Source organism: Bos indicus, chromosome 10 (assembly GCF_029378745.1).
Source record: "Bos indicus isolate NIAB-ARS_2022 breed Sahiwal x Tharparkar chromosome 10, NIAB-ARS_B.indTharparkar_mat_pri_1.0, whole genome shotgun sequence".
NCBI classification, from domain to species: Eukaryota; Metazoa; Chordata; class Mammalia; order Artiodactyla; family Bovidae; genus Bos; species Bos indicus.
The window spans coordinates 30,748,739-31,902,171 of NC_091769.1; the positions used below are offsets into that span (position 1 = coordinate 30,748,739).

The 1,153,433-nt window shown below is 37.6% G+C and overlaps 1 protein-coding gene, 1 long non-coding RNA gene, 2 other non-coding genes and 1 pseudogene across 5 annotated transcripts; 3 read left to right on the forward strand and 2 right to left on the reverse strand.

Moving 5' to 3' along the window:
• Nucleotides 1–9,152: 9,152 nt before the first annotated feature.
• Nucleotides 9,153–9,258, reverse strand: LOC139185561 (U6 spliceosomal RNA). Its single transcript, XR_011569129.1, has one exon. It is a non-coding gene; the product is annotated as a U6 spliceosomal RNA (small nuclear RNA).
• A 1,945-nt stretch (nucleotides 9,259–11,203) lies between these two features.
• DPH6 (diphthamine biosynthesis 6) lies at nucleotides 11,204–209,602 on the reverse strand. The gene is made up of 9 exons (XM_070797236.1): nucleotides 209,465–209,602; nucleotides 204,602–204,696; nucleotides 199,438–199,631; nucleotides 99,284–99,357; nucleotides 94,540–94,658; nucleotides 50,095–50,156; nucleotides 22,818–22,912; nucleotides 13,446–13,533; nucleotides 11,204–12,267 (listed from the first exon to the last, which is right to left on the reverse strand). The coding sequence occupies exons 1-9, from the start codon at nucleotides 209,485–209,487 to the stop codon at nucleotides 12,214–12,216; spliced, it is 804 nt and encodes a 267-aa protein (XP_070653337.1). The 5' UTR covers nucleotides 209,488–209,602; the 3' UTR covers nucleotides 11,204–12,213.
• LOC139185228 (uncharacterized) lies at nucleotides 209,562–661,387 on the forward strand. 2 transcript variants are annotated; one of them, XR_011568793.1, is made up of 5 exons: nucleotides 209,623–209,825; nucleotides 217,333–217,432; nucleotides 610,372–610,625; nucleotides 658,462–658,582; nucleotides 659,001–661,387. It is a non-coding gene; the product is annotated as an uncharacterized lncRNA (long non-coding RNA). The 2 variants fall into 2 exon arrangements; XR_011568794.1 differs by lacking the exons at nucleotides 610,372–610,625; nucleotides 658,462–658,582; nucleotides 659,001–661,387 and adding an exon at nucleotides 251,775–253,192 and having other exon boundaries at nucleotides 209,562–209,825.
• On the forward strand, nucleotides 554,833–554,904 carry TRNAS-AGA (transfer RNA serine (anticodon AGA)). The gene has a single exon. It is a non-coding gene; the product is annotated as a tRNA-Ser (tRNA).
• A 258,342-nt stretch (nucleotides 661,388–919,729) lies between the features above and the next one.
• On the forward strand, nucleotides 919,730–919,843 carry LOC139185523 (U2 spliceosomal RNA; annotated as a pseudogene).
• The last annotated feature ends 233,590 nt before the right edge of the window (nucleotides 919,844–1,153,433 follow it).

The following is a 1,153,433-nucleotide window of genomic DNA, read 5'->3' on the forward strand; positions in this document are numbered from 1 at the left end:
AAAATTGATTGATTTTTACATTACTGAAAGTGAGATATTGAAATCCCTACCATTATTGTGTTACGGTCTATTTCTTGATTCAATTCTGTCAATGTTTATTTCATATATTTGGATGCTCTGCTGTTAGGTGGGTATAGATTTATAGTTTCATACCTTCGTGGTGAGCTGACTCTTTTATCATTATGTAATGTCTTTGTTTCTTGTGACAGTTTTGACTTAAAATATATTCATCTGACGTAAGTATGGACACTCCTGTTCTCTTTTGGTTATCATTTTCATGGAATGGCTTTATTGAAACTTCTACTTTCAGCCTATAAATAACCTTATATCTAAAGTGTGTCTCTTGTAAAGGGCATACTGTTCTTAATGTTTTAATACATTCAACCACACTATGTCTTTTGATTTTCTGAGTTGTTCCCCATGTAGATATAATTTGGTGTGTTTATAAGAAGAGTTGAGCTCCAGGTTCTGACTCCACCATCTTGATCTCCCAGTGTGCATCCCTCCCATGTCTTTTGATTGGAAGTTTAATCTATTTAAATTTAAAGTACTTACTGGTAGAGAAGAATTTAGTGTTATCATCTTGTTGTTTACATCTTCTAGTCTTCTAGTTATTTTGATACTCCTTCCTCTTTTGCAGTTGTCCTCTGTGTTTTTTTTTTTTTTTTTTTTTGTGGTGACACACTTTGATTCCTTTCTCATTTTCTTCTGCGTATCCTCTATAGGTATTTTCTTTGCGGTTACTATATTGCATCAAACATCTATAATAATCTATTTTAAATTAATAAAAACTAACATTAATCACATATATAATTCTACACCTTTATGCTTCCCTGTCCTACTTTATATTATTGATGTCACAAATTATATCTTTATATATTCTGTATCCTCTAACATAGCTTTATAGTTATACTTTCATGACATTATTTATAACATTCTATGACAGAATTATAAGTAATTTACATACCATTATCACAGTATTACCAAACTCTGTATATGTCTATATATTTACTTGTATCAGGGAGTTTTACATTTTCAAGTGCTTTAGTGTTGTTGTCTAATATATTTTTTTCAACTCGAAGAACTCCTTTCAGGAATACATGTAAGGAAGGCAAGTCTAGAATTCTCTGTTTTTCTTTAACTGGGAAGGTCTTTTATTTCTCCTTTTGACTTTTATGTATGTTTAAAATTTTCCTTAATAAAATATTGGAGTAAAATAAAAATAAAGTGAAGAAATTTACAAAATTCAGAAAAATTATTACTAGCAGACACACCAAAGCATAATAAAGTATGTTAAAGTTTTAACATAAATGTTATTAACTAGAGTTAAATATTTGTTAAATATTTCTTGAGGAGAAAAGTCACAGTGAAATTGACCAACTATAAGTGCACTATCAACGAGTTTTGACAAATGCATTACTAACATCCTGAAAGTAACTCCACTTTAATTTTTGAAGGATATTTTGGCTGGCTACAGATTCTAGAATGAGAGTTATTTTCATTTAGCGATGCAAAGGGTAGAGCTCCATTGTTTGTTTAAAAGTTAGGTTTCATTCTAACAGTTGTTACTTTGAATGTGGCCTTTTAAAAAAATGTATTCTGACTATTTCTAATTTTTTTCTTTGACTTTTTTTTTTTTCAGCAGTTTTATTATCACATACCTAAGGAAATCAACTCTGAATATTTATTGGAAGGACTGGTGCTGAAGCTCCAACACTTTGGTCACCTAATGTAAAGAGTGGACTCATTGGAAAGACACTAATACTGGAAAAGACTGAAGGCAAAAGGAGAAGAGGGCAGCAGAGGATGAGATGGTTAGAGAGCATCACCAACTCAATGCATTTGAGCAAACTCTAGGACATAGTGAAGGACAGGGAAGGCTGACATGCTGCAGTCCATGGGGTCACCAATAGTCAGATATGACTTAGTGACTGGATAAGAACAAAAACCTAAATATGCATCTGTTTTTATTTCATTTGTGGCTCATGAGATCTGTTTAATCTGTACCTTAGTGTGTCTAATTAATTTTGTAAAGTTCTCAACTATTACCTTCCTGATAATAGTTGAGAATATTAGTTGAATACCTTCTTGTTTCTCTTCATACTTCATTCTGAGTATTTTCTTTTTTCCAATTCACTGAAACACTCTTTGGCTGTATCTATAGCCTTCTGACAAGACTCTTAACCTTTGCCTACCCAAATCCAACCATTCATAGTTTATCATTACCATCTGCTATATGACCAAAAGAATTAGTCTTGTTATCCTAAATCTGGGTTTAAAAATGTCACAAGAGCAGCCTCAGATTCTCAGATCATGTTTATTCCATAAACTCCAATCTTCATCTCTATAGGCAGTGAGGCAACATTTCCCCATCCCCTCTTTTTTACATATTTGATTAATCTGTCTCATTCCATAGGATAAGAGCTCCATGAAAGAAATAATTTTTGGTTGTCCAATTCACTATTGTTTCCTCACTGAATGAACAGTGCCAGAATTTAAATGTAAGCATTAAATAAATGTTAAATGAATAAGTAGTATGCCACCTTTTTAATGAGAAACTATCAAAGTGAAACTTTATGAAAAATACTAGTTAAAAACTTTATTTTTCAAAACAACACCAAGAACAAAAAGTTACATAGAAGAGCATAACAACTAAGTAAATATTAAGGAAAAAAGTCTGAATTTGAAAGAGGGAAGGAAATCATTTTATTGGTTATTTTTATGATCTTCCCCCAAACTGATTAAGTCTATCAAGATGTGGGTTCAAAAACTCTTCTACTGTCCAGTTTGATTCATGACTTCCCGATACAGTGATAAATTGTTGGTAGTACTGAAATATATGCATTAGGGGCAGAAATGCATTAAGTAGCTTTCTAAATTTTGGTGAGTAAAATGCTTGATTTATTAATTTCCTCCAAGGATCATTTATGGCAGCATTAGCACAGGAGTACCTAAAGCCAAAATTTATCTGAATCCCAAGCTGTTATCAGTAAGGTTTATAGAATAAGGTTTTAAAACCTTCTAACTGCCTTGCTCTCTCTCACCAGATCAGTTTTCTGCTCATTAGCTTGAGGGCAAAGATGGGGAAAGGGTGGGTTGGATAGGAAAGCTGTGCTGAACCAAATGTTGATGAATAAAAGTCATCTTTTTATCATTCTCCTTCTTCTGTCCCTCTGTAAGGAGAGCTATTATAATTATATAAAATATATAATTGTCCCATGAATTATTTCAACAAAAAACAAAATTAAGAGCTAAGTGACAGTAGGGTACCTTAGTAAAATTGGGGCTAAATTTCTGTGAACCTTGCCCTCTTTATAAATGCAATGGCTTTGCCAACAATTAATTTGAAATATTTCTCATAAAACTGTTTGAAAAATCTAAAACAACTATGTAAGGAAGAAAGAGCTTCTGAATAGTTAAAAGTCTTGATTCTTCTGTTAAAGGTTATGCATTTTAATATGATCTTTAGGTTGATTTATGTAAAGCTTTGTATTTTTCATTTTCTCAAGCCTGTCACAGTAGTGATGTATGGTGTATTTTAGCATCAAGTTTGCCATAAGCAATAAAGTCAGAGCCCTAAAAGAAATTTTAATATATTTCTTCATTTTTAACCTGGAGCTTTCCATTATTCACTTATTTTGTTTGGGATCCCATGTTTAGTTGATATAATTTTTATACTCACATAAATAATTTAATATTTAATTCAAAGGTAACATTTAAATAGATTATTCAATAAAAAAGTTAAAGGGTCATTATATATAAAGTGAAAATCTTAGCAATAACTTAAATTTCATACTAACAACCTCTCTAAAGGTTGTATTCTCTGTTCCAGTTTGCTTGGAGTATTTTGTCTAACAACAAGATAAAAGGAAAATAAACAAGAAAGTGACTTTCATTAAACAGTACGAAGCATGAAGTGGAAGCATATTTATAAAACCCTACAAGAAGAAAAAACATGAAGTATGAAAGTAGCAAACAGTTAAAAACTCTCATTGCAGAGCTAACTGCTGTTGTAGGAGCTATGAGAAGGAAAAAGAAGAGTCCTTAAGAAATTTTCATCCTAGTAGAAATAGTAAGTCTGTAAACATCAAAACATAAGCTGCTTAAGTTAATTATCACAAGAAAGGACAAAACAGTGTTAGGGCATCTGGTGTGGTTAAGTCTATGTCAGTCTTATATCACGGACAAGACGTACACATTTAAAGAAAAGGAAGAAGAAAGTAAGATAGGTAAAATAGAATGATTAAAGGCAAGGCAGGAGGAAGCAGAAGGCCTGGTAGGACATTTATTCAATGGTTCTGTATTAGCAGAGCAAAGGTACACGTGGGAGAGTCCTGGGAACAAGACTGAAAAAAAATGTTATGGCAACATGTGAGGTGACCCTCAATTCATGGCTAAACATCTTATTTATGAAGAAAACAATGGGGCACCATTATGGATGTTTGTGTAGAGAAACAAAAACAAGAAAGAAAAATCTAACATGGCAGGGGAGTAGAATGTGGGGAGAATAAAAGCAATGAATTAACTTAAGTTTTACCTTGTCCAAGAGTTTGAGCAAGATACAACTTGAACTGGAGAGAAGGGCATGGAGATGGAATAGTGTTTGTGACATTAAAACTAGTTTACAAGGAATTAGATAATCAATTGAATGCTTAGGGTAAAGGAGAGATAGCTCTGATAGATGATTCATTTTTGTGTGTGCCTGAGTTACTAGGTGGAAAACAGTAGTGCTAAATAACAAAAAGAAATGGTGCACTTGGAGGGGAAAGGGAGTTGAAAGTTGGTACATAATGAGCTTGACCCTTTTTGGCAGTCATGTCCAGCAGCCAGTCAGAAATAGGGATGCAGAGTTAAGGAGGAAAAACAGATATTAGTATAAAGACCAGAAAGAGAGTGAGAATTATCTATATAGAGGTAAAAAGTAAACTAGTAGGACAAGATAAAATCTCAGAAAGAGACTAACAGCAATTCATCAAAGCAACTGACAAAGCTAGACTGCAAATGTGTTATGAAGTGTATAGATACTAAAGACATTTTGGGAACAGATACAGATTTTCAGAGTGGTATTCAAGGTATACATTCACGGTCTCACTACTATTTGGGGTAGAGTGTTAATTAATTTGTTAATATGAGTTTAAAATGACAATGTGATTTTGATAAAACATGTGGAAGTGTATCTGTCATTTTTTTTTTTTTTGGCCATGCTGTGTGACATATGGAATCTTTTAATGACTAGGGGTCAAACCTGCATTCCCTGCATTTGAAGCACAAAGTCTTAACCATTGGATTGCCAGGGAAGTTCCATATCCGTCATTTTTGCCCTCTAACATTTAACAAGTGTGGCCGAGAGGAGCTACCCTTCGTCCAAGGTCAGGAGTGGCGACCGAGAGTGCCAGGCTGTGTTGGCACAGGAGCGGCCGAGAGGAGCTACCCCATGTCCGAGGTCAGGGGCGGCGGCAGAGAGAAGCTACCCCACGTCCGAGGTCAGGGCGGTGGCAGAGAGGAGCTACCCCACGTCCAAGGTCAGGGTGGCAGCCGAAGGAGCAACCCCAGGTCCAAGGAGCAGCGGCTGCGCGGGCACAGGAGGGCTGAGAGGAGCTACTCCATGTTCAAGGTCAGGAGGGGCGGCCGTGTGGAGATACCCCTCGTCCAAGGTAAGGAGCAGTGGCTGCGCTTTGCTGGAGCAGCCGTGAAGAAAACCCCACATCCAAGGTAAGAGAAACCCAAGTAAGACACTAGGTGCTGCGAGAGGGCATCAGAGGGCAGACACACTGAAACCATAATCACAGAAAACTAGCCAATCTGATCACACGGACCACAGCCTTGTCTAACTCAATGAAACTAAGCCATGCCGTGTGGGGCCACCCATGACGGGAGGGTCATGGTGGAGAGGTCTGACAGAATGTGGTCCACTAGAGAAGAGAATGGCAAACCACTTCAGTATTCTTGCCTTGAGAACACCATGAACAATATGAAAAGGCAAAATGATAGGATATTGAAAGGGGAACTCCCTGGGTCTGTAGGTGCCCAATATGCTACTGGAGATCAGTGGAGAAATAACTCCAGAAAGAATGAAGGGATGAAGCCAAAGCAAAAACAATACCCAGTTATGGATGTGACTGGTGATAGAAGCAAGGTCCAATGCTGTAAAGAACAATATTTCATAGGAACCTGGAATGTCAGGTCCATGAATCAAGGCAAATTGGAAGTGGTCAAACAGGAGATGGCAAGAGTGAACATCGACTTTCTAGGAATCAGCAAAATAAAATGGACTGGAATGGGTGAATTTAACTCAGATGACCACTGTATCTACTACTGTGGGCAGGAATCCCTCAGAAGAAATCAGTAGCTATCATGGTCAACAAAAGAGTCTGAAATGCAGTACTTGAATGCAATCTCAAAATGACAGAATGATCTCTGTTCGTTTCCAAGGCAAACCATTCAATATCACGGTAGTCCAAGCCTATGCCCCAACCAGTAACGCTGAAGAAGCTGAAGTTGAATGGTTCTATGAAGACCTACAACTCCTTTTAGAACTAACAGCTAAAAAAGATGTCCTTTTCATTATAGGGGACCGGAATGCAAAAGTAGGAAGTCAAGAAACGTCTGGAGTAACAGGCAAATTTGGCCTTGGAGTACGGAATGAAGCAGGGAAAAGGCTAACAGAGTTTTGCCAAGAGAATGCACTGGTCATAGCAAACACCCACTTCCAACAACACAAAAGACTACTCTAGACGTGGACATCACCAGATGGTCAACACCAAAATCCGATTGATTATATTCTTTGCAGCCAAAGATGGAGAAGCTCTATACAGTCAGCAAAAACAAGACCGGGAGCTGACTGTGGCTCAGATCATGAACTCCTTACTGCCAAATTCAGACTTAAATTGAGGAAAGTATGGAAAACCACTAGACCATTCAGGTATGACCTAAATCAAATCCTTTATGATTATACAGTGGAAGTGAGAAATAGATTTAAGGGACTAGATCTGACAGACAGAGTGCCTGATGAAATATGGACGGAGGTTCGTGACATTGTACAGGAGACAGGGATCAAGACCATCCCCATGGAAAAGAAATGCAAAAAAGCAAAATGGCTGTCTGAAGAGGCCTTACAAATAGCTGTGAAAAGAAGAGAAGTGAAAAGCAAAGGAGAAAAGGAAAGATATAAGCGTCTGAATGCAGAGTTCCAAAGAATAGCAAGGAGAGATAAAAAAGCCTTCCTCAGGGATCAATGCAAAGAAATAGAGGAAAGCAGAACAGAATGGGAAAGACTAGAGATCTCTTCAAGAAAATTAGAGATACCAAGGGACCATTTCATGCAAAGATGGGCTCGATAAAGGACAGAAATGGTATGGACCTAACAGAAGCAGAAGATATTAAGAAGAGGTGGCAAGAATACACAGAAGAACTGTACAACAAAGAGCTTCATGACTCAGATAATCACGATGGTGTGATCACTCACCTAGAGCCAGACATCCTGGAATGGGAAGTCAAGAGGGCCTTAGAAAGCATCACTACGAACAAAGCTAGTGGAGGTGATGGAATTCCAGTTGAGCTATTTCAAATCCTGAGAGATGATGCTGTGAAAGTGCTGCACTCAATATGCCAGCAAATTTGGAAAACTCAGCAATGGCCACAGGACTGGAAAAATCAGTCTTCATTCCAATCCCAAAGAAAGGCAATGCCAAAGAATGCTCAAACTACCACACAATTGCACTCATCTCACACACTAGTAAAGTAATGCTCAAAATTCTGCAAGCCAGGCTTCAGCAGTACATGAACCGTGAACTTCCAGATGTTCAAACTGGTTTTAGAAAAGGCAGAGGAACCAGAGATCAAATTGCCAACATCCGCTGGATCATGGAAAAAGCAAGAGAGTTCCAGAAAAACATCTATTTTTGCTTTATTGACTATGCCAAAGCTTTTGACTGTGTGGATCACAATAAACTGGAAAATTCTGAAAGAGATGGGAATATCAGACCACTTGACCTGCCTCTTGAGAAACCTATATGCAGGTCAGGAAGCAACAGTTAGAACTGGACATGGAACAACAGACTGGTTCCAAATAGGAAAAGGAGTATGTCAAGGCTGTATATTGTCAGCCTGCTTATTTAACTTATATGCAGAGTACATCATGAGAAACGCTGGGCTGGAAGAAGCACAAGCTGGAATCAAGATTGCCTGGAGAAATATCAATAACCTCAGAGACGCAATGATACCACTCTTATAGCAGAAAGTGAAGAGGAACTAAGAAGCCTGTTAATAAAAGTGAAAGAGGAGAGTGAAAAAGTTGACTTAAAGCTCAACATTCAGAAAACGAAGATCATGGATTCTGGTCCCATCATTTCATGGCAGATAGATCGGGAAACAGTGGAAACACTGTCAGACTTTATTTTTCTGGGCTTCAAAATCCCTGCAGATGGTGACTGCAGCCATGAAATTAAAAGACCCTTACTCCTTGGAAGGAAAGTTATGACCAACCTAGATAACATATTGCAAAGCAGAGATATTACTTTGCCAACAAAGGTCCATCTAATCAAGGCTATGGTTTTTCCAGTGGTCATGTATGGATGTGAGAGTTGGACTGTGAAGAAAGCTGAGTGCTGAAGAACTGATGCTTTTATTTTTTGTTTTTACTTTTTTCTTTTTTTAATTTTATTTTTTAATTGGAGTATAACTGCTTTACAATGTTGTGTTAGTCTGCTGTATAACAATGTGAATCTGCTATAATCATACATATATTCCCTCCTTCTAGAGCCTGCCACACACTCCTTCCGCAACTCAACCCCTTTAGGTCATCGCAGAGCAGAGCTGAGCTCCCTGTGCTAGACAGCAGGCTCCCACTAGCTTTAAGTTTTACACATTGTAGTATATATACATCAGTGCTACTCTCTCAATTCATCCCACCCGTTCTTTCCTTCCTGTGCCCAGAAGTCTGTTCTCTACATCTGTGTCTTTATTCCTGCCATGCACATAGGTTCATCAGTAGGATTTTTCTCAATTCCATATATACATATATTAATATGCAATATTTGTTTTTATCCTTCTGGCTTACATTTCTATATGACTGTCTTAAGTTCAACTATATAATTACAAATGACCCATTTTTTTTATTTTTAGGAATATTCCAAAAATATGAGTAATATTCCAAAAATATGGAACACTTCATGAATTTTCCTTTACCCTTGCACAGGGACCATGCTCATTTTCTCTGTATCCTTCCAGTTTTAGTATGTGTGCTGCTGGAGCAAGCACAAAAATTGATGCTTTTGAACTGTGGTGTTGGAGAAGACTCTTGAGAGTCCCTTGGACTGCAAGGAGATCCAACCAGTTCATCCTAAAGGAGATCAGTCCTGGGTGTTCATTGAAAGGACTGATGGTGAAGCTGAAACTCCAATACTTTGGCCACCTCATGCGAAGAGTTGACTCATTGGAAAAGACCCTGATGCTGGGAGGGATTGGGGGCAGGAAGAGAAGGGGACGACAGAGGATGAGATGGCTAGATGGCATCACCACCTCAATGGACATGGGTTTGAGTGAACTTCAGGAGTTGGTGATGGACAGGGAGGCCTGGCGTGCTGCAATTCATGGGGTCACAAAGAGTCGGACACAACTGAGCTACTGAACTGAACTGAACTGAGCATTTAATCATCTTTCCTTTGTTAACGACACTTTTGTTTTCATTCTATAAAATCCCCTTCTCTATTACCTGAGTGGGCTCAGGGGTAGAGCTGCTGACTTGGTCAGTGCTTTACTCAAGCCATTGATACATAATACAATTTCTGGAAAAGGAACTCTTACTTATTTCTTTCCTGATTCACACTAAGAATGCTACCTTGATGTCTGTCATTTGCAAAAAAAAAAGTTGAAAGGAGGCAATATTTAACATATTAGGTTAGAATGATGAAAATAAAAAGGATATTCAAGCATATATACATATACATATATACATAAAACTCTGATGACAGAAATCAAAGAAGAATACAGTAAACAGATACCCCAAGGTCATGGATAGTAAGATTCAATACTGTTGTCAGTTCTTTCCAACTTGATCAATAGATTCAATGTTATTCCATTTAAAATCTTACCAAGTCATTTTGTAGATATAAAAAATGGACTCTAATGCTTAAAGGGAAAGGTAAAAGGCCTAGAATAGTCAATACAATATTGAAGAAGACGAACAAAATCAGAATCTGACATTATCTGACTTTAAGATATACTACAAAGCTATAGTAATTAAGACATTGTGGTATTGGCAAAAGAATAGACAAACAAATCAATGAAACAGATAGAGAGCTAAGAATTATGTCTACACAAATATAGTCAATTGATCTTTGACAAAGGGGCAAGAAATATAATGGAGAAAATACAATCTTTTCAATAGATGATGCCAGAACCACCAAATATCCACACATGAAAAAATGAATCCGGACCCAAACCTTATATCCTTTTACAAAAATAAAGTCAAAATGAATAACAGACCCAAATGTAAAATGCAAAAGTATAAAAATCACAGAAGATAAAATGGAGAAAATCTAGATGATCTTGGGTTTGGTGATGACTTTTAGATATAATACCAAAGACATAATTGATGAAAGAAATAATAACCTGGGCTTCATTAAAATTAAAAACTTCTGCTTTGGCAAAGTTACTGGCAAAGAATGAGAAGACAAGCCATAGATCACAAGAAAGTACTTGCAAAAGACATAGCTGATAAAGAATTATTTCCAAAACATACAGAAAATTCTTAAATCTCAATAATAAGAAAACAGAGTTCATATAAAAAATGGGCAGGAGATCCAAGCAGATATCTCACCAAATATAATACAGAGATAGCAAATAAAATATATGAAAAGATGTTCCACATCATATGCTATCAGGGAAATCCAAATTAAAACAGCAATGAGATACTATTACACACCTATTAAAATGATAAAAGTCCAAAACACTGACAATATCAAAAGCTGACAAGGAGGCAGAGGAATACAAATAGTGAACAAATAGAGGGAATAGGAATAGAGAATAGTGAATCTCATTCACTGCTGGTGAGAATGCAAAATGGTACAGACACTTTGGAAGACAGTTGGATGGCTTCTTGTGAAATTAAATATACTTTCATCATATAATCCAGCAATCATATTCCTTGGCATTTACCCTAAAGAGTTGAAAAGTTATGTCCATACAAAAACTTGCACATGGGTGTTTTATAGCAGCTTTATTCACAATTGTCAAAACTTGGAAGCAACCAAGATGTTCTTAAGTAGGTGAATGGATAAATAAATCATGGTATGTCCAGACAATGGAATACTATTAAGCACTTAAAAACTTATGAAAAGACACACAGAAACCTTAAATGCATATTACTAAGGGAAAGAAGCCAATCTAAAAATGGCAACATACTGTATTATTCTAACTATATGACCTTCTGGAAGAAGCAAAACTAGAGAGATGATGAAAAGATCAGTGGTTGCCAGGAGATGGAGGAAGTAAGTGATGAAAGGTGGGGCACAGAGGATTTTTTAGGGCAGTGGACATCCTCAGTATGGCATGTCTAATGATGGATACGTGTCATCCACAGAACGTGCAATACCGAGTGAATTGTCTATGGACCTTGGGTGATAATGATGTGTCAGTGTAAATCCCTCGATTGTAACAAATGTACTGTTGTGGTGGGGGATGTTGATAGTTCGGGGGAACTGTGCATGTGTGGGGATTCTCTATGCCTTCTGCTCAATTTTTCTGTGAGTTCAAAAAACAGCCTGAAGTCAACATAGGTAATGCTGAAAAACTGCATGTTTTTAATCAGTTATAAAATAACCAATAAGAGCTAATGGTATTCTTCCTGATTGTCCAGTAATGTTGAAGCAATGAATATATGCAAAACAAAAATGATGACACCCAGTAAATGTGATTAAATATAGTGATTGCCTTTTCATCTTCATTTTCAAATGCCTTTGCATCATATCATTGGCTGAGATGAGAGCAGAAAATGAGGACTGCAGATGAAGTAAAAGGGAAAAGAAAAATCTACCAGAGATGATGCACAGGATGTGTTAACCAGTCAATGGTTCTACTAATTTCTGATAAAGTAAATATTTCTAAGAATTAAAAAAAAGGGTAATGAGAAAAAGTGGCATAAAATAATTAGGACAATGCTATGTAATTTTTAAATTTAAATAGAAATAGCAGGTTAGTAACAAAAAATGTTTTTCAAGAGTTGTGTATATCATTAGATGTTCTGCAGTTGTCAGGTACTGGGGACACCTAAAAAAACAAAGGAAACACACCATATTTATTCAGTGTCAACGAGTATTGTACCTCACAGAAGTAACATTGTTTTCCCAAAGAGGGCAAATGGTCAGTGAAGACTAACGAAATATCCAAACAGTGTGAATAATGAGCTATTTAGGTAGAGCTGAAGGTATCACGGCCAATGTATCTAAACCAGAATTTGGTGCTTTTGATTTTTGTGTGTATGCACATGGCAGCGAAAGTAGCAGAGACCTGAAATAAGAAGCTTCTTTCCGTGGATCTGGATCTGGAAGAAGTCTGGACAGTTTAGCTTCACTGTCTCCAGGGTTACCAGCTTCTGGGCAAATGGTCACTGAAATAGCCTCCTTTCAGCCCAATTCAATGATCTATTTTCAACTCTGTCTATCCTAATTTTTCTGGAGAAATGACAGCAAATATCATTCTCTACTTTTGGAAACTCCTCCTGATTAAGAGATTTCTGGGGTTCCCATTTTTCTCCTTCTTTTGCCGATCACTGAGTTTCTTGATTCTTCAGATTATCTATTATATATATAAAACTCTGGGTGTGCATCAAGACTTGGTGATAGAACACGAAAGATGCAGAAGCCTTTTCCCAATCCTTTATGTCTTAAGGAGCAGAACTTTTAATCAAAGGGTCTAATCTAGACCTTAACTACTTTACAAAACATTTAAAAATAAACCTGCTGTATCTTGACAATATATTTAAAATAAAACTCTTTATCATAGTTTTTGCTTAATTTTCCATCTTTTATTTGTACGTCTGTTCTCTTGTTTATTTTTGGCACAGCTTTAATTTCTCATTCTCCTCAAATTTTGTATGAGTATTCAATTTATCCTCAAACCTTTCCCCTACAGCAAATGCTCAACAACCTAACTCTTAATTTACTAGATGATTTAATATTTGGTTATACATTGTCCTGTCTTCTCCTCGATTAATGTATATATGATTCCCTTTTCAGATGAACTACAAACTCTTCAGAAATGTAATGTCTTTTATATCATATAGAGCTCTCAGAATCATAAACAGCTGAAAAATTCTTAGTTATTGACTGAGGATCTGAAAAAAATCATTTTTTGCCTTTCATTTGTTGTTACAGAATTACATATATAGAGACAATGCACATATCCCAATTTTCACTTTAAATCACTGCAAATTTTAGCTTACTTGCCTTGTCCTCCAAGTGCAATTCTAAAAAGCGTAGGTAAGCCACAGGTGCAAATGCATCAGCTGAATGTGTGACTACTTCTGATGAATCTCTGAAATAAAATAAAAATTATAATTAGTTTATATACTATGCAAAATCTGTTTTGTGGCAAACTAACGCCTACTAGTGACTAGAAAAGACCAAAAATCCTAATTTATTTCTACTGGAATACTACTGTATACGTATTTACTTCACAATTAGTGATTAACATCTACTTTTAATAATTAAATATTTAATTGGGTAAAAGATGGAGAGAACTAAACTTTCAAGAGTAAGTAAAGAAGCTTTCATCTTTATGAGGACACACAGTTCAACTTTCAGGTTCACTCAGAGCTCTCTGAACAGTTTTACAGCTTGAAGCCTCTATTCAATTTCATTTCCACAAACTTGGTTGGTATGGGCTAACCATTAAACAATAGGGCTTTATCTTCATTATTCTTTTCATTTTCAAGAGGTAATTCATTCAGTGTTTCACACAAAATCTCAATTATCCTTCACAAAAGCAGTACTGGTGATGGTTTTAAGCTCTAGATGAACTCTTCACACTGTAATATCATTGCTATTAAAATTGACTGTCTGACATAGCAATTACCACATTCAGGTAAAATAGTATGAACTGCTTGCTGGCACCATATGGATACACGTAAATTAAATCAACTTTTATCAAAGATACCCTGTAAAGCACATGTAAATAAATAAGATTATGTGTGAAGTTCTAATAACTAATTATTTTTATTGTTGTTGATTAAGAAACAGTGTTTTTGCATTTTAATTGAAACTCTAAAAGCAGAAATTGCTCATCTCTTTTTAAAGCCTCAGGAACTAGTTGCAGTGTTCATACTAGTACATTGTTAGCATTTTAACCACTGTGGTTCAGCAAAATAGATTCTTACTTTGCATCTTTTCCATTTATATAAAATAATTTTGAATCAGTGTTTGTAAAGTTATTTAGTGACAACAGAAGAAATCTCAAAATACTAGGATCCAGTATATTAAATTTTCATGGGCAAAATCTGTTTACTTTTCACATGAAAATCAGAGATAGAGAAAAAGCAGTCTGATGATACCATTCATGAACCTTTTGTATCAAATATGAATCTTGTTAGTGCTTTAAAATTAAATTAAAATGGGCTTCTATGATATTAAAAGTAACACATTACAGTAGAAATAAAATCATTAAAGAGTTGTGATCATGAAAGAAAGTAATGATCTGTCTTCACAGACTACCTAAACCAAAAGATGCCTCCCTGTATAAAGAACAAAAGGAGGAGAAAAAGAAAGCAAAGAGGAGACCTCTTGCTTTTTACCACTTGCCTCTCTGCCTTGTTAACCCTAGTTAAGTTGTCCTGCTTATTTACTCCATACTTGTCTGTCCTGGTTCTATATTGCCTCATCAGTTCAGTTGCTCAGTCGTGTCCAACTCTTAGTGACCCCATGGACTGCAGCATGCCAGGCCTCCCTATCATCACCAACTCCGGGAGTTTACTCAAACTCATATCCATTGAGTTGGTGATGCCATCCAGCCACCTCATCCTCTGTCGTCCCATTCTCCTCCTGCCTTCAATCTTTCTCAACATCAGGGTCTTTTCCAATAAGTCAGTTCTTCGCATCAGGTAGTCAAAGTATTGGAGTTTCAGCTTCAGCATCATTCCTTCCAATGAATATTTAGGATTGATATCCTTTAGGATGGACTGGTTGGATCTCCTTGCAGTCCAATGGACCCTCAAGAGTCTTCTCCAACACCAAGGTTCAAAAGCATCAATTCTTCGGTGCTCGGCTTTCTTTATAGTACAACTCTCATATCCATACATGACTACTGGAAAAAACATAGCTTTGACTAGATGGACCTTTGTTGGCAAAGTAATGTCTCTGCTTCTTAATATGCTGTCTAGGTTGGTCATAACTTTTCTTTCAAGGAGCAAGCGTCTTTTAATTTCATGGCTGCAGTCACCATCTGCAGTGATTTTAGAGCCCACAAAAGTAAAGCCTCTGACTCTTTCTACTGTTTCTCCATCTATTTGCCATGAAATGATGGGACCAGATGCCATGATCTTAGTTTTCTGAATGTTGAGCTTTAAACCAGCTTTTTAGTCTTCTCTTTCACTTTCATCAAGAGGCTCTTTAGTTCTTCTTCACTTTCTGCCATGAATGTGGTGATATCTGCATATCTGAGGTTATTGATATTTCTCCTAGCAATCTTGATTCCAGCTTGTGCTTCTTCCAGCCCAACGTTTCTCATGATGTACCCTGCATATAAGTTAAAAAAGCACAGTGACGATACATAGCCTTGACCTATGCCTTAACCTTTGGAACCAGTCGGTTGGTCCACGTTGAGTTCTAACTGTTGCTTCCTGACCTGCATACAGATTTCTCAAGAGGTGGGTCAGGTGGTCTGGTATTCCCATCTCTTAAAGAATTTTCCACAGTTTGTTGTCATCCACCCAGTCAAAGGCTTTGGCATAGTCAATAAAGCAGAAATAGATGTTTTTCTGGAACTCTCTTGCTTTTTCCATGATCCAGCAGGTGTTGGCAATTTGATCTCTGGTTCCTCTGCCTTTTCTAAAACCAGCTTCAACATCTGGAAGTTCTCGGTTCATGGACTGTTGAAGCCTGGCTTGGAGAATTTTGAGCATTACTTTACTAGTGTGTGAGATGAGTGTGATTGTGCGGTAGTTTGAACATTCTTTGGCATTGCCTTTCTTTGGGATTGGAATGAAAACTGACTTTTCCAGTCCTGTGGCTACTGCTGAGTTTTCAAATTTGCTGACATATTGAGTGCAACACTTTCACTGCATCATCTTTTAGGATTTGAAATAGCTCCACTGGAATTCCATCACCTCCACTAGCTTTGTTCATAGTGATGCTTCCTAAGGTCCATTCCAGGATGTCTGGAGCTATGTTGGTGATCACATAATTGTGATTATTGGGTTGTGAAGATCTTTTTCATATAGTTCTTCTGTGTATTCTTGCCACCTGTCTTAATATCTTCTGCTTTGGTTAGGTGCATACCATTTCTGTCCTTTATTGAGCCCATCTTTGCATGAAATGTTTCCTTGGTATCTCTAATTTCTTGAAGAGATCTCTAGGGCTTTCCATTTTTTCCCCCTCCCTCTATTTCTTTGCATTAATCCTTGAGGAAGGCTTCCTTAGCTCTCTTTGGTATTCTTTGGAACTCTGCATTCAAATGGGTATATCTTTTCTCCTTTGCCTTTCACTTCTCTTCTATTCACAGCTATTTGTAAGGCCTCCTCAACAATCATTTTGCCTTTTTGCATTTCTTTTCCTTGGGGATGGTCTTGATCCCTGCCTCCTGTACAATGTCAGTAACTTCCGTCCATAATTCTTCAGGCACTCTGTCTATGAAATCTAATCCCTTGAATCTATTTGTCACTTCCACTGTATAATTGTAAGAGATTTAATTTAGCTCATATCTGAATGGTCTAGTGGTTTTCCCTACTTTTTTCAATTTCAGTATGAATTTGCCAGTAAGTAGTTCATGGTCTGTGCCACAGTCAGCTCCCAGTCTTGTTTTTGCTGACTGTATAGAACGTCTCCATCTTTGGCTGCAAAAAACATAATCAATCTGATTTTGGTATTAACCATCTAGTGATGTCCATGTGTAGAGTCTTCTCTTGTGTTGTTGGTAGAGGGTGTTTGCTATGACCAGTGCATTCTCTTGGCAAAACTCTATTAGCCTTTTCCCTGCTTCATTTTGTACTGCAAGGCCAAATTTGCCTGTACTCCAGGTATTTCTTGACTTCCTACTTTTGCATTTCATTTCCTATAATGAAAATGACATCTTTTTTGTGTATTCGTTCTAGAAGTTCTTGTAGGTTCATTCAACTTCAGCTTCTTCAGCATTACTGGTCGGGGCATAGACTTGGATTACTGTGATATCGAATGGTGTGGCTTGGAAATGAACAGAGATCATTCTGTCGTGTCTTGGCTCATCAATAGATTCAAATTCTTACTATTGTATATGATCTCATTTTTACGTTAGATTTCAATCTCTTGGGGTTACTACTTCCAGCTTTGGAAACTGACCCTGAGCCTGAATTATGCCTGATGTAGGAGCTTGGTCTTGATATCCTTGACAATGGATACACCAAAATATGTCTAACCTAAACCAATGATGTGTCAGTAGAAAGGGTTTCAGGCCCTCCGTTCTCATGCCAGTTATCCCCACTAGAAACAGAAGATTGGCAGCAAATGGCTCACTTAATTGATATAATTATCACATTTGAATCAAGACTGTTTTCTAGAGAAAATATATAACATTCTAATCATACTATATAACAGAACTAAATGAAGAGGAATATGATTTTTATGGATTCTGTTAAATCCATAATTGACTAATATAATTTCATTCTCTTATACAAAGCCAGACTCAACTGGAAGATAGATAATAGATATCAAATAAATAGCTTGTAGCTTCAAAGAGCATAATGCCACTATTGCTCTTCTTTTCTTTCATAAACTGTCAGTTGAAACTCAACTTTCAAGGGTCTCTGGTTTCTGTCGGCTTCTGATACCCAGAACAGGATCTGCTGGAGTACCCTCAGAGAAACCCCCCAAATTAAGAACAACTGAAGTACAGCAAAAATGCTTTCCAGTTGGCTACCCTCCTCCTCTGTCCCTACTGATACAAGTAATCAGTGCAGCCTCGACCTCTTACAGAATGGAGATTTCTCTATAGCAAACAGCTGCGTTAGGCTTATCCCCAGTTACAACTTCAAAAGGGCAGCTACCTGAGCCAGGTCTGAGTCTCTCTTATCTGAAGCAGACTCCCTCTCAAGGTATGAGATCAGGCCCCACCTTCTCACTTCAAAAAACTGATACTTTCTTTTGAGATTCAGCCATGATCTTGGTTCCTACTTCCCCTCGAAAACACAACCACACATAGATATCCCCTATAAACTCACACTTATCCTCACATTTCTGTGAAGCCTTGCCTGACATCCTCACACAGTGCTAGTTTCCTGCTTTCTGTGCTCTGGTCATGCATTTGTGTGTGTGTGTGTGTGTGTGTGCACACAAATTCAGTTGCTCTGTCGTGTCTGACTCTTTGTGACCCCATGGACTGTAGCCCACCAGGCTCTTCTGTCCATGGGATTTTCCAGGCAAGAATACTGGAACGGATTGCCATTTCGTCCTACAGGGGATCTTTGCAACCCAACAGCCCTTTCATAATACATCTATTATATTAGAATTATGTGTTTCTGTGCTTGTCTTCATTTTCAATGAGGGACCACGTTTTGCTCATCTTTGTCTGTCTGTTCCTCTATACTTCACCTCTGGCTCAGAGAAGAATATATTGCCAGGTATTCACTCATTTGTTGAATAAAAAAATTACTGTATAGTTTAACTTTGTTAAACATATTTACTATCAAAAATCCACACAGATTTTTCAATTACCTGTCTTTACCTGAATATATACATTTTCATACATGCATATTACTTGTATATGTATGCTGCTGCTGCTGCTGCTAAGTCGCTTCAGTCGTGTCCGACTCTGTGCGACCCCATAAACGGCAGCCCACCAGGCTCCCCCGTCCCTGGGATTCTCAAGGTAAGAACACTGGAGTGGATGAACATCATCACACATATATACCAATAACATCATATAGCACCTCTAGCGTAATAAAAATAATTATATAAATTTAAATACAAGGGAAATTAGTTCATAAATTTTAATTTCCCAAGTGATATAGGAGAGACATGAGAAAGTAGATAAGGAAAGTTCTTGATTCATCCCCACTGCTAAATGTGATATTAGGATGCTCTGGGCTGAATTATGTCTTGACTTGAATCGGTAGAAACTAGGAGTGAGTGGGGAAAATGAGTACATAATGTTTTAATCATTGAATTTAGTTCTTTTCATCCCTCCTTCCTACCCACTGTTTCTTCTATCCATCCACCCATCCCATACATAGCAACTGTATAATAGTAGTATATTAATATTGTTAGTTCAAATGGAAATGTGGGGTTGTATCAAATACTGACATTAAAGATGTGTTCATCAATAGCAAGAAGAAAATTATCACTTTCATTAATACAGTACTGGTACTTTAGTTTTTACTTTTTTCCCCCAAAATATTGGCTATATTTCTTATGTTTCAATTCTTACTTTCGATACACATACATACATATTTCAAAGTAAGAAACAATAGGAAAATAGGTTTATTATTTTAGGACCTGCAAGTATCTTCTTCTCTTAAAGACTAAGCCGTAATTCTTTTTATCAAGGCTCCTCAGGAAAAAACTCATTTTCTGACCTAAAAATTTGTATCTAGAGGTGGGTAGGCACATTGTAATTGATGTGAAACGTATATTGTAAAATGGTCTAGTAAAACTTTTTCTAAATTACTTCCAGGCAAAGACTGGTATGCTAGTCTTTCCTACAAGATTTAAAAAATGTTAATTGGAATATATCTCTAATATATCTCATAATAAACTTCTAGAAAGTGAAAGTCACTCAGTCATGTCCATCTCTTTGCGACCCCATGGATTATACGGACCATGGAATTCTCCAGGTCAGGGATCCTGGAGTGGGTAGCCTCTCCCTTCTCCAGGGGATCTTCCCAACCCAGGGATCGAACCCAGGTCTCCCAAATTGCAGGTGGATTCTTAACCAGCTGAGCCACCAGGGAAGCCTAAACTTCTAGAACCACCCATTTGTCTCAATTCCTTCATTATACAAGAGAGTTAATCTCTGTTTTTTTATTTTAAAACAATTGCCAATCATAATAAAATAATTTTACATGAAAAAGTTTATTTTTTTCTCCTGTTAGATGTAATCTCCTTTTTAACAATAAAATTTTGAATCAGAAATTTAAAAGGGGACTCCTAATAATCAAGTAGTCATATGCTAATTGTGGAAATTCACTACTATATCAAATAGAATAGGAAATAGCATAAATTTGTCTCCCAAATGAAGTCCAACTTACAGGATCCATGATGATTAATAGTCAGTTGTTAACAACTAGTTGCCTGGTCTAAACTTATCTTTTAATTTTATCACAAGGACAACTATCTCTAAGTGAAATAATTTACATAATGGTTTTAGAATGTGCAATGCTTGTTCACTCATATCGTCACATTCAGTGCTTATCAGATAAGCATGGTAAGGACATTTTCTTTTTTTTAAAGTGAAGGAAAGATTTTGCATATAGTGGGTGATATTCTTTTTCCATTCAACTACTATAACCTGTAAGTATAACTTAAGAAAGAAATGCATAAAAGTGAAATAGTATATATACAAATCATAAGTAAAATTAATTCAAAGATATTCAACATTTATTAGTGCCTACTGTATGTTCTGAGAGTTAAGTTATGAAAATAGGCACTGGGGGCAATAACTACCAAAGTTTTTAAAAATGGAAGGATTTAGCAAAGTAGGGATAAATGGGAAGGCCATCTAGAGAAAAGAATTCAAATAAAGCTGTGAAGCTGAGGTGAGGCAGAAAATATGAAGAAAAGAAAGCAAAGAATTTGCTTAAGCATCAGATTTAGATTAGCGATTAGTTGATAAGAAAGAAATATCCTCAGCACTTCCTCCTCTGTTCTTAAGGGGTGCACACTACAGTATTGCTGATTAGCCCCTCCATTCTTAAAGAACCCTTACAGAGTAGGGCAGCAGCCTGCAGAGTCCTACCCACATCATTCTCCTCAACAAATGATTACCCAGTTCAACTGAACAGCTCATTTTGGCACTAGAGGGTTCCAATATACCTTCCCCGACTTCCCTCTCTTCAACATCATGACAAACTCCCATCATGCCATTGTCTCAGTTAGGTTGAGGTTTCCTTATCTACAAAATGATAAGATGAAAGATTCATTTTTCAGGTCTAAAGTTTACTATTATAAACAAACCTTCTGGTTATGTAATGTAAAGCAGTACATTTCTTATAATTCTAGGTTGTCCATAAAGACTTCTAGGTGCCCCAGGACCTCAAGTTGTCAAATAAATAGGAAGAATATTCTTCTTTGGCCTTTTTTTCTCTTACTGTGCTTTTAATTTTTTTCCTAATTTTGTTAGTCCCATATTCATAAGTATACTGCAAGTTTCCCATTATACTGTAATTTCACCCTAGCATGCAAATGCTCTTCTTGAGTAACAAAACAGTATTTTTTCACAGAAGCAATACCTAATGCACAATTCAATCATGAATTGTTTCGTAAACACTGAAGTCAGGAGAAATACCTCCTGTTTATGAAATTTTTCTTGTGACTCTTATTCTTTACCATTTTGTGTCAAATTCTATGCAGATGTGTCTTACTTCCACCATTTTGGAGACAGGAACTATGTCCAACGTCCACGGTGCTCAGTAGAATGTTTCAGGCATAATAGGTAATAGGTACATATCGGCCAAATGCATTGTTACGTTGATGATTATTAATGGGAAAGAAGTTAGAAGAAACAAGAAAAGCAAGAGTGGGTAAATACTGCAAAGGATGAGGTCTTGGCTATGTTTCTGAAGATAAAGGTATTTTTTAGAAAATTCACCTCAAGTTGTTTTCACTTCTTAGAACACTCCTTCCCTCATTATTAGTATGTACAAAGAAATCACCTTTCAGTGTTGAAAACACTGAAGTGGTTCATTCGATCCAAGATTCTAATCTTTTAGCAGATGAGGTTTCTGAAATCAAGCAAAATTCTGACAAGCTTTTCAAGAAGCTAAAGAGCGTAGGAAAAGCAAATAAAATGCTCTCTTAGCGTATGAGAAGAGTGACATCAATTAAGAGTATGGGTAATGATGTAACCAACCGAAGAAAGTCCCTGTCTTTTACTACACAAATGTTTAACAATTTATGGCAAAGAAATCACACTACTCACCATAAACAGAATTCATTTTTAAGAAGTTTATATGTAAAAATAACCCCAAATAATTGAAGAGAACTGTTTAGTATAACTATTCTAAGTTATTAAAGCCAAGAAGAAAGAAAAAGAGGATGGAGTTAATGGAACCCACAGGCTACTGATGTGGCAGTTTATCAAATGTAGCTGTAATGAAAGATAAATAATACAGGCAATTCACACTTCATGAAAGGATAAAAGTGTCAGTGTGTAGGTACCAGTTTTACTGCAGGCCATAATCAGCAAGTAAACGAAAGTGCAATGTCTAAAAAGTTTATAGGCTTCTATGAAGGCCTCGTCTTGTCAGGTATTGATTTAGGTATTCAGACGACTTCACTGGTATTAAACAAATTGAGTGTTTGTGAACTTGGAGGACATGTTCTATTTCTCCCAACAAAAGTTGCCTCCAGCTTAAAGTTAAGTTGCTTCCATCACTTAAATTTGAGGAAGGGTAAGAAAATGCTGAAATGATATCTTACACAATTATTTTCTTCTTAAATAGAGGGCAATCCAAAGTGAACGTTTCATATTCTCCACCTTCTCCACAAACATGGACTCCATATTTCTTAGAAAGCTGAAAACAGAAAAAAAGAGAAAGAAACAGGAAACTTAAAATTTAGATAACAAAAATGTTAACTTATTTTGTCCTAAAAAAATATCCATGTTAGAAACTTTAATTCCAAAACAGATTGTGAGCTATAGGAAAATGACTTATGTTTCTGTTTAAAAACTGTTAAAAACCATTTGAAGAATGTTATCATAAATCATAGCATTTTAAATAATCCCCAAATCCTTATAAAAAGATATATTGGACCAATATTTTTATGTATAATGAAAAAGCTTAAAGATTACTATAAAGTTTGACACTAGCTTTAGCTTCAAAAGGAGGAAAGATACTAAGTCATTATGTACTAAATGAGGATATATGCAGCCAAATTGTGCTTTCCCTGCCCTTTGACCTATATATGGAAGGGGAAAAAATGCGTTTAGAAAATTTCTCAGACAACACAAGAGAATGTAATCTAAGGCCTTTCCTTGGGCCTATGAACAAAAGGAAGTCATAAACATGGTTATTATGCTTAAGGCTATTATTAGTAGTAAAGTTCTAGGAATATCAAGATCTAATGAAGTTCCAATGCTGCAGACAAGCCCCGGGAGGGTCTAACTCCAAGAAAAGCTTATAATGTTGTCTGATTAAACCTGAAATTAAAAAAAAAATAAGCAAAGAAACAACCACTCCCCACCCTGACCCCATGCTTTGCATGAAATAGAAGTTGTTATTTAAATGATCCTGATACTGAGAATAAAATCCTCTCTTATTGGGCTGGAGCAAGGCTGGAATCAGAGCTGGGGAGCACTCTCACTAGCTGTGCAACAGAATCATTCTGGTCTTTCATGGAGGCTTTGTCACTGTGATTCTAGCTCCTTCATTCTGAATTTCATAGCTTTTCCTGCTTATAGCCTCTCGTAGCCCCAAATCCTCATAGCCCAAAGGAAGGGTGACTCCATTGATGTTCTCTGTTACTGCCAGTGCTGGGACTGTGGCCTAAGTTTTCAGTTTTACCTGCATAAATATTACACATTTATTTATTTGGTTATTTTTATAGTTGTGCTACCATTCCAACTCCATTACATTTCATCTATTGACTATGTGCCCTTAGGGATTGAAAGGATGGATCTATGAAAATTCTATTCCCTCTAAGGATCAGTGGTAATGTGAATGACCTATAAAGCAAAACAGCAAGAAAAGTGAGGGAAAGAAAATGAGGTGGCATTTAGTATATGAACTTGCAAAAACTTAGTAGATAAATTTTCACCATGGTGGGTCATGAAGTAGGGAACTGGAAAGGCAGAATTATGGCAGCTGGCCATTATGAGAGCAGATAACAAGAATAGATTACAGTAGTAAACCAAATTAAATTAATGTCTGCTTTGCAGTAAAAATGTAGGAATAATAATGGGGTATGGATTTCAAGGGCGTTTCTTTGTTCTGTCAGCTAGTGCCCGACCCCTTCTGTGCTCATCTCCCTTCATTGGTCTTCTCATTCTAGTGACTTTCTGCCAAGGGAACCTTCTACTCTCATCTTTATGGTCAGTTTTTTTTTTTTTTATGTGGGAATATATCTTAATAACCACAGACTTCTTTTTATTAGAAAATGTATAATTGAAGCTTTGCAAAATTTCTATAATCTACCACAAAAGCATAACTGAATTATTTTGTTAAATTAATGTTGGCATAGCTGTTATCCTACTGAAGTAATTCTGTTAGTCCCTAAGTAAAAATAATGTAAACTGCTATATTAAACCAACCAGCACTAGGAAATCTAAAATTTGGATGAATCCAGTGATATTTTCAATTCACATAGAATATTTCCATAATATTCAACCAGTCAGTTCTTCCAAAAACATTTACTGAATAGTGATTATTGGGCAGGCTTTGCTAGATGAAAAAGTTCCAGGAGTAAACAAACAATGTCCTTCGTCTCTGGAAGCTTACTAAATATATTGCACTCTACATTTCAATACCACAGAATGATGAAGCATTGATGTTGATTCTATAAATAATATGTGCAATCTCTTCCCCCTCTACCACTCGCTGACCAGCATGGACACAGATTCCAAGTCAAGAAAGATTCTACACAGACAGATTTCAGAATTCCAGAATCCATGGGTTCCAGATTCCAAGAGTGCAGTGGATTTTATGGCTGATGAACCACGAAGTAGCCTATGAACTCTTAGGATGTCTTTCACAGACTCTCTAAACTCTATTAGCTTAAAGCTCTAGTAGACATAAGTATTCAGAAAAATTCCATCCTTTTTGGCTTACGTTTGGCCAGTTCCAAGGCCCTTTGGTGTCCTGAGAGAACGTCCTCAAGAAGCAAAGCCTAAGCTAGCCACTTTCTTTAGGAATCTTTAGCTAAGGCACAGCGCTGTGTTAGAAATCAACAACCTGGTACCACAAAAGCGTGACGTGTGCATGTGACTGGGCTTCCCAGGTGGTGCTAGTGATAAAGCGCCTGCCTGCCAATGCATCCGATCCCCAGATTGGGAAAATCCTTTGGAGGAGGGCATGGCAGCCCACTCCAGTACTCTTGCTTGGAGAATCCCATGTATGGAGGAGCCTGGAGGGTTAGAGTCCAAGGGCCTGTAAAGAACTGAACATGATTGAAGCAACCTAGCATGCATGTGTGATTTGATTTTTTGAAAAAGGGGTCAGTTAAGGTAAGTGGAGAATCTAGAGACATATTTGTGGTATTAGACGTTCAATCTGCTTTTCTAAAACATGTAAGCAAGTGTTGCTCATATCTACACTACTCATAGAAAGTAGCAACTTTATTCTGACATATCTCAGTTCTGTGTCTGGGTTTCAACTCAGAATTAGTATTATTGTAGGCCAGCACCTCCTCATTTCAAATACAGTTTCTGCAGTTCACTTTGATAGTTTCTCTGTCAATATCATTGTAATTGAAAATACTGGATAGGCTTTCCTAAGGTTTAGTTCCTTACTGAATTATCGTGATTCTTTCTATAATTTAAATGCATAAGATAGAAAACTATATTGAAAAATAAAAAAAGTGTTTTTCAAGTTGCTTTTTTCCCACTAAAGTATGATATAAAGGATTAAGACATTTATTAAATAGTTTCAGTTGGTATATAAAAAGTGGAAGCAGACAATTGTTGTCACCATAATACCAAAAATATGCCAGATCAGCTACAAAACCACACCTTTGTGTTTTACATAAAGAGATCTGAGAATGCAAAGGCATCTGGATGAACCAATAGCAGATCAGGGTAAGCTTTTCTGAGATGAGTGAAGATTCATGGCCACTTTCTTAATGGGGGAACAGACTGAGTAGAAGCAAAGCTTCATGGATGTGGGATGTCTATCAGCGTATGTGGAAAGCCAAACTCTTGTGGACCTCTGTGATGGATTATTAAGAGTCCTGAAGAGACCCAGGGAGTATGTATAGCTGCCAATTTTTTTTCAGAGTCTAAACTAAGTGCACACAGTGGCTACCCTCAGAAAACTGCCCCTCTCCAGGGCAGGAGAGGGGAGAGACAGAGATCCCTTTGAGAACACCTGCCCATCAAGTCTTTTCTATTGAACTTTCAAGGTACCAAGGGGTGGTGACAGGGCAGGAAGATTGAGAGATTTCAGCCAAGACTTGGAAAGCCAGAGAGAAGGCAGAGAAAGGCTGAGAGTAGTAAGGCCTTAAAAAGGCACAAAACAGTGGTGAAGGACTTTAAAACATGGGGACAGGGTAGAGGGAAGAGGGAGAGAGAGATCTCTAGACTCATTGGAGAATAGATCACATGCCCTGACAAAGGGAGAACCTTTATCCTGCTTTCAAAACATTTCAAACAAGTAGCAAACTGAAACGAAACAAAAATCAAACCAGACTCACCTCAACTGGAGAACAGACTAAAAAGAATAAACACCTCAGACTAGCTGTCACAGAGAGGAAGTGGTGTGACTTTTCTGGAGTAAATATTTACTCCAGTCTCTGTTGTTCTTTTTTATTCATTATCTACCATAAAATATATAAAACAAATTAAGAGATAAAAAGTGAAAGAATGACTATAATCAGGAGAAAAACAAACAAAATAGAAACAGATCCACACATTCACCAAATATTGAACCCAACAGACAAGGACTTTAAACATAAACTATAATTATACATTAGAGATTTACTGGAAAAGATAGATAAAATTTATGAACAGAGATAAATTTGAGCAGAATTAGAAAACTAGGGGGAAATATCTTTAGGTTCATATTCTAGTTCCAACACTGATTGGGCATGGGACCTGGGATGACTTGCTTGTTCTCTGAATTTCCATTTGCTTAGGGAAAGCCTGTCCTCAGGGGGATGCTGTATTAAAAGATATAATACATATAAAGCTTTTAATCCAATGCCTAGTATATTATTTCTCTATTAATTGGCCCTACCCTTGGACGTTCTGCTCTTTATATATACCTTCTTTAAGGATCATGACTCCTTCTATATTTATTCATGACTCCTTCTATCATCTCTATTGCAAATGGCTCTCAAAGTGAAAACCTTAGTCATTAAACTCTCTCCCATGTATCTTCTCCCCCCACAACTCCAAATACTTATTGAATGTTTTACTTGGGAGCATTGATTGGAAAGACTAGAGATCTCTTCAAGAAAATTAGAGATACCAAGGGAACATTTTATGCAAATATGGGCTCAATAAAGGACAGAAATGGTATGGGCCTAAGAAGCAGAAGTTATTAAGAAGGGGTGGTACGAACACAGAAGAACTGTACAAAAAAGATCTTCATGACCCAGATGATCATGATGGTGTGATCACTCACCTACAGGCTAACATCCTGGAATGTGAAGTCAAGTGGGCCTTAGGAAGCATCACTACGAACAAAGCTAGTGGAGTGATGGAATTCCAGTGGAGCTTTTTCAAATCCTAAAAGATGATGCTGTGAAAGTGCTACACTCAATATGCCAGCAAATTTGGAAAACTCAGCAGTGTTCACAGGACTGGAAAAGGTCAGTTTTCATTCCAATCCCTAAGAAAGGCAATGCCAAAGAATATTCAAACTACTGCACAATTGCACTAATCTCACACGCTAGTAAAGTAATGCTCAAAATTCTCCAAGCCAGGGTTCAACAGTATGTGAACTGTGAACTTCCAGATGTTGAAGCTGGTTTTAGAAAAGGCAGAGGAACCAGAGATCAAATTGCCAACATCTGCTGGAACATGGAAAAAGCAAGAGAGTTCCAGAAAAACATCCATTTCTGCTTTAGTGATTATGCCAAAGCCTTTGACTGTGTAGATCACAATAAACTGTGGAAAATTCTTCAAGAGATGGGAATACCAGACCACCTGACCTGCCTATTGAGAAACCTGTATGCAGCTCAGGAAGCAACAGTTAGAACTGGACATGGAACTGGTTCCAAATAGGAAAAGGAGTACGTCAAGGCTGCATATTGTCACCCTGCTTATTTAACGTATAAGCAGAGTACATCATGAGAAATGCTGGGCTGGATGAAGCACAAGCTGGAATCAAGAGAGAAATATCAATGCCGGGAGAAATATCAATAACTTCAGATATGCTGATGACACCACCTTAAGGCAGAAAGTGAAGAAGAACTAAAGAGCCTCTTGATGAAAGTGAAAGAGGAGAGTGAAAAATCTGGCTTAAAAACATTCAGAAAACCAAGGTCATGGCATCTGGTCCCATCAGTTCACGGCAAATAGATGGGGAAACAGTGGAAACAATGGCAGACTTTATTTTTGGGGGCTCCAAAATCACTGCAGATGGTGAGTGTAGCCATGAAATTAAAAGATGCTTACTTCTATGACCAACCTAGACAGCATATTAAAAAGTAGAGACATTACTTTGCCAAGAAAGGTCCATCTAGTCAAGGCTATGGTTTTTCTAGTAGTCATGTATGGATGTGAGAGTTGGACTATAAAGAAAGCTGAGCACTGAAGAATTGATGCTTTTCAACTGTGGTGTTGAAGACTCTTGAGAGTCCCTTGGACTGGAAGGAGATCTAACCAGTCCATCCTAAAGGAAATCAGTCCTGAGTGTTCATTGGAAGGACTGATGTTGAAGCTGAGACTCCAATACTTTGTCCACCTGATGAGAAGAACTGACTCATTTGAAAAGACCCTGATGCTGGGAAAGATTGAAGGTAGGAGGAGAAGGGGATGACAGAGGATGAGATGGTTGGATGCCATCACCGACTCAATGGACATGGGTTTGGGTAAACTCTGGGAGTTGGTGATGGACAGGGAGGCCTGGCGTACTGCAGTCCATGTGGTCGCAAAGAGTCGCACATGACTAAGTGACTGATCTGAATTATTGTTTTAAATAAAACATAGTTCTTGATTTTTCCTCAAAATCTTCTCTCCCTGCTCAATTTCTATAATAGTTCAATCAAGCTTGAAATACCTGAGTGGAACTTAACTTCTTTTCCTTCTGCCACACAGCCTACATTTAAAATATTTTTTTTTTTTTTCAAGCAACAGGAATTCTACTTTATTGCTGGTGGAAACATAAAATGGTATAGCTACTTTGAAAGACAGCATGTTAACTTTTTACAAAGCTAAACATGCCCTTACCATATACAATCCAGAAATCACACTCTTAGTTATTTACCAAAATGAGTTGAAAAATTATGTTCATACAAAAATGTGCAAGTGATTTTTTTATATATATATTTTTTAATTTAATTTTATTTTTAAACTTTACAATATTGTATTGGTTTTGCCATATATCAAAATGAATCCACCACAGGTATACATGTGTTCCCCATCCTGAACCCTCCTCCCTCCCCATACCATCCCTCTGGGTCATCCCAGTGCACCAGCCCCAAGCATCCAGTATTGTGCATCGAACCTGGACTGGTGACTCGTTTCATATGTGATATTATACATATTTCAATGCCATTCTCCCAAATCATCCCACCCTCTCCCTCTCCCACAGAGTCCAAAAGACTGTTCTATACATCAGTGTCTCTTTTGCTGTCTTGCATACAGGGTTATTGTTACCATCTTTCTAAATTCCATATATATGTGTTAGTACACTGTATTGGTGTTTTTCTTTCTGGCTTACTTCACTCTGTATAATAGGCTCCAGTTTCATCCACCTCATTAGAACTGATTCAAATGTATTCTTTTTAATGGCTGAGTAATACTCCATTGTGTATATGTACTACCACTTTCTTATTCATTCATCTGCTGATGGACATCTAGGTTGCTTCCATGTCCTGGCTATTATAAACAGTGCTGCGATGAACACTGGGGTACACGTGTCTCTTTCAATTCTGGTTTCCTCAGTGTGTATGCCCAGCAGTAGGATTGCTGGATCATAAGGCAGTTCTATTTCCAGTTTTTTAAGGAATCTCCACACTGTTCTCCATAGTGGCTGTACTAGTTTGCATTCCCACCAACAGTGTAAGAGGGTTCCCTTTTCTCCACACCCTCTCCAGCATTTATTGCTTGTAGACTTTTGGATCGCAGCCATTCTGACTGGCATGAAATGGTACCTCATAGTGGTTTTGATTTGCATTTCTCTGGTTATGAGTGATGTTGAGCATGTTTTCATGTGTTTGTTAGCCATCTGTATGTCTTCTTTGGAGAAATGTCTATTTAGTTCTTTGGCCCATTTTTTGATTGGGTCATTTATTTTTCTGGAATTGAGCTGTAGGAGTTGCTTGTATATTTTTGAGATTAGTTGTTTGTCAGTTGCTTCATTTGCTATTATTTTTTCCCATTATACCTACACTGAAACCAAGCACCACACAAGGGCCAACAAGTTCCAGGGTAAGACATACCAAGCAAATTCTCCAGCAACACAGGAACACAGCCCTGAGCTCCAAGATACAGGCTGCCCAAAGTCACCCCCAAACCATAGACATCTCATAACTCATTACTGGACACTTCATTGCACTCCAGAGAGAAGAAATCCAGCTCCACCCACCAGAACACAGACACAAGCTTCCCTAACCAAGAAACCTTGACAAGCCACCTGTACAAACCCACACACAGTGAGGAAACACCACAAACTCCATAAACTGCCAGAATACAGAAAGGACACCCCAAACTCAGCAATTTAAACAAGGTGAAGAGACAGAGGAATACCCAGCAGGTAAAGGACAGGATAAATGCCCACCAAACCAAACAAAAGAGGAAGAGATAGGGAATCTACCTGATAAAGAATTCCAAATAATGATAGTGAAATTGATCCAAAATCTTGAAATCAAAATGGAATCACAGATAAATAGCCTGGAGACAAGGATTGAGAAGATGCAAGAAAGGTTTAACAAGGACCTAGAAGAAATAAAAAAGAGTCAATATATAATGAATAATGCAATAAATGAGATCAAAAACACTCTGGAGGCAACAAATAGTAGAATAACAGAGGCAGAAGATAGGATTAGTGAATTAGAAGACAGAATGGTAGAAATAAATGAATCAGAGAGGAAAAAAGAAAAATGAATTAAAAGAAATGAAGACAATTTCAGAGACCTCCAGGACAATATTAAATGCTACAACTTCGAATCATAGGGGTCCCAGAAGAAGAAGACAAAAAGAAAGACCATGAGAGAATACTTGAGGAGATAATAGTTGAAAACTTCCCTAAAAGGGGGAAGGAAATAATCACCCAAGTCCAAGAAACCCAGAGAGTACCAAACAGGATAAACCCAAGGAGAAACACCCCAAGACACATATTAATCAAATTAACAAAGATCAAACACAAAGAACAAATATTAAAAGCAGCAAGGGAAAAACAACAAATAACACACAAGGGAATTCCCATAAGGATAACAGCTGATCTTTCAATAGAAACTCTTCAAGCTAGGAGGGAATGGCAAGACATACTTAAAGTGATGAAAAAAACCTACAGCCCCAGATTATTGTACCCAGCAAGGATCTCATTCAAATATGAAGGAGAAATTAAAAGCTTTACAGACAAGCAAAAGCTGAGAGAATTCAGCATCACCAAACCAACTCTCCAACAAATACTAAAGGATATTCTCTAGACAGGAAACACAAAAAGGGTGTATAAATTCGAACCCAAAACAATAAAGTAAATGGCAACGGGATCATACTTATCAATAATTACCTTAAACGTATATGGGTTGAATGCCCCAACCAAAAGACAAAGACAGGCTGAATGGATAAAATATTTCTTGAATTTATTTACTGAATCAACAAATATTCACTCAGGACTTACTAAATCCTATTCTATACATAAGGCATGTGGCAACGAATGAGACAAAGTAAACACTCCCTTCGTTTCTAACACCCTTCCTGATCATTTTGGTCTTGAACTATTACAGTAATCTCTTGTCTCCCTGCTTTATTTTCACCCCTCTCATCTACGGTACATGTTATCAACACACTAACTTTCCTTAACAATATAAGAGATGGCATTCATCCTCTCAAAAACTTATGGTGTTGACCACTGCCTAGTCAATAAAAATCAAGCTCTATAAACTGAGAGTCAAAAGACTTCAGCCATTTGATCCCACCCTTCACAAGAATACCAAGACATAAAGCTAATACAATAGGAAAATTAAATAAAGATTCAAAAGAATCTTGACTGGCTGAAAAAAAACCTGAAGACTAAATCTTAAAAACTGAAATAAAAAGTAATAAACAGTAATAAACATAACATGCAGCTTCCTTCTGGTCTACTTACAGAAATCACTATTATTGCCTGTGGAGTTGTCCTGTGCTGCCTTGTCACATATTTCTGTATTGCATCACTATGAATTTCAGCGTTTGTCATGAAACTATAAGTTTCTAAATTTCTTAAACCCTCTGAAGCCCATAGTTCTCTCCCAGTAGTGTGTGTAGCACATGGTACTCAAAGACCAAATGACTCTCTTCTCCATGGTCCAGCTATCCTGCATACTTCCAGAGAAGAGTCTAACTGGCCTTGTACTCACAGAAAGTAAGCCACCACCAAACAGAATTATCAGGTAAAAGTGAGGAGAGAGTTACTGATTGCTTTTGATATGCCCTTAGAAATAGGACACAATAGGATCAACATTTTCTGTTTTTGGAACTCTAAAACTAAATAAAATTTACACATGGTAGTCAATACTTTTCTCATCTAACCCACTGAATCAAGAATGTTACTATTTTTACCAATTTGGGGAATATTATACAGAAGATTCAAATCAGATGACTATTTTATAAACTTAATATACCTGCTATTTTGTCTGACATTAGTCAAGTAGTCTCATCCTTCATATAAATGCAAAAAAATAAAGCTAATAAAATCAATAAAATAAAACAAAATTTCAAAAGGATCTTGACCAGATGAAAAGAAATATGTTGCTGTTTTCTAACCAGAAGCAATAAGATCAGTTTTTACTTGTGTCACAATATAATTTTCATTGTATAAAAACATGCTCTTTGCTTCATATACATCTAAATTATGCTATGTTCTCTTTTGGATAAAATTTTTAGGGAAGGTGAACATTAATTTTTCAACTGACTATTGTTAAGATAAACTTTCTAAAACACATTTTGAACAGATGTGGCTGACTTGGGTCATTTCATGGCTTATAAGAATGCCTTGGAGTCTGAGCATTTAAAAAGTGAATTCCTAGGGTAAATGTAAAGGAAATTACTTATATGATTCTATTTTTTTCTGGTACATTTATTCACATAAACATTCATATTCATAATAACGCCATTTGAACTCTACTGAGTATTGAACTGAAAAGGTCATGGGGCATCATGATTTCCCTGTTTAATTTTTTATCCCTTTAAAAGATTGTAATGATCATACTAGTGAGAATTTCTTATTAAATCAAAATATTTCTTCTTTTAAACCTGTCTCATTTGCTGTTAGTAATCTTAAAACTGGAAAAAATACAAGAATGGCCAAATGAAACTGCACTTCCTTCATCCCTCCTACCACTTAGATAAAACCATGATGTTTATAGAACACATCATAATTTCTTATATAAATGATGTATTTAACATATAAAATAATTTGACCCTGCATATATTCATTCATAGCAGTTATTAAAGAAGTATTTATTGAATGTCTACTGTAGGTTTGGCATTGTTTTAAGTGCTGGGAGTAACAATAGGAACAGACATAAATTTTGCATAAAACAGCTTACTGTCTGCAGGTACAGGGAGAAAGTCAAACAAGCAGTTACAATAAAGGGTAGGGGTGGGTTTGGTGAACGCATGAAATGCAGTGGGACTACAAAGCATGGGATCTAACTGGAAGGACCTCAAAAGGCTTCTCAAAGAATCTAAAGGATAAGTTAACCAGGAAAGTCTGGAGGGAGACATGGAAAGAGAAAGAGGGAGGGGGAGGGGAAAGGGGATGGGAAGGGAGAGAGGGAAAAGGCAGGAGAGATGAAAACTGCTCCAAAAGGAACAGCATGTGTTAAGTCCCAGAGTACATGACGGGTACTAAAAACTGAAATAAGTTTGGCATTTGTAGTTAAGTTGTTAAGTTGTATCTGATTCTTCATGACTCCATGGACTGTAGCACACATGGCTCCTCCGTCCTCCACAGTCTCTTGGAGTTTGCTCAAGCTTATGTCCATTGAGTCAGTGATGCTATCTAACCATCTCATTCTCTGCAACTGCCTTCTCCCTTTGCCTTCAATCCTTCCCAGCATCAGAGTCTTTTTCAGTGAGTGACCTTCCAATGCATATTCAGGGCTGATTTCCTTTAGGATTGCCTGGTTTGATCTCCTTTCAGTCCAAGGGGTTCTCAAGAGTCTTCTTCAGAACCACCATTCAAAAGCTTCAGTGCTCAGCCTTCTTTATGGTTCAATTCTCACATCTGTACATGACTACTGGAAAAATCATAGCTTTGACTATATGTACCTTTGTTGTCAAAGTGCTATCTCTGCTGTTTAACATTCTGTTTAGGTTTGTCACAGGTTTCCTTCCAAGAATCTTTTTGATTTTTGCATAGCTGAAGCATAACTAGATGAGTAATAGTGGAGAGATGAGGCTAAAAACCTAGAAAGAGGACAGATGTTATGGAGCTTTATAAGCCATACTGAGTTATTATCCTCAGGTCAGTGAGAACCCATGGGGATGTTCTAAACAGAGAATTGACCGGATCTCATTTGTCTTTTAGAACATCATTCTGGCTGCACGTGGAGAATGGGCTGGAGGGCAGTAAGTCACGAAGCAGAAAGAACTGAGAGGTCGCTGGAGGAATCTTGGCAGGAGGAAATAACCTGAAACAGGGAAGGAGCACTGAGGATGGAGAGGAGAGGGCAGATAGGTTGAGAGAGTTTTTAGCAGGTTTAAATAAGTGAATGGAGAAGTGAGGAAAGTTTTTTTTTTAATTAAGAAAAATTTGCAGCTTTCTGCATTGGGAAACTGGATGGATGGTGGTTCTGTTTACTGGTATTTCAGTACGAACAGCAATGGGCTGGGACACTGTTTAATGACCTTTTTTTCCAAATTTTATGTATCATGTCATACAACTGATGCCTCAAATCTTTGTGATTATTTTCCTGAGGCTTCTACGTTACTGTGTTTTCTAAGCTACTGCTAGGCTTTTCCAACTCCTTTCCTTCCCGCTGCTCCAAAATTATAAATATCCTTCATGATTCTATGCTTTATTCTTCTTTATCCATTTATTCCTCCTGATAGCTTATGCAGTCCATGGGTTCGGCTAATCACCTTTAGGTTATTCTGTTACTGCAAAGTGTTGAACTGACGAACTGATGATTCATCGGTACCGATGAACACTATCACTGCTAACTAAAGAAAATGTGCTTTATGCGTTGAAGTTAAGAAAATGATAAAATTATTTTATTTAATCTTCAAAATGACTTTTAAGAATAAAAAACAGCATAGGCTCTGAAATCAGATAGATTTAAAGCATAAATTCCAGTTCTGAAACTTCCCAGCTCTGCGACTTTGGAAAAGTAACTCACCTTCTAAGTGATCCCTCATTTTTAAAATATAAAAATTAATAGTAGCAACCTCATAGGCTTGTTACATAATTAAATAACATAATGCATAAAAATACTTAGGTCAGAGCTGTAATACACAGCTTAACTATAAGAGTAGGTAAAGCACATATTGTAGTGAGGCGCAGTGAAAGCAGGATTGTGTAATATACTGGTCAAAAGCAGTAGCTCTGGAGGCAAATCATTCTCGGTTCACATCATCCTTCATTCAAATTATAGCTCTGTCACTTTGTTGCTATGCAGTCTAAGGTCATGCAAACTCTCAAAGCCTCAGTTTACTGATCCGTACAATGGAGAAGACAACAGTACCTACCTCACAGGAGTGCTGTTTTCAGTAACAAAACCATGTGAAAAAAAGGTCTAATATATTACACAGCACACAGTAGATACTTGATGAAATGGTTACTAATTTTATTTCTTTTTCCTTTTCCAGAGACAAAAACTAAACTGATTTGCAAAGGATATGTAGCTTAGAACTAAACAAACTCATAATTTAAAGTTGCGTCCTAACTCATAAATAATAAACCTTAGTCTTTAGCCTGAACACCTCAATTGTGTGCCAACCTCGTAGTTTTAAAAACACATGCTTCTGGTTTATAATTTAAAACTCTGTATATTTAAGACCAATCTTACCATGTTCCTTTTCAATCCTGTTCTCTGCAAACATGTGTGCTTCTTATTTCCCCAATTATTTGTGTGTGGATTAATCTTTGATTCTTCCTTTTCCAGCTTCTAGCCATTTGATGCTGATTTCTTTTTCATTCTTCCATCAGAATCTTTGTTTGTTCTGTGTCTCTATCCCTACTGTCAGAGGTTTCATGCTTTAAGTCCTCAGACCTGTTTCAATAAGAGCATCTTAGACTCTTTCTGATTTCCAATTTCTTCTCTCCCAGTCCAGGAATACTGCCACCACACTAAATTTCCTGAGATATGTTTTAATAATAAATATCCCTGTTGATGAGCCTTCCATATCTTATTTCTCACCCCAAATCTCTTGGTCCATCTCTCAAGGCCTTAATGACTGGGTCTAAATTCCCATCTCACCTGTTTCGTATTAATCTACCAACATGAGCTGTTAGTTTCATTTAAATAAAACTCCTTATTGTCCTTGCATGTGTTCTTGCCAAGCAGTCTACAGATTGATTCACTTTGTCGCCACCATCAATACAAAAAAGGTCTTAATGATCCAGAAAACCATGATAGTCAAGTGGGCCTTAGGAAGCATTACTACAAACAAAGCTAGTGGAGGTGATGGAATTCCAGTTGATCTATTTCAAATCCTAAAAGATGATGCTGTCAAAGTGCTGCACTCAATATACCAGAAAATCTGGAAAACTCAGCAGTGGCCACTGACTGGAAAAGGTCAGTTGTCATTCCAATTACAAAGAAGGGCGATGCCAAAGAATGTTCAAACTACAGCACAACTGCACTCATTTCACATGGTAACAAGTTAATGCTCAAAATTATCCAAGCCAGGCTTCCACAGTACATGAACTGAGAACTTCCAGATGTACAAGCTGGATTTTGAAAAGGCAGAGGAACCAGAGATGAAATTGCCAACATCCATTGGATCATAGAAAAAGCAAGAGAATTCCATAGAAATATCTATTTTTGCTTCATTGACTATGCCAAAGTCTTTGACTGTGTGGTTCACAACAAACTGGAAAATAGTACTCCAATCTCTTTAAAAATTCTCCAGGATGTCTGACTCTAGGTGAGTAATCACACTATCATGGTTTGTGATCTTTCATGGTTTTCATCCTGGCTAAAGAGCCTCTTGGTGAAAACGAAAGAGAAGAGTGAAAACGCTGGCTTAAAACTCAACATTCAAAAAACTAAGATCATGGCATCCAGTTCCATCACTTCATGGCAACTAGATGGGGAAACAATGGAAACAGTGGCAGACTTTATTTTCTTGGGCTCCAAAATCACTGCAGATGGTGACTGCAGCCATGAAATTAAAAGACATTTGCTTCCTGAAAGAAAAGCGATGACAAACCTAGACAGTGTATTAAAAAGAGACATCACTTTGCCCACAAAAGTCCATATAGTCAAAATTATGGTTTTTCAAGTCATCATTTATGGATGTAAGAGTTGGATGATAAAGAAGGCTGAGTGCCAAAGAACTGATGCTTTTGAATTGTGTTAGAGAAGACTCTTGAGAGTCCCATGGACTCCAAGGAGATCAAACCAGTCAATCCTCAAGGAAATCAACCCTTCCAATATTCACTGGAAGGACTGATGCTGAAGCTGAAGCCCCAATACTTTGGTGCCATCTGATGCAAAAAGCTGACTCAGTGGTAAAGACCCTGATGCTGGGAAAGATTGAGGGCAGGAGAAGGGGGCAACAGAGGATGAAATATTTGGATGGCATCATTGGCTCAATGAACATGAGTTTGAGAAAGCTCCATGAGATACTGAAGGACAGGGAGACCTGGTGTGCTGCAGTCCATGGGGTACAAAGAGTTCGAGATGACTGGGAGACTGAACAACAAAGTATAAGTTTCATCCATCCTTTAGACCAATTTAAGTTCTAAGACTCCCATGACACTGCTTTCAACTATTCCAGGTCAGGTGGTCATCTTCCATTTTTAGCTTCCAATTGCATTTATAGTAAATACCAACTGGGCTTTATCTGATCAAAATTATTAGGATCCCTCCTCATAAGACTCTAAATTTAATGCAAAAATACCTTTTTTTACAGTACTTATTTTACAGTACACACTCAATGAAATGTGAGGAACATGTTCATGATAATATATTGGAACAGCCACTAACTATGGAGGACCTTCATTTCTTCTCTTTAACTGCAAATATTAATGGGCTCTACTGCTGAGTCAAATTCCTTAAAGTACACCTTTCAGAATTTTCCTCCCTTCCTTTAAAACCTTCAGTTGCTCATTGCTTAGATAATTAAATCCTCAATTCAGTATTCAAAATCTCTCACAAAATGGCTTCTAAATTTTTTCTCAGTTTCCTCTCCAAGTACTTAAGATATATTCCAAATAAGCCAGCCAGTCAAAAGTTCTATCCCCATTCATACTAGAAGTCCAGTATAGCTGTCAATTTACCTCTCAATTTATTCAGAATTCTCTCAACAACATACAATGTTTTCTTTGAAATTCTTTGGTACATATTATATACTATCTTAGAGTACATTTTTTAATTTAACAACTTTCATTATATTTTTAGTTGGAGGATAATTGCTTTAAAATATTGTGTTAGTTTCTGCCATACATCAACATGAATCAGTCATAGGTATACATATGTTCTCTCCCTCTTATACCTAGACTATGCCTCACTGACTCAATGAACATGAGTTTGAGCAAACTCTAGGCGACAGTAAGGACAGGTAAGCCTGGAATGCTGCAGTTCATGGGGTCACAAAGAGTTGGACATGACTTAGTGACTGAACAACATTTTAATACTTCTTGTAAATTGTAAGAGTCACTGAATATCTCAGCCATAAAGCTCCACATATCCTTCCGACTCTGTTATATTCAAAATTTAAAAAATTCCTCTCAAGGATATTCTACCTTCCTCTTAACATTCAAGGTCAGTTATAGGTTTTCCTTTCCATAAGTTCAGCAGTGTAGGGAATAAGGCTTAAAGTTCCATCTCTCACCCACAACATCAAATCACTTTAGTGAAATTCTTTGTCTTTTGCATTGTTAAGTGATAGGTAGCTTGGACTGTAAATTGTTCTTTTGTCAAACTCATAAGGAAGACAAGTTAACTCATATAAAAGAGAACTTGGAATAGAGCTTTAAGCTTGAGGTTAGCATTACAAGTACCCTGCTTTAGCTCTTGTAGCAGCCAGCTAAGCAGTATACTCCTTAGTCAATACATATCTGCTTACCTTTGACTCAAGACTAGAAGTCAGATTTCCCAATTCTATGTGAATAGAATAGCTCTGGAAAAAGCAACCAGATCTACATAGTCACCATTTTTATATAATATGATTTCATCTTCCATTTAGCAAACAACTTTTACTTGGAAGATCTTAATAAATCTCATGATTAAAGAGTAACCACTGCTGGTAAAGACAGTGAATTGAATCCATGCACCTACTCCCACCCTCTTCTAAAACTTCCATGGAAGGTATTTCATAAAAAGGCATAAATTCAAAAAAGATGGGGAAAATCAGAGAGCAAGCAACAGAATCAAGAACATTGGAACCTAAGCCAACAGGGAAGCATGCAAAGGACTGACCCAATTTATACAGGAAATTAACTCTTTACTCTAAAGCAATAAAGTAAAGGATTGATGGCACCAGTTACTTCTGAAAGTAAAGGGAAAATGTGAAAAGGACATCAAAATAAGAGGGATAGATTGGCAGTCTTTTTAACAAGCAGTCAGATTCCCTAGAGAAGGCAATGGCACCCCACTCCAGTACTCTTGCCTGGAAAATCCCATGGACAGAGGAGCCTGGTAGGCTGCGCTCCATGGGGTTGCTGAGGGTGGGACATGACTGAGCGACTTCACTTTCACTTTTGACTTTCATGCATTGGAGAAGAAAATGGCAATCCACTCCAGTGTTCTTGCCTGGAGAATCCCAGGGACGGGGGAGCCTGGTGGGCTGCCATCTATGGGGTCGCACAGAGTCGGACATGACTGAAGCGACTTAGCAGCAGCAGCAGATTCCTAGATCCTTTCCCTATAGGCTGACAACCACCTCTACTTGACCCTGTCAGAACACTGAAGGTTTATCCTCTGCAAAGGGAAAACAAATGAACTAACCTGGGAGAAACAAGACACAGCTGAGGACAGAGGTACTATAAAAAAAAACAGAGGGATTCAGTTAATGTATGCACACAAGATTCTAAGACCTCTAGCCATTTTCCTTGTCAACTCCAACAACAGCAAAAACCTGCAGCACATCTTCATGTTAAGAGGAGGCTGGAGGATCATTTGGAATATAACCAGCTCATATTAAATGACCCATATATACTCCCTTCCAGTGTGAAACTCAAGGTCACACAGCTCCATCCACACACTTAGTGCTTGCAATAAAACTTTTAGGTCTCCACTCTTAAACATGAGTAGAACACCAAAGATTAGCAGAATCATCTATAAGATGAAAGATAGAGATCAAAATAAACAAAGGAAAAGACTGACTATGAAGGAGAGAAGAAAAATTATTTAAGGATAAAGCATTACAGATTAAAAAAAAAAAACATTCAGAGAACAAAAATGTGCTTTTAGAAATTAAAAATAAGATATGAAAAAATTTAACTAAAAGTTTAACTGTAAAATTGTGAAATTCTTACAGAAAGAGTAAAGTGATGTAGGTGAAAATTAAGAGAAAAGTTAGAAGTTCAAGGAACATCTAAATAATAAGAATCCAAAGAAGCAAAATTGGGACTGGTTCAAAATTGGCAAAGGAGTACGTTGAGGGTGTATATTGTCACCCTGCTTATTTAACTTATATGCAGAATACATCATGCGAAATGCTGGGCTAGATGAAGCACAAGCTGGAATCAAGACTGCGAGGAGTCAACAGGTTATATCAATAACCTCAGATATACAGATGATACTACCCTCTTTGCAGACTGTGAAGAAGAACTAAAGAGCCTCTTGATGAAGGCAAAAGAGGAGAGGGAAAAAGCTGGCTTAAAATTCAACATTCAGAAAACTAAGATCATGACATCCGATCCCATTACTTCATGGCAACTAGGTGGGGAAACAATGGAAACAGTGGCAGACTTTATTTTCTTGAGTTCCAAAATCACTGCAGATGGTGACCGCAGCCATGAAATTAAAAGATGTTTACTCCTTGGAAGAAAAGTGATGACAAAGCTACTGCTACTGCTAAGTCACTTCAGTCGTGTCCGACTCTGTGCGACCCCATAGAAGGCAGCCCAGCAGGCTCCCCCGGTCCCTGGGAATCTCCAGGCAAAAACACTGGAGTGGGTTGCCATTTCCTTCTCCAATGCATGAAAGTGAAAAGTCAAAGTGAAGTCGCTCAGTTGTATCCAACTCTTAGCGACCCCATGGACTGCAGCCCACCAGGCTTTTCCATCCATGGGATTTTCAAGGCAAGAGTACTGGAGTGGGGTGCCATCGCCTTCTCCGGATGACAAAGCTAGACAGTATTAAAAAGCAGAGACATTACTTTGTCCACAGAGGTCTGTATAGTCAAAGCTATGGTTTTTCCAGTAGTCATGTACAGATGTGAGAGTTGGACCATGAAGAAGGCTGAGTGCCAAAGAATTGATGCTTTTGAACTGTGGTGTTGGAGAAGACTCTTGAGAGTCCCTTGAACTGCAAGGAGATCAAACCAGTTAATCCTAAAGGAAATCAACCCTGAATATTCATTGGAAGGACTGATGCTGAAGCTCCAATACTTTGGCCACCTGATGTGAAGAGTTGACTCATTGGGAAAGAGCCTGATGCTGGGAAAAATAGAAGACAGGAGGAGAACGGGACAATTGAGGGCTAGATGGTTGGATGGCATCACGGGTTCAATGGACATGACTTTGAGCAAACTCCAGGAGATGGTGAAGGACAGGGAAGCCTGGGCATGCTGCAGTCCATACGGTCGTAAAGAGTTGGACATGACTGAGTGACTGAACCACAAAAAGAAATAAAAAGAAAGAGTAGGTAAACACCAGTGAAATAATTCAAGAAAACTGCCCAGAACTGAAATTTTCAAGCTGAAAACTCTACCTGTCTCAGCACAATGGATAAAAACATTCATGCCTAAGACATAGCACATAAGACTTTATAATTTTGGGGGCAAAAGAAGTATCTTACATACTCTTACACAGAGGAGATGGAGAGAGAAATAAATAAGGTTGCATAGAAATAGTCAGGAGTCAGAATAACTTTGGGCTTCTCAACAGCATATCAAGCTGCAAGGAAATGAAGCAATATTATCAAGATCTGGAAGGGAAAATATTCCTAAAACAGAATTTATGACTTACTAAAGAACCAATCAAATGAAAGGAAAGAATGAAGACATTTACAGATATGCATACACTCTCAAAGAGTCCTGTGGACTCTTCCTGAAAAAGAATGTGTGCTTCACAAAAATGAGATGGAAACAAAGATAAAAGAAAGACACTGGATCCAGGAAACAAGGGATCTAACAAAGAAGAAAGGTAAAGGGGTCTCTCGGATTATGAGAAGATGATGGATGACAGCCTTGTAATAGGCATAGAATGAAACTGACCCAGATTATGTACATCAGGTCTAAGGCCCTGGAAAAGACTTCAGGGAGAGGAAACTGAAAAACTATTTAGTATGTCTGAACATCTGGCTAAGAGACTAAGAAACTGTCAATGAGTAAAGCACTGAATTAGTGATTAGTACATAGAATATGGAATAAATGAATAAAGCAAGACAATTATAATTCACATGAAAACATATGAGGATCAAGAAGCAACAGTTAAGAACCTTGTATTGACCAGCTGATTGGTTCAGGATTGAGAAAGGAGTATGGCAGGGCTGTCTGCTGTCACCCTGTTTGTTTAATCTATACACTGAGCACATTATGAGAAATGCTGGACTAGATAAGTTACAAACTGGAATCAAGAGAGGTAGGAGAAACATTAACAACCTCAATAACACTCTAATGGCAGAGAGTGAAGAGGGACTAAAGAACCTCTTGATGAAGGTGGAGGAGGAGAGTGAAAAAGCTGGCTTAAAACTAAATATTAAAAAAACCAAGATCATGGCATCCAGCCCCAGCACTTGATGGCAAATAGAAGGGTAAAGGTGGAAGCAGTGATAGATTTCCTCTTCTTGGGCTCTAAAATCATTGTGCATGGTGACTGTAGCCATGAAAACAGAAGACAATTGGTTCTTGGCAGGAAAGCTATGACAAACACAGACAGTGTGTTGAAGAGCAGAGACATTACTCTGCTGACAATGGTCCGTATAGTCAAGGCTTTGGTCTCTCCAGTGGTCATGTATGGTTGTAAGAACTAGACTGTAAAGAAGACAGAACACCAAAGAATTGATGCCTTCAAACTGTGGTGCTGGAGAAGACTTCTGAGAGTCCCTTGGACAGGAAGATCAAAGCAGTCAATCTTAAAAGAAATCAACCCTGAATACTCATTGGAAGGACTGATTCTAAAGCTGAAGTTCCAGTATTTTGGTCACCTGACGCAAACAGTCGACTCACTGGAAAAATCTCTGATGCTGGGAAAAACTGAGGGCAGAAGGAGAACAGGGTATCAGAGGATGAGATGGCTGGATGGCATCACCAATGCAATGGACATGAACCTGGGCAAACTCCCGGAGATGGTGAGGGACAGGGAGGCCTGGCGTGTTGCAGTCCATGGGGTCACAAAGAATTGGACATGACTGGGAGACTGAACAACAACACAGGAAAGGTTTACTAGCAGAGTTTACTACCTAATGAGGCTGTGTTTTGAGTTTTTATAGTTATTGTAATTTAAACACTGACTATTCATACAACCAGAATTGCAGTATTATGTGGGAAGATGGAATGAGGAAAAGGGTACACATATTTGGTGGAGACAAAGGGAGTAAAGATAGCTAAATCTGCATAATCTAGAGTGAGAAATCAATAAATAGTGCTAAATCTGAGGGAAATCATTAAGTAATACAAAGACATAGAGGTAAAAATCAACCATAAGACATGAAAGTGAGATGATGAAGTAAGTAAGAGGCAAGAAAGATTCAGAGGGTTGTTTACATAGCAAAGAATGAAGAATCATTTCAAAGACTGAGTTCAACAAACATTGTAAAATATCACAAATATAGGAATACTCTTCAAAAACATTTAAAGAGCAGTCCAAAGCTTTTAAAATTTGATGTAATTTTATATTAAAATTCATCTCCTTTTCTGAACAATGAGAAAATAATCCTGGGGGGAAGAAGCACAAAAGATAAAATAATTTTTTAATCCATTGTTTATGTATCATATAATAATTTTAGGAACTTGCAGAAACTTAAGGAGCAATGGCTGAAATGATTCCATAGTTAATTTAGAGTAATAAATGTATAAGCCTTGAAGTTTTATTTTTTGATCCAGAAATTATAATTCCTAGGAATTTATCTAAAGAAAATAATAATCAGAAATATACATGAAGATTTACTAGGAAAGATAATAATCAGAATAGTGTTTATAATAATTTAAAAAGAAATAACTTTTTAATAACTTATTAGGTTGTTGAAAAAGTAATGGTGGTTTCAGACCATGAATTTTAAATCATTATAACTAGACTCAAACACATCTTTATTAATTAAAATAGAAATGAGTACAATCAACACATTTTTGGTAATGAGGTATAAGTTTGTTTATTCCTGTAGCATAAAAAGCCATGCTTTGGGATTTGATAAACTCTTGGAAAGCATTTTCTGCCTCCTGCTGGTTGTGGGAGCATTTTCCCTGCAAAAAGTGGTGGAGATGCTTAAAGAAGTGGTAGCTGTTTGGTGAGAGGTCAGGTGAATATGGTGGATGAGGCAAAACTTCTTAGCCCAATTTGTTCAACTTTTGAAGCACTGGTTGTGTGACATGTGGTCAGGCGTTGTTGTGGAGAAGAACTGGGCCCATTCGGTTGACCAATGCTAGCTGCAGGCATTGCTGTTTTCGGTGCATCTCACTGGATCTGTTGAGCATACTTCTCTAATGGTTTTGCCAGGAATAAGAAAGCTGTAGTGGATCAGATGGGCAGCAGATCACCAAACAGTGACCATGACCTTGTTTTGGCACAAGTTTGGCTTTGGGAAGTGCTTTGGAGCTTCTTCTTGGTCCAAGCACTGAGGTGGTCATTGTCACTTGTTGTATAAAATCTACTCTTTGTCGCACGTCACAATCCAATTGGGAAATGGTTCATTGTTGTTGCATGGTATAAGAGAAGAAAGATGACTCTTCAAAACAACAATTTTTTGATTTGTTTTCAGGTCATGAGGCACCCACTTCCTGAGCTTTTTCACTTTTCCAGTTTGCTTCAAATACCAAATGACCTTATAATGGTTGATGCTGAGTTCTTCAACAATTTATCCTGTAGTTGTAAGAGGATCAGCTTTGATGACTCCTTTCAATTGGTAGTTGTCAACTTCTGATGGCCAGCCACTATGCTCCTCATCTTCGAGGTTCTCATCTCCTTTGCAAAACTTTTTGAACCACCATTACTCTGTATGTTCATTAGCAATTCCTGGGCCAAATGCATTGATATTGAGAGTTGCCTCCCTGCGTTATGATTCATTTTGAACGTGAATAAAAAAATCGCTTGTATTTGCTTTTTGTCTAACATCAAATTTATAGTCTAAAGTAAATATAAAATAAACATCAAGTAATAAGTCATTAGCAAAAGAACATAAAGTAAGATGTGCATGAAAATGATGTATAATATAATCACAGTTTCCAATCAAATGCAAAAGTTCAACAATGTAAAACCACAATTACTTTTGTACCAACCATAGAGACAAATATTCCCAACAAGAATATATTCACATGTAGAATATGAATATGATGGAATCTACACAGCCATTAATTAATGTATTTTCAAATAGATTTAGTTCTGTGGGAAAGTAAACACATCATAATGAGAAAAAAAGGAGACAAACTATATGTATAGTTGAACCAAACTGTGCAAATACAATACGTACAAATATTTAATGATATGAACTTGAGTGTACAACAAAAGCTCAGGAAATAAAAATCAGGGAATACACCAACACATTAGCAACATGCATCATGGGGCAGAAGAACTATGCTTTTTTTTGCTACCTTATACTTTACCATATTGCAAATTTGCAGTAACAGTCAGGTATTCTTATGTCTTATTAAAAATATTTATTTTATTTATTTGTTTCCTTGGCAGTGCCGGGTCTTGGTTGCAGCACACAGAACTTTGATCTTTGGTATGGCATGCAGGAACTTAAGTTGCAGCATTTAATTACCTGGCCAGGGACTGAACCTAGGCCCCCTGCATTGGGTGTGCAGTCTTAGCCACTGAACCCCAGAGAAGTCCCTTATGTTGTTATTTTAAATTTTTCCATTTATTTATTAACGAGAAAAGGGATGGGGGGATAGGCAACATAGCGGTAGAGAATTAAGAGCTACAAACTATCATATAAAGTAAGCTATGGGATATATTATAAAGTATAATAAATATAGTCAATATTATTTAGAATAACTGTAAATGGAGTATAACTTTTAAAAATGTGAATCACTATATTGTACATCTGTAACATAATACTGCAGATGGTGACTGCAGCCATGAAATTAAAAGATGCTTGCTCCTTGGAAGAAAAGTTATGACCAACCTAGATAGCATATCGAAAAGCAGAGACATTACTTTGCCAACAAAGGTCTGTCTAGTCAAGGCTATGATTTTTCCAGTGGTCATGTATGGATGTGAGAGTTGGACTATGAAGAAAGCTGAGCACCGAAGAATTGATGCTTTTGAACTGTGGTGTTGGAGAAGACTCTTGAGAGTCCCTTGGACTGCAAGGAGATCCAACCAGTCCATTCTGAAGGAGATCAGCCCTGGCATTTCTTTGGAGGGAATGATGCTAAAGCTGAAACTCCAGTACTTTGGCCACCTCATGCGAAGAGTTGACTCATTGCAAAAGACTCTGATGCTGGGAGGGATTGGGGGCGGGAGGAGAAGGGGACGACAGAGGATAAGATGGCTGGATGGCATTACTGACTCGATGGACGTGAGTCTGAGTGAACTCTGGGAGTTGGTGATGGACAGGGAGGCCTGGAGTGCTGCGATTCATGGGGTCACAAAGAGTTGGACACGACTGAGTGATTGAACTGACTGAACTGAACTGAACATATAATACTGCACGTCAACTGTACTTCAATAAATAAAAAATAAAAATTCCTATTTATCTCTATTCCTTATCCCCCTTTCCTTATCACAGACATATATTTAAAAGTATTCCATGTGTATCTTTTGTCTATGTCCTTGCAAATGTATTATGATTTTGTGTCCCTGTATTTTTAATTTATTTCAATGGTGCTTTTATTCATTCAGCACTTTGCTACCATTTGTACATTGACAGTAAAACATGAAGGGATTTGAAACTTGAGGAGCAGAGGGAATAAAATGGTCATTATGGAGAATGGGTAGATAATTTTTTTGTGAAATGTAAGACTGACAGGTCTTGTGAGGAACTTGCTAAAGTAGAATAAAGTAATTTCTGTGTTTAAACATATTATGGTAACACACAGGTTAATTCACAATCAACATAATGGTAATCCTAAAGCTTTACTTGCCTTTCTAAAAATAATCTACAGATGCTTGAAACCTGACCTCACAACTTCAAGTTTTAGAAGCATCTTTTGCCAAAACTCCAGTCTCCTATCTCTGAAGTTCCCTTTCTTTCACCCTCGTAAGTTTAATTACATTATTTACACTGCTTTTGTAGAAGCAAAATTTAGCCCAATGGTAGTGAATAGATGTGAACATAGATATGCTGGGCATAGAACAAATTACTGTGAAAAGAGTCCTATCAGAGGGGCATGGAAAGCAGCCATGTCCATCATAAACGATATCAAAGTATCTAGAAATCAAAATAATTTGTCACAATTATATAATCATTTCAATATTTTGCTATTTTCCTAGCTCATTTTCAAATCTTTTCCTAGCTCATTTCCAAATCTTTTACTATTTATGTCACTCATTGGAAAAGACCCTGATGCTGGGAAAGATTGAAGGCGGGAGGAGAAGAGGATGACAGAGGATGAGATGGTTGGATGGCATCACCGACTCAATGGACATGGGTTTGGGTAAACTCCGGGAGTTGTTGATGGACAGGGAGGCCTGGCGTGCTGCAGTCCATGGGATCACAAAGAGTCAGACACGACTGAGTGACTGAACTGAACTGAACTGATTTTCCTAGCACATGTTAGATGCTTAATAATACTTAATAAGGGGCTTCCCTGGTGGGCTTCCATGGTAGCTCAGCTGGGTAAAGAATCTACCTGTAATGCAGGAGAGCCTGGTTCAATTACTGGGTCAGGAAGATCCCCTGGAGAAGGGATAGGCTACCCACCCTAGTATTCTTGGGCTTTCCTGGTGGCTCAGACAGTCAAGAATTTGCCTGCAATGCGGGAGACCTGGGTTTGATACCTGGGTGGGAAGATTTCCTGAAGGAGGGTATGGAAACCCATTCCTGTATTCTTGCCTGGAAAATTCCATGGACAGAGGAGCCTGGTGGGCTACAGTCCATGGGGTTGCAAAGAGTCATACACAACTGAGTGACTAAGTACAAGCATAACGCTTAGTAAAACAAGAAATGAACATTTTAGGGATTTCTAAGCATTTGGTACATATTGATAAGCCATAAAATAATCAAATATCTGAAAGAAAAATGTGAAACACATACAGTTACTGACAGGTGTAACTGCTAACAGTTCATATTACAGCACTGGCATTAACAGTGTCCAGAGACAATTTGATGAAGAACATGGGAGGGAAAAATGGTAACTTAATAGAGGAGTTTACTTCTTTCACAGAAGTAGGGTGATTTTCTTTTTCATTTTTTGTAACTGTAAAATTTCAAAAATCCAAGTTACACTATTCTCGTTAATTCAGAATTGCCATACTAATCCTAACATTTGACCCCTAATTCTAATAAAATATAATACAGTTAATAGAGTAAAAATAACAAGATCTTTCTTTAATATTTAAAACACATTTAGACTTTGACAATGATAAACAGTTGTAACCTGAAGCCTCGGGATAATTTATTTACTACTCGGCAAGTTAATTTCCTAATTGGTAAAAGAAAAGAGGTTAGATTAGATAATCTATAAAGGAAATTTTCTCTTGCATTTCTGATGGAAATGCACCTTATCATGGAGACCATCAGGGACTGTACTTTGAAAGTGAAAGTGTTAGTTGCTCAGTCGTGTCCAACTCTTTTCAGGCTGCAATTGACTGCAGCCTGCCAGGCTCCTCTGTCCATGGAATTTTCCAGGCAAGACTAATGGAGTGGGCTGCCATTCCCTTCTCCAGGGAATCTTTCTAGCCCAGGGATTAAATCCAGGTCTCTTGCATTGCAGGCAGATTCTTCACTGTCTGAGTTACCAGGGAAAATAAAAGTAAACTTTTTGACAAACAATTTCCTTTTTAATATAGCTTACTTAATTATTCTTTTAGCGAGCGCAACAGAGTAGTCATAACTTTTGTAATTAATTTTAAACACTTTCATACCCATCTGAGGTTTAATTTTATCACAAAGCTGTATCATCAATGTATCTGAGAATTTCTAAAAATTGATTGTATAATCAGCATATCATGGCATTGTTTATTTTCCTCCTTTAGATGCCTGTATTTTGAGAAATACTCTAAATTCTTACCTCTAAGAGATAGGGCTCCATTTGATCCAAGGTTTTTCCAAGATGCTTATCTGGATCTAAACCTGCCAAGAAAGGTCAAATATTTTTTTTACATAACTATTAAACTGGAGGTTTAAAAACACATTTCCATTCCCTTGGTTCCTCTTTGCCTAGGAAACTAGTGTATATATATTTTAAAGTGCTCTGATTCTAAAGCAAAATTTACTTTGCTAGTATTTATTTTTCTATCCCCCTTGGGTAACTGCTTTTCTTGCTCCTGAAAAGTAAGTTTCATTCCAGTTCATTTTTTAATTGCTCTTCATCAACTACCAGATGCATTGTTTCAATCCCTTTTTCATTTTTGAGGAACTGTAATTAGGATAGGAAAAAAACTATCATTTAGAAGATATGAAATTGAAATCCAAGGCATTTTAATTATTATAATTTGTTTTTACTCATGGAGACAACAGTGAGAATTTTTCTGACACACCTATTTTGTATAAATTTCAAACTTATTTGGAGAATAAAAGTAGAAAACAAGAGAGTGGTAGGCTGTAAGCCTATATAATTAATTCACTTAATAACACATGAACAGAAATATTACCAAATTAAATGACAGCGTATTTTAATGACGACTTGTGTGACAGTGTTTTCTAAGAAAAAAAGAAACTCTGAAAAATCATTACAGTAGCAGTAGCATGTGCATAATCTCTGATGAAAGTGTTCCAACAGATAACAGCAGAGTTTATGTGAGTGATGGGGTATAGGTAGACTACTGTGGACAACAGGAACTCGTCCCACATTCCAAAATTCATCTTCCAGGGGGAAAACATCACATGCCACAATTCAGCTATGAAATGAATGAACTCACTTTAGATATTTACATCCATAGTATTTGCAGTAGCTTAAGCTTATTTAAATATGCTATTTTTACATTTTTATTGGTTTAAACCATTTAGCTTATTGAGTATACGAACTGAGTAACAATTTTCTGCTTCTAGTTGGATGCCTGTTTTGGTAACATGATATTTGTTATAATCACACACAGAATAATAAAAGGGAAGTCAGATAAAGATTGAGGATTCTCATATAGTAAAGCCAAAGCAAACAACTCAAACTAGTAGCACTAGGTAGATTAAGTCAACTCCCTTCATGGCACCCTTATCGTGGTGTATTCACTAAAAGCAAAATTTCAGTTGGCTGGGTAAACACATTGATGAAGTAATCACTGACTTATTCTAGTCTCTATTCATGTAGAACACTTTTCAAAGTTTAAAATGAATAAGTAAATGAAATATTTTGAAACAAACACATATGTAATCATCACTCAGATTTAATAAACATAAATATCTTGCCATATTTCCTCCACAACTTCAAGAAATAAACATCACCAACATAATAGAATTTCACAGTATATCTACCCCTAATTAATCTATTTTCCCTAGTCTTTCAACATGAATAACCACTCTTATCAAGTATTTCCCAACTATGCTTTTATAATTTTACTACAAGTGTACATATCCAAAACAATATTTGATGTTGTTCATGTATATCAAATTTTAACATGAATGATAACTTTTGTTTTTTTCCAGTTCCCTTTGTTAATGAAAGATTTATTTATATTGATTACTGTGGCTCTGGTCCATCCATCTTTACTGTTCTATTTCATTATGGAATTTACATGTCCATTTTCCAGTAGGTGGACAGCTGGGCAATGACTTATTTCTAATGTCTATTTTTCTACTAGGAAGAACTTTCTGTGCTGCATTAAATATGCATATATGTAAAATTACCATGATAGTGTAGAAAAACTATAATTGCTATTTTACATATATATATATATTTATACCTATATATGTAATCTTCAAGTCTACTATATATTGCCAAATTGCTCTCCAAAGAAGTATTGTTACTTTGTACTTTCACCATCAAGGAAATAAACCCCTAGTTCCCATAATATGAAAACAGTTTAATATCAGATTTTTCATCTTTGCCAATCTGATATACACAGACATATAAAAAATGTTTTGGATACTTGTATTAGTTTTAACCTTATGATTACTATTAAAAATAAGCACTTTTCCATATTTCATTGCCCATTCATTCAGGTTTTCACTTCTGTGAACTGCTTATTAAAATCATTTGGTTTTTTAAATGCTGTTTTCCCTTTTATTTGATGATTAATTGTTCTTGATATATTCTGAATGCTGATTCTTCATCATTATGGGCACAGTAAACATTTTGCTAACCAGTGGCTTGTTATTACACTTTTTTATTGGGGGAAGGTCTTTTGATAAACATAAAAATTTTAACCTTATAGTAGTCAAAAGAATTGTTACTTAAAAATGTTTTTCCTTTCTTTGTAATAAATTCTTTCCTTCCCCAAGGAAATAATGTGAGTCTTTTATATTTTCCTTTTGAAGTTTTAAAACTTTGTATTCACATTGAGATATTCAACTTATGTAGAATTTACTTTCAGTTATCATAGCTAGAGTGTTATAATTCTATCTCTTATTTATGGGTAAAGTATTGTTTATGGAAACCTTTCCCTACCTCTGCCAAACACAACATCTCTATCAGTTCAGTTCAGTCACTCAGCCATGTCCGATACTTTCTGACCCCATGAACCATAGCACGCCAGGTCTCCCTGTCCATCACCAACTGCCGAGTCTACCCAAACCCATGTCCATTGAGTCAGTGATGCCATCCAACCATCTCATCCTCTGTCATCCCCTTCTCCTCCTGCCCTCAATCTTTCCCAGCATCAGTGTTTTTGCAAATGAGTCAGCTCTTCGCATAAGGTGGCCAAAGTATCGGAGTTTCAGCTTCAACATCAGTCCTTCCAATGAACACACAGGACCGATCTCCTTTAGAATGGACTGGTTGGATCTCCTTGTTGTCCAAGGGACTCTCAAGAGTCTTCAACATCACAGTTCAAAAGCATCAATTCTTTGGCACTCAGCTTTCTTTAGAGTCCAACTCTCACATCCATACATGACTACTGGAAAACCATAGCCTTGACTAGACAGACCTTTTTTGGCAAAGTAATATCTCTGCTTTTTAATATGCTGTCTAGGTTGGTCATAACTTTCCTTCCAAGGAGTGAGGGTCTTTTAATTTCATGGCTGCAATTAGCATCTGCAGTGATTTTGGATACCCATACTTCACAGCAAATAGAAGAAGAAAAGCTGGAAGCAGTGGTAGATTTCTTCTTCTTGGGCTCTAAAATCACTGTGGCTGGTGACTGCAGCCATGAAAACAGAAGACGATTGGTTCTTGGCAGGAAACCTATGACAAACCTAGACAGTGTGTTAAAAAGCAAAGATATCACTTTTCTGACAAAGGTCCATATAGTCAAGGCTATGGTCTTTCGTAGTCATGTACAGATGTGAGAGTTGGACCATAAAAAAGGCAGAGTGCCTAAGAATTGAGGCTTTCACACTGCAGTGCTGGAGAAGACTCCAGAGAGTCCCCTGGACAGCAAGGAGATGAAACCAGTCAATCCTAAAGGAAATCAACCCTGAATACTTATTGGAAGTACTGATGTTGAAGCTGAACCTCCAATACTTTGGCCACCTGATGTGAACAGGTGACTTATTGGAAAAGACCCTGATGCTGGGGAAAACTGAAGGCAGGAGGTAAAAAGGGTAACAGGATGAGTTCATTGGATGGCATCACTGATGCAATGGACACGATTTGGGCAAACTCCAGGAGATAATGAGGGACAGGGAAGCCTGGCATGCTACAGTCAGTGCGGTTGCAAAGAGTTAGACACTACCTGGTGACTGAATAGCAACTCTTGTATGATTGCAGTGGAACATGTTTTTCAGAAATTTGCAGCCAGATTTATAATTTTTATTTTTTACTGTGAAATGACTCTTCATATTCTTCGACCATTTTTCTAATAGACTACTCATCATCTTTTCTTAATAATACTGAAACATCTCTAAACAAAGGCTGTTTATTTCATGAATTCACATAAGGTAGAAGACTTTATTGGTGACCAGTCTTTTACGTTAGATAGATTTTGTCACATATTTGGCAACTTGAGGAGTTTCATCAAGGTGCCAGTTTTTTGCTGTTTTTAATATTTTCTCTGACTTTTAATTTCATAAACTTTACTCTTACTTTTATTACTTCCTTGCTTCTATTTATATTTATTCAGTAGTTTATTTATTCTGGATTCTTGATTTGAACACTTGATTCATTTATATTTACATATTTCTTATTTTTTTAATAGAAAGATTTTAAATACCAATTTAGCTGCATCCCAAAAGATTTGAAAGTGGCACATTTGTTGTCATTCAGTTGTCAATATTTTGTCATTTTTATTGTTATTTAAGATTACTCTTGTGTCAAACATGTTTGTTTACTTCTACTACTTTTTTTTCCTTTCTAATTTGACTGCATATGGTCAAGACTATATCTTTATACTACAATTCTTCAAAATTTGGTAAAGTTTCTTCATGACTTATAGATAATTACATATTATAAATGCCCCATCTGTGCTTGGAAAGTGGATCTGTTGAAAGCAAGTTCAGTTCAGTCACTCAGTCGTGCCCAACTCTTTGTGACCCTGTGGACTGCAGCATGCAGGCTTCCCTGTCCATCACTAACTCTCAGAGCTTGCTCAAACTCATGTTCATTGAGTCGGTGATGCCATCCAACCATCTCAACCTCTGTCATCCCCTTCTCCTCCTGCCTTCAGTCTTTCCCAGAATCAGTCTTTGCCAATGAGTCAGTTTTTCAGCTTCAGCATCAGTCCTTCCAATAAATATTCAAGACTGATTTCCTTTAGGATGGACTGGTTGGATCTCCTTGCTGTCCAACGGACTCTGAACAGTCTTCTCCAACACCACAGTTTAAAAGCATCAATTCTTCAGCACTCAGCTTTCTTTATAGTCCAACTCTTACATCCATATATGACTACTGAAAAAAACCATAGTTTTGACTAGATGGACCTTTGTTGGCAAAGTCTCTGCTTTTTAATATGCTGTCTAGGTTGGTCATAGCTTTTCTTCCAAGGAGCAAGCATCTTCTAATTTCATGGCTGCAGTCACCATCTGCAGAGATTTTGGAGCCCCCCAAAATAAAGTCTCTCACTGTTTCCATTGTTTCCCCATCTATTTGCCATGAAGTGATGGGACTGGATGCCATGATCTTAGTTTTGCAAAATAAGATTTTATACTTAAACACACAAAATCATGACCTTAATTGTTAATTCTGCTGTTCAAATCTTCTATGACCTTACTAATATTTTATTTACATGAACTATTATTTCAAATAAAGGGGTGGCATAAACTCTCAGTACGATTTTGGTTTTAATAGTTTGTTATAATTCTGTCAATTTTGTTTTATACACTTGAGAAGTAAGTTGTTACACACAAATTCATAATTTCTAAAACTTTTGAGAATATTATTCCTTTATCGAGAAGTAGTGAGCTTTTCATCTCCACATATGACTTTTATCATACATTCTATTTATCAACATTATAATTTCAGCTTTCTTTTGTTAATATTTTTCTGATTTACACATAACCAGGGTTTGAAAAATTTTATTCTATCTTATAAATGCAAGTTCACAGAATTGAGCTTAAATATTTTATATTTTTTATATTCTACATTTTTTTTTCTGGACCTGTTTCTGTCACCTTATTGTGGACTTCTTGTTATATTAAACTTTATATATCATTTTTCCTTTGCCATTTTCTGCCTCATACCAAAAAATAAACAAAAAAAAGATCAAAACAGTGTTTTGCCTGTTTTCTTGGCTGATTAGAAAGCTGTATACTGGATTTCTACTCTTTCAGTAATCACTGGTAATTTTTAACACACATTCAAAACCATAGAAAAGTGTTAGTCACTCAGTCAGGTCCAGGTCTTTGAGACCTCCATAGACTGCAGCCCTCCAGGCTCCTCTGTCCATGGAACTTTCTAGGCAGAATACTGGAGTGCCTATCCATTCCCTTTTCCAGGGGATCTTTCTGACCTAGGAATTGCCTTCTGGGTGAATTATTTTTTTCTGCTTCACTCATTTTCTCTTTGACTTGGTTCATCTAGAGTTTATTCTGCCCACTGCAATATTTTGTTTTTTAAATGACCATATTTCACTGCCGAAATTTCTAATTGTTTCTTTTCACATCATACTGTTTTGAGTGATTTAGTTTTCTAACTGATTGCTTTTTCTTTAATGGATGCTTTATTTTTATCTTTTTCAGGTTCTCCCTCATAGAGGGCTATGATCGTCCAATTACTTTTGCCTATTTCCTGACCCTTGGTAGTACAGCCCCACAGCTTCAGTTCTGAACTATTTTGTATTCTATTCATTCCTAATTCACAGTGATGTTTATAATGCTTTCAGTCTCTCATGACTGAATCTATGAATTTATGTTTTGTGTTCTTAATAAGGATCTGGGAGTAAATAAATACCTATCTAAAATGCATGAAAAGTATTTTAAGAGCACATGGCTTTATATAGGTTGGCACTGAAAGATCAAATCCAGAGTCTTCCCATTTTCCTTGCAGTCTTTAAATTCACTGCAAAGTTATCAGGCCCCAGGTCTGAACTATTAGAGAAATATCTGTTATATCTCATTTCAAAGATGGCTGTATTCCATGACATACCAGTAAAGTGATTTGGCTTGCCTTTAGATAAGAGAGTCAGTAAAATATGTAAACATAAGTCACATTGAGAACATTTTTTCCAGATGAACCCATATTCATCATAGAAGCATACCAAGGTAAAAATTAGTCGATTATTTCAAGATTTTTGTGTATTCAAAGAAATATTTTCAATTTATTTATTCCTAGGATAAGCACTGAAAATCCTATGGAGCTGAAACAATTAGAATAAATAAAACTTTAAAGCTTTTGGGGGCGGTCCTAAGATGGTGGAGGAATAAGATGGGGAGACCACTTTCTCCCCTACAAATTCATTGAAAGATCATTTGGACGCTGAGCAAATACCACAAAACAACTTCTGAACACTCGCGGAGGACACCAGGCACCCAGAAAGGCAGCCCATTGTCTTCAAAAGGAGGTAGGACAAAATATAAAAGATAAAACGAGAGACAAAAGAGTTAGGGACAGAGATCCATCCCGGGGAGGAAGTCTTAAAAGAGGAGAAGTTTCCAAACACTAGGAAACCCTCTCATCAGCGGGTCTGTGGGGAGTTTTGGAATCTCAGAGGGCAACATAACTGGGAGGAAAAAGTAAATAAATAAAACCCACAGATTAAGTGCCTAACTGCAACTCCCAGCAGAGAAGTAGCCTAGACACTTGCATCCGCCAACAGAAAGCTGGGGCTTAACAGGGAGGCGCTGGCTGCACTGCTCAGGGTTAGGACCAGGCCTGAATGCCCTGAGGGCAATCTGAGGGAGCTAACCTGAGATAGTAACCCAAACTGTGGGATAGCCAGGGAGGGAAAAAAAAAGAAGAGAGAGAGAGAGAGAGAGAACTTTCCTGCAAAAAGCTCTAACCTAAAGCATTGCCAGACTGCTCACAGAACAAAGGACTGAGCGAATACCAGAGGAGAGTTAGCCAGCTGTGGACCAGCCCATCCCCCGCTGGAGACAGGGAGGCAGGTGGGTGACAGTCAGAGCCTGAAGGAAAGGGGCAAACTCAGCCCCAGAGACAGCATCCCCTAGCAAACTGTGAGCAGGCTCCCAGTTGCTAACCAAGTCTTCCTGGGATCCTGGACGGTTGATATCCATCAGGAGGGTCACAGCCAGAGATCAGCGCCTCAGAAGAGACAACAGCACACCTGAGACAGTGTTCCCACTGCGCACCCAGGACACTGAGCAGCTGGGACCGGGGAAGTGATAAAACTCACCGCCCAGCTGGGAAGAGTACGCTCGCCAAGCTTCTGATCGCCTGACCTTCTTGTACTTGAGAAGGACACAAAATGCAGGCCCAACTGAGTCTGTGCCTTTGTGGAGACCTGAGAATCTGAATCTGAGTGGCGTAGATCTGGGAAGTGCATGCAACCCAGGGCCTGCTTCAGACAGTTCCCTGGCAGAGCAACCTGGAGCCTGAGCAGTGTAGACTGGAAAGGCACACAGGCCGTGAGTGGGAGGCAAACCCAGTGTGGCCCAGGCACTGTGAGCACTCCCCATACATGCCAGTGATATTTGTTTCCAGTGTTCCTCCCTCCCCGCAGCACAACTGAACAAGTGAGCCTAAATAAATGACCACCTTTGCCCCCTTGTGTCAGAGTGGAAGGTAGATACTGAAGAGACTTGCAAACAGAAGAAGCCAAAGTAAACAAAGAAGTGGGAACAGCTTTGGAAGTGACAGGTGCAACAGATTAAAACCCTGTAGTTAGCACTGGCTACATTGGAAGGGACCTATAGACCTTGAGAAGAAGTATAAGCTGGAACAAGGAACTATGTGAAACTGAACTGCCCACACACTGCCCACAACAGCTCCAGAGAAATTCCTAGACATATTTTACCATTATCATTTTTAAATTAAACAATTTAAAAAAAATTTTTAAGTTCTTTATTACTCCTTTAATTTTCATTTTTAAACCTAATATTACCTTGGGAAAAAAAGACCCTATTTTTAAAGCAAATTTCATATTGTTTTATATAACTTTCATGATTTTGTTTTGCTTTTTTAGTCTAACATCTACTCTAGATTTTTAACCTTTGCTTTTTGGTATTTGTTATCAATTCTGTACTTTAAGAAACCAAAATCAGTACCCATTTTAACTTAGGAGTGTGATTACTGGCTTGATTGCTCTCTTCCCTTTTGACACTCCTTTTTCCTCCCCAAGGGCCCCTCTATCTCCTCCTTCCCCCTTCTCTTCTCTACTTAACTCTGAGAATCTCTTTGGGTGTTCCAGGCTGTGGAGAAAACTTAGGGAATTGATCAGAGGTTAGATTGGTCCCTCTCCTTTTGACTGCCCCTCCTCTCCTCCTGGTCGCCTCTATGTCCTTCCTCCCTCTTCTCTTCTCTATGGAACTCCGTGAACCTCTCGGAGTGTTCCAGACTGTGTACACAAATAGGAAATTGATTACTGGCTAGACTGGTCTCTCCCCTTTTGATTCCCCATCTTCTCCTCCTGGTCACCTCTAACTCCTTCCTGCCTCTTCTCTTCTTCATTTAACTCTGTGAACCTCTCTGGGTGTCCCTCATCATGGAGAATCTTTTCTCCTTTAACCTAGATGTTTTATCATCGGACCTGTATGGATGGAGAAGTCTTGAGACTACTGTAAGAATAAGACTGAAAGCCAGAGGCAGGAGGCCTAAATCTGAAACTTGAGAACACCAGAAAATGCCTGAATTCAGGGACTATCAATCAACAAAAGCTCAACCGAAAGCCTCCATACCTACACTGAAACCAAGCTCCACCCAAGAGCCAACAAGTTTCAGAGCAAGACATACTAAGCTAATTCTCCAACAAAGCAGGAACATAACCCTGAGCACAAAAATACAGGCGGCCAAAAGTCACACCAAACCCATAGACACCTTAAAACTCACTACTGGACACTTCATTGCACTCCAGAGAGAAGAAATCCAGCTGCACCTACCAGAACACCGACGTGAGCGTCCCTAACCAGGAAACCTTGACAAGCCACTCGTCCAACACCATCCACAGGGTGGCTAATAAACACATGAAAAGATGCTCAACATCACTCATTATCAGAGAAACACAAATCAAAACCACAATGAGGTACCATCTCATGCAGATCAGAATGCCTACTATCAAAAAGTCTACAAACAATAAATGCCGGAGAGGGTATGGAGAAAAGGGAACCCTCTTACACTGTTGGTGGTAATGCAAACTAGTATAGCCACTATGGAGAAGAGTGTGGAGATTCCTTAGAAAACTGGAAATAGAACTGCCTTATGATCCAGCAATCCTACTGCTGGGCATACAGCACACTGAGAAAATCAGAATTGAAAGAGACACGTGTACCCCAGTGTTCATCGCAGCACTGTTTATAATAGCCAGGACATGGAAGCAACCTAGACGTCCATCGGCAGATGAATGGATAAGAAAGCTGTGGTACATATACACAATGGAGTATTACTCAGCTATTAAAAGAATGCATTTGAATCAGTTCTAATGAGGTGGATGAAACTGGAGCCTATTACACAGAGTGAAATAAATCACAAAGAAAAACACCAATACAGTATAGTAACACATATATATGGAGTTTAGAAAGATGATAATGATGACCCTATATGAGAGATAGCAAAAGAGACACAGATGTAAACAACAGACTGTTGGACTTTGTGGGAGAAGGCAAGGGTGGGACGATTTGAAAGAATAGCACTGAAACATGTATATTATCATATGTGAAATAGATTGCCAGTCCAGGTTCAATGCATGAGGCAGGGTGCTCAGGGCTGATGCACTGGGATGACCCTGAGGGATGGGATGGAGAGGGAGGTGGGAGGGAGGGTCAGGATGGGGAACACATGTACACCCATGGCTGATTCATGTGAATATATGGCAAAAACCACCACAATATTGTAAAGTAATTAGCTTCCAATTAAAAAAAAACAAGCTTTAAAGCTTTAAGGAAGATTCTCAAATGTTTTTCTGAAACACATATCATTTCACTAGGAAAAATAGCTAAAATAAAAGCAGTACATTTTTTCTCAGAGCTAATAATGAAATAAGCTGCATGTATAAGTCTTTATATTTTGGTAATAGGGTCTACACCATGTTTGGTGAGGATGGTAGGCATTATTTCCAGCCACAGTCTGATGATTTAGGTATTTCACACAGGGCAGACCAATCAGTAATGACACTTCACATACACACATCAATAGATTATTCCAATGGACATGTAATCCCAAGGAAACATGGGACCTGAGAAACAATTTTGACACATTGTAAATTTACCAGAGATTATGTCTGGAGACTTTGGTAGGCATCCTTGGCTTACCAAATGATTTAGCAATTTTTATTATATCTCATGAGATGATACTATTTAAATAGGCTAAATTTCATTTCCAAAAAAATCTAAGTTTTAATAATGAAACAGCTTGTCTAGATTTCACACAATAGTGTACATATTTATCTCAATTAATCTACTTTAAATTAACACTGTATATAATACACATTTGTTACTGTGGTTGGTAACATCTACTCAAGTCCTTTTCTTCTGATGCTGGTTACTCAGCCCAAGTGCAATCTGTCTTTCCTTTCATTTTTCTGTTCATTATAAAGTGACAAATTACTGGGGATCTCATGATCACTATCCATAAGACATGCACTTCAAATTGTTTTTATAAAATATTTTCCTGGACTAGATCCAGAGATCCCTAGCAATTCATCCCTAGCAATAGATCCCTAGCAATTCAAGCTCCTGACCTTGAGAAATCAATGGCCTAAAGCCACCCTGATCTCTGAGATCTCTTCTAAATTGGTATACCATCACACAGGGGATGATGATAGTCAGGGATGTGGTAGGAAGATTATTCATACTACCCCGGAATATACTCAGATATGGAACTTTTCTCAAGAAATTTTTTACTGCCTAAAACACTGATGTTTCCATAAATACTAAACTATATGCAAATGAAAACTCTTTGTAACTTATTTTTATAAATATAATAAATGAATATTTAATTTTTTAACACATTTTCTTCATTTAGAAACATCTTAGCATTGTATGTACAATCTTTATGATATTTAATTTCTCTAAATGGAAGAAGACAGTTATTAAGATAATTTTAAAAGAAGGATCTGGAGAGACAGATCACTTCAACATAAAAAACAAACCTGTTAGCTTATCTATAAATATGAAGCTCAAATATGTTAATCTTTATCTCATGTATTTTGGTTTTGGTATTTTTTAACTAGATGATATGCACAGAGAATTCTGACATTTAAGATCATTCATAAGTGAGAATGGAAGGACAGGGTCATATTAGTATCACTAAAATATATTTATCGCTGGATTTATGCTTTAAGTACTTTAGAGAGAAATATTTTAAATAATAAAGTCAATGTTTGAGTTAATATTTAACACAAAGCTTAACAAAATAAATAACTTCTTAGTTTAATTTACTTGTTTTATCAACAAGAATTCACTTATATTTCTAAGCTCAGCTAAAGAAAGATGCTAATACACCAATATATTTGCTCTCAAATGACTCACTATATAGAACCATTTTAGAATATATGAATATATAACAATACCTCAGTAATTTTAAGATCCATCTTATATATTCATTCTATTTTCAATTTTTAAGCAGTAAGCATTTAACTGGTAAGTGTAGCCAGTCCAAAGTCATAATCTTCTCTTACTTTGAATAAATGCTAGTATCTAGACCCAATACAATTTCAGTATAATTTGAAATCTCTATCCTAATCTTTGTAATGTCATCATTCGCATTTTATTTTATACAATGTTAGAACCTTTGAGGGACTGTGAAAAGCCTATGAAAAAGCCACAATGGTTCACCAGCTTTTTCAATGCAATTCAACTTTATCTAAAAGCTTCAATTTATCCTAGTTTTTGAAAAAAATGTTTCTTTTTCAGTTTCATTCAATTTAGGTGTCTCTTCTCTAGCGAAGGCTGGGTCATGAAAGGACATAAACTGTGCTTCACCAAAACCCTAACAGTCTGTTCAATTTACCTCCTGAATCCGTCAGTTGTGGAATGTGTTTCAGTGTTTCTAGTTCCTTTATGAAAACCTTTATAATCATCGAGACAGTAATATTTAATAACATTTATATAAATGCAAACATCAAAAGTATTAATATTAATAATGAAAGTGAAAATGAAATTCACTCAGTCATGTCCAACTCTTTGTGATCCCATGGACTATACAGTCCATGGAATTTTCTAGGCCAGAATACTGGAGTGAGTAGCCTTTCCCTTCTCCATGGGATCTTCCCAACCCAGGAATCGAACTGGGGTCTCCTGCATTGCAGGCGGATTCTTTACCAACTGAGCTATCAGGGAAACCCAATATTAATAAATTAATAAATACATAAATAAGTTAAAGTTATTAACAAAATTTTCTCCAAAGTAGAGAAAAATTTACCATAAATCCTGACACCTAAGCATTTAATCATGTATTATAGACATTCCTTGATGGAAGCTGGGTGGATGAATAAACCCACAACAAGATCTAGGCACTGGATAACTCCATGCAGAATTAAGAAATTAATTAGGAGGAAGAGCCATAATTTGCAGAGTTGACATCTATTTTACTTTACTTGCATGTATCAATGGGAAGCAATTACAATTCAATTAAAATATTCAATTTTATTACTTTACTGACTGACCTTGAAGTTAATGCCTGTTTTATTTAATTGCATCATCTATGAATAAATGTTAACCCTACAATGTTATGCCCCATTATTTTCAATGCATTTTTCAACTTCTCAACTGAATTATATCAGTCAATTTATTGTCTACTGTCATGAGAGCAAGTGGAGGTTTATTTCTTTGCGACAGCCCAATATATGAGAGAAACATTACAAAATGTTTGATAATGCTATTTTTAACAGAGTCAAGAAAAATGAATTGTGTTCTCATTTCAACTTTTGTAGCCTAGACATTTACTGTAAAATCAGTAGGTGATATTAGAAAAGGTATAATCATTCTGAGAGCAATTTTTAGTCTGACTATAATTCTTGATAAATTTCATTGCAGGCAGAAATGGAACATCCCGTGTATCTTCAAAAGTTAAACACACACACACACACACCCCCCTATTAATCTCTTCCTATTTTTACCAGGCTCTCTGGCTATCAGAATAAGTGGATTTCATCTAAAAAGTTCTAATGTTTTTGTTAGGGCTTCCCTAGTGTCTCCGTGGTAAAGAATCTGCCTGCAATGCAGGAGAGGACGAATTTGGTCCCAAGGTCTGGAAGATCCCCTGGAGGGAAATGGCAGACCACTCCAGTGTTCTTGCCTAGAAAATCTCATGGACAGAGGAACCTAGTGGGCTACAGCTCATGAGATCTCAAAAGTCAGACACAACTTAGTGACTAAACCACAATCACCACCAATTTTTTTGTTCCCAGATTTCAATCGAACATACCATTATCTTACAATTGAGAATTTAACTAATGAAATCACTATATTAATGTCAAAAAGAACAAATAAGACTGATTATATGATCTCTAAAGCAAAAATTAGCTCAGATGTTTTGAAAGTTGACTATTTGGAGAAGGATCTTATTTCAATTTCCAATTTTCCACTTCTACAATTAGATTACTAAAAGCTTAGCTATCTTAGAGGGTATGTTAGGATTCATCTCAACATGTAACTTCTTTCTGAAATCTATGAACTGGTAGCTTACTTCAATATAAGGAGACTTATATAACATAACATAACATAAAGTTACTTATAGAACATAGTGTTCTTGCCTGGAGAATCCCAGGGACGGGGAAGCCTGGTGGGGCTGTTGTCTATGGGATCGCACAGAGTCGGACATGACTGAAGTGACTTAGCAGTAGCAGCAGCAGCAACATAAAGGAGATTCGGATACTTTATGGATTCACTTTTGAGATCCACAGAACCCATGAAATGAATGATCAAAAAATCATGTTAAATATAATTATGCAGTTAATGATAATCAATATTTGCTGATGATAGCCTAAATGGTCCTTTGTCTATTTTTAAAATACTATTAAGTTTTAATATGTAAAAAATGAATAAAAAGTGAAAGATGTGCAAATTAAAGAAATTTTTAAAGGGAGGATTTGAGATACTTATTAAAACTATTTAAGATATTTAACATAAATATCTTCCTAATTTTTCATATTAATTTTTGACATAATAAAAAGTGGAAAGTGAAAGAAGCCTGACAATGAGTAGAGATTGTTTAAAGAGGTGAAAGTTGAAGTTAAAAAAGCAGACAAAAGTCAAATCCTATGGATCTTTGTGTTTAATTTTAAAGAGTTTATACTTGACTGTAAGGTCAGAGAGAAGACAGAAGAATTCTAAGCCAAGGATGGCATGATCCAATTTAACCTTTACAAAGATTACTCTAGCTTCAGTCAAATTCATTGACAGGAAACAAGACTGACAGTAAGAAGGCAAATAAAGGAACTGCTGCAATAATTAGTGAGGCAGGACCTAACAGACAAAAGCAATAGGTATGGAAGGAAGAGAACAGATTTGAGAGCAACATATAGTAGGCAGGATACATATTACTTGCTGATGAATTGGGTCTGGTGAATAATACAGGAAAAAGAAAAGGCACAGATAGGGGTGGTCCTAAGATGACAGAGGAATAGGACAGAGAGATCACTTTCTCCCCCATAAATTCATTGAAAGAACACTTGAACGTTGAGCAAATACCACAAAACAACTTCTAAACGCTGGCAGAGGACACCAGGCACCCAGAAAGGCAGCCCATTGTCCTCAAAAGGAGGTAGGACAAATATAAAAGATAAAAAGAGAGACAAAAGAGTTATGGATGAACCCGTCCCAGGCAGGAGTTGTAAAAGAGGGTAAGTTTCCAAACACCAGGAAACCCTCTCACCGGCGGATCTGTGGGGAGTTTTGGAATCTCAGAGGGCAACATAACCAGGAGGAAAAATAAATAAATAAAACCCACAGATTACATGCCTAACATCAACTCCCAGCGGAGAAGTAGCCCAGATGCTGTGTCTGACACCAGCAAGCAGGGGCTGAACAGGGAGGCACCAGCTGCATTGCTTAGGGTAAGGACTGGGCCTGAATGCCCTAAGGGCAATCTGAGGGTGCTAATGTGAGATAGCAACCCAAACTCAGAGAGAGAGACATTTCCGGCGGAAAGCCCTAACCTAAGGCACTGCAGGGCCCGCTCACAGAACAAAGGACTGAGCCAATTACCAGAGGAGACAGGTTGAGGACCAGCCCATCCCCCGCCAGAGACAGGGAGACAGGCAGGTGGCAGCCAGAGACGGAAAAGGGCAATCTTGGCCCCAGAGATGGCATCCTGTACCAAACTGTGAGCAGGCTTCTAGTTGTTAACAAGTCTTCCTGGGATCCTGGACGGTTGACATCCACTGGGAGGGTCGCAGCCAGAGATCAGCTCCCAAGAAGAGACACACGGCACACCTGAGACGGCGCTCCCACTGTGCACCAAGGAAACTGAGCAGCTGGGACGGGGGAGGTGATAAGACGCACCACACCTGGGGAGTGTGTGCCCACCAAACCCCTGGTCACCTGAACTGCTCGGACCTGGGAAGGGCACAAAACACAGGCCCAACTGAGTCTGTGCCTTTGTTGAGTACCCGAGAACCTGAACCTGAGTGGCTTAGACCTGGGAAGTGCATGCAACCCCAGGCCGGCTTTAGACAGTTCCCCTGCAGAGCAGCCTGGAGCCTGAGCAGTGTAGACTGAGAAAGCACACATGCTGTGAATGGGGGCAAACCCAGTGTGGCTGAGACACTGCAGCACTCCCCACACATGCCAGTGATATTTGTTGGCATTGTTCCTCCCTCCTCACAGTACGACTGAACAAGTGAGCCTAAATAAATGACCACCTTCACCCCCTTGTGTCAGGGCAGGAATTAGACACTGAAGAGACTTGGGAACAAAAGAAACCAAAATAAACAGAGGGAACCGCTTTGGAAGTGACAGGTACAACAGGTTAAACCTTGTAATTAGCATCGACTACATTTGGACTGCAAAGAGATCCAACCAGTCCATTCTAAAGGAGATCAGTTCTGGGTGTTCATTGGAAGGACTGATGCTAAAGCTGAAACTCCAGTACTTTGGCCACCTCATGTGAAGAGTTGACTCAGTGGAAAAGACCCTGATGCTGGGAAGGATTGGGGGCAGGAGGAGAAGGGGACGACAGAGGATGAGATGGCTGGATGGCATCACCAACTCGATGGACATGAGTCTGAGTAAACTGCAGGAGTTGGTGATGGACAGGGAGGCCTGGCGTGCTGCGATTCATGGGGTTGCAAAGAGTCGGACACAAATGAGCAACTGAACTGACTGACTGTAAGCTGGAACAAGGAACTATCTGAAACTGAGCTGAACCTACACTGCCCACAACAGCTCCAGAGAAATTCCTACACATATTTTACTATTATCATTAAATTTTTTTTAATATTTAATTTTAAAAAATTTTAAAGTCCTATATTACTCCTTTCATTTTCATTTTTATAACCTACTATCACCTTGCCAAAAAAAGGACCCTATTTTTAAAGCAAACTTCATATATAGTTTTTATAACTTTTGTGATTTTTTTTTTTAATATTGTATTTTTGAGAGTCTAACCTCTGCTCTAGATTTTTAATCTTTGCTTTTTGGTATTTGTTATCAATTTTGTACCTTTAAGAATCCAATCCTCAGTACCAATTTTTACTTAGGAGTGTGATTACTGCTTGATTGCCCTCTCCCCCTTATTACTCTCCTTTTTTCCCCTAGGTCATCTCTACCTCCTCCCTCCCTCTTCTCTTTTCTACCCAACCCTGTGAATCTCTCTGGGTATTTCGGGCTGTGGAGAACACTTAGGGAACTGATTACTGGCTAGATCTGTCACTCTTCTCTTGATCCACGCTCCCCCCTCTCCTTCTGGTCACCTCTATCTCCTTCCTCCCTCTTCTCTTCTCTATGTAACTCTGTGAACCTCTCTGGCGTTCCAGGCTGTGGAGAGCACATAGGGATTTGATTACTGGCTAGATTGCTCTTTCCCTTTTGGATCCCCCCCCCCCCCTTCTCCTCCTGGTCACCTCTATCTCCCTCCTCCCTCTTCTCTTTTTCATGTAACTCAGTGAACCTTTCTGGGTGTTCCTCATTGTGGAGAATCTTTTCTCCTTTAACCTAGATGTTTTATCATTGGACCTGTATGGATGGAGAAGTCTTGAGACTACTGTAAGAATAAGACTGAAAACTAGAGGCAGGAGGCTTAAGTCCAAAACCTGAGAGTACCAGAGAACTCTTTACTTCAGGGAACATATATCAATAAGAGCTCATCCAAAAGCCTCCATACCTACACTGAAACCGAGCTCCATCCAAGAGCCAACAAGTTTCAGAGCAAGACATACTAAGCTAATTCTCCAACAAAGCGGGAACATAACCCTGAGCACAAAAATACAGGTGGCAAAAAGTTACACCAAACCCAGAGACACCTCAAAACTCACTATTGGACACTTCATTGTACTCCAGAGAGAAGAGATCTAGCTCCACCCACCAGAACACCAACGCGAGCTTCACTAACCAGGAAACCTTGACAAGCCACTCGTCCAACCCCAACCACAGGGAGGAACCTCCACAATAAAGAGGAACCACAAACTGCCAGCATACAGAAAGGCCACCCCAAACACAGCAACCTAAACAAGATGAAAAGGCAGAGAAATACTCAGCAGGTAAAGGAACATGATAAATGCCCACCAAACCAAACAAAAGAGTAGGAGATAGGGAGTATACCTGAAAAAGAATTCAGAATAAAGATAGTAAAAATGATCCAAAATTTTGAAAACAAAATGGAGTTACAGATAAATAGTCTGGAGACAAGGATTGAGAAAATGCAAGAAAAGTTTAACAAGAACCTAGAAGAAATAAAAAAGAGTCAATCAATAATGAATAATGCAATAACTGAGATCAAAAGCACTCTGGAGGGAACTGAGGCAAAAGACAGGATAAGTGATGTAGAAGATAGAATGGTAGAAATAAATGAAGCAGAGAGAAAAAAAGAATTGAAAGAAATGAGGATAACCTAGAGATCTCTGGGACTATGTCAAATGCCCCAACATTTCAATCATAGGAGTCCCAGAAGAAGAAGACAAAAAGAAAGGCCATGTGAAAATACTTGAGGAGATAATAGTTGAAAACTTCCCTAAAATGGGGAAGGAAATAGTCACCTAAGTCAAAGAAACCCAGAGAGTCCCAAACAGGATAAATCCAAGATGAAACACCCCAAGACACATATTAATCAAATTAACAAAGATCAAACACAAAGAACATATATTAAAAGCATCAAGGGAAAAACAACAAATAACACACAAGGGGATTCCCATCAGGCTAACATTTGATCTTTCAATAGAAACTCTTCAGACCAGATGGGGATGGCAGGACATACTTAAAGTGATGAAAGAGAAAAACCTACAACCCAGATTACTGTATCCAGCAAGAATCTTATTCAAATATGAAGGAGAAATCAAAAGCTTTACAGACAAGCAAAAGCTGAGAGAATTCAGCACCACCAAACCAGCTCTTCAACAAATGCTAAATGATCTTCTCTAAACAGGAAACACAGAAAAGGTGCATAAACTTGAACCCAAAACAACAAAGAAAATGGCAATGGGATCATACTTATCAGTAATTACATTAAATGTAAATGGGTTGAATGCTACAACCAAAAGACAAAGACTGGCTGAATGAATACAAAAACAAGACCACTATATATGCTGTATACAAGAGACCTACCTCAAACCTAGGAACACATACAGACTGAAAGTGAAGGGCTGGAAAAAGATATTTCATGCAAATTGAGACCAAAAGAAAGCAGGAGTAGCAATAGTCATATCAGATAAAATAGACTTTGAAATAAAGGCCGTGAAAAGAGACAAAGAAGGACACTACATAACGATCAAAGGATCAATCTAAGAAGAAGATATAACAATTATAAATATATATGCACCCAACATAGGAGCACTGCAATATGTAAGGCAAATGCTAGCAAGTATGAAAGGGGAAATTAACAGTAACACAATAATAGTGGGAGACTTTAATACCCCCTCACACCTTTGGATACATCAACTAAACAGAAAATTAGCAAGGAAACACAAACTTTAAATGATACAATGGACCAGTTAGACCTAACTGATATCTATAGGACATTTCACCCTAAAACAATTAATTTCACCTTATTCTCAAGTGTACACAAGAGCTTCTCCAGGAGAGATGACATCCTGGGCCATAAATCTAGCCTTGGTAAATTAAAAAAAATTAAAATCATTCCAAGCATCTTTTCTGATCACAATGCAATAAGATTAGATGTGAACTACAGGAAAAAAAACTATTAAAAATACAAACATATGGAGGCTAAACGACATGCTTCTGAATAACCAACAAATCACAGAAGAAATAAAAAAAGAAATCAAAATATACATAAAGGAATGAAAGTGAAAATACAACAACCCCAAACCTATGGGACACTGTAAAGGCAGTGCTAAGAGGAAGGTTCATAGTAATACAGGCTTACCTCAAGGAACAAGAAAAAAGTCAAATAACCTAAATCTACACCTAAAGCAAGTAGAAAAGGAAGAAATGAAGAACCCCATGGTTAGTAGAAGGAAAGAAATCATAAAAATTAGGGCAGAAATAAATGCAAAAGAAAAAAAAGAGACCATAGCAAAAATCAACAAAGCTAAAAGCTGGTTCTTTGAGAAGATAAATAAAATAGAAAAACCACTAGCCAGACTCATCAAGAAACAAAGGGAGAAGAATCAAATCAACAAAACTAGAAATGAAAATGGAGAAATCACAACAGACAACACAGAAATACAAAGGATCATAAAAGACTACTATCAGCAACTATATGCCAATAAAATGGACAATTTGGAAGAAATGGACAAATTCCTAGAGAAGTATAACTTTCCAAAACTGAACCAGGAAGAAACAGAAAATCTTAACAGACTCATCACAAGCACGGAAATCGAAACTGTAACCAGAAATCTTCCAGCAAACAAAACCCCAGGACCAGACAGCTTCACAGCTCAATTCTACCAAATATTTAGATAAGAGCTAACACCTATCCTCCTCAAACTCTTCCAGAAAATTGCAGAGGAAGGTAAACTTTCAAACTCATTCCATGAGGCCACCTTCACCCTAATACCAAAACCAGACAAAGATGCCACAAGAGAAGAAAACTACAGGCCAACATCACTAATGAACTTAGATGCGAAAATCCTTAAAATTCTAGCAAACAGAATCGAACAACATATTAAAAAAATCATATATCATGACCAAGTGGGCTTTATCCCAGGGATAAATATGCACAAATCTTTAATATGCACAAATCAACCAAGTTATACATCACATTAACAAACTCAAGTATAAAAACCAAATGATTATCTCAATAGATGCAGAGAAAGCCTTTGACAATATTCAACATTCATTTATGATAAAAATCGTCCAGAAAACAGGCATAGAAGGAACATATCTCAACATAATAAAGGCTATATATGACAAACCCACAGCAAACATTATTCTCAATGGTGAAAAATTGAAAGCATTTCCCCTAAAGTCAGGAACAAGACAAGGATGCCCACTCTCACCATTACTATTCAACATAGTTTTGAAAGTTTTGGCCACAGCAGAAAAAGAAATGAATCCAGATTGGAAAAGAAGTAAAACTCTCACTGTTTGCAGATGATATGATCCTCTACATAGAAAACCCTAAAGACTCCACCAGAAAATTACTAGAGGTAATCAATGAATATAGTAAAGTTGCAGGATATAAAATTAATGCACAGAAATCCCTTACATTCCTATACACTAACAATGAGAAAACAAATAGAAATTAAGGAAACAATTCCATTCACCACTGCAACAAAAAGAATAAAATACTTAGAATAAATGTACCTAAAGAAACAAAAGACCTACATATAGAAAACTGCAAAACACTGATGAAAGAAATCAAAGATGACACAAATAGATGGAGAAATATACCATGTTCATGGATTGGAAGAATCAATATAGTGAAAATGAGTATACTACTCAAAGCAATCTATAGTTTCAATGCAATCCCTATCAAGCTACCAACGGTATTTTTCACACAACTAGAATAAATAATTTCACAATTTGTATGGAAAAAGAAAAAAACCTCGAATAGCCAAAGCAATCTTGAGAAAGAAGAAGGGAACTGGAGGAGTTAACCTGCCTGACTTGAGCCTCTACTACAAAGCTACAATCATCAAGACAGTATGGTACTGGCACAAAGACAGAAACATAGATCCACGGAACAAAACAGAAAGCCCAGAGATAAATCCACGTACCTATGTACACCTTATCTTGGACAAAGGAGGCAAGAATATCCAATGGAGAAAAGACAATCTCTTTAACAAGTGGTGCTGGGAAAACTGGTCTACCTCTTGTAAAAGAATGAAACTAGAACACTTTCTAACATCATACACAAAAATAAACTCAAAATGGATTAAAGACATAGATGTCAGACCAGAAACTATAAAACTCCTAGAGGAAAACATAGGCAAAACACTCTCTGACATGAATCACAGCAGGATCCTCTATGATCCACCTCCCAGAGTAATGGAAACAAAAGCAAAAATAAACAAATGGGACCTAATTAAGTTCAAAAGCTTTTGCACAATGAAGGAAACTATAAGCAAGGTGAAAAGACAGCCTTCAGAATGGGAGGAAATAATAGCAAATGAAGCAACTGACAAAGAATTAATCTCCAAAATATACAAGCAACTCCTGTAGCTCATTTCCAGAAAAATAAGCGACCCAATCAAAAAATGGGTCAAAGAACTAAACAGACATTTCTCCAAAGAAGACATACAGATGGCTAATAAGCACATGAAAAGATGCTCAACATCACTCCTTATCAGAGAATCGCAAATCAAAACCACAATGACGTACCATCTCACGCAGGTCAGAATGCTTGCTATCAAAAAGTCTACAAACAATAAATGTTGAAGAGGGTGTGGAGAAAAGGCAACCCTCTTACACTGTTGGTGGGAATGCAAACTAGTACAGCCACTATGGAGAAGAGTGTGGAGATTCCTTAAAAAACTGAAAATAGAGATGCCATACGACCCAGCAATCCCACTGCTGGGCATACACACTGAGGAAATCAGAATTGAAAGAGACACGTGTATCCCAATGTTCATTGCAGCACTGTTTACAATAGCCAGGACATGGAAACAACCTAGAGATCCATTGGCAGATGAATGGATAAGAAAGCTGTGGTACATATACACAATGAAATATTACTCAGCTGTTAAAAAGAATACATTTGAATCAGTTCTAATGAGGTGGAAGAAACTGGAGCCTATTATACAGAGTGAAGTCAGAAAGAAAAACACCAATACAGTATACTAACGCATATATATGGAATTTAGAAAGATGGTAACAATGACCATATATGCGAGACAGCAAAAGAGACACGCATGTATAGAACAGTCTTTTGGATTTTGTGGGAGAAGGCGAGGGTGGTATGATTTGAGACAATAGCACTGAAACATATATATTATCATATGTGAAACAGATACCAGTCCAGGTTTGATGCATGAGACAGAATGCTCAGATCTGGTGCACTGGGGTGACCCTGAGGGATGGGATGGGGAGGGAGGTAGGAGGGGGGTTCAGCATGGGGAACACATGTACACCCATGGCTGATTCATGTCAATGTATAGCCCAAACCACTACAATATTGTAAAGTAATTAGCCTCTAATTAAAAATTTAAACAATTGCATTTTACTCAAACACACACACACACACACACACACACACACACACACAAGAAAAGGCAAAGATAATTCACAGGTTTCTTACTTGTCAAAGTAAAACATGGTGTCAACAAACATGATTTACTTCAGATATAAAACAGAACACAAGACAGTTTGGGAAGTAAAATAAAGGGCAAATTCAATTTTAGACATGAGTTTGAGGTTTCAGGGAATCAACCAAGAAGAGGTATTTGTCAATTAGGAAAATGGGGTGAGAGCCTAGCACAGAAGTCTGGGCTGAGGATACTAATACAGAAACAGATGACATGAGATGAAATCACTCAAGGAGAATTTGTAAAGGAGAAAATAAAATATACGTAAGAGCTTGGAGGAATATCAAACTTTGATAGCCACAGCAATCAGAGAACTGTTCAAAATACAGATTTTATCTGATCATCTTCATTTTAAAATCCTTTATTTGTACTTCTGGGCAAGATGGTTATATGAGCACTGGCATTCAGTTCTTTCCTTTTCTTCCTTTTCTTCTGTGATGGTTAATTTTACATGTTAACCTGAGTTGACCATGGGATGCCCAGATGAAACATTTTTTCTGAGTGTGTCTGTGGATGACACTGGCATTTGAATCAGTAGTCTCAGTAAATTGCCCTCTCCAACATGGGTGAGCAATACTCAATCTGTTGAAGCCCTAAATAGAGTAAGGGGCAGAGGAAAGAGGAATTGACCCCCCCTTTTTTTTTATTGCCTCACTGCTTGAACTGGGACATTCATCTCCTCTTCTGCTTTCAGACTGGACTGTACATTAGTGGATCCTCCGGTTCTGAAGCCTATGAACCTGAACTGAGTTATACTACTGGCTTTCCTGGATTTCCAATTTACAGACAGTAGACTGTGGGACTTCACAGCCTCCATAATTATGTGAGCCAGCACCTCATAATACACCTCTTTTTATATCATGTTGGTTTTCTCTGGAGAATCCTGACTAATACATGTCCTCTCCATTACAAACTCCACTTAAAAGATCACTGAATAAAGGAAGAGGAAAGTATCAGCACTGAAATTGCCCAAAATTTGAACTAAATTTGTTTGCTTGAGTGAAGTTGGAATCAAATTCAGAAGAAAATCTGTCCTAAGACATTTCCAGTGAAAGAATAACTTGCTACAAAGAGAGTACAGGTGACTCCAGAGAACCCTGATTATTGTCCATACCTTAGATTGTACACTGTGAGACGCAAATCTCACCTGGTTTTTATGTAAATTTACAGTCTCTGATCCATAAACATTTCTAAATATTTACCTACATATGTTTGAGATATCAACCAATACAATAGTACTTTTCTGAAAGAGAATTTGTCAGAGGCCAAAGCCCAACAAACGTTATAACATATTCTTGTTCCAAGCAGTTTTAATACATAAACATTGGGCTCACATCTGAGATGGAAAAGTTTCACTTTCCAACCATTGCAGATATAGAATGATATTGAAATATTCCTATACACAAATATCTGCTTAGGCAATACAGTTATTAAATAGTCTTACTACTAAATAGAAAAACAGAAGAAGGCTCAAAGATTTATCTTTCCAGGAGGAATTTTCAGTTAATTGTTATATATTAACATGAAAGTTCTAGTGTAAACTGACTAACATAGTCATAAAGGTTACTATAGAGGGACAAGTTTTATAATAGTATGCATTAAAATAAGATTTTATATATTTGTGAATATTGTGTTTTGTATATTTTAAAGAATAAAGGGAATTGTAGAGTTGAAGGCAGAAAGGTTCAAGAATTATAATACAGTACATACTTTTTGGAAGGCAATACACACACACATATATGTATACGTACAGAGAAGCTCAGGATGAAGAGAATCTTAATGTATTCAAAAATTCAAAGCCTATATCCATACTAGAACCAAACAGTCATATGAGTAACATTTTTAGACCAGCCTGCCCTACCTGGTGAAGAAAAGATGGGCTTTTCAGCCATAAAATGAACAAAATCAGCATTTATTTCCTCTGCTGTAATATATATGCTGCCTAAGCCAGCACTCTTCTGCTGTTGTAATCTGCTACTTTCCTTTACAGACTGAGCAAAAAGCACTCTATTCAGAGATGAGGACTAGTAGTGTTTGTATTTGAACCTTAAGGAAACATTCTATTGCATATACTCAAAATCTAATATTTAAGCCTTGATTTTCTTTTCTTTCAATTTAAAATGGTATTTACAACACATTTGCAAGATACACACAAGATGGCAGAGTAGAAGGACATGCATTCATCTTCTCCTGAGAGAACTCCGAAACTGCAACCTGCTGCTGAACAACCATTGACAGGAAAATGTTGGATCCCACCAAAAAAAAAAAAAAAAAAACCCACATCCAAGGACAAAGGAGAGGCCCCAGCACAACCCACCAGAGATGCTCAGGTGGGTCAAACAAAAGCTTATGTGCACCAGGACCCAGATATTCCACAGAGACTGAGCCAGACCTGACTTTGAGTGTTTGAGTGACTACTGCAGATGCACGGGTCAGCAGTGGCCTGCCACAGGGACAGGGGCTCTGAGTGCAGCAGACCTGGGACATGTGGTGTGTGGCATAAGCCCTCTTTCTTGGAGGAGGTTGGTATTACCCCACCATAGAGCCGCCAAGCAGATGACCTACACACTGCAGAACAATTATACCAAAGAAACTCTCACACTGTTAAGAAAGTTCTAGGACCCACAACAGATTTCCCAACTTGGGGATCTGGCAAAGGGACTGAGAACCCCCAGGGAATTTGACTTTGGAGGCCAGTGGAATTTGATTACAGAACTTCCATAGGACTGGGGAAACAGATTCTTGGAGGGCACAAACAAAACCTTGTGCACACCAGGATACAGGAAAAAGGAACAGTGTCCCCACAAAATACTGAGCCAGACTTGCCTGTGAGAGTCCAGGAGTCTCAGACAGAGGCATGGGTCAACAGTGGCCTGATATGGGGTCAGGAGCACTGAATACAATAGTGTAGGCATAAGTTCTTTTGAAAGAGGTCACCATTACCATTGCCACCATTACCCACCCCTACCATAGTTAGGACAAACAACAGGGAGGGAACACTGCCCGCCCATCAATAGAGAACTGGATTAAAGATTTGCTGACCCCACCCATCAAAATAAGACCCAGATTCCCCCACAGTCAACCTCTCCCATCAGGAAGCTTCCACAAGCCTCCTATCCTTATCCATCAGAGGCCAGACAGAATGAAAACCACAATCACAAAAAACTAATCAAACAGATCACATGGATCACAGCCTTGTCTAACTCAATGAAACCATGAGCCATGCTGCGCAGAGCCACCCAAGACAGATAGGTCATGGTGGAGAGTTCTAATAAAATGTGATCCACTGGAGAAGGGAATGGCAAACCACTTCAGTATTCTTGCCTTCAGAACCCAAGAACTGTATAAAGGCAAAAAGATATGACACTGAAAGATGAACTCCGCAGGTTGGTAGGTGCCCAATATGCTGCTCGAGAAGAGTGGAAAAATAACTCCAGAAAGAATGAAGAGACGAAGTCAAAGTGAAAACAGCTCACAGTTGTGGATGTGACTGGTGATGAAAGTAAAGTCTGATGCTGTAAAGAACAATATTGCATAGGAACCTAGAGTTATGTCCATGAGTCAAGGTAAATTAGAAGTGGTCAAACAGGAGATGAAAAGAGTGAACATCAATGTTACAGGAATTAGTGAACTAAAATGGACTGGAATGGCCAAATTTAATTCAGATGACCATTATATCTACTACTGTGGGCAAGAATCCCTTAGAAGAAATGGAGTAGCCCTCACAGTCAACAAAAGAGTCCAAAATGCAGTACTTGGGTACAATCTCTAAAGTGACAGAATGATCTCTGTTCGTTTCCAAGGCAAACCATTCAATATCACAGTAATCCAAGTCTATGCCCCAACACTAATGCTGAAGAAGCTGAAGTTGAATGGTTTTATAATGATGTACAAGACCTTCTAGAACTAACATCCAAAAAAGACATTCTTTTCACCATAGGGGACTGGAATGCAAAAGTAGGAAGTCAAGAGATATCTGAAGTAACAAGCAAGTTTGCCTTGGAGTACAAAATGAAGCAGGGCAAAGACTAACAGAATTTTGCCAAGAGAATGCACTGGTCATAGCAAATACCCTCTTCTAACAACATGCTAGAGACGACTCTACACATGGACATCACCACATTGTCCACACCAATTTCACACTGATTATATTCTTACAGCCAAAGATGAAGAAGCTATATACAGTCAGCAAAAACAAGACCGGGAGCTGACTATGGCTCAGATCATGAACTCCTTATTGCCAAATTCATACTTAAATTGAAGAAAGTAGGGAAAACCACTAGACCACGCAGTTCAGTTCAGTTCAGTGGTTCAGTCGTGTCTGACTCTTTGCAACCCCAAGGACCGCAGCACACCAGGCCTCCCTGTCCATCACCAATTCCCAAAGTTTACGTGACTGATAGCACATTTGGGAGATATTAAACGTTTCGATTTCTATGTTTCAATACTTGAGCTAGAAATTCTATGCTAAAGTACTTTGTATAAAGGTAAAAATATATTTCTAGTAGCAATTAACTAAGCTTGAATGCACATTAAGTAACCTTTTTTAAACAAATAATTATTTGAACAAAGTTCAGGTGTAAAAAATGTTATGCTAACCACAGAATATGAAAGAATAATGGAATCTGCTTTTAACCTTCACCGTTCAGCATTATTTTCTAGGAAGACTATTGCTTGTGAATGATTTTAATTATGTCCATTATTATCCAGATAAATGACAGAAGAGTGCAATGTGTAGAAGCAATAATTAATATGCCTTATCTTGGCTTATTTGGGCAGTTATAAAAGAAAAAGCAGATTAATGCATCGTATAGGAAATTACTGTAGGTGAGTATGTGTAGGAGTAAAATTCAGCAATTGGGACATTTGCACAATTGTAGCTTATTTTCTAATTAGTATGGGCATCTCTTAATGTTAACCTAATGAGTGAAACTTTAAAATAAATACGTTCAAAACTTGAAGAGAAGAAATGGTTAGCAGCTTTCTAAGAGGAAAGTAAGGGAGTTAAAAATAATCCAGGCTGCTTGGAAGACATAAAGGGACAGTAACAATAAGAGATATACAGTGTGCCCATTATTTGAAAGGTCAAAGGGAAATCTATGGATAGTTTAAAAAAACCTGGAAATAATTTCACAGAGTCACTTATGAATACATTGAAAGTATTTAGAACATTTTTTTCACATTTGTGTTTTTTGTTCTGAGTTAAATACCAAAAATATATTGTTGGGGAAAAAAAGAATTTGAAAATTAAAAGGACAAAAAAATGACAACATGAAGTAGCCGACATGAGTGGCTGGACTAACTGCTGAGTTTCTCCCCATCAGTGAAGACTTGCAATAAGGACAAGTAAGAGGATAAGAAGCAGCAGAGAAATTTAATTCCGTTTTATTTGACATTGACCTTTGCTGCACAGCATAGTGGGGAAACGACTATTCCAAGGGCACTTTCTGAGAAAATCAGTGGGGGTAGTAGCAGAGAGCAATCTCCTAGGAGGAAATAATAGAGCAACTTGAGAAATTCCACAGTAATAAATCACCATGGCCAGATGGTATTCAACTGAGAGTTTCTGAAGGAAATAAAGTGTGAAATGGCTCCACTACAGATGAGAATATGCAATGTATTCAGAAAATCACAACTGTTTTCAAATACTGCCATTTTTCTAATATGGTAGTTTTTCTGTAAGAAATAAAAACAATCAAATTACAATTTATAGACGTACAGACCAGTGTCTCTCCTGGTGATAATGGAGAAGCTGATAGAGTCTAATTAAGAATAGCTTCCTTCAACCAGGATAAGGTTAACCTGCTAAGGTCAAATCACCCACTGAGTCTATAAAGAGAACACTGTTTCTCTCCATCCTATTAAACTTATCTGGAAATGTCAATAAAATACTAGATAGAAGTAAACCAGTAAATGTAATTTATTTGGGAATTACATGAAGCTTTTAACAAGGTCACATGAGACTACTGGGAAAAATAAATAAGCACAGTCTTTGGGAAGAGAGGCCACAAGAGAAACTTCAGTCATTAATTGTAAAACTTGCTAAGTAATGAAAACAAAGTTTCAGGGACAATTTCTCTTTTCTTCCCTAACACTGCGTTACCTCTTCCAGACACATATAGATCACCTTTGGTTTAAAAAACAAATAATAATTTCACTATAGACAAGATGTGGAGTAACAGTAGGTACCCTACATGCATAGTTGCTTAGTCGTGTCCAACTCCGTGATCTTATGGACTGTAGCCCACCAGGCTTCTCTGTCCATGGGATTTTCTAGGCAAGACTACTGGAGTGCCTTGCCATGCCCTCCTCCAGGGGATCTTCCTGACCTAGGGATCGAACCCAGGTCTCCTGTATAGCAGTTGGATTCTTTACCATCTGAGACACCAGGGAAGCCCAAGAATATTGGAGTGGATAGACTATCCCTTCTCCAGGGGATCTTCCAGACTCAGGAATCAAACTAGGGTCTCCTGCACCACAGGCAGATTCTTTACCGGTTGAGCTACCACGGAAGCCCATAGGGAAATGTCTTTCCAAATCATGTGCTTCCAAATCAAGAAAAACAAACAAACATATAGTAAGAGACCAACGGGCAAGGGTAAAATAAGCATGTAACAAAATTTTTACCTAACAAGTGGAACCTGAAAACCATAACTAGTTTAAATTTCTCATCATGTTCCATGTAAGCTTCAGATTTTAATGAAAACTAAGAAGTCATAATTAGACTGATTTTTATGTATTTAAATGAGGGCTGTCACCTTCACAGTGGCCACCTTTGCACAGTATATATGCTTTTTCCAGTAGAATACATATTCGCCTTTAATCAATCCATTTCCAAAATTCTCTCTATAGAACTGCCCTCAGAGCAAGTGGCATATTGTTCTAAAGTTACCTAATGGGGGCAAACCTCTACCCTTCATGAATAGAGCCATGAATACAGTCTTTGGGGAAGGATGGAATTTCCTCCCAGAAGCAACCTTAGTCAGCTCAGTTCTACAACCTCAGATTACTTCTGTTTCAGCATGACGGGACAGGTTTACATAAGGAAGAGCAAGGGCATGAAGTAGAAGTTGAAGAAAGTCACACAAGGGCCTATGGCAACCTCCTAATGCCACTACTTGACAGCTCCAAATGTCAAAAAGTTCTGATACCAAACCAAGATTTGCTTCACTATACGGCTTCCACTTTCTCTTAGAATTGTTCTCTGAAGCCACAGAAAGTATCAGTAGACTTTCAAATACTATAAGTAAAGTCGTTCAGTTGTGTCCAACTCTTTGTGACCCCATGGACTGTAGCCTACCAGGCTCCTCTGTTCATGGGATTTTCCAGGCAAGAGTAAAGGAGTGGGTTGCCATTTCCTTCTCCAGGGGATCTTCCCGACCCAGGGATCAAACCCGGGTCTCCAGCATTGCAGACAGATGCTTTACCATCTGAGCCACCAGGGAAGCCCTCAAATATTATGGACTGCTATAAAAATTGCCATTCTCCTTGGCCCAGTAACCTGCTGCCTTGACTTCAGCCTAAATATATGGCTCCTTTAAATAGTCCTCACAAAAGCAAAAGAGTCCCAGAAAAACACCTGCTGCTGCTGCTAAGTCACTTCAGTCGTGTCCAACTCTGTGTGACTCCATAGATGGCAGCCCACCAGGCTCCCCTGTCCCTGGGATTCTCCAGGCAAGAACACTGGAGTGGGTTGCCACTTCCTTCTCCATTGCATGAAAGTGAAAGTGAAGTTGCTCAGTCATATCCGACTCTTAGCAACCCCATGGACTGCAGCCTACCAGGCTCCTCCGTCCACGGGATTTTCCAGGCAAGAGTACTACTTCTGCTTTATTGACGATGCCAAAGCCTTTGACTGTGTGGATCACAACAAACTGTGGAAAATTCTTCAAGAGATGAGAATAACAGATCATCTTAGCTGCCTCCTAAGAAATCTGCATACAGATTAGAACTGTACATGGAGCAGACTGGTTCCAAATTGGGAAAGGAGTACGTTAAGGCTGTATATTGACACCCTGCTTATTTAACCTATATGCAGAGTACATCATGTGAAATGCCAGGCTGCATGAAGTACAAGCTGGAATCAAGATTGCCGGGAGAAATAACAATAACCTCAGATATGCAGATGATACCACCCTTATGGCAGAAACCGAAGAGGAACTAAAGAGCCTCTTAATGAAAGTGAAAGAGGAGAGTGAAGAAGCTGGCTTAAAATTCAACATTCAGAAAACTAAGATCATGGTATCCGGTCCCATCACTTCATCACAAATAGATGGGGATACAATGGAAACAGTGAGAGTTTATTTTTGGGGGCTCCAAAATCACTGCAGATGGTGACTGCAGCCATGAAATTAAAAGACACTTGCTCCTTGGAAGAAAAGCTATGACCAATCTAGATAGCATATTAAAAAGCAGGGACATTACCAACAAAGGTCCATGTAGTCAAAGCTATGGTTTTTCCAGTAGTTATATATGGATGCGAGAGTTGGACTATAAAGAAAGCTGAGCACCGAAGAATTGATGCTTTTGAACTGTGGTGTTGGAGAAGACTCTGGAGAGCCCCTTGGACTACAAGGAGATCCAATCAGTCCATCCTAAAGGAAATCACTCCTGAATATTCATTGCAAGGACTGATACTGAAGCTCAAACTCCAACACTTTGGCCACCTGATGGGAAGAACTGACTCATTTGAAAAGACCCTGATGCTGAAAAAGATTGAAGGCCGGAGGAGAAGGGAATGACAGAGGATGAGATGGTTGGATGGCATCACTGACTCAATGGACTTGAGTTTGAGTAAGCTCCAGGAGTTGGTGATGGATGGGGAAGGCTGGTGTGCTGCAGACCATGGGGTCACAAAGAGTTGGACATGACTGAGTGACTGAACTGAACTGAACTAAATGGTCCTCCAGTGGCACCATTTCTTGTCCCTTCAGTGTTCTGGTCACTCACCACTCACTGAATTATAGGTGTTTCTGTGTCCCATCTTACTCTAATCTTTCCCCCAGTTTAAAAAAGCAATTTCCATTCCTTAAAGGAAATACAAGAAACATAAAACAAAATTTTTAAATTTTTCATATTTAACACTTTCTGGAGATATTTGCTGCTAATCCATCATTGGTTTTATTTTCAGGGTTCCCCGCCACCAAGGAATACATTTCGCCTAGTCTGAAGATCCTGATATTCATCCTGTTTGTTAATGCAACCCCTCATATTCCCTTAGCTGCTTCAGCACCGAGTTTGTACCTACAATGTACACATGTAAGTGTAAAATCAAAACCTCAAAGATTTTTCTCTCAAGTCCTAGTGTTAAGCAACATCGCACCCATTCTATGTTTTGAAGTTGGTTTTAGGGATTAAAAACCAGAACTCTGTATATTTACCTCTATTACATTTCACCTGGTCAGCTTTAGTCTCTAGTTCCAGCCAATAATGCGAGTCAGTATTCTGATTCTATCATTCAAAGTATTAGTGATCCCAAGAACCTTAGTGTCACAGATTTAATCAGCATACCATGCAAGTGCTCATTCAAATAATTGTTTAAGAGAATGAAAGAGCAGGATAGAGAAAGAATGATGTGATACATCAACATGGGCCTTCCTAAATGTTGATACTAACGTATTATCAACTTCTTATGAGGTTTGTTTAATTAAACATGAATTAATTAAGTCATTTGTTTTATCTTCACTTACAGACATACATTCTTACATTCTCATACTCTGATTCTTTATACAAAAGATGTCTTTGAAAAACTGTAAGTTAAATCACATTTTAAGTATCAACAGAATTCAATATTGTAAGGATTTCTGTAATGAGAAAAAACCTATCCCTGATACGAATAATATTTTAGTAATGCTATTTTAACTGAGTATTGGTGTGTAGTTTTTATGAGTGAGGAGTGGCAAAATCATAATAGTGATTAGCAGGAGCTAGATTCCAGGAGATTTTGTACAGAAGAGATAAACCTACACTTTGGGGGGAAAAAAGAGGAAAAAATAATTTGTTATTGTGGATCTGTGTCTTGGAAAATCATTAAACCTTTTTAATTTGTAAAGACTGAATTAAAAAGGGAAGTATCAAAATACAATATTTACTTGTTCAAATATATATTGTTTAAGTAAACTTTGAATTTTTTTAGTGACAGTAAACAGAATGAAGGACAACAAAGGATGGAAGTAGTCTTAAGTCATCTAATGCTAATGAATTAGGGAAATAGAATAACTGTATACCATCAGCAACATTCATTTCTGACTGTAGTCTACTATTTGTTAATACATTCATTGCTTCTTTGCTTATAAAGTACATAAAGTTATTTACCTAAAAGATAAATGGACACCCTATACTTTAACATTTTTGCCACTGATATGTTAAAAAAAATATGTTGAAAAAAAAAAAAGTTGCAATTATTGAAGCACAGCTGAATGGCCCCAGAGCACACAGACTCCATTAAATTTGCTTACATCTAATTACTCCTGCCTAAGGCAGGTGACAAATTTATTCTTATAAAATCTTTCTTTATCCAGTACCCCAAAAATAAAATGAAATAAAACCAGTCATTTTCAATCTAATCACTATCTAAAACTATTTGTAGTATAGCATTTGCTCTTTAAGACCTTATAAAGATGGGCTTTGCGCAATAATCATTATAATTATGTTTTTAATTGCTTAATACAAACATTTTCTCCCAGAAACACTGGTGTAAGTCAATTATGAACTCATCTATTATCTTTCAAATTAAACCATTTCACTTAAAAACATTGTTATTTTGAAATTGTTATTCTAGTTGATACTATTCTAATTGATGCTATTCTAGTATCCCAAATCATAACTATATCTCATCTGAAATACCTGAAATATCTTCAACAAAGCAGATAAAAATGTGAGATTAAAAGTATAATACAGGAAGTCAAAAAGTCCCAAGATTTAACCACAATTTAGACACTGACTTTTCTGAACCTGTCAAAAAAGAAAAATACATCTAGCTCCACTGAAAACCACAGGCTTAATTGTCTTGCCTATATTCCATCTGCTGCATGGAAAACTTCCAGTGATTTTTAGAGGTGGAGAAAGAGAGGTGGATTGGATTTATGTTGCAGCACAATTATACAATATCTAAGTCTCTCTTTTTGCATAACAAGAAAATAAAACAGTAGAGGAAATATATGAAAAACAAACAAGCAAGCAAGTTACTTACAAAGGAGAAAATTCAAATTATCCATGAACATGTGTTGACTTTCACATGTTAAAGCAAAAGAAAGACAACCTGAGCTCAAGAAAAAAATTTTTTGAAATACCTATAATTCCTGAATAGATATTGAAGACGTATTTCACTAGAACAAATTAAGAAAAAAAAAAAAACAAAACAGTTAAGAGAAGGGAAGTTGTAACATAAAATAACTGGTGTTAAGAACCAAAACCCAGTCAGATATATACTTGTGTCAAAGAAGTTCTATAAATCAGATCATGAAATGCAAATGTTGATTCTAGAAAACACTGAGGGCAAGAGGAGAAGGGGGGTGACAGAGGATGAGATACTTAGATGGCATCACTGACTCAACGGACATGAGTTTGAGCAAACTCCTCTGGGAGATAGTGAAGGACAGGGAAGCCTGGCGTGCTGTAGTTGATGGGGTCATAAAGAGTCAGACAGCTTTTCGACTGGACAACGACAACAACATATATATGCATTGCAGGCAGATTCTTTACTGTCTGAGCCACCAGGAAAGCCCCTGTGCGTGTGTGTGTGTGTGTGTGTATAATAACTATATATATATATATAGTAACAATAATGTGTGTTCAAACTTCGGGAGTAGAAACTGGGGGAGAAATGTTATTGGAAAAAGTAACATACAGGCACATACCAAACACATACAGGCAAAGGATTCAAATTCCTTGAAATTAGAAGAAATAAGAATTGAATGAAGATAACTTGTCAACACAAAGAATCAGTAGCATTCTCTCAGGAGAATGCTTTCTAGGCAGGATTCTGAGTTTCAAATCCCCTCAAAGATACCTGCTGCTGCTGCTGCTAAGTCGCTTCAGTCATGTCCAACTCTGTGCGACCCCATAGATGGCAGCCCACCAGGCTCCTCTCTGTCCCTGGGATTCTCCAGGCAAGAACACTGGAGTGGGTTGCCATTTCCTTCGCCAATGCATGAAAGTGAAAAGTGAAAGTGATGTAGTTACCAATAAAATTGTCTGACTAGAGTGAAATCCCATCAGGTCTCTCTAAACTGGAATTGGTAAACATTTTCTACAACCGAAACAGTAAACATTTTGGGTTTTGTGGGCCATATGGTTTCTTTTGCAATTACTCAACTCTTACATTGTAACAAGAAAGTATCCACAGGCAATATGTAAACAAATAAGCATGGCTATATTCTAATAAAACTCTTTCTCTATTCATCTTTATTTTCAGCTTATAAAATAGAACATATAAGGTCCATCATGTTAAACATATTACTGAAAAAAATACAGCAAGCCATTTTGAATCAAAGGTCAATCCTTTGTATCATTGGGATATAAGGATCCCAAATAGGACTGTTTCTGGCCTGTCTATGGGCTAGTCCCTTAAATTCCTTATATTGATTAGGAAGGACTGAAAAGATTTTATTATATTTTATGTATTAATTTAAAAATTATGATCTGAAAAATGATTTTGAAAAGATTAAAGCTAATTATAATTAAAGCTAATGAATCCCTCTTAGAACAATGTGAAACATTAAAATATCCCACAGAGCAAAAGATAGAAAATTTTTTTAAAAATCATGAAAAATAGTTAACATCAAATGGATAAAATGAAAATGGGTAAGAAGAAAAATTAAGAAATTACTTATTGACTCACCAATCTTACTGAGACTCTCTCAGACAACAGAAAAAGAGGAAACACTTGTAAGTTTTATGAGGCCAGGGTAACCTTATTACCCGTATATGTCATTACTCGGAAAGAAGATTGTATCTTTCTTTTCAACATGCATGCAAAATTCCTAAACAGAGTATGAACAAACTGAATAAAGCAATAAAGAAAGGGACAATTCATTATGGAGCGTTATATGGCAATAAAAAAACATCAAATACTGATCCAGGCTATAATATACACAGACCTTGAAAACACTATTTCAGATGAAAGAAGCCAGTCATATGAACAAGACAACATATTGTAGGACTCCATTCATAGGAAATGTGCAGAATAGCAAATATATAAAGACATAAAGATGGGAATACACTGTGAATGTACTAATAACTGTACACTTTAAATGGGTGAACTGCATGGCATACTAATTATATTTCCATAAAACTGTTATAAATAGTGTACAGTATATAATAGTTACATGCTCAGACAAAACAGATATAGAACTTTTAAGAGATGAGAAGTGAAATTCAGGAAAGCACATGTAAAAAATTATTTTTAACTGTTCTCAACAATTACAGTGATGGTGGGGGTATTAGCACTGTGATTCTGAAACTGTTGTTTCACAGATTGCTAAAATTTTAATATTTGTATTTATTAACATGCTGAAAGTCAACATGAATTTCTTGGAGCAGAACAGATAATACTCATACACACAGTAAGTAGATAATATCATTCTGGTTCTTCTTGGTGCCAGCTCTTTACCCAGAAGCAAGATGATGAGAATGAGATGCAATCTTTCAAGTAGTTGCATCCTCTGTAGGTAAGGTATAAAGCTGCGTATTTACTTAGGAAAAAGGGGACAGTTGTTTCCCCTCTCCTTCTGAGAGATTCTTTGGAAAAGTAAAAGCAAAGACTTGTGTCTTCATTTTGTAATGTAAAAAATCTCTCTCTGGGGAGGAATAAAACTAGTGTCTCCAGTTTTACAACCCAGGAGATGTCTCCAAGGTCCAGGTCTCATCCCTCCACCCTTGAAATGTAAACACAGACCTCCAGAGAAGTAAGTCTCTCTGGAGTCCTCTCTGTCTATTCCATCATACATTAAATTCTAATGCTTGCTTTTAACTGAGGTCCCAAGTTGCTGCAAAATTTGCTCAGAAAGCCCTAATTGTGCAGAAGCATAAATGCATTTTCTCTACAACCCTACTTACATAATATGGTACAAAATAAATGAGAAATTGAGTTAAACCAAAAGATTGGATTGTCAAGTCAGATTCAAACAAATCTGAGACCTTATTCAGCACCTATCTTTACTGATAATTTAAAGAACAGAAGTAAACAAACAACACAGCAATTCAAGCAGAGGTCAAGGAGCATCAGAACAACTCTCCATGTCCTTCACTGTCATACTGATCATGCTCTGGCACAGGAGGGCATAAAGAGTCAATTAGGACTACAGCACCATTCTTCATATCTTGCCCATCAAAATCAACTTTCTTTTGCATACATTCACTTTTATTGTGACCAGGGTGGTGTGACCAGAGATATTACTGTATAATTAAACTGTGGATTCCATCTGGTTTGAGGATTTACCTCTATCCCAGACGTCATAGTATAGGTTTTACCAGCCATTGGTTTCCAGATGTCATTGTGCAACATGCTCTCTTCAGGTCAACATAGTGGTATTCCTTTATCTGTCCAATTTCCACCAATGTACCATGAAAAGACAAATCTCATTTATATCTGTGGTATTTGGGCCATTAGAAAACAAGCATGAAGGTCACATGTTCAGTAATGTCCTACCATAATCTATGCTAACGGTAGTGTGCTAAACTGGCATCTTTAGCTTGGTTTCTGATACTCCTGATTGTTATCTTTAAACACAGCAACTTCCATAATGATTAGAATATTCCATAGTCTCTTCTGGGTAAGTATTTAGGCCCTCTTCCAATACTGTTGACTGACACAATGTTCCATGAAAGTAAATACTCTATTAGTCCAGTTATTTAGAGCTCTGTTGTCCCTCCAGGGCCATTTCCAGATGTAGTGAGTCTCCTGGAAAAGAGCTCCCTCTAGTGTCTATATTTGGACTAGCAAGTTCTTTTCATCATGATGAGCTTTCAGGAATATTATGTATTTTGGTCTGATATAGAACTGAAATGTCAGGATCAAAAATCCACACAGAACATCTAGCACAGTAGAGGAAATAGTAATCAAGTCACAATGCGTGTTATTACTATGGTACATTAGTGACATTTGTATAGTTTAGAAAAATGGTTTGTACACAAAATATAAATCTCATGAGATTTCAATTAGCATATTATGCCAAACACAGCTCTGCCTGGCCGTCACAGGTTTTCCATAAATGTACTTCACATAACTGTTATCAGTAATATCAATTCATTGTATCTCTAATAAGTCCATCTCCCTCAAGAGAGGTGTTCCAATTTCCTTGAATGAAGTCCATTCAGTCCAGTTCACTCACTGAGTCGTGTCTAATCTTTGTGACCCCATGGACTGCAGGACGCCAGACTTTCCTGTCCATCACCAACTCCTGGAGATTGCTCAAACTCATGTCCATTGGGTCAGTGATGCCATCCAACCATCACATCCTCTATCATCCCCTTCTCCTCCTGCCTTCGATCTTTCCCAGCTTCAGGGTCTTTTCCAATGAGTCAGTGCTTCCCATCAGATGGCCAAAGTATTGGAGCTTTAGCTTCAGCATCAGTCTCTCCAATGAATATTCAGGACTGATTTCCTTTGGACTGGTTGGATCTCCTTGCAGTCCAAGGACTCTCAAGAGTCTTTTCCAATGCCATAGTTCAAAAGCATCGATTCTTTGGATCTCAGCTTTCTTTATGGTCCAACTCTCCCAGCCATATATGAATACTGGAAAAACCATAGCTTTGGCTAGATGGACCTTTGTTGGCAAAGTAATGTCTCTGCTTTTCAATATGCTGTTTAGATTTGTCATAGCTTTTCTTCCAAGGAGCAAGCATCTTTTAATTTCATGGCTGCAGTCATCATCTGCAGTGATTTTGGGGTTGACACTGTAGTGATTCTGCAGTGATTTAAATGAAGTCCATTACATTCACATATTCTGTATTTGAAGGACTAGATCAGGCTATAGTATTAGTCTCTCAGTCATGTCTGACTCTTTGTGACTCCTATGGACTGTGGCCTGCCAGGCATCTCTGTCTATGGAATTCTCCAGGCAAGAATACTGGAGTGGGTTGATGTTTCCTTCTCTAAGATCAAGCTATGACAGGCGGTAAAAATCTGCTTTCCATTACACCTAGGTAGGTGTCTTAGCAACATACCATTCTGTTTTATGCCCACAGAGAATGAAAAAGCTCTACTGTTCAGAATTTTTCACTGACATAATTCATTAGTAATTATCATCAGAAAAATGATCAGAATGGTAACTATAGACAATAAATCAATAACTGAGTGGTAACTATAGTAAATAAACTACCCCTATACTGAACCATCAACTGGAACTTTGTCCTTCTGTTGCTTCAGATTGCCCAGGTAAAATCTTCAGGTAGAGCTCATATATCAGCAACTTCCATTCTCTGTAGAAAAGAGGTCCAGAGTTTCCTCTCAACGTAAGTAGTCAGTATTAGATCTGAGAGGAATGCCTTAAGTGTGGTATTCTCTAGCTCAGAGGGGTAGCATGGAGGTCACATGACTGTACTCTGCTAGAATTGTAATCTACTTATAAGTGCTTTCCCATCTCCTCTGATACCCTTCATTTCCATTTACAACCTGTTTTGACCCATACCCTTTCCCCTATGATTGGCCTTTCTGGCTCAGTAGATGTATTATAAAACCATGAGGACAGTAAGAACAGCAGCCTTGTTAACGCTTCTCCTTGGACTCACTCCAAGGTTGATATTACAGATTTTGACAGATAAAGAATCACAGCACACATGGCCCTGTGTTTAGACACAGGGCTTAATTTACCTCCATGGATGAAGCTGTGACATATTCCCAAGAGTCTTTAAGGACAGACACTGTCAAATTTAGTAGTATTAATATTGTGCTTTCTGCACTGATAACATTTTCTTTTGGTGCATGTAACTTTAAGCTCAGGCCTGGGACCAAGAGATCAGGCAAAACAAAACAAAAGAAACTTGTAAAATGGGAAAAATAGATAGTTGTATACTTAAATCATCCCCCATCACCTCATTCTTACCTTCCAATCCCAGAAACATTCCTAGTAGAATCTTGGCATGGCTTGCTACCATAGTCAATGTTAGCATAAAATAATTTAATTAAGCTAATCATTAAATCCTTTTTTCCTTTCCGGCCATTTTAATTAACTAGTGCATCAATTTCCCATTTCAGTCTTCAATTATATCGCTGCTCTACAGATGTTAACAAATGTAGCACACCTGTGAGATATTTCTTGTCCATTTCTGTGTATTTATAGCAGTGAAATGTATACAATGGTCAGATTATACTGAAGTGGGCCAAAGGAGGGGGAATTGGCTGCTCCAAACTTTAACCATACTTCCCAATGTTGCCTAAGTTAAATCCGGCTTAGGGTTAAACAGGTATCATCCCAGTTAACACTCATTTGCAGCCTCTTGGGGCTTTTGGTAAAGGTCCAATATAGTCTACTTGCCAGCTAATATCCCAGTTCTTGGCTTTGGGAAATTTTATTCACTGCCATGTTTGTTTTCATTTTTAAAATTGGCTTTAAATAAAATACGCCAATTTTAAATTTCAGTAAATATATACAGGCATGCAAGCATCAACATAATTACACAGAATATTTCCACCACTCTGCAAAAGTTAATGAGAAAAGTTGGATGCTGTCATTTTCCCACTCTGCAGTCAGTCCTTTCTCCAACTCCCAGCATCTGGCATCCAGTTACTTACCATGTGTCTATAATTTTCTATTTTTAAAATGTCACATAAATGGAATTATATAATATGAGCTTACTTGCATCTCACAACTCTCAAATACTTTCTTCTTTGATTAGTAGGTTAATAGAAGTATGTTGGTTAATTTCAAAATGTGGGATGGGGGTTCTCCAGATACATCTCTGTTAATTTTGTGTATATTTGGAGAACACATATATATCTTTTCTCCTATCTTTTCATCTCCCTCCTTTTTGCCTCCTTTCTTTTGGATGGCTTGGAAGTTTTTGTTTTTTTTTTTAACTATGTGGCCCTATGCAAGGTAACTAAGTTGGAAGATCTGTTACTTCCCCATGAATAGTTTCTTCACTTCCCAAGAGCAAGGTTTTCATGACCTACTCACATATCATCATTTATGCTAATGGATCTGTGTTCAACTTAATGAATTTTTAAAAATTAGACATATTTATGTAATCAAAACCAAAATCCAGATTTAGATCATTGCCAGTATCTCCCTAGTCAATACTTGCCCTCCTGGAGATAACAGTTTTCCAGATTCTTAACGCTGTAGATTCATTTTTTTCTATCCTTTAATTTTATATGGTTGAATCATACAGAATATGCTCCATATATGTGTGTGTATGTTAGTTGCTCAGTTGTGTCTGACTCTTTGCGACCCTATAGACTATAGCCTGCCAGGCTCCTCTGTCCATAGAATTCTCCAAGCAAGAGTAGTGGAGTGGGTTGCCATTCCTTCTCCAGGGGATTTCCCTGTCCCAGTGATCGAACTGGGTCTCCCACATTGTAGGCACATTCCTTACCATTTGAGCTACTAGCGATGTCCCAATATTATATATACACATACCAAAAAAAGATGATCAGCATCACTCCAGTGGTATCTCTGGGAAAGGGAATGATTGGCAAGAGAAGAGTTGATAGAAAATACAACAAATTTTTCTGTATCGTGAAAATTTACCATATATTGCCAGGGGGATGGTATGGGGAGGGAGGAGGGAGGAGGGTTCAGGATGGGGAACACATGTATACCTGTGGCGGATTCATTTAGATACGTGGCAAAACTAATACAATTTTGTAAAGTTAAAAAAAATAAATAAATAAAATTTAAAATGAAAAACTGAAAAAAAAAAAAAAAAAAGCATTCCAATTATGTCCAGATTCTTTGGCTAGGAAGAACTTGGTATTTTCAGTTTAGATTAATTTTTGTCCTCGGCAACTTTTTGTGAACTTTTGAGTCTATACAATTTCTCTTGGATGCTGTTTATTCCATTAGCATTCTGTATTCAAATAAAAGGCAAGAACCTTGGAAAACTAAATAAAAATTTCTTGATTTAAATTAAAAAAAAAAAGAATGTTTTCATGTAATACTTATACAATTAAAAATAAATATTTCTAAATGGCAGGACTGTTCTGAAATCCAATATGGAAATAGTGTTTAAATAAGTCTAAAAACCAGAAATGTCAATAAATACTAAGTCATTAATATGAAAATTTCATGAGTTCACCCACACCTGTAAGACACTGAGGTTATGTAACACAATTATAGAAATATGTTTCTATACATCCATATAGAGCCAAGCCTTATATAAGACCATTCCATAATTTTATGGCCACAAAACTTTGCTGATACCTTCTCCACATGGAAAAGTTCTATCGTCCTTTTTTTTTTTGCTTAAATTTTTTCTGAAAATTAAAGTGTGTGTGTGTTGGGGGTGGGGGGTAAGCCTGAAAACCTACACTGTATCATTTATATCTGTATCTTTAGAAGGAATGTGCCACTCAGCAAATCTTTCTTTAATAGTGTTCTTGAGAATAATTTCTGTCTCTGTACACCTATAGGCAATCAATAGAAACTATGTGCTATAAATGTTAAAATCAGATCTATACTTTTGTCATTGGAATGTCAAGGACAAATCAACTTGGTTTGATACTTTACCCAAAAGTTTAATACCGTTAATCACCATCTCCAACCTTTCAAAGAGGCGCACACACATACATACACACAAATGAAAAGTAATATCAGTCACAGTAACATCATATTCTATAGCTCTGTTTTTCTAACAGGTCAGGTTCTCTCCGGGTTATAATCCATTTTCTAGCAGTATTAGGGGTAGAATATGTACTGTTCAGTGAAATGTCACATGAACTTCAATATGGAGCTATGCAATCATAGAAAATCTGCAAGTGAGCAACAAAGAAAGTGAGAGCATACTCTGTGGACATTCATAGGGAAACTCAAGACAAATATATCTGTAGTGAGAATTTCAATCATAAGAGTTGCTGAGCAACATTTTCTCAAAAATAAGAACACAAAACCACCTCATTTTTTTCTTTTTAACAGCTAAGGAGATTAACTGCATGTTCTCTAAATAAGGCTTTCCACCAAAGATAACACCTTGATTTCTACAAGAAGAGAGTAGCTTGGTGTTTACCAAGAAGAAATACTATGGAATCTTCCTTTTAATGCTGTTTAAAATGTGAATTTATTTGTAACATCTTCCACAGCTTGAGACCTTGTTATTTCAGAGATCAGCAAGGTGTACACTATCAAATGAGGTACATGATTTAGGCTTTGAGGACCCTGAGGCTCCAGGGCATTTACTGTTAATAGGCTCATGAAATAAATGAATTGGGCTCAAACCCCATGGTTTCTTGAAAATGAATATAATTATAAAAATTCACAACAACAAAGTAAATGTGTTCACATGTAATATCCATATTTGAATCAGATTACCACCTGCCTGTTGTGTCTATGCTAACCGATCAAATGACACTGTCTCAAACGTGAATTTCTCATTGTCCTCAACAAAAATCCACTACCCAGTATATTTCTGATACCAGAGAGTCAATCATTCTATTGATACTTAGCATTATTCAAGGTGTATTTTAAAAAAAAGATAAAAATATCATGTGTTGTGCCAAATACAGATTTTAAAAAGCTTAAAAAAATAATCAATCTATACTTTTTGTTCCCTATGAATCTGAATTCCATATCTTATAAAAGGAACTTAAACTGAAGGACTACAATATAATGCCAGTTTAGAGGCAGTTATATATTTAGGGACAAAAAAGAAAGCCAAAAAAGAAAAAAGACTCACTATTAATCACTTTGGTAAATAATCAAAAGCCCATTCTAAAACTTACCCTTACTCAATTCCTTTAGCTTATAACTCCACATTTTTATATTCTAAGTCAATCTTCCTTTTCAGTTTTAACTGTTTTTTAGTGAACTCAGATTATCTGAGTGGTAACAGACAGCTCCCTTGAAAGTCTGGCTACATACCTAGAGCTGCTACTTTGATGATGATTGCTTGAATGTTAGATGATATCATCTCTTGGAGCAAATCTTCCTGGTTTCTCTGCCAAAGGTAAGCTAAAGGCTGGAGATTAAGCCTTTTACACCTATAAAATAATTAAAAAAAAATCATATAACATCTTAATGTTCTATACTTAGATCCATAGCAATTACTTTGATTTTAAACATACTGCTTCTCTCAAGGATTTTAGCATATAAAATACTTTAAAAAGCATGTTTTGCATAATGAAGTTTATGTATACAACATAAACATGTTTAATTTCCACAAGCTATGCCTAAACAGATAAAAATGAAATCTCCAGGCAGATTAGAAATATTAATTTTAGTAAGACTCTAAGTTTAGAAATCTATGCAAAAAAGCTTCCAAATGCTAATGGATGATTATTTTTGTTTTTAGAACTTCCTTAGGAGTCAAAATTGCAAAGCTTAAGCAAAATAGGCAAATAAATTTATCCTAATAAAATAATCATATTAATTAGGATAAATTTATATCCTAATAAATAGGAAATAATCATATCTTAACAAAATAATCATATACTGATTAAATTTATAATATCTATGGTTAAATGAACTACTCTTATTTAACTTTGAAACTTTTTTTAAAGAATTTGACTCTGAGGGGGTAGAGATAAATTAGAAGTATGAGAGTTAACAGATAAAAATTATCTATTATATATATAAAATAGACAAACAACAAGGGTTTAACTGTGTAGTACAGGGAACTGGAACTATATTCAATATTGTATAATCACCTATAATGGAAAATAATCTGGAAAAAATATATGACTTTGCTATATACTGAAACTTTGCTATACACACTTTGCTATACACTTTGTTATACTTTGCTATATACCTGAAACTAACATAATATTGTAAATCAACTATGCTGCTGCTAAGTCACTTCAGTAATGCCCGACTCTGTGCGACCCCAGAGACGGCAGCCCACCAGGCTCCCCCGTCCCTGGGAGTCTCCAGGCAAGAACACTGGAGTGGGTTGCCATTTCCTTCTCCAAATCTATACTTGAAAATAAAAGAGAAAAAAGGTGAAAAGATACTTTAATAAAAACAAGCAAAAAGAATCAAGAATAAGCATAACTATAATGATGGCAAAAAAAAAAAAAAAAGAATTCATGTCTGAAAGAAAAAGTAATAACAAAAAGTGCAAACACTGAGCACTTAATATGCTGCAAGTATTGTACTACAAATTTTACATTATGGTGCTGGAAGAATTCAGATTTTGGAGTCCAGACATATCTGAGTTTGAAACCTCCTAAACTCACTAGCTGCATGACTTTAACAAGTCAGAGCTAAGCTTTAGTTTCCTAGTTCATATATAGGGACAAAAATATTTCTTTCCAAAGTTCTTGAGAAGATTACAATATTAGAAAGTGAAGTCAGCCTTTATTCCTCTTTTCTTCACATTCTACATCTAATCTACTACAATGCAGAATGCAATCACTCCTCACCAGTACCACTGGTAACATGCTGGTTGGAGCCACCACTATCTTTCGGCATACAGGATGCTAGTTCCCCAACCAGGGACTGAACCTACACACCTGCAGTGGAAGCACAGTCTTTTTTTTTTTTTTTTTACTCTACTTGGCAGATACTTTTATTTTATTTTTTTTAATATAAATTTATTTAATTGGAGGCTAATTACTTTACAACAGAGTCTTAACCACTGGACTGCCAGAGAAGTTTCCATTCTTGCCCTTTATATAATAGTTAGTGTGATCCTTTTAAAACATAAATGGATCATGGGATTCCTCTGCTCTAAACCCTCCCCTTGTCACTCCTAGTAAATAAGCCCTGCAGGGGTCCCACCCTGGTTGCCTCTCATACCTCACCTCCCACTACACTCCAACCTGCCCCCGCCCCCCGCCCCCCCACCCCCTGCCCCAGCCTGCTCACTCTTGTCTAACATACTTGCCATGCTCCCTACCTTCCTCACTTGCATCATGCCTTTAGTTAGATATAACTTCCTCAGGGAGGATTAATTAATTAAAATTAATATAGATTAACTGATAATCAATTAAAAGTAATATAGATAAAAATGTTGTACAATGCCTGGATAAAATAGGTATTCAATAAACAGTAGAGACAAATGATTCACTCAAGTCACACTGTAAGTGGCTGAGCTCAAATTTCTAGTAAAAAATATAGCTCTAGGCTCCACCATCCCTAGTGTCAGTAAAGTTTCCTGGATGACGACTCCAGCATACATGGAACGCTCTGTCTTGCAGAAAATTCCAATACTTATTAAATATACCACATATTTGGTCATTTACTCATACATGGTCTTAAGCAATATTAATACCGATTTTTTTTTTCTTGCACATATACCTTGACTTTCAAAGAAATCAAGATCTTCCTTAATGTTGAGACTGTTTTGTATAATTTTCCTTTGTAAAATGATCTGAGCATCTAAATCAATGTTGAAACAATGCTTAGGCAGTTAATAAACATAAAATAATAAAACTATAACTACCCACGTAATACAAGCATTACAGTCTTTGCTGTCCTATCACCAATATTTAATGTCTACTAACCAAATTTTTCTCTCCACATTTTTGAGGTAAAGATTTTTCGGTTGTTTTTTTGAAGAAAATTTTATTCCTTCCTGGCCTTACTGGAAAATTCTTGGTTGTTTCTTTGGTATCCCTGATCTTTTGAGTATTTTTAGACTTAAGTCATATTTCTTTGGGGTCTTCCCTGGTGGTGCAGTGGTAAAGAATCTGCTTGACAATGCAGGAGATTCAGGTTTGATCCCTGGGTGGAGGAGATGCCCTGGAGAAGGTAATGGCAACCCACTTTAGTATTCTTGTCTGGAGAATCCCATGGAGAGAGGAGACTGGTGAGCTACAGCCCATGGGGATGCAAAACAGTTGGACATGAGGAGCCTAGTAGGCTACAGTCCATGGGGTCGCAAAGAGTTGGACACGACTGAGCGACTTCACTTCACTTCAGTAGTGACTAAACAGCAATGTATATCTTATACTTATTTAAATTCTTTAACAGCATAAAATATCATGGTTGGAATAAGATTCCTCTGTAAATCACTACTGTATTTGAGCTTGTGACATCTATTAAACTCTTTATATCTCGAAAATATAATGAAGAAATTACAAATTGGAGAGTGGCTAATTCAAAACTGAGTTTGTAGACCAATGGCTCCCAATAAAGAAAGTTAAGTCACTCACTCGTGTCTGACTCTTTGCAACCCCATGGACTGTAGCCTACCACGCTCCTCTGTCCATGGGATTTTCCAGGCAAGAGTACTGGAGTGGGTTGCCATTTCCTTCTCCAGAGGATCTTCCCAACCCAGGGATCAAACCTGGGTCTCCCGAATTGTAGGCAGACGCTTTACCATTGAGCCACCAGGGAAGATTAAAAAAAAATACTGCAGATGTGCTTTTTTTTTTTTTTTTTTTGGTGCTGAAACCCAGGAATGAACAGATGTGCTTTATGGTATATAATATTGTTAAACTATCTGTTGAAGTGTACCTGAGATTGCATTTTGAGAAACAGTTTGCCTCCACTTTTGAGTATCCAATGGGCCCCTCTCTCATGTAGATATAAAGTGGCTTCCCAACAGGAACACATTGCCTGGAAAATCCCATGGACGGAGGAGCCTGGTAGGCTGCAGTCCTTGGGGTCGCTAAGAGTTGGACACGACTGAGCGACTTCACTTTCTCTTTTCACTTTCATGCATTGGAGAAGGAAATGGCAACACATTCCACTGTTCTTGCCTGGAGTGTACTTCCCCAGGGATGGGGAAGCCTGGTGGGCTGCCGTCTATGGGGTTGCACAGAGTCGGACACGACTGAAGTGACTTAGCAAAGCTTTTATAAATAGACGTCAGCCCTACCTACAGTTTGGCTATCCATTAAATCACATACATTTGAATTTATTCAAAAGCAAAGATTTTTACACAAAATATTCTCAGAGAATATGATTTAAAACTGGATGAGAATAATATTATTTTTAACATTTGGCTAAGGGATATGCAATCCATCTCCATCTATAAATCAGCTGTTCTCAAATGCAGGCAGACAGAACACAAGGAAATTTTTTCAAAATACACATTACTATCTCACATGGGAGGTGAGGGAGATGGGAGGAGTAACAATCTAATGATTCCTTTAAAGTTGAATGGGTTTTTATAGAAGTATTTCAATCTCATGAATATTCTTTTCCAAGAACTGAGTTTGAAGGACCAAAGAAGATATTTCTTAATATATTTTTTCCTTTAAAATATTACTACACTACTTCTATTTGCTCCTGATTTTTATTACAAATGATAATGAGTTAAAAAATATTAAAAAGTTATACTATTTCAAATAAGGGAAATTTGAGAATAATATTTCAAAAAAACTTTTGCTTCAATTTTTATTATAATTTTTCCCTTATGGTAATTTGGTAAGTTTTCTCATGCATAGATATAAAGATGGAAAAAAAGTAAAAATACAACTTTTGTTACTTAGGGCAATACATTTAGTTTCATGGGACACGTGGTGGTGATGGTGGTTCGGTCTCTAAGTCGTGTCTGACTCTGAGATCCCATGGTCTATAGCCCACCAGGCTCCTCTGTCCATGCAACATGTAGAATGCTATATCTATTTATCATTTGGGTATAATTATTTATTTTTCATTAATCCACATTCTTAATTACTACATTTAAAAAATATAAAACAAATTAATGTTCTCTTACACATTTTCTACTCGAACACGCTGATAGTCAGAGAGTATAGCACCTACTGATATTCCCTCTACTTCTTCTTTTTCCTGAAAATAAAGCAAAACATGTGTAAAAATATAAATAAACATGTGGCTCTGTATCATGTTCTGAAAATTATAAATGAATTGTTTCATTTAGAAAACCACCTTGAAGTAGAATAATTTACTGAAAATACAATCCACGTTTAGGGAAAAAAAGTATATTAAAAAATACATGTTTAACTCACCCTCTCAGTTCTGGGGATAAATAATTATTCTTTTTACCAAAAACCCCAATTACTAGAGACCATTTTCCAAGGAGAAGATAAAGGCAGCACTTCCAAAATGTTTTCTGACTTGATATCCCTTTAAAGATTCACTGATATTTGACAGAAATTTCTAAGAAATTTCTATTTAAGGAAATTTTTTCTATTTAAGGAAGTTTTCCCAGATTGAGTAACTTTGAACCATTGAGAACCATTGAACCAATGGTTCAGTTCAGTCGCTCAGTCGTGTCTGACTGAGATCCCATGGACTGCAGCATGCCAGGCCTCCCTGTCTATCACCAACTTCCAGAGTTTACTCAAACTCACGTGCATCAAGTCAGTGATACCATCCAACTGTCTCATCCTCTGTCGTCCCCTTCTCCTCCTGTCTTCAATCTTTCCCAGCATCAGGGTCTTTTCAAATGAGTCAGCTATTTGCAGCAGGTAGCCAAACTAGTGGAGTTTCAGCTTCAGTATCAGTCCTTCCAATGAATATTCAGGACTGATTTTCTTTAGGATGGACTGGTTGGATCTCCTTGTATGTCTATGCGACTCTCAAGAGTCTTCTCCAACACCACAGTTCAAGCGCATCAATTCTTTGGTGTTCAGCTTTCTTTATAGTCCAACTCTCACACCCATACATGACTACTTGAAAAACCATAGCTTTGACTAGACAGACTATTGTTGGCAAAGTAATGTCCCTGCTTTTTAATATGGTGTCTAGGTTGGTCATAGCTTTTCTTCCAAGGAGCAAATGTCGTTTAATTTCATGGCTGCAGTCACCATCTGCAGTGATTTTGGAATCCCCAAAATAAAGTCTCTCACTGTTACCATTGTTTCCCCATCTATTTGCCATGAAGTGATGGGACAGAATACCATGATCTTAGTTTTCTGAAAGTTGAGTTTTAAGCCAGCTTTTTCACTCTCCTCTTTCATTTTCATCAAGAGGTTTTCAGTTCTTCTTTGCTTTCTGCCATAAGGGTAGTGTCATCTGCATATCTGAGGTTATTGATATTTCTCCCCAAAATCTTGTTTCCAGCTTGTGTTTCATCCAGTCCAGCATTTCTCATGATGTACTCTGCGTATAAGTTAAACAATCAGGGTGACAATATACAGCCTTGACATACTCCTTTCCTGATTTGGAACCAGTCCATTGTTCCATGTCCAGTTCTAACTGCTGCTTCTTGACCTACATACAAGTTTCTCAGGAGGCAGATCAAGTGGTCTGGTATTCCCAACTCTTGAAGAATTTTCCAGAGTTTGTTGTCGTCCACACAGTCAAAGGCCTTGGCATAGTCAATAAAGCAGAAGTAGATGTTTTTCTGGAACTCTCTTGCTTTTTTGATGATCCAATGGATGTTGGCAATTTGATCTCTGGTTCCTCTGCCTTTTCTAAATCCAGCTTCAACATCTGGAAGTTCACAGTTCACATACTGTTGAAGCCTGCCTTGGAGAATTTTGAGTATTACTTTGCTAGGATGTGAGAAGAGTGCAACTGTGAGGTAGTTTGAGCATTCTTTGGCATTGCCTTTCTTTGGGATTGGAATGAAAACTGACCTTTCCCAGTCCTGTGGCCACTGCTGAGTTTTCCCAATCTGCTGGCATAGTGAATGCAGTGCTTTCACAGCATCATCTTTCAGGATTTGAAATAGCTCAGCTGGAATTACATCACCTCCACTAGCTTTGTTCATAGTGATGCTTTCTAAGGATCACTTGACTTCACATTCCAGGATGTCTCGTTCTAGGTGAGTGATCATACCATCGTGATTATCTGGGTTGTTAAGATTTTTTTTGTATAGCTCTTCTGTCTATTCTTGCCACCTCTTCTTAATATCTTCTGCTTCTGTTAGTTCCATGCCATTTCGGTCCTTTATTGTACCCATCTTTACATGAAATGTTCCTTTGGTATCTCTAGTTTTCTTGAAGAGATCTCTAGTCTTTCCCTTTCTATTGTTTTCCTGTATTTCTTTGCATTGATCTCTGAGGAAGGCTTTCTTATCTCTCCTTGCTATTCTTTGGAAATCTGCATTCAAATGGGTATATCTTTCCTTTTCTCCTTTGCGTTTCACTTATCTTCTTTTCACAGCTATTTGTAAGATCTCCTCAGCAAACAATTTGCCTTTTTGCATTTCTTTTTCTCAGGGATGGTCTTTATCAATGCCTCCTGTACAATGTCATGACCCTCTGTCCATAGTTCATCAGGTACTCTATCAGATTTAATCCCTTGAATCTATATGTCACTTCCACTGTATAACTGTAAGGGATTCCACTGTATAATTATAAGCAATGGTATAAGTAGATAAAGGAATACAATGATTTTAATCTGTATCTTAAAAAAAAAATGACTGGCAGAGGAACATCCAGGAAGTATTGATGATAGAGGATAAAGACATCTCAGATGAGAAGGACACAATGAATTCTTGTCAACAGAGTTACAAGTCAGAACACCCAACAGTATATTCAGCAGTATCCCCCAGGGATGAGTGCTAACCTATCTATCTAGCATACCCATTGAAAATGTAATTTCAAATATGATCAAGTTTGCAGATGAAAGCTAGAATGGATTAAAAGGAAAAGAAAATCAATTAAGTACCTAGATGGATATGGACAACACAGGGATTTGGAAGGACAGGCCCAGGATAAGATTTAATGAAAAGAAGCATAAAATAATACACTAAGGGAAGAATTATACACAATACAGGTATAAATTAGGGAACAGTTATCTGGAAAACAGATACGGAAAAAGTGACTTGGGGGTGATTACGAATAACAAACTGAATAGAAATTCTCTGAATAGGCATAAAAGAAAAGTCATCCTAGATGTATGGAGTACAGAAGAAACTACTTCAGAGAAATGATTTCTTTATTAACACTCTGGTCTTTCCAAACTTGTAAACCTACAAAGTACAACAACAGCATTTCGCATAAAAATAAATGTAATACTTTGAGATATTCTAAAATAACCTTGAAAGTCCTAAAATGATGCTATAATAAACAAAAATGAACAAGAGGAATCTCTCATGTCTTTGAAGATTAAAGCAAATTTAAAAGTTCTACTCTAAAATGATAGGGAAATATCTTCCCAAATTTCCTTATAATAAATAGATTCTCCAGGAAAAGAGCTATTTCCTTTGTTTTCTTATTTCAGCAACTTTGTGAGAACATTTGCTTATAACCTTTCTCTAACCTTCCTAGCGACTTTATTTTTATAAAAGTCATTGTATTAGTAGAAAAAAGGCAAAGTGTAGTGTTTTTCATTACATGCAAATATGGCATAGATCACAGAGTAGTGAGTGATGTTATCAACAAGATCAAAATTTCAGTTATATTTTTATACCATATATTTTATCTGGTAAAATAAAGTTTACCAGATATAAAATATATACCATATAGTTTATCTGAAGTTCTGTCAAAAGAAAGTATAAGGTCTTGAATATTATATATATGTGTGTGTCCGTGTGACTCTCAATAGATCATGAAAACAAATACCAGTCATTGAAGTTTTTCTTTGCACACTAAGTCAAGCCACTTAAAACTAATAATTGACATTTGTTATCTATTTAAAATGGGTTAATGTTCTATAATTCTCATTTATTATTCACCATAACTCCCAAATAATTATTATTTAATTCCTTTTAGTCTACATGAAGTCTCAGGAATTCTCTTCTATTTCTATCTCTCATTTTCTATTTCATAATATTGAACTAATCAGTTCTAGAATTATATACCCAGCTAAATTTGGCTATTCTTCAATACTAAGCCTACCTAAATAAAGATTATTAGTTACATTTTTTTCAACAATCATCATTACTACTACCCATTAGAAATTCAGTCCTATTACCTATTTAGCTCTGTGATTTTGAATAAGTTATATAATTTCTCTGTGTCTCAGTTTCCTTATCTATGTAGTGAAGATAATTATAGGTCTGTTTTCTAGGGTTATTATGAACACTGAGTAAAATAATACAGAAAAATAACAGTGACAAGCATCTAGTAAGTGCTTAGTAAATAATTTCTTCTGTCATTATAAATCTTATTATTACTAATATTATTCTATAACTATTTCAGTTACTACTTCTACTATTACTACTACTAACTACCACCACTACTGTTTACTACTACAACTAGATAAAGGCCTAACTTGACAAACAAAGCCCTTCATTCCTGGGCTTTAATCTCTTGCTCATTATTACTTTTTAACAAAGGTTCCCCGACTTGTAATAGTTTTATGTGTCAATTTGACTAGGCTAAGGAGTACCTAGATTGCTGATAAAGCATCATTTCTGTGAGGATGTTTCTGGAAGAGATTATGATTTGAAATGGTAGACTGGGTAAGGAAGATAGCCCTAACCAATGCAGGTGAGCATCGTCCAATCTCTTGAGGGCCTGAATAGAACAAAAAAGTAGAGGAAGGGCATATTTATTTGCTTGAGCTGGGATATCCACCTGTCCGCAGACATCAGTGTTCCCGTTTCTAGGGCTTTTGGACTCAGGCTGAGATTTACAACACTAGTCCCTTGTTGTCAGGCTTTTGGGTTTGGATTTGAACTATATCACTAGTTTTTTAGTCCCCCAGCCTGCCAGTGGCACAGCATGGGACTTCTCAGCTTCCATAATCAGATGAACTAATCCCTCAAAACAAATCGCTTTCCATATATCTTTATAGATTCTATTGGCCCTGTTTCTCTGGAGAATCCTGACTAATACACAACGCTTGACAACCAACTCTACAGTCCAGTTACAAACTTTTCAAACCTAATGAGTCTTGAATAATCCAAAGATTAAGTAAGACTTTTGTTGAATCCTTATCATTCAGAACATACTACTAATTTTGAAGAAAGGCAAGACAGATCTTGAAAAGGTAAAAATCTAGCAGATAGTCAATCAACTCTGTAGAAAACACAGAGCTAAGCTCAGGTCCTAATCTGTGACTCATATCATTTGGGGGAAAAGTTGGTAAATTAACAATGTGTGTGTGCTTCCTACAAGTCATTGCACCCTCAGGGTCATATACTGAGTCCTCTTCTCACTCCATTCTCTGCTTCTTGAGGTTCTTGTTTGTTTCTGTGGCCTCAAGTTCTCCTACGTGCTGATAGCACCTCCATCTTTCTCTAAACTCTCTTGTTCCTTGGTATGTGAGGAGGATTGATTCCAGGACCCCAATGTGGATATCAAAATCCTAGAACATTCAAGTCTCTTATATAAAATGGTACAGCATTTAGATATAACATACACACATTCTCTCTAAAGAGAGAATATCTTAATAAAACAATGTACATGTCATGTAATAGTTATAAATACAACGACTAGATTAGCCAAACAGACATCACAAGCTTATTTGTTGCTTAGATCATAGTTTTCCACAATTTGGTCAATATGAAGCACAATTGCAAGACTGCTGGGGAGCTAGTCCATGCAGCTACCTGACCTACCTCACCAACTGTAACAATAGAGAGAGTAAAAATGTTAGTTGCTCAGTCATGTCCAGACTCTTTGTGACCCCATGGACTATAGCCTACCAAGCTCCTCTGTCCATGTGATTCTCCAGGCAAGAATACTGGAGCGGGTTGCCATTGCTTCTCCAGGGTATCTTCCTGACCCAGGGATCAAACCCAAGTCTCCCACATTAAAGGCAGACTCTTTACTCTCTGAGCCAACAGGGAAGGGTACAACAGAGAGGTCACTTGCAAAAATAGACACATACACATAAACTGGTTCAAAACATAGCTTCCTTATTACTATTTGTACATCTAACTTGTATGTTCAGAAAGGACAAATATATCAATACATCAACACTCTTGTTTAAGAATCCAATGTCTGATTACAGAGGGTCAAACGTGCTTCTCAGAATATTTTAAATTCTGGAGACCAGAAATAGACCAAATCATAATAATGCTTAATTCTGAATAGTAGTTCATTTTTGCTATTTTATTTCGAACTTTAGATTTCCTCAAACATTTTTACAATGTATTTACCTTTTCAATTAGGGGAAAATTTATTAAAACCCATATATGCATATATGTACTCATCCTATGAGCTGGTAAGCTGGCAGACAAAATTATTCATGTGTTTATTATGCAGCAATTTATAAAGGCCTATTGTGTGACAGGTCCTATACCAGGAAGGCTGAAACACATTTGAAAAAAGCACAGATGTTAACCTTAAGAAATTAAAATCTGGTGGTGAGGGATGCAGGAGAATGGACACACTGAGAGATTAAGTAAAATAAGTGACGTAAGTCCATACAGAGTATAATGGAACACAAAGAAAAGAATCTTTCTAGGGGGATGAGATTAGAAAATACTTAAAAAAAAAAAAAGGTAATTGAAAGAGATGCATGTATCTCAATGTTTGTTGCAGCACTTTTTACAATAGCTAGGACATGGAAGCAACCTAGATGCCCATCAACAGATGAATGGATACAGAAATTGTGGTACATATATACAGTGGAATATTACTTAGCTATAAAAAAGAATGCATTTGAATCAGTCCTAATGAGGTGGATGAATCTAGAGCCTATTATACAGAGTGAAGTAAGTTAGAAAGAGAAAGACAAATATTGTATATTAATGCATGCATATGGAATCTAGAAATAAGTACTGAGGAACCTATTTTCAGGAAAACAATTGAGATGCAGATATAGTGAACAGACCTGTGGACACAGTGAGGGAAGGAGAGGGTGGGACAAATTGATAAAAAAGTATGGAAACATATACAAAACTATATTTTAAATAGATAGCAAGTGGGGATTTTCTGTGTGACTCAGGAAGCTCAACCCAGTGCTCTGTGACAACCTTAGAGGGGTGGGAGATTGGAGGGGGATTCAGGAGGGAGGGGACATATGTATACCTGTGGCTGACTCAAGTTGATGCATGGCAGAAACCAATATAATATTGTAAAGCAATTATCCTCCAAAAAAAATTATATTCCAAACATGAAACAGTCAGAAATGTTGATTCTTTGCCCTTTCTGATCATAAGAAAATAGATAACAGCTTCTACTGTTTTCCTCCTTCAAATAGGATTTGTGTACAAAATCCACCAAATTTTTTTCTTCAAAGAAACAAACCTGGTTCTAAAAAGAAATGAATATAATGTATCAGCTAACAAATTGACATACACCTATTTATCTCCATTTGATATCTGATTGTGTGGTCAAATCTTCTATAGCAAACAGTCATCAATAATTATATAAAAAAAAAAAGAACATGTCAATCTGTTAGGGCCACAGAAGTAGGTCCTGTGCCAACCTGGCACCTTTCTTCTGTGGCTCCTGGGATGCTTACTGCTTTTGGCTTGGGCCTGGTTCTCTGGAAAGTAAGAGTCCTCTGCTGGGTGAAGAGCTGCCCTGAGGGCTCCACGTAGCTTCTATGGGCCCAGTTCAGGCCTGGTCCAAGGTTTTGTATCAGGTTGGGGCTGTATCAAATTATTAGACTTGTCCATGTATAACCTAGCCCCAAAGTCTTATTAACTACTAAGCCTTATCTATGTCTTTTAAAATCAACACCCTAAGGCATCAGGAACACAGACACACAAGGACAGAAATGGACTTTTACTATGAAATGTACCTAGTGTGTCCTCATTTATATGCAAAGCCCTACCATGCAACAGTTAAAAGGTACCCAATTCAGAGACTGGGATGAAGACAGCATACCCTCAGTCATATGGTAGCAGTGAAAATTACAAGTTTAGAAGGAGGGTTTAAAGGTAGAAATTTAGACCCAAATTAGATTTATTCACTCAATATTCACTTATCTTCATACTGAGAAGTTGATTCACAAAGCCAACAACATAAATTTTTCAACCAACTTTTAAAATGCAACTTCTATAAATGAGGATTATTATTTTTTATGTTTAAACAGCTCCAGCTTTATTGAGATATAATTGACAAATAAAATTGTAAGATGTTTAAAATGTGCAATGTGATGAAAACAAGCTGTCCCTTTTTACAAATGAAAACTAGGTCTATTTATTCCAAAGACGAGAAGATATGCAGCTTGCATTTATCGGGGATATTATTTTCTTTGAAAAATGCTTCAGTTACCAGTATTATTCTGTTAATGAGTTCCTGCCTGTTGAGAAAAAAATGATCTGCTGAATTTAAAATGTTTTTCATCTGAAAGGCATTCTAACATTTTTAATATGAACCATTCATTAAAGAAGCACCCTTGCATTATAGCTCTGAGTGGTGATATTTGGACTTCTGGCAATGTGACATTATTAAATAAGAAACATTTGTGAATGCCAATGATATTCTGGGGACTGGATAATGAAACAAAAAATTTATGTGTCCAGTAAAGCACTAGATGATTTTTCCTTAAACTTTTAATTCTTCATTTCAGTAGGATTACACAAGTCCAGGTTAAGAAAAATAGCCACAGAAATGAATACTCTTTCACATGAAATAATTCTGAAAGTGACACTGAGAATTGCCAAGAGATATATTCAGGCATCTGACTAAAATTTTTGTTCGACTTATTATTGTTTTTCTTAGTATCAACAATATAAACAATTTCCAAAATGGGAAATGATCACCATCTGGAGTTCTGCCATTAAACAGTAAGCTCATGATGGAGTACTAGGTCACTAATTTGTAACATTATTATCTCCCTTTGTGAGCTTTCTCAATTAAACAGGGAAAAAGTTGTTAAGGAAATAATTTAACAAAGAAACTGTAGATTATCGTAATCATTTGTCATTTATTTCCATTTTAAAACTAAAGTGATTTCTTTTACTTTTGAGTTTGCATCTTAGTTGTAACAGTATGACACTCCTAGTTTGGAATAAATCTGTCATTTGCTACCTGGAGTGTCTTCCAACCTCAATGTACAAATTCATACATTGCTAGTCAACTTAGGCCAAATTCAACCTGAAATAAAACTGAACTCTGGAACAACTTTTCCCTCCTTGGGTTTCCAAGAATATTCATCCTGATAAGAAGGTGACATTTTGAGGACTTCTGTGAAACTCTTTAATAACAACAACATGAATAAAGGATTCAGCTGTTACTCTTTGTGGGAAGAATAAAGAAACAATCAAGAATTATTCATTTCTAAACAAATCAGTTTGGTAGCAAGTGTTTAACCTGTTTAAAAGTTGCTTTCTAAACTCATTTTCTAAGCTCCTAAGAAAACTTTCTTTGATTAGAGATAATATTTAAAATGCAACTTATATAAATGGGGATTATTATATTTTATGTTTTTTAATTACTCCAGCTTCATTGAGGAATAATTAACAGGCAAAATTGTATGCTGTTTAAAATGTTCAACATAAAGATCCATACGACCTAGACAGCATATTAAAAAGCAGAGACATTACTTTGCTGACAAAGGTCCATATAGTCAAAGCTATGGTTTCTCCAGTAGTCACCTACAGATGTATGTAAGAGTTGGACCATAAAGAAGGCTAAGCACCGAAGAATAGATGCTTTTGAAGTATGTTGTTGGAGAAGACCCTTGAGAGTCCCTTGGACTGCAAGGAAATAAAACCAGTCAATCCTAAAGGAAATCAACCCTGAATTCACTGGAAGGACTGATGCTGAAGCTGAAGCTCCACTACTTTGGCCACCTGATGCAAAAAACCGACTCAGTGGAAAAGTCGGTGCTGGGAAAGACTGAAAGCAGGAGGAGAAGGGGACGACACAGGAGTTGGTGAAGGAGAGGGAAGCCTAGCATGCTGCAATCCATGGGGTTGCAGAGAAGGACACGACTGAGTTGACTGAACAACAATCAACAATACTTAGGTTGTTTCCATATCTTAGTTATTCTGAATAAAACTACAATGAACTTGAGAATACAGATATCTTTCAGAGATAACGATTTCACTTCCTTTAGATTTATACCTGGAAGCAGAATTGCTGGATCATATGACAGTTCTATATTTAATTTTTTGAGATACTTCCATATTGCTTTTCATAGTGGCTGTTCAACGTACAAGACCATCAACACTGTACAAGTTTCCATATTCTCCATATCCTTTCCCGCATTTCTTATCTTTTTGATAATAGATAATCCTAACAGGTGTGAATTGATATTTCATAGTGATTTTGATTTGTATTTCCCTGATAATTAGTAATTTTGAGCACCTTTTCATATATTGCTGGCCATTCATGTCTTCTTGGAAAATGTCTCTTCAGGTGTTTTGCCTATTTTTTAAATTGGTTACTGTTTTTTTTTTTTTTTTTTTCCTTTTCTTTTTTAGTTTTCATTTTTTGGGGGGGTTAGGTTTTGAGTTGTTTGAGTTCCTTGTATACTTCAGATATTAACCCATTATAATACATATAGTTTGCATATATTTTTTCCCATTTCATAAAATGTCTTCTTATTTTGTTGATGATTTCTGAGGTTGAACACAGCTTTTTAGTTTATGGAGACCTATGTGTTTAGTTTTGCTTTTGTTGTCTTTGCTTTGCGTGTCAAGTCCAAAAAAAATCATTGCTCAGATGCGTGTCTAGGAGTTTATTGCCTATGTTTTTGTTAGGAATTTAACCAGTTTCAGATCTTACATTCAAGTCTTTAATACATTTTGAATTGATTTTTATGTATGGTGTAACACAGGGGTCCAGTTTCATCCTGTTGCATGTGGCTAACTAGTTTTCTTATTGCCATTTATTGAAGAGATTATTCTTTGCCCATTGTACATTCTTGGCTCTTTTGTCAAAAATTAATTGATGATATATGCACAAGTTTATTTCTGAGTTTTCTATTCTGTTCTATTAATCTATGTGTCTGTTTTATGCCAACACCATATTGTTTTAATTACTACTATTTTGCAATATAGTTTGCCTCCAACTTTGTTCTTTCTCAAGATTGCTTTGGCTATTTGGGAAATTTTTGTGGTTCCATACAAATTGTAGGATTTTTTTTCCTACTTCTACAAAAAACACCACTGGAATTTTGATAGGGCTGCACTGAATCTATAAATTGCTTTGAGTAGTATGGTCATTTTAACAATATTAATCTTGCCAATTGAGTGCCAAATGCTAAATACTTAACACTCTTGCACAACTGGCTTTACATTTTTAAATGACTAGGTAGGAATATTGATTGGAAAAGTGTACAGAAGCAAAATATCTACTGAGGGAACCCTAAAGAAATCTACATAAGAAATGATGGAAGTCTAAAGTAAGGCAGTGTTTATGATGATGATAATGAAAAGGCTTATTTGTGATATAAGAAAAGATTAACAGATTTTGATAGCATGTGGCTGAGAAAGAAATCCAGAAAGCTCTCAATATTTTGGCTTGGTCACTTGATGGATAGCAATGGCATTACTTTTATAAGAAATACACACATTTGGGGAGGAATATAATGTGTACTATTTTGGACATTAAGCTTTATGTGCCTTTGGTCAATCAATGAGACTTGCTCAGCAGACATTCGAGTATGGAGCTCAAAGAATATATAATTGGGTGATATAAATGTGTACATCAGTGGTAACTGAAGCCAGAAGAAGAGATGATGAGATGAAGTCAAATGGAAGTGTAGACTAAAAGAGGGTGAAAAATGAAGCCATAAGGAACCATAACACTTATAAAGTGGGTAGAGAAAGAAGGATCTTGAAAGACAACTAAGGACAGAAAAACAGATGGAAAACTAAGACAGAAGGAAATCACAGAAGCCACGGTCAAAGAAGAAAAGTTTACTAGCTCCTAAAGAGATCAAACTGGGAAAGGAGTATGTCAAGGCTATATATTGTCACCTTGCTTATTTAACTTTTATGCAGAGTACATCATGTGAAATGATGGACTAGATGAAGCACAAGCTGGAATCAACATGGCTGGGAGAAATATCAATAACCTCAGATATGCAGATGACACCACCCTCATGACAGAAAGCAAAGAAGAACTAAAGAGCCTCACGATGAAAGTGAAACAGGAGAGAGAAAAAGCTGTCTTAAAACTCAACTTTGAAAAAACGAAGATCATGACATCTGGGCCCATCACTTCATGGCAAATAGATGGGGAAACAATGGAAACAGTGACAGACTTTTATTGGGCTCCAAAATGACTGCAGATGGTGACTAAGGCCATGAAATTAAAAGATGCTTGCTCCTGGGAAGAAAAGCTATGACAAACCTAGACGGCGTATTAACAAGCAGAGTCATTACTTTGCCAACAAAGGCCCATATAGTCAAAGCTATGGTTTTTCTAGTAATCATGTATGGATGTGAGAGCTGGACCATAAAGAAAGCTGAATGCCAAAGAATTGATACTTTTTAACTGTGGTATCAGAGAAGACTCTTGAAAGTCTCTTGGACAACAAGGAGATCAAACCAGTCAATCCTAAAGGAAATCAGTCCTGAATATTCACTGGAAGGACTGATGCTGAATCTAAAACTCCAATCCTTTGGCCTCCTGATGTGAAAAACTGACTCAGTGGAAAAAACCCTGATGCTGGCAAAGACTGAAGTCAGGAGAAGAGGGAGATGACAGAGGAGGAGATGGTTGGATAGTATCACTGACTCAATGGACATGAGTTTCAGCAAACTCTGGGAGATGGTGAAGGACAGGGAAACCTGGCGTGCTGCAGTCCATGGGGTTGCAAAGAGTCAGACATGACTGAGTGACTGAACAACCAACAATACTTAGGTTGTTTCCATACCTTAGTTATTCTAAATAAAACTGCAATGAACATGAGAGTACAGATATATTTCAGAGATAATGATTTCACTTTCTTTGGATTTGAAAAAAAAAAAAAAGAGTCAGATATGACTGAGAGACTGAATTGAACTGAACTGAAAGCAGTCAAAGAAAGAAAAGACTGAAGTAAAAATGAATGAAATAAGGATTTAGTTGTTGTTGACTTTAAGAAGACAAGTTTAAACGTTCTGTTGTTGATGAGAAAAAAAATGAAGAGCATATGAGAATGTGCAATGAGGAAGAAAATAAATATCAATAAATATTCCACAAAGATCTCTTGTAGAGAGATGGTACAACTGCTAGGAGAGAATGTAGGATTTAAGGGGGAATGCATAATGTTTAGTATTACATGATCATAAAATATAGTGGTGGCACCACCATAAAAAAAAATAACATGTTTGAGTTCAGTTTTACTTCTACTAACATACAGAAACATTATCTAGGTCAAAAAGGACCATAAGAAAATGTATGTAGCTTCATAATCTAAAAGCACTGTTGTCTTCCAAAAAGTAAAAGAAAATGAGAAAATTTCTTACTTTTATCTCAAATTGTACTCTCAGAAGAAAAACTTTAAAAATATTTCTAACTTAGGCATTTCACTACAGTACTGCTAGTTTAGATCTTCTCAGCTCTCCTTAGAATAATATCAATGGAATGGTCCTTACTCTCTCCACCTGTAATTTCTTCTCCCTCTAGCTGATCAACTAGCAGATTTATGTTCCCAAAAGCAATCCCTTCACATTTCCCTACTGGCCAAATTCATTTCTCTCTCTCATCCAGGCTTATTTTCATAAATCCTTTATGTAACTATCTTCTATTTAGACTGAACGTACTAATTTCCTATCTTCCTCTTCTTTCCATTTGTCACTGTCTACCAATCCTCTGACCACAATCTCGATTAAATGCAATCCTACTCATTCTTCACAACCCATGACTTCGTCTGATCCCTCTGATCAGAGGTGATTTCTACTGCTTTTCAACCCTTTCTAACTCTTACTTTATACACTTCTTGAGTCACGTTACAAATACTATTTGATACATATATAAAACACATTTTACAAATATGCTTATATATATATATATATATATATATAAAGTAACAAAAAACTCTGATTCTGTTGACATTCACAGGCACCCAGTACCGTGTTTTACATTAACTTAGCAAAAAAGCACATAAGAAGAATTCAGTCATTACTATAGATACTACAATGATAAAAGTGAAGGGATGAGCAATTTATTTAGCAACATTAAAGTTACACTTTATAATATTATCACTTTGATGACTGTACCAGTCAAAGTACAACTAGAGGGAAAAAAAAAGAAAGAAACCACTCTAAGAATTTAAAGAAAAGTTGTCATTTAGTCGCAAAGTCATGTCTGAACCTTTGTGACCCCAAGGACTGCAGCACACCAGGCTTCCCTGTCCTTCACTATCTCCCAGAGTTTGCTAAATTCATGTCCATTGAGTCAGTGATGCTATGCAACAATCTCATCCTCTGTTGCTTCCCTTCTCCTGCCCTCAATCTTTCTCAGTATCAGGGTCTTTTCCAGTGAGTCAGCTCTTCGCATCAGGTGGCCAAAGTATTGGCGCTCCAGCTTCAGCATCAGTCTTTCTAATGAACATTTAGGAATGATTTCCTTTAGGATTGACTGGTTGGATCTCCTTGCCATCCAAGGAACTCTCAAAGAATCTTCTCCAGAACCACAATTCAAAAGCATGAATTCTTCAGTGCTCAGCCTTTTTTATGGTCCAACTCTCATATCCATACATGACTACGGAAAAAATCACAGCTTGACTATACAGACCTTTGACAGCAAAGTGATGTCTCTTCTTTTTAATACTCTGTCTAGCTTTGCCATAGATTTCTTTCCAAGGAGCAAGTGTCTTTTAATTTCACGGCTGCAGTCACTGTCCACAGTGATTTTGGAGACTAAGAAAAGAAAATCTGTCCCTGTTTCTACTTTTCCCCCATCCATTTGCCATGAAGTGATAGGGCTGAGAATTAATTACATAGGTTACAGAACTCAGAAGCCTACAGAACACTGAGAGAGAACTCAGGGACCAGAAATTGCAGAAAGCAGTTATTATCCATAGTTTGGGTTTCTCCTTTACTCTACACTACTACCACACTCACAACACTTTTGACTACAAATGTCAGGAAAAGGTTGTTCCACATCAAGTAATTCTGCAACATCTGCTTAATGTCCTACAACTTAACTCAACTCTGACACTACCTGCCTGGAAACAGCACCGCACAGGTTAAGGGCTCAGTCTTACAAGACCATTCTCACAACTCCTTCAGATGCCAGTCTAAAGTAGTGGGTCTCCAGGTGCTTACAACTTTTTGTCCAATTGTCTACAAATCAGAGGTCCCTTGAACATTTTGAATTTTGAACCAGGTGAATACACTGTCTATTCAAAAAATTAGTAAAATTAACAGCACAACAGTGAAATCCTCTGAATCTTTTTGCCCTTAGCAAATTTGGCAGGAAACTGATTTCCAAACCAATTTAATTTTTTCCCCTCTCTTTAAGAGAGAGAAAAATTCAAGAGAAAAATTCCAATTAGCCTTGATCTACATATTATTGCCTGAAGTGCTGTTACAACTATACAGTCACTAGGTTTAAGACTCTAGCAGAATGTTGCCACATAAACATATGGAATTACACAAAGGAAAAGCAAATATGGAGGACCAGTTACATTCTTAACTCTTCTTTGCCCCTGATAAACTCAAAATAAAGAAAGCACCAACAGACATAACATTAAAGTTTCAAAGCAGAGACTGTAGTTTTCAGATTTTTTAAAAAGTTAACCTGCTAATAGTCTGCATGCACATGGTTAGGATAATTAAGTTAAAACACAGATTTATTTGCCAATTTTTCCTGGTAGATAATATTTTAGTTATTCATTTAGCATCCCTGAGGAAAAAGAATGCTGACCACCAGCCAAACTGTTTCTCTCAAACCATACTGCAATACTATGCAAATGTAAAGTGTTAAATAAATAAAGATTTTCTAATGTTTAGTATTAGTCATCAATAAGGTTGAGTTCAGTTCAGTCGCTCAGTCATGTCTGACTCTTTGTGACCCCACAGACTGCAGCATGCCAGGCCTCCCTGTCCATAGCCAACTCCTGGAGTTTACCCAAACTCATGTCCATTGAGTCAGTGATGCCATCCAACCATCTCATCCTCTGTCGTCCCTTCTCCTCCTGCCCTCAATCTTTCCCAGCATCAGGGTCTTTTCCAATGAGTCAGCTCTTCGCATCAGGTGGTCAAAGTATTGGAGTTTCAGCTTCAGCACCAGTCCTTCCAATGAACACTCAGAACTGATCTCCTTTAGGATGAACTGGTTGGATCACCTTGCAGTCCAGGGACTCTCAAGAGTCTTCTCCAACACCACAGTTCAAAAGCATCAATTCTTCGGTGCTCAGCTTTCTTTATAGTCCAACTCTCACATCCATACATGACTACTGGAAAAACCATAGCCTTGACTAGACGGACATTTGTTGGCAAAGTAATCTCTGCTTTGTAATATGCTGTCTAGGTTGTCTAGGTCTAATATGCTGTCTAACTTTCCTTCCAAGGAGTAAGCGTCTTTTAATTTCATGGCTACAGTCACCATCTGCAGTGATTATGAAGCCCAAAACAATAAAGTCTGCCACTCTGCCACTGTTTCCACTGTTTCCCTATCTATTTGCCATGAAGTGGCAAAATCAGTGCACTTGCATGATACACATGCATCAGTCAGCATGCCAGGGAGGCCTGGCATGCTGCTGTTCATGAGGTAGCAAAGAGTTGAACATGAATGAGTGAACTGTACTGAACTGAACTGATGGGACTGGATACCATGATCTTAGTTTTCTGAATGTTGATCTTTAAGCCAACTTTTTCACTCTCCTCTTTCACTTTCATCAAGAGGCTCTTTTTTTTTTTTTAAGAGGCTCTTTACTTCTTCTTTGCTTTCTGCCATAAGTGTGGTGTCATCTGCATATCTGAGGTTACTGATATTTCTCCTGGCAATCTTGATTCCAGCTTGTGGTTCATCTAGCCCAGTGTTTCTCATGATGTACTCTGCATATAAGTTAAATAAGCACAGTGACAATATACAGCTTTGATGTACTATTTTTCCTATTTGGAATCAGTATGTTGCTCCATGTCCAGTTCTAACTGTTGGTTCCTGGCCTGCATACAGGTTTCTCAAGAGGCAGGTCAGGTGGTCTGGTATTCCCATCTCTTCAAGAATTTTCTACAATTTGTTGTGATCCACACAGTCAAAGGCTTTGGCATGGTCAATAAAGCAGAAGTAGATGTTTTTCTGGAACTCTCTTGCTTTTTCTATGATCCAGCAGATGTTGGCAATTTGATCTCTCATTCCTCTGCCTTTTCTAAATTCAGCTTGAATATCTGGAAGTTCATGGTTCATGTATTGTTGAAGCCTGGCTTGGAGAATTTTGAGCATTACTTTATTAGCATGTGAGATGAGTTCAATTGTGTGGTAGTTTGAGCATTCTTTGGCATTGCTTTTCTTAGGGATTTCAATGAAAACTGACCTTTTCCAGTCCTATGGCCACTGCTGAGTTTTCCAGATTTGCTAGAATATGGAGTGCAGCACTTTCATATCATTATCTTTCAGGATTTGAAATAGCTCAACTGGAATTCCATCACCTCCACCAGCTTTGTTTGTTGTGATCCTTCCTAAGACCCACTTGACTTCACATTCCAAGATGTCTGGCTCTAGGTGAGTGTTCACACAATCATGATCATCTGGGTCATGAAGTTCTTTTTTGTACAGTTCTTCTGTGTATTCTTTCCACCTCTTCTGAATATCTTCTGCTTCTGTTAGGTCCATACCATTTCTGTCCTTTATTAAGCCCATCTTTGTATGAAATGTTCACTTGGTATATCTCATTTTCTTGAAGAGATCTCTAGTCTTTCCCATTCTGATGTTTTCCTCTATTTCTTTTCACCGATTACTGAGGGAGGCTTTCTTATCTCTCCTTGTTTTCTTTGGAACTCTGCATTCAAATAGGTATATCTTTCCTTTTCGCTTCCTTTCTTTTCACAGCTATTCGTAAGGCCTCCTTAGACAGCCATTTTGCTTTTTTGTATTTCTTTTTTTGGGGGGATGGTCTTGACTCTTGTCTCCTGTACAATGTCATGAACCTCCATTCATAGATCATCAGGCACTCTGTCTATCAGATCTAGTCCCTTAAATCCATTTCTCACTTCCAGTGTATAATTATAAGTGATTTGATTTAGGTCATACCTGAATGGTCTAGTGGTTTTCCCCACTTTTTTCAATTTAAGTCTGAATTTGGCAATAAGCAGTTAATGATCTGAGCCACAGTCAGCTCCCAGTCTTGTTTTTACTGACTGTACAGAGCTTCTCCATCTTCGGTTGTAAAGAATATAATCAATGATTTCAGTGTTGACCATCTGGTGATGTTCACATGTAGAGTCTTTTCTTGTGTTGTTGGAAGAGGGTGTTTGCTATGACCAGTGCGTTCTCTTGGCAAAACTCTATTAGCCTTGCCCTGCTTCTTTCTGTGTTCCAATGCCATATTTGCCTGTTACTCCAGGTGTTTCTTGACTTCCTACTTTGCATTCAAATAAGGTAGAATTCTCTGATTAAAGAATATTACCCCCATAACTGCACTGGGAAGTAACACATGCATGAAAAGTTCATTCAGAAGATCTTTGATATCAAGAGTTGAGACATAAAAGGCCCAGTCCTATGAAGACAGGAATTAGAATACTGCCCCTCATACTACCTACTCACACTGGGAAAACTGAAAAAAAGAAAATTAAATACCTACCACCATTCTTGATTTTCTCTCTCCTTCCAGTTTCATCTCCATAACTGGATAATAAAGTACTGCAACATAGGACTTATCCTGGAGGTGGTGGTGATGGTTGTTTCAGTAGGTAAGTTGTGTCTGACTTTGTGACCCCATGAACTTCAGCACACCAGGCTTCCCTGTCCTTCACCATCTCCTGGACTTTACTCACAATCCAACCATCTCATCCTCTGCTGCCCCCTTCTCTTCTGCTGCCATCAATTTTTCCCAGAATAAGGGTCTTTTCTAATGAGTCGGCTCTTCAGAAAAGGAGATGGCCAAAGGAGCTTCAGCTTCAGCATCAGTCCTTCCAATGAATATTCAGGATTGACTGGTTTGATCTCCTTGCAGTCCAAGGGACTTTCAAAGACTCTTCTTCAGCACAATTTAAAAGCATCAGTTCTTCAGTGCTCAGGCTTCTTTATGGTTCAACTCTCATATCCGTACATGACTACTGGAAAAATCATAACTTTGACTATACAGACCTTTGTCAGGAAAGTGATATCTCTGCTTTTGAATATGCTGTCCAGGTTTTTCATAGTTTTCCTTCCAAGCAGCAGGCCTCTTTTAATTTCATGGTTGTAGTCACCATCTGCAGTGATTTTGAAGCACAAGAGAGTAAAATCTGTCACTGCTTCCACTTTCCCCCCTTCTTATTATCCTGGTACCAGCTGTCAAACATTAAATATTGCATAGAATCAAGATAGGATGAGAGTGAGAGTTAAAACATAGAGATGGTCTTTTATAAGTGTTCTTTCCATACATACATCCAAGAGACTGCTGGTGTGATTTTCTATTTTCAGGGTATCAGTTATAGGACAGATTTGGAAATAAATCCAAAGATCAGCAGTAGATTCAGAAGCTATAGACATCATGTTTATTTAGTTTCTCTGAACCTTCTGTTTGAAGGCCCTCAGAAATCATAAATCTGGAGAACTTAATCAAAACCAGTATTCCAAACTTACCAAAGTCTTTCCAGACAAAGTATTGACAAAGTATTGACAAAGATGATGTCCAATTACAATTAAGGAGACTGCAGTGCTATTGAAGACATATTAAGTTGAATTATGTACTTCTTACATCAAGTCTTTGATATTCTGATATTATTTACAGAAAAGCAAACTTTTTTGATGCATTTGGTGAAAAAAATGTTTAATGTTTCTTTGAAGCATTTCATTATTTGCCAGTTGTAAACATGTCAAAATTTTAATAGTGTTGATTTCTGGAGTAAAAACATCAGAGTAACCTGAAATTAATACATACCAAATAAAAAAGATAGTCAAGAAGAGGGGTAAGAGTAGTGGAGTAGAATAATAATAAATTACAGCAAGAACAAGAAAGAGAGAGGACAGAATATTAAAAAGCAAAGTAAGCCACAGTATCTGCCCTCAAGAAGCTTATTGTAGCAGGAGAAAAAGATATATGAATAGAGAATTAATAATACAAAACAATAAATGAAAAGAACAAAATAAAAATTTTTATAAAACAAAGCAGCAAAACATCATGGCAAGTGGCTACAGAGGTTATTGAGATTTAAGACAACTGAAGGCTTACGACAGCATGAAAAGGCAAAAAGATATGACACTGAAAGATGAACTCCCTAAGTTGGTGGGTGCCCAGTATTCTACTGGAAAAGAACAGAGCAACAGCTCCAGAACGAATGAAGAGGCTGAGCCAAAGTGGAAACACACTCAGTTGTGGATGTGTCTGGTGGTGAAAGTAAAGTCCGATGCTGTAAACAACAATAATGCATAGGAACCTGGAATGTCAGGTTCATGAATCAAGGTAAATTGCAAGTGGTCAAACAGGAGGTGGCAAGAGTGAACATTGATATTTTAGGAATCAGTGAACTAAAATGGACCAGTATGGGCAAATTTAATTCAGATGCCATTATATCTACTACTGTGGGCAAGAATCCCTTGGGAGAAATGGAGTAGCCCTCATAGTCAACAAAAGAGACCAAATTCAAAAATGACAGGATGAGCTCTGTTCATATCCAAGGCAAACCATTCAATATCACATTAATCCATCTATTCCCCAAACACTAATGCTGAAGAAGCTGAAGTTGAATAGTTCTATGAAGACCTAAAAGATCTTCTAGAACCAACACCAAAAAAAGGTATCCTTTTCACCATAGGGGACCAGAATGCAAAAGTAGGAAGTTAAGAGATACCTGGAGTAACAGGCAAGTTTGGTGCTGGAGTACAAAATGAAGCAGGGCAAAGGCTAACAGAGTTTTGCCATGAGAACACACTGGTCAAGGCAAACACCCTCTTGCAACAACATGAGTCAACACTACACATGGACATAACCAAATGGTCAATACTGAAATCAGATTGATTATACTCTTTGCAGCTGAAGATGGAGAAGCTCTATACAGCCAGCAAAAACAAGACCAGGAGCTGACTGTGGCTCAGATCATGAACTCCTTATTGACAAATTCAGACTTAAATTGAAGAAAGTGGGGAAAACCACTAGACCATTCAGATATGACCCAAAGCAAATCCCTTACGATTATATAGCAGAAGTGACAAATAGATTCAGGGGATTAGATCTGATAGAGTGCCTGAAGAACTGTGGACAAAGGTTCATAGCATTGTATAGGAGGCTGTGATAAAAATCATTCCCAAGAAAAAGAAATGAAAAAAGGCAAAAATGGTTGTCTGAGGAGGCCTTAAAATAGCTGAGTAAAGAGAAATAAAAGGCAAAGGAGAATAGGAAAGATATACCCATCTGAATGCAGAGTTCCAAAGAATAGCAAGGAGAGATAAGAAAGCCTTCCTAAGTGAACAATGCAAAGAAATAGAGGAAAACAACAGAAAGACTAGAGATCTCTTCAAGAGAATTAGTGATACTAAGGGAATATTTCATGCAAAGATAGGCACAATAAAGGACAGAAAAAATACAGACCTAACAGAAGCAGAAGATATTAGGTAATACCATTAAAGCTAGTGGAGGTGTTGGAATTCCAGCTGAGCTATTTCAAATCCTACAAGATGATACTGTGAAAGTGCTCCACTCAATATGCCCGCAAATTTGGAAAACTCAGCAGTGGCCATAGGAATGGAAAAGGTCAGTTGGAATTCCAATCCCAAAGAAAGGCAATGCCAAAGAATGTCCAAACTTCTGCAGAACTACACTCATTTCACATGCTAGCAAAGTAATGCTCCAAATTCTCCAAGTCAGACTTGGAATTCTAGTATGTGAATTGAGAACTTCCAGATAATCAAGCTGGATTTAGAAAAGGCAGAGGAAACAGAGATCAAATTGCCAACAAGCATTGGATCATAGAAAAAGCTATAGAGTTCCAGAAAAACACCTACTTATGCTTCATTGAGTACGCCAAAGCCTTTGACTGTGTGGATCACAGCAAACTGTGGAAAATTCTGAAAGAGATGGGAATACCAGACCATCTGACCTGCCTCCTGCAAAACTTGTTTGCCTGTCAAGAAGCAACAGTTAGAACTGGACATAGAATAACAAACTGGTTCCAAATTGGGAAACGAGTACACCAAGGCTATATATTGTCACCCTTTTATTTATTTAACTTATATGCAGAGTACATCATGAGAAATGCCAGACTGGATGAAGCACAAGCTGGAAACAAGATTTTTGAGAGAAATATCAATAAACTCAGATATGCAGATGACACCACCCTTAAGACAGAAAGCAAAGAGGAACTGAAGAGCATCTTGATGAAGGTGAAAGAGGGGGGGTGAAAAACTAGCTTAAAACTCAACATTCAAAAAACCAAGATCATGGCATCTGGTCCCATCACTTCATGGCAAATAGATGGGGAAACAATGGAAACAGTGAGAGACTTTATTTTGGGGCTCCAAAATCACTGCAGATGGTGACTGCAGCCATGAAATTAAAAGACACTTGCTTCTTGGAAGAAAAGCATGACCAACCTAGACAGCATATTAAAAAGCAGAGACATTATTTTGCCAACAAAGGTCCATCTAGTCAAAGCTATGTTTTTTCAATTAGTCATGTTTAGATATTGAAAGTTGGACTATAAAGAAAGCTGAGCATTGAAGAACTGATGCTTTTGAACTGTGGTGTTGGAGAAGACTCTTGAGAGTCCCTTGGACTGCAAGGAGATCAAACCAGTCAATCGTAAAGGAAATCAGTCCTAAATATTCATTGGAAGGACTGATGCTGATGCTGAGCCTCCACTATTTTGGCCACCTAATGAGAAGAACTGATTCATTGGGAAAAACCCTGATGCTGGGAAAGATTGGAGGCAGGAGAAGGGGACCACAGAGGATGAGATGGTTGGATGGCATCACCAACTTGATGGACATGAGTGTGAGCAGAACTTGGGTATTGGTGATGGACAGGGACGCCTGGCACGCTGCAGTCTGTGTGGTCACAAAGATTCAGACACATTAGAGCGACTGAACTGAACACAGTATTCAAGATACAGAAGAAAAACTGAGTTAAAGGAAACAAACCCATTCACTATCACATCAAAAAGAATAAAACATGTAGGAATAAACTTATCTAAACAGGCAAAAAACTTGTACTCTGAATACCACAAGATGCTCAGGAAAGAAATCAAAGATGACACACACAGATGGAAAGATATACTATGTTCTTGCATTGGAACAGTCAGTACTGTCAAAAAGACTATACTGCCCAAGGCAATATACAGATTCCATTCAATCTCTATCAAATTACCAATGGCACTTTTTACAGAACTAAATGAAGAACTTTTGAAAATTTAAAAATTTTTACAAAATCCCAAAGATCCCAAATAGGCAAAGCAATCCTAGAAAGAAAAATGGACCTGAAAGAACCAGGCCTCCTGACTTCAAGCTACACTAATAGTTACAGTCATCAAAATAGCATTGCACTGGAACAAAAACATAGATCAATGAAATAGGCTAGAAAGTCCAGAAATAAATCCACACACCTTTGGTCAATTAATCTATGACAAAGGATTCAAGAATACATAATGAAGCAAAGATTGTATTCATGAAGCGTTGTTGAGAAAACTGGACAGCTACATGAAAAGAATGAAATTAAGCTCAAAATGGGTTAAAGACCTAAAGGTAAGACCAGATACTATAAAACTCTTAGAGGAAAACCGGCAGAACACTTTTTGAAATAAATCACACCAGTAGCTTTTTGGATCTACCTCCTAGAGTAATGACAATAAAAATAAACAAATGAGACCTAACTACACTTAAAAGCGTTTGCACAGGAAAGGAAATCATAAACAAAATGAAAAGACAACTCACAGGATGGGAGAAAATATTTGCAAAGGAAATCGTCAACAAGGAATTAATCTCCAAAATATACAAACAGCTCAATTAAAAAAAAAAAAAAAAAAAACAATCAAAAACTGGGCAGGAAACCTAAACGGCCATTTCTCCAAAGAAGTCATAGAAATGGCTAAGAGGAACATAAAAAGATGCTCCACATGGCTAATTATTAGGGAAAGGCAAATCACAACTACAATGAGGTATCACCTCACACAAGTCAGAATGGTCATCATCAAGAAGTCTACCAAAGATAAATGCTGGAGGTGATGTGGAGAAACGGGAACCCTCCTACACTGTTGGTGGGAATATAAATTAGCACGACCACTACAGAGAACAGTATGAAGGATCCTTAAAAAACTAAAACCAGAACTACTGTGTTGCCCAAAAGGCTTGTTTGGCTTTAACAAGCTCTAACATCTTACAGAAAAACACTAGCAAACTTTTTGCCCAACACAATACCATATGACCCAAGAATCCTACTCCTGAGCATTTATTAAAGAGAAAATCATAATTCAAAAAGATAAATGCATCTCATTGTTCACTGAAGCACTATTTTCAATAGCCGAGACATGGAAGCAGACTAAATGTCCACTGACAGATGAATGAATAAAGAAGATGAGGTAAATATATATAATGGTATACTACTCAGCCACAAAAAGAATGAAATAGTGGCATCTGCAGCAACATGGATAGACCTAGAAATTAGTATACTAAGTGAAGTAAGTCAGAGAAAGACAAATATCATATGATATCACTTATATGTGGAATCTAAAATGATACAAATGAACTTACTCACAGAACAGAGACAGACTTCACAGAATTTGAAAACAAATTTACGGTTGTCAAAGGTGGAATGTGGAGGGAGGGATAAATTAGGAGTTTGAAATTAATATATACACAGTACTATATATAGATAATGAACAAGGACCTACTGTATAGCACAGGGATCTCTATTCTATATTCTGTAATAACCTATATAGGAAAAGATCTGAAAAAGAATGGATATATGTACATGTATAACAATCACTCTGCTGTAAACTTGAAACCAACACAATACTGTAGATTAACCATATCCCAACATAAAATAAAAATTAAAACTCTGTAATTATAAAGTCGTCAAGTTCTTTCCTATGGTATTACTTAGAGGTGAAACTTCTTTAAAACAAGGTCCTGTGATTGACCAGATACAAGAGAGAGTGAGTTTAGATTGAGTTCCACTTACTAGTAACAATGTATATTATAGAGAAATCCTAATGCATCATTTATCCTTCAGAGTATTCACTGTAGAATAGTTAACATTAAGTGTTAAGAAAAATAATCTAGGAAATACAGGTAGCAAAAGACTATGCAGATTTAGAGTTAACAAAGCTTTTCCTTTTTTATAACATTTTCCTTCTATGGAAACTACTAAACTTTTCTGTTATAAAAACAATCACAACATGAGACTCTCAAAAACCAAACCAAACCAAATAAAAACAAATACATTTGAGATTTGTGACAAAAGATATTTAGAGGTAGCACAATATTATATCTACAAAGATAAGACTTCTTACCTATAGGTTTTATTTTTCATACAAGCTGAAACGATTAGGCTATTTTCGTTTTTATTATACCCTATGCATATCATTAATGAAAGTGGGAAAAAACCCTGGAGGCTTACTGCTAGATTAAAATGTACAATTATACAATAACTATATATCAACGTAGAACATTTATTGTTTAAATTACATAAAATTTTAAATCTTATTTTAGCTTTTTTTTTTGTTTTGATATTTAGGTGGGTGTAGATTTTCTCTTAAATATTAACATGGAGTTACGGTACTTTGCTATACATTACGTAATATTTTTCCAAGTAAAAAATGAATCATTTTATGAAGTGTTAAGAGCTATATAACAAACAAAGGCACTGCAAAAGCTCCATACCATCAGTGTATTCCATCAATCCAGCATAGTCATTCATTAGAGTAGCGCCATCATACACATGGACGGTAGTGATGCATTAGTTCCCGGTAATGTATTACTTTTACAGGTTAGACCAGTGCAATATTTTATAAACTTACAGTACATAATGATTTCATTCATTTAGAAATTTAATTTTCTTGTCACAGCCTAAAATGAGTTTTCTGAACATCCACAGTAGTTTCATTGTCTATCTCCAAAATGTTTTAACTGGCCAACTAACCAATTGTTTAAATTAGTGTGTGACTACATGGGTTTTCTTCAACTTCACATTCTCACTTCTTATCTAGCCATCTTAGGGTTCAGCAAAAAGAAAATTAGTGATAATGCTTTCAATTTAATTAGTATATTACATGCACTGTAATTATTAGCGGGAAATGTTATATTAATGAATGTAAAAGTTAGCAGTAAATTACCTTGTAGCTATTATCAATTTCCCAAGCTACTGCTCCTTAAGATAACCCTCTCCCTATGGTCCTTCCAGTAATTTTTCTTTGCCTGATAAACATGATGATTAAATAGCACACAGAGCAAACCTTTGATACTTTTTAAATTAAATCCATGCCCAGCCTAAGGGCTGAGTCTGATTTCAACTAAATGTGTCAGTTAATCAGATAAAAAATTATCAGTAACTGAAAGAAATAGCAGCCTTAGGCTTCATCAGTGCCAGGGAAAGCTGAACAAAATAAGACATTCAGACAATATCACATTATGTGTAAAGGTTACTGATAAGCCTATAAGTAAACAGAACTGCTTACCATTGTAACAATGTCTGTCTGGGAAGAAATGTTATACTCAACATTCGAATTACCTCTAAATTAAAAAAAAAAAAAAATTGGAGAAAAGACCAGGGGTATTTTATCTATACACACACACACACACACACACACACACACAAACATGTGTGCAAACTTAAATATAAACAAAACCACATAAAGATAGTAAAAATATGCAGTGGATTAGGGAAATGGAATTCTTAAAACTAGATTCTGAGAGATTTTATTGAAAAAGTGCTTATTATTATCAATACTACTTCTAGGAAACTTGAATTACACCAAGCAGACCAAATATTTAATGGTTAAGGGAAGGTGTATATGAATTCCAGATCATTCATTCACACAATTCATTAAAAGGATATCATTTCACCAATTTTTTAAAAAAAATCTAAGGTATATTAAACTACAGCAAGATCCTAAATTAATTAAGGAGGGGGGCTTCTCCAGTGTCTTAGTGATAAAAAAAAAATCAATTTTTAACCTGTAACAATGAGCACCAACAGTCATTTGCAATATTACCAATTAAAATAATACATATCATCAGGGCCTGATTATGAATAAGAGAATTTAAAAGCTCCTACAATTATGTCAAACCTTTAAACTTTCAGAGCATATTATGATTTTCAAAGCATTCTCAGATTCCTAATTAAGATTGTTTTAACTAGAGAAGAGGGCTATCTTATAAACGGATATATCAGTAACAAGTGCAAGAAGAAACTAAATCTGAAAAGAATGGAAAATTATCTTCGAAAGACATAATAGGCAGTCGTTATGAAAAAATCCATTTATAAATCAAAGCAAAAGTCCCAAACCCTCTGACAAGGAAAATTTCAAATTAATACTCCATCATCTTTATTCTCCTTTTCTACTATGATCAGATAATATATTCAACATCAACAAGATTCTCATATTCTTTTTATCAAATGCAACTTTCCAGTTAAATAGACCATTGACAGGATGAGAACTGAGCTGATTCTATACAAATATAAGCCGCTAAGTATCAGAGGCCCAATACTACCCACATATGGATAGAGGATCAATGTAACATAAAGTTGTATTTCTCAATACATTAAAAAAGCTTAATACAGACCCTCTGAAATCACTGTTTTTGTCAAGAATTACCTGAAGTGCAGAGGAAATGGTTCTGCTTTCCTAACTGCTACAAGCAGCATTGTATACCTTTCAGGAAACACTTGGATGATGGGCATCCATCAAGTACTAACATTGCTTATAACCAGGTTAAAACTTCTCCAAGATGTCTGCACATTTTGAAGTTCACCAAAGAGGAGTTGAAAATTTATCTTAGGGTTACAGGATGAAATTCAAACCAGTCACCAACAGGTGACTTAGTTTAGCAGCTTCCAGCAATCCCCAGGGCTTTTTGGTCTCCTCTCATATCACAGAGTTTATTGATGCATGCTCCCTGACCTCTGTATGTCTCACTTTAACGGTCACAACACTGTCCTTCTGAACGCTCCACAACTTCAAATCCACACAAGAGTATTACTTAACAGCTTGTTTAAATAAAAAGCATAATGATTCATAAGTATTAAAACTTCTAATTGAAAAGAAAATTATCCAAAGTTTTAGTTGACAGTATAATTACAACACTGGGTCCATCCTCAAAAAGTAACTGCAAGGACAGTTTTAATGTCATTTATTAAATAATGTATTTATTACTGTTCTAAATACCATTTTCTATATTTTTAAATGCATTTTCCTGAACAGTGAAAATGCTACTCTTTAAAAAATTACTTTAATAATAAAATTTATTTGGATGTGTGATTACTGATATAAACTTGAGGTAAATATGTAAGATATAAATATGACACATTAACTTTGACCAAAATAAAATAAAAATTAATCTTGAATTAAAAAAATTATAGTAACAATCCAATTCTGCTTCTGAGATGAGTTCAAGTCAATCAGAAAACTTCATAACAATATTAGCTAAAGAAATGCTAATATTAGGTAGATGCTTTTTGCAGTGAAATATGTATGAATTTTGTGGTTTCTTTACTTGAAAAGCTCAAATATTTACACAGCATTTGCCTGTAGACATTTCCTTCAGGAAATCCTATATATAAGGATGACCTCCATTACAGACCTGAGGATGACTTATATTTAAGTCATGTCAAAACTGAATTTGATATAAACAAGTTTCCCAAGATTTAATATGCTAAAATTACTTTGCGGTGATGAGGTGACAGTGAACAACCACAACAGATTGAGTCTAAAAGCTATGTAAGTTTCTATCCAATACCAATTACAAAAATATCAAATACAACTGTGGGACTTTGCATAGAATGCCTGTAAACCCTATAGTAGTTTTATGTTTTTATTCTTAAATAAAATGTTTAAAACAAGCATTATAATATTTTACATATAGAATGCTAGTATTTAACCTAAGAATTCCATTAAAATAATTTAACAAGAGAAATTAAATCACCTTATATTTAGGTTGGGTATTATCTTTAAGAAAATATTATTTTCAAGTAAGTTAAGAATGAACAATTTGTCCTGTCTTTCTTATATATCATTGGTAGCCACTATGTGTGCTCAGTCACACAGTCATGTCCAACTCTTTGTAACCCCATGGACTGTAGCCTACCAGGCTCCTTTGTCCATGGAATTTTCCAGGCAAGAACACTGGACCAGGTTGCCATTTCCTAGTCTAGGGGATCTTCCTGATCCAGGGATTGAGCCTGAGTCTCTTGTGTGCCCTGTACTGCAGGCGGGTACTTTACCGCTGAGCCACCAGGGAAGCCTTAGGTAGCTGCTAAGTAACCAAATAAAGGTGAAGAGAAGTCTTTTTTCAATAGACTGTTCCAACTAATAAATGAAGCACAAACAGTAGAATCATTTTTTTTCTTTTTTAAAAAATTTTATTTTTTAACTTTACAATATTGTATTGGTTTTGCCATATATCAAAATGAATCTACCACAGGTATACATGTGTTCCCCATCCTGAACCCTCCTCCCTCCTCCCTAGAATCATTAATATCACCATTTTGCAACCTCCTTTTAAATAATAAATCTATGAAACAATCATTGGCGGCTGCTAACATCATAAAAAAGAGAATTAGATGTTATGCCTCCTCTTGAAAGAACATAAAATCATTTGTGAAGTAGTCTTAAAAAAATGCAAACCTGAATTTAATGAAACTTCTAGATTAGTGATTTTCATTGAGCTTTCAGCAGTGATGGAAATGTTCTATCTGTATCATCCAATATGGAAACTATGACCCACATGTGGCTACTGAGCATCTGAAATGTGGCTACTGACACTGAAGTAGTAATTTTTAAATTTTACTTAGCTTTAATTGATTAAAATGTTAATTTATTTAATGGCATGTATCTCATGGCTATCAAACTAGACAGCAAAGCTTTAGATCCAATGATGAATTGGTAGGAAATTAGAACAAAGAAATATACTGCACTACACTGTGGGGTTTTTGTCAGTCTGTAGTAAACCCTACTGGACAAGTGACCTAGTTTATTCAATGAAGAAGTTTAAAGAGAGACAAAACATAGATTATGTACAAGGGATTTAAAAGATATGCCAGCCAGTTACAATCCGTAAAACTTACTTGGATCCTGATTTAAACAAAACACAACAGACAATGTAAGACATTATGAAACAACTGAAAATTTGAACACTGGGATGTACAATAAGTTAAGAAATTACTATGAATTATTTTAATCTGTGGCTATGGGATATAATTATACTTAAAAACAAAATCTTATCTCTTAGAGATAGATGTTAAAATATTTGCAAATTATACATGATATCAGGTGTTTGCTTTAAAATAATAACGGAGGGAGGTAAGTGGGTGTATACATGAAACAAGACAGATTATGGTTTAATTGTTGTTGAAGTCTCTACTAGGTACCAGCATATTTATTACTTTATATTACTTTAACCGTATTTTTTAATGTTTAAAATTTTGGAAAAGGAAAAAAAAACAAAACAAAAATTAAAAAAGAGAAAATAAGGCATGGAGATTTTACTACCAGCAAATTTTTTCCATAAACAGTTTCTTGACAAACTGTCAGAAACAACTATCTCAGGGTTCCGGAAATTGATCAAAGGTATATACTAAATTAAGAAGTGGTTATACATGAAAAACTACTGAACTTTGGGAGTCTGTGGCATTCTTGCCTGGAGCGGCTCTCATATCAAGGCAGGGGAAGCTGTGAAAAACAACAATTTTATTGCTAGAGGAGGCTGACTCGATTTGGAATGAGACATGGAAAAATGTCTCATTGTCAAATGTCTCAATGTCAGTTGTTACTAAAAATGCCACACCTAGTAGCATTCTCAGTAACTGTGATCTCCTTGACAAATGAAGTGAGAAGACCAGTGACTCACAGCCTGAGGTTATAACCCTGGTTGGATTAAGCAATGGACCTTTAGATTAGCCAGATATTTAAAAGTGAAATCCAGAAAATGAAGCAGCATAGAACAAATAAGTAAATTCTACACACATAGAAGGGGAAAGACTAGAGATCTCCTCAAGAAAATTAGAGATACCAAGGGAAATTTCATGCAAAGATGGGATCAATAAAGGACAGAAATGGTATGGAACTAACAGAAGCAGAAGATGTTAAGAAGAGGTGGCAAGAATACACAGAAGAACTGTACAAAAAAGCTCTTCATGACCCAGATAATCACAACGGTGTGATCACTCATCTAGAGCCAGACATCCTGGAATGTGAAGTCAAGAGGGCCTTAGGAAGCATCACTATGAACAAAGCCAGTGGAGGTCATGAATTCCAGTTAAGCTATTTCAAATTCTGAAAGATGATACTGTGAAAGTGCTGCACTCAATATCCCAGCAAATTTGGAAAACTCAGCAGTGGCCACAGGACTGGAAAAGGTCAGTTTTCATTCCAATCCCAAAGAAAGGCAATGTCAAAGAATGTTCTTGAAACTAATAGCCAGTCCAGGTTCAATGCATGATACAGGATGTTTGAGGCTGTTGCACTGGGATGACCCAGAGGGATGGTATGGGAAGGGAGGAGGGAGGGGTGTTCAGGATCGGGAACATGTGTACACCTGTGGTGGATTCATGTTGATGTATGGCAAAACCAATACAATATTGTAATTAGCCTCCAATTAAAATAAATAAATTTATATTAAAAAAAAGAATGCTCAAACTATCGCACAATTGCACTCATCTCACATGCTATTAAAGTAATGCTCAAAATTCTCCAAGTCAGGCTTAAGCAATACGTGAAACATGAACTTCCAGATGTTCAAGCTGGTTTTAGAAAAGGCAGAGGAACCAGAGATCAAATTGCCAACATCCACTGGATCATCAAAAAAGCAAAAGTTTCAGAAAAACATCTACTTCTGCCTTATAGACTATGCCAAAGCCTTTGACTGTGTGGATCACAATAAACTGTGGAAAATTCTGAAAGAGATGGGAATACCAAACCACTTGACCTGCCTCTTAAGAAACCTACATGCAGGTCAGGAAGCAACAGTTAGAACTGGACATGGAACAACAGACTGGTTCCAAATAGGAAAAGGAGTACGTCAAGGCTGTATATTGTCACCCTGCTTATTTAACTTATATGCAGAGTACATCATGAGAAATGCTGGGCTGGAAAAATCACAAGCTGGAATCAAGATTGCCGGGAGAAATATCAATAACCTCAGATATGCAGATGACACCGCCATTATGGCAGAAAGTGAAGAAGAACTAAAGGGCCTCTTGATGAAAGTGAAAGAGGAGAGTGAAAAAATTGGCTTAAAGCTCAACATCCAGAAAACTGAGATCATAGCATCCGGTCCCATCAGTTCAGTTCAGTTCAGTCACTCAGTTGTGTCTGACTCTTTGCAACCCCATGAACTGCAGCACACCAGGCTTCCCTGTCCATCACCAACTCCCGGAGTTCACACAGACTCATATCCATCGAGTCGGTGATGAAATCCAGCCATCTCATCCTCTGTCATCCCCTTTTCCTCCTGCCCCCAATCCCTCCCAGCATCAGTGTCTTTTCCAATGAGTCAACTCTTCCCATGAGGTGGCCAAAGTACTGGAGTTTCAGCTTTAGCATCATTCCTTCCAAAGAAATCCCAGGGCTGATCTCCTTCAGAATGGACTGGTTGGATCTCCTTGCAGTCCAAGGGACTCTCAAGAGTCTTCTCCAACACCACAGTTCAAAAGCATCAATTCTTCGGCACTCAGCTTTCTTCATAGTCCAACTCTCTCATCCATACATGACCATTGGAAAAACGACAGCCTTGACTAGACAGACCTTTTTGGCAAAGTAATATCTCTGCTTTTCAAAATGCTATCTAGGTTAGTCATAACTTTCCTTCCAAGGAGTAAGCGTCTTTTAATTTCATGGCTACAGTCACCATCTGCAGTGATTTTGGAGCCCCAAAAAATAAACTCTGACACTGTTTCCACTGTTTCCCCATCTATTTCCCATGAAGTGACAGGACTAGATGCCATGATCTTAGTTTTCTGAATGTTGAGCTTTAAGCCAACTTTTTCACTCTCCTCTCTCACTTTCATCAAGAGGCTTCTTAGTTCCTCTTCACTTTCTGCCATAAGGGTGGTGTCATTTGCATATCTGAGGTTATTGATATTTCTCCCGACAATCTTGATTCCAGCTTATGCTTCTTCCAGCCCAGCGTTTCTCATGATGTACTCTGCATACAAGTTAAATAAGCAGGGTGACAATATACAGCCTTGACGTACTCCTTTTCCTATTTGGAACCAGTCTGTTGTTCCATGTCCAGTTCTAACTGTTGCTTCCTGACCTGCATACAAATTTCTCAAGAGGCAGGTCAGGTGGTCTGGTATTCCCATCTCTTTCAGAATTTTCCACAGTTTATTGTGATCCACACGGTCAAAGGCTTTGGTATAGTCAATAAAGCAGAAATAGATGTTTTTCTGGAACGCTCTTGCTTTTTCGATGATCCGGTCCCATCACTTCATGGCAAATAGATGGGGAAACAGAGGTAACAGTGGCTGACTTTATTTTCCTGGGCTCCAACATCACTGCTGATGGTGATTGCAGCCATAAATTTAAAGACGCTTACTCCTTGGAAGGAAAGTTATGACCAACCTAGACAGCATATTAGAAAGCAGAGACATCACTTTGTCAACAAAGGTCCATCTAGTCAAAGCTACGGTTTTTCCAGTGGTCATGTATGGATGTGAGAGTTGGACTATAAAGAAAGCTGAGCACAGAAGAATTGATGCTTTTGAACTGTGGTGTTGGAGAAGACTCTTGAGAGTCCCTTGGACTGCAAGGAGATCCAACCAGTCCATTCTGAAGGAGATCAGCCCTGCGATTTCTTTGGAAGAACTGATGTTGAAGCTGAAACTCCAATACTTTGGCCACCTGATGTGAAGAGCTGACTCATTGGAAAAGACCATGATGCTGGGAAAGATTGAGGGCAGGAGGAGAAGGGGATGACAGAGGATGAGATGGTTGGATGGCATCACCGACTCAATGGACATGAGTTTGGGTTGACTCCAGGAGTTGGTGATGGACAGGGAGGCCTGGCATGCTGCGGTTCATGGGGTCACAAAGAGTCAGACACGACTGAGAGACCGAACTGAACAGAACACACATATAGGTAAGATACACCAGAGAGGGCCCAAGCTAGCTATACCTTCCTGACAATAGTAAGCCTATATGGACAGGACATAAGAGAGAGTAGCACCTGATTATTAAACATTCTATATTTACTATAAAACCAAATAATCAATATAATGGTACTGAAGTAAGAATAGGCATATAGGTCAAGGAAACAGAATTTAGAGTCTAGAAATAAACCTTCAGATTTATGGCCAACTGAATTTTGACAGAGTCATTCTGTCAGCCAGGAATATGATGTCATCTGATGACTGGACATGAGTTTGAGTAAGTTCCAGGAGTTGGTGATGGACAGGGGAGCCTGGCGTGCTGCAGTCCACGGGGTTGCAAAGTCAGACATGACTGAGTGACTGAATTGAACTGAACTGAAGACTCAAATGGGGCAAGATCTACTTTCAATCTCATTTATATCATTGTGGCAAAATTCAGTTCTTTGTGGACTATTGGACTGAGAGTGTTAGTTTCTCACTGGCTATTAACAAGAGGCCTCCCCCAGTTTGTTACTACGTAACCTTCATGGGGCAGCTCAGACATGGCAGCGGACTTTCTCTCAGAGTGATTGAGTAGGAGAGCAGGAAAGGAAGGACACCAAATAACAAAGTCTCTTTGTAACCTCCTCTTGGAGTAACATCCTATCACTTTTGATGTATTCTGTTGGTAAAAGTTAAGTCATTAGGTCCAGGCTGCATGCAAAAGGAGAAGTTTACAAAAGGTCAGGCACACCAGAAAACAAACATTATTGAGGACCATCTTAGAGGCTGCCAAACCCAACAGAAGATGGCTAATTGGGTTAGTTATATATTCCTTCTACTTTTGTGTATGTTTGAAACTTTTCCTAATAAAAAGTTCAAGAAGAGAAAGTATCATTTGCAGAAACTAAATTTAAGTAAATGTTTCTTATGTTTAACGAAATTTCAGAAGTTTCTGTGGCTTCCCTGATGACTCAGCAGGTAAATAATCTGCCTGCAGTGCAGGAGACACAGGATATGTGGTTTGATCCCTAGATTAGGAAGATCTCCTAGAGGAGGAAATGACAACCCATTCCAGTATTCCTGCCTGAAATCCCATGGACAGAGGAACCTAGCGGGCTACAGTCCATTGGGAGCGACTGAGCACAGAAGTTTCTATGAAGCAGCAATATAATGAAAATATCATTAAGTGAAAAACCAGTAAGATGATTAATTTAATATTTTTTTATCACTTACCAAATACCAGCATGCATGCTAAATCACTTCAGTCATGTCCGACTTTGCAACCCTATAGACTGTAGCCCACCAGGCTCCTCTGTCCATGGGGTTCTCCAGCCAAGAAAACTGGAGTGGGTTGTCATGCCCTTGACCAAACCAGACACTGTTCTAAACATTTAACATCTATTAGTGTAATTTAGTTTTCACAACAGTCCTTTGTAGTAGGTATTACTATATCTTCAGATGAAAAGACTAAGGCACATGGAGTTAGATAACTTGTCCAAAGTCACACAGCTAGTAAGTAGTAGAGCCAAAAAGTTCCATGGGTGGCAGGGAGGAGACTGGGGATTGAACCGCACATGGGGAACACATCAAAAGTTTAGCATTAGGAATTCTTGGATAAGGGGATTAAGATTTTTTGTATTGCTATGTGTTGTCTTAATAATGTTTAAATCATTACTATACAATCTGTGTATCAAGATATGTTATTATGTCAAAATAACTAAATGGTCTTGCTCTCCTTTGTCAACCCCATTACATGATCAGGTCATTACAAAGACAAGTTTATTCTATGGTTCACCCTCTGCTCCACAGATCAGCATGGATTATTTTTAGATGTAAGCAATCTTTAATAGCTAATGTAATTTCTCATTTATACAAATCATAAAAGTAGCCAGCTGTTCTTTTCAACTCTCTTTTGTTCTTCTAACAAATCACATGTCTTCATCAGTCTCGATCAGTTGGTAGGGCAAGATTTCCGTTTCTTTCCCTCTGTCGAAATCAAATGTCTAATGACTGTTTGGGTAGAATATTTCTGAATTTATGAAGCAATTTCATATATATTATCTTGTCTGACCCTTCTCACAACTAACCTGTAATGCAATTGACAGTTTATAGTGTTGCTGTTTTTAGATTATAATAATATGATGAGTTGGAGAGAAATTCACAACTCACACCCAGACCTCTGCTTGTGGGTCCAGAGCCCTTCCTAGTACCCACTATTCCTCCCCAAGTGGTTCTGGAGTTTAGCAGAACACTAATCACTAAAGTCGTTAAATACTAGTTTGAAAGGAACAAAAAAGGAACAAACTATACATTATATAAAATAAAGTTCTATGGGCTATGAAAGAGATAAAAATGATGAGGAAAGGAAATTATAATCAGGCAAATGGAATTAAAAAACCTGGTCTTGAGGGCTATAGACATTTTATTTCAGAAATAATGAGACTTTGAATTTTTCCAAATTTCCTAAAAATACAAGACTGATACTGCAACTTTGTGGACAGAAAGCTATAAAATCACCTAGCACCTTGTTATTTCAATGACTACAGTAGATACATACTTTGTTGTCTGTCTAGCACCTCTTTTGAAGAAAATGTCCACCCTTTACTCATGTGGGAACCACAACTATTTTTCACAAGATGATTTGGTCCCTGAGGCAATCATTATTCGTCTAAAGTGGATATTCCAAGCTGGGCAATAGTCTCCTCAGAAATCTGAAATCGAAACTAACAGATTTTAAAATCAGGCTAAGACAGACTTTTAAAAATAGAGTTATAACCTTGAAAACTATGAGCATCCATGTTGTCTACTACATAATCTGGGGATCTGAGAAAACTTGTGTTTTTAGGGAAAACACAGTGGATGCTTAAAGAGAAGCAGAAGTAATAGACAAGTTTTGAAAGTACTTGAATCCTTTGCTTTAGTTTCATGAGGTTCCCTTCTGTTCCTAACATATTTTTTCTAGCTTAAAAGAGATCCAACTAATATATCATAAGAAGAATATGATACATATTAATAAATAGTAACTAGAATTACAACCAAAACTTACTCATCAAACTTTTATAAGGGTCTATATCTTATGTTCATATCATAGTGTACATAGAATAAGATCCTTTCTGTTTACACAATAAAACATTAAATATAAAAATAATTTTTCTTGGTGCAATATATAAAATCTATTAAATGTTTTTCTTTGTGGGGATGGAAGACAAGTTCTATACTTTCATGACAATTTTATTTGTCTAATAACAAACTATTTTTTCAAATATTAGCATAAGTTATCTGGGTACAGGATTATAAGATGTTTTTAAATATCTTTTCTGAATTAAAAACCTAATAATGATTACTTTTAAAAATCAGCAAAAAGCAATAAACTATTTTTGGTAAATAATTAGACAAAACTACTGAAAACGCAGCTATAAAATTACAAGACAATTTGCTCCTTTGAAGAAAAGCTACGACAAACCTAGAGAGTATATTAAAAAGTAGAGACATCACTTTGCCAACAAAGGTCCATACAGTCAAAACTATGGTTTTTCCAGTAGTCATGTATGGGTGTGAGAGCTGAGTGCCAAAGAACTGAGGTGCTGGAGAATATTCTTGAGGGTCCCTTGGACAGCAGGGAGATCAAATCAGTCAATGCTAAAGGAGATCAACCCTGAATATTCACTGGATGGACTGATGCTGAAGCTGAAGTTTCAATACTATGGCTACCTAATGCAAAAAGCCAACTCACTAGAAAAGACACTGATGCTGAGAAGGATTGAGGGAAGGAGGAGAAGGGGGCGACAGAGGATGAGATGGTTGGATGGCATCATCTGCTCAATGGACATGAGTTTGAGCAAACTCCAGGAGATAGCAAAGGACAAGGAAGCCTGACATGCTGCAGTCCATGTGGTCGCAAAGAGTTGGACATGACTGAGCAACTGAACAACAACAAAAACGACTGAAAATACATAAGCCCTAGTGTTGGATTAAAGAAAATACCAGATGGAAATTTAAACATATAATAATCAACTCGGTAACCATGAATAACAGAAAAGAGACCCTAGGTTCTCCTTAGGAGAGGAATTAGGGTGGGTATCATGAGGTATTTGTGAAGTAGTAAATGTCCTGATAACAGGAAAAAGGTTTGAATTGTGAACAGTTTAAATATGTAATCAATAAACTTTTGGACAAGAACAAAAATTAAAAAATTGTTTTGTAAGACCTGAAGTGAATGTTCTTCATGCAGAAGGGGCACCTAAACTTAAAGAACACCCAAGGCTAAAAGAAGACTGAACATTTATCTCTGTATCTGTCTAAAACTACTCTAGGATCACTGGCCCTTTTTCAATTGCACCTCAATTCCTGGGTTAATTTGCACTTCACTAAGTAAAGTCTGAGATTTCTTTGGCTCCCACTCAGTCTCTCTTAAAGAAAAACATATCCCCCAAAACCAGAAGAGAAGGCAGCCTGAACTGTCAGTTATAAAGACAGATTTGTAGTGGATCAAATGAATGTGGAATATTGTTCATAACTATGCTCCATCACTGTAAAACAGAATACCTTCAGTCTATTTGACTAGAAAAGGAAAAAAAAGACAAATTATTATGAGTATGTGACCACATAGAGTCATATAATGAGAGCAATCTGTTGTGCCAACATTTCATGTTCTTTAGGTCCAGGATTATACAAAAGAATATTTTCTTATAACAAATTCTTGTGTGTCTCTTCATTTATTCTATTTTATTTAGAATTTTTCATTTCTGAGATAGCCTCCTGGGACATGCATCTCATTTCCATGAGGGTCCCTGAGAGACTGGAGCATACAGTATTTACTTCAGAACAATGTCAACAACATATTGCAGAACATTTCATCTAAAATAATAATAGAAAATGTTGAACCATCTTTCCATTTGGAAAATATATCTGGAAGAATGTGATGTCTGATGCAATCTGCATTGCTTAAATACACTGTGCCATCTCAGCTTGTTTTGGGATTTAAAGGTACATATATGTGTGTGTGAGTGTGTGTGTATATATATATATATATAAAGAATGGAACAGTGAAGAGAGATAAAAGGCTATTCCCTTAGGGAAGAAAAGATTAATGGATATTACATACAGTGCCTGGCACAGAGTAAATAAGACCTGACGACCTTGTGTAGTCAGTGAGCTGACTACCTTGTGAGGTCAAAAGTTAGCTGACTACCTTGTGAGGTCAAAAGTAAAATTACTGAATTTGTAGATAAAGAAAATTTTTCTACAAAGTTAACTGTTACTTAATGTCCTAAAATATGTTCTTTCAAGGTCCTATAATCATTTTCTCAGCAGCATTTTTAATTAATCCTTTGAACTGCATGGTCAACATCAAACACAAGGCCAATGAAGGAAGATAATTAAATTTACCTATTATGTTATTCGTTTTTCATTCAGACATGAGGATATTATTTATCAATTAAAAAATGAAAATTGTTTGTCATGTGGATGCTAGATAGTAATCCACTAAATTTCCCTCCCCCTTTATCAATAATAGCAATCTATAGGAATAAGATTTCCTAAGATTCAGAAACATTTTTCTTGTTAAGCATGATCTCTCCTAGCCTCCACTAACTGAGATTTTCAAGGCTGAGAGCATTGCTAACAATCAGTGAGGTGTTAAATAAGTGCGTGCTCTCTGCTAAGGGTTTACATGTATTATCTTATTCAATCTTCATTATAACTTCATAAGGTATGTTCCTTTATCTTTTATTTTACTAATAAGAAAACTGAAGTACAGAGGGATTAAGGAACTTGTTGAAGAACATATAACGACTAGTGTAGTTACGCTCCAGAGATTGGGCTTGTAACCACTATGCTTAAACATCAGGCAAAGGTATAGAAAGAAATGAATAATGAATTTCACTATTTTGGTTTACTAGATATAAGACAGAACTTTACAAATAGATCCTAATGTACAAATTACTTTTATCTGATTCTGAGTGTCATCCTTAACATGCGTCTACTTCCTACCTCAGGAAGACCACTAACTTAAGTTCTTTATTCAAGAGTAGTATAGTCATGCTGATCTTCCAACATTCTCTCACCTACAGTCAAAATAAAATGTGTGAAGTCATTTGGTTTAGGAAGCAGAGTATTAGGCACAGAATTAGACAAACTGTTTAATAGTAACAGGTGGGAGAGGAACTATGTACTTAGTACACATACAGGGACAATTAATGAAGCCATAATGTGGAGAACTCTTGTATTTCAGGTGAGATATTTGAATTTCATTTTTGTTGCTTCTGCTGTATTTTTTGAGTCTGAGATTAAAATGTATTACTACCCATCTATTTTAAGATTCTATTTTAAAAATTAAAGATTTCTATCTCAGCCTAACATAACACAGACTTCAAAAGAAAGCTTTGGAGCCAATTGCCTGGGTTCAAATCATGATTCCATCATTTATTAGCTTTGTGGCCTGGAGAAAGTTCCTTATCTTTCTGTGCCTCAGTCTCCTTAATAGTAAAAAGGAAGGATGAAATTGTTGTATGAGAGTTAAATAACTTAGAACAGTGTCTGATCAAAAGTAAGAAATTTTTAATTGCTCAAAAAATATTACCTTTACTTATTATTACTATTACTATCTTTAGCTATTATTACTAATAATTACTATTATTATTAACATTATCATCATGACTATTTTTTGTCATCCATCTATTTCTGAATAGCATACTTTTTAATGATTTCCAGATATCTACAAAATGAAAGCTATTTGTGCAATGCACAATTTAACTTTTGCACACACTCACTGTTTTGGAGCACCGAACTCCAAAATACCAAAGCAAAGAAACCAGAGCAGTTATTTCAATTACTAACTGAAAATACAGTTAGTATTCAGATAACAACATAAGCTGGCAAGAATTTTTTTAAAAAATCATGTTAGAATATTCAAGTGCTGATGATTATAAATATCTGAATCTTTAGAAATATTAGATGGCTAAATTTTTAACTTTTTCAATAAAACTTCATATTTTGAACAAGAAATTTCTCTTTTCCATCATTCTTCATATCAAAAATTATCCACCAGTAAATTCAACCAACTTGTCTCCATTATAACAATTTCATATAGTCTAAGAGTTTCAAACTCAGTTCATGATTAAAACAAACAAACAAAGCAAAAAAACAAACACAGCAGCAACAAAAAGCTACCATAATTTGATAAAAGTGTTTACAAAAAGCCCATAGCAAGTTTCTTCTTAATGGTGAAATACTAAAGGCTTTCACTCAGATCAGGAATAAAACTGCCATTATTCACAGGTGATGTAATTATGTACAAATCCAAAACAGTTAACAGAAACACTATTAGATTAATAAGTGAGTTTAACAAGATCACTATATAAATACAAAGTCAATATTCAAAATTAAAATTCTATGTCTATAAGTCAACGACAAATAATATGACACCATTGTGTTATGGGCTGAATTGTGTCTCTACAAAATTCATATATTGAAGTTCTAAATCCCAGTACCTTAGGATGTGACAGTATCTGGACATGAGTCCTTTAAAGAATATGGTAAAATCAGGTTACACAGGGGACCTTACTCCACTATGACTATGTCTTTATAAGAAGAGTAGGTGTTCTATACCTTATATTAGCTTACAGATACACACACAGACATAGGGAAGACCATATGAAGACACAGGGAAAAGGTCATCTGCAAATTAATGAAAGAGTCTCAGAATGACACCAAGCATATTGACACCTTGATCTTGGACTTCTAGCCTTCTAAAGTGTGAGGAAACAAATTTCTATTGTATAAGCCATTGACTCCATGGTACTTTGTTGTGGCAGCCCTAACAAACTAATAACACATTGGCACTAGCATCAAAATATGGAATTTAGAAAGATGGTAACGATAACCCTGTATACGAGATAGCAAAAGAGACACTGATGTATAGAACAGTCTTATGGACTCTGTGGGAGAGGGAGAGGGTGGGAAAATTTGGGAGAATGGCATTGAAACATGTGAAATGTCATGTATGAAACGAGATGCCAGTCCAGGCTCAATGCACGATGCTGGATGCTTGGGGCTGGTGCACTGGGACGACCCAGAGGGATGGTATGGGGAGGGAGGAGGGAGGAGGGTTCAGGATGGGGAACACATGTATACCTGTGGTGGATTCATTTTGATATTTGGCAAAACTAATACAATTATGTAAGGTTTAAAAATAAAATAAAATTAATTAAAAAAAAATAAAATAAAATTAACACGGAAAAAAAAATACTCAAACACAAATCTAAAAGGATATGCAAATGACTTCTACACAGAAAACTTTAAAACATTAAGAGGAATTAAAGACTCAAATATATGGAGGAATATATTAATACTATAATTAATACTACATTCACATTAATTGATGTAGTATTAGTGCAGTATTGATGCCAGCTCTCTTCAAATTAATTTATAGATTCAGTATTGTTTACTCGCTAAGTCGTGTCTGATTCTTTTGTGACTCCATGGACTGTAGTCCGCCAGGTTCCTCTGTACATGGAATTCCCCAGGTAAGAATACTGGAGTGGGTTGTCATTTTTCTCCTCCAGAGATTGAGTATAATCCCAATCAAAATCCCAGCAGAGGACTCCCTAGCTGGTCTAGTGGTTAAGAAACCATCTGCCAATGCTGTGGCAGATTGAACCAGTGGACACAGGTTCAATCCCTGGTCCAGGAGGATCCCACATATCATGGGGCAACTAAGCCTACGGGTCACAACCACTGAGCCTGCGCTCTAGAGCCCCTGAGCTGCAGCTACTGAGCCCACATGCCTAAAGCCTGTGCTCCGCAACAAGAGAAGCCACCCCAATGAGAAGCCCATGCACAGCAACAGAGTAGCTCCCACTTACCAAAACTAGAGACAAGCCCAAGTAGCAATGAAGACCCAGCACAGTCAAAAATAAATAATTTTAAAAATTCCAGATTATTTTTGTAGAAACTGGCAACTTGATATCTAAAATAGCTGAAAAATAGTCATAATAATTTTAAAAAAGAAAAAAAGTTGGAGAAATTACACTAGCAGATATAAGAACTGGTAAAGGAGGAGGAGCCAAGATGGCGGAGGAGTAGGACGGGGAGAACACTTTCTCCCCCACAAATTCATCAAAAGAGCATTTAAACGTCGAGTAAATTCCACAAAACAACTTCTGAATGCTGGCAGAGGACATCAGGCACCCAGAAAAGCAACCCAACTCTTCGAAAGGAGGTAGGAGAAAATATTAAAAACAAAAAAAAAGAGACAAAAGAGGGAGGGACGGAGTTCCGTCCCGGGAAGGGAATCTTAAAAAGAGAGAAGTTTCCAAACATCAGGAAACCTTCTCACTGCCGAATCTGTGCCGAGCTTTGGAAGCACAGAGGGCAACATAAAAGGGAGAAAAAATAAATAAACAATTTAAAACTCGCAGATTGCGAGCCCTACAGTAACTCCCCCAGCAGAGAAGCAGCGCAGACGCCTGCATCCGCCATTAGCAAACCGGGGCTGGGCAGGGAGGCGCGGCGTGGGCTGCATCGCTGAGAGTAAGAATCTGGCCTGAATACCCTGAGCGCTATCTGAGCGAAATAATTTGGGCTAGCAAACCAGACTGTGGGATACCTACCACGCGAAAAGCCAGCCCTAACCTAAGACCGCCAGGCCCGCGCACGGAACAAAGGACTGAACAGAGATAGCCGGCTGCAGAACTTCCCCCTCCGGTGACAGGCAGCCAGAGCCGGAAGGGGGCAATCGCAGCCCCAGAGAGACATTATCTATAAAATTGTAAGCAGGCTTCTTTGCTAACTAAAACTTCTTGGGGGTCTGGACGGTCAACATCTGCCTGAGAAGGTGCGCCAGTTTTACATCCAGATAACCGAGTGGCGGGGAGGCGATAAGTCGCAGCATTGGCGCTCGCCTGGGAAGAGCAAATTGGCGCTCGGACCTGGGAAGAGCACAAAACGCAGGCCCAACTGAGTCTGCGCCTCTGAGGACTACCCGAGTGCCTGAACCTGAGCGGCTTGGACCTGGGAGGTGCATGCAGCCCAGGGCCAGCCTCGGATTGTTCCCGGCGGAACAACCTAGAGTCCGAGCAGTGTGGACAGGGAGGCTACACGCGCCGTGAGCAGGGGCAGACCCAGGGTGGCTGAGGCACTGCGAGCCCACGCCAGTGTTATTTGTTTGCAGCATCCCTCCCTCCCTCCCCACAGCGCGACTGAACAAGTAAGCCTAAAAAAAAAAAAAAAAAAAAAGTGTCCTCCACCGTGCCCTTTGAGTCAGGGCGGAAACCAGATACTGAAGAGACTAGCAAACAGAAGAAGATATAACAGAGGGAAACGCCTTGGAAGCTACAGACAATAGATCAAAACCCTGTGGTTACTACGGACTACATAGGAAGGGGCCTTTAGATCTTGAGAAATATAAATCTGACCAAGGAACTAGCCAAAAATGAACTGAACCCACAACACCCAAAAAAAAAAAAAAGTCCTAGATATATTTTTATTATTTTTACGATCATTCTTTCTTTTTTTTTTTTAATTAAAAAAAAAAAAATTTTTAAGTCCTCTATTGTTCCTTTAATTTTCACTTTTATAACCTATTACTTTGCAAAAAAACAAAAAAAACAAAAAACCCTATTTTTTTTTCTTCTTCAGCAAACTTCATATATATATATTTTATAATTTTTTGACCTTGTTTTTTTTGTTTGTTTGTTTTTGTTTTTTTCTTCTTTTCTTTAACATTGTATTTTTGAAATCCCAAACTCTACTCTAGATTTTTAATTTTCGCTTTTTGGTATATGTTATCAATTTTGTACCTATAGTTTTTTTTTATATAATTTCTGTGACTTTTTTTTTTTTTTCTTCTTCTCTGTTTCTTTCTCTTCTTCTTTTATATAACATTGTATATCTGAAATTCCAAACTTTACTCTAGATTTTTAATTTATGCTTTTTGGTATTTGATATCAATTTTGTACCTGTATTTTCTTTATAATTTTTGTGACATTGTTCGTATTTGTTTGTTTGTTTTCTCTCTTTATTTTTCTTCTTCTTCTTTTTTTTTTTTTTTTTTAACATTGTATTTTTGAAATTCCAAACTCTACTCTAGATTTTTAATTTTTGCTTTCTGGTATTAGTTATCAATTTTGTACCTGTACTTTCTTTATAATTTTCGTGACCTTGTTTGTTTTTGTTTGTTCGTTTTTTCTCTCTTTCTTTTCCTTCTTCTTTTCTTTAACATCGTATTTTTGAAATTCCAAACTCTACTCTAGATTTTTAATTTTCGCTTTCTGGTATTAGTTATCAATTTTGTACCTGTACTTTCTTTATAATTTTCGCGACCTTGTTTGTTTTCGTTTGTTCGTTCTTTCTCTCTTTCTTTTCCTTCTTCTTTTCTTTAACATCGTATTTTTGAAATTCCAAACACTACTCTAGATTTTTAATTTTTGCTTTTATGTATTTGTTACCAATTTTGTACCTTTAAGGACCCAATCTTCAGGACCCATTTTTCACTAGGGAGTGAGATTACTGGCTTGACTGCTCTCTCTCCCTTTGGACCCTCCTTTTTCTCCACCAGGTCGCCTGTGTCTCCTCCCTAACCCCTCTCTACTCTACCCAACTCTGTGAATTTCTGTGTGTTCCAGACGGTGGAGAACACTTAGGGAACTGATTACTGGCTGGATCTGTCTCCCTCCTTTTCATTCCCCCCTTTTATCCTTCTGGCCACCTCTGTTACCTTCCTCCTTCTTCTCTTCTCTGTATAACCCCGTGAACATCTCTGAGTGGTCCAGTTGTGGAGTGCACATAAGGAAGTGACTACTGGCTAGCCCACTCTCTCCACTATTGATTCACCTCATCTCATTTGGGTCACCTCTAACTCCCTCCTCCCTCTTCTCTTCTCCATGTAACCCTGTGAACCTCTCTGAGTGACCCTCACTGTAGAGAAACTTATCATCTTTAATGTAGATGTTTTATCAATGGTGCTGTATAGAAGGAGAAGTTTTGAAACTACTGTAAAAATAAGACCGATAATCGGAAGCAGGAGACTTAAGTCCAAACCCTGACTCCAGGGAACTCCTGACTCCAAGGAACATTCATTCACAGGAGCTCATCAAATGCCTCCATACCGACACTGAAACCAAGCACCACACAAGGGCCAATAAGTTCCAGGGCAAGACATACCAAGCAAATTCTCCAGCAACAAAGGAACACAGCCCTGAGCATCAAGATACAGGCTGCCCAAAGTCACCCCAAAACTATAGACATCTCATAACTCATTACTGGACATTTCATTGCACTCCAGAGAGAAGAAATACAGCTCCACCCACCAGAACACCGACACAAGCTTCCCTAACCAGGAAACCTTGACAAGCCACCTGTACAAACCCACACACAGCGAGGAAACACCACAATAAAGAGAACTCCACAAACTGCCAGAATACAGAAAGGACACCCCAAACTCAGCAATTTAAACAAGATGAAGAGACAGAGGAATACTCAGCAGATAAAGGAACAGGATAAATGCCCACCAAACCAAACAAAAGAGGAAGAGATAGGGAATCTACCTGATAAAGAATTCCGAATAATGATAGTGAAATTGATCCAAAATCTTGAAACTAAAATGGAATCACAGATAAATAGCCTGGAGACAAGGATTGAGAAGATGCAAGAAAGGTATAACAAGGACCTAGAAGAAATAAAAAAGAGTCAATATATAATGAATAATGCAATAAGTGAAATTAAAAACACTCTGGAGGCAACAAATAGTAGAATAACAGAGGCAGAAGACAGGATTAGTGAATTAGAAGATAGAATGGTAGAAATAAATGAATCAGAGAGGATAAAAGAAAAACGAATTAAAAGAAATGAGGACAATCTCAGAGACCTCCAGGACAATATTAAACGCTACAACATTCGAATCATAGGGGTTCCAGAAGAAGAAGACAAAAAGAAAGACCATGAGAAAATACTTGAGGAGATAATAGTGGAAAACTTCCCTAAAATGGGGAAGGAAATAATCACCCAAGTCCAAGAAACCCAGAGAGTACCAAACAGGATAAACCCAAGGAGAAACACCCCAAGACACATATTAATCAAATTAACAAAGATCAAACACAAAGAACAAATATTAAAAGCAGCAAGGGAAAAACAACAAATAACACACAAGGGAATTCCCATAAGGATAACAGCTGATCTTTCAATAGAAACTCTTCAAGCCAGGAGGGAATGGCAAGACATACTTAAAATGATGAAAGAAAATAACCTACAGCCCAGATTATTGTACCCAGCAAGGATCTCATTCAAGTATGAAGGAGAAATCAAAAGCTTTTCAGACAAGCAAAAGCTGAGAGAATTCTGCACCACCAAACCAGCTCTCCAACAAATACTAAAGGATATTCTCTAGACAGGAAACACAAAAACGGTGTATAAACTCGAACCCAAAACAATAAAGTAAATGGCAACGGGAACATACTTATCAGTAATTACCTTAAACGTAAATGGGTTGAATGCCCCAACCAAAAGACAAAGACTGGCTGAATGGATACAAAAACAAGACCCCTACATATGTTGTCTACAAGAGACCCACCTCAAAACAGGGGACACATACAGACTGAAAGTGAAGGGCTGGAAAAAGATTTTCCATGCAAATAGGGACCAAAAGAAAGCAGGAGTAGCAATACTCATATCAGATAAAATAGACTTTAAAACAAAGGCTGTGAAAAGAGACAAAGAAGGTCACTACATAATGATCAAAGGATCAATCCAAGAAGAAGATATAACAATTATAAATATATATGCACCCAACACGGGAGCACCACAGTACGTAAGACAAATGCTAACAAGTATGAAAGGAGAAATTAACAATAACACAATAATAGTGGGAGACCTTAATACCCCACTTACACCTATGGATAGATCAACTAAACAGAAAATTAACAAGGAAACACAAACTTTAAATGATACAATAGACCAGTTAGACCTAATTGATATCTATAGGTCATTTCATCCCAAAACAATGAATTTCACCTTTTTCTCAAGCGCACATGGAACCTTCTCCAGGATAGATCACATCCTGGGCCATAAAGCTAGCCTTGGTAAATTCAAAAAGATAGAAATCATTCCAAGCATTTTTTCTGACCACAATGCAGTAAGATTAGATCTCAATTACAGGAGAAAAACTATTAAAAATTCCAACATATGGAGGCTGAACAACACGCTGCTGAATAACCAACAAATCACAGAAGAAATCAAAAAAGAAATCAAAATTTGCATAGAAACGAATGAAAATGAAAACACAACAACCCAAAACCTGTGGGACACGGTAAAAGCAGTCCTAAGGGGAAAGTTCATAGCAATACAGGCACACCTCAAGAAACAAGAAAAAAGTCAAATAAATAACCTAACTCTACACCTAAAGCAACTAGAAAAGGAAGAAATGAAGAACCCCAGGGTTAGTAGAAGGAAAGAAATCTTAAAAATTAGAGCAGAAATAAATGCAAAAGAAACAAAAGAGACCATAGCAAAAATCAACAAAACCAAAAGCTGGTTCTTTGAAAGGATAAATAAAATTGACAAACCATTAGCCAGACTCATCAAGAAACAAAGGGAGAAAAATCAAATCAACAAAATTAGAAACGAAAATGGAGAGATCACAACAGACAACACAGAAATACAAAGGATCATAAGAGACTACTATCAACAATTATATGCCAATAAAATGGACAACGTGGAAGAAATGGACAAATTCTTAGAAAAGTACAACTTTCCAAAACTGGACCAGGAAGAAATAGAAAATCTTAACAGACCCATCACAAGCATGGAAATTGAAACTGTAATCAAAAATCTTCCAGCAAACAAAAGCCCCGGTCCAGACGGCTTCACAGCTGAGTTCTACCAAAAATTTAGAGAAGAGCTAACACCTATCCTGCTCAAACTCTTCCAGAAAATTGCAGAGGAAGGTAAACTTCCAAACTCATTCTATGAGGCCACCATCACCCTAATACCAAAACCTGACAAAGATCCCACAAAAAAAGAAAACTACAGGCCAATATCACTGATGAACATAGATGCAAAAATCCTTAACAAAATTCTAGCAATCAGAATCCAACAACACATTAAAAAGATCATACACCATGATCAAGTGGGCTTTATCCCAGGGATGCAAGGATTCTTCAATATCCGCAAATCAGTCAATGTAATACACCACATTAACAAATTGAAAAATAAAAACCATATGATTATCTCAATAGATGCAGAGAAAGCCTTTGACAAAATTCAACATCCATTTATGATAAAAACTCTCCAGAAAGCAGGAATAGAAGGAACATACCTCAACATAATAAAAGCTATATATGACAAACCCACAGCAAACATTATCCTCAATGGTGAAAAATTGAAAGCATTTCCTCTAAAGTCAGGAACAAGACAAGGGTGCCCACTTTCACCATTACTATTCAACATAGTTTTGGAAGTTTTGGCCACAGCAATCAGAGCAGAAAAAGAAATCAAAGGAATCCAAATTGGAAAAGAAGAAGTAAAACTCTCACTATTTGCAGATGACATGATCCTCTACATAGAAAACCCTAAAGAGTCCACCAGAAAATTACTAGAAATAATCAATGACTACAGTAAAGTTGCAGGATATAAAATCAACACACAGAAATCCCTTGCATTCCTATACACTAATAATGAGAAAACAGAAAGAGAAATTAAGGAAACAATTCCATTCACCATTGCAACGGAAAGAATAAAATACTTAGGAATATATCTACCTAAAGAAACTAAAGACCTATATATAGAAAACTATAAAACACTGGTGAAAGAAATCAAAGAGGACACTAATAGATGGAGAAATATACCATGTTCATGGATTGGAAGAATCAATATAGTGAAAATGAGTATACTACCCAAAGCAATTTATAGATTCAACGCAATCCCTATCAAGCTACCAACAGTATTCTTCACAGAGCTAGAACAAATAATTTCACAATTTGTATGGAAATACAAAAAACCTCGAATAGCCAAAGCGATCTTGAGAAAGAAGAATGGAACTGGAGGAATCAACCTACCTGACTTCAGGCTCTACTACAAAGCCACAGTCATCAAGACAGTATGGTACTGGCACAAAGACAGAAATATTGATCAATGGAATAAAATAGAAAGCCCAGAGATAAATCCACGCACATATGGACACCTTATCTTCGACAAAGGAGGCAAGAATATACAATGGATTAAAGACAATCTCTTTAACAAGTGGTGCTGGGAAATCTGGTCAACCACTTGTAAAAGAATGAAACTGGACCACTTTCTAACACCATACACAAAAATAAACTCAAAATGGATTAAAGATCTAAACGTAAGACCAGAAACTATAAAACTCCTAGAGGAGAACATAGGCAAAACACTCTCCGACATACATCACAGCAGGATCCTCTATGACCCACCTCCCAGAATATTGGAAATAAAAACAAAAATAAACAAATGGGACCTAATTAACCTTAAAAGCTTCTGCACATCAAAGGAAACTAATAGCAAGGTGAAAAGACAGCCTTCAGAATGGGAGAAAATAATAGCAAATGAAGCAACTGACAAACAACTAATCTCAAAAATATACAAGCAACTCCTACAGCTCAACTCCAGAAAAATAAACGACCCAATCAAAAAATGGGCCAAAGAACTAAATAGACATTTCTCCAAAAAAGACATACAGATGGCTAACAAACACATGAAAAGATGCTCAACATCACTCATTATCAGAGAAATGCAAATCAAAACCACTATGAGGTACCATTTCACACCAGTCAGAATGGCTGCAATCCAAAAGTCTACAAATAATAAATGCTGGAGAGGGTGTGGAGAAAAGGGAACCCTCTTACACTGTTGGTGGGAATGCAAACTAGTACAGCCACTATGGAGAACAGTGTGGAGATTCCTTAAAAAACTGGAAATAGAACTGCCTTATGATCCAGCAACCCCACTGCTGGGCATACACACTGAGGAAACCAGAAGGGAAAGAGACACGTGTACCCCAATGTTCATCGCAGCACTGTTTATAATAGCCAAGACATGGAAGCAACCCAGATGTCCATCAGCAGATGAATGGATAAGAAAGCTGTGGTACATATACACAATGGAGTATTACTCAGCCATTAAAAAGAATACATTTGAATCAGTTCTAATGAGGTGGATGAAACTGGAGCCTATTATACAGAGTGAAGTAAGCCAGAAGGAAAAACATAAATACAGTATTCTAACGCATATATATGGAATTTAGAAAGATGGTAACAATAACCCTGTGTACGAGACAGCAAAAGAGACACTGATGTATAGAACAGTCTTATGGACTCTGTGGGAGAGGGAGAGGGTGGGAAGATTTGGGAGAATGACATTGTAACATGTAAAATATCATGTAAGGAACGAGTTGCCAGTCCAGGTTCGATCCACGATACTGGATGCTTGGGGCTGGTGCACTGGGACGACCCAGAGGGATGGTATGGGGAGGGAGGAGGGAGGAGGGTTCAGGATGGGGAACACATGTATACCTGTGGTGGATTCATTTTGATATTTGTCAAAACTAATACAATTATGTAAAGTTTAAAAATAAAATAAAAAAAAAAAAATCAAAACCTTTAAAAAAAAAAAAAAAAAAAAAAAAGAACTGGTAAAAATTTGCAATAATTTAAAAAGTGTTCTAATGACATAAAAAGAAACAAATGAACCAAGAGAACAGAGAATTCAGAAACAGATCCACATATATAAGGTCACTTACTTTATGTCAAAGATGACAATGTGGTATAATGAGGTCTTTTCAAAACACAATACTGGGACAAATGGATATCCATTTGGAACAACAACAAAAATGAATCTTTACTCCTAGTTCACATCATACTCAAATCAAGTTCAAGTGTACATCTAAATGTGTAACTTAACAATAGCTCCTAAAAGACTGCATAGGAGAATGCTTTTCTGACTTTTGGGTTGGTAGAGATTCCATTAACAAGGTACAGAGATGCCTTGCGTGTGTGCTGTCATTTCAGTTGTGTCAAACTCTTTGCGACACTATGGACCATAGCCTGTGAGGCTCCGCCGTCTATAGGATTCTCCAGGTAAGAAAACTGGAGTGGGTTGCCATTTCTTCCTCCAGGGGGACTTCCCTACCCAGGGATCAAACCTGCATCTCTTGCATCTCCTGTACTGGCAGGCAGGTTCTTTACCACTAGCACCACCTCGGAAGCCCACAGAAATGCCTTATCTAATCATAAAAGAAAAACTGATAATCTGAATTTTTTAAGCAGCAGAGTAGAAGATATGTTTCTACCACAGAATAAAAGATATCTGTATTATAAAACCTCTGACAAAGGACTTATATCAGAAACATAAAGAACTCCTAAATTAATATGAGAGAGAATCAAATAGAAAAGTTGTGAACAGACTTGACTGGGCACTACCAAAAAAGAATATCAAAATGGGCAGAAAAAACATATAAAATGTTTCAATCTCAGCAGAGAAATGCAAATTAAAATCATAATGCATAACATTATATGCTACCAGAATGACTAACCTTTTTTAAAGTGGTAATGCCATGTGCTGACAAAGACATTGAGCAACTGGACCTCTCATACATTACTGGTGGGAGTATAAATTGTCACAACCATTCTGGAAAACTATAGTAATATCTACTAAAAGTTGAACATATGCATACCCTATAACCTGGCAATCTGACTCCAATATACACTTCTAATAGAAATGAGTCTATAAGCACACCAAAAGATATATACAAAATAGTCATAGCAGCATTTCCTGTAATAGTCCCAAACTAGAAAGTGCTCAAGTGACCATCCACAGCAGAATGAATAAACAAAATATAGTATTTTTATAAATTGGGTTACTATGCTGCAATAAAAGTGCACAAGTTACTGCTTTGTGCAAACACAGAAGTATCTCATAGACATAAAAGGGATCAATAGAAGCCAGATATAAACTCATAAATACCGTGATTCTAATTATTTCATGTTTATGAGTTATGAGTTAGTCACTCAGTCGTGCCCGACTCTTTGCGACCCCATGGACTGCAGCCGACCAGGCTCCTCTGTCCATGAGATTTTCCAGGCAGGATACTGGAGTGGGTTGCCATTTCATGTTTAACAGTAGACAAAAATAACCCATGGTGACTGAAGCCAGGGTAGTGGCTACCTTTAGCGAAGAGAGAGTGGTAAATGGGAGTGGATAGAAGAGAATTACTAGGGTGCTCTTTTGTTTGCCTTAAAATATTCTTTGGAGCCTTAAAATATACTTTGAAGCCTTAAAATAGTCACTAAAGTAAATCTAAATTTTAGTCAAACTTTTTAATTGAAGTAGAATGCATATATAGAACAGTGTATCAAAGTGGACAACTTGATCAGTACTTACAAACCACCCACATAATTGCTACCCAAATCTACCCACTTCAGCCTCTTCACATATCACTCTCAACATTCATTGTCAGCACTGCAGCTGTAATACCTTTCTCTCAGCCTCATAATATTCACCAGGTTTCTCTCCTACCCGCTAGGGACCTTTGCTCATGCCCATATGTGGAACGCAAATGCTCTTCCTTGTTAGCACTTAATCAGATACTGTTCAGATGGAGAAATTTCTTACACTCAAACTTCACTTCAAGGAAGCCTTTCATAACCTTTGGCCAGTTTAAATTTCTTATCACCACCTCTTGTACTTCTCTTTTGTAGAACTTGTTATAGCTGCAATTCTATGTTTTAGATGGTTTATTTGATAAATATCTATAGATGCTAATAACTACTTATGTAATTAATTAGTAATTAACATAGACATTAATTATAAGATGCTAAGCAGATGCTCATCATTATACTCCTAGCAGTAAGCATAGGTCCTGTCATACAGTATGTACTCAATGAATATTTGTTAAATAAATGAACAAAAAGAAATTTGATATAATCAGACAATAAAATAGTATGGAGTCAAGAAATATATATTAGTGACTTTTCCTTTATACAGTTTTTATTTTTGCTGATGCTCAGGAGTGAATTTACAAATATTTACACGTTTTGGAAACCCTCACTGACACTAAGATACAAAGTTTTCCAACTGAGGTATAATCAACTTTATGCTCTAAAATGTGTTCCTTTTTCATATAGCAAATTTTCTTGTACTGGGAAGGGTAGGTACTTCTAAATTTTTCATAACTATATCCATAGTCAGAAGTTGAGAAAACAGAGCTCCATAACATGGGTAACTATTGATAGTAAAACCAAAACAAACAAAACCTCAAAACCTCTTTTTTAATCAGTCTCTATATTCTTTGGAGAAGGAAATGGCAACCCACTCCAGTGTTCTTGCCTGGAGAATCCCAGGGACGGGAGAGCCTGGTGGGCTTCCATCTATGGGGTTGCACAGAGTTGGACACAACTGAAGCGACTTAGCAGCAGCAGTAGCAGCTATATTCTTGGGGGGAGGGTGGGGAGGGAAGGAAAAAAAGAATACTAACCCTATCAATCTATGAAAATTTTAATCAACTCTCAATATGATGCAGAGAAAAAGATGACTCAAAATCATAGCTAGAAATAATAAAACCAAGACACAAAACTGACTGTCTTCAAACCTCAGTTAACATTATCCAATGTCATTCCAAAGCTTTTTATTCAAAAGTATGAGATATTTAAAAAAAATCACTATTCTACTAACATTACCCAATAGTGTAAAAATAATAAAATAGTTTAGAAACACCAAATACCAAAGAATACAGACCAAAAGCTTGCCATCTGTTAAAATGGCCTATTGTTGACTGGTACAGAGCTGTATTCTTTTTTCAATACTAGAAGGAAGCCTATGCAACATGAGTTCATCATTCTGCAAACTATCCTTACTTGCTATAGGTTGAGCAGATACAAGACTCTTTAAACCCAACACATGGAAGATCATAGTTTAAGAGTTAGTGCCTTCTCTCTCCTGAGTTTAGAGGGACTTAAAAAAAAATAGGGCTTCCCTAGTGGCTCAGCTGGTAAAGAATCCACCTGCAATACAGGAGACCTGGGTTTGACCCCTGGGTTGGGAAGATCCCTTGGAGAAGGGAAAGGCTACCCACTCCAGTATTCTGGCCTGGAGAATTCCATGGACTGTATAGTCCACGGGGTCTCAAAGAGTTGAACATGACAGCGACTTTCACTTCAGTTCTCAAGTTAAAAAGCCCCTGCCCTTAATACCATCTCATATGTCTTTCTGACCATGCTCTTGGATGTTTGTAAGGTCACAAATATATCTAGAATGATAAAATGTTTAAAATACAAAAAAAAAAATCTTTCAGTTTGAGTTCCCTCATTTTTAACAGCAAAGTCATGAGCTTACACGAATACTAGTTTCTCTTTACCCTATCCCTCATTCAACCCTTCCTCCCTACTCTGTTTTAAAAATAAAATCACCTCTTGGGAGAAAATTAAGAGAATCCTTTTATTCCTTGTCTGAGGAAATGGCAACCCACTCCAATATTCTTGCCTGGAAAATTCCGTGGATTGAGGAGCCTGGTGGGCTACAGTCTACGGGGTCTCAAAGAGTCGGACATGACTCAGCAACTTTGATTTGCTTTGCCATAAGAAACAGATTTTTGCACAGGCTGTCATGTGGTTATCAGAGCACACGGCTCAAGTTATTTAGAACTTTTCTACTCATTCCCCTTAATTCATCCCACATTCCCCCACTTCCTAGGACATACAGTTAAGAAATGACTGCCAGTGGGAAGTACATGCTTCACTGTTAATGGGAATGGGCCATCCTACTGTGGGAGTAAATAACATCTGATCCTTAATGATTCTTACGTAATTCCAACCAACAGACACTTCTTCATACATTGTAATTTTTTCTTCATGATGCCAAGTCTAGCAATTAATGCAGTGGAAATTATTCCATTTTTGTTATATTCACTTTTAGTCTCAATTCGTATAGTTGTTTTTATACAGATGTTGTCAAAGTAAATGTAATTTCTATCTTGTTATAATATATGCATCTTTATGTGTTAATATATAAGGCTTTAGCACTGAAATATCCTACTGGAATATTTATTGGGATATACTATGGCACAAAATATCTCTTTTAATGGGATAATTTGTTTAACCATTCCCATAATATTGTACCTCTTAATTAGAGTAGCAAGTTCTAATAGTTTGCTCTTCCCTGAGAAAGCTCTATACTTTTCTGTTTTCCTAAATTTGTCTCTTGCCAGTTCTAGAACACTAAAGAATGAGCTTGTTATTCTCATACTCCTTTCTAATTCCCTTTGCTCTTGACAAATTTTCTCTAAAGATACTATGACCAGAATCTAACAAAATAGTCTAACGGCAGGACTTATAGAGCTTGCATTAAATAGAAAGGCAGGATGCTCTCTCCTTTCCTCCCTTCCTCCTTCTCTCCCCGTCCTTCATTTCCTCTCTCCCTTCCCTTTCTTTCCCCACCCAAGTTATTTTTTTGATGATTATGAGACTTAACTTACCTTTTTGGTTACAAATACATTTTATGCTGATGTGCGTATCTCCTCTGTTCCAACTACCAAATTTGGACCTACTGCAAATTTTATGAATGGCACAGAATATAGGAATATCTGTCCCTTATTCTATGCCCATGGAAATCTGGGAAAAGGTTTAGATATGAAATAGTAATTTTTCTACTGTGTGTTTTAGGAGGAAAGTAGGAAAGGAAAGAGTTAAGAGAGAAGAATCTGCTATAAGGATAGAGACCCTAGGGTCTTAATGTCAACAGTATGGTTGTCATAGCCAAAATCATTTTATCAATAACTGAACTTAGGTATTAAAGATGGCACTTCCCAGGTGGCACTAGTGGTAAAGAACCTGCCTGCCAATGTAGGATATGTAAGAGATGTGGGTTTGATCCCTGGGTGGGGAAGATCCCCTGGAGGAGCACGTGGCAACCCACTCTAGTATTCTTGCCTGGAGAATGCCATGCACAGAGGAGCCTGGCCGGCTACAGTCCCTGGGGTCACACAGAGTCAGACATGACTGAAGTGACTTAGCAGGCACGCACACAAGTATCAAAGAAAATAACTAGTCACAGAAACAAATGGAAATCACAAGTTTGTGGGTCTAGCAGATTCTTGCTCCATTACTTTCTGGCCACTGGGTATTTGGCAGGTGTGCCTGGGAGGAGGTGTCATGCTGGGGAGCTTCCCATTTAACTCAGGAAATACCTTGCCAAGAGATGCAGCAGTGTCAATATAAGCAGGAATAAGATTCCTACGATAACATACCTGTAACAACCAGCTTGCTAAAGCAACCATTCAATTTATTGAATGTCAACAAGGTCACAGACTATAATGTGGTTTCTTGACCTTGTGCAAAAAGGTCAAGAAGTTGATAAGAGGTGAAGCTAATCATTTTAAAGTTGTCATATTTTTCTAGGTTCACCCCTATCATGAATATGAGGAACATTTCAGTCCTACGCTTTAAGTCCTCTATTTTCCAGGATAATGAATATATCCGTGTATGCCACAACATAATCAATATCATAACTGCTCCATATGTGCTGATGGATCTCAAACTAGGAAGACAGTGATGGGCTCTCCCTTGATCAGAACTTCCTATTCTCAGTCCCGAATCTTATATTCTCCATGAGTCAAATCATATTGTTACAGTCAATGAACAGATCACTGATGGCTATGCTCTCCATTTTGCAAATATTTTCAGCATACTAACAAAGAGCTCAATATGATTCAAGTCAATTTAATTTGATATTCACTACCCTTTCTCAGAACTGCATTTGCTGGCAATGCAATCCAGTGATCAAGGAGAATGACAGTGCAAGGGTTATTTTTATGAACAAGTACATATTGATCTAGGGGTCCTTGTCGTGATTTAAATAATAACTCAACCTATCATTCTGTAAGCAGTCTTGGTTATTTCACTACATACTTTTCACATGAAGGCTAAACTCCCACCACTTTGCTTACTGGCATTTACTTATTCACTCAACAAATAACTGGGGTACCCAAATATAGACAAGGCACCATGCCTACTCAAATTGTCCAGCATTTTGTTTGCATTAGGAATAAACTATAAGCCACCACATTTTAACATGTACTCTCTTTTCATGATAATTTTTAATGTTAACTAAAACAAGCTTAGTTTGATTATGTATTATATGCATTTCTCCATTCAAAAGACTGTGTACTTATCTCTTCCGTTTTTTTCCCCTGTCTCATTGCCCATTCTCTTTCCAAAAGATATTTACCTTAATTCCATAATGATAGTCAACAACAAGGGGCTTCCCAGGTGGTGCTGGTGGTAAAGAATACACTAGTCAAAGCAGGAGACAGAAGAGATGTGAGTTCGATCCCTGGGTCAGGAAGATCTGTTGGAGCAGGAAATGACACCTCACTCCAGTATACTTGCCTGGAAAATTCCATGGCAGAGGAGCCTGGCAGGCTACAGTCCTTGGAATGGCAAAGAGTTGGACATGACTGAGCAACTGACCATACATACACAATTAACAATAATCATAATAATAACTTAAAATATGGAAAAATATTAGAAGCTTAGTCACTTGCTGAGACCTCACAACTTACATCACTTTCTGTTGAAAACCACGCCCCCTTATCTTGTTTTGAACAAAGTGAGTCTCATTAATGCCAGAGCAGCCTTCGTATTAGCATGAGCATTTCGCTTAGTCAAAAACTCAATCAGTTCTCTAAACTGCTAACATGGGTTAATTTCTAGCAAGTGATAGACTTCCTAGAAATTTTCATCATGTTTCACATAAAAGATAAAAAACACAGAAAAGTTGGTTGTACATTACAACTTTTTTTCAGCTTCCTGGTGAAAGACAAAGGCTCAGTCTCTGTTATACACAAAGAAAAATTTTTAGGAACCAGAGTTGATTTGAGTACTGGAAAAGTCAGTCTAGTTGTTTGTTCTGTTGTTTTTTTAATATATAGAATAAATACATTCCTGAAAAATTAACCCTAAAATAAAACTCTGTTCACACTTTTCTTCCTTCATTAAGAAACTTCTGAAACTCAAGTTTTCACATTTATCTTATGGAGAAAAAGTAGGAAGCCATGCTGGTTTTAATTCTGTTCATATATTTTTAGGGGTGGCTATATTTTAAAATGGTTCTCTGTGATTTCTTAATCAAGGTAAAAAGGACTATTCAATGGGTCAAAGACATTCTTAAGCCAGACCTTAACTCATCCAATTTAAGTTTAGCATGTAACATTTTCAAGGTCAGTTCAATCCTTACACCTAGGCAGCGAATATTCTTTACTTCAATGTCTCATTTGATAACTTGAAGTTATGCTTTAGTTTTCCTAACTGGAAAATGATAAAAAACAATGGCTTTAAAATGTTCATTTAGAGAAAAAACTTATTTCTTCAAACTCTTCTTATGAAACTGAACAATTTTAAATGTTACTTTACCATTTTTTATATTTATAATTAAGATACAGCTAATTATTGATATATTGGCACCAAGACATCATATGAATCTGTATACTTATATGAAACAGTCCATGAGTGGAAAATTACTGAATTCGGGAGATAGCTACATGGGTATTCACAATATTATTCTCTCTACTTTTATATATGTTTGAAAATTTTCCTCATTTCAAAGTTAAAAAAGAAAAAGAAAAATTAAGCATTAAATAGCTACCAAAATACCACTAGAGTCTCTACATTATTATTTCCAACCACTGTTCTATCAACACATAATTGCCCATTCAGTTTGTTTTTTATTGGTGAACCCAAATTATAAGTTGTCAATTTTTCAACAGTTAAAGAACAATAAGTAGTTGACATTGGGATATTTACTCATCCTTTATAATATAAATTAATATAAACTAAGTGACAATATTTTAAAGATTATTCTCTATTATTAAAAATAGGAAAACTGCTTTATAAATTAAATATAGGATAGCATTTAAAGAGGAATATTTGAAAAAATAAAATAGTTATTTGGAATAACTCTTGAAGAAACTTATACATAAAACAGAAAAACTGCAACACTATGTTGTTATGCAGACATTTATTTAACTTATATGTTGATACCTCATTTTGTTTTTAATTCATTTAATAAGGCCTTCCAGGCACCTATTTCTATTTAAGATCATTAATACTAGAGTGGGAGGACTATTTGCTTGAATCTATGAATTGTTTTCTGATATGTGATTTTTTCATCACTGACATAGCTAAGTGACCATCATAAAATGACTGCATCATCTGTTGTTTGTTGCCAAGAGGATATAATCTTTGAGCAACTGCATTCATTTAAATTCATACTAATATTGCATTCTTCCCTCTGAAGCATGAAAGGTCATTCTCACTTTTTACTTAGCAATTGCTATCTGCCATGGTTTCTGGAATGCTTTATTTATATATTCCATAATTAAGTATATTTATTACTTAGACTTTGGAGAAGGCAATGGCAACCCACTCCAGTACTTTTGCCTGGGAAATCTCATGGACGGAGTAGCCTGGTAGGCTACAGTCCATGGGGTTGTGAAGAGTCGGACACAACTGAGAGACTTCACTTTCACTTTTCACTTTCATGCACTGGAGAAGGAAATAGCAACTCACTCCAGTATTCTTGCCTGGAGAATCCCAGGGACAGAGGAGCCTGGTGGGCTGCCGTCCCTGGGGTCGCACAGAGTTGGACACGACTGATGTGACTTAGCAGTAGCTTTACTTAGATTTAAGTAAATAAGATATTTGCTTCCTAAAACGTGATCTTACCTACTAAATATCCCTAATTCTTCTCAATTTAAGTGAAGTTGAATTTTAAAAATTGTCCCCTTATCAAATTTCTGATTTCTAACCATACATGGCTCTGGGTGTCTTGGCAATCCTCAGTCCCCTTTTCCATTCTCCAAAAGGAGCATTATAAATATTTAAAATTCTTCTCAAATCCATTAATAACTTCCATCATCTCCACCCGCTAGAGGTAAACGGTCTTACCTCCAAGACAACAGAGAAAAATAGCAAACAACAGATAGTCAATTATCATTCCATTTCTCCTTTCTAAACATATCTATATCCTTCTGTCCAGAGCTAACCTAACAAACATGTGCTCTTCACACCATCACCCTCCTATATCTTCCTGTATCTCTCTCAGTTGCTTGACCTTCAGTAACATCCCAATAGACTTCTTTTTCTTAACTTATAAACATATCCCAATCTTTCTCATCTCACAAAACTCATTCCTTCTACTGAAAAGCCATTTTTTTTCTTTCTTATCAAAACACTTCATGGGGGGCAGGGAAATGACTCTCAATTCTATATAATAGGATAATATTAATAATAATACTTAACACTACAGTAACTCATTCAATCCTCACCACAACTCTATAAGCTAGGCAGCATTTATCTCCATTTTATGGGAAAGTAAATTGAGGCACAAAGAGGTAAAGTGACCTGCCTAAAGTCATCTAGCTAGTAAGTGATAGCTGGGAAACCAGGTACCAGAGCCCAGGTTCTTCCCCACTATGCAACACTTCATCCCTTGGGTAAGCATATTTACTCACGTGACTTTATTAGTTACACACTAATTAGCACTACCATCAGTCTATCCAGTTTTAATTTTTCCCTAGTTTCATTACCTTTTATGTTGAGATAGCTTGATTTCAATATAATCAAAAGACCTAGCCTCCATGTCTTTTCCCCTTATGCTTTCTCTACACTGCTGCTGCTGCTGCTGCTAAGTCACTTCAGTCATGTCTGACTCTGTGCGACCCCATAGACGGCAGCCCACCAGGCTCCTCTACACTGCTACAAAATAGAAATCTATCCAATATGCTTTTTACCTTACAAACCTTCAATGACTCTCCATCACCTACAGAATAGGGTCTCCAAACTCTTTAGCAAGACACGGGAGACTCTTCATAACCTGCTCCAAAATTATCTTCTCACTTCTGCTCCTGCAATTACTTATACATATCCTCTAACCATCACACTCTGAGATGTGTTTACCATGCTTGGTCACATCTTCTGTTGCACATCGAGAACCTTCTCTATGTTCCATGAACAACTTGGGAAGACAGTTCTTCATTCTCCCTCCATGAATCATTACTGTATTTTCTGAACTGCTTCTCCTGCACCTTCCCCAGGTAAAGCTAATCTCCTCTCCTACTTCTATATTACCAAAATATTTGTTTTTTTTTTTTAAACTTCTATCATCAAAATATAACACTGTACTGTCATCAGTAATATAGACTGTGAGCTCTTAGAGAACTGGAACTTTCTCTTATTGATATTTGTAACCAGTACCCAGAACAGAGCAGTCGCTCAGAACGTATTTGATAAATGAATACATGTAGCTCTTCTTTACCATTGAAAATCAATGTACCCTGGACATAGGAATATAAATGAATACGTCATAGGAGACATCATAATCTTAATCACTATTTACCTATAAAATGCCTGAAAACCTAACAATACGCAGAGTATATCTTTGTTCAAATAGTAATATAAGTATAGACTCTTTCTTGAAGTGCCAGTGAACAAAGAACTCTACCATTTACACAAGCAATTTTTAAGAGATAAAAAATACATGAAGGCAAAAGAAGTCGGAAATGTTAGGCCTATCTAAAAGCCACAAAACTTGATCATAAATGGCCATCATATTATAAATAAGCTACCCACATGAACCAAACAAACACTGAAGTTTTAGTCTCAATAGTTTTTCTTGCTACTCTAACTCCTGCGTGTATAATATAAAATATTTTGGCACTTGTATGATACACCATGGCATTAATTAAATGGTTTACTAAATTACATTTATAAATCACAGAGGCATCAGTTTACATGCCAAATGCTTACAAGTTGTGAGGTGGATTGAAGCTGCTTCACTCAGCCTTAAGTGGAGGAAACTCATGGCACAGTTTTTGCTTATACGAGTAAACTGTTGCAAGTAGATCTTTAAAGAAAAATTCAGCCAGAAAGCAATGTGATTTCCACTATGTTTTAAATAGCAGTTTCCTTTGCAGGCGGTTCCTTTTAATTTTACTGAGAGAAAAAAAATGCAAAGATTACAAAATAAGGTGATGAGAGAAATGCAAAGTAGCACAAACAGAACAATAATGAAATATTCAGAGCAGTTTAGTTACTTACGCTACAATGAAGTCGACTTAATGTGTCTTATTTCTTTAAAAACTATCTCACTGAGAGTTTTTTCCTAATTTATTGTACATTCTAATATCAACAGTCTCTGATGGCATTTAATAATATGAGTGGTCTTGAGTGATTCTGATCCTGAAGTGACTTCCTTATACACTAATGTTCACACATAGGCTGGTCTAAAGTTCAGAGTTCAAAATAATTCAACTTTTAATACATACAATGAAAAATTACACCTAAGTCACTCACCAGAACACAAAAGCAACATTAATATTGCTGTTGTAGACTAAACAAAAGCAGGAGTAGGCAGTCTTTAAAACTTTTACTGTTTTTCTAGCCTCCAACAGGAAGAGCATTTTGGAAATACAGGGCTCATTAAAGAAGCCCTTTAAACTACTGTTGGAACTCAAGATTTTTGCCTTACAGAGGGAACTCTACGCAGAGATTTAATGATCGTTCTTATTTATACTTGTCAGTATTTTAAAATTTTATACTCAACAAAGAACAGCTGATGTTTGACATTGCAACTTCATTATTAAAAGCATAGTATATCAAAGCCCAAGACACAAAAAGAGAAACAAAACTGATTTGTTAAGTAAAAACCTTATTATGTACAGTTTACTTTGCTTCCTGCATCACCAAGTCTGTATGTTTATCTTACTTGCAATTTGTGGACTAAAACTCAAATGAATTAAAATTAATTAATTTAAAAAAACCAAATGCAAATATTAAATCACCAAAATATGAGAACAAAAACAAATCTCTAGGAATGCTTAAACAAAAATTCTGGAGCTTAAAAAAGAGCTATTTGCAAGCTTTCTTGAATTAACAAAAGGGCAGGTAATAATGATGGCTTGTATGACAATATTGTCTTTGTTAGTTTAGCCTCAACAGAACTAAAGATTTCCTGATTACAACTTGGTAATCTAAGTCAACTGAAAAGATTTCTGGGGAAGGGAAACAAAGAGGAGTCTGAGTGCTAGCATTTAAGTGGAATGCATTACCTAAGTTTATACTCTTCATCGTGGGGCACTGTAAATAAGAGGGGCTCCTACCTTGACAGCCATGCTAGGTCATGACCTGAACTCACTGTACTGGTGTAAAAGAGAAAGTTCTGCAGGATCCGCAGATTTGCATGCTTCTCTGCTTCACCTTCACAGAGGGCCTTACAATCAAGTGTTCACTCTGTACTCTATCTCATTGTCAAGATTTTTAAACAGTTGCTTTTTTATTGTAATGAGCCAATTATGAGCCAGTCACCCACGCAGTCATTAACAATAGATTTTTTTAATTGCATTTTTAGTGAATTTTATTTTGGATAAAAGCCCTTAAAAGTACCTATGGCAAAGGGTAATCATATGCTGAATTAACAGCAAAATCTGTTTAATAATTACTTGTCTTTTATTTACTACAACAAAATAAATTCCAGTGAGAACGCTAAAGAATTGACAGTGTCAGGGAAGAAAGGTTGCAGGGCTGGAGAGAGAGTCGTATTCCACGCTGCTAAAAAATAAAACTGAAAACATGACTTTTTCCTTTCCTAACTTTAACACAAATAAAATCACATCTTATCAATACAGATCTTGCTCTATATTTATAAAATAATGTTATTAATATTTTATCCATAAGCTATTGAAAATGCTTAATATAATTATAAAACAAGCTAAACTGAAAAGGGAAAAGAGGCTCATTTCAAATTTAATGTGCTCATTTCTAAAGATGAATATACAGATATTAGTTTTTTTTAAACTGTGTTGTTTAAACAAAATCTATAGTGTAAAAAACTTCATTCATTTCAAAATACTTTCTATGCATGTATGAATGGAAATGTCCTTGCTGAAGAGAAAAAAATGATCTTAATGAAAATGTGAATGTATATTGTTTGTGATCAGTCAGATACATAAACGTATTTTTTTAGGTTGAACTCTATTGAAATCTCTTAAGTCTTAATCATAATGAAGAGCTCATTACCAATGTGACTTAATAAATCATTAATCAGTAAGTTTTAAAAATGTACAGTGACACTAGAAAAATCTTCTCATTGGGGGCCATAAATGTCATACTTTGGATAGATTAAAAAAAATAATTCATTCAAATCACTCATTGGTGCAAAGAGACAAAAATTATATATATGTTCATATATATACATATATTTATAAATGTATAAGTAAAAGTATTCCCAGAAAAACTGTCACTATACACTGATTTTGTTAAGAAAATAAAAACTTTTTTGAATGTTCAAGGTTTTAAAAACCTTGCATTTTCTGCCTCAAGAATGGGCTGACTGAAAGCATGAGGCTCTGCAGCCTCTGGTTAATTAATCTGAGGCTGAATGACAGCGCGCCTAGGGGCATGGTGCTGGCATCCCACACAGGGTCCCAATGTGCTTTAAGCCTTGGATAGCTACATACTGCACGCCAAGACTTTGCCCAACAAATAGCAGAGAGCCCTTCAGAGCCTTTCTTCTTCTGTCTGAGACATTCCATTAATTAATGTAATCCCTCTTTATCTTAAAGTTTTAATAAATTTAGGTGAGGCAAAATCAACACATCTATTGCACTGAATGCTGTAACTAGTTGCCCTAAAACTTTTCTTATGTATTCCAAAGGCTTCTTCACAGAGCATAAAAAAAAAATGAAAGCAAAAAATAAAAATGTTATAACATGTTCAGAAATTTTCAGACATGCTCCTTGATCTATAAAAAATATAAATATTTGTACAACCTAATGTTTAAAAATTCAATTAAATGAATCTGGTAATTTCCATTCTACCAGACTTAAAGATTTTGTTATAAAAATATAAATCATATATCCACCCTAAAATACTTTGAAAATTACTAATACCTAGTCTTGAGCAAGGTGAAGCTGTTTTTTTAGCAACAGGATACAAAGGACATTCTTCTAATCCCTTTTACTGCCAGAACAAAACATCTTTCAAATCAAGATAAAATCACTGCATCATGAATGTTAATATCATTCTGAGAAAAAATAATACCTTATGACTAGAAAAGACCATCCCTTTAGGGATGAAATGTTGTGTTAAAGTGGATTATTCTCTTAGTAGTATAATAGAATAGCTTCTACCTAGTCTCAGATGGAAAATCAAAATCTGCATTTAAATGGAAATATTTTAAAACAGATAGGACAAAAGGCTAAAACCATAAGGAATATCTCCATCCCTACATTTCAAAAATCCAAAATGCTTCATGAGAACTTTTCTGTATGGTACAGCTTTAAGATTTTGTTTGTAAGTTTGTTTCATTTTTATGAAGAGCTTGCAGAATAACATAATTTCACAGTTCTGTGATTAACACATACTATTTGTGCATATTATATCAAATTCACAAATTGGTGCAAGAAGTAGGGCCACAAAATTTTTACTATTACAAGAAACAGATTTATGGTTTAGGTTTATGCAGAGTTAAGAATGAGTCCTCTATTTTCTTCCTATTTTTAACCATGCTGTTTTATATGTAATTCTTACAAGGCAATAGCAGTTTGCTGAAATCAAATAAAATCTGAGTTTCTTCAGCATTGACTCAAATCACCACCATGGTTAGAGTAAAAAGAAAGCAAAGTGCTAAGCAATATTATAACAACTGCTCTTTGCGACCTAAAAGATTATTTTCAGCTCTTCAATAGTTGGGGCAATTTTCTTAAATCCTGAAGGAGCCTGACAGCACTGCACATTTCTTAAAGCTTGCATTTACTTTTACATTATAAAACAATAAAACAGCAGGGTAATGTTCATGCAGTTTAGAGACTTGTAACATTACCACAAATAATTCTACTGTATTATGGCAAAACATAAGCTTTTTAAATGTAAGGCTGACTAAAGAAAGGGCAATCTATATTCATTGAAAGTACATAGACAAATAAGGTTGAAAATGTAACATAAATGTGGTATCTAGTTCTAAAATAATATTTGCAAAGGGTTGAAAAAGCAAAATCCATGCTGGATGAAATTTTTTGTCATAAATTAAAATACAATTAATTTCAAGGGTAGTGCTTATTAGCAAGGGAAAGGCTTCTCTCCTTTCTTTGAGTTACAATAGACTACATGGCTCTGCCACCTCAGAAACCAACTACATTAGGTAATTTGAGCATTTTCCTCAACACTGTTGTAAACCAAGATACTCTACAATTACCAGCTTCAAATATGCAGGCATTCTGACGGTAGTCACATTTGACTACTGGACTCCAAACAATAGGCCAACCTGCAAAACTTGGCCATATCATCTCCTTTCTAAAATCAGCCCATCAGTTCTGAAATGTTTTTATTGCTAGAAGCTGCTGGCTTTTGTACAGGAAACTGTGTGGATCTCTTTACTTAAAAGACATAGAAATAGAAGACACCTTATTAAAAAGTGTAGTAAGAACAAAAACTCTTGCATATGTACTGAACATTTTTCTCACTTTCAACAGGTAATTCATTTCAATCCAGTTGTCTGTGATTCTACTAAGGGATAACCATACGGATGAAAAGAATAAGAGCATTTATCTACAGCAACCTAATTCTCATTTACACTAGAGCCTCCATGCCTGCTCCCAATTCCCTACCTATAGCCCTCATTCCCAAACCTTCCAGCAGAAAAATTTTTAACTATCAGTGGGAAATGATATAACAAAATCTAATCATTGAAAGTAAATCTTGATACTTATCATCATTAATCTAACTAAGTAGCAAACTAAATTTGGGAAGCTGTATATAGGACATCACAGAAGATCTAAGACTCATGGGTATTTTAAATCATCTGCTTTACAATTGCCTAGAGAACAATTGGAGAAACATAGCAAATTATGATTTAAAAGAAACTACCTCTCCAACCTTGCAGATACTAGGCTTTTAGAGCTAATGCTTGAAGAAACAGACATTTAAACTCAAATACTCCTGTCCTTAACGAATGGTACTCTCAGTTAGCAGAGAAGCAGAGTCTAAAATCTCACAATTCTAAGTGTGGCCTCGCACCAGCAGCAATGGCATCACCCAGGCACTTGTTAGAAAATCTTAAGCTCTTCCCAGGCCAACTGAATCAAAACATGAATCTTTAATAATTCATCCAGATGATTTATCTGTAGTTTGAGAAGCTCTGGTTTAAGTTTTTCTCATTCCACCATTTATTATTCACTGAGAGACATAAAAGAACAGAACAGCTTGTACCCATGAAAACACATTAATATTAGAGATGACCACAATTTAAATAATAAAAGAGAAAATGAGGAAAATGCAAGTAAAACAAATAATTAAATTAGATCTAGAATCTGCAGTCTTTGCTTTTAACACTTGAAAATTCACTTATATGTATGGATGTGCATGCACAGACACATGTGAGAAGAGAAAGAGAAAGAGAGAAAGGAAAGGGAGAATGAGAATGACAGAAAAAAGAATAGGGAAAGAATGGAACTGAAAGAGCATACATAGGGTGTACATGTATTCAGGGCTGAAAAATAGACGAAAGAAAGTGAGAACCCAGCAGGCTGGAGAAGAGCAGCAATGCCCCCTTCTTAACCACTTTCCCACACACTCCCTCTTACACATGCCCAAGACAGGGTGGTGGGAATGCTTTTCATCCCAGTACCAAGAAACCATCAATAAATTAGCATTAAAAAGCAAAATATGTCACAAAAACCAGGATTCCCTAACTATATTAAAAACAATGCAAGTAAACATGAAAGGAATTAGTTCTGAGAAAGTAAAGAGACCAACACCACAAGGTAACTATAATACTGCTACTGCTAAGTCACTTCAGTCGTGTCCGACTCTGTGGGACCCCATAGACTGCAGCCCACCAGGCTCCCCCATCCCTGGGATTCTCCAGGCAAGAACACTGGAATGGGTTGCCATTTCCTTCTCCAATGCATGAAAGTGAGAAGTGAAAGTGAAGTCGCTCAGTCGTGCCTGACTCTTAGCGACCCCATGGGCTGCAGCCTACCAGGCTCCTCCGTCCATAGGATTCTCCAGGCAAGAGTACTGGAGCGGGTTGCCATTGCCTTCTCTAAAAAGGTGATTTAATATTCTTTTTCCAAAGTCTAAATAATCATTCAGAAATAAGTACCATAAAATAAACATTATTTTGTTTTATTCTTGCAAATGAATGCACTATTGTTACTGTTACTATTTCTATACTAAAACACTAAATTTAAAGTAGTAGCACTATCATTTTTATTGTTCTTAATCACATAATAAAAATAGCAAACAATTAATAACGCAAGTTCTAAAAGAAAGAGAAACATATTTTCTATCAGACATAAAGTAATGGCTTAAACCTGCAGTAATAATTTGCAGTGTGAGGTTTACCTAAAATATTACATTTGATTTTAATGTATATATGTATATATATACATCTAAAAAACTAATATACTATGATTAATCCAATATTTTATCATTTATTTAATGAGAGAAAATACTGACAAACTTGATGATACCAATAGCAAATAAATCAGTTGATATCCAGGAGAACAGAATTTACTGGGAAAAAAATGTATTATAATTAATGTTACATTGTACCTGTTAAAAATAATGTATATGTCTATATCTGTGTCTGTATTCATCCACATGGCACATTATTAGTAAACGGTGTACTAAAATTCAGCTCACTTTGCAGCTGATCATCTATTGAATATAGCCCCATTAAATCACTGAGACTGACTTCTCACAATAATAGAGGGGAAAAAAAATCACCCTATGTCTTGCATTTCATGACTGAGCTGCCCTAACACATATCTCTCTGGTTTTGCTCCAAGAAAAAAAAAAAAAATGCAGTAAAAGATGGGCAGGATGCTACTCCCAGCTTGTATTTACCAAATGCCAGGAACTATAAAGACAGGATTCCAAGTTGAGGTTTCAGATACTTATTAAACAAAGAATCAGAATTTCCAAATATAAATAATACATGTACAAACAGGTATACTATTTATAAAATCAACTAGGCAATTTATATCAATGGTTTTAGAAATAATCACATACTTTGATCCATTAATTCTATGTCTGAAAATCTATCCTAAGGAATTAATTTTTTCATGTAGACAATAATTGATGTACCCACATCAAAATGCTATTATTTATAGTAAAAATTAGATTCAATCTAATTTACAAAATTAGGGAATCATTACAGAAATTATTATACAGCCACATGATGGAATGTTAAATAGTCATTAAATTATATTCATAAAGAGGTTTTAGTGACATGAAAAATCCTCCTGATATTTTAAGTTAAAAAAAAAGTGTTGTAAAGTTATCCACAAAATGTGGACGTGTGTATAACTATATATGCACATCATATGTATGGGTGTGGAAAATATGTCGAAATATTAATGACTCTGAATGACTAAATTTTGAGTAAGATATTTTCTATACTTTTGTATGTGTGTATTAGTCGCTCAGTCGTATCTGACTCTGCGACCCCACGGACTGCAGCCCACCAGGCTCCTCTGTCCATGGGATTCTCCAGGCAAGAATACTGGAGTGGATTGCCATTCCCTTCTCCAGAGATATTTTAAATATTTTTTTTTAATTTTATAATCGTTTTAAATATCAAAGAAAATTAAGTAATAATTTAGATTAAAAAGCAAGATGATTTTCTGATAGGGAAGTACCTAGAACCTAGTCTCAGAAGCTCTTCTTCTGACTACCCAGAGGTAAAAGACAGGTGAAACAAACAAAAAAATAATAAAAAACAAAAGAATATAGAAAAGTCAGGTCTGTTAGAATCTAATAACTAGACAAAGAAAGCAAAGGGGATATCATCAATGCCAATGTGATTTTTACTCTACAAAAGAATCAAAATAGTTTCAGCAAGTAAGTTAAAAAACTAAATTATAATAACGCTTAGTTTGATGATTCTTATTCCAAGTCTTGAATTGAATAAAAGGAAAGAATCTAACTACTATTAAATCATAGCAAAACAAATTTCTAGAACCTCATTTTGTTTTCTACAAAGATGATAGGTACAAAGACTGCTTTTTTACAAAAAAAAAAAAAAAAAACAGAATACGACTTTAAACTGTCCAAGTAACAAAAATTATACACTGAAACATGTATTGATACTCAAGCTACATCTTTTATAAAATAATATTTTAGATACTATGTTAATTAGTAACAGTAAATTGTAACTATGTTTTCTCTTAAACTTTTCCTGGCTGTAAATGCTTCACAATGATTTTCATTTCAGATTGCTTGACTGATCTACTGATTCCAAGTCAATTAAAACATGGAGTAAAGAGTAGTCACACTAAATCCATTATATAAAATAGGGAATTCAGTATATACACCGAATCTATACATAGTAGGGAATCAGTAATTATCAGTTAACCATAAAGCAGAAAGTTCAACATGTTTGACATCTTATAATTCTGCCAACTCTTCACACAACTAGATTAGTTTTTCCTATATACATCATTGTTTTGTCTAAAATATACACAAATAACAATCTGAGAAGAAACTATATATGTTCAACAGCAGGAAGGATCAAGCTACTCAAAGCCGAAGACAAAATTTCTACATAAGTATAAATGCTCAAGACTTTCACCTGAAAAACAAGGCCCTTGAATTAACCTAAAATTAAGGTTTAAATGACCTAGTCTTTGACAGAATCTAGCCTTTGAGAGCCCTGAAGAGTACCTAAAATTAATGAGATGATGCTTCCATAAATAAAGGGGAGAGGTAGTTTCTGGCTTTCCACAGTAACTAATTTAAAACAGTACATAGTGTTGAATTAATGACCCCAGGATACACTGAACAGGAAGTCAGATCTAATTTTAGTATAAAATCACCCTTGACTTTGGCAAAACTAGTACTGTGGTAGAAGCTGTTAACATGTCATTATCTGCTCTCCATTGTAGAGCACCAGGACAGGCAGGAAACTTAGAGACTCTAAATCGGTTAAAAAGAAATGACTACATTATAATCAAAATTATAAGTTAAATCAAGGTTCATAAGTATAATCCACAAACAGGCCCAGTTAGAGCAATACTGAGCCTTAAAGACCACAGGACTCTTAGGTGAAACTAAGTGACAGTGGCAGACAAGGAAAGATGAATGCCAACTCATGGAACAAAGGTACGCTACAAAGAATATGAGATATTTTTTAAAAAGCTAAGAATTCATCACAAAGAATAATTCTGATGAATACAGAACAGTAACTTTTTCCCTTAAAACTCCAAGTGCCAAGTCCTAAGACAGGTACTGGGCCTTAATCATCTACATGTCTAGTAACTAGAAATAAATCTGGAAAAACAAGAGAAAAAATAAAATGTATTAATGTTCTACAATTCACATGTATAAACGTTATGAATAATGGTTATATAGTATGTGACTTCTTATCTTTGTATCTCTTGCTTCAGTCATTTTATTGAAGCTCAAAGAAAAAAGAGAATAAAATCATCTGAAGAAACCCTCCTCATATTGTTTTCTCATATAAAGTTTTCAAATTCTAGTGATGTGACCATTTTCTGTTTATAAATCTGTCTAGGCAATTAGTTTTTTTTTTTTTTAATATAAATTTATTTATTTAGCTGGGCACATGAAAGACTCTTTAGAAAAACTGAACCCTGGAAAACATTCAATCAATTCCAGTGGTATCAAGCTAAAGCAAAGTGAAAAACAGACACAGTGAAATGCATACATTTTGACATCATATTCACCAAGGTCAAAGCAATTCATACCTAACGCATAAAAAGGAAAGACAATTAAAGACAAAATAAAGAGTAGCAGCAGAGAAGGCAATGGCACCCCACTCCAGTACGCTTGCCTGGAAAATCCTATGGATGGAGGAGCCTGGAGGGCTGCAGTCCATGGGGTTGCTGAGGGTCGGACACGACTGAGCGACTTCCCTTTCACTTTTCACTTTCATGCATTGGAGAAGGAAATGGCAACCCACTCCAGTGTTCTTGCCTGGAGAATCCCAGGGACGGGGGAGCCTGGTGGGCTGTCGTCTACGGGGTCGCACAGAGTCGGACATGACTGAAATGACTTAGCAGTAAAGAGTAGCAGAATTTCTACCACACAATACCTAAAGACACAGAACAGCATGGTTAACTTCTCTAAGAACAAGATCAACAGATAACAATGATCTTAAGTTAGTTAAGAGCAATGCTCTATTGCTCCAAAGCAAAAAAAAAACCAAAAACATACTTTATTTACTGATGAATAATGATAATAATGTAATAGTTAACGTTTATTGAGGTTTCCTCTATGATCCGTTTTAATGTCCCACTAATGTTCATGACAATCCTATGATGGTAGTATTGCTAGCCCCACTTAACAAATGTGAAAGCCAAAGTGTAGAAAAATTAACTAAACCAAGGTCATACAGCTAGCATGTGGCAGAGCCTGGAACACAGTCAAATCTAACTACAGGTCATCACTTAGCCTTTGGAAGCAAAACATGCCCCAACATTTCTTGTTACACACAACCTTGGCTTTTTGAAATATATGTAAGTATGAAGATATCACCGGTCATCATTAAAGCAAAGGGAAAATATACAGTGTAATGTACTTGTATGGTTAAGATGTTTCAGTCATGCCCGACTCTTTGCCAACCCATGGACTGTAGACCACCAGGCTCCTCTGTCCGTGGGATTCTCCAGGCAAGAATATTGGAGTGGGTTCCCATGCCCTCCTCCAGGGGATCTTCCCGACCTAGGGATCAAACCCGTGTCTCTTATGTCTCCTACTTTGGCAAGCAGGTTCTTTATCGCTAGCGTCACCTGGGAAGCCCATACAGTGGAACAGGTGCTGTCAACTTCTTTTTGATCTCCAAACACTGTCACAACATATTATCCTTCATCACAATCCAGTGAGGAGCTGAGGAGGAAATACCACCTAGCTAATCCTGATATACCCACCTTGAGAATTCCACAGTATACATATACATCTTTTTTTGTAAGCAACAGTACTTTTGGTACCATCCAGATCTTGCTGAGGTTCTTAAAGATTTTTAAATAAAATGTATATTCAGAGATTTCGGCCACATTCCTCTCACACAAGACTCATATTAAAAAAAAATCCATCATATACTTCAATATCAACTTATAATAAAGAAAACTGAATTAATAAAAATAACAAAAATGCTATTTTGTCTCAGGTTTAATCTTCATTCAGCAATGGCAATGATCTCGTCTCACATTCTACCACCTTGAAGAAATTTAAAGAAGGATTTTTTTTAAGAGGACTGCTATAAAATTATCATTGACATTTTAATTAAAAAAAGAAATGTATGTAGAATAAACAGGACATTTCTTCTAACAGTCTGCAGTGGCTGCGCCATTGCGTCTTTGTACAGTCTGGGTAAATTATGCAGGCTCTCACTAGACAGAGCAGCTGTATTTCACTGTCTTCAGTAATGTAATCTACATTTATCATTATTTTAATTAAGCGGATTCTTAATTTGGTACTTTCATTGCAAAGAAAAAATACCTTACTCATTCCTTCTTGGTAGACAGCAGTTTGTCAGTCTTGTAAACCAGAATTTAATTTTAAACATGTTTCCTACTGCAACTGGCCATTTTTAAAAAGAACTACCATATTTGGTTTATTAAGAGCTTGCTCATTTTCAATCTGTAGGCTTAAACATTGGTTGCTTCTTTAGAATGATTTAAAAAAATGGTTTTGAGTTATCACTGTTAACCTAAATTATATACTAAAACCAATATATGCTTTATTATAATATTAAATTTAAGGTTATTCAAAATCAATGTGAAGCACAAATAAGAACTTTACAAGAAAAACAGTACTTTACAAAATGTTAAGAAAATTCAATCTAGTAGCTCCTTGAGAAAGATTATGCTTATAATCAGGTTATTTGAAATGCCCAAATCTTTAGCTAAATCTGTCACTGGGGAATATAACCACTTTTAATCATTTTGAAGACAAGTTTTGAATTTTTAAAAATTCATTTATGATTATTATTTGTAGTTATCACAATTTGACTTTAAAGAATTACCATTTAACTTTAATGAATTGCTCTGGAGGTGTGCTTATTTTAAGTGGTTCACAGAGAAATAGTTACTGTAATATCATGTACCTACATAAAATTGTGTATTTTAATATATATATCTTGAATCTTATGTATCAATAAAAAAAAAAGACTTGATACTAAATTCTTTTTTTATTCAGCACACATTAATTGAGCACCTTTTATGTGCCAGGTAAAGAATTAAGTGCTTTATATTCAAACCAAAGTATAATAAAGCTTTTGCACAAAAAAGGAGGGTGTGTGTATGTGTGTGTGTGTGTATGGTACAGTACCAAGTGGTTTTTAAACTTTGTTCTTTAGAAGGGGAGAGTTTTTAGTCCCCCAAGTCTATTTTAACCAGAAAAGCTCCACTTTCATCTATTTTTACACATCTTTTTTTGTAGCTGGGTGAAGAGAGCAAAAGCCATTTATTACAAAATAGAATAAGGGCTCTACACTACCACTAAGAGCACAGGTAATGAAAAGTATCCTAAGTGCTCCCAGATACACTGAATGGAAAAAATAAAAGATTCCTTTTTTGAGTTTCATTTATCATCAGCTTTCTCATGTTGTCAATATCGGTTTGTGGGTAAATGTCTACTAAAGTAAAGTTTATAAACATGGCCTGTTTAAGAAGTTTGGGGATGAGGTCTGCAGGGAATTGAAAGTTAATGCACATCTCACTTTGTCAGACCACATTACCAAGGAATACTATGCCAACTTTCAGATTCACATAAATCATCAGAAGTTATGAGATCAGAATTTTTAAAGAAATCTATAGTACATTAAATGTGTTCTAGATTTATATTAAAACTTCTCCAGGTAAGACAATACCACTTACCTTCACATTGGGATATTTGGACTATGGCTACCATCTGAGCACATACAATGCCTTGTCCAATTAATATACATTATCTCTCACCTCTTACAAAACCCTCAAAAGATAAACTATTTTCACTCCCATTTGGCAGATGAGAACGCAGGCTCAGAGGTTAAGAAATGTGTTCAATATTACATAGTAAATATAGGAGAAGCTATGATTTGGGTCCATGCTTTTTTAATTAAAACACTTTCAAAAGCTAAACTTTGCACATGTAATTTTTCTCTTCTAATCACAGCTAAATATGATGCCTTCTTTTACTATCATTTAACAGCTTCATGTAAAGTTGTTTTACAACAAAAAATTTAGCTATCAACCTATAGGATCAAATAGGTAACCAAAAAAGAGAAAGGAAAATCTAAAATTTAAATTAATGCTAATGAATGAAAAATAATTTAGTCATCGTGTAACTACTTTAACTTGAATTTAAATAATGTCATGTATAAAGCCTGGGTAACCCAATTCTGGAATTAGTATAAGTTAAGTTCTAGGCAGCCCACTCAGGCTCTAATTAAATAGAAGAAATGAGTAGAAAGAAACTATATTATTTTCTAAAATACTCTTATTGGAACTCAACTTCAAAAAGATATTTCATGAAGAGATAGTACAGCTTGTAAGGTTCCTTCTATCTCAGATTACTCTGATGAATGTCTGATAAAACTTGATATTTACCACTGAGTAACAACAAGAGGTAGCCAATAATTCTAAATGAAAACTCAGAATGGTTTTTTGTTTCCTTAGGTTAAAGTAAAGCCACTAGTGAAAAACAAGAATGTCTGCTTAGGAAAAAGGAGTCTCTTGTCTGAGCAAAAATTAAATTTAAATATCCTGCTTCTTACCTGAATATTCTAAATCATCTACATTTCTCTACTGTTCACTAGAAGACTACAGAGGGCACTGTTGCATCAACTTTGAAGCTCTACAACGGAATCCGAGAAAAACGTCTACAATATGTAATTTCTTTAAAGGGTCAAATATATGGAAATCTACTAAGCCTAAAAAATGGAAAAGGTCAAAATGTATGTTTTTCTAAAATAGGCTAGACTTCAATGGGGCAAGAAACTTAACAAAAACAACTGTCAAATTGAGAACACCACATTGCACACATTTTGCATTTCCCTTTGTAGTGCTTTCATGAGAAAGGTAACTAATCATGGCACCTCCTTATCCAATGGAAACAGCACCCCATTGCAGAGTCCTCCTCACAATCAATAGGAAAATGAATGTGGCACCTCATGCAATCCTTCCATAATTCTATCAACAGAAAGAATGCAGTCTGTTTGCATACTTTTGTCTAAAAGGCCAGTTTCATTTGTCGCCTCTTTGGGAAAAATGATAGGTACAGATCAATCACTCTCACATGAAAGTAAACACACTGCAAAAACAAAACAAACAAACAAAAGGATAAAAATTGAAATCCTCACCTTTTTAAAATGAAATTCTATTATATGTAAAAACTCCAAGAAAAATAGAAAAAACAAGTTTTTACTCAGAGATAGGAATTTTGTTGCTATTATGCAACAGTTCTGGCATATAAAAGAAATATTATACACAACAATATTCACTAATCTTATAATTACATATGGACAACATTCACTTAAACTTCCAAGTATTTTCTGCCCTGTCACATCATCCCTGTTGTAATTCTTTGAAACTAACAATTAAGTACAGGGCCAAAGATCTCTTTAAATACATATGTTTGCAATGTATTACAATAAGACTAGTATATAAAATACAAAGCTTCTTATTATACTGCCACCTAAACTTTTCCACTTGTTTATTCACCAAAAATTAAAATTTTTGACAATATGAATAGTATAAAAGGGAAAGGGAAATCAAATTATTTTATTTTGGTAATTTAAAAATAATGTCCTGAATTGCTGAACCTCTGTAGAAATACTAACATTAGCTGTAAGAATTAAAACATCATGACCAGGCAACTACAGATAACATGTAAAATGAGAAATCATTAATGCATATCAGGTCACAACAGCACATCAGAAGTTGGATGAATCAGCATTAATAAAAGTATCATCATAAAACCAAGGTCTTGGAATTCTCTGGCAGTCCAGTGGTTAGGACTCCTAGAGCCCAGGTTCAATCCCTGGTCAGGGTACTAAGATCCAACAAGTCACACAGTGCAACCAAAAAAATAAAAATAATAATAAAATAAAACTAAGGCTTCAAATTAAGAATTCCAAATTCCCTAGAAAAACAGTATACAGCTCATTTTGTCATTCTCAAAATTCCAGAGAGATTAGCACTTTCTCTGAAATCAAAGTGCAGAACTGTGAAAGTGTTAAAAATTCTTTAATAATATGTCAACCTGCTTATAAATCAAAAAGAGGGAAAGGGGCTTCAGATGGTATGTTAGATTTAATTTTATTTCAAAAGCTCCAATTTAACAAGTTATTTTCTGCCAATAAAAGTCAGAAGTAAAGCATTATTAAAGTGGCCAGTACTGACTCTAAAGCTTTAACTTATTAACTTAACCAAAATGCTACTTGAGTATTGCTCCCTTAAATTATTAATTTATGAGTTTTGCTTAGTCTCTTCCTGAGGCAAGGCAGTTTATAGGTATGCTGAGTGCATGTAAATAAACAGAAAGCTTCTATAATAGTCTAATAATACACTAAACATAATAAAACAACCTTTTTTAATCAACACTGAATGTACAATCCTATGAACTAAGTTTATACAAATGGGCCATATAATTTTAAGAAACTGTACGATCTCTAGGAAGTAAATGTACAAAACCAGAAAAATTAAATACAAGCCCATGGCTTTTCACTGATCTGATAAAATGCATTCAATACAATCAAAGTGGAGCTGTGACTATGAAGAGTATACCACATGCAATGTCAAAGAAATCTAAGAAATGTCGTGAACTGTGAGAAAAATTGGGATATTGCTTTCCGACTACCACAAGGATGATTGTAAAAAAGGAAAACAGGTATTGTCTTTAGTATTAAGGATATTTAAGTAGATATTTTAGTTTCCTATTATAAAAAGAAATGTAGCATATTAAAATCAATTTTGTTTAACTTGAATTTATGCAAAGCTTGATTGTGAGCAATAGCTGCTAAAAGGATGCAGCATTGTTGATTCATATACAAGCATTTTACTTAACTACATTGGATAATAGCAGTGCTTCTAAAGGAGTATAAAAAGCAAAGTGATTAGCAGTCATTACTGTTAATTAGTGCTCACATTACATTCCTTGGGATGAATCTCCTTTAACTTGTATACATGGAAAGTTTACTTTTGAAGGACTGCCAAGCCTTGCCTAGGTAAGTAGTGGAATAAGCCGTCAACTACCAGTAAGCAAAATAAAAAACAGGGACAGATCAGTATCCAATTAGTATGTCTAAGTTTTTAAACAGGAAAAGGGCTGAGGGGAATGAGTAAAACTGGAAACTCATACTTCACATTCTGCAATCTCACTGATAAAAGGAGGAAATGTGTGTTTATCAAACTTGCTGTGAGCACACAGTTCATTGGGAGTCCTGTAAACAATCGCCTGGCTGCCCACTTCCAAATGCATGTGAAAATCTTGGAGATTCAGAGCATCATATTCAGCAAGAAAGGTCATTCAAGTAATGCCTTGGAAATGGGAAATTAGGAAAACGTGGCAATCAGAGGATTCTGGGCTGACCAGAAAAAGCCCCAGGACTGGCTCACCATCCTGCACCACCAGTTAGGCTGTCTCTGCCTATTTAGTATTAACACAACAGCGCTGCAAATGAATGAAAAGAACTCCACACACCTAACCGGGACATTGGCTTTCTTGTTTAGAGAATGATAGGCATTTGTCACAGAAGGAAAAAAAAAAAAACAAAACCCTCACACATAGCTTTCAAGAACCAGCTGTAAAAGAAAACAGGCTCCTGGTGAACCTTCAGAATAGGACCTGGGGAATGGGGACATCCTGTTGATTATCAGGTATCCTTCGCTCCTACACTATTCTGTGCATTTTAAGATAGAGGCTACATCTTCAACAAAAAAGCTTCAAAAGCAATACATACTCATTAGAGGAAAGAATCAAAAATTCAAATGAGCAAAAATTATATAAATGCTCTTAATACTTTCCACAGACTTAAAATTTATCTTTCAGATCTTTTTCTATGCATGTATTTGTACAAATACTTCTAAAAAATGTAATTATACCAAAAAGAGTATTTGGTAATCCATTTCTTTCTCTTCATAATACATATAAACGTATTTGTGCAACTTAATTTTTGATCTATACATTATTCCATTGTGTGGATAAATCATAATTTAGTTTGCCAGTCATTTCTAAATCTTTGAGTCAACTTAATATATCCTCAAAAGTGGAAGGGCTGGATAAAGAGATGCTGTATTTTTTGTTTTCTGATGAGTTCTGCCAAATTACCTTCAAAAAGGCTGAACCAACTTATAGGACTACATGCAGCACATAACAGTACTCACTTCTCCAAAACCAATATCATTTCTTAATCCTGCCCAAATGATGGATGGGCTTCCCAGGTGGAGACAATGGTAAAGAACCCACTTGCCAATGCAAGAGACATAAGAGACACGGGTTTGATCCCCGGGTTGGGAAGATCCCCTAGAGGAGGGCATGGCAACCCATTTCAACATTCATGCTGGGATAATCCTATGGAAGAGAAGGCTGGCAGGCTACAGCCAGAGGGTCACAAAGAGTCTGACACCACTGAAGCAACTTAGAACACTCACACACCCAAGTGATAGCTGTAGTTTGGGATTACTGAGATTGACACTGGCTACTTCAATTTCTTTCTCTATGAAATGCCTGTTCATATCATCAGCCCATTTCTCTATCTGGAGGCCAACTTTTAAACATCCAAAAAAATAGTGATGAAAAGAACTCATCAAATGCTGCGTTAGGGGATCACCGAAAAGAGATTATTTTAAAGAGGAGATGGTAATCGTATGAACACTGAAAGACTCTATTAGGATTAGTAACTGAGTATGTAATTATTTTACATTATATTATAGAAGGTTTCCCAATCCACTTAAAAAGAAAAATTAGGAACTGAATTGGTTTTGCAAATATTAATTTAGTGAAACTATCTTTGCTTTCCATAAATGTAAACGCTATTATGCCAACACAGCATCATCTGCAATGTCTTGCAGCTATCTTTTTTCTTTTCTGTTATTCCAGTAAACCATTTGAACACACAAAAAATTCAAAGTACCTTATTAGCTACTTTGATAAGTCAAGGAAGGAAGCTGTGACTATAAATGATAGACACGTTCCTCGTGCTACTGTCTTGTATCAAGGACTAAATTAAAATGTGTCATTCTTGAGAATAATAAGGGAAAAAAAAAGTCCTTCTTCCCTAAAAAGTCCATTCAATTTAAGGCCTTTTCTCACAGGATCAAGAAACTGACCAAGCAGCCAAATATACCAATTCCTAATTCATCTGCAGTCAAGTTTAGTTTAGAATGTAATTTCAAGCTCTAGATCATGTCTTGTCTTCTTCAGACAAATGGCCTAAAAACCTGATGCTTTTGAACTGTGGTGCTAGAGAGTCTTGAGAGTCCCTTGGACTGCAAGGAGATCCAACCAGTCCATCCTAAAGGAAATCAATCTTGAATATTCACTGGAAGGACTGATGCTGAAGTTGAATACTTTGGCCAATACTTTGGCCACCTGATGAGAAGAGACAACACATTGGAAAAGACCCTAATGCTGGGAAAGATTGAAGACAGGAGGAGAAGGGGGTGACAGAGGGTGAGATTGTTGGATGGCATCATCGACTCAATGGACATGAGTCTGAGCAAGCTCCGGAAGATAGTGAAAGACAGGGAAGTGAAGCCTGCATGCTGCAGTCCATGGGGTTGCAAAGAGTCGGAAATGACTGAGCAACTGAACAACAGGACCAGTGCTTCTCCAACGGTGTTAAAGATAACTTTAAGAAAAAAAAAAAAAATTGCAGACTTTCAAAGACCACAACTTTTGCAAAATACAATTAAAATGAATTACCAAAAAAGTTTTAAAAGATACAAGGCCAAATTATTATTATTAGGGTCAATAAATATAAAATTACTCTCAAATAACTATAAAAGTTTCTAAATACTTATTTTCAATTTCTATAAATAGCTGACCTTAAACCAATGGAAAACACTTCTTGGACTAGCGCCAGCCCCTAGACCAAACTTGAGTAGCAATAATCTAAAACTATTCTGAAAACTTTGAAATGAGATGAGATCACAGATATATCATTTTAATCCACATTTTAATAATTTCCTTTCCTTAGTCAAATCACATCTGTCCCTCTGTCTCACTGTTAATTCACACATGTCTTATTGGTCTAAATATGTGTTACATATGTACTGTTATATGGTACTATCCGCATGAGTTAACACATATGTATTGTTGGGAGACAACAGAACACAGAGATTAAAAGTACATGTTCTACTTTCTAGCTATACAACCTTGGACAAGTTATTTGTTCTGTATTTCAATGACTTATCTGCAAAACAGGGATAATAAACAGGGCTGAGGTAAAAATAAATTAAAATATAATATGTAGAGATTAGGGCAGGGCCTGGCAGGTAGTCCTCCATAAACAATAACAATTATAGTTACAAAAATAACTGAAAAAAAAAAGCATGGTTCAGCACTAATAATCAATATAGACAGGAAACTAAAATGAGTTGCATGATTTAGTGTTCATACAATAAAAACTAATAGTTGGAGTGAGGCAAACTGATATAAAGACTAAGTCGTGAGAGAAATTTCACCCTTGGATTGTTATAAAATTGCATATGTTATATGGGAAATATCTTCAACAGCATCCCCAGGAAAAATATATAATGAAAAATTCTGTGTATTTCTTATGGACAGGACACCATGATGAGCACTGCAGAGTATCCAAAATGGAAAAACAGAAAGTCATGCCTTCAAGAGGTTATAAACTAGCAAAGAAGATATAATTATAAGCAAATAAGGGTGCAAACAAAGCATAATGTAATGACTATCCAAAACAGTAACTAAACACAACAGAAATTCAGAAGAAGAAACTTGTACTTGTTGGAAATCAGGAACACTGCATTTGTATCCTTGTCCTTTTCTCCTTCAGCGGAAAATCCAAAGGCCTATTAAGAACCATCCTGAAAACACACAGGACCCAAGCCTATTGGTCCTTTTCTGGTCATCTTCATTTCTTACATGAAATTACAAGATGGCATTTTTCACTCTATTATCTTTCAGTTCAGTTCAGTCATTCACTCATGTATGACTCTGTGACCCCATAGAATGCAGCACACCACACTTCCCTGTCCATCACCAACTACCAGAGCTTCCTCAAACTCATGTCCATTGAGTCAGTGTTGCCATCCAACCATCTCATTCTCTGTTGTCCCCCTCTCCTCCTGCCTTCAGTCTTTCCCAGCATAAGGGTCTTTTCAAATGAGTCAGTCTTTCTCACCAGGTGGCCAAACTACTGGAGCTTCAGCTAAGCGTAAGTCCTTTCAATGAATATTCAGGCCTGGTTTCCTTTAGAGACTGGTTGGATCGCCTTGCTGTCCAAGGGACTCTCAAGAGTCTTCCCCAACGCCACAGTTCAAAAGCATGAATTCTTCAGCACTCAGCTTTCTTTACTGTCCAACTCTCGCATCCATATGTAACTATTGGAAAAACCATAGCTTTGACTAGATGGACCTTTGTTGGTGAAGTAATGCTTCACCTCCTGGTCTTATTTTTTGCTGACTGTATAGAGCTTCTCCATCTTCAGCTGCAAAGAATATAAGCAATCTCATTTCGGACCATCTGGTGATGTCCATGTGTAGAGTCTTCTCTTGTGTTGTTGGAAGAGGGTGTTTGCTATGATCAGTGCGTTCTCTTGGCAAAACTCTTTTAGCTTTTGCCTTGCTTTGCTTTGTACTCCAAGGCCAAACTTGTCTGTCACTCCAGGTATCTCTTGACTTCCTATTTTTGCATTCCAGTCCCCTATGATGAAAAGAACATCTTTTTTTTTGATGTTAGTTCCAGAAGGTCTTTTAGGTCTTCATAAAACCATTCAACTTCAGCTTCTTCAGCATTAGTGGTTGGGGCATAGACTTGGATTACTATAATACTGAATGGTTTGCCTTGGAAATGAACAGAGATCATACTGTCATTTTCAGATTGCATCCAAATACTGCATTTTGGACTCTTTTGTTGACTACTAGGGAATCAAGATTGCCGGGAGAAATATCAATAACCTCAGATATGCAGATGACACCACCCTTATGGCAGAAAATGAAGAGGAACTAAAAAGCCTCTTGATGAAGGTGAAAGAGGAGAGTGAAAAAGTTGGCTTAAAACTCAACATTCAGAAAACGAAGATCATGGCATCTGTCCCATCACTTTATGGGAAATAGATGGGGAAAAAGTGGAAACAGTGTCAGACTTTATTTTTTGGGGCTCCAAAATCACTGCAGATGGTGACTGCAGCCATGAAATTAAAAAATGCTTATTTCTTGGAAGAAAAGTTATGACCAACCTAGAGAGCATATTCCAAAGCAGAGACATTACTTTGCCAACAAAGGTCCGTCTAGTCAAGGCTATGGTTTTTCCAGTGGTCATGTATGGATGTGAGAGTTGGACTGTGAATACAGTTGAGCACCGAAGAATTGATGCTTTTGAACTGTGGTGCTGGAGAAGACTCTTGAGAGTCCCTTGGACTGCAAGGAGATCCAACCAGTCCATTCTGAAGATCAGCCCTGGGATTTCTTTGGAAGGAATGATGCTAAAGCTGAAACTCCAGTACTTTGGCCACCTCATGCGAAGAGTTGACTCATTGCAAAAGACTCTAATGCTGGGAGGGATTGGGGGCAGGAGGAGAAGGGGACGACAGAGGATGAGATGGCTGGATGGCATCACTGACTCGATGGACATGAGTCTGAGTGAACTCTGGGAGTTTGTGATGGACAGGGAGGCCTGGCGTGCTGCGATTCATGGGGTTGCAAAGAGTCGGACACGACTGAGCGACTGAACTGAACTGAGGGCTACTCCATTTCTTCTAAGGGATTCTTGCCCACGGTAGTAGATATAATAGTCATCCGAATTAAATTCAGATTATCTTTGAGATCTTATTATCTTTGAGATCTTAATATCTTTCTTGAGAGATATTGGACATTCACATCTGCTCTCTGGTACACTAACTCCATGCTACTTTCCTCTGCTTTTTGAAAGCCACAGAAGCCCCTTCTGACTTCATAGCACATAGCATATTATAGGCTTAGTGGCCAATAGATTCCTAACTTGAGTAATCATGACTACAAGTAGCCAAGTAGCCTAGGCTACAAGGCTTTCTGAAATTGATGGTTCAAATGGTAGTTCTTAAACCTTAAAAAAAGAACAGATCATTTTGGGACTATAATAAAAATTTAGACCTCTTGTTAGAAAAATTTATATTTACAAAAGAACTTTACAAAAATTTCAGGGTTCAAAAATATTTCTCCCCTCTAGGTTAAGAAATCCTGTCTGAAAATATCACGTTAGCCTGCACTGAACTCCACTAGACTGACTCTTATTAGCTTCCTGTGATCAAGTCCAAACTATATGATCAGTAAAAATCAGTAAAACTTGTGTGAGGTTTAAGGAAGTCACAAAAATGACTGTGAGACAAATAAACATTATTAAAGGAGTGAAATTGTGAAAGGCTCAAAAGGGAAGGCCATGGGGTATGTACCAAGTGACAATGACTCCTCCTCCTCTCTGGTAACCTTGCAAAATTACTACACGGAAAGGAATCCACAAGGGAATTTGTTTTAAAACAGACCACTGACCATTTCAATCGCCCTGGAACAAATCTTATAATAGGTAGCAAAGAATTTTGCGCACAGAAGGGAAATGCCTCTTCTGATTTGTCTCTATTTGTATAGAAATCTATAAGGATCAATATTAGCTAAATTTTGTCAAGGCTTGTTCAGTAAGTCTAATTAAACAACTGCTCATTGAGCACCTACTCTGTGCAAGTACACAAAACGATCACATGCTTCAGCACTGTAGATTCTCTGAGCAACGGTGGCATAATTCTACTGGCAGTGAAAGATAACTGCTCTTATATACAGGAGTATGCATAACAGTTCCATTTTAATGCCTCTGCCTTGTTTTAGAGCCATTTTTAACATCTCTTAGTTCTTCACATACTGTCTCAAAAGTTGAAAATCCTCTAAGTTTAGTTCAGGTAACTTTCAATTAAAGTTTTTGCTTGAGGCTTTTTACAAATGAGTTAACAGAAAATACACTGACTCAATTTTAAAAATAAGCATAGAGGGATGGTACGGGGAGGGAGGAGGGAAGGGGATTCGGGATGGGGAACACGTGTATACCTATGGCGGATTCATGTTGATGTATGGCAAAACCAATACAATATTGTAAAGTAATTAACCTCCAATTAAAATAAATGTATATTTAAAAAAATAAATAAAATATGAAAAAAAATTAAAAAAAAATAAGCATAGAGTTAAACCCTAAAAGAACATGCCAAAATAATTTTTAATGGAAAAAAAAGCATCTAGTAATAAGAACCTTTGTCATCTTTGGGTTACTTCTTTATCTTTTTTTGAAACAATCCATGCCTCTGTTTACCTATGTAGGAAACTGGACAGGAAACATTAATTCTAAACATCTTTTGGAACACTGTACTATTGGACTAAAAGAGTCTTAAAAAAAACTCTGGAGGGCCAAAAATTATAGATAACAAATGTAGAAGAATAAATTCAGTCCAATATATAATATAAATTTTCCCCCATTAAAACCTCTTTCACAATTTGAACGATTACCACTCTTTTTCTTCTCTGCATTAACATACTAATAAAGTCAAGAGGAATTACACTCATCTCAATGGCAACTTGAAGCCACTACTTAATATTAATATACTAATGGAAATTTGTATGCAATAAAAAAATTGATTTGATTTAGTTTTACTAGAGTATTTGGGAAGCTAGGGAATAAAGATGAAATAAAATCTGAGACTGACACGAAATTGGCAGGTTTTAAAAAAACTAAATTATATAACATCTTTTATTCTAGAAACCTAAAGAGGCTCTCATATATTTTCTCATTTATTATCAAAACAAATAAAAAAGATAGAAGGAGTTTTACAGATAGAAAAAGTGAATTCCAGAGAGTAGTTGAACTTAATGCCTGTACAGTCCAAGGAGTGTTGTGGGGTTTCATAAAAAATCAAAAAGAACAAAATACAATCCTTGCCCCCTGAAGTAATTATAACTTTTGAACAAAAACCCACTACGAAAACAAAACACACAACAAAACAAAGCCAGCAGCTCTGGATATTAAGATAGATTAAGTACTATAAGAGAAGTACAATGTTACATGAAAGTTTCAGAGAAGAAGATATTATACTCAAGGGGGGCATATCAAGGAAGGTATCAAGGAGATGCCATGTAAAAGAATGAATTGGAAAAGAAAAATTATTTCTGAATAAAACATAGCACTAGGCAGGAAAGACAAGGACTATGTAGGGAAGAAAGAGTCCTGACAACAATCTAGTGCAGGTGAAACATAGGTTCTAAGTGGGGGAATACTGGGAAAATGTGAAAGAGAAGATGAAGTAATATTGCAGAGAACCTTGGGGGTCAGTGGTAAAGATTTTTGATGAAGAGAAAAATGTGCCTGGATCTATGCTCTAAAAAAACTAACCTGGCAAGAGTTTCCAGGAGACATTATGGAGTGTGAAAGACTGGAGAAAGACCATGGTAATTTGAATCCCACCTACATACATTAGTATTATGTCAAAAGCATTAGTACTGTACATTGCACTCCCCTGTAGGTACTTTATTATTTATTTAAAGTCACGGAATAGGATAGAATATTTCAGTTGCTGTGTACTACATACAACTCTATGAAGAAAATGTAAAAGGACCAACAAGACTAACATGTATTAAGAGGTAATCTTGATTAAATTAACCCAGATTGATATGGAGTATCTTCTATACCATCCTATACAGATTAAAGAGATGACAAAGTTAGGGTGCTGCAAATTGAGGATCACAATATTTGTAATAGACAGCTATCATAATTCACTTTGATCATCAACAGTGCCCAGGGAAAGCTGAGTAGATTAGCCATGTAACTGTCAGTTACCAAGGCCTTACATAGACTCCTTATTCCTCTTTATTTCAATATTACCATCAAACCTTATCAACCCACCTCTTCAGTGTCCTCTCTTCAACTCTCTCACTTGGATTCCCCCAGCTCATGTGCTCAGAACCTTTCAGCTAACCAAGTATCTGAGTTTTCAATTTGAACCCTCATCTCCAGTCCACGGGATCTCAAACAGTCAGACGTGGCTAAGCAACTGAACAACAACATCCCACTTCTTAACATTATTAGTGGTTCAAACTAATGCCCTTGAAGCTTCCTTCAGCCATACATTTCTACGTCATTTCTTTTGCAAAATCCTTCAAGGTGGTGGCTTTCAAACTTGTTTAACTGCAAAAACTTTTTAACAGTAAGAAACATATATATATCTAAAATGTTAACAGCTTAGCATGCACATCACACATGTGCATACACACACACACATACACACATATGTTTCACAAAATAATAAATAACCTTACTATGTACAATGGATTTTTATATTTTCTATTTTATTGTCAGTTCTTTCACTTAAAGGAAAAAATGTGACCATTAAATTCAGTTTGGAAAATATTGCCTTGGGTCTCTTCACTGCCTGAACTTGGTCAAAAATTTAAGTCACTCTTCTTGGTAGCTTTAATCTACCTTTCCAGACTTATTCCCACTACTCCTTAAAATTGAGCGTTAGCCAAACTGAACTGCTGCTAAGTCGCTTCAGTCATGTCCGACTCTGTGCGACCCCATAGACGGAAGCCCACCAGGCTCCCCCGTCGCTGGGATTCTCCAGGCAAGAACACTGGAGTGGGTTGCCATTTCCCTCTCCAAACTGAACTACTATTTCCCTAATATATCTTATGATTTCCTGCTTCCATGACTGTGGCTAAACTAAGCTCTTAATCTGCAACATTCTCTTAGGCATATTCCATGCCTGCCTTTGTCAAAATTGTAACAACCTTTAAGGATATCAAGTGTAACTTCCCCTGGAAAGCCTCTAGTGACTTCCCAACACAGGGGACTCTTTTCTTTTCTGAATCCCCACAGCTCATTAAAGGCACACTCTAATGGCAACTCTACATTATATTAGTTTTTTGTTTCTGTGTATTATCAGGATCTTGTACATCTCTTTACTTTACGATAGTGGTATATTATAAGCATTCAATTAATGTTTACAAAATTAAAGACTTGACGAGTGAAGGTAAAAGGAGAAGAGGGTGGCAAAGGATGAGATGGTTAGATAGCCTCATTGACTCAATGGACTTGAATTTAAGCTCTGGGAGATAGTGAAGGATGGGGGAACCTGGCGTCCTGCGGTCCATGGGGTCACAGTCAGACATGACTTAGTGACTGAACAACAACAATGACAAAATGAAAGACATAAGAAACATCTCTAAATATTAATAGTATTAGTACAGGTTAAAGTTAACAGGAAAAGTCAAGGTCAATTGACACATATTTTGATTCTCACATGTCATAAAACAAGCCCCTATTAAATCATTTCCTATCAATTAAAAAAACCCTCTAAATATCTATTGATATCATCATTGATTTTACGGTTAGTTTGAGGTTTGTAGTAGCATGTGTGTGTGCTCACTTGCTCAGCTGCGTCTGGTCTCTGCAGTCCCATGGACTATAGCCCGCCAGGCTCCTCTGCCCATGGGATTTTCCAGACCAGAACACTGAAGTGGGGTGCCATTCTCTACTCCAGGGAATCTTCCTTACGCAGGGATCAAACCCACAATACTCATGTCTCCTGCATTGGCAGATGGATTCTTTACCGCTAGCACACCTGGGAAGCCCGACTTTACAGTTTAGGCACTACAAATTGCTGAATGAAGATGTTCCCTATTTAAAAGGGAAAGCCAACATAAAAAGTTCAATTCACGACCTATCGTTTTGCTGTGAGACCACCAATAGAGTCTTATGTTACAAAAAATGTAAAGACAACAATAAAGGAATAAAATAATCTATACTTACAAATCTTTGTAATATGTTCTTGGTTATTTAATAGAGAAGATAACAAAGATGTGGTAAACTACAGGTGTAGAAATGAAATAATGGGCTGTGGAACAGATACAATTAGCATCTTAGACAACTTCAGAAGTAGACATTAACAAAGGATTTCGTAAAAAATAAACAGTAGCATAGTCAGGAAAAAAGTAAAAAAGTCAGTAGGACACAAACATCAGAGTTTGAAAAGCATGAAAGAAAGAAATTTGAGAGACAAGTCAAACATACCCAACACACTTTAAAATATATAGAGTAAATGGTAAGATAGAAATCTATGGTTCGCAGAAGAAAGGAATACAAGGACATAAAAGTAAGTCAATTTGTGGATTTATAGAGGCAATGAATCAGGCAAAAGATAAAGAATATGTAAGTGCATGTGTAATGTACACATACAATCACTGATACTAAGTTCAAGGGTGAGGAGACAGAATGACAGCTTTGCTAGGATGAGGAGGTCATGTTTTTCAGGCTTTAAGGGAAATCTATAGATGAAGACTGTAGACCTGTGATAAGTTTACACACTGTAATAACTGACAAGTATAACCTAACATTTTATTTCCAGACAGATCATCCATCGGGTACTTTCACATGCATGCTTGACTTTAAGATCAAAAGGGCCAGAGATGGCACAGCCTCAATACAGACACACCTGGAAGTCAAAATGACACTGGTCTGTGCTAATTCGAAATCTTCCTGTCTGGAGTCCAGAATCAATACAAGCAAAGCATTTCTTATGCCAAGGGACTAGGCTTAATGTCCACATCTTGGGAACTGACAGGGCTTGAGGCAAGCTGTACAATACTTAAGATCCAGGAGCAATGTGTACAGTGCTATGTGCCTGTTTAATTAGCACTATGGGTCCTCCCTGCAAATCTTAAGGCCATCTTATATGTTCTTCCCACTCAAAACTCTTTGGATTTGCCTTAAGCCATCCAATGATCTAGGGTTTTTTCCCCTGAGATCCAAACTGAAAAGAGATTCACAAAGTAATTTTCCACCATAATAAGGAGGTTTTCTAAGATACATGTATCAGTTTGAGAAAGAATCCGCTTAGCATTTTTATAAAATATTTGGCAGCTGGAAATTATTCTTGGTAAATGGTGACTCTGCCAAATCAATAGGATACCCTATTTTGAAAAGTTTCACTATCATGTCCATTCTATTTAAGCTTCTAAATGAAAAACAAAAATAAAATTGCCAATGGTTTTACATTATATTTTTAAACAATGCTGTGACTTCCCCTGCATTAGATAAATTATTATATAAAGAATAATCTGTTACATTTCAGACTAATTTGTTCAACAATCCTTTAAAAGGCATCTAAAGTAATGCTCAACATTCCCCAAGCCAGGCTTCAGCAATACGTGAACCGTGAACTTCCAGATGTTCAGGCTGGTTTTAGAAAAGGCAGAGGAACCAGAGATCAAATTGCCAACTTCCGCTGGATCATCGAAAAAGCAAGAGAGTTCCATAAAAACATCTATTTCTGCTTTATTGACTATGCCAAAGCCTTTGACTGTGTGGATCACAATCAACTGTGGAAAATTCTGAAAGAGATGGAAATACCAAACCACTTGACCTGCCTCTTGAGAAACCTATATGCAGGTCAGGAAGCAACAGTTAGAACTGGACATGGAACAACAGACTGGTTCCAAATAGGAAAAGGAGTACATGAAGACTGTATATTGTCACCCTGCTTATTTAACTTAAATGCAGAGTACATCATGAGAAACGCTGGGCTGGAAGAAGCACAAGCTGGAATCAAGATTGCCAGGAGAAATATCAAGAACCTCAGATATGCAGATGACACCACCCTTATGGCAGAAAGTGAAGAGGAACTAAAAAGCCTCTTGATGGAAGTGAAAGTGGAGAGTGAAAAAGTTGGCTTAAAGCTCAACATTCAGAAAACGAAGATCATGGCATCTAGTCCCACCACTTCATGGGAAATAGATGGGTAAACAGTGGAAATAGTGGCAGACTTTATTTTTTTTGGGCTCCAAAATCACTGCAGATGGTGACTGTAGACATGAAATTAAAAGACGTTTACTCCTTGGAAGGAAAGTTATGACCAACCTAGATGGCATATTCAAAAGCAGAGATATTACTTTGCCAACAAAGGTCCATCTAGTCAAGACTATGGTTCTTCCAGTGGTCACGTATGGGTGTGAGAGTTGAACTGTAAAGAAAGCTGAGCGCCGAAGAACTGATGCTTTTGAACTGTGGTGTTGGAGAAGACTCTTGTGAGTCCCTTGGACTGCAAGGAGATCCAACCAGTCCATCCTAAAGGAGATCAGTCCTGGGTGTTTATTGGAAGGACTGATGCTAAAGCTGAAACTCCAGTACTTTGGCCACCTCATGTGAAGAGTTGACTCATTGGAAAATACCCTGATTGTGGAAGGGATTGGGGGCAAGAGGAGGAGTGGACAACAGAGGATGAGATGGCTGGATGGCATCATCGACTTGATGGACATGAGTTTGACTAGACTCAGGGAGTTGGTGATGACAGGGAGGCCTGGCGTGCTGTGATTCATGGGGTCGCAGAGTCGGACACAAGTGAGCGACTGAACTGAACTGAATATGCCAGGAACATAGCTGGACACAAGAGATATAAAAGTGGACAGCACTTAGATTGTCTTTGAGGGTCTCATAGTATAGCAAGAGGCAATCATATAAACAATCCGAGTAATGAACTGAGAAGTACAGTAGAGGTATAGACAAGCTGCCAAGATAAAGGAATGTAAATCAGAGCATATTTCACAGAAGGATGTGAAGCAAGAAGGAGTTCAGGAGAACAAAGAGATAAAGGCAAAGAAAAGCATAGGCAAAATCCTCAGATACAAAAAAGCAATCTCCTGGAAACCTAATTTGTTCAATATAACTTGACCCAGAAGCTTGTGTGAGAATAACAGAATCAGACAACAGGTGGGACTGCAAAGGCCTTTTCCTAAGGAGTCTTTTTTGCCAGGCTAATTTGTTTGGGCTTTATCTTAAACATGGGTATTTAAGTACTTAACACAGATCATGCATGCATGCTCAGTCACTCAGTCATGTCCAGCTCTTTGAAACCCTGTAGACTAGGGCTCATCAGGCTCCTCCTCCAAGGGGTTCCTTCCCACCCCAGGGATTGAACCCGCATCTCTTACGTCTCCTTCACTGGCAGGCAGATTCTTTACCTCTGCACAAATTGGGAAGCCCATTTTCACAGATCAGCTGATAATAATGTGGTACAAAGGTTTGCAGGTACACAAGGCAATACTGAAGGCAAGTGGACCAGTTAGAAGACTTGTACAGTCTAGTTATGGTCAAAATGAAGTCAAAGGGTCAACTTCAGAGGTAACAGAAGTAATATAAAAAGGTCCTGAAGATCTAAGGATTGTGGTTGAGATGGGAGGGAACTGAGAGAAAGTAGAAGTCTGGTAGTGAAGCCCCAGGTTACACTCAAGTAATGGGATAAATAACAATGCTTCCAACTAAGAAGGAAATACAGAAAAGGGAGCAAATTTGCACAAAAAGATAATGAGGAAGTATTGAACTTGTTGAGTTTATCATGCCTATCATGAGCAACTAAATATACAGGTCCTAGAGTATAAGCTCACTGTTGTGGCTCTAATCATCAACTATTTTTTTTTAAAGAAGCTAAGAAGGAACAGAAAGAGGGAGGGAGGAAGGCAAAAAAGAAGGGCTGGGGAGAAAGGGAAGAAAATACTGAAAGAAGAACCATCAAGAATGGCTCTCAAGCTTGTGAGCAGTTGGAACCTATTTACTTTCAGGAAAATTGTTATTCTTTAACCCCCTACCACAGTTTAGCCTACTATCAGCAACAGCTTGCTTTATATTTGGAGACCTACCCTTCCAGCACTGGGTCCTGTTCTTCTGCTAGAACCACAGTAAATGTGGTTTCAGTAATCATGACTCAGTCTCTTGCTCCAGGACTGGCACAGGATCTAGACCTGTCGCATCAAACAAAATCATCTTCTCCCAACAACGGGTTCATGGATGATACAGGTGAAGCCACTGAATGACAATGAACCATAACTGTATTTTCCTTCCAGCAATTTGAGATTGCCACTTTTCCTACTAAGTATGGACTTCCCAGGTAGCACAGTGGTAAAGAACCCATCTGCCAATGCAGAAGACACAAGAGATGCCAGGTTCAAACCCTGGGTTAGGAAGATCCCCAGAGCTGTACATGACTGAGTGTGTGGGCACACGAGCGCGCGCACACACACACACACACACACACACACACACATATACATATATGAGCTAGAAAGGATGTAATTACAAGCCATCTTCTGACTACAGGGGTCCACACTGAGAACAGAATCAACAGAAGGTAAAGGCAAGAGATTAAAAGCGGGTGTGTCTGTGTGTGTGTGTGCGCACGCGCGTGTTCTGATTACATCAGATCAGTCGCTCAGTCGTGTCTGACTCTTTGCGACCCCATGAATCACACATAGTTTGTATCTTGTTTCTAATCTTCTTAAAGCTAACTTATCTTCAGGTCATTATCAGTAAATTCTCTTTTCATTTAAATGAGCTTGAACATGACTTTCTGCTCCTTGTAATCAAAAAGAATTTTAACCAATATAGAGTAAAGTAGTAATCGATGTTTTCTAAAAATATTAAATTAAAATCCAGTTTTAAAAAATCAGTTATTCACAAGTCTATCAACAGTAAATACTCTATTGAAAAAAGAAAATTATGCATTTATTGTTGCATTCAAATTAAAGCTATCCACTAAGTAATTTAAAATCATATTTAACATAATTAATACCAATATAAAATGCCTAATGCAAAAAGGAACATGAAAGAAGAAAAGTATCAAAGAATTAGAAGAGGAAGATTGAAACTGAATATTAAACTTAGGGAAGAATATTAAATGAATTTCATCAGAATGAAATTAACACAGATTTCTGGATCAAGACATTCCATTAAAATGAAAACAAAGTTATAAGCTCTAAAAAACAAAGAAAACCTGGGGGGGGAGACATCAATGGAGTACGGATTTCAATTAGATTCTTGAGTCAGAAAGCAGCAGCAGAAGGAACAATGACTGATAAATCAACAGAGGAAGTTGTAACCCACAGTTTGTATAGGAGAGAAGAAAGCCAAGAAAGGAACTAAACAAGGCCACACTATCCTGAGCTCCAGCCAGGTATAACAAGGATGAAGTGTGAAGCTGGAAGAACTCTAATCTCAAAAACAAAGCATCTATTCAGCTTTCCTCTTGCCTTATTCTTAGATATGAACAAGTAACCAAGACATTTGAGAAAAGCCTTCAACATGAAAGGGAAAAAAACATGAGAAAACAGACCCCCAAGAATACACGAATATTTCAGAGAATGAAATGTTTAAAGACTCTAATCTGTATTTTAAGATGGATATAAGGATGTTATTAATATATCTACAGAAGTAAAAAGAGGTTATTATTAAAAAGGAACAGTCAATAAACAAGTAAAGTTCCTGATTGCTAAAATAAAATTTCAACAAGAAAGTAGGGTGTTTAAAAGGGCAACCTCACAGAATGTACAACAAAAAGATATAGAGAGGGAAGATATGTAAGAAGAGACAAGAGACATGAAAATTCAAACTGGGAGGTCTAAAGTGTGATCGATTAGAGTACCAGCAAAAGAGAATAAAGAAGGTCAAAGGGAATCAATTATCAAATAATGGAAGGGTGTTTTGCAGAGCCATCCTCATACTGCAATTCTATTGGCTCTGCCATTTTTTGTGTGTCAGATTAGATAGCAGGTTCTCCTCTTTCTCTATCCAAAAAAGAAAGCAGTAGCAGTTTTAGGTCTCACATCCATATATTGCTCTGCACAGGAGAAAGACCTTATCTTTTGCCAACAGTCCATCATCTTACGTTTCATCCTATGTGGTACAATGCAACTTAATAAAACCAACCCTGACCTAATGGCTAGGGCCAAGATGCCATGCTGTGATTGGCTTTCCCATGGATTAATGCCATCCCTAAACAATCATTAGGATAAAAGGAAAGAGGTATGCTGCTCCTCAATAGAAAACTGTAGAAAGGATACAGGGAAGCCACTTTCAACGTCCAGTGTGCTGCTGTGACATTTCATTACATCAAACATAAAGACACAATCATAAAAGACAACAGAGAAGAAAAACAAGTCAGCTAAAAGAAACAAATATCACACTAGCATGAACCTTCTCATCACAAAATGCTAGAGGACCATGGAACAATGCCTTTAATGATCTGAGGAAAAGTAACCTTCATCCTAAAATATTAAATTTAATGAACATACTAATCAAATATGAGGGTAGAATAAGAACATTTGCAAACTGCAAGGACTTGAAAGTAACTTCTCTAAGGAAATTTCTTATTGATGGATTCCATTGAAATCAGGGAATAAACCAAAAAGGGGACAATATCAGATCTAGTAAGAAGCAGCTCCAGTTGAGAAAGAAAGAATAAGTGATCCTTAAATATATTCTCTATAGAGTTATGGTATTTAGACATATCATACAGGAACTATTGCATTGCTTTATGTGACTTAAAAGAAAAACACCCCAGAATTTGAAAATTACTATATTTTTAGAGAATAATACAAGTTATCTATATGCCAAACTAACCCAGATGAGAATCAAATGATATTTTAATATTAAAGAAATTTTAAAGAATAAAATACTAGCTATATGAAAGCCAGATATTTTGCAAACAGCTTGAGATATATACATATACACACGTGTCATAATCACCTGACAATCCATAAGACGTCAAGGCTTATTCCACTTCTATTAGCTTTCATGACTTCTTCAAAATGTTGATAGTTAGGAATCTTTAATTCTGCAAATTCTTCCAAGTCTTTCCTACTTCTTTTAAGCAATTAGTCAATTAAACTCTTTGTAAAAAACAAACATTTCCTATTCAAATATTAGCTCTAATATCTGGGGGTAAAAAGAGTTAACAAAAACAAAAGTCTGACATACATGTGAAAGTCACAAAACTACAACCTGTTATAAATAAATGTTTAAAATGAAAATGAATCTAAATGCTTTCAATTCTTCATTAATATTCAAAGGATTAAAAAATGCAATTCCATCTTTTTCTTAGAACAAGTGAAGATGAACTTGAAGAATTATAGCTCTTCTCAACTCGTTTTTTCCCATAATTACTCAATTATTCATTAGAATATGTAAGACCTCTATTGGAATCTTTCCACCAGTGTTTCATAAATGGATTTAACTATAAAAGCCTGGTTATACAATCTCTTCCATAAAAGCAGTATATTTCTGATATTTATGTCCTTAAAATATCCTATAGTAAAATTAATATTTTTGCACAGGAAAAGAAGGAACTATTTAGTCCCAGACAACTTGATAACATCTCTTTCAGCTATAGTTATAATTATCATGTATGAACTTCCAAAGCAGAAGTTGTCAAGATTTAACATTAGCATTAATTTATGTCATAACTGACGGTTACTATAAAGATAATGGCAACGCATCCATTTCTCCAAAGACAGAATGTATCAAAAGGGAAATTTCTTCTTAATTACTACTAATCAGCCCATTTTTAATTAAATTGATTAGTAATTTATTATCTTTCCCTTTCTCGGAAGGGTGTTATTATCACAGTTTCTCCAAAGTTATCAGTTATCAGTGGTTTTTAAGCAACCTAATTACCTGTAGTTTAGAGTCCTACCATTTTGTAATGTTGGTTTATGCTGCAAACTTAATACCTAGTTTCTTTGCACCCTGAGGAAGAATTTGAGAAAGAAGAATTTGCACTCAATATTTCACACCTCAAAGTGAACGCTGTCAAAGTCTTAGTTGTCCACATGGAGAGAAGTGAAATTTCTTTTATGCCTTCTCTGTTGTTTGACAGGACTTTCCAGTTGGTTCAGTGGTAAGAAATCCACCTGCCAACATAGGAGACACAGGAGACGTGGGTTTTATCCCTGAGTTGGGAAGATCCCTTGGAAGAGGAAATGGCAACCCACTCCAGTATTCTTGCCTGGAAAATTGCATAGACAGAGGAGCCTGGTGGGCTACAGTCCATAGGGTCACAAAGAATTAGACATGATGATAGCATGTATATTCCCAAAAGGAAGAAATCAGGTCCCTGTGATTTCCTTTGAAAAGTATTTACCTTTTATGCTACCCATATCCAAACAGCAATTTTTTTTTCTAAATAGTAAATTATAGAACCATTCTTTCCCTATCAGTTTTGTTTTTTAAAGGGTAAATAAAAATAAGAATTTTCTGTGTTGGAGAAGATTCGAGAGTCCCTTGAACTGCAAGGAAATCAAACCAATCAACCCTAAAGGAAATCAGTCTTGAATATTCATTGGAAGGACTAATGCTAAAGCTGAAGCTTCAATATTTTGGCCACCTGATCCAAAGAATGGACTCACTGGAAAAGATTCTGATGCTGGAAAAGATTGAAGGCAGGAGGAGAAGGGGATGACTGAGGATGAGATGGTTGGATAGCATCATCAACTCGATGGACATGAGTTTAAGCAAGCTCTGGGAGTTAGTGATGGACAGGGAAGCCTGGCGTGTTGCAGTCCCTGGGGTCTCAAAGAGTCAGACACCACTGAGCAACTAAACTGAACTGAATTGACGTAGAAAATAAGAGATAGTTTCAAAGTGAAACGAATTGAAGAGTTTCATATATTTTTAAAATCAAAATTCTTAATTAATATTAGGCTTTGATCAGCATCAAATCTGAAGTACAGCACTAAAATAGCTATTTGGGACTAGCAAATTTTTTCATGACAGGGGTTCATAACATAACTTCTGAAAAGCTAAACTTCTCTAAAGAATGAGAAAATAAAATGCAATGTCCCTTGGTACAAGAAGGGACAGAAATTTTCTTTCCTTTGTAAAAAAAATATTAAGACATCAAGGAAATATTTGGTTTAAATTCTCTATTTCACTAGCTACACCTTATATGAATTGCCTGTAGTTGACTGGATAAAATTCATATTTAAGAGTACTGAACTGTATTCAAATAGTTGACTATAATAAGAATAAAAAGATGACTGCTTAATATAAAAGGATATCTATTAATTAACATTTACTAAGTATAGTACCTAGTAGACAGATAAGTCCCATACTTTCTCTCCTCAATTTTCTATCCTGAGAAATTAAGAATGAATGCACAATTGCTGCAAACTCTTATATTCAGAAACTTAAGTATTTAATTTATAAACCTCTTTCACAAACTTAAAGTAAGGCTCAGTCTCTCTTTAGGTCTATTTAAATTTCACCAAAGCAGAAAGGTCTTTCTGGACCACTCACTGCCATCACTCTTCATCACCTTGACTCCGCTTCATCTTTCTACACAGAACTCTTCACCACCACACATATAATTTATGTGTTTGCTTACTGACCTGTCTCCTACAGAAAAGTAAGCTCCAACAAAACAAGACTTTTTCTGTCTGTTCATTGTCCTATCCCCGGTGCCTAGAACTATACATAACAAGGCATTCAAAAAAATATTTGCTAAAAACATGATTGAAAGTTCATCAGCTCCAAAATCCTAAGGAAAACTTGGGTAAATATCATTTGACAATTATCGGTGCCAGACTATACCAAAAATTCTATTTTTAAATAATATTTAATATAAAGGCATAGTAACAGTTTTCTAACTGAAAAGACAAAATAGCTTTTCAAAGAATAGTTGGGCTGCTTGGAGTTATAAAATATTTTTAATAAATAATTCAGTAAATATAATTTACTAAATTACATACTAAACTCAGTAAATGTAATTAGTCGCTCTGCATACCTTAACAAGTTTCAAAAGCTCATAGAGATCTTCAACCTCATCACCTTCACATTTGGTGTACACTGGTCCCGTATCCACGCTCTTTCCCCTTATGGTACGGCGGTAGAGGGGAAGAGCCATCGCTTCTGCATACAAATCAATGGCATGATGACCCACTGTCTGATACATGTAGCTATCCAGTTCATCTGACCCCACTGCAACAAATAAAGAGAAATAATCAAACAGAATGAAAGACAGTGGGTTTAAAAGTCCACCTGAGTTTCACTGCCTAGAGAGCAGTCAACACAACTTGATTCCAAAAATATCAATAGGAACAAAAATATTCAAAACAGATGAATCACATGAACCTTTTTAGTGATACAAATGAACTTAGAAATATACTGGAATAGGCTTTTTGATTTCTTTACTCTATTTTTTAGAAAACAGAACCATGAATATACATAAAGATTATGTGCAAAGATAGTCATCACAGCATTGTTTATAATATCAATAGATTAAAATTATAGTATATTCACATAATACTATGCAGCTATTAATATAATTTTGAAGAAGAGTATTTTCTAAAGTATGTCCTGCAGAATAGAAATCCCATGAAATATTATTAGGTACAGCATGAAAAAATAAAGGATTCCGTGGGTAAATGAATTTATATAAAAAATGAGGATAAACCATATTAAATAGGTGTTTTAACTGCAATTCTTCCTAGGCTAAGCAGCTTTAAGATGCTCTAACAAGGCAAGAGTGTATGAATTATCTCTCAAATTTATCTGTATAACACTTACATTTTTGTAGGGTATTTGTGTTGTAAACACAATATCTAGAAATGCTATGGTACAATAATAATGACAAGGAAGGTGTTAAAAAACATTTTTAAGCTTTTAAAAAGTTACAAAACAATGTTTGACATATATGTGTGTATCTGTGCGTATATGTGTATATATGCATATATGCCGAGCAGATCTAGGCTTTCCACTGAATGTGAAAGAATTTTATCAAAAGGCATGAAAAATTATATTGTAAGGGCCTTCAATAATCAAAATCGCCATAGTATGCTATCAGATTTTGGCTCATACAACAGATTGGTTTCCAAGTATTCATATTATTATTGTAAATCTGTCTAGTCCTGGTTTCAGTAGGAAGGAGCGATATAGCCAAAGTAACTTAAAAGACTCTTAGATTACCTTCATCTCAAATTTAAACTAGATCTTTAAATGTACTAGCTTTAAAGACAATTAATACAAGCGAATTAATATATTTAAATAACTTTGAGTTTCTCAGCCAGAAACTTCCTGATGTTAGCAAAATAATTACAACATTTTACTGAATTCAAAAACCTAAACGACAATTTTCCTTTAAGGCTCCATTTAGTCCCAACCACAACGTAACTTTTATTAATGGAAGCTAGATAACAATAATAGTATGAGATCAAATAAAACCAAAAGGCTCCACTGTTGTCTGAAGCACCTCAATTAACATGCCACAAAAGTTCCTACTACAAATTTAAAGAGATAGCTTTGTGAATTTTATGACAAGTTCACATTTATCCCCATTATGGGGATAAACTCTTTTCCAGACTACCCATTGAAAACTCAGTGCTATGATTCAGTTTAACCAACTTTATACTGGAGTCATCTCTACCAGTCATTCCTCGTTAAGATTCCTTTTACACGTTTAGGGACAGAAAAAAAGCCAGTCAATGAATCATTCAATAATCACCAACATCCTGTTGATTTTAAATCAAGATTAGCTAAACTCTCTCCATCCACCAACCCATAGCCATCTATTTGCTTCCATTACAATGAGAATGCAGCTGATTTCCTCAAGCTTTTAGTTTGTAATATTCCAATTCCATTTACTACTAAATTCTTTCTCACTAACAATATTCTAGGGTTTCCCTAGTGGCTCAGCTGGTAAAGAATCTGCCTGCAATGCAGGAGAACCGGGTTTGATCCTTGGGTTGGGATGATCCTCTGGAGAAGGGAATGGCAACCTCCAGTATTCTTGCCTGGAAAATCCCATGGACAGAGGAGTCTTCCACTAAGAGGCATAATTTAAAGATATACTTTGCCTGTCATCTTACCCACCCTGCTAGTGAACCTTAAGCACAAGGAAGATTATAAAGATGATTCAAAGCAGGATTTTTCAACTTCATAGTGGTTCAAAAGCAATACACATTAAATAAAAATTGTACTTCAAATTTTGAATTGTCATCTTTTCCCAGACTAGTGATACATGGTCCATTCTCTCTGTGATACCGGGCAGCAGCAGTAGATAGCCACAGCTCCCAAGCAACCACATGATCAAGACAGCAAACAACTGATATACTTAAGAACCATTCTGTTTTTCACTTCCACCCACCACAGAATTCAATAAACTACATAAGATATTCAACATTTTATTATAAAAGAAGCTTTGTGTTAGATGATTTTGCCCTACTGTAGGCTAATGTAAGTGTTCTAAGCAGAGTTAAGGTAGGCTAGGCTAAGTTATCATGACCAGTAGGTTGGGTGTATTAAATGAATTTTTGACAGGATATTTTCAACTAATGTATTTCAATGTAAACACACTATAAGTCAAAATCTGTACATCAGTGATTCCGTACAAGGGAACTATAACTATTCATGTAGAAAAGTTGAAGACAATATAAAAATTCCACGGAGTGAAATTACATCATGTATGTATTATATAAACAATCTTCTTTTTAAATACCAACACCTCTAAAGATAGAAAGCCTAAAAAACTTACTTGCCTGACCGGCCACAAAGGATAAGAAAATTCTTTCCTGAAGTAACAGAATACAACCTGCAAGGAAATTCTGCTTCTTCTTTTATAATACAGAAATTGTAGTATAGTTCCCACTCACCCTTAAAGAATTTTCTCTTCATTATTTAAAGTCCGAAATAGGAGGTCACTTTCTAAACATAGTACTTTGAAAATGCTACTATTTTTTTAAATTTTACTTTATTTTTAAACTTTACAATATTGTATTCGTTTTGCCAAATATCGAAATGAATCCGCCACAGGTATACCTGTGTTCCCCATCCTGAACCCTCCTCCCTCCCCATACCCTCCCTCTGGGTCGTCCCAGTGGACCAGCCCCAAGCATCCAGTATCGTGCATCGAACCTGGACTGGCGACTCGTTTCATACATGATATTATACATGTTTCAATGCCATTCTCCCAAATCTCCCCACCTCAGAAACCCATACAAAATCCTAAAGTGTATGTTCACACCTGACCCTCCACAGGACCTTCACAGGACCTGTTCTACTTCCTCCTATAAAATACTTCTAATCTTTATATTCCCACTTCACTTCAAGCATTATTTGGCTCTTAATCAGAGAAGGAAAGAAAACTCAGATAACTGCTTGCTTTGCAGGGTTAATTCTAGTTAGTTCATTATTCATCCACCAATCAATAAACCTTGAGTGAATGCCTATCATGGGCACAGAATTGTCCCAAGTGCTGAGGAACAATTAAAGGAATATAGAAGATATGACCTCTCCTCTCAAGAAGTTTACAAACAATCTATTTGGGCATTAAAAAAATAGAAAATAACTCTAAAATGATATAAAAATAAAGATTCAATAGGCTGGCAGCACTGAAGAAGGAACGAAGGAAGGAAGGAAGAAAAATATCTAGTGCAAGATTCAGATTTAACTGGCTTCCCTGGTAGCTCAGAGGGTAAAGAATCTGCTCACAACCCAGGTTCAATCCCTGGATCAGGAAGATCCTCTGGAGAAGTAATGGCTACCCATTCCAGTATTCTTGCCTGGAGAATTCCATGGACAGAGGAGCCTGGTGGGCTACAATCCAAAGGATTGCAAAGAGTCAGACATAACTAAGCAACTAACACTCACTTTTACTCACTCACTCAGATTAAACTAAATTTATTGGGGACCTACTTCACGCCAGGAATTATTAGTGTTTTAGTATATAATACTCATTTAATTAATCCCAAAATAATAGTACAGCAAAAGCATGGAATCTTAAAAGAAGCTGAGTAAAGGGGATGATAAAAAGATCTTAGTAGAAAAGCAGTAATAGAGTTAGACAAGTTTAATCTCCCTCTGTTACATTTTAACAGATAATATCTATGGTTGCATGAGTATAATAAAAGAGTATGAAAAGCAAATCAATGAATATTTTTCTTTTATTTAAAAGTCTGGGAAAAAATATATATAATTATGTGTGGTGATGGATGTAAAGTAAACTTATTGTGGTAATCATTTCACTATATAGTGAAATGATTATATATTATATACATATATATAATCACTGTTATACAAATAAAATGAATACAGTATTATATATCAATTATATCTCAATTAAAAAGAAAAAAAGATTTTGTTGGTTGAACTGTGTCATTCCCAAATTCTTGGGCTAAAGTCCTAACATCTAATACCTCAAAATGTTACCTTGTTTGGTAATAGAGTCATTGAAGATGTAATTAGTTAAAATGAAGTCATTAGAGTGAGCCCTTCACCAGATATGTCTGGTGTCCATATTAAAAGAGGAAACTTGGATACCGACATGGACACAGAGAAAAAAAAAACCAAAAACATCTAAATGGAGAAATTTCATTGGAGGAAAACTGAAAAAAGTAGCTAAAATAAGGTCTGTGGATTATTTGTAGATGTCCTTATTACCATAGATGAATAAAAAGTGGAAATGTATTGTTCAATGGATTTCTCAAGTATCACACATTTAGTTTACATCTAAGATGACTAAACTGAATGCTTTTAATAACGAAAGTTATGTATTATCATTTATTCATATATGTCTTACTTTCCAAGCTCCAAAGAATTGTATGTTATTTACCTGTGCATTGCCAACAACACTTGGAAAATTTTCGTAGTGGAACAACAGTGCACTCTGAAGTAAGAGGATTTAAGTGTCAGCTCTACAAGTTTGTACTAGCTATTTTACCTTGGACAAAAAAAACTTGAAGCTTCAGTATCTTTGCCTAGGAGTAACTTTCTAGGAGTTCTTAGGAGGATTAAATATTACATAATTGAAAACACTAAGCACAGAATGTAGCATCTAAACAGCGCTAAAGATATGAGTTCCCATTAATTGTTTGCATATTACATACAAGAGAATGCAATTATGAGGCTGGAGTTTCAGTCATTTAGAGAACTTTCCAATATATGCATACACTTACCTTGGTTTTCTGCAGGTCTTAGATTTGCTAAAGCAACAATCTGATGCCCAGCAGCAACGCACTGCATCATATTATAACAGCTGTCCTTCCCACCACTAAAAAAATAAATAGATAAGGAGACAAATAAATACCAGGTTACTGACTGTTATTAAACATAGACTCATTACACATCAAAATAGAACACATTATTTTTTTCAGCTCTTCAGAATATGAGGGACTTATTTTGCATTAGAATGTGTAATTTCCACAGCATATGCAACTGATCAAAGGAATCTGAATATCTAAAGTTGCTACTCACAAGGGCTTATGAAATTATATGCCATCATAACAAAGATTATGCTAAAATGGTAACTCTTTGGTTTTTGATAGCAGTTTTGCTTTAATATATAAAGTGTTTTGCAAAAAAAAAAATGATTTAATTTTACATTCCAGTTAAACACATTATATACACTTCTCAGATGAAATTTTCTATGAAAAAGTACAAAAAGTACCTGTTCTTTCCCACTTTGAGAATACTAATGATGGTCACCAGCACCAATTAAAGGATCAAATTAAAAATCTGAGATCCAGTCAAATGACAAAGTCTGACATACTTGGTGGGTTCAAATTCTGTAGAGGCTGAAATCAAAATGCTGAATTACACTGATAAAGTTAAACATCAGTACTGTAAGTACTTCAGCTTTCAACCATCACCACATATGATGGCAGGATAAGGCCTGAGTCATAAATTTAATAAACAAATTGACAGGGACTTCTAAATTCTGGTACCAAATCTACCTAAGGCAAATCTACCTAAGGCAAATCATAAGACTAGTGTTAGTTCATCTTTAATAAGGTTGAATTGCAACCATTATAGTATTTTGGTAAAATACTCTACTGTTCCTCTCTATGCAAGTTTCTTCTTTTTTAAAAATCATTGTCTCCCTTCCTTTGTTTTATTCCTGTTTCCGTTCATTCTAATCTTTGCTTAAAATCTGCAAGTGTACCCCCAGACAATGTCTGAAAGTTAGAAAGTTAAGTCACTCAGTCGTGTCCAACTCTTTGCAACCCCGTGGACTGTAGCCCACCAAGCTCCTCTGTCCATGGGATTTTCCAGGCAAGTATACTGGAGTCAGTTGCCATTTCCTTCTCCAGGGGATCGTCCCAACCCAGGGATTGAACCCAGGTCTCCCACATTACAGGCAGTCGTTTTAAATACAATGTTTAGACTTATTCATAAGCAAAGAAACTAAGACACTGATTATCCTAGAAGCTGGCCCTTTTGCCTTTTTAGTTCCCAGCATTTGTCAGCCTGTACCACATTTTGAGAGCTTCCCTGATAGCTCAGTTAGTGAAGAATTGGCCTGCAATGCAGGAGACCCTGGTTCTATTCCTAGGTTGGGAAGATTCCCTGCAGAAGGGAACGGCTACCCACTCCAGTATTCTGGCCTAGAGAATTCCATGGACTGTATAATCCATGGGGTTGCAAAGAATCAGACATGACTGAGTGACTTTCACTTTCACCACATTCTGAGGGCTTCCAAGGTAGCGCAGTGTTAAAGAATCCCCTGCTAATGAAGGAGCCTTGGTTTGATCTCTGGGTCAGGAAGATCCACTGGAGAAGGAAATGACAACCCATTCCACTATTCTTGCCTGGGAAATCCCATGGACATAGAGGCCTGGTGGGTTAAGTCCATGGGGTTGCAAGAGTCAGATGTGTCTTAGCAACTAAACGACAACAACCATATTCTGATCAGTAACAATAGTTATTCCTGAACTTCTCAAGGGGAGGGAAATTGCAAAGGGCAAAGTGAAGTTACACATCACACTCTCATCCCTTAGATTCTGATATTCCCATATGTATATCTTGTATATCCCATAAGTATAACTTCTCCTATTGAACCTCACTGTTCGATTTCTGCAGGATGCAACGATCTAATTCTTTAGAATATTTAGAGTATTAAAGATTAAAGGGTATATATCCAAAATCAGAACTTGGCCTTTTATTTTAAAATATGCTAAGATCTAAAATATGATTTTAAAACAGTATTTCCCAAATTGTGCCCTGTGGGTAGCCATTCACTTCTCCAGGGGATCTTCCCAACCCAAGGATCAAACCCAGGTCTCCCACATTTCGGGTGGATTCTTTACCAGCTGAGCCACCATGAAAGCCCAAGAATACTGGAGTGGGTAGCCTATCCCTTCTTCAGGGGATCTTCCCGACCCAGAAATCAAATCCAGATCTCCTGCATTGCGGTCAGATTCTTTACCATCTGAGCCACTAGGGAAGCCCAAGAATACCAGAGTGGGTAGATGATCCTTTCTCCAGCAGATGTTTCCAAACTAGGAATCCAATGGGGATCTCCTGCATTGCAGGCATTCTTTACCAGCTGAGCTACATGGGAAGCCCCCTGTGGGACAACAGTGTCCAACAAATGCTCTAAGAACATAAGCTTTTTAAGGTCAAATTAAGTTTGGAAAAGGCTGAGTCCCTTACTCACTTCTTACTACTACTACTAAGTCGCTTCAGTCGTGTCCGACTCTGGGCGACCCCATAGACGGCAGCCCACCAGGCTCCCCCATCCCTGGGATTCTCCAGGCAAGAATACTGGAGTGGGTTGCCATTTCCTTCTCCAATGCATGAAAGTGAAAAGTGAAAGTAAGTTGCTCAGTCATGTCTGACTCTTAGCGACCCCATGGACTGCGGCCCACCAGGCTCCTGAGTCCATGGGATTTTCCAGGTAAGAGTGCTGGAGTAGAGTGCCATTGCCTTTTCCATACTCACTTCTTAGAACATTACAAAATACGTAACATATGTTAGGGGAGACATCCTATAGAAGATCAGAATTTTAGTTCCCAATTCTGGAATACTAAGCTAAGTTACTCATTGTGCTTGGGTTTATATGCTTTGTTATAAAATTAGAGAATGGCCTAACTAATCCTCAAGATGCCATTCAACTGTAAAATTAAATGACTCAAACTTTTGTGTATTAGGAAAATAATGTTCTTCACAGTGTAAAGATATGTAAGAATCTTGGTTTCTCTTATTCTCTAGAATGCACATACATATCTCATCTCTTAGTGCACCCACATACACACACTAAACATACTTATTACAAGTAGATTCACAGTATTAAATTCAAATCCAAATACATTCAAGTGTATGTGCATACAACTGTATATATGTATTATGTATGCATTCACATTTATATTGGAGAAAGAAATGGCAACCCACTCCAGTACTCTTGCCTGGAGAATCCCATGGACAGGGGAGCCTGGTAGGTTACAGTTCATGGGGTGGCAAAGAGTCAGACACGACTGAGCGACTTCACTTCACTCACTTCACACTTTATCACTGGAGAAGGAAATGGCAACCCACTCCAGTATTCTTGCCTGGAGAATCCCATGGACAGAGGAGCCTGGTGGGCCATGGTCCATTGGGTCTCAGAGAGTCGGACACGACTGAAGTGACTAACCACGCACGCACTGATATTTGTATGTACATATTATGTTCTGTACTCCAACTTAAAGCATATCTTCCAACACTTATATAGATCTTACATTTTAGCAACAATTTTCCAACATTGCTTCTTTTAAAAAGTAATAAGCTTTTTTATTATAAAAATACACACACTGGTGTAATAAATTATACCAATTTTCTTCTCTCTTTCCCTCCAACATTTCTGAGACTGTAGTTAAGTGTCTTACTTGAATGGTTAAACTTTTGATAAACTGCACGTGGATGTGAATTACTCATTTCCTGGACTGCTTTTTATTCTTACTGATCTATATCAACTGAATTTCATTCATAATGGTGAAAGCTTAATCATTCAGTTTACAGAAGAAATTCACTGTATAAAAATAATTATTTTGGCACTATAGTCTTAGTATCTTAACAATGGCACTGAAGTAAAAGATGTTATATCCAGAGTTCTTAATGGGTCACACTGTTTTCAGCCAGTATTAACTTCCTAAGGTACTGAACAAAGATTTTCATGAAATCTTCCAGGTTGCATGGTTGCATGCAACTCACTCTACATCGATCCAATTAAAACAAATGTTCAGTTTAAATTTCCTTTTGCATGTTGTTATTTTGTTCCCTTTTATTTCAATTCACAGAACGAGTATGGAGCCATTTAAACTGACCAGCCTTTGGTCGTCATAGACCCCTAAACATGATGGGTTACTATAGATTTCAAACTCTTTTTGGAATGTGGAGTATGTTACCATAAAGTCACTTTTATAAACGCAATGAGTCTCCAAAGCAATAAAACAGGATAATTCCATCTCTATCCTTGACACCAAGGTAAAGCACATCCTTGTCAGAAGCAGTTCTGTCACTACTGGGATGCAGAGGAGGGAAAGGTGGTCTTTTGTGAGAGGGGGCGGGGCTGGTTGCAACCTAGGGAATCGGGCTGGGCCGGAGGACCCGCAGAAAGATAGGATCCTGAGAAAAAAACGAAGAGAAAAGGGTAGGAGACACTAAGTGGCGTCAAGTACAGCCTCTCAAACTCCACAGCCCATTACAGCTTTTGAGAATCCGACCCAGGTCCGGGTCAGACGAACTAAACGCTCTGGCCGTGAGTCCCAGGCATCAGCAGTTTAAAATGTAAATCCAATCTGAACCAAGGTCTGGAGCCCAGACGACCAGGGAGGCGGCGACCGACAGACAGGAAGAGTGCCAGCCCGGGACCTAGGACCCGGCAGGCTGTAGCCCGAAGGCTCCGCCTCTTCCTGCGGCCAGGAGAAGCCGCCGAGCCCGCGACCTGCGGCTCCTGCACGGACACCGCCCGATTGGCGGCGGCGGCGGCAGCTCCCGCCCGGTCAGTCGGAAAGGACTAGAGGCTGACAGGGAAGAGGAAGGCAGCGTGGACGCCGGGTTACCTGATCAGAGCTGCGACCCTCATGCTGGGCGCAGTGCGCGTGCGTGCGGCGAGCGCGGGTGGGAGCCGGGAAGTCGCCGCCGTCGCCCCCGCCCCCGCCGTGACGTGTCCGGGGCCTCAAGCGCCTGTTCGCTCCGCCGCCTGTCAGGCAACCGGCGCTGCCGCCCGTGCGGCGGCCAGAGAGATACCTGGGCGCGAAGCACGCGTCACTTGGCGCCTAGTCCGTGACTCACGGATGTCGCGTCCCCGGAAAGAGCGCTGTTTAGGCGCGGCCTAACCACCTAAGTGAGGGCACTGAAGCTGCCTGGGAAGGTCAAGGCCCGCATCGCAGAGCTGGGCTCGGAGGCACTGGATTTGTTTGGGTAGGAGAATGTTCAAAGTCACTTACGCTACCAATCGAAACACCTGTGGACATATAAAGGGAGAGTACGTTGGTCTTTACTAACTCAGCCACCCATCTAAAAGAACCGAACCCTTCAGTTTTTTAGGTTTGATCTCCTCAGTACCTCAAACTTCCTTCTGGAGCTATTCCCAGGACCGCTAGGCTCCCTGTGGTTTGGTCACTCTGTAATAAAGAAGCTAGGAAGCCGATTAAGGCTTAATTACCAAAGACCAGATGGCACCCCACTCCAGTACTTTTGCCTAGAAAATCCCATGGATGGAGGAGCCTGGTAGGCTGCAGTCCATGGGGTTGCCAAGAGTCGGACACGACTGAGCAACTTCACTTTCACTTTTCAGTTTCATGCATTGGAGAAGGAAATGGCAACCCACTCCAGTGTTCTTGCGGGAGAATCCCAGGGACGGGGGAGCCTGGTGGGCTGCCGTCTATGGGGTCGCACAGAGTCGGACACGACTGAAGTGACTTAGCAGCAGCAACAACAACCAAAGACCAACAGCCTTGCAGAAGGAAATTCTAGCTTCTAAACTTTTTCACCAGGTATTCATTGAATGCCTTTCGGGTATCTGGCTCTGCTTCAGGCTCTTGTGTTTCAGGAAGGGGGCCCCTGTCCAGAGCTGAGAATGAACTCTTGTCTAATGCTGTAAATGAACTGTCTGAGGAGACACAGGTATGGACAAAGCAAGAGACTTTATTGGGAAGGGGTGCCCGAGCGCAGAGTAGAAGGGTAAGGGAGCCCAGGAGGACTGCTCTGCCACCGTGGTTGCAATCTCAGGCCTTATGTTGATGGGGTTAGTTTCCTAGATTTTGGCCAATCACTCTTGACTCAGGATCCTTCCTGGTGGCATGCACATTGTTCAGCCAATATGGATTCCAGCGAAGAGGATTCTGGGAAGTCGGTAGGACATATGGTGTCTCCTTTTGAACTTTCTGGAATTCTTCCATCTTGTTAGTTCCTTGTTCCTTACCAGGAAGCAACTAAGTTACTGTGGTGCCTGGCCAGCGTGGATAGTTTTGGTCAGTTTCCCCTAATACTTGGGATGCATCCATGAATAAAACAAAAATCGCTTAAGTCCCACTTTACTCCTGTGGAGTGTATGTGGAGGTGGGGAGAGCAGGCAATGTGCAGCTAAAAAGTTACATAGTATATTAAAAAAAAGGAGTGCTGTGTGAAAAAGAATAGAGCTTGACAGGAATCAGGAAGAAGGTGATAGACAAGTTGCCAACTTGAAGAAAAGTCAACTGTGTAAGTAACTTGTTACACTCTAGGCAGAAGAAGAACTTCGCTGGTGGCACAGGGACTCTGCTGCAATGCAGGAGACTCAGGTTTAATCCTTGGGTGGGGAAGATCCCCTGGAGAAGGCAATGGTAACCACTCCAGTATTCTTGCCTGGAGGATTCCATGGATAGAGAAGCCTGGCTGGCTACAGTCCATGGAGTTGCGAACAGTCACACACGACTGATGGACACACACACACACACACACGCAGAAGAAAAAACTAGAGCCAAGACTTTAGATGCATTATGTGTCTGTGGAAAAACAAGGCTAGCCAGTGTTGCTGAAGCAGCCCAGAAAAGTGGGAAAGGAGTTTCTAGTGATGAAGGAAGAAGTATCGTATTATTGACACCAGCCGGTGTTCTTGGCTTGCCTAATCAATAGAAATTGATAAGAGGTCAGACAAGAAATTCAGGCAAACAGAGGACAGTGAAAACAAGTAACAGTTTGCCTTATTCACTCCTGGAGGCAGGGAGTGAGTTGGTTCCTTATATAAGGTGAGGGTAGCAGTGTGTCCAGAAGTCATATTGGAGGGGTGGTTTGCCCACTCCTTTAGGGGGCTTCCTAGGCGGCACTAGTGGTAAAGGACTTGCCTGCCAATGCAGAAGAATAAAGAGAGACAGGTTTGATCCCTAGGTCCAGAAGATACCCTGGAGGAGGAATTGGCAACCCACTGTAGTATTCTTGCCTGGAGAATCCCATGGACAGAGGAGGCGGGTGAGCTACAGTCCATAGGATTGCAGAGTCTCACATCACACAACTGAAGTGATTTAGCATGCATACACCACTCCTTTAGTAGTGTTGGGGCTTCCCATGTGGCACAGTGGTAAAGAATCCACCTGCCACTTCAGGAGACACAAGTGATGTGAGTTTGATCTCTGAGTCAGTAAGATTGCCTGGAGTAGGAAATGGCAAATGACTTGGCCACCAGTGTGCATGCACACTGGCGATGTTAAGTGCAGGAGGCATGTGCAGTACCCTCTTTCTTTTCCTCCCAACACCTTGTGTTTGCTCCCAGTTCTTCAGAAGTGGTAGTTAGAATTTTTTTGGTCTTTTTGTATCTTGTATACTTCTCATGCAAGCACTTATTTTTAGTCCTTTAAAGTTTCTTTGTATTTTGTTCCTGGAGAGATGTTTGTTCAGGTGTAAGCACTGCAGCAAAGGGTACCAGGTCCCAGCCTGACTCCTATTATCAATACTTTTGTTAGTGGAAGCACACTGACTGAAACCACCCACTCTGGCCAGGTACCATAGTAACCATTTGCATGAGTTGTTTTACAGCAGGAGATCCTGATAAGTATCACAGAACTAATAAGCCACCACCAACCGGAAGAGTTCGGGAAAGGTCAAAAGGAGACACCACATGTCCGACCACCCCAGAATCCTTCTTGCTGGCATCCATCTTGGTTGAACAAGGTGTGCACCACCAGGAAGGACTCTGAGTCAGATGATTGACTACAGACAACCCAGAAACTAACCCCGTCACGATAAAACCCGAGACTGCAGAACAATCAGTTCTCCTGGGTTCCCTTACCCTAACTGCTCTCTGCCCGGGCCCCCTTCCCCAATAAAATCTCTTGCTTTGTCAGCACATGTGTCTCCTTGAACAGTTCATTTCCGAGTGTTAGACAAGAGCCCAGTTTCGGGCCCTGAAAGGGGTCCCCCTTCCTGCAACACTTTCAAGTTAGGCTCTAGCAAGGGTCCTCCTGCCTGGTTCTGTTCAGAAGCAGAGCAGAGCTTTGTTGTTTAGTCGCTCAGTCATGTCCTACGCTTTGTGACCCCTGGTACTGTAGCCTGCCAGGCTTCTCTGTCCATGGGATTTCCCAGGCAAGAATACTGGAGTGGGTTGCCTTACCCTTCGGTCAAAGAATGGAAAAGTGTGAGTTCTAGAAGAACAAACTCTCCTCAGCAGGCCATGGGCAGGGCTGCTTTATGGGGTTTTTGTCAACAGGAAGGGGCACGATTGTGTTGTTCAGGGTATTGTATTGTTTAGCACTTAAGTGCTGGGATGTCAGATGTAGCAGTTCTGCACTAGAACTCTAATCCATGTTTTAGGGGCAAAACCTCTACACGGATCCCCTATAGTAAGTGAAACTAAACACAAAAGAAATTGGACCTGGACACCTAGATTTCATCTTATTTTTTCATGGAATCTCGTGTGCTTTGCCAGTGACATAAGCTCTTGTAGACCACTGAGGACTTTGTCTTTCACACTAAAGAAGTGAGTGGTCTTTGCAGCATTTGAACAGAGGTATGACTTAAAACATTAAAAGGATGACACTGGGCTATATTGAGAATACAGCTATTAGGATTTTGCAGTAAGCCTGGAGAGAAATGATGGGGCCTGGAATCAGGATGGTACTGACTTGGATGAGAAGTGGGAAGGTTCTGGCTCTGTTTTGAAGGTAGAGGTAACAGAGTCACATGAGCTAAATATGGAATGTGAGAGGAAGAGAACCATGAAGGATGATGCCAATTGTTATGAATTAAATAAATAAGTATATATGGAACTTGTACCTAGTGTATAGTAAGCATTCAATTTTATTATACTGTAATGTTCTCAGCTTCCCAGGTGGCCAGTGGGAAAGAATTCACCTGCCAAGCAGAAGACTGATTCAATCCCTGGGTCAGGATGATCCCCCAGGGAAGAAAATGGCAACTCCAGTATTTTTGCCTGGAAAATCCCATGGACAGAGGAGCCTGGGAGGCTACAGTCAGTCCATGGGGTCACAAAGGGTTGGCCACAACTTAGTGACTAACCCACCACCACCATAATGTTCTCATTAACTCTACTGCTCTTAGTATGGGTGACTAGAGCAGTGGTAGTCTGCATACCAATTTCAGCATCTGAAATGCAGTTTTAAAGTTGTGTGATTGTGGACGCTTATTAAATGAGCCAAATATTTAAGGAGCTAGCAATGTAGTTGGAGAGATATGACAAATGCATAAAACAAATATTCACAATACAAGAGGGCATATTTTAAAGCAACAAATTATGTAATGCATATGGCAAGAGTCCCACGAGTTGAATCCATAGGATAAATTCTAGAAAAAGAAAAAGACTTGGATGATGGGTAGAAATAAGAGGAATAGGTGGACCTTACAAAGATAAAGGAGTTTAGAGCATGTCAATCAAAAATATGCCATTTTGACATATTGATTATTTTAAATTAAGGGCACTTGAGAAATAGCAGATGCAAGAAGAGCAATCTGACCTCCTTTTTATTTCCAAAAGCAGGAGATAAAAGCCCAATGTAAAAAATGCTTTCTCTGACTTGGGAGGGGAAAGACATTCTCATTGCAACAACAATCCATTTGTCAATAAGCAGATTGCCAAAGGGCTTCCCAGGTGGCTCAGTGGTAAATCATCCACCTGCCAATGCAGGAGATATGGGTTCGATCCCTGGATAGGGAAGATCCCCTGGAGAAGGAAATGGCCACCCACTCCAGTATTCTTCCCTGGAAAATCCAGGGAGCTGGTGGGCTACGGTCCATGGGGTTTCAAAAGAGTAAGACATAGTGACTAAAACAACAACAATTTGCCAAAACTTCAAGAAAAGTTGGCTTAGCCAGAACCCTATATGCATAATGTTCTACATGGATAGTGTAAAGGTAGGAGCAACCCAGTCAATGTCAACAAATTAATAGATTTTATATCAGTATAGTCTAAATTGATACTTTTTATCCTATATTGAAATGACTTGCCCAAGATTTAACATTCAAAGCCATTGTGAACTCACTTCCTACAATCTCAAACTATTATACATGATTATGGATTAGTTTGCAGAGCCAACAAAATAGGTGAATGGAAAATTGGCTTAAAAAAAATCTCAGTTCCTTGCCAGTTTACTTAGGGGAAACTCTCATAGCCAAACACTGTTGCTGGTAATCAGAAGTTGCAAGCTGTCACTGAATTCTGCTTCCTTGGCAGCACATCTAAATGATGTACTGATTGATAAAGAGTCAGATGCTCAAATCAAAAACTCTGTAGGTAGTTACTCCTCAGAGAGTATGTGCAGATTTACATCTCAAGTCAATGCATCTCTGTGAAGTCACTTCATACAGGGACTCATCAGAAGGTTCCTTGGTGAAGGTTTAGGAAAAAAGTAATTGAGTGATTATTTGGAAGGTAAATTGAAGGGCATCCTACATGAGTATCTGATGCATTTATATTAATAATGATAACTTCTATGGACCGGGTACTCTTCTAAGTGTTTTAGGTATAGAGATATTTAAACATAGCATCAAACATATGATGTAGGATAAATTGTTTTTCCCATTTGCAGATGAGAAAACTGAGCACAAAGAAGTTAAATTACCTGGCTGTTATAGTCAATTTGAGCAGCTTTAACAAAATACTATAGTAGTAGTTGACTTAAATAACAGCTATTTCTTTCAGTTCTGGAGGCTGGGAAGTCTGAGATCAGAGTGCCAACATGGTCAGGTTCTTATGAGAGATCTGTTCCTGGTCTGTAACCTCACATGGTGGAGAGAGACATTTCCATTCACGAGAGTTCAATGTCAGCTCCAAAAGGCCCCACCCCCAAGCACCATAATATAAGGGATTACAGCTTCAACGTATGAATTTTGGGGTGATGCAAACATTCAGTCCATAGCACTGCCTTAAGTTCTAGAGCTAATAAGTGACAAAACCAAGATTCAAACCCAGGGAGTCGAGCTCTAAAGTCTGTGTTCTTAACCACTGTATTATACCTGCCACTGAAGTGGCCAGCTTAAAATTTTGGCTAATGTATTTCCCAAATATGTCTGGAAGGACATTGCCAATCATTCACTTCCTGAATTTCCTTTTTCTGTGCTTCCAAACTGAGCAATCCTTTTTCTGAATGACACAGATTGTATTACATGAATTAATATATTGCATTAGGTCATGGTTAAATATTATATGCCTGAGAGTCATTTTGTCTCTTTTAGATATCTTTTTTCTTTACTCCACAATGTGCTGTGCTGTGCTTAGTCACTTAGTCATGTCTGACTCTACCTCATGGACTGTAGCCCGCCGGGCTCCTCTGTCCATGGGATTCTCCAGGCAAGAATACTGGAATGGGTTGCCATTCCCTTCTCCAGGGTATCTTCCAGACCCAGGGATCAAAACCAGCTCTCCAGCATTGCAGGTGGATTCTTTACCATCTGAGCCGTTCTAAGGTAGAACGGCAAATTCGGAAGCCATAGGAGCCAGACAGGTAACACAAATGAATGAAGTAACCTGGAATAAGACAATTTGGAATGGTGAAGACTGTGGCACTCATCACTTTGTGGTAGCTATCTGGGCAAATGTGAACCCAGTGTTACCAGACCTTCCAATTTTCCAGGAGATGACAGAAATCTTCATTTTAGTTAATTCCTTTCTTCAATGTTGAAAACTAATTTTTAAAATTGTAATTACTATGCACAGCAAATAAAACATATCTCCTTATTTTTAATTTTATAATTTAACTTTAGAGAAAAATATTTATTCTTTTGCTCAATTAGTATTTATTGATGGTCTGTTATATGTTTATGTATAAAAATTTGAAATGTTAACACAGCTACAGAGATATTTTGCACTCATACATGTGCAAAAATGTATGAGAATGTCCACTGAAGAAAAATGGAAATCTCATCAGGACAAGGACTTTTAAATTACTATATTCTTACATATAATATTATTTATTAATTTATTCTGTTAATTAATTTATATTTTTATTTGTTATTCACTTATTGAACAGTCCTTGTATATAGTATGTCCTTATTATATAATTTTTGACATACATATATATGTAATTAACCTAAATTTCATCAACAGAGCTGGTTTAATAAATTATTGTGCCTCCACATGGTGAAATAATGTGTAACAGTTAAAGGAAAATGAAAAATTCTCTAAGATATCTTTTCAAGTGTAAAAAGCCAGTTGCAGAAGATATTTTCATTTGTATCAAAAGAAAATTAAACACATATACATAAATATATAAGTGAATATTAAAAACTCTACAAAGTTATAAATTAAACTGTTAAAATGATACCTCTGATGAGAAAAACGGGAGGTGGGACTTCTACTTTCACTTCATATCAGTCTATTATTTCACTACTTTTGATGAATACATATGCATTAATTGTATGTCTTAAAAGACTAACAGTGTAGCTCCAATAACAAGCAAATGAAATAAAATAACATGTGATATTATTTGTTAACTTTCAGGTTAGCAGAGACTATGAAAAAGCAAAAACTGGTGAGGATAGAGACCAATGCTGGCAGGAATATAGGGAAAGGGAAAATCTCAAGCTCAGTTGCTGAAGAAGTAAGTACAACTTTTCTGGAAGGCAATTTGGGACTACATAATAAATCTTTAATGTGCATAGAGTCTGACTAAGCATTCCCATCACTACGAATTATCTTAAGGGGATAAATGGGTAATACTACAGAGAATGTTCTTTGCAATGTTATTTGTAGTATTGAATAACAGAAAATGTGATAAAATTTTAGGTATTGGTTACATAAAATTACTGTGTAAATATAACCATGAGTTGACATACAAAGAATACACACACATACACACACACACACATAGGCAAAAATATGGTAGACAATGTAGAATTATGGTTAAGTAACAAAAGTAATTGTGGTTTTGGACTGTGAATTTTAAATCATTAAAACTAGATACATCTTTATTAATCAAAACAGGAACCGTTATAATCAACACATATTTTGCCAATGAGAAATAAGCTTGCTTATTCCTGTAGCATAAAAATCTGTGCCTAGGGATTTGATAAACTCTTGGCAAGCATTTTCTGCCTCCTGCTGGTTGTGGAAGTGTTTTCCCTGCAAAAACTTGAAGAAATGGTAGTGGGTTGACAAGAGGTCAGGTGAATATGGTGGATCAGGCAAAACTTCATAGCCCAATTCGTTTAACTTTTGAAGCATTGGTCATGCTGCATGTGGTCACACATTATCATGGAGAAGAATTAGACACATTTTGTTGACCAATCCTAGCTGCAGGTGTTGCTGTTTTCAGTGCATCTCATCAATTTGCTGAGCATACTTCTCAGATATAATGGTTTCACTGGGATTCAGAAAGCTGTAGTGAAGCAGACCAGCAGCAGACCACCAAACAGTATGATCATGACCTTTTGTTGGTGCAAGTTTGGCTTTGGGAAATGCTTTGGAGCTTTTTCTTGGTCCAACCACTGAGCTGGTTGTCACTGATAGTCATAAAATCCGGTTTTCATCAGATTAAGAAATGGTTCATTGTTCTTGCATAGAATAAGAGAAGATGATGCTTCAGATCGATGATTTTTTTGGTTTTTGGTCAGCACATGAGACACCCACTTATTGAGCTTTTTTGCCTTTCCGATTTGATTCAAATGTTGAATGACCATAGGATGGTCGACCGAAGTTGAGTTCTACAGCAACTTTTCGTGTAGTTATAAGAGGATCAGCTTCAATGATAATGCTCAGTTGGTTGTTGTCAACTTCTGATGGCTGGCCACTACGCTTCTCATCTTCAAGGCTCTCATCTCTTTGTCCAAACTTCTTGAACCACCACTGTACTATACATTCACTAGCAGTTGCAAGTTATCTCTGCTGCGTTATGAACCATTTTGAACTCGAATTAAAAAAAAAATGCTTGAATTTCCTTTTTTCTAATATCATTTCTATAGTCTAAAATAAATATAAACAGCAAGTAATCATTAGCCAAAAGACTTAAATCTAGAAATGTGAATTAAAATGATTTATAACATAACCACACTTGTTTAAGAATGTATTCTAATATCAAATGGAAAAGTTCAACAATGTAAAACCACAATTACTTTTGTACCAACCTAGTACTTGCAGTCTGGAATCAAACTAACTCCCTCAATATGAATGTCAATAGGTAGCAATTGCTAAGCTTTGTAATTTGAGACAAAGTACTGAAAACTTCTTTTCTTTAGTTTTGTTATCTGTAAGATGGGGTTAAAATATGATCTACCACACAGTTGTTTTAAGAATTTATTTAAATAGTTAAATAGTTCATTGCAATAACATAGTCTATTTTTATTTTACATAAAGAAAAATCTGGAAAAATTCATTAACATTTTGATGGTGGTAGTCTTTGGGTGGTAAAACTGAATGGATTATTTTTACTATCTTATATATATATTTCATTTTAATTTTCCAAAATTAACACACATCTTTGTAAATAGAGTAGATATTTGGAAAAATGGATGACTGGGAGACTGGAAGGAAGGAAGGAAGGGAGGCAGGATATCTGACTGCTTCAGGCTAGGTCTCACAGGTAGGCAATACTCTGATGAAATTACAGAAAAGTATAGGACCTAGTCTTTAGTTTCATAGATTCAAAGAGTCTTTATCATTCATGCAGTATAGATCAGATTTTAGGGAACTAATAGAAGCTACACAGCTTCATGGATTTCTTATTAACAAATCAGAATATATGTAAGTCAGTTGATTTATTGCCAATAGGAAAATTCAATTTGGAAATACATCTCTTTCATTGAAACATTGCCTAACAAATTACAACCACATTGAGATACCAATACATACCACTAAAATAGCTAACATAATAAAGACTAAAAATACTAAGTGTTGACAAGGATATGGAGCAACTAAAACTCTAGGGCATTGTTAGTAGAAATGCAAAAATGATATATCCTCTTTGTAAAACAGTTTGGCAGAACCTTATAAAATTGGACATATTTTACCTTATGATCCAGGGATTCTATTCCTTGTATGTACTTAAGGGAAATAAACATATATATCCGTGTAAAATGTGTATTTGAATATTCATAACAGTATTGTTTATAATAGCTAATAACATAAAGCAACCCAAATTTTCATCACCTGATGAGTGAATAAATAATGGTATATTCATACCATAGAATACTGTTCAGCAATATACACAGCAACATGGGTGAATTTTAAAAGCATAATAAAGTGAAAGAAGCCAAGCACAAAAGACTACATTTTGTGCATGGCACCCCACTCCAGTACTTTTGCCTGGAAAATCCCATAGATGGAGGAGCCTGGTAGGCTGCAGTCCATGAGGTCGAGAAGAGTCGGGCACGACTGAGCGACTTCACTTTCACTTTTCACTTTCATGCATTGGCGAAGGATATGGCAACCCACTCCAGTGTTCTTGCCTGGACAATCCCAGGGACGGGGGGAGCCTGGTAGGCTGCCGTCTATGGGATCGCCCAGAGTCAGACACGACTGAACGACTTAGCAGAAAAGGCAAAGCTACCAGTAATAGAAAGGGTACCAGTATTGCCTGGAGTCAGGCATGAGACAAGCTCATCAAGGACAAAAGGCCTTAAGGAGACTTTTTAGGGTGAAGAAAGTATTCTACACCTTGATAGTAGAAGTGGTTATACAATTACATGCAATCACCAGAATTCAAATGTTAATGTACACTTAATATACAAATTTTAATGTATATTTAAGATTGGTAATATTCACTGTATGCAATTGGTATCTTAATTAACAAAACTGTTATTGGTAAGGATGGAGTCAGTTTTTATTATCTGATAAATGGTATCATCCCATTAAGTCCCTTTCTCAAAATACATGGATAGATTGATAGATCTATGAGCCTGGCAGGCTTCAGTCCACGGGTTGCGAGTCGGACGTGACTGAAATGATTTAGCACGCATGGATATAAGTGCCATAAGATTTAAACTTTGAAGGAGACCGGAATATCTTCATCCATTGGTGGGGCCTCCTTTTCCTCTTATTCTTTTTCCCAAAAAACGGGAGTTCTAGGATTTCTATATCAAAAATGTTTTAGGAATGTCGCTAAGAATAGGACACGACTGAGTGACTTCACTTTCGCTTTTCACTTTCATGCATTGGAGAAGGAAATGGCAACCCACTCCAGTGTTCCTGCCTGGAGAATCCCAGGGACGGGGGAGCCTGGTGGGCCGCCGTCTGTGGGGTCGCACAGAGTCGGACACGACTGAATCGACTTAGCAGCAGCAGCAGCATATGGTTAAAAAAGGAGGCAAGTGATTATAAGGGGGCTGCTATTGCTGCTGCTAAGTCGCTTCAGTCGTGTCCGACTCTGTGCGACCCCACAGACGGCGGCCCACCAGGCTCCCCCGTCCCTGGGATTCTCCAGGCAGGAACACTGGAGTGGGTTGCCATTTCCTTCTCCAATGCATGAAAGTGAAAAGCGAAAGTGAAGTCACTCAGTTGTATCCGACTCCTAGCGACCCCATGGACTGCAGCCTACCAGGCTCCTCCGCCCATGGGATTTTCCAGGCAAGAGTACTGGAGTGGGTTGCCATTGCCTCTAAAACCATTTTAGTGGCAGTTTTATTTTCAAATACTATATTGATTTCAGTTAGGCACTAGTCATTTATAAATATATGAAAGGAGATTTCCATTACACATTAAAAATATCGGAATATATTTTAAAACTTTGCCTTAAGGGTAAGGTTTACTTCTGCAGATAGCTAATTTCTTCCTTGTGTTCTACTGTAGTAGCTTTAAAGAGAGAGCAATAACATTACCATATTTTGAATTTAGTTCTGAATTCTGCCAATCCATTATGTTTAGACCCTATTCTTTTTATAATATTCACATATATATTCAATAATTTAAAATTTAATAACAATTCAGTTTTTAGTTTATGTCTCTTTTATGGGATTCTGATTATATCAAGGTTGAAAGTTATTACATCATTTTCCTAATATTACAATGTATGTTTTAAAGTCAAGCAAACCTGGGTTTTAATTCTTGTTCTGAGACATTTATTTATAATTTCAACAATATGTTTTTCCTTCATCTGCAAAATACGGATATTCACTTTTACCTTATGAGGTTAGGATTACATATATATATATACATATATATACACACACATATATATATGCATACATGTGTGTACGTGTGTTAGTCACTCAGTCGTGTCTGACTCTTTGCAACCCCATGGACTATAGTCCGCCAGACTCCTCTGTCCATGGAATTCTCTAGGCAAGAATACTGGAGGGGGTTGCCATTCTCTTCTCCAGGGGATCTTCCTGACCCAGCGATTAAACTGGGTTTCCAGCATTGCAGACAAATTCTTTACCATCTGGGTCACCAGGCAATTTCACACACACACACACACACACACACACACACACTAGTCACAGTAGCTGTCACATGTAAATCCTAAAGGAAACACTGAGAGATTATGAAGCAAAGATTTATAGCTAAAAAGCCAAAAAGGAGGTAAGGTGGAATCATATAAAAATACTGTATTAGTCTAAAAGAAGGCAGAAAAAAAGAGAAAAGGGGGAAAAATGATACAGAAAACACATATCAAGATGTTAGATTTAAATCCAATAATATCAATAATCACATTAAATGTTGATGTTTAAACATCTAAAATGCAAGTAGATCAATGGAACAAAATAGAAAGCCCAGAGATAAATCCACGCACATATGGACACCTTATCTTTGACAAAGGAGGCAAGAATATACAATGGATTAAAGACAATCTCTTTAACAACTGGTGCTGGGAAAACTGGTCAACCACTTGTAAAAGAATGAAACTAGAGCACTTTCTAACACCATACACAAAAATAAACTCAAAATGGATTAAAGATCTCAACGTAAGACCAGAAACTATAAAACTCCTAGAGGAGAACATAGGCAAAACATTCTCTGACATACATCACAGCAGGATCCTCTATGACCCACCTCATAGAATGCTGGAAATAAAAACAAAAAATAAACAAATGGGACCTAATTAAACTTAAAAGCTTCTGCACAACAAAGGAAACTATAAGCAAGGTGAAAAGACAGCCTTCAGAATGGGAGAAAATAATAGCAAATGAAGCAACCGACAAACAACTAATCTCAAAAATATACAAGCAACTCCTACAACTCAATTCCAGAAAAATAAATGACCCAATCAAAAAATAGGCCAAAGAACTAAATAGACATTTCTCCAAAGAAGACATATAGATGGCTAACAAACACATGAAAAGATGCTCAACATCACTCATTATCAGAGAAATGCAAATCAAAACCACTATGAGGTGCCATTTCATGCCAGTCAGAATGGCTGTGATCCAAAAGTCTACAAGCAATAAATGCTGGAGAGGGTGTGAAGAAAAGGGAACCCTCTTACACTGTTGGTGGGAATGCAAACTAGTACAGCCACTATGGAGAACAGTGTGGAGATTCCTTAAAAAACTGGAAATAGAACTGCCTTATGATCCAGCAATCCCACTGCTGGGCATACACACTGAGGAAACCAGAATTGAAAGAGACACGTGTACCCCAATGTTCATCGAAGCACTGTTTATAATAGCCAGGACATGGAAGCAACCTAGATGTCCATCAGCAGATGAATGGATAAGAAAGCTGTGGTACATATACACAATGGAGTATTACTCAGCCATTAAAAAGAATACATTTGAATCATTTCTAATGAGGTGGATGAAACTGGAGCCTATTATACAGAGTGAAGTAAGCCAGAAAGAAAAACACCAATACAGTACACTAATGCATATATATGGAATTTAGAAAGATGGTAACAATAACCCTGTATACGAGACAGCAAAAGAGACACTGATGTATAGAACAGTCTTTTGGCTCTGTGGGAGAGGGAGAGGGTGGGATGATTTGGGAGAATGGCATTGAAATATGTATAATATCATATATGAAATGAGTCGCCAGTCCAGGTTCAATGCACGATACTGGATGCTTGGGGCTGGTGCACCGGGATGACCCAGAGGGATGGTATGGGGAGGGAGGAGGGAGGAGGGTTCAGGATGGGGAACACATGTATACCTGTGGCGGATTCATTTCAATATTTGGCAAAACCAATACAATATTGTAAAGTTTAAAAATAAAATTAAAAAAAAAAAAGAGATAACAACAAGGACCTACTGCATAGCACAGGGAACTATACTTAATATCCTGTAATAACCTATAATGGAAAGGAATCTAAATCACTTCGCTGTATACCCAAAACTAACACAACACTGTAAATCAACTATACTTCAATAAACAAATAAATTTAATAAAAAATAAATAAAATGCAAGTAGAAAGATTAGACAAGGAAGCAAGACCCAACTATATCAAGTTCGTAAGAAACTCCAAATGTGAAGCCACAGGTTAAAAGTAAAAGTAAGATGTAAATATTTACTATGCCTCAGTAGTGTTAGTTGTTCAGTCGTGTCCGATTCTTTGTGGCCCCACGAACTGTAGCTCACCAGCCTCTACTGTCCATGGGATTCTCCAGGCAAGAATACTGGAGTGGGTTGCCATTCCCTTCTCCAGAGGGTCTTCCCAACCCAGGAATCAAACCCAGGTCTCCTGCATTACAGGCAGATTCTTTACATCTGAGCTTCAGGGGCTATGCAAACACTATTCCAAAAAAAGCTAGGGTGGCTGTATACATATCAGACAATGTAGATTTCAGAGTAAGGAATAAAATTAGTCTTTCTCCCTCCTCAGACCTCCAGTCCTCCAGATCCCTTCCTGTGAGGCAACACTTTACCCACTGTTCTGTATCTTTCCAGAATGAGTTTATGAGAGTATAAACATATATCACTTATATTTTTCACTAAGGGGAGCATACTATATTCGCTGTTGTGACTTTGTTTTTCTAAATATTTCTATGGCATTATTTTGTACCATTATATATAGATATATCTCATTCTTTTTAACAACTGCATAGTAAAGAATGAAGTCTTTTTTAAGAGAACCAGAACAAATTCTAGCTAATGTGGCTAGGTGAAGTTACTCTAAAGTAAGACTGGATACAACTAGTTTAAGGATGCTGGACACCTGCATCTACAGCACATTCAAAACTAAGTTCACTGTCTTAACATGTCACACTCCTACACCATTACACCAACTCACACTTCTACCAATTTGTTTAGTTGAGGACATAATCCTCCAACAATTTGGTCTCCATGGTAATTCTTAACTTCTCCTTCTCCCTTACCCTTCCACAAACTGCAATCAAGTCTTACAGATTCTATTCTCAAGATATCTCAATAGGTCAGAAATGGATAGTGAAATTCTTTTTGAAATTCATTGCTACTTATTCAATATATTGTGAATGTGAAGTTGCTCAGTCGTGTCCGACTCTTTGCGACCCCATGGACTGTAGCCTATCAGGCCCCTCCGTCCATGGGATTTTCCAGGCAAGAGTGCTGGAGTGGATTGCCATTTCCTTCTCCAGGGGATCTTCCCGACCCAGGAATCGAACCTGGGTCTCCCGTATTGTAGGCAGACGCTTTACCGTCGGAGCCACCAGGTAAATAAGACTAATGTGGTGGCGGTTTAGTTGCTGAGTTGTGTCCGCCTCTTGAGACCCCATGGACTGTGGCCTGCCAAGATCCTCTGTCCATAGGATTCTCCAGGCAAGAATACTGGAGGGGGTTGCCATTTCCTTCTCCAGGGGATCTTCCCAACCCAGGGATTGAACCTGGGTCTCCCACGTTGCAGGCAGATTCTTTACCAACTAAGCTATGACGGAAGCCCCAATAAGACTAACATCTACATCTAATTTCAGTCTCCAGTGTCAGACATTTTATCTATAAAATTACATCATAGAAGAAACTTAGAGTTACTTAAAGTGACAAATTGATATTTTTAATATTCCCTATTCAAAAAGTTTCTTTTTAGATTCCTTATTTATAATTCTATACATCATTTTTATTTATGAAAATGTTTCTGGAATACATATATAGTGTTGTATAAGTATAATGAGGATTTGTGGATCATCTTTCTTTTGACAAATGCCAAATACTTCAACAAGTCTATTTCATGTATCCTAATAATATACCTTTGAAATAGGAAGAAAATATTTTCTTTTCACTTTATTAAAGAAAAAACAGCAACAAAGATGTATCAGATAATTAGTGCTTGCCCACACAGTGTGATAATGACAGAGCTGGAACTAGAACCCAGGTTTCCTGACTTTCAAGCCATTATAAGTTTCAGAATCATAAAACTGTCACCTCTGCAATTTTTCAAAAGTAATAGCCTATACTTTCACACATTCTGAATTTCTAGAGCTTAATAATAATCCATTAAAAAAGAAAGAAAAAGTCTTCCTTTTAATCTCATTGGAAAAAAACACTTCTCAAGAAATGCAGAGAATATGTATTCAACCACTGATTCTCTTCATCAAGAATTTTGCTGTAAAATGAGCTTAAAAAGTAATGACATCAGGCTCACTGTTACAACTATTTTCACTTCTCTAAATTATTATCCAAACATATAAATGCCTTAGACCCTAAATCAATCATTTGAAACTGATCAACCACAGCTTTGAAAATATTGGAAGCATCATAAACATCATGCCCATCTGTCACTTCTCTTTCATCATGGAACATATATAGCCTGTAATCATTCATAGCAATATCTCATGGCTCTGGTAAAAGCTTATGAATAACCTTCTATGTCCAGCTGTGTATTTCTGAGTAATTAGATAAATTTAAAAATCCAACAAACTAAATTCTGAACGATGACTCAGTGGCAAGAGGAATAGTTAAATAAATGAGTTTGTTTAAGTGGAAAACCTATATTTCTCTGAAGTAGAGCAATTTGCAAGAATAACTGAGAGAAAAACAGTTTATAAAAAGAGAATTTGAACTTGGAAAATTTTAAATGTAACTATAGTGATATGTTAGAATTTGATTGAACAACATTTTAATTATGGTCATTTTCTCTTTGAGCTTTTCATTTCATAAATTTCTATATACATACATTGGCTTTGCTCTTTTTCTAGAACCCAATAGATTAATTTTTTATTGTGTTGAGCAATGTGTATTTTGGATTATGTGTGTACATGATCCTAATATTGTTTTTCATTTCTCATATCTGTATCTGAGCATGTGCACACACACAAAGAAATAAATGATATTTGAGAACTACTCAGCTCTGAGGAAGGATAACAAATACTTGACATGATTTAATTTATCTACAGTAAAATACATGACAGAAATGATATAAGTAGGAGTTCTGACCAAGCAAAATTTACTATATAAGCATGAATATAATAAAAATAATGAGAGATTTTGATAAATAATAGGCAATGAACACTTTAAATTATTAATCACACAATTGGTATTATAATTTTAGAAATTAAACAAGATGTTCTGTATTTCTTTACTGACATTAATTTGAAATTTTCCACATTTAATTTTTAGTTGTATCTATATACAAGCGTAATTTTAACATAATCATTATTTTGAGAGAATGTGTTCTGATTTGGAAAAATAAAAAATGAATACTTTTTATAGATAAGAAATTATTTGAAAAAGTACAGTAGATATTAATTTAATTTAATATTTTAAAATATTTTTTAAAATGAAGAATTTTTCTCTAAACTCTCCTCCTATTTTTTTAAATAAAAGGTACAGATATAAATTAATAAAGAACAAATAGTTAGCCTATCTGATTTGTTTATAGGATTTTCTTTCTTTTTAATCATCACGGATTCCTTTTTCTCTCTTAGGCAAAAGGAAATTTATACGTCCTTAATTCTACTCTCTTTTAAGATGCACGATAATTGTTATCCAATCAGTTGAAATGTTCTAATGTGATTAGTACAGAATACTAGTATGTGGACAGATGGGAACAATTTGCTTATATCTGTTAGACCAAGTTAAAAACTCAACTTTAGCTTTGTATCTTATGAAAAGACTTTTGCTTCCTAAGACCCTACCAAGACTTCTCAGTCATCAATTGACAATTTCCCATCCATTGGCAAGATCCCATCTGGTAGATGTAAGTAGTTTTTATTATTGTTCACCAAATATTCTATTTTTCTTCCCTATGAAGTCCTTTGGCCAGAGACCACTGATCTCTTTCCAAAGATCATGTGATTTGTTTTGGCCAAATAAATGAACAGAGGAGACAGAAGTCATTTCTGGCAAGAACTTTTAAGATCCACTGCATAGTTCTTTTTCTTCTACCAAGAGACTGGTAATCAGAGTGATCATTGCTCTACTAGTGTAAATCCTGAAACAAAATCCCTACCTGTTTTAGGATGGATACTTAGAATGATTGAGAAATAAACTTTTGTTGTCACAAATCACTGAGACTTTAGAGGTTATTGAAATGTGAAGTCCACTGAATTATCTAAGGGAGGAGATAAACCTGCCAGTTGGTATGGGCAGCAAACTCTAAAGAGGCAAGGGAAAAAATGGTGTCATTGGATCTTTTTAGATACTGGAGTGATGGGACAGGAATCAGTCACTAGATAGGAGCTGTAGTGATAGAGGGATACAGTCATTATCATAATAGTACACCAAGAAAAAGAGATCACGGATCTCTTCTCTATCTGTTTTGCCATCTCCTACCAGTGCCTCTCACTGACTGAATTCCACAGGAAGAAGATAAGGAAGCATGTGGATACAATTAACAGAGAAGAGCCCCTTGGGGCTGAGTTGGCAGAGAAGGCAAAAAAGGATGAAGGGTTGGATTTGGAAGGGCAAACAGAAGAACCTTAATACCTCCTTGTTGCTCTATTTCTGATTCCCATTTGTTTGTTTGCCTGGTGCATAGGAAATACTTAAGGTTATTTAATGGATGAAAGAATAACAGACTTTAAACCAAAGTAATCTGGATACTAAGATTAGCCTGCATTTCTTGATAGTAAAAAGTAAAGTAATTGGGGAAGCAATTGTGAAAGAGATCATCAGTTCAGTTCAGTTGTTCAGTTCAGTCGCTCAGTCGTGTCCGACTCTTTGCAACCCCATGAATCACACCACGCCATGTCTCCCCGTCCATCACCAACTCCCAGAGTTCACTTAAACTCACATTCATTGAGTCGGTGATGCCATCCAGCCATCTCGTCCTCTGTCGTCCCCTTCTCCTCCTGCCCCCAATCCCTCCCAGTATCAGGGTCTTTTCCAATGAGTCAACTTTTCGCATGAGGTGGCCAAAGTACTGGAGTTTCAGCCTTAGCATCATTCCTTCCAAAGAAATCCCAGGGCTAATCTCCTTCAGAATGGACTGGTTGGATCTCCTTGCAGTCCAAGGGACTCTCAAGAGTCTTCTCCAACACCACAGTTCAAAAGCATCAATTCTTTTGTGCTCAGCTTTCTTCACAGTCCAACTCTCACATCCATACAAGACCACTGGAAAAACCATAGCCTTGACTAGATGGATCTTTGTAATATCTCTGCTTTTGAATATGTTATCTAGGTTGGTCATAACTTTCCTTCCAAGGAGTAAGCGTCTTTTACTTTCATGGCTGCAATCACATCTGCAGTGATTTTGGAGCCCCCCAAAATAAAGTCTGACACTGTTTCCCCATCTATTTCCCAAGAAGTGACAGGACCAGATGCCATGATCTTAGTTTTCTGAATGTTGAGCTTTAAGCCAACTTTTTCACTCTCCTCTTTCACTTTCATCAAGAGGCTTTTTAGTTCCTCTTCACTTTCTGCCATAAGGGTGGTATCTGCATATCTGAGGCTACTATTTCTCCTGGCAATCTTGATTCCAGCTTGTGCTTATTCCAGCCCAGCATTTCTCATGATGTACTCTGCATATAAGTTAAATAAGCAAGGTGACAATATACAGCCTTAACATACTCTTTTTCCTGTTTGGAACCAGTCTGTTATTCCATGTCCAGTTCTAACTGTTGCTTCCTGACCTGCATATAGGTTTCTCAAGAGGCAGGTGAGGTGGTCTGGTATTCCCATCTCTTTCAGGATTTTCCACAGTTTATTGTGATCCACACAGTCAAAGGCTTTGGCATAGTCAATAAAGCAGAAATGGATGTTTTTCTGGAACTCTCTTGCTTTTTCAATGATCCAGCAGATGTTGGCAATTTGACCTCTGGTTCCTCTGCCTTTTCTAAAACCAGCTTGAACATCTGGAAGTTCACGGACACATATTGCTGAAGCCTGGCTTGGAGAATTTTGAGCATTACTTTCCTAGCGTGTGAGATGAGTGCAACTGTGCAGTAGTTTGAGCATTCTTTGGCATTGCCTTTCTTTGGGATTGGAATGAAAACTGACCTTTTCCAGTCCTGCAGCCACTGCTGAGTTTTTTCAGATTTGCTGGCATATTGAGTACAGCACTTTCACAGCATCATCTTTCAGGATTTGAAATAGCTGCACTGGAATTCCATCACCTCCACTAGCTTTGTTCGTAGTGATTCTTTTAAGGCCCACTTGACTTCACATTCCAGGATGTCTGGCTCTAGGTGAGTGATCACACCATCGTGATTATCTGGGTCGTGAAGATCTTTTTTGTACAGTTCTTCTGTGTATTCTTGCCACCTCTTCTTAATATCTTCTGCTTCTGTTAGGTCCATACCATTTCTGTCCTTTACCGAACCCGTCTTTGCATGAAATGTTCCTTTGGTATCTCTAATTTTCTTGAAGAGATCTCTACCATTCTGTTGTTTTCCTCTATTTCTTTGAATTGATCGCTGAGGAAGGCTTTCTTGTCTCTCTTTGCTATTCTTTGGAACTCTGCATTCAGATGCTTATATCTTTCCTATTCTTTGCTTTTCACTTCTGTTCTTTTCACAGCTATTTGTAAGGTCTCCCCAGACAGCCATTTTGCTTTTTTGCATTTCTTTTCCATGGGGAAGGTCTTGATCCTTGTCTCCTGTACAATGTCACGAACCTCCGTCCATAGTTCATCAGGCACTCTGTCTATCAGATCTAGTCCCTTAAATCTATTTCTCACTTCCATTGTATAATCATAAGGGATTTGATTTAGGTCATACCTGAATGGTCTAGTGGTTTTCCCTACTTTCTTCAATTTAAGTCTGAAATTGGCAATAAGGAGTTCATGACCCAAGCCATAGTCAGCTACTGGTCTTGTTTTTGCTGACTGTATAGAGCTTCTCCATCTTTGGCTGCAAAGAATATAATCCATCTGATTTCAGTGTTGACCATCTGGTGATGTCCATGTATAGAGTCTTCTTTTGTGTTGTTGGAAGAGAGTGTTTGCTATGACCAGTGTGTTCACTTGGCAAAATTCTATTAGCCTTTGCCCTGCTTCATTCCGTACTCCGTGGCCAAATTTACCTGTTACTCCCGGTGTTTCTTGACTTCCTACTTTTGATTTCCAGTCCCCTATAATGAAAAGGACATCTTTTCTGGGTGTTAGTTCTAAAAGGTCTTGTAGGTCTTCATAGAACCATTCAACTTCAGCTTCTTCAGTGTTACTGGTTGGGGCATAGGCTTGGATTACTGTGATATTGAATGGTTTGCCTTGGAAACGAACATAGATCATTTTGTCGTTTCTGAGATTGCATCCAAGTACTGCATTTCGGACTCTTTTGTTGACCATGATGGCTACTCCATTTCTTCTAAGGGATTCCTGCCTGCAGTAGTAGATATGATGATCATCGGAGTTAAATTCACCCATTCTACTCCATTTTAGTTCGCTGATTCCTAGAATGTCAACATTCACTCTTGCCATCTCCTGTTTGACCACTTCCAATTTGCCTTGATTCATGGACCTGACATTCCAGGTTCCTATGCAATATTGCTCTTTACAGCATCGGACCTTGCTTCTATCACCAGTCACATCCACAGCTGGGTATTGTTTTTGCTTTGGCTCCCTCCCTTCATTCTTTCTGGAGTTATTTCTCCACTTGTCTCCAGTAGCATATTGGGCACCTACCGACCCGGGGAGTTCCCCTTTCTGTATCCTATCATTTTGCCTTTTCATACTGTTCATGGGGTTCCCAAGGCAAGAATACTGAAGTGGTTTGCCATTCCTTCTCCAGTGGACCACATTCTTCAGACCTCTCCACCATGACCCTCCCGTCTTGGGTGGCCCCACAGGGCATGGCTAATTTTCATTGAGTTAGACAAGGCTGTGGTCCATGTGATCAGATTGGCTAGTTTTCTGTGATTATGGTTTCAGTGTGTCTGCCCTCTGATGCCCTCTCGCAACACCTGCTATCTTACTTGGGTTTCTCTTACCTTGGACATGGGTTATATCTTCACGGCTGCTCCAGCAAAGCGCAGCCGCTGTTCCTCATATTGGTATGCAAAAATGAGGTGATTCATTTTGAACAAGTTTATTTAGCAGATAATTAAGTGAAGAAGGTGAGTCAGAAAATGTAATTCATGACATGCAGTTATATGCAATTACTCAGATTATTACTGTTATTGATATTGGGTAGAGATCAGCTGGGGCAAGGCATTAGAAGGTCACATGGTTGTGGCATCTGATTACCACAGGAACAATGATGATTAAAGACTGTGGGAGAGACTATCTCTGTGTTGTAAAGCTTATGAAAAAGAAAAAAAAAATAAGCTTAGCATTTGAACTCTCAAACCAAAGCATGAAGAGAATATCAGAAGGTGTATATGGAAGTTTTAAGCAAGATTTTCCCAACGTAGGATACATGTTAAGAATTCACATTTCTTATCTAAGGTAGAGGCACTTATTAGGAAGAAGTGAAAACTATTGTTTGAAATAAGGACATTTGGACAGGCATAGATGAGACTGAGAACTCAGAAACTCAAATTCCTTTGATGCTGCCTTGAGAATAGAGCTGCTTTTTCCCACTGTCTGATGAAACCAGTCATTCCCTGTAGAAAAACTTTTTAATAACTTCAGCTGGTGCAGTTGCTTCTCAAAAATGTTTCTATTATCCTCAAGACACTCCTGCCCTAGAACCATAATTTTACCTTATTGCCTCCAGAACCATAATAAGATTAAATCTCAGCATAACTTTGAGAGAAAATTGCAAGGTCTGCTCTGAGAGATCATCTTGCCAATTTATATAAACAAGAATCTGGTGAACATGAATTAGATTGAATACCAAAGAGATTAGGTCAAGGTGAATGAATTATAAGATTTGATTGGCAGTGGTTCTCAAAATGTGGTCATTGGACCAACCAGCATTAGTGTCACCTAAGAACTTGATAGGAATGCGTATTTCCTAGGCTCCCATCCTAGACCTAATGAATCAGAAACTCTTGAGCATGGGATCTGGAAATCTGTTTTAACAAATCATCCAGGTGATTCTGGTACATGTTAAAATTTAAGAATCATTGAAATGTGCTAACTGTATGCTTAATGTGGCCTCTATTAGAATTTGAGATTTTGGTATTTTAGCCAGAAAAAATTGAGAGTAAGTCTAACAGTTTGCTGGTAAATGAAAGTCTGGACTCAGCAATTGCCTGTGGTCAATGAGTTTAAGATTTCAGAACTACACTGACATAATGTAGAAAAGGAAGCTTAATGGCTTAAAGAAATGAGCATATCAGAAAAGATTTAAAATGTTCAATGTGGTCTACACCTTCTCAGTCATGTCCAGCTCTTTGCAACCTCATGGACTATATATAGCCCACTCAGCAAGAATACTGGAGTGGGTTGCCATCTCCTCCTCTATAGGATTGTCCTGACCCAGGGATCAAACTCGTGCCTCCTGCAGCTCCTGAATTGTCAGGCAGCTTCTTTACCATTGAGCCACCTGGGAAGCCCCAACTCTTATCTTCCATGGAGGTCACCTACTTCATTCAAAACATAATAGAATGCAATGGTTAAAGAAAGGGCGGCAACCTTTAAAACCTCTGTGCTGGCATCCCTAAGAGCTGATGATTGACATGAGAGATATTGCCATGAAAATGAACTCCCTGAGTAGTAGGGCCAAGTGGCTGCTCAAACTTGTCAGAAATAAGGCAGGCACATTATTCTAGTATCCTATTTAATAATAATGTCTTATTAGTAGTAATAATTATATTATTAATAATAATATAATTTATTATTAATAACAATATATTATTAAACACAGTTTACATAGTGGTAACCAGAGTGTTTTGACCAGCATGGATGTGTGTCAATGACTAATTGATCACCAGGTCACTGACAATTAAATATGTGGGCAATCTTCTAAGGTGTTTCTTGACTAATATAAAATAAAACCAGTATAAGTTGTCATAGTGAAAATTAGTCTCATACCCAATTCCCAGACTTTAGCCAATTCACACATCTGAAGTTCTTTAATTTGGGAACAAGCCATGTCCATTTGAGGAAGAATGTAGCCTGAAATATGGCCACAAATGGCACCCATGTCTTTTCCAGACGAACTTGTCATTTACCAAATGATTTTTACTGGGATAGGGAAATCCTCAGTCCTAATAGTGAATCTGAGGTAATGCCAGGCTGTAGGAGACAAAACACTATCATGGGCCAGTATGGGCTTATAGAGATCAAGTGATGAATGAAGTCTTGACTTCATTTAATCTGACAGTGGCATCAATAACACAATGTCTTCCTGTGGTCATTTCCACAGTTTCTGAATATATTTGAAAAATAGATTTTTTTTTAATCAGCTGAAGCATCAACTTAGAAACTACTGGTAAGTTTAGGTTGCTATGCTATAGAATGTAGTGTGTGACTTAAACTAACATTAGATGTTCAATATACAGTGCCATTTTCTTTATAGCCAGAATTCAGAGATTAAGGAACCAAAGAATGGAGGTGGGAGTTACCTCTGTCAGTATTATATATCATATTTCAACTAAGTATTCAGAAGATTTAGAAATCCTAATTTCCAAAGTAGAACAATTTTTGACAGGAAATATAGTCATTGTTCCATTTAATTAAGAGCTGAGACAATCCTTTGACAATTTGGGGGCTTTTCCCACTGAAGAACCAACAGAAAGACCTTACTTTACTGCTAAAGTAATTGTATGTGAAAATTGGGTTAAAATGATACAATAGAGGCAAGAAGAACATGTGTGAAACTCAAGGATTTCACTGGGGAACTTCTTACTCTTCCATGAGAATAGTCTGTGGGAAACTGTGGAATCTCAATAAAGTCATCACCACTAAGAATTTTTAAATTGTAAAAATAAAGGTTTAGTTCACCCAACCAGGCAAAGAACCTCAATCAGAAAAGTATTAATATATGAAAAAAGTAATATATATTTAATTTTAGATCTCATGCCCAGCTACCAAAGCAGATATTATAGTGGCTATATTTTATGTTAATTTCTTTTCATTTCCCCCTGTTTGCTGCTATTGAATATAAAAATGTTCTGATGGGAGGTCATTTATAATTTACATTTCAGGAAGGAGCATGAAGGAACTGAAATCACTCCATATTTATAGCACAGCTGATGTCAGTTTTGTATGTGGGGTGAGAGTTTCCCCATGTGATTGAGGGGCAAAAATTAATGCTATAAGGCAAAAATGGTGAAATAAGGCAGTTATGCTCTCTCCCCACTCTTCCCATGTACTGATTATCTACTGTGATGTAAAAAATTACTCCCCAAACCTGGCATCTTAAAACAACAATCTTTTATTAGCTCCTAATTTTTGTGGATCAGAAATCCAGATATGGATTATTTAGATACTCTGACTCAGGTTCTCTCAGAGGGCTGAAGCCTATCCAAAGACTTGTTTGGTAAAGATCTACTTCCAAGGTCATTCACATGGCTATGGGCGGAATTCAATTCCTTAGGGTTGTTGGACTGAGGGCCTCAATTCCTTGCTAGACTGGAGACTTTTTTTTTTTTTTCCCCATGTGGACTCTCAGTAGGGCAGCTGGCTTCCCATAGAATGAGGAAGTGAGAGGGCAAGGGAAAATGCCTAATATGGAAGCCCATGATGGAAGCCAGGATGGAATCATATCATGGAAGTGACTTTTCAACATTTGTCACATTCTATTCATTAGAAGTGTGTAACAATGTCCAGCCTTGATTCAAGGGGAAGATACACAAAGGAAAGAATACCAGGAGGTGGTGATTGTTGGGAGCCACCTTGAAGGCTGCTTCTCAGACTCTCAATTCATTCTGTCCCCTATTCTGCCCTGATATGGATGTCAGTTGGACAGCATCACTCAGGCTCTTATCCTTTGGCTTTCTATTGGGTTTTGCCAATGGGAAATCCAGGCAGAAGAATAAAAAAGGAAAGAGAAGCAGAAATACAGTAGAAATATTTCTTTTCCTGCCCCCCCCCCCTTTTTTTTGCCTTCACGCTGTGTTTCTGGCAGTGGCTAAATTATTCTGCCTCATAATTCGCCTCACCTGAGTGAGTCTGAACTCCAGATATCACTAAGTAGTGATAATGCCATTCCTCCACTTCCCTCTTCAGGCTTAGGAATGGTTTAGGCTTCCCACAATTTCCAATCCCTGAAATACCTCAACATCCATTGCTGATTCTTTAATTCTGCACACACATCTATAAATGTTTATTTCATTAAATTCTTTTGTTTCTCTAATAGAATCTTGAATAGTATATATTTCTTAAAGGAAGACATTATGTATTATTAGTTTTTTGGTCATAGTGCCTAACATGGTAAACATTTAACCATTGTTGGGTGATTAAGGGCATGAGCGAATGGGTAGATAAGTGAGCCTACATGAAAGAAAGAAAAATATATTGTTATATGAAAATTCTTTACTAACACAGAGACATTAAGCTTCTTATGTTTGGTTTGAAACTATAACAGAGAAAAGAATAAAATGATCTCTAATGAAATCTGACTGTGGCTCAGATCATGAACTCCTTATTGCCAAATTTGGACTTAAATTGAAGAAAGTAGGGAAAACCACTAGACCATTCAGGTATGACCTAAATGAAATCCGTTACAGTGGAAGGGAGAAATAGATTTAAGGGCCTAGATCTGATAGACAGAGTGCCTGAAGAACTATGGATGGAAGTTTGTAAAATTGTACAAGAGTCAGGGATCAAGACCATCCCCAAGAAAATGAAATGCAAAAAGGCAAAATGGCTGTCTGAGGAGGCCTTACAAATAGCTGTGAAAAGAAGAGAAGTGAAAAGCAAAGGAGAAAAGGAAAGATATAAGCATCTGAATGCAGAGTTCCAAAGAATAGCAAGGAGAGACAAGAAAGGCTTCCTCAGTGATCAATGCAAAGAAATAGAGGACAACAATAGAATGGGAAAGACTAGAGATCTCTTCAAGAAAATTACAGATACCAAGGGAACATTTCATGCAAAGATGGGCTCGATAAAGGACAGAAATGGTATGGACCTAATAAAAGCAGAAGATATTAAGAAGAGGTGGCAAGAATACACAGAAGAACTGTACAAAAAAGATCTTCACAACCCAGATAATCATTATGGTGTGATCACTCACCTAGAGCCAGACATCCTGGAATGTGAAGTCAAGTGGGCCTTAGAAAGCATCACTACAAACAAAGCTAGTGGAGGTGATAGAATTCCAGTTGAGCTATTTCAAATCCTAAAAGATGATGCTGTGAAAGTGCTGCACTCAGTATGCCAGCAAATTTGGAAAGCTCAGCAGTGGCCACAGGACTGGAAAAGCTCAGTTTTCATTCCAATGTCAAAGAAAGGCAATGCCAAAGAATGCGCAAACTACTGCCCAATTATACTCATCTCACATGTTAGTAAAGTAATGCTCAAAATTCTCCAAGCCAGGCTTCAACAATACGTGAACCATGAACTTTCAGATGTTCTAGCTGGTTTTAGAAAAGGCAGAGGAACCAGAGATCAAATTGTCAACATCTGCTGGATCATTGAAAAAGCAAGAGAGTTCCAAAAAGTCATCTATTTCTGCTTTATTGACTATGCCAAAACCTTTGACTGTGTGGATCACAATAAACTGTGGAAAATTCTGAAAGAGATGGGAATACCAGACCACCTGACCTGCCTGTTGAGAAATCTGTATGCAGGTCAGGAAGCAACAGTTAGAACTGGACATGGAACAACAGACTGGTTCCAAATAAGAAAAGGAGTAAGTCATGGCTGTATATTGTTACCCTGCTTATTTAACTTCTATGCAGAGTACATCATGAGAAACACTGGGCTGGAAGAAGCATCTGCTGGAATCAAGATTGCTGGGAGAAATATCAATAACCTCAGATATGCAGATGACACCACCCTTATGGCAGAAAGTGAAGAAGAACTAAAGAGCCTCTTGATGAAAGTGAAAGAGGAGAGTGAAAAAGTTGGCTTAAAGCTCAACATTTGGAAAACGAAGATCATGGCATCTGGTCCCATCACTTCATGGGAAAATAGATGGGGAAACAGTGGAAACAGTGTCAGACTTTATATTTTTGGACCCCAAAATCACTTCAGATGGTGACCACAGCCATGGAATTAAAAAAAATCACTTCAGATGGTGACCACAGCCATGGAATTAAAAGATGCTTACTCCTTGTAAGGAAAGTATGACCAATACAGACAGCATATTAAAAAGCAGAGACATTACTTTGAGAACGAAGGTCTGTCTAGTCAAGGCTCTGGCTTTTCCAGTCATGTATGGATGTGAGAGTTGGAGTATAAAGAAAGCTGAGCACTGAAGAATTGATGCTTTTGAACTGTGATGTTGGAGAAGACTCTTGAGAGTCCCTTGGACTGCAGGAGATCCAACCAGTCCATCCTAAAAGAAATCAGTCCTGAATATTTAGTAGAAGGACTGATGCTGAAGCTGAAACTCCAATACTTTGGCCACCTGATGCGAAGAGCTGACTCATTTGAAAAAACCCTAATGCTGGGAAAGTTTGAAGGCGGAGGAGAAGGGGATGACAGAGGATGAGATGGTTGGATGGCATCACCGACTCAAATGTCATGAGTTTGAGTAAACTCCGGGAGCTGGTGATGGACAAGGAGACCTGGCGTGCTGCAGTCCAAAGTATGGTAAAGATTTCGCACATGACTGAGCAACTGAACTGGCTGAATGACTGAATGAAAACTGGCAATTTTAAAGAAATAATTTTTTTTCTTTTGATAGAGAAGAAAAAAAGAAACTTACTTTAACAAGCCAACAAATTTACAATAGTGTAAACAGATATTTTTCAGGAGATTACCAAGTTTATGAAGGCAAAATGCATACCAATTCTAGATAGGAGTAACCTGAAGTGTGGTTATTTTTATACCATTTCTAAACAATTAAGATTGTTCTAGCCATATGTGTCATGAAAGACGTTTAAATTTTTGTTGCTAATAAAGGACAATTAAGCTGATGTTTGAAAGTATTTAAGAGTTTTAGTCATAAAATACAACATACTGTACTGTGTTCTAAATATTAATATACAATTAGTAAAGAACTCTAACTCATAGAGGAAAGACAATTAAAAGCATTTACTGTTGTATAACTTCATTCTGCAAGATGTAATATTGTGGAAATATGGATTTTTCATAATTTAGTTTGTCAAGGCAAGGTACCATATTCTTTGAGATTTTGGCTTCTATCATTTTGCCACCATAGTAAGAAATAGCCTTAGTGTTCTGGACTAGAATTTACCTGTCAATACAAGGCAAATTCTGGAGACCATATGTTTTCTTTCTGTAAAGTATGTTATAGCTGCCTTGTAAATAACTTTCAAAAATTGACTTTCTCATTATTTTCCCTACCTGTCCTAGCCTTAGGGGACATATATTTGAACAGGAAATTCATAATCTTTGCTACGAGGCGCACTTGGTTACTTGCAGTGGATAAGTGAATAAGGAAATATTTGCAAGGCTCACGTAGAGACTATGAGGATGAGTAAAATTTAAAGGTAGAACCCAGTCAACTCAAAAGCACCTTAGTGAGAAATTTATTTTTGATGTATTTTTATATAGCCCAACTACCTAGCTAATTTGTTTTTAAAACAAAATCTCTAGGAGTACCTTTTCTTAATTGGCAGTTTTATGGGCATAGTGTTGACAACAGTCCTCATTAATACAACATTCATTGCACTTAAAGAAACCTAAGACGGTGTGCTATAGGGTGTAAAAATATCTCAAACAACTCTGCACCTTCTTCCCAACATTTGCAATGAATAAAATAAAAAAGTTGAGAGATATTAATAAAGTGACAGAAACCAATAATGTTCAAAAAGAAACTAAAACTAAGAGCTTTGACTTCTCAATTATGTCTTCTCTTCCATTTCAAACACAGGCATGCACAAACCTACATATATCTTAATATCAGCATATTCAAAGATACACTCACTTTTTCAGACTTGAGCTAACTTACAGATTCCCAAAGAGGTGCAAGGTTTAGGAAATAGTTCAGTTAATAGAAAACCAAGAATTCTTTTAACTAAAAATATTTGTAATCAACCTCCCAAGTCGGTAATAAAATATGTGACTGAATGTGAAACAGGCAAAAGTAAGAAGTGACAAATTCATTTATTTCTTAAAAATCAAAACATTATATTGAAAAATCTGTTACTCACTTACCTGCCAAGTTCTAAGATTAGAAATCTTTGTTTTCACTGCAACAGTTGATGCTACTGCAAACTGCTAAGTCACTTGAAGAACCTCCCCCCTGTTCTATTTCAGATGTTTCTTCTTCAATAACTTTTTAATTAAAAAGCTTTACAGATAACCCTAAATTTAGAGTCATAAGAACAATGCTTTTAGATTTTTCCCCTCTCTCATGTGTGTATATATAATTCTCCAGATTTATTAATATTAAAATAAGTGCTGTCCTGCACTGAAATAAAGCTACAAGTACAATATCTGTCTGTTCTTTAATTACTTCATGGATATCTACCAATGTATTAATTAACTTCTAAATTTAATGACTTTGTCGACTGTACAGTTACTTTTCTCAGTATCTGCTCTTAGTATTGTCCATAGTTTTAAAAATCAAATCAATCATTTTCTATAGGTTTCACTTAATTCAATAACTACAGCTATTTAGTTTATCATTTCATTAAGATACAACTTCTTATTTATAATATTATCATGGTATATTTATTTATTTGTTTGTAATACAGAGAAATATAAGGAACCACTAATAGTATCATAGTATCCAATAGTCACGTATAGATTTGAGAGTTGGACTATAAAGAAAGCTGAGTGCCTAAGAATCGATGCTTTTGAACTGTGGTGTTGGAGAAGACTCTTAAGAGTCCCTTGGACTGCAAGGAGATCCAACCAGCACATCCTAGAGGAAGTCAGTCCTGAATATTCATTGGAAGGACTGATGCTGAAGCTGAAACTCCAATACTTTGGCCACCTGCTGTGAAGAACTGACTCATCTGAAAATACCCTGATGCTGGGAAAGATTGAAGGCAGGAGGGAGAAGGGGATAACAGAGGATGAGATGGTTGGATGGCATCACCGACTCAATGGACTTGAGTTTGAGTAAACTCCAAGAGCTGGTGATGGACAGGGAGGCCTGGTGTGTTGCAGTCCATGGGGTCGCAAAGAGTCAGACATGACTGAGCGACTGAACTGAACTGAACTGAATAGTATCATGGGTTAAGAGATGCTAAAAGTCCAGAGTCTACTGAAAACCATTCTTCTATACATGGTATGGTGTGTAAAACTCTCACCATCAGTGTCACTTTATTTCATTAAGTTGAATGGACCAGGACAATTATATAACCTGATACTATTACAAGGAAGTAATCTAGTACCACAACAGTAACAAGATTGGGGTAACTTGAAACCAATCTAAAAAAACAATCTTTGCCATTGGGTTTGGGACCAAACTTAACTTTTCACTGAGTCTTCAAATTCTACAACTTTTCCATCATTTAAGATGAATTCTTTAAAACTCCAGGAAAAAAAATTAAAAAGAATCTTTTCCCACACACACTATTACATAGCTAAGGTTTAGAGAAAGCTCCAAAAGTTGAGGGATGTGTGTAAAAGATCTTAAAGGACAGAGCTGTTTTTATTCACTACCCCCTCCTCTGCTTCAAAGAAAAACAACATAAGTTACCTATAAGGATAAGGGAAACAGATTTCCATCTGTAAGCCTATAAGGGGCCATTGAAAACAAAGATGTGAAAAAAAGTTTTAAAAAACACATTCAGAGAAGACTTTAAAATGAAAGCAAACAATTAATGAGTTTTCTAACAACAGAAATTGAGCCTGTGCTGAAGCCTGCCATCTATCTCCTGTCTCTTCAGTGACAGAAACAGCTCTTTTTTTTTTCTTTCACTATGTAACCCTGTCCTGAACTTTGTGACCTTTACAAGAAAGAAAGGTATTCACGAAATAAAATCAGGATTATCATTGCTGGTGGAAAAATGAGAGACTAGTGGGTTTATTGTTTAGAAACCATTCTAAGTACGAATACTATAGCAAGGAAATTAAAGTTTGTCTGAAAATAACTTTGATACAAAGAACACATTGAAGTTGCAAGTCTATAAACTGCATAATGTTCTAGAGTAACTTCATGGGCAATAATCGTATGATATTTTAAGGAGTTTCCTTATATATGAAGATACTTAATCTGGATAATTTAAAGAAGTAGTTATAACCTTGGGCAAGTTTGTTAATCTTACTCTATGTGTCTCAGTTTTCCCATTTACAGAAATAACAACTCATCTCATGATTTGTTTTTCTGCTGCTAATCTATACAATATATTTAAAATATTTAGAGTTGTGGCTGACACAAAGTAAGCACTCAATAAATATTACTACTATGCCTTTAAAAACAGATTTTTGTTAAAATATAAGTTACAGTGTCACTGGCTAAGACACAGTATTTGGCCCAGATCAGAAATTTAATCTCAGTGCTCTTCTTGGCATAAAATAGAATCCACAAAATTTGCAGATGTTCTTCTATGTGTTTTTTTTGTGTGTGTGTGTGTATTGTCACTTAGTCATGTACGACTCTTTGCGACCCCATGGATTGTAGCCCTGTAGGCTCCTCTGTCTATAGAATTCTCAGGGAAAAGATACTGGATTAGGTAGCTGTTCCTTCTCCAAGGAATCTTCCCAACCCAGGAATCGAACCCAGGTCTCCTGCATTGCAGGTGACTTCTTTACCATCTGATTTTAAGTGATACTTATGAGCCTGAAAGCTACAAACCAGTGAGCTATCTTAGAAAACGTTTGGTTACCAGAAAAAAAATGCTTTTTCTGGTCCTCTGACAAAATTTGTACATGATTTATTCACTAAATTAAGCATCTCACTGTGGACCAGCCAGATCATTCACTTGATGGTACATGATTATCCATCGAACCCTGTTAATTAAAATATACAGTATTAGGTTTTGGTAGCTCAGTCGATAAACAGTCTGCCTGCAGTGCAGGAGACCCGTGTTCAATTCCTGGGTCAGGAAGATCCCCTGGAGAAGGAAATGGCAACCCACTTAAGTATTCTTGCCTGGAGAATCCCATGGACAGAGGAGCCTGGCAGGCTACGGTCTATGGGGTCTAAAGAGTCGGACACAACTAAGCACACAACACACATATTGGGTTTTTTCCCATCAGAGAACATCTCTATTACCTACTGATTAGTCAAATAGAAACAATACCCCAAGATTTAAATGGTTCTTATTTTGGAGATGATACATTTCTTCCTATGGCAATGAATGTATGCAAAGCCCACAACAGCTGGTATATAAGAAATATCAAGAGGCTTTGGTTTATGAACTCTAGGTTAAGAACTCTTGAGACAGAAAAAATTTCAAATATGAAGCAAGATTTTCAGGCGTTTTTGTGACAACACAGAGCTTAGGGTGTCAGTTTGGATTTTTGCCTGAATTGAAAAGAATTAGATGCATCATATATCTTTAATGTATTTGGGTGGTAGAGTTGGCAAAAACTAATATTGTATTTGATTTGGTGTTGCAAATAGACTTTCATTAAAACTTTCTATTTATATAGGATAGTGTATTAATTGTCTAGGGCTGCTATAAGAAATTTCCACACACTGAGTGGCTTAAACAACAGACATTTATTTTCTCACTATCATGCAAAGATGGGCTCGATAAAGGACAGAAATAGTATGGACCTAATAGAAGCAGAAGATATTAAGAAGAGGTAGCAAGAATACACAGAAGAACTGTACAAAAAAGAGCTTCATAACCAAGATAATCACGATGGTGTGACCACTCACCTAGAGCCAGACATCCTGGAATGTGAAGTCAAGTGGGCCTTAGAAAGCATCACTACAAACAAAGCTAGTGGAGGTGATGGAATTCCAGTTGAGCTATTTCAAATCCTGAAAGATGATGCTGTGAAAGTGCTGCACTCAGTATGCCAGCAAATTTGGAAAACTCAGCAGTGGCCATAGGACTGGAAAAGGTCAGTTTTCATTCCAATTCCAAAGAAAGGTAATGCCAAAGAATTCTCAATCTACTTCACAATTGCACTCGTCTCACACGCTAGTAAAGTAATGCTCAAAATTCTCCAAGCCAGGCTTTAGCAATACATGAACCGTGAACTTCCAGACGTGCAAGCTGGTTTTAGAAAAGGCAGAGGAACCAGAGATCAAATTGCCAACATCCACTGGATCATCGAAAAAGCAAGAGAATTCCAGAAAAACATCTATTTCTGCTTTATTGATTATGCCAAAGCCTTTGACTGTGTAGATCACAATAAACTGTGGAAAATTCTGAAAGAGATGGGAATACCAGACCACCTGACCTGCCTCTTGAGAAACCTATATGCAGGACAGGATGCAACAGTTAGAACTGGACATGGAACAACAGACTGGTTCCAAACAGGAAAAGGAGTACGTCAAGGCTGTATATTGTCACCCTGCTTATTTAACTTCTATGCAGCGTACATCATGAGAAACCCTGGACTGGAAGAAACACAAGCTGGAATCAAGATTGTCGGAAGAAATATCAATAACCTCAGATATACAGATGACACCACCCTTATGGCAGAAAGTGAAGAAGAACTAAAAAGCCTCTTGATGAAAGTGAAAGTGGAGAGTGAAAAAGTTGGCTTAAAGCTCAACATTCAGAAAACGAAGATTATGACATCTGGTCCCATCACTTCATGGGAAATAGATTGGGAAACAGTGGAAACAGTGTCAGACTTTATTTTGGGGGGTCCAAAATCACTACAGATGGTGACTGCAGCCATGAAATTAAAAGACACTTACTCCTTGGAAGGAAAGTTATGACCAACCTAGATAGCATATTCAAAAGCAGAGACATTACTTTGCCACCAAAGGTTCATCTAGTCAAGGCTATGGTTTTTCCAGTGGTCATTAACGGATGTGAGAGTTGGACTGTGAAGAAGGCTGAGTGCCGAAGAATTGATGTTTTTGAACTGTGGTGTTGGAGAAGACTCTTGAGAGTCCCTTGGACTGCAGGGAGATCCAGCCAGTTCATTCTGAAGGAGATCAGCCCTGGGATTTCTTTGGAAGGAATGATGCTGAAGCTGAAACTCCAGTACTTTGACCACCTCATGTGAAGAGTTGACTCACTGGAAAAGACTCTGATGCTGGGAGGGACTGGGGGCAAGAGGAGAAGGGGACGACAGAGGATGAGATGACTGGATGGCATCACTGACTCGACGGACATGAGTCTGAGTGAACTCCGGGAGTTGGTGATGGACAGGGAGGCCTGGCGTGCTGTGATTCATGGGATCGCAAAGAGTCGGACACGACTGAGCGACTGATCTGATCTGATCTAAAGGCCCTATTTCCTATACAGTCACATTCTTAGGCATAAGGGTTGGGAGAGTAGGGCATCAACATTTGAATTTAATTGGGACACAATTCAGGCCATAACACACAGTACATGAATTTAATTGGTTTTCTTTGCTTCTAAAAGTGTTATTTCAAAATCCAGATTTTCTTAGTTGAATTATCTATCCTTCAGAAACTTTACATTGTATAGAAATTGTACCTCATTTTCTTACATTAACCTGATGTCAATAAAACTAACAATGGTTAATTTGTGACCCAAAGAAAACAACCATAGACAAAAGGCTGTATAAAGATAAAATAGTAATAACTGTAGTTTGTAGAGCTTTTCTTGACCTTAAATGTCATCATGGAACAAGTAATGTAAATAAGTAATATGTAATTTTGAAAAGATTTATAATATTTGTTTAATTGTCATGTTTGCTTTTTATGTAGAAGAATTGGTATACAAGTTATTCTTGGCAGTGGAAGGGCTATACAAATTACATTTTAATTCTTACCATGCTACTGATTTTGCTATGTTAGATACATATCAATAATATATTTACAAATGTGCCAGCGGAGGTTGGAAATCGCAATTGAGTAAGAATTGATAGGTTTATGTATACAATAGGCTAAAAGATCAAACATTAGAATTTATTTAGAAATAGTATATTTATTGTTAACTTTCACTGTTAAACCTTCCCAAATAAAATATCTTATATTGGTGTGCATGCAGAAATGACAAAAGCTGAATACAAAGAGGTAAAAATTATACAGCTGAACAGTGGACGCAAGTCCAAAGCAAATAAAATCAATATTGGATATTAAAATGGTAAATATTTAGGCAATAACTCTTAGAATATGAAGATTATCAGTAGGTCAACTTCCACGTTTGTGAAAAAGCTGTCAAAAAGAGACCAGTCTACTTAGTCCTTTTCCCTTACCAAAAATCTTTTTTGCAAAGAGGAAATCAATATTTTGTGAGAGTTAGATTTTTTTTTTAATTTTCCAATGTGCAACCAGTTTTAAGTAATAGTAAAACCATTTAAACCCAGAAAATGTGCAAAATATCAACAAAAATTTAACCCTATTGCATAGTGTGGTTAGATGAACAACAGAAGTAATTGCTGTCAGTTTGTATTTTTTTGACCAATAATTCTCTGTATTTCCTGCAAGTAACTTGAGTGATGCAAATGACCTTATTTTTACAGCATGCTTTTATTAAATAGTTTATTATTTTGGCAGACTAATAAAGATTTTGGTATTTGCTTTTATTTGCAATAATATTACCACCACATAAAAAAGGATTTTATGTTCTTTTTGAGGAACAAGGAGGATAAAAGTAGTGATGGATAGCGCAACTGAGGCATCAGCAATGAGCTGGAAATGAGACACATAAATATGAAAGCAGAGCTAAGAAAATAGAACTGCACCCTTGGCCTTTCTTAAAAGAACATGCACACTTCAAGGTTCATTCACACTGTTACAAAAACTCCTTTTGTTTCTGATGAATCAGGGCCCACACTTAAAGTCTGAAATACCATTCTTTCTCATAACTGACTGACTCCTTCTATTTAATTAGATTCATTCTAAGGAAATATTTCCAAGCTTTCTGAGGATGTTTTGATTTGAGGGGGAAAAAAATCAATTGAAAATTTGGTGGCTGGAGGCAGTGGAAGGGGAATCAAAACAGATTGACTATTTTTACCTTTATTTAGCACAGTGCACAGAAATGAAAGCTTTCCACACTGTAGCATCTAAGAGTCAATAGAGCAATGGCATAGTATTTAAGGATGTAGGTGGCTAGGCAATTGAATGTGTCATTAAGGGCAAATAATATTCAGTATATATATATATATATATATATATATATATACACATATACGTATTCAGTATATATACACACACATATATATATAAACACACTGGGCACACTGCATTGGATGGAGTCTTTGGGAATTACAGCATTATATCTTGCCAGTGATGGTATGTGTTTATTCAAAAATTATAATTGTTTTCATGCTGCATGTTTTCTGATTCAATGTCAGTATGTAAATTTTACATATCAAATATTATATATTTATTGTCACCAGAGTATGTTTAGCATTAATTTTATCTTTTCCCATTAATAACTTGTTTCCTTGTAGCAGCATTTAATTGTTACCATGAATGAAGGTAGGCAGACTGTGATAAAGAGAGGAGGGAAGGTAAATCTTTTATTCAGGGCTAGAACCTGAATTGGCAGCTCTTAGCTCAGTAATATTCAAACGTGGAACTATTTTTTCTTTGCACATGAAAGTGTAGCCAATAGATGAAAGTAGGAAGAAGTAATATGTTGTGAGCTGAGAAATCCACTGCTTCATTATCGACATAATTCTTTAGATCTTACAGAGGGAGAGAGCTCTACCATTTGGACTCTTGTCGCAAAGGCTTACAATAGACACGATTCTGACAAGAGGTTGGTGGTAGCTGAACAGACTTAACAATTAATGGTATGCCAAGGCTGAGTTCAGAGAATTGCTTTACCCAATGCCAATCATTCATTCCTGGCAGTAGCACTTCACATCTTTCCTGGGATGCCGTCCAACCACAGTGGCATCTAAAATATATCGAGCAGTGTTACAGTTGGAGGTGAAATTGAAATTTGCGCCAAACAGAAGTGACAAATTCACATGGCTGAGTGTTGCCTAGCAATCAGGTCCAAGGGGGATGTGGCAATGCTGCCTTTACCCATGGGGGTGTGTAAGAGGGAAAAGAAACAGTTATATTAGAGCTTAGGTGGGTTCACAAGTAGAGCCAGGTGTATGAGTGACTTCATTTTACTTTCAGAGTGTAAGGAGGTAGGAATTGAAGTGGCATAGGGAAAGGAGGGCAGCAGCTGAAGTTGGTAGGATAAGCAGCTTTCATGTTGGAGGTTCTCAGCAATTAACCTGGGGGAGGGGGAGAGCAGCAGGATGCCAAGTTGCCAGACTTCCTGCAGAAATTCATGGCAATTGGCCATCCTGCTGCCTTTTGACTGCAGGCCTCTGATGCACCTCTGTTCAGCTGACACTTGGCAGCTGGGTGGCCCCAGGGTAAAGTGAGCAAATGGTGGCTTTCTCTTCCCAGAAATCCACCTGGGAGCAAAGCTCAGCTGGGCAGCCAGACTCAAGAGATGAGTGGAAGGAATGAAACAGTCAGGCTGAAATTCTTATCTCCTGCCTTCATCTACTGTTTCTTTGGGGGATTTCCCATTCCACCCATTTTTTTATTAGTCTTCTCTTTATCTTGAGGAATGCTACTCAAACTCCCCCTACTCTATCCTCTAAAGGATGAAGTGACTGTCAGAATCAGTGATCAATATACAAAACAGCAAAAGGGTATTTCAGAATACCAACTCTGGGGAAAGAAACCCAATGCCTGCCCTGTACAATTTTCTCAGGTAACCACCTAAGAAATCTTAAGTAAATTATTTTGTGTTGGGTTTTCTACCTCTCCTTGTTTGGAAGAAGCATGAACCTGGAAATGTGTGGCGCAGATTTAACTGTTTAGTGGAGGAACCCATGGGGGTATTACAGCCATCACACCACAGGTTGTTTTCCTTTTTGCCTACTTTTTTGATATTTTTTTTCTTTTGAAATGGTAGGACCTCATTAACCTAATGAGTATAGTCTTCACAGCCGTATATGAGAGAAGAGCCCAACCTTGACTGAGATGGTGTTCACTATCATTCCCCAGTGTGGTGCTCATTAATCCATAGACTTACTCTTAATGACTCTCTGCCTGTGCAAATGCCTATTCCTAGTGTTGCAAAACTTCAGTGCTATGTCTGGGATGTTTGGCTAAATTTGTATGTAATCTCTTGTTTTCTCAAGGCAGCTAGAACTTCCTAAGGGTAGGAACCTAAGTAGAATCAGATAAGATAAAAAGGTGAAAATGTAAATGCTATATAACAGTGAGATATTTTTGTTATTCTTATGTGTAGTATGCAGTTCATTTTGCAAAAGATGTTTAATAAATTCTGGTAGATCAATGGTCAAACTAAATCATGGATCAACTGATAATGACTGATGAATGTATAGAACTACATATATGTTTAAGAGAGTCTATAGATCATAAAACTGGCTAATAATAATAGCAGCAACTAAATTTATGGACTGATGATTCTGTTATCCTAAATTCTTTAATTAACTCATTTAATTCTCACAGCAACAATATGAGGTGGATATTATGATTCTCATTTGAAATGAGTTGTTTGTACAAAAAGGTTAATCAGTTTTCCCAAATTGTTAAGTAAATGAGAAGAATTTGTTTCTAACTGGACTTCAGAAATAACCTCCATTAATGGCATTAATGAGTATTAATGGGGCTTCTCTGGTGGCTCAGACGGTAGAGCGTCTGCTCGCCATGCGGGAGACCAGGGTTTGATCCCTGGGTCGGGAAGATCCCCTGGAGAAGAAAATGGCAACCCACTCCAGTACTCTTGCCTAGAAAATTCCGTGGATGGAGGAGCCTGGTGGGCTACAGTCCATGGGGTCACAAAGAGTCAGACACGACTGAATGACAAAAAGGAAAAGGAATGGCATTAATTACCCATATATATTAATTTATATATATAATATTTAATTTATATTAAAATTCAGATCTATTCTATTTAATTTATGTAAGAATGAAAAGCTAAAGCAGAATGCAGTCAGTACACACTTAATGGTCAGCAGAATTTGCTGTTGTTTAGTTGCTCAGTCATGTCTGACTCTTTGCAACCTCATGGACTGCAGCACACCAGACTTCCCTGTTCTTCACCATCTCCTGGAGCTTGCTCAAACTCTTGTCCATTGAATCAATGATGCCACTGAATCATTTCATCCTCTGTCACCCCCTTCTCCTCCTGCCTTCAATCTTCCCCAGCATCAGAGTCTTTTCCAATGAGTCAGTTCTTCACATCAGGTGGCCAAAGTACTGGAGCTTCAGCTTCAGCATTAGTCCTTAAAATGAATATTCAGGACTGATTCCTTTAGGATTGACTGCAGTTCCAAGGGACTATCAAGAGTCTTCTCTAACATCACAGTTCAAAAGCATCAATTCTTCACCACCCAGCCTTTTTTTACTGGCAGAATAGTAGTGCAGTGAAAGTTACTCAGTCATGTCTGACTCTTGCGACCCCGTGGACTATAGTCCACAAGGTTCCTCTGTCCATGGGATTCTTCAGGCAAGAATACTGGAGTGGGTTGCCATTTCCTTCTCCAGAATAGGACACTTCAAAAATTACCATATCCAATCCCTGAAACCTTTGACTATGTTACCTTACATGGCAAAAAGGAATTAAGGTTGCAGATGGGATTATGGTTGCTTATCAGATTACCTTAATCTAGGGAATGGTTATCCTTGATTAACCAGTGGGTCCAATGTAATCTAATTACAAGAAAATACAGAGATACTGAAGAGAGAGGCAGAAGAGTGTCAGAGGAATCACTGTGAGAAAGACTTGACTGCCATTACTAGTTTTGAAGATGAAAGGGGACAATCATCCAAGGAATGCATACAGAGTCTAGGAGCTAAGACAGGCAAAGGTCTCTGGGCCCTGCCCATACCTTGATTTTAACACAGTGAGACCCTTTTTAGACCTCTAACCTCCAAAGCTGAAACATAATGAAATCATATTGTTTGAAGTAATTAGGTTTGCATTAATTTATTGTAGCAAAATAGGAAATTAATACAGTTTTAAAATTCCAAGATTACAGAATAAATTTTGATTTCTTGCAAATCTAGTGCTGGAAGAGATTATTGATATAAGTTCCAGGAGTCAAAAATTGGAAGGCTTGGCCTGATTTAGATTCATTATTAATCTTATTTTCATTTGAACAAGTACAAGGAAAATCTCTCTACCTAATCTATAAATTCTGAGCACTTTCCTTTCTCTAAAACAAGCAATATCTATTTTTATTCCATTTTAAGCATATTATTTTATTTTATTCCAATTTAAGCATATTATTATTGTTAAACTTATAGACAAAGGCACCCAAAATTACTTAGAAAAGAGAAACATCAAATTCCATGGTCCATGATTTAAGCTATTCTGCCCCGTTACTTCACATTCCTTGCTCTTTTTGTCTTTCCTCCTCTTTTCCATCTTCCTTTAGCAGTCCTTTGTTTTAACTCTCAAAACAATGATTTCCTCACGCTTGATACTTCTCTGGCTAAAGATCCATAAGAATACATCCCTTTTTAAAAAGTCTCAGTAACCTAATATTTCTATTTCTCTTCTCTTCCCCTTTAGTAATAGTAGTAATAATAATAATAAATGAAAATTTTAAGCACTTCCTATGTGCTAATATTGTGAAAAATGCTTTACATACATTATATCATTTAATCCTCATAAAAAATAAGAAGTAATTACTCTATTTTTGTTTTCAGATAAGAAAAGTGAGGCTTAAAGGTTAGAGACTTGCCATAAGTCAGTTAGCTCAAAAGTAGAAGAGCAGGGATTCAAATCCAGAGAAGTGTCCACTTCAGGTGAGTGATTTTAACCTCACTTTCTGCTACCTACTTATTTAGTTTCTCCCTGGGAGCAGCTACCATACTATCTCCTATGCAAAAAGTACCTGAATGCACAGTGCTTAGGATAAAAAATTATAAAGTGTTAAGTGCGCTGTCCTGACGGGAGCTCTAGCTGGTTAAGAAATGAACAGAGTAAAAGTGAGGGAAATGAGCAACCCAGGCAAATATGGATGCAAAAGCCAAGGGTATCCACATTAGAAAGTAGACCCTGGGAATATCAAGGCAGAGCCTTTGGATTATTTAGTTTCATATTTTGAGAACTTCGCACCAAGTCTGTGTACAGTGAGTGTTCTACCAGTGATTTTAAAGCTGATATTGCTGGACCATTAGGGATGTGATGATAATATTGGAGAATCATGTGTTTTATAGTCAGTATTCTAATATATCAAAGAAAATTATCCCTCTACAATGATAAGACTACACAGACTATTTAAAAAGATGAGTTTCTTGGCTGTTGGCTAGGATTATATCAGTTCAGTAAGGTTATATCCTTGTTACTTCATCATGACCAGAATCTTTGCTTAAAAGATGTGTACGTGTAAGAAAATAGGAAACCAAATATTACTTAAACTGTTTGTTAAACAATATATATCAAAACACAAGGATTGTGCAGTATAATGAATTAAAAAGCTTTACAATGGTGAAATAGGCCAGAACTGTAATGTGTACTCAAAAATTAATTCAAAGTTGAGTTTAGTTCAGTTCAGTCACTCAGTAGGGTCCAACTATATGCAACCTCATGGACTGCAGCAGGGCAGGCTTCCCTGTCGATCTGAACTCCTGCAGCTTACTCAAACTCATGTTCAAAGAGTCGGTGATGTCATCCAACGATCTCATTCTGTGTCGTCCTCTTCTCCTCCTGCCCTCAATCTTCCCCAGCATCAGGGTCTTTTCAAATGAGTCAGTTCTTTGCAGCAGGTGCCAGAGTATTGGAGTTTCAGCTTCAACATCAGTCCTTCCAAAGAATATTCAGGACTGATGTCCTTTAGGATGGACTGGTTGGATCTCTTTGTAGTCCAAGGGAACCTCAAGAGTATTCTCTAATACCACAATTCAAAAGCATCAATTCTTCAATGCTCAGCTTTCCTTATAGTCCAACTCTCACATCCATACATGACTACTGGAAAAACCATCACTTTGACTAGATGGATCTTTGTTGGCAAAATAATGGCTCAGCTTTTTAATATGCTGTCTAGGTTGGTCGTAACTTTTCTTCCAAGGAGCAAGCGGCTTTTAATTTCATGGCTGCAGTTACCATCTGCAGTGACTTTGGATCCCAGCCCTCCCCCCACCCCACCCCCACCCCACCCACTCCACCCCCACCCCCCCCCACTCCACCCCCCACCCCCCCCCACCGCCCCAAATAAAGTCTGTCACTGTTTCCATCTTTTCCCCATCTATTTGCCATGAAGTGATGGGACCGGATGCCATGATCTTAGTTTTCTGAATGTTGAGTTTTAAGCCAGCTTTTTCACTCTCCTCTTTCACTTTCATCAAGAGGCTCTTTAGTTCTTCTTCACTTTCTGCCTAAGAGTGGTGTCATCTGCATAACTGAGGTTATTGACATTTCTCCCAGCAATCTTGATTCCAGCCTGTGCTTCATTTAGCTCAGCATTTTGCATGATTTACTCTGCATATAAGTTAAATAAGCAGGGTGACAATATACAGCCTTGACATACTCTTTTCCTGATTTGGAACTGGTCTGTTGTTCCGTGTTCTTGTTTCTTGACCTACATACACATTTCTTAGGAGGCAGGTCAGGAGGTCTGGTATTGCCATCTCTTTAAGAATTTTCAGAGTTTGTTGTATTCCACACAGTCAAAGGCTTTGGCATAGTCAATAAAGGAAGTGTAGATGTTTTTCTAGAACTCTCTTGCTTTTTCAATGATCCAGTGGGCATTGGTAGTTTGACCTCTGGTTCTTCTGCCTTTTCTAAGTCAAACTTGAACATCTGGAAGTTTATGCTTTTACGTACTGTTGAAGCCTGGCTTGAAGATTTTTAAGGATTACTTAACTAGCATGTGAGATGAATGCAGTTGTGCAGTTGTTTGAACAGTCTTTGGCATTGCCTTTCTTTGAGATTGGAATGAAACTGATCTTTTCCAGTCCTGTGGCCACTGCTGAGTTTTTCAAATTTGCTGGCATATTGAGTGCAGCACTTTCATAGCATCATCTTTTAGGATTTGAAATAGCTCAACTGGAGTTCTATCACCTCCACTAGCTTTGTTCATAGTGATGCTTCCTAAGGCCCACTTGAGTTTGCATTCCAGGATGTCTGACTCTAGGTGAGTGATCACATCATCATGGTCATCTAGGTCATGAAGATCTTTTTTCTATAGTTCTGTGTATTGTTACCACCTCTTCTTAATATCTTCTGCTTCTGTTAGGTTCATACCATTTCTGTCCTTTATTGTGCCCATCTTTGCATGAAATGTTCCCTTGGTATCTCTACTTTTATTGAAGAGATTTCTCTCTAGTCTTTCCCCTTTCTATTGTTTTTCTCTATTTCTTTGCATGGATCACTAAAGAAGGCTTCCTTTTCTCTCCTTGTTATTCTTTGGAACTCTGCATTCAAACGAGTATATCTTTCCTTTTCTCCTTTGCCTTTTGGGTCTTTTCTTTTGTCAGCTATTTGTAATGCCTCCTAGGATAACTATTTTGCCCTTTTGCATCTCTTTGTCTTGGTGATGGTCTTAATCACTGCCTCTTGTACCATGTCAGGAGCCTCCATCCATAGTTTCAGGCACTCTATCTATCAGATCTAATCCCTTGAAGCTATTTCTCACTTCCACTGTATAATCGTAAGGGATTTGATTTAGGTCATACCTGAATGGTCTAGTGGTTTTCCCCACTTTATTCAGTTTAAGTCTGAATTTGGCAATAAAGAGTTCATGGTCTGTGCCACAGTCAGCTCCTGGTCTTTTTTTCCTGACTGTGTAGGGCTTCTCCATCTTTGGCTGCAAAGAATATAATCAATCTGATTTCGGTGTTGACCATTTGGTGATGTCCATGTGTAGAGTCTTCTCTTGTGTTGTTGGAAGAGGATGTTTGCTATGACAAGTGTGTTGTCTTGGCAAAACTCTGTTAGTCTTTGACCTGCTTTGTTTTTTCTCCAAGGCCAAATTTGCCTGTTACTCCAGGTATCACTTTACTTCCTACTTTGCAGTCCAGTCCCCTGTAATGAAAAGGACATCTTTTTTGGGTGTTAGTTCTAGAAGATCTTGTAGGTCTTCATAAAACCATTCAGCTTCAGCTTCTTTAGCATTACTGGTCGGTGCATGGGCTTGGATAAAAGTTGAGTGAATAGGTTAAAACTTTATGTTTCCAAATATGCCCAGTTATAATCTAATAATTCCATGAACAGAGTAATGAATTACTTCTTCTGGTCATCATACTTTAGTGCTAATTGACTTATCAGCTCAACTTCTGTGCCAGGTGACATATAGCTGAGATATGGATACAGAAGGAAGACAAATTTTCTGGAAAGGATTACACAGTTTTATCTAGTTGGAAGTATTAAGGGGCTAGTTTCTTTGGGGCTGGGGGTGGGTGTAGGTATAGAAGAGAGTAACATAAAAGAGAATAAAAAGTATGAAAACAAGAGGTAAGATAATACAACTAGGGATAAATGTTTATTTTACCATTTTTCTACTCTTGGTACTTAAACCAAAATGGAAACAATAAATAATTTCTAGGTCTCTACTTGAAAGGACTACACCATTCAAAATATAATGCTGTCCTCAAGAGGAAATGAGATTTGAACACAGGTCTGGTACTAGGATGAGGAGAGTTAAGGCACATCATCTAAGCATATGAATATGTATATAGTAGCATAAAATAAATAATAATTTCATTTAATAATACAGTAGGTACCACATGGTAGTACTGAAAGAATTAACCAGGAAATGATGCAAAACTGGGAAGAGGGAGCCATCATTAAGGCCTGGATTCAAGAGGTACAGAACCAATATACAGGGGTCTGGAGGGAGCATCTGTCTGATTTGCCCTGTATTCCTAGGTATGTACCACATTGGATTCAGTTCAGTTCAGTTCAGTCACTCAGTCGTGTCCAACTCTTTGTGACCCCATGGACTGCAGCACGCCAGGCCTCCCTGTCCATAACCAACTCCCGGGGTTTATCAAAACTTATGTCCATTGAGTCAGTGATGCCATCCAACCATCTCATCCTCTGTTGTCCCCTGCTCCACCGGCCCTCAATCTTTCCCAGCATCAGGGTCTTTTCAAATGAGTCAGCTCTTCGCATCAGGTGGCCAAAGTACTGGAGTTTCAGCTGCCACATCAGTCCTTCCAATGAACACCAAGGACTGATCTCCTTTAGGATGGACTGGTTGGATCTCCTTGCAGTCCAAGGGATTCTCCAACACCACAGTTCAAAAGCATCAATTCTTCTGCATTCAGCTTTCTTTATAGTCCAACTCTCACATCCATACATGACTATTGGAAAAACCATAGCCTTGACTAGATGGGACTTTGTTGGCAAAGTAATGTCTCTCCTTTTTAATATGCTGTCTAGTTTGGTCATAACTTTCCTTCCAAGGAGTAAGCGTCTTTTAATTTCATGGCTGCAGTCACCATCTGCAGTGATTTTGGAGCCCCCAAAAATACAGTCAGCCACTGTTTCCACTGTTTCCCCATCTACTTGCCACGAAGTGATGGGACCAGATGCCATGGTCTTAGTTTTATGAATGTTCAACGTTGGATTACTCTTACTAAAAGAGATTTTTCATTCTCTCTTCTCATAGTAAATAGAAGAGGGCAACTGAAACTCAAGGGACCCCTTTTTTCTTCTCATGACAGCCCTAAGATTCTCAACCTAGCTGGCAAATTCTATAGTACTAATCAGAGGGCTGGCCCCATAGATCCACAGAATAAATACTCTCTAATTACACAGTGAAGCATAAAAAAAAAAACATTTAATTTGGAGATCTTAGCAAGTGGCGACTCTGATACTTCCTAGCAGTATGAATTTGGGTCAGTTGTGTATTGGTTTTGTTTTCCTTATCTGTATAATGGGATTACTAAGTTCAACAAAGGATTAACTGAACTATAAGCATAACTGAGGTAACATGTAAATGTGTCTGATAATTATTAAAAACTCAAATGTTGGCTATAAATTTGAAAGGTGACCATATTGCTATATACAGCTGGAGGCTGACAGCTTTCATTGAGGGAAGTTGTGTGGTATTTAGAAATTGGGTCTTACTGCTCAAGGCAGTTAGATCTGGAAGATCACTGAAATTCTGTTTCTGAGAAGCAACCATCTAGTCACATTCTTTCTAGGTCCTAAAGCACTGATACAAAATATAATACAAAAAGATTAACAGAAAACTTAACTACATTCTTTGCTCATTGTGCATATGCTTATATCTTGGCTGTGTATCAGTTGGTGTCAGTGGGTGATGATATTATTAGGCTGGCAAAATTAAAAACAAAAACAAAAAGTATCAAGCATTTTATTTAGTCAAATGTATTTGACTTAACAGGAAAACACGTCTTATTCAGGGATTCTTTCTACTATACTGATATCAAATTGTCTTTTCTTAATACAATGGTGATAAAAGATAGTAATTATTCAAATTACCTTTCATAGGAAAATGAAAAGTTTTCACTCTATATCAGTTTCCCAGTTTTTTCTATTGTTAATTAATTTTTAAATTAATTAAATTTGAAAGTCTAGAAGTTCCTGACTGTAGCACCGACCAATTAATGGTTTTTATTTTTAGCATTGACATTATCACGAACAGTGCTAAGAGGAAACTTTCTGAAAAAAGTATCTGATTGTTCATTGAAAAATGCCAAGTTTTAAAATCCTTACTTGCCTTTCTCAGTATCAAAACCTAACCCCCACCCCCTCAACCTCCCACCCTTAGTTCTGAGGAGGAAAAGATGTGAGAGGGAAGAATAAGCAAGAGTCAGACATTTCTGGGCTCCTGTGGGATCTTACTGACTCAAATATTTAAAAGTGTGGAAGTGGCACAGAGGAAGCTCACTTATTGCTAAGAGGAAAGGTTGCAATTGGGCTTGCACCATCCTCTGCAAGCCTGCTCAGAAGGCTTCTCTGCCCTGACCTAGCTCCAGGCAAGTGGCTGTCAGGCCTGTTTGGGGTAAGCAATACAAAGAAGATAAAACACCAACAGCAGTTTGAATATCAAAACTGCTACTTGAGTTGCCACACTCCCAGCAGAATAATGGCACTCACATTTTAGAGGATTTTCATGGGATGAAATTTTAACAGATATAGTAGAAAAATTGAAGAAAATAACTCTATAAAAGTTTAAAGTCCATGCACAGTGGTAGATTTTAAATCCATTGTAAAGTCTTGGTTTTGACTACCTCTGATTAACTTTCAAAGACATTTCTATTGTAAATTAATAAACAAACTTTTATAAGGACTGGAGATAGTTTCTGACTTAAGAACTTAATCATGAAGTTGTTAATCTTTAAATGATTTGCAAATATAAAAGCTACTATTTTCTAAAATTTACCAGCAATATTTGTCAAATTCTTATCATTATCTTTTCATTGAATTTGACTTGAAAAGTAATTTTTATTTGCAAATGTCAATTCTGAGTGTTATGGTGAGTTGTATCAGACCTGTTATTCAGACATATTCACATTAAGTTAAGAGAAACAAAGAGAACCTAGAAACTCTGAAATCTCACAAGATTAATCTGTTATCAGAACCAAGAACATATATGTAAAAGTTTGGTTTGCTCAAACTATTTCAAGCCCCACTCATAATCCTAAACACTTATTTAATCTGAACATATACTTATGTCACGCGAGTGCATGTTCCTAGGTTCTTTGTCTCGTCAAAACAAAGATTTGGAGCAACGGACATTAAAGCCCTCGGTGCCTCACAGCTCTCGGGTCTTGGACAAACTGTGTTACAGCTCTTAGGTAAATCAGTATTACAGCTCCATTTTATTTAGAAGATAGCAGGAGAATCCAAGACTCGAAGAGAAGAGAGTGGAGGAGTCCGTGGGGAGGGAGAAAGAGAGAGAAAGAGAAAGAGAGAGAGAGAGCGCGCATGCACGCAGGAGAGAGAGTCCGTGAGAAAGCGCTTTGGCTCCTCCTTTTATGTTTTTTCCTCCACCTGGACCTGCCCTATGCAAATTGGGCTTAGCCAGGAGTGCTGTTTGTTCTGCCTGAAGTCTTCACTCTGGTCCTCTGACCTTCCTTTGACCTTCCTTGTCTTTTAGCCACCGCCATTTTGGACTCCTTTTCCCTATTCTACCTACTTAACACTTACAAGAGAATTTGCTAAAAAACCTCGTGTCAATAAGTGATGGGAATAGTTGCAATAATACAAATAGACTCGACAATAGCAATGATAACATATATTCCCTAGAGAACATGGTGGCATTTATGTTCTTTGATTAAGATTTGACATTTTACCTCTCAGGAGAGCATCCCACTCTTTGACCTCTTCTTCTGGGTTAAGAATTATTAATTGCTCATGCTCTGATTCTGTTTATTTGTTAGAAAAAACAGAAAGGAGTTCCACCTCTTTCCCATTTTTATGCATCCTTTGTGACTGGCTAAGCTATATTAGGTTATATATAAAATATATATATATGTATTTATGTATATTAGGATAAGTATATATGCCAAGAGAACACACCAGTCATAACAAACACCCTCTTCCAACAACACAAGAGAAGACGACACATGGACATCACCAGATGGTCAACACCAAAATCAGATTGATTGTATTCTTTGCAGCCAAAGATGGAGAAGTTCTATACAGTCAGTAAAACAAGACCAGGAGCTGACTGTGGCACAGACCATGAACTCCTTATTGCCAAATTCAGACATAAATTGAAGAAAGTAGGGAAAACCACTAGACCATTCAGGTATGACGAAAATCAAATCCCTAAAGATTATACAGTGGAAGTGAGAAATAGATTCAAGGGATTGGATCTGATAGAGTGCCTGAAGAACCATGGACGGAGGTTTGTGACACTGTACAGGAGTCAGGGATCAAGACCATCCCGAAGGAAAAGAAATGCAAAAAGGGAAATGGTTGTCTGAGGAGGCCTTACAAATAGCTGTTAAAAGAAAAGCAAAAGACAAAGGAGAGAAGAAACTATATACCCATTTGAATGCAGAGTTCCAAAGAATAGCAAGGAGAGATAAGAAAGCCTTCCTCAATGATAGGTGGAAAGAAATAGAGGAAAATGATAGAATGGGAATACGAAGGGAACATTTCATGCCAAGATGGGCACGATAAAGGACAGAAATGGTATGGACCATTCTGTTGGTATGGACCAACAGAAGCAGAAGATATTCGGAAGAGGTGGCAAGGATACACAGAAGAGTTATACCAAAAAGATCTTCATGACCCAGATAACCATGATGGTGTGGTCACTCACCTAGAGCCAGACATCCTGGAATGTGAAGTCAAGTGGGCATTAGGAAGCATCACTACGAACAAAGCTAGTGGAAGTGATGACATTCCAGCTGAGCTATTTCAAATCTTAAAAGATGATGCTGTGAAAGTGCTGCACTCAATATACAAGCAAATTTGGAAAACTCAGCAGTGGCCACAGGATTTGAAAAGGTCAGTTTTCATTTCAATACCAAAGAAAGGCAATGCCAAAGAATGCTCAAACTACTGCACAATTGCACTCATGTCACATGCTAGTAAAGTATTGCTCAAAATTCTCCAAGCCAGGCTTCAACAGTATATGAACCGTGAACTTCCAGATGTTCAAGCTGAGTTTAGAAAAGGCAGGGGAACCAGAGATAAAATTGCCAACATCCATTGGATCATCAAAAAAGCAAGAGAGTTCAAGAAAAACATCTAATTCTGCTTTATTGACTATGCCAAAGAAAGCCCTTGACTGTGTGGACCACAACAAACTGTGGAAAATTCTGAAAGAGATGGGAATGCCAGACCACCTGACCTGCCTCCTGAGAAACCTGTATGCAGGTCAGGAAGCAACAATTAGAACTGAACATAGAACAACAGACTGGTTCCAAATAGGGAAAGGAGTAGGTCAAGCTATATATTGTCACCCTGCTTATTTAACTTATATGCAGAGTAAATCATGCAAAATGCCCTGCTGAAGGAAGCACAAGCTGGAATCAAGACTGCCTGGAGAAATATCAATAACCTCAGATATGCAGATGACCCCACCCATATGGTAGAAAGCAAAGAAGAACTAAAGAGCCGCTTGATGAAAGTGAAAGAGAAGAGTGAAAAGTTGGCTTAAAACTCAACATTCAGAAACCTAAGATCATGGCATCTGGTCCCATCACTTCATGGGAAATAGATGGGGAAACAGTGAGAGAGTTTGTTTTCTTTGGCTCCAAAATCACTGCAGACGATGACTGCAGCCATGAAATTAAAAGATGCTTACTCCTTGGAAGAAAAGTTACGACCAAACTAGACAGCATATTAAAAAGCAGAGACATTACTTTGCCAACAAAGGTCCGTCTAGTGAAAGCTATGGTTTTCCATGTAGTCATGTATGGATGTGAGAGTTGGACTACAAAGAAAGCTGAGAGCCGAAGAACTGATGCCTTTGAACTGTGATATTGGGTAAGACTCTTGAGAGTCCCTTGCAATGCAAGGAGATCCAACCAGTCCATCCTATAGGAAATCAGTCCTGAATATTCATCTAAAGGACTGATGCTGAAGCTGAAACTCCAATACTGTGGCCACCTGCTGCAAGCAGTTGACTCATTTGAAAAGACTCTGATGCTTGGAAAGATTGAAGGTGGGAGGAGAAGGGGACAACAGAGGATGAAATGGTTGGATGGCATCACTGACTCAATGGACATGAGTTTGAGTAAACTATGAGAGTTGGTGATGAATAGGGAGACCTGGCATGCTGCAGTCCATGGGGTCGAAAAGAATTGGACGCGACTGAGCCACTGAACTGAACTGAACCAATATTAAAGTGGTTACAATGTGTAACAGAACACCATTCATGCATGCACCTGTATTCCTCAGGTTTATTTTGACAGTGGGTATGTGTGTGTATATGTGTGTGTGTTTGAAGGGAAGATAATAAATACAGCCATGTATATTTTGACACAATATTGAATGTCATAAAGCAAAATTTAATATTTTTCTTCTTTAAAGCCAGAAAAAAAGACCATTCATCAATGAATCTATTAAAATTAAATTGACTAGAGGAATATGTTCATTTTCTTTAACTTTTATTTTGTATCTTGATGTTTAAAATTATTCTTAAATTTTTCCCTGATCCTCATTTTATGTCTGTAAGTTTTTGATTGACTAAATTTAGTTTTTTTTTTTTGTTGAAATATAACTCTGCAATTTTTAAAGATAGCCTTACCAGTCAGAGTGGATCTTCAGGTGTATGTGTGTGGAAACTGGGAAAACGTGGCACATACATCTTTAATATCTCTCCTGCCTTTAGATTTATGGCAAAATCCTTTAAACATAGTATTAGGTTTTTATAATATCATTGGGAAATTGAAAAATTAAAATTTTAAAATAATTTTTGTCAAAACTAGATCATTATAGTCTAAAGAATATATTTGGATTCATGCTACATCAAAACACAGGACAGGCATGGCTATTCAGGTGTTGTTCCTGATCAAGTCATGCAGGTAACATTTTTGTTTCTAGACTTTCAGACAAGAAGTTTCAGAGAATGAATATATAGTTTACCTTAAGTTAATTTCCTTTGAAATCAATATATGTTATTGATATTAAAGGGATATATAGACTGTATTAATGTACTGGATTTGAATGGACCATTCTAAGAATGAGTAATATATTTGTATATAAGGACGTGTGTGTGTATACACACCCATTTTTAATATCTAATAAAAAAGAATTCATGGGTCTATATTCAAACCTGAGTACACATATTCATATTTTATGATCAAGCACAGTTCTGACATCACTGACACTTTGCATTGGAATAGGACAAGCTGGTGTCACCAAACAGGAAAATTAATTCATTCAATCCTTAGTACACTCATGGAAGCCATACAATTCATTATAAGCATATTGCCAGTAGAAAGACAAACAACATGTTTATTCTGTTAGATCTAAATCATAGCAGGGAGCTGGGCTGGTGGAAATATAGTGCATCCAGCCTTAAGCATTCTGAGTTGTATTCATGAATGACTTACAATATGCCTGGGTTCCACTCCAGTTCCTTATAATTTACACTGGGTTATTATACATTGTGCTTCTTCCCAAATCAGCTGTATCCATAAGAGACTCATGCATTATGGAGCCAGGGGAACACTCAGGACCAGCCGAAGAATGCTCTGTCCACTGGGGAAATGGCAAAATAAAAACCACTCCCTATATAAATGCACAAAGAATGCTAGTCCCTAAACATCAGATATTTCTGAAACCCCACCTAAGAAAAGTCTAATGTCTGGTCTCAAGAAGTGTGTGACTGGCAGTTTGGAGTAGATAATTTTAGCTGTCATCAAGTTGGGGAGCCTAGCTGGTTAAATCTTTTGCAAGTCTATTGCTTTTCCAAACATTCCTCAGAGTATCTAACACACAAACATACTTTATTGAGCAACAACAAAGGTTGTTTTCCACCCACCCTACTACCTTATTCAGACTAATACAAGAATTAAGACCAATGAAAGGGGAAAAGACCAAAGAAAGGGAAAAAGTAAAACCCTAGGTGTTTAAAGTTCTTTTCTCAGACAAGATTATTTTTTTAAGTTTTTAATTTGTAGCATGCCTTCATGGATACCCTACTTTTAAATTTCAGTACAGCATTAGTAGTACTTTCTACTTTAAAAATAGATAGCCGATGGGAATTTGCTGTATGACTCAGGGAACTCAAACTGGGGTTCTGTAACAACCTAGAGGAGTAGGATGGGGAGAGAGATGGGAGGGAGGGGATATATGTATACCTATGGATAATTCTTATTTGTGTCTGTCAGAAACCAAAGAATTTTGTTGCTTGACCTGAGGCCAAACTATGGTGGAGGTAATGACCTAAATCAAATGCCTTACAATTATACAGTGGAAGTGACAAATAGATTCAAGGGATTAGATCTGATAGACAGAGTGCCTGAAGAACTATGGATGGAGGTTCGTGACATTGTACAGGAGGTAGGAATCAAGACCATCCCCAAGAAAAAGAAATGCAAAAGGGCAAAATGGTTGAATGACAAGGCCTTACAAATAGCTGAGAAAAGAAGAGAAGTGAAAAGCAAAGGAGAAAAGGAAAGATACCCATTTGAATGAAGAGTTCCAAAGAATAACAAGGAGAGATAAGAAAACTTCTTCACTGATCAATGCAAAGAAATAGAGGAAAAAAATATTGGGAAAGACTAGAGATCTCGTCAAGAATATTAGAGATACCAAGGGAACATTTCATGCAAAGATGAGCACAATAAAGGACAGAAAAAGTATGGACCTAACAGAAACAGAAGATGTTCAGAAGAGGTGGCAAGAATACACAGAAGAACTATACAAAAAAGATCTTCATGACCCAGATGACCATGATGGTATGATCACTCACCTAGAGCCAGACATCCTGGAATGTGAAGTCAAGTGTAGGTGATAGAATTCCAGTTGAGCTATTTCAAATCCTAAAAGATGATCCTGTGAAAATGCTGCACTCAATATGCCAGCAAATCTGGAAAACTCAGCAGTGTCCACAGGACTGGAAAAGGTCAGTTTCATTCTAGTTCCAAAGACAGGCAATGCCAAAGACTGTTCAAACTATGCACAATTGCACTCATCTCACATGCTAGCAAAGCAATGCTAAAAATTCTCCAAGCCAGACTTCAACAGTATGTGAACTGTGAACTTTCAGATGTTCAAGCTGGATTTAGGAAAGGCAGAGGAACCAGAGATCAAATTGCCAACATCCGTTAGATCATCAAAAAAGCAAGAGCTCCAGAAAAACATCTACTTTTGCTTTATTGACTATGCCAAAGCCTTTGACTGTGTGGACCACAACAAACTGTGGAAAATTCTGAAAGAGATGGGAATGCCAGACCACCTGACCTGCCTCCTGAGAAATCTGTATGCAGGTCAAGAAGCAACAGAACTGAACATAGAACAACAGACTGGTTCCAAATAGGGAAAAGAGTACATCAAGGCTACATATTTTCTCCCTGCTATTTAACTTATATGCAGTGTACATCATAAGAAATCCTGGGCTGGAGGAAGCACAAGCTGGAATCAAGATTGCTGGGAGAAATATCAATAACCTCAGATATGCAGATGACACCACCCTTATGGCAGAAAGTGAAGAAGAACTAAAGAGCCTCTTGATGAAAGTGAAAGAGGAGAGTGAAAAAGTTGGCTTAAAACAAAACATTCAGAAAAATAAGATCATGGCATCTAGTCTCATCACTTCATGGCAAAAGATGGGGAAACAATGGAAACAGTGGCAGACTTTATTGGGGGGGGGTGGCTCCAAAATCACTGCAGATGGTTACTGCAGCCATGAAATTAAAAGATGCTTGCTCCTTGGAAGAAAAGCTATGGCCAACCTAGACAGCATATTAAAAAGCAGAGATATTATTTTACCAACAAAGGTCGATCTAGTCAAGCTATAATTTTTCCGGTAGTCATATATGAATGTGAGAGTTGGACTATAAAGAAAGATAAGCACCGAAGAATTGATGCTTTTGAACTGTGGTGTTGGAGAGGACTCTTGAGATTCCCTTCGACTGCAAGGAGATCCAACCAGTCCGTCCTAAAGGAAATCAGTCCTGAATATTCATTGGAAGGACTGATGCTGAAGCTGAAACTCCAATACTTTAGCCACCTGCTGCGAAGAACTGACTCATTTGAAAAGACCGTGATGCTGGGAAAGATTGAAGGTGAGAGGAGAAGGGGATGACAGAAGATGAGATGGTTGGATGGCATTACCGACTCGATGGACATGAGTCTGAGTAGACTCTGGGAGTTGGTGATAGATAGGGAAGCCTGGGTGTTTCAGTCCATGGGGTCGCAAAGAGTCAGACACCTGAGCGACTTAACTGACTGAAACAATTCTGTAAAGGAATTATCCTTCAATTAATAATAAATAAAAATAGAAAACTATATTGTTAAGCCTATATGAAAGGATGATTTAAGTTCTATATGAGACTAGACTAACAAGTTTAATAGTGAAATATTCAATTAATACTGTTCTAATATATGAGCATTTTTTTAGCAAACATTTTTAATGGAAACTAGATATATGCTCTAATAATAGTTTTATGTATTTTTCTCACTATTGTATTGCTAGTAACTAGACCATAGGAGACATTCAATGCATATTGTTAAATGCGGGTAAGAAATCTATGGTTTAGTGACATGTCAGAGAGATAACACAGCTTTGAACAGGTGGTATGTTTATCACAGTGGAGTTTATTTCTCTATGTATGTATGCTCAGAAATCCAGAGGATAAGACGTTAAGCAAGTTTTAATAAAGGGTGTACTAATATCTGTTCTGATCTTTGTCTGTGGCCAGAACAGGGTCAAAGGGGTCTTCAGGGATGTATTTGGTTACGAATATCAGAAAACTCCCACAGTGGCCCTAACAGACCTGGTTTTGTCTTCTGCAGCAACAAGTTTTGGAGTAGGTAGAACAAGGTAGGTGTGGTAGCTCAATAATGCTACTAGGAACTTCAATTCTTTCCATCTTTCTGTCCTGCCAAACATAACTTGTGGGCTCTTGCTCTCAAGCTTGGCATCCCACGATTGCAAGAAAGATACCTGCTGCCATGTCTTAAGCTAATATTTCATCAGGCAAAATGGAAAGACAGAGGGAACGGGGAGTTGGGAATGGATAGTGACAGCACCGAGAAGCAACTGCTTTCCCGTCAATCCTAGCAGATGTCTGCTTACGTTTCATAGAGTAGGAGGTGCCACATCATTAGGATACCATGCAGTCTGGGATCAGTTCAGTTCAGTTGCTCATTTGTGTCCAACCTTTGTGACCCTATGGACTACAGCACGCCAGGCTTCCCTGTCCATCACCAACTCCTGGAGCTTTCTCAAACTCATGTCTATCAGGTTGGTGATGCCAACCTCCCATCTTATCCTCTGTCACCCCCTCTCCTCCTGCCTTCAATCTTTCCCAGCAAGAGGGTCTTTTCTAATGAGTCAGTTCTTTGCATCAGATGGTCAAAGTATTGGAGTTTCAGCTTCAGCATCAGTCCTTTCAATGAACATTCAGGACTGATTTCCTTAAGGATTGACTGGTTTGATCTCCTTGCAGTCCAAGGGACTCTCAAGAGTCTTCTCCAACACCACAGTTCAAAAATCCACAGTCTGGGATAGCAAATGATTTTAGCTAGATGATTTGTTTCATCTCCAAAAGCCAGGGTTTTATTAGACAAAGCAGAAGTGAGGAAAGATATTGGGTAGATATCTGGCTGTATCTGCCCAAGGACTAAAGTGAAGAAATTAGTTTAACTGTCATAACATAAAATCTGAGCAGTGTTCCTCTTGATTTACACTTATATAAGTAAATTCAAACTAAAGCAGTTCTATGGGGAAACAGTTTTAGTGGACATTTTCATGACTGAATTAATTCAGACCTTGTTGTTTTCATAAATAGCTTAATAGGTAAAGATTTCATGATGGATTTCATCCTGCATTTATGGCCTCGGGGACAGAAAATAATCTTTCTATTGCTCTGAACTTAGAGCCTTCTCTTATCTGGGTCAACTTCTTCTTTTTTTCTCCTTTCAAAATCATTTTCTCTAAGTAACTCTCAGAGAAGGAATATTATAAAGAAATTTGTACCCAAATGTAAATGTTTGACAGTATTTTTTATGTTGTCCTGTTGGTGGGATATTTTAAGTTTAATGGGATAATTGCCTTAAAATCTATCTCTAATTTCAGAAAGAGTAGCCAAGAGACATATTTGTGAATTCAGGACTCTTAACCTTAGATATGTAGTCATCTGTTATGGGCAGTTGTCTTTCTTATCTAAGAATTGAACTTTGTTTTTCTTTACCAAGAGTGGTAAAAGAGTAATAATAATGTCTCTTTAATACTTGACAATGTGCCAATGAAACAATTCCTTTAGCAGATGACTTATATGAAACATGTAATTCTATGACTCTTTGCTTATAGAAATATAAGCAATTTAATACTTGTTAGGCATTGGAGATGCTCAAATTTTTATTTAAGGTTCTGGCCCTTTCCTTGGATTCATTACTTTTATATTACACCAAGACTTTTATTAATATAATGTAGGGCAATGTTTGGCAGAAAGGTATAATGTAAGATAATCTTTTGTAAATTTAAGAAAACTAGAAAGAGGGGAAGGAATAAGTGATTCATGACTAAAACAATGTAAGCTGTTGTTGCAGGTGTTCATGGATATTGCATGTGGACCCAGAAAGTCTTTATAGTCTTCAAAACAATTTGTCTTCACCTACAAACCGCATAGCCTTATCATGTATTTACTGCTCACCTCCCCATTTGCTCCTATAAGTTTCCTTTTTTGCTTTCAGTCTTAACGCTCTTGGCAAAGGAGAAAGCTTATGGAAAATATTCATTGACTTCTTACTGAAGCAGTGTTGTTTCTGCATGGGAGGCAGGCTCAAGGAGTATAGCTACAGATCCCAGAACAACTTCCTTGATTTTACAAGAAGGGCTCTGAGGGACCTTTACTGCAGTAATACAAGCAGAAACTCTCATTCTAAGGTTTCACAGAAATGCACATTACCCTCTCTTTACTCACATTGCTAGAAGACCTTGCCCTTAGAGAATCGGAACCTGGGCTCTAGATATATGTGGACAAGAGACATCTGAAGAGGCACTGTTTTTACTGTTATTTGCTCTAGGATACCCTCTCTTCTCTGTTCTATTATCTCCCAGGCAGGCCCTTCTGAGGCTGTGTAGGGTCTTCCTTTCTGCTGAACTGCATAATAGCCCAAAACTTCCTGCCCTAGGTTGGGAGTGTGGGATGAGGATGTATAGAATAAATGTAAATGGATCTTTTCCAACAATTGTCAAGGAACAAGGAACATTAGAGAATTTCTTTGCCCACATATGGAGCACATTGTCCCTGGCTGTTCAGAATAAGCCTCTCAGTCTCAGAGAATCCTGTCCCTCAGGAATGGCACAGGAATAGCCCCAATTTATAGAATGTAAATTACTTGAGTCAGGATCATATACTTAATGACAATCTTTCCTCCCAAATGGCATGAAGTCTTGAATAATTTAGAAGGAAAAAATAATTAAATACAAGGGTACTCTCTTTAGAGTTAGGGGATGCTTGTGGCCATGCTCAAATGTACATTTGTGCCATATGGGAGGGTTACTACTAGAGAAGTTTCAGTTCAGTACAGTTCATTTCAGTCGCTCAGTCGTGTCCGACTCTTTGCGACCCTATGAATCTCAGCACACCAGGCCTCCCTGTCCATCACCAACTCCCGGAGTTCACTCAGACTCACGTCCATTGAGTCAGTGATGCCATCCAGCCATCTCATCCTCTGTTGTCCCCTTCTCCTCCTGTCCCCAATCCCTCCCAGCATCAGAGTCTTTTCCAATGAGGCAACTCTTCACATGAGGTGGCCAAAGTACTAGAGTTTCAGCTTTAGCATCATTCCTTTCAAAGAAATCCCAGGGCTGATCTCCTTCAGAATGGACTGGTTGGATCTCCTTGCAGTCCAAGGGACACTCAAGAGTCTTCTTCAACACCATAGTTCAAAAGCATCAATTCTTTGGGGCTCAGCTTTCTTCACAGTCCAACTCTCACATCCATACATGACTACTGGAAAAACCATAGCCTTGACTGCTGCTGCTGCTGCTAAGTCACTTCAGTCATGTCCGACTCTGTGCCACCCCATGGACTGCAGCCTACCAGGCTCTTCCGTCCATGGGATTTTCCAGGCAAGAGTACTGGAGTGGGGTGCCATTGCCTTCTCCTATAGCCTTGACTAGACGGACCTTTGTTGGCAAAGTAGTGTCTCTGCTTTTCAATATGCTATCTAGGTTGGTCATAACTTTTCTTCCAAGGAGTAAGCGTCTTTTAATTTCATGGCTGCAGTCACCATCTGTAGTGATTTTGGACCCCAAAAAAATAAAGTCTGACACTGTTTCTCCATCTATTTCCCATGAAGTGATGGGACCAGATGCCATGATCTTCATTTTCTGAATGTTGAGTTTTAAGCCAACTTTTTCACTCTCCTCTTTCACCTTCATCAAGAGGCTTTTGAGTTCCTCTTCACTTTCTGCCATAAGGGTGGTGTCATCTGCATATCTGAGGTTATTGATATTTCTCCCGGCAATCTTGATTCCAGCTTGTGCTTCTTCCAGTCCAGTGTTTCTCATGATGTACTCTGCATATAAGTTAAATAAGCAGGGTGACAATATACAGCCTTGACATACTCCTTTTCCTATTTGGAACCAGTCTGTTATTCCATGTCCAGTTCTAACTGTTGCTTCCTGACCTGCATACAAATTTCTCAAGAGGCGGGTCAGGTGGTCTGGTATTCCCATCTCTTTCTGGATTTTCCACAGTTTATTATGATCCACACAGTCCAAGGCTTTGGCATAGTCAATAAAGCAGAAATAGATGTTTTTCTGGAACTCTCTTGATGATGATCCAGTGGATGCTGGCAATTAAAGTGGAACAGAGTTGATATTTTCAACCTATAAAAGGCTCTTTTTAAATACATAGAATGACATCAAGATCCCAGGTAGATAAATGGCCAAAAGTTATTGAGGCAACTTATTCAGGAGAAAGTAAAATAAGGAAACAGAGAAAATATTCACCTTCTTTTTCGGAGGAATACAGAAAATGCAGATTAAAACAATAATAAAGGCCCATTTTATCATTAAACTAAGTAAAACTTTAAAAATTATATTATATTATACTAATGAGATTGTGGAGAAGCAAATATTTATGTTTATTGCTGGCTGTAGTGTAAACTTTGGAAACAAGTTTGGACATTTTATTACATCAAAAGCTGTGAGAAGTTTTGTGACCAATGATCCTAAGAAATAATTCAATAAAATATTGAAAACTACATGAATGAAGAGTAATTTCTATGTTTTCTATAATAGCTAAAATTAGAAGCAAATATGAAAAAGGCACAATAGTTACAAATTATAAAATAACAGTTCAGTGGAATCAAATGTCTCTTAAAATGGATGATTATACTATGCTAGCATATGATACATGAAATAAAAAAATATTCAAAATTTAAATTACACTCTGTATATAGCTATGTAAAATATTTAACTATATGTTTAAGCCCTAATTGGAGAAGGCAATGGCACCCCACTCCAGTACTTTTGCCTAGAAAATCCCATGGACAGAGGAGCCTGGTAAGCTGCAGTCCATGGGGTTGCTAGAGTCTGACACAACTGAGCGACTTCACTTTCACTTTTCACTTTCCTGCATTGGAAAAGGAAATGGCAACCCACTCCAGTGTTCTTGTCTGGAGAATCCCAGGGATGGGGAAGCCTGGTGGGCTGCCGTCTCTGGGGTCGCACAGAGTTGGACACGACTGAAGCAACTTAGCAGCAGCATAAGCCCTAATAAGAAATTTATAAAATAGTATCAATATATTAATTTAGTATGATTTTCAGAAATTTATTCTTAAATTTGTTTTAAGACGATAAAATTTAAAATATGTATTGAGTTTTGTGAGAAGCGTCAACTTGTTGGGATAAATGTGAATTAGATTTATTTCTCTGATAACTCTGTACTATGCTGAGTTCTTTATTTTTTTGCTGAGGTACTACTTCCAATTCTATGACTTAACAGTCTTTTATGTTATCAGGACAGTTTCCCTAGTTTTTTAAAACTCAGTCGTGTTTTGCAATTTCAATCTCACATTCAATTCAAATGGTTTTGAAAAACCATTTCAAAAAAAAAAGTTTTCCCATTTCCCTCCATCTTCAGTTAGATTGATGACTTGCTATGGATTGCATGTTTGTGCTTCACCAGAATTCATATGTTGGAACCCAAACCCCACTGTTACGGTATTTGCAGGTAGAGCCTTTGAAAGGTAATCAGGTTTAAATGAAGTCATGAGGATTGAATCTTCACAATGGGATTAGTGCCCTTATGAAAAGAGACCTGCTCCATACAAGGATACAATGAGAAGGTAGCTAACTGTAAATCAGGAAAAAGGCCTCACCAGAACCCAACAACCTTGAAGTTGTGTTTCACATCCATCAGAACAATGAGAAATAATTTTTTGTTGTTTAAGCCACCCAGTCTATGGTATTCTGTTAGAGCAGCCCCAAATGACCAAGACATGACTCATTTCCCTTCCCTTTTCTCTGTACTTCTATTTTGATGGACATGGCTTCTTTGTGCATGTTTCTTTTTAACAAGTTAATCTCCATCTAATGCTGATTGGCCATCATTCTCCTTTGGTTTATTGGAGGGTCCTGGGAATGCCCCTCTGTATCTCCTGGAATGGCTTTAATCTTTTCCTCCTTGGTCAACCCTTTTCACAGGCCGCACTTTTTATAGCCTCTTACTGCTGGGATCCTCTTAGTTAATGCTGCTGCTGCTGCTGCAAGGTTGCTTCAGTCTAGATAGCCTTATTGTGGATGGGTTGATATCAGCAAGTCAGCTTAAGCCAGCCATCCTACTCAGTGTTTCATAGGAAATTGAGTACACATTTAACAGTGGAATGCAGACTGTTTCACTGACCTCTCTTACATGCCATCTTCTTCTTGCCCTTTATCCATATTTAGTATCACACATTCTGCTGGCCTAGTAGCCTGGAAGTTTTAAAATAAGGTTTAGATAGTCATTGAGAGCAATTCTTCTGGACCTTCCCCTCTCTATTTTGGCAACAAGTATGCCATCTTTATTCTTCTGTGGGAAAGCAATAGCCTTGATTTTCAAATTTATAACCCTTGCGCTTTCCAGAAAAGCCATGCCTCATTTCCCATAACCAGTCTTTCTCTTATATTGATGATGACGGTGGTGGAGGTGATCTTTATGGTTATGTTGAAAGAGTGCTTTTCTACAGGCCTTATAGGGAAGATGATGCTGGCTACAATTACTGGCATTCCTTTGAACTTAGAAGATTATTTAGATTACAGTTCTGGCACCATTTAAAAACAGGGAATTATCATTAAATGATAGTTTGTAGTTAACTTATAGAATCAGGGGAATAAACAAGATGCTCTATTACTGGTAAATATAGTTAATGACATTGATATTTATTGATTGAATTATTAAACGGTTTTTCAAAAAGATCAGGACAATAATTCAAAATGTTTCAGAAAGGATTCCTAAAGCATCTAAACACAATCACATAGATAATTTATTTTCGGAGTTACTGCCAAAGAGTTCTATCTGCTGAAAATCCTTTCTCTCTCCAAATACTTGTCTTGTATAAATCTTCTCTACAGAAGATCAGTTAAACTTGTCACTTCTGAGTTAAAGTTGTCACTATTATAGATACAGAAAGGAGATTTTGAGTGAAGAAATCTGGAATGATGGAGCCAATGGAGAGATGGGACTTCTAATTACTTGTTTTATGTTTTACCAGGGTTAGCTAGCAATCACATGATAATCAGCAGGAATTCTGTGCTTCCTTCTCAAATCTACTTATGAGTACTTATTAACTCACAGGCAATTAAAGGGCCTAAGGGCACAACTCTCTGTCTTGTCAGTAAAATGCAGAGGTATTGCCTAACACTAAATAATATGGAAACTACTATTTTGAATCTATTCTTGAATTAGAAGACAATAGTACAATTTCAAATCAATCAATTCTTCAGGGCTAAAGATAAAAATACTATTTAGAGTTGACGGAGAAGGAGGAGAAAGTCTTTTATTATTCCTGTTTATGAACTTTTGAAAGTTAGAAAAATCTCATGGAAACCTAGTCTTTGGGATGCTTTTGAATTTAAGTCAAAATATTATTCTAGTGGAGCTATTTATCTATATTTGAACAAAAACTGTCCATTTTTTTTCTTATGGATTTTACTTGAGATGTGCATCATAGATATATTTTTAAATTAATCAATTTGACATAGTAGTTTAAAATACAACATGTCCCTTAAGACCCAACATCTTTGAAAGTGGGAAGCTTGAGGTTGAAATAGCTTAAGGCAGAGTTTAAAAAATGGGCTGTATTAATATCAGTAAGCTTATTTTGCTTTTGATCATGTACCAACAGAAAATCATGTCTCAGAGGTGAAACTGTTGAGTATTATCAACATGCCTCTCCATTGTTGTTACATTTTGCAGTGAAAGCTGATTCTTTATTTAGAACCAAATGTTCAGTTTTTTAGACTATCTTTAAAATGACATGTAATTGGATATAATAAAATCAGTAAAATGTAAAATATCACATGCTAGATGAATCTATAGTAGCTGCTGTGATAAATTAGACTCTGGAAAGAGAAGAGCTAAAGGGTCTGTTGATTGTAATTCTGATCTATACTTGATGACTGTCTCCCAAGAAACAATAGCCAAATAGCATATTTAAACATAAACTTCAAATGAACCAAGTGAATGAACCTTTGACTTTTTTTTTTAAAGTATGTAGGCTCAGTCATATATGTTATTACTATCTAGCATTTAACTGCAAACTGTTTTGTTTTCTATTTAATTTTATATGTATAAATTTTATGTATATGCAAAGATTTTACTTTCTATTATATTTCTTGTCTATTTCTAGCCTGCAATCTCTTTATATATTATCAGAAAGATAAAGAATATGGAATATGCGGGAAACCTGGGCTCAGTCCCTGGGTTGGGAAGATCCTCTGGAGAAGGGAAAGTCTACCCATGCAAGTATTCTGGCCTGGAGAATTCTATACAGTCCATGGGGTCGCAAAGAGTCTGACATTACTGAGCAACTTTCACTCACTCACTTTTAATTTGGTGCAACATTTGAATGTCTGATTTTTCCTTCCTGCAAACTTGTGGGTGTGATAATACTTGGTTACAACTTTGCTGAACTACTGGTACTCAGATCTCTCTCCTAGTTTCAGCCTCACTTGCATTATATTCCTCACCCCTGTACCTTGTAGTAACAAGTAACAATTTAGTAGCTAATTGATTAGGGATGAATACTGGTAGTCTCATTCATATTTCAATTACTGAGCCTCAGAAGTGTAGAAGTAGCAGGGAGAAGGCTAAAAGCAGCTCAATTTTGTCAAAATGATTTGAGTTGATTGATGGTAAATGAAATCTGATATTTTCCCACTTCCTACATGGTTAGGAATTTTGGTTCTCAAAAGGTGTTGAACTTAATAGTGAGAACTACTGGAAGCCACATCTATGTCTCTGAGAACAATGATTAATTATACAGGTTCTTGAAAATCTAGTTCCAATCTATGTTACTAAAGAGAGCTGCTAAAATTAGATTTTTTTGTTTCCTATTTCAAGATATCAGTACTGAAATTCCAAACTTTCATAAGTCATGGTCTTCTTTGAACCACAATTCCCATATGTTTTATATTGTCACTGCATGAATTCTCTATTCCTTTGATGTAGTCAATAATTTATTACTTTTTGCATTTTTTTGTGACACAGATCAAAGAGCCATAAGAAACTGACCATTCATTTCATATGACTTGGGCTTAAGAGATGATAGAAAACAAGAGTAAAAATAGTCACTATATCAAATTACTTAATGTGTAACAAATCTTATTCCATTGAATGAACTTCTTTATAAAAGAATGATCTTATTATAAAATTTTATATAATGACAACTTGTTCTACAATAAAATTCTGCTTATGTCTATTATGTAATCATAAAACCTGACGTTTTCATTCCTTTTTTACCAAAGCCAGTTGAGCCAGAGAAAAAGACCCAAATATTTAAAGTTGGATATGAGCCATCATTAAACTCAACCATAATCAACCGATTATGGTAACTAAGGCTCAAAATGGTGACTATTGAATGGCATCTACCATTTTTCCTGACCACACATTTTTTTTCTTTTTTTTTCATTTGCAAGCTAACTCAGAGTAGGGAGTTAGTTGCAAAAACCTGTCAGATTCTTTTTATCTTTATCACCCGTGGATGGCAAGTTAAATTTCAAGTAAGATTCCATTCTGAAGCAATTGGAGAACCTTATGCAATTTTATGTGTGTGTGTTTTTAAGTTACAGAAATCTAGCAACATAGGTTAAATTCCATTATAAATCTCTGTGTGTGTGCAATCTTGTGGTGCATGGAGAGAAGTGGGCAAAGATACTATGTACTTTTCCCTATCAAAAGTCAGAAATATAACACCTCCCTGCAAACTCAAAAATATTCATAGTTTCTATCTATAGTTTAAATACAATCACTCATCTTGATTGTTATATAACATTTTAAAAGACTCTAATATTGGGAAACCTATGACTGTATTGTCTTTCAACACTTAAATAGGATGGAGGGAATATACCAAGCCACACAAAACATCATATTTTATCAAGGACAACCACAGCTACCTACTTGGAGATGGGCATGAAGATATAAGTCCTAAATCCTTTTACGTTCCTGGTATTTTCTAACACTGAAATCCTGAGCAACAGAAGGCAACCATGATAAGGGTCTTCAGTTCAGTTCAGTTCAGTCATTCTTTAATTACTGTTAGACATTCTCTGCCTTTTGTTATGGCATTTAAAATGTTTACTTTTACCTTTCAAACATAAATTACTAGTTATTGTTACTTTTCTATGGCCAATAGTTACTTTTCTTTACTGTAATTTTATTGATTTTTTTCCTCACACATTTTGTGGCACATGTATTCCTATGGGTTGTCTTTCGTTTATGCTGAAATACAGGCCTTATTGATGTTTATGGTGAGGATCTGTGTGTGGTAAACTCTAAGTCTCGGTAGGTCTGATGATGTGTTTACTTTGCCCTCATTCTGAAGTAACAGTTTGAACAGATATAAAAGTCTAAATTGACGTCTTTTTTCCTCAACATTTTGAAGGTGTTGTTCCATTGTTTTCTGATTTCTATTGCCTTAGGTAACATATCAATCTATTTTCATTCCTTTGTAGATTTTCAGATAGCTTTAAAATTTTTTGATATTTTACAGTTCAATATAGCTTTTGGTGTGGGCTTATTATTTTGGCTACATGCCCTATTTCATGTTTTTCTTCAATTCTGGAAAATTCCTTTCAAATATTTATTCAAATATTGCTTCTTTTTCATAGTGTCTAGTTTATTTGTCTGAGACTTGTTAGATAAATTTGAGAGTTTCTCAATTTGTCTTACATTCTTAAAATTGCTCTTCCTATTTAAAAAAGCTTCCTGTCTCTAGGATACTGGGTGGTTTCCTTGCTTCTTTTCCTACTGTCACTAATTCTCTCTTCAATTATATATAATTCAGTTTAATACAACCATTGCATTTTTAATTTTAATGGCTATATTTCTAATATTTCTAATTGGTCATTTTTGATATAAATAATTTCTTTCTTTTTTTGTAATTTCTAAATAGAAGTTATTAACTCATATCTCTATAAGCATTCAATTTATATTTATTCTGAAGTCCATCAGCCTTTTCTATGAAATTGCTTTCCTATGAAACAACTTCATGTTCTAATTGCTTTATTTTTTTTCTTATTGGTAAATTTCTTCATAAGTTTGGAAACACTGCTTTGCAAAGTTATTTTAAATAAGTTGTTTGTTCTCTCTCTTGGCTTACTCCCTTTCTTTTCTAGAAAATTTGAGGTCTCATCCATTTGGATCCATCTTAGCAAATATTCATGTAATATCCTACATTTTAAAGCATTTTTAATATTTACTTTGGGGATATGTTATTAGTTCTGACAAATAGGCTGTGAGTGGAAGTAACATGTATCATTTCTAGTCCAAAAACAGTTAAGGGCATATGTGGAATAGCCATGTTTTCTATCTTATTGATGGGTATGAAGAACACTGAATTGGCAGATATGCTAGATTCAATCATCCCAGATTTCCATGTCACTGCTGGAGGACAGCTCTTGAGGAGAATCATCTGACCTGAATTGGACTGTGATGTGAACATAGGATAAAACTTTTTCCATGTCATCTAAGTCTGGTAAAAATTTGGGTTAATTTGTTACTACAACATAACTTAGCCCTAACTGATATACCACATGCCAGCTTACTGTCTTCCCTAGCCTTTATTCCAGAAGTAGATTATAAAATGATGGTTCACAGTTCCTACCTTATTGTGATATTTGAGATATTGAAGATTAATCCACTAAGCCAGCAGGCAAGTTTCAGTTCTTCTTAGAAGGATGGTGTCTATATTCCCTATTCCTTAGACCTGAGGCCTTCTTTTGTCCCAGGCAGGAGTCACCATACGTTATCTAACCTCTGGCTACAAGCTGTAAAGCTGACTCTTGTTCTTCTGGAGTGCCCAAGGCAATGGCACCCCACTCCAGTACTCTTGCCTGGAAAATCCCACAGATGGAGGAGCCTGGTGGGCTGCAGTCCATGGGGTCACTAAGAGTTGGACACGACTGAGTGACTTCACTTTCACTTTTCACTTTCCTGAATTGGAGAAGGAAATGGCAACCCACTCCAGTGTTCTTGCCTGGAGAATCCCAGGGACGGGGGAGCCTGGTGGGCTGCCGTCTATGGGGTCACACAGAGTCAGACATGACTGGAGCGACTTAGCATGCTTCTGAAGCTGAACTACTTCCTCCCTATCTCTTGTGGACCTGATACCCAGTGAGTCAGGAGCTTCAGCCCTGCTTATCTCTATGAATTTTGGTTTACAGTGATGATTATTTTTTTTTAATGCCTTTTTCCCCCTTTTCAAAGTTACTATATGTTTGTAGTAGAGGGTTGTGTCAAGTCTCGCATTTACTAGCTTGACTAAGAAAATTTCAAATACATTTCTCCAATCTGGAGTTTAAAGATTTGAATTCACGGGAAAGCAATTCATGTAGGCCTTCTCAGAGCCCTGTGGTGGTAAGAGAATGTGCAGTTGTTCTCAGCTATGGCTTCTGGTGTCATAATGGACTTTACGCAGTTCTTGACTTTCTGTATATACATTCGCTCTCTGTATGTACCTTTGCCATTTCACATTCTGACAGCTTTTATGATGCTTTTTAGAGATATTTTGAAAGCTGTGGTAGAAACAATAAGCTAAGCTAGTGAATCTCAAATTTGAATGATATATGATCTTCTTTTGAAGGAGAAAAAAATCCAAGGGCCCATTTAATGTTGATTGACATTGTTATTTATTAATTTACCTAAAATACAAGCATAAAACTAGATATATGCTTATTATTAGAGCTTAGACACAACTATAACAAAAGTAAATTTATAAATTAAGTAAAGCTATAAAAGCAATAAAATTCAGAGTAATATATTTATTTTAATATGGCAGATGATGTTGTTTCGATGAATTCAAATTGATGTTTGTAATATGAACAGAGTAATGACCATTGAGATTCATTGTATCAGTTGGATCATGGTGGAAAATGAAAAGCATTTATTTTAGGTGTAGTTGAAGAGAATTTAATAAAGGAAATATATACAATGGTGTAGACAGGCTCAGAAGTAACTGAAGAGTGTTGAATATTTTACTAGTGAAGAGCCATTATGCTGTGAGACTATAAAGGCAAATGAAGATGTGATCATCAGAGCCTGGAGAGAGTGGCTGCAGTTATAGAACAATGTAGAGAAGCTGTGCTCTTTATTAGAGGAATATATTCCATTTGCAGGAATCCAGTGGGAAGGAAGCCATCAACATAAATATCTTGAAAATTGTGGTATACGTATACAATGGAATATTACTCAGTCATAAAAAGGAACAAATGTGAATCAATTGAACTGAGGTAGATGAACCTAGAGCCTGTTATACAGAGTGAAGTAAGTCAGATAGAGAAAAACAAATATATATTAACAAAACAAATATATATTAATGCATGTATATGGAATCTAGAAAAATGGTACTGATGAACCTATTTGCGGGGAAGGAATGGTGGCACAGATGTGGAGAATGGACTTGTGTACACAATGGGAGAAGGAGAGGGTGGGATAAAGTGAGAAAGTAGCATTAACACATATACACTACCATGTGTAAAAACAGATAGCTACTGGGAAGCTGCTGTATAGTACAAGGAACCCAGCCTGGTGCTCTGTAACAGCCTAGAGGGATGGGATGGGGGAGTTGGAAGGAGACTGAAGAAGGAGGGGATATATATATATATATACACACATATACATTTATTAGTCGTATGACTGATATATATTGGTCATATGACCAATTCATGTTGCTGTACAGCAGACACCAAACAACACTGTAAAGCAAATATTCTGTAGTTAAAAAAACAAATGAAATGAACACCTTGACCTTACTCTTCTCATTCTTCAGCCTCCTGCTACTAACTCTCATTTACTGAACCCAATCAGAAACCAGAAAGCAAGGGAACCCCTTAATGAAGGTTATGGGCACAGAATAGAATAGAGAGGGGGAGAGAGAGTTGTCTAGAAAGGTAAAGAAAAATGTTTATCCAAATTCTTTGGAGTTCAACATGTACTATTAGATACTTTGTGGTAACAGTTCTCTCATAACATTTTTTTTAATTCAAATGTTTAAAAAAATTTGCCTTTCCTTTGGCATGAATACAAATTTACATTTGAAGTTCACTTTTTATTTCTTATTAGTCCATAGCAATTTAAAATCTAATTAGTGCTAACATGATGATGAACAGAAAGAAGGCATAAGCACTGAAACTTGTGGTATATTTAATTATAATATGGTCATCTAGCTGAACCTAAATTGTCTTTTTAAATTACTGTTAATGGAGAAGTGAGAATCCTCCTACACTGTTGGTATATCAATTGATATAGCCACTACAAAAAAAGTATGGAGGTTCCTCAGAGAACTAAAAGTAAAATTATGATATGATCCCACTGCTAGGCATGTGCCTGGACAAAACTATAATTCAAAAAGACAGGCACTCCTATGTTCATAGTAGTCAAATAGTCAAAACATGGAAACAGCCTAAATGTCCATTGACAGATGAATGGATAAAGAAGATGTGGTACATATGTACAATGGAATACTATTTAGCCATAAAAAGAACAAATAACACCATTTGCAGAAACAGGGATGCAACTAGAGATTATCATACTAAATGAAGTGAGTCAGAATGAGAAAGGCAAATGCCATATGATATCACTTATATATGGAATATAAAATATGACACAAATGAATCTACCTACAAAACAGAAACAGACACATAGACAGAGCAATCAGACTTGTGGTTCCCAAGGGGGAGAAGGGGAGGAAGAGGGATGGACTGGGAATCTGGGGTTGGTAGATGCAAACTATTAAATTTAGAATGGATAAACAACAACAGGGTCCAACTGTATGGCACAAGGAAACTATATCCAATTGCCTGGAATAAACCACAATGGAAAAGAATAGTTTAGAAAAGAATGGGTATATGTGTCAAACTGAGTCATTTTGCTGTATAGCATAGATTGGCAAAGTACTGTAAATCAACTGTACTTCAATAAAAAAAGAAAAGGCTATTTCATGGCATGCAGTATTATATGAATCAAAAAAAAAATTCGTGAATATACAATATTTTAAATGATAAAACAAGTAAGCAAATAATAACAACAAAATCCTCAAAAAGATCTTCACATTGTGCCGAAAGATCCACTGAGTTCATGGACCTCACTTGAGAAGTTTTGAGCTAAGCCATTTCATGCTTATCTCTGGATAATTTCTTCACGTTCTAGAGCAACCTGCACTTTGCTGAAAAAAATCTACTGAAGCTCTTCTGTGATAATATCTATTAGAAAAAAAAACTTTAATGGGTCCTCTTATCCTACAGAATTCAGTATAAGGTCCTCAACCTAGAGTTCAAAAACCTCCACTTATTTTTCAAGCTTTATATTCATGACTGTTCCCTTAGATATAGAATATATTCTAGCCAAACTAGGACGTGTATTGTGACCTGAATAGATCCTATGTTATTCTGCTTTATTTTCACAATACCTGCTTTTTCCCCTCTGCTTGGAATATCAGTTGCTTCATTTCTGCCTTTTAAAATCCTAAATATCTCTCTAAACTCATTTCAGATTCTGCCTCTTCCTTGAAGACTGAGTTAACACCAAGGATCAGAATGTCAGACCAAACTCATAGCTCTTATGAAAAATCATACCTCTTATACATTATCAAGCTTTTGAGCCATTTTCAAGAATGTAAGCACTCAAAAGCCAAAGGCAGAGCAGAGAGGAGCCTGGGACATCCCATAAGATTCCCCATGTCTCCTTTTTGGTAGATGTGCTCTCCAGCCCAGAATAATAGGCAAGGTCTCTAATGAGGACTGCAGGTCACCTCACATAGTTCAAAGCATTTAAGTTAGGAAACATCTCCACCTCGTGCTCCAGGGTCCAGGGAGCTGTATAGCTTAATCACATTCTATAGGGGACCATGTATCATAAATCCATAGATTATAGGCTTGTTCCTCCTAAACAGTCCTAAACCAGGGACATCCTACATTATCAGTCTATTTCCCCAGAATTCCAGTAATTATATTTGAAAGAACATTAGATTCAGTCACTGTCTTCCTTTTCTAGAAATATCCCTATGGTAATCGAGAAAGAAATGGATCACGGGTCAACTGTTTTAACTTCTTTCTCCATAGGCACCTTCCTGATTGTTTCAATCTTATATAATCGTTCCCTCCTATCTCTTTGTGATTCTATCATAGAATTATTTTTCTTCTTTGCATTATACTTATATAAATTACAGCCTCCCTTCTTGCAACGCAGCAGAAGGGACATGGTTTATTAATTTTGGGGTCACTAATAGCAGTTTAGGTCTTCCCAGGTGGCACTAGTGGTAAAGAATCTGCCTGCCAATGTAGAAGACTCAAGAGATGCAGGTTTGATCCTTGTGTCCTGAAGATCCCCTGGAGAAGGAAATGGCAAACCTCTCCAGTATTCTTACTTAGAGAACCCCATGAACAGAGGAGCGTGGGATGCTACTGTCCATGGGGTTGCAAAGAGTCAGACGTAACTGAGCAACTGAGCACACACAATAGCACTTTACAAAGTGTCTTGCATATAACTATTTTACATTTAACAACTGTTGGAATAGATTGCTGCTGCTGCTGCTAAGTCGCTTCAGTCGTGTCTGACTCTGTGCGACCCCATAGACGGCAGCCTGCCAGGCTCCCCTGTCCCTGGGATTCTCCAGGCAAGAACACTGGAGTGGGTTGCCATTTCCTTCTCCAATGCATGAAAGTGAAAAGTGAAAGTGAAGTCGCTCAGTTGTGTCCGACTCTCAGCGACCCCATGGACTGCAGCCTACCAGGCTCCTCCGCCCATGGGATTTTCCAGGCAAGAGTACTGGAGTGGGTTGCCATTGAAGAGATTAGGGGAAAGATAATTTTCTATTCTCATTATTTCCCACAAATACCACTGTTGAGTCCAGGACAATGGAGAGGAATGGGACCAAGTTTAATTGAGTCTAAATATCTGCTTGTGTAGATAACTTAATAACAGCCCCACAAAACTATGCAAAATTGCACAGTAGATGAAGTTGTTTTCAAGGTCTTCCTCCTGAGCACTATTTCTCTCTCGACTCAAGTGCCTATATCTGGATCTTGTTTGCAGGGTGGCCTTTGCCCAGGTGAGAAGCTGGCTAGCAGAGTGCTTCACTGTTCATAATCTCCTTCACTTCTTAATGTCCTAGGGGATATTTTGTTGAAATTTACTCTTGAAATATCAGGATCAATAGCAGGAAAAATAAGAGCAATAATGGCATCGTTCTTGGTGGTGAGGAAGCTGGAAAATAATTAAAACATCAACAGGAAAGATAAGACAGAGACATCAACCATTGAGACACAATAAAGAAGACAGAGGACAGGAAAATATACTAGCTGTTGAGGTGAATGGTTCAGTATACAGGTCTGAAAACCTAGAGTATCTTTGGTGGTGTTGCTTTTATGTGGGGCTTAGAAAACTTTGCTGGGTTAGGAGCAGAGACTTAAAAGGATAGAGCTAACCTGATTAACAGGGTTCTTATGCTCCTTTCAACTCACACAAAATCTCTTTTTCAATATGTGAAAATAATTGATAATAGTTTAAAATGTCTTCTTCCTGAGGAATGTATACATATGCCTAGAATCCAGACTCTTAGGCTAAAATGATGAAGGAAGTATTTGTTATTGAGTTGAAGAAAATTAGTGCCATATGGACTTTCCTCGACTGAGCAACTGAACTGACTGACTGAATGCTACTTAAATTACTTGGTTGGATGTCAGGATGTCTCCTCTTTATTTGGCTCCTTAATACTGAGAATTTATGGACATTTCTAAGCCTAACCTTTCTAACTGGTAATATTATAACAAGTTTCATGCTGTTTCTTTTTCCCTGTGGAGAGAGTTGAAAAGCCCATCATTTCAGTTCAGTTCAGTTCAGTCACTCAGTCATGTCTGACTCTTTGCAACCCTATAAATCGCAGCATGTCAGGCCTCCTTGTCCATCACTGACTCCCAGAGTTCACACAGACTCATGTCCATCGAGTCAGTGATGCCATCCAGCCATCTCATCCTCTGTTGTCACCTTCTCCTCCTGCCCCCAATCCCTCCCAACATCAGAGTCTTTTCCAATGAGTCAACTCTTCACATGAGGTGGCCAAAGTACTGGAGTTTCAGCTTTAGCATCATTCCTTCCAAAGAAATCCCGGGGCTGATCTCCTTTGGAATGGACTGGTTGGATCTCCCTGCAGTCCAAGGGACTCGCAAGAGTCTTCTCCAACACCACAGTTCAAAAGCATCAATTCTTCGGCACTCAGCCTTCTTCACAGTCCAACTCTCACATCCATACATGACCACTGGAAAAACCATAGCCTTGACTAGACGGACCTTTGTTGGCAAAGTAATGTCTCTGCTTTTGAATATGCTATCTAGGTTGGTCATAACTTTCCTTCCAAGGAGTAAGCGTCTTTTAATTTCATGACTGCAGTCACCATCTGCAGTGATTTTGGACCCCCAAAAATAAAGTCAGCCACTGTTTCCACTGTTTCCCCATCTGTTTGCCATGAAGTGATGGGACCAGATGCCATGATCTTAGTTTTCTGAATGTTGAGCTTTAAGCCAACTTTTTCACTCTCCACTTTCACTTTTATCAAGAGGCTTTTTAGTTCCTCTTCACTTTCTGCCATAAGGGTGGTGTCATCTGCATATCTGAAGTTATTGATATTTCTCCCGGCAATCTTGATTCCAGCTTGTGATTCTTCCAGCCCAGCGTGTCTCATGATGTACTCTTCAATAGCAACCCACTCCAGTACTCTTGCCTGGAAAATCCCATGGACAGAGGAACCTGGTAAGCTGCAGTCCATGGGGTCGCAAAGAGTTGGACACAACTGAGCGACTTCACTTTCACTTTTCACTTTCATGCATTGGAGAAGGAAATGGCAACCCACTCCAGTGTTCTTGCCTGGAAAATCCCAGGGATGGCAGAGCCTGGTGGGCTGCCATCTATGGGGTCGCACAGAGTCGGACACGACTGAAGTGACTTAGCAGTAGCAGCAGCAGCAGTATCTTCTTTTCACAGCTATTTGTAAGGCCTCCTCAGACAACTATTTTGCCTTTTTGCATTTCTTTTTCTTGGGAATGTCTTGATCCCTGTCTCCTGTACAATGTTGTGAACCTCCATCCATAGTTCTTCAGGCACTCTATCAGATCTAATCCCTTGAATCTATTTCTCACTTCCACTGTATAATCATAAGGGATTCGATTTTGGTCATACCCAAATGGTCTAGTGGTTTTCCCTACTTTCTTCCATTTAAGTCTGAATTTGGCAATAAGCAGTTCATGATCTGACCACAGTCAGGTCCTGGTCTTGTTTTGCTAACTGTATAGAACTTCTCTGTCTTTGGCTGCAAAGAATGTAATCAATCTGATTTTGTTGTTGACCATCTGGTGATGTCCATGTATAGAGTCTTCTCTTGTGTTCTTGGAAAAGGGTGTTTGTTATGACCAGTGCATTTTCTTGGTGAAACCGTGTTAGCCTTTGACCTGCTTCGTTTTGTATTCCATGGTCAAATTTGCCTGTTACTCCAGGTGTTTCTTGACTTCCTACTTTTGCATTCCAGTCCCCTATAATAAGAAGGACATCTTTTTTGGATGTTAGTTCTAGAAGGTCTTGTAGATCTTCATAGAACCATTCAACTTCAGCTTCTTCAGTGTTACTGGTCAGGGCATAGCCTTGGATTACTGTGATATTGAATGGTTTGCCTTGGAAACAGACAGAGATCATTCTGTCATTTTTGAGATCTCATGCAAGTACTACATTTCGGACTCTTGTTTACTCTGATGGCTACTCCATTTCTTCTAAGGGATTCTTGCCCACTGTAGTAGATATAATGGTCATCTCAGTTAAATTCACTCATTCCAGGCTATTTTAGTTCTCTGGTTCCTAAAATATCAATGTTCACTCTTGCCCTCTCCTGTTGGACCACTTTTAATTGGCCTTGACTTGTGGACCTAACATTCGAGGTTCCTATGCAATTTTGCTCTTTACAGCATTGGAGTTTGCTTCCACCACCAATCACCTCCACAACTGGGCATTGCATTTTATTTGACTCCATCTCTTCATTCTTTCTGGAGTTATTTTTCCTCTGATCTCCTGTAGCATATTGGGTACCTACTGACCTGGGGATCTTTCAGTGTCCTATCTTTTTGCCTTTTCATGCTGTTCATGGGGTTCTCAAGGCAAGAATATTGAAGTGGGTTGCCATTCCCTTCTCCAGTGGACAACATTTTGTCTGAACTCTCCTCCATGACCCATCCATCTTGGGTGGCCTACAGGGCATGGCTCCTAGTTTCATTGAGTTAGACAAGTGATCAGTTTGGTTAGTTTTCTGATTGTGGTTTTCATTCTGTCTGCCCTCTGCTGGATAAGGATAAGAGGCTTATGGAAGCTTCCTGAAAGGAGAGACTGACTGAGGGAGAAACTGAGTCTTGTTCTGATGGGCAGGGTCATGCTCAGGAAATCTTTAATCCAATTTTCTGTTGTGGTTGGCACTATGTTACCTCCCTGTTGTTTGACCTGAAATCAAACTATGGTAGATGTAATGAAGATAATAGCTATTTCCTTCCAAAGGGTTTTTAAGATTTCTTTCCTTCTACTAACCCTGGGGTTCTTCATTTCTTCCTTTTCTAGTTGCTTTAGGTGTAGAGTTAGGTTATTTATTTGACTTTTTTCTTGTTCCTTGAGGTGTGCCTGTATTGCTATGAACTTTCCCCTTAGGACTGCTTTTACCGTGTCCCACAGGTTTTGGGTTGTTGTGTTTTAATTTTCATTCGTTTCTATGCAGATTTTTATTGTACAGCCACTATGGAGAACAGTGTGGAGATTCCTTAAAAAACTGGAAATAGAACTGCCTTATGATCCAGCAATCCCACTGCTGGGCATACACACTGAGGAAACCAGAATTGAAAGAGACACATGTACCCCAATGTTCATCGCAGCACTGTTTATAATAGCCAGGACATGGAAGCAACCTAGATGTCCATCAGCAGATGAATGGATAAGAAAGCTATGGTACATATACACAATGGAGTATTACTCAGCCATTAAAAAGAATACATTTGAATCAGTTCTAATGAGGTGGATGAAACTGGAGCCTATTATACAGAGTGAAGTAAGCCAGAAAGAAAAACACCAATACAGTATACTAACGCATATATATGGAATTTAGAAAGATGGTAACAATAACCTTGTATATGAGACAGCAAAAGAGACACTGATGTATAGAACAGTCTTACGGACTCTGTGGGAGAGGGAGAGGGTGGGAAGATCTGGGAGAATGACATTGAAACATGTATAATATTATGTATGAAATGAGTCGCCCGTCCAGATTCAATGCACGATACTGGATGCTTGGGGCTGGTGCACTGGGATGACCCAGAGGGATGGTATGGGGAGGGAGGAGGGAGGAGGGTTCAGGATGGGGAACACATGTATACCTGTGGTGGATTCATTTCAATATTTGGCAAAACCAATGCAATATTGTAAAATTTAAAAATAAAAATAAAATAAATAAATAAATGAACATGATTTTGCCCCCCTACCATCTTGCTGGGGCTTCTCCTTTGCCCTTGGTCATGGGGTATCTGTTATTGGTGGGATCCAACATTCTCCGGTCGACAGTTGTTCAGCAGCAAGTTGTAGTTTTGTAATTCTCACAAAAGAAGATGAGAGCATGTCCTTCTACTCCACCATCTTATGCCACTCACTTTTGTGGGTAATGCTATCAAATTGCATGCTGTTCAAATCTGAGGACACGATTCAGGAATATTAAATTTAACTGAGGGGAAAGGAGGCAGCCCTCAAGATCATCCTTGTATCTTATGGGATCTTTTCATGAGGTAGGAGGGCTGAAGATGGCTCCCAATTACAATAGCTTGGTCTTTCTATATTCTGACATCATGGAAAGAAAAATAATCACTCTGGTAACTTGTGACTGTTTGGAGTTTTGTAACTAACAAAGGTACAACATTAAGGCTGTCACTGCTTGTCAATGTTAAAGAATTCAATACCTAGCAAAGGACCATGTGGGAAGACAGACTATTGTTTCTTCACTGCATCAAGAACTTTTCATGATTAAATGCTTTGTCTATCCTAAGTCTATTCAAGATAAAAAAGAAATATGGGGAGGAAGAGCATAGAAGGAACTTCCAATATAGATATTTACAATGAGAATTGTTTCAAAGATCTGTGTTTCAGACCTTCTTCAGAGAATGTCCTGTCACATAGCTCCTTGCCAAGAGGAAATGTGCCTGGTAGGAGGAAAGAACAGCACCTGATTTTCCAAACTACATGGGCCCCAATATTTTCTTTTACTACTCTCTTTTACTTATCCTATGACTGCTTAACAGGGCTGTCAGATACTTTCTGCACATGACCTACATTTTCCTGCTTTTCTTGCCCCACTGAAAGTGTTCTCTCTGCTTCTACTGCTATTCTTCCTCTGATGCTGCTAAGTCGTTTCAGTCATGTCCGACTCTGTGCGACCCCAGAGATGACAGCCCACCAGGCTCCCCTGTCCCTGGGATTCTCCAGGCAAGAACACTGGAGTGGCTTGCCATTTCCTTCTCCAATGCATGAAAGTGAAAAGTGAAAGTGAAGTCGCTCAGTCGTGTCTGACTCTTAGCAACCCCATGGACTGCAGCCTACCAGGCTCCTCTGTCCATGGGATTTTCCAGGCAAGAGTACTGGAGTGGGGTGCCATTGCCTTCTCCAATTCTTCCTCTATTCTGTCCTTAAGTCCTAGATCAAACATCTTTAGTGTTCTGATTTGCATTTCCCAAATGGCTAATGATATTGAGCATCTTTTCATGTTTTTGGTGTCCATTTGTTTATTTTTGAAGTTATCCCATAGACTTTTATGTTCATTTCTTACCTTTCCTCTGAGACTACAAGTTTCCTCAGAATAGAATTGTACTTTAATCTTAATCTCTCAGGGGATTTATTAAACTAATTTGGGCATGCTTAATGCTCAACAAATACTTATTGACCTGAATTTAGGAGTCATAACAGAATATTGTATTGCCTGAGTCAACCCTGAGATGAGGTCCTCATATTAATATTAATAATTTCAGTATTAAACCACTCTTACTTAGAACATCAGTAAACTCTTTGTTAATAAATCTATTGGATATTTCAGTGGCATCTGAACTGTTGACCATGTACTCCTTCAAATATTTTCTTTCCCTAGGCATGAGAGTAAGAATTGGTTAAAGGGATTTGGCTCAGGAGGTATATGAAGCTCATTAGAAACTGGGACCAGAATCTTTCTTCTTTACTGTAGTGCAAAGCATGGGCTCTTGGAAGATGCTACTTATCCTAAGTAGGGCTTATGAAAAGTGGAGGTTCCAGACCCTAAGGGGAAGCATCAATGTCCTGAAGGAAAAGAGAAAGCATTGGGCTTGGTTTCAAGGAGGCAATCAGAAAATAAAACAGAACCGACTATCTGGAATGGATGATGACACCATCTGCCTTCATAATCTCACCTTGAGCAATGTCCAGTACTTTATGTTTCGGGAGGAAAAAAATCCCATTACCTTACATATTTTTCACTCAGTAAATTATTAAAATCTGGAAATTATCCTTCATTCTACCTTTATTTTGGCATTTTTCCCTTTGATACTTGGTTCTTTCAGATTTCTAAACTAGACTAGAACTTGAAAAATATTAATGATGATTGTTTCTCCTGCTGAAAGGCTGGGATGTGTATTGCAAACTTGCAGGTATGATAGCTGCCTTGCCAAATACAGTGTTGTGGAGAGTCCCTAGTGGGTCTAGAAAGGTTTGCAGAAAGAGCAAGCACATCACATGTTCTAAATATCCTGAGATGTACCACTAGGACTTACATTTTAAGTCATTTCTTGATTTTTACTTGTTACTTCAGCTATATTCTAGGTAAAGAAGTGGGCAGAAGAAATAAAAAAGAGGAATAAAAGAAATACATAGAACACCTTTGTTTGTAATCCTTAGCTCCTAGAGTTAGCACGAAGATTACCATTATGATAACTGAATTGTTATAGCTTCAGAAAGTTACCCTTAGCTTTTGCTTAGGGTCCTCAAGCTAATGTTTGCCTTCTGAGTTGACAATCTAGATCAGCACGCTTTTGAAAAACATACTTCAACCAGGATCAAAAGAGAATTCATTGTCAGTAACTGTTAGAACATTTTCAAGTACTCTTCCCCATGACTTTTGGGCCCTTGTACAGAATCACAGAATTTTTGTACTGAAAGATAGTAGAGATAATAAAATAAAACCTCTTCAATTTTGAGCCCAATTTTGAGCTTCAATTTTGAGGCCTCTGAAGTTTCAATTTCATAATTTGTTCATCGTTACTTGGTTGTTAACGGTACAGTTGTGACTAGAAGCAAGTCCCCCACCTTTGTCTAGTGTTTTTCCCTTTTACACTTGATGCCCAGCGTTCTCCTTTCTTTTGTGATAATTTTCTCTAAAACCTGCTCTGGAGTAGCTGAATAAGACTGCTTGCCAAGTTTTTTTTTTTTTTTTTTAATGTGAGCTGCATTTTTATTCTTTCTCAACAGTAATCTCCTCTGATGGAAAGAATCAGAATATTAGAATTGGAAGGGGTATTTGTGGATATTCTCTTTATTTTACAAATGTAAAAACCAAGGCCTAGGCAGTCAACTGTATGCTGTTGTATGTATGTAAAGAGAAATCTGTATGCAAGTCAAGAAGCAACAGTTAGAACTGGACCTGGAACAATAGACTGGTTCCAAATCGGGAAAGAAGCACGTCAAGGCTGTATGTTTTCACCCTGCTTATTTAACTCATATGCAGATTACATCATGTAAAATGCTGGGCTGGAAGAACACAAGCTGGAATAAAGATTGCTAGGAGAAATATCAATAACCTCAGATATGCAGAGGACACCACCCTTATGGCAGAATGCAAAGAAGAACTAAAGAGCCTCTTGATGAAAGTGAAAGAGGAGAGTGAAAAACCTGGCTTAAAACTCAACATTCAGAAAATGAAGATCATGGCATCTGGTGCCATAACTTCATGGCAAATAGGTGGGGAAACAATGGAAACAGTGAGACTCTTTATTTTGGGGGGCTCCAAAATCAGTGCAGATGGTGACTACAGCCATGAAATTAAAAGATGTTTGCTCCTTGGAAGAAAAGCTATGACCAATCTAGACAGCATATTAAAAAGCAGAGACATTACTTTACCAACAAATGTCCATCTAGTCAAAGCTATGATTTTTCCAGTAATTGTGTACAGATGTGAGAGTTGGACTATAAAGAAAGCTGAGCACTGAAGAACTGATGCTTTTGAACTGTGGTGTTGGAGAAGACTCTTGAGATTCCTTTGGACAGCAAAGAGATCCAACCAGTCCATCCTAAAGGAAATCAGTCCTGAATATTCATTGGAAGGACTGATGCTGAAGCTGAATCTCCAATACTTTGGCCACCTGATGTGAAGAACTGACTCAGTGGAAAAGATCCTGATGCTGGGGAAGATTGAAGGCAGGATGAGAAGGGGACAGCAGAGGATGAGACGGTTGGATGGCATCACCAACTTGATGGACATAAGTTTGAGTAAGCTCCAGGAGTTGGTGATAGACAGGGAAGCCTGGGTGCTGCAGTCCATGGGGTCGCAAAGAGTCGAACATGACTGAGTGACTGAACTGAACTGAAGGAGTAAACTTGCCCAAGGCCACAGAGTCATTGGTAATCCTGGGGTGTGAACTCAGCATTCCTGTGAAGTTAGTGGCTTGCAGAGAGCTTCAGTACCTTAGGAGAGCCATCTCTTTTTCTGAGCCACATACACAATGATTGAATACATTCTTGCTATTAATTAAATTAAAGATAAGGAAGATTTAGGACTCCAGATTCCATGAGACACAGATGTTCTAGTATACCATGTGTCTTAGAGAATTAATGAGGAAAGAAAATAGCAATAATAAAAAGAAACAAAGTTGTAAATAAAATTCAGTATTTTAAGTGGAACTTAAAATGAAACTCTATAGATAACAGTGATTTGTGGTTTTTACCATTATCGGTTCATTAATTAACAGCATTCCTGATGTTAAAGACTAGTGTCCAATATTTTCCCTCTGGAAAATACAAAGTTACCAGCTTGTTTTAAGGCTCCATGCCATTCCCTGTGGATTGTTCATGGCCTCTGCTGTCACAGACAATAACCAGAAAAAGGAAATTGACAGACAGAAAAAAAAAAACAAAACAAAAACCTTAACAGCTTGAGCTTTAATTTACCTACCTGGGAAAAAATATTTCAGTTTCTGAGATTTCTCCTGGGTTGCCTGATTTGGAGGTAGAAAGAGAAGCCAGAGGAAAAATCACCAAAAAAGCTTTTAAAAGAAACACTATGAAAAGAGCAAATCCTGAGAATTGTGTTTAATAACAGTAATGATGAATTTCCTGGCAGTCTGTACTGAGCAGTTAAAGACCAACCAGCATGTGAAAGAGGCTGAATTAGGATGGTCTAGAGCAGCCTAATAAAGAGTGCCAGAAGATTTATCCTTTCATATGTATAATTTTGAGATATGAATTATTTTACATTTAAGAAATGTGTTACAACCATCACATTAATTTTTACTAAGAACTTCTAGTTTGACTCAAATCAGGGTCTGAAAAATGGAAGAACCATGCTTTAACCACCAAGTTAGTGCCCCGCAGAATATTTTAAAATTATTTAACATGCATCATCTCAGTGTCAACAACTCATCACAGATACACTATCTAATTAACAGAACCCTTCATACTATTTGATAACTGAGTCTTGGCTCAGTTTTTATACCAGAAGGGCAATCCTTGATAAGCAGAAATTATAAAAGCAGATTTTAAAAGCATTAATTCAGAAATAAAATCAAATTGGGCTCAAATTAACCCCCTATTGGTATTTAAACTTATTTAAAACCACTTGGCTTAAAGATAACACTTGGAGAGGCTGCCTTTGACCAGAGTCAGGCTTTGTCTAGACTGTCAGCCTCTGTATTTTGATTCCTTTTCTTGTGTACCAGCCTCCCCATGCCCAGGATAATTGATATGGATCCTGCACTAGGGACAGATGAGTTTATCCTGTCATTGAAGCCCTCCACAAGATGCCTTAATTATTAGAGCTAATTCAAGGATTTGGAAGCTCGATTGTTTTCTCATTCTAATTCCATGTTGGCAACATTTCCAATGACAAATCCAATAAAGAATTAGTAATTTGGCTTCCTGTGGTTGTGGAAAAAGGACAGCAAGAATGAGCAACGATAATAGTTTCTGTTTGTATAGTATTTTTTTTTTTAATATGAGACAGTTATTGCTACAGTTTAGGGACAAAGAGTCATGAAAAAGTAGAAACGAACTTGAGTTTCTGTAAGGATGGTAACTTTTGACCCTTTGATCTCTGCTGATAATGTGCATTTTGCAACTAAGTGGGAAATTGTAGTTTCCAAAGGAGAGAATTGGGGATAAAGAACAAGCAAGACACTGCCGTTAAAAATGGTATCCCTATGTTTTGAATACAAGGTGATCAAGAGGAAAAAGACACCGTTAAATTGTGCTGGTTGTAATTAGATAAATCAGGTTACCAAACTCTGAACATACATATTTGGTGTAAGTGAACTCTTTGGGGCTAGGAATCTACTCATATTTCTATATTTCTCTTATATTCCTTGATTAAACCACGTGTGAAATTAAGGCTTACTGAATCTCATCCTGCATAATAGCTGGAACAGCAGAGGCATCCATATATTACCGAAAGAATGTACTTCTCAAGATTGCAAGCACTGTTTGCTGCCTGCTTTCATTCTGGTGTTATGGATGGGTCAGCACAGAGATGGTTGATACCCAGGTATTAATTGTAATGATTGCTGAGTGGTGAAACTATGACAATTTTTATTTTCTTTGTGCATGTGTGTAGATTAACTATATTTTCTAAAATGAGCACACATTACTTCTGTAATAACAAAAGAGTTATTTTCAAAGTGCCTGCTTTGTGATAGTCCTTCAGATGCATACATACTGATTTTCAACATTCAGCTGGGGGAAATTAGGATATATAATAAGTGTAAACCCTCAGCTATTTCATTCATGCTATCTCACTGGTTTCTAGGGTCGATTGTTAACTAGATTTTACCCTCCCTCTGAAAATTATTAGGGTCTTCCCTCATAGCTCAGTTGGTAAAGAATCTGCCTACAATGCAGGAGACCCCGGTTCGATTCCTGGATCAAGAAGATCCCCTGGAGAAGGGATAGGCTACCCACTCCAGTATTCCTGGGCTTCTCCTGTGGCTCAGCTGGTAAAGAAGTCACCTGCAATGCGGGAGACCTGGGTTCGATCCCTGGGTTGGGAAGATCCCCTGGAGAAGGGAAAGGCTACCCACTCCAGTATTCTGGCCTGGAGAATTCCAGGGACTATACAGTCCATGGGGTCACAAAGAGTCTATTATTCAGATAGAGCAGATAAACATGAAATATACTGTTATTGCCTGGAGGAATCTTGTTTCTGATACACATAAATTCAACCAGTTTAACAACTTTTCCTCATCTCCCTTCTTACTCACTACTCTTTGTTTATAAGTAGACCAACAAAGAGGAAACTCTAGCATTGTAGTTTTTCAATATCACACTAGCATTGTATAACTTAGCATAAGGATGGAAAGACATAGATTGTTTGTGTGGAGATTTTCTGGGTACCCAATTTAAGAATGGGCACTTCGTGGCAAATGGACTTTGATGTCGCTATGTGACCTTCCAACGGCCCCCTTGAGTCTAGTCCCCTTGAAGAAAAATTTAAATTCTCCAGATTATCTTCTTGTGGTTATGATTATTTTACCTACTGAGTGATAATTTATACAATGAGCATTTCAGATTTCACAACCTCATTTGGAAGCTGGCTATTAAAAATTAGATTTTTTTTTCTTAGCCTAAAATTTTCATACTTATTTTCCCATTCTTTTAATTTACTACATCTGTGTCCAGATCACTGCATAGACATCATTCATGTACTTGCAGGCCAATATTAATTGATCCCTTAATCTTTCCTTCTCTAGGTTTAATGTCCTTATTTCCTTTAGAAAATATGTCTTTTAAAAATTAAAGTTTATTTGATGTACAATGTGTATAAGGTTCAGGTGTACAACATAGTGATTCACAGTTTTTTAAAGGTTATACTCCTTACAGTTATAAAATATTAGCTGTATTCCTTGTGCTGTATAATATGTCCTTGTAGTTTATTTTATACATAATAGTTTTACTTCTTAGTTCCCTACCCCTATGTTGCCCCTCCTTCTTCCCTCTCCACACTGGTAATGACTAGTTTGTTCTTGTGAGTCTATTTCTTTTCTGTTAAATTTACTAGTTTTTTATATTTTTTAGATTTTGCATAAAAGTGTTATCATACAATATGTCTTTTTCTGACTGACTTATTTCACTTAGCCTAATGCCCGCCAAGTCCATCTATGTTACTGCAAATGTTTGTTCTTTTTAATGGCTGAGTGGTGTTCCACAGTGTGTGTGTGTGTGTGTGTGTGTGTGTGTGTGTGTGTGTGTGTATTGGGCTTTCCTGGTGGCACTAGTGGTAAGGAACCTGCCTGCCAATGCAGAAGGTATAAGAGAGGCAGGTTTTATCCTTGGGTTGGGAAGATCTCCTGGAGGAGGGCATGGCAACCCACTCCAATATTCTTGCCTGAAGAATCCCCATGGACAGAGGAGCCTGGCAGAATACAGTCAGTAGGGTTGCCAAGAGTCAGATGTGACTAAAGCTACTTAGCACACATGCATATATATATGATAGGCTACAGTCCATGTGGTCGTAAAGAGTTGGACACAACTGAGTGACTTCATTTTCTTTCTGTAGTTTCTTTTGGGGAGGGAAATGGCAACCTACTCCAGTGTTCTTGCCTGGAGAATTCCATGGACGGAGGGGCCTGGTAGGCTGCGGTCTATGGGGTTGCAAAGAGTCAGACACGACTAAGCAACTAACACACACACAACACACACACATACACACATATGTATATATACACATGTATAGTACATCTTTATCCATTCATTTGCTAATGGACACTTAGGTTGCTTCTATATTTTGGAAATTATAAATAATGCTTCTTTGAACATTATGTTACATGTATCTTTTCAAATTAGTATTTTTGCTTTTTTTTTTTGGATATATATGCAGGAGTGGAATTACTGGGTCATATTAGGCTTCCCAGGTGGTTCAGGAATAAAGAATCCATCTGCAGTGCAGGAGATACAGGTTCGATCCCTGGGTCAGGAAGATCCCCCAGAGAAGGAAATGGCAACACACTCCAGTATTCTTGCCTGGGAAATACCATGGACAAAGGAGCTTGGTAGGCTATAGTCCACGTGGTTGCAAAAGAGTCAGACATAATGTAGTGACTAAATAACAATAACATGGTAGCTCTATTTTTAGTTTATTGCGAAATCTCCAAACTGTTTTTCTAGCAGATTGGTAGCTGCAGCAATTTGTATTCCTACCAACAGTGTATGAGGGTCTAAGGAGGTGAAAGACCTGTATTTGGAAAACTGTAAGACCCTGATGAAAGCAATTGAAAACAACACAAATCAGTGAAAACAAATATAGTGTTCTTGGATTAGAAGAATTAATATCGTTACTGATGCTTTCACTTTTTGGACTTCCCCAGTCACTCAGAGAGTAAAGAAACTGTCTGCAATTCAGGAGATCTGAGTTTGACCAGCCCTGGGTTTGGAAGAACCCCTGGAGAAGGGAACTGCTACCCACTCCAGTATTCTTGCCTGGAGAATTCCATGGACAGAAGAGCCTGGGAGGCTACAGTCCCTGGTTGCAAAGAGTTGGACACAGCTGAGTGACTAAGACTTTCTTTTCTTTCACCCAAGGCAATCTACAGATTTAGTGCAATTCCTATCAAAATACCAATGGTATTTTTCACAGAACTAGAACAGGTAATCCTTAAATTTTTATGGAAATACAGAAGATGCTGATGGACAAAACAATCTTGATAAAGAAGAACAGAGCTGGAAGAATCATTCTCTCTGACTTCAGACTATACTGCAAAGCTTCAGTAATCAAAACAGTATGGTACTGCACAAAAACTGACCCGTAGATCAATGGAACAGATTAGAGAGCCCAGAAATAAACCCATACACTTATGGTCAGTGAGTCTACAACACTGTAGTGAGTCTACAACAAAGGAGGTAAGAAAGTAAAATGGAGAAATAAGTTGCTCTGGGGAAACTGTACAGCTACATGTAAAAGAATGAAAATAGAACATTCTCTAACTCCATATGCAAAAATAAACTCAAAGTGAATTAAAGGCCTAAATGTAAGATCAGAAAACAAACCGTTTAGAGATAAACATAGAACATCTTTTGACATGATATATATATATCAAAAACCACAGACATGTAGATGACACCACCCTTATGGCAGAAAGCAAAGAGGAACTAAAGAGCCTCTTGATGAAAGTGAAAGAGGAGAGTGAAAAAACTGGCTTAAAACTCAGCATTCTAAAAACAAAGATCATGGCATCCAGTCCCATCACTTCATGGCAAACAGATGGGGAAACAATGGAAATAGTGATAGACTTTCTTTTCTTGGGCTCCAAAATCACTGCATTTGGTGACTGCAGCCATGAAATAAAAAGATGCTTGCTCCTTGAAAGAAAAGCTGTGACAAACCTAGACAGCATATTAAAAAGCAGAGATATTACTTTGCCAACAAAGTTCTGTATAGTCAAAGCTATGGTTTTTCCAGTAGTCATGTATGGATGTGGGAGTTGGACCATAAAGAAAGCTGAGTGCTGAAGAACTAATGCTTTCGAACTGTGGTGTCAGAGGTGACTCTTGAGAGTCCCTTGGACTGAAAGGAGATCAAACCAGTCAATCCTAAAGGAAGTCAATCCTGAATATTCATTGGAAGAACTGATGCTGAAGCTGAAGCTCCAATACTTTGGCCACTTGATGCAAAGAACTGACTCATTAGAAAAGACCCGGCTTCTTGGAAAGATTGAAAACAGGAGGAGAAGGGGATGACAGTGGACGAGATGGTTGGATGGCATCACTGACTCAGTGGATATGAGTTTGAACAAGTTCTGGGAGATGGTGAAGGACAGGGAAGCCTGGTGTGCTGCAGTCCATGAGTCTGACATGACTAAGTGATTGAACAACAACAACAACTGCTGCTGCTACTGCTAAGTCACTTCAGTCGTGTCCGACTCTGTGCGACCACATAGACGGCAGCTCACCAGGCTCCCTTGTCCCTGGGATTCTCCAGGCAAAAACACTGGAGCGGGTTGCCATCTCCTTCTCCAATGCATGAAAGTGAAAAGTGAAAAGTGAAAGTGAAGTCGTTCAGTCGTGTCAGACTCTTAGCGACCCCACGGACTGCAGCCTATCAGGCTCCTCTGTCCATGGGGTTTTCCAGGCAAAAGTACTAGAGTGGGGTGCCATTGCCTTCTCCTACAACAACAACAACAAATATACATATATATAACAACAACATATATATATATATATATATATATATATATATATAAAATCCGTCCATTTAAGCAAAGGAAATAAAGCTGGAAAGAAACAAATGGGACCTGATTAAACTTCAAAGTTTTTGCACAGAAAAAGAATCCTCAACAAAACAAAAAACACTGCCTATGGAACGGGAGAAGATATTTGCCAATTGTATGATCAGCAAAGGGTTTTTATCCAAAATATATTAATAGCTCATACAACTTAACATCACAAAAACCAAACAACCCAATTAAAAACTGGGAAGAAGACCTGAATAGATATTTTGCCAAAGAGGAAGTGCAGATGACTAATAGGCACATTAAAAGGTGCTCAACATTGCTGATGAGGGAAATGCAAATCAAAACTACAATGAGACATCACATCACACCTGTCAGAATAGCTGTTATCAAAACAAAACAAAACAAAACAAAACAAAACATAAATTACACATGTTGGTGAGGATATGGAGAAAATATAATATATGTCTTTCATTTCCCCATATGGTTCTTCTTTGGTTCATGGTGGAGGCCATGAATATGGTATAATAAAATTCTCAAGCTTTTTTTTTTTTTTTTTTTTAGAATTTAAGGCAGTAATTCTCATTAGTCATGGTTCAAAATGACTTTTGGGACCCCAGGTTTTGAGATACTAAATTTGTAGTTCTATAGTAAGGTATGAGCTTGCCTTTATATTTCTTAACACTGTCTTTTGAAGGAGAAATTTTTAATTTTAACAAAATATAATTTACCAATTTTAATAGCTTATAATTTTTGAGTCATTTAGGTATCAGCTTGATCTAAGATGACTAAAATTTTCTTCTAGAAGTTTTATAATTTTCACTTTTAAATTTGGGTCTATGATTCATTTTGGATCAATATTTATATGGAGAGGTAAAGGTCCAGAGTTGTGGTCTTTTTTTAACTAGTGAATATTGTCATAGCACTTTGGAAATCAATTTTCTACATTGAGTTGCCTTGTCACTCTTATCAAATATCAACAAACTACAATATATTGGTCTACTTCTTGACTTTTGTTCCATTTTTATATATATATACACTTTCATGCATTGGAGAAGGAAATGGCAACCCACTCCAGTGTTCTTGCCTGGAGAATCCCAGGGACGGGGGAGCCTGGTGGCTGCCGTCAATGGGGTCACACAGAGTTGGACACAACTGAAGTGACTTAGCATAGCATAGCATATTAATTTTTATACCAATATCTTGATTATTGTAGCTTTTAGTATAAATCTTAAAATCAGGTAATGTAAATCTCACAATTTTTTGTTTTTAACATTTTTTTTTTTTGGATATTCTTGGTCCTTTAAACTTCCAAATACTTTTTAGAGTTAATTTATCAATTTCTGAAAAGAAAGTCTATTGGATTTGAATGGAATTGCATTGAATCTATAGATTAATTTGGGGAAAACTGACATTTTATAATATTGATTATTTCAATTCATTGTGCTGTATAGTATGTATCTGAAATTAAAAGATGCTTACTCCTTGAAAGGAAAGTTATGACCAACCTAGACAGCATATTAAAAAGCAGAGACATTACTTTGCCATCAAAGGTTCATCTAGTCAAGGCTATGGTTTTTCCTGTGGTCATGTATGGATGTGAGAGTTGGACTGTGAAGAAGGCTGAGAGCCGAAGAACTGATGCTTTTGAACTGTGGTGTTGGAGAAGACTCTTGAGAGTCCCTTGGACTGCAAGGAGATCCACCCAGTCCATTCTGAAGGAGATCAGCCCTGGGATTTCTTTGGAAGGAATGATGCTAAAGCTGAAACTCCAGTACTTTGGCCACCTCATGAGAAGAATTGACTCACTGGAAAAGACTCTGATGCTGGGAGGGATTGGGGGACGACAGAGGATGAGATGGCTGGATGGCATCACTGACTTGATGGACGTGAGTCTGAGTGAACTCTGGGAGTTGGTGGTGGACAGGGAGGCCTGTCGTGCTGTGATTCATGGGGTCGCAAAGAGTCGGACACGACTGAGCGACTGAACTGAACTGAAGACATCTTTAATATCTCTTAATAATGTTCTGTAGTTTTCAGTATAAAAGTCTTAAATATATTTCAAATTTTTCCTTTCTGTATCTCATATTTTAAAGGCTATTTTAAATTGAACTATTTTCTTTATTTTTATATCTCTTTTGGTTATTTATTTCTACCCATTTATTGAGGTGTACCTGAAGTACAACAAAATGACACATGTAATGTATACAACTTGATCAGTTTTGACTTATTTACACACTTATGAAACTATCATCACCATCAAGACAAAAACATCTCCGTCGCCTTTCAAAATTTCCTCATGCCATTTGCAGTTGATCTTTTTCCCCAACCACAGGCCCAGACAACCATTAATTAACCTACCTTTTGTCATTATAGATTAGTCTGAAAGATCTGGAATTTTATGTAGATTGACTCATCCAACAATGTGTCTTTTGGCTTCTTTCACGAAACATAATGATATTAAGATTAATCCATGTTGTTGCAAGTATGAATAATTCGTTTCATTTTATTACTGAGAAGTATTCTATTGTATGGCTACATCAGGATTTGTTTCTTTCTTCACCCGTTGATGAATATTGGGTTGTTTTCAGTTTTCAGGGGTTACAAATATATTTGTGATGAAAATTTGTGTATAAGCCTCTGTGTAGACATATGCTTTTTTTTCTCTCTTGGGTAAATACCTAGAAGTGGAATGGCTTGGTTGAATGGCATGTGAATGTTCAATTTTTAAATAAATATTTTTGTGATTTCAGATTCTTATTGTTCAGTTCAGTTCAGTTCAGTTCAGTCACTCAGTCATGTCCGACTCTTTGTGACCCCATGAACTGCAGCACGCCAGGCCTCCCTGTCCATCACCAACTCCCAGAGTCCACCCAAACCCATGTTCATTGAGTCGGTGATGCCATCCAACCATCTCATCCTCTGTCATCCCCTTCTCCTCCTGCCCTCAATCTTTCCCAGGATCAGGGTCTTTTCGAATGGGTCAGCTCTTCACATGAGGTGGCCAAAGTATTGGAGTTTCAACTTCAACATCAGTGCTTCCAATGAACACCCAGGACTGATCTCCCTTAGGATGGACTGATTGGATCTCCTTGTAGTTCAGGGGACTCTCAAGAGTCTTCTCCAACACCACAGTTCAAAAGCATCAATTCTTCGGTGCTCAGCTTTTTTTATAGTCCAACTCTCATATCCATACATGACCACTGGAAAAACCATAGCCTTGACTAGACGGACCTTTGATGGCAAAGTAATATCTCTGCTTTTTAATATGCTGTCTTTTTTGCTAAGTCACTTCAGTTGTGTCCGACTCTGTGAGACCCCAGAGACAGCAGCCCACCAGGCTCCCCCGTCTCTGGGATTCTCCAGGCAAGAACACTGGAGTGGGTTGCTATTTCCTTCTCCAAAGCATTAAAGTGAAAAGTGAAAGTGAAGTCGCTCAGTCGTGTCTGACCCGCAGCGACCCCATGGACTGCAGCCTTCCAGGCTCCTCTGTCCATGGGATTTTCCAGGCAAGTGTACTGGAGTGGGGTGCCATTGCCTTCTCCGAATATGCTGTCTAGGTTGGTCATAACTTTCCTTCCAAGGAGTAAGCATCTTTATATATATAGAAATGCAGTTGGTTTTTAAATTCAGTTTGCTAATATGTAGAAATTTAACTTAATTTGCATTGTATCCTATGGTTTTGCCATATTCACTTATTTATTTTATTGCTTTTTGGGGTTAGATTCCTTAGAGTTTTCAATAAAGATGATTGTCCCGTCAGCAAATATAGACAACTGTTCAGTTCAGTTCAGTTCAGTTGCTCAGTCGTGTCCGACTCTTTGCGACCCCATGAATCACAGCACACCAGGCCTCCCTGTCAACTGTACTTCTATTTAAATTTGTAAGCCTTTTATTTATTTTTCCTTGATTGCCCTGGCCAGCATCTCCACTTTATTACTGACTTAAAGTGGGCTTCCCTAGTAGTTCAATTGCCTGCAACGCAGGAGACCCCAGTTCGATTCCTGGGTCAGAACGATCCCTTGGGGAAGGGATAGGCTACCCATATTACTATTTGTGGGCTTTTCTGGTGGCTCAGCTGGTAAAGAATCTGCCTGCAATATGGGAGACCTGGGTTTGATCACTGGGTTGAGAAGATCGCCTGCAGAAGGGAAGACCTACCCACTCCAGTATTCTGGCCTGGAGAATTCCATGGACTGTATTAGTCTTGGGGTCGCAAAGAGTCAGACATGACTGAGCCACTTTCACTCTCACTTTCAAAATGGTAAGAGTGGTCATTCCTATATATTTTTTTTCTGGCTTTTGTATCAAGGTAGGATGGTCTCATTGTTTGAGTTGGAAATAATTCTTTCCTCTTTTACTTTTGGGAAAAGTCTGTGTAGAATTAATTTATTTTCTTTTAAAATATTTTGTAGAATTCACCAGTGAAGTCATCTGGGTCTGAAGTTTTTTTTGTTGGATGTTTTAAAGTAATAATTCAATTTTTCTGATAGATATAGGGACATTCGGAGAAGGCAATGGCATCCCACTCCAGTACTCTTGCCTGGAAAATCCCATGGATGGAGGAGCCTGGTAGGCTGCAGTCTGTGGGGTTGAGAAGAGTTGGACACAACTGAGCGACTTCACTTTCCCTTTTCACTTTCATGCATTGGAGAAGGAAATGGCAACCCACTCCAGTGTCCTTGCCTGGAGAATCCCAGGGACGGGGGAGCCTGGTGGGCTGCCGTCTATGGGGTCGCACAGAGTCGGACATGACTGAAGTGACTTAGCAGCAGCAGTAGCAGCAGGGACATTCAGCTTATCTATTTCTGCTTTAGTGGGTTTGTAGTTCAGGTCGTTCAAGGAAATTGTGCATTTTATTTCAGTTATCAAAGTATTTAACATATAGTTGTTCATAAAATTACTTCATTAGTCTCTTAAAAACTATAGAATCAGTAGTGATATCTTTCATTCATGATAATGGTAAATTGTGTCTTCTCTTCTTTTCTTGATCAGCATAACTAAAGGTTTATCAATTTTCTTCTTCTTTTCAAAGAAACAGCTTTTGTTTTCCTTGATTTTCTCTAGTGTTTTTTGTGTTCATATTTTATTGCCTCCTGCTCCGATCATTGTGATATCAATTCTCCTTCAGTTTAATTTTCTTTTTTTTCTAATTTCTTAAGCTGGAAGTTTAGGTCATTAATTGGAGTCTTCCTTTTTCTTCCTGACATAAGTATTTAATGCTATAAACTTTCCTCTAACACTGCTTCACAAATCTTGTTATATTGTATAATTTATCAGAGTTACAAATATTTTCTAATTAATGTTGTGATTTCTTCTGTGACCTAGGATTTACTTAGTTATGTGTCATTTAACTTAAAATATTTTAGCAATGTCCAAGATATTTTTTTTGGGGGGGCAATAAAAGATAGTATTTATTTGTAAATGATTAACATCCTTAGTCATAAAACAGTTGTTAGAACTAGTTACAAAGATATTGATATTCCAAGGGAAATGAAAAAAAAAAAAAAAGCAAAGAAGTTAACAGTATAGAGAGGACATTCTTTTTTTTTTAATTTTATTTTATTTTTAAACTTTATAATATTGTATTAGTTTTGCCAAATATCGAAATGAATCTGCCACAGGTATACATGTGTTCCCCATCCTGAACCCTCCTCCCTTCTCCCTCCCCATACCATCCCTCTGGGTCGTCCCAGTGCACAAGCCCCAAGCATCCAGTATCGTGCATCGAATCTGGACTGGCGACTCATTTCATACATAATATTATACATGTTTCAATGTCATTCTCCCAGATCTTCCCACCCTCTCCCTCTCCCACAGAGTCCGTAAGACTGTTCTATACATCAGTGTCTCTTTTGCTGTCTTACACAGGGTTATTGTTATCATCTTTCTAAATTCCATATATATGCATTAGTATATTGTATTGGTGTTTTTCTTTCTGGCTTACTTCACTTTGTATAATAGGCTCCAGTTTCATCCACCTCATTAGAACTGATTCAAATGGATTCTTTTCAATGGCTGAGTAATACTCCATTGTGTATATGTACCACAGCTTTCTTATCCATTCATCTGCTGATGGACATCTAGGTTGCTTCCATGTCCTGGCTATTATAAACAGTGCTGCGATGAACATTGGGGTACATGTGTCTCTTTCAATTCTGGTTTCCTCAGTGTGTATGCCCAGCAGTGGGATTGCTGGATCATAAGGCAGTTCTATTTCCAGTTTTTTAAGGAATCTCCACACTGTTCTCCATAGTGGCTGTACTAGTTTGCATTCCCACCAACAGTGTAAGAGGGTTCCCTTTTCTTCACACCCTCTCCAGCATTTATTGCTTGTAGACTTTTGGATCGCAGCCCTTCTGACATTATTTTAAAATTTTGATTTTTAACTTAAATCAGTGTGATCAGAGAATGCATTGTGGTTTTTCAATTGCTTTAGTTTATTGAGTCTTGTTTGAAGACACAAAATGGTCTATCTTCCTGAAAGAAAAAAATATGCATTTTAATATTGCTTTGAGTATTCCATAAACATATACTTGGTTAAGTTGGTTGATAGTGTTATTCAAGTCTTATCTAGCCACACTGGTATTTTCTCTTGTTTATCAATTATTGAGAGTATTAAAATCTCTAACTAAAATTATGGATTTGTCTAATTCTGCATTTAGTTTGATCAGATTTTGCTTCACGACTTTGAATCTCTGATATTAAGTGCAAAAACAGAATAATTAAGGCCTCTTGAAAAATTGATTCCATCAGCATCATGAATTTCCCCCTCTATCCCTGGTAATATTCATTGTTCTGAAGTCCACTCTGTCTAATATTAATATAGTCACTTCTTTTTTCTTAGACTGATGTTTTCATGTATATATTTTTTGCTATCCTTTTACTTTTACATATTATAACTTTATCAAGTAAACTTTCTTAATACAGTATAAAATTGGTACTGTTTATTTTTCATGTAATTTAACAGTGTATGGCTTTTACTTGGAATATTTAGAAATTTATTTCTAAGTATTTTATATTTTTGAGACTATTTTAAACTGCATTATTTTCTTTCTTTTTCTATCTTCTTTTGTTACCTATTTTACAAATTTATTGAAGTATAATTCACACTGAACTGAACTGAACTTAAACCATACATATTTAAATATATAATTAGATAATTTTTACACTTAATATATGTACCCATGAAACCATCACCATAGTCAAATAATGAATTTTTATATCACTGAGCTATTGTATTATATAGTATATATCTGAGTATTGGTATGGTCATGTATAAATCTGCCAACTTGCTATTTAGGCTTTATTTGTCCATTCTGTTCTTTGTTCCTTTTCCTCTCTGTTACTTTTTCTAGTCAGATTAGTTTTTTAAAATAATTCTAGTTTATTCCATTATTAGCATGTTAGCTATACATCTTTATTTCATTTGCTATATGGTCAGTGTAGAGTTTACATTATATACTTTAAATTTATCACTATCTATTTTCAAATAATGTTGTATCACTTGGCATATGATGTAAGAAACTTATAACCATGTGTTTTCATTTTGTCCCTCCCAGCCTTTGTGCCATATTTGTAACAAGTTGTTCTTCCAAATCTACAAGCCCCATAATATGTGGTTATTACTTTTGCTTTAAGGAGAGAAAAAAAAATCTTTTCTATTTTGTCACCTTTCCTGTGAACTTCATTTTTCTTTGAATAGATCCACATTTCCATCTAGGTTTATTTTCCTTCTGCCTGAAGAACTTCATTTAGTATTTTCTGTAGTTTAGTCTGCTGGAGCTAATCCTTTCAGCTTTGGTAAGCCTGAATAAGTATTTGTTTTTAAAATATATTTGTCTGGTTATAGAATTCTAGGTTGGCAGTTCTTTTTTTTTCTTTCCTTTTGTTTGTTTGTAGTTTAAAGATATTTTATTATCTTCTGTTTTGCCTTGCATATTTTCTTATGAGAAGTCTACTGCATTCTTTTCCCTTTTGTACACAATGTGCCTTTTTCCCCATCTGGGTACTTTTATGACTGTTCCCCTCAACCCTCCCATGCCTGATTTACATAAATTTTATTTTGATATGTTTTGTGCAGTTTTCTTTTTTTCTTCTGCTTGACTTTTGGTGAGCTTGTTGGATTTGTGGATTTATGATTTTTGTCAAATTTAGATTTTTTTCAGCCATTATTACTTCAAATATTTTTTCTGCCTCCCCACCTCCAGTTTGGGATGTCAGTTACCCTTATGTTAGGTTTCTTGTTATTGTCCCACAATCCACTGGTATTCTATTTTAATTTTACTTTTTTTCTCTATATTTTTCATTTTGTATAATTTACATTGCTATGTTTGTAAGTTCACTGACTGCTGTGAAGCTTATTCTATTCTTAATCTCATTTAGTGCAATTTGTATTTCATATATTTTATTTCTTATCCATAGAAATTTATTTTTTCTTTTTGATTTTTCTATTTCTGTCTCCAAAACATTCATGCTTTCCTATATTTCTTTAACAAATGGAGTATATATATACTACCTTTTTAAACATTCTAATTTTTAAATTTATTCCATTCTCTCTGTGATTCTTTACATGTTTCTAATAATTTTCTCTTGGTTTTAAGTCTATTTTCTGGCTTCTTTGCATATTTGATAAATTTTTATTGGATGCTAGCAAGGATTTTAGGTGGTTGTTTTGTGCATTTTTTTGTGAGGGGCTAATACTTTGAATATTTGGAAGCTTGGCTCTGGGATAAAGTTAAGTTACTTAAATCAGTTTTATCCTTTGGGGTTTCTTTCAAGGTTTGTTAGCATAGATCCAGACATTCTTTCAGTTCAGTTCAGTCACTCAGTCGTGTTCGACTCTTTGCGACCCCATGAATTGCAGCACACCAGGCCTCCCTGTCCATCACCAACTCCCAGAGTTCACCCAAACTCACATCCATCAGTCGGTGATGCCATCCAGCCATCTCATCCTCTGTCGTCCCCTTCTCCTCCTGCCCCCAATCCCTCCCAGCATCAGAGTCTTTTCCAATGAGTCAGCTCTTCGCATGAGGTGGCCAAAGTACTAGAGTTTCAGCTTTAGCATCAGTCCTTCCAGTGAACACCTAGGACTTATCTCCTTTAGAATGGACTGGTTGGATCTCCTTACAGTCCAAGGGACTCTCAAGAGTCTTCTCCAACACCACAGTTGAAAAGCATCAATTCTTCGGCGCTCAGCTTTCTTCACAGTCCAACACTCACATCCATACATGACCACAGGAAAAACTATAGCCTTGACTAGACGGACCTTTGTTGGCAAAGTAATGTCTCTGCTTTTCAATATGCTGTCTAGGTTGGTCATAACTTTCCTTCCAAGGAGTAATCATCTTTTAATTTCATGGCTGCAATCACCATCTGCAGTGATTTTGAAGCCAAAAAAGTTAAGTCAGCCACTGTTTCCACAGTTTCCCCATCTATTTCCCATGAGGTGATGGGACCAGATGCCATGATCTTAGTTTTCTCAATGTTGAGCTTTAAGCCAACTTTTTCACTCTCCTCTTTCACTTTCATGAAGAGGCTCTTTAGCTTCTCTTCATTTTCTGCCATAAGGGTGGTGTCATCTGCATATCTGAGGTTACTGATATTTCTCCCAGCAATCTTGATTCCAGCTTGTGCTTCCTCCAGCCCAGCATTTCTCATGATGTACTCTGCATATAAGTTAAATAAGCAAGGTGACAATATACAGCCTTGACATACTCCTTTTCCTATTTGGAACCAGTCTGTTGTTCCATGTCCAGTTCTAACTGTTGCTTCCTGACCTGCAGATAGGTTTCTCAAGACATTCTTTAGTCTAGGTAAATTTACTACCATTATTCAAGTAGTATACTTCTGAAGATTCTACCCCATGCTTCATTTATTAGGAAGTTTTTTGTTTTGTTTTGTTTTTTTTTTTTACTATGTAGAACCTATTTCTGGGCCAATTTAGCCCTTCAAGGATTTATTTGCCTTTTCTTTTCTTGTGATTCCTTTCCTGGCCTCACACCAATTTGGCAATCAGTACCCAGCCAGTTACTCAAGAGAAATTTTTCTGGAGCTCTCCTTCTCTTAATGGCAACCTTTCTTCCTCTTAGTGGCAGGCTTCTTCTTCTTTGATTCTTTTCTTTTAAAATTATTCCAACTTTTGGTCTCTTCCAACTCTGAATTATTTGTCTGAAACTCAGCAGTCTGAGCAGACTCCTCTGACTGAAATCTCTTTTTCGTGTTCCTTCCTTGTCCTTTGACCTGGAAAATCTCTTCAAGTAGTGAGGTAAGGCATTTGTTGGGTTCAAATATTTGTTTCTACTTTCTCAGGGATCACTGTCTAGTGTTTCCTGTTGTGCATTGGTTTTTTGTTGTTGTTGCTGTTATTTTATCTCTTTTGTCTGTTTTATTTTTGTTGTTGTTTTTAGGTGCTTACTGGTATAGGGTAAATCAAGTATCTAATACTTTATCATGGCTAGGCATAATATGTTTTAAATGCAAAAAACATGGGATTCATTGTATAAGTATTAGTTTCTCAGTCATGTCTAACTTTTTGTGACCCCATGGATTGTAGCCCACCAGGCTCCTCAGTCCATGGAATTCTACAGGCAATATTGGGGTGGGTTGCCATTCCCTTCTCCAGGGGATTTTTCCCAACCCACGGATCAAACTTGGGTTTCCTGCATTGCAGGCAGATTCTTTGCCATCTGAGCCACCAGGGAAGCCATGTCTCTTATTTATTGTATAGAAGGGCATATAAAAAACTCAAGAAAAAGAATACAACCAAGATGTAGGAATAAGGAATTTATAGCTTTCAGCATCCCAGGCAATACTTTCTTTCCCTATCTCTTATCTCTACATCTTTCTGTCAGTCTCTGTGTATAGGCTTTCTCTGTTTCTCTGCTCTTTACAGCTAAATGTGTCCATTTCACAGTTGCCAGATTTACCTATTATTGTTCTATTCACTTGTAGAAACGTTTTTTGGGGGTATTTTTCTTTACCAAATGTATTTATTTGCAAAACACTGAGCTTATTATAATATATATTTTATTAAATATTATTTAATCAATATTATTTTACCTATTTTAAGTAGTATGCTTAATGCTATTAAATCTTGATGAACTTAGAGAGTGCTTGGTTGTTTGTTGATCCACTATAATGATGTCTATTTGCTCTTCAATGTACACAGTTGATTGAGAACCCATATGTGGGTTTTAAATAATTAAATATTTCCTGCCATTGTGTATAACTTTATGTTCATCTGTTCTCAATTTTGTTTCATTCCATTGTCTGCTTGACATTATTAAAGCTTTTCTGAAAGCCATCTTATCTTCTCAACTTTGTCTCAACTAAATTGCTTGGTGCTGCCAATAATTTTTACATTTGAACAGTTTATTAAATACATAGCATATCAATTCTCCTTGTAGTAAATTATGCCATCATTTGATACCTACTACTGACCGTTTCCATCACAAAACAGATGCTGCTCCTTTATCTTTAACAAATTAAGAATTGCTTTGGAATAAAACTGAGAGTTTTTAACTTTACATCTTCTGTGGACTTAATGCAATGTAAAAGAATGCTGTTAGTTTAAGATCAGTGTAAAACTGCATCATTAAGAATTTTGAATGAAAGTTAGACAGGTTATGCCCAGCATGTAGTAACTGTTCAAAATATTGGTTAAATGAATAAATATTGAATGCAATGTGAGCTCTGCTCATTCATAGGCTAAACATGAATCTCAATGAGTTAGAAAGAAATAGATATCTGCAAATATTCTGTAATAAAATATGTGATTATATTCACTATTATACAAAAACACATGCATTGTTGATTTTATACCTTTCTGGATGGTTTGAATTTTGTTTTTACTTTGTATGTATATATATGTGTGTGTATATATATATACAAAAGCACAATCCATAAGAAGAGAAATTGATAAATTGGACCTTATCAAGATTTAAAACTTTTGCTCTGTTAAAAGAATGAAAAGACCAGCTTCAGACTAGGAGAAAATTGCTGCAAACCACATATATGACGAAGAACTTGTATCTAGACTCTATAAAGAGCTATCAAAACTCAACTGTAATAATGCACATAATCCCATTAGAAAATGGGCGAAATACATAAGCAGACATTTCACTGAGGAGGATAACCAAATGGACAAATAAGCACATGAAAAGATGTTCACCATTATTAGCTATTAGGGAAGGGCAAATTAAAACCACAGTGAGATATCATGCACCCCTTTCAGAATGGCTATAATAAAAAATAACACCAAATCTTGGCAATGATGTAGAGAAACTGGTTCACTCATACATTCCTGCAAATTTAGATTGACAGAGCCACTCTAGTAAAGAGTATGGAAATTTCTTACAAAGTTAACCATGTGCTTACCATATGACCAAGTGAATGCACTCTTGTGCATTTATCCAAGATATGTGAAAATCTATGTTCACACAAAAGCCTGTACATTAATTCTCAAAGTAGATTTATCTTCATAATGAAAAATAGAAATAACCCAAATGCCCTTCAGTGGATCAGTGTTTAAACAAATTGTAGTACTTGCTTCCTGTGGAACGGTACTCAGCCATCAAAAGAGGAGCTATTAAAAAAAAAAAAAAAAAGAGGAGCTATTGCTACATCCTTTGGATGGATTTCAAGGAAATTGTACTGAGTGAAAAAGTCACTCTCAAAAGGTTATATACTGGATGACTTCATTTATATAACAGTCTTGAAATGATAAATTTATAGAGATGGAGAACAGATAAGGGGTTTCTAGGAGTCATGAAGGAGAATTGGAAAAAACACTGCTGTGGTTAAAAAGCGTCTTCACTGTTGGGGTGGTTCCATCACTCTCTATATGTGATAAAATTGTATAGAAATACATATAGACACAGACATAAATGTGTGCATATAAAACTGGTGAAGTCTGAATAGAGTCAGTGGTTTTTCTCTATCTTAATTTAGTGGTTATAATATTGTACTCTAGTTATGCAAGATGTTACTATTAAGAGAAACTGGCTAAAGGGTATTGGGACCTCTCTGCATTATTTCTTAGAAGTGCATGTGACTCTATAATTACCTCAAAGTAAAAACAGAAAATTATTACTATCATTATGAGTCCACTACTAGAGTCTGTATTACCATTTCTGCAGACATTAGGCAGAATTATATCAAGTGACTGACTGGATCACATCAGAAAGTGTTGGGAACTTGACTGAAATTAATGATTTATTGTGAATCCTGAAGGTGATGCCAAGATTAGAAGCTTGAGTAACCAGTTCAGTTGGAGGACACGATCAAGAGGTAGCATTCATGTCATAGGTCCAGGTTGAGCAGAAGGGCACTGGCTTGAGCTTGACTGTAGGCTAGGCTTTCTGGAAGCAGATGATGAGATGGAATTTAGGGTGTTTATTGAGGAGTGACAAATATGAAAGCAAGGTGAAGGACTGAATAGACTTGAACTCTGGAGGGAGTATTTCTTTTCAGAGTCATCCTGAGTTGTACCCTATGGCTTTACTCAGTCATCAAATATAGACAACCCTCAGTGGGCATGACCTCAGGTGAACTGGCTCTCTGTAACTGAGGCAGATCCTCAAAAAAACCTGGCAGCTTCAGGGTCTCTGCTAACTGCATTCCCCACAGCTGGGCAAGTTAATCCTGCCTGGAAGGAGGTTCAGGCAGTATATCTCTGTGTTGACACAGTTGGCATACATAGACATACATAGTCAGTGACTGAGCTAATATTGAATTCAAGTAAATAGTCAAAAAAATGGAATTTGGAGAGTGAGACTGGGAACACACATGCAGTTCTTCTTAACAACACGATTGGATGTAACAGGATGGATGCGGGAAGGCACTGGCTTCTCCCTTCAATTTGAAAAAAAAAATGCAGGGAATGTGGCATAGACTTTGGTCTTTTAAGTCTTGCCTTTTAAAAAAATATCCCATTCTAGATAGGGTTTGCTGTTGCTGGATTACTAAGCAATACAGTTGAAGTGATGCAAGGGCTTTTATTATTAGACTGTATCTTTAGGCTTTTCAGAAAAAAGTTTTAACCCAACCACTTCTTAACTTAAGGAGTGACTTGCTACCTATTCGTTAGTTGCATAAAATATTGCCAGAGTTTTACTCACTGAACTTATTTCATCCTCCATTTTAGCAATGTGATATTTTACAAATATGAGAAGCTGCTATTTATCATCCACTTAGAACTCTTACAGTGCATTCATAAGAAGATGGTTAGAATTGGCATGTAACACAGGAAAACTCTTCAAAGGAGACTCTTAACATTTCCTTATACCCGCTGAATGAAACCTGGAAAAAAAGCTATTGTTACATTTCTTATGGAGTTTCCCAACGCCTCTTATGAATGAGCCATATTTAGTTTTAAACAAATTTCCTGAAGTAAACAGTATATTTCCCTGATTTTCATCTTTCTTGGTGAACTTCCAAAAAACTTGGAAGTGAATTAGTGTGCAATTTGCATCCAAATCTTAGCCAAGGGGATGTGGTTTATTATAATACATGGTCCTCCTAATTATTGAACAGCTCAAGAAAACTCGGCCCAGTATGCATCTGTTCTTGCTTGACCACACTGCCAAACATAATTTGGCAAGCACAGATATGTACATTGAGCAGACCTACAGTCTAATTTGCATTAGAGTTTGTGGTAATTATATGAAAGCTGTAACTGAATGAACTTGTCCTCTCTTTTTAGATCACTTCATTTCTGAAAAATAAACAATAAGCAAACCCCCAAAGACTTTTCCTTTTTATGTGTCTTTGAGCTTTCTCAACGTGATCTAATCATTGCCCAAGTGTTAGTTCTACTTATATGTTAAGAGAAAACCTCTTTCCCACATATTTCACACAGACTTTCTTCTATTATCCTTGATTTCTCTGGGTTGACTTTGCATGTTTCAATATATATTTGATATCATTCGTTGCTTAAGAGAGAGAATTTGGCTACTGCTGACCATTTGGGAATTTGCATCCAAGAATCAGTAAATAGATTCATTCTCTAATTGTTTTAAGAAGTAATGGCAATTATGCAAACAGCTATAAACTAGAAATCACAAAGTTTCCCTTGAATTGTTATCTTTGTTAGGCAACCTTAAATAAATCTCTAAGTTTCTCCAAGTCTCAGTTTCCTTATCTATCAAATGGGGATATTGGTGCCTGCTTTATCAACTGTTTACATAGCTGATATGAATGCCAACTGGAAGGAAAAAAGGATTTAGAAGTATTTTAGTATGAAACTTACAAAAGGCAAGATTGTTTAAAATATTATTATTATTAAGTACCTACCAATGCATACAAAGAAACCTCTAGCCAATAATGTGGCATACAATAGGATCTGCCCTCAGAGACCATTAGGGAATCTGAAACTCCAGCCAAGGGCAGGGTTCTGGGAATTGAGAGTGATTTTGACCTATGTGCTGTATAGCAGTATGGTTCAATATGGTAGACAGTAGTCACATGTAGCCACTGAACTTGGAATGAGATATAAGTGTAAAGTACACACAATATTTCCAACTGAGTATTGAAAAAAATGTAAAAAAACCCAACATTTTAATGACAATTGTCTTCAATATATTGGGCTAAGTACAATGTATTTCAAAGTAAATTGTCTCTATTTCATTTTACTCTTTAAATGTAGTTACTGGAAATTGGGAATTTCATTTGTACTTCACATTGTATTTCTCTTAGTGCTTCTCTGGGGTATGGAGCTATGGGAGATCTGAATTATATCCCAAGCTAAAGCCAGACTTGGGAACAAATTAAGCAATTGATTCACAAAGCAGGAACAAAGCAACAGGGTAGTGACTAGGGACACCAAGCCAGAGCTAGTGGATTTGGAAGGGTGGTAGGAAATGGGGCTCAGAAACATTTTTTTGGAACTTGTATTGGAATTGTGGTTCTAGAAAGCCCTTGGCCTTGTTTGTGGGTGGAGAGGGAGCTGTTCAGGGCACCAACTAGTTCAGACATACCAGTATTATTCTTCAAAAACAATTATACTTAATAGTACCACAACAGTGTACAGCCTTCAGGGAATGCATGCATGAATTTTTACAAATGAGTATTCTGGTTATGTTAATGTTGGTCCTTTAAATATTAAAGCTAAGCAAAACTATGAAGCATTTTGTATGGAAATATTTCTTTAAATATATTAGAAATTTTTGCCTTCTATTAAAGAATATACTGAACATAATTTTTGTGACATCCTATCCTGTTTATACAAGGTAATCATTATGGATCTAATTATAGTTTTCTATAATATATTAATGATCCACATAGTACTGTGGGGTTTGAATTTCAAGTAGCTGCTTGCTCCAGTATTAAATGGCCCCAGGTGGGAATATGTTCCAAGTTGTCTTTTCTTATATTTCTTTACATTCTGTCTTGTTATCAGACCACTAACACACACATTGATGCTTTTGAACTGTAGTGTTGGAGAAGACTCTTGAGAGTCCCTTGGACTGCAAGGAGATCCAACCAGTCCATCCTAAAGGAGACCAGTCCTGGGTGTTCATTGGAAGGACTGATGTTGAAGCGGAAACTCCAATATTTTGGCCACCTGATGCGAAGAGTTGACTCATTGGAAAAGACCCTGATGCTGGGAAAAATTGAGGAGAGGAGGAGAAGGGGATGACAGGATTAGATGGTTGTATGGCATCACCGACTCAATGCACATGGGTTTGGGTGGACTCCGGGAGTTGGTGATGGACAGGGAGTGCTGCGGTTCATGGGGTCGCAAAGAGTCGGACGTGACTGAACGACTGAACTGAACTGAACGCACACATTCTTGTACTGTCAATGTGTCTGCAAATAGCAATCTTCACCCATTAATTTATTATTTTCAATTTGCTGTGGGACTGGAAATGGCAGAAAGGGGCTCTTCTGAACTGTAGAAAAAGCAAGTGTAAATATGTTCTAAGGGTTCTCATCTATGTGTAAGTTACGATGAATTTTGTGACAATTTCCTTAATCACAGTTGTTTTTTTGTTTGTTTGTTTTAATGTTGTAAGCTGTGATCTAAGATATTTGCCTGACAACTCAATTTTCAAATATCTGAGATCCAAATATGATAAATTTCACTGTGATACAGACAGAAATAATGAACCTGTTTTGGCCTGCCAAAAAGGAATGCATCCCTTTGTATTGGGGAGAGAAAATGCCTTCAGCTAGTTGAGATCCAACACTAAACTATCTCTTCCAGAGCATCAAGCTCATGGATCAATTTAGAACTCAGGTGTCTTCTATTATTTGACACGCTATTTCTTAACATGGCAGTCTGTGCAAAGTAAGGAGACAGGAGTAGAAATAATGGCAAAATATTTAACTTTGCCAAATGCTTAGTAATGTTACTTACAAACTTATTTAGACGATAGTGCTTTGTTAAGCATAATCATGTAGAATACAAAAAATATCCATGTAAGAAATGAATTAATATGTTTAAAAGTAGAAAGTCAGATTTCAGATAGGCCACTGGTCTTGAGTGGATATTTTTATCTATTTTACTGTTAGTTGTATGTTTACTGAGGCATCTCATCTAAGCTTTATAGCCAAAAATGTAAGTTCAGCTACTGAAGGTTAACTCGAAACATATACAAAAAATGTTCCAATATCCTGTTTTATCTCTTTCTATAAAACTTGCATTTTTTGGAGCTGGACATGCTACAAATTACAATCACTAATTGTGGAATCTGAAATGGCAATTTTTTTATCTCTAGGAGATGCCCATTTATTGTTTAGCCACTGACGGCTCTGATTCCTGTCAAGTGACAGTGTAGTCACCTGGGAGGCTGTGCAACTGGGCTAAGGGCAGGAGACATTGGGGCTAACCTCAGTTTGGCAGTGTAACAGCTATCTGATGCATCCTTTCTGTTCTACACTACTCCCTTTCATCCGTGACATAGAGATGGTAATAATACCCACTCCTTGGCACCAAGTCAGTGTCAGTCAGTTCAGTCAGTTCAGTGGCTCAGTCGTGTCTGACTCTTTGCGACCCCGTGAATCGCAGCACGCCAGGCCTCCCTGTCCATCACCAACTCCCAGAGTTCACTCAGACTCATGTCCATCGAGTCAGTGATGCCATACCACCATTTCATCCTTTGTCATCCCCTTCTCCTCCTGCCCCCAATCCCTCCCAGCATCAGAGTCTTTTCCAATGAGTCAACTCTTCGCATGAGGTGGCCAAAGTACTGGAGTTTCAGCTTTAGCATCATTCCTTCCAAAGAAATCCCAGGGCTGATCTCCTTCAGAATGGACTGGTTGGATCTCCTTGCAGTCCAAGGGACTCTCAAGAGTCTTCTCCAGTGTAGCTACTCTTAATGTTGTATTTTGAACTAGTAACAGTTTTTAAACAAAACTGAGAAAAGAAACATGACTTTTTATGTATAGTTTTCATTTCTGAAACGGAACAATATATACGTTTGTTTGATATTGGGTTTTAAAGTAATTCAACCAAGGATAAGGTGGCCAACTTCACAGAAAAACATCTATGGCCTGTGAGGAGAAGCAGTGACAGCATGCATAGTGGGAAATCCTGCCAAGAGCTGATAAAATTTCAGACCAGAAAGGACTATTAATTTGTCCAATATGCTGCTGCTAAGTCACTTCAGTCATGTCCAACTCTGTGTGACCCCATAGACGGCAGCCCACCAGGCTCTCCTGTCCCTGGGATTCTCCAGTCAAGAACACTGGAGTGGGTTGCCATTTCCTTCTCCAATGCATGAAAGTGAAAAGTGAAAGTGAAGTCGCTCAGTCATGTCTGACTCTTAGCAACCCCATGGACTGCAGCCTACCAGGCTACTCTGTCCATGGGATTTTCCAGGGAAGAGTACTGTCCAATATGGAGAGCTAAATATTTGTGTACCATAAAGATACATGAAAGAGGACAAATATGATATAAGTATCAATACAAGGAGTCTAGCACTTTTAAAAATAAATATTATTGGATTAGTAGAACTGATCAGTAAACTTTCTACCATCATTCTTGATTTTCCCCTAACATTGCCATCTAGATTAAAGAAATAGAGGCTCAAAAACTGAAGAAGAAACAATTCGCTACAAATCTAGTGAAATAATTATTAAATTGCTTTAGATATGCTGTTGGAATATTCCTTAAATTAAAACTTGTTATCATTGTTAGTTTAATATATGTCCAATGCCTTCTACAAATGTTTTTTTCTTGTTTAATCTTTACCTCCTTTTGTAAAGATAAAGGTAAAGATTGTTTAATCTTTACCTCCTTTGCTGCTGCTGCTGCTGCTAAGTTGCTTCAGTCATGTCCGACTCTGTGCGACCTCATAGATGGCAGCCAACCAGGCTCCCCCGTCCCTGGAATTCTCCAGGCAAGAACGCTGGAGTGGGCTGCCATTCCCTTCTCCATTAGTATCCCCATTTTATAGAAGAAGATATTGAGGTTGAAAGGGCTTATAAATTCTGTTAGTGTACCTAGCTAATAAGAGGCAAAGGTGATATTTGAACAGAGGCAGGTTGCCCTTTGTGTGTGCGTGTGTGTGTGTTTTATTGATATACATTCTATTTTCAATGTTTCAGGTGTACGACAGTGATTCAGTTATTTATATGTATGTATACATATATATGTATATTCTTTTTCCGATTCTTTTCCATTATAGGTTATGATAAGATCATGAATATAGTTCCCTGTACTCTACAGTAGGTCCTTATTGTTGATCTATTTTATGTATTGTAGTGTGTATCTGTTAATCCCAAATTATCAATTTATCCTCCTCATTTTCCCCTTTGGTAACCATAAATTTGTTTGCTATGTATGTGAGTCTGTTTTGGTTTTGTAACTAATTTCATTTGTACCATTTTTTTCAGATTACACACAAAAATGATATCATGTGATATTTGTCTTTTTTTCACTTGCCTCACTTTGTATGATAATCTCTAGGTCCACCATGTTGCTGCAAATGGCATCATTTCATTCTTTTGTACGGCTGAGTAATATTCCAGTGTGTATATATACATCATATCTTCTTCCATTCATCTGTTGATGGATATTTAGATTGCTTCTATGTCTTGGTTATTGAAATAGTGCTGCTATAAATATTGGCGTGTGTGTGTCTTTTCAAATTAGAATTTTTGTCTTTTATGTATATATGCCCAGTAGTGGAATTGCCGGATCATATGGTAACACTCTTTTTAGTTTTCTGAGGAAACTATACTGTTTACCATATTTGTAAATTGACTACATGCACCAATTTACATTTCCACCAACAGTGTAGGAGGGAGCACAGGTAGGTTGTCCTTAATTTTCAAATGAGCACATAATGATTTTTACAGCTGTTTTAGCTTAAACATTCATCAGGGATCAGTTTTTATGATGACTCAGAAGTATCATTGGATTAATTGTTCTTCTTTATGGAACACATAGACTGATCGGCTTTACCCAAATTATCTTTAAAATGTTTCATAAAGTCATCTAATACCTATGCACAGAAGATTTTAATTCATTTTTTGTTAATAATATTCATACAGAGTATAACCCCAGATCTAAATAAGAACAAATCCTGTCTAGAGCTAGAGAAATTCCTGAAGATATTAATCTTTGTAATGAGAAATCTGTGGGGTCTACCCCAGATATTTCTTTTAGTTTGATGTCTTAGTCTATTCAGGCTGTTTTATAATAAACTACCGTAGACTCAGTATTTATTTTTTGCATGTAAAAAACATGATAAAGAATCTGCCTGCAATGCAGAAGACCTGGGTTCAGAAAGATTCACTGAAGAAGGGAATGTCAACCCACTCTAGTATTCTTGCCTAGAGAATTCCACGGACAGGGGAGCCTGGTGGGCTATAGTCCACGGGCTCGCAAAAGAGTTGGACATGACTGAGCAACTAACACTTTCCCTTTCATAGTTGCTTTATATGTATGTTAGTTTCAGGTGTACAGAAAGGTGAATCAGTTTATATATACATATATCCACTCTTTTTAAAGATTCTTTTCCATACAGGTCATTACAGTGTATTAAGTAGAGTTCCATGTGTTATCCAGTAAGTCCTTATTAGTTAACCATTTTATATATAGTAGTGTGTATTTGTCAACCCCAATCTCCAAGTTTATCCCTCCCCTGCTCTTTTTTTTTTAATTTATTTTTAATTGGAAGATAATTGTTTTGATTGTTGTATTTGTTTCTGCCATAAAACATGAATCAGCTAAAAGTATACATATATCCCCTCCTTCTTGAATTTCCCTCCCACACATTCCCATCCCACCCCTCTAGGTCGTCACAGAGCACCAAGGTGAGCTCCCTATTATACAGCAGCTTTCCACTATTTTACACATAGTGTACATGTACATCTGTGTTCATTGCAGCACTATTGACAATAGCCAGGACAAGGAAGCAACCTAGATGACTGAATGTCTTATAAACAACAGAAATTCATTTCTCACAGTTTGGGAGGCTGGAAGTCTGAGAGCAGAATGCCAGCATGGTTGTGTTCTGGTGAGGACCCTCTTGCAGTCTGCAAACTGCTGACTTCTCCTTGTATCCTCACATAGCAGAGAACAGAGATGGGGAAGCAAACTCTTTGGTGACTCCTATAAGGGCACTAATCTCATTTATGAAGGTTCCACCTTCATGACTTCATCTAATCCTAATTACCTTCCAGAGGCACCACATTATAATACCATCAAAGGGTGGCAGGGGAGGATAGGGTTTCAACATGTGATTTTTGGGGAGGTACAAAAACATTCAGTCTGTGACAGTTGAGTATAACTATAATTCATCTGTTTGTGTGTTAGTTGTTCATTCGTGTCTGACTCTTTGCAACCCCATGGACTGTAGCTTGCCTGCTTCCTCTGTCCATGGAATTTTCCAGGCAAGAATACTGGATTGGGTAGCCCATTCCCTTCTCCAGGGGATCTTCCCCACTCGGGGATTAAACCTTGGTCTCCTGCATCGCAGGCAGATTGTTTACTATCTGAGCCACCAGAGAATCCAAATCTTAATTCTAATTGTCCCATCAAATGACCAGATTCTCTGACATTATTACAGTAAATCACCTATGTGAAAGCATTTTGAAACACCCACTGTACAATTAGTTATAATTTTACTTTGAACCACTATTTTCCTTTCCTTTTCATAGGTAAAGTTTGCTGTTTTAATTTAAGGCTTCCATGTCTGTCCACTTAGACTCTCTGAGACTCTAGATCCATCAGATCTGTATTAGGAAATGCTTATCCTTCTGTTCAGGGAGGTGTACAGTATGCCACCAGATAGCATAAGCTCTGATGGTAATGTGAGGGCCTGAGATTTGAAGAAAGTAAGAGATGTCCTTGCCCGGAATCCTCTAAATTATGGTAAAATTCATGAGAGTAAAGATATGATCTTACTTGCCTATGTATTCCCAGCATAAATGTTTATAGAATGAATTCATTATGGTGACCTCACAGGCATAGCTGTGACAGTGAGGAAGAGAAGCTGTGTGTTAAACATGGTTTTCCAGTCTGGCCACTGCCTGAACTTTCATTCTTGTATCCTGCAAAGAGTACAGGTTAAGGGATTCTGTTTTGCTTCAGAGTGAGGTGTTTATGATCCATAAGGGTTCTATGAAAAGCCTATAACCCACTATCTGAATTCAGGTAACTAGGGGGAGGAGGGCATGGTAAACAGTTCCAGTATTTCTTTACACATTATTCCTTAGATGCTCCCCACACCCCTGACCTTCAGCAATATGGGGCAAAGAAGCATCAAGGCCTATCAAGTCCCAAGGAATATCAAGGGAGGAACTCATAGCCATATGAGATAAATGTGAATAACAATATTCTAATCTGTACTATTATTTCTATCAATAATAATACTTTTCATTTCTCTTTTTGAATTTGTATTAAAGACATATATGCTTAAATTAATAGGAGCTCTGAATTTATTCATGGTGTATATTTAATATTCTCCCTCTGACACCATTTTGATATTTAGTCTTTGCCACATATACACAGTATTTTATGGTGCCATAAAATCTATATCAGAGAAACATGATGAAGTCTAGATTACTTAAGGTCAAATTCTGTTTTTGACCTCAGAAGTGTTTAGAAAATTGAGATGAAAGAGGCTGAAATTTTAGATTTGATATCACTCAGCAATAAAATAAACTTTCCTTTGTGAAGTCTATAAGTAAACAGTAACATCCAAATCTTCTACTGAATCTAATATCAAAGTAATACTTAAGCTAGGCTTGAGGCTGGAGGGGAGGGAGAAAGAGGAGCTCTTCTTTGTACACAGACTGCAGCACTCTAGTGTTTCTCACATTTCTGGAAAGACTTATTTAATCCACCTTGTCATGTGCTGACATTTAATAAACACCTCATTCCTCTCTAGGTATTCTTAAGAGTGAGCTGCAGAATAGTAAATCCCTTGCCAGTTAACATTATTGAAATGGCCCAACAGCTTTTCTCTTGAAAAATAAAGTTAATGGAAAAATTTTCTATTTTAGTGTGATTTTTTAATTCTATCAACTGTTTACATGTGCATATCTGCAATGTACATTGCTTGCTATGAGTGAAACATACTTTTTTATGATGATAATGATACTCCTATAATATTATACCTGTGGTTCCATTTAAATGACATATAATTCGTTACTCTCCTTCACTGGTTAATATTTTTATGAGAATTTTTCTCCCTAGACTAATGTAAAATGTGCCTCCCTGAGCATTGTACACATCTTCAAAGAAGGCTAATACTTTACAAATTTGCTGGCTAATGTGTAATCTGCAGCAAATATCCGCCTCATCTGACAAACATCATCTCAGCTCAGGAAGCCACGTTGAATCAGTCTATCAGATCTGACATTGGTGGTATCCACGCAGCCCTTCCCAGCACACACCCTGCCTTTAAAGGCCTTCCCATTCCCTGTTATTGGTCTCACAGATGATAGAGTATGACACTCCATAAACAATGAGCTAGGCCTTTTGTAGGCTGCTTTGCTTTTCTTGGCTTCAAACTGCCACTGAATGTCAAATCAATTTGGCTCTCATTAGAACAGCTTTATATGTGCAAATGTATTTGGGTCTGGTTGCCACTTTTTTTTCCCCTATTTTTTTCCCTCCTTTCCATTTCTCCTCTTCTCTTCAAGATGATGTAATTCTTTTCTAATCCATGCCAACACCTGTTTCTCTCAAAGAGAAAGGAGAGGGAAAAAAGGGAGAAGAGAAAGAAGAGCGAGAGAAAAAGCTGTGTGCTGCTCTTTATCACAATTAGCATGAACACCAGGCTGGCACATTATGGCTCAAGTTTCCCCAGAACAAAGAAAAAAGGCCTTGTTGCCACGATATTGTACATCACAGGGCCCAGATAAAGTGCGGAGTCTACGTAAACCTTGGATCCTGATGTCTGGAGAGACGGCTGTCGAGATAGAGCAAGGTGTGTAAGCCGGTTTTATTGATAAGTGATGAAGCCAGCAATAAATCTGATGCAGTGCTTAAGGAAGTCTGAGCCTGAGCACCATGTTTGATGGAAGACTGTTTTCCTCTTGAGCTGGGAGAAATAGAGGGCTACACCTTAGAAAAGAGCACAGACTTAAAGAGGCAGCAGGAAGCTAAACAATGAACAGAGAGCCAGGGAGAGAGAGAGAAAACACAAACTAGAGTCTGATCAGTCTTCATACATTTGATCTGCATGTATTTTTAGGTTTACATGAGAGCATTTCCCTCCCCATATGTGGACTTCAAGGTCTCCAGTTCAGCTAAGTCATTTTACTGCTAAAAAGAAAATGTTCAATGTACATGAATGCCTTTTAAAGGAATGTGTGCAGCTGGATCTATGATTTCACTGCTACACACTCTTGTTGAATTTACTGATGTAAAAGAACTATAACATAGGGTAGGTTGAATCTAAATTCATAAATTAGGTAATTCTTAATATTGTGTGACACCCCTGAGGGATTCAGGTGTTTGAGAGTTCACCAATGTGTGTGTTTACATGCCTACTTATGCATTTATTGAGCACCTGTTATACACACTATTTCTAGGTGCTTGGGGTCATCCATGCACAAAGCAATCCCTGTCCTTGTGTAGCTTATATTCTAGTGGAGGGATACAGATAATAAATAATGAGCCTAAGAAACAGTTGAAATATAGTTTGTTAGAAAGTGATAAGTGTTACCCCCACATGCTGAGTAGAGTAAAGAAGATTAAGAACTCTTCACTATTTGGTTATAATTTTTAATAGAGGGGGTTAGGTAGAAATCATTGATAGGATGACTTTTGAACAAAATCATGAAGAATGTAAGGGAGTGAAATGTCTACAAATCTGGGGGAGAAGGCACCAGGCAGAGGGAACAACCAGTGCAAAAGCTCTGATGTGAGCATAAGACTGGAAGGCATGAAATGAAGTGCAGTGTGGCCAGAGAACATGAACTGGGGGGAAAAGGGAGGTAATGGAGGTGACTCAGGTAATGTAATGCCTGCCAGGCCACTGGAAAGCCAAAAACTTTGTGCAAGATGGGGATTTATTAGAGTTTTGAGCACAAGAATTATATGATTGTGTATGCCGTATATTTGTTTCTATAAAAAAACATGTTTGCTCAGACTGTGGTCATTTTGGAGTTTGCATAATTTCTCATGAAGGCTGACAGATGAAGAAGAGTAAGATCAGCACGATTTAGACATTTTGTGGATTTCTAAGAAGGACTGTTAATAAGGATGAAAACCAAACCCCTATCAGAACTCTATTAGGATGTCAGAGCTGAAATCTTGCTGAGTAAGTTATGGAAGAATTAACTGAGAAATTAAAAGTGACCTATTTATATTACTATGAGTACAGAATTTACGTCGATTAAAGGAAATTAAGGTAAAATTAATATTCATTCCTGTGTAACAGATATTGCAACTACACAAACATTATTCTACCCCAGCTGTGTTGTGATCTATATGATGTTAGGCTACTTAATGAATATCTTTTAATGTGTGTCTCCTTGTCGTAAAATAGGAATAACAATAACAGCTCCCTTGCCCAGTTGTTTTGAGGATTAAATTATATATCCTATGTGTGGCTGACCTAAAGCCCATGTTCAACAAACTGTAGTTTTCTTCCTCTGTATCCTCCATGGAATCCATATTGAACAAATATTTTCAAATTATTGTAGAGATGTTAGTGGCCATTTTAAGCAGTGGGGAGAAAAGCATAATGAAATAGAACACATCTGATTAAATCAGCCGCCCACAGTTTCCTAGGTAGGTGATGCATAAACATGCACTTACCTACATATTTCTTAGACATCCCAACCCCTAAAAGCCCCAGTGCAAATCAAGTACACTAGAGATATGTCAACAAAGGGTGCTTCTTTTGGTGGACCTCCGTCTGGCCCGTTCATGGACTGCTGTAGATTCAGCTCAGCAAGTAACTGTTAAATATGGCTATGCAGGCTCTGAGGTAGAATAAAACATTGCCCTTCAGAGGCTGCTGGTCTGGGGGAAAAGTTCCTAGTTGGTGGTAATTACCTAACTCTTTATCCTCCAACAGAGTTTTAGCTGATTAATTTTTTGTATTCTGCATCATAATGTTATCATTTACTCCTTCCAGAAACATTCCTTGTATTTTCTTGTTTGGCAAGCAGTCACTATTAAGTCAATGAGCAGGTATAACGGGATAGGGATAAACATTTCTATTGTTATGTCAGTGTACAATTACAGAACTCATCCTTCTCCAGAAGATTAATTTTTCAAGGTTAGTGTGGATGTCCTCAAGGATGATAGGGGCAAGAGTTAAGATACTATTCGACCATTGATGGTAAAGAGGAAAATACTTTAATTCACTATTTTCTGGTAGCTACAAGCCAAAATGCTTGAATTGATTTAATAAAACTGAAGAGAAAAAATGAAGTAAAACTTTTAAGCCCTGAAGATTCTTAAAAATAGTTTTTAAAAGGAAGAAAAAAAAAAAAAAGCCAGAAGAATTCCTTTAAATTCCTGGGTCCCTCAAATGAGATTTTAGTAGTGGCAAGTAAAACATATTGATTGGCACCAAAGTATAAGATCTTTGTCACCATCTGTTTCCTGATTGTGTCAGCAAGTATTTTTTCCCCATGAGAGTGTGAGAATACACCATAGCCTAAAAGTATCAAAGTGTCAATTATGCACCACATTTAAAAGTTGGAAGCCCAGTTCATGAAAGTCGGTGACAAAAGTCCTGATTCTCTTTTCTTCCTAAACTGAAATCTTTCATTATTTTGTGACCTACAACAAGACCAATGGCTTCATGGCTCACTGGGGTAGGAAGCTATAATAAAAAAGGTTTGGAAAAAAATCATCTCAAATGAATATTTATTGAAAACCTCCCCCATGCAAGTCACTTTGCTATAATATGATATGAAGTTATTATGAATGCTATATGCAAATAATTTTTAACAAGTATGGGTGACAGGGAGGAATAAAGAATTGAAAGGAAAGAGGATCTGGAAAGTGAGAAGGATGGGTAAACAGGCAAGCATTTGGGAGTTTGGGCTAGAAATTGAAAATAAAATGCACGGATAGAACTAGTTGAAAAATTAGGCCACAGACGATGAACGTTGGAAAGGATAGGATCTTCCAGAAAGATTCAAAATCCAAGTTTGCAGGCTGAAAATGAAAGTGAAAGTGTTAGTCACTCAGTCATGTCCGACTCTTTGCAACCTCATGGACTGTAGCCTGCCAGGCTCCTCTGACCATGGAATTCTCCAGGCAAGAATACTGGAGTGAGTTGCCATTCCAGGGATCAAACCTGGGTCTCTTGCATTGCGGGTGGATTCTTTACCATCTGAGCCACCAGGGAAGCCCCTTTTCAGGCTGAAATTAAGATGATTTCCACTTGTTTTCTCTTTTATCTAGTAATTTTCCTGTTGTTATTTAAATTTGACATGTGGTATCCTTTTTTCCCTCCTATTACGGTCACTGCTATTACTGATCACAGCTAGTAGTTAACTATGCTGATTTTTTAAGTTTTGAGTTCCTTCACATCTCTCTCTCTGTTTGGGGTAGGGAGAAGAACTGTCTTCCTTTATCTGCTCTGATTATTTTTTGATGTGTCTACAGCCAATTGTCAGCAGTGCTATCAGCTTCGACTCATTCTGTTACCCAAGAGTGTTGCAATAAAGTGCTGAAGCCATTCCTGCAGCACTAGAGGAATGGCCTATGCTCTGATCAGGTGGTCACAGATACCATCTGTCTGCCCAAGAGTTTTTCCTTTCATGATAAATCCTGGGGAGTTGTTTCTCTCAGTTGGATACAACCATTCTTTAATTTAGAGATGGGAGACTTGGGTTCTTGTAACACATTCACTCATGCTAAAAGATAAAGTGAGGAATATAAAAATTTTTTTTAAACTTAAGCAAAAATTCGGAGAAGGCAATGGCACCCCACTCCAGTTCTCTTGCCTGGAAAATCCCATGGGTGGAGGAGCCTGGTAGGCTGCAGTCCATGGGGTCGCTAAGAGTCAGACATGACTGAGTGACTTCACTTTCACTTTTCACTTTCATGCTCTGGAGAAGGAAATGGCAACCCACTCCAGTATTCTTGCCTGGAGAACCCCAGGGACGGGGGAGCCTGGTGGGCTGCTGTCTATGGAGTTGCACAGAGTCGGACACGACTGAAGCGACTTAGCAGTAGCAGCAGCAAGCAAAAATTGATCTAAATCAGGCAGTGACAGAGCGTAATTGATTAAGACACTTCATTGACAGGAGCTGGGGCTTTATAGAAGCAAAGGGAGGAAACTATTTGATTGATTATAGTTGGTTGTTTATGATTGGTTATCCTTGGGTTTTGCTTTCATAACCTTGAGACATTTATAGGCTCAGATTTTGGTTTGCTTAAGCAGGCCACCATGACATTACAGCCAGCCCAGTCTACTGGCTTTCTCATTGATGCCTAACATCAAAACGCAACATCATCAAAAAAATCTACAAACAATAAATGCTGGAGAGGGTGTGGAGAAAAGTGAACCCTCTTGCACTGTCAGTGGGAATGCAAATTAATACAGCTACTATAGAGAACCTATGAAGATTCCTTTAAAAACTAGAGATAAAACCAAGTGCTGTGCTGTGCTTAGTCACTCAGTGGTGTCTGATTCTTTGCAACCTCATGGACTGTAGTCTCCCAGGCTCCTCTGCCATGGGGATTCTCCAGGCAAGAATACTCAAGTGGGTTGCCATGCTTCCTCCAGGGGATCTTCCCAATCCAGGGATTGAACCCAGTCTCCTGCATTGGAGGCAGATTCTTTACCATCTGAGCCACCAGGGAATCCCAAGAAACTGGAGTGGGTAGCCTATCCTTTCTCAAGGGTATCTTCCCGACCTAAGAATCGAAATGAGGTCTCCTGCATTGCAGGCGGATTTTTTACCAGCTGAGCTATAAGGGAAGTACTAAAACTACCATATGACCCAGCAGTCCCACTACTGGGCATATACCCTACAACTGAATAAGACATGTGTACATCAGTGTTTGTTGCTGCACTAGCTATTTCAATAGCTAGGACATGAAAGCAACCTAGATGTCCATTGACAGATAAATGGATAAAGAAACTGTGGTATGTATATACAATGGAATATTCACGTCAGTTCAGTTCAGTAACTCAGTAGTGTCCAACTCTTTGTGACCCCATGGACTGCTGCATGCCAGGCTTCACTGTCTATCACCATCTCCCGTGGCTTGCTCATACTCATGTTCATCGAGTCAGTGATGCCATCCAACCATCTCACCCTCTGTCACCCTCTTCTCCTCCTGCCTTCAATCTTTCCCAGAATCAGGGTCTTTGCTAATGAGTCAGTTCTTCGCATCAGGTGGCAAAAGTATTGAAACTTCAGCTTCAGCATCAGTCCCTCCAATGAATATATTCAGGGCTGATTTCCTTTAAGATCAACTGGTTTGATCTTGCAGTTCAAGGGACTTTTAAGAGTCTTCTCCAATACCACAGTTCAAAAACATCAATTCTTCAACACTCAGCTTCTTTATGGTCCAATGCTCACATCCATACATGACTACTGGAAAAACCATAGATTTGACTTAGATGGACCTTTGTTGCCAAAGTAATGTCTCTGCTTTTTAATATGCTGTTTAGGTTGGTTATAGCTTTTCTTCCAAGGAGCAAGAGTCTTTTAATTTCATGCCTGCAATCACCATCTGCAGTGATTTTGGAACCTCAAAAAATAAAGTCTGTCACAGTTTCCATTGTTTACCCATTATTTACCATGAAGTAATGGGACCAGATGCCATGATCTATGTTTTTTGAATATTGAATTTTAAGTCAGCTTTTTCACTCTCCTCATTCATTTTCATCAAGAAGCTATAGTTCCTCTTCACTTTCTACCATAAGAGTGAAGTCATCTGCATATCTGAGGTTATTGATATTTCTCCTGGCAATCTTGATTCCAGCTTGTGCTTCCTCCAGCCCAGCATTTTGCATGATGTACTCTGCATATAAGTTAAATAAGCAGGGTGACAATTTATAGCCTTGACATACTCCTTTCCTGATTTGGAACCAGTCCATTGTTCCATATCCAGTTCTAACTTTTGCTTCTTGACCTGCATACAGTTTCTCAGGAGGCTGGTAAGGTGGTCTGGTATTCCTGTCTATAAGAATTTTCCACAGTGTGTTGTGATCCACACAGTCAAAGACTTTGGCGTAGTCAATAAAGCAGAAGAAGATGGTTTTCTGAAATTCTCTTGCTCTTTCTATGATCCAACAGATGTTGGCAATTTGATCTTTTATTCCTCTGACTTTTCTTAATCCAGCTTGAACATCTGGAAGTTCACTCTTTCATGTACTGTTGAAGCCTGGTTTGAAGATTTTTGAGCATTGCTTTGCAGGTGTTTGAGATGAGTGCAATTGTGCAGTAGTTTGAGCATTCTTTGGCATTACCTTTCTTTGGGATTGGAATGAAAACTGACCTTTTCCAGTCCTGTGACCACTGCTGAGTTTTCCAAATTTGCTGGCATATTGAGTGCAGCACTTTCACAGCATCATCTTTTAGGAATGAAATAGCTCAACTGGAATTCCATCACTACCACTAGCCTTGTGGTGATGTTTCCTAAGGCCCACTTGACTTCGTATTCCAGGATGTCTGGCTCTAGGTGAGTAATCACACCATCGTGGTTATTTGGGTCATGAAGATCTTTTTTTAATAGTTCTTCTGTGTATTCTTGCTACCCCTTCTTAATATCTTCTGCTTTTGTTAGGTCCATACTGTTTCTGTCCTTTATTGTGCCCATTTTGCATTAAATGTTCCCTTGGTACCTCTAATTTTCTTGAAGAGAACTCTAGTCTTTCCCATTCTGTTGTTTTCCTCTATTTCTTTGTATTGATCACTTATTGGACTGTTACTCAGCCATAAAGCAAATGCATCTGAGTTAGTTCTAGTGTGATGGATGAACTTAGAGGCTATTATACAGAGTGAAGTAAGTCAGAAAGAGAAAAACAAATGTTGTACATTAATATGTATATATGGAATCTAGAAAAATGGTAGTTGTGAACCTATTTGCAGGGCAAGAAGAGAGACCAGACATAGAGAACAGACTTTGAACACAGTGGGGGAAGGAGAAGGTGGGATAAACTGAGAGTTTATCATATATAAAATAGATACCTATGGAAGTTGCTGTAAAACACAGGGAGCTCAATCTGGTACTCTGTGACAACCTAGAGGGGTGGGAAAGTGTGGAGTAGGGGGGGTTTAAGAGGGAGGGGACCTATGTATGCTTATGACTGATTCACTTTGTGTATGGCAGAAGCCAACACAATATTGTAAAGCAATTATCCTCCAATTAAAAATTAATTTTAAAGAACTTAACATCAAAACACAAGAATTTATGTTTGCACTTAGGTGTGTGTAGACTTGCAGAGACAGAGGGCTCGATGGAATAATCAAAAGCCTATGCCAATCAGAAAAAAGCATGCCACTCTTCTTTCTTGTACTCACCTGAGTTAACCTGTGAGCTGGCAGGAATACCCTGCCTGGTGGAAAGACCAGCTTGGCACTGTAGTCAGCTATGCCCTCAAGTCTGGGGCTATAGATGTAACAGGAGAGTAATCAGTCAAATTCTGTTAAAATGTGATTAATTTGATTAAATAAGTATTGCAGCCTGCCAGATAGGTCTTGTTACAGTCTCCAAGCATATGAAACCATAATTTAAGTTAAACTTGTTTGTGTGCATCTGGAAACCATGGGATACATTAGGTGCTGTGAGTTTGATTTGTATTTGAATATACTGATTGTATGAGGAGAGGAGAAACCAAAGAGTCTTTTGTCAGAGAAGTACCAGATAAAGTATCAGAGCCGTTCAAAACATGCTATTCACTTATTGATTCGATAGAAAGCACTGGGCAGGTAATATTAAATGGGTGATCTGACAGCTTACCTTTTATTGGGGGAGAAAAATATAAGTACAAAATTAATAAAACAGCATCATATTATAATAATACTATAGAGGAAAAGAGCAAAGAATCTACATAGAGAGGGGTAGGGGCAGTAGTGTAAGGGGTGAAGGTGTGCCTGGACTGATAACAAGCTAAACATGAAAGATAGTGGGTCATCTGAGCTCCCTGTTTTGTCATTCACATTTTTAACTTTTTTATTACTCTCATCTTTTGTACTCTAGTACAATTTTACACTTGTAGTTCTTACTTCTCTTTCTAACCTAAGATTTCCATGATAATATGAAATTGCTGGTTGTGTAGTAGGCATTCAATGAATATTCTCTGAGTAAAGATAAATCAAATTCAATCAGCAGAAAGCCTCCGAGTTAAAAATCAGAGAAATTTTGTGTATGAGGAAAAGTAGGTTCTTAAATTGGGTTTCCTGCAGCCAGTCTCCTATCAAAAAAGGCAAATCTTATGACAAGAATTGGGTATGAGGAGTTTTTATGGAAAGTTACCTTAGGAAGCTCAACTGGAATTCCATCACCTCCACTAGCTTTGTTCGTAGTGATGCTTTCTAAGGTCCACTTGACTTCACATTCCAGGATGTCTGGCTCTAGGTGAGTGATCACACCATCATGATTATCTTGGTCGTGAAGATCTTTTTTGTACAGTTCTTCTGTGTATTCCTGCAACCTCTTCTTAATATTTTCTGCTTCTGTTAGGTCCATACCATTTCTGTCCTTTATTGAGCCCATCTTCGCATGAAATGTTCCCTTGGTAACTCTAATATTCTTGAAGAGATTTCTAGTCTTTCCCATTCTGTTGTTTTCCTCTATTTCTTTGCGTTGATCACTGAGGAAGCCTTTCTTATCTCTTCTTGCTATTCTTTGAAACTCTGCATTCAGATGCTTATATCTTTCCTTTTCTCCTTTGCTCTTCGCTTCTCTTCTTTTCACAGGTATTTGTTAGGCCTTCTCAGACAGCCATTTTGCTTTTTTGCATTTCTTTTCCATGGGGATGGTCTTGATCCCTGTCTCCTATACAATGTCACGAACCTCATTCCATAGTTCATCAGGCACTCTATCAGATCTAGTCCCTTAAATCTATTTCTCACTTCCACTGTATAATCATAAGGGATATGATTTAGGTCATACCTGAATGGTCTAGTGGTTTTCCCTACTTTCTTCAATTTCAGTCTGAATTTGGCAATAAGGAGTTCATGATCTGAGCCACAGTCAGCTCCTGGTCTTGTTTTGCTAACTGCATAGAGCTTCTCCATCTTTGGCTGCAAATATAATCAATCTGATTTTGGTATTGACCATCTGGTGATGTCCATGTGTAGAGTCTTCTCTTGTGTTGTTGGAAGAGGGTGTTTGCTATGAACAGTGCATTTTCTTGGCAAAACTCTATTAGTCTTTGCCCTGCTTCATTCTGTATTCCAAGGCCAAATTTGCCAGTAACTCTAGGTGTTTCTTGACTTCTTACTTTTGCATTCCAGTCCCCTATAATGAAAAGGACATCTTTTTTGGGCGTTAGTTCTAAAAGGTCTTATAGGTCTTCATGGAACCGTTCAACTTCAGCTTCTTCAGCGTTACTGGTTGGGGCATAGGCTTGGATTACTGTGATATTGAATGGTTTGCCTTGGAAACGAACAGAGATCATTCTGTCATTTTTGAGATTGCATCCAAGTACTGCATTTCAGACTCTTTTGTTGACCATGATGGCTACTCCATTTCTTCTAAGGGATTCCTGCCTGCAGTAGTAGATATAATGGTCATCTGAGTTAAATTCACCCATTCCAGTCCATTTTAGTTTGCTGATTCCTAGAATGTTGACGTTCACTCTTGCCATCTCCTGTTTGACCACTTCCAATTTGCCTTGATTCATGGACCTGACATTCCAGGTTCCTATGCAATATTGCTCTTTACAGCATCGGACCTTGCTTCTATCACCAGTCACATCCACAACTGGGTATTATTTTACTTTGCCTCCATCCTTTCATTCTTTCTGGAGTTATTTCTCCACTTATCTCCAGTACTCCAGGACTGGAAAAGATCAGTTTTCATTCCAATCCTAAAGAAAGACAATGCCAAAGAATGCTCAAACTACCACACAATTGCACTCATCTCACACTCTAGTAAAGTAATGCTCAAAATTCTCCAAGCCAGGCTTAAGCAATATGTGAACTGTGAAATTCCAGATGTTCAAGCTGGTTTTAGAAAAGGCAGAGGAACCAGAGGTCAAATTGCCAACATCTGCTGGATCATGGAAAAAGCAAGAGAGTTCCAGAAAAACATCTATTTCTGCTTTATTGACTATGCCAAAGCCTTGGACTGTGTGGATCACAATCAACTGTGGAAAATTCTGAAAGAGATGGGAATACCAGACCACCTGACCTGCCTCTTGAGAAACCTATATGCAGGTCAGGAAGCAACAGTTAGAACTGGACATGGAACAACAGACTGGTTCCAAATAGGAAAAGGAGTACATCAAGGCTGTATATTGTCACCTTGCTCATTTATCTTATGTGCAGAGTACATCATGAGAAATGCTGGGCTGGAGGAAGTACAAGCTGGAATCAAGATTGCCTGGAGAAATATCAAGAACCTCAGACATGCAGATGACACCACCCTTATGGCAGAAAGTGAAGAGGAACTAAAAAGCCTCTTGAAGAAAGTGAAAGAGAAGAGTGAAAAATTTGGCTTAAAGCTCAACATTCAGAAAACGAAGATCATGGCATCCAGTCCCATAACTTCATGGGAAATAGATGGGGAAACAGTGGAAAGAGTGTCAGACTTTATTTTTTTGGGTTCCAAAATCACTACAGATGGTGACTTCAGCCATGAAATTAAAAGACGCTTACTCCTTGGAAGAAAAGTTATGACCAACCTAGATAGCATATTGAAAAGCACAGACATTGCTTTGCCAACAAAGTTCGTCTAGTCAAGGCTATGGTTTTTCCAGTGGTCATGTATGGATGTGAGAGTTGGACTGTGAAGACAACTGAGCGCCGAAGAATTGATGTTTTTGAACTGTGGTGTTGGAGAAGACTCTTGAGAGTCCCTTGGCCTGCAAGGAGATCCAACCAGTCCATTCTGAAGGGGATCAACCCTGGGATTTCTTTGGAAGGAATGATGCTAAAGCTGAAACTCCAGTACTTTGGTCACCTCATGTGAAGAGTTGACTCATTGGAAAAGACTCTGATGCTGGGAGGGATTGGGGGCAGGTGGAGAAGGGGACGACAGAGGATGAGATGGCTGGATGGCATCACTGAGTTGATGGACGTGAGTCTGAGTGAACTCAAGGAGTTGGTGATGGACAAGGTGGCCTGGCATGCTGCGATTCATGGGGTCACACAGAGTCTGACACGACTGAGTGACTGAACTGAACTGAACCTTAGGAAGCATTGTGAGTGAGGAAGTGAGAGATAGAAGAAATGGAAGTCAATAAAGAGTACAGGTTTTCACTGATATTAGAAAGTAGAGCATTCGTATGAAACCTTTCTAAGCTGAAATGGCATAAAGTAAAGACAAAAAATACCCTGATACCCTTGCTAGTGGATATATGAAATAAATACAGATAGAGCACAGTTGCTCACACAAACAGTTCAAAACCATGGTGGGCTGATGCTGAGATGCCAGCCTAGTTTCCAATACGGGAAATAGCTTGGTGGTGCCACTCTTGCCTCTATAAGGGTCCATGGCAAAAAAAATGCTGAAAGCTACTTTTACTTTTTTTGCAAAAGTGAAACTCCTTTTTATATTTCTTTCAGTTAGCAAAAATAGGTACTAATGTGGGTCTTCTGTAAAATGAAGTGGTGTAAAGCAAATTTTAGAAAGTGGAGTGGAGGTACTGGGGGTGAATGGTGGGGATACCTGTACACAAATAAGTGAGTCTTCCATATGGACAACTGGGTTTAGCCTTGTTGGGGAATTCTGAGACATAGAGTGAAATATAATTCAGAAGTTTCCCTATGAAGTATGAGGAAGGCTGTGGGCCATCCCTTGTTAGTTAGAGCTTGTTTTGGTGATGTTTAGCATTACACTCCAGAAGATAGTGAAGGACAAGGAAGCTGGGCATGCTACAGTCCATGGGGTCGCAAAGAGTCTGACACAATTTAGTGAGTGAATGACAGCAACAAGCATTACATTTACCCTAATTTTGTCCATTTATTGTACTTTCTCTCCCATGACTGTTGTGCTTATTCTCTAACAGCTGAACGGGGAGTTGCTACCTGATCACTTAGGGGTCCATTTTCCTATGGGTGGTGGGGCTCTAAGAATAATCCCAAACAGCCTGTGCTCTTTGGCTTAGTGTTTTTTGGTCAGTGTTTACAAAAACAATTCTCTGAAAGGGTTATATAGCCTGCCAGTGATAACAGAGGTATGCTCTTTCAAGGGTATACTTGAAGGTAGTCAAGTAAACTTTCCTCACTTGACACAGAGTTCTTTAAGAAAATGATTTGGAGATAGCACCCATATGAATGTTGCAGTAGTTCTTGAATTAGGGGGACAGGTAGTAATGATATACTGGGTCTTTTTCGTACTCTTTGACATCATGGGGATCCAACCCAAAGCACTGCCATGAGGTATTCTACAAGTTTCAGAGCTCTCCTCTATTGAACCTACTGTCTATTAAAGGAGTTTATGCTCAAGTCCTTTTTTCATTCCCGGAAAGGAAGCATGTGAACCTTGAATAGCTCACTTGGATGAGATGCTTCAGGAGAGGCAAATATCCATCACTTAATATCTGAAATGTCCCACAGAGAACCTGGGGCCATTGCAGTAGATGTTATATGAACTCTATGCTTGATCCAGTCTTCCTAAAGGAGCAGCGCTTCAAGGCCTCTAAAGAGATCACTGGGAGTATTGAGAGTACTAAGGCACTTAGAGCACTGCTTACATTTCAATTAGAAGGTCTCCTGCTATAAGTGACAATAAAAGAAATTGTTGTAGATAACCTTAGTAAAGGAGATTGTCTCTAGCTTTAAAATATACTAATCATGCCCTGAGATAAGAGTTCTGCTTAACAAACTGTGTGGAAGTCTTAGCTGCTTGCAAAGAAGGCATGGTCCCTCAGGTGGTAACTTTTGATTGATGAAGATTATGAGACTAGGAAAATCTTTCCAAAGAATGAGAATTTTTGTTAAGACTCATCCAGAGTCAAAGCAGCTAGCCATGAATGTAGCATCAGAAGGGAGTCAGAGATGATATATTCCCCCTTGTCGCCATCACTGCATCCCAAATTTTGAGAGAAAAATTAAAACTCAGAAACTTAGTAATGTTAAAAATACATTCTGGGTAGCTGCATAAATTGTGAAACAGATCATATTTGTTCTTTGGTTGTAGAAAAATATAATTGTTTCCATCAAGATAGGAAATGAAAACACAGAGACGCTATGGAATCTGGATGAAATTGGACTCTTCACTAGTTATTATTGACCTAGGGTTAAGAGAAAAAATTGAGACCTACATGCCTTCTAAGTTTGATCACCCTGAGAGTTAATATTTGGTGCCTATGTCTTAGCCCTTAGGTTTTTACTGTCACATTCACTCGGAGCTATAATCCATGAGAAAGTATTTTGGGAGGCTTACCTTTTGCCTCTTTGCTACATGGCTGAGTGATACTTACCGTAAAACTTTAATTTACTTTGTTTCCTCTTCATATGTATGACCAGTCCACAAGTGTCCATGCTCTCATCATGGAGGAATGCATAATCCAGAAGATAAGTCTGATTTTTGTAAGCTTTATCTACACAGACCAGCTGTACTCTTAGCTCTTCTATTCTGAAGCTTTCTAAATGAAAAAGAGATGAAGTGTCACTCATATCGCTAAGTCTTTTTAAAGTTTTATTTTTCACATGATCATGCAGTAAAATTGACTTTTTTTTGGTATAAAGTTCTATGAATTTTAACACATGGATAGATTTATGTAACAACCACTACTCTTAGGAAACAGAACAGTTCATCATCACCGACAGCCCTATGTGTCCCTTTATAGTCATATCCTCTGCCTTCCTTAGCAGTCACTGATCTGTCCACTGTCTCTATAGCTTTGCCTTTTTGAAAATGTCATATGAATGGAATCATATAATATGATATCTTTTGAGACTAATGATCTAGTTAGACTAGATGATAAAAGGAAGTGGAAGGTACACTCTAGATTTTGTGACATAGAAAAGTGGTTGAAAGCTTCGTTAAGGCAACATTATTGTTAAAATAGAATTGGCTATGACATGCTTCATGGAAGAGGTCAAATGTGGAGGTTGGGTCTCAGAATTCAGGCATCTTCGTTGCTCTTAAAATTGAGAGCAACATGAACAAAATAGTTTTTGAAAATTAGTTAGCAGAGATACAAGAGAAGTATTACCTGGCATGTAATATTTGGAAGACAAAGTGATGGTTGAAGCCTCAAGACCTCTGTGAAGGAGAGAAAGCAGAGGGCAGTTAGCATAGGGTCAAAGAGAAAAACTTGAATGACAGCTGAGGGATGGGAAGAGAAGGGAGACCTCTAGAACTATTAAATGAGAAACAGAGAAAGAGCAATCATAGAGGTGAAATGAAACCAATTTTTAAAAAAGAAGTAGGTAATCAAAACATTAAATTTGATACAGAATTTGAGAGTGTGGCATAGAAGAAACTGTCAATAGCATTGGAGAAATTTAGTTGCAATGGAATTTGGGCATAAAGGCTAGATTACAATGGAATTAACTGGATACACTGAAGATGTAGAAAAACTCAAGGCAGACTGGCTATGAATTGGTCCCATATTTAGAACAAGTTGCAGGATCAAGGGAAAGGCTTATAAATTGAGTGACAAGCATAAGCACTGCAGGCAGAGAGGAGATGTAGTGAGTAAAAACAGTAGAGTCAAGAAATTTCCCTTAGTATCCAAAGCTTTATAAGGAGTTACTTTAGTCAATTACCTTTCATTGTTATTTAGTCACTAAGTTGTGCCTGACTCTTGCAGCCCCATGGACTGTGGCCTGCCAGGCTCCTCTGTTCATGGGAGTCTCCAGGCAAGAATACTGGAGTGGGTTGCCATTCCCTTCTCCAGGGATCTTCCCAACCCAGGGATTGAACCCAGGTCTCCTGCATTGCAGGCAGATTCTTTACTGACTGAGCTACAAGGGAAGCCCAAAACTACCTTTATATGTGTTTTATCTGATTAGATTCATGGGCCAAATGGACTGTCAGTAGCATCCATCTAGTTCTCTCATCACTACCAAAAACATATCTATTATAATTGCTATGTTACTTAAATTTTCCAGTTGTCATAGAATTTACTCTCATCTATCATAAACTCTGATTGACTTAGAAAGAGGACTCTAATTCTGAGCAAATGAATTAATATTGAAGTAAACTGATTGCAACTATTTACAGATGTAAGCACTTTAATTTGTAAAGACACTCATAAGGATTTTTATTTCAATCATGAGTAATATTTTGAGTGATAATAAAAACTACTACTATGGTAGAGCAGTAGGTGGAGGTTTACGAAATCTCATTATAAAGACAACACAGTTCTCTCCTGGAACTCAACCATGTCAATCACACAGTAGCATCCCAAAGCATTTACCTCCAATTTTCTTGAATGGAAGAATCTCTCACAGTTAGTATATAGCAAGTCGAAATTTTAAACAAGGCTTTGCTTGCAACCAAAATTGATTTCTGTAATTCTCTCTAGCATGGCTTTTCTGACAAGGCTATTTCTAGATTACCAGTGTTTGGACTTAGCTCATGCTGCTTATGCAACTTTAATTCTTGCCTCTAAGCTGCAACCTGGTCTCTCTGCCAATCACAGCTGGAAGCATCCTCCCAAGTTATGGACCTTTTCATCAACTGGGCTCTACCAATCACTACTATCGATCCTCCACTCCTCATAAAATAAAACAGAGATTTCGAGGGCTTTTTGACATTTTGCTGTGGTTCCCTGAAGACCCATCCAGGATACTTCCATGGATCTGCTTTACTCTGTAAGGATGATCTATTTCACAAAGACCTTACCATAACTCAAAGTAATCTTTAAAATAAACCTTGTAAGATAGGCTAGGGCATATTGATTACCTCTTCTCTACACTTTTGTCCTGGATAGAAGCCAGCCTGACTCCTGTGAATTCTGGAAACTTATAACTTTCTATTAAAGAGACATAGTGGTGTGGTAGAGCTAGCAGCTGGGGTCCAACCAGAATTGAAAACTATTATTTTCTGAGGCTCTTCAGATGCCATTTTCTCTTAGGCTGAAGAACATGTAAATTCAGCTCTTAGTATGTGCATAGGGCAAGGTTTTTGCAAAAATCTTATAAATTTATATTATATTCTACTTGGAATTCATACCCCTTCTATTTTTGGGTATCTTTCTAAATTTATTGAACAATCAAAATGTGGCAGAGTTGATAATTGAGAACTATGTTAGACAGTTCTCTGTAGTTGATTACTGTCTACACTCCTGTCTACATACTCTGCTTTTAGTTTTGCAGAAGTAATGAGTAATGGGAAATGGGCTGCCTTTCCCTGATGGGTGATGTGAGGTCCTTGGAAGATGAATGTCTCTGTATAGATAAAGTGAAACAAGGCCTTTTACAAACTGGGCTGAGTTAAACCTATATATGAAGATGCAAATATCAGTCACCTGTAGGTGCCATTGCCAGTCACCTTGCTTCCAGTTCTTCTTCTGAAACACATTTAAGGGAGCCTGAATTTCCCAATGAAAGTAATATATTTGAATTAAATATTACCTTCCTTAAGCAAGTTCTCTTATGAGAAGCAACTCTGTTAAGTTAGTAACATATTAATACAAATTAGGTAATCAGATTTATCTTCTGCCTTATTCAGAGTGATCTTAGGCACATGAGAACATTGGGTTTGAGGAAATGGCACACAGGCAAAGGGGAAAAAGAATTCATTCAGAAAGAGGGGAAAAAGTGAGAGTTAAACAGTTTGGTTTAAAAGAGTTAAAAGTGAGAGTTAAACAATCTACTTTGGGTTGCTTTTGCTGAGCTGGTAGTGATTGACTCTGTGCTGAAATGTCTTTGACCCCTTTTCAGACGTGGCCATTGCAGTGTTATGTGGAATGTCCCAGTGACCAATGGAAAAGAGAGCAATATGCTGCTGTATGAGAGAAGGAAAGGCAGAACAGACCTTCAGAATCTTTAGCATTGTTTGTTTCATGTAAAGGAGAAAGTAGTAATTCCAAAATTCATCAAATTAGAATAAATCACCCTACAATTTATTATTGAGAGAACCCATATTTATTACACAGTGACTCCTTTCCTCATTACTTTGTAAAGAGTAAAATAATTTTAGGGAAAGTACCTAATGTTTCAAGAAATAGAGAAGACTACCTTCACAAAAGGCCTACGTAAGCTAGATCACCATTTTTGGAAGCAAAGAGGTCAGCAGAGAATATCAAGAGAAAAACTGTATAGTCTATACTGAAATTTGAAGGGACTGTTATGCAGGGAATAGCTACAGGGCTTTAGTGCTCAAATTCAATTGAAGAATAAAGATTCATGCATGGATACCAAGGAGAAAGGTCAAGTTAAGCAGGAGAAAATTAAGGATTTACCAAAAGGCCAAAAACCATCTTCAAGAACTAAGAGCGAGTGGACATTTGAAAAATTAATTAGACCAGAGGTCAGTGGAGAATAAAGCAATACTGGTGCAGTTCAAGAGATTTGGTCTAACAGTGAGGATAAGATACAGCTAAGGGAAAATAAAATGTTAGGGAGGTTGTATTCAAGGCTGCTTCACAAAAGAACCTAAAATAGATGGTTAGCAATAAGTGAAACAAACTGCTGGTATAAAATTGTAAATGACAGAGAGGAAAAGGGAAGACAGCTAAATATTTACTGTTACTGCATAGATCTCAAATGAAGCCATCTTTCCAGCAATCATTAGCCAAAAAAATTATATGACTCATGATCAATATAGAATTTGGCACAAATCAATTAGAACGAACTTATAGATTTTTAAAAATTAGAATGAGATAGGGAAACTAAAGGCAGAGGGACTGGAGTCAGGTGAGAATACCCATGACCAAAGAGTCTAGTTTCAGTTATGCTCAGAACAAGAAAAACTAGAGAGGCATTGATCTTTGGCTAGGAGTAAATGGAAGGATAATAGATGAAGCAGAGCCAGTTAATCCCAATCTTGTTTCCTCTCTGTCAAGAAGGAATAAATCTACTACAATTAAGATAGAAATGTTTCTGTGAAAATGGTTAGAAAATACTAAGATGCTCTCAATATCTACCTGGTATCCTTAAGAAGAAATGAGTTTTTGTCAATGTGATTTCATGCTGTGATCATAATGAATGCTAATAGCCACTTTCTTATTTTGATGTGACTTTAAAATTATGCATGTTCTTTACAGTTCCTGCCTGTCAGTTATTTTTAAACTTTTGATCCTGACCTACAGTAACAAATAACTTTATATTGTATTCCAATATATACATACACACATAACAAAACAAAATTTTCATAAATTTCTGACTTTATACTTGAGTTATGTTTGAATCTATTCTTTTCCTTTTCTCAACAATGAGAAAAAAAACACAAAACCTATGACCCACTAAACTGATATCATGGCTCACCAATTGGATGACATCCCACAGTTTGAAAACCACTGGTCTAGATTATGGACAGTTTATTGGTGAAATGGATTCAGTCCTGTCATTGGTTCCTTTGTTACTCAAACATATTTTGTCATATTCTTCTTATTGAAAAGAGCAGTTAGTGTTTCCTTTTTCCTTTGGTAAAATAAGTAGCTTCATGGCACTGAATATAATGTAGCTTGGTTGTAAGTATCCGAAGTAAACCCCTAGACTCCCAATAAAGTACTGACTTGCTTTAGGGTTGCTGCTGCTGCTAAGTCACTTCAGTTGTGTCCAACTCTGTGCGATCCCATAGACGGCAGCCCACCAGGCTCCCTGGTCCCTGGGATTCTCCAGGCAAGAACACTGGAGTGGGTTGCCATTTCCTTCTCCAATGCATGAAAGTGAAAAGTGAAAGTGAAGTCGCTCAGTCGTGTCCGACTCTTAGCGACCCCATGGACTACAGCCTACCAGGCTCCTCCGTCCATGGGATTTTCCAGGCAAGAGTACTGGAGTGGGGTGCCATTGCTTTAGGGTTAGTTACATATAAAACTGAACAATATTGCTAAGGATAAATTTTGCAACCAAGTGCTTTGCAAGCTACTTTTAGAGTCTTTAAGTGAACTATTTAAACATATAACCATATTTAAATATACCAGGAAAAAATGTTTAAAGGTTAGTTGCTAAATGTCTATAAATTAAAACAACCACTCCCATGGCTCAATTTTCTTGTAAATTTGGCTTTTTTTTTAAAAAAAAAAAAACAAGCTTTCAAAGAGAACCACAAAAACACCTACAAGAGTCCCTCCCAAAAGAAATGTTTTCAATATAATCATTTATGCTATAAATATGTATAATTTATTTTTCTAAATAATTAGACAGTATCCTGTTTGACTAATGCACCCAAACCAATTCTAACTTCATTTCATAACTTTGAGTTATCTGTCATTCATAGATGCCCACAGGTCACAAGATTGGCCAAAGTTTGCTATACTAATTTCAAGTTCTATACCTTTTAATCCATACAGTTTGACATTGCCATAATGTTGGGACAGTTATTTTACAGTGGTTTAGTGCAAGAATTTATGCTTTGTACTTACCCTCCTGATTTATTTTGAGATAAGACTTTCACTTAAGATCTATTAGACTTAAGATCTACATCTAGAATAGGCCTGAGGACAGCATCAGGAGCCAAAATTACTTTTGGATTTCTAGGTTGATACTCTTTGTTCAAAACTTTTATTTTATAGGTAGCAAATAGTCATTTAAGCTTAAATTTCTGATCTTCTACTCCAAACTTCTCTCACAGTAACTTTCCTACATTAATCTTATCCTACCAGATTATTTGACCTCGGGTATTCTCAAACACTCTTCTCATTTATCTACTTGTATATCTTTGATCACGAAAGTCTCTGTCAGGCATGACCTTTTTCACTGTTCAAATCTTAATTGTTTCAAGGTGGTTGCTTCCATCTATTAAGCACTTATTATCTATGTAACTTACTTATCAGTTATGGGCAATATAAATGGTATAGTGTTTTGTTTTTTGTATTTTAAAGTAACTTTTCATTTATGTGTTTTTTGTATTTGTATAAATCATTAGTTCCACTACTATCATTTATTCTTTGCTCTATTTCTCAAAAACATATTGAGTGTCTGCTATGTATCAGACACTGTGTTAGGAATCAGCCTATATGTGGACATTAATATTCTATATTGTAAAATATGAAGTAGTACATTACAGGGCAATATCCTTGATGAACACAGATGCAAAAATCCTCAACAAAATATTAGCAAACCAAAATCTAGGAATATACTGAAAAGATCATATACCATGATCAAGTGGAATTTACTCCAGTAATTCAAGAATGGTTCAACATCTGAAATCAATCAATATTGTACATAGCATTAGTAAAATAAAGGACAAAAGTCACACGATCATCTCAATAGATGCAGAAAAAGAATTTTATAAGGTTCACCATCCATTTATGATAAAAAAAAAAACTCTCAACAAAAAGGGTATAGAAGGAATTTGTGTGTTAGTCATTCAGTTGTGTCCACCTCTTTGTGACGCTGTGGACTGTAGCCCACTAGGGTCCTCTGTCCATGGAATTCTCTAGGCAAGAATACTGGAGTGTGTTGCCATTTCCTTCTACCTCAACATAGTAAATACTATATATGACAAATCCATAGCAAACATAATACTCAACAGTGAAAAGCTGAAAGCTTTTCCTGTAAGATCAGGAACAAGACAAAAATGCCTGCTCTTTCTACCTTCATTCAACACAGTATTGGAAGTCCTAACCACCACAATTAGGCAAGAAAAAAGAATAAAAGGAATCCAAACTGGAAAGGAAGTAGTAAAGCTGTCACTATTTGTAGATGACATTATACTATATAGATAGAACCATAAAGACTCCACAAAAAACTGTTAGAACTAATTAATAAATTCAGTAAAGTCACAGGATACAAAATCAATATACAGAAATCTTTGGCATTTCTATACACTAATAATGAACTATCAGAAAGTGAAAATAAGAAAATAATCCAATTTATAATTGCACTGCAAAGAATAAAATACCTTGGAATAAACTTAACCATGGAGATGAAAAATAATATGTGTGTTAGTCACTGAGTCATGTCCTACTCTTTGAGACTCCATGGACTGTAACCCACCAGGCTCCTCTGTCCATGGAATTTTCCAGGCAAGAATACTGGAGTGAGTTGCCATTTCCTATTCCAGGGGATCCTCCAAGCCCAGGGATCAAACTTGGGTCTCCTACATTGCAGGCAGATTCTGTATGGTCTGAGCTACCAGGGAAACCTATGGAGGTGAAATACCTGTATACTATAAACTATAATACACTGATGAAAGACATTGAAGAGGACACAAAAGAATGGAAAAAAACTCCATGTCTATGGATTGGAAGAATTGACATTATTAAAATTTCCAAATTGTGCAAAGCAATTACAGAGTCAATACAATTCCTATGAAAATTCTAATGACATATTTCACAGAACTAAGAGAAATAATTTTAAAATTTGTATGAAACACAAAACATCTTGAATAGCCAAAATAATCTTGAGAAAGAAGAACAAGACTGGAATTATCACATCCCTGACTTCAGACTATACTACAAAGCTGCATTAATAAAAACAGTATGGAACTGGCACATAATTAGACACACAGGTAAATGGAACAGAAGAGACAACTCAGAAATAAACCCATACTTATATGGTCAATTAATCTATGATAAGGAGGCGAGAATATACAATGAGGAAAAGACAACCTCTTCAATAGATGGTATTGGGAAAACTGAACAACTTCATGCAAAAGGATCAAACTGGACTACTGTCTCACATCATATACAAAAATAAACACAAAATGGATTAAACTTAACTGTAAGACTTAAAACTACAAAACTGCTAGAAGAAAACATAGATAATTTGCTCTTTGACAGTAGTCTTGGCAATAGTTTTTTGGATATGTCTTCTCAGTCAAGGAAACAAAGGCATGAACAAATGGAATCACATCACACTGAAAAGGAAACTATCAACAAAGCAAAAAGGCAGATTACTGAATGGCAGTAGATATTTGCAAATGATATAATCTATAAGGAGTTAATATCCAAAATAAACAATGAACTTACAACTCAACATCAAAGAAATGAATGGCTAAATTGAAAAATGGGCAGAGAATCTGAATAGACATTTTTGCAAGAAAACATTCAAGTGGTCAACAGGCACATGAAAAGATATTCAACATCACTAATTATTAAGAAAATGTAAATGAAACCACAATGAGAGATCACGTCACACCATTAAAGGACTATAATAAAATAGATAAGAAATAACAAGTGTTGGATAGGAGATGGAGAAAAGGGAACTTTTATACACTGTGGATCTGTAATTTGGTACAGCTACTTATGGAAAACTGTATGGAGTATCTTCAAAAAATATAGACTAGAACTATCATATCATCCAGCTATTACACTTTTAGGTACTTATCTGAAGAAGCAAAAACACCAATTTGAAAAGATAAATGGACCCTTTTTTCATTGCAGCTTTATTTATAGTAGTCAATATATGGAAACAACTTGTGTCCATCAATGGATGAATGAATACAGAAATTGTGGCATATATCTATATCTATATATCTATATATATATATATACACACACACACAGAGCGGAGAAGGCAATGGCACCCCGCTCCAGTACTCTTGCCTGGAAAATCCCATGGATGGAGGAGCCTGGAAGGCTGCAGTACATGGGGTCGATGAGGGTCAGACACGACTGAGCGACTTCACTTTCACTTTTCACTTAGATGCATTGGAGAAGGAAATGGCAACCTACTCCAGTGTTCTTGCCTGGAGAATCCCAGAGACTCGGGAGCCTGGTGGGCTGCCATCTATGGGGTCGCACAGAGTCGGACACGACTGAAGTGACTTAGCATAGCATAGCATAGCATACACACACAGAGTAGAATATTAGCCATAAAAAGAATGAAATATTGCCATTTGTGACAAAATGGATAGACCTTGAGGGCATTATGCTAACTGAAATAAGTCAGAAATGTAAAAACACAAAATAAATGAACATGCAAAATAAAGGAAGAACAAACTAATAAATACAGAGATCGGATTAATGGTTACCAGTAGGGAAGGGGATTGGTGGGTGGGTGGAAATGGTTGGAGAAGGTCAAATATATGATGATGGATGGTAACTAGAATTGTGGCAGTGATCAGTTTAAAAAAAGAGAGAGAAAAATGAAGTAGTGTGATATTCTAGGACGTATTCATTTATTTCTTAGAAGACTATCAGGGAATGTTTGTATTTACCAAAAATTCATTTGCTCCTCAGTATTTCCCAGTTCCCATGCATTTGGGTGGGGTATTTGACTGATTCTCACTGCTAGAATATGAGAAGTAATGTGTCATTTTTGTTGGAGGCAGGAGAGAGGGAAAGTGAAACAAAGTGAAAGTGTTAATTGCTCAGTTGTCTCTGACTTTTTGTGACCCCATGGACTGTGGTCCACCAGGCAGCTCCTCTATCCATGGAATTCTCCAGGCAAGAATACTGGAGTGAGTAGCCATTCCTTTCCTCAGGGGATCTTCCCAACCAGGGATTGAACCAGGTCTCCCACATTGCAGGCAGATTCTTTACCATCTGAGGCACCAGGGAAGCCCAGGAGGGAGTAAGGGGCACATTAAATCTCTGGAACGGGATTGAAAGATTTTGAGATGGCAGAGTTTTAAGTTGAAAGCAAACAAGTGCTGAATTTCCACTTGTAGAGACCAGCAAAGAATAGCTAGCTGCACAACCTGTATCCGATTGTAGTATGAATGAGAAATGCATTTACATTATTAAGTCACCAAAATTTGGGGGTTTATCTGTTACTGAAACACAGGCAATGCTACCCTGATTATTAGAATAATGCTTTTGTGTATTTTAATGGTCAGATCATTAAAGATATTTGAATGATATTAACCCTAACTCAGTTACATAATCCTTAAGAGTAGATTAACAATGTTTGAATGATACTAACCTTGACCAAATTATATGATACTGGAGAAAAGAGATTTTATGTTTTATGTATAACTTTTTCAGGGTGAAGACCAGTGATAGGTATATGGCAGACTTTCAGTAAATATTCATTGAATTGATTAATAAGAAAATTCAGGGTGGTTACTAAGAGAAATCATTAGGGCAGACCAAGAGGAAATAACTAGTGATAAAATCCAGAAATATCTAAGATACACATATAGAGTTAGAAGCAGAATTTGGCAAAAAGGAGATTAAAGATTAGCAAATGAAAAATGCTGTTGAATTATCAGAATTTCTACATTTTGAACAGTTCTTCAGCTTCTTCAGCATTACTGATTGGGGCATAGACTTGGATTACTACGATATTGAATGGCTTGCCTTGGAAACGAACAGAGATCATTCTCTGTCATTTTTGAGATTGCATCCAAGTGCTGCATTTTGGACTCTTTTGTTGACTATAATGGCTACTCCATTTCTTCTAAGGGATTCTTGCCCACAGTAGTAGATATAATGGTCGTCTGAGTTAAATTCACCCATTCCAGTTCATTTTAGTTCACTGATTCCTAAAATGTTGATGTTCACTCTTGCCATCTCCTGTTTGACCACTTCCAATTTGCCTTGACTCATGGAACAAACATTCCAAGTTCCTATGCAATATTGCTCTTTACAGCATTGGACTTTGCTTCTATCACTAGTCACATCCACAACTGGGTGTTGTTTTTGCTTTTGCTTTCTGGAGTTATTTCTCCACTGATTTCCAGTAGCATATTGGGCACCTACAGACCTGGGAGTTCATCTTTCAGTGTCCTATCATTATGCCTTTTCATACTGTTCATGAGGTTCTCAAGGTAAGAATACTGAAGTGGTTTGCCATTCCCTTCTCCAGTGGACAACATTGTGCTGGGGACTGGAATGCAAAGTAGGAAGTCAAGAAACACCTAGAGTAACAGGAAAATTTGGCCTTGGAGTACAGAATGAAGCAGGGCAAAGGCTAATAGAGTTTTGCCAAGAGAACACATTGGTCATAGCAAACACCCCCTTCCAACAACACAAGAGAAGATGCTACAAATGGACATCACCAGATGGTCAATACCAAAATCAGATTGATTATATTTTTTGCAGCCAAAGATGGAGAAGCTCTATACAGACAGCAAAAACAAGACCAGGACCTGACTGAACTCCTTTTTGCCAAATTCAGACTTAAATTGAATAAAGTAGGGAAAACCACAAGACCATTCCAGTATGACCTAAATCAAATCCCTTAAGGTTATACAGAAGAAGTGACAGATTCAAGGGATTATATCTGATAGACAGAGTGCCTGAAGAACTATGGATGGACGTTTGTGAAATTGTACAGGAAGCAGGGATCAAGACCATACCCAAGAAAATGAAATGCAAAAAAGCAAAATGGCTGTCTGAGAAGGCCTTACAGATAGCTGTGTAAAGAAGAGAAGCAAAAAGCAAAGGAGAAAAGGAAAGTTATACCCATTTGAATTCAGAGTTCCAAAGAATAGCAAGGAGAGAAAAGAAAGTCTTCTTCAGTGATCAGTGCAAAGAAATAGAGGAAAACAATAGAATGGGAAAGACTAGAGATCTCTTCAAGAAAATTAGAGATACCAAGGGAACATTTCATTTTAAGATGGCACAATAAAGGTCAGAAATGGCATGGAACTAACAGAGGCAGAAGATATTAAGACGAGGTGGCAAGACTACACAGAAGAACTATACACAAAAGATCTTCACAACCCAGATAATCATGATGGTGTGATCTTTCACCTAGAGCCAGACATCCTGAAATGCAAAGGCAAGAGGGCCTTAGGAAGCAGCACTACAAACAAAGCTAGTGGAGGTGATGGAATTCCAGTTGAGCTATTTCAAATCCTAAAAGGTGATGCTGTGAAAGTGCTGCACTCAGTATGCCAGAAATTTGGAAAACTTGGCAGTCGCCATAGGACTGGAAAAGTCAGTTTTTATTCCAACCCCAAAGAAAGGCGATGCCAAAGAGTGCTCAAACTACTGCACAATTGCACCCATCTCACATGCTAGCAAAGTAATGCTCAAAATTCTCCAAGCCAGGCTTCAACAGTACATGAACCATGAACTTCCAAATGTTCAAGCTGGATTTAGAAAAGACAGAGGGACCAGAGATCAAATTGCCAACATCCGCTGGATCATTGAAAAAGCAAGAGAGTGCCAAAAAAAATCTACTTCTGCTTTATTGACTATGCCAAAGCCTCTGACTGTGTGGATCACAACAAACTGTGGAAAATTCTTAAAGAGATGGGAATACCGGACCTGCTGACCTGCCTGTTGAGAAATCTGTGTTCAGGTCAGGAAGCAACAGTTAGAACTGGACATGGAAGAGCAGAGTGGTTCCAAATAGGGAAAGGAGTACATCAAAGCTGTATATCGTCACCCTGCTTATTTAACTTATATGCAGAGTACAGCATGAGAAATGCTGGGCTGGATGAGGCACAAGCTGGAATCAAGATTGCCGGGAGAAATATCAATAACCTCAGATATGCAGATGACACCACCCTTGTGGCAGAAAGTGAAGAACTAAAGAGCCTCTTGATGAAAGTGAAAGAGGAGAGTGAAAAAGTTGGCTTAAAGCTCAACATTCAGAAAACTAAGATCAGGACATCTAGTCCCATCACTTCATGGCAAATAGATGGGGAAACAATGGAAGCAGTGACAGACTTTATTTTGGGGGGCTCCAAAATCACTGTAGATGGTGACTGCAGCCATGAAATTGCTCCTTGGAAGAAAAGTTATGACCAACCTAGACAGCATATTAAAAAGCAGAGACATTAACTTTGCCAACAAAGGTCCATCTATTCAAAGCTATGGTTTTTCCAGTGGTCATGTATGGATGTGAGAGTTGGACTATAAAGAAAGCTGAGCACCAAAGAATTGATGCTTTTGAACTGTGGTATTGGAAAAGACTGTGAGAGTCCCTTGGACAGCAAGGAGATCCAACCAGTCAATCCTAAAAGAAATCAGTCGTGAATATATTCATTGGAATGACTGATACTGAAGCTGAAACTCAAATACTTTGGCCACCTCATGCAAAGAACCAACTCATTTGAAAAGACCCTGATGCTAGGAAAGATTGCAGGCAGGAGTAGAAGGGGATGACAGAGGATGAGATGGTTGGATGGCATCACTGACTCACTGGACATGAGTTTGAGCAAGCTCTGGAGATGGTGATGGACAGGGATGCCTGGCATGCTGCAGTCCATGGGGTTGCAAAGAGTTGGACAAGACTGAGTGACTGCATAACAGCAATTAGTGCCTGGTGGTAAACTATTTTTTGTGATTTGTTGGGAGAAGGAGATAGGTGTGGGCTAATTAAATTTTGTCAGTCCTTTAAGCACATTAATCTTTTTTCTTTAAGCTACCAGGTGTCTTCCATTGGAGAATGACATGGGAGTTTCAGCTTCTCAGTTAATTCTTAGAGAGCCTTCTAGCTAGCTGATGCTTCCTGTCTCAAGGATATCTTCTCCCTAGTGTAGGTATGTCAGTTTCTCAGTCATGTCCCACTCTTACAGACTATAGCACACCAGGCTCCTCTGTCCATGAAATTCTCCAGGCAAGGATACTGGAGTGGGTCGCCAATCCCTTCTCCAGGGGATTTTCCCCAACCCAGGGATTGAATCTGTGTCTCCTGCATTACAGGCAGATTCTTTACCATGTGACCCACCAGGGAAGTCTATTTTCTCTCTGCCTCCTACTCTTGGAGGGTGTGGATGCCTATGTATGTCCACGTTCAGTTGCTCAGTCATGTCCTATTCTTTGTGACGCCGTGGACTGTAGCCTGCCTGACTCTTCTGTCCAGGGATTTTCTAAGCAAGCATACTGGAGTAGGTTGCCATTTCCTCCTCCAGCAGATCTTCCTGACCCAGGGATCAAACCCATGTCTCCTGCATTGGCAGGCAGGCTCTTTACCACTGTGCCTCCTGGGAAGGGTGTATAGTGTTGGTAGGATCATAATAAATAAAGTACGTGGAAGGGACACATTCTCCCTGTTGAAAAAGTAGAAATTATTTTTCTAGTCATTTTTGCCTTCTATTCTCTGTTATGTGCCCAAGACCAATTCTATTCTTTCTCGGGCAAACCAGCATTCGAGATCCTTGATGGAGGATGGGTGTTATGGCTATCAGATTGTGGAATTGTGAATATATTAATTAATTAGTTTTCTTTTAAGGATGTAAAGTGACAGAAGTTATCTATTTAAGATAAACATATCTATATAGTTATCTGGATATCCATAGATAGATCTATATATAGATATCTCCTGTCATTTTACCTCAGTACTCTTAATGAATATTGAAGTTATTAGGCAGAATAAATTTTCAGTACACTGAATTATGGAAGAGGCATCTATATGATTGGTATATAGATCAAAAAGAAAAGAAGAGAAAGACAATACTTGAGTATATATTTGCTATAAAAAAGAAGCTAGTATTATTGAATGATGTGCCTCTTACATAAGGATAAATAAACCAGACACAAAATGTGATGGAATTGATTAAGTGCATTCACCCTGAAAACAATTTTACTCTCTGCATTTTATATAGTGTGTTCATTTATTATAAAGTGTTATCTTTTAAAATCTTTTCGGCAGTCTCAGAGAGGAAGAAAGATAGGTTTCATCATTTGCATATTGGAAATAAGGATTTTTCCACTGAAAGGTGTGATCTGCTTGCTCAAGGCCAACCAGCTCCTTTCTAGTCAGGCTGGCCAAGCTCAGTTCTGCTGACTCCTAGTCTGGGGCTCTTTGTACTTCATCACATTTTAACATGTATGAAGATTGTTACTCTAAGGCCAGTCATAGATACGAGAGCTAGGTGTGGGGAAGGGGACAAACCACCAGACTTTGCCACCACAGTTCACTGACAACCCAAGATGCCCTAATATCTCACTCAGGGCTGCGCACCTTTGAGACACAAAGAAACGCAGTTTAGCTCCATCCTTTTGACGTCTTTGGGCCTGACCGTCTCAGACAATCAGGTATAGCACTCTCCTTTACATAGTTGATGGCCTTTCCTGAAGGCTACCAAACATATCTGCTGAGATGGCACTAAATAAAATGGCTGTCACCAAGCCATCTGGTGCATTTGAACTTTTTCCCCTCTAAGATGCAAGTTTTCAGTTTGCACAGCACTTCAAATTCTTAATACACTTGACTAAGTCATTAATATTTCACTTTCATTACCATGTATTAATAACATAAGAATTTAGAATAATCTTGTTCGTCTAACTCCTAGAAAACAAATAATTACTTTCGTGCATATTGATTGTCAGATAACTAAAGCTGTTTAGCCTGGGGCTATGAGAAATTCACCAGCAGGCCCAGTTTTGGTTCTTAGCCACGTTGAAAGTATATGAAGCTGCTGTCTCTGAAACACTAGAGACAGCAGGGGAAGAGTTCTGTGAGTTAGAATGGGACAGTTAACGGATCCCTGACACGTTCCCAGTCCTTTAGGAGGTATCTTCTTCAGGAGAGAGTTGGAAATACTAGAGTACTCAGGTAACAGGCCAAAGATTTAGTCCTGGGCGGTTTGCTTATTCTCATTTTATTTTTGGTTGTGCAGAGGCACATTCTCTTCCCTTTCCTCCTCTTTGTCTTATATGATAGGTTTTAATGGTGGAAAAGTACCTTAGACATTATTCAGTGATTTAACATTCACTCAAAGAGTTAGTCGGAGAAGGCAATGGCACCCCACTCCAGTACTCTTGCCTGGAAAATCCCATGGATGGAGGAGCCTGGTGGGCTGCAGTCCATGGGGTCGCTAAGAGTCGGGCACGACTGAGCGGCTTCCCTTTCACTTTTCACTTTCATGCACTGGAGAAGGAAATGGCAACCCACTCCAGTGTTCTTGCCTGGAGAATCCCAGGGATGGGGGAGCCTGGTGGGCTGCTGTCTATGGGGTCGCACAGAGTCGGACACGACTGAAGCGACTTAGCAGCAGCAGCAGCCACAGCAATGAGTTAGTGTATATCTACCAAAAACTGGGTACTGGGCTAGATCACTGGCAATCTAACATGGACAAAACAGTCCTATTTCCTACTTACCAGTAGGAGAGGCAAGCAATATGAAAGTGAGCTAACTTAAAAAAAAAATTCCTTATGACTGTTTTTTCCAGTTTTATTAACATATAACATTGTGTCAGCTTAAAGTGTACAATGAAGTAATTTAATATACATTTATACTGTAAAAATATTACATTACATTAAGATTTGTTAATATCTATTACCCCACACAGTTACTGTGTGTGTGTGTGGTGAGAATATTTAAGATCCACTCTCTTACTAACTTTCAAGTACACAATACAGTGTTGTTAGCTATAGTCATCTTGCTGTACATTTAGGTCCCCAGAACTTATTCATTTTATAACTAGAAGTTTGTACCCTTTGACCTCTGTCTCCCATATCCATCACCTTCAGGAACCTGGCAACTATCAATCTCTTCAATAAGTCTGGCTTTTTAGATTCTGCATATAAGTGATATCATAGTATTTGTCTTTCTCTGTCTGATGTTTTTCACTTAGCAGAACTTGCTCAGATTTCATCCATGTTACAAATGACAGAATTTCCTTCTCTCTTATACCTGAATAATATTCCATTGCTTATATATATCACATCTTATTTATCCATTCATCCATCAATTGTTTTCATATCTTGTCTATTGTAAATAATGCTGCAATGAACATAAGGGTGCAGATATTTCTTCCACATAGTGATTTAATTTCCTTTGGCTACAGCCCAGAAGTGGGGATGCTGGATCATGTGGTAGTTTCATTTATAGTTTTTGTGAGGAATCTCCATATTGTTTTCCACAGAGGCTTTATGGGTTTATATTTCCATCAACAGTACACAAGAATTCTCTTTCCTCCACCTCCTCTTGTTCACTTATCTTTTGTCTTTTTGATCAAAGCCATTCTAGCAGCTGTGAAGTGACATCTCATTGTGGTTTTGATTTGTATTTCACTGATAAGTGAAGTTATTTCTCCCGGCAATCTTGATTCAGGCTTGTGTTTCTTCCAGTCCAGCGTTTCTCATGATGTACTCTGCATATAAGTTAAATAAACAGGGTGACAATATACAGCCTTGACGTACTCCTTTTCCTATTTGGAACCAGTCTGTTGTTCCATGTCCAGTTCTAACTGTTGCTTCCTGACCTGCATACAAATTTTTCAAGAGGCAGATCAGGTGGTCTGATATTCCCATCTCTTTCAGAATTTTCCACAATATCAATAACCTCAGATATGCAGATGACACCACCCTTATGGCAGAAAGTGGAGAGGAACTAAAAAGCCTCTTGATGAAGGTGAAAGTGGAGAGTGAAAAAATTGGCTTAAAGCTCAACATTCAGAAAACGAAGATCATGGCATCCGGTCCCATCACTTCATGGGAAATAGATGGGGAAACAGTGGAAACAGTGTCAGACTTTATTTTTTTGGGCTCCAAAAATCACTGCAGATGGTGACTGCAGCCATGAAATTAAAAGACGCTTACTCCTTGGAAGGAAAGTTATGACCAACCTAGATAGCATATTCAAAAGCAGAGACATTACTTTGCCAACAAAGGTTCGTCTAGTCAAGGCTATGGTTTTTCCTGTGGTCATGTATGGATGTGAGAGATGGACTGTGAAGAAGGCTGAGCGCCGAAGAATTGATGCTTTTGAACTGTGGTGTTGGAGAAGACTCTTGCGAGTCCCTTGGACTGCAAGGAGATCCAACCAGTCCCTTCTGAAGGAGATCAGCCCTGGGATTTCTTTGGAAGGACTGATGCTGAAGCTGAAACTCTAGTACTTTGGCCACCTCATGTGAAGAGTTGACTCATTGGAAAAGACTCTGATGCTGGAAGGGATTGGGGGCAAGAGGAGAAGGGGATGACAGAGGATGAGATGACTGGATGGCATCACTGACTCGATGGATGTGAGTCTGAGTGAACTTCGGGAGTTGGTGATGGACAGGGAGGCCTGGCGTGCTGCAATTCATGGGGTCGCAAAGAGTCGGACATGACTGAGCGACTGATCTGATCTGATCTGAAGTGAAGTTAAATATCTTTTCTTAGATCTGTTAGCCATTTGCATGTCTTCTTTTGAAAAATATCTAATCAGATCCTTTGTCCATTTTTAAATTAAATTATTTGTTTTTTGCTATTAAGTTGTGTAAGTTCCTTGTAAATGTTGGCTATTAACTCCTTATTAGATATATGACTTGCAAATATTTTCTCCCATTTCATAGGTTGCTTTTTCATTTGTTGATCGTTTCTTTTGCTGTGCAGAAGCTTTTTAGCTTGAGGTAATCATTTTTGCTTTTGTTGTTTATGCTTTTATGTCATATCGCCAAAAATTATTGTCAAAAAGTTTTTTTTCCTACATTTTATTAGGGAACTTTTATAGTTTGGGGGCTTACATTTAAATCTTTAGTTGATTTTGATTCATCTTTGTGAATGGTGTAACATAAGGGTCCAGTTTCATTCTTTGGCATGCAGTCATCCAGTTTTTCAAGCACCATTTATTGAAGAGACTGTCATTTCCCCATGAGTATTCATGATTCCCTTGTAAAAAGTTAGTTGACTGTGTACGCATGGGTTTATTTCTGGGCTTTTGATTCTGTTCCATTGGTCTATATGTCTGTCTTTATGTAGTGAGCTGACTTGATAAACAAGATAATTCAAGACAATAATAAATACAATAAAATAAAGCAAGCTTCTCTGATGTGTATGTGTGTATCTGTGTTTTGTGTGTGTGTGTGTGTGTGTGTGTGTGTGTAGGGAAAGATATCTCTTTTCAGATAGGGGTTAAGGAAGGCCTACTGTAGAGGATACCTGGGTTAAGGTGAAGGATGAAGGGCTTTCCTGGTGCCTCAGTGGTGAAGAGTCTGCCTGCCAATGGGGCAGATGTGGGTTCTATCCCTGACCTGGGAAGATCCCACATGCCGTGGAGCAACTAAGCCTGTATGCCACAGCTATTGAGCTCTAGAGACCAGGAGCCACAACTACTGAGTCCTGCATGCCTTAGAGCCCATGCTCTTCCAGAAAAGAAGCCACTGCAATGAGAAGCATGCATCATAGCTAGAGAGTAGTTCCCGCTAGCTGCCACTAGAGAAAGCCAGAGCAGCAACAACGACCCAGCACAGCCAAAATAAATAATAGTAATAAAATAGATGAAAGATGAAAAGCCATATGTATGAAGAACTAGGAGACGAATATACTAGGCACAGGGAACAGCAGTAAAAGACCACAAAACAGAAAAGTGTTTAACTGATTCTAGACACAAAAAAGGCCAGACAGAGAAAAGACAAAATAACACAAGGTGAGGTTCAAGAGACAGGCAAGGGGCCAAGTCATGCAAACCTGTGTAGACTGTGATAGGAGTGTAGATTTTCTTCTTCTGCATACAGATTGTTAAGCAAAAGAGTAGCATCTGGGGTGAGAGAAACATGGAAACAGGTTTCTGGCTTTAGTCACCTGGTTCATGGGAAATAGATGGGGAAACAGTGGAAACAGTGGCAGACTTTATTTTTGGGGGCTCCAAAATCACTGCAGATGGTGACTGCAGCCGTGAAATTAAAAGATGCTTACTCCTTGGAAGGAAAGTTATGACCAACCTAGATAGCATATTCAAAAGCAGAGATATTACTTTGCCAACAAAGGTCCATTTAGTCAAGGCTATGGTTTCTCCTGTGGTCATGTATGGATATGAGAGTTGGACTGTGAAGAAAGCTGAGCGCCGAAGAATTGATGCTTTTGAACTGTGGTGTTGGAGAAGACTCTTGCGAGTCCCTTGGACTGCAAGGAGATCCAACCAGTCCCTTCTGAAGGAGATCAGCCCTGGGATTTCTTTGGAAGGACTGATGCTGAAGCTGAAACTCCAGTACTTTGACCACCTCATGCGAAGACTCATTGGAAAAGACTCTGATGCTGGGAGGGATTGGGAGCAGGAGGAGAAGGGGACGACAGAGGATGAGATGGCTGGATGGCATCACTGACTCGCTGGACATGAGTCTGAGTGAACTCCGGGAGTTGGTGATGGACAGGGAGGCCTGGCGTGCTGCGATTCATGGGGTCACAAAGAGTCGAACATGACTAAGCGACTGAACTGAACTGAACTGAGGTGGTGACACCAAATATTAAGCTGGAGAAAACTGGAAAGTGAGGGAACTATTAAGCTGTGAGGGAAGCAGAGAAACCAGAAGAGAGATCAGTTAGGAGGCAGCCTTTTAAATCCTGGTGTCTTTTAAGAGTGTGATCATTTGTTTTGCTGTTCCCAGGACAGTCAATTACTAATTTTGCCACTTTTTACTCCAAAATTTACCAATTTGAGCACTTAAGCATCTGGGCCTGTTGACTACCGATACTTTTCCAGTTCCTTTCCTGGCTTCTTTTTGTCCTCGTGGCATAATGTCCTTAATCCTAGCAGCTTACCTTTCCTGCCATTTTCTGCCACTTCTCTCCTTCCAAAGTGAAGAGTTGGCGGTTTAGTCAGGAGCGGGTACACTTCCTCCTCGTTTCTTACTGTGCTCTTCACCGCTGCCTACTCATCATTTCTAACTCCCAGTTAAGCTATGAAGTTTCTTCCAAATACGAATGAACACTGATTTATTGGGGGAAAGTTTACTGTACCACATTACACAGTGTTCATTCTTAACCCATTCTTTACCAGTCAATACAGAGCAATTTGCAGACAACAGCTGCGGTTTAGGTGGAGAAGACTCCATGAGGTTGATGACAGCTGAGGTTTTTCAGGACTCCTGTGCTCTTGGACACACATCCCATATAAGGAGTTTGTGCCAAAATTACTCTCCTTTCTGAGTCTCCAAATCAGGGCAATGGCAACAACTATTCTTTCCCTTTCTTATTTGAGTTGAGATCTGTCTTCTTCAAACCAGAGGCATCAAAATTCAACTTCAGGAACCATGAGCCAGATCAGCCTTAAATAGCTATGAAGTTTTTCATACTCTCTATATTTTGTCTTTTCAGTCCCCTTTCATTTGTTTTTTGCTTCTTCTTTATTCATACCTTAAACTTAAAAGTATCAAGCAATTTGACCTTTCATACATCACATGCTCTTGAACTATAACCCCCTGCATGTGGACTTTTCCCCCTGCCTGTAAGTTATCCAAGTGGTCAATTCCTATGCATCTCTCAAGACTTTAATTGTACTGTGTTCATGGAAATCTCCATGAAAAAAATCTTATTATCATAATATTTGAAATATCATATCATAAGATCATAAATCTTATTATCATAATATCTGTATTCCTAAGATTGGGCACAGATTCAAAGATGGAAAATAAAGTACATGAATCTCTAAGGTTAGGTAGTGGTTATAGAAGAGAGATAGGGCCCTCGAACTTTATCCACTGGCTGCATGGGCAGAAAAGGAGGCTTCAGTGCTCAGGTGTGTGACAGCTCTCTTTCTCTGAATCCACAGGAGCACCTTCTATTCCTTCTACTTAAGAGGCCGCAAACTATCTTATTTAGAACTGAAAACCATAGCTTTTTCTCCTTCCGCTGAGTCTGTGGAACTGGCATAGAGGATTCACCATGCAAAAAAGCTGGCTTAGAAAGGAGGAAAACACTCTTTTTAATAAGCAGATGGTCTCTATAGATGAGAGAGTGTTAACATTAAAAACATATGCTTGTTACTAGGGAGGGAGAAACACAAAAGAGGATCACGAGGCACATGGTCTCTATAAACAAGTAGTCTTTGTGGAAGTTTCTTATGTGTGGGGAAACAGCTTTACAGGGTGGTATGAAGAAACTAGCCTGAATAATTCTGACTTCATCTGCAAGACTGTTTACCTGACATGAATTATAATAGCACATTACCAAGAAATGACATCTGCAGAGATGATAGCTAGATGAGCTTGTGTTTACTTGTTTGGTTTTGTTTTCCAACCCATTTGATGAAATAAAAGCATTAGGAAATAGTCACAATGATCTTGCAGTCAATTTCTGTGTTTATAGCAGAGAAACATAACTGACATGTCAGCATTTGATATTTGCTGCGTAACTCTCTAACATATATAGAAGAAAACAAAAATAGGTATAAAGACTGTGCATATTTGTGATTACTTTAATGATATAATTTCTAATTAATGTGCTAATTTGATTTTAGGGTAGGAATCTGTATCAAAGATGAAGAGAACTGAGTAGACAATAAAACATCCCTGTATTAAAAATATCTTATTGCTTATGGTTTAAATTTAGCCTAGTTTATCTTATTCTTATTTCCCTAAGTAGAAATTAATAAAGAGGCATACTTGTATTATGATTAGTGTACTTTTCCCCTTTCTACATGAAAAGATAACACACAGAAGTAATGAGAAAAATGATGAGCTAAAACTATAGTGTAAAGAAATGAGCACTGATCAAGAGTTAAAAGATTTCGGTTCTGCCATTAACTAGCTGGTGACCTTAGTTAAAGTCATGTTATTACTATTGGTTTCATTTCCAAGACTGTAAAGCAAAAAGGTCAATTTAAGTAAGGAGTAACAAATTCAAATTTCTACAGTTCAGTCTGGTATCACACATGAGTACATCTGCCCAGATATAAGCCTATTGGTGGTGGTGTGGCTTGTGATGAACTGGAGAAAGCGTATTTCTTTTACAGGGCAGCTGCTACCGAGCTCCAGACAAATATTGCTGTTTGGGAATGGAAGGACATGTGTTTCAAAAGCTTCTAGTTTTCCAGTTTAGAAATCAAGATTTTTGTATAAAATAGCCCAGTTTTCCTAGAAGGGTAATTCATTCAACTTTTAAAAAAGAAAAAAAAATGTGTGGATTGAATAATCATGTCAACAGGCTGCATAATGCTTCATGAGCTGTAAGTGAGGACTCTAGACTAAAAGATCTCCAAGGTGTCTTCTGGTTTTAAAATTTGAGGACTCAAGGGTAGAAATTGCATCAAGAAGAAATTTTCTTCTGCTCAAAACACACTGTGTCCGTTTTTTTTAATGATCTGAAAAGAAAAAAGCCTGCCAGAGATGTGGCTTGTTAATTCAAATATGGAGGTGCTAAAGAAGAGGCTGGACAGTCATTGCTGGGATGTGGTAGAGGGTATTTTCATATCTGACATGTGTGCATGTGTGTGTGCTTTGAAAGTGTGTGGTGTATGTATGTGTGTGTATTTGTATACTGGTGAAAAAAGTGGGAGCTAAATTAAATTATTCCACCAGAGCTTTCTGATTTTGTGAGTCTATAGTATGGATTCTAGCATTGTACTCATTCTTACTTCTCTATTTTTTCTTTCTTTCTTCTCTTATTGTCTTTGTTCTTGCTTATTTCTCTGTGATTTTTCAGTAAAGGGTCTGGATATTTAAAATCTGGGTAGGATGAGAAGAGGGGCAATGAGTCTGAAGGAAGGTGTAAGAAGGAGGGGAGGGAGGTAAAGGGAGTTGAATTACCTGCTGATATTGTAGTTGGGAAAGTCTGTTATTTCAAGCTTGACTTATCTTTACTGTGGACATAAAATATGATCAGGGAGTGTGATGTCAGTGCACCTACTCTCAATAATTGATATGATGAATAATCTCAACCTTCCAACACCTTCTGTATCTCCTCGCATCTCAAGAAACTTCATTCATCAGCCACGTTTGAAATGTTTAAGTAATCTCAATGATGTATGGAACCCTGACACTCCCTTGTTAGAAATTCGTGCTACTAACATTCTATCAAATTAAAAAGCCACTGAGCTCTTGTGCATAAAATTATCATAAATTACCTTCTGAAGGTTCATTGCTGTTTGGAATGTTTAATTGCTCACTCAGCTGAACTTTAACAGCTCAGTATTATTAATCAACTTGTCAAATGGTTTTTCATTATGTAGTCTTTAGATAAAATTGGGCAAGGTACAAACTTGTGCTTAAGTTAGTCTGATTATAGCAAATCCCCAATAAATCTTGATAGAGTTTGGCATCTTTTGTTCACTAATTATGATATTTTTACATAAGACTCGTAGGTACTCGGTTCTTCTATAGTTTTCAATAAAGAAAATAAACTCCTTTTAAAAGTAGAGAATTATATGATCATTTAAGAGCTGAAGAAGGCAGATGAATAATTGATGACATCTATGTGTGATCTTACACATTCCTATTGATTTTTGACAAGCATGATGGATAAACTTCAGAATGTTATCTCCTGTTCCTATGATGGCCTGTAATGTGATTTTATAATAACCTCTTGATTAAAAACAGTGTGTGGGAGAATAGGATGTTTTATATCATTGAATTGTGTTCAGCACACTTTTATCCTGAGGCCAAGGTTCTCTCATTTCCTAAAGGAATGAGTTTTTTTCTTCTTCTTAGTTTATAAAACCTTGTCACAGATTAAGAATTCTTACTGAGCTCTAGTTGCTTTGACTTTCAAATACAAAAAAAATATTTATAGCTCAGTGGACATGGTCACTACTTTCATAAGCTCAGTTCAGTTCAGTTGCTTAGCTGTATCCAACTCTTTGCGACCCCATGGACTGCAACATGCCAGGCTTCCCTGTCCATTGCAATTCCCAGAGTTTGCTCAAACTCATGTCCATCCAGTTGGTGATGCCATCCACCATCTTATCCTCTGTTGTCCCTTTCTCCTTCTGCCTTCAATCTTTCCCAATATCAGAGTCTTTTCTAATGATTCAGTTCTTTGCATCAGGTGGCCAAAGTATTGGAGCTTCAGCTTCAGCATCAGTCCTTCCAATGAATATTCAGGACTGATTTCCTTTAGGATGGACTGGTTTGATCTTGCAGTCCAAGGGACAGTCAAGAATCTTCTCCTTGAGATGTTCTCTTTTGATGTTCAAAAGCATCAGTTCTTCTGCACTTAGCTTTCTTTATAGTCCAACTCTCACATCCGTACATGACCACTGGAAAAACCATACCTTTGACTAGATGGACCTTTGTTGGCAAAGTGATGTCTCTGTTTTTTAATATGCTGTCTAGGTTGGTCATAGCTTTTCTTCCAAGAAGCACTCGTTTTTAAATTTCATGGCTGCAGTCACCATCTGCAGTGATTTTGGAGTCCCCCAAAATTAAGTCTGCCACTGTTTCCATTGTTTCCCCATCTATTTGCCATGAAGTGATGGGACAGGATGCCATGATCTTAGTTTTTTGAATGTTGAGCTTTAAGCCACCTTTTTCACCCTCCTCTTTCACTTTCATCAAGAGGCTCTTTAGTTCCTCTTTGCCTTCTGCCATAAGGGTGGAGCCATCTGCATATCTGAGGTTTTGATATTTCTCCCAGCAGTCTTGATTTCAGCTTGTGCTTCATCCAGTCCAGCATTTCTCATGATGTATTCTGCATATAAGTTAAACAAGCAGGGTGACAATATACAGCCTTAACATACTCCTTTCCCAATTTGGAACCAGTCCATTGTTCCATGTCCGGTTCTAACTCTTGCTTCCTGACCTGCATACAAACTTCTCAGGAGGCAGGTAAGGTGGTCTGGTATTCCCATCTCTTTAAGAATTTTCTACAGTCTGTTGTGATCCACACAAAGACTTTAGTGTAGCCAATGAATAAGAAATATATGTTTTTCCGGAATTATCTTGTTTTTTCTATGATCCAATGGATGTTGGCATTTTGATCTTTGGTTCTTCTGACTTTTCTAAATCTAGCTTGAACATCTGGAGGTTCTTGATTCACATACTGTTGAAGCCTCACTTGGAGAATTTTGAGCATTTCTTTGTTAGTGTGTGAGATGAGTGCATTTGTGCAGTAGTTTGAACATTCTTTGGCATTGCTTTTCTTTGGGATTGGAATGAAAACTGACCTTTTCCAGTCCTGTGGTACTGCTGAGTTTTCCAAATTTGCTGGCATATTGAGTGTAGCACTTTCACAGCATCATCTTTAGGATTTGAAATAGCTCAACTGGAATTCCATCACCTCCACTAGCTTTATTCATAGTGATGCTTCCTAAGGCCCACTTGACTTCACATTCCAGGATGTTTGGCTCTAGATTAGTGATCACATCATCGTGATTATCTAGGCCATTTAGATCTTTTCTGTATAGTTCTTCTGTGTATTCTTGTCACCTCTTCTTAATATCTTCTGCTTCTATTAGGTCCATACCATTTCTTTCCTTTTTTGTGCCCATTTTGCATGAAATTTTCCCTTGATATCTCTAATTTTCTTGAAGAGAACTGTAGTCTTTCCCATTCTATTGTTTTCTTCTATTTCTTTGCATGAGCTCAGGAATATGAAAATACTTTAAGAAAACTAAAATGATTTGGCATTTACACTGTGAATAATTATTCCCTATTCTTCTCTTTATTTCTCAATTTCCCTTTCTTTGTGTGTTTATTTTAGAAACAACTGTGCAAATATCTGAAAAAATTGACATTACATGATGTTTTTCCATTAACCCTGTATTTTCATATCTGTAAAGTAAGTTTGTTCCTCAAACACAAGAAATAAATAACATCTTCCAAAGAAATCGTTGGTGTTTATGGGTGGCATTCAGAAGACTAATATTCTGAGCCTACTGATAATATTGTTGCATATAACATTTTTGCAAATGACTGCTTCCTATGGCCACAAAATAAAAACTGGAATCTCATTATGATGCTGTCAGTGAAACTGAAGCTACAGAACCAACCAATGGATGGCCAAATTTACTGAAAAGACCTTTGTTATTGAAAAGGAATCCTTATTAGTCAGTAAATGAACTGCCTTTGCCAGGCATTCTTCTTTAAAGAAATAATTTTGAGTGAAGTTTCAGTATGCTTGTCTCATTAGTTTTCATGTTGCAAAGAATGGAAAAAAGACACCCACAGAAAAAAATTATTCAGATGCAACTGGATACTGAGATGACTAAGGATTCTTCTCCCTGCCCACGTCCCTCTCCACCCACACAACAAAGCCAGAATGATATAATTTCACCCAGAATACTTATGAGCAACATGTAGTAATATTAAAACCAAAGACACTATAATTTACCTTATGCTTTCTCTCTTGCCAACATTGCTTTCATCATTTTCTGTCCCCTCATGGACTGAGAAGAATGGTGCAGATAGGGAAGGAAAGCAACTTACAAAGTTTGAGAAATATTTTGCATTAATGAAAATGATGTCAATGGATAATAGGTAGAATTGTTTAGTTGTAAAGTCGTGTCCAATTCTTTTGCAACCCCATGGACTGTAGTCTGCTGAGCTCTTCTGTCCATGGGATTTCCCAGGCAAAAATAATGAAGTGGGTTCCCACTTCCTTCTCCAGGGGATCTTTCTAATCAAACCTGTGTTTCCTTCATTGGCAGGCAGATTCTTTACCACTATGCCATCAGGGAAGCCCAATAGGTAGTGTACTGAATACTTCCAATAAAACTAATGCTGGATATATCTCACTGGTAGAAGTCACACAGTAAATACCTCATTATACTGATCATGGTATCAATTATGATTGTGCTGTGCTGCAGGTAGCAGAACACCTGATGAATGACTGAAACAAGTTTTATTATTCTCATATAGTGGGAGGTAAGGAGACAGGCAATTATAGGTGCTGATGCTATTGATCATTTGCTCAAAGATGCCATTGAAGATTTAAGCTCTTTTTCGATAGTTTTGGTCCATTGTCTTTGCTGCATTGGTTTTTGTTCACTTTCTTGCTACTGAGTGCTTAGAAAGGAAATTTTCATGAGTCAATCAACTGTTTCAGCCACAAATTAATCAAATTTATTTAGTGATCACAAGGAAAAGACTCTGATGCTGGGAAAGATTGAAGGCAAAAGGAGAAGAGAGCAGCAAAGGGTGAGATGGTTAGATAGCTTCATGGGCTCAATGGCCAAAAATCTAAGCAAACTCTAGGAGATAGTGAAGGACATGGAAGCCTAGAGTGCTGCAGTCCATGGGGTCACAAAGATTCACACGCAGCTGAGTGACTGAACAGCAACATAAGATTAAATGTCTCTGTTGACAGCTCTACTAATTTTTATTCAATTACATTTTTAGCTCTGGTCCTGTATGTTTAACAGAAAAATTTAAACTTAGAAGTAAGATTGTTAAATAAGGTATAACAAAAGATTAAAATAAGTTAATTAAAGAAAAGTTTAAACAGTCTTTCCTCCAACTATAGGAAAGGTGATTAGAAATATAGTGACCAAATGCATTACTTATCCAATACAAAGGAATTGAAAAAAATCTATTATCACCTGCATAAGAATTTGTTATCAATAAGGATTTGGGGATCCTGCATTTTGTAACTTTTTTGAAAGTTTTAAGAATACCTTAGAAAATAATGTATTTGAAATAATTAAGCAAACTTGCTTTGAGTCAGGCTTCATGAAATGATCTCTTGAGGTTCTGTTCACTTTGATGTCTCTCTGGTTCTGTGATGCTAAATTTTGATATGATTGACTAGAATGCCTAGGACTAAATTTCACTGAGTGAGCCCAGTATCACAGAAGGAAAAAAACCTAGAAATTACCTCTTTATGCACCATTGCAGCAGCTGGCTTCCCCCCCACCTCCAAACTCTGTAGTGAGTGATGCATATTGGAGAGTGAAGTGGAACTTATAGTGTAAATTTTCTTTAGTGCATGGATTATTGATTTAATAGATCATGACAATCTATTTTATCAGACCTGCTACCACATGGGTTTTGAGTCAGCAGGCAGATGAGCCTTATAAACTATTTGCTGTTAAAAAAAAAAAAAAAGCCACTGCATAAGATAAAATTAAACTCAATACTGTTATAGTCAATTTCCTAATAAGTAAGGTGATCACAACCTGGTCTTCCCTGGTGGCTCAGATGGTAAAGAATCCACATGCAATGCAGGAGACCTGCGTTCAATCCCTGGGTTGGGAAGATCCCCTGGAGGGGGGCATGGCAACCCACTCCAGTACTTTTTCCTGGAGAATTCCTTGGACAGAGGAGCCTTGCAGGCTACAGTCTATGGGGTCGCAAAGAGTTGGGACAGGACTGAGCAACAACGCATAGCACATCAAGGTGATCACAACCCAAGAACCAAAACCATTTGAGGAAAATTAAGTAATTTGCTTTTTTGCTTTTGTTTCTGTCACCTGAAAGACAAATTTTGACTCAGAGGAAGAAAAAACAAATTTTGGATCTTTTAAGACTGTATAATATAAAGGATGAAATTATATCCAGTTGGATTTTTGATTGTCAAAGGCAAAGTTCCCTGGGAAACAGACTGATTTGGCTATTTGGTTGCAGGCAGTTTACTGAGTAGCAAAGGAAAGTGGGACTGGACAGAGGGATGAATCAAACTGTGATACAGTTGCAACAATAGCTTCAGCCAACTCAGAGGGAGCTCTGAAACCAGAATATTCTTTTAAAGATGTCTCAAGTGGAGGCAAGGGGGTTGAACTTTTGCACACTTGCAGTGATCAGCCATTGTATGTGGTCTCTCCCTATGTCAAGCAGCTCTCTTTGGCCAAGGGCAATTCTTGGAGAGGGTTACAGTTGAGAAAATAAATATGGGGGGCACACTATAGATCCAATATAGCCCAGTCCCTCTGCCACTAAAATCTGCTTGCTTCATATAATAAGTCAACCCATCTGGGAAGAGCTACTTCATTCTGGTTGGTTACTTTTCCTGTGTAAACCTTCATGAGAAAGTCAAAAGGAACTCTAGCCCCAGTCAGGACAACTGGTCTCAAAGCTGTCCCTGATATTTATCATCTCCTTCCTTTACTATGCATTCCAAATTTTCCCTCACCTTTGATTAAGAACTCTGCTTATCCAGGTGGCTTACTGCAAGGGTTACTAAACTCTCATTCATGAGCCTATGGTCACCATATTCTTCTTAGTACATGACTGAGGTACTTGATCATTTGCCATTAAAACTGGCCGTTGGAATTGCCAAGAGATGTCTTAGTAGAGCACCAGGGCACAAAACTTATTCTTCCTTTTCCTTTTTATGTGAAAATAGACTCACATCTTCCTGATTATGAGGGTCAATTGTCTCTGTTAAGATGAAGAGTTTTTTCTCTATCTCCTAATCTCTTGTTCCCAGGAACCCAAAGTAACCAAGAAGCACTTGAAAGTTTAATGAGACTCTGGATGTTTCCAGAAATGAAAATCCCACTATAGAATATGTCCCATAGGACTCCTGTGCTAACCATCACAGTTCAGGATCCTGGGAAACATACTTGAGATTTGGAGACTTGAATGTACGAGGTTTATTGAGGCACCTTTCCAGAATAACACCTATGAGAGACAAAGGGTAGCAGGATTGGGCAGCTGAAGAAACTGAACTATAATGTGGTTGCAGTAACAGCCTCAAAATGTTCCCACAGGGAATTTTGAAGATTTCCTTTGGAATGATCCTTTGAAGATTTCCCAAATTGAGGAAAGGGCCCAGGCTTTTAAATCTTGCATTGACCAGTAATTGGAAACAATGGGACTCCAGGGAGAACCATAAACTTGGGCACAATAGTTTCCACTGGCCAAGAGAAATTTCTATAGGAAATGTGATCTGTGAGTTGGGAGAAAGAAAGCCTCAGTCCTGTAGGGGAACTTGGGTGCTACACCATAGTATTCTCCACTTAGATTCTGAATTTACCACCTATACATTTAAGATGAAACTCTGGTTTTAGGGTCAGAGGACTTTTACTCCTTCCTTCATTATTAATACTCAGTATCTCTTTTGAATAGGTAAATGATTGCAATGACTGAGTGCCTATGATATGCTAGAACTCTTCTATATATGTTTTGGTAAAATAAATATGGGCTTCCCCAATGGTTTGACAGGTAAAGAATCCTCCTGAAATGCAGAAGATGTAGGAGACTCGTGTTCTATCCCTGGGTCAGTAAGATTCCCTAGAGGAGGAAATAGCAGCCCATTCCAGTATTCTTGCCTGAAAAATCCCATGGACAGAGGACCCTGGTGGATTATAGTCCAAGGGTCTCAAAGAATTGGACGCAACTGATCACACACGCATGCAAAATGAATATAGGAGGCAGGCACAATCTGCCTTGGAATTTGCTGAGTGTCATTGCTCTCTCTACCCTTCACTGAAAGCAGATGTATGAAGGCAAGTTATTTAAAATCTTGTACTTGTTTTATTATCTGTAAACTGGGAAGAAAGATGTTTGTCCTGTTCACCTCAGGAATATAATAATCAAAGCAGTGCGTGGAAGGTCTTGGAAGATGTAAAAGGTGTTTTGTAATTATCTGTGTAGAATCCTTGTTATAAAAGTTGTAATATTTAACAAATAATCGACAAATAAGTGCTTCACTTTATGTTGGCTGGAGTTGCCGTTAAGTAGATCTTGAATGTTATTTGAATACTTTGGACAGGATGCTGTTAGAGGTAGTGATTTGAAAGTGAAAATTGCAGTTTAATGGCCTTTACTTATAGCTTACTGGATTTAATTTCGTTATTATTATTATTGTATCAAAACAATGTATCACAATAGGCATTTGGACAATTTAAACACTTGGTTAAAATACATAATTTAAAAAATTCCACCGTTTTACTATTTTGATCATTTTAACAGTTAAATATATTTTGTTTCTTAGTATTATAATTTTAATGATTTTCCTCAATTTTTCTTTCTTAATAATAATTGTTTTCTTATTTTCTTTCAAATTTCATGATGGACAAATACATTTATATCAGTATGATAAATTTTAGCTGATAATTTCATCTGAAAACTGGTCTTAGTACTTACCAGTATGTACAGAGAACTGATAGTTAAAGGGGCTTGGTAGAGTCATGGAAGACCACACCTGTCTCCATCCCAAAACTGAACAAATAAGAACTCAATGACGATTACTGTACACTTAAACATACAAAGCTCTGGGCCAGGTGATGTGAAGACAAAGATGAATAAGATGTGATCCATAGTCTGCATATTTCACATTGTAGTGAAATATGTTCACATTTGATCAGGCATAAATAAGAAAAATGCATTTACCCCATGTCAGTCCAGTGGCCTTCCACTGGATTGAAGTAAATAGCTTATTATTCTAGCTAGAATAGCTACTTTAAGAAAATATTAAAGATGTGGATGTTAACATATAGTGGTGGTCATTTTACTCTACATACAAGTAGTAAATCATGTTGTACACCTGAAGCTAATGTTATATATTGCTTATACCTAAATTTTAAAAATGACAACCGTTCTTTTTCCAAATTTTAATTTTCTCAGGAGAAATTGGCTTCTTAGGACTTCATCTCTGTTTGTATTATTATCATATATTATCTACCTGTCTCCTGGAGTACTAACTGACACCAGTTATAGACTAAGACAGAAGAGGAGAATTAGAGCCGATCCTTCATCCTTGTGCCTCCCTGTGCCTCCTTGGGTGTCCTTATGCATTCTGGGTATATAAAGCCATCCTGGTCCAGATGATTTGCAAATATCTGCTTTGGAAAAAGTATACTTTGTCTAGATTTATTTTTTACCAGCTGTATAAGAGAGATAATTTCTCTATAGCTTGGAAGGCAGTTTGGTTTCTTCATCACTTGCCTACTGAAGATTTGTTCATGTTCTGTTGTTGAGGCTGTTATACACATCCTAAAGCCGAACATAGCAGCAGCAACAACCAGAACTACTGAGCCTACCCTCACTGCATACAATAAGTAACATGGTGACCCACAGACGCTTTTCAGTTTCATTGACCTTACTGGGTTTGGGGGGAAAAAAGACTTTCTCAGAGGTGGTAGAAATGAGTTAGTGCATGGGCAAAGGAAATGTCTGTCATGAGTGCATGGCTCTCAGAGAACCAAGCAATATTCAATTCTTGTCTCAAAGTAGGTCTTATAAAAGTCAAAAGGCAATAAAATAAAAATCTAGAAGCAAAGTCTTAGCCATCCATACCATTCATATTTCCCAGTGTTTCTATGAAGTAGTTTAATGATCTATTAAGCTGACAAGGAACAGGTTTTATTTTACCAGGCAGAAAAATTTTCTAAGGATATCATCAATGAAACATGCATTGCAGAATTAAATAGCTTAAAATGAGCAGTTGGAGGGCAATGTAGAACACCTGGTAGACAGGTAAATCAGTGTGTAAAGATGTATAAGGAATCTTAAGCATCTATTCTACCAAGCAAATCCAAAACCTGGCCTGGAATGAGAACTTAAGGACAAAACTAAGATATTCCATGGACTGTGATGATAAGCACGTCGAATTTCTAAGAAAGCACAATATTTATAGAACTAAGTATTGGTTATAGTTTACTGGCAGTACATATCATTTAGCATTTATAATTGAGAGCCTGTCAGTTCTGAATTGTCCCCATGAATATAACAGAAGCCTAGGCATTAATGATTTCAAACATGATTTAGAAAATCATGCTTAATTTTAACAAATAGTTATTGAATGTTACTTTGTTGAAGGAACTGTGCTTGACTTGTTAGGGTCTTTCTTCAAGGAGGAGCACAAGACAAAGTCAATCAAGTAATAGTACATCTACCAGGCACAGTGTAATGAATGCCACAAAATGGATGCAGAGGAGGGAGACAGTTTATCTGGAAGGGCAAATTATAAAAGACTTCGTGGAGGAGACAGTAGTAGTACTTCAACAATCAAATGGGAATTGGGAGGGGTGGTATATGGTTATGTCACTCAAGATAGCTGTTCTCTTGCTGTCTGTACATTCCCTGCTAGAGACTAATGCCTGTTTTTCCTAAACCCTGTGCATAGGACTGACCTTCCTACATACTTGCCCCAGGGCCCTAGGTAGTGCTAACTTATCAAATGGGGTGGTGAGGGGTATCGCCCCTCTGCTGATTTCCCTGGTAAACAATAAGCCAACCTGAAGTTAATTCCTCCTATAGGGCAATCTCCTCTCTTTCTTAGGAGCAAAGACTACCACCGTGTCCTGCTCATTGTGCATGCACACAGTGGGATGTTGCTCCAGGACTTTGCTTCAGATGCATTAGCTCCCCCACCCCACCTCCATCCATTAAGCCACTGATGTCTCTGTTCCGGACTCTGGGCTCTTTCTTTGGTCTTGAGGCTGAGCAAGCACAGAACTTGTAGGCGTGTGGGGTGAAGCCCAACAGGTAATGTGAAAATGTTCCTGGGTGAGAGAATAATAGTAAAAGCAAAATTGGTAAGGTGAAAAGTGAGAGATATATTTGGGAAATGAGGAATAGATAGTTTTTGCTTGATCTATCCAGCACTTGGAGGGCAATAGGAATTTAGTCTGGAAAGGAAGTTGGGAAATATTTTGAAGAGCCTTACATTTCGGGGTAAGAGATCCACTTGATACTGTATGACAGAGTGGCTGAACCTCGCCACTGTGGATATTTTGGCACTAAGAATAGAAACCGGATAATTCTTTGTTGTCAGGGGCTGTCCTGTGCATTGGTCCTGTGCCCTGGTCTACTGGCACTCTTCTCCTTATCTTCCCTTTTCTGACAACCAAAAATGTCTCCAGACTTTATCATATTCCCCCACGGGAAAAACTGCCCCTCCCCCGCAACATGGCAACGCTTAAAGAATAGCATACGTCAAGTGACAAATGCAAAATATTTTATGTTGAAATGGTTCATAGTAAAGTATTACCTTAGTTTTTGGGTACTTAATATCACTACTGTAGAAAAAGACAAGGCTTCATATAGTCAAAGAAATGCTTTTTCTTATTTTCTACACATAACCCATCACCAAGTAATCTAAAATCTTCTTCCTAAATGTCTCTTGGATATTTTCTTTGTATCATTATTGCTATTGACTTAGGAAAGGCCTTCATCCTTTCCACAGAGATCTCTGCAATAGTATCTCACTATGTTTCTGTTCCAGGCACTGCCACCTAAAAAATATTTTTCATGTCCTTTCTCACCCTTTTTCAAAATACAAATCTGATCATGTCATCACTCTACACAAAGAGCTTCAAAGACTCTCCATTGCTTTCATGGTAGAATCTAAATTACTACACTGGCTTACATGGGTCACCTCACTTGTGCAACCTCATCACTTCTGTCTTAGAATCACATATCCTGGCCATGTGCGGGCATGCTGTCACTCAGTCACATCCGCCTCTTTGTGACCCTATGGACTGTAACCTGCCAGACTCCTCTGTCTGTGGAATTTTCCATGCAAAAATACTGGAGTGGGTTTCCATTTCCTTCTCCAGGGGATTTTTCCCAACCCAGGGATCAAACCTGTGTCTCCTGCATCTCCTGCATTGGCAGGCAGATTCTTTACCGCTGAGCTACCTGAGAAGCCCATCCCAGCCATAATGGACTACTAAAGTTTCTTGAAATTCTCATATTTTTTTATATTGTCATATGTTTGTATATGGTATTCTTCTTGGAACTCCAGTCCCCCTGATTAATGGCTAATGGTGATCTAATTTAAAACATTTCAGGTATTATCACATCCAAGCATCAGAATTTCTTTCTACCACCATCACCCATACACTAACATACTTCTGTAACTGCTGTACTTTGTGCTATTCTCTCACCAGGGACCAATTACATTCCTTTGTAACTCTCTGTGCATGTTTTTACCTGCTTTACTGGAATGTATTTTTATTGAGGGAAAATATTAGTCTTATTGTTTTTATATATCCATGGTAGACACTCAACAGTGGTGGCAGTGGCAAAAGACTAGATGTGGGGAAATGAATTCAAGGCTAATGCAATAATATAGGAAAGAAATGATTAGGATCTGAACTCGAGTATAGGAAAAGGGAAATGAAAGGAGGTAGTGGAGGCAGTGGATAGCAAAATATTTAACTCTAGATATAGAGGATTTAGTCAACTAATTCTAGGAATGTAAAATAAGGAAAAAAGAAATAAGAGGACAAATGATGATTTGCTATTTGGTAGCAAGGTTTAATGAGTCCATTTCTGACGAAAGACTCAGGAGGCAAATGGAAAAATAAGTCTGGGGTTAGAATAAATAGCAGTGTGGATTGTGCAGTCATTAGTAAAAATACTGATGTGGTAGGGTAAATGAAAGCTCAAAGAAATTGAAAGGATAAAGAATAGACAGAAAAAAAAAAAAGAATAGACAGGATTGCAGACCAAAGATTGTCAAGTACCCAAATTTAGGGATAAATGAAAGAAGAACAAATGGGTTAACGAACCAGAGTCAGATTCAGTTCAGTTCAGTCGCTAAGTCATGTCCGACTCTTTGCGACCCCATGAAATGCAACACGCCAGGCCTCCCTGTCCATCACCATCTCCTGGAGTTCACTCAGACTCAAGTCCATCAAGTCAGTGATGCCATCCAGCCATCTCATCCTCTGTCGTCCCCTTCCCCTCCTGCCCCCAATCCCTCCGAGCATCAGGATCTTTTCCAATGAGTCAACTCTTCGCATGATAGTTAGGGGCAAAAATCAGAATGGTGAATATCAATCTTATCACTTTGACTTGCCTTAACTGCTAATAGCCCAAGGGTTTGTTGATGTGACATTGTGAAATTTAGTAGTAATTCTGATTAGTTATTATTTATAAAATATTAGAAACTCAGATCTCACTGTCGGGAGCAGCCAGTGATCTTACTGTAAAATTTTGAGTTCTTAAAGTGTTGTCAGCTAACACACAGGGTACCCAGTTAAGTTTAATTTCAGATAAATGGCGAATGATTTTTTGTATAAACATGCCCTATGGAATGTTTGGGACATATTTATATCAAAAATTATTTCTCATTTATCTAGAATTCAAATTTAACTAAGTGTCCTGCATTTTGTTTGCTAGATCTGGCAAGCCTAGTCATCACTCTGAGACTTTGTGTATTTCCTTAAGGAGAAACAACATAGTTTTTTAAATGAAAGTGTAGTTGATTTACAATATTGTGTTAATTACTGTTGTATATATATATATACACATACACACACACATTCTTTAATCTATTTTTTCCATTATGGTTTATCACAGGATATTGAATATAGTTACCTGAGCTATACAGTAGAAACTTGTTTATTCATTCTATATATGCCAGTTTGCATTAGCTAATCCCAAACTCCCAAGCTATCCCTCTCCCACCCATCCCCACCTCTGGCAACCACCAATCTATTCTCTATGTCTGTGATTCTGATTCTGAAACAGTGTGCTGCGTGGGCAAAAAAAATTCATTTGGGTTTTTCTATAAGATGTTACACAAAACCCAAACAAACTTTTTGGCACACCCAATATCAATAGTTTAGACTATTTGTTGTTGGAAACCATTATATTCTGTAAGGAGCTGGCCTTCTAAGGATACTTACACATAAGGGTTTCCTGGCCTTTGGGATAACCTCTGCTTTTTACTACTTTCCAGGATGAGAAGAATCTACCAACTGCTAACAGCTGCTTAAATTATATGGGCTCATTAGTATTTAGGTTTTGTGAAGAAATTCTTTTCCTATCTACTATAAAGCTCAGTCTTCCAGCTATATGATGACCTCTGGCTTCACTTAGACCATAGTCCTTAACCTGAGTCCCTTGGAACTCTAGATGTTCCACATAGGTTTGTGATCTTGCACAATTATTTTCTGAGAAAGAGTGCATAGTTTTGATAGATTTTGAAAGGGCTCAGAATTCTAAAAAATGTTAAAAATCATTTTCTTGTATAGAGCACCCTTTATGGAGAGCACCAGATATCAAGTAAAAATTGAAGTCCTTGTTTCTTATAGAATCTACTTCGCAATTATCAAAAGTTTCTTTGACTACAAACACAAAGGAAATGTCTGAATATGGTAAAAAAAAAAATCAGACATGATTAAACTGCTGGTTTAAAAATAAGGGCAAAATGCCCTGTGTTCTTTTCTTTCTTACACAGAGAGAAAAAAGATAAGCTGAGATGCTGAATTTTCTGGAAACAATTTCAGCATCTGCAAAAGGTCTATACTGTTTTTGAGTGCTGGCTACTCCCAGGTCTGACATGTGCCACCTTAATCAACACTTTGGTGCAGGCGTAATGGAAAACATGTTTTCTCTGCCATAACTCTAGCATAAGTTTCTGACATCAGCCAAATGGGACAGACAGCCTGAGTCCCGCGATAGACAGGCCTTCTGACAACTAAATAGAGGACACTTTGCTTGTGAAAGATAGCCTTTAGAGATACCACAGACTCCAAGTGGAAAACCCTCTCTTGGAATAGAGGAATTTGGCACCACTTTCCCTAGGAGCTATGTCAAAGATCTTTAGTACTAGAGAAAGTGCTTATAATCACACACTCCATTGGTTGGTCTACTGACACAAGGGCTTGGTTCTTTTCCATCTAATCAGACTTGAGCATGAAAACAGCCAGAAGTTTTCTCAGGTGTTTATATTATTTCAATGGCACTTCCTTTGATTTAGCTAAGGGATGTTTTGTTTTAATTAAAGTTTATGACCAAAGATGGGATGAAAAGTATTGAAGTGGATGTACATTGTTTATGGGTTTTGAATACAATTATATCAACCATAAAAATAGACCAAACAATTTTGCTTGTCTGCCAGAAATCAATTCTTGATCGTGAGATTTCAGGTCTTCATTTTGTTTTCATTTAAAGTAATAAAAGGTGCTTGCTGATCATTAACTAGAGAAAACTATAAAGTCAGTGAATCTGGAAACTAACATTTATTAAGTTTCAGCAGGGAATGTTATATGGAGATCTGATGTTGGTTAAATTATGGACTCTTTCCAATTAGTTGGCTCTCCCTCCAAAGCAAATGTACTAAAAATAAAATGACTTCCTTTTTGATGTCAATTGTAAAGTGTGTATTTTTTTTCTTCTCTTTTTGTCATTTAGGTTTTGATAAGATTTGGCAAGATAGTTGCTTATGAACCTATCTGACACCTGCCTCAGAAATCATGCCAAATGTCATAAGGTCATGATCCATTTCCTTCACACTCTCTATGCTTTTATGTACCAGCTTCTTAAATTAGAAGCAAGAGAAATGATGCACTAGGTCATCCATTTTTATTGAGGACTTTTATTAAAACCAAATGAGCTCTCCTGGGGGAAAATATTAGGTAAAAATGGCTTCCAAAATATACCCATCAACTTGTTGGCAGGTCATAGTACTCCCTTAATACAGAACCTTGATTCTTAGAATAAGATTTCCAACTTCTGGGGCTTTCCTCTGTGTTTGCAAAGATGTTGAGGAACACAATAGCCCTGCTTCATGATAACCAGATACGTATGGCCCCAGGTCTGCAACTGCTTTGTGTTCTTCTCACATGTAGCAAATACAGCAGTATGAATCAGGGTCACAGTCCTCAGTCTCAAGCCCCTTCTTGAGCACTAATGTGAATGTTTCAAAGAGAACGTTAGCAAAACAACAAAATCACTGTTTCATTTAGTATGTAAAAATGGCTTGCTTCAGGCATTTTTACTCCCCAAGATGAGTTTTGAAGTTGGGGGTTAGGAAACAAATGTATATTTGTGAATATACAAATTATATCAGGAAGATTTGATTAATACAACAAAGTTTTTAACTAAGAGCATGGAACTTTAAATAGAAAATCTGGCTTCTATTTCTGATTTCATTTCTTATTATTGCATGTTCTTAGTTAAGCCATTGACAACTTAAAGTGAGGACACTCACACTGCTTTGTAGGAGAAAGAACCTGAGGGTTTCTTCGCTGGAGGATTGCTGCTGTGAATTGCTTGGGTTCATTTTGTGACACCGTGCTAAGAGCTGTGCCATGTTAAAGACCGGCTTACACTTGAATGTGACCCTATTAGATACTCTCATCCCTGCCCCACAAGTTTGTATAAGTTACCTTGAGAGGGAACAGGCCGTCTCTTGGGTTGTCACTTGGAAGGTGAAGTGAGAGTGACTTAGAAGACTGAGATCTAGGGTAGCCACTCTCTTGATTTGAATTTCTACTCTGGCTTATTGGCACATGCATTCCAGATTGGTCTTTTCTTCCATTGGAATGGTCAGATTTGACAGTTAGGCTTTGGACCATGGTGGTAAGAAGCTGCATTGGTCTTTAGAGTTTCTTCGACTTTGCTTTACTTAAGTCTACATTGCTAGGGCAGAAAAAGTCTTCCACATGGCCCATACGAGAAGGCTAGGAATCCATGTCAGTGTTGGGTCCAAGCCCCAGTAAGTAAGACAGTAATAAATTACTCTTTATCTCCTTGAGCATTTTTTTTTTTTTTTAATTCGGGGAGCTTGTGGAGAGATTAGTATAGGACAGGATATAGTTATTTGGAATCTTCCTTCTTGGCCATTTATCTCTCAATAGATAAGTATCTACTGGCATTCTATTTTTGACATGATTTACACTTATCTCACAAGGTGGTTTACAAGATTAGTTGAAATAATATATGTCAAAATACATGCTTCAGGCACTATAAATAATTCTACAGATACTTGTTATTTGTTATTATTTATTGCAGGCATATTGTAGAGGTGTATTTCTGCTTCTTATTATTTATTACAGTAGATTGTACTAGGGAGTTTACAATTGTTTATTAGTCACAGGTCAATTCTCTAGCTTTTTCCTTCTCTTTACTGCATTCAGATTTTCCATCTGAATTTTTTTCTGCTTCTATGCAGTTCATGTGTATATGTCATGGACTTTAAGATTCTCTTTAAACTTACTCAATGACTAGTTTTTACATTTCAGGGGCTTTGTGGTTCCAACTACAAAAAAGTCTCTGGACTACATTTTTGGCTGTTTTTCTCTGAAGTATGATAATGTCTTTTCTCACTTTCTTTTTAACCTCTTTGTTCTTTTCACATTGCTGCATAGGGTGTAGATGTCTGATCAGTCTTGTCTCTGCCTTTTAAAGTCAGTCTGCCCTCCCAACTCTACACTTTCCCAGGGAGGTAAAAACCAATGGGGAACCGTGCCAGAAATTTACTCAGCACAGTCCTCCTACTTCATCTCCTACTGCTGTCTCTGCTGTCATCTCCATGCCTCATTTTTCATTAGCTTCTTCTGATTCTCTTAGTTTGGGATCTCATTCACATTTTTGGAGGATGGTTGTTGCAGAACTTTTACCTGCTGGGCTAAGTCCTTCTCTCCCATTTGTTCCCCATTTAAGAGAAGAGAATTCACTATATTTTGATAATTATACTTGTCCTTATAAGACCAGGTATGAGCTCCCCTCCATGTCAATGTTAATATCTTCCTTTGCCTGACCTTGGCCGTCTTGTTTGTATCTTCTTATGTCACCTACTGTTTTCTGTGTATTTATGTATGGCTTTGTCTCTTTCACTGAATTGTTAGTTACTGAAAAAGTTATATCACCTTGCTCATCTTTGTATAATTCAGAGCAGTCACACCATCCTTTTTATATGAATAGTATGTAAGTAACTATGTATGGAGTTAGTTTGTGTTGAAATGTTTTATCTTCACACACACACCACTGCCTCTTCCTGGAAGACTCTTCTCTGCCTTTTATCTACTTAATACTTGCTCATCCTTCCTCTTCTCACCTAGACACTGTTACCTCAGGTATGCCCTGGGTTATGTTAAAGGTCTTTAAGAAATACTCTATTAACAGGTATTGTTGTTTAGTCGCTAAATCAGGTCTGACTTTTATAACCCTATGGACTGTAGCCTACCAGGCTCCTCGATCCATGGGATTTCCCAGGCAAGAATACTAGAGTGGGTTGCCATTTCTTTCTCCAGGGGAATCTTCCTGACCCACGGATCGAACCTGGGTCTCCTACCTTGGCAGGCAGATTCTTTACCACTGAGCCATCAGGAAAGCCCTGTTAGCACATGTACTTAATAAGATTCGGCACACTTAAAAGTTTTGTTTAGTATCTATTTTCTCTGGTAAATAGTAAACTACATGTTGACAGAGGCAAGACATGCCTGCCTGTTTACCACTTTTTACTTAGCATAGCACGACTATCTGTTGATTTGTGGACTAAAACTCGCTGTTTATTTCTTATTATTTTTTTCAGAAGCAATCCCTTAATGAATGGAGCACAAGGGCTAAAATAAAATTATAAGTATTGTATCATAGCGCTCTCACTTACTGTTATATACCCGTAATCTCTCTGTTCCTCAAATTCTTTGTGCTTAAGGTGGGTATTTTAACAATATCTGTATACTCTGACAGAAAGGATGTGGTCACAATTAAGAGAGAGAACGTGGATTGCTTGGCACAGTGCCTTACACAAATAAACATTAACTATTATCATCATCTAGGCATCCTTATGGAAAAGAGAACAGAAATAGATAATATAGGAAATTATTAAAAATTCATTCCTTTCCAGTTATGGAATCTTTTTAAACCAAGCCAAGCCATTCCTTCATCGTTTAGCCCTAGTGATTTGAAATTGTGTGCTTTAAGGGTAAGGGACAGAGAAGAAAATGGCACCCTACTCCAGTACTCTTGCCTGGCAAATCCCATGGATGGAGGAGCCTGGTAGGCTGCAGTCCATGGGGTCGCTGAGGGTCGGACACGACTGAGCGACTTCACTTTCACTTTTCACTTTCATGCATTGGAGAAGGAAATGGCAACTCACTCCAGTGTTCTTGCCTGGAGAATCCCAGGGACAGGGGATCCTGGTGGGCTGCCGTCTCTGGGGCCTCACAGAGTCAGACATGACTGAAGCAACTTAGCAGCAGCAGCAAGGGTAAGGGAAATTCCATATTTATTCACACGCCTTTTCTCATTTGGTCCTTGTAATAGCCCTGTGATTAGGAGGAGCAATTATTTTTAGACCCAAGTTAGAGGTGAGGAACCTGTGACTCAGTGACTCACTCAAGGTCTTAGGCTCTAAACTTTCAATTGATTTCTAACCGCAGCCCCACCACTTACTAGTTCTATGACTTTCGAAAGGTACTGTTTCTTTTTGTGTCTTCTTTCATCTGTAAAAGTTGGGATAACACTTCCATCTTAGGGTTCTTGTTAGGATTAATTTAGTTTCTAAAAATTGTGATGTTCATGTAGTAAGTGATTAGTGCCAGCTATTAATACAATATTGCAAAATAATAACATTTATCTTTTAGAATTATAGTGAGGTTTAAATAAGATAATTCATGAAAAATGCTTTAGGTATTTCCTGGCAAAAAAAGAAGCAATTAGTGTTTGGAGTCCTTTCAATATTATTTTTATGTTTATTCTGTTCCTTCATGGTGATGAAATATATACTCAAATGAGTTATTGGTTGGAGACTGAAAGGTAGTTTTAGTCATCCCTTCACATGAATGCTAGTGACAACTCTCAAAGTACTTTTTAATGTCCTTTACTATCATGTTTTAAAATAAACTGTTAAATAAACTGTGTGGATTAAAGATGTAGAAACTCATTGTTTGGATAAATTGATAAAAGGTAATCATTTGGCCATGAATACTCTTTACTGATTCAACAACTGTCATAAAGAAATATCTGTGTTTATTATTTTCTCTCATTGTTAGGCATTATTTCATATGTAGAAGTTTTAGAGAGCACTTGAGGACATATGAGGAGAAAGGCAGCTGGTGATAACAGACTTTGTGCTTGGCAGCATTGCTTTCAATGTATAGCCTTCTCCTCCTCCCTATTACACATTCCTGAGGTTTAGCTGCACAGGCATATCCTGGGAATAGGCTTATCCAGGAAGTAAACTATTTTAAACCAAACAAAATTGTTGACAACATTATTAAATGAATATTTTAACTTTGCCCATTATAAACCACCGAACTCTAAGAAACTGATCTCATAAAAGGATACAAAGGCCAGTAGCATTTTTTTCAGGTTTGGGTTAGGTTAGAGCTTGAGCTCTTTGTCTTTTTAATATCAAGAAGTTATTCTGCTAAGTAAATGTATACAAATAAGGTTTTTGTCAGGCTTAAATTTTCAGTATTTACGAAAGAAATTTGAAAAACCACAGTGTGCGTGCTTGAGGTGTGAGGTGTGATGAAACAGCAGAATAACTCACCTCAGCAGTCTTACTGCCTAGCCCAAAGACTCGCGCTTATCGTTAGTTGCTCAGTCATGTCTGCCTCTTTGTGACCCTGTAGACTGTAGCCCCTAGATTCCTCTGTCCATGAGATTCTCCAGGCAAGAATACCGGAGTGTGTAGTCATTCCCTCCTCCAGGGAATCTTCCTGACTCAGGGATCAAACCTGCATTGCAGGGTATTTCTTTACCCTCTAAGCCACGAGGAAAGCCCAGCTGGAAGAACAGTGATTTTGAATTCTCTCTAATAATCCTAAGGTGCTTGAGCGAGCAACACGAATTTAGCTGCTAAGCTGGATGTGCAGCTATAATATTCTCTGCCTCTCTAGGTTTAAATGGGCTATGTCTTAAATTCCTGGATTTGAAGAACATAAAATGATATCAGGTTCAGTTCTTTAGTATAAATAGAGAAGAGAAATTTCTGGCCTTTAATATAATTTTAAATATTTTATATTAGAGTCTGAAATATCTAGTAGAGTTGTCCATACAGGCCAAATTCTTCAAGTAATTATGAAAACACAAACAGTACATAGAAACCATTCCTAATACAGTATCACCATATTTGGAGGGCATCTTTAGTGCCTTCAACTATGGCAGCCTATTTGAGAATCCAGCTGTAGAGTGGAAGTTTACATGGGTCTTCTTCCCAAGGGCTTTCAGAATAGTCAGTATAAAGTCCGGAAAAAAAAAAAAAAAAAAAATGAAGGGTAGATTGTTCTTAGTATGCAGGAAGGAAGTTGTCAGGCGGAAAGAGGATATGGGTCTGTTTGCATGCAAGGGTCAGTATTTGCTGGCTAGATATTTCCGCTGTGTCCACACGACAAGAAAATCCTCAGTTTCCTGTGCTGGACAAATAGCAGGAAAGGGTGTGAGGGTTATTGAATGACATTATCATGTTATAGCCTCATGGGTGAGGAAAGCCTGCTTATCAAACCTGATAGCAGCACAGGGCTTGTTTGGGGAGGAGACCCAAGGTGCTGGAGTCACTTTGGGCGTTTTTCCTCTTGGGTGCTTTAGATCACTTGGCTTTTGCAGACCTCACATTCTTCCTCTCAGATAGAAGGGACTGTTCTTACTCACTGGAAAGTTACTATCAGTTCCATTATTTGCCATCTCCTATTCAGCAAACAGTTCAGGTGCATAGGAAATAAGAAACAGCTTGATTGGCAAAGTAGAAAATACCAAGATGTGAAATTTGCACTGAACTTGACAACAGCCTTCTCGTGTTTAGCCATAGTTGCTCCTGCTTACTTAAGTTTAGATTTTGTTTAATGCAAAGCTCATTTCCAGTAACTGCTGGTGCAGTACCTTAAATGAGCATGAGAATTAAATGTACAATTTACTCTGCCACTTTAAAGATTCCAGATGAGAAAATAGTTTCTTAATTTCTAACTTATCCAGTTGGAGAAATATACTGGTAATGTCCACATTCCTGACCTCTAAATCTATTAAGATCATGATTTAAATGTGCAATTGGGCATTTATTAATTTGTCCTACAATTAATTAGGGTTTATCACTTTTAGTAATTATTGCAACCTCAAGTCAAGCAATTTGATATAAAATGAAGAATTGTAGAAGCTTTCTTACCAACAACCTATTTTCTGTAACAAGCAGTTTTAAAATTAGCATTCTGGAAATTTTTAAAATTGGAAAATACCGTGAGTAAAATTGGGTAGAGGATAATATTTGCATTTACTGAAAGGTATTCTGTTTCTTAATTTAAATTCAACTGCAAACTCACTCATTTCCCAGCAAAAACATTTAAGTTCAATAAGAAAGGAAAGGATCAAGGCCTATTTTCAAGGAGAAATCTTGTTCTAAAAATAAATAATAGGAAAAACTAATCTTCTGAGAAATACATCAAAGAGAATTGAATTAAATTTTTAAAGGAAATAATAAAATGACTAACAGAAAATATTGTAGAATATTAAAATGCCAATAGAAGAGACTTTCAAAAATATTCTTCATAAAAATGTATCAAGTCTTTAACTATACCCTGGGGATGAGGGTTGTAGTTTATCTTGAAGTTAGGAAATCATTTATTCTCTTAGATTAATTTGGAGATACCCTTTCTCATATAGATTTATCAAGTAAAACATTTTATCTGGGCCATAAGTACTTCTAAAAAACTTATAGCCAAGTTATATAGTTTTAAAAAATTTATAGTATGAAGAATAATCATGACTGTAAATTTTTAAGATAAAATTACCCATGTTAAGTACCAAATTTCTCCATTTCACCACTGAAAACAGTGATGTTTTAGATACTACTGGTATGAAAAATATTATGTATAGTTATTTGTGTATACTCTAAACTTAATTGAAGCAATCAAAAGTCAAATAAATGTCTATAGATTGCCTGTCTTAATTTTATTCTTCCTATTTTGGTTCAGGTTTTCAGATGTTATTGAGATGTTTTCTCATCACTATATTGCTATATGTAACTTTTCTGGGGTTTATGTCTTCTCATTAACATGTGGGATTACAAATAACTCTATTTACATACTGAAATGTAGTGTGTTGTTGATATACTCTGCTCTTTCCTTGGGGACGGATCCTTCCTATTTCTGGGTCTGTGGGAATTCTGGGAAAGTGGTAAAGAGGCATAAGATGCTATAGAGGAAAAGGGCCTCCTACTGTTTCATATATGTGTAAGCGTTCAGTAACTGGTTTCAGAGGTTGTTTAGGGTTTCTTACTCTTGGAGTCACTGTAAACATTTTTTTCTGTTCAACTTGATTCCCAACCTCCCAAGCACTTTTCACTTTAAACATTTTCTACACATGTCTCAGAAATATTTCACTTTCTGAGTGCTCTGACCATGTCACTCTGCTTCTCACAGGCCCCCAGAGGCTTCTCTTCACTCTCTAGCTTGGATGTTGACTGCTGTCTTTAGAACTCTCTCACACTGTTCCCACATTACCTATCTGTCCTTCCCTCCCCAAAGTCACAGCAATATGTTGTGTGAAATAGCTAAAAGGACTTGGGGAACAAGGCTTTGGCTGTGCACTTCTTTGTTAATCTGGCCACGTCCTGCTTGTTTTCACCTATTCCCCAGGTAGTTGCAAGCTAAATGAGGAGCTCTGAGTCAGAACTTGCTTGGGTTACAGGACTTCATGTGATCCAAACCTTTGTACACGAGTAGTAGGAATATATATGTTCGATAGACATTTTCATAAGCAATTTTTCTCTTTTTTTTTTAACTTTAATGCCTTCCCATATTGCATTCATCTGCATAACAGTAAACACATGCCCCGACAGAAAGTTGCAGGCAGGGATATTTATTTATAACAGATGGCGCAAAGCAGGAGCATGATGAATTGGTGTGTGGCTCCTGAACTAGCAGGCCCATAAATAAAGTATCCTCAAAGCTACTTTGGGGATCTTGCTTGCTCAGAAGGAAGAAAGGAAAGATGATGCTTACAGTTTTGTTGCCTTATATGATATAATCCCAAATATGTACAATTTAACCACAGGTAACCATAATTTTATAACTCTGAATTTTTTATCCAAAAATCTGTTCATAGGTAGTGTTTCAGACCTATGACATAATTATAGCAATAACCATTTTTCTTCCTTAGTTCCATTTATGCTTATTGATCTAATGACTCAATGCATTTTAAAAAGTATATAATTGCAAACTGATAATGGTCTAGACAAGACATAGACCAATAACATTTATATAACCCTTTGCTTAAAACCCTATGTATTGATAGCTAGAATAATGAGATTATTTCCAAGACCACAGTTATCAAAGATACACACTTATTCCTTAAATTTTAAATAATTTTGTTGATATTTCAACTTAAAATATTTACTAGGATAGTAAATGCAAAGGCCAAGTTCAGCAGATCTTGTGAATGCAAAGTATTCATTTAAAGAATCCAGAGACTAAGCATTTGAATTTCTTCTTCAACTTTGGGGCTTCGTTGATCTTGTCACTATTTTTAAAGTATCTTGAAAGAGATTGAAATTAACCAGTTTTATCAATTCTGGAACACATGTAGTAAGCCAAACATTTTCCTAGAATTCTATGTATGTGTGTGTGTGTACTATAAAGTAGTACCCCTTTATCTGTGTGGCATACCTGCACCTTCCAAGACCCTGAAGGGATGCCTAAAACTGTACATACCTATGATAAAGTCGAACTCATCAATTAGGCAGTTAAGAGATTAACAACAATAATAATTAAAAAATAGAAAAATTATAACAGTATACTGTAATAGAAGTTACGTGAATGTGGTCTTTCTCACTCTCAAAATATCTTATTGTACTGTACTCATGCTTCTTCTTGTAATGATATGAGCTGATAAAATGCCTACCTGGTGAGAGAGGTAAGATGAATGACATAGGCATTGTGAGGTAGCGCCAGCTACTATTGACCTTCTGACATGTGTCGTATGAGGATTATCTGTAGATAAGGATCATATGCTTCACATGATTCTGAATCTTCAAGCCATGATGATGTTGGTTGGATGTCATGAGTGATCAATGTCAATTGTTGAGGATATGGGGCTGGATGGACAGAGTAGAGCAGTGTGACTTTTTTTCACGCTACTTAGAACAGTAGGCAACTTAAAACATGAATTATTTCTGTAATTTTCCATTTAATATTTTTAAACCTGATTGACTATGGGTAATTGAAACTGTAGAAATTGAAATTATAGATAAGGGAGGTCTGCTGTACACACACACAAATATACAAATATGTTTGCATGTGTATATAGGAAATTGCACCCCACTCCAGTATTCTTGCCTGGAAAATATCATGGACACAAGAGCCTGGTGGACTACCATCCATGGGGTCTTAAAGAATTGGACATAACTGAGTGAGCACATATATATGTGTATACATGTACATGTATGCTTATGTATATATGTATATGTGTCTTATGTATATAGGTACACATGCTTCTACCTGCTTCTGCATGCTGCTTCTACATTCTTCTAAGGCAAGAATCCTTTACAAGAAGTGGAGTAGCCATCATAGTCAACAAAAGAGTCTGAAATGCAGTACTTGGATGCAATCTCAAAAATGACAGAATGACCTTTTTTCATTTCCAAGGCAAACCATTCAGTATCACAGTAATCCAAGTCTATGCCCCAACCAGTAATGCTGAAGAAGCTGAAGTTGAATGGTTCTATGAACACCTACAAACCTTCTAGAACTAACACCCCCAAAAGATGTCCTTTTCATTATAGGGGACTGGAATGCAAAAGTAGGAAGTCAAGAAATACCTGGACTAACAAGCAATTTGGCCTTGGAGTACAGACTGAAGCAGGGCAAAGGCTGGTAGTTTTGCCAAGAGAACACACTGGTCATAGTAAACACCCTCTTCCAACAACACAAGAGATGACTCTACACATGGACATCACCAGATGGTCAATACTGAAATCAGATTAATTATATTCTTTGCAGCCAAAGATGGAGAAGCTCTATACAGTCACCAAAAATAAGACCAGGAGCTGATCATGGCTCACATCATGAACTCCTTGTTGTCAAATGCAGGCTTAAATTGAAGAAAGTAGGGAAAGCCACTAGACCATTCAGATATGACCTAAATTAAATCCCATAAGATTATACAGTGGAAGTGACAAATAGATTCAAGGGATTACATCTGATAGAGAGTGCCTGAAGAAATATGGACAGAGGTTTGTGACATTGTACAGGAGGCAGGATTCAAGACCATCACCAAGGAAAAAAAAAAAGGCAAAAAGGCAAAATGTTTGTCTGACGAGGCCCTACAAATAACTATGAAAAGAAGAGAAGTGAAAGGCAAAGGAGAAAAGGAAAGATATACGCATTTGAATGCAGAGTTTCAAAGAATAGCAAGGAGAGATAAGAAAGCCTTCCTCAGCAATCAATGCAAAGAAATAGAGGAAAACAATAGAATGGGAGAGACTAGTGATCTCTTCAAGAAATATCAAGGGTATTTAGAGATACCAGGGAACATTTCTTGCAAAGATGGGCTCAATAAAGGACAGAAATGGTATGGACCTAACAGAAGCAGAAGATATTAAGAAGAGGTGGCAAGAATACACAATAGAACTGTACAAAAAAGATCTTCACAACCTAGATAATCATGATGGTGTGATCACTCACCTAGAGCCAGACAACTCGGAATGTGAAGTCAAGTGGGCCTCAGGAAGCATCACTACGAATAAAGCTAGTGGAGGTGATGGAATTCCAGTTGAGCTATTTCAAATCCTAAAAGATGGTGTGTGAAAGTGCTGCACTCAATATGCCAGCAAATTTGGAAAACTCAGCAGTGGCCACAGAACTGGAAAAGGTCAGTTTTCATTCTAATCCCAAAGAAAGACAATGCTAAAGAATGCTCAAACTATCGCACAATTGCACTCGTCTCACACACTAGTAAAGTAACGCTCAAAATTCTCCAAACCAGGCTTCAACAGTATGTGAACCAAGAATTCCAGATATTCAAGCTGGATTTTAAAAAGGCAGAGGAATCAGAGATCAAATTGCCAACATCTGATGGATCATTGGAAAAGCAAGAGAGTTCCAGAAAAACATCTACTTCTGCTTTATTGACTAAGCCAAAGCCTTTGACTGTGTGGATCACAACAAAATGAAAATTCTTAAAGAAACGGGAATACCAGACCCTCTGACCTACCTCTTGAGAAATCTGTGTGCAGGTCAGGAAACAACAGTTAGAACTGGACATGGAACAACAGACTGGTTCCAAATAGGGAAAGGAGTGCATCAAGGCTGTATATTGTCACCCTGCTTATTTAGCTTATATGCAGAGTACATCATGAGAAACACTGGGCTGGATGAGGCATAAGCTGAAATCAAGATTGCCGGGAGAAATATCAATAACCTCAGATATGCAGATGACACCACCCTTATGGTAGAAAATGAAGAACTAAAGAGCCTCTTGATGAAAGTGAAAGAGGAGAGTGAAAAAGTTGGCTTAAAGCTCAACAGTCAGAAAACTAAGATCATGGCATCCGGTCCCATCACTTTATGGCAAATAGATGGGGAAACAGTGGAAACAGTGACAGAGTTTATTTTGGGGGTCTCCAAAATCACTGCAGATGGTGACTGTAGCTATGAAATTAAAAGATGCTTGCTCCTTGAAATAAAAGCTATGACCAACCTAGACAACATATTAAGAAGCAGAGACATTACTTTGCCAACAAAGGTCCACCTAGTCAAAGCTGTAGTTTTACCAGTAGTCATGTATGGATGTGAGAGTGGACTAGAAAGAAAGCTGAGTGCCGAAGAATCGATGCTTTTGAACTGTGGTGTTGGAGAAGACTCTTGAGAGTCCCTTGGACTGCAAGGAGATGCAACTAGTCCATCATAAAGGAAATCAGTCCTGAATATTCATTGGAAGCACTGATGCTGAAGCTGAAACTCCAATACTTTGGCCACCTGATGAGAAGAGCTGACTCATCTGAAAAGAACTGATGCTGGGAAAGATTGAAGGCAGAAGGAGAAGGAGATGACAGAGGATGAGATGGTTGGATGGCATCACCGACTCAATGGACATGACTTTGAGTAAACTCCAGGAGTTGTGATGGATAGGGAGGCCTGGAGTGCTGCAGTCTATGGGGTCACAAAGACAGACACAACTGAGCAACTAAACTGACTGATACATGCTTATAAACTTTAACCTTCAAAAAGCTGCTTTTATTTTGATAATGGAAAAAATAACTGATATAGATAAGTTTTAGCTAATGAGGAAATATTTTCCACTTTTAGACATACAATCTGGACTTAAACTGTGCTTTATAAACAGTTAATACTTGCTATTGCATTTGGATTGGCAGTTGTTTAAGTAAAATATGTAATTTGACTCAACATCAAATTTACCATTTTGGTTTTGTTTTCTTCAGTGAGGGGAAGGAACATCAGAGGCTCATAATCTTTATAAGTTAAACAAAATAGGCTAATATCTTAAGGTGAAACAGTCCCCACAAAGTCAAGTTGCTATAGCCCTTTTCAGATGTTTAATAGAAAAAAAATTTACTAGAGAGAAAAATAAAGGGCAATATAACCCAGTGAAATAGCTGTAAGGAAAGAACAAAATTATTATATAAAAAAAGTTGAAGCCAATTTAAAAACATTTCTCTGTTTAATAGAAAAATATTTATTGAATACTTACAGTATTATGTGAAGTATGCTAGGTGCCTTTAACACAAAGGCGCATAAGAAAATCTTATTGAGGAAACAGACAGAGAGATAAGTTTAATAGAATGCGGCAAGAGATATGACAGAGATGTCCAAAGATTGTTCTGGGAGCAGAGGAGCAATACCTAATCCAGCTCAGTGGGCAGTTGGTAGGAAGAATTTCCTATGTTTCAAATACTACATAGAATTGGAATATGGCCAACTGCCTCTTACTAACGTTTCTTGGGAAGAACATTTTAAAAATGGCTAAGAATTATTTGCACTTTGAATTTGATGTGTATATGATTTGTGGAATGTTTTTGAAACTAATAGTTTAAAAGAATCTTGAGGGTGCTTCAAAAAGACCAGGGTTCTCATCAGATAATTCCTTATAAAACTGTTCAGTTCAGTTCAGTTCAGTCACTCAGTCATGTCTGACTCTTTGTGAGCCCATGAACCGTAGCACACCAGGCCTCCCTGTCCATCACCAACTCCTGGAGTTTACCCAAACTCATGTCCATTGAGTCAATGATGCCATCCAACCATCTCATCCTCTATCATCCCCTTCTCCTCCTGCCCTCAATCTTTCCCAGCATCAGGGTCTTTTCAAATGAGTCAGCTCTTCTCATCAGGTGGCCAAAGTATTGGAGTTTCAGCTTCAATATCAGTCCTTCCAATGAACACTCAGGACTGATCTCCCTTAGGATGGACTGGTTGGATCTCCTTGTAGTGCAAGGGACTCTCAAGAATCTTCTCCAACACCACAGTTCAAAAACATCAATTCTTTGGCGCTCAGCTTTCTATATAGTCCAACTCTCACATCCATACATGACCACTGGAAAAACCATAGCCTTGACTAGACGGACCTTTGTTGGCAAAGTAGTATTTCTGCTTTTGAATATGCTGTCTAGATTGGTCATAACTTTCTTTCCAAGGAGTAAGTGTCTTTTAATTTCAAGGCTGCAATCACCATCTGCAGTGATTTTGGAGCCCAGAGAAATAAAATCAGCCACTGTTTCCCCATCTATCTGCCATGAAGTGATGGGACCAGATGCCATGATCTTAGTTTTCTGAATGATGAACTTTAAGCCAACTTTTTCACTCTCCTCTTTAATTTTCATCAAGAGGCTCTTTAGTTCTTCTTCACTTTCTGCCATAAGGGTGGTGTCATCTGCATATCTGAGGTTATTGATATTTCTCCTGACAGTCTTGATTCCAGCTTATGCTTCCTCCAGCCCAGTGTTTCTCATTATGTACCCTACATATAAGTTAAATAAGCAGGGTGACAATGTACAGCCTTGATATATGCCTTATAAAACTATGTACTGGCAGCACATGGTAAATCCTATAAGTATAAGCTGCTATTATTACTACTGTTACTGGCAACCACTCCAGAATTCTTGCCTTGAGAATCTCCATGGACAGAGGAACCTTGCAGGCTATATAGTCTATGGGGTGGCAAAGAGTTAGACATTACTGAGTGACTAAGCACAGCACAGCACATAATTGTTATTATTGTTACTACTTCGATGACTGATACTACTTAACCCATTTCACAGGTTTGTGGTTAGAAATAATAGCATAATATAAGAGAGGGAAGTGTATAAAAATAGAAAATATTTTCCTTTTTATGGCTGAATGATATTCCATTGTATATATCTACAACATCTTCTTTATCCATTCATCTGTCATTGGACATCTAGGTTGTTTCCATGTCTGCCTACGGAATGAAATGGGAGATTAGGATTGACATATATACACTAACCATGTATAAAATAGATAGCTAGTGAGAACCTGCTGTATAGCATATGAAGCTCAGTTCTGTGCTCTGTGGTGATCTAGATGGGTGGGATGGGCAGGGGGAGGGAGATCCAAGAGAGAGAGGATATGTGTATACATATATCGGATGCACTTTGTTGTACTGAAGAAACTAACACAACATTGAAAAGCAGTTATATTCCAAAAAAAAAAGAATATATATATATATATATATATATATATATATATATATATATATTTTTTTTTTTTTTAATAGTTAGGAGTGTGGTCAGCTTTAAGAACCAGAATAAATGATAGCTTAAAAAATGGTCCTGATGTTTTGTTTTTGTTTTGCATATAACAAAAGTCAAAAAAGATTGCTTCCAGCAATGATGTAGCAGCTTTGTACTACCAGGGTCCACTTCTCTGTGTTTTTTTTTTTTTCATCTTTTTCTTTTTTAAAATTAATTTATTTATTTTAATTGGAGGATAACTGCTTTACAACATTGTGATGGTTTTTGCCATACATCAACATGAATCAGCCACAGATATACATGTGTTGCCCTCATCCTGAACTCCCCCACCCCACCTCCCTCCCCACCCCATCCCTCTGAGTTGTCTCAGAGCACCAGCTTTGGGTGCCCTGCTTCATGCATTGAACTCGCACTGGTCATCTATTTTACATATGGTAAAGTATGTGTTTCAATGCTATTCTCTCAAATCATCCTACCCTTGCCTTCTCCCACTGAGTCCAAAAGTCTGTTCTTTACATTTGTGTCTCGTTTGCTGTCCTGCATGTAGGCTCATCAGTACCATCTTTTTAAATTCCATATATATATGCATTAATATACACTATTTGTCTTTCTCTTTCTGACTCACTTCACTCTGTATAATAGGCTCTAGGTTCATCCACCTCATTAGAACTGACTCAAATGTGTTCCTTTTTATAGCTGAGTAATATTACATTGTGCATATATACCACATTTCCTTATCCATTTATCTGCTGATGGACATCTAGGTTGCTTCCATGTCCTAGCTATTGCAAATAGTGCTGCAATGAACATTGGGGTGCATGTGTCTCTCAGTTATGGCCATTATCAAAAGTTCTACAGACAATAAATGCATAGAGGGTACGGAGAAAAGAGAACAATCTTACACTGTTGGTGGGAATGCAAACTGGTACTGCCACCTTGGAGAACAGTGTGGAGATTCCTTAAAAAACTGGGAATAAAATTGCCATATGACCCAGCAATCCCACTGCTGGGCATATACCCCAAGGAAACCAGAACTGAAAGAGACACACACATAACCTATTTCTTACTCTCTTGATTCATTGATATAAGGATGACTATTGAACCTCCAGGCATCTTGTTTGTATTTCAAACAGGAAAAAGGAGAAAATTGTGCTTTGTTATGCTTTGTCCTTTTGTTCTATAAAGTAAGCCTTTTCAACAGAATTCTACATTTTCAACAGAATTCTGCCTAACTCCCATGGTGGAGAACTGTCACATGGCCAACTTAGTTACAAGAGATGCAAGAAAATGGAATATTCAACTTTCCAATATTTAGAGTAGAGGAAGGCAAGGAACAAGTTTTTAGGTGGAAAAGTTTTTAATGGACTAATCTACATTGTCTGACATGATGTTATAATTAATATTGTAAGTATCAAAACTGCCAATTTACATTTTCATAGTCATAACTAGAGTCCAATGTCTAGATTAAATGCATTGACTCAGATAGGTCTTTATGAATATTTTCTTTATATTTATGAACTTTTTATTAGATAAATTAACTAGAATCTTGGACAAACTATAATCTTTTTGATATACTTTATTTTTAAAGAAAAATATGCTATTAAAATAAATATATTGTCTATAAAATAAACTTAGAGTATGTGATGGTGACTGCAGCCATGAAATTAAAAGACGCTTACCCTTTGGAAGGAAAGTTATGACCAGCCTAGATAGCATATACAAAAGCAGAGACATTACTTTGCCAACAAAGGTTCGTCTAGTCAAGGCTATGGTTTTTCCTGTGGTCATGTATGGATGTGAGAGTTGGACTGTGAAGAAGGCTGAGCACCGAAGAATTGATGCTTTTGAACTGTGGTGTTGGAGAAGACTCTTGAGAGTCCCTTGGACTGCAGGGAGATCCAGCCAGTCCATTCTGAAGGAGATCAGCCCTGGGATTTCTTTGGAAGGAATGATGCTAAAGCTGAAACTCCAGTACTTTGGCCACCTCATGCAAAGAGTTGACTCATTGGAAAAGACTATGATGCTGGGAGGGATTGGGGACAGGAGGAGAAGGGGACGACAGAGGATGAGATGGCTGGATGGCATCACTGACTCGATGGACGTGAGTCTGAGTGAACTCCGGGAGTTGGTGATGGACAGGGAGGCCTGGCATGCTGCGATTCATGGGGTCTCAAAGAGTCGGACATGACTGAGTGACTGATCTGATCTGATGCATTATATGCATTATGGCAATCTGTTTATAATTTTTAATCTGCAGATCTATGTGAGGTTGGTGATAATCAGCTTGATACCCTCAAATCTTTAAAATCATGAATGAAAGATTAATGGAAGCAGTGACGCCAAGTATTTGAAAAGGAAACTGCCCCAGAAAATCCAATACCCATGGTTACTATAACTATATTTTACTTCTAGAACAGGAAAGGTCCAAAAGCATATTTTGGAAACTTTTTAAATGATAAAAATGTATGTCTGTGGTGCTTTGTCATTCCGCATCCCCAGCTCAAGCTAAACACATACAACTGAAAAAATTAATTTCAGGCCATGTTAATTGCCCAATGGTGCTGGTTAATGGAACTGTCATACATATTTACTTATATTTGCTGATAATCCATCACACTAGATAAGGCAGTTTGTGTGTGTTGGAGTTAGATTATAATCTCCCCAGTTAGATTATAACACTGATTTCTTTCTCCTTTTTCTCCCCTACACCTAGACTGATGATCCAGGCCCTCCTTAACCATTCTGCATTCTTCTTGCTCTTTTCTATTTTTCATTGTCTTATAGTACTGTATCTTAAGATTAGCTTAATATAGAAATAGCAAATAGAAAGTGCCAAGGGTCCCCAAATATATTTTCCTGGGAAAAACGAACCGGTATGTATGTATGTATGTGTGTGTGTATGTGTGTATGTATATATATATATATATATATATATATATATATTCTCATTTGCATTCCCTCATACCAGAAAATGGCATAGTTTGTATACACAATTGCCATTTATAAATATTTAGCAGTCTCATCTTCCTTGGCAGTAAAAGAGAGTTTTGAGGTGATTAGATATTCACAACTAATGGGCTAAAGAACACGATTTATGGTCAAAGATTTAAGTCAATGCATTGATATTTGTTCTCTCTTATCCACTCAGCATATATTTTCCTCTTATCATGAGTTAAAAAAAAAAAAGTTTTCAAAAGAATATCATCATTGTAACATCTATTAATCAGTCAGTATGTTATTTTGGCTCTAGCCACATGTGCTTCTGTTAAATATCCACTATGGATAACCAGTTTTCTTTGACTCATACTTTGGGAATCCATTCAAGAAGCGACCTAGCCTTACATGGATCTCCTTATTTGTAAACTCAGCAATCAAATCTGGGTAACTTGGGGAGACTCCAAAGGATGGAATTAAATTTGCAATGTGGTAATCATCAAAAGGTCAAAAGGAACAGATTTATTGTTCTGTTTTTGCTAAAGAAATGGGCATTGAATCCTAATATGAGATCCTGGTTAAGTCATTTTGAGTCTTTGTTTTCCTATCTAACATAAAGTATTTCTATTTGCTAAAAGTCTGTTGAGAAAATGAAAGTGGAAATCCTTTCTAAGTACAGAATACTTTGAAAAGCACTTTGGTTAAAGTCTCAAACTTCACCTGTCAAATATTTACTATCTGTTATATTTGCCATCTGTAATCTTTCATATTATTTTTTCTAGTACCCTTATTTGCCCAAACATATTCTACAGAATTTTAGAAATACAATAATTAAGACAACAGTTTTTTTTTTTTTTCCCTTTGGGATCCACATGTTATTCTTCTGTACCTCAGTGGGTTAAGTACTTAGGATTTCAATCTAATTTGACATGCTCAGCTGTTTTTGACCTTTTTCTCAGAAACTATGTAGTCAGTCCAGTGCTCCGATGGTCTGCAAGAGCATTACTGTTTTATGGACCTCCCCTCTACCCCCAGGCATAACTGCTTAAAGAATTTGCCTGCTGGCTCTGTAACTGTCAGCTAAATTGCAAAGATTAAATCCAAAAGCAGCTCAAGAAGGCATGATAATAACAAGTTCAGAGCAAGTTGAAATGCTTCTAGTTTTGAAAACTGTTCCAGTGGAGGGAAATTCAGCCTACCCTTTGGAATGCTTGTGTTGCAGCTGTTTCTTGGGATATAAGCAAGGACAGGGCAGATACTACAAGAAGGTGATGTGAATGTGTGGTGGCAGTAGAAAAGTGATATTTCCATAGACTAGAAAGTGATACATATAGGTGATTTTAGGTAAGCTAAATAAAACATGTCTCCAATCACCCTTCCCTTCCTTTGTTTATGTCTCTTTTTATCTTTGCTAATTCTGCTTTGGATCTTCTGATACCTACTAATTTTTTTCATTTTAAAATCAGTTCTGATTTCCCTTTTCTCTAGAAATCCTATGTTTTAGCCACCGACATCCTGGCATCTAATATTAAATACAGGGCACAGAGATCCATCAAGTTCCACTAAACACTTAAGTTTCTTTAGGGCAATTACCAGAATCTTATTCATTGTTATATTCCAGAATCCAGAATAGTGATTGGTACACAGCTTTTGTGTTAAGTGAGGAAAGTTAACCTTTATATTGATATGATTAAGAATTTGTTAGTTCTTTGAAGGCTATTTCAATATAAGAATAATCTAAACGTGGAGTCATAATACTCACTCCAAAGGGCAAATTGCAACTGTATGTATGTAGAACACACACACACACCCCTAGCACTGTTTCTCCAAATTTAGAGTTTGAACCACTTATTTGTTCTTGCTGCTGCTAAGTCACTTCAGTCATGTCTGACTCTGTGCGACTCCATAGACGGCAGCCCACCAGGTTCCCCCATCCCTGGGATTCTCCAGGCAAGAACACTGGAGTGGGTTGCCATTTCCTTCTCCAATGCATGAAAGTGAAAAGTGAAAGTGAAGTCGCTCAGTCGTGTCCGACCCTCAGCGACCCCATGGACTGCAGCCTTCCAGGCTCCTCCATCCATGGGATTTTCCAGGCAAGAGTACTGGAGTGGGGTGCCCTTGCCTTCTCCATGCATATAAAATTGACCATCATACAATGTGGGGGCTATCTAGGGGCACTGAAAATATAAATATAACTCTATAGTCGGCCCTTCATATATACATCTCCACATCAGCAGATTCAACCAGAGGTGGACAGTATAGTACTGTAACATGTATTCACTGAAAAAAAAATATACCTGTCAGAGAACATATGCAGTACAAACATGTGATGTTCAAGGATCAACATAGGTTTTTGTGCATTTATATTTTGAAATTTTTGCTCTAGAATTATTTTCCAACATCACTTTTGAATTTACCAATTCCCCTTCCACTGTGAATTAGGTATACAAGTAATATATGAGTAAAATATTTAAACAGTGAGTACATATTCTCAAACTTGAATATATCCTCTTATCTTGTGTTCTCCTCACTTCCATTCTTCATATTTAACAAATAAAATATTTACATAGGTCTATACTGGAGAAGGCAATGGTACCCCACTCCAGTACTCTGGCCTGGAAAATCCCATGGACGGAGGAGCCTGGTAGGCTGCAGTCCATGGGGTCGAGAAGAGTCGGACACGACTGAGCGACTTCACTTTCACTTTTCACTTTCATGCATTGGAGAAGGAAATGACAACCCACTCCAGTGTTCTTGCCTGGAGAATCCCAGGGATGGTGGTGCCTGGTGGACTGCCATCTATGGGGTCGCACAGAGTCAGACATGACTGAAGTGACTTAGCAGCAGCAGCAGCATACCTAGTCTTCTGTCCATGGAATTTTCCAGGCAAGAATACTGATGTGCCTTCCCATTTTCTATTCCAGGGGATCTTCTTGGTCTAGGGATCAAAACCATGTCTCTTACATCTCCTTGCATTAGCAGGTAGATTATTTACCACTGTGTCACATGGGAAGTAGAAACGACGCACAGTTGAGGGTATGTCTAGCAGTGAAAGTAAAGTCTGATGCTGCCAAGAACAATCTTGCATAGGAATGCTGAGTCCATGAATCAAGGAAAATTGGGTAAACTGGACATGGTCAAGCAGGAGATGGCAGGAGTGAACATCGACACTTTAGGAATCAGTGAACTATTAATAACATGAACCAAAACGGGCGAATTTAATTCAGGTGACTATTATATCTACTACTGTGGGCAAGAATCCTTTAGAAGAAATTGAGTAGTTCCTCACAGTCAATGAAAGAGTCCAAAAGGCAGTACTTGGACGCAATCTCAAAAATAACAGAATGATCTTGACTTCTGTTCATGGCAAACCATTCAACATCACAATAATCCAAGTCTACATTCCAACCACTAATGCTGAAGCTGAAGTTGACTGGTTCTAGGAAGACCTACAAGATCTTCTAGAACCAACACCAAAAAGAGATGTACTTTTCATTATAGGGAATTAGAATACAGAAATAGGAAGTCAAGAGCTACCTGGAGTAACAGGCAAGTTTGGTCTTGGAATACAAAATGAAGCAGTGCAAAGGCTAACAGAGTTTTGCTAAGAGAAAACATTAGTCATAATAAACACCCTTTTCCAACAACACAAGAGACTACTCTATACATGGACATCACCAGATGGTCAATACCAAAATCAGATTGATTATATTCTCTGCAGTTGAAGATGGAGAAGCTTTAAACAGTTAGCAGAAACAAGACCTGGAGCTGACTGTGGCTCAGCTCATCAGCTCTTTATTGAAAAATTCAGGCTTAAATTGAAAAAACTAGGGAAAAACACTAGGCCATTTAGTTTTGACCTAAGTTAAATCTGTACTGATTACATAATGGAGGTGACAAATAGATTCGGAGGATTAGATCTGACAGAACGCTTGAAAGATCTATGGATGGAGTTTGTAACATTGTACACGAGGTAGTGATCAACCATCCCAAAGAAAAAGAAACACAAGAAAACAAAGTGGTCATCTGAGGAGGCTTTACAAATAGCTGAGAAAAGAAAGGCAAAAGGCAAGGGAGACAGGGAAAGATGTACCCAGCTGAACGCAGACTTCCAGAGAATAGCAAGGAGAAATACTGCTGCTACTGCTGCTACGTCGCTTCAGTCATGTCCGACTCTGTGCGACCCCATAAACGGCAACCCACCAGGCTCCCCCGTCCCTGGCATTCTCCAGGCAAGAACACTGGAGTGGGTTGCCATTTCCTTCTCCAATGCATGAAAGTGAAAAGTGAAAGTGAAATTGCTCAGTCGTGTCTGACTCTTAGTGACCCCATGGACTGCAGCCTACCAGGCTCCTCCATCCATGGGATTTTCCAGGCAAGAGTACTGGAGTGGCGTGCCATTGCCTTCTCCAAGGAGAGATAAGGCCTTCTTAAATGAACAATGCAAAGAAAAAACAGTAGGACTAGAGATCTCTTCAAGAAAATTGGAGATATCAAGGAAATATTTCATGCAAGGATGGGCACAATAAAGGGCAGATATAGTAAGCACCTAACAGAAGCCAATGGCAACCCACTCCAGTACTCTTGCCTGGAATATCTCATGGATGGAGCCTGCCTGGTAGGCTGCAGTCCATGGGGTTGCTAAGAGTCAGACACGACTGAGCGACTTCACTTTCACTTTCCACTTTCATGCATTGGAGAAGGAAATGGCAATCCACTCCAGTGTTCTTGCCTGGAGAATCCCATGGACAGAGAAGCCTGGTAGGCTGCAGTCCATGGGGTTGCACAGAGTCAGACAGGACTGAAGCGACGTAGCAGCAGCAGCAGCAACAGAAGCCAAAGAGATTAATAAGAGATGGCAAGGATATAAAGAAGAACTATTCAGAAAAGTCTTAATGACCTGGAATAATTACAGTGGTGTGGTTACCGCCTAGAGCCAGACATCCTGGACTGTGAAGTCAGGTGAGCCTTAGGAAACATTACAATGAACAAAGCTAGTGGAGGTGATGGAATTTCAGCTGAGCTATTTAAAAATCCTAAAAGATGATACTGTGAAAGTGCTACACTAAATATGTCAACAAACTTGGAAAACTCAGCGCTGGCCACAGGATTGGAAAAGGTCAGGTTTCATTTCAATCCCAAAGAAGGGCATGCCGAAGCAATGTTCAACTACCATACAATTGTGCTCATTTCACATGCTAGTAAAGTATGCTCTAAATTCTTCAAGCTAGTCTTGAACAGTATATGAACTAAGGACTTTCAGATGTACAAGCTGGGTTTAGAAAAGGCAAAGGAGCCAGAGATCAAGTTGCCAGCATTTGTTGGATCATAGAGAAAGCAAGGGAATTCCAGAGAAATATCTACTTCTGCTTCATTGACTATGCTAAAGCCTTTGATTGTTTGGATCACAACAAACTATGGAAAATTCTTAAAGTGATAGGAGTACCAGATCACCTTACCTGTCTTCTGGGAAACTGTATGCAGGTCAAGAAGCAACAGTTAGGCCTGGACATGGAAAAATGGACTGGTTTCAAACTGGGAAAGATGTATGACAAACCTGTATATTATCACCCAGCTTATTTAACTTCTGTGCAGAGTACATCATACAAAATGCTAGGAGGGATGGATCACAAGCTGGAATCAAGATTGCCAGGAGAAATAGCAACAACCTCATATATGCAGATGATACCCTTCTAATGACAGAAAGTGAAGAGGAACTAAAGAGCCTCTTGATGAGGGTGAAAGAGAAGAGTGGAAAAGTTGGCTGAAAACTCAACATTCAAAAAACTAATATAATGGTATCTGGTCCCATCAGTTCATGGCAAATAGAAGGGGAAAAAGTAGAAGCAGAGACAGATTTTCTTTTCTTGGGCTCAAAAATCACTGTGGATGGTGACTGCCACCATGAAATTAAAAGACTGTTGCTCCTTGGAAGAAAAGCTATGACCAACCTAGACAGCATATTAAAAAGCAAAGACATTACTTTGTGACAAAGGTCCATATAGTTAAAGCTATGATTTTTCCAGTAGTCTTATGTGGAAGTGAGAGTTGGACCATGAAAAAAGGCTGAGCATCAAAGAATTTATGCTTTTGAATTTCGGTGCTGCAGAAGACTCTTGAGAGTCCCTTGGACTGCAAAGACATCAAACTAGTCAATCCTAAAGGAAATCAACCCTGAATACTCATGGGAATGACTGATGCTAAATCTGAACCTCCAATATTTTGGCCCTCTGATGTGAAGAGCTGATTCATTGGAAAAGACCCTGATGTTGGGAAAGATTGAAGGCTACAGAGGAAGGGAGTGGCAGAGGATGAGATGATTATATAGCATCCCTAACTCAATGGACATGAGCAAACTCTGGGAGAGAGTGAAGCAGCGAAGGATAGGGAAGCCTGGCGTGCTGCAATCCATGGGTTTGCAAAGAGTCAGACACAGCTTAGCAATTGAACAACTACAAATACCTAGTCTTGGGCTTCCCAAGTGGCTCAGTGGGTAAAGAATCTGCCTGCAATGCAGGAGACCCAGAAGACTCAGGTTGGATCCATGGATTGGGAAGATCACCTGGGGGAGGGCATAGCAACCCACTCCAGTATTCTTGCCTCGAGAATCCCATGGACAAAGGAGACTGGCAGCCTACAGTCCATAGGTTCTCAAAGAGACACGAGTGAAGCGACTGAGCACACACACATACTTCACTAGTCTTAGCGGGCTTCCCAGGTGGCATTAGTGGTAAAGAATCTGCCTGCAAATACAGGAGATGCAAGAGACATGGTTTTGATCCCTGAGTTGGGGAGATCCTCTGGAGTAGGAAATGCCACTCTACTCCTGTATTTTTGTCTGGAAAAGCCCATGGACAGAGGAGACTGTTGGGCTACAGTCTGTGGGGCTGCAAAGAGTAGGACACAACCAGCTTGAACATCTGGAAGTTCACGGTTCACATATTGCTGAAGCCTGGCTTGGAGAATTTTGAGCATTGCTTTACTAGCGTGTGAGATGAGTGCAATTGTGTGGTAATTTGAGCATTCTTTGGCATTGCCTTTCTTTGGGATTGGAATGAAAACTGACCTTTTCCTGTCCTGTGCCCACTGCTGAGTTTTCGAAATCTGCTGGCATATTGAGTGCAGCACTTTCACAGCATCATCTTTTAGGGTTTGAAATAGCTCAATTGGAATTCCATCACCTCCACTAGCTTTGTTCGTAGTGCTGCTTTCTAAGGCCCACTTGACTTCACATTCCAGGATGTCTGGCTCTCGGTAAGTGATCACACCATCGTGATTCTCTGGGTCGTGAAGATAATTTTTGTACAGTTCTGTGTATTTTTATCACTTCTTAATATCTTCTGCTTCTGTTAGGTCCTTAGCATTTCTGTCCTTTATCAAGCCCATCTTTGCATGAAATGTTCCCTTGGTATCTCTGATTTTCTTGAAGAGATCTCTAGTCTTTCCCATTCTGTTGTTTTCCTCTATTTCTTTGCATTAATCACTGAGGAAGGCTTTCTTATCTCTCCTTGCTATTCTTTGGAACTCTGCATTCAAATGCTTGTATCTTTCCTTTTCTCCTTTGCTTTTCACTTCTCTTCTTTTCACAGTTATTTGTAAGGCCTCCTCAAACAGCCATTTTGCATTTTTGCATTTCTTTTCCATGGGGATGGTCTTGATCCCTGTCTCCTGTACAATGTCATCAACCTCCATCCATTGTCCATCAGGTACACTGTCTATCAGATCTAGTTCCTTAAATCTATTTCTCACTTCCACTGTATAATCATAGAGATTTGATTTAGGTCATACCTGAATGGTCTAGTGGTTTTCCCTACTTTCTTCAGTTTTAGTCTGAATTTGGCAATAAGGAGTTCATGATCTGAGCCACAGTCAGCTCCTGATCTTGTTTTTGCTGACTGTATAGAGCTTCTCCATCATTGGCTGCAAAGAATATAATCAATCTGATTTTGGTGTTGGCCATCTGTTGATGTCCATGTGTAGAGTCTTCTCTTGTGTTGTTGGAAGAGGGTGTTTGCTATGACCAGTGTGTTCTCTTGGCAAAACTGTATTAGCCTTTGCCCTGTATCATTCCATATTCCAAGGCCAAATTTGCCTGTTACTCCAGGTGTTTCTTGACTTCCTACTTTTGCATTCCAGTCCCCTATAATGAAAAGGACATCTTTTTTGGGTGTTAGTTCTAAAAGGTCTTGTAGATCTTCATAGAACCGTTCAACTTCAGCTTCTTCAGCATTACCGGTTGGGGCATAGGCTTGGATCACCGTGATATTGAATGGTTAGCATTGGAAATGAACAGAGATCATTCTGTCATTTTTGAGATTGCATCCAAGTACTGCAGTTCAGACTCTTTTGTTGACCATGATGGCCACTCCATTTCTTCTAAGGGATTCCTGCCCACAGTAGTAGATATGATGGTCATCTGAGTTAAATTTACCCATTCCAGTCCATTTCATTTCGCTGATTCCTAGAATGTCGACGTTCACTCTTGCCATCTCCTGTTTGACCACTTCCAATTTGTCTTGATTCATGGACATAACATTCCAGATTCCTATGCAATTTTGCTCTTTATAGCATTGGACCTTGCCTCTATCACCAATCACGTCCACAATTGGGTATTGTTCTTGCTTTGGCTCCATCCTTTCATTCTTTCTGGAGTTATTTCTCCTCTGATCTCCGGTAGTGTATTGGGCACTTACCAACCTGGGGAGTTCCTCTTTCAGTATCCTATCATTTTGCCTTTTCATACTGTTCATGGGGTTCTCAAGGCAAGAATACTGAAGCGGTTTGCCATTCCCTTCTCCAGTGGACCACATTCTGTCAGACCTCTCCACCATGACCCATCCATTTTGGGTGGCCCCACAGGGCATGGCTTAGTTTCATTGAGTTAGACAAAGCTGTGGTCCATATGATCAGATTGGCTAGTTTTCTGTGATTATGGTTTCAGTGTGTCTGCCCTCTGATGCCCTCTCACAACACCTACCAACATACTTGGGTTTCTTTTACCTTGGATGTGGAGTATCTCTTCATGGCTGCTCCAGCAAAGCACAGCCGCTGCTCCTTACCTTGGAGGAGGTTGCCCCTCCTGACCTTGAACGTGGAGTAGCTCCTCTCAGCCCTCCTGCACCGGCACAGCCACGGCTCCTTGGACGTGGGGTTGCTCCTCTCGGTCGCCGCCCCTGAGATTGGGCGTGGGCATCACCAACTCGATGCACATGAGTTTGGTGTGAACTGGGGAGTTGGTGATGGAAAGGGAGGCCTAGCATGCTGCGATTCATGGGGTTGCAAAGAGTCAGACACGACTGAGCGACTGAACTGAGCACATTGCATACCTAATCTTAGAATCTGATGTTACATAAATGGGTTTACATATGAGAATTACTTGAAATCTTGCTGTTTTACCTAAAAGATGCCTCTTAGAGATAGTTTTATTGTATTACATACATACATAGTTACATATCAACTAAGTACATGAGCTCTGGTATGAATCCTGTCTCTGTTGCTTATTGTGTAACTTTGGGCAAATTAGCAAAGTTCTGGGATCCAATTTCCTCATTTGTAATATATAATGATAGTAGTCAACTCAATGGGTTGTTTATTCTGAGATTAAATGAAGTTATATAGCACATTAATGTTGAATTAACATTAGTTACTATATTTATGTCATGATTTTTATTGCTGGTTGGTATTCCAAAGACCATACAATTTCTTCTAAGTACTGGTTCAGCTATACCTTTCAATATTAATGTGTAATGTATTCATTGTTCTTCAGGTTTAAATTTTGCTAATTACCATTATGACTTTAATTTTGATTTATTATATATGTATGGTTTTAAATTTCCAAACTTGAGATTTTTGTTGTTTTCTGTTGTTTGTTTTGGTAGAGGAATAATCTTTTAATACTAGAAAGTAGCTATCTTTTTAACATAAATTTCTAATTTTTCTCCTTTTGAGTTTTGTAGTCATAGATACAATAGCGTAGATATGGTATAATTTTTTGGTATTCCTTGGTACTTTGTTTTGGGCCAAATATGTGGTAAGTTTTAAAAATGTTCCTAATATAAGCTTAAAAAGAATGTGTATACATCAATGTTCAGATGCTGAATTCTATATATGTTAATTAGATTAAATGTGGTTATATTGCTATTCACATCTTCTATATCCTTATTCATTTTCAGTCTTTTTTATCAATTTGTGTGGTCCCTTAATACCACTCATTGTAATTTTGAATTTGTAAATTTTTAATGTAATTTAGTCAGATTTTTTAGACTTGTTTTCATTAGGTAGATTTAATATTTTTATAGGTTTCTGTGACATGCTCATTTTTCATAAGATATACTGATTCTGATTATGTTTATTGCTTTTAACCTTAACATATATTTTCTATTATAGTGTAGTATTATTATTGGCTTTATTTTTGCTTTTACTTACTGAGTTTGCTAGTTTGATTATATTGATAATTCCAATTAATGACCTCTATACATATTCATGCTCTTTTCCATGACTTTGTAGCTCCTCCCATGAAAAGGTGGAGTCTATTTTATGACCCCAAGTTGGTCTGTGACTTGCTCTGGCCAACAGAATGAAGCCGAAATGACAGAGTGCCACTTCTAGGTCTGGGCCTTGAGAGGCCTTTGGTGCTTCTTTTCTTTCTTGGAATCCTGCAACTATTCAAGCTATGCTGGATGATGCATGATATGATCCATTTCCTTCCTTGCCTCATCCAAGAGCTAACATGCAATGAAGCCATCCTAGACCAACAACCTCTGGCCAACTCCCTAGCTGACTCGAGATGCATGAGTGAGTCCAGTCAAGGGCAGTTGAACCTGGTGCATATCAGCACAGGTTCCCACCTGACTTGGAACTTGTGAGCAATGATAAATACTCATGTTTTTGAATCAGTGAATGACTTAAAAAGGTGATTTGTTGTGGAGAAATAGCTAATTGTGGTGGTTTGTTATAGAGCAATAGCTAATTGATACAAACAGTATAAGTTTTCCACTGTCTCATTAGTTTTTAAATTGCTATAATATTCTTTTTAATATGCCACTTTACCATTAGTTTTCTGTCTTACCTCTGCTATATTTTTGCATTTCTTTAAAATATCCTGTAACTAGATTTAACAAATCCAGTCTGAGAATCTCTTTAATCTATTTGCTTTCATTGTGATCACTGATGTCTGTATGTGTGTATATATATAGCATTTTTTGTGATTTCTGTTGATATTTTTGTGGTTATTCATTGTTTATCCTGCCTTGCTTTATATTGAATTAACAAAGTTTTCTACCCTGTTTTCCCCCTCTATTAGTTTGTTAGAAACATTTTCAATTTCTCAATAATAGTTATCCTGATATTTTTAAGGTGCATGTTTGACTTAAGAAACTCTGAAGATGATCAATATATCTATATTCCTTTCAAACAAAATATATCTATATTCCTTTCAAAAATTCCTGGAGAATTCCATGGACTATACAGTCGCAAAGAGTCAGACACGACTGAGCAAATTTCATTTTTCACTTTCAGAGGTATATTGGTTAATTCTTGATCTATCTGCTAAGCTGTTATCTATTTTTAACGTTCTTCATCTATTTTTTTTTCCCTCTCTGTGCTGTATACTTAATAGTCTCCCAAAATTTGTACTTTTTATTTTCTAATTAACTCATGTTTGTGTCTAGCCTTCTGGTTAACTCATTCACCGTAGTTTCAAAGATGGCAATTTTTATTCTATAATTGCTATTCATTTCTTTCTAAATATGCCTCTTTTTTTGCCTATAGATTTAGTTCATGGTTTATAGTTTCTAATCCCTCTTTCATGTCTTTAAAACTTTTAAATGTATTTGTTTTATACTCTTGTTCAAATTGCTGTTCTGTTTCTCCAGAAGTCAGCGTTGAGAAGATTCAAGTGGTTTATTTAAGAGGTGAGGGAAATATGTGGGAAACAACTAGAACAGAGCACTTCTCAGAGTTATCACACCACCCTCTCCTGCCCAGGAGCAAGGGTGCTGGGATATTTGCATATTCGTCATTGAAGGGCTACTCTGGGGGTGTTAACTCCTTGGAACATATAGCCTGCTACGTGCAAGGATAGAGTGGCTTTTGCTCCTGCTTTAGAGACAGCCCTCAGGCAGACATACAGGTACCTGCGGTTGGGAGTTGACAAACAAACATGAAGTGATAAAGTCCAAAGCCGAAAGCATCCTGGCAGGGAAATCAACATTTGCTACAGGCAGTTAATTCTCCCGTTGGTTTTGTTACTGACTTTTGCTTATGTGTGTTGTGTCAGTTTTAGCTGTGAGCTCATTTTCAGTGGTACTGTGTATGTGTGTGTGTGTGTGTGTGTGTGTTAATTCTCTGCCTTCCAGATTTAAGAAGCATCCCTCTAGAGTGGTGTTACTTTTACTTCTGCTTTGTGTCCCTAGAGAAAAATTAATATTTTTATGAATTTCTCATTTTTAGGGGAATCCTAAACTATGAAGTTGATATAAATTCAGTCTCTAAATGTGCACATGGTTTTTCTTTTTATTGTTTTCTTTTCCCCAAACAAGCTTCTCCCTTGGGTAGTGGTCTATTTTCTTTCTGTTATCCTTCACTCTGAGGGTGTGGCTTTGAAAGTTCTGACTTTATGCTGAGTTTCAGTTTTAATATCTTGCATCTTAAAGTCCCAAGGTTTGACCTGTTGTGTTTAGCAGCCCTAAGCCCTAGGCTGTTGCCAAACTACAGGACCCTACCCCAGGGCAGCTGCAGAGTCAGCTGTTCTTACAATTAGGGCTTTCAGTTCCCTGGTTTCTACCACCTGGGATTTTCCTTTTTTTTTCTTTCAAACAAGACATGTATCAAAAGTTTTGTTGTGTTTTTCCATTATTTCTAGATGTTGGTAGCAGGATGGTTTCAGATTTATCTGTTTGCTCTTCTTGCTTGGACTGTAGCCCACCAGCTCCTCTGTACGTGGAATTCTCCAGGCAAGAATACTGGAACGGGTGGCCACTTCCTTCTCCAGAGGATCTTCCCAACCCAGGGATCTAACCCACCTCTCTTGCACCTCCTGCATTGGCAGGTGTATTCTTTACCACTACACCACCTGGAGAGCCAGAAATTGACAATTTAGATTTTAAGTATTTAAAATATGCATAGAATATTTTAAAGTAACATGAATATGTATGCTTTTAGTAAGGTATTGTGCTATTCAAGTAAAAAGAGTCCTGGGAATCTTGACATTCTATCCTAATTGGGTACCTTCTATTAACAAGCTATAGTAGCCTTAGACAAGCTACTTAAAGTTTTTATAATTTAGTTTTATCAAGTGAAAAAGGGAATAGATATCTGCTAAGGGTCCTTAAAGGAATAAAGTTCCACCAGCTAGTTTACAATCTGATATACAGTGCTGATGTAGCCAATTTAATATATTTAATGTAAGTTGTAAATTAAGTCATTTGTTACCCTTTTCACTAGATGGTATTTACAATGGCAGGAGAGGATAAGGTTGCATTTCTATATACTCAATGCCTAGAAGAGTGCCTGGTTCTAATTCCATCAAAACTTGCTGGGAAATTGTGTATGTGCTCCATACAGAGATTCTAGTGGTACAAAAATGACTGTTTCTTTTCTTTTCTTTTTTTAATACTTTCTCCATTCCTTTGCTTTCTCATTGTAAGCAGAACTACCAATTTTCTCTCTAATAAGATAAACTGTTGAGAGTTGCATCTTTTTTCTTTTTTTCTGCTATTGCCCTCTTCCATTTCTTCATGACAAGGTCCATGAAATCATATTTTGCATCTTTCTCTTTTTATAAACTCTTCTCCATTTTATTTTGTAACCCTGATTTCCCCTGTCCTACTTCCATGTCTCTGATTTTTCTTTCTCAGTCTGTTTCATAGTTTCTTTTTGCAATTCTGTACCTAAGATTTTAATATGATTGACAGTTATATTTCTTCTAATTCTACATATTCTTCTCAAGTCACATCATCTATTATGAGGGCTTCAATTACAACTCATGCTGGTAATTTAAAAAACTGAAACAATGCATTATAATATGTATATGTGTTAGTCTATTTAGGCTCCTGTAACAACAGCAAAAGACACTCCTTGGAAGGAAAGTTATGACCAACCTAGATAGCATATTGAAAAGCAGAGACATTACTTTGCCAACAAAGGTCCGTCTAGTCAAGGCTATGGTTTTTCCTGTGGTCATGTATGGATGTGAGAGTTGGACTGTGAAGAAGGCTGAGTGCCGAAGAATTGATGCTTTTGAACTGTGGTGTTGGAGAAGACTCTTGAGAGTCCCTTGGACTGCAAGGAGATCCAACCAGTCCATTCTGAAGGAGATCAGCCCTGGGATTTCTTTGGAAGGACTGATGCTGAAGCTGAAACTCCAGTACTTTGGCCACCTCATGTGAAAAGTTGACTCATTGGAAAAGACTCTGATGCTGGGAGGGATTGGGGGCAGGAGGAGAAGGGGACGACAGAGGATGAGATGGCTGGATGGCATCACTGCCTCGATGCACGTGAGTCTGAGTGAACTCCGGGAGTTGGTGATGGACAGGGAGGCCTGGCATACTGCGATTCATGGGGTCACAAAGAGTCAGATATGACTGAGCGACTGAACTGAACTGAACTGAACTGAACAACAGCAACAGCAACAACAAAAAAACATAAACTGGGTGGCTTCAAAACAGCAAACATTTCTTTCTCATAGTTCTGGAAGCTAGAAAGTCCAAGATCATGATGCCAGCAGATTTGGTGAAGACCTGTTTCCTGGTTCATGGATAGCATCTCCTTGCTGTATGGTATAAGAGGCAAGAGAGTTTTCTGGGGCCTCTTTTATAAGAGCCCTCAGCCCTTATAATCACTTCCCAAAGGCTTCACCTCCTAATACCACAATCTTGGGGATTAGGAATTCAACATATAAATTTTGGGGGACACATTCAAACTGTATCAATGTGTTTCATTTATTCTATTTGTTAGCTTGCCTCCACTTTTGAATTTAAGCCCCATGTGGGCAGGCACCTTATCTACCTTATTCACCACAGGATCTCCAAAGCTTGGAACAGTAGGTGGCATGTGGTAGGCACTTACCAAATACTACTTGAATAAATGACCAATTTCAATATGTGATGCCTTACCAAAGCATGTTTGTTTCTTGTCAACAGAGCAAGGAAAATATTCCTGAAAAAAAGAATCTCAAAAATTTGAAAGAATATCAGCTAGGCATTTTAAGAAGATGGAGATAGTAGTTAGCAGTGTAGTTTGGGGAATTTCCTGTGTAAAATCTGTATAAAAACAAGCAGAAAAAAAAAAATAGCAGAACAAAAATCCCATAGATAACCCTTAAGAAAAAAACTAGGTGATAAGGTATCCTCATGAACCCCCAAAGACAAATGAATAGGGACAAACCACATACAGCTGTGAAAGCTTCATGATATTCATGTGAGTGAGAGAGAAAGTGGAGAGAAGCAATGGAATGGGAAGAATAGAGCCTTAAAGGAAAAAAAAAAAAATTGTTCTTTGCAACATGGTGGGTCAATTTAAGAGCAGAAGCTAAAACTGGAAGAGATTTTGCTCTCTCTGAGCTGAAAATTTCAAGGGTCCATGATCCTTGCCTAGCTCCTACACACCCTCAAAAGTGATGCTGTGCGCCCTTCCAGGACAAGGTCCCACAGTAAGGGAAAACTCCTGGAAGTAGACTCAGAATTTAACAGAAAAAGGAAAGAGAAAACCAGTTAAATGTAGGTAGCAGAAAACTTGTCTGAGAAGACAAGCCACTAAATTTATTTATATTGTATAATTGGCATACAAGAAATTGTACATATTTAATGTGTGCAATTAGACAAGTTATGACATGTGATAGCATCGCGTCACTCAAGATAGTGAACCTATCCATCAACCCTGAAGATTCTCTGGTGCTCCTTTGTGATCTCTCCCATTAGCCTAATTCAGCACCCCTCCAGGCAATCACTGATCTGCTTTCTGTCACTGTAGGTTAGTTTGCATTTTCCTATAGTTCTATATAAATTGCATTATAAAGTTTATTTTTTCTCTGCTTTTTTTAAAAAAACCTGGATTCATCATGTTGTTGCATGTGTATAACATTGGTTCATTCTTATTTAACACTCAGTAGTATTTTATTGAGGAGAAGGCAATGGCACCCCATTCCAGTACTCTTGCCTGGAAAATCCCATGAATGGAGGAGCCTGGTGGGCTGCAGTCCATGGGGTCGCTAAGAGTCGGACACGACTGAGGGACTTCCCTTTCACTTTTCACTTTCATGCATTGGAGAAGGAAATGGCAACCCACTCCAGTGTTCTTGCCTGGAGAATCCCAGGGACGGGGGAGCCTGGTGGGCTGCCGTCTATGGGGTCGCACAGAGTCGGACATGACTGAAGTGACAGCAGCAGTATTTTATTGAGGCTCCCCGAGTGGCTCAGTAGTAAAGAATTCACCTGCAATGCACTCTTCATTGTGTAGATATGTCACAAGGTATTTATCTCCTCACCTTTTGTTGGATATTTGGATTGTTTCCAGTTTGGAACTGTTACAAATAAAGCTGCTATGAACTTTTGCATATAAGTCTTTGCATGGACATATGCTTTTATGTCTCCTGTGTAAATACCAAGGGGTAGAATGCCTAGATCATAGGGTAGGTGTGAGCTTAACTTTTTCAGCAAGTGCCAGTTTTCCAAAGAGGTTGTAATATTTTGCATTCCTATTAGCAGTGTATGAAGAGTTCTAGTTCATCCACATCTTCACCAATATTTGCCATGATCGGTGTTTTTAATTTTAGTACTTCTAGACTGAGGAGCCTGGTGGGCTGCAGTCCATGGGGTCGCTAAAAGTCGGACATGACTGAGCGACTTCACTTTCACTTTCATGCACTGGAGAAGGAAATGGCAACCCATTCCAGTGTTCTTGCCTGGAGAATTCCAGGGATGGGGGAGCCTGGTGGGCTGCCGTCTATGGGGTTGCACAGAGTCGGACACGACTGAAGTGACTTAGCAGCAGCAGTAGGTGTGTAGTAGTATCTCACGGTTTCAATTTTGTATGTCTCTGATAACTAATAATATTGAGCATCTTGGCATCATCTCTCTCTACACATGGAATTTGCTCTCTACGTATTTTCTTGCTGAAGTGAAAAGCCTATTCAATCTTTTTTTCATTTTTAATTGGATTGCTTGTTTTCAGAGTTTTCACTTTTAAGAGATTTTATATGCAAGTCCTTTACAGATATACTATATATATATATATATATATATATATATATATATATATATGTAGTTTTTAACCATACACAAAAATCACATAAAAGAATGGTCTGTGAATGTTAAAAAAAAAAGCTGTGTAAGCTAAGCATCCTTCTAAAAGTTCAGGAAAACTAATTGCATAAATATGAGCAACAAAGAAGTATTGAGCTCAAATTTCATACTAAGTAACTATAAAAAAAGAGGGCTAAAGAGCTTCTAGGACCCTGCCTGACACATAGGACAAATCTCTATACTAAATAGTATAGCTGGTTGCATTATAAAATAAAAAATTTAACTCAAAAGGTCTGTTGCTGAGGCCTGCATTTCCATCTTACATTTATTTCTTTGCCTAGATAATATTAAAAAGAATATACTATCAATGAGATGATATATTTAGTTACCAACACTTCAATTAATAGAATTTTATGTGATCTTTTGAAATGTGACAGAGACCTGAGAGAAACTTCTCAGGCAAATGATCCACCCAATAGAGAGAAAATAGAGAGGACCACCTACCACGTAAGAAGATTTTAGTGAAGAGTGGCTTTTGCTGGGGGACGCTGTTGTACCCTGCTTAGTGGTAGTACTGGGGACAGCATGAAGTCTAGTTTCCTGTAGGAGAATGAAAGAAAGTTCTTAAGTAAAAGGAAGCAGAGTAATAATTGCTCACAATTTCACTTGATGCAGTCATGATTCTACCCTCCAGGTGGAAATAAATAAAATAAATAATATAATACAAATGCTTGGCTCTGAGGAAGGTAAAAACTGGAGAGTTCTTACTGATAAAATGTTTATGACTCAGGGAAAAATTACAAGGAAGAAGGCAGATGGAGAAATGGAAGCCAAAAGTGGTGTGTATGGGGTGGGGGAAGGGATGGCTAGAAAGAGAAGAGGGAAGGAAAAAGAACACAGAAGATTCAAACAATCTTTTAAAGGTTTGCTCTCTCTTTTTGAAAAATTTAAAAATATTTTCAGCAAACAACATTGCTTCTCTCTTGGTTTTGTTTTGTTCGGTCTTCCTTTCTACACTGTTGTCTGTTCTTTGTTTTGCATCCTCGCTTTGCAGGGGGAATTCTGCCTAACCAGACACCAAGGGAACTGCCAGCTATGTCAATCAGCTGTCATAACTAGGGCCAGAGACCAAAAAAGAACAGCATAAGCCAAAGAGGAAGAAAAAAAAATAAAAAAGACAGAGATGGTGTGTGGGAGTGTGTTGTAGGGGGGCAGAGGGAGCTTGCAGTGCTGGGAAAATACATTTTACCCATTTCTCCCAAGTCACTTCAGCTATACTTTATTATTTTTTTTTTTTTCTCAGTTCTGTGGGAAATAGCAAAGGCTCAGCTTATCAGTGATTTCACTGAGCCAGGATTCTGAAAGCTGAAGGGACATCCTGTACCAAGCTCTGAAACATTGACCTCAATAGAATCCCCACCCTAAAGATCTAATGGAAAAATATTTGACTTGTGTGTGGTGGCTCTGTAAGATATGTAGGCTAGAGAAGACAGTAGGAAAAATTTAAAGCTGAAAACTGACTTCAAATAAAAATTTGGACAAAACAGTGGAGCTATTCATTATATAAAATGCGTTATGCTGAAAACGTTACCAAATCCAGCCATTTGCCTGTGTTTGGATTAGTCTTGGGAGAACCATTAGACCTGCATTTGTGCCAAACACAGTTAGGATTTGCCATGCTGAAGCCCAAATACAGACCTGGAGTTCAGTGTTGTGTCTACCATGTTCTTGTCTAATCCAGAATGGGCTTGTTTGTCATGCTCTTTCCAGACATAACATAAAACACCAGGACAACTGTAATTAACACTGAGAATACTGAATAGCCTTTGGCTAGAGCTATTTTGGTTCAACAGTTTGATAAAGTAGAATAAGACATCTAAGTTCATAACCCTAGCTGAGGTCTGATACCCTCTATGACATGTTTTTCTTAAAAAAAAAAAAAAATAGTTCTATGTCCAAGAGTTGCTTGATAAAAAGTGCATTCAGATTTTCTTTTTTTATAGGTTACCTACTCCAGTTGCTGGCTCCAATATTGATGATGTGATGTAATATTAACCTAGATTTAAATATGCCAGGTGTGATGGAAAATAAGAATATATGAATTCCTGATACATCATTTTTAACATTTGATATCTGTACTAAAAGATAATCCAGCTCAGCTAAATAAAAATTGGACTACATGATCTTATTGCTAGCAGATATTGGAACTACAATATATATTCTTAGGGTGGTTAATATATTAGAACCAATTATACATAAACACTAGCAAGGTTCGTTTGTAAGGTCCACACAAACATGAATAATATTTCTGATGCCAGATTAATCTTTAAAGACTTTGACTTAACTGAAATATAGGTAATAAATTAAAATAGCCCCATGACTACCTGTACATCATTATTGAAGAGCACTCATTTCAGCAGAGGTTGGCAGTAACACTCTTAATGTGTCTCCAGAGCCACATCCTTCATATACTTTATCTGAAATATTTTTATCAATTTCTGGCCAAAACCACTTTTGATCCAAATAAAATCCATTTTTTAAATTTGTGGCATCTCATGGGGGAAATTCACATCTATTTGTGATTATTAGGTCCAGGGCAAGCTTTTTTAAACAGCTACTTCCAGAGCATTCACAATCAAGCTAGGGAAGATCAGAAGGCAAGATTTCTCTTAATATGCAGTTCATTTTGAATAAAGTTGCATTGAGTATATGCACCATAACAGGAAATTATGTGCATGAAATAATATTTTTACAGTGAGTAACATCTTGTCATTTGTCAACACATTTGTCTTTTATATCCTTCTGCAACTAAATTTGGTTAGAAAAAGTCTATATAAAAAGACATCTATGTATTTATATATTTCTAGTGCTCATCTTGGAAAAGTCAAAGCCCTTGACAACCTGGCTGTTTTAATACAAGATGATACAAAAGGATAAGGAGCAGATACATGGGGAGAATATTAACTTTTTGGTTAAATTCCTGGCTTCTCTGAAACTGAAAATTTTTCACCAGATATGGTCAAAGACAAATATGCAAAAAGAGTAGTTTGCAGAGATACAGTGATGGCCAAGATCCACCTTTTTACTCCAAGTTCTTAGTTGCGTTTCTTGGAGTAAATTAATTTTTAAATAAATCATATTCACTTTCTTACAAGCAAGTATTAAGACTTATTTGAGGGACTACTCTCATGGTACCTGGTGGCTCAGAGGATAAAGCGTCTGCCTGCAATGTGGGAGACCTGGGTTCGATTCCAAGGTTCGGAAGATCCCCTGGAGAAGGAAATGGCAATCCACTCCAGTAGTATTGCCTGGAGAATCCCATGGAGGGGGGAGCCTGGTAGGCTACAGACAATGGGATCGCAAAGAGCAGTACACGACGAAGCAACTTCTCACTCTCACAGTCCAGTTGTTAAGACGCTGTACTCTCAATGCAAGGGGCCCAGCTTTGATCCCTGGTCAGGGAATTAGATTCCACATGCCACAATTAAGAGTTTGCATTTGCCACAGAGAAGACCTGGAGCAGCCAGGTAAATAAATATTAGGGGAAAAAAACGTATTTGATATTCAGAAGTCAGTATTATGACTTGGTGTGCTGAATTCATAAAGTGGACACAGGGAAAAGTGTAGGAAGTAGTGGTAAGGAAGCATTATTATTGAAAATGTATATAAAGAGGAAGGTAGAGAAAGTGCTTTTTTTGTCTCTTTTTTAGTGGATCTTAATTTCTGCAGTAGGGTTGTACTCAAAAAACATATTTAACTAGACTCATAATTAATATAGGTGGAAATTCTTGAATAAGAAAGAAAAAAGGTGATTGTCTAAGTTTTGAATTATTTTTAGCACTTCCCAGTTAACGCACGTCAGTTCAGTTCAGTTCAGTCACTCAGTCGTGTCTGACTCTTTGCTACCCCATGAACTGCAGCATGCCAGGCTTCCCTGTCTATCACCAACTCCTGGAGTTTACTCAGACTCATGTCCATTGAGTTGGTGATGCCATCCAACCATCTCATCCTCTGTCGATCGCTTCTCCTCCCTCCTTCAATCATTCCCAGCACCAAGGTCTTTTCCAATGAGTCAGCTCTTTGCATCAGGTTGCCAAAGTATTGGAGTTTCAGCTTCAGCATCGGTCCTTCCAATGACTATTCAGGACTGATTTCCTTTAGGATGGACTGGTTGGATCTCCTTGCTGTTAACAAACATACACACATATGTTAACACGTATCCACACACAGAATATTAACTTCCCTAAGCCTAAAGTTGGAAAAGTTGATGCTTTAACACTTCTGTCATTTTCCTCTATTAAAAGGGTTCTTAACCTAAATTTCAAGTAGTTGACTTCATTTATCATCCCATAAAATATTTGGAAAATTTTTCCATAAACTTTCTCAGAGTCAGTTAAAAATGCCCTTTCACTGCCCCTTGTCTGTCACCCTCCCGTTTCCTGTACACACCTACTTGGACAGTTGCTTTTAATGGTAGGTCCATGTTCTGACTCAAAAACTATGATTTCCAAAGATAGGAATCTTTTGATGTGAGAGATGCTTTTATATGCATTCTTAGAAATGTATTATTTTTTTCCCCCCATTGGAACATTGAGTAAGAAGCTGGCAGATCAGCCTCCAAGTCCAGAACAGGAGAATTTGATTCACTCTTAAATTTCCTTGCTTATTTTTGGAGTGAAGATTCAATGACTTCTTTTCAGAAATGCATTTCCTCCATATGAACAGGAACTAGGAACAAAGACAATGACCTGCCTTAGTCCTAGAGATAAGAGCATCTTTGATGAATGTTCAGAACATCCCTAGACATATTTGACCTTATAATTCCTGGGATTTTCCATAAAGTAATATTGAGAGAAGGAGACTCAGTGTTAAGATTTCAGCATGTCCCTATAGCACAGTATCATTTTTCTTCTGATGGATATGCTTTCTGGAGATGATAGTTCTTGAAATAATGTAAAGTCACTAGCCATTGTGTGACAGGGTCAGTGTGTGGTCACATATCTGACCCCATTATGCCTTCTGTGGGCTCAGGTGTATGTGTTGGGGGAACTCCATTTACAGCCACTCGAAATTTTCTGGCTTTCCCTGGCTTTACTGTTCTTTTCATTTCTCTTTAGCTGTCTCCTAGGCTTTAAGTTCTGTGTTACATTGTCCTTTGAGTACCTCCAGCAGGACCTGAAGTTCATAGGTAACATTAACAAGGTGAACACTGTTAGCAAGGCACTCTACAGTAAATTCCTAGAGTCCACAGAGATGAATGGCATTCAAAGAATGGTGATAAAGACATAAGGTCAATTTCTGCTCAGCCGTCTGATCAAACATAGAAAATTGTTTAGGTACTTGCCTAAGTTCTTTGGGCTATACTTTTTAGGAATTTGTAAGGTTTGCCATGATTTTTCCTCATTTGCTTAGGGGAAAAATTCTGAAATATAAGTAAAAAGGATGCTTGTCTCTTTTGCACAACAGTTGAAGAAATGTATATATTGTGATTTTATTAATAGTAAAATAACCTAGATTATAAAATTCCATGTTAGACTCTTGACATTAAAAAGGCAGAAAATATTAGGTGTATTTTTTGTCTTCCATAAGAGCTGACACTGCTTTGTGCACAACAGTTCCCTAATACATTTTTAAAAAATTAATAGCCTATATTTAGTTTTTTTCTGACAGTTTTCCTGGAAGACTTCCAAAGTGTTTTTACCAAAAGGATGTTACCAAAAGTTCTAGGAGTAATAGATCAATAGTAACCCCATTTCACTAAAGAGGAAATTGAGATAAAATGTGACCAAATGACTTCAGTGGGGCCATAATATAGAAATAAGTTAATAGATTTTAAATTTACTTAGTGGTTTTTACCTAAGTAAGATTATCTATTACATTAGTTTGACTATATTAAATTATATTAGTTTAACTAATATAATCTCTTCTGATCTGAACATACGGTTATGTGGGAAAGGAAGGGGAGATGGATGGAAAGACATTGGGAAAAACCTAGAATGACTCATCTGGTTTCATTCTTTTAGGAATTCAAGTTTATACATGGCACCTATTACCAAGGTCTGCACCATGTTAGATGTTATGGGATGTGTAGAAAGGGTTAAGACATATCTCTGACCTTCTGAAGTATAAACAGAAGGCTTCTTAAAATGCAAACCCAGTTAAATGGACAAGGTAATGAATTAATTCATCAACATCATCAAATACTTACATTTTATCAGCAAATATCAGGACCCTAAGGTCAAAGGACATGGAAAGATAAATGATGATGGTGGAGGATAGTGAAGCCAAACACATTGGGCTTTGTCTGGGAGAAATGTGCTGGGGTGGAAATGGGCTAAGCCACAAGGATTCCTAGTCAACAGAGGTGGTATGAGGATTCTGAGAGCCTGTCTTGGGAGAAGATACTAAACCAGAGCTATGCTTCACATTCAAGCTTAGACCTGATCCTGAGCTCTTCTATGGTGATGATAAGGGACTGGTGGAGAATTGGTAGGAAATAAGATGGTGGGGGGCAGGGGGTGAAGCTTTGGTGTGTTTGTGACCTTTTGAAGAAGCGTGAAATTAGTGATTATTCAGAAAACATCAGTCCAATTGCAAGGGTCCATGTCTCTATAAGTGTTATTCCTGATGTATTTGCCTGACAATGGGCAATGGACATTGATGGTCCAAAGAAAATGTTCAATTTTCTCATAGATATTCTCTTCAGACCTGTGCATGAAATTAGTGAAACCAACTTTAAACATAGTCATATCTTTCCTTGCTCAGATTTACTGGAAGTCTTATTATAAAACCATATTTCTTTTTATAAATATTTTATTTTAAATAACTGTCCCATGCAATTATATAAGCATAGTTTTTGTTACTAATTTTTTTAGAAATGCAAACTACCATATTAAATCATATAAATATTAGCACGTAAAAACATGAAGTAACAATATTATTTCAAGTCTCAGTTAAAGTGGGACTGGTCTGATAAGTCAATATACTAGGATTTAAGCTGTAATGGAGACTCCAGTGTGTACTTCCTTCAATTTAATTACTATTTTTAAAAGCTGCTAGGAGGAATCTGATTTTAGGTAACTGTTTTTAAATCAACTTTGAACCTGCCCATGCTATTCCTTTGACAGATCTAGAGGGTGGAAAAAAAATATATGAACAAGTTTGGACTTGTTAAGACTTTAATTAATTAAGACTTTAATTTAATTAATTAAGACTTTAATGCTTGAGGATAGATTGGTTCTAGAATTAGATAGATGGTCAAGAAAGATACATTTTTTTTTTCCCCCACATAGAACTACTGGGAAAATATTGAAGTCCAAGACTTTAATTAAGACTTTTTGGTTACAAGTAGCAGAAAACAACTCAAACTACTTATGAATTTATCATAGGAATATAGGGACATCACCAGGTACCTGGGGGCAAGAGTGCAGCCAGTTCTTGGAAAAGGATTGAAGTAGTGCCTATGAAAGCCAGCTCCAACTGTCTTTCTGCCTCAGTCACACATGGCAAGGACATAGCTCTCACAGGAATTTGTCATACTTCCAATCACATGTTGAACCTAAATGAACTTTCTGATAATCTATCAACATTTCCGAATTCTTGGAAATGGATTGACCCAACTTGGATCAGCCATCCAACCTTGACCTAATCACCTTTTTGTGGTAGAGTTGGGTGGGGTGAGTGGAGAAGTGAACTAATGAAGACTAGTCAGATGAGCACTTGCTTCTTTGAGTAATTTCCAAAGAGGGGTAAGTCAGCTGAGTTGGGTAGGTACACAAGAGTGATAGCATAAACTTTGAAACTGAAATGGGCTTCAGTGAGTTGATGCAAGAGGGTGGGGAAAAGTGAAGGGGAGATGTAAGATAAAAAAAAATGGCAGTAGAGATAAAGTAACTTTATCAACCAGGATTATTGTTGGCCATTCTTAAACTTCTGACTGAGAATATTTCCTCTCCTTTGCCAGCATGGAGATGGAAAGTGCTGTGAGAATTTCACCTCTTATTTAAAACATTTTCTGACTCATCATTTCTCACAGATGCTTTTAACCTCTAAAGTTCTCTAATTCTTGTTGAGCTGTTGCTAATATAGTATTTTAAATGTTGTGTTATGCAGAGACATGCTAAAAGTAGACATTTATACCTTCTTCAGAGTAGGATTCATGTTTTTGTTTCCTTATGACCCACCTGCTTCCAAGAGCACTGAAGGCAGTGATTCACTTAGAGATTGGGCTTCTTAAAGGCTGTACCTTTCCATAAACTGGAAAGATCAAAAGACTGGATGAGCTTTCAAATGCCTTCTAGACCTAACATTCTCTGATTCCAGCTCTCAGATATAAACTCTCCCCCGTCAGTGAATGAAAAACTTCGTGACAAATCACAGCCATGGGTCATTTGTGACAATTTTAGCCTGCAGGTGTTGCTGTGGTGTAAGAAGAATTCATAGATGGGGAGGAACACATCAAACAATAGCGAGAAAAAGATGTTTTGAAGGATTCTGTTTACATCCCACAGGCAGGAGTAGGTTTCCCTGCTTCAGCATCTCGCTATGAAAGGACTGGGGTCGGTTTCCCGAACAGGGCAAGAACTAGTGGGTGTGTGTTCTCACCAGCTGGAGCTGGATATCTGACAGGATGTCCTGTTTACATTTGGCACCAGGGCCTCGTGATTGCACTGCCTGAGTGCCCCAGAGATGAGATGCAACTCAAAATGGGTTTTTCACACAAGTTTAAAATATAACACTCAGCTGACCCTGTCATTATGCCACCTGGGATTGGTTTATCAAGGGCTTATATATTAAAAGAATGCTTACTAAGAAGGGTGAGGCCATGGTATCCATGGAATGCAGTTTTTGGTGGTGTGGAGGATTTTACTTTATCCTTTCTCTTTCTCTTCCTTTTTTTTCTCCCTCAAGTCTTTTATTTTTTTTTTAACAAAGAGAAAAGGGAGAGGCAGAAGCTTGGCTGACAGCCAGACTCATGAAATGACCTGCATAAGTAACTGAACACAGTACAGGGTAATATTATTATAGCTGAGCATTTCGGTAAAGAGAAAATGACCAGAACAAGTATATTTTAAGACCAGAAAAGTTTTTCTTTCTCCTTTTATTCCTTCTTTCTCTCCTTCTTATGTTTCATTCTCTTTCTTTCTTCCCTTGCTTCTTTCCTTCATATTTTTCTTTCTCTCCCTTTTCTAGAAAAATAATTTTACAGGTGATATGGGAGGTGATGGTGGGAAGTCAGGACTAAGAAGAGGAGAGGAATGAGAAACTTAAAAAAAAAAAAATAATAATAATTACTGGTGAAAATCATTGTAAAAACAGAAACTCTTAAATAAATGAGTTTGTTAGTCCAGCACTGGAATGCTGTGGCTACAAGAGTTGTTGCCTATTTGTTCATTGCAAACTTTATTAAAAGAAAACATTTTCTTAGGTCACATTCTCCAAAGTCTTCTGTCCTTTCTGACAGCTTGCCTTTTCTGGTTTATAGTTAGTACTGAGTACTGTCATCCTTTATTGTTGGCTACCATTTTGCCTTAAATCATTCTGGCATTAGCTAAGTTCAGTTCAGTCGCTCAGTCATGTCCAACTCTTTGCAACCCCATGGACTGTAGCACACCAGGATTCCCTGTTCATCACCAACTCCTGGAGCATGCTCAAACTCACTTTCAAGTCTGTGATGCCATCCAACCATCTCATTCTCTGTCATCCCTTTCTCCTTCTGCCTTCAGTCATCCCCAGCATCAGAATCTTTTCCAGTGAGTCAGTTCTTCGCAGCAAGTGGCCAAAGTATTGGAGTTTCAGCTTCAACATCAGTCCTTCCAATGAATACTTAGGACTGGTTTCCTTTAGGATTGACTGGTTTGATCTCCTTGCAGTCCAAGGGACTCTCAAGAGTCTTCTCCAGCACCACAGTTCGAAAGCATCAATTCTTTGGTGCTCAGCTTTCTTTATAGTTTGAATCTCACATCCATGCATGACTGCTAGAAAAACTATAGCTTTGACTAGACGGACCTTTGTTGGCAAAGTAATGTCTCTGCTTTTTAATATGCCTAGGTTGGTCATAGCTTTTCTTCCAAGGAGCAAGCATCTTTTAATTTCATGGCTGTTCTTCCAAGGAGCAAGCATCTTTTAATTTCATGGCTGCAGTCACCATCTGCAGTGATTTTGGAGCCCAAGAAAATAGTCTGTCACTGTTTCCATTGTTTCCCCGTCTATGTGCCGTGAAGTGATGGGATCAGATGCCATGATTTCAGTTTTTTGAATGTTGAGTTTTAAGCCAACTTTTTCACTCTCCTCTTTCACTTTCATCAAGAGGCTTTTTAGTTCCTCTTCGCTTTCTGCCATAAGGGTGGTATCATCTATGTATCTGAGTTTATTGATATTTCTCCCAATAATCTTGATTCCAGCTTGTGCTTCTTCCAGCCCAATATTTCTCATGATGTACTCTGCATATAAGTTAAATAAAAAGGGTGACAATTTACAGCCTTGATGTACTCCTTTCCCTATTTGGAACCAGTCTGTTGTTCCATGTCTGGTTCTAACTGTTGCTTCTTGACTTGCATACAGATTTCTCAGGAGGCAGGTAAGGTGGTCTGGTATTCCCATCTCTTTAAGCGTTTTCTACAGTTTGTTGTGATCCACACAGTCAAAGGTTTTGGCATAGTCAACAAAACAGAAGTAGATGTTTTCCTGGAACTCTCTTGCTTTTTTGATGATTCAACAGATGTTGGCAATTTGATCTTTGGTTCCTCTGCCTTTTCTAAATCCAGCTTGAACATCTGAAAGTTCATGGTTCATGTACTGTTAAAGCCTCATTTGGAGAATTTTGAGCATTACTTTGCTAGCATGTGAGATGAGTGCAATTGGTGGTAGTTTAAACATTCTGTGGCATTGCCTTTCTTTGGGATTGGAGTGAAAACTGACCTTTTCCAGTCCTGTGGCCACTGCTGAGTTTTCCAAATTTCCTGGCATACTGAGTGCAGCACTTTAACAGCATCATCTTTTAGGATTTGAAATAGCTCAACTGGAATTCCATCACTCTACTAGCTTTGTTCCTAGTGATGCTTCCTAAGGCCCACTTGAATTTGCATTCCAGGATTTCTGGCTCTAGGTGAGTGATCACAGCATCATGGTTATCTGGACCATGAAGAGCTTTTTTGCAGAGTTCTTCTGTGTATTCTTGCCACCTTTCGGCTTCCCTGGTGGCTCAGCTGGTAAAGCATCTGCCTGCAATGCGGGAGACCTGGGTTTGATCCCTGGGTTGGGAAGACCCTCTGGAGGAGGGAAAGGCTACCCTCTCCTTTGGGGTCCCAAAGAGTCGGACACAACTGAGTGACTTTCTGGCATTAAATGGATGGGGAAATACATATATGGATATGGTTTCACAGTGATGGATTCTGACTCTTCAATGAGGTTTTAAGCATCCTAAAGGTAGGTCACCAAGTTCCATTTTTAGACATTATGTAACTACACAGAAATTAATCAGAGCAATCTGATTAAAATTAAACAGAGCAATCTAGATGTCTCTAACGTTTGGCCTTCCCCCCAAAAATGTGTACTATATTTCATTTTTTCCTTGTTTATTCTATATTGAGCATGTGCAACAAGCTTCAAATATGAATTTGTGTTTGTTTGATGCCAAAACTGCTCTTGCAATAAGTGGAGCCAGAATTAGCAATTGAATAGCCAAGTAAATAAAGACCAGGTACTATAAGCCACCATTTATCATGGGTTTGCAAGACAACTGCATTTATTTCAATCTATTTGTGAGAGCACTTGCCTAGCAATCAGGTCAGCACTATGAACATTGCACTGTATTTATCCTTAGTCCCTAAACATTGTGTGCAATCAAGGAAGTGAGATGGAGTCATAAAAAACCATTATAGAGTTTTGAAAGCCCTCAATTTCATATTTACATCTCGGAGCCAGCTCATTCTGACTTCATAACTCCTTAATTAGAGGCACAGTCGTTCTCTTTTCTGTAGGGCATTTTTTTTCACCCTCACAATACAAGCATACATTTGGTAACTAATACCAGCAATTAGCCTCATCTGCTATGTAAATGAGTGTAATTGCAATTAAATACTTTAGTAGGCCCAAAGGGAAAACATGCAATCATTACAAAGTAAGTAGGAGAGCATAGTTAAGGGACATTTAGAAGTGTTAGCAGAAGTGCCTTTTCCCTGTGGTGTCAGGAGCCTTTTCTATGGTGAATTATTTCACTGGGAGCCCTGAAACTTGACTTACATTTCTTGCTCTATTTTCCTACAGAAATCAGGAGAACACTGTCCTTTTCAGCATTTCTAAGGGTTGGTTAGTTTTGGTAAAAATCAAATTAAGCAACAGTTTCTCCTCAGCATGGATTCAGGGCTTAAAATTATCAACTTTCAGCTACTTTTGTTGTACACATTGGAAAAACAGCACTATCCTCTCCAAAAAGATAATTTTAGTAGCAATATTTACTTATCAGTAGACCTTAAGATTGAGAACTGTTCAATGTTAGAACACAAAGGAGAGAAAGATGACCCACTAGGAAACTAAGCAGGACTGGTAGTAGTCATTAGCACAAAGCGGCTTACAGCCCAGGCTCTGGAGCCAGAGTTTGGGTCTCTTGCTCTACTAGTTGCATGCACATGGTCAAGTCATGCACTGTTTTCCCCATATGTAAAATGGGAAGACATAGTACACATCTCACAGATTGCTGAGGATGTGATTGGTTCATATACCTACAGCATCTAGAATGCAACGTGACAAAGAGTAAGTGCTGTCAGTAAATGTATATTGAAAGATCTTTGGTCCTCCTATCCTTCATGCAGATTTTCTCCCAGATAAAGCTAGACATCAAAGCAAAACAGCTACATGGAATCATTTTAGTCTCCAACAGAAGTGAGCTTATTGAATTTTCAGCATTATTCCATTAAAGAGTTTTTTGAGGCACACAATCTCCATGGAACTTACTGTTGTAGGCATGCATTTATTCTAGGAGTGAGTCACACTGTGATGCAGGGTCTTCTTAATGAGAATCTGGGTAAAAACTGGTGTTTTTAAATCTATGGACAGTGAACACGTAACAGGTAATTTTTTTATTTGTTTCACTGGTTGCTAGGAGTCTCAAAGGCAAATTTATAACCAACACATCTCTAGTTATCTATATAGTACTCCTTACATCACAGGCTTCTGTTTCTCCCTCCTTCCTTTAGTTTCATAAGTATCCACGGCCTTATTTGTAAAAAATTATTTTTCTATATGCATACCGTAAATCACCTTAATTATTCTTATATAATTGTGTACCACTGAGCAAGTCATTTTGTTTCTTTGAGACACAGTTCCTTCTTAAAATGTAAAACTAGACTAGATGATTTTTATGTTTTTTTTTTCTTCCCACCCTCAAAATGCAGATTCCTAATTTAAATAAATTCTTGTTGTTAATGCTGAAGATGATAGAATGAACAAATGAAGAGTCTTCAGGAAACAAATCATGCAAAATGATGCATAATATTATCAGAGCCAAAGGATATAGGAAAATCTTTCAGATCTTATCACTCAGGATATTTCTTCTTTCTTTCTCACTACAAATTTACCCAAAGCACTTAAAGAAATGATCATGAATATTTCAGTCAGATCTTGCTTCCTTTCCAACAGTGAGGGAAAAGGCAGAAGTTTTTTGGCTGTGGAGACAGGTAAGACATTTACTGATTTACCGTGTGTTTCTCAAAGGAAAGGCAAATGGAAAAGCAAGACCTAAAAGAATAAAGAAAATGAGAGGAGACTATATTTTTTTGCCAGTTTTGGTGGAAGGGAAAAATTTAGAGTTCTTATCTCTTTCTCTTGTTCACCTACCTCTTAAGAGTTACAGGGAAAGCTTCAAAGGCTTAGCATTGTCCACTCTATTGAACTATGTTATCAGAGAAAAGACTGCCAGATGTTTAGCAATCAAACTTGGTGCAGAACATAACTTTAATGGAAAACAGAAGGGCGTTTTGTTTCCCTCCCACTGTGCTATCTTTCTGAGAGACTTTCAGGAGCCCATTTTCTTTAACTTCTTTGAAAAGCACACACACTGTCTGCAGTGGTACAATTTGACCCAGTTTAATATAATAACAAGATGAATCTTTGTATATACTTGTGAAAAAAGTAATTTTCATCCTCAGGGAAGGACTTTATTATAAAGCTTGTATTTTCAAGTGTTAAGACCACCTTAGAAAGCAATTAATTAAACATAATAGGAATATTTGGTATTAAACACACTCCAAAGGGATCAAATCATATTTTCCCTGTTTATATCTGGTCAGCTATCATGGGACCTCAGAGTCAATACACACACATTTGTGTATATGCATACATTTTTATGTGTATATATATGTATACATTTTTATGTGTGTGTATATATGTGTGTGTGTGTACATATATATCTACTTTTTTTTGAATGACTTGGTAGCTTTTTAATGGGCTAAGAGGGGTAGAGGTATAGAAAAATGCGTTTCTTAGAAAGGAGAAATTTTTTTGTTTAAGGGAAACAATTATTACAATGCCTTTAAAAAATGAAAAATCCATTATATTTAGTTTGAATTGAAAAAGAGATGTTTTCAGTAGATCATTTGAATTATTTTGACAATTAAGGAGATACTGTCCAAAACACTGAGTTATTATCTGAACTGTCTGAGCTGTAAAGTCTCCTTATGCTGCAGAAAACAGAAGGCATTTAACTTATTCAAAACATATCTTTCCTTAGGGTGGAACTATTGTTTTTAAAGAGTTTGTCCCATACCCGAAAGTTTATTTTTTACAAACTTACCTCACAGTAAAGTGCCCATCTGTGGGTTGTAACACTCTAAGACATCTGGCTGTAGTAAGGTCATGGATAACTGTAATGAAAATTTGATTTCCATGGCTACTTCCTCTAGATGCTATGCATTTAGATTCTCCCTTACACACACAAAACAAAAAAATATAAAATAAATGGAAATTCAAATAAAAAAAATTTGTAGATCTTGTTACCTATTTTATTAGATTTTAACTTTCATATATATTGAATCCAGGATGAAAAAACTTTGGTATGATTGCAATTTATAGAACTGGTTGGTTGAGCCAATGTTACTCCATTATTTATGACACAGTTCCCAGCCTCATCTCGGGTCTCTTGACACTCTCCTTCTTCCCCCTAATTATTTTCTATTGAATATCCAGTGTTTAGTAAGCAAAAGAGACTCAAAAAATAGTTACTGGTTATTGGATTGGGTGCTACTCAAGCCTACATAGGGAAGTTTTCTTTCACAGACCTTTGAGTATGTGCTGTATGCCCAACTTGATTGACAAATGGTGTTTGGAAAGGGAAATTGTTCAGAAGGGAATAAAAATATCTTGGTTTATAAAGTCCGACTGCAAAACAAAGTGAAAAAGTTCTCAGGCCCAATTTTGAGTTCTCTGGTCCAGAGGGATGACCCAGACTGTGTTGAGACTCACACTTGTTTCCAGTTTGCCCCTTGAGAGGTGAGCTTAGGCTCTTGAGGTTAGGGTCACCGTCTAGATGATTCTGCCCTCCATTCCCCTGCATTCCTTTTTAATAACAATGCATTCCCCTTGTTAGACTGCCTGTGCAAGTCCTAAGAGTAGAGTAACCTCTGTGTAAATGTATCTTTTATTTTCACTCTTATAAAAGTGCTTCAGAGAGAAGTCAAGTTTTTGCCCTGATCTTTTTTCCCAAGTTCATGGCCATGATTCCAATTAAACAGAAGTTCCTAGATTGGATTCCAATCACCTATTTTAGGTATTTCCTGTTTTAGACACTCAAAGAAGGACTTGGTTTTTCAGAAAATGTTTACTATCATATATGTTACTTTTGCATTATTACTGTTAAATATTATATATGCCTATTTTTTATGTTAATGTAAAACAAAATTATGACAATTTCCTGAAATTCAGTATATTTTAAAAGGGAAGCAACTTGAAAAAGAGGTTGGAAAGTTTTGGCTCTTTTTTTTTTTTTTTTCACTTTAAGGAGAGATTTATTAGATATCTATTTTTGTAGTCATTATTTTAAGAAGAAATAAATTGGAGATGGTATGAAAATGAGTTGACAGTGGAGAGCTGAGCACTAAAGAAGGGATATTTGTTTGATGAAATAAGAATGTATTTAAATCATCTGCTATATACTTTGGTATATTTTAGTTCACAGGTATAATTTTTTTCTTTAGATCAACAGTTTACATGCCAAAATTCATTAAATTATGACTGCTACTGAGACACTTCCTGTCTGCTAGGCATAGAAACCAAGACAACAAATTTCTTAAAAATTTGATTTTTAAAAAAATTCTAAGTACATAACCCATGCCTTTGGGATTCTTTAAGATTTAAAATAATAAATCTTGTTTCTTTGTTTACTTTTTTGGTTATGATAACAAAAATGCTTGATTTATGGCTAAGGAGAAAGTGGAAATAAACCTAACTAAAATTTGAGAACTTAGGAATGTACTCACCCTGAACCACCACTCTACAGTGGGTTTCAATGGTCCCCAAAGCAGAAGAATTGAGAATATATGATCTGTACTAGTACTAGGGCTTCCCTAGTGGTTTAGACAGTACAAAAATCTGCCTGCAGTGCAGGATGCCTGGGTTTGATCCCTGGATCAGGAAGATATCCTGGAGAAGGAAATGGCCACCCACTCCAGTATTCTTGCCTGGAGAATTCCATGGACAGAGGAGCCTGAGGACTACAGTCCATGGGTCACAAAGAGTCTGACATAACTGAGCACCCACATGCACACACACACCAGTACTAGAAAAGAAAATCAAAAGCATCTTCATGGGCAAGTAGCATCATGTTTGCACTCCAAACCACACAGAAGCAGAGGCTTAATATTTAAGAGAAAGCAGGTTGCGGTGATGATACTAGCAGGCTGTTGATGCAGGCTGTATGGTCTTTTACTGTAGTAGTCAACCAAAAAAGTGTTTCTTAGAGATTATATCTGCCTCAAACTACAATTAAAATGCTAAATCTAAGAAATACATATAATAAATACTTTAAGAATTGAATAGTTGCATGCTGAATTCCCACTGTGGCCCTCCTTGGTTCATAGGATGTCACAGAGTTGGGCTTAAGCTCTATGAGCCCAGAGAACTTGTCTGACATTTATGAAAGACACTTGATATTACTGGGATAGAGTAGACACTTAGTATATATTTGTTCAATGAATGCTGTGGAAAAAATAATACAAAGATCTATAAGATGAATTTTCTGCCCACAAGGAGCCTATTGATTCTAAAAGCATTCATAGACTGCTTCACAGTTCACAAAATCTATTAACCTACATTATTATCTATAGTAGTCAGTGGTTCCAACTCTGGTTTGTATCACTTGGGTAGGCTTTCTTTTTTAATGTGCAGATGTTTGCAACCCAACCTGACTTAGAGAATAGAATTTTGTTGGGAATCAGTATTGATGGTGGGGATACAGTATAGGATTCATCACGTTGTTCTGGCACACCGCCATATACTGACAGACTGTGTCCCTAGTGAGGAGGACAGGCTGATGCCTCTTGAACAAGATTGGGTTTCAAACCTGGCTCTAGCCCTTTTTAACTTTAAGATTAACTTTCCCAAGCCTCAATTTTCTCATACATAAAATGGGGAGAATAAAAAAAAATCACTATCATGATAGGACCTTTGGGTAGATTCAAGGAGATAATCCATGTAAAAATGCACATCCAGCACCAGGAACTCTGGTCTGAAATGAAGCATGGAAGGCCTCTGCATGCCACCCGCTATAAGCAAGTGGCATTAGATTCAGCACAAAGGAAAAAAAAAAGTCCCTCTTAAAAGAAAAAAAAACTGCATCCCAGGACATGGCGCAGAGTAGGGACTCATCAAGGACTGTGGTTTATTTTATTTTCAGTTCTAGACCTTCAGAACCACATGCCCTATGTTAGATGAGGCTGTCATATCATTTTCTCTCATCTGTTTAACCACAGAATGGTCTGAGAAACTTGTTCCTCCTTAATCTCAGTCAGGACAAACTAGACATTTGGTGAGGTCAGAATAGAAAAGACTGGCATTTCCGATCCCCACTGGACTTCCTTTTAGGATGAACGTACTCATGTTGTTTCAGGATTTCCAGCTAAGCCTGTCCTGGAAACCAGAAGCTAAAGTTATCCCAAAGTGGTAAGCTCAGGAACTCCATGAAATGTTGATTTGGATCTAGTTTCAAAGGTTATCAAAGGTTCAGGAGCTGAGAAAGGGATGGAAGGTTAAGTGTTAGTGGGAGGGTGTCTAGCATTTTACCCATAGGGGAAAATTGTGCTGTAGAGAGAAAAACAAGCTTTGACTGATATAAGTCGCCAAGAAAGCAGGTAACTTTAAGTTGATGATAAACTATAATCTGAGTTTTTAAGATAAACACAATAAGCAGCTGCACTAGAATGAAGTGTATCAGAGTGTGATAGGAAGGTCAGGCGTGACAAACTGGGAGACTGGGTTGTTGAGCTGGTTCAGGCCTATTATATAACTAACATCTCTGCTAAATTTAAACACAAGCAGCCTTCTCTGGAGGTGTGTGGGTGGAGAGGTGAAGGGGCAGATTGAAAACAATGGTCTTTATTTTCATAATGAATTTTAATTTTAGGCCAGTGTTGGGGAGAATTTTCAGCTAACAGTATACTTTTTGGCAGTTCTGTGTTTTTCTGAACTGAGGCTACCTTTGGCCCTGTGGAACACCCCTATTTTTCTGTCAAACTACTATATCCAATGCATTTTTCTCTGGCCTCCCTGGAAGTGGAATTGTCTTGGTCTTTCCCCTGCAGAGCCCATAACATAAACACAAGAGCATTAAAATGGAAACAGGATCTTGGTTCTCACTGTTTCACCAGGCTTCTTAGCACTGACCTCTGACCCTCATTAAGATCCCATGGAAAGTCTGGGCATCTGGGGTGTGTATCTCACTGTGGGAATTTTTTTGTTGTTATGATTGTTGCTTTCCTCCTCCTGGATTATTTTGGCTTAACCTGGGGCTATGATGTAAAATAAGCCACTTTCAAGAGCTTTTCCTGACCTGGTTTGGGGATGGGGTTTAGAGGATGGGATTTGACTATGCTGCTTTTGACTCAAAGAATCCATTTTCAAGTCTTCTTTTAAAATTCATGTGAGAAAATAAAATATAGCATTTCTTACATTCTCTTGCATTAATGACAGTTAAGTTCTTATTTTTGAATACCCATGTGGAATTTTTGAAGATATCGAGGCTTCATGATTTTTTCTATTCACTTGTTATGTTTTTTAAAGTAGGTCTCTGGATCAGATATTGTCCCCCACATTTTTTGATTTATATTGTATCACATCATATTGTCATTAAAGAAAATGTCTTTCTTCATATTTTATGGGAAAGATCTCAGAGAAGTTAGTTTTTTTTTTTTTTTAATGGAATTCTTTGTTTCCTGGATTAGTTTGAGAGGCTAAAGCCCAGAAATATAATTGGAAGGGAATTTTAACTATTTTGGTTGAGTGTCTAATTTATGTACACATTTAGTGGTTATTAGTAGAGGATTTAGAAAATTTTCAATAAATTCAGAAAAGCAGTCATCCACTATGAGATAGAATAAATCCTTTCTTCTTTGGTTGGATATCTCTTTGCATATCTCTGGGTCATAGACTTCCATTCAACAAGGGCCAAGTTTCATCTTAAGCTTTTCTCATCTATCATAGACTTTCTCATGGCTCAGTTCCAGTTGATGTAAGAGTAACTAGTAGAAAGTGTTGTGCTCAAAGAAGGCTGATAAGTTTTTTTTACAGGTATTTTAGATTTTGTTTTTAAGAGAATATTAACAGAAACAAATAATCTTTATAGTATTTTTTCTCTTATGAAGAATTCAATATACTCTGCTGTAAAAATTCTAACTAGCACAAAGTATTTTTATTTTGAAATAAAAAATTGAGATTCAAAGGAAGGTGAGTGACTTGCCCAAAGTCACCGAGTCTCATTGTACACAAAATTCACATTTTTTTTTTTTTTTTTTTACCTCTAGTACTCTGTCTATGAAAAAGCTAGGAATGTATACATGTGCCCATTCAAACTTGCTATATAAAAGAAAATCGTCTTTTCCAAGATGCCCTCTTTTACTGAAAGGGCATATGTGGAATATTTAAAAACTTCCTAATAGAGTTCATTTTTTGCCTTAATTTTATTTTAGGATTTATGTTTCTAGAAGGCAGATATATATGTAATTTCTATAGCAGTCAAGACAAATGTCAGGAGGAGAAGCAAGGGGACAATATATGAATGCTAGATTAAACAGGCAACTCCAGGAGGCTATGAACTAGGTCCTTGCTGTCCACACCATTCTTTCTCCCAGAAGATACCATTCTCTCTTGCACTCTTCTCTTCCAGGACCAGACCTTTTATAAAAGTTTCCTCTTCAATAAAGTCTCCTTTACTGACACAGTTCAGTCATCTATGAATATCAAGATAAGTCATCTATGAATACCAAGATAGCTTCATTTCACCTCACATGTTTTTCACACCCCTTATTCAGGTTTTTGTTTTGTCTGTTCAGTCTTTTATTTATACTCCTTTTATAAATCACATTTTTTTAACTCCAAAGGGCCTAACATATAGCTCCATGCAGGGAAGGCAATCAACATAAACTTGTTGACTGATCATAATATGACATGAATCATGAACACAATAAATTACTTGACAATGTATAGGATTAATACAACTCTTCTGTGTGGAGATGGGATGGTACCAAAAGAGGAATGTGTCTAAAAGCTCATGGATCCTATTTAGGGAGCTCCACATGAGAGCATGCTTTGATCTGGCAAAGTTGAGTTATCTTTATTAATAACAGCTCTTTGGAAATTCAGGTATTTTTAATATCTTGTTTGATTCTCACAAGAAAACTGGGAGTCAATATATATTGACTCCATTTTATGGCAGCGAAAACTGAAGCTCCCAAGGATTTAGTGATTTGTCCATATTCACACCTTGCAAGTAGTTGAACCTTGAACCTAGAGTATTATTTTGTTTTGTTTCCATTTACCTCTGGGGTTCATACTCTTTCCAACCCACCAGGCTGCTTCTCATTCCATAAAGTTATCACTGCAATGCTCACAGTTTGTGATTCATTTTGAAGTAACAACCCTGCTTCAAGTGATATATGCAAACATGATTAACCAAGAGAGCCCCTTGACTACTATACACTTGGAAGCTTCTAGCATAATAAAATTGTACTGAAATAAGAGGTCTTAAAGAACTGAAGGTTACATGAAAAAGAGCCACATGTAGCTCAAACACTACATCCTGAGCATATTGAGTTCTCATGCTTCATTTGACCAACATGATTCTGGCTTTACCTCAGAAGAAAGTTTAGTGTAATCTTCTGGGCGAACTGACCCACCAGGGGGAAGATTAGAACATCCTTAACCTTTTCTCAGAACAAGGAGGGTACATTTAGTAGCAACTTTCTGAAGGGGCAGAAAGTCCAATATGTACAAAATTGTCAAAGAGAGATGACCTATTCATGCAAAATAGTCATTTCCATAATGTGCTTTCAGAACAATGTGAACAATCACAAGGCATTAGTAAAACTTCAGTTAAGCAATATAGAGATACTGGTGGAATTAACTCCTTCCCATCTACCCTCAAACAACAACACCTCACCCTCTGTGGTACTTCCTGTTTGTTTTATTTTTAAGCCTTTGTTTGGTCTTAGCTAGTTTAGACTTCATAGCCTCCAATTTCTTATGAAGCGTAGCTGTTCTGGCTCAGATCTTTACACTGAACCCCACTGCATTGCCCACCCCAAGCTGTAGAGACCCAGTCTTCCAGATTTAGTAGACATAATTACCATCTATAAATTTTATGTGCATTAAAGGTGGTTTCCCCCTCTTGTAATCATTATTAATATTTGATGGCCAAGGTATCATTCTTTATTGATAATTTTATAGATCATAGTTAATTTAGAAAGAAAAAAAATCAGAACTGTATGCAAAGTACTGTAGCTCCACTTTAAAAAGTGACCTTGTCAAAGAGATGCATTTTTGCTTCAATTAAATTCAAAGTCAGTCAGTCCCATAGGTAATGTTAGCAATTATAAGAATACTTTGCAAAAGTAGTTAAAAAACACTCAGAGAACTTTTATGTGATGCTAGTGTTTAAAGCAAGAATGACTTTCTTCTAAAACTTCAATTCTTTATGAGATCATTTTGGAGTGTACTGTTACATAAAACATGAGGTCAGTAACTAAGGCTAATTAAATTTTAGTAGGAGCAAAAGTCACCAAAAGGTTTTTGCATTCATCCTACCAATTCTAAAACAGTGGTACAATACACCATTAATAGCCTTAGAATTGCTAATTATTTCAACATGAATAGCGATATCAACGCTGTCAGTTTAATTTAATACACTCAGGAGAATTCCTGCAGAATGCATGATTTCTCTATTATTTCCTGGTTTTCACAACCACTAAAAGCTATAAATTCTCTTTCTTTTCTTCAGAGAGAGAGAGATTAGTAGTCTAGACCCTCTCACCTTTTTGAGGAACATTGCAGCTGTTATTTTTTTTTAAAGAAACAGGAAGTAAAAGCAAAAGAGAAAATCAGGAATTAGAGCAGTCCAGATTTTATTTTGTGATCTAGTATGATGCAAAAATGTTTCTAATTCCAAAAGAATTAAAAGACTCATGTCTTCTAGTGGTTCCATGGAGTTTCTACCTAGAGAATGACCTTAGATTTGAGGTTGAAGTATCTTCTTTTTGAGAGGAGCTATGAAAGTCTGGAGGAGTATAAGTGAAATGAAATTATATAATTGAATAAATAAATAGGTTTTATTCCTTAGAAACTTTAAAAAGTTGAAAGGAAGGCATAATCTACTCATTTCACAAAATACTTCATTTAGAAAAGGCAATAGAAACAACTACAACTTTTTCATGGGGGATGAGTGAGCTAAAATTTATACTACAAAACAATAATTCAATAGTAACTAATTAAAAAGTACTAGTTTAGGCCCTAAAATCATAGAATCTCAGGATTGGACAAAACCTTAAGGTTAATCTGTTCTAAGTTTTTAATGCATATGATCCCTCAACATCCCTTAAAAGTGATTCACCAATATTGACTTGTGTATCTTTAGTGACAGAAAGCTTACTACCTAATTTTTATAACATTCTAGTTGTTTGAAAACTCTTCTTTAGGTCAACTATCCTCGGATATTCACTCATTTGTTGGTTATATGTCTCACAAAATGTGGCATTTGATATGGTTTTAGGTGATATATAGGAAATTAATTTTAATGGTAATATGTATTTACATTAAAAAAGCATACTAGTATACCAAACCCATGATTTTACAGGTTATTATTGCATAAAGATGAAGTGAAGGAAAGAAAAAGTGAGTCTACGTAAGGCTGAGTTGGTAACTAGTAAGTAAATGTTGTGTGTGTACTCAGTTGCTCAGTCGTGTCTGACTCTTTGCAACCCCGTGGATTGCAGCCCACCAGATTCCTCTGTCCATGGAATTTTTCAGGCAAGAATACTGGAGTGAGTTGACAATTTCTAGCCCAGGAAATATTCCTGACCCAGAGATCAAACCTGGGGCTCTTGTGTCTCTTGCATTGGGAGGCAGATTGTTTACCACTGCACTACCTAGAATGTATGTAAATATGAATATGACTGAAATTATGAAGGTGATTACAAAGTGACCCAGTATGGAAAACAATACCCTAGGTCTACACCGTGGAGACCAGAACAGGTGCCATACTCCTATATAGTGGCAGAGACTGTACTGTCATGAGATTAGTCAAGAAGGTGTATGTAGATAAATTGTGGTAGAGAGAAGAGGTAGAAGGGTACTGCAGTAAAGGAGCAGATACAGTGATGGCCTGAACCATGGTGGAGCAGCAGAAATGTTGAAAAAGACATCTATTAGTGGAGTGATATGGAAAGAACGCTGTCCTACACCTCAGCAGATTCAGGTCTTGGTCCTGCCTCTCCTCTGTCTAGACCTCCCCTAACTTCTCAAGGCCCCTGTTTTCCCCGTCTGTGCAATGGAATGTTTCTTATGTGATCACCAAAATTCCTTCTAGCTTTGATGACTTTTGATGCATAATGTGAATGTGTGAGCTTGGCAAAAGAACAGAAGTACAAGGAAAGGAGAAGAAAAAAATCAAAGATGGTTTGAAGAATGGGTGACTACTGTCATTCACAGATAAGAGAGTCAAGCAGAGAGAATAATTTGGAATAAGCAAACAAGGAAAAGTTTGTATCTGTTGTAATTGAGAGGCCAATGACATCTTTTTCTGATATCTGATAGCTCCTTGGACATTTGAGAAAGAGCAAGACTCCAGTTTCTCATTTGTAAAATAGAAATGTGTGTGTGCTAAGTCGCTTCAGTCATGTCTGACTCTATGCAATCCTACAGACCGTACCCCACCAGGATCCTCTGTCCATGAGATTCTCTAGGCAAGAATACTGGAGTAGGTTGCCATTTCCTCCTCCAGGGGATCTTCCCCACCCAGGGGTCAAACCTGTGTCTCTTATGTCTCCTGCATTGGCAGGAAGGTTCACTAGTCACCTGGAAAAGTCCTCAATATAGAAATGAGGTAATCTATAGAGATTTGGGGTCACTTCACTCATTCACTCACTCATACAGATTTGGGGTCACTTCAGTTCAGTTCAGTCTCTCAGTTGTGTCCAACTTTTTGTGGCCCCATGGACTGCAGCACTCCAGGCCTCCCTGCCCATCATAGGTGAAATCACAGAAAAGGAAAAGACATGATTATCACTTAAAGAAAAAATAAAAACAGACAGAACATTGAAGTTAAGGGAGTTAACATTTATTGAGAGGCTACTCTGTGCCAGCCATGTTATTTGCATCTCACTTAAACTTCACAAAAGTCTTGTGATATATGTATAATTCTCTCCATTTTACAAAATAGAAAAATGATACATAGTGAGGTCCAGGATCACATAAGAATGAACACATAGCTCAGACTGAACCTGTCTGACTTCCAAATTTACTTGATGCAGATCCTAAGAGGACAGAGATGTGTGAAACATAGACAATGAGGGGAAGTGGTGAGGCTACTGCATGGGTGTTCTCCAAGAGATGGAGGGAGAAGGCCCTCTATTGTGAGGCAAGTGCGGCCAAAGCTGGAGAGAAGGAAAGGAGGGAACAACTACGTTAAATGCTGTAGAGAAAGGTGAGAACTGTTAACAATTTGGGGTGAGTGGCAAGGAGGCCAATGATGCAAACTCTAGAGAGTTTTCCAGTATAATGATTGGTGTAGACCTCAGATTGATAGATATAATAGTAAACATATACTGAACTGTTACTATGTGCCAGACACTTTTCTAAGTGATTTGCATATATTAAGTCATTTAATCCTAACAACTGCCTTACTAAATTGACTGGGTTCAGTAGGATTCAAGGCAGAAAATAATTCTTCTCTTCCTGACATAGTCTGTAAATCCCATTCCCTCAGTTCTCCATGACTACCCCTGGTCAACATACTGAGCAGACCTTCTAACTTCTCTTGGTCACTTTTCAGGTACCATGTTAGAAACTACAATCCTTACATTAATATAATGGAGACCATGTGGTGGCAAAGAGAATGAAAATGTTCCTTATTACTGAAACAAAATATTAAGTGGGAGGAAAAAGCAAGAGAGTGAATATAATAACCTACCAATACATAATAAAGGGAAAACATGCATATTTATACTTAATTATATGTGTATTAAATACTACTTGGAAGATCACCAAGGAACTAATGAAAATATATGCCCATGGGAAGGGGAAATTGTTGATTGGGGTAACTGTAGAGGGAAGGAAACTGTTCACTTACTGTCTTTTTATTCTCCTTGACTTTTAGTCTAGTTGAATGTATTTCTATTGAACTCAGTCAGCTATTTCCACAATAATAACACATAATAACAATTACTCTCAAACTCAGGGCCATAAGTATTGATTCTCACGCTCACAGATCAGTGGGTCGACTGAGTGGCTTACTTCAGGCTGCAATTGTGTATGTTGTCCGTGATGGGTCTATTTCATTTGCCTCATTTGAGGGCCTCAACTGGAGGGCCAGAGACTTTCTGGGACATTTTTTTGTTTGTTTTTAACAGAGAGAGACTGGAGCTCCCAAAGTGGTGACAGAAAACATCCGTGCTTCTAACTAAAGGTCTAGGCTTGGAAGGTTCACAGAGTCACTTCCAACCAACATATTTAAATAAGTAGAGATGCGTGCTCCTCCAGGAGGTAGAGAGGAATGAATCATTGCTGAACAATCATCTATACCACTATTAAAATATTAAATCCTGTTGAGTCTAAAGTCAAATTTTTAATCCCCCATCTAATCCATAATTTCTCTTTTCCCTACTGTAGTTCAGGCTTGATCCATATTTAGAAATCTGTAGTGGGGAAAGGAAAAATGCCAGTTTCTTTGGCTCTGTCCCTCTCTTCCCCCTTCCTTCCTTCTTTCTCTTTCTGTCTTTTCATTCTTCTCCTTTCTTCACTGTACTTACTTTCTAACTTTTAGATGCTATTTCTGGCTTCTTCAAAGTTGATTAGAAGAAGGATGATTAGAAGGATGATTAGAAAGAAAAATCAAGTTCTAATGTGGCTGGTCTTTTGTAATATAAATTCAGGTCCTACGTATAGCCCATGACAAGGTACTGGTTCTTTGTTTCATGAAACACTTTGTGGGTTTGATTGAAATCCCTGGCAGGGAACTCTTGCTCAACCATTCCTTGGTGTAGATGATTTACCTTCTGCATGATCATTCCTGGCTCCTACTTCTGGTGATACACTATTCACAGAGGTTCTCAGTCTATCAGATCTATTGGGTGAGATTCTTTCAAGTAGTCAAACTCTGCTACTACATGCCACTTAAGAGAAATAAGCACCCTTACCTGCTGTTGATTAAGGTGTTGCATCTATTGTAGTCTTTATTCTCTGTTAGTAGAGGCAGCCAATCATTATTAAACTTTTCCAGATGAAGGACAGTTTTAGGATCTTCAAGGTTTTCTTGAATAATTTTCTCAACTTGGTGTGATCATAAAGAAGCACTTCATCCCATCAAATGTATAGCTCTAATCAAGTCTTTCCAAGGAAATCCTGGCCTCTTTTCTTCCCAGTCTATGTACCCTTCTATTACAAAGGTTAGAAATGGATGGTGGGTTAAGGAGATAAATGGCATTTAGAATCATGGATTCTAGACAGAGCTTTGCCCCTAACTGTAGAAGTGATATGAATGAGAATCTAGATCAACACTAGTATTCTAAAGAAGAGAAAACTGGACTCATACACTTTATATAACTTATCCTCTTTCTGCTAATCTGCTAGTCACTAATCTGCTGGATAGTGACAAAGCTCTGCCTAAATCTGTGTTTTCTGAGTTATAGTATAATGTATTTTTTTCCCCACTAAATCAAAGCAGGAAGTCTTTCCTTATGTTACAACATCCTTCTTTTTGTGATTTAGATACTTTCTTCTTCTTCTGGTCTTGGCAAGGACTAGACCAGAACAGCTGGTCACCATTTTTTAATATGTGAACCTTATAAATAAAAAGCCTTTCAAACCTGCCCCAAGAGTTAGAATTTCTTTTAGAGTCTTAAGCCTCAGGGACTCATTTTAGTCCATTCAAACTACAAAATACTTGAATTCTGAAGATCTTCATCTGAAAGGGCCCAATAAAGATCTCTCTTCACAGTCAATTCTTCATTTAGTCCCTCTGTAGGGGTTGGGGGAGATATGCAAAGTCAGCTGAACTAGGAGTTCATTATTCCTAGAGGAAGGATATTTCAAGCTTAAAACTTAAATTCCACACTCTTTCCTCTGTAGAAGTTCTAAGTAAAGTTCTAAGAAGTTCTATTGCTTAAGTAAAATAACATTCTTAACTCTGAGTATAGAATTCTTAAATAGGAACATACATCTTCACTTTCTACCTTTTTTTGGAAATTTAAAATTCATTGTTATTAACCTTTGAAAGCTTCTATCCTCCCACTTGGCTGTCTGTCAGGCTAAGGTCTCCCCTCCTCCTGTCACAGCTTCTCTCCCTATAAGGATGTGTTCTGTTCCCTTTGTGCTGCTTTTCTCACACTTCTCAACATTATTGTCCTTTATCTGCCTATATTTGAAACTCTATGAATATGCATGTGTATACCCCACATTTAGAGAAACAGTGCAGATATAAGAACAAAATCTCCTGGCTTCTGAGAAAAATTCTAACTGTCCTCGGGTACTGTAGATGTCTTGTTTCATATTCTTGCCTTAAAATATAGGAGGAATCCTGAATCATGAGCTTGCATTATGCCTCAGAGCAAGCCTTCATAAAAGTACTATTCCTTCCCTAAAGGAAATAAGAGAGCTATTTAAAACAAGCAATCAATCCATTTAGAACTTGCCACAATCTGAAGAATATTTCTTACAGTGATGAATTGAAGTAAGAGAGGCAAAGAAGTTTTTTTTAATGGATTTAAAGGGACATCGTGGACCCATCAGCATTCACTGAGTCCAAACATAGAAATTCAATTCAATTTATCATGTAGAGAAAAGATTAATCACTTTCAGAGATCATGAAATCAGTGTGCTGCATTCCAAGTTGTTAAATTAGGAGCATTTTTAATTACCACTATCTGCTCAGTATTAACGGAGAAGGCGATGGCACCCCACCGCAGTACTCTTGCCTGGAAAATCCCATGGACGGAGGAGCCTGGTGGGCTGCAGTCCATGGGGTCGAGAAGGTTGGACACGACTGAGCGACTTCACTTTCACTTTTCACTTTCATGCATTGGAGAAGGAAATGGCAACCCACTCCAATGTCTTGCCTGGAGAATCCCAGGGATGGGGGAGCCTGGTGGGCTGCAGTGTATGGGGTCACACAGAGTCGGACACGACTGAAGCGACTCAGCAGCAGCAGCAGCAGCAGCTCAGTATTAAATTTTTCTACATGATTTGATCATCTTGCTGTGGCATGAGTTGTCTTTAATTCTCGTCTCTTTCAATCCCCAAATCAAGTCCACAGATACCCACTGAAATTTTTTCAGAGGGTTCAGATTTACCCTTTCTTCTTCTGAAAATCAGCACCTTACAGGAAGTGACTACATCACATGAATGCATACTATTCTAGTAATCAGTTACCTGACTACTGGTTTTATTGTCTTTTCTTTTTTTTGGTCCTGTACATAAAGTAAGGATCACCTACTAGAAGTTCATGACATCTAGGGAATGCCATTTCAAGGTGAAATCTACCTACTATAGCTTCTAGTTATTTGTTAAGCCAAATTTAAACTCAATCATATGACTATAGGATTACATTTCTGTTTTGGGTTTTGGTGGATTTTTTTTTAATCACTCAGCTCTCATTTCTCCTGGTAACATTACATCAGTTTGGCTCTACTACACAAAATCTGTTGAAACTGTCAATAAAGTTGCCCTGTCCTTCTTTGTTCTAGGCAAAAGTCCATGATCCATGCTATTTCCCTGGAACTTGCCAGAGCAGAGTGACAAAAAGTCTGAAAATGAGCTTACTCAGTTCCAAGCAGGTTGCCCATTTGCCCCTGCTCCCTGCACTTCCAGCGTTGCTGTAACTCTTATCTTTCCTGAATCTGCCTTTTCACCTTTCTTCATGATGCTGTGAACTATTCATTCATCATAAACTTCTGTTCACTGTGCTCAGTCGCTCAGTCTTGTCCAACTCTTTCCAACCCAGTGGATCATAGCCTGCCAGGCTCCTCTGTCCATAAAATTTTCCAAGCAAGAATACTGAAGTGGTTTGCTATTTCCTATTCCAGGGGAATTCCTATTCCTGACCAGAGATCAAACTCACATCTCCTGCCTCTCCTGCACTGACAGGTGGATTCTTTATTACTGAGCCACCTGGGAAGCCCCAACTACTCATTATCCTTTCAATAAACTTCTGCTTAGAGTTGGGTTTGTTGATTAAATTAGAGTTAGGTTTTTTTGTTGATTACAAACCAGAGACTTCCAATGAAATATAATGGAATTGGCTTCAAATATCCTCCAGTGTAGTTGGTTTTCCCACCTCTGGTCAAGAGCAGGACAGGCTCTTTTGGGACTATAAATTTACTCTTTGGTCTGTCTAAAATTTCTTCCTTCTTCATGCTACTAAACTTTACCTTTTCATCCTTTATAATATTTATTCAAACTTTACTTTTTTCATGAAAACCAACTTCATTCAATATTCCTCCAGAATTTGCTTACCAGTCATTTGCTATTTGTCAAACCTCAAAGGTGGTTCTCCATGCACAGGGAAGATCTCTTAGCATTTGCCTCAGGATGAGCTACCAAATGTTGAGCAAATGAAAAACTGAGCCACTGTGTATCCACTCCTGCACATTTTAATGACGTAAACCAAAAATAACTTTCTGGTTAGATCGATCCTGAATCACTGTTAGCAAATATAAATTATCTATAGGAAAACCATCATCAGTCTTCTTTCCCCCTCAAAGAGCAGGAGAAAAAGTATAGCAGACACACAGTCAAATCTAAGCAGATGCACAAAATTTACTTTTGACCCATACCAGAAGAATAGGCTAGCAAATGATCCTAAAATCTCAATGGCTTAACACAGCAAAACTTTACTCCATATCTAACATTGGTTACCAGGGATTTCTATGTGTTATAACCTCTCAAGGACTTAAGGTAAAGGTATCTGCAGATGAACATGTTTTTTCTTTTGCTCATATTGCATTGTATAGCAAATAGCATGGTAATGCTATCTTTAGTTGGGCAGGGAAATGAAATCTATCCATGTGCTTGGGAAAGGCATAAGTACTTGATAAATCGTACTATTGATTACCCTAGATGCCTCACTTCTTCTCTATACATTTTCCCTTTCCCATACATCAGTTCACCTTTTTTTAAAATTTTATTTTATTTAACTTTACAATATTGTATTGGTTTTGCCATATATCAAAATAAATCTGCCACAGGTATACATGTGTTCCCCATCCTGAACCCTCCTCCCTCCTCCCTCCCCATACCATCCCTCTGGGTCGTCCCAGTGCACCAGCCCCAAGCATCCAGTATTGTGCATCGAACCTGGACTGGAGACTCGTTTCATATATGATATTATACATATTTCAATGCCATTCTCCCAAATCATCGGTTCACTTTCACTTTTCACCTGAGTCTCACTATTTTTCTAGGCTTTGCATTTGATTTAACTGAGAGATTATTACTTGATCTTGAATTTGACATTAATTGATAATAACACTAAAGTGATAGAATCTTTATAGTTTACATGGCATTTCTATATAAACTATTTCCTTTGACCCTGACAACTACCCAGGGACATATGTGGGACAGAGTATTAAATGTATACTATACAGATGACTAAACTGAAGCATAAGGAAGCAAAGTGCCTGATCCGAATTCCTGGTGATAGAGCTGGGACTCAAAAACATATCTCTCCAGACTAAACCCATTGCCATGTTACTTTTTCTTTTTGCACCACACTTAAAACAGTGATCAAATAAGGTATGTAACCCCTCCAATTTCATCATCATATAATAAAAGAACCCCATGAAGATAGAAAATATTTTCTAGAACCAAAGAAATGGAACTATAATGACCATCAGGGCAGCCCCTCTGGACTGCTGGAATGAAGTGATGCTATAATTATGACCCCTGGAAGGAGGCTTTGTCCCCTGTCCTTTTATTCACCACAGAGATGACCACCTACTTCTCTATCTTTTCTACAAATAGCTTGTGATAAGAGACCAGGAGGGCATAAGTACATGTCTCATTGTCAGTTGATTAAAAAGATGAGAACGGGTGATGTATGTGAGAACTGCTTTAAGGGAAAGAAAAGAATCCCTCTGATGTTGCTAGTAAAAAGGAGTGGCTAAACTAACCTGAATGCATAGTAACAGTTTCTACCTTTCTATTGAAATAATAGTGTTGCATATATTTTCAACATGTACTTTTCAGGTTAAGAAATTGGCCTAATGTGGGCCAATTTAATTACTGGTCAATAGGAACTAGTTTGTTGCAAAAAATTATAGTCATTCCATGTCCTAGAATTTTCTATTTCAAATAGGTGTCAGGGTATCTCAATTTCTGGATTTGAACATACTTGTTATCAGGAGAGAGGGGAACAGTGTGGCCATGAACTTGGGAGTACCTCTTGCCATTCACTTTTCTTGTCAGTCTCTCAAAGGTGTGAATTGTATTACAGGAGCATGTTGTGGATAGTACAGGAACTTCAAGGTGACAGGAAAGGAGTAGTTGATGTGTAATTGAAAACTCCACTAAAAAAACCTGTAAGATAGATGAAAACGTGAAATTGTCTAGCAACATATGTCCCTGAATATCAGTCACTGCTACTCACTAATAAACTTTTCTAGTAATTCACCCTCATATTCTCCATTTCCCTAGGAGGGGTCATCATCTCCTGCGTGTGCAGCACACCCGCAGGCAGGCCTCTTCTGGCATTTGCCTACAGGAAGGTCATTATAAGGCAGAACAAATTAGGATAGCTCCCCCAGCAGCTGCAATTAACCTTCAAGAACCTGGTAGGCATAGGTATATTTTAGGACTGCAGAAACCATTAACCTTCTCATTATTTAAAGAAGTGAACAGTTGGAGGAAAACCTGGGGTCTTCTTCACTACCACCGCTTTTCACTTCTCCCCTTTTCATCCACCCCTACCCCATCCCACTTCACCCCACCATACCCTTTCCTTCTGTTTCATTTATGCCATAGCTGTCTTTGGGATATGTAGAGTGCCCTACTTAACCTGGGGATGGTGGCAGTTGTAACTTGGTGCCCATCTATAAAGTCTCAGTGTGAGCAGCTCTCAAGGAGATCCCCTACACATGGCTAAGTGACATCTTTTCTGCTCTGGGTTGACCCTGTGGACTAGTCTGAGGGGACTTGATGCAGGTCCTAAATTTTCTGGCCTAGTTCCATGTGGTGGCAGGTGCCACTGATGCCCGTCACACACACAGTGCCCCTGCAGGTGCCTCTTAAATGCCCATCCATCTCCCTCTCATTTTTTCCCTCTGGCTCTCTAGATAAAAAGGAAACCTGCCCTCTCTGCAGGGGAGAGCAAACAGCAAGTTGGCTCATTCGTCATTGCCTATGTCAGGTGCAAGCTGTGGGTGAATGTTTAGAAACGGACACAGCACTGGTCAGAACTGACATAACAATGCCCCCTTTCCCTGTTAGCTAGAGATTTCTGATTGGGAAGAAAATAATACCTACGTCATTTTAAATGTTAGCATCCAATAAATAGCATCCAGTTTTGAATGACTGCTAATCTGATGTCTATTAGCTAGGATAACTTACATTTAGATTCTATTATACAGAAAATAGAATCTTTGGGGTTTAATTTAATTTTCAATTAATGATGTTTTATTCTATAAAAGTCACAGTGAAGATCAAAGGAAAACCATGGGACAATAGTACTGAGTCTTTTAAATCAAGTGTCATTGATGCACTTCCATTTAAGAGACAGAGAGAAATTTAATAAATTTAAGAATCCATTTTATTAAAGAACTAGGTGCTATTATTTCATCTTAAAATAATCTGTAGGTTTTTAGGCAACAATGTGAAAATCTAATCTGGCAACATGTTTATGATGGTCACAAGAGGATACCTATGAAGAAATTCTAAGGAGACCACTGATTCAGTATTTGATGTGGCTTCTGGCAAAGTGAAGAGATGCCAGGATTGCCCCTGTCTCTGAGGAAGCCTCTTTAATTTAAATATGCATGCTGAGATGCAGCTGTGCTGATGAATGCATATTTATTGGACCTGGATAGGAGGCAAATGTGTAACTAATTAAACTATCCTGGTGTCAGATATTCTGGCCAACATCCACTTTTTAAAAAAAGCATCACTGTTGAAAACACATTTTAGAATCAAGAAGTTACCACTCAAAACTGGTTGACATATAGTATCTATGAAAGAATGCTAAAGACGATTTTACTAAAATTAGAAAAATAGAGTTTAGGAATGTCTTTAATTCAGAGATGATTATAAAAGTTTACTTAATGAAGAAAGTGAAAGTGAAGTCGCTCAGTCATGTCTGACTCTGCAACCCCATGGACTGTAGCCTACCAGGCTCCTCTGTCCATGGGATTTTCCAGGCAATAGTACTGGAGTGGATTGCCATTTCCTTCTCCAGGGGATCTTCCCAACCCAGGGATCGAACCTGGGTCTCACCATATTGTAGACGGATGCTTAACTGTCTGAGCCACCAGGGAAGTCCTAATGAAGAATGCTGATCTTATTTTTGAGACAGAAAGGAGGGGTTGTCTAGAAAATATAGAGAATACATGTTAGTGCACATCTAGTCTATCCAGCACATCTAGTCTATCTTACAGCTGGGATGTAAACTAAGTTTCTCTGTTTCTCAGTTTAGAGTTCTTCCATTGCATTACTGTAAGCCAATGGGGAAAAAAAATTAATGCTTATCTTAAGAAATGGAATTCATGAGCAAAGTTCTTGAAATCTGTTTCCACAAATCTGGACAAAATAAGTGGCCCTGGTCCAGATGGAGGCAAAGAGGTGGAACTGGTTAGCATCAGAATGCTGGAGTTCTGTTATGTCCGATGCTCTGCAACATCTTAAATGATTCAATCTAGACATTTATTTCATCCATACTGTACACTCTTTGGATTTTCATTATCTAATGACTAAGTATCTATTGATAGATCTAGGCTGGGGAGAATATTCTAATTTGGGGGTTTCTGAGGTAGGGTAATAAATAATGCTTCTCTTCCTTGCCCAGATTCTGAACTAATCAAGTAATAAATCAGCTGTAAGCTAATAGAGTAATGAAAGATCACCTTTATTACTGATAAAATTCAAGCAATATATCTTAGAGTGCATTCAGATGGGCTAGAGCTGAATCCCAGAATCCAGTGGGCTTTACTCACTAGTAATAGGCAACAGTAACCTATGACAAGTGGGCAGACCTGCTCCCAGGAGCAAGGGGAGGGGCAGGGCGATATCACATTTATTAATCTGATAAGTAACTCCATTTGCCTTTCATGCTTTCATCTTTGCTGGTGAAAGCAGGGCAAAATAGATTGGGGTTACTCTCCTTGAACTCCCCATAGGAGGACATAGGATGGGGAAGAAACATTGCTTCCTAACAAGGGGGTTTAAATTTTGGATATTGCTTTTTATGACTTTTCCTTTCAGTTCTTCATGAAAGACATGAAACCTAAGAATTTTTGGAGGCCTTTCCTTCTTTATCAACTTTGGGGCCACTAAATGTGTGTATACATGTGTGTGTTTGAATGGCCTTCTTTCTATAGATTGAGAGAACTATCTCCTTCTGTATGAGGTGGGAAGAGAGGAAGGAGGAAGAATTTAGTCTCTTTAGAGAAGTGATACACATTTTTTTGAAAAAGTTAACATTCAGTTGCTGATATTCAAATAAAGATTTTGACAAATAAACTAGATACTAGGTGAGAAGAAGAAAGAGCGATTGAGAAAGGACTTATTTCCTTTAACATGGGCTTCCCTGATAGCTCAGTTGATAAAGAATCCACCTGCAATGCAGGAGACCCCGGTTTGATTCCTGGGTTGGAACTGTATATTCCCTGGGGTCGCAAAGAATCAGACATGACTGAGTAACTTTCACTTCACTTCTTTTCACATGGCAAGAGCCAAGCTTAGAAAATTTTACTTCTCCCAAACATTTATCGAATGCTGACTGTGGATTAGAGACTGTTCCAAGAACTATGAATACAGCAGTGAACAAGGTCTATTGATAAAGCTTTATCCTTGCTGAGCTTTTATTCTAATTGGGATAGAGCTAGGATCCAATGGGTCTATGATGGGAGGGTATCTGCTCTGGTGAGGTAAAAAAGCAGGACTTGAATGCTGGATGCCCATATCAATTCAGTGTAAGAGTCAGACCCCAATCAAGTTGAAATAGGCCATACATCAAGCACACCAGCTACTGCCTTCAGACCTGAGTACCAGCAGTAGGTAAAAAAGAAATATGATAGCAGAGATACCATAAATACCATCAGATCTCAGGACTCCCTCAGTTCACCGACACAAAGTCACTTCCCCAACATACACTCACATACCATTTTGAGAAGAAAAGGAAGAAGGTGGCAAAGTTTGCAAGTGCAGATATCCAAACAAGAGTCCTTGAGTGGATCTTCATTAAAAATGAATTATCAGTAAATTAAATGTCAAAAAGGAAGCTTTACACTGGAATGACTGAGATAATTTATTCAGTGTAAATTTACTTTATTTTTGCTGATATCTGCCAGTAGGGAGATTTGCTATAGTGGTGTGGGCAGCATCATGACCTTGCCATATGATGCTATGGAGATGATGTCACATAAACACCAAAGGTGTTTGGGTGCCTTGCTGCTGACCCTTTGTCCCAGACTAATTTTGAGTAAAAAAAAAAAGAAAAAACCTTTTTTCTTTCCTCTCTTTGCAGCTAGTTATCTGTGGTAAGTTCCACCTACTGGAGGTGGAAAGATTCATCGATGATTCCCACTAAACGTACCAATGTTCAGAGGGTAATATAGAAATGACAATAGTCCCAGGACGGAGGACTACACATTATTTTTTTTAGGTATAGACACTTGGGTTCCTTTTGGATAAGCAAAGAGATATATCAATGGGAGAGAGAGGCAGTTGTTAGGCCACAGAAAGATTAGACCAAGGACTAACTAAGGATTTATGCTTATTTACTTTGATCCAGTGGGTCTCTTCGTCTTTTTGTGATGTCTTCACTTATTCCCCTTCCTACTCTGAGTTTGACCTCCAATTTTATCACTCAAACTGCTTTTCAAAATGTCAGGAAAGTTCTCCAAATTATAAATAACTCATCCACATTCCTCCCATTACATTCTCATTTCTGGGTGTCACTGCTGAAATTCTATTTCTTTGAGATTCTTCCTGTCTTTTTGAAATTTTTTTGTCAATCTCTGTTATGTGCTGAACTATGTTTCCCTCATATTAATATGTTGAAGCCCAAACTCCCTGGATTTCAGAATGTGACTATATTTGGAGATAGGGTCTTTAAAGAAGTAGATGAATTAAAATGAGATTATTAGGACTGGCCTTAATGTCATATGAGCCATGCCGTGAAGTGCCACCCAAGATGGATGGGTCATGGTGGAGAGTTCTGACAAAACGTGGTCCACTGGAGAAGGGAATGGCAAACCACTTCAGTATCCTTGCCTTGGGAACCCCATGAAAAGTATGAAAAGGCAAAAAGATACTGAAAGATGAACTCCTCAGGTCGGTAGGTGCCCAATGTGCTACTGGAGGTCAGTGGAGAAATAACTCCAGAAAGAATGAACAGATGGAGCCAAAGCAAAAACAACAGCCAGTTCTGGATGTGACTGGTGATGGAAGTAAAGTCAGATGCTGTAAAGAGCAATACTGCATAGGAACCTGAAATGTTAGGTCCATGAATCAAGGCAAATTGGAAGTGGTCAAACAGGAGAAGGCAAGAGTGAACATTGACATTTTAGGAATCAGTGAACCAAAATGGACTGGAATGGGTGAATTTAACTCAGATGACCAATATATCTACTACTGTGCGCAAGAATCCCTTAGAAAAAATGGAGTAGCCATCATAGTCAACAAGAGTCCAAAATGCAGTACCTGGATGTAATTTCAAAAATGACTGAATGATCTCTGTTAGTTTCCAAGGCAAACCATTCAATATCACAGTAATCTGAGTCTATATCCCGACAAGTAATGCTGAAGAAGCTGAAGTTGAATGGTTCTATGAAGACCTACAAGACCTTCTAAAACTAACACCCAAAAAAGATGTCCTTTTCATTATATGGAATGCAAAAGTAGGAAGTCAGGAAATACCTGGACTAACAGACAAATTTGGCCTTGGAGTACAGAATGAAGCAGAGCAAACGCTAATAGAGTTTTGCCAAGAGAACACACTGGTCATAGCAAATACCCTCTTCCAACAACACAAGAGAACACTCTACACATGGACATCACCAGATGATCAATACCGAAATCATATTGATTATATTCTTTGCAGCCAAAGATGGAAAAGTTCTATAGGGTCAGCAAAAACAAGACTGGGAGCTGATTGTGGCTCAGACCATGAACTCCTTATTGTCAAATTCAGACTTAAATTGAAGAAAGTAGGGAAAACCACTAGACCATTTGGGTATTACCAAAATCAAATCCCTTATGATTATACAGTGGAAGTGACAAATATATTAAAGGGATTAGGTCTGATAGAGTGCCTGAAAAACTATGGACAGAGGTTTGTGACATTGTACAGGAGGCAGGGATCAAGACCATCCCCATGGAAAAGAAATGCAAAAAGGCATAATGGTTGTCTGAGGAGGCCTTACAAATAACTATAAATAGAAGAGAAGCAAAAGGCAAAGGAGAAAAGAAAAAAATAGTTCCAATTGAATGCAGAGTTCGAAAGAATAGCAAGGAGAGATAAGAAAGCCTTCCTCAGTGAAATGCAAAGAAATAAGGGAAAACAATAGAGTGGGAAAGACTAAATATCTCTTCAAGAATTAGAGATACCAAGGGAACATTTCATCCAAAGATGGGCTCAATAAAGGACAGAAATAGGGACCTAACAGAATAGGGACCTAACAGAAGCAGAAGATATTAAGAAGAGATGGCAAGAATACACAAAAGGACTATATAAAACAGTTCTTCATGACCCAGATAATCATGATGGTGTGATCACTCACCTAGAGCCAGACATCCTGGAATATGAAGTCAAGTGGGCCTTAGGAGGCATCACTACAAACAAAGCTAGTGGAGGTGATGGAATTCCAGTTGAGCTATTTCAAACCCTGAAAGATGATGCTGTGAAAGTGCTGCATCAGTATGCCAGCCAATTTGGAAAACTCAGCAGTGGCCACAGGACTGGAAAAGGCCAGTTTTCATTCCAATCCCAAAGAAAGGCAATGTCAAAGAATGCTCAAACTATCGCACAATTGCAGTCATCTCACACTTTGGTAAAGTAATGCTCAAAATTCTCCAAGCCAGGTTTCAATAATATGTGAACTGTGAACTTCCAGATGTTCAAGCTGGATTTAGAAAAGGCAGGGGAACCAGAGATCAAATTGCCAACATCCACTGGATCATCGAAAAAGCAAGAGAGTTCCAGAAAAACATCTACTTCTGCTTTATTGACTATGCCAAAGCTTTGACTCTGTGGACCACAACAAACTCTGGAAAATTCTTCAAGAGATGGGAATTCCAGACCACCTGACCTGCCTCTTGAGAAACCTGTATGCAGGTCAGGAAGCAACAATTAGAACTGGACATGGAACAACAGACTGGTTCCAAATAGGGAAAGGAGTGCATCAAGGCTGTATATTGTCATCCTGCTTATTTAATTTATATGCAGAGTACATCATGAGAAATGCTGGGCTGGAGGAAGCACAAGCTGGATCAAGATTGCTGGGAGAAATATCAATGACCTCACATATGTGGATGACATCACCCTTATGGCAGAAAGCGACGAGGAACTAAAGAGCTTTTTGATGAAAGTGAAAGAGGAGAGTCAAAAAGTTGGCTTAAAGCTCAACATTCAGAAAACTAAGATCATGGCATCCAGTCCCATCACTTCATGGCAAATAGATGGGGAAACAGTAGAAACAGTGACAGGCAATTTTGGGGGGCTCCAAAATCACTGCAGAGGGTGACTGCAGCCATGAAATTAAAAAATGATTGCTCCTTGGAAGAAAAGTTTTGACCAACCTAAACAGCATATTAAAAAGCAGAGATGTTACTTTTCAACAAATGTCCATGTAGTCAAGCTATGGTGCTTCCAGTAGTCAAGTGTGGATGTGAGAGTTGGACTGTAAAGAAAGCTGAGTGCCAAAGAATTGATGCTTTTGAACTGTGGTGTTGGAGAAGCCTCTTGAGAGTAGCTTGGACTGCAACGAGATCCAACCAGTCCATCCTAAAGGATATCAGTCCTGAATATTCTTTGGAAGGACTGATGCTAAAGCTGAAACTCTAATAATTTGGGCTCTTGCTGTGAAGAACTGACTCATTGGAAAAGACCCTGATTCTGGGAAAGATTGAAGGTGGGAGGAGAAGGGGATGACAGAGGATTAGATTGTGGATGGCATCACCGACTCAATGGACATGAGTCTGAGTAAACTCCAGGAGTTGTGATGGACAGGGAGGCCTGGCGTGCTGCAGTCCATGGGGTCGCAAAGAGTCAGGCACGAATGAACGACTGAACTGAACTGAACTAGTGTAATATTGAACTGAACTGAACTAGTGTAAAAGGACTGAACGACTGAACTGAACTGAACTAGTGTAAAAAGACTGCTGTCTTTTTAAAAAGAGAATATTAGGACACAGACTTGTGAAGAGGGAAGACCATGTGAAGATACAAGGAGAAAATGGCCATCTATAAGCCAATGATAGACGCCTCCAAAGAAACCATTCCTTACAGATACTTTGATCTTATACTTACAGCTTCCAGAACTCTGAGAAAATAAATTTCTGTTTTAATCTAGTCTGTTTACTTTGTTACAGCAGCCCTAGCAAATGAATATAGTCACTTTTTCTATCTGCTCATCTCCTAAATGTAGACATTCCCCAAAATTCAATTCCTACCACAGTCTTCATGCTTACCTTTGCCAATATCCTATACCTCCACACATTTAATTGTTACATCCATGAAAATGATCCTTAAATTTATTAGGTTGAAACATATGACACAGCCATTTTTGTAGGTTGAAAGTGGTTGGTTTTTGGCGGTTTCATATGGCTCAATCTGATATGCTTCTACTCTAAACTTTCATTAAGCTGCAAACTTGTATGTCCCCCTGCCTTTTATATGTTTCCACATGATTATATCAGAGAAGGCAATGGCACCCCACTCCAGTACTATTGCCTGGAAAATCCCATGGATGGAGGAGCCTGGAGGGCTGCAGTCCATGGGGTCGCTGAGGGTCGGACACGACTGAGCAACTTCACTTTCACTTTTCACTTTCATGCATTGGAGAAGGAAATGGCAACCCACTCCAGTGTTCTTGCCTGGAGAATCCCAGGGACGGGAGAGCCTGGTGGGCTGCCATCTATGGGGTCGCACAGAGTCAGACACGACTGAAGCGACTTAGCAGTAGCACATGATTATATCAGAGGAACACATCTAAAATGGAACTTACCATCTTCTTAGGACATTTCTAGGCTTAAAGCAATGGCCTTATCTTTGGGTCATCTCTCTCTTTCACTGGCTAATTACATTGTTATCGCATGTGTAGTGTGTGCCTTCCACACCTACTTCCTTAGTCAAGGCTCTGCTGTTGGAATCTTAAGAAACCTTCTAATACTTTGCAAGTTAGAACATGGTCCCTGAACTTGAACCATCCCCACTGTCTTGAAGCATGCTAGACTGAAGAATCTCAGTCCTTACCCTGATTTATGCAATCAGAATCTACGTTTTTAAAAAGATCCCCAAGAGATTCTTAAACACATTAAAGTTCGAAGAGGACTTTCTTAGAATATGGTTGTAGCCATGGGAATTCTAATGCTCCAGAAAGATTGTATTATTTTTCTACTGGTATGAGGACAGTACAAGAAAACCCAAATCACCATAGTTTCACCGGCATGGAATATTATCCTTAATTTAAAAAAAACCTGCAATTTTGATATATGAAAATTTATATTTTAATAATATCCTCTTTGGTTGCTGGTGAGTTTCTGTATTAATATTTGCCCATTAATTCTCTATACATAGCATTTAGTAACTGCTTTTCTCATCTAAATATCTGTATACTTTTATAAACTCCATTTTAATTTTTGCCTTAGATATTGCAATGCAGACAGTTCCTAGGGCCATTTATTAACATGTTGAATTTGAAGATTCTTAATACTCCTGATAGATATGCTTTTAATTAACATCAAATTTGAAGAATAAATTGTTTTCTTCTCAAATGGTTACAGTCAGCTACATAAGTCACCAGTCTTTACTTAAATTCATGAGCACAATTTGAGGAAATTAATTGATAATGCTTATTTACAAAAAATGCTACAGCTCTTGACACACAGTAGAACTGAGGATAATTCAGAACTGAGTTGCAGAGCAGAAATGATAATAGTGTGATCCCATTCAGCACTCTCTTTTCTAAACCTAATAGCTGCCACACAAACACACACACTCAGACGAAGAGTGCTTCTAGGGAGCCAAGATGGATACTGAGACTCTGATCACTAGGAATCATGCCCTTTCTTATCATTCGGAATGATTAGTCTGCTGGTTGTGGCCATCTGGGCAACCTGGGAGGTGGCTTGACAAGGTTACTTAGGTCAGAGCAGAATAACAAGCAGCAGAAGAAAGAGCTATATACTATTTAAGAAAATAAATAAACAGCCCTGATCATGCTCCTAAAGCCGGCAGCTTCGCTTTGCAGTTGAGTAAGCCATACTTGTCTTCCTTGTTTTTCTTTGTTTATGGGGAGTTCTAAGTCTTTGCCTGTTGATGGTGTAATTTGCTTAGCCAGACAAGCAGGTACTGTACACAATAAGTTATTCTAAATAAAAAGGGTGATTAATCAAGGAAAATCAAACTGTGAGCCCTAGTACCACTCCTTCCTGGCTGGTCCCAGACTCCCAGCTTGTTTATTTAGTGTCACCCATAGTCTGTCATGGCTGACCTAAAACTATCAGGAACAGCCACAATGGCAGTCAAGCATAAACAAAAATCTGAACTGAAGGTGCAGAGGGACTGCCATTCCACAGATAAGATCTATTGCTGTAATAGCCCTTGATTATGAAGACCAAAGGAGAAAAAACACCAAATATACAGACACTTTTCTGTTTATTTATACATGAAGAGGGAGGGGGAAGCAAATCATTTACAAAGAGAAGGGAAAAAAGGGAATAAGGTTTCATTCCATGTCCGTGTTTCTCAGTTTATACAACAAGATTCTGTGATAGCAGGGTTTTGCTTCTGGTCTCCTTTGTTTGTTTATTGACATTTTGCAATGCTTTTAAAAAATTGCACACTGGGGCCAGAGATAGCGAGAGAAAGAGGAATTTTTTTTTTTTTTTTTTTTTTTGAGAAAGAGGAATTGAGGTGGGAAAACCTACGAGACTGTTACCTAGGGAAAGAATGTTTTTCTTTTCTGTGAAATTGTTCCAACTGAGCTATTATAGATCTAAGCCAAAAATGAGTAAGTTGTTGGATGATCTTTCATGTAAAGTGATGTGTTAGGAGATTATGCTTTTCAGGCAAGCAAGATCCCTTAATTACTGCACATGTGCATGATGCATCTTTAACATGCAAGAAGCAGTCTATGGTGAAATCCTCACTTTTCTGTTTGCCACAATATTCTTTCTGCAGTGGAATGCTTTCATTTTTTTCCATCAGCTTATTTAATTGTATAAAGTTTAGGAATTATTTGGAGAGATAGTTAACTGGAGATGCTTCTTATCAGAATATGACGGATGATGGTGCCAGTTTCTGAGCCAATCTGGTTACTACCTCAAGATGGAATGTGAAAAGATTACTTTCACCCCTAAAGAGGCCCACAAGTTCTGAGAAGCAATGGAAATGGATCTCCTCATTGTTTGTAGGGGCTACACTGCTGTTGCTCAAGTTCCAAGGGCCAAATTTATCCATTTAATGGAGAAGTGTGCTTGTCCTACTAGCATTTCAATTTATAAAATGTGTAAGAGGAAGGGCAAGAGGCTTCCAATAGGATACTAGCATTGAGGAATACTGCTTTATTGTTCTCTATTGGTCAATTACTGGGACAAATGGCCGCAAGAAGTTCTCCCCAATCTATTTTCTTACAGCCCATGTAGTATTACATTTCACTCCGAAGAGTAAAGCTCTGATGTTTTATCACATTCCAATGCTCAAAAGGGAAATTGCTGTTAAGGTACTTAACACTAAATGCATCCATTTTGGTATACTGACATTGCCTGGGACTACAGATAAATTTCAGCAAATCACAGTTGTACACCAGGGAATTGGGATCTCATTCTCTGAGGCACTGGTGAAACTAGAAGACTCTGCCTGGGGTGGGAGCAAAATGAGGGTTGGTATTATCAAGACACTACACTGAAAAGGTGAAATGTTCTATCAGCTGCGGTGAAAAACCCCAACTGTGTTCACTTGCATGACTATCTGAAAATTCATTTTCTTTTCCCTCTTGGATGTTTTGTGGCAAAGAAAAACATCTGGAAAAGGCTGGCATTAGGACTGACACAGGGTACACAAGAAGTCAGATAAAGGTCATGTGGTTAGCATTAAGCTAACATCCAAATTTAGATGGATTTTCTACAGGCTGTTCTAAACTCATCTTTCTATTTTAGCAGTCTTCTCATGACTTAGGGTCCAAAGTCCCAGAGATGCTTCTGAAGTGCACTACTATTCTTTTTTTCTGAACCTGTTTGCACCATCACTTTCTCTAGATCCCTCCCAGGCCTTTCCAGTGTGGCTCCCACTCTTTACCCAGGAGATAGTGTTTCTGCATAGCCATTATTTCTGAGGGAATGCTTCTGTACACACAGATTATCATCTGCATCTAGTCCATTCTTAGGATGAAACATGATGATCAGAATCAAGTGATTTATTATCACATGCATCAATTATGTTCTTAAATTTTTGTCTATAAAAAATATTTTTTCTCATATGATTTTTTAAGTTGAAATATAATTCACATACTACAAAATTCGTTCTTTAAAAGTGTACAATTCAGTGGGTTTTATTATATTCTAAAGTTATATAACCATCACTACTACCCAACTCCAGAACATGTTTATCATCCCCAAAAGAAACCCCCATACCCATTAAGAGTCAATCCCCACTCTTTCCTCTTCCCAGTTCCTGGGAACTACTAATCTGCTTTCTGTATGAATTTGCCTATTCTGGACATTTCATGTAGATGGAATTATATGATATGTGGCCTTTTGCGTCAGGCTTCTTTCATGTTGCATAATATATTAAGGTCCATCCACATTGTAGCACATATCAGTATTTCATTTAAAAAATTTTTTTAAAAGACTTCATTTTTAGAACAATTTTAGGTTTACAACAATAGTAAGTGGGAGTTATAGAGATTTCCGAAATACCTTCTGCTCCCACACATGCATAGGCTCCCCCTTATCAACAGCACACACTAGAAAGGTACATTTTTTACCAAGAGTAAACCCATGTGGATACATTGTAATCACCCAAAGTTCATAGTTTAAATTACGGCTCACTCTTGGTGTGGGTTTGAACAAGTATCTAATAATGTATTTCCAACATTATATCTAGTAGTAATGTACGGATGTGAGAGTTGGACTATAAAGAAAGCTGAGTGCCAAAGAATTGATGCTTCTGAACTGTGGTGTTGGAGAAGACTCTTGAGAGTCCCTTGGACAGCAAGGAGATCCAACCAGTCCATCCTAAAGGAGATCAGTCTTGAATATTCATTGAAAGGACTGATGCTGAAGCTGAAACTACAACACTTTGGCCACCTGATGCAAAGAACTGACTCATTTGAGAAGACCCTGGAAGCGGGAGGAGAACGGGACAACAGAGTATGAGGTGGTTGGTTGGCATCACCGATTCAATGGACATGAGTTTGAGTAAACTCTGGGAGTTGGTGATGGGCAGGGAGGCCTTGCGTGCTGCAGTCCATGGGGTCGCAGAGTCAGACACAACTGAGTGACTGAACTGAACTGAACATTATACTATCATATAGAGTAATTTCACCGACCTAAAAATCCTCTGTGCTCTATGCATCTCCCTACTAACACTTCTGGCAACCACTGATCTTTTCATTGTCTCCATAGTTTTGCCTTTTCCAGAACGTCCTATAGTTGAAATCTTACAGTAGCTTTTCCAGGTTGGCTTCTTTCCCTTAGTAATATACACTCAAGCTTCCTCCATGTCTTTTCATGACTTACAAACTCATTTCTGTTTAGTGCTGATAATATTTCTTTGTCTGAATGTACCAAATTTACGTGCTGAAGGACATCATAGTTGCTTTCAAGTTTTGACAATAATGAATAAAGCTGCTATAAATATTTGCATACAGGTTTTTGTGTGGACATAGCTTGAATAAATACCAAGGGGTATGATTGTAGGATCATATGGCAAGAGTATGTTTAATTTTATAAGAAACTGAAAAACTATCTTCCAAAGTGGCTGTATACCATTATGCATTCCAACCAGTAATGGAAGGGAGTTGCTGTTGCTGCACATCTTTACCAGCATTTGGCATTATCAGTGTTTCAGATTTTGCCATATGTGTGTGTGTAGTGGAATGCCATTGCTTTAGTCTGCATTTTCCTAATGACATATCATGCGAAACATCCTTTTGTATGCTTATTGCCATCTGCGTATTTTATTTTAGAGAGTTATCTGTTAAGGTCTTTGGCCTTTCAACTGGATTTTTGTTTTCTTATTTTTGAGTTTCAAAAGTTCTTTGTGTATTTTGGATAATAGTACTTTATCACATGTGTCTTTGGCAGCTATTTTACTCCTTGTTTGTGGTTTATTTTCCAATTCTCTTGATATTATCATTCATAGCAAAATTTTAATAAAGTATAGCTCATCCATGATTTATTTCATGGATTGCGTCATTGGTGTTGTATTTAAAAATGCATTGCCATACCCAAGGTCATCTAGTTTTTCTTCTATTTCATCTTGCAGGAGTTTTATAAATTTACATTTTACATTTAGTCTGTGATCCATTTTGAGTTAATTTTTGTTAAGGGTATAATATCTGCATCTAAATTCATTTTGCCTTTTTTTTTTTTTTGCATGGTGGCTGTTCATTAGTTTCAGCATCATTTGTTGAAATGACAGTCTTTGCTCCATTGAATTGCTTTTGCTCCTTTGTCAAAAGCCAGTTGACAGTCTCTATGGGGACCTATTTTGGGGCTCTCCATTCTGCTCCACTGATCTACTTCTCTATCCTTCACAGTGCCACCAGCTCTTGATTACTGTAGCTTTAGAGTAAGTCTTGAAGATAAACAGCTGTCAGTCTAGCAACTTTATTCTGCTTCAACATTGTGTTGGATACTCAGTCTTTTGCTTCTCTGGATAAAATTTGAATCTGTTTGTTGATTATTTCCTTTTTTATATGTCTGAATAATATTCCATGTTATGAATAAAGCACATTTTGTGTATATATTCATCAGCTGAAGAACATTTATGCTGTTTCCACATTTTGGCTATGTTGAATAACGCCACTATGAAGATTTCTGTACAGGTTTTGTTTGAAAACTTATCTTCAGTTCTACGGAGAATACACTTAAAAGTGTAATTGCTGACTCATATGGTAATTGCATGTTTGACTTTTTGAGGGCCTTCCAAACTGTGTTCCAAAGCAGCTAAAAATATAAGTATTTATAGGTTGAGAGTGTATAATTGACATTCAACAACTGTCCTTATTTCTATCAAACTTTTCCTTGGTTAGAGTTCCATTTTACATATTAAATAATTAATAATAATTAAATTGAATTCAAATACCCAATTTTTTCCTTAAACTTTTCCAGACTCAAAATTTTTAGTATGCCATTGAAGTCAGTATTTGAGACAAATTAAACGTACGATTACATTGATAATTGATAATCAATATGATGTAGTTGATTATATATATATATATACTCTTTATATATAATCTTTATATACATATATACTCTTTTTTGTTTATTTAAATAATATCCTATTTTCCTGAAAATATTATCTGGACCCATATCCTAGCTGTGAAATATTTTATTTAAACATATTTATAAAAATCAAATATGTTTTAATTTACAGTAAGGAAAGAAAGGCACATCATAATTAAAAGAAGGCAGCTATTAACCTTGACAGTAGAATAGTAAAATAACAGCTTTGCCAACTATTTTCTAGGTATTCTACAAATAATTAGCTAATTGATTTCTTAAAATATTAGTCTGAACTATATTGTTGGGACCAATAAAAAATTGGAGATTAGATACCTTTTAAACCATTGGAGAACATTAACATCAAGAACTTTTTCAGAGATATGTACAAATATTGGAAATAAAATCCTATTGCTTGTATATCTAGTAAAGGAGAAATGACTCTTTATTTTGGGCCTTGATTGTATAATCACGTTATTTTTAGGGAATTAAGAATGGGCTGGCGGAAAAATAATGCTCTGGATTGTCTGCTAAACTTACAATATTGTCTTTCTCCTAGACTTATATTTAGGATCCATTTATCCAACTCTCCCAATTTATAGCAAATTTAGATATTCTTTTCTTGTATACCATTTTGTGATGAGAACAGGGTTAAAGACCCATGAGAAATTGAATGAGGAACAAGAAAGTCCTCTGGGAGAGAATATGAAGTGCATTTTATAAAATATTAAGTTAAAAAATCAATAACTAAACATTTCTAAAGGTAAATAATATTAGTCAGGAAACAAACAAGCACCATTATGGTCAGTAGTCAGATTAGAGACACTTTCCCTGGCAAGGACCTTGTGGCACCAGAGAAACCAACACAAACTCTGTTAAGATGTTGAAATTGATATTTATTTAGGAGACTGTCTCATATAAAAGATGTACTACACTGTTTCAGACCACATACCCCACTCAGGTGGAGAGTTACTTGCAGGCTTAAAAGGTTGATATGCTTTGTGGAGTAGCAGATCAATTATAGTATAGCAAATTAGCAGTTTACACCTACACAGCAAACTTAGGACAGGTACGAAAGTCTTCTTGAGAAAAGCTTGAAAATTTTGTATGTAAAAATAATTAGTAGTTGCTGCTGCTGCTGCTGCTAAGTCGCTTCAGTAGTGTCCGACTCTGTGCGACCCCATAGACGGCAGCCCACTAGGCTCCACCGTCCCTGGGACTCTCCAGGCAAGAACACTGGAGTGGGTTGCCATTTCCTTCTTCAATGCATGAAAATGAAAAGTGAAAGGGAAGTCACTCAGTCGTGTCCGACTCTTCACGACCCATGGACTGCAGCCCACCAGGCTCCTCCATCCATAGGACTTTCCAGGCAAGAGTACTGGAGTGGGGTGCCATTGCCTTCTCCAATTAGTAGTTGATTCCAATTTTAAAATGGCACTCATTGTTCTGCTTGTCTACTACTGAGATTTATAATAATAATATCATCATCTATACAGTGGAAGTGAGAAATAGATTTAAGGGACTAGATCTGATAGACAGAGTGCCTGATGAACTGTGGATGGAGGTGCATGACATTGTATAGGAGATAGGAATCAAGACCATCCCCAAGAAAAAGAAATGCAAAAAAGCAAAATGGCTGTCTGAGGAGGCCTTACAAATAGCTGTGAAAAGAAAGGAAGCGAAAAGCAAAGGAAAAAGGAAAGATATACCCATTTGAATGCAGAGTTCCAAAGAATAGCAAGAAGAGATAAGAAAGCCTTCCTCAGTGATCAATGCAAAGAAATAGAGGACAACAATAGAATGGGAAAGACTAGAGATCTCTTCAAGAAAATTAGAGATACCAAGGGAACGTTTCATGCAAAGATGGGCTCAACAAAGGACAGAAATGGTAGGGACCTAACAGAAGCAGAAGATATTAAGAAGAGGTGACAAGAATACACAGAAGAACTGTACAAAAAAAATCTTCATGACCCAGATAACTACAATGGTGTGATCACTCACCTAGAGCTAGACATCCTGGAATGTGAAGTCAAGTGGGCCTTAGAAAGCATCACTATGAACAAAGCTAGTGGAGGTGACGGAATTCCAGTTGAGTTATTTCAAATCCTGAAAGATGATGCTGTGAAAGTGCTGCACTCAATATGCCAGCAAATTTGGAAAATTCAGCAGTGGCCACAGGACTGGAAAAGGTCAGTTTTCATTCCAATCCAAAGAAAGGCAATGTCAAAGAATGCTTAAACTACCACACAATTGCACTCATCCCACACGCTATTTTAAGTAATGCTTAAAATTCTCCAAGCCAGGCTTCAGCAATATGTGAACTGTGAAATTCCAGATGTTCAAGCTCTTTTTAGAAAAGGCAGAGGAACCAGAGATCAAATTGCCAACATCTGCTGGATCATGGAAAAAGCAAGAGAGTTCCAGAAAAACATCTATTTCTGCTTTATTGACTATGCCAAAGCCTTTGACTGTGTGGATCACAATAAACTGTGGAAAATTCTGAAAGAGGTGGGAATACCAGACCACCTGATCTGCCTCTTGAGAAACCTGTATGCAGGTCAGGAAGCAACAGTTAGAACTGGACATGGAACAACAGACTGGTTCCAAATAGGAAAAGGAGTACATGAAGGCTGTATATTGTCACCCTGCTTATTTAACGTCTACGCAGAGTACATCATGAGAAATGCTGGGCTGGAAGAAGCACAAGCTGGAATCAAGATTGCCAGGAGAAATATCAATAACCTCAGATATGTAGATGATACCATCCTTTTGGCAGAAAGTGAAGAGGAACTAAAGAGCCTCTTGATGAAAGTGAAAGAGGAGAGTAAAAACATTGGCTTAAAGCTCAACATTCAGAAAACTAAGATCATGGCATCCGGTCCCATCACTTCATGAGAAATAGATGGGGAAACAGTGGACACAGTGGCTGACTTTATTTTTCTGGGCTCCAAAATCACTGTTGATGGTGATTGCAGCCATGAAATTAAAAGATGCTTACTCCTTGGAAGGAAAGTTATGACCAACCTAGACAGCATATTAAAAAGCAGAGACATTACTTTGTCAACAAAGGTCCATTTAGTGAAGGCCTTGGTTTTTCCAGTGGTCATGTATGGATGTGAGAGTTGGACTCTAAAGAAGGCTGAGTGCCGAAGAATTGATGCTTTTGAACTGTGGTGTTGGAGAAGATTCTTGAGAGTCCCTTGGGCGACAAGGAGATCCAACCAGTCCATCCTAAAGGAGGTTAGTCCTAAGTGTTCATTGGAGGGACTGATGTTGAAGCTGAAACGCCAATACTTTGGCCACCTGCTGAGAAGAGCTGACTCATTTGAAAAGACCTTGATTCTGGGAAAAATTGAGGGCAGGAGCAGAAGGGGACAATGGAGGATGAGATGGTTAGATGGCATCGCTGACTCTATGGACATGGGTTTGGGTGGACTCTGGGAGTTGGTGATGGACAGGGAGGCCTGGCGTGCTGCGTTTCATGGGGTCGCAAAGAGTTAGTCACGACTGAGCAACTGAACTGAACTGAACTGTCATCATCATTCCTGTTTCAGAGATAAAGTTTCTGTACAGAACCATATTAGAATATTCTTTGTTTTTGTTATGAATTACAGAAGCAGGTAGCATAAAGAAATTCTGGTAAGCTTAGGTTTGCAAGAAGAAGACATTACAAAGATACAAGGATGTATCATGGAATCCAGTAGAGGGAAGGATTTGGGATTAGGAAGGAGTTGAAACTAAGGACTAGAAAACTTTTTCCTTTTCTTCCTGAGGCTGATTTCTTCTGCATGACAAGTAAAATCTGCGTCTCACATTTCTTAGTATACGTCTCACAGATCCAGACACTCCTAAAATGATGTCCTTTCAGTTCTAAATTCAATTTATGATAGAAGGGTGTCTGTTAGGTTGAGATTGAGGCAGGTGCACATTCTTGGGCCAATCAACCATCGCCAAGGGGTTTGGGTTATAGAAAATATGGCTGCTGATGTGTCTACTTTCGTGGATGCGGTTGCAGAGGATGTAGAGGGCCAGGCAGTGTAATGTCGCATGTTGTGTGTGATGTGGGCTGAAACTGATCCAAGCATGTATCAACTAGAACTAACTTCAAATAAGTCACGTAGAATGAGAGAGAGTGAGAAAAAACCATTTGTCCCAATCTTCAACAGCAGTAGCTATATTGTATTACTGTCCCAGAAAACTCTGCATGTGGTTATTATACACAGAACACAAATATTGACTTATATGTGTATTTTTTTCAAAGTATAAATCAAAGGATGCATTCTTAAGGGAGAACATGGTAGGCATTGTTTACCACTCTTTTGAATACATACTCCAACCAGGGGGAAAATCAATTGCTTTTTAGTTGTCTTTATTAAAAGTCTTGTGAGGTCTTCAACAAAGAGTTGTCAGTTCAAGAAATTTCAGAGCCAAGTAACTATTTATTCAAGGACAATATATAGAAGTGCAATTGAATACAGCAATTGTGAGGTTGCTTGGAGTGCCTGCTGAAATACTTGCAGCGCACAATGTTGTCTTTCCCCACACCCTTGAGGAATAAAACTCACACAGACTTTGTTACTAACATAAATGTTAGGGGTATCCAATATTCTATAAATACTCAAATAAAAAGCCATAATCGTATGTTAACTCTTTTCCCAGAAAATTTTGCTTTGTAATTTTTATATTTATTAAAAAGAAAAGAAAGAGAACATCTAGTTTTCCCCTCCTTTGTCCATTTTGCCTTTATTTTTATAGGCACATGTTCAACTACATGCCATTTTAACCACACAAGTTTCTATTTGCAAAAACAGACAAAAAGAAAATCCAAACCAAAGCCCAGACATATATGACTTTACAACAAAGGTATATTAAGAGGTGCTTGCTGCAAATTTTAAAGTATTTTTTGTTAAACCTGGCAGAAACTTCAAAGGACGGAGGGATCACCTTAATTTGAGGAGCAGGAAAACAAAAAATGTCTTCATGAAGGAAGGTGACTTTAAATTTGTAAGAGGAAGAAATTATAGGGTACGGAAACATCAATCAAAGTCACTGGGTAGGGAGGGAGTGGTAGAAGCAAAATTTCTTAAGCCAATATCATGTGGCAGAAATACTGCTAGGAGATACAGAAATGTTTTAAACTGGTGGTAATTGTGAATATTTGACCAAGAAATGGGATATAAAGAACAGGGTACAGGCTGTTTTAGTTTTCCATAGTAGTGTAGGTTCATAAAAATGAATGTGCAAGTTGAAACCATGCAAAGTGAACTTAATAATCAGTGGGAAATTACAACTGTCCAGTGACTTTTTAAAAATTATTGTCAGAAGAGTAAAAATTGTTGTTTTCAATTATAAATATAAAGAGAAATTAGAACACTGAAACTATTTAATATACTGTAATCAAAGACATTAGTTCAGTTCAGTTCAGTCGGTCAGTCCTGTCCAACTCTTTGCCACCCCATGAATCGCAGCACGCCAGGCCTCCCTGTCCATCACCAACTCCTGGAGTTCACCCAAACTCACGTCCATTGAGTCAGTGATGCCATCCAGCCATCTCATCCTCTGTTGTCCCCTTCTCCTCCTGCCCCCAATCCCTCCCAGCATCAGGGTCTTTTCCAATGAGTCAGCTCTTCGCATGAGGTAGCCAAAGTACTGGAGTCTCAGCTTTAGCATCATTCCTTCTAAAGAAATCCCAGGGCTGATCTCCTTCAGAATGGACTGGTTGGATCTCCTTGCAGTCCAAGGGACTCTCAAGAGTCTTCTCCAACACCACAGTTCAAAAGCATCAATTCTTCGGTGCTCAGCCTTCTTCACAGTCCAACTCTCACATCCATACATGACCACTGGAAAAACCATAGCCTTGACTAGACGAACCTTTGTTGGCAAAGTAATGTCTCTGCTTTTGAATATGCTATCTAGGTTGGTCATAACTTTCCTTCCAAGGAGTAAGCGTCTTTTAATTTCATGGCTGCAATCACCATCTGCAGTGATTTTGGAGCCCCCCCAAAATAAAGTCTGACACTGTTTCCACTGTTTCCCCATCTATTTTCCATGAAGTGATGGGACCGGATGCCATGATCTTCGTTTAGAAACACTGAAAATTAAAATACATTATTGTTTTTGTAAAAAAAAGTACCTATCAAAAGTGGTTTTTAACAGTACCTGTTATTTTCTTGCCTATAATTTATGATAGGGACTGAACACTTTTTTTATGCACTGACATATTGTCATACTCCTTTCTAAGTTTCGATTAATTTCCAACATTTTATTCTTCATGCTTTCAAAGTCGCAAAATATTTGAGAGTTTCTTTAATGTTGAAGTTGTTTGCCAGCATCACTTCCTCTGGGACATTTTCATCCTTTTTGTCAAAACCACTTTCATCATTTATGTTGATAAGTTCACCTTCACTAAGTTCCTTTGGCTATGTTCCTTAGTCTTGCAAATGGTTTCTCTGTCAACAGTTCCATGGTCAGCTATTTCTTCTATAACTTGTTTATGATGGATCAGAATTTCACTTTTGAAGTTGCTTGTACTTTTCATTTCTTTGTTAGTATTTTTATATTTGTTGACCAATTCTCTCTTTCAACTATCCATTTTTATAAAATGGTATATGAATTTATCACTGGGAAACAACACAGTTATATGCTTTCCTGTCTGTTCTGGAACTGAATATCAGGTATGCAGTGGCCAATCCCAGACTTTGAAAGAAGTGATGTGATTGGTCACTGATTATGATGCTTGGCTATTATTTACATAGTGATCTGTGGACTGAAGAGTTGGGTGTGAAGTTTGTACTTCATGCAATGAGTATACTATCGTAACTGAAATTTGAGCCTTTTTATTGGAGGACTGGTATAATTGAACTTAACTGTGGTAACTGAAATTCATGCCAGTACCACATAAGGTGAGAACTGCCTGTATAGAATAGGGATATAGTTTCCAGAGAAGATTAAAATCAGAACAGAAAAGGGTCATTTTTAATGTCTTTTAGAAATTAAGGTGAAATTCACATAACACAATTAGTGTTATGTACAGTTCAGTGGCATTCATTGTATTCACAGTGTTATACAGCTACCACCTCTCTCAACTTTCAGAACTTTTTCATTGCACCAAAAACAAAAACAAGCCCCTCTATGCTGTACTAATTTAGCAGTCACTACCTATTTTCCCTGCCCCATTCCCTGGTACTAACAATTTATTTTCTGTCTTTGTGGATTTGCCTATATATTGTATAAAAGGAATCATACAAAGTGTGACCTTTGTCTCTGGCTTCCTTCACCAAACATGATGAAGGTTCATCCAAGTTGTAGCATATATCAGCACTTCATTCCTTTTTATGGTTGATTAATATACCATAGCATAGATATACCTCTATTTTTTTCTTGCACTCATCTATGGGCATTTGGGCTGTTTCAACATTTTGACTATTTTCATCTTTTGTATGATGCTGCTATATGCAATTTCAAACATGTTTCTGTGTGAATGTATGTTTTCGTTTCTTTTAGAGTGGAATTGTTAAGTCATATGGTAATTCTATGTTGAACTTTTTGAGGAGCCGTGTGTACATAATTGTGGTGCATATATGCATGCAATTCTTTTGGGGTGGAAGTAATGGATCTTAAAATTAGTATATGTTAAGCTTTAACAGATGAGGCTAACCAGGTTCTCAACCCAGTTGTACAATTTACATTCCCAGTAGCAGTGTATGTTCCACAATCTTGTCAACATTTGGTAATGTAAGGCTTTCTAATTTTATCAATTTTAGGTGGATAGTATACTGTGGTTTTACTTTGCAGCTCCCTGATTACTAATAAGAATGAACATATTTTCATATGATAATTTTCTATTTGCATAGCCTTTTGTGAAGCCCTGACTCAAATCTTTTCCTGTTTTTTCTTTTATAAATTGGCTTATGAGAGTTATCATTCTAGAAATGAGTCCTTTGTTAATCACATGTAGTTTGATTATTTTCTGCCACTGTGTGGCTTGCCTTTTTTCTCTCACTGGTGTTTCTGATGAAAAGAAATTTCTAATTTTAATGTCTTTCAAGTCATTAATCATTTATTTTGTGATAGGGTTTTTGTGTCTTAAGAAAATTTTTACTTTACTCCAAGCAAATGAAAATATTTCCTAGCTTCCTAAAGCTTAATTGGTTTTCCTTTCACATTTAGACCTATAGTCTAACTGGAATTAATTTTAGTGTGTATTTATTAGGTGTGCAGGTCAAGATGAGTTCTTTTTTCCATGTAGATCACTGACTCCAAAGACCACCTTTTTCCTTAGCACAAGGAAAAAGGTGGTTTGCTACCTTTCTTACAAAGCAGGTGTGTCTATATATACATGGATCTGTGTCTGGTCTCCTTTGTCCTGTTGATCCTTTTGATTTTTGTTGTGCCGGTACCACACTATCTTAAATATTGTAGTTTTATAATAAAATTATACATCTAGTTGGATAAATCCTTCAGTTTAGTTCTTCATCTTCAAGATTGTCTTGACCATATTTGACACCCTGCAGGTCCATATACATTTTGGAATTTGCTTGTTGATTTCTACACATATGCATACCATATATTATGAAACAACAACAAAATAAAACAAAAATAACCACCTCACTTGGTTGGATTTTGATTCACTCTGCAGATCAATTTGAGGAGAATTAAGCTCTTTAGACTGGAGAAGGAAATGGCAACCCACTCCAGTACTCTTGCCTGGAGAATCCCATGGACAGAGGAGCCTGGTAGCTTATAACCATTACATATTTCTCCATTATTCAGGTCTTAGCAATGTTTTATAGTTTCTATTAAAGGACTTGCACAACCTTTTGTTAGATTTATTCCTAGGAATTCATTGGTTTTGATGCTATTGTAAGTTGTATTTTTAAAATTTTGTTTCTAATTGTTTTTACTGATATATAATTAATTTTTGTACATTGCTCTTGTATCCAGTAACTTTGCTAAATTTGTTAACTCTGAGAACTTTTGTAGATTATTCAACCACAGTCAAGTCATCTGTGAATAATGAGCTCTCGTCTTACAAACTCTGTTTCTTTATTTTTGCCTCCAGGACCTCCAATATAGTGTTCGAGTAAAGTAGAAATTGCAAACATAGCTGTCTTATACCTCATCTCAGGGAGAAGGTGTTGGTAATGTGCCATACAGGTCATCCATATTCTCAATCTCCACCTAACTTACTCGGATCTTCACCTCTTAGTATTTCAATGTCGTTCTTTCCTGCACTTTTAAGGTACACAAACAGAATGCCACTCAGAAGGGGGTGATGATATCTTAAATAACAAGTGTTTTCTTATGTAACCTAGAACTATTTGTGAAAAAGAAAAGAATATTCTCCAAGTCAGGGAGGAGAAGGTGATGGCTTACATACTCAGTCCTCAGGCTGGTCCACAGGGAGGGAGAAAAAGAAAGCTGGGCATAATTGCTGTCACCACCATGTCCCCTCATATACCAATACCACCTCACGTGGGCTTAGTTCTATGCTTTCGAGAATGTCTTCCAGAGAGAACTATCTGGTTAAATGACATGTAGGAAACATGTAACATCGACACCGTCTGTAGGTTGGAGGGCCCTTTCTAACTTTACCAAGGCTCCATTGCTGCAGTTTGTTGGCTATCACCAAACTTTCTTCAACTAGGATACTCCTGTACCTCTTCAATCCCTGAGTCTGAGGAAACTCCCAGAATGCCCTGACACTCTGGCCATTTCACACTTGCTTACTTTGGGGACTCTAGAGGATTGCTGACTTCATGGGATTTGCCCAGAGGCCAGACCAGAGACAGCAGAGAGGAAAGACAAGGAGAAAAAGACCACATTGTAAAAGGTCTTAAATGCTAAGCTGAGACCTTTGGACTTAATTGGGCTTACAGTGGAGAGGCACTGAAGGCTTTTGATGAGTGGAGTGATCAAAGCTATATTTTATAAAAATCAATCCTATGGTAGTGGGAGAGCTAGTTTGGAAGGGGAGAGATCTATTAGAAAATGATTTTAAGAATCCAGCTGAGAATTAATGAAGGCCTGACCAGTGGCTGTGGATATGGGAGGAAAAAAGGCAAATAGGAGAGGTGTGGTTCCAGTTCCTAAACCAGTCCTCTGCCCACTCCGAGAATTCATTAACTGCTGAGGTATCAGGTAGATCCAGGCCCACAGAGTAGTTTATAGCTCTGTTTCTAATGGCAAAAGAATGCTTATTAGATTATCCTATCACTGTTCTCCATCCTACTATGAGACCATATGTAGCTGGTGCATTCATGGCAACTTCACAGGACAGAGTTTCTGTTTTGTGTACATCTGTATCCAATATAGACTGCACAGGGTCTTTTTATTTTCATTTCCTGGTATAGGGTTCTTGACACTTTCTCTCCAGCTCCCCCTACCCCAGCTCCTCCCATTCATTATTCAGAGTTTGCCTGAAGCGTCAAGACCAGAGGGAGAAATTCTAGGAACAGATAGTGTGAGAGCACCAAATTATAAAACACTAATGTGGCTGGTTGTGGCTAAGTTTTCCGTTTTAGTTGCACTCCATTGCACTTTGGGAAAAAAGTGCCATGCTGAGCTGCTCTTTTAGAAACTCAACACTTACCCACTGTTCAGTCATCTCAGCCAAATTCTAATGACTCCATAAAGAATAAAACAGGTGCAACTAAAAGCATCCAGGGATTCAATACTTACACTCCCTTGGAAATCTTGCTGCCAAAGGAAGATCCTGAAGAAATGGGTCATAAGGCAAGGTGAGGGGAATCTTTGGCCGTGCAAGCAGTTTAGTGCAAGGACAGTGAAAGAAAACTGTCTGATAAGAACAGGTTCATGTGGATCCGATGCCAAGCACTTGGAAGACTCAGAGGATCTACAGCATATAAAGTGACATTATATGGTTGGGAAGTTTTTGTAATGAACACGTAAATGTTGCTACTACAGAAAACCCTGAGACTCCACAGAACCAGCAGATGTGAGTCCTTATATGAGCAGGTCTCCAGGCCTCAGGCTGTTATGAGGCATGGAGATCAGTTAAACTGGAGGAGGATATGGAAAAAATATGTGATTTTTGTTAAGTGCAAAATCTTTAGAGTACTTGGTAACATCTCAACATTGGGAAGCATATTCAATAATCTTTGCTGAGTTTTGCAGTACAAGATAGGCTGTCAGGCTTGCCATGGAGCTACTTTTATAGGTAAAATTCCTATTGTTACTGTGGGTTATCAAGAGTTAGAATAGATTGTTGTTTAAAATACTTCTATACACTTAGAAACATTTTAAAAGTCTGGGTAAGTAACTAATTGCCATATACTTTAATTTCTTCAGCTTTATAAATTACTTTTTATTTACTCAGTTTTATTTTAAAGTGTCTTGAAATCTATTTAGTTACCATCTTTGAATTTCCTGGGTTCTCTGACAGTACACTACATATAAGGAAAAGTCTTCAAGATAAACTATTAGAATTGAGACTTGACGCCTTAGACACAAGGCTTTCCTGGTGAAGTTTCCACTTGATTTCATTTTGGTTTATAATGACTAACTTATTGAACACAACACACTCTTGCAACAACTGCTAGTATTGTCCTCATTTCACTGTGAAGAAAGTGAGGGTAGGTGAACTTGAGAACTTGGCTGAGGTTGTTTAATCACTGAATGATGGAGCCTTGGTTCTCTGACTCCAAAGCCCTTCTCTTTCAATTTTAGTGTTATAAGAATTTCCTGTTTACTTTTTTTTCCATTCTTGATTTTATTGCTTTTCAGTGTTTCAAGTCTCTTTTGTTCCCAGTAGTATGTGTTTTTCCTCTCAATGGGATTTTATACTTCTCCAAAATAAGAAGAATGATTTTCTACTTCTTTAATTCTCTTGAAGCAAATGGTATTCCTCTAAGCCTTTAGCAAAAGTTTTTAGTGGTCTATACCGTGTTTTTTACTTCTTTCTCTAGAGGGCTGACCAGCAGGTAAGCACTGAGTTTCTCTCTTCTTGGTCAATCAATTAGTACTCATTTAGTTGGTAATTGTCTTATTGTTTTTATCATTGATCTATTCACTTCTGGTATATGAGACTGTTATCCTGAAAGTGGTCCAAGAATAGAAAATGTTGTCTTCATCAGTTCAGTTCAGTTCAGTTCAGGCGCTCAGTCGTGTCCGACTCTTTGCAACATAAATTTCAGCCTCCCTGTCCATCACCAACTCCCATAGTTCACTCAAACTCACGTCCATCAAGTCAGTGATGCCATCCAGCCATCTCATCCTCTGTCGTCCCCTTTTCCTCCTGTCCTCAATGCTTCCCAGCATCAGAGGCTTTTCCAGTGAGTCAACTCTTCTCATGAGCTGGCCATAATTCTCTTCATAATTGTATGTAAACCACACATACCTTTAATGTAAATGTTTAGGTAGCCTTGCCAGACAGTTCATAATGTGGGCATAGTCCTTCAACACAGTGTAGTAGAAAATAGTGACAAAGAGGAGGAAAACCACATGAACTTGTTATTCATGGATTTAAAAATAACCTGAGGTTGCTAGAATCATATTTTGTCTATGTTAGCATTTCGTCTTGAATCCAGAAGCCAATATTTTGGGCAGTTTGATAGTTTTGGGCTACTTTGTGGCTGTGAATCTCATGGCTTGCTGACCCCTAATGTGCAGAGCAGTCAAACACAAAGAGTATGGAATCTCTCCTTATCAACTTTGACTATCTGTGTGGCTATTTTTTTCCCTTCAGTGTCTCATTTATATTATAGGAATAGTACTAATGCAGTTCACAGGACTGTTTCATAGACTGCTAAGAAAATGGAGTATCAACATTAGCAAAGTTAGATGACATGCATTAATGAAATTATGGGAAGCAGAGAAATAGCACTCAAAACTCTCACCTTACCTGCACAGTTCAGGCTACAGCTTCTGATACTCATTTCCTGCTGGATTTCATTTCACAATTGTGTTTACACATGGTATGAATTTATATGCTTACATTTTTCATGTGTAGTTTGGTAAAACTAGAAAGAAAAGATTTATTGAATGTATTATTATCATTTTGGGGAGGCTTGTACTTTTCATCACTACTCTCCATATTTAGGGTTTATAACCAGTCTATAAAATATTTACCCAGACTAAAGTTCAGAAAATGAGTGCTCAGTCAGTTTTGAAGTGTGAATTAGCACAAACTTTTAAAACCAATGTAGTGCTACATTTAATATGAATGGGGTCTAAATTATAGTAAAGTTCAAAATATCCTGCTTTAACACTAACAGGTTATGGCGATATCTTTACAAATATATTCTAAAAGGTAAATGACATCACTTCTACTAGAAGGATCTGATGGGCTTATCAACCGAGCTGGCTCGTATTCAATTATGAAGGTGTATCGCCATTTTCAGGCTCCCAGGTGGCGCTAGTTGTAAAGAACCCGCCTGCCAACAGAGTAGACATAAGAGATGTGGGTTTGACCCCTCGGTCAGGCAGATTCCCTGGAGGAAGGGATGGCAACCCATTCCAGTATTCTTGCCTGGAAAATTCCATGGACAGAGGAGCCTGGTGGGCTACAGTCCATGAGGTGGCAAAGAGTTGGGCACGACTGAAGCAACTTAGCACATTTGCATGCATCACCATGCATGTTTTCAGTTTTATCATATGCCTAAATGGTTTCAATGTATATAAATATATATTTACCTGAAGTGGGTGAATAAGAACCACTTCATTTTATTTTTTGGAGGGATTAAAGTTTTGGAAATTTTGTCTTTTTTTTCTTGAAAGAATTTAAGGACAGTAGCTATGTATTCTAGAATACTCTGCTCTATTTACTAATTTTACCAAATACAAACTGAGTCAGGTTAGTATTAGTAAAGCTTATTTTTTATTTTCCTTGGTTTTGGGTTAAAATAGCACTTTAGGATGATGAGATAGATTTTTGAGGATCTTCTGATGCTTCAAAGCATCACTGTCATATAGGGAATAGTCTTGGTCCATTTTACAAAAGAGAAAGAAGGTAGGATCTTAAGATTTAGGAAATCACTTGATGGAAAGAATTGTTTCAACGTGAGTATTTACAACCAGGTATGAAAACACATACACTAAAAATAGTGTATGTTTACTATTCAACATTTTCTATTTACAAGCCACTCTAAGAATGTCTAAGACAACAAAAGGAGTAAAATCATTTCCTCCCTCTTTTGTACATCTAGGTGTGCATTGAGTATTTGGCACCTTCTGCTTCAAAGAAGGTAAATAAATTACATGTGGCTGAATGCTGATGTCCTTGCTGACAGTCTCTTTCTGATGGGATATTAAATCCTAAGGGGAAGAAAAAAAATGGGATGAAGAACAAAAGATAGAGGAAACGCAAACAAAAAGAGGAGACTCAAAAAACATGACAATGGGGCAGGAACTTTGGGGCATATGTCCCTCATCCCTGAAAGTTATCCACTAGGCAACCTGTGGGCAAAAGGTGCTGTGGCCAACTGCTTAGGAGAAAAACTGCTGTGAAGCTAAACTCTCAAGCACCCAGCAGCCATGTAGCCAAGAATCAGAGTCTGCCCCAAAAGAGAGGCCAAAGGAGGACTCATGCTGCCAGCATATTGTGCAGTCATTACAGGAAGGGAATCAGTACCATTTGGGGACTGAATGTACGCTTATTTGATGTTTGGACTCCTCGGGGAATATGATTATTTGTGACCCACGAGACTTAGAATTCCTAACATGACTCTGGGCCCAGTAGAATGGAGGGAGAGACACTCTTGTGTCTGTACTTTAGGTCTGGACTCAGGTACTTCAAACCATCTGCATCTGGGGTGAGCAGAGGTGGACATCCCTGGCACAAATTTCTTAATTAGCAATTTAGTGATGTTGTAAAGGAGATTTCCATTTATTTTGTTGATCTTAGACTAGTGCATGCTTTTCCTTTGTCCATGTTTTATTTAGTTAGGTATTAAGGTTACTATTGAAATTATGTTCATAACAATCATATTACTTTTGATATCCTCTCCCCTCCCTTCTTATAACATTAAAATCATAATTAGAAATATAAATCATTCAATTCTCTTAATCTATGTCAAGTAGAATATTGACTGTGATTCTCTTTTTTTCTTAGATATCATTCAATGTTTTTTTTTTTTTTTTTTTTCTTTTCTGCAAGGATGGTAAGAACAATTATATCCAAAGTAATGTCCTTATTGTCATTTACCTACTTTTGGTTGCATTCTTAATCTTTACCAGGCATTCAAAATCTCTGTTTACTAGCTTGTTGACGAATTAGGAATTATATTAGAGCCCAATACATTCTTGTTTCATAAACAGCATTACTAGAAGAATGAAGATGAATGTAATGACTAGCCAGGTCATAAAGATAAAATATCAATGAAAGAGATTTTTAATTTCTTAATAATTTGATAACTACTAGAATATCAACCTTCAACTTGATTAGGAAACCTCTGAAAAGCAACATTTCATTTCGTTTTAGAATCAAGAGATACACAAGGTGTTTTCATTCTCTTGTTATGCTCCTTTATCCAATTTTATTTATCCTTTAACCACTACTCCTTCCACAATCACTGCCACTCTTAGACTCTCACACTGGCTTCCTCCTTCAGCTCTACTGCTATGGATCATATTCTCAGGCCTCACTAACAGTGACTAACACATTGCTAATGCCATCAGATCATCTCTATTCCTTTCTGTGCTGCACCCCCATGCTGCTAAAGATTGACTAGAGGGATTATGAGGTGGAATGGAAGAGTGAAAACCTATGACAGCATCATCTTTCAACTAAGTGCAGTGAAAGCCTCACTGATCTGTGAGTTCTTCCATATATTTAGGGCTGGAAATTCTTTGACAAAATTATTTTTGGCCTCTTTGAAAAACTGGTATTAAAAAATGACAAGCTAAATATTCATCATCCTTCATGGGCTGTTATTTGCATCTTATGATGCTTGATCCAATCAAGGTAGGATGGCTGCTGAAGAAATATTTGTTTCTGTTAATAGATTGACCTTTATTTAAATTTCCCCTCTGAGGAGAAATACCAGGCCTGAGGCAAACCCCGATGTGTCCCGAGAAAATACAGTCTGGCTCAAGGTGATTAAATGCATCCAATTCAAATGAATTGTCCTAACTCCAGGTCCATCCTCCTTTAACTACTCCCTTCCTGCCACCTCAGGCCATACAATATATAAGTATATGAGTCATTCTTAATCTCTTACACTCCTTCCTCCATCATCAAGTGAAATTATATCACAAATTTCTCCATCTCTCCTCTTTTTTCTATACTGCCATCCTAGTCCAAGCCAAAACCATCTTTCTCTTGGACTTCCGAATTGACTTCTCTTGAATTTTCTTGCTTCTTCTCATGCTTGTCTTCAGTATGTTCTTCATAAAGAATAGCTGGCATTATTTTTGTCCCCCTGCTTGCGTGCATGCCTGCTACGTTGCTTCCGACTCTGTGCAACTCTGTGAACTCTAGCCCACCAGGCTCCTTTGTCCATGGGAATTTCCAGGTGAGAATACTGAAGTGGTTGCCATTTTCTTCTCCAGTCCCCCTGCTTAGAATTTCCCAAAAGTTCCCCTTTGAACCTGGAATAAAAACCTTGACTCCTTACTGTGTCCAAAAAGTCCATGGATGATTTGACCTCTACTCTCAACTCTTTCAGTTTAAGTGTCTGCTATCTGCTAGGTGTTGTTCTAAGTTATTGAGAGACAGTTTCTAAGATAGGCAAGATTCTTCTTCAAAAATCATATGTTCCAGGAGATGAATATATTCCATGAACAGAAAGTTAAAAAAAATAAATATGATGTGTTAGAATGAGAAGACACCATCTTGGGTTAAGTCATGTGGGAAGGCCTCATTTAGAAGGTGGCATTTAAGTAGAGGGCCTTCCTGTGTAGCTCAGCTGGTAAAGAATCTGCCTGTAATGCATGAGACCCCATTCAATTCCTGGATCAGGAAGTTTCCCTGGAGAAGAGATAGGCTACCCACTCTACAATATTTTGGCTTCCCTGGTGGCTGAGATGGTAAAGAATCTCCCTGCAATCCAGGAGACCTGGGTTTGATCCCTGGGTTGGGAAGATCCCCTGGAGGAAGGCATGGCAACCCACTCCAGTATTCTTGCCTGGAGAATTCCCGAGGACAGAGGAGCCTGACTGGAAATCTGAGAGACAAATTGTAACACATCAGATGGATATACAAACAGAGGATAGCTTTTGGAGGGTTTAATGAGACTAGGTATGTGAACTGGTTTTCATTTTTAAGAGATGGATCTGGCTGCTGTGAGGAGAATAAAGTTGAAGGAAGCCATGTAGAAGTAGGCACCTCAGTTAGGAATCTATAGCAGTAGTCCAGCCAAGAGGCGATTATAATTGCACTGGGATGGTGAATGGAAAAGGAGTAGATAGATTCAGAATAATGTGTTCCAGCTAACAGGACTAGTTGATTGAGTGAATACAGGGTGTGAGGGCCAAGAGAAATTGAGTATAACTCCTATCTTTTCAGCTTGGACAACTGAGTGGAGGTGTGTAACTGAGATGGAGAAGACTTGGGGCGGGTGGATGTGACTCACCACTCATCTGTTCCTGGTGCACTTACACTTAGGTTTCTCCTAAAAATATTTTGTTTGATTTTCCACTACTAAAAAAACTCCTTGAAAGCAGAAACAGGGATGCCTCCATTTTGCTCATCACTGAATTCACATTGCCTCGCGGTGCGTTTGTGTGTTGTGCTCAGTCGTGTCTGACTCTTTGCAACCCCATGGACTGTAGCCTGCCAGGCTCTTCTTTCTGTCCATGGAATTTTCCAGGCAAGAGTACTGGAGTGGGTTGCCATTTCATATTCTAGGGGATCTTCCTGACTCAGGGTTGAACCTTCCTCTCTTGCGTCTCTTGTCATTTAATAGTCATTTAATAAATACTTTCTGAAAGACTGCATCACATAGATCATTGCAGCAGAAGTTCAAATGACCTCTCAAAAATTGTCATTCCAGCTGAATAGACTTAAACTAAATCAAATTTTATTTGATTTATTTGACCCCCCCCCCCTTGGTTTATACAATGATAGAAAGTTTTAATAGTTTCTTTAGGAAAGTATGGGTTTCTTTAGGAAATAGGCTGCCTTCCATCTGTCTTTGAATACCCAGTGCTTACCAGTGCTTAGCTCATGGTGACATAGAAAAGGTGTTTTATTTTTCTTTCAAAGCCTCACTTTCATCATCTGTAAAACAGATATAAATATCCTCACTGCTTTAAAGAGTTATTGTGAAATTAAATGAGATAATTTGTATACAGCACCTAGCACAGTATTAAGTATACCGTAGGCACTTAATATGATGATTGTTACAGTGATTGATATTCATTGCTGAAAGAATAGGAAGTTTGCAGCATCCAGATCCCTTGGAGATGAACAAGTATCTATTCATGAATAAGCTGCTGTTCATTCTTATTATCCATAGATAGAAATTGTTGGGTTAATATTAAAAATCTGCATTCCAAACAATATTTTACAATTGCATGTTCTTTCAAGGTAATTCTTAGACCTGGTGCTTAATGATTTTATGATTTGAACACACTGAATTAAAGGACAGACTTCTTAAGCTTCATACTTAAAAAGAGTTTAGTGGTATGCTTTTAGAAATTCTAAAATGTAAAAATCAGAAAAACCTTTGACTCCTCAGATATGGTTCAGTGATAGCAAACAACTATACCTAATAAGTAGATTAAAAATATCACTGAATATTAGCTAAATATATTTTTATTTTCAATATGAAAAATGCGTCTGACTTCCAGCTGGCAAGTGACTATTTGAAGTGCTTAGTTTTCCTTAGTAAACATCTATAGTTTTGATGATATTGTGTGATCATGAGGTAAATTCTCGATATGCTTAAGGGCCCAGCATTGTGAAAACACACATTTTTAATATTTAAAAGGTTTGTGCAATTGTAAATAAGACAGTGCACCCAATATCAGATCATGCTTCATGAGAAAAAGATGCTAAATTTCCTTGACCTACTTTCATCTTCATGTTTAGGAAACAGTGTCTAAGAAGGAAACAAAGTAGTTGGGCTTCACGTAGGAGATGATTATTGTTTGAATTTATGATTCATGCCTTGAGCAAAATTTTGTTTGTGGCCTCATTTGCAACCATAATTTACAACTTTACCAGGGATATGCTGTGTATTTGGGAGGTAATATATCAGACTTGCTTTGTACTGGAACAGTTTTCTAGCTCTGGGTATAGTATTTTCTGTGTTTCTGTTAGCTATAAAATTTCTAGGCATAACATTTATTGTAGCAAATATGGAAATTTTTTAAAAATTGTATTCCCCTTAGGAATGTCTTATTATATTTATATTCTTACTATAGCTAAATCCAAGTAGTGTTTAAAGTGGTTGTTAATCCTGCAAATATCTGGTTGCAAAAGAAGAAAGGATTAACCTTTTTAGATTTTGTGAAAATAAAGATTGCCTCATTTTTGCATTTTGCGCACCCTCTCATCTAAGAAACTAATAAACAATATGTTGCCTCAGATACACCGTACATGCCCTTCAAATCTAGAAGTGTTTTTTCCTACTGCAAATAACAAGTAGGCTGTACTACTGAAAAATGAGTTTTGCCTATTTTCTTTGATCTATGAGTTAGTGAATAATTTCCCACAGTACTCACTGCAAGTTTCATTGTCTGCTCTAATTTCAATTGTCTTAAGCAATACATCTGGAAATACTGGAGATTTTTAAAACAAAGCAAACAAAAAATAAAGCAATTCAAAGTTGCTGAGATTCTCAACTGAATGTAAGCTTCTGCCTAACAGTGACATGTCTTTGCATCCTCTCATTTTATTTTTATTAGGATGATCTTTTATTAAGAGTAATACTTATTCCCAAAATAAACATTTAAAAATTAACTTTAAATCTCCATTGGTTTGGGAAATTTAAAATAGCTTGATTTGAAAATAGTCATTTTCATAAGCACAAATAACAAGTATGATTACAAGCTGTAATTTTAAATTACTAAAATTATAATTTTGTATCTAATTATATTTGAGCAAACTCCGGGAGACAGTGGAGGACAGAGGAGCCTGGCAAGCTGCAGTCCACAGGGTTGCAAAGAGTCAGATATGACTTAGCGACTGAACAACATCTGATTATAGAAGTTTAAAGCATGGAAGTACTGCCATCTTTTTTGTCTGCTTGATACAAGCAGTGAGAAAGGAAGCAAAAAGGTTGAAGGAAATTTAAAACTTTAGGCAAAAAAGCTTAATAATAAACATTAACCTAGTATGCTTCATGCTGCATGTGCTTACATTATAAAAGTAGACTCCTCCAGAAGTTTTCTTCCCTCATCAAGTTCTTAGCAGAGTTTTCTTGACATACAGGTAAGCAAACTGGATAGCCTACAGAGCAAGAAAAGGGTGACTTTTATTGTAGGAGCAGCAGGGTAAGGAGGAGTAAGATAATGCCTGTAGTCACAATGCTGGGACTTCAAAACCGAATTAAAACTCTGTTTAGTAGTAATGTAGGCTTAAGAATCATTTCAGCATTATTACATACTTCTTTTCTTCCCACAGTAATTATTCATTCAGCTTTTATAACTAACCACAGCAATTTTCTTAGAACAAAGGAGAGCATGGCAACAATAGCTTTAAAAATGAGGAAGTTTAAATGCCCAAGGTCAGAGTGTAACATTTTGATTTCCATAAGTATTTCAAATGTTACAGGCTTTATGTAATAATTTTAATGTGAAAAATATGCAGGCCATGCTTCAGTGCTCTTTGCATATACTGCAAAGAGGGAAAAAAACCTTAAAAATTGCTTTGCTTTAATTGAGCAAAAGGATTCACATGTGATCTGAACTTGTGGCTCATAATTCCTCTAGACAGCCTCGGTTGCCGCGTGATGATCCTAATTAAATTATGTAACGGCACTGAGCTAGCTGAGCCAGAGGGTCTGTGCTTTCATATCACCTGGCACTTTAACTCTTTGTGGGATTCTGAGTGTGGGGCTGTGGTCTTCTATCACCATTTTGCATGTTTTTCATTGTTAAGGGTCAGAAAACAGTATTGATAGAATCCGTCTTGAAAGTTTTGGCCTGTAGGTGGCAGCATTGTAAGGTTTTGGAAGTCTTGAACTCTGAGGTCTTTGCCTATTCTGCCTTTCCCCGACGCCTCAAGGCTCACACACTCCACCCTGCCCCGCCCCCTCCTCATCAGGCCAATCTAACATTATTACACACTCAGGTAAAACTAAAGTGGAAAGAAATGTCATAGCCAAAAAATTAGGCTTTGTTCACTTCAGTCTGTGTTTCATTATATCTCTGACAATATGGTACATTTGTAATTCTGACCTGAGATTCAGCTAAAGGAGGCTTCTTTGTAGTCAAATGTTAACTCATTGCAAACCATACACCTTCAAGACAGGCATTTTACCAAGTACAGGAAGGGAAATTAAATTTGGAGTGAATAACTAATTTAACTTAAGCATACCTATTTTAACCACTTGGGAACAAGTCGAAGGTTTCATGAATAGGTATCAGAACGACCTCATAAGGCCCCTACAGCAACCTAAGCATCCTAACAAAGGTTGCTTGCTCTTTATTCTTTCTTTCTTTTCTCTGTGCTTGGTCACCTGGTTCAGTTAAGTTCCAAGATTATTTTTTTTAAATTTGGCCAGAGTAGAGAAAGAACAAAGATTTACCAAATTTGATATATAATTGAAAAGTTATGATTCATGTGTCTTTTAATAATGTATTACTTTATGCAGTACTAATACTGTTTTGAGTATATAAATCAAAGTATAATAAATAATAAATGCATTTATACAAATACCAGCATGGATTTTGACTGTTATGTTTTTCATAACATCCGCAGAGATCTTGCAGTTTCCTCTTGTATACTTCTCCTCCATGAAAGTTATACTTGAAAAACTTCCCTAGGTAATAATGGAAACAGTGTAATGTCAGGATGCTGATATCAGGCCTTGTATGAAGTCTTTTGTTAACTGAATCCTTGGGGAAATTGTTTCTGAGGTCAAGATTGACAAAATTTTTAAGTATTATTGAAAATATAAAACAAAATTGTTTCCTCAATAAATATAATTAGCTATATATACTTCAGTTTCAAGAGCAAGCACTGATATTGGGACCAGCTCTTTAAATAAAATAGGACCTCTGTGGTCTCTGGAGGGAACATGCATAAAGCAAAGTAAATGATTTTCTGTCAACACTAAGTAGACAGGTGCTTACATTGAACAGCATTCTAATATGTCTCTGAATATTTATGTCTTCTTTTTCAAATGCATTGCCCATGAATGTCACAGCTGTCAAACGTCTGTACACAAGAAGATAAAAAATGAAATTAATAAAAGGCAGATCAACATTTCGTTTGTTTGGAACACTTTTCCTCCCTGCTTCTTTCTTTTTCTTTCTTTCCTTTTCTTTTTTTGAATAAAAAAAAAAAAACTCAGCTATTTTTTTAAGATTTGGGCACATCTGCATTTTCTAAAAGGCCAAGGGAAATGTGAGTTGACTAGTTGTATTTTGGGCTGGCACCAAGGCCTGTCTCAGTATTTAAACACCAAAATAATCAATGGAATTAATGACCAAGAGAACCAGGGTTTGAGGATTTTTCTAGCCATTTCCGCTGTCCATGTGCTTGGTTTGCTTGGGTGCTACAAACGAGATTCTGACAGGTTGTCACTGCCCCAACCTGAAACCCAAGTTTGTGAGGTGAGAGGCTCTTAAATCTTTCTGTTTCTGTAGCCCGGAGTTTTAGCTCCACACAGCCAGTGCCAAAACAAGCCATCGTGTGCCCTCAGAGTTATAGAGGAACTAGGTTTTCAGAGCAGAGATGACTAAATAGAATTGGTGATGGATCAAAGCAATGTAAAAAGGACCATTTACTTGTCAGATCCCTACCCCTCTGCTTCTCATGATTAGTGAAAGGACCATGTATACAAAGAGCGTATGTTGAGATGAACTCACCAGTCACTTGACAAGCATTTATTAACTAGGAAGCAGCAAATTTTGATGCATCTGGTTATTATTATTACCAACTAGTCCTCAGCAAAAATATTCCCCCAGATATTTCTGTATCCACCCTGACTTGTCAGAACAAACCATTTGGCCACAGGAAAGAATCTAATTTAAATGCTGAACCAGGGAATTTAAGCTTAGGAACTTTCTCCCTCTATTTTGCCTTTGATCAGAATTATTGTAAACAAAAACTCTCCAAATGGTCAAATAGTTGTTGTAAAAGTCTTAGTTTACTAAGACTAAAATTTTTAGTTTTAAAAATTTTAGTTTACTAAAACTAAAAATTTGTTGTTTGGTTGACCTAACTTGGGTTTTATTGATAACTACAGATATGAACCAGATGTAATAAATACCAGTTTAGCTCTGATTTGATTTTGAGAATATATTGATTGCCCTGATTTTATTTTTATAAAAGTAAAGAAAAAAATCAACTGTAATGTAAACTGTAGACTTTGGGTGATTATGATGTGTCAATTGGTTGTTTTTTTTTTTTTTTTGGTTGTTTATCAATCATAACAAATGTGCCATTTTCGTGGAGGATGTCGATAGCAGTGGTGGCTGTGCATGTGTGGGGGCAAGGAGTAGATGTGAAATCTCTGTACTTTTCCTTTAATTTTACTATAAACCTAAAACTGCTCTAAAAAATAAATTAATCAAAAAGCCCTCATAGATTCAGTTATAGTTTGAAGAGATTCATTCTATTCTTTTATTTCTTTTATGAAAATTTCAGTTCAGCTGGCAGTCTGATTAAACAAATATTTTAGTATATTTATATTTGGTATTCTACAAACATAGTTTTTACATGGCTCAAGTCCCTTTGGTTGGCATTGTGCTATCGATAGATCATTACTCCTTAGAAATATTTTTTTTTTTACTCTCCTCTCTTTTTACCTAAGACTTTGCATGTAGTTTATTTGAAGTAATTATTATATTTGCATTGGATAATAAATAGTTGTTTATGTATTTACTTCTCTCAATATATCATGAGCTCTTTGAATGCAGGATATTTGTCTGTTTAAAATTTGCATTATCACAGTTCTAGTACTCGTGTTTGCTGATTACTTATAAATGTTGGGGCTTTCAGTGTTGGTTAAATGTTCGTTGTTGCTTGTTTAGTTTATCAGTTTATATTGGTTGAAATGGGTGATTTGGTAGGAAAAAGGCTTGTAGCTATAAAATATCATCTAAATGCTTACTATTGAAATCATTCTAGGGCATTTCACAACATGGACATAGAATATCTGAAAAATATGCAACCATTAAGAGCAGTTCACTCTTAAGTTCACATTTCAAATAGGTTGCATCTGTTTCTAATCAGGTAACTGAATGATTAGCAGAAGAAAACATATGATTAGAAAGCATGCAACTCTTGCTTATATATATATTATTTTTAAAGCTCTCCAAAGCTAAGGTCAATAAAGAAATAGTACATGTAGCAAGAAAAGCTAGATTAGAGGAAGACTTTCAGCTGTAAAGTCTTTTGTGAGCTGTTGTAAAAGTAGAAATAATTTAACTGATGGGTTGAGGTATTTGGGACTGACATGCAAGCTAAGGAATGTGAAAATAGATGAGAAGAATGGTAACTAGTAAAATTATGAGAGCTATAGTTGGGAGTAGAAAGTTACTGAACAGATGATTTCATTCCTTTTTATTGAGCCATACTTTAACTCAAAGAAAGCTAGTAAGAATAATGAGGAAAAACACCAAGTTTGATAAAAGAAAATAAACAGGGACTATTATAAACAAGAAATGTTGGAAAAGCCTTTGTTTACTTTCATTATTGCAAAAAATTATTTTTGCAGTATTATATTACTTTAAGATCATACTTATCTCTTAACTTTATCCATCATACTCCCTTTTTGAACAGTTTTTACACCTTGGAGCCTGAAATTCACAGAAGGAAAAAACAAAAAGCTCTGTTCTCTACTCCTGATTTGAACCAGACACAACTTACTTCAAAACTGCATGCTGTCCTTCAGTTAATTACTCTCCTGAATTCTATCAGATGCCCCCTTCTCTGTAACTACAGAAAGCCTGCGGTGGAGAAAGGCATGATGAAACTTGCTTTAGGTGACTTGCTTTTGGAATTTACTGGCTATAGTTTTTCCAGGATTTATTACAAAGACTGGCTATACTCTTCTGTAGACCATCTTTACCTAATACAGTCGAGGCTCACTCACTTAACAGCAGTTAATGTCTGAGAACACTAGTGTGCTATGTAGTGACTCATATAAGAAGAGAAATTTGGTTTGATGTGAAAATTCATTATACACAAAATGCCTTATAACACTGGGTTTATTGTTATTACCTTTTAAATTGGAATTTGAGACTCAAGTGAGTCTCAGAATTCCAAGTTCAAAGGAATTTGAAGCCATGGGGCTCTTGGCCTTGGGAAATTTTCAGAAATCTTGGAGGGTGTGGACTTTCTAAGGGATATAGGGGAGGGACCTTGAAACAATTTTAACTAGATGTAAAGAACAGAATGACCACACCTGACACTGAGTTACTTTTCATCATTATTTCTTTTTTATTCTGGATATTTATAAGCGTATAATTTAACTACATGCTGTAGTTAATAGTTTCCCTGAAGCCTGTTGTTAGTCACTAAGTCGTGTCTGATGACTCTTGAGACCCCATGGACTGTAGCCCACAGGCTCCTCTGTCCATGGGGTTCTCCAGGCATAAATGCTGGAGTAGGTTGCTGTTTCCTTCTTCAGGGGATCTTCCCAACTCTGGTATCAAATCAGCATCTCCTGCAATATCGGGCGGATTCTTTACTGCTGTGGAGAAGAAAATGGCAACCCGCTCCAGTACACTTGCCTGGAAAATCCCATGGATGGAGGAGCCTAATAGGCTACAGTCCATAGGGTTGCAAAGAGTTGGACACAACTGAGCCACTTCATTTCACTTTACTTTACTGCTGAGCTGCCTGGGAAGCCCCTTCCTGAAGCCTCTGCTGATCAAATCCAAAGGTTTGGTAACCGAAGTTCATAAGAATTTGTAGTGCAAAATTTATGGGGGGCTTCCCTGGTGGCTCAGAGGTTAATGCGTCTGCCTGCAATGCGGGAGACCTGGGTTTAATCCCTGGGTCGGGAAGATCCTCTGGAGAAGGAAATAGCAACCCACTCCAGTATTCTTGCCTGGAGAATCCCATGGACAGAGGAGCCTGGTGGGCTACAGTCCACGGGGTCAAAGAGTCGGACGCGACTGAGCAACCACTTTCACTTTCTTTCTTTCACTTTTCTATATGGCATGACACTATGTCATTTTATAATCCTAGTGTCTAATTAAAAAAAAATAAACCTTTAAGAACAGACACAATGATTCATACTGTTTCCATCCTAAACTGTTTTTATTGCAACTTTTGCCTATTAAGCTTGTCCATATTCAAATAGAATGGCTGATTGTTTGTTTCCTATATGGCTTTCATACGGTTGAAGTTCATTCATTAGTCTTCCACTTTTCCTTGCTCTGGCACCAAACAATTCCATGTTTCTTGATCTTTCCCCAGGGATCTTATTTTCCATAACTAATCGCAAATCCTCTGAACCCATAAAATCATATAATCCAGAATTTGTTATATTTCATCTCTTTCCCTCTTTTTCTTTTTTTTTCCTTTTCTCACTGATAGGAATAAAGAGGTGAATAAACGCTTCTTCAAAAGTCATGGTAAGACAGAGCATGTAATATTTTTCATTTTACCATTAAAGTTGTGGATTTTCCACATAGTTTATCTTAGGCTCAACACAGTCAATAAAACCTCTTTTCTAAAATTCAGGCTACAAATTCATGTCGATAAATTTGCACCCTGCGAAACAAACCAGCTGACCACTGAGATCTGTCTCAAAGCACATGGGAATCCAGGCTAGCACTTCTCTTTATAGGACAGTTTAGTTTAAGCAATTAACAATCAAGCCCTGTACACATAAACACACTATAATTAACTGTTTAATAGTGGGAGCTTGCTTTTCAAATTTTTCCCTTTGAGTACAGTCAAGGTGAATTACTTGATTTTTCCATCACTAAATGCTACAGCAGCTGAGTCTTTTGCAAGTCTCCAGTCTCCACATATTTTCCTATACCCACTATATTTGACAGTAAAACTGCCAAGCTCCATTATTTCCAACTGGCAGCAATTTAATACATAGTTGAGTCAGTTATTTAGCTAAATAAATTGCTTAAAGTTAACTCTATTTGTAAGACCACAAGGTGTTTCTAAAATGTGCTGCCTTTTATATCATAAACCTGGATTAGGTTTACAACCCCATTTCCCCTCAGCAGTTTATAAATCAAACAAAGAACATAGAACAATGCATAAAAATCCCTGCGAAACCACCCTCAGAGTTTTTGTTAATGACAAAAGCATACTGGGAACTGGATTTACTCTGTATGTTGAAGAATAAGTTTGGTTTAAAGTAACCAGAGTTTGTAAGGGTTATCCAAGAGTGATCAGCTTTAAAACTAGAATTTTGTGAAGTCCCAAGCCATCTGTTCAATGCTTTATCTACAAAAATGTCAGGCTATGCCAAAAAGCTTTGGGCATGATCTCCCATCTCCTTTTCTCCTACCCATTTAACAAATAACCTGCCAAATGTTCTTAAAAGTACGTGGGAGAGTAAATATTGACTTACTCATGATGTCTCTCCACAGGTGTTCATTAAGTATAAATGAACAAATATACACACACACAAACACACAAAAATGCACAGTGCCTACAATGAGCATGGTGTAACCTTCCCAGCTGTAATGTTTTCTTTTTCCAGTTAATCGAGTACATTGCTGAGCCAAATTAAATCAATCCACTGCTTCCACTGAAGATATGTTTAAAAGAATAGAAGAGAGCTGAATATTTGGGCATTTCCTTTAAAAGTTCAGTCTCTTTTAAAAGTGAACATACTTCATTTTTATGACTTACTTCAAGATCTGTGTTTATATAGAAAAAAGAAAAACTGTAATGGTTCAATCTGCAAAGAGTAGAAACCTGTAGATTAGAAATCCATGTCATATTTAAATGTATATCATTTTGTTTAAGTTTAGAAATCAAAACATGGTGATGTTTCTAGGGAATGCTTTTATTTATTTAAGTGACATCCTTAGTGCTCTGTAGAGCAGCACCTGATGTTTCTTGGCTAGATGTTTTCTGAAAGGATGAAGACTGCAGAATAGATAGCCTTAGCTAGCAAGATTCTGTCAACTTCAAAGTATTTGTACTAATAGAAGGGAAATAGTCCCCAGAACACCTTTACTTGTCTCAGAAGGGACATTTTTATATTCATTTACACTTGAGTATGAGGGCATTGCCCTGCTGGTGGAATGGAATGTGCTCTCATTCTATGTCTATTCACTAGGGCATAGAAAGTTCACCACTTTCTCAACTTGCCTGACTCCCTACTCACTTCCATACCGTGTTCCACTTCTTCTAGGGAGAAACTGGTGTATGGTGGGCTAAATTCCAATTTTAAAGGGTCTGCATGATTTATTTCTTAGGATCAAATTTGGGAGCACAGACTTTTGAAAAACAAAGGTTGATTGAGTAAAGATAGTAGTGTGGAAGCAGGACAAATTCCTCAACAGAAAGAAGCATGGAAGACCAGATTCAAGCTTTATTTCCCAGGCTGTTGTAAACCCTTGTATTCTGTTGTAGGCCATCACTGATTGAAATCTAGCTTTTTAATAAGTCACATTTCACTGGAGAGGTTAAGGCCCAAGCACCACTTAGGTTGTTTCAATTTCAGTTTTTACTAGTGAATACTGAAATATTTGCAGAAGACATCAACAGTGCAAAGAAACAGCCACAGCTAATCAAGGGCATACAGAGGGGAGCAAAAGCAATTACCTACCAAGCCAACTTTTACAGGAGGAAAGAAAATAAATACAATATTAAATGAAAACACACAAAATACAAAACTTAGATTAATTAATGATCTTAATTTTTCAGTATGCTTACCAAACTGCCAATAAGCAAGCCAAATAGAGCTCTCTGTGATTTATCTTTTTTCCTACCTTGACTTTTTTTTTATTATTATATTTGTATTCTTTTAAAAAATATTTATTTATTTGACTGTGCTGGGTCTTAGTTGAAGCACGTGGAATCTTTAATCTTTGTTGTGTCATGTGGGATCTATTAGTTATGGCATATGGAGTCTATTTCCAGACCAGGGATCGAACTTGGACCCCCCCCAATCCCCCCACTCCCCATCCCTGCCCTGAAGCTCAGAGTCTAACCACTGGACCACAAGGGAAGTCTCTGTATCTTGACTTTTTATGGCGAGCTAAAGAAGTGCAAAATTGTCAGAAATCAAGCAAACAGGAAGCAGTGAGCTATCTAAGAATCCATAAGAGTTTACTCCATCAAAAATGTTTGAAAGCAATGCTTAAGACAATAAAACAAAGCAAGACTCAAACAAGAGCAAAAAAAAAAAAATAACAAAACAGTCCAACTGCATAAAAACTTATTAAATGAGTTTTATGAGTTTTCATAAATTCATAAATATAAGTTTATGAATTACCTCTTTGCTTAGAGAGGATGAAGTTAGCAATGGGAAGGAAATGTTATATAAAGTAGATGCTGAAGAGACAAATTTGACTGAAATAACCAGACATGTTGTGTGAAGTGGTGATGTACTTTACACCTCAGATTAGTTGTATCAAATTCTATTTGTTAAAATGTATTATTAAACCTGAATTGTATAATATTTACACACAGTAACCAGTCCCCTAAGAAATATATGAAAATCTTAATTAGGAGCTATAAGAGAGATGACTACATCTTGCTTCTGATCTGAATTCTGCTACTTCTTGGTCTTCTACCTCTCAATCACTTGTTGATTCTCACTTAAGCCTCTCTTCATCATTCTTGCACGTAATGGAATGGCAAGAGGTCTTGAAATCTTCCAATTTCTGTCTACATGACAAATCCTCTAATTTCTGTGTGTGCTGGACACTTCAGTCGTGTCCAACTTTTGCCACCCTGTGGACTGTAGCCTGACAGGTTCCTCAGTTCATGGGGTTCTCCAGGCAAGAATACTGGGGTGGGTTGCCATGCCCTCTTCCAGAGGATTTTCCCAACCCAGGGATCTAACCCATGTCTCTTAAGCCTCCTGCTTTGATACCTGTTCTTTTACCATAGCACCACCTGGGAAGCATGTGTATATATGCCAAGTCTTCTAATTTCTGAACATATACCATTGCCTTCAATGCTTTACTGTCTCTCTGGGTTGCTCTAGTGAGAAGGGATTTGTATATACTGCTATGTCCTCCACAAAGCAGAAACTTTCTGAAAGGGACTCCTTAGTTAAAAGTCCTTTACATCATACATATTACAATGTAAGGTATCTTTCTTCTCTGTGTCATTGTTTTGGTTAAAATTCCTTGCCACTTTATTATTTTGTGGACTCATGAATTTCTCACAATAATTTAATAAATTTTATTGAGAACTAACCTAGATAGCATATTGAAAAGCAGAGACATTACTTTGCCAACAAAGGTCCGCCTAGTCAAGGCTATGGTTTTTCCTGTGGTCATGGATGGATGTGAGAGTTGGACTGTGAAGAAAGCTGAGCACTGAAGAATTGATGCTTTTGAACTGTGGTGTTGGAGAAGACTCTTGAGAGTCCTTTGGACTGCAAGGACATCCAACCAGTCCATTTTAAAGGAGATCAGCCCTGGGTGTTCTTTGGAAGGAATGATGTTAAAGCTGAAACTCCAGTACTTTGGCCACCTCATGCGAAGAGTTGACTCATTGGAAAAGACTCTGATGCTGGTAGGGATTAGGGGCAGGAGGAGAAGGGGACGGCAGAGGATGAGATGGCTGGATGGTATCACTGACTCGATGGCCATGAGTCTGGGTGAACTCCAGGAGTTGGTGATGGACAGGGAGGCCTGGCGTGCTGTGATTCATGGGGCCGCAAAGAGTAGGACACGACTGAGCGACTGAACTAAACTGAAGTATTAGTGATCAGGCCGAATCATACATCCAGATCGTGAAGACATCCATTAGACCACAGATCTTGCTTGCCATGGATTTACACAATGGAGTATAGGATAGACACCATTTCAAATAGAAGACAATCCTTTATGGAATCAGTTTCTAATATTGTTTTAACAGATTCTGGGCATTTTAACTTCATAGCCAAGATCTATCAATTTGCTAGAGCATATGCTACAGGGAACTTGCTGCTGAAACAGGGGAATTTGTTTTAAAGGTGATGTTAGTTTTGAGAATGGGTTGATATTTGTTTTATTGTTTGTTTGTCTTGTTGATCACTTTCATGGCATGTTTTGATTTAACTGTGTTAAGAATTTCTTTTTTTTAAAGTCTGCCTAAAGGCAATAGGGATGGGTTCATTGAGAGATACAAATTGAAAAATAATAAATTCAGAGCATATTTGGTTTGTTATTGCCCTTTGGAAAATAGCTGGTAAAATGTCTTATTTTTCTAGTATCATTTCCATATTAAAAATGACATTGCTCTATAGAAATAAATACTCTATACTTTGGAGTTTTAATTGATAGAAGAGATAACTACCAATAGACACAAAGATTATATAGGCCTGAAAATACTAAGATTTTAAGACCTCAAAGGAATTTTCAAATAAAACTTAAAATTCATCATTCTGTTACATATATATATAATCCTGAAGTTTGATGCCAACCTAGAGTTACTTTACCTTATCTGGAATCAGCTTAAATCTTTCTAAATGATTTGCAGTCCTTGCTATGATAAATATATATTTCTTGAAATTTTATTTATTTGAAATATGGTTGATTTATAGTATAATAATTATGGGTATACAGCATAGTGATTCTTTTTTTTTTTTTTCAGATTATATTCCATTATAGATTATTACAAGATATTTCTTGAAATTTTTGCACTTAAGACCTTTTGTGGCATTGATTCAGGGTTTGAATACTTACCTGGAAATTTTGGCAAATTTGTGTTACTCAATATATTAAAGGAAAACTTTCTGGGGGTGAGAAGGAATAGACTTAACTGGCACTTATTCTGTGTCTGCACTGTGCTAGACAGTTTGCATTTATTATCCCATGTAGTCTTCATAATGGACTTTTCCTTTTTTCAATAAATGGAAACTAAAAGTACATTTGATATCATGTGGAATATTTGCAAATATTTTTTGATGTTAAAAACCATGCCCTTAGACTTAAAAATTTTGAGAAGTTGTGATTTTATTCATGCTTATTTATCTTATGAGCTTACAGAACTACTAGAAAATTGACAGTATGTTTGTATACTAGTCTTGCCCCTTACATGAAATTTATTATGTTTTTAACCTATAACTTTGCTTTTAGTACTGTCAGGATCTAGTTTCCTGAGCCAATGAATTCAGGCCACTTCACATTTCAAAGTTTATAACTCATAAGCAAATGATAAAATAATTCTGCGCATAACAATCTGTAATCGGTGGTTCTCAAAGTGTGGCTCAAGGGACCCCTAGGAGTCCTTGGGATTCTTTCAAGATGTCTTCAAGGACAAAACTCTTTTCATAATAACCCTAAGATATTATTTGCCTTTTCATTCTCATTCTCTCAGGAGTATAAAGATTTCCAGATGCCCCATGACTTGTGCTACTGTTACTGATCTGACAATAATAAAATTTTCCTTTACTTGTGAATTCTTATGTTTAATAGAATTTTCTAAGGTAATGATTTGGGTATATAAAGATATGTGCAGTTTTAGAAATTAGCTCCATTTGTTCTCAATTATTTCTCTCTTGCTTTTACCAGTTATTTTCCTCCTGTAATCCCTGTAACTCATTATTATCCAATAAATTGTTACTTTTAAATGCTGAAATTTCCCTTGCAGCTACTCAGAAACATAAGAAGTAAGTGTAGCATGCATCTTGTTTTACAGTAATATTAAGAAAAATATTTTTGAATATTAAGTTTGTTTTATTTAAGCTATATTTAATATTTAGTAATATTTATTCTAAAATGTTAAAATTAATGTATGTTTTTATTAAAGTTGAATCATTGGCTTTAAAAAGGAGAGTAGAAGACTTGCCTTTTCAGTTTAGCTCTGTGCTTTGTCTAAAGTTGCCAAAAAGGGTGAAATCTCATGGAAGGAAAAATTTACTTCAAAGAAATTGGGAAAAACATAAAAATGAAATGGAAATATGATGTAAGCTATCTTATCTTTGGTTTTATAGATGTTAGACACTTCCCTTATTGTATTTATGCTTTAAAATATTTTTGAATAGTAGTAAGGTGCCAGTTATGTTGTAGGATTATTTTGAGATATTAAATGTAGACATGAGCTCTTTAAAGGGCAAAAATTGTCCGTTACATTTTTTTTTAACTAGAAGTGAAAAATAAATTATCTTACAGGATAACTTATCACACTGCCTTGACTGGGGAAGTTTACACAATAGCTTGTATGGTTTACAGTGCTGAATTCCAAGTAGATAAGAAATCAGTAAAAATCATGACAGTGCTAACTGACACAGTGAATCAAAGACTTAACTGTAAACCTGAAGGTTGAGTTAATATCTTTGAGCAGATTATCGTTTTTGAGTTACAAAAGGGTAACTCCATAGCCTTGGCTGAACTTGCTGTTTTGCTTGTTTTCCTGGTCTCTGCATCAACAAATCTGCAAGAATCTTTGTTTTTGTGTATGAATACTTGGCAATCAGACAAGTACTGGTGCAATAATCAAAGTACTTTAAAGTATTGAATAGCTGTTTTGAATCTCACAGTTTGTCCTGGACCAACTTTTTTGTCATTTGCAAAAGTATTGCTGGATAAAACTGATGGTGCCTTAGCAAGAAACAAGGCAGTGGAATCCAACTGTACTGGCAATCATTTGTAGTCATCCATAACATGCCCTCACAAAATAAATGCTAGTTTCATTTAAGAATGTCCTTTGTGAAACAATAGCAATGATTAATTTGACTAAATCTCATTCTTTGAATATATATATTTTAAGCAATCTATGGGAAATATGGTAGAACACTTCTGCTGCATGCTAAGTATAATAGGTATCTTGAAGATAACCACTCTTGTAATTGTGTATTTTTGGATAACTTATCTCTCATAATAAGCTTAATAGATTTCCAATATTAAAAAAAACTTTTTGATAAATTTGGTGGTGATATAGCTAAATGTTATGTTTTGACATTATACAATAAAACGTGACATTTGAAAGCTCTGTAAAATTTGGTGAGACAATATTTTCTAAATGACTAATTCATGATGTTACAAAATCATGTGTGAGTAAAAGACACGTGTAAATGCAAGCTAGATCAATGGATTTTAATGGAAAGAGAAATGAAAAGCTTATTAATAAGTTTCAGATTCTACATTGCCACTACCATTTAAGTAACTATTAATTGTCAAGTTTTGATGTATTATCAAATAAGAATATCCACAACTATCTAAAAAGATAATTATATTACTCCTTTTTCTATCTACATGCCTGTGAGAAGCTGGATTTTCTTCATGTGCTATACCAACACATCACAACAGATTGAATGCAAAAGCAAATATGAGAATCTAGCCTCTTTTATTAAGTAAGATATCAAAAAATATGTGAAAATGCCATTCTTCTCACTAAAATATTTGAGAATTGCTGCTAAATAGAAGCAAATTGATGAATTTTTGATGGGATATAAAACATCTCATATTTCTCAGAGACTCTTTAAGAAATAGATGGCACTCAGGGTGACAGAAGAGAGTTTATAAAAGGGACATTTTGATAAATTTGGACAGAATTAAGGGAAACCAACAAGAGATAGTGAAGCATATTCGGACCAGCAGGGGCAAGAGGCCTTTACTATTAAGCATGAAGGAGCAAGATGAAGTATTTCCCAGAACCTGGAGGGGATTGGTAGCTGTAACTGTAGAATGGTCAACAAGAACTTTAAAACTTTGGTTTGAAAAAATTCAGTCTCTGTCAATCAGTAGTCTAGATAGGAGAGAGTGGGGCAATGATACCCCAATCTCTAACTACTTTTTATCAAGTGGCTCTCATTGTCTGAACACAACTGGGAGTTATGCTGGTGCTGTCCAAAAAGGTCAGGGTATAAAGAAAGTTGAGAAGAATGGAAGGTGGATCTGGAGGAAAAGTAAAGAATATCCAAAACAGTTATTATTAGCAGAAACAGCAGTATGAAATATTTAGTGTCTATTATGGAATGACGAGTCATAAAAACATTTTCTTTGCTCTTAAAGAGCTTATTATACAATTTTAATATTTGGTTTGTATTGATTTCTTCTGTTTTTGAAACTGAAGTATGCTTTATCCAGTTTTACTAGTTTTCCCACTAGTGTTCGGGTTTTCCTTTTTTGGAGTACATAAATGCATGGGGGATTAGAGAGTATAAGAAAAAAAAACACTGAGAACAGTGAGCATGAAAGACAGGAATGAATATGAAAAGTGAGTAATTGTGAAGGCTTTTAATATTTTTTAAACTATCTCCTCCCACTGTATCTCTATGTCTTTAGTCTTAATTTTTGTTGAAATATAAAAAGCTATAGAAAATTAATGTATACAACTTGGTAATTTTAAGAGTTAGCTTATATTAGGTTCTAATTTGTATAAACTTGTTAACAGTAGTAAATGCTGGAGAGTCAGTGATGAGAAGAAATGAGAAGCTGGGGTGAATTTGTATCATTAGGAAAGATTTCATGATAAGTATAGACATGACTGGACTTCCCTGGTAGCTCAGCTGATAAAGAACCCACCTGCAATGCAGGAGACCCCAGTTCAATTCCTGGATTGGAAAGATTCCCTGGAGAAGAGATAGGCTACCCACTCCAGTATTCATGAGCTTCCCTGATGGCTCAGATGGTAAAGAATCCACCTGCAATGTGGCAGACCTGGGTTCAATCTCTGGGTTGGCAAGATCACCTAGAGGAGGGCAAGGCAACCCACTTCAGTATTCTTACCTGGAGAATCCCCATGGACAGAGGAACCTGGCAGGCTACAGTCCAGGGGATCACAAAGAGTCTGAAAGGACTGAGTGACTAAGCACAAGCAACTAAGCACAGCACAGCACATAGATACGACTAAGAGAAAGGAGGGCTTCCACTGTGGCTCAGCTGGTAAAGAATCCACCTGCAATGTGGGAAACATGTGCTTGATCCCTGAGTTGGGAAGATCCCCTGGAGAAGGGAAAGGCTACCCATTCCAGTATTCTGGCCTGGAGAGTTCCATGGACTGTATAGTCCATGGTGTCACAAAAGAATTCTGATGTGAACTGACTTATTGGGAAAGACCTTGATGCTGGGAAAGACTGAAGGCAGGAAGAGAAGGGGATGACAGAGGATGCGATGGTTGGATGGCATCACCGACTAAATGGACATGAGTTTGGGTAGGCTCCGGGAGTTGGTGATGGACAGGGAAGGCTGGCACGCTGCAGTCCATGATGTTGCAAAGAGTCGGGCATGACTAAGTGACTGAACTGACTGAAGAGAAAGGAGAAGAGAAATCTTTCCAGATGGCAGGGGCTATTCCATGGGGTAGGAACCATGTGAATAATAAATAGACAAAGGACTGACTGGACTGAGGGTTGTGACGGATAGAGAGAGAAGAGACAGATATTTGTACGTTAAGGTGGGCCCAAATTATGAAATGCTTTGAATGACAGAAGATTGTACCTGACTTAACTGGCAAGAAACAGAATCATCATCCATGACCAATCTGCCATAGACCCACCAATGTGATGTGTCATAGAATTGGAAGGTTGATTATAATTATGGCAAGACATTCTTATGTGGTAGTAGGGTAGACTACAGCTCCTTGATGTGATGTGAACATTACCACTCGTCGATAGGGCCGTGAGTCCCCATCGTGAGTTCCTGTCTCCTGGCAGATTTTTCACTGTGGGTGGGCTGAGTTGATCAAATAACTTTAGGGGCATGTCTTCGAAGCCAGAGTCACCAGAAATCTGTGTGGATTTGCTCATCTCCTTTCTTTATATATTTTTCACGAAACTTACTTGTGAGTTCAGTAGTGAACCAGAGTAAAAGCAAAGCTAATTTTAGTCTGAATTGTCCTCCTGCTGGCCTTCAAGCTCTAAACTGACTTTGACCTGCCCTAGATCAGTCAGTCACCCAGGACTTTAGGTAGACACTTGGCTTGAAAAGTGTTTTCAAGTCTGGTCTCTGGGAAAGTCTTGAAAGTAAAAAGAATTGACACTCTCATATAAATTAGAACATAAAACCCTTAGATTTGGCAGAAACTAGTCTGTGACATAGAAGCAGGTTGCTTATTCATCTTTGACAAACAATGGGAACATGCATTATTTACATGAGTTTCAAGTAAAAGTCCATTGTAAGTGAGGTTGCATTTTACATGAGGAAAGAAAAAGTGAAAAGCATGTGAGAACAGAAGGAATACCAGCTGTGACCTTATCTGCAGTAGTGAAAACTTTTTTTTTACATAATATTCTTGCAACAAAGCATAATCCTTTGAACACTTTTTTTAAAAATTGATAGCTCATTGTAAAGGATTAATGATACTACAATTTCATGAAAGTCATGCTTTTAACATGATAAAAAAATATTTATTGATGAGGACTCTGCTTCCCCTCAGCTCATGAAAAGAAATAAAATGTCCAATATTTGGCAAATAATTTTGCTATTTAACACATTGTAAACAGAAATTGCATTTCAATCACTTCTTTTTTTTTTTTTTTTAACCTAAAAGAAGAAAGAATTGTTGAAGTAAAAACAATGTGTTGGTAACATTGTGGTTTTAAATGTTAGGAGTTAATGGTCTAAAACCCCAGCCCCTCTTTTCCACTGAGGTAAAACATTTTTTTATTAATGAGTTTTTTTCTTTTGCTTTGTAGACCATGTATTCTCTGAAAATTTTGCACTTAAGTGAAAAACTAGCATTAATGTGGAAAGTTATCTCTTCTGTAGTGTTTTATTTTGGGAAACATAGCAGACCTGTATACGGAAGCAGGACATTTCCTTTTGTGACAATGAATAAAAATAGATATTAATTATGTAACTCAAAAAAAGTGAACGTAAGAGGAATGATCAAAAGGTAATTAGTAAACTACAAGAATTAATATAGTCTAGATGTCTTTCTGCATATTAAACCAGTCAATAAAATAGCATACAAATAAAACGCACAGACCCCAACTAGAGTGGCCACCCAAGGTATAAAAAGACTTTGAGGCTGATAAACGACTATGTTATACAAACATTCGAAAGAGACCTGATCTGTGCTATGATGAAAAATAAGACAGGTAAAATTTGTCTCCTGTTACCAAAGAAATTGCATTTGATGATACTTTACAAACCATTTGAGTATCATAAGCAATTCTTGCTGGTGTTTGAATGACACTCAATGGGAGCTTTCTCGACAGGAATGCAGATGGTACTCCTATGTTATGCAGATTTTGTTAAGTCTCACAGAAGTTAGACTTTACCCAAGTGCCTAGTTTGTTAGTTCCAAACATTACATCTCAGACTTTGTAAAGATGCTTCAAATCTTTTTTTATGGTTGCAAAGACTTTTTAAAACTCGATAAACTAACAGAACTTGTTTTGAGAGCCCTCCTAGGTAATTTAAAATTTCTATCTCCATGATGCATTTCTAGAGGTGGAAGAAATTGAAGAAATGACTAGGGCAATATTCAAGACTATAAATATTTCTCTTTCATCTGTGGCTTACGTTTCCCCAATTAGGACAGTGGAAGATGTATCTGCCACTAACAGTTAATTATGTAGGACAAACAGTAAGTTGTAAGTGTATTACTTTTCTCTTCACCAAACTTTAAGAATCATGCATTTGATGTGCCAATGAATCCTAAGAAACTATTAATTAATTAAATAAAACATGACAAAAAAATGTCAATGTAGAATCTGTCTGCTGATAGATGTTTTTGGATATTCACTACTTGAAAAATACTAGTCATGGGAAATATCATACATTTTTAAGATTATTTTAAGTAGACATGTTTTACAGAAATTTATAGCCATTAAACTGGAGTGGGGGGAAGGTGGGGAAAACATTAATTAAGGTCATAAAACTATTTTGTCATGCCTGAAAAATATCTTAAACTAAAAAAAGTAGGAGCTGTTACAGTACTAACAAATATTCATTGAGTGGTTTTTATATAGCAGGTACTAAGCAGACACATTAACTCCTTTAATCCTCATAACAACCATTTGGGATAGGAATTACTATTTTAATTCTCACCTACAGAAGAGAAGTCTTCAGAATAGTGTGAAGTCTCTTGTCCAAGGATAATCTGCTAGTAAGTGACAAAGCAGAGATTTGAACTCAGGCAACATGGCCTCAAAGCCCACTTTCATAGTCATTACACTAAGATTATTAGAAAACAAGGAAAATTGAACAAAAAGATCAGATCAGATCAGATCAGTTGCTCAGTCGTGTCCGACTCTTTGCGACCCCATGAATCGAAGCACGCCAGGCCTCCCTGTCCATCACCAACTCCCGGAGTTCACTCAGTCTCACGTGATGCCATCCAGCCATCTCATCCTCTGTTGTCCCCTTCTCCTCCTGCCCCCAATCCCTCTCAGCATCAGAGTCTTTTCCAATGAGTCAACTCTTCGCATGAGGTGGCCAAAGGACTGGAGTTTCAGCTTTAGCATCATTCCTTCCAAAGAAATCCCAGGGCTGATCTCCTTCAGAATGGACTGGTTGGATCTCTTTGCAGTCCAAGAGACTCTCAAGAGTCTTCTCCAACACCACAGTTCAAAAGCATCAATTCTTCGGCACTCAGCCTTCTTCACAGTCCAACTCTCACATCCATACATGACCACAGGAAAAACCATAGCCTTGACTAGACGGACCTTTGTTGGCAAAGTAATGTCTCTGCTTTTGAATATGCTATCTAGGTTGGTTATAACTTTCCTTCCAAGGAGTAAGTGTCTTTTAATTTCATGGCTGCAGTCACCATCTGCAGTGATTTTGGAGCCCAGAAAAATAAAGTCTGACACTGTTTCCACTGTTTCCCCATCTATTTCCCATGAAGTAGTGGGACCGGATGCCATGATCTTCATTTTCTGAATGTTGAGTTTTAAGCCAACTTTTTCACTCTCCTCTTCCACTTTCATCAAGAAGCTTTTGAGTTCCTCTTCACTTTCTGCCATAAGGGTGGTGTCATCTGCATATCTGAGGTTATTGATATTTCTCCCAGCAATCTTGATTCCAGCTTGTGTTTCTTCCAGCCCAGCGTTTCTCATGATGTACTCTGCATATAAGTTAAATAAACAGGGTGACAATATACAGCCTTGACGAACTCCTTTTCCTATTTGGAACCAGTCTGTTGTTCCATGTCCAGTTCTAACTGTTGCTTCCTGACCTGCATACAAATTTCTCAAGAGACAGATCAGGTGGTGTGGTATTCCCATCTCTTTCAGAATTTTCCACAGTTTATTGTGATCCATACAGTCAAAAGCTTTGGCACAGTCAATAAAGAAGAAATAGATGCTTTTCTGGAACTCTCTTGCTTTTTCATTGAGCCAGCGGATGTTGGCAATTTGATCTCTGGTTCCTCTGCCTTTTCTAAAACCAGCTTGAACATCAGGAAGTTCACGGTTCACATATTGCTGAAGCCTGGCTTGGAAAATTTTGAGCATTACTTTACTAGCGTGTGAGATGAGTGCAATTGTGCGGTAGTTTGAGCATTCTTTGGCATTGCCTTTCTGAAAAAAAAAAAGATATGTTTTAACAAATTTCAATTCTGCTTATTTGTAGAAACCCACACTAAAAGAGAACTTAGAGAAATTCTAGATATTTTATATGTTTATTAAAGTATTATTATTTGTAAACATTCTTATGGTCTGGAAATGATCAAAATGAAGAAGGAAAAAAGGAAAGTCAAGTAAAAAATAACGGGAGAAGCCATATCTAAGAAGATATTGCTAAATATGAAAACATACTTCCCTTCAACTCAATTTTTTAATTTAATTAATTGTGAGATTTCTTTTATTGTAGAAGTCATGGAAACCAATGAAAAAAATGAAAGTTATATCAGTTTAAGTGATAGTTACTTAATAGCCCTCTTTTATAATAAATAAACTAAGGGTTAATTCTACATACATTAATGTACATATTCAAATAGTAAGAGTATATGTATAACAGAGCAGTTTAAATATTTCATGTTTAAGGATAAGATACACAAGGTTAATGCTGAAAAAAATCTCACATTATCAAACACAACTCTGAATTTAAACTTTAAATAATCTTTATTGCTAGTGATGCAACCTTTTAGTTTCTCATAAGAGCTATAAATGATTATAATGATCACATAAATTATTATTATAATAATATTAGCTACTATTTATGGAAGCCTGTCAGTCTTAAGCAGTATGCTAGATGATGTACATAAATGTTCATGAACAGCTTCCTATAACCCCATGTGTTAGGTTCATTCAAGTCATTTTACAGATGAGGAAACTGAAGCTTTATGAGAAAACCAATTTTTTTATTTCTACAGACATTAAACCTATATCATTTACTTTTCCATCTATTCTACTTGAGCAACATTGTTGAATTTTGTGTTCTCACATATTTCAGAGGCCTATACTAAAGTTATAATGATATGTATTTTAAAATTCCAAAGCAGAATTTATTTAGATAAATTAAGATGAATTATAATTGTTCTCTTATGAACTATAATTGTTCTCTTGATGAAGGTGAAAGAGGAGAGTGAAAAAGTTGGCTTCAAGCTCAACATTCAGAAAACGAAGATCTTGGCATCTGGTCCCATCACTTCATGGGAAATAGATGGGGAAACAGTGGAAACAGTGTCAGACTTTATTTTTCTGGGCTCCAAAATCACTACAGATGGTGACTGCAGCCATGAAATTAAAAGATGCTTACTCCTTGGAAGGAAAGTTATGACTAACCTAGATAGCATATTCAAAAGCAGAGACATTACTTTGCCAACAAAGGTCCATATAGTCAAGGCTATGGTTTTTCCTGTGGTCATGTATGGATGTGAGAGTTGGACTGTGAAGAAAGCTGAGCACCGAAGAATTGATGCTTTTGAACTGTGGTGTTGGAGAAGACTCTTGAGAGTCCTTTGGACTGCAAGGAGATCCAGCCAGTCCATGCTGAAGGAGATCAGCCCTGGGATTTCTTTGGAAGGAATGATGCTAAAGCTGAAACTCCAGTACTTTGGCCACCTCATGCGAAGAGTTGACTCATTGGAAAAGACTCTGATGCTGAGAGGGATTGGGGACAGGAGGAGAAGGGGACGACAGAGGATGAGATGGCTGGATGGCATCACTGACTCAATGGACGTGGGTCTGAGTGAACTCCGGGAGTTGGTGATGGACAGGGAGGCCTGGCGTGCTGTGATTCATGGGGTCGCAAAGAGTTGGACACGACTGAGCAACTGAACTGAACTGAACTGATAATTGTTCTCAAAGACAGGATAATCAGTGATGATCTGGTAAAATTACATTTCCTACCATAAAGCTGTATTAGACCAACTTTACCCTCATAATAGTCCAATTATTGGTGCATATGTACTATGCTTTATTTTTCCTTTTTCTCTAGACTTTATCTACAGACAGAAAAAGAGGAACTCCATCTACAACTTTAACTACTTAAGCTCAAAAATAAATTCCTAGACAAAAATTTCAGCCCCCTTGGAGGAAAAATGAGCAATGACAAGGTTTTCAAAGATTAGTTGTCTTTTATTGATAATAAAATTTGCTGTATATAAGTGAATGTTTCCTTCAACACCTAGACACAAAGGAAACCACTTTTAGTAAGGCAGCACTAAAGCACAAACACACATACTATTTTTCTTAGTTTGTTTACTCTGTCAGCAGGCAATGTGACATGCTCTGTTAAAGGACTGATATTTTTCTTGTGGGTGGAGACCCAGCCAGTTTTGATTGGAGTGGTGGGTGGACGCATCATGCTTTGCTCGCTTAACACTGACAAATGATCACATTTTCATTAATCAGGGTGTTTGATATGGGGACCTGCATATTCATCATGTAGACACTAGCTTTAAACTAGAAACATTTGTAAATAATCATATATTATCAGGTTTAGAGGAGGGGTAGACATGACATGGATATATGGACAGTAAATTTAAATTACCCTTCTAACTTGAAAATCATTTCATTGATTTGGAAAGAAAACCACAAACTCCATCCAGTTATTCATGAGCTGAGGTAAAAATAATGAGAACGGGAATGAAGAAGTACCATTAGCCCCCAAAGTCCCATGCCTGGCCCTGTGGTGTCTATCATTAATATCTGTACTAGTTTTTAAAGAAAATCATCCTCATGTGATAAGTGCTTTCTACTACTTATTGGATATGTAAGAAACATCAGCTAGCTCTCACATATGTGGTTATGGGCTATATGTGTGCATGGTGCTAAGTCACTTTAGTTGTGTCCAACTCCTTGTGACTTTATGGACTGTACCCTGCCAGGCTCCTCTGTCCACAGGGTTCTCCATCAAGAATACTGGAGTGGACTGCCATTCTCTCCTTAAAGGGACCTTCCCAACCCAGGGATTGAACCCACGTCTCTTATGTTTCCTGCATTGGCAGGCGATTTCTGTACCATTAGTGCCACCTGGGAAACCCAATGCGCTATACAGAATCCCCAAATCAAACAATTAGACGATGGCTCTTTAACATTGCCCAAACACATTTGATGGTTCTGGTGTATTCTCATAACATATATAAGTGGTTCAGGGTGTTGTTAAAAGCATGAAGCAGACTGCCTGTATCTGTGTCCTGGGACTACTTCATACTGGACCTGAGACCTTGGGCAAGTTTCCTAACCTTAAAAAATAATAGTACCTGCCTCATAGGGTTTTATGAGGCTTAAATAATTAACACGTGTAAAACCCCATGCCTAGCATATTGTAATAGGTTTATAAAGATAATCTATTTTATTTTATATATGTTATCCATAACATTAATTTTTTTCATTGACAGGTCCTTCAGTCAGTAAGCTGGTATCTTACCTAATACCTAACCAACTAGGGTTTGCTATCTATCTACTATCTATCTATCTATCTATCTATCTGCTTACCTACCTACCTACCTAGCTATCTAACCATTGTGGGTACTCTGCTTGCTGGATATCAAATAGAGAGTCCTATATACTGTTTTTAAGTTGAGATGTTTTTACCAACTTAATTTAATAACATTAAAGGTCCCCAAACTCTTAGTTAGAAGGAGCCACTCTCCTTCTCATTTGGAGCCTGGTAATGACTGGAATTTCAGATGGCAAAGGGTATAAAGTATTTATTTAGTCAGGGCATATTTATTGACACTGACTATGTGTTAGGCATGTGTCCAACTCTACAATCCCATGGACTATAACCCACCAGGTTCCTCTGCCCATGGAATTCTCCAGGCAAGAATACTGGAGTGTGTAGTCATTCCCTTTTCCAGGACCCAGAGATCAGACCTGGTTCTCCAGCTTTACAGGGGGGTTCTTTACCATCTGAGCCACCAAGGAAGCCCAAGAATACTGGAGTGGGTAGCCATTCCCTTCTTCAGGGAATCTTTCCGACCCAGGGATCAAACCTGGGTCTCCTGCATTGCAGGCAGATTCTTTACTGTCTGAGCCACCAGGGAAGGCCTAAAGATGCTGCTGCTAAAGTGCTGCACTCAATAAGCAAATTTGTAAGCAAATGTAAGCAAATTTGTAAAACTCAGCAGTGACTACAGGACTGGAAAACATCAATTTTCATTCCAATCCCAAAGTAGGGTAGTGCCAAAAAATGTTCAAGATACTATACAGTTGCATTTATTTCATATGCTAGCAAGGTAATGCTCAAAATCCTCCAAGCTAGGTTTCAGCATTGTGTGAACCAAGAACTTCCAGATGTATAAGCTGGATTTAGAAAAGGCAGAGGAACCAGAGTTCAAATTGCCAACATTTGTTGGATCATAGAGAAGGCAAGGGAATTCCAGAAAGACTTCTGCTTCATTGACCATGCTAAAGCCTTTAACTGTGTGGATCACAACAATCTGTGGACCATTCTTAAAGAGACAGGTGTACCAGATCACCTTACCTGTCTCCTGAGAAACCTGTATGCAGGACAAGAAGCAACAGCTTCAACCAGACATGGAACAACAGACTGGTTTCAAGTTGGGAAAGGAGTACATCAAGGATGTATATTGTCATCCTGCTTATTTAACTTATATGCAGAGTAGTCAAGTGAAATGCTGGGCTAGATGAAACACAAGCTGGAATCAAGATTGTTGGGAGAAAAAGCAACAACCTTAGACATGCAGATGATACCACTCTAATGGCAGAAAGTGAAGAAGAACTAAAGAGCCTCGCGATGAAGAGGAAAGAGGAGAGTGAAAGACCTGGCTTGAAGCTCAACATTCAAAAAACTAAGATCATGGCATCCGTCCTATCATTTCATAGCAAATCAAAAGGGAAAAAGTGAAACAGTGACAGATTTTATTTTCTTGGGCTCCCAAATCACTGAGGATGGTGACTACAGCCATGAAATTAAAAGCTTGCTCCTTGGAAGGAAAGCTATGACAAACTTAGTCAGATTAAAAAGCAGAGCCATCACTTTGCCAACAAAGGTCTGTATAGTCAAAGGTATTTTTTTTTCCAGTAGTCATGTACAGCTGTGAGCTGGACCATAAACAAGGCTCAGCATGGAAGGATGGGTGCTTTTGAATTGTGGTGCTGGAGAAAACTCTTGAGAGTCCCTTGAACAGTAAGGAGATCAACCAATCAATTCTATAGGAAATTAACCCTGAATATTCATTGGAAGGATTGATGCTAAAGCTGAAGCTCCAATACTTAGGCCACCTGATGTGAAGAGCTGACTCATTGGAAAAGACCCTGATGCTGGGAAAGATTGAGGACAGGAGGAGAAGGGAGTGACAGAGGATGAGATGGTTGGATAGCATCACCAGCTCAATGGAGATGAGTTTGAGCCAACTCTGGGAGATAGTGAAGGACAGGGAAGCCTGGCATGCTGCAGTTCATGGGGTCACAAAGAGCTGAATTCGACTTAATGACTGAATAACAACAATGTGTTAGGCACAGTTCTAGGTAATTGGGGGATATACAGTTAAATAAGACACATGAAGCCTCTGTTCTTCTGCAGACTTGGGGTGGGAAGGGGCAGACAACAAATTTAAAAGACAAAAAAGAAAACATGCCATGGGGTGATAATATTCTGCTATTGAGAAAGAAAAAATGGACTGAGATAAAGAGTGATTCAGTGGCCGTTTATATTAGGTGGTCATAAAGAGCCATTCTGAGGAAGTGATACTTGCACTGAACTTTGAATGGCAGTAAAGGCAGGAAAGGGAAGATGGAGAGAGGGGACATTCCCAGCAGAGAGACTTACTTGTGCCAAAATTCTGAATAGAATGAGACTTAGACTGTTTAAAGAGTTTAAAAAGGGCTAGGAGCAAAGGGGAGGTTGGGGTTAAAGATGAATGCAGAGGCTTTGTAAATCATCTTAGAAGTTTGGATTCTATTCTAAATGCAGTGGGAAACCACTGGAGAATTCTAATAAAACAGAGATGTTTTAAACATGTCTCCTGGGCTGCTGTGTGGAAAATAGATCATGGAGGTCAAGAATGTTAGACTCTTTTAGTTAAACCTAAGCTATCTTGGGAAAAAGGAAATCTACTGAGTAATGAAAACCCAGGAAGGGTTGGAGAACCAAACTATGGGAAAGTCAGAGATATAGCTGGTTCCAGGTAGGCATAGTGGAAAACCCGATTCTTAGATGCTACCAGGACTCTTTTCTTCTATCTTTTTATCCTATATATCTTGTATAAATTTTATTTTCCCTTAATTTAGAGAGAACTATTCCTTTCTTGTTAAACAACATGGCTACAGCTAGCTCTTAAGTTTTATATCTTCATGGCTTCTACCATCAGAATCAAATAAACCTACTGCCCAGTAACAGATTGAAATATTTCAGGAGAGGACACTAATTGGCTACTCCTGAGGTAAACTGTATTTGGAGATGAACTCATGAGACTCCCCATATCGATTTTGAGGGACACAGGAGGGAGGGTCACCAGTGCAGATCCAAAGGGTAGTAGAAGGGGAGGGATTGGACAGGCAACTCCATATTGTCGTCACCAAATGAAAGCACATCCTTAAGAGAGTGGGAGAGAGAAAAGGAGTTTACCAAAGTACCAGCTCCTCTTTGGTGCTGGCAATGAAACAGTAAACAAAACAGATTAAAATTCCTGTCCTCACAGAGGTTCCGGTCTAGATCCAGTGGTATTTAGAAGTGAAGTGAAGTGAAGTCGCTCAGTCGTGTCTGACTCTCTGTGACCCCATGGACTGTAGCCTACAAGGCTTCTCCGTCCATGGGATTATCCAGGCAAGAGTACTGGAGTGGGTTGCCATTTCCTTCTCCAGAGGATCTTCCCAACCCAGGGATTGAACCTGGGTCTCCCGCATTGTAGACAGATGCTTTACCATCTGAGCCGCCAGGGAAGCCCACGAGTGGTATTTATGGCACCACTAAACAGTGCTCTCTTTTGCTTTGGCTCCATCCCTTCATTCTTTCTAGAGTTATTTCTCCACTGATCTTCAGTAGCATGTTGGGCACTTACTGACCTGGGCATGAGCTTGAGTAAACTCTGGGAGTTGGTGATGGACAGGGAGGCCTGGTATGCTCTGATTCATGGGGTTGCAAAGAGTCGGACATGACTGAGCGACTGAACTGAACTGAACTGAACTGAAACGGTGCTTGATGGTGCTGTTCTAGCAGCTAAAAGCATAGCAAGGAAGCAAAATAGACAAAATGTTTCCATCTTGATGGAGCTTAGGGTTGACTGTGAAGTATGCAAGCAGAGGAGACAGGTGTAGGGCTCTCCTGTTGTGCCAGGGATAAAAACGAAGAAGAAGGTGATTCTGAAGTTGGTTCACCACCCCACCATTCCTAGGCCCTTGTCACCATTGTAAATAGGGCAGCACAAGGAAGGTTTCCTGGGAAGAAACTGCTTTGGTGATAGCACCCTCTCTGTGGCCTGGTAGCATATACCAAGCTGAGGCCTGAGCGGAGCACCTCAGCCTTCAGGCTAGTTTTTCTTCTGCAGGCTTTACTTTCCAAGTGTGGTGATGCAGGAAGTTCCTATGCTACAGTCAAACTGTTGTGAATCTCCCCTTTTAGTCTAAGTTGCATTTGCAAAACCAGACATTCTGGGCTTAATGCACTGAGGTATTCAGTGCCACATCTGTCAATCAGTTTCAATCACTTCCCAATCAGGTAATAGAGCCAGAAGCTTAGAATATGCCCAGGGCAGGAAAAGATATAATGGGTTTGTCTGGCAAATGCATCTTAATCCTCTGTTTTAGTGAAATGTTTTGGGTCAACTAACAAACAGAATGAATTACTCAACTTTTTTCTGTTTTGGGGGGAAAAAAGAAAAGAACAGAAATACAGTCTGATAGAATAAATGGCTGGGTATTCAGATTAGATTGACAGAGCTACATAGTCTGTGTACCCTTCTAGACTAATTGAAGGATTAGACAACTGAGCCTGCAGCTATATTTGTTTTGGTCAAGAGAATTATATATTTGAGCTTCAGTGGTATGCTGACTATGCCTGTGTGGAAATCAGAATGACCAACCAATGTTTTTAAATGTGAATTTTTTACCTCTCAGCAAAAAGTAAATAGAGAAATAAATGTTAATGAGATCAAATTTATAGATTTGGGTTCCACTTGGGTCAATAGTACCCTATTCCAGTACTATGGACCTTTGCCACTTGTCGTAGAGATCAATTTGTTGCCTCCAGCTCCAGATCCACCCATCATTGATTGATTTGCAACAACAGGGATGAGCCCTTCAAATATTTTCCTTTTTCTTGCCATACCGTGTTAAGCTAGGTTCATAGAAGGCACTGGCAAGACACTGCAGGAGGAAAAGTTTTTTCTTCCAAGTACTTTTATGCTTCTTTGGGCAGACTTCTGTAGCATAGAGGCCTTCGATAGCCTGCCCAAAGAAACAAAATGTTTTCTACACTGAGAGCCATCTTCATTAATATGCAATCTGTGCAGAAACCCAAGCCTCAATGGCACCCCACTCCAGTACTTTTGCCTGGAAAATCCCATGGACGGAGTAGCCTGGTAGGCTGCAGTCCATGGGGTCGCTAGACTCGGACACGACTGAGCGACTTCACTTTCACTTTTCACTGTCATGCATTGGAGAAGGAAATGGCAACCCACTCCAGTGTTCTTGCTTGGAGAATCCCAGGGATGGGGGAGCCTGGTGGGCTGCTGTCTATGGGGTCGCACAGAGTCACACATGACTGAAGCGACTTAGTAGGAACAGCAGCAGTTGCCATCTTGAAATACTTAATACTTTCGGAACAAGGTGCCCTACATTCATTTGGAAGTAAGCCCTGCAAAAAAAAATGTAGCCAGTCCTGCCTGCATCTCAGGGTAACTTCCCCAAGCAAGGCTCCTGCAGCACCTGGTTCCTGCATGCCACTGTGGTCAGTAGTACTCAGTGTCCAGCAACTTCCAGCAGTACCCTCAAATGCAGTTTTAATAGTAGGATCCTTCCATGTGAAGAATTACCTTAGCACCCTAGATTTGAAGTGTTTTCTGGTCCCATTTTGCTATGACCTTCTTTTCACATGAGGATATTGAGTCCTCTCTCAGCACTGGGCTTGACAAACCAGGTGTCAAACTCCTAAGGGGTGGGATTGGAGCAGAGTTAATTGGAAACAAGGTCCCTGAGGACTACAATGGAGATCAAGCAGTCCTGGAAAGGAGGGGCAAAGCAACAAATGGAACATCAAAGGAGGGAAGCAGAAAAATACCTTAGGGATTAAGGAGCAGTTAAGAATTGGGCTTCCCAGGTGGCCCTAGTGGTAAAGAGCCTGTCTGCCAATGCAGGAGACATAAGTGACACGGATTTGACTCCTGGGTTGGGAAGATCCCCTGGAGGAGGAAATGGCAGCCTATTCCAGTATTCTTCCCTGGCGAATCCATGGAGAGAGGAGCCTGGCAGATTATAGTCTATAGTGTCACAAAGGGTCATACACAGCTGAAGTGATTTATAACATAACATAACATAACATAACATAACATAACATCATATCACATCACATCACATCACATCACATCAGATCTTCCCTTGTAGCTCAGTTGATAAAGAATCTGCCTGCAGTGCAGGAGACCCGGGTTCGATCCCTGGGTTGGGAAAGTCCCCTGGAGAAAGAATGGCAACCCATTCCAGTATCCTTGCCTGGAAAATCTCATGGACAGAGGAACCTGGTGGGCTGCAGTCCATGGGGTCACAAAGAGTCAGGCACGACTGAGCGACTAACACTTAACACTTACAACATACCATACCATACCATAACATAACATCACATCACATAAGAATTGGTAGCAATTCCTCCAATGGGAGGAACCATCAGAACTGCACGAGAGTATGTTGGAAACCACTTCTGATGATGTCAGCTGCTGCAGAGGCTTTGATATCTTAACTATAAAGGACAGAACATTTTGATCATCTGTCCTAACACGTTCAAATACAGATGCCAAAATAGACCCTTCTAGCTTGTCCTATCTGTCTCTCTGCCCCTCTTTCTCTTCCTTCATGCTGGGGCAACCTGATGCTTTTGTTCCACCTTCGTGAATAGGTAACAGCAGTATGAGATAAAACCCCTACACTCTCAAATGAACTGAAATAAAATGCTGATTACTGAAGAACAAATCACTTTATAATTTATGATACCTTTAATTCAAACATGTCCACTTGTATTTTATATTTATATTAGCTGAGTTTGATGACCTCAGGTTTTCAAAATAGTTATAGATCTCAATCCCTTGTAGCTAGCTTCCCCTCTATTGAAATGTGGTTAAGAAATAGTTTTATATGCACTGGAAACTTCTTAGGAGCTTTAGCAAATGAAACACCATTATTATGTATCAGTACAGTGACCAGTTTCCTATCTTATTGTAATCTGAGGCTGTAAAAAATTGCCTTTTTGTGTATTTTATTGCCATAAATGATAATGTGATTGAAGAGTTTCTGGGACTTAAAGTTTGCAACATGAACAAAATTTTTGCTAACCACATTTGAAATTGGATAAATATCTAAAGTGTGTTTCTACTTTTACATTTCCACATTCTTTTCAAAAGGTAGCAAAAGTAAAGACAACAAACAAATTAAAAAATAAGAAAAAATGGAACAAATAAAATTGAACATACATAAAATATATTAAGCAATAGAGTGAGTGAAAGTAGTTCAGTCATGTCCAACTCTGTGCGACCCCATGGACGGCAGCCCACCAAGTCTGTCCATGGGATTCTCCAGGCAAGAACACTGGAGTGGGTTGCCATTTCCTTCTCCATATATATATATATATATAATATATATTATATATTATATGTATAATATATATAGAGAGACTGAATTGTAGCCAGATTCAAGACATTATAGATAGTTTTGTGCTGTAATTAGATACACAATTTTGAGTCATCCCAATCACTAAGGCACTTACATTTTTATATATGGGAAGTGCCTAATTATTTTGCTTTCAAGACTCAGAAGTATCTGGCTGTTACCAGTGCTCAAAGTAGTAAATATCAATTTCAATTTCAATATATTTGAATATTCATCTATCAACAAGTTATTCTGAATAATGAAGGGGTTAATTGTTTTCCATATATTTTTAGCCATATTTGAAAACAATTTATAAAAATAAAAAATCTAGAAGTGTTATAAAAGTGATCTCATATTTAATGTCCATGATTATTTCTAATTTTGGGATATTTTGAAACTCTTAAAAATAATGTTACATTTTTGATAAACACTATCTTGTAGATAATTCATTTTTTCCAAATCTATGCTTTACATTTGTAGTTGTACTATATATGTCTTTCTTCAATCCTGGAACATGCTTAAGTATTATCTTTTTAAAAATTTCATTTTTATGCCATTCAACCAGTGTCTTATGCTAGAATTTATATTAAATGTATGTTGAAACCTTTGAATTAATTCTATCTCACTTAACTATTTTTTCATGTTGTTTATTCTGTTTATATTTTGATGCTACATTCTGGAACAGTTTCTTAGTATTTTCTTTTTATTTACTTAGTCTTTCTTCAACTATATTCAGTTTAGAGTTTAACTTGTGATATATTAAATTTTAATTATTTTTTATGTATTTTCATTTTCTTGATTTACTTGGTTCTTTTTTCATATCTACCTGATCTTGTGTAATTTGTTTTATGATCTTTTTTTTTTAAAGCAGTGGTGAGTTTTCTGTTTATTATTCTTTGGCATTAACTTCCACACTGTTGTGGTATTATCTTCATTTCATTTGTATTGAATTAATCTCCCAAATAGATTTTACGACATGGCCTTCCTTCTTCACTTGTTTCCTCTTTCACTTCCTCCCTTCTTTCCCCCTTCTTCCCCTAAACTCTTCTCTGATATGCTTGCCTCATGGTGGTCTCCTAAGTTCACTTCAAATCTAGGTCTTGAACTGATAACTCAGTTCTGATACCCCACAGTGCTATTAGATATTTCTATTTCTCAGATTTGGTCACCAAATCATTTGATGAGTTGGACCAGATCTACCTCAACAATCTTACTCCCTGTGAGATGTAGACCTTGTCTAAATTCAGTTGCAGTATTCTTCAGATTCTTATCTTAAGTGGAATTTGATAATATGGGAGGTAAGAGGAGAGGGTCTTACTTGTTCCCAAGCAGTGAACCTTCTTTTGGCTTCCTACCTCCTGAGGGTGCATTTTAAGTTCTTGTTTCTCTGCAGAGATTCAACTGACCTCTGTGAACCTTTGGGCTCCCCTGGTGGCTCAGATGGCAAAACATTTGCCTACAATGCAAGAGACCTGGGTTTGATACCTGATTTGGGCCGATCCCCTGTAATAGGAAAAGGCAACCCACTCCAGTATTCTTGCCTAGAGAATTCCATGGATGGAGAAGCCTGGGACCTGTGTCCCTGGAAGGGGTGCTTAGTCATTCAGTTGTATCTGACTCTTTGTGACCCCATGGACTGTAGCCCATCAGGCTACTCTGTTCAGAGGATTCTCCTGAAGGGCTACAACCCATGAGGTCACAAAGAGTCAGACACGACTGAGTCACTAACACTTCACTTTCACTTTAAAGCATGGATTTGAATCACAGTCTTGACAAGCAGTCTCAAGATCTTGAGTATTATTTTTCTAGTGCGTGTGCATGCACACGCATGTGTGTGTGTGTGTATGTAGTTTTCATTTAAGGTTGAGGTTAAATGACATAATATGTTAATAGATTTGAATTCGAATGTCATCCATGAGTAGTATAATTCAATCACCCAAGAATCATTTAGTCACCAATTACCAAGTAGAACACTTGTTTCTGTGGGTACAGAGAAGAATAAGGTAGAGGCCCCTCCTCAATGCTTCCTTAGGCCCATAGAGGACAGAATCGATAACCTCCCTTGTTCTTGACTTTGCTGCAAGTTTGACCTATGTGATCTCTACTGAGAGTTGAGATTTTAGAAATTCAGTTCAGTTCAGTTCAGTCACTCAGTCGTGTCTGACTCTTTGCAACCCCATGAATCGCAGCACGCCAGGCCTCCCTGTCCATCACCAACTCCCGAAGTTCACTCAGACTCACATCCATCAAGTCAGTGATGCCATCCAGCCATCTCATCCTCTGTCGTCCCTTTCTCCTCCTGCCCCCAATCCCTCCCAGCATCAGAGTCTTTTCCAATGAGTCAACTCTTCACATGAGGTGGCCAAAGTACTGGAGTTTCAGCTTTAGCATCATTCCTTCTAAAGAACACCCAGGGCTGATCTCCTTCAGAATGGACTGGTTGGATTTCTTTGCAGTCCAAGGGACTCTCAAGAGTCTTCTCCAACACCACAGTTCAAAAGCATCAATTCTTCGGTGCTCAGCTTTCTTCACAGTCCAACTCTCACATCCATACATGACTACTGGAAAAACCATAGCCTTAACTATACAGACCTTTGTTGGCAAAGTAATGTCTCTGCTTTTGAATATGCTATCTAGGTTGGTCATAATTTTCCTTCCAAGGAGTAAGCGTCTTTTAATTTCAGGGCTGAAATCACCATCTGCAGTGATTTTGGAGCCCAAAAAATAAAGTCTGACACTGTTTCCACTGTTTCCCCATCTATTTCCCATGAAGTGATGGGACCAGATGTCATAATCTTCGTTTTCTGAATGTTGAGTTTTAAGCCAACTTTTTCACTCTCCACTTTCACTTTCATCAAGAGGCTTTTTAGTTCCTCTTCACTTTCTTCCATAAGGGTGGTGTCATCTGCATTACTATGGTTCAAATCAGTTCAGTTCAGTCACTCAGTCATGTCCGACTCTTTATGGCCCCATGGACTGCAGCAAGCAAGATTCCCTGTTCATCACCAACACTAGGAGCTTGCTCAAACTCATGTCCATTGAGTCAGTGGTGCCATTCAATCATCGCATCCTCTGGCATCCCCTTTTCCTCCTGCCTTCAATCTTTCCCAGCATCAGGGTTCTTTTCAAATGAGTTAGTTCTTCGCATCAGGTGGCCAAAGTATTGGAGTTTCAGCTTCAGCATGAGTCCTTCCAATGAATCTTCAGGAATGATTTCCTTTAGGATTGACTGGTTGGATCTCCGGGTATTCCAACAGACTCTCAGTAGTCTTCTCCAACACCACAGTTCAAAAGCATCAATTCTTCAGTACTCAGCTTTCTTTATGGTCCAACTCTCACATCCATACACAACTACTGGAAAAACCATTGCTTTGACTAGACAGAACTTTGTGGGCAAAGTAATGTCTCTGCTTTTTAATTGCTGTCTAGGTTGGTCATGGAGTTTCTTCCAAGGAGCAAGCATCTTTTAATATCATGGCTGCAGTCACCATCTTCGGTGATTTTGGAGCCCCAAAAAATAAAGTCTGTTACTGTTTCCCCATCTATTTGCCATGAAGTGATGGGACTGGATACCAGGATATTCATTTTTTAAAGGTTAAGTTTTAAACAAGCTTTTCACTATCCTCTTTCACCTTCATCAAGAGGCTCTTGAGCTCTTCTTCACTTTCTGCCATAAGGGTGGTATCATCTGCATATCTGAGATTATTGATTTTTCTCCTGGCAATCTTGATTCCAGCTTCTCCTTCATCCAACCTGGCATTTCATTAAGTTAAATAAGCAGGGTAACAATATATATTCTTGATATACTCCTTTCCTGATTTGGAACCAGTCTGTTGTTCCATGTCCAGTTCTAACTGTTGCTTCTTGACTTGCATACAGGTTTCTCAGGAGGCAAGTATGGTGGTCTGTTATTCCCATTTCTTTAAGAATGGCCCACAGTTTGTTGTGATCCACACAGTCAAAGGCTTTGGCATAGTCAATAAAACAGAAGTAGATGTTTTTCAGGAATTCTCTTGCTTTTTCTATGATCCACCAGATGTTGGCAATTTGATCTCTAGTTCTTCTGCCTTTTGTAAATCCAGCTTGAACATCTGGAAGTTCACAGTTCACATACTGTTGAAGCCTAGCTTGGAGAATTTTCAGCGCTACCTGGCTAGTGTGTGAGGTGAGTGCAATTGTGCAGTAGTTTGAACATTCTTTGGCATTGCCTTTCTTTGGGATTGGAATGAAAACTGACCTTTTCCAGTCATGCGGTCACTGCTGGGTTTTCCAAACTTGTGGGCATATTAAGTGCAGCCCTTTCACAGCATCATCTTTTAGGAATGAAATAGCTCAGCTTGAATTCCATCACCTCCACTAGCTTTGTTTGTACTGATGGTTCCTAAGGCCCACTTGACTTCACACTGCAGGATGCCTGGCTCTAGGTGAGTGATCACAGCATCGTGGTTATCTGGGTCATTAAGATCTTTTTAGAGTAGTTCTTCTGTGTATTTTTGCCACCACTTATTATCTTCTGCTTTTGTTAGGTCCATCCCATTTCTGTCCTTTATTGTGCCTATCTTTGCATAAAATATTCCCTTGGTATCTCTAATTTTCTTGAAGAGATATCTAGTCTTTCACATTCTACTGTTTTCCTCTATTTCTTTGCACTGATCACTGAGGAAGGCTTTCTTATCTCTCATCACTATTCTTTGGAACTCTGCATTTAGATGGGTATATCTTTCCTTTTCTCCTTTGCTTTAGCTTCTCTTCTTTTCTCACCTATTGGTAAGGCCTCCTCAGATAACTGTTTTGCCTTTTTGCATTTCTTTTATTTGTTGATAGTTTTGATCACTGCCTCCTATACAATGTTATTAACCTCTATCCATAGTTCTTCAGGCACTCTGTCTATAGATTTCTTGAATCTATTTTTTACTTCCACTGTATAATCATCAGGGATTTGATATAGATCATGCCTGAATGGTCTAGTGGTTTTCCCTCCTTTCTTCAATTTAAGTCTGAATTTTGGCATAAGGAGTCATGATCTGAGCCACAGTCAGCTCCTTGTCCTGTTTTAGCTGACTGTATAGAACTTCTCCATCTTGGCAGCAAAGAATATAATCAATTTAAATGGTATTGACCATCTGGTGGTGTCCTTGTGTAGAGTCTTCTCTTGTGTTGTTGGAAGAGGGTGTTTGTTATGACCAGTGTTTTCTCTTGTCAAAGCTCTGTTAGCCTTTGCCTTACTTCATTTTGTACTCCAAGGCCAAGTTTGCCTGTTACTCCAGGTATCTCCTGACTTCCTACTTTTGCATTTCAGTCTCCTATAATGATAAGGACATATTTTTTGGGTGTTAGTCTAGAAGGTCTTATACGTCTTCATAGAACCATTCAACTTCAGCTTCTTCAACATTAATGGTTGGGACATAGACTTGGATTACTGTGATACTGAATGGTTTGCCTTTGAAACAAACAAACAGATTATTTATTTATTTTTTTAATTTTTGAGATTGCCTCCAAGTACTGCATTTCAGACTCTTTTGTTGACAAGAGGGCTACTTCATTCTTCTAAGGGATTCTTGCCCACAGTAGTAATTATAATGGTCATCTGAATTAAATTTGCCTATTCCAGTCCATTGTAGTTCATTGACTCCTAAAATGTCGATGTTCACTCTTGCTATCTCCTGTTTGACCACTTCCAATTTACCCTGATTCATGAACTTAACATTCCAGATTCCTATCCTATATTGTTCTTTAGAGCATTGGACCTTACTTCCATCACGTCACATCCACACCAAGTGTTGCTTTTTCTTTGGCTTGGCCTCTTCATTCTTTCTGGAGCTATTTCTCCACTCTTCTCCAGTGTCATATTGGGTACCTACCAACCTGGGGAGTTCATCTTTCAGTGGTTCAGGTGGTTAAATAAATAAAAGCATTTGCAATGGACATTCATGAAATGTTCTCGTCAGGTTTGTGATGGCAGTTACTTAAGAACATGAGAGGGTAAGAGCACATATGCATGTCAAAGGATTGCATGGATTTGATCAGCACAACTGAAAGAGTTCAGCTTTCTCTCATCTGCTCCCAAAAATCAGCACAGCTTCTGAAATGCTTATGAAAATAACTGAAACTTTAAAACGCTAGCTTTTTTTTTTTTTTTTTTTAATTTAAAGAAATAAGACCTAGCCAGGATTAGTAAGAAGTGCCCAGATTAACTTTATTAGCAAAAAATAGTGAGTCAGAAGGGAGAAGCACCGTTAGGAGGACCAGAAGCTGTGCCCAACATGTGCTGTTTTTACCCATTTTTATCTTTTACTTGTACTGTTTTTGTAAAATGGTAAGGAAGAAGGAAAAGACAGATGAAGTAGAGCAAAAGACTGAAACACAAAAGTGATTGCAGAGGGAGGAATTATTCCATAAAACAAAAAGTAGAGAGTTTATTTAGGAGAAGGAAGAAAATGAGACATGAGGTCTGAAAGAAAATAAAAGCAGACCAGGGACAAATGAATTGTCTTTTCCTTCACACAGAGTATTCTATGTACAATACCCTCCTTTTACTTGCTTGTCACCATCATATATAGTCAAGAGAAAACATACCAGAAAACATCCACCTACTTTTCAATACAAGCAGAAGGATAACTCCCAAATAAACTCATCTTTCATTCTCCCTGTAAGTCTTAAACAGATTTATCCTCCTAAGAATAAAAATTGTGAAATCTAAGAGTAAAACAATAATCTGGAAAAAAAGTAAGGAGAAAAAGGGCAAAATGTTCTTTTGTTTGCAAATCTAGTGTATTAATTGCATTCCTGGGAGACTTTCTGGACAGAGCCTCTGGTAAACAAATTAGATATAAACCGAAGGCGAGGGCACCAGGGTCACTGTGGTGAGGGAACATCAAGTGACAGGCGCTGGGACCCCCGATGCATGGCTTGCAGAGCAGATGTTCACAAGGATGCAGTGATTATTGAACTGGTAATAAAAAAGCATCAGCTTACAGGCAGCCACGATGGATGCTGGTAATTATAAAGCATCCCCTGGGAAGAAAATGACACAAGTCAGCCACAACTCCGCAATCACCGGGGCATAATTAAAGCTCCAGTAACAGTTGTTAATAGGGTGCAAATAAAACAGGGGGAAAACTTGAACACAACCTTTTATTTCCCCTTTTTAAAAAGAGATGGCAAAGGGCAAAGTAATTACAGGGATAGCAGATTTTATAATTTTGCTTCACATCATAAAACAAAGGGTTGATGGTCATTGATGTTTAAAATATGGGAACCCAAACACACCTATATATATATATATATATATATATATATATATATATATATACACACACACACCAAAGGGAAAAAAATTGTGTTTGCTCTTTGAATATGTAGTATGTGGGGGAGAACAGATTTTTAAACAGAATGTTTATATTCTAATTTTCAAAATGGTAGAAATACAAATATGTAAAGAAAACGGAATACATGTAAATATTTGGCCATTTCATCCTTTCCGGAAGATCTGTAGTGGTATAATGTGCCAAGCTATATGATACTGTTGGTTAAAATGGTTTAGATATTGTTAAATAAAGTCAGCAAATCACTTACAGTGTTGAAAGTGTCACTTTTTCACAGAATGCTGCCAGCCACTCCCTAACCTAAAACATCAAGCAAAACAGGGCTCATTTTCCATGGGCTAAATCACTGATGCTATTTGCCAGAAGAGCTCCTAAGAAAAATACATCTATACCCATTGCGACCCAGTTGCCTGGGCGATTGGGCAGCTAACTATGCATCTGGATGTGCATTACCAATTAGGCCTATGTATAGATCTATTTTAAGAGGCAGATGGATAGTATGATGAGAAGGAAAGGAACTCTTGTAAGTTTCTATCTAGCCAGTTTTCCATTCATGGATATTTATAAGATTAGGTTTAAAGGGATGACAAATGTAAAAAACTCACTCTATATTCTTGGGCTAAACTTCATGTGAGAAGTATATGAATACCCATATGTGTCACTTTTCAATAAATTGTAGGAAATGAGGGGAAAGAGAAAAACAATGTTCAGTAGAACTCCCATGTATGGATTTTAGCATGGTCACAATTAACTGAAAAGCTTTCTCCTGCTTTCTTTTGGTACTTGGAGAGCTGGCCAATTAAAATGTAACTAAATATTAATGTATTTAGTATGGAATGCATAAAGAATAAATTATATTTCCAATATGAACATAGATTTCTAGAATTGGAAAGGACCTGACAGCTTATGGCCCTAATTACCTTTAAATGCCTACTGTTTGCAATGCACCTAGTAACCATAAAATGTACTAAGAGAGAGTATCTGCTCCATAGAAGAATCAAAACAGACACATGAAAAGTTAGCAGATGTAAAAAGGGAAGTCCTTGACTTATGGATCCTCAGGTCATGAAAAATTAAAAAGCTTCACGAGTAACTTCTATTATGACAAGAAAGATTCAGTGGCACAAGACATCCCATCCTAGGACTAAGACATTAAAAAAATGTTAGTATTTTGGCTTTGGGGGGATGAGGTTTCCTTTAATTGATAATTAGTTCCTAAAGAAGTATAAAATACACAATTGTAGGGCCTATCCTGAGAGGAGTAGAACGAAGAATGAGGGAGAGAGAGAAAAAGGGAGATCCTGTCCTCAACTGAGGGGGGAGCAGTGAAGAGTGTTCTGCAAGTGGCGCCAAATCTGTAAAAAAAAAAAAAAAAAAAAAAAGGAGGGGGTTTATAATCAAATAAGTGGAAAATGCTGTTTGGTGTATCTCCCTTTTGGACATCCACAATCACATTAGCCTGTTAAATGCTCTGATCAAATCCCACAACAGACTATATATCACACTTGTTAAATGTACAGCTTGACTTTGGATCTAAATGGTCTTAGATTGAACCTCAACCCTACTAAAAACTTGGGAAATTATTCAACCTATCAAAACAGTAATTAAGCAAGAAAGTTCCAGAAAAACATCTACTTTTGCTTTATTGACACCAAAGCCTTTGACTGTGTGGATCACAACAAACTGTGGAAAATTCTGAAAGAGATGGGATTACCAGACCACCTGATCTGCCTCCTGAGAAATCTATATGCAGGTCAGAAGCAACAGTTAGAACCTGACATGGAACAACAGACTGGTTCCAAGTCAGGAAAGGAGTACATCAAGGATGTATATTGTCACCCTGCTTATTTAACTTATATGAACAGTACATAATGCAAAATGCAGGGGTGGATGAGTGAAGCACAAGCTGGAATCAAGATTGCCGGGAGAAATATCAATAACCTCAAATACGCAGATGACACACCCTTATGGCAGAAAGCAAAGAAGAGCTCAAGAGCCTCTTGATGAAAATGAAAGAGGAGAGTGAAAAAGTTGGCTTAAAACTCAATTAGAAAATGAAGATCATGACATCTGTTTCCATCACTTCATGGCAAATAATGGGGAAACAATGGAAACAGTGACAGGCTTTATTTTGGGGGGCTCCAAAATCAGTCCAGATGGTGACTGCAGCCATGAAATTAAAAGATGCTTGCTCCTTGGAAGAAAAGCTATGACCAACCTAGGCAGCATATTAAAAAGCAGAGACATTTCTTTACCCACAAAGGCCCATCTAGTCAAAGCTGTGGTTTTTCCAGTAGTCACATATGGGTGTGAGAGTTGGACTATAAGGAAAGCTGAGTGCCGAAGAATTGATGCTTTTGAACTGTGGTGTTGGAGAAGATGCTTGAGCATCCCTTGGACTGCAAGGATATCCAACCAGTCAATCCTAAAAGAAATCAGCCCTGCATATACATTGGAAGGACTGATGCTGAAGCTGAAACTCCAATATCTTGGCCATCTCATGCGAAGAACTGACTGATTGGAAAAGACCCTGATGCTGGGAAAGACTGAAGGCGGGAGGAGAAGAAGATGACAAAAGATGAGATGGCTGGATGGCATCACCGACGCGATGGACATGAATTTGAGAAGGCACCGGGAATTGGTGATGGACAGGGAAGTCTCGTGTGCTGCAGTCCATGCGGTTGCAGAGTTGGACACGACTGAGCGACTGAACTGAACTCACCCTTGGTTTCCTCACCTACAAAATACAGAGGACTAGGAGATCCACCCAGTCCATTCTGAAGGAGATCAGCCCTGGGATTTCTTTGGAGGGAATGATGCTGAAGCTGAAACTCCAGTGCTTTGGCCACCTCATGCGAAGAGTTGACTCATTGGAAAAGACTCTGATGCTGGGAGGGATTGGGAGCAGGAGGAGAAGGGGATGACAGAGGATGAGATGGCTGGATGGCATCACCAACTTGATGGACGTGAGTCTCAGTAAACTCCGGGAGTTGGTGATGGACAGGGAGGCCTGGCGTGCTGTGATTCATGGGGTTGCAAAGAGTCAGACATGACTGAGCGACTGATCTGATCTGATCTGATCTGATAGTATCTACCTCTGGGTTATTGTGAAGATTAAATAATACATTCCCTGTAAAGTATTTAGCACAATTCCAGGTGCCTAGGAAATACTCAAAATGTCTTAGATATTTTTAGAATTAACAGATGTTACATAATAAATAAGTAAACCTATTTAACCTTGTGTACTTCAATATTTTCTCCCTTTGAATATGGAACTATCTTTTAAAGGGCAGTTCAGGAAGCAACAGTTAGAACTGGACATGAAACAACAGACTGGTTCCAAATAGGAAAAAGAGTACATGAAGGCTGTATATTGTCACCCTGCTTATTTAACTTATATGCAGAGTACATCATGAGAAACACTGGGCTGGAGGAAGCACAAGCTGGAATCAAGATTGCTGGGAGAAATATCAGTAACCTCAGATATGCAGATGACACCACCCTTATGGCAGAAAGTTAGGAAGAACTAAAGAGCCTCTTGATGAAAGTGAAAGAGGAGAGCAAAAAAGTTGGCTTAAAGCTCAATATTCAGAAAACTAAGATCATGGCATCTGGTCCCATGACTTCATGGCATATAGATGGGGAAACAGTGAACAGAGTGGCTGACTTTATTTTTTTGGGTTCCAAAATCACTGCAGATGGTGATTGCAGCCATGAAATTAAAAGATGCTTACTCATTGAAAAGAAAGTTATGACCAACCTAGACAGCATATTAAAAGCAGAGACATTACTTTGCCAACAAAGGTCCATCTAGTCACGGCTATGGTTCTTCCAGTGGTCATGAATGGATGTGAGAGTTGGACTATAAAGAAGGATGAGTGCTGAAGAATTGATGCTTTTGAACTGTGGTGTTGGAGAAGACTCTTGAGAGTCCCTTGGACTGCAAGGAGATCCAACCAGTCTGTCCAAAAGGAGATCAGTCCTGGGTGTTCATTGGAGGGACTGATGTTGAAGCTGAAACTCCAATACTTTGGACACCTGATGAGAAGAGCTGACTCATTTGAAAAGACCCTGATGCTAAGAAAGATTGGGGGCAGGAGGAGAAGGGGACGACAGAGGATGAGATGGTTGGATGGCATCACCGACTTGATGGACATGGGTTTGGGTGGACTCCGGGAGTTGGTGATGGACAGGGAGGCCTGGAGTGCTGCGGTTCATGGGGTCGCAAAGAGTCAGACACAAATGAGTGAGTGACCTGAACTGAACTGAACAAAAAACTGAAGATATACTATCTTTGGAGGGGATAAATAAGTTTGAAGCACTCACCCTGTAAGGGATTCCTGTGGTCCAAGTTACCACTGTCTGTCTCTTAAAACTTAATCATGTCATAACCTAAATACATTTCCTTACTTATCTTTATATTCTTAATAACTTCCCCAAGTCTTCAAATAATGCATTTGAACCCTTCTTTAGATGGGAAAGGAAGATGATTCTCCCAATTTTCCTTCAATCTGTTTCAGGAGCCTTTACTTCTACTCTTAATTATTTATTTTTTTTCTGTTTTCTTATTTAAATCTCTCCTCTCTTTTGCCTGGATTCTAGCCCTGGTGGCTCAGACAGTAAAGCGTCTGCCTACAACGTGGGAGAGCCAGGTTCGATCCCTGGGTCCCAGAAGATCCTCTGGAGAAGGAAATGGTAACCCACTCCAGAACTCTTGCCTGGAAAATCTCATGGACAGAGGAGCATGGTAGGCTACAGTCCATGGGGTCACAAAGACTTGGACATGACTGACGGACTTCACTTTCTCCTTTGCCTAAAGTATAGAAATATAGAAAGAAGAAGAAAGTGAATAGGATAATTGATTGGGGTGAAGGCAAAAGGGAAATTGAGAAGGTTTTCGAAGATAGGTGACATGCAGTCATGTTTTTGTCATTTTTCTTAATTTCAAAACAAATGGAAAGAAAAACAATCTAACATAACTTACTTCAAAACTTCTCAGGACGATGATAGAATTTAGAAACGAATTGGAATAAATGTGCTAATGGGACAAAGAAAAGTTCCTCAAAAAATATTATATAAATGCAGACTATTTTTAGTGTATTTGCTATAAATTCAAGGATTTTTGTCCATTTTTTTAAAAAGTAAATTTTTCATAGATATTATATACAGTGTTTGTTAATAGCAGTTTTTAACTATTATATAAATCAGTACTTAACAGTCTGTTTTAGATTTTAAGTAGTCCTAGGATAAAATATATTAATTTTAGGAAAGGCTTTAAATATTTTAGAATAGTTATAGTCTCTCTAAATAATGGACAATTCTATAAATTTCTTTTGTTTTGTTTTCACAGTAGTTCAACATAAAGCAGACTATTTTGACATCATAGAAATAAGAGCTAGACATGAAAGAAGAGAAAAGATAGATCAGATTATTTTCAATTTTTAAAGGGTTTCAAGAAGTGCTCTTGCAGATTTTTGCTGTCATTGTCTACAATATCAACCACTCAGCGTGCTTAGGATTCTTGCCAAAAATTTTAACCAAATTTGTTTTGAATTTCTGATAGAATTTCTTTGTAGCTGATTTATTTTTAATTCTTCCTCTGGGGATTTTTGCTCTATTATTATTATTTTTTAATTATATGTACCTCTCTTGAATGTTACTAATTTCCAGGTTCATAGTATGAAAGAACATTTGCTTGTCCTAGAAAGAGCTGGAAGAAAAATGGTAATCAATTCCTCCTTACACTAGTGAATCTTTTAATAGTACTGCATTTTTCTAACCGATGGAGTAATACGTATTCATTCCTTCCTTTTGGTCAACAAAGTTAATGACTGTTTTTTGTATTTCATTGACCATAAAAGGTACTGAGGATGTAGTGAGAATTAGTACAGTCCCAACCACAAGAAACCTCAAGTCAATGGCATGTTAAGAAAACCCATTGTGCCATTTTGTGCTGTTACAATGGCATGTATAGGGTGCCTGGGAGCAGACAGAGTAAGGAAGCCTTGATAGAAAAGCTCCTATTTAAGTTGAATCTTATGGGATTAACTGGAAATGCAGAATAGGTGGATTGTGTGTGGAACTGATAAGGATTACTCCCTACCTCCTTCCTGGCCCTTCTCTCTTTTCTAGGTATTCTTACTTCCTAAGTCATCTCTAGTTACATGACTGTCAATTCCATTTATATTCATGTGATTACTACATTTATACTTTAGCTCTGACCTTTCTACTGAGTTCTAAATTCTTACTTGTTTATCTAATATTGCACCTGAATATTTAACACCACATTTTGCATACTTAATAATCTGGAAGTTAAGTTGTTAGATTGCTCTGTATCTAATTGAACCAGTCTCAGAATAGGTCAATTCAGTTGAACAGTTATGTCTCATTTCTGGAGATAATGATGAAGATGGGCCTCAAAGTTAGGCCTTTATTGTATGAGCAAGCAATCATGTATTTAATAAGAGGCATTTGTATGGGAACTAAAGAAAAAACCAAAGGTTACATTTGGGGCAGAAGATAAACCCAGTCTGAGTCCAGAGGGCAGCCAGAAGAAAGAAGAGATTTTCAGATGTAGGGATGAAAATACCTTTTGCAGTTTGAATGTCTCTGATGATGTCATTGGGTGTTCATGTAAACTTTCTGAGTGGCCCACACAGCAGCAGCGCAAAGGTTGTCTAAACATGGGTATTATTGCAGTTTCTCTGGGGTTTATGTCAAGAGGTTTATAGTCAATTTGCAGGGCTAAAGGGAAAAAGGCAATTTTTTTTTTTTCTTAGAAATTCCAAGTCAAAAGAAATTTTGGGAGAAAACAGGGAGAAAATCAGAAATGTTTGGAATGTATTAGACAGATATTTGAGAAATTAGAAGAATTTGACATCCAACTGAACTTACAGATAGAAAAGAAAACCTGAAAGACAATTGAAAGAAATAAAACATGATATATCCACAAGTGTATATTATAGTTACTATGGAGACATATTTTTTCCTCGCTAAAATCACCCTCATTACATCAAAGAAAGCCAAAGTAAGACTAATTTGTTTGCAAAACAAATATAATTTCAGTAAGCCTGGCCTGCTTATTTCTGTAAGTGAAGCAAGAATAATGATTTGACCATATAGACTCTTTTAAATCTGGTTTGCTGGAACCTTTTGTATGCGATCTCTTACTGAACTTTGAAAAGTTTCTAAAGGCCAAGAAAACATGTTAAGGACTCGACATTAGATTTTGCCTACAACATATACAGATTTGGGTGAATTATTTTCTTCTTGAAGGCTCTCAAATATCCTGAGATTCCTGTACCAGCCGGGAAGTGACCTCCCTTACTTGGTTAGACTGTTTGGAGTCCTGGATACAAGGTACCACACTATGTTTACGAAAGGCTTTACTGGCTTCATAGGCACCCTTAGTTCCTTAAAGCTGTCTGCCATGTCTGATTTTATGCACGTCATTCTCAAATATGACATTCCAGTGAAAGCCTTGATAATATAACCAAGGTTTCCAATTGTGTCCTATTACAAGGAGAACACGGTCTTGTTGAACTTATGCAAATAAATATTAATATATTGCCATGAAAAATAAGAATATTCAGAGTTTTCAAGTTCTAGAGGGATTAGGAAGGGAGAAAAATTAATTGCTTTATTTGTTCACAAATTTACACTTTACCAAATTGCTCTAAGTCATAGTTAAGAGAAATAAAAAACATTTTCTTAAATCTAGGAAAAAAAAATTAAAGAACCATCAGTTTTGTCCAAAATGTTATAAAAATTATAGTCATCCTCATCAGTTCATCCAGTCTCATGTTATTATTTCTTATTTTGCTTGAATCCAGTTTTTCCATTTATTCTGGAAACTCTTAACCAGTTTAGTTTTATTTTATTTTTTTTTAAATTTTATTTTATTTTTAAACTTTACATAATTGTATTAGTTTTAAAATCTTAAAGTTAACTGAAACCTGTACTTGCCAGAGTCTTTTCCATCTCCTTGAAGATGAAGTGTATTTTCAAAAGCATCAAACGATAACTGTAAATGACAAAAGACTCAAAAATGGTCATGATTAATGATCTCATGAGAGTTTGTATTAATGCAATTGACAAGGACATTTGGTTCGTTCTATGGCACATACAACATTTTAAGATAGCTAGAATTATAAGTGATTATTTATACAAGGGCCCCTCATTTCTGGAAATTTCATGCAAGTCTAGAATATATATGTAACTGTACAACTACAACATAAGGAAGGCCTATATTACTTCTTATTTGACAATGTTTCCCATATAATTTAGCATATCAAATAAGCCTAGTTAGCTTAGCATTTCTTTCCTTCTTTCTTTTTTTAATAAAGAGAATAAAGAGCTCTTTGAAACGTTCCAAGATCTTTCTGGAAAAACCCCAAAGTTAGTTTGAAGTTGAAAATACTTCATTTAGAATTTCAATTTTGGAAGTTTGTTATAAATATCAAAAGATTTGAACACATGACTAAATAAGGGTTACAGATTATTATAAAACAATACTTAGTTATCTGTTTAACTAAAGTGACAGTAGATTTCAAAGGCAACTATAGCTGGGCAAAATTTAGCTCTTTTAATATGGATAAGATTCACAGCAAAAGAGACACTGATATATATAACAGTCTTTTGGACTCTGTGGGAGAGGGAGAGGGTGGGATGATTTGGGAGAATGGCATTGAAACATGTATAATATCATATATGAAACGAGTCGCCAGTCCAGGTTCGATGCACGATACTGGATGCTTGGGGCTGGTGCACTGGGACGACCCAGAGGGATGGTATGGGGAGGGAGGAGGGAGGAGGGTTCAGGATGGGGAACACATGTATACCTGTGGCGGATTCATTTTGATATACGGCAAAACCAATAGAGTATTATAACGTTTAAAAATAAAATAAAATAAAAAAAGATTCAGTTTTTTTATTTATTTTTTTAAAATTTATTTTATTTTTAAACTTTACATAATTGTATTAGTTTTGCCAAATATCAAAATGAATCCATCACAGGTATACATGTGTTCCCCAAGATTCAGTTTTTTTAAAGTAGTCAAATACCTAATTAAGACAACATGAAGCACAGGAAACTATTTTGATAAGACATAAAATCTTTGCTTTCTAGGCAAATTACTTAAAAGGTGAAGAAAAAAATCTTTCATAAAATCTAAGAGCAGATCAATAGTCCAATAGAACTTTGCACTTTTAGAAGATGAAAGAAAATCAAGTTTTAGTTTCAGAAAAGTAAACTATAGCTATTAAAGATTATTTTTCAAACCCCTATAATAATAATTTTTAGCAACCTGACTGCGCAAGGTAAAATTCTCTTTTTCTTGCTTTCTTTCCAACTTTCTATGTCATTTTGTTCTTTACATTCCTCTTCCCTATTCTAAAATAACCATTTTTACTTTAGGAACAAATTACCTCTTTACCCTAAACAATAATGTATCTTTATACCTGATACCTTTTCTTACCCCCAAACACTTCTACTTTCCTTACATACAAAGTTGTTTTGCTTATTATTTCTAGTAGTTTTAGTTACACATGTTAACTAGAATCCTTTACCCTTAAAAACTTTAATTTTTAGTTAAAACTAAGAAGTAGACAATTATAAAATATCTGTTATACTGTATTGTTTAGATTGGCAAGTTTATGGATACATTTTATTATTTCTAGATACATGCATCTTTTTTAAAAATGTCTTACAGTCTTATTTTTGTACAGTATAGTACAAAAATATTTTGTATTGTACAGTCTTACAATGTGGCACAAGTCATGTTTACTAACAAATCCAAGTATCTTTCATTTCCCTACAATAAGAAATCAAAAGTATATAAACCTAAGTTCAATAATTAATGTTTCATTATTTTATCTTATTTGTAATCATCTAGATAGTACATCGGAGAAGGCAATGGCACCCCACTCCAGTACTCTTGCCTGGAAAATCCCATGGACAGAGGGCCTGGTGGGCTGTAGGCCATGGGGACGCTAAGAGTCAGACACGACTGAGCGACTTCACTTTCACTTTTCACTTTCATGCATTGGAGAAGGAAAAGGCAACCCACTCCAGTGTTCTTGCCTGGAGAATCCCAGGGACAGGGGAGCCTGGTGGGCTGCCGTCTATGGGGTCGCACAGAGTCAGACATGACTGAAGTGACTTAGCAGCAGCAGCAGCAGCAGATACTACATAAATTTCCATCATTTAACTTAAGTTAGTAAAAACTTTAATGGTTTTAAGTTATGAAAAAGATTTGGGAAAACTATTTAAAGTACACAATATAAAAAATATAATTATCATTGAAAAGTTTACCTAAAAACTCTTATCTCAGATTTATCTATCCCAAGTAATTATGTTTAGACTACTCACAAAAGAGAAATTAGATGTCAGCCATAATTCTAAGTTACTGTTTTTTGTTTTCTCTTATTGACAAGTTTCGTAATAGAGACATCCTGAATTTATTTAACTAATAAACCTAGGCAAAAAAAAAAAAAAAGTATGTCTGCATTATATTCAATGTTGATAACTCTAAAAACGTCCATTTTAATTCAACAAACTATTTTCATTTACCAAAGGTAATCTCAGATCACATGAACTTCAAAAATATTTGGGTTAGTTTCTATATTTCTAAGTTTTAGGAATATTTAATTCATAGGTTTAAATTTAATCCAATAAATAGACCTCATCACAATTTAATTTTGCCAATACCATATGGAGGTAGAAAAACATTACACATCTACAGCACAGGCCGACACAAACGTATAGATAGATCAGTTCAGTTCAGTTCAGTCGCTCAGTCGTGTCTGACTCCCTGTGACCCCATGGACTGCAGCACGCCAGGCTTCCCTGTCCATCACCAATTCCTGGAGCCTGCTCCAACTCATGTCCATCGAGTTGTTGATGTCATCCAATCTATTTTTATAGATATCTATTATTATATCTATTTCTTTATAGATATCTATTATATATATCTGTTTCTTTATAGATATCTATTAACTCAAACTCAGCCTGCCCAAATCATATCTTTTCTCTGAAAGCTGCTCTTTCTTAGTTTGTCCTCTCCCCATTGAAGGCAACAGCATCTTCCCAAGTGTTCAGGTCAAACACCTTGGTGTCATTCACTATGTTAGCAAATCCTGTTGGCATTACCACTTAAATATATTTAGAATAGAATCATTGGATCAATTTTTACGGTCTCTACTGATACCACCCTGCTGTAAGCCTTCATGGTGTCTCTTATGGACTATCACAGTCTCCTCTTAACTGATCTCTCTGTGCCTACCCTTGCCCCTTATCATCAGCAGAGCAGCCATGGTGATCCTTTTGAAATAGAATATCCCATCATCTTTCTTCTCCCAAATCATATAATGGTTCTCTGTTTTACTCAAGTGTTCAGTTCAGTTCAATTCAGTTGCTCAGTTGTGTCCGATTGTTTGCAAGCCATGGACTGCAGCACGCCAGGCTTCCCTGTCCATCACCAACTCCTGGAGCTTGCTCAAACTCACGTCCATTGAGTTGGTGATGCCATCCAACCATCTCATCCTCTGTCGTCCCCTTCTCCGACCTTCAATCTTTCCTAGCGTTAGGGTCTTTTCCAGTGAGTCAGCTCTTCCCCTTAGGTGGCCAAAGTATTGGAGTTTCAGCTTCAACATCAGTCCCTCCAATGAACAGGAGGCATCAAAGAGAAAACAGATGTCTAGAATTTCTCTCAGATCCTCCTACAAATGACCAGGGAAGTATCAGGAGGAGGCTACTATCCAGGGGCTGAAAGGAGCAATAAGAGAGGATTTCCAGTATGCAGGTCAAAAAGCAACAGTTAGAACCAGACATGGAACAACAGACTGGTTCCAAATTGGGAAAGGAGTACGTCAAGGCTGTATATTGTTACCCTACTTATTTAACTTATATGCAGAGTACATCATGTGAAATGCCAGGCTGGATGAAGCACAAGCTGGAATCAAGATTGCTGGGAGAAATATTAATAACCTAAGATATGCAGATGATACCACCCTTATGGCAGAAAGTGCAGAGGAACTGAAGAGCCTCTTGATGAAAGCCAAAGAGGAGAATGGAAAAGTTGGGTTAAAACTCAACATTCTAAAAGATCATGGCATCCAGTCCCATCCCTTCATGGCACATAGATGGGGAAACAATGGAAACAGTGAGAGACTTTATTTTCTTGGGCCCCAAAATCACTGCAGATGGTGACTGCAGCCATGAAATTAAAAGATGCTTGCTCCTTGGAAGAAAAGCTATGACAAAAGATAAGCTAGGCAGCATATTAAAAATCAGAGACATTACTTTTCCAACAAAGGTCCATCTAGTCAAAGCTATGGTTTTTCCAGTAGTCACGTATGGATGTGAGAGCTGGACTATAAAGAAAGCTGAGTGCCGAAGAATTGACACTTTTGAACTATGGTGTTCGAGAAGACTCTTGACTCCCTTGGACTGCCAGGAGATCAAACCATTCAATCTTAAAGGAAATCAGTCCTGAAGATTCACTGGGAAGACTGATGCAGAAGCTGAAGATCCAGTATTTTGGCCACCTGATACAAAGAACTGACTCACTGGAAAAGACCCTGATGATGGGAAAGATTGAAGGCAGGAGGAGAAGAGGACAATAGAGGATAAGATGGTTGGATGGCATCACTGACTCAATGGACATGAGTTTGAGCAAGCTCCTGGAGTTGGTAATGGACAGGGAAGACTGCATGCTACAGTCCATGGGGTTGCAAAGAGTCAGACACAACTGAGTGAACTGAGCTGAAGAAAGCACAGGATATATTTGAAATAAAACAGCTACCTGGCCAAATCATAATGTGAGTTCTTATTTTAATAATTGAAGTTATTCTGTATTTGTTCCTCTTATTCACTTTTTTTCTTGCAATTCAAATAAAATAAAATGAGTTAGTTTCATTGTATCTCATAGCATCATGTGGCAAAAAACTGTGGTTTTATTTAGGCTTTAGTGTCTGAAAATCAGCATTGCAAACCAAAAAGCTATATGGCTAAAACAAGTATATCTCTTAGTTTTCTGTTCTTTTCTGATTTCAAAAGTCATTCACCCTTTTCATTGGAGTTAATCCAGGAGTAGTTTATTAGTAATGTTGCCAATCTCAGCCATATTCAAAGCAACATCCAAGACAATGACTTTTGGTATGATTTGGAAAGTTCTCCTTCAGGAAATATCTCTCCTTATTGCTCTTTTTGCAATTCTGGAGGCCAGTGTTTTGAATTATCACTTTTATTTAATAGTGATTCCCTATATTGTTGCTGCAACAATCAACAGGGGAAGTTGTTTAATATGCAGCACTTCTGATTCAATAATGGACCTAGAAATCTGAATATTTGGTATGAGGGAAAAAAATGATTTTCTTCTACTCTTCTAGGTTCTTGGCTGAGACATCCATGTAATAAAAGACAGATTAATAGGAGGAAAAGAAATAGAAGTTTGATAACATATATGCCTCCTGTATATGAGAGAGATGCTGAGGGAAATTGAGTTACTCCCCCCAAAAGCTCAAGACACCATCTTAAATATCTTCTCCAGCTGAAGACAAAAAATGCTAGAGGAGGCAGAGGGTGGAGTGGATGAAGGGAGAAGAGGAAGGTTATGGAAGGTCACCAGGAAAGCACAGTAAAAAAGGGTATGATTATTGTACAGATTAGATTTTTTGTTGCCTTCTCCATTCACTGATAAGTTTCTAGAAATTTGGTCATCCTCCTCTTCCTGGTATACTGAGGGAGTCACCCTTAAAAATATAGATTTCACTTATAAATATCCCTTGCTGTGTGCTGTGCTTAGTCACTTAGTCATGTCTGCATTTTTGTGACCCCATGGATTGTAACCCACCAGGCTCCTCTGCCCATGGGATTCTCCAGGCAAGAATACTGGAGTGGGTAGCCCTTTCCTTTTCAAGGGGATCTTCCCAAACCAGGGATCAAACCCAGGTCTCCCTGACTGCAGGCGCATTCTTTACCATCTGAGCCACCAGGGAAGCCCATAAATGTCCCTTACAAAAGGGTAACTTCTACCTGGTTTTCAGAGTTTTCCCTGTGTCCGTTCTTTCTTAAAATAATCATCCTAAAATAATCATTTTCCAAAGAAACACATTTTGGGGTGACAAGAAATAAGACTTTGAGAAATACTGCCTTAAAGAGCATACAATTTATGAGGATAGTGATTCATAAATTAAGGTGAATTAATTTGATTGAATTGCTTTCTAATAGAAATTCAGAAATATGTATACCTATGACTGATTCATGTTGAGGTTTGACAGAAAACAACAAAATTCTGTAAAGCAATTATTCTTCAGTAAAAAAATAGATTAACTAAAAAAAATAAGGAAATGGAGTGAGGAATAGAGTTCATTCTAAGCAGACATGCAGTGGTGATGTGAAAGTCCAAGTAAAAAAAGTGGCTACCTGTAAAGAAAAGCCTGTATGGCTTACTTATTAATAACTGGGAGAGGGATGTGCAGCTGTGAAAGCATTGAAAATACTCTTATTAATTGTGATTTTTTTTCTTTGCTAATTTCTGCCAATATTTCTGTTGAATGATTTCATGTAACTTCATTTTCTTTCCACGGGACTAATCTTACAAATAGTTTAAACCACTTGGAAATGTGCTGAAGAGCATTTAAAAATTGAATGACAGTATTTTGGTTTTAGAAAACTATGCTGTGGAATTATTTCTGTTCAGTCTAACAAGGGCCAAGTGGATTTGGAAAGGAAACCGTTTCTACACAATACTTATTTCTGGCCAGTTCTATAGAACTGTTGAAAATTTCTTTAAAAACTCATCATACTCTATTTTTTAAATGGTATTTCTATTTATTTCTGTTTGTGGCATAATAACTACATGAACAGATGCGTGCCTCTTAAGACCTAGTTGCTACTCTTTGGCAGCCCTTCTTGTCGAAAAGACTTATTCACTAGTCTCCATCAGTTTAAGAATTAAGAATAATGTCTTTGGCTTGACCAGCAAGCTATTTTATTGTCTAGGTAAATGTTTAATCTCGGCAGAAGCTCTTCATAACTCCTACTTCATAGCTGCGCCAGTGACACTTCTTATTTTAACAGTGTCAAATTATGCCCAATTTATTTTGTTTGATTTCCTTGTTGTGAACTGTTATGTGTTCTCCAAACCTTCTTTCTGGAAGTTAACCCACAGCGGGGAGACACTTGTCACAAGGTGACTTTACTAGCAGTACTTTCTCCTCAGTGATAGAATTGGCTCACCTGCCAGCTTCAAATGGCTTCCCCCAAACGCATAATGGCTGCCTCCCACTGAGATCTGAAGCAACCTCCTCCATCTTGGAACCTGGCCAAAATGACACTGCTGAGATACACAACCAGGAACTTTGTTATGTTTTCTGATGTGGAAACAGGACAACAGAACAGTGAACAAATCCCTAAGTTGAGACTCTCCTTCTTGGAGGATACATGTTATAATCTTAAATTTTAAGTAGGAAAAAAAATTCTGTATTTAAAGATTAAAAATAGGGATATAATCTTGTAAAAGGAGATTTGAACAAATGAGCAGCCAATAGATCTGAATAAAAGTCCTAAAAATGTATTACACATAATGTTGCCACCTAGTAGCTTACAGCTGTTTTTGTAGCATCGAGAGTTTTGTTCAGTTATATCACAAAATGCTTAGCTATTTCTGTATTCCAGTCGAAAAAAAATAGTTTATTATATTCAGGAAGATAATGTGCTCTAAAATCTATTATGTGTAAGTATTGTGGGGGGAGAAAAAGAATTTTCTGTCTACCCTTCTAGGTTCTTGGCTGAGACACCCCTGTAATAAAAAGACAGATTGATGCGAGAAAAATAAGCAAAATATTGATAACATTATACTTCCTGTACACTCAGGAAAGATACCCAGGAAAACTGAGTAGTAACTTTCCCAAATGGGCCAAGCTACTATCTTAAATATCACCTCCAGATAAAGAAAAAAGATTTGGAGGTGGTGGGGTTAGGGGAAGGCCAGTATGGGAAATTACTAGGAAAAGCAGAGTGAACAAGGACAAGATTGTTATGCAGATTTAAGTCCCCGCCTTCTGCACTGATAAGAATGTTCAGAGTCATCCTTCTCTTTCCACTACAGAAATGGAGGCACTCTTTAAAAAATGGAGATTTCCTTTATATATGTAGATATCTCTTTCAAAAGGGTAACTTCTACTTGGTTTTCAGAGCTTCTCCAGTGTCTGGTCTTTCTTAAAAATAATCAGCCTAAAATAATCCTTAGGCCAAAGAAACATATTTTGGGATGCAAAATCTTCTCTCCTTCAGTATTATATTTTGATTTATTATAGTTTATTGTGTTGGAATCCCTATGGATTAATTCTCCTTGATTGGAACTTCTTGTGGCAAGAGATTCTAGAATCTGAGATTTAGGGAGTCAGTTGCTCTCCTTATTCAATTTCTTTACTCTCTCAACAGTGATGATTTTTAGTTTGTTTGAGGCAGATTACAGTGATATGCATGCATAGTTCCCATTAGTGTCAATAGGAATTACACACAGTGACAGAATAGACCCCATATGTTTATGAAGAATGAATGATTTGAAGCATCTGTGAAACATTCTTAAAGTCATCTCTATCACTGCACGCAACCATAGCAAGTTTTTTTTTTTTGAAGAAGTACAAGAGTTTCCCTTATTATATAGACTTCGAGGAATTTGCCACTGTAACTAAACTATGTATTAAAAAAAAAACACTACAGTGAGACACTTCTATGGATGTCAAAGTAACTTAAAAATATGGGCATCCTGTTTCAAAAAATAATGTTTTATTTTGTGGTACTTCCCATGTGATGTGTGTTTTAATACTGTATTAGCATTTTTATTATGTGAAACTCTACTCAGAGATTATAGTCATGTTTGGCAGATAGTTTTTTAAAGTTTTATTTTTAAATAATAGTTTAACAGAAAAGATGCAAAGGTGTATAGAGAGTTTCTCTATACCCTCCATCTAGTTTCTCCTAATGCTAATCCTTTGTATAATCATAGTACATTTATCAAAATTAAAATTTTCATCAGATCACATCAGATCAGATCAGTTGCTCAGTCGTGTCCGACTCTTTGCGACCCCATGAATCCCAGCACGCCAGGCCTCCCTGTCCATCACCAACTCCCTGAGTTCACTCAGACTCAGGTCCATCGAGTCAGTGATGCCATCCAGCCATCTCATCCTCTGTTGTCCCCTTCTCCTCCTGCCCCCAATCCCTCCCAGCATCAGAGTCTTTTCCAATGAGTCAACTCTTCGTATGAGGTGGCCAAAGGACTGGAGTTTCAGCTTTAGCATCATTCTTTCCAAAGAAATCCCAGGGCTGATCTCCTTCAGAATGGACTGGTTGGATCTCCTTGCAGTCCACGGGACTTCTCCAGCACCATAGTTCAAAAGCATCAATTCTTCGGCGCTCAGCCTTCTTCACAGTCCAACTCTCACATCCATACATGACCACAGGAAAAACCATAGCCTTGACTAGACGAACCTTTGTTGGCAAAGTAATGTCTCTGCTTTTGAATATGCTATCTAGGTTGGTCATAACTTTCCTTCCAAGGAGTAAGCGTCTTTTAATTGCATAGGTTCAGTATAATTAATAGACTTCATTCAGAATTTGCCATGTCCTTTTTCTAGCCTAGCATCAAATTCAGGTTACCATGTGCATTTAACACTCATATTGCTTCATTTAATTCTCAGGGGAGTTTCTCAAGTCTTTCCTTGTTTTTCACGACATTGACAAGTTTGGAGAACGTTGATCAAGTATTTGGTAAAGTATCCCTCAATTTAGATTTGTCTGATGTTTTCTTATGATTAGACTGGAATTATGGTTTTTTTGGAAGAAACCACAGAGGTGAAGTGCCCTTTTCATCACATCAGGAAGTACCTGTTATCTACATCACTTACCAAAGGTGATATTAACCTTGATCACTTGGTTAACATCATGTCTGCTAGTTTTCTCCAGTGTAAAGGTAATATTTTTCTTCCTTTTCTATATTCAAATCTTTACCAATGAGTCACTAAGTCCAACTTACCCTGAAGAGGAAGGAAATTAAACTCCGCTGTCTGGCAGGAGGATATTTATGTATATCATTTAGATTTCTTCTGTAAAGATTTGTCAATCTTTACAGATTGACTATATATCAATGTCTATATATCAATCATATATATATATGTCTATATATCTATTTAGCTTCCCAGTTGGTGCAGTGATAAAAAATCTGTCTGCCAATGCAATAAACACAGGAGACAGGTTCAGTCCCTGGGTTGGGAAGATCCCCTGGAGACGGGAATGGCTACCCATTCCAGTACTCTTGCCTGGAGAATTCCTGGGACAGAGGAGCCTGGTGGGCTACAGTCCATGGGGTCACAAAGAGCTGGACACAGCTGAGCAACTAAGCACACATACATACTCACAGACATAACTATTTATGCATTCGTTTAGCCATGTATTTATATCAGCATCAACTCAAGGGTATTTATTTTATTCTTTTGATAATAACTCAATATTATGGTTTTTAATTTTGATGCTCAAACAAAAACAGATTCAACCAATGGGGGCTCTTTTAGGTTGCCTCCTCTGTCCTTTTGACATGCTTCCATTCTTTTTTATTTTTAAATTTTTGAACACTTATTTGGTGCTACAAGATGCTTCACATTTAGTTTAGTCCCCTTTCTCTAGTTTCTTTTTTAAAAGTAATTTTATTTATTTATTTTGGCTGAACTGGATGTTCCTTCCTGCATGGGCTTTTCTATAGTTGTGGTGAGCAGGGGCTATTCTCCAGTTTCAAAACACAGGCTTCTTATTGTGGAAGCTTCTCTTGTTGTGGAGCACAGGCTTTACAAACATAGGCTTAAGTAGTAGTGGTTCCTGGGCTCTAGAACACAGGCTCAGTAGTTTGGGCTCATGGGCTTAGTTGCTCCGTGCCACAGCATGTGGGCTCTTCCCAGATCAGGGATTGAACCTGTGTCTCCTCCATTGGCAGGCAGATTCTTCACCACTGAGCCACCCAGGAAGCCCTCTTTCTAGTTTCTTAAGTTGGAAGATATTTATTTATTTTAGATGTTTGTTCTTTTCTAATACAGGCATTTAATGGTATAACATTTCCTCAAAGCACTGTTCCATGTGCACTTGAATGTACGGTATAGTTTTGTTGGGTGGAATACATGATAAATATATAATAGACTATATTATCTGATTATTTTGGTAAGTCATCAATATCCTTACTGTATTCCTCCTACTTATTCTATCAGTTACTGAAAGACAAAAGCCTCTAACTCTAAACATGAACTTCACTATTCTTTTTCTTTTCTTTCTATCTTTTAAACACCTATCAGTATTTGATTCATGCATATTGAAATTTTGTTGTTAATACATGTTTAGGATATTTATGCCTTAAATATCCTAAATATTTAAGCCAAAACAAGACCTGGAGCTGACTGTGGCTTGGATCATGAGTTCCTTATTGTAAAATTCAGGCTTAATTTGAAGAAAGTATGGAAGAGCACTAGGCCATTCAGGTATGACCTAAACCAAATCCCTTATGGTTACATGGTGGTGATGAATAGATTCAAAGTATTAGATCTGGTAGACAGAGTTTCCAAAGAACTATGGACAAAGGTTCATAACATCGTACAGGAAGCGGTGACCAAAACCATCCCCAAGAAAAAGAAATGCAAGAAGGCAAAGTGATAGTCTTTGAGGAGGACTTACAGATAGCTGAGAAAAGAAGGGAAGTGAAAGGCAAAGGAGAAAGGGAAAGATATACCTATTGAAGATAGAGTTCCAGAGAATAGAAAAGAGAGCTAAGAAAGCATTGTTAAGTGAACAATACAAAGAAATAAAGGAAAAAAATAGAATGGGAAAGACTAAAGATCTTGTCAAGGAAATTGGAGTTACCAAGAGAACACTTCATGCAAAGATGGGCACAATAAAGGACAATACCAGCAAGGACCTAATAGAAGCAGACAATTAAGAAGAGGTGGCAAGAATACGCAGAAGAACTACACAAAAAAGGTCTTAATGACTCAGATAACCACAATGGTGTGGTCACTCACCTAGAGCCAGACATCCTGCAGTGTGAAGTCAAGTGGGCCTTAGGAAGCATTGCTATGAACAAAGCTAGTAGAAATGATAGAATTCCAGCTAAACTATTTACAGTCCTGAAAGATGATGTTGCATTCAATATGCCAGCAAATTTAGAAAACTCAGCATTGGCCACAGGACTGGAAAAGGTCAGGTTTCATTCCATTCCCAAAGAAAGGCAATGTCAAAGAATCTTCAAATTATCTTTCAGTTGTGCTTATTTCGCATACTAACAAGATAAAGCTCAAAATCATTCAAGGCGTCAACTGTATGGGAACCGAGATCTTCCAGATGTACAAACTGAATTTAGAAAAGGCAGAGGAACCAGAGATTAAATTGCTAACATCCGTTGGATCATAGAAAAAGCAAAAGAATTCCAGGAAAATACCTACTTCTGCTTCATTGACTGTGCTAAAGCCTTTGATTGTGTGGATCACAACAAACTGTGGAAAATTCTTAAAGAGACTGTAGTACCAGGCCACCTTACCTGCTCCCTGAGAAACCTGTATGCAGGTCAGTAAGCAATAGTTAGAACAAGACAGGGAACAATGGACTGGTTCAGATAGGGAAAGGAGTACGTCAAGGCTGTATATTTCACCCTGCTTATTTAACTTATATGCAGAGTACATTATGTGAAATGCTAGGCTGGATGAATCAAACGCTGGAATCAATATTGCTGGGAGAAATATCAACAACCTCAGATATGCAGATGCTGCTGCTGCTAAGTCGCTTTAGTCGTGTCTGACTCTGTGCAACCCCATAGATGTCAGCCCACCAGGCTCCCCGATCCCTGGGATTCTCCAGGTGAGAAGACTGGAGTGGGTTGCCATTTCCTTCTCCAATGCATGAAAGTGAAAAGTGAAAGTGAAGTTGCTCAGTCGTGTCTGACCCTTAGCGACCCCATGGACTGCAGCCTACCAGGCTTCTCTGTCCATGGAATTTTCCAGGCAAGAGTACTGGAGTGGGGTGCCATTGCCTTCTCCAGATATGCAGATGATACCACTCTAATGGCAGAAAGCAAACAGGAACTACAGAGCCTCTTGATAAGAGTGAAAAGAGTATAGTGAAAAAGCTGGCTTAAAACTCAACATTCAAAAAAGTAAGATCATGGCATTCAGTCCCATCACTTCATGGCAAACAGATTGAGAAAAAGTGGAAACAGTGATAGATTTTATTTTCTTGGGTTTCAAAATCACTGCAAACAGTGACTGCAGCCACAAAATTAAAAGACATTTGGTCCATGGAAGAAAAGCTATGACAAACCTAGACAGCATATTAAAAAGCAGAGACATCACTTGCCAATAGAGATCTGTATAGTCAAATCTATGGTTTTTACAGTAGTCATGTATGAATGTAAGAGTTGGACCATGAAGAAAGCTGAGTGCTGAAGAATTGATTCTTTTGAATTGTGGTGCTGGAGAAGACTCTTGAGAGTCCCTTGGACTTCAAGGAGATCAAACCAGTCAGATTTAAAGGAAATAAACCCTGAATATACATTGGAAGGACCGATGCGAAGCTGAGGCTCCAATACTTTGGCCAGCTAAAGCGAAGAGCCGACTTTTTGGGAAAGACTCTGATGCTGGGAAAGATTGAGGGCATGAGGAGAAGGGGAAGACGGAGGATGAGATGGTTGGATGGCATCAACGACTCAATGGACATAAATTTGAACAAACTCTGGGAGATAGTGAAGGATAGGGAAGACTGACATGCTGTAGTCCATGGGATTGCAGAGTTCTACATGACTTATCAAATAAACAACAACATGTCATCTTTGTGAATTGACCTTACTATCATTGTGTAATGTTCCTCCTTATCATCCATAATATCCCTGTTCTGAATTCTATTTTATTAGAAATTAATATAGTTATTCCAGTTTTCTTTTGGTTAGTGTGTGCATGCTGTATTTTTCTTTATCCTCTTACATTAATGAATGTACATTATATTTAAAGTGGGTTGCTTTGAAATGGCCTCTGGGTGGATCTCATCTTATACAATCTGAGAATCTCTGTTGTTTAACGAGTATGTTTAGATGATTCTTGTGTAAAATGATAATTGATTTGGTTTGATTTAAATATAGAAAGATACTAGACTTTTCCTATTTTGTTTTTATTACATCTTTATTTCTTTTCCCTTCTTTCTGTACTCTAGGATTTAACGTTTTTTATAATTCTATTTTATTTCTATTTATTTACTATTTATATCTCTTTTAAAAACTTTTGGTAGTTTCTATAGGATTTGCAATATAAATCTTTATTTTTCAATTTAAGTATGTTCCTTATAAACTGCATAGAACTGGCTTTTCTTTTGTAGACCTAATTTAGCAGTTTTTAAATTTATAATGGGATATTTAGGCTATCTAGTATAATGACCAATTTATTAATTTTATGGATTTCATCTTACATTTGTGTTTTTCTATTTAATCTGTTTCCCTCCTCATTTTTCTTTCCCAAATTTTTGTTGGTTTGATTAAGTTGCCGTTTATCTATTTTTTCCCATGGTTATTCTGAAAATTCTTTTCTGATTTTCATTTAATTTATTGTTATATCCCTTCCTAACTCTCATATTCAGACAAATATTTTTTTCGTACTGCTGTTGGAAAACAAGATACCATGCCACTCAGCAAGATGCTGTATTTCTTTTGGTTCCTTACTTCTTCATAAAGAGAAAACTATTGGGATGATTTTGCTTCTCTCATCTTTCCCTTCCCTACCCCAGCCTAAATTTTAGAACATTATTTTCTCCTGTCTTACCCCTACTGAGATTTCTAAGTTTCAATTAGACAGCTTAGTGCTTTTAGCTCTAGGTCCATTTAGTCAAGGCTATGGTTTTTCCAGTAGTCATGTATGGATGTGAGAATTGGACTGTGAAGAAAGCTGAGCACCGAAGAATTGATGCTTTTGAACTGTGGTGTTGGAGAAGACTCTTGCGAGTCCCTTGGACTGCAAGGAGATCCAACCAGTCCATTCTGAAGGAGATCAGCCCTGGGATTTCTTTGGAAGGACTGATGCTAAAGCTGAAACTCCAGTACTTTGGCCACCTCATGTGAAGAGTTGACTCATTGGAAAAGACTTTGATGCTGGGAGGGATTGGGGGCAGGAGGAGAAGGGGACGACAGAGGATGAGATGGCTGGATGGCATCACTGACTCAATGGACGTGAGTCTGAGTGAACTCCGGGAGTTGGTGATGGACAGGGAGGCCTGGCGTGCTGCGATTCATGGGATAGCAAAGAGTTGGACACGACTGAGTGACTGAACTGAACTGAACTGATGAAGACACATGAGAGAGCCTGCTTCCCTTCTCTATTTTGGCCATGTGAGGACAGAGTGAGACACCACGTATCCACTATAAATGAGGAAATAGGCCCTCATCAGACACTGGATCTACACGGGGCTTAATCATGGACTTTCCAACCTCCAGAATCATGAGAAATCAATGCTTGTTGTTTAAGCTACCCAGACTATGGTGTTTTTATTGTAGTAGTCTGAATTAATAAACTGACTGAGATAATGACTTTGTAATAAAAGACATCAAGCTGAAAATTTGATTTCCTATTGGTCCAATAGAAGAGGAATCTATACAGTTTGGTGTGACAATTAACTTGAGTATTAAAATAAATGAATACATATGATGTCACTTTAGGTGAAAACATGTTTTAATTCATAAAAAAGATTACTTTATAAAGTATTTATTTATGATTACTTTAAATGGAGATCTTTCAATATGATTCACCTTGCAGACATTTTCAGAAATATTTTATTGTGTAAAGAGAATCACACCTGAAAATTTTTATTAACAGTTTAGTACCACCAAAGTAATATAACACGATTTTCATGTAGAGCAATTTTCATTCTTTGACACTCTATTCTCCTTTGAGTTACGTAGGTTTTGTTTCTGTTAAACAGTGAATTCACACTTACATTTGAATATAGTTTAAAATGGAATGAATTGAAATACTCTTAATGCAGTAGCCATAAAAAGGCAGTTGTATATATTACTCGCAGATATTGCATAGTTACCATGATAATCTAACGACTATATGCTTCCTTGGAGGCTTTAAAGAACAATGTGAACAGCCATCTTTCTGGTTTAAATATAGTTGTGAATAGAGGCAAGGGGCTGTTTGGGTAGTTCCTAAGATCCCATCCTGTCTTGTGATTACCATAGCAACAGTTGTAAAGAGAACACAAAAGCTGCACCTTCTGTAAAACTTGATACATAATTTGGAATTTTTATAAAGGTGGATACCAAACAGATTCCATCTACTAAAATGATTCATTTTAAGGTAAATGTAGGACTACACTAAATGTTAATGAAAAGAATGTCTCATCAGAACACTATCCATTAATTTCTAATTTTTAATGATAATTCTTTAAAATCTAGACTGCTGCTGCTGCTAAGTCGCTTCAGTCGTGTCTGACTCTGTGCGACCCCATAAATGGCAGTCCACCAGGCTTCCCCGTCCCTGGGATTCTCCAGGCAAGAACACTGGAGTGGGTTGCCATTTCCTTCTCCAATACATGAGAGTGAAAAGTGAAAGTGAAGTCGCTCAGTCGTGTCCAACTCTTAGTGACCCCATGGACTGCAGCCTACCAGGCTCCTCCGTCCATGGGATTTTCCAGGCAAGAGTATTGGAGTGGGGTGCCATTGCCTTCTCCAAAATCTAGACTACACACTACTATCTCAAGAAATTAGAGAGATGTTTATGCTCTTTAGAGCTGGCATTGTATCAAGTCATGAACTAATCAGCATTTTTCACTCAGAATGCATTCACTGAGACTACAGTTTGTGAAACAAGTAGTCTGCAAATGCTCTTGTTGGTTCTGTGATAATTAAGGTAGTAACCTATAGAAACTTTCAGTTGTAACTAAATCAAAGATAATTTCTCTTAGGAATGGGGTAACTGTCTTCAGAGAGGCTATAGTTTTTAATAATGACAGTTTAATAGAGAACCTTTACAAACATATAAATACATGGCCCACCTCTCTGTCAACACCATGGCCCCCATTTTGCACTTGATAAATAGGTTTGTATATACCATAGGAGGAAACTGGACTAAGTATTTTGACAGTAGACATATCTGTGCTCAACTTGACAAGCTAGAAAAGGCTGCATGGATTCTAGACTTAAGAAGAAAGTGTTAAGTACAAGTAAGATAGTATCAGACTTTATTTTGGGGGGCTCCAAGATCACTGCAGATGGTGATTGCAGCCATGAAATTAAAAGACACTTACTCCTTGAAAGGAAAGTTATGACCAACCTAGACAGCATATTCAAAAGCAGAGACATTACTTTGCCAACAAAGGTCCGTCTAGTCAAGGCTATGGTTTTTCCAGTAGTCATGTATGGATGTGAGAGTTGGACTGTGAAGAAAGCTGAGCACCGAAGAATTGATGCTTTTGAACTGCGGTGTTGGAGAAGACTCTTGAGAGTCCCTTGGACTGCAAGGAGATCCAACCACTCCATTCTGAAGGAGATCAGCCCTGGGTGTTCTTTGGAAGGACTGATGCTAAAGCTGAAACTCCAATACTTTGGCCACCTCATGCGAAGAGTTAACTCACTGGAAAGACCCTGATGCTGGGAGGGATTGGGGGCAGGAGGAGAAGGGGACGACAGAGGATGAGATGGCTGGATGGCATCACCGACTAGATGGACATGAGTTTGAATGAACTCAGGGAGTTGGTGATGGACAGGGAGGCCTGGTGTGCTGTGCTTCATGGGGTTGCAAAGAGTCGGACACGACTGAGTGACTGAACTGAACTTAGTACATATTTACTCCAAATTGGAGTGTCTAGTGACAGAGTCCTTCGTAGGAAAATTAGACATCCTTCCCTAAAGAATTGAAATCATACTAAATGTCAAGAACCCAGCGAGAAAAACAAATTCAAATTTCCCTAAATGACATCACCACCACTGTAGCCATTCTACTAGGTTATTGCCACACTCAGATCATGTATTAACCACTATTTTGGAACATTTATCATGTTAGCGTAGATCATATTTCTGGCATTCCACAAGTGAGGATATAAGGTCAAACACTTCAAAATGCTGTGTCTGGCCACTGGTACAGCATGGAAGAGCCCCAAATTAACATGTTCAGGTACAACAAATTCTCTTGCTGCTGTACTATAATTCTGATGTGTCCCCTCAGCCACAAGAAATAGAGGAGAGATATTTTTGAGACAACGTGTGCCATAAATTAGGTGGTGACCATTTATTCCTGCAAAAGTAATATTTTTCCATCTGCTGGCTAACAGCTTATGAATACAAACGGCAGATTTCCCAAGTGCTTGTTTAAAAGTTTCAGTGAAGTATTTGTGGCATCATTTTGCTTCACCTATAGATATTGCTATCTGAAGCTGCCTGTTGTAGCAAAAAAAGACAAAACTAGAATGACATATCCTATCAGCGTGTGTGTGTGTGTATTTTTCTTCTTTTCAGTCTCCACTTGTTTTTCTTTTGGTTTGGTTTCTGGGCTCCCTGGAAATCATGACGGTGCCTGTCTATTACATTCCTGCTTTCAGGTCCAGCCTAGATACTGGTTTCTAGCCATGAGTACCTCATCTGCTGGCTATTGGTCTATACTGGGGGTCTGTCTGTATTCCCCTTTTTCCTACCAACATGCCATCTGGATCTCTTTGATTGACCAAGGACTCTCAGTTCTGGCATTATGCTAAGTATATATCCACAGAGGCTACCATAACTCAGTCCTGCCTACACAATGTTATGTAACCCTATGTAGAATTTGAGGGCTGGAAACAATTCAAAATTTGAAAATGCATCAGTATAATCTCTGCAAAAGTGGAAGAGTTAGTTTTCGTAGGAGTTCCTGTGACTGAGGGAATGGTCTTGGGAGGAGAATTAAGGCTTGCTTTCTTGTCAGCTTTATGATCTTGAGCAACTTTTTCTTATGAGAACTGGTGTAATGCAAACCTTAAGGAGGTTGACAGACACATAATTGGCGTGAACGGAATGGGGTCCTATGTACTTTTAGAGGCATTATCTTATATCACCTTATAAGATGCACATTTGACCTTGTTTTTACTAATAAGAAGACTGAAGTTTACAGAGGTTTATGTGACATATCTAAAGTCACAGCTATTACATGACAGCTCAGGAGTTCCAACCTAAGTCTGGGTTTGTATCCCCCTAGCCTATTACATTAAATTTGGCTCTGAGGATGCAAAATGAACGCATAATAAAACAAGCAGCAAGAACAACAAAACTTATTTAAAGACACTGAAGAGTAACTGCGTTATGAAACACTTAACAGAACTATAAAGAAATTTATTTTTTGAGAAAGATTTTTATCAAAGGTGCACCTGTCCAAAGGATTACTTGATATTACATTTAATTCACTGTGTGGGAAAGTATGTTTTGAGTTTTTCTTAAAACTTAAAACATTTTAAATAAGATTTTAAGATAACAGGCTATTCTTCAAATAATTATTTCTTGTGTCAAGTTCTTGACTAGGAGCTACATGCAACTGCTCAATACAAAGAACTGCAGCTGCAGTAGAGTTTCTGAACATTCTGACTCTTTGCTGTATTAGATCTGGTCTCTCTCCTATACTGTAAGGCTAATCTGGCAAACCCTTACAGTAGCAAGTATTCTATTAGGCACTCTCAGAGCTCGGCATGCAAAGAAACGCTTTGGGGCTGAATTGTCTGATTTGGGTCTACATGAGACACAGTGAAGATTATTTCCCTAGTCATAACAAGATTGTATTTTCAGGAAAAAAAAATGCTTTGAGCTGGGCTCATTTGGTACTCTTATTTCTCAAATATTTTTTATTAAAGAAGATACTAAAGCTTAGATTTCCTTTCTTTCCTTTGTATCATCAACTGCATTTGAAGTAGATTTTAATGTTGTTTTTAACCAAGGTTTCACCTTCAGACAGCAGCTTTCATCACCAGGTTGGAGTCTTCGTTCAGCATTTTTAGAGCAGTCAGGGGTGAGGCCTTCCTGCTCCCACAGCCCCATTAATAAAGGGAGCACTGACTCTGCAGCCACTGGCCATGGCTCCCAGCACAGCCACCCATCACAGCACAGTAGTAAATCAGCCCTGCGTGTTTTCCTAATTTCAGGTTTGGTCTGACTTAATCCATCTAATAGGAAAAACATCTGGTCTAGTTTTACTTTTAATCTGTTCTTTACATCAGGAACCTTATCGCCCTGGGACCAAGTAGTAACAAGAGGTCAGTTCTTGTACCCGGGTATGGCTATACATGGTCCATGCCTAATAAGGGCCTGCTTTCCATTTATGCTTTTCAGTCCCTTACAGACCTTCATTAACAATAAAGCATTGACAGCACAATCAGCTTGGGGTTGTAAATTCCCTGATTAGTGAAAAGCCTGTGTTGTGACATAACTTGGGTCAAGAGGAGCTGCATACATAATCTAGGGTAAAGGAGGTGGTTAAAGTTATTTTTCAGTGATAAATTTGCAAAGATCTGAGTCTTTAACAGCTTTTCCATTAAGGATACATATTGTAAAATATTGTGTCTGAGTTGAATTTTACTTTTACATGGTTGCCCTAATACAAAATATTGTTTTAAAAATATATGGAAATATCTTTGAGGAAGCAATAAAATACTGTCATATGGAGGCAGTTTAGTTTCTGTTTATATTAGGCATACAAGATAGCACAGCCTATTTAACCTTTTTGAAATGACCGTAATGACTTAATTTTAACATTTTTGACTACAGTTAGAAGCAGTTTGGAGTTTTAGAAATCATTTCAATGAAAAGGGAGCAGGGGTCATTTGGTTTCCCAAACAGCATTTTCCAGTTTCTTTGTTTTCCTCCTGACATTTATCTCTGATTATTTTTCTACTCTCAGCTCTCCTCCTTCCTATCACCATAACTTCCAGAACTCTTTCTTTCTCTCTTTTGATTTTGAGAAAACTTTTGATATAGTGTGAAGATGGATTTTCTGATTGAGCTGAGATCAATTGTTGCAAAGATGCCTATCTTCCCACTTGGCTTTCTACTCCTCTGAATTGGTTAGAAAATCATGGACAACATGAGGTAACAGGGGACTCTATAGGAATTAACTTTAAATAGCCCCGGGCCTAAAAGCTCTTCCCAAATCTACAGTATGTTAGGGGCCTTTCACTCCCCAAAGTAATGTAGCTGTTTATGCACTCCTGCCTCTGAGTTCCTTTTAACTGGGGCCTGAGGAAGAGTGCATAAGCAACAGTACTTCGGCAAGCAGGAATTAATTATTGAAATCAATTATTGCGTCTTTCCGATGACTGCAGTCAGTCCTCAGCGAGTTGACATAAAAAATACTTGTCTCAATGGCTGTCTCTGTGAAAAGAGACTGAAATAAATCAAAACGAAAGGCGACTGACTTCAGACTTGGTTCCAATCCATCTCTTAGGATTTCTCAAAAACTTTACTAGTTGGGAGTTAAAAACAGAAAGATCTTAACTCTTTTCTTCCATGGATGGAGAATTATGTTTCCTGCATAGTCAAAGAATTTTTATTTCTCATCATGTAGAGAACTGTTTTGAATTTCTGATATTTAGCTATTAAAACTGATCTCAAAGTGTCCCTAGCCTTGCTACTGTTAGTATTATCTGAAGCTTAAACTGGTATCTCTTGAATTTGCTGATTATATTCCTAGCTTCCTCATCTTTGCCAAGCATGCCCTCTTCCTTTTAATTTGTTTATTTTGGAAACATTAAGAATTTACTTGGCAGACACTCTCTAATAGGCGAGGTCATTTACCGTTAAACAGACTTTTTAGTATATAGTAATATGGGGGAAACTTCAACAGGAGTATTTCACAGGGTTCTCTGGGGACAGCGGGTCACCTTATGAGTAAGAACAGTAAATATAAACACACTTCAATTAATTTCAAGTTGGATCATCAAATTTTTTTTTTTAATTGTGAAACTAACTTGTCATCTATGAGAAACGGATTGATATTTTAATAGGTTTTAGAGATAGTATGATTCTTAGAAAATAAAGATAGAGCCCAAGGCTGGAATATATACTTGTTCATTTCCCTGCACAAATTTCCTACTCAATAGCAGGCAAAATTTGAGGACCCAACAAGCTTGAGCCCTACTATATCTGAAAATGAGAAAAAAGTTGGGAGGAGGGTGCTTTTGAGGCAAATGTAAATAGAAGGGAAGAGGTTTTCCCTTAGAATTGAAAGGATTCCTTTGGATCAGGAGGAGAAAGAGCAGAGATACAGAATAGTAATGAATGTGATCAGTAAACTCCTGGGAAATGAGTCCAGTGGAGTGGACAGTTGTTTTGACCCCAAAGAATGGAATGCTGAAATATGCATGTAGATAGCCTCACAGAGATGTGTTAGGCAAGGACTTGCAGGAAGAAGCCCTGCTCATGGAAGCCTTGTGGAAAGGAATCAGGGACAAGTCAACCACAAACCATGTGACTTCCAGCCATTAATTGCTTCCCTACGTCCTTACTCACAATATCTTTTCAAAGTACCCAGCCCTACGAAAATCCTCCTGGGAACTAGGGAACCTTGAGGAAGAGGAGTAGGAGCCTCCCAAAATAGTGAGGTTAAATTTTCTGCTAATTTAGCAGAACCAAGTAATAGGGCTTGAAAGAGAAAAGAAATTGGCTTAAATAAAAATGAGATAATGCATATTTCTTGCAGCTTGAGTTTATGAACTGTGATTTCTACCTGATGTAAATTCTATCCTTCATTCATATCCATTCAAACTGTCCCCAAATCCCTGGACTGGCCTATGGTTTATCTCCTTTTCCATTGTCCTTCTTTTGGAGTTCACTGTTAGCAGATACTGTGGCATCTAAATATTATTGCTATGTAATCTGGATTCTTAATAGAAATTTCAGGAAGCTCTATTGTGGGCAGCATATGTGAATTGAAGAGAAATAATATTCTTTTTTGGGGATCAAGAGGAGTCAAGAATAATTTAACGCTGGCATCCTCTCTTGTCTCTGTTCCTCTCTATAACCAGTGACAATGATTAGGGATGGATCTCTGTCTCTTGTCTTAGAACCCATGTGGGAATGTGTGATTTCCCATTCTTTCTCTCTAAATGTACAGCTGAACCTTTCAGTAACTTTACCTGCTTTCCCTTAGATCTTAATAATTAATTTGTATAGCCAAATAAATAAACTTAACAGATATCTAGTTCCTACTGTGTAAGGTACTTCTCAAGGTTTTGCCCTAGAAATGATAGATTTAATAACACAAAATATTGACTAGAGTGGCAGAGAGGCTGAGTGCAGAGAGAAGATGAATGATATGTATGGGCTGGCTTCAGAAATAAACCTCAGCAAAATCACTGCTGGAATATTAGTATTAGGGGGTGGTAAGGGTCTAGGTATTAAGGCAAGAACTCACAGCAAATTTAAACTTCTAGAGCTAGAAATTTGAATTCTGATATATTAAACTATTCAATCACTTGTCAAGGTTTTATTTTGTTGCACCAACATTCTCCCAAAACTGCCTGTTAAAAACAAAACAAAACTGTTGCTAAGATTTTATTAAGGAAGGGCCTCAGAATTATGTGTTTTTCTTGTGTTTGGTAATCTAGTACTTAATTAATATCTTGCTCATGTTCTCTAGAAGCAGAGCTTGGGTACATGTTGTTTATTGAGTGGATGCTCTTGGGAGAAAAGGGAGAAGTTCTGAAGCATAAATTGTACCTTAGATTTGGTCTCTCACAATGAGGTAAAGAGCTGACTTTATGTACATTTTTGTGAGTCAATCATTGGCAGGAAGCTGTTCATACCACCTTATCCTGTGTGTGTATGTGTGTGTGTGTGTGTATTTGTGTGTGAGATTTTCCAGGTGAAGTGGCTCTCCTTAGGTCAAAGGCATTTCTCTAGCACTCAGAACATCTCACGCTTACCCAGTGAAGGAGATCTGGGCAGGGTACCAACAGTATTTACTTTATTTGACATTCTTTTCTAACACTTTTGGTATTTTTTTTAAAAGTTATAAATTCAAAATGTTTAACGTTAAATTAATATTATTTTTAGGGATTTCCCTGATGACTCAGTGATAAATAATCTGTCTGCAATGCAAGAGACCCAGGTTTGATCCTTAGGTAGGGAAGATCCACTGGAGAAGGGAATGGCTATGCATTTTAGTACTCTTGCCTAGAGAATTCATTGGACAGAGGAGTATGGTGGGCTACAGTTCATGGGATTGCAAAGAGATGGACAAAACTAGGCAACTAAAACTTTCACTTTCTTTTAATATTATTTTTAATGTCTTTAGTAATTTTAACACCTTTCCTATTTAGCATACGAAACATGCATTTCATATTCTGATATTTTGTTAGAGTAAACTTGTTTATTAACTGCTCAATGAATTATTTTTGATGAGTGATTGAATTTTGAAGTGTTCTTAAGCAATACAGGGCTTCCTTGGTGGTTCAGTGGTAAAGAATCTGCCTGCAGTAAGGGAGAACTGGGTTTAATAGCTCGATAGGGAAGATCCCCTGGAGAAGGGAATGGCAACCCACTCTAGTATTCTTGCCTGGAGAATCCTATGGACAGAGGAACCTGGTGGGCTACAGTCCATGGGGTCACAAAGAATCAGCCACTCACCCACAACTGAGCAGCTAACACTAAGCAATATAAATGTTGCTGCTGCTGCTGCTAAGTCACTTCAGTCGTGTCCGACTCTGTGCGACCCCATAGACAGCAGCCCACCAGGCTCCCCTGTCCCTGGGTGAGTAAATCCCAATAATGACTTATTTCATAGCAAAGGATGCTAAAAATAAGTTGTGTGTGTGCTCAGTTGCTCTAGTCATGTCCAACTCTTTGTGACCCCCATGGACTATACCCTGCCAGTCTGGAGTGGGTTGCATTTCCTGCTCCAGAGGATCTTCTTGACCCAGGGATCAAACCTGCACATCTTGCATCTCCTGCACTGGCAGGTGGATTCTTTGCCACTGTGCCACCTGGGAAGCCTCTAGAAATAAGTTACATGTTGTATTTTAGAAATTCTTTTCCCATCCCTACTCACCAAGAAAATGTTAATAGGATATGTACTTTCAACAAAAAAATGCTTTTACTTTATACAAAATTTTTCATAAAATGAAGCAATAATCTTAATAAAGTGATAGAAAAATAAGTATGGGAAAGTATTCTCTTATTCTTGAAATAAGAGTGCAATGGCAGTATTATAAGTACACAATTTGGGACTGCCTTTGTACATTTGGAGATTAGCACTAAGATTTATAAATATCTAGGAAGCTTCAAATCTCTTACAAAGGTCATTACTGTGTATTAACAATAAGTATTGAGATAATATATCTTGATGAAAATGAATTTTAAAAAGATTTGTTATAAGACCACACAAAAATTAACTTTAATCTATCTGTCAGCATTAAGAAAGGAGGGGGAGAAGTCTTGATTATAAGAGTTCAATAACCACCATGAGCTCGTGACTTGGTTCTTCTTTACTTTCACCTTAATGGGCCATTTGGATTTATGCAGGAAAACTAAAGCTCTGTGGGTTTGAAATTGATCATTTTTTCTTTTAACAATGGTCATGTAAGTGTCTTTGTATATCAGATACTGTTATGGAGGGTTTGAACCATTTGCAAATTTGCAGAAGGATTCATTCCACATTGTGAGGGTTAATGTTCCCTTATTGGCTGACAGGGAACTATTTTTTAAGAGTTTGAAACTTGTTATTTTCACATTGTTACTGTACATATGTCTCCAGAGTGTGGGTGCTTCATAAACAACACATTTTGATCTGAGCAGATGTACTGCATCTCTAGAGGTTAGGAAGTTCATTATTACAGACAGCCCACCTAACATCCTCTTGGTTAGACTCCACTAGGTATATTAAAATACATTTCAAAATGTCTGAATGAAAAGTTTATTCAGTGATCAACAGAGTGCTTACATCTCCTCCAGATGAGGAAAAGTTTAGTCTCAATAGCAGTGGTGACATTCAAGTGATATATATTTGTAATATTGAATACTAAGTGGGTACTACTGTTGGCTTTTACTGGTTCCTAAAATAAATATCTTCTAGCAGCACTTTAAAGACATGATCTTAGCCACTTTCATATTCCAGGGAGGGAATAATGCTATCATCCTTATAGGATAGAAAGGAAATATGAAAGAAGACAAGGGAGATGCATGATATTCTTATAAGCTTTTGATTCATGTTTCACCTACGTGGTCCTTCTGCTCTAGCAGGAATTATTCTGTTCTTTCAGGGGAAAAAAGGCCTACTTTAGGATTAGCTGGACTGCAAATGGCATTCCTTAAAGCAAAAGGCTTAAAAGGGAAATTATGAAATATACTAAATTTCTCTCAAATGAAATATGACTCCTAGGAGTGGTAATCAATTTTTAGTTGAGAGGTAGTGAATGAGGTTAAATTATGAATTCACACTTTCCCTTGTGATCATCAAATCATCACTCTTAAATTATCTTCTTTAAAGGCTCAAAGTCGCTTGTTGTTTTATGCTTCTCCCATGTTCCTGGTGCTAGCATATTAATGATCTTTGCCATTTGTAGAGTAGCAAGCTGCCAGATCAATAAGCGTGCTTAGCTGCTTGCCATTAAAATTGATCTGTACTATCCTTCCGATTGACGTCACATCCAGCTGTAAATATCATCAAGTAAGCTGTCAACTCATTTTCATTATGAGTGTTTTTTGTTTCAAAAGATGAACTTCTGTAGGACAGCATGTTAGGATTTTTCTTCATTATTTCTGACATTTCCCCAATAGCATCAAACACATCCTTAAAGGAAAATCAGGATTGGCCAATAATTTTTTTTAAAAAGGAAGGGGAATTAAAAACAGCGATAACAACAACAAACAAAAAAGATAACAACTGAGAATGTCAGAAATTTCTATAAAAGTTGCAAGAAGCAAGATGTGGATGTTCTCTTTCAAATGTGAACCAGGCTCATGAGGCCTTATGAGTATCTGGGTTTACATAAAGAAAATTATAGTGTTATATTATTGGAAAGATATATTTTTAACAGAGTTCACCATTGGAATTTCAAAGGTATATTTGTTTATGTGATAGTTGACCATAAATTCTTCCTGAGAAAAATTCTGGTATTATCTGCAAAGCATCAGAATTAGGGTCATATGGTGGTGAGAGTACCTACGTTGATGTCCATCAATGTGAAAATTGTGGGAAGGTCATAATGTTTCTAATGGAATGTCAAGCTTACCATGTTAGCTTTGTTCTTGAAGAATATCCCTCTGTTCCCATCTAGCTATATGGAACATAGGTCCCCAGGTCTTTCTCTGCTATCCAGCTCCCCTGGAAAGTCTGAAAAGAGAAGCAGTATTTATTACTGATCACTTAAAGATCATTTATTCCTCTAAAAATTCTAAATTGGTACATATATAGTAAAATATATATGTGTATATATGTGCATACATGTAATGATAAATAAACAAACAACATATATTATATTAGGGGTGATAAGATGCACACAGGAAATTGGAGAGCATTTTTGCATTTTTAGATTATCATACAGCTTGATTATTACATATTTGGATGGTGTTCAACTTTTTGCAGAATTATTACCCAATTATTTTTTACATTAGAACTTAGTTTTTAATCAAAAGATATTGCAAGAGACATCTCTGTAAAATTCATACTAAATTTGTTACAAAAACAATTAAGATTATAATCTGTATCACTCCATATATCCTCTATGAAATTTCTACTAAGATGTATCTTTTGAGTTCAATGCTAAGTAAATGTTCTTTTTATGAGACTCTGGAATCTTCTTCTCTGTTGATAACTAGAATTGTTTAACTGATATTTCCATTTAGTTTTGACTTCCAGGAAACTTGGAATTAAATTCGAAAGGCACAATAAAATATTAAATAGTCATGATAACAGATATGTTCAGCATGTCGACATTCTTGATTTTATATTTTTATCACTTTACATGAACTACCTTAAATATTTTGTGAGATAGAATATAAGTAATTATAAACAAATAAAATATTGTTTATCAAGGTGCCAGTTTATATTATCTTATGTCAACTTTCAATAAAAGTGAAAACCATGAGTTATTCATGTCGAGATAGTCTATATTCTCTTTGACAGAATGTACAGAATTTACAGTACTAATATGACCTATACAGTGAATGTCTATCCAGTAATAGATGCTAGAATACTTTATCTTTGTTGATCTTTCCAATCACCTTGCAAATAGATAAAATGTATCCCCATTTTTCTGAGGGTCAGAGAGCTTGAATGACTTATTTATGATAGAGCTACTGCCCAAATTCCACACATGAAATGAAGAAATAAACTCTGTCAAGTATACATTGCAGAGACTGGTATACTTTAATTATAGGAGTGATAAGTTCCATGTCTTGTGCATCTTTGTCTCCTTGGGTGCCAATACTTGTCAAAGAGTAAAGTGTTAAAGATATTTATTACATAATTGAAGTAACAAATGAATAAGTTAATTGTGAGTAATATGGCAATAACAAAAGTCATGTAATGACTATAACAATATAACAATTATATAATAAAATATTTGAGCTTGTTGATAGTTGTATTATTTATATTGCATGTTATATTTAAAGTGATAAGAACCTATTACTTCACAAACATCTAACTGGTGATTCAATACAAATTATTTCACTGAATTTTACAGAAAGTCTGGGAGGTAGATATCTAGGAAACCAGCTTCAGAAATCATAGAGCAACCAGCTGAAGATGGTCAATTAGAGTAGGGATTTAAATCCTTAACTCTAGAGCTCATAATCATATAAAATTTTGCCATGAAATGATCTCTTTGAAATTGATCTTTACTTCTAATGAGTGAGTTCCATATTTTATAAATCTACTCTACCTGATCACAACTCAATATCAACTTAGTTGATCATTCCTTCTTCCTGAAGACACATTCTTCACTTGACTTCTAGGACCTCATACTCTTTCAGTTTTCCTCCTACCTCATTTATCAATCCATTTGTGCTTTTTGTTGATCCCTCTTCTTTTCTTCAAGGAGTAGGATGCTGGTGTGATCCAGTATTTAGTCCTTGATCCTTTCCAATTCTCTGTCAACACTCAATCCTATGGTGATATCCAGAATCAAGGCATAAAATATGATTTTCACCATTATTTCATATGGTATCTAGTTTTTATAGATACCTATTAAATATATGGGCTTCCCTGGTGGCTCAGAGGTTAAAGCGTCTGCCTAGAATGCAGGAGACCCAGGTTCGATCCCTGGATTGGGAAGATCCCCTGGAAAAGGAAATGGCAACCCACTCCAGTACTCTGGCCTGGCGAATCTCATGGAGGGAGGAGCCTGGTAGGCTACAGTCCATGAGGTCGCAAAGAGTCGGACACGACTGAGTGACTTCGCTTTCACTTTTCATTATATATATATATATATATATTTCTTTATAGATATCTATTAACTCAAACTCAGCCTGCCCAAATCATATCTTTTCTCTGAAACTTGCTCTTTCTTAGTTTGTCCTCTCCCTGTTGAAGGCAATGGCATCCTCCCCAGTGTTCAGGTCAAACACCTTGGTGTCATGGTATCATCCTTTTTTTTTCCTCTCTCTTTCATACCCCATATTCACTATGTTAGCAAATCCTGTTGGCATTACCACTTAAATATATTTAGAATAGAATCATTGGATCAATTTTTACGGTCTCTACTGATACCACCCTGCTGTAAGCCTTCATGGTTTCTCTTATGGACTATCACAGTCTCCTCTTAACTGATCTCTCTGTGCCTACCCTTGCCCCTTATCATCAGCAGAGCAGCCATGGTGATCCTTTTGAAATGGAACATCCCATTAGCTCTCTTCGCCCAAATCATATAATGGTTCTCTGTTTTATTCAAGTGTTCAGTTCAGTTGCTCAGTCATGTCAGACTGTTTGCGAGCCCATGGACTGCAGAACGCCAGACTTCCCTGTCCATCACCAACTCCCGGAGCTTGCTCAAACTCATGTCCATTGAGTTGGTGATGCCATCCAATGATCTCATCCTCTGTCATCCCCTTCTTCTCCAACCTTCAGTTTTTCCTAGTGTTAGGGTCTTTTCCAGTGAGTCAGCTCTTCGCGTGAGGTGGCCAAAGTTTTAGAGTTTCAGCTTCAGCATCAGTTCTTCCAATGAATATTCAAGACTTATTTCCTTTAGGATGGACTAGTTGGATCTCCTTGCTGTCTAAGGGACTCTCAAGAATCCTCTCCAACACAGGAATTCAAAAGCATCAGTTCTTCGGCACTCAGCTTTCTTTATAGTCCAATCTCACATCCACACTTGAATACTGGAAAAACCATAGCTTTGATTAGATGACATTTGTTGGCAAAGTAATGTCTCTGTGTTTTAATATGCTGTCTAAGTTGGTCATAGCTTCCTTCCAAGGAGCAAGTGACTTTTAATTTCATGCCTGCAGTTACCATCTGCAGCATTTTAGAGCCCCCAAAAAAGTCTGTGACTGTTTCCATTGTTTCCCCATCTATTTGCCACAAAGTGATGGGACTAGATGCCATGATCTCAGTTTTCTGAATGTTGAGTTTTAAGCCAACTTTTTCACTCTCCACTTTCATTTTTCATCAAGAATTTCTTTAGTTCTTCTTCACTTTCTACCGTAAGGGTGGTGTCATCTGAGTATCTGAGGTTATTGACATTTCTCCTGGCAATCTTGATTCTAGCTTGTGCTTCATCAACCCCATCATTTCCCTTGATGTATTCTGCATATAAGTTAAATAAACAAGGTGACAATATACAGCCTTGAAGTACTCCTTTCCTGATTTGGAACCAGTCTGTTGTTCGGTGTCCAGTTCTAACTGTTGCTTCTTGATCTGCATACAGATTTCTCAGCAGGCTGGTAAGGTGGTCAGGTATTCTCATCTCTTTAAGAATGGTTCACACATTTTTGTGATCCACACAGTCAAAGGCTTTGGCATAGTCAATAAAGCAGAAGTAGATGTTTTTATGGAACTCTCTTGCTTTTTCTATGATCAATGGATGTTGGCAATTTGATCTCTGGTTACTCTGCATTTTCTAAATCTAGCTTGAACATCAGAATGTTCATGGCTCATGTACTGTTGAGGCCTGACTTGGAGAATTTTGAACATCACCTTGCTAGTGTGTGAGATACTCATCTCACACAATTCTTTGGCATTGCCTTTCTTAGGGACTGGAATTAAAACTGACCTTTTTCAGTACTGTGGCCTGGAGTTTTCCAAATTTGCTGGCATATGGAGTATAGCACTTTCACACACCATCTTTTAGGATTTGAAATAGCTCAACTGGAATTCCATCACCTCTACTAGGTTTGTTCATAGTGATGCTTCCCAAGGCCCACTTGACTTTGCATTCCAGGATGTCTGGCTCTAGGTCAGTGATCACACCATTGTGGTTATCTGGGTCATGAAATTTTTTTGTACAGTTCTTCTGTGTATTCTTGCCACCTCTTCCTGATATCTTCTGCTTCTGTTAGGGCCATACATTTTCTGTCCTTTATTGTGACCAGCTTTGCATGAAATGTTCCCTTGGTATGTCTAATTTTCTTGAAGAGCTCTCTAGTCTTTCCCATTCTGTTGTTTTCCTCTATTTCTTTGCACTGATCACTGAAGAAGGCTTTCTTATCTCTCCTTACTATTCTTTGGAATTCTGCATTCAAATCCGTATATCTTTCCTTTTCTCCTTTGCTTTAGCTTCTCTTCTTTTCTCACCTATTGGTAAGCCCTCCTCAAACAATCATTTTGCGTTTTGCATTTCTTTTTCTTGGGGATGGTCTTGATATCTCCGTCCATATTTCTTCAGGTACTCCGTCTTTCAAATCTAATCCCTTGAATTTATTTGTCACCTCAACTGTATAATCATGAGGGATTTGATATAGATCCTGCCTGAATGGTCTAGTGGTTTTCCCTTCTTTCTTCAATTTACGTCTGAATTTGGCAATGAAGAGCTCATGATCTGAGCTACAGTCAGCTCTTGGTTTTGTTTTTGCTGACTGTATAGAGCTTCTCCATATTTGGCTACAAAGAATATAATCAATCTGATTTCGGTATTGACCATCTGGTGATGCCCATGTGTAGAATCCTCTCTTGTGTTTTCGAAAGAGGGTGTTTGTTATGACCAGTGCGTTCTCTTTGCAAAACTCTGTTAGCCTTTGACCTGCTTCATTTTGTACTCCAAAGCCAAACTTGCCCATTCCTCCAGGTATCTCTTAACTTCCTACTTTTGCATTCCATTCCCCAATAATGAAAAGGACATCATTTTTTGGGGGTGTTAATTCTAGAAGGTCTTGTAGGTCTTCATAGAACCATTCAACTTCAGCTTCTTCAACTGGTTGGGTCATAGACTTGTATTACTATGATATGAATGGTTTGCCTTGGAAATGAACAAAGATTCATTCTGATCTTTACTTGGGGATAGCTCTACACATTCTGGCCCCTCAAATTCTCTTTGATGTTTTTACTACTCTTATTCACCTTGTTTCCCCGAATATGCCAGGCAGGTAATCAGGTAATCATTTCAAAACCTTTTATTCATTTCAGAACTTTTGGGGGCTGTATCTTCTATATGGAATAAAAATATTCCAAGTCTGATGTTCTTAATGAGGTAAGAAGTATACCATGATCACCAAATTTAAAATTGAATCCTTATCCTAAATTCCCATACTCTAATCTACTTTTTCTTTTTTTTCACCAACTTATTTCTAATATATTAGTAATACATTAGTTGCTTTTTATGCTTTTCCTTTGTTGATATTTTATGTCAATTTGCTAGAATATAAAATTCTTAAGGGCAGAGATATTTAAGAAAAAATTACACATATATCCCAGTCTCTTGGAACAGTGTATGAATCATAATATATGCACAATAAACAGTTATTAAATTAACAAACTAATTCATATTTGAGAAATTACAGTGCATTTTTGAAGGTACTACAGAGTCACTGTCAACTATTCTAGGACAAATTGCAACTGCCTTTTTGTGATTATAGACAAATTTAGTGATTATGAAAAGTCAAAGTGTTAGTTGTTCAGCTGTATCTGACTCTTTGTGACCCTATGGACTGTAGTCCACCAGGCTCCTTTGTCCATGGAATTCTCTAGGCACGAATATTGGAATGGGTAGCCATTTTTTTCTCCAGGGCATCTTCCTGACCCAAGGATTGAACCCAGGTCTCCTGCACTGCAGGCAGATTCTTTACCATCTGAGCCACCAGGGAAGACCAATAGGCAGTTACTATAGGCAGGTTCATATCATACCCTGCTTTTAAGTTTAAATCGGGGATACCTGTGGTGTAATGCAGTGTGTTCCTTTGACCAAAGTGAAAGTGAAAGTGAAACTGCTCAGTCGTGTCTGACTCTTAGCAACCCCATGGACTGCAGCCCACCAGGCACTTCCATCCATGGGATATTCCAGGCAAGAGTACTGGAGTGGATTGCCATCCTTAAACCTGTTAAGGGCACTAAGAGGCATGCTCTTTTCTTGCCATTTGACATTTTGCCACTCTGTTTATTGATTGTCTAACAAAGATCTAATAAAGTTTAGCACTGCTTATTAATGGTTTCTGCTTATGTTTTAGCAGAAGTAACATTATGTTTGCAGGCAGATATAGCAAGAGCAAATAGTTTTTCTCTTCCTGGCATTCATTTCCAATGCCTTGTCCCTAGAAAGGCATTGTCTACAAGTATAGACTATCTAGAACATGTATGTGTGTGTATATATATATATACTTTTTTTTTTTTTTGAAATCAGAGGCTCATACACATCTGAGTTTAATTTTCACTTTGGACTATTTATCTCAATCCTAACTAATAGGTTGTAATGGACGTATGATCTGTCATTGGTCTTTAGGAAATCTGATTATTTTTCTTTGTGTGTATGTGTGCAGGCACAGAAATATTAAGCACATTTTTAGTAAAAGCATCATTTTTAACACAATCTTTTCATTTTAATATATTATCAGCTTGTCTATTTAATGTATATTTTTCATAACTGAAGTCATAAAATTTGTTTACATGTAATTTTTTTTCCTCAAATATAGCCTTCAATTGTTAGTCAAACATCTATGTTGCTCAGCCCTGAAGCATTGAGTTTCATAAACATTGGAATCCAGTAACTAGAGGGAAACTCATTTAAAAAAGAGGGCACAACTCTCCCTTTAAAAGACTTTTTCTTCAATTTGATGTATTTATTTCCTTTTAAGCATGTGAGTGAATTTCCTCTGTAACCATAAACAGAAAATGATGTGATTAAATCTGTGAAGAGTGTTATTAAGTACAATTTATCTTTTTAGGTCTAAAACATGGAGTGACAAAATCTTAGTATTTTCCACAATTTCATTTCCTATTTTTAATGGAAATGTTTAAATTTAACTTATTGCTTTTTTTTGCTTTTGCTTTCCTTTCTCAAAAACAACAGGTACTCTTTTGTAATGAGTTGCTTTATTTTCTTCTGTCTTGATTAAAAATTTAGATTGTCTTGGGTTTTCAATCTGCTTTGTGAGTTTAACCCTCCTCCCTGAGTTCTATATTCATTTTGCTAGGTTGATTTAATTCACTCTCAATTAATTAATTTATAATTAATTAATTAATCCCCCCTTGACAACTGGCTTAGTGGCATCACAACTCATATTAATGGTGGTGTGCCTATTCTAATTAAAATCAATATGTAGTGCCTAATGACATAGTCTCATCTACTAGAAATACTAAAGCACTAGATGAAACACATTCTGTTTTTTGACCGAGATCCATACAGCCAAACACCATTCAACAGTACAATTAAAATAAAATACCTATTTTGTGTATAAAGTATATGATTAAGATCATTTATATTCCAATCATTAATACTCTAATGATTGACATGTCTGGAAATTAAAATGACATTAACTTTTTAAATCAGATAAATCATTACCCCTCCATATATGTTATCCACTTTAGATTTCAGGGATATGTAATGCCTTCATTCAAATGCCATACAAATTTTTTTTAGACTTATCATGAAATAAGCTCCAAATTTTTTGCAAATATTGCTAAGCTTATAGAGAAAAGGCTTCATCTTAAGACCCTTTAGTTCCACTTGTGAATCTGATGCTGACATAAAATAACATATTAGGAGACAACATTACTCCTGTATCCATTCCTAATGGAACAGCATTGATAAAATTTTACAGTGAGATGGTATAAAAATTAAGTTATAGTCTTCTCTCAATTAAAGAACTGCCAGTTTATTATATATACTCTGTGTGTCAGAGAACATAGAACTCATTTGATACTAGTTGAAATTTGGCACAGAATTTTATTTAGAGTGCGCTTTGTCTGGTTATGGCTATAATTTTAGAAAGAAATCTGTGATCATATACATTAATCTGAAGAGAAGCTGTGACTTCCTGAGATGACCAAAAGATCTAAAATATGTTCTCAGCAACCCAGTTTTATAAAAATGTGTTACTCTGTGCTTGTTTCTTGGACCTACTTTCTTTGGTCAGCCTTATGGTTTCTCCTTTTTCTCTTCAACTATTTATGTATCATGTAGAAAATTAGCATCTTCAGACACCACCACAGTTTATATAAGGCTGCTGCTGCTGCTGCCACTAAGTCGCTTCAGTCGTGTCAGACTCTGTGCGACCCCATAGACAGCAGCCCACCAGGCTCTTCTGTCCCTGGGATTCTCCAGGCAAGACTACTGGAGTGGGTTGCCTTTTCCTTCTCCAATATAAGGTTAAACAATCAATATTAAAACAGTGCTTAATCTATGCAAAGGCCTGTGCAGAAAGCTATATAAAATCAAGTAGGTTCCTGCTATCAGAGGGCAAATATATTCAATTTCTTCTCAATGTGTATTTCTCCCTTCTCAATCATCGGAAATGATCAGTTTTGGTATTTCCTAAAAACTATCCCACTTTACTTTCTTTTTCTTTTTAAATTCAGTCTCTTTTCATTATTCTTATTTTATCTAGATTAACTCTTGTCACAATATTTTGCTCCCCAATTTAGAAGGGTTTCTTTTAGTCCCTTAGTTTACTCCCATTAATGAACCATTGAACAACATAATCCCTATCTCCTATCTAACGTGGAATAGTGAAAGCTTACTTCAGTAGAAACTCAAAACAAACATGAGCTCTGTAATGCATCTGTAAGGTGCAATTCAGATTATTTATCCCCTGGGAATCACTGGTTCTACAATATAAAATAAAGCATGTTTCAAGGGAATAATCTAAAACGAGTGTTTCTCCTTATCAATGCCAATATTAATCTTTGTTGACACCTATGTGGAGGATAATTCTCCTAGTAAATCTGGTGACCGGGGTACTTTGTACATTCAATGACATGTACTAAAATAGCAAATCAAAATTTTAGGTTTAGAAGACTCTTGGGCTTTCTGTTTTTAATCAGGCTATTGATTCTCTTGCCCAATTGCCTTTACCACCAAACACAGGCATACAACTCTGGCATACACTATTGATTATCAAAACTAGCCATTAACATTGACTTCTAACTTGTATACATTAAGGTGCTCTGGGATCCATCATGAGGTGCAGAAAATGATCATTGAAATCACTGATCTGTTACTATTCTTCATTATAACACAATATCCATAAAGCATTGTGACCATTCATCTCTCCTCTGTATTGTCTTGACCTACATCCATACATGATTACATTTTAAATACTTAAAAAAAAAATAGAAGGACAAAGTAAATAAGAAAACACAAAATTGAAGTATTGTATTCAGTGGTAAATAAGGCATCATCCCATGCTATTCTAGTTCCTACTCCTAAAGAAAAACATGTTTTTGGTTTATGTGTCCTTACATATTCACTACATTATCTTTCCCTATATCTATTGGTCTACCTATCATCCTTTTAAAAATACATATATCTGACATATTATATACATTATCACAAAGTGAATTTTTTACACTTAAAGACTATCTGTTGAACAATTCCAACTAATGTATATAGGTACTTCCCCTCAAGGAAGTAGAACATAATTCACCACTGCTCAAGTGTGAGATGCTCATGGGAACTTTGTTCTAAAGGTACAGTATGGAAAGGGAGGAAAAGAATAATTTATAGTGGAGAAAACTGGCAAACACTACTTTAGCAGGGTGATCCAGGTTAAGAGTTATGTTGATAAGTCATCAGTAATCAGTGGTCAGGTGGATAGCATGTACCTTGATATCATGTGATGGGGTGATTTAGCTTTGTAGTCTTCCTTTCTATATCCCATAACCCCATCTAGCCATAAGAAACGCATCAGACAAACCCAAATTAAAGGACATTGTGCAAAACACCTGACCAGACCTCATCAAGGTCATCAAAAACAAGAGAAGTCTGAGAAACTTTCCCAGTCTAGAGGAGCCTAAGGAGATTTTATAACTAAATATAAGGTGATATCCTGGATGGGCTCCTAGAATCAAAATAGACACTAGGTAAAAACTACACTGTGCTCAGCTGCTCAGTCGTGTCCAACTTTTTTGTGACCCCGTAGACTGTAGCCCAACAAACTCTTCTGTCCATGGGATTTGCCAGGCAAGAATACTGAAGTGGGTTGCCATTTCCTTCTCCAGGGTATGTAAAAACTAAGGAAACCTAAATAAAGTATGGGACTTAATTATTACTAATGTACCATTATTGGTATTAGTTGTGACAAATGTATTGTAGTACTTGGGTGTGGGGTATATGGGAACTCTCTGCAACATTTTTGCAATTTTTTGGTAGTTCTAAAATTTTTCCAAAATCAGAAAGTTTGTTGAATGTTTAAAGAAAAGTATTCTTTGTGTATGACTGTTATTGATATTTTTGTTTACTATCATAACCTACCTGATATAAGAATTTACATATTTCAGATATGATTTAACTTTTGGAAATAAATTATATAATTTTAAATAGAGTGTATGGAGTATTCATGATTACTCTATAGATTTATTCTCTTTATCATCTTCAATTTTATATAGTATATGACCAAAGAAATGTGAGTCAGATTGCTTCATTTATAACAAAAGTATTAGGAAATAAACTGTGAATAATTTCCACAACCAAGAGTATTCTACATTTCTATTACTCTTAGAGTATATAGTGTTTAACATTTTCATTGGTGATGAGGTAGATTTCACACAGTTCTCTTATGGTGAATACAACTTACTTTGGATTCTAAGCCTAGGTAATAGGTTAAAGTCACAAAAGAGCAAAATAATATACACACTTGGGAATGATTGGTTGGATTTAGACAGAGTAATAAATTTTAACTCTGTATTCCTGGTCATGATAATGATAATGTATTACAGTGATGTGCAAATTACGGGTGTGCAGCTCTTGTACTAATAACCCTTAACAGATGTTCAAGGTACGGTTAGGCTTCCTAGGTGGCGCTAGTGGTGAAGAATCCACCTGCTGATGCAAGAGAAGCAGGACTCCAGGAACATCCCCTAGAGTAGGAAATGGCAACCCACTCCAGTATTCTTTGCATGGAAAATTCTATGGACAGGGGACCCTGACGGGCTACAGTCCATGGGGTTGCAAAAGAGTCAGATGTAACTGAGTGACTTCACACACACACACACATGCAAGGTATGGCTAGGGGGGCATTCTGAATAGGAGCCCAGAGCTCATCAGGCTGGTCAGACAGAGAGATGAGACAGAGGGTGTGTTGGCCCTGGAAGCCAGTCCTGCTCAGAAAACCAGCTACAGAAATGCGAGAATGTGTAATGAGGCAGGTGGAAAATGAGATTCAGGGAAAGGAAAAGGATGAGTTGGGAAGGTTCTGCAAGAAATAACTTTGAAATTCATTGAATGAATAGAAGAGGCCATGAGACCAATATGAATGCCAACATCTGAACCATTTGCTGGCTGCTTCTTTTACTGGGTACACTCTTCCTTTTTCATTAACTCCAATTCCATCTTTGCAATTCAGTTTTGATATTATATTTTGGGTAGTGGGGGAAAGGTCCCTAACTCTCCAGGTTGAGTTGAGTGCCGCTCCTTTGTGTCTTTTATGGTGTCCTGAACTTTCTATTAGAGACAGTTCTTTTGACCTGAACCATTTCTGTTTATCATTAGTTTTCTGCTATCATTTGTGAATTCCTTTTCTTTTTTTGTTGTTTAAATCTCTGTATCATGTTCCATTATTAGTACAATGTGCAATCACTGTAAATACTCTCCTATGTTTGCAGAATAAAAGGATTGGCAAAAATAAGCCAGGGTACCCATATTGAGTTCTCTCAAGTATTTGAAAGGATATCAACAGAGACAAACATGCTGTTGCTGCTGCTGCTGCTGCTGCTAAGTTGCTTCAGTCGTGTCCAACTCTGTGTGACCCCATAGATGGCAGGCCACCAGGCTCCCCCATCCCTGGGATTCTCCAGGCAAGAACACTGGAGTGGGTTGCCATTTCCTTCTCCAATGCATGAAAGTGAAAAGTGAAAGTGAAGTCACTCAGTCGTGTCTGATCCTCAGTGACCCCATGGACTGCAACCTTCCAGGCTCCTCCATCCATGGGATTTTCCAGGCAAGAGTACTGGAGTGGGGTGCCATTGCCTTCTCCGGAGACAAACCTAGATTCTGATATTTTGTAATTTAGTGCAGATATCATGAGTCATGAGGGAATCCTCAATAAATACCTTTCACTGTTCAGATCCCAACACAACCTATATACAATCTGCAAGCACACAACCAAAAGCAGATTTTTAGGGAATTGAAAGGAACCAGTAACAAAAAGATGACAATTTGTAGGGAAATAAGTCTTTGAAAGAAAGAATAAAGGAAATAGCACTTTGTTTCTTTAGGAGCCTAAAAGAGAAGGCAATTTAATACAAATCTTCATGGTTCAATAAGGCACTTCCATTTGAACTGAAGATGGAAGAGAAAATTAACCCAAACTTGAGTATAAGAAAAAAACTACCCATCAGTTACAACTGTTTATCATTAAGATACACTTAGGAAAGTGGTCATACAACTCTATTCTGGATAGATTTCTATCTACTGGAGTTAGTTAATGCCTAAGCTTATATGAAGTCAAGTCAGGGAGCTAAATGATTGCAAAATGCTTTGTCCAGTCCTAAGATTCAATGGTTCCAGTGGTGAAAGTTCATTTCTACTTGTAACATTCATCCTGGAGATGTGTGATTCTCAAAGTAAACTTTAAGATAAAGCATCACAGTTTGGATCTTCCCAAATGATCTCTAAGTTTTTCTACATGCTTGAGCTTCCGATGGTCATGAATCACTCCTAATCTCTTAGAAACATATTTCTCCAGATAATATCAGTTGTTCTCAGAGTATGGAGTGGAAAGAAGGACTGCATTTCCTTTATGCCTCCACTGAGAATAAATGTAGACATTTACTTGAGAACGAAGAAGTTAAGATCACTTTGGTTGGTATCTGGTTTATAAACAGGTGGTTCTTTGTATATAAACCCAGCTGATCCAAACCAGCATCTGGCTTGTTCCTTGTGGTAACTGTGCTCAGACAAAACTCCCCTTATATTCCCCCTTAGTCACATTTGCCAGTTACCACTAAACCAAACAAATCTAACCTTCTTTGTCAGCCTGGTAACTTAGTTTTCAATGATAGTTTAAAGCAATTTCTGAAAATATAATACCTAATAATGTTAATACTATCAGTATTTCAGGTGTTATTTAACTACTTATGAAAGCAATTGGAGTTTCACAACAGTGGAATAAATCCTGTTACTATGCCACTTCAAGGACTGTGAAGTCTGTTCTAAACAGCTGCAGAAGGGATGGTCCCCTTCTTACTCTTGTTTACTTCTGCATTTAGTTCTCTGGAAGAAAAAGCATTCCAAAAGGCCTAAAAACAAAAGGCAAGATGAGCACCTGTAAGTTTTCTTTTGACTTTGTAGCTCTGATATGTAAGTAGCAATTTTTCACTTGAAAAACAAATCCTCAAAGCCACCACCCCACTTTGTAAGGGGGGGGAAAGGCCTGAGGCAAACAATCAACTATTCTAGGAAAAATTTAAAATATGTATGCAGCCATAGGGAATTCCAGTATTTGAGTGGAAATGTGCATTTCCAACTGCAAGATGCTGTTAGGGTTACCGTGCTCTGACCACTTAGGCTGAAAGTGAAAGAGGCATTAATTAAGTAATAACGATCAAGGTATGGGGCATTTCCTGGGGATTAATGACCAGCTCGGGGAGTTGATAGCCCACAGTGCAGCCAAGGGCCATTAACCCCAGCTGGTCATCAATTCCTGGGCCCTGTGTTACAGTCATTATTGCTATCATAAGCCAAAAATGAAAAGCAAATGGGTCTATGGATTACTTTTATGGATGATGCAGTTTCAATTGGTATCTACAGGGCATTCCTGGAGAATGAATGCTCTATCCATGAGCCAATCAGGTGCTGTAACATTCTATTCTACTTAGGATGCTGCCTGGGAGGAATGGAGGGCGAATGAGGTAGGCAGCCAACGGTTGAAAAGTTTCAGGTCTTGTTGACACTTGAGAACTATTGAAACCATAAAGACCACATGGAGGAAGATTCAGAGAAAGAAAATAAAATGTGCTATATAAGTAGGTGTGAGTGTTTTCTTGTAGGTGTCCCAGTTTAGTGCCTTCATTGTGAAGTGGCATAAAAAATCATTGGATGGTAATGAGACTCCTAGAAGACAGAAAGTGCCAATTTGCAGAGGGAAAGGGAGAGATGAAAGGCCAATGTTCTCTATTGAAAAAAAAAACACACATACATTAAAAATAAAGAATATGAGGGACTGTCATCTTACAGTGATCAGATGGGACAGATAGAAATTAATTATATTTGGTTTAAGAAGCTGTTTCTGCAGCCTTGGTCAATTTTAAAAAGCACATTAGAAGATATCTCAAACTGACTTTCCAATTACCATGGATGGCAGCAAAGTGCTTTGAAACAAAACTCATTTTAAGTAGGTAAATGCATTCAATGCTGACTGACAATATTTTAAAAATTCATAAATTTAGTCACTGGTCAAGCTATTTTGAAGGTGATTCTGAGGAGATTTGACTTTTGCCAAAGGAGAACAATATTAATGGGAGGTCTTTGCCATCAAATTAATAATTTCAGATAAGAAGATGCAGTGGGACAGTGTGAATCTATGCACAAATGTGTGCCTGTTGCAGGATGCCAGGAGTGAAGAAAGGTTGAACTGAAAAATGATTTTTGTACAAATTTTCTTTTTAACTATGAAAGGATTTTACAAAAAACAATATTCACCTTTTCATGGTACCTTATACTGTCTTGAGGGATGGGTTTTCTAATAGAGATATATAAGAAATGAAGAAATTGGGTTTTAGGCAATTATTCTCTATTGTGATCAAACTGTTAAAAATCATAGTTTTTCAGTGGACATGGATGGCTTACAAAGCAAAATAAAGTACATCATGTGTCCATATACACAAACACTCCCCTCCCACTCCATTGGAAGCAAGGGTTAAAGCTAGGCTGAAGGAATATCAGCAAAAGCTCAATAATGAAATAATAGAGCTCCTATGGCTGAGTGGTATAATAAAAGCAGACCTTATTAAATACAAATCAAATACTAATGGCATCACTCTGTTTCTATAGCATGCTTTCATCAGCATGATTTTTTCCTCTATCTGTGATGCCAAAACATTTCAAGAAAGGAGATTCATTTTTTTTTTAAACATGGACATGATTTTAAACTCAGAGTATATATTATAGTCTGGATTCAGTTATGTTTCTTTGATGACTCAGTATGCAGTGACGTATCAGCCTATTGATGGTAATCCTTCAGTGGTGAAATTCTCAACTCATCTAATATTCTTCACATATTCCTGGATCATTAAAGACAGATAAGAGAGATTCACTAACTTGTTTGTATCATCTACCTACTTGTAATATAATAGATCTGAGCAAAATAAATCATGTTGCATTATTTATGACTTTTCAAGTTTGCTTCTCTTCAAAGCATTGTTTACTCTCAGTTTCAGATAATCATCCAAGTGGATGTATTCCAAATCTTCATTTTTAGCACTGATCTCTCACTCAAACTTCAATACTCAATTTATAACAAGCTTAAAGACCTTTAGACCTTGCAGACTCCTAATATTCAATAGCTCTCAAACCAAAGATGGCACATTTTCCATATCTTTTCTATCTTTTCAAAATCTTACTCTCTGTTTCCAGAACTACAGTTTTCCCATTCATCCAGGCTAAAGACCTTGAAATTATCCTTGATTCTACCTCTCCATCATTCCACATAACAGATTATTACCAATTTTTTTCTCTCATCTGCAGAGCACTTTATATTTTTCCTTAGACTCTTTCCCTACCTCTATTGGCACTAGATGAATGGACTGATATAAACACGAAGGAAACTTTCTTTTGGCTGGGCTGTCCTTGTCAACATTTTAATCAATTAACTTGGACAAAATATACAAATCAATATTAAATAGGCAGATGGCAGGACTCTGAAAGGAATAGGGAGTACTTCTTTTTCTAAAAGAATCAGAATCCACAAGATATAGACTCATCTCTCCTTTACTTTATGGTTCTTTATTGTCTTCAGGCTGGAGTCCATGATTCTCATCCTGGAACATGAGTCTTTATTTCTTGCCATTGTGTTTCCCACACCTTGTGCTCTAGCTTGCCCAATAATTTCTTCATGTGTCTTGACTTTTCACACTTCAGTAACTTTCCTCAAGGGGTTTCATCATTTGGAAACAATCTCATGCTACAGGTATTCCTTCTCCTTAAAAAATTCCTACTTATGCTTATCACACAATCTATAAATCACATTCCTTGATATTTATCCAAATAAGTTGAAAACGTATATCCACACAAAATCTGCATACCAGTGTTCATGGCAGCTTTATTCATAACTGCCAAGGTGTCTTTCAGTAGGTGAGTGGATAAATAAGTTGTGGTACATCCAGACAATGAGTATTATTCAGTTCTAAAAAGAAATGAGCTATCAAGCCACGAAAAGACATGCATGAATCTTAAATGCATTTTAGTAATTGAAAGAAGGGCTTACTCAGTGGTTCAGTTGGTAAAGAGACTGCATGCAATGCAGGAGACCTGAGTTTGATCACTGGATCAGGAAGATTCCTGGAGAAGAAAATAGCAACCCACTCCAGTAATCTTGCCTGGGAAATCCCATAGACAGAGGACCCTGGCGGGCTGCAGTCTATGGGGTCACAAGAGTGAGACACAACTTAGCAACTAAACCAACACAAAGTGAAAGAAGCCAATCTGAAAAGCTACATACTGCATGATTCCAACTGTATAACCTTCTGAAAAGGCAAAACTATGGGAAAAATTAAAAGATTGCCAGGGTTTAGGTTGGGTAGGCAGGGGAAGGATGAACAGACAGAGTACAAAGGATTTTTAGGACAGTGAAAATACTCTCATGATACCAAAATGATGGATAAATGTCATTATAAACTCATAGATAATACAACACCAAAAGTGAATGGTTAGCTGTGGACTTTGAGTGACTATGATGTGTCAATGTTTCAATTGTAACAAACCTGCCACTATTGTGGTAGAGTGTTGATAACGGGGGAGACTATTCAGGGGATACTGCTGCTGCTAAATCGATTCAGTCGTGTCCGACTCTGTGCGACCCCAGAGACGGCAGCCCACCAGGCTCCTCCACCCATGGGATTTTCCAGGCAAGAGTACTGGAGTGGGTTGCCATTGCCTTCTCTGTCAGGGGATGCTACTTCATGGTAAATAGAAGGGGAAAAAGTGGAAGCTTGACAGATTTTCTCTTCTTCAGCTTCAAAATCACTGCAGATGGTGACTGCAGTGATGAACTTAAAAGACGCTTGCTTCTTAGAAGGAAAGCTGTTATGGATCTAGACAGTGTATTGAAAAGCAGAGACATCACATTGCTGACGAAGGTCCTTATAGACAAACCTATGATTTTTCCAGCAGTCATGTATGGGTGTGAGAATTGGACAATAAAGGCTGAGTGCCAAAGAATTGATGCTTTCAAATTGTGGTGCTGGAGAAGACTCTTGAGAGTCCCTTGGACAGCAAGGAGAGAAAACCTGTCAATCCTAAATGAAATCAACCCTAAATATTCATTGGAAGGACTGATGCTGAAGCTGAAGCTCCAATACTTTGGCCATTTGATGTGAAGAGCCAACTCATTGGAAAAGACCCTGATGCTGATAAAGACTGAAGGCAAGAGGAGAAAAGAGCAGTAGAGGATGAGATGGTTGAATAGCATCAGCAATTCAATGGACTTGGGTAAACTCTGGGGTTTTAGGGAGGGACAGGGAGGCCTGCTGCAGTCCATGGGGTTGCAAAGAGGTGGACACAACTTAGCCACTGAACAACAACAGTCCAGGGGAATATGGGAAATTTTTGACCTTCCCTTCAATTTTGTTGTAAACCTAAAACTACATAAAAAAATAAAGCCTTAATAAAACGAATAAAAAACTCTTACATATCCTTCAAAGTCTAGCTGGATATCATATTCTCTCTGTTGTTTTCCTCAATTCTCTCAACCCTCCTAAGATTAAATGCTTCTTAGTTTTGTTTTCACAGCGTTTTCCATAACCTTCCATCATAACATTCATCATTTTGTGGTTTCTTTTATGTACTTCTTAGTGTCCTGACTACCTGTGAGCTATGCGATTACAAATAGTTTTACTATTTGTATTTACTATTTACTATTTCTATCACAAAATTGTTAGCATCCAAAGAAATGAGAGGCACCTACTGGATACTTGGCTGTTGCATTTTGTCCATTACCATTAGGGACTGGTACTAACTATGTGAAATTAAATGTGAAAAATATTCTACTCAAGTATAAGTATGTGGCTTATTCAGAGAAGGCAATGGCACCCCACTCCAGTACTCTTGCCTGGAAGATCCCATGGACGGAGGAGCCTGGTGGGCTGCAGTCCATGGGGTCGCGAAGAGTCGGACACGACTGAGCAACTTCACTTTCACTTTTCACTTTCATGCATTGGAGAAGGAAATGGCAACCCACTCCAGTGTTCTTGCCTGGAGAATCCCAGGGACCGGGGGCCTGGTGGGCTGCCGTCTCTGGGGTCACACACAGTCGGATACGACTGAAGCGACTTAGCAGCAGCAGCAGCAGCATGTGGCTTATTATCTACATGAATAAAGTTGACCTGGAGGTTTAGTCTACTGTAACCTCATCTGGGAGCAATGTGATTATAGGAAGCATCAATAAGGTGTGTAGAGCACTGGAAGTTATAATCCCATATTCTCTTTCACTGGTGTGAAAATAACTGTAATACCTAATATTTTTTTCTTTCTTTCTCAAAATTATCCAAAGAAATTTATTTTTTAAAATTTTTAATTAAGGGATAATTGTTATACAATGTTATGTTGGTTTCTGCCATACAACATAGTGAATCAGTCATATATACACATATACAAATATATATATATACACAAATATATATATATATATATATCTCCTCACTTTTGAGCCTTCCCCTCCTGCCATATCCTACCCCATTGTTGTTCAGTCACTCAGTTGTGTCCGATTCTTGGCAACCCCATGGATTGCAGCAAGCCAGGCATCTCTATCTCCTGGAGTTTGTTCAAACACATGTCCATTGAGTCGATGATGCCATCCAGTCATTTCATCCTCTGTTGCCTCCTTCTTGTCCTGCTCTCAATCTTTCGCAACATCAGGGTCTTTTCTCACGCATCAACTCTCCACATCAGGTGGCCAAGGTATTGGAACTTCAGCATCAGTCCTTCCAATAAATATTCAGGGTTGATTTCCTTTAAGATTGACTGGTTTGATCCCTTTGCTGTTCAAGGGAGTCTCAAGAATCTTCTCCAGCATCACAATTCAAAAGCATCAATTCTTTGGCTCTCAGCTTTCTTCACAGTCCAACTCTCACATCCATACATGACTACTGGAAAAGCCATAGCTTTGACTAGACAGACCTTTGTTGGCAAAGTGATATCTCTGCATTTTAATATGCTGTCTAGGTTTGTCATAGCTTTTATTACAATGAGCAAGTGTCTTTTAATTTCATGGCGACAGTTTCACCATTCGCAGTGATTTTGGAGCCCAAGAAAATAAAATCTGTCACTATTTCCATTTTCCCCCCATCTTTTTGCCATGAAGTGATGGGACTGGACACTATGATCTTAGTTTTTTGACTGTTGAACTTTAAGCCAGCTTTTTCCACTCTCTTCTTTCACCTTCATCAAGAGGCTCTTTGCTTTCTGCCATTAGGGTGGTATCTTTTGCATATCTGAGGTTGTTGATATTTCTCCTGGCTATCTTGATTCCAGTTTGTGCTTCATCTAGCCTGGCATTTTGCATGATGTACTCTGTATATAAGTTAAATAAGCAGGGTGACAATATAAAGCCTTGATGTGCTCCTTTCCCAATTTTGAACTAGTCTGTTGTTGCACATCTGGTTCTAATTGTTGCTTTTTGACCTGCATACAGGTTTCTCAGGAGACAGGTATTCCCATCTCTTGAAGAATCTTCTAGTTTGTTGTGATCTACACAGTCAAAGGCTTTAGCATAATCAAAGAAGCAGAAGTGGATGTTTTACTGGAATTCTCCTGCTCTTTCTATAATCCAACAGATGTTGGCAATTTGATCTCTGATTCCTCTGCCTTCTCTAAGTCCAGCTTATACATTTGAAAATTCTTGGTTTACGTACTATTGAATCCTAGCTTGAAAGATTTGGAGCATTACCTTGCTAGCATGTGAAATGAGCATAATTTTATGGTAGTTTGAACATTTTTTGGCATACTTTTTCTCAGGCATATCTATCTATCTATATATATATATAGATAGATAAATATAGATATATTTCTTCCATTTTAGACCTCCCTCCCCTCTCCACCTCCTGCCTCTTTAGGTCATCACAAAGCAGCAGGCTGGCTCATTTGCAGTCTCTGTATTATATGCTGCTGCTGCTGCTGCTGCTAAGTCACTTCAGTCGTGTCCGACTCTGTGCGACCCCAGAGACGGCAGCCCACCAGGCTCCCCATCCCTGGGATTCTCCAGGCAAGAACACTGGAGTGGGTTGCCATTTCCTTCTCCAATGCATGAAAGTGAAAAGTGAAAGTGAAGTTGCTCAGTCGTGTCCGACTCTTAGCGACCCCAGGGACTGCAGCCTACCAGGCTCCTCCGCCCATGGGATTTTCCAGGCAAGAATACTGGAGTGGGGTGCCATTGCCTTCTCTGTTGTATTGTAGCAGCTATCTATTTTACACGACAATGTGTATATGTCAATGCTACTTTACCAATTTGTCCCACCCTCTCCTTTCCCCACTGTGTCTAAACATCCATTCTCTGTGTCTCCATTCCTTCCATGCAAATAGGTTCAACAGTACCATATTCCCAGATTCCATATATACGCTTTAATATACTATATTTGTTTTTCTCTTTCTGACTTACTTTACTCTGTATAACAGGCTCATCTACTTCACTACAACTGGCTCAAATTCATTCCTTGTTTTGTCTGAGTGATATTCTGTTGTTCACAATCTGAGCCACAACCAGTTCCTGGTCTTGTTTTTGCTGACTGTATAGAGCTTCTACATCTTCCACTGCAAAGAATATAATCAATCTGATTTTGGTATTGGCAATCTGTGATGTCCATGTGTAGAGTTATCTCTTGTGTTGTTGGAAGAGAGTGTTTGTTATGACCAGTGCGTTCTCTTGGCAAAACTCTGTTAGCTTTTGCCCTGCTTCATTTTGTACTCCAAGGCCAAACGTGCCTGTCACTCTAGGTATCTCTTGACTTCCTACTTTTGCATTCCAGTCCCTATGATGAAAACGACATCTTTTTTGGGTATTAGTTCTAGAAGGTCTTGTAGGTCTTCGTAGAACCACTCAACTCCAGCTTCTTCAGCCTTGGTGGTTGGGGCATAGACTTGGATTACTGTGGTATGAATGGTTTGCCTTGAAAATAAACAATTATTGTTCATTTTTGTAATTGCATCCAAGTACTGCATTTTGGACTCTTTTGTTGACGAGGGCCGCTCCATTTCTTCTAAGGGATCCCTGCCCACAGTGGTAGATATAATAGTTATCTGAATTAAATCTGCCCATTCCAGTCCATTTTAGTTCATTGATTCCTAACCTGTCAATGTTCACTCTTGCCATCTCCTGTTTGACTGCTTCAAATTTACATTCATTCATGGACCTAACATTCCAGGTTCCAATGCAATATTGTTCTTTGCAGCATCAGACTCTACTTTCACCACCAGACACATCCACAACTGGGCATTGTTTCCACTTTGGTGCAGCCTTTTCTGATTCCTTCTGGAGCTATTTCTCCACTCATCTCCTAGTAGCATATTGGGAACCTACCAACCTGGGGAGTTCACCTTTCAGTGTCATACTTTTTTGTCTTTTCATGCTGTTCATGAGATTCTCAAGGCAAGAATGCTGAAGTGGTTTGCCATTCCCTTCTCCAGTGGACCATGTTTTGTCAGAAATCCCCACCATAACCTGTCCTTCTTGGGTGTCCTACATAGCCTGGCTCACTGAATTAGACAAGGCTGTGATCCATGTGATCAGTTTGTTTAGTTTTCTGTGATTGTGATTTTCAGTCTGCCTCTCAAGGATGAAGATAAGATGCTTATGGAAACTTCCTGATGGGAGGGGCTGGCTGTGGGGAAAACTGGGTCTTGCTCTGGTGGGCGGGGCTATGACAGTAAATCTTTAATCCAATTTTCTGCTGATGGGTGGAGCTCTGTTCCTTCCCTAGAGATCTCTTCAAGAAAATTAGAGATACCAAGAGAAGATTTCATGCAAAGATGGGCACAAAAAAAGGACAGAAACAGTAGGGACCTGACAGAAGCAGAAGGTATTAAGAAGAGGTGGCAAGAATACACAGAAGAACTATACAAAAAAGATCCTCATGACCCAGATAACCACAATGGTGTGATCACTCACCTAGAGGCAGACATCCTGGAATGTGAAGTCAAGTGGGCCTTAGGAAGCATCACTATGAACAAAGCTAGTGGAGGTGATGGAATTCCAGCTGAGCTATTTCAAATTCTAAAAGATGATGCTGCTACACTCAATATGCCAGCAAATTTAGAAGACTCAGCAGTAGCCACAGGACTGGAAAATGTCAGTTATCATTCCAATCCCAAAGGAAGGCAATGCTAGAGAATATTCAAACTACCACACAATTGCACTCACCTCACACACTCGCAATGTAATGCTGAAAGTTCTCCAAGCTAGGCTTCAACAGTACATGAATCAAGAACTTTCAGATGCTCAAGCTGAATTTAGAAAAGGCGGAGGAGCCAGAGATCAAATTGTCAACATCTACTGGATCATCAAAAAAGCAAGAGAGTTCCAGAAAAACATCTACTTCTGCTTCACTATGCTAAAGACTTTGACTGTGTGGATCACAAAAAACTGGAAAATTCTTAAAGAGATTGGAACAACAGACCACCTTACCTGCCTCCTGAGAAATCTGTATGCAGGTCAAGAAGCAACAGTTAGAACTGGACATGGAACAATGGTCTAGTTTCAAATTGGGAAAGGGGTATGTCAAGGCTGTATATTGTCACCCTGCTTATTTAACTTATATGCAGAGTACATCTTGCAAAATGCCAGGATGGATGAAGCACAAGCTCATATCAAGATAGCTGGGAGAAATATCAACAATCTCAGATATGCAGATGATACCACCCTGATGGCAGAAAGCAAAGAGCCTCTTGATGAAGGTGATAGAGGAGAATGAAAAAACTGGCTTAACATTAAAAAAAAAAAAACTAATATCATGGCATGCCATCCCATCACTTCATGGCAAATAGATGGGGAAACGATGAAACAGTGACAGACTTTTTTTCTTGGGCTCCAAAATCACTGCAGATGGTGACTACAGCCATGAAATTAAAGACACTTGTTCCTTGGAAGAAAAGTTATAACAAACCTAGACAGCATGTTAAAAAGCAGAAACAGTTTGCCTGCAAATGTCTGGATAGTCAAAGCTATGGTTTTTCTGGTAGTCATGTATGAATGTGAGAGATGAAGGCTGAGCACTGAAGCATTGGTGCTTTTGAGCTGTGGTGTTGGAGAAGACTGTTGAGAGTCACTTGGACTGCAAGGAGATCAAACCAGTCCATCCTAAAGGAAATCAGTCCTGAATATTCATTGGAAGGACTGATGCTGAAGCTGAAACACCAATACTTTGGTCATCTGATGTGAAGAGCCAACTCATTAGAAAAGACCCTGATGCTGGGAAAGAGTGAAGGCAGGAGGAGAAGGGGATGAGAGAGTACCAGGTGGTTTGATGGCATCACCAACTTATTGAACATGATTTTGAACAAGTTCCCTGAGATGTTGAAGGACAGGGAAGCCTGGTATGCTGCAGTCCATGGGGTCGCAAAGAGTCGGACGTAACTGATCAGCTGAAGAACAAAAATATTCCATTGTATAGAAAACAACTGACAAAGGAATAATCTTCAAAATACATAAGCAGCTCATGCAGCTCAATGTCAGAAAAGGAAACAATGCAATCATGAAATGGGTAGAAGACCTAAATAGATACTTCTCCAAAGAAGACATACAGATGGCCAATAAACACAAGAAAAGATGCTCAACATTGTTCATTATTAGAGAAATGCAAATCAAAAGTACAATGGGGTACCACCTCATTCCAGTCAGAATGGCCATCATCAAAAAATCTGCAAACAATAAATGCTGAAGAGGTTATGGAGAAAAGGGAACGCTCTTGCACTGTTGGTGGGAATGTAAATTGATACAGCCACCATGGAGAACAGTACAGAGATTCCTCAAAAAACTAGGAATAAGATTTCTGTAATATTCTAGTCTATAAAATGTTGGGAGCCATATTTTAAAAGTAACCCAGACAGAATCAAACATTTTTTCAAAGGTTGACAGCAAGGATGTGAAGGAATAAAAAAGACATGTCCTAAGAAGACACTCAGAAGAAGACAAGAACACTGATTTCTGATGGTCCACTGAATGCTGAGGTGTGAGTGAAATTAGGCTAATTTTGTAGGACCTCAAGACTCAAATTAGCAAGAAAGGGGTTTGAATTTATAGGAGTCAGATTTTGCTTCTGTGAAAGAATATTTTCTGATTCTCAGAGCAATACCTAAGTATCCTGGGCCCAAGTCTACATTGGGCATCTACTCTTCAGCAGTGATCAGGTTCATCTATTCTTCAGTTAGATAGTCTCTTAGATGTATTTTTTTTGTTTGATTGGCTCATTTAGTATCATGAAGAATTAAAGAAAGGGCTTATATATATTTAGATGGAGCAGAACTCATTTGTTCATTAATTTCCAGAGTTCACCTTATTTTATTGTCACATTTATTCACTTCATATATTTGTCTTTAACCTGCCTCGTTCTTGAACACGTTTGAGCTTTCATCTGATTTGAAAGATTTCTTCAATTGTGAGATTTTAGGCTTCTCTTTCTCAATATAAATTCTCCTCTCTGTTTGCACAGTTCAGCGTCTTTATTTATCCATTATGGTTTTCTTCACCTGCCTTGGAGCACCTAGTGTAGTATGAGACCACTGGTGTTGTAACTGAAGCTCCAAATTGGGCAGACTTATCCACTTTGTTTTGGGCAGTACAGCTTAAGCACGGAGGTGCAGAGACAAAGCTGAGGACTCTTCTGTAAGGACTATTCATAAAAGGAAGAAGAACAGAGTAGATCTAGGCATGCCCAGTGACCCTTTCCAAATTAAATTGTAAGATAAAGCACTCTGCCTCCCCAAGCGTAGGGTGAAAACTAGAATTGCACTTCTTGGGTTCCCTTCATAGGAAGGAAACACAAGGAATGGGAAAAATATATTTTCCATTAACATTGGTGTCTTTTGTTAATTATTTTATATGTATAGGTTTGGCTTCCCCTAAAGATGAGATGTTTGAGAGCAAGCACTAACATATTATTTCTTTGTTTAACTCAAAGTACCCAGGACTGAGTCAAGACTTCATACATACTAAATACTATTACTTTAGATAAATAATAATCAGTGAGAAATCTAGAAACTCAAGTTATAGTCCTAGCTCTGCCACTATGAGATCTTAATGTCTCCAGGCCTTGTTTTCTTATCTGTGAAATGGGAGGATTTAAAAAAGAATATTATCCAGGAGGAAATCATAGGACAAAACCCCCAAATACGGTTGAAATAGATGGCATGAATCTGTTGGTTACAAGAATCTATTCAGAAGTTAAAATAGAATAAAATTATTCTAGTAGTTATTCACTGATCTTGCAGAACTGACTTGCCAGTCAGTGAAAGAGCTTGAATATCTACACAAGCATCTGATAATGATATCAGGGTCTTTTCTGTACAGTTACTTCCCATTTGCAAGTGCCTGGAGCTCCACTTATTTTTGTACAGAGTCGTACACTCCTTGCTTATCTTTTTCCATCTTATTTTATCTTTAAAATACTGATGTTCTTGATCTTAGCAAAGTGTCCTGGAGGAGAAGGATCTGGTAACCTAATCTACACATAGGTGAGAGGTTCCTATTGTGTATCTGTTCATACCAGAATTGTAGGAAAGTGTTACACTCTAGGTAGGGAGATATTTTGGGGCATGGAGTCTTTTTCCAACATCTCTCATACCATATTACATAGGCATCTGTTAAGTCTATGCACACTTGTAAAGCCAGCTCAGCCTGTGTTTGGGAGAGATGATTGTGCATGTGTGTGGGGTGGGGTTGTGTGTCATGCACCATAAAGGCAGACTGACAGGGAGGTCCATGGCTGACTGCTCCACATACAAATGGATTATCCTTTGAAATATCTTGAAGTATATAAATCTGTTTGGGATTCTCAAGGGATGGTCTAGATAACTTAGTAGGCTTTTTTTTTTTTTTTTTTTTGTCTGTCTCTATTTCCTGAGATCTTTTCTGAAAAAAATTTTGAGGTCTCACATGTTGGAACAATTATCCAAGAATATTTCATCCCTGAGAAAAATATAACCCCTGAGTTGCTGCCAAAGTCAATGAGATCTATGGCAGCTTGCCTTCTGCAGACAGACCTTGCACATTAACACTTTAAGGACACAAGCAGAGTGCATGCTTCACTGTCTCCTGCAACTCACTTGTTAATGAAGGAAGGAGACTGACTAGGACCTCATGGACAGTGCCCCGGGGCACCTGAGAAAAGTTTTATTACAAATTATGTGCTAAATGGGCTCATTCTGTTTTTAGGGTTGTCAGTCATATGCAATAAACATCATTTCTTTTCACATAACTGACAACTTGAATAAAATATTTAAAAGGCATTCCTCAAAGTTAGAGAATATTATGACACAGATCACTAACCCATTTCCTTCATTTCCTTTACTCTTTGGTCACAAGGCTAACTGCACTTCCCAGTCCTCCTTTGCAGCTAGGTGTGTCATGAAACTGGGTTTCAATCAATGGAATATAATCAGAAATGACATACCCACTGGTGGGCCTGGCCATAAAAGCTTCCCCACTGTTTACTCTTCACCTTCTCTTCTTTTTCCAGTTAGCTAAGTTAAAGTCAGTCCCTGGGAGACACTGGAAACACTTGTTGAAAATGGTGGAGCCTGAGTCTCTGACTCATCTCCTAACGGAGATACCACCCAGTTAGAAACTCCTACAAAGGACTATTATGAGAGCCAGAAATTACCTTTTAGTGTATTAAGTCACTGACATTTGTAGGTTTATCTCTTACAGTGGTTAGCATTGCCTTGATCAGTACAATCATGATCATATTCATTTTTCCAAAGTCCATTAGTTATATTGAATGGCTTTAAGTAGGGGCAATATGCTTTTTTGGTATGTTAAAATTATGTCTGATAGGAAATTACAATCTCTGAGGTTTTTGCCTCCTCCACACCTGGCATGTACTATCTCAACACTTTCTGATTTTGCTTAATCTAACCTAAGCTTATATGATGCCCATTTGCCTTCTCCTTTTATTCTTTCCTCTTTTGTTTCTTTGCCTCCTTTTTCAACTCTACTGACTCCCTTTTCTCATTTGGCATGTCTGTTAATTCTTTCAACTAGTATTAGCCACATACCTATTATATAATAGGTGCTTGCTGGGTACTGAGTAAACTGTGGTAAAGAAACAGGCTTGGCTCTTCTCTCATCTCATTGAGCTTTTGGTGGGAGGTAGGAGATTGAAAAGAAATTAAAATAAACAGAGAAATTTGTAGTAATAAATTATGAGCATTATGAAGGAAGTAAACGTGATCCAGGGATGAACAATAATGATGGGCGGAGGCAGAGAACCTTGATTAGAGAGAACTATCCCAGAAGGTTCTGAGGAAGTGACATTTCAGCTGTGAACTGAGGAAAGTAGAAAATTAAACCATGGACATGGAGTAGGGGAGGAGCATTCCAATATGTGCAGTGGCACTGAGGCTAGAAAGCATTTTGTTTTTCCTTTGCAGTTTCAAAAAAATTAAGGAGGCCTCTGTGATTGCAGCTCTGTGAATGATCTCCTGAACTGCAGGCAATCTCCTGCATTGCAGGTAGATTCTTTACAGACTGAGTCACCAGAGAAGCCACTGTGGATAATGGGGAGAACTATATTGAAAAGATGAAATTAGAAGGTATACGGGATTGTACAGGATTTCAAACATTATGGGAAGGAATTGGGCTTTTAATGAAAGTGCAATGACAAATGACAAACGTTTGAAGTAGGAAAGTCAAGTCATACAATTGGTGTTTTAAAAATACCCTAGCTTTTGCTTGGAGAGTAGATGGTAGGAAGCTCATGAAGAATGATAATCATCTAGGAGAGTTTCATGGTTGTCCAGATGAAACATAATGTAATTTGAACTGGAGAGAAGGCAGTGGGGAGAAATCAAAGTATTGTGGGACAATTTTAAATGCCTTTGTGACCTCCAAGTTGAGATGTTAAATGGGCATTTAGATACATGTGTCTGGAGATCAGAGGAGGGTTCTATGCTTTCAATGTAAATTTGGAGGTGTATTTGTGTACAGTATTTTAGTCACAGAGACAAGTAAAAGACCCAAGGCCTCCAGTTATGCTCATAGTGTGTTTTGTGGGTCAAAAGTCCCTATAAAGGGAAACAATATTCTAGAGTGTCATTCCAACAGGGCTGTCAGAAGAGCAATTTACTAATCAACCCACAGCAATTAGAAATAGATTTCTAAGTAGATTTCCTGAAGGGCAAAGGCATTGGATTTGGAAGGAAATATGTAGGAACCAAGAAGTTGCTTGATGGACAATGATGAACCTGTGCTTGAGCTGAGCTCTGTATATCTTGGTTTATGCTACGCATTGAGTCAGCTCTACCCTGGTGACAGTCAAGAATGGTTTCTGGGGTGAGAAGCCTGTGTTCTCACACAGGGTGTGTTCTGTTTTACGCCAAGTCTCAGGTGTGTAAGTCCACAGATGGTGGCCACCTGTGAGACTCATCATGGCACGTGCCCTGAGAGAAAAGCCCCGGGGAAGGAGCATGCTTGGCTAAAATGTGAACCAAACCTTCTCTCCTTTCTCAGGCAATTAAAGAGCTTCGGAACACACTTGGAGATATTGTTCACACAGGCAATTCTTCTGCTATTAGAGAAGCAGATTGACTCCATTTTGATCATCCTGCCCTCGTCTGCTTGGCAAGCGCAGTGTGATGTCCATATGCTCTATTGTTCCCGTCAGCAGGGTGCTAACGTTTCTTTTGCTGCTGCTCTCACTTCTGTGGGGGATGTTTTTTTAGCCCCCTTTTCAATGTTGCCAACACATACATATATATTTTTAAAACATAGCACTTATTCTGGAGCCGCAGAAGGTGTGAGCGCTGTGTCCTCTAGCCATGGTACTGCATTTTCATTCAAACTCTTGCTTCCTGCCTTCAAATGCAGTGTAGATTAGTTTTCCAAAGAGGTACAGATCACCAGTAAGTGGCAGTAGCCTGGCTTAAAGACAGGCTGCACTTACACTTCAGAGGCGACTGCCTGGAACCGGGAAAGGGTTGCAGCCAAATGGAATTTATTAGCGAGATCTATAGAATGTGTTTGAAGAGCTACAGTGGTGTGAGCCGGCAGGCACACAGGTTGGCCCACCATCACACAAAGTCAAACAGGCCAACTGCTCGAGGGATTCAGACTGGCATGCCTTGTCAGCATTTCTTTATTTCTTCCTGCAGAAAGACACAAATGGAACAAATTTTCAGTCCCAGTGACATGTCCCAGGCATCTTGTGCAGTTTTCCCTCTTCCTCAGAGCCTCCTTCCATGTTCTCAACCCCCCGCTCTAGTTTCTCCTCCCCAGATGGTGCTAAGGAAGCAATTGTTTCTTTAGTGGTTCCAGCTGATTCTCTCTCTGCCAGTACCTGGATTTCCTGTTGGGCTGGATTTTTAGCAGGGGTGAATTTTCTCAGTTCCTCAAGTAAGGATTTTAAACTCCATACTCAAAGGGCTGTGGAATTTGGCTTCTTTACAAGAACTAATCAGTGTAAAGTGTGGGCTACCCTGCACCTGATTCTGAGAGACCCCCACAGGAGTGGGAAAGATCATTTATTCTTCTTGGGAGTATGGAGCATTCAAAACCTATTTCAGAATGTTGATGTAGTTCAGTTCTTCCAGATAACTTCTTTGCAGAATGCCTTCTTTGCTAGGGATCATCCTGTCTTCGCTGGAGACAGTAAGGTATGGCTTAAGAAGGCTTCTTATGCAGTAAGATGGCCTTTGCAGCCCGACTCAGATGTCAGCTCTGTCTTTACTGATTGGATGACCTTGGAAAAGTCAGTTCAGTCAGGTAGAATGAGGATCTAGTGGTGTGGCTTACAGTTTGGGGAGTGTGGCAGGAGACCAGGCAGACAGTGTAGTGAGGGGACTTCCTGTGGAACAATACTTAAATGTGGAACATTTAAAATTTTTGTCATGAAGGAAATCTTGTAATTTTGACAATTTCAAAACAAATAGACTTGTCACCTTTTTTTTTCCCCCCTCGTACAATAGCCAATTTTATGCTAACACATGCCCTATTCTGTTTTTGTTTTTAATGGAAATCTGAATTCTCTATCCTAGGACATTGGACTGGGATGCTGGGTGGGGCATGTTCTAATCTGTGTTATTTAGCTAAGGCAGGGGGATTTTTCCTCTAATTCTCCCCTTCCCCCACACCAGCCCTCAAAAGCTGTTGAGGGCTGGTGGGGAGGAAGGGGAGAGTGTAATGTTTGTTTGTAATATACCTGGAAATCAATTTGAACTATTTGAGATTTAAGTGACTAAACTGATTTATTATCTCAATTTCCTTCCACATTCCATTTTATTTTTCAATACCAAAATCTCCAAAGCAGCCCAAATCTTCTCATTTCTACAACAGAGATAGTGTAATTGTCTATAGTTATTCTGAAACTGCTACTATTGTTGCTGATAGAGCATCTCTGTAATTGTCTTGATCATTTTTTTCCCCTCTCTTTCATAATTTGGGTGAAATTTATCTTAGTGTGAAGAAGCAGTAATTTAAAAGGGGCCCACAATGATGTCTGGCCATTCCTACCCGACTCTCTGACTCATTGCCACAAGATGGATCTCTGCCGTATGAATATTCACAGCTCCCCAAACAGTCCATTAAAAACAAAGTTGAACTCTACCTGTTTATAGATTACTTCTCTTTATAATTACACTATGTTTCAGCAACTAATGGGAAAGAAACTTCTTAACAAAAACAACTCACTTTACATAACATGAATTAAAGGAGAAATTAAGGTCAATTCTGCTTCAAATAACTGTCTCAAAAGGGGGGGAAAAAAAAAAAAAACTCTTCATTAATCAAAAACATCCAGGTCTACTTCCCCCTATTAATCCAGGTATCTAGAAGCTCCTAACACTTGTAACCAATCTCTGTCTGCTCTAATGGATATTTGGAACCTTTATTGATTTGGGTAAATTTGCTTCTTCTAAGGTCAATAATGATAAATGAGTCATGTTCTGCATGAAGTGACTTGGTACTTTGAATTAAATGATTGTAATTATCTGTAGTTATTCTGTAACTGCTACTGTTACTGCTGTTGACAGAACATCCATGTAATTGTGATGGGGATTTTTTTCTCCACTTTAGTAATTTGGGGGAATGTCATCTGTATGTGGAAAAGCTCACAGCAGAGGTTTAAAAGGGAAATAGGATACCATGGGGCACCGTCCCTGTATTTCTGTCCTCATCTGCCACATTCCCAGTCTTCTCCCTCTGGGTTGGTGTTGATCACAGCCTGCCAATCAAAATGGTACCTGGGGACTTGAGGAAGGGGTAAGTCATGTGCTGCCACCCAATGCCTTTCCAGTGGTGAAGGTAGGCTCAGAACACAGAGATGAAATGTTCATCACCCACTGTGCTTCCTAGGCCATCCTGAGAAGGTATCTGTTTGGAAGTGATCATCTACTCTATGTTGTTAAACACTCACGGGCAGTGAGAAGACCCTGCCTGCCCATAGTCCTTGCTGTGCTTCCACCTGCAGCTGAAGTCTGACGGAGGCAACCATGTAAAAGCACTGCTTTCTTCTTGCACTATGCAGGACAGATTACAGCAGGTGCTACTGGGATGTGTGTTCTCAGTTGACTTCTGCCTCGAGGGCTTTGCCCAGCAACACTTCAGCCTCCAGGTGAAGATAGTCTAGAGGCAAACTGCTCAGTACGTGGCCGAGGAAAACTCTCTGAAACCCTGTGGACTGTAGCCCGCTGGGCTCCTCTGTCCATGGGATTTTCTAGCCAAGAATACTGGAGTGGCTTGCCATTTCCTCCTCTAGGAGATCTCCCTCATCCAGGGATCAAACCATTGTCTCCTGCATTGACAGGCAGATTTTTATTTACCACTGCACCAACTGGGAAGCCAGAGGGAAGTTAGTTCAGTCACTTAGTCATGTCCAACTCTGCGACCTCATGGACTGCAGCACGCCAGGCTTCCCTATCCATCACCAACTCCCAGAGCTTGCTCAAATTCATGTCCATCGAGTCGGTGATACCATCCAACCATCTCATCCTTTGTTGTCCCCTTCTCCTCCTGCCTTCAATCCTTCCCAGCATCAGAGCCTTTTCCAGTGAGTCAGCTCTTCCCATCAAGTGGCCAAATTATTAGAGTTTCAGCTTCAGCATCAGTCCTTCCAATGAATATTCAGGACTGATTTCCTTTAGGATGGACTGGTTGGATCTCCTTGCAGTCCAAGGGACTCTCAAGAGTCTTCTCCAACACCACAGTTGAGAAGCATCAATTCTTTGGCACTCAGCTTTCTTTATAGTCCAACTATCACTACTGGAAAAACCATAGCTTGACTAGATGGACATTTGTCAGCAAAGTAATGTCTCTGCTTTTTAATGCTGTCTATATAGCATTTCTTCCAAGGAGCAAGTGTCTTTTAATTTCATGGCTGCAGTCACCATCTGCAGTGATTTTGGAGCCTCAAAAAATAAAGTATCTCACTGTTTCCATTGTTTCCTCATCTATTTGCCATGAAATGATGGGACAAGATGCCATGATCTTAGTTTTTTTTAATGTTGAGCTTTAAGCCAAACTGTTCACTCTCCTCTTTTACTTTCATCAAGAGGCTCTTTATTTCTTCTTTGCTTTCTGCCATAAGGGTGGTGTCATCTGCATATCTGAGGTTATTGATATTTCTCCCAGGAATCTTGATTTCAGCTTGTACTTAATCCAGCCCAGCATTTTGCATGATGTACCCTGCATATAAGTTAAATAAGCAGGGTGACAATATATATCCTTAAGGTACTCGTTTCCCAATTTGGAACCAGTCTGTTGTCCCATGTCCAGTTCTAACTGTTGCTTCTTGACCTGTGTACAGGTTTCTCAGGAGGCAGGTAAGGTGATCTGGTATTCCCATCTCTTTAAGAATGATCCACAGTTTGTTGTGATCCACATAGTCAAAGGCTTTGGCATAGTCAATAAAGCAGAAGTAGATGTTTTTCTGGAACTCTCTTGCTTTTTTGATGATCCAACGGATGGTGGCAATTTGATCTCTGGTTCTTCTACCTTTTCTAAATGCAAGTTGAACATCTGGAAGTTCACGGTTCACGTACTGTTGAAGCCTGGGTTGGAATATTTTGAGCATTACTTTGCTAGCATGTGAGATGAATGCTATTGTGTGGTAGTTTGAACATTCTTTGGCATTGCCTTTCTTTGGGATTAAAATGAAAACTGACCTTTTCCAGTCCTGTGGCCACTGCTGAGTTTTTCAAATTTGCTGGCATATTGAGTGCAGCACTTGAACAGCATCATCTTTTAGGATTCAAAATAGCTCAACTGGAATTCCATCACCTCCACTAGCTTTGTTCGTAGTGATGTTTCCTAAGACCCACTTGACTTCACGTTCCAGAATGTCAGGTTCTAGGTGAGTGATCACACATCATGGTTATCTGGGTCATGAAGATCTTTTTTGTATAGTTCTTGTATAGTTTCTTTTTTGTATAGCCAGAGGAAATTAGTATGGCATTAAAAGGAAAGAAGTTTCACTTCATACCCTCTGGCTATATGCTTCTCCTCTTAACCAAGGGCTTAGAGATTTGGGTTTTAACATGCATAAAACAAATTTTAATTTTTAAAAAATTAAGAAAAAACACTAAGTTGCACAAAGTATTTCATCTTTCTGTGCCTCAGCTTCAATTCTAGCAAAATGAAGTTGAAAGAAATGACAGTCTTTTGAATGTGTCTTCGTTGCTCTAATCTAGGATTCTGGAACAATAGGACTTTTAGAGAAAGAGTGTAGATATTACCTTTGAATGCAAATGTGTTAGAAATGTCTTAATTATGGGTCTTCCCAGACAACACCAAGTAGACTGGTGAGAGTCTCAATTTTCGTTGTTTGTGTTCTTCAAATCTCAGAAAGAAAAGAGAGATGGAGTCAAATTCTGCTGGGATAAGGAGGCAGTTCACTAGGAATAAAATGAAGAGAGAGACAAGAACTCACTGGGCTAGTCCCCATGCATGCCAGCAGACCTGGAGTAAAAACTGCCCTTTATACACAGCAGTTTAGAGCAGAATAAAGGAAATGGCAACCCACTCCAGTACTCTTGCCTGGAGAATCGCATGGAGGGAGGAGCCTGGTAGGCTACAGTCCATGGGATCGCAAAAAGTCGGACATGACTGAACAACTTCACTTTCACTAAATAGGAGAGCATGATAAAACTTGTGCTTTCGGAAAGTAGAAGGGTATAGATGATAAGAGCTTGCCTGAGTTTAAATGGTAGGATGAAAAGAAAGAGGGATGAAAGCAGACACAGTTTAGAACCCAGGCAAGAGGCTGTTTAATGTTGGAATTCTTTGTCGGGAGAGCTTTATAACAATGCAAGATGTACAGCTAGACAGGAGCAGACCATGGCAGCAGGTACGTTTGTCGGACGTGCTCTCCCAGCTTAGCTGATGTTGGGATTTGCCTCCCCTTTGGAGGAATAGCTGTGAATGAGGGCAGGACATTTTGGACTGGGCATCTGCCTGCCATGAGGGTCCTTCATGGTAAAGGGGGGACAGTAAGAATTAGTCTTTGATTTCAGGATCTCTCATTCCCTTCCTCATTCCCCCCACCTCTCCAAACCTCTCAAGACTAAAGTTCCCAGCTGAGATCCATTCCCATTTGTTTGTGCTATGTTTTGGGAGTGGCCAGTAAGACATTTTCATCTGGTTCTCATTTTCCACATAAGTCTGAGACCTCCTCAAATTGTGGGGTTTTTTTTTCCAACAGAATCGGGGAGTGGGCCATCTTCCTTACCACCCTAGTCTGCGAATACTGATTAAAAAGGAAAAGCTATAAATATTAAGAATGAGGTCACCTTCATGAACTTCTAGCTGTCTCAGATGAGGAAGGTATTTGTGGCTGCCTCCATTGGTCTTATTTCTGTGGGTGTCTGTAATGACTTGGAAGTCAGAGGGAGGACAGAGTGCTCAGTCATAGTGTGGCTGTGAAGGCAGAACATGAGAAAAGCCACCAAGAAAAAATGACACATCATAATAGGGCCACTGCTCCCTTCTCCATCTTTTACTGAACAAACTGCTGAAATGCCTGGGACCGCTGTAAAGTCAGCAAAAACTGATGAACTTGTAGCAGGTGTTATCACTTGTAGCCATCTAATTTCAGCTTAAACTCCCCAGAGAACGTAGTTATGGAGACCAGGGGGAAAGTGAGAGCATTCCTGTTTAAAGTCTGGAATCAGGTTTTGGCTAAAGGCCAAAACCTTTAACCCGATTAACTCTTCTCTGAAACAGGAGAACATCAAGAAGATACTGAATCTACTATGTTTTACAGATAAACTAAGTGGAGGGTCTGGTTCAAATAGTGAACCTGTTAAAAAAGAAGAGAATTAGCACTAATGGACTGTTCTTTTTCTTTCTGCATATGAACTGTATCAACTGCAGCCCTAACCCAACATCTGTCAGCCAGATAATGTGCACAGTTCTATGTGGGTCATTATTTGTCGAGGAATGGACTATCACATGGTAGATGCTGCCTGCTTCAGTTGAATTGAAAGGAAATTTGTTAGAGGAGCCAGCAAATGTAGTTAGCCCTGCACTTCAATTTGGCTTTTATTTTTCTTTATATTAATTTTTGTCTGCCCATTCCACAGAGAAATTTACCTTAGAAAACAGAACAGTGGAGTAGGTATAAGGGCAGCCACCTCAGTCATCTGCCAGGGTGTTTGTTCTTTATCAGGCTTCCCAGGCAGCCCTAATGGTAAAGAACCTGACTGCCAATGCACGAGATGTAAGAGACCTGGGTTCAGTCTCTGGGTCAGGAAGATACCCTGGAGTAGGAAATGGAAACCTACTCCAGTATTCTTGCCTGGGAAATCCCATGGACAGAGGAGCCTGGAAGGCTACAGTCTAAGAGGTCACAAATAGTCAGACACAACTGAGCAACTGATCAGCTCTTGTTGCAACAAAGTACCATATTCATTGCCTCATCTGTGCCTTGACTACCCTGCAAGTCTTTGAGCTTGAGGAGTCCAGGCAGAACAGGGTCTCCCATTGCCTTCTTGGACATCAACTTAATGTCAGATAAGGAGGTGATGCTCAACAGAAAATAGCAACTGTTCAAGGTCATTGTCTGCCTGACTTCTCATTAAAGAGGCACTCAGGAGACAACCGGGACTGCTGGCTTGTAGGTTATTACTTTAACCTTTTTTTTTTCTTCCTACCAACCTGTCAGTAATGCCTAAAGCAGCTCCCGACATCCCTGGGGGTTTCTTCTGCTCCTTTCCTTTTCCTTCTTTCTTCTTCTCTCCCTGACCCAGGTCTTATCCTAACATAGGTCAAAGGAAAAGAGGATAGTAATTATTAATATCAAAATCCACAGAAAAAGTAAAGGAATGGAAAATATGTTAGATCAGATATTTGCAAATGGTGAGAGAGAAAAATGCATATTGCTGGATACACCCCATGGAAGATGAGACATGTTGTCTGGTATCAGTCCATAATAGCCACACATGTCTCAAGACTCATTTAATTGAGCCCATTGGCCATCCCCGCTCAATAGGAGTCTTTTAATGAAATAATTAAATAATATGTAATGACATTTCTTATAGAAAGACATGCTTCTTGACTTGTGCAGGGATAGGGGCACAGGGAAGATGGAGATAGGTGGGGTGGGTCATGCTGCAGCTGCCTTGCATACCTGGGCCAAGATGATGCAAGCTGAGAGACTGAGGGAAGGATATTACACAACCAGTTTAGTGCTCAGACTCTGAGAACCCCTTTCATTGTTGTTGATAAATGAGAAACGAAAGGGCAAACAAGCTCAGCAAATGGAGAAGCAGCAGTTATAAACACTGCTGCTGCTGCTGCTAAGTCGCTTCAGTCGTAGGGTCCCTGAAATATCCCATGGAAATACTTAACTTTTGTACCTTTGTGTTGGCTTGTAACCTTTCATTAGAAACAAATGCCGTGGGATCAGTGCACAGCTATTTATAGGCTGTGATCCAACAGCCTTTCAAATCATCCTAAAGTTATAGACTACTCTGTGGAGCAGTCATTTTTGATGAGGTCATCGAAAAGCTCTAGTTACACCAATCAAGCCAAATAATAATAATAATAATAATAATAAAGTAAACTCTAGTGGATAATCCCTAAAGCAAAAAGAACTAACTTTGAGAAGTATGGGATCCTACATTTCCCATCTTCCATAAACTGGAATTTCCCTTTAAGGAACTGGATCATAAATTATAATTATTATTGGCAAAAGTGTCCAGTGGGAATGAAAGCATTAATTTTCTTCAAAAATCAAACACCTCGGGTTTGTTTGAAAAAAAAAAAAAATGCTAGGAACTGAAGTCTCTATCTGTCTTTTACTGAGCACTGATGGGAGGAGAACTGTTAAGAAAAGTTATCCTCAGCAAATTATCAGTTGCTGAATTATGAAATTAGAGACATTGGAAGCAGCTCTAGCTCTGGGTCTATTTCCCTTCTCCCACACCAAAATGGAATCTTAAGTGAAAAATTGCAGCATCTCCACCCTGTAATGAAATGTGCAGAAAAAATGAAAAACGCATTACTTTACCCCATGTGTATGTACTACATCATTACACCGCTGAGAATGTTTCACTACTAATGATACAGAACATATGGGGGTCTTACATAATGAACTACAATGAGGTACATTAAAAATATATATGAGTTTAATTTAATATATTTATTTAATTGATTACCAAAAAAAAAAATAATAATAACTTTCATCAGGCAGTCTCATAAGACTTCTATAGATGGCTGTTATTCCCATGGGTGGAGTTCAGGCCCTGTGCTATTGTGAGGTTTACACCAGCATGGGTAGAAAGGGATCTAGTTAGCCACAATGAAGGATATCCTACGGTCCAAAATTACGTTTGTTTTAATGGTTTGGGTGGTGAGTTCATTCTGTTCATGTCATCTTTTGAGTCTTGGTTCTAACTCTGGGCAAAGTTCTCTGGTTCAGTTTATGTTCCCATTTATGATAATCATTTTATTTCTCCCATAGGTTGTTGCCCTTTCCCTTCTTTCTCGCCAACAACAAAAAAATGTGTTGGAAATATTTCAAAAGTTGCCATCCTAGTGCCACAGAGATATGAAAATGTAATTTGCTAGTGATATTAATGCTTTTTAATATAGGGTATAATTAGATTTTACATCCTTCAAGAAGTGGGAAGTACTTTAGCTTATAGTTAGTATTGGATCGTCAATGTTCAGATTCATATATCTCAGTTTTTCATGGGATCTAAATTGAAACTGTTTGTTCAGCTTTATTTGTGCAGTATGACTTCAGCCTCTAGAATTTTAAGACAGTGAAACTTAAGATTTCAAAGAGGAAGAGAAAAAACTTTATTTTATTTGGTTGTGATTTTTGTATAAGGGTATTCACATTTATCAACAGGTTGCAATAATTCAGAAACTTCACCTTAGCTTAAAACTCAGACTAAAACTCAATTTTCTGTTATAATAATTTTATATAACCCCTGTTACATCTCAATTTATGGAAATAATTAGAGCAAATTAGATCACAGGAAAGTTTAATTAGCCAGGCATAGTTTGGAATTAAAGTTCATTTTCTGTGAAAATTAGAAAAGCTTGAGTACTTGGTTCTTCATTACATAATGATTTAGCATCATACATCAAAGGCGTCCTGGGCAAGTGAGGGTGGGGCAGTGGCCTGGTGGGTGATGTCCCCACTGACTCAGAACAGAATAACGCCATGAAAGCTGAATAGTTGAGAAAGAGGAGCCCTGCAAATTGAGACCCAGTTATTTCCAGCGCACTAAACCCAGGCTAAAATGCCCTGCAGGGGCTTCCCTGGTGGTGCTAGTGGTAAAGAAACCAGCTGCCAATGCAGAAGGTACAAGAGATGCAGGTTTGATCCCTGGGTGGGGAAGATACCCCGGAGTAGGAAATGGCAACCCAATCCAGTATTCTTGCCTGGAAAATTCCTTGGACAGAGGAGCATGGTGGACTACAGTCTACTGAGCCTCAAAGAGTCAGACACCACTGAGCAACTAAGCACAAAATTTCCTGCATTCAATTATGCATCTGTGACTTCACATTACAGCTATGGTTTGGTTTTTTATTTTTATTTTTTTTTTAAATAATCCTTTTGGGAATTCCCTGGTTCTCCAGTGGTTAGTACTTCACCATGGACCAGGGTTCAGTCCTTGGTCTGGGAAATAAGATCCTGCAAGCCGCATAACATGGCCAAAAAAAAAAAAAAAAAAAATCAGTCTTTTATTTCTGTATTGTATCTGTTGGAAGCCATAGGATAGTGTTTTTATCTGAATATTAGTATCTAAATATTTAGGCATGGGAATTATATTTTATATATAAAGGAGTAACTTCTCTGATTTTTACATTCACTATTGTGCTTTAATTTTTCTAACATTCATATTATGGTGCTTTCTACAAAAGCAATATACATAACACATGGCTTAATATTTACTCTGTATACACATAGAAGATTTGGCAAATCTTTTACTGATGATTAAGGCCTTGAATCAAAATTTATTTAGTCATGGTGACTTAATCTGGATTAAGGTAGGCAATTAAGGTCTACCTTTAAAGCCTGATGGCTCAGCTGGTAAAGAATCTGATGGCAAAGCAGGAGTCCCAGGAGACATGGGTTCCAACCGTGTGTCAGGAAGAAAATGGCAACACACTCCAGTATTCTTGCCTGGAGAATTCCATAGACAGAGGAACCTGGAAAGCTACAACCCATGGAGTTGCCAAGAGTTGGACATGGCTGAGTGACTAACACTTTAAGACCAGGTCAGATCAGAGTGACTAACACTTTAAAGCCAGTCTCAAATCTCCAATCTTTCAAGAAAACTCCCTGAACCCTCAGTCAGTTTGTCTCCTCTTCTCACTTATAATATCCTCTCATAGTCTGCCTTGATTTAAGGTTACTTATGCGTACTACCTAGAAAACCCCATGGACGGAGGAGCCTGGTAGGCTGCAGTCCATGGGGTCGCTAGAGTCGGACATGACTGAGAGACTTCACTTTCACTTTTCACTTTCATGCATTGCAGAAGGCAATGGCAACCCACTCCAGTGTTCTTGCCTGGAGAATCCCAGGGATGGGGGAGCCTGGTGGGCTGCCGTCTATGGGGTCGCACAGAGTCGGATACTACTGAAGCGATTTAGCAGCAGCAGCAGCAGCATGCATACTACGCAACCTCTTGTAAGCCAGGGGCCTTCTAGCATTCATCTTTGCATATGCTACAGCTCTTAGTACAGGATTTTGTCTATAATATGTGTTCAATACATACTTACTTTACTGATTATTAATGTGAAGAACTGTTTATTATTCAGACTACATGGTTCTGAAACACATCTATGTGCAGTGAAAGTGAAAAGTGAAAGTTTAGTCGCTCAGTTGTGTCGGACTCTTTGCAACCCCATGGACTGTAGCCCACCAGGCTCCTCCATCTATGAGATTTTCCAGGCAAGAATACTGGAATGGGCTGCCATTATGTGCAGTGAACACCTTTGAATTTCTTCTTTCAGTGCAGCAGAATGGAGAGTAGTGACCAGCTTGGGAACTCATGCTGGAAGAAGCCACCAGCTCAGGGTTCAAATGTTCACCACCACCTGTTTCCCTTGACATATCTATCTAGCTCACTCAGACACGAATTCCACTGTGGAAAGTAGGATTCACACTAGCCAAAAATCATGTTAAATCAATATTTTGAATCATAAATGGAATTCTGTCAAACATAGAATTTGGCTAATCATACAGATCAGCCATGAAATTAAATGTGACTTTCCCTGAATATGGTGGGTCATCTCAGAAACTTCTTACAGAAGCAAGTTTAAATATAGTAATGATTTACTCACTACAAAAATAACTAAATGCTTTGTTTTTAATTTATTCTCAAATTAAAAATATGAATCTTTTACTTTGACCCAGTATTTTTTTTCTATGTATTTTCTATGGTTATTGTAACATAGTATTCTAACCATGATCACAGGTTCCCATCAAAACAAATAACTTTTTAATTTAGTTTTTTCGACTACTTTTATTCATCCATTTCTCCTAACTCCCTCAATCTCGCCCCAAACCTCTAGCAACCATTAACCTTTTCTCTGTATCTCTGAACTTTTCTTTTTCAGATTCTACATATGAGAGGGATCATATGGTATTTGTCTTTCTTTGTCTGACATATTTCACTTAGCATAATGCCCTTGAGATCCATTCATGTTGTCACAAATGGCAAGTTTTAGTTCTTTCTATGAACGAATAATATTTCATTTTGCATATATACCACAGTTTCTTTATCCATTTATCTAATGATGGACACTTAGTTTGTTCAATATCTTAGCTATAATAAATAATACTGCAGCGAATATGGGGTGCACATATCTTTTTGAGCTGGTTTTCTTCAGATAAAATCCCAGAAGTGGAACTGTTGTATAATATGATAGTTCTGATGGGTTATTATTTTTTTTGTATCTTTTGAGGAAACTTCATATTGTTTTCCATGAGCTTCCCTGGTTTCTCAGAAGGTAAAGAATCTGCCTGCAATGCAGGAGACTGAGGTTCAATCCCTGGGTCAGGTTGGGAAGTTCCCCTGGAGAAGAGAGTGGCTGCCCACTCCAGTATTCTTGCCTGAAGAATTCCATGAACAGAGGAGCCTGGTGGACTGCAGTCCTTGTGGTCACAAAGTCAGATACAACTGAGCATCTAACACTTTCATACTGTTTTCCATAGTAGCTACAGCAACTTACATTCCCACCAACACTGCACAAAGATTTCCTTTTGGCCATATTCTGTCAATGCTTGTTATTTCTTGTCTTTTTGGTAAGAGCCATTCTAACATGTGTGAGATGACTTGCTGTGATTTTAGTTCGCATTTCCCTGGTGTTTACTAACATGGAGCATGTACCTTTCGAGTTCCCATGGCACCTCTGTATGTCCTCTTTGGAAAATATCTATTCAGATCTTCTACTCATTTTTAAACCAGGTTGCTTGTTTTTATTTTTAAATTTACTCTTTTTTTTTTTTTAACAGCTGAATAATACAAAAGTTATTTAACTGTTTTGGATCATAGCCTCTTACTCGATATGTGATATAAAAATATTTTAATAGGCTGTCTTTTCATTTTGTTGTTTCTGAAGCTTTTTCTTTTAATGTAATTACACATGTTTATTTTTGCTTTTGTTGTTTTTCCTTTTATTGTCATATTCAAAACCATCGCTAAGTTCGATGTCAGGGAGATTCTATCCACATTTTCTCCTAGGAGTTTTATGGTTTCAAGTCTTATGTTCAAGTATTTAATTCATACTGAGCTAATTTTAGTGTGTTATATAAGATAGAGGTCCAGTTTTATTTTTTGCATGTGGCTGTCCAGTTTTTCCAATACCATTTATTGAAGGAATGTCCTTTCCCAGTTGTATATTCTTGGCTTTTTGATCACAAATTAATTTTCAAAATATGCATGTGTTTAATTTGGGGCTCTCTCTATTTTGTTCCATTGATCTATATGTCTGCCTTTATGCCAATACCATACTGTTTTATTAACTATTAGCTTTGTAGTATAGTTTGAAATCAGGGATGTGATGCCTCCATGTTTTTTTCTTTCTCAAGATTGCTTTGGCTCTTCAGGGTCTTTTCATGTGCCATACACATATTAGAATTATTGTTTTATTTCTGTGAAAAATGCTGTCAAAATTTTGATAGGGATTACATTGAATCAGCAAATTGCTTTGGGTAGTATGGATATCTCAAAATCATCCATTCTTCTAATCCATAATCCAGGTATCTCTTTCCATTCATTTGGTATTCAATTTATTACATTAATGTCTTATAATTTTCAATATACAAATCTTTTACTTCTTTGGTTAAATTTATTCCAAGGTATTTTATTCTTTCTGATTCGGTTGTAAATGGCATGTTTTTCTTAACTTCTCTTTCTGATAGTTCATTATTAGTGTATAGAAATGGAGCAGATTTTTTACTTATTGATTTTGTATCCTGTAACTTTACTGAATTTGTTTATTAGTCTTAAAAGTTTTTTGATGAAGTCTTTAGGATTTTCTATATATACTATTATGTCACCTGTAATTAGTGAGAATTTTACTCTTACTTTCTAATGTGTGTTCCTTTCACTTCTTTTTCTTACCTAATTGCTCTGGCCAGGCCTTCCAATACCATGTTGAATAAAAGTGATGAAGACGGTTATCCTTGTTTGTTCTTGATCTTAGCAAAAAAGATTTAGTTTTTCACTGTTGAGTATTATATTAGCTGAGGGCGCTTCATATTTGGCCTTTATTGTAAGCTTAGTGACTAAACAACATCAAATGTTCCTTCTATATCCATTTTGTTGAGAGTTTTATCATAAATAGATGTTGAGTTTTACCAAATCCTTTTCCTGCTTTTATTGAGATAATCATATGATTTTCATCCTTCACTTTTTTAATATGGTATGTCACATTGACTGATTGCAAATGCCGAACCATCTTTGTCTCCCTGGAATAAACCCCACTTGATTATGGTGTATGATCCTTTTAATATATTGTTGAGTTTGGTTTTCTAATATTTTGTTGAGGATGTTTTCATGTGTTGATCAGGGTTATTGGCCTGTAATTTTCTTTTCTTGTGATATCTTTGTCTGGTATTGGTATCAAGGTAATCCTGGCCTCATAAAATTAGTTTAAAAGAGTTCACTCTTCTTCTATGTTTTGGAAGAATTTGAGTAAGATGGGTATTAATTCCTCATTAAATGTTTGGTAGAATTCACTAGTGAAGCCATTTGTTCTTGGACTTTTGTTTGTTGGGAGGTTTGTGATGCCTGATTCAACCTCCTTACTAGTAATCAGTCTGTTCAAATTTTCTGCTTCATGATTCAGTCTCGGTAGGGTGTGTGCTTCTAGGTTGTCGAATTTCTTGGCATGTAATTGTTCAGAGTAGTCTATTATGAGGGCTTCCCCGGACGCTCAGACAGTAAAATGTGTCTGCAGTGGAGGAGATCTGGGTTTGATTCCTGGGTTGGGAAGATCCCCTGGAGAAGGGCATGGCAACCCATTCTAGTATTCTTGCCTAGAGACTCCCCATGGACAGAGGAGCCTGGTGGGTTATAGTTCATGGGATCCCAAAGAGTCAGACATGACTGAATGACTAAGCACAGCACAGCACAGTCTATTATGGTCCTTTATGTTTCTGTGGTATCATTGTAATGTTTCATTTCTAATTTTATTGATATGTTGTTTTGCTTTTCTTTTTCTTGGTGAGTTTAGCTAATGGCTTCTCAATTTTATTTCTCTTCTTGAAGAACCAGCTCTGTTTCATTGGACTTCTTTCATTTGGTGTCTTTATAAGTCTTCTCTAATCTTTTTTATTTCCTTCTTTTTATTAACTTTGGGCTTTTTTCTTTCTTTCTTTCTTTCTTTCTTTCCAGCTCCATGAGGTGTAAAGTTAGGCTTTTTGTTTGAGACTTCTTGTTTCTTGAGGTTAACATTTGTTGCTGTGAACTTCCTTCTTAGAATAGCTTTTGGTATATTTAAAAAATTTTAGTGTACTTTCATTTTCATTTGTCTCAAAGTGTTTTAAAATTTCTGTTTGACTTTTTCTTTGACCCACAGATTGCTCAGTAGCATGTTATTTAATCTCTGCATATTCTTTCTTTAATCACTGTTGCATAAAATTCCAATGATGGCCACTTGTTCACATCAAAACAAATATTTTATGGTTCTGAGGACCAAGTTTTAATTTTGGAGCATAATTAATATTAATATGTAATTAATAAAAATATCTATCATTATCAGATTAGTCAAGAGCGATTGTAGTATAATTGACTTTTATTAACCATGAGAAAACAAAGGCATAGAAAATTTGCAGGAGTCACAGAGCAGGGGTAGTGTAATGTCAGATGCATGTCTTTTTCTTCTATTGTTGAGATGTTGAGCTATACCATCTGTCTGTGAGTCTGACTATTTATTATCTGAAACTCGTTTACCTATCATGTCTTAAGCAGCGTCCTGAGTTTTCCCTATTACATTTCATTTGTCTCTGAAATGTTTGTAGACATATTTGAGTATTATGTCTGATATCATAGGAATTTGAAATGCATCAAATACAATGAAAGCACATTGAAAAAATAGGAACTTCAGTGACCTTCTCATTTTACCAATAGGTTTAGTGAATTTGCCATACATTTAATAAGAATTTATGATCTAAATAACCCCTCCCACTTTATCCAACTCATGGAATTTTGACTAAAATTACCATTGAATTGTACAGCTTAAAGGGGTGATATGAATTTATGGTATTTAAATTATATTTCCATAAAGGTGTTTAAAAAAATAAGTACACATCCTAGATTGCTGCAAGTGAATAAACATAAGCAAACAAACATAAATTGTTTAGAAAGCCACCCAGATTTAAAGTATTCTAGACCAAAGATTGGAGAAGACACTGGCACCCCACTCCAGTACTCTGGCCTGGAAAATCCCATGGATGGAGGAGCCTGGAAGGCTGCAGTTCATGGGGTCGCTGAGGGTCGGACACGACTGAGCAACTTCACTTTCACTTTTCACTTTCATGCATTGGAGAAGGAAATGGCAACCCACTCCAGTGTTCTTGCCTGGAGAATCCCAGGGACGGGGGAGCCTGGTGGGCTGCCGTCTATGGGGTCGCACAGAGTTGGACACGACTGAAGTGATTTGCAGCAGCAGCAGACCAAAGATTTGAATGCTGGAAGAGAGGTTGTTGAAAAAACTAGAGGCCCAAAAAAGTTGTGTAATCTGGCCAATATCTCACAGAGAGTAAAGGCAAAGGCAGATTCTGAAGCCCATTCTCTTACACAGATGAGAGCAAAACTTGTTATTGTAGATTCTTATAAATTCAGTGCATTGCCCCTATTTTCCATGGTCTATACATTTTCTAAAGTTTATGACCTCTCAGTCATATTGTAGTCATATGCTTAAAACATTCAGATCACTTGGTACTGGCCCTAGAATCTAAAAAGTACCTACATGAAAATAAGACTGAATCTAAATAAATATTTCTGTGAGAAAGGAAGCAAATACTTCCTTCTCATTTCCTTGAAAAATGAAAGTGAAAGTTGCTCAGCTGTGTCCAACTCTTTGTGACCTTATGGACTATAGCCTGCCAGGCTTCTCTGTCCAGGGAATTCTCCAGGCAAGAATACTGGAATGGGTAGCTGTTCACTTCTCCAGGGAATCTTCCCAACCCAGGGATTGAACCCAGGTCTCCCACATTGCAAGCAGATTCTTTACCATCTGAGCCACCAGAAAAGCCTTTCCTTGGTTCTTATTTAGTTAACCTTATCATCCATGTCTTTTATTTTAAGCTATTCCAAGTCATTTTGGGGACTGGGTATAAGCAAATTTGAAATTTCAAAAATGAAATTTCATAAAATGAAATTAACACCAATCATAAACCTGGTGTTACATTGCCTACCCTGTTGATTTTCTCTGAAATCAAATGTTGCATACTTAATAGTATTAAGTCTGCATTAAAGACTGGTAAAGACTTCCTGTATGCTAGAAGCCATTTTTGAATGAAAGCTTTTTGGACTTCTATCTGTAAACTAAAATAGATCACTGTTCTTGAATCTATTTCATTGCACCATATTGTGAATGAATTTACTATAAAGGAAGCATTTTTTTTTTTTAACTTTTATTACTTATGTGTGCTGTGTGTTAAGTTGCTTTTGTTGTGTCCAACTCTTTGTGACCCCATGGACTGTTGCCCCCCCAGGCTCCTCTGTCCATGGAATTCTCCAGGCAAGAACACTGGAGTGGGTTGTCATTTCCTCCTCCAGAGGATCTTCCTGACCCAGGGACTGAATGCTCATCTCTTACATCTACTGCATTGGCAGGCATGTTCTTTACCATTAGCACCACCTGGGAAGCCCTTTATTTTATTTTTGGCTGTAGGTCTAATTTCACTTTGAGAATTTGTATCTGCAGCCAAATGAAATTCATATTTGCAATGAGAAAGATGTGCTTCACTACTTGAAACAACAGCCCATTTTTATGGAGAGACATTAAAGAAGACTGAAATTAATGGAGAAATGCTTCATGTTTCAATGTAGAAAGATACTTCTTCAGAAAGTAATTTCTAGGTTTAATTCAATTTTATTTTAGCTCCTAAAAAGTTTTTTTTCCTAAAATTGGGTATTTTTAAGTTGACATGAAAATATAAGTGATACTAGACAAGAAAATAAAGGGCAAAAATCAGAGGCAAAATTATATATAATAAAAAACATTATATCAGATCAAATCAGATCAGATCAGTCGTTCAGTCATGTCCGACTCTTTGCGACCCCATGAATCGCAGCACGCCAGGCCTCCCTGTCCATCACCAACTCCCAGACTTCACTCAGACTCACATCCATCGAGTCAGTGATGCCATCCAGCCATCTCATCCTCTGTCGTCCCCTTCTCCTCTTGCCCCCAATCCCTCCCAGCATCACAGTCTTTTCCAATGAGTCAACTCTTCACATGAGGTGGCCAAAGTACTGGAGTTTCAGCTTTAGTATCATTCCTTCCAAAGAAATCCCAGGGCTGATCTCCTTCAGAATGGACTGGTTGGGTCTCCTTGCAGTCCAAGGACTCTCAAGAGTCTTCTCCAACACCACAGTTCAAAAGCATCAATTCTTCGGTGCTCAGCCTTCTTCACAGTCCAACTCTCACATCTATACATGACCACAGGAAAAACCATAGCCTTGACTAGGCAAACCTTTGTTGGCAAAGTAATGTCTCTGCTTTTGAATATGCTATCTAGGTTAGTCATAAATAATAAAAATATATACTGGCAATGAAAATAAAAATGGAAACCAGGGGAAAAAGACATATTATTATATGTATGTATGTGTGTGTGTGTGTATAGATAGATAGATGAATTCTTTATTATTTTGTCTGTGCAGCTTTCAGAATCTTAGTTCCCTGACCAGGGATCAAACCTGTGCTGTCTGCAGTGGGAGCATGGAGTCTTAACCACTGGACTACCAGGGCAGTTCTTATATATACCAGAATTTAAGTGAAATGGAAAGATAAAAAGAGCTGCATCCTCTGGAATTTGCCTGAACTAGCAGGAAAATAAATATTGTCTTTCAAACCCTGCCCAACATCTTCTCCCTTTCTTCTTATAGAGCTGTTGTTCAGAAATTAATTCAACCAAAAAATTTAATACACAAAATTTGAAGCCATTTTAAAGACAAATTCAGATTCCAAAGCTCTGCTTGCTCTTTGTAAAGCTAAGGCCATGGGGTCAAGTTTGACTTCCCTTTGGTTATGAATGTGGTCTTAAGAAGAGGACCCTGAAATAAGTATAATATTTGAGTGCAAGTGGTTGATTTGGGAGGTAATCCTAGGAAATACTGGCAGGGGAATGGAAAAATAAGACAGGGAAAGAAGGTAGCCAAGGAAGTTTTTGTTGTCAATTACCTTATTGCTGTGGGCAAATGGAACCTGATCTTGTTGGAAAAATCTGGGAGCTGGTGTATAATATGTACCTGGACTCATCTGCTCCAACCTATCAAGGGTAAGAGAACTTGGGTAATTACGCACCAGTTTTCTGTTGAGGGATGCTTGATTGGGAAAGAGGCATGTATTAATCTCTGGGTAGTTCCAACCTTCTACTCCCAAGGACCAAACAATTTTGGTGGCCAAATAATGCCTCAGACAATAAATCCAGGTGCTGGCAGTTGGAAGTCAGACCAGTAAGCAATGAAGGGCTAAAGGCAAGGAGATACAGATGAAGAACTAGCAATATTCTGCTAGTATTCAAAAACCAGTATTCTGAACATTTATTTTGCATAGCAAAGATATCAGACTTTTTAGTTTTCCTGTGATAACCTGAACTGAGAAAAGGTGGTGAGGGATGGTTGATAATTGCTGAGCTTGAAAAAGACATATGACAGGTGAGAGAACTCAGTAGGGAGAAGGCAAAGTTGGCATTTGGCCAGTCTAAGGAGAAATCATCCTGACAGTGATTGGAGGATGCCACTGTGAACTTTTAGACACAATGATATTTTATAAAGAATCTTAGGGTGTTTCCCCTTCCATCTTCAACTATCTCCAAACTTTCAGTAAAAATCTTTTATGTGTAATAGCCCTGTGTTAGCAGTGCCTTGAGAAATAAAGATGAAGGTGCTGTGTCGGTGCTGAGAATGAAGCTGTGCTGAGTGGTGATGAGATAGTTATAGAAGTGGTTGACAATTGAGCAAGTTTGCTATGAGAGATGTGCACCCAGAGAGTGTAACTCTCCACAGGAATCCCTGGAAATATCAGGGAGACTACTAGTAATGAGACTTCATGTAGATTTTATTTTAAAAAATAACCCCAGAAAGGTATAGAACTTGATTCTGTCTTTACTTAAAATTTAAATATATTGTCCCTTATAAATTTTTGCATTAGTTTTGATTTTTTGAAATATTGCATGAAAATATTATTTATCTTGATTATTGACGTATTTTTAGTGCCCCCTCAAATTTTACCCTACAGATAAATTCCTCACTCATCTCACCCAAGTCCTAAGTCTCAACATGGAGCTATTTAGGTCATCTATGAAAGATAGTATATCAATTACTGGAGAAAGAAAATGGTTGTGGGAGAATTGATTTAGTTATTGAAGAAAATATAACCTAAGTTCATTCTTGGTAGCAAATAAATTTTAGAATAAAGTGTAAAATGAATAAAATTAAAAAGTAAGAAGATAATATTAAATGTCAGGATATAGAAAGAATTCCTATGGTTGTCTAAAGCAAAAACTACAAAAATATGCATAACTGAACTGAATAATAATTTAAAACTTCACTCTGTTTCAAAAAGTGTGAAAGGTAGACAAGGAAGAAAATTTACAACAAATATTTTGAAAGGACTAAATCATTAGTATGTTAACTTGATTTTGGAAAAGTAATTTTGAAGTTTGAATAAAGATCCTTAAAACTGTCTGTACTTCTTAATATAGATACCGCTAAGAATCTATCCTTATGAAATTGAGATGTGGCCAAAGGCTTATGTATAAATGTAATATGTAGGATTATCAACAACAACAAAAATTTTTGTAAGAATCCAGATATCAGAGAATACAAAGATGGCTGAAGTAGTTATCACTCTAACCACAGCAGAGTGATAGGATGAAACATACAAATATAAAAAATATGCTTTTAAAGAATATTTAACCTGGTCTTGAGCTGTAGTAGTGTGTCCGCATGGCTAGGGATGGCATAGAAGGGGGGAGCCGGGAACATATGTTTGAGTCATTGCTATGGGGGATACAAATGACTCAAGGACAGAGGCCCTTCTTCTAAAATTTTCTGTATTTTATATTGTAGGTTCTGTGCAAGATTGTTAAGGAGGGTAAATAAAAAGTGACTTAAACTGTATTCCTATAAAACCCTGGAGAGAGTTTCTATGTAAAATGTGATTGATTTAGGAAAACAAATATATATCACACAAGATATATAATCTGTTAGTGATGGGATTATGAGTGATTTTCATTTTCCTATTTATACTTTTTAATGCTATATTTAAGAATGCACTCTTGGAGCAAAAGGTTTTTTTTTAATCTCAGCTTATCACTTTGACATATTTTTCAGATGTTTATGAAAAATTTCTTTCAAATAAATGTTACAATTTTTTGCTGTAGGGACATAGAGACCTCAGAATTGGAATTATTTTTCCCAGTAATTTTCATATGTTAATAATAGAAAGCCATATATGTACAAAAGGCAATGAGAGGGTAGAAGTATATTCTATACTATAGCAAATATCATGACATATACTCTTCAAAATGAACTTATAATTAATTAGAGATCATTGTATTTCTAAAATGTTCAGTATTCACTCACTTCTGTATGAAGCTACAAATTGTAGCATGAACACTAAACCGAGTATCAGGGGACTGAGGATCCGGTATTCCTCCTATCACTTCCATCCAAGAGATCTTGGCCACTGTTCACTACCTTTGGTTCTAAAAGGAAGGATTTTCTGTAGCTCTTTATTGATTTTTGTTTGTATCTCTTTGAAATATTTGCAAATATGAATCTCGGTAGAATTCATCTTTGGTTTTGCCCATTTGGAGCCTACAAAATACATACCAACCAATGATTGTATTTTATTCAATCCCTGGTGTCTTTGAAGCTGGGAACATAAATAGTCACAAGAGAACCAACCTCAATATCTAAAAAAGCAACATGTTTTTTGTCTGGGCAAATGGGAAGTTATCTCCCTTTAGAAGATTTTATGTATATATACACGCACATGTGTATTTATGTGTATATAACTAACTTTTCATGTAAAGATGATTGATGGTATTTTTCTTTTTTCAGTTGATGGTATTTTAATGAGCATTTTGATTCTAGGCACGCCATGGACTCAGGAACTGACAGCAAATGTACTTAATGAATAACAATGAATGTAGTCAGCACAGTACCATCGTGTCATTTGCTCAATGGGATTATCCAGTGCTGTACCACAAATGTTAAGTTGTTCTTCCTTAAAGCAGGTGACATCATATAAGAAATTCAAATCCAGTATTAAATGATTCTTTTTTCTTTTAATTTCAAGTGCAGCATCCCTGCCCTGCTTTTTCCGTCATGAGTTGCCTTTCGTCTTGGCACTCTGACTCAACGAACTTAGTGAATCACTGAGTGCTGCTTGCTATTTAACTCAAAAGATATATTGACTAGCAGACTCATATAGTTTCCCCATATTTACAAACAAAAAAGAAAATATACAGAAAGAAGAAGGAATCTTAAAAATGTTAGTGAAAAATTATCATTTTCTTTGGGCACAAAGATGAATATACTAGATCTGTGAGCTAAGGAAAAGGGGAGTGGCCTAGGTGGCACACTTTGTATATGATGCCACCTTTCAGGAGGATTTCATTTTCATGCCTAGGAGACAAGCATCTTAAAAAAAAAAAAGCTGGCTATTGCATATAAAGTTTAGAGAATTGAGTATTGTCTACTAAAGCAACAAGATTTACGAGAGACGTCTGGCTCAATTGCATTAGGGAAAAAAATGATTTCAAAAAAATCGCTTCCTTGCCTTTTAAAATGAAAACCATCTGCAATGAAAAATTTAAAATGATAAATCTTCTCCTTTCACACTGCTACTGATAAATGGTTAGTTTTTTTTCCCCTCCTTTTGAGAGGGACAGAATAGAAATATAGGAATATGTGATATTTTTGTATACAGGTCTTTTATTAAATATCTGTATACTCTTTCTGGAACTTTTAATAAGATTTTAAGTTTATTATTAATGAATGTTGTTGTTATCTGATATTATGAGAGCCATTGCATGGAAACTCCAGACTATAACTTTTTGGAGTTGACAGTCAATAACATTTGACCTCTCTTACCTACAAAAAATATCTTATTCTGTCCTCATAGTGATTTAAATCCATAGGGCATATTTAAGTCAAGATCTGGTCAATGTAAAGTTTTAGTCAATTTATGCAAGTTTGTATTTTATGTTAAACATTCAAAAATAGATACTTTTAACAATACAATATACTTTTCATGGTGATAAAAATCTACAAATCCCAGCATTTATTCAAATTATAAAAGAAAGAAAAAAATGCCATAATTATTATGTATTCACATACACATGGGTGTGAGCACACACACACAGAAGGAGGGCAGTGACTAAAGTAAGAAAGCTGCAGGTTAGCCTCTTTTTTTGTTTGGTTGGTTGGTTGGTTCTCTACTATAAAGGTATTTAGGCAAGTGTGTGCATTGTTTCATTTTACCCAAATCCTAACAAAGGGTGAGACCCTAATAAGGGGCAATGACTAAAGTCACATAAAATCATTCTCTATATTCTGTGACTCTCAGTTTATTAATCTAGAGCGCACTAAATCTCATCTGGCTTACTGTGAAGCAGTAGTGAGTACAACTATCTCTAATGGTGGTTTCTCTCCCTTTCCTCAAATATAGGAGCACCCAGGCTCCTTTGGAAACATGTGAGTTTAATTGGAAATTCTGGCGCCTACTTTACTAGTCATAAACCAGGTAATTGTTTCCTAATGCAACCTGGCAGTGCCATTGAGGGCAGATTATACAGAGCTGCCATCCTGAGGTGTTCTAAACAAGTGACAAATCATTAACAGCAAGTCTCTGGATCTCTGTGAGCGAGCTCTGTGGCTGCTACTGAAGGGAAACAAGACCAGAGAGGAGCGAGGGAGATCTGAGTAGGCAGAAGCTGCTGCATTAATGACTGGCATTGCCAGCACTGTGTGCTGGGGATGACTGTGGCATCTTCACTTTCACTTCTCCTCAGAGGTGTTGCTATGGGTACCATCTCAGAGGTGTCACGGGAAAAAAGAGCAGGAGGTAGACTGATGAACAAGATAAGAAAGTAAAGGATATGCAACAGCATAGCACTATGAAGACATCCTTCCCATACAAACGAGTGTATTGCATACTTCGATAGGGACCCATTAAATATGGAGGATGGCAGACAGGAGAGTGGGTTGAATTGTCAGCAAATGACAAATAAAAGGTGCTTTGGAACTATTTTATGGCCTCAATTATCCACAAGATAATAGTAGTACTGGACCTATATCATTCAGGGTACAATCCTTTGTCACTAAAGTAATTTATGAGACCCTGGGAATTGTATGCATGTGTGGTATATGGGTATTTTTGTGATACGGAAAGGCTCGGGAAAGCTGTTCATTATTTTAAAGGCTATGTTTTTCTGCACTCTTTTCAAACTCCTGCTCCCTCCCATGATCAGAGATTCTATGAAGGTGCCAACTCCCTAGCATTTTGACTCTGAAATTAAACATCATTGTAAGTTTCCCTCCTGTAATATGTTAATCACCATTAGTCTAATTCTTTCTCTTTCTCTCTGTAATATGTTAGCCTTTGAATAAAAGTCAGGGAAAAATTATTAGGAGCATTTTAACAAATTGCAGCATTTCAATGATTATGTCACAGTTGTCAGATTCCTTCCTAGCAGAGTTGGAAAAGTGACATTTTCTTAGTCTCCCAAGTTTATTTGACTTATTAAAATAGAATAAACAATGTTGAGGTAGAAAACAGATTTTTCTACAAACCGTTATTGTTGTGTTATAATCAAAGAATTCAACCATGTATATATTTATAGGGGACTTAAAAAAATTCTGGTGGAAATGCAGAGCAACTTCCCCTCATAGTTTGTTTGGAAACTCAAAGTTCATATTTTATGGGTCATGTGGCATTCAGCCTTTCCAAATTGGCTGGAATAGTTTCTGTAAAGATACAGCTAGAATTTTTGTTATCTTTTTGTTTTCTTCCCTTTCCTCTTATTTATTATTTTACTTTTGCTCTCCTATTTTAAAATCATGGTAGTTGCTCAGAATGTCAACCAAAATAACATTCATAATCTGAAACCACTGCCTATTATTTTCACACATATATCATATAACTGTCATTGGAAACCAAATTCTGGGGTGATTTGACCAAACTCTAGGGAGGCTATTGCAGATACTTTTCTATAAAAATATGTTTTTACTAAAATCATACAAAAGGACCCTTAACCCTGACCCTACTGCATATTTATTTTTTGTTGGCATCAATTTACTCAGGCAAAGAAACAGAAGAAGTTCTTAGAGAAAGATCAGGTCCTAACTTTCAGACACTTCTCTTCTCTCTGGTTCTAACTTAAGGTATAGATTGTTGTTAGAACTAGAAACAGATATTTATGGGAAAATGAAATTGAATTTGACTAAGCAGGAAGAGCTAAGACAGATTAGGAAAAACAGAGTAGACCTAGTCTTTATTCATTAATTTGTTCATTTATTCAACATTTAAGAAACAGCTGACATGAACAAGGTACTATACATGGCAGACAGAAACAAAGACAAATAAAACACAGACCTCTCCCAAGGAGCTTGTATCTAGAGGACACAGTCTTGAAATAGCTTATTCTATAAAGCTGTGAGTAGTGTGTCTATATACCAATATGATCTGAAATGTCTAGAAATGAGTGAAGTAGTGAGGATATAATTCACAGAAGGACTTCCAGTGCTCAGTCACTCTGTTGTGACTGACTCTTTGTGACTCCATGGACTAGAGCCCGCCAGACTCCTCTGTCCATGGAATTTTCCAGGCAAGAATACTGGAATGGGTGGCCATTTCCTTCTCCAAGGACTTCCAAAGTATCAAATAAAAGTAATTATTTATTTTCCAAAGGCTTTTATGTATAAAAAACAACTTGAAGTATTAAACACTAGATAAGCACAATGAAGGGAGAATACAAATTATTACTATACAGGGTATATGGAAGCCAATGTAAGGAATGTGACTGGGAGAACCTTGGGATAGATCTCAAATTTGGGGACTTTGTTACCTACATACTATTATTTTCACCTTGAAAAGAAAATGTTTTTTATTAAACATCATTAATTATTTCTATGAATTATGACATTATGGCAAGTAAGCTTCAAGAGGTTCTTATAGTCAGTCATGGGTTTCCTTGGTGGCTTAGTGGTGAAGAATCTGCATGCAATGCAGAAGATGCAGGAGATGCATATTCAATCCCTGGGTCAGGAAGATCCCCTGAAGGAACGCATGGCAACCCATTCCAGCATTCTTACCTAGAGAATCCCCACAGAGGAACCTGGTGGGCTATGGACCATAGGTTCACAAAATGTTGGGCACAACTGAAGCGACTAAGCAAGCAAGCAAGCATAGTCAGTTGTGGCTTTGTACTATATAGTCTGGGCTTCCCAAGTGGCTCTAGTGATAAAGAACCCACCTGCCAATGCAGGTTAGACAATAGAGTTGTGGGTTCAGTCCCTAGGTTGGGAAGATCCTCTGGAGGAGGGCACTGATAATCCACGCCAGTTTCTTGTCTGGAGAATCCCATGGACAGAGGAACCTGGCAGACTACAGCCCATAGGGTCGCAAAGAGTTGGACAGGACTGAAGTAACTTAGCACACACACACTATATGATCTGAATGTTTTCTATAATAGAGTTTCTTAAAATCAATTATTGTTTTTTATTATAAAGTTCAAAATAATTTTCCTTCCAATTATGATGTTAAGTTGCATCTAGTCCAACAAGAATATTATTGAGGAGGAGTTGTTTTGAAAAACTCAATTGTTAATCAGTTATCTTAAATTCTATCACTAAATTTGGCATTTTGGTTTTGAATTTCTCTCACTTCCCAATATTGGAAAATTGTCAGGAGATAGTATTATAGAAACATTTGGAGTAATATAAAGTTACTAGCTCAGACTTGTGCTTACTGAACAATTAATAATGCCACCTGTCATTATTAGTGACAATAAAAGTCGCACATCTTAAATCTTGCAAGATAGCTAGAGGCCATCAAGTTATCCTCCTTATACTACAAATTTAGTGAATTTTAGAAAATGATCCAACTGATTTAAAAGTAGAATTTAACATATTTACAACCTCCGAATATATTACAAGGTGATTACAAATTGCTTTGCGATTTTTTTTTATACTCAGAAAAAAAGGTTAGCTTTTACTACAATGTAAAATTTAGAGCCTTCATTGAAATATGTCTTCAAAAAAGCTGCTTAAATTTTTTATGAAACCATTAAATATATAAACACTTGAAAGGACAGTGTATCTCTATACACATGCATATGTATATATATGTGTGTGTATGTGTATTTATACATATTTATATAAAGCATGCATGAATACACACTCTTATATTTATCTGTACATATGTCTGTCCCTGCATCTGGAAGAATATATTTGCGTTTGTAGAGTTGGTCCAGTGTTCATATCCAAATGCAAATTTGACTCTTTGAAGCAAATTTTCAAATTTGCATCTCTTTCTTTCTCAGTGGTTTTGCCAGTTGGTGTATTTCTTTGCTTATTTCCACTTTTTCTTCCTCTGCAGCATCCCCCATGAAGTGGCGCTGAAAGATCACGTTAGCACAGTTCCATGATGTGAAATACCACAAGTCTGCAATTTTTCGGTCTTGAGAGCAGCGCTGGGTTGAGAGGATGGAAATCTTTCAGTAATTATACCAGTTTGTATTCGTCTCACATTTGGGACCAAATACAAATCCGATCCACTCTTTCTCCCTGTGAATATTCATAAAAAACAAAGTGCCAATTCTGGGCTGATCATGTATGGAACCAAACATGTTGGTAAGTCCTAAGTATATACTGTATGTATGTATACATAAGAATATATATATTTATATACAGTAATTTTGCTTGTGTCCTCCTCTGTGAAATTTGTTTGTTTAGTATAGGGGCTGCTGTTATAATGTGTTAATAAGCTGCTGAAAGCTTGGCACCTATTACTTGAAATGACAGCTATGTTAGAAGCCTATTAACACTCATAGCAGCAGCTCTGCAGCTACTAGAAATGAATTTCAAAGAAGGTAAATGAACAAAAGCAATTTATGTCTCTAAGGAAAGCAAATAACATGCCCAGAACTATATATATATATATATATATGGAATATACAGTATATAAAATTTTTAAAAACCTCTTCCAATTAAAGACACAGCAGAAGAGAACTTTGGAGAAAGGAAAACTGCCTAAAAGATTTCCAAACAACCTTGAAGACATAAATGTTAAATATATCAAGCATAACTTCCTCCCTTTGTTTCTGTTCTATTTAAACTAGAACCATATCAAACTTAGTTATAGAAATAGAAGTGTATAGGTAGAGAAAGTTAGTTTTCTCTCCATGAGAAAAAAATTAAATCATATAGATTTAGCTCGAACTTTTTCTTAGTCTCTGAACTTAGAAGGATACCATTTGTTATTGTTCTCTGAGGCAGGGCACTTTATGAGTCAGTTCACCCTGTCTTTGAAGTATTTTACTTACTTTTCATTGCCACTGAAATTTTACAAGATGTCTAAAAGTCCTGGTTGAACCTTAATCATAATAATAAAAATGTGCTAAGTTAGATTGGGAGTAATTTTTTTTTTTTTTAATGATACAGCATGTGTGTGTGTGTGTGTGTGTGTGTGTGCGTGTGTGTGTGTTGGGAAGGTTATATGCTGATGTTGGAGAGAGGCTAATTCCATCATTTTAGACTATATTTAGATTAAACTATCAACATTTTAGAGCCTTGCATTTGAAACCAAGTAACAGGAAAACATCAAAAGACTTTTACATTTCAACTTACACACAAAAATTAGAAATTTTAGACCACTTTCAGAGTTTGTATGAAACTAACAGCCAGTGGTTATAATAGGCAGCTTCATCCCTAGAGTCATTTATATTATTACTTTTATATCTTTAATATTAGGATTGCAATGTCTTGGGTACATAGTAGTACTATCTTTGAATTCATAGCACCAACTTTGTATTATCTGTGTATTGATCCTCTGCCCTCTAAAAATAAATCTTGAAAAGTCTTTTGGAGTTATAGAAAACAGATGTTTACTCTAAAAATCTATGCAAATGTAAACTCAAAACCATTCCCTGTATGCATATGCATGTGTTCATACACTAATAAGCCTTAAGATTAGGACAGATTATTGTAATGACAGAGGAAAGAAGTGAGAAGAAAGGCAGTTCTTTCATCACTGAAACTCATGACAAAATATGCTTTAAATATTGTCCAAATAGGATTTCGGTTTTCCAGGTAGGGCGTCACTATAAATGCCCTGTGAGACACTAACTAGAAATGCTCTTACTTTAAGTTCCATTAACCAAAACCTATGTTTACTTGGCCCTCCTATAAAGTCAACAGTACAATGACAACTGATGCTCATTATGATTATCCTTGGGGCTTCCCAGTGGCACTAGTGGTAAAGAACCTGCCTGCCAACGCAGGAGATATAAGAGACTCTGGTTTGATCCCTGGGTCTGGAGGGTCCCCTGGAGGAGAGCATGTCAATCCATTCCAGTATTCTTGCCTGGAGAATCTCATGGACAGAGGAGCCTGACTGGGTAAAGAGTCAGACATGACTGAAGCGACTTAACACGCACACATGATTGTCCTAGACAGACTTAAGCAAGGTAAACTTTTGCCTTTCAAATTACTAATAGTTTAATTATGCCCAGCCTTAGTAGTATACAATGATTTTAAAAATGGATTCTAACAACTTAAAAATATACAATTTGTGTATGCAAAGAGTCGGACACGACTGAACGACTGAACTGAACTGAACTGATGATATGGATAGAAGGAAATGGCAACCCACTCCAGTATTCTTGCCTAGAGAATCCCAGGGACAAAGGAGCCTGGTGGGCTGCCGTCTATGGGTTCGCACAGAGTCGGACACGACTGAAGCGACTTAGCAGCAACAGCAGCATGATATAGATAGTAACTCTACTATTTAGAGTAATTGAATAACTCAAATACCCTACCCCATCTCTAGTACAGAACAGGCCAAACTTAAATGAATCTGCATTTATTGGAGTTTTCTAAGGACTTATATCCAGAAATGCCAATTATCAGTCATTTATGAGCTGCTCAATATTATAATCTTCTGAAATTATCTATGAAATAGAATCTAGCCATTCAAACAATAACATCAAAAACAAAGACTGTGTAACATTAACATTTCCAATAGTAAAAATTAACTTTATTATTTTATTTTTTAAAATAATTACTTTAAGACTTTTATTAAAAATATGTATATGGAAAAATTTATAAAGCAAATGTGTATCATTCAATGATTTACCATGAAGGAAACACCTGGGTAGCCACCTATAAAATGAAATATCAATTAGCACCTTAGGAACTTCTTTCCAATCACTGCCTTCCCTCTGCCTCCCATCATGGTACTCACCATCCTTACTTTTTTCCCTTTAGTTTTATCACCTAAAGTCAAAGTTTAGTTTTATCTGTTTTTACAACTTACATGGAGAAAATCATACAATGTAGATTCTATTGTGTCTGGCTTCCTTATGAAGTTTCATGTTGCTGTAAGTTTCATGTTGCTATAGTATTTTATTGAATGGATGGATATTGGGTACTTTCCAGTTTGGGATGATTTCAGACAATGCTGCCTTAAACCTTTTGAATGTTTCCTGGAACCCTTGTGCATGCACTCTTGTGGAGTAGGTGTCTATAAGAAGAATTGCTGAGAGATAAGGTATATGCATGCTCAATTTAAGAAGGTAATGTTGATCTGTTTTTCAAAGTGGCTGTACCAATCAATTTACACTTCTATTGGGAGTATTAGAGAGACTTGATTTTTCTACTTCGTTTTCATCATTAGTTATTTTTAAATTTTTAAAATAATAGTCATTCTTGTGATGTCTTATTGTAGTTTTAATTTCCTCTTCCCTTATTAGTAATGGAGTTGAACACTCTGTGTTTGTATTGGCTTACTCTTTGTAAATGGCAGCTTTTTCTTTATTGGTTTGTCACAGTTATCATTTTTTAAAGTTTTGTAAAGGAGTCTTTACTAGTTATGTGCTCTAGATATTCCACTGTATGGTTTGTCTTTTTACCCTTGAATTAGTGTATTTTAATGAACAGGTAATCTATTCAAATTTTTACAAATTTGGTCAATATTTTTAGAGTTAATTTTTCTAGATATTCTATTTAATCTAAATTTTCAAATTTATTTTCATGACATTGTTAATATCTGTAGCATCTATCAGATCGGATCAGATCAGATCAGTCGCTCAGTCGTGTCTGACTCTTTGCAACCCCATGAATTGCAGCACGCCAGGCCTCCCTGTCCATCACCGACTCCCGGAGTTCACTGAGACTCACGTCCATCGAGTCAGCGATGCCATCCAGCCATCTCATCCTCTGTCGTCCCCTTCTCCTCCTGCCCCCAATCCCTCCCAGCATCACAGTCTTTTCCAATGAGTCAACTCTTCGAATGAGGTGGCCAAAGTACAATTTAAAATATTGATATTGGTTATTTATGCCTACCATTCTTTTAATTTTAATCAGTTTTATCAGGGTTTATCAATTTTATTAGTCCTAAAAAACAAATTTGATTTTGTTGGTTTTCTCTATTATATATGTTTAATTTGCAGTTTCTCCTCTTTTCCTTACATACTTTCATCTATTCTCTTTGGCTGCAATTTCTGTTCTTTTTGTAATTTAAAAAGATCAAGTTTTACTTTCTCTTCTTTTCTAATATATGGATTTAAAGCTATAAATTCCATTTACAAATAACTTCAGCAACATTCCATAAGTTTTGAGAGGTCATAGTTTACTATCATTTAGTTTAAAATATTTTCTAATTTCCATTTTTATTTTACTTCATCCATGAGTTATTTAGAGTATATTACTTACTTTCAAACATAGGGATTTTCCAAATTGTTTCCACGTATTTCTACTTTATATGCATTGTTATCAGAGCGCATATTCTATATGTTCTTGTTCTTTTGAAATTTGTTAGAATTGCTTTATGACCCAAGAAATGGTAAGTTTGGGGACAATTTTGTATATGCTTGAAAAGAATATGTATTCTGAAATGATGGCCATGTTTGAAATATGTTTATTATCATATTGTTAAATACATCTATATGATTTCTAATTTTGTCTGTGTGTTTTATCAAGTTACTAAGAAAAATCTTTCATCATGATTGTCCATTTGTCTCTTTAGTTTTATTAGTTTTTACTTTATATACCTAAGGCTATGATAAGGGCATATATATTTAGAATTGCTATAAGTTTCTGCTGAATTATACTTCTGATCATTATAGTGTCCTTCTAGGTCCATCTGTGTTGCTGCAAAGGACAAGATTTCATTCTTTATGGCTGAGTAATATTCCAGTATATTTACCACATCTTCTTAAGCTTGTCATCTGTTGATGGGCCCTTGGGTCCATTGTACACAGGCCCTTGCCTGTTGTAAATAATGCAGCTATGAACATTAGGATCCATATATCTTTTCAAATTAGAGTTTTTGTTTTTTTCCAGATATATAACCAGAAGTAAGGCTGCTGGATAATATGGCAGTTCTATTTTGAATTTATTAAGGAAACTCCATACGGTTTTTCTTAGTGGCTGCACCAATTTACGTTCCCATGAAAAGTATACAAAGATATCCTTTTTTCTACATCCTCTCCAGTATTGGTTACTTGTAGACTTTTTGATGATAGCCATTCTAACTGATGGGAATTGATACCTTATTGTGCTTTTGATTTGCATTTGTTTTAATAATTAGCCATATCAAGCATCTTTTCATGTGCCCATTGGCTGTCTGTACATCTTTTGTGGAAAAATGTCTTTTTAGGTCTTCTTCACATTTTTTGATTGGGTTGTTTGATTTTCAATATTGAGGTGTCTGAGCTGTTTGTGTATTTTGGGTATTAACCCCTTGTCAGTTATATTGTTTGCAAATATTTTCTCCCATTCTGTAGGTTATGTTTTTGTTTTGTTGATGGCTTCTTTTGCATTCTTTTTAATCATCTGACAATCTTTGTCTTAATTGAAGCATTTAGTCCACTTACATTTAATGTATTTATTGATATATTTGGCTTAAATATACTATTGTTTCATATGTTTTCTATTTGTGCATATGTGTTCCTTTTTCTCCTTTCTATTTTCTTTTTGAGTAATTATTTTTCATAATTTCTCTTTGATTCTGTTGGCATAGAAGTCATAATTCATTTATTATCCTTTTGATGATTATACTAAAAATTACAGCATTTATCCCTGACTTACAAATGTCTAATATTAATTGATGTTCTTAGTCTCTTCTTAAATAATTTAATTTCACTTACTCTCTCCTTCTTTTGTATATAAATACAAGTGAAAAATGTAAATATTTTGTAGTAAATATTTATTAATATTTGCTTTTGTAAGTTTCCAATTTTCCCTTGTTTTCCACCTAAGGTTATTTTCCTTCATATGAAGAAAGCCGTAATGCATTATTTATTGTAGGTCTGCTGGTGACAAATTCTCTGAGTTTGTTTGAGCTGTATTTAGCTCTTCCCTGATAGCTAGTTGGTAAAGAATCCACCTGCAATGCAAGATACCCCAGTTCAATTCCTGGGTCAGGAAGATCTGCTGAAGAAGGGATAGGCCACCCACTCCATCTTGGGCTTCTCTTGTCACTCAGCTGGTAAAGAATCCACCTGCAATACAAGAGACCCCAGTTTGATTCCTGGATTGGGAAAATCCCCTGGAGAAGGGAAAAGCTACCCACTCCCAGTATTCTGGCCTGGAGAATTCCATGGACTGTATAGTCCATAGGATCACAAAGAGTCAGACATGACTGAGTGACTTTCACTTTCACTAGATGAATTATTTTTATTCTAGAAGAAAAATTATAGAAAACTAGGACTCTTAAGTTGACAGCAAATTTTTTCCAATACCTTAAATATATTTTTGCATTATCTTTTATCTTTCATTGTTTCTGTTGATAAATAGCCTATAATCTACACCTTTTCAGGATTTGCTAATATATCTTTTGTGATAGCTTTCTTTGTATTTATTTTTTGGGGTTCATAAGTTTTCTTGAATCTGTGGCTTGATATTTTTCTCTAATTTTAAAATATTCTCAACCATTATGTTTCAAATGTTGCCCTTGATTCATTCTCTTTTTTCTCTTTATCAGACTCTGAACTGTATGTTTGAAACTATAGGTCTTTTAACTGTGTCACCTGTGTCTAATCAGATCTATAGGATTTATACTGAACCCTTGTGAGCCTGTTTAATGTGGTTTTTACTGTCTTTAAGGTTATATTTTTGTGGCTCTGCATCCTTGGTTAGTTTTTTTTTTTATGTGAAAATTTGTTTACAAAAATAATATGAGAACTGGGATGATGTCTTCTTCTAGATAGTATTTGTTTCTTCCAGATGCCTGAGGAATATTCTGTAGAAACTCATTCAGGGAAGTTAATCTGGTGTCTGGCATTGGGATTCTTTAAAGCTGCATGATAGTCATTCTAGGGTCTTATCTGACTTTAGTTTGCCCTTGCTTTTCCAGCACAGTTTTTCTAGATCTTAACCCAAAGCAGTAGGAGTTCATAGCACTTCTTTCCTTGGAGACCCCTCGACTTGATACTGGTCCCTTATACTTAAGAGGCTCCCGCTTCTTAAATTAACAGATGCCCTCAGAGGAAAAGGAGCCCTCAAAATGCACTCATCTCCCTGGGTCTCTATTCTTCCCTAGACCTTCAACTGATAAGTCTTGGCTACTTAGTTAGTTCCTTTGTGCCTTTAAACATATGCTTTTGGATGTGTGTTTTGTTCAGCTCTGGACTTCCTCAGGAGGTGATTTAATCTGAATTACCTAGTCTGCTATTACTGAAAGTGGACTCTCCTTAAATTTGTCCTAATTCTTTCTCAGTCTTTTATGAATTTGAATAGTTTATTGGTTAGAGTTTAGATGAAATTTTAATTGGGAAATTATTGACTGTTTATACAAAGTAAGCTGGAGCATGTACATCTATACTTTTTACCTTGTTGATCTAAGTCTTAACCATGAAGTGTGTCTTGCCTCAAGCTCAGAAGGAGACACTCTGATCAAGACTCTTGTGCATGTATTTTATTGGGGAATATTCCTGGGAAAAACTGATAGGGACCTAGAAGGATCCAAGATCCGAGAATTGTAACTTTGGCTTAATCATACAGAGTGGCCCTGAAGACCATGGTGATCACACCTCAAAAGAATTCAACTTGGGGCAAAAAAAGTTAGAATATTTTGACTCCTGTATATCTCAGTCATTGTTGAAGGGATGTTCCCAAGGTAACAGAAATACCTATACTTCCTGCTTTCCAGTTACAGATGCAGAGCCTGTTTGCAATAAAAGCACACTGGAAGCTGGTATGCATGTAATTAGTAAAGGAATCCAAGAAGATACGGGCAGAGTGGACAGTGACTGTAATAACTTATAAGGCTCTGTCTTAATGTAGGTCCATGGAGTCCACAGACTTCACTGGGAAGAAAATGTGCTTTTATTTTTACTAGCTTCTACTAAAATTTAGCATTTTCTTTAATTATGAAAGTAGTAACATTATCAGTACCTGTAAAGCAGTACTTGTCCCTATAGCACAAGACCTAGCATTGAGTAAGTAAATTGCTCAATATATTTCATTTTTGAAATGTGTGAGATAAACAATACTGGAATTAGGTTAAAATTAGTCTCTGAATAAATCACATTTCTAAAATGAACCTTCTATAATATGATTAGAATACAAACATGTTGCTCTAAACTCTGATCATCCAGTATGGTATTAGGAGAATAACAACAATCTATTTTACTGGTCAAACATATGATTTTAAAAAGAGAGCATATGTCCAGAGATTTGGTTAGTGTTATATAAAATTGTTACTCGTGTGGGGGTATTTTTGTTATAATAATTATGTACAAAGAGTCCTCACATTATTCTTTTATAGTCCCGTTCTGGGATCACTGTATAAAACTGGATTAGAGGGTGGGATGACAGTGACTTTGTGTGTATATGTTGATCACTCAGTCATGTCTGACTCTCTGTCAGGAGCCTTCCAGGCTCCTCTGTCCATGGAATTCTTCAGGCAAGAATATTGGAGTGGGTAGCCATTACATTCTGCAGGGGATCTTCCCAAACCGGGAATCGAATCCAGGTCTCCTGCTTTGCAGGCAGATTCTTTACCATCTGAGCCACCAGGGAAGCCCAAGATTCCTTAGATTTTATAGCAAAATCCATGGCTCCAAATATTTAAGAAGAGAAAGAAAGGAGAATCATTTTAAAAACTTACTTTGACATATAATCAAGGTTAACCTTCATACTGTAGTTTGAAAGAGAAAGCGAAGTTTAGCTAATGGATAGTGGACATTTTTCTAAAATTAATACCTATACAGAGAAAGGATGCCATCTACAGCACTGTAGGACAAAAATGTTGTCCAGAACCAGAAGTTAAAAAAAAAAAAAAATCTAAAATTCCCTTGTCTCTGGTGAGACAGATATCAACCCCAAAGTCAGAGATGATGAATCCTTTTGAGTCTTTTTCCAACATTTCTGGTAGAATATAGTTTTATATTAGAAAAGCTCCCTTGTACCCCACCTAATGCGATTTCAATACTGACAAGCCCACACATAGTATTGTAGGCCAGATAGGTAGCTGTGATGGTTTGGACCATGAGACAGCACCACAAATAGGCTATTAAGTATATTTGATTTATTATATTTCCTTTCTGATTTGAAATATACCTGTCCATTTTATAGAAAGTCAATTTTTTCTTTAAAGCCGTTCCTTCTAGTTTGATGCTTTTTTGAAAACTATGGAATGATTGTCAGAAACTTGGAAGTTCTGTGAAGACTCACCCCTACTGATTCATCTGTCACCTCAAGTTCATGTCTGCTTGGGGTTAATATGTACCTTCTTAGAAAGACTGTTCGGCTCCAGTCATTTCCTGAATTTAGTAACTAAATCTCAATTACATTCCAAGCAGACTCTCATTTCTTCGTGGGCTTTGTGTATTCTTTTCTGGGCCAAGAGCTTCCTTGTATATCAAAGGCAGTTTTTTGTAGAGAAGGGAGACGTGAAGGGGCAGAGGAGGCTGGAACCTGACCCTGTGTTACTGCTTCTGCTTGAGAAAGCTGAGAAGTTAAAAACACTCACTAAATAATTCCCTTTAAATCAGAAGAAAAATGATTTTTTACAGTTAACAGTTAGATGCACGATGATTAATGTTTTCAACCTTGAGGGCAACTCTGCCTGTTTAGTATGAATTTTTTATTTCTGTGTTTCAAGTGGAAAATATCCTGGGGTCCTTCTGAATTTCAAACAATTAGTCCAAATTCAAAATGTATTAGGTTAATTGTATATTTTTAATCTAATTTTAATATTCTTTGACTGTGAAATTGATATGCTAGCATTTATTTGCTCTTGAAACCTTTCAAAGTTTGTAACAATTTTTATCCCTTTTAAAATTATTTTAATGCTTAGTGATGAAAGCCTGGTCTAAGGAAGAGATAACATTTAAGAACTATACCAATGCATGGGGCCAGGGTATAAACTGTCTATCTAGTCTGCTTTCTGTCCACGAGTATGTAATACATATTATGGAATTTAGTGTGAGGCTTCCTCCTCTAGGGAACAAATGACTCAGAAGGGATAGAGTAGGCAGATGTGAGCGCCATCATTAGTCATAACACTAGATTTCACAGAAAGACAAAGGGACTAATTTAAATGGTGAAAAAGAGAATGAGAGGTAATTGCCTGTTTTTCCTGGTAAGAACATAGAAGACAGAGCTGAGTTAGTATCCCTGCTCATCTGTATTACTCTGAGCAAGTATACATTTCCTCGGCTGTTAAATGTAGAAAGTAAAATCTACCTTAATACATGTGCATTAAAAAAAATCTGGAAGGGTATAAATTAAAGGTTAATAGTAGTTTTATTACGGAGGTGAATTTATTTGTGTTTTACCTTAGATAGAATTAAACATTTTAAACCAGAAAAATACATAACAGTTTTGTAGGACTATTTAAAGGTTTGGTCGGTCACACACAAACATTTTTTTTATCAATAGAGTCCCTCTTTGAAAAGGCATCTTAGATGAAACTTCATTATGTAAATATATGTATGTGGAGCTGCTATGCTGACAAAGCCCCATGCCCTGGCTTTGTCTTCCTTCTTCTGGTAAGCCTTCTGGCATCTCTGTGAAGCTCTGAGCTCCAGGAATAGTGGTAGAAACCCACTTTGATAGGTTTATTGGAGACCATCAAGGTAAAGGATCTTGAATAATGCCAGCCATGTAATATTTACCTGGGTAATGCCATTAATGTTATTATTGTCACCAATTGTTTTGGAACTTCCTTCTAGGATAAAGCAGTTTAATTTACAAACAGTAAAATGCTCTTTTCTGGAAGAGCACTTACCAATTCCCTGGTGAGTCCATGTTGCATGTCCAGACTTTCTGTGTTGAGCCTACCTGGGGGATCAGCCAGTGTTGTTGGCTCAGGATTACATAATTGCACCTTTTCCAGTCTAAGCCATGCAGATAAAACAGTAGGGGGGTAGCTGGTATGTAGCCAGCCAGGGAGTGTGGAGCTTGCTCATATCTCTTCTTTCTACTGGGACTTCCTGACTGCCTCCCTTTAAAGCTTAGTCTTGCTTTCTGTCTCAAGAGCATTCTCAGCCTTTAGCATAAGAATATAGAAGGTCCCATTCTTGCCTGGAGAATCCCATGGATTGAGGAGCCTGGCAGACTACAGTCCATAGTGTCTCAAAGAGTCAGACATGACTGAAGCAACTTAGCAGGCAGGCACACACAGAAGGTCTAGTCTAGATGATAATCTGGTGATTCAGGATTGATATTCTGACTTATCACTGATATTCTGAAAACCAGACTTCCTACTGTGAGCTGGAGCTGACTTGTATTGGCTCATGGAAATCCATTGTTCATTTTTGAGAAATTATGCAGCTAGTGGATGTTACATAGGTAGCTTGAAATCAGCCATGTTGGGAGTATTTATACTACTGCAGTTTAGACATTGGCAAACTGAAAAAAAAACAGACCTTAACCCTGAGGAGTCAGTTTAACATCTACCAGAATATGACCTGTTTAGGAACTAGCCACCAAATCATTCCTAGTTCTCAAAACGGAATTTTTATTCTTTACTACCTGGAGAAGGAAATGGCAATCCACTCCAGTATTCTTGCCTGGAAAATCCCATGGACGGAGGAATATGGTAAGCTAGACCAATTCCTGCCTTCCTGTTCAGACTTCACTCCAATGGCAGGAGTTTGATCTTATATCCCAGCTCTAAGCTGGGACCCTGCTCCCCATTATCTTCCCACAGATCTCTCCCAAGGTCTGTCTAGCTAAGATTTATGAATATATCACCATTGCAGTCATTTCCCCTCATTTGCAGTTTTAGTTTCTGTGGTTTCAATTACCCACAGTCAACCACAGTCCAAAATTCCAGAAATAAACAATTCAGAAGTTTAAAATTACAGGCCATTCTGAATAGCATGATGAAATCTTGCACTGTCCTACCCTGTCTTGCTGGGAGGTCAATCATCCCTCTTACCCACCATTAGTCACTTATCCATCTAAGTTATCAGATCAACTATTGCAGTATCCCAGTGCCTGTGTTCAAGTAACCCTTATTTTTACTTAATAATGGCCCCAGAATACAAGAGTAGTGATGCTGGCAATTCCACCATTCTCTTACTATGCCTTGGAGAAGGAAATGGCAAACCCACTCCAGTATTCTTGCCTAGAGAATCCCAGGGACAGAGGAACCTGGTGGGCTGCTGTGTATGGGGTCACACAGAGTCAGACACACCTGAAGTGACTTAGCGGCGGCCGCAGCTTACTAGGCCTAATTTATAAACTAAACTTTATCATAGGTATGTATGCAACTATAAAACATAGTATGAAAGAGGATTTGATACTATCCGCATTTCTGGCAACAATAAGGGGTCTTGGAACATATCCCCATGGAGGGGGAGGAGCTACTCTATCTAGATTTTCTTATCTCATTGGTATGGGTGAGATAAGAATATCTTGAACCACCACCACCATTCTGCATTCCCTAATATGTGGTAATAGATTCCTTAGTGCTTGTCCTAATGTCCATTTATTAACTTCCTCTTCAACTGATGTGTTTTATCCCATAGTCTGAAATTCCTTCCAATCTGTGGTTTCGGGTCTGCTTTGTCATAGTCTGTCTCAATTAACTGAAATAACTCAATAATCTTTCTGTAGGACTTTTTAAAACTTTTGAATATATTCCTCCTAGAAATCTTTTTCCATATTATTAGACTCTAAATTATTTAAATGTAATTTGTTAGCAGTTTAAATTTTAAAACCTAATTGAGCATTTTAATAAATAATAACATTTAATATCCATAATGAGGGTTCACCACATATAGTATTTAATTTCTTAACACAGCACCTATATTTTCTCATAAAATAGCCAACATTAATTGTTGCTGTCTGTGTCCCAGACACTGTTCTCAGTGCTTTGTATGTACTAACTCAATCCTACAGAATTTCTGTGAGACATGGTTCTAGTATCACCTTCATTTTACAAATGAGGAAATTGAGATAAAGAGAGGCTGTATGGATGATAATCGGCAGGTTGATGGTTTGAATCAGAACCATCTATTTCCAGAACCATGGTGTTAACCATTTTGCGATCCTACCTCTTCCTAAAGTGAAGCACAAAGCTATAGCTTTTGAGAAATTCCATATTCCTTTATTACTAATGTTATCAGCTCAACCCACAAAGAGGAGAAATGAGGAAAGGGTAACCCAAAAAAAGATCATCAAACTGAAAATTCCCTCTTATCTCTCACGAGAGTTGGGGACATTGAACTCTTAATGCATAGACTCAAAAGCTAAGAAATACACTACCTCACTCTCTGTTCCTTCATTTTAGTTTTTTCTCCAGTTATAACAATATTCAATAATAAGGCCAGCTATAGTACATGCAGAAACTTGGGTAAGGAGTGGTATTCTGACTTAAGCAAAACATCTGACAAAGTTCAATGTAAAATGCATATACATAAATATGTTAAAATTATTTTTTATTTGAGCATAAAATTAAATATATAATATAAAAAATTCTGTGTTCATTATATTGTTCATTTTCCAGTAAAATTGAGTTTCTGGAGTATCATTAAAGCTGGGATAATTTTGAAAAATTTTCTGTAATGATACATTTACCTTTTACCCTCTGAAAAATAACACCAAATTTTATCTATGCAGGCCATGTCATTTAGCATATTGAGAAAGAAATAAGGAAACTGAATTGTAGCAAGACAAGGATGAATAGGCAATAATTTTTAATACTAGAGTACTTTCTGGAAAGTTCACAGCAGAAAGGAAAACCTAGTAGGCTGAGAGTCCTCAGGAATCATCATCACTAAAAAAAAATTCTCCAGTTAATTCTTATGAGTCTCGTAGTTTAAGAACTACTCTTCAGCAGGTCAGGGCTTCCTGGGTGATGCTAGTAGTGAAGAATCAACCTGTCATGCGGGAGAGAGTTCAATGCCTGAGTTGGGAAGATCCTCTGGAGTAGGAAATGGCACACCACTCCAGTATTCTTGCCTGGAGAATTCCATGGACAGAGAAGCCTGGCAGGCTACAGTCCACAGGGTCACAAACAGCTGGACATGACTAAGCAGCAGCAGCAGCTTCAGCAGGCCAAGTCAGTAGTCTAGCAAAGAACTGAGTAGTTCACTGAATATTCCTAATTGCAATTCTCTCATTTGTTGTTTGTTTTTGGTCATGCTGCATGGCATGTGGAATCAGTTCCGAGACCGTGCCCCAACACTGAAAGCACAGAATCATAAACACCAAGGATGCCCCGTTAATTGCAATTCTTAGTCTCACTCACCTGGAATCTTAGTTCCGAGACCAGGGATGGAATCCGTGCCCCCAACACTGAAAGTGCAGAATCTTAACCACTCAGGAAGCCCCCTTAACTGCAATTCTTAGTCTCACTCACAGGGTGGGCCTCTTAGTGTAAAACCTAGAAAAGCAGAAAAGGGCGGATAGTAAAGGAACCTTTGTAAATATCAGTCCATGTGTATGAGGTTGTATCCTTTTTTGGGTTCTCACCACAACTGCTTATCAATAGAGTTCATGGAGAAAAATATGTGAAGACCATAAAAACACATTAAATAGGCAACTGGAGTCCCAAAAATATGATTTCCACCTTGGAGTCTAAGCAAGAGACAGACCCAGCAGTGAGCCTGGGCTCAGTTTACTATGTTAGCCCATTTTCTTATATCTTATTCCCAGAACAATAGTGGGAAAGAATTTGGTTTCTTTTCCTACATATTGTCAGTGGGAGAAACGGTTGATCCTCTTGGGGATATGCTTAGATTTACTCTATGTAGTCCAACAGATACTATTATCATCAATTTCCAGATGAAGAAACTGAGATTCAGATAAAGTAAGTGCTATGAATATATAGCTAATATAGCTAATATATGGGCTTCCCTGGTGGCTCAATTGGTAATGAATCTGCCTGCAACGTGAGAGACCTGGGTTTGATCCCTGGGTTGGGAAGATCCCCTGGAGAAGGGTATGTAACCCACTCCAGTATTCTTGCCTGGAGAATCCCCATGGACAGAGGAGCCTGGCAGGCTACAGTCCATAGAGTCACAAAGAGTCGGACACAAGTGAAAGTGAAGTCGCTCAATAGTGTCTGATTCTTTGTGACCCTATGGACTAAGTAACTAAGCCAAGCACACACAGCAGCATGGCTAATATATGGTGGATTTGAACTACAGACCAGACACATAGTTCCTAGTGTTTGAATAGTGCCTTCAGCCCATGTTTGTCAAATTTTACTGAACATATTTTGTAGAAAATATTTCTCTATGATGAAAGTGAAAGCATTAGTTGCTCAATCATGTTCGACTCTTTGCGACCCCATGAACTGTAGCCCACCAAGCTTTTCTGTCTATAGAATCCTCCAGGCAAGAATACTGGAGTGGGTTGCCATTCCCTTCTCCAGGAGATCTTCCCAACCCAGGGATCCAACCTGGGTGTCCTGCATTCTAGGCAGGTTCTTTACAGTCTGAGGCACAAGGGAAGCCCCATTTGTCTATGATACTCATGCTTAATTAACATCTGTGAATGAGAATGAGGGAAGGACACTGGCCAGCATTTGTAGCAGAGGCAAATGTTTTGTGCTTTTCCTTTCTTTCTTCAGTTGGCACATCCTCTCTTCATTGTTCTCTGATCTGGTACCTAGACCCACCACACATCTCCTTGATGCACACTGTCTTCTGCTTTGGTTTTCTACCTGTTCCATTCAGTACCCACAACACCTTGTCCCCCATGCGTGCTTTGACTTTCTTCTTCACAAGATAATGTACTCTTCCTCTGTCCTGGACCCTCAAGATACACAATTCTACTGGGTAATGGTAAGGTAAACTGATCCTTGCTTCTCTCTATTTATTAGATATCAAGTAATATCTAATACAAGTCAAATTAAGCATTTCCTTAAGGAAGTACTTCCAGGGCTAAAGAAAGATTTGATAGGAATTCCATTTTCAGTCAGGGATGGTTTTGGTATATTTAAACCCAACAGGCAGAGGCTTAATCCACTTATACATAAAGCCAGCCCTGAACATTGGCATTTATTTAAATGCCCTCCAGAGACACTCAAGTCTTCAATGCTGCACACAAAGAGATTCAAACCACTCACACACACTGACATTTTCACGCCCCTGCTTCCCTAGATGCTCGTAATATTTAAGGCTGAGCTGATGTTGGGAACCCCCATGAGAATGGAGCTGCTCCTCTGTGAGTTTGCCTAATGGAGCAACTGGCATTTCTTAGTCTGCCAGAGGAGTGCTGAATGCAATGATTTTGCAAAGTCTCCAGGGATTTCAGTTAGCTTGGAGCCCAGTAGAGCAGTTTGTTTGGACCATATCCAAACCACCTAAGAAATCAAGTATATGGAAGACCAGACTTTATTCTTTCTTTCCTCATCTCTTACCTGCAAATTGCTATCTGCTTTGCAAGGGGCATTAAAAAATGAAGAATTACTGCTGCCACTCACATTTTAGTATCAACAAAACATTTCACATGCACATCCTCCTTTGATCCTTATAAGTATTCTTTTTTTTTTTTTAGATCTGAGATTACAGTGAGGTGATAGATTTGGGATTATTCTAGGACTTTTTCAAGGCCACCTAGCTGCAGGTGTGACAGAATTATTTATTAATATTTTAATTTGTGATTTGTTCTCATTTTTTCCAACCTCATCTTGAAATGGCCTTTTTTCCCTCAAGCCCTTTGTGATGGGTCAAAATCAAAGTAACCAGCTTTGTTTTCTAACCTGACCTCTTTGAGGCGGTTATTTCAGGGAAAGGGAAAGCAGTGAAACCCTTGGAGGGGAGGAGGTTGTTTACTGTAGTGAGTATGAAGGAAAAGGGAGATTCTCTTAAAGGAGAAGCCACTGTAACCTGAGATACTTTGAAATTGGTGCTTTCACTTCCTTACAGAGCCTTGGTGCAGAAGCAGGGTATCAAGAGGAAGTGACTGATTCATCTGGGGAAGCTAGACGGTAGGTAACAAGGTCCCTAAGCTCCACAAAGATATCCTGCCCAAGAAGGTGGACGCATGCCTGTCTCTTAGGGACCAACAGGGCTTGGACAAAGACTGTGTCAGGGGTGATCAGGGACCAGAGAGGCCACCATGAATATCCGCTTCACATAATATTCTGAACCACTGATGTCATCCTGGGCTGGAGAGAGGTACACTACAACAAGTGGGAGATTTGATGGGACAGGATTACTGACCTTTGATCAGGTTTAAAGACCTAAATTTAAAATTTAAACCTATTAAGTTGGAGAGTTCAGAATAGCAAGTTGCATTGTCTCTGCAGGGGCACTTCTCACACTATTTACATTTAGGTGGATCTCAATGGGGAACATTCAGGCATGTCCTTATGGCATTATGCTTGTGGCAAAAGAGAAATCCAGCCCCTGTCCCTTATTTGATTTTTCAGTGTGTAATTCTGTAGCCATGAGCCACATTTTGCTACTGGATAACTTGATCTATCAGTATCAGGGGTCTAGGATGCTCATTTGAGTAAGGCTTAAGAAACAAATGGGTCTCATGAAGTTGATTCCTTTCTTTAGTGGGAATAATGACTAGAGGAGACTAGAGATTGCTTAAAAATCAAATCATCTATTAGATTTTCTAGCTCCTTAAATAACTTCTAATGTTTTGTAGACAGCCATCTACATATACCCTCTGTCTTTTAGTGGTAAAATATAACAATTTTATTGTTATGTTGCTTCATAGCAGAAAAATTTTCATGATTCTCTGTTTCAGTAAAAATCTTTGATCTTCAACTTAAATTAAGCTGAAGCTAAGAACTAGCCTACATATTGTCACATGGTTTTTGGTCAATGGATTTCCATGGTAAAGAATCTTCCTGCAGTGCAGGAGACCCAGGTTCAATCTCTGGGTCAGAAAGATCCCCTGGAGAAGGGAATGGCTACCCACTCTGATATTCTTGCCTGGAGAATTCCACGGACAGAGGTGCTTGGCGAGCTATAGTCCATACAGTCCATTTGGTCATTACAGTAAAAAACAAAACAAAAACAAAAGGAGGGAGTTTACACAAAAAATCTCTCTTGTGCGAGTCTCTCATCTCCTCCTTCTCTTCCTCCTTGTCTTCTCTCTTCAATATACAGACCTCAGAGAAACACTGCAGAACCACAAATTACTGTGGGGTGCAACTCCTACTTAATAATGACATCCTGTAAGTTAACAAAAAATCTGCCAACATCTGCAAGCTCCTCTACAGAGTTGTGAGCCAAAGTTAAAAATCATGTGTGACAGTGCTGTGGAAAATACAATTGATTCCAGTCTGATTGTGTCAGTTCCAAACAGAGACAATATTGATGATGCTGAACAGTAATCTTATTGGGCTTGGACCCAACTGAACATTGGTCTTTGTCAACTCATTATTCCACTATCAGAGGGATCTCCGCAGATTGATCTTGCCAGCACTTCTTGATGTGTCTCACAAATCACTGTTCTCCTGTTGGCAGGCAGATTTGAGTATTGCACAGTAATTGCTGGGCTTTTCCCCCCTCTCTCCCCATCTCAATCCCGGCTAGGAGACAGCAACTACACATTGCAAGTAATTGTCATATGAAAGACCAAATACTGCTAACAAGACAGAGTGGGTAGATGTGCAATCCTGGTGATGCCAAGACCTAATGACCACAGCAGTGATATTTTTTGATTGGCAAAATAAAGTGTTAAATCCTCTTTTTTCCCCTTTAGACAGTTAATTAGAGAGATCCCTGAACTTTTCAGAACACTGAAGCATTGCCTGTAGGAAAGTTCAGCTTTGCAGTCCAAGGGTCTAGTTTGCGTGATTAATGCTGTCGATGCATTTTTAGTGAGTTTGAGAAGTGTATTGTGTCATAAGTAGTGGTGAGTGGGAAGAATAAGGCAATGAGCATATTATTTTGAGCAAGTGATACAATTTGACACTCCTCCCTAGACATTAAAGGCATTCAAAAACCAAAGTTATTAATCTAGTTAATCAATAAAATATCAAAATATGAATGAATTTCTAGTGTTCCCAGGTAGGTTGGTCGGGATAAAGTCCGGCCTTGGTAATGGCTGACAGTTTTCTTTTTGGCTCAGAGCTTCCAGCAGGCAACATATATCCATGTATTTGTTGGATTATCTAGCTAACTGGAGGAGAGCACCAACAAGGATGATCCAGGATCATGTGTGTATTTGACATCACATATGTCCTCAATCATAAGGATTTGTCTGGTGTTCTGGGAATTCATAACAGTTTGAATCTGAGTTCCAAACTTGTAAGCATTAAATTGCTCAAAGGGCTCATAACTCCATATCTTTTGTAGCTTAGACAGCAAGGACTGCTTATGTGGTATTTACACAAATGAAAGATTAACCCTGAGACTGCTGGCTGAGATTGCTTCTTTTCTTCTGACTCCTTTTAGCTTTTACACTTTCTCCATTCAGACTTGTATCTTATAAAGAGCTATCAAAAAGAGATCTTCTATGAGCTTACTGCAGGTTTAAACTGGTTGCACTAAAATTTTTGTATAGTGTATTTTGGAGGTTCCTGATAATGATGCCTATGGAATTAGAAGAATCCAAGACTTCTTCCTTGTTGTCTGTCATTTTTGGAGTCAGTAGTATTATTTTGGCAGGAGCATTCCTATACAACAAACTGTATCACAAACCCGTTTGGTGATGCACTGACTCTAGTTAAAGAAGCTGAAGGCTGTGCTTGAGCCCTAGTCCTTACATAGACTTGTTCTCTGCTTCCTACTTCATGAAAAAACTATAGTCAACTGAGAATTTGTATGATGAATCAGCCTAATAAAACTTGAGTTTTCTTTATTGGCTTGACTCTACTACTTTTAACACCTCTCCTGTGCTGGAGGAGGTAATTGAACGTTGGGGTTTGAAGTCCTCCTGCTGGGTGGCAAGCCCTGCAAAGGATGAGAAAAATAAGCAACAGATAGTTAATTGGGCTTCCCAGGTGGTGCTAGTGGTAAAGACCCTGTCTGCCAATGCAGGAGACTTATGAGATGCCAGTTCTAGCCCTGGGTTGGGAAGATCCCCTGGAGAAGGGCATGGCAACCCACTCCAGCATTCTTGCCTGGATAATCCCATGGACAGTGGAACCTGGCAGGCTACAGTCCATAGGGTCACAAAGAGTTACACACGGCTGAAGTGACTTAGCACACATGCAAGCATCAAGCTAATTATTCCAGCAGAACATGAAAGCAAGAACTACACCAAAGGATTGACAGTGCAGATAATGGTGTCAACAGAGCTGACTGTTTAAAATCCATTTGACACTATAGTCGGAGAGTCACCAGAGGTGAGAGTGGGGACCAAGACACACTCTCCCTCCCCCTCTTTCAAGGACATTTTTACGTGAGTGAAAACAGCACAACTTGATCCCTGGTTAGCCTTGAGGATATGCTGAAATGACGGGAATATCTCAAGGGTTTCTCTTTATCTTGGTTTTAAGTGAGAATATTGGTGTTCCTGAGAACATGGATGGGCTTCCCTTATAGCTCAGTCTGTAAAGAATCTGCCTGTAATGAAGGAGACCCAGGTTTGATTTCTGGGTTGGGAAGATTCTCCTGGAGAAGGAAATGGCAATCCACTCCAGTATTCTTGCCTGGAAAATCCCATGGACAGAGGAGCCTGGCAGGCTATAATCCATGGTGTCACAAGAGTTGGACATGACTTAGTGACTAAATCACCACCACCACCATTGATGTTCCTGAGCTGATTGGATATATTAAGGGGCTTCTAATTGAGAAATTGTATCTTACTTTTTATTACTGATGCATCATAAAAGAACAAAATACCTTTTTCTCTCCATCTTCAAAAACTGGAACACTTCACCACATCAAGTAAGCTCATCACTGTAAACAACAGTCACTATATTTATTGGAATATACTGATAGTAATGTTTTAGTGGTTTGAACACTCAAGAAATCATCATGTATCATCACTAAAAGAAAATCATAAAGAAGATTTAACCAAATGACAACAACAAAAACTCCATACCTAAAATGCTTTTTTTCTTTTTGCCTATTTTGTCATTTTATTTACATATTTAAGTGAATAAATTTTATTGTTTGCTTCTGGTAATTTCTCATGCCTTCTTTAGGACATCTACCTTAAGTGGATAATAGGAATTTATACAGAATTCTTGACAATGAGAAAATTCAGGATCAGAAGAAATCAGGGGAAGGGTCAGGTCTTGGCATAATTCTATTAGGCACGGTACTGATGCTGTCATGACCACAGATGCACTTGAGGCTGTCAGATGACTTAGCAGTTGCCTGTAGCCTTCAAAGTTCTAAGAAATAAAATACACTAAGTCTCCTAATGCTTAGAAAATGCAGTGCTGGCTTTCATCTTATTCCAAGATGCCATTTTAAAGGGAACCTAAAGGACAGCACAAAGATCTTTAGTTCTCAAAAGACCCAATCTAGAAAGCCTTGCTAAATTGTTTTCTTTAAGCCCTCAAAGTGAGTGAGTCACTCAGTACCCTCCCTCTGGATCAGAGATGTTCTCTTAGCAGTTTGGCCTGAATACCAAAAAGGCATACAATTCTTAATTTGAGGCCTACACTTCTTTTTTAGTTTGGTATGGACCAGTGTTAACGTCTTTATTGAATTTGTTATAATATTCTTTCTGTTTTGTGTTTTTCGGTCACGGTGCATGTGAGATCTTAGCTCCCCAACCAGGGGTGGAACCTGCACTCTGTGCATTGGAAGGTGAAGTGTTAACCACTGACCACCAACGAAGTTCCCTCTAAGTCTTATGTTAGGAATCAATATTAACTTCATGAGTATGTGGCCTCTGTATTCAGGCAGGGCTCCATGATTGCTTCATGCCCTGCTGCAACCATCATGAGATTCTTACTAGTATTTGAACAAAAAGCCTCACATTTTCCTTTTGTACTGGTCTCTACTCATTATGTAGTTGGTCTATCGGGAACCTCTGATTTGCTCTCATACTAACTTGCTTTGTTCTTTCTTCCATCTTGTTTTGAGCAGAAGGAATGCAGAGATCTGTAAGCAGAGATAGGTAATGGAATTGTTAGGCCTTTAAGCATGCCTTCTGTCCAGCTCACCAGACTTTCACCATGAGAGACCCAGCACCATGTTCCAGGTCATACACAGAGCCATCACACAACTCATCAAAATCCCTTCCCAGTGCTCTTGGCAATACTCTTCCAATGGAACCAGTGGATCAACTTTTTATCCTTAACATAATAACAAGTGTATTTCATTTTAAATCAATTTCCCATAAACATTAAAGTGAATTACAAAAAAATAGTACTCCTTCCCATTTGAAAATATAAATCAAATAAATTGGAATGTTCATAATAATATCCCTTAGATAAAGATGAGAACATTGCCAGGGCAAATAGCCACCCTCTGCAAAAAATGCCCATTCTAATTTCTAAATCTTGTCTACCATTGTACCATTTGCAGATGTTTAAGGAAAATTACATAATACTATTTAGCATCATGACTGACAAAACTTAATTCTTTAAAGAGTATATCTCAGATATTTTTAGTAGCATCGTTAGCCCATGAGATGGGACTTCAGTCCTAAAGTCATTCTTTGGAGTTCTCTCTAGTATTTCTATCTATGATGTTGTGCCCAGCGTGCTGCAGAGGCTCCCAACAATTACTGTTCCAACTTTGCAAATATTTGCATGAATAATTTTTTCTTATGTGTGTATTTCTAACCATGAGTACAAACAGCTTTTCATTTCAAACAAGTGAGGAGGCACCCTGAGGGGCAAGATCATACATTTTTATGAAGTTGCTGCTATGGAAATTTATAATTTGTGCAGAAATTTTCTCTTTTTTTTCTGTGGCAAAAATGAAAATTTAATACCTGTGAAAACTGCCTTTTTATTTTAATAAAAAAGTGACAGTAAGAATAAAACATACATAGATTCTTAAAATTTTAGGAGAGGATGGCAGTACTGTGTTCTCTTTGCATTTACATAGTATCTATCCCAACAGTAGTAGGTACTTAAAACTTTGAGGATTGTGTGTGCCACTATTCCCACAAGAAAGAACTCCTGGGAAGCTTCACAAGTTATGAGCATAATAAACCAAGGAAATAAAACCTAGGTTATTAAACACTTTGAGAAAAATGCTCTGATGTGAGGAATCAATGCCAGAAATTTCTGTGATTATGGGGAAATCACAGACATGACAAGACATGACAAGCTCTGGGGACAAGAAAAGTTTCCTTTTACAAAGTTCTAGTAAAACAAACGTGTCATTCACGTTGGTATTATACTTTGAGTGATCAAGACAATTTAAGAGTCTGTGACTTTTTAATCCAAGCGTCTTTGACCACTGAATTTATGTTAGGAGTTTTAACCTAGGTGACTAGTCTAAATGTTTATCTGAAGGCCAGGCATGTTTCTGAAGGTTAGTTCTCAGATAACCACCTTCGGGAGGTATAGGAGATGATTTTAGGTGCTACAAGGATGAGCAATTTTTTTTTAACTATGTAAATATTTTAATTAGTAATTGAATATGTATATATACAATTCAGTTCAGTTCAGTCGCTCAGTCGTGTCAGACTCTTTGCGACCCCATGAATCGCAGCACGCCAGGCCTCCCTGTCCATCACCAACTCCCGGAGTTCACTCAAACTCATGTCCATCTAGTCGGTGATGCCATCCAGCCATCTCATCCTCTGTCGTCCCCTTCTCCTCCTGCCCCCAATCCCTCCCAGCATCAGAGTCTTTTCCAAAGAGTCAACTCTTTGCATGAAGTGGCTAAAGTACTGGAATTTCAGCTTTAGCATCAGTCCTTCCAAAGAAATCCCAGGACTGGTCTTCTTTAGAATGGACTGGTCGGATCTCCTTGCAGTCCAAGGGACTCGCAAGTCTTCTCCAATACCACAGTTCAAAAGCATCAGTTCTTCGGCGCTCAGTTTTCTTCACAGTCCAACTCTCACATCCATACATGACCACTGGAAAAACCATAGCCTTGACTAGATGGACTTTGTTGGCAAAGTAATGTCTCTGCTTTTCAATATGCTATCTAGGTTGGTCATAACTTTCCTTCCAGGAGTAAGCGTCTTTTAATTTCATGGCTGCAGTCACCATCTGTAGTGATTTTGGAGCCCCCCAAAATAAAGTCTGACACTGTTTCCACTGTTTCCCCATCTATTTCCCATGAAGTGATGGGACCGGATGCCATGATCTTCCTTTTCTGAATGTTGAGCTTTAAGCAAACTTTTTCACTCTCCTCTTTCACTTTCATCAAGAGGCTTTTTAGTTCCTCTTCACATTCTGCCATAAAGGTGGTGTCATCTGCATATCTGAGGTTATTGATATTTCTCCCGGCAATCTTGATTCCAGCTTATGCTTCCTCCAGCCCAGTGTTTCTCATGATGTACTCTGCATATAAGTTGAATAAGCAGGGTGACAATATACAGCCTTGACATAACTCCTTTTCCTATTTGGAATTAGTCTGTTGTTCCATGTCCAGTTTTAATTGTTGCTTCCTGACCCACATACAGGTTTCTCAAGAGGTAGGTCAGGTGGTCTGGTATTCCCATCTCTTTCAGAATTTTCCACAGTTATTGTGACCCACACAGTCAAAGACTTTGGCATAGTCAACAAAGCAGAAATAGATGTTTTTCTTGAACTCTCTTCCTTTTTCCATGATCCAGCAGATGTTGGCAATTTGATCTCTGATTCCTCTGCCTTTTCTAAAACCAGCTTGAACATCTGGAAGTTCATGGTTCACGTGTTGCTGAAGCCTGGCTTGGAGAATTTTGAGCATTATGCTAGTAAAGTAATATGTACAGTATGTATGTATGAAGTTTTTAGCAGTACCTTAGAAATATCCAGTATGCCATCTCACTGTCTTCACACTATATTCATGACCCAGCCACCATGATGTCTCTGATAAATTAAGAGCATAGTCTACTAATTGACCTCTCTACTTCTACCTTGCCTCCCTGTGGTTGATCTCTCTCATGGGAATCAGATAGAAGCTTTAAAAACATAGGTTAGGAACTGATTTTGTCAGCTCAAAATCTTGCAGTGGTTTTTCCTCTCACTCATAATTAAAGCCAATATCCTTGCCATGGTCCACAAGCCAGGCCACATCTTTCCTTTGGCTACTTGATTGATTTTATCTCCTACACTCACCTGCAGCTTCCTTGCTGTTTCTCTGTCATGCTGAATGTAAGTTGGTTTCAGGCCTTTGGAATATTCTTTCCTCTATCTAGAATTCTCTTTTCCAAACTATCCAAATGGCTCTCTTCCTCACTTAATTCAAGACTTTGCTTAAATATCACCTGATTTGGCCCCTTCCCTATTGCCTTAACTCTCTAACTCACCCTGCTTTGGTTTTCTCCATAACTGTTATGCCCAGTTGTAGAATGGAAGAAATGGTCCCTATTTGTCATCCCATCACAATATGCCTTCTTTGACATGTGATTCTAGTCTCTATCACTCTGACATTGGGCTTGGCTATGTAACTTGATTTGGCCAATTGTATGTTAGCAAATATGATGTAGGTTGAAGCTTGAAAGTGTGTGCTTGTTTCTGTTTGACTGTTACTCTCATGCACTTTCTATGAAAACCTTTGGGAGGATAAAGTTACTGGGGTAAGACTGAATAACCCTACTCATCCCAGCCATAGCAGTCTAGATCAGCTCACATCTGGCTGAGTTTTGGCTTTGTGAGCAGATTCTTTGGAGACTAGGAGAGCTGAGCACCCAAGTCCTAAATAAATGGTCCACAAACTCATGAAAGAAATAAATGCTTATTATTTTTAAGCCACTTAGTATTGGTGTGCTTTGTTATGCCACACTAGGCAAATTATAGCTAGTATATAACCCTAATGACATATTACATTTTTAAAATGTATCTACTCCAGAATATAAATTCATAAGAATAAATGTTATGTTAGTTATAGTTAGTTTCAGTAGATTTTTGGCTTAAATAAAATATATATTTAATAAAAGTTTATTGAACTCAGTACATTTTATGGATAATTATGCTTAGGTTAAGTTAAGGCAGGCAGTGCCATGACAATCCACTTAGTCCATTTGAATTGAGTATAAGATACTCTGGAATCTGGGGATTGAGCAATTATGATGTTGGTCCACTAATGATTAAAGTTTGGTAAATACCGTCTTCTGGTACTGGGATGGGTAAGGATTTGCAAATGCTTTCTGTGGAAACTCCAGAGACAATTTCTTCTAATCCAAAAATATATCAGATTAGCAAATAGGTCATGAGGTGCCTAATTAGTCCAGAAGGTGCTATGATGATATTTGCAGAAATGTGCAATCATGAACTCCTACCCCTGCTAATATTAAGGGATGGGTATTCTGAGGTTCCAAATCGGAAAAGGAGTTCATCAAGGCTGTATATTGTCACCCTGTTTATTTAACTTATATGCAGAGTACATCATGAGAAACGCTGGACTGGAAGAAACACAAGCTGGAATCAAGATTGCCAGGAGAAATATCAATAACCTCAGATATGCAGATGACACCACCTTTATGGCAGAAAGTGAAGAGGAACTAAAAAGCCTCTTGATGAAAGTAAAAGAGGAGAGTGAAAAAGTTTGCTTAAAGCTCAACATTCAGAAAAGGAAGATCATGGCATCTGGTCCCATTACTTCATGGGAAATAGATGGGGAAACAGTGGAAACAGTGTCAGACTTTATTTTTGGGGGCTCCAAAATCACTACAGATGGTGACTGCAGCCATGAAATTAAAAGACGCTTACTCCTTGGAAGGAAAGTTATGACCAACCTAGATAGCATATTCAAAAGCAGAGACATTACTTTGCCATCAAAGGTTCATCTAGTCAAGGCTATGGTTTTTCCTGTGGTCATGTATGAATGTGAGAGTTGGACTGTGAAGAAGGCTGAGCGCCGAAGAATTGATACTTTTGAACTGTGGTGTTGGAGAAGACTCTTGCGAGTCCCTTGGACTGCAAGGAGATCCAACCTGTCCATTCTGAAGATCAGCTCTGGGATTTCTTTGGAAGGAATGATGCTAAAGCTGAAACTCCAGTACTTTGGCCACTTCATGCAAAGAGTTGACTCATTGGAAAAGACTCTGATGCTGGGAGGGATTGGGGGAAGGGGACGACAGAGGATGAGATGGCTGGATGGCATCACTGACTCAATGGACGTGAGTCTGAGTGAACTCCGGGAGTTGGTGCTGGACAGGGAGGCCTGGCGTGCTGCAATTCATGGGGTCGCAAAGAGTTGGACACGACTGAGCGACTGATCTGATCTGATCTGATCTGATTCTGAGGTAGCCCTTTGGTTAATTAATGTTCATTGTTAAATACAACAATTTATCAAACACCTAGTATACACATAACCTTGATCTGTACACTGAGGATACAAAATCAAAAAACATAGTTTGTTATATTAACATATCAAAAGAATCACACTATTTAAAAAATTGTTCAGAATAACTAAGGACATGTAGTAGGGTTGGCAATGAAAGCTACAAGAATAGAAATATATATGTCTCTCTAGTCAGGTGCAAATAGATGGGGAACAAATGGACACAGTGGCAGATTTTATTTTCTTGAGCTCCAAAGAAAATGAATGATGACTGCAGCCATGAAATTAAAAGACACTTACTCCTTGAAAGAAAAGCTATGACAAACCTAGACAGCATATTAAAAAGCAGAGACATCACCTTGCTGACAAAGGTCTATCTAGTCAAAGCTTTGGTTTTTCCAGTAGTCATGTATGGATGTGAGAATTACACCATAAAGAAGGCTGAGCACCAAAGAATTGATGCTTTCAAACTCTGGTCCTGGAGAAAACTCTTGAGAATCCCTTGGACAGTAAGGAGATAAAACCAGTCAATCCTGAAGGAAATCAAGCCTGATTATCCACTGGAAGGACTGATGCTGAAGCTGAAGCTCCAAAACTTTGGCCTACCTGATGCAAAGAGCCAACTCAGGAAAAGACCCTGATGCTAGGAAAAATTGAGGGCAGGAGGGGAAGGGAAAGAGAGAGAATGAGATAGTTGGATGACATCATCCACTCAGTGGATATAATTTGAACAAACCCCAGGAGATGGTGAAGGACAGGGAAGCCTGTGTGCTGCAGTCCATGGGGTTGCAAAGAGTTGGGTACAACTTAGCGACTGAACAACAATAGTTACTTCATATAGCCTAAAGCTGAGTCTCTTTCTGTCTCATTCATTGACATATTAAGCCCCATGACCCATAATCCTTTACCACTGGCACTTAAATAATTATTTGTAGTTTGCTTAAATGTTTAACTATAGTTTTCAACCACCATGCATCCAGTTTCCATAATAAAAAAGATAATTGAAAGTATCTAAGTAGTAAACTCAGTTACAACTGCTAAGTCACTTCAGTCGTGTCCGACTCTGCGCGACCCCATAGACGGCAGCCCACCAGGCTCCCCTGTCCCCGGGACTCTCCAGGCAAGAACACTGGAGTGGGCTGCCATTTCCTTCTCCAACGCATGCAAGTGAAAAGTGAAAGTGAAGTCGCTCAGTCGTGTCCGACTCTTAGCGACTGCGTGGACTGCAGCCCACCAGGCTCCTCCATCCATGGGATTTTCCAGGCAAGAGTACTGGAGTGGGGTGCCATTGCCTTCTCTGAGTTTAAATACAAGACTCCCCTTGTGTAATTTATAAAGCAGGAGAAGTGACATTTTTGATGTTTTATTACTGTGATCAGAACTATTCTGTACCTGTTTTGCCGAAAATCATTATTTAAGTTGATATGACTTTGAGTATGGCCCCAAACACTTGTGCTACCTGGTGAATTCGATATTTTTGTTGCATGCATGCTTAATCACTCAGTCGTGTCCAACTCTTGGCGATCCCATGGGCCATAATCCGCCAAGCTCCTCTGGCCATGGGATTCTCCAGGCAAGAATACTGGAGTGGGTTGCCATTTCTGTCATTGTTCAAATTAGCCAGTGTGCCCGGATTGATTGACTATTGCATACTTCAGTTCAGTTCAGTCGCTCAGTCATGTGTGACTCTTTGCGACCCCATGGGCTGCAGAGTGAGTGAGTGAAGTGGCTCAGTCGTGTCAGATTCTTTGCAACCCCATGGACTGTGGCCTACCAGGCTCCTCCCTCCATGGGATTCTCTAGGCAAGAGTACTGGAGTGGGTTGCCATTTCCTTCTCCAGGGGATCTTCCCGACCCAGGGATCGAACCCGGGTCTCCGGCATTGCAGGCAGACGTTTTAACCTCTGAGCCACCAGGGAAGCCCAATGGGCTGCAGAATGCCAGGCTTTCCTGCCCATCACCAACTCCTGGAGCTTGCTCAAACTCATGTCCTTCGGGTCAGTAATGCCATCCAACCATCTCATCCTCTGTCGTCCCCTTCTCCTCCTGCCTTTAATCTAGCCCAGCATCAGAATCTTTTCCATTGAATCAGTATTTTGCATTAGGTGTCCAAAGTATTGGAGTTTCAGCTTCAGCATCAGTCCTTCCTATGAATATTCAGGACTGATTTCCTTTAGGATTGACTGGTTGGATCTCCTTGCAGTCCAAGGGACTCTTAAGAGTCTTCTCCAAGATCACAGTTCAAAAGCATCAATTCTTCACCTCTCAGCTTTCTTTATAGTCCAACTCTCACATCCATATATGACTACTGAAAAAACCATAGCTTTGATAATATGGACCTTTGACAGCAAGGTGATGTCTGCTTTTTAATATGCTGTCTTGGTGTGTCATCATTTTTCTTCCAAGGAGCAAGCGTCTTTTAATTTCACGGGTGCAGTCATCATCTGCAGTGATTTTGGAGCCCAAGAAAATAAAGATGCCTGTTAGATGCCTGTTGCATACTTGGTCTCTCCCAAATATATATGTAGTGTACATATATATACATGTCTAGTATATGAGAGCTCTCCTATGATATTTTCTTTACTATATTAATTTTTTTAATTTATAGATTTATTTTAAGTGTCAGGTAAAATGTTTTAAGCCAAAAAAATAACTGATCTAGACTCTTGAGCTGCATGATTTATGTGTTCCTTGAATACTATAGAGTGACCAAATTACCCATAAAATATGCACCAAATAATCGTATGTAAACCAGATTGATGCTTTATGAAACTTTTTACTTCTCTATTTTATTTCTAACAAGGTAGTATGTATATTTTAAATTTAAGGTGTTTTAGCTGCATCACAACTTTTCCCACTTTTGAATTAGAAAAATCACAATTTAAACTCTTAGCAATGTTAACATGCATGATGGATATCTTGGATGAAGAAAGTATGAATATGTATGTTTCCACAATATATTTCAGTTCAGAATCTGTCTCCCCACCCCTAGTGGTACACCTGAGTGAATTAATACTTTATAGAATATGCTTTGGGATATTTTATGTAATATATACATATTTGAATCATAGCTTTATACCTGAGCAATAATAATATTTCACCATTTAGTTAACTAATTAACAAATTCAACATGTATTAAGCACCTACCGTATTCCTAAGTCTTCTGGATTTAAGAGGAAAATACAAAGATGGTTTTGATATTCTTTATAATTTATTCTGTTATATCTTTTTAGTATATAGTCTAGTTCTTGGTAGTACTGACCAGAAAGAATAATAAAACAAAGATGCACATTTCAATTTATAAACCAAATAGTGAAGTCAACAAAACTTGTAATTTGGTTATGAACACTGCATTTGGTTACGTACTTTGGTTATGTAACACACTGAAGGCAGGGATTGCATGTGTTCCTCCACTTCTCTTTTTTCCATGTATTTCTCCTTCTACCATTATTTTCCCCCTTTATTCATGACTCTTCTTCTGCCTCGATTTATTGTCAAAATGCATACATGTATGTCTTTTAGTATCTCTTAAATCAGTATTTTCTTAAATATTGTACTAAGATAACTGATCATATTTATGTGGCATTTTGCCAGCTCAGCTCTGAGCTCATTGAAGGTGGGGATTGCAATCTTCAGAGTACATTATCTTGCACAAACTATTTAATAGTTGCCCAACAATTATTTGGTAATGATTTAATTGAGTCATCACTTCTGTATACCAGCAGTGCTCATGACATCGAGTATTACTTCCTTCAGAGCCCTCAGGGAAAAGGGAGGTAAATGTTATATTAACACTAACAGGAAAGGGTGGGATACAGTTCCCACTATGGGAGAATATTTTAAATAGATTTTGAAACTGGTGACCTGGCTGGAGAGAAGGCATTTTTTGAGCTTAGGCTGAGATAATATATTCGAACATATATGCTCCTCTCTATTTCTCAAGCATTTGTATCAAAGATTTTACCATGATTTAAATCTGATTCAGGTGGCAAAACATCTGGAAATCATGATGGCATTTACTGAACGCCATAAAATGTTGACATATAAAGCTAAAATTGTGTAATGTACCATTTTGTGCTAAATCACATACCATCTTATGCTAGCTTCTCCTATAGATGAAGAGTGACAGGTGCCAAACACATAAGAAAACTATGAGGGAAATACTTTAAGAAATTTGATTTTTCAAATTAATGAATTGGGAGAAAGTCTGCATTGTTCAGTTTAGGTTGTGAAACCTCCAAATACAGCTACCAGAACCGTTGTTTAAATAGGCTAAATGTGTACCCAACAGAAATGTGACTTTTTAGTTAAGAGCAACTCTACAATATTATATTACATAGACTGAAAGATGCGAGTACTAGTCAGGATAAAATTATTCCTCATTTTTAAACCAAAAGAAAAAAAAGCAAAATTGGTTACAGCCCTGTTTCTGCAGTTAGAGAATTAGAAGAATTTGGGTTAGTTTAACTCTTTCATTTTGCACATTTCTAATCCATCTTGGTATTTTGAAGAAGAAAAAAACGTTATAGGGAGAACATCTGTTGCTATTCATGTCATTTTTCATCTACATCAGGTTCCATAGTAGTTTAAGAGAGCCTCTCTCCCTCTCTTTTTAGTCCCTAACACCTCTCTGGATCCTATCCTTCATGCACGCTAAGTCGCTTCAGTTGTGTCCGACTCTTTGCTCTCCCATGGACTGTAGCCCACCAGGTTTCTCTGTTCATGGGATTCTCCAGGCAAGAATACTGGAGTGGGTTGCCATTCCCTTCTCCAGGGAATCTTCCTGACCCAGGTATTGAACCCTTATCTCTTGAGTCTCCTGCATTGGCAGGCAGATTCTTTACCTCTAGCGCCACCTGGGAAGCATACCCTCCATGCCCCAACCCAATCTTAAATTTCCTACTTTTTGTTCCTCTGCTTTCAAACTTGGTAACTTTGGAATTAAATAAATAGTAAATAGGCTTTACCTCTTTTATTCACAAGCATCTACTGAGCACCTATAAATGCAAGGTGGTATTCTACATATTAAGGATAGAGTGGGGAAATAAGACTGATGAGGTTTCTTGCTGAATGGAGCATATATTCTAGCATAGGGGGTAGGGGAGGAAAGACAATTTGAAAAATCACGTAAATTTCAGTGTTATATAGGGTTGTCAGATTTAACAAATAAAAATAACAGCTGTTGAGATAAATTTGAATATCAGACAAAATAACAATTTTTAACATAAGTATATCTTATAGAATATTGAGATAAAATTAAAATGTAATAGAGATTGACTGAGACAATTCCAGGCAATTTTGCACCTGTCCTTTTCCCAATGACATACATGTACAATTTTCACCCGTGTGCCCATATTCATATCATTCTCTTGTGTACAATCTCTCACTCCTGCACTCCAAATTCAGCTGATCTAGATTTTTGCTCATTCTCAGGTTCTACCTTATTTAAACATTTTCTTGCAATGATGCAAACTCTCATCACTTTCTTCTTTTATAAATCACTTTTACAGTTACTATCCTTATTATGTTATTAACATGGATATAGATGCTTTTAGTCAAATGTTTGTATCTTAGACTCTATCTGCGCTGCTCTGCTACCATAATCATGAACGCTCCTATATGCGTATTTCTTGTATCTTCAAGTTGTAAGGGTAAGAATTGAGAGCAAAGATTCTGGAGTCGAATAGCTCAGGGTTCAAATCCTGGTTCTGCTACTTACTAGAACCTCACACAGGTTATTGGCTGTGCCTCAGTTTCTTCATTTGTGAAAAGGGGAAAATAATAGTCTCTCTCTCATAGAGTTCTTATAAAAATTAAATAGAGCTATGTATGTTGCCACTGTTGCTGCCAACCAGTCCATCCCAAAGGAAATCAGTCCTGAATATTGATTGGAAGGACTGATGCTGAAGCTGAAACTCCAATACTTTGGCCACCTGATGTGAAGAACTGACTCATTTGAAAAGACCCTGATGCTGGGAAAGATTGAAGGTGGGAGGAGACAGGGATGACGGAGGATGAGATGGTTAGATGGCATCATCAACTCAATGGATTTGAGTTTAAGTAAGCTCTGAGAGTTGGTGATGGACAGGGAAGCCTGGAGTGTGGCAGTCCAAGGAGTTGCAAAGAGTTGGACACGACTGAGTGATTAAACTGACTGATGTATGTTGAATACCTGTCCCATACATATTAGATTTCTTCTTCCTTCTCTTCCTCATCTTCATTGTTATGATTATTACCATATACATACAATTTCTAGCATAGTGCAGATTTGGGTAAGATTGTTAACCAATACAGAGCTTCAATATTAAGTGATCATTGAAATTAACAATGGCTCTATAGTTTTGCTAGTTTGTTGTATATACTTGGCCCTCTTTTCTGGTCACAATGCAAGTCAGAAATAATCTGCTTTGTATTGTTTTAGCAGAAAAATAATTTATAGAGTGCTTTAACTGGGGAATGAAGAAACGGGAACATATTTAAAAGCACTACCATGCAAAAAAAAAAAAAAAAAAAAAAAACCCTAAAACTGTAATATGTGAATTAAATGCTATCCATGCCTATTGTCTCTCATCTCCTTTGAAAAGTAAATTTCCAGAGTGGAGAATCAATTTCTTTTGTAAGAAGCCATTCTCTTAAATGCAGAAGCTTTGGGTCACTGCTAAAAGTATTTAGTGACAATTGTGGTGACAGCCCCCTGATGATCTGTCCAAAAAAATTGGCTTCTACAGCAAATTTCTATATTTACCATTCAGCAGGAAATTACTCATTTTATATTATGCTTTTGTAACTGATGTTTTTGGAATTATTTGTTGTAGTTATGACTGTAGCCAAGTTTATAAATTGAATTCTATAACATACTTTCTAATGTTATGAGAAATAAAATCTTTTGGGTTGAAATAGTGTATATTTGGTCTAGCCAAAAAAATATGAGGGAAGCCTAGAATAAAATAATATGTCCCATCTGCATGAGAGATTAGTGGGCTGAAAATATCATTATTACTATAAGTCCACAGTATACTTACACTAAAAGTCTATAATACACTTTTAAAATAGGGGAATTATAAAAGAAATACCTCCAAAATAGACCCCTAAACTGCAGTGTAGCTGAAGATGAAAACTCCATTAGAATAAATGGATAAATGATCATAAAAGTATGACTTTTTAACAACAAAAATAGAATAAAATTTGAATTACCATTATTCCCATAATCACTTTAGATATTTAATTTCTACATGTGATTGAAGCTAAATTTTGATTTTTATAAACTCAATTATACTTTCCTATTGCCTTTCACATTCAAGATGTCTTATTACTAATTTTAAACCCAAATCATAATGAGATTTAGGGACAAGGTAATTTTGTCAGCAGTGTTTTATACAATGTGATATTTGAGCCTATTCAATTTTTAGATAATTTCCCCAATTCTATTTTTGAGTGATAAGGATGAATGTTGAATGATATGAAGAGAAGGGAAAGGCCTAACCTCCAGATAGTTCTCATTTAGGATGTGGCATCATTTGCACTTCCTTTCCTAGGTGAAATTCTGACATTCGAATAATTGGAGGGATAAACAAAGTCTTCAGGTCCAATTCCATTCCCTCCAGAAGCTGATATGCATGACATTCGGGTAGCGTGTGTGTGGCAGGGGTTGGGGAGGGGCGGGGGCGGGGCCGGTTGGAGATTGGAGGAGAAGTTTCCTGAAAATCCCCCTTGATCCCCCTAATGAAAGGTTACTTTTCTTTGGACCAAATAATAGTTGACCAGTAAAGCAAATCTGATCTAATGGATTCAGGACTTAGGAAACTATAAAATGAGGGAAGCACAGAATGAGTGGCAGAACACTGGATAAGAAAAACAGAGCAGGTGCAAATGATGAAGGAGGTAAGGACAAGTTCTAGTCTCATACTTCCAGTGTGTGAAAAGCAGGAAACTGGGGCTCAGGGAAGCTAAATAAGTTGGCAAAGGTGCTGCAAACTGGGTAGACTGATAATTTGAACCTGGAAATGGCAACCCACTCCAGTATTCTTGCCTAGAAAATCCCAGGGACAGAGGAGCCTGGTGGGCTTCCGTCTATGGGGTCACACAGAGTTGGACACGGCTGATGCACCTTAGCAGCAGCAGCAGTAAGCAACACCAGGATAGCATTTAATAATAATATTCCTAGCCAGACCAAAAATAATCTCCATAATATCTGCTACTAGAAAAAGTGTACACTTAGGAGTTAATTTTTAATTTATTTTAAATTCCTCATCTCCAGCTGCCTTGGGACAGAAAGCTTCATTTCCTTTGCCCCAGAGCCCCCTCAGTGAGTGCTAGCTAGTCTTTTCCTTAAGCCTTGAGCAGCCTGCAGTGACCTGCCCTTGAAGTGCGGGTTTAACAACCTTTGCCCAAGCACTCTCTGGCTCTTTGTACATCTTTAATAGTTTCCTTGACGGACTATGAAGAACTGCCAGATGACAGTTCTATTTCATTTTTGTCACTGCCTAGTGCTCCTTTTTTCTCTGGCTTTTTCTCAAGGGCATGATTCTATAAGTCAATGTGGCAATGTTCACGATGGGTATTGCTCTTTCAACCACTGTATATTGATGCAGTGTGAGCAAGTCACGGACATGTCAAGATTTCAGGCCTTCAAAAAAGTAATCAAGGAGTATTTTATAAACTCTAATGTCCTTTCCATTGAAAGCAAATTGAAACTGGGCATTGGGATCTGATATTAAGGGTTTACTTTAAAACACTGCCGCCAGAGGCATAAAAAAGCCCCTTTGATTAATATACCATAGGATTGTGTTCGCTTGGAAAAAGCGCAAGTGATGTGCTTTTATTCGCCAAGTTGTAAATAAAACATTTGTCATTCTTTCACCCTGTTTATTACTAATTGCATAATTATTTTATTATATGGCTCCAGGAAAATATGACTGAAGCTCTTTCTGCATTTTCTATTTTTTAACTAAATAATCACTGTAGTGAAAATTATTTATTAAGTTACATGATATTTTCTAAACACAATGGAGATGTCAAGGCTTTTTTTATTAGTGTGGCATAATGAAATAATTGAGAAATTAGTAATAAATTTTTTCTCTTGTAACAGAATAAAGAAAAAACAATAACTAAGGCTTACTTAAAATATGAGATTCTTAAAATTATCTCACATAAAATTATGCTGATGAATATCATGTTTCTTCAGCAAAAACAAAATGAAAAACAAAAGCAAAATGGCTTATCCTTGTCATTTCTTCGGGATCAGTATAACTGGTATATACTGCATAGATGTGCAGATTTCTTTATATATTATTTCTTTTGATTATCTCAGTATGAAGAGGGCAAATTAGCTTCAAATATTAGTACCTTGATATTTTCAAAAACACTTTTATAATGATCTATGTTAGCTTTCATATGTTACCAAGTTTCAAGTTTTATACAAACAGTAGGAAATATCTTTAAAAGTTAAGTGACATCTTTTTCTGACATTACCATCAATGCATGCTTACTGTAACACCGACTGTAAGGTGTCCTGTCAGACACAGTGAGGGACGTGAAGGCAAGACAGATAAGGACCTGCTTTCAAGGAACTCACCATCTAGCTAGGGGAGGAATGAAAGTATGTTAGAATGCCAACTAAAAAGTAGACATGTGCAGAGTGATATGGATTTGGGGGAGAAGGAAAGAATCCTTATGGCTTGGGAGAAAGAGAGATGCAGGGCATGAAAGGGAAACTATCAAGAGATTGATATTCGAGCTTCAAGGGTGGGTATTAATAGAAACAGCTAACATTTGCTGAATTCTTATGTTACCAGATACCCTTTGACGTTAAAGTCCTTTCCCTTAACCAGTAAGTCATAGGATGTGAGTATGGAGAGACACATATTCTTAACAAAGGCAGCAGTATGAGCAAAGGCATGAAGGGGACAGAGTTCTCTCTTTGGAATCATTTGTAGCTAGTAACCTAGGTCCTGGTGTATATAGAAGATGGAGCCACAGTTTTTGGTTCCCTCCAGTAAACACCAGTTAGTGCACTTTCAACCTGTAATGAATGCCTGCAGCACTATGAGCCCCCAAAATAATTAGACACAGCTATCTTCACTATATAATGTTTTGACCATGCAGTGGTATATTTTATTAACCAAATGTCCTCTATTCTTCTAGCTGTGAAATTCTAGAATTAAGCACCAAATATATTATAGAATTAGAATCATAAGGAGGATATTCAGGGCCCTTCTGAGCCTGAACTTAATTTACTTCTCCGATCTTATTTTCCTCTTCACGCACCTTATGCCCTAAACTGTTAAGTTACTATTTCCCACACGTGCCTAGTCCTATCACACAACTCACTGCTTTTGTGTGTCCTTGGGCATCTAGGACTAGCTCGACCCAGAAAGGCTTTTCTGCAGCGACTAGAGCTCTTGGAACCACATTAGATTCAGAGAGTGTTGAATGCTATGCATCTTGATCTGGAGGATAAATGCTCAGGTCTTTTGTGGGTGCTTACATTTCTGCTACATTTATGAGATTGCTTACTGTCCCATATTTGGAAAGATTGTGGACCTAAAAGTTATCTAAGTCAGCTCTTCCTCCCAGTCCCTTTCAAGTGTCATATCCCTGTATATGAGAGAATAGAACCTTTTATTTTACCTACTTCCAGAGCTGTTCCCTTTCTATGTGTGGTGCTTAGTTGCTCAGTTGTGTCTGACTCTTTGTGACCCCGTGGACTGCTGCCCACTAAGCTCCTCTGTCCATGGGGATTCTCCAGGCAAGAATACTGGAGTTGGTAGCCTATCCCTTCTCCAGGGAATTTTCCCAACCCAGGAATAGAACTGGGGTCTCCTGCATTGCAGGCGGGTTCTTTACCAGCTGAGCTGCCAGGGAACTGGAGTGTTCCCTTACTAGCATTCCTCATCAATTCTATGACCATTCCTGTTGCTGAAGGTAACACCATTCAGTTTCCTGCTTCCATTGTTTAGCTCTCCTCTTTTCTAACACTCGAAAATTCTGGGGACGTATCCTTCTTCTTAGCACTACCATGTAGTTCATTGCTGCTGCTGTTTAGTTGCTAACTCGCGTCTGATTCTTTGCGAACCTGTAGACTGTAGCCTGCCAGCCTCCTCTATCCATGGGATTTCCCAGGCAAGAATACTGGAGTGAGTTGCCATTGCCTTCTCTAGAGGGTCTTCCCTACCCAGAGTTTGAATCTGCATGTCCTGTTTGGCTGGTGGATTCTTTACCACTGAGCCACCTGGGAAGCCTGATGTAGTTCATTACCCACTACTTAGAAAGTCCTCTGGGTTTCCCTGGTGGCTCAGTGGTAAATAATCCTCCTGCCAATGCAGGAAACAAGGGCTTAGTCCCTGGTCTGGGAAGATCCCACATGCCACAGAGCGACTAAGCCCCTGTGCCACAACTGTTGAGCCTGTGCTTCAGAGTCCAGGAACTGTAACTACTGAGCCCAAGAGCCAGAACTAGAGAGCAGCCTGTGCTTGCCACACTAGAGAAAGGCCTGTGCAATAACAAAGGCCTAGGACAGCCAAAAATATGAATAAAAATATTTATTTATATACTAAATAAAATTAAGTAATATATAAATTTTATAAAATAAAATTATTGCTTATATAATAAATAAATTTAAATGATATATAAATATATATTATTTTTTTAAAAAAGAAAGTCCTCTGGATTATTCCATTCCTATGAATTTACCCAAGAGAAATGAAAACATATATCTATACAAATCTCTGTAGCAGATGTTCATGATGATATTAAGAAACTGCTGTTTTCCAAAGTAGTTAATCATTTTGCATTTCTACCAGCCACATATGTGACTTTGTTGCCAAATTTAACAGTGAGTGTTAGTATCTGAAATTTTAGCTTCTCTACTAGTTGTGTATTGGTATCTGATTATGGCTTTAGTTTGCATTTCCCTAAGGACTAATGATGTTGAGTATGTTTCCATGTGCTCATTTGGCATCCATACATATATTTGGGTAAATTTGGTTCTTTTTTTGACTATTAATATTTTGAAATTAAATTGTTTATTACTGAGTTGGTTACTTTCAGCATTTGGCAATTCTAAGCAAAGCTGCTGCATGCTTCTGTGTGAATATAATTGTCAATTCATGTGTAAGTACCTAGGAGTGTAATTGCTGGGTCATAGAGTAAGTCTACATTTAACTTTATACGAAACTGCCAAATTGTCTTTCAATGTGCCTGTACCATTTTACATTTCTACTAGTAATTTATGAGAGTTCTTACTGGAATTTGAATTGAACTACACTGAATATATACCTCAGTTTGGGGAGAATTAACATACTAGCATGTTATATATCTGACTCATAATCTTAAGAATGAGTTATCTTCACACTTACTAATTGTTGACTTTTTTCAGCAATATTTTGTAGTTTTCACCATACAGTTCTATATACCTTTTATAAAATTTATCCCTAAGTATTTTACATTTTTCTAATATTGTAAATATTTTAATTTGAAATTTCCAATTGTTTTATTTCTAGTATACATAAATAAAATTTATATTGACTAAAATATTTTATATAGATGGTTATATTTTCCACAAAGAAAGTTTTATTTCTAAACTATCTTTTCTTTTTTTCTTCTTTTCTAATCAGTAAGGACCTTAGTATAGTATGAATAGAATCAGTGAGGGAAGAAATCCTTTCCTTGTTCTTGATTTTACAAGATCTTTCACCAACAGGTATGATGCTAGATGTGAGCTTTTTCAAGCCTTTTAACAAATTGAAGAAATTCTTTTCTATTTTTAATTTGCTGAACATTTTTTGTTTATCAAAAATGGGTATGTGGGACTTCCCTGGTGGCCCAGTGACTAAGACTCCCTGCTCCCAATGCATGAGACCTGTGTTCAATCCCTGTTAGGGAACTAGATCCCACATGCCCCAACTAAGACCTGGTGCGGCCAAAGAAAGAAATATTGTTGTTAACAAAGAGAATGAGTGTGGCTTGACAAAAGGATTCAATACATCAATAAAACATGGCAATCCCAACTGTATTTGCCCTAATTTCTACTCTGAAATCTACTTTTCTGCTATTGATACAGCACTCCAACTTTTTAAAATTGAATTTAGCATGATAAAACTTTTCCACTCATTTACTTTTAACCTCTCTGTAGTTTATATTCAAAGTGTGATTTTTCTACACAGTTGCATCTTGGTATTTTATTGATCTGACAATCTGCTCTTTAATTGAAGCATTTAGATTATCTATAATTAATGTAATTATCTTTCCATATTGTTTGAGTTTTAAAAAAATTTTTGGAGTATAGTTGATTTGCAATGTTGTATTAGTTTCAGATGTACATCTAAGTGAATCAGCTCTACATATACATACATCCACTCTGTGGTTGAGTGTAAATGTACTATCTCACTACTGGTTTTCTCTTTGTTCCATCTTTTTTGTTCCATTTTCCTTTTATTTGGCTTTATTTAATAATACTTTTATTTTTTCATTTCCATTCCATTATTGGTTTATTACATATATTTCTCTTCTGGGTTGGTTGTTCCTCCTTTCACAGATTAAATTGAGCCATATAATGATTAAACACTTGTCCAACATCACATAGTAGTTAAGCCAAAGCCCTTATGAAAACTTACAATGCCTTACATGTTTTCACCTTCAATATTTCTTGGACAACATCATTTTGTTCCCTCTCAGTCACACTGGCCTCTCTACTGTTCTTCAGACATGGCCCTGACTAAGGGGTCACTGGCACCAAATGGGGGCCATTGGTCCCAACTAAGGAGTCCTTGGTGCCAACTATTTACTCTGTCTGGAGTTGTCTTCCCTAAGTATCCACATGTCTAACTCACCTCCCGCAAGTGTTCTCTAATGTCACTTTTAAAGGATGACTCCCTAGATATATTATTTTAAATTTTATCCTCCTCTCAATTGTCAACAGGGTTTCCCTCATAGCTCAGTCGGTAAAGAATCTGCCTGCAATGCAGGAAACCTGGATTCGATTTCTCGGTTGGGAAGACCCCCTGGAGAAGGAAGTGGCAATCCACTCCAGTATTCTTGCCTGGAAAATCCCGTGAAGAGAGGAGCCTGGCGGGCTATAGTCCACGGGGTCTCAAGAGTCGGACATGACTTAGCGACTAAACCATCACCATCTCAATTGCCACTGAAAACCCTTCTTACTAGGCTTTATAATTTTTAAATACGTATATACATATATATACAATTTATTAGCTTTAAGTTTATTGCTTTTATTTTTCTCTTCCCCAATAGAATGCAAGCTCCATGGAATTAGGAATTTTGTTTGTTTTATTCAGTGATGTATTCCAATATCTAGAATAATGCCTGACCAACAGTAGACATTCAATATTTATTGAGTGAGTGAATACATTGGCAAGAGTAAAACACAGAAGTAAATTTACCAATTACCATGTAAAAACACTTTCACAGACTATGCCTAACGTGGGATTATATATGAGCTTTATTCTGAAATTGTCATTCAATATTGTTAAAACTCTGTAAAATAAATATAGTGTAAAGTCAAGTATTTCATGTTTCGTGTAGCAGGAGGACATGTAAAGAGAGAAATAATTGGGAGAAGTAGAATAGAAAGCTGCCTGTCTGCTGTGATTCAAAGGGTTTTAAACAAAACTCTTTCTCAGTATTTTTCCTTTTCTCAACAGAAAATTGAATTAAAGATTTACTGAGCATGGCCCCACCCATCAGAACAAGACCCAGTTTCCCCCTCAGTCAGTCTCTCCCATCAGGAAGCTTCCATAAGCCTCTTATCCTTCTCCATCAGAGGGCAGACAGACTGAAAACAATAATCACAGAAAACTAAACAATCTGATCACATGGACCACAGCCTTGTCTAATTCACTGAAACTACGAGCCAGGCCGTGTAAGGCCACCCAAGACAGACGGGTCATGCTGGAGAGTTCTGACAAAACGTGGTCCACTGGAGAAGGGAGTGGCAAACCACTTCAGTATTCTTGCCTTGAGAACCCCATGAACAGTATGAAAGGCAAAAAGATAGGACGCTGAAGATGAACTCCCCAGGTTGGTAGGTGCCCAATGTACTACTGGAGATCAGTGGAGAAATAACTCCAGAAAGAATGAAGACATGGAGCCAAAGCAAAAACAACACCCAGTTGTGGATGTGACTGGTGATGGAAGTAAAGTCCAATGTTGCAAAGAGCAATATTGCATAGGAACCAGGAATGTTAAGTCGATGAATCAAGGCAAATTGGAAGTGGTCAAATAGGAGATGGCAAGAGTGGACATCAACATTTTAGGAATCAGCGAACTAAAATGGACTGGAATGGGTGAATTTAAGATGACCATTATATCTACTACTGTGGGCAAGAATCCCTTAGAAGAAATAGAGTAGCCCTAACAGTCAACAAGAGTCCAAAATGCAGTACTTGGACACCATCTCAAAAACAACAGAATGATCTCTGTTCGTTTCCAAGGCAAACCATTCAGTATCACAATAATCCAAGTCTATGCCCCAACCAATAATGCTGAAGAAGCTGAATGATTCTATGAAGACCTACAAGACCTTCTAGAACTAACACCCAAAAAAGATGTCCTTTTCATTATAGGGGACAGAAATGCAAAAGTAGGAAGTCAGAAGTACCTGGAGGGCAAATTTGGCCTTGGAGTACAGAATGAAACAGGGAAAAGGCTAATAGAGTTTTGCCAAGAAAATGCACTGGTCATAGCAAACACCCTCTTCCAACAACACAAGACTCTACACATGGACATCACCAGATGCTCAACACCAAAATCAGATTGATTATATTCTTTGCAGCCAAAGATGGAGAAGCTCTATACAGTTAGCAAAAATAAGACCAGGAGCTGACTGTGGCTCAGATCATGAACTCCTTATTGCCAAATTCAGACTTAAATTGAAGAAAGTAGGGAAAACCACTAGTCCATTCAGGTATGACCTAAATCAAATCCCTTATGATTATACAGTGGAAGTGAGAAATAGACTCAAGGGATTAGTCTGATAGGTAGTGTGCCTGAAGAACTAGGAATGGACATTCATGATATTGTACAGGAGGCAGTGATCAAGACCATCCCAAAGAAAAAGAAATGGAAAATGGAAAAATGGTTGTCTGAGGAAGCCTTACAGCTATGAAACAGCTATGAAAAAGCTATGAAAAGAAGAGAAGTGAAAAGCGAAGGAGAAAAGGAAAGCTATACCCATTTGAACGCAGAGTTCCAAAGAATAGCAAAGAGAGATAAGAAAGCCTTCCTCAGCGATCAGTGCAAAGAAATAGAGGAAAACAATAGAATGGGAAAGACTAGTGATCTCTTCAAGAAAGTTAGAGATACCAAGGGAAATTTTCATGCAAAGATGGGCACCATAAAGGACAGAGATTGTATGGACCTAACAGAAGCAGAAGATATTAAGAAGAGGTGGCAAGAATACACAGAAAGGCTATACAAAAAAGATCTTCATGGCCTAGATAGTCACGATGGTATGCTCACTCATCTAGAATCAGACATCCTGGAATGAGAAGTCAAGCGGGCCTTAGGAAACATCACTACGAACAAAGCTAGTGGAGGTGATGGAATTCCAGTTGAGCTATTTCAAATCCTGAAAGATGATGCTGTAAAAGTGCTGCACTCATTATGTCAGCAAATTTGGAAAACTCAGCAGTGGCCACAGGACTGAAAAATGTCCCAAAGAAAGGCAATGCCAAAGAATGTTCAAACTACTGCACAATTTCACTCATTTCACACAGTAGTAAAATAATGCTCAAAATTTTCCGAGGCAGGTTTCAGCAATACGTGAACTATTTTTAGATGTTCAAGTTGGTTTTAGAAAAGGCAGAGGAACCAGAGATCAAATTGCCAACATTCTCTGGATCATAGAAAAAGCAAGAGAGTTCCTGAAAAACATCTATTTCTGCTGTATTGACTATGCCAAAGCCTTTGACTGTGTGGATCACAATCAACTGTGGAAAATTCTGAAAGAGATGGGAATATAAGACCACCTGACATGCCTCTTGAAATACCTCTATGCAGGTCAGGAAGCAACAGTGAGAACTGGACATGGAAGAACAGACTGGTTCCATATTGGAAAAGGAGTATGTCAAGGCTGTATATTGTCACCCTGCTTATTTAACTTTTATGCAGAGCATATCATGAGAAATGCTGGGCTGGAGGAAGCACAAGCTGGAATCAAGATTGCCTGGAGAAATATCAATAACCTCAGATATGCAGATGATATCACCCTTATGGCAGAAAGTGAAAAAACTAAAGAGCCTCTTAATGAAGTGAAAGAGGAGAGTGAAAATGTTAGCTTAAAGCTCAACATTCAGAAAACTAAGATCATAGCATCTGGTCCCATCACTTCATGTCAAATAGATGGAGAAATAGTGGAAACATTGACAGACTTTATTTTGGGGGGCTCCAAAATCACTGCTGTTGGTGACTGCAGCTATGAAATTAAAAAAATGTTTGCTCCTTGGAAGAAAAGTTATGAGCAACCTAGACAGCTTATTAAAAAGCAGAGACATTACTTTGTCAACAAAGGTCCATCTAGTCAAAGCTATCATTTTTCCAGTAGTCATGTATGGATGTGAAAGTTGGACTATAAAGATAGCTGAGCACAGAAGAATTGATGCTTTTGAACTGTGGTGTTGGAGAAGACTCTTGAGAGCTGGAGCAAGGAGATCCAACCAGTCCATCCTAAAGGAAATCAGTCCTGAATATTCATTGGAAGGACTGATGCTAAAGCTGAAACCCCAATACTTTGGCCACCTGATGCAAAGAACTGACTCATGTGAAAACACCCTGATGCTGGGAAAGATTGAAGGCGGGAGGAGGGGGATGACAGAGGAGGATGAGATATTTGGATGGCATCACCAACTCAATGCACATGAGTTTGAGTAGGCTCCGGGAGTTGGTGATGGACAGGGAGGCCTGGCATGCTGCAGTCCCTGGGGTTGCAAAGAGTCAGACATGACTAAGCGACTGAACTGAACTGAACTATCTCCATCACTTGACATAATCTAAAATTCTACTATTAGAGTGATTAGAGCTGTGTATCTTTCAATTTTATGAATGATTTTCTTAATTTTTAGACAGTGCTATCAAAATGCAAATCTCCCTGAAAGGAGTGGTAATATGTTTTAATCTAGTATAAATTTATACTTTGGAGACCATTTGTCGAGATCATGTTTAAAACAAATGCTTTTAAGAATGGGACCTGTGTGCTGACAGATATAGCCTTCCCATGACTAACTTGACCAGCTTCATAATTCAGGCTGGTTTGGGCATTTTATTGGCTAGTGTAGCCATTGTATACACACATACTCTGTGTGTACATCTTGATGAGAGGGAGATTCAGAGGGACTTATTTGTTGACACATTCCTTTCTGGAATATTAGAACCAAATCCTTGTATACTCTAAGCTTCATCTTTGATATGTGAGTTTAGTAATTACTTTTAAAAAATAGACAGTTGTTTTGGTTAGTACACAAAATTTTAAAACAAGATGGACCTTGTCAGGCAATGAAACCATTAAATCCAAAGGTCCTTGTGATTTTGTTAGCTTCTTGTTTATCCAAACAGATACCAGGGTTAATGGATTCACATGTCAGCAATTGTAGTGTGTCTAGAAGAGAACATACTTGAAGGTAGGGTGAAGTTTAGTGAATTCAGATATGAGGTTATGTCTGTGTGGTTCACTCAGAGTTATGGGAGTTTGAATGATTCTCTTATCATTTGTAAAGTGAATTGGAAAGAAAACTTTGGCACTTTCCCTTCCTGTTGTTTGGCCCTGTTATAAATGAATATTCAACTGAAAGTTTCTTCAACAACCAAGAATTTCTCAAAACTATCTGTTTAAAGATGAGAAAAGAGATGAATGTCATGGCATATGATTAAAATTTCTCAAAGCAGATGATTCAATTACTCTTGCAATGAAATATCCTATCATTTTTATTTACGTTACTCACCCCTTCTCATATTTTTCCAGAGCCTCTCCGAACCTCAGTAGTATTGAATGTTTGCTATATCTTAAGGGTCTTTAGAGCTTGAGGAGTTCACTATTGTGATATAAGTGGCATAGAGGATTTTGCACAAGGCTTCAAAAGGGGTTTGGATGACATCACCCTGAAAGGCAATGCAGGGTTTTTAATATAGGAGGCAATATTGTTCACTTTTCCTTTGTGTGGTAAAAGGAAAACCACGTATGGTTTGCTTTTTTCCACCTCAGATTTTGACTCTTTATAATTGACTCACAAGCAAAATGGGAGACTGGTAATCTGGTTAATCCATGGGTCAGCAATTCCTTTTAGTTTCTGAATTATTCAGGTTAATTACAGTCAATATTCTATTCAATATATAGTAACTATCTGACTTCTCTTTGACCACAGAGATTCCTGAAAACTTAGTATTTATCGTGTGGTTGATAATGGTTGACCTTTATAAAGCACTTCTTATGAAGAAAGATCCATGCCACATCCTTTTTAAAAAAAAAAAAAACTTCTAGTTTTAGAATAATTTTAGGTTTACAGAAAGATTAAGAAGATAGTACGGAGAGTTCCCATATACCCTGTACCCAATTCCATCTATTAATAATTAATTATGGATACATTGTAATGGTACATTTAATACATGTACATTAATATGGTACATTTATCACATTTAATGAGCCAATATTGATACATTATTAACTAAATTTCATTATATATTCAGATTTCCTTATGTTTTATCTAATATCCTTTTTCTATTCCAGAATCCTATCCCAAATAACACATTATATTTAGTTACCACGTCTCCTTAGGCTCCTCTTGTTCTGACAGTTTCTTAGACTTCTGGTTTTTAATAACCTTGACAGTTTTAAGGAGTATGGTCAGCTACAGATGTAGAATGCACAAGCTCAGTAGTTGTGGCACGTGGGCATAGTTGCTCTGTGGCATGTGGGATTTTCCCGAACCAGGGATTGAATCTGTTTTTCCTGCATTGGCAGGTGGATTCTTTACCACTGAGCCACCTGGGAAGCCCTGTTTGTTTATTTTTTAAAGCAGAGGTTTATTATAACACTAGGTTATTTTCTGCCTGGGATAAAACTCATATATTTTGAGTTTGGGATATGAATTAAAACTCATTATAGCTTCATTCTCATGCTATAATTTCTACTCATGCCTCAAGATTGAGTTATTGGAAAGACTATATTGTGATGAGGTTCTTCTAGTAATTCCAAATAATGAAATACTTTGGAATGGATTCAGCAAGTAGCAAAATGCCAAATTCTGTAGCTTATTGCATTTTAATAAATTTCAGAATCTTTCTTAAAGTATGACAATAGCATTTTTTCTATATTTGAATATGTATTTTTCACTCTATTAGAGGAAACACAGAAGTACATATATGTAGAATAACATCAAGAAATTTACATTTCTTCTCATTCTTATCTGTATGTATACAGTGGTTGAAAGATGGATTGAAGAGGTTAAGTGATGTTCTCTGAGATTCACTATGATGCGCAAGATAAAAGAGAACCATTAAATTGTGTATCTTATTTATGGGCAAAAGGAGTGGGCCCTATGGATTGTCAAATATTGTGTGAAATATACTGAGACTAGTAATGCATTTTTGCTAATAATTCTATTGTTTGTCTGAACCTCAGCAGTAAGATAGTTTGCTCAGTAGTTGTTCAGTGGTTTGTTTTCATGGCATTTGGGGGACTCTTTTCATAATTAATGTTTAAATTATGCTAACGAGTGGTTTGTGCATTCTTTTTAAAGAAGGGCCTTCGGTCACATGAGACCCTGGCAGCAGGCCAAGCCTGGGAAAATTCACATAATGTCAGAAGCAATGAAGAATGTGGAAGGCAACAGAAAAATACAGATGTGCTGCTGTGCTCAGGTGATGAGAGTGTTGCTGTTTCGTGGACCATCCTCTCAAGTAATCTGTCAGGCAGCAGACAGCGGATCTCTGAACGGGCAGGCGTGTGGCCTTTGGATTAAAGAGCCTATTTCCACAGTGGCATTGTACTCATTAAGTAGTTTCTGAGATACGAATTCAGGGAAAACTATACCTTGTGAACATAGATACCAAATGTAGTCACCAGGAAGGGGTCTTTGCAGCTAATATCTGCAAGCAGACTGCCTCTCTCTAGAAGCATCTTAATCCAAAGAAATAGTAAGCACAATTACATAAAGGATATGTAGCCTCTGTATCTTAGAAACAAGTAACACATTCAGAAGAGCAAACAGAGGGACCAGAGCAAATAGTATAGATTACAATCCTAAAGTAAAGAAACGCTTAATATCTTTTATTTCAGGGATTCTCAATCTGAGATTCATGTGGTCCTAGGCAGGAATGGGGAAGTTTTCACAAATTTCTTCAAGTTATTGACAAAATTAGCCATGACATCCATTCGATGGGGAGAGAGGCAAGTGCTTTCATCGGATTCTCCAAGGTAGGTATTCATTAACCAAGGTATAAGAAAATTTAATAAGTAGTGAATTAGTTACATCTTTGAGTAGATACTAACAAATGTGTTTATATTGCTTAAACTGCAAGATAGCTGAAATATCACTTTAGGGTTAGGTAGATTTGAGCTAGAGCTCTATCATTTAAAATGATTTTGGATAAATTAGAGTTCTCATTTGTAAAACGGGCATACAATGATACTTACCTCATTGAGATAATATAATTTTCTAGATGAGAAGTATAAATGCAATTTTAAAACACCTAGCAAACTTCCTGGCATGTAGTGAGTACTCAACAAAAGTTATGTCAAAGACAGGATTCAAGAGTTGTTATGATATCTATAATTTACTATAAAATGCTTCTGAAATAAAAAGCAACATGTGTGATGCATATCAGTCCTGTTTAGTTCCAGTCATATGCTATGCACTGTCTTAATCAGAAATTCAATTTTCAGGGGTGATCAGATGAGATCATGAGGTCCACACTCTAGAATGTTTATAAGGTTCTTTGGTTTTATTTATATTTGATTAGCACCAGATGCTAGAATGAAACATAGAGATGACTTTTCATTGGTTAAATTTGTGGTTCATTAATTAGTATAATAGACTGCAGAAGTAGGTTTCATTGGTGAAAGTAGTAGCATCTTGGTATGTGGAAAGGGTGGAATATTTTAGAGATACTCCTGATACTGCCATAAAATAGGAATTAAGAACCTACCTGGCCCTTTGTATCCTGTATGCTCAAGGATGGTCCTGCAGCTATATCCTTTATCTAGATATTGGTACTAATGTAGGTTATTAGGGCCATGAAATCTTGCCCTTAGAATACTGACCCATCTACCTCCAGCAAATCTCTCACACAAGGTGTGGCAAACACACTTAAAACATGGAGAATTAAGGTTTCCTTGGATTTATGGAATAGACTATTCAAAGTGTTCTGTGCCTGCTTGCTAGTAACTGTTTAACAAATGTCAACACATTTGGGAGACTTGGGTCAGAAACGTGCTGTAAATGAAGAGGCTATGGCTATAATTAAATATAGTGGCTATAATTATGTTCCAAAAATGTCAAAAGAGATGTGACCAAATTAGCTTAGGTTAGTGTGCAAACTTCACTTTCACTTTTCTCTTTCATGCATTGGAGAAGGAAATGGCAACCCACTCCAGTGTTCTTGCCTGGAGAATCCCAGAGACAGGGGAGCCTGGTGGGCCGCTGTCTATGGGGTCGCACAGAGTCGGACACAACTGAAGCGACTTAGCAGCAGCAGCAGCAATGTGCAAAAAGAGTTAAAGAGTAAAGCCACCAGGCTGAGCAAAATACATTCATGCATAAGGAGCCCAAGTCCCAGCATCAATGAAAAGGGAAGGTAAAGCAGGCCCACTGGGCAGGTGACAACCAGGAGGGCACAACTAAGATCAAAGGAGGTAAAAGGCCTCAAATGAAGGCAAAAAGCTTAGGAGGACTGAGGAATCTGAAAAGGCAGGAGAAAGGAAGCAGGTAGATAGGCTACAAAACAACTTTCATAATTGAAGGTAGACCTTTGTCTCATCCAGGGAGATGGATATAGCTGTTCCTAGAAGAATACCTTTTTCTGAGCATCTTCAGGTAGAAATGACTGAGGTAGACGAGAGAGAAGGACAGTCATTGGGAGGCGTCTTCCAACACAGGGAGCTCCTGACAAGGGTTTTATATTGTACCAATCCCTCTATCTCCATCTGTTATTCTTTTTGTCCTCTTCTAAACGTCACTGGCCTTGATGATGTGGAGCAACTAGAACTCTCATACATTGCTGGGCATAATGTACAATGGTTAAAAAAAAAAAACAACCTTGGAAAACAGTTTGGCCATTTCCTATAAGGTTAAAGATGCATTTACCATATGATCCAGCAATCTCACTTCTGGATACTTATCCAAGAGGAATGAAAGTATACTTTCATACAAAGTCTTGCATATGGATTGTTCAGAGCAGTTTTATTCATAATAGCCTCAAGTGGAAAAAATTCAAATACTCATCAACTGGTAAAATGAATGAACAAATTGTGGACCATATACACAATGGAATACTACTCAGTGACAAAAATAATAAACTATTGATAATCTAATATTATTCACCCCAGTATAATGTATTTTGTTGTTCAGTTGTTCAGTCCTGTCTGACTCTTTGTGACCCCATGGAATGCAGCATGCCAGGCTTTCCAGTCCTTCCCCATCTCCTGGAGTTTGCTCAGATTCATGTCCATTGAGTGGTTGATGCCATCCAACCATCCTTCTCATCCCCTTCTCCTCTTGCTTTCAATCCTTCCCAGCATTAGGGTCTTTTCTAATGAGTCAGCTCTTCGCATCACGTGGCCAAAGTATTGGAGATTCAGCTTCATCATCAGTCCTTCTAATGAACACCCAGGACTGATCTCCTTTAGGATGGACTGGTTGGATCTCTTTGCAGTCCAAGGAACTCTCAAGAGTCTTCTCCAAAACCACAGTTCAAAAGCATCAATTCTTCAGCGCTCAGCTTTCTTTATAGTCCAAGTCTCACATCCATAAACGACCACTGGAAAAACCACAGCCTTGACTAGATGGACCTTTGTTGGCAAAGTAATGTCTCTGCTTTTTAATATGCTATCTAGGTTGGTCATCACTTTCCTTCCAAGGAGTAAGTGTCTTTTAATTTCATGGCTGCAATTACCATCTGCAGTGATTTTGGAGCCCAGAAAAATAAAGTCAGCCACTGTTTCCACTGTTTCCCCATCTATTTCCCATGAAGTGATGGGACCAGAGGCCATGATCTTAGTTTTCTGAATGTTGAGCTTTAAGCTAACATTTTTACTCTCCTCTTTGACTTTCATCAAGAGGCCCTTTAGTTCTTCACTTTCTGCCATAAAGGTGGTGTCATCAGCATATCTGAGGTTATTGATATTTCTCCCGACAATCTTGATTCCAGCTTGTGCTTCTTCCAGCCCAGCATTTCTCATGATGTACTCTGCATATAAGTTAAATAAGCAGGGTGACAATATACAGCCCTGACGTACTCCTTTTCCTATTGGGAACCAGTCTGTTGTTCCATGTCCAATTCTAACTGTGGCTTCCTGACCTTCATATAGGTTTCTCAAGAGGCAGGTCAGGAGGTCTGGTATTCCCATCTCTTTCAGAACTTTCCACAGTTTGTTGTGAAGCACACAGTCAAAGGCTTTGGCATAGTCAATAAAGCAAAAATAGATGTTTTTCTGGAACTCTCTTGCTTTTTTGATGATCCAGCAGATATTGGCAATTTGATCTCTGGTTCCTCTGCCTTTTTCTAAAACCAGCTTGAACATCTGGAAGTTCACAGTTCAGATATTGCTGAAGCTTGGCTTGGAGAATTTTAAGCACCACTTTGCTAGCGTGTGAGATGAGTGCAATTGTGTGATAGTTTGAGCATTCTTTGGCATTGCCTTTCTCTGGGATTGGAATGAAAACTGACCTTTTCCAGTCCTGTGGCCACTGCTGAGTTTTCCAAATTTGCTGGCATATTGAGTGCAGCACTTTCACAGCATCATCTTTCAGGATTTGAAAAAGCTCAACTGGAATTCCATCACCTCCACTAGCTTTGTTCGTAGTGATGCTTCCTAAGTCCCACTTGACTTCTCATTCCAGGATGTCTGGCTCTAGGTCAGTGATCACACCATCATGATTATCTGGGTCGTGAAGATCTTTTTTGTACAGTCTTTCTGTGTATTCTTGCCACCTCTTCTTAATATCTTCTGCTTCTGTTAGGTGCCTACCATTTCTGTCCTTTATTGTGCCCATCTTTGCATGAAATTTTCCCTTGATATCTCTAATTTTCTTGAAGAGATCTCCTATTATTTTCCTATTATTTTATCTCCTATTATTTTCCTCTATTTCTTTGCACTGATGGTTGAGGAAGGCTTTCTTATTTCTCCTTGGTATTCTTTGAAACTCTGCATTCAAATTGGTATATCTTTCCTTTTCTCCTTTGCTTTTCACTTCCTTTCTTTTTACAACTATTTGTAAGGCCTCCTCAGACAGCCATTTTGTTCTTTTGCATTTCTTTTTCTTGGTGATGGTCTTGATCCCTGTCTCCTGCACAGTGTCCCAAACCTCCATTCATAGTTCATCAGGCACTCTGTCTATCAGATCTAGTCCCTTAAATCTATTTCTCACTTCCACTGTATAGTCATAAGGGATTTGATTTAGGTCATACCTGAATGGTATAGTGGTTTTCTCCACTTTCTTCAATTTCAGTCTGAATTTGGCAATAAGGATTCATGATCTGAGCCACAATCAGCTCCCAGTCTTGTTTCTGCTGATTGTATAGAGCTTCTCCATCTTTGGCTACATAAAATATAATCAATCTGATTTCAGTGTCGACCAATGGTGATTCCATGTGTTGAGTCTTCTCTTTTGTTGTTGGAAGAGGGTTTTTGCTATGACCAATGCGTTCTTTTGGCAGAACTTTATTAGCCTTTGGTCTGCTTCATTCTGTACTCCAAGGCCAAATTTGCCTGTTACTCCAGGTGTTTCTTGACTTCCTACTTTTGCATTCCTTTCCCTTATAATGAAAAGGATATCTTTTTTGGGTGTTAATTCTAGAAGGTCTTATAGGCCTTCATAGAACTGTTCAACTTCAGCTGCTTCAGAATTACTGGTTTGGGTATAGACTTGGTTTACTGTGATATTGAATGGTTTGCCTTGGAAACGAACAGAGAACATTCTGTCGTTTTTGAGATTACATCCAAGTATTGCAATTTGGACTCTTTTGTTGACTATGATGGCTACTCCATTTCTTCTAAGGGATTCCTGCCCACAGTAGTAGATATAAGGTTCATCTGAGTTAAATTCACCCATTCCAGTCAAGACTTGAAAAGAAAGCAATTTGTTTCTGTAGGTATAGGCCTTTATTTCAATAAATGATTATTATATATCTCAATAATCCTTAGTTGAAATAAGCAGAAGAGTTTTCTTTAGTAATATCTATAGAAGTTTCTCCATGAACTTATGTTCTCCTAGTGAAAATTAACCTTAAAGGCATTGTCTCTCTGAATATCCCCCCCTTTCTAAAGGGGGAAGGGGTGGCATAGGATTGCCAAAGGGAAGTATCTCTAGCAATGGAAACAGAAGGTTTTAATATAGTGCAAAAGAGAAAAAATTAATTAATTGTACCTTGCTTTAGGTACAAGTCCCTGCCCCATCTCATCTGAAATAGATTGTACAGTGGTTGCATTGCCAGGGCTTCAGGAGAAGGGTGGCGGATGAATAGGTGAAGCACAGAGCATTCTTCGGATGGCAAGCAGTGCCACAGTGAAAATTTATGTCCATTTGTCACTCTTGCCATATGAAAGAGCTTCTCTAGGGCACACACCCAGATACAGACTTGTTGGATCATAAGCTACTTATGATCAGGTTCAATTTCATTTGGCAGAACAAAAACTACTAGTTGCCAACTTTAAAACTTATTCTTCCTTAATTTTAAGTTGGACATATGGATGTCTGGAGGAAACATTTCCTACTCTCCCTTGCTGCTAAGTATGACAATTTAAATTTTGGCCAATGAAAAGTAAGTAAAAATATATGACAGTTTTCAGTATATTACTTAAAGAGATAGCTGCTATATATCCATTGACTTTTCCTTGGTTCTGTTCCTTTGCTTGTTTCTGGTATCAGAATTACAGATATGTTGACAAAAGGTCTAGGGGTCATTTTGGATTAAGAGCATAAGGGCTCTGCTGTAGGGAAGTTAGAACCAGGAGGAACCTGCACAACTTCCTGGAGCTGCCGTCCTAGTAAGAGGCTTTATTCCTTGAGACTTAATTGGAGAAATATGAACTTATTTCTTGTATAAGCCTCTGTCATTTTAGACTTTCTGTCACAGTCAGTCAGATATAATTCCAACAAGTGCAGTAATACTCCAAGTTGTTAATAGCTTTCAGTGGTTATACCTTTTAATACAAGCTTACCAGGTGGCTCAGTGGTAAAGAACCCACCTACCAATGCAGGAGATATAAGAGACATTGGTTCGATCCCTGGGTGGGGAAGATCCTCTGGAGGAGGACATGGCAACCCACTCTAGAATTCTTGCCTGGGGAATACCACAGACAGAGGACCCTGGTGGGCTACAGCCCATGAGGTCACAAAGAGTCAAACACAACTGAGCAACTAACACACACACCTTTTAATACCCCCATGAGCAACGCATGAGCTTGTAATTATCATTTTTTTTAATAATTGTTCAAAGTATTTTATGACTATGTCTCGTTTTTATCTGTACATATCATGTGAGAAAGAAGAACAAGCACACTAAGGTGTCCACTCCATAGTTCACAAGGATGAAACCCAGGGAAGTTCAGTGACTTGACCAAGGTCTCATAATTTAGTATCTGGTGATAGGATATCAAGGTGATAAGGTATCAAGGATACATATGGTGTCTCACAGAAAAATGCTGTGCTCCCGTGGGGCTTTGAAAAACCTTACCTGTTCTACTCCTGATAATCCATAGAACACTGTGATAAAACTGTATCATGAGCTGCCCTTTTGCTAAGCAGGACCATGTTGAATTGCACGATAGAAGGCCCACTTTGGGCCTCAACTTGGACTGGGAGAGTCATGCCAATTCAAGGCGCTAACTGGGTTACAGAGAAGGGGAGGGAGAATACACATTCATCGAGAGCACACGTGTGTCAAGGGGGCAGTTGCCTGGTCTCTTGGCCCTGCTTGTCAGCCAACTTGCAGACTGATCATTGGCAATGAATCTGAAAAAGTCACTGATCTCCATGCACAGCTAGATGGCACTAAGATAAAGGAGCAGACGTTTTGAAAGGGATAAAGAAAATGAGCCCTAATCCCATTTTAAATGTAATTTTCTTTTTCCTTTCTCTCTTTCTTTTTCTTTCCTCTTTTGTGTGTGTGTGTGTGTGTGTGTGTTAATGTGAGGGTGACTTAGAAAATGGAGTGATGTCAGAACTGTCCAGGCTGCTAGGTAGAGTGGGAGAGGCTGTGCTGAAGGAGTTCTCAAGGACAGAAATACATTTCTTAGGAAATGTCCAGAAATGGCTGTTGACTGGAAATTGAAATGGCCTAAAGATGTGCTTCTGGCTACTGTGGTCCTAAAAGGACTTTGTAAGCCCATCAGAGGACATGCATGTGTCAGGGGGCGCACTTTGGGGTTTGGTTGACATCTGTCTGAAGGACCGTGACTTTCCATCTCCTGCCTAGAAGATGTTTGCCAACATCACTTTCTTTGTCACGTCTGGTGTCAGGGTGAAAAAGGCCCTTGAGTAGAGAAGCATGTTTGATATAGATATGTGAAAACAAGAGATGGTGGGGAAAGAAGAGAGACAGACATTCTGTACAGTTTGGCCACTTATGAACTAAACCCTAGATCAGGTAGCTTACCTTTGAATATATTCTCTTTAAAACTTTCCCCTCTACCAAATGCATTTTCCGCTATTAAGGAAAGTAAACTGCCCACTTTTAAATCTATTTTCAATGCCAGTAAAAATTATAAATAGAGAAGAATAACCTAAAAATCAAGTTCACGGTGCTATTTAATACAAGATACAACCCAGTTCATATATGCCCAGTAAATGCCAGCAAATTTTCCAAACCAGAATTTAACTATCTGTGGTTGATGTGTGAGGGCAACATACATACTTAATAAAAATTTAAAATCCAGGCCTCAGGGCTCAACAAATTTAGTTCCTGCCTACTGAATTTCTCATTGAAAATAACATACTGCATTGAAAATGTAAGGTCTAAGGAAATGGAATTTCTATTGAATAGATAGATGGCTGTAATCCATTTAATCAGCTGACATGAGATAGTTGGCTCTAGTTGAACTGTGAAGGCTCTGTTTTTCTCAGATTCTGCAGCCTCCTACTGATGGGGAGGCCACATATAATGCCATGTGGGCTGTGTTGTGAGAGGATCATTGCGTAGTGGGAAAAATATGCTGGATAGGGATTCTGGGCACCTAATCACCAGTTCTGGTATTTCTGCTAAATAGTTCTGAAATTATGAATTATCTTTAAGCCTCATCTTCCTTTATTAAAAATTGGTGGAATGGAAGATACTCCCTAACATCTAGTTTAGTGGTCTTCTATTATCTCAGAGTTTACTCCACAGATTGAGATTGCTTCTGATGAGTATAATACAACAATGTGGTAGAAATTTTTAGCAATTAACCATATCTGTTTCACCTCTCCTTCCTGGATCCATTGCAGTTAGGTAGGGACCTGTTGCTCTTTCTGATCAATGAACTCTAGATAGAATGTCTCTCTAGACTAAAGATTAGAGGAGCAAGGTGGGTTCTTCATTGTCTCTACTCCCCTGACATGGCAACCATGCAGGCTAAATGCCTAGATAGCAGAGCCACAAGATGGAAATGATCAGATCACTGGTACTTGGGAGAGAGCGGCTCTGGAGAAACACTGAAATTACAAAGAACTTGGGACAGTAAGAAATGCATTTGAGTCAGTGAGATTTTGAGGTCTCTAACAGCAGTGTTATCTGGTCTGTAGACAAGAACATATCATTGCCTCAAACTTAGGTGTCTCACCCAGGAGACTCATTTATACTTATACAGCAAATGAATAGTTGTTCACTGGCAAAGTCATACAATGCATAATGAAGAGAGGACAGATTCTTGTCTATACCTTTTAGATACCAAATCATCACAGTAAGAATCATGACTTGGGTTAAAACTGGAAACCTTCCCTGACCACCAGAAAGAAGGTACCAAATGAAATACAGAACTAGAGATACTTAACAGAGCATATAACAATCACTCGAAAAATGCTTGTTTAATAAAAGGCTAATATGAAGTTCCCCTTCCTGTGCATTTGGTGGGGAAAGGAGATGTAGAGAAGGATGAACTCATCGATAACATCTCTGTATCCTGAGCAATACAGCACATGGTAGTGCTCGAGAAGTGTTGTTGAGTTCAGATGAATGGGTGAACACTTAGTATGGTGGAGCATATGGCTGACTTTAAAACTGACAATATGGAAATGGATATTGGTCCCCTTCCTTACTCAGAGCCCGTGCTTTAAAAATAGAGAATATCTAAAATACATGTATATGATTGTCATTCACACATTCATTTATTGAGTAAATATTTATCGAATGCCTGAATTACTCAAAGCACTATGTGAAATATTGGTGAGTAGGAGTGGAAGGGTCCCCGTGGAGTTTATATTCTGGGGCATCGGGCCTCAGTGATATCAGAGACAAAGGAGTGATAGACACTAAATATTATTTAAATAAAATTTTGATAAGTCTTATCATGGAGAATTAGAGAATCCCAGGAGAGTATATGACTAGGGGATCCAGCCTAGGTTGGTGGTCAGGGAAGGCTTCCAGTTTTAACCCAACTTCATGATTCTTGCTGTGATAATTCAGTATCTAAAAGACTTGACTGACTTTTTCAGCCTACACGTGGAATCTTGCAACTGTGGCTTTGCTTATAGCCACAGTGGTTGCCGAGTGAAACCACGGCAGCTGTTTTTTCCAGTATTTGCTGTGCTTTCACTTGGCTTGAATTTCAGTGAAACAACATTAGTCCAGTGTACTATTGCAGGACTCTGGCCTTGGGAAGTGGAGAAAAGTGAGGAAGGGGTTCTATCCTTTATCTGTGCCAAGATTTACCTGTGGTTGGTTTTGCAGTCTGTAACCCAGAGTCCCTCCTTGTGAAAGAGAAAGTATTATTTTACAGGTGAGGAAGCTGAGCATGGAGGGGTAAGCAACTTGCCCAAAGTCACCCAGTTAATAAATGCTAGAGCAAGAATTTGAACTCACTCAATCTGGCTGCAAAATAAAGACATTTAACCCCTGCTTTACACTGTATGGTCTCTGTCAATGCTGGGCTTAATAAGAGCAGGGAATGGCAACCTACTCCAGTATTGTTGCCTGGAGAATTCCATGGACAAAGGAGCCTGGCAGGTTACAGTCCATGGGAACGCAAAGACAGACATAACTGGGCTGCTAACACTTTCATCTTACTCAGGGACACTGTTATCAAAATAATCCTGAAAAATCTTAAGAAGGTCTCTTGATAAATCCAACGTGGCATTCTTTTTTGAAAGCTTGGAACAGATTGCTGCTTGTTTGGTTGAGTACCTGATAAAATAACTGATACATGTTTTGGGACATTGCTTTTTTAAATGTCCACATCTACAGACATTAAAATCACTTGCAGTTGGTGCAATGGTCACATTGAGAGGCACAGTGGTGCCAAGCCTGGCCGATGACACACGTACTTTTCTAGAGAGGGAAGGCAGAATTGCTTACACTGTTTATAGTTTTGCTATCTATCCCTTTTGTTACTTTTCCTAAGTCTACAAAATTGAATCCTAGCAGGCTCAGTACAGTTTGGATATAACATATGTTGATTTGATACATTTCCTAAGTAATTGAATCCTTTCATAGGCAATACTTATTTCTCCTTTCCTCCAAATTTTCCCAATTTCCCAATAGAAACTGTAGATTAGTATTTCTGAAAGGACAGTTGGGGCACTGCATTTTTTAAGCAAGCTTCCAAAGTGACTCTTACACAGCCTAAAGTTTGAAAGTCATCTATGATTCTATCCGATCTCAGTGAGAGGATCACAGTAGGTCATTCTATCCACTGGATTAACAGTGGAATCTGCCTTTCATTTTAGTAGCTCCTGCTGTGTTATGTCTGTGACCCTTAACGCTTGTTTCCTGATTGTCAGATCTAATGGCTCTAGTGCCAGAGAGAATTTCCTTAGGTTGAGTTCATGCTATACTTAAAACAAGAAACTTGAGTTCCCCAATATCACTCCAAGCAAGATTTATGTCTGTTATTTATATCTGTATTAGTCAGGGTTCATATCCATAAGCATCAGAACTGACTGTTTATATTGAGCCCAAAGGGAAATTTCTGATTATCTAGAAAGCTCTGGGGGCCACCAAATCAGTAGGGACCTGGAGGATCATGTGGAAAAGCAGAAAAGAAGAGAGGGAGTACTGGAGGGCTGGGAACTGAGAACTGAGGCAGATTCTGAAGCGGGAATGGGCTGGCATTTCTCAATGTATTCCTTTAAATTTACCTCCCAGAAAAGGATATCAGATCTGCTGAGCCTGAATCAGGTATGTCTCCTTGACTGTGCTGTGGCAGGAATGGGATGGTCTGGATGCCTTGGCTCTTGTAGAAAGCAGTGGACACTAACTCCCAGCACAACTGCACACAAGGAAAGGGCTGTTCTGTCAAAAGGAGGCTCAAATGGGGTCGGAGGCAGAGCAGAAATAAATGACAAAATAATATACTCCCATGCCTGCCTGGAAGGCAGCCTCCTCCTTGCAGGTGACCACACATCTTATTCTGATTCTGGCACCACAATCTATACCTTTCTCCTCTGTGTTTAAGAAATGGGTGGCTATAGGAAAATATTTTTATGATGAATATATGGCCTATTAACACAAAGAAAAATATATCCACAAAGTTTCTCACTCTCTTACTGAATAGTAGCCAGGTGCTTTTATATGCTGTGGGAAATAATAAAGAAACTAAGGAAGTTGAAACTGTCAGAAGTATGGAATGGTGTAAGGAAAGCACATTTGTTTGTTTGTTTTCTCTACTAACTGACTTCTAGACACCTGGGGTCACATCATTCATTCATTCACTTGGTATATCTTAGGAGTATATTGTTGAAGATTGTCCTGCAGACTGGAAGCAGCAGTTACTATATGCAGTTTTTTACTTATCACTCCTTTCCTGGAAGGCTATTCCTGAGCTCTAGATTTTGCTTGAGTTTGACCTACCTCTATCAGCTTGTAAAAGTCTTACTTAATAATTCATTTGTAACTTTGGAAAAACTATCTTAATCATTCTACTGGGATTCATTCAACCTGATAGTGTCCTTTGGTAGAGAAGGGTATTTACATTGCTGTTGTTAGTTTCCTCTAATGGTAGGAATCAACTTGACGTGACCAGTGGGGCTGGTTGACAGGTGGGAAGGAAATATGTCCTCATATGTAGGTAAATACATCAAGAGAGAAAATGATCAGAAATATGCATATATTTATGAAGATGACACAGTAAAATGTTCCTATAATTTTGACTCGGATCCATTCTGGAAATAATAGGGATGTGCATTATAAATATTTTGGAGTAAAAATTAATAATCAACTTAAAGTATTTGGAAAGAATATTGTTACAGCAAAAGAAACTAAGGCAGCAGAAAAATTTTTGATGTGGAGCTGATGGCATAGTAGGTAGCAGCTCTACTAGACCAGAGATAGCCTCAGTTAAATCCATGCAGAACTCTAATGGTAGACTCTTAAGTGCACACTTGCATAAATCATTGGATATGAGGTGCAGCAGGCCACCTTTTGAACTTCATTACCTCTTACTCTCCTAAATTGAAGGGATATTTGAAATGCTAAGCAACCTACCCTGTATATCAAGGACTGCTGTCTTGCTCAAACTATAGGTGCCAAAAATATTGACACATGACTCGATCAATGTAAACAACCTGTTACTTTCTGATTGACATGTAACTCTTTTGCTTCGTTAAAAATTTCCCTCCAAATCATTCTAACAATTATTCTCCTGACTCCTCCTGTATGAGAGGGAGGGTAGTCAAAATCGCATTTTTACTTTTCCAAGTCAAATTCTTAGCAAATTTACACTAGATTTTTTTTTTACTTGCTGTTTTCTTTATATCTCTTCTCACAGGGGAGAAAAACCTTCAAGGGCTGCCATGCCTTCCTCTCATGGTGTAGCTGGGAAGTGTCCAACTCAGCTGTTAATGCATGGAATAAATGGACAGTCTTGCTAATTCCTATTATCATCATTGTGTCTAGAGTCTATGTCAGTTAGAATCTAAAATGTCCTCCTTTGCATCGACGGCACTTTAAATATCCCAACAGTATCTGCATTTATATAATGCCCATCTGTACAATATCAAATCATCTTGACAAATGTTCTGTATTTCTATCTTTGTGTGGGTATGGCTAAGAAAACTGCGAGATTAAACAAGAACTTTGGGGGGTTATATACATGTCTAAAATTTGCAGTCTCACTGAGAGTAAAAGGGTCGGGTAACTTAGACAAAAAAATGGGCAAAAATGAATTCAATTAGATCAGAAATGATTAATCAGCTCCATTTTATTTTCTTCCACACTATTTTATATCACTTATTTTAAATCAAGAGACTAGAAAAAATTGACTTCTATTTAATGAGATTTGATTCATTCAACCTTATGTTATTAACTGAAAATAGGATACCTTGTTAGTTGGAAAATATACTTAGTGCATTGTTTTGAATAAATTATCAGTGGATGAATATAGAATTATAATATTAATGTTACTTTACACTTGCACAGAATGTTGGCAGTTTACACAGTACATTCATATGCATCCCTTTCCTTGATCCTCATAAATCCCCAGGTATTATTCTTCATATTTTATAGATAGGATCTGAAAACTCAGGGAAGTCTAAGTGACAACTAATAAGTGAAAAGCAAGGATTCAGTCTCTGGTTTTCTGCTTCCAAACCCTTTTCAGTAGTCACTTTTACCAAAAATAACCAAACAGAAGGATGGACCTTATTATCTCCTCCCTGCACTATTTCAATGGCCTCTTATCCACTGTCCCTAGAAGTATCCTCATACTATTCTTGATCTTCCCAGAAGCAATCTAAATCAGTGTTCTTTCCTAACAGATTGGAGCTCCTTTGCCTAGAAGATAAATTCTGAGCTCTTACTTTCTCATCTAGTGTCCTTCACAATTAGACTTAAATTTGGCCTCAACTTAGTTCTTCAGTCCCTTTCCCCAACTTAGTTCTTCAACCACATGGCCTGTTCGGGTCATAGCAACTTGAAGATTTCCTTGACACAGTGTGCTGTTCCACAGCTTGTATTTTTGCACCTGTTGCTTCTTTTCCCTAGAATGCCTTTTCTTTATCCTCTGCATAGTAAATTTTTACTTTTGACCTAAGAATCAACCCAAAGATTACCTCTTAGATGAAGCCTTTCCTCCCTTTTTAGGGTTCATATACCTTTTACTACTGTTAATACAACAGGAGTTGATATCATGTGAATGAGCTTCTGAAGGGTACAGACCATGTCCTGTGATCTTTGTATGCCTTCCCCACCAACCAGGACCTAGCACAGTATCTGGTATTCAATAACTATTTATGGAATTCATTTCTTCCGGGTATATATCTAAAAGAACAGAAAGCTGAGTCTTAAAGAGATGTGTGCATACCTATGTTCTTAGCAGTGTTATTCACAAAAGGTGGAAGTAACCAAAAGTATATCAACAGATAAAGTGGGTTAAGAAAATGTGGTATATACCCAAATTGGAACATTATTCGGCCTTAAAAATGGAAGCTTTTCACATATGGTACAGCATGAATGAAACTTGAGGATGTCATACTAAGTGAAATAACCCAGTCACAAAAAGACAAATACTGTATAATCCCACTTATATGAGGTACCTAGAGTAGTCCAACTCATGGAAACAGAAAATAGAATGATGATAGCCAAGAACTGTGAGAAGAGAGAAATAAAGGAGTTGTTATGGGTATAGGATTTCAGTTTATAAGGCAAAAAAGATCTGAATATTAGTTGTACAACAAGGTGAATGTATTGAATGCTCTGAACTTCACACTTAAAAATGGTTAAATTTTGTTTCACGTATTTACTGCAGTTTTAAAAAATTAAGTAAAAATCATTTTTAAATAATATTTCCTTCTTCATTAAAGAAATGAATGAAATAAAGAAATTGTTTTTAATATTTCCATATATCTATGTGGTATAGAGAAGAAAATAAGATGGAGCAAAACCCATAGATATATAAGAAGAGCTAGCTTTCTAATTGGAGAGATAGAAATCAGACAGATAATGTGCTGATATCATGTCAAAATAATAAATTCCCCAAAATTCCCCAGTAGTAAAATCACTATTGGAGTCCTGAGGTAAGGTTGAGTAGCAGAGATTGGAGTTAAATAGATTCATGGCAGAGCTCTTCAAGGAGGAAGTGAATGTGTAGCCTGGTTTTGAAGATTTAATTGAGCAAGTATTAACAAAACAGCAAGCAAGGGGCTCTGGAGAGATATAGAAGAGGGACATGGATGAGCTATTTATCTAAGGATATACTTGCTTTACAGGAAGTACTTTACTAAAGTCTACAACAAGTAAGAACTACTTGTAATCTCTTTTATTTGAGTAAACTGAAGCACAGATAGGTTAGGTAACTTATCCAAAGACAATGCATAATACACAGTAGAAGAAGGTTTTAAACCCACATCACCTGGTGGCAACACCTTTGTAATTACTCTTCCTTCGTGGCTCAGATGGTAAAGAATCTGCCTGCAGGACACCTGGGAAGGGGATCAAGAAGATCCCCTGGAGAAGCGAATGGCTACCCACTCCAGCATTCTTGCCTGGAGAATTCCATGGACAGAGGAATGGAAGAGGAACCCAGTTCATGGGGTTGCAAAGAGTCAGACACAACTGACTAACATTTTTTTTTTTCACATGCTGTTCTCTCTAGTCAGTTCTGTTATGAAGTGATCTTCAATATCTCATGTCTCTATCCTCTTCCAAAGGTCCTATGGTTTATTGATGATTTTAAAAAATGAAACACATTTTTATAGGAGACCTTGGAATCCAGCTGATTGAATGTTTATAGATGGCTTGATACCATAAAATAATTTAATAGCTAAATGAGATATTCAGCTTAGAGGAAAAAAAATATTTTGACTCTATTTGTCCATCCATTTGACATAAAGATTGAGGTTAGGGAATCCACTTTTCTGGAAATTAGTCTCTAGCATCATGCTATAGTACTCCACCTCTATAGTCCCATTGCTGTTCTTCATATAGTACTCTTTTGTGGTTTATTATTTCATGAAATTTCCTTTGCCTATTTCAAGTGTATCAGGCTACAGACTGTCATCAACATGTCTGACTTTCCCAGAATTTACATTTCTTTTTTTTTTTTCCATGATTCTAGCAGATGTGTTACATTATTTTCAAATGAAAATCAAATATGCTTAATAGGGGTTGGGGGTATATGATTGTGATGGTAAGAGTGGTCAGAAAAAGTCAATTCTTCCATATGAAATAATATATATTAATATGAAATGTAGGAAAAGAAACATCATGGTTTGAATGCTGCCTGCAGAAAAGACTGTATTAATCTACATTAAATTATCTAGAATCAAATAGTGAAAAGAACAAAGTGGTGCTCATTTAATCTTCATTCTGACACAAACCGGCAAGCTGAAAAGTACTTTACCATATTCAGAATTCTTTATTTTTGTTTGTTTTAACATAAAAAAGGGAAAAGAAAACATATAACTCAGTAAGGTTTTGTTAGATATTTTAAAACTATATTTAAAGGTCATAGAACTGCAATAAAAAGAGAGAGAAAAGTGCCTTTTACCAGATTTCAAACTTAAAGGAATATTTCACTAAGTAAGCATCACTAGTTAGAAAATTTCTATTGGAATTAGATCAGAGGAGACGTGAAAACAAGGAGAAAACTGGGGGAAAATATCCAAAATCCTTTTGGACAGCGGATCACTGACAAAATATCTCACTTCATTAAACATAAATTAATTAGAGATATGTGGGTTGTGTTTTCCCCAGAATGGACAGGGGCTTAAAATGTAAGGGAAAATAACTTTTGCAAAATCCTATTTAGTATTTTGCTGAACCTGAACCATATTTGCCAAAAGTTTACTTTTGTGGTTAGTTTGGAAAAGAATACTGAGGTACAAAAAGAAAGCACTGACTTGCATACATGTATGTGTTTTCATCTTAAAATATTATAAAATCAATGACAATTTTAGATTCTTCTACGAATAGACAGATTCATGCCCAAAGTAATGAATAGCTTTATTGTCTTCTGGTTCCATGTCTGGGTGTGGCAGAAAATTTCAAATTTTGCCTTATAAAATGTAAAGCCCTGACGTAAACCTGAGAAATATGTTTCAGGAAACACTCTGTCTAACAAAATCTAAATTTCAGGTCTCTGCCTTCAATTCTGACTTGCCTACCAGTTGTGGCACATGCGTGTCAGCTCCACAGGGTCAGCAAGAGCAAGTAGGCTGATGGGTTGTATGTGTGTAATTGGTGGGCTGTAAACTGCTCTATTAAGATTATTGCAGCTGCCCTGACTCAGATTCCCATGTTCTGTAAGTTTATATTAGGGCACTATTGTTATTTTGACAATTTGTTAATTTAATTTATTTTAAACAGCAGTCGAACTTTGTCCCTTTTTTTTTTTTTTTTGGTCTTTATTTAGGCTATTGGAGAAGGCAATGGCAACCCACTCCAGTATTCTTGCCTGGAAAATCCCTTGGACAGGGGAGCCTGGTGGGCTGCAGTCCATGGGGTCGCCAAGAGTCGGACACGCCTGAGGGACTTCCCTTTCCCTTTTCACTTTCATGCATTGGAGTAGGAAATGGCAACCCACTCCAGTGTTCTTGCCTGGAGAATCTCAGGGACCGGGGAGCCCGGTGGGCTGCCGTCTACGGGGTCACACAGAGTTGGACACGACTGAAGCGACTTAGCAGCAGCAGCAGCAGCAGAGATAACTGAATTTTAAACAAACAGTGGCAAACCAATGGGAAATCTTTGGTCATCTTGAGCTATGTCTATAAACACAATGGCAACTGGTTAAGTTGGGCTGTGGGAAGTGGACAGGGAGGAACAAGCATACTGGTTATTTGGTATCAGGTATGTTTCCTTAATCAGTGGGCCCTCTTCTCATATATCACCTACTTCTCCCTCTTGCATATATACATATATCAGGAAAACAAACTTCAAAACATTTCATCTTTTAATAACATTGTCATCATGGATACCACATCAGGTAAGATATCTTAGAAGAGTAAATAAAATTTCTTCACATCTACAATATTTTACCAATAAATCATTCTATTCATTGTGCCACCATCAATGTAATTATTATTCCTCAAGAATGGTAAAGCAATTTTCTAATGTTTCCTTGGAATTCCAAGATTGAAAGGTCTAGAGATGTATCTTACAATTTCACCTTTGAAACTTAAGACAAAAAGAGTAATAAAACAAGTTACAAAATCAATAACAAAACCAAAGAGCATTTGTCAAAGTTTAAAGTTGCATTGTCAACTCATAATTTTCAGTCATACCTCAGGATGAACGGAAATTCTGCAAGAGAATGCTTCAGCTACGGACGAGTGAGTTAGGCTACTTATGTTAATGAGCCCAGAAAAATATAGAAGGATTCTAAAAGTCCTTTCCTTTTCATCTTTCTTCTCATTTCCTTATGTACTTTCTGTTAGTCACTCAGTTGTGTCTGACTCTTTGTGACCCCATGGACTGTAGCTTGCCAAGCTCCTCTGTCCATGGAGTTCTCTAGGCAAGAATACTGGAGTGGGTTGCCATTCTCTTCTCCAGTGAATTTTCCCAACCCAGTGATCAAACCCAGGTCTCCTGCATTGCAGGCAGATTCTTTACCATCTGAGCCACCAGGAAAGCCCTTATGTGCTTTAAGAAGTAACAAAGATATGCCTAGCATTTTGGCTGTGTAAATAAATAAATAAGAACTTCTGTATCTGCTAAATGCAACCAGTCCCTGCTTCACCTACATCCAACTCACTTGACTGACCTTACATGCTTGTCCCAGGCCCCAGCTAATGATTGTTCTAACTTTAGCCACTTGATAACTTATCAAAGTGTCCATGAGGGGCGCGCTCCTCTGCTGGTTACCCTGGTAACTGATGAGGCAGCCTGCCATCAATTCCTTCTTTAACTGGTAACTTCCCTCTGCCCCTGGAGGGAAGCCTCCTGCCATGTCCTGCCCTGCCATCAGCTGCGCACAGTGGGGTGTTGCTTCAGGACCTTGCTTCTGACATGTAAGAGCCCCCATCCTTAAACCATTGAAGTCTCTGTTGCTGGGAAAAAAAGAACTTCTGAGTCTGAAATCTAGCAGTTCTAGTATATTTTAACAATCCATTTTTCACTATTTCAGGTATTGTTCAGTTGCTCAGTGGTGTCTAACTCTTTGCAACCCCATGGACTGCAGCACACCAGGTCTCCCTATCCTTCTCTATTTCCCAAAGTTTGCTCAAATTCATGTCCATTGAGTCGGTGATGCCATCCAACCATCTCATCCTCTGCACCCTCTCCTCCTCCTGCCTTCAGTCTTTCCCAGGATCAGGGTCTTTCCCAATGAGTCAGCTCTTCGCATCAGGTGGTGACAGTATTTACTGGAGCTTCAGCTTCAGCATCAGTTCTTCCACTGAACATTCAGGGTTGATTTCCTTTAAGATTGACTGGTTTGATCTCTTTACTGTCCAAGGGACTCTTGAGAGTCTTCTCCAGCACCACATTTCAAAAGCATCAATTATTGGTTCGTCATATTTATTCATAGGTCAAAATGAAGCAACTAATCAATCATCAGTTCAATTCAGTTGTTCAGTCGTGTCCGACTCTGTGCGATCCCATAAACCATAGCACACCAGGCCTCCCTGTCCATCACCAACCCCTGGAGTTCACCCAAACCCATGTCCATTGAGTTGGTGATGCCATCCAACCATCTCATCCTCTGTTGTCCCCTTCTCCTCCTGCCTTCAATCTTTCCCAGCAACAGGGTCTTTTCAGATGAGTCAGTTCTTTGCATCAGGTGGCCAAAGTATTGGAGTTTCAGCTTCAGCATTAGTCTTTCCGATGAACACCCAGGACTGATTTCCTTTAGGATAGACTGGTTGGATCTCCTTGCAGTCCAAGGGACTCTCAAGAGTCTTCTCCAACAGCACAGTTCAAAAGCATCAATTCTTTGGCACTCAGCTTTCTTCACAGTCCAACTCTCACATCCATGCATGACCACTGGAAAAACCATAGCCTTGACTAGATGGACCTTTGTTGGCACAGTAATGTCTCCGCTTTTTAATATGCTGTCGAAGTTAGGGTTAGAAGACCAGAAATTATTTCCTGGAGTTTAGGTTAGAGTGAAAAACATAAAAAAGAAAAAACCAACTTAAAAGTTTGTCTGTTATCGAAGATCACTAGGTAATGCCTTCCTAGGACTATAGAGACAAAGGAATAATCTAACAATCAATACCATCAATAACTTTCTCCTCAGTATTGAATGTCAACTATTTATTCCAAGAAAAGCCAACCCTGCTCCAAATGTGTTCTTTTAATTTATGAGCAGTTCATTCATCACATCATTCCCTCTGATCCATAGCAGGCAAGTGACCATTAAGTTCACTTATTTACTAATCATTAAAAATGAGAAGGCGTCTCATAGATCATGCAACTCTGAAGTGTTGTTACTGATACAAAGATATAAGGCCTAGGTGCTATGCCAGGGCTACAGAACTAACAAAGTGCATAGCCAGGAGAAATTTCATCTAGGACGCTTTCTTGTCACTCCATTATATAATCAGATCACACCAAAATCACCATAACTTTGTTCATTGTCTGTGCAACTTTACACAATGCCTAAAATACTATACCCCAACCCAGATTATTCCTGTGTTAGTGGCTTTTCTTTAATCTGCCTTAATTCCAGATTGCAGGAGCCTTTTGGAGGATGTGGTAGATTATATTTTCCAAAGATAGTCACAGAATATTTTCCATTTCATATATTCTTCTATATTATGACCTTTCCATTTTCCCATTAAGAGTTTACATCTCCAACTTCTCTGAATCTGAATGAACCCTGTGATTTTTCTCTTCAATAGGGCACAGAAGAAGTGGTAGTATGCCAGTTTTGAGCATAACTCTTAAGTAGCCTGGGAGCTTATGCTTCCTGCTTTTTGGAGAGTTTGCTGTTGAGACATTTTCTCTCAGAACTAATTCTCTACACTGTGAGAAGCTAGAGCCACATGACAAAAGCATGTCTAGATGCTCCAGGCCACCAAAAATTCAGGCTGATGGCCGGTATTAATAGGTAGCCAATGAGTGTGCTATCTTGAACATCTAGCCCAGTTGAGTTTCAAATGACCCTGCACCAAGCTGACAGCTGCTCTTAAGTGCATGAGAGACCCCAAGTGACAACTGCCCAGATGTGCCCCCAGTTCATTCACAGACTTTAATATACAATAATTTTTACTTTAATACTACTAAGTTTAAAAGTGATTTGTTAAATAGCAAAAGCAGCTGGAATAGTTGGCACAGAAATCACAGTGCTGGCTTCCCACAGATTCATAGCATCAAACCTCAGATGCACACTCACCTCTTCCAGGCAAGTCCCTCATCAAGCCTCACCAACTGACTCCTGTGCACACCACTCACCTTGACAGATCCAGCTCTCCCACTCTATCTGTTAGTGAAAGCTGTCAGGTTTGAAACTGATGGCTGGGTATGTGAATTTTCGATAGAAATTCTAGGAAACTTCAAAATTTCTTAACATAGAAAAAGAATACTCTACTTCACCATATGGGTATATCTCCCTTAGATAACAAGGGTCAACAGAGGTCATAGACCCGTGAGCAAGTTGGATATAACACTGACCTTCCCAGAAGGCACAGAACTAAATTTAATACTCAACATAGTAGCTATTTTAACCTGAAGGGACAGTATATTTGCTTTCTCTTTTGGTAAGTTTCTGATATCTATATTTTTTTTATCTTAATATTCTTTTTGCTTTCATGTCTTAAGTCACCTTTAAATCCTTCTGAAAGCATGCAGGATTTAAATTGCAAACACATAATATTAAGTTTCTTCCCCTGGTCCATGCTGATTGGGTCCCTCAAAATCTGTGAAAACATTTCTCTCTTCATGTTTAGCGTAGAGTTCCCAAAACACAGGACTTGTACTAAAGGCAAAATATGAGAAATTTTAAGGTAGACAAGAGATTTCTAAATTTTTAATTTTAATAGCTATGTTTTAAATTTAATATATATTAGAAAAGACAAAGCTAATATATCACACATATTATTACACAGAGCAAGACAAAGTTTTATCTAAGTTGATTTACAAAACGACACAGGTCAAAAGCTAACAGAGTGTTGCCAAGAGAACACACGGGTCATAGCAAACACCCTCTTCCAACAACACAAGAAAAGACTCTACACATGGACATCACCAGATGGTCAATACTGAAATCAGATTGATTATATTCTTTGCAGCCAAAGATGGAAAAGCTCTATACAGTCAGCAGAAACAAGACAGGGAGCAGACTGTGGCTCAGGTCATGAAATCCTTATTGCCAAATTCAGACTTAAATTGAAGAAAGTAGGGAAAACCACTAAACCATTCAGGTATGACCTAAATCAAATCCCTTACAATTATACAGTGGAAGTGAAAAATAGATTCAAGGGATTAGATCTGACAGACAGAGTACCTGAAGAACTATGGATAGAGGTTTGTGACATTATACAGAAGGCAATGATCAAGACCATCCCCAGGAAAAAGAAATGCAAAAAGGCAAAATGGTTGTCTGACTAGGCCTTACAATTAGCTGAGAAAGAAGAGAAGCGAAAAGCAAAGGAGAAAAGGAAAGATATACCTATTTGAATGCAGAGTTCCAAAGAATAGCAAGGAGAGAAGAAAGCCTTCCTCAATGATCAGTGCAAAGAAATAGAAAAAACAATACAATGGGAAAGACTAGAAATCTCTTCAAGAAAATTAGAGATACCAAGGGAACATTTCATGCAAAGATGGGCACAATAAAGGACAGAAATAGTATGGACCTAAAAGAAGCAGAAGATATTAAGAAGAGGTGGCAAGAATACACAGAACTATACAAAAAGACCTTCATGACCCAGATAATCATGATGGTGTGATCACTCACCTAGAGCCAGACATCCTGGAATGAGAAGTCAAGTGGGCCTTAGGAAACATCACTATGAACAAAGCTAGTGGAGGTGATGGAATTCCAGTTGAGCTTTTTCAAATCCTGAAAAATGATGCTGTGAAACTACCAGACTCAATATGCCAGTAAATTTGGAAAATTCAGCAGTGGCCACAGGACTGGTAAAGGTCAGTTTTCATTCCAATCCCAGAGAAAGGCAATGCCAAAGAATGCTCAAACTACCACACAATTGCACTCATCTCACATGCTAACAAAGTAATGCTCAAAATTCTCCAATCCATGCTTCAACAATATATGAACCATGAACTTCTAGATGTTCAAGCTGGATTTAGAAAAGGCAGAGGAGCCACAGATCACATTGCCAACATCTGCTGGATCATTGAAAAAGCAAGAGAGTTCCAGAAAACCATCTACTTTTGCCTTATTCACTACACCAAAGCCTTTGTGTGCTTCACAACAAACTGGAAAATTCTTAAAGAAATGGGAATACCAGGCCACCTGAACTGCCTCCTGAGAAATCTGTATGCAGGTCAAAAAGCAACAGTTAGAACTGTACGTGGAACAACAGACTGGTTCCAAATAGGAAAAGGAGTATGTCAAAGCTGTGTACTGTCACCCTGCTTATTTAACTTATAAACAGAGTACATCATGTGAAATGCTCAGCTGGATGAAGCACAAGCTGGAATCAAGATTGCTGGGAGAAATATCAACAACCTCAGATATGTGTATGACTCCACCATTATGGCAGAAAGTGAGAACTAAACAGCCTCTTGATGAAAGTGAAATGGGAGAGTGAAAAAGTTGACTTAAAACTCAACATTTAGAAAACTAAGATCATGGCATCTGGTCCCATCACTTCATGACAAACAGATGAGGAAATAATGGAAACAGTGACAGACTTTATTTTTCTGGGTTCCAAAATCACTGCAGATGGTGACTGCAGCCATGAAATTAAAAGACATTTGTTCCTTGGAAGAAAAGCTATGGCCAACCTAGGCAGCATATTAAAAAGCAGAGACATTACTTTGCCATCAAAGGTCCATCTAGTCAAAGCTATGGTTTTTCCAGTAGTCATGTATGGATGTGAGAGCTGGACTGTAAAGAAAGCTGAACGCTAAAGAATTTATGCTTTTGAACTGTGGTGTTGAAGAAGACTCTTTAGAGTTCCCTGGACTGCAAGGAGACTCAGCTTTAGGATGGGCTGCAGTCCATCCTAAAGGAAATCAGTCCTGAATATTCACTGGAAGGATGATGCTGAAGCTGAAACTCCAATACTTTGGCCACCTGATGCAAAGAGCCGAATCATTGGAAAAGACCTTGCTGCTGGGCAAGATTGAAGACGAGAGGAGAAGGGGACAACAGAGGATGAGATGGTTGGATGATATCACTGATACAATGGCCATGAGTTTGAGAAGGCCCCGGGAGCTGGTGATGGACAGGGAAGCCTGGCATGCTGCAGTCCCGGTTATCACAAAGAGTCAGACATGTCTGAGAGACTGAAGTGAACTGAAGTTGATTCATTAAAAAATACTTATGGATATACCTAAACCATGAAAGATGTATATTAATCACTGAGAAACACTGACTCAGAATTTCTGGGAAATTGTCAGGTTCTGGGTTTTCCCTTCTTTACTAATGAGTTGTTGCTCGATAGTAATACTTTCCAGGCTCATTGATTTCCTGCCTTTTTTTTTTTTTTTTTTTTTTTTTTTTTTTGAGTCAGCAAGCTATTACATGCCGTAGTTGGAACTCACATAACCAGTTCAGTTCAGTTCAATTCAGCTCAGCCGTGTCGACTCTTTGTGGCCCCACAGACTGCAGTATGCCAGGCCTCCCTATCCATCACCAACTCCTGGAGTTTACTCAAACTCATGTTCACTGAATCGGTGATGCCATCCAACCATCTCATCCTTTGTCGTCCCATTCTCTTCCCACCTTCAGTCTTGCCCAGCATCAGGGTCTTTTCAAATGAGTTAGTTCTTTGCATCAGATGGCCAAAGTATTGGAGTTTCAGCTTCAGAACATCAGTCCTTCCGATGAATATTCAAGACTGATTTCCTTTAGGATGTACTGGTTGGCTCTCCTTGCTGTCCAAGGGACTCTCAAGAGTCTTCTCCAACACCACAGTTCAAAAGCATCAATTCTTCAGCACTCAGCTTTCTTTACAGTTCAACTCTCACATCCATACATGACTACGGGAAAAACCATAGCCTTGACTAGATGGACCTTTGTTGGCAAAGTAATGTCTCTGCATTTTAGTATGCTGTCTACGTTGGTCATAAGTTTTCTTCCAAGGAACAAGTGTCTTTTAATTTCATGGCTGCAGTCACCATCTGTAGTGATTTTGGAGCCCAAACAATAAACTCTGTCACTGTTTCCACTGTTTCCCCATCTATTTGCCATGAAATGATGGGACCAAATGCCATGATCTTAGTTTTCTGAATGTTGAGTTTTAAGCAAGTTTTTTCACTCTCCTCTTTCACTTTCATCAAGAGGCTTTTTAGTTCTTCTTAGCTTTCTGCCATAAGGGTGGTGTCATCTGCATATCTGCATATCACATACCAATTTTCCCCTATATCTCATTTCAGCAGCAAGCCTAATTCATGATTTTTTTCTATTTAATATGCGCTTACCAAGCCAGCTTAGCAACATCTCCATGGACTAAAGACCTAATTTCTAGAGATGCTCTTGCTTTTCAGAGTTTCCCAGAGCAGGTAGCATAGAGGTGGTTCTCCATACCATGCTCTGCCCAAGAGAACCCTATACCTGAGACAGGGTCATCACTGTCTCCTGTCCCCTTGCCTCCTCTGCCACAACCTCACCCTCAGATTCTTCAAATGACTGAGAGGCACATACAGTGATCTCCTGGCTCCTCCTCCACAGTTAGTAACCACCACCATTTTCTTTGTCTCTGCATCTTCATCTACCCACCACCACCGTTCACCTTATGTGTTTTATGTTAGAGTCAGAAAGTATATTAATGCTTTCTGTAAAGTTACAATGCATGTGACTCATATAAATAAATTGCCATTGGGAATGATTCTGGAGACATCTTTTAAGAGATAGTTTATTATGTTCTTTCATCAATGGGAAAATGAATTGTTTCCATTTCAGGACTTCAAGTCCTGCTTAGAAACGTGTGTCTCTTCAATCTTAAAATCAAATCAACTATCCCCTATGAGCCAGATCAAGATCCATGGGCACATGTCCTGGTCTTAGATGCCTCACAGACGTCCTCATTTAAGACCTTTGAATTTACCGCCTGCTCTGGAGATATGGTTCTCATCAATTCCCATTTATTAGTAGGTGCTTAAAAGGAGGCACTTTCTGACATGCAATAAAAAGCAAACCTAATGAGCAAATGGCAGTGAACTTGAGGGGCACTTTAGGAGAAGGTCTATCAGTATTCATAACTCTGACACACTATAAAAGACACTTTAGTGCAACGAAAATGTGTCAGAAAAGATATTGAGTTAACTGAAGGGAGAATTTTCTGGTAAAACACATAAGAGCACCCATTTCAAGTGATCTGTGGTATTAATATATTTTCACCTTTACTGACAACTCATTTCCCAAGTGTCAGATGAATGGTACTGGAGACGGCCCTGATATTAACTTCCAAATGAGGTTCTGTGACAATGAAAGGTACATAAGTATTCCTCCCTAGCATCTTCTCTATAATTAATGCCCTTGGCCTTGCTTAGGAGCTGATGCCATTCAAAAATTAGAAAAATTATTTTTGGGAAAAATTCTTATGATGCTATCAATGGCACATTATAGTTTATTTTTTCACACAACTCATCTTTCACATGATGCGAACAGAAGTTAGGGTTTTCAGATTCTTAAGACAATGTTTCAAAGAACCATAGATAACATCACATTAAATTTTTTTAGTCAATATTGTTTTCCTCAAAATAATTTTTGAAAGCCAACTCAGTAGAAACAAAGCCCCAAACCTAAATAACATCAAGGGACAAACTACGCATCTCACATCATGGAAGGAAGAAATGTAATATAATCATATTTTCATTTAATATAAACATAGTCAATAAATGTAACAATTCCCTAAATCATACTGATACGCTGTTTATATAAAATAATGGGAATTCTTTTCTCTTTTTTCTCTTCTTTTTTAATAATGAAATTCTAATTAGCTTTCTGTTTAGATCTTGATTTGTAGCATCTGTATTTTTGTATTATTCTTTAAAGCATACATATATGAATGCTGCACATTATGAAAGTTACTAATACTCGCAGAAAATGGAATACAGTGAGTGGAAACAACATGAATGGCGAACCTAATAAGAGGATACTGTGAGTTTTACTGCCACGGGGTCAGACCTAGTTATTGATAGTTTTCTGAAGGATTTCCACAGGTGGCAACATGAATTATTGGAAGAACAGTTACCTCTTTTGATCTCTGTGTCATTTAAATGAAAATACATTCATAATGTATACATTCATAATACATTCATAGTGGTAATTTGATTAAATACTGGACTTTTTCATGTGAAATCTAAATTAAAAAAAAAAAAGACAAAGGGGAGTAAAGCAAATAATTCTGTGGCATTGGCCAGAATTCAAGACCATCTTAAACTCCATTTAAAGGTGAAGAACGAAGAATCCAAGTTGACTTGCATTACATTTCTACATTCACTATTCATTTGTTCTGAAAGCCATGAGGCCATCTTATCCAGAAAATTACAAAAATAGACATGAGGTTTTCACTGGATAATTTCAGGTCAAACTAAGCTAGTCTATTTGATTTCTAGCTAGTGATGGTAGTAAAGACATGTTTTATGTTGCCATGAATCTTTGGCTTTCATCTGGAAGCTGTATTGCTAAATGTTCTAACAAGACATGCAAAGCTCTCAAGCTATACAAGAAAATATTAATCCATTACTTCTAATATCCTTTGTGCTCTTATTGTGTTCATTTATTCTTCCATCTATTTGTTCATTTATTTGTCATTCTACAATAATTTATTGAGCATGTGACATGGGTCTGGTTCGTTCTCTGCTAAGTTGTGAGACTTCAAATGTGATTCAGATGTGGTTATTGCCTTTGCACAGTTTATAGTCTAAGGGGAAGCAGAGAAGATACTCGATACAATGTGATAAGTATCATGTTAGTGCTTACCTGGGGTGCTCAGTTATTGTGTGTATGGATATGTGGGAGTAGGGTGGTAGGGTGAGAAGAGTAAGCAGGGGAAAATTTTTCAAGGAATTTTGGGAATTTGGGACAGAATTTTCAAGGATGAGCAGGAAATAAAATCAGTTAATGAACATCAGAAGATAAGTACCATCAAGCAGAAGGAGATTATGAACAGATATTTAAGGAGGTAGGATAGAAAGCATAGTGGAGATTGAAGGAAAGGAAGGAACAAATATTGAACTCTACAGTTCAATCTTTGAACTCAAAAGATATTGAAGATTCAGTGAAATCTTTTAACTGATAATGGGTGGAACTAAGTTTTCAGTCCATGGGTGAAATGGTGCGTTTAGTTGTGGATTTATATTTGAGGCAACATTGACTCATATATTGTCATACCAAATGTCTTGTTGAGAGTATGTGTCTGGGAAGCAAGAGATTTCATTCCCATATTTGTTTATATGTTGGACAAATAAATTATTCCAGAGATTATGGCAGTAGACATAGGACACAGCTCAAAATCCCTGCCCTCATGGAGTTTACAGTCTAGTGGGAATAAAGTCAGGTAAGGCAGAGATAACATGTGAAAATATTGACTATATCGAATGCAAATAATATTCAGTGTTAATGAGAAAATAAAGACAGTAACAGGGATGATGGCCTTACAGTTTTGAATAGGTGACCAGTAAAGACTTCAACGAGATTACATTTGTAAAGGAGACAAGGGAGTGAGTCATGTGGATACCAAGGGAAGAGTGCATATCAAGGAAAGAAAGAACAGCAAGTACAAAGACCCCAAGCCTGGAATATGCCTGGCAAGTTTGAGAGAAAGGAAGAACAGTAAGGCCACAGCAAAGTAAAGGAGAGATTAGCAAGAGGAAGTGAAGAGTTAGTTGATCATATAGGATCTTGTAGGACACTGGAAAATCTTTGGCTTTTACTCTGACTGAGAAATCATTGTAGAGCTTTGAGCAGCAACTTGATGTTATCTGACTCACATTTTAACAGGCTCATTTTGGCTGTTGTGTTGAGCATAGGCTAAATGGGACAAGGACTGGAAGCAGAAAAATCCATTGTGAAGCCATGGTGATAATCCTAGAGAGAGATGATGGTGGTCAGGCAAGGTAGTAGAGGTGGAAACTGAAAGAAGGAGTGAGCTTCTGGGTGTATTCTGAGAAAGAACCAACAGTAGTTGCTAATAGATTAGGAGTGGAGTGTGAGGGCAATAGACAAGGTAACGATAACTCCAAGTTTTTGGCATGAGCAAATGGAAAGATAGAATTGTCATTAAGTGAGATGGTGCGAGGTGTGAAGAAGACAGAAAACTTGGTTTTCAAATAGTAAATCAAAATGAGTGTTAGACACCCAAATGGAGATGTTTAATAGTTAGTATATGAGTCTGGCATTCGGATGAGAGATCAAAACTAGAAATATAAATTGATAGTCACCCATGATATTTATGATGATATTTAAAGCCTTTTTTATAGGATGAGATCACCAAGGTTAGTGCAGATGTAAAAGAGACAAAGTCCAGAGTGATCCTTGGGACACTTGACAGTAGAGACATTTTGGAGGTGAGAAGGGACCTGGCAAGAAGAATGGGAAGAAGCAACATAAATGGGCAGGAAGAAACCCAGGAGAGTATAGAGTTCCAAAAGCAGAGTGAAGGAAGTATTCCAAGAAAGAGGAAGTGATGCCTTTATCAAATGCTACAGCTATGTCAAGTAGGATGAGGAATAATCATTGAAATCATTTGGGACTCATTAACCTCAGATATGCAGATGACACCACCCTTATGGCAGGAAGTGAAGAGGAACTAAAAAGCCTCTTGATGAAAGTTAAAGTGGAGAGTGAAAAAGTTGGCTTAGCTCAACATTCAGAAGATGAAGATCATGGCATCTGGTCCCATCATTTCGTGGCAAATAGATGGGGAAACAGTGGAAACAGTGTCAGACTTTTTATTTTGGGGGGCTCAAAAATCACTGCAGATGGTGATTGCAGCCATGAAATTAAAAGACACTTGCTCCTTGGAAGAAAAGTTATGACCAACCTAGATAGCATATTGAAAAGCAGAGACATTACTTTGCCAACAAAGGTCCATCTAGTCAAGGCTATGGTTTTTCCAGTGGTCATGTATGGATGTGAGAGTTGGACTGTGAAGAAAGCTGAGTGCCAAAGAGTTGATGCTTTTGAACTGTGGTGTTGGAGAAGACTCTTGAGAGTTCCTTGGACTGCAAGGAGATCCAACCAGTCCATTCTGAAGGAGATCAGCCCTGGGATTTCTTTGGAAGGAATGATGCTAAAGCTGAAACTCCAGTACTTTGGCCACCTCATGCGAAGAGTTGACTCATTGGGAAAGACTTTGATGCTGGGAGGGATTGGGGGCAGGAGGAGAAGGGGACGACAGAGGATGAGATGGCTGGATGGAATCACTGACTCGATGGACGTGAGTCTGAGTGAAGTCCGGGAGTTGATGATGGACAGGGAGGCCTGGCGTGCTGCAATTCATGGGGTCGCAAAGAGTCAGACACGACTGAGCGACTGAACTGAACTGAAATATAGGTGACCCTAGAAGCCGATTTGAAACTTAACTAGTTTCAAAGATTGATGGGGTCAGAAATTAGGTTACAGAGTCAAGGGTGAAAATGAGGTGAGAAATTAAGAGACAGCAAATGATGACTATTCTTTCCAGAAGATTGAATATAAGGAAAAAATAGACAAATTCTTGCAATTAATAAGATACCAAGTTGGCAAAGAGAAAACATACATTTTTTTGTAAAGACAGAGAGGCCAGAATTTATGCCTCTAGGTTAAGAAGTGGAAGGAACTAGGGAACAAGAAAGGTTGAAGATTTAGAGGAGAAAGAATGTCACAAATGTTCTTATGTGATTTCAGAGCTCCTTCATCTCCTGGCCTCTACTTTCATGTTTGCCAGTAAATTGTCACCCTAGCAAAATTTTCAGTAGTCTGATGAAGGCAGCCAGTTGTCAGGGTACCACAGTCCATGTGATCATCAATAGATGTGAAGAAAGGAATATATGTAGTAGGTATACACACATGTGGATAAGTAAGTATGCCAACTGGTATGTATGTTATGTGTATGTGTACATATATATATATAAAACTATATATGTTGGTGGTGACTGGTGCTCAGTTGTGTCCAATTTTTTATGATGCCATGGATGGTAGCCCACCAGGTTCATCTGTCCATGGAATTTTCCATGCAAGAAACAACTATATATGTATATATTATGAATAGCATATGTTCATATAAAAAATATAAAAACACATTCATTTCCTTCCTTTCTTCATTATTTTTTTTCTTATCAATACTATACTAAAGAAGAGTATAAGAAAATTCACATTAATTACTTTCACTAGGAAAGGGATCCACTAAACATATCCATAAAAGAATATTTGGCTGAACTTGGGACTCACTAAAATTCTATGGTTCTCAAATGAAAGCTAAACTGAATTGTTTATAATCCAGTTTATATTTCTAGTAAAGTAAAATACTAACAAGGATAACAGAAACACTTGCAAGACAGATGTCTTCAAAGACAGCAAACATATCTCTGATAATATTGCCATAAACTCAGAGTTTTATGATAAGAAATAGATTGCATTTCCTTTTTCACATAGAATAAACAATAGCATAAGCTGGGCCTTCTTTATTTAGTGAAAATAATTGAAATACAGAGTGCAGTGTATCTCATCTTTTCCCACATGCAAAGAAAGTCAATCATAAGGGGTTGATGTGGGTAAAATGGAAGTATTTCGAGTTTGATTTCTGGATATTTTATCTCTTTCAAACACAATTTGTTTACCAAATCTAAAAGGAATAATACCATTTAAAACAAAACAAAAACCCTTTCACATCTTAGATGAAAACTTATCTTTCTTTGGATCATACTTTCCAATGCCCCAAAGTGCTAGCATAAATTGAAATTTAAACAAACTACAGAGTTGTCAGAAATGATCACACACCCGGCCAGCCCTTCCACTTCTGTTTCTGTCCTACACAAAGAAGCTACCATGCTGCACGGAACAGCCCTTTAAATCTTTATTGTATTTTGCCTCTGGGGTTTGCTCATCACTGCAAGTCTAAAAGTGTCTGTTACGGTCAGAAATAACTTTAAAAAATTATTGCACCACTGAGCCAATGAGGAGTTCAAATGACTCAAAAATTGTAAACTTGTAAAATGTAAGGTAGAGTAAGCACTTCAGCATTTGGAATAAACTCACTACTTTACTATGTCATCCTCAGTGTTCTTATTTTATGGAGACTAGAAATACTAAGTTGAACTAAGAGAATCTATAAAGCCCCTAGAGGTACTTGAGAATGGTCTTTCCTTTCTTGCCACAAAGATGAATAGCAAAGTCTGGACTCTGCAGCTGAAAGCTGCACTTGAAATCTGCTGCTCACTTCACAGAAAGCTCTCCATGTGCCTGGGTGGAGAATGGCTGGGTGAAAAACCTTCTGAACTGAGAATTAGAAATCTGTATTTCTTAGAAACCTGTATTTTTAGGCCTAACCACACACAAGGGACTTTCTGATATCACAACACACTTCACGGGTTTTGCTTCTCAGTTTCTTCCTGGCAACTGTGAGAAGAATTTTCATGATTTTTTTTTCATATTTCTGATGCTGTTGGGTCATTTGCTTATTCTGTTTTTAGTTTAGTATCTGTAAGATGTGTAAGTTCAGTTCAGTCCAGTTGATCAGTCGTGTCTGACTCTTTGCAACCCTATGGACTGCAGCACGCCAGGCTTCCCTGTCCATCACCAACTCCCGGAGCTTGCTCAAACTCATATCCATCGAGTCAGTGATGCCATCCAACCATCTCATCCTCTGTCGCAAAGTTTGCTTTAAAAATGAGGCTACAGGATATGGGAGTAGATGGCTTGGTCTGCAGGTAAAACTTATTAAAATAATTTATACACGTTTCAAAAGCAATACATACCTTCATTTGGTTAGTCATACTGTTTGGAAGTTGTGATCAATCCTTATAAATAAAAATGAAAGTGATATTGAGAACTGCACATAGTAAAATATGTGCCACCTTTCTACTTTTTTAAAATTATTTTTTTATTAATTACAATAAAAGTTTTGACATTTGCTTTGATGGTATCATTTTCTTAAGTTGGCTTTAGCTTAGCTATCACAAATTCTGCTTATATTTGGACAAGACTGAAAATTGTATGTGTATATGTGTGTATATAAATATATATATATTTATACACAGATTTTTAATATCTATATATATAGATACAAGTGCTTATAGTATATATATACATACATACACACATTTTATATATGTATATATGTGTGCATGCATTTATGTATATATGTGTGTATAAATACATTCATACAGAGAGAGCAATAGTGAGCACAGGTCTTGAGCAGCATTTCTTGGAACAATTGGCATTTAGCCCATAAGAGTAAAACTTATTAGAATGTATAAATTATTTGTCACCAGGGGAAATATCTGGCACACTAGAAGCACATCTCACTTTCAAGTTTACATGATTAAACTTAAAGCTGCCATTTAGTTGGTATTTGTGCAAGAAGATATGATTGCACAACATTGGAGATTGCATACAGGAGCTGACAGGCAACTATGTTATTATCCAATTCAGAAACCATGAGATTTATGTCTTCAGAATTTAATGACAAGGCTATGACACCCTGTTTACATTAACAGATTCCCAAAGTACAGCTTCATTCTTTTTGGAGTTGTTTCTCCACTGATCTCTAGTAGCATATTGGGCACCTACTGACCTGGGAGTTCATCTTTCCATGTCCTATCTTTTTGCCTTTTTATGCTGTTCATGGGGTTCTCAAGGAAAGGATACTGAAGTGGTTTGCAATTCCCTTCTCCAGTGGACCACATTTTGTCAGAACTCTCCACCATGACCTGTTTGTCTTGGGTGGCCCTACATGGCATGCTCATTGTTTCACTGAGTTAGACAAGGCAGTGGTCCATGTGATTAGATTGGTTAGTTTTCTGTGACTGTGGTTTTCAGACTGCCTGCCCTCTGATGGAGAAGGATAAGAAGCTTATGGAAGTTTCCTGATGGGATAGACTGACTGAGGGGGAAACTGGGTCTTCTGATGGGCAGGGCCATGCTCAATAAAAGCTAAAGCAAAAACAACACTGAGCTGTAGATGTGACTAGTGATGGAAGCAAGGTCTGATGCTATAAGGAGCAATATTGCATAGGGACCTGGAATGTTAGGTCCATGAATCAAGGCAAATTGGAAGTGGTCAAACAGGAGATGGCAAGTGTGAACATCAACATTTTAGGACTCAGCGAACTACAATGGACTGGAGTAGGTGAATTTAACTCAGATAACCATTATATCTACTACTGTGGGCAAGAATCCCTTAGAAGAAATGGGGTAGCCATCATAGTCAACAAAAGAGTCCAAAATGCAGTGCTTGGATGCCATCTCAAAAATGACAGAATGAATTCTGTTCATTTCCAAGGCAAACCATTCAATATTATGGTAATCCAAGTCTATGCCCTGACCAGTAATGCTGAAGAAGCTGAAGTTGAGTGGTTCTATGAAGACCTACAAGACCTAGAACTAACACCCCAAAAAGATGTCCTTTTCATTATAGGGGACTTGCAAAGTAAGCAAAAGTAAGAAGTCAAGAAATACCTGGAGTAATGGGCAAATTTGGTCTTGGAGTACAGAATGAAGCAGGGAAAAGGCTAACAGAGTGTTGCACAGAGAATGCACGGGTCATAGTAAACACCCTCTTCCAACAACACAAGAGCAGACTCTACACATGGACATCACCAGATGGTCGATACTGAAATCAAATAGATTATATTCTTTGTGTGTGTGTGTGTGTTTAAATTAATTTATTTATTTTAATTGGAGGCTAATTACTTTACAATATTGTAGTGGTTTTTGCTATACATTGAAATAAATCAGCCATGGGTGTACATGTGTTCCCCATCCTGAACCCTCCTCCCACCTCCTTCCCCATCCTATCCCTCTGGGTCATCCCAGTGCACCAGCCCTGAGCACCCTGTCTCATGCATCGAACCTGGACTGGCAATCTGTTTCACATATGATAATATACATGTTTCAATGCTATTCTCTCAAATCATCCCACCCTCACCTTCTTGCACAGAGTCCAAAGTCTGTTCTTTACATCTGTGTCTCTTTTGCTGTCTCACATATAAAGTCATCATTACTATCTTCCTGCTACTGCTGCTGCTAAGTCGCTTCAGTTGTGTCTGACTCTGTGCAACCCCATAGATGGCAGCCCACCAGGCTCCGCCATCCCTGGGATTCTCCAGGCAAGAACACTGGAGTGGGTTGCCATTTCCTTCTCCAATGAATGAGAGTGACAAGTCAAAGTGAAGTCGCTCAGTCATGCCCGACTCTTAGTGACCCCATGGACTGCAGCCTACCAGGCTCCTCCATCCATGGGGTTTTCCAGGCAAGAGTACTGGAGTGGGGTGCCATTGCCTTCTCCGATCATCTTTCTAAATTCCATATATATGCATTAGTATACTGTATTGGTGTTTTCCTTTCTGGCTTACTTCACTCTGTATAATAGGCTCCAGTTTCATCCACCTCATTAGAACTGATTCAAATGCATTCTTTTTATTAGCTGAGTTATATTCCATTGTGTATATGTACCACAGCTTTCTTATCCATTTGTCTGCCAATGGACATCTAGGTTGCCTCCATGTCCTGGCTATTGTAAACAGTGCTGCAATGAACACTGGGGTACACATGTATCTTTCAACTCTGGTTTCCTCAGTGTGTATGCCCAGCAGTGGGATTGCTGGGTCATATGGCAGTTCTATTTCCAGGTTATTAAGGATTCTCCACACTGTTCTCCATAGTGGCTGTACTAGTTTGCATTCCCACCAACAGTGTAAGTGGGTTCCCTTTTCTCCGTACCCTCTCCAGCATTTATTGTTTGTAGACTTTTTGATAGCAGCCATTCTGACAAGTGTGATATGGTACCTCATTGTAGTTTTGATTTGCATTTCTCCGATAATGAGTGATCTTTTGATCACATTTGATCTTTTGAGCATCTTTTCATGTGTTTGTTAGCCATCTGTGTGTCTTCTTTGGAGAAATGTCTGTTTAGTTCTTTGGCCCATTTTTTGATTGGGTCCCTTTTTTTTCTGGAATTGAGCTGCAGGAGTTGCTTGTATATTTTTTCAATTAATTATTTGTCAGTTGCTTTGTTTGCTGTTATTTTCTCCCATTCTGAATGCTGTCTTTTCACCTTGCTTATAGTTTCCTTCGCTGTGCAAAAGTTTCTAAGTTTAATTAGGTCCCACTTGTTTATTTTCGCTTTTGTTTCCATTACTCTGGGAGGTAGGTCATAGAGGATCTTTATGTGATTTATGTCAGAGAGTGTTTTGCCTATGTTTTCCTCTAGGAGTTTTATAGTTTCTGGTCTTATGTTTAGATCTTTAATCCATTTTGAGTTTATTTTTGTGTATGGTGTTAGAAAGTGTTCTAGTTTCATTCTTTTACAAGTGGATGACTAGTTTTCCCAGCACCACTTGTTAAAGAGATTGTCTTTTCTCCATTGTATATTCTTGCCTCCTTTGTCAAAGATAAGGTGTCCATAGGTGCGTGAATTTATCTCTGGGCTTTCTATTTTGTTCCCTTGATCTATATTTCCGTCTTTGTGCCAGTACCATACTGTCTTGATGACTAGCTTTGTAGTATAGCCTGAAGTCAGGCAGGTTGATTCCTCCAGTTCCATTCTTCTTTCTCAAGATTGCTTTGGCTATTCGAGGTTTTTTGTATTCCATACAAATTGTGAAATTATTTGTTCTAGTTCTGTGAAAGGAGAAGGCAATGGCACCCCACTCCAGTACTCTTGCCTGGAAAATCCCATGGACGGAGGAGCCTGGTGGGCTGCAGTTCATGGGGTCGCTGAGAGTTGGACACAACTGAGCGACTTCACTTTTACTTTTCACTTTCATGCATTGGAGAAGGAAATGGCAACCCACTCCAGTGTTCTTGCCTGGAGAATCCCAGGGATGGGGGAGCATAGTGGGCTGCCATCTATGGGGTCACACAGAGTGGAGCACAACCTAGCGACTTAGCAGCAGCAGCAGCAGTTCTGTGAAAAATACTCTTGGTAGCTTGATAGGGATTGCATTGAATCTATAGATTGTTTTGGGTAGTATACTCATTTTCACTATATTGATTCTTCCAATTCATGAACATGGTACACTTCTCCATCTATTTGTGTCATCTTTGCTTTCTTTCATCAGTATTTTATAGTTTTCTATATATAGGTTTTTGTTTGTTTAGGTAGATTTATTCCTAAGTATTTTATTCTTTTCATTGCAATGGTGAATGGAATTGTGTTGGGGGCCAGAGTGAGGCACTCAGCCCATGGCAAAGGTCATGAGGAAGGAGGCTTGACATACGCAAAGGCGGGATCGAGCCTCAGGAGTCCCCCTGGAAATCCTCGAGCATCTACCCCCATAACCAGAGCCTGCCTACTTTACTACTTTTTGCTCATCTACACCTCTGACTTTATGGGGGGCTGTCCCCTATCACCTTTTTCGGAGAAGGAGTTAACTTAGAGCTCCAGTTAATAAAAACTCCTGGGCGTGACAAGAGTGTTTTAACCTACAAACTCCTCTGAAGGTTCTCTAGTCTGCCTGACAGGCTTGTCCGGCCACATGTGATTGCTCACAGCCTCCCAACCGTGAGAGGCACAAGATGCTTTAAACCTTCTAAAAACAGGTTCCTTAGAAAAGTTAGAAAACTATTAGTATAAGTATAATGGGCTGATTAGAAATTGTATTGGTGAAGGGTTTTTCATTTGTTGAGCCAATGTTTGTTGCTAAGTCTCCACATCTCCTGCCCTTATACACATTAATGAATATATAGAAGAAATAAGTATTAACCTTTGATATAAATCACGTTAGACCTTAGGCTAAGTAAATTCTTTCCTTAACTAAAACCCACTATATCCTCACCCTATAGGAATGTAACTTTATTTGGGTGGCGTCTGTTTTAAGAATAATCACCCCTGGAGAAATAAGTGTCCTGGTTGACTGACCGCTGTCACAAGGAGAGGGTCATAAATTGTCAGCAGGCCCCCTGGCCAGAAGATGATGTAACATGCCTAAGACCTCTGTATACATTTGTATGAAGCACCTGACTTTGATAAAAGTCAGGACTGCTGACCCCGTGTGATTTTTGCATAACATCTCAGTGTATAAAAGTGGACCATGGAAAATAAAGAATTGGGATCAGTTTCTCGAAATACTGGTCTCCCCATGTCGCTCTCTCTCTCACTCTGGCTGAGTCTCCATCTGGAGCGCAGAACCCACCATGCTTACTAATTATGCCTGGGCTTCTAAGATCCGACCAGGGAGGCCTCAGTGTCTTCTCTCCTTCGGGAGAACGGAAGGATGCCTGTGGCCTACGTAAGTGGTGCAAACTTCTTGTCTTGAAGTTTTATTGGTCTCCCGCATAAACCAAGCTACTCAGCCTCTTTTCTCCACTGAATTTTCCTACTGAGCTATCCTTATTCTATTACTCTTTATACCTTTAATTAATATCTAATCGAAGCTATTGTATCCTGATCCTTGCGGACACCGTCCCCACTTCGAATACCCTGGATCAGCCGGGGCTGGACCCCGGCAGAATTGTTTCCTTAATTTCTCTTTCTGTTTTCTCATTGTTAGTGTATAGGAATGCAAGGGATTTCTGTGTGTATCCTGCAACTTTACTATATTCATTGATTAGCTCTAGTAATTTTCCGGTAGAGTCTTTAGGGTTTTCTATGTAGAGGATCATGTCATCTGCAAACAGTGAGAGTTTTACTTCTTCTTTTCCAATCTGGATTCCTTTTACTTCTTTTTCTTCTCAGGTTGCTGTGTCCAAAACTTCCAAAACTATGTTGAATAGTAGTGGTGAGAGTGGGCACCGTTGTCTTGTTCCTGACTTTAGGGGAAATGCTTTCAATTTTTCACCATTGAAGATAATGTTTCCTGTGGGTTTAACATATATGGATTTTATCATGTTGAGGTATGTTCCTTCTTTACCTGCTTTCTGAAGGGTTTTTATCATAAATGGATGTTGAATTTTGTCAAAGGCTTTCTCTGCATCTACTGAGATAACCATATGGTTTTTATCTTTCAATTTGTTAATGTGGTGTATCACATTGATTGATTTGCAAATATTGAAGAATCCTTGCATCCTTGGGATAAAGCCCACTTGGTCTTGATGTATGATCTTTTTAATATGTTGTTGGATTCTGTTTGCTAGAATTTTGTTAAGGATTTTTGCATCTATATTCATCAGTGATATTGGCCTGTAGTTTTCTTTTTTTGTGGCATCTTTGTCTGGTTTTGGTATTAGGGTGATGGTGGCCTCCTAGAATTAATTTGGAAGTTTACCTTCCTCTGCAATTTTCTGGAAGAGTTTGAGTTAGGATAGGTGTTAGCTATTTAAATTTTTGGTAGAATTCAGCTATGAAGCCATCTGGTCCTGGGCTTTTGTTTCTTGGAAGATTTTTTATTACAGTTTTCATTTCCATGCTTGTGATGGGTCTTTTAAGATTTTCTATTTTTTCCTGGTTCAGTTTTGGAAAGTTATAATTTTCTAAAATTTCTAAGAATTTTCTTCCAAGTTGTCCATTTTATTGGCATATAATTGCTGATAGTAGTCTCTTATGATCTTTTGTATTTCTGTGTTGTCTGTTGTGATTTCTCCATTTTCATTTCTAATTTTGTTGATTTTATTCTCCTCCCTTTTTTTCTTAATGAGTCTGGCTAATGGTTTGTCTATTTTATTTATCTTCTCAAAGAACCATCTTTTAGCTTTGTTGGTTTTTGCTACGGTCTCCTTTGTTTCTTTTTCACTTATTTCTGCCCTAATTTTTATGATTCCTTTCCTTCTACTAACCCTGGGATTCTTCATTTCTTCTTTTTCTAGTTGCTTTAGGTGCAGAGTTAGGTTATTTATTTGATTTTTCTCGTTTCTTGAGGTTAAGCTTATATTGCTATGAATCTTCCCCTTACCACTGCTTTTACTGAATCCCATAGGTTTTGCATATTTGAGTTTTCATTTTCATTCATTTCTATGCATATTTTGATTTCTTCTGTGATTTGTTGGTTATTCAGAAGTGTACTGTTTAGCCTCCATATGTTTGTATTTTTAATAGTTTTTTTCCCTGTAGTTGACATCTAATCTTACTGCATTGTGATCAGAAAAGATGCTTGAAATTATTTCAATTTTTTTGAATTTACCAAGGCTAGATTTATTGCCTAAGATATGATCTATCCTGGAGAAGGTTCTGTGTGCATTTGAGAAAAAAGTGAAATTCATTTTTTGTGGTGAATTGTCCTATAGATATCAATTAGGTCTAACTGGTCCATTGTATCATTTAAGGTTTGTGTTTCCTCACTAATTATCTGTTTAGTTGATCTATCCATAGGTGTGAATGAGGTATTAAAGTCTCCTATTGTTCTTGTGTTACTGTTAATTCCCCTTTCATACTTGTTAGTATTTTTCTTACATATTGCAATGCTCCTATGTTGGGTGTATATATATTTATAATTGCTATATCTTCTTCTTGAATTGATCCTTTGATTATTATGCAGTGTCCTTCTTTGTCTCTTTTCATGGCCTTTATTTCACAGTCTTTTTTAATCTGATATGAGTATTGCTACTCCTGCTTTTTTTTTTTTTTTTTGGTCTCCATTTGTGTGAAATATCTTTTCCCAGCCCTTCATTTTCAGTCTGTATGTGTCCACCTACAATAGATGGGTCTCTTGTAGAAAGCATATATAGGGGTCTTGTTTTTGTATCCATTCAGCCAGTCTTTGTCTTTTGGTTGGGGCATTCAACCCATTTACATTTAAGGTAATTATTGATAAGTATGATCCCATTGCCATTTACTTTGTTGTTTTGGGTTCAAGTTTATAAACCTTTTCTGTGTTTCCTGTCTAGAGAAGATCCTTTAGCATTTGTTGAACAGCTGATTTGGTGGTGCTGAATTCTCCCAGCTTTTGCTTGTCTGTAAAGCTTTTGATTTCTCCTTCATATTTGAATGAGATCCTTGCTGGGTACAACAATCTGAGTTGTATTTTTTTCTCTTTCATCACTTTAACTATGTTCTGCCATTCCCTTCTGGCATGAAGAGTTTCTATTGAAAGATCAGCTGTTAACCTTATGGGAATCCCTTCATGTGTTATTTGTTATTTTTCCCTTGCTGTTTTTAATATTTTTTCTTTGTGTTTGATCTTTGTTAATTTGATTAATATGTGTCTTGGGGTGTTTTGCTTTGGGTTTATCCTGTTTTGGACTCTCTGGGTTTCTTGGACTTGGGGGATTATTATTTTAGGGAAGTTTTCAACTATTATCTCCTCAAGTATTTTCTCACAGCCTTTCTTTTTGTCTTCTTCTTCTGGGACTCTATGATTTGAATGTTGGGGCATTTAACATTGTCTCAGATGCCTGAGGTTGTCATTTCTTTTTTTTTTTGGAGAAGACTTTTTTTTTTTTAAGTTTTATTTAATTTTTAAGCTTTACATAATTGTATTAGTTTTGCCAAATATCAAAATGAATCCACCACAGGTATACATGTGTTCCCCATCCTGAACCCTCCTCCCTCCTCCCTCCCCATACCATCCCTCTGGGTCGTCCCAGTGCACTAGCCCCAAGCATCCAGTATCGTGCATCGAACCTGGACTGGCATCTCATTTCATACATGATATTTTACATGTTTCAATGCCATTCTCTCAAATCTTCCCACCCTCTCCCTCTCCCACAGAGTCCATAAGACTGTTCTATACATCAGTGTCTCTTTTGCTGTCTCGTACACAGGGTTATTGTTACCATCTTTCTAAATTCCATATATATGCGTTAGTATACTGTATTGGTGTTTTTCCTTCTGGCTTACTTCACTCTGTATAATAGGCTCCAGTTTCATCCACCTCATTAGAACTGATTCAAATGTATTCTTTTTAATGGCTGAGTAGAATATCCTTTAGTATTTGTTGGAGAGCTGGTTTGGTGGTGCAGAATTCTCTCAGCTTTTGCTTGTCTGAAAAGCTTTTGATTTCTCCTTCATACTTGAATGAAATACTTGCTGGGTACAATAATCTGGGCTGTAGGTTATTATTATTTTTTTTTCTCTCTGCTTCATTTATTTCTACCATTCTACCTTCCACCTTACTTACCCTATCTTCTGCCTCAGTTATTCTACTGTTGGTTCCCTCCAGAGTGCTTTTGATCTCTGTTATTGCATTATTCATTACTGATTGACTCTTTTTTTTTTCTTCTAGGTCCTTCTTAAACTTTTCTTGCATCTTCTCAATCATTGTCTCCAGACTATTTATCTGTAACTCCATTTTGTTTTCAAGATTTTGGATCATTTTTACTATCATTATTCTGAATTCTTTTTCAGGTAGACTCCCTATCTCCTACTCTTTTGTTTGATTAGGTGGGCATTTATCGTGTTCTTTTACCTGCTGAATATTTCTCTGCCTTTTCATCTTGTTTAGATTACTGTGTTTGGGATGGCCTTTCTGTATGCTGGAAGTTTGTGGTTCCTCTTTATTGTGGAGGTTCCTCCCTGTGGTTGGGATTGGACGAGTGGCTTGTCAAGGTTTCCTGGTTAGGGAAGCTTGCATCTGTATTCTCGTGGGTGGAGCTTGTTCTCATCTCTCTAAAGTGCAATTAAGTGTCCAGTAGTAAGATTTGAGGTGTCTATGGGTTTGGTGTGACTTTTGGCCACCTGTATTTTAATGCTCAGGTTTATGTTCCTGCGTTGTTGGAGAATTAGCTTGGTATTTCTTGCTCTGAAACTTGTTGGCTCTTGGGCAGAGCTTGGTTTCATTGTAGGTATGGAGGCTTTTGGATGAGCTCTTGTCGAGTTCCATGGAGTCAGGAGTTTTCTGGTGTTTTAAAGTTTTGGGTTTAAGCCTCCTGCCTCTGGCTTTCAGTCTTATTCTTACAGTAGTCTTGAGAATTCTCCATCCATACAGCACTGATGATAAAGCATCTAGGTTAATGGTGAAAAGATTCTCCACAGTGAGGGGCACCCAGAGAGGTTCACAGAGTTTCATGGAGAAGAGAAGAGGGAAGAAGGAGATAGAGGTGACCAGGAGGAGAAGAGGGGTTGTCAAAAGGAGAGAGACCAAGTTAGCCAGTAATCATTTCCCTAAGTGTTCTCCACAGCCTGGAACACCCAAAGAGATTCACAGAATTAGGTAGAGAAGAGAAGGGGGAGGGAGGAGATAGAGGTGACCTGGGGGAGAAAAAGGAGAGTCAAAAGGGGAGAGAGCAATCAAGCCAGTAATCACACTCCTAAGTAAAAATGGGTACTGAAGATTAGATTCTTAAGGGTGCAAAATTGATAACAAATGCCAAAAAGCAAAGACTAAAAATCTAGAGTAAAATTTCAGTTCAGTTCAGTTCAGTCACTCAGTCATGTCTGACTCTTTGTGACCCCATGAATCGCAGCACGCCAGGCCTCCCTGTCCATTCACCCAAATCCATGTCCATTGAGTTGGTGATGCCATCCAACCATCTCATCCTCTGTCATCCCTTTCTCCTCCTGCCCTCAATCTTTCCCAGAATCAGGGTCTTTTCAAATGAGTCAGCTCTTTGCATCAGGTGGCCAAAGTATTGGAGTTTCAGTTTCAACATCAGCCCTACCAATGAACACCCAGGACTGACATCCTTTAGGATGGACTGGTTGGATCCCCTTGCAGTCCAAGGGACTCTCAAGGGTCTTCTCCAACACCACAGTTCAAAAGCATCAATTCTTTGGTGCTCAGTTTTCTTTATAGTCCAACTCTCACATCCATATATGACCACTGGAAAAACCATAGCCTTGACTAGATGGCCTTTGTTGACAAAGCAATGTCTCTGGTTTTCAATATGCTGTCTAGGTTGGTCATAACTTTCCTTCCAAGGAATAAGCGTCTTTTAATTTCATGGCTGCAATCACCATCTGCAGTGATTTTGGAGCCCATAAAAATAAAGTCTGACACTGTTTCCACTGTTCCCCATCTATTTGCCATGAAGTGATAGGACTGGATGCCATGATCTTAGTTTTCTGAATTTTGAGCTTTAGGCCAATTTTGTCACTCTCCTCTTTCACTTTCATCAAGAGTAAAAGTTAGACTCTCAAAAATACAATATTAAAAAAACAAAATCACAAAAATTATAAAAAATAAATATTTGAAATTTGCTTTAAAAATAGGATTTTGGGGGTCAAGGTAATAGGTTAGAAAAATGAAAATTAAAGGAGTAATAAAAAACTTAAAAATAAAATTTTAAATTAAAAAATGATAATAGTAAAATATATCTAGGAATTTTTCTGGAGCTGTTGAGGGCAGTGTTCAGGCAGTCAGTTCAGTTTCAGATAATTGTTCTAGCTTATACTTCTCAAGGTCTATAGGCCCCTTCCAATGTAGTCAATGCTAACTATAGGGTTTGAATCTGTTGCACCTGTCACTTCAAAAGTGGTTCCCTCTTTGTTTATTTTGGCTTCCTCTGTTTGCAAGTCTCTTCAGTGTCTAATTTCTGCCCTGACACAAGAGGGTGAAGGTGGTCACTTAATTAGGCTCACTTGTTCAGTTGTGTTGTGGGGATGGAGGAACACTGCAAACAAATATCACTGGCATGTGTGGGGAATGCTCACAGTGTCTGGGCCACACAGGGTTTGCCCCAGCTCACGGCATATGTGCTTTCCTGGTCTACACGGCTCAGGCTTCAGGTTGCTTTGCAGTCCCCCTGCCAACAGTCCAAGATCTCAGGAAGACTTCGTTAGCAACTGGGGACCTCCTCACAGTTTGGTGGAGGATGCTGTCTCTGGGGTCAAGATTGCCTCTCACCTTCCAGCTCTGGTTGTAGCCCGCCTGCCTCTCTGCCTCCAGCGAGGGGATGGGCCAGTCCAGAGCTGAAGCTCTCCTCTTGTGATTGCTCAATCCTTTGTTCTGTGAGCAGGCCAGGCAGTGCCTTAGAGCTTTTTGCGGGAAAGTTCTCTCTCTCTCTCTCTTGTTTTTTTTTTTTTTTTCCTTTTGTTCTCTCTCTGGCTATCCTACAGTTTGGGTTGCTATCTCATGTTAGCTCCCTCAGATTCCCCTCAGGGCATTCAGGCCCAGTCCTTACCCTAAGCATGCAACCCATGCTTCCCTGTTCAGCCCCTGCTCGCTGCTGGTGGATGCGAATGTCTGGGCTATTTCTTCGCTGGGAGTTGTGATTAGGATTGTATTCTGTGTTTGTTTGTTTGTTTGTTTGTTTTTTCTCCCGGTTATGTTGTCCTCTGAGATTCCAAAACTCCCCACAGACCCGAGGATGAGAGGGTTTCCTGGTGTTTGGAAACTTCTCCTTCACGACTCCCTCCCTGGGATGGGTCTCTGTCCCTAATTCTTTTGTCTCTCTTTTTGTCTTTTATATTTTGTCCTACCTCCTTTCCAAGAGAATGGGCTGTCTTTCTGGGTGCCTGATGTCCTCTGCCAGCAATCAGAAGTTGTTTTGTGGAATTTTCTCAGTGTTCAAATGATCTTTTGATGAATTTGTGGAGGAGAAAGTGGTCTCCCTGTCCTATTCCTCTGCCATTTTAGGACCACCCAGATTGATTATATTCTTTGCAGTAAAGATGGAGATGCTCTATACAGTCAGCAAAAACAAGACCAGGAGCTGACTCTGGCTTAGATCATGAACTTCTACTCCTATTGCCAAATTCAGACTTAAATTGAAGAAAGTAGGGGAAATCACTAGACTATTCAGGTATGTATGACCTAAATCAAATCCCTTACAATGACACAGTGGGAGTGACAAATAGATTCAAAGGATTAGATATAATAGACTGAGTGCCTAATGAACTATGGAAAGAGGTTTGTGACATTGTACAGGAGGCAGTGATCAAAACCATCCCCAAGAAAAAGAAATGCAAAAGGCAAAATGGCTGTCTGAGGAAATATTACAAATAGCTGTGAAAAGAACAGAAGCAAAAAGCAAAGGAGGAAAGGAAAAATATACCCATTTGAATGCAGAGTTCCAAAAAATAGCAAGGAGAGATAAGAAAGCCTTCTTCAGTGATCAATGCAAAGAAATAGAAGAAAACAATAGAATGGGAAAGTCTGGAGATCTCTTCAAGAAAATTAGAGCTACCAAGGGAACATTTCATGCAAAGACGGGCTCAATAAAGGACAGAAATTATATGGACCTAACAGAAGTAGAAGATATTAAGAAGAGGTGGCAAGAATACACAGAAGAACTGTACGAAAAAGATCTTCATGACCTAGATAATCACAGTGGTGTGCTCACTCACCTAGAGACAGAAATCCCAGAATCTGAAATCAAGTGGGCCTTAGGAAGCATCACTACGAACAAAGCTAGTGGAGGTGATGGAATTCTAGCTGAGCTATTTCAAATCCTAAAATATGATGCTGTGAAAGTGCTACACTCAATATGCCAGCAAATCTGGAAAGCTCAGCGGTGGCCACAGGACTAGAAAAGGTCAATTTTCATTCCAATCCCTAAGAAAGACAATGCCAAAAAATGCTCAAACTACCACACAATTTCACTCACCTCATATGCTAGTAAAGTAATGCTCAAAATTCTCCAAGCCAGGCTTCAACAATACATGAACCATGAACTTCCAGATGTTCAAGCTGGATTTAGAAAAGGCAGAGGAGCCAGAGATCAAATTGTCAACATCTGCTGGATCATTAAAGAAGCAAGAGAGTTTCAGAAAGACATCTATTTCTGCTTTGTTGACTATGCCAAAGTCTTTGACTGTAAGGTCACAATAAACTGTAGGAAATTCTGAAGGTGATGGGAATATCAGACCACCTAACCTGCCTCTTGAGAAACCTATATGTAGGTCAGGAAGCAATAGTTAGAACTGGACATGGAACAACAGACTGGTTCCAAATAGGAAAAGGAGTACATCAAGGCTGTATATTGTCACCTTGTTTATTTAACTTATATGCAGAGTACATCATGAGAAACACTGGGCTGGATGAAGCACAAACTGGAACCAAGATCACCAGGAGAAATAATCAATAACCTCAGATATGCAGATGACACCACCCTTATGGCAGAAAATGAAGAAGAACTAAAGAGCCTCTTTATGAAAGTGAAAGATAAGAGTGAAAATGTTGACTTAAAACTCAACACTCAGAAAACAAGGATCATGGCACCTGGTCCCATCACTACATGGCAAATAGATGGAGAAACAGTGGAAACAGTGGCTGACTTTATTTGGGGGGCTCCAAAATCACTGCAGATGGTGACTGCAGCCATGAAATTCAATGATGCTTACTCCTTGGAAGAAAAGTTATGACCAACCTAGACAGCATATTAAAATGCAGAGACATTACTTTGCCACCAAAGGTCCATCTAGTTAAGGCTATGGCAACCCACCCCAGTATTCTTGCCCGGAGAATCCTATGGACGGAGGAGCTTGGTGGGCTACAGTCCACGGGGTTGCAAAGAGTCAGACACAACTGAGCAACTTCATAGATGGTTTTTCCAGTAGTCATGTATGGATCTCAGAGTTGGACTATAAAGAAAGCTGAGCATGGAAGAATTGATGCTTTGATGCTTTTGAACTATGGTGTTGGAGAGGACTGTTGAGAGTCCCTTGGACTGTGAGTAGATCCAACCAGTCCATCTTAAAGGAGATCAGTCCTGAATATTCATTTGAAGGACTGACTTTGGCCACCTGATGTGAAGAGCTGACTCATTTGAAAAGATCCTAATGCTGGGCAAGATTGAAGGAGGGAGGAGAAGGGGATGACAGAGGATGGGATGGTTGGATGGCGTCACTGACTCAATGGACATGAGTTTGAGTAAACTTTAGGAGTTGGTAAAGGACAGGGAGGCATGCCGTGCTGCATTCCATGGGGTCACAAATTGCTGGACACAACTGAGCTACTGAACTGAACTGAACTGAACTGAACTGAAGTACAGATTATCTACCTTTGGCCATTTCCTACCACTAGGATTCCTCATGCTCTTCTCCTTACTTTAGGCCCGAAACTATAACCCTTATGCAACAAAAGTTCTATGGAAGTTTTTAATTTTATCTTTTAGAAAGACATACTGTTTTAAGTTTAATTTTTAATTTATATTGGAGTATAGTTGATTTACAGTGTTATGTTAGTTTCAGGTATATAGCCAAGTAATTCAATTTGCATATACATATGTCCATTCTTTTTCAGATTTTTTTTCCTGCATAGATTATTACAGAATATTGAGTAGAGTTCTCTGTACTATACAGTAGGTCCTTGTTGAATATCTATTTTATATATACCTGATTAGAAGAACTGACTCATTGGAATAACTCTGATGCTGGGAAAGATTGAAGGCAGGAGAAGAGGATGAGATGGTTGGATGGCATCACCAACTCAATGGACATGAGTTTGAGCAGACTCTGAGAGTTGGTAATTGACAGGGAAGCCTGGAGTGCTGCAGTCCATGGGGTTGCAAAGAGTTGAACATGACTGAGTGACTGAACTGACTGACTGACAGATTGTGTGTATGCTAATCCTAAACTCTTAATTTATCCCTTTATCCCAAGTTTGCTTTCTGAATCTATTTTTGTTTTATAAATAAATTTACTTGTATCTTTTTTTAAGATTAGATTACATATATAAGTGATATCATATAATATCTGTCTCTGACTTACTTCACTTAGTATTATAATCTCTAGATCCATCCACTTGCAGCAAATGGCATTATTTTATCCTTTTTTATGGCTGAGTAATATTCCATTGTATTTATCTACCACATTTTCTTTACACATTCTTTTATAAACATTTAGGTTGCTTCCAGGTTTTGGCTACTGTAAATAGTGCTTCAGTGAACATTTGTGGTACATGTATCTTTTTGAATTATAGTCTTCTCTGCATATATATCCAGTAGAGGGATTGCTAGATCATATGGTAGTTCTATTTTTAGTTTTTTAAGGACCTCTATACTGTTCTCCATAATGGTTACATCAATTCACATTCCTACCATCAGTGTAGGAGGATTCCTCTTTCTCCATACCCTCCCTAGCATTTATTGTTTGTAGACTTTTTGATGATGGCCATTCTGACTGGTATGAGGTAATACTTCATTGTAGTGTTGATTTGCATTTCTTTAATAATTAATGATGCTGAGCATCTATCATTTAGGTCTTCTGCATATTTTATATATATCTTTACAGTCATGTATATAGTCAAGGACTTAGAAGAACCATGCTTGGACATTCAGAACTTTACAACTGTCAAAAAATAGTAACTGTTTCCTTACATTTTCTTCAACATCAATAAAGCTTCATTAACTATTTTTTATTCAATGCATACTGTGTGTCAGACACTGTGTTAGAAAGTTTAGAAAGCATTATCTCATTAACTACTAACACTGTAAAATAAAGACAATTATAATTTTACTTTTATAAATTGGAAATTTGAAGTCACACAATAAATCTTTGTAAAACCAAGGTTCAAATACAGATTTGCCTACTTCCAAAGCACACATTCTTCTAAAGAAACATTTTTAAACTTTGTATTTTGATATAACTTTAGACTTATAGTATAAAACCTTTTGTATATCCTCTTGCTAGATTCTTCTGAAGTTATCTCACATAAGTGTAGACTGTCTACTACAACCAGAAAATTAATGTTCATACAACATTATTTATTAATCTATAGACTTTTTTTCAAATTTTCCCCATTTCCCCACTAATATCTTTTTTTTTTGTTCACAATCCAATACAGAATCCTACCTTAGTTTTGGTGTCATATCTCCTTAGTCTTCTCCAGTATGCAACAATCCCCAGTTCTTTGTCTTTTAATACCTCAACACTTTAAAAAAGAATATTGATCATTTTGTGGGTAAAATGTTCTACTGTTTGGGTTTGTCTGATGTTTTCTCTTAGTTAAGGTTATGCATTTTTTACAAGAATGTACCAGAAGTGATGTGTCCTCCGTGTGTTATATTAGAGGGTACTTGAAATCAATACTATGTATTACAAAGTAGAAATATACGTTCCTACATTATCTTTGTCTTTTAATTGTGTGACAATAAGGAACAATAAGGAATTATAGGAACTATAATAAACAATTAAGGAACTATAATCCAGCATCACAGATCTGACAGGTGAGAAAATCTAAACAGTTCAAAGCATGCCATATTATATCATTTAATAGAAATTTCTTTGGCTTCCAAGGGGCCATGATTCATTGAAGATTCTTTAAATACTTAACCCAATTAGCACTGAGGCTGTGCATGGAGGAATGCTGATAAATGTTCTATAATCAGCTTTCTGGGAGAGAGAAAGCTCTTATTTGTAGCATTTGCTAATTCTGTGGTATAAATACTCCCACCATAACCCAATTCAAGCTACTAGTGTTAAGTCTCTGAACTCAGAGCTGGGAGGAGATATGCACAAAATCAATTTTCAGGATCTGGTGCAAGCAGACTCTAGCACACCATTGGAACAATATATATTTATAGATGCATTTTCTTGATTCTATGATGCAGTTAGTAGAACAAGGGAACACATACAGAAAGATGGAAAATTTTAAAATATTCAAAGGATAGAATTACCTACCATAAAAGACAAATCTAGTGATCGCAGCCATGAAATTAAAAGACGCTTACTCCTTGGAAGGAAAGTTATGACCAACCTAGATAGCATATTCAAAAGCAGAGACGTTACTTTGCCGACAAAGGTCCATCTAGTCAAGGCTATGGTTTTTCCAGTAGTCATGTATGGATGTGAGAGTTGGACTGTGAAGAAAGCTGAGTGCCAAAGAATTGATGCTTTTGAACTGTGGAGAAGACTCTTGAGAGTCCCTTGGACTGCAAGGAGGTCCAACCAGACCATTCGAAAGGAGATCAATCCTGGGTATTCTTTAGAAGGAATGATGCTGAAGATGAAACTCCAGTACTTTGGCCACCTCATGCGAAGAGTTGACTCATTGGAAAAGACTCTGATGCTGGGAGGGATTGGGGGCAGGAGGAGAAGGGGACGACAGAGGATGAGATGGCTGGATGGCATCACTGACTCGATGGACGTGTGTCGGAGTGAACTGTGGGAGTTGGTGATGGACAGGGAGGCTTGGTGTGCTGCGATTCATGGGGTCGCAAAGAGTTGGACACGACTGAGCAACTGAACTGAACTGAACTGAGTGATTCATAGACAGTCATCCTTAAGAATTAGGACAAACTAATAATAATAGCAACAACAATAATAATAACCTATTGTCTTTGCCTCACATTTTTAAGGAGTAAAGTTATTTGATGCAAAGTCTTAAAGGATGTCATTTTAAGTTGCCCCATTTCTAGGTGTTACTAAAAGTAACTTCAAAAACACAGGATGAGGGAGGAGGGTTCAGGATGGATTTTCTTTTAAAAAAAAAAAAAAAAATAAAAAAAAAACCACAGGATGAGATAGTGCTTGAATAAGAGTCAGAAAACATCCTCTGCCTTACCTCAATTAATTTTGGTGACACAATATTTCCTTAACTCCTCATTCACTAGGACACAATTAAATCGGGTATCAGTTCAATAATATACTCTTGTCTTCCTTACCTCTTATTTTACTAATGAAGTTATAGCTAATCTTGTACAGGCTATTGGCAGGAGACTCATAAATGCCAATTTTATTATTAATTGAAAATTACTTTTAAACATATCCCATGGTACAAATTTGGCTTAAAACACTTTTTCAAAATTTAAATTTTTGCATGCTACTGTAAAAGAAGAAACACACACTCCCACACTGAAAGACTGCTTTCAGATATTGGATTTGCTAATCAAACTTTAAGTGTATTTTAAAATAGCTGACAGGTAACATTAACGTCCCATATTTTTTCTACACAGATTCCAATATTCATTTAAAGAAACCAACTCCACCTAAAAGTTTTATTTCAATATGTCATTATCTCTATGTTGATTTAAAAGTTATAATATTTTATGCACACTGCAAAGGACAGAATGGCCTCCCAAAGATATCTGCAGCCTAATCTCCAAAACCTACATGGAAAAAGGACTTTGTGGATGTGATTAAGTTAAGGACCTTGAGAAGGGGAGATTATCCTGGATTATCTATGTGGGTCCGTTATAATCACAAGAATTGCTATAAATCAGAGGCAGGAGGGTTTTAGAGTCAGAGAAGGAGGTGTAACAATGGAAGCAGAGGTCAGAGTAATGTGGCCACAAACCAAGGAATGCAGGCAGTCTTGAGAAGTCAGACAAAGCTAGAAATTAATACTCCAACAGAGGATTCAGAAAATCTGTGAAAATATGTTCTGAAATTTGTTAGCCAGTGATGATCATCCTGGGAAACACACACACTTATGCACACACACACACACACACACAAGATTCCAAATGAGAAAAGGAAAGAATCCCTTTTGGGGACAGGCTCCAGAGGAACTCGGCTCTTCTTACACCTTCATTTTTAGCCCTATAAAAGCCAGTTTAGACTTTTGACCTCTTGCACTGTAGGATAAAAATGTATGCTATTTGAAGTCACTACATTTGTGATAGTTAATAAGGATCAGTAGGAAACTAAATATGTACATAATGCATTTTTGTGGGGTAAACTTTACTCCTCTATTTTATGACCCATTTTAGCCTCCACTTTCCTCAACTTTCTCACTTTTCTCATTCAGTAGGTAAGACCATTCAGGGAAAAAATACGTATATATTTATAGGCTTGGTGTTCAAAGTGAAACTAGTCATTACTGCATACACCTAAAATAAATATTCCATTTGAAAGCATGGTAAAGTGTATTTTCAAAATATTTGCAACCATCATTTTAATGAGAAAGAAGCCCTTTCTTAGAAAAATTATGCTCACATAATTAAAAGATTTTTGTGTCAAAATGTGCAATTACTTTAAGTGTTTTTGCTCTGAAAAAAAGAAAACAACTTATTACTTTGTGGTTCATTTGTATTGACCAAATGACAGGAAAAAAGTGCTTTTTGGGGAGTGAACAAGATGGTGGAGGAGTAGGTGGACATAGAGCACATCTCTCTCCATGAATACAACAGGGATACACTTTCAGACACAGAAGTGCATGCAGGACACCAGCTGAGAGCAGAAAGGAGTACCTGACCAGTGGAAAAGAATATGTAGAACCATGCAAAACTCGGTAGGATGAAGGAACTAGGGGGAAAAATAGGAGTGTTAGTAGGACTGGACCTGCCCTCAGCGGGTCGGGGAAGGGAAACGGGTACAATTCCCACAGCAGGGCAATTGTCTGAGTCAGAGGAGAAACATTTAAGGCTGAGCGTGAAACAGCTGATCTGTGTTAGCCTAAATGGAATGAGAATCAGACAGTCCTTGCCACAGCCATACACACCCCAGACAGGGACTCAGGCCCCCTAGAAGGCACAGCTGCTGGGAGGTAGAGTTTAGGGACTGTAGAGCAATGCCAGGGCAAGGGCTGCTGTTGACTGTGGAAATATGGATCAAGGGGATGTGAGGGAGGAGATTTTGGTGGGAAATGCCTGCTTCCAGGCAGCCATGGAAGCAAGGCAATACTGCTGAGCAACATGTAGTGGGTGGGGCCATCACCAAAACTTCTCTCTTCCTACATGCCAGCATCAGCAGCTGAACAATAGAGAGGCTGGCCCATCAAATGCCTGACGCAGTGAACTACAGAGCAGGACCCCACCCAGCATGCCTCTTTAAGTGCCTGAAGTGCTGATCTAGAGAGTAGGACCCCAGCCAGGAGGACCTCTCTTTGTGCCTGATGAGCCTAACAACAGAGATGGTCCCCAGGCAAGGGAGCCCTCTAAGTGCCTGAACACGTGGCGCTATGGAGAAAGACCGGCCAAAGAGGCCTTCTGATCTCTAGCTACAAGAGATTTGAAAGAAGACTCTGATAGGGCTATAATTCCTGTGGCAGAGGGAGTCCATGTCCCTGCACACTTAGCGCCACCAGGGTCCCTACATACCAAGCAGCTATGCCACTTTCATGCTCAACCCTCACTGGGGCAGAGCTGCTACAAGCAAAAAAAGTCTTGTGTCTATGCATGCAGGGTCACTTCAGTTGAGTCCAACTCTTCACGACCCTGTGGACTGTGGCCTGACAGGCTTCTCCCGTTAGGAGGGTTCTCCAGGCAAGAATAGTGGCGTGTATTGGCCAGTACTGGTTGCCATACTCTTCTAGAGCACTATATTTCCTGCTGCCCTAGCTGCCAACTCCCCTGAATACTTGGTGCTGCCAGAAGCCCTGCAACAAGCAGCTGTACCACCTCCACACCTGGCCCTCACTGGGGCAGACCCAAGTCCTCCAGAGCAGCCACAGGAGCAAACCCCAGTGGACGACCCACATGCAGAGGTGGAGATAAAACCACAATTGAAACTCAGGAGCAGTGTGGCTCAGGAAGAAGACCCAAAACCTTCCCACCCCCAGTACAAACTGCAGATCAACTAGGCAGACTCTGTTGTCTATGGAATGTGTAAAAGGACATTGAGAGCTCCCACAAAAGAAAATGCACCTGATAGCTATGGACATTGGAGGCAAGAACACACAGGAGTAGGACCAGATTAGAATCTGAGCTGCCCCACAGCAGGTCCAGAGACCAGCACAGTGTTGGGGGGCACCCTAGGGAGGTGAGAGAAAGGACTCTGACAGCAGTGACTCAAGAAAAACATTTATTATTCTTATGTTTCAACTTATTCTCTTGTTCTGTAGATTCTTTTTGGATTTTTTTTTTTACTTTTTTAAAAAATTTTCTCCCTATCTGTTGTAGTTGTCAATTTTATTGGCACTATGAGATCTAATTAAGTTTTTTCATTGTTGCTATAAACCTCTGCCTCTACATTGGGCTTTTGCAGTTCTATGGAGTTTTCCTTTTTTTTCTTTTCTCTTTTTTAATTTTAATTTTTTAAACCTATTATTATTTTTTTCTACATTTATTCCTTTGTTTGCTTTTCCTACTGTTCTTTTCCCCTTGAAGTTAATCTTTAATGTGTGTCTTTTTTATTTACGTCTGTTTAACTTTGCATATATATCCTTTCTTTCTTTCCTTTCCTCTCAACATACTTGTTAGTTCTGTTTTCATTACTTTATTCCCCACTTGGCACTTCGCTTTAGTTTTGTTTTCTAGTTTGCCCTTTGGTTAGTTTTGTTCTAACTGGTAGATAGAATTTTTGGTTTCCTTTGTTCACTGGGTCAATCTATTGTACTTTATTTTAGTTGGACTGTTTTGATTTTGCTTATGGGTGTATATGTATAAGTGTATATTCAGTCACACTTTTTATTGTTATAAACCACTTCCTCTACATTGGGCTTTTGCAGTTCTGTGGAGTTTTCTTTCTTTTTTTTCTTTCTTCTTCCTTTCTTTTTCTTTTCTTTTTTTATAATATAATTTTTAAAACCTATTATTTTTTTCTACATTTATTCCTTTGTTGGCTTTTCCTACTGTCCTTTTCCTCTTGCAGTTAATCTTTAATGTATATAAATCTTCTTTATCTACCTATATTTAACTTTAAATATCTATTCTTTATTTCTTTCCTCTATTTCCTTTCCTCTCAACATATTTGTTACCTTTGTTTTCATTGCTTTATTCCCCACTTGGCACCTTGCTTTAGTTTTGTTTTCCAGTTTGTGTTTTAGTTCTTAACTGGTAGATATAATTTTTGATTTCCTTTGTTTGCTGCATTAATCTACTATAGTTCATTTTTGTTGGACTGTTTCAATTTTGCTTATGGCTGTATATGTTTATATTCCATTATTTTAAGTATTGTTTGCCCAATTTTCTAACTTCCATTTGTCTGGGGTTTATCTTTGGTTTCCTGTTTTGGGGTATTTGTTTTAATCTCACTTAATGCCATAACAAACCACTTTGTTATGGTTTTGGCCCTGACCAGGGATCAACCCCTAAGCCTTTGGAGTGAGAGCATTGACTCCAAACAAAACAAAACAAAAAACTTAGCACAAATCTCACCCTATACAAAGCTTACACAAACAACTGGACCAACCTTAGGAGGGCAGAAACCAAAAGGAAGAAAGAATTCAACCTTGAAACCTGGGAAAAGGAGACCTCAAACACATATACTACACAAATGAAGGAACAAACTAGAAACACAGAAGTCCAAATAAATGAAGAGGAAATAGGCAAACTACCTGAAAAAGAATTCAGAATAATGATAGTAAAGATGAACAAAACCCTTGAAAACAGAATGGAGAAAATGCAAGAATCAATTACAAAGACCTTGAAGAATTAAAGAATAAACATACAAAGAACATAATTACTTAAATTAAAAATACTATAGAAGGAATCAATAGCAGAATATCTGAAGCAGAAGAATGAATCAGTGAGCTGAAAGATAAAATGGTGGAAATAACTGCTGAAGAGCAGAATAAAGTGAAAAGAATGAAAAGAACTGAGGATAGTTTCAGAGACCTCTGGGATAATATCAAACATACCAGCATTCAAATTATAGGGGTCCCAGAAGAAGAAGATAAAAAGAAAGGGTATGAGAAAAATTTTGAAGAGATTATAGTTGAAAATTTCCCCAACATGGAAAAGGAAATAGTCAATCAAGTCCAAGAGGGGCAAAGTGTCCCATACAGAATAAACCCAATGTGAAACATGCCAAGACACATACTAATCAAACTAAAAAAGATTAAACTCAAAGAAAGAATAATAAAATCAGCAAGGGAAAAGCAACAAGTACCATACAAGGGAAACCCCATACACTTAACAGCTGATCTTTCTTCAGAAACTCTGCAGGCCAGAAGGGAATGACAGGATATATTTAAAGTATTGAAAGGGAAGAATCTACAACCAAGATTACTGTACCCAGCAAGAATCTCAGTTAACACTGATGGAGAAATAAAAAGCTTTTCAGACAAGCAAAAGTTAAGAGAATTCAATACCACCAAACCAGCTTTACAACAAATGTTAAAGGGACTTACATAGTCAAGAAATACAAGGGAAGAAAAAGATCTACAAAATCAACCCTAAACAATTAAGAAAATGGCAATAGGAACATATATATCAATAATTACTTAAATGCAAACAGATTAAATGATCCAACCAAAAGACACAGGCTGGGTGAATGGATACAAAAACAAGACCCATATATATATACTGTCTACAAGAAACCCACTTCGGACCTAAAGACACATATAGACTGGAAGTCAGAGGATGGAAAAATATATTCTATGAAAATGGGAAGCAAAAGAAAGCTGGAGTAGCAATCCTCATATCAGACAAAAAAGACCTTAAAATAAAGATTATGAGAGATAAGGAAGGGCACTACATAATGATCAAGGGATCAAACCAAGAGGAAAACACAACAATTGTAAATATCTATGCACCCAACACAGGAGCACCTCAATACATAAGACAAACACTAACAGATATAAAAGGAGAAATTGACAGTAACACAATAATAGTAGGAGACTTTAATACCCAACTCACACCAATGGACAGATTATCAAAACAGAAAATTAATAAGGAAACACAGGTCTTAGATGGATCTCATTGATATCTTCAGTACATTCCATTCAAGTGCAGAATACAGCTTCTTCTCAAGTGCACATGGAACATTCTTCAGGATGGACCACATCTTGGGTCACAGATGGAACCTCCGTAAACTTAAGAAAATTGAAATTGCATCAAGCATCTTCTCCAACCACAATGCTATGAGACTAGATATCAATTACAAGAAAAAGAATGTAAAAACACAATCACATGGAGATTAAACAATATGTTTCTAAATAACCAACAGGTAACTGAAGAAATCAAAAAAATTCTAGAAACAAATTACAGTGAAAACACGACAACTCAAAACCTATGGGATGCAGCAAAAGCAGTTCTAAGATGGAAGTTTATAGCAATACAATCCTACCTCAAGAAACAAGAAAAACATTGAATAGACAATATAAGTTTACACCTAAAACAACTGGAAAAAGAACAACCTCCCCCCAAATTAGTAGAAGGAAAGAAATCATAAAGATCCAAGCAGAAATAAATGAAAAAGAAATGAAAGAAACAGTAGTAAAGATTAATAAAACTAAAATCTGTTTTTTTTTTAAGAAGATAAACAAAATTGAGAAACCTTTAGCCAGACTTATCATGAAAATAAGTAGAGAAGAATCTAATCAACAAATGGAGAAACAAATTAGAAACAAATCAACAAATTAGAAATGAAAATGGAGAGGTTATAACAGGCAATGCAGAAATACAAAGGATTAATAGACTATTATGAACAACTATATGGCAATAAAATGGATAACCTGGAAGAAATGGACAGATTCTTAGAAAAGGTCAATTTTCCAAGACTGAACCAGGAAGAAATAGAAATTATGACCAACCCAATTACAAACACTGATATTGAAGCTTTGATAAAAAAAATCTCCCTAAAAACAAAAGCCCAGGACCAGACAGCTTCACAGGAGAATTCTATCAAACATTTAGAGAAGAGCTAATGCCTATCCTTCTAAAACTCTTTCAAAATTTTGCAGAGGAAGGAACATTTCCAAATTCATTCTACAAGGCCACCATCACCCTGATACCAAAACCAGACAAAGACAACACAAAAAAAGAAAACTATAGGCTGATATCACTGATGAACATAGACACAAAAATTCTCAATAAAGTTTTAGCAAACAGAATTCAGCAACACATCAAAAAACTCATACACCATGACCAAGTTGGGTTTATTCCACAGATGCAAAGATTCTTCAATATATGCAAATCAATCAATGTGATACACCATATTAACAAATTGAAAGATAAAAACTATATGATAGTTTTTATCATAGATGCATAGAAAAAGACTTTGACAAAATTCATCACCCATTTATGATTAAAACTCTTCAATAAATGGGCTTAGAAGGAACCTACCTCAACATAGTAAAGGCCATATATGATAAGCCTACAGCAAGCATTATTTTCAATGGTGAAAAACTGAAAGCATTCCCCCTAAGATCAGCAACAAGATAAGGGTTCCACTTTCACCACTATTATTCAACATAGTTTTGGAAGTCCTAACTACAACAATCAGAGAAGAAAAAGAAATAAAAGGAATCCAGATCAGAAAAGAAGTAATGCTCTCATTGTTTGCAGATGACATGATGTTGTACATAGAAAACCCTAAAGATAGTATCAGAAAATTACTAGAGCTAATCAGTAAATTTAGCAAAGTTGTAGGATACAAAATCAATGCACAGAAATCACTTGCATTTCTATATACTAATAATGAAAAATTAGAAAGAGAAATTAAGGAATCAATCCCATTCACCATTGCAACAAAAACAATAAAATATCTCAGAATAAACTTACCTAAGGAGACAAAATAACTGTACACAGAATGTTATAAGACACTGATGAAAGAAATCAAAGACGACATAAACAGATAGAGAAACATTCCATGTTCCTGGGTAGGAAGAATCAATTATGTGAAAATGACTATACTACCAAATGCAATCTACAGATTCAATGCAATCTCTATCAAATCACCAATGGCATTTTTCACAAAACTAGAACAAAAAATTTCACAACTCATATGGAAACACAAAAGACCCTGAATAGCCAAAGCAGTCTTGAGAAAGAAGAATGGAGCTGGAGGAATCAACCTTCCTGACTTCAGAATATACTATAAATTTAATCATCAAGATAGTGTGGTACTGGCACAAAAACAGGAATAGAGACCAATGGAACAAGATAGAAAGCCCAGAAATAAACCCATGCACCTATGGGTACCTTATTTTTGACAAGGGAGCAAGACTATACAATGGGGAAAAGACAGCCTCTTCAATAAATGGTGCTGGGAAAACTGGACAGCTACATGTAAAAGAATGAAATTAGAATACTTCCTAACACCATACACAAAGATAAACTCAAAATGGATTAAAGTCCTAAACATGAGACCAGAAACTATAAAACTCTTAGAGGAAAAAATAGGCAGAACACTTGATGACATAAATCGAAACAAGATCCTCTATGACCCACCTTCTAGAGCAATGGAAATAAAAACAAAAGTTTTTATTAAACTTAAAAGCTTTTGCAGAGCAAAAGAAATTATAAGCAAGGTGAAGAGACAACCCTCAGAATGGGAGAAAATAATAGCAAATGAAACAACTGACAAAGGATTAATTTCCAAAATATACAAGCAGGTCATACAACTCAATACCAGAAAAGTAACCCAATCAAAAAGTAGGAAAAGACCTAAACAGACATTTTTCCAAAGAAGACATGCAGACGGCTAACACATGAAAAGATGCTCAACATCGCTCCTTATCAGAGAAATGCAAATCAAAACTACAATGAGATATTACCTCACAGCAGTCAGCATGGCTATCATCAAAAGTCTATAAGCAATAAATGCTGGAGAGGGTGTGGAGAAAAGAGAATGCTCTTGTACATTGGTGGGAATGTAAATTCATACAGCCACTATGGAAGACAGTATGGAGATTCCTTAAAAAACTAGGAATAAAACCACCATATGACCCAGCAATCCCACTCCTAGGCATATACCCTGAGGAAACCAAAATTGAAAAAGACATGTATCCCAATGCTAATTACAGCACTATTTACAATACCTAGAACATGGAAGCAACCTAGATGTCCATGGTCAGATGAATGGATAAAGAAGCTGTGGTACATATACACAATAGAATATTACTCAGCCATAAAAAAGGAATGCATTTGACTCAGTTCTAATGAGGTGGATGAACCTAGAGCCTATTATACAGAGTGAAATAAGTCAGAAAGAGAAAGATAAATATTGTATTCTAACACATACATACGGAATCTAGAAAAATGGTACTGAAGAATTTATTTACAGGGCAGCAATGGAGAAACAGACATAGAAAATAAACTTATGGACATGGGGAGAGGGGAGGAGAGGGTGAGATGTATGGAAAGAGTAACATGGAAACTTATATTACCGTATGTAAAATAGATAGCCAGTGGGAATTTGCTGTATGACTCAGGAAACTCAAACAGGGGCTCTGTATCAATCTAAAGGGGTGGAATGGGGATGGAGATGGGAGGGAGTTTCAAAGGGGAGGGGATATATGAAACCAGTCCATTCTGAAGGAGATCAGCCCTGGGATTTCTTTGGAAGGACTGATGTTAAAGCTGAAACTCCAGTCCTTTGGCCACCTCATACGAAGAGTTGACTCATTGGAAAAGACTCTGATGCTGGGAGGGATTGGGGACAGGAGGAGAAGGGGATGACAGAGGATGAGATGTCTGGATGGCATCACAGACTCGATGGACATGAGTCTGAGTGAACTCCGGGAGTTGGTGATGGACAGGGAGGCCTGGCGTGCTGCGACTTATGGGGTCGCAAAGAGTCAGACACGACAGCAACTGAACTGAACTGAACTGATGGCTGATTCATATTGAGGTTTGACAGAAAACAACAAAATTCTGTAAAGCAATTACCCTTCAATTAAACAAATATATTTTTTAAAAAGTGCTTTGGTGTTGGAACTCTCTCTCTTAGCTGACACTATCTCTATGAAAGAGTAAAAATTAATGGAAGAAATTGTAACCTTAAAGTCCTACAGGATTTTAAATTGCTCTCTGAATTAAGGTTTGTTTAAATTCTCTAATGGTGTTAAATATATATTTTTTGAGTTTTGAATTCTTGGAAATTAGAAACCAGAAAACAAAATTAATCAGAATGCTCCTTTCCTTTATCGCAAATAAAGTACGATGAGATAAGTTTTAAAACATTTTTCTGTTTAAAAATTAAGCCCTAATTTTCATTTTAGGTAGTATATACCTGACCTAAATTTAAGTAACTATATAGCATAGAAAGAACCATGATCTAGGAATCAGATTCAAGCCCCAGATTAGTATATGACTTTGGCAAACCATTCAATAGTCCCTAATACCATTCCATTTCTAGTATTACTTGCCCTAGCTACCTTATAGGAAGTGAGATACTATAAGTTTAAAGCATACATTATAAACTAAATTACTATTCAGGAGAAATGTATAACTCAAGAAGGATTCTGAAATATTCCATAGCATTATAATATCTGAAAGTAAAATGTCCCCGAAATTCTTTCGTTTTCTCATTTGGAATCATATAAGTGTGGTGTGTGTGTGTGTGTGTGTATGTGTGTATCATAGCCTGTTCATCACTGGCTTAAAAATTTCAGAAGAACTCAGATTTTCACAATAACTACAGATATTAAATTGTAGGTAAATTATTTAAGCCTATTTTTTCAAAGTTAAGAAGTGAAAGAGATTTACTTATTTGATTGTAGATATCTAGAAATAAAAAATAAGCAAAATTATTGTAAGCCTTAGAGTTAAGATTCGGTTTGATCTTTTTAATATTGCTACAAGCCCACACATCATTAATCACTTAGAAGTGGCCCCAGGTCACGGTAAATGGATGGCCTAATAATCAGACGAGATGTTTGCTATTTACAAATTATTGTCAGTGACTAGAATGAGAAGGTGACAATTCAATAACTAATACTTATTAACTGGACTCTTTATTTTTTAATGTTAATCAAGAACATAAGAAGTAGGAAGGTAAACTGGAAGCATAATACATATAATTATACAAAGACAGGAACAATCCCAGTAAAAGATGTTTCATTAAAAATAACACAACTATCATTATGTACGAGTTCTTCTGTAGTTGGGTATAGTGTTTCTGCTTGTCTTAACTGTGTGTATGCAACCCCAAAATGGACTCAAAATCTTTTTTTTTATTCTGATGGAGGCAGGAAAATAGTGCTGATGCGAGTATATAGAAAGCATGAAGAGGATGAGCATGAAGGGACTGAGCAAAATGGAATGCTAGAGGAGCATGCACATGTTGAAACAGAATAGAAAATAGAATATTTTAAAAAATGGAGAACAGGAGGAAAACGGCAAGAGGTTGAGAGGAAACACGATAGGGATATAGTCAATGCAAACAATTCTGGTAATAAAAGAGGGTTTGAGGCCAAGGACATAATCAGATATAAAGCATATCTGGTAGTACTGTGCTTTGTCTCCAGCCAACAAACTGTGATATAGAATAACTCGAGAAATTTGCAGTGTGGTATTCAGCATGGAGAATGGTCTGCTTTCATAGAAGCCTTGTCTCCTGATATTAGAATGCTATTGGAAAAGTTGGGAAAATATTGGAGAACACAATGAATTGAAAAGCAAACATTAGCATTGGCCCAGAAGCCATCTGATGAACAAAATTAAAGGAAGTGTTTTCAATATATAGTGAGTCCAGGGGTCCTGGGTAGGCCTGAACAAGCATGGGGTACAGAAGAGGGAGACAAAGGGAAATGGCAAGATAGGGAGATAGAGACAATAAGCAACCATTCTGATGTTCTTAACTTTCTCTAGGATAGTGAGGTAAAATGGAACTTGTGCACCTACAAAAAACAAATGATATGGATTCAAATTCCACTTTTGGTCTTGGAGAGAGATGGGCATGGCCACTTGAGAAAAGCAGTGATGTCAGAGTAAAAAAGCTATGTTTACATCCTAGCCCAATCATGAACTAGCTAAGTAAGATCTGTTATAACACAAGTTGTTCATTCACAGTACCAACCCCTAAATTATGTGAGAATTAAAGAGAAAGCCCATGAAATAGTCATAGTATTTATGTTGAGGGTTACTGTTGGCTGAACTACTATTAAAACTAACTACTGAATCTTAAGAAAATCCTTGAAACTGTGTCCATCTTGAATGTCTAATATATACAATGAAAATGATATTAATACATCCATGGTCTGGAGGGAGACCTAAAAGAGCCCCTGATGCAAAGTGTCTGACATACTGAAGACTTAAAGTAAGTAGTAGCTATCATTATTTTTAAATCCACTGGTTTCAAAACAACCCATTCCAATTTGTTCAGATAATAAAACTATGTCTAGAATGACTGATTTATTTTTTAGTTTATATGCTTGATGCATTTTATAATAAGAATGGATCCCACACAGATTGACAATGATATTTATATTTTTCTTAGGAAAAGCTCTGAAAATAAATAGCTTCTGAGGGTCATTAGATCACCAAAATTCTGTTTGTCTGTCAAATTAGCTTTAATCCTGCTTTTTCATCTTCAAAATTCTATCCACCTCTTTTTAGACATCATCATGTCTTCTGCTAGTAAAAAGACATATGTAGGTGCCTCTGGGAAATAGTTCTGGATATACCAAGAGTTTTAAGATTTGTTCTCTGAAAGAATAGATGGAAAAGACAAGTTGTTTATTTTAAAAATACTGCCAGATTTACATTTATCCTTGTTTCCTTCATATTGCCATCATTTTTTCATATGGTATTCATATGAATACACTCAGCTAGCACCATGCTGAGTGCTTAGAAGTCATGAAGTAAGTAGTTATTCATTCGGGTGTTTAAAAACATAAGACTGAGTTTTCCTTACAATATTTTCTATTTAATTGTATTCAAACACCCACATCAGCCATGTTTTCACAAAGAGATTTCGAGTAGGTACTTAACTAGAAGCTACATTATTATAATTGATTTCCAAATGTTAAAAAATGCACACACAAATTTAAATGGTTATAATTAGAGAAAAATATAATCCAGTCTTTTTTATTGGGGATCCATATTGCTGTCATTATAAATGTCACTTTTCAGCACCATGTCTCTTACCAAACAGAACTCAGTTTGAAATGCCAGTTTTTGTGAAAAACTTTATCCATTTGTCCAAATGGTATTTGGACAAGAGAAGAAGTTTTTCTCTTTGGGTTCATTTTCAGGTTGTTAGCCTAACCTAAAATAGAGCTTCTTTAAAAGTCTGCCCGAATGTTTACTTAAAACAGAGAAAGGACAGCTGAGTGTTGAGTGGTAGTGTTACATTGAGTGAAGACACGACTGTAAATAACTCTGCAGTTTGGAAATGAATGATGCTTTTGACAGAGACGGTTATGTCGTATTGACAACATTGATGTCAAACATAGAGTGAAAATATGAGATTGACTATCAGCATTTTCCACCAGTGATCACTTGAAATAGCTTCTCTGAGATAAAGGAACAGTAACAAATGCATTCTTTATGCTCCCTCTGCTAACACCCTCTTCCTTCCCTCAGAGCTAGCTTAGTCCGGTTCCTTTTAGAGGGGAAAGGGACCCAGTGTTCACACTTCATCAAAGGAGGATCAAATACTCTTAGCTGTTTCTTTTTAAGTTAATCATTTCCAGGGCATCATTAGTCACTTTCCCCGCCTAAACAAGGGAAGCTAAAGTGCGCAAGAAAAGAAATCAAGCCCTGAACTTCAATAGAAACAATTACAAATTCCAAGGTAGACCTGACGTATCTGAAATAGGGTCTTTGTAATGAAAACCTCACATAGGGCTCTTAGCAGCCTTCAAAGTCATTGTTCACATAACTGCTAAATACTGGCTTACATTTCTGGGGTGGAGAATATTCTACGGACGTTTTCCTTGAAATAATGTCACATATTGGAGAGTCTTGATGAGGGAATAATTTCTTCCATATCTATCTCTCCACTCCATTTATTTGTTGTATTATTGAGGCTGTTTGACAGGTATTTTTATTCAATGGAAATTATACTCTTAATATGCACTAAAAGTGCTTGCATTCTTTAATATTCATACTTAGGCATGCAACATCATTTTAATATTTATTAAATATAGTATACAGCATAAGAGTTAGCAGACAATATTTACATTCTGGAATTAAATAATATACTATGCATAAGATCTGTGAGTCACTAAATCTGGATTTGGTCAGAAGAATTTAGAGAGGAATTTGTTAGGGCACAGAATGTCTGTTTGGAAAATGTTTGCCCTCTCAGAGCACTCTTAGAAGTTACAATGGGATGTTTATCTTGGCATACAGCAGTGTTGCTTACACCCTTGAGTAAACCCTGCCATTATAGCTTTACACGTTGCCATACTGCAGTGATGCGGGCTGTCTATAGAAATCACAGTTCTTAAATATGACCTTTCTATTCAGGGTGGGAAGACGGATCAGTGACTTTTGTTTTGAAAAACAAATGGAGTGAGCTTTCTGTAAAAGATCCATGACTTTTCTCATGGCAAAGAAAGTAGCCGGTACATGATCCTAGAGCCAAACTGTTTAAAGCAACTACCCCTCTGTGAAATACATGTCAGTTTTTAAAGGCTCAAAACTGAGTGAGAGATTATGAATTCATTGTTAGAATCACTTACATAGAGATATTTTCTTCATAAAGCAAAAAATAAAAGCCATCAAAGGGGAGGAATCTAAGAACACATTTTAATTTAAAAAACTAAAGTAATTCATTAACTATACGACAATAGTTGATACATTATTTCATTGAAAAAATGCTTTGAAGTATAATTTAATAATTCACATTTCAACTGGGTTCTACAAATCTGAATGTGTATTATTTTCACTATGATATCTTAATTTCTCCCTCATATGAGACCAATGAGCAGAATAAGATAGTTCTTAGTATACAAATCATCTTCTTATAGACCTGGTATATTTATTTTCATTTCTGCAGAAGTATGTATTATTAAGATTTTGTATTAGTCACTATAGAATACATACTTTTGTTAGACCTATCTCATTATGCAGTAATTTGGGAGACAGTTCATTACTGTGGACTTTATAACATCATCTCTGGTCCCTGTGTCTCAGCTTCCTTTCTGCTAAATGGTAGAACTGAACTAGCTCATGTCCAGAGCTCTAAGACTTCATCAATCGATGATCCTTAATCAGAGAACTAATTTGGTATGTATTCTTGTATAAATGTTCTTTTGTTTTAAGCTAAATTTTTCATTAGGTATGTTATAATTTTATTTAATTTGTTTTCAGAGAGCTAATATAGTTCCTCTATTGATCAAGGCATTTTACACTATTGCCTGTGTAGAACTGTCTCCACTGAGTTTAAATGATTTTGTTCATGTTCAGAGTACTAGAAAATTTTATGTACACCTCATATGTGATTCTTTCAACATCTTCACTGAATCCTAGTAGGTCAGAGTGCAGAAGAGGTTTTGTATTTATTCAGATTTAGAAAATGGGTGTATATATATACTATTTTAGTGAAAACAATTTTTTTAATTGAAGGATAATTGCTTTATAGAATTGTGTTGGTTTCTGCCAAACATCAATATGAATCAGCCATAGGCATGCATATGTCCCCTCCCTCTAAACCTCCCTCCCACCTCCCTCCCATCCCACCATTCTAGGTTGTTACACAGCCCCGGTCTGAGTCCCCTGAGTCACACAGCAAATTTCCATTGGCTACTTATTTTACGTATGGTAATGTAAGTTTCCATGTTATTCTCTCCACACATCCCACCCTCTTCTTCCACACCAACCCCCCAGCAATGTGTCCATAAGTCTGTTCTCTATATCTGTGTCTCCACTGCTACATACAGTTTCATCAGAACCATCTTGCTAGATTCCGTATATATGTGTTAGTATAAAATATTTGTTTTTCTCTTTCTGACTTATTTTGCTATGTATAATAGGCTCTAGGTTCATCCACCTCATTAGAACTGACTCAAAGACATTCCTTTTTATGGCTGAGTAATATTCCATTGTATATATGTACCACAGCTTCTTTATCCATTCATCTGTTGATGGACATCAAGGTTGCTTCCAAGTTCTAGTTATTGTTAATAGTGCTGCAGTGAATATTAGGGTATATGTGTCTTTTTCAATTTTGTTTTCCTCAATCCTAGTAGAGGGATTGTTGGGTCATTTGGTGGTTTTATTCTTAGTTTTTTAAGGAATCTCCACACTATCTTCCTTAGTGGTTGTATAAATTTATATTCCATTGACAGTGCAAGAGAGTTCCCTTTTCTTTACACCCGCTCCAGCATTTATTGTTTGTAGATTTTTTGATGATGGCCATTCTGACTGCTGTGAGGTGATAGCTCATTGTAGTTTTGATTTACATTTCTCTGATAATGAGCAGTGTTGGACATCTTCTCATGTGTTTATTAGCTATCTTTATGTCTTCTTTGGAGAAATGTCTGTTTATGTCTTTTGCCCACTTTTTGATTGGGTTGTTTGTTTTTCTGTTATTGAGTTGCATCAACTGCTTGCGTATTTTAGAGATTAATCCTCTGCTGGTTGTTTCATTTGCTATTATTTTTCTCCCATTCTGAGGGTTGATTTTTCACCTTGTTTATAGTTTCCTTTGCTGTGCAAAAGCTTTTAAGTTTAATTAGGTCCCACTGTTTGTTTTTGTTTTTATTTCCATTACTCCAGGAAGTGGGTCATAGAGGATCTTGCTGTGATTTATATCAAAGAGTGTTCTGCCTATGTTTTCCTTTAAGAGTTTTATAGTTTCTGGTCTTAGGTTTAGGTCTTTAATCCATTTGAGTTTATATTTGTGTATGGTGTTAGGAATATTCTAATTTCCTTCTTTTACACATAGTGTTTTCCCAGCACTACTGATTGAAGAGGCTTTCATTGCCCCATTGTGTATTCTTGCCTCTTTTGTCAAAGATAAGATGCCCATGCTGCTGCTGCCAAGTCGCTGCAGTCATGTCCGACTCTGTGCGACCCCATGGACTGCAGCCTACCATCCGTCCATGGGATTCTCCAGGCAAGAACACTGGAGTGGGTTGCCATTTCTAGGTGGATTAAAAGGCCTTGATGGCTATTTCTCTCTCCTCTGTTCTTATTTTTTTAAGGATATTAGAGAACACCCACAGTGGGATCCAGAGCTGTGCTGGAATATACGTTACTAAGTGGAGGATATGTTTTCTTGCCCACATGCTCACTATTTAATGGGGACTGTATGCACTAACAAATGAATGTACAAATAAATTTGTAATTAAATTAAAAACGAAAGTGGGAAGATACAAAAAACAAGGAAATATCGTAGTGGAAATGATTTATATAATGGAAGAAGGTGATCTTAAGTGGACTCTGAAAGAGTATAAGTTAGCCAACCAGAGGATCTAAGAGAGTATACTATATTCAGAGGGAACAGAATGTGCAAGGACCCTAAAGCAGAAGATAACGGGTGCTTGCAAGGTGGCTAGTAATAACATGAGATGAGTTTTAAGTAAGTATAATTACAGGATTTATATTTAAAAGGGGGGTAACCATATAATTTATTGTCCAAAATGGGGCCCTTTGGATAATGAAAGTAGATACTGCTAATAATTAAGCTAGAATAAATCAGGACTTGCTCCAAGAAAATTAGTGCAAATTGTTATCTACTTAAAGATAAAATGAAGACACATCCTTTAGACAGGGGAATAATAAAATCTGATTTATGTTTTTGAAAGATCAGTCTGTCTACTCTGTGCAGAGTGGCTTAGAGGAAAGCAAAAATGGAAGAATACCCTTGTAGTAGTCTAATGAGGATAATAAAATTTGGGCAAATTTGAGGCATAATTTGGCAGTAGGATTAACAGAAGTTGATGATGGATTGAATGTAGGTATGGAGAGGACGCCCCTACAATTTGGCTCAGTGGTAAAGAATCCAACTGCCAATGCAGGAGACAAAGGAGACATGGGTTCAATACCTGGGTGGAAAAGATCCCCTGGAGTAGGAAATGACAACCCACTCCAGTATTCTTGCCTAGAAAATTACATGGACAGAAGCACCTGGTGGGCTTCAATCATGGGGTTGCAAAGAGTTGGACACCACTGAGTGACTGAGCATTCATGCATGAATGCATGCATGCATGCAGGGAGAGGAAGGGGGTTGTCAGATGACTTCCAGGTTTGCATTTGTATAACTGAATAACTTTGTTATTCAGTTGTGTAATTTGTGTACAATTTGTGTAACTTAATTTGTATAACTTCCATTTGGAAGTGCCACTTATTAAGGTGTAGAAAATTAAAGAAGCAACAGATTTGGGCCAGAAGTGGGGAAATAAGAGATTATTTTGGGAATCCTAAATGTGGGATATCTGATGAGCCTCCAAATGGAGAAAACATGTTTAAGCTGTACTTGGAATAGCAATCTACATTGTAGATAAAAGTCTAGGGATTGTAAACATTTTTATGCTATTTATAGCATAAGAATGTCTGAGATTACTAGGAAGGGATATCAAAGTGGAAAGAGAAGGTGGCCCAGGACTGAATCAAGAGGAACATAAAAATTAAATGATAGGTAAAGAAGGAAGAAACAGCAAAACTTTTTAGACAATTAAGGAGAAGCATTCTGTACACTTCTCAGGAGGCCTGAGAGGAATTAATCTTTTTGTCCCTCTTTCCTACCATGTTGATCTTGATCACACATTTCTATCACTTTAGCCTCTTTGCCTATCTTACTCTACAAAGTCTAGGGACACCCGTGTTCTTGGATCACCTCTCAACTGTGTGTGTGTTCAGTCACTCAGTTGTGTCAGACTCTTTGTGACCCCATGGACTGCAGCCCGCTAGGCCCCTCTGTCCATGGAATTTTCCAGGCAAGAATATTGGAGCAGGTTGCCATTTCCTTTTCTAGGAGGTCTTCCTGACCGAGGGATTGAACCCACGACTCCTGCATCGGCAGGTGTGTTCTTTACCATTTGTGCTACCTGAGAAGCCTGCTGCTGCTGCTGCTAAGTTGCTTCAGTTGTGTCCGACTCTGTGCGACCCCATAGACGGCAACCTACTAATACACAAATACCCATCTCAGGCTCTGCTTTGGATCCAAAAAGGAAGAACCAAAGGGACAAAACAGGCAGGAGATGTACTATTACAGAAGCAAAGAGGCTTTTTTAGAAAGGGAGAAGTGCAAAAGAATTTTGAATGTAACTGAGAACTTTAGTAATACAAGAACTGGTTTGGTGATATAAATGGTTGGTGATCCAAGAAAGAGCTGGAATGGTGGGAATATAAGTGAGATTGCCTTGGGAAGTAATAGTGGTGAGCCTGGGTTTAATTTTTAAAAACGTTACTTGAAACACTGAAAAAGACAAAATTTTGAAAGAAATGTTACTTCCTCCTTTGTAACAAAAAGAAGGAGATGAGTAGATGACTGAAGATGCAGATTTAGTCATAAGAAATTGATGTAGTATTTATTATCTTGTTTCTATATTTCCAGTGAACCATGAAGTTGGGTTATCTACTCAGAACAAAAGGGAGTGGGACAATTGGAGGGGCATGGAGAAGGTATTGAATGGTGACCTTGGTGATGAGTGGAAGACTTCTTCAGTCTCTGTCGGAGGACCACTTGAGGCTGGTCACCACGAGTGAGCCATGATCACAATCTTCTCTGTTGTAACATTTTTGCCCAGCAGTACTTACTTCTGTGGATACTGCTCAGAGAAAATGCCTTGTTGGATTCACCACTGGAGTTCATCCACTGCAAAGTGGATATGATGGAAGGAGAAAGAGCTCAGAGGACATTTGCAAAAGAGTCATCATAAGGAAGGGTTCTGGAACAAGAGTTATTGAAAAAGGGAAGTGAATTCCTGAGGAGGTTTGTTTCATAGAAGTGAAGCGATGAGGATAAAGGATTGGAGTTCTCCATGAGGACAGTGTCACAGTGGGAAAGCTCCAGAAGAATACAAAGTATAATAAGAGAAGAAGATCTTTAAAAGAATGGTTTTGCTTCCGGTATAGTTGTTGATGATGATCTCTGTTAGGAATATATTACATTTCTCTAAACTGCTACAAATTCTGTTCTGTGCTCTGATAGGGCTATGGAAGAATAATATACATTTTATCTTAGAAAAAGTTTCCTGTACTTTTTACTTCTTTATCAAAGACACTCCTTTGAACCAGCCTTGAAAGATCACATTACCTGTTCCAGGAAAGCATCATGACTCTGATATGTTTTTCTAAGATTCTAGGAGCTGTACCTGTGTTCTTCTGCGCTACCCTGGGACTTCAGGGACAAATTAAGTTGAGGAGATTCTGGTACTGAACACAAATGGCATTGCTTCTTTCCAGGAATTTAAAATGTCCAAATTCAACAACATACCAGTTGTCATCTTATGTTCTTTGTATGCCAAACTTGGACAGCTGTATAACAATGTCATGGTGTTGTTATTTTCTTCTGGGCCTTTGTATAAATCTTTGCCTGAAATGGCTTCCTTCTATTATCTCATATTCTTCCTTCAAAAACTGTTCAAACATTATCTTCTGTGTGATATCCAACTTGACCATTCCAAACCTTCCACTTAGTTGGTTAGTTCACCATCCTCTGTGCCCAAATGGAATTTCATACTTTATTTTTTGTAATACTCTTTTATAATAATTTATTTACATGACTGTCTGTTTACTTGACTGCGAGTTTTTGAAGGCAGGGAACATGTTTATTCATCTCTGTATTCCTAATGCCTAGCCCAATTCCTGGCATATTTTAGGTGTTAAGCAAATATTTGTTTTAAAAAAATTAAGAAATGAACTGATGAATTCCATTTACCTTTTTATAAAGCATTCAGCCATCACTAGCAACCATCACAATACTAAATGGCATACACATAAATAAGCTTGTTTACTGACTCTTCCGTTGTTGACTGTCAGAAGAAAAGTGTCACCAAACACATTTTCATAATGAAGCAGATCTATAATCTGGAATTTCATTAATATAATTCCTGTGCTGTATGGACTGAGCATGATTTTAGGAGGTGGAGAGAAGGACAAGAAACTGCCATACTTCCCAATTAATGAGAGGACTGAGGAGCAGGGATTAAGATGTAGAATGGCAGTCAGATTAAAAGGGCTGATGAGATCCTAAATACATCCCTCAAACCACAGGAGAGCCCGGGGGGAGCAATCTTGGGAGGAATGCAGGCCACGGAGGGGAAGAAAAGAACCAGGCTTTCCACCACTAAAATAACAAGAGATAAAATGAAACCCACTTATCAGATTTTAGAATTTTATCTGGACATAGAAAACCTTCAAATTATTTATTTATCATAGTGATAGCAAACCCTATCTACTTCCACTCCAAAGGGAACTCTTAAATAATCAAATAAAATGTTGCGGTTTCCTTCCCAAGTTATTCAAAGACAAAGAAGTGGGAAAAAAAGGCACACAGGGTTTTGAGATTCTCTTTTTCTAATAACATATTTCAGTGGAATATCAAGAGTTATTAGTTGTTTTATTTTAATAGAAAAAAACACTCATTTTTACTACTAACTACATTTCTATGTATCAAATCTATGTATATTTTAGTTTTACATAAGCCTAAATACAAATATTTCCTTGTAGAAAAATAGACATTTGTTAAATGAGAAAATCCTTCCAAGAGATCAATTTTCACTCAAAGTAGGGTTTAAATGTTTATATACTCTAATTTACAATAAAAACTTATTTTAAATTATTTTAACCACTTATAGTAGCAACATCATAGACACTCAAATAACTTGCTTTTAATAATGCCAATTTGCAGTCACATCAGCTTTATTTTGACTTTAAAAATATAGTTCCTTTTTAATACAGTAGCTTATATTATTAAGTCTTTTAACAGTTTCAGGAGAATGATAGAGTAAATGATGGATATTTTTCCACACAGGGAAACTGAGAGAGAGAACTTAGAGACCTTTGCCAAAACTTGCCTAGTAAATAACTAGCTTGGGTTTACAAGGCACAAAGGTGTTCTCAAATTTAAGGGATTCTAGGTTTGCAGATAAGGGAGAGGGGCCATCTGGGTAGCTTCAGAACATCTAAAAATGACTTTAGATTTAAACAAGAAGCTGAGAATAAATATAAAATAAGAAAGACAAAAGTCAGTAGGAAATTAGGATGACAGGAAGGAATAAAAAAAAAAAAAAAACACACACAGAAGAAAGACTGCAAAGGAAAGTACCATACATGGTTGGAATTCTAAGTTTCTAATAATTACTCCCAAACTCAGCAAGCCTCTGCTGAAATGGCCTCATTTTAGATAACAGGCAAATAGAAAGCCTCCAAATGACAGTCAAATAAATATATTCATAATCCACTTTATCTGGATTGCCAAACAATAGTGACAATGTCTACCTATATAGACAGAGGGCAGGCATTAAAAATTACATGACGTGGGAGTTGACATGAACAATAGCCAGATATTCTAGGCTGAAGGGCAGAAAGTAAACCTCAGATCTGGGCCCATGCATTGGGAGAAGGAAAAGTAAGACCAAAAGCAAGTACCTTGAGTCATTCCTCCTGAGTCCCACATTTCTAAGCAAAATAGAAATCAATTTCCTAAATTTCAAGTTGTTTCTTACAGATCATTGATTTCCCTCAAACAAATATTTGGAAATTGCTGACTTTTTAAATTTTGCATGCATTAACTTATGCTGTTTTTATCTTTTCTTCATGAATATTTTCTATCAATTACCAGGGAAGTGACCTGTGTTCATTAAATAATAAAGGCTTCCCCTAGATATTTTCTTGAATCAAATCTGTTCATCACCTGAGAGATTTCCACATTTATGTGGATGACCCATTCAGCACCCTTCCTTAACTTCTACCGTGATGATCTTGATCATTGCTCCACTTCAGTCACCCAGTTCAGGGCCAGCATACCCTAGCTGTTGAAATACTAACATATATGTGTTTAGTTTGGTTCCGTTCAGTCGCTCAGTCATGTCCGACTCTTTACGACCCCATGGACTTCAGCATGCCAGATTTTATTGTCCATCATCAACTCCCAGAGTTTACTCAAACTCGTGTCCATTAAGTCAGTGATGCCGTCCAACCATCTCATCCTCTGTGGTCCCCTTCTCCTCCCACCTTCAATCTTTCCCAGCATCAGGGTCTTTTTACATGAGTCAGTTCTTCGCATCAGGTGGCCAACGTATTGGAATTTCAGCTTCAGCATCAGTCCTTCCAATGAATATTCAGGACTGATCTCCTTTAGGATGGACTGGTTGTATCTCCTTGCAGTCCAAGGGACTCTCAAGGGTCTTCTCCAATACCACAGTTCAAAAGCATCTTTGGTGCTCAGCCTCCTTTATAGTCCAATTCTCACATCCATACATGACTACTGGAAAAACCCATAGCTGTGACTAGACAGACCTTTGTTGGCAAAATAATGTCTCTGTGTTTTAATATATAGTCTAGGTTGGTCATAACTTTTCTTCCAAGGAAGAAGTATCTTTCAATTTCATGGCTGCAGTCACCATCTGCAGTGATTTTGGAGCCCAGAAAAATAAAGTCTGTCACTGTTTCCAAGGTTTCCCCATCTATTGCCATGAAGTGATGGGATCGGATGCCATGAACTTAGTTTTCTGAATGTTGAGTTTTAAGCTAACTTTTTCACTCTCCTCTTTCACTTTCATCAAGAGGCTCTTTAGTTCTTCTTCGTTTTCTGCCATAAGGGTAATATCATCTGTATATCTGAGGCTATTGATATTTCTCCCAGCAATCTTGATTCCAGCTTGTGCTTCATCCAGCCCAGAGTTTCTCATAATGTACTCTGCATATAAGTTAAATAAGCACAGTGACAGTATTGTCAATATAGCCTTGACGTACTCCTTTCCTGATCTGGAATCAGTCTGTTGTTCCATGTCCAGTTCTAGCTGTTGCTTCCTGACCTGCATACAGATTTCTCAAGAGGCAGGTTAGGTGGTCTGGTATTTTTATCTCTTTAAGAATCTTCCACAGTTTGTTGTGATCCACACAAAGGCTTTGGCATAGTCAATAAAGCAGAAGTAGATGTTTTTCTGGAACTCTCTTGCTTTTTTGGTGATCCAGCAGTTATTGGCAATTTGATCTCTGGCTCCTCTGCTTTAACTAAAACAGCGTGAACATCTGGAAGTCCATGGTTCATGTATTGTTGAAGCCTGGCTTGGAGAATTTTGAGCATGTGAGATGAGTGCAATTGTGCAGTAGTTTGAGCATTCTTTGGCATTGCCTTTCTTAGGGATTGGAATGAAAACTGACCTTTTCCAGTCCTGTGGCCACTGCTGAGTTTTCCGAATTTGCTGGCATAATGAGTGTGGCACTTTCACAGCATCATCTTTCAGGATTTGGAATAGCTCAACTGGAATTCCATCACCTCCACTAGCTTTGTTCATAGTGATGCTTCCTAAGGTCCACTTGACTTCACATTCCAGGATGTCTGGCTCTAGGTGAGTGATCACACCATCATGACTATCTGGGTTGTGAAGATCTTTTTTGTACAGTTCTTCTGTGTATTCTTGCCATCTCTTCTTAATATCTTCTGCTTCTGTTAGGTCATACAATTTCTGTCCTTTATTGTGCCCGTCTTTGTATGAAAAGTTCCCTTGGTATCTCTAATTTTCTAATTTTATCTCTAATTTTCTAAGAGATCTCTGCTGCTGCTGCTGCTGCTGCTGCTAAGTCGCATCAGTTGTGTCCGACTCTGTTGGACCCCATAGACGGCAGCCTCCCAGGCTCCTCCGTCCATGGGATTTTCAGGCAAGAGTACTGGAGTGGGGTGCCATTGCCTTTTCCAAGAGATCTCTAATCTTTCCCATTCTATTGTTTTCCTCTATTTCTTTGCATTGATCACTGAGGAAGACTTTCTTATATCTCCTTGTGTACTAGATGCTAAACACTGTCTGCCCAAATTCTTCCTACCCATCTGCCATGCCCCTCTGTTCCAGTGGGACCTCTCCAGAACACTCCACAGCCCAGCAATAAAGGGAAGATCCTTGATTCTGAGGAACAGCAGGACACAGCTCCAGTTTCAGGGGCAGCCTGATCTATCTATACTCGTCATGAAATGGTTCAAATGTGAGCCCTGTCCATGGCCACACACACAATTTTATCAATATCTGAGACTACTTCACCTCTGAAATGATACACCCCTGATTTATACTCTGATCCATTATTTTTCTTATTTTTTTGCTTTTCTTGGCCTGTTCTTCCACCTGAGTGAGCCTGCCACTCCTTTGAGTGTTCAGTTTGCTCTTAGATTACCAGCTTCTCTCCACCTCCACTTGCTTCACTTTTAAACTTGGTCTACAGTGGGCTGCCATCTATGGGGTCATACAGAGTTGGACATGACTGATGTGACTTAGCAGTAGCACGGTACTATAACGCCATTGTCTCCAACACCCTCTTTTTATGGCCTTGTGCTTCTATCACATCTGCTCTGTAAAATGCAAATTAAGTCCACAGTCCATCTTCTTTGATCTTACAACCACCCACACTTTTAAGAGAGCTAGAGAAAACCAAATTCTAAGCGCACAGACCATTGTGTGCCTCCATGCTGCCTGCTGGCTCTGACAGTCCTTGGCCAATTTCCTTGTTCCTTGTTTTTTAGTACAAATTTTTAGCTCTCCCCTCTAGTGCCTACCCCACCTCTCAGGATAGACTCTTCACTTTCATCAGAGATTTTCCTTAAATTTTATAGAAAAACTTGATATTCTCTGGCAGGAATATAATCATCTTTATATACTGCTACCTCAGGCTTCTAGAATATTGGCCATTTGTTTAAGTATTTCTTTTGAGGGGCAAGGGAAGATATTTCCCTTTATTGTCCAAGACTATTCAGAAAACTAAGATCATGGCATTTGGTCCCATCACTTCATGGGAAATAGATGGGGAAACAGTGGAAATAGTGTCAGACTTTATTTTTTGTCAGACTTTTATTTTTTGGGGTTCCAAAATCACTGCTGATGGTGACTGCAGCCATGAAATTAAAAGACTCTTACTCCTTGGAAGAAAAGTTATGACCAACCTAGATAGCATATTGAAAAGCAGAGACATTACCTTGCCAACAAAGTCCATCTAGTCAAGGCTATGGTTTTCCCAGTGGTCATGTATGGATGTGAGAGTTGGACTGTGAAGAAAGCTGAGCGCCAAAGAATTGATGCTTTTGAACGGTGGTGTTGGAGAAGACTCTTGAGAGTCCCTTGGACTGCAAGGAGATCCAACCAGTCCATTCTGAAGGAGATCAGCCCTGGGGTTTCTTTGGAAGGAATGATGCTAAAGCTGAAACTCCAGTACTTTGGCCACCTCATGTGAAGAGTTGACTCATTGGCAAAGACTCTGATGCTGGGAGGGATTGGGGGCAGGAGGAAAAGGGAATGACAGAGGATGTGATGTCTGGATGGCATCACTGACTCGATGGACATGAGTCTGAGTGAACTCCAGGAATTAGTTCAGGGAGGCCTGGCGTGCTGTGATTCATGGGGTCACAAAGAGTCGGACACGACTGAGCGACTGAACTGAACTGACTGAGGCCCCATTTAGAACTTTTTTTTTTCCTATTTCATCCTTCACTATCACCCCTTAGACTCTCCTCCATCAATGATTCTTTTTTTCCTCTGCACTGAGTCATTTCTCTAAGCTTGAAAATGTGCTCATGTCAATTAAGGAAGCGTGCTGAATGGGTCATCCACATAAATGTGGAAATCTTCCAGGATGATGAACAGATTAAAAAAAAAAACAACAACTCAAATTTTTTCTAATGAAGACTCTCCTGTTTCTCCTTTTACACAATTTAGTTATTCTATCAGCTCCTGCTCACTCTTCCACATCCTAAGAAAGAGACTTTTGCCCAAGTCACTGAAGTAATTCTAGTTAAGGTCACCAATGTCTTCCCATATGTCAAATACAATGGACAGTTTTTGACTTGTACTTTACTTAATTTTTCTGAATCATGTAATACTGTTGACAGCTTCCTCTGCCTTAAGTTGCTGTACATTCTTAATCTATAATATCTTCTGCTTTCTTTCTGCATAACTATTCTTCAGCTTTATTGTGTTCATTTGTCAACTAAAGTATTTGTATTCTCCTGGATCCTATTAGTTCTTCTTCAAATGTTTCTCTCTCCAGATAATCTTATCTATTAAAAAGTTTTCACAACCATCTGTATGATAGTTTTATCTGTTTATGGAATGTCTCCAGCTAGCTAGTGATGATGACATTAAAATTAATAATACTTATTAATGTATTAACATTAATTAATCACTTTCAGGTGCTGTTAAGGTATTCCTATATTAACTGATTTACTTAACAAAATTCCTAATTTTGCCCCACTCTGATATCAGAATGATATCAGAGGGCAACTTGCTCATATCACATAGAAATTCAGTGGCAAAATAAGATTTAAAACCCAGCTTATCTGACCCCAAAGCCCATGCTTTTAACCACTTTACTAAACCTGATGTATCCAAAATTTAATGCATATTCTTTAATTACTCATCCCCCTATATAATTCATTTCAACAAATACAGTCATCTAGAGCTAAACCCAAAACAGAAAATTAGAAGTCATGCTGGATTCCTCCCTCCTCCAAGCTTAAGACACGGGGCCGTACTAAATTTTTGTTACCTCTTCCCTGCATTCTTATCTAATGGTATTTAGTTCAGTGGTTTTATTACTTCCCTGCTGCCCCACTGAAGGCTTCCCTTGTGGCTCAGCTGGTAAAAAATCCACCTGCAATGCGAGAGACCTAGATTTGATCCCTGGATTGGGAAGATCCCCTGGAGAAGGGAAAGGCTACCCACTCCAAATTCTGGCCTGGAGAATTCCATGGACTGTACCATCCACGGGGTTGCAAAGAGTCAGACATGACTTGAGTGACTTTCACTTTCACTTGCCCCACTGAAAAAGCTTCATGATTGGATTATGCACATCCTTCTAGTCTTCATGTCCTCCAATTTATCTCTCTCTGGGAGATATTTATCTTCTTATACCATATATCTGATTGCATCACTCTTCTGATAAAATGAGTCCTAGTGCATTTACTGCCACAGTTTCTTAGAGTTTTGCATATCCCCTTGCATCAGATCACCTGGAGAGTCTGTTAGCAAGAAGAGGCTCAGGAATCACCCCAGGATTTCTGAGTTGGAACTGACAGTGGAAGGACCTAGACTTTGTGTTTTTAACAAGCTCATTACGTGATTCTTCTTCACCTAAAATTTGAGCGTGCCTTTCCTCCATATCAGGTGCAAACACTTCAGAATTGCTGCTAAGTACCACCTGACTCTGGCTTTTTGCCTTTTTTGGGTCTCAGTTCTTTCTGCTGCTGCTGCTGCTAAGTCACTTCAGTCGTGTCCGACTCTTAGCGACCCCATGGACTGCAGCCCACCTGGCTCCTCCATCCATGGGATTTTCTAGGCAAGAGTACTGGAGTGGGGTGCCATTGCCTTCTTCGTCAGTTCTTTCTACTCCTCCACTTATTCTCTGCACTCCAGGTACGCCAAAATTTTTTCAGGCCCCCTCCTAATATCAAGCTTTCTCCAATGTTGGTAACCTCATATGTGTTGTGTCTTCTCCTAAATGCTCTTTTCAGGTTGCTTTGTGTGTGTTCATGTGAGTGTGTGGATGTTTGTGTTGTGTTCCTTGAGTCCTCGTTAGACTGAATGTTTCTTCCAGGACAGTGTGAGCTATTTAGTCATAGGAACTTTGCGTCTTGAAATCATTAAAAGAAAATTCCAAGTTTAGATTCTGTGTAACACTGCATTATAGTCTGGGAAAACAGAATTAAGGTGAATTTCATATGTGCTCAATGTGCTTGAATATTTTAGTAATTTCTCTGTGGTCCATGACTGATCATTTGATTGGCAATTCATATAAGCTAAAAAGCTTATATGAGGGAAATTTCATGTTTGTTGGTATGGGCACAGCAAATAAGCATACTAATAGAAATGGAATTCAAAAAAGCTATTTTCGTCCTCTACAGAAAGCTCTAATCAGAGAAAACTTGGAAGGAGTAATTGCATGGAAATCTCTCTATGATCTGTTCATATCACTATTTCCCACCCCTATAACATGAATCATCCAAGAGATGGAGGGATATGAACAGTTGTGTTTATGTGTGAGGTGTTGAACTAAGTATTACTCTTCACAATTTGACTGTAAGTGTGTAATCCTCCTTTTGTAGATGAGAAGACTGTATTTAGAGATATCAAGGGACTTGGAAGAATCACCAAGCTAAGAGGAGACAAACTTGAAACTTGCAGGTACCTTTTGCTCCCTTTCTTCTATTATATCGATGTTGTTTTATTTTGGAGTACATGTGTATGATTTTGCCTAAGAAAAAGTTGGTTCCATTTTTTTAAAAATTTTTTCTGTGAAAAGTGGAAATATTCTATTGGGTTTTTCTAATCAAAAAAACAAAATACTCACCATGTAAATTAGATTATTTCTCCAAGTCCTAGAAAAAAACATTCTTTAGGCCTTCAATAAGCACAGAGTAGAGTAATACACTGCCCATTATTTAGTGAGTGAGCCATTTGATGCTGACTGCCAGATTGGTTACCTGACAGGTGGTGACACAGGTGGAAATGAAATTTGGGGGCTGCAATCAAGGATGTCCCCAACCCCTTCCATTCCCCTCCTTCCCAGCACCATGTCTTGTCCTGCGCCCCGTCTCCAGGAAACTGGGACAGCTGGTTATCCATTTCACTTCCCTGACAGTTGCAGGCTGACTGTTACCAAGCTGCGCTTTTGCTACAACAGTGTATTTTCTTTATAAGACTGATGAGGAAGAGAAAAAAGTACTGTGCATTGTTTCTCTTAAGACTCATCATACTGTGTGTGTGTGTGTGTGTGTGTCTGTGTGTGTGTGTGTGTGTGTGTGTGTGTCTCCCCCAAATCAGGGGAAACTATTAGGGAGAGCCAGATCTCTTTAATGAGCCTAGAGGTAATGCAAAATTCATGTGCTTTCACCTGTGCCGGGGGAAGCCTGGTGCACAAACAAAAAGAAGGAGGTGGGAAGAGCCGGTTATTTACACTTTTGCTGAAGCAGGTACCCTGGCTGCTACTGGGCATCCTGACCCACTTGTTCATTTTTTAGGAAGAAGTGGATACTTTCAGTGGGGAAAAACTCAAGCATCAGATTTGTTCCTTGGAGCATTAATAAAAGGGCTCAGTTAGCTTCATCTCATTATTTTACTATGAGTATTGACTTTGGCCTAGAGTCATGTACAGATAAAATGGTGCAAGGGCTTGTCCTAAGTGATTACTCAGAATTACAAATCATTTCACGTGTAACTGAATACTGCAGTCTAGCTGGCACCCTGCCCCTTGCTTCTCCCCCCTCCCCTTTCTCTAATAGGAGCGCAAATCCAGCTTTGTCTGAAGAGGCAATTAATCTTATTCACTGAAAGCTGAATTTTAATTCACCAGCATGTGGAGGACATATTTGCCTATCACACAAAATTAGTTTAACAGAATTCAGAAGAAAAAAAAAATATTGGAAGTCTTGGCATTCTAGGGGAGGCAAAGTATCTTGTAGGTGCATTCCTTTATTAGCCATCTACATACTAAGGATAAGCTCTTCTTGTAAAGATAACTCTATTAGGGTAAACTGGGTTTATTTTGTATTCGAGAGTGGCTGATAACATTTTATTTTGTATAAAGCAATCCACAAGACGTGTGTTTTGGAAGAAAATGGACATAAGGTAAGAAAGATAAATTTTAGTTTTATAGAGATTCTAAAAGGCTATTATTTTTAAGGGCACAGTTTAGAGATGATCAGAAAAAAAAGGGGACACATAAAAATCCTAGACAGCCTACATACATCCAAATCAAATCACAGGGGTAAGTAGTGAGGTACAAAGTAGACCGTGCCTTGGAGACTTGAGGGAAATCTGGTAGGCAAATGCTGGGTTTCTGCAGTGCTTCTGCTGTGCTGTGTTTTAACAGTTTTCCCCTGAGGAAGACCCCAGTCTTTTGTCTGAGGTTTGTTTCCCATGTAGACAAAGTGTTTGAAAGAAACAAAACAAAAAGACTTCCTGCAGCAGTTTCTTAATTCAAGAGATTTGGACAAGAAGATGATTTAATGCATGTTCGTGCTTAGTTAGATATCAAATTCCCATAAGGTCAGAAAACACATGGGCTTGGTTTTGTACTTCTATTTAACACAGCACTCCTCAAAGACTACTTGAAGGTACAGGCAGATATCAAAACATGTAGCAGCTTCTCCCCAGTGCAAACAGGGAATTTAATAATTGTAAAAAGTACAAATGATCTTCTATGCCAAATAATTAATACAGTATAAATCTTCAAAGAGTTTAAAAGGTGCCATTGGTTTTTCTGTGGCTCCTTCTCCATTCTCTACTTATGACTGTCTCATACCCCTGGAATTAACCTCCAAATATGATTGTTTCCATTACCTCTTCCAAGGATGCACTGTTGAATACTTAATAATGAGATGAGGACTCAAGGAACAATGGAAATCTTCAAAAATTGTCCTAAAGTTCTGAGAGTATTTTTTTTTTTTTTTTAAACTCTTGGTGGGCGTGAAGTAGGAGTGGACCAACTACAGGGAAGCTATCAAATTAAGTTTGCCTAATGGGCACCAAACGCCATAGCATAGCTCTTTAAGCACAGGCTGTAAAGTCACAAGGCTTTATTGCCTTGTCAAGACATTTGCAGTGCTAAACCAGGCAATTATTCTTAAAGGAAACATTTAAAATCCAAGGTTTTTACATTATTACCAGAAAATGTTGCTTTAAGTAGTGTGAGTGTCATAAAGGTATACTTTTGGAGTCCACATGTAAACACTGCATTATCTACATAATGTTTAGAATTTAAATTATGCAAAATTGGAACTTGGAGACATGAAACCCCAGAAACACATATTTGCAAATAAACACTTGCAAATATTCTAAGACTTGAAGGATGCACTGAAGGTATGTCAGTGTTTATCCATTACGTGATTTTTTTTTTTTTTTTTGGTAAACTCTGCCTCTCTGCTAGGTGCTTAAGCTTATTTTGAGAGGAAAGTCCCTCTTCTGCAATTCTTTTGTCTATTTTGTGGTCAGATTTTTAACTATATTACCTGGGGGGGTGGAAAATCAAAGATGAGATGAAATCAATGAAAAGGCAGAGCTTTCAATATATCTTGTTGCTTCTCAAAGTAAAAAAAAAAAGTTCTATTTCCATTTCTCTTCACAGACATAACAAGAAACACACACCCTTTAGGGGAGGTTCTGGGTGATGCTCAACCTGGCTGTCTCACCTCAGCTTTGCAGGGCTCATTAGTAGTGTCTTTTTTAGTACAAAGATGAAGAAGCCCTCCATCTACACTCCTTTTCAATAGAGGGCTTTTCTCTCCCATCTCTTTCAAAAGACACAAGAGTCTGTTCACAATTCTTAATGATGCTCCAAATAAGTAGGTATATTTCCATGCAGAATCATTCCTTCAAAGCGTATCATTCTCTGTCTGGATTGTCCAGAGCATTCCCAAAGTCTGTCTATTGGCAGCTTGTCTGTCAAGGTAAATTTAATGGAAGTTGTAATGAATATAGAATAAGTTTACTGAAGTCAAGGCTAGCTATGTTCCATGTATAACATTGTTAGGTAATTTCTATTACACCCACTGACAGATGGGAAACAGGCCTTAATAGTTTTTAATACATGTGTTATATATAATTTGCTCAAGGTAGAGAAGATCATAAAATTTGAACAAGGACCTTCGATTGCAGAGCCTATGCTTTAAGTTAGTTTGCTGTTTTGCCTTTTTATAAACTACAGAGAATACATAATTTCAGTGGTTTAAGAAATTAAGGTGTCAAAATGAAAATCAGAAAGCAAACTAAAATGAAGAGAGGAATTTCTTTCTGTCTTAAAATCCTAGACCCCATCTCTGTTATAGCAGTAAGTAAAGATTTTTAGATAATTGCTTAAGCCTCTTGCCAAGCAGCCCTAGGAGTTTAAAGGCCTCAGATAAGGATCAGATGCTGTAGTATTGAAACAAGATTCCTAGGTGCAGAGTAAGGAGCGTTTTTAAAATTCATTTTGAGGAATGTTAGGACGTTTTAGGTTGCAATTTGTCAGAAAACTCAACATATCCCAAACAGGATGGAATTTTTTTAAAAAGTGTTATATGCTAAGTCAGAAGGTATGGAATCTCAGGATTGGGTAATATAGCAGTTTATTTGCGTTACCAAGCATCCTGACCCTATTCCTTTTCCCACTCTGCTATCCTCAGCATAGCTGTTATCCTTGTTGGTCTCAAGATGGGCACTTAATCCCGGGTATCATATCTCCATATACCAGCACGAGAGCAAAACTGCAACTGTCTGTATCTTGTGTGTTTTTGTTGAACCTTTCCTAGAAATGCCTCCAAACTATTTCCCTGCACATATGACATATATCGTCATCTACAACTTGGCTGCATGTCTACTCCAAAACCAATTACTAGTAAAGGGAATGAAATGTACACACACACACTTTAATATGAGAAGATGAGGATGGAGTAGAGGAATTATTTTTCCTAGGAAAATAAGTGGCTTTATGCCAAAGTCCAAGTAATGATGAGTTCCCAGGATATTAATGGTTAAAATATAGTTCGGAGAGAGAAAGAGAGGGAGTTTCAGTGTGTACTGGATATTTCATTTGAGAGGCTTAATATCCTCAAGTGTATCCTAAGTCCTGTTCCCCCTGCATCTGTGGAGAGAGGATGAATAGGCAGCATGCTAAAGTTTGCCATCTATTCCTTCTGTCTTCTTAGTAAATATTGAGCGTAATGCCTCCATATGCTATGTGCTGTTTAGGTGCTGGAATGAGGAACAGTGGGAGTGAGGATAGAAAATAGTAAACAAGTCAGAAACGTGGATAAGACTCCATGTGAACTTCTGGGCCTTTGTTCTGTGGCAAATCAGGCAGGCTTTGCTGAGATCAGTGAACTGTAATGCATTAATATATGGTACTACTTTTTTGGGAGATCCAACTGGAAGCAGATGGAAGGGGATCATGCTCTCTGTTATAGTTCCAGGCTGTTATCATTTCTATAATTGAGTCCTCTTAGGGAGGAGCTTCCTAGTGGGCAAGATCCTCATAATCTATCTTCTCTACCTTTCTTAAGGATCTTCACGCCATAAAAGAGTTACGAAGACAACTCCCTTTTTAGGTAAATGTGGTTGTGATCAATTGTTTGGTTCCTTAAGACATATAGGAATTCAGTCCTTCCACCAAAGGAAGGCAAATTCTGCCAGATTATCTAAGCAGAACCATATTTCTATTTAAAAGAAGACAACTTTAAAATAAAAAAATATATATATATATATAAACTTCTGACTTATGGTAAAGTCTAAAACCTGCCTTTTATTCAACTTATTCCCTGAACCATTTTCAAGTAAAAATGCTCACATTTATCTAAAGAATTACTTTAAAAAATGTATTTTAAAAATAAGTAAACGTGTCATAGTACCTAAATATAACTTCAGAAGAGAAGTATGAATTTTTTGTTTGTTTCTTGTATCTTTTTTTGTTGGGATAAGTAAGTATCCTACAAAGGTGATTATTTTGAATACTCCTCTGTGCAGTTAAATAACAACAAAAAATGATTGACGTACATTGCTCTTTAAGCTAATGCTTCATATAAAGCAGGTTCCTTTTCCCTCTATATCAGTGCCTGGTTAATGATCCAGCTGACAGTGGTTGGAATAAAACTTGTTGGATGCCCAGCATTTGAGGAAATGAAATATGGAGAAATGGGATATCTATCATACTATCAGTAATGTTTTTTTTCAGCAAGCAAAAGGTGAGTGTAGAGGGGGAGTGGGATATGAACAAGAGGAAAGGTAAGGGAGATGAAGAAGATAAAGAAACAGGAATAGAAAAAAATAGGAGAAACATATATCTGAAATCTCAATGGATTATTATAAAAAGTACAAGGATAACTACAGAAGTCTAGATATTTGAATAAAGAGATAATATACAAGGTGCCTTTTGAGAATTAGAATTGCTGACAGAAGAATTTATAATGATGTTATACTTATTGTGAAATTGCATTGCTTCTACTTATTTCATAAAATATATGCCTTTAGGGACTCTGGTTAACATAGTTTGGTTGATTATTGTGTTGTTTTAACATCCTGTGGTGAAAGCAGTCTGGCAAACTAACCGCATTGCAGGATAGATTCTAAGGAAATTTACCAAAAGAAAGAAATCTGTCTGCTTCAACTCTGTTTATACTTGGTGGCTCTATTGAGAATATGATTTGGAGACAATTTTAAGAGCTTTAACTCTCTGAAATAATATTGAACATTCAACTACATGATGCTTGATACTTGTTATTGTCAACTTGTAAATATCATTCATGAAGCTCTGGTTTCTATTTTATACATGCTGGCTGAAAAGGTTAATAAAATATAAATCACTCTTCCAAGGTGCTTATAGTCTAGCATGCCAAATAAATATTTAGGCTTCTATAAGAGGAAACAAAAACCATAAGTTATGCTTCTATGATTATTATGGATCCAGTAGGTCTTATAGATTTGTTTTTCTATCACCTTAACAATTTGAATGTGGCATATTACTTATTTAACCCTGAAGAACTTTTTTAGTTTCTTGACATTGGTCTGAAATGTCCTGACCTGAGATTGTCATAACAATAATTTAGGAGTGAACTATTGGCAGGGGAGTACAAAAGAGATTTTGCTTTAGTAAATTTGACAAAAATTTTTTGAGCCTTACACATTATTTATTAATCTTAGATCGGATATCTGTTACTCTAGCCCAGAGAGTCATAAAGACGTTGGCAAGAGGTATCTTGAGGGACTCTTGGACGGAAGTGTGTGGCCTAGATGATCTGTTAGATCATGAAGATAAAGGTCTTGACTGACCAAGAGGTTATTGTCTCTTTAGAGCAGGCCAAAGTTCTAATTCATCAGAACTTTGATTCCTAGAAGGAGTGGGGGGGGGGGGAGTTTTAAAATTAAGAGTTATTAAAGATGACCTGTTTATTGCTCTTCTGGGTAGAGAATGCATATTTATAAATTGCTTGTAAGTGTGTTTTTAAACATTTTAGAAAAAACTAACATAAACAGCAGATCCCTATTAATGAATCTGCACCTTGTTTTTCTGAACACTGGCATTCTTTTATTTCATTGCTACTTTGGACTTTAAAATAAAAATAATATGCATAAGGGGCATTAATTATGTACCCAATAGTCATATAGTTCTAATGAAGATATAAATTGTTCACTAAATGTAGAGGGAGAAATCCAAATAAACAAATTTCATATAACACAGGAAAATGAAAATGTTCTCATATTTTTTTAAAGATTAGTAAGATGCAAAGCACCCTAAATTCCTGTCTATTTTTTCCTGTATCTTTGCCTTTCTCCTCCAAAGAGCAGGATCCAATGTGATTTCAGCCATGAATACATTTCCTCTTGCTTTTGTAAGGCTGAAGACAAAACACAGGTTAATATAGTAGATATGTTAGAAAATACAGCTGCTGCTAAGTCGCTTCAGTCGTGTCCCACTCTGTGTGACCCCATAGACAGCAGCCCACCAGGCTCCCCCATCCCTGGGATTCTCCAGGCAAGAACACTGGAGTGGGTTGCCATTTCCTTCTCCAATGCATGAAAGTGAAAAGGGAAAGTGAAGTTGCTAACTTGGGTTAATTTTGTGGGTCTATTTTTGCAAAAGAGTGTATTTTGAGGTGCTGCTGGTCTTTAAGAATATTTACTGAGGCTATGCTATGCTATGCTAAGTCACTTCAGTCGTGTCTGACTCTGTGTGACCCCATAGATGGCAGCCTACCAGGCTCCCCTGTCCCTGGGATTCTCCAGGCAAGAACATTGGAGTGGGTTGCCATTTCCTTCTCCAATGCATGAAAGTGAAAGTGAAAGTGAAGTCGTGTCCGACTCTTAGCGACCCCACGGACTGCAGCCTACCAGGCTCCTCCATCCATGGGATTTTCCAGGCAAGAGTACTGGAGTGGGGTGCCATTGCCTTCTCCGTTACTGAGGCTAAGTCCCTGTTAAATCAAAGTTTCATTCATAACTATGAAGTTCAAACATAGCATACCTTGGTGATGATACATAGTAACTATTGTGTAAGCATAAATTGGATTAATTGTCTAAGTTATAAGAAACAAAATATAGCTCAATTCAAATGAACAATTATCTATTTGAAAAGACATGGAAGTTTTCATGTGAGTGGCTGTTCCTCAATTATGTAGATGAGTCCAAATTTGTCCTGTGGCACAGCCACTAGACAAAAACACGCTAATTTTTATTTAACAATCTAAGTTATTTAGCTCCACCTGCCTGAGTTATAGCTCAATGAAAGGTAATCTTGAAGATGTTTTTCTTTTAGTTTCATGTTTGAAGTAAATACTATGAACCTTTTATAAATGTAATGATTTTTTCTCTTAAAAACTCACTAATATCTAACTATACTAATAAACGCATAATGTATATTATTAGGTCTGAACTCTTGGTCATGGGTATCTGTGCATTTTAGAGATGGTCTGTGCACAAGTGTCATAAATGACCATTTTATAGATAGATAATGTTCTTAATCCATAACTCTTTATTGCTGATGGTTATTGCATTAGATGATGACCCATAGCTATTAAGAGTCAGTTTTTAATATCACAACCATTTAGAAAGGTTAATGGACTCGGTTTTGAGATTTAACCTTTGAATGCTTCAGGTTAAGAGGTTATATTTGTGCACTAAAATGCCAGAAAATATCTACTTATTTTCATTTCACTGTGTACTTTTAGTAGCGTGGTTATGTCCAGTTACTGTTATTTACCAAGCAAACTGAAAGTGTGTGACGCATAAGATAACAAGTTTCTAGAGCAGTGAGATTCTTTCAAAATATACATTTCATATTTGGCTTTATTATTTTTCATTTAGACACAAAAATTGGTATGTGAACAGATGTAACCTAAATCAGTTGAGGAATATTTATTAAGGTTGTTCAAGAAAAAAAAAAAAACCAAGATTATAATTCATAGTTTTCTTGACTAGTCTGAAAAGTTCACATGCATATAATGGGGAAACTGGTCATTTAGGAAAATCATGAATCCTTTCTGGATGATACCTAACTATAGCCCAGAACTTTCAGAGGAATAAAATAGTGTCTATAAGGATTCAGATAATTTCACTTTAAAAATCTAAATAGGGTTCCATGGTGGTCGTTTATCACTTATTTTGCTATCCATTACCCATTTTCTTCTTAATATCACCCTATTGCCTTTCATTCCATTATTTGTTCATTGTGAGTAAGCTTTGTGGGATGAAATTACAGGCATTTCCCTTCTATTATGGAAGCCAGAAGCTGAATATATAAATATAGTAATGGCTCCCAGTGAATTACACTTTTTTGTACCCATTCTGTTGTGTCTCCCCTCCACACTGACTCTAGGCATGACCATATGGCCTTATGTTTTGGCCAATAGGATATAAGTAAATATGATGCAAGCAGAGGCTTGGAAAGCGCTCATCCATTAGGTTACTGTTTCTTGTTTGCTCCTTTTAAAACCTATCCACAATGTGAAAAGGCTTATGAGGTATGAAGAGAGACCCCTGAACGAGTGGCTTCTTTGCAAAATTATGGAGGTTGTCTAGAACCAGACAATTCTCAGCTTATCTGCCTGTCCCCATTTTCTGTTACCTATCCTCTCATGGGCTCTCTGAGCTTCTTCACAGTTTGCTAAGAAATTACATTCTACTAATTTACCTAAAATTAGTTGCTAATGCAACCAAGAACCTGAAATAACATAGGGAGTTTGAAAATGCAAAGGATTACTTGAGAATAACATACAACCACCATGAACACCCTTAAACAGATTCACTTAGAAGTTATGAGCTGAACACATGTATGTTAGTTTGGGTTATAAATATTCCTTACCAGAAAGTGATTGATGGAACATTTTATGAGACAGACAGTGATATTAACACAACCACTTCTAGACTCAGGAATCTGAGTCTCCATTTCTCATTTACTTTTTATATGCAATGTATGGATCTCAGTCTAGAAGTTACTCAAAGAATAATCACAGTATTTGAAAACTTTGTCCTAAGCAGTATTCTTTTTTCTGGTTTCATTTCTGTAATTGTTATAGAATATTGTATTCGTTTAAGATGTACTGTGCATTCCCTCTTTATTTCTGTATTCTCTTGTATTGTTGGTGTGTCTGTTTTTCCCTTTGTCCCATGTTTCTGCATCCTCTTCCCCATATCATCAGGGAATTCTTTTATTGCAAATAGCACCATCACGTGCCTCCCGATGTGGTTCTGACATTCGTGGTGTGCTATTGCTTTCCTTTCAGGTTTACTCAGCTCGTCGTCTCCTTCATGCTATTGGACACTTGGTGTAAAATTCACATACAACATGTGAATTATCTTAAAGACACAATGCATTTTTTCCCATCCATAGCTCTTCTCAAATGCTGAACTGTGTAATTATTGATACGTGTTTCCATCTTTACCATTTTAGGGACAGTCGCTCATTGTCATTTTATTGCATCAGTTCTAACCTGGGGTTAATGGATAGCTAAATTGTGGCATGTGTGGATGTAGGCAATTTATAGTGAGAAGGTCCTGGTTCTTAAAGCTGGCTATCACCACAAAAAGGCAAAGAATCATGGTGCTACTGCCAGGCACACTGCTTTACAGGTTGCTGTTGTCAGTCACTAAGTTGTATCTGACTCTTTGCAACCCCATGGACTGCAGCATGCCAGGCTTCCCTGTCCTTTGCCATCTCCTAGAGTTTTCTCAATTCACGTCCCTTGAGATGGTGATGCCATCCAACCATGTCATCCACTGTCACCCCCTTCTCCTCCTGCCCTCTATCTTTCCCAGCATTAGGGTCTTTTCCAGTGAGTCAGCTCTTCACATCAGGTGGCCAAAGTATTGGAGCTTCAGCATCAGTCCTTCCACTGAATATTCAGGGTTGATTTCATTTAGGATTGACTGGTTTGATCTCCTTGCTGTCCAAGGGACTCTCAAGAGTCTTCTCCAGCACCACAGTTTGAAAGCATCAGTTCTTTGGTGTTCAGCCTTCTGTATGGTCCGACTCTCAATCCATACACACTACTGGAAAAACCATAGCTTTAAGTAAATAGACCTTTGTCAGCAAAGTCATGTTTCTGCTTTCTAATATGCTGTCTAGGTTTTGTCATAGCTTTTCTTCCCAAGGAGAAAGCATCTTTTAATTTCGTGGTGGCAGTCACCATCCGCAGTGATTTTGGAGCCTAAGAAAATAAAATCTGTCACTGTTTCCAGTTTTTCTTCATCTATTTGCTATGAAGTGATAGGATCAGATACCATGATCTTAGTTTTCTAAATGCTGAATTTTAAGATTTACAGGTAGATGATGTTTAATAAATGTTCATTGACTTGAAGTTAAATAATTTTCCAAATTTGGAAAATTGGTCTTCATTCTGGAACAAAAGAATCCATTGTTTCTGATATTGTGTAACTACTTCCATGGTAAATGAAAAGTTATTCCCTTTTGATACACATATAAGCATTCAGTCATAAAAGAAAAGGGGCCATGAAAAGACAGAAGAGGAACATGAAATCTAAAATCCAAGAGAAAAAGAGGCCTTGGAGGTTAACATTTCCCTTTTCTTGCACAGCACCATGCCACCAAAGCTGTCACAACCTATTCAAAGACTGTAAATTTGGAATTTTTGTACATTAGAAGGTACATTCAACTGACAATGCTAGGAAATCCATTTTTACAACTTAACAATTTCTGTCAACGTTTAAAAAATGTTTTCTGTATCCATTTCTTGAGAGACTCATAAAGCTGACTTTTTGGAGTATTTTTGGTTTCTGGTGTTTGTTCATTCTTTAACTATTTTTTCCTTCCATTTCAAGAAAAAATGTTGGCCATTTTCTCACCTTCTTTGGCTTAGACTGCAATGCTAGATGATTCCAATACAATTAGGTGAGATTTTTATAGGCCCTCAAAGGCTAACAAAATAATAAATGTGGCAGTTCAAATAATAGCAATCATAGCAGGTCAAGCAAAAAAAAAAAAATCCTTTGAACTGAAATTGACAAATCTTAACATCACCAGAGTCTGGAAATGCAGCACTCTTTCCTTATTCTTAGTTTTTAAAAACTTTTCTTTTTTTAGTATTGCATAAGGATATTTTCATTCTGCCTCAATTACTACTGATATCTTTTAAAATGTTCAATGCATAGATTCTGCTTACCAAGAACGACTCAAATATTACTGAAATATGAATTAGTTTCCTTGATTATTTTTTTTGACTATGTCAAGAATACTTCTTTGCCTAATAATTCTTATAAAGCGAGATGTAACAACTTTCTTTGAAATGCTTTTCTATTTGATTTTAAAAGTAATGTAGAAAATTAAACCACAAAAAGGCACAGCAGAATTAGTATTTTCCTAATGGTAACTAGCATTGTGCTTTTATTTTGTATCTTTCTCGTCTTTTTTTTCTATGACTAGATATACATGTGTATATGACGTATATGTGACTGGAATCATACTTTTTTGAGTAAGGAGTATGAAACACAAATTTCTTGACAATAAATATAAAGGCTTATAAAACTTCAAATAGAATTTTTTCATAATTAAAAATATGACAAAAATCTATCAAATCGCTGTTGTTTGGGTGGGAGTACAATTACTTCTTAGGTACAAATAGCTCTCACTGTTTTAATAGGAGCTTGTCAAAAAAATTAACTGTGGCATATGTAAATTAGAGATTTCAGATGGCACTACAAACAATGTCCCGAGATCAATTTTAATATTTATTTTCCAAATAACTTTGCTTGCCTCAGTCGTCACCTGGCATTTTTTTCTCATGAAATTCAGCAATTACATATAACTGATTGAAATAAGCAAAAATAAAGCTCACAGCATTTTACCTTTTAAGCATAGTTTTATTCATTTTTTTCATCAACCCTTAAAAATGTGACCTCTGAAAGATAACAACAAGACATGGTTTCAGAGCACACCATAGCCTCTCTCAGTCTCCCACGCTCAGTGCTAACTCTTTTGTTTGTACAATATTCTTTTATTCTGAGCAATATAACATTTTAGTTCTTGTAATAAATGCCTTCATGTGAAGCAGTTCAGCTAAGAGAATGTTATTAGACTGTGCTCCCAGGCAGTGCACCTCCGCACGATCAATACAAAGCTGGGCCTCAGCTCATTCCCTCTTTGCTTAAATTCCCTGCAAATGTGCAAGAGAAGCAGCAGAGGGTGTCATCAATCACAGGCCACTGTGACATATGCTGAAACCTGACCAGGGCCGAGATGTTTTAATAAGGCATCCATTAAAACCCTCAAATAAATTGCAATTTGAAAACAGAACATAATACCAGCCAAGTTTTCCTCATCCATCTTGTGGCATGTCATGTAATGTAATTGCGTTGTTAATTTATCCAAGAACTTTCTCAGTACACTGTTTTGTTGGCACCGCTTAATTTCCCCGTAGACCGTGTGTGTGTGTGTAGACGTGCACACGGGTGCATGTGAGAGAGAGAAAGCAGAGTGAGCAACTGGAGGAGAAAAAAAAGAATCCGTGTTTATTTCTGTATGTTTGTGTGTCTGTTGGTTCCTTGGAGGAAATAAGTCATGTTTCTGCTTAGCATGGCATTAACCAGAGAGCTAGTCAGAACTTTGAAATCTTTGACGTTTTGTCAATGGCCCCTGAGCATCCTGTTACTGCCTCACCAGCTCTGGCCTACAGCAGGACCACTTTCCTCCCTGCTCAACTTGCCATGGGTTTATGCCCTTCCAGAGTGGGATCACTCAGAGTGCCTGTGGATCCCATCAATACATATCGATGAAAGTGTTTACAGGCTACTTAGGATCACCACACAAGACACTCAGAACAGTACTGATTTGGGTTCCCTAGCTCTTGGGTTATAAGTGAAAAGTTTTGACATGTGTAAGAAAAGTAAAAAAGTTATCAATCGAAAGGAGAGAATGAAAATGTACATCTCTAGTATATATCAAAGTGATTGCATTATGTATTATATATGTGTGTGTATGAATATATATGCATGTGTTTTTTAAGAGTTTAAAGGAAAGATGCAGGCAGGGGCTCAGATAGATTTCTTTGTCTTCTAAGCATAAATCTAAAAATAAGTAATGTAATTCTTCATGTAGGGCTGCATCAGCAGATTCTTCACCTTTATTTATTCTTCTTGGTTTTCTTAATCTGTTCTTTTATTTCTGTAAGAGAAGCCAGAGGAAGGCAGAGGGAGAATCTACCTCACACATTCCATCTAGATCTAGGATGTCACAGTAATCATGTCGACAGTCAAATATTAGTTTAGAAGTGTCAAATGTCTTTCCGAGGCCTACTGTTTTGAAGTGATACGTTGCTGAACTAATGACAGAGGAGACAAGACAGTGTGATGAAAGGGGGAAAAAATACACCATGAATCTACTTGTATAGCTTTTGTCTTACGAATATTAGTGAGTAAAATAGTTGAGACCCAGTTTTTTTTTTTAATGATAAGTAAATATAAATCATGCTAGTTAAAACATGAACAGCCACCTCCTCTCTATAGATCTTTATGTCTGAAGTTGCATTTTAAGTTGGCTCTAAGAATGTGGTGGCATTCTAATATGCAGCCTGCACACAGACCATTCTCCAAGGCTCTGCCTTATGACCATGCAAAGTATTAGATGATCACGGAATATGAAAGATGCCAGGGAAAGCCAAATTAATTTCTGCCTTCTGCTAATGGATGACCTTTGTGATTTGGATCAGGAGCTGAAATTCACTTAGTCAGAAAGGCAGGAGAGTAGGGAAAACACCTAAAATCATTTTCTCTCCCTATAGAGGAGATGCCTGCCTGCCACCTGCCCAATAAATGTCAAGTGGGTTATTTTTTTTTTTTAAATAAGCAGCCTGATTCAAAAGCATGGAATGCTTCGTTGAGACGTTCAGGGCAATAGGAGTAAGACTGCTTAAAAATATAAAATAAAAAAATTAAACATTTATATATAACATAGAAGAAAGAAAAATATTAAAAATTAGACATGAGGATGGTTAGTTCTTTCCTAGGGACTTTGTTAACACCTCAGGGTTCTATGTAGATCCTTAAAGCTTTACTGAAATTTGAGCTGATTTATTATGCTTAGGAGAAATCATGTTTGGTTTCTTATAGTTGAAAATATTTTGAAGTTTAGCTGAAATTTGTTTGGAATTGGGAGTGTAATACCCCAAGCAACATTCAAGGGATCAAAACCAACAGGAACTGGAATATACAAAAACACAGTTTCTTTAGCTCCACGTGAGTCGAGGTTGCCAACTTTCACATGCTTCTAATGTTAGCTCAAGCTTTCTGGCAGTCCCATTGTAAGCTGCATTTCACAGGCATCCTCTGCTATTTTGGCATTTTAATGTTGGCCTTACTGCTTTTTATTTCCTTGTCCAGGAATATAGTCATTTTAAAAACAGCATAATTATTATTGGATGTGTATATTTTTTAAGTTCCAGCTTGAGACGAATTCTTTCTTGCATTTAGCTACTACCCTTGAAATGCACAGAAGGAATAAAACATTAAAGACACCAAGGACATGGACCTTTAATTCCTCTTGTGTATTGCAAGGGCAAGAATGAAATGTCAGTTCCCAAGGTGATTATATAGTGCATGTTGGCAAGAATGGAATAATTGTGTCCTACCCAGGGTGTGAGAAATGTATACATGGGGAGATAAAATTGTAAGGGGGCAGACAATATAGGGTAAGCACATGTACAGCACAAAAGAATTCAATTGGGTGGATGACACAGGTCTTTGGCCTTTGTGGAAATCAATGAACTGCTGTTTAGGTGTCTTTTTCAAAGCACAGGGATGTTGAAAGGATAAAGCCTTGACTCTCTGATCCACTGAGGCTTGCTCAGTTAACCTTAGGATATTTTTAAGAAAGTTGATTTGTTTCTCTTTTTCCTTTTTCTCTTGGCTTCCTTGAACTGATTTACAATTCCTGCATCTATTGCCGCCTTTAGCTATGCGCTCCATTATTCAGCTACCCTTTTTGTAATTAAATTCTGCTTGAATTGCTTATAGGCCTAACCCTCCTTAACTTCTATTTGTGACCTCTTGTTTCTAAGTTAGTTAGTGACATTGTATTGGACACACCATGAATAACCTTTCCTGGCTGCTAAAATACCCATGTCTGAATTTAATTTGAGGTTTCTTTGTACAAAATTCCCTGCAAACTTGCATACAAATTCAAAGCCTGATCCATAAAAATCTTCTAGCAATATCATTCTAATTTCAGAAGCCTAGTGAGATGAAGCCATGTGTTATGTTATAAACACCCCAACAAAAGAACTGTGATCTTACCATGTTATTTTTTTCCCCAACGTAATTTTGTAAATGTTGTTGATTCTGCCTCACCATTTGGAGACTCTTGCATGTGTTACTCTTCCAAATTCCCTGCTTTAAAATTCCCTAGAGCCCTATAAGTGCTGGATTTCTTAAAGAAATAGGTTACCTTCACCCCTACCGCCCACACTCCCCACTCCTCCAAAAACAATCCCCATACAAAAGTGCCAATAAACTAACTCAGCCGCATACAATGATATTGTGAAGAAAACCTCAGGAGAAAACCATTTAAATTTCATGGCATAAATCTGAGCTCTTGGCCAACCTTCCGTTAGCAAGTAGCAAGCACAAGTCTCATGCTAATTCTCCACCAAACCTCGAGTTTTATGAAAGCTACATTTTATCTGTTTGGTTATTTGCAGTCACTCGAGAGTTGGAAGAGGAATATTAGCACCACTCACATTTTATTGTGGAAGTCACAGTACTTGGTTGACCCCCTTTTCAGGTCCTATTGAATTTCCTATACAAAGGAAATGAAAATGTTTTATATTTAATACAGCAGCACATAACGAAAGGCTTAGTTATTACACAGAGAGATGCAATTTTCTGCCTTTGTTTCAGCTATTACTGTGGAGCTGAAATTTCCAAGCACATTTTTTATGATTTGTTTATTGCTGACTTTAGAGATGACAGTGAGGGGAATGCCACCTTTGTGCTACCTGTGCTACAGTTAAGGGCTTTCTGTTTGTACTTATTTATCCCACAAAAGAATGATGCAGCTTTTTATTGATGTCCTAGTTTTGTTTTGTTTTTTTTTTTTTAGACAGATCAATTTTAAAAAGTTAAAAAAGTGAGCTTGCATAAACCATGGATTGAACAGAGAGCATATTCCTGATTTCACTCCTATGTGCTCTGAGACTGTGAAGGGGCAGGAACTCCAGTTAGACTACTGGCATGGTGCTAAGCACGTCACCTTATGATTCAGTTATTACAATAACAACAGTGCAATAACAGGTGGGTTTCCCTGGTGGCTCAGATGCTAAAAAATCTGCCTCCTATACAGGAGACCTGGGTCTGATCCCTGGATTGTAAAGATCTCCTGGAGAAGGGAATGGCAACCTACTCCTGTAATCTCACCAGAATCCCCATGGATAGTGGAGGCAGGCGGGCTATAGTCCATGGGGGTCACAAAGAGTCAGACACAACTGAGTGATTAAGCACATTATTATAATTATTAACTTCTTTCTGTAGATGAGGAAAGTTAGGTTTAGGGAGGTTTTCTAACTTGTCTAACATTGCCAACTGGGATTGGAACCTGATCTGTCTGATTCCAAAGCCTGTTCCTCCCTCTTTTTTTTTTTGTCTGATACTGATTTTCTATTTTAAAAATTTACTTTCTTTCCTGATTCTTTAACATTTAAAATTCTTTTCTTTTAAAAAGCAGTATACAACACACACATACCCTTCAGCTAGATTCATCAATGCTGATAATCTGTTTTTTCCTTCCCTTCATACCACACACACATATTTAAATACATACACACATATAAGTATATTCATACACACATTTGTGTATTAATTCACATGGCTAAACCATCTGAAAGTAAGTTACAGTCACTATGATGCCTCAAAAAATAAAAACATTCTCCCATTTGATCACAATGCCATTCTGCATCATAAAAATAAACATTTATTCAATAACACCATCCAATAGTCTACATGCAAATTTTCCAGATTGCCCTCCAAACGATTTTTTTTTTTATTATTTACTTGCATCAGATCTTAGTTGTGGCATGTGAGATCTTTGTGGCATCATGTGGGATCTTTTGTTGCAGTGCACAGCTTCGCTGGTTATGGCACTCGAGCTTCAGAGCCCATGGGCTCAGTAGAGTAGTTTCGGCATGTGGGCTAAGTTGCCCAGTGGGGTGTGAGATCTTAGTTCTCTGGTCAGGGATCAAACTCACATCCCCTGCATTGTAAGGTGAATTCTTAACCACTGGACCACCAGGGAAGTCCCCCAAATGACTTTTTGACCCTATTATTTTTGACCCAGGGTCTCATCAAGGAAGAGCTTGCCCTATTTACTACTCTGTCTACAGCCTCTCCAGAATACTGGATGTGGAGTGAGATCTTTATAGGTTAAAGGAATTAAGTACAAAAGCTTGTGCCAAAGCGCAGCCATTATATTGATCTATATATTATCATAGTAGGTCTATATGTTCTAAAGGTCCTTTCTACTCTGATATTCACGAATCATGTGATGTTGTCACACTACTATCCAAAGAGTGGAATATTGGAATAGTCTGGTGATTCCCTAAGCTGTTCTACAGTTATTTATTCTCAGAATTACTTACAGCTTCCATGTTCAGCCTCTTGTCTTTACTTAAATGATTCTAAACCAGACTCAGCAAGACTGTTCTTAAATAGGTAACTCCTGACACTCCAGGATTCAAAACATCATTATTAAGGGATAATAAAAGGAAAAAAAATAAGTAAGAAATGAGAAATGGAGGAGAAATAGGGAGAGAATGTAAAGAGGGGGAACAAAAAGTAATCAGAATCAGGTTGATTAAATTTATAATTACAACAACATAGCAATAAACAAGGCAAAACATTGAGTGCTTAGCATGCCTGGCAGAATGAGGATTTTCAATGTAGTCTTTCATTTAATCCTTAAAAATAATGTTCCAAAATAGGTTACTATTACCCTTTCACCATTTTATGGAAGAATTATTGAGTCTCACAAAGGTTAAATGTCCTGTCCAAGGTCACCTAGATAATAAAACGCAGCTGTGCTCAAACCCAAGCTGAAGAAAGAGTGGGGAAGGTGGAGGTAAGGAATGGTGACATGGGCAGGGATGAGTGGGCATCTTCCCCTCGTACTGTGCCCTCTCTCCCCTCAAGTTCTTAGTCATCATGTCCTGTCACTGGTCGAGAATCTCATTTTTTCTCTGTGTCTTCTACCACTGCTTTAATTCAAGCCAATGCCATCTCTTTACCAGATGCCTGCAATAACTCTTAATAGACTCCCTGCCACCCGTCTTCTTCCTTTAGTCTCTAATATGCTGGTCAGATGGTTCTTCCCAGTGATCTTTCTCAACATGTCACTCCTTTGATTGAAATTCTTTGACTGTTCATCACTTAGACTAGTGGTTGTTAACCCTGCCTGCACATGAAAATCCTAGAGAAAGCTTTAGGAAATGCTGGTGGCCAGGGCCCCACCTCAGCTTCTGATTTTATTATTCTGAGGGAGTAGGTCTTCCAGAAAAAAAAAAAAAAATACAAGATACCCAGGTAACTTTGAATTTCCAGTAAATATGTACTGGACATACTTGCAAAAGCATACTATAAATTGTGTTTATGTAAAATCCTGATTTAACTGGGTATATTACATTTTTATTTGCAAAATCTGGCTATATGTTTGCATTTGTTGTGAGGAAACTGAACATGTGTGTGTGCATGCGCGCGTGTGCGCTCAGTTGTGTCCGACATAAGTATTTTAAAAATTTCCCTAAGTAATGGCACCCCACTCCAGTACTCTTGTCTGGAAAATCCCATGGATGGAGGGTCCTGGTAGGCTGCAGTCCACGGGGATGCTAGGAGTCAGATACGACTGAGCGACTTCACTTTCACTTTTCACTTTCATGCATTGGAGAGGGAAATGGCAACCCACTCCAGTGTTCTTGCCTGGAGAATCCCAGGGACGGGGGAGCCTGGTGGGCTGCCGTCTATGGGGTCACACAGAGTCAGACACGACTGACGCAACTTAGCAGTAGCAGCAGCAAGTCATGTACAGAATGGAACCCACCAACTTATAGGAAAAAAATGTGAATGAAATAGTGTCTAAATGTCGTCTTATGGCATAAAAGACTCTTCAGACTTTGGCCTCTGCCTCTTTTTCAAGTTTCACTGTCCCCTCCCTACTCATACCTTACCTTCACCTTCCTAAATGCTGTATAGTTTTATCTCCATATCTTTGCACATGCTGTCACCCAAGCCCAGGATTTCCTTTCTGGGCTGTCTGATGCATTCCCAGTCATGCTTTAAGACCAAAATCTGACTTCCTTAGGTGAAGTGAATTGCATAGCCTTCCCTACTCCTGCAGTTTTGTGTGTAAATCTACCATTCTGTCTATTTCTGCTACTAATAGTTATATGCACTGTTTATCTTTTTTTTTTTTACTGCATTAGTTACTTTACATTAATCTCAAACTTGCATTAATTTTTTGCAAATTAACATGTATTATACTTTTAACTTTAGTGTATTCTAAGATAACAATAATATTAAATACAACATATACTAGAATTATATACCTTTTGCCAAGATTCCTTTCTTTACCTCTTACCTACCAGCCAGATGAACAGAACAAAGCAAAACAAAGCAGATTAGACAAACACTTGTATCCATGGCTTCAACATTTAAAAAGATGTTTATGTTTCTCATCTCCTCAGCTACCATTTCCTAGTGGCACTACAGTTTCCCTCAATGACATTTTAGTAGTAGTGTTAGTCACTCAGTCATGTCCGACTCTTTGCGACCCCATGGACTGTAGCTCACCAGGCTCCTCTGTCCGTGGAATTCTCCAGGTAACAATACTGGAGTGGGTTGCCATTCCCTTCTCCAGGGGATCTTCTCAACCCAGGGATTGAACCCATGTCTCCTACGCTACAGGCAGGTTCTTTACTGTCTAAGCCACCAGGGAAGCCCAAATATAATGTAAGTGCTATGTAAATAGTTGAAGATGAGTGGCAAATTCAAGTTGTGCTTTTTGGAATTTCATGGAATTTTTTTTTCCAAATATTTTCCATTCTTTGGATGAATACCATGGATATACAGATATTGAAGGGCCGACTGTATTTTCTTTTCTCTAAATATCAAATTCCTAGCAAATATATAATACCATATACAATTTCAAATTACAGTAAATTCACAGGTTTTTTTCTGTTTGTTTGATTTTGCTTTAACCTGTCATGTAACATACTGCCATGAGTCTTTGGATGTGGCATCTAACCAAAAAAAGCTACATATGGTCACTTTCTGTATTAGAGGTATAAATACACAAGATGACAACATTTTTGTGGACAATTTTTAAAACATGATAAATAGCACTATCAACATTACTGATTTAAATATTATATATACATTAGAGATCATCTACATATCAATGCTTAGGTAAGGGGAACACTAGAAAATAAATAACATTTGAGGGTTGTCATATATTAGCTTATGTAAATCTTTGTTAAATCTAATTAAAATGTTACCATACTTGGTATTATGTATTTTGATGTATTTACCCCATAGTTAACAATGTTAACATGTCAATAGTAAAATTCCATTATTTTGGATTCTATTATTAATAATAGATTATGATTTTGGAAAAGACTACGTTGGGGTTACTTTTCATACTCAATGTTCATTTTACCAGATGCCGCCTTTTGGAGTTGGAATCAGGAAGAAAGGTAGAAATGTGAGTTGTTTCATAGTCCGTAGGTTAAAACCTAACATAAGCATTCAATTGAGTAATGGGAAAAGAACCTATTGAAGGAGGGAAGTCAGGTGGTCACAGTTGCACCAAATGTGTCATTTATGTTTGCATTTCCCATTTGGAAGGCAGGTTGGAATCTTCAGAGCAAGAGGATGGCCTTTCCTAGTTGAGCTCTGGGATTTAGAGAAGCTGCTGACAAAATTGGCTTTTGATAAATTTTTTGTTAACTGCTTTATGACCTCGCAGGGTTTCTCATCACTTTACATAGCAAACCCAAGTTTACAAAGTGATCCAATTTTTTATTGTATAGGCATCACATATTTCCCTTCCTTGTAGCCCGGGAATAATGGCTTGCTTCTAAGAACTTTCCTCTGTCCTGTTTCCTGTTTTCATCTGGAGGTGGATTATGGCCACTTTCTTCCTTGCACTCTTAGGTAGGATCAGGCTTCTCCTATTTGATATTAAGCCTTTCTAACTTCACTTATTGATTAAATGCCTACCTCCTCACTAGGTGATGACCTCCTTAAAGACAGAGACTATCATTTCTTTTCTATCCCAGTGCCAAGTATTGTACTACCACAAACCACGTTTTCACTATGTTAGTTTGTTAAAAAGTTGACGTGTGACGTTTGCTGGAATACAAACTGCAGCTAACAATGTTACTTGTCATTAACTTGAAATAACAGATCAACAAATGATTGCATTTTAATTATGAGAATTTGAGATAGTCAACATAAAGTACCACATAAAATGCTTAGCAAAAAGCAAATACACAGTGCATACTATCGTTAATAGGAATAGTCAGAATAGTAGATGTGCATGCAAAACCCTGCAGGAAAAGTAAGGACTGTACATTTACTTTGGCTAGGGAAGTCAGATTTGGGTCTTTAAGGACAAGTGGGAGTTCATCAAACTCAAAGGAAATCCCAGGCTTGGGAGATAGCACATGCAAAGACAAGAAAGTGTAGAGCATTTAGGGGGATAGGTATGAGGTGTGGAGGGACAGAGGAGATAAGGCTTAGAGTCAGCAGAAAATGAAGACATGAAAACGGCCAAAAGGTACATGAATAGAAGCTGAACACCACTAATAATTGGCAAAATGCAAATCAGAAGGAGATACCACCTCATACTTATTAGAGTGTCAGCAAGACCAGAGATAACAAGCATTGGCAAAGAAGTGGAGAAAAGGCACACCTGTACACTGTTGCTGGGGATGTAAATTGGTATAGCTACTATGGGAAACAGCATGGAGGTTCCTAAAAAGAATTTTTAAAAGAACTACCATATATGATCCAGCAATTCTACTTCTGGATACATATCCAAGGGAAATGAAAACATGATCTCAAAGAGATACTTGCACTTCATGTTCATTGCAGCACTGTTCACAATAGCCAAGACATAGAAACAACCTGTGTTCATTGATGGATGAATGGATAAAGAAAAGGTAGTGTGTATGTATAACAAAATACTATTTGGTCACAAGGAAGGAAAATCCCGCCATTAGCAACATGGATCGACCTTGAAGGCATTATGGCAAATGATATGTCAAAGAAAGACAAATACTGTAAAATATCACTTGTATGTGAATCTGAAAAAGGCAAACTCATAGAAAGCCAGTAACGTGGGGTAGTGAGGTGGCAGAAATAGAGATATCAGCCAAAGGACATCAGTTATAAGATCAGTAAGTCCTAGGGAATCTAATGTACAGCATGGTGATTTTAGTCAGAAATACTGTATTATTATATACTTGGAAATTGCTCTGGGAGTAGACATAAAGGAAATGGTAATTGTGGGACCTGATGGAGATGTTAGTTAATGCTACAATGGTAATTATTTTATAATGTATAAGTGCATCAAATCTACATTATATACATTAAACTTAACAGTGTTATGTGTCAGTTATATCTCAATGAAGCTGGAAGAAAAAAGGATGCAGGGCCGAAATTCTGAAGGACATTTTATGTCCTAATAGAAACTTTAGATAATACTTCATTTGTAATTTTTTTCTATTAGCCAGTGGTTTTAAACTTGCATGCCCACTCAACTTACTTGTGTGTGTTCATTCACTGTATGATTAAACACTGATCTCTTTCTAGATCCACGGTGTTTTATTCACATGACCCATCTGCCTAATACTCTGATGGTTTTTAAAAATCTATTAAAATAATATCATTTCCATTTGCACAGTACTTCATGTCTTGTAGAACAGATAGTTTCCAAGGAAAAAATAACTTATTTTGATCCTCACAACAACTTCGTGAAATTGATAGGACAGGTTTCCAATTAAAAATTTTAATTATTTTCTGATTCAATATAACATGCAAGAGTACTAATAGTGACCATCTCCTGCCTTATTGTCCTTTCTTGTCTATTCTTTGCTTTTTTCCAACTTCATTGAGATATAAATGATATATATAAATTTGAGCATCTTTTTTTATCATTTTATTGACATATAATTGACATGCAGCACTATGTAATTTATGGTATATAGCATAATGCTTTTATTTATATACATAATGAAATGATTGCCACCATAAATTTAGTGAACTCTTAATATCTACTGAACTTTAATGCAAAAAAACACAGACTATTTTATTTTCTTATTAGTTGGTCTGAGAATTCTTTGAAGGGGAAAGTCCACATTTATTAGGGCCCTTCCAAGATGAGCCCCTTGAGATGAGCCTAAGACTTTTAAGTTCAGTCCAGTTCAGTCGCTCAGTCGTGTCTGACTCTTTGCGACGCCATGAATCGCAGCACGCCAGGCCTCCCTGTCCATCACCAACTCTCGGAGTTCACTCAGACTCACATCCATTGAGTCAGTGATGACATCCAGCCATCTCATACTCTGTCGTCCTCCTCTCCTCCTGCCCCCAATCCCTCCCAGCATCAGAGTCTTTTCCAATGAGTCAACTCTTTGCATGAGGTGGCCAAAGTACTGGAGTTTCAGCTTTAGCATCAACCTTGCAAAGAAATCCAGGGCTGATCTCCTTCAGAATGGACTGGTTGGATCTCCTTGCAGTCCAAGGGACTCTCAAGAGTCTTCTCCAACATCGCAGTTCAAAGGCATCAATTCTTCGGCGCTCAGCTTTCTTCACAGTCCAACTGTCACATCCATACATGACCACTGGAAAAACCATAGCCTTGACTAGACAGATCTTTGTTGGCAAAGTAATGTCTCTGCTTTTCAATGTGCTATCTAGGTTGGTCATAACTTTCCTTCCAAGGAGTAAGCGTCTTTTAATTTCATGGCTGCAGTCATCATCTGTAGTGATTTTGGAGCCCCCAAAAATAAAGTCTGACACTGTTTCCACTGTTTCCCCATCTATTTCCCATGAAATGATGGGACCAGATGCCATGATCTTCATCTTCTGAATGTTGAGCTTTAAGCCAACTTTTTCACTCCCCACTTTCACTTTCATCAAGAGGCTTTTGAGTTCCTCTTCACTTTCTGCCATCAGGGTGGTGTCATCTGCATATCTGAGGTTATTGGTATTTCTCATGGCAATCTTGATTCCAGCTTGTGTTTCTTCCAGCCCAGCGTTTCTCATGATGTACTCTGCGTAGAAGTTAAATAAGCAGGGTGACAATATACAGCCTTGACGTACTCCTTTTCCTATTTGGAACCAGACTGTTGTTCCATGTCCAGTTCTAACTGTTGCTTCCTGACCTGCATACAGATTTCTCAAGAGGCAGGTCAGGTGGTCTGGTATTCCCATCTCTTGAAGCATTTTCCACAGTTTATTGTGCTACGTACAATATATAAAGACTACGGATTTTGAAAGCAGGAAAACATACCACCTGTGTGACCAAGGAGACCTGATTCCTAAATCAGAATAATGATAGTTAAACAGGGGATCATCTCAAGGTTTAAAAAGCGATAAAATATGTATGGAAGGTATTGGAAGCTAGCCTGAGATTACCCTATAGCATGCAATAAATCATAGCTACAATTATTGATGCAAATAGACTCATCTAAATTGATAGGAAATAGAAACTCACATACTGATATCAAGAGTCCCCTGGAGCTGGAAGCCATAGTACATAGTAGTCCTGGGTAGAATGAAACAGTCTAGGTTCAGTGAACCATTTTTATGTCATTATTGCCCTCTACCTCCATCAATCTTTATTTGTTCTCCACTCTTACATTTTCTTAGACAAGGATTAAAATCTCATTTACACTGAGGTTTTAAGATACAAGAGACTTACAGGGTTCAATGATATCTTTCTAGGGGTTGAAAGAGCATTTTATGGGTGATGAAAGTAAAATGAATCTTTGATCATGGAATTTCAGGCATCAAAAGCTGAGGCAGAGGGATTGAGAGAGAAACAGTTCAAGTTCTTGAATTCATACTAAGCTGATAGTCACTTACTCTACTTGTGCATGAGCTCTGCACAGTGCCTTTACTAAGATTACTTTCAGAGGGTCTTAGAGTCCTATCTGTTGTTGTTGCTCAATCTCTCAGTCATGTCTGACTCTTTGCAACCCCATGGACTGCAGCATGCCAGGCTTCCCTGTCCTTCACCATCTCCCGGGGCTTACTCAAACTCATGTCCACTGAGTCGGGATGCCATCCAACCATCTTGTCTTCTGTCATTCCCTTCTCCTTCTGCCTTCAGTCTTTCCCAACATCAGGGTCTTTTCCAATGAGTCAGTTCTTCACATCAGGTGGCCAAAGTATTATAGCTTCAGCTTCAGCATCAGTCCTTTCAATGAATATTCAGGATTGATTTCCTTTAGGATTTCCTGGTTGGATCTCCTTGCTGTCCAAGGGAATCTCAAGAGTCTTCTCCAACACCACAGTTCAAAAACATCAATTCTTAGCCATTGAGCTTCTTTATGGTCCAACTCTCACATCCTTACATGACTACTGGAAAAACCATAGCTTTGACTATATGGACTTTTGTTGGCAAAGTAATGTCTCTGCTTTTTAATATGCTGTCTAGGTTGGTCAAAGCTTTTCTTCCAAGTAGCAATCATCTTTTAATTTCATGGCTGCAATCCATAGTTAGAGAGTCCTATAACCTAGCAATATTCATGCAAGATACATGTACTTGGGAGGCATGCTTTTCCAAAGTTACATAGCAGAAATAGTTTTAAGGAAGTCAGTTTCCTCATCTTCAGCATCCACATGAACTTTGTCTGATACTGGGTCTGTGGCTGAGGCATCACCCTGGTTCTTTTTTCATATCTCCCCTTTGACAATTGTCCTCTTACTTCATAAAAGGCCCCATGTGTAAAATGGTGCAGCATACCAATAAGGAATATTTTTTTTTAATTTTAAACTTGTTGTTTAATTGAAGGATAATTGGTTTACAGAATTTTGTTAGTTTCTGCCAAACATTCGCATGAATCAGCCATAAGGGAGGGATAATTTTTAATATGGTTTGTCTGTGAAACTTCCTGTAACCAAAGTGAAAGTGAGTTACTCAGTCATGTCCAACTCTTTGTGACCCCATGGACTACACTCCAGGAATTCTCCAGGCCAGAATACTGGAGCGGATAGCCTTTCCCTCTCCAGGGGATCTTCCCAACCCAAGGATCAAACCCCTGTCTCCTGCATTGCAGGCAGATTCTTTACCTGTGAGCCATCAGAGAATCCTAATAGTATGTATATGTTAATCCTAAATGCCTAATTTATCCCTCCCTTTCCCCTTTGTTAACCATAAGTTTCTTTTCTATGTCCATGGGTCTATTTCTATTTTGTAAAGAAGTTCATTTATATCTTTTTTTTCAGTTCTACATATAAATGATATCATAATATCTGTCTTTCTCTGAGATAGCATATTCTAAGTATATTTGTAAAATAGGCAGCAGAGGTTATATCTTCTTCCAAGAATCTTGTCTTTTTCCCCTGAGAACTATTGTCAAAGAATGAATGAAAATCATCAGAGAGACCCTTGGGAGCAAAGCAGAGAGAAACTATGAGAAATATGAAGGGTTATGAGGTTATTTATAGCAAATCTTCATGCCTGATCTATCTTTAAAACTACTTACTTACCTACTTAATGTATCTTAGAGCTAGGATTTAGGAGTGAGATCTTCTAACAGGGCAACATAATAACATCAGACTTTTTTCTATTTAAAGTAAATTTAATTTGATTGATTGGTTAGACAGTGAGAACTGTCTTTGCCAAGTAGGTTAAATGGCAAACATTTCCAAAAAACGGTTTGAAAATCTTCAGCTCTAAGTTTTGACAAAAATATATTGAAAGCATTGATAACAGCATTGTATTTAAAAATATATTTGCAAAGATGCACTGAAATTAACTATATTTTAATTTCCCAGCCTTCTTTTGAGTGTATTAGAACTCACAGAAAGTGCTTCAAAGTAAACAAGTAGCAGGAATAATTAATAGTTATTTGATAGGTATTGATAAAAACCTTCTTGGTTTACTTCCCAGAAACTGCGGCAATGAATAACTCTAATGACTGGGTGACAAAGCCTTTTGCAAAACAGGATGTTTATAAATCTTTGTTTTCAGTAAATTTGAAGGAGCACCTAGTCAAATTGTTAGCTGATAGAGCACTAGAAATACTTTTTGATGATAGGTCATTATATATTTTGGCATATAACTCAGAGGAATACAAAAAACTTGAGTGACAATGCTATAACAAAATTCTTTCCATCTACATTTACCTGTTTGTGTGCACAGGATTTTGCAGTGTTTGTATCTATAAATGAGGAAAGGAACAGAATTGATGCTCAACTCTGTTTCCTTCTGGCAGTAATATTTATCCATAAAAACATGAATCAATTGAAAATTAAACCAGCCCCATCCATCTCATTATGAAAAGCATTTCCAATGAAATTTATTATACATAATTATTATTCAGATTTCTGTCTTATTTCTACTCTCTTCATCCTTTGTTTACCAGTACCAATAATATTTGTTATAATAACCAAACTAGAAATATATTTTTGTAGTCTTACACGAAAGGGAAATAAATAAGGTTTTAATTTACATACATTTTTTATTACAGAGAAGTAACATAGAGCAATCAATAAAAGACTTTCACAATTAAAAATGTGTGTACTGAAAAATTTATTTGGGAAATTGGAATAAATGTACAATTTTAGAAGAAAGAGGAAGGCTATAAAATTCTCAATTTTTAAAAGCAATCTCATTTATTTTTTAAGTAGATTATGATAGGCTAAAATTCCAGAAGTATTTAGGGATTTTTTAATATGTCAGTATTAACAGAAAACCAGAAATTTTATACTTTGACTTTAACTTATTATGAAAAGTTTTAGATAACAACTTTAAAGAGATTTTCATAATTATTTCAGGAATCAAGAGAGCACAAAAAGAAAAAGAAAAAATATCACCTTAAAGGGGAAGAGACAGTTGTGAAACAGAGCCATCTCCTTTTGCCTGTTAAATGAGGTTCTCTATCTACAGCCAACTGCTTGTAAAAAGCATTTCAAATGCCCCTTCTGCTATGAGAATGTGCGGTAAAAATGCACCTGGGTAGCCATATACCAGCACACTTGTAAAGGTACCCAAGAGGGACGGAAAAAAAAAATTTCTGATGTCGTTATTTCACATTCAGATACAAATATTGCTAACGTAGAAGCTTAGACCCCAAGTGTTCATTGTTTAGAAACATAAACATATGAAGATACTTCCCTACCCAGTTCCTTTATCATTCTTTTCAAGTTAATCCAATGAACATGATTGATATAAAGTTAATGGGGACTTGGCCACAATCCAAATATACACTAACCAAGGGGAGCCTGGGACATGACACAAGGCTGATTCCACAGAAAATCCTTTGCTCCTATGAAGAATAGTTGATTTGGGGGATAAAGATGAGCAGCTAAATTTTATCCAATGTATTGGAAATGGTATTTTCATGAATACAGATGCAACTAGAAGTGGTCATCTATAAAGATTTTAAAGACTGCATCAAGGTACATAGCCTTGACTAAAGACAGATCAATGAACTAAATGATCATAATAATTAGCATTCTTAAAAATAATAATAGGATGGGAGTTTGGGATTAGTAGATGCACACTACTAGGTACAGGATGGATAAGCATCAAGATCCAGTGTATAGAACAGGGAACTATAATAAATATTCTGTAATAAACCATAATTGTAAAGAACTTGAAAAAATACATATGCATAACTGAGTCACTTTGCTGTGCAGCAGAAATTAACACAACATTGTAAATAAACTAAGCCTCGATAAAATTTTAAAAAATAAATAATAGCCAACTATTTAAGGTCTTACACTGTGCTTGTCCTCAGTGCTTATCAATGCTGTTTTGAAAACATAACCCATATTACCTGACATAATCCTCATAATAAATCTAAGTTAGATGACTGTCACCCTCATTTTATAAAATGAGAACCCAAGGTACAGAAATGTTGAATACTTTTAAAAAAGGTCACACAGCAAAGAAGTAGCAGACCTGGGGTTTGGACTTAGTCTGTGTGGTTCCAGAGCCTTGCACTTAACCCCTCATTTACTCATTACTTTAAGAAAATTCTGCTGAATAGACAAAGAAATTTATACTTCTTGAAGGTGGGTTTTTAAATTATGGCAAGGGCAGATGGAGGAGGGGGTTTGGGATAGTTTGGACCTCTGCCTAGAATTAAACAGTCGCTAATTTTCTTTTGCTCTCTCCTGTTTCTAAGTAAATTGCTATGCACACTTATTTTATTATCATTATTTCTATCTGACATGCTGTGCAAGAACATCATGATTTAAAATATCTTAACTCAAAGAAAGAGACTTAAAAGTAAAATGTTCAGAGGAAAAACAGATGGCTACCAAGTGCAAATTCTGAGTTCTTATATTTTTGTATGGGGAGTAGATGTGGTTGGTAAAAGGTTATGCTAATAAGCAAAATGTTCTTGTATTGTTATGAGCTTATTATTTAAAATCATTTCTGTGATCTGTAAAGTTGTTTAAATAGTAACCAAAGTAGATTCTGGCAAAATAAACTTCAAATATTCTTAGGAAGATGATCTGATTTAAGCAGATTGTTGGGACTCAATTAAAAACTCATCAATAGATGAAACAAGGGTGGTTCAATGGAAGTCTGGCTATTTGCTCATATTTGAAAATAACAAGTGCTTGTAGAAATCTGAATTCCACGCTGAAGCTATTTTTAAATCTCAATAAACTTCCTGAGGAAAAGCTCAGTAAATAGGGCCAGGAAACTTGAATCCAGGATCCAAACTCTTGAGGCCTCTCTCGGTTGCCTTTGAACCCTGTCTTGCTGTACCGCAGTGCAGCCACCTCCTCCCCTAACCCTTTCAATGGCTGGCAGGAGTCTCGACTTCATGCAGGTTCACGCCCTAGTTCAAGAGTCCCACTGTCCTCTTTTTCACCCTTTTCTGGATGACAACTGTTTCCTTCAGTTTTGGCTTTGGAAATAGTGATTTTGGATTAAAAAAAAAAAAAAAGTCATCTGCAACCCCCCCTGCCCCCCCGCCCCCATACAATTCTACAAAAAGGATTCATCCTTATTCCTGGTCTGGCCTGGGTGTTATCCTCCTAATCCAGCTGTAGTGATGTATTGTACTGGCTGCCTGCCACATGCAGGATTCTACCTCAGGACATCCTTCCAGAGGCAAAAGGCCAGTCTGCCTGTTTGTCAGCAGCTGGTTTGACCAGCCTATCCCCTAAGGACAACAACAACAGTATATGTGTGTATGTTTAGAAACTCACATACACTCCATGTGTACTTGTGTGTGTGTGTGCATACACACGCATACATGTATATAACTGTGCCATATATGCTGTGTTTGCATATATACATGTATATACATGTACTTAAAGTCCAGATGTGCATTTCATCTTCTATTTCTAATATGAAGTTCATATGCCTCCAAACTTACCCTTTGTCCCTCTCAGTCTAAAACAATGTTTCTTATCCTTCAGCGTACTCTCAGAGCACAGCTCTATCCTATATAGTGTTGACATGCTTTCACTTTGGGAATCTTTAAAGTACTAACATACCTTCTGACTTGCAACTGGCAGGTGTAATGTTAAACATTATGTTTTGTATTTCTGGGTTACCCATTCACACATCATTTTATTTTTATAGCAAGGAAAGGAAATACCAATCCAAATAGATATCAATATAAAGCTTAAATTTCCAGACCTGAAGGTTTAACATGGATTTCCCTCTACTCTATAAATCACTCTCCTAGATTCTACTAAATCTAGCTAAGCAAGCTCTATCAATATTTTGTCTGACAACACAGATGCAGTTTAGAAACAAATGAAGGAAAAAAGAGGTTACAAGTCCTGGAGATTCTTGAACATTTCTCTAAATCTCCTATGCAATTAGAAAACACAAATTTGGATAGATTTTAACAGATTGAAAAGAGAATTGTAATGAAGCCAGGATTTCTTCTAGAAGGATTTTGTTCAAAAAGGGTCTGGGATAACTGTGAACTAAGATAGCAATATGTTTTTAAAACAGGAAGCAAAAGTTAGGGACAGAAGAATGAAAAGATATATAAAATATCTCTTTCTTGGAAAAACAAGATTATTCAGATGTATAAATATACACTATTGTTTGGCTGAAAGTTTTACTTTCATTTTAGGTTCCAAGGATTGATAAACAAAAGAAATAACTTGTTACATGCAAATAAGGAGAAGCTCTATACAGTCAGCAAAGATAAGACCAGGAGCACTGTGGTTCAGATCATGGATTCCTTATTGTCAAATTCAGACTTAAATTGAAGTGAGTAGGGAAAACCACTAGACCAGTCAGTCAGTTCAGCCACTCAGTCCTGTCTGACTCTTTGCAACTCCATGAACTGCAGCATGCCAGGCCTCCCTGTGCATCACCAACTCCCAGAGTTCACCCAAACCCATGTCCATTGACTCAGTGATGCCATCCAACAACTCATCCTCTGTCATCCCCTTCTCTCCCTCCCTCAAACTTTCGCAGCATCAGGGCCTTTTCAAATGAGTCAGCTCTTTGCATTAGGTGGCCAAAGTATTGGAGGAGTTTCAGCTTCAACATCAGTCCTTCCAATGAACACCCAGGACTGATTTCCTTTGGGATGGACTGGTTGGATCTCCTTGCAGTCCAAGGGACTCTCAAGAGTCTTCTCCAACACCACAGTTCAAAAGCATCAATTCTTCAGTGCTCAGCTTTCTTCACAGTCCAACTCTTGCATCCATACATGACTACTGGAAAATCCATAGCCAGGATTACCAGCTGGAAATACCAGACCACCTGACCTGCCTCTTGAGAAACCTGTATGCAGGTCAGGAAGCAACAGTTAGAACTGGACATGGAACAACAGTCTGGTTCCAAATAGGAAAAGGAGTACATCAAAGGTGCATATTGTCACCCTGCTTGTTTAACTTATATGCAGAGTACATCATGAGAAACACTGGGCTAGAGGAAGCACAAGCTGGACTCAAGATTGCTGGGAGAAATATCAATAACCTCAGATATGCAGATGACACCATCCTTATGGCAGAAAGTGAAGAAGAACTAAAGAGCCTCTTGATGAAAGTGAAAGAGGAGAGTGAAAAGCTGGCTTAAAACTCAACATTCAGAAAACTAAGATCATGGCATCTGGTCCCATAACTTCATGTCAAATAGATGGAGAAACAATGGAAGCCAGTGACAGACTTTATTTGGGGAGGCTCCAAAATCACTGCAGATGGTGACTGCAGTCATGAAATTAAAATCGCTTGCTCCTTGGAAGAAAAGCTATGACCACCCTAGACAGCATGTTAAAAAGCAGAGACATTACTTTGATAACAAAGGTTCATATAGTCAAAGCTGTGGTTTTTCCAGTAGTCATGTATGGATGTGAGAGTTGGAGTATAAAGACAGCTGAGTGCCGAAGAACTGGTACTTTTGAACTGTGGTGTTGGAGAAGGCTCTTGAGAGTCCCTTGGACTGCAAGGAGACCCAACCAGTCCATCCTAAAGGAAATGAGTCCTGAATATTCATTGGAAGAACTGATGTTGAAGCTGAAACTCCAGTACTTTGGCCACCTGATGCAAAGAACTGACTCTTTGGAAAAAAAACCCTGATGCTGAGCAAGATTGAAGGCAGGATAAGGGGACGACAGAGGATGAGATGGTTGGGTCGCATCAACGACTGGATGGACAAGAGTTTGAGTAGGCTCTGGGAGTTGGTGATGGACAGGGAAGCCTGGCGTGCTGCAGTCCATGGGGTGCAAAGAGTCAGACACGACTGAACAACTGAACTGAATGAAACAATTTCAATTTTCTATAGAATATTATTTGATTTCATTTCAATATGTAGTCATTAAAAGAAAATAAATAGAAACAATATATAGAAGCAACAGCATATACATTACCAAATTGGGCTGACAACCTGCATCCAGACTTGAAGACTGCTGGGAAGTCCCTCTTTAACAGCATCTGGAGTCTCAGTTGGGAAAGGATCCCAAGCAGTGCATCCACACCCAAGAGTGAGACTTCAGATTGCAGTTTTGTGGGCTCCCGCTTATAATCCCAAGCCACACACTGGTATTATCAGTTTGCATGCACAAATACAGCTCTGGTTTTAACCTTTGCAACGCTGTTTGTTTCACCTCATGAGTCATACTGCTGCTGCTCGGTTGTGTCTGACTCTCTTTGTGACCTGATGGACTGTAGCCCTCCAGGCTCCTCTGTCCATGGGATTTCCCACTCCAGGAAATACTGGAGTGGGTTGCCATTTCCTTCTCCAGCAGATCTTCCCAACCTAGGAATTGAACCTGTGTCTCTTGCATCTCTTGCATTGGCAGTTATTCAGCGGGCTGGCCAAGCTCTCAAGGGCTTAAGGGATTGCAAGACCCATTCCCTTTCTTTTTTTTTTTTTGTTGATGTTATACATGAGTTGGCAGATAGCTTGTCCCACACAGTGCTTGTAAACATACAAAAGCCTGCTCAGCCTTCAAATAGGAGTGCTTAGACTTGGAATTTCTAAAGTGCTTCTTGATTTGCTGGTAACAGTTGGCATGCTATGGGCAGGCATGTAGTCCAGGAAAGGTCCAGGCTAGATCAGAATTCAGTCAGAGGCCTGCTCTCCTACTTTTGAAGCCTGAACAAGACTATCTCCATTTTAATTTCCCTACAACTAGAAATACTTTAAATATCAAGTCTTTGAATATTTAAAGTTATTTGAATAACTTTGAATGTATCCGGTGGCTCTAAAAAGTTTGCATCTCAACACATAGTCTCCTTTTTTACTGCTCTAAATTTAGCAACTCTTCTGAGACTATAATCTTATGATGAATCATTTCATTCTGGATTTTTTCACCTAGAAATAATTTACTGCAGACTTTTGGCTTTACTGAGGCACACTTATTTTATGTTTAATTGGAGGATAGTTACTTTACAATATGGTAATGATTTCTGCCGTACATCAGCATGAATCAGCCACAGGTATACATACGTCCCCTCCCTCTTGAACCTCCCATTTTCCTCCCCACACCACTCTTTGAGGTTGTCACAGAGCACCAGCTTTGTATCCCTGTATCATATGGCAAATTTCCCCTGCCTATCTGCTTTACATATGATAATATATGTATTTCAATGCTACTCTCTTAAATCATCCCTCCTTCTCCTTCCTCCATTGTCTCCAAAAGTCTGTCCTTTATGTCTGCATATTCTTTACTGCCCTGCAAATAGAATCTTTCTAGATTCCATATATATGCATTATATATGATATTTGTTATTCTCTTTCTGACTTACTTCACTCTGTATAATAGGCTCTAGGTTCATCCACTTCATCATAACTGACTCAAATGAGTTCTTTTTTATAGCTGAGTAATATTCTATTGTGTATATGTACCACATCTTCTTTACTCATCTGTTGATGGACATCTAGGTTACTTCCATGTCCTAGCTATTGTAAATAGTGTGGCAATGAACATTGGGGTATATGTGTCTTTTTCTGTTATGGTTTCCTCAGGGTATATGCCCAGTAGTGGGATTGTTGGATCATATGGTAGCTTTAATCTTAGGTTTTTAAGGAATCTCCATACTGTTCTTCACAGTGGCTGCAACAATTTGCATTCCCACCAACAGTGCAAGAGTGTTCCCTTTGCTCCACACCCTTCCCAACATTTACTGTCTGTAGACATTTTTGATGATGACCATTTTAACCCATGTGAGATACCTCTGATACCTCGTTGTAGTTTTGATTTGCAGTTCTCTAATAATAAGCAACGTTGAGCATCTTTTCACGTGTTTATTAGCCATCTGTATGTCTTCTTTGGAGAAATGTATGTTTATGTCTTTTGCTCATTTTTTGATTGGATTGTTTGTTTTTCTGGTATTGAGGTGGTTGTATATTTTGGAGATTAATCCTTCATCAGTTGTTTAATTTGCTATCATTTTCTCCCATTCTGAGGGTTGTCTTTGCACCTTGCTTATAGTCTCCTTCACTGTGCAAGAGCTTTTAAGTTTAATTAGGTTCCGTTTATTTATTTTTGTTTTTATTTCCATTACTCTAGGAAGCGAGTCATAGAGGATCTTGCTGTGATTTATGTCAGAGTGTTATGCTTATGTTTTCTTCTTAGAATTTTGTAGTTTCTGGTCTTACATTTAGGTCTTTAATCCATTTTGAGTTTATCTTTGTGTGCAGTGTAAAGAATTTCGCTATTCATTCCTTTACGCACAACTGACCAATTTTCCCAGCACCACTTGAGGAGACTGTCTTTTCTCTATTGTATATTTTTGCCTCCTTTTCAAAGATAAGGGCCCATAGGCACATGGATTTGTCTCTGGGCTTCCTATTCTGTTCCATGGGCCTATATTTGGAGGCACAAAGTTTGAATCTCATGCTCATGCCCCTTTTATACTCCAGTGATAAAATGAAACACAAGTTGTTATGAATGGAGTTTCGAACAGCATTTGAGGTGTTGGTTCCCAAAATAGTTCAGTTTGGGACAGAGCGAGTACTTTTAGGGAGAAAAACATGAAGCACTTTGAAGAACTGAACAATTAAAAATATAGAAATAGTTACCTATGTGTGAGTACAGTAGAAACACACAATACAGGATGATCAAAAGAGTGAGTCAAGGAAACTTGGAAGATACGAGGTTTTGATTTGGACACGATATCCTAGTCATATCCATCCTTAAGGCAGTTGTCTGTATAACGCAAAGTATCTCATTTAATCATACATAGTGAACTAAAATGGATTTGTCCAATGTCAGTCCATAAACTCTCTCTCCTGAAAGGCCTTCTAATAGAAGAAATCACTCCTCCTGTGCTAGTTCTGTGCTCTTTGCTTACATTCACTGTGCACACATCACCCTCTGTTATAACTTTGCTTTTTAATGGAGTTTTCCTATGCTTGACTTTGAACACCTTGAGGGCAGAAACTATCTGTGAATCTTAGTGCTGTGTCTTAATCAAAATAAATGCTTTATGAATTGATAGATAGTTGATGACTAGGTAACAATGTTAAACCGAATACTTGACAGTAAAAGTGAAGACTTTAAAAAAGTATTTTATTGGCATTTGTTTTTATTTTTCTTTGTTTTTAATTGAAGGATAGTTACAATATTGTGTTTGTTTCTGCCAAACATCAACATGGATCAGCCGTAGGTATACATAAGTCCTCTCCCTCTTGAACTTCCCTCCCACCTTCTACCCTATTCGACTCTTCTATATTGTCACAGAGCCCTGGTTTGAGTTCCCTGAGTCATACAGTAAATCCCCACTGGCTATCTATTTTACATATGTAGGTGTATATGTTTCCACGCTACTCTCTCCTTTAGTCCCACCTGCTCCTTCATACCCTCCACACACATGTCCCCTGTATCTGCGTCTCCATTGCTGCAAATAGGTTCATCAGCACCATCTTTCTAGATTCCATATATATGCATCAATATATGATATTTGTTTATCTCTTTCTGACTTACTTCACATTGCGTAATAGGCTCCTAGGTCCATCACATTATAGCATTGAGTCAAATGAGTTTCTTTTTATGGCTGAAAAATATTCCATCGTATTTATGTACCTGGGCTTGCCTGGTCGCTCAGATAGTAAAGAATCTGCCTAAAATTCAGGAGACCTGGGTTCAATCCCTGGGTCAGGAAGATCCCCTGGAGAAGGGTATGGCTACCCACTCCAGTATTCTTGCCTGGAGAATCCCATGGACAGGGGAGTCTGGCTAGCTGTGGTCCACGGGGTTGCAAAGAGTAAGACACGACTTAGACTCAGATACAACTGAGCACAGCTTCTTTATCCATTCATCTGTTGATGGACATCTAGGTTGCTTCCACGTCCTAGCTATTGTAAACAGTGCTGCAGTGAATATGTTGGTACATGTGTCTTTTTCAATTTTGGTTTTCTCAGGGTATATGCTCAGCAGTGGGATTGTTGGGTCATATGGTAGTTTTATTCCTAGTGTTTTAAGGAATCTCCACACTGTCTTCCATAGTGGCTGTATCAATTTACATTCCACTGATGGTGCAAGAGGGTTCCCTTTACTCCACACCCTCTCCAGCATGTATTGCTTATAGATTTTTTTGATGGTGGCCATACTGACTGATATGAGGTGATATTTAATTGTAGTTTTGATTTGCATTTCTCTGATAAAGGGAGATGTTGAGCATCTTGTCATGTGTTTATTAGCCATCTGTATGTCTTTAGAGAAATGTCTTTATGTCTTTTGCCCACTCTTTGTTGGGTTGTTTGTTCTTCTGATACTGAGCTGCATAAGCTGCCTGTATATTTTGGAGATTAATCCTTTGTTGATTGTTTCATTTGCTATTATTTTCTCCCATTCTGAGGTTTGTCATTTCACCTTGTTTATAGTTTCCTTTGCTGTGCAAAAGCTTTTAAGTTTAATTACGCCCCACCTGTTTGTTTTTGTTTTTATTTTTATTACTCTAAGAGGTGGGTCATAGAGGATCTTGCTGTGATTTATGTCAGAGAGTGTTCTGCCTAGGTTTTCCTCTAAGAGTGTTATAGTTTCTGGTCCTATATTTAGGTCTTTAGTCCATTTTGAGTTTAACTTTGTGTATACTCTTAGGAAGTGTTCTAACTTTGTTCTTCTACATGTAGCTGTCCACTTTTCCCAGCACCACTTATTGAAGAGACTCTCTTTGCTCCATTGTATATTCGTGCCTTCTTTGTCAAAGATGAGGTGCCCATAGGTGCATGGGTTAATCTCTGGGCTTTCTATCTTGTTCCATTGGTCTGTATTTCTGTTTTTATGCCAGTACCATACTGTCTTCATAACTATAGCTTTGTAGTATAGTATGAAGTCAGGAAGTCTGATTGCTCCAGTTCCATTCTTTTTTCTCAAGATTGCTTTTGCTATTTGGGATCTTTTGTATTTCCATACAAACTATGAAATTTTTTGTTCTAGTTCTGTAAAAAGTGCCATTAGCAATTTGATGGGGATTGCATTGAATCTATAAATCACATTTGGTAGTATATTCATTTTCACAATATTGATTCTTCCAACCTAGGAACATGGAATATATCTCCAGCTACTTATATCTTTTTTATTTCTTTCATCAGTCTTATAGTTTTCTATATACAGCTCTTCTATCTCATTAGATAGGTTTATTCCTAGGTATTTTTTTTTTGAAATGATAAATGTGACTGATTCCTTAATTTCTCTTTCTGATTTATTGTTAGTGTATAGGAATGCAAGTGATTTCTGTATCTTGATTTTGTATACTGTGACTTTACTAAATTCACTTATTAGCTCTAATAGTATTCTGATAGTGTGTTTAGGGTTTTCTGTGTGTAATATCATGTTGTCTGAAAACAGAGTTTAACTTTTCTTTTCCAATCTGGATTCCTTTCATTTCTTTTTCTTCTCTGATTGTCATAGCTGCTGCTGCTGCTAAGTTGCTTTAGTCATGTCCAACTCTATGTGACCCCATAGACGGCAGCCCACCAGGCTCCCCCGTCCCTGGGATTCTCCAGGCAAGAACACTGGAGTGGATTGCCATTTCGTTCTCCAATGAGTGAAAGTGAAAAGTGAAAGTGAAGTCGCTCAGTTGTGTCTGACTCTTAGCGACCCCATGGACTGCAGCCCACCAGCCTCCTCCATCCATGGGATTTTCCAGGCAAGAGTACTGGAGTGGGGTGCCATTGCCTTCTCCTTGTCATAGCTAGGGCTTCCAAAACTTTGTTGAATAATAGTGAGCATCCTTGTCTTACTACTTATCTTAGAGGGAATGCTTTCAGTTTCTCACTATTGAGAATAATGTTTGCTATGGGTTTATCATATATGGCCTTTACTATGTTGAGGTAGGTTCCTTTGATGGTGTTCTTTTTCTTTTTTTTTTTTCTAAGAATATTTATTTATTTGCCTTCATCAGAGCTTTGCAACTTGAGGTGGTGCTTGAGGCTACAGCATGTAGAATTTTAGTTCCCTGGCCAGGGATTAAACCTGTATCCCCTGCATTGCAAAGCAGATTCTTAACCACTGAAACAACAGGGAAATCTCAAAGAGACTTTGGACTTCTGAGACACTTCATATCAGGTGTTTCACTAGGGCTTCACCTAATCACCTTTTCCTTCAAGTGCATTCAAGAGTAGTGATTCTGAACTACTACAACCGAATAAGTTGCTTTTTCCCTTTCTGTAAGGTTAGGAGTAAGAACCTAGAGAGTGTCATGCTGAGTGAAGTAAGTCAGAGAAGGAGAAATATCCTATGATATCCCTTGTATGTGTAATCTAAAAAGAAATGATACAAATGAAATTAGTTACAGAACAGAAACAGACTTAACAGACATACAGGGCTTATGGTTGGGGGAGGGGCGGATGAAGGGGAGAGAGAGAGTTTGGGATGGACATGTAGACACTACTATATTTAAAATGGATAACCAACTAGGACTTACTGTATAGCACATGGTACTCTGGTCAATATCATGTGGCAACTTGGGTGGGAGGGGGATTTTGGGGGAGAATGGATACATGTATATGTAGGGCCGAGTCCCTCCAAAGACTTTTTTTTTTTTATTATTACTACATAAGGTGTCATGAAGTAATTTGAAGAATTTTATCCTCCTTCTCAAAATTAATCCCTCCAATGAGGTGAGGACCCACCAAGAAATGTTAATGGCTAGGTGAGAACTGCTAAATAGACCTTAGGTAAACTGTACAGGTGCTATGAAATCCAACTCTATGAGTATTATTTAGAATATATCAGTTCTGTTTTTTCTATCTCAGTAGTTTATGATATCCATCATAACAAAAAATCTTTTAACTTCTTTCAAACCAAAACTGAGGGGGAAAAAATTCACTAATCTTGGGAACTGACTTGTGTGTGTGTGTCTATGGCCACGCTGAGTGGCTTGCAGAATCTTAGTTCCCTGACCAGGACTTGAGCACACGGAGGTGAAAGTGCCAAGTCCTAATTGCTGGACTGCCGAGGAATTCACAGGGGTTGATTTTAGAAGTGATGTATCGAGCACAATAGCACTAAAGAACCTGTTTTTGACCTGTTAAGCCATTAAGTTGTTAGAGTTTTTAATATTCATGTTTATAAAATCATGCCTTTGTTTATAATACATTTATTTGTAAAATATTACTCTTCATTTCTCTTGTATATTTGCTGCAAATTGGGGGGAAAATGGCAATCATTTTACTGGCAGCATCATAGACTTTCATTACTATTGTAAACATCACTGTTGAGAATGAATATATCATTACTAATTATTGAAGATGCATGTTTCACCGAATGTTGCACAATAGTTAGCTGCAAAAATAATGAAAACCTAAGTCTTCCTTCCAGCAAAATACCCTAGTATAAATTATTTGACCTTCAACTGATTGGTAATCTGAAAGCTGTAAAGAAATCTGTAAGCGTTTTATAGAATTGTTTCCAAATAGAAAAAAAACAACAATCAGGAATCAGAACTTAGTAAAATTCTCCACACTGCCTGCTAACTCAGTTTTTTTTATCTGCTTTACAGTTATTTCAGGTTTCTCCTACTTTCTTCAAGTTCATACTCCAGCCTCTCAAAGAATATGTTCAATTTATAATTCTGCCAAGGCATCTTCACCTCTCGCATCTTCACCTCTCAAATCTTGATCTAAGATTATATCCTCTTACTCAAGGCAGAAAATGGCTACCTACTCCTTAGATCCCATGTCTAACCCCAAGCCAGTCCCTAATTACCTCAAAGACTTCTGTCATAGTTCATATTTATCTTCAGCCTCAGCTTTCACCAGCACATTGATGTTTTTATTTCTTTCTTATTTTAAAATTTCTCTACCCTTCTGCATCACCACTTCACTTACCTTCACAGATAAAGTATTTGAAAGAACAATGTCTATTACATCCCTTACATTACCATCTCTTTATTCCTAAAACACATTGCATTATGGTTTCTGACACCATTAGTCCTAAAAAATTAGCTTCACCACCATAGTAAGGACATTATATGCTTTACAATTGTTGCCCTGGCTATAATAGAACTGGAAAAAGTCGCTCAGTTCTTGAAGATCATGCTTACTTTGGGCTATATGATTAGTGCTGACATTCTTTCCCAGTTTTTCTCTTACTTCAATGTCCTATGACCTCCTCTACTCATCTTTAAATGCTCTTCAGTCTCTATTTTTACCTTTCTTCTTATACCCTTCAATGAACCCATCCATTTCTGAGATTGATGGACTAATTGACTTCACAGATATATTTGTTGAGTACTCTCTGTGTGCCAGTAAGCTACATACCTCCATTGCTAGTCCTGACCTCATTTCTGACCTCCAAACCCATTTCATATTGCAGTCATCCTATTTCATAACAACATAAAAAAAGCCAACAACCTCAAGTTATTAAGCCCTTAATGAATGCAGGCACAGAATAAAGATTCAACAATTGCTTACTGCTGCTACTGCTAAGTCGCTTCAGATCAGATTAGTCACTTAGTCGTGTCCGACTCTTTGCGACCCCATGAATCACAGCACACCAGGCCTCCCTGTTCATCACCAAGTCCCGGAGTTCACTCAGACTCATGTCCATCGAGTCAGTGATGCCATCCAGCCATCTCATCCTCTGTCGTCCCCTTCTCTTCTTGCCCCCAATCCCTCCCAGCATCAGAGTCTTTTGCAATGAGTCAACTCTTCGCATAGGTAGCCAGAGTACTGGAGTTTCAGCTTCAGCATCATTCCTTCCAAAGAAATCCCAGGGCTGATCTCCTTCAGAATGGACTGGTTGGATCTCCTTGTAGTCCAAGGGACTCTCAAGAGTCTTCTCCAACACCACAGTTCAAAAGCATCAATTCTTTGGCGCTCAGCCTTCTTCACAGTCCAACTCTCACATCCATACATGACCACAGGAAAAACCATAGCCTTGACTAGACGAACCTTTATTGGCAAAGTAATGTCTCTGCTTTTGAATATGCTATCTAGGTTGGTCATAACTTTCCTGCCAAGGAGTAAGCGTCTTTTAATTTCATGGCTGCAGTCATCATCTGTAGTGATTTTGGAGCCCAGGAAAATAAAGTCTGACACTGTTTCCACTGTTTCCCCATCTATTTGCCATGAAGTGATGGGACCAGATGCCATGATCTTCGTTTTCTGAATGTTGAGCTTTAAGCCAACTTTTTCACTCTCCACTTTCACTTTCATCAAGAGGCTTTTGAGTTCCTCCTCACTTTCTGCCATAAGGGTGGTATCATCTGCATATCTGAGGTTATTGAGATTTCTCCCGGCAATCTTGATTCCAGCTTGTGTTTATTCCAGCCCAGTGTTTCTCATGATGTACTCTGCATATAAATGAAATAAGCAGGGTCACAATATACAGCCTTGACGTACTCCTTTTCCTATTTGGAACCAGTCTGTTGTTCCATGTCCAGTTCTAACTGTTGCTTCCTGACCTGCGTACAAATTTCTCAAGAGGCAGATCAGGTGGTCTGGTATTCCCATCTCTTTCAGAATTTTCCACAGTTTATTGTGATCCACACAATCAAAGGCTTTGGCATAGTCAATAAAGCAGAAATAAATGCTTTTCTGGAACTATCTTGCTCTTTCCATGATCCAACGGATGTTGGCAATTTGATCTCTGGTTCCTCTGCCTTTTCTAAGACCAGCTTGAACATCAGGAAGTTCACAGTTCACATATTGCTGAAGCCTGGCTTGGAGAATTTTGAGCATTACTTTACTAGTGTGTGAGATGAGTGCAATTGTGCGGTAGTTTGAGCATTCTTTGGCATTGCCTTCCTTTGGGATTGGAATGAAAACTGACCTTTTCCAGTCCTGTGGCCACTGCTGAGTTTTCCAAATGTGCTGGCATATTGAGTGCAGCACTTTCACAGCATCATCTTTCAGGATTTGGAATAGCTCGACTGGAATTCCATCACCTCCACTAGCTTTGTTTGTAGTGATGCTTTCTAAGGCCCACTTGACTTCACATTCCAGGATGTCTGGCTCTAGGTCAGTGATCACATCATTGTGATTATCTGGGTCGTGAAGATCTTTTTTGTACAGTTCTTCTGTGTATTCTTGCCATCTCTTCTCAATATCTTCTGCTTCTGTTAGGTTCATACCATTTCTGTCCTTTATTGAGCCCATCTTTGCATGAAATGTTCCTTTGGTATCTCTGATTTTCTTGAAGAGATCCCTAATCTTTCCCATTCTGTTGTTTTCCTCTATTTCTTTGAATTGATTGCTGAAGAAGGCTTTCTTATCTCTTCTTGCTATTCTTTGGAACTCTGCATTCAGATGTTTATATATTTCCTTTTCTCCTTTGCTTTTCACTTCTCTTCTTTTCACAGCTATTTATAAGGCCTCCCCAGACAGCCATTATGGTTTTTTGCATTTCTTTTCCATGGGAATGGTCTTGATCCTTGTCTCCTGTAAAATGTCACGAACCTCATTCCATAGTTCATCAGGCACTCTATCTATCAGATCTAGGCCCTTAAATCTATTTCTCACTTCCACTGTATAATCATAAGGGATTTGATTTAGGTCATACCTGAATGGTCTAGTGGTTTTGCCTACTTTCTTCAATTTCAGTCTGAATTTGGCAATAAGGAGTTCATGGTCTGAGCCACAGTCAGCTCCTGGTCTTGTTTTTGCTGACTGTATAGAGCTTCTCCATCTTTGGCTGCAAAGAATATAATCAGTCTGATTTCGGTGTTGACCATCTGGTGATGTCCATGTATAGAGTCTTCTCTTGTGTTGTTGGAAGACGGTGTTTGCTATGACCAGTGCATTTACTTGGCAAAACTCTATTAGTCTTTGCCCTGCTTCATTCCGTATTCCAAGGCCAAATTTGCCTGTTACTCCAGGTGTTTCTTGACTTCCTACTTTTTGCATTCCAGTCCCCTATAATGAAAAGGACATCTTTTTTGGCTGTTAGTTCTAAAAGGTCTTGTAGGTCTTCATAGAACCGTTCAACTTCACCTTCTTCAGCATTACTGATTGGAGCATAGACTTGGAGTACTGTGATATTGAATGGTTTGCCTTGGAAATGAACAGAGATCATTCTGTTGTTTTTGAGATTGCATCCAAGTACTGCATTTTGGACTCTTTTGTGACCATGATGGCCACTCCATTTCTTCTGAGGGATTCCTGCCCTCAGTAGTAAATATAATGGTCATCTGAGTTAAATTCACCCATTGCAGTCCATTTCAGAGTCATGTCCAACTCTATGCGACCCCACAGATGGCAGTCCACCAGGCTCCGCCATCCTTGGGATCCTCCAGGCAAGAACATTGAAGTGGGTTGCCATTTCCTTCTCCAATGCATGAAAGTGAAAAGTGAAAGTGAAGTCGCTCAGTCGTGTCCGACTCTTCATGACCCCATGGACTGCAGCCTACCAGGCTCCTCCGTCCATGGGATTTTCCAGGCAAGAGTACTGGAGTGGGTTGCTGTTGCCTTCTCCAGAACGATTGCTTACTGAAGGAATTAGTAAATTTCCCCTGACTCATCCCAGGAATTTCAGAATACTCAGAATCACAAGACTCAATATTAATGAAAGAGAAAGGGTCAATGTATATAAACACATGTTTAGTTATTTAACTTATATGCAGAGTACATCATGAGAAATGCTGGGCTGGAAGAAGCACAAGCTAGAATCAAGATTGCCGGGAGAAATATCAGTAGCCTCCGATATGCAGATGACACCACCCTTATGGCAGAAAGTGAAGAGGAACTCAAAAGCCTCTTGATGAAAGTGAAAGAGGAGAGTGAAAAAGTTGGCTTAAAATTCAACATTCAGAAAATGAAGATCATGGCATCTGGTCCTATCACTTCATGGCAAATAGATGGGGAAACAGTGGAAACAGTGTCAGATTTTATTTTCCTGGGCTCCAAAATCACTACAGATGGTGACTGCAGCCATGAAATTAAAAGACGCTTACTCCTTGGAAGAAAAGTTATGACCAACCTAGACAGCATATTGAAAAGCAGAGACATTACTTTGCCAACAAATGTCCATCTAGTCAAGGCTATGGTTTTTCCAGGGGTCATGTATGGATGTGAGAGTTGGACTCTGAAGAAGGCTGAGCACCGAAGAATTGTTGCTTTTGAACTGTGGTGTTGGAGAAGACTCTTGAGAGTCCCTTGGACTGCAAGCAGATCCAACCAGTCCATTCTGAAGGAGATCAGCCCTGGGATTTCTTTGGAAGGAATGATGCTAAAAGCTGAAACTCCAGTACTTTGGCCACCTCATGTGAAGAGTTGACTCATTGGAAAAGACTCTGATGCTGGGAGAGGTTGTGGGCAGGAGGAGAAGGGGACGACAGAGGATGAAATGGCTGGGTGGCATCACTGACTCAATGGACGTGAGTCTGCGTGAATTCCGGGAGTTGGTGATGGACAGGGAGGACTAGCGTGCGGCGATTCATGGGGTCGCAAAGAGTCGGACACGACCGAGCGACTGAATTGAACTGAAATAAGCCTCAGATGAACACAAGGTGCATATTTTATGGCCTTGCATTTTAAACATATGTCAATTTCTAGTTCCACCTCTTGCCAACTAGGTAACCATAGATAAAGATTCATTCATTCAACAACAAATGGGATAATAATACCGACCTTACAGAGTTTTGTGAATATAAAACAAGAATACGTGGGGTTCACCTAATACATAGTGCCTATAATTAAGCAGGTTCTCAGTAAATGGCATCTATGACTGTTTCACTTATGTAAAAAATTCACCTATGCAATTCTGACTTTGGCTCTAAATGGCAAATCCTTACTATACTAGGTCCTTGAAAGCTTCAGAATGGAGCAAAAATTATTAAACTTTTGGGAGTTACCATTGGATTTTGTTGGTTATTTGAGAATTGTTGGCTGCCTATTTATTATATTATTATAATCTCTGTTATTTATTCTGTAAAAATTTAAATAACTGTAATGGTAGTAGTAATACAAATGATAATAATACCTTCTACTTATTATAAATATCCCATGGGTCTTTCCTCATGTTTAGATTATCTCTAATGCATGATAGAAACTACAAGGAGGTATTGTTGCTTAGTATTTTATGAAAGAGAAAAGAGGTTCAAAGAGATCAGTGAGTTAATGTCACACTTAATAAATATGTGATAAGATTTTAGTCTGGCTGTTTTGACTCAGAGCCTGTGCTTTTTCCAACAATATATCACATTGCCTCAGTGACTATTATGCTTCTCTCATACATCTTTACTCCAACTGAAAGGCCTGATTCTGATAACTCTATTTTAAGCTATGTATGAGCTAATGGATTGTAGCCAGGGGGCCAAGATTCAGGTGGGTCAAGGTCTAATGGAATCTGTCCTCTAATCTGTTTCCAAACCCTTCTAACAACCCAAGCCTGGATTGTTCCATTGGTTTGAATGTTTTCTTGTGGGCTTCCAAATCTTGTGCCTTAGTAGCTCTGATTAACTAGGCCATGGAAGTTCAAGGAAAGAGGCCCTTCATCTTTTTCTCCATGACCAGTTCAAGCCTTTTCAGGGACAGAAAGCACCATGCTAGACGAGTGGTTTAGGATTACAACATTAATCTCTGTTCTGGGCCAGACTGGTGCAATAACCTGGCCCTTAGCTCCAAGTAGGGTTTTTATACCTTGCTTCCTTGAAATTCTCCAGGGCATGTTCCTCTAGGTCCCCAGATCACTGAACGCTTAATTTCCCTGATCTTTGACGTCACTAGGGTATGACCTATCTGAACTATGGTGTCCTGAACTTACTTCCTGGCTGTAGTGTGCCAGGACACACACAGCTTAACCCTTTCACTCCTAATCCATCACTCACTGAGTACAAAGGTCACTAGTCTGACAGTTGAAACATCTCATTCAGAGTCCCAAGTCTTTCATGGTTATGAAAAATTTTCTAATTTCTTTGTGAAAACTAGAATTAAAATAATTATAAAACTGTATATAGTGATCAAACTCTATATATTAAAAAAAAATCTAACAAAATTGTAGATAAGTAACACATTTATTTTTATAAGGTAAGTTATACATGTTTGATATTCATTTTCACCATTTATGATAGCTAGAGTATGAAAACTGCTTGCATTTTTCCTACAAGATTCTCATAGACATTTTCCATGCTAAGTACAGAAAGATACTTATTTACAAAGTATACCATTATTAGTCCCCTCTGTGTAAATTTAATAAGCAGATTTGAAAAGTTAATTAAAATATACTTTATAAACATATTTCATAATGGCACTTACTGCAATGCATACTTTTAAAACTTGACTTCTTTAGATAATCTTGTTTTAGATAACAAGACCTATGAATGTGCAGTTAAACTAATTTTTGAGAAATCCCTGTATTCTGAGAAATCCCTGTGGGTATAGAAATTTGATGACAAATGGTTGAAGATATGTTTTCTGTTTTAAATCCCAAGTAACAGCTACTTATATTAAAGAATATTCATTATTGTTTAGTTTGCAACAGTAAAACAGAAAATAGTCTAAATGTCTAACACATAGGACATTTTATGTTTTCAAAGAAAATTTAGTGTCAGTGACTTTTATTTTATTTTTTTGCATTTTCCAAGTTTTATGTGAATAGCATAAAAACACTGTGGGTAGATATTAAAACACGGTACCTAGTAATGAATTTTTTTTGCTTTATGATTTGATTTTTTTCAGTTTTGAGGATAAAGGGATATTAAAAGTCTGTATAGCTATGATCTTGTTTAGGAAGTCAAACCCAAACCAAAACAAAATTAATCAAATGAAGACTAGGATTTGTTAAAAATCATATCCATTTGTGCAACAAATGTTTCATCTAAAATTTCTCTACATACATATTTCAATCCCACCTAGTTATCTGGAATTTAGTCTGAAGTTAGCCAAGATTTAGAAGAAAGTTCTGAGATACGTCTCCATTGAGTGACAAAATAGGCAAATTCTGACATGACTTAAAAGGAGCAGAAGAACAAAAACAAGTCCAGAAGTAGTAAGGAGGATGCATTATGTAAAGTGTTGAAAAAACAACCAGATGGTGTGGAGGTTGGCAGAATTCACTTATTTTAAGGACAGTGTATAACCTGAAATGTCAGTGGCTCTGAGGAGCTCCATACTGGCAGGGCAAGGTTGACTTGAATTTATGAAAAGGTTCCTTTCCTATTGTTTCCAGGAATGATTATGATTTAAGTGCATATGATTTAACTACAGATCAACTGTAAATTTTATAAGCAGCATGATTCACTGAAAGAATGCATATCATGAGGAGCCTAGATCTTAAAAAAAAAATAACCGGAAAGAAAAAAATAAAACAGAACATTTGTTAAAATCATTTATGTATACTTTTATAGAGGTTCTAAATCAGCACCAACCTCCTTGACTTTGAAGTACATATAATGTGGAACAACATTCTATATAGTATCCTGCTTGAATTAAAGTTTAGGATTCAAATCTTAGCAATTATGTGTCTTAAATACCTAGTACTTAGAGCATAATGTGCATACATCTGTTTTGTACACATGTACAGTATTAGCACATTTTGAACACATATTTTCATCTGGAAATTTAATAAGCTTCAAGAAAAATCTGGGTGTATAGGACAAAGAATGAGTGGAGAGGAAAGAGAGAGTTGAGAGCTAAGAAGGAACATATTTTTTTCTGGGAATTTTCACATGGAAGGTATAATATTATTTCCCTGCTGAGATCTTGTCATCCTTTCTTTTTACTCCATAAATTCTTCAGTCTATTCTGGTTGAGTTTCCCTTTGAAGGCCACCCAGAAGCTCTGACCTGACTGGCAATGGGGAGAACAGCTGACTTAAAGGCTCTCTCAGAGAAATGTAAAACAACGTGGTTTATACTACAGCACTAGGGACTGGGGTCCTTTAAATGGTAAAGATTACCAGACACAAGTCTGGAGGGTAAATAAGCTTTCAGACCTTTGTTTGCCTCTTAGCTCACCTTCTCTCTCTGTATTCATGGGATGCTGTTTCTAACACAGAAAAATGTTTTTAATGGCTTGATGTAAGTTGATACATTTCTGAACACAATGATCGAGGCAATATTGAGAAATACTTCAAAGTGCAGCCTCCAGGGCCAGATAACCTGGGTTCAAATCCTGGCTTGGCCACTGCTTAGTTCAGGGAAAAAAAAAAAAAAATTGCCTCTCCATCTCTCAGTTTATTTATGGAAGTAAGAATTACAAGGCGAGTACATGTTTCACAGAGGAGTTTTGCAAATAAGCTATTAAATATAAAAGATCTGGAATATAGAGAGTCCTCAATAAACAGAGGTTTTTATCATGTTACTGTGTTTTCTATCTCTTCTCTGTTCACTTTCATGAACATATCATTCTGAGGTTAGAAATTCAGTCTGTGGCCACAAGTTTTACCTCTCTAGAAAGCATCTTGCAATAGTCACTTTCTTTTCATAATTGACTTGAGCACCAGATAACCTGAGACCATTTTGATAGTTAATATTTTCATGCTGGTTTGCTTTGTCCAGAGACAAATAGATATTTTGGAGGGGTGAGAAGAAAAAGAATACTTGATCAGAATGTCCCAAGGAAATATAGCATTTGCATTGCTGTGACTTCAGGGAAAGCTGGCAGCCGTTTTAGAGCCAGATCCAACTTTTCCAGAAGGCATTAGGTCTTAGGAAAGCCAATGCTGCTGCCAGCACACAGCTAGCTCTATTGGGAAGCCTCTTTGATGACTCATACCTGTAAGGTTGCAGCTATTACTACTAAGAATCCACAATTTGGGTCAAAAAAAGTGGTTTCTAGAATTTATCTGGATAATCTAATATTACCTTTTAGTTTTTTATGACATGCATTATTTTTTTCATTACTTGACTCAGAATTTATTTTTAAAATTTCTGTTTATCATTGAGAGCAGTCACAAGATAAAAGGATCTGTGTCATTATCTCAGAACTATTTCTAGTATGTTTGGAATGTAAAGGAAGGATTAAGAGATAGAAGCTAATATTTTTGTGAGGTGACTATATTCCATCCAATCCTTTTAATCTTCATAACAAATTGATGAGGGAACTCTGAGGGTCAGAGAGATTAACTGACTTGCCTAAAGTCTTCCAATTCATAATAGTCAAGTACATTCAGGTCTGCAGGACACTAAATGCTCTTTTCATCTCACCTTCCATGCCACCAGCCAACACATCAAAAAGTCCTGAGTCCTAGATCTTCAAAAGTCACAAATCCAACTACATTTCACCAGCCCTATACTATACTCCTCTAAACCTTTATCATCTCGTGCTTGGGTTACTGCAAGAGATTCTTGGCTGGTCTCTGCTCTACCTGTGCTCTGTCAGCGTCTATTCAACATAGAGCTCCAGTAGAACCTTATCTTGATCAGAACAAAACCCAAAGCCTTTCTTCTGGCATGGAATAGCCTACATAATTCAGCTCTTGATGAGTCCCTGACTTCATATCCTGCAACTCTCTCTCTCAAATAGTTGACCTCTTTGTGTTCTTTCTATCATATTCTTTTTTTATAATAAATATTTTGATTTGCTGCTATGGGCTAAATTTATTAAAAATGTTACAAACTTACTTTCTGATGTCAGATGAAGACAGAGGATAGGAATGATAAATTTGAGGGTCCTGGGGTAGAGAGAGAAACATTTTCCCTCTACCTTAAAAGATAGAGGCTATGGAGAATGGTAGGAATGGATTCTGCTAGCCTTGAGACAGAGGAAAACAGAAAGATGTAACATTTTAATCTTTGTATTCTATAGCCAATGAGTCTACTATAAAAATGACATTTTTCTCACTCAATTTTTTAATCAAATATCATCATTAGAGAGGACTTTTCTTACCATTCTGTCTTAATGACTTGCCATTACTCTCAAACCTCCTACGTGCTTCATTCTTTACCCCAGTTTTACTTGATATTGCTTTAACTTGCTTATGTGCTCATCTGTCTCAGCCACTAGAATGTCAGCTCCATGAGGACAGGGACTTGTCTGTCTTGCTCAGAATGGATCCCAAGTGTTTATAAGAGTTCCTAGCACCTGGAGGTGATCAGTTATATGAGTAAATGATCTGAAAGGAATTTGGAGTGAGAAATGGGAATGACAAATGGGAACCAAATACTTAATTTCATCTAGATGAGTTAAGGGAGTTGCTCAAGCTCAATGTCTTGTTTATGGGCAGAACTAAGACTAAAACCTTCTCAGTTCATAGTGCACTGCTCTCTATACTGTAACAAGATACTCTCTTTATAATAATTTAGTATATTAATAGCATACAAGATAAAAATTTCAAAAGTCTCTTCTGCAGTAAAAATGTCATCCTTATTTTTAATAATATTTAAATTTGGAGTTCAGACTTTAATATTTAGGGTACTTAGGATGGCTTCATCACAGAATATGTCACAGAAAAAGGAAATAGAAAATTCATGGCCCTTCTCAAACATATAATCGGAGAAGGCAATGGCACCCCACTCCAGTACTCTTGCCTGGAAAATCCCATGGACGGAGGAGCCTGGTGGGCTGTAGTCCATGGGGTCGCTAAGAGTTGGACATGACTGAGTGACTTCCCTTTCACTTTTCACTTTCATGCATTGGAGAAGGAAATGGCAACCCACTCCAGTCTTCTTGCCTGGAGAATCCCAGGGACGGGGGAGCCTGGTGGGCTTCCACCTATGGGGTCACACAGAGTCGGACATGACTGAAGTGACTTAGCAGCAGCAGCAGCAATGTGAATAATGTATAATGTTATGCCCTCTCTATAATGACAAGAGAATATGAAAGAGGATATAGGGATAAATGAGTTTTTTATTGGTCTGGCTTTTCTCTAGAGAGCAACTATAAACTACTTTGATTATCGTCATCATCATAACCACTACCATCTATTGAACACTTGTTCAGCACTGAGCATTGTACTAGATATCTGACAAGTATTTGAATCTTTAACTCTCACAATAATTCCACATGCTCAATTTATTGGTATAGAAACTAAGGCTCAGAAAGGACGCATTACATAGCCAGGAGGTGACAGAATTGTATTCAGATTCAGTATCTGACTGCAAAGCTTTAATGCATCCCACTATTTCATAAGATAAAAAATAATTTCTTCTTATGTGTCCTCCCAAGCACCTCAGTGATAGCTATATCATAGATGCTTAAAATATTAAAAATAAAATTTAGAGTTCAAAAGACCTCTAGAGATCATCTTTCCTAGGAAGGAATCTGTGACTCACCCTTTGGAGTACAACTTTGAGGAATATCGTATTTCTTTAGAAACAAAATTGTCCAGAGGATCAAGACCTCTTCACTGTTTGTTGTTTTTAACTTATACCATGGCCCTTTTGTGTTGACTGGTATGAACAAGATGCTCATAAACATGTTAAATTATAAATATAGTTGAAAATATTGGATTGTATCTTGAATGTCTAGGTCATTTTCATTTAGTAGAATTCCAGTTCACATCCTTCTATCTTCCACACAGAGTAACCCAGAAAGCTTAATCTCAATCAGAAAAAAAAAAAAAATTTACTATAAAATTGTACCCTCACCTCAAAGACTCACCCTTTGTAATGGGTCAAATGATGCCAAAAAGTCTACTTATGTGTTGTATATCCATTTACCCATATATTATACATAAGCACATACACATAATATGACAATACACCCTATGTGATATAAGGACTATGTAAATCAGAATGGTGAAAATAAATCCACTTAAAATCTTAGGCAAAATTAACATTACAAGAGAATTGTGGTGACATTCATAAGTTCATATTTGCTTTCCAAAAATATTCATCCTGTAAATTGTAAAAAGCACTGGCCCAACCAAAAGATTATATACCAGGTAGGGATGCCAAATGCAGTTCACACAAAGCAATTACAGTAAAAGTTGTGAGTTTTACTACTGCTTGGGGAATACTTTACACATTTACTCTTCCTCTATGAAAGAAACTTGTGCTATGAAACCACTGGCTTCTCTATGCAAATGGAAAATGTAGGATACCTGAGGAAAGGGTTAAAATTCAGTTTAATTTCTATGTGAGCCTGGTCAAGTAATTTTAAAAGTCAAGCAGATGTGGGAGAAAAGTAAAATAAAAGGCTTCTCATTTCTGAACAGGCTCTCCTTAGCATTTTCTTCTTAGGGTATAATCTGATTCATAGCGGGAACATACAGTACAGTTAACATTCAACTTTAATTGCAATGAGGTGACAACAGACTGGGTAATGAGTTGTTTATGAGTTGTAGATGTGTTTACAATGAGTTGACAATGTGTTGGATAAAGTGTTCTTCTAAAGTTGTAGATCTATTTACAGTGAGCGGTGGGGGATGTTCATTAGTTGTCGATTTGTTTGTTTACATTGTTTTCGATTTGCAATTGCTATGAAACAAATTGCACACTGATGAAGGATGATTGTTTGTGCGCCTTAATGATTTACTGGAGTAGCTTGTCTGAAAAAGTACTTAACTCGGCCTCATCTGTCAGTTTCTACTGCAAAAGCTCCGAGTCACAATAGTTTTATTAGCATAGCATGGGCCATTTGTAAGAACATTATGCATCTGAGAGAGCTCAGGACTTTGCTATTCAGCCCATTGTATTTGGGCCAGCAGACCTGAACTGAATTCTTTATGCTCGGCACACATTTATATCTTTCGTAGTTATAACATGATTAATAGTTGGTTCTCGAACTCCCAGCTACAGAAAGAGTTTTACAAGTCTTTTGTAACTTAAGGTACTGCTAATTTTTAATCTTATCTTTGATTCCACTAACTTCTGTAAAAAACCCCTTTTAAAAAGACCAGACTGATTCGAGGGTTACAATACAATTTAATAAAATATATTTTAACATATTGAGGGACAAAAGAGTAATTATGGCCCCTATATTTAAAAATTCACAAGTTTCCAGTTCAATCTGCATCAATATGTATTATTTTTACATTTTATGTGTTTAATAGCTTTTATTGATAGAAGGGAAGAAAAAAGAAACTAAACTTTATCCATGTCTTTATCATCTCAAAATTCACTCCATGTCCCCTTATATATGAGTAGACCCATGTGTATTCATATATGGGAGCTGATGTACCCTGAGCCTCATTTATATTCCTTTCATACATTACAATAAATAAAGTCATATTTTAATAATTTGAGTGGAAGAAGTTATGAGTCAGATTTCCTGGGTCAAGCCCAACTAAACTGTAGTCTTCAAAGCATCAAGAATAAAATATTATGGTTAATTCCTGGAATTGTAAGAAGAAAAGTAGAGCTAAAATAGAGACAAAAGAAGCTACTAAAATCAAGAATAATATGAATTTAATAAATGGTAAATAATATTAATTTCAAAATATATAATATATACCTTATTCACTCTATATAAAGGACACAAAAGTAGATTATTTTTATCCCCATTTTACATATAAAGCAACTGAGACCATAAATCTATGTTTTTATGCAGAAATTGATTTTTAAATGCTGGCTTTAATTTTTTAAAATATATGGAGCAACTTCTTATGGAATATCCTCATTTTATATGTAAAGTATGTCATATTATAGAAGCCCAGTGCCTTTTTGAAACTGTATATCTAGAAAGTACAGGACTGGATTGTAAACCCAAATATTCTGATTCCAATCTGATGTGTTTTTGTCACCCCCTGTTTTATTTTGTTTTTATTATTCAAGAAGTAAAATCTCAAAACATGAGCCAACACTTTTTCTTGTTTAAGTCATAGATAGGGATCTAGTGTTTTCTTTTTCCTCCTGCTGCTGCTAAGTCGCTTCAGTCGTGTCCGACTCTGTGCGACCCCATAGACGGCAGCTCACCAGGCTCTGCCGTCCCTGGGATTCTCCAGGCAAGAACACTGGAGTGGGTTGCCATTCCCTTCTCCAACTAGTATGTTATTTTGTTATATTTCATTGGCCTCTATTTGAGAGTATTTACTTAAAGAAAAATTAGGAAACTTGATGAAATTCCACAAAACTGATGTTCTTCTAAACTCTGGACCCTCACTTTTAAGGCACCCCAAACAGAAGGACATATTAAGTCTAGTTTTTATGTTTCATATGAGGATCATGTTTTGCTTCCATACCTGAAGTCAGGTTCATAGACATTGTTTTCCATGTTTAATAAGGAAAATGAAGACATTTTAATTGCCTAAAAACTTTAGTAGGTATACCAATCAATTATTTCAAAAGATATAATCCAAAAGGTCCTACATGCTAAAATGAACTTTTGATTTCCATATAGGGGTCCTCTCTCATTTACTAGCATCAGTGGTGCCAAAGAAAACAGAGGAGACTATATTTTCCCCTCTCAATGTGCCATTTACCACCGTGAGCCTGAAAAAATAAATTCTTACTGCTTTCCAACATGCTGACCCTAAAACAAATCTGTCACTGGAAACTAAAGAAAAGGCACTGGACGAAGTGCTGAGGTGTTGCTTCCAGCGAGTCACGTTAGCATATTCATGTAGGAAAAGATTTCATCTTGGAGGCTTCTGTTCATCTATCCAGATACTTTGCAAGTAAAAATGCATGAAATTTAAACCAGCTTTTCACATGGCCATTTTTTATGGCAGGCCATTTCAGCAGTGTAACAGGGGTAGACACCTATAAATGTATAATGTGATGGATTCAATTGTAATGCAGCCTGGATACATATGGAGGTGGTGTTTGCCCTTCAGTGCAAATCCATTTTTATGTCAAAAGGAATCCATTGAAATTAATAGGGCATTATCCAAGCAATAAGTAACACTTATATACAATGCAAAAATTTTTAGCAGAAAAACAAATTTTCTCTAAATAATGTGAACAATTTACTGTGCAAAGAAATAGTAAGTTCATGCATAAAGAATAATGCATTAAGAAACAGTAAAGCTTTTAATATATTTAGAAGAAAACAGGCAGATAGATGACCAATATCTTTAACCTTTATTGGAAAAATATCAACTAGCAAAATGTATTTCCTAAACCCACATTTATTTTGGATACAACGTTCAGGTTATTTTTTAAAATATTAGCGAATGCACTGATGTCACTGTGTATACTTTCACTGCATAATGCAGTTTACTTTGCTGACTGGGAAATTATTTCATTCATTCATTAAAGAAATATTTTGGTGCTCCTATCATGTGTCAAAAAATATGTTAAGAGAATAGACTAATAAGAGAGACATGAGTATTACATTCATTGTTTAAAGGGTGAACATTTCAACTTCTGAATATGATTTCTGAACTTTCCTCTGAAGCATTATTTTTAAATATTGAATTATTCCTGTGTGTCTCTTGACTATTTTCATATTTCACCTTCTTATACACAGTTTTTCTTTAAAATGATATGCTCTCATACTTTGTTCTTAAAGTAATTTTTATCACTTTATCTACTGTTCGATGTGCTCTATTTTCCTTTTCCCATTACCAAGAAGTGTTTTCTTACCATAAGGAAGATAACATGTCCAATCCTCAGCAGGCATTCCATACATATTAATTTCTCCACCCCACCCCCAATATGAACTACTTGTTTCTTAATTCCTCTTGCGCTTTATGTAATTCAATGAAAAATCATTAAAGGGATTTGAGAACTGGGTTATATTCACATACAATCAGTAATTTTTACTTTTGCTGTCAGTATAAAGTCATGATAGCCAGTGGCCACGTACCAGATCCAGGAGTCACTTGGTTAGGAAAACTTGGCAAATATTATCTATAGCAAACAAGTGCTCAGGAAAAGGAAGGTTACAGACACTCAAGAATGGGAAAGGTCAGTGGCTTTGGCTAAGTACTGAATCTAGCTGTTAGATAGGGTCAAGTAGGAAGCCCAGTCTTTATCAGGAGATCCAAACCATATGAGGAAAAACACAAAATATTAATTGTCACAAATAAGCCAGTTTGGCACAGGATCCTGAACCTGAAGAATCAAAGAAACGATAAATTCTCCCAATGTAGATTGATAAAATATCCAGTATCTCAGAGCTAACGGCACATAGGAAGGAGGGACCCTAGGAGGAAGGAATATGTTCTAGGCAGCAGGACAATAGATTATAGCTGAAGCTCGCTAAACATTCCTTTTAAACAAACTATACAGATTTATGGGTGTGATCTGAGTGAGGATAGACAGATATACCTCACTTTCCTTCTCAAAGCTAAATAAGGACTCATAAGATGTGTGAAGTGTCCATCACCTGGGCCTCACATGTATTAGGATCTTACCAGCTCTTTAAGCATTGAGCTCCATGGCAGGTGCTTTTAGGAATGAGGAGACTGGGCGTGAACACGTTCCAGCCTTGTTAACCTCCTGCAATTTGTCGGTGTTGTTTGGTTGCTAAGTCATGTCCAACTCTTTGTGACCCCCTGGACTGTAGCCTATCAGCTCCTCTAGCCTTGAGATTTCCCAGGCAAGAATACTGGAGTGGGTTGCTATTTTCTCCTCCAGGGGATCTTCCTGACCCAGGGATCAAACCTGCATCTCCTGAATTGACAGGCAGATTCTTTACCACTGAGCCACCAGGGAAGCCCTTGATTTGACTAACATGCAATGTATTTTCAACTATTTTGTTGTCGGGAGATTGCTTTTTTGGAACCCTTTAACTACAACATTTGTTGAGCTAAATATCAAATATTATTTAGAATGAATAAAACTTATTATGTACTGGGTAAAGGATAAAATGGATACAGCCTTACTTCTTTGAAAGAGCAGTTATGCCACCTGCACTCTTGTGGGCCATGGACTGAACAATGGGACCACTGGCTGATTCAACCAATTCATGCTCAGCAAAGCCCTGATAGGGCTCTGCTCATGCACAGACATGTATTTGCTCTAGCTCTCAGACCTTTCTAGCAAAGCTGTAAAAGAAGTTTATGTGACATTTCCTACACTACATAGGACAATTGAAAAGAAAAATTATCCACTCCCAATAAAATGATATTATACACAGCCCCAAAATGTCCATGAGGAGTACACAATGCGCAAGACAGAGCCTTTGCAACAGTCTGGATAAAAAGTCAAAGATGCGTCATTTTAGAAAAAGGCAACTTGTTTTTTCGTTTTAAAGCTGTGTTAGATAGAAGTGGTTTCCCTGCTGGATGAGATGTGAGAAGTTTAATACGTATGAAGGAAGAGAGATAGAATTTAGTTCTAAGTCCCCCATTTGCACAGAGCTGTGTTGTTCAAAGTAAGTTTAAGAATTACCTGGAGATCTTATTTAAAGAAAAAAAAATAGGCATTTTCAGCTCCACCTTCAGTGATTCTGATTCAGTTCTTCTGGACTTTAACTCAAGTATCTGCATTTTTGATAAAGCACTTTTCAGATGCTATTTTAAGGTAGATGGTTTGTGGGGTCACATTGTAAGAAATTTCCCTGGTGGCTCAGATGGTAAAGTGTCTGCCTACAATGCGGAGGACCCGGGTTCAGTCCCTAGGTCGGGAAGATCTCCTGGAGAAGGAAATGGCAACCCACTCCAGTATTCTTGCTTGGAAAATCCCATGGACGGAGGAGCCTGTGGGCTACAGCCCATGGAGTCGCAAAGAGTCGGACACGACTTTCTTTCTTTTTATTGTAAGAAACACCAGCCTAGAGTCTTGGTGGGGTTGATTCCCACCTGTGAGCAGTGCAGGGCACACTCTTTACAGTGGTTTGAAGAGGCTTCCTAAAAGTCTCACTAATGGGTATTGTTCTAGAAATATTTTTAGTTCTATCTTAGGAAGGGAAACACTTGTAACCACACAAATTTTCCCAAATGAGTCAACGTTAAATTCTTTATTGAAAATATAGAGTGAGGTTTCAAGTGACAGCAAATCAGAATTAGAGAAAAAAAAGATATATCATTATCCCCTTCTAATAATGGAGACCTCAATAAGTACAATATTAATAATAAAAAAGCCAAGTAGATTTTCAGGGATTTTACTGCAAGAAGAAATATATAGAAGTAGAACAGACTATTTATTTGAATTTTCCTATACCCTTTAAATATCAGCTATCTTGATGTTACAGAGACTGACCTTTTAAGAAGTGAAAAGGCACCAAAATGCTATACACTATATTGAAGCAGTTTATCAAAATGTCACCCAACAGTTGATGCCAATTGCTAACAAGATATTGTGTTTCCTTATTTAATTGGCCAGCTTACCTAATTATGGCTGTCTTTGGATATCTATTGATGGGCTCTTTAAGAGAAAAGAGAAAGCATCATTTGAGGCAATTTCATGTAAATACATGAAAAAGGGAGGTAAAGTAAAAGAATACTTCCAATGAGAATTATTATTAGATAATAAAATTTACCTGTTTGCATGGATTCCTAATTTACAGAAACACTTCCATAACATATCTAACACAAACCTGGATAGTTGCCAATTACCCATGTGGCTATACCTTTCAAAAGTTATCTTGGCATATAACTCAGCAGAAAAATAGGAAGTACCCTGGAAATTACTCACAAAATGTGAATTCCACATGTCAGAGTCAGTGAGCTTTGGATGAACTATAAAGAGTTTTCATTATTTAGGTCTATGAAAGCAAAGGAAACAGAAATATATCCAATAATGTAATGCAACGGAACCAGGAAATTTATAAGAAGGTTTAATCTGTGGATTTAATTTAAAATATTGGGCCAGGTTCAAACTGCATGTTAAAAACATTATTCCTGGCTATAGTGGTGATCATTTAGAGGTCAGGAAGAATAAGATGTCAAACTTCCCGAGTTTTTTAGACAAAGGACTTTTAATGAGTCCTTTCCCTTAAGCTTTCCTTGTTCTTCTCTTATGTGGACATGAAAGACAAAACCTTAACACATTCCACAATCCATGGAGAGACTGCCCCGTGCCACTTATCTTAAATACTGTATTAATTTTATTTATTACCCCTATGCTGAAGCTTTAGTTAATTAATTGGGATTAGGTCAAAACATGCTCTGTAAAAATGCTAATAAAATATTTCAAATCACAGAGAATTAGACATAATTATATCAAAACTCTGCCCTGGATGCTAGCACCATCACAGTATTCAGCTTTGGGAGATAACAGAAAACATCTTAAAACATGTCTTAGAAGCCTCATATTTCAGATCCTCTTTGGATCACAAATTACTTGAGCTTTTGTGGAGAAAATACTGAGTAAATACACTGTGTTCCTCTAGCTTGCTGACTCATGCAGACTGTACCACTGGTTGGTTCTTTGATTTGTCTGACTGTTTTAGAGCAGTCAGAAGCACAGGTGGGATAATGGAATTTCACGTTGGGTTTGTAAACACATGACCAAAAGTCAGAAGATAAACACGCCAAAGCTACTTGAAAATACTGTAAAACCGACATAGAAGGTATCCATGGGTTGATGTCTCAGATTATTAAGGATAAAGAATTTAATCAAAGTAGCATTTCTTAATCACTGTAAAGCGTCTGCCTACAATGCGGGAGATCTGGGTTCAATCCCTGGGTTGGGAAGATCCCCTGGAGAAGGAAATGGCAACCCACTCCAGTACTCCTGCCTGGAAAATCCCATGGACTGAGGAGCCTGGTAGGCTACAGTCTATGGGGTCGCAAAGAGTCGGACACGACTGAACGACTTCACTTCACTTCATTTCAGTACTTTTTCTTGAAAGTCACAATGAGAAAAAACACTCAAGTTAACACTTTAAAACCAGTTACCAAAATTCTGATTAGAAGTATACACTTGCTTTAAAGTGCCCTGAATATTAACATATTGAGATAAAACTATTTAAATGAAAACACAAAACAAAATACAAAACCCATGGTGTGCTGTGGTCAACTCCAGCAGCTAAGATGCATTTGGGCCATGACCTGAATGAGTTGAGCAACTGCAGTGACCCAGTTTATTTCATTTCTGAAAAATGTGTAGTACTAAACCTCAAGAGAAAATTAAATGACATAAACAAAACCAGTTAAAATTGTGTAGGGTGCTAAATTAATGATGTAACAAAAACAGCAACTGCCTGAGGACATCCTTAGAGAGCATGGAGGCTTAAAGCTTGGGCCCAAGGCCATCATACAGCCTGTTACATCTTCCCTCGTCTGGAAGGCATGATAGACTAAGAATTTACAGAGACTTTTCTCTAAAACTACCTAAGAATGCCAACTGCTACTGGAAAAGGTCAGTTTTCATTCCAATCCCAAAGAAAGGCAATGCCAAAGAATGCTCAAAACTACCGCACAATTGCACTCATCTCACAGGCTAGCAAAGTAATGTTTAAAATTCTCTAAGCCAGGCTTCAGCAATATGTGTACCATGAACTTCCAGATGTTCAAGCTGGTTTTAGAAAAGGCAGAGGAACCAAAGATCAAATTGCCAATATCCGCTGGATCATCGAAAAAGCAAGAGAGTTCCAGAAAAACATCTATTTCTGCTTTATTGACTATGCCAAAGTCTTTGACTGTGTGGATCACAATATACTATGGATAATTCTGAAAGAGATGGGAATATCAGACCACCTGACCTGCCTCTTGAGAAACCCATATGCAGGTCAGGAAGCAACAGTTAGAACTGGACATGGAACAACAGACTGGTTCCAAATAGGAAAAGGAGTACATCAAGGCTTTATAGTGTCACCCTGCTTATTTAACATGAGTACATCATGAGAAGTGCTGGGCTGGAAGAAACACAAACTGGAATCAAGATTGCCGGGAGAAATATCAATAACCTCAGATATGTAGATGACAGCACGCTTATGGCAGAAAGCAAAAAAGAACTAAAGAGCCTCTTGATGAAAGTGAAAGAGGAGAGTGAAGAAGTTGGCTTAAAGCTCAACATTCAGAAAACAAAGATCATGGCATCCAGTCCCATCACTTCATGGCAAATAGATGGGGAAACAGTGGAAACAGTGTCAGACTTTATTTTTCGGGGCTCCAAAATCACTGCAGATGGTGACTGCAGCCGTGAAATTAAAAGATGCTTACTCCTTGGAAGGAAAGTTATGACCAACCTAGACAACATATTAAAAAGCAGAGACATTACTTTGCCAACAAAGGTCCATCTAGTCAAGGCTATGGTTTTTCCAGTGGTCATGTATGGATGTGAGACTTGGACTATAAAGAAAGCTGAGTGCCAAAAAATTGATTCTTTTGAACTGTGGTGTTGGAGAAGACTCTTGAGAGTCCCTTGGACTGCAAGGAGATCCAACCAGTCCGTCCTAAAGGAGATCAGTCCTGGGTGTTCATTGGAAGGACTGATGCTAAAGTTGAAACTCCAATACTTTGGCTGCCTGATGCGAAGAACTGACTCATTTGAAAGACCCTGATGCTAGGAAAGATTGAGGGCAGGAGGAGAAGGGGACAACAGAGGATGAGATGGTTGGATGGCATCAGTGACTCGATGGACATGGGTTTGTGTTAACTCCAGGAGTTTTGACGGACAGGGAGGCCTGGCGTGCTGCAGTTCATGGGGTCTCAAAAAGTTGGACATGACTGAGAGACTGAACTGAGACTGAGACTTTGGAAATCAGCATTTTGCTTGAACCTAAAATTTTCTTTGTTTCCCCCATAAGTATAACCACATATAGGTTGCATTGTAAAAAAGAAATAGTCATTCATTCATAGATAAAACTGTTCAAGTTTTATAAATTATTTTATATAGTTAAAATGAGATCATTTACACATTGTGGTTCTAAAAATGGTGAATTTATTCAAACTAGTTCTTTGAACATGGTCTGGGTGCAAAAATGATATTTCTATCTGTCTTTAGTAGTAAGATTTTGTATGTTGCTGCTACTTTTCTAAAAAATTAAAAAGAGCTAGTAGCTTACTTAATAGTTTTCAAATATTCAAATTAACCATGAAAGCAGCTTCAAGATGAGTTAGCAAAATATAATATGATTTAAAAAGAGTTAACCCTGTTTACGCAGTAGAATTCCAACCTCCTGAAGACCCTGGGTGGGGCTGGGGGGGCATATAAATAATACAGTTTTTTATAGAATAGGTATGGAATGGTGTTATGGACTAAACTGTGATGCCTCAAAATTCTTATGTTGATACCATAACCCCCAGTGTGACTATTTGGAGATAAGATCTTTGAAGGAAGCAATTGAGGTTCAAACGATGTCATAAGAGTGGACACTAATCTGATATGATTGGTATCCTTATAAAAAGAAAGACATCAAGGATGTGCAGGACATGTGAGGACACAGATAAGTTGGCTATCTATAAGCTAAGGAGAGAGGTGTCAGGAGAAATAAAAACTGACTTAGCTTGATCTTGGACTTCCAATCTCCAGAACTGTGAGGAGAACAGTTACATTTAAGCCACCCACTTTGTGGCAGCTAAAGCCCACTAGGATGGATTTCATGGGTGATTCCCATGTAGTCACAAATGGCCATTTCCCCCCCTTTTATCCAGTATGTGGCGCCTCTTGTCATGCCTTCCATGCCGTGTCTTTCACAATGTGGTTGGTTGCATTTTTATGGCCATGTGATAGCAGCTGGTGCTTTTGTCTTGTCTCCTGTTGTCTCCACATTGACTATTTGAATACCAAACTCCTAAGCAGCTACAGTGATGGCCTGGGCTGCTTCCACAGCCGTGACCCTGAGATGGAAAATGTCTTCTAATTTATGGAATGCAATTTGACACCAAGTCCATAGTGGGGCTTCCTGGTGCTCTGTTTGTTTTGAGACACTGAAGTGAGACATGATTTTTTATTTGTCTTATTCTAGCTGAACTCTCCCTAGAACTCTGCCCCCAAAATCTGAGTAAAACCGGAATTTTATGTTTCCAACTTAAGATCCATCTCAGCACTGTGTTATAACCAAACCAAATGCTACTCCAAAGCATTAAAAATATTTCAGATTTTTTAAAAAAAATCAAGATTGAAATATAGGTACAATATAATTTGATATTTTTATGTATTGCAAAATGATCACCACAATAAGTCTAGTTAATATGTCACCAGAGAGTTACAAAATCTATTTTTCTTGTGATAAGTATTTTTAAAGTCTACTCTTGTAACAAATTTCACATATGCAATAGAGCCTTATTAACTATAGTCACCATGCTGTGCATTATAATCCCAAGTCATTTATTTTTTATCTGGAAATTTGTAACTTTTTACCCATTTGCTCAAGCCCACTTTTTTTAGATTCCCCAGGTAAGTGAAATTATGCAGTACTTGTCTTTATCTGACTCACTTCACGTGGCATAATGTCCTTAAGGTCCATCTGTGTTGTCCAAATGGGCAGATTTCATTTTTTATTGCTGAGTAATGTTTCTTTGTGTGTATGCATGCCTCATTTTCTGTATCCATTTATCCACTGATGGACACTTAGGTTGTTTTCATATCTTGGCTATGGTAAGAAATGCTGCAGTAAACATGGGGGTGCATTTTTTCTTCAAATTAGTGTTTTTTGTTTTCTTTGGATTAAATACCCAGAAGAATTGCTGGATCATATAGTACTTTAATTTCTGAGGCACTTCTGTGCTGTTTTCCATGGAGGCTGCAGCAATTTACAGTCCCACCAACAGTGCATGGGGGTTCCTTTTTAATCTGTATCCTCTCAGTGCTTGTCATTTCTTTACTTTTTGATGACAGCCATTCTGACAGGCGTGAGGTGATATCTCACCTTGCTTTTTGATTAACATTTGCCTGATGAGTAGTGATGTTGAGCATCTTTTCGTGTACCTGTTGGCCATCTGTATGGCTTCTTTGGAAAATGTCTGTCTGTATTCTCTGTCCTATTTTTCAGTTGGGTAGTTTGGATTTTGTCTATTGAGCTGTATGAGTTCTCCGTATTTTGGATATAAACCTCTTAGCAGATACAATTTTCAAATAATTTTTCCTATCTGGTAAATTGCCTTTTCATTTTGTTGATGGTTTTCTTTGTTATGCAGAAGTCTTCTAGTTTGATATAGTCCCACATGCTTATTTTTGCTTTTGTGGCCTTTGCTTTGGTGTCAAATCCCAAAAAATTCATTTCCATAGACCAACATGGTTTCAGGTCTTACCTTCTAATTAATATTTAATTCATTTGAATTAATTTCATGTATAGTGTGAGAGATTGGTTCAGTTTTATTCTTTTGTATGTGGCTGTTCAATTTTCCCAGTACCATTTATTGAAAAGACTGTCCTTTCCCTATTGTAAATTCTTGGATCACTTGTCATAAAGTAATTAACTGTGTATGTGTAAGTTTATTTCTTCTGGGCTCTCTGTTTCACTGATCTGTGTGTGTGTTTTTATGCTAACATCATACTGTTTTGATGATCATAGCTTGCAATATAGTTTGAAATATGAGCCTATAAAGACTTTAACTTTATTTGCTTTGGCTATGTGGAGTCTTGTGAATTCTAACAAACTTTTGAATTGTTCATTCTATTTCTGTGAAAGATGACAATGGAATTTTGATAAGGGTTGCGTTAAAACTGTAGATTGCTTTGAGTAGTTTAGACATTTTAACAATATTATTACAAGCCATGAACACATAATATCTTTTAATTTATTTGTGACTTCACTATTTTTTTAAATACATATTTTATAGTTTTCAGAGTACAGGTATTTCACCTTCTTAATTAAATTTATTCCTAGGTTTTTATTCTTTTTGATGCAATTGTCAATTGGATAATATTTTGAATTTTTATTCTGAGAGTTTATTAGCATATAGAAATGCAATAGAGTTTATATATTGATTTTGTATTTTACAATTTCACTGAACTTGTTGATTTGTTCTAACCGTTTTTGGTAGGATCTTTCTGTGTTAGTTGCTCAATCCTGTTTGACTCTTTGCAACCCCGTGGACTATCACCAGGCTCCTCTGTGGATGGAGTTCTCCAGGCAAGAATACTGCAGTGGGTTGCCATTTCCTTCTTCAGGGTTTTTAATATTTAATATGAAATCATATGCAAATAGTGGCAGTTTCACTTCTTCCTTTCCAATTTGGATGCCTTTTATTTAATTTTTTGTCTATTGTTCTGGGTAGGACTTCCAATATTATGTTGAATAAAAATTTCAAGACTGAGCATCCTTCTTTGTTCCTGATCTTAAATGAAAAGCTTTTAACTTTTCACTTTGGAGTATGATATTAGCTGTATGATTGTCATATACAGTCTTTATGTTGAGGTATGTTCTCTCTATACCAACTTTGGTGAGAGTTTTTAATACATGGTTTTGAATATTTTCAAATGCTTTTCTGTATCCACTGAGATGATCAAATTACTTTTATCCTCAGTTTTGTTAATGTGGTGCACCACACTGTTTTTGCAGGTGTTAAACCATTCTTGCATCCCAGGAATAAATCCCACTTGATCATGGCATGTGATTCTTTTAATGTATTGTTCAATTTTGTTTGCTAATTTTTTGTTGAGGGTTTTTGCATCTATGTTTTCTATGTTGGTAAGGGATATTGGCTTGTAATTTTGTTTTCCTGTCTAGTTTTGATCACAAGGTAATGCTGGCCTCATAAAAAGAGCTTGAAAGTGTTCTTTCCTTTTCTATATTTGGGAAGATTTTGAGAAGGATTGGATTAATCTTCCTTTAAATGTGTGGTAGAATTCACCAGTGAAGTTGTCGGTTCTGGGCTTTTGTTATGGTTTGTTTTTGATTAATAATTCAGTTTCCTTACTAATAGTATGTCCATATTTTCTATTCATGATTTATTCATGGTAGGTTGTGTGATTCTAGGAATGCATCCATATCTTACAGGGTGTGTAGTCCCTCAGTATCAATGATAAATCTCTTAATTGATTTCTGGTTTTACTTGTCTTTCTCTCTCTCTCTCTTATTGAGTCTTGCTTGTCAATTTTATCTTTTCAAAAACCCAACCCTTAATTTATCTTACGTATTTCTACTCTTATCTCTGTTTCCTTCCTTTTACTCACTTTCTCACTTTGAGCTTAATTTATTCTTCTTTTTCTAGTTCTTTATGATGTTAAGTTAGGTTGTTTACTTGAGATTTTTCTTGTGTCTTTGAGGTTACCATTTATTGCTATGAACTTCCCTTTTGGAACTATTTTTTACTACATCCCATAAGATTTTGTATGTGTATTTCCATTTTAGTTGTTTTAAGATTTTTTAAATTCTTTTGAATTATTTGACCCATTGATCAGAAACATGATTAATTTCCACATATTTGTGAAATTTCCAAATTTTCTCTTATAACTCATTTCTAGTTTCATGCCATTGTGGTTGAAAAAGATACTTGATATGATTTCAATCTTAAATTTATTAAGACTTGTTTGTGGCCTAACTTAAGATCTATGCTGAAGAATGTTATGTGCATTTGAGAAGAATGTATATTTTGTTACTTTTGGATGGAATGTTCTATATTCATCTGTTAAAAACAATCTGGCCTAATATGTTGTGTAAGGCTGATGTTGTCTTGTTGATTTTCTACCCAGATGATATATCCACTGATGAAAATAGGGTATTAAAATTTCCTGCTATTATTGTATTGTAGTTTATTTCTCTCCCTATTTAGGCCTATTGATTTGCTTTACATATTAGGAGCTCCTGTGTTGCACATCCTCATATCAAATTGACCCCTTTATCAGTATGTATGTCCTTCATTGTCTCTTATATAAGTCTTTATTTGGAAGTCCATTAGATCTGATATAAGTATAGCTACCTCAACTTTCTTTTTGTTTTCATTTTCACGAAATAATTTTTTCTTCCCTTCATTTTGTGTGTGTCCTTCATCTGAACTAAATCTCTTGTAGGCAACATATAGTTCTTTTCCTTTTTTAACCATTCAGCCACACTGTCTTTTGGTTAGAAAACTTAGTTCATTTACATTTAAAATAATTATTGATAGATATTTACTTATTACCCTTTTGTTAACTGTCTTCTGTTTTGTAGTTCCTTTGTTCCATTCCTCATTTGCTCTCTTCCTTTGTGATTTGATGATTTTCTGAGGTGGTATGCTTAGAATTCTTTCCCTTTTCATGTATCTACTACAGGTTTTTGCTTGTGGTTACTATGAGATTGACAAGTCTTTCTTGGAATGTGCTAAAAAAAAAAAAAAAAAAGATTAAAGGGGAAAAGTATATCACAAAGTACACTATAAACCTTCCTAAAAATCTTTTCTACTCACTTATGTACCAGAGTTTAATACCATGTGGCAAGTGCACTGTTTAATAAAGAGTTTACATAGTAGCCTGAGACCACTGTCTTAGAAAGAGCAGCTTCAAGGTTGGCTGATGTCTATGACCTTGGATTTCAGAAAGATTCCCATTACTCTTACTGATAATGATGGCTCACTATGTTTAAACTGTTTCTATAAACAATGTTGTTTATGCCAAACACCTGGGTTCTTTTGGGGAGTCTGTAATTTTTTTGCAAGTTAGGCAGAGAGTGCCTACATGACTCAGTTCAGTTCAGTCTCTCAGTTGTGTCCTACTCTTTGCAACCCCATGAATCACAGCACACCAAGCCTCCCTGTCCATCACCAACTCCCAGAGTTGACTCAAACTCATGTCCATTGAGTTGGTGATGCCATCCAACCATCTCATCCCCTGTTGTCCCCTTCTCCTCCTGCCCCCAATCCCTTCCAGCATCAGAGACTTTTCCAATGAGTCAACTCTTCGCATGAGGTGGCCAAAGTATTGGAATTTCAACTTTAGCATCAGTCCTTCCAATGAACATCAAGAACTGATTTCCTTTAGAATGGACTAGTTGGATCTCCTTGCTGTCCAGGGGACTCTCAAGAGTCTTCTCCAACACCACAGTTCAAAAGCATCAATTCTTCAGTGCTCAGCTTTCTTCACAGTCCAATTCTCACATCCATACATGACCACTGGAAAACCCATAGCCTTGACTAGACGGATCTTTGTTGGCAAAGTAATGGCTCTGCTTTTCAATATGCCATCTAGGTTAGTCATAACTTGCCTTCCAAGGAGTAAGTGTCTTTTAATTTCATGGCTGCAATCACTATCTTCAGTGATTTTGGAGCCCCCCCAAAATAAAGACTATCCCCTAGTAAAAACTCTGGGCACTGACTTTCTAATGGGTTTGTCACTATTGATGTTGCAGTTTGTTGCTGGAGGAATTAAGTGCACTCTGCTTGACTCCATTCAAAGAGTACTCATTAGAGATTGTGGATGGTTTCCTCTGGACTTTGCCTCATGTGTGTTTTCTTTTTCCTTGTTTTGCTTTGTGTATTTTCACTGTAAAAGAGCACTGTCATGAGTAAAACTATATGCCCAATTCTTCTAATAATCATCAAGCCTGGGAGTAGCCTTGGGGAAAACGAACACATGTTCCAGTCTCTTTTCTTCTTTACCTGTTGAAACTTTAGCTGTGTTCTTCCAATTCTACAGTCCTTTTAAAACAAATCAACTGATTAAATGACATCAGCAAAAATGGAGTAGAAAACTCAAAACTCTTCTTCTACAAAAGCAATGATTGGGTTTATGGAATCTAATCAAAATATAACTCAATCAGGAGAATGCCCAGTGAAGAAAGAATAGCTATGTTTCAGTAAGAGAGTTTTGTAGTCTTTAACTTAGTTGTTGCCATCATCCATTCTCCTTCAGAATGGATTAAAAAAAAAGATCCAACTACATGTGTGTTAGTCACTCAGTCATGTCTGACTCTTGCGACCTCATTTTAGCCCAGCAGGCTCCTCTGACCATGAAATTCTCCAGGCAAGAATACTGGACTGGGTTGCCATTTTCTTCTCCAAGGAATCTTCCCGACCCAGGGATGAAACCCAGTCTCCCATGTTGCAGGCAGATTCTTTACCATATAAGCCACCAGGAAAGCCCACCAGGGAAGTGAAAGAAATATGTGATTCCATTGTGTATCTGTGCATGCACATGTGCATAAAGCCATTACAATTACATAGCTCCAGAACATTTTCATTACCCTAAATGAAACTCATACCTATTAAGCAGTCAGTTCCCATTCTTCTCCTAACCCTAATCTCATAGAAACCACTGATTTTCATTTTTTCTCTACAGATATATCTAATTCTGTACATTTCATTTAGATGGGGCCATATAATATATAGCCTTTTTGTTCTGGCTTCTTAGCATAATGTTTTTAAGTTTTGTTTCTGTTGTATGTACTCTTTTTTAATGGCTTCATTCCCTTTTATGGCCAAATAATATTCCATTGTATAGACACATGATATTTTGTTTAGCCATTAATCAGTTGATGGACATTGGGTTGTTTCATAGATATACTAAAGGTCATCAAATTGAACATTTAAAGCTGGTTAAAATAATAAAATTTATTTTTTATGTATTTTATCCCTATATAAATAAGTCAATTTAGCTTCTCTTAGCTTCTTTCAGTTATTTTCTTCTTCTAATCAGGATTCAATAATCACCATAGATTTTTAGAAATCTAATAATAATATTACTGCTAACATTTTGGATTCAAATTCTGAGATATGCATTCTTCTTATTTTAATCCAATCAAAATAAACCTCAATAAAGTAGTAATGTCATCCACACTGAGGCTAGACCACATGCTAAGTAAGCAGCAGAACTGGGATGCAGACTAAGGAAGACCTGCATTCTGAATCATTTTGTTTATAATGATCTCTTCCTGGGCAAGGGAATAGTGGTGCAACTTTGTGTATGTTTAATACTTTTTCACACTGTCACGCTATAAAGGCCCAAGATTTGGGTCAGAGAATAATCTGAAGGATCACCTCAGAGATTTGGTAAAATTGATCATTCCTTTTTGATACCAAACGTCTCTGGAGCAAGTTTGTGTACAAAATGTCTATCGCCCCTTAGAGTGAACTCCTTCACTTGGTATAAACCTTGGAGGTGAGAGTCATTTGACCAATGGATTTGGGTTCTAAATTGTCTTAATTTAGGAGGCTATGGTCAGAAATATTACACTGAACTGCTGTCAGGGATCCTATGGCTTTACTTTTGAAGTTCCCAGAATCACTAGGCAGGAATTTCAGAATTTTTTTTAAGTATAAAAATGCCCAACCACATGCCCAACCACATGTATATCAGAGAGAGAGAGAGTGTGTGGTGGGGGTAGGGATTTAGGGAAAAAGTTGAGACATGGGCTAAGCAGAGGGAGAATTTAGCCTTCTGTACTTAAAAGGTAAACTTAGACATACATTCTATATGAAGAAATTATTCTGTTTTTTAAAGATAAATGGTCAAATAAGAAAAATGTAGGGAAAATATCAGGGCACAGTAAAAGCAAGTAAGATATAAAGGCTGGTGTGACTGGGATGCTTCCCTAATGGCTCAGGTAGGGACTGGGATATAGTGCAGGCACAGACATTTATATAACGCATGACCTTGAGTAACTTATATGAATTCTAAGTTTCCTGATTTATAAACAATGAAGATATGAGAAATATGTATGAATATGAGAAATAACAAACTTGCATTCAAACACAATGCCTGGCATAAAGAAGATACTGCCCCTTGAAATGCACAGTATAAAAATCAAACTTGAGAAGGGGAGGCATCACTAACCTACACCCAAGTTAGACACTTTCTCAGACCATGAGGGCCTAGGTAGGATGCTCTTTAATGAATACTTATCATGGGAGACACAGTGATACAAAGAGTGTGAGGGACACTTTATACAAAATACACAAAAGTAACTCACGTTAAGAAAAGTGGGAGAGGTATGCTGCAAAACCTGCATATCCAATAAGTGCTTTAGAGGAGAAAGCTATTATGTCCAAGTGAGGAATTGGGAAAGGCTTTCTAGAAAAAGTGGAGACTATAGATAGGCCCAAAGTAGTGAGTATTGCAATTGAGGCCACTACTTGCACAAATAATAAATGGTGAAAAGCAAGAGTCTTGAGTAGTTGATTTTGGCTAGAGCTGGAAATTTTTAAATGGAAGATAAAGAGGCAAGGAAGAAATGCATCTCAGGGCAAAATTCTGGAGAGTCTTTCCTGCTTGGCACGTGATCAGGCTTTATCAAGAAAGCAGGGCTGAGAGCTTGAGCTTCAAGTATCAGCGAGTTGAGAAAAATGGTAAAATGGACAAAGACTTAGCACATGGGATACCCTTTCATAAACTCAGTATTCTATACATCTGACCTTGCTCAATAGGATCCCATGAATCAGATTTCTGCAGTCACAAGAATTATTTTTAAACCTGCGATGCTCGACTAAGAGTATACTTGGGTTACAATTGAATATATAAATTGGATGCTGAATTAGACATAATCTCTTCCATTCCTGAGATTTTTTTTCTCCTATGAAGCAAATATTTATAATTGATCTTTCCTTATTTTTATTCACGAGCTCCATTTGGCACCCGTGTGAAATTCTGGTGATGTTTCTGTCACTTTTAATGATGCAGCTGAAGTGAAACATTTACTTGGTAAAATCTGTAATTAACCTCTCCTCACTGCTCTGCCTCCTGAAAGTGTGTCCACAGGGCAAGAGTGTGGTTCTAGAAGGCTGAAGTAAACTATGTAATAAAGTTTAGAATTAAAATCCGCCTCTTAACTAATTAAAATGATTGTGTTTTCTGTTTGTTTTCTGTCCGTGCATCTCTCTTCACTTATGCTGACTGTCATTATTACTAATTTCAGTTTCTGTAATCTTTCTTCTCTCTTATACACAGTTTATAAACCAGCTCTCCTATTCCCATGTCAATGGGAGAAAATACAAGTACAAATAATACAAAGGTCATTTGCTTTTAGTTTGGGAATATTTTGTTAAAAGAAGACATACTGCTTAATTTTATTTTGCTTAGAAACATGTAAATATTTATTAGCATTGTCCAAAAAATATCAGCTGAATCATGGGACAGTGTAACAAGTACATAGATTAGGTACTCTGCTGTGAGGCAAGGTGGACTGCTGCTGCTGCTAAATTGCTTCGATCGTGTCCAACCCTGTGTGACCCCATAGACAGCAGCCCACCAGGCTCCTCTGTTCCTGTGATTCTCCAGGCAAGAATACTGGAGTGGGTTGCCATTTCCTTCTCCAATACGTGAGAATTAAAAGTGAAAGTGAAGTCGCTCAGTTGTGCCCCACTCTTCGCGACCCCATGGACTGCAGCCTAAGAGGCTTCTCCATCCATGGGATTTTCCAGGCAAGAGCACTGGAGTGGGTTGCCATTGCCTTCTCCACAAGGTGGACTAGCCATAGACTAATAACCACTACAGAAAAGTCACTAAGTAGGTAAATATTTAAGAGCTAATCAGAAATTTGTGTGCCAAGACATAATATTACTTTATTTGGATGACTATTTTTTTAAACATGTAGTTAACATATATTTGACATTCCCCTCTCTAAATAGAATATGATAGACCTCCAGTTCTGAACCATCAGATATGGGAAAGTACTGAGAGTAGACATCCACATGCATCTGCCCAACTACCTAAGAGATACTGTCACATGAATATTATCTTATTATCTCTAAATCATCTTGTCTGAAACTGAGCAAAGCATTGTCTTCCTAAAAGCTACTGGCAGTTTCCATCTCCTGGGTATCCAAACTTCAGATCACTTTGCATTATTTTCCCTTTTCATCCATCTGTGCTGAAGAGGCACTCCTTTTGCATCTAAACTTGAATTCAGAATCAACAAATGTTGTACTATGAAGTATAGATGAGGACAGGGTTTCCAGTTCCACACGTAGGGAGTTTAGAGATTGCTACTCCACCCTAACAAGTAAAAAGCTGAACAGACTGAAAAATCAACAACTCTTCTAGCATCTGCAAAAGATGAGAACAAAGGGAAAACAGCTCCCCCCAAAATTGGAGATACCAACAGGTGAATACATGGACTCCAACTTAATCAAAGCAGACACTCATAAGTAGAAACCACTGAGGTAATGAGAGCCAGGTAGGAAAAGCTGAACTGTAATTTACAAATTCTGAAAGAGATGGAAACACCAGACCACCTGACCTGCCTCTTGAGAAACCTGTATGCAGGTCAGGAAGCAACAGTTAGAACTGGACATGGAACAACAGACTGGTTCCAAATAGGAAACGGAATAGGTCAAGGCTGTGTATTGTCACCCTACTTAGTTATGTGCAGAGTACGTCATGAGAAAGGCTGAGCTGGATGAAGCACAAGCTGGAATCAAGATTGCTGGGAGAAATATCAATAACCTCAGATATGCAGATGACACCACCCTTATGGCAGAAAGTGAAGAGGAACTAAAGAGCCTCTTGATGAGAGTGAAAGAGGAGAGTGAAAAAGTTGGCTTAAAGCTCAGCATTCAGGAAATTAAGATCATGGCATCTGGTCCCAACACTTCATAGCAAATAGATGGAGAAACAGTGGAAAGAAACATTGGCAGACCTTATTTTTTTGGGCTCCAAAAGCACTACAGATGGTGACTGCAGCCACGAAATTAAAAGACGCTTACTCCTTGGAAGGAAAGTTATGACCAACCTAGACAGCATATTAAAAAGCAGAGACACTACTTTGCCAACAAAGGTCCATCTAGTCAAGGCTATGATTTTTCCAGTAGTCATGTATGGATGTGAGAGTTGGACTATAAAGAAAGCTGAGTGCTGAAGGATTGGTGCTTTTTAATTGTGGTATTAAAGAAGACTCTTGAGAGTCCCTTGGACTGAAAGGAGATTCAACCAGTCCATCCTAAAGGAAATCAGTCCTGAATATTCATTGGAAGGACTGATGCTAAAGCTGAAACTCCAATATTTTGGCCACCTGATGCAAACAGCTGAGTCATTTGAAAAAAGCCTGATGCTGGGAAAGATTGAAGGCAGGAGGAGAAGGGGACAACAGAGGAGAGATGGTCAGATGGTATCACCAACTCAATGGAGATGAGTTTTAGTAAACTCTGGGAGTTTGGTGATTGACAGAGAGGCCTGGTGTGCTGCAGTCCATGGGGTCACAAAGAGTAGGACATGACTGAGTGACTGAACTTACTGAATTTACAAATTACTAGAAGTTCAGTATAATAACTCTAAGTTAAAAACTCCATGGGAGACTCCCACAATTTTGTGAGATCTACCTCCAGGAGCTTGACCAGGTTCCCACAGTGAATACTAGAGAAAAATCCTCTCTTGTTTCTATAGAAGGGGAAAGGAAACCATTTGGAAATGTATATTATAAATATAAATATATGAGATTGTTTATCAGGGAAATACAGATGGTCAGCCAAATGAGAAAACATAAATTATATCATTTCTTATATAAGCGATACAAAATAACCTATAATCTTGGTGATGTTCTATGTGTATGGAGCCTAAGAAATGAAGGTCCAAGTATAAGAACTAGATATTACCTTTCCACCACACACATATAACCTCCACAAGCATCTCTATTTTGTTGAGTGCTGTATCCCCAGTCCTTGGTGCAATGTCTGATGCAGAATAAACACTCCTGAATTGTTGTCTGACTAACTTTCATGAATAAATCACTGTCTGGTAGGAGCACAGACCACTCTTGATGGTTCAGTCATTATGGTTGACAGAAAAATCCTGAAAACTGAGATGGAAAATCTAGAGACCTAGAGTAACACAGTGAGAGTGAGATTGGTGAATTCTGTAGTACACTGGAGAAAAGTCTTGAGGATATAATTTACTTGACCCAAGATAAACGTTACTTTCTATGTTATAGACACAGTGTTACCAGATATTTTGAATCTTTAGTAAAAATTGGCCTTAAGGATTGCTGTTTAAAATATCCTAAAGCCTTAAGTGCTGACAACCCATTTTTAAAATATTTAAATACGCTGCAGGCCCATGGTATTTCTAACAGTATGAATTTTGTTGACTGCTTCCTATGGTGTCATTTAGTGTACTTCTCTTCTCTGTCCTCTGTATTTCCTAATTAGTGGTAGTTAAGTCTGGAGGTTTGATTGAATTCAGGTTTGACTTTTTTTCCCCTGGTAAGAATACTTTTGGTCACGTGCATTTCTGTCAGAAACCGCATCATATCTGATATATATATTTTTTAATCTGATGTTTGCATTAAGAGTTGAAAATGGCGATATTCTAAATCTATCCTTCCTTCTTCTATTGGTTGAAACATCTCTATCAGGGAAAACTTTCCTTGCCAACTCAAATAACTTTGCACCGGACATACAAGATAAATGCTTCTTTTCCATTTTTTTTTATCAGTTTCTAAAATAAAAAGTTATTTCCCTGGAATGTTTCTAATATTAGAAAAGACAAATTAGCTGTTTTAATATTATCATGGTCTCATGGATTTAAGTATAGATTTATGCATTAGTTGTCTTTGCATGATGCTCCTTATTGATGCTCAAAATGTTCTATGTAGGAAAACGGGAGCCTTTTTCAGTTGGTTTCTGAAATTTTTGTTTTGTTTTAACATGACTCTAATAATGATGAGGAATTTTATTTTCTAGTGATAAAATATTTCACTCAGATTGTCAATTTTCTCGCTTATCACTATGACCTCTTATGAGTAAATTTGAGCATCTTTTCATATTGTTAAACACTGTTTGCATGTCATTTATGTTTATTGTCTCTTTATATATAAAGCTTTCCTTTCTCTGTGGTTGTTGATCTTTTGCTAATCTCTTTTTAGAAAATTAAAGGATTGTTTTCATCATGTTTAGGCAGGCCATCAAAATGCAACATCGTGGCCCCAAGCTGAAAGATAATATTTCCATTACATATCTTAAAAAATGACTCAGTATTTGAAAAGTACATAGAGATCATGTAACATATTCCAGTATAAGACTGCTTCAGTAATTCTGCTCCATAGAAGAAACCAAATTTGGCCCAACTCTACCGTAAAACTACTACTATATGATTAAAATCTGAACTAGCTTCTGTCTTCAATGGCTTCAACTCTGACATTTTCCTAAAAATTCTCAAAATAGGTAAGATACCTGTGCCTGTTTCTCACTCAGTCTGAAGTTCTGTAATGCCCAGTGGCCCCACATTTCAAGTTTGTCAGTGTATCCAAAGGAGCACATGTTCTCAAAGATTGATTCAGGCAAGCCAAACCCTTTAGAGATTTTTAAGCTAGAATGAAAGCTCATTCTTTTACAATGAGGGGGGCATGTAAACACACATGCACACGCATTATATATACACACATACATATGTGTTTAAAATCATTGACCAGAATATACTTCTTTCTATCCCCTATTTCAGTAACAGAGTTCTAGAGGGTCCCAGATCAGATCAGATCAGTTGCTCAGTCGTGTCCGACTCTTTGCGACCCCATGAATCGCAGCACGCCAGGTCTCCCTGTCCATCACCAACTCCCGGAGTTCACTCAGACTCACATCCATGGAGTCAGTGATGCCATCCAGCCATCTCATCCTCTGTTGTCCCCTTCTCCTCCTGCCCCCAATCCCTCCCAGCATCAGAGTCTTTTCCAATGAGTCAACTCTTCGCATGAGGTGGCCAAAGTACTGGAGTTTCAGCTTTAGCATCATTCCTTCCAAAGAAATCCCAGGGCTGATCTCCTTCAGAATGGACTGGTTGGATCTCCTTGCAGTCCAAGGGACTCTCAAGAGTCTTCTCCAACACCACAGTTCAAAAGCATCAATTCTTCGGCACTCAGCCTTCTTCACAGTCCAACTCTCACATCCATACATGACCACAGGAAAAACCATAGCCTTGACTAGACGGACCTTTGTTGGCAAAGTAGTGTCTCTGCTTTTCAATTTGCTATCTAGGTTGGTCATAACTTTCCTTCCAAGGAGCAAGCGTCTTTTAATTTCATGGCTGCAGTCACTATCTATAGTGATTTTGGAGCCCAGAAAAATAAAGTCTGACACTGTTTCCACTGTTTCCCCATCTATTTCCCATGAAATGGTGAGACCGGATGCCATGATCTTCATTTTCTGAATGTTGAGCTTTAAGCCAACTTTTTCACTCTCCTCTTTCACCTTCATCAAGAGGCTTTTTAGTTCCTCTTCACTTTCTGCCATAAGGGTGGTGTCATCTGCATATCTGAGGTTATTGATATTTCTCCAGGCAATCTTGATTCCAGCTTGTGTTTCTTCCAGTCCAGTGTTGCTCATGATGTACTCTGCATATAAGTTAAATAAACAGGATGACAAGATACAGCCTTGACGAACTCCTTTTCCTATTTGGAACTAAAGGGTCCCAGGAGGAAGCAAAGGACATACACAAAGTGGGTACTTGAAGAACATATAGTTGGAGGTCTCTTTAAATAGATGTGATCAGGACTTAGGGATGATGAGCTGAAGAAGAATCCAAGAAGTATCTCAGCATAATGGTCAGTATTCCTGTATTGGCCAGGATGGTCAAAGGGATCTAGCTGTGACCAAAACCTGGCACGATCTGTAGCCTTTGAAGAGAGGCCACCTGACAGAAACTACAGCTTTAGGCCAAGGACTGCACCCTGACTTCTCCTCCAGACTCCCTTCTCCACCTGGAACACTTCCACCTCTATCCCACTGAGACCAAGAAGAAGTTTGAGTTACACAGAAGTCCTCATATACAGGCTGAGGAAGGTAGCATCCTGGGAAACAGCAAGGCAGAGAAGAATGGAACCTGGATCTGGAGGGGCAAATAAAGTTTGTTCGGTTTATTGAGGCTAAGCCCATGGAAATCCTAAGTGAATATTTATTGATGACATGGAAAGGCATAGACAATGCTTCCTTTCTCAAAAGTCTTCTGTCCTTTCACATTCAATATCCCTCTCTCTGACACTGTTCTTAAATGTTTGTAGTCTCCAGCTTATCTGATTTCCAGACTTCTTTCAGACCAACACATCTATGCTCACACCTTTCTTTAGGTCTCAATATGACTGATTCTTTTCTGGTTTCTAAGTTCATTACATTAGAATGAACTTAGTTAAACCTCATCAGCTAAAGTTGAGGTTGCATGCTCATTACGTAAATTGGGCGTAGGCATTCTCAAGACTTCTTAGCCATGTATCACAGTGTCTTGGGTGATTTTCTGCAAATAGCTATTACAAACATTTGAACTTTTCTCTTAATCTTAGATCTCTATGTTCTTGTAGGGGGGAAGAGGCCCCCTTATAGATTCTAATATTCTTCTAATACTGTCACATACTTAAAGACCACCCTCTCCCCATTAACAATAGATGTTTATATCTGTATATTTATCCCATGGCATAGTTTAGTAAACAAAAACATTGACATGATAAAGAGTAGGTGCTGAGCCTGGCAATCTCTGCTCTAACTTTGTATGAAAGAAACAGAAGAGTTAGTAGTCTAATTACAGTGTCAGAATGCTGAATGCACCTGAAAATTATGTAAACCACAAATGGAAAGGATTTATTTGAAAATAGGTTTGGGAAGAAGGAATAAAATTATATTTTCAAAAGAATCACACAAATTTTATGTATTGAACAAAACTTACCTGAAAGACAGTAAAAACATTTTGCAAAGACAGACAGTGATTTAGATTTAATATTTCAAGCACAAATAAGTCCTAGGAACAAGGAAGTTCAGGGAAGCTTTTCTAAAGTTAAAATCTGTGTGATTATCCATGTTTCAGAAATGGTTAGGGCGTAACTTGTAGTGGGTAATATGGAGATAGGAAGAAAATATGGGTCTCTTTGTTGTATCTCATACAAAGGTGCTGATAAGAAAGAGGTAACAAGAAATGACTGCAGATGTCAAAGGAAAACAAAAAGGATGGTAACGATATAGAAAATAATGAAAAATTAAGGAGTGGCAGATTGTGGAGGAGAAGTGTCAACTTTAATTTCTGACATATCCACCTTTAAGTTTTGGTATTTAATCTAATTGATGTTTTTCAGGACAAAACTAGAGCTTCATAACTGCAAAACAATACATTATCAAACTGAAAGCAGACACAATAAAGTTGGTAAAGTGTTTCTTTTGAGTATATGAATTCCCTAAAGCAAAAAAGAGAAACAAGTCTGTAAATATGCTTAGGAGTTACCAACCCTTATGGCAAAGAGTAATCAGAGAATAGCAGTCAGAGAACTAAGGTCAAGAGAGTAATTTATCATGGAAGTCAGGAATGGGAATGCAATGTCAAATGCCCAGAAGAAAAAATCATTGGTTTCCAAACAACAGACCATAAATATAATGCAGGCCTCCATTTCTGAAGCTTTGTTTCCCGTACTAAATGCAACATTAAGATTTATTAAACACGTTGCATGCACATAAAATAATTAAGTCCACCCAATAATTACTTGGATGATAAATCAATCACCACAACATTCAGTATGGATTTGCATTGCAAAGTCTATGAAGTATTACATGTAAGCAATCAAATTCTCCTGAATCCTGATCAATTAATACATTTGTTTTTTCTGAAAAAATTTAAGGAATTTGATATGTTACATTTTGAGAACATTTAATGTAAATAATGGTCAACAAATGAGAGCTACACCTGGATAATTTGTTTTGCTGTGGTGATTATATGATATGCTTCACATATTTTAGCTTTTGAAAAGGCAGTTTTGACTACAATTTTGTGTATGTATGAAAGTGTGATGTGGGTGTGTGTTAGATCATAAAATGGAATATGTTAAATTTCTCTTTTGGTAAAAAGATCTTGAAGATAAACAGTTGAGATTCTGTTCCTAGTCATTATTCAAAGAATGCTTGTTTAGAACTCAATTCTCAACGTATATGTTTCTGTGTGTGTGTTTAAAGGAAGAGTGTCCTTCAATAAGGTTTTCCAGAACTATATTGTCATAAATAGCAATACAGATGTAAGTGGGATCAAGCTTCATTTGAGAACATCAAAGACTATATCAGGAAGCCAAGTGCTGTTAGATTATTATTCAGCATACTAAATAAGCATCCATTGTAAAGTACATACACTGACGAATTGCTGCTTCAATGAAAACAGTATGGAAAAGTTAATGAATATCACAGTCTTCAATATGGAAAATATTCCAAAGCAAGATTGGAATAAAACTCATTTCCAGCCAGGTTGAATTAAGGATAGATGTATGTACTCAAATATAAGTTATATAATTAAGCCCATGTACATGCTTCTGAGCTTATTAGCCTATGAATGTCAGTCTCCTATTAGTTTAAAAAAATAGATTTGAGGAAGTTAGATCATAAGCTATAAAGGAAGGAGAGATTCACATACAATATTATTGTCTCTCTCTCTTTTTTTTTTTTTACAAATAAAACTATACTTTTAGAAGCATGGTTCCAGTTCTTCACCTAAAGGTATTCTACTTTACAGATATTTGCATTCTTTATTATACACTAAAAATGATTTTTTTGTTTTTATAAGTTCAAAAATAAAACACATTTAAAAGGAAGTTCAAAAATTTAAACACATTTAAAATTTGGCATCTGAAAGACTGAGGAAAAATTTTTTTTATCTTGAAAGGAATGTGTGAAATTAAAAGTCAGTTTCTAATGCCCTGTGTTAAGATTTTATTGTCATCTACCATTTTTATTTGTGTTGTCTACAATGAAAGTGGGAAGTTTCATTTATAAAGTCACGTTGTTATCTTGCTGCTGGTAACATACATTGATACAGACAGTTTGTAAAGCAATTTGGTGATATATACAAATGACCTTAAAAATGTTCTTGACCCAGTAATTTTAATTCTGATGAACAGTTCTAAGGAAATAATCCCAAACATGCAAAATGCTTTATATGCAGATGTTTATTGCTCTACAGTTGTGGAAACCTCCAGAAATAATGAAGAGAGCAAACAATAGAATGATTAAGAAAACGTTTACATAGAGTCGGTAGAATTGTATTGGTCATTAATTACTATAGGTTTAAATACCAGGCAGTAGCTTCGAAATTCTTATGATTTAATAAATTTAAATGATAAAAGCACTATAAACCAGCATCAAAAATAGTGATTTAATAGATTTGTGTTGATGAATGAATGAATGATCAAATGAAATGACTGCAGACATATCAGGCACACTATTGTTTCTAGGCACTTCTATCAGTAGAGGTAGAAAAATTAACCACTAACTTATTGTATAGTAAATTCACTACAAGTTGGGGACAAACACCAAAATGAAATGTGCATAAATAGAGAAAAGAATAATTAAATATATTTTTTCAGTCTTCAATAAAGTTTTGGTACTATTTTTTACTGCTAACATAAAATTCTAAAACAGTTTAAGTTTTATACACACATCATTGTCAACAAAAAGTCATTGATGGCCTTATACTTAAATGAAAAATTCTTTTTATATTTATTTTTCTTTTATTATTGTGGCATAATTGACATATAACACCACATTAGTTTCAGACATACAACATTTATATATATTGCAAAATATACACAAATCATAGTAAGTCTAGTTATAGCGATCATCACTGTTGTTTAGTTACTAAGTTATGTCCAACTCTTTGTCATCTTGTGGACTGCACCATGCCAGGCTTCCATGTCCTTCACTATGTCCCAGAGTGTCCTCAAACTCATGTCCATTGAGTTGGTGATGCTATCCAACTATCTCATTCTCTGTTGCTCCATTCTCTTCCTGCCCTCGATCTTTCTCAGCATCAGGACCTTTGCTAATGAGTCAGCTCTTCTCATCAGCTGGCCAAAATATCAGAGTTTTTCAGTATCAGTAATTCCAATGAATATTGTGTTGATTTCCCTTAGGATTGACTGGTTTAATCTCCTTGATGTCCAAGGGACTCTCAAGAGTCTTTCCCAGAAACACAGTTTTAAAGCATCAATTTTTCAGTGCTTAGCCTTCTTTATGGTCCAGCTCACATTCATACATGATTACTGGAAAAACCATAGCTTTGACCATATAAATCTTTGTCGGCAAATGATGTCTCTGCTTTTTCATGTACTGTCTAGGTTTGTTATAGCTTTTCGTCCAAGGAGCAAGCGTCTTAATTTCATCACTGCAGTCACTGTCCACAGTGATTTTGGAGCCCAAGAAAATAAAATCTGTCACTGTTTCCACATTTTCACCATCTATTTGCCATGAAGTGATGGAGCTGGATGGCATGATCTAGTTTTTTGAACATTAAATTTTCAGCCAGCTTTTTCACTGTCCTCTTTCACCCTCATCAAGAGGCTCCTTAGTTCCTCTTTGCTTTCTGCCTTTAAGTGGTATCATCTGAAAATCTGTGTGTGTGTTAGTCACTCAGTCGTATCTGTCTCTTTGCGACCCCATGTACTGTAGCCTGCCAGGCTCCTCTGTCCATGGGATTTTTAGGCAAGAATAATAGAGTGGGTTACAATTTCCTTCTCCAGGGCATCTTCCCAACCCAGTGATTGAACCCAGGTATCCCACATTACAGGCAGACTTTTTACCATTTGAGCCACCAGGGAAACCCTTTCTGATATTTATCCCGGCAATCTTGATTTCAGCTTGTGATTCATCCAGCCTGGCGTTTCACACAATGTACTCTGCCTATAAGTTAAACAAGCAGGGTGAAAATATACAGCTTTGATGTGCTTATTTCCCAATTTGGAATCAGTCCGTTGTTCCATGTCCAGTTTATACATACTAAAATTGTTTTTCTTGTGATGAGAAGTTTTAAGATTTACTCTCTTAGCTCTTTTAAATACGCAGGTTTTATTAGCTACAGTCACTGTGCTGTACATTATATCCTTATAACTGGAAGTTTGTACATTTTGACTGTCTTCACAATATCTCCCACTCCCTAACTCCCCAGCCCTCACTTCTGGCAACCTCCTATCTGTTCTCTGTATCCACGAGCTTGCTTTTTTGTATGTTACTTGGGTTTGTTTGTAGACACCAAATATAATTAAGATCATACAGTAATGTCTTTTCCCATCTCAGTAGCATAATACTCTCACCTTCAGGGGACACTTAGGTTATTTCTGTATCTTGGCTACTATAAACAATGTTGCAATAAACATGGTAGTGCATAAATCTTTTTCACTTAGCATTTTGCCTTCTTCAGATGAATACCCAGAAGTTGAATTTCTGAATAATATGGTAGTTTATTTTCATTTTTGAGAGAACTTCATATATTCTTTTTCATAATGGACACAATTTATATTCCCACCAGTAATGCTCAAGTGTTTACTATTTAATACATCCTTTGCAACACTTTTCATTTCTTGGCCTTTTGACAATAGCCATTCTAAGTGATGTGAGATGATATCTCATCAGGTTTTGCCTTGTATTTCTCTGATGAAAGTGAAAGTGAAGTCACTTAGTCATGTCCAACTCTTTGCGACCCTACGGACTGTAGCCCATCAGGCTTCTCCTCCATCAACGGGATTCTCCAGGCAAGAATACTGGAGTAGGTTGCCATTTTCTTCTCTAGGGGATCTTCCTGACCCAGGGATTGAACTTAGGTCTCCCACATTGCAGGCAGACTCTTCACCCTCTGAGCTACCAGGGAATCCCTGATGATGTTGATGTTAAACATCTTTTCATGCACTTGTGGCCATCTGCATGTCTTCATTGGAAAAATGTCTACTCAGATCCTCTGCCCAATTTTTATTCATATTGTGTGTTTTGTTAGCAATTGAGTTGCTTTTATATTTTGGATATTCACCTCTTATACATGATTTGCAAATATTTTTAGTAGATTGTCTTTTTTATCTTATTGATGGCTTTCTTTACTATGTAGAAGCTCTCTAGTTTGTAGTCCCATTTGCTTATTTTTGCATTCCTTGCCTTTGTCAAGTCAAAATAATCATCAGAAAGATCAATGTCAGAGAGCTTACTGTCTATATTTTTTCTAAGAATTTTAGGCTTTCAGGTCTTACATTCAAGTATTTAATCCATTTTGAGTTATTTTTGTGTATACTGTAAGATAATGGCCTAGATTTATTCTTTTTCATGTGACTGTCCAGTTTTCCCAACACCATTTATTGAAAAGACTGTTTTCCCATTTTATAGTAATGGCTGCTTTGTCATGACCTCTAATTTTTTCTATCTTAAGATTGCTTTGACCGTCCAGAGTCTTTTTTGATTCCTACAAACTTCGGATTGTTTGTTCTATTTCTACGAAAATGTCACTGGAATTTTGATAGGGGTTGCATTGATCTGCAGATTGCTTTGGGTAGTATGGACATTTTAATAATATAAAGTTCATCCCATCCATTACCAATGAATAGCTTTCAATTTATTGGTATCTTTTTCAAATTCTTTCATGAATGTCTTCTAGTCTTCAGTGTATAGGTCTTTTACCTCTTTGGTTAAAATTATTCTTGGATATTTTTTTGGATGCAATTATAAATTAGATTTTTAAAAAATTTTTCTTTCTGAAAGTTCATTATTAGTGTATAAAAATCCAAGAGATTTTGTACATTGATTTGCTATCATTCAACTTCACAGAATTTGCTGAATCTAATAGTTTTATGGTTAATTCTTGAGTTTTCTATATATATATTATCACTTCATCCACAAATAGTGACAGTTTTACTTTTTCCTTTTCAATTTAGATATCTTTTGTTTTCCTTCTTTTATTGCAGAGGCTAGAACTTTGAATATTATGTTGATTTAAAGTAGTGAAAGTGGGCATCCTTGTCTTGATCATGATATTACTGGAAAAGTTTGTAGGTTTACTTCATTGAGAATGATATTATCTAAAGACTTGTCATATATGTCCTTTATTGAGGTTGTTCCCTGTATTCCTACTTTGTTGACTGCTTTTATCATAAATGGATTTGAATTTTGTAGAATCCTTTTTCTTCCTCTATTGAGATGATCATTTGCTTTTGATCTTTCATTTTAACGTGGTATATTATCTTGATTGACTTTTGCATATTGAAGTATTCTCACATCCCTAGAATAAATTCCTCGTGATCATGGTGTGGGTTCCTCTTAATGTATTGCTGAATTCAGTTTGCTAATATTTTATTGAGGATTTTTGCCTCTCTCTTTATCAGGGACATTGATTTTTTTTTTTTTTTTCCCCCCTTGTAGTAGTCTTATCTGGTTCTGGTATCAAGGTAATGCTGACCTCATAAAATGAGTTTGAAAATGTTCTTTCCTCTTCTATTTTTGGGGATGAGTTGGGAAATGATAGCATTAATTCTTATTTAAATGTTTGGTAGAATTTATTGGGTGGTCCTGGGCTTTTGTTTGTGAGAAGAATTTGAGTACTGATTTAATCTCCTTGCTAAGAATCCATCTGTTGAAGTTTTCTATTTATTCATGATTTAATCTTGGTAGTTTGTATGTCTCTAAGAATTTATCCATATCTTTAAGGTTGTCCAATTTATTGGTGTATAACTGTTTATAGGAGTCTCCCCTGTTCCTTTGTATTTTTGTGGTAACATCTTTTCTTCCATTTCTGATACTGAGTCCTCTTTTTTTTCTTGGTGAATCTAGATAATAGTTTGTCCTTTTTATCTATCTGTTTACAGAACCAGCTTTTAGTTTCATTGATATTTTCTGATTATTTTTAGTTTCTTTTTTTGGATCTACTCATCTTTTTTTACTTATACTAATGCAGGGCTTTGTTCTTCTTTTTCTAGTTCTTTATTGTTCTAGGTTGTTCATTTGAGATTTTTTATTTCTGGAGGTAGGGGTTTACCTGAAGGAACTTCCCTCTTAGAACTATTTTGATGCACCATGTAAGTTTTGGTATGGTGTATTTCCGTTTTTAATTTTTGAAGGTATTTTTAAAAATTTCTCTCTTGATTTCTTGACCAGCTGGTTGTTTGGTGACATGTCATTTGTAATCTCCACTTATTTATGAGTTTTTTAAAATTTCCTCTTTTAATGATTTCTAGTTTGGAAAAGATGCCTAATTCCTTGATATAATTTTAATTTTAAATTTTCTAAGGCTTGCTTTGTGGCCTAACATGATCTATCCTAGAAATGTACCATGATTACTTAAGAAAAATGTGTATTCTGTTCCTTTTAGATGGAATGTTCTCTCTCTGTTAAGTTGCTCTGGTCTAATTTGTTTAAGGACAAAGTGCCTTGGTATGTTTCTGTCTGGATGATCTATCCTTTTATGAGATGGGGTATTAAAAGCTCCCTACTTATTATATTGCTGTCTACTTCTCCTTTGTTAATATTTGCTTTATATTTTTAAGCACATAAATATTTACAAATGTTATATCATTTTGTTGAATTGACCCCTATATCATTATGTAATGTCTTTTTTGTTTCTTATTTCAATATTTATTTTAAACTCTATTTTGTTTGATATAAGTACAGCTACCCCAACTTTCTTTTGGTTTCTATTTGCACAAAATACTCTTTTCATTCCTTCACTTTGTCCTTGTGTGTCTTTACATCTGAATGAGTCTATTGTAGGCGTCATAAAGAAGGGTCTTGTTTTCTTACCCATTCAGTTACTCTGTCTTTGGACACTTTACATTGACATTTAAAGTAATCATTGATAGGTAAGTGTGTGTTTGTATGTGTGTGAGTGAGTGTGTAAGCATGCAGTCGTGTCCGACACTTTGCTTGCCATATGTTAATTGTTTCATGGTTGTTTTGTAGTCTCTTGTGTTCCTTTCTTCATGTTCTCTTCCTTTGTAGTTCTGTGATTTTATTTTTTATATTTGCTATAGGTTTTTGATTTGTGGTTACTGAGGGTCTTACATATAAAAACTTAAGTGAAAGCATGCTAAACTATACATTTCAGTCCCCTCCCATGATTTATGTTTTTGATGTCACATTTTACATCTTTAAAATTTGTGTACCTCTTTACTAATTATCGTAGTTACAGTTATTTTTTAGCTACTTTTAAAGTGTCTTTTAGCTTTTATACTAGCTTTCTAAGGGATTAATTCCCTGACTTTACTATGTATTTAACTTTATCAGTGAGATTTACACTTTTATATGTTTTTTGTTAGTAATTAGCATCCTTTCTTTTCATCTTAAGAAGTCTCTTTAACATTTCTTGTAAAGCTAGTTTAGTGGTGATGAACTGCTTTAGCTTTTGCTTATCTTGAAGCTCTCTCTCTCTCTTTTAATTCTGAATGTCAGGTATTCCTGGCAGAGTATTTTTTAAATAAGATTTATTTGAGTGTAGTTGCTTTACAATGTTGTTAATTTCTATTGTACAGCAAAGTGAATTGGCTATACATATATCCCTGCTTTGTTGAATATCCTTCTTATTTAGGTCACCACAGAGCATTGAGTAGAGTTCTGGGTGCTATGCAGTAGGATCTCATTAGTTATCTATTTTAAACATAGTATCAATAGTGTATGTATCCTAGTTGGATGTTTTTTTCTTTTAGCACTTTGAATATATTGTGTTAACTCCTTTTTGGCCTGCAAAGTTTTTGCTGAAAATCTGCTTATTATCTTATGGGGATTCCCTTGAACATAACAATATTTCTTCTCTTGCTGCTTTTAGGATTCTCTGTCTTTAAATGTTTACATTTTAATTGTAATACACCTTGATGTGGATGCCTTTTGTATTCTTTAGCTCTGTGACTTCTGTTTAGTACTTTCTTATATTTTATGGCTCTTTCTTGAACTTCTCCCTGTGCTCATCTATTCTTCTCCCAAGTTTAGTGGACACTTTTATGACCATTATTTTTAACTGTGTATCAATAAATTATTTCCAATTCATTAGGAAGTTTTTTTTTTTATATTTTGATATTTTCTTTCATTCTGTGTTGGTTTCTCTAAAACAGCCACCTCTCCCACTCTTGAAGGACTCTTACTCCTCAAGTAGGAGATGAACCTTGTTCTTTAACCCTGCCCTACAAAATATCTGTGTGTGTTAGTCACTTAGTCATGTCCAACTCTTTGCAACCCCATGGACTCTTTGCCAGCCCACCAGGCTCCTCTGTCCATGGAATTATCCAGGCAAGAATACTGGAGTGGGTTGCCATGATCTTCTCCAGGGGATCTCCCCAACCCAGAGGACAAACCTGGGTCTCCTGTACTGCAGGCAGATTCATGACTGCCTGAGCTACTAGGGAAGTCTCCCTACATCTTGGTTGTCTCAAAACATTGAGATTGTCCAAGAAGTCTATTTTATTTTAAATGGCTCCCAGTATTTGAGGGTATGCCAAAACCTGCATGTGTCCCAAAGGGGAGGATCTCAGTCAGCACCTAGATTCAGACTGATTGGAAGTCATACTCTCAGGCAATAACTTTTAAAGAATGTATTAATATATATGTCTGTGTGGGTGGTGTTGTTCAGTTGATCAATCTTGTCTAGCCCTTCGTGACTCCATGAACTGCAGCATGCCGGGCTTCCCTGTCCTTCACTATCTCCCAGAGTTTCCTCAAACTCATGTCTATTGAGTTGGTGATACCATCCAACCATCTCATCCTCTGTCACCCCCTTCTCTCCTGCCCTCAATCTTCCCCAGCATTAGGGTCTTGTCCAATGAGTTGGCTCTTTGCATCAGGTGGCCAAAAAATCAGAGCTTTTCAGTTTCAGCATCAGTCTTTCCAATGAATCTTTAGGGTTGATTTCCTTTGGGATTGACTGGTTTGATCTCCCTTCTACCCAAGAAACTTTCAAGAGTCTTCTCCAGCACTACAGTTTGAAAGCATCAGTTCTTCAGTGCTCAGACTTATTTATGGCCCAGCTTTCACATCTGTACATGAATACTGGAAAAAACATAGATTGACTATATGGACCTTTGTCAGTAAAGTGATGTCTCTGCTTTTTAACATGGTGTTTAGGTTTGTCATAGCCTTTCTTCCAAGAAACAGGCATATTTTAATTTTATGGCTGCAGTCACCATCCACAGTGATTTTGGAGCCCCATTGACTCCCCACATATTTGCCATGAAGTGATGGGACTAGATGCCATAATTTTAGTTTCTTGAATGTTAAGTTTTAAGCCAGCTTTTTCACTCTCCTCTTTCACCTTCATCAAGAGGTTCTTTAGTTCTTCTTCACATTCTGCAAAGAGGGTAGTATCATCTGTATATCTGAGGTTGTTGATACTTCTCCTGGAAACCTTCATTCCAGCTGGAGTTTCATCCAGTCTGGCATTTGCATGATGTACTCTGCATATAAGTTAAATAAGCAGGGTGACAGTATACAGCCTTGACATACTCCTTTCCCAATATTGACGCAGTCCATTATTCCATGTCTGGTTCTAACTGTTGCTTCTTGACCTGCATACAGGTTTCTCAGGAGGCAGGTAAGATGGTCTGGGACTTCCATTTCTTTAAGGATTTTCCACATTTTATTGTGATCTATACCGTCAAAGGCTTTAGCATAGTCAGTGAAGCAGAAGTAGATATTTTTCTGGAACTCCCTTGATTTTTCTATGATCAAAATGATGTTGGCAAGTTGATGTCTGGCTCCTCTGCCTTTTCTAAGTCCAGCTTGTACATCTGGAAGTTCTTGGTTGAGCTACTACTGAAGCCTAGCTTGAAGGATTTTGAACATTACCTTGCTAGCATGTGAAATGTCATTGTGTGGTAGTTTGAACATTCTTTGGCATTGCCCTTCTTTGGGATTGGAATGAGAACTGACCTTTTTCCAGTCCTGTGGCCACTGCTGAGTTTTCCAAATTGGCAGGTATGTTGAATGCAGCACTTTCACAGCATCATCTTTTAGGATTTGAAATAGCTTAGCTGGAATTTCATCACCTCCACTAGCTTTGTTCATAGTAACTTCCTAAGGCCCACTTGACTTTACAATCCAGGATGTCTGGTTCTAGGTGAGTGAGCATACCATGGTGGTTATCTGGGTCATTAAGCCCTTTTTTGTGTAGTTCTTCTATGTGTTCTTGCCACCTCTTCTTAATATCTTCTGCTTCTGTTAGGTCCATACCATTTCTGTCCTTTATTGTGCCCTTCTTTGCATGAAATGTTCCCTTGGTATCTCCAATTTTCTCCAAGAGATCTCTAGTATTTCCCTTTCTATTGTTTTCCTCTATTTCTTTGCATTGTTCACTTAAGAAGGCTTTCTTAGCTCCCCTTACTATTCTTTAGAACTCTGCATTCAGATGGATATATCTTTCCTTTTCTCCTTTTTCTTTTGCTGAGGAAGGCTTTCTTATCTCTTCTTGCTATTCTCTGGAACTCTGTATTCAGATGCTTATATCTTTCCTTTCTCCTTTGCTTTTCACTTCTCTTCTTTTCACAGCTATTTGTAAGGCCTCCTCAGACAGGCATTTTGCTTTTTTGCATTTCTTTTCCATGGGGATGGTCTTGATCCCTGTCTCCTGTACAGTGTCATGAACTTCATTCCATAGTTCATCAGGCACTCTATCTATCAGATCTAGTCCCTTAAATCTATTTCTCACTTCCACTGTATAATCATAAAGGATTTGATTTAGGTCATACCTAAATGGTCTAGTGATTTTCCCTACTTTCTTCAACTTAAGTCTGAATTTTATCATAAGGAGTTCATGATCTGAACTACAGTCAGCTCCCAGTTTTGTTTTTGCTGACTGTATCAAACTTCTCTGTTTTCAGCTGCAAAGAATATGATCAATATAATTTTGGTATGACCATCTGGTGATATCCATGTGTAGAATCGTCTCTTGTGTTGTTGCAAGAGGGTATTTGCTATGACCAGTGCATTCTCTTGGCAAAACTCTGTTAACCTTTGCCCTGCTTCATTTTGTACCCCAAGGCCAAGGTCTTGTATGTCTTCAAAGAATCATTCAACTTCATATACAACCATTCAACTTGTGTGTATACACACACAGTTCTGTGGCACCACAAGTATAAGCTCACTAGCCACCAGAGTTGGCATTCTATAGGTGTTTACTGGCTATAAACAGAAAAATTAAGGCACCAGACAAGGGCATAATCTGCTTTCTTGGAGATATTGGTGAGCTGGAATAAGGCAGAGGGAGAGCACAAAGATTACATCACTGGTCTTTGTTCCCTGAGAATATCTCCTCCAGTTTCCAGATGTAGACCAAAGCAGAAACCTTCCCTTTAAGCTAAAGCACTTGGACCAAAAAAAGGCCTCTCACTGAAAGATGGGCTGTGTTTCAGTCTGCTATGCGTGCAGTGTCCTGGGGGTGTTACTCAGTCAAGAACTCTCTCCCTGATTGTCACAGTCCTTTGGGACCTGGGAATGGCCAACAGACCCATGTGATCAAGAGCAGTCCTGTGTGCAGCACCCACTAAATCTGGGTCACCAGCTCTAAAAACTGGGGCTGCAAATGCATGTAAAAGTTTTTCTCCAGGAGATACTTGCACTCTGGAGCATGACGGGAAGACTGTAAAGATGGTACCCATCTTCTGAGGTCTGAGGAGACCCCTTGTGTTACAGCTATGAATATATGCTAATAGGTCTCTTTCCCAGAAAGACTAGGTTTCTCAGACTGTTTCCTCTTGCTGTGTCCTGGAGATGGTAGTCATTAATATTTAAAACTCTTTCTCGGTTGACTAGAATCCTGTGGGACCCTCATGTGTAATCCCTACTGCCCACAAGAGTCAGAAGATCTAGGTGTGTCCTGAGGGTGTCAGCTACAAAAATTGGGTCCCCATAAGAGGGTACAAGTTCCTTTCTGGGAGTGTCAGCAAGATAGACAAAGGCAGAGGGAGAGTATAATGATGGGGCCTGCCAGCTTGTATCCCCAGAGATTACTGCAATTGGCCCTTAGATGTGTGTTAAATTAGATGCCTGCCCCTCAGGCCAACACTTTAAGATAATCATATCAACCCCTTTCACATAAAGTCTGGGTGCCTCAATTGGCTGCTTCTGCACTGGGCCCTGGGGGAGTGAATCTGAGCTTGTGAGCCCTTTAAAAGCCAATTCTCAGTTCACGATAGCATTTTGTGTCTTCCGGACTTGAGCCTCGCTGGTTTTCAAAGCTAGACGTTTTGAATGGTCCTCTTTCAGATGCAGTCCTTAAATCTGGGAGTGCTGATGTGGAGTTCAAATCCAGCTCTTGACTTTGAGTTTCCTCCCAGCTGTGCTAGGAGTAGGCTTTATAGCGAGATTATGTGTCAACCTCTCCTTCCCATTTTGATGTGGATTTTTTCTCATTTACCTGATGTGTAGAGAAGACATTCAGCTAGTTTTTAGGTTTTTTCCCCAGAGAAAATTGATCCACATGTAGCTGTAGATTCAATGTGTTAATGGGAGGAGATGAGTTCATGATCTTCCTAAGGCACGTCCTAAACCAGAATCCTATGAATGAAGATAATTTCTTTTAATTTCCAGAGTCTTTTCAAAATATGTCTCTTGTACATCTTTTGCCTATAAGAGAGGGAACAAGTAAAATATTTTTTGTATATAAATCTAGTGATAAACTGAACTATCTTCATTAAAGTCATTTGTAACCTCATAACTAAACTATGAGATTTCTAATTAGGTAGACAGGTCTATAGAGATCATTAGTATAAGAGGTACGTGTCCCGTTAGAGTTCTCCATCACTGACTTTTGTACTATGGATGATATCTTGTCTTTATGTTATTTATGTTTGTTAAAAGCCCTGATAGTCACTGGATGATATTTTATTGGCCTATTGTAAATAACATCTTGTCCAAGCGATTCTCTCTTCCATGAGAAACATGAACACATTTAGGAAACCACTGTGTATCTAAGGACCCAAACATTGCCTGAATATTCTAGATGCTACCAATATTATATCTGAAATTATAATATAGTTTCTATCAATAATCATTTTTGTTTTTTTGCATACTCAATATTCTAATTAGAATTAAACAATTAATCATAAAAGAAGTTATTCATGTAATCAACCTTGAGCTTCTCTTTCATTTGTAATTATAACTAGAATGACTATATAACTTTTTAGGCAAAATGAAATACTTTTAGAGTAAATGGAGAAACTGGTCATAATTATTTGGGGCCAGCAAATATAAACTGGGAATGTCCCAGGTAAGTCCGTATGATCACCTTAATTGTAATGGTTAATATAAATAAACTTACAAAAACTTGTTAACTTAGTAATTTTTAAAGTCTTTGGTTATATTAATTAAACTACAATGAAAATGGAAACCTAAAGACCAATCATTTTCTAAGCATATTTATGATTTAATTACATACTATTTTTGTTATTATTATGATGATTCTATAGGATGGTCTATGACAATATATCAAATTCTACTTATAAACCAATAAATGTGTTCAAATCATGAGAATATAAGCTCATAGAATCAGAGAGCATACCTTAGAACTTACCTAATGTTTTTAATTTTCAGATAGGAAAACAAAGATGTAGGAAATCAAAGTAAATAGCCTAATGATATATATAGTTTATTAATTGCAGAGCCAGAGATCTATCCCATGTTCCCTAATTCTTAGTTAAAAAATCAAGTTTTTGATCACACTACAGTTGAACTTTGAACAATTTTGGGGTTAATCCACATACATCTTATATATAGATGGTCCTCCATATCAACAGTTCCTCTACATTCATGGATTCAACCAACCACAGACCATGTTCAGTTCAGTTCAGTCATTTAGTCATGTCTGACTCTTTGCAACCCCATGAACCAGAGCACACCAGGCCTCCCTGTCCATCACCAACTCCTGGAGTCCACCCAAACCCATGTCCATTGAGTCAGTGATGCCATCAAACGATCTCATCCTCTCTCATCCCCTTCTCCTCCTGCCCTCAATCTTTCCCAGCATCAGGGTCTTTTCCAATGAGTCAGCTCTTCGCATCAGGTGGCCAAAGGATTGGAGCTTCAGCTTCAACATCAGTCCTTCCAATGAACACCCAGGACTGATCTCCTTTAAGATGGACTGGTTGGATCTTCTTGCAGTCCAAGAGATTCTCAAGAGTCTTCTCCAACACCACAGTTCAAAAGCATCAATTCTTTGGTGCTCAGCTTTCTTCACAGTCCAACTCTCACATCCATACATGACCACAGGAAAAACCATCGCCTTGACTAGATGGACCTTTGTTGACAAAATAATGTCTCTGCTTTTTAATATGCTATCTAGGTTGGTCATAACTTTCCTTCCAAGGAGTAAGCGTCTTTTAATTTCATGGCTGCAATCACCATCTGCAGTGATTTTGGAGCCCCCCCAAAATAAAGTCAGCCACTGTTTCCACTGTTTCCCCACCTATTTGCCATGAAGTGATGGGACCAGATGCCATGATCTTCGTTTTCTGAATGTTGAGCTCTAAGCCAACATTTTCACTCTCCTCTTTCATTTTCATCAAGAGGTTTTTTAGTTCCTCTTCACTTTCTGCCATAAGGGTGTTGTCATCTGCATATCTGAGGTTATTGATATTTCTCCTGGCAATTGTGATTCTAGCTTATGCTTCCTCCAGCCCAGCATTTCTCATGATGTACTCTACATATAAGCTAAAAAGTTATCCATACCACTTGCACGCACACACACACACACAAATCTGTTAAAGACATCAGAGAACTATTGAAGGAACTATGACATGAAATGAAAATATTTACAGAGATAGAGAGCTTCAAATATGAGCTTACATGTAGTCATTTTCCTTTGAAGGCATTTATTGATTCTATCACATGAAGAAAACTTGAGAATCCATATTTCATGTGGATAGAGAGCCACTGATGAGCCACAGAGAAATAAGCAGTCTTATGAGACTGGGTAGATAAAATTGGAAACTTGAGGGCTTAAGATCACAGTGAGAAGGAAGAGATAGAACTGGGCCTGATATACAGCTCGTTTTCCCCCCAGGATATTTGCTGAGTTCTGAAGCTACAAAGAACAGGAGAACATGAAACTAAGCAGAACATCTATAAAAAACAGAATTTTTTGCTGTATTGCTTTACTACAAAAAGGAGTGTTGAGTATAGAATGCCATCCAGGAGGAGTGAGTGGGGATCATGGTGAACATCAGTTCAGTTGCTCAGTTGTGTCCAACTCTTTGTGACACCATGGACTGCAGCACGCCAGGCCTCCCTGTCCATCAGCAACTCCCGGAGTTTACTTAAACTCATGTCCATTGAGTCAGTGATGCCATCCAACTATCTCATCCTCTGTTGTCCCCTTCTCCTCCTGCCCTCAATCTTTCCCAGCATCAGGGTCTTTTCAAATGAGTCAGCTCTTCACATCAAGTGGCCAAAGTATTAGAGTTTCAGCTTCAACATCAGTCCTTCCAATGAACACCCAGGACTGATCTCCTTTAGGATGGACTGGTTGGATCTCCTTACAGTCCAAGGGACTCTCAAGAGTCTTCTCCAACACCACAGATCAAAAGCATCAATTCTTTGACAGTCAGCTTTCTTTATGGTCCAACTCTCACATGCATACGTGACTACTGGGAAAACCATAGCTTTGACTAGACTGATCTTTGCTGGCAAAGTAATGTCTCTGCTTTTTAATATGCTGTCTAAGTTGGTCATAAGTTTTCTTCCAAGGATCAAGTGTCTTTTAATTTCATGGCTGCAGTCACCATCTGCAGTGATTTTGGAGCCCAAGAAAATAAAATCTGACACCGTTTCCACTGTTTCCCCATCTATTTGCCATGAAGTGATGGGACCAGATGTCATGATCTTAGTTTTCTGAATGTTGAGTTTTAAACCAACTTATTATGTTGGAGAAGGCAATGGCACCCCATGCCAGTACTTTTGCCTAGAAAATCCCATGGACGGAGGAGCCTGGTAGGCTACAGTCCATGGGGTCGCTAGAGTTGGACACAACTGAGCGACTTAACTTTCACTTTTCACTTTCATGCATTGGAGAAGGAAATGGCAACCCACTCCAGTGTTCTTGCTTGGAGAATCCCAGGGACAGGAAGCCTGGTGGGCTGCCGTCTATGGGGTCACACAAAGTCAGACATGACAAAAGCGATGCAGCAGCAGCAGCAGCAGCAGCAGCATTACAATTATATAATTGTAACCAATATAATTATATTGGTTAGAATATATCTAAAGAACAAAGAGAAACAATAATGTAAAGATTAAAGAACATAAACACATAGGACACGCTGAAAAATAAAGAACATATTATAATTGGAGCCCAAGTAGAATAAATGAGAAAGGAACATATACAGTATTTGACAAAACAGTACATGGGACATTTGAAAGTAATTTTCTTTTTTTTTCTTTTTATTTTTTAAACTTTTTTTAATTTAAATTTATTTTAATTAGAGGCTAATTACTTTACAATAATGTATTGGTTTTGCCATACATCAACATGAAGCCGCTACGGGTGTACACGTATTCCCAATCCTGAACCCTCCTCCCACCTCCCTCAGCTATTAACAGTCTGTATGTATGTGAGGAAAAGCAATAGATCACCTGAAATGTCTGACTCTTTGCAACACAATGGACTATACAGTCCTTAGAACTCTCCAGGCCAGAATACTGGAGTGGGTAGCCTTTCCCTTCACCAGGGGATCTTCCCAACCCAGGGATTGAACCTAGGTCTCCCGCATTGCAGACGGATTCTTTACCAGCTGAGCCACAAGGGAAGATCACCTAGGGGAAGATTAATTCTAACCATCCTAGGCACTTCATGGGTGGTGCTAGTAGTAAAGAATCCACCTGCCAATGCAGGGGATGCAAGACACATGGGTTTGATCGCTGGGTTGGGAAGATACCCAGGGGGACAAGATGGCAACATACTTCATAATTCTGGCCTGGAAAATTCTATGGACGGAAGAGCCTAGCAGGCTACATTACGTGGGGTCACAAAGAGACATGACTGCATGTGCGCGCACGCACACACACACCCACACACACCCACCCATCCTAGAAAGCTGAACAACATTTAACTTTGTAAGCCAAAGCCTCTTTCCTGAAGTCTCTTGTTTCTCATGTGAGAACTTTTTCAACAGGCTGCCTCTTCTTAACTGACAATCTATGGCAACCCATTTTTAACATTACCATTTCTATACCCACATGTGTAAAGAATACATTTGGTGGTAAGATTTTAGAGTCCAAAGTCACTTATAAGAGTTAAAACAATGTTTCAGAAGGCTCATGTTAAAAAAAAAAAAGCAACAAAACAAATGAGTATTTTCATATTCAAAAATATCTAGTTTTCCAGGAATATACCTTTTTTAATTTAATTTTTATTGGACTTTTGTGGTGGTTTAGTCACTAAGTGGTGTCAGACTCTGCAACTGCATGGATTGCAACACACAAGGCTTCCCAGTCTTTCAGTTATCTCCCAGAGTTTGCTCAAACTCATGTTCATTGAGTCTGTGATGCCATCCAACCATTTCATCCTCTGTTGCCCTTTTCTTCCTGCCCTCAATCTTTCCCAGCATCAGGGACTTTTCCAATGAGTCACCTCTTCTTATGAGGTGGCCTAGGTATTAGAGCTTCAGCACAAGCTGACTATTCAGGGTTGATTTCTTTTAGGATTGAATGGTTTGATCTTGCTGTCCAAGGCATTCTCAAGAGTCTTCTCCAGCACCACATTTTGAAAACATCATTTCTTTGGCTCTCAGCCTTCTTTATGGTCCACTTCTCACATCAGTATATGATTATTGGAAAAACCATAGCTTTGACTATACAAATTTTTGTCAGCAAAGTGACGTCTCTTTGGAGCCAAAGAAAATATAATCTGTCACTCTTTCCACTTTTCCCCCATCTATTTGCTATGAAGTGATGAGACCAATGCCATGATCTTAATTTTTTGAATGTTGAGTTTTAAGCCAGCTTTTTCACTTTCCTCTTTCACATTCATCAAGAGGCTCTTTAGTTCCTCTTTGCTTTCTGCCATTAGAATGGTATCATCTGCATATCTGAGGTTGTTGATATTTCTCCTGGCAATCTTGATTCCAGCTCATGACTCTTCCAGCCCAGCATTTCCCATGATGCACTCTGAATCTAAGTTAAATAAGCAGGGTGACAATATACAGCCCTGATATACTCCTTTCCCAATTTTGAACCAGTCCCTTGTTCCATGTCTGGTTCTAACTGTAGTTTCTGACCTGCATACAGGTTTCTCAGGATGCAGGTAAGGTGGTCTGGTATTTGATCTCTTGTTCCTCTGCCTTTTCTAAATGCAGTTTGTATATCTGGAAGTTCTCGATTCACATACTGTTGAAGCCTAGTTTGAAGGATTTTGAGGATTACCTTGCTAGCATGTGAAATGAGCACAATTTATGGTAGTCTGTACATTCTTTTGCATTGCCTTTCTTTGGGATTGGAGTGAAAACTGACCTTTTCCAGTCCTGTGACCACTGCTGAGTTTTCCAAATTTGCTGGCATATTGAGTGAAGCACTTTCACAGCATCATCTTTTAGGATTTGAAATAGCTCAGCTGGAATTTCATTACCCTTACTAGCTTTGTTCTTAGTAATGCTTGCTAAGGCCCACTTGATTTCAAATTCCTAGATGTCTGGCTGCAGATGAATGACCACATCATTGTGATTATCTGGGTCATTAAAACCATTTGGTTTTTGTTTTTGTTTTTTTTACAGTTCTTCTATGGATTCTTGCCACTTCTTCTCAATCTCTTCTGCTTCTGTTAGGTCCTTTCCATTTCTGTCCTTTATGTGCCTGTCTTTGCATGAAATATTCCCTTAGTATCTCCAATTTTCCTGATGTGAACTTTAGTCTTTCTCATTCTATTGTTTTCCTCTATTTCTTTGTATTGTTCGCTTAAGAAGACTTTCATATCTCTTCTTGCTAGTCTCTGGAACTCTGCAGTCAGTTAGGTATATCTTTCCCTTTCTCCTTTGCCTTCCAGTTCGCTTTTTTCTCAGCTATTTATAAGCCCTCCTCAGTCAACTATTTTGCTGTCTTGTATTTATTTATCTTGGGGATTATTTTGGTCATCACATCGTATACAGTTTATGAACCTCTATCATAGTTCTTCAGACACTGCAACACAGTTCTTCAGACACTGTCTACTATATCTAATTCTTTGAATCTATTTGTCATGTCCACTATATAATCATAAGGGATTTGATTTAGGTTAAACCTGAATGGTCTAGTGATTTTCCCTACTTTCTTCAATTTAAGCCTGAATTTTGCAACAAGGAGCTCATGATCTGAACCACAGTCAACTCCTGTTCTTGTTTGGCTAACTGTTATAGATCTTCTCTGTCTTCAGCTGCATAGAATGTAATCAATCTGATTTTGGTGTTGATCATTTGGTTATGTCCATGTGTAGAGTCTTCTCTTGTATTGTTGGAAGAGGGTGTTTTCTTTGACCAGTGCATTCTTTTGGCAAACCCTGTTAGCCTTTGCCCTATTTCATTTTGTACTCTGAGGTCAAACTTGCCTGTTACTCCAGGTATCTCTTGGCTTCCTATTTTTGCATTCCAATACCCTATGTTGAATAGGGCATCTTTTTTGTTGTTGTTGTTATTAGTTCTAGAAGGTATTTGAGGTCTTCATAGAACCATTCAGCTTCAGCATTAGTAGTTGGGGTATAGACTTGGATTACTGTGATGTTGAATGGTTTGCCTTGAAAATAAACAGAGATCTTTTTTTAATTGAGGGAAAATTGCTTTACAGAATTTTGTTGTTTCTGTCAAACCTCCATATGAATCAACCACAGGTATATATATGTCCTGAGATTGTACTCGAGTGCTGTATTTCAGAGTCTTTCAGTCACAGTGAGGGCTATTCCATTTCTTCTGAGGGATTCTTGCCCACAATACTAGGTACAATGGCCATCTAAATTACATTCACCTATTCCCATCCATTTTAGTTCATTGATTCCAAAAATGCCAGTGTTCACTCTTGCTATCTCCTCTTCAACCATGTCAAGTTTACCTTGATTATGAACCTAGCATTCCAGGTTCCTATGCAATATTATTCTTTACAGTATTGGGCTTTACTTTCACACCAGACACATCTACAACTGAGCATCATTTCTGCTTTGGCCCTGCTTCTTCATTCTCTCTGGAGCTATTTTTCTACTCTTTTTCTATTAGTTTCAGTTATATAGAAAAGTGATTGAGTTATACATATATATATTGCAGTCTTTTCCAGGTTATTTTCCCATATGGGTTATTACAGAATATTGAGTAGAGTTCATTTTATATTTTATATATAGTAGTGTATGAGAAATAGATGGGGAAACAGTGGAAACAGTGTCAGACTTTATTTTTTGGGGCTCCAAAATCACTGCAGATGGTGACTGCAGCCATGAAATTAAAAGACGCTTACTCCTTGGAAGGAAAGTTATGACCAACCTAGATAGCATATTCAAAAGCAGAGACATTACTTTGCCAACAAAGGTCCATCTAGTCAAGGCTGTGGTTTTTCCAGTGGTCATGTATGGATGCGAGAGTTGGACTGTGAAGAAAGCTGAGGTAAGATGGTTTTGCTACAAACTTCCCTCTTAGAACTAGTTTTTGCTGCATCCCATAGGTTTTGAATTTTCATGCTTTTGTTTTCATTTGTCTGTAGGTATTCTTTGATTTCTTTAGTGATCCATTGGTTGCTTCAGTTCAGTTCTGTTCAGTCACTCAGTCGTGTTTGACTCTTTGTGACCCCTTGGACTGCAGCATGCCAGGCTTCCCTATCCTTCACTATCTCATAGAGCTTGCTCAAACTCATATCCATTGAGTCTGTGATGCCATCCAACCATCTCATCCTCTGTCATCCCCTTCTCCTCCTGCCTTCAATCTTTCCCAGCATCAGGGTCTTTTCAAATGAGTCAGTTCTTCACATCAGGTGACCAAAGTATCGGAGCTTCAGCTTCAGTGTAAGTCCTTTTCAATGAATATTAAGGACTGACTTCCTTTAGAATTGACTGGTTTCATCTCCTTTCAATCCAAGGGACTCTCAAGAGTCTTCTCCAATTGGTTGCTTGGGTAGTGTATTATTTCACTTCTATGTGTTTATGATATTTATAGTGTTTTTGTAGGTGGTTCCTAATCTCATAGAGCTGTTTGGTTCTTTATTTGACTTCAGTTTTCTTAAATCTACCTAGGCTTACTTTATGGCCCAGCACGTGATCAATCTTGGAGAACACACAACATGTACATTAGAGGAAAATGTGTATTCTATGCTTTTGGACGGGATGCTCTATAAATATCAAGTTCATCTTGCCTAATTTGTCATTTAAGGCCTGTGTTTCCTTTTGATTTTGTCTGGATCATCTGTCCATTGGTGAAAGTGGGGTGTTAAAGTCCACTACTATTAGTGTGTTACTGTTGATTGCTCCTTCTATGGCTGTTAGTATTTACATTATCCATACTGAGGTGCTCCTATGTTAGGTGCATATAGATAGATAGATATAAAATTGTTATAGCTTCTTCTTAGATTGATCCCTTGATCATTGTGTAGTGTCCCTCTTTGTCTCTTGTAACATTCTTTAAATTATATTTTGTTTGATATGAGTATTGTTACTCTAGCTTTCTTTTGATTTCCATTTTCATAGAATAATATTTTCTATCTTGTTACTTTCAGTTACTACGTGTCCCTAGATCTGAAATGGGTCTCTTGTAGACAGCATATGTAGAGAGTATGTTTTTCTATCCATTCAGCCTGTCTATGTCTTTTGGTTTGAGCATTTAATTTGTTTACATTTAAGGTGTTACCAATAAGTATGTTCTTATTGCCATTTTTGTTCATTGTTTTGGATTTGTAGGTCTTTTTTCTTCCTTTCTTATTTTGTTCTCTTGTTATTTGATTACTGTCTTTAGTGTTGTATTTGGATTGTTTTCTTTTGTGTCTGTGTATCTATTGTAGATTTTTGGTTTGTGATTAACAGGAGGTTTTGATACCAGTGTGTGTGTGTGTGTGTGTGTGTGTGTATACATACATACAAGATTGTTTAAAGTTGCTGGTCTCTTAATTTCAAATGCATTTCCAGTATCCTGCATTTGTACTCCCCTCACGATTGCTGATTTTGATATCACATTTATGTACACATGTTACTTGTACTCTATGTTTGCCTTTATGAGTGAGCTTTCACATTTGTAATTTTCTTGTTTTTAGTTGTAGCTTTTTCTCTTTTGTCTAGAGAAGTTCCTTTAATATTGTTGTAAGCTGGTTTGGTTGTGTTGAATTCTCTTAGGTTTTGCTTGTCTGTAAAACTTTTGATTTCTCCATCAAATCTGAATAAGAGTCTTGCTGGGTAGCTGATAACTCAGCTGATAACCTTATGGAGATTCCCTTATATGTTATTTGTTGCTTTTCTCTTGTTGCTTTTGATATTTTCTCTTTGTCTTTAATTCTTATCAGTTTGATTAATCTGTGTCTCACCATGTTCCTCCTTGAATTTATCCTATATGGGACTTTTTATGCTTCCTGGACTTGAGTATTTCCTTTCCCATGTTATGGAAGTTTTTGCCTGTTACCTCTTCAAACATTTTCTCAGGCCTATCTCTCTCTGCCTTCTTCTAACACCACTATAATATGAATGTGGGTATGTTTAATTTTGTTCCAGATGTTTCTTCGATTTAGTTACTCAGTCGTGTCTGACTCTTTGTGACCCCATGAATCGCAGCATGCCAGGCCTCCCTGTCCAGACTATCCTTATTCCTTTCCATTCTTTTTTCATTTTATTTCATAGCAGTGATTTCTAACAATTTGTCTTCCAGCTCACTTATTCATTTTTCTGTCTTATTTATTCTATCGATTCCTTCTAGTTTATTTTTTGTTATAGTATTTGTAATCTTGTTTATCCTTTAAATCTTCCAGTTCTTTGGTAAGCATTTCATGTGTTTTCTCAATCTGCACCTCAATTCTTTCTTGAAATCTTGGATTATCTTTACTGTCATTACTCTGAATTCTTTTTCAGTAAGATTGCCTATCTCCACGTCACTTAGTTGTTATTCTGAACTTTTATTCTTCTTTCTGTAACATATTTCTCTGCCTTCTCATTTTGTTTCATTTTGTCTGACTTTCTGTGTTTGTGGCCTCCATTCCTCAGGCTGTAGGATTGTTGTTCCCATTACTTCTAGTGTCTGCCCTCTAGTGGATGAAGTTGTTTAGTCAGTCGCTCAGTCATGTCCAACTCTTTGTGACCCCACTAACTGCAGCATGGCAGGCCTCCCTGTCCATCACCAATTCCCAGAGTCCACCAAAATTCATGTCCATTGAGTCGGTGATGCCATCCAACCATCTCATCCTCTGTCATTCCCTTCTCCTCCTGCCCTCAATCTTTCCCAGCATCAGGGTCTTTTCCAGTGAGTCAGCTCTTCACATCAGGTGGCCAAAGTATTGGAATTTAAGCTTCAGCATCAGTCCTTCCAATGAACACCCAGGACTGAGTTCTTTTAGGATGGGCTGGTTGGATCTCTTTGCAGTCCAAGGGACTCTCAAGAATCTTCTCCAACACCACAGTTCAAAAGCATCAATTCTTCAGTGCTCAGCTTTCTTTATAGTCCAACTCTCACATCCATACATGGCCACTGGAAAAACCATAGCCTTGACTAGATGGACCTTTGTTGAAAAAGTAACGTCTCTGCTTTTAATATGCTGTTTAAGTTGGTCATAACTTTCCTTCCAAGGAGTAAGCGTCTTTTAATTTCATGGCTGCAATCACCATCTGCAGTGATTTTGGAGCCCCCCAAAATAAAGTCAGCCACTGTTTCCCCATCTATTTGTCATGAAGTGATGGGACCAGATGCCATGATCTTCATCTTCTGAATGTTGAGCTTTAAGCCAACTTTTTCACTTTCATCAAGAGGCTCTTTGGTTCTTCTTCACTTTCTGCCATAAGGGTGGTGTCCTCTGCATATCTGAGGTTATTGATATTTCTCCCAGCAATCTTGATTCCAGCTGTGCTTCCTCCAGCCCAGCGTTTCTCATGATGTATTCTGCGTGTAAGTTAAATAAGCAGAGTGACAATATACATCCTTGACGTACTCCTTTTCCTATTTGGAACCAGTCTGTTGTTCCATGTCCAGTTCTAACTGTTGCTTCCTGACCTGCATACAGGTTTCTCAAGAGGTAGGTCATGTGTTCTGGTATTCCCATCTCTTTCAGAATTTTCCAGTTCATTGTGATCCACAAAGTCAAAGGCTTTGGCATAGGCAATAAAGCAGAAATAGATGTTTTTCTGGAACTCTCTTGCTTTTTCAGTGATCCAGTGGATGTTGGCAGTTTGATCTCTGGTTCCTCTGCCTTTTCTAAAACCAGCTTGAACATCTGGAAGTTCACGGTTCATGTATTGCTGAGGCCTGGCTTGGAGAATTTTGAGCATTACTCTACTAGCGTGTGAGATGAGTGCAATTGTGCGATAGTTTGAGCATTCTTTGCCATTGTCTTTCTTTGGGATTGGAATGAAAACTGACCTTTTCCAGTCCTGTGGCCACTGCTGAGTTTTCCCAATTTATTGACATATTGAGTGCAGCACTTTCATAGCATCATCTTTTAGGATTTGAAATAGCTCAACTGGATGAAGTTGACTTAGAGGCTTATGCAGGCTTACTGGTGAGAGAAACTGGTGTCTGTCCACTGGTGGGAAGACCTGGATCTTGTCCCTCTTGTCAGCAATGGCATGTCAAGGAGTATGCTTAGAGCTAGCTGTGGGATCAGGAGGACTTTGGGCAGCCTCTCTGCTAATGGGTGGGGCTGTATTTCCACCCTGTTGGTTGTTTTGCCTGAGGCATCTCAGCACTGGAGCCTGCAGGCTGTTAGGTGGGGCTAGGTCTCAGTGCCAAAATGGTGGCCTCCAGAAGAGCTCACACTGATGAATATTCACTGGGTCCTCTGTCAGCAGTGTCCTTGCCCCCATTGTGAGCCATGGCTGGCCTCTGCCTCCCCTGGAGACTCTCCAAGACCCACAGGTGGTCTAGCTCATGCTCCTAGAGTCAGTGCTTTGCTCTGGGTTCCAGTACACATAAAACCTTTGTGAGCCCTCTAAGAATGGGGTCTCTCTTTCCCCTGTGCTGTGCTTAGTCACTAAGTTGTGTCTGACTCTTTGTCACTCTGTGACCTATAGGCCACCAGGCTCCTCTGTCCATGTGGATTCTCCAGGCAAGAATACTGGAATGGGTTGCCATGCCCTCCTCCAGCGAATCTTCCCAACCCAGGAATCAAGCCCAGGTCTCCCTCATTGCAGGAGGATTCTTTATTGTCTGAGCCACTAGGGAAGCCCATCCTTACCTGTACTTCAGTGCAAGTCTGGTCTCTAGTTTCATGTTACAAAGCCTATCACCTAAGGACACTTTACATTTGAGGGAAGAAACACCCTTGCATGCAGTTCTTAGATGAGCTCCCCATAATTCTGCTTTCTAGGAAGGAAGCTGCTTTAGTTAAGACAACATATCCAACAACACTTGTCTGTTAAATCTCAAGTTTTTTGAGCATGGGTCACCATGTTTGGTGTGAAGTGTCATGGAAGTGAATTCATTCTAGAACCATTTTTAAATAGAGATCCCATATAGCACTATTATTACAGCAAGTGTTTTTTTAATAAACAAAAAAGTTCCAAAGTGCTGCAGTTTGAACACCACTGTTATAGGTTTTTACTCTCTGGAGACTCCATCCTGCAGGAGCCCCAAGCAGGGCTGTCCCCATGTAGGTGTGACACTTGGGATGGGCTGCCCTGTGGGCTTCGCAACTCTGACCTCCCACACACCATCAGCATTTTTCCACTCAGAGAACACATGGGACCCTGAAAAGCCTGAGGTGCCCTGAAGCTGCGTCACAGCCTGGTCCACATGAAATGGCTGTGGGGTGATCACTGGAGACTCCATGATGCCCTCCATGGATACAGCCCAAGGGGTCTTTGAAGGCCTTAGGAAAGGTCTCTTTCCTCTAATTTTATAGAATTCCTGCAGAAGGAAATGGTAACCCACTCCAGTGTTCTTGCCTGGAGAATCCCAGGGACAGGGGAGCCTGGTGGGCTGCCATCAATGGGGTCGCACAGAGTTGGACACAACTGAAGCGACTTAGCAGCAGCAGCAGCAGCCTTCAAAGCCAAGTTCTCTGGGGGCTCCTCCTGATGTCAGACTGCCAGGCTAGAGAGACTGACATGGAGCTCTGAACCCTCACTGCTGTGGGAGAACCTCTGTGACAGAATTATTTTCCAGTTTGTGGGTCACCCACCCCATGGGTATTGGAGTTGATTATATCACAAAAATGCCTCTCCTAGTGTCTCACTGCTGCTGCTACTTTAGATATAGGATATAGTTTTTGGTAGGTTCAAAATTTTTTGTCAATTATTCAGAGCTGTGATTTTGGTGTTTTCATGACAGGAGGTTACTTCAAGTTCCCCTTATCTGCCATTCTGTCTCCACCCTCCATCAGTTATATTCCTTTATGTGGCTAGATTCATTCTCCACTCTTCACCAATCTGCTCTGTCCTAGGGTCCACAAATTGAAGCCATAGGTTCCTACAACAAAGGTCCTCCGCAACATGGCATCAACCATAAGCAGCCTTATTTCCCACAATGCTTCAAACATGGTCTGTATTACAATAGGGCCATGCCTTTATGCCTTTTATTCTCTGTGTACATAATGCCTGCCTTAGCTGCATCTACCTGCTAAAATTAATTGCATTTCAAAGTTTATCTCAATCACTACCTTTTTCATGAAGTCTTCTATCTCATTACCCCAGTGCAATTTTTCCTTCCTACATTCTCTTTGAGAATTAGTATGGTAGGTCATAAAAATATGATTTCTGGAATCACATAGAACTTAATTGAAACATGGCTCTATCATTTATAAGCTGTATGACTATGTTAAATGCTATGCTGGCCAAAGCACAGGGTACCCAGGAGGAGTACATATCCTTGGGAGCAGACAAAGGTCAAGGATGGCTTCCTTGAGAAAATGACATTTAAGCTGATAATTATAGATCAACTGGAACTGTAAAGCAAAGAAGAGAGAGGTGGAGGGAATATTCATCTGTAAGTTGACATCTAATAAATGTTTAAGGTTCACACCTTACTTACACTTTTTACTATGTAAAAAGAAAGCAAGTGAATACAGTGACCTAGTATGGGATATAGACATATCCAAGAAACCATACAAGCTTTTAAGAAGATTTGGTGTGATATAGGAGGAAAGCATGTACATAATTTTCTGAGGCACCAGGAGGCATGTGATAAATACCATACAAGTGGTTAAGACAGTATACTTAAGAATTTAAAACAGGAGGCCTCATTGTATCTGGGGCAACTAAGAAAATCATGGTAAAAGTGGTAGCATTTGAGCTGGCTTTTAGAATAACTGAGTTGTGTAGTATTTTAAGAAGATTAATTAGATTATTGAGAAGGTGAATAGAACAGAAAAAAAATAGGAAATTTTTGTGATACTAAAGAGATTTTAAAACTGAGCTTATCTGAATCCCTACAACAAGAAGTTAGAAGGACACAAATACCATGTAGAATGTGGGGTGTTAGGAACATCCTCATGGAGCTAAAAGAAAAGAAAATTAACATGCTGATTTTTCTTCTACTTTCAACTCATGCACCACTCCACATGGTATCCTCTACTCTGCTTGGTGCCCTAGTTGTCTGACCTCTACAGAAGTGTCAGTCACTTGGGCTCCCTTGCACTTTGATTTCTGGCTGAGTTCAACCAATGGGAAATAACAGCAGGGGGATAACATGTTTGGGATATTTCTCCTTGCTCTCTGCCCACTTTGGCATCACTACTCTACAAATAGTTACCTCCCTCTATGACTCCAGCTCTATGAGCTCAGTTCAGTTTAGTCACTCAGTCGTGTCTGACTCTTTGCGATCCCGTGAACCGCAGCACACCAGCACTCCCTGTCCATTACCAACTCCCGGAGTCTACCCAAACCCATGTTGATAGAGTCAGTGATGCCATCCAACCATCTCATCCTCTGTCGTCCCCTTCTCCTCCTGCCCTCAATCTTTCCCAGCATCAGGGTCTTTTCCAATGAGTCAGCTCTTTGCATCAGGTGGCCAAAGTATTGGAGTTTCAGCTTCAACATTAGTCCTTCCAATGAACACCCAGGACTGATCTCTTTTAGGATAGACTGGTTGGATCTCCTTGCAGTCCAAGGGACTCAAGAGTCTTCTCCAACACCACAGTTCAAAAGCATCAATTCTTCAGTGCTCAGCTTTCTTTATAGTCCAGCTCTCACATGCATACATGACCAATGGAAAAACCATAGCCTTGACTAGACAGACCTTTATTGACAAAGTAATGTCTCTGCTTTTTAATATGCTGTTTAGGTTGGTCATAACTCTCCTGCCAAGGAGTAAGTGTCTTTTAATTTCATGGCTGCAATCACCATCTGCAGTGATTTTGGAGCCCAGAAAAATAGTCAGCCACTGTTTCCCCATCTATTTGCCATGAAGTGATGGGACCAGATGCCTTGATCTTCGTTTTCTGAATGTTGAGCTTTAAGCCAACTTTTTCACTCTCCTCTTTCACTTTCATCAAGAGGCTCTTTAGTTCCTCTTCACTTTCTGCCATAAGGGTGTCATCTGAATATCTGAGGTTATTGATATCTCTCCCAGCAATCTTGATTCCAGACTTGGTTCCTATTTGGAACCAGTCTGTTGTTCCATGACCAGTTCTAACTGTTGTTTCCTGACCTGCATATAGGTTTCTCAAGAGGCAGGTCAGGTGGTCTGGTATTCCCATCGCTTTCAGAATTTTCCACAGTTTATTGTGATCCACACAGTCAAAGGCTTTGGCATAGTCAATAAAGCAGAAATAGATGTTTTTCTGGAACTCTCTTGCTTTTTTGATGATCCAGCAGATGTTGGCAATTTAATCTCTGGCTCCTCTGCCTTTTCTAAAACCAGCTTGAACATCTGGAAGTTCACGGTTCATGTATTGCTAAAGCCTTGCTTGGAGAATTTTGAGCATTACTCTACTAGCGTGTGAGATGAGTGCAATTGTGCAATAGTTTGAGCATTCTTTAGTATTGTCTTTTTTTGAGATTGGAATGAAAACTGACCTTTTCCAGTCCTGTGGCCACTGCTGAGTTTTCCAAATCTGTTGGCATATTGAGTGCAGCACTTTCACAGCATCATCTTTCAGGATTTGAAATAGCTCAACTGGAATTCCATCACCACTAGCTTTGTTCATAGTGATGCTTCTGAAGGCCCACTTGACTTCACATTCCAGGATGTCTGGCTCTAGGTGAGTGATCACACCATCATGATTATCTGGGTCGTGAAGATCTTTTTTGTACAGTTCTTCTGTGTATTCTTGCCACTTCTTCTTAATATCTTTTGCTTCTGTTAGGTCCCTACCATTTCTGTCCGTTATTGAGCCCATCTCTGCATGAAATGTTCCCTTGGTATCTCTAATTTTCTTGAAGAGATCTCTAGTCTTTCCCATTCTATTGTTTTTCTCTATATCTTTGCACTGATAATTGAGGAGGGCTTTCTTATCTCTCCTTGCTATTCTTTGGAACTCTGCATTCAAGTGGGTATATCTTTCCTTTTCTCCTTTGCCTTTCACTTCCCTTCTTTTCAAAGCTATTTGTAAGGCCTCCTCAGACAGCCATTTTGCTTTTTTTGCATTTCTTTTTCTTGAAGATGGTCTTTATTCCTGTCTCCTGCACAGTGTCACAAACCTCCATTCATAGTTCATCAAGCACTCTGTCTATCAGATCTAGTCCCTTAAATCTATTTCTCACTTCCACTGCATAGTCATAAGGGATATAATTTAGGTCATACCTGAATGGTCTAGTGGTTTTCTCCACTTTCTTCAATTTCAGTCTGAATTTGGCAATAAGGAGTTCATGATCTGAGCCCCAGTCAGCTCCTGGTCTTTTTTTCGCTGACTGTATAGAGCTTCTCCATCTTTGGCTGCAAATAATATAATCAATCTGATTTCAGTATAGACCATCTGGTGATGTCCATGTGTAGAGTCTTCTCTTGTGTTGTTGGAAGAGGGTGTTTGCTATGACCAGTGCATTCTCTTGGCAGAACTGTATTAGCCTTTGCCCTGCTTCATTCTGTACTTCAAGGCCAAATTTGCCTGTTACTCCAGGTGTTTCTTGACTTCCTACTTTTGCCTTCCAGTCCTATGAGCTCAGTGAAGCTGTTTTCTCACTTGCTCCTTAAGCAGTAGGGGTGTTAATTGTTTCTTCTGTTGCTAATTTCTGGGTTCCTCACCATTCTTCATTTTTTTCTTTTGGCCATGCCTATGCCTCTAAAAGGTTGCCTTTCATGAGTGTCTTCATTTGAATGATCTGGGGAAAATTCTGTTTTGTATGGATAACCAGACTTACCCAATGAAACACCAATGGGTAAATAAGAGGTTTATAGAAAATAAACCAAATTAAAGAAAGCTGAGTGCTGAAGAATTGATGCTTTTGAACTGTGGTGTTGGAGAAGACTCTTGAGAGTCCCTTGGACTGCAAGGAGATCCAACCAGTCCATTCTGAAGGAGATCAGTCCTGGGTGTTCATTGGAAGGACTGATGTTGAAGCTGAAACTCCAATACTTTGGCCACCTGATATGAAGAGCTGACTCATTTGAAAAGACCCTGATTTGGGGAAAGATTGAGGGCAGGAAGAGAAGGGGACAACAGAGGATGAGATGATTGGATGGCATCACCGACTCAATGGACATGGTTTTGCGCGGACTCCGGGAGTTGGCCTGGTGTGCTGTGGTTCATGGGGTCGCAAAGAGTCAGATACAACTGAACAACTGAACTGTATTGTACTGTATTATCTCATACGTGTTTATTTACTGTACACATACCAATACTTTTTGAGGACAAAAACGTTTTGTGGTCATCTTTACTCCTATTTTTAAGTGTGAGGACTACACCTGGGATTGGAGGTGACTTGGTATATGAACAAGGGTGGGAAAATAAGAGAGGATAGGCATCAAAGCAAACTTGTGCCTACTTCATATTGTTCTTCAGTGCCATTTTTTACCTTGAGTTTGAGTTGTTGATTTTAGAAAAGACTGAGGGAGAGAATCAGGAAAACCTGGCTGGAGTGCAGGACTAGTGACTGCCTGATACTCCATGGATTCTGTACTATGTAATGCACTAAGCCGATGATTCTCTTTGATGGAGCAACACACACTTCCTTACTTGTTTGCTTTGTGTAATTTTTAGGACTCATATCTTTTGTGAAAAAAATAAGTCATTTAGCATTAAATAGGAGAAGGCAATGGCAACCCACTCCAGTACTCTTGCCTAGCAAATCCCATGGATGGAGGAGCCTGGTAGGCTGCAGTCCATGGGGTCGCTAGGAGTCGGACACGACTGGGCAACTTCACTTTCACTTTCATGCATTGGAGAAGGAAATGGCAACCCACTGCAGTGTTCTTGCCTGGAGAATCCCAGGGATAGGGGAGCCTGGTGGGCTGCCGTCTATGGGGTCGCACAGAGTCGGACACGACTGAAGCGACTTAGCAACAGCAGCAGCAGCAGCATTAAATAAGAACTCAGAAGTTCCATTAGTTTTTCAAGAGACCTATTTTAGCTTGTTATATAACCCTGTCAGACTTTCCTGCTTATGGCAGTTTGAGGACCTGGTGGCATTTTTTGGTCCCTTTTTACATTTTATCTACATCTTACACTCTGTAGCAACTTTCTGAACCTGGGAAACTTCTTTAATAATTCAGACTGATTAGCAAAGGCCTAGCATCCTGGTTCCTGTCCTGTCACCGAGAGAGGTCACTTCAGACACCTGGGAAGCCTGGAAACTCATGATGGAAGTAATGAGGCCCCCAAGAAACCCTGGAAAGAGGCTACAGCCTCTGGCACTTTGGAGTAAGGGGTAAATTCGTGCTCAAGGCTTCTTCGATGCACACGTGCAGCTCTGAGGGCATCTCAGGCTCCCAGAAACCTCCTGAGTTATCTCTGGTCTCAGACTGTAGCCTGGGAGCAATAGTTGTCCTTAAGTGACTGAATAAGAGTGTGTTCTCTCTCATGTCTCCTCTGCTGCAAACCAGGAGCGGGCAGGCCATCCTTCCTTCAGTCTCTCTAGTGGCTCTAGTCTGTGCCTTTCTTTCTGTATGATCAGTCTGGATTTGATCAAGTCTGAAAACCCTACATAATGTATGCCAAGCACATTCGTATTCATTTGCATGTAAATCATCACAGATGATGCTTTATAAAGATTTCTAAGATGCCTCTTAATAAGCGTTTTCAAACCTCTTTTATTTTTCTGTAAGCACTCTCTTTAATCTCAAGCTCTGGAAGGTTTGAATTTGGTTTGAAATGGCAAGCCCAGGAATTTTGAGTAGGTTCTGACAGTCCCGAGTTCTCCAAGTCCCACTTTTCGTCTGTCAGAGATTGACTCAGAATCCCTCGGCCAGACGGATGCAGAGTCCCAGCTGTCAACTCACGTCTCCCACTGGTACTTTATACTCATTGGCTTTAAAAACAGAAGTGTTTTCTTGTTTTAAATGTTCGTTTACAAACCATTTCTTCTCTCTTGAGTCTCTGCAATGTTCCCGCTGAGGCCTCTATGCTCCCAGGGGAATTTCCCCTGGTTTAGGGATAAATAAGGGGGGTGGAAGAACAACCCTCTTCTGATAAGCTGTCTCCCCTGACAAGCCCTTCCCCTCAGACCCATCCATTTAGATCAATGAACATTTCACAGGCTTAACCAGTTATCTTCAACAGAATCAAGGGCATTATGTAACCACACATACAAAGAGGTATGCAACATTAAAAAATGCTTCCCACAAATTTTAAGTAGGAAAAAACGTGAGTTTCCTATCTTATGCAATTCCATAGGAATACCCTTATCTCATTCAATTCTTCTTTAAACCAGTCATTCACTTTGTTACTGTTTCCTTACAATTAAAAAATAATAATTCCACTAACCAACTCGTTTGAGCCTTGTCCTCATTTGTCCTGTATAGTTTTCTATACGCATATATTCTATATTCATAAACACAAATCAAATATGCAACTGGAAATTTTCTCATTAGAAACATTTTAGGATGTTGTGTGAGTATTTATCTGAATTCAAACATATATGAAACTTGAGTTTTTGTAGGGTCACTGTTACAGTGGTGGTCTGTTATATTTGTGGTCCACAAATATATGCTGAATGAATGAATGAATGCAATGATTGAAACATACCACTTTATGATATTTTTAAAGTATAGTTTAAATGCTAGTAGAAATATGTTCTGTTTAGGTCTCTGAACTGGCTAGAACACAAGTAATAATGATTATATCAGTAAAAATAATTTAAATTATTAATCATTAACAATTATTATGTAGCTAATACTTTATGGCCCACAAAATTCTTACATATACAGTTTTATATAGTTTCATTTTTCATCTTGAGGTAGTGGTTCAATTTTTTGCAAGCTTTATTTGTCTTCATGTTAAAAGGTATCCAGTTATCTTTTACTACCATTTCCAAGATGTAATTGTGGAATTATTGTTCCTTAAGCCTACTTCCAAAATATCAAAGAAAGCTGATTGAGTTCACTAATTTACTGCACTTTCTTATATATGATAAAATACATGTAGAATATCCCCTTTCTCTTTCAACCCTAGTATATTGGTTCAAATACAGATCAGAATGCTGTAATAAAGAGACTCAGCAGTTGAGTGGAACAAACGAACTAGAAATCTATTGCTCTTTTGCGTTACAACTCAGAGCTAAACAGTCCAGAGCTGGAAGCTTCCCTTTCTCCACAGGAAATGTAGTGCTCAGGCTGCTGGATTCACCCTGTCATCCTCAGCTGACCCAAGGCAGCTTATCCTGCTCTTGCTATCTCCTAGTCAGGAGAAAGAAAGAATGCATTAAGGCAGTGTTTAAGGTCGAAACCTCAAAAGACCGTTTCTTGACAAACCTACTACAAGCACATAGTCATTAAGTTACATGTTACCTTAAGGCAGACTTGGAAATATGGTGTCTAGCTGACTTGCTACACGCCATGCTGAGACCCAGGGATGATGGGGAGGTTCTATAACTAAAATGAAAAGGGGCAAATGGACACTGGAAGAAAATTAGTAGTGTCTGTCACAATTTGGCCCAACTATCAGTGTATTTGGGGTATGTTTTCTTGTTTGGGAGTCAGGATGAGCAGGGGAGGAATCTGGAGAAAAACAAACAAACAAACAAATCCTAAGAGGAAACCAAAGGTAAGAGGTTTGTCCCATAGTGTTCCTTCCATTGTTGAAGAAGAGGAGCAGGGCTGAGGATTGCATGGGGAAGGCCATTTGCACATATATCTGAGTCCTCGGGAAAGAGACAGCTAAAAAGTTTTTAACAAGAAATAACACTTTTCACCCAAAGTCAGTTCAGAAAGAGCAATGCAGAGTTAGTTGGAGGCAACCTTCCAGGGTCTCGAGATGAGGCACTATTGAGAGGTAGTTCCAATGGTAACACCTGCCTCAGTGGTACTGGGGCAGCATAAACAGCTTCAGGACTAGATTGCTGGGCTGGAGTTGGCATTAGCAGTCATGGGGCAGGGGCCACCTGGAGGTCCTGCCTCAGGAGAAGAAAGTAGTAGAGGAAACGACTAGGCACTGTAAATGTTAGTCGCTCAGTCATGTCCATCTCTTTGCGACCTCATGGACTGTAGCCTGCCAGGCAAGAATACTGGAGTGAGTTGCCATTCCCTTCTCCAGGGGATCTTCCTGACCCAGGAATTGATCTGGTCTCAGCTCTAATTCCCAGAACCACCATGTTGGAAGATGGTTGTTGATTAGAAGGAATCCCTGGGAAAGAAAGTCGACTCTCAGCTATGAATAACAGTAAAAAGTTACTGTGACGTCATTGGAAAAGTCCTGTTTGTTTGTTTTTATTTACTATAAAAACAGTAAGACAAATTTACACCTCTGTCTACCTCCCTGCAGCAATGTTGACATATGTTATAGTTTCTGCTTATCTTATGCCTAGGTGTTTAGTTTCACAAATTCAACAGTCTATAGTAATTGGGTACCGAAAAGTTAAAAGAATAGCATTTACTCATGACTATTTTCATTATTTAATGGACAATGTACAAAATAACCCAAAGGGTAAATGCATTCCTCAAATATATTAACCAGCAGTTTTTCTCTAAATTACAAATATAGGACTCAAAACCATCCCCTTTCTAAAATTGTTAAAAAAGCCAAACAAGAGCTACTTCCCCTCTTCATATATTTATAAAATGTCAATTTCTGTCTCTCGGTCCACAGTAACCCTATCTTCAAAGTGACAAGAGAGGCGTCTTTATGTAAATGCTTTGAACTATATGGAGTGCAGACTTCCACATAAGAGTCAAGTTAAAATTCATTCCACGTGTTCTAAAAGTACAGTACTCTAACAGATGAGTTTGGGTGGAAGCAAAATGGTTCAGCACATTTGATTTTCCACTGACTTGATATTTATGTTGTGTATTCAGTTGTTTTAAAGCATGACTAAAGAGTGTGAAAACACTATAGGAATCCATGGGTCCAGAAGAATTCTCTGCTTGGCTGAATTCCCTCAGCTACATCTATATGAATTTTCTAGACCTATTATTTTTTTTTCTCCAAGCCTTTTGAGTGTTTTGGGATTGCAGTGATTGAGGAAAGTGGTCATTGTAAATGACAATTTTCTATTTAAAAACCTTTCAGCAAAAAAGCTTCTTTCTTTTATACAGGTACAGGCTTCCCCAAAAATTTCAAGAGAAAGAAATGAAAAGGAAAATGATTTTTCCATAGGGCAGAAAGATGGCTCAAGGATATATTAGTTGACTTTTATATTTTTATTTCTCTCCTTAAAGCCAAGGAAGATTTCTAAATCTTGACAGTACACAGGGAGGGGGCCAGAGTTGGGGAAAGTAAGCTTGGGCAGTGTGGAATAGATTGTTAGAACTAATTGGCTTTACTTAGGATCAAACTCTGAGCGAAAATGCTGCAGGAGGCTCAAGTCTTATTGCCATTATTTTTACTTAGTATTGGCTTTACCAACTTCCCTGGTGGCCCAGAAGGTTAAGAGTTTGCCTGCAATGTGGGAGACCCAGGTTTGATCTCTGGGTCAGGAAGATCCCCTAGAGAAGGAAATGGCAACCCACTCCAGTGTTGTTTCCTGGAAAATCCCATGGACCGAGGAGCCTTGCCCTTAGAATATGTAGCATCTTTCACTTGCTGTGATTCTTCCCAGCAAACATTGAACATTGCTGATCATGTGGTCAGCCTTGGATAAGACTAAGTATTAGATTTTCACTCTCCTCTCCCCTTCACCTCCCGCTAACACTCTGATGTTCTCACATTATAATTTCAAGATTTCTCCCTTTTCCCTTTTTGATGCTGGCAAAACCTGCTTTTCACTTGTATTAAAACTGTCAAAACTGCCCAAAGGGAAGAAGTATATGTTTTCCCACTGGTACTGAAAAGAGTGAAGAAGCATATTTTGGCAGTTTCAGTATAGGTGTGAAATTTTCACACAGCTCTTCTAGGGAGGTACACAAGTCTGGCCCTGTTGGAGCATCTGATATTTCATGGATGGCAGTTTCTTTGAAAGGTATGGCCTAGGGCTAAATTAAAAGATGAGGATTTAGACTAGAAATTATAGCGTTCCATTGAAACAATTGTCATTTATGTGAAAGATGCTGTTGCATATTTAGAAAACAAACGGTGTCCCTTTAAATTTTCCCGATGGCAAGTTTCATTGTAAAATAAAGATCTGGAGTTCTGCATCAAAAATGTAGTTTAACCCATAGAACCCATACCATGATGATGCAAAATATATTAGATTGTGAGGTATTGATTTTACATGAAAGCATATCAGTTAGTGAAATGCAGAAACCAATAAAGCATCACCATGGCTGGGTAGGAGAGCTCTAGATACAATTTATTTTTACATTTAAACCAATTATTGGCTTTGCTTCATTTTTTTTAAATGTGACATATTTTCTTAGGTTTCTAAATAAATTCAATCAAATCAATTACATCAACTTTATATCCCATATTAAGCAACAGTCTTATATTAGAGTTGACACATTTTGATTAGTACTGTAAAAGTACCAAAACTGGGCTAAATTCTCTGAATTTTTTCCCAAGGATTTGGTTGCCTGAACAAGAATATAAATATTGATTTTTATTTTACACACAATTTACAGATTGGCCCATTGCTGATTTTACCTCACAATTGAACAATAGAAATTTATTGAAATGTTTACTGCCCATCCTGATTTCAACACAGTTTTAGAATATTAGGTTAACAATCAAATTCATAGAAAAGTGAGCTGTAACTTTTAAATCAAATAGGATATATGTAACCAATCCTCTATACTTATACACAAGGGTATCTCAATACAATTGAATCCTATTTTAATATATTTAGTATACCTAAAAATTCATGATACATATAAGAACTAGCTATTTCTATTCCTAACAGAAAATATCTAAGAAATACTTTAGATTCAATCTCTTTTCAGTTCTTACATATTAGGTGATGTTGAATCTTCTCAAATTTATTTATATATATCCATAACTTTTTTTTTATTATAGAATCAATTTTTAAGATATGAGAAATCTCTAATGGAGCAATCTCTCAATATAACACTCAGCCTTTGCAGAGTTGTTTTTTTTTTTTTTTTAAGGAAAAACAGGTATATTTTATAACCACTCAAATTTTAGAAGTGGGTTCTTATGGGAAAATGAAATTCCCCTATGATTTTTTAAGTTAATTCTGTCTCTGGAGCCATAGAGAATGAATCCAGTCCGTATGGTTATAATGCAGGTATTTATTGATGTCTAACATTCTTTCCCTTGACTTTCTTTAGGCTTAAAGCCCTAGGTTTCTTTAGGCTATTGACCTCAAGTTTGTAATGTCTTATGGGACATTCATTAACTTTCTTCTCACAATTTTGAGTTCATTTCAGTCTTCATGTTTCCACCCCAGTGATTTCTCTCTCTTACCAATGTTTCTGTTATCAGATGCTGTTTCCTCAAGAAATTTAAGCCATTTATTCAGATCAAGAAACCAGATAAAACTATGGTCCAGAATTCTGACAGTTCCCTGAACCACTATTTGGGTTCTCAGAACACTGTAGATTCTCTTGTCACTGTGCATCTCAGCATTCACCTAATGCAGCCATCAAACCTACAACTTAAAAACAAGGCAGGGAATTTCTCAAATGCTCCAAATACCTGCACATCACTACAGATTATGACTGCTTGAATTTAGGGAACATTTTTTTTTGGCTGGGGAAACATTCCAATGGGATAGATTAATCTATGTAAACCACATAGCTCAGCTGAAACTGCTGTTCAGCATTCTAAATTGCCAGCTCCATCTCCTTTCTGCACAAAAATGCACATTTCTTCCTATAATAAAGATATTTTATAATAGCAATAAGGCAACTCCAGGGTGTGTGGTTATCACGAGATAATCATACCCTAGAGGGATTACAGACACTTGGCTGTGCCTCATAACACCCCATGTGTGTGTTTATCTCATGATAACCACACTCGCTTTTGTATCTTATTACCTAATTATCCATTTCTAATGCAAAATACTAATTTTTTGTCTGAAACAATGTGTGCAAGGATGTATCGCTAACAAGCACATGAAGATATTGACAAACAATGCTGCTGTTACTCAATATTCACTTCTCATAAGAAAACTGATATACAAGAACATTCTGAGAGTGAGAGAACATTCCAATCCATTTTTGAATGAGCTGCTGCTTAAAAGGACTATGTAGAGGCTTCTGTTTTATCCATTAATACCATAAGATGAATTACACATTATTTTTCATCTTTTAGACTTGAAAACTAGAGAATAAGCAGGAATTTCAACCCTGAAAAAGTAAAAAGACACTAAGTTAATTTACTTCCAAAAAATTAGTGGCAGAGATTGATTTTGACTTATTGAGTTATCTAATTAAATTCCTTATGCTGCCTAGTCATTCCTTCACATATATTTCAAATGTCAACCTTTCAAATTGAAAAATATATGTTAAATTTTATACTTTACAGTAGTATGATTCATACAAGTCTATCAATCTTGAATCCTTTTAACTAGCTTTTATAAAGTGAAATTGCCTATGTGATTATCTCCATTCTGCATAGTAATATTTATTATTTTTACATTATATTATTATGTAACAATTAAAGCCAATAGTGGTTACATGTACAGATTTCCTATGAATCTGATGTCAGGAATGAACATTTTCAAATTGTATTTTCTAAAGTTTTATTTATAGATCTTTGACTATATTTGAGACCCCACAAAGATCATTAAGGACTCTTGTATTTCAGTACTTGAGTTAAATCCAAACTATTCTGAGTAAAATAAAGTCTCATTTTTGAGGACTTTTACAGAGGAAGTAATGGTATATTCTTAAAAGTTTATTTCATTTGTGTGTGTGTGAATTCATGTGGGCTTCCCTGGTAGCTCAGACAGTAAAAGAACCAGCAATGCAGGAGAACTTCATTCGATCTCTGGGTCAGGAAGATCTCCTGGAGAAGAGAGTGGCTACCCACTCCAGTATTCTTGCCTGGAGAATCCCATGGACAGAAGAGTCTGGTGCACTACAGTCCACTGGGTCACAGAAAGTCAGACATGACTGACTGACTAACACTTTCACTTTCACTTTCACATATACATACTACCTGTATTTTTAATAAATATTCTTTCAGTACTTGTTTTCACAGAACATGACCATTGTTCTCAAAGCCACTCATATTTTCTTACAAACTCGGTTTCTTCTTCCTGATTTCTTAGTTCGTAAATATCACTGGGTCAAATTTGCCTAAGTTTAATAAACCTGTTCTTTTTTTTAATGTTTTGAACTCTCTGGTTCTGGGCTGTGAGACAAGCTGTTGCTCTGTCCCTGGAGTCCTGTTCCAAGGGCACATACTTGAACTTTGATTACTTTGATTTTAGGGATGGATTACCCATCTGCATTTACTAACAAAGACTGCACTAGATCTCAATTCATAAAAAAACAGGTAAATACAGCTACAATGATTAGTTACTTGAAGGCAACATTAGATTGATTGTAAGGACTACAGGGTGAAAAGATACTTTAGAAGTTACTACTCTGTTAATAGATGAAAAATACAATGTTTACTTAACTCTCAATTATTCACTGGTACATAATTAACAGGAAACACTTACTGTTTTAGACACAGAAATATTTTTTAGAACTGAAGGGCATCTTCAGTTCAGTTCAGGCATCTTAGAGCACATCTATTCCAATCACCGTTATATATAGTCAAGAAAATTTGACATTATCTGTTCTATTTACTTGCTTTTTACTAAGAGCCAGAGAGGGAGATCTTTTAACTCAATATACATAATTACGTACACCAGAAATTGTGTGAGCCTGAAATTAAGCACACTTATCTAAAGCAAACCTTTTTTTAGATTACTAGTTCTGTTTCTTATTCTATCTTTCCTTGGCATGCAACTGGGGAACCATAAAGAGTTGAGTATTCTGAATAGGTGAAAATATAGGACAACATTCCAGGCTTTTGAATGACCTATATTTTCATTTCATTTTGTGAGTAAAAATTGCCAACAGGTAGTTGGAGAAGATTCTTAGAGTTACTAGGTATTAGCCAGGGCTTCACTATTAGACACTAACTGCACTCTGGATACACTAGCACAATTACGCTTTAATGAATTGCCAAAATCATGTGTAAGAAACCAAACCTTTCCTGGAAACCAATAAACACATAAAAAGAACAGTGATCTGAAAGTGAAATAAGACTAGCAAGATAAAAGCAATAAGAAAGTAAATTCTACCTGTGGGGTACATGCTAATATTAGTACTGGGATAAGAAAGGGAAACTATGCCTTAGGTCCATGAAATAATACAAATAAAATTTTAAAAAAAGTAAGTGCAAAAGACTATCTACAAAGAAATGCTTCTTTGAAGAAAACCTAATGTAAAATTGATTTTAAAAATAGAAAAATGGAGATGATGCATAAATAGTAATAAAATGGAAAATATTAAATTTAATAGATTAAATGGAACTGAGAACTGTGAATTTCTTAATAACAATAAATTTGAAAATTAGAAAAGTGACACATTTCTAGAAAAATCTAACTTATTACAAATGACTTGAAAAGACATTGAAAAACTACATATTCTATGTTCATTAAAAGATTTGAAAACCAGAACCAGATGATTTTCCTGGAAAATTCTACCATTCAAGGAACATACCATTTCAATCTTATATAAATTTTTTCAGAGGACATAAAAATAAAAGGTACTATAAATCATAATATAAGACTAGTATAATTCTGAAATAAAAAAGGGAGTTCAAAGTAGGAAAATCACAAGCCCGTTTCATTCATGGATTTATATGAACATTTCCACAAAAACATAAAAAAAGGTGTGATTACATTTATTACAGGAATTTCAGTGTGATTTAATGCTATTAAATTTACAACTATAACTTAACCATATAGGCAGATTAAAGGAAAAAGGTTATTTTATATTGGAGTGTATTTGATTTACAATGTTGTTAGTTTTAGGTGTATAGAAAAGTGATTTAGTTATACATATTGTTGCTGTGTTTAGTTGCTAAGTCTTGTCTGACTCTTTTGTGACCCCACGCACTGTAGCCCACAGGGCTCCTCTGTCCATGGATTTCCCAGGCAAGAATATTGGAGTGGGATGCCATTTCCTTCTCCAAATTATACACATACATAAATCTATTCTTTTTCAGATAAGTTATTATAGAACATTAAATAGAGCTCACTGTGCTATACAGTAGGTCCATGTTGATTATCAATTTTACATATTTAGAAGAGTGTATATGTTAATCTCAATCTCTTAATTTATCCCCTCATCACTACCCTTTGGTAACCATAAGTTAATCATAAGTTTGTTTTCCAAGAGTGTGAATCTGTTTTGTAAATAAGTTCATTTGTATCTTTTTTTAGATTCCACATATACATGATATCATATAATTGTCTCTATCTTACTATTATAATCTCTTGATCCATCCATTTTGATGCAAATGGTATATATGTATCCCATCTTTATCCATTCATTCATCCATAGATATTTAGGCAGCTCAGAATAACTGAGGCAGCCAGGTGTACAGAAAAGTGATTTAGTTGTACATATTGTAAATAGTGCTTCAGTGAAAATTGGGGAGCATGCATCTTTTCAAATAATGGTTGTCTCCAGATATATGCCAAGGAGTGGGACTGCTGGATCATATTTTTAATTTTTTAAGGAATCTCCATACTGTTCTCCACAGTGGATGTGCCAATTTACATTCCCACCAACAGTGTAGGAGGGTTCCATTTGATCCACATTCTCTCTAGCATTTACAGTGTTCACATGTTTTGATGGCCATTCTGACCAGTGAGGTGATACCTCACTGTAGTTTTTATTTGCATTTTCTAATAATTAGCAATGTTGAATGTATTTTTATGTGCTTTCTGGCCATCTGAATTCTATAGATAGAGGAGCCTGGTGGGCTACAGTCCATGGGGTCACAAAGAATCGGACAGAACTGAAGCGACTTAGTAAGCACAGCATGCCTTATTGGGGGAAATGTCTATTTAGGTCTTCTGCCCATTTTTTAATTGGGGTGTTATTTTGATATTGAGCTGCCTGAGCTGTTTACGTAGTTTGGAGATTAATCCTTTGTCAGTTGCTTTATTTGCATTTTCTTCCATTCTGTGGGATGTCTTTTCATTTTGTTTATTTCCTTTGCTGTGCAAAGCTTTTAAGTTTAGTTAGGTCCCATCTGTTTATTTTTGTTTGTATTTTCATTGTTCTAGGAGATGGAACCAAAAAGATATGGCCAACATTTATGTCAGAGAGTTCTGCCTGTTTTCCTCCATCTTATAATATCCGGTCTTACATTTTGGACTTTAATACATTTTGAGTTAATTTTTGCATACAGTATTAGAGAATGTTCTAATTTCATTCTTTTACATGTAGCTGTCCAGTTTTCCCAGCACCATTTACTGAAGACATTGTCTTTTCTCCATCATATATTCTTGCCGCCTTTGTCATAAATTGACCATAGGAGTATGGGTTTATTTCTAGGCTTTCAATACAGTTTCATTGACCTATATTTCTGTTTTGTGCCAGTAACTGTAATGCTTTGATTACTGTGTCTTTTTTCTTTGTTCTGTGGCAATGATGTCTACCATTCTGTTTTCAGCTTACTTATTTGTTCTTCTGCCTCAGTTATTCTGCTATTGGTTCCTTCTGGTTTATTTTTCATTTCAGTTATTGTACAGTTCATCTCTGTTCTTTAAATCTTCTCTTTGTTAAATATTTCTTGTATCTTCTTGGTCTTTATCTTCATTGTTTTTCTGAATTAGCTCATCCTTAGTATCATTTGTGTGAATTATTTTTCAGGTAGATTGCCTGTCTCCATCCACTTCACTCAGTTGTTCTTCTGGGGTTTTATGTTGTTCCTTCGTCTGGAACACACTTCACTGCCAACTCATTTTTTCTAACTTTCTGTGTCTGTGGCCCTGAACAGGCTCAAGATTATCGTTCTTCTTGCTTCTTGTGCCTGCCCCCTGGTGGTCAGGACTGTGTTTAGAGATGGCTGTGGGCTCAGAAGTACTTGCAGCAGTCTGTCTGCTTGCTGGTGGGGGGCGGGTGTTCCCACCCTGTTGGTTGTTTTGCCCGAGGTTTCACAGCACTAGAACATTTGGGCTGTTGGCTGGGGCCAGGTGTTGGTGCAATGTGAAAATGGCAGTTTTCAGGACAGCTCACACTAATGAGAACTTCCCAGAACCTCTACCTCCAGTGTACTTGTCCCTGCAGTGAGCCACAGCCACCCTCACCTCCCCAGGACAACCTCCAAGACCAGAAGGTAGGTTTTTCCCAGGTTCGCATGAAGTAACTGCTTCAGATCTTATACTCACCATCCAAGAGTGGCATTTCTGTTTCCCCCAGTCCTGAGGAGTTACTGAGATCAAGCTCCAGTGGCCTTCAAAGTCAAATGCTCTGGAGGCCCCTCTCCCTGATGCCAAACCCACACACTGGGGGATCCTGACATAGGGCTCAGAGCTCTCACTCCTGTAGGAGAACCTCTGTGATAAAATTACTTTCTAGTTTGTGAGACACCCACTCGGTATCTATGGGATTTGACTGTATCGTAAATGTGTCCTTTCTACCATCTTGTGGCTTGTCTTTGGAAGTATTGTCTTTCAGTAGGTTTTCTGTCAATAGTTGCTCAGTTGTTCAGTTAATTGTGATTTTGCATGAGAGGATGAACTCAAGTCCTTCTACTTTGCCATCTTGTCTGGGGATTGATTCTGAAAAAATGATTTTATTAGTTGGTAAAATGAAGCTTATGAAAATCAATATTAATATTTTAATAAAATCTTTTAGCAAACTAGGCAAATAATACCTTAATGGTGAAACATAATCGTAACTTACTATGAGGATGGATAAACACTAACATTGATTTTTACCAACATTGTCCTAGAGTTTCTGGCCCACATAATAAGAGGTGGAAAAAAATTACAAGGTTTGGAAAAGAAGAAACAGAACAGTCAATAAACAACTGATTTAAAAGTTTCTCAATATAGACAACTACAGAGGATGTGCAAAACAAAACAATTTTTGGAAGATTAGATGGATTAGTAAGGTTGCTAGATATAAGATTATATAAAAACTCAGTAAGTTTGTACACAGTAGCAAAAAGTAGAATAGTTACAAAGTACAACAAAAAACAGATGGTAACTAGAAGTCTTAAAAATGGATGACTTTTATGAAAAATACACACAGATAGAAAATCTCAATAATAAAGGGTACTGGTGGGAATGTAAATAAGATACAGCCGCTATGGAGAACAGTATGGAAATGCCTTAGAAAACTAGGAATAGAACTAGCATATGACCCAACAATCCCACTACTGGGCATAAACCCTGAGAAAATCATAATTGAAAGAGATATATGTGCCCCAGTGTTCATTGCAGCACTTTTTACAACATCTAGGGCACAGAAGGGAGAAGGCAATGGCACCCCACTCCAGTACTCTTGCCTGGAAAACCCCATGGACAGAGGAGCCTGGTAGGCTGCAGTCCATGGGGTCGCTGAGAGTTGGACATGACTGAGCGACTTCACTTTCATGCATTGGAGAAGGAAATGGCAACCCACTCCAGTGTTCTTGCCTGGAGAATCCCAGGGACGGGGGAGCCTGGTGGGCTGCCATCTATGGGGTCGCACAGAGTCGGACACGACTGAAGTGACTTAGCATAGCATAGGGCACAGAAGCAACCTAGATGTTCACTGACAAATGGAGGGATACAGAAATTGTGGTATATATATGCAATGGGATATTACTCAACTATAAAAAGAATGCATTTGAGTCTGTCCTAATAAGGTGGATGAACCTAGAGCCTATTATACAAAGCGGAGCAAGTCAGAAAGAGACACATATTGTTATTAATGCATGTGTATGGAATCTAGAAAGATGGTACTGATGAACCTACGTGCAGGGCAGCAATGGAGATGCAGACATAGAGAACAGACTAATGGACACAGTGCGGGAAGAAGTGGGTGGGAAAAAGTGAGATAATAACATGGAAACGCACATTACCATATGTAAAGTAGATAGCAAGTGGGAATTCGCTGTGTGCCACAGGGAGCTCAACCCAACTCTGGAGGGGAGGGGATGGGAAAGGGGTCTAGGAAGGAGAGGACATATATATATATCTGTGGCCGATTCATGTTTATGTATGGCAGAGGCCAGCACAATATTGTAAAGCAATTATCCTCCAAGGGAAAAAAAAAATAAGAGAAGCAGAGGAATCAGTGATCAAATTGCCATCATTCTCCAGATCATAGAGAAAGCAAGAGAATTCCAGAAAAACATCTACTTCTGCTTCATTGATTAAACAAAAGCCAAAAAAAATAGTAAAGGGGAGTACCATATTCATGGTTTATAAAAACTCAAAATTACTAAAAAGTATATGATTTTGATCATAATCCCAACAGATATTTTTTAATAGGATAGTGACAAACAGATACTAAAATGTGCAGGAAAGGACTAAGACTGAAGAAAGGGAAACTCCTCCTGAAGAAATGATGAGAGCTGACTCTGCCTGACACCATAAAGCTCTGGCAATTAGGGCAGTATGGTACTAGTGCAGGAATAGATAAATGTGAGAGAAGAACAACCATAAACAGATATATGCATCTGTGGAAACATGATGTACCACAAAGGTGATTTTACAGATCATGGGGAAATGAGCAACTCTATTAAATGGTGCTGTGACAATTGTTAATCCATAGAGAAATAGCAGCATATAGGCTTACACAGTAAAATATAAGAAAAGAAGCTCCAAGTAAATTAGAATTAAATGTGCAATTCAAAACTTTATAGTTTTAGAATAAACTTTAGAAAATATCTTTAAAGAGTCAGAATTACAAAAGTTTTCTCTTCAGAAAAATACACACAGATGCTAACTAAAAAATCTTGATAAATATACTTTGATTTTAAATTTGCTTATTAAAATACAAACATGAAAAGATAAACCACAAACGGAGAATACGTAATCAAAGATTCATATCAGTATATCACAAAATCTACTACAAATAAAATATCCCAATAGAATAATGCTGGTAAAATTCACCAAAATGTTAAATTTCAGAAGGGAAATTAGTTTTAAGAGGAAAATGAAGTTTGGGGTCCTGCTGAGTTTCAAGGTTGTAAGTAGACATTATGAATCAGTCTGACCAATAGACCACAAATTGTGGAGATGAGGGTTGCAGGAGGGGACATTTGCTAAGCTTTCTAACCTGGGGATGGGAGAGGGTCAGGGAGCTGAACAGTTTCTAAATCAGTCTCCTTGTTTTGGCCTTGTCTTGTATCTTGGCTCACAACTCTGTTGCCTCCACCTACTCCCAAACTCCTACACACCCAACCCCATTTTGCAGCATGAATTGACTTGCTTCTCACTGACCTTACCTTTCCTCCTCCCTAGTGGATAATAAGAGTTCAACTTTATAATGTTTTGCTTTGTCAAATGCTATCTTTTTCTCTCCCATTAGCTGGAAATAATTTTTATCCTTTGTTGTTGATTTGGTAAAGGGTTAAGATAAATTCATGTCTAATAGGCCATAATTTCCTTGAAACCCTCTACTTGAAAGTTATATCTGAATTACCACTAGCCCTATCAGCTGAGGTCTTTAGGCTCTCTGGGCCCCAGTTTTGTGCTATTACTGCCAACAGTGGTCTCTGTGTACAAATTTTGGCTCTAGCACTTACTAGTTATTTTAGGCAAGATAAGCTATTTAATTTCTTAGCTGACATGCTCTTATCTACTAAATGAGGCTCTTGCTGTATAACCCACAAAAACATTTTAAGAACAAATAACATAAGTAAAATTACTGAGCTCTGTAGCATATGTGTATTACCTTCCCATTTCCACCAGGTAGAGTAGTAGTAGCACCTACAGCGTGACGACACCTTGACATTAATCGGCTATATGATTTTCCTGAATTTTCTGGGCTGCTTTCAATTAGAGATTGAATGTCCTTCCCTAAGGGACACAAGATAGAGAATTTGGAACACTGAGATACTTTCCTCTTGAGATTATGAATCCACCTTTCTTTTTTCTTTGAGGATTATCAACAGCGGCTTTTAACATAACTGAGAAAAGCTTAAATCAATGAAACTGATCATCTATTTTTTTGAACCCCTCTTCGGGACTGCCATACAATATCTACTGAATTTGGCACTGTGGCCTGGATGACCAACAGTTTGGTGATCTGATCTCTGTCTCATTTCCAATATGCTAAATGTTATATTCTCAATCCCAGTGCACTGCTTTAGTTCCTTTATAGGGAAAAAGAAGGGGCGAGATTGGTCCAGCCATGAATGAACATGAAATCTTGGGAGGCTGGACTCATAGTGAGAAAATAATGCTGGCATTAATCCACTTAGAATTGCACAGTGCTCCACCCACCCCAATGTGGATTGGTTTAACACCCTTTGTTGGTGTTATTTGGCCATTCCCTTCAAATGCTAATGACCAGCTAGTTTAACATCCTTTATTGGTGTTATTCGGACAGTCCCTTCAACTGTGAATGAATAGCTTGCTTTGTTTCCATAGACAGGGAAGCCAAATAACTTCAGGGCCTAGAAGCAAATTATTTTTCTGGTATAGACTGACCCTGAATGATGAATTGGGCTCTATGGTGGCTGTTTCACTGAAGACTGGGATTTCCCTACCCATCGCAAACCAGGCCAAAAGGAGCTAAACCATTTTCTCCTCATTATCACCTCATTAAGCTCCCCAAGCCAGTGCAGGGTTGGGGTAGAGGCCTGCTACAGGTAGCTTAATGAGTTTCTTATTTATAGGCCCCTGTGCTGTTATGCAAAAGCCTGTTATTCCCAGGCGTAGAGTATGGCACTTTCTAAAGGGAGTTGAGAAATGCAATTATCAAGCATGTTAGTTTGGGCCTCACACCACTTCTTGGCCACTTCATCAACAGTAAGTAAATATATTTGATCTGTAAAATTTGATATTGTGCTGTGGTGTTTACCCCAATTTTCTTGTCTTTTTTTCTTCTATCAACACAGAACAGATGCTGCCCCAGATGTGGAAGATGCAGATGTTTGCCAGTTTCAGAATAACTCCAAATTCATAACTGTATATGGCATTCTACAGACTCCTCAGTTTGAGTTTGAGGAGAAATGTTGTCTCCCTCCCAAAAACGTTTAAATTTTTTTCTCCTGCCTTATATATGACTTGAAAGTCACATTTAATTAAGTGAAAAGCAGTTGCATTTTTAGTTACCACAGAAAGACAAAAAAAAGTCTTGCATAATTAATATGCAAATATACAAATCAATGCTCCATATTTTGAGTCTTCAAAAAAAATCAATTTACTAAACATTCAGGCATTGGACATTTACTTAGTGCTATGGCCTGCTGCGATTCATGGGGTGGCAAAGAGTCGGACACGACTGAACGACTGATCTGATCCGATCTGATGTCTGGTATTGAGCAAGATACTGACAGGATGTAAAAAGTTAAAACACAAGTCATTGTCACAGATTAAAGAAATGTATCATCTGAAGAAGTCCTAGCAGTTGTAACTTAAATGTATATAGAGATATATGTTTATTCAGGTATATTCATATAAATGTGTATGTATATATATTTATCCACAAAAATATTAAAGGAAGCAGAAATTAATTTTAAAGGAAAATAAAACTTGACCAATAGAAAATAGGTCAAACAACAGGTATGGCATCTGTTGTCATATAAAAATATAGACCTCTGATGTCAGAGCAAATGCCACATGCTGCTGCTGCTGTTGCTAAGTCGCTTCAGTCGTGTCTGACTCTGTGCAACCCCATAGACGGCAGCCACCAGGCTCCTCCGTCCATGGGATTCTCCAGGCAAGAACACTGGAGTGGGGTGCCATTGCCTTCTCCGAAATGCCACATAAATGGACCCAATTAAAAGGGGGGAGAATCTGGCTGTATTCAAACTATTATAAACAGTTAGTTAAGCAGACACAAATAGTTCAAATATATGAATGCCTGTTATGGATAATATGGAGTATACAGAAGTGCATACTATAAACCCTCTCCTCATCTTGTCTATGACTAAGCAGGGGTAAGGTAGGTACATAAAAGCAAATAACACTGTACAGAAAATAGCTCATTAGAGAAGTTAAAGAAAATGCTAAAATAAGTGCCAGGAGAAATTCTTCCAACTTAACACACAAAAGAAAAAAAGGAATGGATATGTTAAAATGTGAGTTTAGATTTAATAGGATGGGAAGGTTTCAACAGAGTGGTGGTTTTAATATTTCTACACAGGACAGACTTAGCAGCAACATGTGGTTGTTAGGAGCTTCAGTGATAGAGACTTGTCTTGAAATTATCTTTTCAGTGCCAGTTCCGTATTCTCACTTGGGTTTGAAAATGTGAGTGATTACATTGGGTTAGAAAACTTCAGGTGACTAACTGGCCAGAGGACATGGTTAAGAAAGTGGTTAAAACTCATTCAACTCTGTACTACTGCTACAAACAAAATCATCAAAGGTGCAAGATCTCAGGTCACATTCAGAAAATACGGATTAAATTTTCCTAGTCAGAACTTGAAGTATATGTATAATAGTACAAGATACACATTAAAAAATAGATTAAAGAATGAGAAAATGAGGACTAAAGAAAAGATGGATCAGTAAAGCAGGTGAGAAATTTCAGGCTTTGGTCTCTAGGCAGTATAAAAGCATTTTTTCTTCCTCTAATTGTTTGTTTGTTTTCCCCTAAGCAATAGGACAGAATGACCAGATGGTTACTATAGAAGTGACTTGATGGATAGCTGGAAAAGGGAAAAACTGAAAGCAAGGAGGTCATTTAGGGGCCTATTCAATAGTCCAAGTTTAGGTGAAAAAATGAATTTATAGGTATGGTAAACAGACAATGAATTCAAGACGAATTCATCAGAGTTTAGAGTTAGAACATTAAGGTAGTAATTTCGTTTGAACACTGTCATGCTGAAAGTTAGTGCAATCAAAGAATAACTAAAATTTCAAACTTGGATAATTATGAGAATGTTGTCCTTGATTAACAGTGACAGAACTGTGAAAAAACTACAGGTGTTTTGCTTTAGAATTTAGTAGTGAGAATGATGATAATTCTTTGGACAGTTAAGGTTGGAAGTTCAGATATCTGTTATAAGAGAATATCCAGCAGGCAACAGAAAATTATAATGTAGTTTCACAAATAATTGCTGCAATTAGAATAAATGAGATTACTAAGACAATATAGAAAGAAAATGGAAAGTGGAAAAATCAATTAGGTACATTGTATGTGGGAAGAGAAATTTGAAAAAAATATGAAGAATCAGGATTGTGAGAACGACAGTGGATTAGTTCATTTTTGCAGTAGTTTATGTAAGAGGAATATTCAAGAAATAGATGGTAAGCAGTGTCAAACATTCTAAAAAAAGTCAGGCTTAAGAATTGAGAAAAATAATCAAGGATTTGTTGAATAAGTGGTAAGAAACAGATGGTAAGAATTGAACAACTTAATATTAAGTTTTTAACTTTTCTCTATATATGTAAATATATGTTTATTTACATATATAGACCATTTCATCCCAAAGCAATAGAATGCATTCTTTTCAAATGCACATGGAACAGTCCTTAAGGTAGATCATATTTAAGACCATAAATTATGCCTTAATAAATTTAAGAAGATTGAAATTATATCAGGCCTCTTTTCCCAACCATAATAGTATGAAACTAGAAATAAGTTATGAGGTGAAAACTGGAAAATATACAAGTATGTGGAGATTAAAATTCACTGATAACCACTGGGTCAAAGAATTAAAAGACAAACCAAGAAATACCTTAAGATGAATAAAAATAAAAATACAACATACCAAAACATATGGGATTCAAAAAAAAGCAATTCTAAGAGGGAAGTTCATAGTGATAAATGCCTTCATTAAGAAATAAGAGACATCTCAAATAACATAACTTAATGGCTCAAGAACTAGTGAAACAAGAACAAATTAAGTGCAAGGTTAATAGAAGGAAGGAAATAAAGATCAGAATGGAAGTAAATAGAGATTGAAAAGACATTAAAAAGATCAATGAAACTAAGAGCTGTTTCTTTGAAATGAGCATCAAAATTGACACCATTAACTAGACTCACCAAACAAAATAAAGGACTCAGAATCAGAAATGAAAGGATATATTACACCAAAACCACAGAAATACAAAGGATGAGAGAGAATAAATAATTATACATCAACAAGTTGGACAATCTACAAGAAATAGCTAAATTTCTAGATGCATACAACCTGGCAAGACTGAGTCATCAAGAAAGAAAAAATATGAACTGACTGATTACTAGCAAGAAGATTTAATCAAATTAAAAAAAAAAAACTTCCCAGCAAATGAAAGCTCAGGACCAGATGACTTCACTGGTTAAGTGTTTGGTAGAATTCAAACAATTAATAGAGAGTCTCTTCAAACTCTTCCAAACAAGAGGAAAAGAACACTTTCAACCTCATTTTACAAGACTAGATTACCCTCATACAAAACCAGACAAGGATGAAACACACACACACAAATTATAGGCTAATACCACTGTGAAGTATAGGGGGAAAAAAAATCCTCAACAACTATTAGCAAATCAATTCAATAATACATTTAAAAGATCATACACCATAATCAAGTGGGATTTATCCCAAGGATGAAAGAATGGTTCAACATCCATGAATTAATCAATGTTACTTACCCCCATTAACAAAATGAAGGATAAAAATTACATGGTCATCTCAATAGATGCAGAAAAAGCAACGAAGTTCAACATCCATTTATGATAAAACCTCTCAACAAAGTGTGTATGGAGGGAATGTAACTCAACATAATAAAGCCCATATATGATAAGCCCCCAGCTAACATCATACTCAACTATGAAAAGCTAAAAAGGTGTCCTCTAAAATTAGAATCAAGACAAGGATGCCAACTCTCACCACTTCCATTTGACTTAATGTTGGAAGTACTAGCTAGAGCAATTAGGCTAGGGAGAAAAAAAAAAAAAAAAAAAGCATCCAAGTTGGAAAGGAAGAAGTGAAACTGTTGATTTTGCAAATGACATGATATATATTCAAAACCCTGAAGACTTCACCAAAATAACTGTTAGAACTAATCAACACATTAAATTCATAGGATATAAAAGCAATATATGGAAATCTGTGTTATGTCTATATACTAAAAATGAATTATCAGAAAGAAATTAAATTGCATCAAAAATCATGAATATATAAGAATAATTTAGCCAAGGAGGTGTAAGATCTGCACAAAAATTTAAGAGGAAATTATAGGGAAAAAAATGGGAAGATATTCTGAGTTCATGGATTGAAGGTTTAATATTGTTAAAATCAGCCAGGAATATATAGTGGGAGAAACAGAGAGTCTCTTCAATTAATGGTGTTTGGAAAATTGGACAACCATGTACAAAGGAATAAAACTAGACCATTATCTTATGTCATTACACAAAAATCAATACAAAACGCTTCAAAGATTTGAATTTAATACCCGAAACCATAAAATTCCTAGAAGAAAAATAGGTGGTAATCTTCTTGACATTGATCTTAAGAATGATTTCATGAATTTGACACCAAAAGGCAAAAAACACAAACTAAACAAGTAGGACTATAACAAACTAAAAACTTGCACAGCAAAAGGAACTATCAACAATGAAAAGGGAAAGTCCTGAATGGCTGAAAATATTTGCAAATCATATATCTGATAAAGGGTTACTATGCAAAATATGTAACAGACAGATAGAACTGAATACTAAGAAAAAAATTTAAAAAGTGGGCAGAAAATCAAAACAATGAAGTAACACCTAACAGTGGACAGAATGGCCATCATTAAAAGTGTACAAAAAGCAAATGTTGGAGAGGTTATGGGGAAAAGAGAACCCAAGCACTAGTGGGAAGGAAAATTGGTGCAGCCAGTATAGAAAAAAGTATGGATGTTCCTTACTTTTTTATAAAAATACAAATAGAGTTGTCATATGACCCAGCAATCTCACTTCCAGCTGTATCTGGAGGAAACTCGAATTTGAAAAGATACATGCACTTCCCTGGTGGTTCAGAGAGTAAAGAATCTGCCTGCAATGCAGGAGACCTGGGTTTGATCCTTGGGTCAGGAAGGTCCCCTGGATAAGAGAATGGCTACCCATTCCAGTATTCTTGCGTGGAAAATTCCATGGACAGAGGAATCTGGTGGGTTATAGTCCATGGAGTTGCAAAGAGTCAGACACAATTTAGTGACTAACACTTTCACTTTTCACATTCATAGCAGCGCTGTTTACAATAACCAAGACATAGAAACAATCTAAATGTTTATCAACTGAGGAATGGATAAAAATAGATGTGGTTATACACACACACACACACAGGTACAATATTACTACTCAGCCATTAAAAAAAAATAATAATAATAATGTCATTTGCAGCAACATGGATGAACCTAGAGATTATCAAACTAAGTGAAATATGTCAGAAAAAGACAAATACCATAGGATACCACTTATATTTGGAATCTAAAATATGACAAATGAATTTATCTACAAAATAGAAACAGACTCATAGAGAATCAACTGGTAGTTGCCAAGGGGGAGAGGGGTGGAGGAGGGAAGGTATGGGAGTTTGGGTAGCAGACACAAACTATTATATACAGAATGGATAAACAAGAAGCTCCTACTGTATAGCATATGGAGCTATGCTTAATATCCTGTGATAAACCATAATGGAAAAGAATATGAAAAAGAATGTATGGAATGTGAAGTCAAGTGGGCCTTAGGAAGTATCACTATGAACAAAGCTAGTGGAGGTGATGGAATTCCAGTTGAGCTATTTCAAATTCTAAAAGATGATGCTGTTCAAGGGCTGCACTCAATATACCAGCAAATCTGGAAAACTCAGCAGACTGGAAAAGGTCAGTTTTCATTCCAATCCTAAAGAAAGGCAATGCCAAAGAATGTTCAAACTACTGCACAATTGCACTCATCTCACACACTAGCAAAGAAATTGCCAAAATTCTTCAATCCAGGCTTCAAGAGTATGTGAACCATAAACTTTCAGATGTTCAAGCTGGATTTAGAAAAGGCAGAGGAACCAGAGACCAAATTGCCAACATCTGTCGGATCATCGAAAAAGCAAGAGAGTTCCAGAAAATCATCTACTTCTGCTTTATTGACTATGCCAAAGCCTTTGACTGTGTGGACCACAATAAACTGTGGAAAATTCTGAAAGAGATGGGAATACCAGACCACCTGACCTGCCTCTTGAGAAACATATATGCAGGTCAGGAAGCAACAGTTAGAACTGGACGTGGAACAACAGACGGGTTCCAAATAGGAAAAGGAGTATGTCAAGGCTATATATTGTCACCCTGCTTATTTAACTTATACGCAGAGTATATCATGAGAAACACCAGGCTGGAGGAAGCACAAGCTGGAATCAAGATTGCCTGGAGAAATACCAATAACCTCAGATATGCAGATGACACCACCATCATGGCAGAAAGTGAAGAAGCACTAAAGAGCCTCTTGATGAAAGTGAAAGAGGAGAGTGAAAAAGTTGGCTTAAAACTCAGCATTCAGAAAATTAAGATCATGGCATCTGGTCCCATCACTTCATGGCAAATAGATGGGGAAACACTGGCTGACTGTATTTTGGGGGTCTCCAAATTTACTGCAGATGGTGATTGCAGCCATGAAGTTAAAAGACACTTACTCCTTGGAAGGAAAGTTATGATCAACATAGACAGCATATTAAAAAGCAGAAACATTACTTTGCCACCAAAGGTCCGGATAGTCAAGGCTATGGTTTTACTAGCAGTCATGTATGGATGTAAGAGTTGAACTATAAAGAAAGCTGAGAACCGAAGAATTGATGCTTTTGAACTGTGGTGTTGGAGAAGACTCTTGAGAGTCCCTTGGACTGCAAGGAGATTCAACCAGTCTATCCTAAAGATCAGTCCTGAGTGTTCATTGGAAGGACTGATGTTGAATGTGAAACTCCAATTCTTTGGCCACCTGATGTGAGGAACCGACTCCTTTGAAAAGACCCGATGCTGGGAAAGACTGAAGGCAGGAGGAGAAGGGGATGACAGAGGATGAGATGGCTGGATGGCAACACTGACTCAATGGACATGAGTTTGAGTAAACTTCGGGAGTTGGTGATGGATGAGGAGGCCTGGTGTGCTGCAGTCCAAGGGAGTCAAAAGAGTCAGACATGACTGAGCGACTGAACTGAAATGAATAACTGAATTGTTTTGCTGTATGTTAGAAATTAACACAATATTTCATGGCAGAAAGTCAGGAAGAACTAAAGACCCTCTTGATGAAAGTGAAAGAGGGAGTGAAAAAGTTGGCTTAAAGCTCAACACTCAGAAAACTAAGATCATAGCATCCCGTCCTATCACTTCATGACAAATAGATGGGGAAACAGTGGATACAGTGGCTGACTTTATTTTTGGGGGCTCCAAAATCACTACAGATGGTGACTGCAGCCAAGAAATTAAAAGACGCTTACTCCTTGGCAGGAAAGTTATGATCAACCTAGACAGCATATTAAAAAGCAGAGACATTACTTTGTCAACAAAGGTCTGTTTAGTCAAGGCTATGATTTTACCAGCAGTCATGTATTGATGCGAAAGTTGGACTATAAAGAAAGCTGATCACTGAAGAATTGACGCTTTTGAACTGTGGTGTTGGAGAAGACTCTTGAGAGTCCCTTGGACTGCAAGGAGATCCATCCAGTCCATCCTAAAGAAAATCAGTCCTGACTGTTTGTTGGAAGGACTGATGCTGAAGCTGAAACTCCAATACTTTGGCCACCTGATGTGAAGAGCTGACTCATTTGAAAAGACCCTGATGTTGGGAAAGATTGACAGCAGGAGGAGAAGGGGACAACAGGAGATGAGATGGTTAGATGGCATCACTGACTCAATGGACATGAGTTTGGTTAGACTCCAGGAGTTGGTGATGGGCAGGGAGGCCTGGCGTGCTGCTGTTTATGGGGTCGCAAGGAGTCAGACACAACTGAGCAACTGAACTGAACTGAACCACGTGTTGGCAAGAAAAGGAAACCATTATGCACTGTTTGTGGGACTGTAAGTTGTTGCAGCCACAGTGGAAAACAGTTGGATGTTCCTCAAAAAATTAAAAAGTAAAACTACCATATAATCCAACAGAAGTATACCTAATAGGTATTAATGACTGAGGTATTCAAAATGGTGTGGTCAGTCACCTAGAGCCAGACATCCTGGACTGTGAAGTCAGTGGGCCTTAGGAAGCATTACTACAAAGAAAGCTAGTGGAGGTGATAGAATTCTAGCTGAGCTATTTCAAATCCTGAAGGATGATGCTGTTAAAGTGTTCCATTCAATATGTCAGCAAATTTGGAAAACTCAGCAGTGGCTATAGGGCTGGAAAAGGTCAGGTTTCATTCCAATCCCAAAGAAGAGTGGTGTCAAAAAATGTTCAAACTACCATACAATTCCATTCATTTCACATACCAGCAAAGTTATACTCAAAATCCTCCAAGCTTGGCTTCAGCTGTATGTGAATCAAGAACTTCCAGATGTACAGGCTGGGTTTTAGAAAAGGCAGAGGAACCAGAGATCAAATTGGCAACATCTGTTGGATCATAAGAAAGCAAGGGAATTCCTGCTTCATTGATTATGTGAAAGCATTTGACTTTGTGGATCACAACTGTGGAAAACTAAGAGATGGGAATACCAGACCACCTTATATATCTTCTGAGAAACCTGCATGCAGGTCAAGAAGCAACAGTTAGAACCTTACATGGAACAACCAACTGGTTCAAAAATGAGAAGAGTACAACAAGGCTGTATATTCTCACCCTGTTTATTTAACTTATATGCAGAATACATCATGCAAAATGCTGGGATGGATGAATCACAAGCTGGAATCAAGATTACCAGGAGAAATATTTACAGTAGAATTATTTACAATAGCCAATGTATGGAAATAACCTAAAGCCTGTCAATGAATAAATAGATCAACAACCTCAGACATGCAGACAATATCACTCTTATGGCAGAAAGTGAAGAGAAACTAAAGAGCCTCTTGATAAGGGTGAAAAAGCTGGCTTGAAACTCAATAAAAGGAAAAAAAAAAAAAACTAAGATCATGGCAAATAGAAGGAGAAAAAGTAGAAGTAGTGACAGATTTTCTTTTCCTGGGCTCCAAAATCACCATGGATGGTGATTGCAGCCATGAAATTAAAAGATAGGCTTGCTTCTTAGAAGGAAATCTATGACAAACATAAACAGCATATTAAAAGGCAAAGATATCACTTTGCCAATAAAGGTCTGTATAGTAACAGCTATGACTTTTCCAGTAGTCATGTATGGATGTGAGAGTTGGACTATAAAAAGGCTGAGGGCTGAGAATTGATGCTTTTGAACTGTGGTCCTGGAGAAGATTCGAGAGTCCCTTGCACTGCAAGAGATCAAACCAGTCAATCCTAAAGGAAATCAGCCTTGAATATTCATAGGAAGGACTGCTGCTGAAGCTGAAGCTCCAATGCTTTGGCCACCTCAGTGGCCAACTCAATGCAAAAGACCTTGATGCTGGGAAATATTGAAGGCAAAAGAAGAGAGTGGCAGAGGGTAAGATGGTTTGATAGCATGACCAACTCAACGGACATGGATTTGAGGAAACTCTAGGAGATAGTAAGATAGGGAAGCCTGGAATGCTGCAGTTCACAGAGTTGCCGAGATTTGGACATGACTTAGTAACCGAACAACAACAACATAATCTAGCAATTCCACTCCTGGATGCTTATTCAAGGAAAATGAAAAACACTTACTCAAAAAGCCTTATGCTCGCCTGTGTTCGCTGTAGAATTATTTACAATAGCCAATGTATGGAAATAACCTAAAGCCTGTCAATGAATAAATAGATAAAGCAAGTGTGGCATATGCATGTAGTGGAATATTATTTGGCCATAAAAAGAAGGAAGAGTTGACAACTGTGACAACATGGATGAACTTGAGGAGAGTATGGTATGTAAAATTAAGTCAGAGAAGGACGTATGCCATATGATCTTAATTTTATGTCACTTTTGAAAAGAAAACTCATAGAAACAGAACACATTGGTGGTTTGGGGGGACAGAGTGTAGATTTGGTGAAATGAGTAAAGGAGATCAAAAGGTATAAACTTCCTGTTGTAAAATAAGTCACGGGGATATAATGTACACTATGGTGATTCAAGTTAACAATGTATTACATATTTACAAGTTGCTACGGGATTTAATTAAAACAGGACAAAATGAAAAGTATAGTTAGATAATCAAATTCAATTCACAAATATTACTAATCGCCTTTCATGTAAATACTAAACATTACACTGGAAAACCAAATTCTGTCAGACTGCAAGTTAACAATACGCTAATCACAAGAAACATACCTTAAATTTTAACATAGAGAAAAGTTAAAAGGATAAAAAAAATTGCCAAACATTTTCTTTTGGAAAGTTGGTATAACTACACAATTTAGTATCATTCTAAGTAGAATTTAAGACAAGATATAGTACAAAAGGAGCATTTAATAATGAGGGGTCCTAGATAATCTAGGATGATATAATAATTCTATATTTACTTTGGCCACCTCATGTGAAGAGTTGACTCACTGGAAAAGACTCTGATGCTGGGAGGGATTGGGGGCAGGAGGAGAAGGGGACGACAGAGGATGAGATGGCTGGATGGCATCACTGACTCGATGGACGTGGGTTTGGGTGAACTCCAGGAGTTGGTGATGGACAGGGAGGCCTGGTGTGCTGTGATTCATGGGGTTGCGAAGAGTCAGACACAACTGAGCGACTAAACTGAACTGAACATAGACTTAAAAAGCAAAAACTGATAAGAAAAAACAATCCACAATCTTAATAGGAAATTTTAAAACATCTCTCTCAATAAGTGATAGAACATGAAAGGAGAAAATAAATACAAATTTTGAATACCAAGATTTGTTCTAATTGATAGATATAGAATCCTATATCCAATAGCTTATAAGATACACTTTATTTTCAGGAGTAAACAGAACATATACCAATACAAAATATTCAAATTATATAGAGCATATTCTTTGACCATAATTATAATCTGTAGCAAAATGTCAATGTCAAAATAACCAAAATATTTTGTTTAAAAAAAAAAAGCACGTATTAATGAAGAAATTTTTTTAAAAGTTTTTTTGGAAGATGAATACAAGTAATAATCATCTGAAATATAGGTTTTATTGTAAAGGGGGAAAAGTACAAATAGCTTTAATAAGAAAGAAAAATAGGGTATTCCTTTTGAGGTATAGACATTACAAAGATTATTCAAGGATATGATGAACAACTTATCAATATATTTGAAAAATTAGATGAATAATTCCCTTGAAAAACATATTGCCAAAATGGACAAAAGATAAAATGAGAAAACTTCAAGTTTGATATCTTTTAAAGAAACAGAATATTGAATTTACAATCTTTCCACAAGGAAAATGGGCCCAAATATCTTTACAGATAAATAATTTCAAATATCTAAAGAAAAAATAGCACCAAACAATTATTTTCAAGGATAGAAAAAGAATGCTTTCCAAGTCATGAGAATAGTATAACAGGGTGACCAAAACCTGACAGAACATTTAAAAACTTGCATATAACCATGTTAACATATTACAGGAAAAAAAATCCTACAATTTCAATAGATCCAGAAAAGTCTGTGACAAAATCCAAGACCCCTTCATGATTTAAACACACATACATCAACCAACTCAGCAAACTAAGAAATCATAAGGAACTTCTTTTACAATAAAAAAAAAACCTAGAAACATAATGCTTCTATTAAATGCTATACTAGAGGTCCTAGTCAAGAAATAGAAACAAAAGTTACAGGGAGCGCAAAACTTTCATTTAAAAGTTTGAGTTGTAATATAACAGTAATGTATTGCTAAGAGAGTAGATCTTAAATGTTTTCACTACAGAAAAATATAGTAATTATATAAGGTGATATAGGTGTTACTAACCCTACCACCGTGATCATTTCACAACATATAAAGATATCAAATCATGCTGTACACCTTAAACTTATACAGTGTTAAATGTCAATTACATCTCAATAAAGCTGGAAAAAAATAAAGGGATATGGAATGGACATGTGGAAATAAAACAGCAATTATTTACACACACAAAAAATGTTTGTTTTCCTGAAAATGAAAACAAAACAAAACAGGAAAACCAACAGGATTAATATCAAGTGAATTTACCAAGATCCCTGGCCACAAGGTACATTTCTCTTATGTACCAGCTGCAGACATTTAGAAAATGGAACCTAAAAAAAACACGGCTTCCAAGAGCATAAAATAAAATACTGGGAATAAATCCACATGAAAAACATGAGAGTAAAAAGACATGAAAGTCTTCTGCACAGAAGATGATAAAACATTTCTTAGAAAAATTAAAGAGGACTGAACAAGTGGGAAATATGATGCATTTACAGATGAAGATTATAATTTGGGAAAACTGATACCCAATCATTATCTTAGAAAATTTTATTTTGTGGATATCAACATTCTAAAATTTTTATGGAAGCACAAAGGACCAAAACAACTGAAATAAAGTCAAGAACATATTCAGAAGATTTGCATTACAATTTGTACTACCGCATATAAGACTTCTAAATCTACATAAGTTAGAACGTTCACTAGATGGTCAAGACCAAAATCAGATGAATCTATTCTTTGTAGCCGGAGATGGAGAAGCTATATACAGGAAGCAAAAATTAGATCAGGAGCTGAATGTGGCTCAGATCATGATCTCCACATTGCAAAATTCAGACTTAAATTGAAGAAAGTAGAGAAAATGACTAGGCCATTAGGTATGACCTCAATCAAATCTGCTATGATTATGCAGTGGAATTGACAAATAGATTCAAGGGATTACATCTGATAGATTGCCTGAAGAACTATGGATGAAGTTCATAACATTGTACAGGAGGTGGTGATCAAAACCATCCGTAAGACAAAGAAATGCAAAAAGGCAACAGTTGTCTGAGGAGGCCTTACAAACAGCTGAGAAGAGAAGAGAAGTAAAAGGCAAAGGAGAAAAAGAAAGATATACCCATCTGAATGCAGAGTTCCAAATAGCAACGATGGATAAGACAGCCTTCCTAAGTGAACAAGGCAAAGAAATAGGGGGGAAAAGTAGAATGAAAAAGACTAGAGATCTCATCAAGAAAATTAGAGATACCAAGGGAACATTTCTTGCAAAGATGGACACAATAAAGGACAGAAATGGAAGGTGAAAAGTGAAAGTGAAAATCGCTCAGTCATATCCTACTCTTTGCGACTCCATGGACTATACAGTCCATGAAATTCTCTGGGCCAGAATACTGGAGTGGGTAACCTTTCCCTTCTCCAAGGGATCTTCCCAACCCAAGGATCAAACCCAGGTCTCCTGCATTGCAGGCGGATTCTTTACCAGCTGAACCATAAGGGAAGCCCAAGAATCCTGGAGTGGGTAGCCTATCCCTTCTTCAGCAGATCTTCCTGACCAGGGATCGAACCAGGGGTCGCCTGCATTGCAGGCAGATTCTTTACCAACTGAGCTATCAGGAAGACCTAACAGAAGCAGAAGATATTAAGAAGTGGTGACAAGAATACACAGAACTACACAAAAAAGATCATGAGCTGGATAACCACAATGATGTGATCACACACCTAAAGCCAGATATCCTGGCACGTGGAGTCAAGTGAGTCTTTGGAAGTTACTATAAACAAAGCTAGTGGAGGTGATAGAATTCCAGCTGAGCTATTTCAAATCCTAAAAGATGATGCTGCTAAAGGGCTGCACTCAATATGGCAGTAAATTTGGAAAACTCAGCAATGGCCATAGGACTGGAAATGTCAGTTTTCATTCCAATCTCAAAGAAAGGCGATGACAAAGAATATTCAAACTACCACACAATTGCGCTCATTTCACATGCTAGCAAAGCAAAGTTCAAAATTCTCCAAACTAGGCTTCAACAGTATGTAACCAAGAACTTCCAGATGTAGAAAAGGATTTAGAAAAGGCAGAAGAACCAGAGATCAAATTGCCTGTTGGATCATAGAAAAACCAAGAGAATCACAGAAAAACATTTACTTCTGCTTCATTGTCTATGCTAAAGCCTTTGACTGTGTGAATCACAACAAAGTATGTAAAATTCTTAAGGAAATGGGACTATCAGACCACCTTACCTGCCTCCTGAGAAACCTGTATGCAGGTCAAGAAGCAACAATTAGAACCAGACATGGAACAAAGGACTGGTTCAAAACTGGGAAAGGAGTATGTCAAGGCTGTACATTGTCACTGTGCTTACTTAATTTATATACAGAGTACGTCATGCTAAATGCCAGGCTGGATGAAGCACAAGCTGGAATCAAGATTTCTGGGAGAAATATCAATAACTTCAGATATGCAGATGATATCACCCTTATGGCAGAAAGCATAGGAGAACTAAGGAGTCTCTTGATGAAAGTGAAAGAGGAGAGTGAAAAAGCTGGCTTAAAACTCAACATTCAAAAAACTAAGATCATGGCATCCAGCCCCATCACTTCATGGCAAATAGATGGAGAAGCAATAGAAACAGTGACAGATTTTATTTTCTTGGGCTCCAAAATCACTATGGACAGTGACTGCAGCCATGAAATTAAAAGATACTTGCTCCTTGGAAGAAAAAATCTGACAAACGTAGACAGCATATTAAAAAACAGAGACATTACTTTGCCAACAAAGGTCTGTCTAGTCAAGGCTATGGTTTTTCCAGGAGTCATGTATGAATGTGAGAACTGGACAATAAAAAATGCTGAGCACCAGAGAACTGATGCCTTTGAACTGTGGTGCTAGAGAAGACTCTTGAGAGTCCCTTGTACAGGAAGGAGATGAAACCAATCAATCATAAAGGAAATCAACCCTGAATATTCATTGGAAGGACTGAAGCTGAAGCTCCAATACTTTGGCCACATGATGTGAAGAACTGACTCATTTGAAAAGACCCTGATGCTGGGAAAGACTGAAGGCAGGAGGAGAAAGACAGAGGACGAGATGATTGGATGGCATCTCCGACTCAGTGGTCATGAGTTTCAGCAAACTCTGGGAAATAGCGAAGGACAGGGAAGCCTGCCATTCTGCAGTCCATGGTGTCACAAAGAGTTGGACACAAATGAGTGACTGAACAACAACAACAATAACTGGTACAAGGATAAACAGATCAATGGAACAGAATAGAGTCCAGATAGACTCGCAAATATGTAAGCATTTGATTTATAAAGTTACTGCTGAAAAAAGTTTCTAAACCGATGTCTGTAAAGTTGCCATTGTCTTAAAGGTTTCCCTCGTAACTCCACTGGTAAAGAATCTGCCTGCAATGAGGGAGACCTGGTTTCAATACCTTCGTTGGGAAGATCCCCTGTAGAAGGGAATGGCAACCCACTCCAGTATTCTGGCCTGGAGAATTCCATGGACCATATATTCCATGGGGTCGCAAAGAGTTGGACATGACTGAGCCACTTTCACTTTAAATGCTAATATATCTAATATTCATATTAGTTTGAAAGATATTGTCACACCATTTTACAAACAAGAAAAATACAAATTTTATCTCATTTTAAAGTAAATTCTCTATTTTTCTAAATATTGAGAGGACTTCACAATATTCTCAGAACAAATAAATTTTGACATTTTTTTAAAATTTTCATTCAATAAATTGACATTTTGATTATCATATTAGTCCCTAAATATATGTTAAGTGAGATTTACTGGCATATTATAATAACTTTAAAGAGATTATATGGACATAACTGAAATGATATTTAATTTCTAAGACATTGCAAAATCTCATTATATTAATTTCTATATTCACATAAGAACATCAAAATGTTAAGCTTATTTACCTCCAGAGAAAGTCTAAGAGGTTGGATCTTCCTAAATATGCAGTTTTCATACATAATACCATCTTGAAAACATTTGAACTTCCCAGAAACCACAGGGAAAGGAATAGTCCTTCAACATCTAAACCAACCACATTCCCTTTAGAATAAAATAATTTTCTAAGAAAATGTTTCTTTCTGTAACTACAATTAAAATATAAACATATCAGCCTTGCTCTTCAGTTCATTTCAGTTCAGTTCAGTCGTGTCCGACTCTTTGCGACCCCATGAATCACAGCACGCCAGGCCTCCCTGTCCATCACCAATTCCTGGAGTTCACTCAGACTCACGTCCATCGAGTCAGTGATCCCATCCAGCCATCTCATCCTCTGTCGTTCCCTTCTCCTCCTGCCCCCAATCCCGCCCAGCATCAGAGTCTTTTCCAATAAGTCAACTCTTCACATGAGGTGGCCAAAGGACTGGAGTTTCAGCTTTAGCATCATTCCTTCCAAAGAAATCCCAGGGCTGATCTCCTTCAGAATGGACTGGTTGGATCTCTTTGCAGTCCAAGGGACTCTCAAGCGTCTTCTCCAACACCACAGTTCAAAAGCATCAATTCTTCGGTGCTCAGCTTTCTTCACAGTCCAATTCTTGCATCCATACATGACTACTGGAAGAATAGCCTTGACTAGACGGACCTTTGTTGGCAAAGTAATGTCTCTGCTTTTCAATATGCTATCTAGGTTGGTCATAACTTTCGTTCCAAGGAGTAAGTGTCTTTTAATTTCATGGCTGCAGTTACCATCTGCAGTGATTTTGGAGCCCAAAAAAATAAAGTCTGACACTGTTTCCACTGTTTCCCATCTATTTCCCATGAGTGTAGCTATCTGATCTTTCCATACTTTTGTGAGAGGTTGAGGCAAACATTCTCTGAAGAGTCAAAATTGCTTCAACCTAGAGATAGAATCTCAGGGAGATGTAATAGGCTGACAAGAGAGACAGTCTTTTGGCAGCATATAGGTATAGCTGAATATCAATCACTGCAGATGGTGATTGCAGCAATGAAATTAAAAGATGCTTACTCCTTGGAAGGAATATTCAAAAGCAGAGACATTACTTTGCCAACAAAGGTCCATCTAGTCAAGGCTATGGTTTTTCCAGTGGTCATGTATGGATGTGAGAGTTGGACTGTGAAGAAAGCTGAGTGCTGAAGAATTGATGCTTTGGAACTGTGGTGTTAGAGAAGACTCTTGAGAGTCCCTTGGACTGCAAGGAGATCCAACCAGTCCATTCTGAAGGAGATCAGTTTTGGGTATTCATTGGAAGGACTGATGCTAATGCTGAAACTCCAATACTTTGGCCACCTCATGCGAAGAGTTGACTCATTGGAAAAGACTCTGATGCTGGGAGGGATTGGGGGCAGGAGGAGAAGGGGACGACAGAGGATGAGATGGCTGGATGGCATCACCGACTCAATGGACATGAGTTTGAGTGAACTCTGGGAGTTAGTGATGGACAGGGAGGCCTGGCGTGCTGCAATTCATGGGGTCGCAAAGAGTCGGACACGACTGAGCAACTGAACTGAACTGAATATCAATGAAAATTTAGAAAATAGAACAGGTTTCTTTTCAGTTGAGAGTTACAAACAGTATTCTCTTGTATCTTCCTGGTGTCTCACAGTAAAAGGGAGATAATTTTGAAATTTCCTCAGCCAATAAAACATAGAAAGTATACAGTAACATGACAGGAACAAATGAAAACAGCTTGCATGATTTAAAAAAAAAAATCAAAGAATTACTAAAACAAAGAAATCACTATAATTATACAGTATTTGATTATTATTATCAGAAATAATATTTTGAAACATTTTTGTAAGTAAATCTCAAAAAAGTTTGAAAGCAGAATTTGTGGAGGCATTTTTCCATAAGCAATTTGTCATCTTAGGTTGTTTTGCCCACACTGTGGTCTCAGGCTCATATCCTAAGGGAAACATGTAGTGCTACATCTTCAGCTTGATATGAGCTCTAGTGCCTCACCATGGGGCTTCCTTGGTGGCTCAGCTGGCAAAGAATCCTACAATGCCGAAGATCTGCATTTGATCCCTGGGTTGGGAAGTTGCCCTGGAAAAGGGAACGGCTACCCATCCCAGTATTCTGGCCTGGAGAATTCCATGGGCTGTAATAGTCCATGGGGTCACAAAGAGTCGGACACAAGTGAGTGACTTTCACTTTCACCTCCCCACAGAGATGGGTATTCTCTGCCTGCCCAAGGAATCTAGGGAGAGATGTCAGAGCAAAGGACTGATTCAGCACATCTGTAGAAACTGAGGCTAGAGTTTCCCATTCAAAATTGAATCAGAACTTGATGATAAGAAATTCACAAAGCTAAGGTTTGAAGAGAACTGACCTCGAAACAGATGCTGGGCAACAGATGTCACAGGGGCACTTCTAATCCTGGGGCTTGCTGCCACTGGGCTGCTGATACACATTATACCTGTCAACTCAGTAGGATTCAGTGATTCAGGCAGGAATCTTGACTTGAGCTTTCACTTCACCATTTATTATAGGATCTTAGGTGAACTACTTTCCTTTCCTCTAAACCTCAGTTTCCTTAAATCCAGAATCAGGATTAAAACAGCTGTCATAATTATCTTGGGGGATTGTTCTGAAACAAAAATATAATGAGGAGCATTCCTCAGGACTTCTCTATAAACATGATCTTTATCTTTGTACATCAGCTACTGTGGAACAGGTCTTGAGGTGGGGAAGAAATTGAGTCAAAACACCTGGGTTTAAGTTTTGAATCAATTACTAATACTCTGGGTCAGATGGAGTGATAGGCATTTAGGATAAAGAGGTGAGAAATTACTGGGGCTTCTTCAAGGTGAAAAGTATAGACTACATAATACCCATGAGTTTCCAGAGTCACTCCATGCAAAAGTATGTATGCACGTCTACCTTGTTGAGTCAGGGCTGAACCCATGTGGTTTGCTTTGGACAATAAAATATGAATGGAGATCGTATTATTTCTTCCTTGCAGAAATGTTAAGTTTCAGCCTGTAGGTTGGCTCTCATTCTCTTACTTTTTCCATGCTTCTCACATTATGGAAAAATGTAGAGATCCCTCAAAAAAACACCCAGTGTATACATGGCTTGATCAAGGAATGCATTTTAAGGGCTCTAAGGTTTTAGGATTTTTTTCTACAGAATAATCAAACTTAACTGATATAACAATGAAATGATACTTTCATGAAGCTAAATTTGTTCAATTTAAAGAACTGGACTTTATTCTGAGTTTATATTCTTCCTACATTTTTTTTCTATGATAAAATATCATTTCCTGTATGAAATGATTATCACTTTGTTAGGGGTAGAATTCCAAAATGTTGGAATTATGCAAATATTAATACAAAAATAAATAGATACAATAAAAATATACCATATGACTGTCAGTTTAGGAGAGATTAACCCCAGTTACTGCCAAAGTATGCCTTCAAAAGATTTGCTCATTAAGCCTATGTCATAGCACTTCAGATTTTCTATATGAGAGTACAACTCAATTGGGTTTTGCATTGGGAATCATGGTAGCTTTAGAAACACAGTCTCTGAATATTGAGACTACTACTGAGAGGATCTTCTATGGATGGAAGAGGTTATCAGATGGTGCATACTAGGTGGCTGCCTTATTATGTAAAGGGATTTCAAGGCCATATTACAATTCACTACCTTCAAACAAGTGCTCAAGGATTGTAAATGGTATAAAAACTGGTCTGTAATTCCTATATAATTAAAAGGCTTCTGATCGAATACCTGGGGAATCCCAGGGTCGGGGGAGCCTGGTGGGCTGCCGTCTATGGAGTCCCACAGAGTCAGACATGACTGAAGCGACTTAGCAGCAGCAGCAGATCAAATACCAAACAGTCCAAGACTCTTTGAAAGAGGTTTTGGACCAGAAGACTCAATTTTGAGAAAACAAAGATAAATTCTATATGTACATCACAGACTGTTATGACATCAACAGTTTCCCGTAATGAGTGGATTAGACTGAAGGTGAGGAATGAAGAGAGGGAATAAGGTTGAAAATTGTCAGAGTGGGTGAACCTTGTCATTTGCCAATTCGGAATTATGAAGGCCTCCCTACAACCCTGCTGAGTCTTTGCACTGCTAATTCCTTGAGTTTTATTTTTCTTTTAGCCTTTCTTAGGTAGCTAATCAAAAACAAAACAAAACGCTCTCCAACATGCTAAACAACTGTTTCCGACATCAGAAAGCATCAGAAAAGACCCTAAACAGTTGTCTAATCCCAGAGGAAGATCTCATTTAAGTGGAGAAGTGCTTATAGCAGAAACCTTGGAAATTTCAGGGAGTGGTGTTTTATTGTCAGAACTTTCGATCAAAGTGCAGCCAAGATCCTGGGAGCATTAAATAAAAATTACCAACAAGCTGTCTTCAGTGCACTCCACTGAAAGGAAGGGCAAATGCGAGCAAGTAGTGTTTATACATCAGTCAAAACTCTGACAGCTACCCTGTGAAGTCTGACGGGCTGCCATGTGCTCAACTACCTAAGATACTCTTAACTGAACCATAAAAAGACAAATAAATTAGTAATTGTATCCCTCCTGTCATTGTCCTTTTTCGTGAACTTCTCAAGCTGTTGGTTAACATTGTCTGGAATGATTTATCAATAACTTCTTCACTTTTTTATATAAGACAGAGACACTTGATTTTTTTTCTCCCAATTTCTTTTTTGAATGGATTTAAGAAAATGATACGGATACTGCCAGTTTCTGGACCTCTCCTTTGACTTCCTGCTCTGCCTCCTCCCATTAGGAAATCAAACCGGTAAGATTAACATAATCTTTCTTGGAATTGACTGATCTTTTTAAATAGATCCCATGATAGACATGTGTAAAAATCAATAACAGACTCCTCATTTGTCAAAGCTAATGACTAAACTCATTTTGAAGTTCAATAGTGGTTACTGAAGAGTGGCCACACATTATATATCTAATCCTGTAGGTCCCTCCACTCATTCTGCCGAATGGAAAAAAGGGAAGCTTTGTTACTTGAGGCACAATATAAAAAGCTTGTGTTTCCATTTTATTAGAATACGTTCATTTTTCCTCCAAAGCATGACTATTTCTTGATTGTTCAAGCTAATATGTTAGAGAAAGAAAATGAAGAATCAATCTTAACCATTTGTAATGCCTCCTCCATTTTAAAACCAATTTGATCGTAAGTTCCTTCAATTATAATCTTAACTCCTTGAGGTTATGGGCCGTGTCTTACATATTTTTAATATCCCCAGAGAGATGAACACAGCATTTGGGTCACAGGTTAGCACAAAATAAAGATTTGGTTGAATTAAACAGAATGAATTATCCAATATCTTGGTCCATGACATAGCCGTTATCTCAGACCAGACAGTCATATCTACTATGAGAGCAAAAGAGGCAGATTTCTAGCAGACCCTTCTTTTGATAGATGCCCTGCATCACAGGGTCGTTTAACCAGTGTTTGTTTCTGAGGTGTTGTTACCTCCCACAAAACTTTCCCTCAATTTGCAAAAGGGTGAAAACTGACAAGTTTTAATATAATGCCCTCCTCCCTTTTAAGCATCATCTGATTACAGGTGTATGCCAGCAACAAAATATCTTAAAATCCAGAAGAGAGATGTGGATGAAACACATGTAGCCCCTAATGAACTAAGATTAGATTTTCTAGTTATTAATAAAGACAACATCTTATATCTGCATAATGCTTTCCATAGTTCTTTACATATACCATTTCATTCCCCAACTCCATCTCAGGATACTTAATAAATATTTCTTTCATTTCCCTAGAAATTCCAAATTGTGGTTTACTGTTTTGTATTCCTTATTTCATCAGTGAGTTGCCTTTTCCTGGGCTCCAAGCTGTATATTGCATTGCATGCCCATTGGACACGGCCATCTCATGGAATCAATAGGTCAGATACAATTTGAAACTCCCTAGGTAATGGATTTTAAAAACTGCTTGAGGGTGGGGGAGAGAGACAGGAGGAAAAGGAATTCACAGAAACAATAACTGAAGTGGAGTGATACATTCATGATGGGAGCTGGAGAACTCCTGTTCTTTATAATAGCTTCTCAGGGGAGAAGCAGCCCTTTTCCAGAAGGAGGTGTCCTGGGAATAGAAGAGCCACTGCCATTCCATTCTTTTGATGAACAGAAACCTTATCAGTGCAATTCCCCTTGAGAGTTGAAGGGAGAAGGAAGGAGTTTAAAGACTTTTGAAAAATGTGGGTTGCAAGCAGAGGAAAGCCCAGCATTTGGCTGGTTCATTTGGAATATCTCTTGCAAAGGGGAGGATATCCTGCCAAATTTAGGGCCCTTTCAGAGCTCACAGATACTGACAGCTGATCTGAGCTCTGTGCATGAGTTTGTTCTTGCCAAGGGAGAGAGGGAGCAATGAAGTGAAAAGGTTGTTGAATGAATTAAATACAAAGTATAAAAACAAAAATGCTTGCCTTCAACAATATAAATATCACAATGTGATATTTTTCGATTGCAGGTGTGAAATGAGGATGTCAAAGCATCAGTCATTAAATAATAAGTAGCATAAATCATTTTGACTTTAGAGTAAGACACAGACACCTTGCAGCTTCTAATTATTTTTCGAAGCTCAAAGTATTGCATGGCTCGCTCTCTCTCATTGCCATGAGACTCTGAGATTGGAAAAATCGAGGAAGCAGGTGAAACTTATGTCTCACATCCTGTGTTTGTGGCATTTATGAGGCAAAATAGGCGTTTCCCCCCTCTTCATGGAATCCTCAAAGCCTTAATTAACTGATGGCATAGGAGGAGCAGTCTAAAGCCATTTCACGTCCAACAATAGGCTGTTTATATGGTACCAAAAAATCTGAGTTTTTAATGAAAAGCATTGTGGTGTTATTAATACCTCTCATTTTATTCTGTGTATTTTTAATATATATATATGTGTGTGTGTGTGTGTGTGTGTGTGTGTATAAACCACAGTGGCTTTATCAAATGAAGGGTCTGTTTCCTGCTCATGGCCATGTTCACCATGGGGTGGTGGGGGCTCTGCTCTTTGTCACCACACACAGAGCAGGGCAGGGCTGATGGAAGCTCTACTGAAACATTTACCCCGTGGTTACTGAATCAGAGGACAGAGATGATAAGACTCAGGTGCATGCTGTAGATGTTTCACCTTAAAGTGACATGTTCAATTTACTCCCGTTTTGGTGACCAAAGCACAAATCATACCTACTTTTTTTTTTTTTTACAGAGGCTTATTACGGTATAATTGATACACCGTAGAACTTACCGATTTTAAGCATGCAGTGATTTTTAGTAAGTTTACAGAGCTGCATGCCCTTTACCTCAATCCCATTTTAGAACATATTTCTCATCCCCAAAAGATTCTGCACATTCATTTGCCAATTCTCCACTCCTACTCTAAGCCCAGGCAACCAATGGTCTCCTTCCAGTCTCCATAGATTTTCTTTCTCTAGGCATTAAAGATAAATAGAATAAAATAAATGGCCTTTTTCATCCGGCTTTTTTTCAGTTAGTATAATGTTTTTAAAGTGCATTCACAACACGATGTGTATTAGTAACTGTTCCTTTTTATTGCTGAGTAGTATTCTACTGTACTAATATTTTACATTTTGTGTATCCTTTCACCCACAGATTGACATTTAGAATGTTTCCACTTTTTAGCTATAACAAATAATACTGCTATCTTTGTATACAAATTATTGTGTGGAAATATTTCCATTTTATTAATACAAAGGAGCATTTAATAGTGTAATAAGATGGGCAAATTTTTATTCTCCATTAATTCCTTTTAAGGAGACTGTAGTTTTTGAGAGACATGTGAATAAGAGTTAGGGTAGAGGTCTATTAGAACTTCCGACTTTAAATCCACTGCTGCCTGGCATCAAGACTTCCCCAAAAGAAAAGAAATCAGAGAATCTGGACACTTCCTCTGGGAAGAATGTAAGGAACAGGTAAGGGACAGTTGAGACACCAGATAAGGAACGGCTGAAAAGAAAATTGGGACAGGAAGGCAGCCATAGCTAAGATGGAAAATTTTAAATAAATTATGCACTGTGATATGCATATTAAACAACTAATTTTGTTGCTCAGAAACTCTTTGGTAACACCTACATTTTTCAGTAAGATTTGTGTGTAGGCAGTTCCTTTGGAAGGAACTCCAGTGGGAACTGACTTTTATGTCAGTGGATATAGTGGCCATTTTTGCTTTTGTACCAAAAATCAGTAGTCTCTTGTTCTCCTTTCTTAACAAAATCCAGATTTCATTCTGGCGTCCATCCTTCAATCACAGTTCCTGTGCTTGTGGAAGAATAACTCCATACAGTGCCTTCTGTTTTCCTGCCCATAGTTGGGGCTTCAATAGTGGGCATGTAATCTTGGTGGCATTAGTGATAAAGAATCCACCTGCTAAGGCAGAAGATACGAGAGACGTGGTTTCAATCCCTGGTTCTGGAAGATCCCCTGGAGTAAAAAGTGGCAATCCGCTGCAGTATTCTTGCTTGAACATTCCATGGACAGAGGAGCCTGGTGGGCTAGTCCACGGGGTTGCTAAGAGTCGGACACAACTGAGCATGTGCTATTCCTCCTCCTCCTCCTAAACTTACCTGGTGCAGTCAGAATGAGGGTTAGGAACTCTGCTGGAATTCTAAGAGGAAAATCCTCTCACATGGGCTTGAACAAATGATAATGCAGCTCTGGTTGTGTCCTATGACCCTGAGGGAGTCAGGCTTAGATGAAGCTTATACTTGAATAGCAGAGCACAGAGGTAATGATGTGGGGATGTTGGGTTAACTAACCTTCACTTCTCAATTCAGTTTTCCAGATAGGTAATTCAGGAAAGCACCTTTAATATTTAAGCCTCTTATAGTTTGAGTTGGAATTCTTATTATTTGCAACATAAAGATCCCAAACTGACATATGTTTAGAGTAAAACTATACACAGTACAAGGTTGTAGTAGGCAGAAGCCATGGGGCCTTGAAATTATAAATTTTCAAAATTAGCAGATAATGTAAGCTGTGGAAATTTTCTGGATTCCAGGTCAATTTATACCCTGAAATCCAAAGGGCAGGAAGGCCCCAGCTGATATATAGGTTACATTCATTTCTTTCTCACAGTGTTTTTGAAACCAATCTGGAGTGGACAGTGAAGAGCTAAAAATACTTTGACCCATCTCTGTGTTACCTGGAGAGCTGTACTCTTTGATCCTATATAGCAGTAGGGACCTTCTAAATGGAGAAAATCAGAATGTGCCAAAGTGACAAGATTTGTTTCCCTCCCCAGCTGTCTGACTAAATGAGTCTCCTTGTCCTGTTTATTGGAGAATCCTGTGCACCTATCTTAAGACCACACTTAACACCTGTACTCATCATGTGTTTACCTTCTTATCACGCAACCGAACTGAGAATCCTTGAGGATGAAGACTGTGCTACTACTCTATTTTTAGCAACTAGCAAAGCATCAGAACAGTACTGGGACACTCAGTAAATTTACATAACTAAATGAGTTTACACACCTATATTATTTCTTCAAAACCATAGTCTTTCTTATAAGAGACAGCCTCATTTGAGAGTGGAAAAAGAAACAATGCAAAAAGCTGTGATTGGTAAAGTTAATGTATTTCTCAGAGAAAGCGATGGCACCCCACTCCAGTACTCTTGCCTGGAAAATCCCATGGATGGAGGAGCCTGGTAGGCTGCAGTCCATGGGGTCGCTAAGAGTTGGATACGACTGAGCGACTTCCCTTTCACTTTTCACTTTCATGCATTGGAGAAGGAAATGGCAACCCACTCCAGTACTCTTGCCTGGAAAATCCCATGGATGGAGGAGCCTGGTAGGCTGCAGTCCATGGGGTCGCTGAGAGTTGGACATGACTGAGCGACTTCACTTTCACTTTTCACTTTCATGCATTGGAGAAGGAAATGGTAACCTACTCCAGTGTTCTTGCCTGGAGAATCCCAGGGACGGGGGAGCCTGGTGGGCTACAGTCCATGGGGTCGCACAGAGTCAGACATGACTGAAGCGACTTAGCAGCAGCAGCAATGTATTTCTACGTCAGCTAGTAACTAGAAAATCTGAATAAAATTTGGGGAAAAAAATTGTTTGAAGTCAGCAGGGAGCTTCCGGGGAGTTCACAACTTGAGGGACCAAAATTCTAGAGTTCACTGAGGTGATCCACACAGTCTGCTTTACTACTTTTCTCCTTGAGACATATGGCAGTTCTTAAGCAGTACAGGATAGAAGGCTGAGAAGCCAGGAAAAAAAGTAACTGCTAGGAGGAGAAGTATAAGCAAAGTTTTAATGACCTCATGGCATTAAGGAGACAAAAATTAGAATTAGGATTTAAGAGACTAGCATCTTGGAGAAAAGAGAGGTATAGGGAAGTAAGCTTGACACTCCACGCTAGTTTCCCTTTTGAATAATTTGATAATTCTTAGTTGTGTGGTACAAAAGGCAACCAAAAAAACTCAGTAAAACTTGTGATTGTTCTCAGTGCTTCAAAGAGAAAAATGTGAGTTCAGGGCCCAGCAAATATGAAAGGCCCTAATAAACACTCTAGAATCTCAATTGGGGCCCCTGGGGGCCTTCACCCTAGGAGTTGAGGTGAAATAGAGGTAGGATTGATATGAGGAGCTCTGAGCCTCAGCCTGAAATCAAATCATTTTCCCACTGTGTTTAGATGTCTACTCTACTCTAGTTGCTTACCAGAAAAAAAGCGAATCTTCTGTACTGAGAGATAACACCCATTGTCTGCAATTTCTCAAATACAAAGTCTGTCATTCAACAAAGATTACCTAACATACCAGTAAAGAGGACCCAAAGAAAACATTGACAATAGAAACAGACCTACAACTAACTAAGACACTAGTTAAAAATGACTGTGGTTAATTTGTTCAATAAAAATGGATAAAATGATGAAGAATTTCACTATATATATTTGTATATATATAATCTGTAAAAATATTTCAGTGAAAACTCTGAAACTGAAAAATGCAGTCACTGAAACTACAAATTTAACATTTGGCTTTAATATCAGGTTGGACAAAGAAAAAGAGATGAGTATAAAGTATCCAAACTCACACATCGAGAGTAAAAAAGAAGGAAGGTACAGAAAGTATCAATGGAGATAGATGGAACATGTAAGAAAAGGTCTAACTTATCACTATATGCAATTATAGTCCCAAAAATGTAGGAGACAGAAAATGGAGAGAATCAATTTTTAAAGAGAATGGGCAAGAATTTTTCAGACCTAACAGAAGTCATTATGTGAAAGATTCAGAAGTCCATGACCATATATATAAATATATATATGTATGAAAGTCATTCAATCATGTCTGACTCTTTGCAACCCACGGGCTATACAGTCCATGGAATTCTCCAGGCCAGAATACTGGAGCCTTTCCCTTCTCTAGGGAATCTTCCCAACCAGGGATCGAACCCAGGTCTCCCACACTGGAGGCGATTCTTTACCAGCTGAGCCACAAGATTTGGACAGAGGAGCCTGGTGGGCTGCCGTCTATGGGGTCTCACAGAGTCGGACACGACTGAAGTGACTTAGCAGCAGCAGAGGGAAAAATGCACAATGCCTTCAGAGGAGCAACATTAAGACTTATAGCTGGTTTCTCAACAGGAATGATATGATACAGAAGACAACAGAGTACTATCTTCAAAGTACTGGAACAAATTAAAACTTCAAGTTTAGGATTTTATATCTGGTGATGATAATCTTCAATAGGAAGACAAAAATAAATTTCTAGGCACACATGTACAGAGATAGCTTATCTCCAATATATCCCAGTTGAAGTAAATACTAAAGGGAATTCTTGAAGTAAAAGGAAAAAATGTTCCTATATTAAAACTCCAAGATGTAGGAAGGGATGACAATAAACAGATATGATTAAAATGTGGTATAATGACTGCAAAACAATTATAATGATGTCTTGTGAGATTTGAGATGTATTTATAATAGAATTGAAGTGCATGACACAAAAAAGCAATGAGAGGAGCACCCTAAAGGTTTTAGCATTACCTTAAAAGTGGCTAAAAATTACTAATTTACAAATCAGGTGAAATAAGCAGAAAACTAATATAAGATGATAGATTAAAAAATTAATAATTACATCAAATATAAATGGGCAATAAATGGTAAAGTAGATTTAATTTAAAAAATATATATGGCCCATGTGAGAGGTGCATCTTAAATACAAGGATGAAAGTAGGGTGTCGAAAACAAGAATACCATGAAAACAATATCCAAAAGAAAGCTGAGTCAGACAAATATCCTAGGTAAGATTCAATATCAAAATTAAAGGGGAATATTTCATAATGATTAAGTTAAACCTATTTTTTAAAAAAACAGCTAAACCTATAAGAAAAACATAACAATTCTAAATTTTTATGTACCTAATAATGTAGCTCCCAAATATTTAGGCAAGATTCAACAGTAAAATAAAAGCAGGAATATTTTATAATGATTAGGAGTTTGATTTACAAGGAGAAGATACATATTCTAAGTTTTTATGTATTTTAATAATACAATTTCAAAACATATAGGGCAAAAAACAAAAGAAGAAATAGAAAAATCTGCAATCTTATTAGAAGACTATCAGTACTGAAAACATGCGACAATAAGCAGACAAACAATTCATGTGAAAATAGAAAATAACAAATAACAAAATTAACCTTACTGACACCCAGAAGGCACTCCTGAACAATGGCAGGGTATTCATTCTTTTCAAGTGCACATGGACTTTTTTTTTTTACCAAAATGGATCGTACTCTGGGCTATGAAACAAGTCTTCCAAAAATTCTGAGAATTAAAATTATAAAGAGCATGTTCTCCAACCACAGAACAATACGATTGTTTCAGGGGGGAATATGACTGGTGCCTACTCACTGTTGGTCACCACAGGAGTGGCTGAAACTAGATATGGTTGAAGCATAGACAGTCTGAAAAGGTGCCTAAGGATGCATCCAATAGGCTTGGGTTTTTCTGTGCACAAGTATTTTTAGGTGTTGGGGTGAATATTCATCATCTATTAACACTATCAGTTAATGGAAAAGGATAGAATAGCTGGACTAATCAAGGAGAACATGAGATTCATGCATAACACACACGCTGCTCTTAGAATAGTGGGAGAGCAGGTAGAGTTTGGAATGGTTCACCAAAGCATATGTAATTCTATCACTCAGGTTAACTCTTTATTACTCTACCTTGTCTACTTGAGTGACTGTAAATGAGACACCAGCACCTAAGCTCTGCTGGATATAAATAGAACTGGACTGGTTCCTTTTACTCCCTCTTGCCTTTTTAAAAGGGGTTCCCTGGTAGCTCAGATGGTAAAGAATCTGCCTGCAATGCAGGAGATCTGGGTTTAATCCCTGGGTAGGGAAGATTGCTTGGAGAAGGGAATGGATAATAACTTCATTATTCTTACCTGGAGAATTCCATGGATAGAGGAGCCTGGTGGGCTACAGTCTGTGAAGTCACAATTAAGTTTGCCCTTTCAACCTTGGAGGCTTAGAAGGTATTTTTTGAAAGGTAGGGAAAGAAGTCTAAATGTTACTAATTCAGAGTGTGGGCTATGCAAGTTTTCATTCTATTACATTTACTCAAATAATTTAGGGTTAATTTATGGAGACCTGACTCTTCCCACAAAGCCCATTTAATCTGTTTCCCAACCACCAGTTATTAATTAAAAAAATGAATAATTAAAATGTAATTTGAAAGGGCTGAAATAAAGGAATGTTTAACATGAAGGGAAGCAGAGAGAAGCTGGTGAGAAATTCCTTGAGGTTGTGGGAGCTGTCAGGGAAAATTTCATTTGAACTGAGTCCCAGAAATTGATTAGGACTTTATAGATGGGTCTGAGCTTGTAAAGGAAAAGAAGCTGGCTACAAACAAGGGCACAGGCATTTGGACATCATGAAACATTCACGGAATGGTGAGTCAGGGACTTGTCCACTGTGGGTACAGCATAAAGTGAATAATGGGAAGGAAGTGAGCAGAAAGAGATGTTGAGTGTAGATATGGAGAGTCTCACATAACTCATTAGCATATTTGCATGTTACTCTCCCTGTAAATAGAGTCAGTAGAGGTTTCTCGGTGGAGAAGAATCATGATTGAAGCAAAATTTTCCAATGATAATTCTAGTTACAGTAAGGAGGATAGAGTGAGGAAAAATTAGAATCATGATTTATAGGCAAATTTCAGAAAGAGATAAGAATTTAAATCTTAGCAGTGACAGTGGAAATGAGCAGAATGAAGGCTATTTGGGATCATTTTGAAGGCAGGATTAAAGAACTTGGTAACTAAATAGGGTGAGTGAGTGAAGAAAGTCAAGAAAAGTGTAGCATGGCCTCCAGAGTGGATAGAGATACTACTTGCCCACATGGAGAATCCAAGAAAAGGGTGAACTGGCCAAGGAGGTACCAGAAAGAGGTCTTGTGTCACAAAAGCTATACAGGTTACAACAGAGGTATTTTTTTAGAAAGTGATGGAGTCATCTCTTCTAGGTAATTTATCCCCTAAGCTTAAGCATCATTAGAATGACTTTAACACGAAGTTTATATTGGGATATACATAGAGATTTTAAAAGATAGGGATGGTAGAATCGAAAAGCCATTAGATTGTAAATCAGAACTCATAGTCTTCATCAGCCATTTGGTTGACCTTGGAAAAATAACCTGATCTCCACAAGCAGCTATTTTGTAATTTACGGAAAGAGTAAAAATGCTCTCTCTTCCCTTCTCCCACTGTGTGTGAGGATAATGGTGAACTTTTAGTGAAAACTACAAGTTGTAGAAAAGAGTCAGACACATCTGAGCATGTACTGAGAGAGATAAGGTGTAGAACAACTGATTCGGATAATATTTTGTCATTTGTTAGTTTGATAATTAAAAACAAAGACTTGAAACACACAGAACTCTGCTCAATGTTATGTGGCAGACTAGATGGGAGGAGAGTTGGGGGAGAATGGATACATGTATATGTATGGCTGAATCCCTTTGCTGCTCACCTGAAATTATTACAATATTGTTTGTAAATCTGCTATAGCCCAATGCTTTGCCAACAAAGGTTCATATAGTCAAAACTATGGGTTTTCCTGTAGTCATGTACAGATATGAGAGTTGGACCACCAAGAAAGCTGAGCACCAAAAATTGATGCTTTTGAACTGTGGTGCTGGAGAAGAATCCTGAGAGTCCCTTGGACAGCAAGGAGATCAATCCTAAAGGAAAACAATTCTGAATATTTATTGGAAGGATTGATACTGAAGCTGAAGCTCTAATACTTTGGCCACCTGATGTGAAGAGCTGACTCATTGGAAAAGACCCTGATGTTGGGAAAGATTGAGGGCAGGAGAAGGGGGCGACAGAGGATGAGACGGTTGGATGGCATCACCGACTCAATGGACATGGGTTTGAGCAAACTTGGGGAGATGGTGAAGCACAGGGAGTCCTGGTGTGCTGCAGTCCATGGCGTCACAGAGTCAGACACCACTTAGCAACTAAACAACAACAATACCTCCATACAAAATAAAAAGCTTTAAAAAATTTAAAACAAAAGACTTGATTGAAAACTTCTCAAAACATTTGCAGGGAAAGGGATTTAAATTCTATCGAAGCTTTAGTCACAGTGGGGGTTTTCTCTCTGTAATTTCTGAATACAGCAAATCTTTCCTTTGCTCAAATATTATATCTATGAGGCTACAAAAGTAACATTACACATGGTATACATTATAAAAACAAACTCTGAAACATTTGTCTGGGGCAAAATAAAAGAAACTGAAAAATTGAAGATGTCAAGCATTTTTACTTAATGCGAGATATCCCCATTATTTCTTTTCCTTTTAATAAAGTTCACACTTAGTTGCTCTCTTGAAAACCAATTCCTCCTAAAGCTTCTCTCTTCATCTTTCATATGACTTTTCTCTGAAGCTCTCATTTCTATCCAGGCAGCATTATTACATATCTTACAAAATCGAACATTAGAGATTAATTACATATGAAGTATATCTGATGGCTCTGGGGTTTCTCTGGGTACCAGTGAGGGCTACCCACTGGTGTCATAAAAGCTGTGTAAATTTAATTAAAATGTAGCTATTTTATTGGGTTTACTATGCAAGTAGGGCCTCTGGTCTATAAAGAAAAAAATAATTTAAAGGAACAAAATACTTTGTGGTGAGGGACAGGCAGCTAAGAGCAGCTGAAAAGAGAGGAAAAGGCTGACAAAGAGAGAGAGAAAGTTCCCTGCGGAATAGTCACTCCTTCCAAATTCACCAAGCCTCTTTCCAAGCACTTCAAGTCAGAGAAAATCCCAAGTGCATTTTTCAGCCCTTCTTGGTTGTTTATTCAGAAAGCCCCAGGGAATCCTAAGCAGATACTTGTCTACTCCGTGGTGATTCATTTGGCATTTCATTCTCCCAAATAGCTAAATGATCCATTCTACCCTTACTTCTCAACCTCATGGACTGTAGCCTGCCAGGCTCCTCTGTGCGTGGGATTCTCCAGGCAAGAATACTGGAGTGGGTGGCCATTCCCTTCTCCAAGGGATCTTCCCCATCCAGGGATTGAACCTGGGCCTCCTATATTGCAGGAAGATTCTTTACCATCTGAGCCATCAGAGAAGCACTTTTCCCTGGCACTTCTCTAATACTGAGTAAACTTGAAGAGCTGACAGTGTCAAATTCAACATTGAGAGTCTAACCAGGAGACCCATTCACAACTTCTAAGCTTCACTGTATACAGCTGTGAGGAGTGGGTCAGGGGTTTTGAGCCTCTGGAGGGATAACTTTCTCTGAACGCCCCAGCAAATTAGGCTGTCTCTATTTTGCATACAAATATGCAAAATACTTTGCCCGACAAAAATTCATATACTCAAAGCTATGGTTTCTCCAGTAGTCATGTATGGATCTGAGAGTTGGACATAAAGTATGAGCATTGAAGAATTGATGCTTTTGTACTGTGGTGTTGGAGAAGACTGTTGCGAGTCCTTTGGACTGCAAGGAGATCCAACCAGTCAATCCTAGCTATTTCACTGAGTTTACTATGCAAGTAGGTCCTCTGGTCTTCTGAATAAAATACTCTGTGGCAAAGGGATAGGCAGCTAAGAATAGCTGAAAAGAGAGGAAAAGGCTGACAAAGAGAGGGAGAAAGTTCCCTGTGGAATAGACTCTCCTTCCACTTTTGTCAAGCCTCTTTCCAACCGCTTCAAGTCAGAGCAAATCCCAAGTGAAATTCCTGACTATTCACTGGAAGGACTGATGCTGAAGCTGAAGCTCCAATACTTTGGCCACCTGATGCAAAGAGCCAACTCATTCAAAAAGACCCTGATGCTGGGAACGATTGAAGGTAGCAGGAGAAGGGGATGACAGATGACGAGATAGTTGGATGGCATCATGGACTCAAAGGACATGAGTTTAAGCAAGCTCCGGGAGATGGTGAAGGACAGGGAAGCCTGGAATGTTGCAGTCCAGAGGTCTCAGAGTCAGACATGACTGAACGACTGAACAATGACTATTTTGTATTCAAGTAGATAGTGGCCACAATGTGTTCTAAAAGTGGGAAGCAAACATTCTGTAAAATACCTCTATAAAAGTAGCACAGGACCTGTGCTAATCCATTTGGAGGAAGTGTGTAATAACTAATGATGGCTAACATTTATTTCATGTTCAGTTCAGTTCAGTCGCTCAGTCGCGTCCGACTCTTTGCAACCTCATGAATCGCAGCACGCCAGGCCTCCCTGTCCAACACCAACTCTGGGAGTTCACCTAAACTCATGCCCATCAAGTCGGTGATGCTATCCAACCTTCTCGTCCTCTGTCGTCCCCTTCTCCTCCTGCCCCCAATCCCTCCCAGCATCAGAGTCTTTTCCAATGAGGCAACTCTTCGCATGAGGTGGCCAAAGTACTGGAGTTTCAGCTTTAGCATCAGTCCTTCCATACTATGTGCATATTTAGCATACTATGTGCTAAATATGCACATAGTATGTCTAGCCCTCACACTGTACCACCACACTGCAGCATAGAGAGTATAAGTTTTTAAATGAGATGGAAATGATTTGAATGCTGGCTCAGTTCCTTTCTGGCTTTCTGAATCTGTTTCTTTCTAAACTTAATATTTGGCTGGCAAGTTCTAAGTAATGCTTAAAGATTGAGCACACGCACACAAACATCATATATTCTCACACACACACACCCCTCTGTAACACATTATCTGGCACAAAGTAGTGATGGGAGTTCCACAATATTAGTCTTAGTCTTCAGGAAGACTATTTGGATCTTAATATTATTTTGAAAAAAATTCTCTGAGGATGGGAATTTTGGGATTTTGGGATTTCTCCACTGGTTCGTGCTGCTGCTGCTAAGTCGCTTCAGTTGTGTCCGACTCTGTGCGACCCCATAGACGGCAGCCCACCAGGCCCCCCGTCCCTGGGATTCTCCAGGCAAGAACACTGGAGTGGGTTGCCATTTCCTTCTCCAATGCATGAAAGTGAAAAGTGAAAGTGAAGCCGCTCAGTCGTGTCCGACTCCTAGTGACCCCATGGACTACAGCCTACCAGGCTCCTCCGTCCATGGGATTTTCCAGGCAAGAGTACTGGAGTGGGGTGCCATTGCCTTCTCCGGTAGTAGTTCCTCAGATCAGATCAGATCAGTAGCTCAGTCGTGTCCGACTCTTTGCGACCCCATGAGTCGCAGCAAGCCAGGCCTCCCTGTCCATCACCAACTCCTGGAGTTCACTCAGACTCATGTCCATCTAGTCGGTGATGCCATCCAGCCATCTCATCCTCTGTCATCCTCTTCTCCTCCTGCCCCCAATCCCTCCCAGCATCAGAGTCTTTTCCAATGAGTCAACTCTTTGCATGAGGTGGCCAAAGTACTACAGTTTCAGCTTTAGCATCATTCCTTCCAAAGAAATCCCAGGGCTGATCTCCTTCAGAATGGACTGGTTGGATCTCCTTGAAGTCCAAGGGACTAGCAAGATTCTTCTCCAACACCACAGTTCCAAAGCATCAATTCTTCCGCACTCAGCCTTCTTCACAGTCCAACTCTCACATCCATACATGACCACTGGAAAAACCATAGCCTTGACTAGACGAACCTTTGTTGGCAAAGTAATGTCTTTGCTTTTGAATACGCTATCTAGGTTGGTCATAACTTTCTGTTCCTACCAGTGTTTAATTAATTTTATATTATAGTTATTTGTTCTATCCAATACAAAAATATGGATCATGTGAAAGAAATCATTGTATTTTGTTAAGAAAGTCAGCATTTCTCTCATTTGGAATGCACCAGGATACCCTGAATTAGAACACCTCTTAATCCAGTTACCGTGGTGTGTGAGTAAAAACAGAGAATGGGTAAAAGAAATGTATTTCAACATTAACTCGATGTAGGGGTTCCAGGTCAGGGTGTGATGTAGAAAGATCCTGAACCTACCTCCTCCTATAGACACACTGAATCCAGAGCTACATGTGGAAAATGTTTCTCTGGGGAAAAAAAACTATAAAAACCAGCTAAGAAGCTCCCACCCAGAGTTTCTCTCTGAGGACTGAAGGATTTGAAACCCACACTGGGCACCCCAGCTTTTAGGACCTGCACCTGAGAGATGAGATCCCCAAACATCCAGCTTTGAAAACCGAAGGAGCTCATAGTCACCAGACCCAAGGCTATAGGGAACTGGAGAAATGACTGTCACAGGGGCCTTGTGCTCAGGCTCTCTCCTCCAGAGCTCAGCACAGGAGCAGCCTATTGAGAGGTACCCAGACTTGTGTCAGAGGCTTATTTGCTTCATCTAATCTAGCACACACCTAGGGGCCTCCTGGGGTACCCCTGGGGAAGGAGGCTGGCAGGCACCATTTTTGTCCTCTTTGCTCACCAGTACCACCAGAAAGGAGCTTGTGCCCGCCTCTGCTGCCCCAACTTTTGTGTCTTCCACTGGTGACACCTCTAGACCACTCGGTTCTGAAGGCCAGTGGAGACTACACTCATGGGTCCCACAGGAGAATAACCAACAGAGAAAGATTCTTAAGTGACGACTACCCTCAGAGCACCCCAGGAGGAAACAGACTCAGGACCCTAGTCTCTCTGTAAAAGGACTTCTAATAGCTTATCTCCATAGTGGCAGGCTTCTGATTAAACACAGGTGGGGCTTCCCTGGTGGCTCAGATGGTAAAGAGTCTGCCTGCAATGCAGGAAACCTGGGTGCAATTCCTGGGTTGGTAAGATCCCCTGGAGAAGGAAATAGCAACCCACTCAAGTATTCTTGCCTGGAGAATTCCATGGTCAGAGGAGCCTGGCGGGCTGCAGTCTGTGGGGTCACAAAGGGTCCGACATTTCTGAGCGACTTCTACTTTACTTTGGCTGACTTAATATTTTGCAGAAATCTCCAAGTGCAGGTGATTTGTTTTGTTTTGGTTTGTTTGCATCTCCCTTTGCTGGGATCCAGAGAATGTATATCTGATATCTCTGGAGGGTGCTTTACATGCCTCTAGGTAAGCTTACCTTCCTGCGTCCCAAGGGGCTGTAACAATTAGACAGCGAGTCTCAGCCAGCTATCAGTCCTGGGGCCCTGCACAGACAGCACACTGAAACACATCCTCAGTATTTTTGCAAAAGAGGCCTTTTGCTTGTCCAAGAGCTTTGGCTTGAGAGGAAGGCTTCTGTTTGGCGCACAGCTTGGGGCCTGCACGGGTGCACTCTGGGGACGGGGGAGCCCAGCTCTGCATGCTTTCTCAGCTGCCCTCAGGTCTTTTCCCCTCCCTGAAAAGAACTCAACAAACATACACCAACATACACAAATGTCTAATCATTGTGTTCTACATCTGGAACTAATATGTCAGTTAGACATCAATAAAAAATAAATAGGTTTCCCAGGTGGTGCTAGAGGTAAAGAACCCATCTGCCAATTCACGAGACATAAGAGACTCAAGTTCAATCCCTGGGCTGGGAAGATCCCCAGGAGAAGGGAATGGCAACCCACCCCAGTATTCTTGCCTGCAGAATTTCACAGAGAGAGAAGCCTGGTGGGCTACAGTCCATAGGGTCACAGAGTCGGACACAACCGAAGCAACTTAGCATACACGCACACACACACACAAAAGAAATAAAATTTTAAAAAATGTAATTAGGTCTTACTATGACATTCTTTTTTGATCAGAATTACTTTTGTCCAGGATATTTTTTTCTTTTGTTCTTATAGCTGTCATCCCCAATCCTGGCAAGTCTGTGTAGTCTCCTCTGTCCTTTTTTCACACATGTAATACACAGCAGTCACGAGGAACTCTTGTCCCGTGTGAGGTCAGGAACTGTCCCAACTCGGAAGGCTCTGGAGTAAGGACTGAGGGGTGTGGGTGTGGGCAAGACTGGAGAGAGGAACTGAGGTAGAGTCTTTCTGCTCACACTACAGATGTTGATGTAGTTGGAGAAAGTGGTCAAGTCCCTCTGAATTATTCTCTGCAATTCTTAATTCTCCATTCTTGGATATTTCATTTCTCAAACTTTTACTAGTCTCATTTACTCTATTGAGGCCATTTCTAAGTTATCTATACCTTAAATATTGGGGAAGCTATTATTTTTAGCACATCTAAGTCAACAATGACTCTCAGAAGCTTTGATTTATTTTTAGGAGGACATATTTAGGACACAGAAAAGATTAGTTATAACTTTTTCTAAATGAATTTGAAAACTCCAAACTGAGACTCTCTCATTGCAATTTAGTGTTCGTAAGTAAGTGTTAGTCGTTCAGTTGTGCCCAACTCTTTGCGACCCCATGGACTGCAGACCACCAGGCTCCTGTGTCTATGAGATTTTCCAGGCAAGGATACTGGAGTGGGTTGCCAATCCCTTCTCCAAGGGATCTTTCTGACCCAGGGATTGAACCCAGGTCTCCTGCACTGCAGGCAGATTCTTTACCAACTGAGCTACAAGAGGGTACAAAAAAGCAGATCTTCCCTTCTCCCCCCCTAAAAAACTCACATATAAAAAAACTAATTAAAAACACAAAATAAAATGTCAGAAGAAAATGGTTTCCACGAGCTTTGTGTAACTACTATTTTCCACTAGGCACCATTTCTTTAATTTAGATATGAATTCAAGAACACATCATCTAAATTTTTAAAATTATATGATTTTATCTGAAATAAAAAGCAGTAAGCATCTAGCCATTATACCACAGTAAAATTACATTTTGTAGTATTTCTCTGCCCAAATACATATATAAATGATCAATAAAGGATAAACATAGAGCACCAAAACACACAGCCAGATTAAAAAGGAAAATAACTTTGCAAAGTAAAAGCTTAAAAAATGCAAATCAATGAGAGTCTGAACTCCCAGTCTTGCTCTGCTCCAAGGTAAGAAGCAGGTGATGATGAGCATTCTAACATTCTGCGTTGTAAACAAGACTGCTTAGAGACAAGGCTTTCTGGATAAAATAGGACTGAAAAAAAGTTGCTGGACATTAGCTAGAGCTAAGGCTTTTTAACAAGGCAGGCTGGGAGTGAGAAGGTAGATACATTCTTTCAACAAGGCAGTGGTCAGAGAAGCCTAGACACCAGCCTACTGACTGAAGCTATATTATCCTCAGTGAGTGAGATAGGAGCCGCATTAGGTCATCACATACTCTTGGACACATATGGGCTGAGGATGGAAGGCTGGGTAAATGCTATGCTAAACCATCTGCGACATAGATAAAGGGACAGAACAAAATACAAGTGAAATTTCTCTCACAAACCAAATTCCAAAACAGGAAAAGACCTAACCCTGCAATAGATGCCCTGGTGCCTTGCCTCCATCTCCGTCCTCTCACTGCCTGAGTGTCCATTGGTGTGACTTTTCAATACTTGCATTTTTTTTCCTTTTGCCCTGCCAGCTTGCAGGATGTTAGTTCCCTGACGAGGAATCAAGCCTACACCCTCAGCAGTGAAAGCGTGCAGTCCTAACCACTGGGCTACCAGCGAGCCCTGCATTTTATTATTTTAGTTTCCCTACTGTCTCTGAGGCCTGCTTTGCCCATTGGTCTGATAAACTAGAAGTGGTGTATAGCTAATGCCTTCTAGGCACATCTTTACACTGACTAAAGGAAATTTGTGCATAAATGTTCTCACAATATGAGTACGATAACTCTGAGAGGTCTATTGTACACTCAATCCCAAAATTTTCCTAGTGGAAGTGAACCTCTAGTTACACACAGGGGTCCTGACTTGGCGATGCCTCGTTTTATTGCCTGTTTCCTTCCCTGTCTCCCTTCTCCATTAATCTACTGTCTATTGGTGTGACTTCACTTTCCAAATAAACTAGTTGCGTTCAGTTTTGTTTTGTTTTTTCCTCAAGGTCTTCTCTACAGAGAATACAAACTAAGGTGGATGCTGAGAAGATTAAGCCACAAATATTAGCTGAAGAAACCTATATTGTCTCAAGAAGTTAATATGATGAAACAGTCTGAAAATCTTTAAAATAAATGTTTAGTACCCACATATAAGTGAAGTATAATTTCTATTTTAAAAAGCAACAACATGAAACAAACAAATAAAAAGGCAGACATGAGGCAATCAACAAAATATGAAACAAATTCTATTAAAAATGCTGGAAAAAAGTTATGCAGCCTTCATAATCAAACACTAAATGATGTAGTAACTTGGCACTGGAAGAAATTAGTGAATTAAGAGAGACATTCACCCAGAATGCAGCATGCAAGATAACAACAAAAAGGAAGGCAGGTGGGGTAGAAGATAGGAAAGTCATGGAGAACAGATTGTGATGTGCAGTCCTAATTTCTATCATATTATAGTTTCAGAAGAAGACAACAGAGGAAATGGCACAGAGGAAATTATTGAAGAAATGAGAATTTACCAACTGTCCTAAGATCAAAAGTGGATTCAAAGTAATAAGCAGGGTAAATATAAGTATATAATTAAAAATAAAAAACTCTGGAACAGCAAAGTTAAATTGCAGAATAGACAAAATTATTTTAGAAGTTACCAGATTGAGGGCAAGAGGAGAAGCGGGGGACAGAGGATGAGATGAATGGATGGACATGAGTTTGACCAAGCTCCAGGAGATGGTGAAGGACAGGGAGGCCTGGCGTGCTGCTGTTCATTGGGTTGCAAAGAATCAGATATGACTTAGTGAGCAGCAAAAACAAGACAGAAAGGGTTGATACCCTACAAAGGAATGTATTTGATCTGACAGCAAACTGTTCAAACATAATAAGGACAAATATCATATGACATTGCTTGTATGTGAAATCTAAAGAAAAGTATACCAATGAGCTTATTTATGAAATAGAAATAGACTCATAGACATAGAAAAAAAATTTATGGTTACCAAAGATGAAAGGTGGGAAGGGATGAATTAGGAGTTTGGGAGTAAAATATATACACTATTGTTTATAAAATAGATAACCCACAAGGGGCTACTGTACAGCATAGAGAACTATATTCAATACCTTTTAATAACATATAATGGAAAAGAATTTAAAAAGAATATGTATGTATTAATGCATATACATACATATATAGCAAAGTAACATATATATATATATATATATATATATATATATATATATATATATCAGATCAGTCGCTCAGTCACATCCGACTCTTTGCCACCCCATGAATCGCAGCACGCCAGGCCTCCCTGTCCATCACCAACTCCCGAGTTCACTGAGACTCACGTCCATCGAGTCAGTGATGCCATCCAGCCATCTCATCCTCTGTCGTCCCCTTCTCCTCTTGCCCCCAATCCCTCCCAGCATCAGAGTCTTTTCCAATGAGGCAACTCTTCGCATGAGGTGGCCAAAGTACTGGAGTTTCAGCTTTAGCATCATTCCTTCCAAAGAACACCCAGGACTGATCTCCTTCAGAATGGACTGGTTGAATCTCCTTGCAGTCCAAGGGATGCTCAAGAGTCTTCTCCAACACCGCAGTTCAAAAGCATGAATTCTTTGGCGCTCAGCCTTCTTCACTGTCCAACTCTCACATCCATACATGACCACAGGAAAAACCATAGCCTTGACTAGACGAACCTTTGTTGGCAAAGTAATGTCTCTGCTTTTGAATATGCTATCTAGGTTGGTCATAACTTTCCTTCCAAGGAGTAAGCATCTTTTAATTTCATGGCTGCAGTCAACATCTGCAGTGATTTTGGAGCCCCCCAAAATAAAGTCTGACACTGTTTCCCATGAAGTGATGGGACCAGATGCCATGATCTTCATTTTCTGAATGTTGAGCTTTAAGCCAACTTTTTCACTCTCCTCTTTCACTTTCATCAAGAGGCTTTTGAGTTCCTCTTCACTTTCTGCCATAAGGGTGGTGTCATCTGCATATCTGAGGTTATTGATATTTCTCCCGGCAATCTTGATTCCAGCTTGTACTTCTTCCAGTCCAGTGTTTCTCATGATGTACTCTGCATATAAGTTAAACAAACAGGGTGACAATATACAGCCTTGATGTACTCCTTTTCCTATTTGGAACCAGTCTGTTGTCCATGTCCAGTTCTAACTGTTGCTTCCTGACCTGCGTACAAATTTCTCAAGAGGCAGATCAGGTGGTCTGGTATTCCCATCTCTTTCAGAATTTTCCACAGTTTATTGTGATCCACACAGTCCAAGGCTTTGGCATAGTCAGTAAAGCAGAAATAGATGCTTTTCTGGAACTCTCTTGCTTTTTTCATGATCCAGCGGATGTTGGAAACTTGATCACTGGTTCCTCTGCCTTTTCTAAAACCAGCTTGAACATCGGGAAGTTCACGGTTCACATATTGCTGAAGTCTGCCTTAGAGAATTTTGAGCATTACTTTACTAGCGTGTGAGATGAGTGCAATTGTGCAGTAGTCTGAGCATTCTTTGGCATTGCCTTTCTTTTGGATTGGAATGAAAACTGACCTTTTCTAGTCCTGTGGCCACTGCTGAGTTTTCCAAATTTGCTGGCATATTGAGTGTAGCACTTTCACAGCATCATCTCTCAGGATTTGAAATAGCTCAACTAGAATTCCATCACCTCCACTAGCTTCGTTGGTAGTGATGCTTTCTAAGGCCCACTTGACTTCACATTCCAGGATGTCTGGCTCTAGGTCAGTGATCACACCATCGTGATTATCTTGGTCATGAAGATCTTTTTTGTACAGTTCTTCTGTGTATTCTTGCCACCTCTTCTTAATATATATATATACATATATATAAAACTAACACAACATTGTAAATCAACTATATTTCTATAAAAAGTAAAATGTAATAGAGATCAGATGATAATGAAAGGATATCTAAAATTCTGAGGGTACTAATTATTCAATATTATAGAGGGAAAATATTGCATACAAAGGCCATGAGTGCATAGCACTAGCAAGATATGATACAGAGGCATAGGCTTATAGAAAAAAATCACAAGCTTAGTAACATCAATAAATGTGTTCTCCTCAAAGCCCATTATTCCATAAAGAGACTTGAGTCAGACACTTCTTGAAGCACCATGGACAGTGTTCCAGCACAGCAGTACTGACTTCATTCTCTTAGATGATTTATTAGGAAGTTGAAGTAGAGGGCAGGGTGGCAGAGAACCCCTAGTCAACACCATACAAATGGGCACTTCCTGGCTCAGATGTGGCTTTGTCAGATGTTTCTCTCCTCTCTCTCTCTCTGTCTATATATATATAAAATATATATTTATATATATACATACACATACATACATACATGTGCATTCATGCTAAGTTGCTTCAGTCATGTCCGACTCTGTGACTCTATGGATTGCAGCCTGCTAGGCTCCTCTGTTCATGGGATTCTCCAGGAAAGAATACTGGCCTAGGTTGCCATGCCCTCCTCCAGGGGATCTTCCCAACCCAGGGATTGAATCTGTGTCTCCTGCAACTCCTGCATTTCAGGCTGATTCTTTACTGCTGAGCCTCCGGGGAAGCCCACATACATACACACACACATATATTTCAGCCACACAAAGACAAAAATATTTACCATTCACAGATTCCCTACTACCACCTGACAAGCCATACTCTGAAACTACTGTTCTACTGATTTTCACCTAAACATATGGACAGTTTTGCTATTTTAATGTATTGATCAGCTAGCAAGAATTCTCAAGGTGAAAATGGAAATATGAACCCAGAGAGGCAGGCAGAGAACAGAAGCCTACTTTTACTCTGGGTCTTACTAAACCTGGGTCATCTTGAGCTTTAGTTTTCAGGCCTTCAAAGGACCTGAAAGATGGTAACCAAAGCTTGTTTCAGATGAGTACATAGGTCTAAGACCATGCAAGGTATATGCTCAGTGTAAGGGATGATGGGAAATAAACTGCCTTCCTTTACCATTACCAAGTGAATACACATTATTAAAAAGTTGGAAAAGGATAGTTAAGTGCCAAGCCCTTCAGGTATGTAGATTCCACACTCAAACTGCTTTTAATTACCTTTCAAATAATAGTGAAAGCAACATGTTCTCATTTTATATAATACAGCTAGCCCTTCCATCATAAACAATCATGCTAACCCTCTCCTTAAAATAAAAAGAGGTCTAAAGTCCAAATTTGCTAGATTCTTTCTGGAGGATGTTTTTGCTTTTCTAATCAGTAACAATTCTACCTTGGTATTCTCTAACTTAAAATTAAATGATAACTCTAACCATAAAAATATGTTTTATATAAAATACTAGGGAAATGAATGGTTTCCCTCTGAAAACAACCTAAAAACTATGTAAGTGACTCCTACACATCAGGAAAATGAGGGGAAAAGTCCACATCAAAGTGCATAGGAGAGGCAAAGATAAAATCTTGCTATAATTCTACCCCCAGTGCAGTGACCACTACAAGAAGGAACTCAAATCACAGAGCTTCTCCCTGAGGAGGGACAGGTTTGAGTCCCACTTTGGATACTTCATCTTTTAAGAACAGCACTTGAGAGATGAGCCCCTAAAACATCTAGCTCTGAAAGCCAGTGGGCTTGAATCTAGAAGATTTAAAAGGTCATGGTAAATTGAGAAATCATTCTTAAAGGGCTCATACATGGATTCATCTTCCCAGGGCCCACTGCAGAGTGTTTAAAAAGCATCAAGACTGTATGTGAAAGAAGGGTATTTGCTTATCCTAAAGCACCATCCTGAGAGCCAGGCATCTAATTTAACAAAACACTAGACTGCATCTAATTTAACAAAACCAACCGTGGTCCTCTCCAGGGATGAAGGCTGGCAGGTGCTATCTTTGTACTTTCCCTTAGACGTATTGCAACTCTCTGGTACCTCCAAGAAAGGAGCTTGGATCTCATCTGGCACCCTGATATTTGTAGCTGCCACCAAGGATGCGTCTAAGTCATCTTTACGTTGCCTACAAAAGGTTCACTTCAAATGTGAAAACACAGGGACTGAAAGTGAAAGGATGGGAAATGATATTCCAAGAAAACGGACACCAAAGAAAGCTGAAGTAGCTATACTGATATCAGACAAGAGAGATTTTGAAACAAAGAGTTTTATGAGACAAAGAAGTTATGACATTATGGTAAAGAGAGCAAACAAGAAGATATAAGATCTTAAAATATTTATGTATCCAACAAAGGAGCACCTAACTATACACAGAAAATACTAACAGACCTAAAGGGGGAAATAGACAGCAATTCAATTATAATAGGATAATACTCCATTTTTATCAATACATAGTTCAATCACATAGGTATTAGTTGAGAAAACATCGGCCTTAAACAACATATTAGACTAGAAGAACTTCACAGACATATAAAGAACATTTCATCCCAAAACAACAGTATACACATTCTTCTCAGGCAATCATGGAGCGTCGTCTAAGATAGATTATATATTAGGTCACATAAAAGTCTTAATATATTAAAGATGATTCCAATTATATCAAGTATCTTTTCCAACCACGATAGTATGAAACTAGATATCAATTACAAGAAGAAAACTGGAAAATTCACCAATTTGTAGAGCTTAAAACATACTACTGAACAATCAACAGGTCAAAGAAGAAATCAAGAGAAATTTTAAAATTTGGAAACATGGAAATACAATTCATCAAAACATGTGGAATGCAGTAAAAGTAATCGCAAGACAAACATAATAATGAATGCCTATTTAATACCTCCAGAAATAAGACAAATCTCAAATAAAAAACCTAAACTGACATCTCAAGGAACTAGTAAAAAAAAAATAAGATATAAAAACCAAAGTTAATGGAAGGAAATAACAAAGATCAGAGCAGAAATAAATATAATAGAGATTAAAAAGATAAAAGAAAAGGTCAAAGACTAAGAGGTAATTCTTTGAAAAGGTAAGTAAAGTTGACAAATCTTTAGACTCACCAAGAAAGCAGCAAAGAATCATATAAATTTAAAATTTAAAAAATGAACATTACACCTGAAACCATAGAATACAAATAGTTGTAAGAGACTAGTATGAACAATTATATACTAACAAATTGGACAACTTTGAATAAATAGACAAATTACTAGAAAAATACAATATACCCAGACCAAATTATGAATAGAAAATCTAAACAAATTGATTACTTGTAAGGAGATTGAATTGGTAATCAGAAATCTCCCAATAACAACAAAAAGTCAAGGACATGAATCACTGGTAAATTCTACCAAATATTTACAGAAGAATCAATACTAGTCATTCTCAAACTTCCAAAATATAAAAGAAAGAACAGTTCAAAATCGTTTCACTAGGCCAGCATTTTCTTGATACAACAACCAGACAAGGATCACACACACACACACACACACACACACACACACAAACACACACACCAGATTGCAGGCCAATATCCCCAATGGAAATAGAGACAAAAATCCTCAAAATGAATATGATAAAGTATTAGAAAATCATACACTATTATCAAGTAGGATTCATTTCAAGGATTCAAGAAAAGCTCAATATTTGCAAATCAATTAATTTTATATACCCTATTAACAAAATGAAGGGTAGAAATCATATAATCTCAATAGGTGCAAATAAAGCATTGACAAAATTTAATATTCATGTACAAAAAAATTCTTAACAAAGTAAAAGCCATATATCACATGGCCACAGCTAACATCATACCCAATGATGTAAAACTGGAAGCTTTTCCCCTAAGAACAAAAACAAGATGAGGAAGCCCACTCTCACCACTTCTATTCAACATAGTATTAGAAGTCCTAGGAGGAGGAACAGGGAAGAAAAGGAAATAAAAGCCATCCAAATTGGAAAGGAAGAAATGAAACGATCAATATATACAAATGACATGATGTCATATATTCAAAACCCTAAAGGCTTCACTCAAAATTGTAAGAACTAATCAACAAATTCCAAAAAATTACAGGATACAAAATCAATATATAAAATCTGTTGTATTTTTATATAGTAACAAACAGAGAATTTTAGAAAGCAATCACATTTACAGTTGCATCAAAAATAATAAAGTACATGGGAATAAATTTATCCAAGGAGATGAAAGACATATACACTGAAAACCATAACAGATTTATGAAAGAAACTGAAGAAACAAATAAATGGAAAGATAGTCTGTGTTCATGGATTGGAAGAATATTCTTAAAATGTCCACACTTCCCAAAGCAATCAATTGACTCAATGCAATCCCTATCAACATTTCAATAATACTTAACAAATATAGAACAAATAATCCTACAGTTTTTATGGAACCATAAAACAACCTGAATAATCAAGGCAATGTTGGGGTAGAATAACAAAGTTGGAAACATCACGGTCCTTGATTTCAAACTGTATTGCGAAGCTATAGAAATCAAAACAGTATAATACTGGCATAAAAACAGACACTGAAATCAATGGAATAGAATATAGAGCTCCAAAATAAACCCACACATATATGATCAATTAATTTATGACAAAGGAGTTAAGAATATACAATAGGTAAAGGAATGTTTATTCAATAATATTCGTTATAAGTAACAATTTTTTGTTATCGATCAGCAATATTTGGAAAACAGGACAGCTACAAGAAAAAGACTGAAACTGAAACACTATCTTTCACCATATAGAAAAATTAATTTAAAATGGATTTAAAACTTAAATATAAGATCTGAAACCATAAAACTCCTGGAAGAAAACAGGGTAGTAAACTCTTGACACTGGTCTTGGTGATGACTTTTTTTGGTATCTGACACCAAAGGAAAGGCAGCAAAAACAAAAATAAACAAGTGGGATTACATTTAACTTAAAAGCTTCTGCACAACAAAGGAAACCATCAAGGAAAATGATAAGACAGTCTGCTGAATAGCAGAAAACATTTGCAAATTATATATCTGATAAGGGGTTAATTTCAAATCTGTATAAATAACTCATACAACTCATTAGCAAGAAATAAACCATCTAATTTTAAAATGCGCAGATTTGAATAGATATTTTCAAAAGAAGACATACAGGTAAGGGGTACATGAAAAGGTGCTTAGCATCACAAATGATCAGGGAAATGGATGTCAAAGCCACAGTAAGGTATCACTCCCATCTGTTAGAATGGCCATCATCAAAAAATATAAGAAATAACAAGTGTTTGTAAGAATCTACAGAAAAGGAAACTCTCTGCACTGTTGGGAGTTTCGACTAAAAGAAAAGATGTATAACTTGAGAGTTGCGAGTTAAGTTCTATTTGGGGCAAAATGAGGCCTGCAGCCCGGGAGGCAGCATCTCAGAGAGCTCTGAGAGACTGCTCCTAAGCGGCAGTGGGGGAAAGTCAATGTAAGTGCTTCTCTAGATAGGAGGAGATGCAAGGATTGAGATCATAAAATCTGTTCCTAAACACATCCAACTATCTAAAGATTCCCTGGAGCACAGAGTGCCTCCCTCCTCCCTGAACTCCCTCGGATTGTTGAAGGTCACAGCTATAGCAGCACGGGGTTCAGTCTCCATGGAGGCAGACGGCAGATGCCTTTGTTGTTCAGTTGTTGGCAATGCTCTTGGTAAGTGCCAATTTGTAGTTGACAGTAGGAATGTGGATTGGTGTAGCTTTTGTGAAAATTGTATGGAGGGTCCTCAAAAAATTAAAAATAGAACCTCCATATGATTCTGAAATTCTACTTTTGTGTATATATCTGAAGAAAATGAATATTCTAACTCAAAAATATATACATATCCCCATATTCATTGCAGAATTATTTACAATAGCAAAGATAAGGAAACAACCTAAGCATCCATCAATGGATGAATGGATAAATAAATTATGGTTTATACCTACCACGGATTATTTTTCAGCCATAAGACATAAATGTTGCTAATTGCAACAATATGGATGGAACTTCAGGGCATTATGCTAAATGAAATAAATCAGACAGAAAAAGACAAATACTATCTGATTTCATTTATATCTAGAATAAAATTTAATGAACTCTTGGAGACAGAGAAGCAGATAGGTGGTTGCCAGAGGCAGGGGTTTGCGGTTTCTGAAAAGTGTGAAGGGAGTTAAAAACTGCTATTTTTCAATTACAAAATAAGGCATGGGGCTTTAATGCACAACATAGTGATTAGAGCTAACAATATTTTATCGTATATTTGAAGGTTGCTAGGAGATTAGAACTTAAAAGTTCTCATAACAAGAATAAACAAATTTTATAATTTTGTATGGTGATGGATGTTAACTAGACCTATTGTAGTGGCCATTTTACAATAGATAAAAATACTAAATTATTATGTTGTATATCTAAAACTAACCATAGGTTAATTATAGCTCAATAAAAAGTACATATGAGAGAAATTAAAATACTGTTAACAAACAGGCCATCTTAAATAGAGATAAGATGTTTTAAGGTCCTTGTATTGTGCAGGAAATAAGTAAACCTTAAATTAATGCATTCTAAAAGATAGAAATTTGATGGTATAAATCAGTTTACTAAAATTAGAGGATTTTAAAAATGGAATGATATAATGTATTTGATCTATTCATAAAAAGGCAAGATGGAGAAAATAAAAACAGTGGATCAAATAGAATGCACAAAATAAAAATATCAGTCATATAAAATATGTGATTACATTTAAATATTTAAAGAGCTTTGTTTATTTATTATAGTACTATAATATTTATTATAAGTATTATTTATTTTAATATTTAAAGTCTAACAGAAATGAAAATATTAAAAAATATATGATATTTATAGAAGTCAATCTAAAATATAAGGATACAAAATGCCTGAATATACAAAGTCTAACAGGACTGAAAAAATTAAAAGCTATATGATATTTACAGAAGGGCAATCTATAAAAAATGCTTTAATATAAAAGTGTTAAAAACTAACAAACAGAAAAAGTCACAAATGTAGAAAACAAACTTATGCATACCAAGGGGGAAAAGGGGGGAGGGATACATTCAGAGATTGGGACTGACATATTCACACTACTAAATATAAGATAAATAACTAATAAGAATCTACTCTATAGCACAGGGAACTCTACTTGATACTCTGTAATAACCTACATGGGAAAAGAATTTATAAAAAAGTGGATACTTCTATATATATACAACTGATTCACTTTGCTGTACAACAGAAAAACATTATAAATCAACTATTCTCAATAAAAATTAATTTAAATAATGAAAGTGTTAAAGAGCATATAAGACACATAATTATCCAAATAAACTCCTCATAGATATGTTGTACCAGACAAAAGAAACTTTAAGGCAGCAGCTGCTGCTGCTTCTAAGTCACGTCAGTCCTGTCCGACTCTGCACAACCCCATAGACGACAGCCCACCAGGCTCCTCCGTCCCTGGAATTCTCCAGGAAAGAACACTGGAGTGGGTTGCCCTTTCCTTCTCCAATGCATGAAAGTGAAAAGTGAAAGTGAAGTTGCTCAGTCATGACTCTTCACAACCCCATGGACTGCAGCCCACCAGGCTTCTCTGTCCATGGGATTTTCCAGGCAAGAGTACCGGAGTGGGTTGCCATTGCCTTCTCCGACTTTAAGGCAGAGGCAAATGATAAAAATTCACTTTATTAAAAATGTATAAGAATTCTAAGCTTTATGAAGCAAATCATATCATGTAAAAACTGACAAAACTACAGAGAGAATCTGATTAATTCACCATCATAGTTGAATATTTTAATACATATTTCTTAGTAACTTACAGATAAAATAGGCCAAAAAAATCAGAAAGAGAATCTGAAGAAACAAGCAACTTTGATTTTATAGACACATAGAAAATTATACACTAAAAATAGAAAAAGAAAAATAGAAGAAAATTATACACTACACCGGTAACAGATATTCCTTCTAAGCACACAAAACATTTATGAAAACTGATTATAAACATAGCCTTAAAGAAATCATAACATCGCTTCTCGGCCTTTTGGCTAAGATCAAGTGTAGTATCTGTTCTTATCAGTTTAATATCTGATACGTCCTCTATCCGAGGACACTAAAAAAAAAAAAAAAAAAGAAATCATAACAAATTTGTTTGACCATAGTGCAAGGAAATTAGAACTAATAAGAAAATGATACTAATAAAACAAAACCCACACTGTACTTTTGAAAATTAATGAGTGCCTTCCTAAATAAGGCATGAGTTAGATCACAGGATTTTAAAAATATTCAGAATGGAATACTGAAAATACTTAATATTATAATTAATGAAATACAGCCAAATTAGTACCTTTTCATAAAAGAAAAGAAGAAAGTCTCAATCAGTGAGCTAATTACTTACATTTTATATCTTAGGAAAAGAAGTGGGGGTGGGGATTAAAAGAAGGAATAATACATAGCAATAAAAAAGAGAACAAACTACTTACTATTCCTTCACAACAATCTGGATGTCTCTCATAGATATAATGTTGATTAAAAGCAACCAGGTGCAAAGGTTATGTACTGTATGGTTTTATTCCATGAAGTTCAAGAGCAGACAAAATGAATCAGTAGTGATAAAAATGACAGAAATTTTCTCTGAAGAGAATAACTGAAAAGGGGCACAAGGGAACTGAACTGTCTGAAATGTTCTGTCTCTTGACCTGGATGGTGGTTTCACAGAAATATTCGTTTGTAAAATGCATTTGACTGCATATTTTAGATTTGTGCACTTTATAGTATACATGCTATACCTCAACAGAAAGGCTTAAGAAAACAATGAAAAGTAATTTCGGATTGAGACATATACACTATTGCTACTATGGATAAAACAGATAACTAATGAGAACATGCTGCATAGCATAGGGAACTCAATCCACTGTGGTGACCTGAATGGAAAGAAGTCCAAAAGGGAGGGGATATATGTACCTGGACGGAGGAGCCTGGTAGGCTGCAGTCCATGGAGTTGCTAAGAGTCGGACACGACCGAGCGACTTCACTTTCACTTTTCACTTTCATGCACTGGAGAAGAAAATGGCAATCCACTCCAGTGTTCTTGCCTGGAGAATCCCAGGGACGGCGGAGCCTGGTGGGCTGCCGTCTATGGGGTCGCACAGAGTCGGACACGACTGAAGCGACTTAGCAGCAGCAGCAGCAGCATGTGTGCATGTATGGCTGATTCATTGTGCTGCACAGCAGAAACTAAAACAACATTGCAAAGCAACTATATTCCAATAAAAATTAATTAAAAAAATGAATCTAGAATAGAGACAGTAAAGCCACAAGTTTTCTAAATAGAAAATGAAATATACAAGCATTAAAGTAGATTGACCAAGAAAAATGAGAGAATAAAACAATTTTAAGATAAAAGAGTATACAACTTAGATGATGTATTTAAAAGAGAAAATGTGAACACTAAATATAACTTTTTAGCAATACACTTGAGAACATAGATGAAATTAATTTTTAGAAAAAGTAATGAGGAAATAGAAAATCTGAAGATTGTATAATTAGAGTTGTACTAAAAGTTCACTTTGGTCATACACTATTGCCAAATATTAAACAAACATTCAACCAAAGCCAAGGCAAAATTCAAATAAAATTATCACAGAACAAATTTCTGGAATATAGTAGTAAATCTAAAATTTATTTGAAATATTTGTTTCTGATAGCAATTATAGTGTCAAACTTTCATAATTGGCTAAAGAACAGTAATTTCTTTTTAGGGTCAGTTGCCATGTAGCCAAGCTATTATATAGTAGTGATACCAAATATGCTGTTTTTCCAACTGGCATATTTAAAAACATAACAAACTTCTTTATAGCTGGCTGAATATAACAGAGGAAAAAGTTTTTCATAAAATATTTTCTAGTAGTAAATTCACATGTGGAATTTAAAAATTGGATAAAATTTTTTTAAAGAACTTCTTATACTTTTAGCTACTAAAATTTGTAATGAATCCTTGACTATCATTTTACAGATATTTTCTTTTACATTTTTAGACTCCATAAAAACCCTAAGAATCATCTTAAATTACATCCAAGCCAAGTTTTATTAGCAAGAATAAAATTTCTCTAGCATATTATTTTCTTCATATTATTTGTTTATTTATATGTACACTCATGGATTAAAGTTTGTGTTATATTGAAGTTTTATTTTTCATACTATTTATAGCTGATAACATTTATATTCTATTTATAATCCATTTGTTGATGGGAATTATGACAAAATAAATAACTTTCAAAGTTTAGGATTAAAATATAATCCAATATCCACTGTTCCCCCTTATATTAATACTTAACTTTTTAAAAGCATAATTTGGATCAAAATAATCTTATTAAATTCATATAGTGGCTTTATTTTAATATATATTCAGTTCAGCCGCTCTGTCATGTCCGACTCTTTATGACCCCATGAATTGCAGTACACCAGGCCTCCCTGTCCATCACCAACTCCTGGAGTTCACTCAAACTCACATCCATCAAGTTGGTGGTGCGATCCAGCCATCTCATCCTCTGTTGTCCCCTTCTCCTCCTGCCCCCAATCCCTCCCAGCATCAGAGTCTTTTCCAATGAGTCAACTCTTCGCATGAGATGGCCAAAGTATTGGAGTTTCAGCTTTAGCATCAGTCCTCCCAAGGAACACCCAGGACTGATCTTTAGAATGGACTGGTTGGATCTCCTTGCAGTCCAAGGGACTCTCAAGAGTCTTCTCCCACACCACAGTTCAAAAGCATCAATTCTTCAGTGCTCAGCTTTCTTCACAGTCCAACTCTCACATCCATACATGACCACAGGAAAAACCATAGCCTTGACTAGACAGACCTCTGTTGGTAAAGTAATGTCTCTGCTTTTCAATACGCTATCTAGGTTGGTCATAACTTTCCTTCCAAGGAGTAAGCGTCTTTTAATTTCCTGGCTGCAATCACCATCTGCAGTGATTTGGGAGCCCCAGAAAATAAAGTCTGACACTGTTTCCACTATTTCCCCATCTATTTGCCATGAAGTGATGGGACCAGATGCCATAATCTTCATTTTCTGAATGTTGAGCTTTAAGCCAACTTTTTCACTCTCCTCTTTCACTTTCATCAAGAGGATTTTTGGTTCCTCTTCACTTTCTGCCATCAGGGTGGTGTCATCTGCATGTCTGAGGTTATTGATATTTCTCCCGGCAATCTTGATTCCAACTTGTGCTTCTTCCAGCCCAGCGTTTCTCATGATGTACTCTGCATATAAGTTAAATAAGCAGGGTAACAATATACAGCCTTGACATACTCCTTTTCCTATTTGGAACCAGTCTGTTGTTCCATGTCCAGTTCTAACTGTTGCTTCCTGAACTGCATACAGGTTTCTCAAGAGGCAGGTCAGGTGGTCTGGTATTCCCATCTCTTTCAGAATTTTCCACAATTTATTGTGATCCACACAGTCAAAAGCTTTGGAATAGTCAATAAAGCAGAAGTAGATGTTTTTCTGGAACTCTCTTGCTTTTTCGATGATCCAGCGGATGTTGGCAATTTGATCTCTGGTTCCTCTGCCTTTTCTAAAACCAGCTTGAACATCTAGAAGTTCACGGTTCATGTATTGCTGAAGCCTGCCTTAGAGAATTTTGAGCATTACTTTACTAGCATGTGAGATGAGTGCAACTGTGCAGTAGTTTGAGCACTCTTTGGCATTGCCTTTCTTTTGGATTGGAATGAAAACTGACCTTTTCTAGTCCTGTGGCCACTGCTGAGTTTTCCAAATTTGCTGGCATATTGAGTGTAGCACTTTCACAGCATCATCTCTCAGGATTTGAAATAGCTCAACTAGAATTCCATCACCTCCACTAGCTTTGTTCATAGAGATGCTTTCTAAGGCCTACTTGACTTCACATTCCAGGATGTCTGGCTCTAGGTCAGTGATCACACCAACGTGATTATCTTGGTCATGAAGATCTTTTTTGTACAGTTCTTCTGTGTATTCTTGCCACCTCTTCTTAACATCTTCTGCTTCTCTTAGGTCCATACCATTTATGTCCTTTATCGAGCCCATCTTTGCATGAAATGTTTCCTTGGTATCTCTAATTTTCTTGAAGAGATCTGTAGTCTTTCCCATTCTGTTGTTTTCCTCTATTTCTTTTCATTGATCGCTGAGGAAGGCTTTCTTATCTCTTCTTGCTATTCTTTGGAACTCTGCATTCAGATGCTTATATCTTTCCTTTCTCCTTTGCTTTTCACTTCTCTTCTTTTCACAGCTATTTGTAAGGCCTCCTCAGACAGCCATTTTGCTTTTTTGCATTTCTTTTCCATGGGGATGGTCTTGATCTCTGTCTTCTGTACAATGTCACAAACCTCATTCCATAGTTCATCAGGCACTCTATCTATCAGATCTAGTCCCTTAAATCTATTTCTCACTTCCACTGTATAATAATAAGGGATTTGATTTAGGTCATACCTGAATGGTCTAGTGGTTTTCCCTACTTTCTTCAATTTAAGTCTGAATTTGATAATAAGCAGTTCATGATCTGAGCCACAGTCAGCTCCCAGTCTTGTTTTTGCTGACTGTATAGAGCTTCTCCATCTTTGGCTGCAAAGAATATAATCAATCTGATTTCGGTATTGACCATCTGGTGATGTCCATGTATAGAGTCTTTGCCGAGGACCAGCCCCGGCTGATCCAGGGTATTCGAAGGGGAGACAGCGTCGGCGACCTATTCAAATGGTAATTAGAGATATAAAGAGTAATAGAATGAGGATAGCTCAGTAGGAAAATTCAGTGGAGAAAAGAGGCTGAGTAGCTTGGTTTACGCGGAAAATCAATATAACCCATGACACCAGGTTAGCTCTGACCACGGAGGCCGCAGGCGCCCTCTCAAATAGCGGAAGGTGCCCCACCTTAGACACCTTCTCGAGTGGGTCTTAGAAGCCCAGACAAATAAGTGGTCGCAGAGGATATCCACGCTCCAGATGGAGACTTCAGCCGGAAGTTAAAGGAAAGAATGACATGGGGAGACCAAGCATTGGTGAGCAAGGCCCATAGCTTTATTTTTAACAGGGGCTTTTATACCCTAAGTTACACATAGAGGATAATAGGGGATGCAAAGTCAGCAGTTTTTGATCCTTATCAAAAACCAGGGTTTCTTTCCTGCAAATTTATCGTATACAAATGGTTTAGGTGATTTACATCATCTTCTGGCCAGAAGGCCTACTAACATTTTATGACTCTTGACAAGGACTTATCAACAAAGACTTACTTTCTCTAAGAGTAATTATTTTAAGGTTTGGCGCCATCTTCCAAAGATAAAATTGCATTCCTATAGGGTGGATGTGTAATGGGTTTACAACAAAGGAAAGAATTTATTACCTTAAGGGTCTAAAGTTACTAACACCAAGGCCACTACTTATTTTTTCTACATACCCACTATTAATTAATACACATTCAAGGATACAATTCAGGGGATGTGAAAACTTGGCAACAAGCATTGACTCATCAATGAAATCCTTTACTAGTCTTATTCTGACAGTTTCTAAGTCTCTGAGAGGCTCTAAGCTATTTGAATATCTTAAGCTTCCCATGCCTCTCGAGGCTGGGAGACTGTAAACAATCGTATGCATAGCTGCAGGAGTCCGGGTAAACTTGTCAGGCGAGTTAGAGAGCCATCTGAGGGGTTTGGATTTAAACACTCCAAATTGCCCAGGAACTTTATTAATTGGAGCTGTAAGTTAACTCTTTGACAGAGAGAGCGAGATGGTGGTAGGGGACAGCCCCCAGTAAAGTCAGAGGTGAGAGCACAAAGCAATAAAGTAGGCAGACTCTGGTTTTTTGGGGGAAGATACTCGAGAATATCCGGGGAGACTCCCGAGGCTCGATCCCGCCTTTGCGTATGCCGAGCCTCCTTCCTCATGACCTTTGTCACGAGCGGAATGTCTCTCGCCAGCTCCTGGCAAGTCTTCTCTTGTGTTGTTGGAAGAAGGTGTTTGCTATGATCAGTGTGTTCTCTTGGCAAAACTCTATTAGCCTTTGCCTGCTTCATTCCATATTCCAAGGCCAAATTTACCTGTTACTTTTACTTTTATAATTTATTGTTACAAGGTGTTTCTTGACTTCCTACTTTTGCATTCCAGTCCCCTATAATGAAAAGGACATCTTTTGGGGGTGTTAGTTCTAAAAGGTCTTGTAGGTCTTCATAGAACTGTTCAACTTCAGCTTCTTTAGCATTACTGGTTGGGGCATAGACTTGGATTACTGTGATATTGAATGGTTTGCCTTGGAAACGAACAAAGATCATTCTATCATTTTTGAGATTGCATCCAAGTACTGCATTCCGGACTCTTTTGTTGACCATGATGGCTACTCCATTTCTTCTAAGGGATTCCTGCCCATAGTAGTAGATATAATGGTCATCTGAGTTAAATTCACCTATTCCAGTCCATTTTAGTTCGCTGATTCCTAGAATGTCGATGTTCACTCTTGCCACCTCCTGTTTGACCACTTCCAATTTGCCTTGATTCATGGACCTGACATTCCAGCTTCCTATGCAATATTGCTCTTTACAGCATCGGACCTTGCTTCTATCACCAGTCACACCCACAACTTGGTATTGCTTTGGCACCATCCCTTCATTCTTTCTGGAGTTATTTCTCCACTGATCTCCAGTAGCATATTGGAGATGTTAGTTCTTAACTATTTGAATGTTTATATTGATGGCGAATGCTAGGTTGGGTCCAAAAGTTGTTTTAGCATTCATCATTAATATAAATATTCAAATAGATATAAACATGTAAGAGGAAAAAATAGCTAATATATAAGGAAGAAATATATATTTCTAGAATGCTTATCTACATGAAGATTTGTACTTTAATAGAAAATTGAATATCAACTTGTTTGTATTGAGACAGTTTTTCCTCAATAGATGCATGGAAATGGTGCCTGACCACATGATCATTGATCATGAATAAATTCTAGTTTGCACATTTCTTATCAAAGTAGTATTTGTCTTCTGAGGTTTTTGAGACAGTTTTTCCTCAATAGATGCATGGAAATGGTGCCTGACCACATGATCATTGATCATGCATAAATTCTAGTTTGCACATTTCTTATCAAAGTAGTATTTGTCTTCTGAGGTTTCCAGAGGTTGAGGAAGAAGCTAAATAGTGACTTTTAACCAAATATTAAGACTGAGGTCAAATTTAGCATATATGTAAATACTAGTAAAACAAAAATAAATAACAACAAAAAACCCTCCCAAAAAAGAAAACACTAGTCTCAGATTTTTCTAAGTCTATCTAGTAATGAAGGAACAAATAATTCTAAAGTTACACACACAATTAAGGAATACAGAAAAAGAAGAAAACTTCCACCATATTTTATGAAACTAGAACCAATGATGCAGAAAATAAAGAAGTATAAAAGATATAAGTATTGGAAAAGAAGAAAATGTATATTATTGACAAATAATTTGATTGTCAACACTCTCCCAAAGGAATCAATAGGTAATTTGTTAAAATTAAAATTTATATTAACAAATTTCTTAGATATCACATCAATTTCATTTCTGTTTACAAAATGCAAAAATTAATTCATAAAATAGCAAGTATTTATAAAAGATAAAAAATAAAAGGATAAATATTTTTAAAATGTGCAAACCCATTATGGAAAAAATATAAATTTTACTGTAAGAAGTTCTAAAAATAGAGATATATTATAAAATTATATCACTTAATATTGGAAAAATGTTAATTTTCCCCAAATTAATCTATGGATTCAAGTTGATCCAATCAAAATGCCAATAGGGTGTGTGTGTGTGGAAGAGGAGAGAGAGAATGAGTCTGGGAAATACTTGAAAACTGATCTAAAATTTATGAGGACGCATAAAGGGACAAAAATAACACATTGTTCCTGAAGATGATGACTGTTAGGGCAATTGTCTTAGCATACATCCAACCTTAAAATAATACTGTACTATTTCAGACAATGTGGCACTTTTTAAGGGATATAGCAATTAAACAGAACAAAAAATCTTGAAATAGAGTAGAGCTATGAATATTTGATTTATGGCAGAGTTGGTATTGTAGGTAAATATGAGATACATACATTTTTCAATAAATAACTTGAGAGACACCTCGTTATACAAATGAAAAGAAATTTGGTTCTTATGTCATTCCATAACTAAAAATCAACTCCAGGTGAATTAAAGCTTAAATTATGAATGCAAAATTGATGAAAATTTTAGGAAACAATAAGAGAATGTTTTTCTATCCTCAAGGTAGGGATGTACATTTTGAGCAAGATACAAGAAGTGTTCAAGGCAAGGAAAAAGTGATATTTTCAACAACATGAAAATTAAAACCTTCTAGTTCATCAAATTATACTAAAAAGTGAGTAGACTTGGAGGAAATACTTGTATTAATAGCACAAAACAATCAAATGATTCAGATCTAGAACTCTAGTGAATCACTAAGAAAAAAGGCAATCCAAAAAAGGCAAAAGATTTTGACAGGCACTTCCCTAAAAAGGAAAGTAAAAAAGCCAACATGCTTTAAAAAGATAAATTCATAAATAACTAGCAAATATTGTTTCTGATGTGATTGAGGAAAAATTTCTATACACTGCTGGTGGGAGTAAAAATGGGTACCAGCAATTTTATCGGAGAACACAATGGCACCCCACTGCAGTACTCTTGCCTGGAAAATCCCATGGATGGAGGAACCTGGTAGGCTGCAGTCCATGGGGTCGCTGAGTCAGACACGACTGAGCAACTTCACTTTCACTTTTCACTTTCATACACTGGAGAAGGAAATGGCAACCCACTCCAGTCTTCTTGCCTGGAGAATCCCAGGGACAGGGGAGCCTGGTGGACTGCCGTCTATGGGGTTGCACAGAGTTGGACACAACCAAAGCGACTCAGCAGCAGCAGCAGCAATTTTATAATAAAAAGCACTTTGGCATATATACTGGAATTGAAAACCACTCTCACCTGTGACTTAAAAATTCTATTCCTAGATAAAGGAATATATAGAGAATATAGATATAGGAATATAGAGAAACTTCTGTATGTGAAGAAACATTCATATAATTCATATTCTTTTATAGTAGGAAAATAAAGCCTAGAAATGACTCAAATGCTATATCATATTTAATGCAATAGAATACTATACAGCAGTGAAGCTATGGGAAACAAGATAAATAATTCAGCAGGATAGTATTGAATGACAGTAAATCACAAAATATGACTGATAAAGATATACATTGTACAATGTGTGTTTACATTATCCTAAGTTCAAAAATACACGACAATAAATAATACCTTGTTTAGGTTGTAATATGTGTGGTAAAAAAAATCACAGAAAATGCTTACATTAACCCAAAAAGAAAGGAATAGTCATTATTTCATGGTTGAGAGGATTTTGAATAGGGGTGGAACACCAAGGGACATTCAAAGGACACACAAAAGCCTTGAAAGAACATTCCATATCTAACTGCTCAAAACACAGATGCAAGAAACAATGACAAAGTTGAATTCATAATATTAAAAGCTATGTTCATGTCAAAATTACTATAAACAAAGACACTAAAAATAAAAATATTCGTAATATATCTTATAGGTAAAGGATTGATCTCTAGTATTTTAAGAAATCTTTAAAATAGAAGAAAATAGAACTAAAAACCTTAATAGACCAATTTGCCAAAGATATAAACAAGACAATATTTTGAAAGCTACTAAAATAGTTCTTCAATATATGAAAAGATATACAAACACCCTCACAAGAGAAAGTAAATTAAAATCACAAGGAAACAATCAGATTAGCAAAAATTTCAAAGTATGAAAATACACTCTTTTAGAGAAAGGCTGTGGAGAAACAGGCACTCATAATTTGCTAGTGAAAAAATCAAGTTTTCTTATAGAAGATTTGGCAATATCTACCAAAACTATTTGGGCTTCCCTCGTAGCTCAGTTGGTGAGGAATCTGCCTGCAATGCAGGAGACCCAGGTTCAATTCCTGGGTTGGGAAGATCTCCTGGAGAAGAAACTGGCAACCCACTCCAATATTCTTGCCTGGAGAATCCCAAGGAAAGGGATTCTGGCAGGCTACAGTCCATGGGTTCGCAAGAGTTGGACACGATTTAGCAACTAAACCAGCACCACTACCACCAAAACTATTTACCTTTAATCTACTAGTGCCATTTCTGGGATTCAGCCTAAAGATACATTGCTAAACACACACACACACACACAAACTTGCATGGACAAAGCTCTTTATTGAGCATTATTTGTAATTTCAAAGGACTATAAACAATGCGATTGCCTATATATAGGATAGTTGTTGAATAAACATGATTGTATTTTGTTTCTCGAGAGTATTATGCAACTGTGTAAAAGAATGAGAAATACCTGTATTATTTTATAATGCTATGATAAGAAAAAACATAAAGGAAAGATATATGTAAGAAAAAAAGGTGGAATAAGAAAATATGCCTATGTCTGCTCATATATGCAAAATTGAGGGGTGAATTAAAAACTACAGATACAGATGACCGACATGAGATGGATGGAATGGGCAGATATTTCTCTGAGTATACATTTTTGCATAGTTCTCATTTTTGGAATCATGTTACAAATATAACTAACAAAAATGTATATAACCTGAAAGGATAAGGGAGAAATCTCCAAAATGAGAAATAAACAGAACCAAATGGACCAAACTCAATCTCAGGTTAATAGCATAACTACAGTGAGGGGAGTGGGGGACATGAGTATTTCTGCAATAGTATTTGGGCTACATGTCCTCAAGCTAAAGACAAAAGAATTATAAACAAATGTTAAACCCTCTTGGTAATCTTCTTTTCTCCTACAGAGTTATGAATAAGCAATTTTGAAATTACTTTCTATGTAATCTAGGATTTAGTAACATAGGTAAATATACTGTGGACAATGAAAGACAGATAGCTCATTGTCCAAAGGAAAACAAATATGGAAAGGGGAGAAGCTAGGATAAACCCAGCAGAATTGGGCTGAGATTAGAGTTATCTGAATGAACCCATGACTACATGTGTGTATACATATAATACACAATGAACTACATATTTGTGCATATACACTGAATTATGTATGTCCATATATATCCTTGGGGCTTCCCTGGTGGCTCAGATGGTAAAAAATCAGCCTGCAATGCAGGAGACTCAGGCTCAATTCCTGGGTTGGGAAGATCCCCTGGAGAAGGGAATGGTGATCCACTCCAGTATCCTTGCCTAGAGAATTCCATGGACAGAGGAGCCTGGCAGGCTATAGTCCATGGGGTCACAAAGAGTCGGACACAACTGTGCGGCTACATTTTCACATATGTGTATCCATACATATCTATTTCTCTATCAATCTACATATGTGCCTATCTACTATATATAGATTGATAGAGAAATAGATGCGTGTTTATGGGTTTGCACACACATAAGGAGAGAAAGGGCTGTGTGGGTGGATATGTGATATACATATGTATACACACATATATTTCCTAGTTCTGTTCACCAAGAGTACTAGTAGTAACTGGAAGCAAAAAGCATGCCTTGTGGTCAGAGCTTTGTTTCTAAGTACCATTCTCTTCACTAAAGAAAAGAGGCTGTCTTTGAGGAATGGCTGATTTCAGGGCTGAGGAAGTACAAACACGTGAAAAGATGCTCAACATCACTCATTATCAGAGAAATGCAAATCAAAACCACTATGAGGTACCATTTCACACCAGTCAGAATGGCTGCGATCCAAAAGTCTACAAATAATAAATGCTGGAGAGGGTGTGGAGAAAAGGGAACCCTCTTACACTGTTGGTGGGAATGCAAACTAGTACAGCCACTATGGAGAACAGTGTGGAGATTCCTTAAAAAACTGGAAATAGAACTGCCTTATGATCCAGCAATCCCACTGCTGGGCATACACACTGAGGAAACCAGAAGGGAAAGAGACATGTGTACCCCAATGTTCATCACAGCACTGTTTATAATAGCCAGGACATGGAAGCAACCTAGATGTCCATCAGCAGATGAATGGATAAGAAAGCTATGGTACATATACACAATGGAGTATTACTCAGCCATTAAAAAGAATACATTTGAATCAGTTCTAATGAGGTGGATGAAACTGGAGCCTATTATACAGAGTGAAGTAAGCCAGAAGGAAAAACACCAATACAGTATACTAACGCATATATATGGAATTTAGAAAGATGGTAACAATAACCCTGTATATGAGACAGCAAAAGAGACTGATGTATAGAACAGTCTTATGGACTCTGTGGGAGAGGGAGAGGGTGGGAAGATTTGGGAGAATGGCATTGAAACATGTATAATATCATGTATGAAACGAGTTGCCAGTCCAGGTTCGATGCACGATACTGGATGCTTGGGGCTAGTGCACTGGGATGACCCAGAGGGATGGTATGGGGAGGGAGGAGGGAGGAGGGTTCAGGATGGGGAACACATGTATACCTGTGGTGGATTCATTTTGATATTTGGCAAAACTAATACAATTATGTAAAGTTTAAAAATAAAATAAAATTAAAAAAAAAAAAACAAATGAACTTAAAATGTCTCATTGTGGCAGAGAAAAAGGAAGTTCTCAAAAATGATGGAGACACATCTGAAAAGCCTATATGATTACAGTTAGGTGCATTGAGTCTCCAGCATTTTTAAAATGGTTTAGCTATAAAAATGTCAGATTTTGAAGTATTATAAATCCAGAATATCCCCTTTGTATCTCCTTCCTTCCCTTACCAATGGGGCCTTGCCATGGATTTAAAACTGACAGGAGCCAGAACTGAACTGATGCAATGAATCTGGTACAAAGAATTTTGTTACAAAAAATGAAAACTAGAATTATGATTTAACATTGAGAACTGGAGCTGATCTAGGAAATTATCCTTCTTAACTGTTACATAAACTACTGGTGCCTCAGCATCAGCTGGGGACTGGCCAGTTTTGGTAGAGAACCATCCTCCCAATTCCAGTACTCTCCTCTGATTACACTAAAGCCCACTGCCCATCCCATTATGAACCCTACAATTTTACAGGACATGAAATAAAGTTACTACGTTTGTCTAACTTCATATCACTAGATCACATCAGAGCCATAATCATAAGAAAAACCTATTAAAACTGAAATAGAATTGCCTTTCTCACTTGGGGCCATTACTATAAGGCTTCCTTGATCATCACTTTACCAACACTGCTTATTCTGTTTTGTCATTTATGTCCAAATAGAAGCCACCAAGAGTGAACAGAGCTGATAGAGAAAGGAATTTGGAGATGATGTGTCTTGGACACACAAGTAATTTATTCTTACACATAAAGTTGTAACATAATAAGTGGAATCATGAATTCTCAAATCAGGAAACCCTGGGTTCCATATCACTTTCACATTTACATTTGTGTGACCTCAAGGGAGTTACCTGACTTGAAAGAAACTTGAAAGCCTGAAAAGATCTTTAATGACTCCACTCCTCACCCGCCCAAGTCATAAAGTGGCTACTCTATCAGGTGCTTAGAAAAAGCTTATTTTTTCTCTTGCTGCTGCTGCTGCTGCTGCCACTAAGTCGCTTCAGTTGTGTCCAACTCTGTGTGACCCCATAGACGGCAGCCCACCAGGCTCCCCCGTCCCTGGGATTCTCCAGGCAAGAGTACTGGCGTGGGTTGCCATTTCCTTCTACAATGCATGAATGTGACAAGTGAAAGTGAAGTCGCTCAGTCGTGTCCGACTCTTCGCGACCCCATGGACTGCAGCCTACCAGGCTCCTCCGTCCATGGGATTTTCCAGGTAAGAGTACTGGTGTGGGTTGCCATTGCCTTCTCCAATTTTTTCTTTTAATTCTCCCTTTATGCTCACTCACTCAGTTGTGTCTGACTCTTTGAGGTCCCAAGGCCTGTAGCCTGCCAGGCTCCTCTATCCCTGGAATTTTCCAGGCAAGAACACTAAAGTGGGTTGCCATTTCCTTCTCCAGGGATCTTCCTAACCCAGGGACCGAACTCATGTCTCCTACATTTCCTGCACGGACAGGCAGATTCTCCACCACTGAGCCACCTAGGAAGCCCCGGGGAACCTCCCTTTACCTCTGAGCAACAGTCTTGTATAAATAAATCTTAGCTTTGGATGCAGCTTTTTGAAGGCAGTTTAAAGCATCAAAAACATAGCAGAAGATTTAAAACACTGAACCTCTTCCCCTACATTTCAAGAGTTACTGTTTTGTCTCCATGTCTCTTCCCATTTCCCTAAACTAGAATCTTTTTGCCATTTGGGATTCGATAAATTTGTGAATATATCCAAAATATTTTCCTTAGATGTTGTAAAATAGACTATGTTCCTTAAATATCAACTAGAAAGGGAGCTATTACATTGTACAGGCACCTCGATTTGTGTTTCTCTAAAAATTAAGAAATTCTAATTTATCTGAAATTTCTTTATTCATACAGCTGGTTACTATGTGGTAGGGAGCACCAGTTAAAAAAACAAATAAAACAATCACTTAGGGTCAGAATCCCAAATTGTTTATTACAGAAATTTCAGGAAAGAAACATTTACACAAAGACAATGCTACCTTAGTTCTCCTTATGGTAATAAGATTATTCTCCTCAGCCAAGCTAATAAGTTAATACCATCAATATTTCCCCAGCTCACCCTTAGATTAAGTATCTTTATCTTCCAATTAACCTGCAATTATGTGTCTTAATATCTGACATTCTCTTGGATTTTGGTTAATCCATACAATGCCAATATTTAAAGATAGGGTCCCCAGGTCAATCAGCTAGAAACCATTCCCAGAAGTTGATGCTAATCAAATTTGTTCATGCAATTCAGTGACTGTATTGCCATGATAAGTTTTAGAACAGATGTTTGACACTAAAGAAAGCTCTTTAGAGTAGAATTTAAATCCCTTTTCTGTGATAATGACAAAGGTTATTAAAATACACTTTTTTTGGCGACCTAATTAAGGCACTCGATCAAAAACAATCAAAATAGCAGCCTCCTTATAGCCTTCCTAAGAATGAGGTTTCTCAGCCCCTCAGTGTAACCCTGATGAAAGCACAGCATGAGAAATGGATGAAATTATGATCTAGGCTGAGAAATTAGCCTTAAGCACTTGTTAATAAAGGCAAATAGAATTTTACAAACCAACATATAAACTTTGTGAGGTTATTTTATTGCTTTCTGCACCAAGGTAGATTGATATAATTATCTCCCTTATAGTCTTATTTAATTCATTTTTTAAAATCTTGGTTGATGATAGGAGGTCTAAAAATTAGAACAGATTGAATCTGGCTATTCTTTTAGCTCTACGCAGTTTGATCCTCGATTAAGCATTTTTTCTCTTGAACGAAATACAAATATTCTACACCCCCTACACTCACAATTTTCTGCAATAAGAAATTATTATGCTGATTTTCCTATAGTATTCCTGTTTTGAGGTGAATAGTGGAGAGCGCACACACGCGCGCACACACACACACACACACACACACTCACTCACTCACTCTTTTTTCCTCAATGTCCAAAATTTAGCATTCTATTAAACTAGAAATTTCATATTTAAAGTAGGCATTGAAATATTAAGTGCAAAACACTTGAATTTGATTGCTTCTCTTACTTAGTTGAAAACTGGAAAACTAAGGAACATAGAATAAATAGTCTAAAAGAGTATCTTTCTGAAAAGCTAGTCTTTCCCCTAAAATGTTTTGAGTATGAGGCATTGATTAGATTTTTTTAATCTTAAAATTTTTTCAATCCATCCTCATATAAAAATTACAGGTGCCAGTAAACTTATCTCACATGCCATTATGATGAATTTCAAGTGTATTCTCATTTGTTCTCTGTAGTTGACATTTTGAATAAAACTATAAAAAATCTCAAATTTGAATATTGTATGGGTTAATCAGAAAGTTTTCCAGTACTGCTAGCATTTTTTGTTGTTGTTTTAATATGATATTGGTTTGGCCAAAAGGTTTGTCTGGTTTTTTTTTCTGAAGGATGGTATGGAAAAACCCAAACAAACTTTTTGATCAACCCAGTATATTCATAGAAAGCTAGACTCAAGAGTATATCACCATAAAATTATCATCAGGCTAATAAAGCTCCTTATAGCATTTACTAATCAAAACGAAGATATGGTCCCTTATAGACTAACCCTTCAGACAACATGTGAACTAAAGTTTCCCTGCATGGTTCATAATCTTTTCAACCAGGTATGAAATGCTATAATAAAAAATAAATAAATAAATTAGTGACAGTCTTCACTGTGACATCCCATGGTGAAAATGAAATTCAACTTTCACTAAAAAAGTCTCTTTACCCCTCCACTATCTCCTCTACAGATTCTAAACCAGAGCTATTTGACCAAAGCTGTCAGAACGTATGTGAAAGAGCTGCCCCAATAGCACATCTGTGAAAAGTTAAAATAGGCTGTATCAATTAAAGGCGCATAACCACAGGTCACCGTATTCTACTTCCAGGTAGAGTTAAAGCCAATCTTTCCTTTTAAGGATATTAATGATGCAAGTGTTCATCTGCACACCAAGCAAATTCGCTGTTGGCTTATATGTTTAATGAAAATTTCAGAATGAGGGTGAAATCTATATCATTAGTAAAAACAAATTCTATAAAACACAATCTTGTAAATGAGCTGTAGCTTTAAAAACATATACTATTGCCTATTCCAAAAAGGACCTTCCCAAGATCAGATGCCTATTAGAAACCAGAAATGTTAGACATCTGTTGCTGTGTTGCATGAATGCAAAGACAGAGATATATTAATACCATATGTGAAGGAATAGGATTCCAATATCCAGCTTTGCTGGTATTTCACAAAATAAGTTGCCTGGTTTATAGAATAAATAAAAATAAAAGATATATGTCTTAAAAAAAAAAAAAAGAAACCTCCTCTTAAAAATTAAGCAATACTTCTATCAAATAAAATGTGTCTTTATATAGGCAAAATATCGTAACAGGTTTTTACAAGTGGCTTCTTGAAGCAGAGCACAATTATAAGTACAATGTATATTCAAAGGCAAATGCATGAGAAAATCCTACTAGTAAAAAGTGACTCCTGAGTCAGACGCTTGGGGTGGGGGGTGATGAAGACCAAAGCTGAAAGTGGATGTCATTTTGTTTGTTATTATTCTGGCAGTTTCTGACCCTTCTTACGTTCAAGGGTGATCCAAATTTGCCTCACAGAGCACAGTTTACTCTGTGGTCCCCCTCATAGGTCAACAGATGGAGTACCATTAACAAGCTGTAGTATTGACTCTGCCTGAGACCTATCAGCTTGGATTGTGACTGAAAGTTCAGTGACTGGCAAACCAAAACAAAAAGTCTTCCAATGACCAAAAGAAAGCCCCAAGTTTTGAGGAACGGCATTCATTCTTCTGACAGAATAACTACATCACCAATTCTTTCACGACACAACAGGGAAAATATCAACCTTCTCATTTACAAGTTGCACTGGTGGCGGGGCTGGGGGGTGGGGGGTCACATTTAGTAATGAGAATTGGATCCTCTTAGGAGGAAAAAAAAAAAAAAAAAAGCAAAACATTTGAATTATCTTGGCAGTGGTCAAAATGAGGAAGTGGCTAAGGCACTATCCAATTTAGAAGAGCTCACTAACCTTGTAAAGCATTGATTAATCTAACTAATCTTATGTAATCACATTGCTTCTGAAGTAATAACTAAGCCTATCTTTAAGAAAGGAGAGGGTGGCTCCCTTAATCAGTTTATAGCAATAATTTCCCAACAGGAAAATAGTCTTAAGGGGTAAATATCTCAGGGAGTAGATGCAGTAACTAGATCTACAGTCAGTAGAAGCAAGAAGTCTATACTCATGAAATTAAGGCCAATATATTACTAAGGGACTCTTCTGGAAATGAGACAAAAGGAGGAATCACTGCCTTCTTAGGGTGTGTGCAATAAGGTCTCTGCAGGAAAAGAGAAGGTCTCATGAGAAAGCTTATGCCCTAAGGACTTTGAGACAATTCCATCTATTCCCAGGGACATGGAATATTTTCTACCATCATTGTGGAACTTATAGGAGAACATACTTGCAAAGAATCAGCAAAAGGATCACAGAAACAGTTTCATGCCAGTGCCCCAGGATCATAGTCATCAGGAGACGGGAAGTATGACTAAAGTCCTTTCAGTAGAAGTTCATACCAGGAAAGAATCATAAACTCTAATTATGCTCAATGTGACCAAGTATACATGGCAAGTAGCAAAGAGAGAAGTCAACCTGCTCTCCTTGATTAATTTCACAGAGCTTTTCTTGACATGTTACATGATGTACAACTCAGCTTTTCAGTACTTATGCTGAAGTAACAAACCTCTCAAATATCAGAGATTTATACCAACAAAACAGTGACTGCTTAGGTTAGATGTTGGCTGGAGATAGCTGACTATCTCTGCTCAGCAACTCTAGTGAGAGAGGTATCTTCTTTCTGGGTCTGTGCTGAAAGAGCCGTTTCTGTCAGAGGTAAGCCTTCTTATTGCAGTGGATTAACAAAACCATGTGGTGGCTCTTTAGATCTCTGCTTTCGTTTCATTGTCCAAGTAAGTCATATATGTCAACTACAAACTGGCACTTGTCAAGAGAATTGCCAGCAAGTGAACAACAGGGGCATTTGCCATCTGCCTGGATGGAGGTTGAACTTTGTGCTGCTGCAGGTGTTGACCTTCAAAACCTCCTGAGGGAGTTCAGGATGGAGTGAGGCACTCCGTGCTCCAGGGAATCTGGTGGGACCTGACTTTAGACAGATATTTTCAGGAACTGATATCATAATCAGAGAAGGCAATGGCACCCCACTCCAGTACTCTTGCCTGGAAAATCCCATGGACAGAGGAGCCTGGTAGGCTGCAGTCCATGGGGTTGCTAGTGTCGGACTCGACTGAGCGACTTCATTTTCACTTTTCACTTTCATGCATTGGAGAAGGAAATGGCAACCCACTCCAGCATTCTTGCCTGGAGAATCCCAGGGACAGGGAAGCCTGGTGGGCTGCCATCTATGGGGTCGCACAGTCGGACACAACTGAAGTGACTTAGCAGCAGCAGATATCATAATCCCAATCCTTGCTTCTCTTCATATCTAGAAAAGCACTAAATCCCTTCATGATGACATCAGCTCCTCATGGCTAGCAGAAAACCTTTTGTAAAATGAGAACTTAATTGTATTGAACTCCCCCTTCACCGAAATCTCATATATAATGACCTTCCCCCACTACCTCTGGAGCAGTCTCTTAGAAGTAACTGAGGCACTGTCTGCCGGGCTGCAGTCCTCATTTTGCCCCAAATAAAACTTAACTCACAACTGTCATGTCATGCATGTTATTTAGTCAACATACAGCTGCATCTTCACAGCAGGTAATAAGGATCACACAGCAATGGACAGGGATGAGTAATGCTTTCACAAGGAGGAGAGAGAGTATTGGGGAATGGCAACACAATCTTCCACAATGGGAACTTTGGGTGTGAACAAGAATCATCTTGACTTTAACAACTGGACACACAAATTTCAAAACAATCTATGGGGATAGAGATGGGCAAATAAACAACCAAGATATTAGGAACAACTTTTTAAAAAATACTTTAAAACGAAGAAAATAGCTTATGAATCTACAAGTAAGTTTTTCTTGATGTTAGATATTATGTCATTCAAAGGATACTTCTGAGAGTAAAGAAAGTTCAGGTAAACTCAGACGAGTTCCAGTCACCAAGAGAGACCAATGACTTAACCTAGTCAAGTTGAGTGATATAGACTCCACAGTCTACGCTAGGCTAATATTAAAGACTTAATTAGCTATAACCTAAATGGCTGTCTGGGGAGATCTTACAAATAGCTGTGAAAAGAAGAGAAGTGAAAAGCAAAGGAGAAAGGAAAGATGTAAGCATCTGAATGCAGAGTTCCAAAGAATAGCAAGAAGAGATAAGAAAGCCTTCCTCAGCGATCAATACAAAGAAATAGAGGAAAACAACAGAATGGGAAAGACTACAGATCTCTTCAAGAAAATTAGAGATACCAAGGGAACATTTCATGCTAAGATGGGCTCGATAAAAGATATAAATGGTATGGACCTAACAGAAGCAGAAGATATTAAGAAGAGGTGGCAAGAATACACAGAAGAACTGTACAAAAAATATCTTCATGACCAAGATAATCACGATGGTGTGCTCACTCACCTGGAGCCAGACATTCTGGAATGTGAAGTCAAGTGGGTCTTAGAAAGCATCACTACGAACAAAGCTAGTGGAGGTGGTGGAATTCCAGTTGAGCTATTTCAAATCCTGGAAGATGATGCTGTGAAAGTGCTGCACTCAATATGCCAGCAAATTTGGAAAACTCAGCAGTGGCCACAGGACTGGAAAAGGTCAGTTTTCATTCCAATCCCAAAGAAAGGCAATGCCAAAGAATGCTCAAACTACTGCACAATTGCACTCATCTCACACGCTAGTAAAGTAATGCTTAAAATTCTCCAAGGCAGGCTTCAGCAGTACGTGAACCGTGAACTTCCAGATGTTCAAGCTGGTTTTAGAAAAGGCAGAGGAATCAGAGATCAAATTGCCAACTACTGCTGGATCATCAAAAAAGCAAGAGAGTTTCAGAAAAACATCTATTTCTGCTTTATTGACTATGCCAAAGCCTTTGACTGTGTGGATCACAATAAACTGTGGAAAATTCTGAAAGAGATGGGAATACCAGACCACCTGACCTGCCTCTTAAGAAACCTATATGCAGGTCAGGAAGCAATAGCTAGAACTGGACATGGAACAACAGACTGGTTCCAAATAGGAAAAGGAGTACGTCAAGGCTGTATATTGTCACCCTGCTTATTTAACTTATATGCAGAGTACATCTTGAGAAACACTGGGCTGGATGAAGGACAAGCTGGAATCAAGATTGCCAGGAGAAATATCAATAACCTCAGATATGCAGATGACACCACCCTTATGGCAGAAAGTGAAGAGGAACTCAAAACCTCTTGATGAAAGTGAAAGAGGAGAGTGAAAAAGTTGGCTTAAACTCAACATTCAGAAGACAAAGATCATGGCATCTGGTCCCATCACTTCATGGGAAATAGATGGGGAAACAGTGGAAACAATGGCAGACTTTATTTATTTGGGCTCCAAAATCACTGCAGATGGTGACTGCAGCCATGAAATTAAAAGACGCTTACTCCTTGGAAGGAAAGTTATGACCAACCTAGATAGCATATTCAAAAGCAGAGACGTTACTTTGCCAACAAAGGTTCGTCTAGTCAAGGTTATGGTTTTTCCAGTAGTCACGTATGGATGTGAGAGTTGGACTGTGAAGAAGGCTGAGCGCCGAAGAATTGATGATTTTGAACTGTGGTTTTGGAGAAGACTCTTGAGAGTCCTTTGGACTGCAAGGCGATCCAATCAGTCCATTCTAAAGGAGATTAGTCCTGGGTGCTCTTTGGAAGGACTGATGCTAAAGCTGAAACTCCAATACTTTGGCCACCTCATGCGAAGAGTTGACTCATTGGAAAAGACTGATGCTGGGAGGGATTGGGGCAGGAGGAGAAGGGGACGACAGAGGATGCGTTAGCTGAATGGCATCACCGACTCAATGGACATGAGTTTGAGTGAACTCCAGGAGTTGGTGATGGACAGGGAGGAGGCCTGGTGTGCTGTGATTCATGGGGTCACAAAGAGTCAGACACGACTGAGCAACTGAACTGAACTGAACTGAATGAGTTGAAATATTAAATAAAAATATATCTTACTCTGCCTAAATTTCAGGTTAAAAAAAACAAATAATAAAATATGTTGAAGGAATTGGCATGTTGTCTTAGTTTATTAGAAATTCCCCTAAATTCCCTTCATCTACACTACACTAGATGGTGGTGACCTAGGTCTTGGGGGGAAAAAAAATAGAAATGAAATTCCCCAGTAACCATACGTATAATCTATATCACTTTAAAAGAGGAATTTAGATGAGGATCTGCTTCAGAAAATTTGAAGCCACTTTTTAGAAATTATTTTTAAGCATTAGTTTTAACAGTCAGAAAATGCAATAAGCTACTCTTCCCTCTGGGCTTCCCTGGTGGCTAAGTTGTAAAGAACCTGCCTGCCAATGCAGGAGCCACAGGAAAAGCGGGTTCAATCTCTGAGTCAGGATGATCCCCTGGGAAAGGAAATGGCAACCCAGTCCAGTATTCTTGCCTGGGAAATCTCATGGAGAGAGGGAGCCTGGTGGGCTACAGTTCTTGGGGTTCCAAGAGTTGGACATAACTTAGTGACTAAACAACAACAACTCTGTTCCCTGAACTTCTAGTTAATCTAATTTTATGTTCTTAAAGCCTAACAGAAATAGGTTAGCATATATTCATACAAGTGTGAAAGAATTTATTATTTACATCAGACATTTGGTCATTCATTATTAGAAAGCTCTTTAAGACCTACCAAATGTGATAGTCTGTTTCCTAATTTGTAAAAGGAAATTAGGTCTTGTAAGTACCAAATGAGATAATTATGCAAAGGTTTAGAACAGTACCTGACACCAAGAAAATACTTGATAAATATTGGTTATTTTAAAAATAATTTATCCATCCATTTAACAAACATTACAGCTGATTCTTACAGTCAACTGGGCCAGTTGTTGGCAGAGGCATGAACATAAATGAGTGAGCAGAAAACTTGAACTGAATGTAAGAGAACTTTCTGTTCTCCTTGAAATTATCTTTTCTAAAAGCTCCTTTCTCAATAACATTTCTTAATCTGGACAACTGATTATTTCTCAACCTTAAGCAAAATGTTTTAAGAAAAGGATTATTAGAAAATCCTGCTAAATAGATACAAGTAAAAACTAAACATTTTGTATAAAACCACTATAATTCCCTAGTGTCCTTTCTGGCAGATAACTGCTTCTAAACCCAATACTTTAAGAGTTGTTTATTTTCATTGAGAGAGAAAGTAATCGTAAGCAGTAAAAGGCAAATGCATTTAACTAAAATTTAAGAAGCACATTTTTTGTCTGAAGTGATTCATTCTTCTCTAAACTAGAATGAATCGATGGACTATGTTGACCACCTACCTACTTTTATCGGAGGCACAATAAGAGGATTTTAAGATGAATAAGGAAACATTCCTTCCTTCTGGAAGCTTAGAATCTAATCCAAGGGTCATTTTCCCATGTGCAAATTTCCAACTAGAGTAAAATTTAAATTACTTGCAATTCTCTGAACCTTTCATGTTCTCTTACAACCAGGGGTGTCCTGGTTAACTTGCTTTCTGAAAACAAATTAAAAACCTCTAGTTTGTAATGTTTGTCAATATCCATGATATATATACTCCCAGCTTGCTTTCAAACAATCAACAGTTGAACAAACAGCTCTTAAAGTTCCTGAATATTTCACAGTAACTCTTGTGAGGCTGCACAGCCCAGCTCAGCATCCTACTGCGCCCACCTCTATGCCTTCTTCACTAACATAGCTTAAACTCCCTCTTCCTTCCAGCCTGGATAATTTCTATACAAATGTTAAGCTCCTCCCTGTGCCCCCTTCCCCACCCCCATGCTTCCCTGGTGTCTCAGATGGTAAAGAATCCACCTGCCATGTGGGAGACCTTGTTCAATATCTGGATTGGAAGATCCCCAGGAGAAGGGAACAGCTACCCACTCCAGTATTCTGGCCTGGAGAATCCCACCGCAGAGGAGCCTGGCAGGCTACAGTCCGTGGGGTTGCAAAGAATCAGACACAACTGAGCGACTTTCACTTTCACTGTCATACCATTTGCTTCAGTATGTCTTTCCCAAATCATTTAGTTGAGGGTTTTGTCTTCTTCCTTTATTCTTTATTTCTCCTCCAGGGCTCTGGACTCAACACAATACTTATCAACACTGTATTGAGAACACTTCTTTGTGTTTGCAGTCTTTTCCAGGGAACTGTGTCAGAATCTTTGACTTATCCCTAATTTCTCGCTGCTGGGCACACTTCTTTCTAGTTAGATCACATCAACATGTGTATGGAAATAAACACCATGGCAGATGTACCATATACCACTGGAGTTCAAATAAGAGGGATACCAAACAGTGATCAGGAAAACTCTCATGTGACAGATGACACTTGAGGACAGGTTTCAAAATGTGTAGAAGTCCCAGGATAAGGCTATGGGGCATCAGGGGAAAATGAATCATCCAGTAAGAGAGGATTGTCAGCTATATGAGCGAAAGTTTAGTAAGAATTCAGTCTGCTTGGATTCAAAGGGTTGGGTAAGGAAACTGCATTTAATTTGGTAAGCAATGGGGAATTACATAATTAGATATAAACTTTAGAAAGACTGTCTGACAGGAGAGTGAAGGAGAGACTGTTATAAGGAAAGAAGAGGTAGAGGAACATATGAAAAATAAGGAAAATTTAAATTTGGGGTTTTTAACGAAGATATAGATTAGAAATGTTGAATTTGAGAGATGTAATGTAGCTAGAAATCACAGAGTGGAGGTATATCAGCTTCAACTTTTTTCTTTTCAAGAACAAATCAATAGTAAGCAGACAGAGCAAACAACAGAAAGAGTGAAATTATATATTTCCCTGGCCTTCAAATCATCTCTTTCCCTCTCTCTTTCAACTTTAAAAAACCTTTAGCTCTGTATCATAAATGAAAAATTCTTTCTCTACCACAGGGGTGGTAGTAATAACCAATACCACTCTCTTTACTTTCAATATTTCGGCAAAAGAAAATGTATATACTTATTAATATGAGAGTGATTTTTACATTTAAAAAATGATATACAAACTGTCATGCTTTGCATGTCCCAAGTACTATGGAATAAATTTTTTCCATCAGTTCTTTAAAAGCATTATGTGAAATGAGATATCATTATATATTGGTGAATCTAAAAATAAGTTTATAAACAAAAATCAGAATCATGAATCCAGCTCTAGGTTATAAAAGCCAGATGACATAAGTAGTAATTCTCCTGTAGCATACCATGTAATTACTAACAAACTCTTTTCCTTGACTTGATCATAACCTTGCTCTTCAACGCAAATCTATGTCCTTTGTTTTAATCTCTAACGAGTAGGCCACTTCTGAATTACAAAAACCCCAAAACAAGGGGTGCTCTATCTCAATTCTTACTACATCTTTAGAAACTATCAACATAGGAAGGCTGCCTTTCACAATGTTTTCTCTTGTCAATTATTTTAATTTTTCAAGTTTAGGATTATGACTAGCTCCCAGACAATAATGGATGAGTTTATGATGTCATAAAACTAAGATATATATCATGTGGATTTCTTTGGTAGGGGTATATATTAAATAAAAGGACTCTAATAAATCATTAAGGCCTAATGCCTTTACACAAATCACAAAACCCTGGATAAATAAAACTAAAGCCTGCTGGTACTTAGTGCTAGTATAATTTCTACCAGCTTCTCTATTTCCAGAGTAGAAAGAAAATGAGGATTATCGTGGATCCCTCCTGGCCTAAAGCTTCTTCAGCTATCACCTCCTTTTTGACCCTACTTTGGTTCTATATCATATGTATAGAAATATTCATTATTTAATATGTCATATGGCACTGAAATGATTTTATATCTGTTTTCTCTAAAAAAAATGGGAGGTTGTCATTTTGTTTTTGTAGATCTCAGTGCCCTGAACAATGCAGAGCCTAGCACACAGTAGGCCCTCTATAGATGCTTGTCAAAATGAACTAGTGTGTGCTCACATTGAGTTTTTGCTGTTTCACATTTATGCATTTATAAAACACAGCCACTTTTGTAGACCAATTACCCAAAGTGCTAGGGAAAAATATGGACCATTCCTTTATGAAATCATAAATGCTCATTAGTAAACTGGACGATACTTAAAAGGCAACAACATAATGTGAAGTGTGGCAATATACAGACATCATCTTAATGCATAGCCTAGGTGTAGAAATTTTGAGGTTAATGCTGGATTTTAATATATGGATAAAACTTCAATAGGAAAGAATGCACCAATATCTTTAAAATGCAATTAAAGATGTATTTGTGTCAAATTGCTGCAGTGAGCTCAAGTTAGATAACAGTGAAAATTTCAGTTTGTATCATCCTATCAAAAGGTCCTAGTATGAGGGCAATCCTGAAGGCTATGCTTTTAATCACAAGAGGTTGTGGTAGAGAAATGTTTTTCTATTAGGAGGACAAAAGCATAATAACTCTTTCTAACAGGGATGTTGAATATCAAGCCCAAGAAAAAACTCAAGGAATAAATTGGACAGTTAATTCAGTAAATGCACACCTGCTGAAAAGATGAGTAGCCATAGAATCAAGTATGTAAAGATACTGCCTCCTAAATAGGTTTTGAGGTTTCCAGTAGACAGTACTGTAGATAATATTTCCCTTACAATTAGGCCAACAGGGTAACTAACTGCTTATCCTATTAAGAAGACAACCATGCTATCCAATGGATACTATTCAGGGGGAGAAGGAGAGGAAAGGAGCCCCCTTCTGGGTAGCACTTCTACAGGACAATTCATTTGTGTAAGACCCAGTTACTCATTCAAAGCTAGTATTCAAATCACCATTCTTAATTAAAACTGTTGGCTGTAGTGACTAATCTGTGGATGGTTTTGAGTTGCTGCCAAAGATATATTTCCAGGAGACAGGGGAATGGGGGAGCAAAAAATAAGCTTTATGGGAAGAGAAGCTCTTTTCCCATAAATGATAAATCAATCCATTATATTTGTGATAATCAATGCCCTGGATCCTCTTCATGTCATGGTGGGAAGAAGGAAAACCTTAGTGGCTAATCATTATTAATTCATTCATTGCACTAATATTAATCATAAAGAGCTAATGTGATATTAATGTGACTGTAATGCAGGCTTCAACAAGAATTTCACTCTAGAATAGAAACACAGTATAGATTTTGTTTTCTAACTTAGTTACCTAACAAGTGCTTTTTAAAGATTTTAAGGGAAGAAGGAAACATCTGACAGGCTCTTGACCTGAGTATGGAACCAGGGGGAATTATACTGAGGGTTCACTCATAGATTTCCTGGTTGGCATAAGGGTTGTCTGAGTCAGTCAGCACTTCTGACGTTGAAATGTTCTTCCAGGAAATACGTGTTGCTGACTGCTGGGGCAGCAGTCGCAGCACAGTCAGGTTTCTCGGAATAGAATCTAATCCCTAATGGTGCCTGTCATTTCTTGAAAGGAGTTCGAGGGGGGATGAACAAGTAGGGCAATAAAGCCTGACTTCCAATTTTGAATTTAAGAACCTTTTCTGGAATGACTTTAGTCCAGTCTCTTCAAACGTGTAATAGGATTCACTTCTGAAAAGGCAAAAGCAATCTCAATTCAATAGAGTCAGTGCTTCAGAAATCAAGGAAAACGTGATCAATGTCCATTCCTCCTGTCTTAGCCCTAGGGCAGGCCACCATCTTATTGGAAAAACTCAACAGCTGGGTGATCTGGCAAACACTTGGGGCGGTAGAAGCGAATAAGGTCCAATACAATCTGACTCACCTCACTTATCTCTTACTGCTTGCATTAAAGGAGCAGCTAAGAACTCCTCACATGAATCACATTGTTTCTCGCCACCTTGCTTTGTTCACGTCAACTTCTCTGCCTAGAAGCCCCTTCTTTCCAATCCACCGACTAGCTTCCTCCTCCTATTTTAAAATTCCAGTCCAGCATCCCTTCCTCCAGGAAGCCGTCTCTGCTACTTCCTTCTTCTGAGTCATTTCTATGCTTGCTGAAATTTCTGGGTGCACATTTATTGGAATCCATTCTTCCCCTAAACATGAATTACTCAACACGTAGGTGTATTTCTTATTTATTCTTTCTAACCTCAGCACTTAACTGAACACCTGCCACATAGTAGAGAACTCAAAAATGTTAAATGAGCAAATTACTGGAATACATGAACAAGTATGTTAACAATATGTTTGAATATAAATCTTTCATTTTAAGATTTATGTCATACTAGGCACATCAGTAAGTGCTCACATAATATTTTCCAGCATACGTCTTCAATCTGTTGACTGTTTTACAATTTCTTCATCTTTTTTTCTTAGTAATCCCTAATGTCACCCTTTTTCTAATTCCAACAAGTCTCTGCAGCCCAGGGTAAGGTTACACTACTATTAATTTCACCTTTTCCAAATTTCATCTTTTCTTGTGATGGTTATGTTTGGGAGAAAAATCTATGGATGTTTCTTCCTGATGTAATCTATGTTTTCTCCATCTACAAAACTGAAAAACTAATATTAGAACTAAGCCTTGTGATACAGTGTGACAGACCAGAGGTGTTGCTGTAAAGTCACGCTACTAAACATCAGGCCTCTTCCTTTTTCATACCTCTGACAGATTTTGATGTATTTTGGAACAAAATAGGAGGAGGGATAAAAGAGAGGGATAAACTTTTGTTCTCCCTCGGGTCAGTGTTCTCCTAATTTTCAATTATATACGTGTATAACTTCCCACAAGTTTATAATTTCATGGATCCTCTTTACGCTCCTCCAATTTGACACCTCTAAAAATCTGGAGATCCTCAAACACTTTTCTCTGTTCCCTATGGAAGTCACTCATGGTGGCACTGTCTCAGTGATGGAAGGCTAGAGGTCTTAGTCCATCATGACTTCCTTTCAGTTCCTAAGTGTGTGCATCTGGAGTGCTATCACTTCCACTTTCAAAATCCCTTTTGAATATTTCCTTTCTTTCCCACCTCCAGGGCCTCTGTCTTCTCATTTTTCATTCATCTTATTCAGTAGCTCCTGAACTAGCCCTGCCTTCCAGGCTCCCCTCCCTCTTTCATGTCTTCCCCACTCAAAAATAGTTATTTAATTACATCATGCCCCTGCTTAGGACCTTTAAGATGCTCAGTATAGGATTAACTCTGAAGTCCTTAGGGTAATACTCATGGTATTTTCCAATCCATCCCCTAAACACACTTCCAAGTTCATATCATGGCGTTGAAACTCATTCTCTTTCCTCTGGTCACATTTGGAATTTCAGTAGTTTATACTGGCTCAGTGGTAAAGAATCTGCCTGCCAGTACAGGAGACAAGGTTTGACCTCTGGGTGGGGAAGAACCCATGAAGAAGGAAATGGCAACCCACTCCAGTATTCTTGCCTGGAAAATCCCATTGACAGAGGAGCCTGGAAGGCTATAGTCCACGGGGTCACCGAAGAGTCAGGCATGACTCAGTGACTAAACAACAACAAATAACAAAAGTTTATACTGAGGATGGCCTGGGAAGGCAGGAATTAATTATTTGTAAAGGGCCAAGGGTTATGCTGGGTCTTGTGTGTGTTGTCTCCTCCTATTATACAAGAACTCCATGAAGAGCCTATTAACTTCTTCTATTTTAAAAATGGAACAGCAACAGCAACAAACCATGGCCCAGAAGAGTTCCATTCCACGTTTCCTAAATGACTGAGGCGGCATTCAACCTGAGATCCACCTGTCTCTACTGTCTTTCTGCGATACCATGCTGACTGGAATTCCTCAGAAGTGCTTTTTGTCTGCACTTGTATGCTCTTTTCAAGGGGATTTTCTTCTCTCTGTAATATCTGTGTCCATTTTCCCTATTCTACCTGTTAATCTGTTTATATTTAGCTTTTAGCACCTATATTTCATATAATTCTTTTTATGAAATTTGCTTCATTTTCTTTTCTCTCTTGATGCTTCACACATAAATCTGTCCTATTGCTTATTTCATTCAATTGCAATTGTAATTACCAAACTGTGCCATTTTCAATGTCAAGGAGAACATCTTACAAGCATTTCTTTGGAATCCCACACCTTATATAAACATCTGGCACATAAGAGCTTTAAATATACTTTAAGGTAAGTGTGAGTGAATGAATGTGTTTATAAAATGAAGGTATGAGGTTCATATCTTTCTCTGAAAATTCAGATGTAAAAGACATAAATTTCATTTATTACATTTCTAAACCAATTTTTGACCATATTAAATCTTCCTCCAAGTCTCCATCCTACTGGACTGATGATAAATTTAATTTTGTCAGTTTGGAAGTCCTCAAATCTACAAATTTTATGAGGTGCACGAAAGTTGGCAAACAGAATAAAAACTCTTTTTTTAAACTCCGTTATGGCTGCCTTAGGTTTTTCCACTCTCCAACCTACATGTCCCTGTGGACAGGTCATCCTGCTAAATTGTGTCAAGCCTCAACAGGGCAACTTTCCTGAGGTTGAGAAATCTAGTACCTGGAGTCATCACTATATGCAGGACTTGGTCATCCCGCTCTGAGTTTCTGCCCCTGCAGCACACTTGTTCTTGGGGAATATACACGCTCTCTACCTACTTGCACAGTCCATCTCCTCCCCAGTCACGCTAGAACTTGCCTCTACCACTCCCCTCAACATAACCCTTTCATAGAGGTAATGAGCTGAAGCTTTCAGAAAAAGAAAAAACAAGCAAGAGTCAAGGTTTGTTCAGTTGACTTCTGCTTTAGACCCCAGAAGACAATCACTGAATGAAGTAAGCAAACACAGAGGCCTTAGCTATTTTCTTTAAATGAGAGAATAGGGAAAAGGGAATAGATGTTTGAGAGCACTTATTCTTTCTTATTCCTCTCAACTGTGAAAGCACAAGTTCATATCTTAAAAACATATCTTGCCATAATGTCTATACACTTGTTTAGATACCATGTTGTATATCATTTGAGGGGGAATGGCTGTCCAGTGTAATAGTTTAAACGTGAACTCTGGAGCCAGTACTTTATATTCAAATTCCTGTTCTAATACTTAACTAGCTTATCTGTGTCTCTATTTACCAACTTATAAAATACAAATAATAACAGCACCTTCTTCATGAGGCTGTGTGACTGCTAAATCGGTTCATGTATACAAAGTCCTTACAATAATGCCTGGCACATAGTTAGTTCCATATATGTGTAAGTTAACACTTCTGTCACTGTATTCTTTAGTGAATAATCCAGTATCTTGTCTCAAGACATTTTATCTCTGATAGCTCTTCTAAATACTAGTTCAAATTTCCAAATGGATACTGAAACTATTTCTAAGTGTTTGCTGACATTGAAACTCACATATTAAAACCAAAACTATCATTCCATCCAACCAAACTCTATTCTCATTAACTTTTTTTTTTTTTTTTTTACTTTTCCAAGGCCTTCAAAGCAAGTCAGTGAATCCTACTGAATCTCTAATCACTTCCATTTTCACCATCACCACTAGTTGTGACCTAATTACAGTAAGCCCTAAATATTGCTGGGTTCCACGTCCAAGGAATCAACCACAGATATAAAACATTCAGATAAAAGTCCAGAAAGTTCCACAAAGCAAACCTTGAACTTGCCAGCCTGGCAACGACTTACATAGTATTTACAGTGTATTTACAACTCCTGCTGGGTTGCCGTCTACAGGGTTGCACAGAGTCGGACACGACTGAAGTGACTTAGCAGCAGCACATAGCATTTACATCGTATTAGGTATAAGAAATCTAGAGATGATTTAAAGTATACAGGAGGATGTGTGTAGGTTATATGCAAATACTATGCTATTTTATTTAAGGGACTTGAGCATCCACACATTTTGGTATTTGAGGGGTCTTGGAGCCAATCCTATATGGATGCAGACAGATGACTATACATACATATCAGATGAAACAGTATATGAATTTCTTCTAATTAGAAAGTATTTTAAACTGAATGAAAATAAAAACACAATATTATCAATTTGTAGGATGTCATTTAAACAGTACTGAGGGGAAAACATATAATACTAAATACCTATATTCTGAAAGAACACTCTCAAATTAATGATTGCATCTTTAATAAATTATAAAAAGAGAAACACAAAAGGCCTAGAAAATTCAAAATAATCTTGATAAAGAACAGAGCTAGAGGAATCTAAAAAAAAAAAATACAACAAACATGAATAAAACAAAGAAAAAGCCAATTTACAGATGTGAAGGACAAACATGATTATCAGTGGGGAGAAGAAAGAAGAGGCAGTATAGGATTAGGGGGGAAAAAGAGTTATTATGAGATTACATGAAATCATCTGTGTGAAACTTTTGAAAACTGTAAAGCATTATAGAATTTAAAGAATCTTTTATTCAGTTAAAATACCATTAAAATAAAAACAAAGTTAAACCAAAGAGGAGATAAGTGATAATAGAGATCAGAACATAAATCAATTAAATAGAAAAAAAAAAAAATCAATGAAACAAAATTCTCTTTCTGTGGGATCAACAAAAGTGATAAACTTTGAGTCAAAACAGGAGTAAAAGAGAGAAGCACAAATGACCAATATCAAGAATGAGAGGATGATCTTCACTACATGTTTGACATATTAAAGTGATACAAAGGAAAGGTTGTGAATAATTCTATGCCAGTAAATTCAATAATTCAGAGGAAATGAACAAATTCTTTGAAAAGCACAAACTACCAAAGTTCAAACAAGAAGAAACAGATAACCTGAACACCTGTATATCCATTAAGAAATTGATTTTTCTGTTTAAAATATTTTTTTCTCAAGAAAATTTCAGGCCCAGATGGCTTCACTGATGAATTCTATCAAATATTTAAGGGAGATAAAAATACCATTTCTACACAAATTCTTCCAGAAAATTGAGGAATGCTTCCCAGTTTATTTTATGAGTCTGTCACTACCCTTATATCAAAACCAGAAAGAAACAGTATGAGAAAAGAAAACAATACCAATAACTTCATTTACATAAAGATATATTTAAAATTACATAGATCTAAAATTACAAAGATATAAAAATATTCTAAACACAAATTTAGCAATTCAAATCCAATATATATATATATAAAGGGGATAAAATCAATCATGAAAGGTAGGGTTTATTTCAGGAATGCAAGTGTAGTTTAATACTAAAAAAAAAAATCAACATAATCTACTGTATTAACAGGCTAAACGTGAGAAACTACTATGATCTTCTTATTAGGCGTAGAAAAAAACATTGAAAAAAAAATTCCTTTGTGGCTCAGCTGGTAAAGAATCTGCCCACAGTGTGGGAAACCTAGGTTCGATCCCTGGGTTGGGAAGATCCCCTGGAGAAGGGAAAGGCTACCCACTCCAGTATTCTGTACTAGAGAATTCCATGGACTGTATAGTCCATAGGGTGACAAAGAGTCAGACATGACAGAGCGACTTTCACTTCACTTCACTGACACCATCAACATACCACCTAGCGGTGGGAAACTGTGCTTTCCCACTTAGGAACAAGACAAGAATGTCTTTTTCAACTTTATTTAACATTCTCTTAGAGGTTCTAGCTAGTATAACAAGGAAAGAAAAGGCATCTAGATTGGAAAGTGAGCAGTAACACTGGCTTTATTCACAGATGACATGACTTCCTATGTAAAAAATCCACTGGAATCTATAAAAAGGCTACTAGAGCTATTAAGTGAGTATAGCAAAGTGATAGTTTACAAGATCAATATTCAAGTAACAATTTTATTTTTATGTATTAAGAACAAACAATTGGAAATTAAATTTTAAAAACTACCATTTACAATAGCATCAAAAATATAAAATATGTAAGGATAATTTAACCAAAAATGTGCATAATCTGTAGCCTGAAAATTACAAAATGTCCCTGCAGAAAGTAAAGGTGATCTAATTAATTAGAGAAATTTACCTTGCTTATGGATAGGAAAATGCAATCTCACCAAGATGTCAAATCTCCCCAAACGGATCCACAGATTATCTAGACAGTGGTGACTATTTTAACTTCTCTTTGACAAGGATACTCATGTCATGAACATGCATCTGTCAAAATATACCAAATTTTACACTTTAAATTTGTGAAACTTCTTTACAAGGGCTTCCCTGGTAGCTCAGCTGGTAAAGAATCTGCCTGCAATGCAGGAGACTCCAGTTCAATTCCTGGGTCAGGAAGATCCCCTGGAGAAGGGATAGGCTACCCACTCCAGCATTCCGGCCTGGAGAATTCCATGGACTGTATAGTCACAGGGTCGCAAAGAGTTGGACATGATTGAGTGATTTTCACTTCACTTCTTTACAAGTTACTAATAACCTTAGTAAAGTTGTTTAAAAAAATTACAAAAACCTCTCCAATGCTCTCCATAGTTCTCATGTGATAAAATGAGAGCTTTTTAGTGGGAAAAAAAATGAGCTTTAAGGTTTTCCTACCAGCTAAATCACTTTCACTTCTTTGAGTATGGGTTCTCCCATCTGTAGAGCAGACATAATGTCTGGCTGAAATGATTGTTGTTATAAGTAATTATAACATCCTATTTAAAGTGTCTAGGATAGTAAATGATATCTAGTTTTTAAAATACCTTAAATGCAAGGTAACAAGTGTAAACAATCGTCAGCGATTGCCTTAGAGACCTGTCACTATTTAAAAAGAAGTGACCAGGGCATAAAAGAACTGCTGTACATTCCTGAGTTCACATTCTGCCTAGGGCTCATTCTGAGTTTATGGCACTTAATAATTTATAGAACCTTATGCTACATACAATTTTAAAACTTGTGAATGATCACAATGAAGTCCATGATTTGGTAACAATACCTGAACTTTCATACCTTTTCCTAGGCAAGTATTTGTTCACAAAATTACAACCTTATCTATTGAAAGGTAACTCTTGCCATCGACTTTTTAAAACATGTATGAATCTCAACCTAAAACAAATTTGTTAGACCATAAACGCCATTTGAAATGTACAGTTTTTCTTTAAAACTTAACATGTATCTCTGAACTTCAGCAGTTGAGTATAACTAGGTTTACGACTATGGGCGAGACCATAACATTTCTAGATCTCTGTTTCTTCATTTTTATAGAGCAAGGCTTGGATTATATGACTTCCAAGATCTTTTTCTGCTTTCAAAATGAATTGCTGGGATAATATATGATGAATTATTGGAATTCTTGAGGATTATGAATTAATCTTGGATATTTTGAAGCATATTGTTGAATATTTAATTTTATAACAATCATTAAAATACATCTGTGTTTTATCAGAGCATTATTACAAGCTTATGGAGATATTTTCTTTTTGGGATAATTTGGATCAGCAGAAAATTCAGAGCTCTCAAAATTGGAGAAAGACTGGATCCATTGATACCACCTTCATAAAGTCTAAAGAGTATCATTGTTTTAAAATAAATGTCAGGGAATAGGGCCAAAGAGTGGTATGGATTGGATTATACTATACTTACATTAATTGCTATTTTTTTTCTTTTTCAAGTATACACATTGAAAAATAGAAAATATTTTTTTAGTTTGTTGTACTTGGAATATTTACTTCAGAATACTCAGTTTTACTCTATCTCAGAAGATGACAGGTTAAAGTGTATTCATATTAAAGCTGGATTTCTCAATAGCCTGCATTTTATTTTGGGTTACAAATTTTGGAAAAGAAAATGAACATTGGGAAATAGGATTGATTTGTGTGTGTGTGCACATTTGTGTGTTACTGCCAAGATTTTAAAAGAAAAATAATAGCCAATAAAATAGACAATTTTATTGTCCATTTGTCTCATACCTAAGGTTTTATCTTTAAAAAGCCATTGTTCTTTGTCTACTTGCCTAATACATGTATGTGTGTATGTTCTGGTAAAAGCTGTAAATATGCTTTGCTGAATATAATGCTATAGGAATTCACAACAGAAAATTTAGACATAATGGTGTCTCTACTACTTTAAGAACAATATCAGGGATAACGAACTTGCATATTAGTAAACAAAAATACTCCTGTACTCTTACATATCCACATTTGTATGTGGTATGTGTGTGTGTGTGTATATATATATATAGAGAGAGAGAGAGAGGGGCACACAGACACATACATACACTGAGAATATTTTAAAAGAAACTTGTCAAAATCACAATAGAAGTTGAAGAGAGCACTCACAAAATTTCCAAATCTCTGGATAATACCCAGAATAATTTTTTTAAGAAATGGAAAAATAATTATAAAACATATTGTGTTAATAAATCAGAAAAGGCACTTGAAATAATCTCATAAAATGTTATAGCTTAAATAATGCCCTTCATCAGTATTCTTTGTTTAACATTTTATGTTTATTGATAAATGAAGATGCATTTAAATAATTCAAAGAAAACATTAGCTGCAAGCAAGGAATTAATAATTGATAGGACTGGAAGGACTCTTTTCACTTGGGAAATAGATAATATTAGCTTAATGTGGGGCTGTAGGAACAGAGGAAATGTAATGGATCTGCCTGCTTTAAACTGATGATGGTTATTGTGGCTTAAAAGTTGCTACAAAGGCAGAAGCGGGACAGCTCGGCAAGTGCAATAGATTTCACTCATAGGAGCTGACAGTGCAAACTGCGGTCTGATGTGTCAGATTTATACACGGGAGGAAACCTAATGATCATGACATAGACTAAGGAGATAGGAAAAAAAATAAAATGCGCGTTAACCATAATTGGAAAATGGAAAGAAAAAAACCCTTTGAACATATGATGTTAAAAATAAGAAAAGATTTTACTTTTCTCCATCACTATGTTTGAGGATGGAGGCCAGTTAGAATGTAGCTACCTTGCTTTTGATCAGACACCCATCATAAGGTTTGAGTTAGATTCTCACGGCAATTCAGGCAGGGGCTCCAGCTGCACATGTGCAGTGCCAGCATCTTTGGAGGGTCATGAGAGATGAACACCCTCAGAGAGAAGAGACACATATGTTGGCTATTTTCATCTCACCTGTATTTGTCCTTCTCCAAATATTAAAGAAAATTGAGTCATACACATCTGGGAGCTCCAGAGGCCATTAATTTGGCTCAGTCTTCTCCCTCTCCTCTTTCACTCCCACTCTCCGGGAGAGAGAGTTATTTTTGAGTGTGCCCAGGTAAAGTCCAGATTACTCCCTGGTAATTCATCTTTTCCATTGGGAAGGTGGCCTCAATTTTCTAATCTGGCATAATTTAAATGTATGTCTTTAATAGTTATATTTAACCCATCTTGGCCCAAAAGGACCTCTAAATACAATCAGTCATTTAAGAAATCATCCCTCAAATTTGTCACTTTTGCTTTAGAACATTAAAAACATTTAGAACATTCCAAAAAAGGCAAATTTGGAATTAGTTTCAAAAAATTATCTCTTTGCTAAAATTTCAGCCACTTATAAAGTCTATGATGTGGAATTTCAAGTTTTTGTACACACTCAATATTAAGGAAACAACTATACATATTTTGATTAAATCTTAAAGATCAACATCCTTCTCTTCTCATTCCCACTCTTCACACAAAACTCAGAAAAGAAACCATATAAAGAAAAGAAAGGCAAAATAAATCTATATTTCCCCCCAAAGTTCAGTTTCTTCATTTGAAAAGGAAAAAGAAGTACAATGAAGTCATATCCTCAGACACCTCCCCAGGCCCCAGGCAGGCTAAATAAAAGGGTGAAGTGAGCTAGATGAAGAGGGGAAACCAAAATGAAGAAAGAGTGAGCAATTAATGTTGCTTAAGAGCTCTAAGTTATTGCCATGCACAAATATGGATTAAGTATTGCAATGTATTCGATTTTCAAGAGAAACAAGAAATGTGATTTTTATTCTCTGTATGGCATCTCACAAGCTTGAAATGTGAGACCAAATTCAAATAACTTACTTGAATTGGTCCATGTTATACAGAGCAAATAGATGTGCCAGCATGACCATAAGTCAAGGGAGTGAATCCAGCCAGAAACTCTGGTGCATATTGAATGGGCCTCTTGCCTTCTCATTAAGGCATGAACTCACTTCCACTAGAAGTCTCTCATTTGTGCAGACTAAAATCTCTCACTTTCATCATTGCTTTATTTTGGAAGCCAGTTTTCCTGTGGTCAGCAGACACCAGGCTAATTAGAACTTTATGTGACTGCATTTTCAAAGTTTTTCTTAAAATTAAGTTTTAAACTGATTATGAAGAATATGTGCTTAGTCTTAAAAGCCCAGAAATCATCCATAATTCCACCATCTCAGAGCAACCACTCTTAGTAGTTCAGTGTATTGCTTTTTATTTTACTTTCCTATATATGTGCATTAAGTTTTTGTATATACTCAATTCTATCAATTCCTGGGTCAGGAAGATCCCCTGGAAAAGGAATAGGCCACCCGTGACAGTACTCCTGGACATCCCTGGTAGCTCAGATGGTAAAGAATCTGCCTGCTATGCAGGAGACCTGGATTCGATTCATGGTTTTGGAAGATTCCCTGAAGGAGGGCATGGCAACCCAGTCTAGTATTCTTTCCTGGAAAATTCCCAGGAACAGAGGAGCCTGGTGGGCTACAATTCATGGGGTTGCAAAGAGTTGGACATGACTGAGCGATTAAGCACAGCACACAGCAAGGGAACATTACATAATTTCTTTTGGTTACATATTACAGATTTAATTTATAGTATATAGTAGCTAAATTTATAATGTATATTTAATTCTGTTGCAACACTATTTTTCAACATTATGAGTTCTGGTATACATACTAAAAGCACTTTTAGAAAAGGATATTATTAATTGCATAGCTTTTTAAAATTTTTCTAAGACCTAGATCTGATTCCTTAATAATTGGAATTGAAATAATAATAATTGAAATACTACTCAGACATAAAAAAGAATAAAATTGATAGTTACAAAGACATTAATTAACTCAGAAGGTATTATGCTTAATGAAATGAGTCAGACAGAGAAAAACAAATACTGAGTGATATCACATGTGGAGCTAAAAAAATTAAACTAGCAAACTTAACAAAAAGAACAGACTCACAGATACAGAGAACAAGAGATAAGCAAGATAGGGACAAGAGATTAAAGTATAAACTCACTGCAGATGGTGACTGCAGCCAGGATATTAAAAGACGCTTGCTTCTTGGAAGAAAAGTTATGACCAACCTAGATAGCATAATCAAGAGCAGAGACGTTACTTTGCCAACAACAGTCTGTCTAGTCAAGGCTATGGTATTTCCAGTAGTCATTTAGGATGTGAGAGTTGGACTATAAAGAAAGCTGAATGCCGAAGAATTGATGCTTTTGAACTGTGGTGTTGGAGAAGACTCTTGAGAGTCCCTTGGACTGCAAGGAGATCCAACCAGTCCATCTTAAAGGAAACCAGTCCTGAATACTCATTGGAAGAACTTATGTTGAATCTGAAACTCCAATACTTTGGTCACCTGATGCAAAGAACTGATTCATTTGAAAAGACCCTGATGCTGGGAAAGATTGAAGGCAGGAGAAGGGGATGACAGAGAATGAGATAGTTCGATGGCATAACTGACTTAATGGACATGAGTTTGAGTAAACTCCGGGAGTTGGCGATGGACAGGGAAACCTGGCATGCTGCAGTCCATGGGGTTGCAAAGAGTCGGACATGAATGAGCGACTAAACTGAACTGAACTACATATAAAATAAATAAACTGCATGGAAATATTATAAGGTACAAGGAACATACCCAATATTTTATAACTATAAATGGAGTATAACCTTTAAACATTGGGAATCACTATGTTGTACACTTCAAATTTATATAATATTGTAAATCAATTCTACCTGCATTAAAAAATATTCTCCTAAAACCTAGATCTGATATCTAAATAATTATCTTTGTTGAGGCCAATAAGTTTTATGCTAACCAATGAGGAAGCAAGTTAGAATTGGTGTAGGTCATTATGGCATGTTATGGACAAACAGCTTACAGATGTAGAGGACAAATTTAAGATCAATTAGGGAACAATGACAAAGAATGTTCAAACTACCACACAATTGCATTAATTTATCATGCTAGCAAGGTTACGCTCAAAACCCAAGTTAGGCTTAAGTACATGAACTGGGAACTTCCAAATGTACAAGCTGGATTTAGAAAAGGCAGAGGAGCCAGAGGTCAAATTGCCAAGCATCCGCTGGATCATAAAAAAGCAAGATAATTCCAGAAAAACATCTGTTTCATTGACTACTTTAAAGCCTTTGACTGTGTGGATCACAACAAACTGTGGAAAATTCTTAAAAGAGATGGGAATACCAGACCACCTTACCTGTCTCCTGAGAAACCAGTATGCAGGTCAAGAAGCAACAGTTAGAACCAGACATGGAAGAACGGACTGGTTCCAAATTGGGAAAGGAGTACGTCAAGGTTGTATACTGTCACCCTGCTTATTTAACTTATATACAGAGTACATCATGTGAAATACTGGAATGGATGAAGCACAAGTTGGAATCAAGATTTCCAGGAGAAATATCAACCTCAGATATGCAGATAATACCACCCTTATGGCAGAAAGTGAAGAGGAACTAAAGAGCCTCTTGATAAAAGTAAAAGAGGGGAGTGAAAAATCTGGTTTAAAACTCAACATTCAAAAATCTAAGATCATGGCATCTGGTCCCATCACTTTATGGCAAATAGAAGAGGAAAAAGTTGAAACAGTGACAGACTTTATTTTCTTAGGCTCCAAAATCACTGTGGATGGTGACGGCAGCCATGAGAAAAGATGCTTGCTCCTTGGAAGAAAAGCTATGACAAACCTAGACAGTGTATTAAAAAGCAGAGATATTACTTTGCCCACAAACATCCATACAGTCAAAGCTATGGTTTTTCCAGTAATCATGTATGGATGTGAGAGTTAAAGAAGGACCATAAAGAAGGCTGAGCACCCAAGAATTGATGCTTCCAAACTGTGGTGTTGGAGAAGACTCTTGAGAGTCCCTTGGAATTCAAGGAGATCAAACCAGTCAGCCCTAAAGGGAATCAGTCCTGAATATTCATTGGAAGGACGGATGATGAAGCTGAAACTCCAATATTTTGGCCAACCCGGATGCAAAGAACCAACTCATTGGAAAAGATCCTGATGCTGGGAAAGATCGATAGCAGGAAGAGAAGGGAATGACAGAGGATAAGATGGTTGGATGGCATCCGACTCAATGCACATTAGTTTTGAGCAAGTTCCAGGTGATGGTGAGGGACAGGGAAGCCTGGCATGTTGCAGTCCATGGGGTCACAAAGGATTGGACATGACTGAGCGAATGAACACAAAAGGAGATCGCTATTAGTCAGGTACTCATCTCCATTCTGAGCTTTCCTATTTCTTAATAATATGTTTATTGATTCACCTATTCTTTAATCCACACATACTTTCATTTTTCTGGCTTTATTTTTAATCTTGCTTTTGGTGTTCTAGATGCTGTACTATGTTCTAGCAATACAGATACAAATATGACACAAACCCAAACTCTCATTAACTTTTTTAATAGAGGACACAGTGAAGGAAATGTATGACTAAAATGCCATATAAATACTAGAAGTGAAGACTTCAGAGGCTTAAAGATTTCATTCTTTTTCCTTTGATATATATTTTTAAGTTGTAAGTGCAAATCTTTAATTTTTAGTCTCTAGTTACTAGTTTTGAAATTTACTACTCAGCTCTTATCATATATTCATTATCATAAGCATTAAAAAACACTTACAAGTTCCAGTTAATTTATGTTTCTATACATACCTTGCAGAATATCCATAGTCTTTGTGCTCAAAGAAGTTGCATTTTAGGTAACAGTGATGTTAAATGGTACTGATTCTAAAGTCGACTCCTTCAGACTTTTACAATTTCCAAACTTTTAGAATTTTAAATGTATTATAAAAGAATGAAATGACCAGTTAGTATTGTTTTATACAAGATTTACTTTGTTGCCTACTTAAGTGTCTTAGCTTGTACTGATAGGAGAGGAATGCATTTGTTCCAGCTGAGAACAGATACAGGTTAACACTTGGAAAGCCTGTGCCCAAGAGCCCAGTAACTGAGTGTCAAGATTGGCAGCTATATAAACTGGGGATGGCTAGAAGTGTGAGCCTGTTTTATTCTGTTCAGGCTGCTACGCCCAAATGCTACAGTCTGGGTGGTTTATGAACAACAGAAATTTATTTCCCATAGTTCTGGAGGCTGGAAGTCTACATTGGATTTCCAGCATAGTCATATTCTGGTGAAGGCCCTTTTCCAAGTTGCATACTACCAACTTCTCAACTTCTCTGTGACCTCATATGGTAAAAATAGGGCTGGGAGTGACATGGGGTCTCTCTTATAAAAGCAATAATCCCACTTCAGGAGGGATCCACTCTCGTGACTTAAGAACCTCTCAAAGGTCCCACATTTTAATGCCATCCCATTGGACATCAGGATTTCAACTTATGACTTTGAAGGAGACAAAAGCATTTAGGCCATAGTAGAGCAAGAGCACACAGTGAGAAGATCAGGACTAAAAGAGGAAATCAGATAGCCAGACCTCACCAGGTAGTATGGCGGACTCTGCAGGGGGAGTAGGGAGTCCCCCTGTAGGGACTCCAGGACTCAGATACCATTCTGCCTGGTTACTGAGTACCACCCTCCACCAATTTTTTATTCAGCTTGCAGCGCTTTCTGTACCTTGTCAAAAGAACAAAAAGCACAATTTGGTTACTGGTTTTAGAACTTCCTACTGTTGATTATGTAATAAAATTTGATATTAAATATGATCTGCAGATAAAAGTTTCAGAAGCCCAGACATTTGCTGTGCCTACTTATTTGTAAAGCAGGCATAGCACTTCCTAAGAACCATACTTACAAGCTGTTTTAAGAACTATCCGTACTTAAGGAGTTTGAAATTTAAAAGCTTAACTTAAATGTTAAATAAAAATTTAACTTTTTATTAAGAATATATTCAGAAATAAACCCACACACACATAATCAGTTTATAACAAAGGAATCAAGAACATAAAATGCAGAAAGGACAGTATCTCCAATTAAAGTGTTGGGAATATTGGACAACTACACACAATAAATGAAACTTCACTACTACCTCACACCAAATATATACAAAAAAATGGATTAAAGACTTGAGTGTAAAACCTGAAATCATAAAATTCCTAGAAGAAAACAAAGGTGGTAAGCTCCTTGACATTGGTCTCTGCAAGGATATTTTAGGTTTGACATCAAAAGACAACAAAAGCAAAAATAGATAAGTGGGACAACTTCAAACTAAAAAGTTCTTCACAGAAAACAAAACCATCAACAAAATGAAAAGGTAAATATGGAATGGGAGAGAATATTTGCAAATCTTATATCTGATGAGCGTTTAATATCCAAAATATATAAAAATGCAAACAACTCAATAGCAGAAACAATCCAGTTTAAAAATGGGCACAGGATGTGAATTGGCATTTTTCCCAAGAAGATAAACAGATGGCCAAAAAGTACATGAAAAGATGCTCAACATCACCAGGGAAATGCAAATCAAAACCACGGTGAGCTATCACCTTACAACCTACAATGGTTATTATCAAAAAGTCAAGTAACAACACATGTTGGCAAGTGGGTGCCAGGAAGGGAGCCCTCAAGCACCGGTAGAAATGTAAAGTGATGCAGCCACTATGGAAAACAGTGTGGAAATTCCTCAGAAAATAAAAATAGAACTACTGTATGGTCAACTTCTGGATATTTATCCAGAGAAGATGAGAATACTAGCTCAAGAAGATATGCACCCCTATATTCACTGCAGCATTATTTACAATAGACAAGATATGGAAGCCGCATGTGTCTATCAATGCAGGAATGGATAAAGAAAATGGGGGATACACACATTTATTATTCAGCCATAAAAAAGCAAGAAATCTTGCCATTTACAACTACATGGATAAAACTTGAGGGGATTATGCTAAATGAAATGTCAGACAGAGAAAGACAAATATTGTATGATCTCGCTTATGGGTGGAATTTAAAACACGAGTTCACAATCATCACCACCACTCCCACAACAACAATAGAGCTCATTGATAATGGAGACTGATCTTTCTCAGGGAGGTGTAATAAGTCAGGGGCTGCAAATACAGCATGGTGACTATACTCAATAAAACTTGTATTGTGTATTTCAAGTTGCTATGAGACTAGATCTTAAAAATTCTCACCTCCAGAAAAAAATTTTCTAACTATGCGTGGTGTTGGATGTTAACTAGATTTATCATGGATGTTAACTAGATTTATTATGGTATTATTTCACAATATATGCAAATACTGAATCAATACACATATAGGTACCTAATATAATATACACCTAAAACTAATGTACAATATTTCAATTATACCTCAATTCAGAAAAGTTTATTAAGCCATCTCAAAGTCCCATGGATGGTAGATAGTAAATAAACAGCCCCCACCTTCTGCTTACCTCCAAACTTACTGATGAGAAAAGACATGTGAAACAAATGGAAAATAACACAAGACAAGGAAAAATTGCATCATTAAGGTCTAATACCTCATTCTACTCACTGGAACTTCTCTTTACAGAGACATTTGGTACATAAAGAAATTTGTTCTAGTTAAGCCATGGTAAACATCTGAATGTGGTAAAGTTGTGAAAATACTCTTACCTCGGTTCTTTATTCTTGGATGATTTCAAACTGATTGAAAGTGGTCTGTTCTACTAGCAAATCCTCATTTCTCAGCTCTCACTTTGCCTGGTGGGTTAAGTCAGGACATGTTAGGTTAACTACTGCTAGCAAAGAGGAAAGAAAGATAAAGGATAATACACTAAAACTGAAGAGCAGAATTCAAAGCGATATCAGAAATAACCAATCAGTGGGAATGCACTGAAGTAACTCTTGAGTTGAATTCCCTACAGACATAAGGATTCCTCACACTGCACACACTAAGGATGGGCTAAGATCACAGGGATCGTCTGAGTTTGAAATCCCAAGTAACTCAGATTCTTGCTCACAGCTGCTCACCAGTCCTTTTGTCTACATTCAATAGTATGTATGTGTGTGTGAAAAAATCTCAGTCATGTCCCACTCTTTGCCACCCCATGGACTGTACCTGCCAGGCTCCTCTGTCCATGGGTTCTCCAGGGAACCCATGGACAGAGAATACTGGAGTGGGTTGCCATGCCCTCCACTAGGGGATCTTCCTAACCCAGGGATCAAACCCAGGTCTCCCGCATTGCAGACAGATTCATTACAGTCTGAGCCACCTGGGATAGTAGGCATGTATATAATGATGGGCTGCAGAAACCACAGTGGCAGAAAGCAACTTTCTTCTCCAGCCAACATGAATCCTCTCAACACAACACTGAGCTGGATGAGCCAGCAATGACAGTAGACACATACATCTAGGATTTTGTTTTTTAAACTATATATACTGCTTTTAATAGCATGATTACAGCTGTTAAGTGATGCCTCCAGACTGAAGAGGACTGCAATGAGAAGCACCCCAGCCAAGAAGCATGGGAGCAGCATGCTTTTCTCATTATTGCCAGTTAGTAAGGACAGAACATATGGTCACTTCACAAAGGTGAGTTATCCACCAACAAACAGGAATCCCAGCCAAGTTTCCCAGCCAGATTCCTTCTTTTAAATTCATTTATACTCTTTCTATTTCTTCTTCTCTCTTGTTTTGAATTGTTGTTTTTTTTTCTTTCCTAATGGGGGCAGGATATATCTTAGGACACTCATCTCCAACCAGGAAAATAACTTAGGAAATAAGTGCTCAGAGTGACACCCTACCCGTAACCTACGGACAGTGAACAGCTAGCAGCTATAACTAAACAATGTTATCCCTGGCAATAGAACAGGCAGGCCTGGTATCAATTTGGTTCTAATATTCAGTAGTTGGGTGGTCTTCGGGAAGTCATAGAACCTTATTTTACCCAAGAATCTTCAGCTATAAAATGAGTAAGCCCCATCTCAAAGTCTGCTGTAAGGATTAAGTAAAACAGCGGCTCCAGCAAGACCAGCGCTATGCCTGCCTCTGGCATGTAATCAAGAAGGACTGTTATTGATATTAATCTTAAAATGACTTTTTTCTTTTTTTAATTTTCTGGTGACAATACAGAGCTTCAGAGAATTCTGACTGTAACTAAGGGGCCTTAAAGTGAAAGCAATTCCATTTTCTTTTCTCTAAAATGAAGAGAGCTCCTAGAGATGCCCAGCCCAGCAGTCCCTGCTCCCTCATGGCCCCACTCCCTTCCCTAGCTGAAGAGTTAGACCACACTCACCTTGATGGCACCCCAGCAGATCCAACCTTTGCCATTGGGGTTAATATTCATTGGCACCAGCCCTTCCACCAAGTAGCTGAGAGGGTCAGAGGAGAAGGAAATCTTTTATTTGGTTTCCAGAGGCCACTGATGACCCAAATGACTACAGCTGGGAACATTCCTGGGGTCGACTTTTAGCTGTTCCTGCTTATCTTCCTCCTTACCTGGAACCTTTTGAATGCTTCCATTTCTTTAGACTCTATGCCTATATCACTATTTTCCACCCTCCCAATATATCTTTGAAGATGTTGCTGTTTTAAGACTGAAGATAAAGCACCTTAAATTTTTTTTAAAAAAGGTTGCACTTTTGTTTGTGTGAGATAGAGAGACACATTGTTTGTTCTTTGTAAAAAGCTTAAACAAGGTAAAAAATGTCCTTAGAAGGCATCGACCCACTCCCATCCTGCAAGTTCCTGGGGTCAGATATTTATGTCCTCCATCCCCATCCTCCCCTTGTTAACAAAAAGGAACAATTTGAAGAGAAAGTATATATAATAATTACACTAAAAAAATACATTAAACAATATTAAAACCCCAAATAAGAAAAATTTAGCAGAACTGTCAGCATTTACCCTATTTTCTGACCCCTCTACCCTCTCCCACCCCAACACCCCTCTCCTCGCCTTCTCCCACACCTCCTGACAGAGTCTCTCACTCCCTCAAAGCTCTGGTCACGTGACTCACCTTTGGTGGCTGAAGGAGACCTCAAATGGGTGGGCTGGGTGAGGACAGGGGCGCAGAACACTGGAGGATGGGCTGGGGAGAGGGGAGCATCAGGGAATGAGATGCTAAGAAACAGACACCGAAGACTACCAAAGACTACACAAGAATTACACAAAATAATCGACCGTCTGAGCTACCGGGGAAGACCCTAAGCAAAAATACCTAGTACAATTCCTGTTTCATAGTAATACTTAGCAGACCAATAAAAGTATCGCAGCAAGGTTTCTACAAGGTAATGTAACCAAACCAAGCTTGGGTCCACTCACTGGCACACAGTGAAGCCAATCTCCTGAAGGTTGTGGTGAAGGAAAGTGCCGCGTTCAGTACAAGGCCAGGCAAGCAGTAAGTGCAGCTCAGGCTCAAAAGACTCGAACTCCCCAATGGCTTTCAGGTTTTTAAAGACAGGGTGAGGGAGAGGGTTTCAGGGTATGCGATCAGCTAATGAACATTCTTCTGATTGGCTGGAGATGAGGTAATTGGGAGTCAACATCATCAACCTCATATGTTCAACTTCTCCCACCTGGTGAGGCTTTCAGTATCTGCAAAACAGCTCAAGGGTATGGCTCAGGATATTCTCCATAGTCTTTGAGGAAAACTAAAGGTGGTTGACTTGGTTGAATGGCTAAACTATTACTGTTTTGTCTTGCTTGACTCTTTCCCTTTGTGTCTGCATTTCCTCACTTCGATGATTACATTTGCTCTTTGGGATTGCAAAAGGCCTAGGAGGGTACAGTTTTTCTACAAACAAGGCGCATGCAGAGGATATGGAGGGATCTGTCCCAGGAAGGCCTCACGGGGTCTTGCTTGCTTACAATGCCCCATGTTTTGATACTCCTCAATCTTAAGAGAGAACAGGTATGGGACGAGAAAGGGAATAACATTTTGAATAGAGTGGTTAATCATAAACTTTGCAGAGCAACTCAATTTTAGGGAGACTCAGTTTCAGTAAATTCTGTTAAGTCATTAAGTTGTGTCTGACTCTTTGAGAGCCCATGGGCTATAGCCTGCCAGCCTCCTCTGTCCATGGAATTTCCCAGGCAAGAATACTGGAGTGGTTTGCCAGGCCCTCCTCCAGGGGATCTTCCCAACCCAGGGTTCAAACACTCATCTCCTGCATTTGCAGACAGATTCTTTACCACTGAGCCACCAAGAAAGCCCTTCAGTAACTTCTACTCATGTGTGAATGTGTAATGTAAACATGGAAAAAAGAAGGCTAAAACATAAGAACTCTGTCATATTTTAGGGCTTCCCTGTAGCTCAGACTGTAAAGAATCTGCCTATAATGCAGGAAACATGGGTTCTATCCCAGGGTCAGGAAGATCCCCTGGAGAAGGGAAAGGCAACCCACCCCAATATTCTTCCCTGGAGAATCCCAAGGACAGAGGAGCCTGGTGGGCTACAAAGGCTACACGGGGTCACAAAGAGCTGGACACGACTGAGAGACCAACACACACACACATGACGTGCAAAAGCTTGCTATAAATAATTTCACAGTACCATTGTTCCTCATCTTCTCCAATCATGTTACAGTCTGTACAAACAAAAGAGTGGAAAAAAAGAAAAGAAAAATACAATATTTACTTATACAATCATCCTTCAGGTACCTGTAGGGTGTCTGTTCTAGGACCCCTGGGATATGCAAATTTGAAAATATTCATTTCCCTTATATAAAATGGCATAGTATTTGCGTATAACCTATATACATCCTATGTATACTTTAAATCATCTCTAGATTACTTATAATATCTAAACAATGTAAATGTTATGTAAATAGTTGTAAATACAATGTAAATGCTATGTAAATAGTTGCCAGGCTGGCAAATTCAAGTTTTGCTTTTTGGAACTTGCAGGAATTTTTTTTTTTTTCTGAATATTTCCAATCCACAGTTGGTTGAATCTGCAGATGTGGAAGTCACAAACACAGAGGGCTATGCTATTCAAGGTTGTTACCAAGTACACACACGTGCACACAGACATGCACACACACACCAAAGTAAAACACTTTAAATGATGATGAAATTAGGGTAAAAAAAAATGAGGGTAAAAAAACATGAACAAAACAAAAAGTGAAATTAATTTATGGACTGCTCTTTGTAAAATTTTCTTTCTACGCTGGCTAGAGGAGGACCACAGGTTTTATTTTGAGCTTGCATTATAATGGAATAAGGCAGCTAGATTTTAGCTACCCAGAGTTATTCTTGCCTCTCACATGTTCAGTATCAGTAGAGTTTGTTTTTATCTTGGAAGCTCCAAAGCAAATATCACTACCTTCCAACACAGAATATAGTCTACAGAATTTCTATTTGGTTAAAATTTTATAATGCTTAATTAAAAATATTCTGCATCCTTTAGAAAAATGAGACTGCATGTAGAACAGTTGCAGTCTGAGACAGCCAGAAGCAGGGAGAGGAGAATGGAGCTCAGCTAGCTGAAAAGCATACACCCCAAGTTCTGCTCAGCTCTGCCCCATGGAAATGTGGGCCAGCATTTATTGGTAAGTTCTTTCAATTCAAAAGATTACTTAGTTTGGTTTCTCAGATCCACTTTTTCACTGGGCAATGAGCCTAATTTTTAAAAAGTAAGTAGATATAGAAGATGATGATAAAGTCAACATTCCAAACAGAATAAAAAAGTGTCACTTCTGTGTAAAAGACAGTAGAAGTTAGATAAAAATAATTTTTGAGTTTACAAATAAGTATTGGGGAGGATGTGGAGAAAAGGGAACCCTTGTACATGCTGCTGGGACTGTAAACTAGTACAGTTGCTATGGAAAATAACCATTCTAAAAAATAAAAACTAATTCAAAAAGATACATGCACCCCAATGTTCATAGCAACATTATTTGCAATAGCCAAGATATGGAAGCAACCTAAGCATCTATCAACAGATGAGTGGATAAAGAATATGTGATACCACACACACACACACACACACACACACACACACACACACACATAATACTGCATATGCTTGTATGCTAAGTCACTTCAGTCGTGTCCAACTCTTTGCAACCCTGTAGACTGTAGCCTGCCAGGCTCCTCTGTCGATGGAATTCCCTAGGCAAGAACACTGGAGTGGGTTGCCATTCCCTTCTCCAGGGGATCTTCCTGACCCCAGGGATGAAACCCACATCTCAGGTCTCCTGCGTTGGCAGGCAGGTTCTTTACCACTGGTGCCATCTGGAAAGCCTACAGTGTAATGTTGTTTGTGAATGAGCGCTAAATTGCTCCAGTTCATGTCCAACTCTATTATTCAACCATAAAAGAATGACATTTTTGCTATTTGCAATGATGTAAATGGACTTAGAAGGTATTATGCTTAGTGACATATGTCAGACAGGGAAAGACAAACACTGTATGTTATCATTTATATGTGGAATCCAAAAAATAAATCAAAGGTGTTTAATAAAATAGGAAAACACACATAGAAACAGAGAACAAACTAATGGTTACCAGTGGAGAGAGGGAAGGGTGGAGGACAAGACAGTGTTAGGGGACTAAGAGACACTAATTACTATGTATAAAATAAATAAGCAACTAGGAAATATTGTTTAGTGCAGAGAAATATAGCCATTGTTTTATAATAACTTTAAATGAAGATAATCTGTAAGAATATTGAATTACTCTGTTGTACATACACCTGAAACTAATATTGTAAATCAACTATTCTTCAATGAAAATTTTAAATGAAAACAAAATAAAATAAAATAAAACAAAAAATAAAAACAAAGATAGTATATATTAAAAAGTAAAAAAGATGTTTTTGAGAATGCGCCATTCCTTGACATGATTACTAAGGAGATAACAACCAAGAGCATGCATTAATAGAGAGCTTTTAAGTTTTGAAAGATGCTTTCCTTCACTGGGATTCTCAAACTTTTTTAGTAAAGAAGCACAAACAGAAGACAAAAATTAATGGTTAACACTGAAGATCAGGAGTAGAGACCAAAGTAGGTCCTCAAAAGTAAGAAAATTCTTTGAAATCTTACATTTCATCTCAAAAGTTCATGGAAAATTCATGACATAACTGTGTTTATTTTAATTAAAGGTCCAAATTCAAAACAATTTCAAGTATTCTACAAAATCTTATAATAAAACTGATGCCCTGGGAAGATGCAGTGTGTTTATCCTGTGGTTTCAAGGACCTGTCACCACTGCTATATGCCTCCCAGAAGGATGGGGAGCCCATTTGAGGGTCGGGCAGCTGTATAAATTCCTCCAAACCTCATAATAGCCTTTATGTGGATGAGTAAGTGATATTCTTGTTCCTTTTAGCAGATACAGAAAGTTAGACTTAAGGAAATGAAACGCTTACCTCTTGCTTCTTGTTAGTGATGACTGTGGACCTAAAATCCAGGTCCTTTAATTCCATGACTTCTTCCCATTTGGAACCTCCAAATTCAGTTTCTACCAAATTTCAGTCCACACTTTGTGTGGCTGCTATTACAACTTGAGGTGGTCTTCCAAAGCTTGGAGATGCAACTTTTATCTAAAGAATTCCAGGCAATGAGACAGTTTTGTTAATTCTGTTTTATTTTCAAAAATGTCTTTGTGTCTGATAGAGGATAGTCAACATGTATGTCAGGAATTTGATGTGCTGAGAAGTTCTGCTTTTCCATACATTTGCTGTCTGCTGGTTTTGTTCACAAATGTGAAGCGAGGGAATAATCTCTCGTGTTGCAGTAGTGGCTGTGTTATAGATTGCTGACAACAGGTAATGCAAACTGGACCTATTCTTTTAGATGACTGCTATTAAATGGAATGGCTCTTTGAGAGGTACCAGTTCTTTCTAACTGGTGGTCTTTTGAAAAAGGCTTTTCCAAATGTGTTTGCCTTCTGAAAGAGTACTGGATGCCGGCAGTCTATCACCCTTTCCAATAGAGAAGATGGATTAGTTTCGACTGACTCTGTGTAAGAAGCTTGGTTCCGGTCCAGCTGGCAAGAGCATAAAGCAAAGTAATTACTTGAAAGTAAAAAGGAAAGAAAAGAAAAAGATAGATATTGTATCCAGTATCCTCCCTGTTTACTTAGGATTCCAAATTTCTTTTGAATTAAAAAAAAAAAATCTTTTTAGGGCCAAAAAATAAAATTCCATAGTATCCCAGTGGAAACCCCTCCAATAGTGGTTTGGGTGTTAATAGTGGTGTTCATTATTTTTCCTTTGAAAATATTTATCGAAATCATAGTAATTAATTTTATACCAGACTCTCAGAATCTACATGGACTCTTGAGACAAGTGAAAGCATTAACTATAATGGAAAATGTGAACACCATTCATTTCTTGAGACAACTGCTATTTAATATCTGAGCTACCAGGAAAGCCCATTTAATATATAAACTATATTAACTCCATAACCCCTTCTATAGTGGTGAAATTCTAGATAAACAGTTGTCAAGTAAATATATGTCATAAATATATAAAATGTTAAAATGAAATTATAAAATATGATTGTTTTATAGTTTTCAAGGGAGCAGAAGAGCAAACAAGTAGCTTAAAATCTCAAGACATTTTAGTTGGACAATCTAGTTTATATAAATACCCTTGAAAAGCAATTAAGAACAGGGAAAACAGCTCCTAATTTATAATTATCAGAAGTGAGGCAGAGGTTTCATGACTTTTTCAAATCACCCATCATAGGCTTATTCAGAAATAATGTTATAGCTGGCTTATTCACACACTACTAAGAATTTTAGAATTTGGTGAAATAAAAAAAGAAAGAAAGAAATATGTAAGGGCATTGAAGGAAGGGGGGAAAAAAATGCTTGAATGGATTAGTTTTCTTCTCAATGATTACCCTTTCCCCAGTTCTTCAGCATTAAAATTTTTAAAAACATTTTTATATTCAAGTAACTATCCAATACAATACCAAAAAAATGCTTCTTAGAAAGCAGGTCTCAAGAAAATACACTTTTCCATTTTTAAATTGTTCTTCATGATTCACTGCACTTAGGCTCTTTCCAGTGGCAAGCTCTACTGAATAGGAAGATAGCTGGAGAGGGATTCCACCCTACCCACAGATATTGGGCAAAGAGACTTATCGTTGGGTGACAGCTATGTGAAGAAGGGCTTTAGACAGCATCCGCCTGTGTCTGAACACACAACATGGCAGTCAGGTATGCTTCTGCACAGGACTTAGAATCTGTGAGGAAACACATAATTTCTATACAGTCCAAGCCCTCAATACTCAGGTTTAAAAGCATGGGATTTTCCAGAAATCACAGTTTTGTTGTTTAGTTGCCTTTGGGACCCCATGGACTGTAGCCCTTCAGGCTCCTCTGTCAATGGGATTTCCCAGGCAAGAATACTGGAGAGGGTTCCCATTCCCTCCTCTGGGGCATCTTCCCAACCCAGGGATCAAACTTGAGTCTCCTGTATTGTCAGGCGGATTCTTTACCACCTAGGAAGCCCAGAAATCACAGTAGCATGTGTTATAGAAGTACTCTAGGGAGAGCATGCTGAAGATGGTAGGGAAATTATTCAGCAACTACTATTGCTTAGACACTGACTGATTGTAAAAAACCGCCAACTGCAGGAGGGTCCAGGAGCTCCCTTGCTGATCCAAGCTTCAACTCTTAAGTCTGGATTGAGAAAGGTCAGAGAGTCTTAAGGGGCTGTGGTTGTGAAGGGGTAAAGCAGTAGCTATTTAACAAGTATATAAAAATATTACAAGGTTGTAGTTATTAGTACAGCTATGTCAGTTCATGCCACTGAATAGCAGCCCTAGTATTATGATGTAATATTATTGCGTGATTTGTTTTCTACTTTGGTTAATTTGTAATCTGATTTTAAGTTTTCAATGGGAAAATGCATTCTGAGTTCTGTATGCTACTTACACATTCTACTTTACTATATACACACATGAACTTTTGAAACACAAACTCATTTTATATTGGACATCATCTGTAACATGGATATTATATCATATTACCATCAGTGGTCTTCTCAAGAGATATATTTTGAATAATAATATATCTTAAGCTCTTCCCCTAGCCAAATGATAACTGAATGTCTACATAGCCTTTTAAATATAACTTATGCTTCTTAAGATTTAAAAATGAGGTCTCAGGACTTCTCTGGTGGCTTCAGTGGCCAAGACTCCATGCTCCCAGCAGCTGGCCTGAGTTCAGTCTCTGGTCAGGGAACTAGATCCCACAGGCCACAACTAAGACCATGAGTAGCCAAATAAATACATAAATAAATAAATATTTTAAAAATGAGGCCTCTATTCAGCTATTTCAGATTTTCAGATTCAGAGTTTATTCTAACTTTTGGAATCCTCATTAGATAAATGAGACAAAGTTGTGCTGTGGTAGAGGGGGCCCAACTTGGTGTAAAAGGAGACCAGCCAAGGGCCTTGTGAGATTGTGACACTCTCCTACTTCACTGAGGTCCACATGTCTGACGTTTAACAACTCCCTTTCTCTGGACCCACCCGGTCCAATCCAGGAGCCACTACCCGCATGTGAGTATTTATTAAAATTTTAGTTCCTTAGTCACATCAGCCCCATTTCAAATATCCATTAGCAACGTATGGCTAGCGGCTAACATACTGGACAGCACAGATACAGTTCTATTTCACTGAAGAAAGTTTTATTGGATAGTTCTGGTCCAGAAGTTTATTATATGTTACTTTAATTTCTCTCACTTAGAGTAAAAACATTTCATCTTTTTTCTGTCTCCAGAGGAGGGAGAAATAGTTTAGCTGATCAGTCAAAATTTATTTTCAAGTTTCTAAAAATGATTATTGTCATGTTTCTCACTTGTGTGCTTTTAAACAAACTATTCTACAGAAGGACCACCATGGGTCCTTTTTATTCCAACACATGGTGAGATTCTCAAAATCCAAAGTTTTCTATGCCTTTATTTTGCAATTATAAATCTGAGATCTGCATTTAATTCTCTAACACAAATCTAACGTTAAGTGTTATATTGTGCCTCTAGGAATCTCCCTTAGAAAATTTTCTGTTAAAAATAAAATGACACTGGCTTTATAACCATTCCTCCCAGTAAAAAAAAAAAAAAAAAGAAAGAAAGCAAGAAATCAAAATGAATATTTAGGTTGCCCAGATGCAGATCCACTAAGAACAAGGAAAAGACTTTAGACCAAATTCAAGTTTTCGTGGATAGACACTGTTTTCATGGGTAGACACCTCCAACATTCTCCTAGACATCACTCTGACTGCTGAATACAATTTGGTCATGCCTCAGTGGAGAAGGCAATGGCACCCCACTCCAGTATTCTTGCCTGGAAAATCCCATGGATGGAGGAGCCTGGTGGGCTGCAATCCATGGGGTCGCTAGGAGTCAGACACGACTGAGCGACTTCACTTTCACTTTTCACTTTCATGCATTGGAGAAGGAAATGGCAACCCACTCCAGTGTTCTTGCCTGGAGAATCCCAGGGACTGGGGAGCACGGTGGGCTGCCGTCTATGGGGTTGCCCAGAGTCAGACACGACTGAAGCGACTTAGCAGCAGCAGCAGCAGTAGCAGCAGTGATGTTTTGACTAGACTATAGTACACTATACAAACCAGATAAAATCTACGGAGAAAAGTCCACCCACTATTTAATCTACATGATGCCAAGCTCAGGTAAGATCGGTTGTTTCATTGGGTTGACCGATTCTTTAGGCAGCGTCTATCTTATCTGTGAAGAGATGTTATTTAGAAACTAGCAGCCTCTTAGTTTCCCATTTGTATCACCAGATAAAACAAGTGACAACAGATTTCTCCTTTGCAGCGATTTTATATATACCTTTTGGTTTTATCACCTGCAATAGGAAACTTTTCAGAGTGTTAATTCAATTCTTGTTCCCTTTGACCCTGACAGACAGAATTGCAGATAAGGGTGTGTTTTTATACTTTCGACCTTGGCTCCAATAGGGGCTGAGATGGCAGTGGGCTTGAGAACACTGCTGAAAGGATTTTTTGCCAAGCTGGTTGGCATTCTGTATGCTTGTAGTGTATTGATGCAGTATTTGCTTTGGCATCATGAGTGCTGTCCTTCTCATTTTTTAAATGTAGCTATTAAGAATGCAGCTTTTGTTTATTTTTATACCGTTAGAAGAAAAAATAAAAATGCCTTCATACTTACAATCAACGGATGTGATATGCCAGGGTAAATCCCTTAAGCTAATTTTCCCTTTATAATATTTCAGTTTTAGTTTTAAAAAGTCATAGCTGTTTATTGTTTTTTATTAAGTCCTGTTTAAAGTAAAGGTAGGGATGTTGAAGATAAATTATATCAATACTACCAACTCAATTTCTGGAATGTAGCTAGTCTAGATAAACCAGGCTTTTGAATTTCCTTTTCTTTTTTGGTCTTAATTTTGTTTCTGACCTTTAAAAAATCTATCATCTCCAAAAAATTTTTTGAATTTTGAGAAATTTTTAAATTCTTCAGATCTCTTCTGAAGCCAAAGATAAAACTAGCCAGATTGCTCTCAAAATATTAATACATTCATCGATGTTCTGATCAACTCTTTTTTCAATTGTGTATATACACAGTAATGAAAATTATTTAATCATTTTCTCATGTTTAGAAGAGCAAATAAACTTACATTGTGACACTGCAAGGGATAAATTGTTGCCAACACATGCATTTCAACAAATCAATTGCTAAATTTTGATCACCTCTCTTGCTATAATTCTCATTTATAAGTCTGTTTTCCATTCTTGCATTATCTTATTCCTGGAGCATATAATAATCTCATAAACCTGACTAGATTCCTATATTCATCTGCCTATGAGATCTGCGTAAAAAGTATTTCTTTTTACATATTGCAGATGGGCTCCTATCTAAAATGTTAAAAGGTTGTGTATTGTACAAATCTGTCTCTAAGGTCAGATTCAAAGCTCCCCAAGGTATGTACTCAAGTGGCTTCTTCCGGTCTATAAGAGCAGACCTGGGCTTTATCCAGCTTGCCCGGAATACAAGTACTGTTCAGGAAAATTTGTTGAAATTTCTCATACTACCTATAGCTGTTGATGGAACAAAACCCCAGCACCCACCAATCCCTACCCTCAAATCTTTATGTGATATGATATGAGTGCATCATAATATTTCCTCTATGTAAAATCCTTTCTTTTCCTTCATCGCCTTTTTATATCTTCCAAACCATTCCTTTAAGAACCACCTCAAATGTTTCCTTTTCCAGAAATCTCTGAAGTCCATTTTAGTATTTACAGCATGCATTACCTTCTACATTATGTTATACCTCTTTGTAAATTTGCCTTAATTACCCTGCTAGATTTTAAGTTCCTTTGTGACTGGAAATTGTGTTATCATAATTTTTGGTTTACCCATGGTGCCTAATATAATATTATTAATTAGACAATAAGCAAACTCTGTCCTCTTTGAGACTGTGTGAGAGCTTATTATGTAACATATAACCTAAAAGAATCAATCAAAAGGAATCCTATCTTATACATTTAGATAGTACCTTTCAAATGCCTATATTCTCTTACATTATAATTGTACAATACCTTTCATCAAAGTCTGTTGTTTCTCTTTACAACTGAAGAGCCCATGGATTGTCAGACTTACTCCTGAAAAGAGTAAATTTCCAGAGATCCTACTTGGAAGACAGGTCATTTCAGGGAAGAAACTCTTTTTATTCTGTGTTTACCCATCTTTCACTTAACACCAAATATCTAAACCCATAAGGGATTGTGGAACACACTGCACTAGATGGTTAAGAACTTGGGTGTGGCAGCCAGATGCAATGAGATTCAAATACTTATCCTACCATATCCTAGCTGTGTGAAGTTGGACACAGTACTTAACTCCTCAGAGCTTGACAAATAGGGCTAAGAGTACCTGATGTAACATAGATAAACACTTAGCCCTCTACCTATCTGGCTTTAGGTTTTCAAGAAATAGTAATTATCATTATTCCAAGTATAAAGTTGGGTTAGCAGCAGGGAGGAAAGAACATACTGGATTAGGAACCATAAACTACAGAGATTGGGGTAATTAGACTGTGAATACGAATTGGAAAGATCTAGTCAGACCTCAAAACAAAACAAAACAAACAAACAAAAACTGTTGAGATGGAAACATGAAATAAACAGAGGAACAACTCAGAATAGCATGCTAAGAAATCTGTATTTGTTTCAAAAAGTTAAAGTTACATGATACAGTTCCCTGAAGTGGGTGGCAGATGGTATTTAAAGTCTGAGAGCACATGCAGGAGAGTCTGAGGAAGGGAGACATTGAGGCTTGGAGCCCTTGGAAGTGTGGCAGTGACTCAGCCAGGTGACTGTGAGGATGCTGATCCTCAGAAACAAGAGAGGTAGTGTTCAACTGAAATGACACTGAAGAGGAAAATCCAGTAGGTCTTGGAAGCTTCTGGAATATGGGGAAGGATATGGACAGGTTAGATAAGACCTTTAGAGAATGCTGACCCCATAAATAGAAATAGGCTGATTGGGAAGCAGACTTATTTTTGCAACAGGATTTGTCTTAGTCTGTTCAGGATGCTATAACAGAATATCATAAATGAGGTGGCCTATAAACAACAGAAATTTATTACTCACAGTTTTGGAAACTGGGAAGTCCAAGAGCAAGTTGTTGGCAGATTTAGTGTCTGGTGAGAGCCCATTTTCTTGTTCATAAATGGCCATCTTCTTGTTGTGACCTGCAAATTTGGGAGGGAAATCAACCTTCAGCATACAGCAGGATGTTAAATTCACTTTTAGGCAATATCAGTTTGAGTTACAATGAGATGATGAGTAATGAATATTGCTTAGGTCTGAAATAAAGGAATCTCTAGCCAGAAGTAGGTTTTAGGTCACTCCAATGAAGAGTACTGTGGGATGAGTACCAGCAACCAGCTTCTCTTACTCCATAATTGTGATTCAGATCTGCTTTAATTTCTGAGCCTCCCTAAACCATAATATAGCAAACAGGTTTGCTAAAACCTGTCTCTTGAAAGCGTTTATCACCATGTTTGTTGTTGTTTAGTTGCTAAGCTGTGTCTGACTCTTTTGTGACCCCATGGACTGTGCTCTGCCAGGCTCCTCTGTGCAGGGGATTTCCCAGGCAAGAACATTGGGGAGTGGGTTGCCATTTCCTTCTCCAGGGGTATCTTCCCAACCCAGGAATCGAACCCACATCTCCTGTTTGGCAGGTGGATACTTTAGTGAGCCACCAGGAAAGCCCATCACATTTACTAATTAATTAACATTCACAGCACCAAGAAGCATAATAATGGGGAATAAAAGAGGCAACATTTCCAATATTCCCAGAGTCATAACATGGTTTTGCAGTAGTAGATCCAAACAGACTGCAATTTTGCAATAATCATATTCACATGGTAGGTCTGGTCAGAGCAGAGTTTCTCAACTGAGAGTGATGTTGTCCTCCAGGAGACCACTAGAATGGTCTGGAGACTTTTTTTTTTTTTAGTTTTCATAATTGGGGGAGGGGTGCTACTAGCCTCTAGCTGGTAGATTTTACTAAACTATCTACAATGCACAGGATGGCCACCCATGACAAAGTGCCATCTGGCCCAAGATGTCAATAGAGCCGATGCTGAGAAAGCCTGAATTTATAGTGACTTTCAAGCAATTTACTCTATTGGGATATGTCTTACACTTCTTTATATACTCAGATACTTTGTGGAGTAAATATTTGTTCATTTCTTGTTGATGGATTGATTGATACACTGAAATAAGATCCCACGTAGATGTATTTACCCTCAAGGTTCTCCTACAGCATAGATGCTAAGGCAGAATTTACTCTGCTTCTGGCTCTGGAAATTGGCAATGTTATATAAAAGACCAAGGCAATATTCCTTTTCTGATTTTATGTGCAAAACCAATATTCCTGCTCCTAGTTTCTTTATTCAACAGGTTTACATTCTGTTTAAAAAAGAAAATAAAAATTTTAATAATGTTAAGGATCTTATGAAGAATGCTATATTCAGAATTCCATTGAGAAAAAAAAAGAAAGAAATAGATTCAGAATGTCAGTTTGCCCTTAAGTGATGTATTAGCTACAAGAAATCTCATTACAATTTGATGCCTGAATCCCTTGAAGGAAAGATCTTACATTGTGAAGGTAGCATATGTGTCATGTGATGTAAGTACTTACTTTTATTGAATAGGTAAGTATATAATAGCTAAAAGCCCCATAAATCAGCTAAATGTCCTCTCAATTTATAGAGGATATTTGATCTGAGAACATTACTGTCTGGTGAACGACAGGGAGGAAAAGGAGACACGAAATGCAATAGAGATGAATATGGTGGGTAATTCCTTTGGATTCAGAGTATCAGATTTCAAGTCACAAACGGACGACCTGCACTGTTTCTATACTGTCCATAGACCGCCCAGGCAATTTTAAAAATTTAAGACTTGCATATTAGACTTGGTGAACAGGGAGTTACATGCATATAACCAAATCACTCCAGAGAGACATCCAAAAATAACGGGAGAGGATGGATGCAGTATAGATATATTCGAGGAAGTCATTTTTCATTGGACTTTTTATTTAAGCAAATTGAATGGTGATGAAAGAAAAAAGCAGCTATATTTGGTCAATATCTGTCAGACAGCCTTTTAGGCAGGGAAAGGAACTGCTCTGTCTGGCAGTTAGGAATGAAGGACAGATCTCAATAGCCCAGAGGGTTAGCTGGCACTTGCAAGGGTCAGAGGAGGGAACTGGATTATCTTCTCTTTTCCCATAGAAGGGGTGGGGGACAATTTCATGTCAGTCATGGAAATTCTTCAACCCTTTCTCTGTAAGTTTTTGCTTTCTAGCAGGTATAGGTTCTCGTATGTTAAAAATCTCATTCTTTGGCCTTTCGTAATTAGAATTTCACTTGCTTTCCATTTTCTGTCAAATACTTGAATGAGAGATCTAAAGCTACTTTTTTCACTTGCTCATTCACTTCCTAAACTGTGATATCTGGCTCTCAGCCCCAAGACTAATACCACTTTCTAGGCACCAAGGGTCTCTTTTCAGGTGGTGGAAGCACTGAGTGTCAAGAATAGAAACTGTGCCCCCTAACCATATGTAAACACAGTTGTCTTTTTGGTTGTTTATCATCTTTATAAACCACTCTGAAGATCTAAATAGTTCTGAAAATTCTCCTGGTTCTCCACATTCTCTGACCACTTCTTTCTCCTACTCTAGTTTCTTTGGAACTTCCTAACACAAAGCATGCAGGTTCCGAGTTCATTTAAAAGAAGCTTCAGATATGCTTGCCCTCAAGCAGTTTCTGATCTCATTAGGGAGACAAGCCTACTATGTGAAGCAAAAGCACAAGTCAACATATAAATGAATGCAGGATCACCAGAGAATTCCCACACCTTTCCCACAATAATATTTAATAAAGGTGAATGGATGGGTGGATGGACAATGGATGGATGAATGAATTAATGAATAACTGTATAAAGGAAGCCACAGTAGTCCAGAAAACTTTGGGAAGATTGAAGGAAAGTGCATGAAAGAAATTTTAAATTGGCCTTGAAGAGAAACTAGAATAGAGAATTGAGAGAGAGGAAACCTTCTGGGCAAAGGCAATGGAATTAGCAAAGCTTTGGAGATAAAAATAAGAATAGATTGTTTCTGGTGCTCTCTCAGCTACAGTGTTTTCATCTGTACTATGGGGTTGATAATAGAAATCACTTTATAAGATTTTAAATGAGTTAATGTTTATAAAATGTTTTTGTAGTGCCAGGCACAGAACAAACATTCAATCAGTGTTCCATCGTAATTAGTACATCTGGAGAAAATGAGACTTAAAATATCTATTTACAATAAAATATTCTAAGCAGTTATCTGCTAATAATAAAATGTACATAGTTCTATAATTTATTACTCTAAGGAATACTGGAAAAGCACTGAAGCATTTTAGGAAACAAGAGGATACTTAAAAAGACCGTGTTCTTACCTGTTGTTGCTTACCTTCAATAATTTAAAGTATATATTATTTAAAAGTGCTGCTCATGTAGTAACCTTTACTATGATAAATTCGGGTATTAGCTGCTTCTGAACTTTTGAACCTGTTGTGGGACTGAATCCACAACCAATACAGAAATGTTTCTTGTCATTTTATAATTCATGAAGTTAAATACCTTCTGCTTGCTATGGTTATTGAGGGAAAAGGTATTGAACTGGTAGGCCTGAACTCCAAATGGATCTTTCATATACCTAGAAAATGTTGATTTGTGAAAGCTCGGTTGTACATCTTCTTGGGTTTAAAACCAAGTAAGATTTATACTGTGGCAAAAACTGCAGTGTAGCCCAGGCCTGCCCTCTGATTCTGAGGCTTCAGCTGTTTGCTGGGGCCTATTTTTTTCCTCTCCTTTTTTCCCAAATTACTTTTCCCCACAATTAATGTTAAACATCACATCCAACTATCAAAGCATTATCATCAGTTCAGTTCAGTTCAGTCACTCAGTCGTGTCCGACTCTTTGCAACCCCAGGAATCGCAGCACGCCAGGCCTCCCTGTACATCACCAATTCCCGGAGTCCACTCAAACTCATGTCCATCGAGTCAGTGATGCCATCCAGCCATCTCATCCTCTGTCATCCCCTTCTCCTCCTGCCCCCAATCCCTCCCAGCATCAGGGTCTTTTCCAATGAGTCAACTCTTCGCTTAATTCAATCAGATTTTTTTTTTTTTTTCATTCCAAGTTCCTGAGGGCTTCCTTGATGGCTCGGTGGTAAAGAACCTGCCTACCAGTACAGGAGACACAGGTTCAATCCTTGATCTGGGAAGACTGTACATGCCATGGAACAACTAAGCCCATGAGCCAAACATTGAAGCCATACTCTGGAGCCTGGGAGCCTCAACTACTGAGCGGTGTACCGCAAGTACTGAAGCCCATACGCCCTAGAGCGCGTGCTCTGCAATAAGAGAAGCTACCACAGTGAGAAGCCCATGCACCACTAGAGAAAATCCCAGGCAGCAATAAAGACCCAGCATGGCCAAAGAGAAAAATAAATAAATTATGAGTTCCTAAAATCTCACTTAGCGTTGATTTATTCATCAGATACACTCTCTATAACAAGCTCCCCAGGTGGCTCAATGGTAAAGAATCTGCCTGCCAATGCAGGAGACATAGGTTCAATCCCTGGGTCAGGAAGATCCCCTAGAGAAGGAAATGGTGACCCACTCCAGTATTCTTCCCTGGGAAATCCCATGGATAGAGAAACGTGGTGGTCGACAGTTCATGGGGTCGCAAACGAGTCAGACTTGACTTAATAACTAAACAATGACAAGGACACTCTATAACAGACAGGTTGCTAGGTGGTAAAAGCATAAATACAAATATAACATGGCCCCTAATTTTCAGGACACACCCTCTGGCGTGGCGGAGACAGAGGCATAAGTTAAGTGATATAGTTAACTGCTGAAGCGCAGATGCTGGAATTGCCCAAACTGACGGAGTCGGGGAAGACTCCAAAGAAGAGCTGGAATTTGAGCAGATTCTAAAAGATGGAATGGAGGAAGACATGTATGTAAAAGACTAGAATTGAATGGTGATACTTCCACTGAGGTCTGGAAGAAACTGGAAAGAAATAAGGTTGTAGAGATAGGTAGGGTTGAAGTTGGAATAGGCACACTGCAAAGGACTTTGCATTCCTAAAACAAATGTGAAATTTTGTAAAAAATTTCTTTTCCAAACTGCTTCATTCCATATATGAAGCTTTGACAATTCCATCATTATGTTCAACACACTAATTCTTCTGATACTACAAGTACTTTATAAGTTTCCTGTGATATAAATGTGTATTTTTTAAAAGTTTTTTTTTTTATTTTTAGAGTTATAATTGACATACAACATCATATTAGTTTCAGATGTACAACATATGATTCATTTATGCTTTTATTTACTTCACTGCTATTTTCTAAGAGAGTTTAATCAGCAAAGTGTGGTCAAACTTGGAAATTACTTAATTACCACTCTGAATAACATTCCACTTCCTTCATGATCTATTAGAATAATTCAGTAATTACCTTGACCTTTATTTCAGCACTGAATGTTACTATAATCAGAAAAAATGTGTTTATAAATAAAAACAGGAAGTCTATTAACTTATCTTCACAAGTGTTCTAATCTCTATTTCCATTTAAACCCCACTTAGATTTATGGCTCTTTTTATGCAGTCAAGTAATATCCTTGTCACTTTCAACATTCCATGTTATCCCCATTTGCCAGTTCCTTGTCAGACTTTACTCCACATTCAGCCATTTGAAATATCCTCATCTATTTATTAATGTAACCTTTACTGAACTATGTTCATCAATTTATTAGTATATCCTGTATTGAATACATATTAATACATATTATTAGTATTTATATTTTATTGAATGCCCACTATGTACAAGGTACAGTTAGGTCCTGAAGTGCAAATTCAATAAGGCTTAGTCCTGACTTCAGGTTGATTATGGTCTAGTGAGGAAGCAGACATGAAAGAAGTGGTCCCATGAAAGTGAGACAGATCTACACATGAGGAGAGGCATCTGGGTTACAATCCTGGGAGACTTTTGAGCAGAATTTAAAAGAATGGCTTAAAAATTGCTGAGGGTGCAAGTGATGGTTGCACACAGTTCCATGGACCTATGAGAAGGATGCGGCTCTTCTGCATCAGCCTCTACTTGATTATACTCAGAGGAAATACAGCTGGAACAGAGATCACACAAAACTCCAAATCAGCCAACTTTTAGATCATATCCTAACTTTTAAATCTTTGCAGCCAACAAAATCCTTCAATTTCCCAAAGGAACAAAGTAGAGGATAAAGCAAGTTAATATTAATGGCAGTGTGTTTTCGTCTGTTTTTATAGTATCCAGAATAACTTGTTGTTCAGTGAACAAGTAAGGGGACAGGTAGGTTAGACTAAATTGCATCTGGCCTCCTGAAGTCAATCGGTTTTGTTCTTACCCAGTATCTCACTGCCTTGTGATCAGAGGATGAATGTTGGATATCATGTAATATGGATAGGCATAGAGAAGCCAAAGGGGCCCTGGGGATTTTAGCCCACTGTCTTCCAGATTTCTTTCTTGCCAGCATCAATCTCTCCTAAACTTCTGTTAAAAGGGAAAAATATAAAGACAGTAATATTCTCTAAAATGTCTTTTAAAATAATTTAAAAAGCATTAAAAATAAAAAGACATTTGTAAGGAATAAGAGCAATCAGTTTGTAAACTTATAGCAGAAACAAATCTGAATTTTAGTCCTTACATGTTTTACATAGACTGAAAGGAAGAAACAAGAGGAATTTCATCACATTTAATTTAAAAAACTCTATTTACATGGGCCTGGGATTTTTCTCACTCTCGAGCATTTTTTGAGTATTTACTGTATCCCAGGTACTAGATTAAATTCTTTACATAGACAATCTCATTCCAACTTCACAATAATTTTATGAAGTAAATACTAGCAGTATTTATGGCCACCTGATGCAAAGAGATGACTCATTAGAAAAGACCCTGATGCTGGGAAAGATTGAAGGCAGGAGGAGAAGGGGACAACAGAGGATGAGATGGTTGGATGGCATCACCAACTCAATGGACATGAGTTTGAGCAAGCTCCAGGAGGTGATGAAGGACAGGGAAGCCTGAGGTGCTGCAGCCCATGGGGTTACAAAGAGTCAGACATGACTAAGCTACTGAACAACAATAACAAAAATACTAACAGTATTCCTAATGAGGAAACCGAGTCCCAGTTAGGCCAAGAATCTTGACCAAGAGATTATGGCCAATTAGTGCCAGAATTAGGGTTTCTACTTAAGCATACTATTTTCAAAAATCTTGTTTTTTTTTTTTCAATCCTAACCATCTACTCTCATGATTCACTTGCAACATTTGCCATATTCTCTGTGCATTTCAATTTTTAACCAATCATTTTGCCCTCATATCTGCAAATTTTCACTTCCAAAGAACATACATTTACCAGATCAGAATTTGATATTTTTATTATCTTGAGGAACCTTTAACTATTTACAAGGCAAATTTATTTTATCTAACTAAATACATAGAATGTATTAAGTATATATATAAAATATCATGCAAACACATAGGAGAGAAGTGGCAAGGCATTCATTTCAGAACAAATGAAGCACTTTTCAAAACACTCAGAGGCTGAGGAAGGAGAATACGATGAACGTTGAGAATGCCTCTCAGCTAACACCATGGGGCATCCAGGTGGTGAGCCCTGTCTGCACATTGGCTGGATGCCACCCCATTGGTAAACCATGCTTTGTAAGTTACTGAAAATCCTAAAGGGCCAGATTTTGTTGGGAAGCCCAAGCTTTGAATTTCTTAGCTCATGCTTCAGCTACTGAGGGCTGAAAATACATTTGAATCTCACTGAGAATGAGTTTGGGGTAACACTGTGCTTTTATTTCTACGACCAAACTAAGAGCTAAGAGGAATGTATGCCTTGGATGAGAAGAGTCTGCAGGAAACAGCAAGGGAACAAAAGGCAGCTACATGGAGCTGGGGTTCTGTACTTGTCCCTAAGATAGTAGCTTTTGTGAGGCTCTAACAAAACATTGTATTAAAACAAATAAATTAACATAAGACATTCATGAAGAGTGCTTATTTGCAGTACAAAGTGCATCTACAGCTGAGGCTGTTTGCATGCTTGCTTTCTGTTTCATTTATTCTATTTTCAGCCCCAACTCTCTGCTCTGGTTTTTGTGGCTGTGACTGGGACTCTACAAACTATGTTTCTTGTTAATTTTGTTAATAAGAGGCACTAAAGATGAGTTTCCTGGGTGGTGCAGTGGTAAAGAATCCATCTGCCAATGCCAGAGAAGCAGGGGATGCAGTTTTGATCCATGGGTCAGGAAGATCCCCTGGAGTAGGAAATGGCTACCCACTCCAGTATTTTTGCCTAGAGGAGAGGAGCCTGGCAGGCTACAGTCCATAGGTCACAAATAGTCAAACACAACTGAGCATAAGCACACAGATGCACAAAGAAGGTTTTAAGACAGGAGGATGAGGGAAGGAACTCTAATGTTTCTGATTTGCTTGTGAGAGCTACCTGAGTTGCCTGAGCAATGACCCTTTTTGGCAACAGGCTACACACTCCCATATATATATGCACATATACATATGCATATTTACATACAGAGAGAGAGAGCTCTAATGTACTTATATTAACCAAGCTGGAATCAAGATTGCTGGGAGAAATATCAATAACCTCCGATATGCAGATGACACCACCCTTATGGCAGAAAGTGAAGAGGAACTAAAAAGCCTCTTGATGAAAGTGAAAGAGGAGAGTGAAAAAGTTGGTTTAAAACTCAACATTCAGAAAATGAAGATCATAGCATCTGGTCCCATCACTTCATGGAAAATAGATGGGGAAACAGTGGAAATAGTGTCAGACTTTATTTTTGGGGGCTCCAAAATCACTGCAGATTGTGACTGCAGCAATGAAATTAAAAGATGCTTACTCCTTGGAAGGAAAGTTATGACCATCCTAGATAGCATATTCAAAAGCAGAGACATTATTGTGCCAACAAAGGTCCATCTAGTCAAGGCTATGGTTTTTCCAGTGGTCATGTATGGATGTGAGAGTTGGACTGTGAAGAAAGCTGAGCACCGAAGAATTGACGCTTTTGAACTGTGGTGTTGGAGAAGACTCTTGAGAGTCCCTTGGACTGGAAGGAGATCCAACCAGTCCATTCTAAAGGAGACCAGTCCTGGGTGTTCTTTGGAAGGACTAATGCTAAAGCTGAAACTCCAATACTTTGGCCACCTCATGCGAAGAGTTGCCTCATTGGAAAGGACTCTGATGCTGGGAGGGATTGGGGGCAGGAGGAGAAGGGGATGACAGAGGATGAGATGGCTGGATGGCATCACCGATTTGATGGACATGAGTTTGAGTGAACTCTGGGAGTTGGTAATGGACAGGGAGGCCTGGCGTGCTGCGATTCATGGGGTCGCAAAGAGTCGGACACGACTGAGCAACTGAACTGAACTGATAGTTGTAATCTGTTATAATTATTATTTTTTAATTTGGAATAAAAATTAAACTCCCTAGAGACAAGTTAGTTTATTCATGACAAAGGGGGATTCTTCTATACTTAGAGATGAAGAATCCAACAAGTTTCTGGATATTAACTTATATTTACAAAATAGTATATATATGAATTAAGTGTAAAGAAAAAAAATGTATGGACTGAGTTCTCTTTACATTTCAAACAGTTTGAGAAATGAAGGAAAAACGTGGCTACTATAGACTTCTTTCCATCATCCTTGAAAAGAATAAACTAAGTAATGAGCAGTGTAGATCATCTATCAGATACAGTCTACTGGCAAGGAGTCCATAGCAGAGGTATGGAATGTACCTCACTAGCAGGGCTACATTACTACTGGCAGCATTAAACGTTGGCTGTGTCCTTGGTGTGTCTATGTATTGTGATATGAATTAACATGTCCCAATAGCATTTGGCAAGGTGTGAAAAGGTGTTTTATATTTTATTTTTAATAAGTATAGTTATTTTTAATATAGAAAAAATGTTTGCCAAGTTCCTAAGAACAACAGAAAATGTTTTTATTCCAGAACTACAATTTTTAGGAGGAAATTTTATTAGTACATCCATAGAAAATGATATGATTTACATTTGTCAAAATGAACAATGTATTTCTTTAACCTTTTAAAAAATTATTAGTCATCTGCTTTTTGATATATTGTTTTTTCAAATTACAACAAAATTTTTTCATTAAGATTTGATAGCAATAATATCAATAAACATTTAACGAATACTGAAAAATCTTACTATGGGGATGAGCTTGGTAATGATGTCAGAAAAATAAGCAATAAAGAAATGGTTACACATCAAAATTAAATTGCAAATACATTAAATGAAAATGATCAACAAAAGGAAAAAAAATTATAAATCTGTTAATATTTCATGTTGATATCAACTTTCTGTGTCATATTTAATTTTTCTAGAGGAGTTTCTTAAAGCAAATTCTGAAATTAAATGATCTAACAGGAATTATTAGATAAAGATTGACAAGGGATTTCCTAGACTTTGATTTTGAGCTTGTATCCCGAAATGGTCCTGGTGGCCCTATAACCAGCCCTACCAGGACTTTGGTTCAAGCAGCAAATCTGTGATAATATGAGAAATGGAAAAAGAAATATTGTCCTGGAAAATATGTTTTTCTAGACAAGTCTATTTTTCTCATGGGATGATGGAATTTCCCAATATTGTGGTGATAATTAAATTATTACTCAAATATTATCCTTAGTCATTTCACTCCTCAAATGTGATGAGGGCCCCATAAGGGTTTGTAGTAAGAGAAAAATGCATTGAAATAATTAGTACTAAATTTCCTTAACTCTTTTCACATTTACCTAATGTGATGAAAAAGCTATCTAGGTTTAAACAAGGGTAGGAAAATAAAATTGAATAAACAGCATTCATTTATTCACTCTATTCATCTATTCATTCTGTAAAACGTTAGTCAACATCCACCATGAAGGTGAATGTCTCTTTTTCTGAAAGCATTATTTACTGAGTATTTCCAATATGTCAGGCATCTTGCCCACAAAATGGTACAACATGAAAGAGCTAATGTCCCCAGCATATAAGTTCATAGTCTGATGAACATTTTCTTCTACTGGTACCAACGTTTTGGCCTTCGTCATACCTCCTGCCAAGAGGCACCATTATATTAAAGCAAGCCAGGCATTCCATGATTTCGTAATATGCAGTGCTCTTAGAGGAAGGAAGTGAGGTTCAACAACCATGAATAGAACCTCACAACTGGGAAGCACTGAGAGCCTACTCCATAAATACTTGTATGTTGTTTAAGAATAGAAAGAAATACAGCATTTACAGGGAAATATTCCTTTGGCTCAAGGGGAAGAGAGTACAAAAGAAAAAGAAGCAAGAAAGCAAAACATGGAAAACACTCTTAAAAAAAGATAAAGAAAAGAAAGCAGAAAGAAAAAGTGAAAAAGTGTTAGTGGAAGAGTCTGCAGATGAACGTTATATACTCAGATTGGGAATGATAGTCAAGTCCCCAGAAAGAACTGGAAGGCCATTCTACGTCACTCCACCGTATCTGTAGTTCGACTTACCCACAAGTCTTATTTCATTTCCATTATGAAAAACCTAGGGTAGCTGCTGCATTATACGATCCTCATCAGTCACTGACATGGCCCTCGAGTAAATAATGATCTCTTGTGCAGCATGATGCTGCTGCCAGTAATGAGCATATAATAGTGATATATTAGCATGTTAAATAATGACATGCAAAGTTACAGTGTATATGTTGATGTCATGTCACTGCTAACCTGCTACTTGCACTAAATTTGTCATTCTCAACGTAATGTGTTGTTCCAGATGGAAAATTTAATTTTATCTGATTTCCCCCATTCACTTGCAGCTCTGGATAATCACAAACCACTTTGGGCTCTCTCCTGTCTCCCTACTTTTGTCACCTCCTTTAATCACTCTATCGCTAAGAAAACCAGACACGTAGTTGGCAATGGGCACACAGATGGACAAAGGAAAAGTCTTCTCCTGGAGACCTCACACTTACTTTGAAGTCTGCTCATCTGGGAGAAATCTAGGTCCAGAACCATATTTATATTTGTTATGCAGGCAAAGCAGCAAAAGATCTTGGAGGGCAGGGATGGAGAAACATATGGTAAGGCTGGCTATTCTGGGTCCCTGGTGAGGTGGTGAGGCATCTCTGATGGAATGAGCTTTCAAAGTCATAAGGAACTACAACAGAGTGTGCCACATGACACCATCTGGAAAAAGGCCTTCAGAGTTCAAAAGAAAGGAAAACAATTTAGCATTCAATCCACAACTAAAGTTTAGATGATCATGAAAAGTTACAGGCTTAAGATTAACCCCTCTGTGATCAAAACTGCTATGTGAAGTCTTTCATTGAAAGAAAGCTTGATAAGGCTGTAAACCTCTGAGTAAAACACAAGCTGCCTAAGTAGAAGAATTTTGCTTCATATTAGTAAATAATAATATTATCATTCAGCTTATCACTTCATTTCATTCTTACAACAAATACATGAATTGGGTTAAGACTTCAGTGATGAGAAAAATGAAGGCAAGTGATATGCCCAATGTTATAGCAATAGCTTTTGAAAGAAGGAGACCCAAGTGTCCTGTGGTTTGGCTTAGTTTTCTTTCTTATATGCTATTTCATCTTGCTGCTTAAAAATTAATGGAAGCGAGAATAATTGTAAACAAAGAAAGAGCACTTGCAGATGGTGTGTACTGGAAATTAGATTTTATGTAAATCCCTATGCAGTGTACAAAGACTTTCCTTCTACGGGCAAAACAACCTATGTCAAAGAGTTAGTAAAATGAATTAGAGCAATTTTCTTTCTTATGGAAGCACCCTGTTTTCAATAAAACAGCTGTAATAGATCACCAAATGCAAAAATTATCTTCTGGATATTTCAGACTCAGAAAGCTAAATATATACCCAGAATGTATAGGTGAGTGTTTCTTCAATACGTGAGAGGCATACAAACATGGTAAAAATAAGAATGGGTATGATTGTTTTAGATAGCATTCAAACTTGGTATCAAATACTGATGGTGATCATAGTAATAAGTTTAATTTGTGCTTATTTTTCAATTCTTAAAATCATGCCAAGTGAAAAATCTCAATATGCTGATATTTTTAAACCTCTCTTCAAGTTCAAAAAAAATTTTTTAATGAAATGAGAGCAGGCGTTAGCCTCAAAACCTTTAGCAGGAAAAATCATCCAGCTAGAATTTATTAAATTGTATTTTCTTTTATATTTAGCTCTTATTTTGAGTCACTAAATATTAATGCCTATTTACAGAAATTACATAAAGTTTCTTTGTAAAATATTCATTTAATTTGCAATGGAACTGGTTAACAATACTGCGTAATAATTATATAATATGGTACTGAATGAAACTGGGGAAACCTTGGGGTTGGTTCATTTTTGTCAGAACTTAAACTCAAAATAAATAGTTAGGGATGCCTCCTTGACTTGTAAATGTTATCCTTTGAAAATAGGAAACTTAGAAAGCAACTGAAAGCTGGGAACTGGCCTGGCACTCTTAGGCGGGCAGTGGTGTAAACAGAGATTGAACATAAACAATTTCACAAAATACCAGCATGGGAAAAGGCCACTCTGTGACCACAATGGATCAAGACAAAAGACTAAACCCACAAAAATGACCAAGAATATCCCCATTCTGGCTGATGTGAGTGACTGTTCCTTTAGCCTCACTTTATTCCGCCCATCATCTAGCTAAGATTTATGAAAATACTCCAGCATAGATTTATCCCTGCTTCCTAAAACCATTCAATCCCATGCAAAGCTTCACTTCCTTAAGCCTGTCCCAGGTCTACCACAAGCTTAAAGCCCAGAAAGTGAAAGTGAAAGTGAAGTCACTCAGTCCTGTCCCACTTTTTGCGGCCCCATGGACTATAGCCTACCAGGCTTCTCCGTCCTTGGGATTTTCCAGGCAAGAGTACCGGAGTGGGTTGCCATTTCCTTCTCCAGGAAAATCCCAGAAGTCCTGCCTAACACCTTCATTCTTAGAGGTCCATAGTGTGTCTCCCTCATTGTAATAAGCCAATAAACTGAACCACATTTAATTAGAGGTGTGCTTCTACTCCTTGGCTTGAGGGCATTGACATACTGCAGTAATTGGGTTTAATGGTCCCTCTCAAAAATGAATCAAAATTTGAAATTCTCCCTAACCAGAAAAATAATATTTGTTTAAAACATTTGTAATTATTTACAATTCTAATCCCATTTTAGTCCATCCAGTAAACCAATTAAAACTTTGAAACAGACCACAATTTCAGAGTTGACCTCACACTCTAAGCCATGTTGGTCTCTTTTCCCTCTCAAAGCATTTCAGTTGAGAATATCAACAATGTGACAGTAGCTAGCAAAATAATAAAATAATTATAATGCTACCATTTTTGCTCGGCAACACATCAAACTCTGTGATAGATGCGTTTCCCCATATCTTATCTCATCAAACCCTTATTACAACCTTCAAAAATAGATATTATTATCCCATTTAACAGGGAAATTGAGACTGGAGAAATCAGGGAGTTTGCCCCAAATTACTCACCCAATATGATGGATAATCTCAAGGTTTATGATAGTTCTATTCTCCTTTTCTGTTTCATAACTAGGAAAGTCAAGTTCAAACTTCAAAACTGACTAAGAGTAGGAAATATTAGTATGTCTTAACCTAAAATTTTATTAATATTTACATTTGAATATTATAATATTTGAATATTAATAATTAATATTAAAATGATATTCTTCTTTTGAATTGTCTAATAAAAGGAAGTGAAAAATACTCAAGATGTAATACTAGATCCATGTAAATAAGATTATATAAACTGTTTTTTTCAGAGAAAACTCATTGCTTATATATATAGCAGAAACATTAGTAGGGAAATTACTCAAGATAAAGATATTAACTGATGGCAGAGGACCAGATCCACTGACTAAAGACTTTGCTTCTTTGATCCCCTCAAAATTTATTTTGTGATCCTTCTCCAGTGGGTCTTATTAGTTTCAAGAAGCTGCCAATTAACCTGAATTGTTAACTATTTCCAGCATATAGTACTACTTCTCCTAAAAAGAGTTTTATCTCAATAGAGAAATCATGAACAACAACATGTTACTTTATGACTCAAAATAATCAGTCTTAAAACATAAAATGTTATTTTGTTTTCACAAACATGTAATACATAATTCATATGTTCCAGGTCTATACTGGTTCACCTACATGATTTATTTTATTTTCTCCCAACCTATGTCATATTGATAATATTATTCCCATTACAGAGCCTTGAAACACTAAGTAATCTACTTGAGTTCACACAGATAGCAGATGGCAAAACCAGGATGTGAGACTGAATTTCAGATCTCACAAGAGAAGCTGGAGAGTGTAAAAGTAGGGAGGTCTCCAAAGGCCTATATAGTAGGTTTCCTGATCAAATGATCCACATAGAACACATAAGAAGGCCCAAACCCGGTAATGCATCTTTTCTGCCACATGACCTCACTGTACTTTAGCTGGCATGGTTGATGTGCAGCAGAGTAAAACTTAGGGGAGGACGCCATGAAAGTACGTAGTGCAAAGCTCAGTGAAAAGACTCAACAAGTTCTAGTTCCCTTAACCCTGGCATATGGGAACTATATGTCTTAGTGCTGACTCGCCTGTCTGTCTCAATGCCAGGAAACCTGAATGTGCATTCCAGAATGTATTTGGATACATTGCAAACAAATGTCAGAGCAGGCATTATACCCCCCACTAATGTACATTTGCAGGTCAAGAGGGTGATGCTGGAAAAGATTAATCCCTTGCTGAGTATTATCCATCAGAATGCTTTTAAATGCTGGCATATGGGCAGCTAATAGATTATATATCATAAACACAGCTGTTGGAAGAAAAATGGCATTTCACAAGTCATACAGTTAAAATCTCTAATCTCCAAAAGTATCAGAACAAGAGCAGGGGGAGAGGCAATGAAGGATGAAAATAGAGCTTTTCTCGGAAAGGGTTATCTGTCTCCTGGATGGTACACTTTGATTACTGTTGTGTACAGATCCCTCATACTGGGCTCTGGGTAAAGGGGCATCAGAAAGGACTGCTTCAAGATGAGCAACATGTGGCAAAAGGAAGATGGGTTTGACAAGGGAAGAAAAAAGAAAATTTTATCTCAAATTTGTGTTTTTCCATAATATATATAGATTGTGTGACTGATTGTTTGAATATATATATGTGTATATACATATATATGTGTGTATATATATATATGTGTGTGTGTATATATATATATGTGTATATACATATATATGTGTGTATATATATATATGTGTGTGTGTATATATATATATGTGTATATACATATATATGTGTGTATATATATATATATATATGTGTATATACATATATATGTGTGTGTGTGTATATATATATATGTGTATATACATATGTATGTGTGTATATATATTTGTAGCACTGGGAATAATAGCAAAAGTCTGCCCATACTATATATTTTTAATTGCATTATATAAAAATTATAAAGAAATATCAGTAATGTGACTCTATATTTCAGAAATAAAAACATAACATTCTGTTATTTGCTTGTCAATTTTTCTAAGTATTTGTACATGTATATATGTTTTCCCACAAACTACAATCATTCAGTATATACTATTTTCTACATTATATTTTTGGCTGCATAGTATTTTGCCACTTGGATATAGCATATTTTAATGCAATACATGTTGTTCCTTATTCTGGTGATTCCTAATTTTCAACATTAGAAACAAATATCCTGTATATAAATCCATGTGTGCACCTCTGCAATACGACCTCACCTTAACTAATTATATATGCAATGACCCTATTTCCAAATAAGGTCATATTCTGAGGTACTGGAGGGTAGTAAATATTTCAACATATGAATTTGCTGGGGGCACAAAATTCATCCCATGACATCAAACAATTTACAATAAACAAGTCTTGTTCCTTTGACTAGCATGCCTATCTCCCCAGCAAAATTACACTCTTTCAATGACTATAGTTTTTTATTCTAATATTTGATGGGGTAAGTCATTTTGCTAACTTATTCTTCTGAAGAATTTTTCTACACAGTCTATGCTTATTTTACCATATGAGTACCAGGACAATTTAGTCAAGTTTCCAAAACATTATGCCACTGGGATTTTTATTTTAACATTGTAGAACTTATTGGTTAATTTAGGGTACAGTTGCATTCTGATAATGTTGATTCTTCTTATACAAGAAAATGGTGTTTCTATTTATTCAAGTTATTATTCATGATCCTCAGTTGCATTACAGTTTTCCTCATCTAATCTCTGTACATGTTTTAAGTTTATTTCTATGTATTTGCTGTTATCATTGTGAAAAGGGTATTCTTCATTTTGTTTTCTAGATGGTTATTGCTGATATGTAAGAAAAGCATTGGGTCTGTTGGATATTGACATTGTTATCAGCCTTATATTGAATGCTCTTATGGACTTCCTTTGATTTTCCAGATATACAACCAACCACCTACATTAACAAGCATTTCTGGGTTTTACTTTTCTCCTTACACTTTCTAGGAAGCCTTTCTAGGGCTTGGCTTTTTGTGTGCTTTTTGTTGTTGTTGTTGTTAATGTGTTTACTTTTGTGCAGCAGATTATCCCGAGTAATCCTTTTAGAATTAGTTTGTGGATGGTAAAATTTACAAATCCTTGGACATCTTGGAGTATTTTTATTCTTCATACACACTTGAATGTTAGTTTGTCTACAAATACAATTCTAGCTTTACCACTATCTAGCACTGGCAATCAGAGAAGGCAATGGCACCCCACTCCAGTACTCTTGCCTGGAAAATCCCATGGGTGGAGGAGCCTGGTAGGCTGCAGTCCATGGGGTCGCTAAGAGTCGGACACAACTGAGCAACTGCACTTTCAATTTTCACTTTCATGCATTGGAGAAGGAAATGGCAACCCACTCCAGTGTTCTTGCCTGGAGAATCCCAGGGACGGTGGGCTGCCATCTATGGGGTCTCACGGTCTGACATGACTGAAGTGACTTGGTGGCGGCAGCAGCAGCAGCATTGTCAATACGATGTCTGATGCCAATCTGATTTTCTTTGGGAACTTTTAGAATTGTCTCCTTGCCTTTATAATTTTGAACTGTGGTCAAAATACATGTAGATGTATAGGCCAATTTAGCCCATTCTGTTTACATTTGGTGTTTTTTTTTTCCCCCCAAAATAAAAATAAGTGAGTTTTTTTCAGCTATAGAGTTTTATTCTGTTTATTCATTGAATATATCTTATGTGGATGTTGAATACATATATTTTACAGAAATTTAATGTTTAAATGTGTAATTTGGAATGTATATATGTGCATATATAATTGTGAATGCATATATATGAATGTTGAATATATAATTTTGTCATATTGAAGTTTATTATTGGTTGTTGCTGCTGCTACTGCTAAGTCGCTTCAGTTGCGTCCGACTCTGTGCGACCCCATAGACGGCAGCCCGCTAGGCTCCCCCGTCCCTGAGATTCTCCAGGCAAGAACACTGGAGTGGGTCGCCATTTCCGTCTCCAATGCATGAAAGTAAAAAGTGAAAGTGAAGTCGCGCGGTCGTGTACGACTCTTCACGACCCCATGGACTACAGCCTACCAGGAAGAGAAAGACATACACAGGGAAATATTAGCCAAAATTATCTGATCATTAGAATCACCTGGGATGATCGTTTATAACACAATTTTCCAGGCTCTGTTCCTAGAGAGTGTAATTCAATACTTTGGTTGAGGTTATAGGATGGGAGGCAGGGGCTAAAAATCTTAGTGGTTTTCAATAACAGTTATATATGCATAGAATCACCAGGAGAACTTTTTAAATATATCAGTACTGGGACCCTATCCCAACCCAATAAAATCAGGATGTCAGACCTACAACCTATGGCATTGAAATCATACACATTTTGGCTTGAATCCTGGTTCCACCACTTAAAATCATGTCATTGAACAAGTTACTCCACTTCTGTAAATAACAGTTTTGCTTTGTTTTAATCTTCAAATGGGAATAGTGATGGTTATAACATTGGGTTGTTATGAGGTTAAATGAGATAAGGAATGCAATGCTTGATATATAGTAAATATCTGATAACAGTACCTAACATTTATTAAACATTTACTCTGTGCTTGACACTGTGTTAAACACTTTACATGAACTGAAACAACTGTTCTATTTTTATCTGCAATTTGTCAATTAAGGAACCAATGCATGGAATAGTAAAGATACAGTTAAACAATTAGTTAACAGCACTTGTGACTGTTACTTGTCCAGTACTTGTGACTATCAATAAATAGTAAATATTTTTATTTACTAATATTGTTGAAGAATAATTATCAATCTGTAATAAATGTCAGATGAACAAGTTGATATTCTGATATGAGTTTTGAGTTTTATGAGCTGAGTTGGGTCCTTTTCTTCTAGGCTTGTCATGTGAAATCTTTCAAAATTAAAACCCTGATAAAGAATGTCTATTCCACCCACCTCCCCCGACACTTTTCCAGCAAAGAAACTGAGTTCCTTGAAAGTTTGTTCATGGGACAAAGTTCCATGTTACAGAAAAACTTCACATGAACTGTTTGGTCAACCCAATAAAATTATGCACACCTTGATCAAGTCTCCCTGACTGTCTTAATGACTTTATGAAGTCCAATCAATTTCTCTTGCCTCAAAACAGATGGCAGAAGTCTGTGGAATGCTGGTTACCCTCAGCTGATGGCAAAATCAAGGTTGAGCTGCCAGATGGAGCTTGGCACTGTTTAAAGGAACAAATAGCCCAAAGTTCCTCTCTGCCACAGAACCTAGTCTTTGCGCTTCCTTTCACATTTTTTTTTCAACATCTATTGTATTCTTAAAAATAGAAACACATGTTTCTGCCAGTCCCTCCATGGGATCCCAGATGAAAAACCTCTAAAGGAGAAAAACAAAATGCAATTTGAATCAAAGTCTGTGAAGCTTCCCAGACACACCAAGCCAGGGCCATTGGGACGCAGCGGGTAAGATGCTGACAGCCCACCAACAATGAGACCACAGGATCTGCAGCTAGAAGGACTTCTGCAGTCATCCTCTACTTACCAGACTTCTCCCTCCTCTTCCCCATGCTTGCATTTGCCCTAATTGAAAAGATCCTTCGGCGATGGCTTCAGTAGAGCAGAATTGCTGTTCCTTACTCAAAACTTAACCCTATCTTTCCCCATGGCTTTGGCTCTGGATTCTCATTCTACTTTGGGCAGTCAAAGTGTTAGTCGCTCAGTTGTGTCTGACGTGGCAACCCCATGGACTGTGGCCTGGTAGGCTCCTCTGTCCATGGAATTTTCCAGGCAATAATACTGCCATTCCCTTATCCAGGGGATCTTCTGGACCCAGGGATTGAACCCATGTCTCCTGCATTACAAGCAGATTCTTTACCATCTGAGCCACCAGGGAACGAGTGAAATCCACTTGACTAGAAGTAAAGATACTATGAAAAATTATGAAGCGTTCTCTCTTCTTTGATGCTAGGTTTCCTCCCTGTACCTTTATGTTCCCAGTTTCTTAAAAGCTGCTCCCAGGGGAGAAACTAATACTCTCTATTACATTTATTGTTTGCCTCTTTCAGAGCTCAGAGTTTAACAGCCAGGCAGAGGGTGCAGCTTACATGGTGGTATTTCAAACATCAGTAAAATGGTGAAGGTTATTTTGCAGCACTCCTGATACCATACTTCGTGAACTTTCCTGATGGAAAGTTGATGCAAACTGGATTTTCATAGCAATTCACCTTGACTATATTCAGATTTAGCAAGAGGTTCTGCTGATGGAGGTTGGTCATTAGTTGTGATATTGTTTACCACTGTGTGTTAACATAAACTAAAATCCTACTCACTTAATGACATTTAAGCCCTCAATAACCTAATCCTGTGCTATTTTCCCACTACTCCTTGTGATTCAGCCAACCTCTCAATTGTTTATTTTCCTTGCTTGTTTCAGGTTTGCAGTCTTCATGCCCTCCCTCAAAATTAGAGTCAGCCTGGCATAAGGGCAAGAGCACTCAACTCAGATGGGGCTGAGTGCGGAACATGGCTTAAACAAATTAAGTGATTTATGCAATATGATAGCTATATGACTTTGAGCCTTTAGCTTAATCATCTGTAAAATGACACTTCCAACTGTGCAATGTTCTTAAAAGGGTAATGTAGGATGTAGAGTGACTATATACAGATAGGGCACTCAATGAAGTTATCTTTTCTGAATATGAAAATTTTAGTCATCCTTCAAGATGCAGCTCAGGTAACATCAAAAGTGTTCACTGATCGCCTCCACTAGGATGCAAATTTTTCCCTCTTTTCAACTCCTATCTTATTTTGCCCTTATCTATCTATTATATGGTGAAAACATCTTTCTATCTGTACAATATGGGACCTTGAATTGACATTCATATTGTGGCATGTGTAAAGATAAAGGGCAGAGAACTCCCCTGGGGATCTATGTGATGGTTGTCCTATGTGGGGGCTTCTCTTTGGAACAGAAAGAAGAGTAACCTTGGGCCCTTGCCAATTCCCTGTACCCAATTATGTATTCTTGTGTTTTTTTCTTCAGTCTCCACTGAAGACTGTCCAAGATTGTACAGATGTCAGTGCCTACAAAGCCTGATTAGCACCTGGGGAGAGAGAGGGGGATGAATACTGTGGAGGGATCCAGAGCTGAAGGAGTTGTGTTGATGAAAAATGTCATGAGATTGGGAATAAGTATGCTATTTGGGATCTGGATAATGAAGTGTGGCAAAAGTTGCAGTGCGTCCATAATCTATAATTATCCTGACAAAATGAGGATTAGCAGAGATCAAGAAGGTGCCCACAGAACCCTTGGCAGGGTGACTGGCATTCTCTTGGTGGACAGTGATCTCAGTAGCCACTTTTCACCAAGTCAAACACTCCTCTTTAGAGAGGCAACCTCTGAGCATCTTTTCTATCACCATCCAGCAGCTTCAATCTCACCTACTGTTATTTGAGGTACTTGTCACTAGGTGACATCTTCTTCGCCTTTCCTTACCACCCTCCACCTCCCATCCTAAGAGTCAGGGGGTTTTATCTGTTGTGCTGCTGCTGCTGCTAAGTCGCTTCAATTGTGTCTGACTCTGTGTGACCCCATAGAGGGCAGCTCACCAGGCTCCCCCGACCCTAGGATTCTCCAGGCAAGAACACTGGAGTGGGTTGCCATTTCCTTCTCCAACGCATGAAAGTAAAAAGTGAAAGTGAAGTCGCTCAGTCGTGTCCGACTCTTAGCGACCCCTTGGACTGCATCCTACCAGGCTCCTCCGTCCATGGGATTTCCAGGCAAGAGTACTGGAGTGGGTGCCATTGCCTTCTCCGTTATCTGTTGTACTCATCACTTATCCATAGAAGAAAGTGGGTCCTTGGCTTACAGGAAATATTCATTAATTATCTAAGGAATGAATGAATGTGATGACTTCTCAAGGAGCTTCATAAAAGGAAGACAATGAAAAGGGCAAGCTAATGTGGAAGAGGAAAGGCAGGTAGATGCCTCACAGTAACTGAAGCTGTCAACTCAGTTTGTGAATACATGGGAAGTATTCATTCAGCTTTCCTAGAAGTGCTGGAGTTCCCATGGCAGCAAGTGGGTGATTTCAGCCCTCATTGGCTAGAGAGGACTATGAGCAGTTAGGTTTCGGGTATTCCTGAGTTGTTTTTGTGAATCTTATCTTCTCTCTTAGGCTCTTAGGAAAGCTGAGAAACATCCTCAAATTTCCCAAAGGACCTAATACAGGGTCTCACAAACTTAAAGAACTGACTTTAAAGAAATAAACAATGATTACCTGATTTTGTTCCACCTAAACAGAGTATGTGTTAGAAATAAAAAACATAATAAACCAGAAATGCTCAGTCATTATAAGTATCAAAATTTTTCAGTATCTGATATGGTACTAAAGGTTTCTATTACAAACTCCTACAGAGGTACCCAGTAGAAGGTAAGAGTTCTTTGCTGTGAAGTCTAAAACATTTCCTCTTGGGGCTTCCTTGGTAGTCAAGGTGTTTAAGACTCTGCTCTCAATGCAGGGGGCATAAGTTTGATCCCTAGTCAGGGAGTGAAGATCCTGCATGCCACCTAGAGTGGCCAAAAAATAATAATAATAATTAAAAATAAAACTTCTCTTCTTGCCCCAAAATGAAATGGTACACAAACGCAGATAAGTATAGCTGGTAACTTAGCAACCATAAATATTAACAAATAGTCAAGTTAGGCCCCATCAAAATATCAGGGTAATTGTTGGCAAATTGTATATCACACAAATGCTTTGAAATCAGCATTTCAAAGGCAAAAGGAATCCTGTTGTGGGTGATTGCCACAGCTGCTTTTGACTGCTCCTGGAAGTGTCTCTCAGTCTCCTGGGTTTTGTTGAATTGAATCGATGTGACACAGTGTGTGGTTTAACCTACCATGCTCTATCACTAAGCTCTTCCATTTGGATGGCATGCCATGGTAGCCTCATTAACAAGCTGCAGAAACTAGAATTATTTACTAGATGATCACCCTCGAAAGAGAGTCAATAACTTTTTTGAAAGGTGAGGAATCTGGAAAATTGTGGTAGTCTAATTTTTTTTAATACACTCTTTCATGAACTATATACGAAGTTTTGTATTAGATACTTTTAATATTTCTCAGTATTGGTTTCAAAGATTCTCTAGTAATCTAACTGAAAGTGAATGTGTCTGCTTTTTTAAAGGAAAGAAAAGAGGAATGGAGAGAGGGAGGAAGAGAGAGAACCAGAAGAAAGACTGAACATATATGCAGAATGAATAAGAGTTGGAAAAATTAGCACTAAGTGACTTGTCCTTTATTTTGTGACTCTGGGTGATGCCAAAATAGGCGGGCAAAATAACTGCATGATGTGCCGATTAATACTTAAACTAGAGACAAAGGGATCAACTGAGCTTCCTACTGACCTGATTGGGAGAGAAAAAAAAATCAAATTGCATTACAATTAAATTTGAATTCAATTGTATACACCTTATCCTTACAAGTTTTTTTTAAAAAATTTAATTTCTAGAAGATCTTAAAATCAAAATGTATTCTAATTCTCCATCTGCTATCTTGCAACTCCTGTACAATAGAGCTTACAGTTGGAGCCAATTTATTTTGCAGTTCACAGTCTTTCAAATTCTTGGAGAGAAGAGGTTTTTTCTGCCAAGATTCACACCAAGGCAACTTGATAGTCTTGCCCAAGAAGGATCAAATGTGAAACTAGATGACAGTGAAAATTGCGCAATGCGCCCTTCTCTGTAGCCAGTCAAGTGCAAAGAAATTTGCGTTGTTGCACTTGTGAGGCTTTTCAAATGTGCAGAGGAAACAGTTGAGCACAGGGCTTCTGGCCTGCAGCGTTGCTTCACTAACTGTTTGTTTTCTCATCTAAAACTCTAGAGGGAAGAAAGAAAAGGCAAGCATATCCATCCCACCCCTCCTTTTTAAACGGGGTGGCCATGCCAGATATTCTGAGCAACTTATTCAGCCCAAGGCTAATAAGCTGAACAACTTGTTTTGGCTACACATTCCTCATCTCCATATGGAATTGCTTGTGCGAGTTTTTTGGACTATTATGTGGTCAAAGGGAGGATGTTAGATAAAAAAAAATCCTCAGCACTTTCTTTTTCTCTCATATAAATCCACTTTCAAGGCTGAAGTAAACTGCATGAATTGCCCAAATCCTTAGGCGGAAGACATCACAGAATATCACATAAGCACCATCTTTAATAGGTTTGAAGGCATGCCTCTTAAATTGGGCTAAATTTGCTGATAAATCCACCATAGCTAACCTTGCCTACTCTGAACCTAGCCTGGGGCCTTCTTTATAAAGAAGGCATATTTTCACTGAACCAAAGTAAATCTTAATTACATATTTGCTTACCATGGAGAGCCATTTTGCTTCTGAATGGGAGGCTGTAACTGATAGAAGGTGGAAAGTGGGTTGATGTGATGTATTTTACAGAAATCTGTTAAAAAAAATAAATAGGAAAAAACACTCCCAAATTTTCAGATAGAGTAAAGTAGTTTAGAATTTAGCAGACTTAGGTATTCAATGTTCTTTATGCCACATATCTTCCCAGGGAAATGTATCAAAATATTCTCTAATGATTCTTCAATATCAAATAGGGTCCTTCCTTAACAGACTGATTCAGGAGTTCCTATGTAGAACTCAGTTTTCTCCTGTTTCTTAAAGGTAGATCCATATATAATTCTGAAAGTTACTTCAAACTCCAGAGTGGGAGATTTTTATTCTTTAATATTTATTTATAGTTTTCTAAAAAGAAATTAATCTACAATGAGGCTCTGCAATGAGTCGACAGGTTTCAGAAGGAGGCACTGTTCACTCATTCACTCAATTATTTACTCAGTCATCCATTCAGAAAACATGCATTAAGAAGTTTTAAAAAGCCAGTCACTGGGACATCCCTGGTGGCTCAATGGATAAGAATCTTCTGCCAATGCAGGGGACACAGTTTTGATCCCTGGTCAGGAAGATTTCACAAGCCTTGGAGCGACGAACTGATGCACCACAACTACGGAGCCCACGTGCTGCGACTGCTGAAGCCGGCGTGCCTGCAGCCTGTGTTCTGTAGTAAGAGAAGTCAGCACAGCGCGAAGCCCACTCACCAAGACGGAAGAGTAGTCCCTGATCATTACAATTAGGGGAAGCCCCAGCAAAGAAATGAAGACCCAGCACAGCCCCCCTAAAGAGACAATTACTGACCAAGGTGCTGAGGATTTAAATATGCATAATTACAATAATAATGCTATCAGAAAGTCCATTCTCAGTGTGTGGCTGCTTTGAAAATCCAGGCTGAGTAACCATCCATGATGCCAACTTCCTAGAGAGATTATATAGTCAAAGGCCATTGATACACTTTTCACCTTCCAGTTCAAAGCTCACAAAAAGTACAGGTAAACATATAGGTCATGAGGGAAATACTCAAATATTTCTTTTGTGTGCTTTGCTTTTGAAGTTGTTCATGTGAAAGATAACTCTTATAGGGAAAAACAAAAACAAAAAATTATAGAAGTTAAGAAATACTTTTAAGTCAAACACCCATAAATTCCTCTAAGGATGAGATTAAACATTACAGACTCCATAAGAATCAAAACCCTGTTCTTTCTCCAGAGGAGCCACAACCCTGATTTTTTTAACTTTATGTGAATGATATCATACTATATGTTTTCTTTTGCATTTTTACTTTTGTTTAATGTTATATTTTTAAAATTAATCCAGGATTTTGCATTAGTTCTAGTTCATTCATTTTCATTGCTGCATTGTATTCCATTGTATGAATTGAACACTATTTAGAATTCTGCTGATGGGCATTTAGGGTTCTTCCAGTTGTCTGTCTATTACAAATACTGATACTAACACTGGAGTTGTTGGGTAGAAGGCAATGGCACCCCAATCCAGTACTCTTGCCTGGAAAATCCCATGGATGGAGGAGCCTGGTAGGCTGCAGTCCACGGGGTCACTAAGAGTCAAACATGACTGAACGACTTCACTTTCACTTTTCACTTTCATTCATTGGAGAAGGAAATGGCAACCCACTCCAGTGTTCTTGCCAGGAGAATCCCAGGGACGGGAGAGGCTGGTGGGCTGCCGTCTCTGGGGTCGCACAGAGTCAGACATGACTGACGCGACTTAGCAGCAGCAGGGTATGCTTACAGTCAACTTTAATATATATTATCAAACTGAATTCCAACTAAAGATATCAAATTTACACTCTGACAAGCAGCTTGTGGGTTTTGGCTGCTCTCTTTGCTCACCAACATTGGCTTTTGTTTAGTCACTAAGTCATGTCCAATTCTCTGTGACCCCATGGACTGAAGCCTGCCAGGCTCCTCTGTCCTCCACTATCTCCCAGAGTTTGCTCAAATTCATATCTATTGAGTAGGTGATACTATCTATCTGTCTCATCCTCTGCCTCCCCCAACACTGGTATTATTAGACTTTACAATTTTTAATTAATCTGAAGGGTGCAATCCATTCTCTTACAGCACCTTTCAAAGGTTGTGAGGTGTTCTCACTCATATTTAGCTCTCTGAACCATTGATAATTTTTGTGTATAAGATGAGAAAAGGTCCAATTTTATTTTTATATGAATACTCAATTCCAAATATTTCACTTATGAAAAGTCTTTTATTTTTTCACTGATCTACTATGTCAAATCTGCTATGTATCATATTTGCAACAATCCCTTCATCTGGCCTTACTTTTTCTTCCTTTAGGCCAATTCACACTGTCTTAGTAGAGTTTTAAGTTTTCATATCTGGAGTACCAACTTCCCCTACTTGTTTTCCTTCTTAAACATCTTAGCTACTCCTGGCCCTTTATAGCGATACATATATATTTTAGAACCAGCTACCAAGTACTAAAAAGAAATCCTCCTGGCATTTAACTGAGATTACATATGATACACTTGAGATGCATTTGATGGCGCTTCACAAAAGCCTCAGCCTCTATGTTCCAGTTCAAGACTAACCTGAAGCTCATGTGAGCTCAGGACCTCACTGTAGGGACTGGCTCACAGCTTTGTCTCTGCTGCCTCACGGTTCATCTCCTCCCTTCCAGTTCTCATTCCTTCACTCACCCACAGGTGATGATCACAAGCACTCTTCAATAAACATCCTGTCTACAAGTCTGTCTCAGAATCTGCTTCCTAAAGAATCCAATCTGTGACATAGATTAAATATTTAATTTGGATTTGAATTTTTTTCTCTGCCTGCTGTACTGTCTCTAACTCTAAAATCTGTGGAGTTTCTGAGCACTTTGTACTCCAACAGAAAATCCCACACAATATTGCTCCTGAGCTAAGTAAAACATGATGCATAATGTGCTACATTCCATGACTTCACTAACTTTATCATACATCTCATTGCACAGAAGCTGCTTACATAGAATGGAAATGGATGCTGCAAATCAGAAACAATATATGATGTTGTTTCTTTTATAGCTATGTACCAAGCAACTGGAAACCAAACAATGAATACAGAAGTAGTGGCTTCTACTTGTCCAAATAATGATTCATTAACACTTTTAACCCTATCCGTCTTGATTCTATTGATTTAGAACTTTAGTATCTCTGAGATGTATGCTTCCGCCACGGAGCACTAACACTTTAAAGACAAGCTGATATTGAAATCCAGCAATTTTGGAGTCTTTTGTGCCAAAAGGCAAATGGCAAATTAAAGGATTGTAATACTGGCTAGGGGGAAAAGCCTAACTGTCAAGGGAAATATTTTGTAACTTCCATACAATGGAAAGTGTTTACACATAACCAGCAGATTTCTGAAATGCCTCTTTATATGATGACATCTAGCAATAAAAAGCTACCAAAAGGTACTTCAAGTCTAAACAAGCCAGATATCATACTGCAGTATCCTTTAAATAAATACTTTCAATGTTCAAATATTCCAGGATCACTTTTTCTTAGAACAAGAATCCTGACCAGTTCAGAAATATGTAATTCAGCCAGATAAGGCAATGATTTACCGGGTTTAAAATATAAAAATAAGATACATTTTTTCTAGTTAATTCACAGAATAAAAGTATTCAATTTAAATATATTAGATGTGCCAAAAGTGTTGGGGTTAGGACCACCATTTTGAGCCTGTTTCGTATAACTTACCCACCATGAAGCTACAGACCCTAGAGCTTCTGTGAAAGGGCATTTCTATTCTCACACTGCCTAACATTTTTAAGTGAATTCCCACACAATATCTTCTCTCTTTTAAAAAAAATTATTTTTATAAATTGACTATCACTTGAACTTTCTAACTTATTCTTATATACCTTTATCTAGTAATTAGAGTGAACATTTGTACATTAGACTGTATTTAAATAGAAAAGCTGTTAGCAACAAAATGTAAGGAAACAAAATCTTTCTTTTTCCCTAGTGGTAAAGGTTTGCTCAATCTTTACTAAAACATGTAGCTATCAGATAACTGTATCATGCCCCATAACCATCAGTAACAGAGGAGATTACCCTGTGCTAATCATCTGTTCCCAGCCAAATGGTTTGTTAATTCACCTGATTGCTAGCATTCTGATTATGATCTCCTGACATATGCTTAACTTCAGTGAAATTCCAGTCACTGTTATATTAGATAATTAATTTACTAAGCAAGCTGTTATAAAATATCCTACACTAAAACTCTATTTTCTAGTTGTAGGTCATAGGTTTAAGGTCTGATATGGGTAGTAGATATTCTAAATTTAAACCAAATTGACAAACTAGACATTGATAAATCACCAGGACCAAGTGACCTCCGCTAACAACTTAGGGGAAAAACTCACAGTGAAAGTATTGAACTCATAGCTCAATCTATAACCTGTCATTCTAAAGTGTCTGGGCCAGAGGTCAGTCAGATTGCTAATGTAACTCACATCTCTCAGTGCATTCTGGAATGTTAGAGTTAATGAGTGTTTTCATTAATAAGATGGTAAAATACATAAAAATCAATCAGCCCCCTGTTATATTATCAATAACTAGTTATTATATTTATAAATCATCAACAATGGCAACCACAAACAAAAATAAAACCAATACTAATTATATTAGCCCAAGGAATTAATTGGAAAACTTGTGAATTTGTAGGAATAAAGTTATAAATATTTTCTGGGAAATATCATAGTTTAAGAAAGAAATTTAATATTATCAGATGTCAATTCTGAAACTAATATGTTTACACATAGTCCAATTCCAAACAAAACACAGTGTTAATTTTTGGTTAACTTTCCAGAATAATTTTTTCCTAAAAACAACTTGATTTAAGTATATTTCTTATATCAGAAATTTCACTCAAGTCACAATCAATTGATTTTTAGTAATCTTTACTTACTACTGAGTGAAGCCATCAACTTAAGTTTTAAAACATTCTATCACCCCCAAAAGATCCCTCATACCTATGTACAGGTCATTCTTACTTCCACCTGTAGGCCCCATTAACCACTAATCTTCTTTCTTCATCTATATATTTGCCTTATGGGAATACCAGACCGCCTGACCTGTCTCCTGAGAAATCTGTATTTAGGTCAGGAAGCAACACTTAGAACTGGACATGGAACAACAGACTGGTTCCAAATCAGGAAAAGAGTACATCAAGGCTATATATTGTCACCCTGCTTATTTAACTTCTATGCAGAGTACATCATGAGAAACGCAGGGCTGAAGGAAGCACAAGCTGGAATCAAGATTGCTGGGAGAAAAATCAATAACCTCAGATATGCAGATGACACCACCATTATGGCAGAAAGTGAAGAAGAACTAAAGGGCCTCTTGATGAAAGTGAAAGAGGAGAGTGAAAAAGTTGGCTTAAAGCTCAACATTCAGAAAATGAAGATCACGGCATCCGGTCCCATCACTTCACGGCAAATAGATGGGGAAGCAATGGAAACAGTGACAGACTTATTTTGGGGGGCTCCAAAATCACTGCAGATGGTAACTATAGCCATGAAATTAAAAGAAGCTTGCTCTTTGGAAAAAAAGTTATGACCAACCTAGATAGCATATTCAAAAGCAGAGATATCACTTTTCCAACAAGGGTCCGTCTAGTCCAGGCTATGGTTTTTCCAGTAGTCATGTATGGATGTGAGAGTTGGACTATAAAGAAAGCTGAGGGCCAAAGAATTGATGCTTTTGAACTGTGGTGTTGGAGAAGACTCTTGAGAGTCCCTTGGACTGCAAGGAGATCCAACCAGTCCATCCTAAAGGAAATCAGTCCTGAATATTTATTGGAAGGACTCTTGCTGAAGCTGAAACTCCAATACTTTGGCCACCTGATGTGAAGAGCTGACTCATTTGAAAAGACCCTGATGCTGAGAAAGATTGAAGGCAGGTGGAGAATGGGATGACAGAGGATGAGATGGTTGGATGGCATCACCAATTCATTGGACATGAGTTTGAGTAAGCTCTGGGATGTGGTGATGGACAGGGAGGCCTGGCGTGCTGGAGTTCATGGGGTCGCAAAGAGTTGGACACAACTGAGCGACTGAAATGAACTGAACTGAACTGAGACATTTCATTTAAGAGAAAGCTTACATTATGAGATCTCTTGCACCTAGCTCTTATTAGCATGATATTGTTGAGGTTCGTGCTTTGGGCCCCATGTGCTGGTAGTATTTTATTGCTGAATCATATTCTACTGTATGAATATTGCTCCAAAATAATTGTGAGATTACCAATCAAATAAATGTTAAAAGAACCAAATCCTTTTGAAGTTGCAGAACATATGGGAAGCTTATCTATATGACATTATAAATCTACAATAATATAAACAGTGTGATATTACTGCAGGAAATGATAGACATGGTAATAGAGAAAATTATAATGTTATTTAGACATAAGATGCGATATTTATAAGAATTCAATATATACTAAGGATTTGCCTCAAATCAATTATTAAGATAATTATTAAGATAATTGATTATTCAAGAAGTGATGTTTAGATGACTAGTAAACATAAAAATAATCTTAGATTCTAATTGCATGTCTGATACCATAATGACATTAATCACAATTTAAAGATTCAAATGTAAAAAGTGAAATTATAAGCATACTAGGTGAATATTTAGTCTTTAGGCTCATAGCAAAGGCAGAAACTATTTTAAAAAGAATTAGTATATTACAAGTTTTAAATTTATGCATGGCCTAAATTGTATAAATTGTCAATGACAAAAAGGAGAAAAATTTACAGAATATAAATGTCTAATAAATGGTTCATATTTCTATATGTAACACAAAAACTATTTGCAACACACTTACAAAGAAATTCAGCCCTAATGTAAAATACATCAAATAACAATGCCAAAGAAGGTTCAAACTACCATAAAATTGTGCTCATTTTATGACAGCAAGGTAATGCTCAAAATCCTTCAAGCTAGGTTTCAACAGTATGTGAACCAAGAACTTCCAGATGTACAAGCTGAATTTAGAAAAGGCAGAGGGGCCAGGGAACAAACTGTTAATGTCCATTGAATCATAGAAAAGGCAAGGAAATCTACTTCGTACAGCAAGAAAACATCTACTTTTGCTTCATTGACTATGCCAAAGCCTTTGACTGTGTGGATCATGTCAAATTGTGGAAAATTCTTCAAGAGATTGGAATACCAGACCACCTTACCTGCCTCCTGAGAAACTTGTATGCAGGTCAAGATGCAACAGTTAGAACTGGACATGAATCAATGGACTGGTTCCAAATTGGGAAAGGAGTACATCAGGGTTGTATATTGTCACCCTGCTTATTTAACTTATATGCAGAGTACATCATGAGAAATGCTAGGCTGGATGAATCAAAGCTGGAATCAAGATTGCTGGGAGAAATATCAACAGCCTCAGTTATGCAGATGATACTACTCTAATGGCAGAAAGCGAAGAGGAACTAGAAAGCCTCTTGATGAGAGTAAAAAAGGAGAGTGAAAAAGATGGCTTAAAACTCAACATTCAAAAAACTAAGATCATGGCATAAGGTCCCATCACTTCAAGGCAAATAGATGCGGAAATAATGGGAACAGTGAGAGACTTTATTTTGGGGGGCTCCAAAATTACTGCAGGTGGTGACTACAGCCATGAAAATGAAAAGACACTTGTTCCTTGAAAGAAAAGCTATGATAAATCTAGACAGTCTGTTAAAAAGCAGTGATATCATCTTGCCAAAAAAGTTTATACAGTCAAAACTATGGTTTTTCCAGTAGCTTTTCTCACATCACGTACAGATGTGAGAGCTGAACCATAAAGAAGGCTAAGGGCTGAAGAATTTACCCTTTTGAATTGAAGTGCTAGAGAAGACTCTTCAGAGTCCCTCAGACAGCAAGGAGATCAAACCAGTCAATCCTTAAGGAAATCTACCCTGAATATTCATTGGAAGGACCGATGCTGAAGCTAAAGCTTCAATACTATAGCCACCTGATGTGGAGAACTGACTTATTGGAAAAGAACTTGATGCTGGGAAAGATCGAGAGCAGGAGAAGGGGGTGACACAGGATGAGATGGTTGCATGGCATCTCTGACTCAATGGACATGAGTGAAGCAAACTCCAAGAGATAGTGAAGAACAGGGAAGTCTGGGGTGCTGCAGTTCATAGGGTCGCAAAGAGTCAGACACTACTTAGTAACTGAACAACAACAAAAGAAAATGAGCAAGGAATGACAAAGAACCAATAGAAATAAGTTCAACCTTATTACAGTGAAAGTGGAAAGGAAAATTATAATGAAATACCTCTATCAAATAATATTTGATATTTGATAGGATTTTTTAATGCTAATCCCTGGAATTCACTAGGATGTGAGCAGCAGCTACTCTCATATTCTCTTTAGAGTGTAAATTGTTATAAACTCTATGGAGGTTATAATGATCTTAAATTCTAACTGCATATCTGACAATATTATGATACTACTCTCAAGTTAATCCAAATTCACCCTCTATGGAGGACAAGCAGAAAAAATTTAGTAAAAACTCATACAATGATACATACTATGACTCAGCAAGTCATTGCTAGTATTTTGAGGATAGTCATGAGTAGTTGCTTATAATATACAAATATAAAAGGAGTATCAGTTCAGTTCAGTTCAGTTGCTCAGCCGTGTCCAACTCTTTGCGACTCCATGAATCGCAGCACGCCAGGCCTCCCTGTCCACCACCAACTCCTGGAGTTCACTGAGACTCACATCCATAGAGTCAGTGATGCCATCCAGCCATCTCATCCTCTGTCGTCCCCTTCTCCTCCTGCCCCCAGTGCCTCCCAGCATTAGAGTCTTTCCCAATGAGTCAACTCTTCGCATGAGGTGGCCAAAGTACTGGAGTTTCAGCTTTAGCATCATTCCTTCCAAAGAACACCCAGGACTGGTCTCCTTTAGAATGGACTGGTTGGATCTCCTTGCAGTCCAAGGGACTCTCAAGAGTCTTCTCCAACACCACAGTTTAAAAGCATCAATTCTTTGGTGCTCAGCCTTCTTCACAGTCCAACTCTCACATCCATACATGACCACAGGAAAAATCATAGCCTTGACTAGATGAAACTTTGTTGGCAAAGTAATGTCTCTGCTTTTGAATATGCTATCTAGGTTGGTCATAACTTTTCTTCCAAGGAGTAAGCATCTTTTAATTTCATGGCTGCAGTCACCATCTGCAGTGATTTTGGAGCCCCCCAAAATAAAGTCTGACACTGTTTCCACTGTTTCCCCATCTATTTCCCATGAAGTGATGGGACCAGATGCCATGATCTTTGTCTTCTGAATGTTGAGCTTTAAGCCAACTTTTTCACTCTCCACTTTCACTTTCATCAAGAAGCTTTTTAGTTCCTCTTCCCTTTCTGCTATAAAGGTGGTGTCATCTGCATATCTGAGGTTATTGATTTTTCTCCTGGCAATCTTGATTCCAGCTTGTGCTTCTTCCAGCCCAGCATTTCTCATGATGTACTCTGCATAGAAGTTAAATAAGCAGGGTGACAATATACAGCCTTGATGTACTCCTTTTCCTATTGGGAACCAGTCTGTTGTTCCATGTCCAGTTCTAACTGTTGCTTCCTGACCTGCATACAGGTTTCTCAAGAGGCAGGTTCAGGTGGTCTGGTATTCCCATCTCTTTCAGAATTTTCCACAGTTTATTGTGATCCACACAGTCAAAGGCTTTGGCATAGTCAATAAAGCAGAAATAGATGTTTTTCTGGAACTCTCTTGCTTTTTCCATGATCCAACGGATGTTGGCAATTTGATCTCTGGTTCCTCTGCCTTTTCTAAAACCAGCTTGAACATCTGGAAGTTCACGGTTCACGTATTGCTGAAGCCTGGCTTGGAGAATTTTGAGCATTACTTTACTAGCGTATGAGATGAGCCCAATTGTGTGGTAGTTTGAGCATTCTTTGGCATTGCCTTTCTTTGGGATTGGAATAAAAATTGACTTTTTCCAGTCCGGTGGCCACTGCTGAGTTTTCGCAATTTGCTGTCATATTGAGTACAGCACTTTCTTATTATGTTTTTATACTCCAAAAGGAGTATAATATACTCTAAAAATATAATAAGAAATTACTCAATACATTATAATAAATGCATACAACTTAATTCTCTTTAGTCAATAAAATGATGAGAAAGAATTATGTGGCATGACATGACAAGTTGCTAAAAAATATTATTTCACAAAAGCAGATTCTAGAACAGTTTTTGCTATATGATCCCATTTTGCTTCAAAAAAAGGAATAAAACTTTTCAAAACATGGATAAGTGGTAGAGGAAGACTTATTTAGTAGTGATTATAATCATCATAATTTCTGTTGATGGTAGGCCAATTTTTATGTTTAAAAAGAATTTAAAATATGTTATTTGGCTCATCTGTATTTTCTAAATTTTCTCTAAGCGACATTCATTACTTTTATCATCATTTATTATTTTTTAATAAAATTCTGTTTAAAAGTATATTCGTTTTCTTGGACAAGTGTTTTGAATCATAATAAACAATAAGTTTAATGAAAATTAGATAAGAAGTCTAAGGAAAGCCATCATGGAATATCTCATAGGATGTAAATAGGCATATTTAAAAAGGAAATTAATTTCAATTTTCAAAAAATTAGAATTATATATCAGTCATCTTATTATAATCTTTTTTCTTCTCCCTCTAACTGGCTTCTACCCTCATTGTGTTTTTTACTATATACTATATTCCTTACTAATATTATCTGCCCTTGGTTACCAATAATGGATTCAATTTCCTGACTGAGAAAAATGGTAAGAAGACAATGGCCTTTTAAACTTGACTCCCCCCAGATTAGTTCCCTCACTCTTGTTCCTTTCATTAAACTTCTTTGAAGAACATGCCATACATTCGACTGACTTCTACAGTGTGTATGCCTTCTCAGTCCCTTGCAATCTGGCTTTAGTCCTGAATATTCTAATGCAACTTTTGTCACCAAGTTTACAAATGCTCTTCTAAATACCAAATACATTCAAAAAACTCCAAGCCTCAAGGGAAAAGGTTTTCCCTTAAACATTTCAATTCCCCTCAAGCCCCAAGCACAGTCTTTTCATTTGTGGCAAATCCACCTCTGGCACCAGGCATCATTTTAGTTACTAGAGATACAAATCAGTAACAGAGTAAGAAATACAATGCATTCTGGCTCTCATAAAGTTTGTATTCAGCTATCATAACATGTCTTTGCTGTACCATAACTTTGTCAACAAAGGTCCGTCTAGTCAAGGCTATGGTTTTTCCAGCGGTCATGTATGGATGTGAGAGTTGGACTATAAAGAAAGCTGAGCACCGAAGAATTGATGCTTTTGAACTGTGGTGTTGGAGAAGACTCTTGAGAGTCCCTGGGACTGCAAGGAGATCCAACCAGTCCATCCTAAAGGAGATTAGTCCTCCGTGTTCATTGGTAGTACTGATGTTGAAGCTGAAACTCCAATACTTTGGCCACCTGATGTGAAGAGCTGACTCATTTGAAAAGACCCTGATGCTGGGAAAGATTGAGGGCAGAAGGAGAAGAGGACAACAGAGGATGAGATGGTTGGATGGCATCACTGACTCAATGGACATGGGTTTAGATGAACTCTGAGAGTTGGTGATGGACAGGGAGGCCTGGCGTGCTGTGGTTCATGGAGTCACAAAGAGTCGGACACGACTGAGAGAATGAACCGAACTGAACTGCTTTTACCTACTTTTTCTGTCGTTGAGAGGATTAAATGAGATAATGTATGCAAAGTTCTTGGTACACAGTCTGTAATTCAAACTAAGAGCTTAATCAACAGTAGCAAACATCCAAACGCTGTAGATACTATGACCCAGGGTGAATTTGCTTCTCAGAAAGTGAAAGTGTGTTTGTATCTCAAAAATATATTTTACATTTGAAATCATGCCACCTTCATGATTGACTCTTCCATGTTTCAGTTTTAGATCTTGTCTATTCAAGGCTTTCCTATGTTTAAGCACAGAATTAGTTACTGCGGTCATAGAACTCAACAACAGACAACGCTTGTCCTCAATGGGCTCACTGTCATGTTGATGGTAAAAGTAGTCATAATGCAACTTAAGAAGCATAATTATAGTTATTCATCTTACAGATATGAGCTTATGTTTAACCTTTAAAATCAAATGAATTCCCAAACTCAGAAAAGCCATTTTATCAAAGCAAATAGGCATTGACACAATATGAGCTGAAGATTATACTTTGCCCAATATCTTCAAATAATATTTGAAAGAATTCAAGGTATAAACAAAAATGCATTTCTCAATATTCTAGCATAAAAGAATTTACCTCCCAAAAGAGCAAAAGAAGTTTTTATCAAGGATACTGGTTGACCAACACTGAGAACTGATAGGCTCTTCACTAAAAATTGGAATTTAGAAGACATACATGAAAAGACTATGAAAAAACTCACAAATACCAATATGCATATTTGTGGGCTTTGAGATATGTAGTTGATGCCTTTAGCTTTCTAAGGTTTTATAGAAACAGAATTGGGAGAGATTCTGTCTGCAATGTCTGTATTCAGAGGAGACATTGCAACCCATTTAACATCTATAATAGGTGTGTATTTTGAGACCTGAATACGTCTAAGAAACAAATTTCTTTCCAACTCAATAGGTAGAATACTATTTATTCTAAAGAGAAGAGGGAATTCTTTCTTGAATACTCATGACTATTTTGTATCTGGTCAGAAAAGTATCAGTTATTTTCAAGGCCTAAGCCTGAAAATAAGTTTTTCCTCACACTCAAACCACCAGATTACAAGTGGACAAGCAAAACCATCATTTGGCAGATAAAACACTTTGGCAATATCCATGTGTGTTCAAGTGTGTGTGGGGAGGGGGGTGGGGCGGGAGTGGCATAGATGTATGTGAGTACATGCAAACATGCCCCAAATGACAAAGTCCCTGGGTCTTTTTTCTTTATATCCTCAGTGCTTTCCCCATAGTCAAGAAAAAAAAGTGAATCAATGGATCAGCAAATGAATAAATGAAAGGAGAATATACAAGTGATGTGTATGGCCAGTGAGATACAATTCTTCATCACTTTGTTATTGAAATAAACATGAAGTAATTAAGCCACATGTGGGTTTCCTCGTAAAAGCTAGAGGCCAAAGAGAGAGAGAACTAGGCTTTCCTGGTGGCTTAGACAGTAAAGAATCCGCCTGCAATGTAGGAAACCTGGGTTCAATTCCTGGGTCAGGAACATTCCCCAGAGAAGGAAATTCCCCTCCAGTATTCTTGTTTGGAGAATTCCATGGATAGAGGAGACTGGCAGGCTACGGAGTCAGACATGACTATGTTAGAGAGAGACTAAAACACACACAAAAAGAGAAGTAGAGAGAAACTAAAATACACACAAAAGAGAAGTAGAGAGAGAGAGATTGAAGTTTAAAATGTTTGTGTTGTTTCCAGGAGTTTAACTTTGCAACACCAATTAAATCAGTGAACAGCCAGTGTTGAACAGCCAGTTTAATTCTGGATTAGTTTAAATATGGGTAGTATCATTGGTTTCTACAAGTACATTTGGAAAACAAGTATTTTTGTTGAATAAATTTTCTCATTTTTCCACATTTTTTAAACTTTCTCTCTTTTTCATACTTTTAACTTTGCACAGATAAGCAGGAAATTTTTAAATGCATTCGTAAATCATAAACTTTTTTTTGCTATCACCTGTATAAATCAAAATTAAAAAAAAAAAACACACAAATTCACTGGCCATTAACTTAATAGCGTCTACTGAAGTTAGTTTCAACTGATTATCATCATCAACTTAGAATTTTCCAGAAAGATTAGCTAAGAGTGAGGGTGAGGGTAGACAAAAAGATATGGAGCACTATGAACAAGAAAAAAGTGGAAAATACTTTGGAGCTTTACTGAGTGCCAATCTTTACAGCATGGCTCAATTTTATGCATTAAAACATGTTTGGCCCATGGCCTCATCAAGGAGAAAGCAGTGGATCTTTAGATTCCAGTCGTAAACACTATGGAAGGGTCTCTGCTTATCTTCCAAAGATCATTGTCACAAAAGCAGATGCTTCTTCAAAACTCAGATATCACTGGAGATTTTTAAGATTTACTTGCAAAATATAAGCAATGGGATAGTCAGTTTGCAATTACTCCCAAGTCCAGTGAATTTAAATTTATTGAGTTCTGCATTTCAAGTCTATGAAGGCTGCTTGCAGCACTGTTTCTGTCCCTGTGAAGGCTACAGGTGTCACAAAGCTTCCATGACGTGCCGTTGTCTTCCGTTATCATCCTTGCTCTCCAGCCTGTATTCCTGCATCACAAACCACCTCCTTGGCTCGCCAACCTGGTCATCAGAAGAGGCACTGCTGCTTTAGTGTCACTTTCGAACCAAAAGGAAAGAGCAAAACGAGCCCTTCCACATGGATGTTTTGGCTTGGATACAGGACACTGGCTCAAGTAAAATGTCACTGCAAATAGCACAAATCAGTGTAAACAAATACTGCCTCCCCGCCTGGTGTAAAACATCCACAGATAAGGCTAAGACTATCAAACGCTGCTTTGGGACATGCTTTTGTCTCCTTCATCTTTAAGCTCAGAGCTCAATCCAATTATCCACAAATTTAGGTTCTGTTCCTGATTTATGTATACTAGGGTTGGAGGGTTGTTGTTTTAAAAATATTTTCGGTATGACAAGTTGAAAATTTTAGCTCGTAAGCTAAGATTACCTCAAAATAAATATGTTAAGTAAATCCACAAGATACAAATGCAAGGATTCTTGGCATACAAGAAAGTTAAAATATAATTTTTTCACAAGGAATTGACATAATTCATAAGATTCTTTACATTCTCACCATTTATTTTGAGAATGTCCAATTTGTGCATTTTTCATCAACTTATACTGTTAAGTATAAAGTGTTTCCCCCAAAAAAGGATTCCTGAAAGATTCTTGAAATTGCCTTCTGCGGTTTCCTTCCTCACTGGAGCTAACTATAAAATCCTTACACTGTGTAACTAAAATGCTAGATTCTTTCCATAATTCATATTGATTTTTGCATAAAAGGCCTATTCTGAGCTCAGAACTACATAATCAAACACAACCATCAGTTTCTGATGCTAAACAAAATTATCCCTTTGGGGGAATTTATTCACACCTTCTCTGGAGATAAAGGGGAAAATAATCTTCTCACTTCCTGAAACATTATAGCTTTACATTAGATAAAATAGACACCTCTATCTGGAGTCAATTTCCATGTCAGGTAAATCAAATAGTCATAGCTCCACAGTAAAGAACTAAATTTCATCTGTAAGTCAAATTTCTAGACAGTTCCTGAGGCTTTTAAACCTTCAAATACCCAGAGAAGGAGGTGGTCATGAAGGAGCTTATGAAAAGTGACATTTTTCCCAGGGAATTTTTATCTCCTATTAGCCAGATGCTGTCTCCTTCATGTCAGTTCCTCCCTAAAACAAATCAAGACTGCCAAATTAATCTTGGGCAGAATTTCTCTTTGTAGAAGGTGTAATCCTAAAACCCTATCACTTCCTCTCTTTCTCATCGTGTTGCTTTGGGGAGCAATACACAAGCTCATGTCCTCCCAGCCCCCTTGCTCTGCCCCCACCTCCCTGGAGACACCTACATTGCCTTTCCCCCTCTTCTTGGTACACCATGAACAGCTTTAACACTTGCTGTTGTCCCCTCTTCCTGAAAGTTTTGTCCTTGTACATTCAAATTGGGGTTTTGTCACACTGTCAAAGTTTCAGCTCAGCTGTCCCTGTCCTAGGGACACCTTCTCTGACCACACATCAAAAGTGGCTTCATCAGGAATTTCGTGTCTTATCCCTTTGGTTTCATTGACTTCGCAATAGTCATCATGATCTGAAACTCATTTGCCTGTTTCCTTGTTTATTACCTGGTTTCCCCATTTCCCACTGGAGTAGAAGCCCTATGAGAACAGGGTTTTTACTTGTCCTCTGTCGTCTTCTGGGCTTCCCTGGTGGCTCAGCAGTAAAGAACCTGCCTGCATGAGAGGCAAGAGACATGGGTTCAATTCCTGCATTGGAAAGATCTCCTGGAGGAGGAATTGGCAACCCACTCCAGGATTCTTGCCTGGAGAATCCCATGGACAGAGGAGCCTGGTGGGCCACAGTCCATGGGGCTGCAGAGAGTGGAACACGACTGAGCACACACACTGTTGCCTTCTAGGTCATGGTCAGTGCACAGTATGTTTAACAGACCAGAGACAGAAGCAGATTCAATTGTGTCTGAGAGAGAAATATTATATCCTTAGGCTCCTAAGTCTCCTGCTCCCAACCCTCTTTGCTTTCTCACCCAGATCATGAATTCCTATCTCTGAATTGTGCAACTTCCTCAAACCACCTGCCTCACATTTAGTCTCCACACAATGAACAGTAGGTCCCAACCATGCATTTCATTGCTTCTCTACCAAATTGACATTCCCTGATTCTCCAAAGAATATTCCTTCTTTTCAAGAAGCATACAGAGCCTGAAATGCAAGTTACTTGAATGCAGGCACCATGGCTCACGATTTCCAAATATGGCATCCAAACAGCCACGGAGACTTGTCTAAATGATATCGTATCTCCCAGAGGCTGGATTTGGGTTTGTTAACTTTAAAATGAGAGGCAGGTTTAAAGATTAACAATTTGCTTGGATAAAGAAAAAAGGAAAAATATAATTAATCATTTGCCTGTCCCCCAACACTAGTTTACAAAACCATGGTGCAACTTTATTGAGCTCAAAATTGAAGGGTGGCAAGGTTAATATATAGCTTTAGACCTCACGGTTTCATTAACAAACACATTACAGGCTGTAAAGCTGAACTGACATTAATGCTAGGCCCAAACAAAGTAAATAATTACTGGCTTGGCAAATGAGGAAGTACTTGCAGAGTTTGTTTACATTGGGTTTTTGGAAAATTCATGTTGGCAACAAGTCAAATACAGTTTGACTAGTAATTGTGACAATTGCTCACAGATGCTGCTGGAAGAACAACAAAAGAATGGATTTATGGCTTTTCTCTCCCCCTACATTTTCCCCCTTTGTTGCCTTTTTTTTTTTTTTCCTTTACCATTTTGGATCAATAAAGAACTTGCAACCACAAAGATAAGTGGCTTACATGGCAGATGGGCTTTGGAATGTTTAAAAATCTCATGTTGCATTTTGTCTCTTGGCCCTAGATTGGAAAAGACACAGCTGCATTCAAGCTGCAGTCATAAAATCCATGCTCCTTGAAAATGCTTATGGGTCCCCTCTACAGAACAGAGTTGAGATGAAGCCTGTGTAGAAATTTTCCAATAGAAAGAATGGGGTTTGTTTTGTGCTGGTGCACTGTGAATAAGCCACTGAGTTCATAAGACCTAAGAAGAGAATTCTAGCTGAATAGGATCCATTTCATTTTCCCTAGGTTGACTGGAAAAGTATGAACAGGAATCAAGGAATAAAACAACTCACCAAACTGGAAAATGGTTCTGCAGAGCAATTGAGGTCTGTGATATATAATTTGAAACAATTTTTGCTGCCCTCATCAAAGATCAGTATTTTTCCAACTAAAAGCTCATACTTCACACACACACACACACGCACACACACATCTTAGTCCTTCTAAATACTTGAATCTAAATCTCTTTATTCCTGGAAGATAGAATTTCAATGATACAAGGTATAAATGCAAAGCCTGGATCTTTCTAATTCCATTTCTGCTAACTTCAAGTAGTAAGAGCCAGAATATCCCGGGATCTTATAGTGCTTTACTGAATCATTCAACATGAGAAACTAAAGCCTTCATTATTATTTAAGTGCTTTATCTAGATCCATAATCTTCGCGATATCAAAGCTATATCCATTGTCTATTTCAACACGTTGTTCCATCATTCTCTAAATCATGTTTCTCTTAAAACTGAATAAAAGTAGATTTTCTGCTAAATAACTAAAGTAGAAAGGAATATATGCTCCAATAGGCCTTCTTTTAACCATTTAAATACTGTGTTTATTTGTCAATAATATGCCCAATTCTCATCATCCAAGTTTTCAGATTTTTATTACCTCTAATCTTGAAACTCTAAATATCACTTAGCGGAAAAAAAAAAAAAAACCCTCTTACTGTGATACCAAATTTTAGTTGAAACCCCAATAGCTATATTATTTTAAATTCTAAAATTTCCTATCATCTCCCAACTTTATTATTGCCTGGACTTCTCTGACAGTAGAATTTGAAGATCCCAGGCAGGATCTTTGACTCATGTCTGGATCATCATTGGCCAGTAGCACAAGGCCAGTGATAAAACTCTGATGTCCCTGAATAAACTTAATCTAAGTATTAGCAGTGAAACTTTCTGACACACTTCTTAGTTCTAGGCTATCAAGAGTAATGATTCAGGGTAACATTCTACTAAAGAATGTGTCATACATGACTAGGATCATTACATGCTGTGCTGTGCTACAGTCGCTTCAGTCGTGTCCAGCTTTGCTATCCTGTGGCCTGTAGTCCGTCAGGCGTCTATGTGCATGGGATTCTCCAGGAAAGAATACTGGAGTGGGTTGCCATGCCCTCCTCCAGGGGATCTTCCCAAGCCAGGGATCAAATCCGAGTCTCTTATGTCTCCTGTATTGGCAGGCAGGTTCTTTACCACTAGCGCCACCTGGGAAGCCCCTTGGATCATTATAACAGCCTCTAGCTTGTTTGCCTCTAACTTTTCACTTTTCAAATTTTTCTCCCACATTACAGTCAGCCCCAGATTTGATCATGGTGTGTCACTGCTTAGAATTTATGCTGTGTCACTGCTTAGAGTATCTTACTGACTACAGAATCATGTCCACATGCCCACACATTTCTTTGAATGCTGACACAGCCTAACCTTGACTTGGTTTTAGCTATCTCCAACCCCACCCCATTGTCATCCTGCTGGATGTTCCCTTCAGGTGAGCTTGGCATTTTCTTAAGAAACACTGCATTGTGCCTGACTGAAGATGCAAGCAAGTGAGAAATTGCTCTTGTAGGCTCTTGTAGGTTTCTTTAACCATTGGCCTCTTTTGCTATCACGAAAAAATATATTCTTTTACTCAAGATCTAGTAGGCTACATTAAAGATTTTAAACACTTTTCCAATAAAATTTTTGGAATTTTAAATTTGTGCTTATATCATAAGGCCAGACCATATTTTTAAAAAAATAGCAGTTTATACAAATTTGGAAAATTCACTGATTCAATCTTATCTGCTGTCTGATCAAATCAATAGTTTAAGCAATGATGGCACTAGAAAATAGAACTCAATATATACAGATATAGATACAAAATTATATAGATATAAATTTCAGCCATATAGTCATAGAATGTTACCTGTCTCTCAGGGTAATGTTTGTTAAGTTATAAAACTGACTCATTGACTGCTCTAAAGTTATACTGTTGAATAACTTAAATGGAGAAAATTTAGAATTACAACCACAGCCAAAAATGGATACATTAGAGGTGAATTTGCAAGAAGTAAAAAAGAAATAGAAAGCAGTTATAAGGGGAGCACTTAAATTAGGTATGAATGGTTTGCACTATTGATTAAAGCATTTTAAAAATCAATAAAAGAACACTTTGCACCAAGTACCTTTCAGGAACCTTAGGAAAGACCATTTCATTCAGTTCAAAGGTTAGAAGCCTTTGCCTTAACAGGTAAAAAATGTGGCTCCATCTCCATTTCAAGTCTAAAATCAAGTGTTAATGGTTTGCTCTAGTAAATTTTTTAAGAAGCAAGCTATGTTCAAAAAATGCAGTATCTCATATAAAGATTGTATTATTTTATTATATCTATTTTATTATATGTATCATATCTTCTATCATATTCAGTTCAGTTCAGTTCAGTCGCTCAGTCATGTCCACCTCTTTGCATCCCCATGAATCGCAGCACACCAGGCCTCCCTGTCCATCACCAACTCCCGGAGTTCACCCAAACTCACGTCCATTGAGTCGGTGATGCCATCCAGCCATCTCACCCTCTGTCGTCCCCTTTTCTTCCTGCCCCCAATCCCTCCCAGCATCAAAGTCTTTTCCAATGAGTCAACTTGTCACATGAGGTGGCCAAAGTACTGGAGCTTCAGCTTCAGCATCATTCCCTCCAAAGAACACCCAGGGCTGATCTCCTTTAGAATGGACTGGTTGGATCTCCTTGCAGTCCCAGGGACTCTCAAGAGTCTTCTACAGCACCACAGTTCCAAAGCATCAATTCTTCGGCGCTCAGCTTTCTTCACAGTCCAACCCTCACATCCATACATGACCACTGGAAAAACCATAGCCTTGACTAGACGGACCTTTGTTGGCAAAATAATGCCTCTGCTTTTCAATATGCTATCTAGGTTGGTCATAACTTTCCTTCCAGGGAGTAAGCATCTTTTAATTTCATGGCTGCAGTCACCATCTGCAGTGATTTTGGAGCCCCCCAAAATAAGTCTGACACTGTTTCCACTGTTTCCCCATCTATCTGCCATGAAGTGACGGGACCAGATGCCATGATCTTCGTCTTCTGAATGTTGAGCTTTAAGCCAACTTTTTCACTCTCCTCTTTCACTTTCATCAAGAGGCTTTTTAGTTCCTCTTCACTTTCTGCCATAAGGGTGGTGTCATCTGCATGTCTGAGGTATTGATATTTCTCCCAGCAATCTTGATTCCAGCTTGTGCTTCTTCCAGCCCAGCATTTCTCATGATGTACTCTGCATATAAGTTATTCTATATAACTTATTGAATATACTCTATAGAAAGTACTCTATCATATTATATACTCTTTAAGGGACTTCTAGATTACATAAATCCAAAATTTAATATTGTATCCCTTATACAAAGTGGTCTTCCCTGGTGGCTCAGCTGGTAAAGAATCTGCCTGCAATGTGGGAGACCTGGGTTCAATACCTGGGTTGAAAAGATCCCCTGGAGAAGGGAATGGCAACCCACTCCGGTATTCTGGCCTGGAGAATTCCATGAATTGTATAGTCCATGGGGTCACAGAGTTGGACATGACTGAGCAACTTTCACATTTACTTTATACAAAGTAGGCTAACCATGCATATTTTGAGTTGGACCATATGCATTCAAGAAGTCTTAGATCTTCTCAGACTTTCTGTTTCTCAGTTATCAGGCATTTCCCCCTTCACTAAGGAATAGGTTTCAGAAATGAACTACACTTGGTTGCAGGTATGTTTCTCTCAATCGTGTTACCAGGCCATAAGCCTATCACAAATGCAAATCACTAGGAACAGGGGACTGGAAGTCTCTGATTGGCTACCTGGTCCTGAGCCCATCTTTAGAATGGTAGTGGTGATGGGTTTATACCCACTAAGCCGACAAGGGGTTGTAGGAACCCATTTGTGATAAGCTACCACATCTATTTAACAATAAAAAAACCAAGGACAAGAACTTTAACTGCTTTCTTTTCAATTTCCCACAGAGTACATTTAAAATACACTCTCCTGATCATAGATTTAGCTGATATAGGTCACTACCAGGACCAGCCTTGATATAGGGAGATACTGTTGGGTTAATAAAAAGAAGGATCAGGGGGAAACCATAGCAGAAGCCTGTTGCCCAAAATCTATTCTGAAAGCTAGTTACATAGTTGTGAAGACTATTAAAATGGGGTCTTGCCTGTTATCTAATCTTAGTTAAGACCCTAGAGTCAAGAAATCTAAGCACCTTCTAATCTAAAATAATATGCTGGGACTTTCTAGGCATCCACTGAAGAAGAAAGCTGGTGAACCCTAGGCGTCAACCACTCCAGGAAAAGCCTGTACCTCCAGTTTGATGAGACAAGATGACGGTTGATTCCCTTGGTAAGATGTGACCTCAAAGAAAACTTGTGTGGTCCTGGACTCTGGCCAAGATGAACATCTACAGAGAAAAGTGAATTCAACAAATAAAATCTGTGGGAGCAGTATTCTAGAAGTCAGATACCAAGTCATAAGCAGACACCCAAAGGATGTAACACCAATGAATCCAAGAGGACCCAGTCAGGAGTCTCAGGAAATGTGTGAATGTACGTGTACACATACGCATGTGTGTATGCGGTCTAATGTACGTGCACACATACGCATGTGCGTATGGGATCTACTGTACGTGTACACATACGCATGTGCGTATGCGGTCTAATGTACGTGTACACATACGCATGTGCGTATGCGGTCTAATGTACGTGTACACATACGCATGTGCGTATGCGGTCTAATGTACGTGTACACATATGCATGTGCGTATGCGGTCTAATGTACGTGTACACATATGCATGTGTGTATGCGATCTCCAAAAAGACTCATGAAAGAAGATAAGAATTTGAGCATTCAGTGACCCAAAGGGCACCAATGCCAGTTGATCAAATACACCAGTCAAACAAGACGCTTTCTGTTTCAGACCTTTGTCTCTGTCCTCATTCTCAAATCTTGGAAAAGGCAGCAGAATCATCGAGTATCGGTAAGAATGGATAGAAAGGTGAGTGTGTGTGCGCTTAGTCAGTCATGTCCGACTCTGCAGTCCCATGACTGAAAGGGGCTGGGCATAATTAAAACCTATTCTGTGTCCAGCCTGAACTGAAGAGGCAGGGAGTCAAAACTCCCTTAATTTGCATTCGATTTGGTTATTTAACATGAGTGTGGACTATACTTTCTATTAATTAAATAAAGCATCTGTTTATTAATATCTGAGAGTGACCAGAAAAGCTAGACAATCTGCAAAAGATAACTCAGAGGTAGGGAAAAAATGAATAAACATAACACTGAATGATGCAGAGGAAAATAACACATTTTTATAATTTCATCTCTAACAGACCAGTTCTATAAACTTATCATTTATTTCTTAGCTTTGCCTAATGTTTAAAAAGTACTGTTAAAAAGTCATGTGTGTTATCTATGCTGGGTCATCGTACCTGAATTGTTAGGACTTCATAAGTTGCAAAAGAAATCCTCTTCAAACTAGGTTTTAAAAGAAGAGAATGACCCACATAAGTGAAATGGTTTCATGTAGAAGTGGATCCAGGGGCTTAAGTGAATCATCAGTACTCTCTTCATCTCTTTTTTTTTTTACATGGGTAAATTTATATATATATTCAAAATTTTCCATTATATGGTTTAAAAAAAAAGATAATAAGATACAAGAAGAAGGAGGAAGAAGAAGTGACGGGGAGGGGGAGATTGAAAGGGAAAAGGAGAAGGAGAATAAATTAAGTCCTAGGTTTTTGCTTGAGCAATTGAGTAACTGATTGTGCCATTACTGAGCTGGTGAAGAGAATGGGCAGATAGTTAAACAAGAGGTTTTGCACAGAAAGAATTTAGTGAGAGACAAAGTGATAGGTAAGTGGATTTATTCAAATGCAGAAAGAATGACACTCCACAGACAGAGTGTGGGCCTTTGCAGAGGGTGAGTGTGGCAGCTTCATTTCTGTTTTTTTAATCACTGTTGTTTTTTTTTTTTTTCTCTTCTCCTTCAGATGTGTTTTCCACCTTACAACCTTGCATCTGTTACTCTCCTAACAATACATATCAAATACTAGAGAATTCTTTTTCCCATATGCCTATCACTAATACAATGATTAGAACAGGGGACTGGAGGTTTCTGATTGGCCACCTGGTTCTGTGTCCACCTCTAAGATGATGGTGGTACTGGTGGCACCATGATCAGCATCCCAACCATGGCCACAGTGGGTTGTGAAGAAATGGTTACTCAGAAGAAAAGAAAACTGATTGCTGTAACCAGAAAGGAAGGGGGGGCGAAACAACAGAGGTCTCTTAACAATCATCCAAGCTTATTAGTATTTATTAGAGTGGATAGCTAGCCAGCTGTGGGTCTAGTTTTAAGCTTGGATTTCTGCCCTCAATGAGTAGAAATATCTAGGTGGAAAATAGAAGAAAAGATTGTAACAAAATTCCTGCATTTTTATGTTCCATAATGATTTTTAAAATAGGTTCACAATTTACACACTTCCCATCTAGAAGTGAAACCTACCTCCTTCCTCTTAAATGCAGGCTGGACTTCATGACTTGCTTTCAATGAAAAATGTTGTGAAACCGTGAAAGTGATGCTATTTGACTTCTGAGGCTAGATCATGAAAATAATAGCTTCTGCAAGTCCCTCTCTCTTGGATCGCTCACTCCAGTCAGCTGCAGTGTCACAAGTACTCGGGAATGTTGTAAGAAGATTCATGTCTGATCCTCTCTGAATTGAAGCCTCTGCTAGTAGTCGGCAACATCTTGCCAACCAACCTGTAAGACGCTGATCCATCCAGTCAAGCTTTCAGGAGACTGCAACAGATGACCTGTGAATATCATGACTAAACCTCCCAAGGGACTCCATACTATAATCACCCACCTAAACCACTCCCAAAATTCTGACCCATAGAAACTGTGAGAATAATAAAGGTTTATTATCATTCTAAACCATTAAGTTTGGGGGGTCATTTGTTATGTAGCAATAGTTAAATAACACGTGTCTACTGAGACGATAATAGATGCTCAAATGCGTGTGTTTAAACATGTACAACAGCTATCTTTGCTATAGGACTTCTCAGAACCTCAATATGCTAATATAACTGCGTATTTCCAGAGAGACAGAGACAGACGTAGGATGCAGTTTCTCAAACTTCTTTGTAAATGCCTTTCTTTTGAAACACCTAATAATATCTCCAAAACGCTTATGTTCCTAGCACATTTGAAAAACACTAGGCTAGAAGCATATATTAGAGAAGATGAACAAGAGATTTTTTCCTTTTTTGCTTCTTAAAGAGCAACTTAGCATCTTAGGCAGAATCTGAAAAATAGATTAATAGGGCCAGGATTAGGGAGAGGCAAGTGAGGTACTCACCTCAGGGGCAAAATTTAAAGAAAGGTTAGTGATCAAAATCAATAGTTTTAAATAATATTTTTAAGTGAAAAATAAACCCCCACAGTGAATAAAATATCAAATTTTTAAATAAAGACAGGTATTGTTCTATTTATTTTATGATCCTGCATTACTGTGTAGTAATTTACAATCAGTCTTATTTCTGGCCCATGGCAGTGATCATGATCCCCTCCAGGCAGGTTTATAAGGGTTAACCATGTGCAAAGAGATTAGCTAGAGTTTAAAATTTTCTCCTAAAGTTGGTGCTGCAGATAGGCACATTTAATTCTGGAGTCTCTGTAGTAGGATTCATGATATTATCCAGAGTCCCTGAGAAAAGGGCATATAAGACAATAAGTTGTGATGTAAGGGAAATATCCAGAGCCACTAAAGAAATGGAGCCTGATCAGCAGAACTGAAGACACTGTGGACCATCCTGGGCAGCAAAAATGTATAAAATTCCTAGGAAGGATAAGGAGAGATGAGATGCTTGTGCTCAGTTGTGTCAGACTCTTTGAGACCCCATGGACTAGCCCACCAGGCTCTTGTCCATGGAATTTTCCAGGCAAGAAGACTGGAGTAACTTGCCATTTCCTTCTCCAAGGGATCTTCCCAAACCCAGGGATCAAACCCAGGTCTCCTGCATCTCCTGTATTGGCAGGTTGATTCTTTACCACTAGGCAACACCAAAGAAAGATAGAGGAACATAAGGGAAAAACAATTTTGCCCAGGTCATAGTTTTGCCTATGGTCTTCTATGTTAATTCCTTCAACTGCAACGGTAGATTTTCCTCTATTTGTTTATTAATTCACAAACTGAAATTTCCTACACTGAGATTTTTAACATTTTTTTCAAATATTTGTCTTTTTCTTTCCTTTCTTACATTTCCTTTGTAGAGGCTGGAATGCATTTCACACAAAGAAATTAAGAATAAATTGGTTACTCACTTGTTTTCCAGATTGGAAAAAAAATGCATTTTTATAATATAAAAGGATCTTTCTAAAACCACCTCCCAGATATAAATTACATCTGCTGGATCCTATTGCTATGTGGTTGATAAAACAGAAACTGATTTTCCTAAAAATGGTGGCATCTCTTCAGATGCTGGTTTTCTAATTCCCAAAGCAGCACAGTATGTCTGAATGTTAATTTGACTTATTTTAGATCTGTTTAGTCAGCCCTTAAAAATTTCCTCTTTGGTGAACACTGCATAGTGAAGCATAGGATTCCTTGGCTTACCTTTTCTTTTTTTTAAATTGAAGGAAGCCTGAGCATGGTGACAGAAAGAGGTTTCATGCAATTCATGCTGCAAATGACAGTACATATACTCTTCCAGCACATCCTGGCCTCCTCTACAGCCACTCAGCACTGTGGCGTCTAATTTTTCATCTTTACCATATGGAACAAATCTCCTTTCAAGCAAATATCAAATCTATAATAATTAGTCAGTGCTGTTCATTTCTTCTTCCAACCCATACTGACCTTTTGCTGGGTAGATTGAGAACTAGTTCTAATGTCAGGTGTTTGTGAAAGCGTCTCTCAGCTTTTCTTATTCTTCTCTTTGATCCTTTTTTTTTTTTTTTTAATTTCATAATAGGAATGCTCCTATAACTCAGGAACTGACAACATTTTTCTGTAAAGGGCCGCAAAATAAAAATGTAAGCTTTTGCATTCATATGGCATCTGCAATAATACTCAACTCTGCCAATGTCATGCAAAAGCAGTAATGGATACAATTAAATGAATGGGTGTGGCTGTGTTCCTAAACACAGCAAAATAGGCAGATGAGGTGGATTCAGTCCCTGGGCTGTAGTGTACTGACCCTGCTATACTTTATGGCTCCGAACTTGGACAAAATGAAGAGGCTCATGGGACGAATTCTCTTTTATCAATTTTCTATTCTGTACCAAAAACTGATTTTTAACAAGGAGATGACCATCTAAGAGCTGCTAGACACTGAGGAAAGAATTTGCTTTTATCTTTTCTTTTAAGGCAAGCTCTATAGTCTGCCTGATGTGAATCAGCCACAAGTGAATGTTTAGTTGTCATTTTTTAGTATGACACCTTCTAGTTCTCTCGATAAGAAGAATAAACCAGAGGCAGAAAAAAGTGTAAAGACTCATTCAATTGAAAACTTGAGATGAGTTGCAATTGGCAAAATGGCTAATACTTAAAACATAGGATCAAGAGACTGGGAAGTGATAATCCCTCTTGACTAGGAATTTATATGTGTTTAGTTTTTAATTCAGTCCCGGTGTCAAGAGTTTGAGTATCACTGACAAACTAAAACAGGTTTGGAAAAGAGTAAAAGAAGTTCAATGACTTGAAATCATCTTGTACTTGGAACAAAGAAAACCAGGTTGTTTAGTCAACAGAAGAGAAGATTCACAGGGAAAACAGTACTTTTCTTCATATATTTGAAGGGTTGAATTTAGAATAGGGAGTACATTTCCTTAGTATGATTTCAGGGGCTTTAAAAACCAAAAAGAAATTTTTAAGAAAAGTCTCAGCTAAATTTTTAATAAGAGTTTTCTAAGAAAATTGAGGATGAAAATGACTATGTTGAAAATGGTGGAATTTCTTCTTTTTAACTAGAATATGGTAGATACATTGTGGAGGAAATTCATTAATCAGATGGGCCATTTTAACAGGTCAATGATTCCTACTCATAAAGTTTATAGACAAGGAATATATACACACAGATATACTTTTAAAACAATAAGAAACTTAAAACCTGCTTACTTTTTATAATGCCAAGGACCTTCAAACCAAAACTGATGATCAGTATCATTTCATAAAATAAACTATATTTTAAATAAAAACATTAGCAGACATAATAATACAAGTAAAGCCAGTCTTCAAAAATAAACAAAAAAATTTTTTTAAGGATAGTTCCTAACTTCATCAGATAAACAGCTAGTTAAGTCAAGAGATGACATGGGTTTTAATTTCCTCACTTTGGTACAGAAACGGTAAAACCTCTGTCCTGAATAGCATCAGTCCCTTGATTATCATCTAGGAATTACTGAACATTTATAGTTCTTTCCAATACTAAGACTTTGAACTTCTGAGTGTATCTGACAATACCAAAATAAGAACTGGGTTCTTCTTCCATGCACATAGAAGTGATTTAATAAAAGTCAAGTTGCTTTTAAAATGCTCTGCAATGTGAGTTTATTCTTCTAAATTATCTCATCTACACACCAGTGGAGACAGGCTACACCATGGTACACGCCACAAAGCAGAGCTTTTAAGTGCTTTGCTGTCTTTGTAATAGAACTAAAATACAAATCAAATAAAATAAAAACACCATAACTTGATAAATTATAGTTATATAACAACTAGTTATTGTGGATTAAAGTATGTCCCCTTCTTCCCCCACCCCTCAAAAAAAAAAAAAAAAACTAGCAAACTAATGCAATAGTCTTGATAATTTCAGAGGCAAAAAGAAAAGTCCATTGGTAATATGAAATGAACAGTAGGCTTATCCAGGAAATTTTCTAAAAATACTTAACATTTTAAGATAACTTAACCAACTTATAGTCTCAACTAAAATTCTAACAAGTTACAAGTAATGTTCAGAAGACTGGTCCCCTTGTAAAACTCTGTCTCAAGCAATTTTGTTCCTTTCCTCCAATTTTTCTCGGAACATATATTGTAATATTCTTTGTACAAATGATTTCGTGAAACATTATTGTGAATTCATTCAATGCATTTCTGGGTTTTGTTTCCCTAAAAATCACACACACACACTAACCCTGATAAGAGTAAGGCATAGTGAACAGTGAGAGGGGCAAACCCTGCACCAGCTTCTACTCACTGCTATGTCAATGCACATAAATTCTAATTTGTAACACCCCTGCAGTTCCATTGTATGGCTCCATTAGTCTATGCATGAATTATTCACACATGATACATCATTATGGCATCAGAACCATTTGTGATATCAATTCACACTATTATAAAACAGGTAATCTTCAACTGTCCAACACACATGTGTTAATTAGATCTCCAAGAAACTTTGCTAGTCAATCACTTTCTTAAAGCCTAGCTCTGGCTTCACCTCGTCCAATAAGCCTTCCAATCACTCTATCCTGTATTCCTATTTTTCATTTTCAGACTATGCATGGAATATCTGACACTTAATAGTTTAAATTACATTTCTTTGTGTTGTTCTTTTTTTTTTTTTTTTTGCTTTTCAGATTTAACTCTTCTGGGCCTGAATATATCATTTGACTCTTAAGGAAAGGAACCACTATATATTGCTCTTTTATAATTTCCACAGTACTTCACAATACTAGGCATATAGTAGTGAAAGTGTGTGTGAAAGTCAGTCAGTCATATCCGACTCTTTGCAACCCCATGGACTGACTATACAGTCCATGGAATTCTCCAGGCCCAAATACTGGAGTGGGTAGCCTTTCCCTTCTCCATGGGATCTTCCTAACCCAGGGATCGAACCCAGGTCTCCCTCACTGCAGGAGGATTCTTTACCAACTGAGCCACAAGGGAAGCCCAAGAACACTGGAGTGGGTAGCCTATTCCTTCTCCAGCGCATCTTCCCACCCCAGGAATCAAACCAGGCTCTCCTTCATTGCAAGCGGATTCTTTACCAACTGAGCTGTGAGGGGAGCCCGGGCGTATAGTAAGTTTTCAATAAATATAAATTGACATGTTTAACTGCCATGCAAATAGATGTAATTCCCAAATTCTTAGATGCTGGGCTACTTGGCTTAGCAGATTTCAACTTTTTGAATAATCATGAGTTTGTTTTATTTTGTCTTTTTTATTTCTATTAATTTTATGAAGAAATAAACTGCCTTATGTGCAATATTATAAAATATGATTATTGTGAGGTTAAAGTAATACAGGTACATTTTCAAAGTATAGTAAGTGACACAAAATAAACAATCATTGTATCATTTTCATTACTATTTTGCTACTCTACAATTTTTCAGGGCATGTAATAATGGGAAATTACTAGCAGAATACTTAATAAAGTATAAAAGCAATTTACAAGGGATATTTGCAAATTTCAATCCTATGTACATTATTGAAAAATAATACACATACCAAAACATGCATTCTCCTAGTGCACAGCCCTAAGGAATGGTCACAAATGGTACATACCTGTGGAACTAGCAACCAGGTCAGGCAACAGAAGAATATCAGTACCCCAGAAGCTCCTCTAATGCAAAATTCAAGCCCCTACCCATAACTTCTACAAAGTAAAACCAGAAAAAGTCATTATTTTGACTTATTATAGCATTGATTAATTTTTCCTGCTTTTGATTTCTACCCAAATGGAGCCACACCCACTCTTTCATGTTACCTGTCTTTTTATAATTTTAGCCATTTTGGAGCAAGTGTAAGAAATCTCAAAGTAATTTATACTTCCATGCTGCAACTGAGAAATTCTCAGGTCTACTGGTCATCAGGTAACCCTCTTTTGTAACTGCCTACTCAAATATTTTGTCCATTTTTCTACTGGGTTGTTTTTCCTTTCTTAGAGGTTTAAAGATATTCTTTGGGTATAATGTGATCATTGATACATTTAAATTTATATCTTCCATGCTGCGTCTATTTTCTATTTGATCTATATGTTCTATGTTTATTTTTCTCTTCCATTATCTTCCTTTAGATTGATATTTTTAATTTATCCCACCATATTAATTTGTTTGTTATGTATTATTGTCTTTTTTGTGATCTTAGATATTGAAATATCCATCCTTGACCTGGGGTAGACTACTACCAATAATTAGTTTTAACCCTTTCCTAGCAATGCTAAAACTTTGGAATACCTTTATTTATCTCTCTTTTGCCTTTTGCATTTTTGTTTACTTCGGGACTTTTTTTTTTTTTTTTTCTAGTTGAAAACTTATATTAGTATTTGTTTTACTGACGATCTGTTGATGACAACATCTTTCAGCTTCTGAGAAATTTTCACTAATAATCAGAGGCCTTTTTAAACTTTATTTTTACTGTTTTACTTTCACTGTTGAATTGTAGTCAATTTTATGTATTTTATTTTTGTTGTTGATGGATAATTTAACATCTTTTTCTTTCAGCATTTTCTATTTTCTGAACTTCCACAGTTTGTATTGAGAAGGCAACTATAAGCTTATTAGTATTTACAGCTACTGCCTTTAAATTACCTGCACACTTTTAACATTTTTCTCTGTGTTTTTGGTCTTTAACCGTAAAATTATAGTATGCCTAAGTCTTGTTTTCTTTATATTATTTTGCTTGAAGTTCACTTAGCTTCTTGAACTTACAGGTCTTTATCTTTCATCAGTTTTGGAAAATTCTCTACCATTAGCTTTTCATATGCAGCTTCTTTCTTATTCTCCTCGCCTGGTTTTATTTTTTTTTTAACTTTATTTTATTTATTTTTTTGAGGTTTTACTTTTCTCTTTTTAATTAATTATTTTAATTGGAGGCTAATTACTTTACAATATTGTAGTGGTTTTTGCTATACATTGACATGAATCAGCCATGGGTATACATGTGTTCCCCATCCTGAACTCCCCTCCCACCTCCCTCCACATCCCATCCCTCAGGGTCATCCCAGCCCTGAGCACCCTGTCTCATGCATCGAACCTGGACTGGTGATCTATTTCACATGATATATACATGATTCAATGCTATTTTCTCAAATCATCCCACCCTCGCCTTCTCCCACAGAGTCCAAAACTCTGTTCTTTACATCTCTGTCTCTTACGCTGTCTCGCATATAGGGTCATCGTTACCGTCTTTCTAAATTCCATTCAGTTCAGTTCAGTTCAGCCGCTCAGTCGTGTCAGACTCTTTGCTACCCCATGAATTGCAGCACGCCGGGCCTCCCTATCACCAACTCCCAGAGTTCACCCAAACCCATGTCCATTGAGTCGGTGATACCATCCAATCATCTCATCTCATCTTCTGTCGTCCCCTTCTCCTCCTGCCCTCAATCTTTCCCTTTCAAGCATCAGGGTCTTTTCCAATGAGTCAGCTTTTCACATCAGGTGACCAAAGTATTGGAGTTTCAGCTTCAACATCAGTCCTTCCAATGAATACTCAGGACAGATCTCTTTTAGGAAGGATTGGTTGGCTCTCTTTGCAGTCCAAGGGACTCTCAAGAGTCTTCTCCAACACCACAGTTCCAAAGCGTCAATTCTTCAGTGCTCAGCTTTCTTTATAGTTCATACATGACCACTGGAAAAACCATATATATGCATTAATATACTGTATTGGTGTTTTTCTTTCTGAATTACTTCACTCTGTATAATAGGCTCCAGTTTCATCCACCTCATTAGAACTGATTGAAATGCATTCTTTTTATTAGCTGAGTAATATTCCATTGTGTATATGTACCACAGCTTTCTTATCCATTCATCTGCTGCTGGACATCTAGGTTACTTCCATGTCCTGGCTATTATAAACAGTGCTGCGATGAACATTGGGGTACGTGTGTCTCTTTCAATTCTGGTTTCCTCGGTGTGTATGCCCAGCAGTGGAATTGCTGGGTCATATGGAAGAAGCACAACCTGGAATCAAGATTGCCAGGAGAAATATCAATGACCTCAGATATGCAGATGACACCACCCTTATGGCAGAAATTGAAGAGGAACTAAAAAGCCTCTTGATGAAAGTGAAAGAGGAGAGTGAAAAAGTTGGCTTAAAGCTCAACATTCAGAAAACGAAGATCACAGCATCTGGTCCCATCACTTCATGGCAAATAGATGGGGAAACAATGGAAACAGTGTCAGACTTTATTTTTGGGGGCTCCAAAATCACTGCAGATGGTGACTGCAGCCATGAAATTAAAAGACACTTACTCCTTGGACGGAAAGTTATGACCAACCTAGATAGCATATTCAAAAGCAGAGACATTACTTTGCCAACAAAGGTCCGTCTAGTTAAGGCTATGGTTTTTCCAGTGGTCATCTATGGATGTGAGAGTTGTATGGATGTGAGAGTTGGACTGTGAAGAAAGCTGAGCGCCAAAGAATTGATGCTTTTGAACTGTGGTGTTGGAGAAGACTCTTGAGAGTCCCTTGGAATGCAAGGAGAGCCAACTGAACTGAACTGAGCTGAACTGATGGCAGTTCTATTTCCAGTTTTTTAAGGAATCTCCACACTGTTCTCCATAGTGGCTGTACTAGTTTGCATTTCCACCAGAAGTGTAAGAGGGTTGGTTCCCTTTTCTCCACACCCTCTCCAGCATTTATTGTTTGTAGATTTTTTTGATAGCAGCCATTCTGACCAGCGTGAGATGGTACCTCATTATGGTTTTGATTTGCATTTCTCTGATAATGAGGGATGTTGAGCATCTTTTCATGTGTTTGTTAGCCATCTGTATGTCTTCTTTGAAGAAATGTCTGTTTAGTTCTTCGGCCCATTTTTCGATTGGGTCATTTATTTTTCTGGAATTGAGCTGCAGGAGCTGCTTGTATATTTTTGAGATTAATTCTTTGTCAGTTGCTTCATTTGCTATTATTTTTTCCCATTCTGAAGGCTGTCTTATCACCTTGCTTATAGTTTCCTTTGTTGTGCAAAAGCTTTTAAGTTTAATTAGGTCCCATTCGTTTATTTTTGCTTTTATTTCCATTACTCTGGGAGGTGGGTCATAGAGGATCCTGCTGTGATTATGTCAGAGAGTGTTTTGCCTATCTTTTCTTCTAGAAGTTTTATAGTTTCTGGTCTTACATTTAGATCTTTAATCCATTTTATTTTTGTGTATAGTGTTAGAAAGTGTTCTAGTTTCATTCTTTTACAAGTGGTTGACCAGTTTTCCCAGCACCACTTGTTAAAGAGATTGTCTTTTCTCCATTGGATATTCTTGCCTCCTTTGTCAAAGATAAGATGTCCATAGTGAAGTCGCTCAGTCGTGTCCACCTCTTTGCGACCCCATGGACTGTAGCCTACCAGGCTCCTCTCTACATGGGATTCTCCAGGCAAGGATACTGGAGTGGGTTGCCATTTCCTTCTCCAGGATGTTCTCGTGCTTTTTGAAGAGACAGTTACAATGTATTCAAGAGCTTTGGAAATTGCCCTACATGTCTCTTATGCTCTTTTCTGTATTTTCAATCATTTTTCTCTTCATATTTCAATTTGGATATTTTCTATTAGGCAGTCTTCCAGTTTACAAACTCTGTCTTCTGCTGTGTTGAACATTTCATTGAGTTAATTTCAGACATTGTGATTGCATCAGATATAGAATGTCCTTTTATTTCATAGATTCTAATTATCTATGAAATAAGGTGAAAAGGGGGAGAGTTTTACTAGATAATTTGCATATAGACATTGTAGAGGCTTAGGATGAGTTTATCTGCCTACTTGCTTAATCCATTGTTTCAGTTAGGCAGTGTAGAAGCTTATCAATTTGATTCAATTAGGGAGTCAGCTGATTTCAGTCTAATTTTGGTTCAATTCTTCTTTACATGGCATAGCTCACAAGGGCTCTCAATGAAAGCCTGGTTTGTTACCAGACCTCTTTCTCTGGAAGCATGTGACGTCTTTATCTCTTTACCATGATTCTAAAGAAAGCTCTGCTCTGTTTTTCTGCTTTTTGCTTAGCTATTTATCTTTCCACATCCCAAATTTCAGAATTCAGCATAAATGTTAAGGGGAAAATTGACCATGAATTTGAGGTTTCAAGAGTTTCCAGCTTTGTTAATGCAGTCCTGCAAAACTGCCAAATGCACTATGGACTCCTCAGTCTGACAGCGGCTACTCCCTGCCTGAGCAAAGCCCAAGAGCTCAGCTTCTTGCGCAGATACAGACTGCAAATATAACCAGAGTAAAAGAAACTGCAGAATAAGCCCACTAGTCTATGGCTCTCCCCTCTCCATATTCTTAGTTCCCTTATTCCTCATTATTTTGACAAATCTCTGATATTCTTAAACATATGATCTTTTAATTAATCTATCTTTTCTAGTTGTTCTCAGTAGGAGATTTGGTATGGAAACAAATATTCCATTTTACGTTTATTATTATAGTCCATAGAGTAATATTTCTGATTCAATTAAAAGATCTATTTATTAAAATATACTATTTAATTTGAAAATTTGGTAGGTAAAATCAGCTCATGTGAAAACAAATTGTTGATGAGAAATGTACAGTGATAACAAAAGTCTTTTTAAATTAGAAAATGTTTCAAAATTGAAGGACTATTACACATAAATTTGATAAAACCAGTATCTAAAAAATTTTAATCCTATCACTCACTCATACAAAGCAGAAAAGGAATCTGCAAAGGTAAGTAATTATTTTGGAAGAAGACTATCTTGTACGTGTTCTGAATATATTAATAATTCGGGTTTTCTAGATATTAAGAAAACTGGATGATCTGTAGACTTAGCATTTTAAAATAACAATTGAATGTGCTTATAAGTATTTTTTCAGAATAGGAGATATAGTCAGAAGTCTAGATATAAGACTAAAAGAATTTGTTATTATTTTAAAACACAATCCATGGCTAAACATAATTGAAGTAGATGTAGAGTTTTGATTCTTAATTATTTTCAATATCTTTATAAAGTATCACCTAAATTTTGTTATGTTTTTAGTTAAACTAAATTTGAATGAATCATGTTCAAACTCAATAGCAAAAACTTTGAGCTCCAAATCAGAAACCTGTCAATGACAGTATAGTGGTATCTGACCATCAATTACCTTTTATTAGAATACTATATTAGGTTTGCTAAGTATAACAAGAAAAACATCATAGGTCTACTATGAAGGCTTCAAGTGTGACATTCAAGATTTGGTAAATAATTCAAATATTACTGCTGAAGCCAATAAGTCCTCAATTAGGTCTAAAGTTCCCTGATCAACATTTTCTTGAATTCTATGATCCAATAAACTCTTTTCACATAATTGAATTTTCTGTGATTTTCTGTCACTTATGAAACAAATTCAGAGATCACACAAGAAAAAGCCATATCAAGGGGGAAAGAGACTGCATATCAGAACCTAAGGCCTAAGCATCAATTATCAGGAAAAAGCTGCTGATAACTTCCAGAATTAGGAAGGACTTGAACAACAGTTAGATAAATTGTGTTTGTTTGTGACTGAAAGAGGGGTGGATCCTTTGAGGTATGGATTCCGGAACTGTTGCTGACTCGACCCTTTTTTTCTTCACAGGACATTTCTGCTCCCAAAACTGAGAATCCCTCTGACCTTGACAAAAATTTATTCAGAGGGCATTTTGCCTAGCTATTAGTTCAGTCTGGAGTAGCAGTTGCTGCATCTGGTAATCTTCGTAACCTTGGCCAGCTTGATTGCTAGCAGAAAATTCTAGCAGGGTTGGGGAAAGGAAACGGGATAAATATGGTGAGAATCAACACTGTACTGAAAATATTTTGGCGCTCTTAAACATTACCAAATCATTGGCTTTGCCATTTTCATTCTCTCTCAAAATATTATTTTGTGACTATTACCTAACTACAAGATGCAAAGCAAGAAATGTGGAGATATCAAAGAAGCACTTTGAGTTATTAAGATCATTTTAACTCAACTTAAAAAGATAAAAATGTAAACATTTTTAATTTCATTTTAATGCCTTTAGTTGGGTTTTTCCTGGAATTGGCAATGGAAAAGTAGACTTGGAAATCTCACTTCAAAATACATTTTTAAAAACTATTTAAAAAAAAAGTCACCAAATTCTTAAATTTATTATTACATTAACATATTTATTAACCTATCATTTCTTTTTACTACAGCTCCTCCAGGAACACACAGAATAGTCAGAAGAGCAGGGAGATATAGTGTAGAGTATTGTGTTCTGTTTTTGACTTGTCAGGGATTAGACTTGAGGCCTTGAACAAGTTATTTAATCTCTCTGAGTCTTGATATCTTCTTCTAAGTATTGCAGAATTTGATACTTGTTCCAAAGAGTTATTTTAAAGATTATTTAAGTTAAAAAAGTGTGTTAGTATAAGACTATACAAAATACATGTTAAAAATGGAGGAAACTGGGTAAGGAGTACACAGGATATCTCTATGCTATTTCTTATCACTGCAAATGAGTCTAATTATTTCCAAACAAAATATAGATTCCTGATTAATATATGTTAAACTGCACTTATCCCTTTCCCCTTTTCCAAACACACACACATAGATATCTTTGTGGCATGACATAGATACAAGAAAGCCTCCATAAACATGCATTTTATTAGTCTTTAAACACAAAATTCAAACATTTTAATAATTTTGCCATATTATTTAGCCATACATGAAATATGAGGTATAGAGAAGAAATTTGGGAAATAAGAAAAGGCAGTTTTTACAAATAATCTAGTCATTAGGAGATCGATAGAAGATCTATAGGTACAGAATGAATGCCACATGTCATTTATATTCATACCTTTTAGAATTATATTACTAATATTTTGGCCACCTGATGTGAAGAGCTGACTTTCTGGAAAAGACCCTGATACTGGGAAAGATTGAGGGAAAGAGAAGAGGACAACAGAGGATGAGATGATTGGATGGCATCACTGACTCAAAGGGCATGAGTTTGAGCAAACTCTGGGAGGTAGTGTAGGACAGGGAAGCCTGGTGTGCTGCAGTCATGAGGTCTCAAAAGTCGGGCATGACTTAGTGACTGAATAACATCAACAGTAGTTGAATGCTTACTGTGTGCCAAATACAAAGCTAGGTACTTTAGTCACAGTATCTCATCTAATACTTACACCAGTGCTGTGAAGAACTGTTACTTTTCACCTATTACAAATGTAGAAATTGCTCAGTGATGGTAATTTCCCAGCGTCACACAGCCAGTAAGTCACAAAGCCTGGGTACAGATCCAGGCAGCCCATTTTCAGGGTCTGGTGCTCTTTATATTGTCCCACTTCCCATAGGAAGGCCATCCTGGATCTCCCCAATTAAGTGGCATCCCCAAAGCACTGCTGATGCCCACACATTTGATGCCCCTTGATAGCTGCATAGACCATATACACGGTATGTAGTACATCCTCAGACCCTCGCCTGTAAAGGTTTTAGGGGACATTGAGCAGGCAAAATGAGAACCTGGGTATCCTGAAAGGATAAAAAGTAGACACAAAACAAGAATTAAAAGGATGAAAAATGAAGGGTAAGCTTCCCACAGCATCATGAGATTTTGGAGTGAAAGGAATAAGACTATTGAAACTCAAAAGTCAGAAATAACATCTATGGGTCTTATATGACCCACTTGAAGGTCTTCAAATAGATCCATGCAGGTTAAAGAAGAATATTAATCCTGAGAATACCCAGCTCTTTAAAAATGAGGGCCATTCCAGTATATGAATAAACTATGTTTCCTGGAATGAAAGGAAGAGAAAAATACCTCACAAGTTCCTCCAAATTTCAGGATGGATGAAAGTCAGTTGAAGGATAGGATAGGCAGTTTTTAACCATAAGAAGTAGGTCTTAAGCATAGTTTCAGCACTGTTTGCTTGAGACCTGAGTGATGAACAAGTCGGTCCATGGTGCATAATAAGGTTCTTAGACTCACTTTGTGGTGAGCTGGGGAAATGGTGAGGATTTAGATAGACCAGTTAAATGAGTGTAGTAAGAACATACTGTGCCTATAGATTAAACAATATTTTAAACCCTAACCTGGGGAAATCTGAATAAGATCAGTGGACTATACCAATGTCAGTATAGTGGTGATGATATAAATGAGAATTCTGCAAGATGTTTAAAATAGGGGAAACTGGATAAAGGGTACACAAGATATCTCTGTATTGTTTCTTAAAATTGCATATGAATCTATAATTCTAATAATCTATAATTATTTCCAAATAAAATGTTCAACTTAAAAATACACGTTCCTGATTGAAGTATAAGAGGCCAGTCCTTAGAATAGTGATAAATATTAGTGAAATGGTGAATGGATAAATTGTTGACACAGCCACTATGAAGAGCTGTATGGAAGTACCTTAAAAATCTAAAAATTGAGCTACCATATGTCCCAGCGATCCCACGACTGGGGATATATCCAGAGAAAACTGTAATTCAAAAATACACATGCACCCCAACATTCGTTGCAGCACTATTGCCAAAAGCTAGGACATGGAAACACCTAAATGTCCATCAACCGATGAATAGATAAAGAAGATGTGGTACATATATACACAACGGAATATTACTTAGCAATAAAAAGAAATGAAGCTGGATCATTTGTAGAGTTGTGGATGGACCTAGAGTTTGTCATACAGAATGAAATTAAGTCAGAAAGAGAAAAGCAAATATTGTATATTAACGCATGTATGTGGAATCTAGAAAAATGGAACAGATGAACCTGTTTGAAGGGCAGGAATAGAGATGCAAACATAGGGAACAGTTGTGTGGACAGGTGGGGGGAGGAAGGGATGAACTGGGAGATTGTAACTGACACATGTGCACTGCCATGAGTAATACATATATCTAGTGGGAATCTACTGAATAGTACAGGGCTCAGCTCGGTGCTCTGTGGTAACCTAGATGGGTGGGATGGGAGTGGGGTGGGAGGAAGGTGTAAGAGGGAGAGGGGTGTATGTATACCTATACTGATTCACTTCTTCATACAGCAGAAACAAATAGCATTGTGAAGCAACTATACCCCAATAAAAAGTAAATAAATTATTGACATCAGGTTATTTTGTGTTTTGCTTTAAGGTCACCTTATAAAAATTGTTTGTTTTTATCTTCCCATGATCATCATTCCCGGGCTATTGGAATAGCTCTCAAATTGGTCTGGTTTGCGATGTCTACTTTGCACATGACTACCAGATACTTTTTTTCTAAAACACAATTTTGATGACTCCTCCTTAACACTTAAGAATACCAATGATTTCGTATTCAACCTAGTATTCAGAGTTTCTCTCTTTCTGTGTTCTTGTCCCAATATTCTTTATGAATTTTCCGTTCCAGGCAAGTGATTAAACTTCTTATTTTAGTAGATGCCTTAAGTTTACTTTCTTCTACAAGCTTTCTATTCAGACACACCTGGACTCATTCCTCATGTTGGCTGTTGTTTGCTAAGTGACCTCAGGGAAGTTCCTTATTCTTCCAGTTTTAGTTTATTCATCTGAAAAAGGGGTGTACTCATAATTACATCCAGAACATCATGAATAATAATATTTCTAATTCCTAACATGATACTTATTATGTACAATTTTGGTAAAGAGTCATTTTTCTTATGATTTTTTTATCTTATAATTAAACTTTTCAGTCCCTTTCCTGCCCACTATGGTCCTTTTCTAAGATCATGGCATCTGGTCTCATCACTTCATGGCAAATAGATGGGGAAACAATGGAAACACTGACAGACTTTATTTTCTTCAGCTCCAAAATCACTGCAGATGGTGACTGCAGCCATGAAATTAAAAGGTGCTTGCTTCTTGGAAGAAAAGCTATGACCAGCCTAGACAGCATATTAAAAAGCAGAGACATTACTTTGCCAACAAAGGTTCGTTTTGTCAAAGCTATGGTTTTTCCAGTAGTCATGTGTGGATGTGAGAGTTGGACTATAAAGAAATCTGAATGCCAAAGAATTGATGCTTTGGAACTATGGTGTTGGAGAAAACTCTTGAGAGTCCCGTGGACAACAAGGAGATAAAACCAGTCAATCCTAAAGGAAATCAGTCCTGAATATTCATTGGAAGGACTGACACTGAAGCTGAAGCTACAATACTTCAGCTACCTGATGCAAAGAACTGATTCATTTGAAAAGATCCTGATGCTGGGAAAGATTGAAGGCAGGAGGAGAAGGGGACAACAGAGGATGAGATGGTTGGGTGGCATCACTGACTCGATGGATGTGGGTTTGAGCAAGCTCCAGGAGATGGTGAAGGACAGGGGAGCCTGGCATGCTGCAGTCCATGGAGTCGCAAAGAGTTGGACATAACTGAACAACTGAACTGACTAATTGATGGTCTTTCTCTCAGTGTACTTTTTACCTACCAGCTTGCACTAACTTTTCTATCACTTTTATCTTTGAGAATCATTTATTTAGAAAAAAAAATCTATTATTAGAGAAAGAAATTATTTTTCTTAAAACATTCCAGCACCATCTTTTTCTGCAGTAAACCCCTGTACAGTTCAACCTCACCCACACATAATGTCAATCCATAAAGTAAAAAGTGCCAGCACCCCCATCAGATTGAAATCTGATAGGAACAGGAATCACATATTCGTGTGTTCTTTCAAGCAGGTTGTGGTTGCTGAATGAATAGCATTGAAAAAACATTGAGACAGCCACTCCATTCTCCAGTATCATCATGTGACCTGCTTTAGGGCTATTTCAAGAGATACTAATGCACTATGACCACATAAATCCAAAGAATGGTTCAGATGTAAATGGTGCTTGTGTGAATGAAGGAATTGAGGTCTCCCGATGTAGGAGCTATACGTTGAGATAACTAAAATAATATTTAATTGTCCTCTTAACTGAAATAAGACCAAGAGATGGTCAATCCTCCTCTTTATTCTTTCCAGGCTATCATGTTCATATACCTTTTCCTCTTCTGAGTGAAAGAAAGAAAGGACGTCACGTCATGAACTCTTTCTCAATCTAGACATCCTGCTACTTTTCTGGAAGTTGAGAGGAATATGAGGGCACAGAACAGAGATGCCTTCAGAGAAGCTTATGTTATTTTTTTTTAAGCCACTGATGATGTCCTATAACCCAGGGATGAAGAGATGGACTGTGCTTCTAGGAGGAGCATTTTGCAAGAAAAAGGCTCTGACTAGTGTTGAGAGACTGGGTTCTGCCACTGGCTGTGCCGTCACTGACTCCATAGCCTTAGATGTTTTGATTCTCCTCTCTGGGTCTAGGTTCTTCACACGTAGAGTCAAGGAATTAGACTGAGTTACCTCAAAGTCTTTCAGCAATGACATTATCAGCCTTAAATTTTTGGTACTTGATTATGTCCAAATTACCAGAGGGGTCCATTCTGTTTCACATGAGAGGAAAATAAAGAATTCCTCATAAGCTTAGTTATGAATTTATTAGTTGAAAACAACTGAAGAGAGAAGTATGTGCTAAACTGTGTCTGACTGTTTGCGACCCCATAACTGTAGCCTGCCAGCCTGCCATTTCCTCCTCCAGGGGATCTTCCCAACCCAGGGATCGAACTCATGTCTCTGGCATCTCATGCATTGGCAGGCAGATTCTTTACCACTGAGCCAAATAGGCTTCCCAAAGAAAGAAAAGGTAAGGCTAAAAGGAGATGCATAATACAAATGCATTACCTGTGGAGCAGAACAAGATGGAATCAAATCAGTTAGAAGTGTTAGACATTAGGAATTCGTGCTCTGCTCATAAGCAGCTGGAGGGCTTCTCTGAGAGTAGTATGACAAACAGAGAACCTTGATTTCTGGCTTGGAGGAAAAGACTGGCTTCCTTCCATAAACATTAAAATGTTTCTGCAATGAGAAATAACCTTGAGCCTGGGGAGCCACATGAAGCAAAGTTAAAGAGTGATCAAAGAGGCACGAGGTGATTTTTTTCCCTCCTGTGATGTCCAGGAAGAAGTTGACTCTATAGATTGCTCATTTACTTGTTCACATTTTGAGATTGTGTCTTCTCCATCAAGGCATTTGAAAAATGAATATGTCATGATGTTCAATCCCTTTATGATCTTCAGGGCAGTGCTTGCTGGAAAGTAACAAACTCCCCATCCTTTCAAAGAACTTAATTCTGTTGTCAGGTTTTTCTTCACAAAACATCTTGGCAAGAACTGTGGGAAAAAGATTATCCAAAGGAACAGTGGATGGCAGTATTGGTTTGCAACTCCAAAGCAGAAAGCAATGAAAACTACTATTTTTTTTTTTAAGAATAAAAGCAGCATATTCTCAATCTTCTGAAAGAGGCTCACATGGGCAAGGGTCTAAACCTTGAAAAGTTCGCCTTTGCAGTTTCAAAACTTGTTAAAGCAACTACACCAGATAATTTGAGAGTCTTGCATTATAAAATGTGGAGAAGAAAACATGATGACCCAGCAAAAATGATGGCCTCTTTTAATTCAAAGTTTACATAATCATCTGAGTTTCTAAATAGCAGTTATTATACAGAACTAGCCAGTCAACAGACAAAAAACACAAGAGGTATTTAAAATACAATAGCAATCCTATGTCTTTTGTGGGGTGGAAGAATTTAGATTAAAAGAAAGAGAGGCCAGGATGGAAAGGGGAGTAGGATGGAGTACAAATGGGCAGCTTGTTATGAATTATTAGTGATGAATATACATGTTTCAGTATTTAAATGGAATGTGTCCAATAAGGATACAGTTTATTATTTTTGTCTAATTCTTTTCCTTAATGAGGATTTCATATCTGCCTTTGTACACTGCTTTGAACACATTTGTTCATGTATATATTCCTACATTCATTAACACATGCCTTTGAGTATGCAAGAAATGCAACGTTTTAGGGATAACAGGTGCCCTAGGAGGGAAATAGATGTGTAAATAGAAATGCCACACAATATGGTAAGTGATAGCTAAGTGGTTTGTGGAATTGTCTCACTTGGTGGAGTAAAGACAGGACATCATTTTTCTTTTTCTCAAACCATTGTCCTTTTCAGTATGTCAAATTGCCCTATCCTTTAGACATGTACTAAACCACATATTAGCAGATTTCAAACATTTCCAGTTATTAAAGTTGTAACTTCATTTTCAGCCAGTAGTCTCTTGAAAGCTATTTTTTAACCACACTTAAATACTCATATAGCTAAGCTTTATGGCTGCAGGGATCTGAAGAAGGAAAGGGTTAGGTTTCCTTTTCTACTTCTTCTTTCTTCTCCTTGACCTTGTTGGAGGGGCTGGAGGTCTTCATGATCTACTCTAGGACACATGCTCCACCCGAGACATAACTTCTTTCACTTTCTATTTTCCAGGCCTAATTCTATGGGCATCTTTCCAGGTTGCCTATCTCTGTGTTTCTGGCTGTTTGGATCTCTGCGTGCAGGCATTAAAGCAGATCCAGCTGAATTTCTTCCAAAAATTCCAGCTCCTATCCCCAACCACAGAACTTCTTTCTGAGGCTTTTGACACAAGCTTCAGGCCTCTGGGACTCCCCACTAACCTTTGGGGAACTCACACACCCTTGTGTATGACAGAGGCCACTCCATCTCTGTTCCTTTGCTCTGGGCTGTCATCTCACTCTTGTGGGTTTTCTCCTGCCCAGATAGATGCTGAGCAAATGAACAAGTCAGTTGTCCAGCCAAATCACCAACTGAGAAATGAGATGACAGTCACTGTTCTTGTAGGCATCCTCAACCTTCTGGATTCCTCTCGCAGAGCTCTACATTATAAAGACTATACCTCCGGAAGTGATGGCACATGGTATTAGGAAGTATAAGGTGCTGCTGCTGCTACTCCTGCTGCTGCTGCTAAGTCGCTTCAGTTGTGTCCAACTCTGTGTGACCCCATAGATGGCAGCCTACCAGGCTCCCCCGTCCCTGGGATTCTCCAGGCAAGAACACTGGAGTGGGTTGCCATTTCCTTCTCCAATGCGTGAAAGTGAAATTGTGTCTGACTCTTAGCAACTCCATGGATTGCAGCCCACCAGGCTCATCCGTCCATGGGATTTTCCAGGCAAAAGTACTGGAGTGGAGTGCCATTGCCTTCTCCAAATATTTGGATAAGGAATAAGAAAAAAAGGGGGCTGAGTGTATATGTTACTTGCTCAGTCATATCCATCTCTTTGCTACTACATGGACTGTAGCCTGTCAGGCTCCTCTGTTCATGGAATTCTCCAGCCAAGAATTCTAGAGTGTGTTGCCATTCCTTTCTCCAGGGATCTTCCCAACTCAGGGATTAATCCTGAGTGTCCTGCATTGCAGGCAGATTCTTTATCGTCTGAGCCACCAGGGAAACCCTGAGGATGCTGCAAATTCAACAGCAGTGGAGACTTTGTAGATAGTGACATCATTTTCTAAGAGAGCAAAGAGGGCACAGGAACATTTTGGGATGAAAAGGTTAGTTTTAGACATAAGATGATGGATATCCATACAGGAATGGACTAAATGGAATGCTAATTAGAACTAAAAAAATAAATTAAAATGACAACATACATTGGAAGATATTCTAAATTCAAATGAATATGCAATAAGAAAAACAAGAATAGGGTGGGCAGAATTCTGAAATTTCTAATTTTTAAGATTTATGAAAGACCTTGGGATGTCCACGGACTAAATGGAACATTATGAGAACTGCTAAACAAGATCAAATTCAAAAGCATTCCAAAGAGAGATTAGGAAACAGAATTTTTTAAGTTTTTTCAAGTTAGCAGTCCCAAAATAACAGGAGAAAAAGGTTGGTCAAATGATAAAAGAAATGAGGAGAAACTATTCATTTCAAAATAGCTTACTTGTAGACTTTTTTAGAGTCCATTTTAAAAGGCAACAAATACAGAAATGGGCAATCAAAACATCGTAAAGATATTATAAATATAATTTCAAATACCCATGAGCAATTCAATACTTGGGAAAATACACAATTTACAAATCACTGGTTGTTTAAAAAAAGAAAAAAAGAGGGGGGATTTGAAGGTACTTTACAAATCTCATTCAGTGTCTTCATTGGATAGAGGAGGAAATCAAACCCCTGGCTATATACATGAATTACATAAGTAGTGAGAGAAAGAGGTTCAGGATAATTAAAATCTCCTGAGTCCAGGATCAGATTTTCCACTAGCCATCAGCATCACCTTCACCTACCATTTTAAAGTATCACTAAAGGCCACTCTTAGAGACCCATGAGGCATCTTTGAGATGAACCAGTGCAATGGCTTTCTAAGTTTTTTTTTTTAGAGTAGTTTTAGTTCTACCATAAAATTAAGTGGGAAGTATAGAGATTTCCCATTTACTTACCCCTTGCTCACACACATACATAATCTCCCCCATAATCAACATCAGTTCAGTTCAGTCGCTCAGTCATGTCCTACTCTTGTGACCCCATGGACTGCAGCACACCAGGCCTCCCTGTCCATCACCAACTCCCAGAGTCCACCCAAACTCATGTCCATTGAGTCAGTGATGTCATCCAACCATCTCATCCTTTGTCATCCCCTTCTTCTCCCACCTTCAATCTTTCCCAGCATCAAGGTCTTTTCAAATGAATCAGCTCTTCGCATCAGGTGGCCAAAGTATTGGAGTTTCAGCTTCAACATCAGTCCTTCCAATAAACACCCAGGATTGATCTCCTTTAGGATGGACTGGTTGGATCTCCTTGCAGTCCAAGGGACTCTCAAGAGTCTTCTCCAACACCACAGTTCAAAAGTATCAGTTCTTTTGCACTCAGCTTTCCTTATAGTCCAAATCTCAATCCATGCATGACTTACTAGAAAAACCATAGCTTTGACTAGATGGACCTTTGTTGGCAAAGTAATGTCTCTGCTTTTTAATATGCTGTCTAGGCTGGTCATAACTTTCCTTAAAAGACGCTTAAATTAAAAGTAAGCGTCTTTTAATTTCATGGCTGCAGTCACCATCTGCAGTGATTTTGGAAGCCTAAGAAAATAAAGTCTGCCACTGTTTCTACTGGTTCCCCATCTACTTGGCATTAAGTGATGGGACTGGATGCCATGATCTTAGTTTTCTGAATGTTGAGCTTTAAGCCAACTTTTTCACTCTCCTCTTTCACTTTCATCAAGAGGCTCTTTAGTTCTTCTTCATTTTCTCCCATAAGGGTGGTGTCGTTTGAATATCTGAGATTATTGATATTTCTCCTGGAAATCTTGATTCCAGCTTGTGCTTCATCCAGCCCAGCATTTCTCATGATGTACTCTGCCTATAAGTTAAATAAGTAGTGTGACAATATACAGCCTTGACGTGCTCATACACTCACCAAATGGTACGTTTTATCTTTTACCCAGAATGAATCTATATTGGCACATTATAATCACCTTAAATCCATGGTTTACCTTAGGCTTCCCTCTTGGTGTTGTACATTCTACAGGCTTGGACCAAAGTACTATTACATGTATTTATCATAATATCTTACAGAGTATTTGCACTGCCCTAAGAATCCTCTGTGCTCTGCCTACTCATTTCCCCACATTCACCCTAACTCTGACAACCCCCTGATCTTTTTGTTGTCACCATAATTTGCCTTTTCCAGAATGTCATATCATTGGAATCATACAATATGTAGCCTTTTCAGATTGGCTACTTTGACTTAATAACATGCATTAAGGATTCCCAATGGCTTCCTTTTTTTTTTTTAATTCCATATTTTTTTATTTTTCTTTACATTTTCTCACTTATAATTTGGGATTTTTTATTTTTTTTAATTTTATTTTATTTTTAAACTTTACAATATTGTATTAGTTTTGCCAAATATGGAAATGAATCTGCCACAGGTACACCTGTGTTCCCCATCCTGAACCCTCCTCCCTCCTCCCTCCCCATACCCTCCCTCTGGGTCGTCCCAGTGCACCAGCCCCAAGCATCCAGTATCGTGCATCGAACCTGGACTGGCGACTCGTTTCCTACATGATATTATACATGTTTCAATGCCATTCTCCCAAATCTCCCCACCCTCTCCCTCTCCCACATGGCTTCCTTTAAAAAAAAAAAAAATGAAAAAAATCTAGAGAGTCTTCTCAGTCATGCCCATCCTGGATTCCACATGACATTAGAAATTCCTAAATGATGTCACCAACCCACTGACTTGACTACATAGAAAACATTGGTCAAGTCTGTATCCTTTAGGAAGTTCACACAGACATTTCTGAAAGATTAGTTTATATATTATTATGATAAGTCTCTATCCCTACTGTTTATTAAAAATTATATTTCTACAAATAATAAATGCTGGAGAGGGTGCGGAGAAAAGGGAACCCTCTTACACTGTTGGTGGGAATGCAAACTAGTACAGCCACTATGGAGAACAGTGTGGAGATTCCTTAAAAAACTGGAAATAGAACTGCCTTATGATCCAGCAATCCCACTGCTGGGCATACACACTGAGGAAACCAGAAGGGAAAGAGACACGTGTACCCCAATGTTCATCGCAGCACTGTTTATAATAGCCAGGACATGGAAGCAACCTAGATGCCCATCAGCAGATGAATGGATAAGAAAGTGGTGGTACATATACACAATGGAGTATTACTCAGCCATTAAAAAGAATACATTTGAATCAGTTCTAATGAGGTGGATGAAACTGGAGCCTATTATACAGAGTGAAGTAAGCCAGAAGGAAAAACACCAATACAGTATAATAATGCATATATATGGAATTTAGAAAGATGGTAACAATAACCCTGTGTACAAGAAAAAAAAAATTATATTTCTAAGTAAAATGGAGGGGTTAGTAAATTACCAGCAGAAGTAGTCCTGACGGTCCTTCTTTTATATTTGTATCATTTAATAAAAGAAAGAGCTTTCTATAATTCTTGATTATGTTGTTACATAGCAAGAAAAATAGTAAATGTGGCCCCAGGACTCATAATTATCACTGATTCTGTCAAAAATTTGAATTATTTAGATAACAATAAAAGAGTAAAATACTTAAGAATGCCACAAGTGGCTGCCTCCTTTGATTTTTGTACATCTATTTGGTAATTCAATTCTACAATGTAAATAGTTGGCAGCAGCAGTGTTGTGTGCTAAATATCTCATTACAAAATGCTAGAAAACTAGAGAATTACTGACAATTAAGGGTTGGTACACACAAGTGGCCAAAATTACAGTTTACAAAAGAATGATAATTGCTGATGAAGATAGAATTGATGCATATAATTGGATTTAGTCATTTAACTTTTTTCATGTGTTTGCATTATCTCAAATGGATGCATGCAGTTGCTATACGAATTAATAGGCATCATTTTTTATCCTAGCTTCCCTCTCCACACCTTTGCCCCTAACCTTCAGCCTCTACACTAAGAGTTTTCACTTTCTGTTTGACACCTCTATTCATTTTTTCTTTTCCTTTCTGTACTCTATGATAATATTGGTGACATAGTTAGATGGCAAATTTTCAAATGCAAGACAGTTTTAAGTATTTACATTAATATATATATAATGGACTAATACTTGATTATATTCGATTACTGACCAGTGGCAAAATAAAATTTCAAAGTGTGGTGTAAGACCTGAGGTTGTATTAACATTCATAACATTGCAATATTTATTCTTTTATAAGTATCATCAATTAATCACTGCTTCATTTGTTCTCATCAAGATTATAACTGTTTTTAACATTTATTGCAGAGAACAGACTAATGTTTTCAAGAAAACACATAAATAACTGCCCATGTGACAAATTTAAAAGGTGTCATAGACAGCATATTGCAGAGGAGTAAGAAAACAAAAATTGTTGAAGAAGGCACAGGTTATTGAGATAAGATAATAATCTTTAAAAAAAATGCTGATCTTCATAGTTTTTTTTTTTTTTTTAACTACCGTTTTCTACTAAGATGAGTAAGACTCAATGTTAGCAGTGTAGGGGAACCAAAGAATGCTTCTTTATACTTGCCAGTTTGCATAGCTGATTTCATATACCTGATTAATTCTATCACACTTCTGACAACTACAAAATATTTCTCTATTATAGCTAGAATTTCCAAAAATTTGGAAAACAACTGAAATTTGAATGGATTAGATAAATTGACTCTGTCTCCAAGAACCCTGAAATTATGTGTGCGAAGAGCATCATGTTTAAAAATGTCTTCTGCACACCTGAAATCTTGAAGCCTTTTTTCCTGCAAAGTCTTGTTAAAATTTGAAGTTTCCTGGAATGAATAAAATTTTAATCCCTTCAAAGTCAACTCTAAATGGGTAGAAAAGAAGCTACCAAGAAGGAGGATAGAATGCTGATAAATATAGAGAGAGTTGGAGACTGTTGATTTGGCATTTAGGATGGTGTAAGTGAACCATAGGGATTCATCTCCTGTAAGTGCTCATTTCAATGTCCTGCATCTTTGCTCCTAAATGAAGGGCATAGCCTCCTCCAAAGCGTTGTTTAAAACGCCATTCTCATGGCTTCTAATCACTAAACCTTAGGTGTTTTCACTCAATTTACTCCAGCACCACCACCATTCTTCTCCCCTAAAAGTGAAAGAAAATAAACTTTTATGTCAAATATCACTTTGCCATTTCATCCCAGGCTTCCATTAATATCAAAAAGAAATAATTTAAATCAGTCATTAATTTTACTTTAAGACTATGTACCCAAAAATGATGCGAATGATTTCATTTTCTAAGTGTATTATATTTTTGCTGTGCTCACTTTTGTGATTTAAATATAATTGAAACAGTTACCAAGATAGTGAAAGGGCACTCAGAGGAGGGAAGATAAACTATATATATATATATATATACACACACACATATATATACATATATATATATATAATTCTCATTCTATTCGGCAAATCTGGCATAACTGAAACAAGTTACACAGGTAGAAGAAATAAAGATCACTTGAGATCTACCCTAAAAAAAGTCAAAATATGTGCATATTCAACAGGAAGAGACGCAACAAGTTAGGACGGAAAAGCTCTCAGTATACGATTTTCTTGAGCATCCTAAATTGGGCTACATTATTAGAGATTATGTTCACAAGCTAGAAAAGACTTTCTTCACACCACTTATAAAAGCATATAGTTAAAACACTATTTTGCCACAGATTCACCAAAAAAAAAAGTTTAAAATGAGAAAAATAAATATCTTTGATTAGTGGGATTAAACCATAATGAAACAAATACATAACTAAATGTAGCTTGAATAAGTGGAAACTGAGGAAGGGTATGACTTCGTCAATCATTTTTTGAAAGGAACACAGAAGTGGAGCAATGGAGTAAGGTAACACTCAACACTGCGTATTAAGAGGTATTTTCTAACACTGATGTTTGTTGGACTCTGGAAAAATCACCCTTTCAAAGGAAATGGTGGAAATCCTTTTTCTTACTTCATTTGAACTGGATTGGATCAAGCTTTCCCTCTGGGGATATAGTTCTATTTGGACAGACCATTGGTAGATGATTCTCATAAATTGTTTTCACTCCTGATTTCTTTGAACCAGAAATTCTAGGGCATCTGGCCATAGATTCTAAAAATAATTTCCCCTTCAATATGTTAACTCATTTATCTCTTCTCTCATCTCTATGATCTACTTTTGAAAGCAATATAAAAGAAATGTAGTACTATTTCATTATTTTCGCAGAGTAAAATAAACCAAATAAATAAATGAATTTCAAAAAAGTACATTTTTGGTTTGACATATTCTTGGAATAAAAATTTACACCTATTAAATAAGAACTAGAGATTTGACTATTGTTAGGAAAATATTTATCATAAATATAATTCTAAAGTGATGTAGAATTTAGTTCTAGCTACAAAATTATCTATCAAACTAATCACTCAGAAAGGCCTCCATCTAAATGTTGTTATTATTACATAATATTTCTGGTGAAACCTAAAATTTTTTTGTACATACTTAATAAAAATATTTATTATGTATACAATTTTATTTATAACTAATAGAAGCATAATGTATAAAATATTCATAGCTTATATAAGTATTATCCATTATTTTTATAATAGTGATAATAATTTTGGCATCTAATAAGCTAAGATACTATCAATGTACTAGTTACAAAAAGCTATGTTATTTCCTTGGGCTTTATAAAATTACATAACTTTTCAACATAAATAATAAGAAACTTTCAGAGACACAAAAAAGAAATTTTGTTGGTTTTGGAACAGATTACAAATTCTGTGTGTTGAAATAAAAATAGCAAGTAGTATTCCCACATTTGCCCTTCAACCTAAATTCCAGGGCTATGGTGTGTGAGAAAAGGAGATTTCTCAAATATAAGAAATATGAGAAATTCTCAGGTAAGACAAGTAATTTTGACAAGGTCAGCATTACCAAAAAAACTTAGGACCCCAAATGAAGGATCATATCTTATAACCAAAAAATAATTGACCAAGATTTAACATCTATCTGTGTTGCTGGTACAGAAATTGTCTGGAAAGCCACTGTTCATGTCTTCTTGTTGACCACCCTGAACCGAGAACTTTTGATCATTCTAGGCAAAGAGTAGGCTTGCTGACATAAAATGTTTTCATTATACCTGAACACAATGATGCTATTTGCCTGCTTTTTAAATGAAATGCTCAGTAATGTAGGGGGCTTCTAATCTGTTTACCAGCTGTACTGATAAACTGGATTTATTTAACTGTTTTCATCAAACTGACCTACATTACAACAACAGATAATGTTTTAATGAACAAAAGCATCATCTTTTTGAGGCTTTGCTTTTCTATGAAAAGAGAAATTTATGTTCAAAGATTCTACTTTCCCTTACTTTTTAAATGTAAATATGTCAGAGATATATTAAAGTAGCATTCGATATAGACTACTATTTTTAAAACAAAGTTGTCATTTGACTCCTGGTGAATTGCTCATAAATTCAGGACTGAATAAAGAGATCAGATTACATTAAATGCATTTTGGTATCTATAACTTTCTGCAATGAATTAAAACTGGCTGATCGTGTCTCCAGTGCATTTCATTTTCCGTTGATTCATGTACTGTAATATAACCTTCAAAATTCCCTTATGCCAACAAACTCACTCAGATATGCTGAGTGCAAGAGGAGATTAAAGTGGCTATAAGATTGAAAACTGAATGAAGGCACCAGATAATGCGGGAGAGGTATAATGAAAGTGTAAACAAAGCGGGAAAATATAGAAATTACTGTTCATATAATCCACTGTTGAATTCAATGGAGAGTTTAGCTCCCTGCCAAATATATATTAATACCAAACAAATTGGAAAGATCAATACACCAAGCCTGTTTCATTCTTATTAAAGTATTTTTCTCTTTGAGATTAAGCATAAGTAAGACATGTCATTCTCCTTTGGAAAAGGTAATATTTCCCCCAATAGGAATTTAGCATTCAGGTATGCTCAGATTCCCAGCTCTGAGAAACTCACATCAGATGCTTTTCTTCCACTCTTTAAAACTGAAGTTACAAAAATAATTTTTTATATTTTCCTGAGCACAAGCTTTTTGTCTGCATTGTGAAAGCCAATCCATCCTTTAAAGGCTGTTTAAGCTGGCAAAAAAAAAAAAAAAGGACTATAACTGAGCTAGGAGACTCTATTGTTTCAGTAGTAGCAAGAGTTATGGATGAATGCTTTCAACAGAAGTTAAAAGAGATAATGAGTCTTTAATGATACAAAATCAGAGCCTTGTGTGCCTAGTGAAGCCTGACACAGGCTCCAGCTTGTAGCTAGTAAGGGAACCTCATTCGCTATCTTTTATAGGCCAAAAATACCCACACAGTGCTTCCTTGGACAATTGTATATCCCTTAAGATAGAATCAGTGGTGTTTGTCTGTTAGATTAAACTGTTCTGAGACGCAAACCAAAATAGAACAATAAATCTATATTCTATTCCTCTCCATACCTCTCTTTAAAAGTTTATGGTAAATACATCTCCACCTTCAATGAAGCAGCTTCTGTTTTATTCCAGACTTTTTTTAAGAGTAACTTCCTTTTATGTCTCTTCCTCTTCACCAAAAGTACAAGTAAGAAATTCCAGAGTCACCTGCTTGGGCAAACCCACTTCTATGCTGACCAGATGGTAGATTATTTGGCTCAACTGAGAGAGATTTTGTCCACCAAGTATTAGGAAATAGGTTTGGATGTCAGCTGTGTAAATGTTAAGTCCCAGCCAGAAACTTCTGGGGAGCAGTGCGGAAAAAGCCTCCTCCTCAGTGAACACAAGCCAGGCTCCTTGATGTTAAATCAGATTTGCTTCTGAAAGGATTGGCATGTCTGATATGGTTAGGAAGCTTCAGTTGTGCTGATTATAAATTAAAATTAAGAAAAACAGATTGATCTGGAAAATAAGAAACATAAGGGCACATTGCTGCACTCTACTCTTTGCAATGATGCTTTAAAAGTGATGGATATGGGAATTATTTATTGTAGGAATCCTAACTAGGTTATTGTATAAGATTTGCTTGCTATCATCACTGTATTAAGGTGCCAAAATCAGTTACAGAAATGAAGAAAGGAAAACATCAACATAACTTGACTTGGTGTATATAAATATACATGCATTTTTCTTTCATTAAAAAAAAATGTTCATGGGCGTGAGTGAATCAGGTAGCTAGGGGAAAGATGGGATTATGAAGGCAAATAGTCCATCATTTAGTAAAAGGACTGAAATTATTCTGCTGGTTTCTTTTAGGAAAGACATTCACTTTAGTTTTTCCTCCTTTCTCATTCGATTCCCCCCATTCACATTTCTAGTCACTCACCTCCTCAATTCTAGATACATTGGTGCAGGAAAGAAATGATCATTAAGTTAAAATATAGAAAAGCAATCTGTAGCATCTCTTTCTCAGATCAGTTGTGTCCAGCTCTTTGAATCCCCTGGACTACAGCCCAGCACTTTTCTCTCTCCATGGAATTTTCCAGGCAAAAATACTGGAATGGGTTGCCATTTCCTCCTCCAGGAGATCTTCCTGACCCAGGGATCAAACCCTCAATGCTTGTGTCTCCTGCATTGGCAGGCGGATTCTTTACCACTGAGTTACCAGGGAAACCCATATTTAGAAAAGTTAAAATTTACAAAGGGAGGGAGGAAAAGACAAGTGTGTGTTGCTTTTTTTTTTTTACTCCAAGTTACTATTTCAAGTCATGTTATTATTGAGACACAAATGAGCAATAATTGTTGATAATGTGGGCATATTTTTAAGGATTGATTAATTTTAACTTTATGATAATGAGGTTTCTCATCTATTACCTGGCATTAGTGCCAAATATGACTGTAAATAGATGAGTGTATTCATAGAAAATCTATCCTATCATTACCAAATAATTGGAGTTTCTTCCTCATAGAGAACTGTTAAATAGGAAAATTGTTATAATTATGCCCATCATGCCAGCTTATAATACTTCCAGGAATACAGAAAATACCAAGTGATGACATAAAAATTCTGTGTCCAGAAAGAGCCATCACTTGTTTTTCCCCATCCCCTTCTTGAGATTCTCTCCAGACACTGGACAATATATAAGACCTTGTGAACTGTTTGTTTCCTTTTATCAGTAAGCAGGGCATATTGAGTGCTGCATTCAATATGCCAGTAAATTTGAAAAACTCAGCAGTGGCCACAGGACTGGAAAAAGGTCAGTGTTCATTACAATCCCAAAGAAGGACAATACCAAAGAATTAACCAAGTTTGAACCAAAGAATGTTCAAACCACTGCACAGTTGCACTCATTTCACACTCCAGCAAAGTAATGCTCAAAATTCTCCAAGCTAGGCTTCAACAGTATGTGAACTGACAACTTTCAGGTGTACAAGCTGGGTTTAGAAAAGGCAGAGGAACCACCAGTCAAATTGCCAACCTCCACTGGATCATAGAGAAAGCAAGGGGATTTCAGAAAAAATATCTACTTCTGCTTCATTGACTTCACTAAAGACTTTGACTATGTGGCTCACAGCAAACTGTGGAAAATTCTTAAAGAGATGGGAATACCAGACCATCTTACCTGTCTCCTGAGAAACCTATATGTAGGTCAAGAAGCAGCAGTTAGAACCAGACTTGGAAAAACTGGTTCAAAAGTGGGAAAGGAGTATGTCAAGGCTAAATATTGTTACCCTGCTTATTCAACTTATATATATACAGAATACATCATGCAAAATGCTTGGCTGGATGAATGACAACCTGGAATCAAGATTGCTGGGAGAAATATCAACTACCTCAGATATCCAGATGATACCCCTCTAATGGCAGAAAGTGAAGAGGAACTAAAGAGCCTCTTGATGAGGGTGAAAGAGGAGAGTGAAAAAGCTGGCTAAAAATTCCTCAACATTAAAAAAAGATTATGGCATCTGGTCACATCACTTCATGGCAGAAGGGGAAAAGGTAGAAATAGTGACAGATTTTATCTTCTTGGGCTCCAAAATCATGGTGGACCATGACTGCAGCCATGAAATTACAAGATGCTTGCTCCTTGGAAGGAAAGTTATGACAAACCTAGACAGCATATTAAAAAGCAGAGACATCACTTTGCTGACAAAGGTCCATATAGTCAAAACTATGTTTTTTTCCAGCAGTCATATACAGATGTGAGAATTGGAGCATAAAGAATGCTGAACATTGAAGAATTTATGCTTTCAAACTGTCGTACGGGAGAAAACTCTTGAAAGTCCCTCGACCGCAAGATCAAATTAGTCAGTCCTAAAACAAAAGAAACCCAAATTTTCATTGGAAGGATTGATGCCGAAATTGAAGCTCCCATACTTTGGCCACCTAATGTGAAGTACCAACTCATTAGAAAAGACCCTGATGCTGGGAAATACTGAAGGCAAAATGAGAAAGGGTGGCAGAGGACGAGATGGTCAGATAGCATTACCAACTCAATAGACATGAATTTGGGCAAACTCTGGGAGACAGTGAAGGACAGAGGAGCCTGATATTCTGCAGTTCTTTGGGTTGCATAGAGTCAGACATGACTTAGTAAATGAATAACAACAACAAATACACCATATGAACAAAGCAGACAAAAATCCATGCCTTACACCTAGATGAGATGGTGAAATCACAGCAGTGGGTAAAATAGAAGAGATCCTCGCTCTATATCTGGAAGAGATAAAAACTCTAATAGGAAAAGATACATACATCCCTTCACAGCAGCACTATTCACAATAGCCAAGACATGGAAGCAACCTAAGGGTTCAGTGAGATGAATGGATAAAGGAGATGTATAATTGTATAAATATTCCATTTATACAATGGAATATTGCTCAGCCACAAAAATGAAATAATGCCATTTTCAGCAACATGAATGGACCCAGAGATTATCACACCAAGAGATGTAAGTCAGAGAAAGACAAATATAATATGATATCACTTATATGTGGAATCTCAAAAAAATGATACAAATGAACTTATTTACAAAATACAAACTCATAAAAAACAAACTTATGTTACCAAAGGGAAGGGAATTAAATTATGAATTTGGGGTTAACTGATTATATACTACTATACATAAAATAAACAAGAACATACTTTCCCTGGTAGCTCAGCTAGTAAAGAATCCACCTGCAATGCAGGAGATCCCAGTTTGATTTCTGAGTCAGGAAGATCCCTTGGAGAAGGAACTGGCTACCCTTTCCAGTATTCTTGGGTTTCCCTGGTGGCTCAGTCAGTAAAGAATCTGCCTGCAACGTGGGAGACCTGAGTTCAGTCTCTGGGTTGGGAAGATCCCCTGGAGGAGGGCATAGCGACCCACTTCAGTATTCTTGCCTGGAGAATCCCCTTGCACAGAGGACATGACAGCGATTAAGCACAGGACTGTATAGCACACAGAATAATATTCAATACCTTGTAATACTTTATAACGGAAAACAATCTGATAATGTGTGTATGTGTATAACTTAATCACTTTGCTGTACACCTGAAAAATTTTAATGAACTATACTTAAATAAATAAATAAGAGAGATTCATGCCATATGGCACTTAAAGTCTAATGGAGATGACAGCCAACAAGCAAGTAAATATATATGTACATATATACAAAAAGCCAGAGAAGGCAATGGCAACCCACTCCAGTACTCTTGCCTGGAAAATCCCATGGACGGAGGAGCCTGGTAGGCTGCAGTCCATGGGGGTCGCTAAGAGTCGGACACGACTTAGCGACTTCACTTTCACTTTTCACTTTCATGCATTGGAGAAGGAAATGGCAACCCACTCCAGTGTTCTTGCCTGGAGAATCCCAGGGACGGGGGAGCCTGGTGGGCTGCCGTCTATGGGGTTGCACAGAGTCGGACACGACTGAAGTGACTTAGCAGCATATACAAAAAGCAGATAGAGTATGAATGTGTGAAAAAAGGATGGTGTGATAGAAGCATGGTAGAAGCTATTGTCTAAAATAAGGAGACTAGTGTCTCCACTGAAGCAAATTATTGAAACTGATTATTTTTGCTTTATTCTCTGATCATTGAATTTGATATCCAACCATTTTACTGTTTTTGAGCTGAATAAATCTTAGAGTACTCCTGTTTTCTTTCCTGTTTAATTGACATTTTTTAAAGCTTAAATACAGACTTTTACTAAGAATCTAATTCTTTCCATCTCTCAGGATCAACTGCCAAATAAATAAACATTTTTTAACTATCATCCAATATTTCATTTAACAGTAATAATAAACTTTCAGGTAGATAAAGTGAATGAGTTTGTGTGTGTTTAATCAGAACTTTAATCTAATCAATATCCAAAAATGAATTATATATGTATATTAGGTCAGTTCAGTTGCTCAGTCATGTCCAACTCTTTGCAACCCCATGGACTGCAGCACACCAGGCATCCTTGTCCTTCACCATCTCCTGGAGCTTGCTCAAACTCATGTCCATCGAGTGGGTGATGCCATCCAACTATCTCATGCTCTGTCACCCCCTTATCTCTCCTGCCTTCAATCTTTCCCAGCATCAGGGTCTTTTCTAATGAGTCTGTTCTTCGCATCAGGTGGCCAAAGAATTGGAGCTTTACCGTCAGTCCTTCCAATGAATATCCAGGGTTGTTTTCCTTTAGGATTGACTGGTTTGATCTCCTTGCAGTCCAAGGGACTCTCAATAGTTTTCTCTATTGCCACAGTTGAAAACCATCAATTCTTTGGTGCTCAGCTTTCTTTAAGGTCCAACTCTCACATCCATACCTGATTACTGGAAAAACCATATATACATATATAAATGTATATATACATCCATATGTATATATGTATATATCTATTTCTGCTTTATTGACTATGCCAAAGCCTTTGACTGTGTGGATCACAATAAACTGTGGAAAATTCTGAAAGAGATGGGAATACCAGACCACCTGACCTGCCTCTTGAGAAACCTGTATGCAGGTCAGGAAGCAACAGTTAGAACTGGACATGGAACAACAGACTGGTTCCAAATAGGAAAAGGAGTACGTCAAGGCTGTATATTGTGACGCTGCTTATTTCACTTATATGCAGAGTACATCATGAGAAACGGTAGGCTGGAAGAAGCACAAGCTGGAATCAAGATTGCCTGGAGAAATATCAATAATCTCAGATATGCAGATGACACCACCCTTATGGCAGAAAGTGAAGAACTAAAGGGCCTCTTGATGAAAGTGAAAGAGGAGAGTAAAAATGTTAGCTTAAAGTTCAACATTCAGAAAACTAAGATCATAGCATCTGGTCCCATCACTTCATGGGAAATAGATGGGAAAACAATGGAAACAGTTGGCTGATTTTATTTTTCTGGGCTCCAAAATCACTACAGATGGTGATTGCAGCCATGAAATTAAAAGACGCTTACTCCTTGGAAGGAAAGTTATGACCAACCTAGAAAGTATATTAAAAAGCAGAGACATTACTTTGCCAACAAAGGTCCATCTAGTCAAGGCTATGGTTTTTCCAGTAGTCATGTATGGATGTGAGAGTTGTACTATAAAGAAAGCTGAGCACTGAAGAATTGATGCTTTTGAACTGTGGTGTTGGAGAAGACTCTTGAGAGTCCCTTGGACAGCAAGGAGATCCAACCAGTCCATCCTAAAGGAGATCAGTCCTGGGTGTTCATTGGAAGGACTTATGTTGAAGCTGAAACTCCAATACTTTGGCCACCTGATGCGAAGAGCTGACTCATTTGAAAAGACCCTGATGCTGGGAAAGATTGAGGGCAGGAAGCGAAGGGGAAGACAGAGGATGAGATGGTTAGATGGCATCACCGACTCAATGGACATGGGTTTGGGTGGACTCTGGGAGTTGGTGATGGACAGGGAGGCCTGGCATGCTGCGGTTCATGGGGTCGTAAAGAGTTGGACACAACTGAGTGACTGAACTGAACTGAATACATCCATATATATGTTTTATATATCTATATATATATATGTTTGTGTATATATATAAAACAGAATGTAAACAAGTTAACTCTCTTGCACAAATATAGATACATGTAGTTGCCTACTGCATGTCTGATACTTTATTCTGCTCTATGAAAAAGATAAAAATGAACCGTCAGCTCTTATCTTTGAAGCCTATGATACACTGTAGCATTAAGAAAGGAAATGGCAGTCATAGCAGCTTTACAAAGGCCTTGGCAGCAAGAGCACTTGCCTTTGAGTACCCATTCTGATACCTATTATTTATGTGACTTCTCTTTTGTTGCTAGGTGTGTCAATTTTAAAAACTTTGACCTAGGGATCCAGGCTAGGTAGACCAGCAAATGACGTCATAAGAATCATCATGGGTCAGGAGATTAGGGAAGAGGTAGGAGATTGGTAGCTCTCATAAAATAAAGAGCAATTTCAGGGAGAAACAGGGATAAATGGAGATTAAAAAAAAGTAAACAAATATTAACATTTTTCACTTTGTAGTCTTCACAAATCAATATTTGCATGTGTCCGAATGGATTATTTTTCAAATCAAACTGAAAATATGATATGAATTCATTGAAGTTTTCATTAAAGGATTCTCCTCTTAAATCTTAATGTCCATGTTTTTCATCTCTAGCTTCAGCTGATTATCAGCCAAAGAGTATATGCTTCATACCTACTAGAGAAACAGTACAAGACATAGTAATATTTATCATTCTTTAACATTTTGTTGAAGTCTACTTCATTAGACATCCTAGTCCACATTTTATAGCTGATATCTTTGAACTAAATATTCTATTATAATGAAAATGTCTTATGCAGACTTTCCAAAGAGCATCAATAGTCCAGGTTCGATGCACGATACTGGATGCTTAGGGCTAGTGCACTGGGATGACCCAGAGGGATGGTATGGGGAGGGAGGAGGGTTCAGGATGGGGAACACATGTATACCTGTGGCGGATTCATTTTGATATTTGGCAAAACTAATACAATTATGTAAAGTTTAAAAATAAAATAAAATTTTAAAAAAATATATAAATAAAGTATAGAAGAAACTGCTTTGAGAAAGCAGTTTCATAAGTATGGTTATGAAAAAAATAAAATAAAAAAAATAAAATTTTGTGAAAAAAAAAAAAAAACTGGACCAAAGACAAACTTTTGATAGACTCTAGTATCCTGAAAACATCTACTATATTAATAAGATAGCCCATGAAAACATCTGTCTTGCCAGAGAGCACTAAAGATTATGTGAGGAGAAGTAAGTGCACTAGCTTTATATTTCAAGTAAGTAATTTACATGGAACAGATATAACATTTTAGCTATCCTTAGACACCTTTTCTTCCTTAATATTTAAAATTAGCACACAATTTCCACACTCAATATTTATTATCTATCTTATTTTCAAAATATATATGTTTTGTCAAGTGTTTTTGGAAATTTATTTTTGTGGTATAGTTCATCATAATCTTAAGTAGCCTTCTATTTGTTTTATCCTCGTTCTTTTGGCTTTATTGAATATCTTCTTTGTTCAGCTCCTTTCATCATATTATAATGGTTATGGATGATACCTGGCATAGACTAATAATGTGAAGATAATTACTTATATTATCTTAGGACTCTTTCAATGGCAAGCAAGCAACAGAAACCCACCCAGGACTAGCTACAGCAAAAAAGCAGAAATGTCACCAAATCAAGGGGAGGACAAGGAAATATCACTACAGTCTCGCTCCATCTGCTGCCTCTCCTTTCCTCTATGCATCAGTTTTAATCTCTCTTATCGCAGATCAATTGCTTCCCTTTACCCAGGCACACGCCCATTGACAGTTTCCATGGTTAATCTCATATCTTGGACAGTACCAGTTTGAAAAATCCCTGGGGAAGGACTCCAACTGACCTAATTTGTGTTCTATGCCACCTCTCAGAGCAGCTGTTCTCAATAGGAGTTATGCATTTCCTGAAGAGGGGTTTTGGAAATTTGTGGGGGTATTTTTTTGGGTATCTCAACAATTGGGAGATGCTATTGGCATTTGGTAGGCAGAAACCAGAGATGATGGATGCTCTACAATCCACAGAAAAATCCTACAACATGAAATGTTCCAGTAATGGTTTGCCTGAGTCACCTCGCTATCACTTGTTTTTTCCTGTAAAAACAACAAGAACTGTGTGTGAGTGTGGAGGGTGGGGAATGCGTGTTTCCATGTATCAGTGTGAATAATACACATACACATCACATATATGAATATCAACACATACATTTATCAAGACTGCCTACTGTCCTAATTAAACAAAATTGCTTTCTTATTCATACTATGAAGGTTGTAAAATTGGCTGGATGCCCTGAAATACCATTTAAAGTGTAATGTAAGTTATCATGCTCTGTTCTGTCCTTATTTACCAAGAAATCCCTCCAAATGAAATTGACAAAACAGGCTCTGCCATATCTTTTGAAGCTGTCTTCTTGTCAATAAAGTTTACACATTTAAATGAATAGTACCCTGTATAATTTTCAGATTATATTACACATTTGCAGCTGGAACAGATACTAAAAACTGCCATAAAGTGAGCTCACTTTCTATGCATGACAGCTGCTTTAACAACCTTGATATCCTACACATTTCCATGTTTTCCTGTTTAAATGCACATTTTTTTGAGAATTTTTATTTTGGGTATAGGCGATGCTTTTTTTGGACTGAGGTTGGGACAGTAATTATCATCAATTTTGGCAAAAAATAATATAGTATTATGTTTTGTTGTGGCTCAGTGAGTATACAGATTTAATGTTACATTGTTATAAGTGATCAAGTATGAAAGAGCACAAAAATGAAAACAATTCTAAAAATGCCATACTTACTTGATAATGACAATAAAACTGTTCACAAAAAGAGGTTAACCACCTAAAAGGTGTTAGAAAGCTAAGGTTCGTGTCTTTTCTATGGCACTAAATTAACTATATAATCATGGCTAAGTTACTCAATCATCTTATACCTTTTCTGTGAGTTGAAAAAATACAAATAATGAAGCCTACTCAATGGAATTCTTTTGAAAATTAAATGTGATGATATATAAGAACAAACCCAGTGCACTGTAATTACTTGTCCAGTTTGATGGATTTAAATCTCCATCTAATAAAACCTTTATGTTATGTGTTGCTAAGAACATAGTTACGAGCCCACAAGTGAGTGAGCTGTGACATTCATCAGAAGCAGTCACTGAAGGCCATTTTCAAACCTGAAGTCCTAAGATGACTTCAGGAGACTGAAGATTACCACAAAATTTGCCCAGGAAATCACTCTGTCATCAGTGGTTTTGAGGCATTTTCTCATGTTTCATTCTAATCATTGAGAAACTTGAGGAGAAAAGATTAGCTAGTTGATAATAATGATAATCATATTTTTACTGCTGCTGTAATTTGAGTACTCCTGAAGTCTCCAGCACTCTGAGTTCATCCTTTTGTTTGGTATCCAAAGACATTAGGTCATGTCCACATCAGTATAACTGTAAGAAGTCAAGTCTCCTTAACAATATTTCTGCCTTTCCCTAGGGGAGAAATTTTATATCATTACTCAAACTAAATATCTGCTCCTGGTTTTCTCTTTGAAAACCTGTAGTTGTGTCATTACTGCCTCTTGATGCTCCTGTGGTCTCTAACCCCAAATCAAGTATTTGCTTTGCCATACAATGAAAATGAAGGTTGAACTTTCATTCATTCATAATTCATGCATTAAAAAAATTGTTTCCCAGGACTCAGCTGGTGCAAAGGAAATGACAATGAACATAACAGGCAGTCCCCAATCTCCTGGAGCTTTATATTCAAAAGGGGAAGACAGCTATTAAGCAAGGAATTGCATGATAAACAAATTTATTGCAGTTTAGATACTTCCAAAATATATATACACATTTCTGTGAAAGTATATATTAGGGAGACTCACTCTAAAGACCATAGAAGAGTTCTCTGAAAAACTGGCAAAGTGAAAGTTTAAGAGCTGAAATTACCCAGCAAAAAGAGGAGAATTATAGTCATAGATAAGTGCACATATGAAGGTAATGAATTAGGAAAAAACGTTCAAGAAACTTAAGGAGGCCAGTGTGCTTGTAGTTATTGAATGAGGGGAACAGTGACATAAAATGAGGCTATAGCAGAAGGCAGGACCAAGCCAGGAAATAACGTTCTGGTCTGTGTCCTAAAAAAATGACAAGCAATTTGTGACTATTTAGGTTGGAGTGTGATGATCTAAAAATCCTAATCACTCAGTATTTGTAAGACATCCAGAATTCTAAGCACAAATTTAATGGTACATACCCACTGGAAAAAACATCTTTCAGATTTAGCCATCAAACATTTGATAGTCTTCTGAATGGCTGCACGGAATCAAGGCACTCTTGCTCTTTCAGAGAAATGTCATATATGACAGGCTTAGTTTGTTATAAGTGATCATATAGAAATGTCATATATGACAGGAAACAGCTTAGCTTCCTGTTGGTAGAGAAAACTCCTGAAAAGGAAGATTATAGATATTGAGGAAGCGAAACAACAGTCTAAAAAATGTTATTTCAATGGATCCAAGAATTCAGTGAGGAATTTGTGATTTCAGTTCTGACATGACAAAAGCTTAGAAGTCTTCATTCTATATCTTTACAACCGGAAAAAAGAACACAAAACAAAAACTTGACAAATGAGCTGGGAGTTGGTGATGGACTGGGAAACCTGGTATGCTGCAGTCCATGGGGTTGCAAAGAGTCGGACATGACTGAGCAACTGAACTGAACTGACACAAGTGAAAATCAGTGATGTTTCTCAGATGCATCAGACAACTGAGGTCTTGGAACCAACAGTGACACGAAAACCTGGAGGCATATCCAGCAATTGTAACTGAGATCTGCTTACCTAGAACTAAAGCTGCCTGTGCCATGAACCGGTAGGAACATGCAAATAGTCATTTTGACAAATGGCTGGGGGCCAAGTTTGAGGCTAATGTGGAAGTGAGAAGCTTCCCAGGGGCCACAGTTTTACAGGAGCTCCCATATATTTGCTGGCTTTATCTCCAAGAACCCTACCAGATATTCATGGTAAAGATCTGAGAAAGGTTCCCTCTTGGCTCTGGCAGGGAGAGTGGAGTAATCTTTGTGGAGATTATATCCAGAGCCTTCTCTTTAAGCCTTCGCCGTAACAAAGTCCTACTTACCAAAACAAAAGACTTTGCCGAAAACTTATTTCCTTCTGTGAGGATGAAAAGTCCTCCCACTCCAGTTTTCTCTAGCCTTCCTGTTTAACCTAACTTATGGGGGAAACTCTGGACAACAGTTAGGTCTTTGGGAAAGTAGATTTGGGATATTGAAGCCAGGGAAAAGAGTAGGATGCAGGGGATAAAACTAAACCACTGGAGAAACACTTGTGAAGGTCATAGTCTGGGGACACAGGTCTACTAAAAGACTAAGAGATAATTAGAGGAATATAGAATACTCCCCCTTCCCCCAAATTTATAAACACAGCAATAAAATAACCAGAGTAAAAGCTGAAAAAGCTGCAAGACACATACTCTCTCTGAGGAGGAGTCATTAGGGAAGCCCTAAGTCAAAAGGGAAGACACAAAAAAAGACATAAAAGGAATCTGAAGCCTCTTACATGCACAGCAAATATTAACACAACCCAAATCACAGTCAAATTAACATAAATCCTTCACTAATGGCCTAATTACCTCCTGAAAGTTCCTCTTATCTGATTCAATGAGTCTGGCTTTCAACAAAAATTTAAAAGGTACCACAAAGAACAAGAAAAGAGTCTGAAGAGAAAAAGTAAGTATCAGAATCAGACTGCAACATGACACTAATGTTGGTGTTATCAGAGACTTAAAATAACTATGTTAAGAGCTCTAATGGAAAATGTGAACAAGGAAAAAACATGTGTAATGTAATCAGAGAGATTTACACTCTAAGAAATAATCAAAAGGAAATTTAAGAAATAAAAACAGTGTAACAGAAATAAAGAAAGGCCTCAATGTGTTCTTCAGGAGACCTGAAACAACTGAGGAACATGAATATAGACCAACAGAAATTTCCCAAAATAAAATGCAAAGAGGAAAATAAAATTTAAAAACAAGAGGAGACATTCAAGAATTGTGGCATAACTTCAAAATATGTAACATTCACATGACTGCTATACAAGACAGAAAAAACAGAATGGAGTAGAAGAAATATTTTAAATAGTAGTGATTGAAAATGTTTCACAATTAATGACAGACACAAAAACACAGAAAACCACAGATCCAGGGAGCTCAGTGAACACAAAGCAGGAAATAAACCAAACATACACACACACACCCCTACACATATACAATTTTAACTGCTGAAAACCACAGACAAAAAAGAAACCTTAAAAGAAATTGGGGACCAGCAAGAAGAAACACCAAACCTAAAGGAACAAGACTAACAATTACATTGTACTTATACAATATGCTAAAATTAATTACTTTCTTATATACCAACAAATAATTATATTTTGAATTTACATATATATACACATATATATGTGTGTGTATATATATATATATATAAAATTTACAATAGCATCAGAAGTTAGAAATACTCAGGTACAAATATAAAATATATGTGTGTGTGTGTGTGTATACATATATATAGATAGATAGATCTGTATACAGAGTACAACAATGAGAAATTTAAGAAATCTAAATGAGATATTCCATGTTTACACTGGAAAATTTTGAATTGCTGATATTCATCTTCTTGATCTACATATTTAATGTATTCCTAAATGTTATCAAGCTATTTTGTGATATCTTCAAGCTGATTCTGAAGTTTATATGGAAAATCAAAAGGTCAAGGATAGACAATATAACACTGAAGAAGAAAAACAAAGATAGAAGACTGACATTCCAGAACTTCAAGATTTACTATGAGCTACAGTAATCAAAGCTTCCCTGGTGGCTCAGAGGTTAAAGCATCTCCCTGGAATGCAGGAGACCGAGGTTTGATCCCTGGGTCGGGAAGATCCCCTGGAGAAGGAAATGGCAACCAGTACTCCAGTACTCTTGCCTGGAGAATCCCATGGAGGGAGGAGCCTGGTAGGCTATAATAGACCATGGGGTCGCAAAGAGTCTGACAGGACTGAGCGACTTCACTTTCACTTTCTTTCACAGTAATCAACAGGACTGGAAAAGATCAGCTTTCATTCCAATCCCTAAGAAAGGCAATGCCAAAGAATGCTCAAACTACTGCACAATCGAGGCTTTAACAATACATGAACCATGAACTCCCAGATGTTCAAGCTGGTTTTAGAAAAGGCAGAGGAACCAGAGATCAAATTGCCAACATCTGCTGGATCATGGAAAAAGCAAGAGAGTTCTACAAAAACATACATTTCTGCTTTATTGACTATGCCAAGCCTATACTTTGGCCACCTGATGCGAAGAGCTGACTCATTTGAAAAGACCCTGATGCTGTGAAAGATTGAGGGCAGGAGGAGAAGGGGATGACAGAGGATGAGATGGTTGAATCGCATCACTGACTCAATGGACATGAGTTTGAGTAAGCTCCAGGAGTTGGTGATTGACAGGGAGGCCAGGCCTGCTGCAGTCCATGGGGTCGCAAAAATCAGACAGGACTGAGTGACCAAACTGAACTGAACAGACAGTAATCAAGAGAGTGTGGTATTGATGAAAAAATAAACACATAGATCAATGGAACAAAATAGCCCAGAAATAGGCTCACACAAACACAGTCAACTGATCTTTGATAGAAGAGCAAAGACAGTTCAAGGTAGAACTATCTTACAAGAAGTGATGCTGGAATAATAGGATATCCATATTTGAAAAAACTAAATTTAGACTCTGTTATGGACTGAATGTTTGTTCTATCAAAATAAATACATTCTAAAATAAAATGTTTATTTAAAGAAAAAATGAGATCAGTATCATGGCCATGGGTGCCCAATGGCTGCAGTAGCAGCAATGATGACAGCAAATGTCTAGTGATATTGAGAACAGAAGCTGGTCATAGGATCTTGGCAGCATCTTTGCCTTGACTATTTCTCCAACCAGTCCATTGATTCTGATGTTTGTAAATTATTTTCTTGTCTAAGTTAATCATGGTCAGCTTTTTTGTTTTACAAATAAAATCTTGACTTCTAAAGAAATCAGTGATGCAAATAAGAGAATCTTGGATTAGTTACTGGGCCCCGTTGAACTTAAACATACTGAAAGGAAATAGTCCTTGGAAACTGTTGTTCCCCTTCAGCAGCAGTGATTGTTTAAAAGAAAATAAATTCCTGTCATGCCCCACTTCCCCAGCCTTCACACAATACACTCCTCCTTTACCATCTCCTAGACTATAAGTTTGGAGAAGGCAATGGCACCCCACTCCAGAGTTCTTGCCTGGAGAATCCCAGGGACAGGGGGGCCTGGTGGGCTGCCGTCTATGGGATCGCACAGAGTTGGACACGACTGAAGTGGCTTAGTAGCAGCAGCAGCAGACTATAAGTTAATTCAGAATCCAGCAATCCTCATAAAGAAATTATGAAATCAAACTGAGAAAACAGCAGCTTATACTCCAAATGAATTTGGAAGTTTTGCTATACTTTATTTGGAGATATTTGAGAGTATATATAGGAATAGATTCAGAGTGTAATAGAAGAAGAGAAGAACAGATTTTTGAATTAATATTATTTTATCAAATAAATGTGCTTATCTGAGTGACTGGAAATAGTGTTAATTACTTGACAATGTATCTAAATTATAATAGAGATATAAATTAAAACAAAAATGCCCTACATCTATTGATTTAAAATAGAAGATGAAACCCAAAAAATTAGGGAGTTGGAAATACTAGAGTAGATTTATCATGTGTCATGCATCTTCCAATAAGTTATTTACTCCCTCAAAGAGGATCTAGAAGACTCTCAAAGAAACCAACATGGAATACAAATAGAATCCAGGTGATGTTTTGAAGTACCTCCAGGTATTTCTACGTCTGGGAGTAAAAGTAAATGAAAGATACTGCAGTTATCTAGCTACATTATTTAATAAGTGCTTGTTGAGCATTTGTTTAACCATTCATATTGTTAAAAATTCAGTTTATCTGTCTCATTGGCCTTATTTCAACTGTTCAATAGTCACATGTAGGCAGTACCTATGATATTGAACAATGAGGATACAGAACAGTTTCCTCGATGCAGGAAGTTCTGCTGACAGTACTACCTCTATGCAATACTGTTTAAGGGTTCTGGATTCTGAGAAACAAAGATCTGGGACACCTCATTGGATAAGGATTACCAACTAAATGAGATATTGGCTGAAAGCAAAGAAAACATGGAAAGTGAAAGTCATAAACACTGGTAAGGCCTCATTAACAACTCTAGAAATAAAGTCTATAGCATCTCTATAAATTTCATACTATTCATATATACAGTTATCTAAGCTAAACATTTCCTTTTTTGCTTCTTTTTTCCTTGATTATTGAAAATAAGGTATGTTGGTTGTTAAACGTATTTTAGTCCATAAGATACAGAATATTAAGATCTGATTGTTAACACAAAGTAACTATGTATGGTGCTGGATGTTAACTACGTATGGTGACGGATGTTAATTACCTTAATTGTGATGATTATTTCACAATGTATATCAAACATCAAACTGTATGTCTTAAATACTATTTTTGTCAATTATACCTCAATAAAGCTGAAAAAAAGAGTAAAATATGATGTATTCTTCTGGGGAAGATAGAGGAGTAAGAGAAAGCATATATATTGTATATGTATATTAATATACATATATATGTCTAAGCCTCATCAAAAGACTTAAGACTCAGAACTGGTACATTATCAGTTCTATTGTATATTATTGATCAATAGAAGTTATAGCTTAACACGGCCAGTCCAGATTCAAAGATCTTTACCTCTTGATAAGTGAATATATAGGGAAAGGTGAACATTGGGGTCATTTTTGTACTTAGTCTTAAACATACTTATAGTCAGATCAAGATTTTATAACAAAAGAAATGGAGGTAGACCTATAAAGCAAAATGTTGTAAAAACTTAGTTAGCTTTCATTATCACAGCATTGTAGGGGCAGACACACATGAAGATATAGGAAGTAATAAAGATAGGAAATCAGATTAAGTTCACTGAAGATAATTGGTGACAAAGCTCACATCCTTTTCAACTGAGTGAAAACCTGGAATTGGCGAAATGAGAAGCACTGTCTAACATGTAATGAAAGGGTTTTGTACCTAAACACTGAAATAATATGCTGAGGAAGTGCAAAATATTTCAGTGTGCATGATTAACTGGTTAACCTACACTGAAAGTAAATATCACATTAAGACTAAACAGATAAATCAAGCTTCTATTATCCCTCAAACAAAAAACTATGATGTACAGTATCAGAGAAAGATGCGTGTGTGTTTAGTTTCTCAGTCATGTCTGACTCTTTTGAGACCCTTTGGATGGTAACCAGCCAGGCTCCTCTCTCCATGGGATTTTCCAGGCAAGAATACAGGAGTGGATTGCCATATCTCTTCTCCAGGGGATATTCTTGACTCAGGGATCAAACTTGAGTCTCCTGTGCCTCCTGCATTGCAGGCAGATTCTTTACTCACTGAGCCATCAGGGAAGCCATCAGAGAAAAATGAGAGGAAGGCTGTCTGCTCCTCTATGGGGTATTTTCTGTCTTTTTTCCCCTTCTGCTTTATTGCACACATAGAATTTTTTAAGGAAGCCAATATAACTTACAAATTATCATATATTTAAGAAAATATTTAGGCATCACAAAAGAATACACAGACATAAAAAAACTCAACATGCACAAATCAAATTTGTAATAAGAAAAACATGAATATTTATTTTTGACTATGTGGTTACTGCTATGCTACCTCTAAGGCAAAATAAAATTTCTCATCTGGAGTTCATAATGATAGTTAATCCCTAAAAATACAGAAGGAGTAAGAAAGAAATGATGGAATTATCATTTGGTCATGCATTAGATCTCTATGAAAATGGGTCTCCATTGTTGATTGATCATTATAAGCCTTTAAGTTTCTGGATTTCTTTTTCAATGAAATGTAATATTTGATTTTAAAGGAAATATAAAACAACGGATGATGCTTTTCTTGCTGCAAAGATCATCAGTTCAGTTCAGTTCAGTTGCTCAGTCATGTCCTACTCTTTGTAATCCCATGGTGTTCAGCACACCAGGCCTCCCTGTTCAGCACCAACTCCCAGAGTTTACTCAAACTCGTGTTCATTGAGTCAGTGATGCCATCCAACCATCTCATCTTCTGTTGTCCCCTTCTCCTCTCACCTTCAATCTTTCCCAGCATCAGGGTCGTTTCCAATGAGTCAGTTCTTCCCATCAGGTGGCCAAAGTAGCAAAGATTATGATAAACACCAAATAAGTAAGTTTTTCATTTTTATAAAAGTTGAAATAAGTGCATGAGAATTTCAGGTAGAATGCCTAATCCAGGTGTTAGGCCCAAACAAGAGGCAAAAATTAACCCTCTGGTCCTCTGTTTTTAAACAAAAAATATTCTGAATTAAGAATCCTGATGAATAGCAGTCAAGTTTCCACCTCGTAAAATTCTATGATATATCATACCATTTGATAGGTTTAAATAAAAGGTACATAACCTATCCTCAAAATCTAGAAATTTAAGGAATAATAATGTACATAATGTCTAAAAGGTTATCCTTTCAAAAAGATTCATGCTTCATTCTCCTTATTCTTAATTTTATTTTCATACTCCAAGAGGAAAGAGTATTTATTATGTGAGCGGAAATAAACTTTTTAGAAAAGAGGCACATAACAGTGACCAACAATCTTCAGAAAATAATTCCTTTTGTCCTGGAATGATTCAGTGCTGGAAATGTTGATATTAAAAAGCCCAGCTCATGCTCATGAGGGAAACATCCACCAGTGTCTATTCTCACTTTCAAAAATCACCCACTAGGGTTTATAGATGGCAAAGACCTAAATGAGCAACTTGTTCTCAGAGGCCTAGTGGGTTTGTCACGAAGCTTTTCTATATAAATAAAAGAGACACAGAGAATGGAAATTACATTATTTTTAGTGCTGTGTTAAAGGGAAAGGTCAAGTTAACCCCTTAAGAATTCAACGAGCAACATGATGTACTACGTGTCCAGCAAAGCAATCCCCGAATGGCCCTTATGGACATCTGGTGTAAATCATCCATCTTTTTGCCCCATTAAAATCAGTGGCACCTCATTAAAACAGTTAAAGCAGCTGAGTGCACACATTATTTGGTTTTCAAGGAGTTAACGGAAATAGCTGTAGGGATCAGGAAGGTTTTTGTCTTCAAGTGTTCACAGTCACCCAGACAAAGAAGCTGGTTGAAGCATTTCAAGAAGATCTACTTTCCCTGTCAAGGTGAGAAAGGTATAGCCATTTTTGAAATGGGATTTAAAAAAAAAAATCATCTCTATCTCCTGCAGCCCCTCATATTGCTAGCAATTACATCTTTTGGGGTCTGATAATTCTCTGGTCAGTAACAGTGCTGTCATATGTACCTTAACCCTGACCCGAAAGAATCAGTGAGTTGCTAAGAGGATTTTTCAAGCAAACCAGATGAGTATTTTGAAGTGTCACATTGTGGTGACCCCAATCACTCAGCCTTTAAGACAGGGAAGTTTGGTAGCTGGAAAGCAAGGACCTGCACTTTCTTCAACCAAATAAAGTGACTTAGGAGCACAATTGGGTTGTATCATTTAATGCTGCTCTGATCCCGCCTTTCCTTATGTTCCCTGTCTTTCTCCATAGTTCTCTCTGTTTTCTTGCTGAGCATCTTTAACAGCATGTCTACTGTGGCCTTGGAAAGTGAAACATTTCAGGCAACTAGATCAGCCTTTTGAAAATTACCTAAAAAAACACCTTTAGTTGAAGAGCAACAGCAATGGTGGAAAACAGTACCAGGTGACATACACTATGTTGCCTATGACACAGGACTGCATACAAGTTTCTATATACCTTATATTTGCACAGTATAAAACATATCAAACTGTAATAAACAATCAATTGCTACTCTGTTATTGTTGTTGTTCAGTCACTAAGTCCTGTTTGACTCTTTGCAACACTGCAAACTGTAGCCTGCCAGGCTTCTCTGTCCAGAAGTCTCCAAGCAAGAATACTGGAGTGAACAGACATTTCCTCCTTCAGATGATTTTCCTGACCCAGGAATCTAACTGGTGTCTCGTGTCTCCTGCATTGAGACCATGAATCTTTGGTCGCTGAGCCACCAAAATCTTTACCACTGAGCCACCAGGAAGCTCTGTTGCTCTGTAGAGTAACTTACATATTTGCTCATCTCTATTACACTTTCTCAATGATAAGCAGTAAGTCTGTAAAAATGCATGAAATCATTGTTCAATTGAAATGGATCACCGATTTAGTTAATCCTGGAGCACCACTGAAACATGTCCATGGTTTAACATTCTTGCAGCTTTAAGAGAAAAAAATTCCTCTATGCACACTAGTATCTGCAAGAACGCTACCTCATATCTATATATCTATACATGGGATGTTCCTTACACCTAGCAATTGGTATCCATCATATTGACAATGTTCTAATAGTAACAGTGTTTTTTTTCCCACGAAAGAACTTTCAGTCACAAGTAGAAGAAATATAAATTGATATGTTATGTTCGGGAAGGCACATAAATGTTATCTATATCTTAAAAAGATGCAAACACATTGATCATCAAATCCACTTTTCAGGATTTTTACTATTGAAACTATATGAGAATATGCACCAAGCCTTATTGCTTACAAGGTTATTCATTACAACATTGCTTGAAATAGTGAAAATAGAGTTATAATTTGTCTATTGTAGAAATTTCACTAAATAAATTATGGTATATCCATACAATAGACTATGAAACCATTAAAAATGGGATTGTTGTATAATAATTATATACAAAAATTATGCCTGTTTTAGCAAAGAAGTAGATTATAAGAAATGCGTTTCTAGATATCTCAATGTATGCTTGTACACATATACACACAGAAACTGATGACTGGATTTATATATTCCACAAACATATGATGATGTATAGGTATTAGGATTATAAATAGAATATGTTTTCTCTGCCTATTTCTAAATTTTCTATGATTAACAGGTCACCATTAGTATCTTTAGAGTTTCAGAAAATGAAAGCAAAGCTAGTTCATACCAAAAAATATATGTATTTGGGGGCTCATGTAACTGAAGAGCCAGATAAGCTTCTTTACAGGCAAACTTCCATCTTATAAATGGAGGGGATTCATACTTCAACAGTGAACAAAAGTGAAATTTTTCAGTGTGGTTGATTAACTAACTCACACAGAAAGTGATGTTAACTGTTCTACCGTCTCCATTCTCTGCTCTGCTTCTGTGTTGTTGATCCTTTTCTCAAGCATTTTCTACCCTTGCAATTGCAAGATGGCCCTGGAAATTTCCAAGGCTCTAGGCTTCTTTCTTTAAGCCCAAAGGGGGAAAGAGAGCCCATGTCCCAGCATCCCAAGCAAAAGTCTAGAGATTCCAATAAGACGTACAGGTTTTAAAGTGCTCACTCGAAACCCCCTCTCTGTTAAAAGATGTCAGTTAATGTGCTGACAGGATTAAACAATTCCAGGTCACCTCTAGGAGCTGAGTGTGGCATCAATCTCATGCAAACCACTTAGCTGAGACTAGAAAAGAGGGCAATTTAGTTTCTGAAAGATATCACAGGGCTGCTCCTAGAAGAGATAAAAAGTCCTGACAGAAGAAGCATAAACATCTACTGTGAACATATAAGATATCGGTAATATTAAAAAAATAAAAATTAGTATGGTAAGCTATACTTTTTTGTCTCACAAAACCATCTGGATCTTAAGGACATGAAGCAATTTCCCACTCTTTCAAAAGCAGGCAGCCTCCTGGAGCTAGCCATCAATAAAAGAGTGCAGTCATTACAATTCATCTGTAACTTACACTTTCTATACCTCCCTACTTTTCAAGGTTTAAGCTTTCCCCAAGATTCCCTCTGGAATATGCTCCTCAGCCATGCCCAACACAGACAGTGCCTCCTGTTTTCAACGCTCATTTATGCTACTTGATCAACAAGCTTCAGAGCTTCCCAATTATCCTTTAAAAGATACACATGACCAGGTGCTCTAACTAATATCACTAACAGCTCTGGTTTGGTGGTGGTTTAGTCTCTAAGTCATATCCGACTCTTGCAACCCCTATGGACTGTAGCCCTCCAGGCTCCTGTGTCCAAAGGATTCTCCAGGCAAGAAAACTGGAGTGGGTTGCCATTTCCTTTCCAGAGGATCTTTCCCATCCAGGAATCAAACTCCAGTCTCCTGCATTGCAGGCAGATTCTTTACTGACTGAGCTGTGAGGGAATCCTAACATCTCTCCATAGAAGAGAATGTAATTTGTGTTAGGTGAAGATTAATTCTAACAATGACTCTACCAGGTAGGTGTTATTATTCCCATTTCTAACTAAATTTTCATTGAGTTAGACAAGGCTGTGATCCATATGATCAGTTTCTTTAGTTTTCTGTGATTATGATTTTCATTCTGTCTGCCCTCTGATGGGTAAGGATAAGAGGCTTATGGAAGCTTCCTGATGGGAGAAACTGATTGTGGGGGAAACTGGGTCTTGTTCTGATGGGTGTGGCCATGCTCAGTAAATCTTTAATCCAACTTTCTATTGATGGGCAGAGCTGTGTCCCCTTCCTGTTGTTTGGCCTGAGGCCAAAGTATGGTAGGGGTAATGAAGGTAATGTCAACCTTCATCAAAAGGACTTGTGCGTGCACTGTTGTGTTCACACTCAGGTCACCATCCACCCACACCTCTGCCTGAGACTCCTGGACACTCACAGGCAAGCCTGGCTCAGTCTCTTGTGGGGACACTGTTTCTTTCTCCTGGCTCCTGGTACACATAAGGTTTTGTTTGTGCCCTCCAAGAGTCTGTTTCCCCAGTCCTGTGGAAGTTCTGTACTCAAATCCCACTGGCCTTCGAAGTTAAATTCCCTGGGGGTTCTCAGTCCTTTTGCCAGAACCCCCAGGTTGGGAAACCTGTTGTGGGTCCTAGAATTTGTGGGTCCTACTGTGAGAATTTATTGGTATAATTGTTTCATAGTTTATGCGTTGTCTGTTTCATGGTTCTATGGTGGGGCTGATGGCAACCTCCTCCAAGAGGACTTATGCCACACTGCGTGACCCAGGTCTGCTGAAGCCAGAGCCCCTGTCTCTATGGCAGGCCACTGCTGACCCGTGTCTCTGCAGGAGACATTCCAACACTCAAAGGCAGGTCTGACTCAGTCTCTGTGGGCTGCTCAGTTTCCCGGCGGTACCACGAGAGCACAGTCCCAGGTGTGCCTTGTGTCTCCTCTGGGAAGCTGATCTCAGGCTGTGGTGCTCCTGGCAGATGTCAACCATCCAGGATACCAGGAAGAAATGGTTAGCAACTGGGAGCCTGCTCATACACAGATTGGTGGAAGATGTCATCTCTGTAGCCGAGATTGCAGCAGTCCCTTGCCTTCCAGCTCTGGCTGTCCCATTCCTGCCTCTTTGCCTCCGGGGAGGGATACAACAGCAGGCTTGCTCTCCTTTTGTGTTTTGGTGAGTGTGCCACGGGTGACCATGTGGTGTCAGAGCTTTTCAAAGATCATGGCATCTGGTCTCATCACTTCATGGCAAATAGACAGAAAAACAGTGGAAACTGTGACAGACTTTATTTTCTTGGGCTCCAAAATCACTGCAGATGGTGACTGCAGCCATGAAATTAAAAGACGTTTGCTTCTTGGAAGAAAAGCTATGACCAACCTAGGCAGCATATTAAAAAGCAGAGACGTTGCCGGCAAAGGTCTGTCTACTCAAAGCTATGGTTTTTCCAGTAGTCATATATGGATGTGATAGTTAGACCATAAAGGAAGTTGAGTGCTGAAGAATCAATACCTTTGAACTGTGGTATTGGAGAAGACTCTTGAGAGTCACTTGGACTGCTAAGAGATCAAACCAGTTAATCCTAAAGGAAACCAGCTCTGAATATTCATCAGAAGGACTGATGCTGAAGCTGAAGCTCCAATACTTTGGCCACCTGATATGAAGAACTGACTCACTGGAAAAGACCCCTATACTGGGAAAGATTGAAGCCAGGAGGAGAAGGGGACGGCAAAGGATGAGATGATTGGATAGCATCATTGACTCGATGGACATGAGTTTGAGCAAGCTTTGGGTTTTGTTTTCTTTTGTTCTGAGTTTTCATTTTTTTCCTTTGGCCTCCTGGCTTTTTCCTTTCCTTTTCTTTTCTCATCCATCGGCCAGCGTGGGCCTTCTCCCTGTGTCATCCCCCTTGGAAGGCCCTCCTGCAGCATGCGTCCAGGGCCAGAGGTTGGGCCTACAGATGGGGTGGGAGCCTCCTCCACCTCGGGCATCAGACCTGGGGAAGGGGCTTTTAAAAAATAATAACAAAAGGGGAAAAAAGTGAAGTTTTTGGCAGTTTCTACCCACTCATGGTTGAGGGCTGCAAGGTTTTGCTGATCGTGGTTCCTTAGGAATGTCTCCTTGCCAGCAGGCCTAAGACCCAGGCCCACTGAGAGCAGAGCCTGTCCCAGTCCCCAGGCTGCCCCATGCAGGGGCTGGTCCAAGAGGAGGCTGCAGAGAGCTGGGCAGCCACCATCAAGAAGCCCCTTTTGGGGCCAGAACTCCTTTGCCAGAGTGGATTCCTCAAGATGGGACTTTGTAACTAAAGCAGTTGCAGTTGTATTTTTTTTACAGCTTTTCTCCCAGAAATGATTTGTAGTGTATATGCAGCACTTTGCCCTGATATGTGTGCTCTACAATAAAAACCAAATCTAATATATTTTGAAAAAAAATATATTATATATTTAATATGCCAGGGAGGCCTGGCATGCTGCAGTCCATGGGATCACAAAGAGTCAGACACAGCTAACAGGCTGAACTGACAGATAACCGAATTAGGAAGAAGATTCAGAAAATTTCAGTCTTTCAAGGTTAAATTTTTAGCAAATGGCTACAGCCAAGAGTCAATCTCAGTTCATCTGGAATCAGAGTTTTGTCATAACCCCATGATGCACTATGCCCCAGGGCACAAAGTAAGCCTTGCACCGTGACCAAAGGATCTGAAATCAGGGCAGAAGTCCTTGTTAGCATGAAGAATAAGAGGAACTCTTCCTAATTTGTATTGCCATTCCACCAAGCTGAAATAATTGACATTTAAACATTTCTTAAAAAGTCTTTTCGTTTCAGAATTACTTAAATTTCTATCCCTAATACTATCTTCCAAAGTGTGTCTTTGGGTTTGGCTGTCTCTGTAATTATAACTTTCAGCAAATTCATAATAAATGCCAATGCAAACCACATCTGGTTTCTGAGCATTTAGTGCTCTTGAATAGACTATTTTTCTTTTTTTGAGAGGGGGAGTAAATTACTCTACACGTTAGAATATGTAGTCCAGGCTCCAGATTTAAGGAGCAGGGGGACTGGAATCAAGATTATACTCACAGGATGAACAAAGTCACCATGTTTTCAATGAAATATGTATTCAGAAAACAATCTATTTATAGAATTATAGAACATTAGAGACTAAAGTGATATATTACAAGTAAGAACATTCAGTTCTGTTCAGTTCAATCGCTCTCTCGTGTCTGATTCTTTGTGACCCCATGAACTGCAGCATGCCAGCCCTCCCTGTCCATCACCAACTCCCGGAGCTTATTCAAATTCACATCCAGTGAGTCGGTGATGCCATCCAACCATCTCATCCTCTGTCATCCCCTTCTCCTCCAGCCTTCAATCTTTCCCAGCATCAGGGTCTTTTCCAATGACTCAGTTCTTTGCACCAGGTAGCCAAAGTGTTGGAGTTTCAGCTTCAGTGTCAGTCCTTCCAATGAATATTCAGGACTGATTTCCTTTAGAATGGACTGGTTGGATCTCCTTGTTGTTCAAGGGACTCTCAAGAGTCTTCTCCAACACCACAGTTCAAAAGTATCAATTCTTTGGCACTCAGCTTTCTTTATAGTACAACTCTCACATCCATACATGACTACTGGAAAAACCAAAGCTTTGACTAGATGGACTTTTTTTGGCAAAGTAATGTCACTGCTTTTTAATCTGCTCTCTAGGTTGGCCATAGCTTTTCTTTCAAGGAACAAGTGTCTTCTAATTTCATGGCTGCAATCACCATCTGCAGTGATTTTGGAGCCCCAAAAAATAACAATCTTTCACTATTTCCATTGTTTCCCCATCTATTTGCCGTGAAGTGATGGGACCAGATGCCATGATCTTTGTTTTCTGAATGTTGAGCTTTAAGCCAACTTTTTCACTCTCCTCTTTCACCTTTATCAAGAGGCTCTTTAGTTCTTCTTCACTTTCTGCCATAAGGGTGGTGTCTTCTGCATATCTGAGGTTATTGATATTTCTCCCAGCAATCTTGATTCCAGCTTGTGCTTCATCCAGCCCAGCATTTCTCATGATGTACTCTGCATATAAGTTAAATAAGCAGGGTGACAATACACAGCCTTGACATACTCCTTTCCCAATTTGTAGCCTGTCTGTTGTTCCACGTCCAGTTTTAAATGTTGTTTCTTGACCTGCATACAGATTTCTCAGGAGGCAAGTCAGGTGGTCTGGTACTCCCATTGCTTTAAGAATTGTCCACAATTTGTGGTGATCCATACATATATGAAAGTTCAGAGTTCACAGAAATGGCACCACCACAATCCAGTTCTCCCAGAGTCAAACGGATTTTTTGTTTGTTTTGTTTTGTTTTTGTTCAATCACAAAGCTAGCTGTTGAGAAAAACCTGTCTTATTAAAATGCAATACTGTCCTGTTCTTTTCAGAAGGAAAATGTATTAAAACATTAAAATGGAGCACAAGGAGTTTTCACCAAAACAATAATATGAACTTTACTTCTCAGTCTTTCTATTATGTGTAAAAATCATTAAACACTAATTAAAACCACAGTAATGTGCTTTGCCTCATTATTTCTTTTAGTCAATGTATTTGGCTTTGTCCAAAAGTAATGCTCAAAATTCTCCAAGCCAGGCTTCAGCAATATGTGAACCGTGAACTTCCTGATGTTCAAGCTGGTTTTAGAAAAGGCAGAGGAACCAGAGATCAAATTGCCAACATCTGCTGGATCATGGAAAAGCAAGAGAGTTCCAGAAAAACATCTATTTCTGCTTTATTAACTATGCCAAAGCCTTTGACTGTGTGGATCACAATAAACTGTGGAAAATTATGAAAGAGATGGGAATACCAGACCACCTGACCTGCCTCTTGAGAAATCTGTATGCATTTCAGGAAGCAACAGTTAGAACTGGACACGGAACAACAGACTGGTTCCAAATAGGAAAAGGAGTATGTCAAGACTGTATATTGTCACCCTGCTTATTTAACTTACATGCAGAGTACATCATGAGAAACGCTGGACTGGAAGAAGCACAAGCTGGAATCAAGATTGCCAGAAGAAATATCAATAACCTCAGATATGCAGATGACACTACCCTTATGGCAGAAAGTGAAGAGGAACTAAAAAGCCTCTTGATGAAAGTGAAGCTGGAGAGTGAAAAAGTTGGCTTAAAGCTCAACATTCAGAAAACGAAGATCATGGCATCTGGTCCCATCACTTCATGGGAAATAGATGGGGAAACAGTGGAAACAGTGTCAGACTTTATTTTGGGGGGGCTCCAAAATCACTGCAGATGGTGACTGCAGCCATGAAATTAAAAGATGCTTATTCCTTGGAAGGAAAGTTATGACCAACCTAGATAGCATATTCAAAAGCAGAGACATTACTTTGCCAACGAAGGTTCATCTAGTCAAGGCTATGGTTTTTCCAGTGGTCATGTATGGATGTGAGAGTTGGACTGTGAAGAAGGCTGAGTGCTGAAGAATTGATGCTTTTGAACTGTGGTGTTGGAGAAGACTCTTGAGAGTCCCTTGGACTGCAAGGAGATCCAACCAGTCCATTCTGAAGGAGATCAGCCCTGGGATTTCTTTGGAAGGAATGATGCTAAAGCTGAAACTCCAGTACTTTGGCCACCTCATGTGAAGAGTTGACTCATTGGAAAAGACTCTGATGCTGGGAGGGATTTGGGGCAGGAGGAGAAGGGGACAACAGAGGATGAGATGGCTGGATGGTATCACTGACTCGATGGACTTGAGTCTGGGTGGACAGGGAGGCCTGGTGTGCTGTGATTCATGGGGTCGCAAAGAGTCGGACACGACTGAGCGACTGAATTGAACTGAAGTCCAGTATATTTTTGAAAACTCAAGTAGTTTAATAGAATTTTTAAAAGCAAATAACTTCAAGATTTTAAATCTTTCCTTCACTTGTTCATCCATCATTTCATTTAGTTGTTGATATCTTAGAGTATTACTTCCCTGATTTTTCTTTGAAGAAGTAAAAATAGTATTAAGCATTTCAAATTGCATCTTCTATTTATGGGTACATTTACATATTACAAAGCTTGGTTCAAAACGGACATATTGTGAAAATGCCTGGTCTCCTACTTCCCAAAATGAGTAACTTCTTAGGCAGGTGAGATATATAGTTGACTATTTAGATGACTTTTCCAGAAAAAAATTTAGAACCACTTTATTTTGCTTATTTATGACCCCCAAAAAAGTTGAACAAAGATGCATGATCTAAGTATCCAAAGAGAGGAAACATTCAAAACAGTGGTTTGTAGCTCCCTCTTCCCCAGATCAGAAATGTAAATTATGATCCTTGTCATGCACTTCAGATTAAAGACACATGACACAAGAGTTGGCTTTAAATCCAAAGGGTCATAATGGAAAGTGTAACTTTTAAGTAATTCATCTTCCAGGACTGGTATCAGACTACTGTTATACTAGAGGAGACAGATGCAGAAAACCTGTGTCTCTAGCATCAGGGCTTTGATGTGGATTCTTCTTTTTTCCTTTTCATAAAAATGTAACTTGAAAGAAAAGAGTAGCTCTACCTCTGAAAAACGATCCGACTCTATTAAGAAGCAGACAAGGCCGTAAGTTTAAAACAAAATTTAAATGGGAGGGGGAGAAACAGCTGTAGGAATTAACCTAAAAGTTCAGTAAACCTTGCCAAGACATGTGACAGTGTTTAACTTGACCAGGGTAGGGACTCTCCTTGGAGACCTCTCCAAACATTATCAAAAGCATTCCCTTTGAACGAGGCCAACTCTTGATAATAATACAAGGGAATCAAACTCAGGCATCTCCCCGTAATGAGATTCAGATTCCTCACAGACTTGGGAGTGTTGAAGGTTTAATTACCCAGTAAAACAGGAAAAATGCATTATACAGTAGAGATAAATGAAAAGGAACACTAGAGAAACATGTTCCTCCATAAGTCATTTGGTCACATGATTTCTTCCCCATTTCCTTTCCCTGTTATTATAGTCATTTTATTATGCTGCCCCTAAGACAGAGGGGCAAAAAAGCAAAATACTCTTAGCTTCCTCAGAGTACCTCCTGGATTGAATGTAATAGGGCACAAGTTTCTGAAATGGCTTAAAGTTTTATAAAGTCTCCTTTTTTTAGTGTTTCACAGAGGAAAAAGCTGGTCACCATCAAGTACCATAAAACCAAGTAGGCAACAAAATTGGCAAGATAACAAGAAACTGGGGTTCCCTGGTGGCTCAGTGGTAAAGGATCTGCCTGCCAAGGCAGGAGACTCAGTTTTCATCCCTGGGCCTGAAAGATCTTCTGGAGAAGGAAATGGAAACCTACTCAAGTATTCTTGCAGGAAAATTCCATGGACAGAGGAGCCTAGTGGGCTACAGTCCATAGAGTCGCAAAAGAGTCAGACATGACAAAACAATGACAGCAACAAGAAGCTGTGAATTGAATCTCTCTCCTCTGCCCCGGCCCCGCCCTTATCCTCTCTCTCATTCTTTACAGGAGTAATTTTTCTGTGACTTGTTACTCTTTCAAGACTATATTAATCTTTGAAAAATACCTAAATTAGTTAAGACTCAGGAACAACAGTCAAGAACTAAATCACTCCTTTTCCACACCTCACCCAGGAGTTGATGGCTTTTAAGTGAATACTCCCTTTTCATTTTTCACCATGGACTCAATCCTAGCCTCTTCTCCATATCTTCTGATGCCTTAACACTTCACTTTCCTGGAAAACTTTAAGGTTTAATTTTACTTAAGAATGTGAAACCAGGGTTTGAAATAAGGATACAAAATTATGTGGTACAGATATAAGAGAGACTGGAAATTTTTCCTTCCAAACTATTGAAGAGCATTGGAATATGTTACCAAGGAAAATCATAGTGACATAAATTTCCAGAAGTTATACAATATGAGACTAATAGTAAGTTTTGGACACAAATGAATAAAATGGAAATAGAAGAGAAAAACCTTTATATTGCTGTATTTATAATTTTTCCCCAAAATGTAAAAGAATAAAATGGAACACCAACTAGGAATAAAATGGCTTTAAAACTGCATGAATGGATAACCATATAAAAACACTCCCCCAAAAACTGTTTATGATTTCTTTAGAGAGGCAATATGCACAATGAAAATTGAGGACAAAAATCTAAGAGAGGGGAAATGCCAGCTGTTTCTGTTATAGAGTAGAAAAAGATTTTTAAAACACCTAAAGCCTGATAAATGTATGTAAATCTTTTATTTGAATACTAATTGTATTAAAAGTAAAAGGAAACAAAACCTTAAAAGGAGCATATTTTAAACAGAGTACACTGTCATTCCTTTGTCTAAAGTTATGATTCTATCTAAAGAATCAAATTTTTACAGGACAACTCAGCATCTTCAGTTCTCCAGGACTATACATCATTTTTATAAGAATTCTCATGTTATAAACAAAGAAAAAGCCATCATACGCAGATGAACCTAAGATATGCCCATAGTTATTCTCACATTAAAAGTCAATGACTGTTCATTTTTCAATAACTAGAAGCTCTGAAGATATTTCTAATCATATTTGTTTCCATTTAACTGTACTCTTTTCTGTCTTCCTAAGGTAGTCTTCCCCAACATCTCCACAGCACGGAATGATCTAGCCACAAGTAGTTGCCAAATCATACCCACCTGACTGTAATTTCAGAAGTAATGACGGGCCTTACGACTATCATTACAGTAGTTCAGGGAAGAAAGTCTAAATTGGGATTTTTTGCTGCGCATGGGTTGGACCAGGCTAATTTACAGTTAGTGCAGTCAGGAACCCTGACCAAGCTGTCGCATGTGCCCTCTCTGTTTCTGGTTGACTACAAAGTGCAGAGATTAGTGCTCATGCCATGTCAGAGAAAGTGACACGAGACTGACCTTTCTCCGTAACAGGGGGGAGACAGTACTCTCACAGCCTCTTCCTGTACGAGCTCTTTGTAGAGTGTGTAACGTATCATTACCAGGACATCACGGCCAAGGGTTGCCATTTTAGAGAAAACATACAAATGGCCCAATAATGGGTTCCTTCATGCGTCAACGAAAGGCGGTAAAAGTAGCTTTGTTTGTGTCCTTCGTATCTGATGTACTGGAACTAGAGTGCTTCCTTGACCTTTGTATTGTCATTCCTGTCTCTCACACAATGATACAATTGGGCTAAGCAAGAAGAAAAATTGTTTGTAGAAATCCGTGGTAACAGTGTTGTCTCATCTGGTCGATCAGGGACCAAATGTGTCATCTACTGCCCATTCACATTGATCTAAATGGGAATAAATTCAGGACTACCCATTCCCTCTGCATGTGGAACTGGCCTAGCTGGCTAAGGGCCGGGGCTCTAGTCTCAGGGTAGCCACTGCTTTATCATGCCCTCCATTATGAAAGCTTGGACTTCAGTACAAGTGGAATTAACACTATTACCTCAGCCTCAGGGCTGGTTACAGGACAAAGAGATGATGTTAGGTCATGAATACAATTATACATAGAGAGTTTGAAGGCAGAGTATTCCAACCTAGAAAATTCCTGTGTCCTTTGTCATTCTAAGGATGCATTTCAAAGTAAAGGCAAGGCTGATTCCTAATACCGTAGTGAGCATGTTTCTCTGATTCTCTAGCATCTATTGCCTCTTTTAGGCAACAGCCTGGATTTGGGTCATCTCCTTCTGCCCTCCACTCAGGCCAAGTATTGGGATGAGGCTGTACTTCTATCTCCACAGTGGAGTTTGTACCAAAGGCCTGAGCCAATCTGTGGGTGGTATTTTCCTGGTCAAAAGGACTAGAACAGGAGAAACCTAAATGTGTACATTGTCATACAAGCTTTTACAGACCTAGAGTTTGAATCCAGTTCATTGATTTGGGTAGGATTTTCATCTGTTATCCCTATCAGAGAGAACAGGACTTATGACTTCAAGTGTCCAAGCACATCTAAAGTTAGTAGATTACTGTTAGAAACCATGTAATATATTTTGTTGGCAGAACATAGGCTTATACATTGCTAAAAATATTCAATAACAATCTAGACTGAGGTGTCTTTATAAAACTCAACTGCTAAATAAAAGCTCTGGGCAAGATATTCGGTTTTATTATTTTGAAATAATCTCAGAGGGAAAGAATCCTGAGGAGATGCTTTAAAATCAGATATGAATATAATTAATAATATTCTTCAGTGATATTGCTAGTTCCTTATTTTTATCTAAAAATGATAGATTTCCAGCTAAAAATGTTTTTTGTGACTGAATATATTCTTTGATTCTAGAAAGCTCATCAAGGCAGTTTTTATAGTCATGAGCAGAACGTGAGATAATGCCATTAATTATGCTCCAAAAATTAAAAGAGCCTATCATTTCATTCACACTAGGCTGAAGTTTGGTTTTGTTCTAATTTTTTGAACCTTTTTGTTATGAAATATATATACAAAAAGCCTGGGAAAAGATATAAAGCTCAATGATTTTTTATAAGCTGAGCACATGTGCACTACATCAAGAATTAATACGTTGTCTGTGCCATACACATGCCCCTTCATTTCCCTTCTCAATCACTACTCCTTCCTATTCATTATCTGTTTCATAGCCATTTGCTGATTTTTATTTTATGGTAAGTGGCTGTTTTCTTGTACCTTTATGTCTAAGTCTGTATCCTTAAGAGAGGGTGGCTTCATGTTCAGTCGATTCTGACTTTTGCAACCCCTTGGACTGTAGCTCATCAGGCTCCTCTGTCCATGGAATTTTGCAGGCAAGAATACTGGAGTGGCTAGCCGTTTCCTACACCGGGGGATATTCCCAACCCAGGGACTGAACCCACATCTCTGGTGTCTCCTGCATTGGCAGGCAGGTTCTTTACCAGCCTGCCAATGCACCTTATGCATAAGGGAAGCCCTTGCTGCTGCTGCTAAGTCGCTTCAGTCGTGTCCGACTCTGTGCGACCCCATAGATGGCAGCCCACCAGGACCCCCTGTCCCTGGGATTCTCCAGGCAAGAACACTGGAGTGGGTTGCCATTTCCTTCTCCAATGCATGAAAGTGAAAAGTGAAAGTGAAGTCGCTCAGTCGTGTCTGACTCTTCACGACCCCATGGACTGCAGCCTACCAGGCTCCTCCATCCATGGGATTTTCCAGGCAAGAGTACTGGAGTGGGATGCCATTGCCTTCTCCAAAGGGAAGCCCTTATACATCCCTAAACCCCATAGTTTATTTTTGCCTGTTTTATAATTTTATTTAAATAGAATTTAGAGTATATGCTCTTTACCTAGAGTTCTTTTTTCACTTGTTATTGTCTTTGTGATATTCATTCATGTTGTTATGTATAATTTTAGATTATTTTGCTGACATATTTTCATTATTCCTGAGTGACAGTTTGTTTCTAGTTTTTGTCTACTACTAAAGTTTACAGTATTGTAAAGAACAGCCCTATAGTTGCTATAAATATTCTTACATATGTCTTTTGAAACACAGACATGCATTTTTCTTGCTTATATACCCAGAGATAGACTTGAGTTATTAGTAGGTGAAAAGGCACACTAGGATTTCCAGTCCATGTCTCTATACCTCCAAAACCAATACAAGGCACTCAATTTCTAGTATGTATAATATTAATAGAGATTAATAGATTATATTTTGATAACGTTGTACTTTGCACTTGGCATATCAAGACAACTCACTTTAAATAATAATGATACATAACATCAATAATTTTCTTCATTATTAGAGAAGTCAAAAGATCTAAACATTGAGCAAAACCAGGGAGGTGGTTTTTTTCTTGTGTAGTATTATCACATCAGAGCAATTCCTGAGGTTTTTATCTTTTCTGATCTTAAGACAGACAGATGCAGTAACCAACGAGTGTTTCGCATTTTATATTTTAGTAAATCAATACAATCAAAATATTGTAGACCTACATTTTAAGTTGCTATGTCTGTTGGTCTCAGGGTCCTGGACATCTGAACTGAACTAACCACAGGCCAAATAAAGCATGTTATGATATCCGTGAAGGGATTACATAAAGATTGCTTGACTCATGAGATACTAGTTAGTAAAGACAATGCTACTCTGAGCCCTAATCTCATGGAATAGTCATCTGCGAGTCTTTGGATCTACCATTTTGATTTTGGATGTTCTATACTTTTTAAATGAAATTCACAATTGTCATTTTATGCATCGCCTGGATGGTCACTTTATCCTTTTAAGAAACCCAAGCTTAAAGTTGCCAGATAAAATACAGGACACCAGTTAAATTAGAACTTCAGAGAAAAAAGAAAGAAAGTGAGTCACTCAGTCATGTCTGACTCTTTATGACCCCAGGGACTGTAGACTGCCAGGCTCCTCCATCCATGGGATTTTCCAGGCAAGAATACTGGAGTAGGTTGCCATTTCCTTCTCCAGGGGATCTTCCTGACCAAGGGATCCACCCCAAGTCTCCTGCATTGCAGGCACACTCTTTACCACCTGAGGCACCAGGGAATTCTAGAATTTCAGAGAAGTAACAAATAATTTTTTTTGTATAAATATGCAATATTTGTATTTGCTCAATCTTGCAGCCCTATCCACACATAATCTTTTTCACCCTGATCTGCCTTTACAGTCTCTATACACTTTTACCTATCTCATCATGACTTTTTAATACTAATTCAATTTTAAATATGAATTAAGAGGTCCTATACTCCTCACTATTCTTGATATAATGACAAAATAACAGAACTGACTTTGAATATCACCTCCTTTGACAACTTCAACATTCATGTTAAAAGATCTTCAAAATGATATCTAGAGTTTATTAATATATAAGCCAGATGTCAGATGGGAGTCTCTATGCCTCTAGAAAATTAATGAACTTGACTTAATCATTGTCTATTTCTTCACTGTCACAGTGAAATGGGAAATACAAGCTCCTTGCCAAAATTTTAGCACACCCCTGAGGACTTGATTTTCATGTCATCTTCTTGCCCCTGGGCACCTATCTCTTTATTTATTAATTCAAATGCTGCCCCATAGAGACTCCCAAATATACTCAACTTCCTATCAACTTCTACTAAAAGAATCCATGAATGCAAACTTTTCACAGGAGAGTAAATTTAACTTTACATCAGATGGATTCTATAACAACAATGCAAACCACTTAAACAGTAATATTTTATTTTTTAAATAATAATACTCATGTAACATTCCTATACCATTAAAACTCCTGACTTCCATGGGGTTTTACTCCATTCAACTAGTCCAGAACTTTCACCACCTTACCTAGTATGAAATTGTTTTTCTACCCTTGGCTTACTGACTTCTAAGCCCTTAGATGATGTACCTTCTACCACTTGTATCTAAATATACGTATAAATATAAAAATAAAGCAAGTATTAACATTTATATAAAAAGAATGTATTAAAGTTATTTCTAAACAAAAGCAGTTTTATTTTAAAATAAACTGATGTTTGCTGTCAAAATATCAGCATTTTACCTTCTCATTTATAAAATTAATATATTTACAGTCTTGTACATGGATGTAGGAAGAATAATTTGCTGTAATTTTTCCAGAGAATGATTTAGAGTTAAGTATAAAATGAGTAAAAAATGTGTATTTGCTGTGATCAAGAATTTCCACTTACAAAAATTCACCCCAAGGAGATAGTTATGAGTAGATATAAAAATTCACTATATGGATATAGATTGCATTACTGTTTGTAACAGTGAAAAATCATAAACAATGTAAATATCTAATAGGGGACTAATAATTTTTATTCATAAAGTAAAATACTATTAAGCTATTACAATATCATATAGAGTAAGATTTAATTTTAATATGAAAATATATTTTGATATAGTAAGTGGAAAAAAGAAGTAAGTTTCAAAAACACATAAGATGTATTATCATTTCTTTTTAAATCTTACGCAAAACACATGTTATATATCAAATTAACTTAGTCACCTCTGATGCTGAAATAAAATGCAATTTATATTTTTGTCTTAGTGTTTTCTGATATTTTCTAAATTTTTACAATATAATTCTATTATAAAAATAATAATTACATTCTGATTAAGAGGCATATGACTTTTCATTGTTAATTCAATTTTCAAATGCTTTCATTCCCTGTTTGTCTTTAACTAATAATATTAATGTTGTGATCCCCTTTATCAGAAAAAAAAACCTATTTTTACTGATGCAAAAAAAAAAATTCCAAGTTATTATTGGCACCTACACTTTATTATACATGACATGAATCATTATTGTTGAGGGTTATGTGTCAAATCATCAACACTGCATATGAGTATAGAGGTATACTGAATGCACTTGCTGACTGTGAATGAATTTTAAAGTGTACATTGATTTCCTAAAGAAAAAGATTTCATTTAAGAACCCTGCATGGCTATCTGTCCACAACTTCCTTTAACAAAATGTTTTGAGCACCTGCTATGCACCAGGTTAAGTTCACACACCAAAAAAGATACCAACAGAAATCTCAGTCCTTTTTCTCACACAACTCATAATAGTAGAAGATAACAGACATGACAAAAATATATATTATTTTAAAATTACAGGTGAGTGACATTCAGAGAAATAAAGCAGAAAACAGTGCAAGCAGAGTAGGAGGGATTCTTACTACTTCCCATAGAGCCACTAGGAAAGGCCTCCCCACCAGATGGCTTCCGAGCCGAGGCCAGAATGAAGACACGAGAAGTCATAGAGAATCTGACAAAAGCAAAGTCTCAAGGAAGAGCAAGGAATCCCACTGAAGTGGAATTGCATGCATTTTTACAATCAAACGCACTGTTAATAGACTCTGAGTAACTTTAAAAGCTGTTTCTATTTTCCTTTCAATACCTCTTGGTGAGCAGTGTCTATCCTCACTATTCTTCATGATTCTTCTCTTAAAAATTGTGGATAATTGTTATTTTCTTTCTACCTCATCCGGCTATCATTTACCATACTCAACAGCATCTTCTCTGAGTAGCAAAAAACCATGCCTTCACTATCATAATATTTACTTTATCTATTTGGCTTTGAACTGCCTCCGAGTGAGTTATCAAAATAAAATTCATGGAGTTGAATAGGTTATAATACATAAAACAGGAACTGTTGTTAGTAAGCATCATGATTTTAAAATACCAGCGTAAAGTCACCTAAACTCATTTAAAAAATACAACCACTGATCTAGGAGCCAAAAAGCAGATTTCACTCTTTTTCTAAAGGTTTTCTTGCAGAGAAAACTCATTAAGATTGGGAGAAGATAGGGCATTTTTTCAGTAGGGGTGCCAAGTTCTACACAAAAAGATTCTGCTTTCTGTCCTCCTGAGACTCTACAACATGAAAGCAAGAGGAGGAACTTGGCATCTGAGTTACAAACGTTTGGTTAATTGCTGTCCAACACAAAGTAAAGCTCTTCTCAATCCCTAGAAGCTTCTAGTGAGCCAAACTTCACCTGTTTCCTTGCTCCTTATTTTGAGCTACAAAACTCCTCTCATGCTGTTGTTTAATAGCTCAATCATGTCCCACTCTTTGCAATCCCATGGATTGCCGCATGCCAAGCTTTCCCTGTCCTTCACTATCTCCCATAGTTTGCTCAATCTCATGTCCATTGAGTGAGTGATGCCATCCAACCCATTTCGTCTTCTGTCCTCCACTTCTACTCCTGCTTTCAATCTTTTGCAATATCAGGGTCTTTTCAAATGAGTCAGCTTGTCACATCAGGTGGCCCAAGTATTGGAGCTACGGCTTCAGCATCGGTCCTTCCAATGAATGTTCAGGACTGATTTCCTTTAGGTTTGACTGGTTTGATCTCCTTGCAGTACAACAGGCTCACAAGAGTCTTCCCAAACACCACAGTTCAAAAGCATCAGTTCTTTAGTGCTCAGCCTTCTTTATGTTCCAACTCTCACATCCATACATGACTACTGGAAAAACCATAGCTTTGACTAGATGGACCTTTGTAGGCAAAGTAATGTCTCTGCTTTTTAACATGCTGTCTAGGTTGGTCATAGCTTTTCTTCCAAGGAGCATGTGTCTTAATTTCATGGCTGCAGTCACCATCTGCAGTGATTTTGGAGCCCCATAAAATAAAGTCTCTCACTCTTTCCACATCTATTTGCCATGAAGTGATGGGACTGGATGCCATGGTCTTAGTTTTTTGAATGTTGAGTTTTAAGCCAGATTTTTCACTCTCCTCTTTCACCTTCATCAAGAGGCTCTTTAGTTCTTCTTCACTTTCTGCCATAAGGGTGGTATCATGTGCATATCTGAGGTTATTGATATTTCTCCTGGCAATCATGACTCCAGCTTGTGCTTCATCCAGCCCAGCATCTCTCATGATGTACTCTGCATATAAATAAGCAGAGTGACAATATACAGCCTTAACATACTCCGTTCCCAATTTAGAACCAGTCCATTGTTCCATGTCCAGTTTTATCTGTTGCTTCTTGATCTGCATACAAGTTTCTCATACTGAGTCAACATCTAGTCTTGATGACTCTTTGTGACCGGCTATAATTTTATACAGTGAAATGGAAAAATGACCCAATAGCTCTGCTAGAATGAATTATTTTGAAGAATGTTTCATCATTACATGTAGTGTTATGTGCAATCATTATGAGTGGATAATAAGGGTGTGCTCATCTGCGTGTCTCATCAGGAAAACAAGAGAAAGTAGACATTTGGGTACACCTGTTCAGTCCTCTTAGCCAAAGGGATTCTCTAAGGTTGGGATTTTATAAAAACAACAGCAGGATCATTTAAAAGGACTGAACTTACACTATGGAATCAACCAAAGACAGATTATTAACTAGTTATCTGAAGAAGAAAAAGGCAAGTATAAGTGTGGATATAAGTACAGATGGGGAATGGGGGTGGTTAACTGCTGAGTTAACTCTGCTCTAGATTTTGGTGTAAGCCTTCATGGGTATGGCAGAGGGTCACATGTCTGTCCTGTGATTTTTGGATTCTGTTCCTTTTCTTATTTCTGTGTTATTTCCTTTTCCATCTTGTGCAGATTAGAACTGTGAAAGCTTCAATTCTTTATTTAGGGAGAATTTTATCTTTATTTTTTATATTAATTTTTATCAGAGTATAGTTGCTTTACAATATTGTGTTGGTTTCTGCTGTAAAGTGAACCAGCTATATGTTTACATATATCCTCTTTTTTTCCATTTCCTTCCCATCTAGGTCAGCACATCATTGAGTTCACTATGCTATTCAGTAGATTTTCACTAGTTATCTATTTTGTACATAGTATCAGTAGTATATATATGTCAATTGTTCTTTTTAGACTTCTCAAAGATGCCCCTGAAACTTCTGTTAATGCTTTCCACACCTGTAACTGTAGGAGTTTCTCTACTGTTCAGAGAAAAGAGACATCTGGACTAAGCTGCTGTGTGAAATACTCTTCTCCATCTCCCAAGAGACATTTGTTCTATAAATTTTACTGGCTGTATCCTTGGAATAAAAAGCAAACTCCTTTGGTTGGATTATGACTTTAGTAGAGTTTTGCATTTAGCTACTTCATTCCTTACTAATTTAGAGCCACAAAAGCATGGCTGAACTATCTGGAGATGGATCTACACAAAGATTAATGAAACAGAGGCTAGAAAGAGTTCAAGTTTGGGACTCTGAGCAAGTATGCCTTGCTGACTCCTCGTGACCCCCATTAGTTCAGAATCTAGCCAGGCTTCATATAATACCTTCATTATGCTTCGTTTATTGATAAAACTAAAATGTGGGTGTGTACAATGAAGTGAGCTCCCCATTTGGGTTTTGAAAAAGACAGACAGGCTATCTGGTCTCATAGAGCTCATGGTCTATCTTACGGGTTCATGACTTCTTGCATTGTTTAGAATATATTGACAAAAAGTGAGAATTTTGAAATCTGTAGCAAAATGAGTAGGTAATGAATACCCCAAGATTTTCTTTGAGATACTATTATTGATAAAACAGTTTATATGAGATTCATTTCAGATTCTAGGTATGTGTTCAGATGTCTAGGATATTATTTACCTGAAATATACCAGTATTTTACTTGTATTTGCCTGGTGAAATGAAGTCTGTTTTTTATATCTCCAAACAAGTCTTATAGAATATTTTTCAGTTTAAATAGTTCATGATGTCAGCATATCAGAAGTTTAAATTTACTCAGTTAAGAGTCTTTCTAATAGGGCTCAATAGGGCATGTAACCAAGCAGAATTTTGCCGACTTTAATCTTAAGCTTTATAGTAAAAGTTCACTATATCTATTTAATGCAAGAGAATGTGAACCAGCAATACATTATTTTGTACGTTATATATTTATGAGGCCTGCTTATCCAGAACTCACAGCCCAATTACAACTCTAGCCAGAGACCTTGCTTTTGGATTCATGTTTTCTCCTGGTGTACAGCTGTACAGCTGTAAACCACAAATGAAGTTTCTAATGTTAGACAAGGTGTATCCATTAGTTCCGCTAAAAAGCCCTAACCACCGGAGCTCATTGATTTTTAGTTTCATATATCTTTAATGAGGAGATTAAATACTTGTTTAGGAAGCAGAGCCTAGCTTAAGTGGTGTTTGTTCCTTCAGCATGTACAGCTGAAGACCTCCATAATCCCTCCCATAGGTCATACCATGACAAGCCTTTTTACCCTAAAACATAAAGTACTTTTGTAATTGTATAAAAGGAGCATATCATAATCATTTTAAGAAAATTCAAAATTAATAACCATGGGAGAGACAACAAATATTTCTAAGTGTCTGGTATCTGAGCATATCTTCTAGGATGTCTATTACTGCTGCTGCAGCTAAGTCACTTCAGTCGTGTCCAACTCTGTGCAACCCCATAGACGGCAGCCCACCAGGCTCCCCCGTCCCTGGGATACTTCAGGCAAGAACACCAGAGTGGGTTGCCATTTCCTTCTCCAATGCATGAAAGTGAAAAGTGAAAGTGAATACTAATTCTCCATAAATGCCTAGCAAAACCCCAAGTCCAGTTCTCAAATGAGGATAAAGTATTATCTTGATCATGAATTGATTAAGACTATGGAATTGGTTGCTGTTGACTTGGGGTAAGAGAAATTCTTAACTCCAGGTCAAAAGTATGGGCCACCTACTTCTCCTGGGTCAAAAAAAATTAAACACTGGTCAGTACCTAGAATATTTCTTAAGTATATATAATAACTACAAAATAACTGCAGTGAGAGATTACAACAATTCAGTGTTGGTGACTTAAACAGAAGTGGATCAGAATAAGGATTATTAAGCCACATTGCCCAACTGATTATACATTGTAACACTAAGTATAAGATGCTGCAAGTCCTTTAAAATAGGATCAAGCAGAGTGATATTAGCATTTTCTGCATGCAGAGCCTTTTGTGTATGGTAAGCAAACCATACTCTAAGAGATGTGCTGCAGGTCCCTAGGTAATCTAACCAGACAGTGGGAAGAGAAGATCAATTTATTGTTCACTCTAAAGAAAGCAAAGTTTTCTCCTTCAGGGAAAAAGCAGGGAGAAGATGGTAATGGGAGGGTGAGGGTGAAGGGAATATGGAGACAATGGAAGAAGCATGATCATCCAGGGAAGACAATTAGTTGAAATGTATCTGGTTCCCTTAGAAAATGTCTTCTCACACCTTTAGCAGCATTGTGATTGGCTCTCCACAACACTGAGGCAATTACTCGTAATTTCTCAGTACAAAATTATTTTTATTTTAATAATCTATATAATTCTAAAGTGGGTCATTTAAAGAATTTTATTTAGAGGCTATAGCAGCAAGAAAAGATAGGAAGTGCAAAAAACAATAATTCTCAATTGATGGAGGGAGTTTGTAACAAATACAGAGAAAGGTAATATCCCCAATAGGATGAACTTTTTAAAATTCACTAAGAACAACACAAATATCCTCCAACAAAAATAGGCAAATGACAGGGTTATGAGCAAAGAACATGAAAAAAGTCTAAAGCCAATAAGCATTCTTTAAAACATTAAACCTTTCATACTTTTAAGGAGTATTTCTGCAAAAAATGATTTGACAGTTAATATCAGAATCCTTAAAATGTTCAGGACTTTTGACCCAAAGTATCCAGTCTATGGAAATTCATCCAAATAAAATAATTAGAACTATTTCTACCTATAGAGAAACTATAAACTAAGAGGTTTGGAAATTCTAAACACCTAACAGAAAAAGGAATACTGAAATAAACTATTTATATTTATTTAATGAAGTATTCTTCATCCAGTAAAATTACACTGAATAACAATTTTAATGACATGAGAAAATGCTCATGATATAACTTATGTGAAGAAGGCACTTATTTACAGGATGATGATAACTGTGGAAGAATATACATAGAAAAAAGAAAAGGAAATATCTCAATATTTTAACAGCAATAATATCAACAGTGTGGAAATTCATCTGTAATATTTTTTCTTTATAACTTCCTTTCTAAGTTTTGTAAAATGAGCATGCATTACTTCTAATTTAAGAAAGAAATAACCAAAATATCTAAGAAATACATAATCTTCTAAGAAGAGCAGAAACACAGTTAAATTTGACAAGTATCTGACAATATCACAAGAATTTTTGCGAAATCAAAATATTACTTTAGCTAAGATAAATCATTTGAGCTACCTAGGAAGGCCTGAATGTTCAAAAATAATAAAATATTCCTACACCATGAAGATTTTATATTCATGAAAATTTTCCACATGTAGAATATTAAATACCCTCCACATTAATTCTTGCTCATTTCAGAAGTAATTTTCAGCAAACATAGTAACTCAGAACTTTTTTTCTTTCATATACGTAGATAGGCTAATCTATTATTGTATATAATGAATCAGTGTGCCATTGTGCTTATGCTAAGTCATTTCAGTCATGTTCAACTCTTTGTGACCCCATCTGTAACCCACCAGGTTCCTCTGTCCAAGGGATTTTCCAGGCAAGAATATGGGAGTGGATTTGAGTTGCCATTCCCTTCTCCAGGGTATCTTCCTGACCCAGGGATCGAACCGAGGTCTCCTGGCATTGCAGGTAGATTCTTTACCATCTGAGCCACCGGGAAAGCCTCATGAGCTATCATTCAGCGTTAAAGAAATACTAGGTATTGAGGGTCCATGACAAGTCAACTATTTATTTTTAAATACAATGCTCGGGTTATGTTTGAAGGAGATATACGTTCACCATATTTTTCAAGAGAAAAGCCTCAAAAGATGATCTGAAAGGAACTGGCTGCATAGCTAGTACTACAACCCAGGTTCAAAATTCTCCACTTCTAACAGGCATGATTGATCCAGAGGCTGAGACCATGCAGTGGTTCAACATTCATGTTTAATCTTTGCACAGGTTTCAAGAAGCCTTAATTCCATCCTCATTTTCTTCTTTCTTCTTATTCAGCTAAAAACACTTTAGAAGATGGCTCAGAAAATTATCTTTTGCATGCCCTAAAGGCATAACAATAATGCCCTTTTCTACTGAGCCCTGACCCCTAATATTTTTCTAGGCAAGGCCTTGAGAGAGGTAGAAAACTGAGAGGGTGAAGAGGAAAATCTTCAAAAGCAGCATGGCTCTAAATTGATACCATGTAAACCTCTCCTAGCATCGGGAAACCACTGCTGGGGGTAAATGAAATGAATTCACTGGGGCATCTAATCCTATTCCTGGAACATTTAAACGCTTTAAATGCACTGGCGAGCAAACAAACTTCAAAGCAATCATTACACCCCAGACACTGTTGCTTGTGTGGCTGAAATCTTTATGAGATTAGCCCCCCACAGGGAGAGAAGTTAAACACGGCCAGAACCACTTTGAAACTGTCAGGAGGATACCCATTTACCGGCTGAGAATCAGGGCAAATGCACCTAATTCCCAGTGTATCTCTGCCCCAGACCCAGACGTCACCCACTGAGCCTACAACTCCACTCCACTCTCTGCAGCCTTGGTTTCTCAGCTTGGAAACCAAATCAGTGCTGACAACCCTGAACCAATATAAAAAATTCAAAGTTCTTATCTTCACTTGGACAAGAGTTAAATTCTGGAAGGCAAATATTGAACGAATATTATAAAAAAGCCTACTAAGAGATTTTAGTTGTTGTTCTTTTCTTTTTTTAAGTATATGGAAAAAATGATGAGCAAAGATAGAAAATGTGTTGTTAGGGTTTTTTCCTGTCAATTTCTACTCAAGTCAAGTATTCCCCCAAATTATCTTCCTTCCTTATCTTAGATCTTAAGTTTATAATGCAAATATATTTCGTGAATTAACCAATTTATGAATAAAATGTTTGTTATCTCCAAACTAGAAAGGTGGTTTTTATAATACTTATGTAAGTGGGGCTAAAAAAACCCACAATATTAATTCATTCAACCAATGTTGATTTGCCTACTGTAATACACAAGTAAAATTGATATTAATTTCTGTGAAGACATAAATTGAGCGGAATAATTCCATCATGGGGCTCTAGTTCAGTGGTAGGCATGAAAGGCAGTCAAATCTGAGGATTACATGTATGTGTTCTAGCTACACAAAGGTTGAACAAGTAGATGGTGATGAAGGCTTGAATATACTTTCTTTCCTTTATCTTTTCATCCCACTGAGTCAGTTTTTATTTATTCACTGACATGATGCTGCCAAATTAATTTGGTTCCCTCTGAACATCATGGCCAAGATGTTTCTCTGTATCCTTAAAGAGATTGTTCCTCTTGAGAAAAATGCTAGCATATGCTGGGTTCACATCTGCGGGGAAGCAGAGTGGCCTATTCAGGTATATGTATTTGCTGCTCCTCAATTTCATAAAAGTATTTAATCCTGTTCCCAGCGGGACTAACAGTTGAAGCATATGGCTCAGCCAAGCTAACCAGTTACCTAGACTAAGTACTTAAAAATCCCAAGCTTAATGAAAAAGTAAAAATGAGAGAGAGAGCAGCACAGATACAGTGAGAGGGAGAAGAAGAGAAAGAGAGAGAGGTTGGAAATAACTTCAAGAGGATGCAGAGCCCATCCAGTTCCTAGTATATTTTAAATTCTATATTTCATTATGCCATTCAAGCAGCAAGTATCACCCCTCAAGCACATTCTGTTAGTTCCCCAAAGATTTGTTACTTTGTTGCTTTGGGGTATAATTCTATCAGGATGTGTAGTAAAAAATTATAAGTAAGCTCATTGTGAAAATACTGTAAGAATACTGTCTCCCATGTTTCAGGGCTCTCCTTGGGAATCCATAAGAGAAATTTATCTCTGGGCATAGAATGGAGGAAAAAATTAGAATATTCATGGGCAATGACCTGATTTGTTTTTATCTCATTAAATACTGTGAATCATAAAGCTGACTGAGTCTCCTTTAAGTTGGCTGCTGAAAACTTCAGAGTCACATCCATGGCCCAATTCACTCAAGAATAAAAAAACCTGCAACATTGATGTATATACTACTTGCAATCCCAATTTTTTTTAATCTTTCTAATATTCTTCTCCTTTATTCTAATTCCTTCATCTATTTTAAATGTTGATTCTCTTTTGCTAGATCATGTGTATCTTATTACAGAGTCTTAGATCTTGTGTTGAATATAATACTTACACAAAAATACAGCCAATAATTAAATATCACCATTCTCAGAGATCCCCTTTCCCTCTCACCCTTGGAAGACTCCAGCTTTTGTTTCCTATCTGACAATGCTACTAATATTTGCCAATCCAGCAGAAAGCTTTACACAAATGAACTGGTGTAATAGGATGTTAACCTACAATAAGAATTTGTCACATCATAGTCACAGTATGGGAGATCTGCCATTGATTTTTCAGTAAATATGGCAAATGGTGAAAAATATAGTGTGTGTTCCTCAGCACTCAATTTTTCAGTGACTGTTTTTCTCTTCTGCTGTTTTCTATTCTGCTGTCTTCAGGTGATATTTAATAAAATGCTCTCTTTTCTCACTGTATGAGTTTGTACTGACATGGCTAATAGGGCCCATACTGAAGTTGTTATCTATTTTGTCCATGAATGCATTTATAAAGCTTGCCTTTATTAGTGAGTAAAGCATGAAAGCAAATTAAATGATAAAAAAAATTACTGTGTCATGGAATTAAAGAGTAAGTATGGACCAAGACTCCCCCAGTTCATTGAGGTTATTCAAATCTTTATAAGCCAACAGATAGCTTCTTGACATCTCAAAGAGTGAAATTCAGAATATGGTGAAAGTGCATGGCAGTTATTAGAAAGTTCTTTTCATTTAGTCCAAGTTGCTCTTTTTGGAACTCAGGTACCTTTGTTTATTATCCTGTTCTCTTTTAACATTAAAAAAAAAATTACTTTCTAATTTGAACCATTTGGAAGATCAGGTGTGATGAGGTCAGGATGTGATTGGAGAAGGCCTACTCTCATAGAAGATGGCATTTGCTTTGAAGAATCACTATGATTCACTGATCATCTGACTTGCAGAAGCTCAGGAACCTGATTTTGACAACAAGGGGAGAATAGAATTACTGGTCACAGGCAGATATAACAACAAAGTTCTCTGAGAATAACACACAGAACTGACTTCTTGGTGGTATGACTAATGCTCTAGCTAACAGCATCTCTCTATTCTAATGTACACAGGGCATCAGAAAATCTATTATTCATTTAGTTGTTCCACAGACTTTGAACATCAAGGATGTAAAGATACCCAAGATGCCAAGTCAATAAGATATATTCCTTGACTTTAAGAAATGTGTAGTCTACCAGGTAGACACAGGCATACAAACACAAATTTAATAATAATAGGGCTATATCTGAAAGTCCATACTGTGAATGTTTAAAGACATGACATCAAGTCAGACACTATAGTAGGAAAATGTAAGTTTGTGGAAGAGGAATATTTAAAATCTGCTGCCCCAAATTCCCTCTTCTATAAAAAGTGATTGATTGGATCTGATTCTTTGTATGATTATAGTTTATATGACAGAGAAGAATCTTCTTTCCCTGTCAATTTTTCCACCTTTATCTACACATATATTCCCACTGTGAAAGCAGACAGTTTTAAAATCACAATTGCTCATCTCCTCTTGCTTAAATGACATAATTAAAAAATAAACATATTTAATGACTCCCTATTGCCTAGAGAATAAAATCCAAATACCGATATTGGGATATGATGGGAGGCCTGTATTTCCCATCTTATTTTCTTCATCTCCTTTCTGCTTACTTTATTGTTTTGCTAAGTAAATAGTTTACCTGATTTATATAGTAAATCAGTCTGTAAATATGTATTAAACACTTACTATGTGCCAAGCACTGAACTTATGATGGTATACAGCAGAGGAACCAATAGACCATGCTTGTTCTTTCAGCCTAGAAGGTGATTGATTCCTTTTCTATCTGTTTGCTTAAACGCTACTTAGTAGTCAATGTATAGCTCAAATTTCACTTCCTTCATTATATTGTCAGGGATCCACCCAGGTAAAAAAATTCATTGCTTGTTACGTATGTATTCCAATCCTTATTCCATTCCTCAATCCCACTTAATTTCTTATAGCACTTAATTACCATCTGGTTATTTTTGCCTTCACTTTTCTACTACTGTGTAAGTCTCCTGAGAGCAGGATTTGTATAAGATTCATCTTTGTTTCCTCCCAGCATTTTAAACACAGCAGTTGCACATCGAAGAAATGAATAAAACAAATTTTCTTCAGTATTTCTGGAGTTGCAAACCTAAAAATATGATGATTCAAAAAGTCCTCATCACTAAGTTTTGGGTCATCTATGTCTAGAGCTGAACATTTTTATTTTGTAAAAAAAAAAAAATTAACTTTGTTACTGTTTAAATATTCCATGTCATTTTGGTTTGTATTCATATATTAAAATAAATAAAAATGTACTCTTGTTAGCTGTTTTGCAGCTTCTATTACAGAAAACAAAACTTCTCTCTTTTTAATACCTGCTATACAAATATGTTAGAAGACCATTTCCTCTCAACAGCCACAGTGATTTTCATGGTCCTTCTCGGTATATCATGCTAAGTATGCATCTCATAGGAAATGTACCTTTGAACAGATTCGCTGCTCGGTTGGCTATTGGCTTTAAAAGGGTCCCAAGGTACTCATTTCTGGATAGCTTTACACCTAAAGAAATTAAAATAGAGTGTCTTAGTTTCAAGTTGACCCAAGAGAAGAAGAAAACATGAACCCTAAGGAATTGTCATTTAGGCATTTATGACCAGATCTGTGTAAGTTTTACTTTAGCACCTGCCTTTCTCTTTATGTCAGCATCTTGGAAGCGGCAAAGCCATGTGGCTCAGTGGCCACCTTGGAAATGCGTGCCTTAAATCCACAGAAAACCCATGTCAATGAAAGAGCCAGGACAGCATCTTCTCCTGAACACTTTGTCCAATTCCTTTATTCTCCTAGATGTAAAATCTACTGTTTCAGACTAACTCTGTTTTCTGTGACTTCATATAGCCTGGCTGCCCTTCCTTTCCTAAGTTTTCCTATTTGATACTCTTGGTTACAAAAAATTGCTTCTTTTCTTCTGTCAGATAAGCGACAAACTTGCCCTTTTAAATAATGATTCCCAAGGCTTTCTTGCTCTGGTCCACAAGACCTGATTAATTTTACCCATTTTCTAAGTGTTTTCCCTCAAATTAGTCTGGCAAATACAATATTCATGAGAATATTCTAAGGGTTTATTCCATTTGGGCTTGAACTCCAGTTAAATGGTAAATACTTGAAAATACAGGACATCTACTCATTATCAACCACCATTGTATTTTATTTATGCTTTCACTGATTAAATCCAGGCATGTTTTAAAATGTCCAAATGATGATTTTAATTTCAAGAAGAATTTAACTTATCTGGTTTACTTAGGAAAAAAGAACGGTTTCTTCCAAAAACCTTACCAATGATGAAGTTCAGAGATGTTGTTATTACCTACCTAGAAAAAAGAGAGAGGTAGGCTTCAAAATAAAAAAGAACTCCTCTTTTTCTCTCTTAAAAAAAAAAATTATGAGAGGCATTTCAAGAAGAGTATCTTTAAATATCAACAGCCCTTCTTGATGAATTAGGTAATACTGAAAGGAAAGAGGACTGACCTGTCAGGGGGAAAAAGTTAAATTCAGGGAGAATAGAGTAGAGTTTTTGGAAAGAGTAACTCTAGTTCTAATAGGATTTTATTCCAAGAATTTGAATACATAAAAGACTAACACTAGACACCTACACCCACAAAGACTGGCTGCCAATTACCTGGTGAGTTGAGCAGTTATCTGCTGAATTTAGCCAATTGGAGGAAAAAACTTTTTTCTAGCCTCAAACTCCTACTTTCTCTTCAATAGTAGATTCCTTTTATCTGAAATATCTGGCTAATTAATTCAGTTCTGCACTTCATTTTGCCTGTGTGGACAGAGGTTGAATGTGTCATTCTGATTCAATTCCCAGAGGTAGCAGCATTGAGAGGGCATCATTTATGTTAGAGTATCACAGAATGGTATTATAGCTCAATGATTGAAAAGAGAATTAGACTAACTTGCACATTCAAACAATTTTTGATTACTTAGGAAAACAGAGGTAAAACCCTGGCATGGATTACTCTAAACCATAGACATTTGACAGAGAATCAAATTAGGCACCAACTCAACTGTTATGAAAATTTCCATTTAAAAGGAGAGTTGTGTTGAATATATTTGTGCACCAGCTCTGACACTTCTGTAAATGATTTTAACATCTCAAAGCCAAGATGAAAGTCTTATAATCGCTGAGAAATAGAAATATCACCTGCAAACATAAGAGGGTCCTTTTTATTATTCCTAGTAGTAGAGAAATAGGTCCAAACATTTCAAAGTGTTGGTGAGACCGATGCAAGACCATACATCAACATATGAAAGCAATGACTACAAATTCCTCTCTTCTTGCTTCCTTTGCTCAACCCAGATGTAAATTCAAATGACAGAACTGTAAAAGAGTTAAAGGGATATTAACAAAGTCAAGAGGCACAAAACTGAGCCAAGAAATAAATCAGATAATTCATTTCTGAATAAATAGAAAATTTTCAAGAAGTTTTTTTTAGGAAAAATCATGGTTATACAGGAGAAAATAATACCCAAACCTTAAATAGTCTTTTTTTTTTTTTAACTCCATGCTAGTGCATATTTCTCTCCTGAAATTCAGTAAAGCACAATAAGCCTTTCAAAACTTTTAATAATCCTATAAATGCAGGGTTAAAATAATTTAGAAAGCAGTAGGAATCCATTTCAGGGATGGCCATTTATACCAACAACCACCACAAAAAGGTATTGCTGTTGCTTTGCACTTCAGTGACCTTACTTTGTTTGGGCTGGAATGTACAAAGAACCAAAGAGATCTTTTATGATGTGGATGTTAAAATGGTGAGTTGGCTCACAAGGGGCCAAACCACTGTCTGAGACAATGTAAGGGATAGTCAAATTTCTGCCTCAGAAAATTAAAAATTATATATTGCTATAGACCTTTGGTATGTAAACAGCTACAGCACCAGCCAATAAAGAGAAAGGCAAATACCATTCAACAGCAAAGCTAATCTCACCTCAAACCAGCCAAGCTGCATTAAATAAAGGCCTGCTAGACGACATATTTTGCTGGGGGCTATGAACATCATGTTGTTCTCCAGCAAAAAACCCACAGTATATTCTAACATTCCACCCCATCCACACATTAACCATAAAACATATCGAAGAGATTATACACAGTCTGCTGTTTGGCAGAACCTATCAAATTCTCTCCATTTTTAAGCATAAGAAAAGCAAACAAAAAAACTAGCTAAGGAATATATATCTTAAAATCTAGAATACAAAAGAAAGGAAAAAACTGATCCAAAGAGACAGAGGTAATAAAACCTACAAAAAATATTTTTAACATAATGTAAGAAAAATTAAGAATATATCCATTTTTGAATGTATTAGTTCTCAATAAAATAGAAGAAAATATAAATTTTATCAAACCAGATAAGATGAAAGGAAGCATTATTAAAAGATAAAGTAGACAGCAAACCAACTGCATTAGAAATGAAGACTGTGCCATCATTTCATTTTCCCTTCACTTCTATCATTTACTAAAATAATAAAAACATAGAAACAACAATCCATCCTTATGAAATGAGGACAGAGTCACCACCCCAGGCCTCAGGTTATATAAAAACAAATCTGCCAAATATATTGAATTTAGGATGGAATTGAAGAAGCAGCTTGGGAGCATGCACAAGATTCTACAGGTCTCTTACAGGATGTAGTATTTCTTGAAGATTCTGGTTGCCAAATCAATGAAAGTCCCAAAGCCCAATCAGAGATCCTTCAGTTAGAATAGATCTGATGGTTGAGCAAAACAAATTTTTCCAAACAATGTCTTTTCACACCATGATGCACAAAGTGAAGGCAGAGCCAAAGGAAATAATTCCAGTAAGCCATCTATGGAGGAAACAGATAGAGGTAATGCCAAATAAAGTAGGATCGAGTTGAAAGCAGCTAGTGAAAATCAGAGAAATACATGCTGAATCATGGAACAAATCAATTAAAATTATAAATTTCACCATGAACCACATATACCTTCTACTCTGGTGAGCGGTAGGAATGTGTCCTGTAAGACAGAAGTGATACGCAAAATACTTTTTAAAATATTTTTTTAAATATTTTATACCAACCAACCAGAACAAATCCTGGCCACTCAGAATCAAAGAAATACTTAAGATACATATATGAGAAAAGAGGGGGGGGGAAATTGTTCCTATTTGTCAATGATATGATAGGGAAACTCCAAGAGAATCAATTGAAAAATCAACTAAGTCTTGATAATAATTTAGCAAGGTGTTAGAAACAAAAAATCAATAGCTTTCCCATGCACAAGTGAGTTACAAACAATTAGGAAAGGAAATATCATATTTTATGAAGTAGCAAGAGAAAAAAAGCCAAAGTAGAGATAAATATGACAAGAAATATGGATGACTTATTTGGGGAAAGTCATTTAAGTTATGAAAGGACTTTAAAGAGGTGAGAGACTGGAAAGATAAGGGCTGTTTTAAATAAATTAATACTAGATGGATGAAATTCTCTATAAATCAGCATATAAACCAAAAGTGATTTTCATATAAATAGCAACAAGATTATTTGAAAGAAGATGGGTACCTAATAACAGTCACGCAAGTTTTTGGGGGATCAGGGTAGCATCTAAGCAGAGGATGCATATAAGATAATAAAACATATCAAAGCTACAGAAATTACAACAGATGCTTACCCAGCCTTACCCCAAGATTACTTGTTTAAATATTTTAGCACATTACTGCTCCATTTTTTTACTTGTATAACTCGATTCTATCCAAAATATGTAGTAGATCTACTGAAGAGATCAAATTGCCAACATCTGTTGATTCATAGAAAAAGCAAGGGAATTCCAAAAAGAATGTACTTCTGCTTTATTGACTATGCTAAAATTTTGACTGTGTGTAGATCACAACAAACTGTGGAAAATTCTTAAAGAGATGGGAATACCACACCACCTTACCTGTCTCCTGAGAAACCTGTATGCAGGACAAGAAGCAACAGCTAGAACCAGACATGGAACAATGGACTGGTTCAAATTAGGGAAAGGAGTATGTCAAGGCAGTATATTGTCACCCTGCTTATTTAACTTATATGCAGAGTACATCAAGTGAAATGCTGGGCTGGCTGAATCATAAGCTGAAATCAAGATTGTCAGGAGAAATACCAACAACGTCAGATATGCAGATGATACTAATCTAATGGCAGAAAGTAAAGGGGAACAAAAGAGCCTCTGGAAGAGGGTGAAAGAGGAGAGTGAAAAAGCTGGCTTAAAAACTCAACATTCTAAAAACTAAGATCATGGCATCTAATCCCATCACTTCATGGCAAATAGATGGGGAAACAATGGAAACAGTGACAGACTTTAATTTGGGGGGCTCCATAATCACTGCAGATGGTGACTGCAGCCATGAAATTAAAAAATATTTGCTCCTTGGAAGAAAAGCTATGACACATCTAGACGGTATATTAAAAAGCAGACATCACCCTGCCAAGAAAGGTCTGTCTAGTCAAAGTTATGGTTTTTCCAGTAGTCATGTATGAATGTAAGAGCTGAACCATAAAGAAGGTTGAGTGCTGAAGAACTGATGCTTTTTAATTGTGGTGCTAGAGCAAGCTCTTGAGAGTCCTTTAGACAGCAAGGAGATCAAACCAGTCAATCCAATAGGAAATCAACCCTGATTGGAAGGACTGATGTTGAAGCTGAAGTTTCAATACTTTGGCCACCTGATGTGCAGAGCTGAATCAATGGAAAAGACCCTGATGCTGGGAAAGATTGAGGACAGGAGGAGAAGGATGTGACAGAAGATGAGATGGTTGGGTGGCATCACCAACTTAATGGACATGAGTTTGAGCAAACTCAGGGAGATAGTGAAAGACAGGGAAGCCTGGCCTGCTACAGTCCATGGGGTCACAAAGAATTGACATGACTTAGCAACTGAATGAAAACAAAAGCAATAAACTGAAGAGAATAGAGAGTTTAGAAGTAGAAATATATTATTCAGTATTAGTTTGTGGTTAATCTGGCACATAATGTTCAATTGTGTCTGACTCTGCAACCCCACAGATTGTAGTCTGCCAGGCTTCTCTGTCCATGGGACTCTCCAGGCAAGAATCCTGGAGTGGACTGCCATTCTCTTCTCCAGGGATCTTCCCAACTCAGGGATTAAACCCAGGTCTCCTGCATTGCAGACAGATTCTTTACCATTTAAGCTACAGGGCAGTCCTTGTAATTAATATTACATTTTAAATCAGGACAATGGGAAAAAAGAGTAATTAGTTATATAACAAATAGTGCTGGAAGTTCAGTTTATCATTACAAAAAGTATAATCTGTACTGTATATACTAAAAATAAATTTCAGATGGAATCAAGTAACGTAAGCAAAAAATAAAAATATCACAGTACTAGAACATTATTTTAAAAGATAATCTTGGGGTAAGATTGCTTTAAGCAAGTCACAAAGCTTAAAAAACATACAAAAATTACTGCACTTTGTTTGATGAAAAAAATTAATAAGTTCTTACACATAAGAAAACTGAATATAATGGACATGAATAAAAATCAATGAATTAGAAATTTATGAAAATTGCTCAAACTCTCTTCCTTAAAATTAAGGAAACAATTAAAACTGGATAGCGCTTTCCAATTTAATTCAGGAAAGGGAATAAGCTTAATAACATACAATGCTGGCAAATAGCAGGTATAAAAGTTTTGTTCAAAGGCCATAGCCAGAAATTAAAACTGTCATAAACTTGTTGGCAGGCAACTGACACTATCTATATAAATTTAAACTAAACATAAGCTTTTGACCCATCAATTCACTTCTGGAAATTATTTTATAGTTATAGTTTGTGGAAATGGAAAACTTATGTCAAGGATGTTCACTGTGGCATTGTTTACAACAGCAAAAGCCTAGGCACAATCCAAATGTTCATTTTAGGGAATGACTAAGTAAATTTCTATAATATAAAAGGCTAAAAATAGTAATATATAGCAGTAAAAAAGAATGTGGCAGATTTATGTATATGAAGATTACATTATGCTAATATTATACTCTTAATGCTATTTGAAAGTTTTACCATATGAAAGTATTATATTTTATTTTATTTTTTAAAAATATCAACTAAAATACATAAATAAAAATAACTGGGTTACATATAAACATATCCAGGGGGGGAAAAATCCAATTAGCATTCACATATGAGACAGGAAAAATTAGCATTCACATATGAGACAGGAAAAAGAGAGGAATAGGTCAAAGAGATGAATATGATAAAGGACAGTAGCAGAGATACACTCAATTACATATTGTCCCTTAGGGCAGTGGCGGGGGGGATAGATATAAACATAATATAATGGTATAAACTGTAATTTATTATTTCATCAAATTGGAGATTCCATTTGAGTCTAAAACGTATCATTCAACTGTACTACAAAAGAAAACAAAACATTGCCAGTTATACTATGACATAATCCTTTCTAGTCATTGATTGCAATGTGTATCCTAATTTCTGAGATGTTGAAACTGTTTTAAAAAGTACATCTTATAATTGTCAAAGTATTGTAAATACCCAATACCTAGAAATATCTTGGCAGTACTTTTGAATGTCAAGGATAAATACCAATTGTCTCAGTGAGGAAAGAAAAAAAATTACAAAGAAATACAAATTAGACCAACCTTAGCTTTTCTCTCAGTATCATGTGCCAGAAGACATTGGATTTATCTTGAAGAGTTTTGAGTACAGAAAGGATGAGATCCAAGAATTCCATCATCTGCCAACATATTTCTTCTTGGACAAAGACAATGAAAATAAATATATTCTCAAATAGAAGACTCTAAAAATACATTACTATGTTTCAGAAAAACTTACTCAAAATCATGCTCCTGATGACCACACAGTAAATCAAAGAAGAAATACAAGTCAGAGTATAAAGGACTAAAGTGATTGTTAATTTCACTAAATCAGAACTGGATTTACAAATGTTTTTTTTGTAAAAAAAAATTAAATGTAAAATAAGTAATTCTGAAAGATTCCATATATAATGCCAGAAATACTTACATAGTTACATGACCTCTTATCGCAAACATTTCCTCTTTGCACTTTTTGGGGACTGCTTGTTTCTTACTCCAATATCTTTTTTTGTCTTTAGCTGAGCTATTTCAAATCCTAAAAGATGATGCTGTGAAAGTGCTGTACTCAATATGTCAGCAAATTTGGAAAACTCAGCAGTCACCACAGGACTGGAAAAGGTCAATTTTCATTCCAATCCCAAAGGCAGGCAATGCCAAAGAATGCTCAAACCACTGCACAATTGCACTCATCTCACACGCTAGCAAAGTAATGCTCAAAATTCTCCAAGCCAGGCTTCAGCAATATGTGAACCATGAACTTCCAGATGTTCAAGCTGGTTTTAGAAAAGGTAGAGGAACCAGAGATCAAATTGCCAACATCTGCTGGATCACCGAAAAGCAAGAGAGTTGCAGAAAAACATCTATTTCTGCTTTATTAACTATGCCAAAGCCTTTGACTGTGTGGATCACAATAAACTGTGGAAAATTCTGAAAGAGATGGGAATACCAGACCATCTAACTTGCCTCTTGAGAAACCTGTATGCAGGTCAGGAAGCAAAAGTTAACAACTGGACATGGAACAACAGACTGGTTCCAAATAGGAAAAGGAGTACGTCAAGGCTGTATATTGTCACACTGCTTATTTAACTTATATGCAGAGTACATCATGAGAAATGCTGGCATGGAGGAAGCACAAGCTGGAATCAAGAATGCCGGCAGAAATAGCAATAACCTCAGATATGCAAATAATACCACCCTTATGGCAGAAAGTGAAGAACTAAAGAGCCTCTTGATGAAAGTGAAAGAGGAAAGTGAAAAAGCTGGCTTAAAGCTCAACATTCAGAAAACTAATATCATGGCATCTGGTCCCATCACTTCATGGCAAATCGATGGGGAAACAATGGAAACAGTGTCAGATTTATTTTTCTGGGCTCCAAAATCACTGCAGATGGTGATTGCAGCCATGAAATTAAAAGACACTTACTCCTTGGAAGGAAAGTTATGACCAACCTAGATAGCATATTGAAAAGCAGAGACATTACTTTGTCAACAGAGGTCCATCTAATCAAGGCTATGGTTTTTCCAGTAGTCTTGTATGTATGTGATAGTTGGACTATAAAGAAAGCTGAGCACAGAAGAATTGATGCTTTTGAACTGTGGTGTTGGAGAAGACTCTTGAGAGTCCCTTGGACTGCAAGGTGACCCAACCAGTCCATCCTAAGGGAAATTGGTCCTGCATGTTCATTGGAAGGACTGCTGTTAAAGCTTAAATGCCAGAATTTTAGCCACCTGATGTGAAGAGCTGACTCATTTGAAAAGACCCTGACGTTGGGAAAGATTGAAGGCAGGAGGAGAAGGAGACGGCAGAGGATGAGATGGTTAGACGGCATCACTGACTCAATGGACATGAGTTTGGGTAAAAACCAGTAGTTGGTGATGGACAAGGAGGCCTGGCGTGCTGTGGTTCATGGGGTCGCAAAGAGTCAGACACGACTGAGCAACTGAACTGAACTGAACTGAAGACAGTATTTAAGATGGTGGCTCAGGCCATTTCAGGGAATTTTACTCAGTTTTCCTGATATCTCCCATATACATATGAGGTATATATGTTAATAAACTTCTATTCATTCTCTTGTTAATCTATCTTTTATTACAGGGGATCTCAGCCAAGAACTCAGACTTGTGTGTTTGTGCATGCATACTCAATCGTGTCCAACTCTTTGAGACCCCATGGTCTAAGAATACTGGAGTTGGTTGCTATTTCCTCCTCCAGGGGATCTTCTCGACCCAGGGATGGAACCTGCATCTCCCAAGTCTTCTGCAATAGCAGTCAGATTCTTTACCACGAAGCTATCTGGGAAGCAAGAATTCAGAAGAGTAGAGGAAAAACTGTTTTTCCTCCCTGACAAAACTATTACCTATGAGCAAAAGATCACAGGAAGAAGAAGGAAAAATTGAGAATTTCCCTACATTGATTTATTTGGAACAGCAGAAAATGGAGCACTGATGTGAAATATTCATAATCTTAGAGTTCATTCTCCTCCCCCAAAAGGAGAAGCAACATTACTGGTAGTCAAGAGCTAAAAACCAATCATACAAAGATCTTGGGAAAAAAGGAGAGAAATTGTAGGAAGAGCTGCATTAAGAAGCTCCAGGAGTTTCCTACCATAAGTCCCTAGTATATGGGCCAACATATGTAACTATTTATTAGCGTTCATTTAAAATTTCCTGAAATACTGTCTTCTTGGCTCCAGGACTTTGAATTGAACTGGAGAGATTATTAAAAACTCAAGGATAACCTCTCAGGAGTGACCAAGAGAGAATATATCCTAACTAAGGAGATAGAGGACATTTAACAAATTTGGAGAAGTTAAACCAAAGCCATGGTTTGTCAATCAAGTACGTAGACAATTCCAGCTACGCTCTTACATCACTGTCATCTTGTTCTTGCTTTACTATTAAATACTGGGTTGGAGTGAAGGGTCACCTAACCTTAGGAATCACATGTGGACTTGGAAAGGTGTGTGCAACATGGAGGAATCCTGAACTTTAGCTGAATGGTACAATATCTGCCAAATGGAAGACCATGGCAAGAGACTTCTGGCTTCTCAACAAAACCTGTTCATACAGCTGGACTGTGTTTTGCAGCCTTCCTTGCAGCTCAATGTGGCCATATGACTGAGTCGTCATCAGTAGAATGTGAGCAGAAGTGATGGGAGCCACTGCTAGGGATGCATCCCCCAAACCTTCCACACATCATCCTCCATGCCCAGGTATTCCTGAAAGTCTGTTGCTGAAGGCAGCAAAACCTTAGATATCCTGGGTCCCTGAATTGATATTTGGATCAGATTTCTTCCCACCACTTGTCTCCACCCTGAAGCCATCTTTCAATTGTATGTGAGCAACAAACAAACTTCTATTGTGTTTGGGCCATTTTTGGTTTTTTTGACCTATATATTTGCAGTTAGCTAATGAAATAACAGAGGAAAGGTCTTGATAAGTGGCCGAAAAGATGACCAGCATCTCCAGATTTCTTCAGGTCTTAACTGCTCACGCTTCCAGGTGAAGAAAGATTCTCTTTCAGTAGTCTTAAATTTCACGGAGGAAAGTTAGTTTTGTGCGTGTGCTTTATGTTCATCCCTGTGGCATGGAAGGAGGCCAGGTCAGCTTTCCCATCCCCCATGAGGCAACACAGACCTGGTGCTCCACTGAGAAAAGTAAATGTAGTAAATATGTTACCAGAAGGCGCAAAGGATGCTGAGTAAGCAGAAACACCGTTTGAACAGTAAAATCTGACGTACCCATATAGATAACATATTTAATATATTATCCCTTTATATCCCTTTGGCATAAGTGGTATGTGTGTGTCTCAAACAGATAATAAGATTTACTTGCTATCTTATATTTTGTCTATATTGCCTGAAAATGTAAATCTTTTTGTATTTATTATTTTAAAATGTTAACATATATATTTTATGAGGTGACATTGAAGGTCAACTTGTTTCCTATTTTATAATTTTAAGAATTAAAAATTATTTTAATTGTGAAGCAAGGGATACTAGACAATTTTTCTTACTTAAGATAGTGACTGTGGCTTGTTTTCTCCTACTTCCCCAATATTATGTTGCCGATATAATCTAAAGTAAGAGGTTTGGATTATTTTGAAATTATTAATTACTATCAATAGTTAATTAAAACTATGCTTTCAAGACTATTTAATAATGTGAAAAAATACATAATGATATTGTGACAGCGTGATCCTAGCGATGAAGCCATATGAAAGCCTGGAAGAAATAAAACTAATTAAAAGTGGTTACCTTTTAGTTTTAGAATTATTGATGGTTTTCTTTTTTTTACTTTACTTATATATCTCAAATTTTCTATATGTTATAACCTAAATATTTTCAAAATAAAAATAAATGAATACCAACCATTGTTCAGTTCCTTCTGGTCTAAAACATTCATCTTTAGTTAATTGTCTCACTCTGCATAATTCGAGGAAAAGAAATGAAATAAGATAGTCCATCCATATGTGAATAGACTGTGTTATTTCTAGGGCCCAGAGGATTTTCCTGAGCTCAGTTTACATTTGTGTTATAGGGAAATGAAGAGGGAAAGAAAAACGCAGCATGCGAACAGTGTGAGGCATGTTCAAATCCATTGCTCACAGCAGGGAAAAACAACTGCTTCCTCTCCTGTTTTCAGTGACCTAGCATGTGTGCAGATCACAGTGTCAGAAAAAGAATCTAAAATTGCCTTCAACACGGCTTCTCTGTTATTTTTGTGCTAGTAAATGCCGAGGCTGGAGGACCCTCCGAGAAACCTGAAGGCCTTGTACTGCCCTGGTTGACTTGGGCTAAAAAGGCTTCAAAGAGGCATTTGCTTATTTTGTAAGAAACACAGGTTCATACTAGGAGCCCTACAACTATCCTAAGCCCTCAGAATAATTGCATCATTAATTTCTAATGACGTGACTAAACTCTTTAAAATTATTATCTGACTTTTTAACCTCTGTAGACTGGGAGAACTCTTGTAAATATCTATAGCTTCTTTGCAAAGAAAAATAATTCACATTTTATTCTTCCCAGATTGATTATTTACTGCATCTATCAATTTTCATCATAAAAGCTTTCCATATAGGTGCCAAGGACAAAGATGGAAATAGGTGAATTTAAATGTTTGTTTATTAAGATGTTTGAAGGGCTTAATTCTTATCTGGCCATTCAAATAGGATTAAAGGGATTAACTTCGATAATACAGGCACATTATAAATATGTATGTTGTCTCTAATTAATAGGCTCAGATATGAATATAAGATATGTCAAATTATTACAGAATAGACTATGATTATATTATTTTTAAATAATGGAAAGAAAATCCATGAGTCATTACTAAAAGAGATGACTTTGGAATAAAGCAAACTCATTCAGCAAATATGATGCACTGCAAGACACATTTCCTATTTATATGTACAGTTAATAACATCTATTGTGCAGTCTTAGCCCTAGAAGCCATTGTTTGTTGAGAGAAACACTTTAAAACAGAAGCTTAATTACATAGTGCTCAAGTTTCTCTGGCAACATCAAAAGGGAGAAAGTCATTTGTGCTTTAATGAACATTTTGAAAGAGAAAAATAAGTTCTCATGTTGAGAATTCTACAAGTTACAGAAAGGAGAATGCAAAAGGAAGAAAATTTTAGATCACAATATTTTTTCAGTATATGACAAAAGCTGCAAAGGGAGAAAATAGATGCTAGCTAGAGAGATAGAGATAGAAACAGGTAGATATACATATCAGAGAAGGCAATGGCACCCCACTCCAGTACTCTTGCCTGGAAAATGCCATGGATGGAGGTGCCTGGTGGGCTGCAGTCCATGGGGTCACTAGAGTCGGAAACGACTGAGCAACTTCACTTTCATGCATTGGAGAAGGAAATGGCAACCCACTCCAGTGTTCTTGCCTGGAGAATCCCAGGGACAGGGGAGCCTGGTGGGCTGCCGTCCTAGGGGGTCGCACAGAGTCGGACACGACTGAAGAGACTTAGCAGCAGCAGCAGCAGATATACATATAGATATATAGATATAGATTACTAAGGCCTTGGATTTTTATTCCAGGATTGTCCTCTGAGAATTACTCAGGCACATTATAAACGAAAATATTTATTTTCAAGGGAAAGATTCTCCTTCACTTCTCTTGCCAGATTACTCCCTGAACACTATAACTATCACATTTTGAAGGAAATCACTGAAGAGACTTAGCAACCCATTCTAAGGAAGCAGCAGGTAATAACAACTTCACAAACTGGTTTTGACCTGACTCACTATTCTAACCAAAAATTCCACAAATTAGTATTAAAAATGATTATCAATTTTTCACGTGGGTTATAGGAGATAGAAACCTGATATTGTCCAATTTAACTTGGAGTTCTTAGAAGTGGACAGATAGTTTTTATCCTCTGATACAGTGCATTTTATAAGGTAGAGAAACGTCAGACACCATTAAATTCCCTCATTTAAGAAAATACATGCAAAGATGCTGACAGTTCGTAAATGACAGCCAAGCTCTGGATCCATCATTGGCCCACTAACGAGTATATTTATCTGAAAAAGAAATCAACAAAGTTTTGATATTTTAAGGACAATTTGTTAGAACTTACCAGAACTGTGTTCAAGGCAAACTTTAAGCAAATCTGAGAACAAAATAAAAATTGACTTTTGTTTTCTCCCCCTATGGGGCACCCTGAAAGTGAAAGTGTTAGTCGTTCAGTTGTGTCCGACTCTTTTTGCACCCCCATGGATTGTAGCCTGCCAGACTCCTCTGTCCATGGAATTCTCCAGGCAAGAATACTGGAGTTGGGAGCCTTTCACCTCTCCAGGGGATCTTCCCTGCCCAGGGATCAAACCCAGGTTCCTGCATTGCAGGTAGATTCTTTACCATCTGAACCACCAGGGAAGCCTGTAGGGCCCTCTACCTGTATGTATGATCCCTCATCCTATTGAGAACCTCTTGTGTCAACCCACGGCGCTCTCATGCCACACCTATATCCACCAGAACCTCCTTTCTCCCTCCCTACCTCTTCATTTTTAATACATTAACTTGAATGATATTGTTAATATCAAATACATTTTACCTTAGTGAAGAGTTCTCTCTTTTTAAATTTAGACTCCCAATACAGTATACTAACGCATATATATGGAATTTAGAAAGATGGTAACAAGAACACTGTAATACGAGACAGCAAAAGAGACATTGATGTATAGATCAGTCTTTTGGACTCTGTGGGAGAGGAAGAGGGTGGGATGATTTGGGAGAATGGCATTGAAATATGTATAATATCATATATGAAACGAGTCGCCAGTCCAGGTTCGATGCACGATACTGGATGCTTGGGGCTGGTGCACTGGGACGACCCAGAGGGATGGTATGGGGAGGGAGGAGGGAGGAGGGTACAGGATGGGGAACACATGTATATCTATGGCAGATTCATTTTGATATATGGCAAAACCAATACAATATTGTAAAATTAAATAAAATAAAATTTAAAAAAAATTTTAAATAAATAAATAAATTTAGACTCCTGAAAACATAGTATCATATCTCAAGTGAATGACTCTTTCTTTTCATCTCCTTTTTGTCATTCTTGCCTTTTCACTTTCAACCAGGTATGAAGCCAAAAGAGTTCACTAACTTCTGTTGTATACATTTCATTATAGTGTTGTATACATTTCCATTACAAGCCCATCTGTATGCAAGAAAACCAGGTGACTAGTGTTTGCTTCTTAAGTTTAATGTAGAATAGTTTTCAGCTATTGACAGTGTCTTTTTTTACTCCAATGAAAATACATTTATAAGAATGGTCTATAGATCAACTGCAGATATCTGCCCTGAAAGCCCCAGGATGGTGTCAGCAGTGTCTAACTGTGCCTCAGTGTCGCAATACCTCAAATAAAATTAGAACAATAGGCCCACTTTCATCTTTTCCCAGCATTTTGCCTAATTTTTCTCCCTCTTTAACACATGCTGATTTATATATTTCTTCTTAATAAATGACACCTTTGCCATCCTAGGAAATGACTCTTGAAGCCACTGATTACAATGGAATTAAGACGGAACATGACTGTTACAGCCATTGTGGTTCTGCATTCCTGGTATGGTTTTCATATATGATGCTACACTTGAAGACGCCATATATACTCCATTTCTGCAGTAGAAATCAAAAGGAAAACTAGATCATCATTTAACACTATGGCATTCAATTTTCAATTTCACATCTTGGGCTCTCATGGCTGCCTTATTTAGAGTCCTTCTCTTTGCCAACACTTCTTTTGAGCTCTGAGAGATACATCCATCATGATATGCGATTGGATCTGTAACTCGAGGTACTGGAATAATAATCAGAGGTGTATATATAAACTGAAAGCCTCTGTATTTCTCCAAACCATTCCCTGTTGTAGGAATGCTAAAATAATGCTAATGCAAGAAAAGATATTCCAGTGTCATTTTAGATTTCAGGCATTGCACATTTGTACCCATCATTATGTCAGAATATACACATAGGCATCATTTAAGAGAGAATTTATTATAAAAGAAAATATAAAAAACCAAAGCTAGCCTGATCTTGCTTTATTTATTTATTTTTAAATCAGTGCTTGAACTGGAGTTGAATAAATTTGTCCGGCTTAACATGAAATTGTGTTGGTCTGAGCATAAAAAATAAAACTGGTAATCCTATTCATGTGGAGTGAAAAGAAGAGAACATAAAAAAACATAAAATATCGCTCTTCTAGCATAAAAAATGCATTGATGTATTTTTTTAAAAAATAAAATCTACTTTTAAATAATACTAGGTTTTATGTAAAAAATAAAGAATTGAAAGCTTCAGAAGCAAAGAGATCCACATTTAATGCTGGGGATGCCCACCTGGGGAGAAAAAGGGAAAAGTATAATAACAGTGATATTTGTAGAGGTTTTTTAGGTCTGGGGGTCAGATACATCCAGACATGAATATAAGAGATAAGAATTAATGAATGTTTATCCTTTTCAGGTTTTTTATAGCCTTGTGAATTTTACTTACCTCTCTTACACCTAGACTTATGTGCCAAAGAAAAAGTACCAACTTCTTTTAAAGATTCACCTAATCATTTATTTTAAACCAAGTTGAAGTCAATTGATTTCAATTTTCCTTTCCAGATTCAAAGATCAATAGTATGAGGGTAGCATTTGTACATAGCTTGTTCTCTGCTTTTGCAATGCAATATTCAGTGAATTAAATCTTCTATCAAAACTAAACAACACAGGCATAAATTGGTTCTCATCAGCAAATTTTCTTTACTTTTTAGGTCTATTTGTTTACTATCATGAGCAGATGCTCTTTGGACCATACTTTCAGAGGTGTGTCATAAAGCTGAATGAGTATGACAGCTCAGAAATGGCTAAGAAATTAGTTACAAAAACTCACAAATTTCAGGAAAGGACTATTTAGTTATTTAATTCATAGCCTTTCCTCAGAATGTATTTGGTGAAACATTATGGTAAAGATGAGCTACAACTCCAGTTCAATCCAGTTCACTCGCTCAGTCATGTCCGACTCTTTGCGACACCACTGATTGCAGCACGCCAGGCTTCCCGGTCCATCACCAACTCCAGAGGCTTGCTCAAACTCACGTCCATCGAGTCAGTAATGTCATCCAACCATTTCACCCTCTGTTGTCCCCTTCTCTTCCTGCCTTCAATATTTCCCAGCATCAGGCTCTTTTCCAAGGAGTCAAGTTATTTGCATCAGGTGGCCAAAGTACTGGGGTTTCAGCTTCAACATCAGTCCTTCCAATGAATACTCAGGACTGATTTCCTTTAGGATGGCCTGGTTGGATCTCCTTGCAGTCCAAGAGACTCTCAAGAGTCTTCTCCAACACCACAGTTCAAAAGCATCAGTTCTTGGGCACTCAGCTTTCTCTATAGTCCAGCTCTCACATCCATACATGACTACTGGAAAAACCATAGCCTTGACTAGATGGACTTTTGTTGGCAATGTAATGTCTCTGCTTTTTAATATGCTATCTAGGTTGGTCTTAGCTTTTCTTCCAAGGAGTAAGCATCTTTTAATTTCACAGCTGCAGTCACCATTTGCAGTGATTTTGGAGACCCTCCAAAATAAATTCTGTCACTGTTTCCATTGTTTCTCCATCTATTTACCATGAAGTGATGGGACCAGATGCCATGATTTTAGTTTTCTGAATGTTGAGTTTTAAGCCAACTATTTCACTCTCTTCCTTGGAGATATAACCTCCAAGACTTGATTTATTTCTAAATTGTCCTCTAAAGCATATATCTGAGATGCAAAGGCTCAGAATCTACAAGCTGGAACTCCATCAAGCAAAACTGAGTTGAAATTTAATGGGAAATCCTCCACTAATTTTCTCAATTTCTGGCTCTCCTTAAGCTCAGCTGTAGTTATTTTTTTAAAAAAGAAAGGGGGAAAAAGGCAACAGGTAATAAGATCAGATTGTAGTTTCCAATATCGAGCCTAGTAGGAATTTTCAGCTTTAGATTATAAATCCCAGGAAATAGAAGTTTATAACACAAATGGTGACAGAACCTTAATTATGGCATTGCAAAGGGCAATGCTGCAATAGAAGGGAACTGTCCCTGAGATGAGTTGCTTCATCTCTGGGTGAAATCTGGCCTAACCACTCAAGAGGAGGGTGGTGCAATGAATGACTCAGGTCCTCATTGGTAAAAGAATCTGGTATGTATTCTATGAAATTGTCATCTTCCATTCCTGTCTTTCTGACTAAGCCTCACTTCATTCTGTACCAAGAAGAAAAGAAAGGTCATAAAGAATAAAGCAATGGCATCTTACTTTTGGGACAAAATCTGTTTTCCAACACATGTATCAAAGAATCAGTGAAGCTGGAAAGGACCATCTGGTCCAGTCCTTCTGTCTCTCTGCAGACAAATTCTAAATATTCTAAGACAGAGTGGGAAGGAAGTCCACAGCTCACTTCTTCAGATGAAGGAGGGATAATTCATATCCTTCCTTAAAAGCCCGTGCTAGGTATAAAGTCAAGAAGTTTGTCAAGTAAAACACAATTTTTATTTGCAACCAATCTGACCTACTCACACTATTGTCTGTAAACACGAAGTTTTATACATACTTCAAACATTTGGAGGAATTTACGAAGCCAACCCTTAGTTTCTCCATTTGTCAAACAACTCAAAGTCTCCTAGTATTTTTTAGCACAGTGAAGGGTCAAATTCCTAAACTTCTTATTTTAGTTTTCATTTTTCCCTGAACTCTTCTTGATATTTCCACATTTCTCTTGCTAGGTATATTTATCATTATAACCCAAACAGCTAACACAGTGCCTAGTCCACAGCAGGCACTGAGTAATTGTTTTTGAGCAAACAAATGTCAGGGACTGGGACACTATAGATGCCCGAGTATACATTAAACAGCAAACCAATCAAAGAACAATACTTTTATATTTGTTTGTTTCGCATTCCAAACAGCCATCTCATCAGCTTCAGTTTCATTCAATTCATCTAACTAAAATACAATTAATTCACTGTCTTTCTTGGTTTAAATGTTACAATGATATATGCAAATTATGCATCTATCCAGCAGCAGTTTTATGACACAAAGAAGTCACATTTTTTATCTAAAAAAAAGCAATATTTTCAGAAAGCATTTAAATTAGCAGTGGTCACTGTTTTACTCATAGGAAAGCAAAGCTATCCAGATGTAAAACACTGCATTCATAGAAGGCTGTGGTATGCATCCCATTCTTACTTCAGTCTAGGTCTTAGAACTGAGCATCTGCAGCAGTTTGCTGGGATGTCAACATCACAGCTAGGATAGTTCTGGCTACTCAGTTCCATGAACATACTGATACCAAAGACTCACAAGAATCTCCTGCAAGGCAAGATATAGCCCACCATGTTTCCAATTCACACTGGAAAAGAAATAGAGGAAATGGGAAACAGAGGAAATCAGGGGCCCTATACCAAACCAAGACTTGCTCCTGATGGTTGTTTCTCCATTTCCTTCTCCCAAACCAAGAGAAATTCCTGGATTTCTACTGTCTTGAAAAAGAAAAGCGTCCTTCTTAGGCCATAGTGCACTTTCTAACCAAGCACCAGGACTGACCAAGTCTCTCAGGATTTTTCCAGAAAAAACAAAAACAAAAACCTGCCAGTGATCTCAACAAAGGCAGTTGTCCTCTGTCAAGCATTTGGGGAAACAAGAATATAATAGGATCATCTATGCTGTGTTACCGATGGGTACCTATGTTTTTTTCAGTCTGAATCTGAGACACTGAATCATTCAATGGAAATGAAAGGAAAGAAGGAAAAATACCAAGAGGGTAAATGCTAGTTAGTTGACTGTATGATTATGCATATCAGCATGGCATTTTGCCTAATTTTACAGTTAGGAGCATTTTGGTTAGTTTTAATATGCATGCTTGTCATATAGGACTTTGAAAATGAAAGTGTTAGTCACTCAGTCATGTCCGACTCTTTGTGACCCCATGATCTGTAGCCCGCCAGGCTCCTCTGTCCATGGATTCTCTAGGCGAGAATACTAGAGTGGGTAGCCATTCCCTTCTCCAGGGGATCTGCCCAACCAGGAACCAAATCCAGGTCTCCTGCATTGTGGGCAAATTCTTTACTGTCTGAGCCACCAGAGAAGCCCATATAGGACTTTGCTGCTGCTGCCGCTGCTGCTAAGTTGTTTCAGTTGTGTCCGACTCTGTGCGACCCCATAGACAGCACCCCACCAGGTTCCGCCATCCCTGGGATTCTCCAGGCAAGAACACTGGAGTGGGTTACCATTTCCTTCTCTAATGCATGAAAGTGAAAAGTGAAAGGGAAGTCGCTCAGTCATGTCCAACTCTGTGCGACCCCATGGACTGCAGCCCACCAGGCTCCTCCGTCCATGGGATTTTCCAGGCAAGAGTTCTGCAGTGGGGTGCCATTGCCTTTTCCAAGGACTTTACTTATATATAATTTTATGTGATATATTTTTAAAATTTCCTTTTGCATTCTTTTCTGGAAAAGTGAAAAGGTAGTTTATGTTCAAATACCAGCCAAGTACTGGCACCTGGATAGAAGGAAGGAAGGGAGGGAGGAAGAGGGAAGGAAAAAAAAGCCTTTTTAAATGTGTAAATTTTTGGATAAGCTCTAAGTAAGTAGTCCTCTGCTTGATTCTTTTACATAGTAACATATTTCTGACTGGGACAAATTAAAGGTTGTTTAAAATATTCAAATGCAGATAGATTTCTGGAGAAAAAACTAGAGTTTCCATAATTATTATAAGTTAGATCCAGGATAAAATATGCCCAGCTACTACTAAGGTGATCAATATTCAGAGATAGAGATTAGAAACACTTATACATACATACATATCAATCTGTGTTTATGTATGAAACATTTACAGAAGGCTTATATCAAACAAAGCTTGCACCCAAAGTACTGAATTCATCACTGATCATGGAATTTCCAAAATTGGTGCACTTTTTATGTACTTTGTACTTTAAATTTAAGAGGCCATGTGACAGACTTCTTTTGATATGATACTATATTCTGAGATAGAACACAAAATCTTTCCATTTTGATTTAAAGTCTATCAGCATTATGGCTGCAAATAAGAACAGAGGCTTTACAACAAAGAATTTCAATGATTATTATATTTTACCTTTTTGTCACAAATGATGATGATCATTTGAGGACATAGCTACATTCACAAATAGTACTGTATGAGAGCAATGATGCAGTTTAGTAGAAAGCATACATACTACTAAAAGGCTTACTTCAAATAAAAGTGAAGAGTTGACTGCACTTCTGGACTTGATTCTAGCAACACAAAAATCCGCAGCATCAAACACGAAATCTGAGTTGGCTGTTGATAATATCACATTCAGAAGCTTGACATTTCATAGATCAGCCACCTGCCATTCGTGCTTCCCCACACCCTGTTCAAACTTGCTCAAAAGAATCTCATATACTTTAATCCTCAGAACCTTGAAAGATGATCAGTGTGCCACAGGCGTTAAACCTGTAAACTTTTTTTAACCTCTCCATTAAATACCAGGAATCTTCGTCTGATCCTGGCAAGTGACCTGGGTAAAGATTTTGGTGCCCATGTGAGGCACACACATTTTTGAGTTTCACTGCTAGTGCTTTGCTTGCTGTTGGTAAATGCCAAATGCATCTGGGGAAAGAGTTTTGAAAACAACTCGACAGCATGAAAAGTTCCAACAATAAAACAGAACTCTTTACATTGCAAAGCCAAACAAATAACTCGGGCAAGTGTAATTGAATAAATCCTGAGCTTCAGTGCAGATGGCTGTTTTTACTGTCTATGCCTGGATCTGCTGAAGGTTCTTCAGTTCCAGTGTGTGTATGTGTCTGTGTGTGCGTGTGTGTACAGGGCTTTTTTTATATGAGATTTGGCATATTGCATGTGGCAGGCTGTTGAAAAATGAATAAAGACAGGAGGAAAAAGGCAATGTGTGTCCCATTGGTAATGAAGGCAAGCCAGGTTGCTGACTGCCCATGTGCCAGTTCTCCAGGATTGCCCACGGGCTCCCAAGATCATTTCCTTGCCCCCAGATTTTCATGTTGAATTATCACTCACGATCTCTAAGTGAACATGCCTCTTATTTTATTTAAGACACATTGGGCTCTTGTGTTTGACTTCCTGCTAGGCAATACAATATTTAGTGTATGCTCCTTACACAAATGGGAAGAAGTGAAAAATGACCATATAAGCATAATTCCAAATTTATTTTTTTCTATCTTTGCAGAGATATCTTTGCCCTAAGCTTTCAAGAGGCAGACATCAAGTGTAAAGCATTTGTTCTGTGCTGAATTTGCTGAAGAAACTCTGACCACAGATGTCTACAAGGATTCATCAGGAGCTTTAGGCTATGGCCTCATGGCTTTGGCCTGAGGCAAGGCTAGGGGCAAAGAACTTTTCATGTGGGGGGTAAAGGATAAAGTAGAAATTCATCATGCCTGGATTCTTACATTTGCTCTAACTGGTACCCAGAAGCCTCTCTCTAGAACATGGCTTGTCTGTTCCTGTGCTGCTGTTAAAACAGAAATGAGCAGCATCATAGCTTGTTTGTGACCTACTTAGGAGGAATTCATTTTTGTCTACAATGGCCAAAAGGAAGAGAGGTTGAAAAGAACAAAAATTATTTCTCTCAGTATGATAGCCAAGAGGAATATAGATTGAGATGAACAAAAATACATAAGTTTTCCTTACTATGTGGATGTCACACTTAGTTCAAATGATTACCTCTATTGTTATGTGGCCATCGAATTTTTTTTTTTACTTTAAATATTTGGTCATGAGATAATGCTTTATATGATACAGTAATATTTTTAAATAAAAGATCTGCACATTTAGATAATAAAGTCTTGTCTCTTTTTTATTTCTTTAGCCCCATCAAGAACTGTAAAAAGAAACTGCTAGGTTGCTTATTTGTTAAGTGATTCTTAACTCATCTCTGATCCAAAGAATGCTCTTGTCAGAATACAGGCCTGTAAATAATTAATGGTGTTTTTAACTTTTGATTTCCAGCCACAACATTTTTTAGGCTCAAATTATGACTCTAACCACCTGCATAACAGAGGGATAGAGCATTTGACAAAGTTCCAGAAAACTCTGTGTTACAGAAGTGGTGAGAGTAGTCTGTTTCCTGGGTTGTTTTCTAGGTTCCTGTCCCTCTCTGACTTCCCTAGTCCCATTCTCCAAAAGAAGAGTGGCTTTAATAAAAATGGTGTGAGAGGATGAAAGCATGTAGTGTAATAACCTCTCAAGTATGATCTTTTCAGTAGAATTATGTGCTCCATTTCAAAGCCCACTTCTTTGGAAGAAAAGGCATATTCCTAGAAAGCAATAACTGAGAAATAGTCTATTATTCCTGCAGATAGTGTCACAGGTAGGCTAGGAACCCAGCTCTCAGCAAACCTGAAACCAAATGTCAAAACACATGTGGTATCCCATAAAACTTTATCATTGAAAATATGTTTTCTAGAAACTTCTGGTTTTCTATGCAACTATATCAAGTGATACTAGATTCAATATAAATTAACTGTAGACTTTCAACAGTCCAGTCTTTAAAACAATACCTCCAACAGACAGGGAGAAATATATAACCTAAAAGAGTGAATACAGGCACAATAATGGCCTATTAACTGTATTTCCATACCTGAATGGTTCCTCTGCCTCAATGCTGCTAATGTGGTGGAATTTGTATAGTTAATCTTTAGGAATTTAAGTCCCTAGTTCCAGATCTAAATACAACAGTTTTAATCCACTTTCGACTTGACCTCATATTAAGCTCAAATACAGCTAAGCCACTTTGCCATTACCAATTTCATAGGTTACAAATAGAACACAGGGCACGTCAGTCTTGGAATGGAAGGGTCATTTACATGCTTCACTAAGATGGTCATTGAATATTCTTATAAGAGGTTGCTTTTCCCATAATTCCAACTCTGATAGATCATTGTAAAATGGGTGAAACTGAAGGGAAGAATTTATTTAGAATCTTCCAACCATTCCCTGTAATTTGTCCCAAAATTTAATTATAAAAATTTCCAAATGTATAGGAAAGTTGAAAGAATTGTAACCACCCATATAGCTAACACTAATATTCTACAATTAATATTTTTCTATTTTGACATATTACATATCTATCCATCAAACTAGCCTTCTATTTATCTATCAATTCATGTTTTGTTGTAATTCAAAGTTAGTTGCAGATATCAGTACATGTCACCTCTAAACATTTCAGCATGTAGGGCATTAACCAGAGTTTAATATTTGATTAACTATTTTATTTTAGGTAAAATGTATGTATCATGAATTGCATAAATCTGAAGTGTGCCATTCTTTGAGTTTTGAAATTTCTTACACTTGAATAACCAAAATCCCTATCAAAATAAAGAAAATGTAACTCTAGAAAATTTCTCTCATGTCCCTTCTCAGTCAATCTGCACTGCAAACAGCTCCAGAGGCAATTACTACCATGATTATTTTCACCCTGTATTTGTTTTGCCTGTTCTTAAAATTCATATAAGCAAATTATATGATATGAACTGTTTGTATAAAGTTTCCTTTTACACAGCATAATGTTAAGAATTTATCCATGTTGTTGCCTGAATCAGTTGTTCATTCTTTTTATTGCTGAAATCTTTCCCTTGTATGAATATACAATGGTTCAGCTTTCCATCCTCTTGTCCAGTTTTGTACTACTCTGAATTGAGCTATAGTGAGCATTTCTGTACAGGAATTTTGTTGATCTAGGCTTTCATTTATCTAGGGAGAATATCTAGGAATGGAATTTCAGGGTCACAAGGTAGGCATGTTTAGCTTTATATTAAGTTACTAGAGATTTTTCCAGAGTAGTTATACCATTTTATACTCCACCAAATGTATGAGAGCATTAGTTTCTCCTCTTTATTTTCAGACAATCTGATGGGGAGATAATGGGATCTCACCGTGGTTTTATTTGTACTTTCCTGATGACAATATGAGTACTTTTGCATGTACTTATCAGGTATATACCTTCCTTTGGGGAGCATCTATTCAAGTATTTTGCCTGTTTTTAACTGGGTTGGTTACATTTTTATTCTTGAGGGGTTCTATATACATTCCTGATAGGAGCCAGTCATAATTTTTGCAAATACTTTCTCCCATTCTTTGACTTGCCTATTTGTTTTCCTAACGATGATTCTTGATGAACAGAAGTTTTAATTTTGATGAAGTCTAACGTTTTTTTAAAAAGATCATTGTTTTTTGCACTTGAAAAGATTTGCTATCAGCAAGACAAAATGTTTTCATTTAATGTTTTCTTTTGGAAGTTCATGATTTTAACTTTTATTGTAAGTCTATGATTCCCCTCAAATAATTTACTATTATGTGTGGTGAGAGATGATGGAGTTTAGTCTCTCACTGTGTCTCATTGTCTCTGTGTCATTCTCTGTCAATAGGTAGATGAAAGAATAGACAGATGAAAGATACATAGATGCATGAAGTGAAAGTGTTAGTTGCTTGGTCGTGTCTGACTCTTTGTGACCCCCATGGACTTTAGGCACACCAGGCTCCTCTGTCCATGGCATTCTCCAGACAAGAAACTGGAGGGGGTTTTCATTCCCTTCTCCAAGAGAGATACATAAATACACACATACATACACAGACAGATAATCCTGAAACAACTATATATATATCATTGTTCAGAGTCATTTGTTGAAAAGAATATGGTTTTCCCACATAGTCTTACCCCTTTGTTAAAAATCAGATGACCATTAACCATATATATGTGAGGATTTGTTCTTTTTTTCTGTATTTTTCTATTTTGTCCCATTGATCCACATGTGTACCTTTTCACTGGTACCACACTGTCTTGATTAATATCACTTTATAAAGAGTCTTAAAAATAAATATTCCAACTTTGTTGTTTTTAAAAATGTTTTGCAAATTCAACCTTAACTGTCGTTTAAATTGAGTTTCTGTACACTTTAGAAGAGATAGAGATTGCAGGGTTTTCTGTCTTGGCTACTGTTTGCTGGACTGCAGTTTGACAGTGATGCTGTCCTCTTCTCAAAGCCATAGCTCCTTTTTCTTATAGCTACAGCTACATTCACCCTGGATTATGTCCTCCAGCTCTTACTCCTTCAGGCCAATGAGTGGTAACAATTCATTGCTGTTGATTTTTGCCTTCTCTTGATTATTCTTAATTCTGTCCATACTTCTGTAAATTGTCCTGTCATTAAATGTTCAATACAGATCTTCTTTAACCACTGTGTTTAAGTATGCCAAATCTTTACAAGGCTAGCTCCTTTATCTTTTTATTTATTTTTTCATTAAAAATTTTGTCTTTACTGGAGTATAGTTGAAAAAACTACTGGAGGAGGGAATGGCAAACCACCCCAGCATACTTGCCATGAGAACCTCACAAACTGCATAAAAAGAAAAAAAGATATGACGCCAAAAGTTGAGTCTCCCAGGTTGGAAAGGGTCTAATGGGAAAGAGTGGAGGACAATTACTAATAGCTCCAGAAAGAATAAAGCAGCTGGGCCAAAGCAGAAACGACTCTCAGTTGTGGATGTGTCTGGTGATGAAAGTAAAATTTGATGCTGCAAAGAATAGTATTGCATAGGAACCTGGAATGTTAGATCCAGGAATCAAGGTAAATTGGACATAGTCAAGCAGGAGATGGTAAGAATAAACATCAACATCTTAAGAATCAGTGAACGAAACAAAAATGGGTAAATTTAATTCAGATGACCATTATATCTACTATTGTGGGCAAGAATCCAGTAGAAGAAATGGAATAGCCCTCATAATCAATGAAAGAGTCCAAAATGCAGTACTTGGGTGCATCCACAAAATGAAAGAATGATCTCAGTTAGTTTCCAAGGCAAGCCATTCAACATTACAGTAATTGAAGTCTATGCCCCTACTATTGATGCTGAAGAAGCTGACATTGATCTACATTCTATGAAGACCTAGAAGACTTCTGAAAACTAAACATCAAAAAAAAAGTTATATTCATCATTAGGGATTGGAATGTAAAAGTAGGACGCTAAGAGATACCTGCAGTAACAGCCAAGTTTAGCCTTGGAGTACAAAATGAAGCAGGGCAAAGGCTAACTGAATTCTGCCTAAAGAATGCACTAGTCATAGCAAACACGCTTTTTCAACAACACAAGAGATGACCTTATACATGGATATCACCACATGATCAGTACTGAAATCAAATGATTTACATTCTTTGTAGCCAAAGATAGAGAAGCTGTATATAGTCAGCAAAAACAAGACCTGGAGCTGACTGTGGCTCAGATCATCAGCTTCTCATTGCAAAATTCAGGCTTAAATTAAATAAAGTGGGGAAAACCACTAGGCCAGCCACATACACTTAAATCAAATCCCCTCTGAATATGCAGGGGAGGTTATGAACAAATTCAAGAGATTAGATTTCTTCAAGAAAATCAGAGATACAAAGGGAACATTTCATTCTAAGATGGGCACAAAAACAGACAGAAATGGTATGGACCTAACAGAAGCTGAAGAAGGGGTTGCAAGAATACACAAAAAGCTAAACAAAAAAGATCTTCATGACCCATATAGGCATGATGGTGTGACCACTCACCTAGAGCCAGACTCACCTAGACCAGAAATCCTGGAATGTGAAGTCAAGTGGGCCTTAGAAAGCATCACTACAAACAAAGCTAGTGGAGGTGACGGAATTCCAGTTCAGCTATTTCAAATCCTAAAAGATGATGCTGTGAAAGTGCTGCACTCAATATGCCAGCAAATTTGGAAAACTCAGCAGGGGCCACAGGACTGGCAAAGGTCAGTTTTCATTCCAATCCCAAAGAAAGGCAATGCCAAATAGTGTTCAAACTACCACACAATTACACTTATCTCACACACTAGTAAAGTAATGCTCAAAATTCTCCAAGTGAGACTTCAACTGTACATGAACTGAAAAATTCCAGATCTTCAAGCTGGGTTTAGAAAAGGCAAAGGAACCAGAGATCAAAGTGCCAACATCCGCTGGATCATGGAAAAAGCAAGAGAGTTCCAGGAAAACATCTACTTCTGCTTTATTGACTACACCAAAGACTTTGTGTGGATCACAACAAACAGTGGAAAATTCTTTAAGAGATGAGAATACCAGACCACCTGACCTGCCTCCTGAGAAATCTGCATGCAGGCCAAGAATCAACAGTTAGAACCAGACATGGAACAGACTATTTCCAAATTGGGAAAGGATTACATCAAGGCTGTATATTGTCATACTGCTTATTTAATTTATATGCAGAGTACCTCATGTGACATGCTGGGCTGGATGAAACACAAGCTGGAATTAAGAATGCAGGGAGAAATAGCAATAACCTCAGATATGCAGAGGACACCACCCTTATGGCTGAAAGCGAAGAACTATGGAGCCTCTTGATGAAAGTGAAAGAGGAGAGTGAAAAAGTTGGCATAAAACTCAACATTCAGAAAATGAAGATCATGGCATCTGGTCCCATCACTCCATGGCAAATAGATGGGGAAACAGTAGAAACAGCGACAGACTTTATTTTCTTGGGCTCCAAAATCACTGCAGATGGTGACTGCAGCCATGAAATTAAAAGATGCTTGCTCCTTGGAAGAAAAGTTATGACCAACCTAGACAGCATATTCAAAAGCAGAGACAAACAAAAAGCTATGGTTTTTCCAGTGGTCATGTATGGATATGAGAGTTGGTCTATAAAGAAAGCTTATCACCAAAGAATTGATGCTTTTGAACTGTGGTTTTGGAGAAGACTCTTGAGTGTCCCTTGGACTGTAAGGAGATCCAACCAGTCCATCCTAAAGAAGATCAATCCTGAATATTCATTGGAAGGACTGATGCTGAAGCTGAAACTACAATACTTTGGCCACCTGTTGCAAATAACGGACTCATTTTAAAAGACCCTGATGCTGGGAAATATTGAAGTCAGGAGGCGAAGGGGATGACAGAGGATGAGACGGTTGTATGGCATCACCAACAGAATGAGGATGAGTTTGAGCAAGCTTCAGGAGTTGGTGATGGACAGGGAAACCTGGCAATCATGGGGTCACAAAGAGTCAGACATGACTGAACGTCTGAACTAAACTGAAATGGTATGCCTGAAGAACTATGTCCATAATATTGTACAGGAAGCCATGAAAGAAACCATCTCAAAGGATTAAAAAAAGCAAGAAGGCAAGTGGTTGTCTGAGGAGGCTTTTCAAATAGTCGAAGAGAAGAGAAGTGAAAATCAAGGGAGAAAGGGAAAAGTACAGGGTCGCAAAGAGTCGGACACGACTGAGCAACTGAACTGAACTGAACTGACATCCTACTAAAGGCTGAGTTCCAACGAATTGCAAGGAGAGACAAAAAGACCTTCTTCAATGAACAATATATAAAAACAGAGGAAAACAACAGAAGGGAAAGACTAGAAATATCTTTAGGAAAATTGGAAGTAAGGGATCATAATGCCCAAAGATGGGCACAATAAAAGACAGAAATGGTAGAGACCTAGTAGAAGCAGAAATGATGTAGAAGAGATGGAAAGAATACACAAAGAATGGTACAAAAAAGATCTTAATGAACCAAATAATCATGGTGGTGTGGTCAGTTACTCAGAGCCAGACATTCTGGAGTGCGAAGTCAAGTGGGTCTTAGGAAGCAGTGCTGTTAATAAAGTTAGTGGCTGTGATGGAATTCCGGTATAGATATTCAAAACCCTAAAAGATGATGATATCACAGTGTTGCACTCAATATGTCAGCAAATCTGGAAGACTCAGCAGCGGCCATATGACTGGAAAAGGCCCTCATTCCAATTCCCAAGGAGGGCAGTACTAAAGAACGTTCAAACTGTCTGAGAGTTGCTCTCATCTCCCATGCTTAAAATTTTGAATGCTAGACTTCAGCATTACACAAACCAAGAACTTCCAGACCTTCAAGCTATGTTTAGAAAAGGCAGAGGAACCAGAGATCAAATTGCCAACATCCACTGGATCACAGAGAAAGCAAGGGAATTTCAGAAAAAACATTTACCTCTGTTTCATCAACTACACTAAAGTCTTGAACTGTGTGGATCATAACAAACTGTGGAAAGCTCTTGAGGAGATGGAAATACCAGACCATCTTACCTGTCTCCTGAGAAACCTGTTTGTGGGTCAAGAAGCAACAGTTAAAACCCTGTATGGAACAACTGATTGATTTGGTGCAAGACTGAGAAAGGAGCACAACAGGGCTGTCTGTCGTCACCCTTTTTATTTAACTTATATGCTTAGCACATTGTGAGAAACGCTGAGCAGGATGAGTTATAAGCTGGAATCAAGATAGGCAGGAGACATATTAACAACCTCAGATATGCAGATGATACCACTCTAATGGCAGAAAGTGAAGGCAAACTAAAGAACCTCTTGATGAGAGTGAAGGAGGAGATTGAAAAGGCTGTCTTAAAACTAATATATTAAAAAAAACTAAGATCATAGCACTTGGCCCCATTACTTTATGGCAAAAAGAAGGGGAAAAGTTGCAAGCAATGACAGATTTCTTCTTCTTGGGCTCTAAAATCACTGCGGATGGTGGAAACAGCCATGAAAGCAGAAGACAACGGCTTCTTGGCAGAAAAGCTATGGTAAACAGTTGAAAAGCAGAGACATCACTCTGCCGACGAAGGTCTGTATAGTCAAAACTATGGTCTTCCCAGTGGTGTAAGAGCTGGACCGTAAAGAAGAGCACCGAAAATGATGCCTTTGAACTGTGGTGCTGGAGAAGACACTTGAGAGTCCCTTAACAGCAACAAGATCAAACCAGTCAATCTTATAGGAAATCAACCCTGAGTATTCATTGGAAGGACTGATGCTGAAGCTGAGCTCCAGTATTTTGGTCTCCTGATATGAATAGTCAACTCATTGGAAAAGTTCCTGATCCTGGGAAAGATTGAGGGCAGAAGGAGAAGAGGGCATCAGAGGATGAGATAACTGGATGGCATCACTGATACAATGGAGATGAACTTGGAAAAACTCCAGGAGACAGTAAGAGACAGGAAGGCCTGGCATACTGCAGCCCATGGGGTCACAAAAGAGTCAGATATGACTGGGTGACTGAACAACCAATAGTTGATTTATAATCTTGTGTTAATTTCAGGTATACAACAAAGTGAATCAGTTACAGATATATATATATCCAGACTTTTTTATTTTTAGAATTATTTCCCATAGAGGCCTTCACAAAGTATTGAGTAATCTTCCCTGTGCCATACAGCAAGTTCTCCTTAGTTATCTGTTTTATAGATAATAGTATATATATATGTCAGTCCAAATCTCCTCATTTTTCCCTTCACCTGTCCTTATCCCCTGGTAACCATAAGCTTGTTTCTACAACCATGACTCTTTGGTTTTGTAAATTCATTCACTGAATCCTTTTTTTAAGATTCCACATACAAGTGATATCATATGACATTTGTCTAGGTATGACTTACTATACTCAGTATAACAATCTCTAGGTCTACCCATGTTGTTGCAAATGGCATTAGTTTGTTCTATTTACTGGCTGAGTAATATTCCATTGTATATATGTACATCTTCTTTATCCACTTCTCTGTTGATGGACATTTAACACCAATTTAAATATCACTTCTTTAGAGGTGACCAACCTCTCCATTAAGGTAGATCCAACACCTCTCCTGCTTATCTACATTCCTACACTTCTCCATCACAGAATTTTGTTCAATTTCTTCATAACTTATCAGAATTCCTTACTGCTTATCTGTTTACTTTGTATTGCCAGTATAATAATCTAGATAGTAAATTCTAAAAGGGCATGAATTATATCTATTTCATTCATTGCTACATAACCAGTAAATATCAAAGTGCTTAGCAAATATAAGCCAATCAAAGAAATATTTATTGATATGGCAGCACCTTAAGAAAGAATTTTGAAAGATTTTGTGCTGATAGGTTCCACTGTATTCCTGTAGTAATTAAACCCATCGCTATTAACAATATAGAAGGTGAAAAAGTACACTGCAATTATCTTACTTCAAGGGACAATAGGTTAGTGGGGAAGATGAAATGCATAAAGAAGGATACAAAATCCTGTCAAGAATTTTCATATAACAAATAATTTAGCTCTGTAAAATAAAATTCAAAAAGTATTCATACCACTAAAAAACAGGCAAATAAATACTTTTAAAAATAAGTTAGGTTTTTAAAAATGTATAAATACTAGCAAATGATTTTTTTCCTACTTTGAGATCTATTTTTCTGTATTTAAGAAGAGTAATTCTTTCCTAAGTGATTTTGAGTGTTTAGAAAAATGCTTAGAATTCCTCAGGGAATTTAGGAGAGACTAGGATGCCTTTTGAAGCCACCATTATGCCCTCAAAAAGAAATTGAGACTACTTCTCATCTCAGACCTTTGAAGAAAAGTTGCACTCCGTAAGACATTCTCTCTGGACTTTGATCAGCTTCTAGTAGGTCTTTTTATTTCCTTTTCAAATTTTATTAATTATGAATTCTACTACTTAATCTTCTTTTTTTTTTATTTTATTTTATTTTTAAACTTTACATAATTGTATTTGTTTTGCCGAATATCAAAATGAATACGCCACAGGTATACATGTGTTCCCCATCCTGAACTCTCCTTCCTCCTCCCTCCCCATACCATCCCTCTGGGTCATCCCAGTGCACTAGCCCCAAGCATCCAGTATCGTGCATCGAACCTGGACTGGCAGCTCGTTTCTTACATGATATTTTACATGTTTCAATGTCATTCTCCCAAATCTTCCCACCCTCTCCCTCTCCCACAGAGTCCATAAGACTGTTCTATACATCAGTGTCTCTTTTGCTGTCTCGTACACCAGGTTATTGTTACCATCTTTCTAAATTCCATATATATGCGTTAGTATACTGTATTGGTGTTTTTCCTTCTGGCTTACTTCACTCTGTATAATAGGCTCCAGTTTCATCCACCTCATTAGAACTGATTCAAATGTATTCTTTTTAATGGCTGAGTAATACTCCATTGTGTATATGTACCACAGCTTTATTATCCATTCATCTGCTGATGGACATCTAGGTTGCTTCCATGTCCTGGCTATTATAAACAGTGCTGCGATGAACATTGGGGTACACGTGTCTCTTTCCCTTCTGCTTTCCTCGGTGTGTATGCCCAGCAGTGGGATTGCTGGATCATAAGGCAGTTCTATTTCCAGTTTTTTAAGGAATCTCCATACTGTTCTCCATAGTGGCTGTACTAGTTTGCATTCCCACCATTAATCTTCTTAAAATACAATATTCTTCATGTGTTCCTATGAAAGTATCTGAAACTGTTTTTACTGCCTCTTGGATCAAATCTGACTCCAAATTATTTAGAAGATATTTAAAGTCTTCAACCAAGTGGTAAAACCAGCTTATCCACGTCCCCATCACATCAAAGGTCAAACAAACCAGTGTCATGCACGATACACACTGTGCACTTTCTGCCAGTGTCCTGTTCATGCAGTACCCATCACACCTTGCCCTGTCCATCCCTGCCCAATGATGTGTTCTTTCTTTTTATGCTAAGTGATTCTTGGAATTTCTTCCAGATCATAGCTCTCATAATTCATGAAGAATATTTTGATTATCCCAATCAGTTTACAATGATCTTTTAATTAGTTTAATTTCCCATAATAATCAATAATTATCAATAGATATGTACTGAGTGTCTATTACATTAAGGAGACCTAACATAGACCCTGCATATACAAAGAGGCAGAAGATCCAGTGCTCAAATTCAGGGAGTTTTATTTATGCTCATCTAGAAAGAGAAACAACAATGCAAAGTGACAAAAAGTGTCCTCAGAGGTAACTACCCATCTATGCAGTTACTTAAATCTTAGAATTGCTTTCAAGAACTTTTATATAATCTTTCTTCCCAATAGATGAATTCTCAAATGTTAGAAATCACATATTTTTGTTTTATGGTAAAAGAAAATGAATTAAATAATAGCTAATGCTATATGCTTACTATGTGAAACATGCTTTACTAAACACTCTACATGTATTAACTCATTTAAACTATCAGGATGCTGCTATCATTTGATAGATCAGAAAATAGAGATATAGTAAGACATAAAAATTTGCCCTGGGTATAAAACAGCTAACTAGTGGCAACATTGCATTTTAGGCCTAGATTTTTCCACCTCTAGAGGCGATAGTTTTTGCGTGGCGCTTTACTATGTAGATTCCATGTCTATGTCACGTATGCCAGGGAAACATACTGCTAAAATAAAGAAGGCTATTCTCTGTAAGTGGGAAATCTGCCTGGGGACAATGGAGAGACTATTTTACCTAAGAGAGAAACAGAGCTGAACTTGAAGTTCAGAAGTTCTCCCATCCCAGTCAAGCATTCTATGCCTGGTAATCATGCATAGCACAACCCCCCCTTCCTTGCCAATCCTTTGTCTGGAACTCTGCATGGAGTCTTGATGTGCCACACCCACTCTCATAGAATCTCTGCTGAAGGAGAAGCCTCTAGGGAAATCCAATCCCATTAACTATGCTAATCAACAAATCAACTCTGAGTTTGTTTGAAACAGCAATGTGTCCAGCTAAAAACTAATTAAAAAGTTTCCCAGGTTTCCTGGAAACAATGAACAGCTGTTCCCAGAGGTATAGGTTCAACCACAGAGATCTAAGCAAAAGTATATTGGAGATATAGGTACATATGTGACTCCTAGAAAAAGCTATTGCCTTCCTTTTAAAAATAGACTGATTCAAATAGCACAGGAATTTTTGGCCTTTGTCCTTCTTCTTGCCTTGGAATGCAGACGTAATTCACATTGGTACAGCAGCCATCCTGCAACCATGAAGTCAAATATCACACTCAGATACACAAAAAGCGGGGAGGGGGTGGGGGGGGGGCAGAGGGAAGCTTGTTTCTGAGTTCCCTTGGATCCCTATTAGATGAGAAAAATTAATCCCTTATTGGGTTAAGCCACTGTGTTCAGGTTTCTATTTACCTGAAGCTTAATGCAATCCTAAACAATAAAACTTACTGAGTTTGATTCATAAGAACATATTTACTCCACTTTTGACAAAAAAAATTGTAATAATAATTTTAAAGGTACTGATTTAAACAAAAACGAAAAACCTCTACTGTACTCAATCACTATATGTAAATTTTTTCTAAAAAAAAAACTCTAAAAGCTTCTATTAGACAATTTTTTTCCCAAAAGGAACAAATATTTTGTTACCATTACTATCAAAGTAAAATGGGACAATTGAATGGAGCTTTCTACCCTATCTGGGCCAGTATTTTTGAACTTCAATACACTTTTATGTTAGGACAGAAAGTTCACATCAGTAATAGGGTGATTCATCTTTTCTTAATCAATGAACAATTAATCTTCATTAGTATATTCAGGTCAGTTTAAATGTGCAATGAGATGCTGGATCTTAGGAAGGAAGCCTCAAACACAATGGAAGTCATTAAAATTACATTACATCTGGCATTCTTGATGAGGCAAAGCCGCACCGGTTCCCCAGTAACCATAACCACTGAGGCTCATGGCTAAGTCATTTGGGGAATACGGACAAATGTATTCATTTAAGTGTCATCACTTGTCCTCAAGGCCAAAGTAAAACAGCCTGCAACTCTGAAGGTCTGAAGATTGTTCCCTTAGTGACTCTTAAATGTGCCACATTTTTGCTTCACTCACCTTTGTTCATACGTTAGGGCCAGCTTGGCTCTGAACTCTGAAGTACAATCTTCAAATATTCCAGCCTGTATAGGTATTCCTATTAATCTAGTTATTTTTTGCCTCTCACCTGGGAACCTTATTTTATCTTCAGTAGCATTTGTTTCACAGCCCTTATGAATTGAATGCTTAGTGTTTTGAATTGAATGTTTCCTAGGAAACAGTCTATCATTTCAAACATAAAGTTGACTGTCTTATTTCCACTTTACAGATATGAAAACTAAAGTTCTGGTTAAATAACTAGCCCACAGTCATACGGAGGTAAACTAAGCCTGTCTGCCTGCAGATTGACTCCACTATACCACACTGCCTTTCAATTAATTATATTCTGTCCTCTTTTGTTGTATTTGCCTCTTGCCAGCACACCACGCCACCAGTCCCGTGAGGAATTGATTTTTCCCATATATTTCTAAGTACCCCTTAAACCCCAACACATGCCAGAGACAGTCTGGTGAAGTTTTAGTGAATGCAGTGGATTTAACTCCAGTCTGATCCTACTAACTCTTGGTGTCTTGTATCAACTTATTTGATGCAAGAATTATCTGTGGACTCAGAAAGTGACTTCTAAGGCAGCATGGTTGGATTTGGTAGATAGCAACTCTCATGAGCTCTTTATCCCTCTAATCACAAGCATAAATAGAAGAGGGGCCTGGGTAAGGCCTTGAAAAGACCAAGTTGACTCATCAGATATATGTCTCTATCAGTCTTTTGAAACAGGCAGGCTTTTTTTTTTTTTTAAGACTTCAATTTAATTAGAATTCCTTCTCCCATTGAGATAACATCTTCAATTGATTTAATCCTTTCTTATACATTCCTTGCATCCTGAGAGGTAGTAATGGTTTTCATTTTACATTCTGGTCTTAAAGCATGATAAACAGCTAGCGTCAGTCTTACTTCCCCCAACCAGTGGCTGCAGATGTGCAGGTAGAAGGTCAGGGAGCAGACCTCCAGTCATCTGCAATTCTCTTCACCTTCACTCTCCAACGCTCTGTTCCATTTGTCCTTTGGTTTGATTCACCCTCTTGCTCTCAAAGATTGGAGACTGGATGACTATAGTTAAAATTTCTAAATCCTTTCACATTTTACAGATTGTATATATTATAGGCGTTTCTGAATTAGCGAGCATCTCTTAAAATGCAATCCAAAAGACATTTCTACATTATAGGTCTTTAAGTACAGCTCTGTTGTGTTTATTATAGCTGGAAGAGAAAGTTGGTCCTCTACTTTTCCCTCCTAATTGTTATTGAAGACTACAAGTCTAGAAAAACAGAAAGTTACAGAATTTAAATACAAAAATATCAAACATGGAATTCATAGAACAAAACAAATCATGTCCATAGATACCAATAAGTGATCCATATAATAATTATCATGTCATGAATGTTTTGGGGGACTAAATCTCCGGACTGTAGATATACTTGGTCACAAACTGTTAATGCCTGTCAATGGGCTCTTTGACTTCTATTGTATCTGTTATGGTTACACAACACCAACTACTTCTAAACTTTTCCCTTTTAAGTTTATTTCCAAAGGCAATGTTTCCACTGGGGTAATTGTAGGATGGATGAAAACTGACCTTTTCCAGTTCTCTGGCCATTGTTAAGTTTTCCAAATTTGCTGGCATATTGAGTGCAGCACTTTCACAGCATCATCTTTTAGGATTTGAAATATCTCAACTAGAATTCCATCACCTCCACTAGCTTTGGAGTCAGTTTTCATTCCAATCCCTAAGAAAGGCAACATCAAAGAATGTTCAAACTATCGCATGATTACACTCATCTCACATGCTAGAAAAAATATGTTCAAAATTTCTCCAAGTATGGCTTCAACAGTACATGAACTGAGAACTTCCAGATGTTCAAGCTGGATTTAGAAAAGGCAGAGGAACCAGAGATCAAGTTGCCAACATCCACTGGATCATTGAAAAAGCAAGAGAGTTCCAAAAAAATATCTACTTCTGCTTTATTGGCTATGCCAAAGCCTTTCACTGTGTGGATCACAACAAACTATGGAAAATTCTTCAAGAGATGGAAATATCAGACCACCTTACTTGTCTCTTGAGAAATCTGTATGTAGGTCAAGAAGCAACAGTTAGAACCAGACACGCAACAACGGACTGGTTCCAATTGAGAAAGGAGAATGTCAAGGTTGTATATTGTCACTCTGCTTATTTATCTTATATGCCGAATACATCATGCAAAATGTCAGGCTGGCTGAAGCACAAGCTGGAATCAAGACTGCCAGGAGAAATATCAATAGCCTCAGATATGCAGATGACACCACCCCCATGGGAGAAAGTGAAGAGGAACAAAAGAGCCTCTTGATGAAAGTGAAAGAATAGAGTGAAACAGCTGACCTAAAGCTCAACATTCAAAAAACTAAGATCTTGACATCTGGTCCCATCACTTCATGGTGAATAGATGGGGAAACAATGGAAAACAGTGACAGACTTTGTTTTCCTAGGCTCCCAAATCATTGCAGATGGTGACTGCAGCCATGAAATTAAAAGATGCTTGCTCCTTGAAAGAAAAGCTATGCCAACCTAGACAGCATATTAAAAAGCAGAGACATTACTTTGCCTACAAAGTTCCATCTAGTCAAAGCTATGGTTTTTTCAGTAGTCATATATGGATGTGAGAGTTGGACCATAAACAAAGCTGGGTGCCAAAGAATTGATGCTTTTGAACTGTGGTGTTGGAAAAAACTCTTGAGAGTCCCTTGGACTGCAAGGAGATCAAACCAGTCAATCCTAAAGGAGATAACACTGAATATACATTGAAAGGACTGATGCTCAAGCTGAAACTCCAATACTTTGGTCACCTGATGCGAAGAACTGACTCATTGGAAAAGACCCTGATGCTGGAAAAAACTGAAGTCAGGAGGAGAAGGGGATGACAGAGGATGAGATGGTTGGATAGCATCACCGACTAAATGGGCTCTGGGAGGTAGTGATGTATAGGGAAACCTGGTGTGTTGCACTCCATAGCGTTGCAAAGAGTCAGACATGACTGAGCAACTGAACTGAATTGTAGGATATTTCTCTTTCAGTTCAGTTCAGTCGCTCAGTCGTGTCCTACTCTGCAACCCCATGAATTGCTGCACGCCAGGCCTCCTTGTCCATCACCAACTCCCAGAGTTCACTCAAACTCACATCCATCGAGTTGGTGATGCCATCCAGCCATCTCATCCTCTGTTGTCCCCTTCTCCTCCTGCCCCCAATCCTCCCCAGCATCAGAGTCTTTTCCAATGAGTCAGCTCTTTATGTGAGGTGGCCAAAATATTGGAGTTTCAGCTTTAGCATCAGTCCTGCCAAAGAACATCCAGGACTGATCTCATTTAGAATGGACTGATTGGATCTCCTTGCAGTCCAAGGGACTCTCAAGTGTCTTGTCCAACACCACAGTTCCAAAGCATCAATTCTTCAGTGCTTAGCTTTCTTCACAGTCCAACTTTCACATCCATACAGCAGTCATTATTCTAGGATGAATTTTGATTTATCTTCATATAAACTATTTCACTACTTCCATTTCTTATGTATCAAATTTTTAAATTAATTTGCCAGTAAAAAGCTAGACATGATACCAAAAAGTATATCATTTTATTAATTTGTTTTTATCAGAAAAGACAGGCAGGCATAGTAATAACATCCCATACTGGTTAAACTGACCTGCCTGAAAACAAACTACTGTAATCGAAATTCTTGCCTATACTTATTTCTTTAATGAATCAACTTGCTAAATGCAATTTAATGCACAACTCTATGTTTTATAGTTCTCTAATTTATAACATTTTAATACCCTCTTATACATAAAATATAAACTAGGTAGACTGAAAATATACTGTTGATAAGCTACTGTATATAAATAATTGTTCTGTTTACATGTATATAAAAGAGTACCAGCTTTTGACTCAGAACACGCTTAGATACAATTTACAAGTTGTAGAATGTAACTCATTTAGTCTCTCTGACCTCAGTTTAAGTATCTGCAAAAAGGGAATAGTAATATCCACATCAGAAAAAATTATCTTGAGTGGCCAATAAGGTTAGATAACATTCTGAGAGGCAATCCATGACACCAGTTAAGAATATAGGAACTAAGCCAGGCTACTTCCTTCACATCTTTGTTTCTCAGTTTCTTTATCTGGGTAGGGGGGATAAGAGTAGTAATGAGGTGAGGTGTTAATATATGGAAGGTACTTAAAATAATGCTGGATTCCAGTAAGTTGACTCAAGAATCAGTATTACTACTACTGCTTCATGTGAAAATACTTAGCATGCAACTATGACTATGCAACACAGAAGTTTTGCTTTCCTGAAATATCAATAACCTCAGATATGCAGATGACACCCCCCTTATGGCAGAAAGTGAAGAGGAACTCAAAAGCCTCTTGATGAAAATCAAAGTGGAGAGTGAGAAAGTTGGCTTAAAGCTCAACATTCAGAAAACGAAGATCATAGCATCCGGTCCCATCACTTCATGGGAAATAGATGGGGAAACAGTGGAAACAGTGTCAGACTTTATTTTTCTGGGCTCCAAAATCACTACAGATGGTGACTGCAGCCATGAAATTAAAAGACGCTTACTCCTTGGAAGGAAAGTTATGACCAACCTAGATAGCATATTGAAAAGCAGAGACATTACTTTGCCAACAAAGGTCCATCTAGTCAAGGCTATGGTTTTTCCAGTGGTCATGTATGGATGTGAGAGTTGGACTGTGAAGAAAGTTGAGCGCCGAAGAATTGATGCTTTTGGACTGTGGTGTTGGAGAAGACTCTTGAGAGTCCCATGGACTGCAAGGAGATCCAGCCAGTCCATTCTGAAGGAGATCAGCCCTGGGATTTCTTTGGAAGGAATGATGCTAAAGCTGAAACTCCAGTACTTTGGCCACCTCATGCGAAGAGTTGACTCATTGGAAAAGACTCTGACTCTGGGCGGGATTGGGGGCAAGAGGAGAAGGGGATGACAGAGGATGAGATGGCTGGATGGCCTCACTGACTCGATGGACATGAGTCTCAGTGAACTCCGGGAGCTGGTGATGGACAGGGAGGCCTGGCGTGCTGCGATTCATGGGGTCGCAAAGAGTCGGACACGACTGAGCGACTGATCTCTCTCTCTCTCTAAGTTGTCATTAACACCTTGTTCTTCCATTTAATTATTATGGGTTTCCCTAGTGGCTCAGACGGTAAAGAATATGCCTGCAATGCAGGAGACTCAAGTTTGATCCCTGGGTCGGGAAGATCCCCTGGAGAAGGGAATGGCTACCCACTTCTGTATACTTGCCTGGAGAATTCCATGGACAGAGGAGCCTGGTGGGCTATAGTCCACAGGGTTGCAAAGAGACATGACTGAATGACTAACACACATTATCACCTCACAGTGGCAGCTATAGAATATCTTTGTCGGAGCTGGGAGAAATGCAGTAGGAAGAAGAGTTGTGGGATTTTTCTTGAAGCAATATTTGCCCAGTGGTTTCAATAAGATCAAGAAACATTTATTTCCCATAGAAAACTATTGGCAAAGGCTACAGACAGGGCTAACATCCCTCAGTACTGTGGGTCATGTAGGTATCTCCAAGTAGCAGAAGGAAACAATGTTGTAATAAAGTCTCAGTTACTCAACCCAGAATTTTCAGCACAACCAAATAAGAACATCTATAGGGTAATGTAATCCAATGCTCAGTACAAGACAATAATGGAAACCTAAAATGAATAAGTTGGTTGGGGTTTGGTCCATTAAATGTATTCAGATATGTTCATTTTACCCAAGACATTCTACCTAGAAAGTATATAAAAATGGCAATGTCTTTATTATTAATGTCAAGTTTCAAGTATTTCAATCTATAGAAAAATTCTTATGTTTCAATCTGAAGCATCCTGTTTTACCTTTATAAGAGCCTATTTAACCCTTTGAATAGAGTCCATCACACATCCAGTAATACTAATACATATACACATTCACACACACACAAACACGTACCAAAATTCCATTGCCATTTCCCAGAAAGTGCAAACCTCTTTAGGAAACATTACTTTGTAATTATTTGCCTGTTTCCTCATTCAACAAAATTTTATAGCAAATCATAAAATCATACTAGGCACAAGGGAGGAAAAGCCATAAAGTCTGGCCTTATACTCTAGTGGGGAAAGTGACAGGTAAACAAATGTGAAGGACAAAATGGGATCAGTGAGGTTAGGTTAAAAACAATTGGTACCTTGAATTTAAATTGGTATATAGTAATGATGTACTTAAATCGGTATAAAGCAATGATGTTTTTATTTATACACACACATGTGTGCACACAAACATGTTTTATCCACTACAAAAACTTATACCAACCCAGTGGCAATGAGGACACCTAGTATTGCTCTTTTCATACCATTTGTTACAAAACAGAAAAAGAAATCCTTTAAGAAATTGCCAGCTCCAGATCTGGAACAGGAAATATACAGGATTATCCTGGCACAAGCAAGAAAGCTATCAAAGATGCTCAGGAATGCATTTAAACAAGCTTTTTTGCCAAAGATAGAACAATTGAGCATCAATATATATCATATCTACAGTACACTGAAAGTCATTCAGTATGTTTAAATCCAGGCATTCTTGATAATATTTAAACAAAAACTGATCTTCTATGGTGCATGCTAGGCTATCAATTCATTATTTTAAAAACTGTTCAATAGAGGGAAAAAATAATTAAATTTGTCTTTCCTATGTGAGCTGTACTTTAGAGTAACCAAATCTGTGACCAGTGGAAATTTATTTTTATATGTGTTAAGATAATAAATTAGGATGGTATCATCTGCATATCTGAGGTTATTGATATTTCTCCCAGCAATCTTGATTCCAGTTTGTGATCCATCCACCCCAGCATTTCATGTGGCATCTGGTCCCATCACTTCACAGCAAATAGATAGGGAAACAATGGAAACAGTGACAGATTTTATTTTCTTGGGCTCCAAAATCACTAGAAATGGTAGTTGCAGCCATTAAATTGAAAGATGCTTGCTCCTTGGAAGAAAAGTTGTGACAAAACTAAATGTATTAAAATGCAGACACATTACTTTGCCAACAAAGGTCCATTTAGTCAAAGATATGGCTTTTCCAGTGGTCATGTATGGATGGGAGAGTTGGACCATAAAAAATGTTGAGCACTGAAGAACTGATGCTTTTGAACTGTGGTGCTGGAGAGGACTCTTGAGAGTCCCTTAGACAGCAAGAAGATCCAACCAGTCAATCTGAAAGGAAATCAACCCTGAATAATCATTGGAAGGACTGATGCTGAAGCTGAAGCTCCAATACTTTGGCCACCTGATGTGAAGAAGCCAACTCATTGGAAAAGACCCTGATGCTAGGAAAGACTGAGGAGAAGAGGGAAACAGAGGATGACACTGTTGGATGGAATCATCAACTCAAAGGACATGATTCTGAGCAAACTCCAGGAGATAGTGAAAGATAGGAAAGCCTGGAGTGTAACAGTCCACGTGGTCACAAAGAGTCAGACACAACTTAGCAACTGAACAACAACAACAAGATAATAAATTAAGACAAAATAATCAAGGTTAAGTTGGAGAAGGCAAGGGCACCCCACTCCAGCACTCTTGCCCAGAAAATCCCATGGATGGAGGAGCCTGGTAAGCTGCAGTCCATGGGGTCGCGAAGAGTTGGACACTACTGAGCGACTTCACTTTCACTTTTCACTTTCATGCATTGGAGAAGGAAATGGCAACCTACTCCAATGTTCTTGCCTGGAGAATCCCGGGGACGGGGGAGCCTGGTGGGCTGCCATCCATGGGGTCGCACAGAGTTGGACACGACTGAACCGACTTAGCAGCAATCAAGGTTAAGTAGAGAATACGTAGACAAAACAGTAGGTGCCAAAAGTGGATAATTGTTAAAATTGGGAGGTAGTATGTAAAAATTACAGATTACACTATTCATTTCTTTTGTACATATTGAGATTTTGGTAATATGAAGTCAAGAGTAATAATATGTTCCGATTACTGTAGCTTTAGAGTAAATCTTCATGTAATGCAGGGTAAGTCTTCCAAATGCATTTTTCTTTTTTCAGGATTGTATTGGCTATTCTTGCTTGGCTCCATACATACTTTAAAATCATCTAAGCTCTTTCTAAGAGCTTGGGGAAGATCCCCTGGAGGAGGTCACGGCAACCCACTCCAGTATTCTTACCTGGAGAAGCTTATGGATAGAGAAGCCTGGTGGGCTGTAGTCCATGGGGTCGCACAGAGTCAAACACAAGTGATGTGACTTAGCATGTAGCACAAGCTCTTTCTTCAAGACAGGGATTTTTTTTTTTTTTTTTCATTGCATTGAATCTATATCAGTTTGGGGACATCTAACATTTTAGCACTGTTGAGTCTTCCTATTTGTGAGCTTCTCTCCATATATTTAGTCTTCTGTGAGTTCTTTCTACAATGTCTTATAATTTGGGGTGCAGAGTCCTTGTACATCTTATGTTTTATTTATGCATACATATTTTGTCTTTTGGGGGGCTCCAAAATCACTGCAGATGGAGATTGCAGCCATGAAATTAAAAGATGCTTACTCCTTGGAAGGAAGGTTATGACTAACCTAGATAGCATATTGAAAAGCAGAGACATTACTTTGCCAACAAAGGTCCATCTAGTCAAGGCTATGGTTTTTTCCAGTAGTCATGTATGGATGTGAGAGTTGGACTGTGAAGAAAGCTGAGCACCGAAGAATTGATGCTTTTGGACTGTGGTGTTGGAGAAGACTCTTGAGAGTCCCTTGGACTGCAAGGAGATCCAACCAGTCCATCCCAAAGGAGATCAGTCCTGGGTGTTCATTGGAAGGACTGATGTTGAAACTGAAACTCCAATACTTTGGCCACCTTATGTGAAGAGCTGACTCATTGGAAAAGACCCTGATGCTGGGAAAGATGGAGGGCCGGAGGAGAAGGGAACAACAAAGGATGAGATGGTTGGATGGCATCACTGACTCAATGGACATGGGTTTGGGTGAACTCTGGGAGTTGGTGATGGACAGGGAGACCTGACGTGCTGCGGTTCATGGGGTTGCAAAGAGTCGGACATGACTGAGCGACTGAACTGAACTGATTTTTGTCTTATTTTTGTTATTTTAAATACTTTGAACTATTTGCTACAAATATGTAAAACTACTACTGATATTTATATACTGGCCCTTGTATCTTTAAACTCTGACTTATCAACTTCACAACTATTGCTAGTGTTGCTTTGTAAATTCCTTAGGATCTTACACGTAGATCCTCATATATGCACACTTTTACATAGTGTGCAATAAACATAGTTTGGCTTTTGCTTCTTTAATTTTTATTTATTAGCTGCTCTGGCAACTCCAATATCAAATACAAAGTGGTAGAAGCAGGCCTCCTTGCCTTTCTCCAGTTTTAGGAGGGAAATATTTAGTCATGTAGCATTAAGGATAGCGTTAACTATAGATTTTACATAAATGCTGTTACAAGATTGAAGGGATTCCCTTCTACAACTATTTTCTTAGGCTTTTTTTTTTCCCCCCAGGGAAAGAAGGGCAACATCTTTGTCAGCTTTTGGTCTCAGGGTTATGTCAGCATCACAAAATGAAGTGAAAAGCGTTCCCTCCTCTATTTCCTGAACGTATTACAGTTTCTCTTTAATAGTTGCTTTAGGCCTTTTAAAAATAATTAATAAATTTCACAACACAAATCATCTGAATCTGGAATTTTCTTTGTGGAAAAGACTTTTACTATGAACTTTATTTATTTAATATATTTCTTATGTGTTTGTTTAATACATTTAGATCTATTCTGATATTCTGTTTCCTTGATATTCTATTCCATTTCCTTCCTTCTGATATTCTATATATATATTCTATATAGTTTTGGTATATTACATTTTTTAGGGATTTTTCTATTTTATCTAAATTATTGATTTTATTGAAATAACATTATTCATAATATTTTCTCACTATCCTTTTACTACCTGGAGTATATGTAGTGAGCCCTTCTTTCAATCATGATGTATACTTCTCCTTCTTTTTTTCTTAAACAGTTTTCTTAGGAGTCTATTAATCTATTAATACTATTTTCAAAGCAGTCACATTGAGCTCTTCTTATTTCTTTATTGTTCATCTGTTTTATATTTCTCTGATTTCTCCTTTTCTTTGTTATTCCTTTTCTTCTACTTACTTTGCATTTGACATTCTCTTCTTTAGACAGTTTCTTAAGGTGGCAGCTTAGATAATTTATTTCAATCTTTTTTTATATTTTCTAATATGAAACTATAAATTTTGCTCTGAGCATTGCATCACATAAGTTTTGAGATGTTGAATTATTGCTGAGTTCAAATACTTTCTAATCTCCATTACAATTTCTTCTATAACCCATTGGTCATTTTAATAATTCTGTTTAATGTCCAAATACATGGACCATTTCTAAATATGTTACTGCTATTTATTTCTAGTTATTGACTCCATTATCTATAAAAATTCAATCTTTTAAAATGAGTTAAAGTTAATTTTTTAGCCCAATATATGGTCTATCTGCAAATATCATGTTTACTTGAAAAATATGTGTAGTCTGTAGTTGTCAAATTTAGCATTCTACAAGTATCTGTTAGGTCAAGTTGGTTGCTAGTGTTATTCATATCTACATTCTCAATCATTTTTTTGACCCAGTTTTTCTGTCCTTTACTGAAAAGGATTGTCAGTTTGTCTATTTCTCCTTTTGGTTCTATCAATTTTTGCTCTATGTATTTTAAGTATTTATTATTTGATACATATACATTTCTGATTGCTATATATTTCTGGTAAATTGCTTCCTTTCTCATTATGAAATGTCTCTCCTTATCTCTGGCAATTCTCATTCCTTAAATATCTACTTAGCTCATATTGACATAACCACACCACCTTCCTTAAACAATACTTACTCTTCACATGATCTATTTTCTCTACATTTATTTTCAATATCTAATGGCTTTATACTATGCCATGCCTCTTTAAATATAGTTAAATCCTGTTTTTATCATCACAAAATCTCTCTATTTTCATAAGATTATTTAGTCCATTTCCACTAATACTATTATGATACAGTTGAAGTAAATACACCATATTACTAATACTTGATCCTTGTTCAAGTAATAGATAAATAGATAAAAAGACATGGATGAATGAACAAAAAATTGAACAGAGATTGAATTGATAAAAGTCTTAAGGTAAAGTTGTGTGATTAAGCAAAAGGAAGAAATTCAGAGGGAAGGAAAAGCAAAATATATTAACAAATTTGGCAGAGTAATAGTCTCCGAATATGCCTATGTCCTAATCTCCAAAACCTGTAAATGTGTTCCCTTACTTGGCAAAAGGGACTTTGCAGAAGTGACTAAGGTTACAGGACTTTGAGATGGGAAGATAATCCTGGATGATTCAGGTGGGCCTATTCTAATCACATGAGTTCTTAAGCAGATAATCTCTTAGCTACAGAACAAGATATACTGATGGAAGGAGGGTCAAAGAGGCAGGATGCTGCTGAATTTAAAGGAGAAGAAAGCGAGCCGTGAGTCCAGGAATGTGAGCTGCCTCTAGAATCTGGAAAAGGCAAGGAAAAGGGTTCTCCCCTACAGACTCCAAAAAGGAACACCACTCTGCCAACACTTCAATTTTCACCCAACAAGATCTCTGGGATCTCTGACCCACAGAACTGTAGGAGAAAAATTTGTTTTAAGCCATGAAGTTTGTGGTAATTTGTTATAGCAATAATGGAAACTAATACAACCAATTAACTGTACAATATCTCTAAGTCTAAGCATTTTCTTGGAGATCTGCCATTTCTACTTCCATTATTCCTTCTGTATCTTTCTACAACTTTGTACCCTACCTGTTGGAGGAAGTCATAGATAGTACGTGACTACCTGTAGACCCTCAAGTTGAACCGAAGCAATCAGAGGCTCCTTATTCCTCCCATCCTTCAAATGTTCATTCTGCCCACTGTTTCCAAAGCAGCAGCTGTTTTCAAGGACGCACCCTTGAAAGAGCAATTTGTTATTGATATCATCTGGATGATTTATGTGCTTGAAGCTTATTAAGGTCACCATATAAATTTTTAAGATTCTGCCAGGCAAGTGCAAAGATCTACTCATCTTGCAGCCACCCAAGCCAAGTTTCATATGTAAGTTCCCTAGTTGGTTAAAGCTGTCACCTGCATATCCAGTGTTCTGCCCCTTTCTTTGGTCTCTCCTGTCCCTCCATGTCTAGAGGCCAGGTGGTGGTGGTGATTCAGTCACTAAGTCGTGCCCAACTCTTGTGACCCCATGGACTGTAGCCCACCAGGCTCCTGTATCCATGGTATTTCCCAGGCAAAAATCCTTGGAGTGGATTGCCATTTCCTCCTCCATGGGATCCTCCTGACCCAGGGATCTAACCCGATTCTCCTGCATCACAAGCAAATTCTTTACCACTGAGCCACCAGGGAAGCGTAGAGGGGCCAGATTCAGATTTAATTTGGTGAACTCCCTAGTTTGTGAACCAATACTACCCTCTTTCATGCAGATACTCTAGTTCTACAGTTAAAAAATATTGTCCTCTACTTTAATAATATCAGCAATAAACATTTTTTAAAAATCCAAACAAGATGATGGTTTCATTGTTACAGACTAGACAAGCCAGGTGTGATTCCCACAGAGCCACTATAAAGTGACCAAGAGAGAAGGGTCATCCTGATCCAGTGTAATTGGCCAGCATGGATCTCATCTGTGCTACTGGAGATAGAACAGGGTTCGGTATCAGTGGATCTGATACTTGTAGAAGCATTATAGCAGCCTTCATATGTAGCCTCCTAACTGTGCTTTTGGAGAAGGCAATGGCAACCCACTCCATTGTTCTTGCCTGGAGAATCCCAGGGATGGGGGAGCCTGGTGGGCTGCCGTCTATGGGGTCGCACAGAGTCGGACACGACTTTAGTGACTTAGCAGCAGCAGCAACTGTGCTTTACTCACTTGTGTAAAATTATATTGTTCAGTCATCCATGTCTGACTTTTTGAGATCCCATGGATACAGGTGACGCTAATAGTTTTCATTTAGCTCTCTCCATTTCTCAAAGGTACATACATGTTTTAACTGACAAAAGTATTCCACAAACAGAAATTGCCAGGCCAAAGTCAACTAATAATAATAAACCTATAAAACCATGTAGAACTCATGTTGCTTCTTTAAAGATATAATTGATTGAAGTTGGTTTACAATGTTGTGTCGTGTTGTTTCTTTCATACTATTCTCTCTGTTGAGCAAACCGACACATAATGCCAAATTCTTCACTCCCTCCAAGGGCTTTTTCAGGTCAGAGTGACCTACTCAAGAGCCACTGGCTCCCCATCCTCCACTTTCATGCCTCTGTACTCTGAGCAGTCAAGATGGACCAGGATGGTACTTCTGAACATACTGAAGGATGCCATGATGGCATTCATGCTTCTGATCATCCAGGCCATGTCACGGCTACATAAATTTTTGTATCTTTTGAGCATTGCCCCCAAGTCACCTCCCATTACTTGAAGTTGATTTCAGGGAATACTGTGCACAAAAGATAGATCGTTAGCTTCAGCAGAAGACCCTGCTTCTCCAAAGCAGTGGCATTCCCAAATAACCTGACTTTGATGTTGCTGGTTCAACTCTTCTACTCTTCCAGCAAGTTATTTTGCTATAAACTGCCTTGCAGCCAAAAAAAAAAAAAAAAACCCAATCCTGTTTGTTGTTGTTGCTATTTGTGACACATATCAAGCCCATGTTTGTGATCCATAAGAGGGCCTATAGCCAACTTTCACTGCTACACTGAACATCCTCTAAATTAACAATTAAACTGCACCCTTTTCCTAAGAGTTTGCCTAATAATAGATAAACTGTAGGCTCATAATGTTACCAATTATTAATCAGTAATACTCCAGCTTCCAGGACATCCTCAGACTTTACCTACCAGTTTCAGTGCCAGTTTTCAGACTGCTCCCCAAGATGCAAAAACAGCAATCTGACACTAGTCAAAGA

What these genes read in the sequence shown, in the direction of transcription:
- DPH6 (XM_070797236.1), bottom strand. Translation starts at nt 209,487, where the DNA reads ATGAGGGTCGCAGCTCTGATCAG. An exon ending in AGCTTTTGAAACTTGTTAAG is followed by an intron (nt 99,358 to 199,437) that starts GTATGCAGAGCG and finishes CTTTATTTTCAG; the next exon opens with GAAAAAGAAGAAGTAGAGGG. An exon ending in TGGAGCCCTATCTCTTAGAG is followed by an intron (nt 22,913 to 50,094) that starts GTAAGAATTTAG and finishes TTCTGTTTTCAG; the next exon opens with CTTTCTAAGAAATATGGAGT.